General features: G+C 47.0%; 2 protein-coding genes across 2 annotated transcripts; both read left to right on the forward strand.

Moving 5' to 3' along the window:
* Positions 1–60027: 60027 nt before the first annotated feature.
* ASCL5 (achaete-scute family bHLH transcription factor 5) lies at positions 60028–60627 on the forward strand. Its single transcript, XM_069632732.1, has one exon. It carries the CDS (start codon positions 60028–60030, stop codon positions 60625–60627), a length of 600 nt encoding a protein of 199 aa, XP_069488833.1.
* A 97009-nt stretch (positions 60628–157636) lies between these two features.
* On the forward strand, positions 157637–754224 carry CACNA1S (calcium voltage-gated channel subunit alpha1 S). Its single transcript, XM_069633644.1, has 44 exons — positions 157637–157906; positions 273878–273983; positions 344705–344844; positions 356114–356256; positions 372842–372994; positions 396169–396374; positions 398555–398658; positions 400166–400314; positions 402876–402954; positions 409607–409767; positions 439150–439375; positions 463119–463326; positions 465692–465812; positions 471158–471272; positions 481203–481293; positions 502492–502561; positions 511561–511693; positions 513530–513659; positions 514470–514529; positions 522614–522720; positions 548482–548569; positions 549666–549773; positions 555459–555511; positions 558324–558470; positions 561616–561817; positions 566457–566615; positions 567783–567893; positions 571659–571742; positions 577806–577865; positions 613575–613703; positions 615085–615150; positions 620485–620576; positions 622149–622308; positions 622882–623009; positions 623752–623848; positions 628922–629024; positions 629999–630100; positions 640218–640342; positions 678782–678910; positions 683554–683777; positions 702285–702349; positions 732373–732482; positions 750437–750595; positions 752556–754224. The coding sequence occupies exons 1-44, from the start codon at positions 157743–157745 to the stop codon at positions 752802–752804; spliced, it is 5616 nt and encodes a 1871-aa protein (XP_069489745.1). The 5' UTR covers positions 157637–157742; the 3' UTR covers positions 752805–754224.
* Positions 754225–1113613: the final 359389 nt, after the last annotated feature.

The raw sequence follows: 1113613 nt of genomic DNA on the forward strand, positions 1-1113613 counted from the left end.
TGAACGTCAGATGAGTGATTGAACTTTGAAACCAAGATACAATTCCTTTTCCCAGAGTGGGTCGGCAACGCGTGTTTGCTCAATAGAAGGTCTCTGTAAGGTATCCAGGTGAGAATTAACAAAAGTGAAACACTGGGAAAGAATTGTGAATCGAAGTGTTCCTGCAACGGGTCAAGTAAAATCCTGTGCACAGTCAAAAGTCTTCGATGTTGATAAAGAAAGTTTATGGCAAAGTAGATAAAGTTGCTCTGAACCTGGCCGTGGAAGATCAATTGAAAGCTTTGGGTTAAGGCAAGTGTGTGTTATTGGTTCGAGCCTGGCGCAGGGAGACCAATTGAAGATTTGATATCAAAGTGGGTCTGAGCCTGGCGGAGGGGGATCTGGGGTGAACAGTGAATCACCCGAGAAATTGGATACATGAAAACCCTGAGAAAAGTATTTAAAGTTGATCTAGGCCTGGCAGAGAGGGATCCGCGGTGGATAGTAAAACACCTAAGAAAATTGTGTATGTGAAATACAAAAGAAAAGGAACATTATTGTATGTCGTTACATGAAGCCCTATGAAGTAAGAGACTTTGGGCCTCATTACACATTGTGCGGTAACCATGGCGCCATTAGCGCCATGGTTGCTGCCGGTATTTTAACGTGTCCACCTTGGTGGATGGCTGAATTACCGGCCTACTCCAAGGTGAGCGGGGCCGGTAATTCCCCATTCACCAAGGCCCTTCCCCATTCCCATTTTTGCCCCCATAGGGCATAATGGGAATGGGGAAGGTGGTAATTACAGTACCGCAAATTGCGGTACCATAATTGGCACCGAGGTGCCTTTGCGGCACCCTACTTTAACGGCTGGTAAAACCAGCCGTTAAGGTCGGGTCCCGCAAAGGGAACTCGTAGTAAGGCGGTAAGAGTTTACCAGTACTGGTGCCCTTTCCGGTAAACCCTTACCACCTACCGTGTAATGAGGCCCTTTGAATGGTAAATAGACTTTCGCACAGAAGGCCATGATGTTGAAGGTTTGAACTGCTCCCTCATGCTAGAGAAGCCAGAGACTGTGCTAAGCTTGAGTGTGCCGCCTTGTCCTGTGCTAAAAACGTGGAGAAGGAAAGCCTACGACTTGAATACCCTGACATATGATTTCTTGAACACTTTTTTCTTTTACATAACATTGTTTCCCAAACTATTTGTATTTAGAGGTAAGGACTGGCAATAGGTTTATTAGTATAGGCCTTTTATTTTGACAAGACATCACTAGAACTGCGTTATTATTATTTGATGGTAGTAGCTTGCTCCCATCTTTAGATTTAGGATTAGATTGGTGTTTTCCAAACCCAATGGAAGTTCAATAAACACTCTTGAACTGTGGTCACTTGTCTGTCTTAGCGTTGATACCATGCCTTCCTAACATGTGGTGTCAGGAGTGGGATGTGATTCAATTGATAAAAATTGAGTATTCATGCTGATAACCGTTGTACCACCAGAAGAGGGAAAATAGAATCATTGTGCTCCTTGACTCTGACTGTGTAACCACTCTTAAAGAGGTTTTGTTCTCCCAACTGCACATCCCAACTGGTCAGCAAGTTTTGTTTTGTAAAACTCTGTTGTTATTAGATACCCTTCAACTGTCCCAATATAATATCCAACAGTTTGATTGCATAATCTTAAAAACACAGCCAGCATACACCTTCATTAGACCTAGTGCTCTAAATCCCCCTTCTCCCAAACCGTTTTATTTTGGTACCAAATTAACATCGGACCCTGGTCCATCAGGTTTAGAAACCACTCTATCTAGATCTTTCCGTTTGGTGGAATCAGAATCAGAGGAGTCAGATGACTTCTCTATATCAGAGGGAGTCAATAACTGTTTCTTTTCTGATTCAGAAAAAAACACAGAATTTACCCTTACCCCGCTGGAAGAAATGGCTGACCTGGCAACTATCATGACACAGTTGGCTGCCCATCAAATTCAGGCTGAAACTAGGCTTCAAGAGAATTTGACAAAATTGATTGAGTTTCATGCAAGACCCCTGCTACCTCAAGGGTAATTTCTTTCTGAATTTCGAGCGACTATCCGAAAAAATTTGGATGGGAAGAAAATCTAATTTTTTTTATCTAGGACCTCTGCTGAAAGGTGAACTACAGTTTGCCCACCAGCTACTTAATCATGCCCAGGGAGCTACATTGTTTTTTTAAAAATAAACTTTATTTAACTCGTTTGCGGGTTACATAGAGACCAATTTAGCAATCACACATGTGTACATGTTGCCATGAGTATATTATGTTACATGTTCCAGCAGTACAGGTTGTGCATTACATTCAGTTCTGTCATATATATTTCTATATCTTACATGATTCTGTTGTCATGGCCATTCATCTACATTTGATGGTTATTCATCTATCTTCTATACGGCTCCCATATGTCCTTAAGTTTACTTGTTATAACCACAGTGTTCACATATTCCTTCTCCCTCTCATTAGCAAATGCTAGTTGCTTAAGTCATTGTTGGATTGTAGGTGCCTGTTTCGTCTTCCAATTCAATAAAATACACTTTTTGGCAATACCACATCCCATGTTGAAGAGTCTTCTTATTTTTATATTTGTCTTAACTATGTCCCCTAGTAGGTATTTCAGGGGGTGGAGTGTTGGAGGAACATATGTCATATCACCTAATAGTCCTGCCACCTGTTGCCAATAACCTTGTAATAAAGGGCAGTTCCATGTATAGTGTCCACCTCTTAATTTCCACACTTTGGGCATTTCGGGGGGGTTGTTAGGGGTATATCGTGATGTTTGTACTGGTGTGTAATGTAATCTGTTCAATAATTTAAATTGTATTAAACGGAATCTTGCATTAAGTGACACCTCTTTGGTGAGACTACACATTTTCTGCCATTTCACATCATCTATCACAGTATTTGTGTCCATTTCCCATTCATACAGTTCCACTGGGCAATATCATCCTGCACCTTGGCATATATCTTTGCTAAGAATCCTCTCCTACAGTTTCCCTGTGTTACCATATCAACACACTCATTTGTTTCGGGTTCTGATGGGAACATTGGCCATTTCATTTTGACGGCTGCATGCATTCGGTAGTATTGTAGTGTGCTTATTGGGTCGTTTCCCAGTTTGTCCTTAAATTCCTCTAGAGTACCAAATCTGCCCCCCGGATATAAATCGCCCAGGGTCATTTCTCTATTCGGGTCCTACGACATTTGGATATCCATGTCCTGTGTTGGGGGGAGATCTGGGCAATTCCATAGTGGCATGCTTTTACAGTATGGGTGTTTAGTGTCCATTCTGGCATTTATCCTTCTCCATGCATCCACTGTGGCACAGACTGGGTAGTACTGGCATATTTATATCGGTCAGCTAGTATTGCTGACTTTAAGTTAATGGGGGATGCTTTGTATGCCTCTAATTTCATATGTGCTATATCAGTCTGTTGGCCGTACCAATATCCCGCGTATTGTGCCTGAGCCACAAGATAGTACAGCTCAAAGTCTGGGGAGGAGAGGCCCCCTTTTTCATATGGCTCATTTTAGTGATTCCCATTTTATATGGGCCGTGCCATTTCCCCACACGAATGCTATTGCTAATGATCGGAGTTTAGCAAAGAACTTGCGTCCAGGCCATATTGGGATGGTGTTAAAGTAATATAACAATTTGGGCACTACTATCATTTTTAGTACTGCAACTCTGCCATACCGTGACAAAGGGTGTTTAGTCCATAAATTCAGTTTATGTTCCAGTTTAGTGAGGTTTTCTTCATGATTATGTACATACAGTACCTTATGTGTATGTGCTATCTTTATTCCTAAGTACTTGACTGAGTTGTTTGTCCATCGCATCCTGTGGTTGGGTGGTGTTATCTTTTTAGGGGGAATAGTTCTGACTTTGCTGTGTTTATCTTATACCCAGAATGTTGTGTAAATTAGCTGACTTCCACAAGTATTGGTTTTATATTTTCTGCAGGGTTTCTGAGATACAGCAGTGTATCGTCTGCATATAACGAGATCACTTGAGGGGGTCCCCGAATATGTATTCCCCTGTGGCTGTGGTGTTTTCTTATCCGGCATGCAAATGGTTCGATATGCAAAAAGCAATTGGGAAAAGGGGCAGCCCTGTCGTGTGCCTCTAGCTAGTTTTATTGTGTCAGAGTAGCTTCTATTAGTTTGTTACTTGGCATCGGTTTTGACGTAAAGTAATTTTACAAAGTTGATGAATCCATCGCCCAATCCAAAGTGTCACAGCACTCCAAACAGGAAGTTGCAGGAGACCGAATCAATGGCCTTCTCGGCATCCAATATTACTGCTATTGCCAACTCTTGGGGGGCTATCTGAGCCATTGTTCCAAATAGCCAGCACAGATTAAGGGTAGTTGATCTGCCAGGAATGAACCCTGATTGGTCTGAGTGTACCAATTCCGGCATGTGTGGGAGTAGTCTGTTTGCCAATACCTTTGGCAAATATTTCTGCATCTGTATTTATAAGTGAGAGTGGCATGTATGAGGACATCTCATTAGGGGGCCTGCCAGGTTTCAAGAGAACATTTATTATTATTCCTTCCAAGTGGGACGATGGCAACCTACCCAAGTCACATGACTCTTTCCACATTTTAAGCAGACGGGTGGCAAGATTGTCTATGGATGTTTTATACAGTTCTAGTCCCAGTCCATCCGGGCCAGGGGCTTTTCCAGATCTGAAGGACTTCATAGCTTCAGTTATTTCTTCAAGTGTTATGGTGTTATTCAGTTTCCCTCTTGCTTCCCAGTCTAGCCTGGGCAATTCAGTTTCCACTAGGTATCTGTCCTGCTCTTCACTGGTCACCTTGTCTGTATTGTAGTATAGATCTTGGTAGAATTTCATAAACATGTTGTTTTTTCCCTGGCGTCCATAGTGTCGCTGCAATCTCTTCTAGTTATACCTGTAATATGGTGCATTTCCTGCTCCCATTTAATCATCCCAGCTAGTAAGCGGCTCAGTCTATCTCCCTCGTCATACTTGCATGCATGTACATTCTAGACTATGAACCACGTTTCGCGTTCTGCCAAATCGCAACATTTCTGTAAGTTCCCCTAAGAGGCCCCTATTGCCTGTTTCGGCATATTCATTCCCAAATTTCTTTAGGGTGTCTTCCGTTTCGCCCAATTCTTTAAATGTGCTTTTAAGCATGTCTGATGTGGAACCTATCATTGTCCCTCGGAACCAAACTTTAAATAACTCCCATATCGTGGCATATCTTATTACAGATCCCCCACTGTTCTCAAAAAAGGATTCAATGTCTATCTTCAGCGTTTCCACCAGTGTGACATCTGTTAGTGCTGCTGGGGTCATTCTCCACAGTATGTGAGATTTAGGCTTAGATAGTAGCTTCACCTGGAGCACCACTGGAGAGTGGAAGACCAAGTGCGCGGCAGTATTTCGGAACTATAAGTCTTATCCACCCACGTGTTAGTTATCACCTAGAAGTCTATCCTAGACATTGCATCATGTATACTGTAGAGTAGAATGTGAATTCTGTTTTATCTGGGTATTCTTCCTTCCAGGCGTCTATCAAAGTATATTGAGCCATGATCTCAGTGTATCATCTGGGCTGCTTTTGTATTCCGCGGCTTCTAGTAGTGGATTTGTCTCTTACAGTATCAAGGATTGTGTTAAAATCTCCAACCCATAGTACTGGAGCTCCGGTCTTTGCCCAATCAGTGTGGCTATAAGTGCATACAAAGTTGGATCATCCATAGTCAGGCCATATGTATTAACCAGCCTTATTCCGTCATTATTTATAGTTCCTGTTACAATGACATACCTGCCGTCTGCATCTATGTATGTGGACACAACACTAAATCCAACTGATTTGTGAATTAATGTGATTACTCCTCTAGATTGTGATGAATAGTTGGTGTAATATCTATTCTTCCCCCACTTTGATGCAATATGTCTATGTGTCGCTTCTAGTGCGTTAGTCTCTTGTAGCATGACTATGTTGGGGGCGTACCTTTCTGGATACGCCCATATTTTCCTAATTTTTATTGGATTATTTAATCCATGCACATTCCACAATATTAGTGTCAGGTTTTCAGCCATACTGGCATATTGTGTGGTTATTTCTTACCATCAAAGCCATGTACAATATGTAAGTATGTAGGACAATGCTTATCTCGCAATCTTTGCTTCGTTTGATCTTCCCATTCACCCATATGCATCTTTTCACTCCATTTCAATTACCCACAACGCTTGAGCCTGGTTTTGCTCCATTATCTCTCCTCCTCGGTTCCAATAGCAACACAACTTGTTGAACTCCCCCCACCCCACTGGCCTCTCCCCGCCCAGACCATCTGCCCCAACTTGATGATGACATTGCCCAATAAACATGGAAAATCCACGGGCGCTGCTTGACTGCCCTTGTCCGTCCGGCTCAGCTGCAACGTGCCCCATCTTGTTACATATGTCGTGTTCTTGCGTCTTCAGTTTCCTTGTCCCTATGCAGTTCATTTATTATAGTCTACTTTTCAGCTCAGCTATTATTTCCGAAACGGTCTCCGCCCCCTGCCAGTAGGGCCCTCTGTTCCTCATTTTGTCAATTTGGCAAGGCGAAGGGGGAGGGATTGAGGCCTCCACATAACTCAACGCCTCTGCTGGGTTTTCAAAAAAGTGGGCTCTTCTCCCATGTTGGATCCTAAGCTACGCGTGGAAGATCAAGGAGTATGGGACCTGCTGCGCCCTTAGGAGACGTTTTACTGAATTATATGTCTTCCTTTGCGATTGCACTCCAGCAGCGAAGTCAGGGTATTTATGTATATTGCTGGATTCATAGCGTATTGTTCTTGCCTCCCTGCAGAGCTTTAGAATGGTGTCCCGATCTGTATGGTTTAGTAACTTGGCGATTATGGTTAATGGAAGCGTGACAGGGTGTGGCGGGGGCGAGGGTCCAGTGTGCCCTTTACACTAGGAATTGAGAGGAGAATTTGGTGGAATCAAACCAAGTTTTTAGTAGTTTCTCAAGGAATGGCTCCATCTGGTCTTTACATGACGCCTCCAGCACCCCAAACACACGGATGTTTCTACGTCTAGATCTAGACTCTAAGTCATCACATTTATCCCTCATTTTGTCAAGCTCTGTTTTAATATTTGCAATGTCTTGGTTATGTCGTTTGAGAGTGTCTTCAGTGTTGCTGACTCGGCTTTCCACCTCGTTGATTCTACCACTCTCCTTTTGGAGCTTTGCCTTCATCGAGATCAATGTTGATACAATGTCATCTAATTTAACATTTATTGAATAAAGCCTCTTTGCATAGCGCTCACCAGGTGATCTTCACGTGTGTTGTCTTCAGTCATTCCTGTTTGACCTGAGCTTGGCATGGTGGGCATTTCAGGAGGCGAGGTCTGAGGCCCAGTGAACAAATCCATGGGGCCTTTTTTCTTATTAGCGCTGTTCGTCATCTTTTTGGTGCACAGTGGGTCTGGTGTGGGGCGCACCCTTGCCTATAGTTCCTGTGCTTCGGTAGTGTCGTTCTGTTCAATCCGTATTCAGGTTATTTTCAGATCGATGTGCTTTGATGGGTGTGCTAGTGCCGTCCTCTGCAGAAATTCTTTACTGTTTTATCTAAAACCCTCTGTCCAATGTGCCCACGTAGTGCGAATTTTCTCAGGCTGCCTCCTTCATTAATGCACTTTTAGGATTGCAGTCTGTCAATGGATGCCTGTCACCTTTGCTGGTGTGATTTCAGTGCTTTGTTTTCTGGCTGTTGCTTTCTTATCAGAGTTAATTGGGTTGTTTTAGTCGTTATACTAGTGTGGTTATACTTGCGGTGATGTTGTGTCAGATTACCACTCCTCTCTTTGCAAGCGCTGGTTCCTCCCTTGTTCTTGCTTTAGGCTGCCGTTTCTACAGTGTCTTGATATTTTCTGGATTTTCCTGCTTTAATAATATTATGGCTTTTTATTGCACCCTTCCAGAGTTCAGTGTTTACTTGTCGACCCCTTGCCTACTCTGCCTGGCATCAACATGTGTCGGCCGTAGCCCTGGTCAGATCCCCCTCCCTCCTTCACTGCGTATCTTCTGGGGCCCAGCGACTGCCAGCACATGAGTGCCCCTCCATGCTTATGGGTTTGATTGGCATAGGATTCTTAGGCCCAAGGCCAGATGCAGTGTTTCTGCGCAGGGCCTAGGGTTCCCAGGCTGGATATTTAGTGCTCAAGCGTAATGGGGGCACCCCGCGGGGTAGCTTCTCCCAAGGGGAGGTCAGCATCCTTTCTTTGTAATAGTTTCTTTCGGGGTTGCCACAGTGCTATGGAGTGGAGGGGGAGGGAGAGCGGTCGGTTCCACGACCGGTTTGTCCCTATTATCCCTCACAGTATTTTTTCTGAAGGATTGGGGTGAGGAGGAAGGGTTGGGGGGGAGATTCCACTCACCCGACTCTCCATGTCTCAAGGGTCTCCAGCGTGTGACTTTCCGGCTGACAAAATGGCCCAGCGACGATTGCACTCCCTCTCAGACACTTTGTCTGCCTAGAACTTTGAAGGGTTTATTCCTCTGTGGGTATTTGCCTACGTATCAATGGGCACCACTCTGTGCCTCTGCCCCGTCACGTCACTCGTCAGCTCTGAACCTGAATCTCAGGCGGTGCAGCTGTGTCTGTACCGTTCTTCCGGGAGCTGCAGCTTCAGTATAGTGTGTGGCGGCCCCTCCTCCTCTACGCCGTCCCGCGTTCTGCAGCCGGCCTGGACAGCACTATTCCTTCGATGCTGGTATCTCCGGGACCGTTCAGGCTGGCGGGCTAATTTCCGGGACGCTGGTGCCCAGATCAGTCCCCTCACAGAATATTCACTCAGAATTTTAATCAATGGATTGCAATAGGATCTATTTTAAAAAGGATTATCGATGGGGCCGGAGCCTTGCTCTCAGGCGGCCATTTCCAACGGCCACTCAACAGCGCCCCCCGAGGGAGCTACATTTATATCCATAAAAGAGGGGCTTTTAAAAAGGGTAGGCCAAACCTGTAACTTCTATCACAAAAATGTAAGGGCCATTAGACTAAACCCCGGAACCCCCGGCCCCTTGAAATGGGAGAACGAATTAAAAACACAATTGCTCTTTGGATTAACAACAAAACAGGGGAAGAATTGGTATAAATGATTACTTTACAGCGATTCATCAATTCTTTGACCCCCTTTTTGCAAAAGGCAGTGTTACAACTAAATCGACCTACCCAAGCCCTGGCTATTGAGACTGCCCAAAACCACTCAGATGCAACCGTACACTTCCACTCGGTACGCAGAACTAGGAGCGGAAAGAACACAAACCTACTCACTGGCCCCAACAACAGGTATTAGATAGGGGAGGAGGGTCCTATAAAACCAAGGAATGGATACCAAAAGAAAGAATGGAAGTTAAAAGACCTGACCTTTAAAGTAGAGAGGAGAGTAAAAGAGAAGAACCTATGGGAAGTAAACCATCTCCCCTCTCTGCCTTTCATGTAGAGAAACTGGCCATTTAGCCAGATGGTGTCCGAAAAATGTAAAGAAAGGACCCATGGAAATATGCTGTTAAAAGGGGAAGAGTGGAAAGAACCCGAAGAAGATCTGGAAACCTTTAGCATATGTTTGTGTCAGTCCTCTGCTGACTTCACATATGAAAAGTCCTGGATAAATGGGAAACAAGTAAAAGCATTAATTGACTCAAGTAGCAAACAAACTGCCATCAGAGCCGATTTGGTCACAACAACGGACCTTGAGAAAGCCTCCCTAGCTAGAGTTACCTGTCTACATGGGGATGACTAAATATACCCTAAGATACCCATGTACCTTAACATCAGGGGTGAGTCATATCTGATATCACCAGTCAGCCTTCCTGGGCTTCCTGAAGAGGTCATTGTGGGAAGGGACTTCCCTGCATTCTCCACTCTTTTACAGGAATCCACAACTCCCCATAGGGAATGTATGGCTCATGGCTACTGACACTCTAACTGTTACTCCCAAATCTCTTCAATATGGGATTGGACGGAGACAGAATACCAAGAACCTGCCAAGAGAGATAAGGAACACATAAATCTAGGGTCACCCCTTGAGGCCAATTTGTGGGATACCTTTGAGCAACAAATAGAAATACCTCACCTCTGTTAGCACAGAAGAAAAGAAACCGATGGAATATGCGAGAGTCCTGGATATATCTTGTTCTTCCCAGGGTCCACAGATTGAAGAACCTAGACAAAGACCAAGTACATCCACCTTTCCATAGGAGAAGGGCATGTGAGAAACCAGAAGGTGTCTCACTAACTAGTCCCTGGGGATTTCCGATTCAGGTGGCCAGGACACCGGCATCGCTTTTGGATCCAGTTCCTTTGGGTGGACCAGTGCGGGAGGATCACCTGGGTGAGAGGACTTTGGGGAGTGGGAGAGGGATACAGGATGGCAAGACGCAGTATCCCCGTACCTGTAACATATTTAGCCCATCCTATTAGGTAGGATATTTAGGAACTCAACACTCGCCACCCCCTTTTACAACACAAACACTTTCTCACGGACAGCCCGCTATGAGAGAAAACGGACTAACACCTGAGCCATATACCTGACGCATCCCCTTACAATGGTCAGGCAAGGTCAGGCAATTACAGACTATCACACACACCTGACTTCCAGTACACTTCCCCACATGGATAAAAGGCGGAGCATGAGAGCACACTCTGAGCGAGGCAAAGCACATGAGCAAACAGCAGTTCCAAGATGGCAGTTTAACAAGAGACGAAAGACAGCGAGACAGAAGGGGATTGCAAGGAGGGAAGTTCCCTTGACCTTTTCGACAAGGAACCGTTACTTTCATGAAACCTCGAGAATAGAAAAAGTAAGAACAAGAACCCAGTTGAAGAATCCTGTATTGTGTATCGGAGGTACTTGGGGCTGTCCCGCGTGGATAAGAAATGTGGGGTGAATCGCCAGCTGCTGTGGTACTGTCCTTGGCTTCAGCAACTAAGCAGCGTCAGTGAAATGAAAACAGCCGGTAAGTTGGGGAGACCGATGTAGAACCAGTCTGTGTTGAAGCCAAGGTTGCAAGTGGCAACAATGTATGGCAAGCGCTGAAGAGTACATTGTGAATCCAAGATACAATACCTTTGACAGAGTGGTCCGGCACCGCGTGTGTGCTCAATTGAAGGTCTCTATAAGTTATTCAGCTGAGAGTTAACACAAGTGAAAGACTGGCAAACACTTGTGAATCAAAGTGGTCCTGCGATGGGTCGAGTAAAATCCCATGCACAGTCGAACGTCTTCAATGCTGATAAATAAAGTTTATGGCAAAGTAGATAAAGTTGGTCCGAGCCTGGCAGATGGAGATCAATTCAAAGCTTTGGGGTAAAGCAAGTGTGTGTTATTGGTCCGAGCCCGATGGAGGGAGATTGATTGAAGATTTGATGTTAAAGTGGAGCTGAGCCCGGCAGAGGGGGATCCAGGGTGAACAGTGAATCACCCGAGAAATTGGATATGTGAAAATCCTAAGAACATTGTTTAAAGTGGATCTGATCCCGGCGGAGGGGGATCCAAGGTGAATAGTAAAACACCTAATAAAACTGTGTATGTGAAATACAAAAGGAATGGAACTTTATTGTTTGTTGTTACATCAGGCACTCTGAAAGAAGAGACTTTGAATGGCAAAGAGACTTTGGCCGAGAAGGCTATGATGTTGATGTTTTGAACTGCACCCTTGTGCCAGAGAAGCCATAGACTGTGCTAAGCTCGAGTGGGCCGCCTTGTCCCATGCTAAAAATGTGGAGAAGGGAAGCCTATGGCTTGAATATCCTGACATACGATTTCTTGAAAACCTTTTTCTTTTACATAACATTGTTTCCCACACTATTTGTATTTAGAGGTAATGATTGGCTATGTGTTTATTAGTATAGGCCCTTTTACCTTTTATTTTGACAAGAGACCACTAGGAATGCATTAATTTTATTTGATGGCCGTAGCTTGCTCCCATCTTTAGATTTTGAATTGGATAGGCATTTTTCAAACCCAACGTACATTCAATAAACACTTTTGGACTGTGGTCACTTGTGTCGGGCTTACTGTTGATGACATGCTTTCCTTACAGTAGGGAAAGGTTTATGCTCCCTTGATTGGGGTTGGAGACTCGTTTTCAAATGTGCTCACAGACTATTATAAGAGACTGTATCCGGGCATAAGTATTTAGAGCTGGTTTGCTATGATGGGTGAGTGGAGTGACGTGGAACTGGACACTTGTGAGTGGCCTGTGGATAGGTAATGTGACGTAACCTTCTATGTGTCAGAGATCAGAGCAAAGTGACATGGGGACCCTCTCCTTTCTTCCCCTGAGCCCAACATCTTCTGGATCCATGTGGCATCCAGCCTCTTGAGTTACATCCCAGGGGGTTTCCAGAACTAGGCAGGGGACGTCATCACAGTCCTGTGTGGAGAAATTGGTTCTGGAACAGGGACGTCATTTGGCGGTTTCCAGGGGTAGGAGCTGCTACCCCTGGCACCCCCCCTCTGATACCCCTAGACCTGTCCTTGAGATCCTTGGGCCACTGGACAAAGAGGTAGTGCCAAGAGCAGATATCTATGTTGAACCTGAAAAAGGCGTTTGTAAATGCAGCTAAATGTGCCACAGCTTTTTTCACCAGCAATCTAGATCTCGTTATCTGGAGAAATAACAGGGATGGAGGAAAAACCATGAAGCCGCCATCACTAGCAGGCTGGCAGTCCATTAATGAAGAATGCCTGAATGGTTGGGTTCAGAGGCGTGGCTTTCTGTGCAGCTCATACTCAGTACTGTAGCAACAGGGAGGGTATGGGGTCCAGGTCTGGCTAGCTGGGAATGGGTAAGAGCAGTCTGCAGTACTCAGTGACAGCACAGCATCATCACCAATCTCATCAGTATTTCTCTGTGTCTGCTTTGCACGTCCAGTAAGCCACTCGGCCTGTGATGAGAGGGGTGTGTCCCAGTGGCTTCTATGACCCATCCTCCCTGGGCACTGTGTGACTGGGCCCGATCTGCCAGCCCTGTATCACAGGCACACTGTAGATAGATGCAAGGTGAGATAATTAGTTTACATGAAATTGCCCTCTGCTTTTGAAGTAAACCATCTGTTTTTTCCTCAGGCCAAAACATATATATTTAGAAGGATTGCTCAGGGGCAACACACTTGATTTGGGAATAAGAGGATGCAGTGCAACATGGGTTCAGTTCTGTTCCAGTGCTTAGAAGCTGGAGGAGGCTGCCGTCAAGCAAGACATAAAGGACAGAATAAAATAATAAAATGGAACTTTCCTAGGGGTCACGGCATGGAGCTGCTGCTGTATACATAAAAAATAAAATAAAACAGCAATTACTGTGACCTGCAACACATCCTTCACGAGGCTGCATGAGATGTATGGGGCCTCATTATGACCGAGGCGCTAAGTGTTTAACGGCGCCGTAAAAGGCTGCGGTGCCGTTAAACACCTAGCGCCTAATTACGAGGTCCCTTTGCGGGACCCGACCTTATTGGCTGGTTTTACCAGCCGTTAAAGTAGGGACCCGCAAAGGGACCTTGGTGCTAATTACGGTACCGCAATTTGCGGTACCGTAATTAGCATCTTCCCCATTCCCATTGAGCCCTATGGGGCAAAAATGGGAATGGGGAAGGGCCATGGCGGCATGGGGAATTACCGCCCCACCAAACTCGGAATGGGGTAGTAATTCCCCATTCCGCCATGGCGGACTCCGGCATGGACCATGGTGCTAATAGCACCATGGTTTAGCGCCAGAGTCCTAATGAGGCCCATGGCCTGGCAGAGAGTGGACCAGACTTGGGCACTGGTCTGGAAAGTTGAAGATGTTGGTGGGTTGTACCACAGACTTAATGTATGGTAGAAGTGTGCAGGCGACTTCAGACGTTTTATGAGTGTGCCTGAGATTTAAGGCGTTTAAGGGCCACTGGGGATGTGAGATGTTGAGGGAGGGTGCTGGAAACTTAGGATGTTGGAGATTGTACTTGATACAAAATAATTTGGGGCTGCTGGAATCTTAACAAAGTTTAATGGATGAGCTTGAGTCTCAAGCTGTTGGAGGAGGGTGGTTGAGACAGATATTGGGGAAAGTCCATACGACTAAATGTGTTGTGGGAGAGTGCTGGAGACTTAAGGTGCTTGAGGCTCTAGACGTTGAAGAGGGCATAAGAGATGCACGATGCTAGTGGCGACTCGCAGTGTTCGGGTGTTAAGATTTAGGTAGGGTTTGAGATGTGCGCTTGGGGCTCAATGTTATGGAGGGTGTTACCGGAGACTTAAGATGTTGTCTTAGTGACTTACATATGTTGGGAGAGAGTGTTTGAGATGTAATGTGTTGTAAGATAGTTGCAATGCAATGAATGCAGATATAAGATGTTTTTAGGAGTGTAATTGAGACTCACACTGTTGGGGTGTTGAAGGAGGGTACTGGAGACTTAAGTTGCTAGTTTGCTTGAGATTGATTGTGTTGGGGAATGCTGGAGACTTAAGTTGCTGGAGGGTGGCACTGTGTACACACAAAGGTGTTGGAGCAAGGCATTGGATGTGTAAGGTGTTGGAGGCCGGGAGTGGGTGCAAGGTATTTAAAGCTGTTGACGGAGGGTCCTTAGAGACTCACAGTGGATGGTGGGGTGCCCGTGGTGAAAAGGGTTGGGGGTTATTCAGACTCTGGGTGACTGGCGGGACTGTGCAATGGTTCAAAGTGCCCTATTGACAAGAAAATGCCTGTGCATATTGTCCACGTTTAAAAGCATGAAATGGTACAGCCGCTGGTTGTCTTCTGACTGGTCTTGTGTTGGTCAGTTGCAGTTTCAACTCTGAGGCCAGACACTTGGCAGACACTGGATGTTTGCGGTTTGGGGTTTAGGCATTTTCGAGATGCTCTTTCTCTTTATAGGTTAGCCTGAGTGTTGTAAAATAGTCTAGGTTGTTGTGTTGGACGTCTGCTTACATTCACAGTAATTTTGTAATATAGGCCTATACACATTGTTGTTAACGCTACATTTGGTGATCCATTCTTGTATGAATTGTATATCATATTACAGTGACATCGTAACCATATTTTTCTTAGTGTACTGAGGAACAATGCTACGTGATGCCACTTATTGTTTTGTCATGGGGTGAAAGGTTGTGTGCCATCACTTCCTGTGATGTGACTTGGGGGTGGGGTCAAATGCCATTACTTTCTGTGGTGTCATCAGAGGTCTAGCGTTTTGTGATGTCACTTCCGCTGCCCATGGCATTTTGGTGAAATTACGTCCCTGTTCTGGGAGGCATTTCTCCATTTGAGATGGGTATTGTGAGAAACCTGAAGGTGTCTCTGTAGCTAGTCCCCGGGGATCTTCCACCCAGGTGGCCAGGGCACAGCCATCGCTATAGGATCAAGTTCCTGGGGGTGGACCAGTGAGGGAGGATTACCTGGACGGGGGTCCTCAGGGAGTGGGAGTGGGACAATGATGGATGAGGCACAGGATCCCCCTTCCTTCAATACCTCTACCCCATCCTACCACGTAGGACATTCAAACCCCCCCCTTTCCTAACACAAACACCTTCGCACAACAACTAACACCAGAGCTGTTTACTTGACACATTCCAATACAAGGGTCAGGCAAAGTCAGGCAAATGACCAGAATCACGCACACCTGATTGCCCTTTCCCTACCCTGAAGGGATAAAAGGTAGAGCAAGAGAGCACAGTAAGAGCAAGGCAGGCCGCACGATGAGACAGCTATCCAGACCCTGCAGTTCAAGATGAGGAGAAAACAGGCAAATATCGAGAGGCTGACGAGGAAAGACACAGCCTTGCCCTTTTCAACAAAACCCAGCAAACCATCCGCCGAGAGAAACGTAAGACCGAGGACAATAGCCCAAGTGTGCTAAAGCAGATGTCAACGGTACACAGAGCGTATCGACGCTGATAACCCGGAGCGAGGGAGACTCCTGCTTCCGTGGTACAGGCCTTGATTTCAGTAAAGAGGAATGCCAAGCGGTTCATCAGAGCTGTTGAGTCGAGGGGAGAACTGATAAAAACCGGGCTCTGGTGAATGAAAGTTCCAAAGTGGCAAAGTGAAAGAAGTTTAAAAGAACTGTAACATTGTGAAGTGGAGACCACCTGCAAAGGGGGACTGGTACCACGTGGTGGTTGCTGCTCCCAGAAACCCTGGTCAATCCCTGTCTAACTGAAACTGCAGATACCAGAAGGCCATAGGAGAGCCACCAAGATAGGTCAAAGTTCTCATACAAGAGGTCAAGCGCAATCCCTGTACAGTCGAAAGCCTTTGACCTAGGAACTATGACAAAAGTAAGTGAAGCGATTCCTGTCAACATTGAAAGTATAAGTGAATGTGAAGTTGGCAAGAGTGATCCCGGAAGAGAGATGATGACGAGAAGGGGCAAGTCTACATTCCCAAGTTACAGTGTGTAGGCAAGAGTGAACCCGTCCGAGGGCTGTCCACTGGAACTACTTAAAAAGACATTAAGATTTGTGAAGGAAGTAAAAGCCATAGTGAACCACGTGGGGGGAGGTTCAAAGTTAAGAGGGGTCTGCACCCAGAAGAGTGGGAGCCAGGGGTGAAGAATCCTCACACTAAGTGAAACCAAGAAATGAACTTTCATTTTGTTGAAGGAACTTTTGTTTTGCTATTTGAACACATCAGGTCCTCGAAGGCAAGGGACTTTCAAGGGAAATTAGACTTGGCCATCGAGGCTCTTGATAAACTGGAACAGAACTGTCAACTCATGCTGAAGAAGCTCGAGTGTGTGCTGTGCTCCAAGATCCCACGTTACCCCGTGCTCAACATGTGGGGAAGGGAGACTCAAGTTACCCCATCCTGACATATTATTTGTGAACACTTTTTTCTTTTCTTGAAAACTAACCCATACCCCGTTTTGTATTAGTTGTAAGGTTTGGCAATAGGATTCTTAGTAAAGGTCCTTTTTATTTGACACTCCACTGAGACTGCCTTATTTTCATTTAATGGTCAAAGCTTGCTCCCATCTTAGATTCAGGTTTAGTTTAGGTGTTTTTCCACCCTGCAAACATTGTTCAATAAACACCCTTGAACTGTGAACACTTGTGTATATCTTTACTGTTGCCACCATGAGTTTCTTCCATATGGTGTTAGGACTGGGATGTGACTCAATTGAAACAAATTGGGGGACCCTACAGTTTCAAAAACCCTTCCATTGCCACCAAGGAATTAATAGGGTTTGATGTCTGTAGTAGCATGGAAGCTATTATACCCCATGGTAAAAAGGAATGATTCCTACGGACTTGGTTTTGATACACCTCCAGGGTGTTATATACGTTTAGCCCCAAAATCTGGCTTATCATGGAAGTTTGGGATAGATGTCTTAGCAGGCGTTATTGACCCCGACTCCAGAAAGTGAACTAGATGAAACAGAAAGAGGTAATTTAGGCTTTGGCGAAGCTGATAAATCTCTTAACATCGAAGAAAGGAAAGGAGAAGGAGAAGAACCCACTATCCCGACCTAGCCTTTGATCCAGCCCTCGCAGAAGCCTTTTTACAAGCAACCCCAGAAGAGGAAGGCATAGAGAAGGGAAGTCCCATTTCCTTCTTAAAACTTTGGTTACTTTATCAAAGAGAAACCTCCCCAGAAGGTTTTATAAAGACCCAACTAGTAATACCAAAAAGCCACCGAAAGGTTGTGCTAGAAATCTCACTTTCCCACCTCACAGGAGGTTATTTGGGACACGTCAAACCCCAGGCACATATTAGTAGACAATTTTACTGGCCAGGTGTCCGTGCTGATATAAAGGCTTTCATACAAATCTGCAAAATGTGTCAGAAGACCAGCCCGCACATCCCAGTACCTGCCCCTCTGAATCCGCTGCCGATCATATACGTTCCCTTTTCTAGAGTTGGTATGAACATAATAGGACCTCTAGAAACATCTAAATTGGGCAACTAGTAGGTCCTGGAGAACGTAGATTATGCAACCCGATAGCCAGAGGCATTCCCAATGCTAAATAATACCACTCAGCAGATCCTAAAACATCTTCTACCGTATTTCTCTAGGGTCGGATTTTGAGCAATGAAAAATATTTATGTGCTATCCTTAGAAAGCACTTTTAAAAATCACAACCTAAGCTTTTAGGCTAATTTCTCAGCCCAAAATATGTATCCGGGTTCAAAGCAGAGCCAGAAGTCCTACACTTTCCACATCCAGTCAATATTTCTTTTGTTGATTTGTAACGCGCATATCCGAAGAACCGGGCAGAGACTGCACCTCGGTGCAGATGGCAAGTAGAAGAAGTTGAGATGACTAGTGAATCAGTAAATAATTTTAGAAAAAGATGGGTTTTAAAAAAATTCTGAACAATTTCAGGGAAGTGATTTCACAAAGTTCGGCTGGTTGGTAGTTCGAAGCTCACAGGGCAAAGATGGAGAAGCATCTATCATAGCAACGATTAAAGTTAGGTGCAGGATCAACAGCGGGTTTTGATTTGCAGGCTGAAGAGTGAGCTTTGGTTGGTAGATTGAGATTTAAGCTGACCGGTAGCAGGGGACCAGGCCACAAATGTACTCAAAAATTAATATCCCCTTTTCTAATGTCATCAGGTGAGCCTGACACTTTCCAGCCTTTACAATGCAGGTAAATGTAACAGGCTTGTGTCGAGGCTTACAGTCAGTGTGTCATTTTAAATAGTACATGTCAATTTCTTTGGCCAATGTTGGTAGGCAGCGTTGATCCATCTCACCATTATTTTTGTTGTTCCAGGAATAGAATCATTTTTTGAGCTCACCAAGCTGTATTCAAATATTGAAAGCATAATGGCTGTGAACGGCAAAGTCTAAGTCTAGACCAAGGGTATCCTTTTGTCCCCCAAGAATCCTGATGCATTCATTATTCACTTGCTAGGTGTCATTGAGCAATACTCACTGCTAAAATGTATGCTAAAGATGAAAGATGACAGTGATGCCCCAATCCAAATTCTTAGAGAGGAAGTTGCTCAGACTGGTCTTCAGTTAAGGTCACAGAGGATCATCTACCAAAGCATCATCTTCTCCAAGCCACTCAGTGACCCTTTGAAACATTATACCGAGAGACGTAAAACCGATATCTAGACTATATTGAGAGATGTTCTCAAGAGCTCCGTGTTAGTGGGATTATCGGATACTATTGCCATGCTGCTCATTCTGTACCTTTTGCTTGTGCTGTGGTTCCATTTTCCATGTCTCTTACAGATAGATGGTGGTTTAAATATCTGTGGGGTAAGTGTTCCTCTCCTACTGCTTAGAACACCTGGAAGTATGCCACATTAAAAGTGTGTGGGCGGTGGCAGGCATTTTGTAATCTTTAGTATTTATAGAATTTTAAAAAAGGGTAGATATCCATGAACGGGAATTAATCCACCCCGGGGATTTCAGTAATATCTGCTAGACAACAAAAAAGAAGCTCAATTTGTGTATGATGTCACTCCGAAAGCACATGGAATACGCCATGTAGTTCAAAACTACTCATCTTTAATTCTATGTTGTATATGGCCTGACCGTGTCACCCAGCAATGCCCACATGGACCAGCATTACAGGGCATGTAGAAGGGATTCTTAAGGAAATCAGATCTATATTTATAAAAGTCAAAATTTGTTTGTGGCTTTGAGAAGCATTATTCCTTATACAATTCCACACCGTTTTACCAGTCTGCACCAAATATTGCATAATAACCTGTTAGGACCCTCCAGACATTACTGGGTACATGCCATTTAGACATCACACTACTTTCCCCAGAGTTCAGCAAAAGTCAACATTTGTTTGTGGGTTTGTGGCTTGGCAAGCGTTTCACCAAACTGCACCAGATTTTTCATAGTTACCTGTTCGGACCCATCTTTTTCTATAATTTTTTACTGATTCACTATTCCTCTCAACGTCTTGTTCGTGCCATCTGCACCCAGGTGCAGTCTCTGCCCGGTTCTTCGGATATGCACGTTACAAATCAACAATAAAAATATTGAGTGGCTGTGCCAATTCTAGGACTTCTGACTCTGCTTTGAACCCGGATGCATATTTTGGGCTAATAAATTAGCCTAAAAGTGTGGGTCGTGATTTTTAAAAGTGCTTTTCTAAGGTTAGCACATAAGTATTTTTCATTGCTCAAAACCCACTTAAGTGAGGAGATGCCATTTACCATAAAGATTGATCACTAGATGTTTGTCTGCGCTCTCACCTGCTGCTTCGTCTTGTTTTTTTCATCTCAGTTTTTGAGAAAGAAAAGAACTGAATCAAAATTGAACTTATCACTGTTCAGAATAAATTTAAGATTAACCTGATACATAGACGGGGTGGTCACTGTCAGTTTTAACAGTATGTCATAAACACAACCAAAGGAAATGCCCTCTTTAACACTGGTAAACCAACATCAGGTTTAAAATGAACTCCAGGGCCAGCAGCAATACGTACATTGTCTAATTACTCATTACTTCTCTTTTATTACACATCTGTAACATACATATTGTACATTCACTAAATCATGGTCACTGCAACTTATCATAAAGAAATGCCAACATTGCTTTCATGTGTAGTAACATGTTTGGTCCTGGTCCTGGGCTTGTTCTTTTCACAATGAACCACTCTCAAATGGCAAAGCTTTTGCCTGGTTACGCGTGCCAACTAGTCGTCAATTCTAAGATACCACGGGCAATGTATAAGGGGGGTACGCAGGAGATCAAGACATAGAGGGGACCTGCATGCACTCCTGATGTCAGTAAAGGTGTCGGTGGCATATTTTATCATTCTATCCATGTGATAACTCTCTTTTGACATATTGATATAGATAAATAATGGCAAGGAATGCATGAGACAATGTCAAAAATTATATTAGAAAGTATTGATTGCAATGACATAGGGCCTCATTACGAGTTCTGCTGGTCTGGATACAACGGGACCGGTAAGCTTAGTGGTACCCTTGTATTCGGACCGGCAAACTCTGAGTTGTGCTCGCGGGTGCCTTTTAGTCCGCCAGGTCAGACCTGGCGGAATGATAGGCATCCGCGAGCACAGCTTGCCTGTACCACCAGCACGGTAATGAACCGTGCCGGTGCTACAGGCATCCCCATTCCCATTGAGCCCTATGGGCTCAAATGGGGATCACCCATTCCCGGCACCCGCAAAAGGGCAATTACCGGGTCCGGCGGGGCCGGAATACCCTGGTAGTTGCCCATTCGCTGGTGCCGGACCCTGTTGCAAGTTTGGAGGTAGCCTTGCGGGTAAAACCGGCAAGGCTACCTACAACCTTGTAATGAGGCCCATAGATAGGTAACTGTATCTACTGATGTACGGTTTGCTATAGTCTTTTTTATTCTGTATTCACTATACTGGTTCTAATGCTTCGTGGTTTACTGCTGTGTAAAATGTCACTATATTGGTTATGATGTTTGTTGTATAATAAAAGTTATAATTGAAAAGAAAAGAAAAATCAATTGGTCTACACAAACACTAAGGACAAAATTCCAGGTTCAACAAAAAAGGGTGTATAAAGGATTGAACACATAGTTGGGCTACAATCAAACTTAAAACTTATGGCAGAATATCTGTTTTGGGGTACAAATCCGTATTTTTAAAACCAATGGAAATATCTCTGGTTCTCTCACCAGAGTCACTCACAGTCCTTAATCACTAGTCCTGGATTTCTCCTCATTGGTCAATCTGTAAAATGCTGGCCCGCCATGCTGGATACTCTATATACTCGAGAATGGGCAGAAGCCGTGTTTGGAACCCATGCTGAGTGGGCGGAACTATGTCGCTCTGACAGCTTGTCTCTTTGAATACGTTAAGTGGTGCTGCCAATTTTTGTGCGTTTCACCTTAATTGGGGAAAAATGAATGTTTCTCCACCTCAGAATCTGAGTTGAAGGGCCATCAGAATGTGCATTACCAGCAACGCTTCCTTCTGTAATTTTAACATATCACAAAACAAAGAATTAATTTTTAACGTCTTTTTTTCCTTTGTTTTTGGGGGTTCCCCCGAAAACCCCCTGTTTTTTTGTTATTCATACTTTTCCCCCACCCCCAAAGCTACTATTCCCATACTCAACTACATATATATAGTTTTAACAAATTCGTTATTTTTTTATAGATGTTTTCGTTTCGTTAAAAATTCAATTCGTTATTTTTCATTTGTTCATATCACTGCATACCGGGTGACCTGTGGTTCCACCCCACACCTTCCTCCGGACCTGTATCAGAGTGGGTGAACTCGCCTGGTGTTAATGGACACCTTTCCCCACACGCCTGCGGTCAGCAGGGGACATTGCCAAGACAGGGGTGTACAGGTTTCCATTTGATAGCTGAGATGTTTTGGCGGCATCTATATTATTGGTGGCAGCCATACCCCCCTACACAGAATGCGTAATGCATAAAAAAGTGGTGGAGAATCTGATAGGTTTAGTTTGTGTTGCTATATCGGCACTAATTGGCAGTAAGCTGTAGACATGTGTATAGATTGTGTGACTTGCTGCTCTGGCTAGCAAGGGCTTGCAGATCCCTTCTGGGAGCTGCCTGCCATACTGCGAGCGCCTGTCTCCTGGCAAGGAGTCTTTAATCGTGATGCTTACCGCCTCAATCCCCCCTGCAATTATCATCTGATGCCACACATCCTGCTGATCTGAGTCTTAAATCTTTAAGTTCTGTTGCGGCGAGACTGGGAACTAGCGAGTTGCCGTGTTTCGGTCTTGCTGCAACTCTTTGGGACTGATTCACAAAGAAGTTACCAAGTGTGACAAAGTTACCAGGTGTGACTTCTCTGTGATCTAGAGGGGCACTGGGGCACCAGGGGTCCTCACCTGAAAAATGAACAGCAACCTTGAGGTGATAAAAGGGGAATTTGTGGGAACCGCTCGACTACCTCTGTTACTTGTGCATTATTTACCCCAGATTAAATGCCCGATTTTGGCTCCAATTTAGAGTTCTTTAACAGGAAAAGACAGGGACCCGCCCACAGATGTCTATTGCTTCAGAATCCATGTGAATTTAGCAAAGCCCCAAACTATGCTGGACAGCGCATGATCTGTGAGTAAAATTAATTTGTGAGGATCACAATCCTATTGCTCAGGAGCACCGCTCGGCTCCAAGTGGCGCAGTCTCACTCTCAAAGAGAGTGTTGGAGCTGATAGGGGCATGTCACACAGTGTGGGGAGCAGCACAGACAATCTCAGACTGCTGCCTGACTTCAAAATGGCGGATAGGCTTTTTGAACTCTTATCAGCCACAATGCATGTCCCATTGAAAGACAATTGCCTGGGAAAATGAAATAAGACTTCCCAGCTGGTAATCTTTAACGAGAGATGACAAATACATGAGAAAGAGTTTATGTAAGAAAGGGATACACCTAATCAAAACCTGCCGGGAGGTTGAAACCAGGAACTAACCTGCCGGATGCATTGTTAAATGATAAATCTTATCACTAGTATACTGAGGTTTATGGGTAGAGACGAAGAAGTGGGAGGAACGAGCTTGAGCCCCAGGACGGTAGTTGCGAAAAAACCTGCTGAGACCTCTATCGCAGACATTTGGAGAAACAAGTTTGGGAGAAGAAATTGAGAGCCTGGCTGAGATCAGACCACAGAGTGAGAGAGACTCCCAGTAGCTTACTGAGGGGAACACTTCAGACATCGGCTTGGAATATCCACAGAGAGAGGGATAGACAGAAACTGAGAACAGACAGAGAGAAAATAAACACTTGGTAGAAGAGATAGCTTGTACATCAAAATTCAGAGCAAGCAGAAACACAAGATGCTGGCCCAAGAGGGCATCCCATGTCTTGAGAGTGTGATTATCTGACCAGACATGTACCCTAAAGCAAGGAGAAAAAGGTATTTATCGATCAGAGGAAAGCCAAGCAATGAGAAGGATGCCATCCACCTGGAAGAGAGACTGCCTTGAAGCATCTGCACCCTATGTCCCTGAGACCCTAGGTTTGAGCCAAGAAGTGTTCTCGGCGCTACAAGACTGTGCATTACTTCGAATCCTGGTGAAGTTCAGTATTCCCATAGTTAGGCTCCGAAGACACATTAAGTTTACCCATCCTGCCACTCTTAGCATGGTGTACTGAATTGTTTCTAGCGTGATTCTCCTCGAACCTATAGGAGTTACATCCACACATCCTGACATAGTTAATGAAGGTGTTGAACTTTGTATGTGACTCATGTGTGTTCCGTTCATTCTTTGCCATACAAGAGGAGCCATACAAAAGTAACTCTGACTTACTCCTGACTTACTACTTGAAAGAGAAAAGTCAGTCAAGAATAAGTCCTACTGGTAACTTCTTTGTGAATCCAATACTTCCTGTAGCGTCTTTGTGTATGAGCCCCTTTGTTTCTAAGCTCACATGCTGCCTAATATTCAATGATTAAAGAATACTTGCTACTATTTGGCAGGCAAATGGTCTATTGCAATAGGGAGTAGGGCCACAAGTGGCACAAATGTAAAAAAAAAAGCCTTGGCCTTCCTCGATTTCCGCATGTGGAAATATCAAATCTCTCCTCTGCATCAGGTCCTCGGTGGTGGTACTCCTTGCACATAGAGTTATCCCTACTCCCAACTTTACTGTCTGTTTGAAAGGATTTGAAAACACATTGGCTTACGTGCTTACCTGCAAATGGTCACACAACTTTTCTGAATTGGAATATTTAGACAAGAATAATTCGTCCTGAATTATGGATCATTTGTTTTATTTTGTACACTCCTAATTTTATGTTTTTGTTGGTTTAGTTGTATTTTTCAGTTAGTATTTGTAAATGTTCTAGAAATGTTAATTCTTTATTAATAAAATGTCTGTTTGACAGCAACCAGGGACTTTTTTGATTAGGGGCCCTTTAAAAAATAAAACATTTATATCACTAAGAAGGCCATTAGGAGTTTGGTGGTAACAGTGTAAAACGTGATATTCTAAATCTTGGATGTTTTCTGCTCTGCAATTCTGACCCGAACTCCGGATCGATAAATGCCAGAGAGTAGCAAGCAAAAGGACGGCATGCAGAAATGAGCAGGCATCACATTCACAAAACACCGGATGCCCAGAATCAAACGTAACGCATCCGTTACCTGGCTGTTTAGGACTGCATGCAGAAATGAGCAGGCATCACATTCACAAAACACCGGATGCCCAGAATCAAACGTAACGCATCCGTTACCTGGCTGTTTAGGACTGCATGCAGAAATGAGCAGGCATCACATTCACAAAACACCGGATGCCCAGAATCAAACGTAACACATCCGTTACCTGGCTGTTTAGGACTGCATGCAGAAATGAGCAGGCATCGCATCTGCAAAATACTGGATGCCCAGAATCAAACCATCCGTTACCTGGCTGATCAGGACTGCGTGCAGAAATGAGCAGGCATCACATTCACAAAACACCGGATGCCCAGAATCAAACGTAACGCATCCGTTACCTGGCTATTTAGGACTGCATGCAGAAATGCTGTTTAGGACTGCATGCAGAAATGAGCAGGCATCGAATCTGCAAAATACTGGATGCTCAGAATCAAACCATCCGTTACCTGGCTGATCAGGACTGTATGCAGAAACGAGCAGATATCCCATCTGTAAAACACCGGATGCCCAGAATCACATGTTACGCATCCGGTAACTGGCTGATATGTACAGAGTGCCGAAAAGAAACAGATATCACATCTGTAAAACACTGGATTGCCACATTCAATTGTAACACATCCGTCACCTGGCTGATTAAGACGGCATGCAAAAACGCGCAGATATCGCATCCGCAAATAACACTGGATGCCCACAATCAAACGTAACGCACCTGTTACCTGGCTGATTAGGACTGCATGCAGAAACAAGCAGATATCGCATCCGTAAAACACCGGAAGGCCAGAATCAAATGTAACACATTCGTTACTTGGCTGATTAGGAATGCATGCAGATATCACATCCGTAAAACACTGGATGCCCGGAATGAAAAGTAACACATCCGATTACCTGGCTGATTAGGAATGCATGCAGAAATGAGCAGATATCGCATCCGCATCCGTAAAACACCTGGGCCTCATCACGAGTTGGGTGGTATCTGGGCGCATATACCGCTGAGCGGTATTTGCGTTAACGCCGGGATGTATGGCACAAACAACGCCCCATCAAGAGTTGCCATGCACGCGCACACGGACAGGGCGTTAATGCAAATAGCATCCGACGCTAACAGTGGCTGCAAACCTGAAAAATCAACGACACATAGCGTTACAGTCGGCGTACCATACTATTAGCGCGCACTAATAGCGCCGCGGGAAATGCGTCACTGCCAGAAGGGGAAAGAAAGCGGCAGCCATTTTGGAAATCACAATTCACCAGAAATCACAGCCCCTCGAAGCCATCCACACCTGAAAACACCAGAAATTGTTCCAGGAGCATGTCAGGGCAAGTCTGCGCAAACCAGAGGTTCTCAGACTCAGAAATGTCAATACTGGTGGAGGAGGTAATAGGCCATCGGGATGAGCTCTACGGCCCACAGTAGAAGAAGACTGGCACACAGCGGTGCATGCACATCTGGAAATGCTCAAGCCAGATGGTGACAACGGTGGGGCGTGTCCCCGGGGCCTCCTGGCCCAGCACGTGAGTGAGTCCATGGGGATTGGAGGAGGGCCACCACCAGAGCTCCCACCGTGGGAGGAGAAGATCACCACCCTCATTGACATGAGTATGATTGAGGGAGCGGGAGGAGTTGAGGCAGGCAGTGGCACCCAGAAGGTTGCAGGTGAGCCACCCCCCCTTGCAAATACTGTTGTGACTGGTCCACCTGTCCCTACCCGGTGTGAATGTCTGACATCCAGGCACTGTGGGAGCAGTGCGGGTGACATACAGCAGCTACGCCTCACACACAGTGGCATCAGACATCTGAAGTTGCCACACCAACAAGTCTGAGTTGTGTTCCCCTCATGTAGTATGCCCCAGCAATCCCAACATTGTGAATAAATAACTGTTTATGGCCAAGCATGATACAAACTGTCCTCTCACCCCCTGTAAAGCATGAAATGTATGAAACAAATATAAGTTGCCCTGTCCTCATACCACACCCTATGTACCCTACAGGCATGCAGGCATCATCGGAGGGTAACGTGGAAGAAGAGGAGGAAGGCCCATCCCGACATACACCCACATGCGCCTCCACCCGCACCCCCACCATGTGAAGGGATCACCCTGATACACCAAGACAGAAGACACACAACACCCCGCACCCACCCCATTGCAGCAGGGTCTCACCACCACAACGGCCCCAAGCCACCAGGGGGTCACTGCTACAACGGCCCCAAGCCACCAGGGGGTCACCGCCACAACGGCCCCAAGCTACCAGGGGGTCACCCCCTTGACAGCCCCAAGCCACCAGGGGGTCACATGATGTCGAGATTGCCACCAGTGCAACCACCCCAGAGGACGGCAACACATCCTGTGAGGAGATGAATGGTGCACCGGTGTTGTCACCCATTCACAGGCCAGATCACCAAATGCCCACACCCCAAGGGACCCTGGAGCATGCGCATGCTGAAAGCCACAGTCCCCATGTATCTGCACGCCGACGTTGTTTGCACACGCCAGTGACAGATGAGGATACCCCCTCATATGGGTCACCTGCCGGGAGCCTCTCCATCCACGGCAGCCCCACCAGACAGGCTACCACCTCTACCAACAGCACCCCCACTACACTGTGTAGACCGGGCAGGGCAATCAGCCCTACACGTGACAGGCCCACAGCTCCGGAAACAGCTGTCATGCCACGCCTAGATGTGATAGAGGCACTCCAGATGCGCATTGAAAGCATGGTGGTGCAACACAACCGCCACATTAAGGCAATCAGCAGTGCAATTCGGGGCGTGCCAAAGACCCTGGCGCGGGACAATGCCTGCACCGTAAAGTCGTGCAGGGGTGCACTGCGGCTCTGACAGGGTTTCAGCAGAGAGTACGAGAACTTTGTGAGGTGCAATCTGCGTATGCCGAGCAAATGCGTGAGGCCAATAACCTCCTCCGCCAGCATCTGCAGTTGGCCACTTCGCTGCCATCAACCTCTATTACCCCCACCGAGGGCTCCCTACAGGGGTCACCCAGGCATCGTTTCCTGCACCATTCACAACGACACTCAACAGAAGGTGGAGGACGTGGAAAGCGTCAACATTCTTTCTAGTTTGACTATGCACTGTTGGTCTGAGGGCCGGGCACATGGACCCATATGCACTGAGTTGGGGAGGGGGGAATGTGTGCTGTGGAGTTGGTGGGGGAATGTGTGATGGGGAGTCGGTGGGGGAGCGGAGGGGGGGAATGTTTGCTGGGGAGAATGCCTGGATATTCATGTTTATTTGACAACTGATCTTTGTGACATGTACTCATCCACCTAATCAAAAGAAATTGGGCCTCATTCCGAGTATGGCGGTAAGGGATAGCGGCCACCGGTAACGAGACCGGTGGCGGTATTCCCTTACCGCCATACTCCGAGTTCCCTCTGCGCCCTCGCCCTTAACGCCTGCTTTGAGCAGGTGTTAAAGTCGAGGGCGCAAAGGGGCCTGCAAGCCAATAACGGTGACCGTAATGAACGGTCACCGTTATTTGCATCTTCCCCATTCCCATTGAGCCCTATGGGGGCTCATTTGGGAATGGGGAAGAGCCTTGGTGAATGGGGAATCACCGCCCCGCCAACCTTGGAATGGGGCGGTGATTCCGCCATCCACCAAGGCGCTGCCGGTCCGGGTACGGCATCAACCAAGGCGTTATTAGCGCCATTGGTTAGCGCCGTACTCGGAATGAGGCCCATTGTCAATCAACGCCTGTCTGGCCAACCTCCCCTCCCTCACACCATCCCTGTGTGCATTGGCCCCGGCAACGGGCACATGGTCATAGTCACTCCCATCTCCTGACTCTTGCGCCTTAGCATCAAGGGCAGTGGAACATGCCTACGGCAGCAGATGTTGTGCAGCATAGCACAGATGAGCACAATTTTACCAAATTTCTCAGGCGCATACACCTTTGCCCCTTCAGTACGGTCTATGCACTGGAAACGTGCCTTCAGCAAAACAAATGGTTCTGTAGGACAGACACAAGCTTCACAAGTGGGGGCGCAGTTGTGCTGATGGCAATCCGGCAAGCTATGTCACCTTGGAGTGTGTCAAGCAACTGGGTGATGGTTGCCCTGTCAAACCTGCACTCAGATACCAACTTAACATCAGTCAGGGCCCAGGGTGTTGGCCTGGCCCTGGGGATGTCTGACTGCCTTGCTGACGCTGGTCTCCTCCTCCTCCTAACCCCCCCCCCACACCCCTTGTGCTCCCTGTGCCCTGGGCTGGTTCTCAGCCCTCTGTAGCTCCTGACACAGCATGTAGAGGTCCACATCAAGGCTCCCTGTTCCAAATGGCAGCATGGTGTTGGGAAGTGTGTGTGGGGCATGGGTGGGTCTTTTGTAGGCCTCTTATGTGAATTGTTTCCACCTGGCTCTTTATCGCTCTCTCCTCCCAACTCCTAATTGCTACATGGTGTTGGAAAGTGTGTGTGGGGCACGGGTGGGACTTTTGTAGGCCTCTTGTGTGCATTGTTCCCAACTGGCCCTTTATTTCTGTCTCCTCCCTGCTCCTAATGGCTACATGGTGTTGGGAAGTGTGTGTGGGGCATGGGTGAGTCTTTTGTAGACCTCTTGTGTGCATTGTTTGCACCTGGCCATTTATTGCTGTCTCCCCCTGCTCCTAATGGCTAAATGGTGTTGGGAAGTGTGTGTGGGGCATGGGTGGGTCTTTTGTAGGCCTCTTGTGTGCATTGTTTCCACCTGGCCCTTTATAGCTGTCACATGTGTCCTTTTACCGCCAGCATTTGTCCGGGGGTATTTTCAGTGGTATTAGTGCCGGTTCTACAGTGCTAGGAGTGCCAATAGCGCATTTGGTTGCCAGCACTATTACAGCCAGCACTATTACAGCCGGCTGGATTTACAGTTCTGATCCGGCAGAGCAGTATTGGTGGCACTAATACCGTTACTGCCAGATTTAAGGGCTACCGCCCAACTCGTGATGAGGCCCCTGTAAGATATTCAATCAACACTACAGCTAAGTGAATGCCTAGTCTGGGATGCTGAGGAAAACCCTTATTGATGTATTTTTATATCGAGTTCAGTACTCTGGATGACAACCCTTGTATAACACCCCCCTCTTAGAATCCCCCTGACCCCACTCAGCCAAGAAGTAGGTTTGTTTTGCAAATTAAAAGGTTTATTTGAAAATTTAAACAATATATATATATCACACTTCTATAAATAAATTGATAATGGATTACACTTGTGAATATGAGCAGTAGTCCGCAAGAGGTAACTTATGAATAGGAACAGAAGAATAAGGTGGGAAAGAATGCTTTATATGGTTCAGGGAGACACAAGGTGGAATAAAATGCAGTACAGAAATAACTTGTTATGATTTTAGCAAAAGGCAATATGATCACTTTGTCTTTTGACAATTCACTCCCCCCCTATGCAATACAAGAAAGGGAAGGAGAGCACACAGTCTTCAAGAATCCCCACCACACTTTATAATGCAATACACAGTTCCAGTTCCCCCCAGCAAGCTTAGAGGAAACAGGTAGGAGTTTGAAACACAGGCCCAAAATGCTTTTTAAATGTGATGGCAATGGATGGGAAAATGTGCCAACTGATTTTAATTCCCTCTAGAGATTCAGGGTGAGTGGGAGGTGCGTGTTGGTATTAGTTCAGGCTCACTTTAGCAATGCTCTATGAGTTATTACCAAGTTGCAAACGGATTTTAACAAAAGAAAGAATGGAGCTGCTATTTTGACAAGTGGAGAAATTGAGCCAAAATCGCAAATCGCAGTAAATTCCGCGAGTGCGTGTCTCGCGATTACGGAAAAAGTATAGGGAGTAGGAAGTTAAATTTTGTTCCTAGCCCAAACGGTTCAAGAGATACGGACGATTTAATAAGGGTAGATTTTTGGATTTAAAGTAAAACTCAAAATGACAGGTGACAGCTTGCAGCTGCAGAATTGACAGGTGACAGTTGTGCAGCTTTAAAAATGACAGATGACACGATTTCTAGGAGGCAGTTCTACTTAGGTTAAAATAGCTTGAATTAGATTATTTTAACTAAGAGATTGGGTTCTGCACAGTTCTGCTAGGTACTCACAATATCAATTTGAAATAGGCCTTGTCACGGATCTGGTCAACACGTCCGGCTGTGGTTCGGTCTGCTCGGCGGGTCAATCAGGCACCGGATCTGCTCACAGCGATCTGGGTCAGCTCTGCTCTGCTGGTCTAGCCTCTCTGGATTCTGGATGTAACACTGCTTTCTGGGTACTGCTACAGGTTCTTGCAAAAATTCTCGGCAAAACTTCAAACAGCTCGCCCGGCTGTTGAATAGTTTGGTTAGTTTTGAGGCCTGCTGAAGTGGATTCAGCTGGTGGATTCAGGCCTCTCTGCTACAAATTCTGAAGTTAATTTCTGATACAGGTTCTGGAGATTGATGGGTTTGAAGTCTGGATCTCTGGATGTGAAGTCGTCGGTCAGCATGCTGCGCAGCAAATGGAATTGAATGCCTCTACCTGTCCCAGCAGTCTCTTTTTATGTGTTTTGGAAAGTGGGTGTGTGCGTTGGTCATAACTAAACCTGCCCCTCTCACTTATCATTGGCCAATTCCTCCTCTCTCCCTTGATTGGGGGAAGGAAATGTGAGTCAGAGTGATGCTGTAGGTTTTATGGTCAGAGGAACCTCCCCTTGTCAGATTGCACACAAATCTATTTCTGACCCAAATACATATTTATCTATGTACCATTTTTCTAATATTATAGGTCCAGTTAACATATTTTCTGTAGCACCAAACCATCGGATCACTGTCTTTGTACGATGTCGTGTCCACTGATGACAGAATTCTCCCCTTTTCATCCAGATAACGACCTCTAAACCTTTCCAGATTTTACACAAATGTGCACCAGGGATATGGGTTACTGATGATAAAGTGTCAGATTTTTGACAATCAATTGTAACATGTTTGGTAACTGGATGATTTGGATGGCGTGGAGAAAGGAAGAGATATCATAGCCGTAAAACACTGAATGCCCACAATCAAATGTAACACATATCCGTAAACAGGCTGATTCAAACGACATGAAGAAACGAGCAGATATCAAATCTGTAAAATACAACACTCCCACAATCCAATTAAACGCATCCGGCAACTGGCTGATTTGGAGTTGCAGTGCTTGCTAAAATAATGCCAAAAACAACACCAACATTTACCTCCAGCAAAAAGCAGACAGTTATGAGTGTGAGGTGTCCTTAGATCACTCACAGATGCCTTCTGTGATGAATCTGAGGATGTTGTCACTTCTCCCTCGGGGGAGTCCTTTCACATGGGCCAAGGGTGGAGCATCCACAGTACAATAGTCCCTCTGGGTGTGGTACACAGGGGGAGGATCACATAGGAGAGGAAACCCCTTATGAGATTAGGGGCGTCCCTTCCCCGAGAACGCAGTATAATTCCGCTTTATCTCAAATCCCCTCTTTACCAAAGACCAACCCTTCTTTCCTGTCTTCAGGTAGGGCCAATATCCTTTGTTGTAAAGTCAGTCAGTTTAATACCTCAGATCTGGCTAGAATACCAAAGAACACTATTGGTTTTTCACATAAAGATTACACAAGTACTGTGAAGAAGATGATGCCCAGGAGGATGCAGATCACTCCAGAGTAGCTGAGTGAATGATCTAGTTTTCTGCAATATTTGATTCGTCCAGAACAACCCAACAGGGAAGTGCAGGAGTTAAAATCCCTGTCAGTTGGCACACAGGGCGAGAGCTACCCACCGAGCCAGAGAGTCTAGAGCTGCTTGAAGCTGACTAGTAGACGTGAGAACCGCACCAGCAAGCCCGGTAGAGAAGGGGGAGCTGCTGCTCACCGAAGACGGAGGTACACCACTGGTAGACCAGGAAGAAGGGGCGGTGTGAGTAAGTACCGTAACCAAGCTCCGGCGTTCCCCGAACCTACAGAGCTGCAACGCCATGCAGAGCTGCTCCGAGAAGGACGCCAAAGGCAGCAAAGTGATGAACAGCGTAGCCAAGTCTCTAAGGGCTGCCGGAGCCTCGCAGGAGGGTCTTGTTCCTCGTGAGATGCAAACACAAGAGAAAAGGTAAGTGTACAAACAGAGAGGATCGGAGGTCCGAGGAAGCAAGGAGAGAAATGCAGAACCTATTTGAGAAGGGTCAGGGACCCTGAAAACACAGTGCAAGTCTGGGACACTCAGCCCCTGCAAAAACAGAGAATGGGAGGGTCTGTGACCTTGAAAATGACTGAACGAAGTGAAAGAGAACCATGGGCTTGGCTGGAGAGTGAACCAAGCAGTGGTGAACAGGTCATGTAAATCTGGGACCCAAATCCATATAAAAGGCTGATACTAAAAACCACAAGAGGGTCTGGGACCCTGAAGAGTGATAAAATATATGAAAGGGACACACACACTTGGCAGGAGAGTAAACCAAGTCGTGGCGTTTCCGCATTGCGAGTCTGGTACCTGCACCCATTTGAAAGAGCACATGTATTTGGCAGGAGAGTAAACTAAGGCGTGGTGTTGCGGCATTGCGAATCTGTGACCCGCACCCATATGAAAGTGACACGTACTTGGCAGGAGAGTAAAACAATGCCTGGTGTTAAAGCATTGCGAGTCTGGGACCCGTACCCACATGAGGATTGAATAAGAGGATCCAGGACCCTACAGGAAACAGACTGTCCAGAAGGAAGTGTGTGTTTGTCAAGAGGATACACCAACATATGTTGATACCATTTTCACCCACACCAATATGAAGGCCTGAAAACGAGAGGGCCTGAAAACCCAAGAATAGAAGAGACTTTCCAATACTGAAAAGGAGAAGATAAGCTCCTGATCTGAACCACTTAGAGGCCGGGAAAGGAGATAACCCCTGGGTCACTAGAAAATCATTTGATGAGAAGCAGAACATTTGTTTTCCTTTTGGACACGTGACTTTGAGAACTTTGAACTGGCAAGAACTGCCACTACTAGTTTATTTTGAAATGTTGGAGTTTCGGAGACCTTACACGTTAGTCATTAGTTAATAGTGTTAGGGTCAGAAGGTGGGTTTTGGGACACGACAGTGAGAGAGTATTTTCATTTGGACATTCTGACAGTTTCCTGAGTTTTCTTTTGAGGCAGAGAAACCCCTCTCAGTTTTAGGGATAGAAAAAGCCTTTCTCAAACCCTTTTCTTTATGAATAAAAGTGTATAACCAAAACAATGCCACACCTGTGTCCGAGCCTTACTCCTGCACCCCACCCTTCTGTCAGCCCTGTAAGGATATACAATCCCACCTAAAGCACATGGGACACATGCAGCACCATGCAGTAGGGCACCCTCGTGTCACTCCACATTTGAAAGCTATTCTTCTTATTTGAAGGCAGAAGACATGAACCACCCACCACACACTCCTTTACACACCACTGCACAATTTAACCCACCAGCGACCACCCCCCAGCAGAGAGCACAGCAGGCGGAGAGCACAGCAGGCAGAGAGCTAATGATCACACACGCCCAGAATAGGACCCTCACCTGGGCACTCGCAGACATCCAAATATTAATACTCTACAAGTTGGATAGGAAAACAATAATGAACGTACTGAGCATCATGGAAGGGGGGCAATAGGCGCCAAATCAGCATGGGCGCACCATACCCCCTCTCTTGAAGTTAGTGTCAGTGTTACCTTTCTTTGCAATACTCACATTCCCGCACTCAATAGGCATGTTCCATGGCATCTCGAACCCATGTTTACAAGAGTGCTGAACCAGGTGTGACATGCCCTCTGTTGTCATGCCTTATCACACATTGCACTTCCCTTGATCATGGAAGGTATCATAGCTGTAAAAAGGATATTTTATAACGTTCATTTTGTGAAGGATCAGCCTATCTGCGCATGCACACTATTAACAATGTGTTCAATAGAGCATGAATGCACTTGTTTGTGTAATTTGTTCAACAGATATGTTTATTGGATCATGAAACAATTGCTGTTATTGTGGAATTAAATTGTCATCATTCTTTTCAATAGTACAGAAAGAAGTATTTTGTTGGTGTCTGTCCTTATCCCGACACGTTTCCCCGTCTTTAGTGGGACAGTTCTTCATGGGATATGAAGGTATCATGTTTCAATTTCAATTAATTTTGTGTTATAATTGTTGTGAGCTTTCACCTGTTAGGTTTAGAATATAGAGGAAGTGGGTCAAAATATATTCAGATAATGCCCCTCGGTATGTATATATACTGTTATAACGTTAACTACTCGTTCCATTGGCTGAACTAGGGTAACGGCCCGGCAGCCAGAGTTAAAGGCCCAGGCGAAGCAAGGGCATTTAATGAGGTTACCGGGACATTACCTCTGGTATAGCCCATGTAACGGGTAGTTAACGCAAGTTGCACTCCGGGCTACCAAAGTGGTAACCCAGGATGTTAAAAAAACATATTTTCATTCAAAGAACGGGACGCTCGGCATCCCAGTCAATGAGTGACAATAATGTGACAAGATGGCTGCCATGGATGTGGAAGGCGGGGCTCCATACAGAGGCGCTCTGCCATTTCCATGGTTGCTGGCAAAGTGAGATGGAAGGAAGCTGCGGTGGTGGGCGGTGCCACCATCACAATCTGTTGTGTGTGGAGGGGGGCTGGGATTAGTTACAAAAGGCCAGGAAGGGTTTGGAAAAGATGACGGTGCGGTGTAGAGTGGGGGAAGCAGCCATCGTGTTCCATGGAACGCAGGCTGAGAACGGGAGTATCAGCACGCAGTCTGGGGAACCCCATTGGCTGTGCCCCCAGCCCGGGTGATAATATGAGTTAGAACAAATGCTCATTATGATTGGTGCACTGGACTATACACATGACCCGTTGGCACCACCCCATGCATCTTGTGTGAGTATATGTGTTTTGTTATATCATCTCCTCTGTGCCATTTTCGTGGGTTTCAGTATGGTGTCATCAGCCATGGCGGAAGGAGAGATCCAGCATCATCGACGATGAGACTAATGCAGCTACCAGTTAAGTGTTCACTGAGCTATGTCGCCATGATTCATGACACACATGAGGGTTGCCTGGACTTCGCCTGTGTGGATGAGACCACATGTTGCAATCCACCTCCTCAGCATTATTTCCCTCCCTCCCACTTTACGAGGCGAGGTGTATCCCATGATGCCATGCTCTTGCTCAGCAGCAGCTTCACGCCTAGAAGGCCACCCATCAAAGGCAGTGGGCATGGCTATTATGCATGTGTGGCAAACTGCATGTGAAACCCCAAACGCACATGGGCATTTGTGCAGCAGCAATGCTCATGTCCTGAAAAGGCGTCGATGGGAATTCTCTGTCGTAAAGGGGCAGGGGGTGGCAGGACTGCTGGTGTCCTAAAGGAGGTGAATTGCACCATGTGGTCTCATCAACATTCAGGCCCTCATGTGTACCGAATCATGACGACGTACATCAGTGAACACTTACTGGTAGTTGGATTAGTCTCATCGTGGGTGGTGCTGGATCTCTCCCTCCGCCATGGCTGATGACACCATATTGAAACCCCACAAACTGCACAGAGGAGATGATACAACAAAGCACCCTGACTCTGCCATGAACTGGATGTGCATGTCTATAAACATTACAATTAGCAAAGAATAACAATTCCTGAGATACACTTCTTTCCACATACATTTATTGGAGCAATAAAAAACATCTAAACATGTACAAGCCCTAGACCGCCCACAACACACTCCTTTACACATCACTGCACAACATAACCCACCACCAACCACCCCCACAACACACACTTCCATCCACCACCCCCCACTAATCTGTGACCATTGTCTGTGGTAATTCTACTGGCGATGGAACCTTTTGCCTCTGGCTGGGAATCCCAGGACAGTTAAACAACTCTACAGTATCAAGCCCACCATTGGTGTTTGTGTCTGTCTTAGGTGCGGCAAAGCCCCACAATGGCTTCTATAAGGAACGCATGGTGGCAACAGTAAAGACAGACACAAGTGATCACAGTTCAAGCGTGTTTATTAAACTGTATAAATGGGTACGAAAAACACCTAATTCAAACCTAAATCTAAGATGAGAGCAAACTACGACCAACAGATGATAATAAGGCAGCCCTAGTGGCATCTTGTCAAATAAACAGGGCCTATACTAAAACAAACTATTGCCAATCCTTACCGCAAAGTTACAGAATAGTGTGGGATAATGTTCATAAGAAAAGGAAGAGGTATTCACAAAAATGATAAGTCAGGATGTTGTAGCCGAGGTCTCCCTTCCTCACGTATTTAGCACAAGACAAGGCAGGAATCCTGAGCACAGCACACTCCTGGGCTTCTCCAGCACCAGGATACAGTTCCTTTCAGTGATATGAGGACGTTCGGTGGTCAAGTCTCTTTAATACAATGTCTCTTGCCTCCGAGGGCCTGATGTGCCAAAAATAACAAAACCAAAAGTTCCTATCCCTTATCTTTTACGTCAGGTGATGACTCTCACCCCTGGAGCTGCCCTCAACCGTGCTCCGATCCTTCTTGAATGTCAGCTCCCTCCGTTGGTTTCACTACAGCCTTTCACTCCGAATATTTTCACATGTAGTATTCATGAGTCTCAATGTCCTTTTAAACAACCTTTCACTGTGGACATCCCTCAGCCGTGTTCATTCTTGCCAACTCAATGTTCACAGGGTTATTGTGATTCACCCCGCCTTGCCGGCATCCCTCAGCCGGGTTCACATTTGCCAGCTACACAATTCACTTTGCTTTATCACTAATGCAGGATTCACTTCCTTTGGCTTTCCTCTTGTTTACGGGCCAAAGACTTTCGATTGTACAAGGGGGTTTACTCAACGCTTGTATGACCACTTTGACCTCTTACGTCGGCCTCTCCTACGGTCTCCTGGTATCTGTAGTTTTAACAAAAGGCGACCAACCATAGTCTTTCGAATAAGCACCCATGTGGCGCTGCACCACTCTGCAGCTGGTCTTTCCCTCGGCTTTAAAGGTTCAGTAACACGCACGTTCCTTGTTCATAAGTTCTTTCAATTCATATCCTAGTGCCGTTTGCAACCTTTGCTCAACACAGCTCGGTCTACTATCGGTTCTCCATCTGACTCACCTGCTGTTCTGAACTCCTTGGCGTTTCTTGTCTCTGGAGTCAAGGAGGGTACCACGGTAGCAAGCGCCTCTCTCCGCCTTGGTTATCAGTGTGGGAGGACCCTGTGCACCGTTGGCATCTGTTACACCACACGCTAGCTGTAGTTCCCGGTCTTATAATTCCTTTTATGGTGGCTTCGTGGGTCTGGGTTGAAAAGGGCAAGGGCGCTTCCCGCCTTGTCGTCCTTTCCAGACTGGCCACCTTTATCCTCCTCTTGAACTGCCGTCCTGGAACAGCTGCCTCCTCTTGCGTTTTGCCTTGCTCAAAGTGTGCTCTCATGCCCCACCTTTTATCCCTGTGGGGAAGGGAAAGGGCCGTCAGGTGTGTATAGTTATTGTCAATTGCCTGACTCTGCCTGACCCTTGTGTTGGGACATGTTAGGTAAATGGCCCTGGTGTTAGTCTGTTGTCTTTTATGGTGTAAGAAAGTGTTTGTGTCAGAAAGGGGGTATGGGGGGAGGTAGAACTTCTGAATATCCTATGGGGTAGGATGGGGAAAAGGTGTCATAAGGAAGGGGGTACCACGTCTCACCCGTCGGTGTCTCACTTCCACTCCACGAGGACCCCCATCCAGGTGATCCTCCCGCACTGGTCCATCCCCAGGAACTGGATCCAATAGCGAAGGCCGTGCCCTGGCCATCTGGATGACAAATCCCAGGGACTAGCGGGTGAGACACCTTCAGGTTTCTCACACTGCCCACTATTTAATTCCCGGTCCACTGGATCATGCCTTGCTCACTACATTCCTGATCCACTGCTTCATTCCCCGATCACTACATCATTCCTGATCCACTGCTTCATTCCCCGATCACTACATCATTCCTGATCCACTACCTCATTCCCTGATACTGCATCATTCCTGGTCCACTGCCTCATTCCCTGATCACTACATCATTCCTGATCCACTGCCTCATTCCCTGATACTACATCATTCCTGGTCCACTGCCTCATGCCCTGCTTAGTATATCATTCCCGGTTCACTTATCCATTCCGTGATCACTACATCATTCCTGACCCGCTGCCCATTCCTTGTGATCACTACATAATGCCTGCCCTACTACCTCATTCCTAGCTCAATAACTAATGCCTGGTCCACTGTCTCATACCCTGCTTACAACATGATTCCTGGCCCAATTCCCCATTCCCTGCTCTCTGCATCATTCCTGGTGCACTGCCTCAATCCCTGCTCACTACATCATTCCTGGTGCACTCCATCATTCCCTGCTGACTACATAATTTCTGGCCCACTGCTTCATGCCCTGATTATTACATCATTCCTTGTTCACTGCCTCACACCCTGCTTGCAACATCATTCCTGGTCCTTTTCCTCATTATCTGATTACTACATCATTCCTGGTCTACTTCCCCATTCCCTGCTCACCACATCATCCCTAGTGCACTGCCCCATTTCCTGCTCTCTACATCATCCCTAGTGCACTGCCGCATTCCCTGCTCACTACATCATCCCTAGTGCACTGCCCCATTTCCTGCTCTCTACATCATCCCTAGTGCACTGCCGCATTCCCTGCTCACTACATCATCCCTAGTGCACTGCCGCATTCCCTGCTCACTACATCATTCTTAGTGTACCGCCTCATTCCTGCTCACTACATCATTCCTGGTCTACTTCCCCATTCCCTGCTCACTACATCATCCCTGGTGCACTGCCTCATTTCCTGCTCACGGCATCATTCCTGGTACACTTCTCCCTTCCCTGCTCTCTACATCATTCCTGGTGCATTGCCCCATTCCTGCTCACTACATCATCCCTAGTGCACTGCCTCATTACTGCTCACTACATCATTCCTGGTCTACTTCCCCATTCCATGCTCACTACGTCATCCCTGGTGCATTGCCCCATTCCCTACTCACTACATCATCCCTAGTGCACTGCCGCATTCCCTGCTCATTACATCATTCTTAGTGCACTGCCTTATTCCTGCTCACTACATCATTCCAGGTCTACTTCTCCATTCCCTGCTCACTACATCATCCCTAGTGCACTGCCGCATTCCCTGCTCATTACATCATTCTTAGTGCACTGCCTTATTCCTGCTCACTACATCATTCCAGGTCTACTTCTCCATTCCCTGCTCACTAGATCATTACTGGTGCACTGCCTCATTCCTGCACACTACATCATTCCTGGTCTGCTTCCCCATTCCCTGCTCACTACATCATACCTGGTGCACTCCATTATTCCCTGCTCACGTCATCATGCCTGGCCCACTTCCCGATTCCCTGCATCATACCTGGTGCACTCCATCATTCCCTGCTCACGTCATCATGCCTGGTCCACTTCCACATTCCCTGCTCACTACATCATACCTGATGCACTCCATTATTCCCTGCTCACGTCATCATGCCTGGCCCACTCCCCGATTCCCTGCTCACTACATCATTCCAGGTCTACTTCTCCATTCCCTGCTCACTAGATCATTACTGGTGCACTGCCTCATTCCTGCTCACTACATCATTCCTGGTCTGCTTCCCGATTCCCTGCTCACTACATCATACCTGGTGCACTCCATCATTCCCTGCTCACGTCATCATGTCTGGTCCACTTCCACATCCCCTGCTCACTACATCATACCTGGTGCCCTCCATCATTCCCTGCTCACGTCATCATGCCTGGTCCACTTCCACATCCCCTGCTCACTACATCATTCCTGGTGCATTGCCTCATTCCCTGCAGACTACATCCTCCCTGTCCACTGCTTCGTGTCCTGGTTATTACATCATTCCTTGCCCACGGCCTCTTACCAGGCTTACTACACCAGTCCTGATCCACTTCCTACTCAGGGCCTCAATTATAGTTAGGCGATAACCTAAAATATGTGCTTTTTCCGAATACCGGCTGTTTTTAGACCTGCCCCTGATATTCTGTTGTATTTTAGAAAATCCCCACCCGTTCTCTCCAATTTGTAGTGTTCCTATAATTTGGGGAATTTCAGAAAACATCATATGCAGTAACAGTAACTACTGCATGCTGTATTACCGGTTGAAAATCCACCTACTTCTAAATGAGGCCTTCAGTTTCGCCTGTTACCTTGAAGAAGTGCACAGCGCAAGCTTCACTGCGATACTCATGAAGCAGAAATACAAAGAACAAAACGATATATAATTACATGCAGAGAATTGTAAGCCACAATAGCCATTTACTAAATCAATATAAAAGCTAACGAGGATCACACAAGTTAAATGGCAAATGTCTTAATGAAAGCATCCCGAGAAGGAAGCAATGTATCACAATGCAATAACGTTCTGTAATTAAAAGGTCACACATTCCTTGTGCTATGAAGAGGATTGTTCTTCCATATTGAGCATTACACATTTAAAGTACCATACAAAATAAATAAATTATCTTTCTGTTCAGCCAAAACCTCGCTGGATTTAGGGGAGTGGGTGGACTTCCCTGAATGCCCTGTGGTTCTGAAAGGCCGGTCGGCTTGGGATAGAGTCAGGCATGTCTGGCATAGAGCGGCAGGCTCTGCCTCTGTTATAGGACACCTCTCTCTCGCTCTCTGCGGGGGTGTGTGTATGTTTATATGTCTGGTGGGCACAGGCCCAGGCCCCTCCTCTTCACTATTGAAGTGTATCCCGGCGACTCCACACCCACCTGGCAGATCTCGCCGAGGCTGGGGAGAGAAGGGTACCTCTGCAGACGCGGGCGCAGGAGGCGCGAGGGAAGCGTGTCTGGATACTGGGGTGCAGTCAAATTGACCAGACTGGAGCGGCCCTGACAGCAGCGGAAAAACAGCAGACGAGAGTCCATGGTTTCTTTTACAGTCCCCCCAGAAGGCCTGCTTTGCCGAGGAGGCGATCTTCCCACCTGGACAGGTACATTTAACCCCGCACTTATGCTAAGAGCACAGTCCCGTGAGGAATTATACCCACGCCAGTCCAGGCCAAACCTGTGCCATAGCTCCGAGTACCCCGGAACATACGCCCGTCTAAATTGTATGTTTCTTTGGCGATTAATACTGGTTTTTGACTTTATTGTAAACCCTCATCATTTTGGCAGAGAGGGGAATTTAACCAGAAGGGGATGAAGCGATTAGCCCGGGATAACACTATGTGGGGAAGCCGGCATTCGAATGGAAGTCTCCTAGTTCCATAGCTAACCACCAGATCTCGCACCTGCCTAACCCTCTGCCGACTAACTGTGCAGCTGCTCTCTAAAGCTCCTGTCCGCTGGCCCAACCTTTACAATAGTATTTCCTCCACGGCTAAATCTTAGTAACTATTAAGCTGTGTCTGTGCGCATATTCTGAATTTAAAGCAACAATAAAACGAGGTGCAGCAAAAAGCAGCACTTTATGAAGAACAGGGATAAGAAAAAAAGGGGAATTATTTAAAATGCAGGTATAATCCGTGATTTAAGTGAGAAGAAAAGATGTGCAGGAGCACACAATCTAGGCTTTAAGTGGGCCGGGGCTCAGACCGGCAAGAAACTAGCTCTTGTGCAAGGACCCTGCCAGATATCCTGGACCCAGTTCTATGAAATTCACCCTGCCTCCCCGCTCAGTCCCAGAGTTCTCTCTTTTTCTCACTTTTTATGTGTGTCTTGCTTTTTGTGCTCACTATCTATTTGTATCACTCTTTATTTGTCTTTCTCCCCCCCCCCTCACACTCCAATCATACGTTCACTATTTCACTCTGTGGTGGTCTCCGGACCCTGGCACCATAAAAAAAATCGTATCAGTGATTCCCACCAAAAAGTCAGTATGGTGGTGTACTTTTAATTCATCCACTTGAAATGTGATTCTAATGCAGTCACCGCTCAAAAATGACAATCAATCACAGACGTATGTTGCCTTGTTTTGGCGCCATATCTTGATGTAGAAAAGTTGCCAGGCTTGGAAGGAAAGGAGGGTCGGAAAGACAACTAATACTATATGGATAACTTTGGCCTATGGATAAACTATGGCCCTTAAAGAGAAAAGACACGGATAAAATCGCATCCCTATTGACACCTGCCCAGGAACACAGGGTGGCTGCATACATGAAACGAGGAGCAGGCAGGTGCACAACTGATCACCCCAACGCGTTGATCGTCTGCCTTTTAGATGTGTACCTTGACTTCAAACCTGAGCATCCAAAAGTAGCTTTGCACATTTTACTGGGGGCATCATACCACACCTACTCCTTTTTGAAGGGGGGGGGTCACTTTTGCCCCACTGCTAACTGCAGAGAGAAGACCCTGCTGCTCCTTAACACTGGCGTGTTAGCAGTCCCCCCCATGCACCACAAAGCACACATGTATGTACATTCAGGTGAACCCGAGTTGCAGTGCATTCCTTGACCTTCATAGAGCAATCGTAAATGCACGAGGCATTTCCATGAATTCCTATGGAATCCCCCAACGTGTACCAGTTGCTTAAAGCTGGAGGATCCCATAGGAATCTAATACATGCCTGTCATCAGCAGAATACGATGCTGGTGGATATGCATTCATTTTGGAAAGATGGAGTGGATGGCGTGCTGGCGATGCCCCCTTTGGTCTGGTACTTACACGAGCCAGTCAAAATCATGAACATCCCTTGGAGTGACACATGAGCAAAAAAAACAGGTGTACACTGTCCACATGGCGTTTACTCATCATTCGCCGCTCTGGGAGATTGGAAAAAGACCCCCTAAATCTGGCCTAGTGTAGGGGAGATTTTTTCCTGAGGACTCCCCAGGCACATAGAAAATAAATGATTTGCTCAGGATCACACAGTTTGCTCGAGTGGTGAAACAAAGATTTGAACCCAGTTGTCGATCCAAGCAGTGGGCCACATATCTTCCCATCTATATTTAGTATCAGTATTTGCTAAGATTTGGGTTTGAAAAGATGAAACACTAGTTTTACATCAATGCATGTAAACGTACGCAAATTGCATGAAACATTAACCTGACATTATATAAATCATTTTAGAAACATATCGAACAAAAATATGATTATAGCTTTATTTTTACCCATCCAGACTAGAAGATCACTGTAAAAGCCTACAAAAGGGTGTACTTTTTAATAACTGTTGTCATAGATAAAGAAAATGCAACGTGATGTAATGTCATCTGCTGTGTATCCCCCACCATGCACAATACTCCTCCCCCAGGAACCCCTGTGTCTGGGCTAACAACCATTAATCGCCCTCATTGTGATGCTTTATTGACACAAAGCAAAACTTCAGAGGGCGCATCCGTGCTTTTTTACGCTTTGAAATTTCTCAGGGAAAAGTGTGCACGCCGAGCTGGGAAGCCTTTGGACTGTGCGTGTGTGCGGGACTAGAACACCTGGGATGTTTGGGAACGTTATCCAGTGCCGGTGCTCTACTTGAAGAAGTCCCGCCTTCAATACGGCCAAAAAGAAGAAGTGCAGGTACCGAGGGTGGCCTTAAAGCACTGGCTATGATGCGGGGTTTTATAATCCATAAAATGACTCACGAAGCACACACGGAGTGCCAAGCCAGTGCCGCAATGTAAGTGATTTCAAATGGGATTAGTATATTTATTTATTGCGGCTTTCCGAATAAAAGCACAGGGGGCTCCTTGCAAACTGGAAGTATCCTGGCATCTGGCCTTTCCCTGGCAGGTAAGAAGGTGGGCGGGTCAAGCAGGCTGGCAGGGGACTTCCTGGAGGCGGGGCCGGTGTGGCCAGACTGGATCGGTGTCACGTTAGCGTTAGCTGTGCTGTCTGAAGCCGAGAGACCCGTGACCCTGAGGGTTCGACGTGCTGTCTGATACAGTGCTTAACCCTGTGGGATCTATGTAACATTGCCTCAGGAGGATAGCTCAGGGGCAACGCGCTTGCCTTGGAAGCCAAACGACACGGATTGGGTTCGATCCTTGGGTCCACGCTTAGAACCCTCTGGGTATTAAATGAGTTATAAAACATTTATCATAATCTCGGGCATAGCCCTGCAGCCCAATCTCACCTGAGGGGATAGCTCTGCTGTTTGACTCATGAGCCTGTGTGACATGTTCCTTTCATACTGAGTTAGCTCTGTCTTGAGGGTAGCTTTTTAGGCACATTTCTTTCCAGGGAGTTAGCTCTGTAATCCTTCGTTCCTGAGACCTAGCTCTGCTGTTACAAGTGTGACGCTGTGCCATAGTTTTATCCGGGGAGTTAGTGCCACTGTACAAGACATGAGCCTTTGTGAGTAGTCTAAAAGCCATAGGCATAGCTCTGGCAACGCAAGCGCCAGCCTGTGAACTTGAGAGTCTGCCCTGCTGTCTCATGCCTGACCTTGTTTAATGCGGCTCACTTGAGGATAGCTAGCTCTGTGGGATCTGTCTAACCCGAGGGCTAGCTCTGCTATTTGAGGTGTGGGTCTGTGACACTTAGCTAGCTTGTGCTTCACGACTGATCCTGTGAGATCTGCCAAACGTGGGTGATAGTTCAGCTGCCCGAGGTATACGCCCATGTGACCTGTCTTTCTGGAGGGACATACCTGCTGTCTGTGGTATCAGATTATAATACACAGGTCTATTCATGGTGGCAGCTCCTCTGTCTAAGACAGAATCCTGTGTGAGCTGCCCAGCATGAGTTGACTCTGCTGCCTTAAGCTTTTGAGGTATGTGGGGTGACCAGTCGTCCCAGTTTTCACGGGACAGTCTGGGGAAATCGCCCTTCGTCCCCGGGTCCTCGGATTTTTGAAAATTTTAAAAACCCTGTCCAGTGTTTAAAGGTGGGTGGCTACAGTGCCGATTTTTGCTGGGACCTGCTTTCCAAATCGGGTCGCGGCGCAACTCTTCCTGCACCAATGGGGGCTTGAAATGCTTTTCACGCCCCCATTTCCTCGCCCTTCCCCTCCCCGGCGCTCTCCTCCAATGAGAGGAGTGTGCCTCTGAGCACACCTCCTCCCCACCCCCTGCAAAAGGCCAGCAACATAGAAGTAGGACTACCGTTTTATTTGTATTTACAGATTTTTTATTTGACCACACCAGTGCCATACCAACGAGATTCACTTATATACACAATCTATCCTTGGCTATGCCACTCTCGGCTCAGGTTTGGCAGTCGCATATCAAAGCTGGGGCATTGCTGGGGCCCGTCACAGAATTATCCTGGGGTAAAAAGTACAGAGGTACCCGGGCAAATAAGTCAACGAACTTCCAGCATTGCCAGACCACACTATCGAGCCCCTCATGCATCCAACGTTACATTGTGCAGTAACTTACAATTCTCCAAATCTGCCTTAGAAGTACAACTCAAATATCACAGCACTCTAGGACACACCCACTTCCCCTCTTTTGCAGAAGCATGTAACAGGACAGACAAGCCCACGCCCTATCACACACACACACATTCTTCCCTGCCACATTCCCCCCTCCCTGTGCTCGCAGCATCAAGTCCCTGATCTCCCATCCAATTCTCTTTCCTTCCCTCCAGTCGAGTAAGGTTTGGATCCCCTGGCAGGGGCACAGCATGCCACTCCGACAAGCCGAGGGGCTCTGAGACTAATACACGGTGATTCTGCATAGTATAAAAGCATATTAACCTAACCTAACCTGACCTGAGTATCAGAGCTGCAAATGGATGCATGAGACTGTGTGATCTGTCTAACCTGAGGGATAGCTCTGAGGGATAGCCCTGCTGTCTGCGATGTGGCTTGAAGAGATCAACCTAACCAGGGATCTAGTTCTGCCATATAACACCTGGCCGCAGCCATACAGATAAGGAGTGTATCAGCCAATTGTACGCCCTAAAAATAAGCAAATACTAAAAGGGAATAAAATAAAAAAAAAAAAGTAGGAAACAGACACGAAGGCTAGGGCCTTGTGCCTGCTTTATCCCATCCACACAATAAACAGGCAAACACATCTGTGTTATGAGTTAGTAGCAGCCAATCTTGATCCAGAGATAGCTCCAGCTGGCAAGGCCAAGAACTGTGGTATGGACAAGGATGGAGCATTTTCTAGCTTGAAAGAGAAACAAGGCTGTGAGGGAAGACAGCAGAGGATAGAGCGAAATATGAACTATCCCTACCTAGTGTGCACTCTCAGCTAGGTTGCGGTGATACAACGCCTGTCTAATAGTGATAGACTAAGAGTAAAAATAACAACTTCTATGATTTGTAATACATTCAGCCTTGTTGATCCTATACCACTCTCTTCCGTTTGGGTATATATATATTGGAAGAGACTATAGTAAAAAGAGCGCACCAGGGAAGAAAAAGAGGTTTTTTGTCTCTTTACACACTCGTGGGGCATCTAATGGGATAGTACAGTCTTTAATGACCCATAGATTGTCACACTGACCCTGGATTGCTAAGGTTAAAAAGACACAAATAAACGATGTACAAGGAAAAAGGAGGGTTTTCCTTTTCCTACAACACAAAGACAATACAATCACTACTTTCCATCTATGGATGTTTTAAACTGGCGAAAAGTAGGAATAGGTAAAAAAGTTTGCTCAAACTCTCAAAAATAGGCCACGCCTTTTAAGTGTAGCAAACACCGTCGACCGGTTTCAGTGGCATAACTTTGATAAAGCCACTTTCATCAGGACAGTCTTTGGTTCCTCAAAGCTGGTGTGAATTATGATTTAGGAACCAGTTTGTGAGAAACAGGATACGATAGATGGAATAGTACTTTACCACCTTGCCGTAGGTGTCATTGGACTGGAACAGTACAGGAGGAAACCTTGTGTGGTTATTCCCTTTAGATCTGGAGGTTAGATGTATTCCTCATAATGAGGCGCAACGTGACTGACCAGTTCCCATGCGTCTAATTTGCATGTGTCACCTTCCGTGCTCCGTATCTGAATTGAGACGGCAAACCGAGCGCGAACCCACGGCAAGGTGGTAAAGTACTATTCCATCTACCGTATCTTGTTTTTGCTCAAGACAGCAAATATACAATTGTGGTCCTACTAGGCTTTGTGACATTCGGACGCGCAAGTGCAGTGACATTCGTCTATACAGGTGTAGCCCCACCAAGCCCTACTCACACGGTGCCAATTTTATAATGATGAAAAACATTTATGCTGGATTCTCAATGTCACCTTAACAAATACAGATTTTCCTTTCAGCTTTTCGATGAAACCTGGTGACGTCAGACGCTCAGTCATGCTATTCCTAGTGCACTTATTCATGACGACAAATATAGCAATGGAATTCAATTGCACCCGCATAATAATACCCTCTTCTTAACTGCGCAGCGCTCAGTTGATTCCCAGATCGGTAGAAAACCCAACACATGCCCAAATCCTGCCCATTACACCAAGCACAATGTACCAATACTCGGAGGGGGAAAAGGTCAGTTACATTGGTAAAGGGCCAGCACCACTGACTCCCAGAACCCAAGTGGACAAGCAGTGGCAAAGCCAACATGGGCATAGCATAGTCATTTGCCAGGCCTTACCATCATGTACTTCCTGGTGGTAAGATAGCGACCGCTGGAAATGGTGTGTTATGATAGCAGTGTCTGGCAAACGCATATCTACACAAGGCAAAACTGTTGACTTTGTCAATGCTTGTTTTACCAAGACGTCAGCGCAAGGAACAGATATAAATAAAGTGGCTGAAGGCACACTTGGCTAAGACATTTTTATTACACCAGTAGTACAATTGCAGCCTCGATTAAGCCATTTACTCTCAGCAGACTGCTTAGAAATTACACTGGCAGTCCAACGGTGTAATTGTTTGATCGAACTAGCCGAAAGAGATCAGAGAAGGATGCGTTTTGGGCAGAGAGGGGCAGCTAGTGGATAGAATAGCCATAGGGATGAGTATGGCAATGGTGGGAGGGTAAATGAATAAATAATGCCCCAAAGCTGTGTGACCCTTCTCATATATAATTTCCCTCTTAGCTGCACTCCAATGTAATAGTTTGGTTTTATAGGTAGTCAAAACTAAAAATGGGCAAAACATATCCAGGAAAAAACCTGTCCAACATGAAACCTTCCAAATACCTGCTCTGACCTCAAGGGAACCTGCTTTCGATTGGATAGGGCAGAATAATGTGCCAGCTGGCCAACCACATCCAGCCAAGGTCAATTGTTCAGCACTAGCTGGAATTACAGTACATTATCAGTCGAAAAAGCCAGCCAGCAAGTGTGCCCATAGTATTAATTTATTAAAAAGATTGGACAACAAACAGGTGAATGTTGTCAAGGGATTTGTTCGTTTTTGGTGAAACAAGGTAATTGGGCAAACCCTCTCTGCGGTAGACCCAGAATATTGGAACAATCTACATCGTGGTTGCCAGGTGATTGTAGGGAAAGGAGAGTTTACAGGCCTCTACCAAATCAAATAGAGGAATGTGTTGGCGTTGTTAAGTGACACAGCGCCGGCCCCATTTGGAGTTCATTACTGATTTCAAATGAGCTACACTGTCTGCATCAAGCATGGAGATGAGTGAAACACCTAATCAGTCTGAAAATAAATGCAATGTACACGATTATCTCCCCGTAGCAGTGTGCTCAGTGTCTAATATTCCTCAATGAAACAACACACAATTTAGTTTGTCTCACCAATCTATTTGGTTTAATTTGATTGATATTCTAAGGGGCAACACGTTTGTCTTGGAAGCAAGACAATCCAGCGCAACACACAGGTTCGAATCCCGATCCCGCAGTTAGAAACCAATCTCTGGTATTAAGCGCGTTATAAAAGAACAATGAAAATTAAATTGAGTAGGTACATTTGGTCTTTGATTTAGTCTAAGAATGACATTTGTCATGTCATCTTTGATATCGTGGGTGTTAGTCTTAGCAGTGCACGGTGGTGGTGCGAGTTATGGTTGCTTAGCTGACATAAAAGAAAGGGGCTAAAGATGTGATGGCGTCAGTGATGGCATCAATGACACGTGTTGTGGCATCTTTTATGTTTGTGGTGGTAGTGGTAGCTGTGGAGAGTGTTGAAGGGAAAAATGGGTGATTAGCCTTCCATAGCTCCCGAATTTCAGGGGTTTTTAGATTTTACTTGTAATCATAAATTCCTTTTGTACAATGTTTTTGTGCAGAATGGCATCAGTTTTTAATAGGGCAACTTAACCATAACGTCCCTTTAACAAAGTTTTTTTTGTAGTGAATTTTGGACGTTTTTAGTAGGGCAACGTAACCGTAATGTCCCTTAGAGAAATGTTTTTTGATGGATTTGCATAGGTTGTCGGTACTGAAAGTGATCAATAACATTAGGTAACCAAAATTTTTATTGAGCATTTAGAAGGGTTCCAATAGTAACACATAAGCATACTGTAAAGCAACATTTGACTTCACTGCCCATCTGTCTACGAATTGCACTGTAGCATATGCAGTTGTAAAGCATCGCTACATGGTGCAGAACTCATGCACACTTCACAATGGTACGGGTGAGTCGTTCACAGTGCGGAAGGACATTGCATATTGTTGTACAAACTTGTAACTGAAACAATACCGTGCACAACTGAACAGAGCAAGTTTACACGACAATAGAAGCAAGAGTGCATACCGAGGTATTTTATTCAGTGAACCCCATTGCACACTAAAGAAATGGGGGCTAAATGCCATTGCCAATACATATTTTGCGACACTAACCCATTGCACCAAAAAAAAAAAGGATTTTTTAATCTTCAACCGGAACGCCTCCGGTGTTCCTGATTGAAGAAAACAAATCCTTTTCCAAGATGGCCACCATTGAAAGGGAAAGCGGCCGTTGCACACAAAGTCTTTTTTCGCTGTCCATTACAGATGCCAGAAAGTAAAAAAGGGAAATGTGTGACCTTAGTGGGCAAAGAAGATTTGTATTCGTTCTAAAATATGTGGTTATGAGCAACAGCTGTAACAGGAAGTTTTGAGAAAAGAGTGGAGTCAACAGCTACCCTAGTCATTGACGCTCTGGTAGGAATCTTTTTAGAAAAGCAGTGGAGCTAAATTAGCACATATCGATTAGCTCTTAACATGAACACAAAAAAGTTAGATTCTTTTTCAAACATAAAAAGTTGTGATTTATTACATTTTCAAGAGTAGATATTATTTTCAAGAGTAGATATTTTTTTAAAACAGTGACATATGCCATCCTTGGCACAGAAAAACATTTTATACACAAAATATGCAATGATTATGCATATAGGTGGGTTAGTATATCAATGGTGACTGTAATTACATGTACTGCTAGTGTTGTGGCAGTACGTAAAAATTGTCGACACACACAGAGTTCAGGTGTTTCTAGTACGGAGAGTAGATGGAGCGGCCAGCGGTTGAAAGTGTGGAACCTGCTGGTGGATGCACCGGACTGTCTTCAGGACTGGGGGAACTTTAGAGCACAGGAGTGCTTGTTAAGTGCCAGGCACCTAGGGTAGTTGGAGCGTCATGGCAAGCGTGGTTTGATAGGAGCCAGATTCTGGGTAAGTCGCTGGCGAATGGGTTAGTCCATGAAATGGACCGACGGTCTCTGGTCTGGTCAGAAAATTGGGTCCCAGGTGGTTCTAGATGAAAAGATGTCTCTATCTAGGGCGCGGAGTAAAGCTGCGGTCTCTGCAATCAAGCTGTGTCGGCGACTGACGGTGCTGACTGATTTGATCAGTCAGCACCGTCAGTCACCAACACAGCTCGATGTACAAGATTATCTCCCCGTAGCAGTGTGCTCAGTGTCTAATATTTCTCAATGAAACAACACACAATTTAGTTTGTCTCACCAATCTATTTGGTTTAATTTGATTGATAGTCTAAGGGGCAACACGTTTGTCTTGGAAGCAAGACAATCCAGCGCAACACACAGGCCCGAATCCTGCAGTTAGAAACCAATCTCTGGTATTAAGCACGTTATAAATGAACAATGAAAATTAAATTCAGTAGGTACATTGATTGATTTGATCAGTCAGCACCGTCAGTCGCCGACACAGCTCGATTGCAGAGACCGCGGCTTTACTCCGCGCCCTAGATAGAGACATCTTTTCATCTAGAACCACCTGGGACCCAATTTTCTGACCAGACCAGAGACTGTCGGTCCATTTCATGAACTAACCCATTCTAACCCATAAATCACAACTTTTTATGTTGAAAAAGAATCTAGCTTTTTTGTGTTCATGTTAAGAGCTAATCGATATGTGCTAATTTAGCTCCACTGCTTTTCTAAAAAGATTCCTACCAGAGCGTCAATGACTAGGGTAGCTGTTGACTCCACTCTTTTCTCAAAACTTCTGCCCTACTCTCTGGAGTCAAGCCCCCTTATATAAAAAAGAGGGTTCCTTGCCTTACCTCATACAACACCTGTAACAGGAAGCCAATGTCTGGTGGACATGGCGACAGCAAAGCAATGTTGTATCGCAACTAGTAAATGGCAGTATTTACCTCTCCGACATTGTGGTCAGTAAGCATACCTACAGCGTACCCTTCGGGACGAAAGGCGTACCGTTGATATATTATGTACATGACGACACTTAGGAAATATGAAAACAGTACTACATGCAAAATACAAAAGGTGTTTTTTCGTGCGCAATGACCTTTACATGAATGTGTGCAATATACAGGGATTATGTTTGGCAAAAATGCACTAATGGCAGAAATATTGCAATTAATGGCACTGACCTGTGCACACGTTTTTGTGTAAATCTCACAAGGTGAAATGGGTGAAGAAATGTGTACTAAGAAGGTATAATGAAGCATTGCTTTTGAAACGTTTCTGCACAGCAAACACTTTCACTGCACCTGATCTCATTTTTCCACTGATACAAATAGACCAAATCTGACAACATAGCGTCTTCATGCAGAACTGATCTCGGTATTTGGGGCATCTGGGTTTCAGAAAGTACCCTAACGGCACGAAAGCATAATAGATGGCCCTGAGTCTAACGTTGCCAACAGACGTGGTGTCCAATAGCGCTCTGGATAACGTACCTTGGGAACATAAAGAAATGATTCCATAAAGGCTCACGTAGCGTGATAAGCCACATATTAAAGAATACACTACAACCTGCAACGTACCATGGCAGATTATGAAGGGGAACATGAAATGGTTAAAAAACACACTAACATGTGAGCAGAAGTAAGAGATTTATTTCACATGCAGTGTTAAATCATCGCCCTATTGTCAGTTGCAAAGAAATTGGAAGTTTGTGTCTCTGACGCACAATTAAAATGTTACTTTTGACGGTCACGTTGATGTTTTCGCACACAGTGACCATGCGTTTGCGCCACAGTTCTTAACGCATACACAGTATGCAGTGGAGACAGAGTAGTCGGTGTCCTCTCACATTCATTGTGAAGACGGCGCCAATCACTGTGATGTAGTTCATCAGAAAATAAGGTATGGTACTTAGGACGTTACTGGCAATGATGACGTTGTTGTTTAAGAACACTGAAATTATGCGTTGTTGACACAGAAGGCGTATTCCTGTCACAGTAATTGACAAGGCGACGGGAATGGGTGCGAACTATGACACCAGAAAGGATGGTATGTTGCTTCTTACTGCTACAACCGCGTAAGGACATAGAGGTCCAATGCGGTCATCCCATTCAATGATGACTCACATACAACCGGTGATGAAAAGCTGCACTTGACGGTTAAAGAAACCGTCAGTCAGACGCTGAAGGCCATGACATTCGCAGAACGGAAGGAAGTAGCTGAAGGTAGAAAAGGAAAAAAAATCTATCAATACAAAGCCTTAGCGGAAATGTAAAGGGCAACACATTACATTTCTATAGACAATTATTTTTACATGGGGAAATGTATTGACTCCTTAGAAAAGGCGACAATGTACAATCTGCATAGTTGGGAAAAAATGTGATTGTCACGTAAATGGCGTAGTTAATAATGGAAATTGTAGTGACATTGTACAGACAGCGCAAATGAGCGATATGAAATTAGAACGGCACACAAACTTTCAAAAGAGCGCTAATGTGCAATGTAAATTTCAACGGCACACAAACTTGCAAAAGCATTAATAGTAATACATTTCTTTTACAGACTACGTTAATAATGGCAGGTTGGTGAACTGGCCTCTAAAATAAACTTAAATGATATGCACCGGCTCCATTTCAACCTCCTCAGTCACACAGTAGTTCTTTGCTAGAAGACTTCCACGGGAAGTGATATTTCATGTGCCTCACAAACCTTTTTGAAGCATAAGTTATCATAGGGAATGTTTCACAAACTGTGACTTCCTACATTCTTTCTGTCTCTATTCCCTGTACGTCAAGGTCGTAAAACAATGGACCCTTATGAGGATTGGTGTGTGCGCGACCATACCGAGCGCCCACTGAAAAAATGCAATGCGATGACTGACCTTCACTGCGAATGCAAATAAATTCTCTTTTTGCTACTACATATCAGCAGTCACTCATGAGAACCGTTTCTCCCGACCGCGTGCAGACGCGCTCTGTTTATGAAACCGTGCAGGTGGCTTCCTCACATTCCAAAATATCGGACGGCAGGCTAACCGCAGTAATGTAGGAGTTGGCTTCGTACATAGAGGCAGTAAATAATTGTAGTAAAATGTCTACCAAGTTCCAGTGCACAGAACGATAGTGGTAACAAGAGTAAAGTACTGTTTCACTTTCTACTGCCACCTGTAAGTAATGCTTACCTTTCGACACAAGGTTCCATAAGGGTTTGTTTGCGGTGATTTCGGCGTAGAACTCAAAAACTAAGTGACCATGAGGACCGTATCAAAAGAATACTACGCACTTGACACTGCGTCAGACCCAATCGGTGAAAGGGTAACATCTTGACGTACAGCATGCCATGGATTAGCCAATAGAAATATTCTCCACTGAGCGAACACGGAAGTGGGTCAGCGGAGCGGACATAGATATCACTCATTTTTAGAGTGCTATTTTTTGATCATTTTAAAGGAAACTACAATAAGATTTATCACAGAATTTACAAAAGCACGCTTTGGCGAACAAGCCCCTGCCCCTGCCGCAAAATTGATGACAATCCGTCCAGTGGTTTGGCCTGTAGCCGTGCGCGAAGTTTTTGCCCCATTCACTCTATGGGAAAAAAAGACATTTTGGAAACCCCCTATAACTTTGGCCCCCCTTGGCGAATCCTTACCAAACTTTGGAAAAAACTTCAGAATGGCCCATATACTTTTTTTTGCAAACTTTGGTAAGGATTCGTCCAGTGGGAGCCGAGTTATAAGCCACCCAAAAAGTGCTCTTCCTATGGAAACAGCAACTTAACCATAACTACTGTGGCCATGTAATATATATATATCTATATATATATCTATACATATATATATGTATAGATATATATATAGATATATATAGAGAGAGAGAGTCCCTATCAACCAATCCAAAGGAGGCCACCTTGAAACAAGCGTTGCACTTATTACCTTTCAATGCTTTGTGCTGCCTAAAGAGATCTGGGGTCAGATTACAGAAACATTGCGCCAAGGCAAGGGCAAAGTTGCACGGTATTAGCACTAGGGCAAAGTTTGCCCTATTTTTAAAAACAGTGGCACACACTAGAAAACTACTGCACCATGACAAGGACAGTTTGGCATATTAAAAGCACCAGGGCAAAAATTGCCCTAGTACAAAAAAGATGCATTTCTACTGCATTTTTGCACCAGGGCAAAGTTTGCCCTGGTGCTAATACGGAATGGTATTAGCACTAGGGCAAACTTTGCGCTGATGCAAAAATTAATCAAAAATGTATCTATTTAGCATTAGGGCAATTCTTGCCCTGGTGCTTTTAATATGCCAAAGTGCTCTTGTCATGGTGCAGTAGTTTTCTAGTGTGTGCCACTGTTTTTAAAACTAGGGTAAACGTTGCCCTAGTGCTAATACCATGCAACTTTGCACTTGCACTGGTGCAACGTTTCTGTAATCTGGCCCCTTACATACAACATCTTCTAACAAGAACAACAATGTATTCCTCTTGTCTCTTAATTAGAAACTAAACCTGTTCATAAATAAAACATAGACTGCCCTTTTAATACAGATGTTATTTGGACCCAGAGACAATATAGCACAAAGATGCAGGCCCAGAGGTTTATTGTCTGTTTTCTCCCGATGGATACAGAGTCATCTATGGATCATAAAACATAAATACATGATCCATGGGAGACTGCAAAATACCTTAAAACGCCTACAATTGAGTTCCTTCTTGTGACAACTGAGTTGTGAATCACTTCACGTCTCACTTGTAGTAAAGGAATCAAAGGCTATCCGACTGTAATAAGCTTATGACATCATAGCTCCCTTGCAATATTGGAATCACTGTCCAGTCAGCTGTTCTAACATATTACAACTGCTTAGCTGCACTGCAGTGCGTATTGCAGCTCCAGTAATTAGCTTACTGGTCGATTATGAGAGATTGGTGCAGCTTCAGAGAGCTGTTCACACAGTGGGACGCCTCTAAATTACAGCAGGGACACGGAGCTTTGCAAAACAAAAAAGGCACAAAGAGAAAAGTGGAAGAAAATGAAAGAAAATAGTAATGAAACCAGAGCCGGGCCCAAAATAGGGATGTACAAGGGGAATAAAATAATTAAAAACTTGCCTAGGTGATAAAAACAGACAAAATTAAGAATAAAAACACACCTAGTAATATAAAAGCCTCAGGTAAAACGAGAAAATGTGAAACATAAATTGCAGAAAAGGCTACAGGCCAGAGAAAAGGGGCAAAAGGTTGTGTAAAAAGACAAAAGAAACAGTAACATGGCAAAAGCGAAAACACTAAAAAGGCAAAAAATATGAAAAATAAAACTGGGGAAATTAAGAAGTTAGATAAAAGAAATTAACAGAATGGGGTTTATGTAAATTATAGGTTGAAATGCATGCATTATTAAGGACAAAATAGCCACAACTGTTTGTAAAAATGATAGTGAAAGTAGCCTCCCAGGTCAATGTGTTTTGTCATGCTCCTCCCGACACCTTGTACCTGTTTCACAGTGTAGTCATCTCACCTTTCTAAGAAGGTATGTTTCGAAATAAATATTAAGTAAGAGTGATGATTGAAAACATGCCTTGTTTGTTTGCACATTCAATATTTCTACTTCATAAGCCTACTGCAGCAGTCTCTGCATGCGCATTTGCTATTCATTTTCACCCGCTTGGGTTTCCTGCTTGCTCCCCGGAACCTTGTAAGATTTGTATTCAAATACGTTTACAAGTTGCGGTGGAAAAATTGTGGACAGGGGAATCAGGATGCACATTTGCCAAGAGTTAGTATCTAAGTGTATATGCCTCCTCCCCATAACAAAATATAATTTAAAATACTAGTGGAGCAGCCCATGTACACGGGCCAAACTGCGTGAAGAAAGAAATGTTCAGAGTGTTATTAGAGACATTGTGGAGGCGTGTTATGCTGAAAATAATTGCATTTACAGAAAGACGTCTGTATGGGGGAAGAAACATTTAATTTATTTTGTTGGAGAAATAGTGTTTAATTAAATGAATTTCTGTTTATATGGGTTTTTTTTTTAAATGTATATTTTGTATAGTGCATGCAACTTTAAGTATGCTGTTAAAGTGGTATCCCTGTCGGCCTTTTCTGCAGCAAATTGTATGTTATCATTGTTGTAATACACATTTTGTTCACCTGGAAGATGAACTTGAAGTCTTATTGTTGTATGTGTAAGGCAACAGCTCCTTGTAGCCGTAATAACAGGTGAAACTGGCAGTCTCGACTGTGCAACTTGAAGTCTTATTGTTGTATGTGTAAGGCAACAGCTCCTTCTAGCGGTAATAACAGGTGAAACTGGCAGTCTCGACTGTGCAACTTGAAGTCTTATTGTTGTATGTGTAAGGCAACAGCTCCTTCTAGCGGTAATAACAGGTGAAACTGGCAGTCTCGACTGTGCAACTTGAAGTCTTATTGTTGTATGTGTAAGGCAACAGCTCCTTATAGCGGTAATAACAGGTGAAACTGGCAGTCTCGACTGTGCAACTTGAAGTCTTATTGTTGTATGTGTAAGGCAACAGCTCCCTCTATCAGTGGTAACATATGAAGTGGGCTCATGACTGCTTTAGACAAACATACATTTGACCTTTTATTATATAATATGATATAGGGCAAAGTACCCCCTACTGTACATTATAAGGAAATTGTAAATAACTGAGGAGCTCACTGTCCAAATAGAGGAATGATGCAGAAGTCTGAGTTCATTTATAAAGTCATGGAACTCAGGGGTGACTTGCAATATTCTTTTCACATACAGTAGGGCATGACTTGTTCTTTATAATACATGGCCTCTTTATTCTCTTTATTATCTGCCTCTTGCTTAATATAAGAGATCTTGCAGTTGCTGATGATTGTAATCAAGGTAGAATCTGTTGGTATTAAAACAAAATAACGTGTTGTAGAAAAGTACTTAAAGCAGTTTAATAAAAAAGAGCGTCTAAAAACGTTTTCTTTTTGTGCTTTAAAATAAGCAATAACATACACATTCTTGCTCTCCTGTGTTAAACTCCAGCAGTGCACAAAATGAACATACTACCATAAACGTTTCCTCATCATTGAATGTCTGTAATGTGTCGCAGAAAGCTATTTTACAAGAAAGGAATTTGAAAATCTTGTCACGTCTTTAATTTAGTGCGGCAGCTGGAATTCTACTCTGTGCTGGCTCAAGCAGCAGACATTGTGACATCACATCCGAAGAGCAATAGTTGTGCTATTTTATTATTTTATTATTACAGGTCAGTAGTGATGCCACAACTAGTCTGTAATAAGAAAATAAGTATAGGCTTTTCTATGGGTATAGCAGGATATAATATAACATAATGTGATATGGCATAACATAATATAGGACTATACAGTAAGTTATACTAAGTGTACTGAGTGCTTTGCACCGTGTCCTCCAAACTAAGTTGCTTATTGTTCTCAAGATATTAAACTATTTAATTTGTCAATATGCATTTTACTCTACTAAATTAGGATATAGTGCCAAGAATGAGTTAGGTCATAGAGCAAAGAGTTCTCCCTAATTGGTGAAGGATAAGAGTGAGCAGATTTCCCCATCATTGTGAATTCTATATATACTTAGGCATGATGAAGTGATATCAAGGGCCACACAACCCACCAAGAGCTTGCCTTTAAGATAATGCAGCCTACATCATGGCTGGTCTTCTTCATTGCCTGCTCAGCCAATTGCATGTCAGTGATGTTGTATGAAATGTATTGGAACTTCATTATTGACCTGACTTTTATATTGTTTCAGTAGAACACCGCAAAAGGCTTCGAGAAGATATTCGACTGCTTGGAGCTTTGCTGTCTGAAAACAAAGCTTTGCATACCTGTACCACCTTGTCCATGATCAACCAGCCACAGAGAGTTCCTGGTGCAACAGGAGACATTTCTGCTGAATGGGGAGGAACCTGTGCCCTAGTCATCATTGAGTTTCGACACAGTGGCTAGTTGATGGAGCATCGTAATTTACATGAAGAGTTTGCTGGTGAAAGCGCTTCCTATAAAAAAAAACAAGAACACATATACTGGTCTTTTATTGCTGCAACAGGCAATCACTTGTCTGCTCCTTGGACAGATATCCCTCGGCCTGTTGTATCTCATGAGCAGCTGATTATACCAGTACACACAGCAATGCAATCATCCTTTCCTATGGAATTTGTAATCCTGAATGGAATCTGCCACTTGATATAAATGTAGGTAGGCTACAAGGTCCTGTATGGTATAGCTACACTACATCACAGGGCAGGAATGGAGAAAACTACATAGAAGAAATTCAGATATTGCACCAGTGAGTGCTCTCTGGAAAGTGAGGGCACATGGGTCATTTGGAAATGCTGTTAAATCCATAAAACTGTCAAGTCTTCAAGTGGCTGTTATTTGTTTGAATGGAACCCACAAATCTGTATTTATCTCATTGGGGGTTGTTGTTTTCTTAATATTTCAAGTTGGCATCTGTGGACCACATTTCCTGAAACCTTTATCAAACAGCGCATTTCTTCCATCCAAATCAGATAAGGCTGGCTAATCATGTCCAGCAACTACTGCGGGCCCCTGGTGGACAGGCGGGCCATGGCGCCTCCCAGCTGCATGCAGTTTGGGGTTCCACCACCTCATGGCTATCCCCGTCATTCACCACCTGAAGCCTTGGCCAATATACCTTTCCTGTTCTACCCTACCAACCTTGACCCAGCTTATTATGAAACCTATGGCGGGATGTTCCCATACTCCCCGTTCCATAATCACTTTGGCATCTATGACTCACCTTTTGAACCTGCCTTTATCCAGAAGCGTAACGAGAGGGAGCGCCAACGTGTGAAATGTGTGAACGAGGGCTATGCCAGGCTCAGGGGCCACCTTCCTGGAGCCTTGTCCGAGAAGCGCCTAAGTAAGGTGGAGACGCTCAGGGCAGCCATCAAATACATTCAGTATCTCCAGGACATACTGAACAGCTCCCCTGACAGTGAAGAAGATTGTGATGCAAAAGGTGGTGCTATACCCAGGTTTTCAGCCAAAATGATCAGGGATTACAAAAGCAAGGATGAATCGGAGCTCTCAAGGACATCACCCACCTCCTCCCCATCCTCATACTGTGATTCTGAAGAGTCGAACCACCTTTCCTCATTGTGAAGACATTGAGCATTTGCTAGTGGAACAATCATAAACTGGAGGCAAACAAGAGTGGTTATCCCGGGCGAGCCCCCAATGTATACAGTGAAATACTAGAGCTAATGGACCAGGACAGGCAACTACCTTTTTTGAGTACCGATCAGATTTATTTCTCACTGCTTAGTATGTATTGTAAGGTCCTTGCTTTGAATCACTGTCAATGAAGGTTGTATATGTTCAGTGATCATTTCATTTATTTTTTTAACCCCAAATAATACCTGTTTCTCATGGGCAACTTTCCAGAGCACAGATAAACACTGTGCCAGTATGTGCCTATTCCTGCAGAATGTGGGCAATGTTTTATGATAAAACGGGATGGTAGTGGAAATCAATGTTTAACCCAAAAGACCTGATTTCATAGGAGAGAAGATGGGGCATAATTAGAATAGAATACAGGCTACAATCGTGGAAAATACATGCATTGTGAGACCAACGGTGGATGGTACATCAACACTGACCTCTTCTTATATCCCCCAGTTCACTATTAGTAAAAATTAGAAAATAGCACATGGGTTCAGTGGCCAACAACAGACTTCTCTATTATTCTTTTAGGCAAGTTTCTGGAATATATAGTTTTCTAAAGCAGGGTATACAACATTTGGCGCTCCAGATGTGTTGGACTACAACTCCCATCAACCATAGCCAGCATAGCTAATGGTGAGGGATAATGGTAGTCACAGTACAAAACATTCAGAGAGCCACAGGTTGCAGACCTCTGGACTAAAGCATTATTGCAGTCTTCTATCAGGATCAGAGGGATGGAAATAGTGTGCTGCTGTGCTCCCAAAGCACCTGTACCCCAATTGACACCTTGAGTCAGAAAAGACTGGGTCACTTCAGATACCAAGACATATGCAACACAGCACCACCTAGTAGCCATCTCTGGATGTTCACCCACAGACCCGAACCACAGAGAAATCCATCATGGGCTTGCATTTCAATTGAAAAGCTGGCTTTTGTCTTCATGCAGCCTATATATATATATATATATATATATAGCAATGATATTGTATACATGGATTTATCAACCCAAGACTGACACCATTCAAGGATGCAACAGCCAACCACATGAGTGGTTTCACCCTAGTTGGGGATCATCAGTGTGCCATATGTTGGCGGCGTTGTGATTGGAGCATCGAGACATGTTCACCAATAAAAAAGCAAGAAAAAAAACCTTCACCCAGTATTGTGGGAGTAGAATAAGCCACTTCAGTTAACAAGAGTCAGGCATCTCGCCAGGTCAGTTGTGGGAGGTCCGGGACATAGAGTTTCAGCCTGGACCTTTAAGGACAGCTCAAGGCTCATATAAAAACCCATACATGGAACCTTAAATGCTTTCTGAAATCAAGAGTTGCACCCGGCACTCTTCTGGCTTTCTCTGCGTGTGCAGCCAACAGGACAGGGCTGGACACCCATTAGGGTTTTTAAAATGCCCCTTTGTAAATCTGTATGGAACTAAAGTTTCCAAAATGTGTTGTTTCAATTGCAGCCGGAATCCTAGCCCCAGCCTGTTACATGACACGAATCGGCAAAATGTCATTTCCCAACATATACATGCATGGTTTTAAATATGTTTTTGAACTTCATCGCTGGCTGTTTATAGCACTGCAGGGCATCAGTGTGTTGGATGCTTGGCCGGATTGGGGTGGCATCTTTTACAAGCCCTGGCATTGGTGATGTCTGCTTGCACTTCTGCCGAAGAAACGATAAGCGATGTGAAGAGTTTTTAAGCGTAGCCCTTTGAACATTTCTTTTTGCGGTGTCTCTTATGACTTATTTATTATTAATATTCTGCACTTTAAAGACCAGAGTTGCCATTGTCTTTCTTCATATCATGTTTGTATTTAACACACTATCAATGATTTCCAAGTGCGGAGTTCTGTGCTGAGACCGTGGAATAAAGTAAGGCCGAGCCCTGGAAGGAAATCCCAGGGGGCTCTGCCAAAGGACCCCCAACCCTTTGATAGGAGGAGATCTCCTTGGGCTCTGTGAATGGGCATCAAGGCCGGCGTGCAGTATTCCCTGCTCTTCTCATAGTGGCCCCAACCACCGCACATAGCTCTGCCAAATAAATAAATACATAAAGATAAATAAATAAATAAATGCACTTCCATCTTAGCTTGTACACGCTTTATATATTGTCCATGGCCTGGAACTCTTAGGCAGCTCTACTGAAGCACCTCCATTGTGTTCTGCAGCAATTTACACTAAACCGGTCCTGGGCTCCAACCACTCACTGCCCCCCAAGGCACACAATCCTGACCTTCATGCGCATTTACTATTAAAAGTACCCCCTCATATGAACACCCACTGAACCTGATGCCTTGTCTAGATCGAGCTTTCATGTGACAGCACTGTGGTCTCACCTCTTTGCCAATGCATCCCTGCACTGGCGCATTCCAAATCTCGGTGCCCACAAGGCGCTTCCTCAGTCATTACCTGCAGGAAGCTTTGCCATTCCAGCATTAGGTCCCTCCGCCTTAGCCAATGCAACTCAACCCTGACCTAGACCATCCTATGCTATTTCAAAACTGAGGACTTGATCCAAAAGGACATTCTGAAACTGTAGCAAACTGCGGCTAGCGCAATGTCTTCCTGTGCGCAACAATGTGTGCAGTTCTGAAACGATTCTCTACGATTCCACAAGGTGGTGCGTGCTAGTTGGTTGGAGTTCTGGCAGTCAAGTGTAAAAGAACCACATAGATGAAATATAAGTCTGCCATGTTTTGTAGACATGTCTTACAGTGGGCCCAGATCCCATTGTAAACCAACCCGACGATATACAAAACAATAAAGTGACATGTTGAGCAAAAAGAGTATGATTGTACATTTATTTCCTGCATCGCAATGGACATCTACAATTACCAGAATGCAAACTAATGGCAGCCTGAAAAAAAGATCTATCCTGGGTTTAAATGTGCTATTAAACGGAAAGAAACAGAATGAAATTCATCACTTCAGACAGCAAGCACCTCTCCCATTTCGTATTACCCACTCCCGCACCTCTTAATCTATGTATGTTGGGAATTTACAGGAGAATATTGACCCACTTGCTGCTATGCAGCCATCTCACGTTTGTTAATTGCACATTAGTGTGCTTAATGCAAATCAAAGACCAACCATAATAGTGCTCTTCTGAGCTCGCAAATTGGTCCATCGAAGCTATGAAGAGGTGATCACTGTGACTGCACTGTGTGAGGCTCAGGCCTTGGCTTTTTGTTTCCCTTCTAAATCTGGGAAGACAATTTTTCCGGGCTTCCAATTCAGGGAAATCCGGCCCAATTCCCTGCACATCGTGATCCATTTCTGCATGCCAAGTAATGCTGGGATTTACAAAAAATTGAGAGAATGCACTGATGTGCAAGTTTCAGATTGGGCTTTTCAGGGACGTCATTTCACCAAAATGGTAGGGGTAGCGGAAGTGACATCACGCTACCTTGACCTCTGATGACATCACAGGAAGTGATGTCATTTGACTCCACCCCGAAGTGACATCACGGAAAGCAATGAAACACAACCTTTTCCCCCTTGACAAAACAGGAAGTGGCATCACATAGCATTGTTGCTAAGTGCACGACAAAAAATATGGTTACGTTATCACTAATGTGATGTACATTTCATACTAGAATGGACCAGCATATGTATCATTAATATCAGTGTGTAGAGGCCCATATTACCAAATTACTGTGAATGCAAGCAGACATCCAAGGCCAAATGATAATGATGTTTTATTATACAGCACTTTTAAGCGTAAGCACTTTATATAGAACAGATATACAATATCACCCAGCCTGCATTGGTACTCATTTATGGACCTCAGATGGATTAAAGGCCGATTTGGCCTTGCCGGGATTCAAGTCTGCAACCTTCAGCTCACACACACACATTGCAGCAGCAAGCGCTCAACCCACTGAGCTATTTTACCGGCTATAGTAACATGAGCAATTATATGTCTGAATGTTCTCAAAGTCAGAAGAAAATTACACTCTGTAGTGGTACCATTAAAGTGGTAACTGAGATTTAACAGCAGACCAGTTCATCTGCAGGTCTGGTGCAAAGTTGGCCACATGTCAAGCCTGCGTGGATCTACTTTTCAGGCTTCAGAGGTTGGCAAAATAGGGAAAGCAGCACATCCCATACTCTGGGCACTCATTACCTCATACATGCAAACAAACTTCCTGAACAGAATGCCATGGAGATACGAACAAGACACATTACAAAAAAGCATTAATTGGGGCTCTCTTCTGTTGTTGTTATTTTTGACCTGCCTTGAGGCCAGCGAGATTTATTAGTGCAGTAAGAGAGAGCGAGAGAGAGACAAATAAAGAGAGAGCGAGAAAGAGAGGAGAGAGAGAGAGAGATGAGGAGGAGAGACAGATAGAGTGAGAGAGCGATGGTGAGTCTGGGCTTTAATTAACCTGCAGACTACACAATGAGAATGCATTGTTTACATCATCATCCGCAGTGGCAAGGTACAGTTGCTATACTCATGCTAGCATGCTCCAGTCCAGAGGGCGCAGGAGGTCAGCAGAGGTCTGGGCGACCCCCAAATGACGTCCCTGGCGCTTTTGCTAAATACGAAAATGGTGCAATGGGACGGCATTGAAAAATAGATGATGGCCAATTCATGGAATCAAATGCGCAGGACTTTTCCTGGACCTGCGTGGATTTTGTGGAGGCCTGGCACACCTGTGCGAGCCGTCAAAGGCCTTGCACGAGATTCCAAGCAGTGGGTGGGCGTGGCCTGTGCAGAGGGCGGGGAAGGGGGGGATGAACACCAGAAATGGGGACCAACTAGCGAAGAAGTGGGCGTTCTGAGTGATGGCCTGCAGGCAGTCCCTTGCATGCCCACTATTGCGTGGCAAGAGACGTATTCATGGAATCGATTGAGCAATGTCTCAGCTGGGAAATGCCCACGCAAGTCCTTCATGGCATAAGTACACTTGTGGGTAACATTTTCTGGGCTCAGGTGGGATTGCATGTCGTATTTCTGAGTGTGTGTACTCAATCTAGGTTCTGATGTAACGTAGGGGTGCGCGTACACTGTGCTGCAGGGTGCAGGAACGTTTATGTGGGTTCGCATGTTACTGTTGAGTTACGATTTTTCATACGCACGTTGTAGGGTTGCCGGATACAGTTAAAGGGGGACCCCGCTCATGCTCACTGAAGCGCAGGCCTGCTTGCGAGGGACCCCACATATTGTTTGAAAAGTGCGTGTATTCGTGCCTGTGGTACAGCACAAAAGGTAGCTGATCTGAGAGTTTCCTGCTTTGCGTGTGGGCGTTTCGGGGGCGTACCAGCCAGGTCTTGTGAATACAGTTACTTTGCATGAACAATTCCATGAATACGCGTTGCGTGCGGCACTTGCGTGATTTTGGCGCAAAATTCCATGTATCAGCCCCTTGGTCTCAATTAGTGGGGGAAGTGACATTCTTTTAGGATATACCAATAAAAGAAGTATAAGTACCCCTGCAAAATTGCCCCAGTCCCAAATGTCAGTTACAACAGCTGTTAACCAGCAGAGATCCAGATAAGATTGTATGCAGGGAGTGTTTTATGCCCTATATTTCGGAGTTGGAAGTAACATGATTTTAATGAAGTTAAAAGTTGGTTTCCCCCCATTTATCTTACCTGTCCTTGGCTACTCCTTGGGGTACTGACAATATGAAAGTGTAATTTGGGGTAATCAGCATTCCATGGTCTTCCCCCTTCACTAGTCCCAGAAATATGATTGCAGAATCTGCGCATTTGAAGGCACATCCTTTTTTTATTCGTTTTGGCTAAAGCCAAAACTATTGCATTGGAGTGCAGCCAGGGAGAAATGGCATAAATGAGGATAGCCACAGTGCTTGTAGGTGTTGCTGCCTATGGCCAAACTAATCCCTATGGCCATTCCCACGCACTATCTGCCCATCTGTGCCTGAAACACATCCTCCTGAAAGCTCTTTGAGCTAGCTTTATGAAGCCTTACCATCAAACTATATGCTCAAAGTGCCTGCCAGTGTTTTTTCAAAACAGTCTCCTGAGATTTAAGGAGTTGATTGAAGCTGTAAAAGGGCTACTGGTGTAATAATTAGGGCTGTACCGAATAGCAGATTTAGTATTCGGCCGAATACTGAATAGTCTGTCAACTATTCGGCCGAAGCCGAATACGAAGCCGAATAGTTGCTTTATTTAATAAATCATGTTCCAAGCTTAAAGCACCATTTTAAATGGATTCTATATTTTTTATTTCTGTAGTTGTAATTAATGTAGCATCTTTATTTAAAGTATAAAAGCCAGAAATAAAGCAGATTTAACCAAAATGAAGGGACCAAATGTACAGAAGATTGTTGCATGTTCAGTGCCAGTTAAAGTAGGAGGCTTCACAAATGCAAAAGAACTGCCTTTGTGAACCAGATGCATTGCATTCTCTATCCAGTTGCAAAGTTGATGCGGTTGAGTTTCGAAACTTCTTTGCAGCTCACATAGAAATGCATAAAATGGTTCATGTCGGCTCATGCAGGACACAAGTCAAGAGGAAATCTGAAATACGTGATCTCCATCTCACAACTATTCACCACACCAAATGCTGCTCACTTTTCCTAGCCACTTCTTCTTGCCAATACACAAACATATGCAACTTATCATTCCTGATAAAATATCAGATCATTTTAAACTCAGGACTCAAGTCCTTAAAAAAATGAAAAGGGGGGACTATGACGTACACAATGGGGAGTGTCATGACAGGAACTGAAAGTATCTATGCACATTTCTTTCAGTGGGCCTCATTATAACTCGCCCGGTATGGAAACAACGGTGGCGGTAAACCCGCCGCCACCGTTGTTTCCATGCCGGGCGATCATAACTCCTGCAGGCGGAGGTGTCAAACCCGCCAGGTCTGACCTGGCGGGTTTATCACCGCCCGCCTTCAGGCGGACGAGGAAACACCGGCACCATCACCAGATGGTGCCGGTGTTTCCATGATCCCCATCCCCATTGAGTCCTATCGGACTCAATGGGAATGGGGATTAAACACCATTCCGCCTCCGGAATTCCCAGGACACCGGGGTTGTAATGCCCCGGTAATTCCGGGAGTCACAGAGGCGGAATGGTAATACGAGTCCGGCGGTAACCAGGTGGTTTTACCGCCTCGGTTACCGCCGGACTCGTAATGAGGCCCATGTCTTTTCCAACTGAAAAAAGTGCCCATTGCATAGAAACATTCGCGAAAAGAATTTCTTTTCCTGTATTGTTGCAGGCTAAGTATAAAAGATGGGCACCATTTATGTAGAATCTGTAACAAAATATGCCCTAAAGAGCAGATTACAATATAAGATATTTTTCAGCTTTGTGATAGCAATTTGTCTGGTCTAATTCTATTCAGTTTTGCAAACTGAAGCCTATATTTGCCTTTGAGTTTATGTTGCATTGTATTCAAATGAGAATGTCAACGTATTCGGCAAGAGCCGAATAGCAAGAAACTATTTGGCCGGAGCCGAATAGCTTTTTTTCAGCCGGAATTCGGCCGAATACTTACTCGAAGCCGAATTTCGGTACACCCCTAGTAATAATCTACAAGAAAATAGAGGCTGGAGGGTAATTTACAGACCCAATTGAGCAGCCCCCCTTTAGGTTACTAACCTTATCCAAAGCAACAATGGCCATGGGTCTATGTCGTTTCAAAAGAGTAAGGGTCCCTTATTACACTGAGATAGTATTCATTATGTCCTTAACACTTCAAACAGCTTTGTAGTCTATTGAATATCATATTTTATTTGATTTAATGTTGTTTAAAAACAGTAACACACATAGAAAACAGCTACACTACTATAACACGTCAGAAATAGATAAAGTGCTTTGTGCTATACAGTACAATATGGAAAATTACACAACAATACTCATTCACTCTAAAAAATCAATTTCATCCTTTCATACAATTCAAACATCATATATCCAACATGTTTTATTCCATTTTATCTATTGACAAAAGAAAACCACAGGAATGTCTTCAGGGCCTTCCGTCAACAATGACATGAACGTATTTCTTAGTCCAGAAATGACCCAATTATCTTCAACTCAATACATTTGGGAGCCATCAGTTCTGGAGGACCCAGTTTTCTCTCCTGGTTTGGGCTTGCAACTGGTCTGGGCGCTCTTTCGTCGAGCGGTTGGACTGCCCTCAGGAATTAGAGTGGGTGCAGGCATTGGGTCCCAGTACCTGGTGTAGCAGCCATCATGGTCACAACGTTTTTAGTAGATGATAGTTCAGCTTAAATGCGCATGTTCTTCCTATGTATCACGGTCCACGATTAATCGTTTTGCTATTTCTTGCTGTTGCATCCTCTTGTAGTACCAGCGTCGATATTCCTGCTCACAAGTGCTCTATTGGGTGCCGTTACTCGTGTTCTTCTGGTTCCTTCCTATTTGCGGTTGCCGTTTGTGGTGTAATAATAACATGCCCTCTATTTCTTATATCGTGCTACACATCCATGGGTCTCAGAGTGCTGACATAACAGATTAAATTATTATCCTACAAAGTGGTACTCAATTTATCGACCTCGGAAGGATGAAAGGCTGAGTAGACCTTGCTGGGATTCCAACCTGCCACAACATGCTATGCACAGATAGCAGGGGTGAGCATTTAACCCGCTGTGCTATCTGACCGGCTAATAAAAATGTCTTAACCAGGTCTGCCTTCCGTCATTTGATTTATTAGCACTCTGCGTGTCCTTCACTGATGTCCTGTTAAAAACATACATTGGCAAAGACAACAGTTGTGGCTTGTATACAAGTACAAGGCAGTTGCCAGACACTGCTATAATATGCCAAGGTACTTGCACCATTTTGAAGCTGCTATCATTGATGGCTAGTTGGCTAGTTAATGCCGCTACGGCAGTGCCGGGCAAATGCCTTTCCATTGCTTTCACAAAAATCCAAACTGTTGGCATTGTCAATGATTGTGCATCGCCTGGGCACAAATTGTGCATTATTAAGAGCATGGATACATTTACTCTAACAAAAAAGCTTTGTGACTAGGGCCCTTAGTCCTCACATAGCTCCGCGAGTGCACCTCCACACTCACCTGCAGCACTTGATGCCATGCTAAGATCTTCCAAAGTATCTCAATCACAGCTTGAAAGAGCCCTTCTTTCCCCATTACAAGGACTCCTCACCCGGTTGGACTGGGACAGAAAATAGGACAGCGCACGCTTCCCAAACAAGCCCACTATGGTAAATCGGAAATGGTTGCTTTTTCTGGAAAAAAAAGAGCATGAATAGTACCTGTGCGTCATTTTGATAACAGCTGTGGAAAATCGTGCATTGTAAACCAACATGGGTCAGTACGTGGGTCAAAATGACCAGCTGCATAATGCACTAACTCTTCCAAATGGCCCTCAGTGGACCACACACTGGTGATCAACAGAATAGTGAACGACCAAGCGAAGCATTTTATCACAACACACAGTGACTGTCCAGCCTTTGCTTGGAGCCCCCCTTGTTATGCCTATCGCGGGCGCAGATTCGGACTGGCCTATAGGGTACTAGGGCCATGCCCAAACCAAAAACGCTAAATGCTCTGTGGGACAGTTTATTTGGTCAAAGTGGGCCACTTTTTTGGCCAATGTGGGCCAGTTTCATGAGTTACTTCACTATGCAGCTAGTAGTTTTGACCATTGTTGCTGAATAAATATTCTTTAAATTGCACAATTTGCATCATATTTTGTCAAAAACTCCCCCTTGGGTACTATTCAAACAGTCTGTCAACAAAAGGAATGAATTTCCAGTTGCAACTGCGGGCTACCATTTCATTGGTGCACGAGACAATTTTAGGCCCCAGTCCGACCCAGTCGCAAGGCCATCTTCCACCACACCCACGCACCCTGCCATCGTACCTCAAAAGCCATCAGATGTCCGCGGTGGTATGGGCTGAGAGGCAAGAGAGATGCAATGTTGTGCAACCATCACACTTGTACGCAATATACTTTGTACATGACATGGCAACACACGACTCTCTTGTCCCAGCAATTGCCCATTTTGTTTTGCTGTAGTCATACAGAATGTGGTATAATTTAATGTGCATTTCTTTTGTTACGCCAGTTTATTAAATTGATAAAGCGCACAATAACCGGTAATGAAGTTTCACAGCGCTTCACCAGTGTCATGTAAGGACAATCCGACTCAACTATGAAACTTGAATCTGGATGCTGCAAAAATGTGCTCATTATGCGAAGCCCAGTAGAAGAGGCACAAAAGGCAGACAGAGCGGGGGTAGGAGGAACATGGAAGCCTCTCTCCCATTGTAGGGGAGCTTTGAAGGGGTGCAAGGGCTGTTTTGTAAATATGGGCCTGGCAGAGATAAATCCATGAAAGCCTAGCTCCCCCCCTCCTCCCACACTCCCTGCCAAACAGCCCTGCTCAGGTGTGTACGGTTATCCCTTGGACAGCAAGACACTTTACACAATTTGTGATGTGTTGTCAGAGATTATGGCCACTTCCTTCTCTGTCTGGCTTTCATTCTGAGCAGGAATTCTCTCTCTGTAGTTTAAGATGCTGAGACATGTTAGTGACCTCGGGAAGTTACTATACTGTCTCTATTAATCTCTCCAGTGGCGCAACACAAAATGTGGGGGCCCCCCTGTGAGCCATGCTGAGGGGAGCCCCCCCAGCTCGGCAACAAATCAAGGGTCGCGCCACACTCTGGGCCGCACAAACGTGTTGCTTCAGACATACATCGCACACTGTACTAGGAGAAGCATATATATGTTTTAATGCATTATACAGTACACTTTCTGAGAAAAACTGGCTAAAAAGCTAGAGCGTTTGCAATTGTTTTATAGGGTAAAATCAATCCAAAAATCCAATAACTTGCATGTATTGGATTTTTGGATTGATTTTACCCTATAAAACAATTGCAAACGCTCTAGCTTTTTAGCCAGTTTTTCTCAGAAAGTGTACTGTATAATGCATTAAAACTTATATATGCTTCTCCTAGTATAGTGTGCGATGTATGTCTGAAGCAACACGTTTGTGTTTGTGCATTAATTTTCCTGTGCACTGTTGGTGACTTCACCAACAGTGCACAGGAACATTAATGCTTTAATTAATGTAATGCTTTGCTATTCAAAATGCCATGCCACACTGAAAACATGTCCAACTGGCTGCACATTATTGACAAGGCTAGACACGTAATAACATATTACAGTAAAGAATGCAAGGCCACATTTAGACATACCTAGACTGGTTGCATCAAAATGGCAGTCAAAGCAATAACACTTATCATGGTTGATTTATCACAGATGCCCAGAAAAATATACAATGCCACAGTAAGAAACAGCTAGACTGGCAGCCCCCAAATGCCAGTTTAGCCAGGTAATTACACTTAGCAGGACTGCTTTATCAGAGATGCCCAGTTAAACAAAGTCAAGCCAAACTATGAAATGACTTGACTGGCTGCACCAAAATGCCTCCCTAGCCACTAAAACGACATATCATTCCAGCTTAGCCTGGACATGGACAACCATTATGATTTAACACACAATCCCTGACCCATACACTCCCCCTCTCCCTCCAACCCCCTGCCCAACCCCCAAAATCAGCACATCGACTGTCCAAGCGCTTGCCCCCTTGCCTCATAGGTAAGTACTAGGACGAGAGAGAGATTCGGGCTAGGAGTAATGACATTGTAGGAAACTTACCCAGGCATTACCTCCATGCCCCGCTAAGTCTTCATAGTACTTATGTATAAGGCAAAGTGCCTCATACACAAGTACTGGGACAAGGAAGAATAGGGCTACGAGTAATTAATATTACCAATAAGTAATCATGGTAAAGCAGTGACAAAACACCATTGATCTGACTGAGCTTCAGTCCTCTCGCCCACCCCCTGATATTTTGGGCTATGTTGACTCAACCTGGCTGACCTACAAAGCTGTTGCCGGACAGAACAAGACAAGATGTTATACGCACGTGTGTTTCATAGTTAACAAAGGCCCGACAATTACTAACGTAAAGCATTTCACTGTCAGTCTTCAGGCAGTTGAAATAGTGATATGGGTTTGGTACTTGCATGCCAGGGGAGTGGTATGCCAGGGGAGTATCCACCTAATCTCAATGAAGCATGGGTATCACCACTCATTAAAAAAGCCTCCCTTAATCCCACTGTTCCGAACAACTCCAGGCCCATCACCATGGTCCCTTTCCTTCTAAAATTCTTCCACATTGCGGCATACATTCAGGTACAAATCTACCTGGAACTCAACAAGATCTTAAGCCCACAACATTCAGGCTTCCGTCCAGGCATGGCACCGAATCTGCCCTCCTGGACTTCAAAAATCAGCTGGACGACATCCGCGACGCTGGGTACCCACATGGCTCCTGTATCTCCCCAACTTTGTATGACATATATACAAAACCACTCTTTTGACCACCTTGACTCGCTGGGCATCTCATAAACAAATTATGCTGACGATACTCAGCTCGTCTTCCCCATCTCGGGCAACTATGAGCAAGACTCCAGCCATACCAACAGCATCTGTGACACTATTCAAGCCTGGATGGCCACACATCAACTCTGTCTTATTGATGAGAAGATGGTGATCCTGATTGTTGCCCCCCCTCACTTAGCCAAACTTGACCCAGTCTACCGTGCCTGCACTATCCCCGTCTCCTCGACTGTCAAAACACTAGGTGTCTACCTTGACTCGAATCTATGCATGACCCACCAGGTCAACGCTTTTGAAACTTCAGCTGTTCACACCACAAAACTCCTGAACGCAACTAAACACTTCCTTTCCTCACAAGACTGTCTGATCATAGCTACAGCAGTAATCAGCTCTGGCCTTGACTACTGCAACTACTTACTCGCTGGCACATCAGAGTGCAACCTGAACAAGCTCCAATCCATCCAAAATAATGCGCCTGAGACGCAATGAGCTTTTCCAAACGGGACTATGTATCTGCCCATAGAAAAGCTCCCCACTGGCTTCCTATCAGAGAACGGATCAACTTCAAGTTCTCTCCATCACGCATCACTGTCTGTCTAGCTCTGTGCCTTCTTATCTTGCACAGAGGATCTCCAAGAACAACTTGTCCAGGCCTACTAGACTAAACTATAGCCACTAGCTGGGGGCTCCTGCTACCTGTCACACTTCGCCTCAAATCTCACCTGTTTATCCTTTGAAGTCTTGTTCGGAGGTTTCTCCTTCTTCCTGATGACTCGGGATTTGTATAAACAGGGGCGAGTGTCCTTTGTCGCCAGTGTGCAGGTAGGTATCTGTCCTGAAGAGATGCAGGCGTTCATAATCCTCGGGAGGATTGGGAAAGGACAAGCGGAGTCCCGTAAGGGTAAGGAAAGCAGGAAGGATCTGGAACTCGTACCGTACAACAGGTAGAGTACGAGTGCACAATGAGTCCGGGCAAGGACCCCAAGGAGGAGGTTGAAGAACGGCTCACAAACGGTAAGCGCGGGTGGAACCAATATTTACCAGGAAGGATTATAACCGCTAACAAGGATGAAACCACGGGGAAGAGGAAAAGTTAGACACACAGTTGCCGGAACTTCGGAAAGGTAGCGTTGAGAAGCACACAGGTGCGGCGGCGTGTCTGTTTTCTTGGAAGTGGCAAGTCGGTTGAAACACTAGAGCGGTAGCTGTGCAATGGCGTCGGCCATGTTGGGAATATGCTCGAAAGGGTGTTGCGGTGTCTGATGGACCACATAGTCCAGAAGGGGCGGGACCAGCGAGTCATGACACTTCCAGCCATCGCCGCAAGACTATGGAACATTCTACCTACACTCCTACACTCTGAGCACTAGTACTGGCCTTTCAGAAAACAATTCAAAACTATTTTATTCCATTGACACAAGGAGCTGGCCTGCCAGTCACTTTGAAACCTACTTCTCTTATTGACTCTGTACCTGTCTGAGATCTTGGTAACCGACTGTCCTCCCTTCCCCTCACACCACCGTCCCATCCTCCCACCCTAATCACCAAACTTCTCCCACCCCCTTTTTCACAATCAGCGCCTCTTTGCCTTGGGGTTCTGTGCGATCTACAAATGTAAAAATAAATAAATAAATAGGTCAGTGCAGGCTCTAATTAATACATATCATTTAGCACAGGGTGCAGATCAGAATTTCCCATCCCAGTAATATAGATCAAGGTGGAAGTGGGCCAGCTGAGGCGGTCGCTGTAATATATAAGTAAATACCCCTCTACCAAAACAGGAGAACCATGGTTCGCAATTTCAACCCGCATCTCTAAACTGAAACACAAACACTCTAGTGATTGGCTCATAAATGAAAAAATAAATTGTAATGATCTTTTCCTAGAAAGGTGGGCAGCACATTTCAACAAAAGGAAAGATTTTAATCTTGAAGTGATTAGTGACAGTGAGCTGCAAATGTGCCCATTTGGCACTTTATGACCTCTAGACCTTAAAGTGGCTGATCTGGTGCAGTAAAGGCAGAAGTATCTCAGGAGTGGAGGACTGACTCTACCATGGGTTGTTGGGGAAAGGGGAGGGGTGAGGCGGAGGCAAAAGCTCACTGTGGTCATGAGCCCAGGGAGAGACCCATTTCAAGACCAAATAGAAATCCTGCTAGGGCACAGCCCCTGACCCACTTAAAAACGTGTTTCATTCTGCCGTTCTCTCTCTCTCTTTCCTCTTCCCTCACATTCCCTCTCCCTTTGCCCTATCTCTCTCATATGTGTTTGCTCTTTCTTCGCCATGTGTATTTATTTCTAATGGCTGTGGTCTCCCTTTATATTTCTTTCATGTTCTCACCATCTCACTGGACCGTTACCCTCGTTTTCCTCTGCCTTTCTCAGCCTACTTTCTTTTTTCTCCTCTCTTGTTCCCTCTCTCTATTTCTCTCTTTGTTGTGTCCTCTTTCTTCCCCCACTCCCATTAGTTTCTGTACAGCAATTTCTTTTCGTTCTCATCCCCTCTCCCTCCATTGTTCTTTTGTGTTTCCTCTTTTCATCACCTTTTCTTTCTCCTTCTCTACCATTATTTCATTTCTTTCATTCTTTTTGTTTTAATTTTCTGTATTTCTCTATTTCTTTTCCCTTCTCATTTTCTTTAATTCTGTTTTTATAATTTTTCCTCTCTGTATTTGATTTTTCTGTATTTGATATCCTCTTGCTCTTTCTAGCTTTGTTTTCTTTCCCTTGTTTGCTTTGTCCATCTCAATCCTGATCTCTTTCTACTTCCCAATGGACCGGGAAAGTGCAGCACCAGTCAACCACCATTCACTTGTAAGATGGTTCTCTGAAGACTGAAAGTTGAACATTTTCATTGCATTGAGTAAATAAAGAACAACACTACTCTCACAGCCTATGAAAAGTACTCAGGCTTGGGGGCACGGACTGCCCCTCTTAATATGCCACACAAGGTGCAATTCCACACTTGCAAGGAGGGGTTACATAGAAAGGCAGAGAAGGGCCCTAGGGTTTGCTCTTAACCTGCAAAGGAAACAGAAGGAGCAGTGTTAGGTACTCGGGCAGCATGGAATGAGGAGCCTGTCCAAAAGGAGTATAGTGATTGCTATACATTTTTATTAACAAATGTTGGGAAGGAACCAGGGATCTCCTGAACCCCCAAGCGCTTTAGAGTTAGGCAAGACCTTTTTAAGGCACTATTATGGGCTAGGGGAGGGGGGAGAGGCACTGGGAATGCTATCTCATGCAAATATACTTGCACGCACTGACATGGGAAAGCACTGAAGAAGGCAGTTGTTGTCTAAATATAAGGCATAATTAACTTTTAGTTGGATAGATTTGTAATGTCAGATCCTAGGCATTGTAAATTCTAGTGCCATAGAGGATTCGAGATCCTTCACAGAAGGAATGCGGCCTGTGGGATTATAAAAATTGATCACAGGTGCGTATGCAGTGTTCGTCACTATGGCTAAGCACTGGCAGCACAAACTGACTTACCAGCTGTCTACTGTCTGTCAAGGGTCCATCCAGGTTGAAAATAGGAATTACATGTTCTGTGCTAGAAAATACAGAAGGGGACAAATTATAAAAATAAAGTGTGAATGAGACTACACGGCCCAGATAACGTTAGCAGGAGGAGTGAAATATGGATAGAATTAATGAAAATTGTTTATAAAAATGTTCAGTTTTTCCCTTGGGTAGGCCTCATGGTTTGTAAAAGTCTGCAGAGCTGCAGTGTGTTTTCACATAGGCGGAAAACATGAGCTACAGTATGTTCTTGCAGAGCTAGCCAAACATTGAACAGCATGCCTTGATAAAACCACTGACAATGAAGAAAGAAGGCTTTGGAGCATCCCTACTATGGAAGAAGGATGAATGGGGATGAAGCCATGATCCATATCCAGTGACGCCACTACAGCAAGCGAGGCCTATATAAACCCCTGCCTCAAACCGCTTTGGCAGGAAGGAACGGAAGAGGGACAGGAGAAGACCGATCAGGCAGCAGAGCCCTTTGCTACCATCCTCATTTTGTGAGATTAAACGTGTTATCCTCACAAGATCACTTTTTGGCCTTATTCCCATAGAGGGGTGTATTTCTTCGGGTTTGAGTGTAATTAGGCACACCCTTATAAGTGGTGACTATCCTGATGTGATCCCAGTCCCCCCTGTACTTTGCAGAGGCCCAGGCCATGTCACCAGGAAAGAGCCACGCCCACATACAGCGACCGGACCCCCAAATAAAAAACATGCGTTTCCAGAGCGGTTTTAGAAGGAGCCATTCTGCTCACTGAAGCGGGTGTTGGTCCAGAGAGAAGGATAGGCCAGTATTGGGAACCTTTAACAGAGGGAAACACGGGTGAACACGCACATGTGAGTAGATTCTTGTAAGTGATAACACAAGGGGACATTTGTGTATGACAATATGTTGTGTGAATGGATGAAGTACGAGGTCAATGACATAGATTTAATAGGACTTTTGTTGATGTGTTAAGGTATAGATTAAATAGGACCTTTGGTGATGTGTTATGGTATAGATTGGATAGGATTTCAGGTGATGTGTTAAGGTATAGATTGGATAGGAGGTGGGTTATGTATTGAAATTGTCGCATATTTCTGTTTTTCTACTTTTTATAATGGGTGAAGGGAGCCTCAGCGTATGAAGACTGAGAAGAAAGGGAGTCTCATTGTATAAAGACTGCGAGATAAGGGATCCTCATCCATAATAGGTTGAGAAGGTAGTGCCACGCGGAATTCTTTTATGACGGTGACGATAAAAGCAATGGGATCCTCAGCATGTAAAAAAAACTGAGAAGGTGGTACTACGAGGATATAAGGACAATATAAGTAGTGGCTTGCTATAAGGAATGGGCCTGGATTTTGGTCAATTATTTTTGTATATTTTATCTTGCTGTCTTTTGTGGTAAAAAAGGAATGAAGGTGGATGAGTCGCGGTGTGTGATTGTGTGAAAAAGTGGAAAAGAATAAAGGGGGCTGGGGAAAAAGTGGGTTGATCTGTATTTTAGTGTAACAAGCTGCAGTATGCGCAGTATAGTAGTAAGGTTTAAGTGATGCATCAGGGACGCCACAACATTATGGGTGAAGAAACCCCAATAAGATACATGCATACGGCCCTGCCACTGCATTGTTACAGGATAGACAAATATCATAAACAATAGGTATTGGAAACAAAGAATGGGGGGTCGTCCTGCTCCTGGCTAGAGCAGGGCTCCCATAACAGAAGCACGCTAGAAAAAATGTCCATCTTTTAAGCAGCAAAATATAAGGGAAAGAAGTTACAATAAAGAAAAGAGATTTTAGATCTCTGGAGATTATTTGAGGATATGGAAGATCAGGAAGATAGAAAAAGAGATCCAATATAAGGGGATATATCCCGTAACGCCTGCAGTAGGGTATACAAATCCAGTCTATAAGACTCCAGTGGTAGAGAAATTGTCGACAACAGGATTATTAGGATCAGCAACTGGGGAAAGGGGGAAACTCAAGAGCTTTTGCACCTCCACCTCCATATAACCCATCCACAAGCACTGACCTGCTTGCAGCATCAGTGTACCCAGGGGGTTCACAAGCAGATATAAACAAGTCATCTCAGATTTAAAGCAGTGCAGCGGGCCGGGATAAACCCCGACTGGTCTGGATGGACAATATATGACATATACGGAGCAAGACGGAGGGCCAATGCCTTAGCGAATAGCTACACATCACAATTGGTTAGAGACAGAGGCCGATATGATGCAAATTTCGCCGCCGGCTTGTCAGGCTTGAGCAATACCATTAAGACTGCCTCCCGTAATGTAGGTGGGAGAACCCTGAATGTGCATGCCTCTTCTCATAGGGTGGCCAAATGGGGGACTAGGAGAGATTTAAAATGTTTATAGAATTCCATAGTCAGGCCGTCGGGGCACAGCGCTCTGCTGGACGGGAGAGCATCAATAGCCTGTTCTATTTCCATCCTAGTCATTGGACTATCTAGTGTCTCCTTTGCCTCGTCTGACAGGATGGAAAGTGGCAGACCCTCTTAGAAAGTTTCAACCTCAGGGATTGTAAGTTCGTCAGAGTTTGTGTAGAGTATAGCATAAAACGAATGAAATGCCCGATTCACGTCAGATGTCGAGTGTACCAAAACTCCGGACGTATCAAGGATTGTCAAAATATGTTGGTTACCCCTCTCAAGCTGCACCACTCTGGTGAAGAGTCTGCTGGGGCGCTCGCCCTCACCATACCTCCTCGCCATTCCGAGGTTATCGAAGAACTTCTATTCTCCCTCTGCGTGTTCCCTGAAGCTATCAAGCTCCTGTTTGATGTTGCAAAGCCTGACTGTTGCCGCCCCAATCGCATATTGCGCCTCCAGTCGAGAAAGGGTTATCTTTGCATGCTTTCATATTGCGACATATCGCTTTAAGCAAACCAGCTTCCTTGGCCATTGCCATGCCTCGAACGTATGCTTAAAGGCATCCCATATGGTAGCTTGAGTCTCAACTGAGCCGGTGTTAATAGAGAAGTATTCCTCCACACATTTCTCCATCGCTGCTGAGAATACTGGGTCAGATATCGCCAGTGGCTTAAGCCTCCCAAGCCGTCTCCCCAGGCGTCGCCCCCCAAGCAAGTGACAGCGTAACCGGAGAGTGGTCTGAAAAGGTCCTAGGCAAAACACCAGCCCTTATGATGTTGCACGTGAGTATGTCGGATATCAGCCACATATCAATAGATGAATGCGAGTCATGAACCATGGAGTGAAAGGAGTATGCACAGGTAGAGGGATGCAGTACCCTCCAGGCATCAGCCACGCCTAGTCTGATCTGACCATCATTTATTACGTGGGCAGCCCTGGATAGTTGGTGGGCCTGAGGGAGCCCCGGGCTTGGGCTTAGGAGCCAGTGAGCGCTGAGCACGCTCACTAGCAAACTGTGGTGAATGTTTGGGACCATCCAGCGGAGTTAACAAAGTGTGCTCCACAAAATCTTCCATAGGGCCATCTAGACTGTTCTCCGGTACGCCGATGATGTGTAGGTTATTGCGCCTCAAGCATGACTCCAGATCCTTGTTTTTCATGCTGATGGGCTGCACCCGCCTCATGATTGAGGAGACGTCTGCCCTCAGAGTCGTGATGCCATCCTTTGCCGCTCCCACACTGGTCTCCACCTCGGCAGCTCGAGTTTCAGTCTTCTCCATTCGAGACTTTATGGCGCTGATGGTGCCATTCATGTCATGTAGCTTAGAGTGTAGTCCATCATGCGCTGTAATTCTGTGGGTTCCTCTGGCGCTAAGGGCTCGCCACCATCCCCCTGAGCTCCACTCTGGATTTTGGGTGCAGCCTTAGTGTAAATGTTTATTGAGCTTTGTTTCTTGCCGCCCCCTTTGCCCATGATTGCATGGCAGTGCACCAGGAGGATCACAGGTAGTGTGTGTGAGAAAAATGACACAGGTGTTAACAGGTCGTGACCCACCAAATGGGGGTGCGCGGGCTGCCACAGCCACCTCACCAGGTTACACTAAGATGCCGCGAAGTGATCCTGTAGGTGTGCTCAGCATCCACTACGACCACGGTCACCCGCAAGGACATAAAAAACATTGGAGGCTAATCAGTCTGAGCCTCGGAAGGGCTGATGTAGTAGCAAGGATGTGGCCCAGATCAATGCAGGAGAGTCCGTTCACAGCAGCAGCCAGACAGTCCAGGTCGGGCCCCCAGACCTCCTACATCAATCAGGGAATGAAACAACCACCAGTGCCAGCAAGGCGGGTAGAGCAGAGCCCCCCACCTACTTCAATCTCACAGAGCCAAAGGAGGAACTTCGCAGGCACCCGCGGCATGTCTATGGCCAGCAGCCCAGGCAACCCCGAACAAACTGTGGGAAGGGGGCCTTGTGGCTTCCTTAATCAGCAGGGGGCGGGATATGTACTTGCATCAGCTACTAAAGTCAGGGGGGTTGTGTCCAAGCGCCTCAGGGCACAGGATATGGTCCATCTGGGTCGAGCTGTAGGGCAGCAGCAGTGGCCCCAGACACGGGGCAGGCCGCACACACAACTGGGGACAAACTCTTAGCCTCACCCCACCATCCGTCACAGCCCCGAAGAGGGGTACGAAGCCCCGGCCGGCAGGAGTCAGATGACGCCGGATACTGACCTCATACAGGGTGATGCCAGTGAATGAAAAACAGATTGACAGCAGTGAGGACTGACCAAGTGATGTTGGGTGGGTGCGGCCCTCTTAGACACCCCACGGGATCTCGTCCTCGTATATCTGGGTGAAGATGTAGGTGCTCAAGTCTCCTCCGCAAGTGCCACAATGATGTTGATGGCAACCCAGGTGTCCCAACCATGTGGTCTAATCATAAGCCAGGAGGGCCTATGTGGTGTATGAGCCCCTGCAGTTTCTCCAGGGCTGCCTCCCACACCGCACTCCAGCGGGCCGGTGCCCAGATGTGTCTGCATGCGTTGCGGCCTGCAGCAGGAGTATGTGCGCCAGCAGAGAGGATATTGATTAGCAGGCAGAAGGCAAATCATGACCAGGAAGGCCCAGCAGGGGTCCCCTGCAGCCCGGATTTCAGTGTTCCAACCAACAGCAGTAGACAGCCCCACAGGGCTTTCCCCTCAGGCCGGATCAGCCCCCTGACGGTGCTGTAAGCGCCAGCTGGGATCTGGCACAGAGCCAGTAAGGGCTGGTCCCGTCGCAGAGACGCCACGGCCCGCCCCCCCCGTCGGCCAGCACCGTGAGTAAGGCACCCTAGCATACAAAAGCTCCAGTCCAGCTTCTGTCCGCTCAGCTGCAGAGTTCGTACAAGCCAATGGCTGGTGGGCGGGCGTCCAGCCACCCCACTCGCGTGGTCAGGTCCCGGGTAGACGCCGATGGCAGGGGCAGTTCACCAGTATCAGTGGACACGGTGACCCCGCACAGCCGGTCCAGTGGCGCAGACAACTGGGAAGGTAGGCAGGGTGGGCACAGCACCGGCAGCACCTCGCTCCAGCAGGATCACACTTTTACAGCCATTCAGGTGAGTTACTGCCATCAGAGTCGACCGTGTTATAGCAGATACTTTCCACCAACAAACTCTACCATTAAACAGTCTCAGCATGCACTCTCCAAACAAGGATTACGTCGTGAAGAGGTCCCGGGCTATGGAACCTTCCGCTCAGGTGGCCATCTACAACGCGCGCACCAGCGCCACCCTCTTCCTCTCTTCCTTGATAACCTTTTTTCTCCTCTCCAGGGATAAGCAAGGATGCCTGACATACGTTTTCAAACCTCTCTGTTATGTAGGGATAGTGTTAAAATAAATGTTATTTGTTCTAGGAATTTTGTATTATGCTTTTATTATATTGTTTTGTGTGACACTGATCGTGGTTGTCGGATCGTATGAAGGTACGCGTGTTATATGGTGTGGCCATATAAAGGGGGGGTATGGACAGTTACATATAAAGGAAAATAATGATCGCATGAATATGTCTATGATAAATAAGAATCTAACAATGTCTCACTTTTTACCGGCCACCCACACAGATTTTCTTAGACGAATAAAACAGAACTAAAAATGACTAATGATTTACATAAGGGGTTGGTCTTTGACGCCATTTCAGACATTCAACATTCAGAGTCGTCTAATGGCTGGTACTCCGATATGCATACTGTGGGAAGGAATCTGATGAATGAAAACTGTTACGTGTGTGCACTCATCCTGCATGTGGCAGGGGCTCCTAAGGTTTTAGTTCAACATCCAGTCCCAATTATAGAGGCACAATGCCTAGTACATCTTGCACTATGTAGGATAAAGGACACATTCCAGGCACACAGCGTGTAGTTCAGGAGCATTGATTTAGACCCAGGACTATGCAATGGCAGTAATAAATACAGCAAGTGTCTACAAGCACGATATTTTCATTGGGAGGCCACTTGCGTGTCAATGACAAATGGCAGGGCACCACAGTGACGTGCCTGACAGATGGACTGACCGAGTATGTTAGGAAAGATTTAGTAATTGTGGGTAATTTTCCTTCCATGTGGCAACCCCTAAACTTTTTTCTGTTGTTTTCACCATGATCTAGACTTTGCCAGAGAAGTGCAGCCTTCTGCCGCACTCCTCTGGGCTTTCGCTCCATTCTTACGGGGAAACTGACATGCCCTTAAGACAGTCAGTACCGGGAAACGCTGTTTTCCTTAGTTTCTTTATCATGTTGCGGCTTTCGTGCAACATGACAAAAGAGGGCACTGTAAGCTAAATTACTGCTCTCTTGGGTCTCTAGCCTTCTACAGGCCCTAGATTCTCTTTTTGGATTGTAACTGATCGGTGCAAGTGAATCATGGACGGGAATGGTGGCAGCGATCGTTTCTTGTGTTTTGAGCTCCTTTTGGCGTTTTAAGCGCATTTCTCGCGCTTAGCCCAAAATGGTGGCCTGGCTCCCAAAATGGCCAGACCACGAGGCTCCTTTGTCCTGTCCGCTGACCGTCTTGCTCCCTTCACCTTCCCCAGGTCGAGCCGACCCGGGGCCTTCCTTATTTGGGCATGTACTTTCCCACGAAACACGGATGCTTTCTCAGGCTTCTACAGGCCTTGTGTGTGCCTCCAGGATGTGGGCTGGGATGTCTGGTCCCAATACACATCCTGGGTGCCAGAGAGTCTAGGGTGGTGTGAATGCCTGGGACCATCGTGGTCCGTGATAGGTCCACGTATGGTGCGAGTGTTGATGAGCGGATCTCCCATTGGGCCCCATCCGTTTTGGCGCTAAGGGAACCGTGGATAAGAGGGGGCTGGAAATGCCACTACCATGTCGATCTCCTGAGTTCTCACGAACGAAGGAACACAGGAGCCAAGTATCCTGCAACCACGAGGCTGAACCAAGGAATCGCTGGTGACCCGCTGAAGGACTGCTCCTCTGCACTGCTGTCGCTTTGTGAAACCCTTTCTACCTCTGATCGAACCAGAAGGCCTGTACTGGTACTTCGACCCTTGGAATAGCGGGAACAGCTATTCTCTGCATCTTCACCATCTCCTGTTCGTAAGCCTTCGGAAGTGTCTCTGGGCCATCCAGCAGACTGACCAGCCTACCCAGGAGTCTTGCTCTGTAACCGCCGCCAGGTTGTGTTGTATTTCTAGTCCTTGTCGCTCTCACACGATTCGTACACTTAGCGTTCCCAGGTCTGAAGTGAGTAGTGTACATTTGGCTGAGATACACACGGCCACTCCGTTGCCCTGCTGTGGTAACAAACTGTGCGGGTTCACTTCGTTTGGGACATCTTTAACTCAACTCTGCTGCTGCAGAATCTACACGACGACGAGACGTCCCCTGCTCTCCTGAACCTGCCAGCACTGAAACTGACGCGGAGAAGCCTGGGTCTGCTTGCATCGGGGACCGGTGAGTAGCATAGCTAGGAACTGGTCGCCCTCCTGCAGGAGCCCATAGCTTTTCCCCGCTGTGTCAAAACAGCACGCCTTTCCGTACTCGCGCTCTGCTTCTGCCCACAGTGGAGGCTGCGCTTGAGTCGCGGAACTCTGTTCTTCTTCATTCGTGCACCAAACTGAACTGCCTGATTCCCTCGAAGAGATTCCCCTTTTTGCCCGTTGGCACCAGCGTGTGCAGGTACTTTTGAGCACAAGGCTCCACTCTTTGTAGGGCTCTGACCTTTTAGTTAGGTGCCTCTGAAGGCGGACTGGGTCTAAGCATTATTTCGCAATGCCTGTTTTCCTTCCCTTCTAGGTGGACTACACATTTCATGCATCTAACGCTTTAGACTCGCTTGTATTTGTATATATATTGTATTGGTTTGGTATGTGTTGGTTTACTAGAGTTTTATTGTGATTTCTCGCTACGGTCATTATTGCAAAGGCCTTGGAATAAATGTGTATATATTTTTAATATAACACCTGTTTGGAGTAGTTTGTAAGTGTCCTTGCTTTGTGTGCTCATTGCGGGCTTTCAGTCACCCTCACCCCTCTTGAGACCTAGTCTTGACCGCCGCGATCGCTACCCTGATTGGTCTGGCTTGTCCAGAGGTTACCCTGTTCCAAGTAATTAGGTTGGCCTTCTGAACTTCTGCGCCGCCAGGCCAGAGTTCAGAAATCCGTCTTAACAGAGTACCACAAAGAAACAATAGCCCAAGTAGAGTCTATGTGCACAAATATGGTCCCAATACATTACAAGGCTGACATCGATTGTAACAATGGAGAAGCCTGTTGCAAAGACATAGAGACATGGACTATGAACTTTGTTTTAGCAATGATGGAACATTTCCTGTTGGCGCAAACAGTGCAACTACACTCTTGTGATCCCTGATATGACGAGAGGTACGGCAGCAGTGATGGATTACTACTGGGTTTGTGGCCGACAAGCCTACCTGCACCTCCCATCATCCTGGAGGGGCAAGTGTTCACTGTCCAACCTGCACTCAGAACTACTAGTAATCCCGGAAGAACACCTGAAGGGAAAATAAATGCTCATCAGGGTGCCAACAGCCACACCAGCACCTAAAGAAGCAGAGAGATACTTGAAGATCTCACAGGAATTTACTCTGCTGCCAGAAAAAGAACGATTTCAACAGCTGAGAAGAAAGAAGAGATCGAATTATATATCTCAAAAGACTCTTCCACACTGCTGAGAGGAATACCTAACGAGTATCAACTTTTTAGCTCATCAGAGACTTTTTTTTCATCTTTTTTGGCTCCTGGGGAAAAGGTAGCTACTAACGCCAAGTGGGTTCAAATAGTCTGACGGGAGCTAGTCCAGCTCACTAAGGATACAGATACTGGGTTCAACGCCATCAAAGTAGAGCTCCGTGCATTGAGACCCATGACGATGCAGAACTGCTACATGCTGGATCTGTAAACAGCCATAGAAGGAGGAGTGTGTAAAAAGTTGGGAAGCAGCTGAGCTGCTGGACTTTTGTACCCCCGGAGGATGCTGAGAATGGGTCCCTATCCCACATCATCGAGGCAGTGCACAATCTAGGTGTTCAAATGAAGAAAGAAGGTGGAGTTCAGAACACAAATTGGCTATCGCTTACCTTTAATTGGGTCCCATCATTGCTGTGGGCAGCAGTAAAAATACTGCTGCCTTTCATCGTATTCTTCTTGGTCCTATTCTGCATGTGCCAATTGGGTCTCCGATGTTGTGTCAATGTAGTACCGAGTAGTGCAAAGATGAAGTATCAATTGGGGTTCTAAAACACCTTGCTATACAATAAAAAGCGAATCTCAAACTGATATTTTTGGGGTTGCAGATATGTCTGGTGGGGATGATTTTGTTTCTGTAGAAGTAACGAAAAGGGGGAATGTTGGGAAGGAACCATGGTCCTCCCGAAACCCCAAGTGCTTTAGAGTTAGGCAAGACCCCTTTAAAGGCACTATAATGGACTATGGGGGAGGAGGGGCACTGGGAAGGCTCACCAATGCAAATATAATCACATACACAGACATGGGCAAGCACTGAAGAAGGAAGGTATTGTCTAAATATAAGGTGCAATTAACTTTTAGCTGGATAGATTTGTAATGTCAGATCCTAGGCATTGTAAAATCTTAAATTCTGTAGAGGATTCAAGCTCCTTCCCAGAAGGAATGCAGCCTGTGGGATTTTAAAAATTGACCACAGGCGCTTATTCAGTGTTTGTCACTATGGCTAAGCACTGGCAGCACGTACTGACTTACCAGCTGTCTACTGTCCTCAAGGGTCCATGCAGGTTAGAAATAGGAATTACATGTTCTGTGCAACAAAATCCAGAATGGGACAAATTATAAAAATAAAGTGTGAAGGAGACTAAAGGGCCCAGATAACGTTAGCAGGAGGAGTGAAATATGGATAGAATTAATGAACAATTTGAGTAAAAATGTCTAGTTTTTCCCTTGGGCTAGGCCTCAAGATATGTAAAAGTCTGCAGAGCGTCAGTGTGTTTTTGCATAGGAGGAAAGCATGAGCTACAGTATGTTCTTGCAGAGCTAGCCAAATGTAGAACAGCATATCCTGACAAAACTGCTGACAATGAAGAAAGAAGGCTTTGGAGCATCCCTATTGTGAAAAAAGGACAGATGGGGATGAAGTCATGATCCATATCCAATGACACCACTATTGCAAGCCAGGCCTATATAAACCCCTGCCTCAAACCACTTTGTCAGGAAGGAACAGAAGAGGGACAGGGGAAGACTGTCCAGGCAGCAGAGTCCTTTGCTACCATCCTAATTTTGAAAGATTGAAATTGATATCCTTACAAGATCGCTTTTTGGCCTTATTCCCCTAAGGGGTGTATTTATTCTGGTGAGAGCGCAATTGGGGACACCATTACACAACCAACAAACCTATCTATCCCTAACTAGAGGTGGTTTCCCTCCCTCAAACAAACTAAAACTAAGGAAGTCTGCATAGTCCAAATCAAAAGTTCACCACCCCTGGTCCAAACTCCTATTGTTTCCCTACCACTTAAACACAATTTCTAATCTAATGAAAGTTATTTCTACATCCCAGGAGAATTACTCCCTTCTCCTGTGTAGGAATCTCTTAGGGTGCAGCATTATCAACTTCTGGAAATGTTACATGGCTGTTACACTCACCTGGTATCCACGGGGATGCCCTTACGCCCTGGTTGCTGGATTCACCCTGGACGTTCCCAAATCTGGGCGATGCCTTCTATGGCGGGCGGGCCTGAAAACACAGGAGGACTGGACTTAGAAACAGATTTCGTTTCCTCCCACCAGCCCCCTGGACTCGACCTGATGGCCCCCTCCTCACCTTGTTATGATGTCTGGCGTGCTCTCCGTCCTGCCTTCTGTGCAGGGGCGCGTAGTTTTCTGCGGGTTGAAGCGACCGAGTTAACTTAACTGGTGCTAACCCATTCAAGTGTGTTTAAGGAGGTAAATCTGGTTATAGCAGTCTTTAAATGTCCTTGCTTTCCTTTCTTGCTATTAATGTCTTTTCTTGTTTGTTTTCCCCTTAGGTGTACGGAGGTTCGGTGGGTGCGCTACTTGGATCAGGCTCCTGCCGGGATTATGGACGCAGGAGTGTATGATGGATGGTAGGTTAAGCGCGAAGTGCGGCGCGGTAATATCTTTTCTAGCTAACCTGTATTCTTTATTCCTTTTCAGGTCGCGATGGTCTTTCTGGGCGTGTGAAGATTTCCAGAGCGGAACCAGTCAAGAAATGCCCAGCCAGGTGAGGATTTTGTGATTACTGCCGTGAATGCCGTGAGTAACCTGTTTAACGTTGTCCTTCTTTCTCTCTCCCTCCAGGTGCTTCGTTCCGGTGCGTGCGTGGTGCCCTGATGATGCTGCCAACTGGATGGAAGACCGCGAGCAGCAGGAATCGACGGATGGAAAGCTGCAGGTAAGCAGAGACTGCTAATGATGTTCTTTTGTCTCCTCTGCAGGTTTGCTTTTCAAGGATCGTCGGGGGCTGGTCTCTGAACACGATGAGCGTCACGCTGCTGGCTGCAGAATAACGCAAAGCACGTTCTGTAGTTTGGGTGTGGTTTATATAGCCCACCTGTAAAGTAGTCCAGGTAAAGTAGTCCAGGCTACCACACCCTAAAACACTGAACCGCACAGTCTGGTTTTTAGGAACTAGACTGTGTGGGTGCCTCCATGTTGGCTGCAGGCCTTCACAGAAAAAGTAGTTCCTTCAAGGTAAAGTCTCAATCTGAACATGAGCCTGGCGCCAAAGACGCCAGGACTGACTCCAGGAGAGTCTGTGATGAGAATGCAAGGCCCTTGGGGCCCCAAATGAACCCCGAGTCCTAGCCCTACCTGGCATGTGACCAAGCCAGAGGGGTTCTGGGTCACGGGTCGTGACAATGGCTCACAATTCAAGAAGACAAGGTTCCACCACACTCCAGTGGGAGTAGGCGAAAGACTCCCTTCTTCTAGCTTGATCCCCATTCTTTGGAAGCCTCTTTTGGGCTATCTTAACTCTTAACTTCTTAAACAGTTCCCTCCAAGGGCTTCTTTCACTCTCTACTTGCTTTACTTTCTCTGCTTTCTTTACCTTAGCCAATTGGGACAAGGAACAGACTTGGCAATTTCTCTTTGGTCTTTTGAAGCCAGTGTTTCTTATGTAAGGGGGCCGAAGTAAGACTGACATGGAGAGGTCATTGTGGTTGGTATAAACGTTTACTCAAGTGAGAACATGAAAGAAGAAACCCTTATCTCGCCCTAGCTCTAAGAGGGGTTTCCCTGCCTCAACCAGATTTACTAATGTCACAGTCAGGATGTCAAAACTAGAGTTCACCATTCTATGTCAGAATCCTAGCGCTGCCCTTACACTCTATGTTAAATTAAATTAAATTAAGGAAGTCTTCCTTGTCCAGAGGAATAGCTCCTTTCCTCTAGACAAAAGAGCAGGTCTTGGTTTTTAAAGTTTTTAAAGTTCAAACTTAAGTGTTGAGGGGAATCCCTCCCTTCCTCAGCCTTCCTCGGGGTTCTAGTACAGTTCATTAACTGCTGGGGGATGTGTCCCTTCCCGAGCCTTCCTTAGGCTTATAACACAGTTCTATAATTGGTGGGTCTCCTTTCCCCAACCGGCCTTCCTCAAGCTTCTCCAAACACTGGTGGGTCACTGACCCTGGTTGGCAGGTCTGGTTCCCTTCTACCAGGAACTGCGGTAAAGAAGAGGAGTGTGGATGCTTTCCCAAACCTTGGTGGGTCTGTGACACTGGTTAGCACGGTTTCCCTTCTACCAGGCACTGCGATGAAGATGAGGAGTTTGAATACTTCCCCAGACTCAAGTGGGGGTCTCTGATCCTGATTCGCAGACCTGGTTTCCTTCTACCAGGTATGTAGGTTCAAATACAGACTTGGTTTATTCACCTGCCTAGTACTGTATCATATGTATTGTTCACACAGTTTTTTTCATGGTCTCTTGATCTCACTTACAGACGAAGTTTACTCTCCTGCCAAGTGCTGTCTTCATATATCTTATTCTCACAGTTTTCTTTGTCTTCTCCCCTCTTCATTGACAGCTCTAGGTCGTCTTGCCTCCAAGTACTGTCACGAGGAAGATAGGTATCCTTGTTATGTGATATGTCCTTTTCAGGTAAGGGTCCCAGACACTATTCACTTTATTATAGTGTCTTGATAATGCTTCTGTTAATGTCCCATATGGCTGCCAGCTCTCTGGGGTTTGTCTCAACTTGCTGCAGAAGCTCTGCAGCTTCTGCCCATGTTCTGCATGTCTCTGGTAGCTGGACTGCACGGTCCTGCAGTGCCGCCTGCTGGTGCTCTCACCAGCCGGACTTTTTGTTCTCTTGCTGTTTTCCCTGCGATACAGTGCTTTGCGTGGTCCTGAATCCTGGTCTTCCCTGCTGTTATCCACGGTGAGCATCCACGGTGAGCATCCACCAGTTTCAGCTCCTCCAGGGAGGATCTGACACACATGTAAGGATGTTGTCAGTTTTTATGTCAGTCATCAGTACGGTCTGTGTTTGGAGACTAGACCATTTGTGCAAGTTCTTCTGTGTGATTCGAGGATATGTGCTTCTTCCTCATCCCAGTTTCTTGACTTTGATCTTTATGACAATTACTTCTACTCTTCCTTGTCTCAGTCATTTCTACTTCCTGCATTCTACAGATGTACACTGGATAGGAGGGTACGGGTGGAGAGAGAGGGGGGGTGTAGGTGCCGAGCAGAATCCCTGTTCTCCCACGATAGTCGTAACTGGTCCCATAGGGGCATCCCCTCCCATGAGATCCACCAGCTGAATACCACCCCCAGGGGGACTATCAGGTAGCTGCCTCCCATCCCTGGCCTAATGGGAAGGGGCTTCCCCTACTGAAGCAGTAACAACATCTTGGGATTTGTCACACTTAGCACAGGGTGAAACAAAGAATTCTCTTCTTCCTCGATTTCCAAAAGACGTGTGTCCCGTTTGTTTCAGAGGGGACTGAGTTTGGCAGGCTTCGGTGTTGATAAAAACAGAAAGAAGACTTCAAAAGACACATATCCTGTTAGTTTCAAAGGGGACTGGCTACTGGTGCGGTCTAGTGTTGACGTAGACATTCTCTTTTGCACTTGTGTGTCGCAAAAGGTATCCTCTGGCTCAGAAGCATGTGCCCAGGAGACTGGCAGTTTCCGGGCTGTACAGCAGGAGGACACTGTTCTCGCCAATGATGCTCTCGAAAATCTCTGGGTCCAGGAGTTGCTCTTCCTGAAGACAATTTCCAATGGATCCGCATCTTGGATGTTAAGAGGCAAATGCTGGAGGACCAGCCTAGGGTTCAAAGTAAGTTGCCTTGGTATTATTATTGATATTGATATTTTATTTCTATCGCGCCCATACACAAGTCTTTCAGAGTGCGACAAGGCAAGGGAGGGGAACAGGGGAGAACCAAACAGCAATCTTACTAGGCCCAGTGACATTGAGAATGTGCAAGTGCATGGGGAGGGGAAAAGTGCATGGAAGGGTGGAGAAGTGGAAAGTTCGAAGCAGAGGAGAAACAGATAAATAATAAACAAACAAATAATAAAGGCAACAAAGAGTGGTAGTGCAGCCAGCAATTTGCAAGTGCTAGGTTTAAGGCAGCAGACAGGGTAGGTCTGACAAGTGCAGGAAGAAAAAGGAGGGGGGGCTGTATGGGTACAGATACAGACCCCAGTGCAAGGGGTGGCCGTAGGTAGTGCGGGAGGGTGGCAGGGTGAGCAGGTACCTGGGCCCGGAGGACAGAGGATGGCCAGGTGCACGGTGCCAAGAGAGAACAGATCAGCAGGGTACAGGGGGAGCGAAGGCAGAAGAAAAGAGAAAGGTCTTGAGGTGCTTCCAGAACCATAGCTGGTTCTCCTCAAGTTTTAGAGTGGCAGGGAGGCTGTTCCAGAGGGAGGCCCCAGCTGAAGACAGAGATCTACCCCCAGCTTGTTTCTTTGAAAAACGACTGACCCTGAGGGAGTTAGAGGTAGAGGAGCAAAGAGCTCGAGAGGGGAGTTATTTGCGGAGGGATAGCTGAAGGTATTTTGGACCCAGGCCCCAGAAAGCCTTGTGGACAATGCAGAGGGATTTGAATTTAATCCTTGCATCCACTGGGAGCCAATGGAGAGATTTCAGAGCTGGAGAGATACGATCCCAGGGTTTGAGGCCAAGGACAAGTCTTGCAGTCCTGTTCTGGAGTAGTTGCAGAGGGCGGAGAGTAGAGGCAGGTAGATTTAGAAAGAGGCTGTTACAATAGTCCAGCCTAGAGAGAACTAGAGCTTGGATACCATGAGCTTCTGGGGGAAGGAGAGGAAAGGCAGAGTACCTCTCAGGAGGTGCAGTAGGAAGTTAGAGATGTGGATGGAGAAGGAAAGGGTGGAGTCAAAGATGACCCAGAGGTTCTTAACCTCGCAGTTGGGGGTAGGAGGAGGGCCAAGGGAAGCCGGCAAGAGAATGAGGGAAAGGATAGTGAAGGTGTGCCGATGAGGAGGATCTCAGTCTTGCTGGCATTCAGACAAAGATCATTGGTGGCACACCAATCTTGAATGGCAGTTAGGCAATCAGAGATGAGAGATGAGAGATGAGAGAGGAGGTGGCCGAGTGCAGCCTGACAATGAGAAGTGTCTGCAGCGTAGCACTGGAAATTTGAGCAGGAAATGGCAATGCAATGGGCGAGAGTTGCCAGTTATTGGTTGAAAAGCCAGGGTGAGAGGTTAGACCCCTGGGACCCCTGGGGAACACCACAGGTAGAGAGGAAGATAGATGATAGGAAGGACCCAAGTTGGACCTGGGAGGGACGATCAGAGAGGAAAGAGGTCAGTCAGGCCAGAGCCTGATCAGTGATACCCAGGTTTTCACGAAGACGGTTGAGCAGGATGGTATGGTTGACCGTGTCGAAGGCAGAAGAGAGATCGAGGAGGATGAGGACAGAGGGAATGTTAGAGTCAAGGTTGGAGAGCAGATCTTCACGGATGTTCAGGAGAGCAGTTTCCGTGCTTCTGGCAGCTCTGAAGCCAGACTGGTGGTCATGGAGACAGTCAATAGAATTGGAATGAAGGTTACGCTGAGATATGGCCAACTTTTCCAGGAGTTTGCCCAGAAAGGGAGTAATGGAAATTGGGTGATAGTTAGCTGGACAAGAAGGATCAGCTGTGGGTATCTTGAGAAGAGGATGCCCAAGGGAGTGCTTCAGTGGGGAGGGGAAGGATCCGGAGTCAAAGGAGTGTTTGCAAAAATCAGCAAGGGCCGGAGCGAGGGTGTCAATGTGGTCCTTGATGGTTTTAAAGGAACAGGGACTGTTCCCTTACATAGTCACCTGGGGCTGTTCCGCAAGTTTAACTTTATTACTTCTTCTTTCATGGAGGCCCATTTGGTTTGCAGTCCTCGGTTATTGGCAGTTTGAACGTTCAGAGCAAACCTGACCGCACAGCCTTTCCACGTAGCATGGTTCTCGGTATACAGTGATTATAATGAGGAGAAAAACAGAGAATGATTTTTTAACTGAACAATTACAATGAAAAACATTGATTATTTTTATATATGGGGTGGGGTAAGGGGTTAAAATGGGTGGGGAGGGGGTCAGGGTGGAGTTAAAAGCATAGGGAAAAAGGGCGCTTGGGGGAGCCTAAAAGAAAAAAGAAAACATTTGATGTTTTTTCATTAGAAATGTTTTGTTAAAAAATCATTCTCTGAAATATATTTGGAATAATGCACATGGAACCGTGCTGCTCACACTCCTTGGTGTTTCTCATGTTGTCACCTAGAGGCTCTACAGTAGGCCAGTGCTGGAAGTTTTGGAGCCGTTATCAGACCGCACGGTCCACTCACCAAAGATCACACCACCACCACACCATCGCCTCGCTCCACTGATGTCGGCTCTCGATTGATTACCAAGATACTCTCTGGGCATTCAATGCTCAGACTTTTCCTCTTCACTTGACCTCTTCTCAATAGGTTCACCTTCATCTCGCTCGGCCTCCCTCTCCCGGGTTGGTGTGGCATTGGACCAGTTTTGTCTCTCCTCGGTATCTCACTCACCCTCTAGTTTCCACTTTCTTCATCTACTACTAATGCAGATGTCTTGTCACCTCCTTCTTCGGGTTTTCCTCCGAGACCCCCTCCGGTCTCTGGTTCGATCTCTCTCCGGTTTCGGAACAGCCTCTCTTTGTCCTTCTTTGCTGTTGGGTTTAAACTGCGGGGATGGCCACAGCTGGACGAGCACTCTTCCTACTTAACCGTAACTTGCTCAGGATCTTCTTCATCCCTATACTCATTACAGCGATATTGTCTGACGCTTTACAACAACACATTGTTTCCGACTGTATCATAAGTAGAGATGGTTTTGGTGTTGGCATTACTCTATATGAAGGGGAGTTAAGGGGCCGTGTCCCGTACTTACATCTTTATCCGCAGTAGGGGAGCTCCTCCCCATTAGGTCATCCCGCATTTTACCACTCGTAGGGGAGACTCTTGATAGCAGCGCACCTCGCTAGCTCATGGAAAGGGGCTACCCTCTGGGGAGAAGTGACGCCAACTGGAGGATTGTCACAGTACACACTGATCAAGGTCTTCTCATACGCCTCAATACAGTCACCTACTTTAGAGAACAAACCTAAAAACCACAGACCAAGGTAGCTGATACCTCTCGCTATTTAGAAGTCCAGAAATCAGAAACCATGTTGTCCGTAAATCCAAAAATCAAAGGGAAATCCCAGACAGAAAAACAAAAATATTTTGCAGGGACCGGACCCAAACTGAACGAGGGGAATCCTATTCTTGGTCACAGCAAAAGCATGTCCCACAGTCCCATCCAATTGGTTATTAGTGAGGTGGTCCAAAGTTCATGGCGGTCTCGTGAGAGCAACTCCCGAGAGAGCAGGAGGCTAGTGTGAAGTCACTGTTAAGTTTGGTTGAGACTGGGCCTGGCAATCCATACTGACGATGCAACATATATCGGATGAAGACATATCCTTCTCTGTAAAATGAGAAAAAAGCCACTTTAGAGCAGAGAGATAGAGCTCCCTTTACTCTTCCTCAGCTGGGGAAGTCAGGAATTAAGCGCCAATAGCCAGATTGAGGGACAAAACAAAAACCAATGCAGGAGAATGCCGGAGTCCATAGCCAAACAAGACTGACAATGCAAAGGGTAGTCCATATGCAGTTTGCTGAGCAGTTATTAAGTCAAGATCGAGCTAATTGAAAACCAAGGAAAATGTGAAACGTAGCTCGACACACAAGCTATCAGGAAGCTTTCAAGCCCTAGTGTACAGTGTATTTACTTGCATGCTCAGGGCGGAGGGAACAGGTGACAAGGTTTATGCCAATATCCTTGTGACATTGTGAAATGGCAGCTGCAATTCATGCTCTGTACTGTGCTCTCTGAAGATACTGCTGAGCCCCAGGATCCACACCTTATCACACAATCTCGGTTTTGTTGATCTGTGCGGTTTCTGAATAATGGCTACTACTTTCAGAATGTATAAAACATGATTTTACAGATCAACAATGATCTCTTTCTTAAAAGAGGATGTAGATGATGTAAATGAAAAACCTAAGCTTTAATAAATGTATATGTGGTATTAATTCAGATCGAGGACACTCAGTATGTATGGTTCAAACAAGATCTCTTTGGTTAGTATTGTGTCAGGAAAGTGATTGGAATGAACTGTCATAGTAACTGAAGAAATAGCTACAATTAATGGCATGTTCCTAAAGAAAACAGTTTCAGGGATGGAATCCCACTAAGTGGGGTTTTCTCCCAGTGTCCAACACATCATACATTCCTTAACCTAATCTGAGCAGTCACTGCGCTGCCTGGAAAACGCTACTCTGTAAAGCAGTGGCCAAAGATGTCGCCAATAGAAAGGTCAAACGCCAAATCCTTAATCAGTCTTTATCCTCCTGGCTACCTTAAGCAATAACACACATGTTCTAAGGAATTTCTAACAAAAGAGTTCACAAGTCCCACTCTCAAATATCCAACTGTAGTCTAAAACCGCAAAATAGAAACATTCTTCTGGGAACGCCCTTCCGGTTGTTACTCACAGTCTGGAGACGTCTTCAGTCTCCCTGCTTCCACAACATCTCCCAAGACCACACACTGGTTTCAGGCTTCAAGGGTTTCTGTTTTGAGGCTTTACCTCAGCCACGTAGCCTAGACGTTAGGTCTCTCCCAGACATACGGTTTTTCAGAATTCACTTCAGGTCTCACCCAAATTTAGGGTACTCAACATTCAGTGGAGTTTTCTCCCAGACCTTTTATTTTCTTGGGTAAAATGGGTATTAATTGCCCTCGTTCAGGGACCTTTTCAGACAGACAATATTCTTACACTCCTGCCAGCGGTTCTACTTCTTGGGAATCTCCGTAAAGAAAACTTGTCCTGGGTTCTTCATGTTCACCGGGGCTGTACTTGGCGTGCCAGCTTCCACTTCATGTATATCGAGATAGTCGGGAAACAAAAGAGTTGATGGCTGGAAGGTTTAGAATAAATCTTGACCTCTGGCATTGCTCTGGGCAACCCTCCAGACCATCATTCTTCGCCTGCCAAGCCATTACAAAAGGGGAAAAACCATATGCAAATCAGGCTCGGTCCCACCCCCAAAGGGGTAGTCCAGCCCGAACTGCTAGGTCACATCCCTTTTGCACGAGACCACAAGCATCCCCAGACATGTTTCAGCCTTGTTGGGCGTCATCACTGAGGAGTAGCTTGGGTCTCTAGGCCCAGCAGGCAAGGGACCCACGTCTGGGCATACCCTTCCCACTCGGGGTGACAATAGCAAAACAAAAGAGTTGATGGCTGGAAGGTTTAGAATAAATCTTGACCTCTGGCATTGCTCTGGGCAACCCTCCAGACCATCGTTCTTCGCCTGCCAAGCCATTACAAAAGGGGAAAAACCATATGCAAATCAGGCTTGGTCCCACCACCAAAGGGGTAGTCCAGCCCGAACTGCTAGGTCACATCCCTTTTGCACGAGACCACAAGCATCCCCAGACATGTTTCAGCCTTGTTGGGCGTCATCACTGAGGAGTAGCTTGGGTTTCTAGGCCCAGCAGGCAAGGGACCCACGTCTGGGCATACCCTTCCCACTTGGGGTGACAATAGCAAAACAAAAGAGTTGATGGCTGGAAGGTTTAGAATAAATCTTGACCTCTGGCATTGCTCTGGGCAACCCTCCAGACCATCGTTCTTCGCCTGCCAAGCCATTACAAAAGGGGAAAATCCATATGCAAATCAGGCTTGGTCCCACCCCCAAAGGGGTAGTCCAGCCCGAACTGCTAGGTCACATCCCTTTTGCACGAGACCACAAGCATCCCCAGACATGTTTCAGCCTTGTTGGGCGTCATCAGTGAGGAGTAGCTTGGGTCTCTAGGCCCAGCAGGCAAGGGACCCACGTCTGGGCATACCCTTCCCACTCGGGGTGACAATAGCAAAACAAAAGAGTTGATGGCTGGAAGGTTTAGAATAAATCTTGACCTCTGGCAGATGTTTATCCTTTCTGCTTCAACCCAGTCGACATACCTCTCTGGCACTTTTCAGCTTGTCCTGGGTTGGTTGGTGTCCACCCAAGCTAGCCCATGATTGGTTCTCTCTTTGAGTGGGCCTCTGTCCAGATTTCTTTTTGGCTGATTTCCTCTTGACTTCTAAATTGCTATAAGCTGTCGTGATTGAAGTGTTTATCTTGGCTTGTGGCCGTTGGCACCATTTTGGAAACATCAGCCTTTGAGTTCAAGTTTCGGTAGTGGGTTGGGCTGAGGTCCTGAGCTGTCCACAACAGCACTGATCCATGCCGCTACACACTACCGACAGGCAAGAGGTTTTCTTTGCAGGTCTGCGTGCTCTGCTCTTCAAGCAGAATGTGTTTTTTAAAAAAAAGGCTTCTGTTAAGGGTTCATGTGTTAATATCCTCGCAAAAATATTGCGATACAAAAATATCACCATATTTTTGTGGCAATATTGACCCATGGACTCTGCGCATTGGGGGGGACACCCCCGCAACCCCTGCATTATTTTTTTTAAATGTGCGGTGGACACACCTGCAACCCTTGCTCCCAAAATTATCCCCCCCAAAAAATATTGCTTATGTGAGACAAACAGCCATATGTACGGCAATATTTTTGGTGGGGATATTTTGTAGGGATACTGTGGTAAGATACTCCATGTTTGTAAACCCAGTGCTTTAAGTGGGCCGGGGCCTGCTGGGGCCAGGCCCCGGCAGTCTCCAGAAAGTGGGTGAAAGGTGCCTCGGGCTCAGTGATCTCTGCTCAGAGCAGATAGAACACAGAGCCCGAGGCGTCTATTTCCGTTGGCAAAGCTTTATAAAAGATGCCTTGAATTATGTACATTTCAAGTCATCTTTTATAAACATAGAAATATTTCTTTGTTTATAAAAGACGGCTTGAAACGTATACAATTCAAGGCATCTTTTATAAAGCTTTGTCCACGGACAAAGCCACCTTGGGTTTTGTCTGTCATCAACGCTTTATAAAAGACGCCTTGAATTGTTTACGTGTCAAGCCACCTTTTATAAACATAGAAATATGTAACATTGCTACGTTTATAAAAGATGGCGTGAAAAGTACACAAACCATAGTAGTACGCAAAGATATAAATGCTCACATACATTTATATATTTGTTTGAGCACCTTACTGTGATTTGTGCACTTTTAAGCCACGCCCACAATGAAAGCCATGCCCCCAAACGAGGCCCCCCCCCTCAATTTCTTACCCCACTTAAAGCACTGTGTAAACCGTGTGACATTTGGAATGCTAGCGGTTATTTATCACACCACCTGATGTCTGAAGGTTTCACTGTGGCCCTGAGTCCAATTGTTCCACTGCTTTCTGGGATACCGTCTCTGCACATGCATTTAATGTTCCTTTATAGAGAACATGATGATTCCGTGTCACTGAGGGTATAGCAAGTCTGTGAGAGCCTCACCTTCCATCCTCTGGGAGGATCACGTATAGCGGCCAGACCAACACAGCCCCTGGCAGCCCATCTCCAGCATTGGTTAAGATGGGGAGTTCACTCACCTTACCACACTGTGTAATGATATGATGTGATAGGTTATTTATAATGCGCTTAATACCCAGAGGTTTCTAAGAGCAGACCCGGGGATCGAACTTGTCTTGCTCAGGGTCGTCTTGCTTCCAAAGCGAGCATGTTGCCCCTGAGCTATCCTCCCGAAATAAATAAATGCACATTTCCAGTCCTGAGTTTGCTCCACAAAAGACTTTTAGGAAATGCCCACAGGAGCTGTTCAAATAATTATTGTTTTTTTTTTTACAAAGCAGTCCTGTTCGATTCCTCCTGTTTATAAGCACTACAATAATATATGGTATCACCCAAGGTATGGAGGGAGAGACTTCCATTGTCACAAGCGACGTTGCATTTGGGGGTTCTTTTTGCAAACTTTGTGAGCTAGATACATTTCTTCGTTATCTGTACATTTCTCTTTTTCTATATGTTTGTGTGTCTGTTTTGTTTTTCCCCTACATTTTGCCTCCCCCTTATGCTCTCTTCTTTTCTTTTTAATATATTATTTTCGTCAGATGTTTCTTTCTTTCTTTACCTCCTAATCCCTCCCTTTTTATATTTTCCCTATTCCCTCACTTTCTCAGCAGGAATGAATTAACGAATCTTCAAGTGCGGTCTTCCATGAGTAGTGTTCATGAAAATACATTCAGAATAAAGATTTCTGGAAGAAATTACACTTTTTGCATTTTTTTTTCCAAGAGCATTGCCACATACAGTGCAAAAACCCACGGCCGTTGATTACAGGCTTTCGCGCCATAACATCTTTCGAATCAAATCAATTTGATTGCTTATACTTACAAAACCTTTACAAAAAAAATGTAATACTGATATGGGTAGCCTTGATCCTACGAATAAAATCAGCATTCGTCTACTCAATTCCAGGCTTTTCATTTTAGCTTTTATGTCGTGACCTCTTTCGGTATAAATTGGTTCCCTTTCGTATTCTGCATTTTTTATTCAATTTCTAATCCAAGAAATTTAATGTAATGGTTTCACGCTCGAGCGAATGGCAGTTCCGTGCTCCTACGCAAGTTTGCACCTGCCAGGTCCACTGTGGCTAGAGCAAAAGGGGCAGTGGGGCTACGACATGCACTTTTAACCCATAATGAGGCCACCACCTCATTTATTGTGGAACTTGAGAGGGAGAAAGAAATGGCTTCGGGCTCTGCTCCCACTGCCTATCATCCAATGTGTGGGGTGGGGGCTATCCCCATTTCACAGATGCACAATGTGTTTACATAGAGAAACCCACCTGAACCCAGCCAGATTGATGCCAGTTGGTCCTTCTGGAACCACCAGGGATGATGGCCGCTTGGATTGCTATGATCTCCACTATGGGTGATGGTGTTCCCTCTTCCCCAATGAGCTCCCTTAGCCTGTAAATGAAGGATAGTGATACATGGTGACAGCCATGGGTCTAAGGCACCTGGCCTGGCTACACCAAAGAGAACAGGGTGATCCAGAAATCTTGTCTGTGAAGAGATGTTACGTCTAGATATCTTCCAATTGGGTTCTCTGGTGGAATTCTTCCTAGGCCTCTTATGTACTGGCTCCGAGCATGACCATTCACCCCTGCAGGGCACTCAAGAAACCCGGGAACCATTTGCCAATTTGTCTCAATGGATTGGTAGGGGCATGCAACAGAAGGAGCAGCACAGTGACCACCCATCTAGCCCACGCTTATTCCATATCCTGTTGAGCTGTATTGGCATTGGTGGTCTACTGCATCCTGGGCAACCTTGTGGGAGTACACAGTGTGTTCACAATTGCGAAGTTGCGAAGGTTCTCAAGGTGCCACCACTCGTCAAGGTCCTGGGGTTACTTTGCTCTCGACTTTGCAGGTGGATTTGATGTTTTGAGATGGTTGGCAATGTTTATGCTGTTTTCTTGAATATTGGTATTGAAATGGCTGGAAGCCTCCCAACTGATCACCCTACGGTTCTAGGTCATTTGGTCGAAAATAAATGGTCGACAGGACAAATGGTCGACACCAAAAGGTGGACAGGTCAAATGGTTGAATTTTTTGTTTGTTTGTTTATTTCACCTCTTTTTTTTGCTAAAAACCCCTATTTTTTCCATGAACGAAAACCTAAAATATATATATATATAAATTTAAAAAAATTCGACCATTTGACCTGTCGACCAAATTGTGTCGACCATTTGTCCTGTCGACCATTTGTCTGTCGACCATTTGACTGGACACCTCACCCTGCAAGACGACTCCTAGCAGTTGTGATGACTCTTGCGGAGTCATCAATGAACCAAGCCTAAAATATCCTCCCATGTGGCTAGGGGGAGGCAGACGCTACCTGATCCTGACCCTGGAGTGGCATCAGGATGGAGGATCACATGGGGAGGATATGGTTGTCAGGAAAAACGGTTACTCCCTTGTGAGAGACACAGTATTCATCTTCTTATTAGGATAAGAATCCCATAATTCCCAAATATCTAATGGCATTCTGTCAGTGCACAATCCCCTCCCATAAGAACATCCAAAGGACCAACTATAAAAAGTCACAGAGACAGAATACATTTATACTTCAAAAATTCATGAATCAAATGTGACATCCTCTATTTATCCTGATTCTGTCTTAGGTAAAAGTCCTAACCCCAATACTAAATCACATATCATTCACATAACATCTTCAAGCTCTGGTTATATTCTCTTCACAAATCATTCATAACTAAAAAGACGTGAAAGAGCCATGACCACTATGGACATCAAGATCCATAATGTCTGTGGTACTGGGACAAGGAAGAGGGACACCGAGTTAATGAGGATCAAAGGTGCTACTTATTGCGATGTGCGGCTTAGTTGTTGGAAGTCAAGGCGCCTGAGCGGACCATTTAAGCCTGAGAATAAGTCAAAGCTGAGAGAAGGAGTAGCAGATGTCGGAAGCAGTCATGAAGGCCAAAGCAGTTGAAGGTAAAGCAGGAGTGTGAATGCCAGCAGAAGCTGACGCGGGGAGAGAGGCATGCAATTTTTCAGAATAGGGACAGCAGCAAGCAGAGTCGTTGTTAATAGTTGGGAGAGAAGCCCAGCTGTCGGGGAGACAACCTCCCGACCCGAGGCGAGTCACTTAGAGCTGCTGGAGGACGCAGAGACCAGAAAGAGACGGTGGGGCTCCAGAAAAGGGCAGCACAGGAGGTGGCAGGTACAGGAGAGCTGTCAACGGGATTGCCGGTTTGCAGAGGACCCACCGCAGCATCAAGGAGTGATGCAGAGATGTCGAAAGAAGCCAGTGAGTTGGCCTACAAGAAAAGGTAACCCCTGGGTGCTCCAAGCAGAACGTTTGCTAATAACACACAATTTTAAATACCGAGCAAGCAGAATTAAAAGGCAAAATGGGCACAATCCTCCTTTTATGAAATGTAAAATTGAGGAAATCTGTAACCCATATTGCCATCAGTCAAGAGACTCTAAAGAAAGGCAACCACTGTTCAATCTTCCTCACATGGGATACTGGTATGGAGAACATTGGAACACATTTTGCCATAAACAAAGAGACAAATTGTAGTAGTAGGGGTTTGCTCTTCCTGGCGGGCGAGTAAACCAGGAAAGGCACCAGTTGTAGTTAGTCCTGGCAGGCAAGAATACCCGTAAAGAAACTGTTGCTTTGATGAAAGGTGGTTGTGGTAACTATGTTTTGTGGAAAGAAACTAATAGCATTGTCATCCTGACAAACTGTTGCATCAAAAAAAGACCTTTGATGTGCTATTACATTCCAAGAATAATTGCATTATTCCAATATCTGCTTTACATCCTGGAAAGGATACTGTGTGGTGGAAAATGATTGCTTTGGTTTTTGAAAAAGTGTTTTGTGAAAGAGACATTAACTTTACCAAGTGGAAGAACGCATTGGATGGAAAAGACATTTTGTGTTGAACTTAACAGAACTTTGTTGAATCAGAACTTTTTCAAGGGTTTTCCTGAATTGATCATCCGGTGGAAGGGAGTAAAACCCTGGTCACAAGGATTACTTTGCAGGAGCTATACATTTTGACTTTTACAATATTTTGTTGAACTGAAGTCAGATATATGTAACTTGTGTATTTTGGTTATATGTATTAGTGTGAGAGCCAGATACATTTGGACACTAGGTCATCTTTCTTTAGTTTTAGTTAGCTAGGCAGGAAAATCCTCATTAGTATAGGAATTGAGAAAACTTCAATTTTGTGTCCGTATCGCAGTTCTGACCCCTCACACATTATAAAAAGGGACTTGCTGGCCTGCAAGGAGGTCATGTCAGAAATTGTCAAGAGGCAGTTCGGCGGGTTGTCCTGGAGAAGTTGGAAGCTTGTGCATCAAACAAGATGGCAGATTTGACACTTCGTGTCTACTTTACCAAGATGGCGGCTGCGACATGCCTACATCACTAACTTGACGTCCTGCCCATGCAGCCTTCACTGGAATGAATGTATGCCGAACGGGTAAGCAGGTGCGTCAAAAATCCAAAATATTTCCCTATGTTGCTTTGGCGCTAGTTTCTTCTGCCCCCCCCGCCATTACCTGCTACTTTTGGCTCCTCATATCCTTCCTCACCTGACTCTTATTACTTACCTTCCTCTTGTCAGCTGACTAATTGGGTTATCCGTAGCCCTCTGCCTTCCCTTACTTTTCCTCTGCTGTTGCCTTGCCTTGATTGGTTCCTTTGTGTTGCATTCCGCTGCTGATGCTGCTTTTCTGCTACATCTGTGGACATCTTCTGCCTTTTTGCTTCAATTCTCTGCAAGGAATCATTCTTCAACAGTTAGATTTTTTCCCTTTTGGTTTATCCTTCTATTTGGATAGTTCCTAAGGGCAGGCCCTCTCTTATCCCTGTTACCTCAGCGTTCAAGGTGGCTTCCCGAAAGGATAGGCCCTACCTTTCCCGAACGCAAGGGAACCCAGTGCCAGGTAAGGTACGCATCTCAGACAAAGGGCCTCATTACGACCCTGGCGCTAATGGGTTAACGGGCCGTAAAAGGCTGCGGCGCCGTTAACCCATTAGCGCCTGATTACGAGGTCCCTTTGCGGGACCCGACCTTAACGGCTGGTCTACACCAGCCGTTAAAGTAGGGACCCGCAAAGAGACCTTGGTGCTAAGTACGGTACCGCAATTTGCGGTACCGTACTTAGCGCCTTCCCCATTCCCATTGAGCCCTATGGGGCAAAAATGGGAATGGGGAAGGGCCATGGAGGAAGGGGGAATTACTGCCACGCCAACCTTGTAATGGGGTGGTAATTCCCCCTTTCTCCATGGCGGAGTCGGTAAGTTACTGGCATGGACAATGGTGCTATTCGCACCATGGTTTTCCGCCTGTGTCGTAATGAGGCCCAAAGTGTTGTGTTGAGGAGAGAGGAAGCAAGTTTACTATTTAATGGAAAATGATTTGCACTTGCTTCCTGGATCACACAGGTATGTTTCATCGAGAAATAATTCAAGATGCCAATGTATAAGAGATGGATCTCAAGCTACATCATATTAGACAACAAAAAGCAAGCACTTTTTTATGAATAACTAGTGACATCTAACTCTCTGTTCATCTGGCAAGATAACAGTGTTGGGAGTTAGTATGTCTGGAACCTCTCTGTGTTAATTTCATGATCCTATTGCCTCCTCTCTGGTGTCTGCTATTGAAAATGTTCCAGAATGTTAGGCATATATAGTTCTAAGCATGTGTTTTTGATTGGCTAAGAAAGTTTCTCTAGTATTAATCTACAACGATATTTCACCAAATAAATTACAAATGATGAAAATGTCTAGCAAAGTGAGCACAACACATATTTGTATTAGTTTCAGTAGATAATGTATAGTTGTTGGTTTAGTGTTATGACACACTGAATATGTTAAGCGTGTGAACATGATAATTCCTGTTGTTTTTAATGGGGTTGGTGTCTGGTTTGTGTGGAAATCCTATTTGAGCAGGACTTTGCACACACACCTTTTAACATAGGTAGTTGATCATTGGAGGAGTATAGTATGTTAATTACAATTCTTTATCAGTGCTATGATTGGTCAAAATGTCCCAGTGCTTGAGATACTCTTGGTCGCTTCTTGGCTGAAGCTTGGTCGCATTTGTGGAATCATGTCTGCATCAGAAATACGAGGCCTTACATGTTTATGAAGTGAAAGAGATGTTAATCCATAGAGGCAGCGCCAATTGCTGCAACTGACAGAGTGAATCCAGGTGGATACATTCTGCTGTCCGTTTTCCTGTCTGTCTATCGTGTTCTTATCTCTGCGCCCCGAGGCTCGCGAGCTACCGGCGCAATACAAATATTAAATAAATAAAAATAAATAAATAAATAAATAAAAATGAACGCGGCTGGTAGATCCACGACACGGACCCCTTGCAAGTTATTGTCTCCTGCCGAACCTGCAGTTTTGAAGTCCTGCACCCAATCACAATGCACCCTCAAACGCCGTGAACATCTGAACCCCTTTCCTGTCGCTCATCCAGTGCCGGGGTAAGGCGGTGCTGAGAGCCATGGGATGTTTGTGAGTGAGGAGCCCGAAGTTAGAGCATGATGGCATTGCATGGTGGACAGATTGCACAAGGGAATAGAGCAGAGGTAGCGGAGAAAGGAAGTGGGAGTGGCGAAGAAATGCAGAAGAGGAAAAGTGAAGCCTGCAATGAAGAGAGCATAGTGGTGCATAGAATAGAGTTACTGAGGAGGAGGACAAAACATGAAAGGAGAGAGAGGACAGAAGGACGTGGAGAAAAGTGGAAGAGGGTCGGAAGAGGAGGGGCCCGAGGAAAGAGGAGAGGTGGAGGCTAACAAAAGAAAAGAAGCTGAGCAGGGTGGATTTAAAAAATAAAGAACAGAGTAGATGACAGAGTGGAGGAGAAAAGAAAAGTGGGGGAGAGCTAAGGAGAAATAACGAGGAGTGGCCAGGAGGTCCGAAAGTGGAGATAAGGAAGGGAGCAGAGAAAACCAGTGAAGATGAGAGTAAAGGAGTGACGTTTGAAAACAAGAGGTGGAAGTAGAGGGGGAAAGTTGGAAGAAAGAGGAGAGGTCAGAGGAGGATAGTTGGAAGAAAGGAGATGAAGGAGAGGGGGAAAGTTGTAAGAAAGAGCTGCAGTACACCAAGAAAGAGGTGGGAGGAGAGGAGGAGAGAAGAGATGAGGAAAGTTGGAAGAAAGAGCTGCAGTACACCAAGAAAGAGGTGGGAGGAGAGGAGGAGAGAAGAGATGAGGAAAGTTGGAAGAAAGAGGTTGGAAAAGGAGAGGTGAAGTTGAGAATAGAGGAGGAAATTCAGAAGAAAGAGGAGGGAGGATAGGAGGAAAGTTGGAAGAAAGGAGCGGGAACGAATGACGAAAGGAGAAGCCATACTAGCCCAGAATCCCCTAATCCCAAATGATGGTCACTAGATATCGTATTTCCTACTATCTACAAACATGCAAACTATGGATGGAAGCCTAAATGTCAGAGCCTTAGCTATCTTTCTCCCTCTGGCACTTCCTACGGGCACTCTAACCTATCCTCTGGATATCAAATGATGTTCTCAAGATTGTGTCAGACTAACACAACCTACTTCTTTTACTCTCTCCTCCACTCGCTCCCTCTTTTTCTCCCTAATTCCATCCTCCTATCTTTCGCTCTCTTCCACCTCTGCCCCTTCTGTCTTCACATACTCTCTCTCCCTTCTTCCCTCACCTTTCTCCTCCACTTCGCCTTACCTTTCACTATATCTGTCTCCTCACCTTAACTACGTCCGTCTATTCACCGCAGACTGCACTCCACTTCTCACCCTTTATTACACTCCTCTTCTTTACACCTTAACACACTCTCTCCACTATCTCTCCCTTCACTCCTCTCTTGCTTCACTCTGTCCTCACCTCTAGTCCAACTACCACCTTGTACTCTCTTCTACTCCCACTACCACCTTGTACTCTCTTTATAACCTCCCACCATGAACTATAGCTCACTTTCACCCTCTTTCTAACTCCCCCACATTTTCCCTCTCACTCACCTTTTACACACACCTCTTTTCTCACACTCCACTACATAAACAGTACCACACACTCTCACAAATACCTCACCTGCACTCTCCTCCAACTCTGCCACTAACTCTCCAGTGCTCTGTCCATCCTCTACCTGGTTTCTCGGTCCAGCGCCACACTTCGTGACTTCACGCCTGCAACCCTCGCTCGGGCTCACAATCATTCTGCTTTTATACAATGTTCCTGCTGGTTCTGTCTCCCCCTCCCTTCCATTAGTTCCAGCGCTCACCGGACTCTATATGCCAATCTCGGCCTTTCTTTTCCCCGGTATTGGGTTACACATGTGAAAAACCTGTTTAAAAACTCTAATACCCTACCCCTTTTCCATCATCGCCTCTGGGGACGTGGGAGCTCAGGCTGCTTGTTTTCCCTGCGGCTTCCTTCATATACTGGTAAGCTTTGTTTCCAATTCAGTTTGGGGGCTTTCTGTTTTTCTCCTGCTCCCCTGCAGTTTCTCCTCATTGCCAGTTTGTTTTCCATTGCCCCACCATTCACCTGGGGCATCTCTGGGGTTGGTAGGTCGTGTGTTGGGTGTCTCATTTCTGTTTGGCAAGGGCATTTCCAGATCATTCCCTGTCGGTTCCTGATTTCTTTCTTCTGGTTCCAATCTGGGTTTTCTGGGTTGCTCCCAAGTGCACTCTGGGATTCGGGTCCTGAAACGGAAAGTAAAGAACACTAGCCATAAGAAGTACTTGGAGGCATCAGGTGACAAAGAGTGACACCTTTGGTAACATTCATGGTGCATGCAAGCGTAACAGGGACTGCCACATGCCCCCCCGCCATCCAACACGCTTCCTCCACTTCAGGAAGTTGTTGCTCCCTGACGGGGTCAAGACTAACCATCCTGGTACCAGCTCACCCCTGTCGAACAATTTTACAAAGTATGCACAGGTTCTGTGATTGGAGACATTATGCTCCCAGATACACAGACATCTACAAGCAGAATTGGAACAGCGAAGAAAGGTTTTGCAATATGAACACTACCAATGTAGGAGATCTATGGGTAATGCATTTGATTGTTCATATTTTGCCATCTGCAGAACCACACAACAGACGACTGTATGTTTGCAATGTACTGCCACAGATGGCCTCAACAACAAACATGAAGTCTTGGAGACACTTTAAGTGTTGTATTAAACTTAAAGTGGGTGGTCCAACTAAAGCTTGCCCTCTCCCTCTCTCTCTCTCTTTGTCTCTCTCTCTCTCTCTCTCCCTCGTTGGAGTGCTGTGGGAGCTCGGCTCCATCACGAGGCCTTGGACAAGCCCAGGAAACTCCCTGGGTTTCTCCCAAGCGGTGCTCACGCGAACAACAGTTGCCTAGAAGACTCGGCAGGCAAGCCAGACAGAATGCAGAAACAGTCTGGAGAAAGTCTCATATCCCGTTCAGAGGATTTTCAAATATGTATAAATGTCTTGCCACTTATAAACATTTCTTTGTTAGGGTGAGTGTTGTGCCCAATAATAACTCAGACCAAACAAAAGGAAAAGTGATAGGTGGAATGTTTTGAATAAATCTGAACCTCTGCCACTGCTCGGTTCAACCTTACACAACACTGTTTTAGCCCATCAGCGCCATTGCAGAAGGGGTCCAGCCATATGAAAGTCAGTCAGGTGCTGCCACCAATGGAACTACTAGGCCAGGTCACCTCTGCATGGAAACACAAGCAACCCCAGACATGTTTCAGCCTTGTAGGGCTTCCTGACTGAGGTGCAGCTTGGTTCCCTATGGCACAGCCAGCAAGGGACCCATGTCCAGGCATACCTCTCTCATGTAGGGAGACAAACTACAACCAGAAAAGTGATGTGGGAAGGTTTTGAATACATCTGAACCACTGGCCCTGCTCTGGGCAACCTTCCTAACGACTGTTTGGTTTCTAGCCCATCTGCGCCATTGCAAAAGGGGTCTAGCCATAGGCAAATCAGTCAGGTCCTGCCACCAATGGAAGCAGCCCAGCCCAAACTGCTAGGCAAGGTCACCTCTGTATGGAAACACAAGCAACCCCAGACATGTTTCGTCCCTGTAGGGCCTCCTCAGTGAGGTGCATCTCGGTTTCCTGTTGCACAGCGAGCAAGGAAGCCACGTCTGGGCATATCCTCTCTCACATAGGGAGACAAACTACAACCAAAAAAAATGACGGTTCAAAGGTTTTCAATAAATCTGAACCACTGACACTTCTCTGGGCAACCTTCCACACCACTGTTTTTAGCCCATCTGCGCCATTGCAAAAGGGGTCCAGCCATATGCAAATCAGTCAGGTACTGTCACCAATGGAAGCAGCCCAGCCCAAACTGCTAGGCCAGGTCCCCTCTGCACCGAAACACAAGCAGGCCCAGACAAGTGTTGGCCTTGTAGGGCCTCCTCGGTGAGGTGCAGCTTGGTTCCCTATGGCACAGCGAGTAAGGGACCCACGTTATCCTCTCTCACGTAGGGAGACAAACTACAACCAAAATATAATGGGTGGAAGGTTCTAAATACATCTGAACCACTGGCACTGCTCAGACCAAAACTTCCACATCACCATTTGTTTTGCTTGTTTGCGCCATTGCAAAATGGGTCCAGTGGAGTGCACGGAGCATTTCTTGTGTTTCCCACTTTGTTCATTCCTGGATTTGTACTACAGAGCCTGCTGGCCTGTTGGCGTTAGTGTTTCCCCTGTGTCTACAGCTGAGGAGGAGGAGCCTATCACACAAGAACTCACCCGACTTCGCAGAGCAGGGAGTGTTTCTTGTGTTTCCTTGTGTCCCTTGTGCAGTGCAGTGCGGGGGTGATTATGGCTACACCTTCAACTTCACGTAATACCGGCGTGCATCGCCTCACCTAGGAGTCTGACAGACAATCTTTGCAACCTCAGACCAGGCTGCAACATTCTGCAAAGCGACACTGCCAGTGGGACAGTACTAAAAATGGACAGCAGAACGATCATGCGCAGCTTTTCAAGTCCAACAAGTAAGCGATATGAGTGAATCACAAAAATATACCGATGTGTTTGCTGCTTTAGACACTGACTCTTTGCAAGTAACCTTACAGCACGACACAAATGGCTCTGAAATGTCAGTTGTGGAATTAACACCCCTAAACTAGCCTTAGTGAAAACCTCTGATAACTGTGGTGGGATGAGGGGGGCGTGCGTGGTTTTGACGTTGAAGTTACTGGAACGGGGAGCAAAAAGTTGTCCACCTCGTCTACTCGGCAGGCCCTGAGTACTTGCATGGGCGCTGTTGCGTGCGCTGACTTGTTAACCTCGTCCGCCATTCCAAGGCTATGTGTTTTGGCCTGGAGAGCCACTGAGAAACCCCACAAGTGGCGCGAGGAGTAATCTTAAGGTCCGATGGCCTCACAACTTCAACCTACAACACAACCATTCTTTGATAAACTTGATGGCTATAGCTGGGCAAGAAATGTGCAAAACTTCAACCCTACTATTGAAGAAGCATTCGTGAATAGTGGTGAGATACTGATCAGTAAAATGACTTGTGAAATCGCTCACGCAATGGATTCACTTGAAAGCTCAATTGAAACCATGGAGCTCCCATTGGAGTATAAAAGTAATAAAATTGACAAAAGTAACAAAGAATCAATGATTCCTCAAACTGATTAAATCTTTGATTCAAATTCTCATCCGAGAAACTGTGAAAAAACTGCGTCTCAACCTATGCAAGAAATGTCGTTGGAAGAAGTCTTTCAAGCTGTGCATTCTGAAGCAGATTCACAATTACTGATGAATGAGATAGACAGAGGCATCAGCCTCAGCCATGAAGAGGAAGGCCCCAAACAAAGGCAAAATTCTCTGGCCGTTGCGAATAAGCGCCTTTCTGACCTGATGCTACTGAATAATAAAATAAGTAGCAAAGGGGGATTTGAGATAGTAAAGACCTTTGAGAAAGCTTCTACACAAGAAGTGGCATTCACATACGAGAACGGCCATTTGGCTGCCACCGATGTTGAACCTTCTCTAATTTCAAGTTATAGACCCCATACATGAAGACGAGTTACTTCAAGCAGCTCGCCATCCTTGGTCTGCCCCCAAAGAAGAGAAACTTCTAATCTTAAACAAAGAGCAGTAGAAATAGCTCACGTAAGGAATCTAAGGGTCGAAAATAGTGGTACTGAGCCCCACTTGAACAATCAAGATGATTCCTCAGACGATTCTTTGTCTAATGGTTCATTTATCACACAAAATTATCCTAAAATCTGAAGAAGGACTCACTTGGGCGTCAACCCCCTACAAGGCCAACACATAACATCAAAGAGATTGTAGAAAAAGTAATGTGCGAATTAAATCCAAAGATTATGTCTGCTCTAACAATTGAGGTTTCACCGTTCTTGAAGATAAATGAACAACTGAACGGTGATTTTAAAGACCAAAGTACTCTGTTGGCAATGTTAAATTCCAAACCTATAAACATTGAAGTGGGTATTCAAGCAACCAAAACACAAATAACAAATGAAAAAGGAAAATCGGAACTGTCAGCAAATCTTTTGATGGAGCATCTAAAAAACAACACAGAGGACAAAATACTTCTGGCAGAGGTAGCAAGAGAAGGATTGGCACTTCTAAAACAAAAACAAGAAATAAGCAAGATACATTTCACTAGAGAGGCTCCAATCAATCAAATTGAATATTGCCACATAGAAACCCAATATTAATTGATGATGGGAAGAGAAATGTGCAGGCCTCCTAATTTAATAGAGCCCATCACAATATTGGCAACTATTGCCTCCCACGAACTAGAAGAGATCAATTGTGAAAGTGCCAGGAGGTTGGGAGCAAATGAAAGTGCTAAAGTTTTATTGCCCCCTGAAACATACAGTAAAGTAACAATCGAGGATGATGCCTTACTATCAAGACCATCAACCATGGCAAACGCAGAAGGCCAAATTACCAATCCAGAAAGCATGCCATCTGTTGAGTCGGAGCGGCCACCAAGAATGAAGGAAATTATTCAATATTTTGCCCTAACAAGTCTAGTGTTTGCAAGACATGAGCCGGCTCTAGTGTACAAGGGGAAAAAAACAGAAAATCAAAAAAAGGCAAGAGTAAAAATGCTAATAGCTCTTGAAAATTTCTTAGGAATAGAAAACCCCTGAATGTTACATTTGGAACAGCTGTTATAACAAAAACAACTAGGCTACCTGACAAAGAAGCAGCTCCCAAAAAATCAAAACAGGCAAATGTAGTCAACGACTCGCAAAAGAAATGTCCATTAAGACTTAGCCAAGCTCCTAAATGTATCTATCTATGACACGGACGAAGACGTAGATGCTAATGACCAGAGTGACGATACGAGAACAGCCATCTGCATTAAATCTGATGTGGAGTTGGGAAGTCCTGGCGGAGAAACCCTGAATAGGTCTAACAATCTTAACTCAGTGAGAATATGTAGACTCATTTCAAGACCTGAAGGTAGCCAGAAGAACAAATAAACATATAACTATATGAGCTGTTTGAAAAGAAAAGCTGCACAGAAGACCCTGCCTTCCCATAGCTGAACAGATGGAACATCCGAATGGACAGAGAGATGACATTTTGAACAACATCAACAAAATTAGGTAATCTCATGCCTCAGGGCCCAATGGCCTCACAAATGTTAAAAGAAAATCCTGAGGAGTGGGCCAAATTTTGCAAGTTACTGTTTCCGTTAATATTGAAAGAGTACTCAATCCCGAACTCATGGAAGCAAGCAATCGTACCAATTTTCAAAAAAGGCCTTAGATCGGAGCCAAAAAATGATCGACCGATTGTGCTCCTCTATGTTATAGGAAGGATCTTTGGTACTCAAATTCAGCATCATTTATTAACATAGATTAAAACTGGGTGCACATACGATCTGAGGCAAACTGGGTTTGTTAAAGGTGTGGGTTGTGTCCTGAATTTTCTCCTGCTCAACCTGCTGAAGATGGAGGCAATTCAGCAGGAAACAAAAATATATCTTGCATTCGTTGACCTGGCTCATGCCTTCGATGATGTAGACAGTGAACTTTTGTGGAGAAAATTAGATCAATGGAAATGTCCGCCAAGCCCGATTGCGTGATAAAACAACTTCATTCTGGAACAGAAATAAGAATTTGCCTTAATCAAGCTGGTTCCCTGTCGGCTCCGATCAAGACTCACAGAGGGGTTAAACAAGGATGCCCATTAGCTTCCAGTTTATTTAACCCCTTTATATCAGACATTGGCATAACCTTGGGAGGAGCAGCTGCATCCCCACCTAAAATCAATGCGAACCAACTAGGTTGGATACTATATGCAGATGACCTGGTTCTTATAGATGTCACGACTATTGGTTTACAACAAAAACTGGGTGCGCTTGAAAAGTATGTTGCCTCAAATGGTTTGACAATTAATCCAGCAAAATCTAAAATCACAATCCTCTGAAATCTCTGAGGAAGAAAAGAGGTGCCGAAAAAGAAACCACAGTGGTACCTGGGAAATGACATCTTAAAATGTGTGAATCAAACACAATACCTAGGCATGTGTATCAATAGCATTAATTCATTCATTCAGTATTCATGGTGCACCATGAGTAGAAAGAACAAAGGCAAACAACTATCTTCACAAGGTATGATAATAAAACACTTGGCAAGTTCTCCCTAAAGCCAACAGTCGACTTTTACAGGCAGAAGGTTGTACCAGCCTTAATTCATTGAGCTGAATGTGCCCTCGGATGCTCATGTACATTATGGTGGACACTTGAGAACATATTCTGGCAAAGAGTGCTCGCGCTGCCGAAGGGCGTACCTACAGTATGTATTAGATACGAGCTGGGTTTGACATCCATAAATTCGAGAGTAACATAGAACATGTTGTCCCTTTACAGAAAGACGATTGCAGCAGATCGACCACCACAATTCAACATATTATACAACCCAAACGCAAATGGAAAGAAAACGGTTCTGCAACAGTGGACTCAAAGATGTGAAAACATTCTCCACGAGATTGATACTGATAATGACACGTTGCAAACTAACCCGAAATGTGTACAAAAAAAACTGTGGACACAAGATTGTATCAACACTGCTAAACAGAGAGCGAAACATAAGATCATGCAAAATGTTGCTATTGGAAGGGACCTGGCCTCAGCACGATACCAAACAAGCCTTATAAAGGACACACCCCACTAGGAAATGAGACCAGGAGATTGATTGCAAGTTGAACAAAGTTTTATATAAGGTTTTACAAGTAGAGAGCGCTCTGCCAAAAATTACATGAACAGTACATTATAAGTTCTGGAAACGTCACTATTGACGTTTCCCTATAGGTACATCATATAACAACCGGATTGGCGGAATACATGGATACATTATGGAGACATATGGGTAGGCTCCATGGGATTGGCTGGTAAATTGGAGGTTCTGCAGGCAGCACGTGGGTCATCTGGGATCTTCTCTAGGGGTGAAGGTCAGGCGCACAAGAGGCAACATTTCTAACTAAGCCATCTTAGCACAACAGGAACTAAAGGCATGAGACAAATGACTACCATAAAATTGAAATTTACTGGGGTGCTGCAAAGTTCATTTTGACAAGTATATGGTTATCCTACCCTTTACACCCAACGGCCCATAAACCACAGTACTGTGAGCCAGGTGCCTATCTTGAGGGTTTTTTGATCTGCCTGATGCCTCATGATATAAATTGACATGTGTGTTTCTGCAGTGAATATATGTGTGAAAGGATTAGGACTGTGGTGCTTGCTTGGTCTGGTCAGTAAAAAAGGGTTTAAAAGTATATATGCATCAAGGCAGTGGGGACTGCAGGAAGGGGCTCTGTAAGCTGTAACTTCTAAATGTGGGGGGGGTCGAGGGAGCACAAGCAGGTTTGTGGAGACGCATGGGCACACAGGCCATGGTTAGCTCCGGTCACAGGCGGGGCAGTGAGCTCATAGGAAGAAAGGATACTAAATACTTGCAACAATACATGGTTGGGCGTCCGTGAGAAATGGACTTGTGCTGTGCTGTCAGGAAGTGGAGGTAGGAGGCTGGGCTCTTCTGTGTGCGTCGCTGGGTGGGCGGAGAGGTTGCTTTTTAGAAGTCATTGCATGCTTAGGAAAAGTTGGCATTTAGGGTGGCACAAACTGGAGTCTGCATGTCTCACCAAATGGCTGCGTTTACTGTCCTTTTCTGCAGCTAGCTCTATGTCCAAATGATAAAAACCGACAAACACACGCGGGGACGTCTTCCGCCATTGGGTAACTATGAGATCCATTGTGTGAGGGAATGTAGAGGGAGGTCAGAAAGACCTCTCCTCCCCAACATTCCCCCCTTTCCTTGATACTAAAGTAACAAATACCCATACCCAGTTCGCCTGCGTTCCTCAGCTCTTTTTACAGATGCATCCCATGCTGGAGTGTCCTTTATTGGTATCCACGCACGGCACACCCTTCTTAGGCTTGCTCCCCTTCTTGCATATTCTTCAGGAGTACACGTCATATAAATACAACCCCCATCCCCGGCCAAGTCAATGGTTGTGTGACACAGATTATCCACTATATTTCCGTATTGTGTACAGCTGCCATATGATATTTGGGCTCACTATTTTCGGCCATCTGTACTTGTGCTTCCCTAGTATCATGAGGCATTTTGTTTGGGTTGCCCACGGTCACCATCATAATAGCACTACTAGGGATTGCTTCCGCACACCATCGAACCCCTACCTGGCACACATAGAAGAATAGTAGCAGGAAATCGATGATAGGGACCAGCAGCTTCATGGCAGTCCCGAACCACAATGGTACCCAGTCGAACACTGTGTCAAATCAATCACTGGGCTGGACACCAGCTTACTTTTTCATTTTTTCTCCGAAGTCGTGTACTTCAGCGATTACATACGATAGTGTCCCATTATCATCATCTGAAGAAGGTATAAAAGTGCAACATGCACTCCCGATTTTTCAGCAAACACTGCCTTCCATTTCTGTGAGGAGGTCCAAGACATAGTGATTATGCATCGTCATCAACCGCAGGGCTCTGAGTTCTACCTTAATGACATTAAACCCCTCCTCAGTGTCGTTGGCCAATTGGATAAGCTCCCATCTCACGATTTGCAGCCATTTGGCGTTTGTACAGGCTTGGATACTTAGTATGAGTGATGCAAAAAATGTCTCTGCGGAATTAAACAATTTATACCGGTCCGGAATTTGTGCCAGTAGGTTTGAAGAGTCTTCAGAAAGGTAATTGGAGGATCTTCTCTTACACGATAATTTATCTTGCAGCTTTTCTGATAATGCATTATATGTGGGGGGTTCTTCTTTTGTTGAAAGGGGTGCCAATGACAGTCCGACGGGCACCCTCTGCCCCTGGACATGACTCTCTGGAATCATCAGGCCAGAATGAGATGCCAGAGCACAATCGCCCCTCCATGATTGCGGGAGATGCAAGTATGCCTGGTTGCCACAACCCCAATAATTGTCCATTAAGGCAGCAGTTCCTTTTTGCATATCTGGGACGACAAGGGTTCCATTGCAATGTTTATTTGAACCCAGGGGTATCTTCCCTTCTCCACGAAAGCAACTTTCGAATTTTTCCTCACGCTGTATTTTGATATTTTGATTGGTTTTTCAAGAGCTGTGGCCCAAGTGAGTTTTGTGATGTGTTTCGACAACGTTCCAGCCCATGTGTCTTCCATACATTTCAGTCTCTCATCTGTCTGTTCGCGTAGTGCTTCAGCCTTGCACATTACGGTTGCGCCATGCCATTTGCTTTCTGTAAACATTGTCCCTTTTATTGCAAAAAAACTGCACCTTAAAGCATGTGGCACCTTCTGGTTTCTTCTTCCATGCATTTTCGTCAGGAGGGAGTAGATTAGTTTCACTGTGTGTGCTTGGAAGGTACTTTGAATTCTACACAATGCAAGATGAAGGGGATATTGGGCTTCCAATATGTGAGTTTCTGTGGTACTAAAATCTTAGGTATTCCAGATGCGTGGGGGATCAGTGAACACACATAACAGCTTTCATTGGTAGCCTGCTTGTCGGTATTGCTCATATCTGAGTACCATTTGTTAGACTGTTCCGGGTGATGGGGGTCTTCAATTGCATCTGACCCCCAGTCCATGGTAGACATCATATTTCTCCTGTTGTATTCCCATTTTCCTCCTCCCTCTCCCCCATAGGCCATTATGGACATGCATAGCGTTTTGGAAATAGATGGGAAAAATACCTGTATTCAACATTTCCTTTTGATCATTGTTATACTGCCAATACAGTGCATTTGGAGGGGTAGTCAACGTGGTAGCCGGGGACATACTATACATAAACTCGACGTTTAAGGTAGGTTCTGAGGTTGTCTGCATGTGAGAGTGTGGTACTGCAAATGCAGGCGAGGTTCGTTGATAATCATCATATACAAATATTACATTTTCACTGATATTTGTTATGGAGAATCCAGGCTGGGGTCCTTTCATTGTGCTGTTCTTATGCAATGTGGTGAGATTTGCCAAGGTGTTATGATCCCATATCAATTTCACCCCATCCCATATTAGCTTGGTGCCTTCTTGTATCAGTTTTCCCCTTCCCCCCCTCTTTTACATTCCCAATGATAAAAGACACACTCCAGTATATACCTAAACATAATAGTAGAATAGAAAAAACAATTGCCATGAAATAAAGTCGACATTCGTAGGAGTATGCTCTAGTAGCAATAACATTGTCCCTAATGCTATCTAACTTTTTTCTGGCTGTATTCAGAGGCCTTGTCTCAGGCTTTGTTGCTCCTACAGAGTGGAATAAAGTGGGTTAAGTACATCTTTAGTTATAAAACACTCATATATTTGTTAAAAATGATTAACTTAGAGATAAAGAGACGGAGACAGAGAGAGAGAGAGAGATATTTGTATTATTTGTATTGACATGTCATGTATTCTCGCATCCATTTTATTTCATTTTTCTCTTTCTTTAATGATATATATCTATATATTACACGGCCCAAGGTAGTGGTTAAGTTGCTAAACCCATAGGAAGAGAACTTTTTGGGCGGGTTATAACTTCACTCCCCTTGGACGAATCTTTGCAAAAAAAGTATATGGCCCACTCTGAATTTGCAAAGTTTGGTGAGGTTTGGTCAAGTGGGGGCAAAGTTATAAGGGGGGTCCCAAAATGTATTTTTTTCCCATAGACATAATGGGGAAAAATGTATGTCTTGCCTAGAGCCCAAACCGCTGGACAGATTTTCACCAAATTTGCGGTAGGAGCGGCAGCTTGGTCCCGAAAACGTGCTTTTGTTAATTTGGGGTAAATCCGTCCAGTAAACAAACAAAATGTAAGGCAAAAAAATGTGTGATATCTATGTCCGCTTTGCGGACACACTTCCCTGTTCACTCCGCGGACAGTACACCGATTGGATAATCGGCTTGCGTCATGTCCGCGGACACGCAAAGTGTTGTCTGATTGGCTGGAATGAGGCGTGAGGTGCGTCAAATTGTTTCGATGTGCCCTCCATATTGGATGCCCGGACATGCAGTAGAAGTAAGCATAAATCCAATTTTGGGGAGTGTTTTGTTGTGTATGAGTGCTTGCAGAGGGTGGGGGAGTAAGAGATGGGTCAAATGATGTATTTGTTTAGGTGGGAGAAGGCCATGATGTGTTTGCAATGTCTCCGGTCCTCAAGGTTGTCCGTGGACATACTAACACTGGAAATTGACAAGGGGGGTCCTGGGAGTCTCTCTGCCAGACATTAGTCCTGGTTACGAGAGACTTACCCAGAGTCTTTAGCTCACTATCTTTCATAGAGAAGAAATATCCCAAACATATCAGTCTTTGTCCTGCCCTGGGGCAGTCCAGCACCGAAATGCTAGGCAATTCTCCTCTGAACAAGAGTACCAACAGCATCCCCAGACACGTGTTTCGGTCTGGTTGGACCTCATCAGTAGGGAGGAGCTGTGCCTCTCTAAGAATAGTGAGCAAGGGGTCCACGTCTGGATTCCCCTAGTAACTTAGGGTGAGACCCAAAGTTACTTACATATGCAAATTGACAAGGGGGGTCCTGGGAGTCTCTCTGCCAGACATTAGTCTTGGTTAGGAGAGTCTTACCCAGAGTCTTTAGCTCACTATCTTTCACAGAGAAGAAATATCCCAAACATATCAGTCTTTGTCCTGCCCTGGGGCAGTCCAGCACCAAAATGCTAGGCAATTCTCCTCTGAACAAGAGTACCAACAGCATCCCCAGACACGTGTTTCGGTCTGGTTGGACCTCATCAGTAGGGAGGAGCTGTGCCTCTCTAAGAATAGTGAGCAAGGGGTCCACGTCTGGATTCCCCTAGTAACTTAGGGTGAGACCCAAAGTTACTTACATATGCAAATTGACAAGGGGGGTCCTGGGAGTCTCTCTGCCAGACATTAGTCCTGGTTACGAGAGACTTACCCAGAGTCTTTAGCTCACTATCTTTCACAGAGAAGAAATATCCCAAACATATCAGTCTTTGTCCTGCCCTGGGGCAGTCCAGCACTGAAATGCTATGCAATTCTCCTCTGAACAAGAGTACCAACAGCCTCCCCAGACACGTGTTTCGGTCTGGTTGGACCTCATCAATAGGGAGGAGCTGTGCCTCTCTAAGAATAGTGAGCAAGGGGTCCACGTCTGGATTCCCCTAGTAACTTAGGGTGAGACCCAAAGTTACTTACATATGCAAATTGACAAGGGGGGTCCTGGGAGTCTCTCTGCCAGACATTAGTCCTGGTTACGAGAGACTTACCCAGAGTCTTTAGCTCGCTATCTTTCACAGAGAAGAAATATCCCAAACATATCAGTCTTTGTCCTGCCCTGGGGCAGTCCAGCACTGAAATGCTAGGCAATTCTCCTCTGAACAAGAGTACCAACAGCATCCCCAGACACGTGTTTCGGTCTGGTTGGACCTCATCAGTAGGGAGGAGCTGTGCCTCTCTAAGAATAGTGAGCCCCCTTGTTAATTTGCATATTTAAGTAACTTTGGGTCTCACCCTAAGTTACTAGGGGAATCCAGACGTGGACCCCTTGCTCACTATTCTTAGAGAGGCACAGATCCACCCTACTGATGAGGTCCAACCAGACCGAAACACGTGTCTGGGGTTTCTGTTGGTACTCTTGTTCAGAGGAGAATTGCCTAGCATTTTGGTGCTGGACTGCCCCAGGGCAGGACAAACACTGATATGTTTGGGATATTTCTTCTCTGTGAAAGATAGTGAGCTAAGGACTCTGGGTAAGTCTCTCGTAACCAGGACTAATGTCTGGCAGAGGGACTCCCGGGACCCCCCTTGTTAATTTACATATTTAAGTAACTTTGGGTCTCACCCTAAATTACTAGGGGAATCCAGACGTGGACCCCTTGCTCACTATTCTTAGAGAGGCACAGATCCACCCTACTGATGAGGTCCAACCAGACCGAAACACGTGTCTGGTGTTTCTGTTGGTACTCCTGTTCAGAGGAGAATTGCATAGCATTTTGGTGCTGGACTGCCCCAGGGCAGGACGAAGACTGATATGTTTGGGATATTTCTTCTCTGTGAAAGATAGTGAGCTAAAGACTCTGGGTAAGTCTCTCGTAACCAGGACTAATGTCTGGCAGAGGGACTCCCAGGACCCCCCCTGGTTAATTTGCATATTTAAGTAACTTTGGGTCTCACCCTAAGTTACTAGGGGAATCCAGACGTGGACCCCTTGCTCACTATTCTTAGAGAGGCACAGATCCACCCTACTGATGAGGTCCAACCAGACCGAAACACGTGTCTGGGGTTTCTGTTGGTACTCTTGTTCAGAGGAGAATTGCCTAGCATTCCGGTGCTGGACTGCCCCAGTGCAGGACAAAGACTGATATGTTTGGGATATTTCTTCTCTGTGAAAGATAGTGAGCCAAAGACTCTGGGTAAGTCTCTCGTAACCAGGACTAATGTCTGGCAGAGGGACTCCCAGGACCCCCTTTGTTCATTTGCATACTAAGGCTGGGACATACTAACACTGGGCGCACTTCTGGATATTTTACTTTAGTATGATGTTGGTTTTGGGTTGTTAGAAGAGCATTTGGTGAAGAGGGTATGTATTGAAGAGTTTGTACGTTGGTTGTAATTATTTTTTAGAATGTTAATTGAAGTGGATAGTTTTGAGGTGGATATATTATGTTTTTGGATTGTGGTCATTTGGTAGGTGTTTGTTTCTATGGGTGTGTTATGCTGCAGTGGTTGTGGCTAGGCCCCTGCCCCAACTACCGCAGCATAACTCTACAATGCTACCAAACATTTTGATTGTGGTATGTCAGCTGCTTAGGGGATATGTTTTCAAAAATGTGAGTACTGATTTCTGTGGTGCTTGGAGATGGGAGAGTCTGAAATAAAGTAATGGTTGCAAGGAAGGACCTGCTGCTTTTGTTGCAGACTGAAGGGAAGGGGGAGATGTTGTATGTCTTGCTTTACAACACTGTACATAGATGTAGATGATGTGATAGATATGACTGCACCTGTGCATAGTTGAATGCTGTTGCGAAATCTAGAACGGAATGGGCAACCAGCTGGAATGAGAGAGCTGTCTACATTGAAGGAACAGTTATAGAGGCAGTGGTGTTTCAGCTGGGAGCCTTTGAAATGATATTGGCTATATGTCTGCATAAATAAAGATGCATGTACTCATCCTGGCTGCTTGTAATTTTATAACATACTAGAAATCCTTGTTCCATAATTAAACTGTTATATCTCCCATCTTTTAACAAGAAATGACACTTTGTTAGATAGCTGTGTGTGTTGTGTCTGATTACTGATATAGTCATTTGTAAAGGAAGTTGAAATGATAGAATGTAAGTGAAATATGCAGAATGTACAGAAAGGAAATACATCGTATGCACTATAATGCATTAAATGCTATCATGGTTGTAATGTAGTTAAATATGTGTCAGTGGCTACAGAAATGATATAATGAATGAAGAAAATAACAGTTTGCACATTGCAGTTAATAATATGGGTAAATAAAAATGTGGAGAGCAGACAACTTTGGAAGTGACACTTGATCATAGCAGATAGGAGAAATAACAGTGAACTTGTTTTACAGGTTGCACAGGGTAAGTGGCAGTTACTCTGTTTATATGCATTTATAGAAAAGATGTACATGTACCATACATGCCAATCCTCCCGATTTCGCCGGGAGACTTCCAATTTTTCTGTGAAAAATATTGTTGTTTTTTTCACGTTCTCCCGCCGAAAATACATCTTTGCCCAATGCATTCTTATGACACAAGTGTTGTCTCCCAATTTTTCAGAGGAAATCTCCCTTCTAAGTGGGTCGGAATGTTGGCATGTATGATGTACTGTGCAAAACATATTCATACCTGTACTTTGTGTTCATGCATGTGGATGTACATGAATCTGCAAGTAGAAATGTTGGAGAGTTTACTATTAGTTGCTGTAGGTGCTTTGCAGTTACAGTGCAATTGTACTCGGAGTGATCAACAGTACATCTAAAGGGCTGAATTGTGATGATGGCGTTAGATGTAGAGGTCTTGCATGTGATTGGTGGATGGTTGTGTGACTGCTTAACAGTAGCCAATGAGGGAATGGTGCAGAGAGTGAAGTGGAAAGGTAGAAGGGCTGCCCCAGTGCTACTTATACGCTCCGCGGACACCGCGGCTGTTCGCACACAGGACATGCACATCCAGGGCTTCCAAGCATGAAATGGGAGTGTATTTTGAGGCTTAGCCAATCAGGTGTTGAGGCTCTGCTTCGTATTGAGAGAGGCTGTGTGTAGTGAAGATGGCGGAGGTGGAGAAAGTCAGGGTGGTGGTGCTTGGAGATATGTTTGTGAATGGTATGGAGTACTATGATAAATCTAGGAATATGGCTAACCATTTTGACACAAATGGAGTGAAGGTGGTGTGGCGCACTGTGCCTGGTTTTAATTTGCAGGCAATGCTAGAAGTTTGTCAGGATATGGCTAGGTATTATAGTCCACACGTGTTTGTACTGCACTGTGGTGCTTTGCATTTGGGCTATGTCAGTGCACCTACTTTGTTGCAAGACCTGCAAAACTTGGTTCAGGCAGCCATGAAAGTGCTTCCAAATGTGAAGGTTATTTTTTCTGCTTTGGTACCTAGGGCAGTATGGGACATTAGTTCTGTTTTTTGTCCTCAGCAAAATGTTGGTAGGTGCTTAATAAACTGAGGCATATTTCCTTTTATCACTAGAGCTGGCATGTTCTTTTGCAACAATGAGAACATTAACTCTGGTAATGTTGGTTACCTTAAAGAAGATGGCATGTCTTTATCTTTTATGCGAAATGCCATGCCATTTTTGCCAATTGGACATGCGTGGACGGAATGGAACAAATGGGTAGGAAAGCCGAATTGGAGGACAGAAAGGCATACATTTCTGAAAAGTAGACAAAATTCCAAGTTTAGGAAGGGGTGATTTGCACAGGTCGGGCAACAACTAGGTAGGGGAAAATGCCATAGTTTGGGGAAAAAGCGGGAAAATGACTGAAAAAAAAGGTATATGGTTGACATGGTTGGCTTGGTACGGCAATGGCTTCTAAGAATTTTGAGGAAAACAATACTCCGCTACGTTCCCCCAACTCTTGCAGTTAAGAAAGCACACATTTTTTTGTAGTGTTTCACAAAACAAGCATTACCACAAGCCAAACACTGAGCCATGGTACACAGGAATTTATGCTTACAGCCTGAACAGACGTACTTAGCATGTGTAAATCAGGAAAACCAATGTGGTGAGGAACAGCAAGCTTACATTTTTTGGAAGAGCACAGGCTGACCTTTTCAAGGATAGGTGACTTGTGCAGGTTACAAAAGTGTATAGTGACTAAAGCAGAGACTAAATGTAGGGCACATTTGGGAAATGAAAGGGTTGTGTGACAAAGGGCACCAGCAAATGGGTCGAAATGTTATGAAAACCACACAAACACAACAAATGTCATACCATCCCGTATTCCCACACGTGTCCTGATGAAAACGGTACCTTACATGTGTGGGTGCACCTACCTGGGCTCCAAGGGGAAAGCCTAAAACACATCTACCCCAAGTCTTTTCCGACAGCTGAATTTCATGATTTTTCCAGACGGGCCACCATACAGATATGGGCCTAGGGTGTCCAAGTCACCAAGGAAAACAGGGAAACCCCATGGATTTCCGAAAAGAGGACATCCGTGGGAATCTGCAGAGGTCTGACTTGTGCGAATCGGCCCAGAATTTATTACACAGAAACCCCAGCAAAGTCCGAAATGTGGCGAAAAAAACACAATTTCCGCACATTTCACTCGGCTCACCCACCGGAACACGCCGCCAACAACACATGGCCTACCGTCCTGCATTCCCACAGGTGTCCCGATGAAAACAGTACCTCACATGTGTGGGTGTAACCCACTGGTAACCCCAAGCCTTTCGGCACAGCACATTTTGTGTGGGCAACCTACAGATTTTGGCCTAGGGTGTCGAAGCCAGCAAGGAAAACAGGGAACCCCATGCATTTCCCCGTGGGAATGCACAGAGGTCTGACTTGCGCAAAGCGGCCCAGAATGTATTACCCACAAGCCCCGCCAAAGACCCACATGGGAGAAGGGTGCCCAAGGCCAGAGATATTACCACCGACATTGCTGGAGCTCTTGCTGGCCTGCGTTACTGCCTCTCCCCACCAGGGTGTCCCGGCAGTGTGCCAATATGTCCCCGAAGGTAAAAGCCTTAATACAGCCCAGCCACAACTCCAGGATGGTTGGAGGTGATGTCCCCGGCCTTGGGCATCCATGCACCATGTGGGTGTACCATCCCCTAAGCACAGCGGCAGCTCCAGGGATCCCCAGCATGATCCCCAATCCTCCCCGGAGGTGACACCTGTAACGTAGCATGGCCAGAGCTGCAGCCTGGGCTTGCAGATGGACAACCCACATGGGAGGCACCCGCTCCCAGGGAAACACCAGGTTCTGCAGGCATGGGGGCCAATTTGTGGCCTGCAGTGGAGTAACTTTGCTGAAAATGTTGGGGGGGGTGGCATCATGACAACTGAAAAAAAAGGGGCGGGGTGGAGTGGGCAGGCGTTGTCACTGAGGGATAAGACTAAAGTACTACGCGACAAGAGTCCATTGCTGACGCGCTCATTATAACTTTCAAAAGACTGATGGGTAGCTTTAAAACTAAAGACACGCCAGTCTTCTGAAACTTCTAACACCACATTTGGTCTTTAGAATTCACTGTATTGACAACAGTAAAAAAGCCTGGTCCCCCTCCACCTAAAGAGGGCCTGCAAGCAGGCTGAAGGGAGCTGGTGTTTGATTATTGCCACCAGGGCACTGACTGAAACATGCATATAGACATAAAATAAAATGGATGCCTGCAAGAACAGCGCATTTGGTTGCTTATTCTGATTTCATTAATTACTTGCAACATCTTTTATTTGATTTTTTTAGATGTAGCGACATGGCTGCACTGTCGTACAAGGGGCTGTGTGCTTTGGCTGCAGTGTGTATAGAGGGTAATGGAGATGGGGCTGAAGTGTGGTGTAGAAAGGGCCATAGTGCTAGGGCTTGAGTGTGTGCAGGCAGTGTGTCATATATAAAGTCCAGTGTGGTGAGGTTGCAGCATGCATAGAGGCCTTTAGAGTTGGGTCTGCAGCGTCTGCAGACAGTGGCATTGTCAGCTGTTCCAGGAAGCAAGTTGGCCAACTTCACAAAACGGTTTCTTGGGACACGTTAGACATGGAGGCACATCTTAAACAGTTTGTGTGGCGCGTGGTTCCATAACGCACTATTAGTGCCCCTCTTCCCCCCAACCCCCATATTCCCTTTTATGGTAACCTTAGTGGCAAAGGCATTTCAACATACACAAACTGCACAAAATAAAAACGATCAAGCCTGTAGGGCTGGTATGCATACATGGAACTGACATATTAGCTTTTTCCCCTAGTGCAGTGGTCTTCAAACTGTGAGGCTGGCCCCTCTAGTGGTGCTCGAGGGATGCCCAGGGGGTGGGGACACAAGGCTCTTCAAAATGCAATTAGGGTGACAGCTTATAATATAGCAGCTATGGCATCTGGGGTGGGCCCAGCAACAATATTTATACTCAGCGGCTGGAGGAGTGGGTGTGGGGGGGGGGGCTGGGTGCAGCACAAAGATTTCCGAGGCCCTGTGCAGCAAAAATCATGCAGACCCCATCATTTTCATTTGTATTGGTCAGAAGTAACTGCTCAGAAAATCACCCTACAAGGAGGGTCATCAGACTTTGATACTCAGGGCATAACTGGCAGTGAAATTAAAAGATGTTTTCATGTGTAAGCCAAGAGACACAATGGTCCTCATTATGGCTTTGGCGGTAGCCATGCCGCTATTGGCGGCATGACTGCCTCCAAAACCGGGTCTGGGTTCCCTGAATGGGGAATTACTGGGCCATTCCAAGTTTGGAGGGCCCGATAATTCCTCCCTCAGGGAACCCGAGCACTGACCATCCCCATTCCCATTTGAGCCCCTATAGAACTCAATGGGAATGGGTGCAGGGAGCTAACAATGGGCTGATTACGACCGGCACCTTGTTAGCCCTCTGGTCTCCTCGCGGGACCCGTAACGCCGCCTGGTTTTACCAGGTGTCCTTACCGGGTCCCGCGAGGGGACCTCGTAATCAGGCGGAATGGGTTTAACGGGTCCGCATCCATTTGCGGCAACTGTTAACCCATTCCGCCAGGGTCGTAATGAGGCCCAATGTCTTTGTGGGCTTTCATGCACAGCTTGTTACTATTATTGCGCTTGTAGTAACTTTTTAGTCTAGCAACACATCAGAGTGAATTTGATTTTTATTTAAAAAAAGATGCACACTTAATTCCTTGGTCTTCAACTGTTGGCAGCTAACACATTAAGATTCAACATTTGCCCAGGATCACACACTTGGGTTAAGTAGCAAAATCTGGATTTTGGCCCAGTGTGCAATGTACCCATCTTCTCGGCACCAGTGTACAGATGTTTTTGTTAAGCTTTGGGGTTCAAAGGCTTAAATAATCATACATGTTATTGCAATGCCTTGCAAAGCACACACATAAAACAACAAAGTAACCTGGCAATATATAAATTGCTATAGAAACATGTTAAGCAAATAGAATGCTTGTAGTTTGAATTTTCCTCATCCTGAATTGGGAAATTGCAGCAGCAGCCTGTAGAGGTATATGAACCAAAGCAAATATAATTGAAGTGTTAAACCTGTATCCGCAGTGATATAAAATACAATTCAATTTGAAATCGTGTGCATGAGTCACGATTCATACAACACGCAATGTTATGCTAGCCTCCAATTTATTATAGTAATGTTGGTATGGTAATGTTTATTTATATAGCGCCTATACACAGGCAAGAGTTTCAAAGCAATCAAACTATTTGTGTGCCCAACATCACCAACTATGTGCTCCTCTTACGGGACAATAGGCCTTCCTCTGGTACTTGGTTGGTGGCTAGGTCATCGACCTCTAATAGTGCTTACTAAAATGCTTTGTTGAGACAAAGCGAGACATGAGGGAGGGGGTGTCTGCTTCCCTGCAATTTGAACCATCAGAACCTATCCTGCAGCAGAGGAGCCACGTCAAGACTGTCACCCGTCCCTGGCAGGCTGTGTACTGGATGCCGCCAGGACCAGGGCAAAGAAAAGCATGCTGAAATAAAACAGAGAGAATGAAACTCTTCTTACTTGCTGTGCTTTGCAAATCGATCACTGAATCTTCGTTCGGGTGCTCGCAACAACAACAACAAGGCTGCAAGCAACTTGCAAGGCCTAGGCACGGGCACCGTCGGCAAAAGGCACACACACCTATTGTCACCGTGGGGTAAAGTGAAACTGTCTGCGCAGTGCGCACATGCCTCACCCTCGCCTAGAACACTCCAGAAGGTACTACCCATGCGCATGCGGGCAGCAGGCAGCAGCGTCATCATTCACCCCACACGCCCACTATAACGAATTTCATTGGCTGACAAACAGCCAATGAAATATTGTATAATGTAGTATCCAGAGAGAAATCTACAAACTGCATGTGGGTCAGCCCACCAGGCGGTCACAATGCGGCCCCCTGCCCTCCTGCCAAAAGATGGGGTGGACAATAAGGCATGATACAAAAGTTGGGGGGGACAAAACACCCCGTCCCCCCTATAATTACGCCCACCAAAATATCTGCCCAGATGGCCCATTACCAACCACACCACCAACAATCCATGCCCAGTCTCACCCACCCCACTGACAGTGGGCCCTAACCATAGAATAATAAATACAGTACTCATATAACGTTGCAGCTGCTCACTTAGAAAAAGCTGTAAAAAAACAAAAAACATGTGTTACCTATGGTCACACCAGCAAAAACAAATCAATGCTTTCCAAGCATGCCCCCCCCCTTGCAAGCCATCCCTGGTGGTCTACTGAACCTCACCCCCCGTGAAAACCCATTTGCCCCTTCATACGGGCAGATATCTGCCCCCAGGGACGGCTGCATGAGGTGCCCCCCCACACTCCATTTGGGGTGATGGGAGAAGCCTACGCCAAAACGTTGGACAGGCCCCGCAATGGATGGGAAAGTAGGGTTTGGGCACCCTGGGGGCAGATTGGCACACCAATGTGCCTCTCTGCGCCAAGGGAAGTTTGGTAAACAAATAAAAATCCATGAAAATGGCAGGCTGCAATTTAGGGGGGCTGAGGGGCACCCTACGCCGCTGGGGAATTTTGTAATGTGAAGGGGGGTGCACCTCTCCACCCCCACCTCTATTGGAGGGGCGGCGCATCTCATGTAGCCCTACCTGGGGGCAGATATTGGGGGGGCTGTCCTGCACTCCTCCTGGGCTCAGGTGTCCCTTCCTAGGAGGACATATCTGACCCCAGGGAGGGCTGCATGACATGGCCCCCACTCCATTGTGGGTGGAGGTGAGGGGGGTCACCACTCCTTCACATTAGAACATTCCCCATTGGTTTGGGGTGCCCCACAGCCCCCCCTAAAATACTGTCTCCCATTTTCACTTTTTTCCTTTGGTGACCCAACTCCCCTTGGCGCAGATGAGCCCAATAGTGTGCCAATCTTCCCCCAGGGTGCCCAAAACCTACTGGGGGGCATGTCCGACATCTTGTGGTGGCCCTCTCCCCCCTCACCCCAAATGGGTGGCGGGGGCACCTCATGCAGGCCTCTCTGCGTGAGGTACACCCCACCCTCCATTTGGGGTGGGGGGAAGAGGGCCACCAGAAATTGTGGGACAGGCCCCCGAGTGGGTGGGGCAGTAAGGTTTGGGCACCCTGGGGCCAGATTGGCACACCAATGTGACCCTCTGCCCCAAGGTAAGTTTGGAAATCAAAGAAAAAAAAATGAAAATGGGAAAGCTGCACTTTAGGGGGGGCTGAGGGGCACCCTAACCCACCGGGGAATTTTATAGTGTACTGGGGGTGACCCACTCCCCCCGCACACCAAATGCAGGGGGGGCATCTCATTCAGCCCTCCCTGGGGGCAGATAAGAGGGGGGGTTCTCATGCAGCCCTCACTGGGGTTACCTGCCCCTTCCTAAGAGCAGATAGCTGCCCCCAGGGAGGGCTGCATGACATGACCCCAGGTCCATTTTAGCTGGGGGGAGGGGACAGCCCCTTCCCATAAAAAAATCCCTGGTGGTCCAGTGGGAGGGGCACTGCCCCCAAAACCAGCCATGACATTTTTATTTTTTTATTTTCTTTGCCCATTCCCTAAAGGCAGATGGGCTCCCATCGGCCCCAGGGGGGCCCCACCCTGCAAGCCCCATCGTTTGAGGGGCCTGCCCACACTTTCATGGTGCCCCCCCCATTGGATGGGGGCCACCTCATGTACTCCTCCCTGGGGTTAGAAATCTGCCCCCCAGGGAGGGTGACAAGGGGCCCCCTCTTTCCACTTGGGGTGGGAGGGAGAGAGCTACCACCCTTCCATATCCTAACCAGGGGTCTCCAAACATGTGTCCCCATGCTTTGGGGCCTCGGAGGGTGGGGGGGGAGAGGGCCACTTACCTAGTAAGCAGCCCCCCTCCTCCCACACCTAAAGACATCCCTGGTGTCTAGTGTCATTTCTGCCCACGGATCGAGCGCTCTGTGCCTGATCCGTGAACAGCAATGCTTACACAAATGGTGTTATTGGAAAGGGGAGAATCTCCTATTTCCAACGACACCTGCCTCGATCTCCGGCTTGAAATACACCCGGAGATCAAGGAAGAGGGAGAAGGGCACTCACCTTCTCTCGTCAGCGCGGCAGCCTGAAATGGCTGCCGCAGTGAAATTACTTTCACTTTCACGCCGGCGTGCATTACGCACGCCGACGTGAAATTGAAGGTAATCTAGCCCCCTGGCAGTGAGGGGCCACCTCCCCCTCACATAGCCCGGGTGTTGGATTACTGATCTGAGCGAACCCTGCTTTGCAGGGATCGCTCAAAACAAGGTGCCAAAAAGGATGAGCTATCTCATCCTTGGCACTACGGAGGTAATGTCAAAGATGAGATATCTCATCCTTGGCACTTAAGGGGTTAACAAAGTTTTTTTCACTGAATTTCATAGGTGATTAGTAGCGCAACTTAACCATAACGTCCCTTTAACAAAGTTTTTTACTGAATATATATATACATATATATATATAAAGATATATTCCATATAGGTGTCTCTCCATTATGCTATATACATTTCCTGACCCTTGTCTTTCTGTAATATCAGTACTTCAGTAGCTGATATGCTCTTACTTAGTTAGTCATTCAAAAGGAATTGCAACTTCACGTTCCCGTTGCAATATTGATTCTGGAGCTACACTGTCATGTGCTTATCTGACATCTGAGAGATGTATCCCGTATTTCAGGCCCTTTACTTTAACTGTCAGAGCTGTGCAGTATATTACTTCATATAGGCCATGAAATCTTGGAGAGTTCCACCTTCTAACAAAGCTGCGCACATAAACTAGTTCACCTGGCATTAATGGTTTTGCCGGGCTGTCGACCGCAGACACTGTTGTTTCTGTTTCTATCATGATGCATGTCTCCAGACGTCAGGATCAGGCCAGCCTTCCCCAGTTGCAGGCTCCCATGGGGTTCTTTAAGGCCCCAAAACGTTGTCAGAAGCCTTCCTAAAGCCAGTCCTGGCGCCGTTGGTGCCAGGCTCACATGATTTAATCATGTGAAAAAGGATTCAGTGAAAATGGAGGCACACATAGCCCAGTCTGGAGGAACTGAGCCATTCAGTCTAGCTTCCAGGGTGTGGCCGGGCTTGGGACTACTTTACCTGGGACTATTTTATCAAGGCTATATAAACGACACCGAAAGGACAGAACACACTTCGTGTTATTCTGCACTCCTGCAGCGTAACCCTTACCATCTCTGCTCAGCACCTGTTTACCCAGTCTTCAGCCACGCCTCAGGAACCACGGACCATCTGCACCTGTTGGAGACAAGGAAAGAGAGATAAGCAGAAGAACAGAGGTTGTGTCATTACCTAAGAGAAGCAGTCCTCTGAGTCCATCCGGACGGCCTTCTCTTCTGCTGTCCCCAGGAACCACGCACATGCAGAAAGAGACACAAGAAGGAAGAGCAAATACTCACCCGGAGGCAACAGTCTTCCAGCATTCCATCAAAGCGGTTCACACGATCGCTGCTCCGGAGTCACACCGCACCTGCAGAAACAGAAAACGAAAACATCAGGTTAGTCACGCAAAGGAGAAAAACCATTTCTAAATACATCTCGACGACGCGCTCTTGCGCTAATACTCACCTGCAGAAATACGGCAGAAATACGGCACAGCGTCGTAGTGTGGAGTCCAATTCTTTATCTGGTAACTCCAAAACCACACCTGCAAAGGAATAAGCACAATAGTGAAAACTTTGGCAACAAAAGAACACTTAAGGAAAACTGATACCAAGAACTGATTGGTACAAAGACTTACCTACGGAGTCACAGATGGTCTGGATTCCTCTACAGGCCGCAAGTGACGCACCTAGATACAGAGAAAAGCCTATGAACATTAATGCGCCCCTGCATTCAGACGCAGGACAGATAGAGTCCACCATTAAAACACCTAAGGTGAGACATAAGCACAGAGGGAAGCGCTAGGAGGTTAAGGGAGGTGGGAGTCTTGCCTTTCCAACGCAGCAGGTTAACATCTCCGTTCAACATTCTAGGCAAACGCCCACCCGTGAGAGAGGTAGTGAGACAGAGAAAGGCACGTTCAGACGTTCATTGCTCAGCTTCGTGCGACGCCCCCGTGGAGACCAGGTGAGCGTAACAGAACGCAAAGCCTCCATAAAATCCTCTACCTGGGCGTCATGGAAACCTCTGAGACTAGTTGGCCCAGCTTTTGGGGGAACTCGGGGCTGAGGTGCACTCTGCTCGACAAGAAACAAATGCTCTAAGAAGAGAACTGATTGTGACTAAAGATCGCACGGATTAACTAGCCAGACAATTACTTCAATCGCAGGCTGGTCAAACACTGTTACCAAGAATGGGGTCATCATTCCCAGATCCATCAAGTAACCATGTACAGGTGGTTCTTCCGGGGGTCGTACCTTTGGCTCCACCAGAACGCTTCGCTGGAAACCCAAAACGGTATGTGGTTTTCATGAACCAGTGCCGCCTATATTTCCTATGTAGGCCTGGAGCCTTTCCAAACGACCAATCAAAGGTGGCCTTTGTGCTTTCATATCTCAGTGGCAGCCCCGCGGATTGGTTGGTACCACTAGTGAACCAGGATGACCCTCTGCTACGGGACTTTCAGAGGTTTCAACAGAATATGGAGAAGTTGTTTGCCCAGCACACCCAAGGCCAAGCACTAGACAATGAACTCCTGTCTTTGCGTCAAGGGAACCAAGATCTGTTAATGTATATTGCAACTTTCAATAGATTGGTAGTGGAAACTGGTTGGCCCGAAGACAAGAGAACAACACTGTTCCATCGTGGTTTGAGAGATGAGCTAAAAGAGCTAAAAGACGTTTTGGCTCAAGTGGTAAATCCTCCAAGAGACTGTGCGGAATATATCGACTTGGTGGTGCAACTAGACCACAGACTGCAGAATCGAAAAGCTGACCGAGCTAGAATCGGGTTCATGTGAGCCCTAAAGAAAACGCTTCCAGACCCACCGACATGTCTGAACCTATGCAGATTGGAGGAGTTCGAGGTCCATTATCTAAGACCAAAAGAGACAAAAGGAGACAACAACAGTTGTGTTTATATTGAGGGACTGCGGGCCATTTCCTCCGAGAGTGTCCAGTGAAACCACCCAAGAAGGCAGTTGGGGTCGCTGACAAGGTTGAGGCAGAACTGGAGACGGAAAACTTCCATGCCGACAAGCGTAGAGGTCTGTTTGTCGAGCGAAAAGAAGGATTCTCAGACCTCGCACCTAGCCTTGTCAATAATTCTTATCAGTCACCAACAACCGTCTCCCATGCGCCAGGCGGTCAGAGCTTACATTGACAGCGGAGCCATTGGTAACTATAGGGATCAAGAATTAGCTTCAAGGATGAATCTTCATCTTTGCAAGAAGGCACCAACCGATTCCTCAGGTCCTGTAACGCACTCAACGACAGAGATGACACTTTTGTGCCATGATGGGCATCGGGAAGCCATTGTGTTCGACCTAATCAAGGCTCCACAATTCCAAATAACTCTGGGAATGCGGTGGTTAAAAACACATAATCCTTGCATTGACTGGCGTGCTAAGAGGTTGACCTTCTCTGACGAATGTGCTCATACATGCTATCAGGCAGGAGAATCCTTGACTAAAGAGGTAGCAACAGTCATGAGTCTAACAAACCCACTACCGCTGGAATACCAAGACTTTCAGATTGTCTTCCAGAAAGATCAAGCTAACACCCTGCAGCCCCATAGACCATACGACTGCCAGATCGACCTTATACCTGGCGCACAGATTCCATGCGGTTGAATTTATGCGCTCACTGAGCCCAAAAACCTCCATCTAAATAAGTATCTAGACCAATATATAGCAAACAGTTTCATTCGTCCATCCAAGTCCCCGGCAGACTCGCCCTTATTCTTAGTACCTAAAAAGGAAGGAGATTTAAGGACTTGCCTTGACTACCGTGCATTGAACCAAGTGACTGTAAAAAATCGGTACCCCTTGCCTCTAATCCCCGAGCTGCTGGATCAAGTGAAAGACGCTCAGATTTAGACCAAGTTAGATCTCAGAGGGGCATAACATCTTGAAAGAGTCAAGAAGGGAGATGAATGGAAAACCACCTTCCGTACCAAATATGGGCTATTTGAATACCAGGTGATGCCCTTTGGGCTTTGTAACACCCCAGCAGCGTTTCAGTACTTCATGAATGACGTCCTACTAGAACTAATTGATGTTTGCATCTTAGTATACATGGACGACATTTTGGTGTACTCCTCTTCCAAGCAAGACCATGTGAAACACGTCCGTGCTGTCCTTGAAAACCTTCGGCAACACAAGTTATATGCTAAATTAGAAAAATGCTTCTTCCATGGCACTGAAGTCGAGTTTCTTGGATTTGTCCTAACCCCTCGTGGTGTTCGTATGGATTCACGTAAGGTAGATGCCATCCTCAATTGGCCCTCTCCAACTTCAATCAAAGGAGTCCAGAGTATGCTCCTCTTTGCAAACTTCTATCACCGGTTTATCCCGGGTTTTTCACAATTTGTGCATCCCATCACATCCTTACTGTGAAAGAATAAACGCTTTCAATGGTCGGATGAAGAGGAAAGAGCCTTCCAGGAGTTGAAAGAAAGATTTACCTCGGCCCCGATCCTGAAACATCCTTGCCCAGATCTCCCGTATGTGGTAGAAACCGACGCTTCCAGTCTGGCAAAGGGGGCCCTCCTTTCTCAAAAGGACCCTGAGACAGGTCAACTTCACCCAGTGGCCTTTTGGTCACGGAAATTCACAGCACCGGAATTAAATTATGCAGTGACAGACAAGGAACTTTTGGCCATCAAAGTAGCTTTCAAAGCCTGGCGGCATTATCTCTTAGGAGCAAGACATACCGTCACAGTGATCACAGATCATCGCAATCTGCAATACCTAAAGACAGCAAAGGCCCAGTCATCTCACCAACTCCGCTGGGCCCTGTTCTTTGCTGAATACGATGTTGTGATTACATACCGACCTGGTTGTTGGAAAGGAAAAGCTGATGCTCTGTCACGCATCGGCGTAGATGAAGCATACACAATCCCAGATCCAGTAGCCATAATCCCTGGAGGAAGAATCCTGGGAATTACGACATCTCTGACATTGGATGACATCCACAAGACAATTCTGCATCTCATTGATGCAAAGACTTTGCAAGATTGGCCTACCAAAAGCGAACACCATACAGTCACGAACCACCTGCCATATTTTCGGGGATGCCTTTATCTACCCAGGAAGGAACTTCAGGAACAGGTCATCTCAAATTACCATGAATTACTGGTGGAAGGTCATCCTGGAATTGCTAAAACTGTAGCCAAGATCAAAAGAAATTATTGGTGGCCAACATGGCATACAGACATCACGCAATTTGTGCTATCATGCAGTATTTGTGCACAGAACAAGGCTCAAAAGAAAAGACCACCAGGTCTGTTACAACCTCTGGACATTCCACATACACCCTGGCATATGCTGTCTCTCGATTTTATCACTTATCTCCCTCCTTGTAATGGATTCAATACCATTTTAGTGGTAGTAGACGTGTTTTCCAAAATGGCCCACTTCATTCAACTAAAAGGCTTACCCACAGCTTCCATCCTGGCAAAGGAATTCCTATAGCAGATTGTTCGAATACATGGGTTCCCTTCCGTCCTCATTTCAGATCGTGGCAGCCAATTCATCTTACATTTTTGGAAAAAATGTTGCAAGTTAGCCCAAATCGATATAAGACTTTCCACTAGCCACCACCCTCAAACCGATGGTCAGACCGAGAGAACCAACCACACACTGGAACAGTATCTAAGATGCATGTTACACCAAACGGAAGGTCATTGGAAGGATGTTTTATGGATAATCGAGTATGCCTATAACAATTCTTTACACTCCAGCACTGGGCAGAGTCCGTTCTATACGATTTACGGGATACATCCATGAACCTCCAACTTAGACCCACCTCAACTTATGGAAATGCCAGCCGTAAGGAGTCTGCACGCTACCATCACACAAGCCTTCAAAAATGACAACAGAACATCTAAAGCAAGCTAAAGAAACACACAAAAGATTTGCAGACCAACATAGGAGTGAAACTCTGAAGTATCAGATTGGGGATGAAGTCTGGTTGGCATCGAAACACATACCAGTAAAAGGAACTCACACTTTCAATCCCAGATATTTAGGACCGTACACCATTAAAGCCATTATCAATCCTGTGGCATGAAATTGGAGTTACCTCCACATATGCGAATCCAACCCGTGTTTCATGTCTCACTTTTAAAACCTGTGCAACCAGGAACTCTAGTAACAAAACCACCAAAACCAATCATGATCGACAGGGAACCTGAATTTGAAGTTAAGGGTATTCTGGACTCCATGGTTGTCAAATCAAAACCATTCTATCTAGTTGACTGGAAAGGCTATGGACTGCAAGAAAGAACATGGAAGCCTAGTAACCACATCCATGCACCACACCTGGTAAAAAGGTTCCATCGAAATCATCCAAGCAAGCCTGGACCAGATGGAGAACCCACCCTGAGGGTGAGCTTGGAGGGGGGGGGGGGGTGCTGTCATGATGCATGCCTCCAGATATCAGGATCAGGCCAGCCTTCCCAGGTTGCAGGCTCCCATGGGGACCTTTAAGGCCCCAAAACGTTGTCAGAAGCCTTCCTGGAGCCAGTCCTGGCACGGTTGGTGCCAGGCTCCTATGATTTAATCATGTGAACAAGGATTCAGTGAACATGGAGGCACACATAGCCCAGTCTGGAGGAACTGAGCCATGCAGTCTAGCTTCCAGGGTGTGGCTGGGCCTGGGACTACTTTACCTGGGACTATTTGATCAAGGCTATATAAACCACACCCAAAGGACAGGACACACTTCGCGTTAGTCTACACTCCTGCAGCGTAATGCTCACCATGTCTGCTCAGCTCCTGTTTGCCCGGTCTTCAGCCACGCCTCAGGAACCACGGACCATCAGCACCTGTTGGTAACAAGGAAAGAGAGATAAGCAGAAGAACAGCGGTTGTGTCCTTACCTAAGAGAAGCAGTCCTATGAGTCCATCCGAACAGCCTTCTCTTCTGTTGTTCCTGAGAACCATGGCACCTGCAGAAAGAGACACAAGAAGGAAGAGCGAATACTCACCCGGAGGCGACAGTCTTCCAGCATTCCATCAAAGCGGTTCATGCGATCGCTGATCCGGAGTCACATCACACCTACAGAAAGAGACACAAGAAGGAAGAACGAATACTCACCCGGAGGCAACAGTCTTCCAGCATTCCATCAAAGTGGTTCACGTGATCGCTGCTCCGGAGTCACACCGCACCTGCAGAAAGAGAAAACAAAAACATCAGGTTAGTCACGCAAAGGAGAAAAACCATTTCTAAATACATCTCGACGCTGCGCTCTCGTGCTAATACTCACCTGCAGAAATACAGCGCAGCGTTGTAGTGCAGAGTCCAATTCTTTATCTGGCACCTCCAAAACCACACCTGCAAAGGAATAAACACAATAGTGAAAACTTTGGCAACAAAAGAACACTTAGGGAAAACTGATGCCATGAACCGATTGGTACAAAGACTTACCTACGGAGTCACACCTGGTCTGGATTCCTCTACAGGCCGCAGGATCAGTGATGCGACTAGATCCAGAGAAAAGCCTATGAACATTAATGCACCCCTGCATTTAGACGCAGGACGGAGAGTCCACCATTAAAACACCTAATGTGAGACATAAGCACCGAGGGAAGCACTAGGAGGTTAAGGGAGGTGGGAGTCTTGCCTATCTAACGCAGCAGGTTAACATCTCCGTTCAACATTCTAGGCAAACGCCCACCCGTGAGAGAAGTAGTGAGACAGAGAAAGACACGTGCAGACGTTCATCGCTCAGCTTCGTGCAACGCCCCCATGGAGACCAGGTGAGTGTAACAGTTTCATCATCCTTTGTTAAAGGCAGTGCAATTTGTTTAACAATGCTTCTCACTGCTTGTGTGAGCTGTGTGAGATACTCTTTAAATTCTTCACCTGAAACAGTTACTGTTTTGTGAGCATTGGACACCCTCCTTACTGGTGACAGGGGTGTTTGCATCTCCCTTTTACTATTTCATGGGGGGATAAGCAGTGGTCTTTGCTAGGCTGTGTACGTAGTTGGAACAGGGCCAAAGGCAAGCAATAGACCCAATTCTTCTTAAGGGTGTGGCACAATTTAGACATTCTGCTTTTGAGGAGGCCGTTGATTTTTTCTACAACCCCATTCGCTTGCAGGTGGGGAAATCAAACACATTTTATGTTTTATTCCCAATAGTGTAGTCACTTATTTGAACCGGTCATTGACAAAATATGTTCCATTGTGGGAACGGATGACATCACATATTTCCCAATGCGGGAACACCTCCCTTACCAAACATTTTGCCATGCATTTTGCGTCTGGGCGTGCACATGGTCCTGCTTCCACCCACCATGAAAAAAGGGCAGACCACCAGTATCAAGTACCCTGCACCATTGCACCTTCCCCCCCATGTCTGCAAAATCAATGTACAGCTCATGAAAAGGTCCAATGGAGTGGGGTAATATTCCTCTCAATGTCTGCAGTGTCATCCCTGAATTGTATGTCTGACATGTGATACATTCAATGGTCATCTTAATGAGGTGTTCGTGGAGGGTTGGAACAAACCAGTCCTCCTGGATATCTGCAGCTGTGTGCTCTTTTGTTACGTGAGGGGGGAAATGCAAATGTTGGAATGCTATTTCTAACAGTTCTACAGGCATCACTACCTTCCCTGTTGTGTCCTGTCTCCATAGGAGACCTGTGGACGATGGTGTACAGCCTCTTTTTAACCATAGGTGTTGTTCTGCAGGTGGAGCTCTCTTTTGTAATTCTATTATTTGTGCTATCACAAGGCATTATACCCATCCCCCTTCTCCTCCTCTTCTCTACGTCTTTGAACACATTCTACAGGCAGTGTTTTTGTAAAATATGCTGCTTTTTTAGCTGTGGCATCCGCGGCTGCTTTACCCATGTGATATTTCCTTGCTGTTGTTTGGGTAGGTTTGGCATTTCGCCAGTGCCACCACAGACGCTTCTGCAACTGCCTCAATCAGTTCATTTAACAATTCTGCATGGTGCATTTGTGACCCATCTGCCCTCCTGAACCCCCTCCTTCTCCAGCGGGACAGTCCAGCATGCACCGTAGTGGTGACATAAGCTGAATCTGAATATATTGTCACTGTGCACCCTCTTGCTGCATGCAAAGCCTCAATTAGAGCTACTAGTTCCGGAGCCTGTGTTGAATAATGCATGGGTAACCTTTTTTGGACCAGAATTACGTACTTCCTTCCTCCATTCTCACCACTGCTGCACCCACATGTTTCTCCACTGTTTCCGGACACATCAATGCTAATCCATCTACAAAGTACACCTCTCCCTCATCTAGTGCATTCTCACTTTCTTTGGGAATGCCGTCTCTTTCACCCTCATAAGTGGCACAATTATGGTTTTGTATGTCCTCCACTGTACATTGCTCTGTTTGAAATGTGGCTGGGTTTACTGTCTTGCAAAATACTATGTGAATGTTTGGGCTTGAAAGTAATAGTTCGTAAGCTGTTGCTCTTGGTGTGGTGAGTGTGGATATTGATCGTTCAAGGATGGCAAACACGGAGTGTTCAACAAACAACGTGACAGAGCATCCCATCATGATTGTGGAGCTTTTCTCAATTGCAAAAGCAGCAGCTGCAAGGGCTTGTTCACACGCAAACTGACCCTGCATCACGGAGTCCTGGGTACCGCTGTAATAAGCTAGTGGCTTGTGTCCCAAATAACTTTTCTGTGTCAGCACTGCTGTAATTCATGTTCCATTACAGCGTGAGAACAGGAGAAATTCCTGCTCATAATCATTTCCTTTAATGTGTTGAAGGCAGTGTGCCTTTCAGGGGTCAAAGTTATTGCTCTGTTTTGCTTTTGGGTCTCTTTTAGTCCCCGCAATAAGGGCGTGGTGTATGCAGCATAATCTAAACTCCATGCTTGACAATAGTTGCAAATACCAAGGAATTTCTGCATGTCCTTCACTGTGTGGGGTCTCGCTGCTGCACGAACTATGGCAGCCCTGCCTGGTATTATTTTTTCATCATCTTTTGATATCAACTGTCCCAGATACAAAACTTCTTTAAGACAGTATTGGAATTTATTTTTGTCCACTTTATACCCTTTGCAGGCCAACAAAGTGAGTAACTCAACAGAATCTTTTTGACATATTTCTTCTCCTTCACTACATATCAGTAAATCATCGATGTACTGGATGATTGTGCTTTGGACAGCAATATTGCTGAGGTCTTTGTGCAATATTCTGTTAAAAATGCTGGGGCTTTTGGAGTACCCCTGGGGCAATCTGCAGTGCTCATACCTTTCCCCCCTATGGTGAATGCAGTCAGATATTGTGAGTCTGGATCAAGGGGCACTGGGAAGAAGACATTATTCAAATCAACCACGGTAAAGTGTGTTGCCTTTTTCGGGATGCGCCACAAAATGGACACTGGGTTTGGAACAAGAGGGAACTCTTTTTGGACAATATCATTAAGTGTATGGAAGTCCTGCACCATCCTCCACGACCCCCCTTTTGCTTTCTTAATCGGATAAATCGCTGTATTGCATGGGGAAGTGGAGGGAACAATGATGCCTTGCTGTAGTAGTGCATATATTGTGTCTTTTATTCCTTCCTCTGCCTCTCTCGATAAGGGGTTTTGTTTCCCTCGGTGTAATATAGCTGTATTTTTCCAACATTGTGCGGATTGGTTGTCCACAAAGTTGGGGGAACTTGCTGCAAATCTGGATCACAAAGTGATGGGGGTGCACCGACAATGGCCATGAGGGAGGTTGTTGCTTGTCTGTTTTGCACCATTATATCACAAAGTATGCATATTTCCATTATCATCTCCCCATCAGTGTCATTGTCAGTGAAGAACTCCTCGTCTGTCAAATCTTGCAATGCTATGTTTGGATCTATGCACAACACTGTCTGCTAGTCACACCTGTGCGTGTCCAGGCCAATCACCACAATATATTTTGATGACCCTTGAAATCCTTGCAAATCCAGTGAGAGGAATGTACCAGGTACTACATCTGGTGTAGCTACTGGCCGAAAGACAAAATCTGAGGGCACTCTCCAGTCCTTTCTTGTTATTTCTGGAAATACTCTCTCCAACACCTGTATGCCACAGATAGAAATGTCCCCATTTAAATGTATTCCTCGCACTACTGTTTCTTTGCCAATGTCTGTATCAATAGCATGGCCCTGAGAGTGCACATGCCTGGTGTGGAGCACACTATACCCTTGTCTGTGTGTGAATGCTATTGTCATGTTCAATTTGCTTAGAAGGTCTCTTCCTAATAAATTTACTGATGGATTTTCGTGGTAAAGTAGGGTTGCTCACACTGTTTTTCCCACCACTCTGACGTCCAAATCTTCAGTGTAAGGAACCGTGACCACAGCCCCAGAGAATCCCTGCGTCTCTAGATTTTTGCCTGACAGCAGAAAATTGCTTTCACATAGGCATGATTTCTCTGCCCCCGATTCCACCATAAAGATGAACTTTTTGTTTCCTATCTCTGCCCCCACCAATGGTTCCTTGTCTGGGCGTAAGGTAGTCGATAGGACTGGACATGCAAGGGCTTTCTGTGGGCTGTCCTAATCCGGGATGGTGTCTGTTCCGGGGAAAGAAAAAACATTGTCGCCGAGCACACATGTTCCCCTGAAATGGTGCCAGTGAGCCATTCACAGTTGTAGCACGGGGGGGTGGGGGGGTGGGGGGGGGGGGGGGGTGTGTGTGTGTGTGTGTGTGTGTGTGTGTGTGTGTGTGTGTGTGTGTGTGTGTGTGTGTGTGTGTGTGTGTGTGTGTGTGTGTGTGTGTGTGTGTGTGTGTGTGTGTGTGTGTGTGTGTGTGTGTGTGTGTGTGTGTGTGTGTGTGTGTGTGTGTGTGTGTGTGTGTGTGTGTGTGTGTGTGTGTGTGTGTGTGTGTGTGTGTGTGTGTGTGTGTGTGTGTGTGTGTGTGTGTGTGTGTGTGTGTGTGTGTGTGTGTGTGTGTGTGTGTGTGTGTGTGTGTGTGTGTGTGTGTGTGTGTGTGTGTGTGTGTGTGTGTGTGTGTGTGTGTGTGTGTGTGTGTGTGTGTGTGAGAGAGCGCGAGAGAGAGATCTGGTTTTGACAAGTGAGACATGTTTGCATATTTTGTGGCTGTTGTCTCTGTATGTTTGGTCCTTGTGGATGTGTGTTGCCCTGTTGTTCATCCTGTACATAACCTTACATAGACAATCCCAAGGGGCTTCATGGGTGTGGGTGTCCATATTGGGGTCCATTGCTGTATCTCTGATCGTTCTGGTAGTCTGGTAGTTAGCCATAGAGTGGACACAACATTCCCTTGCAAAGTGGCCCCATCTTCCATATGACCAACATGCCCCTTGTCCTCCTCCCCTAAGTCTTTGCTCTCCATATCCTCTACCACGCGGCCATCAGTACCCACCTCTTCCTCTGGGGTCTTCCTTGCCACTGGGGTCCTGCCTACTGCTCTTTGCCACCCCATTGCTCCTGACCATTGTTTGCCCATGTTGCTGCCATTCTAGCCTGTAATGCTACTGTTCCCTTCCCCTCTTCTCCCTGTCATTCTCTAGGCAGACCTGCTGTTAACGCTGAAACCTTTACCAACTTACTCTGTACCAGCTTCACTTTGTCTGCTAATCTTCTTTGTGCTGTTTCTTTTCCCCTTTTTTGATTCTCCTGCAGTGGTGTTTTATGATGCTCTGTATTTCTGGCCAGCCCTTGGCTTCTATCCCAGCAATTTTATCAAGGGCCTTTTGTACCTCCTTTTGGGCGGACTTTTTTGATAATGAAATAGAACAGGGAGGTGGATTGTTCCCATGTTGTACCCACCTCTGCGTGCCACATATCCCACATCCAAAGAATGAACTGCAGAGCCTCTTCCTCATCCCCAATAATGCACTGCATGACAAAATGTAGATCTGGGGTGTCGGGGAAGGTTCTCCTCAGTGAATCCCATACTTGTGCCCTTACATTATTAAAAGATGCCCCGTCATGCCGATCGTTGCTCATGGTTACTGCCGGGAACCCCGCCTTCACCCACACCCCATCTGCCTGATCACCCACAGCCGATAGCAAGAGGCTTTTGATAGCTCCTATGGCCGGGGCACTCCCACTGTATTTTTCTCGAATGCATATATCCATTTTACCCCCCGCCCCACACCCTGAAAGTGGAGGGAGCACTTTTAGTACATTTGTTTTGTCCATCAATGCTCAAGGGACATAATGGGGATGTCCTGCTCCCTTGTGGGTGAGAGGCATTTGCAGTTTTGACCCAACATTCCCGCTACTTACCTTTGCTCCTTTCTTTTTTGCCATCACCATTCACCCTAATCTGTTGTGGAGTCTTCTTTCCCACCCCTCTTCTCCTGCCACCTGTGGTGTTACCCACTTTATCTGTTGTGCTCCTCCCATTGTCCCCTCCTCTAACTCATTAAAGTTGCTCCAACATTCCTCTTTCCCAGCTGATGCTACCTTGTCAAATCCCATGATCAGTGTTTCTCCTTCTGGCTCCATTCGTACCTTTTTGATTGGTACGCTGTCTATTCGGAACAGTAAACCCCAGATTTCCACTCATCTTCTGGTAGCACAGTGGAACTTTGTAATGGGGCGGCAATTGTGGCTGTCCTCCCCCCTGCATTGGCAATGGCAATGCTGTGTCCCATAATGTCCCATAATGTCCTCAATCATGCTAACTCAGCCTGTGTATTTGTCATCAATATTTCTAAATTAGGGGCACCTGTGGGAGAGGTGGTGGAGCTACTGGGGTGGTCGCGCGCTTGGCCGTGGTAAGTACAGAGGATCACAATACCCCTCAGTGGGGCTTGCGAGTAGTGGGTACAATTTTTTCGGTTCTGCCCGTCCTTTGTCCTTCTCCCCTGCCTCGCCACTTTGCACTGCTGGAGCTCTGGCCCCTTTTCTTTGCTATTTGTTGGGGGTGTTTCTTTGAACATCCTTCACAGATCGAACACTTCTCGTCTATTTTGGAGATGCTTCCCTTTGTATTTAGCCATCAAGTATGTCTCCACATGATCTAACACTACATTATCAAAAGATCTCTCTTCTGGCCAGAAGGTGACCCTTCCCCTTTGATATCTGTCACCCACTGGCCATGATATTTTTTTATTTTGTCACTATAGAGAGGGAGGTACTTACAAATATGCAAGAGTTGCGTGTCCCCACCCGTGAAACTGTTATAAACTTTTCACCTCCCTCAGTGTGTGTAAACATATGCTGACACAGCTAATTCTTAACCTTTGATATATGTGTATTACTTACACTTTCTATTCCATTCTTAAATCAATTACTTATACATTGCAATGATGGGCATACAAAATATAAACAACATTGGACTAGTTAACGTTTGGACACAACAGACTAACAAATATATCAAGAATACTGAACAAAGAACATAGAACCTTAAAACAGTCCCTGATACCCCAACCCTTTGTTCAGTTAAATATTTATTTTTTCCCTGCTCACACTCAACATTCACATCATCTCTGCCCTTTCTGGGCCTTCCTTCAGAATATTATAGATACTTAAAAGAAGAATCACTACTATTTTCCTGAATGATTGATTGATTGATATTTTATTTCTATCGCGCTCGTACACAAGTGTTTCAGAGCCTACTCACTACACGAGGCTCCTACTTTTATCCTTTTCCTCCTTTATGTTCCTGCACTGGTTGGGACAGTGCTATGCGGCGCCGCCTTCCACCCCCTTTCGGAGCAAGGTTCCTGTATTTCCTCTTACTTCACCACCTTATTCTATGCTCAACAATCACTCTTTTCACTTACATCCAGCCCATCCCATTACATTGTCCCCCTTCTAAATCTGCTCCATGCCCTTCATACATCCAACCTTTAATTCTTCTTGCAATCAATGCTCACGTGTCTGTGGTATTCCGAGAGCTTCTGTTCGTGTTCTATCCAGAAGGGGGGCCTCCCCATGACGGCCCTGCCTGGCTCCGGCGAGTAGTTGGGTATTCGCAAAGCCGGGACCCACAAACCCTACTCAGGAGCGCACGCTTTTTGTCTATTATGGTCAGCCGTAGGTGGCGTTTTGGCCCTTCTGGGAAGCCCCTGATCTCGCCGAAGTACGGGACCATCAGGGAACAATCTCATCGGCCTGGTCACCACTTGAAAGCGACCTGGTCCCAACACGATACCAAACAAACCAAATAAAGGACACACCCCACTAGGGAATGGGACCAGGAGATGGACTGCAAGTTGAAAAAAGTTTTTATAAGGTTGTGCATGCAGAGAACTCTGCTGCCCGAGAGCGCTCTGCCAAACATTACATGAACAGTACATTATAAGTTCTGGAAACTTCACTATTGACGTTTCCCTATATGTACATCATATTACAACCGGATTGGCGGAATACATGGATACATTATGGAGACATATGGGTAGGCTCCATGGGATTGGCTGGTAACTTGGAGGTTCATCAGGCAGCACGTGGGTCAGCTGGGCTCCTCTCTGCATGGTGAAGGTCAGGCGCACAAGAGGCAACATTTCTAACTAAGCACAACAGGAACTAAAGGCATGTGACAAATGACTACCATACAATTGACATTTACTGGGGTAAGGCAAACTTAATTTTGACAAGTATATGGTTATCCTACCCTTTACACCCACTGGCCCATAAACCACAGTATTGTGAGCCAGGTGCCTATCTTGAGGGTTTTTTGACCTGTCTGATGCCTCATGATATAAATTGACATGTGTTGTTTCTACAGTGAATATATGGTGTGAAAGGATTAGGACTGTGGTGGTTGCTTGGTCTGGTCACTAAAAAAGGGGTTAAAAGTATATATGCATCAAGGCAGTGGGGAATGCAGGCAGGGGCTCTGTAAGCTCTAACTTCTAAAGGTGGGGGATCGAGGGAGCACAAGCAGGTTTGTGGAGACGCATGGGCACACAGGCCATGGTTAGCTCCGGTCACAGGCGGGGCAGTGAGCTCATAGGAAGAAAGGATACTAAATACTTGCAACAATAAATGGTTGGGCTTCCGTGAGAAATGGACTTGTGCTGTGCTCTCAGGAGGTGGAGGTAGGAGGCTGCGCTCTTCTGTGTGCATCGCTGGGTCGGCGGAGAGGTGGCTTTTTAGAGATCATTGCATGGCTTAGGAAAAGATGGCGTTTAGGGTGGCACAAAATGGAGTCTGCATGTCTCACCAAATGGCTGTGTTTACTGTCCTTTTCTGCAGCTAGCTCCATGTCCAAATGATAAAAACAGACAAACAAACGCGGGGACGTCTCCCGCCATTGGGTAAATATGAGATCCATTGTGTGAGGGAATGTAGAGGGGGGTCAGAAAGACCTCTTCTCCCCAACACTATCGAGCCCAAGGCCTTAAATAAGATACCAGGTTATCTGGAAACATTTCCAAACAGACACTTAAGATCGATATTCATGACATTTCAGTTGAATTACTAAAGATTCTAAACGCTGCAGAATCAATGATGAGACATTAGACCCCAAATGCAGATTGTGTAACAATGCCAACGAATCGTTAAAACACATAACTTTATTCTGTCTGACACTTAAAGCATTGAGGACAAAGCATTTGGGTCATTTCGTTCTTGCAAGACCTTCAAGGAGTGATGAAGACTGGTGGTCTGTTCTATTTGTTGTTACAGATAAAAAACTAACTTATGCATTGAAGTTCTGTCTGGCTCAAGTAATTAAACTGCTAAAATAAAATGAGTACATTTGAACTCCTAAAACAAATGAAATGAACCCATTCGTGATTCGCAACAGGATGCCATATGATCCTAAATTGGACTTGGGATTTAAACAGTAACTGAAATTTTGATGAACTGTAATTTAATGATAAATGTGAAGGAGAGAATATGCACTTTTAAAGTTTGTAATAAACTGAATTAAAAAAAAGGGGTCCAGCCACATGCAAATCAGTCAGCTGCCGCCACCAATGGTAGCAGCCCAGCCCGAACTGTTAGGCCAGGTCCCCTCTGCACGGAAACACAAGCAACCCAAGACATGTTTTGCCCTTGTAGGGCCTCCTCAGTGAGGTGCTGCTTGGTTCCCTATGGCACAGCGAGCAAGGGATCCCTGTCTGGGCATACCCTCTCTCACATAGTGATACAAACTGTGACCACAAAAGTGAGGGGTGCAAGGTTTGGAACTAATCTGTACCACTGGCAATGCTCTGGGCAACCTTCCACATTACCATTTTTTAGCACGTCTGCGCCATTGCAAGGAGGGTCCAGCCATATGCAAATCAGTCAGCTGCCGCCACCAATGGTAGCAGCCCAGCCCGAACTGTTAGGCCAGATCCCCTCTGCACAGAAACACAAGGAACCCCAGACAGGTTTTGCCCTTGTAAGACCTCCTCAGTGAGGTGCTGCTTGGTTCCCTGTGGCACAGCGAGCAAGGGATCCATGTCTGGGCATACCCTCTCTCACATAGGGGTTGATTGTGGTCTCGTACAGAAGGGATGTGACCAAGCAGTTCGGGCTGGACTGCCTCTTTTGGGGTGGGACCAAGTCTCTTTTGCATATGGTCTTTCCCCTTCTGTAATGGCTTGACAGGAGAAGAGCGATGGTCTGCAGGGTTTCCCAGAGCAATGCCAGAGGTTAAGATTTATTCTAAACCTTCCAGCATTTACCACTTTTGTTTTGCATTGCTCAAGCATAAATATTTAGGAGGCTTAGTCGGCGTAGGTGGGTTAGCTGCAGGAAAAACACCTGTGCCAAATATTTAAATTGCAGTAGAGGTGGGTGCGGTCAGTTAGGTCAGCGGTAAAAGAGGCAAAGAGACTACATGAAGCGGAAGTGTAGGCGTAGCTTGCAATTTCTGTACCTATTCTGTATAAGCTTTAATTTCTCCTGCCTGTGCACGTATGCTGTCTTTGCTACACCGAGCCTTTCTGGTGGGGGCTGGAGATGTTAAAACGTATTTGCAGTTGCAGGTTAGCAGAAGGGGCCACCGACTAGTGACCAAATGTCACTGAGGCACCTTTTTTTCCCAGCCCTTTTTCAATCCTGATAATATACCCACATTCTGGAGAAATGGCTATGGCGACAAACCCACTCCTGCTCCTTTACAATATTCAAGAAGAAAGCTCCTGAATTGTTCCCTATCGGTGCTCAGATATTGACCCCTTACTTTCTGCACATCTCATTCAGCTTTCTGTTACAGTAATTGTAGTTTTAGCTGCAGACCATGAAGCCAAGTTGATAAGCACCAGAATGCAATGTGATAACTGGTTTACCATCTCAAACCTGACACACACTTATTTGAGATTTCTTTAATCTTCTGACTGGGCTATACATGCGATTGTCACCTGCACCTATTCGTGGTTTGTTGATATGCATCAGGGCCATACAAAAAAGCAACAGCATAACCTTAATGGGAAGACATTTTCATAGTTTATGTAATAGTATGCACTTAGGAAGAGACTAATCTCATTACATGTAAGGCGGTGCGGTAAAAAACGGGTAGTCATTTTATGACCAGCACTTTTTTTGGGTGGTAGTGGAAATACCACCACATTTACTGCATCACCAAACTATGAGTGCTGGAGGTAAATCCTCCACTTGAATGCAGAAATCATCAGATTTACCGCAGCGGAACCACCGCTCGTGGTAAATCTGCCAAAATACACAGAGTACTATGGATTCCAAAAAATGGGGACTAATACCACCATACCAAGACTCGGAATCCCATAGTCAATCCACGGGTCTGAGTAGAATTTGGAGATAATTCAGAGGATTTGCCCCCAAATTACCGCCAAACTCGTAATGAGGCCATGTGTGCTTTTAACTAGAACAGACGTTACTGCTGGTTTAGCTTCAAGTAGTAAATAGTTAGAGATGGTGTTCAAAAGAAGAGACATCAATCCCAGCTCAGCTTCAAATAATAATATTCAGTCAAAAACAGTCAGTTTTGCAGAAGACAATCAGTTCACCAGAAAGTATTTCACTCATAGCTCAGTTTCAAATAATAAGGTAGTCAGTTTGTTTAACTGAAAAGATGGCACAGTCATGCACGTGCACTTCACTGCTGGTAATGCTGTGATTATGAGCACAATTAGGCATCCCTAAATTAGAGTGGCATGTCCTAAAGTAGAAAGCTACCAGGGTAGCTCAGCAGGTTGCATGAATGTTGATCAGTTGTTACGTTTAAAGCGGTCTCTAAACCTTATGGCTTTTTGCAATTCTTTATACAAAATAGCTGCTGTAAAATGCAGTTTGGCCAGAGGGTGGATTGGACTGGTCAATTGCTGATTTTCAGGGAAGAGGGTGGGGGAATTTCTGCTCTCATAGTTAAAAATCAAAAGTTGGCACACCCCGCCACTCCGTTTCCTAATAGCTGCTGTCAGCATTTGCTTTCAGATATTAATAATGGGAGGGACGGGGTGGCGGGCAAGGACCCAATTAAGGGTCAAAGTAGCAATTGGGGGAAATTGCCCCTTTTTTCCCCCATTGTCTTTCGCACATTTTCGAGACAGAGTTTTTTTGGGCGGTGTTGGCATCGCCCAGCTCGCCTCCCCATCACTTGCCCCCCCCCCCCGCGTCTCTGGTTCAGTTTCTTGCTGTTTAACAGCAGATCCTTTTGAAATAATTACACAAATCAAAACAATGCACAGCCTTTTCCACTAGGTGGCATCAAAGACCGATTTCAAACAGGCTATTACATCTTGCTTCATCTATCAGTGATTGAGAAAAGCAGCCATGAAGAAGAAAGTGAGCTCTTAACACTGTAGAAGTTATGGGCAGTGAGCGACACCGGCTCTTCAGAGATGGATACTTTATCCATCCACTGCCTCAGCTCTTCATGCTCATATTCACTGCTTCCCTTTAACGGAGTTCCAAATGCGAACATACAGAAGTGGGTTCGCCCTTCCGGGCTAAATCATATATGATAGGATAGTTTATTTATATAGCGCCTATACACAATGTGTTTCAAAGCGCTTAATGTTACTGGCACAAACCGCATTGAACGACACTGGTACTCAGGTTTAGGCATTTTGGACTTGCACTCATCAACACCTCAGGTTTCATATCCGCCTAAACATGTACTGCACTAACTCCACAACCAATTCTCTTTGTACAAAGGCATGGGCTGGAGACAACCCAAATGGCAGAGGTTTGCTGTACAAGCACAGACATTACATATGTGACTATTTATTTATTGGACATTTATATGGCACCTATACACAAGGGTTTCCAGGCGCCTCAAGACAAATTTGGGGGAGGGCAACATAGGAATGAAAAATGATTAAAAAACAAACAATAACGGTTACATTGGCCGTGTGACAATCCTACTGTGCACGTGCAAGACAGAGGTGGTAAGGGAGGGGAGGGGGCAACGGAGAAGTGCGATAGGGGGTGCCAGGTGAGCAAGTGCTCGGGGGGCAAGATGGCAAGTGCCAGGGGAAAGAGAGGGGGAAGGAAGGATAAGTGCGAGGGACAGGTGGACCAGCTTGGGCTAGTCCGGGTAGGGGGTGCCCGAGGGTGAGTGCTGGCAGAGGACGCTGGGAGGACTGGTACGGGGGGGGGTCTGGCCCCTGTATGACTCAGAAGGAACCAGGTCCCAGTCGCAGTAGCAGAGGGATGTTAGCACGGGAGTGGGAGAGGGAAGGAAGTGGAGGAAAGGAAGGTCTTGAGAAGTTTCTGGAATTTGAGAAGATCTGGCTTAAGTCTGAAGGGGGCAGGGACAGCGTTCCAGAGGGAGAAACTTGCTGAGGAAAGGGATCTACCTCCCACTCTCTGCTTGGAGAAACGTTTGACCAGCAGAGAGTTTGAGCCAGAGGACCGAAGAACTCTAGCAGGGAGGTATTTGGAGAGGGAAAGCTGGATGTAGAGAGGTCCCAGGCCCCAGACAGCCTTGTGGAAGATACAAACGGTCTTGAATTTGATCCTTACGGTCTCCAGGAGCCAGTGGTGGACTTTAGGGCTGGAGAGATGCAATACCTGGTCTTAAGGCCAAGGATACGTCTTGTCGTCCTATTCTAGATAAGTTGAAGGGGCGAAGGGAGGAAAGAGGCAGATTAAGGAAAGGCTGTTGCAGTAGTCGGGCCTAGGGAGAACCAGGGCTCTGGAGAGGTTCAGCTCCTGGGGGAAGGTGAGAAATGGTAGAATGCCTCTGAGAAGGTGGAGCTGAAAATTGAACACTTGGCAAGGTCCGCAAAGTGTGGAGAGAAAGAGAGAGAGAAATCAAAGATAACCCCAAGATTTATTGCCTCGCAGGAGAGGGAGGGGGCCCAAGGAGGGTGGCCAGAGAAGGGGCAGAGGGGAGGAGCTGCTTTCCCAATGAGAAGGACCTCCGTTTTACTGGCATTAAGGAAGAGATAGTTGGCAGAGCACCATGCCTGAATAGCAGTCAGACCGTCAGCTATGAGAGAAGAACGAGAGGAGGAAGAGGATGGCAGCTTAAAGGAGAGCTGTGTGTCGTCTGCATAACACTGGAGGTGAGGTGTGAAGGTAGAGATGACGTGGGCGAGAGGGGCCGGATAGATTTTGAAGAACCATGGTGATAGAATAGAGTCCTGAGGATCACCACAGGTAGAGAGTGAGGTGGAGGAGAGAAAGGGGCCCAATTGTACTTGGGAGGGTCTGTTGGAAAGGAGGGAGTTCAGCCACAACAGTGCCCTGTCCATGATGCCTAGGGATCATGGAGCCGGTTTAGGAGCATGGAGTGTTTGACTGTGTCAAAGGCAGAAGAAAGATCAAGGAGGATAAGGATGGAGGGAGTGTTCGAGTACTTATCTTTAGTATTGGATCCTGGAGTCTAATTTGTTAAATTGAAGTAAAATTCACAGAATTCTTTTTATTGTTAAATACAATCTTAGGAAGGGAATTCCCATGTCCAGGCGATACGGAGTAATCTGTTCACCTTATGAGCTGCTTCATTTCATGAAGGTAGACGTTGCCGCTTCTCCTGCTGTACTGCTTCTTTCTGGTATAACGTCAATGCCCCTGTGAAGCTCATGTGCCTTGCTAAGGGCTGACTTTCAAGACCCCGTTTGCAGACTACAGTTTTGCAACAAAAAATCAAGCGCCGCATAAGGTGATCCATCTTGACATGAGGGAAGCCGGTAGCTATGACGATAATAGTCCCAGCTTTCAAAATTATGTGAAAAAAGCCTTCAACTGACATTTTCCTTTTTTTGTCAAAAATACTGTTCTGGCTGCTAGAATTTACAGACCCATACTTTTAAAGGAACAACTAAATGACAAGTGCCAGAATACAGAGGTCTGTTGACAGAAAAAGCTAACACTGTCTCAAGGTGTCACAAAGGAAGGAGCAACTATGAAGATATAGCTCATTGTTAGTAAAATGTGGGTATTTATTGAGCAGAGACCTCGCTTTGGGAAGCAACAGAGCACTTTACAATCATAGGGGGAAGAACACGGTGAGGGGAGCAGAGGAAGAGGGAGCAGGGAGCTAATAGGGGATGGTGGGTGTTTGGCGGGAAGGGATCTATTTAGGCAACCAGGGGGAAGGCAGTGGGGAGCACATCACTGAGTCTCAGGCAGGGTGAGAAGTGCAGGGTGTGTGGCCTAGGCATTAGAGAGGAGCCATTCCTCTTCACAAGGATGTTGGAATTAACCATCAAGCCATCTTTACTGGGACTGGAAACTCTGAATTGTGGGCTACAGGGGTTTCGATGCAGCAGGCAGCTCAATACTCTCAGATATTTTACAAGGGTTGGAATCTGCATCGTCCCACGTTGATTTTTCATTAAGCAAATGTCACTAATTTATTAAGTAATTTTCTCAACTTTTTAAATAAAATGTTCTCCCTGTTTTGGCAGTATATTTTGTAATAGATCAAAAACTCAACCAGGTCTCTTAGGCCACTCCTTTGGTTACATCATAATAATAATAATAATAATGATAATAATAATAATAATTTAGCATTTGTATAGAGCTACGAACCCTCAGGTATCTTAGCGCTGCTTATTATTACCCACGGTGTGTGGTGCTCATTTATCAACCCCGGAAGGATGAAAGGCTGAGTTTGGCCTTGCTGGGATTCTAACCTGCGTCAGCAGTCTCTGCACAGATGTCAAAGCGAGCGCGCTACTCACTGTGCTATTGGATATGTGTGCCACTTTTAAAGGTTCCTTAGTTACTTACACTTCTTAGCACGTATCAGACACTTGGCACCCCCAAATAATGTGTTGTGTCGTTTAAGGCCCCTGCTTTTCATTCCACTGAAAGCACTGTTAATAAAGAGTTGGCTGCAGGGTTAGTACTCCTGGTGTGCCGGCTGCAAGCCAGGGCCGACTGGGCCTGCCAATTCGCTTCTTGGCATCCCCCCTCTGGCCGTGTGAGCACAGCCTGAAACTGAACCCTGCTACTTACAAGTGAGTTTCGGGTTCCAATCCCTTCATAAGCCCTGGATAAATGCAATGGAAAATTGTCCTGTTGTGGCTGGACCTTAATACTTGTTGATAGAGTTGTATACAGCTGGGTGGGCCAGGTAGGACTGGACTAAAACCGACCAATAGCCCTTTTGCAAATGTATGACATGTCATGATAGACCAGTCGCGCAACAAGCCTCGACTCCTCCGCCACTAGAGGATTCAATATCATTAGCGTGTTCGAAAATTGATATGATTATAACGACAAAGGATTTTGGCGATATAATCATTGCAGGGAGTGGGTGTTTGTGAAAAACGTTCTGTTTCCAAGCACCCAGCACCCACCCCCACATGATTTGTACAACAGAAATATCCTTGTGTTGATAACCAAACCAAAGTCTTTACAGATTGGCGGCACATGAAAATCTTGAATGATTTTAAAATCAAGAACTGAAAACTCCTTCAGCCACCAAAAAGCGAATTCAATGTCAAGATGCTTATATTGTGTTTTACTCTGTCTGATACTTTCGTCAATTAATACATGAGATAGGCCTAAATAAAAGATGCACACCTTTTATTATTGAAACTGGCGCAATATTTAAAGTTTTCAACATCAGAGGCACTGCAAAGCATGGGATCAAGTCTGAGGTGAGCTGTTTGTGCATCTTGAAAGATTCAAGAGTGAGGAAACAGTGAGGAAAGCAGTGGCAGTTCTTGGTGAGAGGGGGCTCCCGTAGGGGCACCAAGATTGTAAATGATTCATGAGTGAGCCCTCACGGTTTGGTGAATAATTTCAGTTTAGAGGGCCTAAATATTTTCTTCAACAGGAGCAACCGAGCATAGTGAGGGAGGGCAAAATAATTATGGGGTTTGGGGAGCGGGTCCCCCCGAAGACTTCTTTTTAAATAACTACTGAAATAATGCATTTTGAGACCCAATTTTTGAGGATAATTAGGTCACAATCCATACAATTTACTGTTGGTTCGCCAGCGTGACACATAAGTAAATCCAGTAAATGTCATGTCCCCAACAGTAAATTATACAGGAGCGATTTTTACCATTTTCATGGGGCTGCGGCCATAACATATCCATGCCAGTAATGTTCTGTGGCCACAATCCATCTATGCCAGAAATTGTCATTTTAAATCATGAAGAGTGGCGTAACTCAAAATGTGGGGGCCCCCAACAAACCATTCTGAGGGATGCTCTAAAATTGGCAACAAAGCACAGGCTGCGCTGCGCCACACTCTGGGCTGATCTGGACCATCACGCATGCGCAATGCTATGGTGAGAATGCTGCTGCAGGGGCACACTGCTCACTGCACTTGCGTGAAAGATCTAAGTATGTGTTTTAAATCTTTCACCTAGCGTAGAAACAAGGGGGTTGCGTCTGGCTCCTAGCACCAAAATTTACTTGCCAACTCTGTGTGTGGCCAGTAATATTATGGACAGTAGTGATACCATAGGAACACATATTCATGCTGCCTGTGCCAGTATCCCCATTTACGAATATTCTCTTGTTGGCTTTATCCTTAATGGCTGTAAAAAGCTCCCGTCACAGGAAGAAAACAGGTTATTGCTGGCTGCACAAATGCTTGCCCAACCACCACACATCCATGTAAGAATACTCATCATACAGTGCTGGTCATTGGGCCGGCTCTCGGCGGATCCGAGATCCGGCACAGATGTGTAGCCAGATCTCGGGACCCGGCCAGAGTCAGCCGCCTAAACCCATGAACCGAGCTGGAAAACTTTTTAAAAAATAAATAAATAGCACCCGCAACAGCAGCATTGCCTTTTACTGCGGCTTTGGCACTGGTGTGCAATGCACAATGCTCGCTAGATGTACAACTTTATTTTCAATTTTTTTAAAGTATTCCAGCATTGCTGGATGTCCGCTACGAGCACCGCCCCCCTAGACCACGCCCACTCACCCCCAACTGCTCCCCCCTTGTGTTGTGGGATCCCCATCACATTTTTTCCATTTCCACCACTGTCATCATGTTGATTTTGCCCTTAACACCAGTAAACATGAAATGCCACACTAAGGAAACATTGACTTGCTTGATGCACAAGCGCCCAACCTGCCCATGTAATAAAATACATCATACTGGCCTGCTTCCTTAAGTGAGCAAAAAATTCCATGCAATGTTGAGAAAATGTCCAGTCTGCCTGCCCCTTTGTGCTATGTACCACCCACTGCAAATCTTCCTCCATGTAAGAGTCATCAAGTTGGCTTTGCCCAAAAATGCAGGAAAACGTCCATGCACCAGTGCCACTCGCCTGGGCCTCAGCCTCGCACATTCATACCCATTCACCACCAGTCACTCTGCCATGGACAGCTGATGAATGTTTTAATTGGAAGAGCGTAAGCATTTCCCACAGAATGTCATAGCAACTGAGCATAATGCGGGAGCCCGAATCAACCGATGGAGGTTCAGGGTGTTTTCCTGCCATACAATATTTTTGTATAATGGGTTAAATTGCTGCATTATACAACACACTTCATAGAAAAATTGGGGAAAAAGACAGGGAGCTTGCAATTGGTTTTCTGGGATAACTCTAATTCAAAAATGCAATAGATTCAAATGGCCAACAGTGCATAGGGTGATTCCCCAACACATTGTCCTGATGTCTTTGCCCACAATACATGCCAGAATGAAAGTTTTTTCATGCTAGCTGTGCCCATACCTTAAAATGCTGGGCTGGTTGCACCAATATACACCAGTATTCTCATTTAAGAACATGATTATGTTTGCTTTGTCCATAATGCCAGTAATGATACTTTAAGAAAACATGTGAATACTGGCTCTGCCAAACTATACCAGTATCCCCACCTAAGAACATACTGATGTTGTCTTTTCCGTTAAAAATGCAATGTCAGTGTAAGAAAACATGTCCAAACTGGCTGCACAATGTAGCCAGTCTAGACAGGTAATAAAACTAATCACATTTGTTTTACCGTTGTTGCTCAGTAAAAAATGCAATGCCCCAGTAATAAATAGCTAGACTGGCTGCACCAAAATGCAATTCTAGCCATGCAATAACAATTATCATGCTTGCTTTATCATAGATGCCCAGATAAAAATGCCAAGCTGCAGTATGAAATAACTAGAGTGGATGCACCAAAATGCTAGTCTAACCACGCATTAACAGTTATCATGCTTACTTTATCATAGATGACCGGTAAAAAAATGGCATACTACAGTAAGAAATGGATAGGCTGACTGCCTCAAAATGCCACTCAAGCTACGTAATAACACATATCATTCTTGCCTTACATGGATGCCAATTAAAATGCAATAGTAGCGTGTGAGATGCCATAACACACATGATGTAATATAATATGAGTAGGGTTGCACCTGACTTCATGTCAGTAGGGGGCATATACAGTGTCCCAGCTCTGGGCTTAAACTCCTCTATCAATTGCCTGCTGGGAGTTGTAGTTTTGAGTCGTACCAATTAAATAACATGTACAGATATACAACTATAGTAAAAGTAAAACCCGGTAAATGGAGCATGGTGTCTTTCCTGACATAGAGTCAGGTGACAACCCTGAATGTTAGACAGCATAAAATGAGATGATGTAAATGCTAAAGTTGCCATAGGGCACTATTCCCCCAAGATTAAAAAACGATTACAGTCCTGTCTTTTCATTTCACAATCGAATGCCTTGTGGGAATGGTAGTTTTGTTCACTGCAATGGCACCATTTTCACTCTGGACCAGGTGATAATGGGTTATGAAAGGTAAAACCAGGACTGGAGTAGGGGCTCCCCAATGACAGGGCACCCGCAGCCGCCGCACAGATGGCTAGTTCTAGGCCCCACGACCAGGCCATGGCCTCCTGGAGATGCTGCTTAATTCTTTAGAGGTTTAGTAAGTGTAACCCCGCACCCCTCCCTCGCCCCGGCGTTCCTGGCCTCAGAATAAGTTGCGCCTGCAACAGCTGCTCTCCTCCAGCGCTTTTGCTGTCTCAGGAACTCTGACAGGGCAGCGGGAGAGCGGCCGCTTCTAATTTTAAACTCTTTTCTCCGGCTCGGTGTATGCCCCGCGTTCCTCCCCTCATTTGCCCCCCACCCTCTGACTTGCCACCGTGGAGGACCGGACTCACAGGGAGAGAAGCCGGGGGGGCACCAGTTTAAGCCCCGGAGAAGCCGGGGAAGGGGGTCTCCTTCGAGGGGGGGGGAACCAAAAGAAGGGAACAAGGGAGTGGGGAAGTGAAGTACCGTAACAGCCAGCGGGAGACAAGCAGTGCACCCCGGCGCCCAGGATGGAGCTGAGCCCCGTCATCGAGGACGGCTCGCTTCAGCGGAAGCAGAAGGAGAAGGCCAGAAAGGCCGTAACGCCGGCGTCTCCCCGGCCGCCCAGGGCGCTCTTCTGCCTGGGCCTGAAGAACCCGCTGCGCAAGGCCTGCATCAGCATCGTGGAATGGAAGTATCCTTTCCTTGCTAAATAGCCCAGCCATGTCCAATAGCCCCGGATAAGAGCAGCTTTGCGTTTGACCAAGTACGTGACGTCACTTGAGAAGCAAAAAAAGGGCGGGAGGCAATTGCTAAAGAGGTGATTTTTGGGGGATGTTGCAGCATGGAATAGTTTGGTTTGGAGAGCTCCAAAAGAACAAGGTAAGGTTATGCTGGTCACTGTCATGAAGCTGTGTGTTCGCATTGGGCCTCCAGCCCGAGCCCTCGACGCCCATTGTGAATTTCATTTTCAATATACATGCACATGTTTTACAAACCGTTCATTGCATGACATCATGTCGTTCCAGCTCCGACGAAACTCTAACCATTTTTTTTGTTATGTTATAATTGTACCAGCCACTAGCTAGAGTGATAGCTCAGTTGGTTTGGCATCTGCTGCAGATGTTTTTTGTAACCTGGCAGTTACAGGTGCGGGGCTGGCGCAGGCTTGAATGCTTATCATTGGATAAAATAAGCAGCACTGGGTTTGGCTTGCAGCGTCCACAATAATGTATACATCAGGAGAAGGTTGCGTTTGGGGGTCTGGTTTATAAATCGTTAATGTATGTGCGTCGTCCTCACAAACCCCCCACGTGTGCTATTCTTGCATACAAGCACTTGAGGTAAAATATGGGTGTGTTGTGCCATATGGCTTAACACCAGAAGGTATAATGTTTCTAACTGCACCCACATTTGGCAGATTTAGGAACGGACTGTCGGGGTGGGTAGAGGATTTGCCCAAGATGATGAGAGCAGCCTCATTTCATTGACCAATGATCAGTGTTGTCTTGTGAATACACTTTGATGACGGCTTCTTTGGCCAACAACATTTTTAGAGTTTTTCTTTCTGAATATTTTAAGTTGAAGGTAGTACCGCCTTTATTCTTTGCTGGAAGTTTATGTAAAAATATATGCTTTTTGACTAATGATTGCAGGGTAAAACAAATACATTTCGTGGTGTTTGTTTTGTAATTTGGTTTTATTTGTGTTGTTCATCATAACCTCTAATGCGCACAGGCTCCTCCCACATCGCTTTGGGGATGAGGCTTTCAACTTGTGCGATTTTTTTTTATTTTTTTTATTTTTTTTTTTATTTTGAAAGATTTTTATTGTGAGAAATCAACATACAAGATATTCAATGACTATTAATAACACACAATAACAAGTGCCAGTGCATAAATATGAGATATTAGAATTATTTAAAGAAGTGCAGATGATTAACCACAATATCTAACTTGTTTGATTTTGATTCCATTTTAATCGAGTCCTTATTGATGTGGCCAATTTTCCTTGGCCTTTTGTTGAAACTAGAGCGCTTTAAACCAAAAATTACCCAAAGGTCGAAAACAAATTTGTTTTTTGTGCGCCTGCAATCGGAAACACGTTGCCTTTCTCTTGTCCAAAGCTTGATGAGCAGGTTGTTGACTTTGAGCTTAGCCACTGTTTACTTGTTGAAGGCGGTTGCACTGTGCACAACGGTAAATTCAGACACAACCTTTCCACCCTGGGGAAGCCCATATCCGGCACTTCCTTGCAACCAATCAGATTCCTTGGAGATGGTCGAGTCCATATAGTGTTCATTGGGAATATTTGATTCATGAACACTGTGAAGTTCCCTATTTTCAGGCTGTTCCATTTCAAGCTTGAGAAGCTTTTCAAGCTTGTCAAGTTTTTCCAAGTGCTGTGTTACTTTCATTCGTTATGGCTGAACTTTTATAAGTGGCCCAGTACAATATCCAGAATGAACAGCAATACAAAGGATTAATATGGGGTTCTGAAACCTGACATGACACGTGACGGCTTCAAATACCAGGTCCAGTAATTAGAATTCCACAAAACTTTGCAAATGCTTCGGTTTCAATGAATGTATGGCACACTCTGACCAAGCGGCACGCAGCATTCTCCATTCCAGAGCTTATTCTCCCTGTGCCAGGCGTGAGTAGATCAGCCACCTTTGTTAGTGTTTCAATGTTTGTATTCTGTTTAGCATTTAGATTTGAGAAAGTAAAATTTGGAGTCCCTTCATGCAAAGAAAAAACTTGAATGAATGAAATGAACTATTCCCCCCTCCCACTCCCCCCCCCCCGCACCCTCGAACTAGAGTCGCTTGCCATCTCTGACCAGGCGCCTAGAAGTTATCCAGATTGTGTTGTGGGCACTACAAACACCCAAATAAATTGATAAAAATCTTTTGATCAATCCACGTTTGCTTGGAGGTCCCCTCGCATGCTTGAAACATGTAGATGTGCTTAGAAACCTTTGCTTTTAAAGATTTGATGCAAGTGCTACATTAATTAAAAAAATACATTGAAGGAAAAAATTCCATGAAACGTGCTATGATGCTGTATGTGCATGTGCTCTCCTCGGTCATATTTGCTGACTTGATGGACCAGGGATAATACAGTTGCTTAAGAGCCCTACTAGTCCTCCATGCCCAGGCAGGCATTAAAGTACGCACGTGTGTGATCAGCAGTCAGGAGCATTGGGCAAGGCCGAAGTGGTGGCATGTTAATGAACCTGACTGTGAAGCGGCACTAGTCATAGCGATTGGGGAGGAGACACGTCTCTAAGTCGCCCTCCGCGCACATCTTGAAACATTATAATTCATCCTCCTATAAACGATAACTGGTGGCGTGAAAGACCTGGGCACCAAGCAAGTCAAGAGGGGGCAACTTGCTGGAGGGCAGAAAGACCTGCAGCAAGGACCACAGCAACCTCCTATGATTATTCACCCGACTCCAAGATAGTACCCAAGACAGCATCTTTCTAAATCTGCTTGACACTACTCACCACCCTCTTAAACCATCCAGAACATGACTGCAAGACTTGTCCTTGGCCTCAATCCCAGGGATCGTATCTCTCCAGTCCTGAAATCTCTTCATTGGCTCCCAGTGGCTGAAAGGATTAAGTACAAGGCCCTTTGCATTGTCCACAAAGCCTTCTTGGGCTTGGGTCCTCAGTACCTTCAACTCTCCCTTCGGAAATACCTTCCTACTCAAGCTCTTCACTCCTCCACCTCCAACTCCCTCAGGGTCAGCCGCTTCTCCAAGCAACAAGTTGGTGGTAGATCTTTCTCTTTGGCTAGGGCCTCCCTCTGGAACATCCTTCCTGCTTCTCTGAAACTCGAGGAAAACCATCTTCGGTTCTGGAAGCACCTCAAGACCTCTTTGCTTCTGCCTTCGCTCTTCCTCTCCCCTGCTGATCCATGTCTGCTTTGGCACTGGGCTCCTGGCTACCCTATGATTTTGGTTCCAGATCCCTGCCCACCCATCTGCATACCCGCAGTGCCTCCTGGCAACCCTTGCACTTGGTTCTGTATCGGCAACCCTATAGGGCCCCTCCTGCACTTATCAGACACCCGATGTCTGCGCCTTATTCTTGCACTTGCCACCTGCTGGCTGCACTACCTGTTGTTGCTTTGAGCACATGTTTAGCACTTTCCACTCCTCCCCTGCCCCATGCACTTTCCCCCTTCCTTCCCCCTGCACTCCCTTTTCCCTATTGCAGAAACCATCTTTTTCTTTCTTTCATCCCCGGGAGATTGGCAGCGCAAGTGACACCACTCACCCGAGGAAAAAACAAAAACTATCTGCACCTCGGATAAACCCTGGGGTGTGCATGGCTTTCACCCCACTGTACGGGGCAGACATGGCCGGTAACAACCCCCAGCCCTTTCTCACTTTGCTTGGGCCTACCTAGGCTCAGGCTTGCGGGCCGTTAACGGCCATGTCCACCCCCACAGCGGGGGTTGAACGCCATAACCAGACATCAGTGAGGCCCTTGGTACAATAGAATCAGGCTCACAGTTAGTTGTGCACCACTGCACTGAGTCAGAAGGCAGCATAAAGCCCTGTCTTGTCCATCTGAGTATTTCCTGCCCTGGAAGCCACTCTCAGCTGCTTTCTGACTGCTGATGAAGTTAATATAACTGAGTGAAGCAACTGGTATTTTACCTAGTTTTGAAAAATTCTGGATTACTGATAAAATGCAGCTTAGTCTGAAGAGGAAGGGCAGGGGTAGCCATAGGACAGGGCGGGAGGCTGAGGGCCTGGGACGCCACTCTCCCCAGGGCGCCATTAGCCCGCTGCCATGCCAGCTCTGGGCAGTCTGTCAAGGGCTCCTCCGAGCTGGCATAGTGGCAGAAGGCGCGGCAGGCACCCTTTTGTTATTAAATGCACCTGCAGCGGCAGGGCATATTTAATAACAATAGGGTGCTTTGCATCAGCACCCTATTCAGATGAATATCTTCCTGCTGCGATGCCAAAGCGAGGCGGTTTGCATTGGAAGAGGGCGCTCGTGCATTAGCATGAACGTCCTATTCCAGTGATTACCTCCCTGCCAGTCGCTGGAGCGAGGAGTTAGAAAAAAAATGTGTGCGCACCTGCCCCCTCCCCGCCACCCTCGTGCTGGGAGGTGGGGGCTAATTTTCCCAGGACGCTGCTGCCGCTATGGCCGGCCCTGAGGAAGGGCCTATGCATCTGGCCACAGCCCTTCAGCACATGCTTTCGAAATATTCAAATTAAATAAGCACAACTGGAAACACATTGGAAGAGAAATTGAGGAAAGGAAGGAAGGAAGGTAGTGAGGGAGGGAGGAAGGGAGGGAGGAAGGAAGGAGGGAGGGGGATGGGGGCGAAGCAATGGGGGAAGGAAGGGAAGGAAGGGAGGGAAGGAAGGAAGGAAGGAAGGAAGGAAGGAAGGAAGGAAGGAAGGAAGGAAGGAAGGAAGGAAGGAAGGAAGGAAGGAAGGAAGGAAGGAAGGAAGGAAGGAAGGAAGGAAGGAAGGAAGGAAGGAAGGAAGGAAGGAAGGAAGGAAGGAAGGAAGGGAGGGAGGGAGGGAGGGAGGGAGGGAGGGAGGGAGGGAGGGAGGGTGCATGGACGATAATCGAGGAACTTGGAGCTGAAACAAATAAAATGGAGGCAGAAGGCAGGAAGGATGAAAGAAAGACAGGTAAACGAAAAATTAAGAGGGATAAAGAAAGAGTAAGAGACGAGAGACTGAGGAATAAGTAGGGTAAAAGCAGGGACATTAGATGGCAAGAGGGAACAGGTAAGGTATACAGCCAGATGAGGATTTAAATGAAAGGAGCAAAGGGCAAATGAAAGTAAGTGGGCAACAGATGGGATGAGGCGGAATAATGGAGGACAAGAATCAAATATGAAGGGAATAGAAATGGGACAAAGAGAAGTCGACGAGGTGAAATGGCTCTGGAGCAAAGAGAAGAGAAGAGGACTAAAGAAAGTGGCGGGTTAAAAGAGAAATGTAATGAGCCCGCGAAAGCCCGAATGCAATTGAAAGGCTGCAAGGAACCGGGAAAGAGAGAAATCTATTCGACCAGAGCGAGGGAAAGAGAGCAGGTGGTCACTTTAATGAGGCGAACGAGGAAATAAATTGCACAAAAAAGTATCCAAGAAAGTGCTTTGGGAAAAAACAAGGGTACAAGATTGAGAGGCATAGAGATATGGGGAGAGGGGGAGGCCAACTATAAGGGAAACGGAGGGAAACGGAGAGGATCATAGAGTTCTGGAAATGCACGGCAGGAGCTTAGACCGGCGGAGACTCGGGGAGCGGCCCCAGGACAGAGCCGTCCTGCGGGCCCTGCTACGCCCGTCGCCCAGCGATGATTGCTCGGAGCTGCTGGCGAGGCCTCGGGGTATTTTAGGCTCTCTGGAGGCGAAAAGTCCAGGGTCAGTGAAATTTAAGAGGTTTACCGTAACATCTATTTTGAATAGAAAATTCACGGGCGGGGGGCGAGGAAAAAAAAGCCGCCGGGGAGCGTTGGGCGGACAACGTCACACAGGGTGTCAGGGTTGCGCTAAGGTAATGAAAATAAATAGGAGTGACAAGAGGAGACTATATGGACGGGAGAATGGAAGGTTTCTCACTCAGAGGTCTTCTTGCCTGTCTTGAGCCGTTCATGTAGTCCTGACTTTTAGTTTTGGCTATCGGATGGTGCTTTAGCACTACCTATAAACAGAAAGTATTGCACTGGAGTACGGATGGGATGGAGATGGGATTGTAAGTGACCATGCAGTTTGTAGGAGTTTGCGTTTTTACACACCCATTGTCTTGCTAATCCATATGGCCGCCCCATTCTACTACCTGCTCATTCCTGCCCAAAGAACATCCACCTAAGATCTCTTTGAGCTAGCTCTACCATTCAGGTACAACCACATTCTGTGTTCTTTAAGGCCTGACAGTGTTATTTCTAAGCAGTTGTCTGTGAGTTGTTAGCTTAACTGAAAGGTTTTTTTTTCATAAAAAGAACCCCCTGCGTGACCAAATGACTACTGCTATGCAGGAGTATAGGGATAAGTAGTGGCTAAAGCACCTACTCAGCCCCACACTACTACTAAACCAGCAGTGATGCCAATCATAGAGATGAAACTGATTCATTTTGACAGGTATACCTCCTTCGACCTCTGTTGTAGTGCAGGCTAAGGGCATGCTACATCTCCAGGAAGCGTGTGAGCAGATACCAGTTGCTATCCAAACAGTGTTATTACAATGGATCAAAAAACAAAATAATGTCCAATCAAGGTTTTAGAACAATAGGAACTTTAATACAACATTAAATACAACCAACTAACTAAAAGACACTAAATACCCCGCTCCCATAAGAGAAACACAGAATATGCAGACGTTTGATAACAAAGGGCACTCTGATTTGATAAGTAGGGGTGCTCCGCAGCATTTCAATAGCATTTCAGCAACAATGTCAGTGTTTGAGAATATTTTCAAAAAAGCAGAGAAGGGTGGCTTAAAAGTAACTATGGCCTATTAAACTTAACCAGGCTAATAGGGTCTTTCCAAAATAACTGTTGTTCTTGTCTTGGGTACTTGACATCATTGAGTCAGACTTTTAGGGATATTTACTGCGATTGAGCCGAGTCGTGCCGTACCAATGGAGAGTCGCCATCGGGTCGGTTCGATGGGCGGCTTCCCGTTAGATTAGATTTTTACTGTTTACCCAGCCATGCCTGGGTTTAAAACTAACAGCACTTTGCATTCTGGGATGTGTAGTTTTTTAAAAAAAATTCCCAGTCATGTTCCTGCAAGCCCATCAACAACTCAACCAAAGTTCCTGAATCCAGAGGCCTATTTAACGTGTACACTTTCATGCCATAGATTCCCTATTAATATTGAGTAATTGAGCAAGGCCTACATTTACTCTACAGCTCTACATGGTTAAAGTGGCCTGGCATGTTTATAAAGAATGTGCAATTGCATAAGTCCCAGCATGCAATGTGTGGTTGTCAACAAAGGCAGGGCTGGGGAAAGGGCTCACACTGCCCACCTAGAGATTGTTCTCCATAACGTGCTCACTCAGGCCATGGGTGCAGCGGGTATCTATGGGTGAGCCTTGGCTTCAGCACCTGGTCTCTGCTGGCAGCTCATTAAAAGTGTGCGATGGGAGCTGTCTATGCAGGAGAGTGTTCATTTTCGCATATGGGCATCACAGCGGAAGTTAAGCTTGTGCGGCCAGAAGACTCCACTTCACCCTTTCCCTCTTTTTCCAAACTCTTTATTTACCCTGTGGATAGTTGACTATTTAAAGCAACAAATTGCCAAACTCCTAAGAAATCATAAGTCAAAACTATGCAGTAACATATCTTCTGTTTTTTGTGAGATAACCCAAGACAACAAGACATTGGAGAAACAAGTTGAGGGGATTGGGGGAAGCAACAAATGCAGGCCTTAATCGGAGATGGACAGGGACAATAAATAGGTCCGGACACCCAAATAAAAGTGCCTCCCCACCTCGCCTAAAAAAAAGTGGCCCTCAAACCATCACCCGTGAAGCGCGTCAATTCACGACTTTACAGAAAATGCTACTTATGCAGGGTTCATGTGTCTGTTGCATGTTATGTTCTGTGTAAACACTTGAGAAAGTGATAGCATTCGTTTTGGTTATTTTTTAATAAACAACGTCATCACATAGCTAAATACTTGTTTTGCAGAACCAGACTCAAGGCATGTCTACTCGTTGCCATCAGTAATGAAAATACAGTTGCGTTTAATAAGCAGCACAGCCAAATGATGACACTGGAAAGTACCTTGCCAGTTGTATTTATGTCCAAATATTACATTACAACGCAGCTCATAAAATCACCTAACTTTCCTTACAGTTCTGTGACAGGGTCCACAGCTCTGAGGCGCAGGAGTGGCATGAACCAACCACCCCCACTGCGGTTTTGGGCCCTGCAAGTCGATTCTTATACAGGGCTCCGCAACCCCAGCAGGGAAGGAGGTTTAGACTGACAATGGTTGGATAGGAAGGGGGGAAGCAGGGAAACCGGAATGAGGTTTAGGGAGAGGTTATGGATAGGTTGGGGATGTTAGGGTAAGGTTTTGACCACTGCGCACGCTTACAGCGAGCTGTTACACAGCACTCATACAAACATACGTCCCTGCTTTTGACTTCACACACACACACTCACACTCACACGCACACACTCACTCTAGCAGTATACAAAGGCACAGCAGCATAATAAACCCACATGAGGTAGTGCAGCACTTAGGTTAATTGTCACCCAGAGTGTCCTTTGTTGTCTCCTGCGATTTCGTTGTGCCAGGATGTGTCGTAGTTGCTGTTCAAATGCTGCAAAAGAGTGTTACAATTAGTGCACATGTGAAACACTGCCGCATGTGGCTGTTCACGCGCATGAACACATGCAGGAGATTTAGCGAGGCTGCATGTAGATACTAAACATGCACAGTAGGGGCTGCATGTTGCTCTGGTAAGTGGTAACATGTTAGTCAGGGCATGCAGGAGGGAAACGTATGGCAAACCTTGCAGCCCAGCACATGACATGTCAAATGGGTGTCAGCCCGACCCACTCAATACCCGCCTAGTTCCTCCTTAGCCCCCAAGAGTCTGGTGTACTCAGAATACTAGTGTTAGGTGCCTCCCCACCCCTTTACCTGCTCCTTCCCTGCCATTTTTTAGTTTTGGCTATTGTATTGGACTACAGCTAGGGAGAAATGACATATGAGGATGGACACAAAGCTTTTAGGTGTTGTTTGGTAATGTACCCACCTACTGACTGTCTAAGGCCATGCTAATCCTTATGGCCATTTCCACCTACTTCCTGCCACTCCACGCCCAAAACACATGCTGCTGGGATCTCTTTCAACTAGCATTTTCAAACTTTACCATCAAAACATTTGCTCAAAAGTAGTCTTCTGAAAGTTCATGATTTAATTGGCACTGTAAACGTGCTAATAATGTAATAAACATTTCTTTCCCAGGTCTGGCTTTAGCCACTCGATTTATAAGTATATTGCGTATCCCTCACTGAAGTCCTGTTAAAACAAGCACTGGCAAAGCCAACAGTTTTGGCTTGTGTCTACGTATTAGACATTTGCCATGCACTTCTATTAGATACACAGGTACTTGCACTATTTTACATCTGCTATCGTTGATGGCCAGTGAATACCAGTACGGCAGTGCCTGGCAAATGCATTTCCCATGCCTACACAGAAGCCAAAAATGTTGGCATTGCCAATGCTTGTTTTAATCTTGTTGCAACCATGTGATGACCCTTAACGAGAGGGATTACCTTCGCTTTGTTAACCTTCAATGCAGTTTTCAAAAGGCTGAACCAACCTGCAGCGATATTCTGTACCCAAACAGGGGCGTGTTTAGTTGTGTCACTGGGCATGCTCGCAACCTCCAGCCCCCCAGTCCCCTCGGTTGTAAACTGTCACTCAGCAAGTTTATTCCAAGGCCATCTTGAAGGAAGCTATGGCAGAGTATTTGGGATGCTCGTATTGTATTGACTCCCCCCTCTATGAGTGCTTTGTAGATTTTGCCCATTGACCGGATCCCATGCTTGGCTGCAGTGTAGTTGAGGGCTACACGGTTCATATGTTCACATATATTCCACATTTCCAAGGCATGCCTCTAGATTCTAGAGATTGGCCAGTCGCTGTGCGACTCTTTAGGGGATTACAGCAGTCGCGTGTTTAATCTTTGGGTACGCTTCTGGTGAAGAGGTGCTCACACATTTTAACAAAAACCACGAAACCAACATTTGAAGCCAATGGGAAGCTTGAAGCACCCCTCGTCCCCCGACGACAGTGCCTCTGGTTGTGAAAGAGCAGTTCTTGGTATGTGCTGAGTGGGTGCATATTCCACTTTGCCCTGGCTTTAGTTGGCCCGGTGTGTCTGCCTCGGCCTCACTTCTTGGGAGTTTGGTTTCTTGCGTTCTCCTTTCATGGGGTGAGTCCGGCACTCCTTGAGACCTGCCTTGACTACTTGGGTAACTTAAACGCTAGGCTTTGGGAGTCCACCCCCACATCCTAGTGCCGCCGTACATTTATAAGCTGGGGTGTTTCACAGGATGAAACAGCATGTGGCCCAACACACACTCCAATACAGTAACAATCTACAACAGAAATAAAACAATAAGATAAATAAGGCTCTGCCGCAGCCCCTTTGAAGACCGTAAGCACACACACAGTCCTTACCGGGCTGCTACCAGTGTCCCAGAGATTCCCCGCTGCTGTGTCAGCTGCCGATTCTCAATTGCCTGTGCATGCCAGGCCTAGGCCCTTCTAAATAATCACACATTTCACCTTCCACCGTCAAATTTATCATTCACAGGGGTGAGGGGTGGGAGGAGCACTCATGCAGGCCCCTGGTCCAGCCCAGACCACAGACAACAACCCCCCCAAAAAGATACTGACACAGTGCCGACAGCAGCGCGCATAATTTCAGCCTCCCTCAGGCTCAGCTCCTCACACCCGTCACACCCCCCATCATTTGTTGAACTTGCAAGGTGAATAAAGTGAAGCAATTGCAACTTGCAAATGCTAATGTTACTTACAATTGGCCCGGCCCGCTCCCAGTGTGAATTGTAAAAGTAACACTCCAACAGTACAGGCTACAGCAGTGCCCGGCATAGTCCCATTGTGTCGCCGGCTTGGCTTGGCTCAGGCTGCAGGGCACTATCTGCCAGCCTGAACGGTTGGCCAGGGCCGGGCCTACTCTGCAACTTAACTTACGTTACTTAAAGCAACATAAGTTACAAATAGTATGAAAACCAAAACCGGCCCACGGTGGTGGCTTAAGAAACCGGCCCGGGCCCTGTGGCTGAATGACCGATGGCCCAGTCCGATCCTGCCCGCACTATCCACTAATGTAGCATGTGTGCCGGTTTATGGTGACTTTTTCGAATGTCACATTTTCGAATGCCTTTTTCTCGACACAAATATGCTGGAAAAAAATGCAAATGTTTTTTTTTAATTTAATTTTTTTATTTGGGTCCCAACCACCCGTTTTTTTATTTACAATTTTTTTTACTAACTAAACCGACAAAAAACATAATAAAAAACACATTTGGAATTTTTTTTTGTTGCAAATTTGTTTTCGAGAAAAGGGCATTAGAAAATGTGCATTCGACAATTTACCTGGATACCGTGTGTGCCATGGCTATCTTTGGTCGGGGCCTATTCAAGTCTCCTGGCTCTTTCTTAGAGGAAGGCAGCTCCAGTTCATACAGGGCCACAAACCTCCAAGACTTCCTATATCAATCAAAACCTTGGGAGTACATAAAAACACAAAACATGTTCATATTGGACATATTTCATATTCATTCAAATGATTTAAATCAAGCTGAAATAAATAGAGGTGCTTTACAAAAACATCTTAAAGCAAAATATATGTACCACTTTTTGAATATTGCACATCAAATCAATTATTTAATGTGTAAACATGAAAGAGCAATAAATAATAAAATAGTGACACAATAAAAACTACAATAATGAGCAATTTATACAGCAATGACTCCAAATGTACAACAGTCCAATGGCAGTCAATAACGACATATAGTGCTGGGTAAAATCAAAGAAAGTCTAAAGTTTTTATTCCATCTATGAAGAACCAGGAAGTGGTACTTCCAGCTAGAAATTATGATTCTTATCAATGAAAAAACTTAAGTTGGTTAGCGATGGTCAACTGTTCTATGATGTTTCGGCTTGACCTGATTCAAAGGCCTACTTCAGGACCCAATATGAATAAACATAGACGTAGAATGTGTTTGAAATGCATCTTTTCTTCCTAACAATTCTCCTTAAATCATCTTCCTTTGCATATTTCATCTGACTTTCTAAGAAGCTGTGCCCTAACGGGAATACCAGATCCTTCTTGAATGGAGCTAGTTGAAATGCTGGCTTATTCGAATTTACAGGGACATCTCTTCCTGTGTCAATCCATTAGTAACCCAGCCAGAATTCCACAGAGTCACAACAACCACAACCACATGCTAATTGGCGTTCATGCTGCTTCTTCATCAACTAGGATACTGTCATACACTTTACATAAAATGGATATTAACTCATTCTGTAGTCATAGATGGAAATTGGCAGAGGGTTCTTCCCCTATTTCATCAATTTCAGTACCTCTTTCCTCCATTGTCACCCGGAGCACCTATCTGCATAGAATCTTCCTCTGTCAGGGTCCCTGACCCTACCTTATCTAATTACTCCCACATAAACTCACTTGATGCGCTATTATCTGGTATCCAGTGGTTATATCGAATACAAAACAGAGAGGTATTTAATAACAAAAACTTTTACAGCTAAAAAATACATTTTTATTAACCATACATATGGGGGGTAGGATAAGGGGTTAAAAGGGTGAGGAGGGGGTTAGGGTGGGGTTACAAACATAGGGAAACAGGGGGGAAATCAGTATTTGTTTGTTGTAAAAGATTTGTTATAAAATACCTCTGTTGTTTCAATGTGTTAATATCCCTGCAAAAATATCGCCATACAAGAATGGTGCCATTATTTCGCGGAAATATTAACCTATGGATCCTGCTGGGCACACCCTTGCAACCCCCCTATTTTTTAAAGGTAGCGAGGGACACCCCGGCTCCCATTTAAACCTAATATTAACCCCACCAATATCGCCTATGCCGTTTCCTGAAGACTATATATATATATATATATATATATGGCAATATTATTGGTGGGGATGATATTACGTGATAACTCTCTGTTTATGTATTCATTATAATCACATAGAACCCTATTATCTCTCCTATTCTTTCTTCTGATCAGACCACATCTATCTTAAAAATCCATCCACTTAAATGAGGGGTTTCCTTTTTATTTACCCGGTGGGCTAGTCGTATACTTATATTACCAAAAGAGTCCTTTTGCCCTCCCCAAATGATGTTCAGCCTTTTCTAGTCAAAATTTAATTTCAGTGCAGTCTGCACGAGGTCTGTTCCATCAGACCCTCTGCTAATCCTAAAATCTGAAACCATCGTTTACACTGTTTCTACTTTTCTTCTCTTCTATCATCCTCCAGATACTTAATACATCTCTCCCTTATGTAGGTTTCAGTGCAGCACATGCAAGCACAATATTTTCCCCGAGTCTATTTCTGTCCAAGAAATCACATATGTAGATTTTGAAATCCTCTATGAGATACTAATACAGATTGGCACTTGGGCAAACTTTAGCCTGGTGCAAACATGCATTGAAAATGTTTCTTTTTTTTGCACTAGGGCAATATTTTCCCTGGTGCATCTACCATGCCAGTGCACTTGTACTGGTGCAAAGGTTGTCTACTAAGCCCATGTATTTTTAAAAATAGGGCAAACTTTTCCCTATTGCTGATACTGTGCAATCTTGCACTTGCACCTGTACAACATTTTCTGTAATCTGGCCCGAGGGGGGCCAAAGGGTAGGGGGAGTGCAGAACAAGGTTTCGGTGGGCAGGGGCGACTTGTCATCCCCAACTGCTGGTGTACTTGGTGCCATTAAAAAAAGAGTGAAAGGGAAAGGTGTACATCATAAAAGTTTCAAATCTTCCGACACAAATCACGACTCAAGTGTGAAGCTCTTGTGTGGGGACATCTGAAATCTGCATGCAGGGGTGTTGCTAGGTTTGTAAAAGATCCAGGTCTACGCTAATGTCGTTACTGTCGGGACTTCTATCCGGGTCTACAACCAATAGACCTGGGCCTATAGCCCTCCTGCCCCCTCCTAGTGACACCTCGGTCTGCAGGTGTGGCAGGCCCAAGAACTGAAGGCACAAGGACAGCTGGAGACTGACTGAGAGAAGCCTGGTGTGAGACAGTCAAAGTCATTGACCCTTCTCCTGGTGTTACTCTGGGGTACTTGACGCAGAACTGCTGGGAATATAGATGCAAAGGGCAATGCATTATTAGTGATGACATCATGTGCTTGCTACGCGTGTAGCTGACCGGTCCCATTTCCATATTCTTTGTATAATTTTACTACTTGTACAACTTCAATACTGCCAAGAAGTGACATTATTTATATCTGTGTGATGCAGTGCAATGTCCAGGGTCATCTCCCCCACTGCACTACAGATCCCTGCAGTGTGCCTCCAGCACCAGCTCCTCACAATGTCCAACAGTGCTGGAATCACACCCGGCCCGCCGGGGGCAGCTCGTAACACCACCTCCTAGTGGACCAAAGCCAGCTCCGCACACTGTCCACCACTGCGCAGTCCTGACAGTGTCTGGGGTTAAAGCCCATTACTGTCCCTGCAAACTATACACAGATCCCTGCAGGATGTAGTCACCCCACTGAGCTACTTTATTATTCCAAAGATCGGCAGGGCTAGCCTCAAACTCACATCCGGCTCCGGCACCCGCGAAAGGGGAATAACCGGGCCATTCCAACCTCAGCGGACCCAGCAATTCCCCTTGCGCGGGTGCCGAAAGTGGTATGTCCCCATTCCGATTTGAGCCCCCTTAACAGTCCGTTGTCTTTAACGGTACCGTTGCTACCATCATGTTCTGCTTGCACGTGCCAGTACGTCCACCAGGTCAGACCAGCTGGCTGCATGGGCACTCGGGAGCAGAAGTCCTAGTATGGCGGTACGGTAGCAACGGTGCCGGTAGCGATACCGGCGCCGTTGTTGCCTTACCGCTATACTCCTAATGAGGCCCATTCAAACAAATTTAAGCGCGTCATTCAAAAATGTGCTGCGTGGAATGCCCCTTTGATGCCCAATCCCCTTCCTTCACCCCTCCCCTTCCTCACCTGAAATGCCCCTTATATTAAGATATCCTGCCCCCCCCCTTCAATTTTTCTGCATAATTATTCCTCTGCAGGTAGTGAGTGGCGGCTGAGTTGGAGACACGCAATACTCCACAGGGTGGGGTTAGATCGCAGCAGAGGTACAGCTCTTCCCCCTGCAAATGCAGTGCTGATTAGGTTCTTTTTAGGCCAGCCCTAGCGCTTCTTCCATCTATTTTATTCTATTTGATTCTTTAAACAGGTGACAAAATGAGTAACGCGAGGCCAAATCATAGCATATCATATACGTCAGGCGTGCAGGACTCCTCAGATGGGGAAATGGATATTCAGAGACTCCGGTGTGGGGGGAGCGAGTGGTTTTTCTCTAGAGCACCCTGAGGTTTGGGAATTGGTGATGTCATGGAGGATGGGCAGTATTTTTCTCTATAGATGGCTCCCTTTCACAGCTATCACATTTGTATCCAATATAAAACATGTCACTCCAATAACCCAATAATATAGACGAGAAGACATGCCTTGAATGCATGTTTGACATATCTAACAATTGTGTATGTGATGTGCATATGACTGCATGCTATTCAGTGTGTAAGTGTTCTTCTACATGTAAAGTATAGCAGAGCCCTCAACTGTGGACAGTTGCCCTATTGCTGCTGAGTCCATAAAAACATTAAATCCAGCTGTCACTTAGCCACTGACATAGCAGTCATCTCTGCTGCGACGGAACACAATGCTTTATGTGACTTTTTTTTTTAAAATAATGTTTTAACTAGTCCTCTCTGCTAGAAGTTGAACTGTCACCTAATTCTAATTGATGATTTTTAAGGAAGACTTCCTCATTTGGAAAAATATTTGGAAATCAAACACCTAATCAATTGAACCTACATCTATCTCACAGACCAATTTCTTCATTTTTCGCGATACTAGATGGTAGTCTTATAGACTATTTATTTTATTGTGCATTTGTAAGGTGCTTATACATCAAGTAATTTGTGTTCCAAAGTGCCCTCAGGGCAACGAGGAGGGAGCATGGGAATGAAAGGCAAATATAATAACAATGAAGAGAAAGAAAGAGGCGGTCCTACTAGGCCTTGTGAGCATTCAGAACGTGCAAGTGCAAAAGGACTTTGATTCCTTCACTGTCTTGCTGTCACTGTAAACTATGCAAGATCACATGATTTCTTCACCCTCTGGCTGTCACTGTTAACTTTGCAAGAGAACATTGAATCCCTCGCCCGTGTGCTGTCATTGCGAACTGTGCACAAGGACATTGCTTCCCTCACCCTCTTGCTGTGAATTCAAACGATACAAGAGAACATTGATTCCTTCAGCCTCTTGTTGTCACTGTAAACTATACAAGAGGGCAATGATTCCCTCACTCTCCTGCTGTCATTTTAAACTATTGTCGGGGGGAAATTCTCCCGGGGTCGGCTGGGCCGCCCTCGGACCTCCGGGCAGGGAGGCCCCAACTCCTCCCGTATATCCCAAAAGAGATAGAGTATGAGACACACGCAAGAAGCAAGGTGAATCTGCTGTTTATTAAACAAAACGGCAGGGATGGGTCAAGGATCGTACGCTTCCGTCCTGACACTCTCTCAACATCGTGGGGCTCGCAGGCCCTTTTTATCTTAGTATGACGCGCTACTTGCGTCACCTGAGAAAGTTAGCAAAAAACCTATCGCCACTCTGGATTGGTTCCCCGAGTGGTAGGGTTAGTATAGCATACATATAGAGAATGTTGTTATTGGTTAAGGGTCAGTCAGGTGGTAAACTTGGGTTGTCCCTTTAGTTTGATACATAAAAATTGTTACATGAAGACCCCTGAGGATTGGTTAATGTTAATGGCGTCAGTGATAAGAGCCCTATGTTCTGATTGGTCCACCCGCGAGCCCCCCAGTCTGGGACCATCGCTGTTCTCAGCTCGCGGTGCACCTGTCACTTGCAACAATGTTTCACTATGGGTATGTGCAGACAATGTGAGGATTTATTCATAAGCAGGAAGGCCGACTACTCCCACCGCCGCAGATGTCCATTGAGTCGCTTAATTGTATCTGCCTGTGTCTTGAGACGGGGGATCCAGGCGCCTTCTTCCTTCTGGGCTCGGCACCATATCAAGTTCGGCTTGGTCACGTGAGGTGGGGACCGTGGTTGAGGCAGAATTCTGCACAATTAATATTGCATTTCTTACTGTGTGCCTGGCTTATCTTGCAGGTGCGACCTTGGCGTCGGCTTGCGGAATGAGAGTTTGCAACATTGTGCCCTTGACTGTCTGCTTTTGCTGGGCTCATTCTGCAGGGTCAGCAACAGAACTCTTGCTCATTCAATGTTCATGGAGGCTTTTGCTTGCGGCCTACTTGGGCCTGGTGCATAGGTGGGACCGTTTAATGCAGAGCGCTTTAGGTTATGGTATCATATCGCTTCATCCCCGGTATCGTGTCTTCGTTATATTTCTCATTATGGTACATTGGTTTAGAAGAAGCGTGAGCAAGCATTTTTAGATGAGTTCATTATGCGTCTTGCGTTTCTGCATTTGAAAAGCCTATGTGGAAAATAATAAAGATGCACGTCCGTGGGTGTGTCCGTCGCCTACGTCATAGCACTGAATATGTTCTTCGTGTGGATTGGTGTGGGAGTGTCCAGTGTGTATGTTTGCACGGGTGTGCTGACCGTTGGCTAGGTCGTCATGGCATCTCTAACGATGTGTTGATTTGGTGCTGGATGGTTTAGTCGAGTTCATCCATGCCGCAGGTGTCGGCATGTGCAGGGCAGGCTGGTGGGCAGGCGGGTGGGCACGCGAGTGGGCACATCCGTATGTTCTTGTACCAGGGTATTTGGTCATCTGGGAGGTGGGCAAACTCCTCTCGTGGCGGGTGTCTGGGCCGTGATCCTCTAGGCCAGGGTTGAGAGGGGCTTGGTGGGAGCCTTTTGTTCATTTTTCCCACTTCAGTCCCCCCTCTGGTCGACTTGTCGACCACAAACATATCCTTTTCCTTATCTCCTCTCACTCTCCATATTTTAGTTACTCCTCCCAAATGTCCATAGTGATTAACATGGTCTTCAAATGACCAGTACATATATGCGCAGGTTCCTCCAGGTGTGCACTATACCCATTTCCCTATGTAGCTCCTTGGGTTTCTTGGGTTTTCGAGCTTCACAGATGGTGGGTCCAGGTGGTTAGTGATGATCTGGTTGCGCAACCTCTCTCTCTCTTTTATTATTGTGCCTGTGTGTTGGCCGTCATCTGCTGGCATCAAGGGGTGCATACCGACCATTTCGATCATCTCGTCTGTGGTGCGTGCCTTCCGGGCCTTCCCAAATCTTATTATGATAAGTGCAGCTCCAGCAAAAATAATGCATCCAACTATTATCTTCAGTCCATCTGACAGCCAAGATGGCATCCATGACCATAGCATCGAAAACCAGCTCTCATCCTTTTTTACACCTTTACTTTCATCCATCATTTTGGAGTGCATCTGGGCCAATTGTGATACTGCTACTGTTAGTGTACCATTGTCAGCATCGTTAGCAGGAATGAATGTGCAGCATGATTGTCCTATCTTTGCGCAAACTCCTCCTTCCATTGCTGTGAGGAGGTCCAGTACATATCTGTTCTGTAGTGCCACCATCCTCACTGCTCGCAGTTCCTCTTTTATTGCGTTGAATCCATTTACTGTAGAGTTAATTGTCATCATTAGTTCCATATAGTTATCTGGAGCTATTTTGCGTTTGCGTAAGCCTGTAGTCCCGGATGTATTATTGAGGAGAAGAACATTGCTGCTCTGCTGAATAGTCTGTGTTCTGGCGGAATTGAAGTGAGTGCTGTTTCCGACCTTCCCCACAGGTAATTTCCTGTCAGAGGTTCTCCTTGTCTTTTCTTTCTATTCAAGACAGTGCTGTTGCCGTTGTTTCGGTGCTCTGGCCCCTTCTGAAGCTGTGCAGATCTCTTTTTCCTCTTGTTTCCTTCATCCATTTTGGGGAAGTTCGCCACATTCACATGTTTCTGGGGCACCACTAGTGAAGGTACATTAACGTGTACTATTGTGCATACACCATTCCACAGAGGGGGCAGTGTGTGGTATGCCTTGTCTCCACAGGCCCAGTAATGGTCCATTATTACTGCTGTTCCTGCTCCCCCCTCAGGTAGATCTGTCACGCTTGCACAGTTGGTGTTGTATCCTACGTCCACTTCTCCTTTGTGTTGGTAGCATACCTTAGGTGCAGTCATCAGCAGTATCGTTATTGGGTCTTCATCCTTCTCTATCCACGTTAGCATGGGTACGTACTTGACCCAAGTCATCCAACATCTGTTGTTGTGTTCAGCAATAGTTGTAGTGTCTTCTCTCATTACCATGTTGCTGCCAACCACTCCTGTGTCCCATTTGTCACCCAGGTACACCTTCCCTGTTATTATTATCAGTGGTCTTTCCCAGCATCCTTGTTTACCAGGAACTTCAGTGGCATACCAATCACATGGTAGGTACTGTAGTGTGACTTTCTTTGTTTCTCCTTTTTCAGGGCCACTTGTTATGTATCTGAATGCTTCAGCATGTAAACTGGCCTTATGGTAACTCAAATATCTCTTAAGGAAGTTATTTTCGTACGGGTATGTGTCTCGTGATTTCCATACCAGGTGTACCGTGTTCCCTTGAAATCTCCCTTTCGTTTGGAACAGTGCCAGGTATATTATACATCGTGCTGTTTTTTCATCTATTTCCGTGGCAACAAAAGTTCTGGAAGCACTCATGGCATATGGGATCAATGAGCAGACGTAGCAGCTGTCTTCTGTTGTTTGTTTACCTATTTGAGTCATGTGTTGGTACCACATGTTGTTTGAGACGTGTGCTGAATTTTGTATGTAGTTGTCAATATCTTTATTGTCTGAGTATGTGCTGCGTTTAACTCTATTTCCCTTGTATGGAATTTTGCTAGTACCACCTGACGTAACACCTGTTGCAGCTGGGGGTGGGGGTATGTTAGGTTTGGGTACAGCAAAAATATTTATAGCATAACTGTTCCGCCATACAGAGGCAGCCACAAACCCGGTGATCATCAAAATCCCTATCATCTTTATTACAGAGGCTAGTCTCACCGGCATTTTACTCTTACCTTGCTGCGGTCCGGCAGCTAATTCTTGCGACGTTAAAGTTGCCCGCCTGAAAATTCTCAATATGCTTGTTATTAGTGTTAGTTGTTGTTTTCAAGCTCTCCCTATCAAGTAGTCGTTCAGTGCCCAGGCGAAGAGCTGTTCCCACGCCAATCTAAGCGATCTATCTCTTAGGGCAGGCAAGTATGGGTGGAGGTGGGGCATTGATTGTTCTATGGCCAAGAGAAGTGCTGTGTAGTAGACACGTACCCTCCTCCTTTTCAGGTACTTTGGCCTTTTTATGTAATAGACAAATTGACACGATAATTCTTCAGGGTAGTTATTGTCTGAGGGTATCATCTACTCCTGGGCAGTGAACTTTGTTAGTTATTTGTTTTCTTAGCAGTACAATAATACACTGTACCTGCATGTGCGAGAGAAAAACAAAGAGAACATTCAAGTGTTTACATGTGTATGTGCAAAACAATGTCCTTCAGTTGGGTTTTTATTGCAGTGGGTAGGGGGTCAATGGGCAGAGGTTTGGGGCTCAACTGGTAGAGGTTTCTTTACTCTTTGATCGTGTGACCATGGGATGGGCAGTATGGTAATTACCCCTCTTTATTTCAGTAGTTGTCTCTGGGGAGTCGGGGGGGTGGCAGGGTGTGGGGACACTTTGGCCGTTAGTTGCGGTAGAAGTCCCTTCCTCCGTTGGCGACGCTGTTGCTGCTCTTCCAATGGCCCTGTCGGTGACGCTAGGGCGGGTCTGGAGTTTGCAGATCTTTACGTCGTGTAGGTGATTCCAAGCACGTTTGTCCCGTAGTTTTACTGCTCTCGTTGATACTTCCTCTACCAGGTGGGGGCCAGTGAAGCGTGGGCTATTCCACTTTCTGTTGAAATTGCGGAGTAGTACGTGGTCACCTTTGGCAACTTTGCACAGTTTTCCCTTTTCCAGTTCTTCATCCGCGTCTTCTTGTTGATCACTCTTAGACCCGCCCCGCGTGCGCTCGAGCTGTTGAGACACAAACACTACACTAGTAATCAAAGAAGACACATATTGGTACATTTCATCACCAAGAACACTTGCAGTACTCTCATGGTCGGTGAATGCTCTTGATGTTGGCATCAGAGGAAGGCGCATTTGGCGTCCGGTCACCACCTCGTGAGGAGTGAGGTGGTGGTCGGAGCCTGGTCTATTCCTTAGCTCAAATAGGGCTAGCGGAAGGCAAGACAGCCAACTCTTCTTTGTTGTTTGCTGTATTTTTGCAATTGCCTCTTTTAATAGGCCATTCAAGCGTTTGCATAAACCGTTGGCTTGCGGGTGATATGCACATGCAAATTTATGCTTGATGTTCAGTAAGGATGTGATATGCTGGAACATTTCATTGGCGAAATGCGGCCCATTGTCTGACCGCAGTATTTCGCACACTCCCCACCTGGGGAAGACCTCCCTCACTAGGAATTTAGCTGCTCGGAATGCATCTGGGTGTGAGCAGGGCCCTGCCTCAATCCACCTCGAGAATGGGCACACAACTACAATCATATACCTATTTCCTTGACATACGTTGATCATATCAACATAGTCAATATGGATGTGTCGAAAGGGTCCCTCTGGCCGGGGTATAGTACCTTTTATCACCTTCAGCGTGTGACCGGCCGTGAACTGCTTGCATGTGAGACAATTGCTGATAAAATTTGACACATGGGAATTTAACTCGGGGCAGAACCAATCTTCCCTAATTCGTGCTGCGATTACTTCCTTGCCTGTGTGGGCTGGGTGGTGTAGTTGGCTCAGGGCGGTGTTCAATAGTGCCAGTGGCATTACCATCTTTCCAGTGCTACCCTGGCGCCATAGTGCGTCAGTTGGCGACATTGTACATCCTCTTTTTACCCATATTTCTTTTTCTGCCATTGGTGCAGCCGCATGTAGCTCCATTATCTGTGTGGCTGGGAGATGGGTGTACCCTTCTTTTATTAACATCTCCTTAGCTATTCCCTTCCCTCTCCCTCTCTCTGACTCTGGGGGGTTCCATATCTCGCCAAAATATGCAGCATACTTCGCTGGTGCGTCTGCTGCTGCATTCCCTTTTGAAATATGGTCTTCTCCATTAGTGTGTGCGGTGCATTTGACCAAGGCTAATTCTTGGGGGTCATTTATTACTTCAATTAGTTCAGCCAATAAGAGGGCATGTTGCACTGGGTTGCCGTCAGCTCTCCTAAATCCTATTCTCCTCCACTTGGACAACCCTGAGTGGACAGTAGATGTGACATATGCACTGTCGGAATATATGGTCACTCGCTTGTCAAAGCTTTCCTTCAACGCCAAGATCAGTGCGACCAATTCCGCTGCTTGGGCAGAGTAATGCTGTGGTAATTGTACACATTTCATCGCCACACACACCGGTACCTCTGTCATTTTTACCACTGCTGTCCCAGTTCTCCTAATCCCGTCACTTTGGTCAATTGTTGATGACCCATCAATGAACAAGAGATCACCTCCGTCTAGTGCATTCTCCTCAACCCTTCTAGTGCATGAATACATTTCAGTAATCTTTGTACAATCGTGTGCATAGTCTCCTTCCTCAATTGCTTCTGCTATAAACCTTGCAGGGTTGACCGTGCTGCATCTAACAATTGATAGTTCAGCACTAGATAATATAATCTCATAACCTGACGCCCTCTGCGTTGTTAGTGTGGACTTAGGCTTGTTCAATATTGCAAATAGTGCATGTTCCACAAATAGTGTGGTTGGGCACCCCATGGTGATTGCTGATGCTTTCTCTACCGCAAAGGCAGCTGCGGCGAGACCTTGTTCGCAAGGGAAATGACCTAGCATCACAGGATCTAAGTGGCCGCTGTAAAACGCTACTGGTTTGTAGCCCATGCTTGTTTTTTGAGCCAACACTGCTTTCATTACTGTTGAGTCGCAATGTGAAAATATAAAAAATTGTCGTTCATAATCTGGGGTGGCCAGTACCGGAGCGGTTGATATTGCATCTTTCAGTTCATCAAAAGCCTCCTTCATTTCCATTGTCCACCCCAACTTTTTCTTCCCTTTGTTAGCTTCTTTTAACCCCTCAAGTAGGGGTCCTATGTATGAGCTGTAATCAAATACCCATGCTCTGCAGTAGTTGCACAGGCCAAGGAACTGCTGTAATTCTCTCACTGTTTGTGGCAATGGCGTTTTTAAAATTGCCTGTGCTCTTTGTGGTGCAATCTGTCTTCCATATTGGGATATGAGCTGTCCAATGTAAAGTACTTGTTCCTGACAGTATTGTAGCTTTTCCTTGTCTACCTTGTAACCTTTTTCAGCCAATATCGTCAGCATCTTTACCGAGTCCTCTCTGCATCTTTTTTCGTTTGGGCTGCAAATTATTATGTCGTCAACATACTGTAACACTGTGCTTTCTACTTCAATGTTACCCAAATCCATCTGTATTACTCTGTTGAATATTGAGGGTGACTCGCAGTACCCTTGTGGCAATCTGGTGTGTTTCCACTTTGTGTTTCTGTAAGTGAAGCTTGTCAGATCTTGTGAGTCTGGGTGCAGGGGTATTGAGAAAAAGGCATTTTTAAGGTCGATTACTGTAAACTGTGATGCCTCTGCCGGAATGCCGCACAATGTTGTGGCCGGGTTTGCTGCTATGGGGTATTCTGCTTCCACTATGTTGTTCAAAGGCCTGAGGTCCTGTATGAAGCGCCAAGATCCACCTTTAACCTTGCGCACTGGGTATACAGCTGTGTTGCATGGAGATTCTGATGGGACCAATATGCCATTATTTATAAGGGCCGTTATTGTTTCACATATGCCCTCATCTGCCTCTTTTGATAGTGGGTACTGTTTCACTCTGGGGAGTATTGCACCCTCTTTCAATTTTATTCTTACCCCCCCTATGCTTTTTATGCACCCCACATCATAGGGGCTAGTAATCCATAATGATGTGGGTACTTTTGCCATATCCTCCTCAAAAAAGGGAACTGGGGTGGACGTGGGTGCCTCAAGTGCCATTGCAATTTTCTGTGCCACCTGTTTGTACGTCACCCTTAGCCATATTTCCACACTCATCATAAATACCATTTCACCTTCTTCCTTTTCTCCTGAGAAGAGCTCCTCATCTGACACCTGGGTGAGTCTATATCCCTCTGCTAGTGCTATCACTGCCCTCCATGCTCTTCCTTCTCTGTCTTGGGCATGCACTGCAATGTAATCAGCGGTTGCTATAATGCTCTCTATGTCCACTGAAATCATCTTTCCTTCTTGTTCGTTGGCTGGTGTTTCTGGTCTAAACAAGTAGGCTGCTGGCCTTCTCCAGATCTTTCCCTCTATCCCTGGCATCCATGCAAATGCCATGTCCGTCCCGTACTGGAACAGTTCACCATCTACTGGCTCAGCCCTAATCACTGTCTGTCCACAGTATGCCTGCATAATCTGTCGTGCAGTGAGCATGTTAATTCCTGGAGTGGAGCAAATTATGCCGTCCTCCGTAAAGGAGATCGTCATATTCAACCTGCTCATTATGTCTCTCCCCATTATATTTACTGGTGAGGCCCTAGAATATAAAAGTGGGACTGACATGTCATAATCTCCTATTGATAAGGGAATGTTATCAGTAAAGGGGACCAACCCCCTAGCCCCAGAGAATCCTTGGGTGTTCATGGCTTCAACTGACATCTTAAAATTACCTTCCCTTATGCAAGACCGGGTCGCCCCGGTGTCAACAAGGAATGATAATTTTTTGTCACCTATCGTTAACTCTATGCGTGGTTCCTCCGCACTATTAGGTGTTACCGACAGGATGGGACACACCAAGGTCGTCTGTGGGGTGTCCTATTGGGGGTATAATGATTGACCACTTCCCGTGTAAGGGTTGTGTCCCAGCACTGTCACCCTACCCAGTTGCGTTTGCTGTAGTTGGGTATTGGTTGAGGTTATGTTATGGTCTTGGACTTGTGCAGGTGGCTGTACTTGCTGTGCTGGATATGTCCGTGGCTGTTGTTGTGTTACTAGTTGTTGCTGTCCATTTCCCTGTTGCAATGTCTGCTGTTGCTGGATGCCCTGCTGTTCCTGTGTGAGCTCTTGTTGTCCCTGTTCACCCCACAACGGTGTGCCTGGTCTCACTCTACACGTACGTGACATGTGGCCTACCAATCCACAAATCCAACACACCAGTGGTTCCCTGTTCTGCCATGGAAAGCTTCCTGTGTTGTCCTGGTATACTGGGTGCCCGGTGGGGTAGGAATTTCTAAGTCCCCCCACCTGTTGTGGTGTGTTAAATCCGTATCCTCTCCCTCTCATTATTCCTCCACACTCCCGGTTATAATTATAATACCCAGCCCCTGGCGTTGAGTATCCTCCTCCCATGTTAGTCGTGTATGGTTGGAGTGGCGGCATCTGTTGGGTTATAGTCTGCGATGATTGTATTTGGGAGGGGTCTTGTGCAGCCACTACTTGTGTGGGGCTTTGAGTTACTGTGGCAGGTGTAGTTATTAGTGCGCCTTCCATCGTGTATTTAGTGAGTTTCTTCTGTACTAGTTTAGCCTCTTCCGTTTTCCTATCCTCTTCCTTTTTTTCATTTTTTCTTGCCATGTCCTGCAATGATGTACTATAGTCAGTTGTATTTCTGGCCATGCTTTTGCTTCCATCCCCACTACTTTCTTCAGTTGTTTCTGGACTGCTTCTGTGAGCCCCTGTACTAGTATATGATAGAATATTGCTGGTGTTTTGTCCCATTGTTCTCTAGTTTCCATACGCCACTTCTCTTGAATTTCCTGGATATAATCAACAGGATCTTCGTTCTCACGCATCTTGCGCGAGGTAATTGCTCCTATGTCTGATGTGTCTGGGTACTGTACCCTCAGTGCCTGCATTAATGCATGTCTGCAGTTTGCGAATGGTGCCCCATCGTGAGATGTGTTTGTTATTGTTACCCCGGGGAAGCCCGCTCTCTTCCAGATGTCATCCGCAGCATCCCCTAATATTGATATGAGAAGGCCCTTTACATCTCCCACTGCCAATTTCTGTCCTGCGGTGTGTTTTTCCATTTCATATATCCATTTACCCGCACCTCCACTTAATGATGGGAGTCTGCACTTTATATTTTCCTTGTCTGCATGCTTCCAAGGGACGTATTCTGGTCTAACCCCTCCCCTCTCTAGAAGAGGCATTAAGTTGTGTCCCGTTTTACCCCCTGGGTTCCACAAAATCGAGTCCTCACACTCCTCCTCTTCTTCCGTCTCTTCTAAATCGTCAGCTTCGTCCATATTTCTCCTGGTCTTTACTCTTTCTCCTCCACCACTACCCCTTCTTTCATCATTTCCTTTATTTATTGTGGGCGTGTGTATTCGTTCTCCCTGCCTGCGTCCAGGGAGGTCTCTAAGCCTTCCTGCATAGGGTGTCAGTTCGCTTGTGAAGGGCGCGAGTTTAGATGGGCAAGTTGCACGTAATGAGCGTGAGGTGGTGGAGCATGCATGACGGGACGGTGACGGCGTGGCTTCACGTGTCTGCCTTTCCGCCATTCCATGCTCCTCCTCCTCACTTCTCTGCAGTTCTTCCTTTCTCCTGCAGATCCATGGTGAGTCTTTATTTGTCCGGGTGGTGTATAGTTTATCTAGGCTTTCCCTTTCACTATTTCTTCCTTCCTTCTCCATTCCTTCTTCTTCCTCACTACAAAAGTCATTCATAAATGGCAACCCCCAAACTGTCTTTTTCCCCCCAATCGTTACTGTTCTTAAGTCTATTAGGTCCGTTCCTCCCTTTTCTTCTTTACTAATCGCTCCCCTTTGTGCCGATGTTGTTGCTACTTCTGTGCCTCTATATACATGCCTCCTTACTTCACTCTCCCCCCTCCTATCTTCTCTTTCCCCTTCGTTTCTCTCCGCTATTCCTCTACCAATTTCCTCTATTTTCTTTTTTAATTCTTCCATTATTTCACAACTCATTTTTTCCAATATCTTTTCATCTTCTTTCTTCCTTTCCCATCTCTCCCTCTCCCTTTCTATTATACTCTCTATCATCCTCCCTTCTTCGTATTTCCTTGTCGTTTCTGACAGTAATCTCTTCTTCCATATTGCCATTTCTTTTTCTTTCTCCTCTTCCTCTTTTTTCCTGTCGCGCAGTGCTGCTCTTGATACCCTTTCTGCTGCTGCCTTTAACCTTTCAGCTTCTCTCTTTTGCTCCTCAGTTCGTTCTCTCATTTTTCCCAACTCATTCTTACCTTCTTTCCTTTCCCGTGCTCTCTCTCTTTCCCCCCTCTCGAGCTGCTTGATCAGTGCATTCTGCTCATCCCTTAATTCTGCTAATCGTTCCTCCAAAGTCTCTTCCTTTTGTCTTAACAGCTCTTCCTCCTTTCCTTTCCCCTCTTCCCTTCCATTTCACTCTCCCTGGTATTATCCTCGTCCATTTTTCTTACCACCTCCTTCTCTTCTCCTGTTAATGAACCTCGTAATTTTAATAGTATCTGCGCAGCTACCCACTCATCATTTCCTACGTCCGTAGTCTGCTCTTCTTCAGTCCTCCCCTCCCCTGCTAGCATCTTCCTATGAGCTGATCCCGTTGTACTAGTCTGCTCCCCTCCCGGGTGGCCACCTGTAGCTGTATATGGAGGCGGGCTGTATGCCGGGTTCGAGTACCCCTCATCCGCCCTTAATTGTTCTCTTGCTATTTCTCCTAGTTCTCTTAAAGGATACAACCCCCCTCCCTCTGTTTTCACTACCTTCGCTAGGGGTGTATCGTCGCTCTGTTCCTTTTTTAATTTACTTTTCGTTTGAGTTGTCACTCTTTTCTCCTCCCTCTTGTCCGTTCCCCGTGTTCTGTTTGCCTTCGCTCTCCTTTTCCCCATTCTCTCCCTCCTCCTTAATCTCCTTATCTCCCGTTGTTTCCCCTACAATGAACATTCCGTTTGGTCCTGGTCGGGACCCTTGGAACATCCTCCATAAGTTGAACACCTCCACGTGGTGCGTCAACTTCTTCCCCTTGTATGTATTATGCAGATGGTTTAATAGTGAGTGTTGGGTATATGGATCGAAGCTACCATTAGGCGGCCATGGTGTCGTCATTTTGTTGAACGTCCCCTGTGTTCATTCTATGCTGTACTTGATCAATTTCTCCCTATGGGGTGATAGTGTTTTACATATGTGTTGCAGCGGGGTAGTGAGGGTGTTCCCCCACCCCCCCGATCCTGTCCCGTAACACATGGTAGCGCTCCACTTGTTACCCTTCCCCTATTTGGTAGCGGTTATCTCACTAGCAGTTTACAATATACAGCCTTATATCTTTACCTGGCCCCGTAAGTTTGGGGACTTGCGATAGTCCGCTAAGGAAAAATTAGTAAAATATAGTATTTACATTTGTATATTCTTTTCTTTCGTTTCTTCCTTTATACAACACCCTTACGCCCCCCTGCGGCCGAGGCGCACGTAGCCCCCTGCGGCTGCGTGCCCCTTGTGACGTTCTTATACTGCCGTCCTACTTTCACTTGCTCCTCCTCCCTCTTCTACACTTTGCCGTGGCCGGCGTTCTCCGTGCGCAGCCACGTCCCCCTTTTCGTCTTCCTCCGATCACCTCATTACCGTGTATCTCCTTTTCCACGCTCTTAACACAGCTCTCCTCCCCACCACTCAAAAATAAAGATGCCTGGTTCTCGAGATGTCCTATGTAAGCCCTGCTGGTGACGTCATCGATCTCTTCAGACTACTGGTAAGTTCTTCATATATTCTATAAATCCAAAATACACTTGCAATCCACCCCCATTAACCCCACAGCTGTCTTCCTGTCACTCCTGGAACAAGGTAGTCAATAATATAATCGGACTGCGCACGCTGCGTCGCCTCGTGTGTGATACGCCCCTCGACAGGAGGGCTTAACCAGCCAATTATCTTCCGTATTGGGCAAATAGCTGGCTACCGCCTACAGGGAAACGTCATCTATCTATCGAGTTTCCTGCTCGAACAATAGGGATCCTCATCTACTCATTGATCAATAATTGCCAAATCGTAGGCAACCACGCACACACACACCCTTACACATGGTCGCGATCTAGGCCAATCAGTGTCTATGAGCGCCGCACGTGATGTTTTCGTGCTCCGCCCCCTTCTCTCCCGTAACGTAGCAGACTGCTCTCGCACTCGTCCGGCTACCATTCATTTCATTGCGAACACTAAATTATCAAACCTTCGCCGCGCACCTGTGCAATACCTCCCGTATTCAATTCCTCCCCCCTCCCTCACAATTTCACATTGTATGTTGTGTGTGGCATACTCACCAAGTTCTCTTGATGCGGGGCCGCTCGACTGCGTGCACCCCTCCAAGCGGCTCGCCACCTCCCCTCGTCTGGACTACGTCTGGACACTCGCCAACCGCGGGCGGGATACTTCTCAACCGGCTCCCGAGGGCCAATATCCGGATTGCGCTGTCCGGTCTTCTCGCAGTTCCGCGATGGTCCTGTAGTCCTCAAAAGGGGGCAGCGGCAGAGGGGGCCGCGCCGCCGGGCCTCCTCGCAACGGGAGTACTTGGAAAAATAAAAATAAAAGAGGACCATAAACAGATCTCAGCAGTGCCTCCAACTTGTCGGGGGGAAATTCTCCCGGGGTCGGCTGGGCCGCCCTCGGACCTCCGGGCAGGGAGGCCCCAACTCCTCCCGTATATCCCAAAAAATATAGAGTATGAGACACACGCAAGAAGCAAGGTGAATCTGCTGTTTATTAAACAAAACGGCAGGGATGGGTCAAGGATCGTACGCGTCCGTCCTGACACTCTCTCAACATCGTGGGGCTCGCAGGCCCTTTTTATCTTAGTATGACGCGCTACTTGCGTCACCTGAGAAAGTTAGCAAAAAACCTATCGCCACTCTGGATTGGTTCCCCGAGTGGTAGGGTTAGTATAGCATACATATAGAGAACGTTGTTATTGGTTAAGGGTCAGTCAGGTGGTATACTTGGGTTGTCCCTTTAGTTTGATACATAAAAATTGTTACATGAAGACCCCTGAGGATTGGTTAATGTTAATGGCGTCAGTGATAAGAGCCCCATGTTCTGATTGGTCCACCCGCGAGCCCCCCAGTCTGGGACCATCGCTGTTCCCAGCTCGCGGTGCACCTGTCACTTGCAACAATGTTTCACTATGGGTATGTGCAGACAATGTGAGGATTTATTCATAAGCAGGAAGGCCGACTACTCCCATCGCCGCAGATGTCCATTGAGTCGCTTAATTGTATCTGCCTGTGTCTTGAGACGGGGGATCCAGGCGCCTTCTTCCTTCTGGGCTTGGCACCCATCAAGTTCGGCTTGGTCACGTGAGGTGGGGACCGTGGTTGAGGCAGAATTATGCACAATTAATATTGCATTTCTTACTGTGTGCCTGGCTTATCTTGCAGGTGCGACCTTGGCGTTGGCTTGCGGAATGAGAGTTTGCAACGTTGTGCCCTTGACTGTCTGCTTTTGCTGGGCTCATTCTGCAGGGTCAGCAACCGAACTCTTGCTCATTCAATGTTCATGGAGGCTTTTGCTTGCGGCCTACTTGGGCCTGCTGCATAGGTGGGACCGTTTAATGCAGAGCGCTTTAGGTTATGGTATCATATCGCTTCATCCCCGGTATCGTGTCTTCGTTATATTTCTCATTATGGTACATTGGTTAAGAAGAAGCGTGAGCAAGCCTTTTTAGATGAGTTCATTATGCGTCTTGCGTTTCTGCATTTGAAAAGCCTATGTGGAAAATAATAAAGATGCACGTCCGTGGGTGTGTCCGTCGCCTACGTCATAGCACTGAATATGTTCTTCGTGTGGATTGGTGTGGGAGTGTCCGGTGTGTATGTTTGCACGGGTGTGCTGACCGTTGGCTAGGTCGTCATGGCATCTCTAACGATGTGTTGATTTGGTGCTGGATGGTTTAGTCGAGTTCATCCATGCCGCAGGTGTCGGCATGTGCAGGGCAGGCTGGTGGGCAGGCGGGTGGGCACGCGAGTGGGCACATCTGTATGTTCTTTTACCAGGGTATTTGGTTGTCTGGGAGGTGGGCAAACTCCTCTCGTGGCGGGTGTCTGGGCCGTGATCCTCTAGGCCAGGGTTGAGAGGGGATTGGTGGGAGCCTTTTGTTCACTTTTCCCACTTCACTATACAAGAGACCATTGATTCCCTCGCCCTCTAGATGTCCCTGTGAACTATGCACAAGGACATTGATCCCCCCCCACCCTCTTTCTGTCACTGTAAAACATACAAGAGGGATTGAATCCTTCACCCTCATGCTGTCACAGTAAACTATACAAGAGTGCATTTATTCCCTCACCCTCATGCTTGCAGTGTAAACTATGCACAAGGACATTCATTCCCTCACCCTCCTGCTGTCCGTGAACACTAAAGCACATACTCTTTCGAATGTTCAGCCATTTTTGATTTCTGGAGTGAAGGTTGTAAGATTATTAACAATATTATTCCAGTACTGGGAAATGTAACATCTGCCTCTATCATTCTTGAGTCGGCCGATGCTCCACTTTCCTTAAACCCTAATCATAAGAAATTACTAGATCCTCCACTTCAATTAAAACCAATACTTCTCATTGTAAATTTGTGTAGACTCGATAAATCCATACTTGGTGGGCTTCGGTAGTCTTTACAAAAAAAGAGGTATTGGCATAACAAATTATAAAAAAAGTCAATCCAAAGAGATATGCTTCCTGTGATATTTGGGGACCGGTCAGAGCATAGCTAAATGCACGCAGTGATCCTCCTAGTATATAAGTTTACATTCATTCTTCATTTAATAATGTGATCGTGCGCGCATAATCCGCCATATTATTTCACATTATGAACTGCAGAATTCTATGTTTTTGTCATTACGTCTATTTTGTTATGGTTGATGTTGTCTATTTTGTTATAAATCAACTATCCATAATTAGAAATTGATCATCATATTACCTAACCTATTTCCGTATGACTCCGGATTATTGTATTGCTTTTTTATAATTCACTAAAAACATTTGAGGTGGGTAAGAGGCTGATCAGTCACCCAATCACATGAGGTCATGAGGTCAGGTGCCAAATGTCTATCTAGGTGTCATGACGTGCCCAAACCTAGAAACGAGTGGAATGGCTACCACACTCCACACCGCCCTGTGGACGAAATGTGCACTGCGTGGCTAGCAATCCTTCACCCGGGTGGCATGTATGTATGCTGTGGCATGTAGCAACTTGCTACTATGAGCAGCAGCAGACAGACACAAATGCCATCCGGGGGGCACCCAGAGTGGAGAACAGCCATGGTCTCTATTTTTGATTAGTCTTCTGTGGGCTATTCTGCCTGCTTGGACATGGCTGCTGACCATTTGTCTGGTCGACCAATTTTTTTCGACCAAATGTCTGGCAACCGGAATCTGTCTGTACTGGCAAGAAAAACATTATGAACATAATAGGAATGTAAATTGACAGTGTGGGATACAACAATACAAACTATAATTAAAAAAAGGAATGGGTGGAAGGGTCAGCCATCACCTCTGTTGTTTTGTTACAACAATACAAAACGCATTGAACTTAGATGAGGATGTCTTTACTTAAAATGATTACAGCACAGTCAGTTATAATGTACTAACTGCACTCGTTAGCATATCCACCTGAAGAAAAGTTTCAAAATATATATATTTTTATTAAGAGTACTCATTATTACAAATTCATAACAATCCCTTCTCCCCCCAATTCACAAACAGAAATTAAACCAACATAAAATAAGAACAGTTTTCCAACTCAAAAACCGTGTTGGCAATTTTGATTCCCTGTCACTCTGTATTTCTCTGGCACCATTAAAAAGTATGTGATATTTAATGGCAGTCCATGAATTAACCGAATTTTTTAAAACAAATGAAAAAATGACTGAATTTTTGTGGTCGAAAAACCAAAATTCGTTCTTGCTTTTTGCACTTTCTTTTTTAATAATGCGGTGGGAGACCCCCACATCCCCTATGTTACTAATACCCTTACCCCACCCACACATATATTCTAATAAAAATGTACCAACATTTCTATAAGAATCGGCCTCAGAAATCTGGTAATTTCTTCCTCGTTATTTTGGGATTTGGTAACTTCTTCAGATACCACATTTAATCACTAGGATCATTTGTGAGATGTACTCATTATAATTACACACTATGCAATTGACTCAATAGTTGAATGTGGAGAGCCTCTTTTGAAGTAACAAGCATCTTCAGTGATCTGTAGCCATGAAATACAATGCAAGTTATGAGCGCAGGTCACAGGTCCCAAAACACAAGTAATTCGAATCTTTAACCTTTGTCCTCTTTGCTGATACTGACTGCAAGAACGCATGAGACTGTCTGCACACATGCGAGCAAAGCAACATAGCACTCCTTTGGAATATTAAGGAAGCCACATTGATATGTCCTTATGCAGATAGAAGGAGAATTGGCAATATTTCCCAATGGGAAGCATCATGTGCTTGTCAGTGTTCATGAGACTGACTCTCTACAAATTCTATTCATTTTTCAGAGACCCTGGTGTGGCGGCGTGTAATTTGCCCATATACTAGGCCACCTTTAAATACAGATAATAAGAGTTGCCCAATGACAGTGGCTCATTGGGGATTTAAATTTCCGAAGTGATAAATGTGTGATCAGGTTACATGGCGTTGAACGTCATTTTTAAGAATGACAGGTCTACTGCCACATGCATGTATGTTGCATACACAGAAATGTGAGGTTATAAGACCATCAACCAAGGAACACATGTAACTGCAAGAGAGAAGGCCCTGTTCTTGCTGGCTCCACCATCCTCAATGATGAGTGTGCATTTGCTGTATGCACCAGTGGTCATGCCTAAGATGGCCCTCTCCTCTGTTAGGGACCCGAGGAGCCGGTGGAGTGCTCGGCTTCTAGTTCTGATCTTCTAGTATTGGCCTGAGAATGGATTTACAGTGAGTGCTGTGTATGCTCTTATTCTTTGTTTCTAACTCTGCAGGGTTTGAATCCATAACTATATTCCGATGAGGGCAAGCCAGGGCAAGCATGGCCCTTTAAAACTGTCTTCAGGTCACGGTGCACTCAGGTAAGGAGTGGATAAGCCAGCTAACATACCGGCAGCACCAATGGGACAATGCTGCTAGCAGGCACTGCATGACGCGGGAGGAAAGCGCTTATGGTCTCAGGGTACAAGAGCAACATTAAAAGGTGATGGCTCCAAGGTTTTGAATCAAGCATAACCACGGGCTGCGAGAGGGCCCCTAGCTACTGTAGGGTGCTCAGTGGAGGAGAAGGTGTCCCTTGGGCCCACACAAGGATTGTGTCACGTGCTGCTGTTGATACATGCTGCCCCCATGGAGGTGTGATGTCATATGGGTTTTAATTGATGTGTGAGGTCACCTTTGGTGGTGTCCCTTCCTTTGATGTCACAAATGTTGGGGTCTACGTTTTTCGCGATGTCACTTCCATCCCCACTATGATGTCAATGAGGCTGCTGTTCTGTGTCACTGTGTTTAGTTGTTCTTGGACTGTTTGAGCCCCATTGATCATCAGTGCATCTGTGTTGCTGATTCTCTTCTCACAGGTTTGAACCATACCCAAAGAGGTTTTTCCAACATTGTTTAAATGGTTCCATGTAATAATGTCCCCGCAAAAATGTCTCCTCCCAAAAATTTCGCTGTTTTTTGCGGAGACATTATTACATTGAACATGCATGGACACCCCCCAACCCCCGAATTCTTTTTTTTTTTTAAGGGGATCAGGGGACATCCCCGCAACCCATCCCCATACATAATGTCACCATATATAATGTCCCCAATTGCTTTTCCCGGGGATATTATGTATGGGGACATCATTACCTGATACCAGTTTAAACACCATTGTAGTTCGAAATGGGTTTGTACAACAAAGAGCATAGATTTACTTTTCATCAAATTATAATCATTCATTTTGCACAAATACAGTGTGGTAAGCAGGCCTCTTATACAGCAAGTAACTTTGTACAATGAAGGAGCAGATTGTGTTTTGACTGGTTTATAAACCCTCGCCAGGTGTCTCTCATTCACAGGTGCACTTGCAAGAGTCACACATACCTCGAAATATATCATCTGTGTTTTGGTTTGTCTAGAAGAGCTTGAGCTCTCTGTCAGTGCAGAGGGGCACTGGTGTAAACAACCTGCTGCGGGATGCGAATAGAGTGTGACGTGGTTAATGTTCTGTTATAGTGTCAGCCATTTTGTAAGAGCTTAGGAAACCGTGCGAATGGTAGCAAATGCTGCGTTAGGAGCTTCTTTTGCTTGCATGCTGTTTGGTTAAGTGAACATTTCTCTTCTTTTGTCCTGCCTGCCATACTTTAAGGTCAAAAAATAAAAGGATGATGCTCCCAGTCCAAAAAATATCAGCCACTCTTTGGCCTTTCACTTGGCCATTGCATCTTAAGTAAAGTAGTCTTTTTACTGATGCCACCTTGGGATGCTAGGACACCCCAGGCAATGTTATTGTTGGGTTACGTATTCCGTGTGTGTTTTTCTTTTGTGTGAACATTTCAGCTGTAGAATGTAAGACTACCTTTTGCTGAAGGAAAGCCTGCTCCATATTTCAGAGAACATTTCACATATAGAAAGCCAAGTTATTGTTTCCATTAAGTTTTACAAAGCTGCATGAATGGGCAAGTTTATCACTTTTAAAAAAAATCTGTTTATGTTGTTTGTTTTTTTGTACTGTGGTAGAGCACAGAGAATTATTATCAATGAACTATTACTTAAAAATGTCAAAGTGAGGGAAACCATGTTTACTGTCTCACCACTACCGGTCCAGTCATCTCGCCCCACTCAACCTTTTGTAAATCCACATGTGTGCGAGGATAATCTGATTTGCACTAACAAATCTGACGTTTTCTTTACCAAAAAATGAGGCTTGCTAAGTGTGCTATCGAGAATTGACTGATTTCTGGAGCAGGCATAATGGGTAGATGCCGGTGAGAGAAATGAAAAAACAAGCGATCTGAGGACTTGTACGCCAAAACATGAAGCCGCATTAGTGACAGCAGTGCTTAAAGTGGGCCGGGGCCTGCCGGGGCCCGAGTGGGACTGAGCCGGGGCCCTGCCAGGGCCCCCGTCCAACCGCAACATTGGCAGAATGCATTATCCCGTCGCGGCCGCAGCCGCGACGGCAGATGCACCTGCCATGAAGTCAGGCGAGCCGACAGAAGTGGCAGCCAGACACAGCAACGCTGTCACTGGCTGCCACTTCTGTCAGTCATAGTAACTGCCTTTGGTGACCCCTCGCGTGAGAGGTCACCAGAGGCAGTTACTGTCCCTTTGTTTCCCCATGTCGCCGAGGCGTCTTTAACCCTCGGCGAACCTGGGGATTCCTCGACGTTTATAAAAGATGGCTTTGAAAGTACACATTTCCAGCCATCTTTTATAAAGCTTTGTCGACGGACAATTTTGTCCGTAGTCAAAGCTTTATAAAAGATGGCTTGAATTGTGTACTTTCAAAGCCATCTTTTATAAACCCGAAATCTTTAAAAAAAAAAAAGATGGCCTGAAAACTAGGCAAACCGTAGGGTATACACACAAATATATATAAACGTTATATATTCGTGTGCGTACCTTACTATGGTTTGTGTACTTTGCAAGCCATCTTTTATAAACGTAGAAATATGTTACATATTTCTATGTTTAGAAAAGATGGCTTGCATAGTACACAAACCATAGTAAGGTACGCACACAAATATATAACATTTATATATATTTGTGTGTATACCCTACGATTTGCGTACTTTTTAGGCCACGTCCCTCCCACAAGCCACGCCCCCAAATGAGGGCCCCCCTCGATTTCTTACCCCACTTAAAGCCCTGAGTGACAGGCTCCTAGAAAATACTCAAATCCCATTTAAGTTTTGAGGGACATTTCAAGATGCATATTGTCTGAGGGGATGAGGCTGGACATATGCACAATAGTCATGAAAACTCTACCTAAATGGTCATTTGGTTAAACAACTGTTTTTATGACCTGAGATGGCTTGAAAAATGCACCAACAAGGGGGGGGTGCTGGGAGTATCTCTCTACCGGCCTCTATCCTGTGTTAGAATCCTGTGTTAGAGTCTCAACCAGAGTCTTTAGCTCACCATCCTTTAACATAAGAGAAATGTCCACTACATATCGGTCTTTGTCCTGCCTAAGGGCAGTCCAGCACCGAAATGCCAGGCAATTCTCTTCTGAACAAGAGTACCAACAGCAACCCCAGACACGTGTTTCGGCCTGGTTGCGCCTCGTCAATGAGGTGGAGCTGTGCCTCTTTAAGAACAGTATGGATTACCCGGGTAATTTAGGGTGAAAAATGCACTAACTGAATGCGACTTCCCTTGAGCTGCTAATGCCTTAGTGCAAGGTTATATTGATGACGTCTGCCCCATAACCCGTGTGACATTTTCAGCCATACCAGGGTTCCTCGTGCAAAATTGCATTCTGAACTTCACTCTTCCCGTGGACCTACAAGGATTAAAATAGAAAGTGTTGCTGGGTAAAAACACAGTGCTGCTAATTTTAAAAAGAACTTGGCGGCCATTTTGGTAGCTTTTCGAAAAGCCACCAAGTGCCCCGGATTTTGCTGTGTTCTAAGCTTTACATTGTAACCAAGTCATGGCGCATGACATGTCCAAAACCTGGTGTGTCCTGCAGAGGAGGTTGGAATTTAATGGCCTGACTCATGTCACTTGTCCAGCATCCCTGTTAGCGTGGCTGCCCAGGAAGATGGACTACCATCCAATACGCTTCTTCATGCCTCTGACGTGCATCACTAAATAACAGTGACCTGAATCAGGCATGGCTCTCCATCCACACTGCGTGGCAAGTGTGTAGCGGATGCCACAAGCAGCAGTAAGGTGTCTGGGCATTATGCGCCAGCCCGCAAGGAGCACCCAAAGCCTTTGGGCAGTAAGCAGTCAACACCCACGCCCGATTGGGCATGGAAGAGCGGCCTGGGGTGTTAAGGTTGCACTGAGCATGTTGTTAATATGACTGTTTTTGAGTGAGGAATACTGACAGCTGCCTCAGTATAGAGTAATCGGGAGGAAACATCCATCCGATGAGCAACAGGATGCAGGAAGTGCCGCCATTGCAGCAGGAGGATGATCAAGACAGAGGGCCTGATCACGACTTTGGCGGTAACGCCGGCGGTATTACCGCCAGCGGTATTAGCCCTACCGCCGAACTCCCCGGTGCCAATAGCGCCAGATCACGAGTTTGGCGGTAATATAAGAAGCTGGGGCGAAATCCGCCGAAGTCCTGATTTGGCGGACCCTTAAATCCGGTGGTAATAGCGCGACCGCCGGATTTAATGGTTACCGCCAAAGTCGTGATGAGGCCCAGAGTCTGGTGAGGTGGGAGCTTTGGAGAAGTCCCCTGCCTATCTCTTAGGGGTGAGGGTTGGATTGGCCAAGGGGGCCAAGTGAAAGCACCTGTGGTGTGATGCAGGGCATGGGGGCAGCGTGGGTGAGAACCCTTGGCCAAGTCCACCATGCCTTGAGATGAAGCCATGTTGTATTCGCTGTTAATCGGCTACACTGTGCATAGCCCCTTTAATATGATCTGTTACGCTGTAACCCATGCCAGAGACCGAAGCATCATTGCAGCAGGGAATTGCAAATGATCCAGTGAGAAATAGTATTAGAAGGGCTTCGAAGGAAGAAATGTAGTGGTGAAAACCCCACATAGGGTGTCTGCAGTGTCTACTTCGTCACCGTTGTCAGCCCGCAGCAGAGTGGAGAAGGAATAGGGATGAGCAATATGTGAACAGACGATAGCACAGGGGCAAGGAGCTGGTCTTCGGAACAAGACCACGCAGAGCAACAGAGGTTCGAATCCCGGATTCGCGCTTAGAAAACGAACTCATGTACGATATTAGGCTAGGCGCATTATAAACATTGCAAGGCGTTGAGGATGACATTTCTTGTGGGCTGTTGCACTAGAGTAAGGACCCTGAGGCAGGGTGGTGGATTGACTCCTAGACAGAGCCAAGCCAAAACTGCGAGTTGGCCGTCTGTGTGGGATCAGGGACCCTCAGAGAAGGTGACCTTGCCATAAGATTCAAGTTGAATCAAAAATGTGGCTGCTGATCCACATTGGGGAATAAGGGAGATGGTCACCAAAAGAGTCCACTCTAGAAGAAGGAAGATTCAATAAAATGGGAAGATCAAGAAAGAAATGTGGCGGCACCTCATCCTCCTGACTGCGCATGTGTTAAGGAAAGCCTCCAGGAAGGAATGGTGTCCCTGGTGTCGTAGGAGACCGAGAGAATAAAGTAAATACATTGAAAGGATTGCGTAGCAACCAAAATATGAGTTAGGTTATCCATCTATTATACATATGTTTATATTGTTTTTGGATGAGAGTTGTATATGGAGTAAAGGCTGGTTGCAAGAGTAAAACCCCAGTCTGTTTAACTTTTGTGACTCTGGGCTAGGGTCACCACTGGTCTCTACCCCGCGGCTCCTTTCATGGATATTTGAAAGTTGTTTGCTCGAACCCGGGAACGACACCTCTTTGTTTATGTTTAGTACATTATATATATATGCACCTGTGCGAGAGAACTGGCCAATCTGGACTCTGCAAGGCGGTGCTCTGGGCCGAATTTCAACTCGAGTGTCACACCTCCACACCCCCCCCCTGCCCAATTGCCTGCACACTTCCTGGCTCCCATTCAGTTTCTAAAAATAGTTCTTTCCAATCGCAGATATATGTGTAATTTATTTTAAGGGAAACCTGATTTGATTCCCTTCAATAAAAATGAAACAAATAAATAAATAAAGGTCTGCCCCACAGATGGCGGATCAGAGTGCAAATAGTGATAAACACTGCTTTCATGGCCACGCAGGGCCGGAAAGCTGCACTCGGGCCTACCTTGCTTGCGCTTATGGGCAGCTCAGAGCCCTACGTCAGTCCCCCGAAAATGGTATTTGATGCTATAATGAAAACAGTTGATATAAATGACAGGTAGAGCCTGCCGCAACACCATACTACGTACTTAGTCTCAGGCTATGACTTTCCTTTAACATTATTCTAACTACTAAGCCAAACTCGGCCTTTCATCCTTTCAAGGTCGATAAATGAGCACCACACACCGTGGGTAATAATAAGCAGCGCTCAGATACCTGAGGGTTCGTAGCGCTATATAAATGCCAAATTATTATTATTATTATTATTATTATTATTATTATTATTATTATTACTAAACTCCTTACACAGCAAATGATGGGTCGCCAAGCATGTAATAAACGGGATACTGCCCTGTTCCACACTGACTGTGCCCTGCCCTGTGCCACACTGACTGTGCCCAGCTTTGCACTGAAAACAGTTTTCTTTAATCACATCTATTTATTTGAGTCCATTCATGCAGCTAACCTTTACATTCTACTGACAGCCATCTCAGTAATGTGTCACTTCAGCGATTCACAAAAATGCTGTATTGTTACTTATTTTAAGTTTTGGGCACAAATAACTTCTGGGGAAATGAACAATATTAGTACAACATTGCTAATCAAATAGGTTTGTTTCGTAACCAAGAAAACATTAATTAGCAAACTCTGCTAATCAATTTTTAAAAACAAATTCATGCCTTGCACATCAACCTACCCACCACCCCAGTAAACCACACTGCTCCATACAACAGAAGTGCACCATTGAAGTTCCTAACAGACTATTGCCAATTTCCACCAAAAGTCTGCAATAATGATCTACTGTGTTCTACCATACGCCAGGTTGGAACGCTCTAAAATATCCATCATGTGAACTTTGAGTCTCTGTGTATAGACTATTACTATGTTCGACGATCTGTTATAATGTTCATGGGAGTTAAAATTAGGTAAAGTAGCAGTCTCCACACATTTCTATATCTTTGAAGCATCTGCCCTAAATCCTTGTTGCTTTTTTAAAAAAAAATCCAGCTTGGCTGTGTTTATTAGGCAATGACACAATGACTTGGAAGAAGGGCACACACCCTGTTGTTAGTGTTGGTGGTTCCCTTAATGGTTAATTGAAAAAGCAAATGGCGGCATAAAGGGGCATTACCCTGCGTATGACCAAGTGTACCAGTACTGTGATATCAACACTATAAGGTCTGAGCATCATTAATGGTTTCAAAAGGTGTGGCAGCTTGAAGATGCCCAGAGATACAGACGATGATCGGAGTACGTCGAGACAGAAAACCGCGGACAGCAAACATGGAAGCTAAGACTAAAAGCAATCTACATGTGAACATGAATTACTCACACGCATCTCTGGGACAGAAGCAGTACAAACTGACACATTGTAAAACCAACTAAACAGAAAATATTCACCAGAGCAACAAACCAGTGGTGATCTATTTGGACCCTGCATCATACAAAAAAAGCACCACATTCAAAAGTGAGCAAAATCGGACTCAACACGGGAAGGAAATGTCACCATATGGCAAAAGATACAAAGTCCCGTTAACCAATAAAATAAAGAAAAGAAGAACAACTAACACAAACTGCCAATTGTGTGACAATAATAATCTCCTCAAGATTGTAGGGCATTAGCCAAAGCACAGCATGAAAAATGCCCTATAGAGCAAACAGGCGAAGGATTATCCCTCGCCTGCCTCATAATGCACAATTTATAAAGAATCACATTCAGGGGATAAGAGACATGTATTTAATGCATGTTTGTGTAGTTACAATCTAATACATTAGTTTGAGTTACAAGGTGGTTGGGTCACACACTCTTTTAGTGCTGGCAAGTGCATTTTAATTATGTTTAGCTTTGGCTTTGTATTTTCTTTATTTTTACATATTAAAGATATTGCATAGCATAACATTGATCTTAAGTTTTTTGATTAGAGTGGGAACCGCTCTGTGTGTATGAATCAACAACGATGCGCAAAGTTTATAGTGTTTATATTATAATATTGTGGGCCCAAGTAAAGCTTTGTGTCCACTGAGTGCTTATAGCTCTTGCACCCTGGTATTCACTTTTGTGTCTATTTACAAGTGTAGGAGTAAACATTGTTCATATTTGACTGATTCAACCTCTACAGCACTCAGCCGTAGACAGACCTCGTGTTGAAACAGTCATAAAATGAACTTGAATCCTCCTTGTATGTCAATCTTGAAGATCAGACCTTTAGACAGGGTACAGCATTTCATTTATATGTTTTTAATTTAATATCAGAAAGAAATCTTGCAAGCTATCCTAAAATAGCAGTTTATTGTTAGAGCATAACAATCCTTTCCAACATGGCCGAAACTAATGACGATTTCTCATGCCTTAATGTGCACTGATTCAGCGGAGCCGGAAAACCGGCAGGTTACTGCCGGACTTGTATTACCATTCTGCCTCCGTGATTCCCAGAATCACCGGGGCATTACGACCCATGTGACACGGGAATTCCGGAGGCAGAATTGTGTAAGTCCCCATTCCCATGGAGCCCCATAGGACTCCATGGGATGGGAACAATGGAAACACTGGTTCCATCTATGACAGAGCCGGTGTTTCCATGTCTGCCTGCAGGCAGGTGGTGTTAAACCCGCCAGGTCAGACCTGGCGGGAGTGACACCTCACGCCTGCAGGACTCTTAATCAGTCGGTCTGGAAAGAACGGTGGCGGCGGTTTTACCACCACCGTTCTTTCCGGACCGGCAGGGTCGTAATGAGGCCCCATGTCTTAACTGGTGGCCTTTACAGATCAGTTTCACAGTTCTTTAGTAAGTCACTGTTTGGTTTTCAGCACTCTGGGTCTTCAATTCATGCCTGCCATGGCCCAAAGCTGTCAGTAGTAGTGTTAACCCTTTGCCACGTCGTTCCGACTATGGGCCTCATTCCGAGATTGGTGGCAGTCATGGCGCTATTTGCGCCATGACTGCCACCAATAACTGGACCGAGTCCGGTGTGGTGCAATGGGGACTCACCGGTCTAGTCCGACCCTGGCGGGACTGGTAAGTCCCAATTGCACCAACCATTGCTAATGTCAGGCCCGTAATTTGCAGCCTGGTCCCCTAACGGGAACCGTAAGGGACGTGTGGTCCGACCACACATCCCTAGCAGTTCCCGTTAGGGGACCTCGGAATCGGGCGGAAGGGGATTACCAGCACCGGTCTCCTTACCGGTGCACGGTATCCCCTACCGCCCGCCTCGTAATGAGGCCCATGTTTCCAAAAATGAAGGCTCTCAGAAAACCTGCTCTCCACAGTAGAGCTATAAAAAACGGAGACCTTCCTACATGCCAGCATCTTATATTGCCCAGGTAGGAGATTTTGAGACGGAATGGAATGCGAAAAACTAGCTACCTTTTGAAAAAACTGCAAAGGTTTTTGTTAGAAAAACCCGCAGTCTCTCGTTTTAAAGATGGATATTTGGCACGAGTGGGATCTTTAGCACCACAGCTCATCGTGCAGGTGTTTAAATATCGATGGCTGCATGAATGTGGCTCCTTGTCGCAGCTGTGGTTTCCCTGCCCTGGAAACCCACATGATAACATCTGTGGCATCACGGGCTCGTTTGAGACTGGCACTTAGACCTGACCAGCAGAGCTTTTCAGATTCTGCACCTGAGAATACACGTAGACAAGATTGCATGGCGTAACTGTTTAAAGGGTCAGCAGCGTCTGATTCTGTCATTCTATTTCTGTGATGTGGTGAATCTAAAAAACAAGTGACACAGAAATATGTTATAAAGTCTCGGGGTTGCTAATCTGATAGGCATATTAGTCTCCCTCTGGTTCTCTAATTCCAGGGATATAGCGCCTAGGGTGCTTTTTGCCTCCAGTCCAAAAATAGGAAGGGATTGGATGAATGCCTCTAGACTCTATGGAATTAATCTATAACAAATCAGCGATGCACTATTTGGGACTTATCTAAAGCAATATAATCAAGAGTGAACAAATGGCAATGCTGGTTTCCCCATGTTCTATAAAGTACAAATACATTCTCAGCGACATAGCGCCCAGTTGTTTCTTGGATTGAACTCAGTTTCAGGATTATAGCCTGAGTTGCTTCTTGGTTCAGGTCACAGTCTTATGGATATAGCTCCTAGGCGCTTCGGGGCTCCTGTCATAATCTCTGGTACATATCTCCTAGTCGCTTCATGGTTCAGGTCATAGTCTCTTGTATATAGCTCCTAGCCACTTCATGGTTCCGGACATAGTCTCTTGTAAATAGCTCCTAGCCGCTTTGGGGCACAGGTCCTAGTCTCTGTTATATAGCACCTAGCTGCATTGGGGTTTATGTCATAGTCTCTTGTATATAGCTTTTAGCCGCTTCAGGGCTCAGGTCAAAGTCTCTGGTATATAGAACCTAGCCACTTCTTTGTCCTTCACAGTGCGTATAGTGTTTTGCCTACTATTTGCAATCCACACCAGGAGGGTAGTTTCTGATGCACGGGTTCTTGATTCTGGGTTATTGTGATCCATTTTCAGAATGAAGTGTAAGGCGCCCTTCTCACTCATTTATTCACTTCTCTCTTTTTTTTTTAAAGGGATATTGTCCCCTTCCCACTATAAGAGTTGTAACACCCCCTTCCTCTTTCTTAAAGAACATGGCACCCTTCTCATTTCTCACCAACTTCCTCATACCGTCACCAGGCTGGATAGCTGACAATGCAAAACGGGGCCAGATATACATTTCTTCCCCTGGTTCACAAATCTATCAATGAAAAGGCACCACTGTATCCAGCATTCTCTCTACTACTCTACAAGCCTCGTAATCTCTGCTCTACCTCCCTGACTACCCCTGTGACTCCTGTCCCTACTTCTGCTTCCTATCCCTTCGGCACTTTCTCTCTTCTTGCTCCACTTGCATGGAATTCTCTTCCCCGGGTATCCGAGAAACTGTCCATATGGATTTGTTCAAAAGCCTACCTGTCGCCTCCGAGTTACCCTCTTAACATACCTCTCATCTGTCTGCTAGCTAACATTTTTCCCTCGCCTCTCACCTGCCTCTGTCCCTCACTTTCTCTGCCTCCGCTCTAGCACTTTACCCATCATGGTCACATCCCGAGCACAGCTGCCCGCACCGCCGACCTGCACTTAAAAATGTCCAATGTTGGTTTTCCTTAATCTATGTATATCGTCTTATGTATTGTACCCAGTATCTGTTCCATTTACTCCCCTCCACAACCTGGTCAGAATGTCCTTCATACTCACCCCATTGTAAGAAGCTCACTGCTTGCCGTCAAATCTGATTTCTTATCTACTGTACGTTCTTTTGTGATCAGTAGATCATTGTTCCTCCTGTGTAGATATAGAAAAATGAGTACAGGATATAGTGTCTTTCTCGACAAGTCAGGTTCCCCCTCCCTCTCTCTCCTATTAACCAATATGGAATATGGTGTCCTTTTTACCTTAGAGATACAGTTCCCTTCCTATCCCTTACTATGTGCCACTGGATTTTGTTGGTGACTGTTAAGAGGGATTTCTGAACTCTGTCCTGGCAGCGCAGAAGTTCAGAAGGCCAACCTAATTACTTGGAACAGGGTAACCTCTGGACAAGCCAGACTAATCAGGGTAGCGATCACGGCGGTCAAGACTAGGTCTCAAGAGGGGTGAGGGTGACTGAAAGCCCGCAATGAGCACACAAGGACACTTACAAACTACTCCAAACAGGTGTTATATTAAAAATATATACACATTTATTCCAAGGCCTTTAAAACAATGACCGTAGCAAGAAATCACAATACAACTCTAGTAAACCAGCACATACCATACCAATACAATATATATACAAATACAAACAAGTCTCAAGCGTTAGATGCACGAAATGTGTAGTCCACCTAAAAGGGAAGGAAAACAGGCAGTGCGAAATAATGCTTAGACCCATCCGCCTTCAGAGGCACCTAACTAAAAGGAAGTCCGAGCCCTACGAAGAGTGGAGCCTTGTGCTCAAAAGTACCTGCACACGCTGGTGCCAACGGGCAAAAGGGGGAATCTCTTCAAGGGAATCAGGCAGTTCAGTTTAGTGCACAAATGAAGAAGAACAGAGTTCCGCGACTCAAGCGCAGCCTCCACTGTGGGCAAAAGCAGAGCGTGAGTACGGAAAGGCGTGCTGTTTTGACACAGCGGGGAAAAGCTATGGGCTCCTGCAGGAGGGCGACCAGTTCCTAGCTATGCTACTCACCGGTCCCCGATGCAAGCAGACCCAGGCTTCTCCGCGTCAGTTTCAGTCGCTGGCAGGTTCAGGAGAGCAGGGTACGTCTCGTCGTCGTGTTGATTCTGCAGCAGTAGAGTTGAGTTAAAGATGTCCCAAACGAAGTGAACCCGCACAGTTTGTTACCACAGCAGGGCAACGGAGCGGCCGTGTGTATCTCAGTCAAATGTACACTACTCACTTCAGACCTGGCAACGCCAAGTGTACGAATCGTGTGAGAGTGACAAGGACTAGAAATACAACACAACCTGGCGGTGGTTACAGAGCAAGACTCCTGTGTAGGCTGGTCAGTCTGCTGGATGGCCCAGAGACACTTCCGAAGGCTTACATGCAGGAGATGGTGAAGATGCCGAGAATAGCTGTCCCCGCTATTCCAAGGGTCGAAGTACCAGTACAGGCCTTCTGGTTCGATCAGAGGTAAAAAGGGTTTCACAAGGCGACAGCAGTGCAGAGGAGCAGTCCTTCAGCGGGTCATCAGCGATTCCTCGGTTCAGCCTCTTGGTTGCAGGATACTTGGCTCCTGTATTCCTTTGTTCGTGAGAACTCAGGAGATCGACATGGTAGTGGTGTTTCCAGCCCCCTCTTATCCACGGTTCCCTTCGCGCCAAAACGGAGGGGACCCAATGGGAGATTCGCTCATCAACACTCACACCATTCGTGGACCTATCACGGACCACGGTGGTCCCAGGCATTCACACCACCCTAGACTCTCTGGCACCCAGGATGTGTATTGGGACCAGACATCCCAGCCCACATCCTGGAGGCACACACAAGGCCTGTAGACGCCTGAGAAAGCATCCGTGTTTCATGGGAAAGTACATGCCCAAATAAGGAAGGCCCTGGGTCGGCTCGATCTGGGGAAGGTGAAGGGAGCAAGATCGTCAGCGGACATGACAAAGGAGCCTCGTGGTCTGGCCATTTTGGGAGCCAGGCCACCATTTTGGGCTAAGCGCGAGAAACGCGCTTAAAACGCCAAAAGGAGCTCAAAACACAAGAAACGATCGCTGCCACCATTCCCGTCCGTGATTCACTTGCACCGATCAGTTACAATCCAAAAAGAGTATCTAGGGCATGTAGAAGGCTAGAGACCCAAGAGAGCAGTAACTTAGCTTACAGTGCCCTCTTGTATCATGTTGATCATGTGCACGAAAGCCGCAACATGATAAAAGAAACTACGGAAAACAGCATTTCCCGGTACTGACTGTCTTAAGGGCATGTCAGTTTCCCCGTAAGAATGGAGCGAAAGCCCAGAGGAGTGCAGAAGAAGGCTGCACTTCTCTGGCAAAGTCTAGATCATGGTGAAAACAACAGCAAAAAGTTTAGGGGTTGCCACATGGAAGGAAAATTACCCACAATTACGAAATCTTTCCTAACACTCGCCCTTCCCATACTATGGACAGGGGAAACTAGTCCACCCCTGGATGAGTCTCTTGTTCAGGTCGGTTAAACATTCTGGACAACCCAACAGCATTGCTATGTTGGACACCTGGCCTATGCTCAATAGTGAAGTCGAAGCCTTGTAGACTTATGGACCACCTAAGCAACTTTGGATTCTCCCCCTTCATGTTCATTAGCCACTTTAAAGGCTTATGGTCAGTTTGCACAGTGAAGTGGGTCCCATAGAGGTAGGGCCTCAGCTTCTGTAGGGCCCACACAACAGAGAAACATTCTTTCTCTACCGTGGACCATCTGAGCTCTCTGTCCTTAAGCTGGCGACTAATAAAACCAATAGGGTGTTCCTTACCCTTCTCATCTACTTGCGATAGTACAGCTCCTATCCCAGTGTCAGAGGCGTCCGTATGCACGATAAAAGGTCTTTGATAATCAGGGGCCCTGAGGACAGGGGCCTGGCACAAGGAGTCTTTTAAGCCGTTGAAGGCCTTCTCACACTCGTCGGTCCAAGTTACCTTCTTGGGTTTCTTCGGAGTGGTGAGGGCAGTCAGAGGGGCAGCTATGGTGCCATAGTCTGCCACGAAGTTTCGGTAATACCCCGTGAGTCCTAAGAAGGCTCTCACTTGGGTCTGTGTAGTGGGGGTAGGCCAGTCTTGTACTGCTTGTACTTTACTGGGAAGAGGATGTATCGTCCCTCCACCTACTTCATGTCCAAGGTAAACCACTGAGCCTTGTCCAATCTGGCATTTACTAGCCTTTATGGTCAAGTGTGCTTTCTGAAGAGCCTGGAGCACAATCCCGAGGTGTTTCACATGGTCTTCCCAGGTGGCACTGAAAACTGCTATATCGTCCAGATTTGCAAGACAGAATTCGTCCAACCCGTTCAAAACATGATTCACAAGCCTCTGGAAAGTGGCAGGTGCATTTTTCAACCCGAACGGCATTACCCTGAATTGGTAAAGGCCGTCTGGAGTAGAAAACGTTGTCTTCTCCTCGGCATGTTCTGCTAAAGCTATTTGCCAATAGCCAGCAGTGAGGTCAAACGTGCTGAGGTACTTGGAGGCACCCAAAGTATCCACCAGCTCATCTGTTAGAGGCAAGGGGTGTGAATCTGTCTTGGTGACAGCATTCAGAGCCCTGTAATCCACGCAGAACCTCAATTCAGAAGTGCCTGCCTTTGGAACCAAAACCACAGGGCTGGACCAAGGACTACTAGAGGGTTCAATCACCCCAAGGTCTAACATCTTGTTGACCTCGGTCTTAATATAAGACCGTACTTTGTCTGACATCCTGTATCCCCTATTTTTGGTAGGTACACTGTCTCCTGTGTCTATGTTATGTTTGCACCAAGGTGTCAAACCAGGCGACTGTGAAAACAGGGGGGAAAACTGCCTAAGCAAACTTTTCACCTCAGCCTGCTGATCAGAAGTCAGGTGAGGGGCCATTCGGACACCCTCAAAGGAGCTATCTGAAGGACCGCTTTGGAACAGGTCGGGGAGAGGTTAAGATTTCTCTTCCTCAACATCTGAAGCCATTAGCAGTGCTGCGATTTTGACTCTTGGGACGAAAGCCTTCAGCCTATTTACGTGAAACACTTTTGGAGCCTGTCCAGGCCTTCCAAGGTCCACTAAATAGTTAACCTCACCCAGGGGCTCCACCACTGTGTAAGGGCCTGACCATTTGTCCTGTAAAGCTCGAGGCCTTATGGGATTCATGATCAGGACTTGCTGACCAGGTGTAAAGTTGATGAGGGAAGCTTTCTGGTCGTACCAATGTTTCACCAGCGCTTGTCCTACCTTCAATTTATCACTAGCCAAGCCCATCAGAAGTACCATCCATTTTCTGATCCCCAGCACATAATCTACTACGTTGGTAGTAACAGGGGGAGTGGGCATCTCCTATCCCTCTTTGACTATGGCTAAGGGTCCCCGAACAGGATTACCGAACAGAAGTTCGAAGGGGCTGAAGCCAACACCCTCCTGTGGTACCTCTCGGTAGGCAAACAGCCCCAATCATGCTCTTTAACGTTTCTGTTGAAACGTTCCACCAGACCATTGGTCTGGGGGTGGTATGCAGAAGAGAACTTGTAGGTGACCCCACATTCTTTCCACATAGCCTGCATATACTTCGACATAAAGTTGCTGCCACGATCCGACACAACTTCTTTAGGGAAGCCAACCCTAGTAAATATGCCAAGTAACGCTTTTGCAACTGACTTGGCAGTTACAGATTTCAATGGGATGGCCTCAGGATATCTGGTTGCATGGTCGACCAGCACCAGGATAAACCTATGCCTGAGGATGTTTGCGGGTCAAGGGGACCAAAGATGTCGATCCCTACCCTTTCGAATGGTATTCCCACAACTGGGAGTGGTACCAATGGAGCTTGGATTGTCGAGCCAACCTTCCCAAATAACTGGCAGGAGGCACAACTCCTGCAGTGACTTTCTACATGCACCCCATTTTGGGCCAGTAGAAGTGCATAGATAACCTTTGCTTGGTCCTCTTAATACCAAGGTGACCAGCAAGGGGCACTTCATGCGCCAACTGCAGGAGGAAGGGCCTAACAGCAAGGGGAACCACCAACCTCCTATGGTCTCCTTCTGTAGACTCTGTGGGCTCACTATACAGGAGTCCACCTTCCCAATAAATCTGATGCGTCCCAGGAGTTTCACCCTCAAGCTGGGAGCAGGCCTGTCTCCTTAGGGCTTCCAGAGATGGGCACTCACGTTGGCCTTTACTGAATTCGTCCCTATCAGGACCACCTTCTACTACCAAGTCTTTTAGTTCAGGATGGTCGTTGGGGTCAAATACTTCAGGCATCGCCACCTCCTCGTCAGGCCCGGGCGATTGACCAACTTCCTCCACCGCAGTGGTAGGCAAGCTCGGGGGAATATTCTCTTTCCCTCGACTTGACTTGTTTACTCCTTTCGCCTTGGGTTTCCCCTTCGGCTGGGGCGGCGTATTGGTCTTGGCCAATGCTGCCCGTGCTTGAGACCCTGTGTAGGGTCTTTCGGCAGTGTCTCCTACGAGCGCTAAAGCTCTGAGATCAATACCTAACAAGACCTTTCCTGGGACGTTTCTCTGAATGCTCACTGGTATCCTGACTGCTGTACCATTTAAAGTAAGATTTACAGGTATTACTGGGAACATACGGAGTGGGCCGTCAGCCAACTTAGTGGGCATCAGAGTAGCTCTGGCAACTTCCTCTGAGTCTACCAAGGTAGAATCCACTACAGTTCGACTGCACTCACTATCCCTAAGAGCTGGAGTATCTACTCCATTGATCAGCACACTGTCTTTAAAGTAGTGCTTGGTATTATCTGGAATCCTAGCATAAGCCTCTGTGACTTTAGGCTCCCAGGAACCCAGGGAAACTAAAACTACCTCAGCTTCTATCCTGCTGGGAAATGAGTCTGAGGAGAAGGATGCTCCTGTAATCTCTTCTTCCTCGTAGGAGGAGAAGGTCAGATTAGCGGAGAGGACCCCCAAAGGTCTAACCTTACACCGGGGATCCCCCTTCACGTGGTCAGATGCTCCACAAGCAAAACAAGATCCATTGGGTCTGTTTACATAGGGAGGCTTATTGTAACCAGAGTTCTGTTTCGGAGGCTGACCTCCACTACCCTGTGAGTTCTCTTGTGTCTTACCCTTATTTTTCTTTTTGTGGCCCTTTTGAGAAGAAGATTTATCAGATTCTCCACCCTCCTTATCCTTGGACTTTTTCCCTTCCTCCTGCTTACCAGGATGAGTTTTGTCCTTATGGGACACTCGATGTGACACCCATAAGTCCGCTGCAATGGCCAGCTTCTTAGGAACTATCTCCTTCGAATCGGCCAAATGCTGCTTAAGCTCTGGGGAAGAAGATGCAAAAATGTGTTCCAGCATGACAAGATTTATTGTGCCTTCAAAGGTAGAAACCTTATAACCTTCGACCCAGCCAGTTAAGTTTTTTAAGGATTCAGTTACATAAGATACCCAAGTACCACCTTCTTTTTTCTTATACTCTCTGAATCGTTTTAAATATTGGGCCGGAGTCTTTCCAAACTTTAAAATGAGAGTTTGCTTTAACATTGCGAAATCAGCTCGCTCAGCCTTTGACATTTCCATAACGGCACTACAGCCAGAATGGGGCAGTCTGCTGAGTAACCAGGCAATCTTATCAGCATTGTCAACTTGTTGAACTTCGCATGCATACTCAAATGCATTCAGCCAGTCCATAATGTCATTCCTTTCCTCATACACACTGAGCAGATCTTTCGGAAACCGTGGATGAGAGGAGGCCCCAGAACCATGTCCAGGACCCTTGGACACATTTGCAACCTGAAGCTTAGCCAGTTCCAACTGGTGATCCCTGTCTTTCTGTTTTTCTGCCTGTTCGATTTTTAGTTTGGCTATGCTGAATTCAAGCTCCTTCTGCCTAAACCGCAGCTCTTGCTTCTTGAATTCAAGCATAGCCTCCCCATCAGCACTGGCAGAGGAAACATTAGACATCTCATCCTCCCTGTCCTCATGGTCGCGGTGGATCAGTGCAGCGTCAGAACCGTCGGTCCTACCAGTGAGAGCAGCCCCACCTCCTTCCGCACTGTCCTCAGAAGTTATAGCGTCAAGCAGCGCTTCTTGCCACGCCACGATTCTTTGGATCATATCCAATTTCGTGCCTTGAGAGGAAACACCTCTCTCCGCACACATCTTTTTCAATGTTTCTGATTTGGAAGCATTTAAAGTTAACAAGGTATTTGTTTCCATACTGTTAGATAGGACTATGGCCTTTTTAAAGTTAAACTATAACAATTCACTACGTGTCCTGGTAGGAATAACTTGAAATGCCTTAGTTCGTGCGCAACACTGGATACCTTCAGTCATATCCCACCACTGTACACCAATTTGTTAAGACGGATTTCTGAACTCGGTCCTGGCGGCGCAGAAGTTCAGAAGGCCAACCTAATTACTTCGACCAGGGTAACCTCTGGACAAGCCAGACCAATCAGGTTAGCGATCGCGGCGGTTAAGACTAGGTCTCAAGAGGGGTGAGGGTGACTGAAAGCCCGCAATGAGCACACAAAGCAAGGACACTTACAAACTACTCCAAACAGGTGTTATATTAAAAATATATACACATTTATTCCAAGGCCTTTAAAACAATGACCGTAGCGAGAAATCACAATACAACTCTAGTAAACCAACACATACCATACCAATACAATATATATACAAATACAAACAAGTCTCAAGCGTTAGATGCACGAAATGTGTAGTCCACCTAAAAGGGAAGGAAAACAGGCAGTGCGAAATAATGCTTAGACCCAGTCCGCCTTCAGAGGCACCTAACTAAAAGGAAGTCCGAGCCCTACGAAGAGTGGAGCCTTGTGCTCAAAAGTACCTGCACACGCTGGTGCCAACGGGCAAAAGGGGGAGTCTCTTCGAGGGAATCAGGCAGTTCAGTTTAGTGCACAAATGAAGAAGAACAGAGTTCCGCGACTCAAGCGCAGCCTCCACTGTGGGCAGAAGCAGAGCGCGAGTACGGAAAGGCGTGCTGTTTTGACACAGCGGGGAAAAGCTATGGGCTCCTGCAGGAGGGCAACCAGTTCCTAGCTATGCTACTCACCGGTCCCCGATGCAAGCAGACCCAGGCTTTTTCCGCGTCAGTTTCAGTCGCTGGCAGGTTCAGGAGAGCAGGGGACGTCTCGTCGTCGTGTTGATTCTGCAGCAGTAGAGTTGAGTTAAAGATGTCCTAAACGAAGTGAACCCGCACAGTTTGTTACCACAGCAGGGCAACGGAGCGGCCGTGTGTATCTCAGTCAAATGTACACTACTCACTTCAGACCTGGACACGCCAAGTGTACGAATCGTGTGAGAGTGACAAGGACTAGAAATACAACACAACCTGGCGGCGGTTACAGAGCAAGATTCCTGTGTAGGCTGGTCAGTCTGCTGGATGGCCCAGAGACACTTCCGAAGGCTTACGTGCAGGAGATGGTGAAGATGCCGAGAATAGCTGTCCCCGCTATTCCAAGGGTCGAAGTACCAGTACAGGCCTTCTGGTTCGATCAGAGGTAAAAAGGGTTTCACAAGGCGACAGCAGTGCAGAGGAGCAGTCCTTCAGCGGGTCACCAGTGATTCCTCGGTTCAGCCTCTTGGTTGCAGGATACTTGGCTCCTGTATTCCTTCGTTCGTGAGAACTCAGGAGATCGACATGGTAGTGGTATTTCCAGCCCCCGCTTATCCACGGTTCCCTTCGCGCCAAAACGGAGGGGACCCAATGGGAGATCCGCTCATCAACACTCACACCATTCGTGGACCTATCACGGACCACGGTGGTCCCAGGCATTCACACCACCCTAGACTCTCTGGCACCCAGGATGTGTATTGGGACCAGACATCCCAGCCCACATCCTGGAGGCACACAAAAGGCCTGTAGAAGCCCGTGAAAGCATCCGTGTTTCGCGGGAAAGTACATGCCCAAATAAGGAAGGCCCCGGGTCGGCTCGACCTGGGGAAGGTGAAGGGAGCAAGACGGTCAGCGGACATGACAAAGGAGCCTCGTGGTCTGGCCATTTTGGGAGCCAGGCCACCATTTTGGGCTAAGCGCGAGAAACGCGCTTAAAACGCCAAAAGGAGCTCAAAACACAAGAAACGATCGCTGCCACCATTCCCGTCCGTGATTCACTTGCACCGATCAGTTACAATCCAAAAAGAGTATCTAGGGCCTGTAGAAGGCTAGAGACCCAAGAGAGCAGTAACTTAGCTTACAGTGCCCTCTTGTGTCATGTTGCCCGAAAGCCGCAACATGATAAAAGAAACTATGGAAAACAGCGTTTCCCGGTACTGACTGTCCTAAGGGCATGTCAGTTTCCCCGTAAGAATGGAGCGAAAGCCCAGAGGAGTGCGGCAGAAGGCTGCACTTCTCTGGCAAAGTCTAGATCATGGTGAAAACAACAGCAAAAAGTTTAGGGGTTGCCACATGGAAGGAAAATTACCCACAATTACGAAATCTTTCCTAACAGTGACTCTTCGCCTGCATCTTTTCCAGGTGCGTGGGTGCCTCTGGTGGTGCCATCTTTCCTGAAACTTCCTCTGGCCCTGGTCTCACAGGTGTCTTTGAGTGCACAGCTGTCTCTGGTGTCGGATTCGGGGATCATCCGTAGGGTTCCTTCAGACTGGAAGCAAGAGTTTCTACCCAATGTCCCAGAGGAGGTGATAGAAGGAAACACCTTAACAAGGGTATCAAGTGAAAAGGCGGGAGAAGTGTTACCAACACTCTCCCTAGCTGAAAATAAAATATACAGAAACGCGTGTCGGAGAAAACTTCCCCAAGCTTTTCCCTTAGTTATCAAGAAGCACAAGAACTTCAACCCCCCAAATCACCTACCTGGAGAAGAGTCAGTTCTTCCAGAGAACCTAAGGGCAAGGCTCCCTCTTTACTAGTTTTTGCACAAGGTCCAAAGGCCAGAAAACCACCTTTCGAGGTAACAGTCCAGGGCCTGCCCCAAATGGCACGGATGGAACTAACAAGGAGACAGAGGAAAATGTGTAGCTATACTCGGTGTCTCATGATCCAGCAAGGTGAAAGAACATGAGGATGGAGTTCTGTGGACGTTGATAGATTTTAGTCCTCTAGGGCAGGGATGCTATGTGTGGTCCCACTACAGAAGATAGAAGAGGGCCCAGAAATAACTAAGTGCCAAAAAGGCTGAGGCAAAGGTGGTTAGAAAACCAAACAAATCAGCCACAGAAAAGGCACCCAAGAAACCACAACAATACAGAGAATGTTCACTAGATAACACCACGGGGCAAAGCAGAGAAATTGCAGCCAGAATCTTAATACTGTAAGCGATATTCAATCAACACTACAGCCAAGTCAATGCCTAGTCTGGGATGCTGAGGAAAACCCTTATTAATGTATTTTTATGTCTAGTTCAGTACTCTGGATGACCACCCTTGTATAACACCCCCCTCTTAGAATCCCCCTGACCCACTGAGCCAAGAAGTAGGTTTGTTTTGCAAATTAAAAGGTTTATTTGAGAATTTAAACAATATATATATATCACACTTTATAATAAATTAATATCTGATAGTACACTTAGACATATGATGTTGATCAGAAGGGGTAATTTGGCACTAGCACACTTCTTTACAATCAATGAGGAGTTAGTATAGGATGGATAAAGTAGCAAAAATACTTTTATGATTTCAAGGGAAAAGCAATGAGGAATAAAATGCAGTACAGAAATACTTGATATGATTTTAGCAAAAGATAAGATAATCACTTTTTCTCTGGCAATTCACACCCCTCCCCTATGCAATGTAAGAAATGGAAAGAGGAGCACAAAGTTCTCAGGAATGGAATCAAATACAATACGAAATTCAGTTCCCCCCCAGCAAGCTTAGAGGAAACAGGTAGGAGTTTGAAACACAGGCCCAAAATGCTTTTTAAATGTGATTGCAATGGATGGGAAAATGTGCCAATGATTTTAATTCCCTCTAGAGATTCAGGGTGAGTGGGAGATGCGTGTTGGTATTAGTTCAGGCTCACTATAGCAATGCTCTATGAGTTATTACCAAGTTGCAAACGGATTTTAACAAAGGAAAGAATGGAGCTGCTATTTTGACAAGTGCAGAAATTGAGCCAAAATCGCAAATCGCGGTAAATTCGCGAGTGCGTGAATCGCGATTACGGCGAAAGTAGTCGGTTCTAGGCTTGTTGGAAAGCTTAGATTCTAAGCTTTCAGGGGAAAGTTAAACCTCGTTCCTAGCCCAAACGGTTCCAGAGATACGGACGATTAAATAAAGGTAGTTTTTCGGATTTAAAATAAACTCAAAATGACAGGTGACAGCTTGCAGCTGCAGAATTGACAGGTGACAGTTGTGCAGCTTTAAAATTGACAGATGACACGATTTCTAGGAGGCAGTTCTACTTAGGTTAAAATAGTTTGGATTAGATTATTTTAAGAGATTGGTTCTGCACAGTTCTGCTAGGTACTCACAATATAAATTTGAACTAGGCCTCGTCACGGATCTGATCAACACGTCCGGCTGCGGTTCTGTCTGCTCGGCGGGTCAATCAGGCACCGGTTCTGCTCACAGCGATCTGGGTCAGCTCTGCTCTGCTGGTCTAGCCTCTCTGGATTCAGCGGCCTCTGGTTCTGGATACTGCTCTGCTTTCTGGTCCGGATCAAGTGGATTCTGGATGTAACACTGCTTTCTGGGTACTGGCAAGAGTTCTTGGCAAAAGAATTCAGACAGCTCGCCCGGCTGTGGAATAGTTTGCAAATGATTTTGAGGCCTGCTGACAAATACTTTTGCTTGCAGTGGGCCTTCTTGGTTCAAAGTTCTGTAGTCTCTGTTTAGCTTGGAAGTCTAAGTGTTGGATCTCTGGATGTGAAGTCGTCGGTCAGCATGCTCCGCAGAAAATGGAATTGAATGTCTCTACCTGTCCCAGCAGTCTCTTTTTATGTGTTTTGAAAATGGGTGTGTGCCTGGGCCTAGCTAAGCCTGCCCCTCTCTACTTGTCATTGGCCCAATTCTCCCCTCTCCCATGATTGGGGGAAGGAAATGGATTGTCATCATGATGAGGTCTGTTTATGGGTCAGAGGATCCTCCCCTGGTCAGTTTGGCCACAAATCTATATTTTATTCAAATACATCTTTCCCAGATATACAATTTGTTGAAATTACATGTGCACATTATATATTCCTTATGGTCCATGCTTGTCCACCTCTGATCTTCATGGGGGCTTGCATTCAAAAATGACAACATTTTGCGCTTTTTAACTGGTTTTGCAATATCGGACATTTACCCAAAATTACACACATGTGCGCAAGGAGTATGGACGTTAATTGATGAAGTGTCAGATTTTTAACATGCAGACATTTGGAGTGAGACCCTATTTTCCGCTAGAAACCCCCCAGAATACACCACAGGGTCCTAACGCCTCTCAAAATGTTCACAGAAAAATCACAAAAGTAATGATATTACTTATACAATTCTGACAAGTCCGCACTATGAGTTATCTATCTTTTTAAAATTATGCCTTGGTCAAAAAGGGGTGTGGCTTCCCACATCACAGGGTGGAATAACTGGTTTATCCACTTCCCCCAAGCTCAGCTGCTAGCAGAGGCACTGCCCCTCCCAGTTTCCCCTAAGAGGAAGCCACTTTACGACGCCCCCAATATAACATTTGCCTGAGTCAAGGGAGTTGCATTGTTCTGTTCCTTCCAGTTCCCAGGTGCTCCACCTCTAATCTAATCAGAGAGGTGACAACTCCCTTTGGCAAGGGGCAGCAGGATGCAGCTAGGCCTGGGAAGAGTGGCTGAACAGGTTTCTCCTGTCGGGGGTAGTTGTCAGGCAGAATCCAGTTTCACTACGCCAGGTTTCAGCTAAATGTCACTTTTTGTTCCCAGTTTTCTACATTCAAATCAAACTGACAATTTGTACCTATACATTAAATAATTACTTCCTTCAAGTCATTTCAGAATATGGTTTTACATTCTTCCACCTCTTAGCAAGTCTTTCCTTGGTCTGGTTTTGTTTCATTTGTGCAGTTTTACACAAAAGTCTGGTGGTTTTAAAACGCCGGCTTTCTGATAGTGGTGAGTACTGGTAATGCAACCATTTTTGGGATTAAGAAAATGAATTCCCCACAGTTCTGAGTTGCTTTTTTTTTGCAATAAGCATTGCCATTCCCAATGGTTTCAGGCTACTGTGTGTGTGTGTGTGTGTAGCCCAATGGTGGTTTTAGGCAGTGCCCTCCTGTGCTCACAACATAGGCAAAAATGGGTGGCAGCCTATTCTTCATGTTTTCCCTGTGCACTCTCTGGGGAGTTCTGGCCATCATGATGTTTTCCATGCCAGTACTGCGCAGTTTTATGGTAGGGCTTGTATGCATGGGTAAAAACATCCCACAAGCCCCCCCTCTTGCGATGGCCCTTCTGTCCTTTCACTGATGGAACTTGCAAGATCTGGGATGTTCGCCTCCTCTTCTTCCAATTCCATGGATGGCACAGTTCAGCATCTTTTCCTCCCTCCAGTCGATCAATCAGTTATCCTTGCTGGTCCTGATGGGAGGATTGGGCGGTACCCTGGGCCCCTCGGGTCTCTGCTCCCGGTCCCCGGTCATTCTCCTTGGTCAGTCTCCATGGTTTCATCTCTCCTAGGATGATAAAGCAAAGCGGCAATACCTATTCGTAGACATTTATTCACCACTATTAATGGTGTGGCGAACCTATACATTTTATGAATCAGAAGATATGAACATATACATTTTCTTTTTTAAATTAGGAGACAAGAACATATATATATATATATATATACAAGGATCACAGAATTTTATATGCTATATGTGGAATATTTTAGGGTTGGAACTGAATTACTCTGGAGCGGCCCCCTCTGGGATTCCAGTGGATTCCTCCAGTTGTTGCAGAGTGTGCCTGGGATGGCAACACTTTAGCTGATTTATATGGACCCACTTGTCTTCCCCTTCCGCCAACCGCCTTTAGGGATGCGGATCTTGTAGGCAACAGGGGAGATCTTGTCTATAATTTCATACGGTCCCTTCCATGTAGGCAAAAATTTTCGCTGTTTGGCCTGGTTCCTTTGGAAATTGTATAGATAGACCCGATCACCCACCTTATATTCCTTTCGGGTAGTTTTTAAATCATAGTGGGTCTTCCTGCTCTCGGCTGATCTTTCTAGATTCCGCTGAGCATAGGCAAAAGCATGCTGAAGGTGTTTCCTTAAATTCTCCACATACTCATGAGTTGTGGAGGCATTTATCAACGTTTGCTCTTGGGTTCTGTAGAGCAAATGCTGGGGAAGGACCATCTTGCGTCCAGTCATCAACTCAAATGGTGACATTTCAGTTGCAGATGAAGGGGTAGATCTGATGGACATTAAGACCAGAGGTAGTCGGATATCCCAACTTGGCCCAGAATCTGCCACAAACTTTTTTAAGATGCTCACAATGGTTCGGTTGTATCTCTCTACTGCCCCAGAAGAAGCGGGCCGGTAAGCAATATGTAGCTTTCTTTTGACCCCCAGTATCTCCCACATCTTTGTCATTACTTCACTGGTGAAGTGGCTACCTCTGTCTGACTCAATCCTTTGAGGTAGACCAAAACGGGAAAAGACGTGGTTAATCATCAGGGCAGCTGCTGTTTCTGCCTTGCAGTTTGGGGCCGGGAGACATTCCACCCACTTGGTAAACAAGCATGTAACGGTCAACATGTACTTGTTTCCTCTAGACGAGCGGATTACAGGGCCTACAAAGTCGATTTGCAAATCTGACCATGGCAGTATCATCCCCCTCTTTTGGAGAGGTGCACGGTCTGTGAGGGATGATGGCTGAAATTGTGCACACACGAGACACCCCTTAAAATATTGGTTGAGGTCCTGGCCCATGTGTGGCCAGTATGCAACCTCTCTTAAGATTTCAAGTGTTGTATGAAACCCCCTATGACCGGCGGTGGCCGCATCATGGGCGTGACTTAACATCAGGCTTCGGAATGAGGTAGGAACCGCCCACTGATCATGGCCAGCTTGGGATTTCCTTACCAACAACCCGTCTTGGATCCGGAGCATCTTTGGACATTTCATCAACACTCTAAGGTCCTCTTTCCCAATGTAATCGGTATCCGTCAAGGGAAAGTTCTCAGGGTCCTCAATGTGTTGGTAAAACTTACCAATTATTGGATCCCCCTTCTGAGCTGTAATTAAATCAGCATCAGGGGTCTCCTTACTCCATTGTGCAGTTGAAAGATCATTGTGAGCATTTGTCTGGGACCTAGTGATAGCAGTGACCTGGATTTCCCCCAACAGGGACTCTATTTCTATTAGATCCCCTTGGATGGCCCCGGTTTTGGCCAGCTGATCAGCTAAGTCATTTCCAGTTTTGTCTGGTCCCTCTACTTTGGAATGACCCTTGATCTTTTTCCAGTAGATGGTCATCCCATTCGATGTGACCAGATCATCAATGTTTTGGATTAACTTCCCATGTTTCAAGGGTTTGTTATTAGCACATAACATGCCTCTGGTTTTCCAATTAACCTGGTGCTCCACGAACCCGTTACGTACATAATCCGAATCTGTGATTATGACCAGTTCGTGGAGTTGATGTTGGACAGCAGTGAGGATGGCCTGATGCACAGCCATCAATTCTGCCACCTGACTACTTCGGGGACCAATTTTGTATCCAGCTGAGGGTTCTGGGAACTCCTTCACCCATGCATTCCCTACGCCAGCCACCAGTTCTTTCTCCCCGTCGTTGTCAACATGGTAAGAGCATCCATCCACATAGACAGTGGGCATTCCCTCACACTTGTCTTCTTCAAAGACTTTGTGTGGGGAATTAAGGTATGCCTCCATGTTGTCCTTGATTTTTAGACTTTCGTCCTCGAGACAGTTTTCTCTGGCACAATCATGCAAGTCAGCCAGACCTTGCGCGAGGGGACTCTTCTTATTTTGGCCATATCTGACCTCCACAGGAAAGCCTTGCATTGACAGAATCCAGGAAGTAATTCGGGAATTACTCACATTTCCGGCCCGGATTCTGTCACTTTGGAGATATTGCAGAGGCTGGTGTGGAGTCCCCACTATGATGTGTTCCCCCTGGATAAACGGGCGGTAATTCTTCAATGCCCACACCGTTGCCAGGAGCGCCTTCTCACAATCGTTGAATTTTTCCTCCACAGAGGATAAAGTTTTGCTCGCATAGGAGATTACTTTATTGACCTTGTCATGCTTTTGGTATAATACTGCCGTCAAGCACGTATTAGAGAACACCGTCTCCAGGAAGAACTCCTTGTTTCTGACAGGGTAAGCTAGGCAAGGCGCTTGTGAGAGGCTTCTTTTGAGTTGTCTTACCGCCTCGGATTGTTCTGGACCCCATTCCCACTTGACCCCCCCTTCAAGAGATGAATCAGGGGTCTAGTGATCTCTGCGTAGCCTTCAATGAACTTTCTGCTGTAATTAGTCAGTCCAAGGAGGCTCCTTAGTTGCCGCAGAGTTGTGGGATCCTTCAGTTTCTGGAGTGCTTCCACTTTCTTTTCTTGGGGACAGAGACCCTGAGGAGTAATCTCGTGCCCCAGGAAATTAACACAGGTTCTACACCACTGTGCTTTCTGAAAGGAAAGTTTTGCTCCGGCGGTCCTCAACTGCATCAGAACATAACGGATCTCCGCTATGTGTTCTTCCACAGATGAACTTTTGATGAGGACATCATCTACATAAGCCAGGTTACCCCTCGCACCCAGGTCGGGCATGGCCTTATGTAGGAAAATGTTGAATTCATTGCCGGAGTTGAGGTATCCGAAGGGAGTCCGGGTCCATGTGTACTGCTGGCCCCCAAAGGTAAAAGCCAGTTTGTATTGGTCCTCCCTACTGACAGGCACGGTCCAGTATCCATTGGTCAGGTCTATTGCTGTGAATACCTGTGACCCCTGAATCTGGGCCAGCCCTTGGTCAATGTAGGGCAGAGGCCATCGGGAAGTATGGGCCCGTTTGTTGAGCTCCCTAAGGTCGGCGCAGAGTCTCCAATGGCCGTTTGTCTTCAATATTCTTCCCGGCACCGGATTATTGAAAGTGCTGTGGACTGGACGGATTATTCCCCGGGACTCAAGGTTCTTAATTATTTCAGTAAGGGAGTCCATGGATGTGAGAGGCAAACGATATTGCTTCACAAACAATGGAGTCATTCCAGGGTCCGTGGGAATTGTTGTTGTGTGGATGTCGGTGCGACCACAGTCATATGAGTCTACCGCAAAGAGATCTTGGAAATCCAAGAAAACTTGTTCCAACTTTTGCTTCTGTTCCAGAGTCACACAGGCATCAGCTAGGTTGACTCTCTCTTCCACCATCTGCCTGAAGCCTGGAAAGACTTCTGGTTTGGCTATCTCAGCGCCCTCCTCCAGCTGGGTGGAGAAGTCCCTGGTCAGAGTGCTGATTTGGACTGGAGGCTTCAGGTGGGAAAGGCAGCCCTCATGGACCTGGAAAATCACCTCATCCGTCCTGAAGTCGCAAGTCACATCTTACTTACCATAAGGGCAAGAAGTGTACACCAGGAAGTTCCCCCCCCCCATGCCGGGTGAAAATCCTATCTGGTGTTGTATTGTCCTCACTGTCACTGTCAAAACAGTCCTTGGGGATCGGTCCTAACAGTTCATTTCCTAAATCAATGGAGAAATGTCGTTCATCAACCGCCATTCCAATAATGGTGCCTGCGGCTAGAGTAATACTCTTTAAGTCGCTGTTATCCACCTCTATTGGAATGGTGTCATGTTCTATGTTGACTAATGGTGTTGGGTTTACCCCTAACCCTTGCTGTTGGAGAGAAGCATTTAGATGGATATAAGCATCAGGGTTTTTCAATTTTTGTCCTCTTAACTTTCACTTCCAGGGAGAATTGTCGGGTCCTTTCTGGGATGGTGACTTCCTCTTTGATCTGAATTTCAACTGCATAAGGTAGCAATTGAGCTGACCTAAATGCTTTTTCTGGATCATCAAAGCCCATGGGATTATCCGCTAATCGGGACCAAGCTTTGAAGTTTATTATGTCCAAACTAACGGCAAAGCGATTGAGAATGTCACTGCCTAAGTAAAAGGTGGCAGTGACGTCTCGCCCGACCCAACAATTATGGACTATGCTCTTGTTGCCAATGGAGATTTTGAGCATACACCTGCTTGGCAGGAGATGTTTGAAATTAGGTGCTTCCAGGTCCATTTCCCATTTGTCTAGCAGTTTGAATGTGGGAATGGCTGGATCTTTTGGGAGTTGGCGGAACATGGCTTCGCTGATGAAGCTCTTACTGTTGTTCACACACACTCGAGCGAGAACAGAGTCCTTCCCATCATTTAACTGAACAGGGATGAACAACTGCTCTCCAATCTGCTGAATATCAGCCAGGCTCTGAGCTGATTTCACATCTTTCTGGACTATAGGAGTGGGAGTTTCTGATTGTGGATTAGTAAAGAATTTCAGGGTGTTTCCTTCCAGTGTGGAATACCACCTTAAACTGGAAGGAAGGTTGATTTTCAGAAATAGAGAGGACACCCCCACCACCAGTCTGTTGTCCTACTGCTATTACTGTCACGTCTGGAATTTGGTTGTTCTGGAAGTGAAATTCTACTTGGTCAGATTTTTGTTCGACCATGTGGCAGGTGCCGTTTAAACTAACATGGCTGAAACTCTGTTTTAATTTTATTGGTCGGCTAGTCTGGGTCCAGAGGACCTTGTTTACACAATCTATTAAGGGTGACAACCTTCTCAGGAGGTCATTCCCTAGTAAACAAAGGGGTGCCCTCTGGAGTCACTACTATGACCGGGTGTTTCAACTTGTGTCGCCCAATTTTAATGTCCAAGTCTGCAGTCCCCTCAACGGGAATTTCCTTCCCGTCAAAGTTCTGCAGTTGTCCAGGAAGAGAGGTGAGAGGAATTCGGTAATTCTCCCCCTTCCTGCATTTAGTTCATCAAAGGCCCTTTTGGACAGAAGGGTAGCTTGGGATCCAGTGTCCACCAGTGCCAAAATTGTACCCTGCCCCTATACTTGTACCGGGGCATAATATCTTCCCTCCTTCTACTCAAGGGGGCACAGATAATGCACATTTTTGGACAACTGGTGGGCTAACTTTTTGGTTTTGGACATGGCGAGAGAAGAGATTTGGGCAGAATTCTGTAGAGAGTCTTGGGAATCTGAAAGAAAAAGTTGGCAACTGGAGATCAGAGCCATTGTGGGTTCCCCTGGTTCTGGTTCTGGGCCACCCCCCCTTTTTGGAGGCAGTCACCAGGATGGGTTTGAACAAGGGGATTTCGGTATTGTGGGTTCTGGGATGAGATGATGGGCGGCGGTAGCTCAGTCTCCACATCTCCCCAGTCTGGATTGGAATCCCTTGGGACCCATTTTTCCTTGGGAGGAGTTCCCCCATCTCTGAAGGAGAAGATCCTTTACCCAGGATCTTCTGAGGATCCCTCTCCCTCAAATTGGAAGACCTGTACCTCCTCCACAAAGTGGGTCTGTTTGGGTCCTTTGTTTCTCCTACCCCCCCTCTGCTCCTTGGGAGGCAGGCTTTCAGGGGTAGGAGATTTTTGTTTCCGGTTCCTGGTTTTCCAGGGGCTGTTTACAAGTTGGGAAGGAGGCTTCCTCCAAGGCTTTACACCCCCATTCCCCTTGTGCCTCCTCCCTGGGAACCGGTGGGTTATCGGGGAGCTGCCCCCGTCATTGTTCTGGAGCACCCGGTCCAGAGTTTGGGGCATTCTGCGATGGCATGCTCATCTGAGGGTTCTGATGATCTCGTGCCATATTTTGGACCTGGCGCTCAAGTTGGGAAACCCGCTCAGGCTGATATGGGGCTCTATTTTCTCCCCTGGGCTGATCCCAGGAAGGGTAGCTATCCCTTCTCTGGTAATACCCCGGATTGGGAAGATTCGGGTACCACTCCACCCTTGGCCTCCCCTCTCCCGGATTAGGTTGTCTGGGTTCAGGGAATTGGGGAAAGAAGGATGGATGATTTTGGGGCTGGAAATTGGGTGGATACCTGGGGAAAAAGTTCTGCCCAGGATTTGGAGAATTTCTGCCCTCCTGCGGGAAGTTAGGAGGGAAGTTCCCTGGGTCAGGTGCTTGGCTGGATCCCCCCCTTGGGCTGGAGGAGTCCACACATAACCCAGGATTGGTCGGTTTCCCTTGTAGCGGGGACTTACATAGTCAGGGGAGCGAGGGACCCCATTTGTGGGACTACCTCCTCGACTCCCTGTCTGTGACTGGCCCGAGGGCCTTCTGGGCTGTGAATTATTTGGTGTAGGCAGGTTTTTAGGCCCCCCATCTCCAAATCTAAAACGGGGGCAACCTTTACCTCTGCCACCTTGGCAGCAGCAGGGGTGCTGTTGGTTTTGGGGTTTTTCGGCGCATTATTTTTATTTTCGATGCGCTTCTGCACCTCATAGATCCGGGTAGCCTGTTCACTGACCCAGTCTAAAGATCTTTTCTCATGAAAATCTCTCACGAGCTGGGTCATTATGTATTTGGGTAAGGCATGGAAAAACATATTGATAAATTCTCTGCTATCCGTGCGCACCCTTCTGGTGGTCTGCGCAAAAGCACGTTTTAATTCTTGCACAAACTCTTGTGGGGTCTGATCCTCCCCACATTGCAAATTGTAGGCTGCCTTGCGAGCCTCTTGAGGATTTCTGTGAACAGAAAAATGTTTAAAGATGGCCGCCTTATATGTGGACCATCTTAAATGATTTTGGTCCTCCAGCCCCGCAAAGAAACTGGAGTATTCTGGGGAGAATGTCCATTTGACGTACTGGATGCAGCTACTGCTGTCCTTCAAATGGAAAGTCTCCATCATTTGCTCATAGAGCTCCAAGTGTTCCCAAACGGAATACTTGGCGTTCTTATGATAAGGAGTGATGACACTCCTGATTGCCTTTATTTGTTTCAATGGGTCCTTAAGCAAGGCCCTTTTTGCCTTATTGGCCTTTTTGGTTCGGGTAACACTGGTCCATTCATCCTCTGACTCAGAAGCACTGCTCCCAGAGGTGCCCGACTAATCTTCCAGGTTTTCTCGGATTCTGCAAGCCTGGGAATGGCTGGCAGAATGTGGGGACCTGGTCTCCTGTGTCCTGTGACACTCAGAGGAGTCTTCAGATCCCTCATTGCTACCAGGATTTGCTGGGTATCCCCCCCACTGACCTAACTAGGCAGAGGTTTTCATGATGCCCTTAATGGGCCTACTCTCCTGGGGTTCCCCACTAAATTGCACTGTGCTTGGGTGCCCATACCCGGATACCCGCCCATCCAATCCTGGGAGGTACTGGCTTATGAGCCCCATACCTCTAGCCGGATAGTAATCTGCCATCCCCGTGGCCCTGGACTCATGTGCGCGAGGGGACGTGGGGGTGGCAGAGTCCACGGACTGGGAGAGATGAAGGCCTCTGGTACTAGGGCTCCTGAGGTCATGCTCAGGAGTTTCTCTTTCCCAGCGAACCTCATCTCTATCCGCCCCTGCTTCCTGTTGCAATGCAAGAGCCTGCGCTTTCAGTTCCTCAGTTAAGGCCTTACTAGACTCTATCAGTCTCTCCTGCATCGCTACCTGTTGCTGGAGCCTATCATTGTTCTGACAGAGAGCCTCATTTTCTCTCTGTGCCTCCTGATTGGTCCTGGAGTACTGGGCCAGTCTCTGCTGCAGGAGGGTTACCTCCTGAGCTGTGTCCCTATTGGCCTGCTCCTTTCTTGCCAGAGCATCCTCCACCCTCCTGGTGTGCTCTAACAAGTTCTGGTGTTCTTTTTGGAGGTCACCCAGTCCCTGGAGGGCCAGGTGATTTTCTTCCATTTTCCTTTTTAAGTGGCAGACTTCCTGGCCTAAGGTATCCCTTTCCTGACTAAGAGCCTGCATCTGTGCCGCCAGGACATCCCTTTGCCTTTTGGAAGGCACCAGCTTTCTGTCGCTCCTGATCAAACTCTGCCTGGGTATCCAGGTCTTTCAGAATCAATTTATTGCTTTCCTCTTTCTCTCTGTCTAATCGAATTTGCAGGGTGGCTACCTGCTCTGTGCATGCCCTGTTGAAGTCCAGTTGTTGCTCCAGCTTTTTCTGGCTCTGCAGAAGGGAGTCCAAACCTTCTTGGTACTCCTTCTGCAAGGCCAGAAATCTGGTATCCCGGTCTGTCTTTTCCTGTTGCAGTATATCCATGTCCTCTTTTATTTTAATGATATACTGCCTACTATCATTTTCTGACTCCTGGCTCCTCTGCAGCCTCTGCTCAGAAGAGACCAAGTCAGATTGGGCCTTTTCTAACGCCATCTGTTGCCTATTTGCCAGGTCTTGGCCTTCAGCACATTTGTCCTGCATGGCTCCCATATATAGATACAAATATGCCGCTATCCTAACCATCTTGTCGTGTTCATCTTTAACTTTAGGAGCCATGTATAATTCACTCAGGGCCACATGTAATGGACCCTGATCTCTCCATATATCTGACCCTGTTTCAGTGAGCTGTTGCGCGATTGCCTGCAGCCAGACCGTTTGGTCCTGATGAGTCCACTCACCTCTCACAAATAGCTTATGTACGAAGTGCTCTCTGGCTATTTTCATATCTACCAAGGTCGTCATTCTGGAATTTGAGTTCCTTCCTGATTTACAGAAGTTTGTATTTTATTTTGCAAAACAGACCGTTTCCTTAGAGCGTTCCTTTAAGGGATGCTTTCACAGTGTAAAACAGCGTGGTGATCTAACCGGATATGTGTATCTGGTCAGTTGGCACACTGTATTAATCTGCACAAATGGTAAATCTAACCCAGAATATCCTGGCTCCGAGCCCCTACTTTTGTAAGCGATATTCAATCAACACTACAGCCAAGTCAATGCCTCGTCTGGGATGCTGAGGAAAACCCTTATTAATGTATTTTTATGTCTAGTTCAGTACTCTGGATGACCACCCTTGTATAACACCCCACTCTTAGAATCCCCCTGACCCCACTAAGCCAAGAAGTAGGTTTGTTTTGCAAATTAAAAGGTTTATTTGAGAATTTAAACAATATATATATATCACACTTTATAATAAATTAATATCTGATAGTACACTTAGACATATGATGTTGATCAACAAGGGGTACTCTGGCACTAGCACACTTCTTTACAATCAATTAGGAGTTAGAATAGGATGGATAAAGTAGCAAAAATACTTTTATGATTTCAAGGGAAAAGCAATGAGGAATAAAATGCAGTACAGAAATACTTGATATGATTTTAGCAAAAGATAAAATAATCACTTTTTCTCTGGCAATTCACCCCCCTCCTCTATGCAATGTAAGAAATGGAAGGAGATGGAAAGAGGAGCAGACAGTTCTCAGGAATGCAATCAAATACAATACGAAATTCAGTTCCCCCCCAGCAAGCTTAGAGGAAGCAGGTAGGAGTTTGAAACACAGGCCCAAAATGCTTTTTAAATATGATGGCAATGGATGGGAAAATGTGCCAATGATTTTAATTCCCTCTAGAGATTCAGGGTGAGTGGGAGATGCGTGTTGGTATTAGTTCAGGCTCAAATTAGCAATGCTCTATGAGTTATTACCAAGTTGCAAACGGATTTTAACAAAGGAAAGAATGGAGCTGCTATTTTGACAAGTGGAGAAATTGAGCCAAAATCGCAAATCGCGGTAAATTCGCGAGTGCGTGAATCGCGATTACGGCAAAAGTATAAGGAGTAGGAAGTCGGTTCTAGGCTTGTTGGAAAGCTTAGATTCGTTTCTAGCCCAAACGGTTCCAGAGATACGGACGATTAAATAAAAGTAGTTTTTCAGATTTAAAGTAAACTCAAAATGACAGGTGACAGCTTGCAGCTGCAGAATTGACAGGTGACAGTTGTGCAGCTTTAAAATTGACAGATGACACGATTTCTAGGAGGCAGTTCTACTTAGGTTAAAATAGTTTGGATTAGATTATTTTAACTTAGAGATTGGTTCTGCACAGTTCTGCTAGGTACTCACAATATAAATTTGAACTAGGCCTCGTCACGGATCTGATCAACACGTCCGGCTGCGGTTCTGTCTGCTCGGTGGGTCAATCAGGCACCGGTTCTGCTCACAGCGATCTGGGTCAGCTCTGCTCTGCTGGTCTAGCCTCTCTGGATTCAGCGGCCTCTGGTTCTGGATACTGCTCTGCTTTCCGGTCCGGATCAAGTGGATTCTGGAGGTAACACTGCTTTCTGGGTACTGGCAAGAGTTCTTGGCAAAAGAATTCAGACAGCTCGCCCGGCTGTGGAATAGTTTGCAAATGATTTTGAGGCCTGCTGACAAATACTTTTGCTTGCAGTGGGCCTTCTTGGTTCAAAGTTCTGTAGTCTCTGTTTAGCTTGGAAGTCTAAGTGTTGGATCTCTAGATGTGAAGTCGTCGGTCAGCATGCTCCGCAGCAAATGGAATTGAATTTCTCTACCTGTCCCAGCAGTCTCTTTTTATGTGTTTTGAAAATGGGTGTGTGCCTGGGCCTAGCTAAGCCTGCCCCTCTCTACTTGTCATTGGCCCAATTCTCCCCTCTCCCATGATTAGGGGAAGGAAATGGATTGTCATCATGATGAGGTCTGTTTATGGGTCAGAGGATCCTTCCCTGGTCAGTTTGCCCACAAATCTATATTTGATTCAAATACATCTTTCCCAGATATACAATTTGTTGAAATTACATGTGCACATTATATATTCCTTATGGTCCATGCTTGTCCGCCTCTGATCTTCCTGGGGGCTTGCATTAAAAAATGACAACATTTTGCGCTTTTTAACTGGTTTTGCAATATCGGACATTTAACCAAAATTACACACATGTGCGCAAGGAGTATGGACATTAATTGATGAAGTGTCAGATTTTTAACATGCAGACATTTGGAGTGAGACCCTATTTTCCGCTAGCAACCCCCCAGAATACACCACAGGGTCCTAACGCCTATCAAATTGTTCACGGAAAAATCACAAAAATAATGATATTACTTATATAATTCTGACAAGTCTGCACTATGAGTTATCTATCTTTTTAAAATTATGCCCTGGTCAAAAAGGGGTGTGGCTTCCCACATCACAGGGTGGAATAACTGGTTTATCCACTTCCCCCAAGCTCAGCTGCTAGCAGAGGCACTGCCCCTCCCAGTTTCCCCTAAGAGGAAGCCACTTTACGACGCCCCCAATATAACATTTGCCTGAGTCAAGGGAGTTGCATTGTTCTGTTCCTTCCAGTTCCCAGGTGCTCCACCCCTAATCTAATCAGAGAGGTGACAACTCCTTTTGGCAAGGGGCAGCAGGATCCAGCTAGTCCTGGGAAGAGTGGCTGAACAGGTTTCTCCGGTCGGGGGTAGTTGTCAGGCAGAATCCAGTTTCACTAAGCCATGTTTCAGCTAAATGCCACTTTTTGTTCCCAGTTTTCTACATTCAAATCAAACTGACAATTTGTACCTATACATTAAATAATTACTTCCTTCAAACCATTTCAGAATATGGTTTTAAATTCTTCCACCTCTTAGCAAGTCTTTCCTTGGTCTGGTTTTGTTTAATTTGTGCAGTTTTACACAAAAGTCTGGTGGTTTTAAAACGCCGGCTTTCTGATAGTGGTGAGTACTGGTAATGCAACCATTTTTGGGATTATGAAAATGAATTCCCCACAGTTCTGAGTTGCTTTTTTTTGCAATCAGCATTGCCATTCCCAATGGTTTCAGGCTACTCTGTGTGTAGCCCAATGGTGGTTTTAGGCAGTGCCCTCCTGTGCTCACAACATAGGCAAAAATGGGTGGCAGCCTATTCTTCATGTTTTCCCTGTGCACTCTCTGGGGAGTTCTGGCCATCATGATGTTTTCCATGCCAGTACTGCACAGTTTTATGGTAGGGCTTGTAGGCATGGGTAAAAACATCCCACAATACGCAAAATGAAAGTATGGCTATTGAGAAGTGCACGGCAAGGGTTTTCGGAGCATTTGTTAACATCTTCTGCAGGGCCAGAAGCACTATACTATTCTATGTTATGTATTTTTATGGTCTGCAGGCGCTCAGGCAGATCTAAAAAATAAGGGGTTTGTGTGGTTAGTTAGTAGAGCTGAGAGGGACAAGCACAAGAGAGCTTTGATGTGATATTGGTAACTTCAGTACGGAAAAAATGGTCACTGTGTGCTGGTATGGTTTTAGTTCCTTGTCATTGTGTGATGTTTGGTGTGTGGTTGTGTGCAGTGGGTCCATGTGTGTGTTGGGTGTTGTGGAGAATTGGTAGCCTGCGTGGAGTTTGGGTGTTTTGTGGTGAAGGTCTGGGTTGGGTGGTGGTATACACAGTGTTAGAGAGTTATTAGCGGGGTTAGTCGGGGTGTCTGGGCTGTTTGTGCATTGGGTTAACTCTTCGGCTTAATTTGTTCCTTTTTGATCTAGTGTAGGATATTTCTTTGCGTGGTCCGGTTTCATATGTTTTCTTGAGTTGAAGTGCTGGGGTTTCTCTCTCTGGTGATTTCTTCAGCTCAGTGCGATAAAGAGACATTTTCATATTAGCTTCCTGAACTGTAGGTGATCTTCTTCTGTTCGTATTTCCTTTTGAAGCAAGTTCCATAGTTTTACCGCTATGCAGGAGAAAGCTGATCACCCAGGTTTTTGTTTTGCATATTGGTTTGAGGCAGATGGTGTTACTGTATCTTAGTGTTTGAGTTGGTTGTAGATAGTGATTTGTTCCTGTATGACTTGCGCGCCTTGGCCGTGAATCGCTTTGTGTATTATGCAAAAGGTTTTGAAGAAGATTTGTTTTTTGTCTGGTTGCCAATACAGTGTTCTTAGTGCCGAGGTGACGTGCTCTATTCTAGTGAGTCGAAGGAGTAGTCTTGCTGTTGTGTTCTGAATTCGTTGTATCTTCCTCACGAGGTATTCTGGCATTCTGAGGTAGATGCTGTTGGCGTAGTCTATTCTTGACATGACAAGAGAGATGATGGTGAGTGTTCTGTATCTGAAAGAGAGCTGAGAAAGTATCCTTTTGATCATGTGTAGGTGAAAGAACCATTTCCCTACTACAGAATTGACTTGTGGTTCTATTGTTAGTTCATTATCCATTAGGATTCCAAGGGTTTTACCACTTTGCTGGGTTTCCTAGCTCGGTGGGCCATGAAATGTGAATGTTGTTCAGCGGGTCATTGGGTGCAATCAAGATTTTGGTTTTGTCCAATTTGAGTTTAAGGCTGTTGGCGCTCATCCACTAGTTTAGTTCAGTGAGGCAGTCGGTGAGTGTTGGATTTTGCTCTTCGCTGGCATTGATTTTATAGACGATTTGAGTGTCATCTGCATAGTTGTAGCAGGTTAGGCCATGTTTTTTTATGAGGTTGATCAGGGAGGTCATGTAGATGTGCAGATTATTGGGGATAGCGATGCGCGTTGTGGGACTCCACATGTTGTTTTCCAAGGTGTTTTCTTGAATGGCGCTATCCAGGTTGTTTCTGTTCTTTTCATCAATAAGGATTTTAGCCAGCATAGAACTGTGTTGCCGATACCAATATCTTTCTTTTAATGAGTGTATCCTGGTTGGCTTTGTCAAAGGCTGCTGAGAGATTGAGTAGTATTAGGGCTGAGTTGACGTTGGACTATGCATTGGTCTTTAGAGCATCCCATATAGATAGTAGTGCACTTTCCGTTTCTCTCTACGGTCTGAGCCGTATTTGTGCCTGATCTAACAGCCGGTTGTTTTATACATATTCCAGGATTTGTTCACTGTTGTAGATTTCTATTAATTTCAACGGACATGGGATATTTGAAATTCATCTGTAGTTGCTTAGGTCTTCCGTGTTCCTCAAAGTATCTTTGAGGAGTGGCTTTGCGTAGGCTGATTTGAACGCTCGTGGCTTGGCTCCTGTTTCTAGTGAGGGGTTGAAGAGGTTGTGTTAATATTCTGCCGTGTTCTCTGGGTAAAGCTGATATTGTAGTCGTCGGGTGGCATCGATCTGCAGGAGAGCCCGCTCCGTTGCCTTTGGTCACCTGGCTGTATAATTTATCTGATCAGATTGGTGGGGGGTGGTTTGGTCTAGTCAGTGGTTCCGGTGTTGGCTGGTTTAGGTGGTCCGTGCTGCTTTTTGGCTTACTTTCTATGATTTGCTGGATGCTGGTGATTTTGTTCTTGAAGTGATCTGCAAGGTCGTTGTATAGTTTTTGCATAGGGATTGGTGCGTTGTTGCACGTGGATGGGTTTCTATTTTCGTTTATGATGCTGAACATATCTTTGTTGTGTTGCTTGATTTTGTGATCTGATCTTTGTAGTATGCTTTTTTTGCTTTGAGTATTTCTGCTTTGTATAATCTAATCTGCTTTGTTATGAGGTTTTTTGTGTTTGTCGTAGTTTTTCTTCCATTCTTTTTCTAGTTTTCTGCTGTTTTTTTTTCATTGCTTTGAGATGTGGCATGAACTACCGTGCCATTGTTTTCATTAGGGAGGGGGTGAAGGGTTTTTCTGGTGCAATGCCATTGAGTGTTTTTGTCACTGGATTGTGTCTGTTCTTTCATCTATGCCAGCTGACTCTAGCATGGTGGTTTCTGGGTTTGTGGTTTCCAGTCTCAAGTTTATATCCACACTGTTAATGACTCTCCAGTTTCTTTTCAGAATTGGAGGTTGTCCAGTATTCTGTTTGGCGGTTGAATCACAAATGATATAATGAGGTGGTGTCAGATAAGTCCACTTCAATCTCTGATTCAATTGTCTCACTCTCTTCCTCACCTGAGGATATCATTGAGGATGACTTCTTCTTTTTCCTTTCTGTTACTGCTGATTTCTTTTAATGCATTTATGGCCGACCGCGAAACGACGCCAGAATGGTTACTGGAAAAAATCCGGAAACCGGAGGCCCCGGATCCACAGCCGCCAGAAGGGGAAAAAGCTGCGTAGGCAAAAAACCCCGATACACACTTCAGGAATCAATGTGGTGGTCTTCCAGACATACAGGAAAGCTGTCGAACCACGAATCAGGACTGCTCCACTCTGTAAAGGCCGAGGAAGGAGTAGAAAAGAAGAGAAAAGGCAGTTAGCCCAGGTAAGTAAAGAGAGGCATGGGAATCGAGTCGGAACTGGAATCCAGGGAGAGTGGGCAATGCGAAAGTCAGCCAAGAGATAACGACACACCCGGAGAAAGGGTGTAGCAAAAAGGAGAAACAGGGAGGGAACAGAGGGAAGTGGTGAAAACCACCGGAAAGAAGGGCTCAGCAGAGCCAAGGGAAAAACTCACGGGAGCACTGGCAACAAAGTAGAAAGAAACACAGTTGCAACGCGCCCGCTGCCGGCTGAGAGCTGCTGAAAAGCTGGCGGTGGCCATGACAGAAAGAAAAGACTAGACCGCTGCAAGCCTGCAGTGCAATGTAGTGGATCAATTCTATGGCGGCTGCGTCGCCATCGGTCCCATACCCTCACATAGAAGGGGCGCATCACAGTATGCACCCATCCAGTGCGGGAGAAACCTGGCTTCCCCGGATGGGCTCGGTAAAACTTCCTCATTAAACGCGGAGCCCGAACATGTGAACCGGGGCCCCAGGAATCGTCGGATGATGGGTAACCTTTCCAGGATATAAGAAATTCCAATCTCCCCCTGTGATAACGTGAGTCTTTGATCTTAGCCACTTCGTACTTTTCTTCTTGTGTGACCTTATCCTCCTTGCGTTGTTTAACTGGGGAGGAAGGGATGCCCTTAGAGGCCGGACGCAATAACGAAGAATGGAAAACAGGATGTATCTTGCTCATGTTCTTGGGCAGGTGAAGGCGAAACGTCACCGGGTTGATGCGAGATTCCACTGTGAAAGGACCTATAAACCTAGGAGACAACTTGGAAGGACGTATCCATCTAGGTATAAATTTGGTGGACAACCAAACTCTGGAACCAGGCCCAAAAGATGGAACCTCTGTTCTTTTCCGATCTGCCAATCTCTTGTAGCCCAAACGAGTCTCTACCAGGGCTCTTTTGGCGATCTTTTGAGCTTCCTGAATTTGCTGTAAACGGGCATCGATAGAGGGGCAAATGCAACTGGCGGAAGGCACCGGTAGAATGCCCTTAGGGTGTTGACCATAGGTACAGAAGAAGGGAATGAGATTGAGGGCCGGATATTTAGAGTTATTATACGCACATTCAGCAGTGGGCAGTAAATCATACCAGTTGTCTTGAGTGTTGTTGACATAGCACCGTAGATATTGCTCTAGAGTACCATTAAGTCTCTCAGTCTGTCCATTGGTTTGCGGGTGGAAGCCTGAAGAGAGGGCATGTTCTATCCCTAACTGGCGACATAAGGCCTTCCAGAATTTGGAGGTGAATTGACTCTCTCTATCCGAAATGATCTTAGTAGGCAATCCGTGTAGGCGAAAAATATCTCAGATAAATACCTCTGCCATTTCAGATGCAGAGGGTAACCCTGGAAGTGGAGAAAAGTGAGCCAACTTAGTAAGCGAATCCACAGTAACCATTATGCAGGCGTGTCCTCGAGATACTGGTAGTTCCACAATGAAATCCGTGGATATTTGCTCCCATGGAATTGTAGGTAACACAATTTTGAGACGTTGATCAGGTAAAGGTACATATAACTTCTTGTTAACAAAGCACAGCCCATCCTTCATCATAACCTTAAACTTGGGTGAGTTAAAGTCAGGTAGAGGCAATCGCTCGGTGGCTGACCTTATTTGGGAGAGAAAAGCCACTGTGGCTCCAATAAACACCTGGTCCGGAAAGATCTTTTCCTTGATCTGGGACGAGGTTCCTTCAATGGTCCATCGACGGGAGAGCGCATCGGCTACCACATTCTGACAGCCCAGGAAATAGGTGATCTCAAAGTCGTACTGAGCAAAAAAGTGAGCCCATCTTGCCTGTCGGGAATTGGTACACTCCATGTTCTGTAACGATTTTAGATTTTGTTGGTCCGTCCCTATGGAGAAAGGGCCTACCCCTCCTTGTAGGAGATGTCTCCAATCCTCACAAGCAAGTTTAATGGCCAGTAGTTCTCGTTCGATCACTGAATACTTTTTTTGACTGGTGGTTAGAGTCTAAGAGAGATATGCCACAGGGTGTTCGACTCCTTCATGCTCTTGAAGAAGGACCCCTCCCACCGCATCTGCCGAGGCATCAGCTTCAACAATAAACCTCTTGGTTTGATCTGGTTGCTTCAACACAGGGGCTGAACTGAATTTCTCTTTCAAGCTTTGGAAAGCCTTTTCCGCTTCTGATGACCACTTAAATGGTAGTTTGGTCTTTCTTGAGAAGAGAAGTGATGGGAACCACCGTAGAAGAAAAGTTCTTGATGAATTTGCGATAAAAGTTAGCGAATCCCAAAAATCTCTGAACCTCCTTCACTGAAGAAGGAGAAGGCCAGTCAGAGAGTGCCAAAATCTTCTTAGGGTCCATCTGAATCCCGTCTCTGGAGAGAAAGAATCCCAAATAGGGAACCGAGGATACCTGGAACATACATTTACTGGGTTTGACAATAAGATGATTTTCTGGAAGACGTCTGAGTACATCGTGTGAGTGAGTGGAATGCTCTTGGGCTGATTTGAAGAAGACTAGGATATCATCCAAGTAAATGATGACCGAATGGAATAATACATCTGAGAAGGTACGGTCCATAAACCATTGGAACACTGCAGGTGCATTGACCAAGCCAAAAGGCATTACTTTATATTCGTAAAGCCTGTACGGTGTTCTAAAGGTGGTCTTCCATTCATCTCCTGCACGGATACGCAGGAGATGATATGCGTTCTGAAGATCCAGCTTGGTAAAGATCACAGCTCCTTTGACTGCCTTGAGTATGTCTGAAATGAGGGGCACAGGATATCTGTCTCTGATGGTGACCTTGTTGAGTCCGCGATAATCAATGCAGGGTCTGAGTTCCTCTGAATCATTTTTTGAGATAAAGAATAGAGAAGCCCCAGCTGGTGATTTGGAATGTTGAATTAAACCATTCTTGAGATTGGCATCCAGATACTGTCGAAGAACCAATTTCTCCTTGAGAGTCAAGGAAAACATCCTACTGAATGGTACTAAGGCCTCTGGAATAAGGTCAATCGAACAGTCTTTAGGGCGGTTGGGGGGTATATCATGCTCCACCTTCTCAACAAACACTTGAGAATAATCAGAAAACTGGGGTGGTACAGAATGTATGGTTCGAGTTTGAGACTCTAAGGTTTGCAAAACGGCAGTCTGATACCGCTGGGAAGACAAACACGACTCACTGCAGTAGGAAGAGAGAAAACTGAGGGTATTGGTGGCCCAATCAATAGTTGGATTGTGACGACGGAGCCAAGATATGCCCAGAATGATGGGAAAATGAGCTGCCCTAATGATATCAAAAGACATTTCTTCCTTGTGATCCTGGATGGCAACCTGGATAGCCTCAGTGGAATGTGTGATGGGTCCCGAACAGAGAGGGGTACCGTCCACTCCTTCTACCTTGAGGTCTTCTTTATTCTGCAATCATTGGATACCCATCTTGCTGGCCCACACGGTGTCCATAAAGTTTCCCGTTGCACCACAATCAATGAATGCCAGTGTGTCTACTGACTTCTGACCCCAGGACAGATGCAAGGATACCATCATTAGGCGAGCATCTTCATTCTGGCGAGAGAGAGCAATTGACAAGGTTACATAGGGACCTTCATTTACCCCTCACCGCGTTTCCCGAACATCTAGGTGGGACATCGGGACAAATGCGAAGTAAATGAGAAGCAGATCCGCAATACATACAGAGGCCCGCTTCTGTGCGCCTCTTTCTTTCATCCGGAGTGAGGGGAGATCTCATGGTGCCGATCTGCATGGGTTCTTCTTTACAGAGACCAGGGGAGACGGGAACAGCATAGGAAGGACTGGGAAGACTGAAGGTCCCTCTTGTCTTCTTCTTTTCTTGCTTCCGTTCATTGATGCGATGCTCAATTTGTAGAGTAACCGACAACAATTCAGCGAAAGAAGCCGGACGTGGGATTCTCGCAAGTTCATCCTTCAACTCCTCCTTAAGTCCTCTTCGGAAGATGGTAAATTGGGCTTGTTCCTGGCAATTAGCCTCTGTGGCAAGTTGTTTGAACTCGGTAATGTCCGATAAGAGATCCATCTGCCCTTGATGGACTTCCAACAATTCTTCACAAGCCATACACTTGATTTCTGGCCTTTCAAAAGTCTGTTTAAATCTTTCAAGAAAAGCACTCTAATCCCTTAAAATAGGGTCAACAGCCGTAACCAAAGGGTTTGCCCAAGCCAGAGCGTTCCCCGTCAAATTGGAAACCAAGAATCCAACCTTACCTAGATCGGTAGAAAATGTGGCTGGCCGAAATGCGAATTGTATGTTACACGCCTCAATGAACTCCTTAAGATGCTTTGAAGAACCGTCGTATTTCCCGGATGACAGTGGCATTGGAGGAAGATCCATACTGCGGGGTTCACGATTCACCACTAACTGTCGGAGCACAGTGTTCTCTGCTTTGATATTCTGCAACTCCTGGTTTAAGTTCCATACATCCATATTCAGGGACTGAACTGCCGCCACCAGCTCTTGGACCTGTTCAGCGGTCACCATTGCGGGAGATATTTGGCGTTGCAAGCTGTCAGATAAGTCAACTTCAATCTCTGATTCATTTGTCTCACTCTCTTCCTCACCTGTGGATATCGTTGAGGATGACTTCTTCTTTTTCCTTTCTCTTACCGCTGATTTCTTTTTATGCAGGTATGGCCGACCGCGGAATGACGACAGAATGGTTACCGGAAAAAATCCGGAAACCAGAGGCCCCGGATCCGCAGCCGCCAGAAGGGGGAAAAAGCTGCGTAGGCAAAAAAACCCGATACACACTTCAGGAATCAATGTGGTGGCCTTCCGGACATACAGGAAAGTTGTCGATCCATGAAACAGGACTGCTCCACTCCATAAAGGTCTAGGAAGGATTAGAAAAGAAGAGAAAAGGCAGTTAGCCCAGGTAAGTAAAGCGAGGCATGGGAATCGAGTCAGAACGGGAATCCAGGGAGAGTGGGCAATGCGAAAGTCAGCGAAGAGATAACGACACACCCGGAGAAAGGGTGTACCAAAAAGGAGAAACAGGGAAGGAACAGAGGGAAGTGGCGAAAACCATTGGAAAGAAGGGCTCAGCAGAGCCAAGGGAAAAACTCACGGGAGCGCTGGCAACAAAGTAGAAAGAAACACAGTTGCAACGCGTCCGCTGCCGACTGAGAGCTGCTGAAAAGCCAGCGGTGGCCTTGACAGAAAGAAAAGACTAGACCTCTGCTAGCACTGCAGTCAAACGTAGTGGTGCAATTCTATGGCGGCTGCGTCGCCATCGGTCCCATACCCTCACATAGAAGGGGCGCATGACAGGTGGTCACTCCAGAGATTTGATTTGAGGTGCAGTTGTGAACAGGTTTTTGTTGCAGAAGATTGCAGCTAATGTGTGGCCTGCTGTGTGTGTCGCTCCTTTCACCAGTTGTAGATGCATTGTCACTAGTTGATTAGTTAGTGTTTTGGATGAGTTGATGTTCTCCTCTTCGAACCAGATGTTGAAGTCTCCAAGTATGATCATGCGATCATGTTTAACGGCCATGTTGGTAATGGCCTCCATGAAGGTGTCTACGAAGGTCGATTCATAGGTTGATGGTCTATAGACGAGTAGAAACATTTGGTTGGTTTGGGGTCTAAGGTTAGGTGTAGGATGAGTGATTCGCAGTTTATGATGTTTAACGGTGGTGCTGTTTTAATTTCTATCCGGTCCTTGTATGCAACCAAAAAACCTCCTCCGTTTCCTTCTCTGTTGGCATGCTTGAGTTTGAAGTTGTTAGGTAGGCAGTCGTGCACTGTTACCTTCTAGTTTTGAGTTAGCCAAGTTTCTGTGAGGAATAACGTCTATCCCTCCATCACATAGCAGGCTGTATATTTCTGCTGTGTGCTTGGATATTGATCTGGAGTTGAATAGGTTGCAGTGTATCTTTCTCTTCCTTGTGGTCTGTTTGGTCTTTGGCAGTGTATTTTGGTGGTTGTGTTGGTGTTGGGTCATATTTTCCACCTAATAGTTTTTTTGGTTTTGTTGACACTGTTTCTTCAGAATAGTTCAGTCAGGTTTCTTATTGGATTGGTGTCTTCTTCGTGATCAACTTCCTGTCAACGCTGATGGTGCATTTTGTCATGCCAGTTTTTTTGTGATGAATGGCGCATTGATGTTTCTTTCTGATTTGATTCTGTGTGTTTCCCATCGTTCCCCTAGGTTTCCAGTTATCCTGCTGATGTGCTCTAATTCTTGAGGATAGATGGTTGTTTGATTGGGTGGTAGGTTGCTAGGTAGGGTGTTAGATAGAGCGATTTTGGTCATGTTCTGGCGAGTGGACTGTATTTCCATTGAGCCTGTAGGTGTGCTATCCCTTGGTATGCATCTGTTTCTGGGTGTGAAGTTCTGAGCTTGTTCCAATTAGTTTGTTCTGCTTTGGTTATTCCGTCGGTCTTGCCTTGTGTGGGGCACTTTTGTGATGGGGTCTGTTTTAAGGGTGGCTCTATCCTAGGGGGGGCTGTCATGGGTTGGGCTCTTCCCAGGTTTAGCTCTGGCTTGCAGTAACTAACCGTAGCAGTCAGGGACTAACCTCTATGACTAAGGCTAACCCTATCGGAGACTGACCCTAGTGGTTTGGTGACTAACCTTGGCGGTCAGATACTAAATTTGGGTGGTTAGTTGTATTAGGTTCACAATAGTGATAGCCTCCTTGTGGAGATCTGTGTTGGTGTGGTGCGGTTATGTCTTTCATTGAGAGTTCCTGTGTAGCTGTGTCTCCTTGTGGGATCCTGTAGTTTTTGTTGTGGTCAGTGTATCTGGTTGTTTTGGGCTAAAAATGGTGTTAGACTTTTTGTGAAGATCTGTGGCGGCCTGTGATTATGGGCATCATTCCGAGTTGGGCGGTAAGGGTTTACCGGCACCGGTAAGGATGCCGGTGCTGGTAAACTCGTACTGCCCAGTTTCGAGTTCTCTTAGCGGGACCCGCAAAAGACGTGTGGTCTGACCACACGTCCTTTGCGGGTCCCGCTAAGGGACCAGGGCGCTAATAACGGGCTCGCTATTTGCAGGCCCGTAATTAGCACCTTCCCCATTCCCATTGAGCCCTATCGGGGCTCAATGGGAATGGGGAATGGTGTACTGAATGGGGACTTATCGGGTCCTCCAAGGTCGGAATGACCCGGTAAGTACCCATTCAGCCACACCAGACCTGGGTTTGGAGGCAGCCATAGTGCTAATAGCACCATGGCTGCCTCCAAACTCGGAATGAAGCCCAATATCTTTCCTTTTGAGGTCATGCGGGGCTGTCTGTCCATGTGAGTTCACACAGTTTTGTTGTTGTAGTTGTATTGGGTTCACAGATGCAAAAGCCTCCCTGTGATGCTCTTTGGTTCAATCATCTCTTTTGTGGACCTGCGGTTTGGTTGTTTTGTATAGGGTTCACCGTTGCGATAGCCTCCCGGTGATGCCCTTCGGTTTGGTCATCTTGAATGGACCTGCGTTTTTGTTGTTGTTTTATAGAGGGTTCACAGTTGCGATAGCCCCCCTGTGATGCTCTTTGGTTCAATCATCTCTTGTGTGGACCTGCGGTTTGTTTGTTGTTTTATATAGGGTTCACCGTTGCGATAGCCCCCCTGTGATGCTCTTTGGTTTGATCATCTCTTGTGTGGATCTGTGTTTTTGTTGTTGTTTGGTATATGGGTCACAGTTGCGATAGCCTCCCTGTGATGCCCTTTGGTTTGATATTCTCTTTTGGGGTCTTGTATAGTTGTCTTCCTCTGTGGTCTCTTGTATTGAATTGGGTTCAGCAGTGGTGAAAGCCTCCCTGTGGTGACCTGTGGTGTCCTGTGGTTAGTTCTTCCCTTGTGGGGTCCTGAGTGGCTGTCTCTCCTTGTGAGGATCCTGAGGCTTTTTACTGTATTTGGTTCACAGAGGCAGTGGCCTTCCTGCGGTGACCTTTTGTTTTGTAGTTGTATCAGGTTAATTTTGGTAGATGACACTCACACTATTTGTGAATGTCATTAGTGGCGGGTATGGTGCTGTGCTAATGTCACCGTTTGCCAGGGAGTGGAGGAGCTGTGGTTCATGTGCACGCAATGCTTCCATACCCTCCAGGAAAGAAACCACTGAGAGTACAGCATTCACTGATGATTCCATGCATGCCTGACATCTGATCTCTTGGTTCACTCTGGCCTCTCATCTTCCCAAGTCACTCTGCTTTTTCTGCTTTAGGTCTTCCACACTGATTATGTACTGCTTCCCCCTCAACCTGATAGTGGAAACAAAACTCATTTTATCCTACCCGAGCCAAGCACTGGGTGTCTGATTGGCTGGGTCAGTCAGGTGTTCAGTAACAATGATTTTACTGTCATTGAGGCTTTGAAGTCCAGGGTTGGGGGGGTGCACTTTCAAAGGGCCGGCAGCTATTTTGACTGTCCAGCATGCGCTTTTAATGTTTTCCAGCTAGGCAGACTGTTTCCCTCTGTCCTTGTCCTGCTGGTTTTTATTTCTGGGGAAAGGTATGAACGCTTGGGAATTGTGGGTTGTTGGTCTTTCCCTTTTTCCTGGGAATTTCATTTGTTGTTACCTGCGTCTTTTGAAAGTTGGGGTAGTAGCTCTTGTTGTTGAATTTGGCAGGAGTAGTGTCTTTAATTTGCCTCTTCGGTTGAGTGAGAATGGTTTGTGAGCAGTGTATTATGGGATGACCACTGTATTTTGCCTTTTACGTCTTACTGTGGCTTTGTGTAGCTCGTCTCTGGGGCGAGGCAACTGGGGCTTTGGCTCCATTGAAATCAATAGTGTGTGATGCTGTTTGGTGTGAGTGTGGTGAAGATGGGGGTCTTCTGCAGTCTAACAGGGTATATGAAAGACACAACAGGGTCTTTGGGTGCATTAAGTCATAACCCCCAGTCATTGCGAGATGACTCCACTGAAGTCAAAGGAGACTCCTAGATCTTTTACTTTCTGACCCCCAGGTTCTGCTTCTGGAGGAGGGTAAAATAAGCTGTGGTATAGGGTTAAGGCACTGACTCTGTCACAAATGAGAACTACTACAGGAATCATAGCTAGGTCCTAATCATATCTCTGTGGAAATCTAGGTGGCGTGGTCAGACCACTTTGCTATCCCCTTCAATCTTACTCTGCCACACAAGATCCCCCCCACCTGTCAACAACCCGACAAACCAAACACATTACAGACACAGTCTGAGCACCACTCATGCCACCTCCCTCCTCCCCACATGCACATCCCTCCACTCTACTCAACAATTACAACACCATCATCACACACTCACTCGAATAAATTGCCCCCCTGAAATCGCAAAAACCTTGAAGCACCACCATAAGTCATGGTTCAACAGGTCCTTCCTCTTAATCAAGCTCGGCACATTGAAAGGGCCTGTTTAAAGAACCCACACCCCGCCACCAGAACACCACCTAAACACTGTTGCAATAAATATAAAGCAGCCATACACAATGCCAAAGCCATTTATTACCATCAAACTATTCCGAAATATCTTCCTTCTCAAGCTCTTCGCTCATCTGCCTCCAACTCCCTTAGGGTCAGCCGCTTCTCCATTGCGATGAGTTGGTGGCAGATCTCTTTCTTTGGCTGGGACCTCCCTCTGGAACATCCTCCCTGCCTTCCTGAGACTTGAGGAGAACCATCACTGGTTCCGGGAGCACCTCAAGACCTTATTCTTTGCTTTTGCTTTCTCTCCTCCCCTACCCTGGTGAACTCCTGACTGAAACTCCACTGGTCACCTGGCTACCCTCTGATCTCGGGCCCAGTTCCCCTCCCCCGCCAGATGCACACCCGCCTGCCTCCCAGGCAACCCCTGCACTTGGGGTTTGTTTCTGTATCCCTACAGTCCCCACCAGCTCTTGACACTTTATGCCTGCACCTACTCCTGCATTTGCCACTCGCTGGCCACACTTTTACCTTTTTGAGTATTTATTTAATTTATTCTTTACTGTTGATCCTATGTATTGAACTGCCCCCGCCCTCTCCCCCCCACACTTACCCTCTCCCCCCTCCCCTGCACTTGCGCAATCTCAATGTCACCTGGTCTAGTAAGCTTGTTGTCTTTGTCTTCCCTCTGTCCTCCCTGCCTTGCCTTGTTGCGCCTTGGAACACTTGTGTATAGGCATGTTATAAATGCCATATCATAACATATCAAGCACTCCAATGTGCCAACAATTGTACACAGAAACTATTCAACATTGTCAAATTACTCTCCAAACTACCATCCACACCTTCGACATCCCCATCCACTGCAGTATGCAATCTGTCATGGACTACTTCAACTCCAAAATACACAGCAGACAAGCCCCCCGCTGTGCTTGCCCACCTCCACCCACCTGCTCCCAAACATTCCAACACGTGGGACACCTTTGACTCAATCGACACCGACACTCAGCTCACAGTTACCTCCAAACAAAACCTGCACACTTCCTGGGTGATTCATGCCACCTGAAGCAGCATGCAGTTGCTTCACTAGCCTTTCTCCCTAGTGGCTCAGCGGCATCAACTCCTGACTCTCACATGGTACTATCCCCTCTGCACTTAAAATGTAACAAATCTCACCCTCTCCTAAAACAAAAATCATCTCTCTACCTCATAATTATGGAAAATTACCGCCCAAACAATATCCTACCATACCTTGCCAGAATCCTTGAATGCTTCATCAGTACCCAACTACAACAACACATCACCTAAAACAACCTACTCAACCCCTTCCAATCTGGTGTTCGACCTTCACACAGCACTGAGACCGCTACACTTCACTTCCTCAGCAGTTCTAATCAGCATCCTATCCCATAGGACTCTGTGGGATTGGGATAAACTCTCAGACACCATCCCTGACTCCTTCACCTCCTTCCTTATTGACAGGACACATTTTGTCTCCCTGTCCCCTTTTTCATCTGACCCCACCTGGCTAAGTTAGGGGTCTCACCAGGCTCCTCCCTGTCCCCACTCCTCGTCAACCTATATAATGAATCCCTTGGATAGGCCCTTTGCGAACAGAACATACATTTCCACCAATTTGCAGACGACACACAAATATACTTCTAAATGTCATCCCCCTCACAACTGCACATCATCAAAAGCTGTTTCTCCACCAGGATGGCCAAACACTTCCTCAAGCTCAACCCTTCTGAAACAGAATACTTCATCTACCCCCTGCCCCTTACACAAATCCAAACCCACGCCGTGGAGCAATGAACTTGTCACAAGCACCACAGACATACAACCCTCTGCACACCGGTCAAAACCTTTGGCCCTACCATTGACCCATACCATGCCTTCACACAAAATATAGCTGCTGTCACCAAAGCATGTGATCTACAACTACACCTCCTACATAGAATCTTGCACATCCTTCCTCCTGATGACTTCTACAGCACAGTCCAAGCGCTAGTTCTCTCCAAGCTGGACTATGGCATTGCTCTCCTCAATTGACTTCCAAGCTGCACCCTTGTCTCTGTGCATTCCATACACAAAAGCTGCACCCTTGTCTCTGTGCATTCCATACACAAAAGCAGCAGCCATACTCATCCTCCACCAAACATTCATACATCACCTTGACTCTCGCCCACCACCACTGGCTCCCCATCCCTCCAGGATTTGCCTTCAAAGGGCTCTGAGTTATTTTCAAAGCCATTAACAACAAAATCCCATCTTACCTTCACAGCAAACTCAAACATACTTATTTCCCCCACATAACCCTGCCCCTCCATCTTGCCTGCTACAACTTGTCTATCCATATTTTTCTATCCTATCCTGAGAACATATTAACTTAAAATAAACTGCTCATACGATATATAATACATAATTCACAAAATATATCTTTAAATTCGACAAACAACTTTTAAAACAATCAATAAAATACAACACATTTCAGATCTCATACAAATCTGAAACTAAATATACATATAAATGCATTAACAAGCTGAACCCTAATTCATAAAGCATTAAAATATAATTGTATTCTATCTCTAACAGCTGTTTGAGCTTAAGCTAATTATCAGCAACTGCTAAACTTATTGTAAGTGGAGTCCTCTGCATCATCGGCTAGAAAGCCTCTGGCTTAACTGTGCTGATGTTGCACGCAAAGCAGCTAAAACAAGCATGGCACATCTTGCTGACTGCCCGACAATCCATGTATAGGTGTCTTGCAGTCTCCAAGACATTGACCAGCTTACATAGTCAACAAGATCTTTGATCCTGAGAAAAGCCCTGTCTGGCTCCGATCACCGCGAATGGTTGTAATTGGTTGACCCTGAAGAGCATAAATAGTCTTCTTCAATCAGGAAAACTTTTCTCGTAAACTTACCTCAATAAAATAGAGGGTAAATCTTTCATTTCCTCTTTTGCCATTCCCTTAGTAGCCACAGCACATGCATTCCTCTCCCAGTCGTTCTGGTAATACAGCTTGTTTTATTTCATGCATAATTTGTTTTTTAGGCAATGACCAGTCAATCTGAACCCTAAGAGAAATAGCACAATCATAGTTTATTTTAGCAAAGCCATTAGTTCGAGATTTACTCAGAGGACGTTACTTACAAATCCTGAGGCTCTTTGTGCTGGCTGAAGCCGCGAGTGACTTCAATCCTAGTTCCTCTGGGATACACTCATTTGGATTCTTTTTGACTAGCCCAAAGGAATCTCCCCACTGCTTTCGCACCCGCTCGGTCAGCTACCCATCAGATGTTTCAATCCATCAGCCAAACTTATTTAGGACTTTGATAATGATAATCGCATAACAAAATACTACTACTCATCCATAGCAAGCAGGCCTGATCGCGAAACTACCTCAGAAAGACATAATCACATCCTCCTTATTGCAGACACTTCTAATTGAAGACATTTCTGCTCTGCCTCAAACTTAAAAGCCTGCCAAGAGAATATTGGGACACAACATCTCCAAAATCCAATTGAAGACGTCACACTGGTCTATGGCACACAGTCTTGTTTCAAAGGGCACAGAGCAAACTTTCTAATCGCACTCGATACCATCCAACCACCTGCCCTGATAATATTGAGTCTTTGTGTGGCATAGGACTCCATGAGTCACACTATAATTTTAGACCTTCTTAAACATGTCCTCTGCTGGTTAGCTTAGTTTCAAGAGAAACATCTAATTCCTAAAAACCACTAACTTCATATTGGAATGAGACAAGCCTCCTAAGGTGTAGACTAGAAGGCTCTGCACCATCTCCCTGACCATGTAATGCCTATTTGAGGCCCTGGGATCCATCAATTATACATGTAAAATAATCCAATAAGCCAACGCTTGTGGCAACGAGGTCATCGTGCAACTTGGAAAAGGCCAAAAGCAAAAATCACCATACAGCAGACTGCTTGATCAGCACATTGATAATGACCTATACTTGAACAAGTGTAACTCTATGATCCTCATCGTTGGAATTGCGATCCCAAATGACATACCGATTTAAATACCCTGAAATCACCAGCAAATCTCTAACATGGAAGATAAAATGAAAACTTTGGGCATTTTGATTGACTCTAACATTAATCCCACTAGTCAGTTCCCTACTGTGCAGTGCGCTTTTTCAATTTTGCCTCATCCAAGAGGTTCTAAACAAAATTTTACCCAAACATTAGAAGTGATGCAGACACTAGTCCTACCTTGAGTCTAAGGAAGAACGCAGCCAATTAACTGGTTTGGAACTTCAGGGTTTGAAATCAGGGTATTTGTCCACTCCCTCTATTCAGGGTGGACGCTGTGGTAGAACCAGTACTATGACTCTAAGGGCCAGATTCACAGAAGTGTTTTATAATGGTGCAATCCCATAGGAAAACGCTCTATGAATCAGGCTCTTATCATCCAGGATCTAAGCGGAAACTACTATGCGGGCATAAGAGCACACTTCTAGGCTGCCCCGAAAGCACATGCTCACTTGTGCATCTTGGCAGTTGGGGGTGCAAACAGACTTTCAGACGACCTCTACACCGGATGCTGCTTTTAGCACTAAGGAGCAGAAATCTCACAGATGAGTCTGGCTCTGCTTAAGTTTGGTGCATTTCTCCAGCAACAAGTGAGTGGGACTTGTGTGAGCAGAGAGCTTCCAGAAACATCGAGACTAAAATTAGCTTGTGACAGACTGCCACAAATGCAGCGACTTTCAGCTTGAAAATGACTATTTTAGGATTCATTCGGCAATTCTTTTTTTTTTATCACATTATTCTCTTGTGATGTGTGCTGTATCCTGCAACAGTTGTGTACGTTTTAAGTAATGTCAGTCGCTCACCAAGCAACTCAAAGGATAACTTGGGGAAAATGTGCTAGGCTCTTGGAGAGAAAATATTTCCGGGTAGGAATAAAAAAGAGGCATGCAATTACAAATTACTGTTAATTTTCCAAAAATCTGCCAGGATTGGCAGATTACTGCGTGAGCAATTTGGTCGCAAGAGAATTTGTCTCCGATTTTTGCCCCAATTATGCTGCATATATATGTGTGGGGTGGGTTTAGGGAAGTAATTAATATGGTGCCAGGAGGGGTGCCCCGCATATATATGCGGCAAAATCAATGTAATTGACCAATTCTCCTGCAGGCAAATGGATTTGAAATAATCAACCTAAACCCAAACTAACTACTATTTAGGGAGATTTTTAGTAACATGTGTGGTAGATAATGCATTTGAATGTACATTGTGGCTCTTTTTGGGCTATGTGATCCTTGCTTAAGGAGGATTAAAACATGCATACAAATCTTTATGCATGTTTTTTTCCCTCTGCTAGTTTGGTGTATTTGCGAGGCAGACCGGGGCATGGATCTTAATATGCATCAGCAGGGGAGACAAAGAGAAAGTGGAAGTGAAAAGGAAGTTCTAGTGTTGCTTCCGGAACCAGAGGGGGTTCTGCTCAAGTTTGAGAGAGGCAGGCAGTCTGTTCCAGAAGGAGACCCCAGCTGAGGAGATAGATAAGCCCTCAACTCTCTGCTTGGAGAAGCGTCTGACCCTCAGAGAGTTGGAGTTGGATGAGCGGAGAGCTCAAGAAGGAAGATGTTTTGGAAGAGAAAGTTGGAGGTAGAGCGGTCCCAGGCCCCATAAAGCCTTGTAGATGATGCAGAGGGTCTTGAAGTTGATCCTTGCAGCCACAGGGAGCCAGTGAAGAGATTTCAGAGCTGGAGAGATAAGATCCCTGTGCTTGAGGCCAAGGACAAGTATTGCAGTCCTGTTCTGGATATGTTGTAAAGGTTGAAGAGTAGAGGCAGGGATATTTAGAAAGAGGCTGTTGGAATAGTCTAGCCTAGAGAGGATCAGAGCTGTGGAGACAGTGAGCTTCTGGGGGAAAGTGAGAAAACAAAGAATACCTCTGAGGTGCAGCTGATAGTTTGACTTCTTAGAGACGTCAGAGATGAGAGGAGAGAAGTTGAGGGTGGAGTCCAAGATGTCACCAAGGTTCAGAGTCTCACAGGAAGGTGCAGGAAGAGGGCCAATAGTGGGCAGCCAGAGAGAGAGAGAGAGAGAGAGAGAGAGAGGAAAGGAGGGAGCGGGTGTTCCTTTGAGGGTGATCCACTTCAGAAAATGTGTGGTGCTACTCCGTACACATTTTTCTATGCTTGTCGCACAACAAACACATAGTCAAGTGTACTCCGAGGGGGCACAGCCTACAGGCACATTCCTCCCTGTCACATTTAGCTGCAATGTGACAGCAACAGGTACATCAAAGCATCTATGCAGAGGGAAGGCAACACCTACATCAGGCCCTGGTCAGCCTAATTAAAATATCAAAGGCTCCACGGACCCACCCTGTTCTATTGTCAAAGTTCTGTGTGGTGGCAGCCCATACTGATGAGAGTTAGATGAAAACAGGCCTGCGAAGAGGCTAGCTCACAGAACTAACACAAGGGACAGGAAACACCAACACCTCTTTGATATGCAATGTGTCAGCTTGAAGCTAGCTCCCACCCCTCTGTATGAAGGGCAGTGAATTGCATGTCTGGGGCACTGTTTACAGTAGTCAACCCCTGAAGGAAATCCTTTTTTCAGAGGGAAGAAGTATGTGATTTGCTGGAGACAGAAAGTCTGTTCTCGCCACAAATCTCAAGGGAGACCTGCGCTTTGGTCAGGAGTCACACAGAGCTCAATTAACCAGATAGACATTTTGATCCACAACAGACAGGAAGATGGGCGGACTTAGTAGAACCTGTTGTCACCCCTTACCTTTCCTGTTGCAAAGCACTCTGGTTATGACCTCACGCATAACAGAAGATTGTTGGCGGGGACCCAGGATTGGTTCATTAAGGTAGGCATAGCCTGCACCAATCATTACTTCCATCTGGCTTTAAAAGAGGGCTGAGCCCTTCACTTTGCAGATCATCCAACGACTTCGAAAGGAGTAAGAAGGACTCATTTGGACCCTGCCTGAAGGTACAGTCTACCTTACAGCTTCCGCCAGTGAAGGTGGGCCAGGATTTCCAAGAGGGAAGCAAGATCCCTCCCCTAAACATCTCCCAGGGAACAGAGGGAGATACCGGACTCAGAGGAACCGTCCAGCAACTCCAGAACTGACTCCCAGCCAGCACAGAGCGTGCCCTGGTAGGTTTTGCCAGAAAGCTTCCAAGGGGGGAAGTGCCAGAGAGTCTCTGAACAAAGGACAAGGCTGTTACCTGTAAACACTCTCCTCAACTTTGGGCTGTCCGCCTTAAAGGGATGGTCTAGTAAAAAATTTTATTTAAAAAATAGATAGGCCACATAAAAAAAGAAATACTAGCATTCTCCGTTTTAAAACTTCCTATGTAAAATTTTGAGCTATTCAAGCTCAAAATTCGAAAAAGCAAGCACAGGGGCGCAGCCATTTTGTGAAATGGAGGCCCTCCTGTGCTGGCTTTTGCTTTTGCGGCACTAATGAAGGAAAAGCCAGCCAGCTGTAGTAAACAAAGGCTACCGCTGGGTGGCTTTCCCTTCATTAGTGCTGTAGGCGGAGGACGGGGACCGGAGACCAGAGCACGAAGGCTGCAGCTGAATCTCGGTAAGTGCTATTTATTTTTTTTACAAAAAATAAGCTCTAGCTGTGTTTTTTTTTCTAAGTTTTCCGGGCTGGAAATAAAACCGCAGCTTTAAAAACGGGCTGGAAATAAAACCGCAGCTTTTAAAACTTATTTATGTTTCGGAAATGCTAAATGCTGCGTTGTCTGCCTAAATCTGCTTTCCCATTTGGGGCTCTCGGGCTCCGAGCCCGAGAGCCCCAAATGGAAAAGCAGATTCAGGCAGAAACAACGCGGTTGTTTTCCGCAATGCCGCGTTGTCTGCCTGAATCTGCTTTACCATTTGGGGCTCTCGGGCTCCCCACGGGGAGCCGGAGGAGCCTGAGAAACTTGGAAAGAAAAACCGCAGCGTTTTCCAACACAATAACGTTGTATTTATGTTTGCGGTCGCTTCAAAAGCGACCGCAAACATAAATACAACATTTTTAAAGCTGCGGTTTTATTTCTAAGTTTTCCGGGCTCCTCCAGCCCGGAAAACTTAGAAAAAAAAACGCAGCTAGTGCTTATTTTTTGTAAAAAAAATTAAATAGCACTTACCGAGATTCAGCTGCAGCTTTCCTGCTCTGGTCTCCGGTCCCCTTCCTCCGCTTACAGCACTAATGAAGGGAAAGCCACCCAGCGGTAGCCTTTGTTTACTACAGCTGGCTGGCTTTTCCTTCATTAGTGCCGCAAAAGCAAAAGCCAGCACAGGAGGGCCTCCATTTCACAAAATGGCTGCGCCCCTGTGCTTGCTTTTTCGAATTTTGAGCTTGAATAGCTCAAAATTTTACATAGGAAGTTTTAAAACGGAGAATGTATTTTTTTTTTTTGTGGCCTATCTATTTTTTAAATACATTTTTTTACTAGACCATCCCTTTAAAGACTGACACAAGCCCTGCGAAGAAGCTAGGAGGAGTGCCACAAAAAGCATCAACCAGTGTCCATCTTTAAAGGACATTTTCGAGAAAGTTGAGTCCTCAAACCGCGACCGGCTGCACCACTGACTGTTGTCACGCTGCATTCACTAAAGCTGTCCGAGACGCCTCGACCAGCGTTCCACATCTGCAACCAGCACAGGAACAATGATTGTTGACTTCAAGCTGCCGTGTAGGCCAGCCTGCCGCCGTCCGTCCAGCCTCGCTTGCTGGACTGCCTGTCGCCTGATACCCGCAGCTGTCTCCCATCTTAAACTCTGTCACAGGAACAGCAAAGCATCCTGGAACCGACTCAAAGCTTTCAAGCATCAAGTTCATCTCAAGCCCAGGTAGATTGTGCTCCTGTCCCGCTGGTCATTCCCTGGAGACCCTGAGTGACATTTACGACCCCTTGCTCCCTTGGTGCCGAAACCAAACAACCTTGAACAGTTCAGACTGATTGCTTTACCTAGTACCCTCGTGTCAGTATCCAGAGTGCATCCTTTTACTTCATGAAACTGTCTGTCCTATGTGTTGCTTCACAGGGTGGGTTGTATTTTGTAGTGTGCTGGAACTGTATGTTGTGATAATAAAGTGGATGTTTTTATACAACCTTGACTGGACAGTCCCTTTTATCATTGGGTAATAATTGTACTTTCGCTGTGTTGCAACTAACCAATGATCCACGACCTTGCAGAGATAAGCCTGCCGTTCCGTCCACGTTATGAAAATTGGACAAGGAGGTTTATAATTTACTTGTGTTTCCAACCTGTTCAGATCCTTTCAGGTGTACTAGAGGTGTGGGGCTGGTTGACGGTTTAGAAACCGATATTCATCCCTGGACGACTGGTGCCCCGGAAAATGATTCTTCGCAGTAAGCGATTTTGATGCATGTGGAGATGCTATGTATACTCATGTAATGTGTAAAAAGCCGGCAGATTTATTAGAAATCCATGTAAGTACGTCAGGCACGGCTATGGTGTAATTAATTAATGATTTGGTCAGAAAGGGTGGAATGTTGTAACCCCATCAGAGGCATTCCGAGTTTGGTGTGCAGAAGGAAAAATTAGCAATGTGAAGATAGAGGCTGAGAACGAGGGACATGGATGGTATTAGCTCAAGAAAGAAGAAAGTAGGGAAAGCACACTCTATCTTATGTGTATTTTCTATGTACAATACTTTAAGTATTTTTTGTTTTTTCTAGTCCATTGACCCTTATACAAATCAGTTTTTTCTGGGTGCCGGGGAGAAAAGAATGACTCTGGTATCAAAAAGTAAAGAAAGACATGAGAAAAATGTGTAGTTCCTATTGGTTTTTTCTTCTTTTTTTCTTATTTTTTGGTATTAGCTCAAGGCAAGCACACACATATGCAGCCCCCCCACCCCCCACACGCTATTTCTGAGTAAATCCCAAATGGGCCCATTGTTCCAAAAACATTTGCCAAAACTTCCAGCTGTCCCATGTGTACTCCCAAAATTGTCCCATACTAGGCAGCTAGGCTGGCCCTTCGGTCACTACCCTATATTGAATCCAGAGCTTGGCTGTGTGCATTTTTCAAATACATTAAGGTATTTTCTTGCCTCCTTTGTAATTTTGAGTTCATTGTGCTCTCACAGCTACATGGTACCTTTCTTCTTCTTGTGTCCATGTACAATGTCACTTCTCATACTTCTGCGTTCCGCGTGGTCTGTTCCTTCCTCCTGGTGCTATTGGTGCGGCCTCCACTCCCTTTCAGCCTTTGCCCCTTTCGCCATCTTTACTTCACATTTAGGCAAAGACCAGACACCCCTGCAGTCCGTTGCAGAACGAGTCATAAAGGCTCACTCCGAATGGTTCAACAACCACCTTTGCATAAATTGCAGCGAAGCATGGACTGCACTTAAACGGGAGCATGGCGCCCCGTGATGATGTCACAGCGCCAGGCGCTGTGACGTCACTCTGTCATACCAACCTCAATTCATCTTGCAAAGGTGGCACACGTGGGATAGATGCTGCCAGCAGGAGAGCTGATGCCTACCTGTCTACGATCTACTTCTACAAGTGCCCCACCCTGGCCTGAGGGCCCATATCTGGTATGGGCAGGGGGGATTCCCTCTTGACTGACTTCATTCTCTCTACTACTGGACCTGTATTCTTTTTTTCCCTCACACGGCCATACTGATGCACACTCTTTTTCAGTAATCCTATTTTTTAGTATCGGGTCCAGAGCTAGCCTCTATTGTTTCAAGGACAATTTTAAAAAAGAGAGCCCCCAGTGTTGTCAGCGGTAATCAATGAATACCCAATGCTCCTACAAGGTCCCACATTGTCCACCACAAATTGTGCCTTTGATTAATAATCCACAGATTTCAATATATTTGGGCACTCTGTCCTAGGTCGCCTCCCTTCACCCATCTTACCTGACCTGAGAAAAAAGTGGAAGACAGCCAAGGCCGTATGTGATTGTCCCTACACAAGTAGCAGATGCAACGACACTGATTCCACTGACAAATGTCCCTATGGTTCCCCCAGTAAGAAGGAATTATGCTTGGGGAAGAAAGTGAAGCATAGGGTCATAGGAATCGAGCAGGGCAACATCTTGTGGTGATCTGAGGTTATTACAGGCCCAGTACACCAAGCACAAATGTCACCCAGTAATGGATGTGTAGCGTGCAGGTGCCATATAGCGTGCAGGTGCCACACACTTTTCCTCACCAAGTATACTGACCCATTGGGTGGTCTTAACAGGTTTAAAACCTGTGAATTGTAATTGAAATACGGGTCTTCCTCTGACGACACACGAGGCTGAAAATGTTCTTGTTTTCTCCATGTTGCCCTTAACCTTGCTTAGGAGATTGCTGGAGCAACCAGAAGAGTAAAACACTTTTAAGATGTTTACCTGTGCAGGAATAATTACAGTTTCCTTAGCTGTGCTACCCATCGCCCCACCTGGGTTCTATGTCTACAGGTCTCGAAAAGGTTGCAATCCTGCGGGTGCAACATTTTGTGCACGGCCCTGTCCCTATCCATGTTGGGGGGGCGTCCCTCTGAATCCCCACCAGCTACGCGGCACCCTGTGCCACCTCCCAGAGGCATAGACAGGGTAGGGCCTGAGCGGGCAAGGCCCACCCAAAATCTGTAAATGCCCTCTCAGCAGCGCTGTGTGGGCATTCACAGACGTTAATGTAACTGTGGTGGCCCAACTATAGTAGTTTCAGACCCCCCTTGTTATACAGTCCTGGCTACGCCTCTGCGGAGTCCTACCCTACTTGCCTGATGCAGGCTAAGGCCTCTGGCTGCCTGCTCCTCTCCCCTGCTGTCAGTCTGTATGCCGCGGCTACCAATGCCCGGGGCACAGCACATTGCGCTTTTGTGTGTAACCTTTTGTGCCATGGGCTTCCAGGTCCGCGTCACATAGACTCACAGGGCCCATCTGTAACTTCCAGGGTGTGGACCATATGTACTATACTGTGTTTCTTCCCAGATAGGTCTGCACGTCATACATTCTATGCAAGCAACTCCTTAGGCAATATCTGCCAAATGGTGCGAGCGCATTGGCATATGATGGGTGAACCGGAGTGTGTGATACCAATATCAGGCAAATTGCGTGAGTACCCAGGCATATGATGGTAATAGCTGTCTAATGATGTGAGTATCTGCTGGCAATGCCAGTCAAAAGATGGACTACTATCAGCAAATTATTGACTTACCTAGCAAATTGATAGAGTTGCTGGCATCTTGTTGGCAAAGATGGCAATGTGTGCAAGTGCCTGGTAAGGGTGTATGTTGCTATAAGATGACAATACCCTCTATATGAATTGAGCATGTGGACATATTATGGACACAACCTGGCAAGCTATGGTAACCTGGTCATGTAATCCCAACACCTGACAAACCGTGTGTGTGTACCTCAGTATGTGATGTTACTATCTAGCAACAAAGAAAACACTTTCACCAAACACAAAGCAAAGTACTTGGCTTTGTTAATGCTTGTTTCCAACCAGTGTCACATTTTTTACAGTAAATCGGACACACACTCATACACATGAAAATTGTGCCTGGACACCTGCAAACCAAACAATGCAGTTTTCACCCTGAGGGAAACCCCTTCAGTCTTCCAGCCTTTTTCCATTTTTCTGTAATGGCTTGGCTGGATGATCTGGAAGGTTGCCCAGAGCAATTGCCAGAGGTTTAAGATTAATTCTTATCCTTCCAGCCATCATCTCTTTGTTTTGAATGGTCACCCTGTGCGAGGCGGGTATGACTTGACGGGGATCCCATGCCTGCTGCTCTTACAGACCCAAGCTACGCCTCACTGATGAAGGCCAATGAGGCCAAAACATGCCTAGGGATGCTTATGTTCTCGTGCAGAAGGAATGTGACCTAGCAGTTCAGGCTGGACTGCCCCTTTGGGGTGGAACCAAGCCTAATTTACATATGGCCTTTCTCCTTTCTGTAATGGCTTGGCAGGCAATAGATGGTGGTCTTGAAGGGTTGCCCAGAGCAATTGCCAGAGTTTTAAGATTCATTCTAAACCTTCTAGCCATCAGCTCTTTGTTTGGCTTAATCAATTTTTCCAGTTGCTGGCTGATATGACTTAAACTTGACAAGTACCAAAAACCATATTGAGTATAAACATTTAATTTTTTTCTCTTCTTTTCCAACAACAGATTGTTTTATGCCTCTGAGTAAATGGCATATGGTGTCCAGGGACCTCATGTCACTAGAATACCCTTTACTTTAACACATGGGATTTCATTGAACAAATCATGGAAATCTGTGAGTTGCCATCTTTGTTGGTTTAAATTGGGTTAACGAACCAGAAAACAATGGGCCTCGTTACGTGGCTGCTGGCCGCAGAATGAACGGTGCCGGTAAGGCACCGGCACTGTTCATTCCGGGCTGCCACATTACGAGGTCTGCAGCGGGTCATGCTCTGGACACCTGGCCAGACCAGACGTGTAGAGCGGGACCCGCTAGAATCCTCCGCATTCCCATTGAGCCCTATGGGGGCTCAAATGGGAATGTGGATGTACCCGGTCCGGGTCCTGAGAATGGGAATAACCGGACCTGGTACCTGATTTGGGGGCAGCCATGCCGCTAAAAACTTCATGGCTACCTCCAAACTTGTAATGAGGCCCAATGACTTTAAAAGACACCCAGGTGTATGGAGGTGTGGTCTTGATGACATGGAGTCACACATCTGATCACCCTTAAACACACAGCTCAATAGAAAATGAGCCTGTCCATCTTCATGCCAATGTGTCCCTTTCTCATATAGTATGCCTTCCTCTGGCACATTACTTTTGTCTTCCCATCGTGTGCCCTAAACCCCTTAACCTTGCAATAACTATTCCCTCTGTTAAAGCCAATAAGAGCAACCACAAGGCAAACCATTCCCTTTACATGCCCCCAATATTGTCCCGCTTCACCAGGACACAGCACCCCTCAGCCTATCTTCTCACTCTGGCTGTCGAATGCTCACTGCTTGTATTCCCTTTTGATGCCATTGTTTACCTTTCTCTATCCCCCTCCTTTTCATTTGAGTCCTCCTTATGTCCCCCATCAATTTATTATCTCATATTTCTTTGTAGTGATTGGCATACATTGTCCATGCTGGACCATTTTGAGCATATTTAGTTTCAGACAATTTTTGGGAGGTGTGAGCACTGAAGTCTTAGCCTGTTTGTTGGGGAGTGGACTGATATAGGCAGGAAAGACTGATGTACCCTGGCACTGTTCATTTGTGCTCACAGGTGAGAGAGTGATTGATATAGAATTTATAGAGCGCGGCCTTCACCCAAGGGCATATTGGCACTAGGGACAGTCCTGGGTGGCATTAACAGAGAGACTGGAGATCAAAACAGGTGGTTTTTCAAGGATCTCCTGAAAGAGAGATAGTCCTCGATAACACGAAGATGCAACAGGCTATCACTGCTCCACCCAAAGCGTAGCATTGGAGTGCTGCTTTTGCCTACACGTTTCTCAAAACTTTGGCTCGCTCTGCGACTGTGGAAGCGTGCCGGCCTCCTTATTGCTCCATGGGTATTGCGCCTAAATCATTTCATATTATACATTACAATCAATGCACAATAAATCTCTCTGCTCTTCACCAGCCAACCTTCTGCTTATTTCCCTTGCTCCTTTTCTCTGCAAACTCTACCAATCTGGTTTTTGCTTTGCACTTTTCAAATGAGTCCAAATAACCTTGTTCATTGATGCCTCTCCTGACCTGTTTGCTCTTCCTTACTCTTGGTGGCCCGAGGGCTGAGTTGACATGGTTGATCAATGTTCTTCCCTTCTGCACTATCTTTGTTCACTTCCTTTCCCTGAAGCCAGACTCATTCAGTTTCTTGACCAGGCGTATCTCCCCCACCTGATCCCTAACCCCCTTCTTCATGATGTACCTGGGCTTCTCTCCTTGGCACTGGCATCTCAAATTTCGGCAGATGGTTCTAAGAACCTTCTTTCTTTCTCATCTGTTATTTTAAAAAGCAAGCATCAGCAAAGCCACCAGTTTTGGCTCCGGTAAAGCTATTAGAGCGGCATCTCCACGACCTGTCCCAGTATATGGAATCACCATCCAAAAATAACCACATATGAAAACCTCATGTAGATGTCCATTGCTCATAAACCTGTGACGAAAATAACCTTTTAACACAGTTTATACCTCACAGACTGTGAAATAATCTCAAGTATCCATCACTGGTAAACGGCAAAACTAGTAATCGCCCCTTTTCAGCATGTACTAGGCCTATATGGTATCAGGTAATAATGTCAGATACATCATGTCCCCATCCATAATATCCACATACATGATATCGCCGGGTAAAGCCATTGGGGACATTATATATGGTGACATTATGTATGGGGACAGGTTGCGGGATGTCCCCTGCATCCCTTGTAAAAAAAACAAAATCAGGGGGTTGTGGGGGATGTACCCTGCATGCTCGATGTAATAATGTCTCCGCAAAAAAGGCGACATTTGTGTCAAGAGACATTTTTTGCGGGGACATTATTACATGGTACATGGAACCGCCTAGATCACTGCCCCAGAGTTGGATTCTTGGCTCTGTCCTATGCCATACTTTGGCCACGGATGTCTTGCTGTCTGACACGGCTCCCCGGTGCTGCAGGACCAAGACTTGGGTAAACCAATACTACCATTCCAAGATGGTTACTCCATTTTCTACAAAAAAGAAAGCGTGGACTCATGCTTATTCAATTTCTAATGAATTTGTTTTGTGTTGCTGTGATCGCCTTCCACTCCACAACACTTTAAGCCCCAGACCACCCATAACATAGGATGTATGTAGGCACACCTGGGAGCAGCAATGTTACATGCAAAACATTCTAAATGGATAATACAGATGAGTTTAGTCAAAATAAAACCCTCCCTCTCATAAGATATGTATAACGTTCCCTACACGAAACACAGATTAAAAAAAGCTTGTCTGCATTTGGCCACACCCACATTTGTGACTTTCTGAAACACTAAAGAAACTAATAAACAATGGTGTGCATGTGTAAGAGAGGTGAGCATAGGTTTGACTGGTGACATAACCTTATCTGAGCCTTGCGTGCTAGTCTCTGGGAGAAAAGCGCTGGGATGGGCTTCACATTCCGTCATTATGTCCTATAGCATTGCTATTATAGCAAGCCACGCTTGCCATTCCACAATTATGCCACATGGTATTGTTAGTAGAGCAAACAAAGCTTGACATTCCATCATTATATCCTATGGCATTATTGTTAGAGCAAGCCAATCTTGACATTCCAACATTATGTCATTTGGCATTGTTATTAGAGCAAGCTAAGCTTGACATTCCACAATTTTGCCACATAGCATTGTTAGTAGAGATAGCAAAGCTTGACATTCCATCATTTTGTCTTGTGGCATTGTTACTAGAGCAAGCTAAGCTTAACATTCCAACATTATGTCATTTGGCATTATTATTAGAGCAAGCCAAGCTTGGCATTGCACAATTTTGCCACATGGCATTATTACTAGAGCAAGCATAGCTTGGCATTCCATTATTATGTCATAGGGCAAAGTTATTAGAGCTATGTTATTGAAGCAAGCAAAGCTTGACGTTCCATCATTATGTCAAAAGGCGTTGTTATAAGAGCAAACCAAGGTTGACATTCCACGATTATGCCACATGGCATTTTTTTATAGCGTAATCTAAGGGTGACATTCCAACATGATGTCATATGGCAATGTTATTAGAGAAAACCAAGCATAACGTTCCATCATTATGCCATACGGCGTTGTTATGAGAGCAAGTCAAGCTTGTCATTCCAACATCATCCTATATGAGCCATTGTTGCAATGCTGTGGCTAGGATTCTTTGGGACATCCTATCACTATTCTTCACCTCATTCACCTTAACCGTGGCAATACTTGCTTGGGTTTGACTGCTTTAGCACACATCGTTGTGGGCTCCAGTTTCTTGGCAATATTAATTGCCTCTTTTAGGGATGAAATTCCCAGACCCCCATAGCCACTCCTGGAGAACCTCCACATTTGCATTCAATATTTGGCCTCTTATTGATTCCTCTGGGCCTATGCCTGTTCCAGGCCCACACGAAGACAACAGCTATTGGAAAGTTGCTACATAGTCATCAACTGGCCCATATTTAGCTTGATTTCCGGAGTAAACATTATGACGATTCTTCGCCACATTTGCTCTTGGTGTATTACACATGTCCAGCTCCTTCAGCACAGTTGTATGTCCATTCAGCCTCTCTCCTCCTTCATTGGCAGAAAGTGCTGGTAGTCATTTTAGCATTTTTGGACCAGCCGATCCAAAGGAACTATAAAAACAAATTCTTCTTATTTTGAGGTTTCAATTCCATGCCAGTTCCTTGTGTTTGATAGTGAGTAGGGACTTTTTCCAGTACTCCTTCCATTCTCTCCAAGGAAATGCTGGGTCCCCTAGAGCGTTGAGGAAATACTAGAGCGGGTTGACATTCAAATCTTTTCTTGATTTATCCTCACTGAGACCTGTTGTGGAATAACAACTGGTTAGTTATTTCTCAATGGAGGTACTTGTGGAATTCAACTATGACCACTAAGTAATTAATGAAGGCCACCACTCGCCTTCCCGGACTGTACTCCTGGTAACATGGAAGCGTAGACGGCTACAGGACATGCTTCTTTGTCAGTGGATGCATGTGTCTTGGAACCTTGTGGCACCTTTGGCCTCAGCTATGCCAAGGTTGCGGCGCAGCCGGGAGCACAGCTCTGCTAGAGGTTCCCTGTGCTGCTTACGTGGCAGAGCCATTGTTACTGTCACTAGCAGCCGGTGGCGACTCCTAATAGAACATTCGGACTCCCTGATGTTAGCTCTACAGTTCTGTACACAGACTAGGATTATTTCACAGCTGTGAAGGCTGATTGTCAGTCTGCCCTTGACGGCCACCTTGCAGCACACCATCGGATGGCTCCACTGTGGTGGGCAAGTACCCCCGGTGACGCGCACTTTGCTTAAGACTATCTTAACATCCTCCACCACAAATCCAGTCTCGTCAATTTAGGGTACATCAACCCCCCTTCATAATTCAGATCTGATGATATGGTAAAGTATTAAAGGTTTTGGATGATAAAAGGGGTATATAGTGGGGCGTCATCAGTGTGTAATCTCCTGTGGCTGGCCATCAGAGGGTCAATACCTGGCTGAAAGTTTTGTGGGAGGTCTGATGGTTTAGGCACATTATTCGGCATCAGGTTTAGGGAGAAGAGACTATGCAGAGGCCAGAACTTCATATCCACAGACATAGCTGCAGTGTAGTCAGGCATTGACAACATGTTAAATAAAGAAAGGGCCTTGAAGATGAGCCCCCATCCTTGAATTCATGTAAGCAGATGTAGTGAGTGTCTTAATGTTTGGGGACACAACAACTAGTGATGAGCAGTGGTTGTTCCTGCATGGCTCCTATTCTCCTCTTCTTTGGTGGTTGCCCTGCCTTCATGGCACTACTGTGGTGTACTGTTGCCCGCCTCTTTGTAATGGCCTCTGCTGCTGGGTCTCTTGCTGGCTGAGACATGACTTCTGGTCCGGAGGAGTGCCTGATATTCGTCCCATTCTGCAGGGCTGCAACATGTTTCTGTTCCTATCTCATTTGGGCTCCATGTGTGTGGTCTCTCCTGGTGGACATGTCAAACTGGGTTAATGGTCACTCTTGGAACTGGATCAATCTAGGAAACAAGTTAGCAGACTCGATTTATCATGCAATGTGTTCAATTTTCTTCACAGGGGTAGTTCAAAATCATAATTAGTAGGACAATATCATCCCACTGAATTCTCCTAAATCACACTCGCGCAAGGATTAACTCAAATAACTAAAATATCCAATTTTATTCTTTTCAGCTTCAGGTTTCCCTTCCACATTTCTACAAATCAGGGCTTGGAAAGAGCCTCCCCGGCTTGACCTGTAGTCCCAAGGTGAAGGGGATTATCTGCACAATACGTCTCTGTGATGTTGGGGATAAGGAGTTAGCAACACCCTCTCCTCTCATTTTCGGGTGCTGGGCTTTGAGTCCTTTAAGTTACCGGTCGTTGATGTCTTTCCCAACCACTTGGGTTCCATGATAAAGTCTTGGTCCCAATTTAGCCCCGAAGACCAGCTAGTAGAAGCAGACAGGAGGGAAGGATGACTACTTCTCTCTTCATCCCTTCAGAATCTGACACTCCTACTTGAATACCCAACCATTTGGCTACTTCTTGGCCTCTTCCAATAACATAAACGCCTCTAACAAAGGGCAGCCTCCTGCCTTTGTCTTTCTCTGTACCGCTCCCCCATCTCGTTGGTTTGTCTGTCCCCTTATCTTTAGAACCTGTGTTTCTGGTCTCTGTAGTGTCTACCATAGGTATGTCTAAACCTGGTTTACTAGTCTCCTTACCTTCTTCACCCCTTTGGGCCCCTTCTAGCCTCTGGAAAATAGTTTCCCCATTTCCAAGAGCCCCTTATTATTCTTCTTCTCCCTTTTGGGTTTCCACAATATCTAACTAATAGTTTTCTTTCTTCCAGAAGCCAAATCTACTTTCACCCCGTTAGCTTTTCCGTCTTCAGTCCTCTATGTCCACCTTCCATGTCTATGCTTTTGTATCACTGTTCTCCCAGTATGCGCTTCCCAGTGGGCCTCCTCACCCCTTTCCAGACATGTGTTTCTAACTTTCACTCCTCAATTGCTTCCTCGGGCTGGCTCCACCTCTCACCAACCCCACATCTTTCTCACAAGAAAAGACTTTGCTCTTCTGACTCTACTCCTCTGGTTGTAACTGGGGTGGTGCTTGGGCACCAGCTCCTGTTCCTGGTTCTTCTTCAATTACAAACAAAGTTGTACAAATTAAATTGGGTTTTTATATCGTGCTTCATGCTTGGCTCCAGCCCCTAAGGGTGGGTCCGGGAATCCACCAAAAGGCGTCTCAGCATTGTTTTGTTTCCAAGACTAGCACTTTACCTCTGAGATGTCCTCCCGGATTCTGTTGCTTATGTTCCAAACTGCTGATGTCGATCGAGCTCCCCACCTCCAATCTGACTCCTTATACCCATTGTAGCCTTTGTCTTCAACTCTGAGCCCCTTTTTCAGCAGTGTGTCCCTTTCTGTTTGGGACTCCAAACTTGTATATAGGGCAAAAATCCGTCCTCCTGAGTTAGATGGCTGAGTCCTAAATCCAGGGAAGGTCATTTCTCCCCTTCTCCTGTATATTTGCCAATCCTAACTCGCCAAACCATGGCTCATGGCCAAATAGAAGTGCACAGCTTTAATGCAAAGTGGTATGGTACGACGTACCAGGTCTTGGCTCTGGATTCCTTGGTTATGTGACCCTAGAGGATTGCCCTACCAGTGAAAGAGAGACCCAACACAGTTAGCCACGACACAATGGGTTTCAGTTTACTCAACACACAACTGACGCAACAACGATTCAACCCTATGGCCTTGTACGAGGACCATGCCATCCACGCCTACTAACGACACTAAAACTTTCCATACTCCTCAACACACACCACACACTGCCCAAGTACGCCACTCTTACAGGGCAACCACGCCCACAATGACACCAAATAGGAAATCTGCACAAGGCCTCCAATAACTCACATAATCGCAACAGTCAATGCATCCTACTCCAGAGGCACACAAGGCCTTCCTTATGGACTCAAGCATCCACATGCACACCGACCCATATCACCTAGAAGCAAAACCACACAGGGTCACCGTTTTTCCCGAATTGAAACTACCAACACAACAGCAAAAACAAGTGAGTGTTCTCCCTCTGCTCGCACTAACAAACACACCCATTCCTCTTTTTTTCAGATACGAAAGCCCCTAGAGACCACGCCTCAGTAGGATAGCTCAGGGGCAACGCGGCCGCCTTGGAAGCAAGATGATGCGGAACAACACAGGTTCTATACCCGGGTCCGCGCTTAGAACCCTCTCGGTATTAAGCGCATTATAAATAACCTATTAAAAATAAGAATGGCAGCAGTGCATGGGATACATCTCATTGACATATCATAAACTTTTCTGGAAAGTTTGTTGCACCGTGTGGCCAATTCGAACCAACCATCAATGAGGCAGACCAACCTGTTACCATGGTCCACTGAAAAACAACTGTAAACTAAACAGTTACCTAAGAAATATCTGAATTGCTAGCTGCCGAACAGAAAGATGCACATATCTTAGGAGAAGGGGTGAGTGGTGCCAAGGCTGCGCGATCACAGCGACATCTGGAGAGATGAGCATGCAGATTTGCTGGATCAAAAGGGACTGCAATATGATGGTGGAATATTTTACCGCTTTGATGAAGTTCCCTCCATGACTCGGATCATAAACTCTACCCATAAAGCATTAATCAAAGTGTTTGGTTGCAATAATGGTGAGTGGGGGAGGAGTGGTGAGTATGTTAGGTGGTAGACAATGCTGTAGGACAATAGAGAGGGTGAGTGCTGGCTTGAAAAGGGCACAGAGGCGGTAAGAAGTGGCGAGTTCATAGATGAGCACCCAGGCTGGACACAGATGTGACCCAGAACTGTCAGGAGACTACCAGTGGTGAAGGCAGCACATGGTGACGTAACATTGGGGACAGACCGAGACAAGGAGCATATGCAGCGCTGAGAGGTGTGAACACTAGCAAAGAAGTTGTGAGAACATGGAGCAGGAGAGAAAGCCAATGCTGGGAGCAGAACTCTTGCAGAGCCAAACCAGTAACAGGAGAAGAACCTGAGAGGAGGCAATGGTGTGAGGAACATGCACCAGAAGCTGAGCGCCAGACAATAGGAGAGCCAGTGAGATAAGGAGACAAGGGAAAAGGCAAGATAGAGGCTAGACACGGAGGAGCAGAGATACTGGGAGTAGAAGGCTGAGGGACTGAGTGGGAAATCATTGCATTCTGCGCCCATCCTAGTTTCCAGACTCCTGATTGGAGAATCATTGCCTTCTGGCAAATGAAGTCCAAGTTCCTAGATTCTTCTGAAAAAGGGACTGACTGGAGGATTGTTGGACAATGGGAATTAAAGGCCGAGCTCTCCAATTCCTCTTGAAAGAGACTTGTCATTGCACATTGAGAATTGAAGTCCAAGTTCCCAGGTCCCTCAGCAACAGAGGTGACTGCAGAGTCATTGGAGGCTGCGAACTGGATACAGGTGCCTAGTGATTCATGCATTGCAGAAAGAAATGTGGTTAGTGGCCAGATGACATCATGAAACCCAGACACCTGACAGACATTTGTGTGATCATACAATATTTTAAATATAAACCTGGCCTCACTTTTTAAGGAATATCCTCACCAGCATTACATAGTATATGGAATAGTATCAAGCTGATGGAAGAGAGGGGTGTTGTAAGGGATGCCGTCCCCAATAAATGCTGGCTTAGAATGAGATGACGTGCAGATACTGGAGGACAGTGATAGGGTGGGAGCAGAGCCCGAGGGTGTGGCTGATCTTACAGGGTTTGTGAATAGGAGGTGTGGGGACCTGACTCTGGTGGAGGTTATATCAGGAGAACACCTTGAACTAAGAGAGGTGTTTAGACCCTGAATCTGTGAGAGATACTGAATGAAAGCGGGGCAAGACCCTGAAGCAGGTGGCAATGAGTTGCTGAAAAAGAAGGTGATAAGATAATGACTGTGAAGGGTGATGAATTAAGGTTTTGAGCCCTAGAGTCAGACTGCAATAAGATGTTGAATGAGAAGGATGTCTAAACCCTATGTAAACCTATGGAAGGTGACGGGCCCCTAAAGTAGATCGCAATGAGTCTTTGACTGAGAAGGGTAAAAGGCGGAGTCATGGATCCCATGCGCTTGGGATACGGGACTCTGCCTTTTACCCTTTACATAAGGAGGTGAGGGCACCACCTCCAACAACCCGTGACCTTGCTGCTAAACAATCGACTCACAATATCTTAGAGCAAAGTGCTGCGAGTGTTCCACACTAGGGCCCACCCTTCTTTTTGAATGAGAAGGGTAACAAAAGCTCAAGGTGACCTACACGAGGTGAGGAAACCCCAAACCAGGAAATGGAAAAACATTGTGGGAAAGAGTTGACAAAACCCTAAACGATATTGGGAGATGATGAAACCCTGAACCAGTGGGCATGTGGCAAGGGCAACTAAAGCGCGTGAGAACCTGAGAGGTGGCAAAATCCTGAACCGGAGGGTGCAGAGACATTGACACATGGGGTCGAGGAAACATGAGAGAAGAAGAGAAGTGACAAGTCCTGAATCTAAGAGTTGCAGAGATCTTGAAGCCAAGAAAACAAGACACATGTGGGACTAAGTAATCTTGTTTATTCGTTTTGTTCTACACTGTTATTTTCCACTTCAGAAGCACGTATCTCTTCCCACCACCCCTCTATGTATGTACTTTATTGATTTGAATATCCACAGACACTGCAAAATATAGGATTTCCAGTTCACTCTCACTTTACTATACAGGCGCTAGATAAAAGACATTGGTTTTGGTTACCGCCTTTTAAAAATCCAGAAATAAAGTATATAGAATAAGCCTGATCTGCCTAAGTTTTTTGTTGTATTGTCTTTGTTGGCACCCCCATGACTTTGGGCTTTGTCTTGCATGCGGTATGAATAAATAAATAAATACATGTGTGTTTGCTTAATATCGATCTGTGACATCATATATGGATCTTTTTGTCAAAAGCATCCTAGAAAGGCTGTCGAGTGAAATGAAAAGGCACGTTTCTTTCAACTATGCAAATCAATATTTATATCTATTTTGTGCTTCTTTTATCAGTAGATCCTATCAGTTATCGATTGTTTCCCTGTGATGAGTCTTCAAATGTAAGTCTATGCACCATAAAGAAAGTGGGTGCCCTGGATTAACACTGGATTATGAAATATGGAATTTAAATTCTGAAGTTTGTGGCCAGGATCATAGAGGGATCAGAATTCTAGAGATCCCAAATTGTCCATGTCAGGGGGTGGAGGGGGTTAAAGGCTCATTCAGTCCTGGATTTTTCTTTGAATTCTAGTACTCGTAGTGTGAGACCTATATTGTAAAAAGAAAAACTACAAGTACCACAATGCAAAAGAAGAATCATGGATGGATGAGCTGCTCACATTTGAAACAGGACACTCTGAGATCCTTGAACTGTCCTAACGCTATGATGTAAGCAAATGACATGATGTCAATATAGGATGAGCTCTTTTCTCTAAGATTTTAAAATATCTCACTGGACTTTGATTTTATATCCACCATTTTAACTGGAGACTGCTGCTGAACTTCCACATTTTGCATCCTGCCACGATCATAGCCGGTAAGATAGCTCAGCGAGCTGAGCGCTCGCTACTGCGATCTGAGTGCGATCTGCAGGTCGCAGGCTCGAATCCCGGAAAGGCCAGCTCAGCCTTTCATCCTTCCGAGGTCGATAAATGAGTACCAATTTCGGTTGGGTGATGTTGTATGTAAATATGTGCTCTGTAGAGCACTTTGGATTAAGATGCTATATAAATAACACATCATTATCATTATGGCATATAGTTGCAGGGCTTGAAATGAAGACTGATAACTAGGAGGTAAAAGCGGCAGCTCCTGGGTACCCAGCATTAACCTATGATCAGAAGCTACCACTGGGGAACGAGGAGCTAGTACACAGCGTTCCACAAATCTAGCTTCCACCTAAAATGGAAAAATATAATTCCATCCATTATTTATGACCTCTTTGTGCTTTAAATGTTGCAATGATGAGTCCTAATGTTTATTTATAGATTGTCCCAAACATACAGAGTTAAATTCACATAGGTGTGTTTGCGTGGCATCAGTTGGCTGAGGAAGCCAAAAGTGGCTCCTGGTATCAAGCCAACCAGGCCTTCTAGACTGCAAGCCGGAGCTAAATAGCTTCGAACCCAGTTGTCGGGATTTACAATGTCTTCTCATTGTCACAATTGTCACTCCTCTCAGAACAAATATGTATTACTTTTCAAGTCAATGTTCTTCAACGTATGCCCTTGAAGTAGTTCATTGTATTGCGGTCTCGCTACTAAGATCTGGGTGGGATCGGGTGATCCTAGGTTCGAGACCCAGCAGGGCTCAAACTGTCTTTCATCATTCTCTTGTCAACAAGATGAGAATCCATTTAGACTGTGTGGTAATATAGTCACACAGACTGATGGAGGGAATCATCTTTGAGGGAAAATTCCCCATCGCCAAGTTATGGCCCGTGATGAAGCCGAAGGTCATATATTAGGGAGGTGCCGAGTCATTTTCCCAAGCCATAATTCCGCCCCCCCAACTCCCACGCTCCGAGGTCTATACGGCTATTAGTAAATAGTTGTAACTGCATTATAGGTTTTAGGAGATTTATTGGTGAAGTAAACAAGCATTAGTTTAATAGTGACTAAAGTAAATAAAATACGTGAGTAAGTTAAATGTGGTCTTCTATTTTGCTGTATTTAAGTAACAATGTCTCGGGAGGATAGCTCAGGGGCAACGTACTCACCTTGGAAGCAAGACGAAACGCAGCAACACAGGTTCGATCCCCGGGTCAGTGCTTAGAAACATCTGGGTATTAAGAGCGTTATAAATAATCTATCATATCATAATGATATATTTGAAAAATAAGCATTTTAATTATAAATTTTTTTGATCTATTACAGTTTTAAAACGAGCCTGCATTAGGTGTGATTAAAAAGTATGCTATTTCTTTGTTGGAAAGGGAGAGCATTTTTCATGTTTTATCTTTCATTTTGGTTCTTTAAATTGCTGTTGCTTGTCACGTTGTGGGCGCAGAAAAAGAGAAAGTTATTTACAGAGGAGAGTCTTCATGTAAGAAATCTATCTTGGACATTATTTTTCTGTATTTCGAATGCGGAGACATGCCTTTTGCTGTTTCAACCTCTCCTTCTAATATCAGACTGATTAGAATGCGCTCAAAAGCAGGAGTTAACGACTGCATTCCAAACATTCTGATTGGCTCAGAAGAGGGCAATGGAGACTTCAATGTGCCAATTAATTTTATTTATTTCACGTGTTTGCTTACAAGAATACCAGTTATATACAAATCTATTTGCAGTGCACATGTTAACGTGTGACTGCCTCTGCCCCATCCCTAGTGGCCACTCAGCGGCAGCTCCTGTCGAGAAAAGGCCTCACTTCTCAACAGCCAGCCCCGTAGATACTTCTTCTGAGAAAGATTCCTGAGACCCCGTGTATTCCTGGACACACAGCTGCTGTCTGACGTCCCATCTAGCGTTCAAGCCCTCCCCTGCCAGTCAGAGTGATTAAACGAGCACGGGGGCCTTGGGAGGGGCAAGACGGTTCATAGGCGGGCGGGCGGGCGGGCGAGCGGGCAGGCATTCGCTAGAATGCAATCAGAGCTATTTCGGCGCTTGCTTACAGCCAAGAGTGACTATTTCCTTCAGCGGTGGCAGCTGAGGCGGGCCTTATATTAAACCAAAGGACTGAGTAAGGGCACGGGGAGGGAGGCACACAAAGTGTGCTGTGGTCTGATTGCGTCATGCCTTCAAAAATGGTAGACTTGTCGTGGCACATTCTCCTTATCTCGTCCTACCCACCCGAGTTCCAAACCTGTTCCTATATTGGCACGTCTTCTGATTCGCATCCTTCAGTAGTCAAGTTCTGGTTCAAATGCCAGCCCTGGTCTGAATACATAAACCTTCTTATTCTAAAATTGGTCCTGGTGAGGTTGTGGCCTTCCCCACATCCTGGTTCATATTCAGGCCCTATCCTCATTCTAGCATAGGTGCCAACCTTACCCATTCTATTTGGGCGACAGAAGTCCGGTCCTGGCTTTAACTTTGTATTCTGGCACTGGTAACCGTGTGTATAATGGGGAAATCCAAGACTACAAGTCATTGCATGCAAGGATAAAACCAGGACTGGACTGGATAAGGTTTGCATGTATGTTCTAGCGCAGCTCATGTCTTAGCTCTAGACCTGGTCCAGTCCTGTCTTTAATCCTGGGATGTCTAGCCCTAGTTCTAAACCTAGTCCATTCCTAATTCTAAACACTGGTCTTGTCCTGCTTCGAACCATCTCCCTTTTCTGATTCTAGCCCTGACCATTCTGACATTGCCAGCTATGACTCTGTGCTATAACTTTGGTTGCGTCTCTGGTCCAGACCTTAGTCCAATATAGTTTAGCCTGACTTTAAAACTGGCCGAGTCCTGGTTCCAATCAGGATTCAGATTCTATTCCTGGCAGGTCTCCAAGCTTGGTCCTGAGTGTATTCTTGTACCTGGTCACAGGGACGTCATTTCACCAAAATGCCAGGGGTAGCGGAAGTGACATCACCCGACCCTTGACCCTCTGATGACATCACAGGAAGTGATGTCATTAGACCCCGCCCCAAAGTGATATAGCGGGTAGCGATGGAACACGACATTTCACCCGTTGACGAAACAGGAAATGGCATCACATAGCATTGTACACTATGAAAAATATAGTTATGATATCACTATATGATGTACATTCAGACAAGAATGGATCGCCATATGTATCATTAAGTTCAGTGTTTATTGGCCCGTATTACCAAATGACTGTGTATGCAAGCAGACGTCCATGACCAAATGATAAGCGTAAGTGCTATATAATAACACATCATTAAGCGCTTTATATAGAAAAAATATACACCCAATATCACCCAACCTGTGTTGGTACTCATTTATCGACCTCAGAAGGATGAACGGCTTAGGCTTAGTGAGGCGTTTAAGAACAGACTAAATCAGTGACTCACCCCCTGAAGTGTGCCTGAAATAAACATTTAATGAGGCCAGCAATTACTGTATAGAATTCCAGAAAGACACATTATTTGGTATTCCTATTCTTTCTTATTTAGGGTCAGTGCTGAAAGTGTTAGAAGAAAAATAAGAACAAGTGCCTCAAGTCTTTTTTTTTAAGGGGCCTGAACAAGAAAGCCAGCCACCCCAGAAGTAAAGAGCCACAGCCCAGGAGCTTGCATAACTTTAAAAAAAAAAAAAAAAAAAAAAAAATAGGTCGCAAGGGACACCACAGAGGTCGAAAGGGACACCACAGAGGTCGCAGTTGCGACCCCTGGCGACCCCCAAATGACGTCCCTGCCTGGTCATAGCCCTGGTCTTGTTCTGATTCTAACCATGGTAGAGCTTTGCCACTGTGAGACCATGATTGAGGGAACACAACTGCAGCTAGGGGGGAGATGGGAAAGTGAGGAGGGACACACAGCTACTGGGTGCTGTTTGGATATTTACCCACACATTGACCATCAGTCGCCATGTTAATCCCTCTGACTGTTCCCATCCACTTCCTGCCCTTCAGTTAACATCTTGTGGCCGTGCAGTATCATTATAGCAGTGCCTAGCAAATGCCTATCTAATGTCTACACTAAAGGAAAAAATGTTGGCTTTGTTAATGCATATTTTTTGTTTCGTTGTTCGCTTCACTCCCAAAGGGATGCAGGTTTTTTTTCGATAATGATGGGTGAGACCAAACCAAAGCGCATTTGACCTTTTGCAAGTTGACCAATTTCCTCCGCGTGATCTTTGCGCTGGCTTAATATACATCCAAAGCCTGGAAGAAAAGAAAGAAATACCACAGTCTTGCACCTTAAGTAATAGCCTGGGGTAAGGATTGAATTTTTTGAGTCTGGCTGACAACCTCTGTCGTTTTTTTTTGCCATTGGGCACGTAGATAACCAAGGAGAGACTCTCCTCTTGGGAATAAAGACTCCCTTTCCAATGAGGAACTCCCTTTTCATTATCCTCAAACACGGAGTCCAACCTCATCAGCTGACACACAACCAGACTCCTCTTACATTTGTAATTGTAATGTAATGTGCTAGGAACTCATGGGCAACAGTAAAGACAGACACAAGGGATCACAGTTCAAGGATGTTTATTGCACTTTACAATGGGTGAGATAAACGCCTAATCTAAATCTAAGATGGGCGCAAGCTATGACCATCAAATAATAATTGTACAGTCCCAGTGGCGTCTTGTCAAATAAAAAGGACCTATACTAAAAGACCTATTGCTAATCCTTACTACTAAATTACAAAAAGAGTGTGGGATAATGTTCATCAGAAAAGAAACAAGTCTTCACAAAATGATAAGTCAGGATGTTGAGGCTGGGTTTCCCTTTCTCATGTTTGAAGCACGGGACAAGGTGGGACTCTCGAGCATAGCATACTCCTCGGCCTCCTCAGCACGGGTTCACAGTTCAGTTCAACGATATCAAAAACCTTCTTAGGCCAAGTCTCTTTCCTGCAAAGGTAATTTGCCTCGGAAGGCCTGTGGTGCTTCACAATGACAAACAAACAAACAAACAAAAGGATTGTTCGGTACTCTTTTAACCTGGGTGATTGTTCTTGGCCCCTTGCATCTCCCTCCGCCGGTCTCAGATCCATCTTGCAACTTGGGCTTCTCTCCGTCGGGTTCACTACAGTCTTTCAGCTATTGCTTATATCATTCAAATCTCTTTTTACACAATTCCCCACTGCGGAACAGCCCTCGACCGGGTTCACCCTTGTCGACACAATGCTCACGGGTGTATCACTCTTGATGCAAAATAACTAAACAAAAGTTCTCTCAGCGATTTTGCACCTTGGCCGATTACCACACACCCCTAGGATCTCCCTCTGTCAGGCTCGGATCCTTCTTTCCTTTTTGTCCAGGATCTCTCTCTGTCAGGCTCAGATCCTCTTTGCAGTTTTAGGTTGGGCCTCCCTCCGTCAGTTTCACTACGGCCTTTCTTTAACACAGTTCATCAATTGCTTCTTTGCATCAGAAAGCAGAGGTTTCCTTCTTCTAGCTTTCTTTCTGCATCCCTCTGTCGGGTTCATACTTGCCCCTTTCACAGTTCACAATCCTTTCGGAAAGCGGGGTTCCCTTCACCTAGCCTTCTTCTACCCATGGGTCAGAGACTTTCGATTGTATAAAGGATTTGGTGTAACCCTCAGAGTACCACACTGGCGCCTCACGCCAGCCTTTCCTTGGGCCTTCTGGTTCTTGTAGTTTCAAAACAGGTCCCAGTCAGAGTCTTTTGAATGAGCACCCAGGTGGTGCTAGATCCCTCTGAACCCGGACGTCAACTGGGCTTTCTTTAAAGTTCAAACACACACACACAAGTTCTTCCTCTTGCAAATTCCTTGCATTCAAAATGTTGCTACTTGCAACCTTGGGCTCAATACAGTTCGGTTTACTTTCAGCTTCCTCCGACTCACCGGCTTTGCTGAACCCGTTGGCTTCTTTGTTCTTTGGAATCGAGGATAGTACCACGGGTGCCAGCTTGCCTTTCCTCCTGCGTCATCAAGCGGGAGGCCCCCGTGTATCATTAATCTCCATTGCTCCGCACGCCTGCTGTAACTCCTGGTCTTACGATTTCCCTTCTGGAGGCTTCACTGGTCTGAGTTCAAAGGGCAAGGGCAATTCACCCTTTGTTCGCTTTCCAGGTCGCACTGCTTTTCTTCTCCCTTTGTACTGCCAGTTTGGTGTAGCTGTCCCTTTGTGCGTTCGGCCTTGTCCGAAGTGTGCTTTCATGCTCCGCCTTTTATCCGTGTGGGGAAGATAAAGGGCCATCAGGTGTGGGTGATTATTGTCAATTGTCTGACTCTGCCTGACCCGTGTATGTCAGGTAAACGGCTCTGGTGTCAGTCCGTTGTCTGTTACAGTGTAAGAAAGCGTTTGTGTGGGAAAAGGGGGGGGGGGTAGAGCATCTAAATATCCCCAGGGTAGGATGGTGAAAAGGTGTTACAGAGAAGGGGATACCACGTCTCAACCCTCAGTGTGCCATTTCCACTCCCTGAAGACCCCTCGCCCAGGTGACCCCCCCCCCCCCACTGGTACACCCTTAGGAACTGAATCTAATAGCGATGGCCATGTCCTGGCCACCTGGATGACAGATCCCCGGGGAATAGTAAGAGAGACACCCTTGGGTTTCTCACAAATGATGGAAGGAAAGCATCTGCCTAGTACTGTGAAGAGTAAGAACAAAGGAGTGATAAAGAATGCCTGTCTGTCAAGCACAGTGACAAATCAACTTTAAAGAGCTCTGCAGAGTATAATTTCAACACAAAGGAAGGACTATCCTGAGAAGCAGGGGAAGCCCCAGCATTGCACAATAAAAGTGGGTGGAATAAGAGAATGTCAGAACGAGACCAAGGAATTACAAACCAGCTGGAGACGTGAAACTGGTGACTCAGGGAGAACACCGCTTCACCTTTCTACCTGCAGAGTGAGAGAAGAGTGAGAATCATTCAGGGACTCATCATACCTGTCCCAGTGAGTGGCCAAGTCATAAGAAGAGTGAGAATCATTCAGGGATGATCATACTGGTCTCAGTGAGTGGCCAAAATCATAAGAAGAGTGGGAATCACTCAGGGACTCACACCCATCACAGTGAGTGGCAAAATCATAAAAAGAGTGAGAAGTGAATGGCCAAATAATCTGAAGAACAAGAGTCGAATATGGACTCCACCTACTCGCTTCAGTGAGGAACTAAATAACCAAAGCAACTAGAGTTGTTCTGAGCATGTACTTGTTCATCCTAAAGAAGAGATTAGGGTTGTGAGGCATAACCCATATTCAGAGACTCGGTCAAGCATCAAAGAAAGCCCAGAGAGGAAGGGAACTAACATGAAAGGGCCTGTAAAAGCCCCTTGAAGGAACTGAAGGGCATATTACGACGAGAGATAGCAAAAGGCTGTCTGAAGATCCCATGTTGAGGAGAACTTTTCTGAAAAGCAACCCAGGAGAAGGGAGCCATTCTCCTGGTCTTTGGGTTGTGTAGTAAGTAATAGTGGTAGGGTCAGCCTAGGTTAGTTTTGGATGGAAGGCAGACTTTTGATTATGCACCGTTGACGATGAGCACTCTAGTTTAGTTGTGTTGGGTAGGCAAACCCTTAGGATAGGGAAAGTTAGGCATTTTAATTTATTATTTTCCAATAAACCTTTTGAAAATTTCACTTATTAGCCGGTCTCCTCCTTCTGACCTACCACAGTACTTATGAAGTGTGTTGGAGGTTTCTGAGTGGGGTTTTATGTCCTTTTTATGAGATTTTTTCAGAAATTAAACTTATCACCTTTTATGTAAATGATTGCATTTTTTATATATACATAATTGGCAAACTGTAAACCATCTACAGATCTGTTTATCCAGCGCTCTAAACTAATCTTAACTTTTTCTCTTCTTGACTTTTCTAGCAATGAAGAAAAAGAAGAAATAATTTGCTGGAAATCACACATTAAAATTAAGATTTGTTTTGTAGGAGGGAAGGTGGCATGTTTACATGTGGCAGGAATCTCAGAGCCCCATCACCACCCTCTGGAGAAGAGGCTCCGCCTTTTTTATTCCACAGGACTCCATACTCATAGCTCTCTTTAAATATCATTACTTTCATTATTTCCATATATGGTGCTTACTAAGCCTCATTGTCTCATTCCCTCCAAAGCAATCATTCTAGGATGGCCTCTGAGATCTAGAACTCTGACTGCGCTCTATATATTTTCCTTAACCTCATCCATCAGACCCTTCGAGATCATCATCCTCATGACCATTTTCGCCAACTGCATCGCCCTGGCAGTGTTCCTGCCCATGCCCGACGACGACACCAACTCGTCCAACTCCAGCCTGGTAAGACCCTGCCTATGCGAGGGGCGCTGTTAATACCTTCGGTGGGGTTAAGTCAGCGGCATGCTTTGTGTACACCGTGCATTATCACAAAAGTAAAACTGTGTCAGTGGATCAGTTTGGAAGTATGTTCCCCGGTCTTTGTGTGCCGGTGCCAACATATTAATGTGGGGTGTGCTGCAGGGCAAGACTGGGTATGCACGACTGATGGGCATAGGGCACTGTGAAGGAGGAAGCAGGTGATGCCACATGTCTGAGGTGCATTAGGGGAGGTACCTGAGGTCAGGGGTTTAGTGCACTGGGGTGGGTGCAGGCCAACATGAGCTGCATTGGCTGAGACGCATTGCAAGATCAGGAGTGCATGCCTCCGTCCTGGGGAAGGATAGAATGTTGCATCTTAGGCCTGCGTTTGAGAGATGAACAGGAAGTCAGGAAAGAGTTGAGAAATATTGTGACCAGTCAAGTGTTCTAAGAAGTGTGTGAAGTACACAACGTTTACTGTACATTCAGCAATGAGCCAGGGTTCTGGCACTGGACTGCTAACATGGAGGACACAAAAGGAGGGTCTACGGATGGGGGGTCTGGAGCATGCAGCCAAAACACAGGCCTACCGTCCAAACACAGGTATAATGTTCCAGTGGGTTCCAGTGGGGAGCAGCATGTGTCAGGACTAATGGTAAATGGGGAGGGCAGATCGATTCTCTTAAAAGTTGGGGGAGGCATGATGAACATGGACGACCCTGATCTCCCCTCAAATTCTGGGCATTTACCTTGTGTAAAGTGGTGGGCAGCTGCCCACTGAGCTGCAGACCATTTGCATAGTGCCAGGAGAGCAAATGCATGCGGTACTATGTGATTTTATCAAAAATAATTCATCGATTTTTTATTTTATTTTCTCTGATAGATTTTGCTGCAATTATATGTGGGGGAGGCCACTGAAACACCCACGCCCCCTCAGCCCTCATACCTTATTTATTAGCCTAACCCCACATATATTTGGTGTAAAATCAAATTAAAAAAAATCGATTAATTCTCTATACTGCGACAAAACCTCCTGTTACCTACGTCTGGATGGATGTCGTTATCCGATGACTCCGGTCCCGGTCAGTGCTGCTGGGCAGGTTCACAACCTTTTATTCATGTAAGTGAAGGGATGCCCTGCGTCTTTGGAAAGTGTGCACTAGAAAAACAGGTGCCCTTTTTCTACCCATCTGTGTAGTTGTGTAAACCAGGTGGTGGTAGGCCGTGTTTCCAATGTACAGCCCCATGTTCAAACGGGGTGCACCTCGAAATGCAAAGAAACAGCGAAGCATCTGGGTCCCCTGCGTGGCACAGTCAGGCACAGAGACAGAATGCAGAGAAAAGTTCATTCTGTTTTGCAGGTGAATAGTGTGGTGCCCAGAGAGGGGGATGATCAGAGAAGTGCGGCGCCCTGCCTCGCAATGACGCAGCAGGGTTGCCAGCTATGGAGCGGGCAACAAGAGGCTCGTGGGCGTCTGGAGGAATGAGGGGCAGTTAAACGGGACATGGGCTGGCAGCGGAGCAGGAGGTGGGTCACGACAATTTGCTGGCTCGGAATGCAGTTGGGAAACCGGCAGATAATGCCCGCGTGCCAGGCCACCTGTTTAGAAGAGGTGCACCAGATTATTAATTTGGCATTTAACAAAGACTGTGCTTTCAGGTCGCCTCAAAGAGGATTGTGTGGGTGCTGGGCTTCTGTAATACATTCACTAATGCAGTCAAGGAGGAACATACGGTGCAGCGCGTGCGCTGGTGCTCGTCTCCACGAAATGCACAGGCTAGCAATGTTTATAATGTGTCTAGCACGTTTCCCATGACTTGGCATCTGCAGGTGCCTGATTTTCTATGATGTGCATAACATTCGCTTGCACTGATGTTTCACGTGCTGTCTCTGTTCTGTGCGTGACAGACATTTGCACTGATGCTGGTGCAGAAAAAGAAGCATCCGTGCAAGTTTCTATCACACGCCGAGCAGATGGAGCACATGAAGCATCGGTCCTATGTGTTTCGTTTGTGATGGAAACTGGCACTGATGCTTCATGTGCTGCATATGTTCTGTGTAGGATGGGAACTGGTACTGATGCTTCATGTGCAGCATCTGTTCTGTGTAGTATGGAAATTGGCACTGATGCTTCATGTGCTGCATATGTTCTGTGTAGGAGGAAACTGGGACTGATGCTTCATGTGCAGCATCTGTTCTGTGTAGAATGCAAAATGGCACTGATGCTTCAGGTGCAACATCTGTTCTGTGTAGGATGGGAACTGGTACTGATGCTTCAGGTGCAACATCTGTTCTCTGTAGGAGGGAAACTGGCACTGATGCTTCATGTGCAGCATCTGTTCTGCGTTGGATGAAACTCGTACTTATGCTTATTTTTCTGCATCTATTCTGTGTAGGATGGAAACTGGCACTGATGATTCATGTGCAACATCTGTTCTGGCAGGAGGAATCCTGCACTGATGTTTCATGTGCAGCATCAGTTCTGTGTAGGACGAAACTGATACTGATGCGCAACATCTGTTCTGTGTAGGAGGAAACTGGCACTTATGCTTCATGTGCAGCATCTGTTCTGTGTTGGATGAAACTAGTACTTATGCTTATTTTTCTGCATCTATTCTGTGTAGGATGGAAACTGGCACTGATGATTCATGTGCAGCATCAGTTCTGTGTAGGACGAAACTGGCACCCATGCTTCATGTGCAGCATCTGTTCTGGCAGGAGGAAACCTGCACTGTTGTTTCATGTGCAGCATCAGTTCTGTGTAGGACGAAACTGATACTGATGCGCAACATCTGTTCTGTGTAGGAGGAAACTGGCACTGATGCTTCATGTGCAGCATCTGTTATGGCAGGAGCAAACCTGCACTGATGTTTCATGTGCAGCCTCAGTTCTGTGTAGGAAGAAACTGATACTGATGCTTGATGTGCAACATCTGTTCTGTTTAGGATGAAACTGGTACTGATGCTTGATGCTTCATGCGCAGCGGCAGTTCTGTGTAGGATGAAACTGGCACTGATGCTTCATGTGCTGTCTCTGTTCTATGTGTGAAAGACCTTTGCACTGATGCAGAAAAAGAAGCAGCAGTGCAAGTTTGTATCACACACCAAGCACATGGATCACATGAAGCATCAGTCCTATATTTTTCGTGTGTGATGGAAACTGGCACTGATGCTTCATGTGCTGCATATGTTCTGTGTAGTATGGAAACTGGGACTGATGCTTCAGGTGCAAAATCTGTTCTGTGTAGGATGGGAACTGGCACTGGTTCTTCATGTGCAGCATCTGTTCTGTGTTGGAGGGAAACTGGCATTGGTGCTTCATGTGCAGCATCTGTTCTGTGTAGGAGGGAAACTGGCACTGATGTTTCATGTGCAGCATCTGTTCTGTGTAGGAGGGAAACTGGCACTGATGTTTCATGTGCAGCATCTGTTCTGTGTAGGAGGGAAACTGGCACTGATGCCTCATGTGCAGCGTCTGTTCTGTGTAGAAGGGAAACTGGCACTGATGCTTCATGTGCAGCATCTGTTCTGTGTAGTATGAAACTAGTACTTATGCTTATTGTCTGCATCTGTTCTGTGTAGGACGGAAACTGACACTGATGATACATGTGCAGCATCTGTTCTGGCAGGAGGAAACCTGCACTGATGTTTCATGTGCAGCATCAGTTCTGTTTAGGATGAAACTTGTACTGATGCTGGCTGCTTCATGCGCAGCGTCTGTTCTGTTTAGGATTAAACTGGCACTGATGCTTCATGTACTTTCTCTGTTCTGTGTGTGATAGACCTTTGCACTGATGCAGAAAAAGAAGCAGCAGTGCAAGTTTGTATCACACACCAAGCACATGGATCACATGAAGCATCAGCCCTATATGTTTCGTGTGTGATGGAAACTGGCACTGATGCTTCATGTGCTGCATATGTTCTGTGTAGGATGGGAACTAGCACTAATGTTTCATGTGCATCATCTGTTCTGTGTAGTATGGAAACTGGCAGTGATGCTTCATGTGCTGCATATGTTCTGTGTATGATGGGAAATGGTACTGATGCTTCACGTGCAGCATCTGTTCTGTGTAGGAGGAAACAGGGACTGATGCTTCATGTGCAGCATCTGTTCTGTGTAGGATGGAAACTGGCACTGATTCTTCAGGTGCAACACCTGTTCTGTGTAGGATGGGAACTGGCATTGGTGCTTCATGTGCAGCATCTGTTCTGTGTAGGAGGGAAACTGGCACTGATGTTTCATGTGCAGCATCTGTTCTGTGTAGGAGGAAACAGGGACTGATGCTTCATGTGCAGCATCTGTTCTGTGTAGGATGGAAACTGGCACTAATGTTTCATGTGCAGCATCTGTTCTGTGTAGGAGGAAACAGGGACTGATGCTTCATGTGCAGCATCTGTTCTGTGTAGGATGGAAACTGGCACTGATTCTTCAGGTGCAGCATCTGTTCTGTGTAGGAGGGAAACTGACACTGATGATTCATGTGCAGCATCTGTTCTGTGTAGGAGGGAAACTGGCATTGGTGCTTCATGTGCAGCATCTGTTCTGTGTAGGAGGGAAACTGGCACTGATGATTCATGTGCAGCATCTGTTCTGTGTAGGAGGGAAACTGGCATTGGTGCTTCATGTGCAGCATCTGTTCTGTGTAGGAGGGAAACTGACACTGATGATTCATGTGCAGCATCTGTTCTGTGTAGGAGGGAAACTGACACTGATGATTCATGTGCAGCATCTGTTCTGTGTAGGAGGGAAACTGGCACTGATGCTTCAGGTGCAGCATCTGTTCTGTGTAGGAGGGAAACTGGCACTGATGCTTCAGGTGCAGCATCTGTTCTGTGTAGGAGGGAAACTGACACTGATGATTCATGTGCAGCATCTGTTCTGTGTAGGATGGGAACTGGCATTGGTGCTTCATGTGCAGCATCTGTTCTGTGTAGGAGGGAAACTGGCACTGATGCTTCAGGTGCTGCATCTATTCTGTGTAGGATGGAAACTGGCACTGATGCTTCATGTGCAGCATCTGTTCTGTGTAGGATTGAATCTGGCACTGATGCTTCATGTGCAGCATCTGTTCTGTGTAGTAGGGAAACTGGCACTGATGCTTCATGTGCAGCGTCTGTTTAGTGTAGGATGGAAACATGCGAAGATACTTCATGTGCTGCATCTTTTCTGTGTAGGATTGAAACTTGCGAAGAAGCTTCACTGCACTTGTTTTGGGTATGATGAAAACTTGCACTGATGCTTCCTGCACTGCATCTTTTCTGTATGTGTGTGATAGAAACTGTCACTGCTCCTGCGTGTGCTGTACCTGTTCTTTGTGTAAGGACATCATACAATGCAGGTGCTTCCTGTGGAGTACTTCTTTTATATACGTGAAGGAAAGCGTGCTCTATTGCTGCCTTTGCCGTACCTGTTGCGTATGCACGAAAGATTCCACTGTTGCGGTCGATGCTATAACATGGCTGTGCATGTGCTGGAACCTTGCCTTGCGCACTTTGTGTTGTCCCTTTTCTTAGTGTGTGATCGATAAACTTGCGGTGGGAGTAAAGTCTCCCGTTGATAGGTTGAGTCATTGTGTTTTTGTAGAAAGCGCTTGAGTGGCTTTGTCGGTTGTGAACGCGTGGCTGGTCCTTCAGCTGGGTCAGCAGATTTGTGGGTGCATGCCACATGCCGCATGCATTACACGCAGAGAGTATACACTCTGGTTTTGTTAGCATTTGCTGCCATGGGCTATTTATAGGAAAACAAAACAGGTGATAGCTGGAAGGTTTAGAATGAATCTTAACCTCTGGGATTGCTCTGGGCAACCCTCCAGACCATCGTTCTTCACCTGCCAAAACATTACAAAAGGGTTAAGACCATATGCAAATCAGGCTCGGTGCCACCCCAAAAAGGGCAGTTCAGCATGAACTCCTTAATCATATCCAGTCTGCACAAGGCCACAAACATCCCATGGTCATCTATAGGTTCATCATTGCTTGACTGCTTAATTTGCTGATAATTGGGCTCTGGGGGGCAGGTTATGATTCCAGTTCAGTATCGCTTTATTTCAGCATAACGCCCTAAAAGCACATCAACAACTGCACATAAAACGGATAAAACATTCCATCATAAAAGCAGAATAATAATAACTTACTTAGAAAACAAAAAGGCATCAATAATCACGTAAAACCCATTAAAACCATACAATATAATCAAACATTAATTCACTGGTGTAGCATGTCAAACAATTCCATTGTGCCCAATATCTGGCCATTTGCTATAAATGAACGTCTCAGCCATGATTCTTGGCTAGACCAGATCTTGCATAATTTTTTAGCTATCCTAGATCTTCATTAGGTCTTGGCTAGCCTAGATCTTCCATAGTTCTCAGCTAACCTAGACCTTACAAAATTCTCGGCTAGCCTAGACCTTCGCCATAGCATAATAATGGAAGCAAAGATTGTTCAAATACATGAAACCGAGCAATCGTCATGTGTGTAATAAACGTATGTGGTTGGCATTGGCCACTTACTACGCAAAGTGGTGGCATCAGTAAATTCAGACTGAAGCCCGAAGCCACTACAAAAGAATGCCAACAAGAATGCAAACACGGCTGCGTGACTAGCAGGAAGTATGCACATGAATGCAAGCTGGATCCGTATCTCAATTGCATTGTGGGGTAAACTGCTGTATCCACATAAATACATAACAATGACATCAATGCCACTAAACCAAGAAGCCAGAGACCATACATTGCTCCTGCTTTAAACGTGCCAATTGTACTACTCCATCAACCTACTAAACAAGCCATTCTTACTCATTTTTGTAGCAGATAGCAGAATCCTATCAAACACATGTGTGACGTGTAGTAGCTATTTCATTTTGGCCAGTCTCCTCCTACACGCAGAGTAATTTGCTACTGAATGGACGGCCAAATTATCCTTTGAAGCACAGCATGAGGGACTTGCTTGGCAAGACGATCTAATAGATCTCTCACAAAACAATGAGTTCAAATATGTATTCCTAAGATCCAAGTAATAACGGCAGATCGGATGTGTATGACCTGCCCGCGAACGTTTTGTTCTCGAGCAGACTCGTCGCAGTAAAAATGCTCGGGCCCCCGGTTTGGCCGTTCATTGAAAACGGGAGCACAAGCAATTTTTGTCCCAGCCTCCATTGTTAATGATGCAGGGGACACCCTTGCAACCCCCTCTTAACCTACTTACCTGAAAATGAGGAATGGGGGACACCCCTACAAAACACGCTTCTCATGTTCAGGTAAGTAGGTCACATATTTACTCACTGTTCTTAGAGAGGCAACAGTTTTACCTCACTGATGATGCCCAACAAGGCTGAAACACGTGTATGGGGTTACTGATGGTACTCTTGTTCAGAGGAGAATTGCCTAGCATTTCGGCGCTGGACTGCCCCTGGGCAGGACAAAGGCTGATATGCAGGGACATTTCTTCTCTGTGAAAGGGACAGTGAGCTAAAGGCTTGGTAGAGTCTCTCCCAGGGGTTATTCACCCAAGAACAGGTCATTGGGCTGTGTTCGTGCTGGTAGAGAGATTCCCAGACCACCCTTTGTATCACATATTTATTACACATGAGCTTGGAACCCCGCTTTCCGATGATTTATAATATTATTGTCTTCCATCCATCTCTCTAAGGGCCTCAGAACAGCTTTAACATCTTCATCTGGCCTTCTCCCCCAGGGAAAGAAAGGAGAAGGGAAATCATGGGTGCCCGATAGATGCAGACAACACTGAACATAGACCCTGGCATTACATTACATGCATTTGTTGAGCGCACTATGGACCCTCAGGCAATAAGGCCCTTCCTGCAAGACATACACTTAACTGTTAACAATACGCAAAAAGATCCTAGGAATTCAGACAAGCAAGGTGTTGTTATTATCCAAACAGATGGGATTTTAGAGCTCTCTTAAAAGCAGGTAAAGTGCCTTGGAATGTGAGCTCTTTTGGAAGATTATTCCAGAGTTTTGGAGCTGTTGAATGAAGGCTCCTTTCTCTGATTTGACGTTCAACATCTAGGCAGAAGGAGCAAGTTCTGCCCAATGGACCTCAGGACCCTACCAATCGGTTTTTCAATGATAGAGGACTGCAGATATGCAGGCATGGTGCCAAGCCTGCACTTGAAAGTGACGGCTAGTAGTCTAAATGCTACATGCGCTTCAATTGGTAGCCAATGTAGAGATTGCCTGGCACTGGTAACATGGTCTCTTCTGGAAAGACCCAGAACTACTCTTACAGCTCTGTTTTGTATTATTTGTAGCCTGTGTAATTCGCTTTTACTAATACCAGATAGTAAACTCCTGCATAGTCAATCTTAGTGTCAATAATGGGTCTGGCGATGATCTCGGCACTCGTTTGAGTGATAAGTGGTTTGAGATGGTGTAATAATTTGATGTAATATCCGTAGGCTGTGACAATACTGGAGACGTGGGATACCATGGTTAAAGATGGATCCAGCATTACTCCTAGAATTTTAGGTTTAGGAATGGGGGCAATTAGATTGGTTCCTAGTCTTAACAGCCCATAATTGCTGTCTAATTTTTTTTATAGCGTCAGAGCTCCCCACTAGCATGAGTTCTGTTTTGCTTTTGTTCAGGGTCAGGTTATTATTGAGCATCCAATTATCTATGATGGTAAAGATTCTGTTGAGTTCCAGTTCGTCCTGCATGTGGATTCCTGCAAGTGGAACAACACATTGTGTGTCGTCTGCATAGTTACAAAACATTATGCCCTCCGAGTCTAATTCAGAGAAAAACAGTGTCATAAATAAATTGTAAATGCATGGAGACGTACTGGCACCCTACGGTACCCCAAAGTGCACTGGAATGGGCAAAGCTTCTGCTATATCAGAGCAGACTCTGTTGAGTCTATTCTCCAGAAATGAAGCAATCCAGGAGACAGCCAGAGGTGAAAAGTTAGCGACATCTACGAGTCTGTGCTTCAAGATAGAGTGATCGACTAAGTCGAAAGCAGCCGATTGATCCAGCGAGACTGGAAGGGACAACAAGCCTTTATCTAGTCTCTTGAGCAAATTGGATTTTAGTTTGAGAAGTGAAGTTTCAGTCCCGAAACCCCATCTGAAGCCAGATTGATGTTCATTCAAGATGGGAAACTGATTTAAGTGTTCTAATATTTGTCCGTATGCTGCTTTATCTAAGATCTTCAAAAGAAAGGGTGTGTTTGAAATAGGACGATAGTTAAGGGGATTATCCCTGACTAGTCCGATTTTCTTTAAGATAGGTGTCACCATGGTTTGTTTCAAATCATTGGGTACTAACCCTTTATCCAAGGATTCATTGACCCATTTACAGATAGCTTTTATTAGAAGAGGGGGGCCCGTTTTTATGATTGAGGTACAGGCATCACCTTTGCAATGAGAAGGTTTTGGTTTCTCAGTGACCTCTTGTATATTCTCCACTGTAAAGGGATGAAAGTTAAATTGAGGAATGGTCAATTGACTTCTGTGTGGTTTATAAGGCTCACAGGGGGGATTAACAAGTAAAATCTTCTTTCTTTCCAGCATATCGGCCATAATACCCAGGAGTTTATTGTGCATTCCCTCCTGAATGTTCTGACACCAGGCTACATCTCGAATCTCCAGTTGGTCAGCTGGTGGAGGGACAGACTCTTGTTCTTTGAGGAGAAGCTAAACCTCTCCATCTGGCCTTCCCCCCAGGGAAAGAAAGCAGAAGGGGAACCATGGGTAGCGGACAGCTGCAGGCAGACACACAACCTACTCCATGACATGGAACCAAGGCAGCAAAGTAGGGGAGAAATCAAGCTAAACCTCCATCTGGCCTTCCCCCACAGGGAAAGAAAGGAGAAGGGGAACCATGGGTAGCGGACGGCTGCAGGCAGTCACACAACCTACTCCATGACATGGAACCAAGGCAGCAAAGTAGGGGAGAAACCACGCTAAACTTCTCCATCTGGCCTTCCCCCACAGGGAAAGAAAGGAGAAGGGGAACCATGGGTAGCGGACGGCTGCAGGCAGACACACAACAGACCCCATGACATGGAACCAAGGCAGCAAAGCAGGGGAGAAACTACGCTAAACTTCTCCATCTGGCCTTCCCCCACAGGGAAAGAAAGGAGAAGGGGAACCATGGGTAGCGGACGGCTGCAGGCAGACACACAACAGACCCCATGACATGGAACCAAGGCAGCAAAGCAGGGGAGAAACCACGCTAAACTTCTCCATCTGGCCTTCCCCCACAGGGAAAGAAAGGAGAAGGGGAACCATGGGTAGCGGACGGCTGCAGGCAGACACACAACAGACCCCATGACATGGAACCAAGGCAGCAAAGCAGGGGAGAAACCACGCTAAACTTCTCCATCTGGCCTTCCCCCACAGGGAAAGAAAGGAGAAGGGGAACCATTGGGTAGCGGACAGATGCAGGCAGACACACAGCATAACCCACGACAGGGAGCCAAATCTAGCTAAATGCTTACATTACCATCCAAACTAACTAGGTAACCAAAGTCTACATTCACAAGACTAAGGATAACAAACAGGCCCAAGAAAGCCAAAACCCCACAGCAACAACCCCTGCTGGCTGGAAGTAGCACAAAAAACTTGACGGTAGATACTTTGACTACCAATCAAATAAACAGAGTACATGTTGGCAATCCAAAATGATCACCAGCCCTTTTAAAGGCTTCCTCCCCCAGGCTGAAACTGCAAAGCCTCTTGGCCAATGGGATCATTGCTTCGAAGGACCTGACCACCACATCCTATCGGAGAGTTGGTGTCTGCCCAGGCACTCAAAAAAAAAATCGATTCTGGACATCTGGAAAATAGGAAGCAAGAGTGAAAGGGAGAGCTGGAGGAGCCAGAGAGGAAAGGGCAGTGCCATCTGAATTGCTGAAGAAGGGTCAGAGACCGCTGGGGGGACAACAAAAGCCGAGGGGCTAAAAACAGCTGAGGAGCCAGAGTTAGTTGGTGGGCCAGAACCACATGTGGGGCCAGAACCAGCTCGTGGGCCAGAGACAGCTACGGGGCCAGAGACAGCTGAGGAGCCAGAGCCAGTTTGGGGGCCAGAACCAAATGAGGAGCCATAGGCAACTGGGGGGCCAGAGGCAGCTTAAAGGGGCGCAGTGGCTGAGGAGGTCAGGGGAGCTGAGAGAAGAGACCCAGACACACCCTAGAGGCCTGCAGATGCAGTACATGCAGAGAAATCCCACAGACCTGGAACGCCTGAGAGAAAGTTGAACAGAATAACTTCTCAAAGACAATGACGCGAACAGCGGCCGAGGATGTCTGTAACCGTGAAAGCTTGCTGGGTGGTATATCTCTGCATCTTTGGCAGAGAAAGTGGTATTGAATATGCCTGCGGTCTGGGTGGACAGTGTGCTTAATACCTGAATGTGGGATGTGTACTCTATCTCTTAGAAGTGAGCCGGGCACTATATCTGGGAGCTGAAAGAAGTGAGCAAATAGCAAATACTGTCGGAGCCAAGACAAACATGTGTTCTTATATTATCATTACTATGTGTAATATTATGGCCACACACAAAGGTGGCTGGTACATTTGGGTGCCTGGAGCCAGGCACAGACCCCTTGTTTCTACACTAGGTGAAAGAATTAAAGCTCGATTAAAACACATATTTATATCTTTCACCTTGTGCAGTGCGTAGCATGCCTCTGCAGCAGCATGATCATTACGCTTATTTGCATGCGCAGTGGTCCAGGCCGGTAAGGAGAGGGCGTGGCCCACCCCCCCCAAGATTGGCTCGCAGGAGGCCCCCACATTTTGTGCCAAGCCACTATTTCCATCTTGACTTTGAGATGGAGTCCCATTGATGTGACCAGGAAGTGCCAGCACTTTGTAATCCACCCTGGGTTCATGTGCTGGAGCTGTACTGCAGAGACTGTGATTGTGGTAAAGTGCCGGGCGGCGGGCGCAATATCTCTGAGAATGTTGCTGGGTATCAAATAAGAGACCTAAATGAGATATCCCTTTGAGGGTGTAATAGAGTAGAGATTCGGGGGGCACCAGTCTCTGTATTTGTCAGGAGACCCCTGAGGCTCTTTAGTTTAAACCATGCTTGCACCATTTGTTAGATTGTTCCTAGTGAAGAATTTTCCTCTTAGTTGTGGAGAAAACCTGTAGAATCTATATCCTTGTACCCCGGCGCCATCTTGATATGCTAATAAAGTCTATACAATCAGCAGGACAGGTTTGGGAACACAGGGCAGTGCAGGGAGGCTTGAGAACAAGAGGGTGCCAAAAGATATGGCCTGCGCAAAGTCAAGGAAAATAGACAATGGTTTAAGTAATGTTCTTAAAGAGGTTTATTTACAAGAATTAAAGGCTTTTGGGTTACATTTAAGATGTTCTGCTTATCACCAATTGGTATTCCAAGTAAGGTTATGGTTGTTCTTGTGATTACCTTTTGGGTTCTTAGTTGTTCGAGACAGATTATAGACCTCATTATAAATTTGCCGGTGTCCTGCCGGTAAATCCGGCGGGATACTGGCAAATGGACCTACCGTTACCGGCGCCTGATATGACAGAATTACTGGCATATTACAGGTGCTGGCAATGGTAGATAAATCCCCATTCAATGGAGTCCATAGGACTCCATGGGGTGATTGCCGGTATAACCGGCACTGGTAATGCCGGTGCCACTAATATCGGCTGGTATTGCCAGTGGGGTTTCCTGATTTATCTCCAGCTCTTGGTGCTAGTGAACGGAATTACCGGCATGTTATTTCCGGACCGACAGAGTCATAAAGAGACCCATAGGTGTCAGTTCTGGGCTTGTTTTCCAGGAGCTTGAGGGTTTGCTTGAGGTCGGTAGTTGTCAGAGAGGTGTTATGTGCCTTGAGTAGTTATGGGGAAATTCTTGCATTGCTGACAGGAATTACTAAAAAATAGAAATACAAAGATTCAATGTTCGAAAAAGTTGAAAGGAAAAATATAGAAAGCAAAAAATCCTGAATTTGAAAATGCAGAATGAGACAAAAAAATACAACTTTAAAATAAACACTCAGAGATTGTATAAAGGCATGTTGGTTTAAGTAAGGTTTCACAAATAACTGAGGGATCAACAAATGACTCGAACACCACAGTAATCTTAACAAAAGAGGATGTATTTACTCCCAACACCAAGTTTAAAGTAAAACTAGGGGGGAAAAAAGTGATCAACATTGGGGACTGTCCAAGGAATACATATACCTGTGCAATTGCAGTTTTTGCGGTAAGGGTAGTGGTCTTAAGTGCCACAATTCCACTACTTAACAGTTTGTAGTCAGGGTGCGCGCTCCAGCATGATGCGCTAAAGGCACCTACAGTTCGGCCTGCTTGACAATACCTGGCGATTCTGGGCCTTCTGGGTAGTGCTCGCTTGGCTTGCCGATGATGGTTTATTTCTTCACCATCTGTCCTAGGTTGGTTTTCAAGTCATGGTCATTATCGCCCACTGGCAAGAGTGTTAGACCCACTCGGGTTGGTGAGCTTCCCCTGTCTTGCTGTCTTCTTAAATCTCCAACGCCATTCACCAGAATGCGGCATTGGCCTCTGTCTTGGCTAGCCGATAAACATTCTATCTCTTTCTCTTCGTGTGTTAGGCCTTGGCACTACGAATGTCTGAACCCAGCTCGACAAGTCTCTCCTCTTCCGTCGCGTGTCCCTTGGCTGCACCACGGATTAAGTCTCACTGGTTCTGCAACCTGTTTCTCAGCATCCTCTCTAACGTTTGCCCCTCTTGGGCTGCGCAACATTATTTGCATGCTCTCAAATTCTTTGCACATCTCCTATCTTCTTCTACTGACCTCTGCTGACTTTCTCCTTCCATTGGTCTCCTTTACCCGTCCCCTCCTGCCATACCTTCCCTTTCTTATCTCTCCTCCTTCCATTACTCTACTCCCTCTTTCACTCTCTCAGCACGCCTCTAGGCTGTCACCTCATTTCCCTACTCCCACACCTTGCCTTAACCCCAGTCCCCTTTTATAATGCTGTCCAACTGGGTGGTGATTTGGGCCCTTAGGGCTGCAGTGGAGAGACCTGTGATTGGCTACTAACTTTACTATGGGATTGGGTGAAGGCTGCAAATCCCACCACCTCCCCAGTTGTAGCTACTAATGTCTGCATTACTGAGTATCAGCAAGACAAGGACTTGGGGTCTGCCATTTTGGAGTGGGGTGGCGCTGTCAGGGTGGCAAACTGACTCAGTCATGGCATCTCCTTAGCTTGTGCTTCTCTCATCACCTTTGGAGCCATGGACGAGTTGCTTTTAGGATCCCCTCCCTTCTCTATGTCAGCGGTGAAACACCGGTAGACTTGCAATTAATGTTACATTGTGGTTTTGCGAACTGCACTTGCGTTGTTGTGCCACCCAAAGCCTGGGGCTGCGATTGGGACCTGGGCCCATGAATTGCTGGCACCCAGGCCCTCCCAGGGACTGAAGTCTATCATTTCTCGCATGTTCAGAAAGTTTTTAATGGCATTAAATGTGAGGCCATGAAAGGGGAAAGAGACTTTGGGGTATCTCCCTTATGTCCCCTCTGGAGTTGGTATTAATTACTTAGTGGGTGTCCTTCCCTGCCCCTGATAGTCTCTCTTCTTATCACACCTCCTGGTCTCTCTTCTTATCACACCTCCTGGTCTCTCTTCTTATCACACCTCCTGGTCACATCAATGGGACTCCATCTCAAAGTCAAGAGGGAAACAGTGGCTTAGCACAAAATGTGGGGGCCTCCTGCGAGCCAATCTTGGGCGGACCCACCCCAACCTCGGCAGTAAAGCATGGGCCGCGCCACACTCCTGGCCGGCCTGGACCACCGTGCATGCAATTATGCATATTGATCATGCTGCTGCAATGGCATGTGTACACACTGCACAGGGTGAAAGATATAAATGTGTGTTTTAGTCCAGCCTTAAATCTTTCATCTAGTGTAGAAACAAGGTGGCTGCGTCTGACTCCAGGCACCCAAATGTACCAGCCATCTGTGTGCGTGGCTGTCATTTTACACATAGTAATGATACCATACGAAAACATGTTTGTGCTGGCTCTGACAGTATATGCCAGTACTCCCATATACAAACATTCTCTGGTGGCTGTGCACATAATGCAAGTAAAAATCTCCTCCCAAAGGAAGAAAATATGTTATTGCTGGATGCATAAATGCCCGATGTAAGAACACGCATCATAGTGGTCTTGCCCATTATGTGAGTAAAAAATACTGCACCACAGAAAATGTCCCGTCTGATCGCCCCATTGCACTTTATCCCACGCTAAATCCCCCTCAATGTAATAACATTCATCAAATTTACTTTGCTAAAAGAAAATGTCCATGTTCCAATGCCCCTTGCCTGGGCACCAACCTTGCACGTACACATTCATACCCATTCACCCACCAGTGACACACCCAGGGCGGCTAGTGCATTTTTTAATGGAAGGAGCATAAATATTTCCCACAAATATGCCAGAGTGACCGAGCATAGCGAGGAATCTCAATCCATCGAAAGGGGATTTGGGAATGGTTCCCCCCAAGATGCATGTTTCAGCAACATGTTAAAATGGTGCATTAAACAGCAAAACTTCTGTGAAAAATTCGGTAAAAAGCCAGAGCATTTGAAATTGGTTTTGTAGGGTAACTCCAATCTAAATATCTAATAGCTGCAAGTCACCAACAGTGCACAGGAGAATTGATGCTTTCATTAATTAAATTTGCTGTTAAAAATACAATTCCCCAATAAGAGAACATGTCCAAACTGTCTGCACAATGTAGGCCAGTCTAGACATCTATAACACTTCTCATGTTTGCTTTAGCCTTAATGATGCCCAGTAAAAAAAATGTCATGCACCAGTAAGACATACCTAGGCTGGCTGAACCAAAATGCCAGTCTAACCACATAATAACACTTATCATGCTTACTTTATTATAGATGCCCAGTAAAATATGCAATACCACAGTCCGAAATCGCTAAACTGGCTGCACCCAAATAAAAGTCTAGCCAGGTAACAGCACTTTCATGCTTACTTTATCAGAGATGTCCAGTAGAAAATGCCATGCCAGAGTAACAATTGACTAGCCTGGCTTCACCAAAATGCCAGTCTAGCCCCTTACAACACCAGGGCCGGCTAAATATTTGTCAGGGCTCGTGGGGGCCAACTTCAATTTGATGTTTGGGTGGCCCCACTTGCAAAATGGTCTGAGACACCTGTGGGGGCCTTAAATAATAATGGAGGATACAAAAGAATTCTGAGAGCACATTCATTGCTGGAGATTATCACGTGTAGGCAATCAGCGGGGAGCTGAAAAGTTGAATATCCATTGAAGAGTTAGTAATTTCTCTTTGTCAAGAAGGTGCTAATATGGTCAAAACGGAGTAAAAGGCAATGAGGTGCTAAAAACACTGCTGGATGGTGAGTGCCAGCAAAGGCAGCCTGTGACCTACGCCCTCTGAAGCGCACACTTGAGTTCTTGAATTAAGGTGACATCTACCAGAAAATACAGCTGCACCCCTGTGCGTGCAAAGTGTGTACATTTGATGTTATGAATTAAAACAAATAATATGTTGCTGTAAGACTGCCCACCCGGGGTAGCTGCTTGGGCCCCCCTGAGGCTTGCGGCTAATTGGAATTGCAACGGTTGAAAGGCCCTAACGCCATCCCTGAATAACACCCATCATGCTTGCTTTATCATGAATGCCCATTAAAATTAGGTTTTAGCACACCCCTGCACCCCCCCTCCACATGTCTGCTCTCCCTCCCACCCCCAAATTCCCTCTGCCCAGTATTAAACACAAGCACACACACACACACACACACACACACACCATTCACTAATTCATTTACACATGCACCCATTCAGCATACACTCACACCAACGCACACACAGCCACCCGTACATGAAACACGCTCACTCATTCACACACATTACATAATATACATATACAGACACCCTTGCATGCACGCACCCACACGTTTACAATAAATACACATTTTTCTTACCTTTTTCACTGAATCCGTTGCTTTGAGGTACTCCTCTGCGGACAGGCCTCCGGATCCAGTGCTTCACGCAGCAGGAATCTGTCATGCGCAGAGCAGAGGAGCCGAAGGCCTCATCTCACGACAGCCCGACCCATGTCCTGGGCGGGCCCTGGGATTTAAAAAAGGAACAATTTCTTTCTGAAGTCTTTCCGTTACCGAAAAACTGCCCCTGCTACACCAATGGAGAGTAACCGCGCGTGTGGTTAGGTGAACCATTATGTGTTTTAAAAACGATTACGTGATGGTTTATTTTTTACTCTTTTTTGTAAACCATCCAAATTTATATTTGTGTTGTTGTTATAACTATAAAATGTGTTTAATCTGGCCGCCACGCCCTGCAGGGATGCTACTGAAGGCATGTGGGTAGCGGGTACATTGCAGATAGGAGAGGGCATAGTGTGGGTCATGTGCATGGTACAGAGGGTACACAGCTGTGGAGAAGGCCCCAGTCTTTCCTGCATGCCTCCCAACCTGTTAACACTCCATCCAGGCTGGCAAAAGTTGTTTTTGGCTGCAAAGTGTATTGAGATTCAATGTTTTTAATTCAAGATTCACACATTCTGTCTTTTAACTTCCAACATTTTCCCTTCGACATTTGTTGGCGGATGCAGGGATGTGTTGGCATCACTGATTGGTATGGACTGTTGTCTAATAAAGATGGTAGGCTGACCTGTATTTGTGAGAGAAGCTTGCCCTGCTGATGCAGGTAATGTACTATTTACATGTCGTGAGAGACGCTTGCCCTGCTGATGCAGGTAATGTGCTTCTTACATGTCGTGAGAGAATCTTGCCCCGCTGATGCAGGTAATGTGCTACTTACATGTCGTGAGAGACGCTTGCCCTGCTGACACAGGTAATGTGCTCCCTGCTAATGCAGTTAATGTGCTACCCTCATGTCGTGAGAGAAGCTTGCCCTGCTGATGCAGGTAATGTGCTATTTACATGTCCTGAGAGACGCTTGCCCTGCTGATGCAGGTCATGTGCTACTTACATGTAGTGAGAGAAGCTTGCCCTGCTGATGATGGTAATGTGTAATGTGCATCTTACATGTCGTGAGAGAAGCTTGCCCCACTGAGGCAGGTAATGTGCTATTTACATGTCCTGAGAGAAGCTTGCCCTTCTCAGACAGATAATGTGCTCCATGCTGATGCAGGTAATCTGCAACTTACCTTTCGTGAGAGAAGCTTGCCCTGCTGATGCAGGTAATGTGCAACTTACCTTTCGTGAGAGAAGCTTGCCCTGCTGATGCAGGTAATGTGCTACCCTCATGTAGTGAGAGAAGCTTGCCCTGCTGATGCAGGTAATGTGTAATGTGCTTCTTAAATGTCGTGAGAGAAACTTGCCCCGCTGATGCAGGTAATGCGCTATTTACATCTTGAGAGAAGCTTGCCTTTCTCATACAGGTAATGTGCTCCCAGCTGATGCAGGCAATGTGCTACTTACATATTGTGAGAGAAGATTGCCCTGTTGATGCATGTAATGTGCTACTTACATGTCGTGAGAGAAGCTTACCCTGCTCATGCAGGTAACCCCTGCTGATGCAGGTAATGTGCTACTTACATGTCATGAGAGAAGCTTGCCCTGCTGATGCAGGTAATGTGCTACTTACATGTCATGAGAGAAGCTTGCCCTTCTCATACAGGTAATGCGCTCCCTGCTGATGCAGGTAATGTGCTACTTACATGCCATGAGAGAAGCTTGCCCTGCTGATGCAGGTAATGTGCTACTTACATGTCATGAGAGAAGCTTGCCCTTCTCATACAGGTAATGCGCTCCCTGCTGATGCACGTAATGTGCTACTTACATGTCATGAAAGAAGCTTGCCCTGCTGATGCAGGTAATGTGCTACTTACATGTCATGAGAGAAGCTTGCCCTTCTCATACAGGTAATGCGCTCCCTGCTGATGCAGGTAATGTGCTACTTACATGCCATGAGAGAAGCTTGCCCTGCTGATGCAGGTAATGTGCTACTTACATGTCATGAGAGAAGCTTGCCCTTCTCATACAGGTAATGCGCTCCCTGCTGATGCACGTAATGTGCTACTTACATGCCATGAGAGAATCTTGCCCTGCTGATGCAGATAATGTGCTACTTACATGTCGTGAGAGAAGCTTGCCCTGCTGATGCAGGTAATGTGCTCCCTGCTGATGCAGTTAATATGCTATTTACATGTCATGAGAGAAGCTTGCCCCGCTGATGCAGGTAATGTGCTATTTACATGTCCTGAGAGAAGCTTGCCCTGCTGATGAAGTTAATGTGCTACCCTCATGCTGTGAGATAAGCTTGACCTGCTGATGCAGGTAATGTGCTACTTACATGCCATGAGAGAAGCTTGCCCTGCTGATGCAGGTAATGTGCTACTTACATGTCATGAGAGAAGGTTGCCCTTCTCATACAGGTAATGCGCTCCCTGCTGATGCAGGTAATGTGCTACTTACATGCCATGAGAGAAGCTTGCCCTGCTGATGCAGGTAATGTGCTACTTACATGTCGTGAGAGAAGCTTGCCCTGCTGATGCAGGTAATGTGCTCCCTGCTGATGCAGTTAATGTGCTACCCTCATGTCGTGAGAGAAGCTTGCCCTGCTGATGCAGGTAATATGCTATTTACATGTCCTGAGAGAAGCTTTCCCTGCTGATCTAGGTCATGTGCTACTTACATGTAGTGAGATAAGCTTTCCCTGCTGATGCAGGTAATGTTTAATGTGCTTCTTGCATGTCGTGAGAGAAGCTTGCCCTGCTAATGCAGGTAATGTGCTATTTACATGTCGTGAGAGAAGCTTGCTCTGCTGATGCAGTTAATGTGCTACCCTCATGTTGTGAGATAAGCTTGACCTGCTGATGCAGGAAATGTGCTACTTACATGCCATGAGAGAAGCTTGCCCTGCTGATGCAGGTAATGTGCTACTTACATGTCATGAGAGAAGGTTGCCCTTCTCATACAGGTAATGCGCTCCCTGCTGATGCAGGTAATGTGCTACTTACATGCCATGAGAGAAGCTTGCCCTGCTGATGCAGGTAATGTGCTACTTACATGTCGTGAGAGAAGCTTGCCCTGCTGATGCAGGTAATGTGCTCCCTGCTGATGCAGTTAATGTGCTACCCTCATGTCGTGAGAGAAGCTTGCCCTGCTGATGCAGGTAATATGCTATCTACATGTCCTGAGAGAAGCTTTCCCTGCTGATCTAGGTCATGTGCTACTTACATGTAGTGAGATAAGCTTTCCCTGCTGATGCAGGTAACGTTTAATGTGCTTCTTGCATATCGTGAGAGAAGCTTGCACTGCTAATGCAGGTAATGTGCTATTTACATGTCGTGAGAGAAGCTTGCCCTGCTGATGCAGTTAATGTGCTACCCTCATGTTGTGAGATAAGCTTGACCTGCTGATGCAGGAAATGTGCTATTTACATGTCCTGAGAGAAGCTTGCCCTGCTGATGCAGGTCATGTGCTACTTACATGTAGTGAGAGAAGCTTTCCCTGATGATGTAGGTAATGTGTAATCTGCTTCTTGCGTGTCGTGAGAGAAGCTTGCCCTGCTGATGCAGGTAATGTGCTTCTTACAAATCGTGAGAGAAGCTTGCCCTGCTGATGCAGGTAATGTGCTACTTACATGTCGTGAGAGAAGCTTGCCCTGCTGATGCAGTTAATGTGCTACCCTCATGTTGTGAGAGACGCTTGCCCTGCTGATGCCGGTAATGTGCTACTTACATGTCTTGAGAGAACCTTGCCCCGCACATGCAGGTAATGTGCTACTTAAATGTCGTGAGAGAAGCTTGCCCTACTGATGCAGGTAATCCCTGCTGATGCATGTAATGTGCTACTTACATGTCATGAGAGAAGCTTGCCCTGCTGATGCCGGTAATGTGCTCCATGCTGATGCAGGTAATGTGCTACTTACATGTTGTGATAGAAGCTTGCCCTGCTGATGCAGGTAATGTGCTACTTACATGTCGTGAGAGAAGCTTGCCCCGCTGATGCAGGTAATGTGCTACTTACATGTCGTGAGAGAAACTTGCCCTGCTGATGCAGGTCATGTGCTGCTTGCATGTAGTGAGAGAAGCTTGCCCTGCTGATGCAGGTAATGTGTAATGTGCTTCTTGCATGTCGTGAGAGAAGCTTGCCCCGCTGATGCAGGTAATGTGCTTCTTACACGTCGTGAGAGAAACTTGCCCTGCTGATGCAGGAAATGTGCTATTTACATGTCCTGAGAGAAGCTTGCCCTGCTGATGCAGGTCATGTGCTGCTTGCATGTAGTGAGAGAAGCTTGCCCTGCTGACGCAGGTAATGTGTAATGTGCTTCTTGCATGTCGTGAGAGAAGCTTGCCCTGCTGATGCAGGTAATGTGCTTCTTACACGTTGTGAGAGAAGCTTGCCCTGCTGATGCAGGTAATGTGCTATTTACGTGTCCTGAGAGAAGCTTGCCCTGCTGATGCAGGTCATGTGCTACTTACATGTAGTGAGAGAAGCTTTCCCTGATGATGCAGGTAATGTGTAATCTGCTTCTTGCGTGTCGTGAGAGAAGCTTGCCCTGCTGATGCAGGTAATGTGCTTCTTACACATCGTGAGAGAAGCTTGCCCTGCTGATGCAGGTAATGTGCTACTTACATGTCGTGAGAGAAGCTTGCCCTGCTGATGCAGTTAATGTGCTACCCTCATGTTGTGAGAGAAGCTTGCCCTGCTGATGCAGGTAATGTGCTACTTACATGTCTTGAGAGAAACTTGCCCCGCACATGCAGGTAATGTGCTACTTACATGTCGTGAGAGAAGCTTGCCCTGCTGATGTAGGTAATCCCTGCTGATGCATGTAATGTGCTATTTACATGTCATGAGAGAAGCTTGCCCTGCCCTGCCGGTAATGTGCTCCATGCTGATGCAGGTAATGTGCTACTTACATGTTGTGATAGAAGCTTGCCCTGCTGATGCAGGTAATGTGCTACTTACATGTCGTGAGAGAAGCTTGCCCCGCTGATGCAGGTAATGTGCTACTTACATGTCGTGAGAGAAACTTGCCCTGCTAATGCAGGTAATGTGTCCTGATGCAGGTAATGTGCTACTTACATGTCGTGAGAGAAGCTTGCCCTTCTCATACAGGTAATGTGCTCCATGCTGATGCAGGTAATGTGCTACTTACATGTCGTGAGCGAAGCGGGGTGGGTTTGATGTGTCAAACTTAGAAGTCCCTCCTGCACTTAAGCCCTTGGATAACTTCTTTGATAGGATATGATGTTGCATTTAGAACGCGCCTGTACACAAGTGTTTCTAGGCACTAAAAGACAAGGAAGGGAGGACAAAACAAACAATTTTACTGGCCCTGTGTCAATCAGATCGCGCAACACTTACATTTAACACTTCCCTTAAAAATGTCAGCAAAGTAAATATGCATTCTCATGTTTGTCTGTTACCTTGTTTACTTGGAAAACTATTTAGATAAGGTTTGTCAGGCACATTGTTTTGTAGATAAACATACAATTACTAAGTGAGACATTTCTACGGTCAGCCCTACATATAAGAGGTGTATCAACCTTTTATTTGCTTTTAAAATAATCCCATTGGGAATGGGACTTAATTTTGTACTCCCTAGAAAAATCATTATATTCCCAACTTAAATAATAGACAGTATAGTCAATGGCGAGCAATCGGGGGAGTCATAGTCCAAAATGAAGGTTAGAAACTCCTGCCCTAACTACTCACTCTAGCGCTCTACGTAAAAGAGTTGCCAGTATATGGGCTTTCCGACACTCAGGCCCTGAGCTGCCGCTCTTCCCATTCCGCTCTTAGAACACCCGCCTCATCCAAGGCAGAGGGAGCCTTACTTTGTATTTCCAGCAATATAACCTGAGTGGAGTAAACCCCACTTGATAACTAGAAAGGCAATAGCTCTATTGTTTAATCGGAATTTAAAAAGTTGTAGTATTAAAAAAAAAGCAAGAAATCGAACTGCATTTAAATGTAAAATGGCAAAACACAAAGGAGGATGAAATTTGCGAAAAACACACACTGAGAGAAGAGGTGCCCTATTCTGGTGTTTTGGAAGGCGAAAATTTAAGAGTACCCCTTCAAAGTGTCATTTGGTGCCGGAAGTCGCTGTTCCAACCTAAATCTTTGGTTTCCTTCTGGTATGAGACAGACCAGCCACCACAGAGTGTTCATGATGGCGGAATTGTAGGACGGGGCCATTCGATTGTGTGGTCCTCCTAGTCAAATCTTGGCACTCTACTGTGCTCGGTAGCCTGAAAACCTTCAATCGCCCGAGATTCTGTTTCTTCTGGGATTGTTAGGATTCATTCACTAAGGACTAGGAGTGATATCCAGGTGGATGAGCCTGTGCCTAGAGGCAGAGCACTGTGCCAGGCGCCCCTAGTGTTTGCAGGCTGGGGAAAATGGCATGTGGGGCATGATCTGGGCCCCTCAACAGTTTTGAAAAGAATCAACTGACCCTCAGTTGAGAGACAAGTCCCAACCAATATTATTTAACTCCACTGATCACGCTCCGCCAAATGCCAGACAAAAAGTATCCCTACTTTGAATGTTCAGACAATCGGTAATCATCAAAATTCCCAATTATCCAACTTTTCACTATCCACTTTCTGGACAATCAGCCTTATTATGAGTCCGGCGGTAGCCCTGCCGGTGCTCCTGGTGGGTTGCCGCCGGACTCATAATAATTTACCTGAGCCTGATTTCCTGGTGCCACTGGGACGTTACAAGTGCGGTGGCCTGGAAATTCAGGTGCCAGGAAAATGTCAGTCCCCATTCCCATTCCAGAGGACTCTATGGGAGTGGGGACCCGGAAGCTAACGATGTCAGTGCTTCCATGAAAAGTCTTCCTACCATGGCTGCTGCGACCAGCAGGGTCAGACATGTCGGGTGCAGCAGAACCCCCGGCAGGCAAACTCGTAGTTTGCCCGTCCGGAAACAAGGGTGCCGGTGAGCTTACCGGCATGCTTGTTTCCAGACCGGAAAACTTGTAATGAAGCCCAATGACTTTAATGTGGCTGCAGTGCCATCCACAGGTCTCTACAAAACACCAACATGAAAAAAATATATATGTTTCCCCTCCACCACAACTGTATAACATGCCGGCACATCGCCAAATATGTATATTATGTACGTATACACTTCCCCGTTATATGCCATGTATGCGCTCTCACCACAGTGTTTGTTACAGTGTGCATAGTTATGTATCCCCATTAGTGTATAGGTACTATATGCAGGTCAATCACTGTATAAGTACAGCGTGCAGACACGTAGGCACATGCTATGCAGAATCATTGCAATGAAGGCACTGTATGCATGGCCATCACGTATCTCGACAGCATGCAGGCTCATCACGCCACTAAATATACAGTAGCAGGCACTTCACAGTGTCGATGCCCATCACGCTATGTGAACACTTTCCTACATTGTTATGTGATGTTTATATTGCTAAGTCAAATTAGGCAATCATGTTGTTGTTGTATTACTTTATCATGGCAAGTTGCCATAAAATCATATGTTAAAATATAATATAACCATTTTTTATTTTTTATTATAGCATATGGTTATGAAACAAACCTTTTGCCAATTTAATACAGCAAATAAGTGCAGTACATAAAACCAAAACTTATAGAAATGTAGCACTGTGAGTAAAAATAGCAATATACAATCAAATACAAATACAGTCTAAAATGAGACAAACTTTAGTTATAATTTAAAACATTTAAAATCTCCTTATATTGCATTAATATTCAAAAAATAATCTACACATTTAATATTGATATTTGGTGTAGTGCTACTCTCCACACATAATAAGCCGCAGCTGTCATAACCATGCTCTCTGCACTGAATAGAGTATTGCAAAATGGATCCCCCTGTATAGATGAAATATTGTGAAGTAAGCAACTATAGTTGGCACTGTAGTAGGATGTGAGAGCCTGACATTGTGTTAGAAGGTGGCGCGCAGTCTCAGTATGCGCATTGCACAGTCTGCAGCTTCTTTCTCTTGGTACTAACAGATAATATAATATATAATAAAACAATTCACAGATAAAATGAAGAATTGGGATAAAATAGATCATCAGAGAGATTTAAAAAACATATAAAGTGCTTGTGCTACAAATACTTATGTGCAATAATAAGTAAGCAATATCATAGGAGCATTAGATAACATGATTATTAAACACAGGCAGGCAAGACTAGATTACAACTTCACCAATAATCATTAATAATTAAAGCCTATAAACGCTTCTCTAGCCATCCTATGTTTTCATACGTAAAACATATGCATCGAAAAAAAGTACATAAAATAAATGTTTGCACTCACATTGAGAGGATTACAATTTGTAGTCTTGCAGTGAACAGCGGCAATTCCTTAAATATTGTTATTGTAAGTTTGTGGGATGGTGTTTGACAAAGACTTCTATTCAGGCAAAAATAAAGAGGAAACCTAACTCTCCCTAACTCTAAGAGGGGTTTCCCTGCCTCTGCTAAGGAATTAAGGGATCGGTCAGAATGTCCAAGTAAATATAAAGATTCCACCATTGTGTAAAAATGCCTACTTCTGTCCCTGAGACTTGCAACTAATAAGAAAAGGGTAGTAGATCTTCCTGGTACAGGAGAATGACTCCCTTCCTCTGTACAGTGAGCCACATTTCCAATCATAGGGTGGATTTTACCTGTAAGAATGACTTCCTTCTGCAGGTCTCAGTTCCTTTTTGAGAAAACAAGGTTCCAGCTTGTGGTACTATAAGGTGTCAGTTACAATCCAAAATAAAAAGTTCCAACTCAAACATCATTCCTTATTGAACATAGTTCAGCTACACTATTGGGTTCCTGGAGATTGGCCCCCTTATCCAGGTATTTTGTACTCATTGATCTAATGGTGCCAGGGGAATGACTGCCTTCCCCCGGCCTTCTTCTCATTGTTTTCATGATACACAATCTTCGGGTAAGACAATAGAAGATATTGTTTCCTTCTCCTGAGGTCTCTTAGTGTTATAGTTCACAAGGGCTGGGCGGAATAAATCCCCCCCCCACCCAAGCCCATCTCAGAATTTCACAATTCAGTTCAATATTACCAGGGGAAATGCCTCCCTTGCTCTGGCTTGCGTTGCACTTCAAAAGTTCACAATTCTCATGAGCTCACAATCTTAATGGTGCGGGTCTCGGAACCGGGTCTTCCTCTTGACTTGGTGCAGTAGTGCTGGTTCACTATTCTGCCTGGTACTGTGACTGTAAAGATGACTCGGGTTGCTCTTCATAAAAGGATATGGGTCCCAGACCCCTGGGATTATTTCCTCTCAGTGCTGCAGACCTGGTTCACTATCCTGCCAGGTACTGTGACTATGAAGATGATTAAGGTTACTCTTCATAAAAGGGTATGGGTCCCAGACCCCTGGGATTCTTTCCTCTCAGTGCTGCAGACCTGGTTCACTATCCTGCCAGGTACTGTGACTATGAAGATGATTAAGCTTACTCCTCATAAAAGGTTATGGGTCCCAGACACCTGGGATTCTTTCCTCTCAGCGCTGCAGACCTAGTTCACTATCCTGCCAGGTACTGTGACTATGAAGATGATTTAAATTACTCTTCATAGAAGGGTGCGGGTCCCAGACCTATGGGATTCTCTCCTCTTGGTATCGCAGTTCCTTTTCGCTAGGTGTCCTGGTTCTTCCCACAGGGGATTCCCCTACACCCCAGTATCGTGGCTCCATCGTTTGCCATTGCCCTCTGGTGCCCCTTCCAGCTGCCGCAGTACCTTTAGGGTCTCTACCTTCATGGCCTGTTTGGTCTCAGGGTTCTCCTCCCTTTGATTCAGGCTTCTCCACTCTTCTGGTGTGCTGCAGCGTCTTTGCAGCACGTATAGACTCTTGGAGTGTGCATCTTTCTGCGACCACACAGCTGTTTTGCTTGGCTTGCCTGGACGTTCACTGTTCTGCTTCGCCAGATGGTCTTTCCACCTCAGATCAGGTAAGAAACTCTCTGCCTTCCCAGTAAGCTTTCCTGTAGCTACTTCGGATCTCTGGCGAGCCGAGCATTCCCCACGCCTGCGGTTCCACCAGGTAGGGCCTCTCTTTTTTGTTGCTGGTTTCCTGATTCAGCTTTGAATGGTTCTTGTCCATATAGCTTTTGGGAGCAACTAGACTGTTTATTCAGATTCTCATGAGTTCTCTCTATGCTGCTGCACCGCTTCTTTCTCCCAGTACTGATCTTTAGGTCTTCCAGTGAGTCAATTGGTCTCTCCCTCATCTCAGTACTTAAAGGATACATACTCCCTGACGAGTCCATACTTGTCCTAGTACTTCCTATATTAGTGGCATGATACAAACATAGGAAAACTAGGTGAAAGCGGAAGGGGGCTAGGAAGGTATTTAGGGGTTACGTGGGCTATGCTGATTCCATGTTCTCCCCAATCATCACTAATCTCATAGATGGCTTCCCTCCCCAGGAGATCCACCCGCTGAGTACAAAGTAAAGGCGCGTGTGGCACGGTTTTACTTTTTAAAACAAAACCATAGGTTTTACCATTCCTGTAGTTTTATATTGAAATGAAACCATTCTGGAACATATTCCTTTTAATATAAAAGTGTAGAATAGAACTGGGAGGAGCTGTCATGCATGAGCCTGCCACTCCTGTTATGTCTCTCCTGATGGTGGCAAGTTGGCAATGGCAACAAGAGGCTTGTGGTATGCTATGGAACAGAATAATAACACTCCCACCAAGAATCCGGGCATGACATAACGGGCAGGAGCACAAGGTCAGACCGGCCCAGCTGGCCCAAACAGGTCCAAACAAGCCGCAGAGTCCCAGAAAAAAGGAGTGTGGACTTGCGTCAGGTCAGTGCCGTTCGCAAGAGGTGGCCTGGTGAGCTGTTAAATAAAATGCATAGCAGTGGGGAGGCCTCGCTGCCATTACAGGGCGTACTGTCCTTCAATTATCAATTCAGGGGTTCGCCAGGAAGTGACAGGAAGAGGGCAGCGACCTCAGGAAAAGACAAAGGTGACTTCCCTCTCAGTCTTTTTGTAATCTGTGCAATCTGGTCAAAATCGTCATCATCGAAGTGGCTCGTGCGTTACAACGGCTCCCAGTTCCATTCCTTGAAAGGGCCCATGCTTCTTTTGAGCACGTTTCTGGAATTGTTCCAAACCCTCACAGCTGAGCCGTGTAACAAGTTGGCGCTTTAATTATTAAACCGTACAAAAGCATAGCATTCATCATAACCTACAAACATTACTTTTAAACAGCCCTACCCGCTACCACCCATATGTATGAGTGTGTGGGGGTGCACAATGCTCTTTATGCTTGAACAAGTCAGCGCTTTTATTAAACGGATTGTCAGTGGAGATGTCAAAATGAAGACTGAGCAATAACTAGGGGGTCCCAGAGCAAGAGTGAACCACAGAAAGCGTGGGATCAAAACCACAGAGACCGGGGGAAGAAAACCGCAGAGACCGGGGGAAGAAAACCACAGAGACCGGGGGAACAAAACCGCGGAGACTGGGGGAACAAAACCACAGAGACCGGGGGAACAAAACCGCAGAGACCGGGGGAACAAAACCGCAGAGACCGGGGGAACAAAACCACAGAGACCGGGGGAACAAAACCACAGAGACCGGGGGAACAAAACCGCGGAGACCAGGGGAACAAAACCGCAGAGACCGGGGGAACAAAACCGCAGAGACCGGGGGAACAAAACCGCAGAGACCGGAGGAACAAAACCACAGAGACCGGGGGAACAAAACCGCGGAGACCGGGGGAACAAAACCGCAGAGACCGGGGGAACAAAACCGCAGAGACCGGGGGAACAAAACCGCAGAGACCGGGGGAACAAAACCGCAGAGACCGGGGGAACAAAACCGCAGAGACCGGGGGAACAAAACCGCAGAGAGCGTGGGAACAAAACCACAGAGAAGGGGGGAACAAAACCGCAGAGTGCAGGAAAGAATGAGAGCGGGGGTGAGGGAGAGTGAGAGAGGACTGTGTGAGAGTGTACATGCATTGACAGCCAGGTGATGATGACATATTTTTGGTGCACCACTTCCATGGAAGTGGGATTGATGTAGATTGTGGAGTTTGGAAAGAAGCAGCTGTAGTATTGGGTGGCTCATGAGGGTAATAACAGCAGGACTCTGCTTGGCTGCAAAAGCCTGCAATATTGGATGGCATGTCAGGATTGCAGGATGCTGCTGTGCCAGGCCCGGGTTGCAGTATTCAGTGGCTTATTAGAGATGCAGAGCACTGCTGGCCTGCAGGTGATGTTTAGATATTGTGGTTGCAGGCTGCAGAACACAGAACTGTTGGTTGGCCATCTTTCTTAGGGATGTCTAACAAGGATAATGTTGGGTTATTTAAATATAACACCTATACCTGAATTCTTTACTCAGAACATATATGCTTGACGACAAATCATACAATAACACCCACTGCCCTTCTTATACCAATCCATCATAAAACAAAAGATCTTGCTAATGTTTTGATATTTAAAAAGACGCAATTTCAGATGAGTTTTAGTCTTAGGAGGATAATAGAACACCCTTGGAGTAGTGCTTGTTGGCTGCAAATTCACATTCTTCCCTTGCACAGTGGATCACTACACACTTGCCGTGGCGGCCCGGCACGCCGGTGCTGACCGCCACCGGTCCCGCAACACTCAGTTCGCACAGGACTAAAAAATTGCCTGCACACAAATTCTTTGGCGCACACAGCCAAAAATAATTAGAGGGAACATTGCGGCACTGACCACCAGAGAAGGGTCTCGGACCCCAACATAAGTTAAATGAGCAGCCGAGGGCATCTTCCTCAGCACAGTAGCAGCAATAGGACCACTGACCACCAGAGTAGGGTCTGGAACCCCAACATATGTGAACTGATCATCCGAGGGAATCGTCCTCGTCTCAGTGGCAGAGAAAAGTGCACCGAAACAGAGAAACGGATTTGGGACTTTGCTAATATCGTGAGAGAGTGGCAGAATACACATCAAGTTGAAAAATATGGAAAAGAACTCTCAAACACCAAGAGAAGGGAGTCATTCTACTGGTGTAGAAAGTAAAGTCCTTTGGATACACTCATGAGATGCCAAGTGAAGGGAGTCATCCCCCCTGGCTTTGTTGTGAAAGATATTGGAGTGTGCGGACCAACACCAGGAGAAGGGAGTCATTCTCCTGGACCCAGAAGTTGAGTTGTACAAATGTTTTGTTGGAATCACAAGCCGGGGAAGGAAGTCATTCCCCCTGGCATACTTTTGCAAGAGAACATTTTTGTGAACACCACCCAGATACCAGCAAAGGGGAGTCAATCTCCTGAAGAAGGAACATTCTGTTGGATTATATTATTCTTTAGATGTAGTGAAAGCGTGTCATGCAGGACAATGTCTTTGACCTCTTCCCTTAATTCCTCCTCAACTCTCTCTTCTGTTGAATCCGTGGACAGTTCTGCCTCCTTCTTCTTAAGGAGTCTTCTTGCCTTCTTCTACTACTTCTCCTTTTTACGATGTAAATAGGGGCGTGGCTCCTTAGAGGCCGTCATGACAGGATAACCAGGTCCCGAAGACCCCCGAGGAGCCAGTCCTAAAACAGGGAAAAAGCCGGTTGGTGGAAAAAACCCTGCAAATGAGGTTCCTTCTTCTTGAGGAATGGAAGGTAAGAAGTCGGAGTTCGAAGGTTGTGGTTGTTTGGGCTGGTACCGAACTTCTTATTATACAAAGTAAGTACAGATGATTGTTCCAGGGAATTGTATAATGAGTCTTGGTCTGCCATAGACAACGTAGTGGAATTCCCTCGATGGCCGGTAAGATACTCAGCCTTCGATCCGTCCGAGCTAGGATGGTAAACAGCCACCTGACCCATGCAGAAGCTGCTAGGCGTGCGGTCAGTGCAATGTTCGAAACAAGAGGAAGAATATGCCAGAGAGGCGCAAACTCCTCCTAACAAGTGCTACAAGGAAGAGTGATAGAAGGACACAAATGGCTACAGAAATGGCAGAGAAAACGAAGGAAAGGGAATAAACAAAAGACGCAGGACATAAAGCGCAGTAGGTAACAGAGATAGACAGGTAACCCTTACCTCCTCTGTGAGTCTTGATAGCTAATGATCTACCCGCACCCGAAAGGCGGAAAGCAACTAGGAAGAGCTAGATAGTGAAAAGGTAATTGGAAGGAGAAGAACCAGTAGAAAGATGCAGTAGGCGATAGGAATGGTACGAGAACCAGAGCGTTAGAAGTTTCCTACGGGATTAACAAACAATGATACAATGCATCGGTGCAAAGATGCGTGAGACATATATACGTCGCGGCAGCCATCTTGGAATAAGGCATAGACCGCTAATTGGCACTTCAAGATCCATCGTAAGTGTGTCTCCAGCAGCTGCATACTTTCCATGGTCGATGCATTACAGTATGCCCCCTCCGATGAGACGGGCCTCTTGGCTTTCCTGGATAAAGCCGGTGAAACTTGGATACCAAATCCAGCCCATGTACGTGGGTCTTGGGGTCCCACGTTCTCTCAGACATTGGGTACCCTTTCCAATGGACTAAGTACTGAAGGGTGCCATGTTTGTAACATGAATCCACCAACCTGGCCACCTCGTATTCTTCTGGTTCAGTATTTGACTGGTTGTTGATACTCTTGCTTGCTCTGAAAAATGGGTCTTCCACTTAAGCCTTGAGTAACGAGGTATGGAATACCGGATGTATTCTCTTAAATCTTGCTGGCAGCTTCAGTCTGTAGGCGACAGGATTTATCCTGTCCTCAGTTCGAAAGGGTCCTATGTATCTTGGAGAGAATTTACCCAGATGCACCCATCTTGGCAGATATTTGGTAGAGAACCAAACCAAGGTTCCAGAGTTCCACTGGGGATTGGGTCTTCTCTTGGCGTCTGCGGATCTCTTATAGACCCTACGGCTCTCCTCCAAGGTCTGGAGAGCTAACTGATGTATTCCTTTCAAATCAGCCAGCAGTTCGTTAACTACAGGAGCTTTGGTCTCAACCAGATCTAGTCCTGGCAACCAACGTGGATGGTATCCATAGGTGCGTTTAAAGGGACTAATGCCAATTGATGTGTGAATAGTATTATGATAGGCAAATTCGGCGATAGGAATCAGCGTAGCCCAAGTATCCTGTTCCTTGTTGCAAAAACAGCAAAGATACTGTTCCAAGTTGGCGTTGAGCCTCTCCGTCTGCCCATTAGACTGTGGGTGGTATCCAGATGAAAGTGCCCTTTGAATACCTAACTCCTTGCATAGAATAGACCAAAACCAAGAGGTGAACTGGACCCCTCTGTCCGAAATGATAACTTGTGGTAGTCCGTGTAAATGTACTATATCCTTGAGAAAGACAGATGCAGTCTCTGCAGATGTAGGTATGCCCGCTAGAGGGGAGAAATGGACCAACTTGGAGAATGAGTCCACAGTGACCATGATAGCCGTCTTTCCCTGTGATGGTGGCAGATCCACGATAAAATCCGTGGAATAACAGACCCTCCTTCTCCTGTAACTGTTCCGGAAGATGGTTGTCCTTCTTCCAAACCCTGCTCTCCTCTCTAAACCCCTGGAGATAGTGGCTTATAACAGTGATAAACCTCTGCCTGGGAATTAAGACCTCCCCCTAGACCTTTGGATCCTCTGTCAACGGCCAGCTTCGTGAGAGAGCGTCTGCTAATCCGTTCTGTGTTCCGGGTATGTAGGTGATTCGGAAATCAAAAGTTGAAAAATAATAAGCCCATTTGGCATGACGAGAGTTGCGACACTCCATCTGCTGGAGTACCCTCAGGTTCCTATGATCAGTTCGAATAAGAAATGGGTAAGTAGCCCCCTGTAACAGATGCCTCCACTCCTCACAAGCCATTCTCATCGCCAGCAGCTCTCTTTACAGGACCAAATAGCTCCGTTCACTGGCTGCGAAAGTCCAAGAAAAATAAGTGATCGGACGTTCTTGGCCCTTCGGATCCTCCTGTAAGCGGTCTGCTCCCATGGCTCCGCTTGAGGCATCAGTCTCAACGATAAAGGGTTTCAACTGATCAGGCTGTATCAAGATTGGGCCGGTGGTAAACAGATCCTTAAGTTTGGAAAAGGCTTCCTGTGCACTTAAGTTCCATCCAAAAATGATTCCCTTCTTGAGGAGGGACGTTATAGGTAGAACAATGTCAGAAAAATGAGGAATAAAGCGGCGATAAAAGTTCGCCAGACCAAGGAATCTCTGTACCTCCTTAACTGAAGAAGGTTCTGGCCACCTAAGAATCACCTTCACCTTGTCGGTGTCCATTCAAACTCCTGTGGAAGAGAGAATAAACCCCAGGTAAGGAACCTCAGAGGCTTCAAAGATGCATTTCTCAGGTTTAGCGAAGAGCTGGTTCTCTTGTAATCTCCATAATACCTCCTTGACCTGAGATCGATGCTCCATAAGGGTTGTAGAAAAAATCAGAATGTCGTCTAGATAGACTACCGATACATTGAGCAGATCGGCAAACATACCATCCATAAATCTTTGGAACAGCGCTGTTCTGAATGCAGTCTTCCACTCATCTCCGGATCTTATTCTTAACAAGTGGTATGCCCCGCGAAGATCTATCTTGGAGAAGATCTGAGGATCCTTAACTGCTTCCAGTATATCTCTGATCAGGGGCATTGTGTACCTATCCTGTATTGTGATACTGTTGAGTCCTCTGTAATCAATACAAGGATGCAGTTCCCTGGTACCCCTGTTGGCTACAAAGAACAAGGACGCTCCTCCAGATGATTTTGTCCTTCTGATAAGACCATTCTCGAGATTAGAGTCCAAATACTCCTGGAGAGCGATCCTTCCTTGCTGAGATAAAGGGTACATACGACCAAAGGGTACCGGGGTCTGATCCTTGAGATCTATGTCGCAATCTTCTGGACGATGTGGTGGGAGTAGTTTGGGAACCATGTCTTCAAACACCTCAGCGAACTCCTTATACTGCTCAGGAATCGAGGAGATGGAAACTCAAGACTGTCCTATCCGGAGAGCGGTGAGGACTTCTTCCTTTGCCTTTCCAATTCAATGTGCCCCGCATTAGCCGGAATTGAAACTTAGTCTGTTAGCACTCCAGTCGATACAAGGATTATGTTGGTGTAACCAAGAAATTCCAAGTATTAACGGGAAGTGGGCTGCCCTTATGACATCAAAGACGATCTCTTCAACATGACTACCCATCGTGATCTGTAGTGGACGACTTTCCTTGGTTATGGGTCCTGACGAGAGAGCATGTCCATCAACTCCCTCGACCGGTATGCTCTTACTCTTGTCTTGAAGCAGAATTCCCTCCTTGTTGGCCCATGTTACATCAATAAATTTGCCTGCTGCACCACAATCTAACATGGCCAATACAGGAATCGTGATTCCTGAATGTACAGCAAGAGTAACCTGTAGCACTATAAGCCAATTATCTTCTATACCTTCTCCTCCTGCTCGGGTTGAATCGCAAGGGTTTGAGCTGATAACCCTGTTATCTCCCTTGCAAAGATACAAGGTTGTGCATTTCCCTGGCATCTGGAAGGTGTCTCAGTGCAATCCTTCAGTTGATGTTTCGAGGATAGGCAGTACATACAGATTCAAAGCTCTTCTGCGTCTCCTTTCCTCTGAAGTTAGTGGACCTCTGGTTGCCCCTATTTGCATCGGTTCGTCTGTTGAGACGGAATCTTTAGATGGAATCGGAGCATTATAAACAGGTGGATGTCCTCAACTTCGCTTCCTCTCATTCCGTCTTTCGTTTAATCTGAACTCTATCCGAAGGGCTAACGTTACTAAATCTGAAAGCATCTCCGGTCGAGCTACTCCAGCTAGCTCGTCCTTAATCTCTTCGTGAAGCCCTCGGCGAAAGATGGTTTGTTGGGCTGTATCTGGCCATGCTGCCATGGTAGCCAGGACATGGAACTGGGCCACGTACGACTGCACATCCTGGTTGCCTTGTTTGACATCCATGAAGGCTTCGTAAGTCGAGTACTTCACTTCTGGTCTTTCAAATCGGCCCTTAAAGTTCTGAACAAACAACTCATAATCATTAACCAAAGGATCATCTTTGGTTACCAAAGGAGTGGCCCATGACAGAGCACTACCCGTCAGGTTGGCTACCAGGTAACGTACTCGAGCCCTGCCAGTCTCGAAAGTCTTCCTCCGAAAGGAAAAATAAACCTGGCAGGCATCCAGGAATTCCTTCATTCCTCTTGGATTACTGTCATATTTATTGAGAGAAAAGGGCATGGGAGGCAGCTAGCTGCTGTCATGTGAATCAACCTCTATATCAGAATAGTTTGTTCCACTCTCTTCCTCACCTGAAGAAAGTGTAGCGGGGGTCTTCGTCTTCTTCTTATCTCTCACTGTTGCTTTATTTTTATGCAGGTATGGCCGACCGCGGAACAAAGCCACGCTGGTTGCCGGAGAATATCCGGAAACCAGAGGCCCCGGATCTGCAGCCGCCAGAAGGGGAAAAAGCTGCAAAGATAAAAAACCCCAGAGAATACTGGCATGTCGGTGGAGATCTTCCAGACCCTCAGGTAAGTAATGAATCCAGGAACAGAACTGCTTCACACCGTTATGAGAAAAGGGAATGAAAGTGAGGCGAGAAAAGGGAAATACAGGTGAGTGGAGGGAGAACGGGGAAGCCAGGACACAGGAACCGAGGCAAGGCAGGGAGACGCCGATTCGAGGCAGGGAGGCGCCGAGGGTAAGGGAACCACAAAGACGAAAGAAAGGAAAGAAGGCACAGCAAAGGAGAAAGGCGGAAGCGCCAGATAGGAGGGCGGTAATCCAAGGAGAAAATTCACAAAAGCGCTGGCAACGAAGGAGAAACAAACCAGTTGCAACGCGACCGCCGCCGGTCGGGAGTGAAGAAAAAGCTGGCCGCGGCGGCCATGACAGAAGGAAAAACTAGGCCGCTGAAAACACTGCGGCGTAACGTAGTGGAGCAATTCAATGGCGGCTGCGTCTCCATCGGTCCCATACCCTTACATAGAAGGGGCGCATTACAGTTTGCCCCCCCCCCAGTGCGGGCGAAACCCGGTTTACCCGGATGGGCCCGGTAGAATCTCCTCACCAAAAGTGGAGCTTGGACATGAGAACTGGGTTCCCAAGAGTCTTCTGATGAAGGATAACCTTTCCAGGAAATAAGGAATTCCAATCTCCCTCTGTGGTAACGTGAGTCTTTGATCTTTTCCACCTCATATTCTTCTTCAGCAGTGTCCTCCACTCTCCTGCGCCGAGGTACCGGGGTAGTGGGAATGTCTGTCGGGGCTGGACGCAACAAGGAGGAGTGAAAGACAGGATGTATTTTACTCATGTTTTTGGGTAGACGGAGGCGAAAGGCCACTTGATTGATGCGAGATACCACAGTAAAAGGGTTTATGAACCTAGGAGATAAGTTGGAAGGGTGTACCCGTTGAGGTAGGCATTTGGTGGATAACCAAACTCTGGAGCCCGGTCCAAAAGGTGGGACTTCCATTCTTTTTTGATCCGTCCATCTCTTGTAACTTGAACAAGCCTCAACCAAAGCTCGTTCAGCTATTTTGTGGGCTTCCTGGATTTGCAATAAACGAGCCTCAATGGAGGGGCAAACAGTTTCGGAGGATGATATTGGCAGGATGCCCTTGGGGTGTTGCCCATAGGTACAAAAGAAAGGACTGAGACCAAGAGCGGAATGTGTGGAATTGTTATAGGCATATTCTGCAAAGGGTAATACATCATACCAGTCATCTTGGGCCTTGTTGACATAGCATCGAAGATATTGTTCAAGAGTTCCATTAAGTCTTTCAGTTTGACCATTAGTGTGTGGGTGGAAGCCTGATGAGAGGGCCCGAGTGATTCATAACCGATGACATAAAGCCTTCCAGAATTTGGAGGGGAATTGGCTCCCCCTATCCGAAATGATTTTGTTGGGTAACCCGTGAAGGCGAAAGACATCTCGGATAAAAACTTCCGCCATTTCGGATGCGGAGGGTAGTCCCAGAAGTGGGGAGAATTGGGCTAACTTAGTGAGGGAATCCACAGTAACCATTATGCAAGTGTGCCCCCGAGATGCTGGTAGTTCTACGATGAAATCTGTGGATATTTGCTCCCACGGTTTTGAAGGTAGTGGGATTTGCTCAAGAAGGACAATGGGTTTCTGGTATCGATGCTTACCACGGGCGCATGGGAGACAGGATTGTACATGTCTTCTGACATCGGCAGAGATTTCGGGACAAAAGAAAGATCTTCTGACCAGATCTTCTGTATTCTTTATGCCTCGATGCCCTGCTGTCTTATGGTCCTGGCACCATGATAATATTTGATTGCGCAGATCCGGTAACGGGATGTACAACTTATTGTCGACGAATACCAAACCCTCTTTCTTTACAATCTTATACTTGGTGGTTACAGAGTCAGGAAGTGGTAACCTTTCATTGGCGGACCTAACCTGAGAGAGGAATGACACCGTGGCTCCAATGAATACCTGATCAGGGAAAAACCTCTCTTTGATCGGAGTCGAGAGTTCTTTGGTATTCCATCGACGTGAAAGTGAGTCGGCTACCACATTCTGGGCTCCCGGAAAATATGTAATCTCAAAATCGTACTGAGCAAAGAAATGAGCCCAACGTGCCTGTCTGGCATTCGTGCACTCCAAGTTCCGTAATTATCTCAGATTCTTATGGTCTGTCCTAATGGTGAATGGACCGACTCCACCTTGAAGAAGATGCCTCCATTCCTCACATGCCAGTTTGATGGCCAGAAGCTCTCGCTCAATCACAGAGGAATTCTTTTGACTGGGGTTTAAAGTCTTGGAGAGATAGGCCACCGGATGCTCTACTCCTTCATGCTCCTGTAAAAGGACTGCTCCCACCCCGTCCGCTGAAGCATCGGCTTCCACAATAAATCTCATGGTTTGATCTGGTTGTTTCAGAATGGGGGCTGAACAAAACTTTCCCTTTAAACTTCTGAAAGCCTCTTCCGCTTCCGAAGACCATTTGAAAGGTAGTTGATCTTTCTTAAGAAGAGAAGTGATCCGAACCACTGTAGAGGAAATATCTTTGATGAACTTGCGATAGAAATTCGAGAAACCCAAGAATCTTTGGCCTTCCTTTATGGAAGAAGGAGAAGGCCATTCAGTGATTGCAGACACCTTATTGGGATCCATCTGAACTCCATCCCTGGAAAGAATAAACCCCAAATAAGGAACTGAGGATACTTGAAAAAGGCATTTACTGGATTTGACCAATAGACGATTATCTTGAAGGCGCCTGAATACTTCAAGTAAGTGGTGAGTGTATTCTTGGGCTGATTTGGAAAAGACTAGAATATCATCCAAATAGATGATGACCGAATGGAAAAGTAAGTCTGAAAAAGTTCGGTCCATAAACCGTTGAAAGACCGCAGGAGCATTGACTAAGCCAAAGGGCATAACCCTGTATTCGTAAAGCCCATACAGGGTTCTAAATGCCGTCTTCCATTCATCTCCAGCGCAGATGCGTAGGAGATAAGCATTCATCAGATCCAGCTTGGTAAAAATCACTGCCCCTTTGACTGCCTCGAGTATGTCGGATATCAAGGGAATGGGATATCTGTCTCTGATGGTGACCTTGTTGTGTCCCCGATAATCAATGCAAGGCCGAAGCTCCTCTGAATCCTTCTTAGAGATAAAGAAAAGTGAGTCTCCAGCGGGTGATTTGGAAGGTTGGATTAAGCCATTTTTTAGGTTGGCATCCAGGTACTGTCGAAGAACAGATTTCTCTTTGAAGGATAAGGCAAACATCCTACTAAATGGAACCAACGCCTCAGGAATAAGCTCAATGGAACAGTTCTCCGGGCGATGTGGGGGAAGATCATGTTCCATTTTTTCAACAAACACTTGGGAATATTCAGAAAATAGCGGTGGAACTGAGTGAATGGTACGAATGGGAGACTCTGAAGTCCGTAATACCGCTGTCTGATATCTTTGAGAACTCAAGCACGACTGGCTGCAGTAGGGAGAGAGAAAGCTGAGGGTGTTAGTGGCCCAGACGATAGTCGGATTGTGACGGCGTAGCCAAGAAATGCCCAGAATTATGGGGAAGTGGGCTGCCCTAATGATATCGAACGACATCTCTTCCTTTTGTTCCTGAATGGTCACCCGAATGGCTTCTGTGGAGTGGGTGATTGGGCCAGAACAGAGAGGAGTGCCATCCACACATTCAACCTTGAGGTTCTCCTTATTCTGGATTCATTGGATACCCACCTTGCTCGCCCGTACAGTGTCCATAAAGCTTCCTGCGGCGCCACAGTCTATAAGAGCCAGCGTGTCCACAGATTCTTTCCCCCAGGACAAATGCAATGAAACCACCATAAGACGAGCATCTTCGTTCAAGCGGGAAGGGGCGACTGACAAGGTTACATAGGGACCCTTGTTTATTCCTCGAACCAAAGTCCCATTTAGGTTCGATGCACCACGTTTCCCGACCTCCTTGGTGGGACATCGGTGCAATCCCTAAGCAGATGAGATGCAGATCCACAATACATGCAGAGACCCGCTTCACAGCATATTTTTCTTTCTTCTGGAGAGAGTGGCACCCTCATGGAGCCAATCTGCATGGGTTCCTCTTTAGAGAGATCCGGGGGAATCTTCGGAGTAACTGAGGGACTGGGAAGGCTGAAAGCCCCTCTGGCCTTCTTCTTCTCTTGCTTCCTTTCATTGATACGATGTTCAATCTGTAGAGTGACGGACAAAAGTTCTGAGAACGAGGCCGGACGAGGAATTCTTGCAAGTTCGTCCTTCAATTCCTCCTTAAGTCCCCTCCTGAAAATGGTGAATTGGACTTGCTCCTGCCAGTTAGCCTCTGTAGCAAGCTGTTTAAATTTGGTGATATAGGATAGAAGATCCATTTGCCCTTGATGCACCTCCAGCAATTCTTCACAGGCCATATATGTGACTTCTGGCCTTTCAAAGGTCTGTTTAAACCTTGCAAGGAAGGCGCCCCAATTCCTCAAAATCGGATCGTCTGCTGTGACCAAGGGACTGACCCAGGCCAAAGCTTTTCCTGATAAATTAGAAACCAAAAACCCGATCTTACTTAGATCGGTGGAAAATGTAGTAGGTCGAAAGGCAAATTGTATATTACAGGCCTCTATGAATTCCTTGAGTTTCTTAGAAGATCCGTCGAACTTTCGTGATGAAAGTGGCATGGGAGGAAGATCTGTATTGCGGGGTTCTCTAGCCGCCACTAACTGTCGGAGTACCGTGTTTTCGGCCTTGATATTTTGTAACTCCTGGTTAAAATTTCGCACTTCCGTATTCAAGGACTGCACAGCCGCTACCAGCTCTTGGACCTGTTCAGCGGTTGCCATAACGGGATCTTTCGGGCGTTGCAAGCTGTCATGTGAATCAACCTCTATATCAGAATAGTTTGTTCCATTCTCTTCCTCACCTGAAGAAAGTGTAGCGGGGGTCTTCGTCTTCTTCTTATCTCTCACTGTTGCTTTCTTTTTATGCATGTATGGCCGACCGCGGAACGAAGCCACGCTGGTTGCCGGAGAATATCCGGAAACCAGAGGCCCCGGATCTGCAGCCGCCAGAAGGGGGAAAAGCTGCGAAGGCAAAAAAAAACAGAGAATACTGGAATGTCGGTGGAGATCTTCCGGACCCTCAGGTAAGTAATGAATCCAGCAACAGAACTGCTCCACACCGTTACGAGAAAAGGGAATGAAAGTGAGGCGAGAAAAGGGAAATCCAGGTGAGTGGAGGGAGAACGGGGAAGTCAGGGCACAGGAACCGAGGCAAGGCAGGGAGACGCCGATCCGAGGCAAGGCAGGGAGGCGCCGAGGGTAAGAGAACCACAAAGACGAAAGAAAGGAAAGAAGGCACAGCAAAGGAGAAAGGCGGAAGCGCCAGATAGGATGGCGGTAAGCCAAGGAGAAAACTCACGAAAGCACTGGCAATGAAGGAGAAACAAACCAGTTGCAACGCAACCGCCGCTGGTCGGGAGTGAAGAAAAAGCCGCCGGCGGCGGCCATGACAGAAGAAAAAACTAGACCGCTGAAAACACTGCGGCGTAACGTAGTGGAGCAATTCAATGGCGGCTGCGTCTCCATTGGTCCCATACCCTTACATAGAAGGGGCACATGACAGTATGCCCCCCGCCCCAGTGCGGGCGAAACCCGGTTTACCCGGATGGGCCCGGTAGAATCTCCTCACCAAAAGTGGAGCTTGGACATGAGAACTGGGTTCCCAAGAGTCTTCTTATGAAGGATAACCTTTCCAGGAAATAAGGAATTCCAATCTCCCTCTGTGGTAATGTGAGTCTTTGATCTTTTCCACCTCATATTCTTCTTCAGCAGTGTCCTCCACTCTCCTGCGCCGAGGTACCGAGGTAGTAGGAAAGTCTTTCGGGGCTGGACGCAACAAGGAGGAGTGAAAGACAGGATGTATTTTACTCATGTTTTTGGGTAGACGGAGGCGAAAGGCCACTGGATTGATGCGAGATACCACAGTAAAAGGGTTTATGAACCTAGGAGATAAGTTGGAAGGGTGTACCCGTTGAGGTAGGCATTTGGTGGATAACCAAACTCTGGAGCCCGGTCCAAAAGGTGGGACTTCCATTCTTTTTTGATCCGTCCATCTCTTGTAACTTGTACGAGCCTCAACCAAAGCTTGTTCAGCTATCTTGTGGGCTTCCTGGATTTGCAATAAACGAGCCTCAATGGAGGGGCAAACGGCTTCGAAGGATGATATTGGCAGGATGCCCTTGGGGTGTTGCCCATAGGTACAAAAGAAAGGACTGAGACCAAGAGCGGAATGTGTGGAATTGTTATAGGCATATTCTGCAAAGGGTAATACATCATACCAGTCATCTTGGGCCTTGTTGACATAGCATCGAAGATATTGTTCAAGTGTTCCGAAGGAAAAACTAGACCGCTGAAAGCACTGCGGCGTAACATAGTGGACCAATTCAATGGCGGCTGCGTCTCCATCGGTCCCATACCCTTACATGGAAGGGGCGCATGACAGCTTCTTAACTCATCTCTGGTTGTGGCTTGTTGGCGTAGTGCCTGATTCTCCATCTGGAGTGTTTGCATATCTACTCGTAGATTTTGTATGGCATTGAACATCTCCTGAAATTGCTCTAAGGAGGCCATGTTTCTATTTGGCGTTGTATACTGTCATGCAGGACAATGTCTTTGACCTCTTCCCTTAATTCCTCCTCACCTCTCTCTTCTGTTGAGTCCTTGGACAGTTCTGCCTCCTTTTTCTTAAGGAGTCTTCTTGCCTTCTTCTCCTTCTTCTCCTTTTTGCAATGCAAATAGGGGCGTGGCTCCTTAGAGGCTGTCGTGACAGGATAACCAGGTCCCGAAGACCGCCGAGGAGCCAGTCCTAAAACAGGGAAAAAGCTGGTTGGCGGAAAAAACCCTGCGAATGAGGTCCCTTCTTCTTGATAAATGGAAAGTAAGAAGTCGGAGTTCGAAGGTTGTGGTTATTTGGGCTGGTACCGAACTTCTGATTATAGAAAGTAAGTACAGATGATTGTTCCAGGGAATTGTATAATTGGTCTGCCATAGACAACCTAGAGAAATTCCCTCGATGGCCGGTAAGATACTCAGCCTTCGATCCGTCTGGGCTAGGATGGTAAACAGCCGCCTGACCCAAGCGGAAGCTGCCAGGAGTGCGGTCAGTGCAATGTTCGAAACAAGAGGAAGAATACGCCAGAGGGGCGCAAACTCCTCCTAACACGTGCTACAAGGAAGAGTGATAGAAGGACACAAACAGCTACAGAAATGGCAAAGAAAACGAAGGAAAGGGAATAAACAAAAGAGGCAGGAAGTAAAGCGCAATAGGTAACAGAGATAGACAGGTAACCCTTACCTCCTCCGTGAGTCTTGATAGCTAACGATCTACCCGCACCCGAAAGGCGGAAAGCAACTTGGAAGAGCTAGATAGTGAAAAGGTAATCGGAAGGAGAAGAACCAGTAGAAAGATACAATAGGCGATAGGAATGGTATGAGAACCAGAGCGTTAGAAGTTTCCTACGGGAGTAACAAACGGCGATACAATGCATCGGTGCAAAGATGCGTGAGACGTATATACGTCAAGGCGGCCATCTTGGAATAAGACATAGGCCCTCATTACGACCCTGGCGGAAAGGGGAAAACGATGGCGGAAATGCAATACCGCCATCGAATAGCGCTCGGTGCGACTATGACCCGCCACCGCAAAGTACGAAGCCATTAGCGACACCGTAGTGAACGCCAACGCTAACTGCACTAAGCACGCGCGCGCGCGCCATGCCAAACCGCAAACACCACCATGGTGCAACGGTACGCCAATTCCGACCCTAGCGGACATGTACCTAACGCCATCAGGCATGGCGGAATGGACCAATCCGCCATGGCGAGAACTACGGCATCGCGAATCAACCGTAAACGGCCCCACTGAGTGCCTGTACACCGCTCCCTGCCCACAAAGTACAATTCCCTGTAGGTGCAAAGAAGTCACAATGCAACCATTGAAACGTACAAAGCACCCATGCATGTCAACGAACAAAAGCAACACAAGAGGTGGCAATGGGAGCTGCAGGGCACAGATGGCACGAATACAGAAGCCATCCCAATGGACATGACCACAGTCCCCCACCAAGAAACGCACGCAAACACAGGCACCTGTGCCCAGCAACATTCCGAAAACACATCATTCCACCAGTCCACCTGGTTGACCGCCATCTGTGACACAAAACCCAATCCCCCGCACATGAGCATGACAACATTCAAACTGCCACATTGGCAGCCCCCATCCCTGACCTCACGGGCTCAGTAGGCAAACGCGCCCAGTACAGTACCACGCAACTCAACCCCGAAGCAGGAACCCAATGCAGATCTCCTCACAATACATCGCCCCACAAATAGGCACATGCCACATCACTTGCAAAGAAAAACGCTACACGGGCCAAATCAGATCAGAAATTTAATGCACAACAAAATCACCAAGGCCATACAGCCATCAGGCCACGAACTCCAAAACACATTTCACCATTGTGGGCTGCATCCGCAAGACATGACCAGCCACCACTTGTGTGACGCCCTGTCCCATCATGGTACACAGAGCCACATTCACGTACGAAAAGGCTACATGGAAGCGCACACAACCGCAGGGCCGTCCCAATGTGGAGGCACTAGTCCAGCTGAAAGGCCGAAATGTTGCTCCGAGCCACCAGTACTGCGTAAGGGCATGTGGGCCACTGGCGATCGTCCCATAAGATCGTAATGCTGCTCCACCGATTAACACGAAGCAGCAGGTGTCGGGAGTAAAATCCATCTGCAGGAGTGGCATACAGATGGCAGTGGCAAAAGGGTAGGAGATACCTGTCAACCAAAAGAAAAGAACAAGAACAGAATGGCCATCAGAACTACATACGAACAACTCACTTCAATGAGCACACGAAATCCACAGCCATATGCATGCTAGCCCACTCCAAAGGATCATCACCACCCCAAAGCCACTTGCGATTCATAACCATCTATACCTAGGTGTAAACACCATCACGAACGAGTGTACCTGTGCATGCGTCTGCCATAACAGAATCCATCAGATGGGAATGTTAACATGCATGGGCACAAGTGGCTGAGTGCGCGTCGAGACAGGGAGGGCTCAACAAGGGCAGATAGACGATGGGCCCACTATGGCAGGCCTGCATCACATAGCGTAGGGGAGCCGGATAGACCCCAAGAAGCCCTGTACAAGGCAAACTCTGCATCAAATCACCTGCCCATGCATCCATTCATCATACCCTCATCCCGGAATCAAAATGCCTGAATAATCACTCACATGACATTAGAAACATCCATTGAGTCTGTGCGTTATGCAGCCTGCTAAATCCACAGTGCCCCAGCCCGTAAATCCAGTGTTGTGAAGTTACATGTATTTGGGAATGCCCGGCCTCATCGCCCACGTAGCTATTGCGCATCCCAAACTATTCATATCAATCATTGCTCCCTCGCCATGGGCCCTGTCTCAAGGACATAGAACAATAGAACGTTATATTTGCAGACAGACCTGTGGGCATCTCCTCGGCGCTAGCCGGAAACCGAAAGCGCCGCCCTTCGAATTCCTCATTTGCAACATCACGTCGAGAAGGCATCTGTGGCCGTTTGAAATCACTAATTATTCCATCGAGTGCGGCTGTGCGTGAAAATGGCAACTGCCTTCACCCACGAATGGGAAGCCACGCCCTTCGTTGCAACTCAGTACAGTGATGCATGAGGGCCCACCGTTACTCGAGTACTACGTTCCACTGACCCTTCACAAGTCTGTTCGCGACTGCACAGACAGTATGGGAAACAATGGGACCACAGCAGAATGAACATATCAACCAATCTTACACGGACATCGGATACAAATACATGAATGCAATAGCAAGATACAATTACCCGATTTGCAGCGTTGTGCGCGGGACATGCTCGGCCAAAGGGGAGAGCAGTTTGCACAGGTGGAATCAATCACCACAGGTGGAGGCCATACAGCCTGGAAACACATAAATTGCACAGCCAGTCTCCTCCCACAACCACAGCGAAATGCTACCGGCAGGACTCGCGATGTTGGCCCTGGGGGACCTGATAGCACTGCAAGTGCTCCGACTCCAAGAAGAAGACGAACAACAACTACAACCAGCCGCATGGAGGAGACGCAGGAGGAGGAGGAGGAGGCCAAGGCAGGGCCAGCAAGGCCCAGCAGCACAGCCACTACCACCACGCAGGCAGCCCGCAATCCCACGCCTCCGAGCACATCCATTCAACCTCACTGATGAGCAGATCCACACCCTCTACCGTCTGGACCGGGACACCATAGCCGCCATTGTGGACATGACACAGGCTGACCTAGTCAGCATGATAGAGAGCCCAACCGCCATCCCACCCCTACTGAAGGTGGTGTCTGTACTCCACTTCCTGGCCACTGGCACCTACCAGCACACAGTCGGACAGTTGCATGGCATTTCTCAGCCACTGTTCTCACGGACACTATTCCAAGTGCTCGATGCCCTCCTGCAGCACGCAGACGACTACATCTCTCTACCACGCTCGGAGCAGGAAATAACCAACACAAAAGTGGGATTCCATGCACTTGCCGGCATACCGGGTTGCATTGGTGCCATCGACTGCACCCATGTTGAATTGGTCGTCCCACATGCCATGGAGGCCCAGTACCGCAACCGAAAACAATTTCATTCCCTGAATGTACAAATGGTGTGTGACTCCAACAGGATCATTACACATTGTTGTGCCCGATTCCCTGGATCAACCCATGATTCCATGGTCTTGAGGAACTCTACCATACCACGCTACATGGAGCGACACGCAGGGAACAGATCCTGGCTACTCGGTGAGTCTCATTGCATGCATGATGATGTGGGGTATGTGATTTGGCAATGTACTGGCAGGAAGGGGGGGGGGTGTGCGTACGTCTCAATGGCATTCCACATCCTACGTTTATCGTCCACATACAGGTGATGCTGGATATCCACTGAAGAGATGGCTCCTCACACCAGTCCGGAACCCACGGGACCAGCATGAGGAGGACTACAACCATGCCCACTCACGTACCCGTGTAGTCATAGAACAGGCATTCGGCCTACTGAAGACTCGTTTCCGCTGCCTCAGCAGGTCTGGCGGGGCACTCCTGTACCGCCATGAGAAGGTTGCAAAGATGGTCATGGCATGTGTCATGCTCCACAACATGTGCGTACGTAGAAATGTGCCCATGCCCCCTGACGCTGAACTGCAAGCACCGGATGATGGTCATGATGAGGGTGGGGATGTGGCAGCACCTCAAGGAGTCTGCGAGGCACCGGAGGGCCGTGACATCCGTCAGCATCTCATTGATGTATGCTTCTAGCACTCACGCCTGGGGGCTGATACATGGACACGGGACTCGTGGCACTGCGTGTGTCTGGGACATGCACAATATGGACTGTACGCCTATGATGGCCTAGTACACAAAGATCAATGTCCACACATCTCATTGGGTGATCGTGCACTTTTTATGGCATATGTGATATCATGTTGAACACCCTATCGACCCGCCACCCAAGTGAGCCCAACACACCCCCTCCACCCTCCTACCTCCCACCCGAACACCAGTGTCCAAAGATGCTCATTGTCAGTGGCCTGTCGCTATTGCAAGCCCCCTCTGCGGGTATCAGGGGCACCCCTGCCTGTGGAGCGCAGGTTCCTCCCTGATCTACGTTGGGGGCTGCCCTGGACGGAACTTGCAACGGATGATGTGTCTGCCTGCTCACGTCCATGCATGTCCCTAAGGGTTTGCGAGAGCTCAGTGAGCACACGGCGCACTGCGGCAAGTTCGGCACATACGTCTTTGGACGTCGCATGCAGTTCCCCCCTCAGGCTCTCGGTGCTTCTCTCCATTTGGACTCTCAGGCTCTCGGTGCTACTCTCCATTTGGACTCTCAGGCTCTCGGTGCTACTCTCAATTTGTGCCCTTAGCGTCTCTGTACCTCTCTCCATTTCTGCCCTAAGTGTCTCTGTTGATGTTTCTATGTCTGCCTTGGTGCCCCCACATTCATCGGCATGGTCCTTGAGGAGTGTGGCCATTTGCTGCTGTTGGACGATTAACTTGTCGAGCGACTGTTGCCTCTGCTGGGCCATGCCCATTTGCGGGGGTGTCACAGAGGGGCTGTTGTCCTCATGTTGCCTTGCCACAGGGCTTGTGGGGGATGGCCAGTCGTCGTCTTGTGGCTGCACCTGCGTGGTATCCTCATGTTGTACGGGATGGGACAGACAGGGGGATTGGGACAGGTCATGGATGGATCTGACCTCGACATCCCCGTCTTCTGTGTCCGAGCATGCTGCCATCAATGGGGTGTCACCTATGGTGCTGCTGCCACCAGAGGCAGTGCCTTCTGTGGCATCCATTGGGGGGACCTGTGGTGGTGGTGTTGTGGCCATGCTGGCTGCTGGGGTGCCTGTTGATGTTCCCTCCTCTGTGCTGCCACCTGATTTGTGCTGCTGCCGTGTCTTGATGCGTGCAGCTGAGGTGGAGGGTCTCTGGCCGTTGGTCTTGGCCCTCTTTGCAGGTGTGCTGGTGGGGGTGTCCTGTGGCTCGTCGTTTGGATCGGACCCTGTGGTGGAGTAAAGGAGGGCGAGGGTTATTGATGGGTCTGTGGGAATTGGAATGGCATTGTATCACATGCTTTGGGGTGGTACCGGAGGGTGATTTGGGTCGGGGCCTTGGAGGTGCTTTGATTTGTGTGTGGAGTGAGGGTGCAGTTGTTTGGCAGCCTGCAGTTTGGGTGTGCCTGCTGCACGTGTAGTGCGTGTATTAGGGGTTTTTAATTATTTATGTATTTATTGTGGGTTTTAACGTGCGCTATCAGGCCGATGTGTGTGGACGTTCTCCTGGACATGTGTTTCTGTTGCACTATGTGGACGCATGGTGCTTCACATGGATGGACTGTGTGGCTTGTTATATCTTGCCCACCTACCTGAATCTTCGGATGTCTGCACTCCTTTCTCCATCCCTCCGACTCCCTCAATGCTCTCCATTCCGATGGTGGAGGCACAGATTTCTTCCCAGGGGGTCAACTTGATGGGTGATTCAGGACCTCCCCCGGTGGCTGTGGCAATGTTGCGGTTGGCAGAGAGTATGCTGCGGACGCGTATCCGCAGGTCGTCCCATCGCTTGCGGCATTGCTGTGGGGTGCGGGGTGCGGTCCCCACCGCACTTACACGCTGTGCCACCAGAGCCCATATGGCCTTCTTGTTTGCAAGTGCCGTCCTGGTCATTTGCGTGCTGAAGACGACGGCAGCATTCTCCTGGAGGGTCTCTGTTAGCACGGTGAGTTCCTCGCGGGAGAAGTGGACCTGCCGCTTGCGGTCGCACGCTTTCTTCGCTACTTTTCCCATTTTTCTTGGTTTCACTAGGGTGGTTGACGGGGTGGGGTGTGTCTCAGGGTAGTGTTTTTAGTGGTTGTGTGGTTTTAGTGTATTTATAGGTGTACGCCGGGATGTTTCCCGTTCCGGCCCCGTGTTTTGACTTCCGTTTCCGTATATTTCCGGCCACCGTACTTTCCGGTAGGCGCACACTGCGGTGACCGCTAAGAGGGGTGGCGGTATTGCACCTGGGGTGCCGTACGGCGGCGGTGTGGGCCGTTTTGGGGTCATTTCCGCCATCGCGGACTTTGCACTTCCGCCATGCCGTGGTGCTCGTGCTCGATGGGTCGGAATGGGCCGCACTTTGCTCCTTCGTGCTATGGCGGAAACGCTATTTACGCTGTGGCGGTCCGGTCAGTCGCTTTCCGCCAGGGTCGTAATGAGGGCCATAGACCGCTAATTGGCACTTCAAGATCCATCTTAAGTGTGTCTCCATCGGCTCCATATTTTGTATTACAAAGGGATAGGAGTCGGCTGTGACAAAGGACGTTGAAATGTTTATAGCAACCAACATGCCACCTTTGTGTCAGCTTCCTTCTTCAAAACCTGTACAAAATGCATGAGAAAACGCTTTCACTGTAGCATTTGCATTGGAAACACAAACAGGAGTCCTGTAGTTCATACCAGAATTCCCCAATAAGACCACAATCCCATCACATTCATGCTTATGGCAGTACCTGGAGAGGCTCCATGATCCCTGCAGAGTGCCAAAGGTATGAACCAAAAAGGGTCCCCCCCAACAAATTCATGAAGGGAACCTCTCCGTCAGAGGACCCTCTTCCCGGTCCAAAGCTGGCAAGGTATGCAGAACGGTGTACATATAAGTACAGTTTCAGCAGGTTTTTACCTGATCTATAGGGTAAAGGTTCAGAATTAATAATATGTTCTTTGTATAAAGAACACCCACACTTCGGCCTCCCTGAGCCCCTCAAGGTATTATACATACACAATGTATTGGTGTTTACCGGACTGGAAAAGATGTGTATGATCCTTGAGCATATAAGGGAATTTCGGGATTGGAGTGCATAAGAGGGCTATTCACACAGACCAATGAGCTTAAACACATTCAAGGGGTTATCACCCTGGTTTATTAGTAATGTGTTCTGCCCACATGATTGATATGTAACATGGCATGGTAGGGGGGTTACCTCTCTATGCTATCCCTAACTGTGGGGTACTTACTTGGTTGCAGAAGAGGGAAAAGCAGGTCAGGATATGAAGCGATAAACCTGGAAAGGCCTGTCTCAAAAAGACCCTGTATGGCGTGACGCGGGGGACTATAGTGCAGGCACTCCATTAGCAATGGTGGTGTTGTCCGTTGATCAGACGCGTTTCTGCCCTGATCAAGGACCTTTGTTTCCTGTGTGCTGGAAATGGGTAGGAGGGCCTTCCTGTTCTTCGCTGCAAGCCTCTGTGCCTGGTGCAGTTCCGAGAGCTGCCATATTGGGTACAGGTAACAGAATGCAGACCCTGGACGTTTCATTGGCAGGCAAAGGACCACGGAGCCTGGAGAGATCTATGCACCATTTGGGCTTGGTTCCTAACAGTTCACCATAAATGGATCCATTCTTGTGCCTTTTTAATAGTGAGCCAGAGGACTCAATTACAAAAATAGGATTTTCAAGTGGTGTAAGCAATCTCCTTTTCAATGGGGAGAAATTAACAGGCATGAAGGTGCAATTACTTTATTGTAGTGGTACTCATAAAGTGTCCTGTCCGAATATGGGTGGTAACCAAAAATATGGGGCATCAAGGTGCCAACTAAGCGCACATCTATAGACTGGCTATAGAATAGGAATTTATAAGAAATGTTTAAGTGCATATTTCCAAGCAATGCAGGAGCTATCTTTTGAGGGCACTGCAAGCATGTTCATTCATTTTATTTAATATGGTTATTTTAATGTGCTCCCCATCAACATGCATAAGACATCACGTCAGGGATCCCGGTAGGAGAGTGTCCTGAAGGATTGGGATAAAATGGAGACTGGAAGGGTACAAACCTAGGCCCTTTTAAGTGAAAGAATAACCAATGTCCATATGTTATGGACATAAGATATGTTACAGGCATTTAAGTGCACTGACAAATGATATCGGGAAGTTATCCATGGTGCGGCATCCGCAGTGACTTGGTTCGAGGACAGTTTCAGGAGTTCCTCTCTCAGCGTCGTCTTGAATCATTGTTGAAATTGTCGTGGTAAAGATTCCCTTGGAAGCTGTTACATAGAGGTGATTTTGGGTGGTTTGTAGTTTCTTCCCTTTCTTTGCTTTACTTTATAACCCTATATCGTGCTCCTAGGGACCCAGGGTTTTATGGGCACATGCTAGGGGGATCAAAAGAGAGGTGCAAAGATCATAACCATATACAGGCGGAAGCTAAACTATATGAAGAGTATGGTCTTCAGTTTCTTTGAAAACATTTCCGTAACCTTCTCCTCTCTAAGATCTGATGGGAGTGCATTCCATGGCTTGGAGGCAGCAGCAAAGAAGTCACACTTAGTGACTTGTGAGGGCCTACATCTCGGCTGCTTTATCTGATGTGTATTATTTGATCTAAGAGTTCTAGCATTCGCTTTATTAAACAATGCTTCCCTCAAGTAGGCAGCACTTGTTCCAATTAAGCTTTTATGTGAAATTACAAGGATATGGAACTCAATTCTGGCCTCAATTGCAAACCAATGTTGTTTCTTTCTTGCCTCGGATACATGGTCTCTCCATCCAAGTCCAACAATCACTCTCACGGCCTTGTTTTGTATTACCTGCAGTCTGGCACACTCAGCCTTCTTAATGCCAAAATATAAGCTGCAGCAGTAATCAATCTTGGACCTTATAATAGCTGTTGCTATTGTCTCAAAATGTACCTTCGAGATGTAGGAACGAATTTGTGCTAACAGCTTGATATTATGTGCAGATGTAGAAACCAAGCCGTTCACTTGGGCTTTCATACTTAGATTTTGATCCAAATTAATTCCCAAAGTTTTGACTTTCTTTTTAGGTTATATATCACATACCGCCACCTGAAAGCTCCTATAATCAGCTTCAAGTTCAAGAATGTTCTGCACAGTTCCTACAACCATTTAATGCGGCCTTTTCCTTGCTCAAAGCAAGACCGTTCATAAACTTCACTCAACCGTTCCGTGTCTTGCTCGTAATCGGCAGAAGTTGTGTGGCATCAGTTTAGTTTGTGAAATCGATACCATTTTCCTCTAGTAAATTAAAAAGTGGGACAGAGAAGACATTATAAAGGGAGGGCGACCAACAAGCTCCATGAGGACTGTCGCTGCTGCTTCAGCTACATCAGCACAAACCCTACACAGTCTGTTTCTTAGAAATGATCCGAGCCAATCCGCAGCTGCATCCGAAGATGAAGCCACCTCCTTCCACCTGGTGATCAGCAAAGCATGAACCACCAGGTCGAAGCCTGCATTCTAGTAACATATGGAGAGCTGTTTGTCCCTTATCTATGAGACGTAAAAGGCTGGACTTTAAGTCCAACAATGCTGTTTCAGTGGCATGTTCCTGTCTAAAACTGGATTGCTTTGTATGTAAAATGTTATGATTATTAAAATGTTCTAAAATCTGTAGATATGGCACACTGTCTAACATTTTTAATAAAAAGGCTGCATTTGTAATAGGCCTGTAATTACTTGGCTTGAAAGGGCAGAGACTGGACTTTTTCAGCAATGGAGAAATCCATGTGCTTTTCATTATATCTGGAACATGGTTTTCTGCAAAGGAGGCTTTCACAAATGTAGTTAAAATTCCAATCAACTTAGGTGTACAAGCCTTAGTGGTCTTGGTCTCAGCTGGACATTAGTACCCTTTACAATTTGTCAGCTTCAATTAGTCAATAAAGCCTAACAATTCTGTCTCTGATATTGATCAAAAACTAAATTGCGTCTCTGAATGTCTTTGTATAGGGCTTTTAGCCATCTGCTCTGTATCATCCAACAGGACCTTAAAAAGTTATTTGAATTCATGCCAGTCCTCTTTAATTCTAGAATCAAACATGTTTTTCTTAGCCTCAAAAATAGCATATTTAAAGTCTCTGGAGGCTTTATTATAGTCCTCACTGTCCTTATTATCCATGGATGCTTTCCACGCGTAAAAGCATTTATTTACAGCTTTGAGCTTTTGCAAGTCTTGTGTGAACCACGTGTTCACTTTTTTATTGGTACCAGCCTCGTCCCAAGTGGTGCAAAGGCATTGACTGAAATCAGTGTTGTCTCCAGGACAATTTTAACTATGTGATCCACAGAGGCCAGCCTCTTGACCTCTGCTGCTCAATTTAGTAATCACCCCTTGATTGCATCTGGAGATAATTTTCTCAAATTTCTAGAGGTTGTCATACATTTTTTTATTACTTAGTCCTTTTTCATAAGGCTGACCTGTTACTTGAGAGTCTACACGAGAGAGTTGATTGTAGCTGCCCTGGTTGTTAATGTGGGAGATGGTTGAAAAGATGATTCCTACTTTTATTCTCCAGAAATGATGTTTGACTCACATCATGAAGATCACCTCGAAACACTGCACAAGAAGTTCAACCACCAATGTCCTAAAAAGCCATGATTGGCCTTGTGTGGTTTATGCCTGGGTGCGCTTTGGCATAACCTACCAATGCACATCCTGGGATCTTTTGAGGCTGTTCCACAAACACGACAACATTGACTCATTGACATGTCACTGGTATGCCACTGGTGTGGACTTGATTAAGTGATTGATCAACTACTTACAGCTATGCAGCCTCATTTGTGTTACCATCTTATGCTGTGTGCACGTGTGCCCGAGTCTATCCCATAGAGCTGCCTTCTTTGAAGGCATCCATTGTTGTGCTGAAACATTTTAGCATGTGACTCCTCATTGGCCAGCCCAAGAGTTTTCACTCTTGTTCACAGCAAGGTTCACCAAGAATCATATAAAAGACAGTGGTATGCTCGTTCCACCCCGTCTGTCTTATACACGCCACAGAGTGTGCAGGTTCTGATGAGGCCGCTGCTGTCCTTGGATCACCTGCTTTTTACTGCTGCCTTTCCCAGGCTGAGGATCCACTGATTGCCTGTGCACCACTGCCTGTGCATTCCTCTTTAGCTTCTAGATCTGCGCCTTTACCAGTCCGAATCCACATGTGCGACTTACGTCGGCCTCCCACCCTTTTAGAGCTATAACATTTTCTGAGGTCTGGAACCCCGTCTCTAATCTGTGGCTTTGGTCCTAAGCCCTCTTGGTTGGGCTGCATGTTTACCCCCTCTTGTAGCCTGCATTCCTGCTTCCTTTGGGGGCACCCAAGTGTTTTCCTCCTGCAAATGGCCATACTGGTCTTTATCATACCACTATCCCATCTCTCTGCACTGTGCATTGTACTGTCTCTGTGCCACCATAAATAAACAATACAATGCAATACCATATCTGCCACTACTCTACTGAACAACCTCGTGGCATACAGAGATTAGCTGATGCTCTGCCTCCTGGGCGTCCACCATCGAGTGGCCAGTAGAGTTCAGGTCATACGTCCTGCACATGCAACAAAATGTGGTACACTTCTGAAGACATGCCTAACAGCAGCACACTGCTCAATGCAAAGTCTCTGGTTCACCGTACATCTTACACATCACTACACCAAGACAAACTGGCAGCATACACACACCTATAATGACTGTTTCTTGATGAATGTTTTTTTGTTAGGAGACTGTACTGGCCATGATTGTCAATGACAATTGAAATTATTTGACAAATACAGTAGCATTCATCCAAGAGCTATTTAGTAGAATGTACCCCTAGCCAGGCAAATGGAGAAGTTCAGATGCCAGCCATTCTTACTCATTATTCAGCATTAGGTATATATTTATTTATTTATTTTTGCATTTTTTAAGCGCACTAAGCCCAGGGTCATCAAGGTGCTGGTTACAGAAAATGTACAGTGGTTGAAAGCATTATGCGCAATACATTCAGTTTATAGGCTTCAGTAGACAATCGGACGGCCTTCCGTCAGCTGTTAAGAGAATAGCAGAGTCTTGAGATGTTTCTGGAAGGCCCAGTAGGATTGTTCTAATCTTAGTCAGTGGTAGAAAGTTCCAGTTTTTGGAGGCGATGACCAGGACACAGGAGCCCCCCCCACCCTGGTACATTTGAATTGGGAGTGATGAGTTGGCAGGTGTGGGAGGAGCGGGTAGGTCTGGACGATTGTGCGTTGCAGAATTGTTTATCATTGTAGCTGGGTATTTGTCAAGTTGGGGATCTTTTGTGAAGAGCAACGTTTGCAAAAGCAATTTAGGCAGTGGCGCATATCCGCCACAGACGCTTCCCCTTTCAGACAATTGAGTTGTAGAAGAGCAAAAATGAAAACTATATTTCAATTGTTTACTGGAAACCATCATGTAATTACTCCCCAAATTAGGTATGAAAAAGCCAAAAAAAAATGAAATAAGAAAGAGAACGTAAATCCTGTGACTATTACGGAAACGAGAAAGAACTGTTCATTTGCAGGTCAGGGGGAGGAGTAAAGCAGGCCTTGCAAATTCTTAAAAATCCCACTACAGCGGCAGGGCGGGTTCCTTAGTTTACATACTCGACCTAACAGATAGAATGAATACCACCAAATGAAATTACTGTTGGATGTTAACAAAAAATATCATTTAAGTGAACTAAGATATGGTCAGGACTTTGCTTCAAAAACAGGCGTACCCTGGTCAGCTGGTTATTATTTCTTTAATAAAAAAGGTAACAGGTGCCCCTCTCTAGAAAGAACAAGGTATGGTAACCTGCTCTGTGTTTTTTTCCCACTTTGAGAGTCAGCTGTCAACGCTTTTAGCTCACTGTATTTTTCACACAGGAGGAATATCCATTTGCAAATCAGTATTTGTCTCGCCGACAAAGACAGCCGAGCACCGAAATGCCAGGCAAACCACCTTTGAACAAGAGTACCATCAGCAATCCCCAGACACGTGTTTCAGCCTTGTTGGGCCTCATCAGTGAGGTGGAGCTGTGCCTCTCTGACCACATTGAGCAAGGGGTCCACATCTGGGTTCCCCCAGGTAACCTGGGGTGACCAACCCCAAGTTCCTTGCACAATACAAAAACAGGCGCGCCTCGCTAGAAAGAACATGGCATGATAACCTGTTCTGTGTTTTTTTCCCACTTTGAGAGTCAGCTGTCAACGCTTTTAGCTCACTGTATTTTTCACACAGGAGGAGTATCCATTTGCAAATCAGTATTTGTCTCGCCGACAAAGACAGCCGAGCACCGAAATGCCAGGCAAACCACCTTTGAACAAGAGTACCATCAGCAATCCCCAGACACGTGTTTCAGCCTTGTTGGGCCTCATCAGTGAGGTGGAGCTGTGCCTCTCTGACCACATTGAGCAAGGGGTCCACATCTGGGTTCCCCCAGGTAACCTGGGGTGACCAACCCCAAGTTCCTTGCACAATACAAAAACAGGCGCGCCTCGCTAGAAAGAACATGGCATGATAACCTGTTCTGTGTTTTTTTCCCACTTTGAGAGTCAGCTGTCAACGCTTTTAGCTCACTGTATTTTTCACACAGGAGGAGTATCCATTTGCAAATCAGTATTTGTCTCGCCGACAAAGACAGCCGAGCACCGAAATGCCAGGCAAACCACCTTTGAACAAGAGTACCATCAGCAATCCCCAGACACGTGTTTCAGCCTTGTTGGGCCTCATCAGTGAGGTGGAGCTGTGCCTCTCTGACCACATTGAGCAAGGGGTCCACATCTGGGTTCCCCCAGGTAACCTGGGGTGACCAACCCCAAGTTCCTTGCACAATACAAAAACAGGCGCGCCTCGCTAGAAAGAACATGGCATGATAACCTGTTCTGTGTTTTTTTTCCCCTCTTTGAGAGTCCACAGCCATTGCTTTTTGCTCACTGTACTTTTCACAAAGGAGGAATACCCATTTGCATATCAGTCTTTGTCCTGCCCTCAAGGGCAGTCCAGCACCGAAATGCAAGGCAAGCCTCAGTTGAACAAGAGTACCAACAGCAACCAGGGGAGCCGACTTATGAATTTCCCGGGGGTGCACAAATATAGGAAGTGACATCACCAGCAATTATATGACTGCATTTGCATGTAGTTGACAACTTGGTGCAATGGGGTGGGGGAGGGGGGCGCAGAACAGTGGAAACATTGGCTAGCATGTACTGCATATGCTAAAGTCAAGTAAGAAGGAGGTTTAAGCCTTACAGTTGCATTCCAGTAAGCCATAACTGCCCCTACTCCACCCCTCTATAATCATCCAGGTTGTAGTAGCCTTCAAAAGGCAGAGCAACACAACTAGGATGGGAGAACAAAATGCCATCCCATCCTATGAGTGTGTCAAACCTCAGAGCAAAGACTGTGCATGTGCCTCCTACCTTGGAGCACAATCTCACTAATTTGGTTCAAATTTCCCAAGTGGGAGAATGGGAATCCCCTGCATGTGTGTGGGCTGCAGACCCCGGATAGCATGCTCACTTCTTCAGTGTGAAACTCTGGCCAAGGCTCTTTGGGCAAGAATTCAGGATGGGTCTCACACTTTTAAACGGTGTGATATATTGAGTGGGCACCCCACTCCTTGGAGCATAGTATCACCCGTTGCTGGTAATCTCACAACTTAATGTACAGTTTCACTCTTGGTCATCTCAGTGACCCCATGTATATTAATGGAATCAGTCTCCTATCTGGGAAGACAATTATATTTTTGTTAAAACACTCAGAATTCTCACTCCAGTTTTCTCCATCTATAGATCCATACCATATTCATTCAATGTGTCTGCAGGGGTGATAACTTGTGTCTGAGAGAGCTCATTCCTTCATTCAGGAGAGATAAAGGGGTAACAACCCCCTGTATGTGGGATCAGGCTAATTTTGCCCCATGGCCCCTCACTGCAGAATAAGTGAGCAGGTTTTTAAGACCCTGCTGATTCTGCTATCCTACAGGCTTGAGCCTTCAATCCCCTGCACCATCACGGCTTCCAACATCCTGAGCGGCAGTTTATGGACAGCATGCAGCTCGAGATATGCCTGTTGCCAATTGAATGTAGCCAGATCTACTATTTAGACATTGGGAGAATGCCATGAATCCACAATGGTGGTGAAGACCAAAACGAATTTTAGAAATTGAGGGACAGACATGCTTTGCATCTGTGCCTCCATTTCTAATAATCGTTTTGTGTTGGGTGTATTGGTATATCTGTGCACCCCTCTAAGCAAGATGTAGAAGTATACCCAACCCAAAAACGATTTTTAGAAATTGAGGGACTGATGCAAAGCAAGACCCTCTTGCTTTGCCGCCAGAGAGAGACACAGTATGGATGGAACAAAGGGCCATCCATACTGAGTCTCTTCTCTCCGGCGGGGTATGGGGGGCGGTCAGCCCGGACTACATTCTGCCGGTCAGGTGCCCGGGCGCCCCTAACAACAATGCCAGACACGTGTTTCAGCCTTGTTCGACCTCATAAGTTAGGTGGAGCTGTGCCTCTCTGAGCACAGTGAGCAAGGGGTTCAAGTCTGGGTTCCCCCAGGTAACCTGGGGTGACCAACCCCAAGTTCCTTGTAAAAATACTAAAAGGGTAGCAGGCGCTGATGTAATGAGGCAAATGCATCATTGTCACAGAAGTCTCTGGGTCTTTCCCTTCTTGTTCTCTAAATCCTCTCTTGGTTCCACCTGGATTCTTTGACGTCCTTTCTCTATTTAATAAGCCCAGGTATATTCTGCAGCAGCCTCCTCCGTGGGTGTACCCTCTTAGTGTGGATAGTCAGTTCTTTTATACCCCTCGCTTCCTGCTGATAGGTAACTGAGGACCTGCGTTTGTTTCTGTCAAGTCTTTGCCCCATCTGTTTTCGCTCAGGAACTGGTGGAATCAAGGTTTCTTCCCTTGGTCCTGCTCCTCTACCTCAGGCTCCCGGGATGTTTGTTGCCCTTCTGTGGCCAAGGAAACTGCCATGCCTTCCCCTGCAGGAATCGAACCTTTGCTTCAGGATCGATGCACAGACTGCTCCCAATGGCCGATGTCTGCATCGCCCAGTTGAGTCCGAGTCCTGGTTCCTCCTGCCACCTGGTTACGACATGGTGCCATTCGTCCTGCTTCTCCCCTCCGGCCCAGCCTACATTTGCCAGCTACAGCCCTGATCTATCGATGCTTCCCAGCATAACGGTGGTACTCCGGAGCCGTCCCTCCGCGGCCGCAAGTACGGGGTTGTGTGTCTGTCCCCTGTAGTCTTGGTCGCTGTGGCATCACATGCATACATTGCTACATTGTAATTCTTGTTTCAGTAGTGGCCCCTGGAGAGGCAATTCATAGGCTTTGACTGATGATGATATGAATAGAGCATAATCTTCAACAGTCAGTCTTAGTTTCAGGATAAGCAACATTTGAGGAATCATGGAAGTTGGACATGAGGGCGGCACATGGAAGATATGAAAGCAGTGCATGGATTGTTGAAAAAAAAACCTTCTTCTTTCCCATCTTGACTTTGTTTTGGTTGGTGGACTTGCACTCGTTTCCGCCATATGCATATTTTCTCATATGCTTCACGTTAAAGGCTTTGCAGGTTTCCCTACATAGTATGCAGCCAGATACGGTAACAACAGTCCGCACTTGGGGAATTTCCCTCCCTAATGCAATATCCCCAGAGAGTTTAATGCGGTATTCTGGGCCATAACTAGATACACGCCCAACAGACACACTAGAAACAGCAATGCTAACCTGCTCGCTGTTCCCAGATTCAAGCGAACGAAAATGGGCGGCAATAGCTTCCAGGTGAAAGCAGCTTAACAGTGGAACACACTACCACCCTCCGTCAGAGCACCACAAACCTACCACCAATTTAGGCGTACTATATCCAGTGGCTTAAGTACAAAGACCAATAACCGACACCCTGTAACTACTATAAAAATTTCTCAACCTGGAACTCTGTCGTAATTCTACTGTCTCTGTAACTGCATTTACTCACTGTGCCCTTGGATAACAATGTATAATAATGTAAATAATGTACTGAACTGCAACTAAGCTGAGAATATAGCTGTAATGCTTACGCCCTCATACCTTCTGGTCCGGTGCGCCATATAAATAAATAAACAAACAAACCAACGTGTCAAATATCCAGCAATTCCGCCTAAACAGAGAGAATTCTTTTGAAAATGAGGGTTGAGCGGGCTGGAGTACTTGCGTCCCTGTAATTTAATATTTTCCTTACCAACGCCCCTGGTCCAGCTGATTGAAGTTCAACTATCAAGTCATCGTGGCATATTCAAGGCGGTGCCATTTTTATGCAATATCGTGTTTTTGATGCAAGCCAATGTCGTTCCCTCCCAAACATCAAACAGTGTCCCGAGTGAAGGTACCGATAGACGACATGCATAAAAGGTATGAGTAGACATGTCAGTACAGGGGCAGCAGGAACGCTCCCACAGCCATTGTTGCTGATCAGACTTCTTCTGGCCGGGGTCAGATCAGCAATCCTGGCTGAAGCTGACGTCATCCTTGACCATCTTTTATTTCTTACAGATGGTGCTGCTGGTGTAAGAGCCCAGAATATTCTGCCAGTTACATAATACACCAGTATAGCTTTGCCAAAAATATCACCTGTTCTCTTTAAATCAATTTTCTGAGAAACATCTCATGATTCATTCCCACACTTACACTGAAGGCGCTAGGAGAACGTACCCGCTGCTGCGGTAACCCTTGGCCGTACCTGCAACTGCGCGACAAAATTCTAAAATATTTGTGGCGGGCCAAACAAGGTGGCAGGTCGAAGAGAAAACTTAGCTTTAAGCGCTTTCAATATCATGGCCTTGCAGAAGCATTGGGCACTAATCTCTTTCATTATCAAATACAGTTGTGCTTTTCAGGATAACAATAGCAGTGAAAATGATTCTTTAACATGTGACATTATCAATGATTTTATTAATTGATGATGTCATTAACTTGTTAGGAATACTTAATTTGATGAAACAGGCTTCCTCTGGATATCGACTATAATGAAGAGAGCTCAGTTACAGCAAAATCAAAATATTTTCTTAGTAACATCACTTTTGAAAATTGGCCATTTAATATCTAGAGTGATTGGGTATTTCAAATCGTTGCTTGGTCTACAATTTCTGGCTAAGGTCACCTCAAACATGGTCATTACCGTGTTTAATAAATGCCCACTGCACTCAAGTGATCCTGTTTCTGGATTCCACACAGACCTTTAGCCAAAAAGTGCATTATTTGATGGCGCCCCAATTGTTGTTCCAAGGGCAGCCATGCTGACTCTGTCATCTTTGATTATTGTGCAATACACATGCCCACACTTTAGTGTAGGGGTGCGCATCTCCGATCCTTGAAGATGAAAACAGGTCAGGTACTTAGGGTCTACAACATGAATATTCAGGCCATGAGGCTAGCCCGGCCGCAACTCGCTCACCTTGCAATAAAGTCTATGAAATGCAACGTGTGTCTTACACCCCAGTCTGGAACTTAGAATATTGTGGAATCTGGCATTAAGCATGATCTAAATCACCAGTTACATGAAAATATAGGCGAAAATGTGCTTCTAATAGATTCAACTCAGGCGTCATTTGCATACACGGGGCTCATCCTGAAAGCCAGAGAAATTCTTGAGGGATACAGTTTTTCTCCGCTATTGCACTAAAAGTTGATGCTGAGATGTGCCGGCATGTAGTTGGTGCAAATTTTGGCTCTGTATTTGGTTTACGCCAAAAGCATGCATATTGGACGAGATGCCAGTGAAGGGCTGGGCACATCACAGTGGTCTCTTCTATTTCTGGCTCTGTTTAATCTCTGTGCTAAGTTGTTGGCAGGCCTGATTGCATTTTCAGGATATTGTGTTACTGGAACGTGATGATAGTTGTATGTGAAGATGGAAAACAGCACACATTATACACCGTGCAGAGTACAAGTGCCAACTGGATAGGAGACAAGTAATTGTAAGCAAATTTTGGAAAAAATCAAGTTAATCCTCTCAGACACATAAGGGTATAATGATGCCCGGTGACCAACTTTAATTGGAGTGAAATTAACCAGCTGGAGGAAAAGGAAAGATCCCAAGTTTCTTGGTGAACAACACCTTTTCTGGACAAGATCAAGTCTTTTCTCTAGTGTCCTCCTGTAACCGCTGTCATTCCAGGCCTCCCGGCCACCCTGAAACTTGAGGAGAACCATCTCCGGTTCCGGAAGCACCTCAAGACCTTCCTCTTCGCTTCTGCCTTTGCCCCTCTTCTACCCTGCTGATCTGTTTCTCCCTCTCTCTGCACCGTGCAACTGGCCACCCTCTGTCCCTCGGGCCCAGGTACCTGCACACCCTGCCTCCCTCCCACACTGCCTCTTGGCCACCCTTGGCACTGGGTCCTGTATCTGTACCCATACAGTCCCCCACTCTTCCTCTGCACTTATCAGATATACCCTATCTGACTAATCATGCACTTGCCACTTGCTGGCTGCACAACCTTTTTGTGTGCATTTATTTATTTATTTATCCCACTTATTACTTATTCTGTTCTCTCCTCTGTCCGCACTTTCCACTTCTCCCCCTCCACACACTTTCCCCCTTTTCCCTTTTCCATGCACTTGCACATTCTTAATGTCACTGGGCCTAGTAAGATCGTATTTTTGTTCTCCCCTTTATCACTCACTTTGCTTGGTCGCGCTCTGAAACACTTGTGTACGAGCGCAATTTAAATAAAATATCATATCGTATCATATATCATATCATAGAGGAGGTTGATGACAGTACAGAAATAAATGAAGATCGTAAGGCGGCAGGTGATTTCACAAGAGGTGGTTATAGGGAGGAGAAGGCTGGTGACAGTAAGGAGAACGTTGTTTTCTGTGTTTTTAAACAAGAACCCAGTACGCATATCAGCAATTGAAGACTGTATGTTTAGTAGGTACGTATTCCCCTTGCATTAAACATAAATACCCTAATATGCAAAGATTTGTGCCACATACTTCCCTTTTCTTGATGCAAAATGTTGAAGTCAATGCCACTACATCTTGTAGCATCTAATATTTGATGACGCAGCTTAACCTCTTTATCAGAAAGGCACATTTGGAACTTGTTGGTCCCAATCTTGTGCAGTTTTCATCTTTGAGTATCTGCAGGGTGCACTGCCGCAGGAGTTCATCACTTCAGATGATTCCTAAAGTCCCATGAATCTCAATTTGTTTCTGCTTGGCTTGTCCACATTGTCAACCAGCGGGACAAAGGTTGCAATTTCTATATTCATTTGGCTCCCTATACTAGCAAATCAACTTGTGAAACAGTGTGCATTATTTTCCTGTCGCTCAAAAGGAGGTAACCCCCACTTTAGAATGTGAACAGGAATATCGTGTTTGCTCATAGAAAGCTGCAATTCAATGAATGCTCACTCAATGCAACTGATTTAATGTTTCCCCACAAAAGGCTGCACAGATTATCATATGTCATGGCCCATGTGCCATGGTCCGTAATGGCATGATGCCTGACGTGCTCATCTGAATCTTTTTCAGTTGCCTAATTCTCACAAGCGTCTGATCAGATTACTCTATGTTGACTTTAATATCCTCAGTTGTATTTTTGGCTCACTTTAGGTTTCTTAAAGTTTGAGCCAAAACGAATACATCAAATGCGTAGACAGATCGGCTGACTTATCAGTGGCAGTAGATCTAGTCCTTTGATTGTCAGCACTGCTGTGTGTTTCAGTGAGCGGCCATTTTAGGGCCAATTATTTGTCATTGTATTGCAGTTTGTATCTAGCCTTCTTTGTGGTAGGCAGTACCACCCTGTGGATGGAAGTCTTTTTTCTAAGTCTATTAATGGTATGTGTGGGTCTATTTAAGCAACTATAGTGAATGTAGAGAAGGTATTGAGATGGTGTTTGAATATACAGGAGGTGATGAAATAAATAGCACAAATGGCCGTGCAGAAATTAATTTTTTAAAGATGTTTACGTGATAGCAAATTTAACATATTGCCTTGATCGCTTTCTTCCCACGTACATAATAAGTAAATACTGAAAAATGAACAAAAAATATTATATTGTGGCAAACGACATATTTGTGTTTGTATTTATTGGATATTTGTAAGGTGCCTATCCAACAAAAATGGTGTTTCAAAGTGCCACAAGACAAAAAGTGGAGGGTTGTGTAGAACTCTGAGGGAACCAGCCAGCCTGTCAGACAGCGGTGTTAACAGGGGAGGGAGAAAGCGAAGGAAGAATTGAAAAGGAGGGTCTTGAGGAGCTTTCGGAACTTAAGGAGATCTGGTCCAAGCCTGAGAGGAGCAGGGAGACCATTCCAGAGGGAGGCTCCTGCAGAGGAGATATGATATGATGTGTCATTTATGATGCGCTTGTACACAAGTGTTTATAGGCGCAACAAGACAAGGAGGGGGAAAAAGAAGGAGGACAAAATAAACAATCTTACCAGACCTTGTGTCATTCGGATCGCGCAAGTGCAGGGAAAAGGGAGTGGAGAAGTGCAGGTAACTCAATATGTGCTGCCGGAGGGTGGCTCATAAGTGCAGGGAGAGGGGACTGTAGGGTTGCAGATCCAGACCCTTAAGTGCTAGGGGAGCCCAGAGGCAGTGCGAGAGCAACTGGACATGCAGGAACCTGGGCCCGAGCTCAGTCGGTGGCCAATTGACCAGTGTGCGGAGCAGTCATGGACATCAGCAGGGGAGAGGAAGAGAGGAAGAGAGAAAGCGGAAGCGAAAAGGAAATTCTTGAGTTGCTTCCGGAACCGGAGGTGGTTCTGCTCAAGTTTGAGAGAGAGGCAGGGAGGCTCTTCCAGAGGGAGGCCCCATCCGAGAAAAGAGATCTGCCCCCCACTCTCTGCTTGGAGACGTGTCTGAGCCTCAGAGAGTTGGAGGTGGATGAGCGCAGAGCTCAAGAAGGAAGATGTTTTGGAAGAGAAAGTTGGAGGTAGTGCGGTCCCAGGCCCCAGAAAGCCTTGTGGATGCTGCAGAGGGTCTTCAACTTGATCCCTGCAGCCACAGGGAGCCAGTGAAGAGATTTCAGAGCTGGAAAGATACAATCCCTGGGCTTGTGGCCAAGGACAAGACTTGCAGTCCGGTTCTGGATAAATTGCAAAGGTCGAACAGTAGAGACCGGCAGATTTAGAAAGAGCCGGTTTACAATAGTGCAGCCTAGACAGGACCAGGGCTCTGGAGACCGTGAGCTTCTGGGGGAAAGTGACGAAAGACAAAATACCTCTGAGAAGGTGCAGCTAATAGTGTGACTTCTTAGAGACGTCAGAGATGTGAGGAGAGAAGGAGAGTGCGGAGTCGAAGATGACACCAAGGTTCTTAGCCTCACAGGTAGGAGCAGGAAGAGGGCCCAGTGTGGGCAGCCAGAGAGAGAGAAGAAAGGAGGGAGTAGGTGTACCGATGAGGAGGATCTCGGTCTTACTGGCATTAAGGCAGAGATAATTGGTGGCACACCATTCCTGTATTGCGGCCAGACAGTCTGGTATGAGAGAAGGAGCAGAGATGGCTTAGGGGAGCCTGAAGGTGTCATCTGCATAACGCTGAAAGTTAGAGCAGAATGTAGCGATGCAGTGGGCAAGAGGTGCCAGGAAGTGGCTGAAAAACAAGGGAGAAAGGTTAGACCCCTGGGGAACACCACAAGTAGAGAGAGAGATAGAAGAGAGGAAAGAACCCATTTGGACCTGGGAGGGTCTGTCAATGAGAAAGGACGTCAACCAGGCCCGGGCCTGACCAGTGATACCCTGGTTGTCACTGAGGCGATTGAGCAGGATGGCATGGTTGACCATGTCAAAAGCAGAGGATAGATTGAGGAGAATGAGGACAGAAGGAAGATTAGTGTCAAGACTAGAGAGCAAGTCTTCACAGGTGTTCAGGAGAGCAATTTCCGTGCTTCTGGCAGCTCTGAAGCCAGACTGGTGGTCGTGCAGACAACCAACAGATTCAGTATGCAGATTAAGCTGGGAGATGTCCATCTTTTCCAGGAGTTTGCCCAGGAAAGGAGTGATGAACATCGGGAGATAGTTAGCCGGAGAGGCAGGAATGGCACAGGGCTTCTTTAGAAGGGGGTGCACAAGGGAGTGCTCAAGAGGGGCGGGAAAGGTTCCAGTGGCAAAGGAGTGACTGCAGAAACTACCAAGGCTGGAGCAAGAGTGTCAATGTGGTCCTTGATGGTTCTGGATGAGTTGGGGAGAACCTGCTTTGACAAGACTTTCATAAATCGGACTTGCCTAGAAACATCATCAGGGGTGAACAGGGGAAAGGAGGAGAGGAAACAGCCAAAGATGGGCCTGGGGTGGTAGAGGAGATGGAAGAGGAGGTAGAGGAAGAGAGAGTGGACAGGATGTCCTGAGTTTTAGTGGTAAAATGAGAATCCAGGTCTGTGCAGAGGGACTGGGAGGAAACGGGAGAGGTAGAGACTGCAGCAGGATTGGCCAGCTCCTTGCAGATTTTTAAACATTTGGCCGAGTTGTTAGATGCTGCAGAGACGTGGTCTCGGATGTAGGCTCTCTTCTTGAGCGTCTGTTGTGCCTTTGGAGCAGGCGGCAGGCCAGTTTGTCAGAGGGTGTGCCTGGTGCCCTCCACTTCCTCTCAGCCACCCTACACTTGCGTTTAAGGTGGTGCAGTTGGAATCATACCAACAGTTGCACTTGGATTTGGGCTTCAAACGGATCCTCATGACAGGGGCAAGGGCATCAAGAGTGTTACAGATTGAGAGATGACGGTTAGATAGGACTGTGTCAGGGTGTGAGTCAGCCAAAGGTGTAGAAGGAGGCGGGAAAGTAGCAACAATTGCGTCCTTTGGATGCAATTGTGCTGCACTTATGGATGGAATGTGATACTATTATAATTTTGGATATTCGCTTCAGCAAAAGTCATCTGCCCCATTATACGGTTTGTTCTGTTTTGAGCGCTTTATAAATTCCCAAAATCAAAACCAACGAAAGCCTAAACTGACGCACGATTCATGGGTCAGATGGCAGAGACAGTAGGTGGCAGTGCTGGGGTTGGCTTGACATGAGGGGTAGAGAGAGAGGTGGGAGAAGAGGAGAAAGTAGTCACTCCAAGAGAGAGGAGCGGTTAGAGGGTTCGAGAGGGGGGTCTGAGGAGATCAGAACATCCAGGGTGTGCACTGCAGAGTGAATCAGGCAAGAGGGAAGACTTGCGAGAGAGAGATTGTTGCAGAGGTTGCGAAAGAGCCCCGAAGAGGGGCTAGTAGCATCCCGGTGGATGTTCAGGTCTCCGAGGAGAAGTTTAGAGGTAGAGGCAAGGAGGGAGGGGGAGAGGTCATCCCACTCAGAGAGGAAGAGGGTGACCTGACCAGGGGGCCTGTAGATAGAGGCCACATTGAGAGAGAGAGAGGCCAGGAAAGATAGAGAACCTACAGACCAGGCATGGAAAGGAGGAGTAGTCCTGCGTTGGAATGACATAAACAGAAACCCACTCCGGGAAAATCAAGGCTACACCCCCGCCGAGACGGTTGGTTCTGGGTTTGGAGAGTATCTTGTAGCCATCGGGAAGGCGAGTGTCAAAACTCATGAAAGAGCTGGCCGTGAACCAAGTCTCGGTGAGATTGAGTACATGCAAATCAAGCTCTTCCAGGAGACGGCAGATGTCAGAGGAATGTTGACAGTGGATCGAGAGTTGAAAGTAACAATGTGGAACAGGTTGCCGCCTTTGAAGGACTTCCGTGGAGGGGTACAGGATAAAGGTACGCCCTGCAGAAGTTTTGGACATGCCGGAGGATGGGCAGAGGAGGAAGGAGATGGCAGGGAAGTCAGAGAGGAAGAAGAAAGTGCCAGAGAGATTACAGTGGAAGGAGGCAACAGGGTGACCAAAGAAGCAGCAGAGAGTGCCGGAGAGGTGGCGGAGGAAGGAGGCTTTAGAGGAGCCAGAGAGGGGTAAGTAGGAATAGCAGGAGAAGAACGGAAGTGGATAAGGTGGGGAAGCATCTATCAAAAAGAGGAGATTGGCCTGATGGCTGCCATTTAAGTAGACATTAATGATGGTCTTAGAGGAGTGGAAGGGGGCATGGAGGGCTGACCACCGGGTGCCACCTTTAATGGGAGAAGAGGAAAAAGGAGAGAACAGAGACCATATGGGGTTCCATAGGCCTGGAGAGGGACCAACAAAGTGGATGTCGGTAAGGGTCTGTCTGGTGGAAGCACTGGTGTAGGTATCAGCAATAGATAGTCCTGGGTTGGAGACCAGGTTTCCCTTTTGAGCTTTGTCCTGCCAGACTTAGTGAGAGGGATAGGATATTTCATATATTAGCAGTTAGAGAAGATAGTTGAGACAGAGAGCACCATGGAGGGTGCAGGACCAAAAGAGGTGGCAGGGAAGGGAGAGGGAAGCCCAAGCAGGGGAATGCAGGGGTAGAACTTGGGGCAGACAGGAGGGAGGCACAAGTGGGGACACAACAGGGAGGGGAGTACAACACAGAACAAGGAACACCGGACCTACAAAATCAGTTGCAATACAGAACCATCAACCATCAACAAAGCACAATACACAACAAGGAACCTAGAAGTAAAGAATGCAGGCAATGCAATGAAAAACTGTAGAGAGAACAACACAATGTCAATACATTAGAGAAAACAGCTGCAGTTCAAAGTACAGTGCAGAAACCCAACCCACAATGGCACAGTACACAAGTGAAGAAACCTAGAAGTGAGAAGAGAGATCTACCCCCCACTCTCAGCTTAGCGAAGCGTCCGATCTGCAGAAAGTTGGAGATAGAAGACCAAAGGCTCTAGCAGCAAAAGTATTTAGGGAGAGAGAGTCAAATGTAGTGAGGCTCCAGGTCCCAGAAAGCCTCGTGGATGATGCAGAGGGTCTTGAACTTCATCCTAGCATCAACTGGGAGCCAGTGGAGAGATTTTAGGGCTGGTGAGATGCGGTCCCTGGGTTTGAGGCCAAGGATAAGCCTTGCAGTCCTCATCTGGATTAGTTGAATGGGCAAAGGGAGGATAAAGGAAGATTGAGGAAGAGGCTGTTGCAGTAGTCCTGCATAGAGAGGACCAGAGCTCTGGAGACATCGAGTTTCTTGAGGGAAGGAGAGGAAAGGGAGAATTCCTCTGAGGGGGTGCAGCTGATAATGGGCCTTCTTGGCAACGTCCGATATGTGAGGAGAGAAGGAGAGAGAGTAGTCAAAGATGACACCAATGTTTTTTGCCTCACAAGAGGGTGAGGGGAGGGTCCCATAGAGGACTGCCAGAGGGTAGGAGGGAAGGAGGGACCTGGGGTCCCAATGAGAAGGATCTCAGTCTTACTGGCATTAAGGCATATATCATTGGAAGCACACCATGCCTGAATCACAGTCAGACAGGGATGAGAGAGGGGGAAGTAGAGGCAGTAGGGGGAAGCTTGAATGAGAGCTGCGTGTCGTCTCCACTACATTGAAAGGTGACGATTGTGCTAAGGGAGAGAAAGGGCCCAGTTGAACCTGGGAATGTCAGTCAGAGAGGAATGAGGTCAACCAGTCAAGTCCCAGGCCCGTAATGCCAAGGGTGTCACAGAGCCGAATTGTCAGGGTGGCATGATTGACTGTGTTGAAGGCAGAGGAAAGATCCAGAAGGATAAGAACGGATGGAGAGTTGAAATATAACTGCAAACTTATAAAGTGGGCATCTCTCATCACTTTTCATAGTAATGCATAAAAGATTTAGAAATTACCATTTTCTCCATTAAAAAAAATAGACAGCCATTGTATGAACTATTAGTAGACACTATCCATTTCTTCCATCAAAATAATGGTGGAAATGGATAGATTTAAAAATTAAGAAAGATACAGCTAATGGTATTTCTGTCATACCGCTAGTGGTATTCTAGAAATACCAATATGGTTCCCAATGCGACACTGGTAAATCTGCAATTGGGACAATTTTTGGAAATCCCTCCTTGGGTGGTTCCAATTACTGTCTGCAGTATTTGTCCAAAGAAACCTGTTCCAACTATACTGGCGTGGCCTTGATTTTGAAATACATTTATTTTTTATTTTAATGATCTACACTGGAGATTCCTACAATTCGAAGTTTTCAATTTTGAATTCTAACATAGATTAATTTTTCACAATTCACTGTTTCAGAATATTTATGCAGGTAATTTTGAGGGACAGTGCTTGGTGCCTTTTACCAACAGCTCAAAAAAGTCATAATAATGTAAGAAAAATCCCCTATTTCGTTTACGCCAATCCCTCCCCCAGATTCACCAAAAGGCAAGTGAACCTATGTCTTGTTGCGCTCCCTAGTTGTTCATGACAAAGTATGTGTCACAAGTCTACGTCTTTTCTCTAATCATCTGAAGATAATAGTTTAGAAAACATTGTGAACAAAAGAAAATAAGTTCCGCCTGCTGCTGGAGACAAATTATTGGGCACCAAGACTATTGCATATTATGGTGCACCATCGGGGTTTAAAAAAAACTGAACTTCGTGTAAAACTCTGTCAAAACACAGTGCTAGAAGGTATCTGGTCATTGCATCTAATGCCATTCCATCTAATGCCATTCCATCGAAATATGTGCATCAATGCATGTTTTTGGGGGGTAAAGGGTTAATTTTTGTTCAGGAGGATTTTAAAGGGTAAACAATGGGGGTTTGTGGGGGTCCCCCCCCCAAAAAAATGCATTTGATGAACATTTTTTAGACGGGAAAAATGTTATTCAAATGCATTTAGATGCAAGGAATTCGATGCAATGACCATAAACCTTCTAGAGGTATCACAGAGCACTTGAGAATCTGCTTCAACATAGCAGCCAGTCCGTCCATTCAGAAGGAAGTCGTGTTGCTCCCAGTGCCTTTTCTAGGAGACCTACTTTGCTTGTTATGATTTTCCCATTCTCTCTTTCTCATCCCCCATGCAGGAGAAAGTGGAATATCTCTTCCTCATCATCTTCACCATGGAAGCCTTCGTGAAGATCGTGGCGTATGGGTTCTTGTTCCACACGGACGCCTACCTGCGGAACGGCTGGAACGTAATGGACTTCACCATAGTCTTTGTAGGGTAGGTGCCTCTTCAGCATGGTTTGCAGGGCTTGGCGTCAGTGACACATGCAGACACGAGTAGGGATCCACACTTTTTCATGGTCATTTGTGCGGTCCCCCCATACCCCGGCAGTCGTGGTCCCAGAAGAGCACAATCCACTGAACTTGTCTCCTATGTAAAGTGGGGTTCATCCTACACATTCAGTTAACATACATGGGCCACTGCAGCTTTGGAATGGAGTTTGAAAAGGAGGTGGCATCTATACAGATAGAGGTGAATGGCAACAGTTTAAGAGGGCCCAGCCCCTGCAATAAGACACAGGCACCCCAAGGACTGACTGGCTGACAGATAACAAGGGCTGCTGGTATAGCAGGACATTGCCCCTCACTTCAGGAGGAACCTAGAAAGCAAACCCACCAATGACTGAGAGTTTTCCCAGTGCCACCAACTCATCTACCTATACAATAAGATGAGGAAAAAGTGGGCTCTAGGACAGAACACTCCTGTGCTGAGCTCAGGTTGTATTCTGGTTGTCTCTAATTGTTCCGTGCAAGGTCACACGTGTGAAAAGGTGAACCTAACACCTTTCATAATGAGAGAGTAGGAATTCCTGGTTACCTTGCTGCGATTAGTTTTCGTAGAGTCTTGTGATTACAAGAATTTACACACTAGATGCAGTGTCTGAAAGAGTGTTTTTTAATATGCATAGGGTAGACAATTAGTCCAACGAGTGGTCAGCCGACACATGTTTCGAACCCTAAGGTTCCTTCTCAAGGCAAGAAAAGTAGTCAGGGTCTTGGATTGGAGAATGAAAGGTTGAAACTTGATGGCCGTATGGTTGAGAGTTCAATAGTTGCTAAATTTTCGAGGCTGTTGCCTGCTCGTCTGGAACTGACTGTAGGATTCGATTTGAGAGCTCTTAAAAAACCCTCTTTCAGACACTGCATCTAGCTTGTAAATTCTTGTAATCACAAGACTCAAATAAAACTAAATGCAGCAAGGTAACCAGGAATTCCTACCTATACAATAATGTATTCATGGTAGTTGTGAGGCTGCGGGACCTTGGAAGCCATCCTCGAAGCACCGATACGTTGCTGCACACTCTGTGTACTGAGGATGTATGCATACTGATTTTGTTCTGGAATTTCTGCATATTTCTGTATACTACAGTGCATGCATACTACAGCCAAACGAAGGCTCACATCCTCTGCCTCCCTCCTTTGCTTTCTTCTTTTCCCCCTCGCTTTCTACTTGTCATCCTCTGTGCTTTCAAGTGCCCTCAGAACTGTGGTAGTGCTTAATAAGCAACCAAGATAGCATAATATAATTTTGGTCTGAAGCTGCCTGTTCCTGGTTGGAGAACCTTTGAGTTATTTGGGCATTTTAGAATATAGGAAGTTCTGAATTCTTGAAAATTGCATCGTTACGCTTTGAACCCAATAGGCTGTAATGTTTGGAAGAATGTACCTTGATGCCAATGAGAATGGTGCTCCTATGGTTTTAATGTTATTAAATGGTGTTAGTAAGTGGATTATTGGGAGTCGGGAATATTGCACTGGGTGTTTACTGTTACCGCATATAGTATCCTAACAGGCCCACAAAGAAGATCAGTTTACCATTAGTGGGGCGGTAAAACCATTCTGAAAATGCATTTTTTTTTCATTAACTTTAAAGGAGTCCCAATGTTGAGGACAGGAAGTGAGGCACGTGCCAGGGAAAGGTCACCGTCTAAAGTAATGCCAACTCCCGAGGGCATATGAAGTGGATCCCCAGGTTCTCATCCCTATTATGGATTTTATAGGTAAAGCCATTGAGAACCACCCTAACAAACAAGAAATAATAGGCTACAGTCACTGGGAGAGGCCTTGACGCCATCAGTTTACCAACCAAGATCGGTATTGCAGCTCCAGGGTTTGGAGCAGGAGTGGGACCAGAAGCCGTAATCGCAATCTGCACGGTACAGCATTCTTACGTTTACCTGTGGTTCACAGCCTGTCATGGAGAAGGAGGAAATCGTGCAACACACATCAGCCAAGCACTGGAGGAGTTGGAGAAACACATGCTTGGGAGTTACCATACTGAACAGGAGGCTGTCATTACTTGGCCTCCTGTCGACAAAATGGTGTTCCCCCTTTTTCAGTCCTCTGCCCATGGACCTGCGGTGAACAATCATTAATGCAAACATTGATAGATATAGACTCATGGCCCTTGCTCAATCCCACACAAAGATAGGAACCTTTCACCTTAGGACAACAATTATCAGCAGGACAGTGGTATACCAGGGAGAAAAGAGTATGCTTGGGAGTCTTTTCCGACAGGAACACTTACTCATGGGCAGTTCACTGTGAGCGACAACGGACTAACCCCAGAGCTGTATACCTGACATGACCCATCACTATGGTCAGGCAAGATCAGGCAATTACGGATCATTACACACACCTGACTTCATAACACTTTCCCATATGAATAAAAAGCAGAGCACGAAAGCACACTCTGAGCGAGGCAAAACACACGTGGAAACAGCTGTTCCAAGATGGCAGTTTAGTACACTGAAAAAGACGGGGAGACCAGAAAGGGTTACACAGAGGGGGATTACCCTTGATCTGTAAAGACCATTACTTTGGTGAGCCTTGGAGAAACCAGAAACCAAGAACTAAGGCTATTCAAACCTGTAGAGTTTGTCAGAGATTCCTGGGGCTCTTCCCATTGATAACCAAGGTGGGGAGGAGTGATTGCTGCCATGGTACTGTCCTTGGCTCCTACAACAAAGTGGCGTCAGAAAAGACAGCACAGCTGGTGAGTCGGAGAGACTGATACCAAACCAGCTTGTGTTTTGAACCAAGGTTGCAAGTGGCAACATTCTATGAAGAGAACAGTTTGTGAAGCGTTTGTGATGAGCCAAAGGTATTAGTGAAATTTATAATCAAAGTTTGGGAGGCCAAGAAAAGATACCATGCACAGAGTGGTCCGGCTCCACATGAGTGCTCATTCAAAAATCTCTGTTAGGTATCCAACTGATGCTGAGTGTGAGAGGAAAGAAATGTTGAGATGGAAGTGGTCATACAATGGGTCAAGCTAAAACTGTGCACATTCGAAGGTTTTCGATAGATTAATGTACATCGCAATTGGTCCGACCCTGGTTGAGGGAGACTAATTGAACAAAGGGAAGGGATCTGAGCCTGGGAGAGGGGGATCCAGGGTGAACCGTGAGTCACTTGAAAATTAATTATCTGAACCTTGTTTTGAAAAGCATCTGAGCCCAGAAGAGGGGGGGTCCAGCGTTCAACTTTTGTGTTGAAAAGGATCTGATCCCAGCTGAGGGGGATGCAGGGTGAATACCCGAGTTGAATATTGGTGAAGGGAAAATAACGTTTGCATATTGTTCTTGGTACAGGCCCTCTGTGTCAAGAGACTTGCAAGAAGTAAAGAGACTTGAACACAGAAGGTTCTGAACTGGGAAAATTGAACTATATCCTTGTGCTGCAGAAACGAGAGTGTGTGCTTAGCTCAAGTGACCTACTTTGTCCCGGGCTGAATACGAGGGGAAGGGAGGCCAGCATCCTGACATATTATTTTGTGAACACTTCTTTCTATTTCATGAATATTACCCCACATTATTTGTAAATTAGTCGTAAGGATTGGCAATAGGTTTTTGAAAAAATTAAGGAAGGCACAATGAGGGTGTAACTGAAGGTTTATTGTGGACGAACACCGGCGCCCTGCAGCTCTCAACCCAGCAAAACGAGTGACACAAAATGTCTAACCTTGGACATGGGTAAACAGTCCAAGATTCCATTACAACACTTCTCCATCCCATGGAAGAGCAGAATGATAACAAAGCGGGGAGGAAACAAAAGCACAACAATAAATGTCAAATTATCCAAATGCATTTGTATGGCATAATGAAAAGAAAACCTAATAAGAACTTACTATCTAACGAAAATGGATGCAATGCATGAACAGACGTTAACACAATAGCAAAACAAACACTTTATCAGAAACATGCCAATCAGCAACACCCTCACCACGCACAGACACCCATTACGTTCAAATAACGGTACCTCCCTTCCTAGACCCCGAGTACACATACTATGCTCCTTGAAGGGTGGTAGCCTAATTCTTGTGGGGCGACCCGAAACAATACCCTCATTAGCCTGGGCCCCTTCTTGATTCACGTGCTCAGGTGGAATGAAACTCAGCTACACAGACGGAACAGAACCCAGCATACTTCCCAAAGCCCCATTAATATCACCTTCACCTCCACCTCTCCCTTCCTCATCGGTACTAGAAACACTAAATGGAACATCACAAACTTCATCTAAAACCACTGGGCTAGAATCAACCCCCCCCCCTTAACTACCACAATCCTCCTTTTTCTCCACCTGGACCCGTCATCCAGTACCACATGCACCTACCCTCACCACAACACGGGTATCCATGTACACACTGGCCCCTTTCGGCACAAACCACGGATAATTTACTTGAACACGATCACCCACTGACACAATAAGGGGCTTCCTTCCTAACTGTCTCTCCCTTTCCCCTTTCCTGTTACAAGCACACTCTTTCCAACACCTCAGTCATGTCAACATCAGAACGAACACCGCCTCTCAAAGCCGCAATTCTCAATTTAGAACCAGGTTTCCTGCCCCTCATGAGCTCAAAAGGGTAATGAGCAGTAACAATCAATGGTGTCATCATGCATCAGACAACACCTCAGTCACCACTAAACCATTCACGTATGGATTGTATAGTGCTGTCTTGTGGTGCCGTATGCCCAAATACCTCATAAATTCATGCATGCAACCCGACTCAAACTGCACCCCATTGTCAGTCACAATGCTGGCCGGCACTCCTTCCCTGTCAAAAACCTTGCCCGGGAATGACACAATCTTCCCGGCCGTGACCATTTCAAATGCAGTGGCTTCCACCCAATGAGAGGTATAATCAACTAAAACTATGACAAATCTTAACTCTCCGCCCAACACATCCATGGGCCTCACAATGCCAATTGACAACTTTGACCACATATCCTCAGGCATATCCATGGGATACACGGCTGCGCTCTGCGTATCTTACGTTTGTCACTTACAGTACACGCTGTGCAATCTTTCACAACCATTTCAACCGCCTCATCCATCCCCGGCCACCAGTACGAATCACACAACCTTCTCTTCGTCAATTACCTTCCCAAATGTCCTTCATGTGCCAAATTTACCAACTTGGGTCTCAAACTACATGGAAGAACTAATCTGTTCCCTCTTTCAATGCCCCACAGGCCTTCCGACAACTCACGCACACATGCTCGTAGCTCTTTCCTATTACCTAACAATTAAATTCAGGTACCCTGCCTCTCAGGCCCTGTCTGATCCTTGTCAATTCAGGATCAACAGTACACTCCATGTCCCACTCATTTTTGTCTACAGAAGGAAACACAACGGCCATCTTTTTATTCTCCTCAAAATCCTCTTGCAAATCCTTACCATTGTTAACCAAACTAGGCAACTGCGATAGACAATCTGCCACAGCATTTCTATCTCCTGGAATATGTTTCACTCTGAAGTTGAATTCCTGTAAGTTAGCCTTCCATCTAGCATTCCTGGGGGAAACTGAAGACATCCCCTTTGCCGTCAACACGAATATAAGTGGCTTGTGGTCCGTCCAGATCACATAAGGAATGATCTAAAGAAACTTCCTGAAATGTTTTGACGCCCACACAGCGGCTAATGTTTCTCTTTCTATGATGGCATAACATTTCTCTGCATCCCTTAGCACCCTAGAGGCAAAAGCTATTGGGTGGCTTATCCCATTCTCCCACTTTTCCAGCACCGCCCCCAAACCAGCATCGCTGGCATCCACAGTCAGCACAGTCCTGTTACTAGGCTTAAATGAACCAAGGCACGGGGCATGATCCACATCACTCTTCAAATCCACAAACTCTTTCTGACAAGCCTCTGTCCACTCAAACCGGGCACATTGTATAATAGTGCTTGCATGTTCACCATTTTCTCTGCGTGTAAGGGAAAACAATCTAACGTAATATTCGGTCATCCCTAGAAATTATCTGAGCTGATCTTTGTTCACTGGTGACTCTCTAATCACTCCTCCTTGGGGCTTATTCCCTTCTCATCCAGTGTGTGACCCAGGTATGTCACATTTGGAATGCCCACATGGCACTTTGACCACTTCATAGTTAACCCACTTCTCATCAAGACACGCATCACCTCAATCACTCTCTCATCATGTTCCTTGCAATCTTTACCCCATACCAGTATGTTATCCTGGAAATACTCAACACCTGGCACACCTCCAAATACTGTCTAAATGAGCCTCTGAAATATGGCAGATGCTGATCCTAATCCAAAGGGCATCGGACAAAATCGATACACCCCAAAAGACATGACAAAAGACATCAAATCACGAGAGTCTTTGTCTTTGTGCAGATTTATCTGGTGGTATGCAGAAGATAAGTCAAAAGTAGAGAAACATGTTGCACTCCCTACGGATGCCAGAAGCTCGTTAATGTTGGGTAGGGGATGGTGGTCAACCCATATGTTTGCGTTGAGTTCTCTTAGGTCAACACACATTCTTACATTTTCATCCGCGTTGTGCTCCAATACCACTGGTGACAACCATTCAGAGCATTCAATCTATTCTATTATGCCTTCATTCTTACATTTTGCGAGTTCACTTTTTAATCCATCCCTGGCCATCACAGGCACCCTCCTAACTTCATGAGTTTTGGGCACCACATCCCTCTTTAGCACAATTTTGTGTGAAAACCATTAAGCCATCCCAACTCTTCAGAGAGTACAGTGAGAAAAAAGCCTCTTTTAGATACTCAGCAGTTATAATACCCCTGAACAATGTTCCTTCACCGCCCTCTACACATAACATGGAATTGATTTCCCAGGGTGTATCTCTATCTCTAAAGCTGCTTGCTTGTCCTAACCCAGGACTACTAGTTGCTTCCCCTCTCGCCAGCGACGTAGGGGGTACACATCTATTATATTGTTATTCTAACCAAGGACTGTGTCTCCCTTGTGGGCAACACAGAGCTTTCCCACCACTGTGCGCACCCTGAACTCAATCTTGACCCTTTCATACCCCAGCACCCTTATGGGTGCGCAACCATATGCATACAGACTTATGTCAGAGGGAATTTTGGAGGATAATTCCTTACCATAACTCTTGGTGTATATCTCTGGTGACATCATGGTGTAGGGTGACCCTGAATCTACAAGCATTTGCAGTGGGGCTTCTTTGACTGTCAGAGTGGCCCACAGCCCTTTCTCTGTGCACTCCCCATGCTCAACAACACTCCTTCAGGATGCAGTGAGCAGGCATGACCTGCAGGCGCACCAACAGCCGCCACCCGACCAGTCCACAATGCTCCCTTCCCCTTGAGCTGTCCAGCCCCCAGAGGAAGAACGTGTCAACCACAAGCAATGACCCGCTGTTACTCACCGAGCCGGAAGGTGTACGTGACCCCAACCTGGATCGAGATGTAGGATGAGCCGTAGACGTCTCTGAAAACCCAGTTCCCCTGATTTCAAGAATCAGGCTTCCTCTTCGAGAGGGGCTCTTTTTCACGATGTATCACTCTGCTATTTATGTAAGAACAGAGAGAGTAATCTATAATGCAAAAGAGCGGGATTGAGCATACCCCCAGACCAATACTGCAAGAGATACAGAAAAGGTTTTGAGTATTATGCCTAACTTGTTTAGTTTTAATTCTATTAAACACAATAGAACTGCCGGTACCTGAGATAAGGTATATGAGTAGACCTGAGAGGAAATCCTGGACCAGTTTCAATAGAGAACAAAATCCAAATGGTTGATGAAAACGACAGGAAAAAATAATAAATGGGAAGGTTAGTATAGGGAGGACAACCCGAACGGCACGAGGGACACACTAGAGCCGGGTTGGTGCATGTCCTGGAAAGCGTTCGTAAATGCACTTCAGTAGAAAGAACAAACAGTTAATCAGGTAGTTGGAGCAAAGGAAGTCCTTGATAAGCAGCACTGGTAAGAATGGTCTCATAGTCCAAATAGATGATTCAGATTGAACAGGAAGAAAGAACCAAGCAATGTCATGCTGAAGCGGATCTCAGAAAATCGTAGAGCTGGAGACTCCAGATGGAAAACAAGGGCGTTTGTGCAAACGTAATATGAATGAGAACTGGAGTTCAGTTTTGAGCGGAAGTGAAGAACCGCAGAGCCCGTAGAAACTGAAGGTTGAGCGGGGAGGCTCCTGCGGTTTAACGGCAGTAAAGGTAAACTACCGTGGCAACAAGTCCTTAGGGTAATCCAGATAAACAGAATCAGAGTACAAAGCCGAGGTCTGGTAACGAGAGTTCAGAGTCAAAGGTTCACGGAGGGTAATCCGAGGAAGGCAAACAATGCCGTAGGCGGGATATGAAAAGGCACGTAGTAACGTACAATTAGCAGCAACGAAATTCCCGCGGCTGAAGGCTTTAAGGAACAAGGGGGCGTGGCTTCCGTGTAAGCGAAGCACGTCCGATCAGCTGACTAGCACGTTTACGTGACCTGAATAGTTTCCAAGGCAACTTGTAACAATGCCAAAACAGAGCCCATGGTTGGGAAGGTCTTCGTAAGAAAGCTCTTTGCTGCCGTAGTGGAACACCTGCATGCCTTACACCGCGCTGAACAGGCACTCGATTGGGCGAACAGAGGGGGGCTCCCTCTCTGTCTCCTCCTCCGACTGGGAAACGTTGGATGCCTCCATCGCTGCCCACAGAAATGGGCAGTATGCTCTCACAGGAAAGTCTGCACACGACTCCTTCTTCGTGTACTGTGCTGGTCAATCACACTGCACGCCCTGCAACTGGCCTCAGCATTCCATTACAACAGTTTTTTACCATAGGCCCTTTTATTTTGACAAGACTCCACTAGCACTGCATTATTATTATGTGATGGTCATAGCTTGCTCCCATCTGTAAATTTAGGTTTAGATCCTTATGGAAGTTAAATAAACACCCTTGAACTATGGTCATTTGTGTCTGTCTTACTGTTGATACCATGCCTTCCCTACATTACCTGGAACATTTTATATCTGCCTTCAACCATCGGCTCTGGTTTTGAAGACCTGGTTTTCTATAGCTTTGTACACATCTCAATATTGTGTATGATAAACATTGTACAATATTTGTGGTGCACAAGCCCTTTGTTGATCCCTCAATCGGTGACATGCATCATGCTGTATTTCAGAAATACTCATGTCTGGTGGCCGTAAACATTTTTAAAAATGCATTTCCATCCCTGTTTGAGAAATGTGAATATCTATGGTTGGCAGAGGGTCATATTGCCAAGGTCCCATGGAGAGAAAATGCCCAGAAGGGTAATGCACCGCCTGTACTTTATGTATCTCCTTCAAATATGGTGGTGAGCATGTAAGCCTCAGATATGCTCAAATGTGCAACCAGATCTGGGGCTGAGCCCTACCCCAGAATACCTTGCGGGCCAGCTACCATGCCCATTGGTCTCCAGCATGTGTGATTAATGCCCTGCTTTCAGAATAGGAGGGGGTATTGAAACCAAACCTGCAGAGTGATAATCCCCAACTGTACTCTGTGCCTCAATACTGCCCGAGAAGAGGGGACAAGTCAATTCCATCTGCCTGGTCATCAGTTGCAGCAGGATGCTGATTCACACCCCAGAGTCACTGCAGCTTTCCTTTTGGTCCAGAGACAATGCCCATTGGGTGCATACATGATCACTCCACTTGACTATGTAACTGATGGGGCTAGGGTGACCTTGCCCTGACAGCCTGGCAAAGAGAAACCAGGAGAAGGGCTACACTGTTTGTCTGTTCACCCAACTTGCCCTTCTTACCCCTGACCAGGAACCCTACCCAATTGGCACCAGCCTAAAAACCCAAGAGTATTCCAGTAAGAGGGCCCACTGGCAGTGAGTGTAGGGCCTATGGCTGTACTATTACCTCAAGCAGGATTGTGTCAGCTCACAAGCATCCCTTAGGGACAGGATATTCTGGGGTGCTCAACATTAAATCAGATTAGCATTGAGGATGCCATGAATCTGCCATGGGTTGCCCATGTTAGGAAAGATATGTTTAACTGGAATGAGCAGGACTCTTGGTTACAAGCCATGCAGATAAATAAGGCAAAGATAACTAGTATAAAATGTAAATTACATAAAACATTTTTTTAGGGAGAGCATGGTGGCAGCATGTAGAAACTTGAAGTTGGCTTCCAAATATGTAAGAACTAAACCTGATTTGGGGTTTGAAAAACACCTGGATTTCATTAACCCCCATTTGCTTGCGCCTTGTATATTAACCTCCGTCTGGGCACACTGAAGTTGGCATGGCTTACTAAGTCATGGGGGCCAGAGCATTCGGTTTCATGCCCTTTTTTTCAGTACCTATGAAGACACATTTCACAGGGACTGAGAGTTCTTTATCTTAAACCTCTCTTAAGAACATCTGCCATCTTTGAGGCTCTGTAGTAAAGATCTGATGATGCAGATATAGGGCCTCATCACGACTTTGGCGGTAACCCTTAAATCAGGCGGTCGCGCTATTACCGCCGGATTTAAGGGTCCACCAAATCAGGACTTCGGCGGATTTCGCCCCAGCTCTTGGCTGGGTGGAAATCCGCCGAAAATTCGCGCTATTACCGCCGGCGGGAAATCCACTGGCGGTAAGAGCGCAAATTTTCCCCATTGAGCCCAATGGGGAATGGGGCATTCCCGAATGGGCTCAATGGGGAATTACATTACGGCCGAACTCGTGATGCAGCACTATTAGCTCCGGGGAGTTCGGCGGTAGGGCTAATACCCGCCGGCGCTACCGCCAAAGTCATGATCAGGCCCATAGTATATAGAGTGACAAATGTGTCCATTGTGCTTGGCTATTGAGGCCTAAAATCTAATGCAGGACACATCTGCCTGAATCCTTCTATGATGGAATCTGGGGTGCAATACTAACATACAATGGAACGTTGAGTAGTGGGGGCTGCACGTATTGTTTCTCTCCCTCAATACCTTTGTTGATTACTGTCTTTAAAGTACTCAGATTAATTTTTGTCTTTTTATTACCTCTATCTGTTCTTAAATTCTTTATGTGTATATGTTATGAATTGTAATGTTTCATGAAGTTGTTTTATGTGAAGTGCTTTTTGGTGTTGCTTTTACATTTATGGCTCTGTGCTGAATAAAAGAAATCCGTGTGGGCCCCCTTAACACCAGCATACTCCCCAGTCTGCAGTAGGTGTTAAACACTTGGTTACTCTCCCTCTCGGTTCAGCCTTTTTACAGTTATCCTGGAGCAAATCAACCACTTGCAGGGCGTGGGGACCCCAGTCACAGGAAAAGGAGGAGGATTTGACGTGAAAGCCCTGCGAGCATTCCGTGTCCTGAGACCACTCCGGCTGGTGTCTGGTGTACCAAGTAAGTTTTACTCCGCACAATCTGCATCAAAGACAGATGATTCACATGTTATCACATTTTTTGGCAGCATGGTAGGCTGTAGGATGTACAGTTAAACAAGCCCTCTATCCTACTCATACACTGATCTCTCGAGGTAACAAGACTTGTTTTCACCCAAATGCCCATGTTTGTATCCATGCGTCCGCTCTGGTTCTTTGTTTTTAAAGTAAACAGAAGGGAAGGACACTGTGGAAAGGCTAGACTGTTATCTCTGTTACTCTAGATCATATTTTCATATAGGTTATTAAAACAAATCTAACCCCGAAATAAACTATTGTGGAGTTATTCTGGCCACTGTGCTTGTGCTTTTCACAAGACATGATATTTTGGAGTGGGGTCTAATTTTTCTAAATATTCCATAAGAATTTGTGAATTTATAGGATCATCCACAAAAATATCCATACACTCTCCTGTTTAATGCTTATTGTTGGCTATCAAGGGTGTTGCTAGGTCTGGAAAAGACGCTAATGTCAGGACTGTTCGGAGTCAGGGCTAGCTAGCCTTTTGGTTGTAGCCCCTGAGCTTCTATCCGGGGCAACAACCAAAAGACCCGGCGCTATAGTCCCCTCAGCTCCCCTCCCCAGCAATGCCTCTGTTGGCTATCAAATAATTTCTTCGCTTGTTTAGCTAGAAAGGCATGCCTTAGGCCATTTGGAGAACTTTTGATTACTGGCTATAATGTATGTAATCTAAAGATGGGAACTTCTTTTGATATGAAGCACCTAGGTTTGGTGTGATGGCCAATCGCCTCATTTGGAGCATGCGTGTATCTACAGTACATTCTGGCTGTCCAAGCAAACTGACAGCTGTTATTGCTCTGTTGCCTCCCTTGCTTCCCTCTACTCCTCCTACCTCCTAGTCGCTTGCGCTCCTCCTCCCAGTATAAACATACATTTGTTTTTTCAATTACCTCTTGATTCTCAAATCTGCTGCCCCTCGTCCTCACTTAATTAGGCAGCCAGTGAAAGTGAAAATGGGCTCTTGTTTTAATCTCTCTTCACTTATTCCATGGTGGCCATCTTTGATTGGGTTCCTATTTTTTCAATGGTGAGGGGATACTTGAAGAGGTTTTCCTAGAGTACTAATGGCGATAAATTCCTTTGGCTGGGATATACAGTCCAGAAATGTTTCTCAGCCCTTGATAATGACCCTGGTTTCAATCCGCTACACATCTAATATTAGATGGGTTGCACATTACGTTTTCAATATAAAGATTAGGAGATCATTTAAAATTTAAAAAGTTAGCACATAGATGTGAGGATCGAAAGTGAACACACTGTGTCTTTTTGCGTGCTAACCAATGGCTAACTGCCTTTGATGCCTCTAAAGATGGTCTCAGTTCTGGGCTGTGTTAAGCATATTTTTATGTGGCTTCGATAAACTTGGAACTTTCAAGATTGATAAATTAATTTTTGGGAATATTCCCCATGTCACACATGTTGCTGAAATAGCAGTCATTAACATGTTACTTATTTGTTGTCACAATGGAGTGTGCAAATAATGATTAAACATTACCATAAAAGTAAATAAATTGGTGGAGTTGAGGATGGGATCTCCTTCCTAAGGTTAGGAGCTCTTTCAATGTCACCTGGTTTCAATCAGGTCACTACCTCAGGCTGCCAAAATATTATTGGCTGGTATTACCTGGCCCTGAAGTTTTTCATCTCCTAACTGTTTTTTTGGTCTCGTTATAAGATTCGTTTATATAACATAATACATTTCTTGGAATAAAAATAAAAAGAACGTAACAAATACCACTAGCATCCTGCAATCAGATGCCCAGCTTGGTTTTCCTAGTTGATTTCAGTGGCAAACAACAGATTGATAATGACCTATATCCCAGCTGTATTTATTTTATTTTCTCTTTGCTGAGATATTTAATTATTTTTCGTAGACTTAAATAAAGAAGCAATTAATGTTTAATTACTACAAAGACGATAAATGCACCTTCTTAAATGCCAATATATTTCCCTTGAATGTTGATTGGTTCTTTTTCAGAATGTTGTGACAGCAAATAAAGTTTAACTTGATATTGAGCATTAGATTATTGAAAGTCAAAATATCAAATTTCAAATACATTCCATTTCTTATATTCTAGATATTCTTTTTACATTATGAATTTATTTTGCCCAAATATTTATTTCACAAATTGCTGTTTTCGAGCTACTAAAGTGGTGTGTACTATAGTGTTGATTGTGAACAGTACAAAAGCATTGTAATATTGCCTGACAAAGTAAATAGCGAATTTTGTGCAATATCATTCGGACCTAAGCTCAGTATGTCACCCATTGCTTGAGCTGCATTGAACCCTTCCTTCCTTCACACATTCAACATTACCTTACTTTTTGTATGACTATTTTGAAACTAATTATTTTGATATCCTTTTGCTACTTTGACCCTTCACCTTTTTTAATGATGTTTTATTTAATTAAAGCTGTTGCTGTCACTATATATTATAATGCAGCTTTTAACATTCAAAAGTGCAGACATTTTGAGCAGAGTTGTAGCACTTGCCAAACATACCAATGGTGTCAGATCTCTCTTTGTTCCCGACTGTATGGCTCTTGTTATGTAACATAAGAAGAACATAGAGGCACCCAGAAAGCCTGCTCATGCTGGGTATGCTCAGATGGTGAGCAGGGAGGAAAGAATAATTGATCTGCTTGGAGGATAGCACAGGGGCAATACTCTGGTCTTGGAAGCAAGACCACACAGAGCAACAGAGGTTTGAATCCCAGATCCGTGCTTAGAAACTGAGCTCAGGTATGGTATTAGGCACGTTATAAGAAGACAATTAAATAAATGAATCAAATGTATTGTACTGAGAGGCTTGGTAAAACAAGTCAAACATATGAAAGTAAAGCGCTGAATATAGTGCAACAAGCAGAACATACAATCTTATTTTAAGGTGAAAACAATATTGTAATTTATCGAGAGATCTGTTTTCTTAATCTGAACAGTATTACGACATTATGCATAAAATGTTCATCTTTCACACACCCGCCCATGCACACCCGCACATATGCACGCATACACACAAACACAAATCAATTAGTCTAATTGTCACATGTGAATATTGCATTTCAAAAGTTATTTATTTTTCTTTGATCAACATGTATCCTTTGCCCATATATCTTCATTTGATCTATTTATGGTCATACCGGTAATTAAAAAAAAAGGTGCTGTGTCATATAGAGTATCATTGGAAGCAGAAGCAGTCATTAACTTGTGTCAACTTACTTGATCAGAAAGAAATAGGTTTTAGAAAGAAATAGGTTTTATTGTCAGAACAGAATGCCATCTGTGGGGTGCACACTCCTGACTTTTATTTTCGAGGTTGCACAAACCAAGGTAAGGGGGATCCTGCAGGAAAGTATGTTTTCTCAAAGTAACCCGGATTCCACATCTGCTCTGAAATTAAAAAGTGGTTTGAGTGGTAATTCTCGGGCTGTATTTGTTCGCGTGGGGTGAGTAACTCAATAACTGGCATCCATATGGATATAGGCAAAATTGTGCTGGGCACATTCCAAAAACAAACCACCTTCTGGAGGAGGAACATCTCAACATTCCCCAAACAAAGTTTCAACCAGCCTGAAATATACTCATGAGAAATTGTGTCACAGCTTCTTATGATGCCTTCTTTTAAAAGCCAATTGGCATAAGAAAGGCGATTTGATACTATCATGTTATCTATGGAAACCCCACCTTATCAGCACCAAAAGATATAGGTTAGAGAAATTAGGACATCAATGCGGGAGAGTGCTCGCATCCAATCCGTACCTTGCAGCAATAATGTTTTATTGGAAATCATAAAGTCTAATGTTAAAACTACCTTGGTGTCCCAATTTTCTGTCCGATCTGGTGGCAATGCACTACCAACCTACACATTGGATGGTATATGCTCATGATTATAAAGCAAAGGAATCTGTTGTGGTGTGAAGACAATTCCAGGTATAATGGTTTCAACATAAGTACATGTACTAAACTTAACATTCACTGTTTTGTCATAGAAGGCTAAGAAAGAAGACCACTGTTTCAGAATTGACACAGGGAGGTCCAACGCAGGAAGTCTTTTTTTCCTTCCAGTGACACATTCATATTACATCTGGGTATGAAGGGTGGACTTCCAAAGGTTGAGCTGAAACCATAACCAACACTCGAAAACGTTAGAGCAGGTGTTGATTAGGGAAATTGACTAGAAAATGTAACCAGGGGTCTTAGTTTTCTTGGAGGCTGGAAATGGGCATAGTGTGATGGCGGAGAGAGAGCTCACGGACAGCAAGGTTTGTGTCTGCTATTTTGGATCTCCCAGCCTTATGACCATCTGGCACTCACCAACTCCACCCAAGCTAGACAGCCTGGAAATTGCTGAAAAGGAGGGCTCTGTTCAATTGAACCTCAGAGGGGGCTTGGCAACCAACAACCTCTTTTAGGGTTTGTACATTGGTAGGGTGTGGCATATTCACTCTATTGATTATTTCTTGGAGCTTTAAGTACTAGGAGCATCCTGCCATCAAAGTGTAAACCTTAGAATAAAGAAGGGAGAAAGACCCTTTCGTTAACGTTTAAGACGAAAGAAGGCATGCTTGCTGAGAGAACCAAAGTGCTTGCCCACCGTTGAGTGCCAGATGTGCACCCATATGACCACACAGAGGCTGCCTCAGAAAACTTGAACTGACAGAGAATAGAATGCCAGCTTGAAGGTTTCTTGGAAAATAAATTCAGCATCCAAAGGCCAAGAAAAACTCCTTCTTCCAGATGTTACTGTTGCCCATTAGGCCCTAAAAAGACATTCAAGAAAGACTTGCGCCATCAAGCCACCATTGAACCGTCATTCGACTCAGTACAACCTCAAATACTGAACTGCAGCTTGAGCCAAAGAGTACCACTTTTCACTGTAGAACCACTGATCCAACCAGTCGATCCCTGCTGAAAATAGAGTACAACTAGCTGACACACAGCCCCCAAGAAACCTGGTTGAAACCCACTTAGCAGCACCAATCCACCAATCCAAACTGTTGAGCCACCTCCACAAAGGTCATCGAAATATCAGTCACGAAGACACCGCGTCAGTAACCGAGTAACTTCAAGCGGATAGGAAAGCATTGAACCGCAACTCATCACCAATGTAAAGCACTAAAAAGACCCGCTTGATATGGATAAGTTACCAAGACAAAGTCATATGAACTAGTGGACTAGGTGCCAACATCAGGGACACCAGACACACAGATTACCAGGCCTCACCTGGGACCCTAGAGACTAGTTACTTCCCTTGTCATTACCTTGACATAAAGAAAGCTTTCTAAAGATAATTTATTTTGTGTTTTTCCTTTTTTATATTTAATAGACTACTTTTGACATCCCCCCTTCATTGGGATTCTCAGATATCAAGTCTGAATAGTGTGATAAGAGGGTTACCAACTGGTCCGATGTGGAGAGGGTGCACCGAAGCGCGGTGCTCACACAAGCTCAGATGGGAGATGTAAAGGAACCCGCAGCCAGCAGAAAAGTTGCATCTACTGTGAGCTTCCATTTGATCCTTTACTGATACACCTGACCGGGCCCAATGGTATGTTTGAAACATATTTCTGGGACCGGAGACTGCTCTGCGGTGATACACCAAGCTAGAAGTCGTAGAACTATCAGTGGTGGTGCACGGACAGTCTCAAACAAGGAGTGATACAAAGACAAAATGGCTGCCGCCATTCCATAGGATGCCAAACAGACACAGGAGAACGACTGCGTACACAGGGAGATGGAGAGGCTGTGCTGGCGGAAAGGGTCAGAGCCATGAGGTGAAATGCATCCGCTGCCTGAGAGGTAACGGGGCAGTGACCTGGGTGCGACTGTTGCAGAGGTTGTGTATGAGCCCCGGAATGCTACTGTGGAGGTCGGAGGCTGTGCACGAGCCCTGGGAAACTGCTGCAGAGGTCCGGAGGCCTATTATAGAGACAGTTGATTCTGCAGCAGAAGTGCTGGCCTGTGACTGGACGGGTGAAAGTGACGATGCCTGGAGGCCGATAGCTTCGCACAGGATCACAGGGGACACTGCGGCAGGAGCAGCCCATGGGGAGACAGCAGGCAACAAGCACACCAGTAGTTAAGTCAAACAACGTAGCATCAGGGGTTCTTCAGGGGTGGGGCACATCATTGGTAGTCCTAAGATTGGAAGAACATTATATACAGTACAAGGGGATTGTGGTAGTTGATTTATATAGTAGTTGGTCATGTCCTTGCCAGTTCCTGGGCTGCTAACATCTTGCCCAGGGAGCCTTTGCCCTCGAGGAGCTGCCCTTTGTTCTATTCTTGGGCTGGACTTTCCAACATGGCCACCAAGCTGCACTAAGATATCCGCGGTTACTGGACCAGCCTGATTGGCTGACGCTGCGGATTTTTCATCAAGGCACGGGAGCTGGCAGGCGTCCCCGGCCAGCACAAAGGGTTTGGTAAACCTTGTATGGGCTTGTCCGGGACTGGAGGGGTCTCCGCTTCCTGCTCATCTCTCTCCGTCACCACATTCTCATCTAGTTTCCTGCATTTTCACTGGCCCAGTAAGACCCTTCTCTCTCATCCTCCTTGTCTTCCCTCACCCATTCTGTGTCACCCTGAGTGTGTAACAAGGCCCCTTTTGATTTATCTTAATCCTCTTCTAAGTGCCTACACTGGGGGCGCTCTCGCACGTCCTCCGCATCGCAGCCTGCAACATCTCAACTTTCTCCCACATCCATTTCTTGTTGTTGCCTGCAGTCCATATCCACCCCTCCGAGGTCACACTTGCCATTGCATGGGCTGCATCTCATACGTGTCACCACCATCTGCCTAACCTCTTGCCTCCCGCATCAATGATGCTCTTTCACGCCACCCAATGCATCTTCTAAGCACACCGGCCGCAATTACCACATTTACCTTTTTTCTATGTCCATGCTACTAGACTTTCTAAATGATTTGTATCGTAGGTTATCTCCTTTTGAAAATCAAATCTGAGTGTTTCAAATCTACTGGCTGTCCTTAAAAGTAAAGCCTTGTACCCTTAATGTTGAACGTCTAATCTGAGCGTTTTGTGTGATGGCTGCTACTTTTCTAGCTAGTCTTTATCCCTCTTTTGAAAGTCAAATCAGTGTTTTTGAAACTATTGGATGTGCCTTCATATTTGCCTTCTCCCACTCTGGAGAGTCATATATCCTCTTATCTCACTGCCTGGTGTGGTGTGTTCTGCTGCTTGCTGTAACCCTTCTCCCACTCTGGAGAGTCATATATGTGTGTGCTTGCAATTGTAGCTGCATCTTGTTTCTTTTTCCCTCTGTCCTCTTATCTCACTGCCTGGTGTGGTGTGTTCTGCTGCTTGCTGTAACCTAGGCCTTTCCCCTCCTGAATTCTTGATTTATTGCTCATTTGACTTCTCTGCACCTGTGTGCTACTAGGCCGCCTGGTGAGTTCCTTCTGCATTGTGTTGTCTCTCTCTCGGTTTCTCTCTCCCATGCCTCCATGGCGCTCTCCATCTCCCCTCTCTACTCTAACTGCTACTCTATCACCTATCCTACCTCTCTTTCTAAACCTTGAAAGAAAATGTTTAAGAAAGCACTCCTGTTCTCCAACCCAGGCCTGCCTATGGCTGATACGTACGTCAATGCTTTCTCTGGGCAGACTATCACTGACATCCTCTTTGCCATCCCCTCTCCAGTCCTATGGACTCCCATATGGTTTCAATCCTCCCCCCTTTCTCGTCTTCTCTCATTAATGGTGGAACCAGATGCGAAGTACGATTCTCATCCTCCAGGTGTTTCATTAACGTCTAATTTGAATGTCACTTTTATGGCACATGGATCTGAGCCTAATCTCCTCCTTCTTGAAAGATGTCTTCATTCTCTCATAAACTTCCTTCCTTCTCCTGCCATTCCTCCTTCTGCCACCCCCACGGCCCCTTTGCCTCCACGGATGCCTGCACCTCATCCTTGCACCTCATCTCTGGAAACACTGAAAGGGGGCAACCAGCTTCACTTAGCTACTCTCAATGCTTGTTCAGCCATTAAACACTCTTCTGACATCTGTCTCCTTGAAGACTTTCACCTTGATGTTCTCGGCCTCTCTGAGACGTGGTTCAATGGCAGCTCTGTCACTGTTCTTGTCACTCTTCCTTCTGAGGGCTACAAGATCCTCCCCAAGTCCAGGCCCAGCAGGTCTGGAGGTAGAGTGCCACTGATTGTCCCTGAATGGGTCCCTGCTACTATCATACCCATTCAACCCTGCTCTTCCTTTGAATGGCTCGTCTGCAGGCTGGGTGTCTCTCCTACACTCTCGCTTACTCTTTCCACCATCTACAGGCCCCCTGGCCCGGTCTGCCTCCTCTTTTCTAAATGGGCATGTGAGAAATTCGACCATCCACACGGGGAGTTTGCGCTCCCCTGGGTTTTTTTGCTTCTTTGATAATGAAAATGAATGATCGGAGATCAAACTCCGAAAAATGTATGAGGCCTTTCTGCACACATTTTCTCTGCTCACCAGACAAAATGCATAATCACCTGTACTCTGTGAGGACAGTCTACAGGTGCCGTCCTCCTTTGTCATGCTCATCTGGAATGTGACAGCCACAGGCACATGAAAGCATCTCAAGAAGGGAGAAGGCACACCTTCCTCTGGCCATGGGCAAACTCATTAAATTATCAAAGGCTCCATGGGTCTACTTTCCTGTTGCTTAGTTTGGCTTGTGGAAGTGCATACTAATGAGAGATAATTGAGGCAAGCCTGTTGAAGGGGTTTGGGCTCAGAACAGACAACGGGAAGGTGGAGCTAACACCCTTTTGGTATGATATGCATCAACTTGAAGCTAGTTCCCAGCCACTGTATGAAACGCCGTGAAATGCATGTCTGGGTCCACTATTTACCATCAGCAAACCCCTGCAGAGTGGATCCTTTGAGAGGGAGAAGTATGTGATTTAAGGGAGACAGAATGTCTGCCCTCATCACAAACTTCAAGGGAGACCTGATTTTTGATCAAGAGTCACAGAGGCCTCAGTTAACGAGAGAGACACTTTGATCGATAACAGACAGGAAGATGGGTGGGACTTAAGTATATGTTGTCACCCCTTACATTTCCAGTTGCCGAGCACTCTGCTCCTGACCTCATGCATAACGGAAGATTGTTGGTGGGGAACCAGGATTGGTTCATTAAGGTAGGCTTAGCCTGCACCAATCAGTTGGGCCCATTTGGCTTTAACCATCGCAGAGGCCTCTGGTCCAGCTGGATCGTAAAGTGAGACCCAAAGATGTAGGCTTTCAGCTACTTTACGGACCACACATACTTATCTTTTTCTACGACAGCCCAGTTCCTTTCCCTGCTAATGTAGGTGACAGGTTGCTCTACCCCTTCAGAGTTCAGCTGCGCTAACACTGCTCCAATCCTAAAATCACAGTCTGTCTGGATAATGAATTCCTGACCATAGTCTGCACAATCCATCCTTTAAATCCTGAAAGGAGGTTTGACAGGCGGGGGTCCAAGTCACCTTCTTTGGCATCTTCTTGGAGGTTACATCATTCAGGGGCATAGCAATGGTCCCATACCCTCTGATAAACGACTGATAGTACCAGGTGAGACCTAGAAAGGCTCTCACCTGCGCCTGTGTGGTGGGGATGCCCAATCCTTTACCGCCTGTATCTTTGCTTTGAGAGGTTGTTTCTTACCTCCACCAACCAAGTGGCCTAAGTAAATCACTGTACCCTGTGCTATCTGGCACATCATGGCCTTGATAGTCAGGCCTTCATTATGCAGCGCCTGAAGCACTTGTTTCAGGTGGGACACATGATCCTCCCAGTTGTAGCTGAACACAGCAATGTCATCTAAATAGGCAAAACTGAAGTTTTCCAGTCCAGACAAAACCTGGTTAACCATTCTCTGAAAAGTGGCAGGGGCATTCTTCAATCAGAAGGGCATAACTGTGACCTGATAATGTCCATTCGGCATTGAGAATGTCGACCTCTCTCTCTCTCTCTCCATCTGTCACGCTGACCTGCCAATACCCTGCAGTGAGGTCAAACGTACTCATGTACTTGGCAGCGACAAGCTTGTCTATGAGCTCATATGCCCGAGGAATGGGGTGAGCATCTGTCTTCATTACAGAATTGAGCCCCCTGTAGTCCACACAAAAGAGAACTTCAGTCTTCCCACTACTGGTCTTTTTAGGGACCAGTAGCACTGGGCTAACCCAGGGGCTTTGGGGTGGCTCTATAACTCTAAGGGACAGCATTGTGGAAACGTCCTCCTTGATGGTGTCCCTGAGCTTATCGGGCATCCAGTGAATCCTACGCTTCACCGACTTACTGTCTCCAGTGTCTACATCATGGGTGCACCAATCTGCACAACCTGGAGTCAGAGAAAACAGACCAGCAAACTGTCCCAGTAAACGGCGACAGTCTGTCAGTTGCTGTTCTGACAGGTCTGTTGCAGGGTTGGCACCTTCAACTGACCAATCTGTGGCTTCAGTGTGCAGGAGGTCTGGGAGGGGATCGGTCTCCTCCTCAGTCTCTCCGTCAATAACTAACACCATGATCAAGTCATCCCGGCTATAATGGGGTTTTAGCTGGTTGACGTGAAAGACCCTGCACATCTGTTTAGGCCAGTTCATGTAAATAAGATAATTCACCTCACTGACCTTTTCCAGCACACAGTAAGGCTCAGTCCACTTGTCCTGAAGGGCACTAGCTTGACACGCTCCATAATCAACACCCACTGGCCTGGAGAATAGATTCTCACTGACCTTCTGGTCATGCCAGTGCTTCATCAGCTCCTGACTGGCCTTGGTCTTTGTTGACTGTTCCATGTACTTTGCCATTCTAGCCAAAGGCCAAGTACATAGTCGACTATTTCTCAAGAAGGGGATGAGGGTTTGCTTTCCATCCCTCCTTCACTAGACTGAGGGGACTGTTAAGACGGATTTCTGAACTCTGTCCTGGTGGCGCAGAAGTTCAGAAGGCCAACCTAATTACTTGGAACAGGGTAACCTCTGGACAAGCCAGACCAATCAAGGTAGCGATCGCGGCGGTCAAGACTAGGTCTCAAGAGGGGTGAGGGTGACTGAAAGCCTGCAATGAGCACACAAAGCAAGGACACTTACAAATTACTCCAAACAGGTGTTATATTAAAAATATATACACATTTATTCCAAGGCCTTTAAAACAATGACCGTAGCGAGAAATCACAATACAACTCTAGTAAACCAACACATACCATACCAATACAATATATATACAAATACAACAAGTCTCAAGCGTTAGATGCACGAAATGTGTAGTCCACCTAAAAGGGAAGGAAAACAGGCAGTGCGAAATAATGCTTAGACCCAGTCCGCCTTCAGAGGCACCTAACTAAAAGGAAGTCCGAGCCCTACAAAGAGTGGAGCCTTGTGCTCAAAAGTACCTGCACACGCTGGTGCCAACGGGCAAAAGGGGAGTCTCTTCGAGGGAAATCAGGCAGTTCAGTTTAGTGCACAAATGAAGAAGAACAGTGTTCCGCAACTCAAGCGCAGCCTCCACTGTGGGCAGAAGCAGAGCGCGAGTACGGAAAGGCGTGCTGTTTTGACACAGCGGGGAAAAGCTATGGGCTCCTGCAGGAGGGTGACCAGTTCCTAGCTATGCTACTCACCGGTCCCCGATGCAAGCAGACCCAGGCTTCTCCGCGTCAGTTTCAGTCGCTGGCAGGTTCAGAAGAGCAGGGGACGTCTCGTCGTCGTGTTGAGTCTGCAGCAGCAGAGTTGAGTAAAAGACGTCCCAAACGAAGGAACCCGCACAGTTTGTTACCACAGCAGGGCAACGGAGCGGCCGTGTGTATCTGAGCCAAATGTACACTACTCACTTCAGACCTGGGAACGCCAAGTGTACGAAGCGTGTGAGAGTGACAAGGACTCGAAATACTACACAACCTGGCGGCGGTTACAGAGCAAGACTCCTGTGTAGGCTGGTCAGTCTGCTGGATGGCCCAGAGACGCTTCCGAAGGCTTACTAGCAGGAGATGGTGAAGATGCCGAGAATAGATGTTCCCGCTATTCCAAGGGTCGAAGTACCAGTACAGGCCTTCTAGTTCGATCAAAGGTGAAAAGGGTTTCACAAGGCGACAGCAGTGCAGAGGAGCAGTCCTTCAGCGGGTCACCAGCGATTCCTCGGTCCAGCCTCTTGGTTGCAGGATACTTGGCTCCTGTATTCCTTCGTTCGTGAGAACTCAGGAGATCGACATGGTAGTGGTGTTTCCAGCCCCCTCTTATCCACGGTTCCCTTCGCGCCAAAACGGAGGGGACCCAATGGGAGATCCGCTCATCAACACTCACACCATTCGTGGACCAATCACGGACCACGGTGGTCCCAGGCATTCACACCACCCTAGACTCTCTGGCACCCAGGATGTGTATTGGGACCAGACATCCCAGCCCACATCCTGGAGGCACACACAAGACATGTAGAAGCCCGCGAAAGCATCTGTGTTTCGCGGGAAAGTACATGCCCAAATAAGGAAGGCCCCGGGTCGGCTCGACCTGGGGAAGGTGAAGGGAGCAAGACGGTCAGCGGACAGGACAAAGGAGCCTCGTGGTCTGGCCATTTTGGGAGCCAGGCCACCATTTTGGGTTAAGCGCGAGAAACGCGCTTAGAACGCCAAAAGGAGCTCAAAAGACAAGAAACGATCGCTGCCACCATTCCCGTCCGTAAATCACTTGCACCGATCAGTTACAATCCTAAACGAGTATCTAGGGCCTGTAGAAGGCTAGAGACCCAAGAGAGCAGTAACTTAGTTTACAGTGCCCTCTTGTGTCATGTTGCACGAAAGCCGCAACATGATAAAAGAAACTACGGAAAACAGTGTTTCACGGTACTGACTGTCTTAAGGGCATGTCAGTTTCCCTGTAAGAAAGGAGCGAAAGCCCAGAGGAGTGCGGCAGAAGGCTGCACTTCTCTGGCAAAGTCGAGAACAAGGTGAAAAACAACAGCAAAAAGTTTAAGGGTTGCCACATGGAAGGAAAATTACCTACAATTACGAAATCTTTCCTAACAGGGACCTCGCACAGGGTGTTCAAACAGAAGTTCAAAGGGGCTAAACCCTGCTCTGTTCTGTGGCACCCTCCCTGTATGCATGGCAGGAGAATTTCCCATTTTCCAATCATGCCTTTCAGGGTCTTGTTGAACCGCTTAACTAGCCCATTGGTTTGTGAATGGAAGGAGGTAGAGTACCGGTAGGGTACACCCCACTATTCCCACATAGCCTTCATATATGCTGATATGAAGTTTGATCCCCTGTCAGAAACAACTTCTTTGGGGAATCCAACCTGGGAGCATGTCCCAATCAGAGCCTTCACAACCACAGGGGATTTGATGCTCCTCAGAGGGGACAGCCTCAGGGTACCTTGTAGTGTGGTCTACCACCACCAAGATATATCTGTTCTATGAGCTGGTTTGAGGATCCAAAGGACCCACAATATCCATGCCTATGCTCCTGGAAGGCCGTCCAACAACAGGGAGTGGAATTAAGTGGACCTTTGTGGCACCACCTAACATTCCAGAAGTTTGACAAATCAGGCAGGTCCGGACTGATTCCTTAACCTTTACGCCAAACTGCGGCCAGTAAACGTGTGCAGACAACAGTCTTAGTCACCCCCAAGTGACCCGCTAAAGAAATTTGGTGAGCTAAATCCAAAAGGAACTTTCTGTGGCATTGGAGAATCACCAACCTTCTGGTACCCTCACCCTCAGAGTCTTTTGGCTCACTGTACAGGAGTCCATCCTCCCAGAACACTTTGAACAGTTCAGGGGCCTCGCCCTTAGCCTGCTCCTCCTCCTGCTTCTGCAGACCCGCCAGAATGATGCACTCTTTCTGGGCTTTGTAGAAGTCAGTCTGATGTAGGCCGCCAGCTGATGCAAACTCATTCAGCTTGTGCAGACCCTTCAGATCTGCACCCACCTGGTCCTTCAACTCAGGTTCCTGCGATGCACCGGGCAACTCTGAAGTCACAGGGTCCCCTGCTACCAAAGTAGGGTCTTCCGTGGCTACTAGCACCTCTCCCACAGGAATAGGTGACTTAGTAGTCTGTGGAACTGGACTAGGGGCTACCGGCCATGCAAGTCATTCCAACAAGCTCTCTGGAAGCACTCCGGGCCCTAAGGCCCTCAGAGTGTTCAGTCTGGCACTCTCTCTGGCCCTTGATCGTGTAGCTTCTGTGACTATTTCGGGATCAGGAGAGCTTTACCAAACAGACATGGGACAGGGATGGAGTCTTTCACCGCTACACAGCGCTGGGTCGTTTCACCTCGCCAGCTGAACTCTATCATCGCCAGGGGGCACTTACTCTTACCATGAAACCCACTTACGCATAAATCAGGCCTGGCAATATACTGGCCTGACTGTACCCACTGCTGGGTGACAATAGTGACGCTAGTCGCTGTGCCTCGGACTGCGTCCATATGTTCTAGATAGAATTGAGTATTATTGGGAAATGGGGCCTCTTCGGGAGACCCAGTACAGTTCCCACTCAGTGCAACCAATCCACATTCTACCACTCCCTGGCCTAGTGGGAAGACCTCCTTTGAGAGGCCCACACTAATGATGGCCTCTTCCACGAGTCCAACATTCAGAATGGCTTGCTTTTTTTAGCACTTGCAAGCAGGATCCTCTTTCCTATGTAAGAAACAAAGTTGGACGGATATGGCACACTCTATTAGTGTAGGTAATCATGTAATGGATTAATGTATTAAGTAGGAAATTGAAAGAAATTAGAGAATAGATGTGAGGTGCAGAGGAGAGATAAGCAACCTTGACACCTAGGTTGCGTAAAGTAATAAGAAACAAAAAAAGTTCCCAATGAAGGAACTCACGTCCCCTGCCCACTTTCCAATATCTGGATGACCAGACCAACAATTAATTTGTATTTTAAACAGTATTTCTAGTAATATCTTTATAAAGAAACCTTTAGCGTAAAAAAAAGCTCAGGGAAGTCAATTATTGAAGAAATCAACATTCAGTCAAAGTAGGTCAGAAGAACCGAAATTCATGTTTATTCTTGATGTTGAAATTGTGGAAGGCCCAATGCGTTTCGAGTCGTACAACACTCTTCATCAGGGGAAAATCAAACAGTTCTAAGGAAAGATATGTACAAAATTTACATTAGAATAATGTTTTCCATTGGCAACAATTTTACAAAAACAGCTTGTACAACCAACTTCAAAATAGTATATAGGCTAATTGAATGAGCATCATTGGCGCTAACTATCCTAATTTCGTGGTGAATTGACACCCAAGGGTTAACATTTTCAAACTCAACAGTTCCCTTAATGTTACAATTTGCAACACAAAGTAAGTCAGCATCATGAGCTTACTTAATAGACTGGACTGTGTTTTAAGAATTATTGCAAGGTCATGTGGTGGTTATAACAAAAGTGGACTGAAAAACAGAAAAGGAAATTCTAACCTTGTGAATATATCCAGGAAAGGGATCCCAAGTTTCCTCTTTCCTATGTCCCAGATCCTTACACACAAAACAACTTTTGCATGGTGAGAATGCTGGTGTCCCAGTGTTACGGGTGCCTGTACTCGTCTTTTCTGTGTGCACGGCTGAACTAGAGTTTTGGGATTTCCCTTCGTTCTTTTGGGGACTTGCCTTTGAAGAGGATTGGGCTGGACCTTTGTCCTTCCCATCCTTGTTTACATTTTTTCCGGTTTGGGTGTGCTCGCCTGAGCCTTCTTCTAGACTCGAGTACTCACAAAGCTGTCATAATTCTTTGCAAGCTCCCTAGGGTCTGGGATAGTCTTGTCCACAAGATGCTGGTGTAGTTCAACCTCACAATTGTTCAACACATGCTCACATGCAATCAAATTGTACATAACTTAAATGTGTCAACTTTGTTACTAGTCACCCACTCAGATTTTTCAACAACAAGTGTGTGAATGCATCAAATGTCTGACAACTCTTCTTTCCGAGCTCTCTGTAGCTCTTGAGATACTGTTCTGGGGTTTTACAGAACTTCCTGAGGAGGGCTGCCTTCATGCTCTCATAAACGAGCCTTACCTCAGGAGTTAACTGAAGAATTGCATCAGTCCCTGGTGTCGGTAAGCGACTCATCAGGGCTGCACCCCACAGTACCTCATCCACCTCCTCTAGCTGGAAAGCCAGCTCGAACATTTCAAACCAGTCAAAAATATCCTTATCCACTTCATAAGCCTGTACTAAGTCTTTAGGGATGTGCCGTTGGGGCTTATCCTGGGCACTCTTGTATGAGCCACTACTGCTGCTTTCGCTAGAGGCAGATCTGTTAGGCGGTGTAAGGGCCTAGGCATGAGGGCTGCATGGCATAGGGTTGAAGTGAACCAAAGATACCTATGAGGCTTTTGGGAGGTAAAAGATCTGAACATTTTAGAATGGTTGCAATGCATAGTTTGATGATTGTGATTTGAATGCCTCCACATGGCATACCAGGGGGCAAGGGGGGATGGGTAGAATCGATGCCCCCATGTCGCACCGGGGTTTCGAACATGTGGTATGCTTGAAATGCCTAATGCACTGATTGTGTTTTGCAGGCCTGCAGGTGGTGCTGAACTCAATCCTCCAGTCCATGCTGCCATTACTGCACATCGCAGTGTTGGTCCTTTTTATGATCATCATCTACGCCATCGTGGGACTTGAGCTCTTCATTGGAAAAATGCACAAGACCTGCTACTACCAGGGCACAGGTAAACATTGCTCACCAATGCATTCCTATCTGGCATCACTAAGTATTGTACGCCAAGACCTCTGAGGACCAGGGCACAGGTGTGATCTTCTATTACCAGGGTACATGGGTGTGGCACACACCAAAACCTCTCCTGTGACCCGCCCATGAGTATCGTACTGCTACTTCTCTGGAACAATCGATAATTTCAGTGCTGTGGTGGGTGCTTCACACCAAAAAAGATCAACAGTATGCAGAGGAATATTTTAAACCAAGGTCCACTTTGTACAGGACACACATTAAGTCGGTTATATGTGATCTTACCGACCACAATTACAGAGTGGTTAATTTAATCGTGGACAAAATACAGAAAAAATGACTTATTATTATTATTTTTTAATTTGGGGGGGTTCTCCCCCAAACCCACCATTTTTGTACTCTTATAACGCCACCCCACCCCATCCCGGCCCATTTTAACCCCTTTACCCGACTACCCTTTATTTAATACATGTTTTCAGTCTTTTTCGGTATTATGATCCACTCCGAAATGTACCACTATGTAATGTTATAGATAAATTGACTGGGTACCATTAAGTCATGTCAAAAGACATGGTAATTTACAAGAACTGGTGAACGTTACATTGCAAGCTCTGCTATTCTAGGCCACATGGGGGTGTGTTGCACACCACAACCTGCCTTACTTATAGTCATATGCCAAGATGAGCTAGTTCTACGATATATGCCTAGCCATACACCAAGGCCTCTACTAGCAGGGTACACACGAGTGGAACATGATGACCTGTACTATCAAGGCACAGACAAGTGCGCTATAATAAGTCCTTACTACGAGGGAAACCATTCATCAAGGCCTTTGCTACCAAAGCACAATGCAGTGTTGTGTGACAAGACCTGATTTTTAAAAAGCAAAGGTGAGTATTCAACAACAAAACCTGGAACTACAATGCCAATGGTGGTTGCCATATCCCAAGACATCTACTGCTAGGACACAGGGTTCCATGTGTTAAAATCGTGGCAAAAATGGCCGTGGACACAGAATATCGTGGCAAAAAGGCTGTGGTTTTGCCACCGCAATCCATGTAAAGGATGCGCGGGGACACTACTGCAACCACTCGGACCCATTAAACCACAGCATTTTTGACGCAATTATTTTGTACTGGCGACATTTTTGCCGATATTTTATCACTGCATACCGGACACAGGTGATTGTCCTCGCCAAGCACGTACACTATGGGGCACAGATGGGTATCATACATGAAAATCTGCTCCTTTCAAAATACAGATGATATCATACACCAACACCTCTGACCAGTAAGTAAGATTAAATACTACCAGGGCCCAGGTGAGTATCATACAATATGTCCAGCTACTTTCAAGGCACAGGATAGTTTCACACCACAAACTGGTACTACTACGGTAGGTGGACGCGTTGTACACCAAGACACAATACTCCCTTATACATTAGCACTGCCCTGAAACCCATAATAACTCTCATCTGAAGCAGGTGATTGCCCACAGGACCCAGAGCATACAGCCGAGCCAGAAGCTGCATGTTCCAATCAAACATATCTAATCTCAACCATGTTTAGATGCAGCCCACTGTCCTGTGAGATCATCAGTCAGCTAAGGATCAGAACTAGAGAAATGTTGATCCTGGGGAGCAGCGAGTACACAAGTTAAGGCAACCTCAGGTGTATTGGTGATGATTATACCTGCGTTCGGCCTCTTTCATAGTTATGTGAAGAAACCAGGATGGGAAGAGTTAACAGACCAAATGGTTCATTTCTGGTATGCGTCCTCTTACCACTACCATTTAAACTAACCTGATGGATCCATGTCACCAGGGCACCTTATTGCATTCCAAGGCTTTGTTTTTACATTAGTTTGGCTAACGTTCATTTTATTTACTGCAACTGACCCAAAACTACAAGTCCCAAAAGTTGTTGGAGAAATGAAAGCCCAGGATTGGAACATGGTGTGCAAGTTAATAGAAGTCTGGTAACCTTATTTATATAGCTGCCTCCTGGTGAGTCCTTTATATGTTGTTTATATTGCACTGTCCCTTTAAAGCTATCCACAGCTTTCTTAATCCATATCATTGAATAATATTTCAATAATAATAATTTGGCATTTATATAGTGCTACGAACCCTCAGGTATCTGAGCACTGCTTATTATTACCCACGGAGCGTGGTGCTCGTTTATCGACCTCGGAAGGATGAGTTTGGCCCCGGGTAAATGTATTGATGAAACTGGAATGTGCTGTCAAGGCAGAGATTTTGGCCCTTATTATGAGTGCGCTGAACCACTAAGAATGCCGGTAATACAGCCGGTAATACCGGATCCGGCATTCTTACTGGACCAACACACTCTGAGTCTGCTGGTAGGGGCAGTGAACTAATGAGAGGCCTGACCTGCTGGGAGATCAGGCCCCTACTGGGAGAATAATGACTGAATCACTGGCACCGTTAACAATGGTGCCAGTGATTCAGATGTTCCCATCCCAGGGAGTCCTGTAGGACTCCCTGCAATGGGAATTTACCGCTGTTGCGGAACCTGTAATATCCCGGTGACACTGGGATATCGGATGCCAGTAACAATAATGCGAGACTGCCGGTAACCCGCTGGTTCTACGGGTGGGTTACTGGCAGACTCCTAATGAGGGCCATAGTGTAGTAACCTTGCACACACTTCTTGTCTTAGCTGCAGAGTTGTCATATTTTGTCATATTGACAGTAGCATAGTTGTATAATGGCCTACTGATGGTGTAGCATGGAGCTTGGAGAGGCCGAAGCTCATGCTGGGCCTTGTGCATGGAGGAGAACGTGTCCATGGATGGCGGAGGCTTGATGGGCACAGCCACATACAGCAGTCTAGGTAGAATCTGCCAGACCCTGAGTGAGGCAGAGTGACATTCTCAGCTGTCGATGCTCCAACCTCAATGTCTTCAACAGAAAGCACCAGACCGACCATAACAGGTCACAGAGCAGAGGACAAAGAGCAGAGGCTAACTGAGCTACCTTTGGAAGTAGTGTGCCATAGACAGTATAAAAGACATCTGTGGAACAGGCAAGGGCAATGTCACATTGACCCAGATTTCGGACATATGAGCTCTGTTTTGTAAATTCCTGGCAGGACATATCAGAAGTAAGGGATGAAGAGGAGGGGCATCCACATTGGAGCCCAGTGCCTGAACTCTCGAGCAGTTTGGCCTTATGTTTCTTGTTCGGAAGATCACATACGTCCTGTTTACATAGTCATTTTGAATTATTCCTACAACAGGTATCCAGCCTCCAATTGCCTTATTAATTTTGTTGGCCGATTCTATGAGAAAAACAAGACAGAGTGGTACGACCAAGTAAGCGGAAGTGGCAGGAAGAAAGTTAAAGACATTTCTGAACTAAAAAAAACAAGATCCAAAATGTGGCCAGCCTGATGCGTAGAACCCCAGAATATTCTGGACGAGTTCAAATCATTAAGATTAAGCAGTAGATTCTTAACCTGAGCACCATTACTATAATTAATGTTTTTTTAAAAATGGTTTAGGATTGTCAAATGTTCATAGTTGAATATCAGATCAGTAGCTACCCCTGCTATATTCCCAGGCAAGGGTGCCTCATAACCTGAAGTGTGGCATACTAGTAAAAAACAAAGTTATTGCCTCACAAATGAAGAGTGTGACCAGCATAGTTTCACATGTTGGCGTGGATTACAGAGATATATGAGGAAAACATTACCACAAGCCAGATCCATTGGCCAGTCAATCACTTAACTTTAGGAATTGTTTAACTTGTTAGGACCAAGTTTTGTGTAATTGATAAGATAACCTCTCCTTCTAAAAGCGGTCATAAAACAGACATTAATGGCATATTTTAGAATTAAGTCACAAATCTCAGATCTATGTTTTACAAGTGCCCTAGAATTATTTAAGGCAAAATTAAAAGAATTTTTGGGAAGGGATGAGGTACTATTAAAAATCACATTTTTTCATAAACTGTCATGGTAAGGACGGGATATAAACAGTTTTACTTAAGAAAGCAAGCTAATATTCAAATCAGCAACTCTGATGCTTCCAATAAGATACACAATTCAGAAGAGGAGAAGCAAATCCTTGGCAGATTAGCATTCTACAGAGGGAAATAATGTCCTGCACTACTTCAGGCTTGTTTGCAGGTGGACTACAAAAGGCTTGCCTTCTGTGCGCCGTTGCTGTGACAAGACATCTGCCCGCTCAACAATGTCAGGTTAAATAAATAACACGGTCAGAGCCTGTTTCCAAGATGGCTGCCGTGGGTACAAAAATTAAAGGACTTTTTCTTTTCTTCTTAGAATCGAAAACAAAGATAGCTGCCAAATGTAAAAACAGAAGCCCTAATTTTCTTAAGTTTTCAAAGAGCTTTATCTACCATAATCCTTCCCTCCTGCTGTGAATATGACATGATTGAATGGTGGTAAATAAATGTGTTTCAAGCAAAAGCTTGCAATGCAAAGCCTCAATGATCAATTCAAAAGGAAAAACAGACAACACTACAATAAAAAGTAGTTTAACAATTAGATAAATTCATAAAGTTTGTCTAATAAACGTTATCCCAGTAGCGTGTTCTCAATAGGTCTGCTTGCTCAGACCACATTGTGTTAAATGGAAGAAAATGGGCTGAGCCCGATTCTAAGATGGCTGCAGAAGATAAAAGTATAGGACTCATTGTTTTTACAATCCAGAACAAAGGTTGCTGCCAGTTACATCAATAAAAGGAACACTTACTTTTCGTCACTTCTCAATGTGCTTCATCGGCCAAATCTCAACCACCCCAAAAAAGTCTACATAATACAAAGTTATGATAGGCAATACGTTTCTTTAAAATATAAGCAAACTAGTGCAATATGAGGCCTAAAAGATCAAATCATAAGGTATAGGCAGTAAAAAAGTAGAAAACACTACAATAAATAGAGCTGTTTACAAATTAGTCAAAATCTGCTTTAAATCCCTTGTGATAATATTGCCACTGAAGCGTATTCCTTGTAGCATGTCCTTGTAGTGTGTGGGGTCTCAAACCCCTCTCTTCTCTCGCATTTTAATCCACCTTCATATCCAGTTTATTCTTTCTTTGCATTGACTCATCTATGCAATCGCCACACTCTGCCTGCCTGTTAGAAAGTCTTTGCAAATAAGTGCTATAATTATTTTATAATTGTTCTTTTATAACTAGCTTAATACCAGAGATTGATTTCTAAGCGTGGGATCGGGATTCAAACCTGTATTGCCTTGTCTTGCTTCCAAGGAAGACAAACACGTTCCCCCTGAGCTATCCCCCGTCAACAATGAATTTGCTTTACAGAGGATCCATCCTAAAGAATGATATCTTCATTGTCTTAAGGAAAGAAGAATGTCCTACTCATTCACTTCCTCCAAACAAAATACATGCAACAGCCCCCCACATATAGATCCTACGTGCTTGTAGTTTTATGGGTAAATGTATGAATACAACTTAAATTGTAATATTTCTTTAAAACATTTCTGTTTGAAGTACTAGATTTGGGCCAAGAGAACTAGTTGTGGACAATGGTAATAAAACAAATAATGAACAATTCTGCATTGTGAAAAGATGTTTGCAGAGGCTCAGTGGTGTCACTTTACCAAAATGGGTTCTGCTTTAGAGCGCACATTGTTTAATCCCCAGTGACATCAGATAAAGAGACCTAATGTAACCTTTGATTCTGACGACAGACCATTTTATTTAAAATGGTATATTGTTAGAAACTTGCAGGTGCAGCCTGTTAGTAAACAGTGATTGATAACTGTCACAAATAATGTACTTCTTTCATAGTCAGAGCTGATAAATCATGTATTCATCAGTGCATAGGGGTGTTTGAACGCAACCTAAGATTAATTATTGCTATTGCAACGCTTGGCCACCTTTAAATGGTACCATGAACCACATTTGCTTCTTGAGCTCTTTCACTTTGTCCATTCTTGCCTTTTTTCATTCTCCCTCCCACGTCTTTATATGATCATCAACTCTGGATTTGCGTTCATTCATCCCTATTCTCTTTAGCTAGAAGATTGGTCTGGTGGATCAGAAGAAGGACGCAGACTTTTAGAGGACATTTCAAAGATGTTTTTTTTATTGAAGAAAAAGAATTGGGGAAAGCTTTCCCTATTGCTATGGGTTGTTCCCTACCTAGAAAACTAAATAACGTGCTCATCAGTCCTCTATGAACGTCCAAAAAGAATCTGTCCAAACTAACCCTACCACAATTTTAACATCTAAAGATAGGATAATGACTCGCGTCTGCTGGGCTTTGCTTTTTCATAAATTTCTTCTTTCTGGATCTTCTTAAATGGTGATTTTTAAATAGTATTTTGTGACTGTTAGAACTCACCACCAGGTAACAAGGGCGATAGGAGCTCAACAGCAGAAGATTCCGGAGTCGCTGAAGAATTCTTCCTACAATTGTAACCGTCTGCTGTGTAAGGTTTACAGACAGAGGGATCAAATAGTTGGAAGAGGAGACACACACACCCGATTGCACCAACTAGGAGCAATAGAAAGAATATCAGAATCAGTATAGTTGTGGTCTTAGTGAAACTGAAAGTAACAGAATACCAACTACACCAACCTGAACGATGGTACACAGCGTTGATGTTACAGAAGGGGAGTGAAGATTTCCTCAGTAGCCCGGGAGTTGCTAAACCAATCAACACAAGAACAAAGCAAGAATCTAATGAGGAATCTAAGCTAAAGGGAGTATTCAGGTACTAGAACATGAAAGTAGAAATGGTTCTTACCATTCAGTGTTTTGTAGTTAATTGGAGGTCCCAGTTGATGATCCAGGTCCAAGGTTCTATCCCGACGGCACGAGGACGCCTAGAAGTCCCAACAATCCAATGTCCTAGACTACCCCAATGGCACGAGGACGCCTAAAACAAGGAGAGTCTCTAGTCCTTGAGATCCAATGCGGTGGAGTTCGAGGAGTTCCCTATAGAGAGTCCAGGCAGATATGTCCTTCTGCAGACAGGATGGTGCTGGGCAAGGCAGAAGAACAAACTTCGTAGGATGGACAGGTTTTGTCACATGCAGGCAGGATACAACTAAATCGCAAAGCAGAGGCAGTCCATTGTGCAAGGCAGGTTCAGCAACATGCAGGCTAAGTAGACAAAATCACGTGGCAGAGGCAATCCAGGGTGTAAAGCAGGTTCGGCATTGTGCAGGCAGTGTAAAACCAAATCGCAAGCAGGAAGCAGTCCAATGTGCAGAGCAGGTTCGGCAATGAGCGTGGCAAAGCAAAAGTTCAGAAAGCAAGACAAAAACAACAAGGGCGCAGTCCAGAAACAGGAACAGAAGTAAGCAGGAAGGCAAGATGCGGGGACAAGAAGGAATCAAGAAGCAAGAGGCAAAACACGGGTCCAGAAAACGAGAGCTCCAAAGATACGCGGCGGATTCCAAAACACTTCAATCAGAAGCATTGTGCCGTAGTCTGGGGGCTGGCTTTATTCTGTGTAAGTCACGTGCCAAGTCACGTGTCATGGTGACGGCTGCGTGTCTACGCAGGAAGCGTTCTCCTCATTGCCACGGTAACCGGTAACGAGCGAGAAACGAAGCTCGCTGTTGCAGCCTAGGGTGCCTTCGGGAGTGTAACAAACGAAGTCCCAAGGATTTCTTTTTGGCCGTCGGACGTGTCGGCACATTACTTTCCGCAGGTATTTTGGAACCGGACATTGTAGCGCCGTGATTCCTAACAGTGACCTCTCGGATTAGTTTGTGTAGCTCATTCTAGATTTTATTATACTTTTGTTTTTCTCAAAAACTAGGTCTCTTGGAACTTGGTACTTAAATCTTCTTCTTTATTAATGGTTTCCGTTTGCCTGTTGTTCCCCTCTTTCCTTCTATATAAATTGTTGTTTTCATCTCTTCCAAGGTACTGATATCCAACTCTACAATTCTCTATCTTGAGATTCTCTTCTCTTCTGCTTAATTCATAAAATGTTTATTGTTATGGCTGAAAATAAATGTCATCCTTTGAATACACTGTTGGGTATTTTGTGTAGATTTGGGGCCTGGCGGTATTTTCTTACCGCCGAAAAATTATTTAGCAACAATCACTCAGATTGGGTTATGTATAATAATAATACAGTGGATATGCATTATTTCAGTACACAGACATGCGTGGTTGGTATGCGTGGTTTGGTGGTATTTTTGGTGAGCATAATTCCTTTGTTTTATTTGTGGCCCCAATATCCAGAACCCTTTATTTTTGTTCAGATTTTTTGTGTAATCACTAGAGAGACCTCAGGCTTGCATTTCAACACCACATTTTCATTTTTAGTGTGCCACCATGGGCAATTTCTCGCTGTCTTATCTACGGCAGCAAGCTATCATGCGGTATTTATCACCAAATTATTTACGTCTGGTGAGCTATGTCCAGGGCCTCCCTTTCTGCCGACTCATAGACCTTCGGCAGACTACAACACACACAGTTAGTTATAATTGCTCATACTGAATGACATTGTGCACACAGCTGCAGCCAAATCTTATTTTTAGCTACCTTAAAAATGACAATTGCACTGTCTAAACATCTCCCCACATCATCAGCACTGTATTGGTAAATGCACAAATGAAAGAGAAAATAAAACACACCACCTGTCTGCTTTCAGATATTTTTGTGTATTATAAAAGTTGCATTTAAACACGATCTCACTCTTTTACAGAAGTAAATGAAATGGCACATTAACAGCATTATTTGTGATACACTAAGAAGAGAGTGGCGGGGAACAAGAATTCAATTTTCAACATTAAACACGTGGGTAAAGCACAGGAATCTCCTTTCCTACACTGACTGAATATTTCCACACACACTCAGCCCCCACACTTCAGCGAGATAATTACCAGGCTTATTCAGCATGTAACTTCTTTGGCTGTTCACCTTCTGGAGGGGTTCACCCAGCAATGACAAGCATTTGCTGTCACTCAAACTGGGACTTGTTGACTGGGAATCCCAGTTTCTGCAACCAAGTTGAATCTGCTTTAGGAATCAGGCATCCCCAGCTATCAACTCAGTCCTTCTCCGAGCTGTGTCAAGATGTCTCTCCCTAGCTTCTTTCTCGAGATTATACAAGAAAACTCTGGTTACCTCCTACCAAAGGATCCTAACCAATAAAATTCTATCATGCCCTAACCACCCTCTGCCCACAATGGCTTGGCTTATGCAGTTGCAACTGTAACCAAACTGATTTCCTGCTTATTCGAGGTCTTTGCTTCCTGCAGATACTGTGGACAGAACAGCAGAGCAAAAAGAATAAAAAAAACTGAATGTGCATTTAAATAATGACTTTCAGAGCCTATCATTTTCCATTCATGTTGCACTGGAGAACACATTATTAGTGGGTTATGATCAGGTTAGTTGTTAATGAGGTTAGTTTATTAATTTTCAAATGTGTCTCTTGCGACATAGGCATTTCAGGTGAAAAATAGTGCGCATTTTGAATGTACAAATGTGTGCTTTTAACTGTGAAAAAAAAATGATTTGCATTTTATATGTAAAAATCGTTTTTGACTGAATAACCTGCCCTCACTTATATGTCCATGTTACACTGGCAACACATAGCTTGAAACAATTGCATCATAGCAATGCACCAAACCCATTCAGTGGTACTGCATAAAAAATAAAATAAAAAAAAAACATGCTACACATTGATCCTGTGCAGTAGTGCTGTACTCTGTGTTCTAACACGCTAAATAATCTTACAACACATACAATCATTTACTTTATTAATTCACATATACAATTCTTAAGTCAAAAAGAAAGTTTCAACAGACAAAGGAGGAGGCACATAAATACATTTTTCCAATTTTCCCTCACTCAAAGTCTAATAGTTCACATATCTAAAACACAGTGCAATAACCTTTCCCTTATTTCCACATCAGTTAATAAAATCTTTATAGATAATGTACATTTAACTGTTGCTAAAATCACTGAGATGTGCTGCCCACTAAAAACTCATAATCCATAAATTATCCTGTCAAAAATCTGTAATCTCTAAAATATTGTTGTAAAAACAGTTTCCTCTAATCTAAAAGCTTTGGGCAAGATACAACAATGTACCTCAGTGTTTCTATTTCATTTTGTTTCTGACAAAAACAGCACATTCTCTGATCCAATGGCCATTTCAAACGTATACCTAAGATCTTCCTAGTCGGCCATAGGTGAAATGAAATCTTAAAAAATAGGCACCATATTTAAGGCATGGGAATTTTGTTAGGTATAAAGGAATTTGATTAATCAATTTCAAGACCAGCGTGTTGCCTCTGTGCTATCCTCCATTCACAATTCCTCCCACGTTACCCTCCAAACATAAAACCACACTTTATTTTTTGCACGATCAGGATCTGCCAACAATAAACCTAATGTAATATCCGCTGCAGACATTGTTTCCAAACAATCTGTCTTCCAACATTGCAATGACAAATCAATCTGATCTTGAAGCAAGTGTGCAATCAAAGGAATTATTGAGTTTACGGTATGCTGGTTTAAAATACAATTCCTAAACAATGCCAAAGCTTGCCACTTACTCATAACTCTTAATGATAGTAATCTTAGCTCAAATCGTATGATTTGAATCAGCAGGGTTGCTGGAAGGGATAAAACCCTCTTCCAAAACAAGCCTTCAAGTCTATTCCAGTCTGGTGTGCAATCTACCATGTTCATCTCTGCCCCATAGATCAACGTAGGTACCACCTTTTGCTTATAAAAGGTGATGATGCTGAGACAAGAAAATGTTTCATGCTTCTTATGAATAATAAGGACCTGTGCGGCTGCTATCTCAGTTTTCCATCTGATAACAACTCTATATGGGGCTTCGTGATTATTACTATTCGTGTTCATTTCCAAAGATCTTTATTCTTTAAGTACAGTTAATGGTAGTTTGCATAGAAACCAATTTACAGCAGTTCACTTATAAACCGTCTTCAGAGTTAAAATCACCACATTTTACTTGTCCACATTGATGTTTAGTTGATTCTTATTTGCATACTGCTCCAAGGTCAATAGTTGCCTCTGTAGACCTACCGGCGTCTGGTCTAAAAGGACAAGATCGTCCGCATAAAGGAGCCACAATATATAGGAGACATAGTTTCGATGGGTAGAAATTTACCTTGATCCAATGTTCTCCAATATCAGCAATGAACAAGTTAAAAAGGGCAGGGGCAAGAATACACCCCTGCTTTGGACCTCTTTGTGTAAAAATTGGTTTCCAATAAGAGCCCCTGCTGCTTCAATCTGACTTGAATGGATGTTTGCGAATACATCTGATAAATTATCACTAAGATGTTACCTGGGAATGCCCTCTCTTTAATTTTTTGAAATAATCTATCTCTAGGTACAGAATCAAACTCAAGCTTGAAATCAATAAAAGCCATATATATTTCCTGGCCTGACTGGATTACCCTTTTTTTACCAGGCTTAATGTTAGCAGATTTATTGCTGTCTCTATCCTCGGGACAAAGCCCTATTGATGAATGTTAAAATGTGCCGTCTCCTTAACAAAGGCCATTAAGTCTCTGAGTATCAGGCGTGGAGAGCATTCTTTCTCTTTATAGTCTCTTTCTTTGCTCATACATATATCACTCCTCCTTCCTTCCCAGGTGTTTTTCTTCTAGTTTTACTTTCTCTCTTAATTGTTATGGTTTCCGGGCCTCTCTCTTTCCCATCATCCATTTCTCTTTCTTTTCATGTTATACTTTCATTAACTTGTCTGGGACAAATATGAGTAGTCCCATAACAATTATCATTCAATTCTCTTGCTTTGCATGTTATACTTTCATTAGATTGACTGTGACGAGACTGAGTAGTCCCATAACGATCCTCTCCTTGCCTCCCGGGTCTCCTCTTTTCCCCATTACCTGGTATTCTCAGGGATAACATTACGGGAGCCTCTCCTCGCTCTGGGTTTGTTCTCTTCTTTTCCTGCAGGGTTTCTCTGATTCCTTTGAGGTCCCATACTCCGCACTCTTCTTCTGGATGGATCACTGGCTCTTCACGTATAGGGACGTTATGTGGTTTTAACCGCATAGTGGTCTCTGCGTAGTTCTTAGGACCGCCAGTCCACCACAAGCTTTCTGTGGTCACACCACCACCATCTGTTTCTCACTCTCTGCCTCCTAGGATTTTGTGCACCCAGCTCTCTGCTTTTGGTATGTCAGCAGTTTTGTAACTCGCAGGCTTTCTTGGCCTCAAAATCTCCCCCCTCTCAGGTACTATGTCGCTGTGGGGCTTCCCTGGATGATGTTCATCTCTCTCTCTCTCCGCTTGTTGCGAGTCTCTCCCTGCGCCATCCTCCTCGTCCCAGTTAAATGGAGTATTCCATTTAAAGTGACCAGCACTGTTTCTTGTCGACAGTAACATATGGTCGTTTTTTCTTCATACAAGTCTCTGTATGGTATTCCTAAGGGGTTATTTTGGGATATGGTTTAGGGTGTTTCTCACAGGAATGTGAGTCTTTGTCCTCACAGAGGGAGTTTCTACCGGCAAGGTCCCACTTTCCTAGACCCCTAGCGATGGTATTACCAAGCAGAATCTCCTCCCTAGCCTTACAGGGGGGCTCCCCCTTGAACAGAAGGGGACAAATTCCTGTGATTTGTCACATAGGGTTGTATTTAAGATATTATATGCTATATTATTATAGGCTCCCTCAGAACTGGAGTGCGACTGTTCAGTGTCGTGACCCTGCCCTACAGCACTCCATCCCCTTCCCACTGTCAGAACACAGGAGTCAGTGAAGAGAGAAAGCTAAGGCACCTGTAAAACCCAATTATTTTATGAGATCACTTCCCACTTCCTGGGGTGGGAGGGGTTCAAGACCTCCCAAGATCCAGTCATGACTTTCGACAGATCAAATCAGACAAGAGAGTCACATTTCACAAAGCCCCAGATTCACTTACAGTATTCCCCTACACGTAGCAGGAAACCCACATTGTATGAGCCGGAGTAAAATGAGAGGATCTCATTGGAAAGTGAATTTGTATTTGTATTTATTTATTTATATAGCGCACCAGGCCAAAGGGCAACCGGGCGCATCACTTGGTTACAGACACAGTAATAGCAGGTAAAGGCATTATATATACAAACAGAAGGAAAATTATGAAATACAGATTGACTACCCCTCTCTTTTAGTCTTATATGGATCCCAGGTCAGGGTTCAGTGCAACCTGTGTATTTCATCCACTTTGGTAATCGATTAGTTGAGAGAAATTGCACAACAACTGCAATTTATTACAAAATATCTATCTCTTTAATAGTCATAAAAATACCTTAAAAATTTCAGACATGATTTTCAATCATACCATTCAGTCATTATTCATATATTCTAACAGGGGAGTTCTAACACTGAGGAAAAAACTTATGCATAACAGTTGATCAATGTATGCAATTTAGACATTGGAAAAAGACATTAGATTTTCCTTAGGCAGTCGACATATGTTTCGGCCCATTATAATGTACACTTATGTCAGCGGTGGTCACAACAGTTAGTATCGGGCCATCTTCAGGAGAACAATTACTTAGTGGTAGATCAATCTTGTTCCCCATTAGCACACAAACACATGCGTATGCGTCTTCTGTTTGTGTGTCTTTGGATGCCGTCTTACTTTGGCTATAGCTAGCTCGATGTCTTACAGGTGTTCCTAAGTAAAACTCTCAGAGGTAGTATACAGTAGACATCTCTGATGTTCATATAGGTTGGTTGCTGCTATTTGTATATTAGAAGCTGATCTTGCTTTTGTTGCGTGCGGCCAGATTCCTTTTTACAGTTTATTTGGACATATGTTCCAGTAGTTGGTATATTACCTTATTGTGCACCGTCCGTGCACTGGAAAGGGAGCCTGTCTCCGCGAGTGGACGAGAACTCGTCTACCACTGATCTACCACTAAGTAATTGTTGTCCTGAAGATGGCCCGATACTTACTGTTGTGACCACCGTTGACATAAGTGGTACATTATAATGGGCTGAAACATATGTCGACTGCCTAAGGAAAATCTATGTCTTTTTCCAATGTCTAAATTGCATACATTGATCAACTGTTATGCACAAGTTTTTTCCTCAGTGTTAGAACTCCCCTGTTAGAATATATGAATAATGACTGAATGGTATGATTGAAAATCATGTCTGAAATTTTTAAGGTATTTTTATGACTATTAAAGAGATAGATATTTTGTAATAAATTGCAGTTGTTGTGCAATTTCTCTCAACTAAGCGATTACCTAAGTGGATGAAATACACAGGTTGCACTGAACCCTGACCTGGGATCCATATAAGACTAAAAGAGAGGGGTAGTCAATCTGTATTTCATAATTTTCCTTCACAGATCGTCCCTTCCTTCAGATTAGACCCCCCGTCAACAAAAAATAGGGATTACCCTTTATTCTAACCTATATACAAACAGATACATAAACATATGAATTAAATATACAGAGATATACAAGTGATGCAGTGAATATACAGGTATGGAAAAAGGCAAGTTTAGGGCATTGGGCAGTAGAGGCAGTAGCTACTGACTCTAAGGTAGGGTCGAAGGTAGGTCATGGGTGGACAGCCAGGCTTTGGCTTTGCGTTTGAAGAGTGGGAATGCAGGTTCAGCTCTCAGGGGGTTAGGTAGCGAATTCCAAAGCTTGGCTGCTAAGACTGGGAAGCTACGTCCACCTGATCTTTGTAAACTGAAGCGTGGAATAACCAGGCAGTTAGTTTGGGCACTTCTAAGTGGTCTGGAAGTGGTGTGTCGAGCAAATCTGCAAGCTAAGTAGCTAGGGGCTAGGTTGGTGAGGCTTTTGTGTGTAAGCGCCAATGCTTTAAGAGAAACTCTTTGGGAAACCGAAAGCCAATGGAGGTTATGTCTGGAGTCTGAGATGTGCAGGTTCCTAGGGATGTTGAGGGCCGCTCTAATTGCATTATTTTGGATGATTTGTAGTTTATTTAGATTGCCTTGGTTGGTACCCAGATAAAGTGCGTTACAGTAATCAATTTTAGAGAGGACCAGAGTCCTGGCAAGTGTGGTGCAATTGGCTGGTGAGAGGAAGGGGCGGCATGCTGTGATGAGCTTACATGTGTAAGCTGCTGCAGAGGATACTGCATTAATTTGTCTGGATAGAGAGAGTGTGGAGGCAATGTAGTGCCAAGTGTTTTAGTATCTTTAGCAACATTGATGGTGTTGCCATCTATAGTGAAGGATTTAAATGCTGGGTCAAGTTTACTTTTACGTCTTTGGTGAGAGCCAAGGATGAGAAGCTCAGTCTTTTCATCGTTCAAGCACAGTTCATGATGAGCCATCCAAGCCTGGATGACTTGGTAAATGGCATTGATGGCTAGGGAGTCAATTTTGTGGTCTCCTGTGATGGGGATAAGTATTTGGGTGTCGTCAGCGTAGTTACTATACGTGACGCCCAATAGATCCAAAATGTTAAAGAGCGGTTTTGTAAAAACATTGTAGAGTGTAGGGGAAACACAAGATCCTTGGGGGACTCCACAGGAGACAGGAGAAGGTGCAGCAGTGGCAGTGGGGGAGAAGACCCTCATAGATATATTGTCGAGGAATGAGGTAATCCAGGCAGTGGCTTTGTCCGAGAAGTGGGCAGCAGTTTTCAGGTGATGGCATAGGATTTGGTGGTTTACTAAATCAAAAGCCGCAGAGAGATCTAGCAGGAGTAATAGGGCAAGTTTGCCCTTGTCCTTTAAGTCCTCAATCTGGGTTTCAAGGTCCAGAAGGGCGGTTTCGGTGCCATAGCATGGTCGGAAGCCAGAATGCCTAAGACCTAATAGATTATTAGTTTCCAAGTACTCTTGTATCTGGAGGTATGCTGCACGGTCAAGGATTTTAAGAAGAACAGGTACCGTAGTGATCGGCCGGTAGTTAGTGGGTATGCTGGCATCCAGGATGGTTTTCTTTAGGAGTGGTATGACCCAAGCATCCTTGAGGTTGTTAGGGACGATGCCAGAACTGAAAGACGAGTTTATAAGGGTAGTGATGAAGGGGGCTAGGTTATGTGAGGCCTCCTTAATGATAGTGGCAGGGCAATGGTCCCCCTGACAGTTGGAAGGTTTGAGGGTATTGATGATGTGTTCAACTTCCAAGACGGAGAGAGGTGAAAAGCAAAAACGTTGCAGAGATTCATTGTTAGTTTTGTGGTTCTCCCTGGTAATATTGTATGAACGATTAGACTCCAAACTGGTTTTTTTCTCCTTAATTTTAGTTTGGAGGGTGGCAATCTTGCCCAAGAGGGCTTTTTGAATGTTGGCACACCAGATACTGTCTTTGGGGCATGTGTCTGGTGGGGTGGCTGGAGATTCTAGTTCCTTAAGGATTTTAAAAAGCTCCTTAGTGTTGGATTGGGCTAATTCAATATGTTTATTATAGGACCCTTTTTTGGCTTCTTTGTAATTCAGAGACACTAGAGCAACACTTGCTTTGTTAGCTTCCATGGGGTGACTTTTCCAGCGAGATTCGAGGATCCTTTTTTCCTTGCGAAGGGCTTTCAGCTGGGGGGTGAACCAGGAATTGAGGTGGGCCCGGGGTTTGGGTTTCCGTAGCTTGGATGGTGCAATGATATCAAGCTCTATTAGCATGGTCTCATTGTAAGTGTCTACCAAGACCGTGGGGTCAGCAGGAGGGGGAGAGATCATTGAGGACATGAAGGATCAGAGGAAGTAGTTTAGCACATGTTATATTACGCATATTTCTAGTGGTGGTGGCTGGCGCAATGTTAGTGATAGTAGGGACGATTTTAGTTGGAATGCTAAAGGTGATAAGGTGGTGGTCGGTCCACGTGAAAGGTTGGTTAGAATCGATAATGGTGTCACAGTTTAGGCCGGCTAACCAATCTAGGGTCCTGCCCTTAGAGTGAGTAGGGGAGGTAACAGGTTGAGTGAATCCTAAGTTAGATAGAAGATTGTTGATTTCTGAAGTTGTTCAGAACCAGCTGAAGAGCAAACGCCAGCTCAGATACTATGACCAAGTGAGGAGGCTTTGCCAGCTGATTAGTGAGACCTAGTTGAAAGGCTTGAGAATTGTGAAAAGGACACTATGGGCCGCATTACAAGTTTGCCAGTCCGGGACCTACAGTACCGGTAAGTAAATACAAATACAAACTACGAGTTGTGCTCGCGGGTGCCTTTCTGCCCGCCAGGTCGGACCTGGCCGACAGAGCGGCACCCATTCACAAATGGTGCCGGTGCATGCGGCATCGCCATTCCCATTGAGCCCTATGGGGCTCAAATGGGGAAGAATTTTTGCCAGCGCCCTGGAATGGGCAATTACCGGGTCCGCTGTGGTTGTAATACCCTGGTAATTGCCCATTCCAGGGCACCGGAAAAAAAATGACAACGGCTGTCCACCAGACTCGTAATGAGGCCCTATCTCTCTCCAAAGGTGAGAAGGACATATCCCTTTATAGGACAGAGAGAGATGAATATTTCCTGATAGGGTGAGATGGACACCATACCGCATAGCAGTGAGAAGGGCACTCTTTCTTTTGTATCCTGCTTCCCCATCTCCCGGCTCATCTGTGTAGATTCATCCTGTGTGGCTGTGATGTCATAAAATGCACAGCACATGCTGATGGCAGCAGTCTGGAATGTTATGACTCGAGCTTGGTTCCGTATAGAGAGAGAGAGAGAGAGAGGAAGAGAGAGAGAGAGAGAGAGGAAGAGAGAGAAAGAGAGAGAGGAATCTTGGGTGGTGGGAGCCAGTGGGCTCTCTCCCTGTAATATCAATATCCTGCCTACCATCTCCTGCACCTGTTGTTCCTGATGTAACCTAAACTTGCAACTGTTGTAAAACCTTAATGCTAGACATTCAGAGTGCACTTCTGAATCACAGACCAGCTGTAGTCTAGATGGGTTCCAGGTAGGTTTTATTTCACATATGCACAATCTATACAATACTCCAGTTACTGTTCTTGTATTTACAGCACACGTAGACATAGACAGGAACATGGGAAGGTATAACATTACTTATAAAGTAGCTGACCCACCGCCCATCCATTCAACCCAGCTCTGGCCCCCAATGACACTCATAGAACATTCCCACACAGATCCACCCAACATTCTCCTGAGCTACATTCATGCATCACCATTCTGCAGCAAGCACCCAGGCCAGTGGCAAGACAAGACTACACTACAACATCTCCCTTTCATAACAGACTCACCACACACAGCATCTCCCTTCCATACCAGAATCACCACAGATTCTCACTACAGACTCACCACAACATCTGCCTATCACCAAAACAATTATCTAAAACAAACACCTTCCATTCGGGCCTGTATATACAAACACAGAGCCTGCCACACTCTGGAACCAACCATAAACAACCAAGGAAATCCATCATACAGCCGGGTGGGGGAAAAACACGGGGGGGTACCACGAATCTGCCCCGCCACGGACCCGGTATCACTACAACCGTGACACCCAACGGAACATAGTCCAATCATCTAACAAACAAAAAGAGGTGTTGTCATGACTGGACAACAATTGCAGAGGGGATAACATCTACACCCTCACATCTCATCCTAACACAAATCGCTCCCACTTGACTCCCTCAGACATCCCATAGAATCACAGACACACCAAAGAAAACAGCTACCACCACAACTACAAGCAAACTCCTACCAGCCATGGTGAACATACGCACACATCACTTATCACAAATATCATCCAAACCAGACACTACCAGACCCATGCAAAGACACCAAAAAACAAATGAAATGCTCCTGGTAGCATTAACTTTTTTCCTAACATAGATATAATAACTAAAAACCATAACAAATCAAAACAATCGGGTACCCTAATAACCTATACAATCTTCACTCTCCTTAGTGCACTTTTAATTACATTTGAATTTTCAAATTGTGTATACATCCTCACTCCTTTTTTACTTTTACTTAATATTCTTTACTTTCTGCACTTTAACTGAATTTGCATGTTCACATTTATAAACCTAACCCCTTTTATACTTAATAAGTGCGCAACTACTAAAAATTGCTGCACCATCCAACCAATAAAATACTTGGTGGATGTCCCCATACAACTTTGCATCTTCTTATTGCATAAAACCTCACACATTTTATATAAGTGTGCAATTAATGAAGACTGTCACACCATGCAACCAAGAAAAATGTAATGTACTCCCCTCTAAACATGACACCAACCACACTTGCAAAAACATGCAGTGTGGCCGCCGAAAATAATGTTAACAACCTTAAAATTGGCTGAAAACAGTGTCATCTATTCCCAAGAAAAAAAAAACTAACATCAACCATTTTCAGTTGACAACATACACACATTTTACTTTTTTCATATAATTTAACTTCACCATTCCTATATTTACTTTTCTGAGTCTTCACCATTTTGACAAAGTTTACTTTGTCACCATAAATATAGTTTGCACCATTAAGAACTCTTGGGCCACAACATAAAAACGACACACGAGACAACGGCCCATGCACACTCTCAAAAATTACAATATCCGTAATATCTAGAATACATTCCATAAATTACATGCATTGCACCATTGATTGTGTCAATTCTCCTCTTTTCACCTATAAATGTCCAATCAATCGTGCTGCATTATAAAATAATACCCAAAACATTACTAAGGTTTCTTCCTCATGCCTGCAACACCCCATCCAAAAACAAAATCACATATGAAACCTGTAAGAAAACTTTATTGCAAACTGCAAGATAATTCAAACCTGTATCTTTCACTGTATTTATAATTATAAAAGCTTACGCCTCTAGCATAAACTCATTAGCACAAACTTTATTCCCCAAATTCCCATTGTCATTATGGGTGCCACATATAAAACCATAAAATCGAATCCTGCGCTTATTTTAAACGTAGCTTTCAAGGTCATCCTCGTTATAGAGATTTAAAAAAATAAATGCCATCAATGTTTCCATTGTCTCATTTCATGCTTTAAAGGTATGCAGGTCTAGCACAGTTTCACAGACGAAGTAGTTCTCACAGTGCAACAAATCTTTTGCATTCGGCCACCTGGAATAACATCAGTTGCAGTAGTCCAGTGAAGTGATTTCTTTAAATGTGTACATAAATGAACTAACTTGGAATAAACATGCTCCAGTAACTCCCTTTTCCAGCTCGAGGAAGCATTGAAAATAATCCAAACCTAAACTGATCCATTTTCTGGTCAAGTTACACACGTCGATGGGTTCCCATTCTCCCGAGACCAATAAGGTCTGCCTAATCACCCAGACAGGAGGTGCGTATTATGACGGTTGGAATGTGGCACACTCCCTGTGCCCGATGTGACGTCATCACTTCTGCAGATTATGCAGGCCCTACGCAGCTCCACAGCTTCAACTGCCAAACTCCTGCACCAAACATCGGGCCTCCTCCACACATCACGGAACTTCCAGGTCAGCAGGCTACACACTCCACGGCGGACGCAGATGGGGAAACTCACGCCCACTCATGGGTAGATGCCGTTAACTGCGTCTAACCTCCCATGGTCGCCACGAATATATTGAATGTAGCACTTTTGATTTTACTGTTCAAATAGACTGCACACTCCTATTGCGCGGTGCGTGTGGTTTCATCCATACGTGGGTGCTTCCCCTTAGAATATGAGCACTTATTTCTCTTTTAGCAGGTTCTCTTTGCAAAATAATCAAACTCTTGTCTCATATAGTAGCAAACAGTTCAACATGCGCGTGCTCGCTCTCTCAACCATAATCCATGTAAACAAGTCTGCCCTTCTTATCAATCACTTGATAGGGATCACTGGGGCATTTCTCATCGTTTGGGGACCTCCATCCCAGAGTCCAATCCAATGTCATTTTTTATTCCATTTTGCTGGGCAGCATGGTTATATTCAAGGCTTTGGCGGAACGGTGGGTCACTCTAACGCTGCTCCCCCCACAGCACTCCTTGCTGTACATTTTATGTTGCTGCAGCTCCTCTGTTAGTTCATTTTAGAGTCTCTCTTCTTTTTCTTCCTCCATGTTCTTTATAGTTTCTGTTTTAACTCATCGCCAATGTTGTAAAGTCTTAATGCTAGACATTCAGAGTGCACTTTGAATCACAGACCAGCTGTAGTCTAAATGGGTTCCAGGTAGGTTTTATTTCACATATGCACAATCTGTACAATACTCCAGTTACTCTTCTTGTATTTACAGCAAGCGTAGACATAGACAGGAACATGGGAAGGTATAACATTACTTATAAAGGAGCTGGCCCACCGGCCATCCATTCAACCCAGCTCAGGCCCCCAACTGACACTCACAGAATATTCCCACACAGATCCACCCAACATTCTCCTGAGCTACATTCATTCATCAACATTATACAGCAAGCACCCATGCCAGTGGCAAGACAAGACTACACTACAACAGCTACCCAATAAGGTAACTTAAGGACTTACTACAAAGATGACTTCTGAACTTGCTTTGTAACACTGATGATGAGGAATTTCAAGTGAACCCAGAAGGAGAATAGGTACCTGAGAAGGGGAGAAACACAGGCACAGAACAACCTCCTGCTCCTTCCTGAAAAATCACCAAGACAACGGACTGGTAGATGCATGGATTTCTGAAGGCCAAATGGAACACCAAAACGAGACATACTGTGACTAAGACGTCAAAGCAGAACATTGCTGTCAAAACCCATGTGAGACAGAAATCTACCCCTCCATCACAATCAAAGTGACCTGGGGGTGACAAACCGACAAAAGTCTTCCAGGCTGTCAACACTCTGTGCTCAGAGCTGCTGGCCAGGCAACTAAGAACCAAACTGCTATTGCGCCACACACTACTGAGGACCAAATGGTGAGATGTAACCTGTCACCGGACTGACCAAGCATGTTGCATCCCTTCGTGGTTGAGGAGGATAGCGCAAGGGAAAAACACTTGTCTTGGGAACAAGACAATGTGGAGCAACACAAGTTCCATACCGGCTGTGCGCTTAGAGGCTGAATTTTGGCATGAAGCGCAATATCAAAAAACAATGTAATTCTTTTTATGTATTTGACTCCCTTTGTAGTCAAATGTTGAACCTTGCGAGGGGGCCACAGTGCACATATGTCCACGAGTAAGTGATACCATCCATGCAATTTGAGTTGACCCATACTGACACTGTTGATTTAGGCCAGAACCAAGGAGGGCATCCCCATTTTGCTGTGGATAAACCCCTTATACCTAGAGGAGTTCATCTCACCGGGAGCCCAAAGGCAATGATGTGTTTAGAAAATCTGGGGCAGGGTAGCAGTATCCTACAAACAGAAAAACCCTTTTTGCTGTACCCATCCTGGCAATGTTGAATCAGGCCACTGACAAGGAGGGCATCCCTGTTCTGCTGTAGCCCGAGACAGTGTAAACTAGAGAACGTGAGGCTGGGGAACGGCATCATCAAGAATCGAAATACCCTGGCACTTTAATACTGGACCATCCTCGCACTGTCAGTGTTGACCATTACAAAGAGGAAATCACCATTCTTTTGTCGATATGCCCCTAGTCCCTATATTTGTGTTAAAAAGCACCTTCTTCGGACTTCTTTAGCCTCTTAGATATACTTTATTTCTTAGTTACGTGAAGCTACATGAAAGACAAGCACTGGGTCCCATCACCCAGGCTTAACTGACATCCGGTAGAACACTCATACAGCATTCACACATCAACATTCCAACATGACATCACCGGGTCTCACATTCACAAGCAAGCACTTCGCAACAATGTGTTTGTTCTAATTACTACCTATTAGCAATTAAAGTCTTCAAAACATGTATCTGTGTCACATGTTTTGCTGGATCTGACACATGAGTTATGAGAACGCAGCACACAAGAGGACCAGTGTACAATACGTACATACTGAGTCCTGAAGATGTTTTTGGCAAAGAAAAACACATGCTCACTCTGGGAAATGCAAGTCATAATAACGGATGTGAACAATGGAGTTCAATAAAAATAAATAAATACATAACCAATACAAAAAAAGTCTGAGCTGGATTGTTTAGGAATGCATAATTCAATGGAACAAGACCAAAATATGTGTAGTGAACTCCATCCCTGTTTCTTATAGTGTTCATTGTCCTCTGTGTATCCAAGAAAGGATAGCGGATTTAGGAACACCCTGTATGTTTTATTGCAGATATCACTGAATAGTAATTTTCCCTCTCTTTCAGATATTCTTGCAACAGTGGAGAACGAGAAGCCATCTCCGTGTGCCACCACAGGTCACGGGCGACATTGTACAATACCAGGATCTGAGTGCCGGAGCGGTTGGCCCGGCCCGAACCATGGCATCACCCACTTTGACAACTTTGGTTTTGCCATGCTGACAGTGTACCAGTCCATTACCATGCAGGGCTGGACCGATGTGCTGTACTGGGTAAGTGACTTTCTGTCTCCTGAGAAGTGAGGGATCACAAGCTGCCAGCTAGGGGAACATTTCCCAAGCCTACTCTTTTCGCCGGGGGCAGTTAAAGGAGTCCCCGCTTCTTGATCTCTTAACAAGTCTAGAAAATGTTTTTTCCTTATAATTCTCCTCAGTAAGCAGGACAGTTGGACCCTTATTATAACCTTAGCCGATTCTTGGCCTGGATTTCCACATTTTGTGATTAGTTATGCATGTGGAAAGCAAATCTCTACTAAGGCCTCTTAAAACTAGCATGATAGGAGAAAAGAGCACGCTACGGCAGAAACCTTCTAGCGTGCCATTAGCATGTCAAAAGAGGGTCATAACCCAGCAGAAGTCTTTTCCTTGGTATTGCGAAGGAGTGAGAAAATCCAGAGAGGTGGTAACAAAGACTGCCAAAAGAGCAATAATGTTTTTGGATACATAGGTTAAACAGTTGTATTCCCACAGGATTGAATGATAGTTTTGAATGAACAGGTTTTCTGTAAATATTTCAACAGCTCAATCATCGGTCCAGTGTTTATCAGTAATATGAAAGAAAGACTTTTAAATTGAGTAGCAAGCATACAAAAAAGTAGTATTTCTCTTTGTAAATGATTTTGGCGGTTGAATATCACTGCTGACTGCTTGCCTACTGTTAAATTAGGGTGATGGTGCAAAGAAAATTTGATACACTTGAAATTCTTAAGCACATGCAAATTGATCTTTAGAACACAGTTGTAATTCATGGGCTATGTAACTGCGGGTTTCAGTATTAAAATGCTTATTGTGTCTGTATTTTGTTTAACTGTTTCAAAATGATTTCTTGAAAAGAGGGCAAGCCTGTAATATTGAACATACAGCTTTCTGATATACTCAGGCAGTTCAAGCCTACAATAAGACTATTGCAGAATGTTTGTAAACAATGTCAATGTTTGTTTAAAATTCAAAAAGCGAACACTGCAATACATTTGCTCAGCGACCTGATAGCGAACCCCGATAATGTGAAAATTGCCTTGTATAATGGGGATTGGTGCTGTACAATAAAACAGTTAAATAATTATGTGTTGCTGACCCATCTTGCTCACGAACACAAAAAATTCCTCAATCACTCTTTAAGATCTGTCCCCTTGCTATTTAGATGCATCCTTCTGTTGACAAGAGAGGCATTGTTAAAAACGAAGCAAATTTGCAGTAGTAAATCTATGTGTCCATTTTGCAACGATAAAGGGGCAATAGAAACAGCAAGGCATCTACTATTGGAATGTCCAGTCCTTGATGTGCAAAGAATGGGGCATCTTAAAAAACTTGCTTCAGAATAAGTTGGGTAGACCAAGAGAGTTTGTGGAAAAGGTGTCTAAACACCAGCTTGCTATCAGTAGAGATCGCTGTGTCAGGATTCTTTAAGTCTTTGAAGTTAGGAGCCCATTAGATATCAAGGAGAGTGTATAGTGATAGATTAATTTTCAAGTGCTCTCCCATTTTTTTTTAATGATATTTCATTATCGAGGCTGTTTGTATTGTTATGGAAGTGTATTAACTGAAAGCCAGGGGATTTTAAAGTTGTTAATATGCTGTGAGATGATAAGATTCTTCTCATGCAATATTTTCAGTTTTAAAAATGACGTGCATAGGTTGTTTTTTATCTTTTGGTGATGTTTAATTTGTCGAATTGTAAAAGAGTTTTTTTTAAAAACCATAAACAATAAAAAAATGTTTTAACGTAAATAAATGTGTGCATTGTGCTTATAAGAGGAAAGCCCATTACCGTATTAAAGAGAAGAGTGATTCACTCCAAACGTCGTTGAATAGCGGTTTGTAGAGAAGACTGGCATTGATAAAGTTGAATTACTAAAAAAAAATTCAAAACTTGAAGGATCCGAACAATTTGTCAAGTTGTGTAGAAATCCAACATTTGAGACTTGATCGAATTTGAGCATGTGCAAATTGCAAATTCGTACCTAATATAACTTATTAGTGAAGTAAAATCCCCTTTGACCATCCCTTAGTCTGTATTTGCTGCTCACCTCAGAGAACAGGACCCGTTGTTCCCAATCGTTTACCACTGAAAGGAAAAGAAAATGATTCATGACTCACTGGGCCCCTATGAAGGATGGAACAGTCTCAGCTCCTGCCGCAGGCTCTAAAATAACATCCATCTTTTCATTTCTCAGGTGAATGATGCCATCGGAAATGAGTGGCCCTGGATCTATTTCGTGAGCCTCATCCTTTTGGGTTCGTTCTTCGTTCTGAACCTGGTGCTGGGTGTGTTGAGCGGGTAAGTATATACCTGCCAAGCATTGATAGATCGCCGGGTGCCACGTCTAGCCCTAAACCTTGCATGTCTGTGCCAATCCCAAGAGTCTATCCAGCTCTAGATCTAGTGGTCTTTGTCCCATCTCCGATTTTGGACCCTACAGATTCTAGTGAGGAAAGATGCTTTGTTATTGTGCGCGATGTCTCAGGCATTTGACCATAGAGGTGAAAGGATCTGTATAACTCTTTCAGGCTTTTGAACCAACAGCTCTATATACCTACATCAATTCCCAGTTCCTATTCAGCCTCAGAAGTAAAAGACTGTGTTATGATAGCAATTCACTGGTCCTTCAGACTCTAGTGGTGTAGCTCTTCATTCCAGAATCGGGTCCATGAGCCCATTCAGCCAAAGGAACAATAGCCCTGTATACTTTTCAACGGTGTCTTGATTTCACCTTGTAGTGGAGAGGCTCTGCTTCACAATGCCAGTCCCACAAGCCCATCTGTCACTAGAAGTATATCTTTTGTGTTCATATGCCAGCCTTATGAGCATATCCATTCAGCGTCTACCAAATCTGCAGGCAAAGGGCTATAGACACCTTAGTGTAGATGCCATGCCCAATCAGGTCTAGAGAGAAAGTCTCTAACATCATGTTATATCCTCATAAAGGCGAAAGTTATTTTTTTAATCTCAGCAACAATTGAATGACCTCATCTGACAAGAGTGGTGGATCCTAATTTTGGACTATTACCCTGCATACAATCAACGGGCTAAAATGTGCTGTATGACTGCACATACCTTCAGAACCAGCATAGCTGACGTTCTTCTATTCTTCCTGGCTTTGTTTTTAATCATTTAGGTTTAGAAGTTAAAATGTGTTTAATTTCCATGAAAATGTTAAAAGCATCTTGTTTTCTTTGAGCAGAATAGACATGGGATAAGATGAAGTCCAGAGGTTGCAGCTGTGCAAGGCACAGGGTTCTGGACTTGACATTGACATTGCTAATGTTTTCTACCATGGCCATTTTAACTTGTTTATTGCCTTTGCCATTTATCATTGTCAGCATCTTAAATCAATGATAGACAATTCACACCAGGATTTATTGCACACGATCAATGCTTATTATGTCCAATGGTCTTGTGGTATGTTGTGGAGCATTAGTCAGAAGCAGATTACTTTGGTTTCTGTTGTAATACTCCGGACCTACTTACGTCTCTCTTCTTGTTTCTTTTTTTTATTTTTATTTTATTTTTTTATTTACATTTTTAAAGCGCTCACACAGCCCGGGAGCATTGAGGCGCTGTTACAGAATTATTTTGGTTTTTTGTTGTTGTCTTAGTTGCATATTTATAACGCCTTTAAATACCCAGAGGTTTCTAAGCGTGGACCCAGGGATTGAACCTGTGTTGCTTCGTGTCGTCTTGCTTCCAAGGCGAGCACGTTGCCACTGAGCTATCCTCCCTATTCTCATTGCTGAAAATGGCTGGCTGGGCTACAAATCTGTTCTATCTTCCTGTTCCCTTACAGTGAGTTCACCAAGGAGAGGGAGAAGGCCAAGTCACGCGGCACGTTTCAGAAACTACGGGAGAAGCAGCAGCTGGATGAAGACATAAGGGGGTACATGGATTGGATTGTCCATGCTGAAGTGATGGATTCCGATCTGGAGAAAGGTGAAGGTAAATGATTACAGCCCTTGCTCGTCCAACCAAAGGCCTGACAATATTTGTTTAAAGAAATATGATTCTAATTTATGGTATTAAATTTCCAAGGCTATATTTAGTTTAGAGAATTTACTTTCTTAGATACTATTTCTCCTTTTTGGGTGGTCTATTTTTGCAAGAGGGTCATTGTTTTCCTTTTGTTTTTATCAGTATTTTAAATAATAATGCTTGTCTTAACAATGGTGTGTCCTGGATAGCGCATTAGCTTTTCTTAGAGATACTGGCATTGCTTGAACATTAAAGCCTGTGATTTCACCATATAAGAGGTTTATCATGGGCCCGAATATTTGCAGCACAGGTTTGCCATCTTGTCTGTTTTCTATCTGACATTAAGGATCCACCTGATCAACCAAAATGATGGAAAGGTAGGGATTTGGATGAAGGAGAAAAAAGAAATCATTATAGTCAAGTTGTGATTTTTCTTATTGCGTGGTTAATGAGATGGAGTTGTGAAAACCTGATCTGCCCGTTAGTCCAGTCTCACCTTGTGGTGTTGTGGATCCACTCTTCTTGGCCCATGATTTGGTTAAGAAGAATTCTGTCACTGCATCACCTAGCTTAGGGCACAGTACATTTGTATATCCAGCGACCTAATGCTGAAAATTGAACGTTCGGCACACCGTCACTCTCAGACTTACGAAACCAAAGCAAAAGGTGATTTTGCAAAAAGCCTACTTTAAATTTTCCATGATCTAGCATCCTTAAAATATTGATACTCTATACTGCCATATGGTCATTGCTATTGTGTTATCACAATGGCATTGTTCTCTTTCTTTTAAGGAGGAATTAGAGTTCTTTACAAAATGTACTACATTTGTTTAAACCACTACAGTTTATCAGTGAAAGAATTTTGCACACCCTATGTTTTTGCTAGCCACAACAGAGGTAGCACTTTTTCATACTTAAAGCTACTCCTATTACTAATACAATTTTGATTATAAACTTAGAGTGTGAAATGCCTGTGCGTCTAGAGGCTGTGCGATACAACTTCTTTTAATTTCATTGGAGTCAAAGATCATGTGATGTCAGATCTACCTCCTTTGATCCAAAATGGTCTTAGAAACTCTTTAACTGGAATTCAAACGTTCCAATGTCATATGTTCTAAAAAAAACACTTTCACATTTAACATGATGCAAGGGGTGCAGGAGATCGAAAAGGGACAGCTCTAAAAATAAACTTTCTGACCAAATGTCCTTAAAATGTAGAAGGTCACCGGGAAGGAAGTTAATTTAACAACTCTGTCCTCCATAAAGAAGGTAGCAATACATCAGGGTTTTAAAGTTGTCTAAATAGTGTCTTTGGCACTCCATTCTCAATAAACTACACTTTTGTACTATACATCAGAGTAGGGGTGTTTCTAGGTCTGGAAAAGATCCGGGGCTATGCTAATTACAGGACTTTCAGGACTGGGGGCTAGCTAGCCTTTTTTGTTGTAACCTCTGAGCTTCTATCTGGGCTACAAACAAAAGACCTGGGGCTATACCCCGCTTAGCCCCCCGCACTAACAACGCCTCTGCATTAGGGTTTAAAAGTTGTCTAAATAATGCCTTTGGAACTCCATTCTCAGTGAAAAATATCTCAACAGCATAGTGTTGTGAGGGAAACACAGATAAGCACGATTAAGAAGCAGTACACAAGTGTATTTTATTGACATTTGTATAGGGATATAAACTACCAGTAACAGTGAAATCTTCTGATCCACCCCAGAACCTCGTATCTACTTATAGACCCCCAAAATAAAACCTCAAATATATGCTAATTTGTTCATAGAAGACGACCACCTATAGCCACAAACCTTGTTTATGACAAACCATAAACCCCATTATTCAAGGTCCCACTCCCAAATCCCCCTCCCTTCCTCTTACTGATATATTTATATATAACTACACCTCTTGCAATAAGGGCAGAGACCCACCTGTACGTGCCCCAGCCTCACTGCAAAGCTCCATCAGCCCCAACACTCCGCTGGACCAGTTACAAGGCCCTCAAAATGTTTAATAAAAAGAAAAAGAAAAGCATTCTTTACTACTGCATGTAAGAGGTGTTCAGTGTTTAAAATGTATGAATATCTCTACATTTATTTTCCAAAAACATTATCTTCCTAGTTTGCCATCAGTGATCAAACTAATATTAGTTTTAGTTTATTTTGACAAATGTTTATATCTAATTAGAATTTAATTATTACATTTTCAGCCTATTATATTTTCCAGCTGGCAATTTCAATCTGATCCTTTTCAATATTAGAAAAATCGAGCAGTTGCAGCGGTCCTCGGATGTCACTTCCTGTGATGATGGAATCGGGGATCAAATAGTGTGTGATGTCTCTTCCACCACCACATATGTGTGATGAAGTCAATCTGTCCTGTGCTTCTCTACTATCACTCCTGTCCACTTGCTGGACTCCTACACCTGTGCTGTGCCCCCCTTGTTGCACTCCTACACACGCCCTTTGTCAATGTACACCCCTACGTGTCCTTGACTTCAGCTCTCCTTTATTTTTTTTATTTTTCTGAAGGTGCCGCGTTGGATGAGAGGGGCTCGGAGACGGACAGCCTGTATGAGATCGAAGGCATGAACAAGTATATTCTCTTCTTGTAAGTAGAGCTCTGTAAGTTACCTGGACATCCATGTATGGGGGTTGGGGTGGAGTTTGCACAATACTGTAAATGGTAAATGGGATATTACTGCCAAAAACCCTAAGGCCACATTTGCAGAAAATAAATGTGCACACACGGTGCACTTGGTGCCTGGGACCTCACACAAGTTGCTTGCTCACCGTGATTTTCAAGGAATCCCATGCAACAGGCGCGTAATTATGAAGGCTTCAAAATGCATCAGGAGCAAATAACTCCCAGTTCTTAGAGGAAGCCATTATGTTTATGCAGTGCTTGGACGTCACACACACACACGCGCACGCACGCACGCACGCACACACACGCACACGCACACACACCCCCTAGCCCCCACACCCCCCCCCCGCCTTTCAATACAGAGAGTCACCCACTGCCATTCCAACAATGGGACCATAACACACAGCAATCCTGTCCTTCAGCACACCTGTCCACGTGCACCTCAGTCTTTCTTTGTAGGACCACCAATTTCCCAGCCCTGGAACTCCAGAACAGGTCCTCGTATGCGCATCATCCTTCAGAACTCTAACCAGTGGCAGGAGAGTCATAGAGTATTGACTGCCAGGAAAGGATCTATGTGATCACTGCGACGGCTGAAAATGCCGACTTTTTTAAAAATGAAATCCCCTTTACACTGCATAGATATGCGGAGGAAGACCCTGCCCACCCATATTTCTATAATATCCCATTTAAAAAAGTCGGCATTTTCGGCCCACGCAATTCCCAGGTCGACATTTTTGTACACTTCCCCAGGAAAGGACCCTGAATGTGGGGGCAGGCATACTTTTTGAAGCTGTTGTGAAACCAATGTCCAGGAGAGCCCTGTTTTGAAGCCTGAGATTCAAGGTCCAAGGGGGGATCTTTGCGAAAACCCAAGAGAGCCAAGGTGTAGGAGAACTGTTGTGAAGCCAAGGTCCAGGGAAGACCAGTTGTAGAACTTTATAAAGCCACAGTCCAGGATGGAACTATTGTGAAAAAACAAGATCCAGGGAGGAGCTGCCGTTTAGCCTGGTAAGTTTAAGGTTCGGAAGGGACCTGTTGTGAAAAGCTGAGGGGCAAGGTCCAGCGAGAACCAGTTGTGTATCTGAAGCCCCAAAGGGAGAAGAAGTCTACCCATAAAGATAGACAAGATGAGGGCGACAGGTGGCCTACGATGCAGCAACGCTGAAACCACAGTCCCGATAAATGCAGAAAGGCAGAAGGAAACGCCCAGACTGAGTAGCTCTGAAAGGAGCCTTCCCAGCAACAATTGCATCGTATGTTCTTTTGAGTTAGGGATGAACTCCTAAGAGTACATTTGAAATCCCTAGTATTGAGCAAGGTTTGGAACCTTTGTTTAAGTAGCTTAGAGCTGCCAGAAAGCTAAGGACCTATAAACATTAGGTTGAAAAGATTTTGTTGGCTACGTTCTTTAGAACCTTAGTTCCTAGATTAGTGAATCCTAGGAGGGCCAAGGACTGTTAAGAGAACATTATGGAACATTTATTATTTAGAACACTAAGGTGTAGGACACCGGAAGTAAGTACACTAGGCTTTAACCCTTACTTGACATGGTTTCATGAGAGTAGTCCTTTATTCTTTCGATAGACACTTATGGTAGAGACAGAAAAACACAAACCAGAGTCATATTTTGGTCATTTTCAAAAACTCACACCCGCAGAGAATATAAAATATGAGCGTGAATCTTTCGGGTTTGCTGAAACAAACCACATCTGAGTATGCAGATGTTTTCTCCGGCTCTAGCAGAAATGTCATCAGGCCTAGTACGGTAGTCGCCTGTCTGTTTCCATTTCCTTCCCACTCTCCCCCTCCCTTCCTTATCTATGTCTTAGCTCTTGCACTATCTGAAATGTCGTCAGGCAGAGTACGATAGTTAATTTCACATCCTGTTCATGGCCTGTAAGAATGTCATTGTATTTTCCCTTGTTCCCTCCCTTGCCTTGAAGCACTTTGAAACACATTTGTATAGGCGCTATATAAATAAACTATCATATCATATCATATACAGAATAGGAGGGAAAGCTTTTAGAGACAACACAACATGTACTACTCCTTTTACCTCTTAACACCCTTCATTCTCTCCCAGTCAGTTATCTTCCCAGTCAATCTGTCCAGTCAGAACCCAATTGCCTGGTACCAGAAATTGCCCAGGGGCTATACTTGGGCAGCCATTTTCTTTCTTTAGAATGGTATCCAGCTATATTGTCGAAAACATATTTTCGACATGCCATTTTGTTGACACAAAAATGCCAAAAAAAAATTCTGAATGTATTTTTTATTTTATTTTAAAAATCATTCTAAAAAAAAATTCCGGCATTTTTGTGTCGACAAAATGGCATTTTGAAAATGTGATGTTCGAAAATGCCACTATAAACCCTTAAGAATGACTCCCAGAGAATCTGGAAGCCATTCAATTCAGAAACAGAAATACACTGCTATATATGTAGAGGGCTCCCACACCACAACGCAGGTAGAGGGAACCCAGCAGGAGTTTTAATAAGGAGACCCCCTCTGGGTGCAGAGAAATTGTGTTTGACCCCCTTACCATGCCCAGCTGATCTCTTCGGGGTCCAGACATCAACTCCCATCAGGGAACCAGATGTCAGCCCCCCCTGTCAGGTCCTTTCTGTGCCAGTCATGCCATTCACCTCTGGGACCTCCCCTGTTGCACAGTTTCCCTATCCTCTTCACTGTGTGGTGATGACTCCTCACTGCAGCCGGGAAGGCTGACCAATGATATCCCACTGACGGCAAAGATCGGGTCTTGGCAATAGGGGGACATCAACACAATGAACCATTGAATTGCTGCAAAAGGGAAAACATACAGTGACATGTTTCAAACATGGGGCCAAGATGAGCTGGTGCTAGATTCTCAACAACTGGTTGATAATACATACATTCGGTATGCTTTGAATTCCGAATGTGTGCACAGCTGCTTTGTGCAATATTAGTTATATTATCTGATTTGGTGGTTGTTTTTTATGTTTGGTGTCGGTGGTGGTGGTGGTGGTGCTTCAGCACAATCCTTATGACCAGAATAATGTTGCAGAGAACAGAAGGAAGATCTAGGGTGCTGAACTGAAGAATACTTACTTGGAGTGTCACCTAGCAATGCTAATGGCATGCATTGGCTGCATCGCAGATTACTTCCTTCTGCCGAACTGCTTAAGGACAGGCACGAGTAAACGCAAGCAAACAACTACAGACTCCTATAATTCATTCCAATTGTATCACAACCCAACTCTCTCTTCTAGTCCTGGCCCTTTTATCTCACCCCTCTTTCGGCTTTCTCGTCCTAGTGCCTCTTCTTTGTCCCATCTACCATTGTTGAAGCCCCTCTTCTTCATACTAGCCCTTCTCCCTCTTCCTTACCCTAGGATGAGTCTTCGATCCTCTTCCTAGTCCCCTTTTCCATCTTTGTCCTAGACCCTCATCATAGCCCTCCTTCCTGTTCTTCATCCTAGTCCCTCTGCCTTGCTCTAACCCTTCTCCATCCACGTACCTCTTCCACATCCTTATCCACGTACTCACCCATATTTCCTTTCTTCTTCATCTTCCACTTCCTCATCCCCTGTCGTCTTCCTCATTCTAGTCCCTCCTCCTCGTACTAGTCGTCCTTACCATCCTAGTCCCTCTTGCTCTTCCAAATCCCTTTTCCTCATTCTCATGGTAGACCCACTCCCATGTGCCCCATCCTAGTCCATTCTCTGTGTCTGAGTCTCCCGTCCCTTTTCTCCATCCTAGTCCCTTGTCCAAGTCGTAGTTCCTAGTTCCTCATCCTAGTGTCACCTCTTCATCATCTCAAGCCCTTGTCACAGTCACATTTCCCATTTCCTCAAACTCTTCCTCATCCCAGTCACTCACATTGGTTCCTCTTCTTTGTGCCAGTCACTTGTCCCAGTTCCTGTTTCAAGTCTTGAATCTTAGACTTTCACCCATGTCACTCATCCTAGTATAGCATACTAAACAGAAACTCTCGTCAGTCATAGTCTTTGTTTATCGACCTGGGCTCTAGTTCTGCTCATAGTTTCTCATCACAGGCCTAGTTTCCTTTCCTCACCCTAGTCCTTCTGCCTAGTATCTCTTTCACAGCATGGTCCTTGTCCAAATCCCCAAGACCAACCTGATATGGACTTTCCCTTACTGTAATTCCATGCCAGGGTGGAAACAATGGGTTGGTGTGGCACAGAGCAATGCCTATAGTTGTGATGTACTCAGTATCTTCCATCCATCGGTCTTCACTGTTGCATTTGTCACCCTGAATAGGATCAGCTTGCCTAGACATGGGTCCTAGGCCTGAGGTCCCTAGAGACCCAAGCTACAACTCACTTATGAAGTCTGAAACATGTCTGGCCTTGATGAGGCCTGATCAGGAGAAATGTGACATAGGCCTCCAGGCTGGACTGCCCCTTTTGAAGTGGGACCAAGCCTGATTCGCTTATGGTCTTTCTCCTTTTGTAATGAGACGAGCAGCAGAAAAATAAAGGTTTGGAGGGTTGCCCACAGCAGTGACTGTAGTTGTCATTTATTCTATACCGTCCATCCATCACTCTTCTGTGGTACAAAACAGACATGTTAATTCCTTGTGCAAATAAAGTGATTATTTCAACAACCCGTCATTGGCTCCTTCTTTACCTACAACTTTAAAATCTTGAGAGGGTTGTCTTTAACTGCTCACTCAGTCTCGAGGCCCACTCACCTGCCGATCACCTCAAATCTGGATTCTAGTCCAAACACTACAAACAGATACTTCTCAGCCACAGTGCTATTTTTTCTTCCCACTTCCTACCATTCTTAGCTCTCCTCAATTCCCACTCTTCAAGACCTCTCTGCTGACTCTGACACAGTGGATCATCCGCTTCTGTCATTTGATCATAGAGATTTTGTTGAATGGAAAACCATAGAATTTGTTTTTCTTTTAATCCATTTGGCTATTAATACAATCAGATGGAGACGCCTCTGCCCCCTCTTCCACATTCCACCCTCAAACATATTTTTGGCCAAATTCAGTCAAAATAATCCGATGGTTTTGCATTCAACCAAATCTCCTGTGACAGAATCTTCCTATCCCGGATCATCCCTCCCTCCTTAAATTCTTTCACTCCTTTTCTTCAAGGACACCGTACTTAGCTGGGTGTTCTCCTACTATCTCCCTGACTACTACTTCCCCTTCCCATGCGACTCCATCATCACATCCCCAGCATTTCTCAAGGATCAGTCCTAGGCTAACTTTGCTTCACCATCCGCACCTCCTCCCTCATCAATCTCATTTCCTTTTTTGGCTTTAACTATCGTCTCTTCACTGATGATAATAATGGTCCCCTCCTGCACCACCACAGTCTCTGAGCGCATAATCAATGGCAGACCATAACCTCAAACCTAAAACATTAGAAAACTCCACCCAAACCTCACTTGCCACTCGGTTAAAGCCATGATCTCTACTTTAGTAGTCAGCAAACTAGACTGCTCTGTGTTCCTTCTTTTCTGTCTACCCGGCTACTCTTCTCCGTCAACAAAGTCCTCAACTTTTTACTGTGCACCCTTGAGAATCCACTAAGATCTTCCCCCGCCCCTACCTCTATCACCATGTGTGATAATTCTTTAACCAACTTCGCTCTCTTTACATTCCTGCTTATCATTTATAAATCCAGAAGATCTTTTCCCCATTTCCTCGCAGACTGATTTCACTGTGCTTACCCTCATAAACTCTCCACTGCTCATCTCTTCACAAGTGGTCAGTGCCAGACCCACTGCGCCTCTCCCCACCTTTGCTCTTGTCCCTTCTTGTCCCACTCCATGGAATGCTCTCCCTTTGGCCATCAAAGCTACCTCGTCCGTGAAACACAGCAATGTGGCACAAACTCCATCTACTAGCAAGGAACCGAGCCCCCTCAAACCGCCCAGCCTCCTTTCCAAACTAACAGCCCAACCCACCTCTCTTCCATTCTGCCCCTAGGACTACTCTGTGCAGTGTGTAACTATTTAAATGCTCTCAATGTTAACAATGTTCTTGTGTCCTCCTGTTAGTGCCTCTCATGTACATTGCCACTCTTATATATTCACCACACAGTATAGGTTATTCATTCCAGCAATTCTCTAATGTGAAGGCACTTATCCTAGGCCTACCACCAGTCTGTTATTGCTTACTTTGTAAGTCTCTCGAGTGGGTACCTTCCCAAAGAACAGGTCAATGGTCCGTGTTCGGTCTCGCAGAGGGGCGCCTATGACTAAATTTTAATTGCTTTGTAAGTCATTTCTATTCGAAGTGGCACCCTGTTCTTCTATAAACACTACACAAATGTGATGGACCTTCATAGGAGGCTGTGTCGGCGGCAGACCCTGTGCCTACAGTGGCAATGTGAAACATTAGAAATATTTAATCACCCAGCAGTTGCTAGGAGCTCATTTAATAAGTCAGGAGAGGATGGCCCGCCCCTCCAGTTATCATATTTGATGCAGACATATTTTCTATAGGGTGATAGAAATGTGTGGCAAAAACAATATAAAATGCACCAAACAATTGAGAACACCAAAACCATTGGCTGAGTCAATGCATTTTGTGTTATTTTTCCTGCCTCCTTCACTTCACTTCACTATCTCCACTTCTTTTCCACAGCCGGCGTTGGAGGCGCTGGAACCGTCTGTTCCGGAGGAAGTGCCGAGAGCTGGTAAAGTCCAACTTTTTCTACTGGCTGGTGATCCTGGTGATCTTCCTCAACACAATCACCATCGCCACCGAGCACTACAATCAGAGTCAGCGGATCACCGACGCTCAAGGTGAGTTGCATGCAGACGCGCAGTGGGCAGGAAGTTGCTTGGCTGAGGGACGCAGCCCTCTCCGGACAGAGCCTGGGATTCTGCAAACATGTGCCGTCCATTCAAATGGGATCTGCAAATGTCATTGAGAGAAAACAACATCACTTTTAAAGCCAATTCATATGTATCTGCAATACATTTGGGTCATTAGACTATATTCTCTCTCACTAAGGCATATCAGGCACAAGAAATCTGCTTTGCCTTGAATTGTGAATAGCACATTGTGACCCAAAACATTTGTTTTAGAAGACGACAAAAATAAATTGATGTGACAATAAAATCAATTCCGGTAAAAAAAAAAACTTTATTGAAAAATAATCTTGACATTAAATTCTTCATAACCAAGGGCTAAAGTATAAAAAAAATGGTAGAATCTCTATTTACAACAGAAAAATTCCTAAACATGTAGAGTGTAGTGAATCAGAGATCTTTTAAGATTTTCAGTGTGATAAGAGATTTGGCAAAAAATATTAACCAAATTTGCTGCTTCCTATATGCCTCTTCAAGAGGTGCAGCTCAGATTTGGGCCCTGATGCTACTTAGCGAGGGTGGTTTAATGTGTATATGTGCTATGCTATGTTACGTTATGTTATATTACTGGGGTCTACACCGTGCTCCGCTGCCGTTTCAATGGTCCTCAGACACTCTGGCAGATCTGAAGGAGATGGGACCTGGGTGGGTTAGTGGCAAAAGAGGCAAAATGCAAGATAGCTCGGCTGTTGTGTGAATGCGTGCATCCAGGAAGTACCCTGAGCTCTGCATGTGTGTCAGTTTCTAAGAACATAAAGACGTGTGTCCAAAGAGGAGCCTCTTGTTCACATGCCTCCAGGATGGTTCTATGTGATCTGGTCGTATTCATTTCATCGAATTTGATTTCATTGAATGTTATTTCTATGGGGTAGATTATAATTTTGCCACAAATATATGTGGGGGGAGATCCCGCACAACCCCTTCAAAAGCACCCCACATTATTTATTACCCTAACCCCCCCCCCCCCAAAAAATAGCTGCAGCAAAATTCATTGAAACAAATTGGATGAATTCTCTCACAGATTAATCGACCTATCCCGCTCGGATACTTTGGCTGTTGTATGCAAGTTTGTTGTGAAAGTAAAGTATTCCGATATTTGGAAGGGCTGTTCAATTGACCTGTGTGGGTGACCTAGATAGCATGTGTATTGTGTGTTGGAACATAGAATTTTAGCATGTTAGTTAGCGCAGGGAGCAGTCAGAGACCTCGGTGGCGAGGCTTGCGAGAGAAGCAGAGAATCTTGATGCCAGAACAGTAGAGCTTAATACAGCATCACAAGGCGTGAAAGTCAAAAAGCGTTAGAAGTCACAGCAATGCATTCCAAAGGCGCTCCTACCAATGGCCCAAGCATACGGCTTCCATTTTACTTATCACTGTGCTGCTGTCCAATCCTTTCTCCATTCCTCTCTCTCTCTCCCTCTCTCTTTCTCTCTCTCTCTCTCTCTCTCTCTCTCTCTCTCTCTCTCTCTCTCTCTCTCTCATCTCACTCTGTCTCTGTTCGTCTGTGATAGAAACAGTGTACCGTGACAACTATGGGGATTGGTAGATGAGGGGAGAGGGCAGTCTGAAGTCACAACTGGCGCTTAGAAACACTTGTGTACAGGCGCGTTATAAATGCTATATCATATCATAACTATAAGTGAAGTGCAAAGGGCAATGAGTGATGATCACTTGGCTTGCAGAAAGGGCTGCCTGAGAAATGAAAATCCCCAGTGCCCATCCCCCCTTCCTTATTAAAATGGCTGGCAGATTGAGAGCCACCACAAACCCCACTCTGACTTTCTCAGGGGCTGTGGCAGTGGTCCGCCGGGACTTGTGCCCATAAGGGCTAGGGCAATGAATGGCATTTGTCAGATGATTCGAGGGGTACCATAATCCTATGTTATGTTGCCCAGAAGTCCACTCCAGTGTATCTCACAAGCCTCGATGCTCTGTCGCACAGTGCATGCAGCCTGGAGTCAGAACTGCATAACCTCATTTTCAGAATGATGCTGAAACCCTCCATGGGGTTCTTCACGATGAGTTGAGGAGCAGGGTAGATAGCATGTGGAGTGTGGATTCCTCAAAGTGCCCTATGACTCTGTGTGCAGATCTCTTGTCTATAGAAGGCGCAGTGGCTGCAGGGAGGTGAAGGGGAGAAAGCTGCACTGAAGGCAATGCACTTGTGCCCGGGATCAGCCGGACAGCCCAATAACACACTGCATTCTTAAATGTGTAGTATCTCTGGTCCTTCACTAGATACTGACCTGTGCCAGGCTCTATGGAAAGCGTTATTCAAGAGGTAAGAAGGAACCATGGCAAAAGCAGACACATAGTATGTATGTAGTGTGAGTGCTGTCCTTCCAGAGCTGTGGACGGGCAGTCACAGGTTATCATGTGCACAAAACGCGAATCATGCCCCAGGGCGGTTTCTAGGAGCCTGAAAGGAGCCCCAGACCAAACAGCAGCTATAGACGCATTTGCAAATGTTTTGACCGATTGGGCTTCTTTTGATTACTTTATCATGTCCTGCCTTCCTGTGACATGTGGGCGATTCATGGAGTCCAGCGTTGCTCTTGGATGCCTGTTGCTGGCCCATCCAGTACGAATATTTCCTACCTTCCCTCTGTACACAGGCCCTATCTGGTGTCCAGTTTTACCCTTACTTTTTCAGTACCATTACTCCCTTTTATTCTGCCCATGCTCTGCCTTCTAGTCACATGAAGGCCCTTCACACTCTGACAGATTTCTGAACTTCTGTTAACCTTCATACAACCGACTAACAAAAAAACTCAGTCTTTCTGCAGACTTATCTCGCTCAAAAATCTCACACAACCATCTCTCGCACAACAACCCGCACGCACTTCACAACACCGCAACAACACATAAGCAACACCAACAGCACACGAGGACTGATATCGATCCAATACTCGCACCGAAGCTCAGCACCCGGTGTATGCCAAATTGAAGCTGCCAACAGAACACCACTCCTCTCACTATCCTACTCCCTCTTCACCTACTAACCCATCCCACCTTCTCATTTGCAGATCCGCCAGAGTGCCTGGGGACCAACTCCGTTGGTGATGGTGCGCGGTACAAATACCTTTAACATTCATTATCCCCAGCTGTCTCAGTTTGGAGCCCTGGTGGTGGTCTTAGGTAAACAGTATTTGCAATGTCCTGGATACCAACCCTGGTGGCTGTGCTTGCTAGACCGCATTCACTCTATCCTTTATAGCAGCCTTGGTAGTGGTGCTAGGTAAACTGCAGTCAGACTGTTCCTGATCCCAAAGTAACTACAGAAATGGAGTCGATAGGTGTACGCCTCCTATCTATACCTCAGTATTTCAACACATATGTGACAGAAGGCTATTTTATTTACAAAGTTATTCCTAACACTAGGTCCCTAGTAAAAAAGCTTTTTCGCCCTATGTGTTGACAATCTAGTGCCCATGGGTGCTTAGCCCTAGTGGGTGCTGATGTGCCGACTGCAAGGGGATGTTGCAAACCTGTCCCTGTCCTCTCTAAACCACTTTCCTATTAGCTAAAACAGAGTGCACACATTTGGGGGTCGATATCTGTATTTAATATTTTCGCCTCCCAGCCGTGTGGCTTATCAAAATGCTAGTCAAAAAAACACAAGGTTTTAAAAGAAGAGATTTCTATGTCATTCTTGTCACATAGAACTCTGTTAAAAAACTCCTTTTGCTCTGTACAGTACTATGACTGTGGAAAGCAAATGGAGTTATGATAACATTAGATTTCTTTTTGCAAGCCCTTTACTTAATATGTAGGGGTATTGGGGTCTGGGTTATCCACCAGATCCTGCTATAACAACAGTCAACCGGTTTCAACGGGATTCGCAAGTGGCCGCTTTCTTCAGGACGAATATTAATAAATGAAATATTCTCTTGGAAATTCTTCAATGCTAAGAAGAATGTTGAGGATGTCTTCAGGTCTCGGACCAGCTTAGTTGGGTCAATCCCTGAGTCCTACAGGACAAACAACAAAAAGAGATGGGTGGACTGTCATCAGTCTCCGAGTACTACTAGAAATTACTGAACATATATTTAAGTCATCATTCAGGGGTGAGGCACATTTTACCTATTAATCTGGCATTTGTAGTTATACCTGTTCTCTGTTGGAACACAGCTATAGGTGTCTTGATTCTTTCTGTCAGGTAGCCTGCGTCTCTCAGTATTACTTCCTAAAAATGGAGAACGGGGCGTTAAGTATCCAAAAGAGTGCTGTGCGCTACATCTCACAGTCCATCTGGACTCATCTCCATTCTAAACAGTCCTTTGGTATAGCATCAATCTTGCTTTCCTTTCCCTTTTTAATTTCCCTTTTTAATTTTTAAACATTACTCCTACGGTGGACCCACTCGAGTGGATAACAAGGTTTTTTGGGGGCTATTGATTGCCACCGCTTACCTTATTTTCTTTTCCGTGCCGCTGCTATCGCCCGTGTTTGTGTTATGCGCCATTTTGTGTTTCTATTTATCTGATTGTAGTCGCGGGTTGGTCACATGGTCAAGCGCGAACTACAAAAACAACTCAAAGTGACTAGGGAGATGTAGTCTCTCTTCCGTGCTTAGGTACCGCTCCGTCATTTCGAAAGCGGCGTCACAGTCACGTGAGCGCAAACACCAATCGCTCGCAAGTTGAGCCACAGCTGACTCCGCGGCAGTCGGGAACCGTAGTTTTCTTGGCCACATCTAAATTTCATAATGTTAAATGTTTTGGAAAGCCAACTATGTTGATTGGTAGCGGCGTCGCGATCATGTGAGCGCAAAACCAATCGCTCGCAAACTGTACCACATCAAACTCCGGGGCAGTCGGGAACAGTCGGGAACTGTAGTTCTCTTCCCATTAGCCGCGTCTGATTTTCATACTGTTGATTATTTGACGTATATTCCGGTCACCAAGGTAAAATCGGGAATTACGTTAAATATGTGGTCTGAGTTAACAGGGCTATTTCGTATAGCGGGATGTTGTTATAACGGGAGAGACTATGCAGTCACGTGAATGCTTGCCGTCCGGTCCCAGGTGGATCTGGGAGTTGTAGTGTACCCATTTTGTTCGTGTTAACAGGACCATTGACATAGATAAAGTGTCGTTGTGTGTACGGTTGCATCAATGAACACATAAAATGTTATTTTTGATGTAAGGCCATAAAGGTTCAATCATAATAGTAGTTGGTATGAAATCTTTGCTCTTCGGAGTCACTCAATAAATTCCAAGGCAGAATTTAATGAATAATCAAATCCAAAGTGGAAGTGCTTGTCTGCCCTCACATTGCGGATGTGTATACTGATTCAGATTCTATCATAGAACTGCCAAAGCTTGCCAGCAAATTTCTTCATTAAGGCCTGTGACATGGCTCTGTGTCCTATAGATCCATTGTTGTTCTCTTCTCAAAAGAAGAGCTGCTTAATTTCCACCTCTTTTAGGTATTCTGACCTTTTCTAGTATGGTCCAACTCAGGTCATTCTCAGTGTGGTTCATTTCAATGTAATGTTCAACCAATGGGGCGGTCCTCTTGTTGTTTCTTATATTGGATCTATGTTCTCCGATACGTGTCTTGATTGCTCTTGTCGTCATTCCAATGTAGATTTTCTGGCATGGACATTTAATCAAGTATACCACATTGTTGGTGTTACAGTTCGTAAATTGCCTCTGCTCCCAGGGGTATTTCCAACCTATGTCTACAGTAGTTGTACGTTGGGTGAATCTACAAACAGTACAATTTCCACATGGAGTATGCCCCACAGGTTTAGGTGTATTCCATAATGTTGTTGAGTCAGTAACGGTAGTTATTTCTTTGTAGGTATGTACCAGTGAATCCCTAAGGTTTTTTCTCCTTCTTATCGCAAAAAGTGGCTCAGTAAGTTGATCATCAATATTTAGTAGGTGCCATGCTTTCCGAATCTCTTTCTTTAAGCGGTTAATAACCAGAGAGTGACTAAATACTGCTGTGATAGAGTTGTCGTCTCTCTTCCTTCTGCCATGTTGGTTGAGCGTTATTTCCCTAGGTATATTTCTCGCCCTCTTTTTGGCTTGTTTTATTATTTTTTGTGGATAATTTCTCTCCTTAAGATTCGTAGAGAGTCTTTTCGCTTGTAGATCGTATTCAGTTCGTGTAGTGCAGTTCCTCCGGAACCGGAGAAACTGGCCAAAGGGTAGATTTTCTTTTAAAGACCTCTGGTGAAAGCTGGTATAGTCCAATAGTGAATTCCTATCCGTGGGTTTTTGGAACACAGTGGTCTCGAAGATCTGGCCTCTCCTTGTGATTTTCAAATCAAGGAACGTGGCCTCCGTTTTGCTGGTCTCATGTGTAAATTTGAGAAAAGGGTTTAAACCATTAATCCACTCTATAAATCGTGTAAGAGTTCCGGCGTCTCCAGTGAACAGTAAAAAAATATCGTCAATGTAGCGTCTCCAACTCACTATGTTACTGACAAAAGGGTTGGTTGCAGGGTATATATGTTTTTCTTCGAAGTCTGCAACATATAAGTTCGCTAGAGTCGGTGCAAAAGTCGCGCCCATAGCTGTTCCTGCTATCTGTTCATAATAGTTTTCTCCGTTTAAAAAATAGTTTTTGGTCAGAGCTATTTCTGCTAATTGCATTATCAATTGGATGGGCATATAGATAGTTTTTGTTTGTAAAACTTTTTCGATGACTTTCAAAGTTTCCCTTTGAGGGATCTTGGAATAGAGTGACTCTATGTCCATGGTCACAATATAGATGTCTTCACTTTCAAGTGTTAGGTTGTCCAAGTACGTCAGGATCGATGTAGTGTCTTTTGTGTAGGAGCGCATTTTACTCACTTCTTCCCTTAGGAAAAAGTCGGTAAACTGGGAGAGTGGCTCTAAGATAGAACCAATTCCAGACACAATCGGGCGTCCAGGTATGGGGAGGGCACCCTTATGTATTTTCGGAAGTGCGTAGAAGGCAGGTCGCCTTGGATGTTTTGGGTTTAAGAACGCAGCTTCTTTATTACTTATATATCCTTCTGCCTCTGCTTCTTCAATAATGGGGCTGATCATATTTCTGAGGCGTTGTGTTGGATCACTCCCAAGTTTTTGATATGTCATGCGATCTTCTATAAGGGTTTTTACCATTTCGTCATAGTCAGTCTTGTTCATGATGACGATGGCTCCCCCTTTATCCGCGGGTTTTATGACTATATCGTCATTTGTCCGTAGTTCTTTTAGAGCTATATTTTCCATTTTGGTCATGTTCTGGAAAGTGCTTGAGTTATTCTCTGCTTCAATTTCTTCAAGCTTCTTAAGGATCAGTTTTTCGAAAGTTTGAGATTCAACAGTTATTGCATGTGTTGGCGGGTAGTATGTAGATTTATTATGCAATCCTGTTACGTCTGTAGGTCCATTATGGTTGTTTTTAGCAAAACATTTTTGAGACGTATCTTCCTCATTAACTGGGTAATCTCAATTCTCGTCTGGAAAGGATCATGAGCGGATGTAGGTACAAACGAAAGTCCTTTCTGCAAAATTTTAAAAGGAGTAATGAGTAACATTGAGAGACGTGGACTAGACATTTGAGTACTTTTTAACGAATCTGAATCTAAGCTCTACACAATGGCAGAGGCAACATATCTGGCCTTTGCAGAGGAACTAATAGAGGGAATCCTTGCGAATCCCTCAATATTGGGTGCAGAACAGAAAGCTGCGATAGCTACGAAAAGCGATGACTGGAATGAACTGGAAGTGTTACGTAAGAAGTTAATCAGAACCGAACTTCATGGGGTCATTGTGACTGAATATCTACGGGCACATATTGCCCCGAATGGACTCATTATCAGGATCGAACCGAGAATCTTCCTCGAAGAATTGAAATTCAGAAAAGATTGGAGTTTTATCTCAAACAAATGCACTAGGGATTGGATTATATTAATAATAAATACGGCCAAAAGTGTATCAGAGAGGTTGATGAACGAAATCATTACCAAACAGGATGCGATAACAACAAAAATGATTGTAGGTGACTACCTTAAGAGCATGGCTACCCTGGATGCAACGATTAAAGAGTTCAAAGAACTAAACTTAAACAAAAAGGTAACCAAACTCAAAAAGGACATTGCAGCATTCTCTCACGAAAAAAAGTATCCATATACAACAGATTCGTATTATGAAGAACAAGAGAAAAATGCCACTATGCCTTATGCAGGACCCATGAGAGGTAGACCAAATCGACAAAGGAACAGACCAAGACCTGGGAACTGGAATTTCTCGAGTGGGAGCTCGGATGAAGATACGGATGGAGCGAATGGCAACGTCCGATTCGAGGACCAACAACAGAACAGAGGCGGTAATACTCGGGGTTTTCAGGCCCCAAGAGGCCGTGGAAAGGCAAGAGGATGGTGGCAGAATCAATCACCTATAGTCACCAGGAACAGAGGGAGAGGGTGGTATCAGCAGAACGCCAACCCACAATACAACCCCTAGAAACACGAATAACAAATGAGAAACCCGAAAAGGAATCTTTGGTAGTCAACCTCTCTACCTTTAGTCTCTCGAACACACATCTGCGAGTTTTGCAGAAAGGACTTTCGTTTGTACCTACATCCGCTCATGATCCTTTCCAGACGAGAATTGAGATTACCCAGTTAATGAGGAAGATACGTCTCAAAACTTTTTTGCTAAAAACAACCATAATGGACCTACAGACGTAACAGGATTGCATAATAAATCTACATACTACCCGCCATCACATGCAATAACTGTTGAATCTCAAACTTTCGAAAAACTGATCCTTAAGAAGCTTGAAGAAATTGAAGCAGAGAATAACTCAAGCACTTTCCAGAACATGACCAAAATGGAAAATATAGCTCTAAAAGAACTACGGACAAATGACGATATAGTCATAAAACCCGCAGATAAAGGGGGAGCCATCGTCATCATGAACATGACGAAATGGTAAAAACCCTTATAGAAGATCGCATGACATATCAAAAACTTGGGAGTGATCCAACACAACGCCTCAGAAATATGATCAGCCCCATTATTGAAGAAGCAGAGGCAGAAGGATATATAAGTAATAAAGAAGCTGCGTTCTTAAACCCAAAACATCCAAGGCGACCTGCCTTCTACGCACTTCCGAAAATACATAAGGGTGTCCTCCCCATACCTGGACGCCCGATTGTGTCTGGAATTGGCTCTATCTTAGAGCCACTCTCCCAGTTTACCGACTTTTTCCTAAGGAAAGAAGTGAGAACAATGCGCTCCTACACAAAAGACACTACATCGATCCTTATGTACTTGGACAACCTAACACTTGAAAGTGAAGACATCTATATTGTGACCATGGACATAGAGTCACTCTATTCCAAGATCCCTCAAAGGGAAACTTTGAAAGTCATTGAAAAAGTTTTACAAACAAAAACTATCGATATGCCCATCCAATTGATAATGCAATTAGCAGAAATAGCTCTGACCAAAAACTATTTTTTAAACGGAGAAAACTATTATGAACAGATAGCAGGAACAGCTATGGGCGCGACTTTTGCACCGACTCTAGCGAATTTATATGTTGCAGACTTTGGAGTTGGCGACGCTACATTGACGATATTTTTTACTGTTCAATGGAGACGCCAGAACTCTTACACGATTTATAGAGTGGATTAATGGTTTAAACCCTTTTCTCAAATTTACACATGAGACCAGCAAAACGGAGGCCATGTTCCTTGATTTGAAAATCACAAGGAGAGGCCAGATCTTCGAGACCACTGTGTTCCAAAAACCCACGGATAGGAATTCACTATTGGACTATACCAGCTTTCACCAGAGGTCTTTAAAAGAAAATCTACCCTTTGGCCAGTTTCTCCGGTTCCGGAGGAACTGCACTACACGAACTGAATACGTTCTACAAGTGGAAAGACTCTCTACGAATCTTAAGGAGAGAAATTATCCACAAAAAATAATAAAACAAGCCAAAAAGAGGGCGAGAAATATACCTAGGGAAATAACCTTCAACCAACATGGCAGAAGGAAGAGAGACGACAAATCTATCACAGCAGTATTTAGTCACTCTCCGGTTATTAACCGCTTAAAGAAAGAGATTCGAAAAGCATGGCACCTACTAAATATTGATGAACATCAACTTACCGAGCCACTTTTTGCGATAAGGAGAAAAAACCTTAGGGATTCACTGGTACATACCTACAAAGAAATAACTCCTGTTACTGACTCAACAACATTATGGAATACACCTAAATCTGTGGGGCATACTCCATGTGGAAATTGTACTGTTTGTAGATTCACCCAACGTACAACTACTGTAGACATAGGTTGGAAATACCCCTGGGAGCAGAGGCAATTTACGAACTGTAACACCAACAATGTGGTATACTTGATTAAATGTCCATGCCAGAAAATCTACATTGGAATGACGACAAGAGCAATCAAGACACGTATCGGAGAACATAGATCCAATATAAGAAACAACAAGAGGACCGCCCCATTGGTTGAACATTACATTGAAATGAACCACACTGAGAATGACCTGAGTTGGACCATACTAGAAAAGGTCAGAATACCTAAAAGAGGTGGATATTTAGCAGCTCTTCTTTTGAGAAGAGAATAACAATGGATCTATAGGACACGGAGCCATGTCACAGGCCTTAATGAAGAAATTTGCTGGCAAGCTTTGGCAGTTCTATGATAGAATCTGAATCAGTATACACATCTGCAATTTGAGGGCAGACAAGCACTTCCACTTCGGATTTGATTATTCATTAAATTCTGCCTTGGAATTTATTGAGTGACTCCGAAGAGCAAAGATTTCATACCAACTACTATTATGATTGAACCTTTATGGCCTTACATCAAAAATAGCATTTTATGTGTTCATTGATGTAACCGTACACACAACGACATTTGATCTATGTCAATGGTCCTGTTAACACAAACAAAATGGGTACACTACAACTCCCAGATCCACCTGGGACAGGAAGGCAAGCATTCACGTGACTGCATAGTCTCTCCCGTTATAACAACATCCCGCTATACGAAATAGCCCTGTTAACTCAGACCACATATTTAACGTAATTCCCGATTTTACCTTGGTGACCGGAATATACGTCAAATAATCAATAGTATGAAAATCAGACGCGGCTAATGGGAAGAGAACTACAGTTCCCGACTGTTCCCGACGGCCTCGGAGTTTGATGTGGTACAGCTTGCGAGCGATTGGTTTTGCGCTCACATGATCGCGACGCCGCTACCAATCAACATAGTTGGCTTTCCAAAACATTTAACATTATGAAATTTAGATGTGGCCAAGAAAACTACGGTTCCCGACTGCCGCGGAGTCAGCTGTGTCTCAACTTGCGAGCGATTGGTGTTTGCGCTCACGTGACTGTGATGCCGCTTTCGAAATGACGGAGCGGTACCTAAGCATGGAAGAGACACTACATCTCCCTAGTCACTTTCAGTTGTTTTTGTAGTTCGCGCTTGACCATGTGACCAACCCGCGACTACAATCAGATAATAGAAACACAAAATGGCGCATAACACAAACACGGGCGATAGCAGCGGCACGGAAAAGAAAATAAGGTAAGCGGTGGCAATCAATAGCCCCCAAAAAACCTTGTTATCCACTCGAGTGGGTCCACCGTAGGAGTAATGTTTAAAAATTAAAAAGGGAAATTAAAAAGGGAAAGGAAAGCAAGATTGATGCTATACCAAAGGACTGTTTAGAATGGAGATGAGTCCAGATGGACTGTGAGATGTAGCGCACAGTACACTTTTGGATACTTAATACCCCGTTCTCCATTTTTAGGAAGTAATACTGAGAGACGCAGGCTACCTGACGGGAAGAATCAAGACACCTATAGCTGTGTTCCAACAGAGAACAGGTATAACTACAAATGCCAGATTAATAGGTAAGATGTGCCTCACCCCTGAATGATGACTTAAATATATGTTCAGTAATTTCTAGTAGTACTCGGAGACTGATGACAGTCCACCCATCTCTTTTTGTTGTTTGTCCTGTAGGACTCAGGGATTGACCCAACTAAGCTGGTCCGAGACCTGAAGACATCCTCAACATTCTTCTTAGCATTGAAGAGTTTCCAAGTGAATATTTCATTTATTAATATTCGTCCTGAAGAAAGCGGCCACTTGCGAATCCCGCTGAAAGCGGTTGACTGTTGTTATAGCAGGATCTGGTGGATAACCCAGACCCCAATACCCCTACATATTAAGTAAAGGGCTTGCAAAAAGAAATCTAAGGTTATCATAACTCCATTTGCTTTCCACAGTCATAGTACTGTACAGAGCAAAATGAGCTTTTTAACAGAGTTCTATGTGACAAGAATGACATAGAAATCTCTTCTTATAAAACCTTATGTTTTTTTGACTAGCATTTTGATAAGCCACACGGCTGGGAGGCGAAAATATTAAATACAGATATCGACCCCCAAATGTGTGCACTCTGTTTTAGCTAATAGGAAAGTGGTTTAGAGAGGACAGGGACAGGTTTGCAACATCCCCTTGCAATCGGCACATCAGCACCCACTAGGGCTAAGCACCCATGGGCACTAGATTGTCAACACATAGGGCGAAAAAGCTTTTTTACTAGGGACCTAGTGTTAGGAATAACTTTGTAAATAAAATAGCCTTCTGTCACATATGTTCCTGATCCCAGCCTTGTGATGGTGCTTGGTAAAAAAGCATTCAGACTGTCCCTGATACCATCCCAGACAACAGTGCAAGGTAAATAGCATTCAGACTCTCCCAGACAGGAGCCCTGAGGGGGCAAGGTAAACACATCATTTGGACTGTCCTGAATACGAGCCCCGGTGGTTGTGTAGGCATATAGCAGTCTGTTCTTGGTTGAGGAATTCATTTCCTGCATGGATGCTCATGCAAAGTAATTGACTTGCTTTTTGATAGATGTGTTCTTTTTGTGGGGGGGGGAAGTGTATATATATATATATATATATATATATATATATATATATATATATATATATATAATGAGAAAACATAGGTAACAAGACATAGTGAGAACCTATAGTGACCGGGAACTGATTTAGCTGGAATTTAGATGTTGTCCCTATCGCCAACCCACCACTAACTCGTCTTCTAGTGGATGGTATAGCTGGATTATGCAATATAATGTAGCCATCGACTTCAAAACATTTAGTGATCACGTTTCCTGTAAAATAAATACATCAGAGGCCGCTAATTGAAGAGAATAGACACCCTTCCCCACTACACTTCATTAGATTAGAACAGCGAGCGCGTCGCACTAAAAAACCTAAATTCCTGGCATGCGCAGGCCCCTTCTCCCTATACAGGACGGACCCTCTTATCTAGCTGTGCTTTAGGACTGCACTCACCCAATGGGACTCCCAAACCAAGCTGTTTCTCACCATGCACGACTCCCGAAATCGAGGCATAAAGCCACACTTTGATGATTAGCTGCATAACATATAACCCACTAACCAAAAAAAGCTCATGTTTTCTGCATACTTAACTCACTTACAAGACTGACACAACTACCTCTCGCACCGCAAGCCGCACTCACTTCACCACACCGCAACAACACATAAACCGCACCAACAGCACACGAGGACTGACATTGCTCCGATGCTTGCACCAAAGCTCAGCGCACGGTGTATACCGAGATGAAGCTGCCAACAGTATACCACTCTTCTCTCCACCCTACTCCATCTTCACCCTACTGACCCATCCCACCTTCTACCTTGCAGATCTGTCAGAGCGCCTGGGGACCAACTCCGTTGGTGACGGTGCGCGGTACAAATACCTTTAAAATTTGACAGAAAGACCTATAGTCTGCGTATTCCATGATAGCCAATTCAAAGACGATTGAATACAAAATTGTCAATAAAGAACTCTTCTAGTTAATATGTAAACATCATTTCATGGAAATTAGTTAAACACTTATGAGAGCCACTGAAATGCACCAAATAATTTTAGGGCTTCCTTCCAGATGTAATGGTCAGTCGCAGTAATTATGATGGAATGGCACCAAAAAGTGTGTTCCAGAATTGATCAGTTTCAATCTGCTCAATTTGCTTGACAATATTGCCATAACCCTGGACATATGGAACTGTCAGTGAGCTGCAGGGACATAATATATGATGGCTTGTTTCTATTTTGTTCCTGCAGAGACGACATACTCGCTCTGCTAATGGGATGTTTGCCCAAGCCCCTATATACCCCATTGTAAGAAGATTATTTAGGCGCAGAGATAAAATAAAATGCTTTAAGTAAATGGAGTAAAGTTTAAATATGTTTAGGGGTATTTAATGTAAACTCTGGTGCGAGTATTCATTATATCTCTTTTTCAGAGATAGTTTTTCAAAATTGTTTACTGTATCCAGTTTCTTCGACTTGGTCTTCAGAATTGCTTCTCCATTTGGAGTAATCAGCACAGTTTCACATTCTAAAAGTGTTAAGTAGTGAATTGTAGTACACTGTAATTCAGAATTATCATCACCAGTCAGAAGTTTCTTACCTATTGCACTCAGCAATTTGTTTGAAGTTAATTTTGATAAATCTAACTTGAGGTAGAGCATTGTACGTTGTAAATACCACATTGAAATGAGAGAAAAGCCCAAATTCCATTCCTAATGCTTCAACAGGAACAGAAGAAGGGAGATTTGTTAATGTACGTAGGATTTTCCCTTCAATCTTATCAAGCCAACTTATATGTCTGTTGATAGCACAGATAGACCATACATTATGCCTGGAATGACGCTGACACAGTACATTTCCAGCAATCCCTCAATGTTTTGACCCCCTCTCTTAGCTATAAAACTCTTCACCACCATCCATTTTTACCAAATCTTTGGAATATTTAACTCTCCATAAATGTGAATAGATGGATTTCATTTAATTGGAAAACCCAAGTAAATGTAGTCTTTTATGACTGCTAATTTACTATTGTTTCGTTTCCAAATGGATAGGTTTTTTTTGGAGAATATTTCCCCCAAGGCACATGATTTTGGTTTTTGAGACGATGTTTGCCATGACATTTTTGGAGGCATATTTAGCAAGAGCGTTGATCGAGTGCCGTAGTCCAATCATTGTTAAATCAAATAAGATGGTATCATCTGCGTAATCCAGCTGAGGGACCTGCTCACTGTTAATTTTACGAGTGTGGTTATGAATGGTATTGATGTATCAGCCATGTCAGCTACATACACATTAAATAAAAGAGGAGCTAGTACGCAGCCTTGTTTGAGGTCTTGAATAGTGTTGAAATATTCTGTAAATCCACCAGCTTGGCTCAAATGAACAGTGACTAATGTGTTCTTATATAATATTTTGATAAAACACAGGAAATGGGGATCAGTTCCTGATAACTATAGCTTTTCCCATAGCCGTGGTCATGAAACTAAATCAAAGGCCTTACTATAGTCTACATAGCAGCAAAATAAATTGTTGCTAGGACTACAAGTAGCCTCTACCAGTAGGTACTGAATAACACCAATGTTGTCTAGCATACCATGCTGCTTTCTGAATCCAGTCTGGAAAGGTTAGCTTTGGCCAGATCACTGTCGTGTACCCATTTGGTGAGCTTTTTTAGCAGTATGTTTGCAAATATTATTTGACTGGAATCGAACATTGCCAGTAATCAGTAGTTTGCCGGATCAAGTCTGTCTCTTTTTTTAAAGACAGTTTTTAGAATAGAGTTATTCCAACTATTTGGAACAACTCCACTAAGCGCGATTCTAGTAAAAAAAGTATCAATTTTCTAGCCCAGAATTTAGGATTAGCTTTAAGAAGAATGTTGGGAATGCTATCCGGCATGAGCCCATGAGGCATTAAAATTCTTAATGATGATAATGACATCATCCAAATCGTTCCCCAATGATACAACCTTTGAATTATTAAAGTGTGAAGTAATGTCCTAGCATTCACCTTCTGGGTCGCTGTAGAGCTCAGCAATATAGGGTCCCCATGAAGTTGCTGGGACAGGATTTGATTCCGGAGCAGAGGGAGCTGCCTGAAATTCGTTGACGCAAGACCAACATTTATGATTGTCATTTGACTTTAACAGACCGGCCATCCATTTCCACTGGGTATTTTGCAAAGAATATTTATGCTGATGTAGCCAGTTCTTACAGTGAGTTGCCAGGTTTATTAAATAAGTCTCTTTCTCACTGCTAATCAAATCATGTCTTTCTCTGATGTTAGCCCTAGTTTTGCGATAGGCTGTTTTTTGTTAGTGAATTAAAATATCAGAAGGGGCCAAGAGGCCACTGCCAATTTTTCCAGGTATATTTAAATTACGTAAGTGAGTGTTTTTTGTTACATTACTTATCATTGCCTCTCTGTCCCAGTTGTTTTCCTCCAGCCAAAGCTCCAATGAGGATTGATTTATTAACAGGGAATAATTAACCTTGTTTAACATTGTGGCAGGCAATATGATACTATTTCCGTCAGTGTTAATCCTAACATTGGCGTTTCTAAAGCTTTTTCTGCCCAAAGGAGCAACATTTATTGTCCAATTCAACAGCGCGTGATCACTCACACCATTCAATTGAATCTTGAATGAGCCACAGCAATTTGCTATTACCAAGTCAATGGTGACATAATTAATGTGAGTTCCTGAACACCCATTGCTCCAGTTATGATTTAAAGGATTATTTGCATATGTGTTATAGTGCAAACATTCTTAACCGTACATGGTTAAAAATTGTCTCCATTGACGGGCAGAGTTTCCAAGTAAGCGTTCTTTTAAATGAAGATCTTGTACATTTTGGTCACCTGCGATCAAAATAGGACTTTTAGGATTAGTTCCATACTAGAGTGCTATTATGTCACGTATTAACTTTTCAATGCTTTTTGAATATGAACATTGGGCAGATGATAAATATTGATAATCAAGATTCTAATTGCTGACTTTATAGAAGGAGAAAACATAGCTGACAAGACATGGAGAGAACCTATAGTGCCAGGGAACTGCTCTAACTGGAATTTAGATGTTGTACCTATCACCAACCCACCACTAACTCGTCTTCTAGTGGATGGTATAGCTGGATTATGCAATATAACATAGCCATCGTCTTCAAAACATTTAGTGATCCACGTTCCTGTAAGATAAATACATCAGAAGCTGCTAACATGGAAAACCCGATTGAATAAATCAGGAAAGACCTATAGTCCCGCGCATTCCATGATAGCCAAATCAAAGACGATTGAATACCGAATTGTCACTTTGCCCCTTCACTAAACCATTCTGGGATATACTGTTAAACTTCTATTCTGTTTTCCACAGTTTGTCCAAGATAAAGTTGAGAAGCTCGCAAGACGGTTCGCTCAGAAGTTTGGCAATCTGTAGCCTGAGTATTTAGTATGGCAAAATTAGGGTTTTCCATGGATGGTAATTGTTTCTTAATTTTGCAACAGATGGTTAATGAAAAACGCATATCTTCCAAGACTTGAACACTTGTTTCTAACAGTGCTACCATCAATAGTGAAGTAAATTCAATGAGCACCCAGTTAGAAATACTGCCCATCAGTGGCAACTCAATCTGGACAATATCCGTGGAATATATCACACTTAGATGGCTAAATTTGCTAAATAAATTCAGTATATGAGTTTAATTTAAAAAAAGGCGATAATTGGTGTGATTACACTCCTCCAAGATTACCCATTTCCCCAAGCATCCCATGTCGTGGTCACTCATGCAATTATTTCCCAAACTGGATATCACAGGTCTCATTTCAGATGCTATTGCAATTGCTGGCTGAAAATCAACAAAATTTTTGGCAGTAGTGACTTTGCTTAATTGTAAGTTACTAAGTTCTTGAGAAAGGCCTGAAGTAGATGGAACAATGGCCTGTGATGGAACTTGTGCTGGTCCAATGCATGGATTGAAAGGAACATGGGTTTGCTTCTGGTAACGGGCATCCCACGGGTCAATAAATGGAAGGTGTAACCATCGGTCCATAGGGCCTCTGAGGTGGACTGCCCTGATTGTTCCGTACAGCAGTGTGTTAGTTACCAAGGTTTTGGAGTGTGGATTGCACATTTTACAAACGAATCCACACTTTAAGTCCTGCTTTTTCGTATGTCCAGTTATGCTGGTATATTGTTCGAAGGTCACCTTTGTGGCCTTGACGAGTTTCTCTCCTCATAACAGTTTGCCCTGGTGGCTTCACACCTCCGGATTAACCCATTACCTATGGTTGTCACAGGGCCTGGCACTCGCTCTGATAATTCACTTTGCTTTCTGGCTTTTCCATGTCTGGCTTTGCATGCGTTTAGCGCTGGGCTTCTCTGCAGGATACTGCTGTCTACGAATGCTGGAGAATGGGAGCTGAAAGTGCTCCCAGCTCAGCTGGTCTTGGTGTTGTTTGATGGGCACCTGGCCCACCACGGTATGGTTATGGTCAAGCCACCACGTTCAATGGGTCTCCTCTTCCCGTCTCTACAACGGACTCCCCGTTGTTGCCTTCTCTGGATCTCCACATTTCGATTTGGCATTCTTCACCTTCCAAATTTGTCGCAGACTCCACAGATTCGTTCTGGTCTGCCTCTCCAAGGCGTGATTAAGTCAGGGGGCCACCACTGTGCACCATACTCTCTCTTCCTCGATAATCCACTTGTCTCACTTATGCACAAGGCTCTTCTTAAAGATGGCTTGTTTGGTTCAGCATTGCCTGGAGCCAAATAGAAGGAGTTCACAGGACTCTTCATGGAAGGCAGTTCCATATAGGCAAATACAGTTGCTGGTCTAGGGAGTTCCTTGTGGGGATGAGAGTCCTTGTCCCCTAAGGGTGAGTCACTCCCAGTGCCCAGACCCCTATGGAGGGTCTTACGAGCCGGTTCCTCTCCCTAGCCTCAAAGGGGGTGGCTCTGCCTTGGGGAGAAGGGACGAATACCCTTGATTCATCACACCTCACATAGAATAGGAATAGCATGACACAGTGGGTACAACACCCACATAATCAGGAACAGTAAGTGCCTCTGCAGTGCAAGCTCCTCACAGATAGAGTGAATATAGCTTTGATAGCGACTAGTCAAAATATGAAAGATAACTGCTAATAGCACCATGGCTACCTCCAAACTCGTAATGAGGCCTGTAATCTTTATTTTAAACTATGAACAAATGTTTAGAACATTTTCATTGGTACAAAAATTCACATCAAATATATATAACAAACACTGCGGAAAAAACAGATATACATATGTCTATTATCATAAAACTCTTCGTATTAAAAACGACCCTTTCCACACCCAGTGACACAATGTGAAAAAATCAAAGATAATATATCCATAAAAACATTAAAAACACTGTGCATTGTCTCCTTTACACAGTTTTAGGCCCCAACATGTTTCTGTTCCTAGTTATTTAACACATTCTTCAGGGGGATTCTTTAACTAGTATTCATTCCACTTACTGGTGACATTTCAAGTGTCCACTCTGAATTGCATACAAGTGGTCTACCAGCTGGTAATATCTGTAACAATGTACAATAGTGTCATTCACTAAATCAATAACCCCTGCCTGTTCAGCCTGCAACACATCAATCTAAAAAGTGCATCACGAAAAGTTACTTACTGCTCCAAACTCCAAAATGGAGCTTTCGTACAATTTTTAAACAGTCATCACCATCCAAATTGCTTCCCTGTGGAAGAACCCAAAAATTAGTTCACAACAAATTCCATGCCAGACAAACAAGCGGTGAACAGACATCAGCTCAAGCTACTGACCCCTAAACTCATTTATTTAACCAATAGACAAATTAAAATGACCCCTATAACAAACTCTCCTGTGAGCTGTTGCATTATTTCGATGTTTAAACTGCAAAATTGTCCCGACAGACAGCCAAGAAGTCAATCTAAGGAAAAATGGTAGAAGATCCAAGGGTACCCATTTCAAAAACATGTATGCACGAAAGCCAATGTCCTCAGCAAGGAGATAGGTTTAGACATGTGGATGACTGCGGGTTCCCTAAAAGGCAACCTCGCACATATTCTGCTTGACTATTTCCAGTCGCTGTCGCTGATGCACCGTCACCACATGAAAGACTGCGAAAGAATCAATCTTTGGATGAATTATATATACTAAAGTATATATATATATATGAGTTTAACCTTCCCAAAACAATTGTCAGCATATCTGCTGCACAAGGCATGAAATAACTGCAAAATGGATCCAGACCTCAGGCTGCTGGAACACGTTAACTGTTACGCTGCAGACGCCTCTCAGATGCCCCACTGTAGACACGCCCAAATCAATACTTAATCAGCAAAATTGTCCCATATTAAAGGGGACTACTTATATAAGTACCCTTAATGCGGCATACATACTTACCTTCCTGTATTATGATGGAGGGGTCTCTTGCGGGTACCTCACTGGCAAGACATTCAGCAACACTGTGAAAGCTCCATGGCACGTCTAGGCATAGACTTAAAAAATGGACCAGATGAATACAGCAGTGGCCATCTTAGACAAGACTGAGTTCATACTCTTCAAATTAACTTAACCAACTTCAAAATGCTAAGAAAGACAGTTGATTTCCTGATTGAGTCCTAGGATATGACTGTTGGTCATAAAAATGAGTCTTTGTTCCCAATGCATCAATTTGTTATCTGCCTCCGGACCATGGATTTGTAAAAGGACCTTTTAATTTTGCAAGTGGAGTTTGTTGACATGGTGGTAGATTTACCTGGTATGTCCCACTCCCCCATTTTTACTGGGTCCCACCATGTGTTATAATAGTACCGAGCTACTGCCACAGGACAGCCACTGCCTGTATGAATGTCGCAGATTTCCTTCCGCAGGAAGTCTGGGGTCCCTCAGGTATGAAGTTAGGATAACAGGAGAGAACCTGGAGCCATTCTTCACATCAGCTACTAGGACCAAGCATTCCAAAGAATAAAGATGGCACAGAGACACCCGAGGACTGCGGCTACACCCACCAAGGACCGAGCCATCCACTGCAAAGCTCAGCACCTCTATTCATTTACAATGTGAGGCCTTCACTGGGTGCCATCCTCCTAGGTCTGGTGGACACAAGCAGTCTGGAATTCTGGATCATTGTCCTGCCCTCTCTGGAACTCTACAGTCACTGGGCCGACCCAGGGCCTGTGCTATCCAGAGAAAGGATGTCACAGTAGCTGGGAAACTAACAGACACCTTCCTCGTGAGACCTGCCCTTTCTCTCTGTACTGATGCTGCTCTCAAACAGGACAGGGGTCTTCTCAGCACCAGACTGCTCATCCTTGAAACAAAGTCCCTACCTGGCCCTATGCTTGATCAATACAACTGCTTATTACGTCTGAAGAGTTTTGGCGGGGTCAGGGGGGTCAAGGGAGTCTAAGCAATTATGCTTTGATATCATCCGTCCAGTCCAACCTTGTGGATCTTCACAACTGTGAAGTCTGCAAGTGACTGTAACTGCTGACAGCCAGACATGAATCTGACACCTGACACAACCGCTGCACCAGCGGTCACTGGACTTTCAACATTGGGGCCAACAGCATGAGTCCCTGTCCCCAGCAACTCTTAGTTGCCTGGGATGTTTTCTTTCCAAAGTGGATCACAGCGGGAGAGACTGCATACAGGCTTTGATGTGCCCTGTTCCCATCGCGACCTCTGGGGCCATGTCCCTACCCTACTGTTGCCCCTAGGTGTGTAGAATTGGGAACTGTAACTTACCTTAAGGGAAACATGTTGTACCTGTTTTACTTCTATTGTATTGAGAATGATACTTTTCTGTTGGGGGACCTTTGAGACGACCTTAAACCCCTAGAAAAGGGTCTAATATTGATCTTGAACTTACTCTCCTGAAACATTGTTGCCTTTTGCACCTTGAATAAGGGAGGTCTAATTAAGCTGACCTTTGTTGCGTCTTTTATGTATAAGGTATATTGTTTCCTCAGCCACTTTAGCTCCTAAGTGTATTGCATTGCAGTAAATGTTGAATCTAACTATGTTAATCTAAATTTGCTTCCAAACTATGAGTGTATATGTATTTTACTAGTGTGCTTCACTTGGCTCAGTCTGTTAATAAAATTATGTGGGGTGGGTAAGGGCATAGATTAGGTTGAGAGGAAGTGGGGGGAGTTGTGGGGGGTCTCCCCACGCATTTCAGACCGAAAAAAAGGTCAAATAAATTAGATAAAATGTGATTAGGTCAAATGTTTTAGGTCAAAGAGACCCAAACCGCAAAAAGAATCGAAGCAAAGAAGCACACCAGCTAAACTGTATCGACTCAGCATGACATGAGCAGAATAAAGTGTTTAAAATTGTCCACAAATGCAAGAACGTCACAGCCTGCAACAGGACTCCTCAGATTCCTTTTGACTTACATTTCAGCGACATAATTGAATAAATACAAGTCAGCCTTGACAGGAAAGGACCAGCAGTGTCCTATCCTCGCCCTATAGAAGAGACCCACACAGCTCCCTCCATGATGTAGCTCACTGCCTTTCGCCTTCATTCTAACCAGGAATTTCTTTCCATAATCAACTCCAGCACCCTGCGGGCTCCCCAGCAGGACCACGCCCTGCTGCTATCTACAAATCACTTTATAAAAAACCTCATTTACACTCACTTTCCTAGGCCTTCTCATCACCTCCATCGAATAAGGGACATTCCCACGTGCCTTCAAACCTGACCATGGAATCCCCTCCCCAAGTAACCCACCACAGACCCATGCGACCCAGCCAACTATTTCCCTATATCGACACAGCATTGACTGGCAGAATCCTGGATGATCCATATACCAGCTGCTCCATGATTGTGTCAAGATCAACAACCTCCTTCATGAAACCCGGCATGTTCATGCCTGCCCTGCACCTCCCACTACCCTCACAACACATGCCTACCTCCAGCTAACCAAGCAGCTTCTATAGCCTCACCCTTACGCTTTACACCACACTCGTACTTCCCCTATTGATGGCCAAGCCAACATCGCAGGAATTCTACCACTGAGACCTCAGCTATCACACGCCTTCACATTACCAGGGAACACCACTCGAAAGCTCTCTTTACTGTGTTGAGCACTTTTGCCCTTCCCTCGTGATAACCTACTACCAGAGTACTATGCCAGCCCCATAGAATCATATTGTCTCATAGGAATGAGGACCTTCACCCATCAGCAACACAGGTTTTGCATCTGCCTCTCCCACTAGGCCACTAAAGAAACCCGGTTCCCCTTCTCTTACAGTGATAGCAGCACATGCCCACTTAAATATTATTATTTCTCCCCCCTACTGAGTCTCAGCCTTGCTGTGCTGCCACTCTAACACTGAGCATGTGGATACAATTTTGTGTAAATCTTGCCACTGTCCATTTAAGTTGGTTTCTCAGAATCTCTCACCAGAACTGCTCAGAAAACCCCCTTTAACACTGACAAACAACATAGAATCATATAACATTAAGTCTGCAAAATAGGTGAGAAGACGTGGAATATCAGGGCAAATCTGGGCCGTGCTGCCAACGGAGTCATAATAAGATGAGTGTTGGCACTCCAGTTTTGAAGCCAGGCATCTTAGGCAGCATGGACTTTACTACTTCACAGAAGGTGCCAGCTTTTGACTTTCTGGAAACACTTGATTGACTTGGATTTGGAAATATAAACTTTGGTATGTCATGGTATGTCATGTCATTAACTTAGTTTTAAAGCCTATGTTTGTTTATTTATTTATTGTCAATTTACTGAGGGTTGGAATGTGCACATGGGGTCTCGTTTAAGAGCACCATTATCCTTCCTAACATTATTAATTGTGACAAAGTTACAGTGAAAGCATAGCACCCAGACTTGCTTAAGAGTCTGCTTGAGAGAAGCCCTGACAAGCCCTGAACTATTCCAATCCACATAAGAGAGCAACTAATAAGAAACGACCAGGTCCCAAAGAAACAGGGTATTCAGAACTACATCGCCCAAGATGCATCAGGTTTACAGATTCAAAACCTGGAGATATGCTATTGGGAAACATTAGCATATTCAGAGAGACCCTTTAATCCATAGGTGCTTTTCCTCAAAGGAATAACCTAACTTATGCCAAACCCGAAGAGGAAAGTTGTCCTCCAACCACTGCAGTTGTAGCATTTAAGAAGAGACATACTTCCCTCCCCTTTCCCAAAGAGAACATGATTTTGCACAGGTGCTAATTTACTAGAGGTTTTCTGGCCCTTGGTATGGTCTTCCAACCACAAGGAACAAGCAAAATTAACTTATGTCCATGGGGACAGCCAGGAGCAAGGCATGAGCAGAGCAGCAAACAAACAGCGCTCTTGCATTGGAAATCAACTTAAAGAAATCCAAGATGGTGTCACACCTTTTAAAGACTTCCTTCCCATGGCTTGCAATAGGAAGCCAAATAACCAATGAATTCAAGTTTGCCTCCGCCAATAGGAGAATAGTGGGTACTTTATAACTAAGGCTAAGAAACACAGACTGTGTCGTTTGGCTGGGAGCTAAGGAGAGAAGTTTGCTATGGAAGTGCCAGAACAATAGAGTAGGTGCTCCGCTTGAGTCCAAGGGGGAGGGGGGTCCTTCAGTGAGGTGGAGAGGAACCCTCTGAATCCCAGCAGAGGGTGTGCTCCATGGGGAGACAAGCCCCCTGAACCCTAAAAGTGTGATTTGTTCCAGTGAGGGTGAGAGGATCCCTGATCCCCAGAAGAGGGGTGGGATCCAGTGAGGGGAGAATAGCGCCCTATACCCAAAAAGTGGGGTCTGCTCCAGTGAGGGGGGAGAGGAACCCCCTGAACCCCAGAAGAGGGGTGTGATCCCGTGAGGGAGAAGAGCCTCTTGAACCCTAGAAGAAGGGTGTGTGCCTTTGAAGAAGAGGTAAGGCCCTGGGCACCAAAGAAGGGGGTGGCTTCCAGTGAGAAGAGGAGAGCCCCTTTAAACCAAAGTAAGGAGACCCCAAACCTCAGACAAGGGAGGGGTTAGAAGAGGTAAGAGAGAGAGTGGATATGGATTCCTGAAAACGTGATGTGTAAAATAATAGGATAGCCCAATGAGCCCAGAAGAGGGCTACGCTGCAGCGAAGAGAGAGAGAGAAAGTGAGCACAGCCCTAAATCCCTGGGTGTAGATTAGAGAGTGAGACACTATATCCCTTGCTGCATATTAGTGAGCAGGGCACTATACACCTGGAAGTGGATTAATGAGCAGGACACTATACACCTGGGAGTGGATTAGTGGGCAGGGCATTATACACCTGGGAGTGGATTAGTTGGCAGGGCACTATACACCTGGGAGTGGATTAGTGGGCAGGGCATTATACACCTGGGAGTGGATTAGTTGGCAGGGCACTATACACCTGGGAGTGGATTAATGGGCAGCGTATTATACACCTGGGAGTAGATTAGTGGGGAGGGCACTATACACCTGGGAGTGGATTAGTTGGCAGGGCACTATACACCTGGGAGTGGAAAAATGGGCAGCATATTATACACCTGGGAGTAGATTAGTGGGGAGGGCACTATACACCTGGGAGTGGATTAGTGGGAAGGGCACTATACACCTGGGAGTGGATTAGTGGGAAGGGCACTTTACACCTGAGAGTGGATTAGTGGCCAGGGCACTATACACCGGGGAGTGGATTAGTGGGAAGAGCACTATGGACCTGGGAGTGGATTAGTGGGCAAGGCACTATGCACCTGAGAGTGGATTAGTGGGTAGGACACTGTACACCTGGGAGTGGATAAATGGGAAGGGCACTATACACCTGGGAGTGGATTAGTGGGCAAGGCACTATATTTGTTGGTGTGGAAGGGTGAGCATGGCACCATATCCTTGATTAAAAGAATAGAGGGGGAGAGAGCCCCTTGGCCACAGAAGAGGTGGGTAAGTAATAAAGCGGGAGAGCACCCAGTAAAAGGGGAAGACTTTGGGACACTTGCAAAGGGAGGGAGCCCTAAATCCAGAGAGCGGTGCAGGGACATTGTGGTCCCCAGAAAAAGTATAAATGCTTAATGCCAGATTGACCAAAACAGGATACCTTCCCGCCTGGAACTTTCAGAATACCTTTTTGTGGTATCAGTCGTTTACTACGCAGACAGTTTCTGCACGGCCGAATATATTGCATCCTTTACAATTAATCGATGCAAAAATATAGAGCGGGGGTGGGTGTGGGTAATCATTATAGTCGGGGCATGTGGAAGGCGCTGTGGGGGGTCTCCCTCTGAATTCATTTTCGCATTGATTCATTGTAAATGATTCGACATTTTCAGCCGTGCAGCAATGGATGCACAGTCATCGCATAGATCCCCTTTTTGTTTGCTGTCCTTCGTTTATAATCCTGAGTTCAAGGACTACTTCTCCCAAGAATTTGTATTACAGCCACCCTGAAGCAATTTCCATGCAATTGCCTTGTGTTTGACTTTTGTTTAATAAATCCCGAGGAACTTATTCTGGTGTCAGCAGTTGTGTGTTGCCTCAGGCATGTGACTTCACGCACATCCTTGACTTATGACTGCTCTACTGGGCCTATTAGATTGATATTGATAGAGTAGGCATAAAATATTTCTAAATAATGGACACTGTTCGGACAGGCTTTAAGGGGCGGTGTCATACCAATGCAGAACCGCTTCACATGCTCATAGGTAATGTCTCTTTAGTTTTATTGTCTACTTTCCTGTCCTCTTCCTGTCTAGTTAATCAAGAAGCACTTATGCTCAATCCTGTTCATTTATGGAGATGCTGAATCCTAAAATCAATAAATCACAAAATGGGCCTCATTACGAAGTGGGCGGTAAGGTGTTAATGGCGCTGGTAAAGGTGCCAGAGCTGTTAACCCCATACCGCCCTTTATGAGGGCCGCTCGCGGGACCCACTCTGGATGTCTGGCTTTACCAGATGTCCTTTGCGGGTCCGCGAGCGGCCCAGCATGCTAACAACGGGCCTGTCATTAACGGGCCCGTTGTTAGCATGCTCCCCATTCCCATTGAGCCCTGCGAGGGCTCAATGGGGATGGTCCGGGTCTGGGTTCCAGGAAAGGGAATTACCTGGCCTTCCTAGGTCGGAATGGCCCGGTATTTCCCCATTTAGGGTCCACGGACCCGGACCCTAGTTTGGAGGCAGCCTAATGAGACCCAATGTCTAATCACAAATTTCCAGGTTTTGATACCTTTTATTTGATTTACTGAAAATAAAATGCTGCAGTGGAAAATAAACTGGTTTTAAAGACTCAAAGGCCTTCTTCTTTCGAAGATAATCGGCAAAAGTAGACGGGGAGATACGCTGAGAGTTTAACCAAAGCTGGCATGCGCAGAATTTACAACACAGAACCATTTGCTTACAGACAAAGAATTACGAAATAGTGCATGTTTTAAAGAGACATTTTTCACCATGAACAGAAATATACATTTTTGCAAGTTCACTAGGCTTCTATTTTAGAAACCACTATTCACATGATCAGTAAATTACAAAAGACTTCTACAATTAAGAAATGCGAGCATATCTTTAAAGAGTGGCTTATTTCGAAGTGCTTGGCCTGCATGTTAATGGTTCTGTGTTCTAGATTTTAAACTGCTGAATAAGATATGATATGATATGATATTTTATTTGTATCGCGCTCGTACACAAGTGTTTCAGAGAACGACTAGGCAAGGGAAGGGAACAGGGGAGAACACAACACAACAAAGATCTTACTAGGCCCAGTGACATTCAGAACGCGCAAGTGAATGGGAAAGGGAAAACGTGCATGGAAGGGGCAGAGTGGAAAGTGCAGAGCAGAGGAGAGCAGATAAATAATAATAAATAAAATAGAACATGGAGACAATAAACAGTGGTAGTGCAGCCAGCAAGTGGCAAGTGCTGTGTTTAAAGCAGCAGACTGGGTAAATTTGATAAGTGCAGAAAAAGAAGACAAGGGGGGGGCGGTCGTATGGGTACAGATACAGTCCCCAGTGCAAGGGGTGGCCAGGAGGCAGGGCAGGAGTGTGGCAGGGTGAGCAGGTACCTGGGCCCAGGGAGCAGAAGATGATCACAGCACACCATGTTCTTGGTAAAACTGACAGAGCTGTCTCTCCTTTCACTTTTGCCTTTTACCAATTGATGAAGAAGATTCTCCGAAACTGGTAAAGCTAATATATTTTCATTTCACCACAATATTTTCAGTTTGTCCAATCTAAGGTATCAAACCCCAGAATTTTGTGATTTTTATTTTTTAAACTGGACTAGCATGGTGATATATTTTTGCAAAGGACCTCATTATAAATTGTGATGCTGTATTCTGAGGACATTGGGTGGTAAGGGCCTACCAATGAAGTTAACATACACCCCAGTGAAGCAGAGGCCTTTAACATGGGTGGTAAATAGGTACCACCCATTACGGCCCTCAAAACACGACATTGGGCCTCATTCTGAGTGTGCCGGTCCGGTAACAACGGTGCCGGTAAGTGTACCAGCACCGTTGTTACCGGACCGGCACACTCCGAGTTCTGTGGGCAGCTACAGGCCTGCCCACCAGGTCAGAACTGGCGGGCGGGACTGCAGTCGCCCACAGACTTTGCCGGATGCACCAGCACTGTTGCACACTGTGCCGGTGCTTCCGTTCACCCCATTCCCATCTAGCCCTATCGGACTCGATGGGAATGGGGAGTAACTTTTCCCGGCGCCTGGCTTCACTGACCGCCGGGGCTGAAATGCCCCAGTGATTCCCTAAAGCCAGGCACCGGAAAAAAAACAACTTTGGTGGCAGCCTGTTAGTTTTACCGGCACGGCTACTGCCAGGGTTGTAATGAGGCCCATTATAGCTGTTAGCACCCCATTCGAAACCTCTGCCATGCTAAGGTCGAGAGTTGTGTAGGAAATAACGGACCGCGGCGAACATGCGGCTAATTTTTTCCACACAAAAAACAAATACACCCAAAATGGCTGCTAGGGAAATAAGAGGCCGCAGTTCCATGCAGAGCCCCACGTCCATTTTGATATCAGACCAAGTAGAAGAAGTCTTGGAGCACAGATTCAGAGGAGTGCGCAGGAAAGTGGTGATATGCATGTCGTTGAGGTTCAGGTAAGGAGGGGGCAAATACAGGGGAGATTGAGGCCGGGGATAGGGGCTGGGTCCATGCATTCCACTGATAACTCCAAACGCGGCCTTTGAATGTAAGATAAAGAACCGATTCTGAGCAACAAGATTGGCTGCAATCCCTGCTAAGGTTATTAATGTTATAAAAGAAAGGATTGTAAAGAAAAGTGTTACTCCCAGTAAACTGTGAAACACTATTTTGTGAAAAAATGTTCACGAGGGAGTATGTAATGGGCCATGATCACAGTACCTGTCTTTCTGACATTTAAAAGTGCAGATTTGAAGATTCATTGATATGTAATGAATGTAGCCCCTTCTCTGCTTTTGTACAACAGACACAGCCAACACTGTGCTCCTGTCGCTGTTCACGGCCGAGATGGTTCTCAAAATCTACGCAATGGGATTCCAGCCGTACTTCATGTCACTCTTTAACCGCTTTGACTGCTTTGTGGTCTGCAGCGGACTGCTGGAGGCCATGCTGGTGCAGATGAGCATCATGACGTCGCTGGGCATCTCTGTCCTCCGATGCATCCGACTTCTCCGCATCTTCAAGATAACCAGGTACGGGCCACTTTGTCTCTAAACACATATCTCATATTTTTTCATACTTCTTTATTTTGTGTTTGTTGAGCGCAATACATCAAAGCCCTGTACAAATCATCATATTGCAGTGCCATTAAAAGTAACACAGTGGGCCTCATTACAAGTTTGCCGGTCCGGTAACTACAGTACCTGTAAGCTTGCCGGTACCGTAGTTACAGAACCGGCAAACTACAAGTTCTGCTCGCGGGTGCCTTTTGGCCTGCCAGGTCGGACTTGGCGGGCGGTCCGGCACCCGCGAGCAGAGCATGTTGGACGCACCGGCACCATTCTGAATGGTGCCGGTGCATCCGGCCTCCCCATTCCCATTTGAGCCCTATGGGTCTCAAATGGGAATGGGGAGCATTTTTCACCGGTGCCCGGGAATGGGCAAAAACCGGGTCCGGTGGGGCCCTAATGACCCGGTAATTGCCTATTCCCAGGCGCCTTTAAAATTTGCAAGTTCAGCGGCAGCCTACCGGTTTTACCAGCAAGGCTACCACCGAACTTGTAATGAGGCCCCACATCTTCAAACCAAACTAAAAAGACTAAAAAACATGAGCTTTAAGAGCACAGCGAAAAAGAGGGTAGGACGTAAGAGAATGTAGAGAGAGAGGAAGAGCCTTCCAATGGAAAGGAGCAAGTAATGAAAAAGAATGAAATCGAGACTGGGCACCTGGGGGTAAGGAACTGTTCAGAAAAAGAGAGGCCAAGAACGAAGAGAATGAGAGGGAACGTAAAAGATACTAAAGATGAAAGATAAGGAGGAGAAAGATTATGGAGAGATTTAAAGACCATACAAAGAAAATTACATTTGAGACGAGAGTGAAAGGAAAGCCAACCAAGAGACGATATTGACAGGGAAATAGAATCACGAGGCGAAAGAGAACATAGGAGACGAATAGAAGAGATTAAGTTGAGCTTAAGTGGAGCCAATCGCTAGATGCGAAGACCAAAAAGAATACAAGAACAATAGAATAGGTGAGAAAAGATAAGAGAAGCAATTAAGAGTTTAGCTGCACTGAAAGTAAGAAAGTGCCTTGCCTTATGGATGTTGACGAAGTGAGCCTGACGCGAGTGTGAAAGTAAAGAAATATGATGAGAAAAGGAAGCTCAGAGTCAAATTAAGGCCCAGATTACAGGCGCAAGAAGCAATTGGAAGCAAAGACGGGGGAAATAAATAGAAGCAGGTGCAGAAGGAGGAGGAAAGAGTACTTCCATCTTAGAAGAATTTAATACAAAATAATGGTCATCCATCCAAGATTTAATAGCCAAGAGACAGGATATCAAAGTGTCATGAATAACAGGAGTAAAAGAAGAGTGAGAACGAAAATATTGAGTGTCATCAACATAGAAATGGTGAGACAATACGCATGAAGAAATAATAGAAGCAGAGGGAGAATTATAAAGGGAGAAAAGAAAGGACCCCAAGACAGAACCCTGGGGAACCCCAGAAAGAAGATAGACAGTGGCAGAAGACTTAAGAGGACTTAAGAACCGAGTAGGTGCGGTTCGAAAAATAAGAATGAAACCATGAAAGAATTGAACCGGAAAACCCAAAAGATGAGAGAGAAGAAAGAAGCAAGGCATGACCAACAGTATTAAAAGCAGCAGATAAGTCAAGTAAAATTAAGAGAGAAAAATGTTTAGAATAATGAGCTGAAAGTAACGAATCACAAACTGAAAGAAGAGTAGTTCCAGTAGAATGAAGTGAACAACAAGAAGATTGGAAACGAGGGAGGTTAGAATTAGCAGATATAAAAGAAGAGACTTGAGAATAGACCAGATGTTCCAAAAGCTTAGAAAGATCAGGAAGAAGAAATATAGGCCTACAATTAGAAGGGTGAAAGAGATCAAGAGAAGACCTTTTCAAGATAGGAAGAATAATTTCATGCTAAATGAAGAAGGAAGAGTTGAGGAAAGAAGATACATATTAAGGAGAGAAAAAATATAAGACACTATAGGAGGATAGACCTTAGATATAAATAAAGAAGGAAGCGGATCAGAAGGAGTAGCAGTAGGTTGCACTCGGGCTACCAATTGCATCGTATCCGAAGTGGAAATTGTGAGAAAGGATGACAAAACAGAAGAGCGAGGGAAAGGAGAAGGAGTAGAAGAAGAGGAAGTAGGAACAATAGCAACACGACGAGCAGTAACATTTGAAGAAAAATAAGAGGCAGAATCAGTAACCGAAAGAGAAGAAACAAGAGTCAGGTCAGGAGGAGGGGAAAGTAAGTGAGACAGAGAGCATCATCACAAGTTGGGCAGAGCAGTAAAAATGCAGCGGTAACACTATTTCCACTGGATTACCACTCTGCCACACTATGAGTTAGGGGTAAATCTGCCAACTTTCCACCCACTTTTGGTGCAATCACTGTAGCGCTATAAGCGCCATGGTCATTGAGCCGGATATACCAAATTGGGTCCAGTGGACTTAGAAGAAATGGGGACTTACCGCACCACCACAACTTGGGATCCACGCTATTACCAAGTTGCAGTAACGCTAATTGCATTGGGCAGTATCCCGGCGGATTTACCACCGGGATACTGCCCAACTTGTGATGAATCACACATTCTGAAAAAGATGACGGGATGAGAGGACGGGGAATTAAGAAGATCTCAATAGAAGGAGTCCTTAGCCAATAGAACAGCTTCCCCATAAAGAGAGTGAAACGAGGAAAGAATCAGAATATGATTTGCACCAGCGACATTTCAGGCATGGAATAAAGCTGCAACGTGAGCCAGTGTTGTGATGGCTTTGGAGTAGGTCAGAAAGAGAAAGCTGGTTACAGAGAGTCAAGTGAAGAGGAAAGAGAAGAAGAACGTAGAGAAGCAGCATCGACTGCAGGAATAGCTGCAAACAATGGATGTGAGGGAAGACTAGTATTAAAGGCACAAAGGTCATTGCGAAAATAAGTGGGGTTGTGAGAGGGTGCAGACGAAACAGCACGAGAGCAAGGAAGAGGAAGCACACAGAAGAATAGAATAAAATGATCAGAAGAATATACAGGAACGGCAGACACAGAAGAGGTTGCTAGTGGAGAGGAATACATAAGATCAAGATAAGAACCAGAGACATGGGAAGAAGGGATAGGAATGGGAGAAAGATGGTAAGAGTCAAGAATAAAAAGCAAAGGAACCGACGGATTGACAGAACAAAGGAGATTAAAACCGTCCAAGAGAATTCCAGGTGTAGAAGAAGTTAAAACAACAGACAGCAAAGCATCAAGATCATCACAGAAGGAACTCATTGGTCGAGGAGGGGCGGCAGATCAACAAGAAAGCCAAAGAATAGGGATTCAAAAATAAAGTATACAAATTCTCAAAAGAGGAAGAAACAGGGGCAGGGCTAAAAGTAGAACGATAGAGAATGCTAGTCCCACCCTGATGGTCAGAGGGGCCGTGGAATGGGGTGGTGCAGAAAGGATGTAGCAGAAGTAGAACGCGATGCAGTGATAGTCGTGTTAGGAGAGATTCAAGTCTCGGTAATACAAAGAAAATGGAGACGTAGGAAGTTATCAAGAACAGAGTGAGATTAATTACAAAGGGAACATGCATTCCAAAGAGCAAGCTTGATTGAAGGTGGAAAATTGGAACACGAGGGATAAGAGAGATTAGAAAGATTACAAGTAGAAAATGGGGGTTAGTGGACGAAAGGAGTTAAAAGTGGAATGGGAAGATTCACACCAAGAGAAAAGGTTACAAAAGAACTGTGTGTTTGGAGGATAACAGGAGTAAAAAGCACTAAAATATTAAGATAAAGCAAATCAGTGAGTGACGAAACTGAGAGCACTAAGAACGGGGAAGCCAGGAAAGATACAGACTGCTGGGCCAAGCTATGACAGCGAGAAAATAGTAAAGCAAGCATAGTAATCAAAAAGCAAAAGACATACGTTAAAGCGGCCATCAGCAGACAGCTGCAGACAGCAGCGTCCTGACTTAGCCCAGACTTCACCCGGGGCTTCTCCTCGGATGTGATGTTATAAGTCTGGCGGCTGATAGGCGGACCGAGGAGGAAGCATGGTCAAAGTCCATGAGGCGGGGATCATGATAGTGGAAAGCTGGAAGTTCAGAGCCAGGCAAAGTAGGTGAGTGGGCTGCTCCCCACAAGTAACAGGAGATGAGACCGTCACAACTGCAAGCACAGGAAAACACAGGACAGCTGCAACTCTCTGCAACTCACTTTGCAGTGTGGTAACAGAGCACTGACTACAGGATTCATCCTTTGGCTCACCAGATGTTTTGGACTACAAATCCCATGACCCCTAGCCAGCCTAGTCTGTGGTGAGCATTATTGGATGTTGCAGTCCAAAGTATCTGGAGAGCCAACGGTTGCAGACCCCTGCCTTAATATATCTAGGAAAAAATAAACATTCTTTCGTTTTTTTGCGAAAAAATATATGTAAGTTACATTTTTCTAGTATTTCTTTCAACCTCTTCTCTGCTATCAGATGGCTTCCATGTACACAGGATAATGTGCCTTTCCTCCAGTTATCATATTGTGCTGGGCAACCGCTCTTAGTTGGGGATGTCAGGGAGAGTGGACATTGACGTTCCTCATCTCACTGCGAAGCTGATTCTATCTTCATTTGGTCCATGATTGAATGGGCATCTGTGGTAAGGTACATCTCCTCCCCCACCACACCCCTAGGAGTATGAGATACACCAACAATTGATCAAACACAGAACCTGAAGGATTCTTGTAAGGGGGTGCCCCCATTAAAGTGGCTCTGGATCCGTAGGGTTTGGAGACAGCGCTGACAACTCTTACTAAACGTATAGCTTTATCCAGAAGAAAGGGTTCACAACTCAACTCCCACAGCATTCGCAAAACCCCTATCTGGAAAAATGAGCACTGAATGAGCATGAATAGTGCATACACTGATCAACCCTAAATGTTACCCTTCCTCTAAAATACAGAAGGGCTCATTACGAGGTTGGGAGTGTGGTAAATGTCTGGTGCTAAGAATATTCCTGTCTCTTATTTGGTTGTAATGGAATTGCTACCATATTTACAGCATCATTGAATTCTCTGTTAGGGTTAAAATGGAGGACTAACCTCCAGCCAGGTGAGGGAGGTAAATACTGCAGTTTAACACCAGTATTTGTAGGATGTACCTCGGCTGTAATTACTGCCTGCTTTAAGTCCTGAAAATTCCCATAGAGTCCAGAGGACTCCGAAAATTTAGTCCAATCCTGTATTCAGCCCACTCGTGATCTTGCAGTAAATCTGCCAGGCCGAGTGGCTGCGATGGTAACCAAGTTTGGTGGCACATCTGCTGGAAATTTCACCAAATTCCTAATGCGGTTCAAAGAACTGACGGTGCATGTCAATCGAATGATCTAAAAGTAACCTCTTTAAATATAGTCCAACCGTCAATTGTGCACATAATCTTACCAGCGTTTATATGATATAGGCTACTCTCGAATATGATATGATATGGCATTTGTAACACGCCTATACACAAGTGTTTCAAGGCGCGACAAGGCAAGGAAGGGGGAACAGAGGGAGGACAGAGACAACCATCTTACTAGGCCAAGTGACATTGAGATCACGCAAGTGCAGGGGAGACAGGAGGGGGAAAGTGCCAGGGGAAAGAGGAGTGGGGAAGTGCTGTACATGGACCAAAACAATAACAAGAAGTGCGGCCAGCAGGTGGCAGGTGCAAGGGTAAATTCAGACAGTAGGTGTCCAAAAGTGCAGGTAGGGGGTAAGAATTAAGCTGATTGGATTATCACAGTATTGCACAGTGTCCTGGATCCTTGGCAATTCTAGCTATATTGACTCTGTGAATAGTGCACCAGCTCCCAGTGTGATGCGTGTAAACCCAGACATTATGATGAAAAAGTGGTCAATTCAAATATAACAGTATTACCCATTTTTGCTAAATTACACTTTGAGTGATTTTTTTCGTCGGTTTTTTTGCCACTTTTGTTTAACCACAAACATACAAATGGTAAGTTTGATTAAGGTATATAGAAAGGGGGTGGGGGTGAGAAGGTGCGGTGCACGAGGCCTCTTCCTGCTTTTTGCAGTAAAAAAGCGGTAAAATCAGCAAAAGAAAATCAGCGAAATGTAATCCGACAAAAAAAGGCAAATCATCGTAGATCCATGATAACTATTAATATGGATGTGTTTGTATTTTAATATGTTCTTAAGCTATTAGTTTAAGAACTAAGGCTTAATTCCCATATGTGACACTCAATGTGCAGCAGACTGGCGTAACGATTGCCATGTAATACTAACCAAGGATGCATACATTTCCATAATCCCGCATGCACAGCAGTATCTGATAACCCTATGTCTCGGGAGGATGGTTTAGGGGCAACTCACTCGCCTTGGAAGCAAGACGATGCAGAGCAACACAGGTCCCACCCCCGGGTCCACGCTTAGAAACCTATGGGTATTAAGCACGTTATAAATAACCAATTACAATTAAAATCTATGTCAATGTAAACTAAACGTTGTCCCTTTCTCAGATTCTGACCTGACATTTTGGAGGATACTTTGAGGGTGGGCTGCTGAGTTTTAGGAACAGGTGTGGCCTACTGGCTGGACTCTGGTTCCTGTGTGTTTGACCAAGTTTCTTCTTTTGATTGTTGGATGTCTTTTCTGGGCTGTTTGTCGCCCTCCATCCTGTCCTCCTTGCTGGCTGCACTGATTGTCCCACACTGGTGCCATTCCTGGGTCACTGCAATGTTTCCCTCATAAAACCTTGTCGACCAAATATCTTGAACTAGGAGGGTTCAGTGGCCCAGAAGAATGGTGTTTCATCGGTACTGGGCTTCAGCTCCACTGTGGCTCATCCAGGACCCACCCAACCATTGTAGATACTGTGCATGGAGTTAGCTGGCTTCCCCGTTTTGCCTCCTGGGATACCTGGATCTCCTAGTGCTTTTCTTATTGATGAATCGACTTCTTTTGGTGGGTTCTCATCATGAGTCTATGTATTATTAGAGCTCTCTTGATAGGAGCATCCACCAATCAGCAGGGCCATCTTAAGGGTTTGTGGGTCTGAGGACACCGACGACTTTGACCCCACTATTGAAGCAAAGAAATTAGGAGATCCAGAATCCCTGATCACGTCCCCATACCTCCTCAATGCAATCACAACCCATAGCTTGATATTCTGACTAGCATTCATAAAAGTATAAATGGGTACCCACTGCGTACCCACTTCTGGGCCTCATACCCCCTTCAGACCTGCTACAATCTGAGCAAGGAAGAAGGTCAAGAAGGCGCTAATGCCAAAGTTCAAGGTTGTAACTGCGGCAGCGTTCGACTGTTAAGTTGAGGGTGCCTTGACCAAGTACCCTCAGAGAAGCAATGAAGTGAAGTTAGCCAGTGAACTGCGGCAGGTTGCAAATAATACATCAAAACAATTGTAGTGTATTTTAATTTAGTAAAACAGCCTATCACGTGTTTCGAGCAAAGCTCTTCCTCTGAGACAGTAGGATAATGTGATTCAAGGGAGTAGGCTCTCCCTTGAATCACTTCTCTGCCGAAAGGCCGCTATTCAAAATTGTGCATTTGCATTTGTAATTCAGAATTATAATTACATCTCATTTAAATCAAGCTACTGCCTCAGAGGAAGAGCTTTGCTCGAAACACTTGTCAGGCTGTTTTAAGAAATTAAAATACACTACAATTGTTTTGATGTATTATTTGCAACTTGGCGCAGTTCACTGGGTAACTTCACTTCCCTGCTACAATCTGTATAATAAACAAGTGGCATCTCAAGAGCAACATTACCAGTCCGTGATGAGGGTACATCGATATGGAGGGTGTAATCTTAGATGCAGGGCACAGGTCACTAGCTGTATAAAGAAGCTACACACACCAGCTTAGACACAAGAATCATATTTGCACTCTTGCAGAATGTAACAGTGCTCAGGCATGGAGACAGATTTGAAGCAACGAGAAAGGTAAACATACGTATAGAATATATAGTGGATATAAATTAGAAGCTACCAGAAAGGTGCAGGTATGCTGACGTAGAGTTATATTATTATTTGTCTGTGCAAAAACAAATGACTTTGTGGTGTGCAACGTATCAAGGGCACTATTATTATGCATGAAGCAACACTATAGCTAGCTAGACAATGAGTGAGACATTTTTTAAGAGCATACTTACAGAACTATGCCATAGGGAGGGATTAGTCGACAATCCAACTGTACAAAATGCATGGGATAATAGATTATAATTTATTTGCCCGGGAGTAAAAGAGTTCCAGGCTCCGGAATGCAGGATAATGCAAATAGAAATGAGTTTAACCTTGAACATTGAACGCCAACATTGAAAACCCCCTAGCAACAGAGGATTGGGGGGCATGATCTGCATGTTGTGGTGGTCCCATAAATCAACTTTTTTAATGTGGAGGCAATGGTGTTCTGTTTTTACCACTTTTGCCTTGGCCACTCAGGCTGCCAACCATCCCGTATTTTGCATGACTGCCCCGATCTAATATGTTGTGTCCGACATCCCGCAAATGTCCCAGCTTGCGCCATCAGGATCAAAGCCTTCCCCCTCACTCGCACTTTCTTGTGACATTTGAAGTCCAGGGCATCAGAGCGGTTCAACGATATGTGAAATATCTCTTCTTAGCGCAATTGGAGGCTAACTGATGCTGACAAAGCAGTGAAGAGGCTATTGGTAAGGACTCTTGTCCCTTTGGAGGTGCGAATGGCAGGTGATTAGAAATGGGAGGTGCGCATAATGCTGCATGCTGTGTGAAATAATCACAACAATTGTAAAACCCAAGGGAGATTTATTTAGGCAGATCCACTGTGACTCTAAAGCTAAAACCATACTTTGTTTTAATGCTGTACTTTGCAATTTGTGTACCTGAAACCTAAAAAAATATTTACAACTTTGAAAATATTAAGGGGCAATTACTTAAAGCTACAACAAATCAGTTTCACCACTTAACCAACATGTGTGATCTTGGGCAAGGTTTCACCACTTAACCAACCTTTGTGATCTTGGGCAAATTACCTGATCTTTGCCTTATCTACAGTCCCTGAAATGGATTCAGTTCACAACTCAAACTATTGTTTATCTTAACCATGAAGTTGCACCACATGTAACATTAGTGACCATTCTTATATCTCACACCACAAACGTTGTTTCTTTGCTTCCTCATGGCAACTACTTGTTATGTCACTTCCTGTGGTACTCCTTAGTATGAAAGACTGGAGACACTCCTTGAAGTAGCCTTTTCTGTGATGTCAATATCTAAATTAGGAGGTTTGTGTTTACTTTTCCGTACAGGCCCTGGAGATCTCCGGATCAGTCATGGATAGGAATGTAACCGGTCTGTGCCCTATATGCACATTGGTTCCAAAGTCTTTTTAGTGCTTTGCGTGTGTTAACATGATATTTTCCACAAATGTTTTAGCAAGACATTCGATGAGGACAGTAGATGGCTACGAATTGGAAAATTCCCTCTGGCAGCTCCTGGAGCGAGCACCTGCCACAGTACCCCGTGGCAGCAACAGCAGCCAAGATCTGCAACAGTGTACCCCTGCTAGCCCCAGCATAAACACCTCTCACAGTACCCCCTGCTAACCCGAGCACCCAGCACCTGCCACTGTGCCCCTGGCAGGAACCGCAGCAATAGCACTTGCCACAGGGCCCACTGGAAGCTTCAGCAGCCATCAACCATCACAGTGCCCCTGGAAGCTCCATCCTCCAGAAACTGCCACTGTGCTCTCTGGCAGCTCCAGCAGCCAGCGCCTGACAGTGTCCGCTGCCACCTTCATCAGCCAGCACCTGCCACAGCACCCCTTGCATGTCCAGCATCCATTGCCTGACATAGTGCCCCCTGGCAGCAACTGCAGCCAATACCTGCCACAGTGCCCACTGGCAGCTCCTGGAGTGAACACAATACCACAGTGTCCCCTGTCAGCAACAGCAGTCAAGACCTGCATTGTGCCCCTGGCAGCTCCTGGAGCGAGCATTTTCCACAGTGCCCCCTGTCAGCAACAGCAGTCAAGACCTGCAGTGTGCCCCTGGCAGCTCCTGGAGTGAGCATTTTCCACAGTGCCCCCTGTCAGCAACAGCAGCCAGCACCTGCCACAGCGCCCCTGGCAGGTCCAGCAGCCAGCACCCACCACAGTACCCCTGGCAGCTGCACTCGCCAGCACCTGCCACAGTGTTATATGGCAGCTCCAGCCAGCAGCACCTGTCACAGTGCCCCCTAGTAGCTCCAGGTGTCAGCACATGCCACAGTGCCCCCTGCCAACTTCATCAGCCAGCACCTGCCACAGTGGCCCTTGCATGTCCAGCATCCGTTGCCTGACACAGTGCCCCCTGTCAGCAACAGTAGCTAGCACCTGCCACAGTGTCCCTCTCAGGTTCAGCAGCCAGGACCTGTCACAGTGGCCCCTGGCAGCAACTGCAGCCAAAACCTGCCAAAGTACCCCATGGCAGTCCCTGGGGCGAACACCTGCCACAGTGCCCCCTGTCAGAAACAGCACCCAGTACCTGACACAGTGCCCCTTTGCAGCTACAGCAGCCAGCACCCGTCACAGTGTCCCTAGCAGCTTCATCCGCCAGCACCTGCCACAGTGTTCCATGGCAGCTCCAGTAGCCAGCACCTGTCACAGTGCCCCCTAGTATTCCCCAGGAGACAGCGCCTGCCACAGTACCCCTGGCAGCAACGTCAGTCAGCACCTGACACAGTAACCCTAGCAGCTCCAGCAGCCAAAACCTTCACTAGTGCCCCCTGGCAGCTCCAGCACCCAAGGCCTTCCACAGTGTCCCAGACAGCTCCAGCAGCCAAGACGTGCCACAGCGCCCCATGCAGCTTCAGCTGCCAAGACTTGCCACGGTGCCCCGTGGCAGCAACATCAGCCATCATCTGCCACAGTTCCCTGTGATAGCAACAGCATCCAGCACCTCCCACAGCAGCCAAGACCTGGCACAGTGCCACGGCAGCTCCAGCAGCCAAGACCTGCCACAGTTCCCGGTGGCAGCAACAGTAACCAAGACCTGCCACAGAGCCACCAGCAGATCCAGTAGCCAAGACCTGACACAGTGCCCTGTGGCAGCAGCAGCCTCCAGCACCTGCCACAGTGCCCCCTGTCAGCTCAGCAGCCAAGACCTGCCACAGTGCCCCTGGCAGCTCCAGCAGCCAAGACCTGCCACAGAGCCACTGGCAGATCCAGCAGCCAAGTCCTGCCACAGTGCCCTGTGGCAGCAACAGCATCCAGCACCTGCCACAGGGCCCCCTGGCAGCTCCAGCTGCCAAGTCTTGCCACAATGCCCTGTGGCAGCAACAGTAGCCAAGACCTTCCACTGAGCCACCGGCAGATCCAGCAGCCAAGACCTGCCACAGTGCCTCGTGGCAGCAACAGTAGCCAGCACCTGCCACAGTGCTCCCGGTAGCTCCATCAGCCAGCATCTGCCGCAGTGCTCTTTGGCAGCTCCAGCAGCCAAGACCTGCCACAAGTGAAACGGCTGTCTACTTTCATTGGACATTCTCTTTGAAGATGCAGAGGAGCAAGCGAGTGATGAAACAAACTTTAGCAAAGCCAGGGGGACAGGGGTTATGGGTGCTGAATACTTCCCAACAGAAGAAACAGTAGGAGTGAGCTGAAGGAGCACTGTGGGATGGAGGGAGTCCTTCATGGGAGCAAGAACCACTGGGGAGAATACAGACCACCGGGGAACCAAAGAGCGTGGAAGGAGCACTGGGGGAACAAGGAACCCTGGGGAACATGGGCAATGGGAGGGCTGCCTAGAGCACTGGCAAAGCTGATGGGGCACTGGAGGGCACATGGCGTTCCCATAAGAATCGAACCGGTGTTCAAGGTTCAAACGATACTCTGGTACAAGGGCACTGGGTACACAAGAAACACTGGGAAGCAAGGAGCACAGGGGTGGAATAGGATGTCATCTTTGATGTCCTGGGTGTTAGTCTTAGCAGTGCACGGTGGTGGCGCGAGTTATGGTTGATTAGCTTACCATAACTGGCGAATTTCAGGTGTTTTTCAGTTTTACTTGGAACCATAACGTCCGTTTAACAAAGTTTTTTCATTGAATTTCATAGGTTTTTATTAGTGCATCTTAACCATAGCGTCCCTTTAACAAAGTTTTTTCATAGGTTTTTACCAGTGCACGCTATTTTCCTACAACTTACTAATATCATACTTACCCAAAACTCTGCCATTTCACACCATCTGAAATAATTTTTAACACTTCTACACTTCTTGCAACTATGTCAACTAGTTTAGCATCCGTAGACATCTACGAACATCTGACTTCATAGCGGACCTTCCGGACAGTGCCACATGACCATACGCTGGCGCGCGGCATGATCACGTGTCTGAGAACCCGTCCGTACTTCACGATAAGATCTCTGCTTGGCGGACAGTTCGGAACTGCATTTTCTACTGATCTAGGAGCTTCCAACTTCAGAATTTCCCTTGCACAGCTCCAACACCTATTCCTACTCATTATCCATTAACAATCTAGCACACAGTACATACTTTTAGCAAAACTGCTATTTATCTTAAAATGGCATCAGCTAATGCCATCCCTCCTCCCCAAGAGCCACCACCACTGCTGTAATCAAGGAGCATGAGAAACAGTGCCCCATAACTTAGAAATAACACATGTGCAACATTTTCCCTTGTCCACATACCCCTCCATATTAGTGTTTGGTTGCTCTTCTCTCATTTCCCTCCCCACCTTTCGTTCTCAGCTCTCCTGCCAGAACAAATGCATCCAAAAACAACAAACGACATATTCCTTTACGAATCATCTTTCACAGTTAAAAAATAGAACTAAAAAAAAAATGTATAGACTCCATCTACTTTATATTTCTCAGTAAAGTACATAGACTAAATAAGATTTTACAACATTTCCATTTGCATTGTGTGCTATGCTAATGGGAATATTGTGGCGTTCATCCTCTGTTCCAGGGACTGGAACGGTGGATACCGGCCCAGCAGCCCAAGTTATCAGACCAAGTGAAGCGAGGGTGGATAACGAGGTCTCTGGACCATTATCCCCCCATTCCAGCCCCTGAAATGGGGGATGAAGGCCATTAGCACCCTAGGTTCCCAAAGCGGGAACACGGGGTGCTATAAAATAGGATTTTTCTTCCAACACTGGGACGCCAATGGCATCCCGGTGTAGGAAGGAAATTCCTTTTCCAGGATGGCCACCATGGAAAGGGAAGGTGAGGGTTCCATACAGGGCCCCTCTTCGCTTTCCATAGCAGCCTGCAGAAGGCAAAAAGAGAACCCTATGACCATATTACCACGAGCACATTTTTCTTCCCTTTCAAATCTAACCTAATTTCGAATAACTTCAGCACAAAGCCAGACCCAGGTGGACATGGCCACTTTAATCCTATGTTTTGTCCCTTGTGGTCATGGCCAGTAGCCAGATTGTCTGGATCATGACCTTATTCCATGACCTGGACAATCTGGCCACTGCCCATGGCCACAGGCTACCCCTCAGTCACTAAAGGTATACCACTATTTTTTGTAGCTACATTATGACACTTGTCAAATAATAAAACACTGGCACATTTGCAAAACCATGCTTGTAGGTCCTTGCCAATGCTCCTTAGGCAAGTTTGCTGGAAATCCACCCATGTTTTATTTTTTCAAAAGTGTCAAATGTATGCGCATACAATCGTCCTATAACCTAGCCCCCACTTGACAAAATCCATTCAGACTTTACGAAAACATCTAAATCTAGATCTATAATCTTTTTGCAAACCTTTGTGTAGATTTGTCAAATGGCACCACATTTATAAGCCTTTACAATATTTTGGGATCCCCACTCTAATTTTGCTTCCTCTTGACAGAATCCCACCAAACCTTGCAAACACATTTATATCTTGATCTATTATTAGTTTGCCAAATTAAGTGTAGATTCGTCAATGGCACCTCATTTATAAGCCTTTACATTATTTTGAGACCCCCTCTAATTTTGCCCCCTCATGACAGAATCCCACCAAACTTTGCATACTCACTCAGAAGAATCAGCCCAGGAATATACATGCACAATTTGATGCAGTTCCATTAAGTGGCGCCAAAGTTATAAGCCATCCAAGAACTGCATTCAACCAACCCAGTAATGCTAAGGTGTTCGCAAACTTTCACAGGATTGTTTGCTAACATCCAAACTGTTCGCAGACTTTTGCGGAAAAAACCACCCGTTTTTTTTGCTTCTTGCAGCCATATCCCATCCCATCCTCATCACCCCTCACATCCCCAGATATTATTTGATATGTTTTACAAGTGGAATGCTGTGTTTTTTCATATGTTTTTACCACGATGTCCGCGGACATCGGCCGCTGTCTGCGAATCCAAGATGGCGGGCGTTTCCAAAAATCTGATGCACTTCACGCTTCTCACCATCCAATCAGCGAACACGATGCATGTCCGCGGACATGACGCAAGCCGATTAGCCAATCAGAACACTGTCTGCAGAGCGAACAGGGAAGTGTGTCCACGGACTGGACATAGATATCACACATTTTTTGTGACCTACTTTTTGGTCATTGTTTCAAAAACTACTAGATGGATTTTCACCAAATTGACAAAAGCACTCTTTCGGGTCCAAGCCGCTACTCCTGCTGCAAATTTGGTGAATATCCATCCAGCGGTTTGGGCTGTAGGCGTGAGCAAAGTTTTTTCCCCATTCAGTCGAAGGGAAAAAAATAAATTTTGGGACCCCCCCTATAACTTTGCCCCCCAGGACCAAACCTCACCAAACTTTGCAAAAGAATTCAGAGTGGGCCATATACTCTTTTTGCAAAGTTTGGTGAAGATTCGTCCAGGGAGAGCGAAGTTATAAGCCGCCCACAAAGTGCTCTTCCTTTGGGATTAGCAATTTAACCATAACTACACGGCCACTACTGTGGCCGTGTAATTAAAATAGATTATATATATACATACATTTATATAAGGTGCCAATTTAATGCAACAAAACCTGTGAAATGCGACAGGTGTTGGAAGCTACGTCACCTTAACTATGAGTCTCCCATTCGGCTTTCCCTAAGCACACTGATGACATCACAATTTAAATCACTTATTACATCATGAATAGCACAACTGGTACAGCTGATCTCACATGAGAGTAAGAGAGATGCACAATGTCAAAAAAAGTGTATTGCTGCCTTCTACATTAGAGTGCAGATTAAAATGCAAAGCTTGTTTGGAGTTTACATTTCAAAATATTGTCCATTTCAACCATGGTATTCTGACGCAAGCTCGGGTGTCAACATACGCTCGCCAGACAGTAAGATAGTATTAGTATCTTTTATTGTTGGTTGCTTGCAGTATAATCCAAGATGGTAAGAGCGACACCGGCAACATCCCACCCGGCATAAACAGTTAGCTCCAACTGCCAAACACGGAACGTAGCGCTGCACTCATACACTGCACGTTCTGATTCTACAAGCCCAGCAACACCTTCACATGCACGTCATTCATAACACCTAATATACATTACGACACATCCTCCCCCGTTCACTATTACAAGAAAAACTTTCCTTATAATGCATCAACCTTACATAACGTGTGGCCAGCACGGAATGTACCCATTTCCACAAAACACCAAACACCTTACCCCCAACCAGATGCTCACCTCAAATCACTGACATATGCAGGCCCCAGAATACATGCCACCAACTAAAAAAATGTTATAAATTGGATGAAACCTCACATGTAAGATTCAACCCCAAAGCAACCAAAAATAACTCCTCACCCTGAATACCCATAACCAACACCTTACATGCCCCGGAAGCCCAACCCACGAGAGCTAAAAATAACAAAACAGAGCATCCACTAGCCCCAAGCTGCCCCTTGGGACATGGGCCTGCCACACCCATAACATACCCAAAATGGACACACTAACATTCTAACCCCTCAAGCGCCAACACTTTCCGTCCCGAGCTGCCCCTCAGGACAACGGACCCGCCACGTCGGAGTACACTCCCGCTCAACCTAGAGCAACTACCCACTACCTACTAAAGAGCCTGGGCACCCTCACACTAAATTCCTACCCAGCTCCAAACCAGAACAACTACCAGAAGTTCAACATCAGGAATAACCATATGCCTACCAACCACCAACTCCCAATAAGACCCTTGGCCCCAAGCCATTGCCAAAACACCTAACAACTCCCTTGGCCCCAAGCCATTGCCAAACACCTAACAACTCCCTGCCCCGAGCCAAAGCCAAATATTACATGAACACTACATGGCCTCCAAACCGATGCTAAAAGGAGGAGCATACCATGAATGGCATCATCAGCCAGTCGCAAGGCAACCTGAGCAACCTATAACAAAAAAAAAACAAGGACCCAAATCCCTTGGCCCCCAAATCAGAGTCACCTACTCCTAACGGTTAGGACAATAATACTTACACCTACCACCATAAAGGAGGTACAACAGGCGTAACACTCGCCACTATTACACAAGCATGCGCACATTAATCACCAATCCATGAACACATACCCTTGAACATGTATTGAGCATCACCCACAACACCCCCAACTGTAAAAACTCCCCAATGATTGGGAAAACCCAGCAACATGGGAAGGAAAAGTTCCCACTGAACACAAGACGTTTGTCGTGCCCAAAGTAACAACGAAATATGCCATTATGAATACAATGCCCATCAAACAGTTGAACCCACCCCCAAAGTCCAACCTGTAAAAAGTAAAACAAGTTCCGAAAACATTCAGCAACGTCCATGCTGCAAAGGAAAAAAATGTTAAACACATTTCGCAATAGAGTCCATCCTGTAAAACTATTAAAAACTCCTAACAATCCAGAACACATGCCTCACTAAACATGTACTACAACCCATGATGTCAAAGTACCAGGAAAACCATCCGTTGCAAACGACATTAGATGAACCCCACCCTGCAAAGGAAAATCACCATGTTATTAATCATTACATTGCAGAATTACATTGCATTACGAAAATTCACACATGTCAGGGCCACTACACAAACCATCACAAACATATCATCCACACCAATCGCACCACATGGCCTACACAAAGACGCAACAGAGGCCACGAACGCTACCCACTCACACGCACTCACACGCACTCACACTGGCCTCAACGTAAAACTTCAATCCTCACTCAAAGTGAGACTTTTTAGACCCATGTAAAAGTCATACAAATCCGGATCAAAGCCCTTGAGGCTGTTCAGCAGGGAACTACAACCGTCGCAAAATTCCTCCTTGCTGCAAACCTCAGATCCACATGACAGACATCCACGCCCACACGTCCTCTTAGGATGTACACAGTACCTCAGTCCACTGTCCAACTCCAAACACCTCTTCCGCAAGGAGTGGCAGGAAGCCTCATCCCTCTCCACCACCACTCGCATCTCAGGAGTGTTCTGACTATTATTGCTGTGTAAACTTCCCAAGAACACTGGAGACGAATGTTCCTCGCAATGCGTGGACACGCCTCAGGAAGACCAAGGAATTATGTCACCAGCCCTTGTAGAGGATGACCCCGCATTCCGCGCATTCACCATTTCGCTCGCCATGAGGGGCCCAAATGCAGTCCAACGTACACGTGACACCTCCTCTCCAAATGCACTTCAATGTACGTGACGCCTTCTCCTTCCTCCTCCAAACGGTCGCGCACGACAGCTCCTCCTAGTGGACGTAGGGGCAGGCAACCTTGCAGTAAATGAACGCCGTCGGTCGCCGCCTCCACCAACGGCACATTGAAGCCACTGGCATGCCGGACACCAGCCAAACCGCACCCCGACACCTCCACCCTAACAGGAGGGGCGCTTCCCACTCTCAGCTCCAGTCCTGAACACCCCGGCTGCCACTGCTCAAGACTGCCCACAAGGGCACAAGGCACCAGACCCTCTGCGCGCAACGCTACCCGGGCGCTCACCCTCTCTGGACCAGGGGCAGTGGGCACCCCGCCACGGACACCGGAGACCTCTTATGGCGGCTCACACTCTCTGCCTCCACCACCAAAACACCAGCTGTAGAGGACCGGGTGCAGCGTGGTCACAAGCCAACGAGCTGGGGAGCTCCGCTTCGGACTGCCAACCACCACCACAGGCAGTCCTCCTCCCCAGTCAGCGCCCCGCCGAGTGGGATGTCAGCACTGGAGGGCGATGTCACTTTCCATCGGCTGCCCCCTCCGCAGCAGCACCATCCTCGTCGCCAGTGACCAAGCTCGGGTGTCAACATATGCTCGCCAGACAGTAAGATAGTGTTAATATCTTTTATTGTTGGTTGCTTGCAGTATAATCCAAGATGGTAAGAGCGACACCGGCAACATCCCACCCGGCATAAACAGCTAGCTCCAACTGCCAAACACAGAACGTAGCGCCACACTCATACACTGCACGTTCTGATTCTACAAGCCCAGCAACACCTTCACATGCACGTCATTCATAACACGTAATATACATTACGACATATTCCTACACACCTGAGCCCCTCTGTATTGAATGAACATTTGCCACTAGGAGATCATCGTGTACCTTAATCACTTTTCTCGCAACGGTCTGCTATGCAAAGTAGGCATTTGAAGTAGTATAATTATGACTTTGCACCAGTCCTCCAAAGATTACGAACATATGAGAAGGACAAGTTTCTCATAACCCCTTTTTCCTACATATCGCAACTTCCTACATATCGCAACCAATTTACTGTCAGTGTAACAAATCAAGAAGCAAGCCCTGACCTTGTACAGTGGTAATGGTTATGGCAGGCAGCCTGTAAACATCAAACATTTGGAAACAGTTTTTGTGTTGCTGGGGAAGCCTGGGCTACCAGACAAGAGTATACAATGTACTGTACAGATGTTTTGAATCAATGTGTGTTGTTGAGCCAAGCCATGCAACATGGTGTGTTTCCACAATAGGGTGTTTCTATCACATTGGGGGTCATGTGGGCCAATGTCTATGTGCTGTGGCCAAGACCATCGGCCATCTTTCCTGGGGCATGGCCGCTCTGCCTGAAATGCATGAGCAAGGAGGATTAAGATGGACAGCCATTTCTTCTCTAGGTTGATCAATTCATCCAAAATAGTATCTTCCCCTAATATCAGGGTTTCAAAATAAACGTTCCTGTCTTTCCTCAGAGCCTGGTTCATTATCATGCCCACCTTACCCCCAGAATGCTCTCCCCCTAGCACTGTCCCAAATCGTGTGTTCCAACGTCCCTTCGAAGCGCCCGCATCCCCAGCATAACTTCGAATCACACATACCCAGTCACACATTCCAACAGGTGTCCAGTAAGTTCTATTTAAGAGCTTTACTTGCTTTGACGCTCTCCTCCATTCAGGATACAAGAGGAATGTCACTGCAAAGCCTCTCACGTATTGCTTCGTCCATAGCGACAGTAAGATTCTGTGGCCATTACTCAATCAGTGTTAAATTCCCTCTCCTGGCCTTCAACATGAGGTTATAAACCAATGAGACCGAATGTTCCCGCCTCGACAGTTCTCTGACCGTGTCGCCCAAGTCGTTCTCGCGTATTGAGTGTGCATCCCCAAGTGCCCTTGCTAGTCTGCACCAGTCCTGGCTCAAAACTCCCTCAATCTTATATTTTGCCCTTAGTTTTCAATAATGTAGTCCACTCTCCATCTTCCAGCAGATCACCCAACCATTTCATACCTTCAAGGAGCCATGTTGGCCAAAACAGGGTGCATCCATTCATTTTCTCCTTTCTATTCAACCAGATCGGTGCCCTCGTGGAGCTCAGTGCATCCAGTCCCAGTGTCTTGAACAATTCACCCAGAAAGTTCTTAGAAAGTATATTAGAGGCAGAGTTGTCTGGTGAGGGTGTGTTCAGAACCGCCCTTGGTTCCAGTGGGCCCCCAAACTAGCTTCTGATCCAGTCCAGTCATCCGGTTCCCAACAATGTTATTTAGGGGCCGCCACGGGTCGCACCGGTGACACCTGAAGTCTCCCTTGCTACCCCTGTGGTCTCCCTTGCTACCACAAAAAAAGTGAAACTTTTTTTTTTACTTGAGGCTCATGGGCTCTGGCCGGCAGCATGTGGCTATTTGTTTCTGGAGTGGCTGGTTTTCTGACAGCTATAGCGGCAAGATAGCTCAGTGGGTTGAGCACTCGCTGCCGCAATGTGTGTGCGTGCTGCAGGTTGCAGGTTCGACTCCCGGCAAGGTGAACTTAGCCTTTCATCCTGCTGAGGATGATAAATGAGTAGAAAAACAGGTTAGGTGCGTGTGTCTATTTGTTCTATATAAAGCGTTTAAGCATAAGTGCTATATAATAGTACATCATTATCCTTTGGCCTTGGACGTCTGCTTGCATGCACAGTAATTTGGTAATATGGGCCTATCACACTGATATTAATGATACATATGGTGATCCATTCTTATATGATGTGTATATCACTTTACAGTTATATCGTATCCATATTTTCCGTGGTGTGCTTAGAAACGGTATAACGTCCTTTCATCGTCAGATTTTCTAATGACATCCTTTTAAACGAAGGAAAAAAATAATGAAAAAGTTCATTGAATTTGTTTGGGAAAGGGCAGATAAGAGGTTGGGGGTCGGTAATAGTTAAAAACAGGTGGGGAAGGGGGAGTTTCAAGGGGTGGAAACCCGGACAAAAAAAGACTAACTTTTTCATAATTTTCTCCTCGTTTAAAAGACTGTCGTTAGAAAGGCTGATGATGAAAGAACATGGCACCCTTAGAAACAATGCTATGTCAGGCCACTTCCTGTTTTGTCAAGGCGTGAAAGGTCGTGTTCCATCGCTTCCCGTGATTCACTTGCGGGTGGGGTCAAATGACATCATTTCATGTGATGTCATCAGAGGAGTTCAAGGGTCATGGGAGGTAACTTCTGCTATCCCTTGCATTTTGCTGAAATGACATCCCTGGCAGTTCCTCTTACGAGAACGGTGTGTCATGTGACGCACTGTAAATGCAAGTTGATAGGCCGCAAATTTGGGTACGTTCATACCATCTCTCCCTAGTGTTGGCTGTAACTTCCATAATTTCATCCTTGGTTTGTTCTCCCAAAGGTAATTTTGCTAAATCTGTTCCTGTTCAGTCTATCCCAAGTTCCCTTTTTTTAAATGGAGCGGAAGCATCTCTAGTATGTTATTGATTCTTGGAGCAGCCGTCATTTTGATTGTATTCACCTTCCCCCACAGGGTCAGAGTCAGCGCAGACCATCTTCCAACATCTCGTTCAAATCTCTCCAATGCCCATGACATGCTCAAATCCATTAACTGATCTAAATCATTTGTGAGCCAGATTCAGATACCCAAATATTTTATTTTAACCGGCCACTACTGGAAGCTGCTCTCAGACAAACTTACTCTGAAGCATAGCAGTGTTATTGGTAATGCCTCGGACCTCCTCCAGCTTACCTCATAGCCTGAAACATTTCAAAATCCGTCTAGCGACTCCATTACTGCTGGACGTGAGTTTGAAATGGATTGCGCTACTAATAACAGATCATCTGCATACACCCATATTCTCTGTTCCATGCCACCATTGTTTAATCACGGATTTCCACACTCCAAACTACCACATCTTACTATTCAATATTTTGCTAGGAATCACTTTTTTTATTTTTTATTTTTAACACACTGAAAAACAAGATCTACAATGGCGACCTTAGAATTCACCCAAAATTTCCAAACTAACATTTGCAATTAACTGCAACTTCAAAATCGTATTACTCTATGTTTGCAGGTATTCTTTTTTTATATTCTCCTTAGTAAGAATTGAGATCATTTTCTGCTTACCATATAAACTTTCTATATCATTTACATATGAAAGTCGAGATTCCAATCACAAACATCTCGATCTTCAGGTGACCTAATCCCAGAATCGAGAGAAGAATCGAAATTGTTGAAAAATAATACATCAGTGTATCAGTTTCCAAAGTGATTCAAACCCTAACTTTCTTTAAAGCTCCTTACATTTTCCCTTGATCCATTACATCTTAAATTGCTGTTTTTATGTTTACTTAATTAAATGGTTTTAAATGAAGATCATGATCTCCAGCTCTGAAATGCCATGGAATCGAAATCTTCATTCTTAAATCGCATGAAATGCATGTCCAATCAAAGCAAGGAATAATGAAAACGCACTTTGGCATTACTTGCTCTTCTGTGACATACGTTATGTTCTCTAAGCAAGGAGGAACTCAACATTTTTGCCCAATCCCATGCCCCCAAAGCACAAAATCGATCTAATACCAGCCTCTCAAACGTTTCACTTGGTTTCAGGAAATTATCCCTATATTTTTTTGTAAGGATATTAGATTTGGGATTGCTTCCTAAATTCACTTAAAATGCTTCCCTTCCCCCCAACTAAAATATTTAGGGCCCTGGCCTTCTGCCCAATCGCCACCAGCACCCCCCCTGCACTGCCCTCTGGGTCCAAACCCACATGTTGGCTGTTTTGCCTCCGCCCTGCACTTACCTGTTGGGCGGTAGACCTCCCTCTTCACCTGGGATGTCTCCACCCATGCACTTACCTGTTGCCCCCCCCAATGGGCACCTCCTCCCCTGGGGGACCCCAATAGCACTTATCCACACCCCTTTTTCTTTCTTTTTTCTTTTCACTGCACTTGCCCACTATGAAATGTCACAAGGCCTAGTCTATTTGCTACCTTGTTCCCTTCCCTTGCCTTGGGGTGCTTTGAAACCCTGTCTTGTTGTAAAAGCGTCTTATAAATATCCAATCTAATAAATAAATAAATAAATAAAACTGTGCTTGCCATATCACACTATTTACTATTTTTTTTCAAGTATTTACTCTTTTGATTCACATTAAATTACAATCGCAATCCTGATCTCAATCTCGGGGCACCCACTCTCCGGATTTACGCCAAACCAAGAAAGGATTTCATTCAGTGCTCTGTGCCCAAATTGTTTCTCATTTCGCAAAAATGTGTCCAGTGATTTGTGCTGTGTTTTCGGCAACACATGGCCTCTTTTCCCTATGGGAAAACCAATGCAAACAGGGAAAAGCGTAATACGGATTTCCACAGAATTTTCCAATTTTGGGGAGCAAGAGCCAAACAATTTGTTTGGAAAATTAAATTTAGTCCCACAGGCCAAAAGTTATAAGACATGGGGTGTATGCCTTTGCCATGGATGACAGATTCCACATGCGCTTTTATGCCACACAGATAAGCCCTGTTTTATGTGGAAATTTGTTGGGGGTACCTTGTAATTGCCTTTCGGTAACAGTAACACCTATTATATGCTCATGTGTTAAACGTCAAAGCTATGATAACAAGTGCTGAATAATTTGTTATTGTCTTGTACAATTACACACCGGTAGTATTGTTCAGTGGCAATGCGCTCATCTTGTCAGCAAAACGACACAGGCTCCAATCCCGGGTCAGCGTTTAGAAACCTCTTCGATGTTAAGCGTGTTATAAAAAAAACAATTATAATAATTAAAATGAACCGGGAGGGTGCTTTATATCGTAGGTAATGCACAGTTGGGCATCTTTTTGCTCTATTATAATGCATGGGTATCCTTTTTCGTGGGGTTGCATATAGTTGGGTAACCTGTATTTCTTGTGTAAATTTACAGTTGGTATCTTGCAGTATAATTTGGTTAGGCAATTTCATTGTGTAATGCCCTTTTAACTATTGTGTAGAATGCACAGTTGGGTGCATGCCAAGATCTTTTTTTAGGGTGCATATGCAGGTTGCCGCTCTCTTGTGGCTACTTACCTGTGTCCTCCGCTGATCCGATCCCCAGGTACTGGACCTCGTTGAGTAACCTGGTCGCCTCGCTCCTGAACTCGGTGCGCTCCATCGCATCCTTGCTGCTGCTCGTCTTCCTCTTCATGATCATCTTCTCTCTCCTGGGAATGCAGCTGTTTGGCGGGAAGTTCAATTTCGAGGACTTGGAGGTCCGCAGGAGCAACTTCGACAACTTCCCGCAGGCTCTCATCAGTGTCTTTCAGGTAAGTCACAGAGACAAGTGTATCGATCACGTTAAGATTTATGGGAGAGTTAGTCATCGTCCGGCATTGCACGTTGGGGAGTTAGTCTGATCCTGAATTTTGGATATAAGAGAGCCGAAACTCATAAACAAATAAAAATATCAATAAACTGATAGAGGAAAGTTCTGTGATTAGTTGCTCAAATTTGTTGCAGTGAGCTAAGTGAAAGAAGAAGACTCAATGGGTCAGATTGGTGCATTTTACACGACACCATTAACTGGAAATTGACAAACATCCATAGGATTTTCAGGACGTCCCATGGGGTAACACATGACATATTTCAATCCTTCAGATGCCAGGTCATCAACAGTACATATGAGCGTTTATCTAAATCAAATCATGTATGGTCCAAATGAAAGCTACTTGCTCAATAGAAAGACTGTGCACCTACTAGACCCATGTATGCTTCTGTCCTGACACTCGAGCAATAGATGACACAGTGCACAGGGAAATAAATACAAAAGTGGAATGAACAATATTTGGAAGTATTTTTCAGGGAATTGAATTCACACCCTGGGCTAGTTAATAATGCGCCACAAGCATTTTAACAGGAATTAAGACAACTCACAGAAAATCCCCATGCCAGTTTCACAGTGCAACATCCCTCCCTCACCCTCAAAACAAACAAACACTACCTGTTATGCGGCTGGATATACCACCCACTACATGCTCGAATTGTGTACAATCCCACTCACACAGCAGCAATGATTAACACACACACACACACACACACACACACACACACACACACACCCACACCCACACCCACACCCATACACACCCACCCACACCCCCCCCCCATTATGATTCCGGCAGGGCATTACAGCCTCTGGTTCTGTAAATGAGGCGGCGCCATTCGTAAATCCCCATTCCCATTTGAGTCCCATAGGACACTATGGGAATGTGGAGGACGGAAGCACCGGCACTGTGCGCAACAGTGCTGTTGCTTCCGTCAAAGTCTGCGGGAGGGTGCCGTCCTGCCCGCCAGGTCTGACCTGGCAGCTGGGACGGCACCCGCATAACTTGGAGTGTGTCGGTCCGGTAACAACGGTGCCGGTAGGCTTATCAGCACTATTGTTGCCGACTGGCACACTCGTAATGATCTCGCTCTCTCCATTTAATTAACGTTCTGGCCCTGCGAGCTAACCTCAGTGGCAGCATTCCAACCCCTTCTTATGGCCAACATGGGCAGAGGGTTTTAACCTTCCTGCTCCTGGCACCTTGGCTGTTGGGAGCAGAAGCCGGTGAACTGAGCTGACAGTCCTGTGAGTGCTCTGGCATGCACAGGAATTAGATACGCTGTACCTCGACCAGCTAGTCCTGTGCCAGCATTTGGCCCAAGATACAAGTGCCCAGGTGTACCTGGGCAAGATTTACATGCAGTCCCGTATTTGCTTCAGGGTCGGGCGCTGGTAGGTCTAGCTGTGCATATAGACTGGCTGCTGGCCAATGTGCTGCTTAGCGTAGCCTCTTGGCACCTCCCTAATGATTGGTGGGCGGCTACGCCAAAAAGACATTTTACATTCTGATTTGTTCCCACACATGGACAAGTCTAGGCTCTCTGAAACTACTTTGGTGATGGTTAGACGTAGCTTAAAAGGCAATAACAGAACATGGCATAGCAACGTGTACTGGGGATATCCTGAAACTCTAAATGCATTTTGTTGTTCTTTAGTTTGACAAACGGTTTTATTCTGCTGAATTGCATATGTTAGTTGTGTGTTGTTTACTTGTGTGTTGTTTATTTGTTTGTTGTTACCTTTTAAAAAAAAATGTAAATAAGAGATTACAAAATGAAAAGAAAGTGCCACACTTAGACAGACCTGTGAAAGTTAATATGTTCAATGTCATATAACCCACTAACCAAAAAAGCTGAATCTTTCTGCATACCTAACTAACTGAACCATCTCTAGCACAACAAGCCGCACGCACTTCACCACACCACAACAACACATAAACCGCACCAACAGCACACGAGGACTGACGCCGATCCGATACTCACACCAAAGCTCAGCACCCGGTGCACATCGAGTTGAAGCTGCCAATAGAACACTACTCCTCCCACTATCCTGCTCCCTCTTCACCTTACTAACCCATCCCACATTCTTGATTACAGATCCGGCAGAGCGCCTGGGGACCAATTCCGTTGGTGACGGTGCGCGGTACAAATACCTTTAACATAACATAACAAGCCCAGCCCTACTGTAGATCATTTCTGGATTGAGTAATGGGGTTTATGTTGTAACTTACAGGGCAAATGGCCAGCTAGTTGTTTGTGTGATGGGGTGGAGAAGTCTGAAGCTAACCCACTTTGCCCCTGTTGCAGATCCTCACTGGAGAAGAGTGGAACACTGTGATGTACAATGGAATCTTAGCCTATGGAGGGCCCACCTTCCCAGGAGTGCTCGTCTGCATATACTTCATCATCCTCTTTGTCTGCGGCAACTGTATCCTTTCATGGGCCGGTCAAAAGGACCTGGGAGGCTTTCATATCTTAGCTGCAGGGAATGTCTTTGTGCAGCAAGTGGATTGGAAAAACAGTCAGTGATTACAATCAGGCCGTAGCCTGAGTCATACGCCGCGCGCGCAGGCCTCGCTGCAATAACACGCGGGAGCAGATATGCATACAACCTTCCTTTATTCAACCTGTGGCGGCAACTGCCGAACTCCCCTTGCGTCCCTCCCCTTCCCCTGACGTCACGTCCTGGACGTCATTACGTTACGGCCGCAACGGCGGCCGGCCCCAACACAACGATGCGGGTGGGCTGACATCTCCCCCCTTTTTAACCTGCGGGGTGCTCCTGTCGCCTTACCCCATTTCTTCTATAAGGCGAAGTGGCTTGATGCGACTCCTCTGAGGGCGTCTCGCCCCGCACGGTGTCGCACTGTCTCTGGCAGGGGTTGCGCTGTCCTTTTCAGTCTCCGACTCCTAGGCGTCTCCTTGGTAGGGCTCCTCTGACGGACCATTCTCGTCACTGTCTCTGTCCCATTCCCACCGCTCTCCACGGTGGGGCCTTACCCGCTTAAACTGGGAGCTGTTTCGGGTTATGGACGTGCAGTCACTTCTTTGTGCTGTGACCATCGTTCCTTTCTTATGAGTGATGACGAGGGGGGTGGGTGCGAAGGTTGCTTCTTCCTTTCTGTGTTTGGGTTGTCTGACCCATACCTCGTCACCTGGCTACATGAGGTTTTCTCGCGCCCTTCTCTTTCTGTCCGTTGCTTCCTTCATTTGCGCTTTGTTCCTCTCGTCATTGACTCTTGCTTCTCGTTCAAGGCTTGTCGCACCCTTGGGTCTTGGGTCCTCTGGTAGCCTTGTGGTGATCGGCCTCCGGAATAGCAGGTCTGCCGGGCATATGCCTGTGGTGCTGTGTGGCGTGTGACGGTACTCCCTGAGCAGTTGATTGAGGGCCTGCTCGAAGGGTTTATTTTGGATGTGGGCAATCTGTAGAGTTCTCTTGATGTTGGTCATGAATCTTTCGACCATGCCATTTGCCTGAGGCCATCAGGGTGTTATCCTTTGATGTTGGAATCCCATGTATCGTGTGAATTTTTGAAACTCGTGACTTATGAAGGTGGGACCGTTGTCTGACTTTATAACTTTGGGGATCCCGTACGCTGACAGCATCCTGTCGAGGGCGGGGATAACGTTCGATGTTGCACTGCTTTCCACGATCTGGGCGTCGGGGTATCTCGAATGTTCGTCCATGAGTACCACGACGTGCGTGCCATCATTCAATGGCCCGAACAGATACACTGCTAGCTCCTCCCACACTTTAGTGGGAAGCGGTGACATTTGTAACGGATTCGGGTGTGGCGGCGGGGCTACCTGAGCGCAGATGTGGCATCCTCCTACAATGGCTTCTACTAGGCTGTCGAGCTGTGGGAACCACACCTTCTGCCGGAGAAGTCGTTTCGTGGCCACTGCCCCGCGATGTCCTTCATGGGCCAGGTGTATCGTCCTCTCCCGGAGTGTCCTTGGAATGACGACCTTGCACCCTTTTAGTAGTACCATGCCCTCCACCACTGTCAGTTCGTCCCGGACTAGATGTAACCCCTTTACCTCTTCCTTGACTTTGTCCGCTTCCTCCTTCGCTTGCTGCCTCATGAGGGCCCTTTTGTCTGTTAGTAGGCAATGTCTGACGATGAGTAGAGCAGGATCCGATTCCGACTGAGCTGCTATCTCTGCCCATCCTATGGGCAGCGGCTGTAGGTGATGAATGACAATGTTAATGTACGCATCCACGATGGAGGGTTGAGACACCGTGGATGCCGCTGGGTGACGGGAAAGGTAGTCGGCTGGATTGTCCTCCTTTTCGGGCTGATGTTTTACCGTGAACTGGTAGTCTTGGAGCCTCAGGCCCCATCTGGCTATCCTTGGTGGCATAACGGCTTTGGGGTTTCCGTAGATGGTCAGGAGGGCCTGGTGATCCGTGACTATTGTGAATCTTTTGCCGAAGAGGAACAGGTGAAAGTACTCGCAGGCCCATACTACCGCCAAGCTCTCCTTCTCTGCCTGGGAGTATGCCTGTTCTGTGGTTGTCAGACTCCTGCTGGCGTATGCGACTATGTGAACATTTCGTGGTTCTTCCGGATCTTTTTGTGTCAGGATGGCACCAAGGCCTACCGGGCTGGCATCTACAATCACCTCAGTGTCAAGTCGGGCATCAAAGTACGCCATGTCCTCTGCCTGTGAAATGGCGTTCCTGATGGCTTCGAACGCCTCTTGACACTCCTTCGACCACACGAACGGTGTGTCCTTTCGCGTGAGCAGTCGAAGGGGGTTGCTGACTGTGGCATAGTCCTTTAGGTATCTAGAGCAATAGCTAGCTAGGCCCAGGAACGAGCGCAGATCTGTTGTGTTCACGGGGGGGGGTGGCAGAGTTCAGAGCTTCTACTTTTTCTGGGTCCGGCCTCATGCCTTTCCCTGAGAAGATGTGACCGAAAAATCTCAAGGATCCCTTGGAGAATTCACACTTCGCCTTTTTTAGTGTGAGGCCGGCCTCTTCCATCGCCTGACATACTTTGTGTAGCGCCCTGTCGTGTTCTTCATGCGTTTTGCCATATACCAGGACGTCATCTGAATAGTTCAGACAGTTTGGGATATGTCGAATTACTTTGTGAATCTCTTCTTGGAAGATTTCAGCCGCCGACGAGATGCCGAAGCTGAGTCTTTTGTATTGAAATAGCCCAAGGTGGGTGACGAACGTGGTGATATATCTGGATTCGGCTGCAATTTCGATCTGATGATGTCCTTTCGTCAGGTCCAGTTTTGAGAAAACCCTTGATCCGTGTAAGAGATGGATCATATCTGTGATCCTGGGCGCCTGGTGTCTCTCTCTCTCGATGGCGGTGTTTGCTCTGCGCATGTCGATGCACAGACGGATGGACCCGTCCGGTGACTTCTTGGGGACTGGGACGATGGGTGAGACCCAGGGGGTGGGCCCTGACACTGGTTCAATAACATCCATCTTGATCAGTTTGTCAAGTTCTTCTTCCACTTGTCTTTGAATGTTAAATGGAATCCCACGGTAGTGTTGGGCTACTGGTTTGATGAGTGGGTCTATATGCAGGTGTACTTTCCGGTGCTTTAGTTTTCCTAGGCCGTGGAATAATTTAGGGAAGGTGTTGTGGGCCATCAGCTGATAGAGGATGTGTACCAGGCCCATCTCCACGGCTGTCCGGAAGCTTAGGATGCAGCCGCTATCGGCTTCAGTTTTGAGGATGTGTAGCGGGATTCTCGCGGAGTGGTCTTTGTGGGTGCACCACGCTGTTATTGTGCCTTTGCACGGTAGGGGCGTCGTGGATCCATACGGGTAAATGTCTATCTCGGCCCTCTTGATTTTGGGAGGTGGAGTCAGTGCTTCATATGTTTGTTCATTAATGATATTCACCTTGGCCCCGGTGTCTATGAGAAACTTCACTGGTGTGTTGTTTACATTTAATGTGAGAATAGGTCTGTGCTGTGTGGCTGTCGTGTTAGTCTTGACGGCCCACACGTAGCCCTTTTTCCTCTGGTCACCCCTGAGGACCGGGTGTCGCTGCTGGTGGGGGATCGTGTTTCTATGTAGCGGACGCATCGTCTTCTGTGGGAGCGTCGCGTGTCCTCTGACGAGCGCCTGTCGTCCCGGGAGTAGTGGCTGGATCTGCTGCTGTCCTCCCTTTTCGTCGGCTTCCTGTCACTCTCTCCTCTGGGTCTGGGCGGGCTCTGCCGACTATATCGGCATCTCTCTTGTGTTCGGGGTCTGCCCTGTGCGTTCACTGGGGCATTCTTGCACGTGGCCCTGAAGTGGTCCATGCCTCCGCATGCAGCGCATTGTTGTCCCAGGGCCGGGCACTCCCCGGCGTGCGGATATTCGTAACCGCACTTGTAGCAGGTGGCCTCTGTGCGTCTCCCTCCCTGGCTGGGGCTTGTGTGGAGCTTGTTGACAGATTCTGCGTGTTCTCCTGGTTGTTGTATGGTGACTTTCCCCAGGTTGTCCAGTTGCGAGTCGACGGCGGCCTCCATGCGAGCCAGTGCTAGGATCTCTTCGAGTGACCTTTGTTTCTGCAGGAGTTGTTTACGAAAAGGTTGCGAGTGGCATCCCGCGATCACTTGTGATCTGAGGGCTTCTTCGTTTGAATATCTGTGGAATTCACAATGTTTTAGTTTTATGCGCAGGCGCATCACGAAATTGTCGATGGATTCGCCCTTTTCTTGCTTGGTCGTGTGGAACACGTGACGTTCATAGTCGACGTTTGTGTGTGGAGCGAAGTAGTCAGATAATTTGGCATGGAGTTCGCCGTATGTAACTGTGTCGACGTTGAGTAGCTCTCCGGCTACGTCCCTTACTGCAGGCCCAACTGCCATGAACAGCGTGTTCTTCAACCTTGCGTCATCGGTTAGCCCTATCGCTCACGTGTAGAATTTGAAGTCCCTGAGCCATATCGTCCATCGGGGCCCCAGATTTGACGTGTCTCTAATTTCGAAGGGATTTGGCATATGCATCACCTGCGCTGCTCCTCCTTCCGTGTGAGTGGGCAGATTGTGGCCTTGATTACCATCGCCACCTCCTGGCGAGGCTGCTGCGGTGCTTGCCCCTCCTGTGGATGAGGCAGGCGTGCTTGCAGGGTCCGACATCTTGACCCGCTTGCCGCCGACCGACGTGCCTCTGACGGTGGGCTTTGTTCCCGCGCACCTGCGGTGGGGGTGTGCTGACCCGCGGTCCGGGGTCACAGCGTGGTCCGAAGCTGCCGTCGGACGCTGGCGGCTCCCCGCTGTCGAGCGTTGTGGAGGTGCGCCGACGCGCCGAACCGCACGATTGCGGACCTCAACACGGCACTAGTGGGCCGTACTTCCTCGTCGCCATTGTCAGGCCGTAGCCTGAGTCATACGCCGCGCACAGAGGCCTCGCTGCAATAACACGCGGGAGCCAGATATGCATACAACCTTCCTTTATTCAACCTGTGGCGGCAACTGCCGAACTCCCCTCGCGTCCCTTCCCTTCCCCTGACGTCACATCCTGGACGTCATTACGTTACGGCCGCAACGGCGGCCGGCCCCAACACAACGATGCGGGGGGGCTGACAGCATGCTGCTTGGGGGGGGGAGGGGTGCCAGTGATTTGCATCACAAAGGGAAATTGAGGCCTTGAGTCCACACTGCAAAGTTGTGCACAAAGCTGAATATTGTTGCAAAATTGGATGTGTTCGATGGAATGCTAAGCTTCACACCAAAGGCCAGTGCTCCCTTTCATGGGCATGCCTTGAGCATGCCCAGTGGCGCAGTCATTCCTTAGCAATGTTTCTCCTCCAGATATTCTGCTGAACGTCTTCCTGGCCATCGCTGTGGACAATCTGGCCGAAGCGAAGAGTTTGACCGCTGCACAGAAAGCCAAAGCGGAAGAAAGGAAGCGCAGGAAGATGTCCCGGTGAGTAAACCATAGGATGATGCTATGAAGACTCGGTAGTGTAGGAGAAAGCAAGGGACTGAGAAGCAGTTTGTTTTAGAGCTGCTTGGAGCCGGGGAGTACCATGTTATGGGTTCCTTGGTTACAAATTGGTTGCATGTGACAACAAAGTTCTGGAGAACCCTCCCTTATTTGGTAACACAATGGGCAGAGGGCACTGGTTGACTCGCTAGGATCTGGGAATACAATTTGTCTTTTTCCTGCACCTAATGGCCAACTTCGAGCCAAACCTGTTAAAAGAGAGATTATGAAATCCTTGCACAATTATCTCACTTTCCACGTTCGATATGTTCCTGAAAAATGAGCTTATCTCCTAATTAACTTTTCAATTAAAAATGAATATATAGAAATATTTCTGAGGCTTTTGGATACGTTTAGAATCACATGCTTTGCATAGCCGACATCTAGTGGTAGGTGCAGAGTATTGCATGACTTGTTTTCGAAGTTCGAAAAGGGACGTCGACTGGGCGTGTTTGTAATGCTATCCCTAGTGTGACATGGACTGTACCCATGGTCCTTCACGTGTTGAGGTCCCTCAGATTGTTTTTTTCCACCACGGTGGTCGGTCACACTTATGCAGGCTCTATAACTTTCGCTACTTTTATATTGTTAATTAAGTTAATAGTCAATATATCGCGTCTTTCGACGGACACATACTCAATGCATGTTTCGACAAGCGATATTCAATACCATCGACTGAAGACTTCGACGATTTCTTCCACGTCTCCATGACTGGCTTCAACTTACACCAGTTTTCGGCCTTGCAGTAGCAAGAGTGGGGGCACTGAACATTATCCATATCTCCTGGAGAATGCATCCTCTCACTTCCTCTTTTTGCTACATGTGTCTGGCTGCTTTTACTTTTACATGTAATTATAGAAAGAACTCCTTGTTAATTCTGCCCGCCATGCAATTAGACATTTCCATGGAAAGACACTCGTAGTGTGTAACCACTGTCTTTCCTGTGATCATCCAGAGAGGCATTGTGTGTCATGTTTCAGCCAAGATGCTCAAAGAAAAATGTACTAGAGGGTGGGCAGACTACGTCATGTAGGACGAATCTGGAACCCCCCCACCGGACCACTTGCATCAGATGAGGAAGACAAAGGCAGCTAAGGCTCCGTTTCAGATGCCAAAGACATCCAAGAGGAGTAAAGAGACTCCTGTGTGTCAGTCCCCAGCCCCGGTAGGCAGGTCCAGTGCACTGCTATGGGGACAACAACTGGCGACAAAGGCATACATAAGCACACTCTTCATTGGGGCGCAAGCATCATAAACACACATACCCTAGCTATTCTTCGATGGATCCATCAATAAAAGGCCACGCTGCAACAGAAGGCACTTCGAGGCATTCTGACACTACGCGTCATAAGCCCGCTGCACTTCTGCTTTTGCGTCCAGTGCATGGCAGTAAAAGAAAAACAGGCACCAATTGGAGTGCAAAAACCTTAGATGGAACATGTTTCGCATCAGTCGAATCACCCACTGAAAACACAAAAACCTACTATCAACACAGGAAAAAACACAGGAAGTTCTCACGAAGCCTCCAGAGACTGCCCTAGCTTGTATACCTGTTACAAGTGTGTCTATAACACTCTCTACACTAAAGACCCCAGACCTTGGGCCACCTCTACTTTATCCCAATATTTACATAAGAGAAAGCAGAGTGTTAATCCAGAAGCTATCATTTTTCCACTTGCAGAAACTCCCAGAATAGGTTGATGGTCCAGGGAATGTTTTGAGGAGACAATGGACAAGGTATCTTCCTTTGTAACCTTTATGGAATGCTACCCTCTAAGACAGAAGTCTCTACTAGCAGAAGGAGAACCACTAGCAGAGTCTCCTAGTTTACACACATTACACACATCGCCCACTCATACCGTCATTGATGTAACTGAGGAGTGTAGGGTATTTTGTGGAGATTTGGGGCCTGACGGTATTTTATTACCGCCGAAAAATAACTTAGCAATAATCACTCCTTGTATTCAGATTGGGCCATGTGCAACAATAATACAGTGGACATGCATTATTTCAGCACCCAGACATGCATATTTGGTATGCGTGGTTGGTATGCGTGGTTGGTGGTATTTTGGTGAGCATAATTCCCTTGTTTTATTTGTGGCCCCAATGTCCAGAATCCCTTATCTTTGCTTAGATTTTTCGTGTAATCACTAGAGAGACCTCAGACCTACATTTCAGGAATACCACATTTTCAGTGTTAGTGTTAGTGTGCCACCATGGGCGATCTCACTGACTTATTTACGACAGAGAGCTATATGTGGTAATTTTGTGGTAATTTCCACTACCTTATATATGGTAGGGAACTATGTCCAGAGAGTCCCTCTTCCCGTTGGCTCATGTACCTCCAACGAGCTATGCTACAAACAATCACTCTCAACTGTCCATACTGAATATGATCATGCACACATCTGTCTTAAAATGACAATTGCACTGTTTAAAAATCTCCCCTCATCATCAGCACTGTATTGGTAAATATAAAATACACCACCCGTCTGCTTTCAAATATTTTTCTGTATTATAAAAGTTGCATTTAAACACGATCTCACTCTTTACAGAAATAAATAAAATAGCACAGTAACAGCATTTTCTGTGATACACTGAAAAGAGAGTGGCGGAGAAAAGAACTCGATTTGCAACATTAACATGTGATTAAGGCACCGGAATCTCCTTTCCTACTCTGACTGAATATTCTCGTACACACTCAGCTCCCACACTTATGTAATTACCTTATCTGTTCAGCCCGAGTTTTCTTCAGCTGTTCTCTTTCTGAATGTGGCTCCCTTGAAGATTAACCCCAGTGAAAAGGAGCGCCTTTCATTCTCAAACCGGGGTCATTGCCTGGAACTCTCAGCTTTTTCAGCAGAAATGCTCCAACCAGGAAAAAACAGGTTCTTCTCCCAGCTCTCCAAATCTCCACTGTCCTTCTCTCCTCAAACTCCCCTCAGCAAAACCCTAATCACTGCCTCTAGCATGATACTTGCTATGACGCTGCTCCAATCAGAATCAATCATGCCATCTCCTCCCTCTCTACACAATGGCTCATTTTTATAGTAATACTTTGTAACCAACTGGTTTCCTGTTCTTTCGAGCCCTTTTGCTTCCTGTAGTTATGTGGACAGAGCAGCAGAGAAAACAAAAAAAAATGAATGTGCGTTTAAAAGTTCACTTTCAGAGTAGGCCTATTTCTGCAGTGGAGACACATTTTTATTAGTGGGTTATGTTAAATTCAATTTTTATTAGTCAGGTTATTTATGAGTAATGTTAGTTATTAATTTTCAAATGTGTCTCTTGCACCATAGGCATTTCAGGTAAAAAATAGTGTGCATTTTTGAATGTGCACGTGTGCTTTTAACTGTAAAAATAGATTTGCATCTTATATGTTAAAATCGTTTTTGACTGAATAGCCTGTCTTTCCTTGTTAATCTGGTAACACATATAGCAATGCACCGCACCCTTGTGGTGGTGCTGCATAAAAAAAATTGCTACCTGTGCAGTAGTGCTGTACTCTGCGCTGTAACACGCCAAATATCCTTAAAGGAGCCACAGCATGACGTATTCCATGATCACAAGGATGATCATGGTGATGAAGATCAGGGTGACATGGGAATATGGTATGAAGATCCTAGTGATCCTACCTACTATGACCCCGACGCCCCAGACGTTACTATTTTACAGTCTCCCGAAATCACTGCTGAACGGGGTTCCACATTTCAAATTGACAACCAACTTTCATTCAATCATCTGCTTAAGAAAGCAGCTAATCATTTTAAAATACAAACCCACTAGTCTGTTTAAGACACAGACTTTGTGGACGATATTTTAAATGAGAAAAAAGCGGCCACTCAGTCTATACCATTGCTTCTGTCCATAAGGAAGGGAGTTAAACCCTCACTAACTACACCATCCCTTAGGCATGCTGTTAACCCTAGCGAAGAAAAAGTTTTTAAACGCACTCCAACAGACCCTCTTTCTATCACTACTACCGGGTAATGGGCAGGCGTCCCATTATCTAATGCGGAAGAATCGCCTGATAAAGAGTGTAAAAGGCTTTACACCCTTGGGAAGATGGTAGCCCCATCTGCAGATGTTTCTACTCGCATAGCGAACAACATTACGTTGCTCACTCGTTACAACAGTGCATAATCGGACTCAGTGCAAAATCATTTAGATTCAATCCCTGAACCGATTAAGTCACATTTGCATCATATTGTTGAAGAGGGAAAACAGGTGGCCCTGAACATCCTTAAAAACACCCTAGATTCTGCTGAAACGGCAGGCAGAATTGAGCAGAGTGCCTTGTTGAAACAGCATTCCTGGCTTCGCAATTCAGGTTTTAAGCCTGAGACGCAGGCCACCCTCATCAACATGCCTATACAAGACTTTGGGCCTGATTACGAGTCCAGCAGGAACCCTGCCGGTGATTCCGGTGGGTTGCCATCAGATTCGTAACATTTTACATTACAAGTGCCGGTGGACCCAGGAAGCTACGTGCTGAAAAATGTTAGTCCCTATTCCCATGGAGTCCTAAAGACTCCATGGGAATGGGTTCACAGAAGCACATGTACCGTTACTAACAGTGCCGGTGCTTCTGTGATCAGTCTGTCTACCGGGGCCGCTGCGCCCAGCAGGGTCGGGCCAGGTGGGTGCAGGGCCCCGGCTGGCAGACTCAGAGTGTGGCGGTCCAGAAACAAGGGTCCCAGTAGGCTTACTGGCACCCTTGTTTCCAGACTGTCACTCTCATAATGAGGTCCTTGGTCTTGTCTGGCAAGGTGGTGGATAACGTACTACAACCAGTTAAAAAGGAACATAAGACCTTAAAGACCTTAGGTCAAATTACTAATAAACCCTACGTTCAACGCGGGGTGTTTAATACCAGGAATTCCTTTCAAAGCCAAGGGTTTATCGGGTGCACCCAGTCAGCGTTTGGGCCAATCCCCTCCCTGTGGTACACTTCTCAGGGCCAAACTTCCTCTTTTCAAACCCCACAACAAAGAGGTTTAAGGCAAGAGTTGGAGCAGAAGTGCAGCCATTAGAGGCTCCCCCTTGCCCCCTCCTGAAAATGACATACCAATACAGGTTCCCTTCCATGCTTCCCCAGTAGGGGGTTGCATTATTCATTTCACCCACGCATAGGAGGGCATAACATCAGGCCAATGGGTGTTATCAATGGGTGTTATCTATCGAATTCCTGGAAACACCTCGCCACCATCCGCTGAGATCAACAAGAATGGCGCAAGAGCATCACTTTATTGTATACGCAGAAATACTAACGCTACTACAATAGGGACTGATAGAGCTGGTTCCACTTCAAGAAGTAAACAAAGATATTTATTCAATATACTTCTTTGCGCCGAAAAAGGATTTAAGCATGCACCCTGTCTTAGACCTGCGTCCTGCAAACACGTGTGTCAAGCTGCAAAAATTCAGGATCACAACTCTGCAGGAGGTAATTCCACTTCTGAAGCAACAGGATTACATGACAACATTGGACATGAAAGATGCATACTTTAATATGTAAATGTCACCAGCGCACAGAATATACCTAAGGTTCAAGATGGGAGATACCCACTGCCAGTTCAAGGTACTTCCCTTCGGTATATCCTCAGCCCCAAGGGTATTTACAAAGGTGCTCGCACAGGGGCCAGCCCACCTGTGCAGGCAGTCCATTCCAGTGTACCCTTTTCTAGATGACTGGCTAATAACAGGAGACACTCCACACCCGTGTCAACAGAACACTCAAGAGAACATCAATCTTCTATTTCAGTTTGAGTTCTCAACAAGAAAATAATCAAGCCATGTTCCGAGTCAGGTAAAACAGTTTCCTGTATCGCTAATTCAGACGGAAGATGCTCTAGTCTTCCCCTCCAATGGGAGGGTCCAAAACATGCTCTTTCAAGTTCCTCAATACGTAGCTGTTTGTCAAATGACCATCCAAAAGGCAATGCACTTGCTGGGAATTATGGCTTCCTGCATTTACTTGGTGCTACACACTCCATTGCCCCTGCATCCAATGCAAGAGTGGCTAGTGAAACAATGGTCGCAAGCATGCAGCCTGTGGGACGATCTAGTGGTGGTTTTGCATTCCCTCATTCAATCACTGCAGTGGTCGACAAAAGAACACCTTTTTGAAGGGAAATTCATTAACTAACCCCACAGTCAAGTCCACTCTAACAACAGATGCATTGCTGTCAGTGTGGGGAGCTCACGTTCTTCAGCACACTGTGCACGGCGTATGGACACAAGCGTTAACAAACATATCAATCTTCTGGAATTACTAGCAGGTTTCAAAGCTTTGCAAGCATTTTAACACCAGCTGACAGAGAAAACAGCACTAGTCCTAACAGACAGCACTACAGCCATGTACCGTATAAACAGACATGGGGGGGCACACTCTCAAGGTCTGTCCAAAATAGCCCAGAACATCTGCAATTGGGCACTGAAACGCAATATATTCCTCCTGTCACACCTGTCTGGCAGCCGTGCTAAGCAGAAACATAGAACTTCCCTCAGAGCATGAATGGCAATTACATCCCGACATACTACACAACATCTTCAAAGAATGGAGCCATCCGAACATAGAACTCTTTGCAACACAAGAAAATGCACAATGCCAAGATTATGCATCCAGAGATCCCCAGACAGGGTCCAAGGGGAATATGTACTGTGGATGTGTTGGTCAGGGATATTTCCATACGCCTTTCTCCCCAACACCACTTCTAAACAAGATAATCCACAAAATGCACCAGGAACACGTCAACATGATCCTAATTGCCCCAATGTGGCATGTTAAACTTGGTTCTCACACTTATTGAGAATGTCTCTTTGCCCACCAGTCAAACAAATGTGCCCTTACAACATGTATTCATAACATCAGGGCGCAACACTTCATCCATGTCCACAAACATTGAACTTGGCAGCTTGGCTCCGGAAGTCATAGAATGTGTACACTTGAACCTGCCCCAAAGAGGTATGGACATCTTAAAGGAGGCACGTAAGCCCAATGCAAGACACTGCTATTTCAACAAATGGAAACGCTTTGTTTTGTGGTGCAAAACACCAGCATCAACCCCATTGATCTCCTTCACACATAGTACACTATTTGCTTTATCTACTAGATTCAGGTTTAGTTTTTAATTCCCTTAGAGCTCATCTAGCCGCACTTTCAGCATATAACACATCTCAGAGTAAAATCTAATTGTGGACATTTTTCAGTGATTAAAACATTCATGGAGGGGGTTAAGAGACTATACCCTAATATGTCCAATCCTACTCCTGGTCGGGATCTTAATGTGGCTCTTACAAAACTCATTGGGTACCCCTTTGAGCCAGTGCATGAAGCCAGTCTTAAACATCTCACTTATAAGATTCCTTTTCTTGTTGCAATCACTTCAATTATGAGGATCAGCGAACAGCAAACTCTCTCAGCTCAAGATCATGTATTATTATTCACAAAGACAAGGTTGTGTTACGTACACATCCATGTTTCTCTCCGATATTTATTTCAAAGTTCCATGTCAATCAATCCATCGTGCTTCCTACTTCTTTCAAAATCCTCAAAATTCAGCAGAAAGAACCCTCCATAGACTAGACGTCAGAAGGGCAGTGATGGATTACCTAAACAAAACATAATGATTGAGGAAAGCAGATCAATTGTTTATTTCCTTTGTTGCAGGAAGAGAAGGGAATCCTGTCTCTAAGTCGGCTATTTCAAAATGGATTGTCAGTTGCATCCAAATCTGTTATTCAATGTTCAAGAGAACATTACCGTTCTCGCACAGAGCACACTCCACTAACTCGAGGTACCGGTACTACTTTAGCTTTAGTTTAGTACCTTATTCAGGTACTGATCGCTAGACTATGCAAAACATGTGATTCTAAGCAGACCCACAAGCCTCAGAAGGCCTTACATTATTAACCATAATTGTATTTCTGATACTTGTATATGCTTAGATTCACATATGCCCACTCTTCCTCCCCTCTTGGAGTTGAAGGTACATAGACAACCTACACCTTTCTTCACCCTCCTGTACTCACGCATACAATTCATGCTGCCTCACGTCAGAAACAAAACAATCTGAGGGACGTTGACGGATGAAGTACCATGGGTACCATACAGGTCCCACTAGGGATAGTATTACAAACACGCTCAGTCGACGTCCCTTTTCGAACTTTGAAATCAAGTCCTGCAATACTCTGCACCTTCCACTAGATGTTGGCCTATCCAAAGCATGTGAATATAAGTAGATACAAGCATCAGAAATACGATTACGGTAAGTAATGTATGCCATATAGTGTGAAAATAGCTTAACAAAGCATACTGAATGAAGCACTATACATGCCCACATACACTTGAACACATTTCTGCGCACTGAGGCCTATGGGCGAGTTGCGCTATATATACAATCCTCGTAATAATAATTTCTTACAAGTAATACAAATCATGTACAAAGAGGATCTTCCTACCTACATTCAAAAAGGGATTGAAAACCGATTAAATACCCAAAAGTAAATCAAACAAAGACCAATACCAAGTTTCTTTTTTAAAAGGGGTAAAATTGAATGCAAATGAATAGGGAGTTGAGTGCATCCTATACCCGTACTCCAATACAAGCCGTGTTTGATGGTGGTTTTCTGAGCTAAGTTCAGATGCTGAATTTACTGCTAGCCAAGGAACTGCAGTTGCCTCCTCTGAGTTGCTACTTACATTTGTGCACTCCTTTGCAACTTGTGCTTTAACTAAGCTGACCACTCATATTTTAAAAGTCTGCAGTGAGTGACCGGTAACTGGTTTACAATGCACTAGGTTTTTACCTATTATGATCCCTGAGATTTTGCAACTTTCTTTCATATAGTTTACTGTTATAGTCGTGTCCTTTGGGTCAAACGTCACATAATGGAACTTTTTCCGCTGACAATCACGTAAGAGGTAGCAAAGGAAAGAGATGTTATTCCTTTAGCTACGCGCCTTTTTTGTTTTGTTTTTTACCTTACAGTTGTAGGTGCGCCTAGATTCTTGATATCAAGGAACAGGGTCACTTGAATTTCTGCAGAATCTATGAAGCAGTAAATGCACCTTATTGTACACGATACCAAAAACCATGGACATTCTACGGGTTTTACTAAGATTGCAACTACAACGATTAGACCCCATTGTGCCCCAGTAACCAGGGCCAGAGTTCACCTGGAATCAACAAGACTACACTTGCAGTTCAATAAAAAATCTCTGTGCATTGTAAACCAGTTACCGGTCACTCACGGTAGACTTTAAAAATACGAGTGGTCAGCTTAGTTAAATCACAAGTTGCAAAGGAGCGCACAAATGTAAGTAGCAACTCAAGGAGGCAACTGCAGTTCCTTGGCTAGCAGTAAATTCAGCCTCTGAACTTAGCTCAGAAGAAACCATTTGTAAGTGGCCAACTAGAGCATGAATAAGGAAAGTGATCAAAATAACCTGTACATGGTGTGATATGTAGACCTAATTGCTTTGTGTTTCAAGAAAAGTTCAGTTCTGTACTTTATAATTTTGTGACCGTGAAAATCTCATCCTATTTTCTTAATTCTTATCATTTTAAAGATTCAAACCTCACGTTACCCTCAGCAGAAGTACAGTGCTACCTTGCTTCGTAGCTATTTTTCACTGTATATAAAACCCAAACCCAAATTGTAATTTACTTTTGTTAGTTTCATTCTATGAGCTTTAATTGTTCTATTTTGTACAAGTGATAGCAGTGATGTAAACAGTTAAACGGTTTACAGGATATTTTCTTCTTATGCACTTGTTAAACTAAAATCTGTATTGCTTTACTTTTTTTCTGACACCTCCATTGCGCTGGACTGCCCGCCTCTGTGGCATTTGGTCCCGTCGTTCAGAGGGTTCCCGGAGAAATCTGATGAGGAGAAGCAGCTGCTGGCCAAGAAACTGGAGCAGAAGGCGAAAGAAGGCATGCCTACGACAGCCAAGGTTTGCCTACCCTAAATCCTGACAAGTCAGCAGTGCCAGCAGCAGGGGTCAAGGGTCGGGGAGGCGTGTCAGGGCAGCTCTCCAATCTTCCTAAAAATAGCTGTATGACCTCACGCCATCTACTTACGCTTCAGTTTCACCGGATTGGTGGCTGTGTTGTTGCTAGCCGGTGGTACAGATTTCCAGGGCTGGAGCGTTTATTTTTCATCTGCTGATTTTAGGTGTCTTTAAATCAGCACAAGTGATTACTTGTGTGCATATTAAATGATCCAGCCCCTGCAAGCATGTCATTCCGCCAGTGAGTCCATTTTAGTGAGGCAGAATGTGTAATGAATGATGATTTTCTATTGCATTGACAAAGGCGGTGTAGACAGTTCCAGGTAGTCGAAGCATGTTCGTAGACAATGCATAGGCTGTCATCCTGGAGGCAGGTATTTGAAAAAAAAAGATGGGGTGCTGGATGTAAGCCATAGGTAGAGGGCATTTAGGATTCAGCCGGTATAAAGGGTAAAAACAATATGCATAGTTACCTGGTCCCTGACATGTGGTACAGACATTGCCTTTTGGGGCAGCTGTGATTTCTAGAGATCCCAGATCGGTGGGTCTTTTGGGTTTTCCCCTCATGAAAGCCCAGGTTGCAACCCTCCAAATCTTGAATTTCTGTAGTCCTATTGACTAGATGTTGTTCCAAAGTAGGATCTTACTTGAGATGTCGCGTAAGAGGCCCGCCACACTGGGTACAAAGGGTTGTTGCATTGAAGTGCTTCCTGCATAGTGTAGAGGATATTGAACTCACTCCCAGGGAAGGGCTCTCAACCAATCAGACGACTGAAAATGCAGGCAGAAACTGCAAATGTATGCCCACGTTCCACCTGCCACATGCACCCCTTCCTGGGTGCTGCCATGTTCTTTTTGGTGCTCATGGCCCCAGCCATTCCCTCAGACCCCTGCTAGCCTCCCAAAACAACATGTCACCTCGCCCCTAGCAAACTTACCCTTGGCAACAACTGCAGCTGCCATGCTCCTTCCTGGCAGCGCTCCTGGCTGCAGCAATAGAAATAGAAAAGGGATTTGGTCCCTTTATTGTTTACTAGGTCGACGGCCATCTTGTTTTTGCTTTGATTGGAGATTGGGCATGTACAAGATGAGTTCAGCCTTTCTCCCGTCTAAGAAAAAAAAACATTTAAACTGTTTGCATCCGGGCAATGCCTTGGTGTGCAAATAGCTATCAACCTCTTGTTGTAGGTGCGTACAGGGTCAGTAAAGTCACTGGGCCCTAACAAGGCCCTCTATTCACTCTGGCCTAACTGGGTTCAGGCTGGCTGGCTATTACCAACATTGCACGCACCCCAAAGTGGGGGCAGGGGTGATTGTTTAATTCATTCCTGAAATGCACCAGGCACACAGGAATGCTTTCTATGTTGTTGCTAATTCATGTGCCAAGTGAGTCTGCCATCTGACTCCTAATCGTTGCAGACCGCTAGTGAGATTTTTGAGTAAGTTGGTGTAGTGCGAGTTTCAGAGGTTCAATCCCAGGAGGATGAGTGCTCTGCTCGACTTCACTGGCATTGCTTTGTAGGAAATGTTGCTAACCTTTTCCACTGCATTTGCCTGCTGGGAGAAAGCTTGGTGCGAGTTTTGTCATGCTAGGCCATGTGGTCTGAGCCCTTTTCCTTGGCATCATACAGTATATTGAAACGCTGTTTTTGGTGCCTTGAAGCAGGGATATGCCTTTATCCAATAGCCATTAGGCTTTATTAACCCTTGGTAGAGATTGCCCCTTTCGGTTCTTAGGAGGATCTGCATCTGGGACACCGGTGCTCTTGATTACCTATGCCGGTGAGAACCTTCCAACTTTCATAACATTGCCAAGAGAAGGGCCTTTCACACTTTTGCACTAAACCAATATGGGCGGGCCAAATGAAATGTTGATGATAATCTGCAAGCTCCATGGCCTGAATGCTTAGTAGCAGGCGGGTGCAAAGGCAAATTGGGATTCCTGGGGTCGGATCTGACACAGGTGGATGTTATGAGAGAAGGGAGCCAGGCAACAGGCTTGAATGTTTGCAAGGAACGCAGCACTGAATTCCAAAAAGCAGCAAGAGGCTATACGCAGGTCCTCTAAATTGTTCTGATGGTGGAGGTCTATAGTAGTCCAAGAGTTCTAAGCTATAGAGGAAGACTCTAAATGCCGGCGGCGATGATTCTTAGTCACAGAGCAAGGTAACGCGTCAGGTGGGGCGCACTATGAAAGCTGTGGAAAATGACCAAGCTGGTGACGTGAAATGGCCCACTTGTGGGTAACAAGGCTTCATGCTGTTCCCACGATCTTCTGAGACCCCCGACATTGATGGATTGTCACCCCAAAAAATGAAAGTACTGTGAATGTTTTCGAGTAAGGATGTGTGTTTTAAAAGGAGACTTAGGTCACATATATTGTGTCTGAAAGACCCAGTTTGCTTATGTGGGATTGTCTGACATCCTGGATAGGCTATTCAGACATTAGAAGTGTAATAGCTTTATCATCTATGAGCACCCATGTGATGCATCTGAGCCAATCAGATGGTGTGGAATGTATGCATTATCCTCTACTGCTGGCCTGCATTCCGGACCTTCTGAACAGTACAAAACACCTCCCCATTTTTTAATTACAACTTCTTTGTCGGTGGTGGTCATGGTGTCTTCTCCTTTCTCCCTACCTCTCATACCTCCCTACCTCTCATCTGTGGCCCGCCTAATTCACATGTTTTTGCCAGTCATTGAATAGGGGCTCTTTCATTACAGAAGATGATATTTATCCCATTTTCATGGCAGCCATCTTTGTGCTTAGTGTGAATTCGTGCCAGAGCTATCACAGCTTTCTTATAAAAAAAAGGAAAACCTGGGCTTCTTGCATGGGTCCTAAACGCTTTATTGCCCAGTACAATAGACGATGCCTGCAATGTAAAGGTGCATGAGACCATGTTAAAGGCCAGAGGAAGTGCCATAACCTCTTGTATGGCCCATAATAGGAGTCTTCAAGGCTGTGATATGTACCACATACACTTATAAATGCACACCCTTACCCCTCCCAGTGTCATTACCTCTGATTCTGAGACCTCAAATGGCCTTACAATCTATGAGCCTCTGAGTGGTGTGTAGGAGCCAGTCAGATGGCTCAGTATGTGGACATTAAGCACAAGTACTTGCCTGTGTGCACTGGGACCCCAACTGGCCCATAAAGCTGGGGGTTGCCCAATAGCACTTTAAAATGAGGCAGCAGCACCTGTGAGATGGATGAGGATGCAGATTTGTACTCAAGCATCAAATCAATAATGATAACTCAATGGTTTGGCAAAGGGAGTCCGTTTAATGACAAGTACAAAAAACGGGGAGTTTCTGAACATCAGCTGTTGCTTGATCTTCCTTCTCGCTTCGACAACTCTAACAAACTTCATAAAAACACATCATTCATACTAAAAACTTTTCATCACTGATGTGTAACGCTTACAATGTTGCATACAATTCTATTGGTTATAGGAAGGTAACTTTAATATAGGTGCTATATCTGTCTATGGTAATGGAGTGAGGGGATTGGATAAACAGTGTCAGGTGGGGAATCAAAGCCCTTCCTTCAAAATGGCAACTGTGGACATCTCTAAAAATACGACTTCTCATTGGTTCTACTAACTATAGGACCCTAGATTACTTGGTCCACTATGATTGGGTTGGCACCAAGCCCACTCGTACTTTTTCACTAGCTTAGCAGCGTGCAGTATACCCGGCCCGGTGCAGGGTGCTCGTCTACTCCCCCAGCCTTCCTCCAATTATTGCTACTATCAATCGCCACCTCAATGGCCATGTGTCAATTATTTCTTGTTGGTTGGTCTCAAGACTGCATCTCTGTCTGGAAAAGTTCAGGTATCTGTGCACGGCACAAGGCCACGCGTAGGTGTGAAAGCTCCATCGCTTCTCGCTTGGCAGATCACGTGAATCAGACACAGTGAAATCGTCTCATTCTCCATTCAATTCACGTATTTGATTTAGTTTTGCCCACCACCTGCCTTCTGCTGTTTATCTTGACCTCTTTGAACAGGATACTCTGTTCTTTGCTTCATTAATTGTATCTACTGTTCGTCTATTTCAGCCGATATGACCTTGGTTTCATGGCATGGGTTGCATGCGCCTGAGTTTCTCTCTGTCCTTAGCTTTCGATGCATGTGTTGAGGGGCTCCTCTCCTGCAGCATTTAATAACCTTTGGTTGATTCTGCTCTTGTGCATAGTGGAAGTATACTTATATAATTTTCCTTTTTTGAGATAGGTCTGCATAGGTGGCGCTTACCGCAATCTATCTTACTACTAAGCATAAGCAAGCCGCACGATTTTCTCAGCTTTCTTGTGGTTCCAAGCATATGTACACGTGTAAACTGGCTGCATGTCTTCATCACGCTTATGGCATAAGCTTTTTTACATTTGACATCACTTGTTTCACTTTAAACTCGGGATGCCACTTATCCATGGTGTTTCGTCTCTTTTCGTCATTCGCAGGTCGTCATATCTTCGATATGTGAGTCAGTCCGGGTTCATGTGACACCACCTTTCGTCCTCCTTTAGGACTTTCTTGGATTCTGCAGGCATTGTGTTTTGGCAATCATCAGTTTGTCTCACTTGTCGATATGGTTTTCTTAATGAGTACCTTACTGTCCAAGGTTTCTTATGTGCAGGTACTTCAATAGGTGCTGTCAGTCTGAAACGTACTGGGCAGAGCCCCACTGTGGCTCTCTGCTGGTTTATTTGCTCATCATACGTCACATATCTTGGCGTGAAAGTTCCTGGTACTTCAAAATGGGCAATTTGAGTGCAGGTCGTGCTTGGGACATCCTCCACACCCCTCCCTCTGGGCGATTCATCGACCACTTCCACTTCTTTTGCATCCATTTTTCTTGTGTCCTCTGTATTCACTTTCACTTCATTTTCTGGGTCCAATTTTTCTTCATCTTCTGGGTCCACACATGAAGGTCTGAGGAAATGTCTCTTTGGGGTCCATATTGTTATGATTCTCTTCAAATTTCCTGCTGTACTCAGGTGTTCGTCCTTGTTCCATGTCATTAGTTGACATTGTCCTTTTGGGCTGCTATAGATCCATCTTCCCACATAGTTTCTGTGTTTCTTTGGATACCGTAACTTGGTTCCATCTGGCACATGAATGGTAGCTTTCACAAAGTTTCTTATTTCTTCATCAGTCAGGACTTTGGGCTTTCATCCTGGTTCAACATCCATCATGATCTTCATCCCTATGGCCTTTTTTGCAGTTTTCTGACACTGAGAGATTATTATCTTGATAACATAGAATCCAAGCAGTATCATCACTAGCAGGGCTGCTAGGAATTTGAATGCATTTGCCATCCATTGTGGAACCCATGAGAATAGTGCTCAAAACGAACTGTCATCATCCACTTCATCAATCATTTGATTCTGTAGTTTTGTCAGCATACCTATGGCCTTTGTCAATGTTCCATTTTCTTCATCGTGAGAAGGTATAAAGGTGCAACATGATTCGCCAATTTTTGCACAAACACCTCCATCCATATCTGTGATCATTTCAAGGAGATATCTGTTCTGGAGAGTCATTAGTCGGATTGCCCTTAATTCTTCCTTTATTGCGTTGAATCCCTTTATGATCGTGTTGATGGTTTAGAGTAACTCCCATCTGGTTATCTGCAACCATTTAGTATTTGCTTCAAATTGAACTCGTGGCATAAAGATTGTCCCGAACACTGATGAGGTCAGGCTGAACAGTCTGTGTTCATACGGGATTGCATGAAAAGCTTCTTATGATTTAGCCGAAAAGTAATTATCGCCTTTTTATTCTATTCATCAGTTCCACAGATCTCCGTTTCCTCAGGTGAGCATCTGCTTTCGGAAAACTGTCAATGTTCAGATCACTTTTTGGAATCACCAAGGCTGGAACATGGACATTCACTATTGTGCATATACCTCCCCAGTTTCTCGGCAGTCTGATATATGCTTTGGATCCACATGCCCAGTAATGATCCATGATCACTGCGGTACCATGTACCATTCCCGGAGCATCAAAAACTCATCCACAGTTTTGATTTTCCCCCATTTTCCTTATGCCATTATTCTTGAAGGAGAATTTTGGGTTCTCCAATGGCACTATCTGCAAAGGTCCTCCCCTGTCTTTGACCCATGTCAGTAATTTAGCAAGTTTTGGCTATAATGGCTTGCATCCATTTCGCACTATGTTGATGGTGGGCTCGTAGTGACCAAAGAGCATCCCTGCTCTGCAGATCACTACTCCTTTTTGCCACCCGTCTGGTAAAAGCAGTGTTCCCCAGATCTGCATTTGACCTCTGTTCTTACATTGTTTGGCTTCTTCTGGAGTTTTCCCTTGGAAGTTTAGTTTTTGATTTGCCTCTCTTCTGATCTCTGCTCCTTTAACTCCAGGCTTCTCGTATCTGATCACAATGTGCTTTGTCTTTCCATTGTTCCTTGTTTTATGACCAGGACATAATCATCTTCATTTGGATCAGTTGCTTCGGTTGCCCATTTCAGTGAGGCATCACTTCCCATGAACTGGCCTCTGGTCTTGTATATTGCTACGTGTGACAGACAGTGTGCTGTCTGGACATCAATTTCTACAGCTACAAAGATCTTTGACTTCCCCATGATGTAAGGTAGGAGTGAACAAACAACACATTCCTCTTCTGAATTCTGTCTTCCAACTTCTTTCATATGCTTGTACTATATGTCATTTCCCAAGCGTGCAGTGCTGTCCAAGTAGTCGTTTAGTTCATATCGTCTCCTTGTATGCTTCTCTTGATCCTCAAAGTTTTCATGTAGTTTTCTATAACTACATCCTTGAACACCTCTGTATGGCTTCTTCTTGATGGAGGCTTCTCAGGTACCTCAATCCAGGGGGCAGGCATCTTCATCTGCACCAATTGAGTAGGTAAAAGTCTGGCAATTCTTTCTTTTCCTCCTGACTTTTCCTGGCTCTGGCTATGGACGGCCATATTGATTCTGCTATCATCTGTGCTCATGAGATTTCGGATGGGCTTGCACTTTCCCTTTTCAGTGCTGGATCAGGGGTGCTTATCAATGCTGTCTCCGTTGGCTTCTTCTCCAACTCCTTTTGTCTCTTTGACAGTTCAGCTTTCTCCATTTGTCTTTTTATTTCACTTGTAGTGGAACTTCTCATTGTTGATTGTTCAACCTTCTCCCATTCTTTGGATTGTGGTTCTGCAGTTATTGACACTAGACCTGGTGTGTGTGCAATCATCGTTTACATGCGTGTGGTTGTCAGTAACCTTCTTTCATTCTTATTCTGCTGACCCTGTCTCCGGCTTTTCAATTTGCTTGTCACTTCATGTGTGTCATTACTAATCGCATCCATTTCAAGTTCACTCACTCCTTTGTCAGACCTTCTAGGAACTGGGATCACTATGAAGGGTTTAGATGCTTTTGTGGGTGTCATGCGTACATTATTAGTTGGGTGCACTGGAATCGGAACACTTTGTACACCTATGAAAAATGCAGTTCGAAACGTCAGTGACAATAAAATAACGGTGAATATAATGCATAAATACATTCTGCCCCTATAAGTTAGACGGCAGCACTTTTTTCTGGAACAATAAGTATGTCTCCCCTCCTGAGAGACGATGATGCTGCTGCTCTGGTGTCCCATCTCTATCATCTAAGGAAAAAAGACTAACATTAATATATTCTATGCAACAATATCTCTGGATTGTGATGTCTCTGCTTGTGGGTTGCAGTTATTGAAACATTTGTCCTCCTTTGCCTGGATAATGGATTGTCTCTTCTCTCTGGATGCAGTGTCCTTTTCTATATTCGAAAAAATGTCAGTTAAGGCAATGGGCCTGATCATGACTTTGGCGGTAATGCTGGTGGTATTACTGCTGGCGGTATTAGCCCTACCGCCGAACTCCCCAGCGCTAATAGCACCAGATCACGAGTTCGGCGGTAATGTAATTCCCCATTCCCCATTGAGCCCATTCGGGAATGCCCCATACCCCATTGGGCTCAATGGGGAAAATTCACGCTCTTACCGCCGGCAGATTTCCCGCCGGCAGTACTAGCGTAAATTTTCAGCAGATTTCCCCCCAGCCAAGAGCTGGGGCGAAATCCGCCGAAGTCCTGATTTGGCAGACCCTTAAATCTGGCAGTAATAGGGCGACTGCCGGATTTAAGGGTTACCGCCAAGGTCGTGATGAGGCTCAATATGTTCAGCAAGTCCTTTTTCACTGTACGTGTTCAAAATACACAAACTCCCAGTCTGTTCCTCTTATCTGTTTCACTCCGGACTACATGTTGTGTCACTGATAGTATAAACAAGAGTGAAGTCTCTGACAACACTTTCTCGATCTGTTCCTCAGTGGAAAGTTTCACAGTCTCCTCTGGAAATTCTGATGGTGATTCGACAGTTCAACCTGCATCACAATACCGTGTAAGAGCATGCTCATCTGTGTAGAATTAGCTGGGTTTCTGATGAAGATGACGTCAAAACCGGTGGGCCTCCCCACAAGTTCTGAAGATTCCTCAATTAGGTGAAAAAACACATTACTCGCCAATCTGCTATCTTCTGGTGACAGGGACATTTGTCTTGCCCTTGCTGAATTCTGGAGCTGCTCCGTACTCACTGTGAGCTGCTTCTGTGATCTCGATGGGTGTGAAGAGCAACCTGGATTATGATTCCGTTCCGGATTATACTCAAGCGTTCTGTGTCTGGATCTCAAAGAAATGTCAAGACGTCAGTGCGTCTTTCAACAAGCTCTGGACACTCTTCAATTAAATGAAAGAATAGCACGCTGACAAGCCTATTCGCTTCTTCTTCTGCTTAGGACATTTGGTTTTTCCTCTTTGTATTCCGGAAGCAGGAGGAACTGCTCGGCGATCACAGTGAACAGCCTCCTTATTGTCTTTTTGTTTTCAGGGTTTTGAAGAAATTCAGTGATGCTAGTGAGCCTTCCCACTAGTAACGGGTATGACCTCAAGACTAGGTCAAAATAGTTCAGTACGTCTTTAGTGATGTTGCTGTGGGACACCATAAGTGAGTCCAAACAATGCTCCTGTTTGGAACAAGTCTGGATACTGTATTTTCTTCCAGTTCGTGTGTCCACGATCAAAGGTTGGCATATTCTTTTCTTATCAAAGCTTCAGTGTGCCTCAGTCCAAAGTTCAAAGTTAATAACCTATGTTGTGGCTTATGTATGCAATTCTCTTCTTCACCCTGCAACTAGGATGCACAGAATATCTGTTTTTATGTCCTTAGCCCCTTTTTTGGTCAGAGGAAATGTCCACAATTAAGCCACAACTTCGCACAAAAGTTCTTTGTCTTTGCCTTGCTGGTCATGCGTCCTTCTTCCTCGTCATGGATCTCGCCTGCATGTGCTTCAGTTCTTCCCCTTTCTGTAGTCTCCACATGTGGGGTGCGGGCAGGGGGCCTTCTCCGATGTATGGATTGATGTCACCCAGGAAGATCCAAGCTCTTCTTCCTTGTGGCTTGACTGCAGATGGAGTGATGTCTTCCACTGTGAAAGGTCTGTTGAACCTTGGCTCGTCCCACTTCTTTCTCGTGCGATTCTTCACCAGGACCGTGTCTCCAGGGAAGATTGATGGTACACATAAACTCAGAACTAAGTTTGCAGTAGTATCTCCTTCTGTGTTCTGTGCTGCCCTGCACCCTTTTTGTCGTCGCTGCAGCTGTCCTGAAATTACAGTAAGAAAAGATGTCATGCAATTCAATTAATTTTGCATTTCAGACCCTAAGATTTCTCCTGTTGGCTGGGCATCACATCTAGCTCTGTCTCGGGGTGTCAGTGGAGTATGCATCCTTCTGCCTGTTGCTATTTCGTGCGGCATAAGATGACGGTCAGAACTTTCTTAGAGCATGCAGTGCCAATGGAAGGCAGTGCAACCGTCCCTTCTTTAGAGTAAGCTTCAACTTGGATTTCCTTTCCTTTAACAAGCTGTTGAGCTTCTCACATATTCCATTGCCTTGCGGGTGATACGCTGACGAGAACTTGTGCTTTATACCAAGCAGCAAGCTAATCTGTTCAAAGACTGCATTAACAAAGTGAGGCCCATTATCTGACTTCATGACCTCACATACTCCCCACCTGGGGAATACTTCTCTCTCCAGAAATGGGGCTGCACAGGTAGCGTCTTGGTGTGTACATGGACCTGCTTCTATCCATCTAGAGAAAGGACACACCACAACAATTGGATACCTGTACCCGTTACATACTTGAATCATATCGACACATAATCGACATGCAAGTGATGAAAAGGTCCATTTGGCCTTGGGATGACTCCTTGAATTACTTTTAGTGTATGCCCAGCTGTGAACTGTTGGAAGATTATACAGTTCACCATAAAAAATGCAACGTGTTCCACTAAATTCGGCATAAACCATTCTTTAGCGATCGTTGCTGCTAGATTCTCTTTTGACATGTGTGCTGGATAATGCAATTGTTCCAATGCTAATTTTAACAGGGCTATAGGCATTACTGGTTTGCCAGTGCTGTCTTGTCACCACAAGCTTTCGGAGGGGTTTAAAGAACACCCTTGCCGCTTCCAGAGGTTCTTTTCCTCCTGCGGTGCTTCCCCTTGGAGTTCCATTAACTGGGTTGTTACTATAACCCTCAGGTTTGCTTCGTTCAACAATCATTTTTTCATTTACATTAGTTATTTCCACATTCATTATGGTTTCGCCCTTGGATGCCATACGCTTGGCTTCCATGTTTGCTGATTGATTTCCTCATGAGATAAAATCTGTCCCTTTCATGTGGGCGGCGCACTTCACAACCTCTATGTCCACCAGGAGCTGTAGTGCCTTCATTAGTCTATCCAATATGGCTGCGTGTTGCACTGGCGTGCTGTCGGCTCGGGGGTAGCCCCTCCTTTTCCAGCGCACTAGGCCTGTGTGTACTGTTGATGTCACATAGGCAGAGTCACTGTACACCGTCACTTCCTGGTCTGCGTGACTCTCAATGGTGAGTATCAATGCCAATAATTCTGCAGCTTGTGCTGAGTAGTGAGATGGTAATCGTGCGTGCACTAACGAGTGCTCAAAATTCTCCATTTGCTGTGTGCTTCACCACAGCAGTGCCTGTGTGTCTTTGTCCATCATTTTGATCGATTCTCGAAGAACCGTCAACAAAGACAATTTCTCCTTCTGCCAATGCATTTTCTTTCACTCTGGGAATTTCTTCATAGAATTCCTCATAATTCGCACAGTCTTGGATCGCCTCTCCTTCAGTGACTGGTTCGGCTATGAACATAGCTGGGTTCACATTCTTATATCAAATTATCTTAATTCATGGAGTTGATATGATCTCTGAGATGTCAATGTGCCCTTTGATCACTCTAAAATGGCAAATAGTGCATGCTCGAAGAACAACATCATGGAGCATCCCATTACACTGGTTGTAGCTTTCTTTATGCCGAACGCTGCGGCAGCCAAGCTGTGTTCACAAGGGAAGTGGCCTCTCATCACTGGGACCAAACTCCCACGGTAGTATGCCAGGGGCTTGTACCCCAATGTGGTTCTCTGTGTGAGTACTGCCATCATAAACCTGCCATTCGTGTGTGAGAACAAGTAGAATTCCTCTGCATAATTGGGAATCCCTAAAACTGGTGCTGTGCAAATGGCTTTCTTGAGTTCAGTAAAACCTTCCATGGTCTCAGACCATTCAATTTTTTCTTTCGTCACCTGTGCCTTCTTTAGGGCCTGTAACAAGTAATTGGTGTACGAGCTGTAGTCGAAGACCCATGCCCTGACATAATTGCAAAGACCTAGGAAACTCTGCATCTGTTTTATCGTGTGTGGCTTGGCTGTGTTGAGTATGGCTTCAGCCCTTTCAGGGGTAATCCTTTTCCCCTCATGCAAGATCAGCTGGCCTAGGTACAGTACTTCTTGCTGACAATATTGTAACATTTCTTTGTCAACTTTATATCCTTTCTCAGCCAATATAGTCAATAGTTGAATAGAATCGTGCCTGCATCTTGCTCCTGTTGTGCTGCAAATTAAGATGTCATCCACATATTGCAATACAACACAGGACTCTGTTGAAATTTGAAGGAGACTCGCAGTACCTGGGGTAGCCTTGTGCTTTTCAGACGCATCTGTCTGAATGTAAATGACGTCAACTCTTATGAGTCTTTGTGTAATGGGATTGAGAAAAATGCATTTTTCAAGTCAATCACCGTGAAATATTGTGCCTCAACAGGTATATTACATAGGATTGTGGCAGGGTTAGGGACTAGAGGGAACTCAGCCTCTACAATATCATTTATTGGCCTTAGGTCCTGGATTAAACGCCAGGACCCTCCCTTTAATTTCTTGATAGGGTACACTGCGGTATTGCATGACGACTCTGACGTCACTAAGATACCCTGCTCCATCATAGCAGAAATTGTCTTGAAAATCTCTTCATCTGCTGCTCTAGACATGGGATACTGTCACACTTTTTGTAAAATTGCTCCTGGTTTAAATTTAATGCTCACTTCTCTGACTCCTTTCAATAAGCCTACATCATAGGTGCCTGTGGTCCACACTGAAACAGGCACCTGGGCCATGTCATCAAAATATTCAGGACGGTTCTGTGCCAACATCATTCTTTGGGGCACTTCTCTTTCGATCATCCTCACCCAAAAAATGAGATTCACCTCAACTGTTGTTTCCTCAACATCTGTTCGTTCATCAAACAGATCATCATGCGACGTCAGTCAATCTGTACCATTCCTCGATGGTGATTACTGTGCACCATTGTCTGCCTTATCATCATAACCATCAATCAGTGCCATTTTCTCTTGCACTACAGCTGTGTGTATCATCAAGGGAAATAGTTGTCCCTTTTCTTCATGCATGGGTACTCTTGACCTAAATAGAGATTCATCTGGGGTTCTCATGGTTTTGCCTGCAACGCCTGGAAGCCCTGCCATTAACACATGCACTCCATATGCGAATATTTCTGATTCCAATGGGACAGCCCTCATAGCTGTTTGTCCCGCGTATGCTCTAATCATTTCGCATAGGTTCAAATAATGCATTCCTGGAGTTGAACATATTATGCCCTTCTCTGTGAACGAGATTGTCATGTTTAACTTCGTCATTAGGTCTCGTCCCAAGATATTTACTGGGGTTTGCCTTGAATATAACAGTGGCACACTCATATCACATTCTCCTATAGAGAGTGGAAGTTCATTTGTAAAAGGAACATGACTTCTTGCTCCTGTGAAGCCCTGAGTATTTATGGTGTCGCCGGACAAGGAAAACTTGCCTTCACGTATAGACGAGCGTGTTGCACCTGTGTCTACCAGGAAGGAATATTCTTTATTCCCTATAACGACATCTACCCTTTGTTCCTCATGAGGGTTAGGTGTCACTGATAGGATAGAACACATCAGGTTTACCAGTGAGCTGTCCTAATCCATATATAGCTTTGTCCCATGCTGCGTGAATGGACTGCCTCCATCACCAGTGTTAGCTCTCATTCCAGAGTTCAATGCCTGTCCTGCACTTGTTGTCTGTGACAGTTGCATTGGCGACTGTTGAGACTGTCCTTGTGGATAGCTTATCAAGTTCTGAGTTTCAAAGCTTTGCTGAGTTCCTGACACTTGCTGTTGCACCGCGTGAGTCTGTGCAATTCCATTTCCTCCTTGCTGTAAAAACACAGGTGGATTCACCATCCCTACTATTGTTCGTTGGTCGTTTTGCACCATGCCTTGACTTCTGCATGTGCGTGCTATATGCCCTGACATCCCACACGTGCAACATATTGGCGGTGGTCTGATTATTTGCCCATTTGACATATCCTGATTTCCATTTTGCATGTTTTGTAAACCTCCCTGATTGCTCTGCCATCCTCTTCCTCGAAAGCCTCTCCCTCTGGGGTAAAACCCATTACTGCCCTGATTAACTTGCTGTTGATCATTCTGAATGTAAAGCAAAGGATCCTCTGACTCTTTCATTTTTCGTGTCATTATAGCTCCCATGTCAGAGGTATCCGGGTATAGCAATCGTAATGCTTTCCATACCGCAGATCTGCAATTGTTAAATGGAGTTCCATCATGTGCAGTATTAACTGTAGTCACGCCAGGGTAACCAGCACGTGTCCATACATCGTCAGCTTGATCACCGAGTATGATGATTAAAAGACCCTTAATATCTCCTAAAGCTAACGTGTTCCCTCCCGTCATTTTTTGTAGCTCATGTATCCTTTTTCCGATGTTAACATTAGAAGCTTATTTTTCAGGTTTTCTCAGTCCATGTGTGGCCATGGAATATACTGGGGCCTCGTTCCTCCTTTGTCGAGCAATGGGAATTGTAATACGTGACACTCTTTTTCCTATCTCATAATTTTTCTATCCACTGCAGGGACAATAGTTCCCCATCGCCATCCACCTGGCAATGTCCTTAGTCGGCTCACATAGGGTGGTGGAGGCACCCCACTCTGACCGTAAGATACTGCTTCGTGTCGGTCTGACTGTGTGGCTGACTCTGATGCCTTAGGTGCAGGCTCGCTAGAATCTGACCATCTTATCCCTTTTCCTGCGGAGGACCGTTTTTGTGTCTCCTCTCTTCTTCCTTTTCCTCATATTCCTCTCTTTCTGCGTCTGATATTGACTGTGCTCAACTCATGCAACTTCTCTCGTCTTCCTCGTTCCTATTTAGTGTCAACCTATCTAGGGACAGCTCTCTATTTCTACTATTTCGAGAGGCATCCTCAGTATCGTACAGCTGAGTGTTCTCAAGATGCTCATCCTCTCCTCTCCCTTGGGGTACTTGTTCTAGCCCCATTTCATCATATATTGTATTAAAATATGCAAATATGTCGTCATGTGTTGCAGGACTGTGTAAGATAGTGATCCACCATGGGGCCCTGGCATAAACATTTTGTGCCAGGTTCCTTTAACCCATTCTGCACTGTACTTTTTCAGCTTAGGTGCATGTTTTGGCAACTGCTTGCACAAGTGTATTAACGGTGTAATATCTTCCATACTTAAAATTATCTCTCTTCTTCTCACACAACACTTGCTTACGTTTTACGTTACTTAAACAAAATCAACAATATGAGCGAGCACCAATCATCGTAAGCCCCAATCCCGTTTTTTCCACAAATTATTTTTTTTCTTTTTCAAACAATAATCATCGATTCATAGTATACAGTGTCTTGGCTAAACAATCACATAATTTTCATGCTAATTCCTACAAAATGTCATCTTTTTTTTATGACGTCAGATAGAAGAAGAAGAGAGGGAGAAAGGAGAGAATAAAACACATAAGACAGACGTGACAGACTAGACAGACTCCAGCCGGCTACACAGATCTCCTGCCCCTATGATTTACCCCGACATGGAGTGTAAGCCCATCCTTTTCAAAGCATCTTTAACCACTTTGGTCTCCTATTTTGTTCTATTTTATTCAGGACTTTGAATGCAGGCTTCTTCTAACCTCTATATTAAAGCGTAGGTATTTGTTTGTATCCTCTCTCTGCTAAGGTATCTTCCTGGTATCCTCCTCTATGCTTGGGTATCCTCCCGGTATCCTTCTCTATGCTCGGGTATCCTCCCGGTATCCTCTTGTGTATTGCTAGGTCACCCTCGAGTCACTATTTCCGTCCCATATATATATATTTATATATATATATATATTATACACATTCTACTCTATCTCTAACTTTATTTTTGTCCCGCCTCCCACCGTTACCTTCCCTTACTTCTTCGAAGGCATGCAACATTTTGCCAAAGCGTTGATTCTTTTTAACTCACCGTTCGCATGTTTTTCTCTCTGGATCCTCGGGATCACCGCCTTCGTCACTGCCTCTCCTGCTGTTCATTCGATTGGCTGCTCGTTGAAGTGGGAAGGGGTTTGTGGGTGAAACACAGGTTCCTTCAGACCTTACCCAGCATGTTTTTCAATGTAATCTATCCACTATCTACAGGGAGCTTCTCGGTCAACTTAGCTGTATGTCAAAAGTACTTCTGATATTGCCGAGGACCTAGAGTTACTTTATGTCGATGGGCAATGTGTGTCTTATCTAATTGATTATCGATAAACCATCCTATCTCTGCTACCAAGTGTGCACTAGGACCCAACCGGCCCATAAAGCTGGGGGTTGCCCAATAGCACTTTAAGATGAGGCAGCAGCACCTGGATGTGGATGCAGATTAGTACTCAAGCATCAAATCAATAATGACAACTCAATGGTTTGGCAAAGGGAGTCCGTTTAAAGACAAGTACAAAAAACGGGGAGTTCCTGAATATCAGCTGTTGCTTGATCTTCCTTTTCGCTTCGACAACTCCAACAAACTTCATAAAAACACATCATTTATACTAAAAACTCGTTATCGCTGACGTGTAACGCTTACAATGTTGCATGCAATTCTATTGGTTATAGGAAGGTAACTTTAATATAGGTGCTATATCTGTATATGGTAATGGGGTGAGGGAATTGGATAAACAGTGTCAGGTAGGGCATCTAAGCCCTTCCTTCAAAATGGCTACTGTTGACATCACTAAAGGTACAACGTCTCATTGGTTCTACTAACTACAGGACCCTAGATTACTTGGTCCACTATGATTGCGTGGGCACCAACCCCACTCTTACTTTTCCACTAGCTTAGCAGCGTGCAGAATAGCCGGACAGGTGCAGGGTGCTTGTCTGCTCCCCCAGCCTTCCTCCAATTATTGCTACTATCAATCATCACCTCAATGGCCATGTGTCAATTATTTCTTGTTGGTTGGCCTCAAGACTGCATCTCTGTCTGGAAAAGTTCAGATATCTGTGCACGGCACAAAGCCACGCGTAGGTATGAGAGCTCCATCTCTTCTCGCTTGGCAGGTCACGTGATTCAGACAATATGAAATTGTCTCATTCTCCATGCAATTCGTGTATTTGATTTAGTTTTGCCACCACCTGCCTTCTGCTGCTCACCCTGACCTCTTTGAACATGATACTATGTTCTTTGCTTCATTAATTGTATCTACTGTTCGTCTATTTCAGCCGATATAACCGTGGCTTCTTGGTACGGGTTGCATGCGCCTGAGTTTCTCGTTGCCCTTAGCTTTCGATTCACATGTTGAGGGGCTGCTCTCCTGCAGCCTGTAATAACCTTTGGTTGATTCTGCTCTTGTGCATAGTGGAAGTATACTTATATAAAATGTTCCTTTTTTGAGGTAGGTATGTATAGGTGGCGCTTGCCGCAATCTATCTTACTACTACTCATAAGCAAGCCGCACGATTTTCTCAGCTTTCTTGCAGTTCCAAGCATATGTACATGTGTAAACTGGCTGCATGTCTTCATTACGCTTATGGCATAAGCTTATTTACATTTGACATCACTTGTTTCACTTTAAACTCAGGATGCCACTTATCCATGGTGTTTCGTTTCTTTTCGTCATTCGCAAGTTGTCATATTTTCGATATGTGAGTTGGTCCGAGTTATTGTGACGTCACCATTCGTCTTCCTTTAGGACTTTCTTGGATTCTGCAGGCATTTTGTTTTGGCAATCGTCAGTTTGTCTCACTTGTTGATATGGTGTTCTCAATGGGTACCTTACTGTCCAAGGTTTCTTATGTCCAGGTACTTCAATAGGTGCTGTCAGTGTGATAGGTACTGGGCAGAGCCCCACTGCGGCTCTCTGCTTGTTTATTTGCTCATCATACGTCACATATTTCGGCGTGAAAGTTCCTGGTACTTCGAAATGGTCGATTTGAGTGCGGGTCGTGCTTGGGACCTCCTCTACACCTGCATTCCGATCTCTCCAAATTGCATTGCACACTGCCCCATTTTTTTTTCCTAGTGTACTTACCCTATCTTAATAAGCTCTGCTGCTGCCTCCTCTCCCTTTTCCCTCCCCCTTATCTGCAGCCACTTCATCCTCTTCCTTCCTGAACTTCCAGTGACGCCATCACTGGTCATTCAATCCGCTGGCCATTACATCAGCTCCCACAGCATTAAGCTGCTTTTCCCCTAATAACAACGTATCTTCTAGTAGTTTCCTTGTTCCATCCTCCCATCATTCCATTACCCACCATTCCAGATGTCAATCCTTGCAACCTCTAATGGTGCTAGTCATCCATGCACCCTGATTCTTTCTCTCCTTGTTTCTGTCTTTAGCCTTCCCATATTATGTTGTGATCCCTTTACTGTTTATTTTACAATCAGTCAATGCACATGTGTCCTATTCTTGATCACCCCTTTCTTAATCAATGGATTTATTTTCCAACCCACCATAACATGCCTTCAATCTTTTCTCCAGCGCTGTCTTTACTTCCATTTACTTTGCAGCTGGCATCTCTTTTTCACTAGTCTATATTTCTATCCTCTTTCTGGTCTTTGTCATTTCCAATTTGTTTACATCCCCCATCTTCTTCCTCCCATTGGCATTTTATCCCTCCTCTTTTTTTACGATCTTTCATTTCATCTTGTTTCCCCCCTTTCTGAAGGCACGCCTTGCCATTGGTCTGGGCACCATCCCACAATCCTCTGCTTTTACACTTCCATTATTGAATCCTCACTTCATCCTCCATTGTCTTAATTGTTCAGTTTCGCTGTAAAGCAACTTCACATAAACCTGCTCCCAGTCTTACAGGTCTGAACCGTTCAGCCCATCCTCCCCATTCTCTTCCATTTTAGCATCGCAAGGCAGTACCATGCTCCTCATGACTTTATCTTACAAGAATTCCCTAAATGTGATTATTATTCCAAACACACACTCACTGCTCACTGGGATCAATATTGAAACCCAGAACTAGGATAAGATTCCATTCCTTTCCCTTTTCCATCGAATCTCCCACTGCATGAAACTGGGTCCATTAAACGAGGTAAGCCATTGCATTTCCTAGACCACAGGAGCCAGTTATGCAAAGGTGTATAGCTGGGGATGATAGCTCACGTGTAAGTGCTCACCTCTGACATGGGACAAGTCTGCACGACGCAAATTTGAATCCTGGCCGCTGACCCATCCCTTTATCTTTCGATGGGCGATAAATGGGGCACCATTAATTTGGGGGGAAATAACAGCTAATATGCACTAATGTATAATATATTATTATTATCACTTTGACTGAGGGGAGCGGTTTCCGCGGACTTAGGGTTAGGTGTTGCATTGATAGTATAATGACCGGCACAGGATATCAGGAGAGTATGAGGTTTGTTAGTGCTCTAAGGGGATGTAGTGCCCTTTATTGTATTTCCAGCCATTTGTATCTGGTTTTTGAGATTGTTGTTAAATTATTGTGTAGCATGGTTCGATCGTTGAGGAATTTGGTCCAATATTTTATTACCATTGTTATCATTATCTTTATTATTAATATGATTAATAATAATTATTACTATTGTTGTCTTTTTGGCAATCCCAGTAAACTCATTAAATTGATTGCTTAATATGATATGTAATTTCTAACGCGCCTGTACACAGGTGTTTCTAGGCGCGACAAGACAAGGGAGTGAAGACAGAGGGAGGACAAGACAAATGATCTTACTAGGCCTTGTGTCATTCTGTTCGTGCAAGTGCTAAAACGTAAAGTGCAAGGGGAAGGGAGGAGAGGGGTGCCAGTGGGAGGGAAGGGCAGAAGTGCAATCAGGGCAGCATTGCTCTGAGTAAGTGTAGACAGGGCAGCATGGCTCTGGTTAAGTGCAAGGAGACATTATTTGGAATAACCAAACTGGAATACAGCAAACATCCTTGAAACCCATTCATAGGGCTCTTGACTTTCAGACAACTATGGAGTGAGGCACCTGAGTAAGTTGTTAACTCATTTTCTTATTTACTATAAGGCCCAATTGCAGTGGAGGTCCCCCACTGTTTGTCAATAACCTTGTCCATCACTGACGCACTCTGACATGTAAACCCAACTTTTTGTTGCAATGTTTAACTTTAAAGTTCATGATTCATTAGAATTAGTTTGGTCAGTCTCTACCTTTAAATTGGTACTGTTCGGTACAGGGATTGGCCAATCCGAGGCTATACAATGCGGTATAGTTTGCAGATCAGCCAAGCGCCACAATATCCCACACTCCGTGCCTACTATACCGCTCTGCCATGGATGCAGAGGAAATGTAAAAATATCCAGAGAGCACACAAGCAGCGCGGTCCCTCGGCCGTATTACAGCGATGCCTTTATACAGGAGCTCCGCCCATTTCATAATCCCTACCCACTTCCATGCGCTGTGCCTGAAATAATGCAATATTAAATCACAGTACTGCACTGTACTGTAATCCTGGCTTTAATTCGTTGTTGTTTCTGTTTTAGTGGGCCACATGTCATCCTTCAGACCCCTCTCAGCAAATACATAATTGCAAAAATGCCTTGTTTTCTTCAGAGAAACCGCAATGTAGAGAAGAGTGTCTTGCTTCTGAAGACAGCAAAGAAAGCCCACAAAATATTAAAAGCGCCCCTCCCTGTTGCTCAACAGCCAAAACCCCAAAAACAAAGTAAAGTGTTTCTGAACAATATGTAAATGTTCTCCTCATTATTTTAGAGAGTGAGTGGTGTACTAAAAGCTTCATAGATCACGCTCTATATCTGTACCAGGATCCAGGGGCCAGGAAACCTCATTAAATTCCCTCTAAGTAATCAGGCCATTAATTCAGCCTTCAGGGCCCATAATCTGCAGTCAGGCCCTCTGGCAGGGTGTATAAAGCTTAATTAACACATGGATTCCACTCTAGATGTCCTCTCAGCCAATCTGAATGCTTGGCATGTGGGCTATAATCTCTCGTATAGACCTCACTCCAAATAATCTGACTCAATTAGCAGGCTGACAAACAGCACATACACAATTGTTTTTTATCTCTGTTAAGGCCGAGGTAAAATGCGCATTACAATTCCTCAAACAAACACAACATTTGTGAAGTCGGTTACTAGTTCTATAATCCTTAAATTAATATTACACGTTTCATGTGTGCTAATTTTCCACCTATAAACAAAATCCTTTCCTTGGTAGTTACACAACTCCATGTGCTAATAGCCTTTTATTACTTATTCCGGCTCATTACTGCTTGTGTTAATGATCCTTCCACAGTGTATTGCCTCGGAACTACATATGTTTGAAGTTTTCCCAATAAACTCTAGCTCACCTCCAAGCTGAATGTGGAGTTTACATCAATGTATCAATTGTAACTATCTGCATTCTCTTTTTTTTCCCCCCGAATTGACAATTAGTTGAAAATTGACGAATTTGAATCGAATGTGAATGAAATTAAGGACCCGTACCCTTCCGCCGACTTCCCAGGTAAGCAGCAGATTTGCAAGTTGGATAATCGGGAGTTGCATGTTGGCTCCTCCCTATTTTCCTCCACCTCTGCTCCCCTCTTATCCATGTTTGTAATTAACCGTAAAAAGGTATAGCAAAAGTAGCTGTAATGTAGAAAAGGATCCTCTCCCTGTGCAAATCCAACTGTCCTAGTCAGATTTTCTGTTGGGCATATTTCAACCAGTTTAAAACCAAAGTAAACAATCTTGAGTAGCTCCAAAGCCATAAGCCTGTCTAGCTTTTCTTTGCTCTCAGATCCTTCCTTCTGCTTCCCTTTCCATCATCACCCTACTCCCATTCCTTCTTTTTTGCTCTTGCCTTTCCTGTGTTTCTCTGTCACATTCTATCGCTTCCTGCTCTTCTCTCATCCTCTTCCTAGCTTCCTCATCCTCTCTGCCTTCCAATTTCTCTTATTGATTTGACTTCCCTGCAATGTTTCCTAATGTTGATCCCTTTGTCCTGATGCTTTTGCTTTGCCCACCTCTCTCACACGGTGATATCTTTCCTCCTCATGTTTATTTATTTATCTATGCTGTGTTTGTACATCACTTTTTGCTGTACAAGAATTGTGTAGTACAAATATGAGAAAAATGACAATAGAAGGACAAAGAATTGGCAAACATACACCATAAAGCAACTCCATTGATCATATAATATAAGCATGTTTTAAGAAATGGAATCATATGGCAAAGAATGTTTTAAAAAATAAGGTTTAAGACATATTGAGAATTTATTTAAATTGGAAAAAGAGAAAATATCCAAAGAAAGAGAGTTCCATAGTTTGGGAGCCAAAAGTTGAAATGAATGGAAACATGAAGGAGTAGGGAGGACATGAGACAGAGCGAGGAAATTGTGATCAAGATTGTAGAGACCTGTGTAGATGATATAAAAAAAATACAAAGAAAGTCAGGTGTCAGGGTAAGAACATATGTAAAAACCAAGCAATGAAAACGAAACCCAAATCTTAAAGTAATAGGTAGAAAGAGTTAGCAAATTAACAATGGGGAAATCGCTGAAGTGGCATTCAAGCAAAACTAAATTCTTACAGCAGAGCGAAGAGGAACAAGTCCATACATTGAAACACAACTTTACGTGAAGAAAAAGTGAACATGTGAAAGATTTTCGAAATGTTTTAGAGATGAAAAGAACCAGAGTGAACCACATCCTTCAAAGAAACACTAGAATCTAAAATATTACCTAGATTACAAGATTGATGCCCAAATTGAAGTTGGCGATGGAAAAATAAACAGAGGAAAGAGACAAAGTAGGAGGAGAAGCAGAACAAATAGAAACTCTGTCTTCTAAGGGTTAAGGCAGAGGCAATGAGAAGCCATCCAGGTTTCATAGCTAGAAGACATGCTGAAAGATGCTGACGAACAGTATCAGTAAACGCTGAACAAGAAAGAAAAATCTGGGTTACAGACTCATTGAAATGGGCCTGAAACCCATGTGATGAAATCTAGGAGGCTAAAAGTGAGTTGAATAAAGTAAAAAAGAAAAGGAGATAGGACTGAACCTTGGAGAACACCATAAAAAAGAGGATAAGAAATAAACCATGAACAGAGACTTTCCATGACACAGCAAAAGAGTGATTGGGCAAAGAAGAAGCCAGTACCACTGAGGAAGAGTACAAGTGATCCCCAAAGATGAAACACAGACGGTACAGTGAAACGATTCAGCAAAACTAAGATTGGGGACAATTTAAGTTGAAAAGTGTGAGGAGTAGAATTAGAGACTGATAGAAGAGCTGCTCAGTAGAATATTAACAATGAAAAACAGATTGTGAAGATGTATAACAATTAAGTGAATTAAGAAAACAGTAAGCGGCGTGTAAACTATTTGTTCCAAAAAGGTGGATAAATAAGTAATTTGAATGAAAATTAAGAAAGAGTTAAAAGGGAGTTAAAAAAATAGCAAAAAAGGTCAAACTGATTTAATGAAGGAAGCAGGCAAAACGTCAGATGGTTGTCGTAGAGGGTGAAGGACAGCATAATATTGCTTTCTGAAATAGAAGAAAACAAGGAAAAGAAACAATCACAGTCTGAAAAACAAAAATGTTAAGGTAAGGAAACTGGCAGATCTGAATGATTTAATACAATCAAATATTTTTCACTTCCGATAAAGTATGATCAGCAAAATGATTAGAAACACAAGTAGAATAAAGAACTGGAGAAGGGGAGATACCTAGTGTGTAGACAAGGTAGGAAAATAATAACTGGGAGAAGAAGCCAGAGAATGAATACTAGCCTTAAAATAACAAATTAGAACAAGGATGAAAAAGAAAATAACTCAGAATTATTAACATATCTATCTTTTAGCACCTGTATTCAGCCCTATGAAGCAATATCCTAGAATGCTTCAAGAAATTAGAAAACCATGGACACGGTGGTTTCCCTAGGGAAAGGCTGGTAAATGGCATAATAGGTCAAAGGTCTGACCAATAGGAATCAACACAGGACACAGACCAATCTATTGTAACATAATTCATGCAATTAATTATAATAGAAGCAAGGTTACAAATATCACATAATGTCACAGGTTTCCCCCCTTCTCACCTGTCTGTGTTGTTTCTTCGTGATCTTCGAAGAAGTCTTCTTTCGCACAGTTCAGGTCTTGTATAACCCTGTGCGGGAGTCCTCGGGTTCCAGCGTGTGGCTCGTGACCCGTCTCCAGGAAGCATTCAGATGTCCGCGAAGAAGTCCAGGAAATGGTAGAGGAACGCACTCGGAAAGACGAGTGCGAAGGCAATCCAGAAATGCAAGGTGAGGACAAAAAAGGGGAGGATGAAAGAGAATGAAATTTCAGGGTACCGGGAACCAGGAATCTGAGGTAATCGCTGTACGAACTATGGTATCACACGTCTGACTACTGCAAGCGGTAGCTTTGAGACGGGCAGGGACGCGGGGGCGTGTCTGCTTTGTAGAACGCAGAGCGTACAACACGGAGACTGCAAACAGCGTTCAGCGACCATGTTGGGAATACTGCTGAGTTCAGTCCCCTATGGGTCAGGGACCACAAAGTCCAGAAGGGACACGTATGGTGGTTCATGACACATTAAAAAAAAGATAGAATCTTATAGAATGGAAGGAGCATCATGAAGAAAAGAAAAAAGAAGCAGAAAGTATAATAATAATAATACAAATAGTAATAATAATACATAATAAATAGCAGAAGAAATAACATGAGTCTGAGTAGATGCATGAAAATAAGATCTAAAACTCCACCTTTGGTAATTGTTGGAGGAACAGAAATTAAGGTTAAGTTATAAACAGAAGTAGAGCATAGCAATGGGCAAGAAGAGAAATCAAGTTGCAACACATGAATATCACAATGACTGACCGTAAGATATGGAATGGCAAGGGAAGACAATGGAGATTATATATAATCGCAGTCACCATAGAAAAGGTCATGGGACTCAAGGGGATGTTAATGATCAACATAGCTAATGGTAAAGAAGCAGAGAAGTAAACAAAGTGGTATTCAGAAAAAAGAGGAAAGGACATAGATGAAGGACAAATGGACCAACGGCGATGAAATATTAGATGAACACCGTCCCCTCCACGGTATTATTTGGGGACTGGGAAAAACAGAATCAAGATGAAGTACGAGCAGCCTGAGTCGCCGTGACTAGCCGGTGAGTATACGTCTCTGTAATACAAAGAAACTGGCAATGTAAGGAGAATAATATAGCAGAACCAAATCCGTTTTGAAAACAATATAGTGAGAATTTCACAGTCCTAAATTAAAAAGTGAGCCGATAGGGCGCTTATTCAAATTAGAGCGATTAACCCAACCATAAAGCGACCTATTCCTAATACTAGTGATATGAAGAGGTTCATGCCTACTACAATGGACAATAAAAGTCAAATACCATGTAATCATTAAGAGTAATTAAACGGAGCATGCATTATCAATATCAACATATATCATATGAATAATAATTTTGCATTTATATAGCGCCACGAACCCTCAGGTATCTGAGCGCTGCTTATTATTACCCACCGTGTGTGGTGCTCATTTATCGACCTCGGAAGGATGAAAGGCTGACTTTGGCCCTGCCGGGATTTGAACCTGCATCAGCAGGCTCTGAACAGATGTCAAAGGGAGCGCTCTACTGGCTGTGCTATCGCTGTGCTATTGGACCGGGATGACAGCCCTCGGGAAAAATGTATGCATGGGCAAAATTATACAAGATATTGGATCTTGCCCACCTTGTTACAGTGGCCTTTTTGATGCATTTTTTGCTGGATTCTTTTTATATAGGGGCCTCTCCCACATCCCTAGCCTTCCCCGAAGAACCCACTTCTCTAGAAATCATAAATATATAATCCCTTACCCCAGTTCCCCCTAAAAAAAAAGGAGTGAAAATAGCAGCAAAACGGCCATTTCACCAAATTCGGTGAAACTGCCATGTCGAGTTGGGTGGGTTCCAGAATATAGTCGCTTGAAGGTGCTCACCTGACAGCAGTTAGGAAAGGAGGCGCGGCAGATTGTAAGAGGGCCCCAAACCCCAGACGATGCCTCCTGAAAGACCCTCCGCAGCCGGGGAGGTTTACTGTAGCAGCAGTCGTGCCACAGTTGTGTTACTGTATATTCTTTAATATGATTTAACTCATGTTGTCTTTCATTCTACTGGTCTACCCTGTTTATTCCTGTGCCCTTCTCTCCACTGTTCTCGCCTCCTCTTTTCCGACCTTCCATTGCTTTCTCTACTCGACAAGGATCCTCTCATGCATGCAGCTCTCCCCTTCTGCTACCTTCTCTTTACATAATATCATTTTTGTGTCTTTTTTTATATTCCACGTAACACTGGTGTTTATTAATTTTTTAAACACTATTTTTTTTTTCAAATTGAGCCGAGAGGGGTATGGCCATAGCTCATTGTTCCTGTCTATTCAGCCAAGAACACAATCTCAAGATGACACGTCCTTCCTACTGGATCTTATTCTACCCTTCATATGTTCTCTTCCCCTCCTTCAAATACAGTTTTAATGCTCACGATGTTTCTGTATCTTTTCCTCCTCATTACTCCTCACATTAAATTTGCTTCACATCTTGTAGTAAGTTCTTCCTTCTTCCCCTTCATGCTCCTCCTCTTTCTCCGACACGTTTAGTTTCACACCTATACTATGCCCTTCCCCTCCACCCTCCTCTTACTTTCTCTGCTCCTCATCTTCCACTATCTTTCACTTTGTATCCTTTGTCTTGTGTGTGCCCACCTCCACCCTCCTCTTACTGTCTCTGCTCCTCAACTTTCACTATCTATCACTTTGTACCCTCTGTCTTGTGTGTGCCCACCTCCACCCTCCTCTCACTGTCTCTCCTCCTCATCTTCCACTATCTTTCACTTTTTATCCTCTGTCTTGTGTGTGCCCACCTCCACCCTCCTCTTACTGTCTCTGCTCCTCATCTTCCACTATCTTTCACTTTTTATCCTCTGTCTTGTGTGTGCCCACCTCCACCCTCCTCTTACTGTCTCTGCTCCTCATCTTCCACTATCTTTCACTTTTTATCCTCTGTCTTGTGTGTGCCCACCTCCACCCTCCTCTCACTGTCTCTGCTCATCATCTTCCACTATCTTTCACTTTTTATCCTGTCGTGTTTGTGCCCACCTCTACCCTCCTCTGTCTCTGCTCCTCATCTTCCACTATCTTTCACTTTGTATCCTCTGTCTTGTGTGTGCCCACCTCCACCCTCCTCTCACTGTCTCTGCTCCTCATCTTCCACTATCTTTCACTTTTTATCCTTTGTCTTGTGTGTGCCCACCTCCACCCTCCTCTTACTGTCTCTGCTCCTCATCTTCCACTATCTTTCACTTTTTATCCTCTGTCTTGTGTGTGCCCACCTCCACCCTCCTCTCACTGTCTCTGCTCCTCATCTTCCACCATCTTTCACTTTTTATCCTGTCTTGTTTGTGCCCACCTCCACCCTCCTCTTACTGTCTCTGCTCCTCATCTCCCACTATCTTTCATTTTTTATCCTCTGTCTTGTGTGTGCCCACCCCACCCTCCTCTCACTGTCTCTGCTCCTCATCTTCCACTATCTTTCACTTTTTATCCTCTGTCTTGTGTGTGCCCACCTCCACCCTCCTCTTACTGTCTCTGCTCCTCATCTTCCACTATCTTTCACTTTTTATCCTCTGTCTTGTGTGTGCCCACCTCCACCCTCCTCTCAATCTCTCTGCTCCTCATCTTCCACTAGCTTTCACTTTTTATCCTCTGTCTTGTGTGTGCCCACCTCCACCCTCCTCTTAATGTCTCTGCTCCTCATCTTCCACTATCTTTCACTTTTTATCCTCTGTCTTGTGTGTGCCCACCTCCACCCTCCTCTCAATCTCTCTGCTCCTCATCTTCCACTAGCTTTCACTTTTTATCCTCTGTCTTGTGTGTGCCCACCTCCACCCTCCTCTCAATCTCTCTGCTCCTCATCTTCCACTAGCTTTCACTTTTTATCCTCTGTCTTGTGTGTGCCCACCTCCACCCTCCTCTTACTGTCTCTGTTCCTCAACTTTCACTATCTATCACTTTTTATCCTCTGTCTTGTGTGTGCCCACCTCCACCCTCCTCTCACTGTCTCTGCTCCTCATCTTCCACTATCTTTCACTTTTTATCCTGTCTTGTGTGTGCCCACCTCCACCCTCCTCTTACTGTCTCTGCTCCTCATCTTCCACTATCTTTCACTTTTTATCCTCTGTCTTGTGTGTGCCCACCTCCACCCTCCTCTCAATCTCTCTGCTCCTCATCTTCCACTAGCTTTCACTTTTTATCCTCTGTCTTGTGTGTGCCCACCTCCACCCTCCTCTTACAGTCTCTGCTCCTCATCTTCCACTATCTTTCACTTTTTATCCTCTGTCTTGTGTGTGCCCACCTCCACCCTCCTCTCACTGTCTCTGCTCCTCATCTTCCACTATCTTTCACTTGTTATCCTCTGCCTTGTGTGTGCTCACCTCCACCTCCTCTTACTGTCTCTGCTCCTCATCTTCCACTATCTTTCACTTTTTATCCTGTCGTGTTTGTGCCCACCTCTACCCTCCTCGGTCTCTGCTCCTCATCTTCCACTATCTTTCACTTTGTATCCTCTGTCTTGTGTGTGCCCACCTCCACCCTCCTCTCGCTGTCTCTGCTCCTCATCTTCCACTATCTTTCACTTTTTATCCTCTGTCTTGTGTGTGCCCACCTCCACCCTCCTCTTACAGTCTCTGCTCTTCATCTTCCACTATCTTTCACTTTTTATCCCCTGTCTTGTGAGTGCCCACTTCCACCCTCCTCTTACTGTCTCTGCTCCTCATCTTCCACTATCTTTCACTTTTTATCCTCTGGCTTGTGTGTGCCCACCTCCACCCTCCTCTCACTGTCTCTGCTCCTCATCTTCCACTATCTTTCACTTTTTATCTTGTCGTGTTTGTGCCCACCTCTACCCTCCTCTGTCTCTGCTCCTCATCTTCCACTATCTTTCACTTTGTATCCTCTGTCTTGTGTGTGCCCACCTCCACCCTCCTCTCACTGTCTCTGCTCCTCATCTTCCACTATCTTTCACTTTTTATCCTCTGTCTTGTGTGTGCCCACCTCCACCCTCCTCTTACAGTCTCTGCTCCTCATCTTCCACTATCTTTCACTTTTTATCCCCTGTCTTGTGAGTGCCCACCTCCACCCTCCTCTTACTGTCTCTGCTCCTCATCTTCCACTATCTTTCACTTTTTATCCTCTGTCTTGTGTGTGCCCACCTCCACCCTCCTCTCACTGTCTCTGCTCCTCATCTTCCACTATCTTTCACTTTTTATCCTCTGTCTTGTTTGTGCCCACCTCTACCCTCCTCTGTCTCTGCTCCTCATCTTCCACTATCTTTCACTTTTTATCCTTTGTCTTGTGTGTGCCCACCTCCACCCTCCTCTTACTGTCTCTGCTCCTCATCTTCCACTATCTTTCACTTTTTATCCCCTGTCTTGTGTGCGCCCGCCTCCACCCTCCTCTCACTGTCTCTGCTCCTCATCTTCCACCATCTTTCACTTTTTATCCTTTGTCTTGTGTGTGCCCACCTCCACCCTCCTCTTACTGTCTCTGCTCCTCATCTTCCACTATCTTTCACTTTTTATCCCCTGTCTTGTTTGTGCCCACCTCCACCCTCCTCTTACTGCCTCTGCTCCTCATCTTCCACTATATTTCACTTTTTATCCTTTGTCTTGTGTGTGCCCACCTCCACCCTCCTCTTACTGTCTCTCTCCTCATCTTCCACTATCTTTCACTTTTTATCCTTTGTCTTGTGTGTGCCCACCTTCACCCTCCTCTTACTGTCTCTGCTCCTCATCTTCCACTATCTTTCACTTTGTATCCTCTGTCTTGTTTGTGCCCACCTCCACCCTCCTCTTACTGTCTCTGCTCCTCATCTTCCACTATCTTTCACTTTTTATCCTGTCTTGTTTGTGCCCACCTCTACCCTCCTCTGTCTCTGCTCCTCATCTTCCACTATCTTTCACTTTTTATCCTCTGTCTTGTGTGTGCCCACCTCTACCCTCCTCTGTCTCTGCTCCTCATCTTCCACTATCTTTCACTTTGTATCCTCTGTCTTGTTTGTGCCCACCTCCACCCTCCTCTTACTGTCTCTGCTCCTCATCTTCCACTATCTTTCACTTTTCATCCTTTGTCTTGTGTGTGCCCACCTCCACCCTCCTCTTATAGTCTCTGCTCCTCATCTTCCACTATCTTTCACTTTTTATCCTCTGTCTTGTGTGTGCCCACCTCCACCCTCCTCTTATAGTCTCTGCTCCTCATCTTCCACTATCTTTCACTTTTTATCCTCTGTCTTGTGTGTGCCCATCTCCACCCTCCTTTTACTACTGTCTCTGCTCATCCTCTTCTACTATCTTTCACTTTTTACCCTCTATCTTGATTGTGCTCCCCTCAAGCCTCCTCTTGACGGCTCTTTTCTTCTGCACTTCTTCCTGTTTCATTGTTCACACCTCTGCCCCTATTCCTTCCCAGGGGATGATGAGGAGGAGGAGCCAGAGATACCCATTAGCCCTCGGCCACGCCCACTGGCTGACATTCAGCTGAAAGAGAAGGCTGTGCCGATGCCAGAGGCCAGCTCCTTCTTCATCTTCAGCCCCACCAACAAGTAAGTCTGTCCTCTTTTTGTCTGAGACTCCAAGGAAAGTGTGTGCACCACCGTCCCACACCATGGAAGCATGCCATTATCCCACCAACTTTACACACAGCGGTGGCATAAGCAGCAGCAGTCCAAGCTTCCTACTCACATGCAGAACAGCCAATGAATGTGCATCCAAACGGAAACATGACGCATGAAAGATTTTCAATCATTTATGACATGTGGTATTGTTCTGGGCATTCCTTCAAACCATTGTTTTTCAGCCTCCTTTGTCATTATAAAAGTGGAAAAAAGCACACACAAATCAGGCTTGGTCCCACCCCAAAATGGGCGTATGTCGCAGCGATTCTTCACCAGACTTTAGGCATCCTCAACATGCTTCAGCCTCTTTGGGCGCCATTTGTGAGGTGCATCTTGAGTCTCTAAGCACGCCAAGGTTGGGGCCTTAACTGTTCATGCCCTTTCTGATTTGGGTAACTTATGCAAAATTGATGGAAGATTTTGAATCGATCGTCACAACTAGCTTTTTTCATGGCAAACCTCCATACCGTTGTTTTTCACCGTGCTCTCATTACAAAAGGGAAGTAACCAATACACGCATCTTGGTACCGCCCAAAAGCGGAAGTCAAGCTGCAACTGCTCACTCGCATCCCTTCAGCACAAGACCAAAGGAACTCCAGACATGTTATAGCCTCATTGGGTGTCTTCAGTGAGCTGTAGCTTGGATATCTAACCACACCAGTACCCACATCTGTCCAGACACAGCCGATTTGTGTGATTTGTACAAAGAGAAGATTGATGGATGGAAGGTGATGGATCTTAACTACCAGCACTGCTTTGGGCAACAATATAATGCTATGAAGGCTTGGTCCCTCAGCAAAAGAGTAGTCAAGTCCAAACTCTGAAATCGCCAATTGAGGTTGAAACATGTTTGGGGGTTCTTGTGGCCTCAATGTGAAGGGATGCGACCTGGCAGTTGGGGCTGGGCTGCCTCTATTTGGGTTGAGTCTAACTCTGATTTGCATGTTTGTCACCTTCCCTAATGGTTCAGCAAGCTGAAAGACAATGCAATAGAAAGCTGCCCAGAGATATTGACATTAGTAATGTTTCAATTAAAGATGTCCGATACATCCGTCAGCCTTCAAGTGTTGTAATTGATGCACTGTGCTTACTACTCGGACTCTGACACCCATCAATGCTGCCTCTGTGGCCTGGGTCTGCTTGAAGTAGGTGACCTAGATTTACCTTTCATAAAGGGATACTAACCAAATCACCATTTCCCTGTACACCTTTTGGAAATGCAACAAATAGATCAAAATATTCCCTAAGATGAGCAGTATCCAAACCTACGTACTTTTGCTTTGTTTATCTACTCTTGGGGGCTATTTACTATTAAACCCAGTAGGGTACACACCATAATGTGCACCCAGCACCCTGTCAAACCCGTATATGGTTGGTAGCACTAGATCTTCAGACCTTCTACTCAAGAGTGAATCCCACTCCATATTTTTAGGATATCCACTTACAATGCATTTTAATGCAGTGAATCTAAATGGGGGTTGTTTGTAGACTTGTGGGTTACCTTGAAAACCTGGCGTGGTTAGTCTGCATGAGGACCAGACTTTCAGACCTCTGATTTGGACTATGCAGATGCAGGCAGATATATTTCTGAGCAGGCCTGCTCTATGGGACTGACTGTTCCTGGGTGGACGAGGCGTGCAGCAGGGCAGCCTCTCGCCCACCTGTGTATTGCTTCTGGGGGTAGGGCATGGTGCCATATAATTGGGGACCTGGAGGCTCCTGCTATCTCATGTTTCTTGGCTGTCTTGTGTTTGCCTTCTTCAGGTTCCGAATCCTGTGCCATCGGATCATCAATGCCACGTCCTTCACCAACATCATCCTGCTCTTCATTCTCCTCAGCAGCATCTCCCTGGCTGCTGAGGACCCCATCCGGCAGGACTCCCCTCGGAACCAGGTGACTGATGTTTGGTATTTACTCTCACACTCGTGAGCTTGTAGTCTTCACTGGATTCCGGCCAATTCCAGAGCCAAAGACTTCTCACACTTTTACCCTTTTGGTGGCCTTCAAATTAGGCTGTGTGTATGTAGGTCCATGTGCAAAAATGCATAATTGTCTGACTTGCATACAAGCCCTAGGGCCTGTCAAAGATTGAATGGATTCAGAAATCATCTCAACATCACTAGCAATATCCGCTCCACTGTAGATCCTTGCATGACCTCAGATCGAATAATTTAAGGGACACTGCCTCATTTGGATAAATTGCTCCATTGTTTTCAGCATAATGCAATCAATACATTGAAAAGATTGACTAAACAAATGTAGAGGGATCTAAAAGTGCCCCTCCCCTATTTATCCCCCCAGCTTTGCATCTAGGAATTTAGCCAGGCTTTCATTTTCGTTTTCATTATCTTTGTTACCAAATCTTTCTTTTCGACCATAACAATCTGTGGCAAAGTTCCTATTCCCCTACCTGCTTATGCGCTATTTCAATACATATGGATGTAACATTCACTGCTCATTTGCACTAATACATTTAAAAATACAAATCATGTTACTATAGTGCCACATATATTTAATATGCAAAGCTAGACAACCTTGCTCTTAATGCAGATTGTGTTGACTGTTGAATGGTTTTGACTTTCTTTTGTGTAACAAAATAAACCAAAACGTGTAATTGAAACAATATGTTCAATTGGAGAATTCTTTTGCTTTGTGTGTTTAAAGCTGATATTCATGGCAGTTTTTGCTGTTCTTGTTTTTCAGTTTCTGGGGTACGCCGACATTGTGTTTACTGCGGTTTTCACCATAGAAATTGTGTTGAAGGTTAGTGCACACTTTCCTTTTCTGAGTTTGGGGGTATTATACATGCCAGGTATGGGGGGAAAACAGTAGCATACGAAAGAGAAGAAGGCAGAACCCTGAAAGGCTGTGTGAGTGAGTGAAAGAAACACAGATTGATACCATAAATCAGAAACACAGATTCTTCTTTTAAGAGATCAGCTGAAGTGCAGGTGCTTGATGGAGTTGTATCAAAAATGATGTGGGGAATAAAGGTTTCTATGCAATAAAAATCGAGAAAAATAACTAGATATGAAAACGAAAAAATAACAATTAAGAGGCAAATATAAGAAAACCTATAAAAATCCCACTCTTTAAAGATTATAAAGTTTTGTTTAAGAATTAATTTCAAAGATAAGCTTGGTGGAACATATTGTTCAAATAACTTTCTGTAAGAAATTAACCTGTGTAAATGACACAGCAGTGAAACACCATATCATATTTAATTGTAATTGTAATTACAATTAAATAAGTCACTTTGGAAGATTCTGAGGCACCACCAAACCCTCTTAATCCATATCCGCAATCCACTTAATTGAGTGGTACCACTACAGGAATACACGTATGTACTGCAAAGCACTTCAGGAGACAATTGCTGTCATTTCTTCACTTCTCATAGTAACATGTTTTGTTTTGTTCAATTTACAATACATCGAGTGGTTTGAAGTTGTATCTATTTAATTGTATTTGTTAGAGTACATTTTCGCTTGTTATTATAAATACATGACTAAAGTGGTGTTTTGCTGCAATGAAAATGATAATTTCTTGATATTTACTGGAGTTATCAAAAGTCGCCATTTCTACCATTATGCGTATTATGCTTTCCTCGCAGAGGACCATGCCACAAATCATTCAATGTGTACACTTCCAAGTCTTTCACAATTGAAAAAAAAAATTTGGACAATACATCTAATTATTTCCAATTTCAAACATTGACATTATCAAGCACGCGCTTTTCAAAATAATTGCCCCTCCCAGAACACTCATTTGCTTGCGCGAGATGAAAGAACCGTTTGCCAGGTTCAAAATAAGACCCACGCGAGAAGCCCAGGGAGCCTAATGGGCGCGTGAATGAAAAGCAGCGTCTGGAGAGGGCGCTCTATTTAATCAAATCTCACTTCATTTTGATGATCTGATGCGGACCGCCCCATCTGCTCCCCATGCATGATCTGAGATAGCAGACCCGGGTGCAGAAGCACACAGCCTGTGTGCTTCTATGTCTGTAGACCCTATCATTCCATCTACAAGCAAACACTGGGACCGTGCATACTAACCGTTCTCTACTCGCGTTCTACCGTGGGATGGAGGCCTCACCACTCTCAGATGACCGGTGGGAAAACATTTGTGGAAAAAAGGGCGGTGATTGCCATTGGGGATGAACCCTTGATTCACTCTGGAAATACTAAATGCATTGGTTTCCTCCATGTGGTGTGTATAACATCTTTAGACATACTTTTTACGCACAGTTTGATTTTTATGGTTTTGTATCGAGGGACAGCGGCAAGGATCGTAATTTACGCCCCATACAAATCTAACAGCATCTGCTCCTCCTCCTTCTCCTGGTTATTTTTATGTGGGCAGATATGCTCTGGATTCACATGGAATCCGCTAGCTTTCTGCACCTACACAAGGCAGGTAGATTCCATAGGAATCCATGTAAATGCCTCCCTCAATGCAATTACATCGAGGGAGGATTTTACGATTTTTTGCACTGAAAATAATCAAAATTGCATTGAGGACACTGCAATCGCTTTATGCATTTATGCGTGGACCCCTCCATGCGATTGAGGGAAATGAATTCAAAAATGTATATTTTGGTCACATCATAAGAGTGACAGAGGGATGGAGGAAGGGACTGCATGGGGAAAATATTGCAATGACAAGGGAGAATCTTGGACTCAAGTGTTTGTACCACACATATGTAAAGAAAACATTGCCAACTAAATTGCCTTTAGGCATGACTGAATCATATAGGGAGCAATGCGACAAGGGGTACCCTAAACCAAGGGTTGTTTCACAGCCTTTACAAAACCAGGCAAGAGGTCGAGCATGCCAAGATCTTATGGGTCTGAGCCGAGAAACCTCCATCACATCTCCATTTGAACCATTGGACCATAGACTGTATAAGGCAACCTCCCCCCTTATATGTATGACTCCCTTCATTGTAAAGCACTCAGTTGCTTTCTAAGTAGGTTTGCTCTATAACACAAAAGCTAAAATGCAACACTAGGAAGTGGAATCAACTTGCGCAGCACTTTGCATTAAATTGTATGATATTTAGGGTTGAGCTTTATATTTAGAAACAGAAGACCTGCAGCATGACCACGGGAATCAGAGGTGTGGCCCTCACCTCGTATTGATAAGTAGTGAAATGTATGCATGGATGTCTTGGAATGAGGTGCGAGTCTGAGACAAGCACCCATATGAGAAACTGAAACAAAGCAAAATAGAATACAGTGAGTCTGGGACCTGCACACAAAAAATATAGTCCACGTTGGGACTGTTGCCTGGCAGGAGAGTAAACCACACAACTGTGAATGTTACGAGTCTGAGACTCGCAACCAAAGAGGGCACAGTCCTTGAGAGGATGAAGGCTTGGCGGGACAGTATACCAAGCCGATTTGAAAACCCAAATAAGAAGTTCATGAAAACATAACTGCTTGGCAGAAGAATGAACCAAGCAGTTATATTGCAAGTCTGGGACTAGCATCCAAAAGAGGGACAGTCCATGAGAGGACATTTGCTTGGCAACGTAGAAACCATGACAATCGGAATGCTGCGAACCTGGGAGCCGCACCCAAAATAAGTGAAGAAAACATTGTGCAAACAAATGCTATTCTTGGCAAAAGGAGTATGCCAAGTTGGTGGGATAAACAGGAAAAGCACAAGGAGCATATACTTGTGAACTGCCTATTGGCATTTATATAGGCAAGTACCGTCTGAGAGGCCCCAAAGGGATAGAAACACTATAAGAAGGAATCTAAGGGAAAGGACTGCGACCCTAACCTTGGAGTCCTACAGTTTTGAACAGTTCTTCATTTTTGCCACTTGTGATTACCCAAGAAATTGGAAACTTTTCTGTTGGTTGGATCTACACGGAACACTTTACTTTTGGAAGAGATCATCCTTTCTCAGCTGGTTTAGGTTATTCGTGCTAGGGACAGAAATAGGCTTTTTGAGACTAGACGATAATTCAAACATTCTGACAATTTCCTTCATTTATTTAGAGGCAGGGTGACCCCTCTTATTTTAGGGATAGAGAGGCCATTTTCTAAACCTTTTTCAATTAATAAAGGTTTCTACCCAAAAACATGCCACCATTGTGTCCAGGCATTACTTCTGCAACCACACATATCAATTAAGGGTTATTAAGGCAATCATAGTATGAGAAAACTAAAAAAGGCCATTCAGAACTGAGAACCTGTAATCATTAAATGTCTAAGGAATGTTATACTGAAAAAAGATATGAAGCATTCTTTGGTCAATGAAGACAAATATTCCAGGGATTGTCCTCATTGTGGTACAATGGTTGGCAAGGACATAACATGGAATCCAATATGCATCTTGTTGCCAGAATCACATTCTGTCTTCATAGTGGATGATTTGGAACAGTTCCATTCCTTGAACTCTTAATAGGCTTGCAGTTACATGATAGGTCATGCCACAGACTGATGTTCAGTGATCTGATCCTTAAGGTGATTACTTGTCTAATCAATAACAATCTTCCAATAAGGGCACTGCAAACAGTCGCCCTCAAACTGGCACACATTGTTGGTAGTCTTTCATCTTGATCTGAGAACCGGTATATGGATGGGTAACCTAATCAGGTTTTATCACATTATTTCACCTGCAGTTCAGCGCAGGCACATTTCATCTTATGTTGCATACAACCATTGGAAATATTTAGTAAATGCTGTATCTGCTCTAGTTCATCGATCACATACATTTTGAAGATCTTTAAGAAAAAAGGGGCAATTCTTTTGTAATAGGGCCGATCTTTAGCTCTTCATATAATTTCCCCCAATGTTTACAAATCACATTCTTGGTTTCATTTGACCATTCATCAAAATAAACTGTACTACTTTAATTTTGGCTGATGTCACAGTCTTTAATGTTTGCTCTCTGGTGACATTGTGCATGTTTGAAAATGCATTCTGGATGGTCTGTGCCCTGTCTCGGGAGGATAGCTCAGGGGCAATGCGCTCGTCTTGGAAGCAAGACGATGTGAAGCAACACAGGTTCGATTCTCGTGTCCACGCTTAAAAACCGCTAGGTATTAAGCACGTTATAAATAAACAATTACAATTACAATGGGGGTCATTCCAAGTAGGGTGGTAAGGGTTAACGGTCACTGGTAACGAGACCGGTGCTGTTAAACCCTTACCGCCCTATTCCGAGTTCCCTTTGCTAGTTGGTACTTAACGCCTGCTTTTTGCAGGCGTTAAAAAACCAACCCGCAAAGGGACCTAGGAGCTAATTACGGCACCGTAATTTACGGTGCCGTAATTAGCGCCTTCCCCATTCCCATTGAGCCCTATGTGGCAAAAATGGGAATGGGGAAGGGCCCATGGTGAATGGGGAATTACCGCCCCCGCCAACCTTGGAATGGGGCGGTAATTCCGCCCTTCACCATGGCGGAGTCGGAAAAATAACAGTGTCAACCAAGGCGCTAATAACGCCTTGGTTAACGCCATGGTCGGAATGAGTCCCAATGTGCCTTATGACCCCTTTGAAGGAATTGATGTGGCAATGCTTATACCATTGCTGCCCCGCCGATGGTCAGAAACTGACCGTGAAGATGGAGGCTGAAATTATTTTACTTGCCAAAGCGAATTAGGATCAGTGCTTCAGATGCTGATTAATAATTGGAGTGAAAAAGGGTTTCTGCGCCCATCTATTACAGGTATCAACCAAAACCAGTTTTTCTTAATTCATCTTATATTTATTGAAAGCCTCTTAGTAGAACCCGACGCGTGAAGCAGGAAACCAGATTGTTAAGTGCTCGCAGCGCTTATGAGTCTGATGGGACTCTCTCTGACAACACGAGATCAGTGCACGCATTCCGACGATAGTATATCAAGCGACCCTTAATGCCCAGATTTGAAAAAGGCACACTTAGGGTGCCGAAACACGTGTCATCCTTATGGGCTATCAATAAATATAAGATGAATTAAGAAAAACTGGTTTTGGTTGATACCTGAACTTCACTGTGGCGCAGTAATAGATGGGCGCAGAAACCCTTTTTCACTTTTTGCAAACGGAGTGGGGGAACTCTATGTCTCCGTTCTCTGCTCCCACCGGTGCAACACTGTAACACTTTTATGCTGCATCAAGTCGCGGAGGTCCAAGAGTGGCTGCACAAAAAGTTTCCCGAGCTTCATTAATTTTAATAATTGGAGCATTGCTGCTTGTATCTACTACTAAAAATGAAACTTTTTGGGATCCAACTATAGTTTTGTATTTTGTCATGTGATTATCTGCATTCCAGTATGAAAAATTCATCTTTCAAAATATTGCCTTCGTTTTGTCGTTTAAGGATACATCATTGATGAATTTGATCTACAGACCACCTCGATTCTGACAAAGAGGTGAAGAAAATAAAAATGCGTGCAGAGGAAATTCAGAAGGGACATTTTTGATTATAAGTTTGACAGGGTCTTTACTCGGTTTGAGGAATTATCAGAGCAATGTAGACCAAATATTTTTCCAAAACGAATGCAACCATCTGATACTGTCTAGCGTACACTGCATCGGCTGCAATAAGTAAAGCTAGTGGAAGAACACTGTCTGGTGAAGACCCTGCCACAGGTCCTTTAACTGGCATTGGCATGTAGCTGAGGAGCTTATCTTTTTAAGTCCAACATTGGGGCAGGAGAAAAACAAGGCAGAAGAAGCAGGAGATCTCCGACATTTCCTCTGGACCTTTGAGCTTTTTAGAGCAACGTTTTTTTAACAAAGGTTTATGCTTTATTCCAACACAAGTTAATGATGATTGTCAAACTCAAGTGGAATTGTTCGGACTGTTTTTCTCTTTACTACTGAAACTCTTTTCCGAAGACATTACTTCTATGCCTGCAACATTGATTCCAGGAATGTAGTACATTTTGTCCAAATCTTGAGAATAAGGCACTGCAGACTTTCATCAAAGTCATACCAAGGAAGTCCCTTAGATGTCAAGAGCCTTACATGAAGACATGGCATTACCAAAGCTGTCTGGAGGATAGCTCAGGGGGCAATGTGCTCCCCTTGGAAGCAATACCACACGGAGCAACACAGGTTTGATCCCCGGATCGGCACTTAGAAACTTCTGGGTATTAAGCGTGGAATAAATAACCTATCATATCATATCAAGGAACATCAGTCACTGCACTAAACCAAGATGCAAGTAGTATCATTACAATTCAGGCAAAGGAGATTCCCCGCTGATTCTTGGTCAACAGATGTTACACCACACGGTTTTCAAACAAAGGTCTTCTATATGCGGCTCACCAGATGTTTTGGACTATGACACCCATGACCCCTCAACATTGACTATGCTTGATAGGGCTGATGGGAGTTTTAGTCCAAACCATCTGGAGAGAACATTGATGCAGACCCCTGTTTTAAGACAACCGTCAGATGCAGATACATATGACGTGTAACCACATGATCCCACCAACCGCAGTATCGTCATCGTTGATAGCTATGCAAGTGGGTCTAAAGTTTCTATATCATGAACAATGTAACAGAATGGTGTCCAGACATTTGGTCGAATGAAAACTGGTCAAAAGACATTTGGTCGATGCAATTTGGTCGAAAACCAAAAGGTCGATTTTTTTTATTTTTTATTTATATATATATATTCCTCGGGTTTTCGTTTTAAAAAAAAGGGTTTTTTAGAAAAAAAAGGGGGTTGGGGGGGACCCCCCCAAAAAAAAAAAAAAAAGAGGTGAAAATAAAAATAACAAAAAATTCGACCATTTGGTTTTCGACCAAATTGGTTCGACTATTTGTCCAGTCGACCAATTTTTTCCGACCAAATGTCTGGTAACCAACAGAATGTCTTCAGAAAGAACATCTGCAGACACCTGTTCTGTTTTTCCTGCTTAACATTCCCAAATCTGAGTAATCCACCTGGGAGACCCATCGTATCACAATGTAGTGGAGTTTTCGAGCCACCAGGATCATGTGTGGACTATTTCTGACAAATCATAATGCTCAATGAATATCACGCTTAAAACATGCCATATTTCATTCCTCTTTTAGGAAGAAGAACAGAGGGTTGCAATAGAACAGTTCTTGCAACTGCAGTCGTTACATTTTCTATGTTTTGACTGGCGGAGTGGGAGCACGGAGCAGGATTACGATTTCTGCCTGCCATTCCCGCTCACCCAGTCAAAACCCGAATGGTCCTTTTCATACTGTTAGAAAACCATTGAATTCCTAAGAAGTTTTAGTGCTCGTTTTAGCAACTTCTAGAATTCTCACATGGTGGTATCCCTGTCCTTTCTGTGAAATATACTTCACTGTGTCAGTGTTGCACCTGAAGACTGCGAAGGGGCCAGGAACTGCAGCCACTTTCAAAGGGGTGAAGAAAAAGGGTCACTTGGCCCATGCTGCCATTTTCTTCTATTGGTCAGATGGATGTGTACACAGTTTGGCCATGAAGAATTCAAGCTTCCCTATGCAGCCCTCTAATTAGGCACGCTCTTGTGGTTGTCTACAACTGTGCAGATTCGATTGCATTATGTGTGATTTTATTTGAAATGCTCCCTCCAAAATCTTTGCAAATACATAAGCAGTGTCAGGTTTTAAAGGGTTAAGTCCTTTCATCATCAACGATTGACATATTGTTCATTTGACCCATTGATCCTCATGAGTGTGCGGTGTGCTCTTTGTGTGATTGTGCAGGGTTTATACAAGTCCAGAGGCCCACTGCTTTGCTCGAACACAGGGAGAGAATCCATAAGAGGGTTTTACGGAGGTAGTTCCCTAGAGCGTGTTTGCTTCCTCTTTTCTCCCATGTCACCTCTCCTTCAGCGTCTCACTCTTCCTTGCTCTCTCACTCTTTCTCCTTCTTTCTCTGACAGATGACCACCTACGGCGCTTTCCTACACAAGGGCTCTTTCTGCAGAAACAGCTTCAATATCCTGGATCTCTTGGTGGTTGGCGTTTCCCTTGTTTCCTCCGGCATAGAGTAAGCACCCGCCTCTCTGTCTGCACCCACCTCTCTGTCTGCAGCCGTCTCTCTGTCTGCACCCGCCTCTCTGTCTGCACACGCCTCTCTGTCTGCACCCACCTCTCTATCTGCAGCCGTCTCTCTGTCTGCACCCGCCTCTCTGTCTGCACACGCCTCTCTGTCTGCGCCCACCTCTCTATCTGCAGCCGTCTCTCTGTCTGCACCCGCCTCTCTGTCTGCACACGCCTCTCTGTCTGCACCGCCTCTGTCTGCACACACCTCTCTGTCTGCACCCGTCTCTCTGTCTGCACCGCCTCTGTGTCTGCACACACCTCTCTGTCTGCACCCGTCTCTCTGTCTGCACCCGTCTCTCTGTCTGCACACACCTCTCTGTCTGCACACACCTCTCTGTCTCCACCCGCCTCTCTGTCTCCACCCGCCTCTCTGTCTGCACCGCCTTTGTCTGCACCGCCACTCTCTGCCTGCACATACCTCTGTGTCTGCACCCGCCTCGGTGTCTGCACCCGCCTCTGTGTCTGCACCCGCCTCTGTGTCTGCACCCAATTCTCTGTCTGCACCCACCTCTCTGTCTGCACCCACCTCTCTGTCTGCACCCGCCTCTCAGTCTGCACACGCCTCTCTGTCTGCACACGCCTCTCTGTCTGCACCCGCCTCTCTGTCTGCACCCGCCTCTCTGTCTGCACCCGTCTCTCTGTCTGCACCCGCCTCTCTGTCTGCACCCGCCTCTCTGTCTGCACCCGCCTCTCTGTCTGCACCCGCCTCTCTGTCTGCGACGCCTCTGTGTCTGCACACACCTCTCTGTCTGCACCCACCTCTCTGTCTGCACCCGCCTCTCTGTCTGCACCCACCTCTGTGTCTGCACCCGCCTCTGTCTGCACCGACTTCTCTGTCTGTCTGCCTGGTTATGCGCCTGCGTGAAAGTTATGGTTTTTGGTGACTGCTAGGGTTACTGGGGTTGGTATAGGCTGCTAGGGTGGTTGCAGAAGGAAGGCCCGGACACAATGGTGCATGTTTTTGGGTAGAGACATTTATTAAATGAAAAAGGTTTGGAAAAATGCCTCTGTATCCATAAAATAAGAGGGGTACTCTGCCTCTAACAAAATGAAAGAAAGTGTCGTAAAAGGTATTGGTTCAGTTTGGTATCCAGTGATTTTACCGAACAGGTAATAACAAAACCCACTTTTAATGAATTTTTATTACCAAAAAAATACTGATTGAAAAAATATATATATATAATAATAATAATATGGGTAGTGCGGTAAGGGGATAAAATGAGTAGGGGGGTTTGGTGGGCTTATGGTTATAAACAAAGGCAAATGGGGGTTTGAGGGGTGCAATTTTGTTTAGTAGAAATGTTTAATCAAAAATGTTTTCGTTATTTTTTAAATCATTAATATCACATGCAACCATTTAGTTTGTGTTTGTTCAGAACAACTCTTTCTTCTTTGCTCGTATGAAATGATGACCCCTTCAGACAGAGATGCTTTAGAAAGGGTTCTCCACCCAAAGTAAGGGTAGTGTCAGAGAGAGGGAATCCATTAGGGTTGCATTTGTGTCAAAGAGCGAGGGGATATTTTTATTTTTAAGTAAAATGGTCTGTCTCTTCTTAACTGTGCTTGCCTTGAAATAAGGACCTCCTAAGTCTCAACTAGTTTGAGAGTGCGTAACCACCTCTGAATCAATAGTATATGGGTTATAACTAGTATGAGAGTGCTTAACCACCTCTGAATCAATAGTATAGTGGGTTATAACTAGTATGAGAGTGCTTAACCACCTCTGAACCATTAGTGTAGTGGGTTATTTCGCTAATTACACATTCATCCTTTCATACCCATTCACCCACCAGCCATTCACCCATTGGCAGCTGGTGATTAAGTTAAATGGAGGGGTGTAAACATTTCCCACAAATATTCCAGAGCATGGGAGCGTAGCGAGCGAGTCCAAACCAACCAAAAGTGGTTTGGGGTGGGGATGGGTCCCTCCATCCCAGAGAAATATATTTCAATACTAGATTAAAATGGTGCGTTATATAGCACACTTTCTGTGAAAAACTGGTGAAAAAGGCCAGCCAATTTGCAATTGGTTTTAACCCAAAAATCCAACAGATGCAAGTCACCAACATTGCGCAGCAGCATTTACATAATGGCTTTGCCTACAATATATGCCAGTATTAAATCATGTTCATTTTGGCTGTGTCCATACATATCCACTTTGGCAGCACCTATGTATATGCCAGTATTCTAATAGAAAAAAATAACATATTCATTTTTACTTTGCACATAATGACAGTAATGATACTATAAGAAAATATGTCCATGCTGGTTCAGCCAATATATGCCCGTATCCAGGCAGAAGACATACTCCTGTTGGCTTTTCCATTCAAAATGCCATGCCACAATAAGAAAACATGTCCAAATTGGTGGCATAAAAATGCCAGTCTGCTCACGTAATAAGACTTATCATGTAATAACATATCATGATTGCTTAATCATGGGTGTCCAATATAAATGTCATGCCACCGTAAGAAATGGCTAGACTGGCTGCATGCAAATGCCAGTCTAGCGAAGTAATAAGACTTATCACGCTTGCTTTATCATACAAGCCCAGTAAAATAAATGTCATGCCGCTGTAAGGAATGGCTATACTGCCTGCACCCAAATTCCAGTCTAGCCATGTATTAACATATCGTGCTTAAAGCTTGCTTTATCATGTCTGGATGCGACGAAAATGCACAAACCCCCTCAACCCATCAACCCCTCTGCACCCGCGACCAAATCCCGCCCCTCAGCCAACACCGGCCAAACTCCGCTCCTCAACGGCCGTTCCAGCAAAATCTCACTCACACAGGGAATGTATTTGGCCAGAACAAGATGGAGCTGCGCTTCAGTAAAAATGGTATTGCCAGAGCGCCATTTTGTGTGAGTATCCAGAAGGCTGTGTGTTGGAAGTCTCAAGACGTGCAGCGACATCGCCTACCACCTGAAAGCCATCCTTTGCTCACCAGGACAGCCCAGACTCAAACATTGAAACAGTACAAAGTTCTATATATACATCTCATATTTTGTACACACTTTATTGTCATGACTATTCTGACAGAAGAAATTAGCATAATACCAAGTGTGCATTGCATGCTCAGTAGGAATGCAAATTTTAATTACTATCACATACATGTTTGAAACATTTATGGCCATTCTTATGTTCACAAAATGCACTTTGTTTTTATGCAAAGCAGCCAGCATCCAATATTTGGGTCACCCACATTATTCAACACCTAGCTACATCCCTCAGTCCCAGCCACACCACTGATAAACCACCTTCCCCACCTGATCTCCCCTTGTGAATTTGCAGCACTTCACTACACACAGCACACATAGGCACCCATTTACACAACATTGTCTCTCAATTACTCCATTCAGACTGGCAAACATACACCAAAGGTGATGCATGAATCCTGTGGCTTACCCCCAGAAGATAAGACACAATAATGAATCCCATACAGGGCTGTCAGTGGATTACAGGCGTGTAGGTGGGGGCTTAACACCTGAAGAGTACCAAGTACACTGTCACTCACAGTTTGCATTGATGGTCCATTTCCATACCCAGGTTATACTGTCCTACTTCTGTCTTTATGGCCATCCCTTCAAAGACAATCAAACATCACCTGTCCGCTCGGTAGAAAACTGGAACTCACCTGTAGATCCCCAAAACCTTAGTCGCCTGGGAGATATCTTAACAATTTCAGGATGTTCTTAGTACCAGTGATCCAGTTCCAAAAATCGTCACATATCTGTTCAATTGACAATAGCAAAATTATCTCTTCTAGTTTTGCAGATGAACTACCAGCAACCAAAAATCACGAGAATGTCGTCCTTGGTCAAGCTCACTATAGTGAGCAGACATTTGAGTTATATACTGGCCTTCTAAAGATTTTGCTACTGGGCTTGTTTGCATTGTAAACCTAGGAAAATCGTACATCCATTGGCTACCCTAACACAAGTTTCAATTAGACCCCCTCCCTGCTATTGTACCTTGGTTGGGATTACGCCCCACTAACGTGTGAGGCATTTTAATTGCAGAGGTAGTTCCACTATATCTTGCTATGCCGGACAGGATGCCCCTTTAGCCCTGTGCTGCTGGCAGACATTGCACCTTTTGAGGGCTAATGCCTGCAAGATACCCACTTACAGAGGCCTTTCATTTGTCCCCCCAGACTCCTCCCGGCAGGTGGAAGCCGTTCCCAGGAGAGAGAGAAAATGTCAGGGGCCCCACGCAGGAGTTATTGTTGCCACAGCCATTGTAATTAAAGAAGCAGCAGAGAGGACGGGAAGACTTTTAGGTCAAGCACGGCAAAGCTTGTCCGCGAACTCCCAGGCCCCATCTTCCAAAGCAGCCTTGTGGTCGCCTGTCAGCTCCATGCAAGCATCCACACTTTTAACGTCTCCTCGCGCCCTAGAGAGCACCTCACCTGTTCAAAGGCTGCAGGCTGCATCAATAGCAGCTCCTTTGAACTCTGTGGCCAGGATTTTTACACAGCGACACAAAACGTCATCAGTGACTAGTAGCCTTAAATAAGACCCCATGAACTAGAGTTCAGAGCATTAGAGGCCCCGAGTCTGCTCCTTATTGCGATCTGCTCATTGCACCATATTTGTTGTAGTGTACTTTGGGAGAAGTATTTCTTCCATAGCCTCAGATTTTCGTGGGCTGTTTGATCTCAGGGTATGTGCTTAATCCAATTCAATGTTAATGCCACCCCTGACTCAACCACCCATTGACCTGGAGGCTTTCAAAAATGATATTGAGCTGAAAGTATGGTTTGCCTCCATAAACGGTCACTGTTGACATGCATGCATTAGGCAGCATTTGCACAAACCCTTCACCCATCAGCTCGCACCTCTAAATGCCCCATCAGAGGCCAATTAGGATCCCGACATCTGTTCTTACATGCCTTTTGATGTGCAGACCGACATGGGATGTGACCCTTGTAAACAAAGCTTGCTTTTTCAATGGATGTGGGCGTGGGTGCAATGCTAGTCAGCCTCATTCTGATAAGGTGTGTGCTAGCTCCCTCTCTGTAAAAACCCAAACACTTGTTCAGTTCAGAGATTGAAGTGCTATATATAACCTGGGTATCACTCGTCAGGCTCTGGCGTGGCTGACCTCTTTCCTCTCCAATCGACCCTCCCAGGTCCAACTGGGGTCATTCCTCTCTGACATCTTTTTCTCTACCTGCGGTGTCCCCCAGAGATCTAACCTCTCTCCCTGGCGGTTCAACCAACATCTGGCACTCCTTGCCCACTGCATCGCCACTCTCTGCCCCAACTTTCAGTGCTATGCGGATGATACCCAGCTTATTTTCAGGCTACCCTCGGCCTCCTCCTCTCCTTCCCTCATCTCTGACTGTCTGTCTGCTATCCAGGAATGGTGTCCCGCCAATGACCTCTGCCTTAATGCCAGTAAGACTGAGATTCTACTCATCGGCACACCCACTCCCTCCTTCCCTGCAGTTCTCTGGCCGGCCTCTCTTGGCCCTCTTCTTGCTCCTACCTGCAAGGCAAAAAACCTCAGGGTCATCTTCGACTCCAAACTCTCCTTCTCTCCTCTCATATCTATCGTCTCTAAGAAGTCACACTACCAGCTGCACCTCCTCAGTGGTATTCTTCCTTTCCTCTCCTTCCCCCAGAAGCTCACTGCCTCCAGAGCCCTGGTTCTCTTTAAGCTGGACTACTGTAACAGCCTCTATCTAAATCTGCCTGCCTCTACTCTCCGCCCTCTGCAACTCATCCAGAACATGACTGCGTGACTTGTCCTTGGCCTCAAGCCCAGGGACCGTATCTCTCCAGGACTGAAATCTCTGAACTGGCTCCCAGTGGCTGCGAGGATTAAGTTCAAAACCCTCTGCATTGTCCACAAGGCCTTCTGGAGCTTAGTGCCAAAATACTTTCAACTCTCTCTTCCTAAATATCTCCCTTCTCAAGCTCTTCACTCATCCGCCTCCAACTCCATCCGGGTCAGCCGCTTCTCCAAGCAACGAGTTGGGAGTAGATCTTTCTCTGTGGCAGGGGCGTCCCTCTGGAACAGCCTTCCTGCCTCCCTGAAACTTGATGAGAACCATCTCTGGTTCCGGAAGCACCTCAAAACCTTCCTCTTTACTTCTGCTTTCTCTCCCCCTCTCCCCTGCTAATTCCTGACTGAAACTGCACTGAATCTGCAACTGGGCCACTCTCACCGACCTCGGTCCTTGGCCCAGCCACTCTCCACTTGCACTGCCTCCCAGGCAACCCCTCCACTGCGGAACTGTGTCTGTATCCCTACAGCCCCCCCTTCCCAGCACTTGTTTGCACTTACCTTGCACTTGCCACCAGCTGGCCCTTCTTATTTATCTTGTTATTCTACTACCCTTGTACTGCACTTTCCCCTCTCCCTTTCCCCTTGCACTTTCCCTTCCCCTCTTTCCATGCACTTGTGCGATCTGAATGCCACCTGGCCTAGTAAGATCGTTGTCTGTCTTCCCTTTGTCCCCCCTCCCTACCTCGTCGCGCCTTGAAACACTTGTGTATAGGCGCGTTACAAATGCCATATCATACCATATCATATCATATATCAATAACTGGTATGCCGTACCACTAGTTCTTTGAATTTTTACAGAGTGTGCCTTTAGTTCAAATGCTCAAGAAACGCATCCTTGATTCTTTTTCTTTTTCTCCCGAGCCAAATATGGAGTCATCTCAGGCCGGGCATTCAAGCACTGCCAGTTTCCCCAAGTCACACTAGGCAGACACACACACACACTCAGCGTCCGTGGCTCTGCAGGTCGTTAAGGTGCTCAGGTTGCAGGCACATTTCTTTTAACACTGGCAGAGCCTTTCATATGCATGATGGAACATTTCCAACTGAAAGACCCTGCAATGCACCAGTTACCTTGCACATCTGTGATAGATAAAGTGAGCAACACAAAGCGGCTATTTAAAGATTTGTCTTACATGCAAAACAATCAAGTTGCTTTAAGTCACTAATGAAATGTTTTCAACGTCATGAATAACAATGAGCTGGAAGTAAGTGACAAAGAATCTGCAGATCTATCTTTGTTTATTACACAACTTCTTTTATTACATGCCTTAAATTACTGAAAGTACAGTGGTGTTAAGGAGATTTTTCAACTTTACATTATCTTGCATTCTGGGACTTATAGTTTACCATTCAGGATGTGAAAATTAAAGCCACAATGATATTCTTTTGGCTTAACATGTTGCTATAAGTATTTACATGCCTGAGTACTAGTTCCTTCTTTCCGCTTCCACTACTGGTCCAGTTACAAACACTCAATTACATACATTAATGGCCCTCATTACATGTCAGGCGGTGGACCATGGTGCTACTAGCACCATGGTCCATGCCGGATTCCGCCATGGTGGATGGCGGAATTACCGCCCCATTCCGAGGTGAGTGGGCCGGTAATTCCCCATTCACCATTTGCCCTTCCCCATTCCCATTTTCGCCCCATAGGGCATAATGGGGATGGGGAAGGCGCTAATTACGGCACCGTAAATTACGGTGCCGTAATTAGCACCAAGGTCGCTTAGCACCTTGGACTTTAACGCCTGCAAAAAGCAGGCGTTAAAGTGTGAATCAGGCGTTAAGGGTTAACGGCGCCGACGGCGCCGTTAAACCCTTAACGCCTGACTTGTAATGAGGGCCAATTGCATAGTTCACCCTTACATGCACACATACATACATCCATACAAACACCCATTCATCATACAAATGAAAACACCCTGGCTCCCATGCACACATGCACTATTATACACATTAAAAAATCATGTTTTTACCTGCTGCTTCTGCAAGGGACTCCTCTCTTAGACAGGCATCTGCCTAAGCTCCGTGAGCACATCACGCAGTCAGTAAGAAGGAAGCAGGAAGAGCCTCCTGCTTCCTTGTTCCTGACATGCGCAGAGGGGGCACCTCATTACAATGAAACATTCCGGTTGCAAAGCAGAATGGTACTTCCTACCATGGTGCAACCGGAGCGTTTCTTTCTGAAAGAAATCATTTCTTTCAGCAGCCGAACTCGACTTCTGAACTAAATGATTTAATTCCAGAAGATTCAGGAGACTGGACCCTCCCCGTGAACATGGCATGGAGCCCCCCACTGCAGGGATGCAGGGGCCCCCCGCTACGCCAGTGATTAGACATATTGGGCCTCATTCCGAGTATGGCGGTAAGGGATACCGGTCACCGTTAACGAGACCGGTGCCGGTAATCCCTTACCGCCACATTCCGAGTTCCCTCTGCGCCCTCGTCCTTAACGCTTTTAGCAGGTGTTAGGGACGAGGGCGCAAAGGGGCTTTTTAGCCAATTACGGTGACCGTAAAGTACGGTCACCGTTATTTGCAATTTCCCCATTCCCATTGAGTCCTATGGGGGCTCATTTGGGAATGGGGAAGAGCCCTGGGGAATGGGAAATTACCGCCCTGGTCAACTCGGAATAGGGCGGTAATTTCCCATTCCACCGGTACGGGTCCGGTGCCGACCAAGGCGCTACTACCGCCATTGGTTAGCGCCGGACTCGGAATGAGGCCCATTGACTTTGGTGAGGTGATGATGATTCTGTCTATTCTTAAATGTCCATCAAGCCATGCTAGCATGACGCATCGCGGCGGCATCAGGTTTACCTTTATATGGCAGGCGCGCCATGACATAAAGGGGCTTGGAGAACTGCGCATGCATGATGTGTGGCAGTTCCCGCGACAAAAAGAAATGAAGACATATACTTTCACAGTTGTCTCTGTGTATTTCTTTCACACAAGGTCCCGTAAACTTCACGCCTACACGCAGCGAGTCACCAAAACGGTGACGAGGATGGGATTGAGGTAGATCCACTTTTCAAAAACTTAAAAAGAAACATATATATATATATATATATTGTGACATATATTTCATGGATGAGCTCCGTCAAAGATGCATCTGCTGGCTGACTGATAGCAGTTGCCCGGGAGATCGTCATCAGTGAGCAACACCAAGAAACGCCGAATGCACAAAGGCTGCGACCTCTCACCTGACAAAGTGCAGCTTGACACCCTTTCATAGTCAACATTCACCATGTCTGACACAGAAGCTCCTCAAACAGAATCCACAGGCACAGCAGAGTTTTGTCGTCCTACCAAGTTCGACATGTCCGATCAGCAAGCCCTTGGTCCACAGTGGGAGTGATGGCTGAGAAGATCTGAGAAATATCTAGGAGCATATATTGAAAAACTCCTCTGAAAAATTTTCCAGATGACTCTTAATCAACTTGGTAGGGCATGAAGTGAGGATCCGAGTCTCACTTTGCCACCTGAACAGATCAACTCTTATCAGGTACTCAAGGAAGCTTTAAATGCATATTTTGATCCCCAAGGGAACATTGATCATGAAAGACACACTTTTAATGCTGCCCGTCAGACGCAATGAGAGTCCATGGATTCATTTGCGACGCGGCTTTGCAAGCTGGTAGCCCACTGTGAATTCCACAAGTTCACAAATGAGGAATCTATTCGGCTTTGCATCATCGGAAGATACCTATCGTCACCATCTCAAAACAAGCTGCTAAGGGAACCCCTTCCTCTAGCCAGCACTCTCATGATGGCGAAGACAGGAGCACAGACCCAAGCTGCTCAGATAGGGGCCGGGAAAGAATTCAAAGGTGAGTCGCTCTATCAAATCTCACATTCAGTCAAGAACAAGCAACGGGGTGGCATGCCAATGAGAATATATTCAACCAGAGGCAAGTGCTATAGACGCGTGCTGCCATTTCCATATGAAGATAATGTGAGATGTCTAGTCCTAGGGCAAAAATGCAGCAAGTGTGACCGAGAAGTCCACCTTGCAAAGGTGTGCAGCGCCATACCCATGAGGCGCAAGGTGCATCCACACCATCCTGCACAGTCGAGGTGCGACATGACTGCCAGAAGGGAACTAGTGATCCATGTTTGCCAGGTGATAGGCTGTCCTCCGTCAACCTCGTCCCTTGGCCCCCTGGAGAGTAATGCCTATGTGTACATGATGCCTGAGGCCATAAACTCTCAAGCAATTGACATTGATGTATGGGTAGGAGGCAATTAAACCAAGTTTGTCATAGATACAACGTCAAACATCATGTGCTTTTCTTTGAGTCTGCAAAGGGCCGTGACAAACCATGGCAAATTTTGTACTGTGCTTTGATACAAAGGTAGACAGTTACACTTGGAAGTTCACGTCCCCCAATGAGAAGACCCGGGAAGCAATCTGCTCAGACGAACCACGGCTATAGCCATGAACATCGCAGCTGTGATGTACAACATTGAATCATCATACTCAATCGTCCAGCAGTTTCCGTCTCTCTTTCAAGGCGTGAGGCCTTGACGAATACTGATTCATCTTAAATCATTAGGGAAAGAAAATAACTGTATACTAGTTAATGACATAATCAAACCGACTTTGGCCGTTCCCGTGGGTTTCTAACATCATAGCTGTTCCAAAGAAAAACACGGTCGATGAGATACACGTGTGTGTGAACATGAAGGAGGCATCTCAGCTGCTGAAATCTTTCAAGAGTGAATTTTCCAGGTCATCAGGCACATCCTAAATTGCTTCAATTACAGCGATGACATCTTAGTATTTGTGGCCCCACTGGAACAGCATGATCAGGCACTCTCGCAAGTCTGCTCTCCCTTGATCTCGGCAGGATTGGCCCTCAATGTGGAGAAGTGTGCTTTGCACAAGGCTCATCTGAATTTCTTTGGGCATGTATTCTCTACCAAAGGCATTAGACCCGATCCAGGAAAAGTAAAAGCAATTTGGGAAATCTCTGCTCCTAGTAACAATGGTGATGTCCAGTTATTCCTGGGGTCACTAGCTACTGCAGCCGTTACATCGAGGACTTTGCCACCATGAGCATACTACTGAGGGAACTCACCAAGAAAGATGTGGCATTTCAATGTACATCCCTGTGTGACAATGATTTCCAACAAATCAAACAAGACATTGGGCCTCATTACACGGACGGCGGTAAGGGTTAACGATCACCGTTAATGGCAACGGTGACCGTTAACCCTTACCCCCGTACTACGAGGTCCCTTTGCGGGTTGGAGGAATTAACGCCTGCTTCTTGCAGGTGTTAAAATCCAACCCGCTAAGGGACCTCGGAGCTAATTACGGCACCGCAATATTGCGGTGGCGTAATTAGCGCCTTCCCCATTCCCATAGAGCCCTATGGGGCAGAAATGGGAATGGGGAAGGGCAATGGCGGAAAGGGGATTTACCGCCCCTCCAACTTTGGAATGGGGCGGTAAATCCCCTTTCCGCCAAGGCGGTGCCGGTATTTTACCGGCATGAGCCATGGCGCTAATAGCGCCATGGCTCACCGCCTACCGTGTATGAGGCCCATTGTCTCAGCAGACCACATGGCATACTTTTATGCATCCCTGTGCTCTGAGCTGATAGTGGATGCTAGGCCAGTTCACTTAAGAACCTCATTTAGCGCAGCATTGACCAGGGAGGAAATCTCCATGAACAGGGATTCACTATGCCAGGAAGCAAGAGTTTATCAGACGTTGAACAGCAATACTTGCAACCAGAAAAGGATCAGCTTGCGGTAGTCTGGGCTAGTGAGTATTTTCAAATGTTTCTACTTGGGAAACCATTTACGATCATAACTGACCATCAGCCTTTGATCACCATTCATGCTGCCACACTTAGAGCAATGGCGTCTTCGCCTGCAAGATTACGATTTCAAGACCATCCTGGCTGTTACACCCTACCTCCACACAAGGTAACATACCTCCACACAAGGTAACATACACAAACTATTGTGTCCAAAACGGTTTAATGCACGTTTTGCTAGTGAGTACGTCCGTGTGACATATGCCTCCTCTACTGCCACGACTTCGCCCTGTTAATGCACAACACTCTACACCCTATAAGTAAAATTGTACTCAATCTGTCTGAGAACCTGCTATACCTTGAACTCCACCAGAAATACTGCATTTTATTGTGTTGATTGTACCCTTAATTGCAAAGCTGCATTTCGACTGCTTCTGCCTTGAACTCCACCAGAAATACTGCATTTTATTGTGTTGATTGCACCCTTTTTTGCAAAGCTGCATTTAGACTGCTTCTGCCTTGAACTCCACCAGAAATACTGCATGTTATTGTGTTTATTGCACCCTTATTTGCAAAGCTGCATTTAGACTGCTTCTGTCTTGAACTCCACCAGAAATACTGCATGTTATTGTGTTGATTGCACCCTTTAGACTGGCTCCCACTGCAAAATTGAATCTAGGTGTTCCATTGTCTGTGTATTTGAATTGCTGCATTTAGGCTCCCACTGCAAAATTGAATCTAGGTGATCCATTGTCCGTCTATTTGAATTGCTGCATTTAGGCTCCCACTGCAAAATTGAATCTAGGTGATCCATTGTCCGTGTATTTGAATTGCTGCATTTTAGGCTCCCACTGCAAAATGAATCTAGATGTTCCATTGTCCGTGTATTTGAATTGCTGCATTTTAAGCTCCCACTGCAAAATTGAATCTAGGTGATCGATTGTCCGTGTAATTGAATTGCTGCATTTGGGCTCCCACTGCAAAATTGAATCTAGGTGGATCCATTGTCCGCGTATCTGAATTACTGTAGCAGTATCTGTATTTGCATTTTTGAATTCTTTACTTAGTCAATGTTGCGCCCTTTACAAATACTGCATCTAGACTACTCCCGTAGTTGCATTCTGCACTCAGCCACATAGCTTAGACCAGACCTAGAGAGCACACCAATACAGAATTTGATACAGGCACCCCCGGCTACAGCACCCATACCAACAATGCACGCACCCCTGCGCATCCTGCTCCCCACCTCACACACAACAAGTATACACATCCTGCTCCTAGTACTAGCAACGTACCAATACCACACCACTCACTACAACACCATGTCACTACCTCCCAATCACGCTAACAAACCCTGGCCAACTGACTGCCACCTGCAAGGCCAGACACATAACACTCTACCTTGCAATACCCTCGAGAGGAACGGCAGACTCCGCTCAAGAATTGCAAAACTCTATGAACCACTAGCTAGAACCCTGGCATCCTCTAACAAACAAACAACTAAACACTGGCCCACTCCAACCACCACCAACAGCCCCCCCTCCAAGACCCAAACTACAGCTTGCCCCACCTTACCTAAGATAAACACGCCCTGCCTCAAGGGCGGCCTAATAAACTCTAGGTCGCTAGTTGCACACGCTACAGAGATAGCAGACATCATCCACTCTGAACAGCTAGACCTCCTAGCAGTCACCGAATCTTGGCTTCACGCCGCAGCAGGACCCGCCCTCTCACTGGCCATACCAAATGGATATACCATATTGCGATCAGACAGAACCGATACTCGGGGTGGAGGCATTGCACTCATAACGAGAAACAATCTACCTTGCAAACTAGTACCATCCTCAGTCATCAACTCATGTGAGCTCATGACAGCCAAAATAAACATAAATAACACCCAGACTCTCACAATATACCTGGTCTATAGACCTCCAGGCCCCATTGGGACCTTTGAAGACGATATATCAAATATCATCTCGAATAATCTAAGAAATTCCTCCCAAGTCCTACTACTAGGCGACTTGAATTTAGGTTATAACGACCCCAAAGACACACATGCATCCAATGTGGCTAGTATCCTAGCAGAACAAGGATTTACCCAAAGAGTGCTCACCCCCTCACACAACAAAGGCAGAACCCTGGACTGGGTAGCAGATTACAACTGCAACGCCACGATAGCCTCCATTTCCCCCAGATTTGGACAGATCACCACCTCATAACCTTTACCCTAACTACCGCCAAACCCACCTTGGCACCCACACCTCTAGCGCCATCCATTCCTACCCGGAACAAAAAAAACATCACCTGTGACAAACTGCTACCCCTCATCCTCCCTACACTCAACGACATCCCGGAAAACCTGGACCCCGAAGCTGTGGTTAAGGTATTTAACCACATCATGACCACATCTCTAGACTCTATTGCACCATTCAAACTTAGGCAAAGTAAACCCAAAGCCCATCTCAATTCATGGTACACCCCATACCTAAAATCATTGCGCAAACAAAAAAGGCATTGTGAAAGATCCTGGCGAGCACAACCTTCTGACAAAAACAAAGCCAACCTCAGCTCCATCACAGCCCTATACAAAAAAGAAATCAAACTAGCTAAATGCGAAACTTACAACGCTAGAATTGCCCAAGCCAACTCTAGTACGAAAGAACTCTTTGTCATCCTCAAAGAGCTAGAAGCACCCATCCCGGTGCCAGACAACTGCATCAAAGACCAACTCTGGTGTTCCAACATACAGCAAGCTCTAGCCAACAAAGTCACTACCCTTCAAACTAAAATTGCCAAGAAAAAAGCCACACTCGCCGGCAACAAACCCATTAGCGTCAACCTAGAGCAACCAAGTAACTCTACCAATCACCCCAGATTTAAGTTTTCCAAAGTCACCATAAAAGAAACAGAAAATACCATACTATCTCTCAAACCCACCAACTGTCAAGGTGACCTATGCCCCGCTCAACTTCTAAAGGATCCAGCCAGAGATCTGGCCCTCTTTATCACAAAACTTATCAACTCATCCTTCTCCACCAATACCATCCCATCCAACCTCAAAGAATCATGGGTGCTTCCTCTACTGAAAAAGCAGTCCCTTGACCCACTAGTACCCACCAATTACCGCCCGATTACTACAGTGCCCTTTCTCTTAAAGATCTTAGATGAAATGGCATACTCCCAGATACAAAAATACTTGGAAACCAACTCTCTACTAGGAACTAGGCAAGCAGGCTTCCGGCCCCAACATGGGACAGAAACAGCCCTCCTAGACCTCAAGTCACAGATAGATGAACTCCGGGATGAAGGGAAATCGGCCCTCCTTCTACTCCTGGACTTATCAGCTGCCTTCGACCTGGTCGACCACACAGTCCTATGCAGCCACCTGGACTCGGCAGCTCACTTCTCCAAAGAAGCCATAGCATGGATACAATCTTTCCTAACCAACAGAACTATGAGAGTTTTCTCTCCTATGGCAGCAGCCACCCCCATCCTCATTACCTGCGGAGTGCCCCAGGGATCTTGCATCTCACCCACCCTCTATAATATCTTTACCAAGCCCCTTTTCGATGATCTGGACCTTCTGGGTGTCACCTACACCAACTATGCAGATGACACACAGATTCTCCTACCGCTTACCGGTGATTACGACAAGGATTTGGCCTTGGTGAACAGGATATATCTCATCATCCAGGCATGGATGGCCACCCACGGTCTATGCCTGAATGATGACAAAACAGAGATCATCATCCTGGGCACTCCCTCAACCCTCAAAAAACTCAGCCCCGAATACTCAGCATTCAACATAGACAATAATATTATTACTGTCACCAAGGAGGTTAAAACCCTGGGTTTCTATCTGGACTCCACTCTCTCCTTCAACAAGCAGGTCAATGCCTTGGCCTCGGCCACAGCATATACATGCAGGTTGATTAGAGCTGGCAAGGCCTTCCTGTCACAGGACAGTTGCATCACCCTAGCCAGAGCCCTCATCTTATCCAGTCTGGACTACTGCAACGCTCTTTACATATGAGCCAATAAACAAACCATCAAAAAAATCCAACTCCTACAAAATAATGCACTGAGAGCAGCCCTAGGAATCCCCAAGAGAGAACATATCTCTAATACTAGAAGAGCCAACAACTGGCTCTCCACTCATGATAAAATAAAACTAAAAACTGCCTCCCTCACCCGCAAATGCTTGAACAATGCAGCACCCCGTTACCTATCCGACAGATTCACTTTGAAGCCAACCACAAGAATCACCAGACTCGCCAACACCAACTACCTCTGGGTCCCCAGATACAAACGTGCCAAAATCGGAGGCAGCAGCTTCCAGGTCAAGGCAGCACTCCTATGAAACTCACTACCATCCCCTCTAAGAATCGATCAAACCTATCACAAGTTCCACCAGAGTATCACTAGTTGGCTTAAAGATGCCGACATCTAGGCATATACCTTGCTAACTTACCCCGGCACCTCTCTCTACACTGCATGCACCAACCGCACCAACTACTTTGTAAAACTTTGCATGCCTTCAATGTACCTGCCTGTATATATCGTAACCTTATTGTGCCCACATGTAACCAATCGGCACCTGCACACAAATGTATTTTACATGTTGTAACCAAGCTTTGAATATCCTTATGCCTTGCGCCTGAATACCCTCGGGTCTGGAGCGCATAACAAATAATAAACTAAACTAAACTAAACTAAACTAAACTAAACTAATATAATCCACAAACCGGAGAAGAAATACAACCCTGCTGACATCATTGCCGACATCCACTACCTGATACGTTACAGGGACAGGATACGTCCAAGATGGAAGAATACATCAATATCATCACCCAAACACCGCCATCAAGACCGGTGTCTACCTCCTTTATAAATGAAAGTACTTGGCAGGATGAAACACTGCTCAAAGTATGAGAATTGTTAACATCGAGGAATTGGAACTCTGTTACTCCGGATGGTCGTGAGAGAAGCAAAATATCAGTGTGTGACTTGTGTTCCGTCAAGAAAGTACAGGAAGAGCTTCCTGTCTCTGATGAGGGACTCATTATGAGGGACATTCGACTGGTCACTCCACTTAGCCTTCAACAACAATTAGTTGATCTTGTGCATGAGGGAAATTGAGGAGTAGTTGCCACCATGTGACAGTTTAGAGATACCATGTGGTTTCCCAGCCTTGATGACCTCGTAGAAGGTACCATACATTCCTGCCATCTGTGTCAATGTACCATGAGAGCCGAGAAACCCGAACCATTAGAGACGTCGAAACTGTCTGAGACTGTGTGGAACAAGGAAGTGGTTGATTTCTTTGGACTTCTTAAGGATGGAAAGTATCTTTGCGTAGACATTGGACAAATCCCCCGATTTCACATCATACAGGTTGTGTCGTCCAAATCGTCAGCGGTTGTGATTCTGCAATTTGATGTCGTCTTCTCAGCATGGGGTATTACAGATGTTCTGAAGTCGGACAATGGGCCCCCTATCTGTGGGACAGAATTTGCCTGTTTTCTATGGCACATGGGTGTTCATCACCCAAAAATCACTCTCTTATGGCCGCATGCCAACAGTATGATTGAAAGGTTCATGGGCAGTTTAAAGAAGATGGTACAACAAAATGAGCACAGCATTGCACCCCTCAATCAAGATCTGTGCAACCTGCTGATAGACTAAAGGAACTCCCCTCAGAGGTCTAACAAGGGAAATTCCCTGCTGAGTTAATATGCGTCAGGAAGCCAAGGACGAGCCTACGACACATCCCCATCACAGATGAACATCTTCATCGAGAAGTTGTGACGGCAGACCTGAAAAGGAAAGAGACGATGAAGGAGTATGTAGATCAAAGGAGATACGCTGCATGGTCATCCATACATATGGGAGATGGCGTCCTGGTTCACTGTCTGCAAGCAAGGAGGAAAAAATCTCCATTTAACCAATGCACATGACAGTATCAGATATCAAAGGGTCCTCGATGACCATGAGAACTCCGGATCGGGTGATCACTTGCAACACCTCTCACTGTAAGAAATATATGATGACTAGTGAGGACGAACCAGAGGCAGAAAGGCAAAGAGGAAGCGTCCGCCGAACCAAGGCTGGCAGACATGAGTGAGCAGGGGAGCATTTCCTCTCAGAGTCAGATTTATCTGGCAGCCCATACGACTCATTGAAAAGATGTGAAATTGACGAAATGGCAGCTCGGCACAAGGTACTTTATTTTGCCCTTGGGAGATGTGTGAGAAACCAAAGGGTGTCTCACCTACTAGTCCCTGGGATCTCTCTCTCTCAGATGGCCAGGGCATGGCCATCGCTTTTGGATTGAGACCCTGGGGGTGGACCAGTGTGGGAGGATCACCTGGGTGAGGGGTCTTCGGGAAGTGGGGGTGAGGGGACCAATGGTGAGATGTAGTATTCCCCCCTTTCCCGTACACCTGACCCATCCGATTTTAGAGGATTCTCTGATGTCTCAACCCCCCCTTTCTATAAAACACTTGGCCAAGGAAGAGGGTCAACTGAGAGTAAAGAGGCTAACCCTTACATATCTTATTGGACATGTCCCACTTATCGGGTCAGGCAAAGTCAGGCACTTGACTTTAAGTGCATACATCTGATATCAATTAGCTCTCCTCACATGGATAAAAGGCAGAACATAGAGACACACTCTGAGCAAGGTGGAACACGAGTAAGAGCAGAACTTCCGGAGTGAAGGCAAACCTAATGGAACAGAGCGATGGACCGAGTTACAAGAGCAAAGGGTAGAGAACCCCAGGAGTTCCCTGCAGGAGGTCATTGCCTCCAAAAGGCAGCGAAAGAAATGTGGAGAAGGCCAAGTCCCAGACAAGAAGACTGCATTGTGTTTCAAGGATGCCAGCGACCCTCCAGGGTGAAGGGCAGAGTTGGGGAGGTGAGGCCAAGACTGTGGTATTAACCTTGACTCGTGAATGAAAAACTGCAAAGACAAGAAAGAAACGCGCCGGTGAGTTGGCAAATGACATTAAAGACTGGTGTGATTTAAGGAAAGATCGAAGTCGCAACAGTATATCGCACAACTGAAGGCTGCACGCGGGTGGATGAAATGCGAAGGAGGCAGACCTGTGATTAATTTATTAGCTCTGAAACCAGCAATACTGTGTAGCAGAGTGGTCTGGCGAAAGGAAGTAGTGAGTAGGAAGTCAAAAGTCTCAGTGAAAGGTGAAATGTTTTGTTTGATAAAGTGAATGAACTATAAAAAGCAAAGTGATCAAAACTAACCCTGGGTAAAATGGGGTGAATTAAAAAAGGTGAACATTGAACTTTTGTGCTTATGACATCGAACTACCCAGACCAAGAGACAATGGGGAAAATAACACAAAAGTGTGAGCTGAAGGAAAAGTCAAAGTGGTCCTGCGGTGGTCTATAGTAAAAGTCATGCACATTCGAAATCTTCGACAGCAGGAAAAGGTCTGAGCCCGACTGAGGGAGACCGGAAGTGTGATAAGTTAGGGGAAGGAAACGCGTAAAATATGTGAATTAAGCTTGGGGAAAGCGAACCCCTGCAAGTGTTGTCCTTTCAAAGTCTGTGCCCGACTGAGGGAGACCTAAGTGAACTTTTGCTTTGAAAGGTCAGAGCCCGACTGAGGGAAACCTATGTGAACTTTTGCTCTGAAAGGTCTGAGCCCAACTCAGGGAGACCGGCGTGAACGTTTTGTTGATCTGTGTTTTGAAAGCTGGAGACAGAGACTTTATCGTGGAAAGCCAGGTAGGCCTCAATCCACATTTTGAACTGCCTTTGTTTATTTCAGAACTTGAGCCAGAGTGTGTCATCCTGTCTTCGAGGACCACCTTACTCTGTATTGTTCAACGTGGGGAGGAGAGCTAACTAAGTCATACTTATTCTTTATTTTCTAACACTGATTTTCCTTTACACACTTTTTGTACAAGAGATAGGGCAAGCATTAGGTTTTGTTAGTATAGACCATCTTGATATGACATACTCAACTAGGGCTGTTTTTATTTATTATTTGATGGTAGATACTACTCCCATCCTAGCTATAGAGAAAGGAAGAGTTTTCCCAAACCCCAAAAATTGAATACCATGCCTCCCTTACAGATGTCATATCGCAGCATCATTGGGGTTAACCTGATATAACAATGCTGACGTGGCGCAGCCTACACACTGTGACAAAATGGGGCTATGAGAACTGCACATGCCTGAGGCGCTGCAGTTTGCGCGACAAAAACAAATAAAGACATACGCTTCCACTGATCTTTACATGTATTTCTTTTCCTCAAGGGCCTGCAAACGTTACGCCTCAACGTGGCGATACTACATAGAGGAGCCTACCCTTTCAAGTTTGATGTAGACACTATGGGCCTGATTCATGGAAATGCTTTATAATGGCGCAATCCCAAAGGAAAACGTTCCACGAATCAGGCCCTGTGTATCACTGGCAGGCCCGGGTATGATGGCATCACCATGATAGCACTGCAGCGCACTTTAGAACTTCATATCTACCCCTGTTAAGGTAGCCCTTGGCCAGGCAGGAAAGAGCCAGGATGGGCATGCCACTGTGCTGAATGACCAATGGATAGCCTTGCAGGCGTGACTAGACACACCTACCACACACGCCTGGTAAGGTTACTGGCCAAGACATTGTGGTGCAGAGAGTTTCATGCAAGCCACTCCACTGTCCAGTGATGGGTAGCATATACTACGCCCAAATGCTGACAGCTGTTCTATGTGACTACAAGGATCTTTGATATTCTTCTTTTCCCAGATGTACAAGTTCAGACACCCTTCCCCCTGCTTTTTCGGGGGGGGCGGATTGTCTCCCCCCCCCAGACCCTCCACTCATGTACTCCCCACCCACTCCAACTAATCCTCTAATGCCCTGTGTACTCTGGGCTTGTTTTTGAAGCCCTGCTTTGCAAAAGTGAGATGAAAAAGCAAGGCGCAGAAGGAGCACGAAAAGGAATGAACATATCTGCTGTGTAGTTCTCTTACGACTGCCAATGTCTCACGCTTTTGTGCCTGCAGGAGATTTTCATTCAGGCGAAAACGGCCCTAGAACTTGCTAAAAGAAGGCGGATTCCATAGCAATCCAATCGAAGTGCTTCCAACGCATAATGCACAGCTTAATTTGCATGTGGCATTTACATTTTTGTACACAAAGTGGAGGCTAAAAGTAAACAGTAAAGGCGATTTGATCTGTTTTACTCTTTACTTTTTGCTTTATAAAAGTTGAGAATTGCAGGCAGGGGACCCAACAGTAAAGACGAAACCATTTGTAAATTAAAGAAAATGAAATAGTGATTTAACTCTTTTTTAATAACTTTGTTTTTAGAGTAATCACTTACTCATCTTTACATCTTGGAGGAATCCAGATGCAGAGACCAGATTCTGCCGTTATGAGAAACAGGCTATGTGGGTTCTTTGAAAAATGGACTCTGGCGCCACCTAATGCAGCAGGAATGCCCATGCACCATCTTCCTTTCTACTCAACATTTCATCTCCCTTTTTAGTTTGGGCCATTATGTGTCACCACCTATAAGCCAAAACTATTGCATTAGAGTACAAATAGGAAGGAATGGCATATGAGGAGGCCATGCAGCGTGTAGGAGTTATTTGGTTATGTGCCCACCTATTGACTTCCCATGGCCATGCTAATCCCTTTGATCATTCCCACACAGTTCCTGCCCCTCCTTGTCCAAAACACCTTCTCATGGGAACTATTTGAGCTTCCTTTAAGCAAGCCTTACCATCAAACGTTCCACTCAAAGGGCCAGCCAGTGTTTCTTTCGAAGCAGTCTTCTAAGAGATATAAACCCGATACTGGTGTAATAGACATGTCTTCCCATGGATGCCTCCACCCACTCGATTTATAAGCACACTGCGTGTCATTCACTGAAGTGCTGGCAAAAACAAGCATTGGCAAAGCCAACAGTTGTGGCTTGTGTATAAGTATTAAGCATTTGCCGGGCACAGCTGCTGGATGCCCAGGCACCCACACCATTTTGCACCTGCTACCATCAATGGCCAGTTAATACCACTATGGCTGTGCCTGGCACGTGCCTTACCCATGCCTACACAAAAGCCCAAACTATTGGCATTGCCAATGCTTGTTTTTCGTTAGAGGTTTTGTACCCCCTATTTTACACTCTGTCTCACTTAAAGTGCTTTTTTTGCTCTGTGTCAGTCAAAGAAACAATTGTGTCCATTGCGGGTCAGATATTTGTACTCGACCGACAAAATGAGCAAACATTTGTATAGTACACAGGCTCTCAAACAGAGTGGATGTGTGCAAAGACCCCCCCTGCTCGTCCTTCTTTATGTCCTTTTGCTTTCACACAACCCCCCATCTCCCCACGCCCCCCCACACACACACTCACTTCCACGACTTCTCTCAGTCTGGACGATTTCTCCATCCCTCTCCTATTCTCTAAACCCCACAAATCGACCTATTTTTGTTTTGTACTACCTTGAATGTGTAAACATATAACTGTGGTGAGCCCAATTTTAATGCGCCTACATTAGAAATAAATGGAAAGCATTCTTTTAGTTTCAACCAATTATTTTAAGGTAAATCTACCCAGATGTCTTCGTTAGCCATTGGGGATGAATTTTCCTTCACATTCTCACTCCCTATAACCGCACCTGATATTTCATTCCACTCTCATTACCCGCCTTTTTATAGTTGCCATTTTTCTCATCCTTTCCGCTACCTCCTTGTACCGCACTTAGGGCCTCAACACGAGTTGGGATACCAACTGGGATACTGCCTAACTGTATTTGCGTTACCACCCACCCATTTGGCGGTATTACCACCGGATCACAAGTTGGGCAGTAAACATAATTCCCCATTCCCCACTTGGTCCATGGGGAATATTTGGTGCAATTACCGCAGGCGGTATTACTGCATGGTAATTGTGCTCAAAATCTGCATTTTGCAAACACATTTACCCCCAGCTTGCAGCTGGGGGTAAATGCTGCCAGACACGTGGTTGGGCGGACCCATAAATGCAGCGGTAATAGCGTTCCCGCTGAATTTAAGGGCTACCGCCAAACTCGTGATGAGGCCCCTAAACACTGGTCTCTGGTATTAAGCGCGTTCCAAAAGATTAATTCTCCCTCTCGCTCTAGAGATATCTGAGCCAGGCAGGGCGCGGCCGTACGGTAGAATGTGGCTACCTTTAGTCTAACTCGAGCCTCAAGCCACTGGCCACCAAACAAAATTGACAAGCGCAGACTCCTTGCGATGGACACAAGCACATTAAAAATAATTAGAATAGCTATTTTCCTGGCCAGAACCCTGTCTTGTAGCCAGACAGGTCCCTGCACGTGGGAAGGCTACCTGTGCAGAAAACTACAGTGTGCTCCTGGTTTCTGCATGCACAAAAATAGTGTTGAGGGTCCTGGAACTTCACATTTTCTTCAGATCTTGCATAATAACAAGCTAAATTAAACAATTGCCCTCATTACAAGGCTGGCTGTAAGGGGTTAACGGCGCCAGTAAGGATGCCGGTGGCATTAACCCCTTACCGCCGCATTACGAGGTCCCTTAGCCGGTTCCACTAAGGCCGGCTGGTAAAACCAGCCATGCTTAGCGGGTCCCGCTAAAGGACCAGGGAGCTAATCACGGGCCTGTTATTAACAGGCCCGTGATTAGCTCCCTCCCCATTCCCATTGAGCCCTATGGGGGCTCGAATGGGAATGTGGATAGGTATGTTGAATGGGGACTTACCGGGTCCTCCAAGGTTGGAATGACCCGGTAAATCCCCATTCAAGGAACCCGGACACCAGTTTGGAGGCAACCATGGCGCTAAGAGCACCATGGCTACCTCCAAACTCGTAATGACCCCCAATGACTATAAGCAGGTAGCACATATTTTTGTTCTGCATCTGCAAGTCTTCATATTCCATGAGAGATTCTATTTCGTGTTACGTTACTTTGAATTTCTATAATTTTAGTGTTCCATTCTGGGTGGGGTAAACAAAACCACATCATACTATTTTGCTTAACAAGCCTCCAAAGGTTTTTATATATTTATCACGTTGGGTTATTATGTGAATTGTCAAACACAAACGCATAGTTGCACGCAGTGCTTTAAGTGGGAGGCGGAATCGAAGCGGGCAGTTATGGGTGTGTGGCCTGAAGGGGGTGTAGCTTACGGACAGGCTACGGCTTAGTAAAGAGCCTCCTTCTTTACTTCCTTAATTATAGCACTGACCCCCGCCAGGCATCCCATTGCAGCGAGCATCACCCTCTCACCCGCGTTGCAAGGGTAATGATCCCTGCATCTCTTTAGTTAAAGAGACACCTGGCAGGGTTCCTCACCGCATTTAAGGAAGCACATGAGTGGCGGGTGCAAGCCAAGGCCTTTTTTTCAAAAGCCTGAAGCTTTCACACAAATAGCGCAGGAGCTTTAAGCAGTAGAAAAAATGCCTTGGCTTGTAGTGGCCTGTTCGACTTAGGTTGCCTGGGGACTTTGGGGAGTCCCAGCAGCCCCCCGGCTTGGTAACACTTTTGAGAGACTGCCAGGGCTCTGCCCCACCTACTCCCGGCCCACTTAAAGCCCTGGTTGCACCAATTAGACCTGGCTCAAAACCCGGGTTCCCCCCTTATCTAATGTGGCTGATCCCGGGAAAATCCTTCCATCTGCTTGACTGTATTTGGCAAAATTGGGAGTCACCTAAAAGTAACTTATTTCACTGTATATGCTATACAAATCCCAAGTGATGGATCAATATATATGTTGCTACACATATAATGATATTGATTATACATTCTACCTCACATTTATTTGTCTCCCACATTCCTCATTACTAATGGCAACTTGTTGTAATGAAACTTCAAAAGGTGTACTTGAGTATGCAGGACGGATGCCAAAAACTGCTGTGATTGCCCTTGATGTCACCTCGTGTGATATGAGCGCATGTTCAAATTAGGCGACTCCTCTTGTCTTTTGACAAACAGGGCATGGCAAATCTAATACAGAACATGCCCAGAATCCACACGGTGCCCTTCGACCCCGGCTCCCACAGCATGGCTCAAACCCACAGGTTACCATCTCCAAGAGAAGCACATGCCCAGAATCCACACGGTGCCCTTCGACCCCAGCTCTCATAGCATGGCTCAAACCCATAGGTTAGCATATCCAAGAGAAGCACATGCCCAGAATCCACAGAGTGCCTTTTGACCCAGCTCCCACAGCATGGCTCATACCCACAGGGTACCACCTCCAAGAGAGGAACATGCCCAGAATCCACAGGGTGCCCTTGTAACCATTTCTCAGAGCAAAACCCTGAGATTATAGCCTACTTCCCCCAAGTTAGGGCTTGAGCTCACAGGATACTGTGCACCAGTCAGGTTAAGCAAGGATGTGAGAGCCCCCCTACTGAGAATGAACACGGGTTGAATACCATGTTCTATGGAAATTATCCACAGCCACGTTTTAGCTCACTGCACCCTTCACAGAAGAGAAATATCCGTTTGCATATCAGTCTTTGTCCCACCCACAAGGGCAGTCGAGCAGCGAACTGCCAGGCAAATCTCCTCTGTACAAGACTACCATCAGCAATCCCATACACGTGTTTCTGCCTTGCTGGGCCGCCTCAGTGAGGTGAAGTTGAGCCTCTCTAAGGCACAGTGAGCCATGGCTAATCCAGTCGTGGACTAGTGATTGGCCTGTTAGGGCCAAGCCAGACCACGTGAATCGGGTGTACTAAAGAACTCTCTGCCCCCTACCTCTTTATATCTCCCCCTCTCTGTCACCCCTCCCTATCTTCCTCTTTCCCTCTAGCCCTCTTTCTCCACTATCCCGTGGTTACTAACCCTTCCTTAACCATTGCTTATCAACATTCTCTCTCTCTCTCTCTCTCCCCTCTTTTCTCCCCCTCTCGGTCTCTATTTCTCTCTCTTCTCCCTCCGCTACCTTTTCTTTTCTCTAACCCTCTCTCCCTCTTTTCTCTGCTACCCCATTTTTAACTGTTTACCTTCTTGCTCCCTAATTGTTTCTGTCTCTCAAACTGTCTCATCTGCGCGCGCACCCTCTTTCTTTCTCCAAGACCCACTTCTCTCTTACTCACCCTAGCTTCCTCCCTCTCTCCATTGCATACAATATACACCTCTCTTCTCTTTTCCCCTCCAGGTCTAGCGCCATTTCCGTGGTGAAGATTTTGAGGGTTCTAAGAGTCCTCCGTCCATTGAGAGCCATCAACAGAGCAAAAGGACTAAAGGTAAGGTTTACAGGTGGGCCCTAATATAGCCCACACATCAAGTAAGTCCTAGCACTGCAGGCATGTGCATGCATTGCTAAAGCCCAGGGACCATGGGCGTAATTTTAGGGGGGACAGGGGTGTTTGTCCCCCCCAACTTTCATGGTACACCATTTTGTCCCCATTCATTTGGCTGGGGCACCTTTTCCTCGGATGTCATGTCCCCCCCAACATTTTCAGCAAAGTTACTCCACTGCCAGGGACAAACTCCATTGGACCTGACCATCTTGTGTCCTTTCCAAGCATGTGGTAATGTGCAAAAATGGAGAGTAGGAGCATAGAAGTAAGAAGTGGTGTGCATGAAGCTCCAACTAAGAGTGGGTGTTGCTATTTATTGAATGTTGAGCACCAGATGTGTCATTCTGCAAGTCAGTCACCCAGGTGGGCATTGCAGGTCGTCACCCAGGTGGGCATTGCAAGTCGGTCGCCCAGGTGGGCATTGCAAGTCGGTCACCCAGATGGGCATTGCAATTAACCAACTGCCAATGGTTTATACTGGATCCACTCGCTGAGGTTTTTTAGACATCTGCAAAATGAATACAGACAACATGAGCTATCTTATGTTGTCCTCCCTGTCTCGGGAGGATAGCTCAGGGGCAACGTGAGCGCCTTGGAAGCAAGGCGGCATGTACCACCACAGGTTCGATCCCCGGCTCCGCGCTTAGAAACCTCTGGGTATTAAGCACGTTATAAATAGCCAATCATATCATATCATGACATTTGGGTCCAATTGTACTTGGAGCTGGTTGTCCGATTCTAAGGGTGTTTATTGGGAAGTTTGTAAGTGTTTTTATTCAACCAGTGAAATATCCCTTGTTTTTCCCCATTGGATATTTGAAGACCAATATCCCAAAAACATATATCCCAGCTACGCCCAGCGAATACCATTTATCGCTGGTCAACTGGATTTCTAGTGTGATGACTTTGGCTGGCCCAGGGCCCACTGTGGCTGGCAGCGCAGAGCCCTGGTTCCCTTAGCTGCTGCTTCTGTTGTGTGTACCATGTTTCATTGCCAGTGCCTGATGCCCCATGTCCTGTTTGCCTCTGTCCTCCACAGCACGTGGTGCAGTGCATGTTCGTGGCCATCAAGACCATCGGCAACATCGTCCTGGTGACCACCCTCCTGCAGTTCATGTTCGCCTGCATTGGGGTGCAGCTCTTCAAGGTAACCTCCTATAGTAGCCTGTGGACATTGCAAATAGGTAACACCCCCTTGTTCAGTGGCATTCATAGCTGTTAACGGCCCACAACCCTTGTCAAGACCCTTGGTTTGCTGGGACCTAGGTAGGCCCGAGCTGGTGGTCCATTACCCTCACAATCGTGTACAGAAATAGCCGTGAGGTGTTGCTTCCCAACGCTTATTAGTACACCTGACTGTAGGAGCCAAAAATAAGATGTCACCCATAGCAGTGCACTTTTGTCTTCTTATTCTTGTTTTTAAAAGTTTAGTTTAGATTGGTAGTTCTGCGTATACTCTTATAAGTAAAGTTTTAGTTGTATTAAGTCTCAACTTCCTTAAAGTGATGATTGCAGCAAACCTTGTTAAATGGGTGGAATATATTTATTTATTTATGTATACATTTTATAAAGCGCGCTAAACCCTGAGACGTCAAGGTGCTGTTACAACCAGCTACACGCAATCAAGAAGTCAAAAGAGAAAAAAATGACAAAGGAGGGAAGCCATCAGCCAATCACCAATCACCCCCAAACAAGAGTGCTTTGAGTTGAGACTGCCCAATATAGTTGCACAGAAATTGTTGAGGAAACAGTGCAGATGACTACACATTGCGTACATTTATGGTTTTGGTCTATTGCTATTCCTGCCAACATCTCCTGGGCAGTATTACAGAAATCTATAACAGGTGCGACGGCAATTACAACTAGAGCCAAAATTTCCCTTGTGCAAAAAAAAATCTTTCAAGACAAATTTTGTGCAAGGACAGTTTTTGCCTTGGCCATAGTACAGAAATTTGCCCTGAAAAATTGAAGGAATGTTTTTTGCACAGTGCAATTTTCGCCCTAGTGCTCATTGCTCTTTCACTGGTGCAACATTTCTGAAATACCACCCCTGGATCACAATCACAGCCAATCCATAAATCAGTGCAACTGCGCCCAAAAAGATCTAATATCTGAAAGGTTTCAGCAAGATTTTAACAAAACGTCTTGATTTAAATCTCCTGAACACTAATGAAATCATCAAAGATTTTGACTGGATCATTAAGGACCATGGGCCTCATTCCGAGTACGGCGCTAACCAATGGCGCTATTAACGCCTTGGTTGACGCCGTACCCGGACCGGCAGCGCCTTGGTGGATGGCGGAATTACCGCCCCATTCCAAGGGTGGCGGGGCGGTAATTCCCCAATCCCCATTTACCCTTCCCCATTCCCATTTTTGCCCCATAGGGCATAATGGGAGTGGGGAAGGCGTTAATTACGCCACCGTAAATTACGGTGGCGTAATTAACATCAAGGTCCCTTAGCGCCATGGTTTTTAACACCTGCTAAAAGCAGGTGTTAAAACCTCCATGGCGCAAAGGGAACTCGGAGTATGGCGGTAAGGGATTACCGCCACCGCTCTCGTTAGCGGTGGCCGCTATCCCTTACCGCCATACTCGGAATGAGGCCCCATGTCTGTAATTGTGCTCCCTTTGAAAAAGATGGTTGGAATCTCTGGGAAAATTAAAGCAGAAGGTAAACACATTAATTAATCTAAAGTTACCAAATTATCATTTATGCATAATAGTGACAAAAAGGTTCAACAATATGAGCCTGTCCCTTGAAATTCATTGTATGTAAACCAGTGAAACAGGCTGTGGACGCGTGCCAAAGCAAGTGAGTTTATCAGGATGAATGGTCGGGGTTATTCCCACTTTGGGTATCATTTCTTCTCATTTGCTCTGAAAAGGAGAACTTGTCTTTCTAGGCAGCTTTCACTTGGCTCGAGACAATGGGCCTCATTACGAGTACGGCAGTAGGGGGTTAACGGCACCGGTAAGGGTGCAGGTGCTGTTAACCCCCTACCGCCGCATAGCGGGTCCCACTAAGGCCGGCTGGTTTTACCAGGGACCAGGGAGTTAATGACGGGCCTGCTATTTGCGGGCCCGTTATTGGCTCCTTCCCCATTCCCATTGAGCCCTATGCGGGCTCGAATGGGAATGGGGAATGGTTTTCAGAATGGGGACTTACCGTGTCCTCCAAGGTTGGAATGACCCGGTAAGTCCCCATTCTGACTACCCGGACCCGGACAAGGGTTTGGAGGCAGCCATGGCGCTAATAGCACCATAGCACCTCCAAACTTGTAATGAGGCCCAATGTGTCTCAAATTGCACATTGAGAAGGATTTCTGTCTGCTGTGCCAGGCCTGCTCCTACAGTGTGATCAGGGAGGAAGCACCAGAAGTCTGAAATGCCATACATGCCCAGTGTCCATGGCAACCTCGATCAATTTGCAGAATTGGTTTCTAAAATATCATTGCAATTATTTCATGGCATTTCATTCGGGACACTGGGCCTCATTACACGGACGGCGGTGGACCAAGGTGCTATTAGCACCTTGGTCCATGCCGGTAAAATACCGGCACCGCCTTGGTGGAAAGGGGAATTACCGCCCTATTCCAAGGTTGTTGGAGCGGTAATTCCCCCTTCCTCCATTGCCCTTCCCCATTCCGATTTTTGCCCCATAGGGCATAATGGGAATGGGGAAGGTGCTAATTACGGCACCGCAAATTGCGGTACCGTAATTAGCTCCCTGGTCCCTTTGCGGGTTGGTTTTTAACGCCTGCAAAAAGCAGGCGTTAAATTCTCCAACCCGCAAAGGGACCTCGTAGTAAGGTGGTAAGGGTTAACGGTCACCGGTACCATTAACGGTGACCGTTAACCTTTACCGCTGTCCGTGTAATGAGGCCCACTATCTTTAAACTTTAAAACAAATGTCCTACCTTGAGCGTTATATGGAGAATACCCAATCCTTTACATAGACCCTTTATTGTCCTCTAGTATTTACTGTTGGAAACCTATTTACTACACTCCAACAGTGACAACAAGCAATGACTGCATCGGAAAAAGTATACAGGACAAACATATATCTGGCCTTTTATTATTTTGTTTGATGTGTCTCACCCATATTAATTCTGCATCTTTCAGACATGATTCAATGTTAAGAAGGGGGGGGGGTCGACCACCTCAGCCATAGTTAATTTTTCACAATGTAGGTCCTTCGCTTTCTCCCACTGAGATTTCAACATCTTCTGGTGGCTGCAAAACTTGCCTTCTGAATAACCACAGAATTACCGCAGATGTGGCTTCAGAGGTTTATTGAAGATGTATGTACAATTATGTATCTCACCTCTTCCCTCTCATGCCCTCTGCAAAGCATTGGCCACACACTTCACTGCAAAAACACAGGACATCCTGAGCACTCGCTCTTCCTTTTCCCCCCTCCGCTCCTCCCATCCCCCTGCCACCTATGGCCTCCCATGCTCCCACAGCCTTTCTCTCCTATTTCTCTCCTTTCACTTCATTTGGGGTCACTAGAGTTGGTTACTCTATGACAGTATCCTCCAAACAGGTCTCCCCCTGTTCTTTCAGAAGTATTAAGGACAATATCTGCACAATTGCCCCTGCACTTGCTGATTTTTTGCAATCACTCTCTTGCTACTGGATCTTTCCCCTCTTCCCTCAAGCTCTCCCTTGTGCGCCCCCTCCTGAAAAAAACTTACACTGACCCCTCATGCATGGCTAACTACTGTGCCATCTCTATCACCCTCTTCCTTGTGAAAGTTTTGGAGAAACTGGCCGTCCCCCAACTGACCCAGCATACTGAGCTTGTCGGGTGCCTACATCTGGATTCTGAGCATCCAGAGGCACGGAAACTGCTCTCCTGAACACCCGTGAAGAACTGGTCACATCTCTTGACGCTTACTCTCCAGCTGTTCTCATTCTACTTGATCTCTCCTCTGCATTTGATATGGTCAACCACTCAATCCTCATAAAACGGCTCCACGAGACCCTTGGTATCTCGGAGAGGACACTGGACTGGCTGACCTTCCTCACTGACTGCCCCTACCATGTCATTCTGGGTTCTTTCTCCTCTCCCACCTCTATCTCCACCTGCGGCATCCCCCATCTATATTGCCCTGCTTGCACACCTTGTTTCCACTTTCTCCCCCTATTTCGTGTTATGCAGATGACCCACAACTCTTCTTTAAATGTCCCTCTGATCCTCTCTTTACTTCCTCCATCATCCCTGACTGCCTGATTGCCATTCTGCCATCCAGTCCTGGTGTGCCTCCAATGATCGCTACCTCAACGCGGCAAGACTGAGATTCTTCCCATTGGGACTCCTGCTCCCTCTTTCTTCCCTTCACTCTGGCCACCCTCTTTGGGCTATTCCACTTCTCCTTCATCTGAAGCCAGAAACTTTGGAGTTATCTCAGACTCCTCTTTCGTTGCTCCTTCACATGCAGGACCTTGCCAAGAAGGCCCACTTTCAAGTCCACCTCCTCAAAGGAATCCTTCCTTTCCTCACTTTTCCCAGAAGCTCGATGTCTCTAGAGCCCTGGTACTCTCTAGGCGGGGCTACTGCAAAAGTCTCTTCGTTAATATACCCTCTTCCTCTCTCCGACCACTCTAGCTAATCCAGAATAGGGGTGCAAGACTTAGCCTTTACCTCAAGCCCAGGGACTGCATCACTCCAGCCCTACAATCTCTCCATTGACTCCCGGTTGCTGCAAGGATCAAATTGAAATCCCTCTGCATCATACACAAGGCTCTTTGGGCCTGGGGACCCCACTATCTACAACTCGCTCTCACCAAATACTCTCCCTCCAGATCTTTATGCTCCTCCAGCGCCAACTCTCTGCATGTCAAGTGCTTCTCTAAACAGCCATCTGGTGGCCGATATCTCTCCTCGGCTCTCCTCGGCTAGCTCTCTCCTCTGGAACAGCCTCACCCTTCCTCTTTGTCTGCAGCCGGATCTCCTCAAATTCCAGAAGATCCTCAAGACTTTCCTTTTCAGCTCCCCTTGCCCCTCTGCCTCCCTCGCTAATCCCCACAGTCGCTGAGATTGGTGACCAGGGCCGTTATGTGTCCTGCTGTGTCCTGGCCTCCCACCCCCAATCGCCTTAAGCCACCGCCCACTCCCAGCACTTGCTTTTGGGGGCCCACTGGCCTGCACTTGTTGTATTGGCAGTTGACCACTCTTACCAAGTGATCTCTGCGAGGCACTAACAATTGTTTGCAAATTACTCTCTAGTACTTCCCTCCGTGAAACTCCTAGCGCTTACCCCCTCCCTCGACCCTTCTCTCCCTCTCTGCACTTGCATGTTTTGCATGCTCACAAGGCCTAGTGGGACCACCTCTTTCTTTCTCTTCATTCTTATGATATTTGCCTTTCACTCCCTTGTTCCCTCCCCGTTTACCCTGTGGGCGCTTTGGAACACAATGTGCTTGATATATAAGCGCCTTACAAATGCACAGTAAAATAAATTAAATAAATAAAGGTGCATCGTCCTATCCCTTATAAATTAAGAATCAAAGATTAAAACCAGGTAATTAAAGAAAGGCCACATTTAAGTGGCTTCAGGACTTAATATGTCGGCATCTTGGTGCTTTGTAAACCTCTTTTAATATACATTGTTCAAAGATTCTCATTGTTAACCTTATCAGGCAGGTATTTTTTTAATGCTGCAATCTCGTAAGACATCTATGCCCCCTCCCCCTTCCCGGGTGGGCTCATTCGCCAGTATACTTTTTGACTGCCAGAATAACTTTAAAACTGCAGAAGTCAAATATGCTACTAGTGATTATGGTTTGTAGCAACCTGTAATTCTTAAATTGCTTTTTTTTCCAGGGAAAGTTCTATAGCTGCACAGACATATCGAAGATGACTGCGGAAGAGTGCCAGTAAGTGTGAAACACTGAGTCACCTGTGGATGTGACTGTACATCCCAGGGTATGACGAAGACCCCTTAGGGAAATGACGTTCCTGGGGTATGCAGGATTCAGGCAAGGATCCAAGAGGGTGCACCGGGGTGCTTGCTGAGGGGGCACCGGGAAGATAAGAGACTCTAGGGTCAGAACACAGAGGACAAGTTGAGGAATGCATGGCCAGGCAGTGAGGGCCTTACAAGGGATCTGCCTGCTTGAAGGCTAAAGTGCAGGAAAGTGTTCTGTGTGGGGATTCGCCTGCTTGAAGACTAAAGTGCAGGAAAGTGTTCTGTGTGGGGATCTGCCTGCTTGAAGGCTAAAGTGTAGGAAAGTGTTCTGTGTGGGGATTCGCCTGCTTGAAGACTAAAGTGCAGGAAAGTGTTCTGTGTGGGGATCCGCCTGCTTGAAGACTAAAGTGCAGGAAAGTGTTCTGTGTGGGGATCTGCCTGCTTGAAGGCTAAAGTGCAGGAACGTGTTCTGTGTGGGGATTCGCCTGCTTGAATTCTAAAGGGCAGGAAAGTGTTCTGTGTGGGAATCTGCCTGCTTGAAGACTAAAGTGCAGGAAAGTGTTCTGTGTGGGTATTTGCCTGCTTGAAGGCTAAAGTGCAGGAAAGTGTTCTGTGTGTCAGAATCTGCAGAGTTCAATTCAATGCTTTGTAGCACCAACCTACCTGGACACCAAAGTCTCCCCCAAATCCCATTCCTGCACCTACAAAAGGTCCTAAACATGTTCTTGCACCCGGCAGTGGGAATGCCATATAATCAAGCAAACTGACATGTCATTTACATATAGACGTCCATGAAATAATAGACCAAAGGAAGTGGGATGTTTTGGCTTTCTGAAGACCTAGTTGGCAGACTCCTCCCATGCAACCAGGAATACATGAACCCTTTCCTGTTAAAGTTGATTTTATGAAGCTAATGACACCAAGTGAAGGATAGAACACGTTAAAACAATTTATTTTCAAAACCTAGAGAAGGACCTGCCTGCTTAAAAAATGCGACCTGTATGCTGACCTGACCAGTCCATCTTTTAATTGTAAGAGCATTGAAGTGCTGGCATACCCAACGACAAAGAGCTCCCACTATGCAGTATCACGTGACCCGCCATTTCACCCCTTAACGTCAGTGTTTCAAGGATGTTGCTGCCCTGGACTGCGCGACCTAAGGGTGCCCCGATTAAGGCCAGTTTCTATTGCTGTTATCCCTGTATGCTCAAAAACTGGAGGAAACTGGGGAAGAACCTGCAGGCTCCGAATTGGTAGTGAATTGACCCAAAATGCTTATTTATTTTACATTTGTAAAACGCCTAAGCCCGGGGGCATTAAGGCGCTGTTTGTGAACCAGTCACACATTGCGTATGCTTGCAGAAACAGTACATTTTGACAGATGTAGAGCAGGAGTCATAGGCAAGCCTCTTGGAGGTTGAGTGCTCAAAAGGGGCAGTGTTATAGGCAAAGAGCCAGGTTTTTAGAGCTTTTCTGAAGGCCCCGTGGGATTCCTCTGCTCTTAGCGATGGAGGAAGGGAGTTCCAATGAGTGGCAGCTACTGATGGGAAGCAATGGACCCAAATGTTAAGAATGGTGGGTGCAGGGAAGGACCTACTGGCAGAGAGTTGGAAGGGCCTGCGGGTACGAATTTGTGGGAGCTGCATCTTGCATCTTGTTTAAAGCGGGGAAGAGATCTGCTTCTATACGGCCGGAAAAAGTTCTATGCACACAGGAAGACGAGGGCGGGGAACGATCTTAGGTGCATAGTTAGAGGGCCACAAAGGCGCCTACTCATTAGTAATGGGTAGCGATTGTTCTTGCTTGCTTACAACCGGCACGCTTGGCTTCGCATGTGCATAAGATGGGCTGAAGGGTCTTGGGTGCTTCCAATGAGGGTTGGTGGGTCTTGGATGCTTGTGATGGGGTGGGTCTTGCAAGAGGAAGAGAGGGATCTTGAGCCTTTCGCGCGTGAGGAAGGATTGACGTGCAGGTATGGGATGGGGAAATCCAATAGCGACCGGGAGCACTTGCTGAGAGTGAGGGGGCGGGGAGTGGACGTGGTCCTGCCTCAGGGTCATTTTATGGGAAAGGATTTGTGCTTGCAATTGATTAGGATAACCAAATTCGTGCGATTTTGGCTTTAAGTCTGCTTTGCTGAAGGATTGCATTTCACCTGATTTTGCTTAAAATGTCGCCATTTCCCAAAAAATGTAAAGCAAATAAATGAATTCAATAAACTTATCAGTTTAATTAAAAATAAGCCATTTTTGAGAAAAACACATTTAAAAAAATCAATTCATGAAAAAAATGTAAAAATGAATTTTCTCTAATTGCACTTTTTTTTCTCCCAAAAATCGTTATTTTACTACAAAAAGGAAGAATTGCCTGTTTGCACATCTAAATCCCTGGCAATTTGCTTTTCTGTGGAGAAGCACGTTTTTAAAATGTTTAACATGATTCTCAATTCGGGAGAAAAGGCAAACAAAACATTTGCCCAAATGGACCTACAGGCGAATTGTCAACAACAGAAGAATCCTGTTGGATGTCGCCTCAGTTTGCGGCCATCTTGGTGAAGTCCCCCCGTGCTTTATGGGTAATTGTAGGGAATGTACAGAGATCTTCTCAAAGGTGGCTGCAAGCAGAGGCCGCATTCACTTCTTATTGAAGTAGTTATCTCCTAATTTCTGCGGTCGAACATTCATGCCACCCGCTCTATCTGAAAGGGTTAATCTATGAAATAGTTTTCAATGGTTGAGATTTGGTGCCTGTCCGACTCAAGTCTGCTCTTTTGGTTTCAGGGGGCAGTTCATCGTGTACAAAGACGGCGACCCCAACCAGCTAGAGCTGCACGAGAGGGTATGGCAGCACAGTGATTTCCACTTCGACAACGTGCTCTCCGGCATGATGTCGCTCTTCACCATCTCCACCTTTGAAGGCTGGCCCAAGTGAGTGCCATTTGTGAGCGGGAAGCTGAATGTGAGTTGGCGGGACGGGGGGAGTTGGGATTGAAGGAGACTGGCGCTAGCCACAGAGGGAAAGGACATCAACCATGGTCCAGAAGGCAGAAGGGTATACAGTCCGGGTCTAGGGCACAAAAGGGTATCTAATGAAAGGTCTAGAGGGCAGGGGTGTATGCATCCAGCAACTAGAAGGGAAATGTGCATTCAGCTGAGGTCTAGAGGGCAGGATTGTATTCAGCCAGCAACTAGAAGGGAAATGTGTAGTCAGCTGAGGTCTAGAGGGTAGGGGTGTATGCAGCCAGCAACTAGAAGGCAAATGTGCATTCAGCTGAGGTCTAGAGGGCAGGGGTGTATGCAGCCAGCAACTAGAAGGGAAATGTGCATTCAGCTGAGGTCTAGAGGGCAGGGGTCTATGCAGCCAGCAACTAGAAGGGAAATGTGCATTTAGCTGAGGTCTAGAGGGCAGGATTGTATCCAGCCAGCAACTAGAAGGGAAATGTGTAGTCAGCTGAGGTCTAGAGGGCATGGGGTGTATCCAGCTAGAAACCAAAAGGGAAATGTGTATTCAGCTGAGGTCTAAAGGGCAGGAATGTATCCAGCAAGAAACTAGAAGGGAAATGTGTATTCAGCTGAGGTCTAGAGGGCAGGAATGTATCCAGCAAGAAACTAGAAGGGAAATGTGTATTCAGCTGAGGTCTAGAGGGCAGGAGTGTGTCCAACCAGCGACTAGAAGGGAAATATGTATTCAGCTAAGGTCTAGAGAGTAAAAGTGAATCCAGCCACTTGATGGCAAATGTACACCCATCTGTGGTCTAGGGGACAGGAAGGTATTCAGCTGAGGTCTAGAGGGCAGAATTGTATCCAACCAGCAACTAGAAGGGAAATGTGTATTCAGCTGAGGTCTAGAGGGCAGGAGTGTATCCAGCCAGAAACTAGAAGGGACATGTGTATTCAGCTGAGGTCTAGAGGGCAGGAGTGTATCCAGCCAGAAACTAGAAGGGACATGTGTATTCAGCTGAGGTCTAGAGGGCAGGAGTGTATCCAGCCAGAAACTAGAAGGGACATGTGTATTCAGCTGAGGTCTAGAGGGCAGCAGTGTATTCAGTGGGGGGCCTGGAGAGCGGGAGTGTATCCATCCAGAAAGTAGAAGGGAAATGTCTATTTAGCTGGGGTCCAAAGGGCAGGAATGTTTCCAGCCAGAAACTAGAAGGGAAATGTGTATTCGGCGGAGGTCTAAGGAGCAGGAGTGTATCCAGCCAGAGACTAGAAGGGTAATGTGTATTCAGCTGAGACCTAGAGAGTTAGAGTGTATTCAGTCAGGTGGTTGATGGCAAATGTACACCCATCTGTGGTCTTGGGGGCAGGATGGTATCCAGCTGGAGGTTAGAGGGCAGGAGTGTTTTGGACTAGAAGGCAGATGTGAATTCAGATGGGCTATAGAGGACTGGAGCGGCTCCAGTCTGGACTCTAGAGAGACTCTGTGTATCCTACTAGGGGGTGTTCTAGAGGGCAGCAATGTATCCATTCAGGCACTAGAATGTAGATGTTTATCCAGCTGGGTCTAAAGGGCAGGAATGTATTCAGAAGGGGTCTAGAGGATCGCAGTGATTGCAGCCAGACTCTAGAGGGCATCTGTGTATGCATTGGGGGGGTGTTCTAGTGAGCAGCAGTGTATCCAACTGGAGTAGAGAAGGTAGAAGGGCATTCAGTCGTGATCGAGACGGCAGGCATGTAGCCACACGCTTATAGGGGGCAGGAGAGTATCCATCCAGGGTTTAGAGAACAGGAGTGTATGCAGCCAGGTATCTAGAGGGCAGCAGTGTATTCAGTCGGGGTCTAGGGGTGGGAGTATTTATGCAGGGGTCTAGAAGGCAGTAGGGTATCCGGTTGGGGTCTAGAGGGCAGGTGTGTACCCACATGGGGTGTAGAGAGGCAAGAACATATCCAGCCGGAAGCTAGAGGTCAAGCATGTATCCATCTGGGATCTAGTGGTCAAGCGTGTATCCATCTGGGATCTAGTGGTCAAGCGTGTATACAACTTAATCTAAACGGCGGCAGTGTATTGAGCCGGGGTCTAGAGGGCAGAAGTGTGTCCAGCCATCGGGAAGTCAGAAGAGTAACCAGCCACTGTCTAGAGAGCAGGAGTGTATCTGGCTAGGGGCTGCAGCATAGTACTACCTGCCATCGACTAGAGGGCAGGAGTGCATTCATCTGGAGTCTAGGGGGCGGGAGTGTATCGCATCAGAGCTGGTAGATCGTGAACGCTTCCAGACAAGAGTGAGAGGGTAAGAGGCCATCCAGTCGGACGTAAGAGGGGGAGGCATGTCATTAGCAATGGGTGAGGTCAGCAATCGATTGATAGAGCAGGAGAATATTCAGTCATGTATGAGGTGGCAAGCATGAGCCTAGGCAGGAATTGTAATTGGTTATTTATAATGCACTTAATACCCAGAGGTTTATAAGCACGGATCTGGAGATCGAACCTGTGTTGCTCTGCGTCGTCTTGCTTCCAAGACGAGCGCATTGCCCCTGAGCGATCCTCCGGAGACTAATCTCGGGAGGAGCTATCCACCCAAAGGAACCCACCTAGGGTGAGATAGCAGGAGTATATTTATTCACGGTTAAAAAGGCGGGAGAATCATGCCATCGATGAGGGGGCCGACAAATATCAGGCAGGGGCTAGAGGGTGGACATGTATCAAGCCATAGGTCACAGGAAGCTGTGCATTCAGGTGGAGTGAGAGCGTGCAAGCCTATCCAGCTAGGATTCAGTAGCAGGAGAGGTCCTGCCAAGGTTCAGAAGACATAGACTATATCATGCAAGGGTATCCATTAAGGAGTAATACGAGCCCAGCTATCTAGTCAAGGGTGAGTGGGTGGCAATGGAGTGTGTGAAGTCTTAAGGAGCTGCTGAATTTCCAGCCATGGGCGAGAGAGGCAGGGTTTCATCAAGGCAATGGTGGGAGACGGCACATTGTTGATTGTGAGTGAGAGGATGCAGAAGCCTGTTGGGTTCAAATCGTTCACCATCCAACACGACGGTCCTGGAAAACCCCCCCAATCACCCTTGCACGTACTCTCCTGGGCCCGCTGTAACGAGAGAGCGCTCACGTCTTCTTCCCATTATCCAGGATACTCTATACGGCAATTGATTCACACGCAGAAGAGATGGGCCCTATCTATAACTACCGGGTGGAGATGGCCGTCTACTTCATCGTCTACATCATCCTCATCGCCTTCTTCATGATGAACATCTTTGTGGGCTTCGTCATCGTCACCTTCCAGGAGCAAGGAGAGCAGGAGTACAAGAACTGTGAGCTGGACAAGAACCAGGTATTGAAGTATAACATGTCCATCCCAATCCCCAGAGGCAGAGCCATAACCGATGGTCCGTGACACGTTGCATATTGCCTAAACCTCGCGGCCCTAAACATACCCCTGCCGCACACTCCAGACATCCAAACCCTCTGTTCCAGCGTCAGGTCTTTTAACTCTTCTCTGTTTGAGACACAGCTTGAGCCCTAAGTAAACCCTTGGCCAGCTTTTACTGTAATATACAACACGAAGAATTTGCTGCACAGGCACACCTTGTGTTCTTGCAGGTTCCTTATGTATTACGCTCCCTAGTTACTAATAACACAACTCTGCATATGTTTCTAATACTACACATACATTTTATTCTCAATATAAATTGAATATGATAAAATGCACAAACATTATTTCTAATTAAAAAAATGTCATACATTTTAATTTGAAAAAAATCTGAACAATTGGTGTTTTTTCTATTGCAAGATTTCCATGGAAAATACCATCTAACCTGATTGGTTCAGAATCACTATCAAACAACAAGGCTCAATGAATCATTTGTTCAGATACATGTTCTAAAGCTGTTGGCAACTGCTATTTATCCTCCCCTATATCATGATTGATTACAACATAAACAATATGTCACTTTCTATTCTCAACATGTTTCAGTTCTTCTCTCTTGATGTTACTGAACCTTCATCAGGAGTACATTCACCCAACCCAACGAGCTAACCCATCACCACTTCAAAACATTAAAGGTTTTCCCTCACTCTGTCTTTTATTCTCTTTTTAGAACGCCCAATTCTTCATAAATGACCTGTAGAAAACACCACCCACAGGATTATTTACTTTCAACTGTGCCAATCACCACTGTTTTTCAAGGGACTATCCACTGTGAGGTTATAAATACCTTTCAGTTAGTCGAGGGTTGTTTTAAATACAAAGTTCCTCATTTGTTTCAACACCACACTCTCCAATCTCTTTTACTGTGGGAGGTTAATCCCACAAGCCTAAATCCTCATCCGGCAACACTCCCTTCCCCTGTTGCAGAGCAATGAACAGCCTCTAATTCAGATCTGTAGCTAACTCTGCCCAATACAGCTGGTTTATGATGTATGGTTTATGCAATATTTATAAAATCTACAACCTCCCCCTGTTTGGGTCTGCTCAATAACCTCTGCTCTGATGGTCAAGAGGGAGGAGGGGTGAGGGCAGAAAAAACACCACCTGGAACCTCCCTCTGGAGTTAAGCGAAGAAGAGATGGTCATGTCCTTCCCTGAGCACCCTGTATACTTGCAGCAATGATTTATAGTTTCAAAAAGAAAGTATCACTTTTTCTGTATAGCATTTTACTCTGGAATCCGCACACTTCTAGGTTATGTAATAATAGTGTTATTATTACACAATTAAATGGTACTCAATTTTCCATCCTCTGAAGGATGAATGATTGTGTCTGCTCTTTTCAGAGTGCAGGGTGGCTCCATGTCGGAGGGTGCTATTCTGGGCTGTGGGGAAAAGGTAGTGTTAAAAGGTGACATTCTCCCTTCCAGTTTCTAGTATCAGCATTCTGAGGTGGGTGGGAGCATTGGAGGGGAGTTGTTGTGATGTCCAGCTGCAAAAGATGTTTCAGTCTATGGGGGCTGGGGGGGGGGGGGGTGAGGGCTTCAGTAAATCGGAACAGTGGTGCCGCTTTAGTAGTAGCTTCTGACACTACAGGAAAAGACTTGTTGCATAGCGATTACCAACAGCCCGCTGGGGCCGCAATTTAACTCCTGGATGCAGAATTGAGACTTTGCAAGGAGAATCCTCGCTGTGTCCGCTCTGCATTACTGACACCCACTAGGGCCATTGTCAGGCTGTAAATCAGGCGATTTTGATGTCAATACACAACATTTTTTTCTTTCACTGAATATGGTGCTTTTAGTGAAAGTGTTGCTCCTCCAGGGAACATTACTTTTTCTTATTTTTTCACGGACCTCTGAATGGAGCCCAGAGGTGGTGAGAGCTGAACGTGTGAGCTATCCACAGCTTAATAGGAAAGTATGTTTATAATATATGCTGCGAAATGAGTGATGGTGTTAAATATTTAGGCGCTAAAAGTGAACAATGAAGGAGAACAAATAAATGGCTTGAAGGGCATGATAGTCGAAAAACATTATTTTAATTGATGTGCCAAAACAAACATTGATTTGTTATATAAATATTTTTTTTTATCAGGCCCAATTGCCATGTGAGTGGTCTTTTGACACTTTGGCATATATGGAAAAGAGACTGGCTGGGTTGGCGTACTGGTGGAAGAGGGAAATGCAAGATAGCTTTGCTGTTGCATTCATCTGTGCAGTTTGGAAGTACCCGGGTACTGTGTGTGGCTCTGATTCTAGGTGGTTTGTGTCAATAGCTCTTGAAGTATCTGTGTCCGGAAGGTAGCCTCATAGGGCAAGGATGCGCTGGCCGGGGGGCCGGAATCCTGACGGGTTTTTAGGATATCCCTCCTTAATATTAATGAGATAAAATGTGCATACATTTAGAATCATTGTATGCAAATTTAGCTCATGAATATTAATGAGAGGTATCCTGAAAACCCGGCATGGATCTGGCCCTCGAGGCCTGGAGTTGGATAACCCATTAAAGTTGGTTAGAGTCAACATAGTTTTGGGATGTTTGATGTATGGTGGTAGGGATGCTCCACCGCCATGTTTGAATGGGTTAGTTGGCATAAGTCATGTGTGTTGGAATAGAGAATTTGTGCATGTTAGTGTGAAGGGACCTTGTTGCGCCTTTGGAGCACCGACACGTGCTGCCGTGCCCACCTCTGAGCTAGTGGGGCACCATGGATAGGATAATTGTGAGGAGAAGTCCTAAGGCAAGTGCAGGTGACCCTAGAAACCGAATGCTTTGTGATCTCTTGCTGTTACACAAAACAAAAAAGTTAAGAAGCATGTTTGGCCTGATTTACAAAGCTTTCTTCAAGGGGATTTACCCATTGAAAAATGATTATGTAAATCTGGCACATTCTTTAAAATAAATTATGCAAATGAAATGGTGTCTTGTGCAGAAGTTAACTTTTTTCTGGGGCACATTTCGGAGAACACTGCTTTTGCAGTTGGCATAACCAATACAAAATAAAGTGTTTTGCACTACTTACTTGCATGAGCCTGTAAGCTTTTCCCATTGCTTAATGATATGATATGATATTTATAACGTGCTTAATACCCTGAGGTTTCTAAGCGCGGGCCCGGAGATCAAACCTGTGTTGCTCCGTGTCGTCTTGCTTCCAAGGCGAGCACGTTGCCGCTGAGCTATCCTCCAGAAACGTCCAACTTGCTCTGAATCTGCCCATTTGCGCAAGCTGTTCATAATGATGGATTTACGCCGGGAAGTGACTACAACACATTTCTGGTGAAACCACCTTCTCTTCTTATTTTCTAAGGCAGTGGCCTTCAAACTTTTTTGGCCTGGGCCCGCCTGGGCCCGCTGGGCCCCCCTGAGCACAATTTGGGCAGGCCGGGCCCCCCAAAAATGCCAAATGGAGAGTATGTACAAATGGCTATGAACTATTGCGTGCCGTCACCGCACCCTACTCCCAGTACAGTCCTTGGGCTCCCCAACTGCTCCCATCAGAGTCGCTGGGCTCCCTCAACCCACTCCTACCCAGTTACTAGGCTTTTCCTACCCAATCACAGACCCTGGGCTCTCCCCACACCCCTAGGATGCGGCCGCGCCCCCCTAGGGGGCGCGCCACACAGTTTGAAGACCTCTGTTCTAAGGAGATCAATTGGCATTTGAAAAAGTAGAAACAAATGAAAGAAAACAATTGAGCTCAACTATAACAAAATGCATGTCAAACTAAGTAGCGTTCACGCATATCTCGTTTGCACTTTACAAATGTACACTTTGCACATATGGCACAGCATGTAAATAATCTATGCACAACGCTTGCTTGGCGCTGCGCTTCTTTTAGTGCACGTTTAATTACCTTTTTATTTATTACTTTTGTATTCTATAGTGAATCCCCCACAGTTCATGGGCGCAGAACATTTTTCTTTTATAGGAGCACTCTCAAACAAAGCTTTGTGACCCGAACTAGAAATTCAGACTGGTCACCAGCTGGCACTGATCATTTTCTCAAGAAAATAGCTAATTTCCTGTTAAGATTTTCTGTGTTCATCCTTGCCAAATTATAACCCCTTTCACTGATAGCGCTTAATTGATTATTTTAATCATGTGGGATGGGTGTCTGTTTTTTTATATTTCTGTGAGGCAGGCATCTTTGTTAAATTTTACAATGTTTAAAATCTTTTAGGATGAAAGCTAAAATAAAGATAATAAAATGGAAATGACATATTCCTATGACAGCTAACAGCCCATAATCTTATGTTTGTAGTCTTCGTCAAGTAGTTACTGTCCCCCATTCTACTCCTGTTGAAATCTCTCTAATTTCACTTAACTTTTTCCTCTTTCTCTGCCCTGTTCCCCATCTCAGAGCTATGAAGGAAACTAGATGCATACCGATGAGTTAAAGTAATGGCTTAATAATAGCTTGGGGATGGAGGTGTTTTGAGCAACAACTGGATGATAGCTTTGGTCTCTGTAAATTTACATCCGCGGTGATCTCTTTTACTCAATGCCAACATAACCCTGATCATTCTTACTCTCCTCCTGTAGCGCCAGTGTGTCCAGTATGCATTGAAAGCCCGTCCCTTGCGGCGCTACATTCCCAAGAATCCGCATCAGTACAAGGTCTGGTACTTGGTGACGTCGTCCTACTTTGAATACCTCATGTTCGCCTTGATCATGCTGAACACCATCTGCCTCGGCATGCAGGTAAGCAAGCGCGTGCCTGTCGCCAAGGGTAACCCCGAATGCAGAGCTGATAATCAAGGTGAAGCTACGGCCCCAGACTAGGGTCCTCTCCAGATGTGATTGCAAAGCTCGAGATGTAAGGTGTGTCACAGGAATTCAAGGACACGCTATCATCAGCAGTAAATCTCAGCCCATGATATGTTATGATAAGTCATTTATAACACGCCTGTATGCAAGTTTTTCTAGGCGCAAGATCATCACAGGTGCTCATATTAAAATCTTCATGACCAATAAATACTGGACCAGCGCAAGAAGGCCTTACTCAAGGTGGTCCTCAAATCCCAGATCCAAGCTGTCGGCAGCTGAAAGGTGATCCTCGAACTCCATAGCTATGTAGTTCCTCAACACCCCAAATTATGTTGTTATTGAGGGTCCTGCCCCTGATTAAAGGTTTTGAAAGACCAAACCAATACCCACACTCCGCAAGCGGTTCCCAATCTCTATAGGCTACATTGATGTACCCAGAGACAGATTACCACCAAAGCTAATGTTCTGGGCATATAGTAGCAATGTGTATGAGCAACTGTTATGGTTTATCTTTCTGCAAAGCCTTGGAGGCTAAATAACTTAGTATTAAGTAGCAGGGATATTGGGCCCAGCAAATGGAGCCAGCACTCAGTGTCCAGGTGCAAAAGGTTTTCTTTTAGTTTCTTTCTGCACAAGGACATTACTTGTCCTAGTGCTAATAGGGAAATGTGTTAGCACTAGGGCAGACATTGCTCTGGTGCAAAAGTGCATTGAAATGATGAGGCATTTCTGGCCCAGGGAGAGGGCTGTAACAGGTGTTATTTGACTGCTTCGCCTTGGGCGCATAACAAAGACAAGGCATGATAACACTTGTTACATCCCTTTCACACAGTGTGTAAGATATAAAATAACATCTTTGGGGTAACAGTGGTTCCAGAATTGTTCAAATCTCCACAACAGTGTGACGCAAACATCTCACACCACTCTGCAACATTTAGCTCAGTGCTATCTGTGCTGTACAATCTAACCATCAGCATCTAATGCAACACTTCCATGCCAGTCATGACCGGGTACCCTCGCTTGATTTCATTGCCTTTCCATCAATGGAACATGTCTTAAGATCTCCCCTTTTCTTAACAACTACTTGTTCTTCCTTTGCAGCACTACGGCCAATCGCAGGAGGTTAACGACATCTCCGACACGCTCAATGTGGCCTTCACGGTGCTCTTCTTTATTGAGATGGTGCTCAAGCTCACAGCCTTCAAAGCCAAGGTGAGTCCCTAATCGTGCAAGAACTACATGCTGTAGGGGTGCACACAAGTGGTCCATCCCTTCTCTTGCAGCCACAGTAGGTGCTGATTTTGCTCAATGCCAAAGTTCTTTATATGGGGGCCAGAGGTGGTTTGGCAGTGATCCACGACATAATAGTAGGGTAACCTGTGTGCTTGCTGGTGAGGCCTACATCTGTTGTCATTTGGCTTGCCTGCTGTTGTGGACTACAACACCGATCAGCCCTAGATAGCAGAGTGAATGGTGAGGGATCATGGAAGTTGTGGTCCAAGATTAACTAGAGAGACACAGGTGGTAGACCCCTGGCATACACCGTGGGGAACTAAGGTTGTAATTGCATGTCCGATTGTGCCAGAAAAGCTTGAGCAGATTGCACATTTTAACCAAATGCAATGGCAGCTCACTCTCGATAAATGCTCTCTCCTTGCAGACACAGAATCATACTAAGTAGAAATGGCACATGACCTGTGCTAGCCCACCCACATCTACAATAGAATGTTCCTTTACTCTCTACAGACTTTCCCAGCATCCTCTTATCAGCAGGAGAATATGTAAATCTCTTTACAAGGATGGCAGCAAAATTCTAAAATGAATAAACATGCCACAGAGAAAATCATTCTCTGTTGCAGTGCAGGTCTTTGTGTCAAACATTCCCAAACTGGATAAAGTATTATACTAAATAGAAGATATTAGAACAGTGTCTGACATTTTACTTCTGCAATATGCTACTCAAAAGAGAAGTTGTTCATTTACTTCAACAGTATCAAAGCGTAAATGATGTCAGAAGTGGGATTTCAGAGTCCCAGCAGGTTTGATCTGTTTGCACTAACAAAGCTGTCCTTTATTAATGCATTACAAACACATTTGTACCCAAACTTCATTGTTTCGAGGGGTACAATAAACACGTTGAGTCCTAAGAAAAAGCCTGCTCTCCTTTTAATGGTAGGAAGAGGACACACGCTCAGTTTCTGCTATCTGGCCTGATTGTTCAAGTTTAGAAAGACTGCATGTTTCACTGGTTGAAAAGGAATTGTGCAAACCCTAGTACTGTGAGGGTCCAGAGGGAACTTTCCCTGCTGTGCTTCTGAGTGAAGTTTGGGCTACTGGAAGTCAAGCTCCACCTATCATGTGTGTTTAAGGAGAGCGAACTCTGTGACTGACTCTGCTGAACTAATTGTGTTTCAGGGAAGCACTGTCGTGGTCTTTTTTTGTTGCAGTTTTATGAATGAAGCTTGCACTGATGCTACCACACATTGGGCCTCATTAGGAGTTTGGAGGTAACCATGGCGCTATTAGCGCCATGGCTGCCGCGAAATCCTTACCAACTCTGCCCTGGTGAATGGAGCTATTACCGCCCCATTCCAAGGTTGGCGGGGCGGTAATTCCCCATTCACCAGGGCCCTTCCCCATTCCCATTTGAGCCCCCATAGGCTCAATGGGAATGGGGAAGGCGCTAATAATGGTACCGCAAATTGCGGTACCGTTATTAGCACCAAAGTCCCTTTGCGGGTCCCGTCCTTAATGCCTGGTAAAACCAAGCGTTAAGGGAGGACCCGCAAAGGGAACTCGTAATAGGGCGGAAAGGGATTACCAGTACCGGTGCCCTTACCGATAATCCCTTACCGCCCACCTCGTAATGAGGCCTATTGTGTGTGTGTGTGTGTGTGTGTGTGTGTGTGTGTGTGTGTCTGTGTGACACTTACGCTGCTTCCACTCAGTGCTGTATCAGCCACATGTGTGAAGGAATCTTTCGTGCGTGTGTGCGTGTGTATGTGCAGCACAGAATCCTTTCTCTGTGTGCAGTAAGTTGTGCGGCAGCTCCTCCTGCCCGTGCTCAGTCTGTATGTGATTGAAGTTTACAATATTGATGTGTGTTCTGTGCCTGTTCTGTAGGCAGTATATATAAAAACATGGAGTACAAATTATCTACTAGGGAGAGAGAGAGAAAGATAGAGAGAAAAGTGAGGGGGACTGACAGAGGCAATTTGAGAAATTCAGGAGGATAGTTCATGGCAACAAGCTCGTCTTGGAAGCAAGACGATGCAGAGCAACACAGGTTCGATCCCCCGGTCCGTGCTTAGAAACCTCTGGGCATTAAGTGCAATATAAATAACCCATTACAAAAAGTAAAATGGGACTCGTCTGCAAGATTCCACTGGTACGGGTGCAGGATTGCAGATTTTTTGCCTTGTAAGGCCTACTCTCCTCTAGCCCTTACTAACTGACTCCTCTCTATGATCTCCTACCACCTTAAAAATCCCCTTCAGACGGTTATCACAAGTAAACCATTAGTACATCAACACTAATCGAACCATGACTGTACTCTCCTATGTAGTCCTGTCAGGCTTGCCCACACCAGCGGCTAGCTAGAGCCAACACATTGTCCTATCAGTTCTTGGCTCTTCCCTATGGATAGCATGATGCCAAATGTCGCTGCCATACCCATAGAAAACAGACAGGTGCTCACAGGAACCTTGTCCTTCCCAAGCTGCACCCATCAACACCACAGGTTTCGAATCTGCTTCTCCCACATCCCACTAATGACTCTCATGTCCCGTTTTGCTTACAGAGCCATGCGCATCGAGGCCACCAAAAGTGACAGAAGGGCGCTATCCAAGACTACTTGCATTTTATATTACGGTGCAGCTTTTACTGCTGTCAGCCATCCTGTACGAATTCTGTATGATATGGGAATTGACAGTGAATGCACTGTACCTGTCCTTTGTGAGGGAAGTTTGCATTATGGATATCTGCACTCTTACCGCCCTTGGTCAGGTTTATTTATTTGCATTTATATAGCGCTACAAACCCTCAGGCATCTGAGTGCTGCTTACCCAGGGTGTGTGGTGCTCATTTATCGACCTTGGAAGGATAAAAGGCTGAGTTTGTCCCTGTCAGGATTCAAACCTGCATCCGAAGGCTCTGCACAGATGTCAAAGCGCGCATTCTATGTGCTCTACTCACTGTGCTATCTGACCACGGGTTTTTCGCTGCTGTCGCTTGTGTTGCACTGTTCCCCCAGGACTTAAGCTTTTTGTTGTTGTTCTGTGTCTTTTGTCTGCTATCCGGATGCAATGCGCAAGTGAACCTTGCGTGGTTGCTGCCCTTATATGCTTGTTCTAGATGTTTCAGTGAAGTTGGCACTGCTGTCACTCTTTTTCACCTTTTCTATGGACAATGGACTCGTGGAGGTTCCACTGCCACCACTCTAGCGTATTACTCAAAAGTGCATGTTCACAATGTACCCATTTAAGCATAGGAACACTGAGGGTAAAACACCATCAGAGGGTGTAGAAGCTGTTGCTATCGATGCCAGTTTGCGGACCCAATGTTCACAGAATCAAACACTTTCCCTATATGCCCAGTGGAGTAACTTTGCTGAAAATGTTGGGGGGGACATGATATCTGAAGAAAAGGTGCCCCAGCCAAATGAATGGGGACAGAATGGTGTGCCATGAAAGTTGGGGGGAACAAACACCCCTGTCACCCCTAAAATGACACCTATGCATGTGCCAACCCATGAGGGCGCTAATGATTTGATACGATAAGTCATTTATGATGCGCCTGTACACAAGTGTTTCTAGGCGCGACAAGACCAGGGAGGGAAGACAGAGGGAAGACAAGACAGATGATATTACTAGGCCTGGTGTCATTCAGATCATGCAAGTGCGAGCTCCGAAAGTAATGATGGTAATACCCGCCTGTGTAGCCCATTATTTCACCTCTTCTCTCCCGTCTCCTTTGAAGGGATATTTTGGCGACCCCTGGAACGTCTTTGACTTTCTGATCGTCGTTGGCAGTATCATTGATGTCGTCCTGAGCGAGATCGACGTAAGTGTGTGTTTGGGGGGGCTCGGGCTTGGCTAAAACTTTAGGTACATATCTTTTGCCAAGCTCTTCCCTGTTTCTATTTATGCTGTTATTAAATGAATTGCTTACTCCAGGAATAAAGTTGTAAAAGAATAAGGTAAGATCATGACCAAAATTAATGTATGTTCAGTAGAAAAACTGTGCTGGCCACATTTCACCACTGGAGGCAGAATCTCCTTATTTATTAACTGCCTATTTTTTAATGTCACATTAGCCACATGCTTACTTGTAGATCAGTGTTGCTCCTGTTGTTGGGGAACAATTTTGCAAGTGTAACATACAATTGTAATTAAAGCTGAAACACAGTGATTGCTCTCTTTGTACCAACTTCTGGCTGTGTGCCAAAATCCGTATTCACGCACACCCAGGAGCAGTGATGAGATACTGACCAAATGCCAGATTAATGGTCCATAATGACATAAACTTAGCATTCTATAGATCCGCCCTCCCAAAATAATAGGAGTTTTACACCTCTCTCAATTCAAACGAACCCATTTAACCGGACAACCCGTTTCCAAATAGGCCTTTCCGTTTTACAGCTGCTCCATCGCGCCAGGAGTAAAAAACAAAACGGTCTAAATATTGCACTTTAAAGCACTTTTGTCCTGCCCCTAGGTCTCAACTCGTCCTGCTGTCTACAGTACGAAAGGAGAAGCATTTCCTGTTCCTGCCTCTCCCTCCAAGCTCAGATAAGCCAATAGGAGGCTCTGTTTCTGCAAAACAAATGGATCCTGAAGAGCTTTCTGCTATTCTTTTCCTGCCTGGCCAGCCGAATCCCAACTATGCATCCAGACTTGACAGCAAAGACTAGGTTTAATAAGGGGAGTGGGGCGTGGGGGGTTGCCATGACATCCTGGCTGCTGCCATGATCACTCTGGAGATGTTCATGGCGGTCATTGTGATTGAGAGCTGTAAACTGCCAGCATTCTGACGTTAGGTGTTGTAGCCTTGCCTTGGCTGCTGATAGGCTCAGTGTACAGGACCATGCAGCGCACACTGGTGATCGGTGCTTCAGTGATTACTCTGCCTGTAGGGGCCTGACCTCACACCAGGGCGGGCCTGCCAGTGGTTCACTGCCCCTACTGGCAGACTCAGAGTGAGCCGGTCCAGAGAAAATGCTGGAGCTGGTAGTACCAGCTGTTTTACCGGCATTTATTCCTTATCAACTTACTCCCAATGACCCCCATTGAGTCTCTGAGACAAAATGGTGGCAATGCACTTAATGATGTTTAGAGACGCTCACATTTCAACGCTACAAGAATACCGTTTTTGGCGTTATATTCTCTAATCCCAACTCAACCTTCCTTCAAACCTGCTGCCCTTTGTACTTTCTTCTCCTCGACTGTTCTCCAGCACTGCCTGCTCCAGAGCCTCTCTGTACCAGTCTTCTTTGCTGTCCCACTGCTCCGGCAGCCATTTCCTACTCCGACATGCTTACCAGGAAACGTTTGATTCTTCTGCCTTCGCGGGCCAAGCTTCACAAAGAGTCTTTGTTTGAGATGATGTCTGACAGCACATGGCTCTGTTATTGAACCACGATGTAAAGCTACATACACTGAGAATGCCTTATAATTGAGCAACGTATTCAGCCTTTAGTCCCTGCCCTTGTTCTGGCTCCGTAGTCTGCACTTATAGTAACTGATCCGACCTCTAATGCGTTTCCCATTATCGATGACCTCTTCTCTGCTTTAGGACATCCTCTATCCCCCTAAGCCCTGGAACATTGCCCTGAACATACCAATTCGAACCCATGACTTGTTGTGCAATGAAAAGGCAGCTTTAGATGGTGCATGTTGATTTCCTCACGTGACAATATTTTATCCCCACTCATTGTCTAACCAAAGAAAAATTATACATTTATCCAAGGAAAATGTGATGTTCTAAACCACACAAGGGTCTGTTTTTGATACCTTTTATTTATCTAACTGAAAATACTATGTATAGTTGGAACAAATCATAAAGCATTAGCTTTCGAAGTCCCACAGACTTCAACATCAGATGGGGCAGTTTGAACAAAGCATGGAAATGTATTCTTTTATGAATCATTTCACACTACACCACCTGATGAAGATGTTGGTGGAAACTCGAAAGCTAATGCTCTATGATTTGTTCCGTCTCGCCACAGCATTTTCAGTTAGTACAATAAAAGGTATCAAAACCTGCATCTTGTGTGATTTGATCACTGGACTAACATAACGTTGAGCTTTTTTATTTTCATGTTCTAAACCAAAAAATGGCACGGTTTGATAACAGAAAGCTTTCAGTGCTTAACCCTATTGCAATATGGAATTATTCCAACAAGAAACACTGCTGCATTGGGCTTAGGTAGAGGAAGGCTTGCAATGTCCTGATCTGATGGAAACCCTTGATACTCATTATTCCAACCCATGCAGAGGAGGACCATGATTGCATGGTCGATGAGATGCAATGGGACTGTTTGCTTCTCAAACATGGTTAGGTCCCTTTGAATGTTTACGTACTTGTTTGAACTGGGTTAAAGTACATGTCTAGCTATGCTCTGCTCTTATTTCCCCACAATTGACTCTTGACAGTACAAGGACGATGAAGAGGCAACTAAGAGTAATGAAGACTACACTTCTTCACCACTCTGTTGCGGGGACGAGAAAGGTGCCTGCTAAGAGTTGTGAGGGTCAGGTATGTCCTTTTGATTGCGGTCAGGTAGGGCTAATTGGACATTCACACCTGCAACCTGTCAAGGGGCTGCAGGTGTATAAAATGAGACCAACCCAGCCAGTAACAAGGAACAACAGGGAGACCTGTGTGAGGAGCAGCAGAACCAGAAGACCAGCAGTGACTGTGGTGAACTGTGGGGAGCGGAGTGCGCCAAGATGTAGTGTTTTGAGACTGGCTTTAACACTCCTAACCCTATGTACAGAGTTTTTGCAATGGGAAGCAATGCTGAGTTGGGCTGATCCCATAATCCTGAAGAATGGTGCTTGTTCACTCCCGAAGTTAGAGCCACACTGGAGCGTTTTAGGGGCAGTCTGCAGACCCTAACCATTGTGGTAGCAGTGGAAGCAGAGGAATCCTTGATGCAACGCTGCATATGCACCCAAGAGCTGAAGATCCAATGAGTTTCAGAGACGCAGGAATCCACAAGCAGCTCTGCACGCGATTACCATTTATTTGATCATTTATATCCCCACACATTGTTTTGCTTTAGTTGTGAGGGCAAGCATAGGTTTTGGACACAGACAGACTTTTCAGTTGAACTCTTTGAGTCAGACTTTCCTTAGTTGTATTCAGGTAGGGAAATCCCACCTTAGCATAGGGCAGGTTAGGCCTTCAACCTTCCTGACATTAAAGTTAATAAATACCTTTCGTTTGAACTTTACATCTGTTGTCTGTGCTTACTTCACGATGCTTTCACACCATACATGGGGATGTAGAGGCCTACCTGAAAGTGCCTTTGACACTTGAGATGAAAAACTAGTCTGCAGTAGTTTCAGGAGTCCTAGGGGAAGTGATCATAGGCATTGACTTCCCTAATGTAGCCCGGGAGTTTCAAACCAGCGTTATTGTGGAAGCTGATCAAAACCTTGGAGTCCTGCGGGCCAATGAGTCAATCAGATGCCGTGCGAGTGATGCACGTGTGAGCTGGAAGCAGGAGGAAAAAGGGGAAGGAAACTCCAAAGAAGAGAACCAGTTGTGATTGGTGGCGTGACCCAGGAGTGGTGGACTTTTCAGTCTGTTATACGTACTGAGACCGGTCCTGAACTAGTGAAAAAGAATCCCTGTCCTGCAAGCAGGCTCGGTGTCGCCAACCTGTAGAAGATAAGGTAACAGTGATGGCGGGAGACTCTGGAGGGAACTTGAATATAATGATTATCAGAAAAATACTCGTCCCAGCAAGAGACTTAAAAAGCAAGAGATTGTAAATATTATTTGGGGTCATTATATTCATCCCAACAAGAGAGTAAAAAGTCAAGAGACTGGCAATACTATTTCCATTCATCATACTCGAGTGAGGGAGTGAGTAGTCAAAAGCTGTGAATAATAACTGGGCTCATCATAGTCATCCCAGTGAGCAAAGGAAAAGTCAAGAGACTGAATAATAACTGGGGTCAGCATACTTGTCCCAGTGAGAGAGTGAAAAGTCAAACAGTGAATAACAACTGAATTCATCATTCTCATCCCAGTAAGACAGCGAAAAGTTTTGATACTGTGAGTAAGAACTGCCTTTGTCATTCTCATCCTAGTGAGGGAGTGAAAAGTCAACTGACTGTTGGTCATAACTGGGGTTTTCATACTCGCCCCAGTGAGAAAGTGAAAGGTCAAGAAACTGTAAATCATTATTGGGTTCATCCTACTCGTCTCAGTGATACCGCTAATAACCAAAAGAATCAGTATCCTTGCTGGGGTCTTTCTACTCGTCCCAGTAGTATAACAGATGACTAGGTAAGGGAAACGTATTGCTGAGTTCATCATACTCATCCCAGTGAGAGAGACAGTGACAAAGAGATTGAGAACAATTATGAAGAGCTGCATATTCATACCTCGGAGGGGTCAAACAACCAGAGAAAGACTCAGAACTTGAACAATAAGAGGAAAGGAATCTCGAAACCTAACAAGTTGATACTAGAGAAAGAGAGACTTTCAAAGACATTTGAGACAGGCAAGGTGAAGGAACCTCAAAGGCTAGGAACGTCAATCAGGAGGATCTCACAAATTCAGGGGTAGAGGGAACCAGGGAGTTAGAAAAGCCACTCACATGAACGGAATGATTCAATGCAATGGGTAGCCAAGAACTATCTGAGAATCCTGTATTGAGGTTAAGGAAGCAACTTCCAGAGAAGGGAGTCATTCTCCTGGATTTTGTTGTTTTGTCTTTGTGTTAGGATCAGGGTAGATTAGATTCAGGACTGAGGACACTCACTGTCTGGCTCTCACTGCTGTCTACAATCAGGCACAGGGCGATGAGCAGCCGTGTCCCACCCCCGATTGCCCTGTCGGCCTTATAACTCTTCTTAAGTTCACTCAGTTACTCTGCCCACCGACACATCCACTCTGGAGTTGAGGGTCCTCATCGCCACACTCATGTTTGGCATGGCCTCCTTTATGCCGCCAGGTCCGTAAGGGCCCTTCTCAATACCTTCAACACCTGCCTCTCCCCCACGCTCTAATTCAGTAGACGTCTCCTCTAACGTTGGCTTCTGGTTTCTTCCTTGGAGACGGGAGATTTTCTGCTGCCAGCTGTGCACGGTGTGCCTGGCATCTTGACAGTGTGGGGTGTAGGAACCAGCCCGGTTGCCGTCTAATTGAGCCCCAGGGAACGAAGTTTCACTTTCATGCAGCCCTTATCTTTCCGGTCAGGTTCCAGAATCCCCCTTGCATCCTTTTCCGAGGGTCTCGCTTGCTCTAGGAGATGGTTCCCTTGGTGGCGATCACCCGTAACCCCCCCACCCCCAACCTCCGCCCTCCACCTTAGCACATAACAGTTCAAGTACATGCACGAGATGTTCCAAGGAGGGATGAAGGTTTCTAAAGAAGAAGATCTTGGTGACGTATGAAAAGGACTTTGGAACAAAGCAAACCCCAAGGAGTGGAATTGCCCCCCCCCCCATAGCAACATAAAAGGTTAAAGGAGACTGCTACTGTGTTAATAGTGACTAAATGGAGGTCAGCATAAATGCTTTCAATGTTATGTTCCCACAGGTTTTTAGGGAATTTAAACATTCATGTTTAGAGTTAATAATTCTAAAATTCACTGTCAAATGTTCAATTAAATTTCACCCAATAATTAGTTTCCTCTCTCCTTCTGCTGCTAATTGACTCTTTTCATTTCATGCTTTCTCTCTCTCTCTCTCTCTGTGCATTAGCAGCACTTTCCCCATCCCCCCACTGCTTCCTCTCCTCTCCCTCTCCTTTAACTCTTCCATCGCCTCTCTCCTTTCCTCTCCTCTTCCTCTCCTCTTCCTCTCCTCTTCCTTCTCCCTTCCCTCTCTGACGGTTTACCTGCACTTGTAACCTTGTCTGCCCTTGTCTCCCTTTCTCCTTGCACAGACTGTCCTGGAGCCCAGTGGAGGCCTGTACTGCTTAAGTGGAGGATGCCCGGCCGCTGTGGTATGTATCACTTACTGGATGTGCAATGTATTTTGCACATTTCATGTAGGTTGCAGGGTTTTTCCATGGATCTTGTTCATTTTTAGTTTTGGCTGATTGGTGGTGCAGCTGCTAATTGCCAAATGTTGTGTAGGGAAGAGTGGAGGATATGGGCTTGACCATGCTCTGTGTATTGTTCCGCTTGCAAAGTAGTGCAGTGCAGAATTGTAAACATAGCCGCAAGACTGTACAGTCTGTGCTAAACCTAGCCGCTGGAAAGAGCAGGCCGTGCCAAATAGTGTACAGGGTGGAGGAACAAAAAAGATGTGAAGCGTTTTTTTACTGATCGGAGTACCTGAGTATTTGGTGGCAGTATGTGCATGTGGTGGGATCTGAAGAACCTTTAATAGAAGTAGCTGGTGGATGATAACAATATGAGATTCAGAGCAAAAAATGGTATTGCTTGGGAATAAAATGGGAATAGCTGGCAACTGGAGATTGTCTGCCTAATGCAAAAGCCAACACTAATTTAATTGGTTATTTTTATCGCACTTAATACCCAGAGGGTTTTAAGCACGGACCCGAGGATCGAACCTAGGTTGCTCAGCATTGTCTAGCTTCCAAGGCGAGCACGTTGCCCCTGAGCTATCCTCAAGCATATACTAGTCTTTTGTCAATGCTTGTTTAAAAATGGATCTCTCATGCAAATGTGTTGGAGTTGTTGTTTGGTACTCCTGTTCAGAGGACAGCTTCCTGGCATTTTCAGGTTCTGGAATATCCGTGTTGGTGGGACGTCTGGGGGTAAGGGATTTAGTTGAGGCAAACCTAGAGACTCCAGTGGTATCCCCTAACTTCCATATGGCACAGTGAACCAACCTTAATATTTATTAATAAAAAGTGTGAGAGGCCCAACTAGTTCAAACCCATAAGAGAACATACAGTAAAAAGGTATCACTGCCCAAACCAAGTTCTAAAAATAGCCAATGTTGTTATTTAATCATCAGATACTGTAAAAATAACCATGAAAAATACATGTAACTGCTGCAAGAGACATTAGCGAGAAAATACTTGTTGGGAAGAAAATGTTTTGAAGCCAGGAGTCGCTCATATCCAGAGGCTGTGGCATACTGCACCATCTTTTTGTGATGAGACCAAATATTGGTTGAAGAAACAAGTCCCACGTTTCTTTGGAGGCAGGATGAGATTATATTCAGTGCTTATAGCTCAGTGTGCAACACATATGCCGTCATTTTGTGGCTACTGGGAAGTGACTTTGTTCAGTGTCAACTTGTCTGGAGCACCTAAAAGTGGTGGGGGAACAGAGGGAGTCTTGAGACACGGGCACACTTTGCACCGGCCGCAGGTGTTTCTGTATGCACCCCGGATGCCAGAAATGTGCATGGGGAGTTGCAATCATCAATTTGGAATTCACTAGCAGCATGCTCAGGGAAGTATCACTCTGGTAGGCAAGATACATGAGTACCTGCCCAGGTAGTTAAGCTGGAGGAGGAGAAGCCCAAAGGGGTGGAAGTGGCTGAGAAGTTGCAGAATGTGTTTACTGATTAGCCGGGATAAACCACATTATACAAGGCAGGGGTGCAGGACATGGGGTATTTCTGGTTTGACTCTCCATCACCACCCACGAGGGGGAGAGGAAGCACAGGACCACAGTTGCAAAGACTGTGGGAAGATGCAAAGCTACTCTTCCACCTATTTGCAGGGTCTTTTCAAAGACAGCCTGTCAGATCTGAGAGTGCTAACTGTCCATGTTCGCGTCACTGCCCTAGGGGACTGATGATTGTAGGGGGGCGCGTCTTCTTATGATGATGATATGATATAATAGGTTATTTATAACTCGCTTAGTACCCAGAGATTTCTAAGCACAGACCCTGGGATCGAACTTGTGTTGCTCTGCGTCGTCTTGCTTCCAAGGTGAGTGTGTTGCCCCTGAGCTATCCTCCCGAGACTCTAGTCCCAAAAAAGAAATCTGAAGTGTGGAGCTTCTTCATGCAGGACAAAGAATGACAATATCGCGACACCTGCACTTTGTGCAACACCATGGCCAGGAGGCCTCTGCTCCATCATCTCAGCATTATCCAGTTGGCATAACCCTCCAGACTGTGCTGTCCCCCCGGAATATTGTGCTGCTTTGCTAGTGCTCGAATGACTTTGTGCAGTCGCGATTGACTGTAATCGTATGATATCCCGGAATCATTTTTGCTGCTACTGTTCTGTTCTTTGAGTCCTCTTACTGTGTTAGTATCCGGGTAATGCAGAGAGAGCCGCCCTCCAACCTGGCAAACAGTCCCCCTGGCAATATCATATAAGAGCAACCTGCTTCAGAACTTCCAAAAGATCTCAGATTCCAGAGTACCTTTAAAAGAGCTCTAAAAACCCAATCTGTTTGGATAATAATACCACACCTGTCTGAACTCCCAGGTCTTGTTGCTCACTGATAATTTGTTATGTGTATGTCCAGCAGTTAGCGCCTTAATGCTTGAGGGTCCATAGTGCGCTCAACAAATGACGTATTGTAATGTGATGAGCATTTTTTGTGTACTCCAGTTCCTGCTGTACAACACCCAGAAACGTGCACATGTGAGCACCAGCTGAGGGGAAACCCAGCACTGGGGCATGGGATGTTCACGTGTATCATCTCTCCAGCTTGAGGGGACAAAATGAGCAGTCATATATTCTCAGGCAATATGACCTATGTGTACAGGTAAAGGGATTTCACCTTTCCTGTGGTATATTTCCATGCACAGTGGATTAAATGTTTTATTGCGCGCTAGCAAAACTGCAAACATCACAACAGGTTGTTCAGAAAACAGGCCGTGAGCTCCAGGCCATGAATGGCAGATTTCAAGTCCTCAACTATGTGCGTTCCTGGGCACACAATAGGGTTCGTTGAAATGTGTCCTATAAAATTGATTCTGCATTAGATCCTACACCGCAGAGGAACTCCTGGACTCATTTCTCAGCTGTTTTTACTCCTTTTTCAAGTCTACAGACAGTGCTGCAACATCCAGTGTTGAGTGTGATGATTGCATTTGCTCCATATTGTGAACACTCGCACAATTGAAAGGCGACTCTCGCGATATTTGGGCACTATCCTTATAAGTCTGAGGGCAGTCACCTCACCTGCCTTTTTCCTATTATCTTGCTCAATGCCAGGTCATTCACCTACTAGTGAATAGGATGTTATTGTTACATGTGCCTTACAGATGCCTTCGGTTTAGGTGCGCTATACAAATGTCAAAATAAATAAATAAGTGTGCCTCTCGCCACCATTCACCACTGCGTAGTGGTCTAGCTCCCCCCTGACTGATGGTCATGTGGTAATACAGGCGGCACTGCCCGCTATGGCATGGATATATCAGTAAGCCTCTCCATACCTGCACAAATTGTGGCTCGGCCACCCGGCTGGCACAAGCAGAAAGTGCTGCAAGACCCTGCTGATGGGTGGTACAGTTGGCGCGGTATGCACGGATGGCAGAGGTACTTGGGCAGGCTCGACGCGTATGGCGATGAGGCATGAGTGGCCGTTTGTATGGGGCCAGCGATAAACAGGTTTGTCCTCCCTTGAGGAATCTGCAGACACGCCCTAATTGACATATCTACCTCTGGAGGAAGCTGCGAAAAAGGGGTCAGTGGAATCTGTGTCAGTGGAATCTGGCATGCATGCTCTGGGACGCGTCAGACAGCGCCATCACTTCATGGGCTCGTGCATTGTTGCAGTCACCTCTGTCTACTCCATCTGCTGCACTTTTGCCTCCTGCACCACCACCTGCAACGTCTGGTCGCCCGTCTCTGGGGTTCCCCTGCACCTCTCTGCACCTAACTCTGCGAAGGTTCCACCACCACCTCTCCAAGTGTGAACGGAGGATAGCACAGGAGCAACACGCTGGTCTTGAAAGCAAGACCACACAGAGCAACAGAGGTTCGAATCCCGGATCCGCGCTTAGAAACTGAACTCGGACACGGTATTATGCGCGTTAGAAAAAAACAATAATAAATAAATAAATCTAATGATGATCAACACATTATCCGTCATTCCTCTGGTGTAACTGTAGCCATAAGGCTCTCCTCTTGCATGAAGTCTACTCTGGCCTTTCAGTCCCCAGGTGCATGGTTGCCTACTTCACCCATGGCGCAAGGAAGCCTCGGCATGGTCCATGCAAAGCCTCCTCCCGCTTCGCATGTGGCAGTGCAAACCCCACCTTGTATCCGCCCTCTACTCTTTGTGTGATGTTCCGCAGTGTATCTACCCCTCCCACAGCACCTGCTGTGGCTTTGGGCACCTGCATCCACCAGCATAACCTTCCTGCTCCTCTAAGGCCCAGCAGTTCTCATTCTTATCCCTGGAGACATGAACCTCCTCTTTCTTTCTCCTCCACACACAATGCCCCTCCCACTTTATGGTTTTGATTCCTTGCTAAGGAAGTCCTAACTTTAGACAAAATAAAAAAAGGCGTGGACTGACTAGAGTAAGCAAATGGATTCACAGGAGACTCACATAGACAATTGGGGAGAGTTCTCGGACACAGAAAGGAAGGTTTTTCTAGTTCACCCTCAAATAGAACGTTTGTTATGTTTCATAAAAATAAGATGGCTACAAAATGTTTACTCTGGTTGGTGGATAGTAGGCAAGGTCAGGGAAACAAATGGGATACTGCCCAGTAGTAAAAACACAGGGTAAATAGGATTTGGTATACAAGGGAATAAGGACTTATGTTTTTGCTTTTTTCAACTTCAAAAAGGCAGGTAAGGGGAACAGGAACAGAAACAGGGGAATTGCGTTTTTGATTGTTGTTTAAATGTTGAATGAGGGAAGAAAAGGTAAACAAGAAAAGTAAGTGGTCTAATGAACACACAAATTATCAAAAGGGAGCAAACAAGTTTCCCGAATAACTACAAAAGAATAAACTGGTAAAAAGTACATCAAACTCCAGCTAATTCCTCAAGTTGTAGGTCTGCCCTGTACACACCTGTTCTTGTTGCCTAGCAACACACACAGATGGAAAGGGACAGTGAGCTTTTGTAGGGGCACTATAACTCCCAGAGACCTTCCAATCTCACAGGAGTGTCAGCGGTATGGATTGTCCCAACAAATTGAAACCCACACCACCAAACCCTCAGGTTCAGGACTATTTTGGTTTTCCGGCCAATCCTAAGAAGTCTTACTGGTCCACTATATCCTAGCTATAGGGTTCGGTTGGACCTGGGAGCTGGGTTGCCTTGTCTACAGCTTTGGTAATCAGTCCAGTGGCAAAATAGAGAATGAGCAGCCTCCATGCAAAGCACATTCACTGCAGGCAAGACTTCCTTCAGTGTCTGTGGATCAGTCTCCCAGCCGTCCAGAATTCAACCACTCAGAGATTCCAATCGGTCTTCTTAAATTCACCCAATGCAAATTCCAAGGTTAGGGACAGTAACCAGCCATCCCCAGCTAACCTCTACTCACATGTAAATACAGGATGGCCTCGTGGGTAGGCTGGGAGGTCATAGTTGGCTGGGGTCTTAGTCAAAGTATTGGCTGAGGTCTCTGGTTGCTGGAAACGCCTTTTCTTATCTTAGGGGCACTCACCCCCTTTCCTGCAGCACTTGCTATTTTCAAGCTGTTGATGAGGAGGGGGTTGTCCTGTTTGCTGCACTCTTAAAGAGCTGTCAGAGTTCCAATTTCTGCAACAACCAGTCAATATTCCTAAATGACACAGCCCCCCACCGACCCCACCTGACCCCCCATCCCACTCTAGCCCTTCTGGGTTAGGCCTGGCACACCTACATGTGTTTGAAGCTCACTAAACACAGTCACCTATTACATTTACAACATGTTGGAACCCATATTGACTGGGCATCATGGGAGGATTTTAAGCATCACTGCAGATTTGAGGTGATACAGAATTTGTTTCAGATTTGAGGTGATACTAGAATGTGTTTCTATCATCCACAATTCTGTAAACCTTCTAACAGTTGAATTTGTCGCTCACTGCCACTGTCCAAGAGGAGAGGAATTCACTGACTGGCCCATAGGTCAGTGCTCACCTTCTAGTACCTTTAAGACAAGATAGCTGCACCATGTGAGGAAAGGGGGTGCACGATTCACTTACTCCAACACGACTCAATAATGAGGACTCAGTAATTTGGCAAAGGGAAGTCAGTTTAATGACAAGTACATCAAACGGGGAAACAAATGGGAATCAGCAGCATTGCGATCACCTGTCTCGCTGCGACTTCCTCGAACTTCAGTCAAACAGCCATTGTTATAGGCAAAACTCGTTATCACTGACGTATAATTCTACAAAAAATCATCATGCAATATAATTGGTTTGGAAAGGTAACTTAAGTATAGGTGTTATATCTGTATATGGTAACAGAGCATGCGGATTGGTTAACTTTTATCGGGTGGGCGTCTACGCCCATCCCTCTACATCACACATAATTGACGTCACTACGAGTACGACGTCCTATTGGTAACAGTGTCTATAGGACCCTGGATTAAACGGTCCATTGCGATTGGGCAGGTTACACCCCTAAACATAAATCTGCATTTTAATTAGCAGCATGCAGAATGGGCACCCAGGTGCCCAGTGCCCGAGGATTCACCCTGCCTCATTTCCATCAATCAGTGTTTTAGGGCGATATGTCATTTAGTTGGCTGAGGATGGCCTCGAAACTGTAGTCTCTTATCAGGGAAAAGTTATGGCATCCTGGGTTCTGGATGACATCAGGCGGTGGTACCTCTTCGCGCCTGGCTGGTCCCATATTAGTTCACCATGAATCTGCTTCAGTTTCTAGCTTTTAGTGTATTTAATTCTGTTTCGGCCTCGCCACCTGCATGGGCCCCCTTATCTTGACCTTCATGGGGCAGACTGGTATGCTCTGAAGTTTGAGTCTTGTTAGCTGACGCTCTCCTCCCTTCCTCTGGATGACCTCGATTTCCTAGGCATGAGTCGCTCTTTGTTAAGTTTCGATTCCGATCCTTCTCTTGCCTCTGGCTGAGTTACGAAACTTGGCCTGTCAGGCCTCTGGCCGACTGGGCATACTTCTACTTTTACAAAATGGAGTCGCACTTGTATAGCGTGTCTTATTTGAGTAAGATATATGAATGGTGCTTGGCGCTCTATTCTTCTACTAAGCATTGCAAGCAGTATCGTTTTCTTCAGCCTCTTGCGTTCCAAGCCTATTTACACACGTTTAACTGGTTGGCTGCTTCCATCTTGTCTTGTGGCGACGTTTCTTTACATTTTAACATTGTCTCTTCTCTGTGTCCGTTACATTTGTTTTCGTAGTTACTCGCACTGGCGTGCTTGTCTTCGATAGCCGCTTTTGTTTATTCATGAGTCTGTTCAGGCCCGTGTGTCATTTCCACTGGCTTCCATTAAGGCTCTTTGAGTCTCTTCGTGGACCATCTGTAGGTAATCTTCGTTTCGCATCAGAGGCTGTTACAGCTGTCTGATAGGGTACCGTGCTGCCCTGGGTTGTCTGGTTATGGGTGCTTCAACAGGTATGGATCTTCTAATGTATACTGGGCAAAGTCCCAGTGCAGCTCTTTGTTGGTTCATCTGTTCCTCATACGTCACATACCTTGGTAAGTGCTTTCCCAGTACCTCGAATTGAAGGGCAGAGGTGCAGGCCACGTCTGGGCCCTCCTCTACACTTCCCCCCCCTGGTCAGTTCATCGACCACTTCTGCTTCCTCTTTTGTATTTATTTTCTTTGATTCTTCAATGTCTTGTTCATCGTCTTCTGGGTTTGTGCAAGATGGTGTGAATGTGTGCATCTTTGGAGTCCATATTTTTATCACAACTTTCAAACTTCCTGCTGTTTTTACATGCTCAACTTTGTTCCACATCATTAGCTTGCAATGTCCATTTGGACTGCAGTAAATCAATTTTCCTTCATACTTTCTTCGTTTCTTAGGATATGTGAACTTTGTTCCTTCTGGTGCAATTTCACTGGCCTTCACAAAGTCTCTTATTTCTTCATCCGTCAGGTCTCTGGGTTTCCACCCTGGCTCGACATCGACCATGATTTTCATTCCAATGGCTTTCTTTGTAGTTTTCTGGCACTGTGTGATGATTATTTTGATAACACAGAAACCTAGTAGTATCATTACTAGCAGGGCTCCCAGAAACTTGAATATGTCAGCCATCCATTGTGGGACCCATGAGAATAGGTTCCCAAACCAGCTGTCATCGTCCACTTCATCCGTTTCATCTATCATCTGGTTCTTTAGATTTGTCAACATGCTTATGGCCTCTGTTAGGGTTCCATTTTCTTCATTGTGCGATGGTAAAAATGTGCAACATGATTCTCCAATTTTTGCGCAAATACCTCCATCCATTGCTGTGATCATGTCATGCACATATCTGTTTTGGAGGGTCATCAGTCTGATCGCTGTCAGCTATTCTTTGATCGCGTTAAATCCTTGTATAGTGGTGTTGATGGTCTGCAATAACTCCCACCTGGTTATCTGCAACCATTTAGCATTCACTCCAATTTGGATGTGTGGCAAGAGCATCGTGGTGAACACTGTTGAGGTGAGGCTGAACAGCCTGTGTTCGTATGGGATTGCATGGAATGCTTCTTCTGATCTGGCAGAGAGGTAATTTTCTCTCTTCATCCTGGATATCAGTTCCACGGATCTCCTCTTTCTCAGGTGAGCATCTGCTTTCAGGAAACTGTCCAAATTCAGGTCATTTTTTGGGATCACTAGTGCAGGAACATGAACGTTTACCAGTGTGCATAAGTCTCCCCAGTTCTTCGGTAGACTTATGTAGACCTTGGACCCACACGCCCAGTAATGGTCCATAACAACTGCGGTTCCTTGTCATTCCTGGAGCTCCATAAATTTGTCCGCAGTTTTGATTCTCTTCCATCTTTCTCGTGCCGTTGCTTCTGAAGCATAGTTTTGGGCTTTCCAGTTGTACTATTTGTAGGGGTCCTCCTCTGTCCTCAACCCATGTCAGTAGCTTTACCAATTTCGGCCATAGAGGTTTGCATAACCTCCCATGAATTCTGTATTGCTTCTTGGCACACTCCAAGGACCATCCATGCTCGGCAGATTACTACTCCTTCTTCCCATCCATTTGGGGAGACCACTGTTCCCCAGATCTGCATCTGGCCTCTGTTCTTCCAGATTTGAGCTTCGTCTGCAGTTTGTCCTTGAACTTTCAGTCTTGGATTTATTTCCAATATTATCTGTGATCCTTTGACGCCAGGGTTCTCGTACCTGATCACGTGATTCCTCGTGTGCACCCTGTTTCTTTTTTTAATGTCCTGGACATAGCCATCTTCGTCCGGGTAATCTTTTTCATTGGCCCATACCAACGAGGTGTCTCTTCCCATAAATTGTCCTCTGGTGTTGCAAATTACTACACATGACATACAAGGTGCTGTTGGGACATCGATTTCTACAGCTACAAAGATCTTAGATTTTCCCATACTATACAGTAGGAGTGCACAGACGAAGCATTCTCCTTCTGACTGCCTTCGTCCTACTTCCTTCATGTGTTGATACCAGATGTTATTTCCGAGATGGGCTGTGCTGTCCAAGTAATCGTAAAGTGCATTGTTATCTTCATAAGGGCTTCTCTTGATTCTCAGCGTTCTTCTGTAGTTTGCTATCACTATGGGCCTCATTACGACTCAGGCGGTAAGGGGTTTACGGCAGCGTAAACAGCGCCGACTCTTACCGCCTGATTCCGAGGTCCCTTAGCGCCATGGCGGATTTAACACCTGCTATTAGCAGGTGTTAAAATCCATGGCGCTAAGGGACCATGTTGTTAATTACGCCACCGTAATTTACGGTGGTGTAATTAACGCCTTCCCCACTCCCATTATGCCCTATGGGGCAAAAATGGGAATGGGGAAGGGTAAATGGGGATTGGGGACTTACCACCCCGCCGCGCCGACCTCGGAATGGGGCGGTAAGTCCGCCAACCACCATGGCGTAAACGTAGTTTACGCCATGGTGGTAAAGGTACGACCCAGGCGGTAACTTACCGCCTGGGTCGTAATGAGGCCCTATGTCTCTAAAAGCATCTGTGCTGCTTTTCCACTCTGTGTGTCTTTGTAGAGTGGGCTGCCTTGGCTGTATCGCTGTGGTAGGAAAAGGTTTTTTGTTTCTCTTCCTCTCCTTTTGTAATGTTTCATTGAGGTTCTCTGGCCGCCATTGGTTCTCCAACTCCTCAACGTGTGGTTGTGTCGTAGATCTGGTGCTTGTCAGCAGTGTTCGAGCTGGTGTGCTTGTTGTTACAGTCTCTGCAGTTTTATTTTTCAGCTCCTCATGCAGTTTCTTCATTCTGACTATAAATGGGAACAAATAATCTATCCGCATTTGTGTTTTCTCTGTGAGTTCCTTTGTGGCTACTTCTGTTCTTTCGAGGGAATTTTCTATGCCCTTTCTCATCGACGTCTCACTTGGCTTTCCTTTGTTGCTTCTGTTATTTTCTGGGACTGGTTGTTCGGCAGGCAGTCTCTTCTTCTCTGCTGCCTTCGTTGGAGGCCCTGTAGCCATAGACACTTGCCCTTGTTCGTGTGCACTCAGTGTGTGGGTGTGTGCCGTGGTCAGTGCTACATAATCATTCATTCCGTGCTGACCCTGTCTCCAGCTTTTCTCTCCATTCATTACTTCAAGTGTGTATGTATCACTGCTAATTACGTTTAATTTTAGATCATTTGCTTTACCATTAGCTTTTCTCGGAACTGGAATCACTATATAGGGTCTGGGTGCTTTCGTGGGACCCAGGCGTTCATTATCTGGTTGGTGCACTGACATTGGGACACTTTGGGCACCAATAGAAAATGCAGTACTGATAGTTAAGGACAAAAACACAACAATAATTACTGTGCAAATACACATTATGGTTTTGAGAGACAACTGGTAGCATCTTCTCCCAGGGAAGCGGGGGCACCCCTCTGCTGGTGGCAAAACCAATTTACTGTTCTGGGCCCCCATTTCGATCAAGTCCATAGTCAATGGTTTGTCTCATTACTTATTCGGATCTCGCAGCTCAGGAGATTATTAATACTCAAAGGACGTGTGCATTTTAAGTGCCCCCCCTCTTGCGGGTGATGCGGGTAGGGAGTACAGTTCCTTTGCTAGGCTATGAAAAAAGGTTAGACTAGCACCTTTGGTACACCACATTCATTATGCATATCTATAGTAGGTGAAGTCCCAGTGCACGCCTCGAATTTGCCTTGGTCCTGAGCACATGCTGGAATCTGTTCAATGCGAAGGAATGAAAAGATGGAACTGCTAAAAATCACACAAAAATAGAATGCTGTAAAAATAAAAATAAAAATAAAAGTAAACCTGGAAAAATAAGAAAAATCAGAAAAAAATAGAAAAACAAGACGAAAAATAAGATGTTGTGGTTCTCGTTTCTGCTCTTCTCGATCTGTCCTTTGGTGAAAAATAAAAAACTATGTCTCCTTCTCTTGGTCTTTCCCACGGCGGAAAGTTGCAGAACTGTGTCTTTGTCTCCTCGATCTGTCCTACGGCAAATGTCTCTACTGGAACCTCCTTAGGTACTCTCGCTGGAAGGTAGATAGCTCCACCTGGAGTATGATTCCATGGAGGAGAGTGCCCATGCGTGGGGTGTTGGCTGGGTCTCTAAGGAAAGTGACGACGTCCACATCTGTGGGCCTTCCCACCATTTCTCGATAGTCTGTGACTAGTCTGACTAAAACATTGTGCGCCAGCTGAGTGTCCTCGGGTGACAGGGACATTTGTCTATTTGTTGGGTCCTGATCACAAGCTTTTCTTTTGATTTGAACAGTCTCTACACTTGCCTGCTGCGTGGATTGCCACTAGATAGTGTAGTTTGGTCCACAGTTGTTTTAATCGTTCGATATTTCTTGGATCTCTGATGAAGGTATGGGTAGCAGTGGTTCTTCCAACGAGTCATGGGAAACTTTCGATTATGCGGAAGAACAATGTGAAGGTGAGCTCTTCAACGTCTGTTCGTGGTGGAAGCATTTGTGTATTTTCTCTATGCTCGGGTAACTCGGCGAAGACCTCTGCGATGACGGTCAGCAGCTGCCTGATTACTTTCTTGTTGGCGAAAGTTCTAAGTGACGGATAAGATAACACCACGAGTTGAAAATAGGTGAGTATATCCCACTTGAGACTTCTGCTGGAATGTACCATGAGTTCTGTGGACAAAGTCTCAATACTGGTTGCTTTCAGGATACTGTGTTACACTCTCAGAAAATATTCTATTCACAGCCTATCAGAGTCTTGATTCTTTGCACTACTTGTGCATGACGTGCTTTCGAAAGTTTGTTTTATCACTGTTGTTGTGTCTTTGGATGTGCTTCTCTTTTTACCCTGCACAGAGTGTTCAATTTATGTCCTTTATTATCGTTCACTGGTTTGAGAAAATGTCTTGTTTAAGATTCACAAATTAAAGCTGACTTCTTTCTGGGCCTCATTACGACCCTGGCGCTAATGGGTTAACTGCGCCGTAAAAGGCTGTGGCGCCGTTAACCCATTAGCGCCTAATTACGAGGTCCCTTTGCGGGACCCAACCTTAAAGGCCGGTCTAGACCATCCGTTAAAGTAGGGACCCGCAAAGGGACCTTTGCGGTAAGTACAGTACCGCAATTTGCGGTACCGTGTTTAGCGCCTTCGCCATTCCCATTATGCCCTATGGGGCGAAAATGGGAATGGGGAAGGGCCATGGGGAAATGGGGAAATACCGCCCCGCCAACCTTGGAATGAGGCGGTATTTCCCCATTTCACCATGGCAGACACGTTACGATACCGGCAGCAACCATGGTGCTAATAGCGCCATGGTTTAGCGCCAGTATCGTAATGAGGGCCTCTGTCTTTATATCGCTGCTCATGCATCCTTCTTCCTCACCATGGATCTTGTCTGCACGTGCTGAGGTTCTTCCCCGTTGTCTGTGGTTTCTTCGCAGTTGGATGCAGCAGGAGGGCTCCGCACTATATATGGTTTAATGTCATTTATGAAGATCCATGCCCTTCTGCCCTAGAGCTTTCGGCGGAAGGGGTGCAGTTCTCCACGATGAAAGGGCCAATGAATCGTGGCTCATCCCACCTCTTTCTCGTAAAGTTCTTCACAAGCACTCTGTCACCAGGGAAGACGATGGGTGCATGTAGACTTTGTGCGGTGTCTGCTTCAGCACTTCCTGTTGTATTTTGTGCTGTGCTGCACCCTTTTCTTCATCGCTGCAGCTGGCCTGTAATGACAGAGACGCTGGATTTCAGACAGTTCAGGTAATCCTGCATCTCTGTCCCCAAGACCTCCTTAGTTGGCTGGGCAACACATCTAGCTCTATCTCAGGGGGATAAGGGGGGTCCTCATCCTTCTGCCTGTAACTATCTCGTGCGGCTTAAGATGATGGTCGGGGCCTGGTTGGTTCTGAAGTGCATACAATGCCAGTGGTAGACAGTGCATCCATCCCTTTTTGTAATGTGATCTTTAACTTGGCTATCCTCTCCTTTAGTAAGCCGTTGATCTGTTCACATATACCATTCCCCTCAGGATGATACGCCGACGAGAACTTGTGCTTTATACCAAGCAACAAGCTAATCTGTTAAAAAACTGAATTCACAAAATGGGCCCCATTAACTGATCTCATTACCTTGCACCCCCCCATCTAGGGAACACTTCCCTCACCAGAAACTTGGCAGCACAGGTAGCGTCAGGGTGTGTACAGGGACCTGCTTCTATCCATCTAGAGAATGGACCCACCACCACAATTAAATACCTGTACCCATTGCACACTTGGATCCTATCGACATAATCGATGTTTAAGTGCTGAAATGGTCCATTTGGCCTGGGGATAACTCCTCTTACTACTTTTAATGTGTGCCCAGCGGTGAATTGCTGGCAGATTATGCAGTACACCATGAAAAATGCAATGTGCTCTGCTAAATTCGGTGTGAACAAGTCTTCTGCGAGCGTTGCAGCAAGATTTTCTTTTGACATGTGGATGGGGTAGTGCAGTTGTTCTAATGCTACCTTTAGCAGGGCGACAGGCATTACCGGTTTACCAGTGCTGTCCTGCCTCCACAAACCATCAGAGGGGTTTAAGGAACACCCTTGACGCTTCCACGAATTCTTCTCCTCCTGAGGTGCCTCCCCTTGGAGTTCCATTAACTGAGTCTGCCCCATGTTACTATAGGACTCGGGTGTGGCTCGTGCTACCATCATATGCTCATGGGTACGTACCACCTCCACGTCCATGATTGTTTCGGTCTTGGTTGCCATGCGTTTGGCTTCCGTGTCCGCTTCATGGTTTCCGCAAGACACAAATTCTGTCCCATTTGTGTGGGCGGCGCATTTCATGACCGCTATGCCCACTGTGAGCTATAGTGCTTTTATCAACCTGTCCAATAAGGCTGCATGTTGCACTGGCATGCCGTCTGCTCGGAGGTAACTCCTCCTTTTCCAACGTGCTAAGCCTGCGTGCACAGTAGAAGTCACATAGGCGGAGTCACTGTACACCGTTACCTCTCGGTCTGCATGATTCTCAATGGCGAGAATCAGCGCCACTAATTCTGCAGCTTCAGCTGAATAGTGAGATGGTATTCACGCACTGTCGAGTACCTGAAACTCGCCGTTCACCAGGTGTTTCACGACAGCCACGCCTGTATATCCTTGACCGTCTTCTTGGTCGATTCTCGAAGATCCGTCAATGAAGATGATCTCGCCACCTGCCAGGGCATTTTCCTTTACCCTGGGGATTTCATCATAGAATTCCTCATAGTTCGCACAGCCATGTATCGGTTCTCCTTCCGTGACTGGCTCAGCTATGAACGTAGCTGGATTTACAGTTTTACATCGAACTATTTTGATCGATGGGTTGGAGATAATCACCTCACATGCGGATGCTCTCTGTGATGTCAGTGTGCCCTTTGGTTTCTCAAGTATGGCGAATAACGAATGCTCAACGTACAATGTCATGGAGCACCCCATCACGATGGATGATGCCTTCTCGATGGCAAACGCGGCGGCAGCTACATTTTGTTCGCATGGGAAGTGGCCCCTCATAACCGGGTCCAGACTCCCGCTGTAATACGCTAGGGGCTTGTACCCTAGTGATGTTCATTGAGCAAGTACTGCCATCAAAAAATTGCCATCTGTATGTGAGAACAGGTAGAATTCCTCTGCATAATTAGGAATCCCGAGAACTGGGGCCTTACAAATCACCCCTTTGAGTTCCGCAAACCCCTTTTCCATTTCTTCAGTCCATTCAATTTTCTCTTTAGTTGCCTGAGCTTTCTTTAAGGCCTGGAGCAAGGGCTTGGTATACGAGCTGTGATCAAAGACCCATGCTCTGACATAATTGCACAGGCCTAAGAAGCTTTGCATTTGTTTTATCGTGAACGGCTTAGCCGTGTTCATGATAGCTTCAGCCCTCTCTGGGGTTACCTTTTTCCCTTCATGAGAGATTAGTTGCCCTATGTACAACACTTCCTGTTGACAGTACTGCAACTTTTCCTTATCAACTTTGTATCCCGTCTCAGCCAGTATAGTTAGTAGCTGCACAGAGTCACACCTGCATTGCTCTTCAGTGGTGCTGCAGATCAGAATGTCATCTACATACTGCAAAACAACACTGTCCACCGCAATATTGCTTCGGTCCATTTGCAGGACTCTGTTAAAAATGGGTGTAGACTCACAATACCCCTCTGGCAATCTCCTGCTTTTCAGGTGCATTTGTCTGAAAGTAAATGTCAGATCCTGCGAGTCATGGTGCAACGGAATTGAGAAGAATGCATTTTCCAAATCGATCACCGTGAAATATTTTGCCTCAGTGGGTATATTGCATAGAATTGTAGATGGGTTAGGGACTAGAGGGAACTTGGCTTCAACAATATTGTTTAATCCCTTAAATCTTGGATTAAACACCAAGACCCTCCCTTCGATTTCTTGACAGGGTAAATCACTGTGTTACAGGGTGATTCTAACGTCACTAGGATGCCCTGCTTCATCATGGTGGAAATTGTCTTCGCGATCCCTTCATCCGCTTCTCTAGACATGGGATAATGTCGCGCTCTTGGTAGCATTGCTCCTGGCTTTAGCTTGATTTTCACTTCACCTGCCCCTTTTACGAGTCCTACGTCATAAGGTCCTGTAGTCCATACTGTGACAGGCACCTGGGCCATGTCATCCTCAAAGTATTCAGGACGTACCAGCACCAACATCATTCTCTGTGGCACTTCGCGTTTGATCATTTTGACCCAGAATATGAGACTTGCTTCCACCCTTGCCTCTTCTAAGTCAGGGTGTTCTTGCAACAGATCATCATCGGTGACGTCAGTCACTCGATACCCTTCTTCAATGGCGATAATCGCGCACCATTGTCTGCCTTCATCATCATACCCTTCAACCAGTGCTATTTTCCCTCGCACTGCGGCAGATTGTATCGTTAAGGGAAATACTTGTCCCTCTACTTCACGCATAGGTATTCTTGGTCTGAATAGGAACTCATCAGGTGTCCTCATAGTTCTATCAGCGAGGCCTGGCAATCCCGCAATAAGCACACGCACGCCATATGCAAAGACTTCTGGCTCTAATGGTATAGCTCTCATGGCTATACGTCCTGAGTATGCTCTGATTATTTCACACACGTTCGCATAATGCATTCCTGGAGTGGAGCACACTATGCCATTCTCGGTGAACAAGATTGTCATATTCAGCTTTGTCATCAGGTCTCGACCCAGGATCTTTACTGAGGTCTGGCGGGAATACAATAAGGGTACATTCATCTTGCACTCTCCTACAGAGACTGGGAGCGCGTCTGTAAAGGGAACTCTACTGTGAACTCCTGTGAAATCTACTGTGAACTCCTGTGAAACTCTGAGTATCTATGGCCTCGCCAGACAAAGTAAATTTGACTTCACGTATGAACGAGCGCGTCACACCCGTGTCAACTAAGAAGGAATATTCTTTACCCCCTATTGCGACATTCACCCTAGGTTCCCTGTAAGGGTCTGGTCTCACTGATAGGATAGAGCACATCCGAGTTCCCCGTGAGCTGTCTTATTTTATATATAGGTTCGGCCCACTGTACGATTGTGGAGTACCCCCATTCCCAGGATTGACTCCCCCTCCAGTGTTCGTTCCCTGGGGCATTGGTGGCGGTGCCTGCTGCGGTTGCTCCTGTTGCAAGTTCCCAATGTTCGAGGGTTGAAACCCTTGCTGTGCACCTTGCTGCAAGCCTGTCGCCTGCTGCTGCACTATGTGACCGTGTGCACCGCCTTGTTGTGGGGCGGCAGGCTGATTCACCATACCTGCCCCCACTCCTTGGCCATTTTGCCACGTACCTTGGTTTCTGCACACGCGCGCCACATGTCCTGTCATTCCACACAGCCAACTCACTGGGGCCATCTGTCCATCTGGCGTAGCTGGACTGCCCATCTGCGCATTCTGGAAGCCACCTTGATTATTCTGAAAACCTCCCTGGTTACCTTGAAACACTCCCTGATAACTCTGCCATCCTCTTCCTCCAAAACCCCTTCCCCTCGGGTAAATTCCTGCATTACCCTGATTGTTCTGCTATGGGTTAGTCGCTTGCTGTGCACTTGGTTCAGGTGGGCTTGTCAGCATGGCGCCCTCGAGATCATATCTTTGTGAGTTTCTTTTGCACCAGCTTTGCCTCCTCACCCTTACGAGTTGCCTCCTTTTTCCGGTTCTTTTCCTGCAACAATCTACAGTAGTGTGCAATTGTAAACTTTATTTCGGCCCACGGTTTAGCTTCTATTCCTACCAATTTCTTGAGCTGTTTTTGCACTGGTTCAGGCAACCCTTGGCACAATGAGCCTCATTACGACCGTGGAGCTAAGGGGGTAACGGCACCGTAAAAGGCTGCGGTGCTGTTAACCGCTTAGCGCCTAATTTTGAGGTCCCTTTGCGGCTCCCGACCTTAACGGCTGGCCTGAACCAGCCGTTAAAGTAGGGACCCGCAAAGGGACCTTGAAGGTAATTACGATACCGCAATTTGCGGTACCGTAATTACCGCCTTCCCCATTCCCATTGAGCCCTATGGGGCAAAAATGGGAATGGGGAAGGGCCAATGGTGCATGGGGAATTACCACCCCGCCAACCTTGAAATGGGGTGGTAATTCCCCATTGCACCATGGCGTACTCGTCACAATACTGGCAGCAACCATGGTGCTAATAGCGCCATTAGTTACCGCCGGTGTTGTAATGAGGGCCAATATGTGATAGAATACAGGGATAGATTTTGACCAAGACTCATGCGTTTCGAGCACCCACGCGTCTTGAAAATTCTGGATATAAATCAACGGATCCTCGGATTCTTTCATTTTTACGAGTCATTATAGCTCCCATATCGGAAGTGTCTGGGTACAGTGTTCGCAGCGCTTTCCACACTGCTGCTCTACAATTATTGAATGGCGCTCCGTCATGAGTGGGGTTAGTTATTGTTACCCTCGGGTACCCGGCCCGCTTCCATACATTGTCAGCCCTTCCACCAAGTATGGCGAACAGGAGGCCTTTAATATCCCCTATAGCTAAGGTGACCCCCCCGTCATTTTCTCTAATTCGTGTATCCACTTACCAGCTCCCGATGTCAGCATTGGAAGCTTGTTTTTCAAGTTTTCTCAGTCCATGTGTGGCCATGGAATATATTGCGGTCTTGCTCCCCCCTTTTCTAGCAACAGGAATTGAAACACACAGTCTTCCTTTTCTCTTCCCATCGTTCTCCTGTCTACCGCTGGGGCATCATTCCCGCCTTGCCATCTACCCGGCAATACCCTTAATTTTCCTGCATAGGTAGATGCTGGCTCCCCCCTCCGACCGTGGGTAGTTCCCTCATTTTGGCCATGCACCGTGGCAGGCTTTGATGTCCTGGGCTCAGATTTGCTAGCATAGGACCATCGTACCCCTTGGCCCCTTGGGAGCGGCTTTTCGCACTGCCTCCCTTCCTCATGTGCCTCATCCTCCGTTTCCCCACCGGAATCGGTTTCTGAATGATCCCAGTTTACGCAACTCCTTGCATCTTCTTCGTTTTGCCTGATCTCCAGCCTGTCTAGGGACAGTCCCCTGCTCTCACTACTTTGGGTGATATCCTCAGTGTCGTATAGCTGAGTGCTCTCTAAGCGCTCGTCTTCCCTTCCCCCTTGGGAAATTTGTTCCAGCCCCATCGCGTCATATATTTTATCAATCGTTTCCCTGATGCTTCTGGTGTCAAAGTCATCCTTGATGTTTGTCCCGCTTGTCCCTGGTACCGCATCACTTGCAGGAAAGAATTCTTTTATGTCTTCCCATTCTACCGTAGGATTGGGTTTTATGGCTTCCCTCTCCAAATATTCAAGATCTTGTGCCCTTTGTCTGCGTTTACGTTCTATTTCCTTGTCCATTTCCTTGCTTTTCCTGGCTTCTTCTCTAGCCTTACCTTCTTCCCTCATTCCTACCTTCCTTTGCCCTTCTAATCTCCTTGTCTTCCCGCTTCTTTACTTTCCTTTCTTGCACTCTTCTTTCTTCCTCTAACTTTAGCATGTTCTGCCTGTACTTTTCATAGGCTGCGTATTGTGTGCGACTGAGCGGTATTCCTTGCTCTTCGCGATATAGTTGTTCTCGCCTCAGCCTATCCTTTCTTCTTATCCTATCATCCCTCATTTCCTTCTCCTTTTCTTTGTCCCTTCTTTGTGTTTCATCAGGCCTTTCTCTTGGCCTTACATCATCACTTCCCTTTCCATCTAATTTCAATAGTATCTGTCCTCCCATCCATTCGTCTTTTGTGAATGCTAACTCATCACTTCCTTTCCACTTCTTTCCCTATCTCTCTTTATCGGGAGGTGCATTCGTCTGTGCCTGATCCTTTCTTCCTTCATCGCGTCTCTCCTTGTCGCTCAGGACTGCGGAGGCCAGATTACTTTCCTGCTCCTTCTCTTTGATCTTGTCACTACCTCACGTAGGTGACTCATATGCAGGGTTGCTATACCCCGTGGCTGCCTTGAGTTCTTAGTGGGTACAGACCCTCTGACTTACTCCCCTCGATCAATGGCTCAGGCGGGGCTGGTGGCGCGGTGGGCGTCTCACCCCCTCCGTCATACATTTAATATCCAATCTGCGGGTGGTTCCTCTTCCTTCGTCTGCTCGAACATTTTCCAAAGTTTGAGGACAGCAAGGCGTTTTTCTAACTTCTTGCCAGTATACGTGGCATGGAGGAAAGTCGTCATGTGTTGTAAGACGGCTTTAGAAAGGGACCCATTCTGTGGCGAAGGCATAAGCATCTTATTGGCGGTATCCTTAACCCACTCTGTGCTATACTTTTTCAGTTTTGGTGCATGCTTGGGTAGCTGCTTGCACAAATGTGCAAGCGGGGTAACTTCCTCCATTCTTAATTTCATCACCAACAATATTTATACAGTTCTTTAACTTTCCAATAGTATGAGCGAGCACCAAATACGCAAGCTCCAATCCGATCTTTTCCCGCCAAAAATGTGTTTTACTATCAATTAACTCAAACCCATCAATTAATTGATTGGCAATTCCCTCTCAGTTACAGAATCGCGTAAAACCAAATTTCATTTCGGACAATCAACAATGCAGTTAAACTACATTTGACATACAACAGAACACATATGACAGACACTTGACAGACTAGACAGACACCAGCTGGTCATACATATACCTGCCTTCTAATCAATACCCCGTCATGGAGTTTAAACTAACTCCTTTGATGCATCTTTAAACGTCACTTTAGTCTAATTGTCCCTTATTATATGGGCTATGAGTTCACGTTTCTTCTGACCACTGTATTAAAGCGCAGGAACAAGGCGAATCCTTACATTTTTATCTCAGGTGCCCTCCTGGTAATCCTTCGTTTTTATCTCGGGTGTCCCCCTGGTACCCCTTGTTTTTCTCTCGGGTGTTCCCCCGGTATCCACTCTTTATCTCTTATGCTCGAGTCATTACCCCCTATATATATATACAGTCTTCTCTACTTCTGACTATTTTGATTTTCTCTGCCACCCCCGTTACCTTTCCCTTACTTGCTCTAATGCCTACAAGACATTTGCCAAAGTAACGAGTTTATTGTTTCACTCACCGCTCGCATCTTTTCCTCTCTGGAACTTCGGGATCACCGCTCCTTCCTCTTCCAGCCTTTTAAGGTTTTTCGTCCGATTGGCTGCCCATGGGAATGAGAAGGGTTATGGTGGAAGGCAGGTTCCTTCAGACCCACTGCAGTTTTTGAAGTTTTACTCTATCATTGTCCACGGGAAGCTTCTCAGTCTACTCAGCCGGAATGGCGAAAGGACTCGTGATATTGCCGAAGGCCTAGAGTTATTTCGTGCCATCGGTCTAAAGGTGTCTTAGTATTATATATTCAATAATCAATGGCCGAAACCATCCTCATGCTACCAAGTGTCCAAGAGGAGAGGAATTCACTGACTGGCCCATAGGTCAGTGCTCACCTTCTAGTACCTTTAAGACAAGATAGCTGCACCATGTGAGGAAAGGGGGTGCAGGATTCACTTACTCCAACAAGACTCAATAATGAGGACTCAGTAATTTGGCAAAGGGAAGTCTGTTTAATGACAAGTACATCAAACGGGGAAACAAATGGGAATCAGCAGCATTGCAATAACCTGTCTCGCTCCGACTTCCTCGAACTTCAGTTAAGCAGCCATTGTTATAGGCAAAACTCGTCATCACTGACGTCTAATTCTACAAAAAATCATCATGCAATATAATTGGTTAGGAAAGGTAACTTAAGTATAGGTCTTATATATGTATATGGTAAAAGAGCATGCGGATTGGTTAACTCTTATCGGGTGGGCGTCTACGCCCATCCGTCTACATCACACGTAATTGACGTCACTACGAGTACGACGTCCTATTGGTTACAGTGTCTATAGGACCCTAGATTGCACGGTCCATTGTGATTGGGCAGGTTACACCCCTAAACATAAATCTCCATTTTAATTAGCAGCATGCAGAATGGGCACCCAAGTTCCCAGTGCCCCAGGATTCACCCTGCCTCCTTTCCATCAATCAGTGTTTTAGGGCGATGTGTCAATTAGTTGGCTGAGGATGGCCTCGAAACTGTAGTCTGTTATCAGGAAAGGTTATGGCATCCTGGGTTCTGGATGACATCAGGCGGTGGTACCTCTTTGCGCCTGGCTGGGCACGTGTTAGTTCACCATAAATCTGCTTCAGTTTCTAGCTTTTAGTGTATTTATTTCTGTTTCGGCCTCGCCACCTGCATGGGCCCCCCCTTATCTTGACCTTCATGGGGCAGACTGGTATTCTCTGAAGTTTGAGTCTTGTTAGCTGACGCTCTCCTACCTTCCTCTTCATGACCTCGATTTCCTAGGCATGAGCCGCTCTTTGTTAAGTTTCGATTCCGCTCCTTCTCTTGCCTCCTGGGTTACGAAACTTGGCCTGTCAGGCCTCTGGCCGCCTGGGCATACTTCTGCTTTTACAAAATGGAGTCGCACTTGCATAGCTTGTCTTATTTGAGGTAGATATATGAATGGTGCTTGCCGCTCTATTTTTCTACTAAGCATTGCAAGCAGTATCGTTTTCTTCAGCCTCTTGCGTTCCAAACCTATTTACACACGTTTAACTGGTTGGTTGCTTCCATCTTGTTTCGCGGCAACGTTTCTTTACGTTTTAACATTGTCTCTTCTCTGTGTCCGTTACATTTGTTTTCGTAGTTACTCGCACTGGCGTGCTTGTCTTCGATAGCCGCTTTTGTTCATTCACGAGTCTGTTCAGGCCCGTGTGTCATTTCCACTGGCCTTCCATTAGGGCTCTTTGGGTCTCTTCGTGGACCGTATGTAGGTACTCTTCATTTCGTATCAGAGGCTGGTACGGCTGTCTGACAGGGTACCGTGCTGCCCAGGATTGTCTGGTTATGGGCGCTTTAACAGGTATGGATCTTCTAATGTACACTGGGCAAAGTCCCAGTGCAGCTCTTTGTTGGTTCATCTATTCCTCATACGTCACATACCTTGGTGAGTGCTTTCCCAGTACCTCAAATTGAGGGGGCAGTGGTGCAGGCCATCTCTGGGACCATCTCTAAACCACCACCCTGCGATACACATTTTTCATTATTCTCCAACTAATTAAATGGTTCTCAGAGTTTCCTGTGGCTGTGAAGCACATGACAAGAGTGCGGGCCAAGCGGGAAAGCAGCCCATCCTCCTGTCCATGCATCATGAACACCATTAGGAAAAGCCCATGCAGGCCTGCAAGCCCGTTGCAGGGGACACACCCAAGTGGGCACTTTTATAGAAAATCATCCTTCAGGCCCCCCTTATCCGAGGCTTTGGGGTTCTCGGCGCATCCACACAGTACTGAGAGATTGTGTGTCCTGAAGCACAGCAGTGGAGGCCAGACTTAGTAGGCCTCAGTTCCCCAGTGGAGCCCAGAAAGAGAGAAAACGACCCAAACATGCACAGATCATGGAACAACACAAAGGGCAGAAGGAACCTGTGACAGGAAGCTTTGTGCCCCTAACAGGTGGCTTTTTGGACCAGTGGGACTTGTGTGAACCTAATGTTTTTCACATTTAGCTGAATTCCTTTTAAATGTGGCAGTGGATGTTCGTGTGACGCAAGTCCCGGAGAGTCATATGAGCAGAGCTTTTGCCTTCGTGTATTTGGCCTTACAGGAAATGCATGACTTTACTTGGGCATGCCTTAGCTGTCTAACGTGCCAAAGCTTTGTCTTTTGGGTGGGGTGGCTGGAGGACTTATAAGATGCTAACGGTGCCGGGTCTCTTGTGTAGGCCTCCCCTCTTCCTTGCTCATCTGCTTCCCATTGTGCAGCCTGTGCCAGTAGCTACTGAGTGTCTATAACGCTCTACAAGCACCTGCGGGGGGCGTGGCTTAACAGTGCCGGGCTTACGGCATGCAGCATCCCCTTGCCGCTGTACTTGAGGGCCTGTGATGCAGCGGCGCACTGACGCGCATATATTGTTCAACGACACCCGCCGAGGCTGCACTTCAGGGAGTGCATGGCCCGCATTCTCACCCACGTGCGTGACGTCTCCCAGCCAGCGTGACCTCCTGGCCTGTGCTGGATTCAGGGTGCAGTCATTTCGACCCTTGTCACCAAAGTCAGCCAGCGGGAGCGGAATATGCTCCTGCAGTCACAGCTTCACCCTAAAGTCATGCGCATCCATTCATACATTCCAACCCTCCCGATTTAGGCGGGAGACTCCCGATTTTTCGGTGAAAAATATTGCTATTTTTCACGGTCTCCCGCCTAAAATCACTGTAACCCCAATGCATTCCTATGGGGAAATGTACGTCTCCCGATTTCCCTGTGGAAATCTCCCTCCCCAGTGTGTTTGAATGTTGGCATGTATGTCCATTAATAATGCAACGCAGAAAAGATGCGGCGTGCAACCTTCTTTATTCGTTAACTCACGTGAACTAACCAACTCCCCTTCCCTCGCCCCGCCCCCTCCCTAGCCCAACGTCACTTCCCCCTCCAACATGTGGCCCAAACTGGAATCACCCACATAACGATGTGGGAGAACACGGGGCCTGTCACTTCACAACGTGACATTAATTATTATAATTATATTTGCTGTTCTAAATATATTTATTATTAATGTATGTGTTATTATTAAAAGCATCAGTGAACACGTTTATTTTGGATAAAATAAAAATATGCAAACAGCAAATACATCTTGATAAAACACTAAAATGCACTTAAATGTGCAAAATCATCTCATGGTTATTTTATTGTTCATTTATAATGCGCCTAATACCAGCGAGTGGTTTCTAAGCGCAGAATCGGGATTTGAACCTGTGTTGCACCACGTTGTCTTCTTTCCAAGACACACGGTTTGCCACAGAGCTATAGAAAGATTCTTGATACTACAAAATCGTCATAAACCACCACAGACCACTTTATATCTGTAGGATCACAAGGGTTCTTTTATTTATGATAATTATTTTCATTTATAGGTGTTGCTAACATTTCTCGAAGGATCCATGCGTACCTAGTAGTAGTGAATACGGATGCAAGACCTCTGCATATTGTACCTAATTTTTCTTTGTACGGTTGCACAGAAAGGTTAAAAGAACCACAGAACAGTTCATTGTGTTAAGCAGTGGGATGGCAAGAGGCAGAGACAGTCATTGGCCAAATTTCCAAATGGCAAACACAGACCACACGCGCTCGTTTTGTGTGCTGTTCACCTGAGACATCGCCTCTTCGAATTCTCAAGATCTCCCATTTGTAGGGCTGGATATTGTATTGTTACTGTCATTCATGTAGCGCCTTTCACCATTATTATAGTCTCAAAGCACTGGTAGTGGGAACGCGGTCGGTGGACCGAAGTCCAGAGTGTTGGAGGTTACGGAGTAGGATCAGAATGCGTGTGTGCCTATTGCAACCAATCCCGGGTTTATCCTTTGCCTAGGGGTAGTTGTAATTTTGCCTTGCCCATTCTAAGTGCTGGCACACAAGCACCAGACTGCCATGGAAAAGCCTTGTCTGGCTGAGGTACCAATTTGAGCGCTCTGCTGCTACCAGCACCTCACCGTTATACTGTGACAGCGCCTTCAACAATGCTCCAAGCTATACACGAGCACAGCAGCCCCCACCCAACGCCCTCTCCTCAGCATGTCGCCCTGTCCAGATTTATAAAAATCGATGGCAGTATTAACGGTCATCGGGCATTTAAAGGGGTACAACCCCGAAGCCCAAAAATGAACCGCAGCACAATACAAATAGTGCCACGTTTCAATATGCCACAATAAAATCAACTAATAAAGGTTAGGAAGGAGGACACACTTGAAGCAGTGTAAGAGGAACTCGAGGGAACCCGGTTGCTGTCACCGACCTGCCACGAACGTCACGCACAGAGGAATGTTGTTTTTTTCTTTCATCCCAGCCAGGGGGGAAACTGTGAATGACCTGCATTAAATACTCAATGCGATCTGTGAATTGCCTTCTTATCTCTCAATGGGTCGGGTGTCTGTTTCCTGTCTAACAGGATGCTATGATGAATAGGCGCATTTCACATCTCTTCCGCTAGAGGGTAGCACATCCCCACTTAAATCAACATGCATGGTTGACCTACCCGGAGCAGGACGTGTAGGCGCGACTAACATTCGGCACGAGCAGTGTGGAAATAGAAAACATTTAAAGGTGGATCCCACAAGGGCCGTGTTGGGGGCGGAGTTTGGAGGAGGGGCGGAGTTCCGAGGGGGTGGAGGTGCCAGTTGAACTCGGATCAAAAGAAATGTTCAAAATAATAGTTTAAAAATGTTGCAATTTTTTTTCATTCTGCTTCTTCCCAAAGTCCACACTATACATCAATTCCGCTTTCAATCGCGTCCATGGCATTGGTGCACCCAAAATATTGTTGATAATGCAGTGATTTTTAGTGATCCATACACACACTGTACAGTAGAAGGCTACCAGGGTAGCTCAGTAGGTTGCAAGACTGTTGCTGAGATGTTATAGACGAATCTGGTTGTTAATCTTATGACTTTTTACAAATCCTTATAAAAAAAAAAATATGTACTATAAAATGTGTTAGCCAGGGCCTTGATTGGGCTGGTCGCTTGCCTATTTTCAAGGCGTGGGTGTTGGTATTACTGCCCGTGCGGTGAAAATTAAAAGTTGGCACCCATGAACCCACAGTTTAATTTCCTAATATTTTAACTGCATTTTATAATGTGCTTAATACCTGAGGTCAGTTTCTAAGCACATATCCGGGACTTAGAGCTTCTGGTGCTCTGTGTGATCTTGCTTCCAAGACCAGCATTTTGCCCCTGTTCTATCCTGCGTTCACACTGCTTCCAGCACAACAGAAACCTTTATGTGTGATTAAGCAGTTTGACAACCACATACCATCTTCATAAATAACCTGTGATAAAACACACAGGAAGCAGCACACAAAATACAGGGTACTTGTGTGGTAGTCTGACAAATAAAGAAACACATTTCAAAGAAAACTAGTGAATGCAAGTTTAAGCAGCATTTTTGAGTTTGGAAAATACTTGTTTGTATCTATAAAAGTTTAAGATGCAAATTTGGAAAAAAATGGTGTGCCCTGCATGTAGAAAGCCCGCTTTTAGCAGCAATGGCCTCCACCGCATTGATAGTCATGGCCCATTGATTCCTTTGGTGTTCCTTTCAGGCCAGAAGAAAAAAAAAAAACAGGCAGAGCAAATATGACCTGCAAACGTGTGAGTGACGGCTGGGGAAAGGAGCACAGAGCAGATTAGATCACCAATCGCCAAGCTTACTTTGGCCAAGCTAGGCCTCGGTAAAGCCTCGTCAGGGCGGATGCAGGCCGAGTCCGATATCATAGCTCTCAACCTTTTTCGATGCAAAGGCGGGTGAAATCACCCGATTTTGTGTTTGGCGGGTGAGAGGCCCATTGAAATGAATGGGCGTGCACGAGGCTTGGCGGGTGACTCACCTGTTTACAAGGCGGGTGACACCCGCCAAAAGCAGGTGAGTTGAGAGCTATGCGATATCCGACCGGACATTTGATGCTGGATCGCCGACCCAGCAAGAGCCGGCCCATTGACCAGCGCTGGGCTTGAGGGCCGTTTACACGTAGACTGCAATGTCAGCCATGTCCAAAGGCCCCTCGTGCAAAATGACAGGCGCCGAATTGGCTTACGCGCCACTCTGGACGTGCCGAAAGGGGATCTGTGGCCAAAGTGGTGCGCCAAAACTGACGCCGCCAAAAGAATTGCACCGAAACTTGGCGTACCAAGACCTACTCCACTTTGCTCTGGTTGTAGGAAGTGGACAAGTTGCCTGCATGGACCTTAACAGACTCAGCTCACGTGCCACTGTTAATTACAAAGAGATGCGCGACCGTTAGATTTCCTTTTTCAGTGCATTGTGTCATCCTCTATTAAAAGCACACTTTTAGGAAACAAAACAAATAACACGTTTTCTAAGTTCAAATTACACATAAATCACGTGCAACAAAATGTTTTTAAGATTCAACGGTATGCTTGTTTTGATTAAATGAATCGCAATTACTGGAAATGTGTATGCAGAGATGGAACCCTGCATTAGCTTTCGAGGTGCCAGATGGTGCAGAGTTTTCATGAAACGATGCAGAGGAACATGGAGCATGATTTAAGATGTTGCATTGTGTAGCTGGTGTGCAGGCTTTGTGACTGATGCCTTGCAATTCGGCATGGCTCCAGGCAGCTAACAGGTCACCACCCTGCGCACAGCTTGCACCGTGCAGCATATGGGAGCCCCCTTCAATGAAGTCGAAATGCATTTGAAATAGTTTCGTTACTGGGTTTTCTACCGTATTCCAGTGCCATTTGCATGGCCCTCAGGCGCTGTGGAAAGAGAAAGAGCAGGTGTATCTTGCTGTGTTCCGTCACCCCCTGGGAGACACATTGCTCAAGCAAGTGGGGGCACCCCACTGAAGGACTGATTCTAAACCGATTATCCCCCACCCCGACCCCTTGCTCAGGTCAGGCCAGGTTTGTGCCAGTTCCACGCTTTAGATACGTGCCCAGGGGTGGGCGCTCCTTTTCTGTGATGGCAACGCAGCTTTGGAACTCACTGCCCTCATCCTTCGTGCTATGGATAATTCTCTTCTGTTTAGACATGCACTCAAGACCCACCTGTTCTGAGGTCCTCTTGCTCTTGCCTTTTAGCGCCAAGTTGCCTTCGGGTATTCATGCACTCTATACATTCCCATGACGTCACATGACATGTAAACACCAGAAAACGTACCGAACACAGAGCTCCATTTGGGGCTGGTTGTAGCCTGTGTTCACCCTGTAAGCAGGGGGCTACATTTCTATCCTTCCTTGGTGTGTTCTGAGGGTCTGTTCAGTGATGTAAAAATGATGTCCCACGATAAGGGTTTTTAATAATTAATCTGCGTGGTGTGTGGAGTTAGGGGGGGCAGTCCCTAGGCCGGTTACTGAAAACAGTGCAGCCTTGCAAGATGCAGAATCCCTTGGCGTTAGTCTGACAATAGTCCCAGGTGAACGTGAGCATCCCTTTAATGATAAAATGTATTTATATAGCGCTTTTATCCAGAGCGCTTTACATAGAAATGTAATTTAAAAAAATGGTTTTACACACAATTATATGTAGAGGAGGTTGGGTGTTTTACTGGTAGACGGGGTGGAGCTGATTAAACCCTTATGAAATATTATTTTCCTTAACTGCTCCAGTTCCACTTTTTTAGTCATCCTCCTTAGAGCCACACTGTGTGTTTTGGTAGCCAAGTAGTGAGGGCTTTAAGTGGGCTGGGGCTAGCTAGGGTCGAGCCCCAGCAGTCTCCATAAAGGGCTCCCAAGCTGGGGCCCTGACGGGGCCCATCCCAGACTAGCCCCAGCCACGCCGGCACCACAGGCAGCCCATGTAGCGGCTGCACAGTTGCACACGCTGCCTGCAGGTGTCAGCAGTTGGGATTAGCAAAAAAGAAAAGGCATGACCTTGAAAGACCCCCCCCCAGAGCTGGCGTTGCAGGGGGCTAGAGGCAGGGAGCCCCGGGCGGCCATGCCCTAAGGCCGGGCCTGGCAAGTAGTCAACTTTTTACGCAGAAGCCCAGCGGCGAGTCCATTTGCCCCTGATCAATCTGTGCCTAGTTACTGTACTCCTGGAGTGCCATCACGGGTGCTCCTTCCTGCAGGAGAAGCGTTGGCTCTCAGCCTGCCCCCTCCTGGAGTGCATTCACAGGTGCTCCTTCCTGCAGGAGAAGCGCTGGCTCTCAGCCTGCCCCCTCCTGGAGTGCCTTCACGGGTGCTCCTTCCTGCAGGAGAAGCGCTGGCTCTCAGCCGGCCCCTTCCTAGAGTGCCTTCACAGGTGTTCCTTCCTGCAGGAGAAGTGCTGGCTCTCAGCCTGCCCCCTCCTGGAGTGCCTTCACAGGTGCTCCCCTCCTGCAGTGCCTTCACGGGTGCCCCCTCCTGGAGTGCCTTCACGGGTGCTCCTTCCTGCAGGAGAACCGCTGGCTCTCAGCCTGCCCCCTCCTAGAGTGCCTTCACAGGTGCTCCTTCCTGCAGGAGAAGCGCTGGCTCTCAGCCTGCCCTCTCCTGGAGTGCCTTCACGGGTGCTCCCCTCCTGGAGTGCCTTCACGGGTGCTCCACTCCTGAGTGCCTTCACGGATGCTCCTTCCTGCAGGAGAAGCACTGGCTCTCAGCCTGCCCTCTCCTTGAGTGCCTTCACAGGTGTTCCCCTCCTGGAGTGCCTTCACGGGTGCTCCCCCCCTAGAGTATCTTCACGGGTGCTCCCCGCCTGGAGTGCCTTCACGGGTGCTCCGCTCCTGAGTGCCTTCACGGGTGCTCCTTCCTGCAGGAGAAGCACTGGCTCTCAGCCTGCCCCCTCCTGGAGTGCCTTCACAGGTGCTCCTTCCTGCAGGAGAAGCGCTCGCTCTCAGCCTGCCCCCTCCTGGAGTGCCTTCACGGGTGCTCCTTCCTGCAGGAGAAGCGCTGGCTCTCAGCCTGCCCCCTCCTGGAGTGCCTTCACGGGTGCTCCCCTCCTGGAGTGCCTTCACGGGTGCTCCTTCCTGCAGGAGAAGCGCTGGCTCTCAGCCTGCCCCCTCCTGGAGTGCCTTCACGGGTGCTCCTTCCTGGAGGAGAAGCGCTGGCTCTCAGCCTGGCCCCTCCTGGAGTGCCTTCACGGGTGCTCCTTCCTGCAGGAGAAGCGCTGGCTCTCAGCCTGGCCCCTCCTGGAGTGCCTTCACGGGTGCTCCCCTCCTGCAGTGCCTTCACGGGTGCTCCCCTCCTGGAGTGCCTTCACGGGTGCTCCTTCCTGCAGGAGAACCGCTGGCTCTCAGCCTGCCCTCTCCTGGAGTGCCTTCACGGGTGCTCCCCTCCTGAGTGCCTTCACGGGTGCTCCTTCCTGCAGGAGAAGCACTGGCTCTCAGCCTGCCCTCTCCTTGAGTGCCTTCACAGGTGTTCCCCCCCTGGAGTGCCTTCACGGGTGCTCCCCCCCTGGAGTATCTTCACGGGTGCTCCCCGCCTGGAGTGCCTTCACGGGTGCTCCGCTCCTGAGTGCCTTCCCGGGTGCTCCTTCCTGCAGGAGAAGCGCTGGCTCTCAGCCTGCCCCCTCCTGGAGTGCCTTCACAGGTGCTCCTTCCTGCAGGAGAAGCGCTGGCTCTCAGCCTGCCCCCTCCTGGAGTGCCTTCACGGGTGCTCCTTCCTGCAGGAGAAGCGCTGGCTCTCAGCCTGCCCCCTCCTGGAGTGTCTTCACGGGTGCTCCCCTCCTGGAGTGCCTTCACGGGTGCTCCTTCCTGCAGGAGAAGCGCTGGCTCTCAGCCTGCCCCCTCCTGGAGTGCCTTCACGGGTGCTCCTTCCTGGAGGAGAAGCGCTGGCTCTCAGCCTGGCCCCTCCTGGAGTGCCTTAACGGGTGCTCCTTCCTGCAGGAGAAGCGCTGGCTCTCAGCCTGGCCCCTCCTGGAGTGCCTTCACGGGTGCTCCTTCCTGCAGGAGAAGCGCTGGCTCTCAGCCTGGCCCCTCCTGGAGTGCCTTCACGGGTGCTCCTTCCTGCAGGAGAAGCGCTGGCTCTCAGCCTGCCCCCTCATGGAGTGCCTTCACGGGTGCTCCCCTCCTGGAGTGCCTTCACGGGTGCTCCTTCCTGCCTTCACGGGTGCTCCTTCCTGCAGGAGAAGCTCTGGCTCTCAGCCTGCCCCCTCCTGGAGTGCCTTCACGGGTGCTCCTTCCTGGAGGAGAAGCGCTGGCTCTCAGCCTGCCCCCTCCTGGAGTGCCTTCACGGGTGCTCCTTCCTGCAGGAGAAGCGCTGGCTCTCAGCCTGGCCCCTCCAGGAGTGCCTTCACGGGTGCTCCTTCCTGCAGGAGAAGCGCTGGCTCTCAGCCTGGCCCCTCCTGGAGTGCCTTCACGGGTGCTCCTTCCTGCAGGAGAAGCGCTGGCTCTCAGCCTGGCCCCTCCTGGAGTGCCTTCACGTGTGCTCCTTCCTGCAGGAGAAGCGCTGGCTCTCAGCCTGCCACCTCCTGGAGTGCCTTCACAGGTGCTCCCCTCCTGGAGTGCCTTCACGGGTGCTTCTTCCTGCAGGAGAAGCGCTGGCTCTCAGCTTGGCCCCTCCTGGAGTGCCTTCACGGGTGCTCCTTCCTGCAGGAGAAGCGCTGGCTCTCAGCCTGGCCCCTCCTGGAGTGCCTTCACGGGTGCTCCTTCCTGCAGGAGAAGCGCTGGCTCTCAGCCTGCCCACTCCTTGAGTGCCTTCACAGGAGTTCCCCTCCTGGAGTGCCTTCACGGGTGCTCCCCTCCTGGAGTATCTTCACGGGTGCTCCCCTCCTGGAGTGCCTTCACGGGTGCTCCTTCCTGCAGGAGAAGCACTGGCTCTCAGCCTGCCCTCTCTTGGAGTGCCTTCACGGGTGCTTCGTCCTGCAGGAAAAGCGCCGGCTCTCAGCCTGGCCCCTCCTGGAGTGCCTTCACGGGTGCTCCTTCCTGCAGGAGAAGCGCTGGCTCTCAGCCTGCCCCCTCCTGGAGTGCCTTCACGGGTGCTCCTTCCTGCAGGAGAAGCGCTGGCTCTCAGCCTGGCCCCTCCTGGAGTGCCTTCACGGGTGCTCCTTCCTGCAGGAGAAGCGCTGGCTCTCAGCCTGGCCCCTCTTGGAGTGCCTTCACGGGTGCTCCCCTCCTGGAGTGCCTTCACGGGTGCTCCTTCCTGCAGGAGAAGCACTGGCTCCCAGCCTGCCTCCTCCTGGAGTGCCTTCACGGGTGCTCCTTCCTGCAGGAGAAGCGCTGGCTCTCAGCCTGGCCCCTCCTGGAGTGCCTTCACGGGTGCTCCTTCCTGCAGGAGAAGCGCTGGCTCTCAGCCTGGCCCCTCCTGGAGTGCCTTCACGGGTGCTCCTTCCTGCAGGAGAAGCGCTGGCTCTCAGCCTGGCCCCTCTTGGAGTGCCTTCACGGGTGCTCCCCTCCTGGAGTGCCTTCACGGGTGCTCCTTCCTGCAGGAGAAGCACTGGCTCTCAGCCTGCCTCCTCCTGGAGTGCCTTCACGGGTGCTCCTTCCTGCAGGAGAAGCGCTGGCTCTCAGCCTGGCCCCTCCTGCCATAAAGCACAGGAGGCCATAATGAAGCATAACATTACCTATGAGATGATGGAGGGGTGAGGGAAGGTCCATATGCATAGACACGGTGTCTATCTCTGAACGCCCACCTTCCCTTTCAAGCGGATGCATTGTACACACTATGCAACGAGGATCAGGGGCTGGCAGTTGGGAGAAGGGGGATCGGGATCCCCCTCATTTACTTAAGTGCTACGCTGGGGGTTCTGGGTTGCATAAACCATTAGGCTGAGAGGAAGAGCTTGCAATGATTTGAAAAATGAAAGAGTGCTCCTTTTCCTTGGCATCCAAGGACAGCAGGGCACAGCCGGCTGCTGTGTCTCACTTCCTGGCAAAGGTGCTTTGCCCGGTGGGACCTCCTAGAACAGCAGGGCGCAGCCGGCTGCTGTCTCTCACTGCCTGGCAAAGGTGCTGTGCCCAGTGGGACCTCCTAGGACAGCAGGGTGCAGCCGTCTGCTGTCTCTCACTGCCTGGCAAAGGTGCTGTGCCCAGTGGGACCTCCTAGGACAGCATGGTGCAGCCGTCTGCTGTCTCTCACTGCCTGGCAAAGGTGCTGTGCCCAGTGGGACCTCCTAGGGCAGCAGGGCACAGACGTCTGCTGTCTCTCACTGCCTGGCAAAGGTGCTGTGCCCAGTGGGACCTCCTAGGGCAGCAGGGCACAGATGTCTGCTGTCTTTCACTACCTGGCAAAGGTGCTGTGCCCAGTGGGACCTCCTAGGACAGCAGGGCACAGACGTCTGCTGTCTCTCACTCCCTGGCAAAGGTGCCGTGCCCAGTGGGACCTCCTAGGACAGCAGGGCACAGCCGTCTGCTGTCTCTCACTACCTGGCAAAGTGCTGTGCCCTGTGGGACCTCCTAGGACACCTCCTAGGACAGCAGGGCCCAGCCGTCTGCTGGGGCCTCCTAGGTCTTTGCCCATCAGTGATCCATCTGTTAGGCCAAAGCCAGTGTTGCCAGATCAAAGGTGGTTTTAGTGCCTGTTTGCCACTCGAGTCTGCACCAGTAGTCACATCAGCTGACAGATAGATGCAGGCTGAGAGACCCGAGAGTCTCAGCTAGGAGGTTCACAGTGTGGGAACACAATCTGACAGGGATCACAAGTTTGCTGAATTTGGGCTTGCAATCTGCAGAGACACCGGGCAGGGGGCATTAGCTCAATGCACATGTGATGACCTCACATCCTAAAACATCTCACCCTCAGACGACACACAAGCACCGCCCAATGGAAGCACATGCAGAGACAGGCCAAAGTACCCATCTCCCCCTTTCTGTGGGAAATCTTAGTGGTGGTGTGGTGGCGAAGTGGTCATAAACTTTGCATTCCAGTGGAAAGTCCTGCTTATGAGCGAGAGGCAGGATCAGAGAAGCAGTGAGAGGGAAGATCAGAGAAGCATTGAGAGGGAAGATCAGAGAAGCATTGAGAGGGAAGATCAGAGGAGCATTGAGAGGGAAGATGAGAGAAGCAGTGAGAGGGAAGATGAGAGAAGCAGTGAGAGGGAAGATGAGAGAAGCAGCGAGAGGCAGGATCAGGGAAGCAGTGAGAGGGAAGATCAGAGAAGCATTGAGAGGGAAGAACAGAGAAGCATTGAGAGGGAAGATCAGAGAAGCATTGAGAGGGAAGATCAGAGAAGCAGTGAGAGTGAAGATCAGAGAAGCATTGAGAGGGAAGATAAGAGAAGCAGCGAGAGAGAAGATCAGAGAAGCAGTGAGAGGGAAGATGAGTGAAGCAGTGTGACGGAAGATCAGGGAAGCATTGAGAGGGAGTGAGAGGGAAGATCAGAGAAGCATTGAGAGGGAAGATGAGAGAAGCAGTGAGAGGGAAGATTAGTGAAGCAGTGAGAGGGAAGATTAGTGAAGCAGTGAGGGGAAGATTAGTGAAGCAGTGAGAGGGAAGATCAGAGAAGCAGTGAGAAGGCAGATCAGAGAAGCATTGAGAGGGAAAATCATAGAAGCATTGAGCTGGAAGATCAGAAAACAGTGAGAGGGGAGATCAGAGAAGCAGTGAGAGGGAAGATCAGAGAAACTGTGGCAGCTAACGCTGGGTATTGTAAGGCATTATGCAGACCCCTGAGATCATTCTATTGGTCTCTAATTGGTGGCAGGACAGTTGTTTAAAAACCAGTATCCAATGTGAGTTCAATGGGTACGAAGTTCATTCGCGCCTTGAAACACTTGTGTATAGGCGCGTTATAAATGCCATGTTATATCACATCATATCATTCATCCCCCTGTTTTGTTTGTGGCACTTTTTGCTGAAAAAACATCGAAAAATATGGGGTTTGAGGAGGGGGGGCTATAAGGCCTAGCGTAGGGTGGTGTATAGGGGTACATATTAGAGGGTGATTAAGGTGGACCCCCAAATAAAAAAAGAAATGTAATTATTTTTTTCAGCAAACATTTTTCGGCAAAAAGTGCGGTGAAAAAAAATAGTTTGAGGATGAACATAGAACCATTCAATGCTCCCTCATACTACACTGCTCCAAGTGCAGCCTCGCCTCGGACAGCAAGCACTTCATGAGCTCTGCCCATAAGATGCAGCAGCTAGTTTGGGCTAAAGAGGCAGCCGGGAGGAGGTAGTTGGCCCGGATCATTACGAGCAGAGCTCCGCCTCTTTTAGATGAAGGTGACTTTTTTTGCAGCCGCATAGTCACCACTATACACACCATTAAATTGTACCCGGCCAGATGTCAGAAAGGTATATATTTAATTAAACCCTCTCTTTCCCCCATGTTAGAATCCCGAGGAGTCGGCCCGCATCTCCATCACCTTCTTCCGACTCTTCCGAGTCATGCGTTTGGTGAAGCTGCTGAGTCGGGGAGAAGGTGTTCGCACCCTTCTTTGGACCTTCATCAAATCCTTCCAGGTGAGTCCAGCCAAGGCTTCTATGGTGTTTTGGGGACAGGTTTACTATCCCCCACCCCACCCAGTTGACTATTCAACAGTGCTTGAATGGGCAGAGCTGTCAACATCCCCAAATGCAGTCCAACCCTAGCTCTCCATATTGTCCATATTTCTTCTTACCCAGTTCTGATTTTCAAAATATTGGACTATATTGCTCATAAACCTGGTCATTCTAGAGAACAGCATGACTGTGATTGCCAGGTTGCTTTGTGGAAGGTTTGTGAAAGATGGGGTGCCATCATCTTTGTTGGTCCTTATACTGGGTCTCTTAAGAGTAGCTTTTTTTGTACGAATTATACATTTTCCATCAACATTGCTTCCTTGACTATTCATTTTGTTATTGTCTTATGTTCATTAATTCTGGAATCCCAAATCACAAAACATGGATATGACTTTAAAATTTCTGTTGGGTGCTCACCCATGATTTTGGGGAATTAAGAGAAGCTGGTATATAATTATACTGTTTGCGCATGTTGTGTCCAAATATCGAACCACCATTTAATCCAGCCAGGCTGGGAAATTCCCAGCAGACATATACTCATTACAAATGGCAGCTTAACATCAGGGAGCTGGAGAAGAACCTCAGCCACTAGTCGGTGTGGACGGATAAGCATGCATCACACTGGTCCGCGGTCCAACCGATCTGATATGGACTTTATCTTTCTAATGCATTGGCGGTGCGCCTTCTTGGGGCTTCAGGAACATGAGTGGGGGCGGGGGCAAAATGAAGACTGCCCAGTATGGTTACCACTTCTCCTTGGCCTAAGGAATTGGGGTCCCAGAGTATGGGGTGTAAATGGCACCTGGATGCACTTCACTCAACCTTTGACCCTGTACAAGACTATTTCTTCACCCAACATTGGTGATTTGGCCATTAAAGCCTATTCGACTATAGCGGCCAGAATTTTCTGGGGGAATTTTATTCTTCAGCTATGGTGTAAATGAAGGTGTTTTGGGAAGCACTGGAAGGTGTCCCCATAAAAATGGGCCCCATTGAGAAGCCAACCCTCTGAGGGCAGAGGATGTGCTTCTCCTGACTGTGCCGTCACTGACCCATAGGCGGCCATCTTGTTTTCAGCTAAAACCATGTGCTTGGCAAATCATAATTGAGTGGTTTCACCGGTTCACCACAGGCAACCATAGAGGGGCGGGGGGGAGGGGTGGCGGATGAAGATGAGATATTGGCGTGAGTTTTCAGATTTTACTCAAATCATGACGTGAGTGACAAAATCTGCATGGTACAATATGCTGCATAAATTGCGCGTTACTTGCATTCTGAACTTCTCCAGTTCTGACTGTGTTCTCACACCTTCTGACCTGTTTGATTCCCTCTCATTTTGTAGGCTTTGCCATACGTAGCCCTGCTCATTGTCATGCTGTTTTTCATCTACGCCGTCATCGGTATGCAGGTAAGAGACTCACGTGCGAGTCGGTGTGGGGGTTTCGATCCAAACCCTGAATTCCCGATTGCCACAGGGGATCCCTTTAATGGAGATTAAGCTAAACAGGTCTGCTTTGCTTGGAGCCCAGGTCTAGATGAAGGTGAGAGCCAAGAGGCCTGGCTCAGGAATATGTTACTCACATGAGCTTGTGTAGAGTTCTGTAAAGTGGGGAGAAGTTGCTAAACATGTCCATGAGTATTGCATGTTGCATGGTTAAATTTGTGTACTTGGAGATTTTAATGCATTTTGTGTCCTAAATCCCCTCCATCCTTGTATTGTTCCTTGCATCAATATCACCATCCATCAATCCCTGATTTCTTGCACCTGTACTTTCTTTCTTCCACCCCTTCCTTCCAATGGTATTAATCAACAAGTTCACATCTCAGGGTTGGTGTCCGGTCAAAGTTTCGAAAAAATAGTTTCGAAAGGTAAAAGTTTCAAGACAAAAGGGGCGAAAACAAAAGTTTCGTTTTTTTTTTAAATAGTAAAGAGTTTATTATAATTTGGTATAGTTAAATAGGTGTTTTAAAAAAAAAAAAGAAACAGGGCTTTGAGGGGAGGACCCCTGATAAAAAAAAGAATTTAAAAAAAAGTGAAACTTTTTTTTGACACTTTTGTGTCGGAACTTTCACCAGTCGAAATTTTGACTGTCGAAACAGTCACTATAAACCCTCAGGGATCTGCAGCCTCCAGCTCTACAGATGTTTTAAACTAAGTCTCCCAGGATTCGTTGCCTTTAAAGATGTGGGCTAAGGCCACTGGGGTTATCTTTAGTCTCAAACATCTAGAGATGCAAAGGATTCAGACCCCTGTTCTATAACCATTGCACGAATGACTATGGTCTCAATGTCGCCCCGTGCTACATCCAAAGTTTATGTTCTGCCACCTTGCCTAAAGCAGGCTTCTCCAAATCAAGCCATCAAGAAACTAATTCAGTCCATGTTTTCCGGATTTCCACACAAACATCAACACAGCCGTTTCCGCTGAATATTGGGAAGACAGAGGCGAGCAGCTAAACCACCAAAGCCGTGCTCTTGGGCCCATCAGTGCTGGAGCTCCAACTGATCATTGTGCACACAGGTTTGCACGGTGCAAAAGCCAACCCCCACACAATTTGTGCTTGCTCCTTGTCTCCAAACCCCCGCATGTCTGACACATTTCATACCGACAACTTCTTAGAATAAACACTTGGCTTGAGTTGTGTCAATTCCTCATTGCAGTAGTCCACTCATGGAGGTCCTCAGAAAAGCATTTCTATTTGTACACGCCCCCAAAGCAATCCCACATTCATGGGGTGAACATAGTGAGTATACATTTCGGGACATGGATTAGGAAGTGGGTCCATCGCACAGTTAGAAAAGGCAATTCCAGAACTTACCTGTGTAAATCAAGTGCAATTTCAAGTTCTCTTTTGTTGTCAACAGTATGGCCAGCCCTTTCCAGACTCTGCATTTAGAAGCAACCCCTACATATCTTTCTATTGGCAATTTAAAATGACACTACTGAATTGTCCCTGGGCTTGTATCTAATGCCCAGGGACGCGCCTGGTAGTTTAGCCAAGGGTGGATAGCTCCACTGGTAAGGCGTCGCTCTCCTGTTATGAGGCCAGCCTGGAATGAAGAGTCCTGTGGGAGGGACAATTCAGCCTGGCATCATTCCAGGGTTGATCAAGAAAGTGCCGTTGCAACTGGGTAATAAAAACACCATGTTATTACAGTGCTTAGAAGCAGGTGGAGTCTGGCAAGGAGCATTATATAGGAACCTAATATCGTTTACTAGATATCCCTTGTCTATCCACTGCTCTTTCCTAACCTATCACTTCCATCTTTATAAATACACAGCCTTTATCTTCTTCTCGTCTCCCTCTCTTCTTTACTCTCCCTCATCTCATTCTATAATTTCAACATTGTATAATGGAATAAAAAGCAGAGAGTCCCGCTTGAAGAGGGATGTCAGGTCTGGGCCCTGAAGAGCCCAAGCAATCACAGTAGCTCCAAGACAACCTGCTGTTCCTTTCAAATGACCAATAGCGAACAAGAAAGAGGACTATGATTATCTTGTCTGAATGATAGGTCCTTAGCATCTCACTAAACACTGAGGGTAAGCACACCTAGCACATATTGTCTGGGAGGCTGTACGAGTGCTGGCACCCCACAGTACAAAAGTAGAATCATATATAAATGTTACAGCATTTTGAGATGGTTGATTAATAGTGGACTTCTTCCAAAATATCACCATGGTATGGAAAGGCACATACCAAACTCTGTTCTTCTTAATTATTGGGTGCGTGGGCGGAATCACGCAGGCGCTTCCCCATCCTAAAGGATGATGTGCACCAGACCCACCAACCAATACTTGTCTCACATAAACTCACAACTCCTCCCACCGCCCCGTCTGCCTCACAAAATCCAACATCACCCTGTTCCTCCTCCTGCCTCTCACCCTGTCACCTCCCAGCAAAGTCTTCCCACTCAGCTCAGCCACACCCAGCGCAGATAACTGAACACTCATCAATTCTCTCTCCTCAACATGTCTCTCACATCTAAGCAGAAAATGTCCCACAGTCTCAGGCACGCCACACACTGCACAATCCCTCGTCTCACGCTTCCCCACTCGATACAGACAGTCATTCAGCCCCACATGCCCTATCCTTAATCGATTCAGCATCACCTCCTCCCCCCTCCTCCATTCCAGACGCCCTGCAACCACCTTCACCGACACTTTCCCACGAACACCAAACATCCACCTGCCCTTCACCCCACTCACCCACCTCTCCTGCCACTCATCCATGAGCCGTCTCACCACCACAGCCTTCACCTCATCCACACTCAAAGGCAGCCTCACATCAACCGCTCCCCTTCTCATACCCTCACCTGCCGCCAGAATACCAAACTCTCTTGGAGGGAGAATGTCTAGAAATTACGTAAACACCATCAATGGTATGGCGGGTTTAAAAAAAAAGCAAGAAGAAGACTTACTTTCTGAAATGGGAGAGCAGAATAGGGAATTTCAGCTAACACACCACAGTGCCACACAGTGAACATCTCTTGAAGTTTACTTCCAGTTCCGAGTCACTGAGCAATGAATTGTGGATATGCAAATGAGCTCTAAGCATGTTTTATTTGCTGTAGAAAACTGCCTTGACATGTAGGATAGCCCTAGTTACATAGCATTTTCAACCCAAGACAGGCAGCTATCAAGGACGCATATGTGTGTCACCCTTGTTGTTACAGATCATCAGTGCAGTGTGGCATTCTTGATGCTCGAGCATTGGCCGATGCTTAGCAAACATCAGCAAACACCAGCCAAGCTACGGTAGGATCAAAAAAGCCAGAAGAATCCCTTCTGCCTGGAATGTAAGAGTAGAATAGGCCATTTCAGCTAACAAGCCACTCATGCCACAGAGCCACCCTGTGGCCATCCCCGGAAGTTGACATCCAGTTTTGATACAATATCATTGCACTGTGTCCTGGATCTCAGCCTCAAAATAATTTTTAAGCCACTTGAGCAGTGCGTGCATCATGGGGGTTGATGTATGTGAAGAGGTTCCACTTTCATCTGGGCTAGAATGGTAAGGGACAGGGACGGGCCTAAACAAACATGCTCTCTCTGATTAATGGTTGGAATGGGGCATGTGTTTCTTTAAGGGGCCTGTCATGGAGCGTATGTACTACCATGACATCTGGCGTGATTGGCAGCCATCAGTTTATGATAAAAGCTGAATGAGTGATGAGCGAGATTTTCTCTGGATGAAAAGGCAGAAGCGCATCTGTTCATCCTGGGTGCCTTGTATTAGAGCCTGAGATATGAACGGTGCCTCCCTGAGGAACTACATGCTTTTTTCGACAATTTTAAAATTAAGAAACATTATGACAATATTTTATCATTATATGACAACTTGTCAATTTTCCATTTGTATTTATAAAGGGTGAACCGAGCTAGGAAGCAAGTCATTTAAGGTTAACAGAGGTGAAAGGAAGGGGAGGTTAGAGGTTAAAGTAGCTTAGGTGGTACGACGTCCTTTCATTGTGGGATGACATTTTTATGGTTTTTTGCTGCGGTTATTTTAACGAAAAAACTAATCTACATTTTTAGGGGGGGGTAGAAAAATATATAAATGGGGTGTGGATGTTCGGGAATAGATAACACATTAAAGGAGATAGGGATGGGGGGGAACACCCCAAACATTTTTTTTTTATTCAATGAGTTTTTTAAATTAAAATATCCGCAAAGAAAAAACCCAGCGAAATGTCATTCCGCGATGAAATGAGATAGAACCGATTAGGTGTCCCACACTTCAGCAGTGGAGTGGTACCTGCCTAAGAGTATGAAGACTCATTTTTTGTGAATTCCAGACTGAAGACAACTGTTTATTAACTTTTCTCCACTCTATTTATAAGTTTCACAATGTTTTATATCCTTTTTGGGCAAAGCTATTTTCTTTTTGTTGTAATTTCTTTATTGCATTTTCAACACAGAAATATAAGCGCACTCCTAACTACTTAAAATTGTCCCCACACCAGGATCAGCATGACACTATCCTTACAGGAGATATTACCCACCGCTGCAACCCCAACTTGGCCCCACCCCCGTAATATCTAAGAGAAGAGAGTAACCCCGCCACACACAATACTTTGTCATCATTGCTTTTGTTACCTGTCGACATCACCCCACAGATCATACATACGTCCAAGCCAAGAAAATGGCTCCCTTCAAATTGATGGGATACATGTATTAACGGTTCCGTGCGTTAATGTCCCCGCAAAAATGTTGCCATACAAGAATGGTGCCTTTTTTTGCCATAACATTAACACATGGAACATACGGCGGGCACCCCTGCAACCCCCAAAATGTTATTTATTTGTTTTAAAAGGGAGCATGGACACCCCCGAAACCTCTGCAACCCCTGCTCTTATTTACCCCATATTTTGTCCCCTTATATAATGTTGCCTATGCCGTTTCTCGGTGACACGGTGACTGTATGTATGGCAACATTATATAAGGGGACAATAATACCTGGTACCGTATTAACTCAGGGCAAAAACATTTGACAACTGTAATATGTTTTCATTGTGTTTTTCTTCATTTTTCGCCATGATCTGTTTTCATATTATTTTCTTGCTTAACGGAGTGGTTCATTTTTGTTTCTTTATAATCGCCACAGCTGTGTATAATAACTGGTGCAATGACAGACATGAATTCCTCTGGGCCAGACGATAAGATGTATTAACCTCTGAGACAGGACATTCTGAAAGCAGTGCCTGGTAGCAGGTGTAACCCGGCTCTCTCTTGATTCCCCAGGTGTTTGGTAAAATTGCTTTGGTAGATGGGACCCAAATCAATCGGAACAATAACTTCCAGACGTTCCCGCAAGCAGTGCTGTTACTCTTCAGGTCTGTACCCCCTCTGCTTTAGTTTTCTTTCCTACGAGGGGCCAACAGCATCAAGTCCCTGCAGTGCTTGAAGTGGGCTGAGAAATCGAGCGGTGGTGGGGTGGGGGGGGCTTCAACAAGAGGGTGTGGCCTAAACGATGGTATTGTCCCCATACCGGGACAATAAAAAAAGAAAAGTTTCCCGGTTACTTTTTAAAAAAGTTTTACTGTGCCCCCCCCTGGGGATTCGAACCCGAGCCCTGCCAGAAACAAGCCATTGTAGCATTGCACTGTGCTATTTCATTTATGCTCCTGCTGTTTTGGTTCAATCAATAAACTGCTTGACACGGCTGCACATGTCAAGCTGTCTATTGAAGGAAACAAAACAATGCATTGTGCACACAAGAAATAGCACAGTGCAATGCTACACAATAATAGCTTTTTTTTTTACTGTCCCATATTGGAGATTCGAACCCGACCTGACAAACCAGTGTCACATCGCACTGTGCTATTTCATGGGTGTTTAATTTCAGTTGTTTTATTCAATAGACTGCTTGGTACATAAAGCCAATTATGCATAAGGTCCGTTACAGGCTTTATCTGTCAAGCAGTCTATTGAATGAAACAAAGAAACACATCACCTATGCAATAGCACCGTGCAATGTGGCTAATCACCAGCGGTGTGTGGGTTCGAAAATCCACACAGGAAGGGGGGGAAAAAAAGGGTGGAAAGAAAAAAAAAGTGTCTGTCTGGGCTGTTGGGGGTAGTGTGAGCCACAGCAGAGCCTGGGCTCCATTGAGGTTTAGGGAGACTGCTGAGGATCAGCCCAGGCCCACTTAAAGCCATTGTTACCTCAAGCAGTGATGCTGTCCTTCAAATGCTCTTGCAGTAATGTTTCCCTCCGATTAGGGTATTTCTTCATCTTCGCACTTAGCTAAATACTTATATTTCAGTCTTGTTTTTCTGTATCTCAAATTCTGTGCCCTGTATTCGTCTATTTCCCAAATGTATCCTTATTAACTGTTCGTAACATGCTCATGTTCTGATCTGTGTTTAGCTACACTCCCCAGACTAGTATTTTAATGCTGGTGGTTGTTCGTGTATTGTGTACTCATTTTACTCCCCTGCTCCCCTTTTATAATCGCAGCAAGCGATCTGAAGTGACATTTGTGTCTGGCACTTTGCTTTTTATCATGAAATAAACAAATATGTATTTCCTGTTCGAGGTATGTAACTTTAGTCTGTTCGAGGGCCACTAACATGTTCCAGTCAATGGAGACTTTATAAACCCCTTGTTCTGTGGGCTACATCTTGCAATTCATGCGGTATTGCCATAGTACTCTGTGCTTCCTGGAAGAAGAAAACCAGTGAGCTCAGATGGTGCCTTTCGTAATGTAGCATAATTGTGGCCTCATTGGATCCTGGCTTTCGTGGCGATATTGCCAATAATACCATAATCCACCTATTTCCTTCCTGTTTCCTCGTGTAGCCTTTTCAAGGGGAATTAAGATGGCGGCAGTAGACGACACCACTGGTATTTGTTTGTATCATCAGGGCCTTTATCCTCGACCGCTTTGTTCCTTCCATCCTAGGTGTGCTACAGGGGAAGCCTGGCAGGAGATCCTGCTGGCCTGCAGCTACGGCAAGCTGTGTGACCCTGAGTCCGACTTCAACCCCGGCGAGGAGTACACCTGCGGAACCGGCTTTGCATACTTCTATTTCATCAGCTTCTACATGCTCTGCGCCTTCCTGGTGAGTGTCCAGCTTCTACATGCTCTGCACGTTCCTGGTGAGTTTCCAGCTTCTACATGCTCTGTGCCTTCCTGGTGAGTGTCCAGCTTTGTCCATTTGCTGCCACGATGGGCTTGTAGATGCCCCCCACACCTTTGCCTTGCGGGGGAAGAGCCCCGTCAAACCTCAAATTCTGGTTAGTCTACATAAAACCGCCATCGTCAATGGATCTTGGAAACCAGAGTCAGGCATTAAGTGACCATGGTGAAACTTCACTTACCACTTTCTGAGGGCACTAGACCTTGGGATCTGTAAGATTTCAGAGACCACCGGGAGGTACTACCAACTTTGGTGAGATTGCCCTACCCTCCATGAAGCGTCACTGGTTTCTCTGAGACTGGCAAACCTCCTGAGTTACTGGCATCTGAAGATGTTACTTACCAACTCTATTCACCACATCTGATCACTATGAGGTGCCATTAACCATTATAGAACTTCACTTAGGTTTTTTCTTCAGCTTGTCCACTTCTCTGCCACTGAATAAGCCATCCCCATCCCAGTCTGCTCTTTGACCTTTGCTCTTCCTCCTTCCAGATCATAAACCTCTTTGTCGCTGTTATCATGGACAACTTTGACTACCTGACGCGTGATTGGTCCATTCTGGGGCCGCATCACCTGGATGAGTTCAAGAGAATTTGGGCGGAGTATGACCCGGAAGCAAAGTAAGTGAGCGGGCATGGGCAAGTAGAGAGACACCGTTTGTTTATTCAATAGTAAACTGTGCAAGGCGTGATGGTGGCGTTGCCGGGCAGCTTGTTGCCATCTTTGGTTCAGCCATCTTGGATTCCATACCTCAAGGCTGAAAGATCCACATTTTCAGCTATGTGTGGAACTTCTTTTCCTTTGCTTATAATGAGTTACCAGAGAGAAAGACTGCAATACTCAGCCAAGACAGTAAAGCTCTTAAACGGTATTACCCAAATTGACCTTTTACAATTGACCTTTGTCTTTATTGGCCTAATTATAGTGGTCCTAATTTACCTTCTGCACAATTGACCTTTATATTATTTTAGTTATTTTATATATGTATTGGTTTGGTTTTGGATTATAAATAATATAAGAGGATTCTGCAGGGGATTGCGGAGGGTTTTGGATTGGGTGGGAGGTTGAGGGAGGTTTTCCCCTGCATATATTTCCTAATTCACCTTTTAAATTAGGTCAGTTCTCCCGAGGTCAACTGTGAAAAGGTCAATTAGTATACATCCCTCTGAAACGCGTGTACATAAACGCGAGGCCCTTCATGAATTCTCAAAGCCAGGCATGTCTGCAACTGGCGCATTCCTAGAGTGGCTGTGCATGTCAGAAGCTGTGGCCTTGTGCATTGGGTGGTTGACGCCTGTATTCTAGAATGGCCCACGCGTCTTTCTGTATTCACTGACTTGTCCTTCATTTGCTATCCTGCAGGGGGCGCATCAAACACCTGGACGTGGTGACTCTGCTGAGACGGATCCAGCCTCCTCTTGGTTTCGGGAAGTTCTGCCCGCATAGGGTGGCTTGCAAGGTAGGAAGGGCTGAGTCCCCTGAAATTCCAGCATGACCCTCCCCACACGGCCCAGCTAAATGACCCCAATCTGAACCTTCCACGACCTCTGCAACTGAAGTGGCCAAGCACTAATCCTCGCCTCCTATTTGAAATGCATAAATCGGTGTTTAAGAAAATACTGCAAAGGTCACTTTTGTATGTATATTATTTTTCGGTTATCCTGATACCTTCCCATGACCACGTGCCAATAAAATGTGCAGTTCCACGTGCCTTCCATGCCATCCACTGATATCCACGGACAGCTCTGCCAGTGGGGACGTATCTCTCTGATATCACCCCACTGAAACCCACCCACGAACGGCTCTGTCAGTGCACCACACTCGCTATATTCTGCTCCTCTCACATTGCCACACTGGAACCCACCGACCAGCAGCCCCGCCAATGCACCACAAACATTGTCTTCTTCCCTCTCTGATATCACCACACTGGAACCCACCCGCCAGAGTTCTGTCAATGCACCCCACTCATTATATTCTGCCCCCTCACAGATTGCCACATTGGAACCCACGGAACAGCAGTCCTGCCAATGCACCACAAACATTGTCTTCTTCCCTCTCTGATATCACCACACTGGAACCCACCTGCCAGAGCTCTGTCAATGCACCCCACTCATTATATTCTGCCCCCTCTCAGATTGCCACATTGGAACCCACGGAACAGCAGTCCTGCCAATGCACCACAAACATTGGCTTCTGCCCTCCCTGATATCACCACCACAGCTCTGTCAGTGCCCCACAGTATTCTGCTCCGTCTGATAGAACCATACTGGACCACAACCCCCAACAGCTCTACCAAAGCACCACACAATCCTTGACTTATTTTCCCTCCTATATAACCACACTCAAACTCACCCATCCAGTGCAATGCAGTACTTTTCACTTTTTCTAATATTGTATAGTCTGTGCTGAAATCTCTTGTTTATTCAAAGGCAATAATTAAGGAATTTGAATGTTCATAATTCTTTTTTACGGTTGTAATTTTATTTTGTTGTATGTTTGTTCGTGAAAAGCGTTTAAAGTCAAATGTTGGCTATGGCACGATAAATAAATAAAATAAAAGTACTTTCACTCTGCTCCCTCTGAGATTGTCACTCCAGAGCCCACCACCCAGCAGCTCTTCCAATGCAACACAATCATTAATTGCTGTGCCTCTGATGATTTTACCACCCTGGAGCCCACTCACCCTCAACTATGTTATCTGACTTGCAGAAGCACAGGTTATCAGTCCAATAGTAGGACCGCCTCTGTATTGTCAGCCTCCAGACCACTGCAACTACGTTATTTGCAGTACAAGGGCACACCTGTAACTCTTAAGACTTACAACAAGCTAAATGCACCTTCCCCGTGGCTGCTGGACCACGGTATTCCAGTGCTTGGGCCGGCAATCTATTCTTCCACGCCTCTAAATCCCAAACCGTTGCTCCATAATTGTGATGAAATGACTACTGCTCTGCAGGAGTAGAGGGCGGAGCAGCGGCCACACCGCCTACTCAGCCCTTCATTTAATTTATCTTATTGCTTTTTTCATAACACGTCTTATAAGCGCGGATCCGGGATTCGAACCTCTGTTGATCTGCGGGGTCTTGCTTCCAAGACCAGCGCTTTACCCCTCTGCTATCCTCCAAACCAGCAGTGATCCCAGTCATAAAGGTGAAACAGACACAGCCCGACAGGTAAACCTCCTCCCCTTTTTGTTTTAGTGCAGGCTAGGAGCAGGCTATACTCTACAGGGGGGCGGGGAGATGGGTGGGGGGGTGGGGAGATTGGTGGTCTTTTAGCAGGTGGTGCCACCCAAACAACTTCAGTACAAAAGGTGAAAATAGAAGAATGTCCAATGAAGGTTCTTTAAAAAAAGATAGGTTTTTACTTAAACAATAAAATGCAAACAACTAGAAAACACTAGAAAAACCCACCCCATAAAGAAAGCAACGAAAATGCAAACTTTTGCAGACATGCAGACTGGTAGGTGGCAGGGGTGTTCAGGCACTTAATTGCCACAATGTCAATGTTAAAAAATGTGTCTTGGAAGAAAAAGGTAGAGAAGGGGGCTTAAAAGTCATGATCGTGCCAAAGGTGGACCAAGAGGACAGGCCCTCTTCAAAGTACCTTCATTCTTGGTCTGGGTGCTCAACAAGGTTGAGTCAGGCTTTGTGGCACCAAACCTAGAGTCTGAGCACTTTTGGCATCAGGCCTGGGTTGAGTAGTGGAGTGGCATTGACCAGTCCCAATGCAGCAATGTTGTTCGTAAGTGGCGTCGGCTAGTGAGTTGAAGATGCTGTGAATGGCAGGCAGTGTCGGGTCAGCAACACTGATAGACCTGGTGACCTCATGAACTAATAAGCAGAGACTTGCCTTCAATGGCAAGCAGGCTCGGCTGGCGAAAGACAGCATCGGGACATTTCAGCGACATCGAGTGGGAGTTCAAAGAATGTGATGACCAAGCAGTGGTGTCAAGTTGGGGATGCAAGAAAACTCAGTGGATCTCGGATGCAGAGCTGTGGCATTGGCATTGAGTAACATCGGAAATACGGAGGTAGTTAGGTGTTGAAGTCAAGGATTACTCCGACGGTTTGCGTGCAGCATATTAGAATGCGTCGAGGTTGCCCAACCCGGAGTTGAGGTGTTTCGGAGTTGCAGGGAGCGCCAAGGGTCAATGGTTCTGCCATTGCTGGGAGTCCCTAGCAAAGGAATCCAGGATAAGGGAAGTCATCCTCTGTTCTGCACTCCCACTCCAGGGGGTTTGTTGGGCACAGGGGGGGGGGTCATTAATCTCCAGTGAATACAAGCCTGGTACCAGTGCAGCCAGTAGAGCCATCAGCAGTTCACCCCCTTTGTTCACTGGGGAAGGTAAGGCAGAGGACTTTAATATGGACTGCACTCCAAACAGAGGGCCAAAAGTGTATCTTTGTTCTCTTGATGGTGCAAAGATGAACAAAGAATTTTGGGTGCCCCTTTCCTTTGAAAGGAAAAATGCCACAAGGGATTGGTCCAAAGCAAACTTGTTGTAAGGGGTCCAATTCCTGTTGCTGTAACAAGTGCCCTTTGCCTTATGACGTCACCCCCAGAGTACCTTGCCAGTAGGAAATGGAGTGAACTGAAAAAAGGAAGTGAGCCCTAACAGAAACCAAGATGATGGCATCCTTATCCAGGCTTATCTTCCCTCTCAGCCTAGTGGGCAATATATATCAGCCCTATCATTGCTTGCCCTGCTCACAGAGCTGGTACTGGTGTGATATGAATTTGCTCTGGCTTTATAAATTTGTGTCCTTAGCAATCACTATGCCAAAAACAATTCTGGCTTATATTTAACAATGTACGCTCCACCGGACTGACTAAGGCATAACATTAATATCATTTAGATAGATCAAAGGTGAGGACGATTAAAAATCCACCTCCGCATGCAGTGACGTTGGGTCCCAGGAACTGTCGCGGATGCACATGTGACCTTTCAACTTGCCGTGTGCCCCTGCAGATCTAGGGGTGTGGATGTCAGGAGACTGGTTACAGCAATGGTACATGTGTGCACTATCATTAAGAAATTGAGAACGTAATGAAGGGGGCTTGATTAGCAGGCCCCCCTTTCAGAAGCAGAATTACCTACATCATCTTATCTGAATACAAATCTAAAAAGCTCAGGCTATCCCGCCCTTGAAGATGGCATTCGTCACAATAACATTTCCAGTTTTGGGCCCCATGTAGAATGTTGCCAGTGCATTGCAGTCACGAGATGATGCTCATGTATGTATGGGGTCCGGAGAGCTCTGCTAATTCATCCCAATCATGTATGTGTGCCGTTCACCCATAGGGCCAATCTAGCTGGCTACCTGCGAAGCACTGACCTGCATGTCCTGGTATTCCCACTCTGAGAAAGGACCCACACACATCTGCCAATGCACCTCCATCCTAACCACCTGCTCCTGCATTCTACGACTTGCCACCACACGGCGCTGCCAGTGCGCCCAATTCAAGACCACCCTATCGCCCTGGTATTCAAGTACTGGAATCCACACATAGCTTTTCCATACCCAGATCTCTAAACTGACCCACATGTCTTGCTTTGATTCATCAAGATATAACTCGAGCCATTGTTACTCATTATGTTGCCCTCCAGACTTCAACTCCCATGACCCCTATCCATCAAAGCCAGTGGTAAAGGATCATGGGAGCAGTAGTCAAAAACATCTGGAGGGCCAGATAATCAGTAACAATGCCCGGATGCACACTGCTTCTCAGAATGTTTTCTCCAGTACTAGTGCCCACACACATCTACCAATGCATGCCAATTCTGAACAGCTGCTAACTGGTATTCCTGCAGTGTGGCTCATGCACAACTCTGCCAATGCATGCTGTTCCTAGACTGCTTCCCAATCAGGATTTCCAGTACTAGGGCCCTCTCAATTCTACCAACATACCCCGATCCTGATCAGCTCCTAACTCTGGTATTCTAACAGTGAAGCCCATGCAGAACTCTACCAATGCACCCTAATCCTGGCGTGCCCCCCCAATCTGGCTCTCTAGGGATCACGCGCAGCCCTGCCAGAGGAGCTGTCCACTAATAGGACTCACACACAGCTCTGTAAATGCACCCCAAACCTGACAAGTTGCTCACTTGGGTATTCCAGTACTAAGCCCCATAAGTAATTACCTCGATCCTGGCTTGCTTTTCTCTGCCTGGTGTTCCAGTACTAGGGACAAGGCACAACTCTGCCAATGCACCTTATTCATGGCGTGCCTTTTCACCAGGTATTCCCTTACTAGGAACCCAATTCAGTTCTGCCAATGCACCCCAATACTCAACAGCTTTTTACCCTGGCATTCTATTACTGGAACTGAACAATCCTTTGCTTCAATTCTGACCTTCTCAAACTAGTATTCCAGTACTGCGACCAAAGGCACAGTTCTGTCAATCAATGCACCACAATGCTGATTGCCTGTTTATCCTGCTTCCAATGCAGTACTGCACCCAAGCTCGGTTCCTGCAATGCAGTGTCTCCCTTTGCTATGTAACTCACATGTATGTTTTCTCCCGCAGCGGCTGGTCAGCATGAACATGCCACTCAACAGCGATGGCACGGTCACCTTCAATGCCACCCTCTTTGCCCTCGTCAGGACAGCCCTCAAAATTAAAACAGAAGGTGAGCACTAGGGCAGCAGAAGTGACATCACAGGCCTTTTATCATCTGCTGGCATCACAAGAAGCAACATCAGCCAACTGTGGCCCGGCAGCAGGGTCGCACTGGGGAATAAAGTTGGCTCGGGCACAAAGTGACCCACAGAGGAAATGGCAATTCTTTCCTTTTGTGACAGGCTGTTTGAGTTGTACCCCAGGAAGACTTTTTTGGTAAAAGGGAGCGCAAAATTTGCGTCTAAAAAGAACATGTGTTTAGTAACGCCAGTCAAAGTGACTAATTGCACAGTTAAGTAACCCTTTAAACTAGCCCAGTTGGGCCACGTTGAACCCTTTGGGCACTGCCCTTTTGTACTACAGGCCAGTGCAAGCCTACCCTGAATATGACCCTTTGACTATATTGAAACAATCTTTATTGGTTAATAAATAGTGATTGATAGCAGTCACATCCACTACTCAAACTAACACACAGTAAAGGCATATTTACTTTTAATTGCTTTGAATTAACATTCTTTAAATCACAGTGTTTGTGATGCAGATCAAAATAGCCTCTGCAATTTGCTGAAACCGCTAAATTGCCAGCTCTGACCAGCTCTTAATGTTGATAAAATAGCTTAGTGGACTACTGTAGGCATCCACTGTTGAGACATGTGTGCAGAAGCAGTGACATGTTTGAATAATGGAGGGACGACTCAGCCTTTCATCACTGTTTTGTCGATAAATTGTGGGATGGGTAAAAGTCATCAGTTCTGCAGTGCTGGGGTACAGGAAAACTCAGGACTTAAGCGCTACATGCACATGTATTTATCCTTAAACAATGCCAGTGTGTCCCTATTCGATGCAGTCGGCCCACATTTTGGGAATGTAATGATATTGTTCTAAAACCGCCCCCATTGACCTGTCATTTGCGATTAACACTCACCCATCGCCCCCAAAAGATGCGAGCCAATAAATCTGCAATTTTCTTATTTACCTGGCCAGGTAATTTTGAGCAGGCGAACGAGGAGCTGAGGGCTATTATCAAGAAAATCTGGAAGAGAACTAGTATGAAGCTGCTGGACCAGGTCATTCCTCCCATAGGGGGTGAGTAATATTTCCTTCCTCAAATGTGCATTTCTAGTTGTATTTTGTATTTGTATTTATTTGATACAGAACACACTTAACAGTACAATAAAATACACAGTTAAAAACTACAAAAAGGTACTCGTGGTTGTCGTTCTAAGTGAAGAAGGTGGGTCTTAAGAATAATACGAAATAGAGAGTATCTCCGAAGAGATAGGGTAAGGGCATTCCTGTGAAAAGGAGGTAGCAAAGTAAAAGAGTGAAATCGCGATTGGGCACGGTGGGGCGAGGAACTTATAACAGAAATTGAGATGGAGAACGAAGAACATGTGCAGGAGAATAAAAAGGGATAAGAGAGGAAAGATAAGAGGGTGCAAGGCCATAGAGAGATTTAAAGACAAGAGAGAGAAATTTAAACTTGTGACGCAAGTGAAACCAAAGCCAGCCAAGAAAAGACAATGGTGGAGAAATTGAGTAATGAGGGAAAGCAAGGTATACGAGATGAATAGAAGCATTGAAAACAGACAGGGAGTCCAAAGAGTGTAGCAGAGCAACAGAATACTCGTGAAAAGATAAGTGAAGAAATCAAAAGCTTGGTGGCATCAAACGTAGCAAAGGACGAGATTTAAGAATGTTTAACAGATGATAGCGACAAGCACGTGACGTAATAGAGATGGGATGAGTTCAGTTATATTACGCCTTATGTCAACGCAATGTCGAGAGACTTGGGGAAGAAATAGTAAATCGCGATTTCACACATTTCCTAGAAAATAGTGAGCCACAAGAAAGAATCAAGACTGATGAGGGAAAGCTGGAGAAAATAGTTTTGCCCTCAAAAGAACACAAATGATATGAAAGCAAAATTATCAGGTGAGTTGGGGAGGATGGTAATTTTGTAGGGTGTATATTGGAATGAAACTGAGCCATGAAAATTCCAAGGGGATGACTATACAGTACACAGGGTCTGCAACCTGCTGATAACCAAATATTTTGGACTACGACTCCTTTATTCTGGATATGGCTGCTGGTAGAAGTGATGCAACTCATCTGGAAAGCCACATATTGAAGGCCCAGTGTATAGTGCCATGGTTTTCATTTACACTGGGAGAAGCAAGGAACTGGCTCTCTCATCCCCAGTTTGTAAGCCTGACAGGCCCTCTGCTTTAAGATAAAGCTTTGCCCTTATCCCTGCACAGACCAGGCATGGAGACATGCAAGAGCGCCAACAATGGGCAGAGCAAGAAGCCTGCATTACAAAGTCCAGGACACAACCAAGGAGCACAGAAGACTCATTGAGACTCCAAGGTGTCCCTTCTTACCTGAACTAAAACAGCTGGGTACTGACTGCATGTCCCCGGTACCAAAAACATACTGGAAGGGAACACATAATTGCACAATACCCCAGCTTCAGCAGTTAATCATTTCTCCTGGTCAAGACTTTCACCAATGGTTCCCCAGTCTGCCTCCTGGTAACCGAGACTGCCTGTGACAAATCAACGTCTGGGACACCAGTGGTCCAGGGATAAATATCAGTTTCTAAACCATCAATCAGCCCTACACCTCTAATACACCAGAAGGGATCCAAACAGATTGGAATACAAGTGAACTATAAGTCCTCCTTGTCCAATTTTGGTAATGTGGATGGAACGGCAGGCTTATCTCCACAAAGTCGTGGATCGTTTGTTAGTTGCAACAAAGCGAAGATACAATCATTACCCAATGATAAAAGGGACTGTCCAGTCAAGGTTGTATAAGCATATCTACTTTATTATTACTACAACAGACACACTGTAAAAGAACACAGAGGACAGTTTCACAAAGGAAAGGGATGCACGCTCGATACTGACAGGAGGGTAGTTGGTAAAGCAATCAGTCTTCCTGTTCAAGGTTATTTGGGCTCAATACCAAAGGGGCAAAGGGTCATAACTGTCTCTCGGGTCCTTCAGAGAAGGACCAGGGGTGCAGAACCACAATGTACCTGGTGCTGAAGAAGTACTTGGTGCGTGACAGTGTCGAGGCAGTTCCAGGGCACTTTGCAGCCCATGAGACAGAGTTAGTAGCGGGAGACAGCTGCAGATACCAGGTGGCAGGCAATTCGGCAAGCGAGGCTGGACGGACGTCTGCAGGCTTTCCGGCACGACGGCTCAGGGCCAATAATCGTCTCTTTGCTGGTTGGCGAATATGGAATGCTGGTCGAGGCCTCTCGAACAGCTCTGGTCACTGCGGCGTGACAAGTCAGCGGTGCAGACGGATGCGGTTAGAGGACGTGACTGTCTCAAAATTGTCCTTACAAAGATGGATGCTGGATGGTGCTTGTGTGACACTCCTAGCTTCTTCACAGGGCTCGTGTCCTTTCAAAGCAGTTGCCCAAAGCTCAGGAGTGTGTTAGCAGGCAATGGCCTTGTCATTTGACCAGAGACTCTTCAGCACTTCCCACCTAGGAAGCTTGCTGTCAGAACCTAGCAGGGCATGATGTCTGCTGGCTGGGTACCAGTTCTGGAGCTGCTGGACGGGTCCTCTGAGTCCGGTAACTCTCTCTGTTCCCTGGGAGATGTTTATGGGAGAGCTATTGCTTCCCTCTCGGAACTCCCGCCGTTCCTTTACTGGTGGAAGATGTAAGGTAGACTGTACCTTCAGCTCAAGTCCAAATGAGTCCTTCTTCTTACTCCTTGCAAAGTCTTCAGATGATCTGATCAGTGAGGAGCTGATCCCTCTTTTAAAGCCAAACAGGGCCCAGGGATTGGTGTAGGCCAAGCCTAACTTAAGTGAGCCAATCCTGGGTCTCCACCAACAATCTACAGTGATGATTTAGGTCAGAATCAGAGCGCTTGGCAACAGACAGGGGAAGGATGACAACATATACTTCTAAGTCCCACCTATCTTCCTGTCTGCTGTACATCAAAGTGTCTCGCTAATTAACTGAGCTCTATGCAGCGCTCGAGCACAACATGGACCTCGTTTGAAATAGAGGGCTGCAGGCAGACTTTCGTCTCCTACAATTCACATACTTCCCTGCTCTGAAAGGATGGTTCCAGACAGGACATTCACTGCCTTTTCATACCAAGGAGGGGTATTAGTACCATGTTGACACATTGCATTACAAAGAGGTGTTGGCGTCTGGTCTCCATTGTCACTTCTTGCATGCAGGCCTTCCCTGAGGCCTGCTAATTAACCTTCTTCAGTATTCGTCGCCACCAGTAAGGTTTGACTATGGAGATGCCAATCCAGGGGCCTTGAAATTCTAATCAGGCTGCCCATGGCCAAAGGCTTTTAATGAACCCGCGGCGGTCAGGTGTCAGCTACACATGACAGGGTAGGTGGCATTAGTAAGCTGTGTCCTCCCAGCCTATTTTTCTGCTGTGCGGTGAGCGTGGAAAATATGTGCAGGAATGGCCCCACATATTTTAGGAGGTTGATCTCCCATTATTCATTCTTTTAAACAAACAAAAAGCCAATGCGAGCACAGTCTTCTTGTGCAGATGTTTGAATTCCTCACATGCCCCCCAGCCTCAACATGTGAACCACCACCATACTGAGGTTCTGGTTCGCAATCAAGGCAAAAGTACTGGCTGAGTCAATTTCCATGAGGGGAGCTGGCTTGTACTGGATGTCCATATCTTATCCCTGTAGGGATATAGCCCACCGCAAAAGCTTAGGGTTCTCCCCTTGCATGGTCATTAACCATCGCAGAGGCCTGTGGTCCATCTGGATCATAAAGTGAGACCCAAAGATGTAGGGTGTCAGTTTCTTTGCTGCCCACAAGACCGCATATGCCTCTTTTTCTATGACAGCCCAGTTCCTTTCCCTTTTTGTAAACCGCCTGCTAATGTAGGCGACAGGTTGCTGTACCCCTTCAGAGTTCAGCTGCGCTAACACTGCTCCAATCCCAAAATCACAGGCGTCTGTCTGGACAATGAATTCCTGACCATAGTCTGGCACTTTCAGATCTGGGGCACTGCATAATCCATCCTTTAAATCCTGAAAGGAGGTCTGACAGGCTGGGGTCGAAGTTACATTCTCTGGAATCTTTTTGGATGTTACATCATTCCGGGGCATGGCAATGGTCCCATACCTGCTGAAGAATGACTGGTAGTACCCAGTGAGGCCTAGAAAGGCTCTCACCTGCATCTGTGTGGTGGGGATGTCCCACTCCTTCACAGCCTGTACCTTCGCTTCAAGAGGTTGTTTCTTACATCCACTGACCAGGTGGCCTAGCTAAGTCACGGTACCCTGCGTTATTTGGCACTTCATGGTCTTGATAGTCAGGCCTACAGTCTGCAGCGCCTGAAGCTCTTCTTTCAGGTGGGATAGATGTTCCTCCCAGGTATGGCTGCACACAGTAATGTCATCTAAATAGGTGACACTGAAGTTTTCCAGCCCAGACAAAACCTGGTTAACCAATCCCTTAAAAGTGGCAAGGGCATTTTTCAATCCGAAGGACATCAGAGTGAGCTGATAATGTCCTTCCGGGGTGGAGAATGCCAACCTCTCTTTCGCTCCATCTGTCAAGCCGACCTGCCAATAACCCGGTGTGAGGTCAAAAGTACTCATGTACTTTGCAGCACCAAGCTTGTCAATGAGCTCATCTAGCGATGAATGGGGTGAGCATCTGTCTTTGTGACAGAATTGAGCCCCATGTAGTCCACTATTGGACTTTTTAGGGACTAGTACCACTGGGCCAGCCCAGGGGTTGTGGGAAGGCTCTATCACTCCTAGGGACAACATCTTGGAAACTTTCTCCTTGATGGTGTCCCTGACCTTAACAGATAGGCATTTCTATCCCATACTCTACACACATGTCTAAAACTGTTGGCTTTGCTAATGCTTGTTGGGGTGAAGAGGAGATTGGCATTGGTTGAGCATAATTTCCTGGAAGGTATTTGCAGAGAAAACATGGACATTGTAAAATAGGCATGGGTCGGTCAGTATGGATAATGCAGGACTGCTTTGAATGTGGTTCTTTTGGGAACAGGAGGCTATGGAGGAGAGTTAGGCCTTGGTTGGCCTGGTTGGGTCATCACAGTAGATGCAGTGCAGTGCTCTGGACAGGTGTCTTAAGCATTGGGGTTGTCCTGACTGAAGGCTCAGTAAGTAAATAGAGAGGGAATTAGGATGTGAAGGCAGTCAGTGTGTCAAGAAAGGAAATGAAGTAGCAGATTTAGCATAATTTGCGCTGGGAGAAACAGAAGCTGAAGTCGGCAGTCCCTTGGGAGCTGGTGAGGCCATTGTAGTTTGATTTGCGTTGTTTTACCGTAGTAGAAACAATCACGGTGGAAAGGACCATAGTCGATTTTGCAGCAAATCAGTTTTTACTTTGGTAAAACAACCCAAATCCATGTCCCGTAAGCATCCGTAGAGAAAACACCCTGCCGTAGTTATCTTTTTACCAGCTGCTGCCTCATCTCCTGTACTCCTCTAAAGGTGGGTCGGAGCTGAAGCCGCAGGGTTCCTTTTTCTTTTTTGTTCACTTTTTTTTCTTTTTTTGGGTACCCTGGGTACCCTGCTTCCAATGTCATAGAAGCAGGGGACACCCCTGCAACCCCCGAAACCCATAATAATGAACATGGTTTGCAGAGTACGCCCCCACAACCCACGCTCCTCATGTTCAGTATTTTGGGTTTCGATGATTTAGTACTGGCTCAATTCGGCCAAATGGTCCATACACCAATTTTTTTTTTTACTTTTAGGGTGTTTCCATTGTAGTCGATTATAAATCTTTTAAGGCGTTAACCCGGGTGGTGAAGATGCCCATTTTGTCAAGCCAAGGATTCTCTCTCCACTTGTGGGGACCATCCCAGATGAGCAGGATCTCTAATATTGAGGGGTTACATTCCAAGAGTGGAAGAGGGAGCTCAAGTTCCTGTCCAGTCAGAGCAGCAACTGCGTGCAGTTGGCATACATTTGAATCGCAAGGTGCAATAGTTGAAATCTTAAGGAAGGGTGACCTAGCTTTGCGATAAGTATAGATCCTACGTCACTCCTCTTGCCCCTGATTTTTGCCTCGAATTGAAGTTTGGATATGATATGGTCATTTATCATATCAGACATTGGGGTATAGAAATAAAATAGCTTTCCCCTCCTTATTTCTCTACCCTCCATACTGTTTCCATATCTTCTTTTTTGGCTAGCTCAACCCTTCTCTGAAGTCTGTTTTCTATGTCGTTTTTCAGTCAAACAGTCATGTGCATGAAATGTACGCTGATAATTGTACCTGGCCTAAAATCATTTCACTTGCTCCATTCGAGAAGATTGTTTTATCTTTCTGTGAATGTTAATAAAAGGAGAATTCATGTATAGAGAGCATAACTTATCAGACTGTAAACAACTATGAAATGCCTGCAACTAGAACATTAACCCCCACTGTGAGCTGAGGTTCTATAATTGATATGCCCTGAAATGATCTTCCACTGAAACTATTACATATTCTCATAAATAGAATGGGTCTTTGTTGAAAGCACAAAGCACTCCTAAGCCTCGGGTGCGTTTTGATTTCCGAACATGGTATAAAATTAAAGATGCCTTTAGGGGTGTGTGGGCCGCTCAACAGACGCTGCATCTGATTGGATAACATCCTGATTCATAATGGGTCCAAGATGCATGGTACTTAATTAGTTTGCAAAGATCATCATGGAAAGATGTCCTGCTGGGCCACAGTGGGCGACTTTTAAACGTTTTTCAGGAGATATTTAGTAGTAACAGCAGGAGATTTTGCCTGTTTAATGCTGAACTTTACCGTCACCAGGCTGTTGGGACATCACCATATCCGCGTGAAAAGAACTATACATGAAACACTTATTTTGCAAACGAGCAGAAAGGCACAAACATTGAATAAACACTAAGCGCGTTCAAAAACAGATATTGATGACCAACGCCAACAAAACAATAGGAAAGTTTGGAAAGGAAAGGGAGTGCCTGGAAGCAGGGCAGGAGTAGCACAAGATTTTTTTTTTAAAGTGCCCAGCATCCCAGATTGCAATTTGTGACTTTTCACAACATATTGTGTTAGTAGTACAGGAGAATGCATTTGAGGGGTTGGGGGGCATTGGATGGAAATGGCGAGTTATGAAGCCAATTGGGCCAGTTGCAATGGTTAAAACTCCCATCTGCATAGTGCACTAAGACAATAAATTGGCCCACTTCGGCCCAGAAAACTGGCCCATGATGGCATATGACACCAGCCCTTCGGGCATTGACCTATAGACCAGCCAGAGCCTGAAGCCATGTCTGCAGGGGTGAGCAACCTTTTCCTGTGCATATTTGTTGCATACAAGTTCCATCAGCCCTATCCAGCGTAGTCAATGGTGAGGGATCCTGGGAGTCATAGTTCAAAACACCTGGATAGCTGCAGTCTGATTACTGATGCCTTAAATTAAGGAAGGCTTTGGAGAGCGGCGGTGTAACCATGCACCCCCTAGCCTTTTCCTTGGCTGGAGTTAATAGATTCCTCTTCATCGTGAGCTGGTTCTTCGATCTTTTCATCCCAACTGATTGGCTGGCAGTCATACGTGTGATTATATTGTTTTACTACAAAGACTATTGTAATGAATCCAGTGGAGTCATCACTCATTTCTCAGTGGCGACCTCCTCCCATGCGGCCAGGGGATGCAGATGCTATCTGATCCTGACCATGGGCACGGCTATAGGAGGGAGGATCACATGGGAGGAGACAGCCTCTGGGGAGATGTCATGACTTCATCGGGTGAGACATGGCATTCCCCATATTCCCTTGAAAATGACCTTCCCATTTCTGAAGCCCTCATGGCCTATTGTCCTGCATCTACTCCCTTTCCTATGATGAACATTGAAAACCCTTTCACCAAACCTATGGACCAACCTTCCAACTTTGGTCTGCCTTGGCAATCTGATGAAATCACCTTTTTCAATTCCACTTGTCACTCAACCAGAACTCACTTGCATTAAAGTCCTCTAAAAATGCTTATCCAGATGCCTTGAGTCAATTGTCACCAATAGATTTATTTTCCCAGAATTCTCAAAGTACTGGGAAGATGAAGAGGGATAAAGCAATATGGAGCAAATGAGACTAAAAGCTCAGCGAGCACTCCAGCGCTTTCTGGCACACACCTGTGCCTGGGAAATTTAAGCAGACTGAGCAGAGAATCAGCGACAGCTGCTGTGGTGACTGGTAAAAGAGAGCTGCACCTCTCTGTGAGGAACGGAGACCAGAAAGGCTGGGACCAGCATGGTGGAGCCAGGCGGCTCACCGACAGAGAAGGAAGAAGCTACTGCCCCAGGACATGCTGCAGGAATGCCAGGAGCCGGCGAGGGACTACTGGGTGTTTGCAGGTGAAAGCAAGCAATGCTTCATATGCCGGAGCCCAGAGGAAAGCAGATGTGTCAAACGAAGTAAAGGCAGCTGCAAGGTGGAAACACACTGGATCCCTTCATCGGCTGACTGCGAGAGAAGCCAGGAATGCCAAGAAAAGCTGGTGAGTCCAACCAGAAGCAGCAGGGAGACCTGGGTATATCGGCGAGTACGCCGAGTGCAAACAATTGTGAACAAATTAACTGAGAGAAATGAAAAGAATGGACATATTGAAAAGGGGGATTTAAGTTACAAACAAACCCTTTTCTAATGTGTGAATGTGCACAGTGCATAGGACATACAAGGAACAGAGCGAGGATAATATATTAGGGGGATACATTATTCAACACAATATATAAGCAACTTTGGGAGCAAGTGAATACCATGAATGAACAGAAGTCCTGGCATGAGAGTATACCAGGCAGTCAAAGGTGTGTGAGTGCCGGAAGCCCCGACAGAAGAGTATACCAGGCAGGCACAAGTGTGTGAATCGGAAGTCCTGGCAGGAGAGTATACCAGGCAATTTGTGTTAAGCAAGGGAAAAGGAGCAACATCACCTGACAGAGATATACCAGGTGTCCTGAAAGAAACCAAAAGAAACCAATATTATAAAGCCAGACAGTTTTGTATGCAAATCTTGTAATTGGCCAAGAGAGGCCTATAGAACTGCAGTGTATAAAACCGCAAGGAGTATAGAAGAATTCAAGGGAAGGGAACTTTCCTCCGGAGCCAGGACCTTTATCCTTGAATAACCTTTTTGGGGCAATTTATTCATCCTTTATGAACACTTTTCTAAAGCAGCCAAGGTAAAAAACATTTTCCTTTTCACCTTAGAGAGAGTGATTTTATAGTGTGAGGGTCAGAATAGAACTTTGGACACAGGACAGTTTTTTTGTTCGGACATTGAGACAGACAGATACTTAGTGTTTGGCTCAGGCAGGGAAATTCTTCTTAGGACAGGGTCAGAGAGGCATTTTCCCAACCTCTTATTTTCAATAAAAGTATTTAACCACAATCATGGTTGACTTGTGTCCGAGTTTCATTCCTGACTCCTCACGCTACCTTCCTGCAATCCTTGCCAGCACAGTCTGTGTCATTGGATTGGTCATTATGGAATCTTCTACCATACAGTGACCTGCTAAATGTTGTGCCCATGGTATTTGTCGCATTTATTTGAAGAATGGAGATGTCAATTAAGATCAGAAATTACTTATAATAACACATTTACAGATGGCAGAGGCATTCCCTGAAAGGTGCCTGTACAATACAACAAAGATGAGAACAAGTGGTGAGTCAGTTTATGATGGTGTAAAAGAAAAGTGTGACAGAGACTAGGAACAAAACTAAACCGAAAAATAGGTATATTTAAGAACCCTGTGACTTAAAATGTTAAGATTAAACTATAGGGCAAGTGTTTTAAACTAAAGAGGAGTCATAGATCAATATTGGAAATTAAATAATCTCTAAGTGCATTAGGAACAGACATGCCTCGTGGGTGGTATTATCCTGCGCTACTGTCTCAATTTTTCTAAAGATGTTCAGCATTTTGCAATTGAGTCAGAGAACTTACATGGCATAAGTGAAACATATGCAGAAAGGTGTAGGCACAAGTCTTCTTTTTATTTGATGTGCATTTAATATAAATCTGTTTCAGTTTTCACCCAATATGAAGGCCAATCTTTAAAAATGCAGACCAGCATTTCAGTGGGCCTTTCAGGCGCGCCCAACTTTGGGGATATCTCCATCTACATTCTAGGTCCATCCAACATTGTATTGTCAATTGAGTAACATCTTCTGTTTGTGTTTTTTTATTAGATGATGAAGTCACAGTAGGCAAATTCTATGCCACCTTCTTGATCCAGGAGCATTTCCGGAAATTCATGAAGCGCCAGGAGGAATACTACGGCTACCGGCCGAAAAAGAATGCTGTGGAAATTCAGGTGGGTTAGCAGACGGCAGCGGGCAAAGATGTTTTCCAGGCACCTGCAGGAGAGAGTGTTTGACTACCGGCCATAAGTGGAAGAAACATCTCCCAGATGTAAATCTCACAAAACAGAGATACAAAATTGAAGGGGCAGGCTATTTTTCCTATTGATGTAATTTCCAGTTGAACCTTAGAGAACAGAAACAGGCTTTCTTGTATATGTTATCTTACGTATCACCCCAAAAGCAAGTTCTTTAATTTGGACTGGCAGAGAATATATACAAAGAACTGTGTCAACCCTGCAAAACACAACCATGGCTGATATCTGAAAAAAATCAAAGAGTCAATATATGGCTTCACTGTGGGAAACCCATTCTTCAACTAAGAAACGTATCACTGAACTTAATAATAGAATTGTGGACTGACTCTGAAAAAAAAAGAGTTGGAGAGATTGTAAAAATGTCTCCTCACAAAGGCAAATTTTAGATCACATGTTATGAGTGTATTAAGATAGTAAGTATGTTGCTGTTCTCCAAGGTTCAACTGGTGATTACGTCAATGTTTTACAAATACATATAGTGCCTGGTTCAATTCAGTTAGGGAGTCATCTCCCAGCATTCTGAAAACTCTCTTCTGAACTGTTTTATCGCACCAAAAACTAGCATCATTTTCTGGGATAGGTGAATTTCCTCCTTACAAAATTTCAGGGACCAATAAAAAAGAAAGGAAGTTGAGCTTTTATATCGTACTTCATGCCAAAAGCGCAGGTCTGGAATTTGAACCCATACTGCTGTGTGGTGTCTTGCTTTCAAGACCAACCCATTTCCCCAGAGGACTCAATGCTCACCAGCCTTACTAATGTCAAGGGCGCACTGGTACCTCAGACATGTTTATATTATGTTACTTAGCTTTTATACTATACCAATCATCACCATAGTGCTCTTGCAGAGCCAAGGCGTGTCCAAAGTGTGGAGGTTTGTACCCCTGGTATGGGTTATCACACCATGGCCTGAGGCGGAAAGAAAAGGGCAAAGTAAAGAAGATGGGTGAATGGCTCACTCTGCACTGTACCTGCCATCTTTATAGAAGCACTAGGAGCCGGTCTACTGGCTATGGGATTCACTTTGCCCGGCCGTACCGGAATGTCAATGGCACCAGCCTTCCAAAACAATGAGGCAGCTTTATACTAGTTCAACAGCCTTTCAGAGACATATGAGTTTTTGTAAAAGTGTACTACATTTTATCATTTTTTAATAATGTAATATTTTGTGGCCGCTTAAATAACATAAAATTTGGTTTACTGTGCATTTTTGGTTTAAAGAAACCCAAATGTTAACATCAATGGAGGCGGCCTTTTAAACGAGCATTGGCAATACCATCCATTTTGGCCTTTGTTTAGAAATGGGAACGGCATTTGCCAGGACCTGCCTTAGTTGTCTTATATGCCCACCAATGGTAGCAGCTGAAAAACGGTGCAGGTACGTGAGCATATAATAGCAGTGCCCGGCAAATGCCTAATACTTCACAAGCCAAGATTGTTGGCTTAGTCAATGCTTGTTTTAACAGGACTTCAGCGCAGGACATGCATGGTGCTTATAAATCGAGTGGCTGATGACATACCTGGTTAAGACTTTTATATTACAGCAGGAAAACATTTACAGCTCCAATTAGGTATTTAGCTCTCAGAAGACTGCTTTGAAATGGCACTACCAGGCGCGACGAGCACATAGTTTGATGGTAAGGCTTGGTGAAACTAGCTCAAAGTGATCGCAAGAGCTCAAAGATATCCCAAGAGAATGTGTTTTGGGCCAGGATGTGTATAGGGATTAGTATGGCCAAGCGCAGTCAGTGGGTGGGTAAATAACCAAATAACACCCCCGAGCTGTGTGTCCCCCCTCACATGTCATCTCCCTCCTACCTGTACTCCAATGCAATAGTATCGGCTTATAAGTGGCGCTTAAGCGCCACTTAGAAGCCAAATTTTCCAAACTGAAAGGGGTTTTCTTGCTGATTGACATGTCAGAATGCTAATGCATAGGCTGGTGGTTTCCGTCCTCCTCGCAAGTCTGATGTCCCTCGTCCCCAGACGGATTGGAGAAGCAAGGTTACAGAGGTCCTTTTCGCCATCCTAGGGACCCCCCTAGGCACCATTCTAGGCAGCCTTGGCCAGTGGGGGGCGTCTGTTTCATTTTTCTCGGGTCTGGGATCAGTTGACCTTTGACTCCTGGGCCCAGTCCACGGTTTGCCTGGGGTACCGGCTTGAATTTGTTCCCCCCCCCACCCGGAGTTCGGTGTCCAGGTGACTGCCCTGCCCAGGGACTTCCATCGGCCGGCGGCCTTGTACTCGGCTGTGCTGGAACTTCTTCGTTTGACTCCTGCTGGACCAGGCTTCCCGGCTTCAGTCGCTCCTGCGGGGTCTCAGTTGCAAGTCTTGGGCTTCGGCCAGGGACATTTTGTGTCTTCAGAGACACATGGCTTCCTGTGTCTTTGTAGTCCCTTGGGCCCAGCAGCATTTGAGACCACTGGTGCGCCACCTGCTTTCCCATTGCAACCTGACATCCCTTCTGTACTACTCCCTGGTGCCACTGTCTCCTGCCCTGTGGATGTCTCTTCGCTGGTGGTTTGTCCTATCTCATCTCCGATGGGGTCTGCCCTTGTCCCCGGCCTTGCCGATCATTCTTACCACTGATACCAGTGACCTGGGCTGAGGAGCAACTCTCCTGGACTTGTCTCATCAGGCGAGCTTGTCTCTTCTGGAAGGAGTTGGCTGCTGTTCAGCGAATCCTGGTGGTCTTCCGGCCTTCGGTCCAAGGGATTGTTGTTCTGTTTCGGATGGACAATACTGATGCCCTGCCTATATCAACCATCAGGGGGGCACAGGGTCCCGCTCCTTGGAGGATCTTGCTTTGGCCATTGCTTCCTGGACAGAGACTCACCTGGTCTCTTTGTGGGCGGTCCATATCCGGGGGGTGGGCACTGTGACTGCGCACCATCTCAGCAGGGTATTTCTGGTCACGGTGGAACTGTTACTTTGTCCTGAGGTTTTTCTGGGGGTGTGTCAGCGGTTCAGTCGTCCCTGGTTGGACCTCTTTGCCTCCCCCTGCAATGCTCAGCTTCCTCGGTTTTGTACCAGGACTCAGTACCCGGGTGCCTGGAGGGTGGGTGCTCTTTCCTTGGCCTGGCCCCTGGGGCTTCTTTATGCCTTCCTGATGATTCCCCTTGTTCCAAGGGTCATCGGCAGGATCAGGGTGTCTCTGGGGGTGTTTATCCTGGTGGTTCCTTACTGGCCTCTATGGGGATTGTTCCCATGTCTTTTTAGAGATGCAGTTGGCTCCTCCATAGGTGTTGCCCAGTTGGCTGTCTCCCTTGAGGGTGTGGGGGGTATGGAAACTGAGAGGAGGGAGCTGCAGGCGCTAGGCCTTTCGGCGGCTGTTGCTAGCAAGGTCCAGAGGGTGCATAGGTCCTATACACTTAAGTCTTATGACCGTCATTGGGCCAATTTCCTGTCTTGGTGTTCCCCAAGGGCTGTTCTGGCTCTGGGCTGTGGCCTTCCTGATATTTTGCAGTTTCTCCATGAGGGGGCTGAGAAGGCGTTGGCTGGTTCTATTCTCTGTTCTCAGTGGGCTGCCATTCGGGCCTTCCGAGTTTCCTGGTCCCCTCTGCTGTGGGGTGGGGGGGCCTCTGGGCTAGGCTATTGAAAGGTGTGACGGACTCTCGTCCTTTGGGTCCGGTTGGAGATCCTCCGTGAGACATGTCCTTGGTTCTGGCTATGTTGCAAAAACCTCCCTTTGAGCATCTGAAGGATGTCCAGCTGAAGTGGTTGACTCTCAAGTCTACCTTTTTGGTGGCTGTCACTTCGGCTCGCCGGCTGGGGGAGATTGGGGCTCTCATGTGTCATCCCCCATTTTTGCTGGTCCAGGAAGAGGACTTGGTCCTGCGGTGTGGCCCTTCCTTTGTGCCTACTGTATCCTCTTGGTTCCATAAGCCTCAGGAGGTGGTCCTTCATGCCTTCTTCCCTGTTCCATTCTCTCCTGAGGAGGAGGCTTGGCATTGCTTGGATGTCCTGCACTATCTTTCCCGAACCAAGTGCTTTTGGGTCACCTTTGGAGCTGGGGGCTGGAGCTGCAGGGCTTCCACTCCTACTATCAACCGGTCGATTAAATCCTTGATTCTCATTGCCTATGATTCTGCGGGTATCTGGCGGCCAGGACGGGGCTGGTCCAGGGCCAGTTCGCTGGGGGGTGGCCACCTCCTGGGCTGACCGGCAGGGGTGCCCCTGCTCGACATTTGCCAGGAGGCCACCTGGGCTACTCCCAACACCTTAATTCTTCATTACCAGCAAAATGTGGGGCCCTGTTCTACTTCCTTTGTGGTGGTGGTTCTGGGGCTGTGTCAGTTTGAGGTGGTAACAAGGGTCTTCGTCTTCCTGCTGGTTTTCTTCCTTGAATAGATTGGTGTTGGGTTTGTTTAGCACTACCCTTTGTGTCTGTGTCTTGTGTGGTGTGCATGGGTATCCTTCCTGTTTTGCTTTGGTATGACTCAAGGGTAAGTACTGGGATGAGGAAAAGGGCCATGGAGGTAATGCCGGATTACTTACTGGTAATCTTTGTTACTCCTAGTCCTACTCTTCCTCGTCCCACTACGGGCTGCCCTTCCCTCCCACAGGTCGGTGGAAGTTGTCAATTTCTTGGCTTTGGTGTAACTGCCTTGGATTGGGTAAAGTATACCTCCTGTGGTGGGATGGTCTGGAAAGGCCAGCTTGTAAAAAAAGAGTTCCTGGGAGTAGAACATACTCAAAGGTAAGTACTAGGACGAGAAAGAGTAGGACTAGGAGTAATGAAGATTACAGGTGAGTAATCCAGGCATTACATACGTACTACAACAACCCTATTAGTATCCCAGATTGTATGCTGTGTTCTCATTGCTATAATTCCCAATTTGTAATAGGCTTTAACAGGCGGTAAAGGTGCCCAGGGCCAGTGGAGTAAATTTGTTGAAAATGTTTTGGGGTTACAGGACTAAAGGAAGGGGCTCCTGCCAAATGACAGGGACAAAATGGTGTGCCACAAAATTTGGGGCAGGGCAAACACCCTTGTCACCCCTAAAACTGCACCCATGCCTGGGGCCTTGTTAAAGGCCATCGCTTAGCTCAGGACTCTTAGCTTAGTCCCTGAGCTCTCATGCCAAGTAGAGCCCTCCAGCTCAGAGGTTAGATCTTAATAAAAGCATAGAAAGAGTGAGGGTCTTGTTATCTCCCTAACTGCAGTAACACTTTTGACTCCACTACTTGGTCCGGGTGTGTCTTTTCTCTTTCACTAAAATGAATTCTGTGACGGGGCCATCCAGGACTACAAGTCCCAGAATGCAAAGTTGAAATTGAACTGGACTGCTGTCTCCTGAATGGAATGGATAATGTTGGCATATATTTTTTACGCCCACCTCCTGAGACCCTTGGGTCTCCATTATGAGGTCTCGATTTATTCTGGAGATGATGCTCTGACGGACCTGTTAACCAGGAGGCGGTGGTCTGCCCGGCATTCTCCTTCAACCAATCAAAGCGGAGTTATTTCAGAAAATATGCAGTTTACTTCTTTCCAGCTGAGCGCCTAAAATATTCCGGCCAAATTATATAAACGGCATGGATGGCACTAATTCAGAATGTACTGCTAAATTACATTTTGGTGTTTTCTTTGTGCTCCTGTTGTGGTTAATTGGTCAGGGTTGTTTGTATTGCACATGGGGCAATAACGTGTGGTGGGGGCATATATTTCTCCTGTCATGTCTTGATATGATATGATAAGACATTTATAACGCGCCTATATAGAAGTGTTTCAAGGCGCGATGAGGCAAGGGAGGGGGAACAGAGGGAAGACAGACAACTATCCTACTAGGCCAGGTGACATTCAGATCAAGCAAGTGCAGGGGAAGGGGGAAAGGAAAGTGGGGGGGGGCGGGAGGGAACGTTCAGTACATAGGATAATAATTAACAAGATGAATAAAGGAACGGCCAGCTGGTGGCAAGTGCAGGGTGAGTGCAGGTGGGGGGACTGTAGGGATACAGAAAACAGTCATCAGGTGCAGGGGTTGCCAGGGGGGCATGCAGGCGTGCAGCTGGCAGCGCAGTATCAGCAGGACTTCAGCAGGGGAGAGGGATACAGAAAGCAGAAGCAAAGAGGAGGGTTTTATGCTGTTGTTGTCCCTGCATGTAGTTTGTCATCACATTAATTACACATTTGAAAAAGAAAAATGCAGATTAATGGTGAACAGTCAGTGTTATTTGTCACCAACACTACTGCGTGTGTGAAAACACCTGGATTGAATACCACTGAAATATGCCAAAGCGCCAAGAAACAGCTCCGTTATCAGAGAGCGGTTCCCTAAAGAAACTTAAACATTTCCTTGTGCAGTTTAGCAGCACCGGAAATGGCTTAACAAGGGCAAGCAATTTAGCAATGCACTCCAAGGGGTGTCGTGTCTTTCTCGTTGCCCTGGCACCTCTCAAACACAGACCCCGTTCAGAGAAATTGACCTAATTAGCCCACGCCTAAGCAATGGCAGCCTTTGTATGGGTCGCTCTCGGCCTTTTATGCTGAAAACTATCCTAGCCGGCCCACACCTGCAGGGCTTTGTGGCGCAGATTGAGTTTCCTTCCTAGAAGGGGCTTGCTATAGTGAGCAGAGAGGCCCCCGTGCGGGGCATTGTCACCCCGCCGCCCCTGGAGGGCAGGCGTTTCTCATGTCATCCTGTGTGGGGTGCCCTGGTATTGGGTCTCAGCTGGGTGTGAATGGATGGCTGGGGGAGGAAAGGAAGCAAGTATCGTATTCTCCATATGTAGAGCTCACACTGGAAGCTTGAATTGTCTCCCGGCGCTTAATCAATTGGCCCTAATCTTTATGACCCACCAGTATTGGGCCGGTTTTCTTGATATCAGAAGGATGAAACGCTGAGCTGGTATTATTGGGATTGATATCGGAAGGATGAAAGGCTGAGTTGGTACCAGTTTAAACAAAGGCTTTTGAAGTAGCCACCCAGTCCCCTGACTTTTTTGTTTCAAGGACGTCCTTCACTATATAATAATAATAACTGGCGGCCTCTTGTGCTATTAATGGGAGAGAAGCCTGCAGCCTCACACAAGAAAGTGACCCTGCCCAGCCACCGTCCTAACCAGATGTTTAAGAGTAAATAGATGGGGTGGCATAGGCACGGGCGTATATTTGCCTGTGGAGCCCAGGCTTTCAGGAGCTGGAAAATCGAGCCTGACGCCTTGCAAGCTGAAACCTGTAGCACTCACTCCGGCTTGGTTAAACCGGCAGCCCAGCAAATGGCCGTGGAAGCAGGCCCTCACAGAGGACTTCGAGTGCCAGGATGGGGTACGACGGGCACTGACACCATGGTACAACCCGATTTGCCGCAGCTAGTTTGGCGCGACCAGTCCGGCGTAGGGTAGCCAACTTTTTGATATCCTTTTGAGGGACACTTGCCCACAAGGCGGTGATGACTTCACAGTGTCATTCACGTTTGGCCCGCCCCATTTCTAATTTAAATTTGTTAATGGCTCTTAACACCTGGCTTAATTGAAATGGTTTGTCCTTGGGAGGTGATGGTCACGTTTTTAAGTGCAAACATGACCATCTCAACCCCAGGAACAAACCATTAGCATTGGAATGAAGACAGGTGTCAGAGCTTTAGCAGATCTACCTGCAGGCTCAAAAGGGTGGGAGGAGGGGGGGGATTGGGTGTTTGGCTGTGGAACCCCCCAGAGAAAGAAAGCAGCAGGTACCAGCGCCATGCTGTGCAGATAGCCACTTCAGTTTGCAGAGTGGCTGTGCTGGACACAGTTTGTCCCTACTTGCTGTCTCCTGATAGTCACACTCAAGGGAACAAAGCAAGCCAGGACAACCTGTGTCCCGCACAGCCACTCTGCAAACTGCGAGACAGAGTCCCCAATTACGGGACAATCCTGCAAAATACGGGACAGTTGGCCACCCTAGTCCAGCACAGGGATGTTTCGGCGCGAGCATGTCTCGCCACGGATAAGAACAAGATTTTCCAATCCTTTCTGAGCTCATGTTTGCAAATGTTTAAAAAGCCTACAGGATGCCATCTTTCAATCTGGATTCTTTCCCATGTCCTGCTGACTACACTGCTGACTGTGCTCAGATAAATCACGTTTTAGTGTATTCACTGTAATTTGGTACACCATTAAAATGCACAGTTATTAGATGCCGATTCGATGCGTGTGTGTAGCGCCTGCATGTTTAGAGTATATGCAGGGCGTCGAGTGGGTGCAAGTGCTAGCCTTAACCAAAGCCCAAACATTTGGATGAGCATCATCCAAATGCCTGTTGACCAGATGCCTGAGGGTAAGGTGCGTGATACAAATGCAATAAATAAATAATGCTTGCCAGTGGTGAGACCACATAACCTAAGCAAACAAGGGAATGCTGGTGCTTTATAAATTGCCATTTTGAAAGCGTAATTTCAAGCCACACAGTGTGGCTAAAAAATACTTTAATCGCCGTATGCTCGTCTTCTGAAATATATACATAGAATGCACTTGCGGTCACAGATGACATTCTTCCTTTGTAAAACCGACAATGTTAGTGGAAAACAACGAAACAACCGTCAGCGCCGAGAGCCATGGAAAGGGTGAATGCTGCGCTTTACAAATAATGCTAATCTGGAACCTAACAAAACATGTTTTATTTTAAAACTATTCTTCCGTACATACGACAGGGGCCACAGATATACATTCTTTGTTGCTTTATTAATGTAGGTGAAATTCGCGAAAAAAAAATTAACACAGAGCAATACAATTCGGTCACAGAATGGACCCTCAACACCATGGTGGAACCTTGTAATCCTAACTAACACCCCATTTCTGCATTGAAAGGGGCCCCTGAGGGACCCTCGGATGTGGAAACAAGGCATAGTCACCACACTCAAATAGATACACCAGACACGAGGTTCCGTTCCCAAAATCTAGGGTTTATTGCAATACAAAGAAGTCCCAGTCGGCCAAATGGTCGCCCACCCCGCGACGTGTGTCTAACAGACCTCGGGGGGACGCAAGAGAGAGTGAAACTTACATCAGTTACATATATACATACCGAGCACCTTACAATCAGCAATGACACAGTATGACACATTCGATGCCGCCCCCAATTCATTTTCCTTTGAATTAGAGGCGATGATTGACCAGTGTGACAAATATGACACCTTAGACCACCATATTTAGTAACAGTTTGCCATCTTCAATTTTACAGACACCATTCTTTATTTGCGAGAATACAGCATTTCAGTTTTTCATGGGCAAGCTGCGCCTAGGAGACTGGCACCTACCAGACCTCACTATCTCTTAGTTTCAATTCTCGCTCTAGAGGTCAGCCCGCTCTCCGGGGCCTCACTGGGCCTCACTGGGCTCAGAAAGGGGGGGCCGTAAAGAAGATCATAATTCAACTCTTTAAATGCTAGTTTCGTACATTGCTATTCTTTCAGGAGACTCGCTGGCATTCGTGTACTGATTAAATGCCTTGCTCCCTGTCTTCAAGGATATGTGAGGGAGGGAATCGGGCATTTCTGTCTGGCTCTCCAGTGTAATGTTTCAACATGTTTCTTAGCCTTGGACCATTGAAGCGAAATAATATCTACAGCAAAGCAGTTTTACATGAAGCAAAGTGGCAACGTTAGAGAGAGCAGAGAGAGAAAACAAAATGGTGTTTCTGGTCATCTTAAAATGGCCTCACTCTAGTTGAACTAGTTGAACTAATAACTACTTAATAACTAATGAATATATATTCTTAACACTGTAAATGAGGCGGTTGGTCTTCGGCCAACCAATTATCATTCATTTCCGGGCCCTCAAGGGGTGTTTGGTTTTTCTGGACTGACCAACCCTCCTCTTGGCCGTAAGCCAAACGTCTCATCCATACATTGCACCCTCCTCCGACCAAGTATTTGGATTAGATTCGGAATCTGATTCAAATTCGGACTCATGTACACTTGTCTCATGTTATTATTATCAATATCAATTGCCATGAATTCTTTAATGGTTTCAGATTCATTACTATGGCGAGTGCTTGATTTAGTCATGTTTTTTGGTTTCATCATTTGTACACACTCTTCGCTGATTTCAGTACATATTATGGAGAGACAGTGTATGCAACAACAACATGTCACGAATATTCCTAGGATTGCTACTAGGATTGCAAATAGCTTCCATCCCCAGGATCGCAACACTTCCCAGAACCAGGAGCTTATGTTCAATTCCCAGCCACATTCAGGGGGTGGAGATCAGAGCATAACACATGCAATTTTCTTATCACCTCAAAAATCCTGGGGGAGGAGTCACTTACAAATACGCAACACGCTGATCCCACGATTTTGCAAACACTGCCGCGTTCAACTAAGATTATATCAAGGGCCATTCTATTTTGCAGTGACATTAATCTAATTCCTTTTTCCTCGAGAGTCATATTATATAATGTATCAGTGGTTCCATTTATTGTTTCTTCCAATATCCTAGACAGTCGTCTTATGTTATAAGAGTTTTTATTGCCTGGCCCCAAAACGGTATGAATGATTTTGCTATGTGCCCTACAATCAACCCGTCTTCAATATTACGGCGAGGTCGTAACCTGGTCAATTTGGTTATGTCTGATGTTTTTAAAAGAAACACCCCAGGAAACAGAAATCCCAAATAACACGTGCCTCCCCAGTTCCTAGGTAACCAAGGATATGCTTTTTCTCCACATATGAAATACACAGGATCTCGCACATATATTGGTTCCACTTCTTTATCAAGGAATGCTATATTCCTGCATCTGGTAAATGTTCCTATCTGGAAAGAACCCTTTTTCTTTAAACAGAATGGGACAGAATGAGGGTTATAATTCACTGTATTTGAAGGGGGTTCCGCATCCTTATTCCCCTGTGGGTTCATGTGGAACGAGATCACAGAAGTTTTATAAGGTACAGACAATCTATCCTGTGGCATTATTGCTGGTGTAATTAATCGTCTTTTGTGGAACATGGAGCAACCCACCGGTTTCATAATCACTTCCTCAAATTCATTCATATTTGTTTTATCTAGTTGACCAGTTTCACTTTTGTTCCATTTCCCATAATATAGGGCACTGAGAGAAGCATACCATGCAGAAGTTAAGGGCAGGGGCTCTACATACCATCCTATTCCCTGACCACCATGCTGCAGCAGGTGGGCACAAACCCAACAATTATTTTTTCTTAGGATTGAGTGTGTCATATTCAATATTAACAGCAATGTGTTGTTCCCATATCCTTCCCTATGTTTCTCTTCCATTGGCGACAAGGTATAGGAAATCACATGGACTGAGCTTTCCGTTGTGGAAATGTTCATAATAGGCAAAAGTACTTTAAGAGGGAGCGTTTCTTCTAAGTACCATAATACTGATATTGTCAATATTGGGGCTAATATGCTCATTATACACATTATTATGGTTAGACCCAACATACAATTCTTTTTACCATGTCCTTTTTCTGCCTTTCTATATACTACGTTCAATTCTCTATCAGCATTGGTGCAAGAGGGGGCATTTGTCATGATCTCTGCTTCCAAAAGGTCAGGGTTTTCCCAACTCCCTTGGAAGCAGATCCATAACCCAGGTTCCGGGTGCCAACCAGTCCCAATTGGGACCTTTTGGACCCAGTCCTGGCGCCAGTGGCACCAGGCTCATAAATATGCCCAGTCCCAGCGCTGGAAGCGCCGGGCTCATAATGCTTGGGTAGACTTACCTTCAGCAGACCATGCTGCTTACTTGCCTGCCAGTTGAGCCTCTGATCCTCTTCTGTTTGGAACTACTTTTCCTGTTGGGTGGGGCTGGAGCCACTCCCTAGATTCAGAACACTGGAACTCTTCTGGAAGGCAGGAACTCTTTTCTTACCAGGAACTCTTTTCTTACTTAGGCGTGGCTGTGGAAGGAGACACCTAAGCACTACAGGAGGCTATTTAAACCACACCCGGTGGATGAATCTTGCTTTGCGTTATTCTGCAACCTCTGCAGCAGAACGCTCATCGTGTCTTCTGCATCCGGTCCTGGGCCTAAGGAAAAAGGCTTACCATCCTGAATCCAGTCTTCAGCAACACCTATAAAGACAAGAAAGAACAGGTTAGCATTGCAGCATCTGAAAGGCAAAGGCTTACCATCCTGAATCCAGTCTTCAGCAACACCTATAAAGACAAGAAAGAACAGGTTAGCATTCCGGCATCTGAAAGGCAAAAGCTTACCTACTCTTCGTGCGCTCCGGAGGTCTTCACACTGCATTCCGGCATCTGAAAGACAAAAGCTTACCAACTCTTCGCACGCTCCGGAGGCCTTCGGCGCTGCATCCCGCATCTGAAAGACAAAACAAGGTGCGTTTAAAGACATTGGGGAACTTTAATACTCACGTGCCATTACTCCTTTCCACATCTAATCCAGTGGGTATTCCGGCACCCTGCAGCCGCTCCGAACTCGTACCTGCAAAATAAAAAGACAGTTAGAGCGCATCGTGAAGCAGGCAACAAGCGCTTACTTACGTGCTTCCAGGCGCTTCTATTCATCACACGGGCTCCATCTTCAACTCACTTCAGCCCGTCATCCGCCATCGCCGGAACCCTGCAAAACAAGAGACATCATTACTAAAGACTTTAAAAGACATTTGAACGACTCGAAACTTACCGTTCGTGCAGTAAACGACGGACAGCAGTCCTCTGAAGTCAAGAGGCCTGCGCTACCTATCCAGTGAAGAAACTGGTTACAGCACCCTGCCCCGAGGCAGATGGAGAGCTCGGCATTCACTTACCTAAGGTGAGAGCGTTAACCTTTGGGGGTCTACAGGAGAGGAGAAGAGGAAAGAGATAGGGACACCCCAATAACCCCAGTTCATTAACCCCATATTTTCTATCTGCAGACATCTTACTCTACACATCAGGCATACAGTGCACAGAGGTCCAGCCCAAAGAGCCAACCGGGTGCTACACATCACCTTTGAAGATACGGTAGTCGCCCAGTCAAGACCGGCGCCTCTGCGAGAATCAGGTGAGCGTTACAGAACGCAAAGCCTACCGCAAAACTCTCGCCCAGGCGCTATGGAAACCTCGGATACTGACCCCCTAGCCCGGTTACTTGGGGAACTAAGGGCAGAAGTGCATGCAGCTCGTCAGGAAACGAATGCTCTAAGAAGGGAACTAATTATTTCCAAGGAGAGAACAGACAATCTTGCTAGACAAGTGCTACAGTCACAAGCCGGACAGACCCCGTTACCCGCATCAGGGGCAAATCTTCTTTCAACATCCTCTATGAATCCAGTGCAGATCAACCTACCTGGGAATGTACCTCTGGCTCCGCCCGAACGATTTTCTGGTGACCCAAAGAGGTTTGCAGTATTTATCAATCATTGCCGGTTGCACTTCTTATGCCGGCCAGCAGCCTTTCCAACTGATCAAGCAAAAGTAGCTTTTGTACTTTCGTACCTTAGTGGCAATGCGGCAGACTGGTCGATCCCTCTAGTTAATCAAGATGATCCGGTTCTCCATGATTTTCAAGCCTTTCAGCTTAGTATGGAAAAACTGTTCGCAAGACATTCACAGGGGCAGGCCTTGGACAATGAGCTTCTTTCGTTGCGACAGGGTAATCAAGACCTTTTGGCTTATATTGCATCTTTCAATAGACTAATAGTGGAAACTCAATGGCCTGAGGACAAAAGGATTACGCTGTTTTATAGAGGTCTACGTGGAGAGCTCAAAGACGTTTTAGCCCAAGTAGTGAATCCCCCACAAGACTGTTCGGATTATATAGACTTGGTTGTTCAAATAGATCACAGGCTGCAGAACAGGAAGGCCGATCGTTCCAAGTGTGATGCTCGAGTATTTACCAAACCGCCAACTCCTTCCAAAGGAGTAGACTCCGCGAAGCCCATGCAAATAGGGGGTCTGAAAGGTCCTCTAACACAAAGGGAGCGGGAAAGGAGGAAACAGTTGCAATTATGCCTATATTGCGGAAACTCAGGGCACTTTCTTCGAGACTGTCCGGTGAAACCTGCCAAGAAGGCAGTAGGAGCTGCAGTTACCAAAGTTACAAACTCTCAGCAGGGAAACGACCTCGCCCGACAAGAATAGAGGTCCTCTTGCCGAGCGTGAAAACCAGTTCCGTGACCTCGCATTTCGTGATACCTATGATCCTCATTAGCCCTGATAATCCGGATCGATTACATGCAATTGAAGCTTACGTTGACAGCGGTGCCACCGGCAATTATGTGGATCATGAAATGGTTTTGAGGATGAATCTAACTCTTTGTCCCAAGGCTGTAAAGGACGTCATTACTACGGTGGATGGTACGGAGATAGCCTCCGGCCCAGTAACGCATACCACTCAAGAGGTGACGCTAGTAAGTCAAGATGGACACCATGAGAAGATCGTGTTCGATGTGATCAAGGCCCCTCAGTTTCAGATTATTCTAGGAATACCTTGGTTAGAGAAACACAATCCTCTGATCGATTGGCGAGCAAGAACGGTCCAGTTTCCAGAATGTGTCTCTACTTGTCACCTTCCACCTGGTGTTGCACTGGCCGCAATTTCTTCAGAGACTCCCCAGTTACCTCCCGAATACCTAGAATACCAAGATGTTTTCCGGAAGGATCAGGCTAACTCTCTACCTCCTCATAGGTCTTATGACTGCCAGATAGACCTGATACCTGGATCTACTCCTCCTTGTAGTAGAATTTATGCCCTCACCGAGCCTGAGAACCTTCACCTTCGACAATACCTGGATCAATACCTGGCAAATGGGTTTATTCGTCCTTCCAAGTCCCCTGCTTCTTCAGCTTTGTTCTTCGTTCCAAAAAAGGAAGGAGACCTTACAACTTGTATCGATTATCGCTCCCTGAACCAGATCACCGTTAAGAATAGATATCCGTTACCTTTGATCCCTGAACTCCTGGACCAAGTCAGAAAAGCATGCATATATACAAAGCTGGATCTTAGAGGAGCTTACCACTTGGTACGAGTAAAAGAGGGCGATGAATGGAAGACGGCCTTCCGCACCAAGTATGGGCTATTTGAATATCAGGTCATGCCCTTCGGACTTTGCAATGCCCCGGCCGCCTTTCAATATTTTATGAACGATGTCCTCAGAGAGCTCATAGATGTATGTGTTGTTGTTTACATTGACGACATCCTCGTTTATTCTTCATCGGAATCTGAACATCGGAAACACGTGAAAATGGTCCTCGAAAGATTGCGTCAACACAAACCTTTCGCTAAGTTGGAAAAATGTGTTTTCAACATGACTGAAGTTGAATTCTTGGGATTCATATTATCACCTGGCGGAGTGCGTATGGATTCAAAGAAGGTCGATGCAGTTCTCAAATGGCCATCACCATCCTCCGTAAAAGGTGTGCAAAGCATGTTAGGCTTCGCTAACTTTTACCGCAGGTTTATCCCCAAATTCTCTCGAATAGTCCAGCCCATCACTGCCTTGTTAAAGAAAAACAAACGTTTTGAATGGTCTACCGAGGCGGAACAAGCTTTCCAGGATTTGAAGACTAAATTTATCTCTGCACCAATCTTAAAACACCCTCGCCCCGAACTCCCCTACATCGTGGAAACTGATGCTTCAAGCCTTGCCATGGGGGCAGTTCTATCACAAAAGGACCCGGTAACCAATCAGTTGCATCCCGTGGCATTTTGGTCCCGCAAATTCTCGCCTCCTGAAATCAATTACACGATTACTGACAAGGAACTTCTGGCTATCAAGTCTGCCTTTAAGGCTTGGCGGCATTATCTGCTGGGGGCCCGACACACCGTTACTGTGATTACGGATCACCGAAACCTGCAATATTTGAAGACCGCAAAAGCCCAATCCTCTAGACAACTCCGTTGGGCATTATTCTTTGCCGAGTTTGACTTCATAATTACCTATCGACCTGGTACAAAGAACGGTAAAGCCGATGCCCTTTCTCGGATGGGAGTGGAAGAACACTTGGTCAACCCTAAACCTGTATCAATCATTCCCGAACAAAGAATTCTGGGTGTAATCGCCACAGAATCCATAGAGGAAGTTAAGGATAAAGCCAGGCAACTTGTAACTCCAGCAGACATACAGAATTGGCATCTGCAGGGAAAGGACTTTGCAGTAAAGGACAACTTATTGTATTTCCAAGAACGATTATACCTACCCAGCACAGATTTACAGAAAAAAGTAATCTCTTGTTATCACGACTCTTTAATGGAAGGTCATCCCGGTATAGCCAAGACCTCAGAAAAGATCAAGCGCTACTTCTGGTGGCCGTCTTGGAAAAAAGATATCAGAGACTTTATAATGTCCTGTGGAGTATGCGCCCAAAACAAGAGTCAAAAGGAAAGACCAGCAGGCCTCTTACGCCCTATTGACATCCCACCTCGCCCTTGGCATACGCTTTCTATGGACTTCATCACCGATCTACCTCCATGCTCCGGATACAATACGATTCTAGTAATCGTGGACTTATTCTCCAAGATGGCGCATTTCATTCCGCTCAAAGGCTTGCCAACAGCAGCAACTCTGGCCCGAGAATTTCTCGAAAACATCGTCCGACTGCACGGTTTTCCTTCGGTTCTAATTTCGGATCGAGGTAGTCAATTTATTTCTCATTTTTGGCGAAGTTGCTGTCGGTCGGCTCAAATTGATGTGAGACTATCGACCAGTCACCACCCTCAGACCGACGGACAAACCGAGAGGACCAATCAAACTCTGGAACAGTATTTACGCTGCATGCTGCAACAAACTGAAAAAACTTGGAAAGATATCCTTTGGATAGCCGAGTATGCCTACAATAACTCTGTCCATTCGGGAACTGGGAAAACCCCGTTTTTTCTTTTGTACGGCAGTCACCCTCGAACCTCGGAGTTGGATCCCCTCCAAGATCTTGAAACACCAGCAGTAGACTACCTGCATTCTACAATCACCCAAGCCTTTAAGGAAGCTGTTTCTCACCTTCAAAGGGCTAAAGAACAATACAAGAAAGGAGCAGATCAACATCGGAAGGAAGCCCCTCACTATCAAGTAGGGGATCAAGTCTGGTTATCCACCAAATATCTATCTCTAAAAGGGCCACGCACATTCAACCCAAGATACCTTGGTCCCTATTCCATCACTAGCATAGTAAACCCAGTAGCGGTCAAGTTGGACTTGCCCCCGCACATGAAGGTACATCCGGTCTTCCACGTCGCTCTATTAAAACCTGTGCAACCTCAAACCCGACTAACCAAATCTCCAAAACCTATCCTAGTGGATGGAGAACTCGAGTTTGAAGTCAAAAGCATTCTGGACTCCAAGATCTCCAAATCTAAACTATTCTACCTAATTGACTGGAAAGGCTACGGCCCCCAAGAGAGGTCCTGGGAACCTGCTGAATATGTCCACGCTCCTCGCCTAATCAAAAGATTTCACCGAACATTTCCTGACAAGCCAAAACCCCCGGAGAAGCCCGGTTTGGGAGGGGCCTTGAGGGGGGGTACTGTCATGATCTCTGCTTCCAAAAGGTCAGGGTTTTCCCAACTCCCTTGGAAGCAGATCCATAACCCAGGTTCCGGGTGCCAACCAGTCCCAATTGGGACCTTTTGGACCCAGTCCTGGCGCCAGTGGCACCAGGCTCATAAATATGCCCAGTCCCAGCGCTGGAAGCGCCAGGCTCATAATGCTTGGGTAGACTTACCTTCAGCAGACCATGCTGCTTACTTGCCTGCCAGTTGAGCCTCTGATCCTCTTCTGTTTGGAACTACTTTTCCTGTTGGGTGGGGCTGGAGCCACTCCCTAGATTCAGAACACTGGAACTCTTCTGGAAGGCAGGAACTCTTTTCTTACCAGGAACTCTTTTCTTACTTAGGCGTGGCTGTGGAAGGAGACACCTAAGCACTACAGGAGGCTATTTAAACCACACCCGGTGGATGAATCTTGCTTTGCGTTATTCTGCAACCTCTGCAGCAGAACGCTCATCGTGTCTTCTGCATCCGGTCCTGGGCCTAAGGAAAAAGGCTTACCATCCTGAATCCAGTCTTCAGCAACACCTATAAAAACAAGAAAGAACAGGTTAGCATTGCAGCATCTGAAAGGCAAAGGCTTACCATCCTGAATCCAGTCTTCAGCAACACCTATAAAGACAAGAAAGAACAGGTTAGCATTCCGGCATCTGAAAGGCAAAAGCTTACCTACTCTTCGTGCGCTCCGGAGGTCTTCACACTACATTCCGGCATCTGAAAGACAAAAGCTTACCAACTCTTCGCACGCTCCGGAGGCCTTCGGCGCTGCATCCCGCATCTGAAAGACAAAACAAGGTGCGTTTAAAGACATTGGGGAACTTTAATACTCACGTGCCATTACTCCTTTCCACATCTAATCCAGTGGGTATTCCGGCACCCTGCAGCCGCTCCGAACTCGTACCTGCAAAAGACAGTTAGAGCGCATCGTGAAGCAGGCAACAAGCGCTTACTTACGTGCTTCCAGGCGCTTCTATTCATCACACGGGCTCCATCTTCAACTCACTTCAGCCCGTCATCCGCCATCGCCGGAACCCTGCAAAACAAGAGACATCATTACTAAAGACTTTAAAAGACATTTGAACGACTCGAAACTTACCGTTCGTGCAGTAAACGACGGACAGCAGTCCTCTGAAGTCAAGAGGCCTGCGCTACCTATCCAGTGAAGAAACTGGTTACAGCACCCTGCCCCGAGGCAGATGGAGAGCTCGGCATTCACTTACCTAAGGTGAGAGCGTTAACCTTTGGGGGTCTACAGGAGAGGAGAAGAGGAAAGAGATAGGGACACCCCAATAACCCCAGTTCATTAACCCCATATTTTCTATCTGCAGACATCTTACTCTACACATCAGGCATACAGTGCACAGAGGTCCAGCCCAAAGAGCCAACCGGGTGCTACACATCACCTTTGAAGATACGGTAGTCGCCCAGTCAAGACCGGCGCCTCTGCGAGAATCAGGTGAGCGTTACAGCATTTGCTGGATCCGACATTTCTTCTCTTCCCTCTTCTTCTGCTGTGCTCGTCGTGACTATCTCTTGTTCATGTGCTTCCCAGGATGTTGACAGAGTTCAATCAATGTCTACAACCTTTTTATGCCAGTTTGCTATCTGCCTGCATTGCTTTTTCATTTGGCAAGGCCTTTGTTCATTTTCACATTGCCCTATAGTTTCAGAGCAGCTGCCTTTGTACCACTCGGGTTCCTGACTCATGGATTTAGCACAGAGGAGTTGCGTTTCGTGAGCTGTCTAACTTGCACAACTCTTACGCCACCCTCCTCTAAGCCTCCGGTTCCCACTTCATCCGAAAATAGGAAACAGAGGCAAGAAATTCACCAAGAGATGAAAATGTGATCACTCCTTCTTTCTGCTCCACACGTTGCACCGATTTGCTCCTGGTACTGTGTGATCAACAAATAGTGCGGGTGCGCTTCCGGTCTCGAGCTTGGAGTCAGCCTGGGGCACAATGGCAGATGATGATGGGTGCCCAGGCGACAATGCAGGCTGTGGCGCAACAGAAGATGGTCGGCGCCACAGAGGTATGCGCTTGATGTCGGCCAGCAGAGATGCAGAATCTGCTGGCCAACGTTGAGGCACTCTTTGCTCTTCGTTTTTATGGCAATCTCATCAGGCTTTGTTTCAGGATCAGGTAGTTTCTGTGGCAAGGGACTGGCAATGGCATTTTTAGTTTCTGGAACCGCTGCTATCTCTTTCTGGTCTTTGTCCCGATCAGTTGACGTGTCCAATGGCGATGGGACTTTCTTGGCGTGTGTGGCATGAATCCACGCCTTGCGTCAATCCACGCGTATTGCTGTCTGCGTGGTCATGAGTATTTGATACGGCCCACGCCACCTGGGTGCCAGTGATGTTTTCCGTTCATAGTTTCTGACTAATACCCAGGTTCCTGGCTCCAATGCATGTCCTGGGCCAGTATACCTCAATGGCAATGCCTCCTGCACCTGCTGATGAATCGAACATCTTTCTTTACTAACAAATTACAATAAATGTTGAGTACAGGGTATTATACTTCTCTCATTCTTTTCGGCTGAGGTGCGCACCACACATTTGCCGGTCTCCCCATTATGATTTCATAGGGGGAGAGCCCAGTTCTGGCCTGCACTGACGTTCGCATACACAGTAACGCTATTGGTAATGCATCTACCCAACTTAGTTTGCTGCTTGCACAGATCTTACTGATTTTGGACTTCAAGATTCCGTTATGCCGTTCAATAAGACCGGCCAAACTCGGATGTCTCGAACAATGTAATCTTTTTTTGATCTGCAATCCTGCACAAATCTGCAGTATCACTGCACCTACAAAGTGTGGACCATTGTCCGATCATATGACACGGGGCAGACCAAAGTGAGAGAAATACTCTTTTAGCATTACTTTCGCCGTGCTCATAGCTGTGCAATCTTTCAAGGGATATGCTTCCACCCATTTGCTGAATGCACATATGATCACCAAAACATACTTCAGATTTTGCCATCTCTCCATTTCTATGAAGCCAAAGTGAATCACTTCGAATGGCATAGAGGGAGGTCCAAAAATTCCTGTTGGAGTCACCGTTCCCTTTCCCACATTGTGCTGTAGGCATGTAATGCAGTTTTGTACCAGCCTTTCGGCATTATTTTTTATAAGTGGATTTTCCCAGACTGTGGCTAAATGTTGGACTATTTTCTTCGCACAGATGTGTGTGGGACTATGAGCCATTGTAACCATTGCGTTTACATACGCATTTGGCAACATCCAATTCCCGCTTTTCTTGTCCACCCAACAACCCTCCAAATCCAGTTCTGCAGATCCCTTGGCCCATCCCTGTATTTCGTCAGTGTTAGCTTCTGCCTGCATTTCTTGAACAGTCACAATTCCATTTTCTATCATGCAGGGCACTTCCTCCGATTGTACTGTCAACATTTTGTACTCAAATCAGTGGCAGTCTGTTTCGCAATCTTGTCTGCAAATGCGTTTCCTTCTCCCACTTTACATGTCACTTTTTTATGCGCCTCGCATTTCACTATTGCCAGATGCTTTGGACACGTAAGTGGAGACAGTAATTGCACAATCAGAGGGCCATGTTGAATTCTAGCCCCATGGGATGTTCAGAAACCTCTCTCGGCCCAAATTATGAAATACGCCAAACGCGTACTGGCTATCAGTATAGATATTCACGCTCAAGTTTTCCGAAATTTCACAAGCTCTTGTTAAAGCAATTATCTCTGCTGCTAGGGCAGAGTTATAAGGAAGTCTTTTACTCTCCACAATGCTTTTCAATGTCGTAACAGCATATGCGGCAGTTGATGTGCCGTCAGGTAGTTTAAAACAGGAGCCGTCACAAAATAGTCCCCCTTCTGGTTCTTTTAGTGGTGTGTCACTCAAATCAATTCTCCCTTTTGTTTCTTCCTAGGTAACCATTAGGCAATCATGGGGAGGCAATTCAGTCCCACCACTGTTTTCCCTGGGCATTGGCATTAATTCTGGTGGATTCAAAGCGCTACACCTCATAATTTGGATATGGAGCGCGAACAATACAATTTCATAGCTAGTCAATCTAGCAGAGGTGAGGTGTTGCGTCTGCGTTCTATTGAGTAGAACGTCTATGGCATGTGGCACCATCAAAATTAAGGTGTGCCCCAAAACGGGGCGTGGCTACGAGAGCCATGTAGGAGGACGCGTTCTGGAGGAGCTCCCGAGATCCTACAACGATCCGGGCAAATGTGTGCGGTACGACGGACCACTGACCACCGACGATACACATGCTGGTGTGTGAAGGTGTTGGCCACGCACTGTGAACTTCTGGAAGGCACAGGATTACCGGCGACGGAGATCGGTGACGATGAGTTAAAAGACGCCGGGAACAAAGGGCGACTCAAAATGGCCGACCAGGATCCGGGACAGGAATAGAAGCGAGCTGCACGGTGGCCCAGCTGTGAAGGTGCACTGTACGCACACTTGCTACTTGAGCAGCTGGTTGATTCCCTGAGTCATGTCGAGCAGGCCAGTGCGACCGAAGGCGAAACAGCCCACCTTAGACGACTTCACTAGGACGTCCCCGAGCCAGGACACTACCAAAAGTAGGGATGCGCTGGCTGCGAGTAGCGTGACGCCTTTGTGCACCAACCAAGAAATCCTGGCGGCGATTGCGGATCTGAGGGCGGCCTGGGAATCAAAGCTGGAACAGCCGTCACTAAACTAAAAACGGCGCTGGACCTCAAGGTTGGAGAGGTCCAAGAGGACGTTAATTTGCTACGACAGGATGTCAGGGCCCTGGCGGAGCGCACGGAGTCCCTCGAAAAAGAGGTTGGCCCGAATACTGCAGACTGTGCCACCCATAAGGCCGATCTGCACGCCCTGATACAAAGGGTGGGCAACCTGGAGAGCAGAGCGGAGGAGGCAGAGGGACGAGCCCGTCGCAACAACATCCGTGTCGTGGGCCTACCGGAAGGGATGGAGGGCCATGACCCTACGGATTTCATCGAATCCATGTTCTTACAGGAGATACCTGGAGGGGCCCTATCTCAAGGATTTGCAGTAGAAAGGGCACATAGAGCCTTAACGAGGAGGCCGCCTCCGGGGAATCCGCCTAGGCCTATGATCGCCAAAATTCTCAACTACCGCGACCGGGAGAGGATACTGGAATACTTCCGTGAAGGAGGGAAGATCACGAGAGGAGCGGCAAACATCACGGCTTACCCAGATTATACCTTGACTGTACAACGTAGTCGCATGAACTTTGGGTCTGTAAAGCGGAGGCTGAGAGAAGCGGGCCACAAATACATGTTACTTTATCCTGCTAAATTGAAGGTCATTCATGCACATAAAACTCTGTTTTTTGAGACCCCGGAGGATGCCATGGGATGGCTCGATGCGCAAGGATGCCCCCAGGAATCAGAAGTTCGGCCTAGAAAGGGCTCGGAAGTGATACGGGAGGCGTAAAATGGCGTCGCAAGATGGCGTGGTTCATGGGACTTGAATATAGTCGGTGCGACACCTTCGGTAAAGAAGGTCAGATGATTGCACTATTTGTCAAGGACACTGTGATTAATGTTTATTTGACCGGGAGCTTTACAGGACGATACTCTTTACCCCACGATAGTTTTAGGTGGGTGGCCACTAGGGTGACCTCACACTACTGAGCTCCGTGCACCGACCGGTGCTTGCGGAGCTAGATGTGGGGGTGCCTGAGCTCTGAGGCTGGAGCTGGGCAGCAGTTGGGGTGTGTGATGTTGGGTAAGGAACGGGAGGGGGGAGGGGAGGGAAGTAGGGGTTTTGTTGTGTGTATAGTTAAAGGGAGTTTGAGCTTATATGAGGAGCTACTTGACTGGGACGCCGTCTGTGTCACGTGGGCAGTTGGGAACCGCTGCATGGGAGGCAGGAAGATACGTACTTGCCATGGGAGACCTTAAGATTGTCACCTGGAATGTCAGGGGACTTAATAGTTATTTAAAAAGAAACAAAGTCATGTTGTACCTCAAAAGACAGAGGATTGACATCGCACTCCTGCAAGAAACACATCTGACCCGACACAAGTTGGAACTGGTGGGGAAAAAGTGGAGTGGCACGGTGGTGGGCTCCCCGTACACTGCCTATGCCAGGGGAGTGCTAATCTGGGTGGCACCGCACGTTCCGCTCAGAGTCACACGGGAGGTGGTGGACACGGAGGGCAGGCTGGTCATGCTCAGAGCCCTGGTAGAGAACAGAGAGGTTTGCATTATTAACACATATGCTCCCAACCAGAATGCTGCTGCATACTTTAGAACCCTATGTACTCGTCTGGGCACGTGCGTGGGAGGAGCCTTGGGGAGGGGACTTTAACTGTGTTCTCGACCCAAGGGCGGACAGGTCCGAGGGTAAGATTGATCGGCCCACCCCGGCGGCCAGAGTATTACAGACATTGCTGGGCGACTTTGGGCTGGCGGATGTTTGGAGACTGAAACACCCTAATGCCTCGCAGTATTCTCACTACTCTGCCCCACAGCACTTACACACGAGATTGGATTACTTCTTTGCCACGTCAGAGGTGGTGATGGCGACCACTCAAATTGAATATAGAGCGAGGGTCCTGTCGGACCACTCGCCCTTGGTGTTGACCTGGCAGTATGGCCGCCCACGTGCGCGGATACCTACATGGCGCCTCCGTGCGGAGGCGCCTAGGGACTCGGTCTTCAGGGAGGACATCAGGGAAGCGATTAAGCGGTACTTTGAGGTGAACACGGGCAGTGTAGATTCGGCTGGTACACTTTGGGAGGCATTCAAGGTCGTGTTGCGGGGTGACGCCATTTCCAAGTCAAGGGGTCTGCAGGGTGGGGTTCTGACAGAGCTAGAGAAGGCGGAGAGACAACTTGAGCGCGAATGCAGCAGGGCAGGAGGGGACGCAGATTTAGTACTCGAGCTGCAGCAGCGGTGTTCGGAGCTTTGGGAGAGGCTCTGTAACCTTAACTACAGAAAATATGTTGAGAGGCAACATGCGGGTGGAGACAAAACTGGCCGCCTTCTGGCATGGCTATATAAGAGAGAAACCCCCAGCCCCCCGATCAGGATGAAAGCTAGGGAGGATGGGGAGGAGGTAGACACCCAAGAAGGAGTTAATGAAGCCTTCTTTGATTATTATAGAGCACTGTATGAGGACAAAGGGGAGGAAATCAGGCAGAGATCAGAAACATATTGGAAGACATAGAACTACCCAGGATTAGTGATGAAAAGAGAGAGGAGCTGGACACACCTATTACACTGGAGGAACTAGAGGAGGTAGTGAAACGATTGCCCACCTGCAAGACCCCGGGCACAGATGGACTCCCGAGTGAGTTTTATAAAGTGTATAGGGCAGAGATACTCCCCCCGATGCTAGAGATGTTCAACGAATCTTTCGAGAAGGGGCGGTTACTGGAAACGCTCAGAGAAGCGCTGATAGTGCCGCTCCCTAAGCCTAACAAACCGAGACAATGCTGTGGCTCGTATAGGCCGCTGTCGATGCTGAACCAGGACAGCAAGATCCTGACGGCGGTCCTGGCCAATAGGCTACAAAGGGTCATCAGTAAACTGATACACCCGGATCAGACAGGCTATGTCCCCAATAGAAATATAACTCATAATCACAGGCGAATCCACCGGGTGATTGAAGAGGGGAACAGAAGTGATGAAGAGATGGTGGTAGTGTCCCTAGATGCAGTTAAGGCATTTGATTCAGTGAGGTGGCCGTGGTTGCTGGCGGCCCTGGAGGGGTACGGATTTGGGCCTGGCTACGTGGGGTGGGCGAAACTGCTGTACAGCGAACCACTGGCCAGGGTTCGCACGGGATCAGTGATATCCAAGAGGTGGAGACTCATTAGAGGCACCAGACAGGGATGCCCCTGGTCTCCAATGTTGTACATATTGGCCCCAGAGCCCCTAGCGGTGTACCTCAGACAACAATATGACTTGGTTGGCATCGAGGTGGGGGGAGAAAACCATTTGATATCCCTATATGCTGATGATCTGTTATTGTACCTGAAGTATCCGGAGGAAAACCTCCAGTACATTTTAGAGGTCATGGAAAAGTATGCGGAACTGTCCGGCATAGCGGTTAATCCCGGTAAATCGAGCATGTTTCCACTGGGGAGCTTCGCAGGAGTCCCTCTGGAACGATTGCCGGTGTTGCCCGTGCCTTGGGCAGTTGAGTCTTTCCGCTACCTCGGAATTGATGTATATCATAGTGTGAAGGAAGAACACTTGCACAATACCGAGGTGGCTGTGAAGAAAATCAGTGAGTCTATGCAGTTCTGGGAGAAGCTGCCGCTGGCAATGATGGGCCGGGGGGCGATGCTTAAAATGGTGGTCCTGCCTAGGCTATTGCACTTTTTCAGTAACATACCATACCCGATACCCAGGAAGTTCTTTGTCAAACTTGACAGTGTATGCAGGGACTTCTTGTGGCACGGCATCCGCAACAGGGTGGCCCTATGGAAACTGCAAAATTTCCACGATAGGGGAGGCATCAAGCTGCCGAACTTTGAAGCCTATTATATGGCCAGCCAATTGCAATACGTGACTAAATGGCTCTCTGATGAGGAAACTCCTGAGTCTAGGCTGGTTGGGCGGGACTGCGCCCCGTTTTACCTAAAAGAGATTGTCTGGGTCCCTAGATCAGACTTGAATGGACGCCCAAGCATGTTGCTGCTTGGGTGGAGAATTTGGCGCAGAGCGTGCCAATTGATAGAGAGCCCGTGCCCGTGTTCCCCACAGGTGCCACTGGTCGCCTTAACTATGGGGGATAGCCAGCTTAGGAAAATAATCAGGACATACTGGGAATCGGTTGGGCTGGCCACATTGGGAGACATATGGCAGGATGGGGCCATCAGGGAATTTGAAGACCTGGGAGAAGAAACAGGGCTGCACGGGGGCCAATATGTTACGTACCTAAGGTTGGTACAGATCATCCGTAAGACTTGGCCGGAGACGGTGCTGGCGGAAGATCCGGACGCACTGATCGGAACGATATATGATATATCAGAGGGCGGACATGAGATCTCTAGATTATATGAGGTGGTGATGACCCGGGTGGGGAAGGACTTGATGGATTTGAGGCTGGACTGGGAAGCAGAGGTGGGGGCGCAGCTGACCGATGGGATGTGGGAACGGGCCATGGGATATCATAAGAAAGTGTCCAGGAATGCTAGATTGCAGCAAATACAGCTATACATTACGCATAGAGCATATATGACCCCGAAGAAAATAGCTAAGTTTGCGAACGCAGGTAGACAAGCATGCCCGAAATGCGATGAAGAAGACGCAGACATGACACATATGTTCTGGTCCTGCCCAGTGATTGAAGGCTTCTGGGGGGAAGTGGCACAGAAATTAGCAGACAAGGGGGTCCTGCTATGCATTGACACGGCCTGGGCCTGCCTCCTGGGAGGGTTCCCCAGACCACGGAACACCAAACACCTCGGGAAACTGAGAGACCTGGCATACGTACTTGCTAAGAGAAGGATAGCCATGAGTTGGAAGCAATGTCATGGGCCAAGAATAGAGATATGGTGGCGGGACCTGCAGAAGTGGGCGGAGGCTGAAACGGTGGTATGGCAGGAAGCGTGTAGCAATTGCGGGGAAGAAGATGTGGGCAACCTAGCGGCTTGGAGGATGTTAATTACGGGACTGTTTGGCACGGAAGTGGACCCTGCTGCTTCGGAAGGAGACGACGCCCAGCCACACCAAGTTTACACAGAACTGTAAAGTTGATAAGCTCTTGGGGGGGGGGGGGTTTGAAGTGCAGTAACATTTGATTAACTGATGTTTACGGTTGTGTTGTATAATGCTGCAAGTTTGGTTTGTATTGTTCTATTTTGAAAATAAAAAAATATTTGAAAAAAAAAAAGGTGTGCCCCAAAACCATCCCTTCTGTTTGTTTCACTGACGCAGCAGCCACTGCAACAGCTCACAAACATCGTGGTAGTGCGCACGCTACAGGGTCCAGCGCAGAATAAAAATAGCCGCACAGCCTATTTCTTCCACCTTGTTCCTGTGTTAAGACAGACAAGGCGCATCCTTCATTCTCATGCACAAATAGCCTAAAAACCTTTTCATAATTCGGTGTGCCCAAAACTGGAGCAGAACTCAAAATGGTTTTTAGCAAATCAAATGCTTTCTGACATTCTTCATTCCACTGCAAAGGCATCACAGCATCCTTTTTTGTTAATTCCACCATTGGTTTCACAATTAAAGCGAAGTTTATAATCCATTGACGGCAATAAGAAGCCATCCCTATTATCGCTCTCACACCTTTCTGTGTTGTTGGAATAGGCATACCAGAAATACTCTTTATCCTCTCTGGCGTTAATCTTCTCCCTTCCTTTGAAAGTAGGTAACCCAAATAAGCTACTTCTTTCTGACAGTACTGGAATTTCTTTAAGCTTGCTTTATGGCCATGCGTAGCTAGATGAGTCAATAATAGAACAGTACCTTCTTTACATATCTCCTGCGTGTCAGCAGTGATTAGTAAATCATCAATGTATTGTAGCAATACACAGTCTGCTGGTAATTCTAACATGTCTAGCTGTTCTTTCAATGCTCTACTGTATATACTCGGACTTTCAGTATAGCCTTGTGGAATGCGTGTAAATGTGAATGATCGTCCTCCTAGAGTGAAAGCAAATAAATACCTTCTTTCTTTGTGTACTGGAATGCTGAAGAAGGCGTTTTATAAATCGATCACACTAAAGTATTCTGCTGACGCAGGGATCATTGTCAAAATCGTAGTGACATCTGGCACTAATGGGAATTGGGGGTCTACAACTTTGTTCAGTGCACGGAGATCAATTATGAAACGGTACGGTACCTCATTACCCCTTTTCTTGTACACAGGAAGAATGGGACTTTTACATACACTACCTGATATTTCTTCAATCACTCCCAATTTCACCAAATCAGAAACAATGTTTTTCAATCCTTTCTCTCCTTCTGCTGAAATTTTATACTGCGCAATACGTGGTAGCGGTATTCCTTCTTTTAATGTAATTTTCACTGGCTCTATTTTCAAACATCCCACATCATTGTCATTCACGGCCCAAATGCAAGCTGGTACCTTACTCAATTCCTCTGATAAAGGTTCTGTCACAAATTCAGAAGTCGGCATAGTCTGAGGAGAAATAGTCAAAAATACCCATCTGGTGTACAATGAATAACTGCGCTTAGTTTTTTCAATAGATTCAATCCTAAAAGATTTTCCCCACAATGCTCTGTTAAGAGAAATGGACAATGTTCAGTAAAAGGCCCCATTGTCACTGCTGCTGATTTGGACTCGGGGTTTAATACTGGGGTACCTGCGAACCCTACTGAAATATTCTGTCACCCTGACAGAGGTATGTCTGGAACAAGTGATGATCTATCGAGCACTTTTGTGCCCCCGTGTCTATGAGGAATCTATGCTCTTCATTCCCGATTTTCATCTCTACGTAGGGTCCTTTCTGATTCACGGGAATTGACACTGGTTCCGACCCCTGTCCTGGGCTGTCCTATTGGGGTAACAACACATCATCCGATGTGTAGTCTCCACTGTTATTATAATATGCACTTGTCTGGTTATCAAAAATGTTCCCTCCTCTCCCTCTACTTCCCGTTTGTACACCCTGCTGATTTTGACTTTGAGTAGTTTTATTCGGAGCCTGGCCTTGATTCTGTGCACCATTCCCATAATTATTCTGATGCTGCTGCATATGATTTCTTTTGTGACCATTTGTTCCCATGTGCCCTCTGTGAGGCCTTCTCAGACTAAATCCGCCTCTATTTTGCAAATGCGGACATTGTGCCCGCCAGTGTCCTTCCTCTCTGCAGTATACACATTGGTTTAATCCCAAAGGCCCTCCATGCATATTCGAATTTCCCCTACTCTGTGCATTTCCCCTTCCCCTGTTGTGTCCTGCTACCTGCTGGAGTAACACTCGTGTTTTCAAGTTTGTTCTATCCTTTGCTTCTCTTTCCTTCTCGGTATTTACCCGGTTCTCATAATATTGGGCCATGTGTAATACTTCTCCTAGCGTTTTTGCTTGCCATGCACTTTCTGAAGTCATTATCAAATTTTGAATCGGAAGTATTAATCCCCTCACATATTTATCCACAAATAACCTTTTCCGTGCTTCCGTACTCACATCCTGTCCACTGAAATCTGTAAATACTTCTTCGAATCTGTTGAAATAATCTGTGGACAACTCATCTTTACCTTGAACACACGCCGTCATCTTGTCCCATTGGATTCTTTTCTCTGGGACCAATTCTTTTAACTTCTGTACTATTCGTGCCGGTAATGCTAACATATTCGCCCCTTGCTGTGCACCCACTGCTTTATTCCTATCTTCCAGTATTAAATTTGCCCACGTGGCACCATAGGCCGTCTCGTCATCTACCTTTCTTATTTGTTTCCATATGTCCGCTGGCAAAATTACGGGGAATATTAGATCTATGTCACCCATAGTGAACATCGAGGACTGTAATAAAGACTCCACTTCTTTATAAAAACCCGATGGATTTTTCCGTATGTCAGGAATTGTTTGTTTTATATTATTCACTTCCTGTCTAGAGAAGGGAACATGCACATATTGGGCTATGTAATGTGCTGGGATCACCACAGGTGGCCCATTGCCTACTGCAGGAGTCTCTACCTTTGGTTCAAAAGTAGGGGGCACTTCTCTCATGGGGAAAGCCACACTCACTTTTCCTCCCCCTTCCCTCATATGCAACAATATTCCCAGGTCGAGGGATAAGGCTGTCTCTTCTGTTCCCCGTTCCATCGCTCTCTTATATACTGCCAACAATTCAGGAGGGCTCACCTTTTCCTCGCGTATATCTTTGTTTATCAAATATTCAACCATCGTTTGATAAAGTGTATTCATTAAATATTCCATGTATTTCCCTTGTGGGAATACTGGGATCTGAAATCCATTTTAGTGCCTCCCGCATACATACTTTTATCTCCGAACTAATTTGCACTGCTGGTGACGAAATCGCTGCTGTCTACCCCTCTCAATATTCTTTCTCTTATTTCCTGGTGCGGCGAGTACTTCAGAATACTCTTCATCCAATTCATTCTTTATTTCAAACAATCGCTTCACATTTTCTTCTATTTCTTCATCTCTCCCTCTACAACGGGCTAATGCATTCAAATCCAACAATCGTTGTGGTGGTAACTTCCCAATTAACTTTTTCCATTGTTCCGACAAATATTCCCCCATGCATTCCAACAATACCTGTATTTCGTTGTTCCTTCTGAAGTCATATAGGGACGCTAGCGTGGATACCCCATCATTATCGTCTATATACATTTCCGTCTGCTCTTGCAGCTCACGCTTTCTCTCCTTACTAATTGCGCTGCGAGTTACTCTCGTACATTAATTCTGCGCAATTCCACTCATCGGAGGGGCGGTCGGAACAGTGGCACACTCTTGATCGAGAGGTGCGGAGGGGGCAGTGAGAGTGGGATCTGTCTGCTGGGGCTGTGGTAATTGCGAAACACTCGGGGCTGGCTGGCTAGTGGGCAGTGCAGTGCCGATGCAACCTGTGGCTGTGCTGGCGTTGGGAGGGGCTGAGCAACGGGAGGGGGTTGAGAGGCAGCTACTGACGTAGTCTTTTTAGTTTCACTCCTCGGGCCCTGTTTTGTTTCAGTTAAGATTCTGTTTATTAATTCATCCGATGAGTGTAGCTCTCTTTGTGAATATATTTTTTCTATGTTTAATTCATCGCGCCGTCTTGTCTTTCTCAAGCTATTACTCCACTCCTCCTCCTCAGCTTTCTCCGCCTTTGACTTATGCCTGCGCGCATGTTTCTCTCTACTTCTAAATCGGAGCATTGCTTCCCTCCTCCAGTCCCTAAGGATATCAAGTGCCCCAGGGCGTGCTCTCTTACTTATCAACACTTTTTCCAGATTATCTATAAATTCCATCTCAAAACTCCCATCCCTCGGCCATTGAAGATTTTCCTGTTTTCTGGTTTGTTTATGCCAAGTTTCACAAAACATTATCGCTCCCACACCATACTTTATGTACATATCATAAGCCGGCGTTCCTCCCGGTGGTGCTTCCTGGCAAGTTTCCAAAGATTGTTCGCCACAGCGGAAAAATCCCGCTAAGGTGGACAATACCCCAGGCATGTTTTAACCTTACCCTTGACTAATCAAACCTACTCTGGGTGTTTGATTTTGCAAAATCAACTCTCAACCAATATCAGGATCACTTACGAATCGGGGCACAACTCACCTGATTAGTCAATTTGCCTTTTCAAGACAAAATTTGTCCGTATACTGACGCAACCAATGACGTTGTGTCTGCGTATCTCGGCTCTGCCTCGTTTCGGGACCCTCGCCTCCTTGTTCGCTGGCCAGAGACATCGATCAGGGATCAGTGGTGTGCAGATCTGCAAAGGAGTCTCTCATTGCTTTCACAGGGGTGACCCGAACACCTCTTGATCCCGGCTCGATCGCTCCCATCCTCGCCGTTCGTACTGCCTTCCTTCTTTTGCAACGTTCACGATGGAACAAGTGGGGGAGGGTTCCTATTTGGGCACCATCTTGAAAGGGGCCGCTGAGGGACCCTCGGATGTGGAAACAAGGCACAGTCACCACACTCGAATAGATACGCCAGACACGAGGTTCCGTTCCCAAAATCTACGGTTTATTGCAATACAAAGAAGTCCCAGTGGCCAAATGGTCCCATGCCCCGCGACGTGTGTCTAACAGACCTCGGGGGACGCAAGAGAGAGTGAAACGTGCATCAGTTACATATATACAAACCGAGCACCTTACAATCAGCAATGACACAGTATGACACATTTGATGCCACCCCCAATTCATTTCCCTTTGAATTAGAGGTGATGATTGACCAGTGTGACAAATATGACACCTTAGACCACCATATTTAGTAACGATTTGCAATCTTCAATTTTACAGACACCATTCTTTATTTGCGAGAACACAGCGTTTCTGTTTTTCATGGGCAAGCTGCGCGTAGGAGACTGGCACATACCAGACCTCACTATCTCTTAGTTTAGATTCTCGCTCTAGAGGTCATCCCGCTCTCCGGGGCCTCACTGGGCTCAGAAAGGGGGGCCGTAAAGAAGATCATAATTGAACTCTTTAAATGCTAGTTTCGTACATTGCTATTTTTTCAGGAGATTTGCTGGTATTCGTGTACTGATTAAATGCCTTGCTCCCTGTCTTCAAGGATATGTGAGGGAGGGAAACGGGCATTTCTGTCTGGCTCTCCAGTGTAATGTTTCAACATGTTTCTTAGCCTTGGACCATTGAAGCGAAATAATATCTACAGCAAAGCAGTTTTACATGAGGCAAAGTGGCTAACGTTAGAGAGAGCAGAGAGAGAAAACAAAATGGCGATTCTGGTCATCTTAAAATAGTCTCACTCTAGTTGAACTAATAGCTACGTAATAACTAATGAATATATATTCTTAACACTGTAAATGAGGCGGTTGGTCTTCGGACAACCAATTATCATTCATTTCCGGGCCCTCAAGGGGTGTTTGGTTTTTCTGGACTGACAGCATGGCCAGTTCGTCATGGGCCGATTACACTGACACTGGTACAGTGATAAATTGCGCCAAACCAGCTGCACCGATCTAGACACACCAAACCGACTCCTCCGGTGAACTGGCTGCGACAAATCGTCCTGCTCCGCTGACATCATTAGGGACAGTTGGGACCCCTCAACAACTAATTGCAGTGGCCTGGGATTCGCTCCAAAGAAATGTTATGGGAGTGACGGAACTGGCAGTCAGACACCAGAGTCGGGCCGTTCTTCCTGCCAGAACGGGAACCGAAGTGAGAAGGATTCACCAGTTTTCAAAGTAAAAATAGGAATGTCAAGGGCCACCAGGCAAAGGATTTGTAGACTAAGCATGCTTGTGGCCTGAGCAGGGCTAGGACCGCCCCTTAGGATGACTTCAATAAAGTGATAATGTTTTTCCAATCAAAAACTGGTGTATGTCTTATTTATTTGGGGACGAAAATGTAATGATAAATGATGTATTTCAATGTTTGGGGGCTTCAGTAGGGGTTAGCCCTGCGATGTCCTGGGCACCAAACCACGCCTCCTGGCCTGCTTTCCTGCCACACCCTTGCTCCCAGCTATCGCTCCACTCCCACTGGCTTGCTTCTGCAGCTTCTCCTTTACCGCTTGGCGCACACCCCTGTGTGCCATGCCTCCTCCAATGGCTATGACGGAAATGGGGAAGGGTCTACTGATAGTTCCTTCTTCGCTTAAAATGGCAGCATCTGCCTTTGTAGTTTTTAAGTTCAGAAGCGGCCACTGAACCATTTCTCAACTTAGAAAAAGCTATCAGTACCCAGGAAGTCATGCCGGGGTGCCAAAAGCTATAGCTCCCTTGGTGTGGGGGCATTACATGTCAGGCAATGGTGCCACTGCCTGCATTCAGACCCTGGCTTCACTTGGGTCCCGGGTCATTATCTGACTGGTAATACCTCCCACATAGGAGGGTAGAGGTATAATACTTAATGGGTCTCCAGCTCTCAGGATGGGCGATTTCGACATATTTATTCAAAGAACTTATATAAACTACACATTATTTGTAGGGTATAGGCTCAGCACAGCTACCATTTTATCGGCAGGAGGGAAATGTCAAGGAATCCCAGACGTGAAATCCCAAAGGACGGTAGGGAAAGTGCATTTTGTAATTAGGCGATTTTCCTATGAAATGTCCATATACTAATTATATTTATATATATTCAGTGAAAAGGCGTTAGCTGAAGTGACCTCACAGTGCTGATTTAATGCAACACAACCCCTGAATTTCAGCCAGAATTAAGAGCTTAACCTTGAGCCCCCCCCCCATTGCGCACTCCCTAAGCACACAGATGACATCACAAAAGACATCACATGTCCCACCCGGGTGAGATGGGGAGAGGCTGAGGGAGAGGACTGGACAGAAGGAGTGATAGAACGGAAAAGCGAGAAGAAAGGGAGGGGAGAGAGAAAGAAAGAGAGAGAGAGAGAGAGAGAGAGAGAGAGCGAGAGACACCTTCTTCAATGCACAGGATCCAGAGGGAGGCTGGGAGAGAGGGAGAAATGTAGAGAGGCTGAGCGGGAGAGGGATAGAGACTACCTTAACACACACTTCAGAGAACGAGGGGAAAGTAAGAGGGGCGTGCGAGACAGTGGGAGAATAACTGCTGACAGGGTGGCAGGGGATGGCAGGGGATGGCTCCGGTGAAAGACGGAGGTAGGGAAAATGCCTTTTGCCATGTTGACAGCACAGCTCCTAAGCGAGAGAGAAAGGGAAGGAATAGAGACAGAGGAGGAGCAGGAGGAGAGAGAGAGAGGGGGGAAACATCCCCGCCCTCCCACGCCACACAATACACTGGCCTCAAGGGCAGATTAGAATGGAGTGAGTGGGAGAGGAGTGGGCATTAAAGGGCAAAAGAGCGATAAAAGGGAGGGTGATGGTCGGCGAGACACAGAGAATGAGAGACAGAGATAGTCACAGACAAGTAGAGCGATATAGGGACATAGAGAGAAATATAAAGGCATTGAAGACAGTGAGTGAGAGGCACATTAAAAGAGACAGAGAGAGAGTGAGAGAAAGAGAGGTAGGGGGCAGAGACACTGAATGCGTCTCACAGATAATGGGGGAGACAGACATTGAGAGACCCAGGCATAGAGATGTACAGAGATATAGACTGAGATAGAGAGAGACACGGATTTGCACCGAATTCAAAAAACAAGATTCTATTATCAACAATATTCTCCATTTTCTAGATTGGGGTACATTAGCTGTTCACAGCTAGAAACAATAAGATCAGGTTTTAATAAAGAACGTCAAGCTAGGTTTCTCCCACTTCTACCAGTTGCAAGAATGATGTAGTTTTTACCCAGTTTTATGATACTCCATTTAACAACTTCAGACAGATGAAGGCCTGAGTCTGCTCTGTCTGGATTGGAACCTGTGAACAGAGGGGGAGTCATTGTATCTCAGGGCCCTGTTCAATGGTTGGCAGAATGTAGTAGAAAGTCGAGGCATGTAGTTGTGCTGGAGTTTTATTTCATGTCTCCAGGAATCGAGGTCAGGGTATTGTGACCTTTTAACATTGTGGTTTCCGAAATAATAAGTGGTCTGTGCCAGTGGGGTGGACTTTTTACCCTCAAGAATAGCGTTTATTGGGACCAGCTGCGCAAAATGGGCCTTATTCGCAGAGCATCTCCGAATGGGATTGTGCCATTAGAAAACACTTCTGTGAACCGGGCCCAAGATATCTTAGACACAGCCATATTAAAAGGGCCACTTCTTCATTATGGTAGATATTGCACATTTTTAAACTGCGTAAATCCACCTTAGAAATACAGTTTCTCTACAAAAGAAATCTGATTCAGAAATATATATAGTCTAGGGACTGATCACCAACCTATTTCTTTGATAGTGAACACAAATATTTTCTTTTAAAGACCCTGAAGTACATATTATTGTACTCTTGGAGGATGCCCTGTTTCTGAATAATTGGTGCATGCCTGATGCCACATGTACACCCTCCATAGGACTACTGGGGCACATGCTTATCCAGAAGACCCAACAAAGTTGCTTGAGGACAAATCGTACTTAATCTACCGTCTAGGTGGAATGCATCAATGCAGCCTGTAAATGTTGGATGGCCATATTACTCCAAAACCACCAATACCTCAGCTTACATCATTTTCTCACTAACAGAAAAAGCTGATGTGAATAAAACATCTTATATGAGGGGCACATTTGTCAGATTTGTTTACATTAGAATCTTGATTAATTGACATGTTCATTTGTATGGCAAAGTCCAAATATTGCTTACAGTACTAGGTATAATTATTGATTAGATAAAGAAATTAGACAGGTTAACTACAAATGATAATGCTGAAAGTCTTGTTGAATGAACCATTGATAACCCAACGTCATTTGCAACATCTGTACAAAAGAAGTTCCTCCCAGAGAAGGATCAATTAAATCTAGTAGGGATAACACAAGGCCACTGAAATAAATCATGAATATATTCTCCCAGAATTATGGGTTTAACTCCTAAAAGATTAAATTGTACAAGAAATACAGGACTGCGGGCCTCATTACGAGTTTGGAGGTAGTCATGCCATTGATAAGGGCATGGCTGCCTCCATACCGGGTTCCAGCTCCAGGTTCCATGAATGAGGAATTACCGGGCCATTCCAACCTTTGAGGACCCGGTAATTCCTCATTCAAAAAACCCATCCCCATTCCCATTTGAGCCCCTATAGGGCTCAATGGGGAGGGAGCTAATAACGGGCCCGTTATTAGCTCCCTGGTCCCCTTGCGGGACCCGCAAAGGACGTCTGGTCTGACCAGATGTTCAGAGCGCGTCCCGCAAGGGAACCTCGTAATAGGGCGGAATGGGTTTACCGGCACCATTACCGGCGCCGTTAAACCCATTCCGCCCACCTCGTAATGAGGCCCTGTGTGTCAAATTGATTCAGTGCAATAAGAAACCTCCTATATTGTCTCTGGACAAATCTATGGATACAGCATTTAAGACTCAGTTCTTGAACAAAAAAGGGTCCGTCATCCAATAATGATAAAAGAGTGCAATTCAATAAAGATGCCAAAATTATTCTGTGTGAATGTCTAGGATAACAGTCCAATGTTCTTTTATAAATCCAGTAGCATATTCCAGAAGGCTAGTCCTATATGCCTGCAAGATGTCTCAGTGCGTTGAGTGCTCATCAAAGAAGTCTGTATGTGACCGGCAGTTGCAGGCTTGAATCCCAGCCGGGCCAACTCAGTGCTTCACCCTTTTAAGCTTGATCAATTGAGTAACGTTGCATTTGTTAATAACACCTGCTCTTGACATGGGTGAAATCTGCATAAAGCACTGTATCGAACCATGATATTGTACAAAAGCGCGATAGCAGCACGATAAAGTCACGTCAATGCTCTGTAAAATGGGATTCAGCTGACATTCGGTAGAATATTCTGCATATAGGGACACACTTAACCATGATCTTAGCAGTTCTTGGAAGCAAGAGGCTCTTTTTCCAAAAGACCAGTCACTAAAAAGAAAGACTGCATCCATCGCCAAATTTAAAGAATCAGCAGAATTTAAGGCAACATATCCCACAGGCCTCAGTGTTTAGGCGAGACCATTGCCCACATATCAAAGCAGTTCTAGGCAATGCCTTAGAGATATTACACACTAGAATGATATGAGCAGTCATGCCTACGGTAGGACAAATAAACGGAATGAGAAAGAAAGTAGGAAGTGCCTAAATGTGTCTGCCATCTTGGAACGGGAGCCTCTCCTGATTCCCTTTAGTGAAGTGTTGGGCTCAATTCCCAGTGGCAAAGTGAAATTACACTGTTAAAGTAATCTACAAGGAAGCATACCACTGAGCAATACATCATGGTTCTATGTGACTTTGCAGAAAATAATTTGTCGATTTAATTTTCTTTGATTCCTTTTGGCTGCAAATATATGCAGGTGGATATCCCCCCCACAGGCCCTCCCACTACTCCCTATCTTTTGTGTTATCTTCACCCCCCCACACATATATTTGCGACCAAATTTGTTTAAAAAAAGGAAATCGAAAAATTTGACGGATTCTCGCTCGATAAAACCTCCCTAAATCATCCACCTTGCCACAGATTGTACAGATTCTCAATGTGTCCAGGAATCGGATTCATCTTCAAATAGCTGTAATGCGTCATTTCCGTTTCCTGTCCACTCTGCAGTTCAAAAGGAGCTGGTCACAAATATGAGATGCAGGAAGGTGAAGTTGTGGGCAGTATAAATAAAGTGGCAATATGATGCCATATGCCAAGGCTTCATCTACCTTTCTCTTTATGGACTGATAGCCCACACTATCCAAGGAGGGGGCTGCATATTGAAATTCTGCTGGTTTTCTTGTCAAACATTTGGTTCTCTCTGATTGGTTCCCAGGCCGGCCTGCGCAGCATTGAGGAGGAGGCTGCTCCTGAGATCCGCCGGGCCATTTCTGGAGATCTCACAGCAGAGGAGGAGTTGGAGAGAGCCATGGAGGAGGCAGCCATCGAGGATGGAATATACAGGGTAAGTAGGGAAACAGTGGACGTGGGTGATATAAGTAAGGAGCCGGCTGAGTGTACTATTCCTCTCCCCCTATGCTCATCAATGATTCATTGTTTTCCCTGTGTGATGGGCGAATGACCTACTCTCAGGGTAAATCCAGATAGTACCGCTTTGATGGGATTCCAGCTAGGATCATGAATATTTACCCGCGTGGAAGATCAGGGGGGTCATCCGTGTATACAGAGTGCATGTATTTTCTCCCTGATAAATCTGTAAAAGCCTATCTTCATGTGCAACTGGAAGCTGCCTGGCCTGCTCGGTGCCGCAAACCGGACTGTCCGCGGAAACAGAGGTGGGCCTCAGTGGGTAGGATGAAGTTTTTTTTCTTTTCCTTCCAGATTCTGAACCATTTCAAAGTCTGTCCTCAATTAGTCCTCAGGCCAGGAGTGACCTAGCAGTCCTAATTTTGCTTTCTATTCACGGTCTGGTGGTTGAGTGGTCACTCTTCAAGAACCGTTCCAGTATTGTTCAGTCTGTCTTCTATCTCTGTTATAGAATTTAGTAATATGACACACACCATAGTCTCTCTCTCTTTTGTGCGCATGTGGGCATGGGCTCTCTCTCTCTGTCTCTCTCTCTCTCTCTGTCTCTCTGTCTCTGTCTCTCTGTCTCTCTGTCTCTGTCTCTCTCTCTCTCTCCCCCCCCCAAAACCACAAAATTCATACTGCTAGTTTAAGGCCACCCATCCTCCTTATCTGGATGAGGCAATCTTTCACTAATCCCCTCCGTGCAACCTCTGCTTGGACACCCTCATTAGTATCTCTCTGTTCCCTGCCCACACTGTGCATCCTTTCACTTGCACTCCATCTCCCTCCTTGCTCCTCACCACTGGAACACAATACGCCTTTATGTCAAAAACAGCACTACCGCCTAGTCCATTAAACTCACACAAGGTCTCCATGACCTAATCTTCGAGGATGAACTCTTATCTCCCTTCCTGACCAATCCTCCTCCCGAACTGGGCTGTCTCCTGGACCACTACATCCTAATCCTTGTGCAAGCATGCAGTCTAGTTGGATTGCTGTTTGTCATGTTTTCTCCGCCTGTCTCTCGTTTATATCTGTGGCATTCCTTAATATCACCTAGTCAATTACACACTATCATCTTATGTTAGGCACCTGTTGCCGAGTGCCTAGTTTCCTGTGATTCTGTTGTAGTGTCTCTGGTAGAAATACCTTATTACCCCAAAGAACGAGTGGAAATACAAATAGGCTGTGTAAACTAGTTCTGTCTGATAGACTTTTGGAGGGTGTACACTCTGCAAGGGTGGGATTGAATTGCCAACAGCAACCATTGCAAGAAGCTGTACACAGGGACATCAGACATATGCGGTGTGCTTTTCTTTGACTCATGGACCTGTCCTGATCACCAGACGATAAACCTAAGGTGGACCTCCCAAAAATGGACTTGTCTCATTCTGCTTGTTGCAATTGTTTTGGGGTATAACATGGTCCAGTCATATGGAATCCTGTCCCTCTACCCCTCTTAACAATAGAACCCCTTAAGTGCCAGGATATTATGCAAGTCTATGCATAAAGGAGAAGCATGCTCGTCCTAGGCACTAGAAGGTTACAATAACAATTAAACTTGCCCTTAAAGTTGTGTTATCCTGGCATACTTACATCTTCTCTTCTTCTCACCTCCCCCTTCTCTGACTCCCCCACCCTCCTCCACAAAGTACACAGAAGCATCTAACAGGCCAGCCCTAGAAGTATATAAAAAGATTAAATGAAAAATAATTGAAAAATATGTGCAATTATTGTAAAACTTTTGATTTACCTGTGAGCCACAAATATGTTTTTTTCTTAGAAAATAATTGGGCTAATTAGGAGTTTGTCGTCCAGAAATAAGGTGCCGATAACAACGTGTACGGACACCTTTCTGGACTGGCAAGCTCCAAGTATGCAAGTAGGGTCTGTGACCTACCGGAAGGTCTGACCTATAGGTAGTTCAGGCCCCCACCGGCAGACACAGGCACAGTGTTACGCCAGTGATTGCGACATCCCATCCCATGCAGTCCCAGGGGACTCCATGGGAATAGGGAGTTACCGGCATCTCCACTGCCTGTAATATCCCGGCAACACTGGGATATCAGACACCGAATATGGTATGATATCCCGTCCGAATTACCAGCGGGATATGGGGGAAATATTATGAGCTTAAATGTCTTAATGAACAGCTCTTGTGTCTAACACACAAAGTACTGGATGCAGAAACAAAAGTTGAACATAGGTGCAGTCAGGAAGCAGGTGCAGGACGCACAGAAGACTTAACCCGGGGCAGGACTTTATTGCTATACAAGTCAACAAAATGGTGCGAAAGACCAACCGAAACCAAGCCTCTCACACTGGATACAATGAGCTCTCATCTCCCAGTCACATTGCTACTTTCCAGGTGTTCCTGTGCTCGTTCTTCTGAGCTCGCTCCTCAAGTGTGAAAAGTCTCTCTTGGACTAGCTGTTGATATAGCCTTGGTATCTCTATCGGGGTAAGGTGGGTCTAAGGGGCACTGCAGTAGCCAGTCGGTACTTCTCCCTTCCCTAATTCATGGATCTCCTCTCCCTTAAGTCACAGGGCCCCTTCACTGCCACTGTCACTGCACCTTCTCTACCCTCCACACATGTGTCTCATTGCCCCTCCATCTCCTCTGCCTTTCTTGTGTGAACCCCACAATCTCATACTTGCCCCCTCTTTCCCCTCAGCTGTTGGTTCTTTTACTGTTTCCACCGCCTCCTCATTTCTTACCATTTCCTCTGCTGTTAACACCATCTCTCCTGATGCCAACTCCTCCTCCTTTTTTGTGACCACTTTCTTCCCTGACACTACCTCCTCCTGCTCTGATGCTATCACCCTCTTCTCTATTACCCCCTCTTCCTGTTACACTACCAGCACCTACTGTTATTTCTACCTCCTCCTCTGTTGTCAGCACCTCCTCTGTAGTTGCTGACACTTCCTTCACAGTTTTCTCCTGCACCTCCCAATCACTTCTGCTACCCCATGCAAACACTGTCACACTGCTTGGCATACACTTCTCTAACAAGGCACACTGAGCACCTAGGGCTGTGTACTTTGATACTGTGTTCCTTTCTCCTCCTGGGTTGGACTTTCAGTGGGGTCTATACCTGTGGCATGTAACTGGGTGAGTGTTTGGATTGGTTGTGGTCCCAGAGTGCACCGGGGCCACTTTGGTCTCACTGTGCTGGACCACGCCTATAAATAATCTGTACGCCATCTTGAATAAGAGTGTTACACCCCCTGACCCTCCCTGGTCCTGCCTGCCTCGTGTGATTCCAGCATCTGAATGTATTCGGGGCTGGAAGCACAAGGCTGAGAACGTATGGTAAGCACCTGTTTCTGTTTTCACACTGAATGTGCAGAGAAATGGAAACTTTACATCCCTGGCGTGCGAATTTCTTGCTGAAGAACCATGCTTCATAAACTTTGCTTACTTCAATGAATTCTTCCTTTTCAGGAAGTCACAGATTTGTAACATTGCATCTGCAAGCCTGCAGAGTTCACCATGGGTGCTGTGAACTGCATTAAATAACATGTTTGATGCATCATGCAAAGCTCCAACTTGATCTAAGCACATGCTAGAATACATGTTGAATCTTTGCGTCTCCTCAGAGAGAGCTTCCAGCTGATTCAGGCCTTTAAGGTTACAAAAGGGATTTTGAAAGGTCAGGGGTTTTAGACTGCCATCCCTAACTTCCTGATGGAGTGGAAGGACCCCAGGTCCCCAGGACGCACCTGTACTGTGGTGCAGTGATTGGTCCCGGCCATGTGACGTGGACCAAAGTAAAGTAACCGGGGATCTTGCTCATACTCCCAACACCCACTGGCTGGTGGCATCCGTGCCCCCAGAATCATCAACTCTGGCATCCTCATAACTGGACAAGGGGCTTCATTGCAGTAAAAATACAAATTTATGGAGTTTATTAAAGTTCTAACCGCTATAGTATAGAAAATCTAAGTTTTTTTTTTACTTTGTATAACTATAAATCGAAAAGCAGCATAAGACACTTGATTCCATGTTAGAAAGGAAACACATTTTTAACATTTTGCTCAGGTTATCATTCTGGAAAATCGGGTCTGCAAACTGTGTTGGCTTGGTACAACACGTGCTTCCGGTGCCATAACTTCTGATCTGAAGGCCTGACCTGTGCTGGCCTGAAAGCTTATGCTGAATTCTCTTTGACCATCTGATTTGTCCATTACTATTTATCAGAGCACACAGAATCAGTTTCACCAAAGGCATAACTCCAGGCTCCCTTCATTGCATCCACCAAAGATACAATTTGACCTTATAGTCTGCGCTCAGTAGATTGAACTTTGGGTGTAGTACATGTTTGTTAGGGAGAGGGGTTAGTGCTTTATATTGCAGTTTCCCCTTTAGGCACTACATTGAACAGGATTTTCATGAATCCCTACAATAGCTAACGTGCCCATGGAAATGATCAACTATTGGACCACAGATGCATTTGATTTTGCAGTAGAAAAAAGGCTGGTCTTTGTTTACTCTTTTCTCTCTGCGGTTGATCATAGTCCTCTTGAGCAACCATTGGACCTTTGACATCATGGCCTTTTTGTTCTCTGTGTTTATAGCGGACCGGTGGTCTGTTTGGCCACGTCGACAGTTTCCCGATGGAGCATAGCAGCCCCGTTCAGTCGCACAGGGCCAGCCAGCGACCACTCCGATTCTCCGAAGCTGAGAGCGAGGACCTGGACTCCCCGGTCTTCCTACCCGATGTGGAATTCTTCCCCATGGAACGCAACACCAATGCCAACAACGCCAACATCAACAATGGCAACAACAAGGACATCAGAAGGTTGTATCAAAGTGCGGTGTTGTGTGTCGTTCATGCTGTATTGTTTTGTGTCGGAGTGGCCCTTGATGGATGCTGAAACGCTTGCCTCTGAGGGTTGTTGTATTCCAACTTACAGCCCACCAGAAGTCATGATTTTAAAAAGTATATTCATTCAGCTGTCAAAGTACAGAATCGCACAATGTGGAGGACCAAAGAGGATGCTTTGGCCATTCAATTTTATTTCTTTAATTTGGTTTATTTAATTTTTTTTTGTTATAACACACCTGATACCATACCTGAGTTTGGTTTTTAAGCGCGGATCCGGGATTCGAACCTCTGTTGCTCTGCTTTCGAGTTGCCCCTGTGCTGTCCTCCATTCACTGTAAGCAACAGAAGCCCATAACTACATTGCATTTCACTGCCATCACATGGCCAATTAGTGCTTTAGACTGTAACTCATTATTTTCCTTTTTTAATTTCTTTGCCTCCTAACAATGCTGGTTCAGAGGGATTTCTGGTTTCATTAAGTGTTAAACATAATCCCCTTTCCCTCTCCCAAAACCTCTGTGCCTCGCAGTGTCCCATGTTTCCGTTGCACAGTGGTGCCCCTAGGGACGTGGAAAAAGTAAACATGTTCTCATTTGTTCTGTCAAAATTAAACCACGCACTGGCACTCTTAGAAGTTTTACTGCTACTATGAATGGAAAACAAATTAAGATCCTTTTTTAGTTTCAGGCAGATTTAGTAATGATGTTGGCATTGAAAGAAAGACGTGCTTTTATGATCGAACTGTAAAAATAAAACACTACGAAGTAAAGGCCTGCAGCTTTGCTAGCGCTTCTAAATAAATAAAAAAAAGCCCTCTTTTCTTTCACGCCCACTCTCAGGCAATGGTGCTGGCATGTATACTTTTTCCTTTTTTGTTTATTGTATCTGGTTTGCAACGAACCTTTACAAAAAGCATACATTAGTAAAATCATAAAATAGTTTCATTTAAAGCACACTTCGACAGTAAGAACCATTGTTATTTTAAGACCATTTTCCATCACAACATCATTAAAACTGACTTCTCATTAAACCTAAATCAGAGGTCGCCCCGACTATTCAGAGCATATCATATCATACAATTTGCTTTTCTGAAAGATTTTCAACAATAAAACATGCAAGTTTCGTCAATTTAAGGACCAGCTTCAGCCTGCTCCCCCACATACAATGTTTCTCTAGACAGAACGGTGTTAAACCTAAAGGGCCTCATTACACGGATGGCGGAGAACCATGGCGCTAGTAGCGCCATGGTTCATGCCGGTAAAATACCGGCACCGCCTTGGCGGAAAGGGGAATTACCGCCCCATTCCAAGGTTGGCGGGGCGGTAATTCCCCCTTCCACCATTGCCCTTCCCCATTCCCATTTTTGCCCCATAGGGCTCAATGGGAATGGGGAAGGCGCTAATTACGGTACTGCTAATTGCGGTACCGTAATTAGCTCCCTGGGTCCCTTTGCGGGTTGGTTTTTAACGCCTGCAAAAAGCAGGCGTTAAATCCCCCAACCCGCAAAGGGACCTCGTAGTAAGGCGGTAAGGATTTACCGGTACCGGTATTTTACAGGTACCGGTAAATCCTTACCGCCATCCGTGTAATGAGGCCCAAAGTCTTCAAAATACTCACAATATATCGCCAAGTGTTTCATCGTTTCAAGTTGCTTTGGGATACTACAAAATCGACAGCTCCCATTCTCCACATTGGCAAGCTTTTTATTCCAGTGTTGAACTCTTTCATCAGTGAGGAGTTGGTCAAGTTTGCAACGCATATCCGTTTTCCTTGCTTTCCCACAAGGACATTTCAGGATATACATTGCCCGATCTCCCCATCTGCTCCTAAATTTAGAATATTCATAATAGGCCTTACTCTGACAGGAGACACCAATGATAAAGCTGGGATTTTGTTTTACAACATGGAAGTCTGGCTCCCAATTCCTCTTTGTTGCTGCCAGAATTCATTTTATTTAAAAAATGTAAAAGGGAGGGAGCACGCCGCTCCATTAACATGTGATTTAGCTTTTCATACATCGAGTGCTTGGGCGGGGTCAGCATTTTCGCATGATTATTTAGCATACGCCAGCGCCATTTAGCGGACAAGGGTAACAAACCAAGTTCATGACAGATCAAATCATTAGGTATGGAAAGTGCTAGGCCCAATACATTCTTCCACGGCTTGCCCTGCATAATATCCAAAACCACATCCATCTCCATTACACAAATGTCCAAGGAGCATAAGATAATCGGTTCCACCTTTAGCAGATAGAATTGAATGATGGGAAGTAGAGAAAATGTGCAATATTTATGTAGAATGATTTTCATTTGGGAAGCCAAGGGTTTTAATTTATCGTTAAGTAGCTCATTCCATATCGCAAAGGAATACCAATCAGCAAGGGTATAACCCAAATAACGAATTGCGAACAATAAGTGGCTCCTCCAGGGACCAAGTCAATCTGGAAGTTTTTCTTTTACCATCTGCAAATGAGATGATAAAGGATTTCGAAGAAATTACCTATAAGTTGTGGTTGCGTGCAAAATGCGCAAACAAGTTCTGTTTTGTCTGGAAGCCAAACGGGGTGCTGTCAAAAAATAACAAATCATATCCAAAGCCTATCCAATACCAATTTGCCTAATTTGACTGGATATATAATGGCTTTACTCCAATCATGGTCCAAATCCGCTAAACATAAATTAAAAAGCACAGCGGCCAAATTGCAACCCTGTTTAAGGCCCACCTCGGTAATCACAGGATCCGTAAGGGCCCCATCTTGACCAAGCTTTATTCTATGCTTAGTGTTTTTAACAACACGATCATCGCAACCAAATGTAAAGGGAAGCCCTGATGGATCATTTTCTCCCACAATACATTTCTTATAACCATATCAAAAGCGGCTGTCAAATCCAGGGCCGCCATGTACACTGGGCCTGAATTTGAATGCAAGGTTTGTTCGTACAAGTGTGCCATGATAGTTGCGTTGAGGGGACACCCAATATTTTGCCGAAACCATACCTGAAACTGGGACAAGATATTGTGAGTGTTAATATGGGACTGCAACTCTTCCAGAATCAATAAAGTGAAAATCGTGGATGAAGAGTCCATCAGTTCTATGGGCCTACAATGTTCAGGGTCTTCAGCCCTACCCTTTTTATAGATGGGAATTGTGTTAGCAAAACACCATGTAGGAGAAATACAGCCTGACTGATATGTTATCAAATTTAATTCTCAAGATATTTGCCCACAATTCCGGGTCTGCCTTCATAAGACGTAGTGGAAGCCCATCAGGGCCGGGAGCCCTTGAACCCTTGATCTTGTAAATCGCATCTGTAATATCTTCAGACAACCAAGGAGACTTCCTCAAAATCAATTTGTTGAAATTCCTACCGGAAGTATAAGCAAATCTCAGTGGCAAACGATATTTACCTTGTAGATAAACAAACCACCTCACAGTGGATATTGCAGGTGCCTTGTAGGACCCTGAAGCACATGAGATAGTTCTAAGCATAGTCCATACTTGTCTAGTGTCATTTTCCAATGGCTTATGCAACATGCATTGATTATCAGCTATGAGTAGGCCACTTTTTTACCTTTTCGTCCTATTTCTATAGACCTCATTGATGATACCGTTGTGGCACAGGTAGAATTTCAACTCAAGATTGAGTCGTCGAAGCTGCCATATGTTTATTCCTAGCTTTCTTAAGATTATCAATAGTCAAGTTAAAGGAATGAATGTGTCTAGAAGGCAGAGGAACGTTTCTTTTTTTTTTGGCGATACGACTGACATGGAAATGTATACACCTAACATTCCCATGCTCTGCTAATGCATTTAGGTAAGCATCCTGGCTTACTGTGCTTACAATAAAAGGGTCAGCACAAATTCGTAGAATTAACTCCTGACAGGTTTTTTGGTCCTATCTGACTTAAATCGAGTATCTATCTATTTATTTTAGAGTCAAATAGGGCAGCGATTCGTAGTGACAATTTGGAATGTTCGAGGTCAATAGGAGGGCCAAATGGTTACCAAAGCCTAGATCACAAATGCGCACTGGCTCCACTTCTATATAGACCGCTGAAGATACAAAAAAAATATATAAAAGACCTAGAGCTACCCCGTGTCCATGTATAATTATATGCATTCATCGCCGGAAACACCATTTGGATGTCCCAAGTCATAAAGTAATCCACCCATTTCTTCCCATTGCGCATAGTGATAGACATGGGATCACCCAAAACTCTTCCGTGATTATCTGTCTGGCCATGGCAAGTGGAACTAAAATCACCACCCACCACAATCTTAACACCTGAATTGCGAATCAATGCTCGTTCCAGTATCATATCCAACTGGTCGCACATATCATAAAAAGGAACGGGCATTCTGTTCCAATATATACATATGACCAAGGCGCGCACCATCGGTGCATACTGGAGAGTACGTTCCACAGCTAGGATGGCTTCATCGTTGTGGATAAGTTTAGAGGATAGTTTGTATGACTTATGACTTATTGATCAACACAGCGAGGCCACCCGATGTCTCCCCAACATCCCTCTCTTGGCTTCTTGCGGGTAAGGCCAATAAGGCCAAAGTCATCTCTTTGATTCCAGATTAATTTCTTACCCAATCTATATCATCTGAGCTCAGAGTTCTTGATGACGGTATCACCTGAAAGGATCTAAGCATAGATGATCTATTCAGGCTACTTTTTCCATTTCATATGGAGTCACTTTCCCACCCCATTATCGAAGGCATGTGCGGCGTAAGAGCCCGCTCATATAGGGGGGGCTCAGCCTCAGTCTTTAGCCTATGGTGCTCCTCCACCAAAACAGCACCCACATGGTTGTCTGAAGTCGCACTCTCTTGCTTTGTCGGGATAATGTCAATAGCTGGGAGTTCACCACCTTTGGACACTTTATCCCCCGACATCACAATTTCAGAGGATTGTTTACTGGATTGTGCTCCTAAGGGTTTCAAGGTATCTAAGTCCTTGCGCCCCTTCACCTTAGCCCCGGGCACAATTTTAGGGGAATTAGGGACAGGGACACTAACACCCTTCATCCTTCCCATAACTAGGTTTATTCCTGGGCCATGACCCGCGACTGAACTCTTGATCATATTTATTGCTTTTTTGTTAATAATCGTGGGATAGAATTTCGAGAGTGCAGATTGTTTTTGGTTACATATAAGAAAAGGCACTGTGGCCGGTGCACATTGGCCATCATCATTGGAAGGTTCATTCGTTTTAGGTATGATTTCAGAGGTAGATCCTATTTTTCTCCTGATTTTTCCTGTTTTTTTTTTATGCTTGGGATCATGGGATACCTTTCCTGGTGACTCAAAATCCCTGTAGTTAATGTTCAATAGAGGTTTAGATTCCTCACTTGCTGCCGCAGGTCAGTGATTCCATCATTATTAGAAATATTACATAGTTCTTTAATATAAGAACTGTGATTATCATCTTTTTTTAGAAATTGATTTTTTGATTTTTTTGCATTAGACAACATAGCCTTCCATTTTGGGCTTGCATAGCCAGTTTTTTGTGCTTACGTGTCGGGGCAATAATCCGACTATCAGCAGTATCCAAATTCTGCTGGTTGATAACAGATCGGGCTTGAGACACCTGACCTTCATCCATTAGATCGATCAAGTCGGTCAGTGCCGAAGGGCTATCCATGGGCTCCTTAACATTTTGAGTGGAGTCGGGGATCAACAGACCCTCAGCCGCTGAGACTCCCACTCTTATGCAGACACCTTTTTCCTCTCCATTAATTTGTTCAAAATAATCTGTATTGATTGTGCATTAGATGCAACCACTTGGGCGAGGTCCATGTTTTCCTTTCTCCCCTTAGTTGGACTACTAAGGGTTTTGGACGCTGCCACATCTGCAAAGGACTTGATTTCATTACCAATCATCCTTGAGTCACCCTGAGTTTGAGTGGCTTTAGCCACTGTGGCAACAATATTTTTACCGCCCGCTGCAAGTGCAGAAACCGCATCACAGGTAAATAAAAGCCCTTCGATGCGATTCATTTTGCACAAAATCTCAGTAAGAGAGGCTTTCATAACACCAATATCCCAGTGTGTCTGTTCATGGCCTTTATCTAGCAAATTTAGGATCCGGGACATCACTGGAAAATCCGTACCCACAGAAGTTACATCCAGTGGGAGAAGTTCAACAGGAGATCCTAATTTAGGCACACTGGACCCATACTTGTGCATCGAGATTCCTATGTCATGATCTGAGACCGTCATCTGCTCTAGTGCTTTCATATGCTGTAGTTCAGATGTTGTTGAGCTGGATTTCTGATTGTAAATAACCCCTGTAGATATTACATTGTTGTGAGCATCCCTCGGGCCTTCCCCTCCCCCTAACGATCCCTAGGGCATACAGGCAGTAGACTCAGCCGGGTTGCTAAACATGTAGACATTCTCAACCCACGTTCTCCTTTGCGTTACTGGTGTAGAGGGGCCAAGCGAGAGCCTCATACGTTTCCCTAGTTCAGCATCAACTGAACGGGCAAGCATAGAAAGATCAGATATTCTATCCCTCAACGGTACCACCCCCATCTTTCTGAGCGTTTCAGTTCTCATAGGTTCAGGTTTATTAGCGACCAGAAAAGCGTCATGGTCCAAGTCATTAGCCTCATTGAGTTTGAAGGTAATGGGAAGGCTCTGGGCATCTGCATGCACCTGCACCGTCACAGCTGATCTCGACTGAAAATAACTGTTCCACTTTGTTACTTGAGGCGGGACACTTTGGGCTAACCAGCACGGGCAGTAGTTCTTGGGCACATCAAGGTGCCTACCACGTTGATATCATCGGAGCAGTTCAGTAGGACTGACTCCTCTCTTGCCGAGTTAACCGACCGCATGGCCATAGGACGAGGAGGCCCTGACTGAGACTCATGCAGTTTCTGGCCACTTCTGAGCCTGTTAACCATGGTCTCAAGAATGATTATATCACAAAGCAGTTCGAATGGATTTAGTACCCAAGTGCAAATAATAATATGATAACAGCGAGATCCACCAAGGAACCGTTTTATCTAACACAATAATTAGCAAAAGGGAATTATCTACTCTACAGGCTAGGATGTACTACATTCAAGCAAATGGACACAGTTTCACCAATGACATCACTAGCAAAAAAAAAAAAACGATACACTTCCTCCTCACTCCTCCTCACTGCTCAATATGAACAGTGTCCGCACAGGGCGCACTAGAGCCGTAGGTAATCAACAAATGCGATGTTATAATAGATTATTTATCATGCAATGGTAGCTTAAGGACCCCAAAGACTCACCTCCAGCCCTCCCACCCTAACAGCCCAACAGCCAAGTCACTTGGGCAGCGGAGGGTGGGCGGAGCAGGTGGGCGGGACTATGGGAAAGCGAGAAAAAAATAAGAAGTAGTAAATTGGATGTTCCGTGACTAAGAGGAGACAAAGCCAAGTGATTACTTAGGATAAGGCAGTACACATGTAGCAGCAACGCTGCAAAGTTTCTATGAAGGAAAAACTTCTTGCAGACGAGCCACTGGTGGTAGGCAGAAAGCAGCAACAAGTCCAACGCAGCCCAACAGCCAAGTCCCTTGCGGGGCACTTCCGGGTGTTACCTAACCATACTGAGTGGAACATTGGGTCTGCTTGAGTAATCGGGTTCCTTGGAATGGGGCCATTAATCGTTGTTATTTCACTGTAATTGGCACAGATATTCCGCGCACTTAAGGCCTGCTCCAGATCCCTGCCTGCACACCTTCTCATGCTCTTTTTGCCAATAGCCGTTTATTCCCCTCCAACGCATTTCTGGCTGAACCATCCTGCCACTTGTCAACGACCCCATGCTCCCTGATTCTCACGTGTCATGGAAGTGTGCTCTATCATCCATTTTCTACTGAGCTGTCTCTGTGCGAGTGCTCTTACCCTCTGCTTTCAGTCATGCATCTCCAATTCGCCTTCATTGCTCCATTCCCTTCTATCCATGATCCGGCCCCTCAATATATCTGCATGAGTCTTTTTATATGGCTGCCATCTTTAAGTGTGTTTGTCTAGCAGCAGCTATTACATTTGCACACCAAACATTTTGCATTTGGCACTCTAAAGTGAAACTTCAGGTCTAAACATGACATCCACCCGTTGCTTGGTACTAACAGCATTATTGCTGACAACAGTGTATTCCTTTCTGAATAGTCTGTATTTAAAGTCCAAGTTAGATTATAATAAGAAGACAACATGAAATTATAATGTTATAGTTCAGCTCATCTGGGAACTTTAATTCTAAGGTACCTGTAAATTGCACTTTTTTCTCGGAGCAACTGACTCATGAGAGCGTTTTGAAGAGCCATCTCCCTACTGCAGATGGTGAGCGACCTAACCCCATCCGGTGTGCCCATTTCTTAGTTTAAAAAGCTTTCCATTGCCCCGTGCCTCCTCTCCCCTAGCCCTCTCCCAAGCCATTATTACCACCCCACTTTAGCCCACCCATCCGCGATTGGCTGCTTACAGCCAGGAAGAGGGCCACTTATCTGGGAGGTTCAGGGCAGTCTTGCCCGGGCAGCCTGCTAAGGGCCTAAGGCAAAAAACAGCTCCCATACCCTGTTTGCCCGGTTCGCACTGGGCGTGTGATGAAACACTGTACAGTTACAACATTACTGTGCTCTGGTAAAACCCTGCCTTTTCTACATTGCCACGACCTGCTCCTAACACTGCATTGTATTCCACTTCGCTCTTTAGCTGGCCATTTTATTGAACTGTGCTGTGATCTGTGGTTGGTCATTGTATTTAAATGTGCTGCACTCTCTAGTTGGCCATTGTGTTGAACGGTGCTGCGCTCTGTGGTTGGCCAGTGTATTGACCTGTGCCGCGCTCTCTAGTTGGCCAATGTGTTGAACGGTGCTGCGCTCTGTGGTTGGCCAGTGTATTGACCTGTGCTGCGCTCTCTAGTTGGCCATTGTGTTGAACTGTGCTATGCTCTGTGGTTGGCCATTGTGTTTAAATGTGCTGCGCTCTGTGGTTGGCAATTGCATTGAACGGTGCTGAGCTCTCTAGCTAGCCATTGTGTTAAACTGTGCTGCGCTCTTTAGTTGGCCACTGTGCTGAAGCCCACTTTACAAGGTGGCTGCAACTGTGATGAACTGTGATGCACTCTTTAGTTGGACACTGTGCTGAACCCCACCTTGTCCTGTGGTTGCCATTGTATTGAACTGTGCTGAGCTCTTTAGCTGGCCATTGTGTTGAGCTGTGCTGCACTCTGTGTTTGGCCAGTGTATTGACCTGTGCTGCGCTCTCTAGTTGGCCATTGTGTTGACCTGCGCTGTCCTCGGCCATGGTGTTTAACTGTGCTGCGCTCTGTGGTTGGCCACTGCATTGAACAGTGCTGAGCTCTTTAGCTGGCCATTGTGTTACACTGTGCTGCGCTCTTTAGTTGGCTACTGTGCTAATGCCCACTTTACAAGGTTGCTGCCACTGTGATGAACTATGATGCGCTGGTTAGTTGGCCACAGAGCCCAACCCCACCTTGCCCTGTGGTTGTCATTGTGTTGAGCTGTGCTGCGCTGTTTATTTGGCCATTGTGTTGAGGTCTGCTATGGTCTGAAGTGGCCACCACAGTTGAGTCTAGGGGAATTATTTGAGCAAAGCCATTGCCGAATGTAGTTGAATTTGCACAACTCACACTGGTGAAGTCATGTGAATCATACAAGATAACTACTGCTGAAACCAAGTTAAATACTAAAGCATGGCCACTGTTGAACCCATATAAACCTTCCAATATAGCAACTGCTCAATCTAGGCAAACTCTTACAATATGGTCAAAATTGGAGACTCCCGGCGAATGTCACAATGTAACCACCGTCTGAACCCATGTCAATTTCTAAAACATTGCAGCTTTTAAATCTGTATGAGCATTGGAGTATAACCACCGCTGAATCCATGAGAATTCCAAGAACATAGTAGCTAGTGAACCCATGTGTGTTACAGAATAGCCACAGTTGAACCAGGATGAATTGCTAGAGTATAGCCACAGTGGAATCTAGGAGATCTATTACAGTATAGCCACGGTTAAACCTGGGAGAATCACTAGAGTTCAACCACTGTCTAACTCCTCTGAACTTTATTATATAGCCACTGCTGAAGCTAACATAGCTATGGAATTTAGCCACTGAGGAACCCATGTGATTTCACATAACAGCCACCCCAGTATCTAGACTACCTAGACTAACTAACTATTAGAATGCAGCCCAGGGTAAAGCCAAGAGAACCATTAGTGTATGGCCACTGTTGCTCCCATCTGCAAGTCACTCGAACCCCTTAAATCTGACTAAGATAAGGTACCACTGACTCTAGTAGCGGTGGGCTACACCGCATTGAAGTGCATTTCCTCCGACAACGTGTCCTCCCACAGAATAACTTGAATATAATATTGTCAACACCTAGTAACCATCAAGAATCCGGCCACCACAGGAAGGCCAGCACCTCTCTGAACCGAACACAACTTAAAACTACGGGTCCCATAAGGAGAGACAGACACACAGGGCCAATAAGGGAAGAAATAACCACAGGTTACCAGAGGGAGGCTTTCACCACGGTGGAACCTGATAAAAGTGCAAACCCACTAAAGGAGAGAACCATACAGAAACACACAAGGGCAGAACTAACAGGACACCACAGGTCACCAAAAGGAAGGAAGGGCCTCGCCATAGTGAAAATGATACAACCACAACTACTAAACCACAGATCACCACAGGAAGGTCAACACCTCTGTCAACCGGATATGACAAAACCACAGACCACACAAGGAGAGCCAACCACAACTACAAAACTGATACAACCACTACTATAAATACACAAATCAACACAGGAATGCCACCGCCGCTGTGAACCGGGCATTACAAAAACCACAGGACCCTACAAGGAGAGACAGCAACACAGGACCCCACAAATGAAGAGATAACCACAGCACTGACAGGGAGGCATTCACCACTGCCGAACCCAATACCAATACAAGTGCCCACAAAGGGAGACAAGCAAACAGGGACCTAAAAGGGAGAATCAAACCACAGGGCACCACAGGGAGACCTTCGCCACTGTAAACCCAGCACAGCTAAAACTACAAAACTACAGGTTCACACAAGGGAAGATCAAACCAAATGGTACCACGAGGAGGCATTTGCAACTGTGAATACGATACACATAAACACAAATACTGCAAGGTATGACCATCAAATAATAAGAACACAATACCAGTCAAGTCTCTGTCAAAGAAACAAAATTGCCAATTCTTACTTCTAAATAGAAAAGGGTTGTGGGACAATGGTGTATGCAAAAAGACAAGTGTTCAAGAAATAATATGTCAGAACGGTTGAGCAGTTGGCTTCCCTTCCCCACGTTGTCAGCAAGGGGAAAGGTGGCACGTTCGAGCTTCGTACACACTCTGGCTTCTCGGCCATGAGGATGCAGTTCAAAGCACAGACATCAGGGACTTCTGCCAAAGTCTCTTTTCCAATAACAGTGTCTTACTGAAGAGGGTCTGTCATAACAAACAAAGTCTCAAAGTTTGATTCATATCAGGATTTTCACATGCACAAGTTCTTGGTTTTCAGTGTTCATCATGGGTCTGCCTCTTCAGGCTAAGACCCTTTTTTCCCCTTTTTTTATCACAATGTTCATACTTGGTCTCCCTCGTTTGGGCTCGGACCATGGATGTCCCTCGTTTGGGATTGAATCCCCTTGATATGGATCGCCCTCATTCGTGCTCGGATCCTCTAGATATGGATCTGCCTCGTTCGAGCTCGGAGCCACTTGATATCTAAAATGATGACTTTCGAATGTGCGATGGTTTTTTCTTAAACTGTTCCAGGGCTACTTTGATTCACTTCACACAATTGTTCTCCTCAATCTTCTACTTTAATTTCACTTGGCGGGATACCTCACAGAGACCTTCGATTGAGCATATTCACGATACCCGACCACTCTTTCAACGGTATCGTATCTTTCCTTCTCAAGTTCAAACATTCATCAGCAGTTTAGCTTTATTTGCGTCCTTCATAACTTCGCGTTTAACTATGTTTGTTCCAGCACTGGTTATACAATGTTGCTGCTTAAAACCTTGACTTCAAAAGAGACCGGTCTTGCATCGGTCTCCCCCACTCACCAGCTGTGTTGATCTTTCTAGCGCTTCTTTGTTCTTGGAGCCAAGGACTATACCACAGCAGCTGCTGCTGCTCCTCCTGCCTTGGTCAGTTATGCAGGAGGGCCTTCGGTATCTCCAACACACAATGCAGGATTCTTTGGTCTGGTTTCCTGGCCTTACGCTTTCTGCCAAAAAGGTTCCTTAAAAGTAATGGGGTCTTGCCGAAAATGTCAACGGTAATTCCCTTCTAACAAACCCTTCTGTTTTGCCATCTTTCTCCCCTTGTTCAGCTGCCGAATAGAAACTGCTGTACCTTCATGTGATTTGCCTTGCTGAGAGTGTGTTTTCATGATCACCTTTTATCCGGGTGGGGAAGTTTAATGGAAACCAGGTGTGAGTGATTGTCAATAATTCCCTGACCTTGCCTGGCTAGAGTAGCGAGACATGTCAGATACACTGCTCAGCTGTGAGTCTGTTTTCTCCCAGAGCGGGCTGTCCATGTGAAAGTGCTGGAAAAGGAAAAGGGGCGGCTGGGGGTAAGGTTCCCGCGTATCCTACCTGGTAGGATGGCTTAAAGGTGTTACAGGGGGCAGGATACCACGTCTCACCATCCGATGTTGAACTCCCCAAAGACCCCTCACCCAGGTGATCCTTCCGCACTGGTCCATCCCCAGGGTCTGGATCAAAGGCGAAGGCCTTGCCCTGGCCACCTGAGAAAGAGAGATCTGCTGGGACTATTGGTGAGACACCTGGTTTCTCACACAAATAACAACCAAAACAAATCAAATTAAATGGATCAATCCTGGAACACCACACCTGAAAATAGATGCAAACTAATGGATCAAACAGTTTGCTGGACCGAAAAAAAGCCCATTCACTGAACCAAGACCAAAATCACTGAACCCAACACCCTACATGTCAACTCGCCACCCACTCGGACAGCCAATGATGCCAAATAACCTTAAGCACGTTAACAGGATTAAAAAAAACACAAAGGAGAAAGACATGAAACACACAGAATCCAACCTGAAGGAAACAACACCCCCATGCCATTTGATATAATGCAAGTCCAGGAGGCATCTTTGTGGTATGTCCTTAAATTACTTTATTAGGTTGCAAGCATACAGGTAACATCAGGACCATCAGTACAGGAGATGGTAAGCAGGATCATAGATAATTTAGGGAGAGCCCAATGGCTCTCACCATCCAGGTTTCATGTCTCTCTCTCACTTATAACTGTCCTCAGGCAGAACCAAGCTTGAGGAATAACATTCCAGTCTCATGGCATAACATTCCAGGCTGTAGCATCAGCATGTGCTGTGCATTCCATGACATCACAGCCACATGGGATGGATCTACACACGTGGGCCAGGAAGTGGGGAAGAAGGATATGATACCATTAATCACCAAAAACTGGCACAACCATAGATACCATCAACATCGACAGACGACCACGAAGAAGACATCAACCCAATAGGGAACCTGACTGAACTACTCAATGAAGAATCAGCCCCCACAGACCCAAACATGCGAATAGCCAGTAATAATGACCAACACCAACATGGCCACCAAAGGACACAGCCAAAGACTAAACAGACCACAAAAATCTCAAGGATACACTGCAACATAGTCAATGCTAGATTTGTGTCCAAACACACAACAGAAATCTACGATCTGGTATGCGATGGAGGGATAGAAATCCTATTCATCCCTGAAACCTGGCTCACCCAAGACTACAACGACTTAGTGCACGCCTGCATACCCAACAACATCAATCTCAAGCAAGCCAACAGGAAAAGATTTGGAGGACTTGCCGTAGCATGCAAAGACTACCTAAAAATAATAACAACTGGACCATTAAATATGACAAACTGAATCGCTTATCATACACCTTACCTCAGACCCTCAAACCAATGTAAAGTTTATACTTGTTTACAGGCCACCAACCTATGACCCTACATTCATGGACACCTTCATAGAAGCCATCACCAACATTGCCATTAAACATGACCACCTGATCATTCTTGGAGACTTCGACATCTGGTTCAAAGAAGAGAACATCAACTCTCCCGAAACACTAACCAATCAACTAGCGACAATGCATCCAAAACAAATGATGAAAGCAGCAACCCACACAGCAGGCCACACACTAGATGCAATCTTCGGCAACAAAACCTGGTTACAACCGCTCTCGCAATGCAATTCCTCTGGAGAGACCACCTCATTATACCCTTCATGATACAACCACCATCAAGGATATCTGACATTATCCTTAATAACCCACCCACACAGAAAAGAAATTGGAGAACCATCCACAGTGTAGACCTAAAAGTGGAACTGGAAGTTATGAAACCATCACACACCTACCTAAACCTATCCAGCATAGAAATAGAAGATAAAAACATATGAAATCCTGAAATGGATCACGAAAACAATAGATGTCATATCACCGGAAAATCTTTTCTACCCATCACGAAAGAAAACAATGGCAATATGTTTCACGCCCCATCTCAAAGCACTGGAAAAAACATACAGTAAACTAGTAAAAGAATGGAGAAAAAACTATGGCCAAGGAAGCGAAACTGCATACCAAAGACAGATTAGACTATACAAAGCCAAAATGCTCAAAGCCAAAAAGAGATATTACAATGAAAGTATTAAAATGCAAGCAGCACCCAGAAGGAAATGTTCAAGATTATAAAAGAGATGAGAAACTCCTCTATGTGCAAAAACATACTGATCCCTACACAAAAGCTATGCAATGACCTTGATGACCACTTTAAGAACAAAATTACTAACAGTCAGCTAATCATACAAAGCAAGCCCAAAAGTCCCATAATCCATCTCAACCAGCCAACACCGGAGCCAACGACCAGAAGCAGCCTCTTCCCGCCTATCTCAGATGTTACATTTGGCAACCCAGTGAGCAAAAGCAACAGGGCTGGCTCACCAGCTGAAACCTGCCCACCAGATGTCTAAAAAGCCATCCTCACCCAGCAAACACCGGCAGAGAACTACCTCAACCTATTCAACCTCTCACTAGCAACAGGATCAGTGTCAAAAGCCTTAAAATCGGCCTACATCAAACCACTCCTTAAATATATCTCTGGAAACATGGAAGACCTTACCAACTACTGTCGAATTTCAAATATACCATACATGGCAAAGCTACGTCTACAAACAAACAAATCCTGGAATATGTGGAAAACAACCAGCTGCTGGATCAGGCACAAGTTGCTTCAGACCCATGAGAGGAATTTTAACTGTGCTGCTAAACACAGTACGCCCCTGTTCTGCAACGTCACCATGGAGGAAAAAATTACAACTGACACATGAGCTTAATGATGAAATTGACATGTATTTTTTAATTTGTATGCATCAAGTGGTCACTGTGGAATTAGAAAACTTGGTCTGGGCCCAGGGCGGGAACCCCTCATTGTCTTTTCATTGTGATCAGAGAAACCACACCCCTCAACACCTGTACTTAATTTTTGTATGTCGAAAGAAAAATCTAGCATAGCACAGCTACCAACCCCAATTGGTGTTATTTTATGTTAAGGAATTATAAAGAGAACATCTACCTTGGAAGCAGTGGACCAGGCTGGGGGAAGTAGGACGAGGAGGTAGATAGCAGTGAGTGCTTTGATAGTTTTCTGATTTTAAGTGCAGAAAAGCTGCAATAAGTACATATTACATACAGTTATAGTTGTTTGCTTTGTGTAGACTGCTTTATAAGAACATAACTCGCTCATAGTTGTCTTTATTATTCTCTCCCTTTCTCTTGCTCTCTTTTTCTCTTCCTCTTTCTGCCTATTTCTCCTTCTCAACTCGTCCCTGTCACCTCTCTGTCTTGCTATTTCTCACTGCCCATCTCTCCTCTTCCTATACGCCCACCCACCCATTGTCAAATGAACTCTCTGTCGCCTCTGCTAAATGCTCCCACTCCCTACTCCATTTAATTCTCAATCTCCACTTTCCTCCTCTTGCTGTTATCATTCATTTGTATCATCTTAAAATTACATTTTAAAAGACACTTGAGTTAAAGAAACACATTTTGAAATGACTGTATGGTCTGTCATCATATATCATACCATCTAATTTTTAAATGACAAAAGAGTTAGACACATTCCCAAATGACTGCTAGGGTCTATCTTTTTCTATCCCCTTGAACTTGCATTTTCAAATGATACTTGAGTTAAAGAAACACGTTCTGAAGTGACTGTGAAGGCAAAACAGCACATTCCCAAAAGACTTTCAGTTACTTACAAAATCACCAAATCACCTTTTGGATTAATATAATGCAAGTGCATATTGGACATCCGACATTTGGAATTGTTTGGACATGACACGAGTTCTAAATTAATGTTTCTAATTTGCAGGGACTTGAAATGAACGTTTCTGTTTATAAAGACCTACAAAGAACAGCAGACGAAGGCCTCTGAACCACTGCATCAGTTTTAAAAGTCCAGAATAAAGATTACGTTTTCAGGATTCCAAAACGCAAACTGTAATTAATGTTGCATGAAAACCAACATTTTACAAGATGGGCAACACCATAAAAGTTATAACCTATTTACACAAACGTGAATTCCATGTGGTCTTAACACCAGGGAATCTGGCTACAAGGTGTTTTTTCTTTACACTATAAGTCCTTAATACTCCAAAGGTTCAAAGTGTGTAGGGTTCCAGCTTTCCTACTACTACAGGTCAACCAATCAGCACCACATTTACAATGTGAACATGTATTGTGTGCTCAGGATTATGGAGATTCGTGATGGTTGGTTCATGTTATGTTACTATGCTTTTGTAGTGCACCAATCGTCACCTTAGTAGCTTCAAAGTGTTGATGTTTACAAAGATAGCTGCACCTGAGAAAGTGAGTTTAACACAGAGAACTGAAATAACGAGTCGCAACATTATGCATGCACTAGTAGACTAGGCAATTTAACATATAATTTTCTAGATTAGATCAATTTACTATTCATGAAAGGCCACAAACCACACCGGACAGCGTTGACATGAACTCACCACCCTGCATTCTGCCGTTTATTGATTCCGTACCATATGATTCATGAAGATGGGGAAGATGGGGGAAGTTGGACTGTTGATCTCCTCCTATAGTTGAGTGTTGCCTAAATGGTGATACTCTGGGGTGGGCTGGCCTATAGGGAACTCTGGAGATTTCCCGGCAGGCCTCTGCACCCTGGGCCTCGTTCTTGTGGTCACCTATTTTATTTCCAAACGTTCACACAGGAAAAGGCTTTGGCTTGCTGAAAATGTGTAATATGGAGCCATTTTGAACATGATTTCCAGGGCCTCCATTGGTTCCTAGTCCACCCCTGGTGATACTGGTTCAAAGCATCCCTTTTACTTTGGAGCAGTTTTTGTCGATTAAAAGGTAAATCCGGGGAATATGTTTTGTCCACTGGAATTCTCCTTAAGCACCAGCCTTCTTCATCCTCTGACCTTAGTGTGACCTCCTGTAGATGGTTTACAAATGTAAGGACCATGCAGTGGTTATAAACGTGTCCTTGAGAAATAAGCTTGGGCCAAAGGTGTAACGCCTCTGAGGAACGCGTACAGGAGCTAGGCTGCAACGTCATCCCACGCGCCGCTGCGTATGATCACGTGTAATGTAAGGGGGTTGGAATAAACTTAAAGCACACAGCTGCAGCCCCTCATACAGGAGGTGCAGCCCTGCAACACGAGGCAACTATTCACTGTTGTAGCTTTTTAAAAGCACCTCCTGTCCTCCCAGCGTCATTTAAAAACAACACAGAATAATAGAGGGAAGGTAGTGTTCGCTGGGCAGGGAGAATAGGGCACATATAAAGAGCACTGGGCATGGAATGATGACATTCTATTGGAATCATGTTTTCATTCGAATTTATCACAGTTTCAAGGCAGGCAGTCACTTTTGTTCGAATGTCCCTTCTCAATAGGCTAGTTTTTAATGGTAATTGATGATTTGCCAATGCGGCTGACATTGTAAATTTCAGGTCACAGTATCTGACATCATTTTTAAGACTGCAAAGACAAACAATTTCACAAAATATTGTTAGGTGAAGTGCATATTCGAATACTGTAGTACTCAACGAAAGTTCAAGCTTGAAAACTATATTTGTGTAGTTTGAGCACTTCCCTCTACCAGCCACAAATCTGCAAATGGTTGTGTCTTCTTACTTGTGTGCCTCATGCTTACCGTGTCCACTAGATGATGGTGTTGCTTCTGAACTGTGGCAGGGCATGTCTTCAGCTGTTCCGCATTTGCAGGTTAATGAGCAAGACCCTCTTGTCATTACCTTTAAGCTCTTGGTAGCAGGTCAGTCACCCTGAAGCCCACTCATGGTCTGATCTTTTGTGTGTCTCTTTTAGGTTGGAAGCTGAGTGGATGCAACAGGACCCACACATTGGTGACTGCAGAGAGAGCGCAAGCTCTGGTAAGTTACAACCTCACCCCAGACTACATCCCATCTGACCTAATTGTTGACACATTTTACCCATCAAGATTAAGGGGGTCTGAAGCTTATTTACGTTGAAAAAGAAATACAAAATGTTCCCTCTCTTCAACTGATGAATCTGCACCCATGGGAGTCATCGGTGCAGAATCACAGAGAGTTTACTCCGTAGAGAGGAATGAGAACAGTGATAGATGACAGATTCATAATGAAGGATCTTGATTACAAACCAGAGTTGACTAATTGCGTATTAAAGTTGAATCCTCCAAGAACCCTCAATTCTTGCCATCTTAACTCCATTTTTGGTCTTAGACATATCTGACTTCATTTAATCGAATTCCCGTATTTTATTTATTTATTTGTTTATTTGTAATGTGCCGGTAGCTCGCAAGCTTCTGGGCGCAGAGACATGAACACAAAAGACCCACTGACCAAAACAAAACACGAATCGCGGAACAAACATTAAAACAAAGCTGGTCATAGTATCTAATAGTGCAGGGCTATGGGATTTATTTAAATAGATGTGTTTCATTTTATTTTTTTCGAAAACTCAAGTGATTCACTTCCATTCTCATGTTAGCTGGTTAATTGTTCCATGTTCCTGCTGCCACTATCGGGAAGGCTCTTCCCAGTCTGAAGGAGCGCTTATGTGGTGCTACAGTAACCTTGCCCAAGTCAGCGGATCTTAACGCTCGGCTTGGTACATAGAACTTGATTCTTGATTTTAGCTAAACTGGGGCTGTCCCTTATAGGCGTTTATGCACCAAGGTCAAGGCCTTGAACTGCACCCAGTCTTCAATTTTCAGCCAATGAAGCTCTCTTCTGGCCTCGCTAATGTGGTCTCATCTTAACGTTTGCCTGGTTATTCTGACTGCATTATTTTGGATATATTGATAGCTAGTGAGGCATTGTTTATTGGCTCCCAAAATAAGTGCATTTCCATAATCTAGGTGTGATAGAATAATTGCCCTTGCTATGGTTGCACAATTTTCATCCGTCAGGTAGGATTTAATGGCTTTCAGCAGCCGAAGGTAGTAAGAACAGTTTTTTTACATATTGTGATTGGGCTTCGGTTCCAAGAGATGCTTCAAGCATCATCCCTAAAGTTTTGACTTTATCCAGGACCTGGATATGGGCGTCCTTTATCTGTAATGAACCATATGAGGTGGATAATTTGGCTCTGGCTTGATATGAGCCAAACACCATTAGCTCTGTTTTTTTGCTATTCAGATACATCCAATTTGAGTACATCCACGATTCCACTGTGTTGTAGGTTGTGGATATTAATTCACTGTCCTTCTTGTAGTCCCCACTCAGCTCTTCCACCAGCTGAGTATCATTAGCATAATTGGTGAAGAATATGTTAATGTGATCAAGTACTGAGCATAGATACATCAAGTAAATATCAAAAAGCAGTGGCGACATACTAGCTCCCTGTGGGACGCCACAAAGGATGTCTTTTTCAATGGAGAATTTGTCCCACCAATGCACTCGTGATTTTCTATTTGTTAGAAAGGAGTTAAGCTAAAGGATTGCCTCTTTTGAGTAGTTAGCAGTTTTCTCTAGAACCTTTAAGGAGGTTGTGGTCTAGGGGATCAAATGCGGAGCTCAAATCGAGAAGGATGAGAAGGCAAGCCCTGCCTCTATCCATAATGCTTAGCATTTTAGTCTGTAGGTTGAGCATGGCTGTCTCTGTGCTTTGGGCTGTGCGAAACCCTGATTGTTGATGGTGTAAGGATTCAGAGGCTTCAACATGGGCCTGTAGTTGCTTTGTAGCTATCTTATCCATAACTTTCAGGACGAATTTACAGTTTGTGATTGGCCTTAGGTTGCCTGGGTCTCTTTGGTCTAAGTTAGTTTTTTTTAAAACGGGCGTTACAGTAACCTTTTTTATAGTACTGGGCACTACTTGGTCGTGGAACAACGCATTGATAATTTTCATATGGGTGGGTGCAAAAATATCAATATTCTCCAGTATTATTTTGGGAGGTAGTATATTCTCTGCACAGGAGGTAGGCTTTATTGCAGCCAGCACTTTCACCATATACTCATTAGTGATTTCCTTGAACTTAAATGATTCTATGCCCTTGATACTAGTCTCGGGCGGTAGATTGCTTCGCTCCCCTTTGTTGGATTGAGCCTTTAGTATTAGCTCCCTGGCGTTAGAGATTTTGTTGAAAAAGGCTGTCTGGGTTTTATCACATTCATCCTGCGATGGTGTAAATAACGGTGTGATGGCTCTAGTCTTCTCAATTAATTTCAGTATGTTCAAAAGTTTACTGGTAGTATTGCTTGCAGTTGAAATTTGCTCATTATAATGACTTTACTTGACCTTCCAGTCCCTATGATAATATTTGATGTTTTAAACCTAGAGACCCAAGCTACTCCTCACTCATGAGACCCAACAAGGCCAAAGCATGTTTGGGGAATCTTGTGGTCTTGTGCAGAAGCGATGTTAACTAGCAGTTCGGGCTGGACTGTCTGTTTGGGGGTGGGACCAAGACTGAATGGCATATGGTCTTTCCCCTTCTGTAATGGCTTGGCAAATGAAGTACGATGGTCTGGAGGGTTGCCCGGAGCAATGTCGCAGGTTAAGATGAATTCTAAACCTTCCAGCCATCACCTCTTTTGTTTTGCTGGAACACTGACCACATTTGGAGCCGCTCCCGATTGGCCATTGGATAAGTTGTCAAGCATTGGCAGCAATCAAGGAGAAGCGACTCCTGGTTTTATGCTGCCACCATCAACCCTGGAACCAGAGAGACTGGTGCCCCAGCAAATGTATCCCGCCCCAGAACATACAAAGCATTCTCAATGGCAAGGCAGAACATTCACCACAACGCTCCCTTGCAATAAAAAAAATAAAAAATGCATAAACATAACAAATGCAGTACGAGGGGTGAAGACCTAGATTCATGATCATCTAAGAGGACTAAATGTACCAAAGAAAATCACATATTTCTGTCTTGATTGTTAATCAAATAGAGTACAGTTTTTTTTAAAAAAAAGGAAATTTATATCCACATGGCAGTGCTGCGAGGGTTACAAAATTAATAGATTATAATATATGTGTTATCCTTTTTTTATGGTAATCATTTTAATCAAAGTAAACCGATATGGTACATGTTTTTATAATGCTACTTATATATGTATTGTAAAGAAACCGTAAACACTAATGACACGTGCTTTATAGGGCTACAAACAACATATGCACCGAAGGACAGTTTGTTTACTTTGATTAACATCGGAGCCAGTCGCTGAGGAAGTCGCAGTCCTTGCAGTCAACTCTCAGCCTGCTCTGTTCCAGCTACTTTGGAGTCTTTCTACAGTCTTCATTCTACTACCAGTGTGAGTGGGCCTACATATACCCCACTAACACCGCAGAGCGGCCGCAGAGCCAGTCGCTGAAGGAGTCGTAGTCCTTGCAGTCTCTGCAAGGACCGGAAAGACTGGAAAATGGAAACATCCACCCCTCACCCGGAGGCCTACCAACCACAAATCACTGTTTCTGAAGGTGAGGGGGGAATAAAGATGCCTGAGGAGCTCGAGACCCCCCAACTCCTCACGAAAGCTGGCGTGTACGCCTCTGCCCAGTAGGCCACGTCTAAAATCCACTCCAACTACAGCGGCAGAACAGCATGCACAGAAAGACCTAGGGGAATCACGCATCCGCCTACCACATCAGCTCAAAACAGGTGGTGCTAAAGATGACGCCAACCTCACTACCAGACCGAAACTGACACCACGTTTGGCGAGCAACAAAGGCGTGACGCCCTGCGTGACAACAGAAGCGCTCATCATGCAGACATTGGGTCCTCAGATCCAGGAAAAGCACTCTCCCCGGCCGCCCCTGCACCTACCGGGCCACACCCACCGCCGGCCGGAGGGCAGACAGTGAAGAAGCTCGCGGAGGCGGGGCCCGGCTCGGAGGCAGGGCCCGCGCACAAGCTGAGCAGGTCCACGCCACGCCATGCCAAATGGACAACTCCTCTCCTGAAGTAGTCCCACTTTTCACATTGCCTGCGCTCCCAGACTTACCTTGCACCGGGAAAAAAGCGGACGAGGGGTTGGGGGGTGCAGAGGAAGACAGGGAGCACTCGGCCCGGCTGCGCTCGCCTCCAGAGATGCGGACGCCGATTCACCTGGAAGTCCGACGCCTGGTGACTATGAACGCAATGATCCACGCAGTTGAGGAGAGGCGACCTCTGGTGGACACCGCGGAAAGCACAGACACCACGGCAGCACAAGACCACATGGTCGGCCGCCGAGAGAAAGCAGAAGCAGCGCAAAGAAAAATCTGACGTTGGAAGAATGGGAAGACGTGGAAAACCACAAGAGCCGCTTAACCAACTCCCAACAGTACCAACCAAAAAACCCAAAACAAAACTCACAGCACAAATGACAAAATCTACTGTGAAGAGGGTAATTATCAAAAAGCACTCAAAAATAAAGACAAAAGCTAAAGACCAACAAAAAGCTGCAGAAAACAACGCAGGACACATTGTCTCGAAAGAAACCACAGAACCACCACACGTGGACACAGTTAATAAACAAAAAAAACCTACACAAAAAGAACACCTAAAAAAACACTTGCCAAGAACACCCAAAACAGCTCCCTAAAAGACTTTTTCAAACGCCTAGGCAAACAGGAACATGATCCCTCTGATGAACTCTCTGATGCCGAGATTCTGGAGGAAATCCAAGACCTAGCCCCGGTCTGCAAAGCAAGGAAAATCGCCACCAATAAAGATCCAATCATGCAACCAACCCTTACGACAGCTAATAGCGGCTTGGAAGTAACAACACAAGAGTTCAGCTCACACAAAGCAGCCAACCCGGAAGCCAGCAAGCGGGATAAGCTGCCCAACAACAGTTCACCTAGCCCTGAAAGGGGCCCCTAGGGGACCCTGACGTCTATGGAAACAAGGTGGGTCACCACACACGATAGAGACGCCAGACACGAGGTTGTATTCCCAAAGCTAGGGTTTTATTTCAAAGCAAAAGTCTCAGTTGGCCAACTCGGTCTCACGCCCCGCGACATGTATCTCCAGACCTCGAGGGACGCAAGAGAGCGAATTACGTACATCAGTTACATATATACAAAATGCATATCAAACAATCAGCTATGACATGGTTAACGCCCCTCTTCATTGGGTTTCTTTGAACTTGGTGTGATGATGGACATCTCCGACCACTATGACACCTTCAAACATCTATTCTAGTAACAATTTGCAATTTGTGAGTGCGTAGGCATCTTTCGGTTATTGAATAGAACATGGCGCTTCTGTTCTTGGAAGCAAACTACATACAGAGGGGGTTGCATTCCGGACCTTGCTATCTATCAGGTGCTATTCGCGTCCAGGGAGCCGACATGCTCTAGCGGGCTCGGAAAGGGGGGCCGTTAGAAAAGCATAATTCAAGCCTTTAGCGGTATTATTCTAACATATTCTACCATATAACGAGACTGGCTGGCAGCTGTGAAATGATTAAATGCTCTGTGGCTCTGCTTCAAGGCTACAGAAAGGAGGGAGCCGGGCATTCTTCCTGGCGCTGCCTACGTTTGTGTTTCAGTGAAACTCTTGTTATCCTCTCGGCCCTGTGGCCTTGTCCTTTTCATATACAGACAACAATGTTCCTCAGTCGAGCAGTGTAAGCAGAAAATATACTGTGAAGCAATAGGAACAGAAAGCAATGAGCAATGGTTAGAAAACAAAATGGCGATTCTTGTTATATTAAAATGGCTGTTCATTAGAAAACTCGAAAACCTATATTCTGTCGTATCGTGCATGAGACGGTTGGCCCACGGCCACCAAAATGCGTTTGTGGTCTCAAATTAGATTTCTAGACTGACAAACCCTCCTTTGGCCGTATGCCAAAATTTCTTATATATTTATTGAAACCTCCTCTACTGATGATGAATCTGAAGTACTTATGTCTGAGTCTTGCATGCTATCGTGGTCATCATTGCCTTCATTAATATCTATTGCCATCAACTCTTTCATTACTCTCATCTCATTTTGGTCTGGGCTAGTTCGATCATGAGGTTGTTTTTTCTTTGTTATCATTTGCATGCATCCTTCCGTACATCCCTCAGTTACCTCTGCACAAACTATGGGTAAACAATGTATACAACAACAACACGTTCGGAATATTCCTAACACCACTACTAGTATTGAGATCAGCTTCCATCCCCAAGATCGTAGTATTCCCCAAAACCAAGATCCTATTTCCCAGCTCCCTTCTCCCGTGGGGAGTTCAGAGCTTAGAACGTGCATTTTCTTTATTGCTTCAAAGATCGTGGGGGAATAGTCATCGACATAAACGCAACATGCTGATCCCACTATTTTGCAAATTCCCCCACGATCAACCAGGATCACATCAAGAGCCATTCTATTTGGCAGCGTCATTAACCTGATTCCTCTTTTTTCCAACGTCATGTTAAATAATATATCTGTTGTTGTGTTTATTGTATTCTTTAGGATTCTGGACAATTGCCTTATATTATAGGAGTTCACTATCTGTCCTAAGAATGGAATGAATGATTTCCCTACATCAGTTGCTATTAAAACACCTTCGTCAGTCCTCTTGACTCTAGTTCTGGATAATTTGGCCATGGCTGCTGTTTCCAAGAGGAATACTCCTGGGAACAATAGCCCGAGATAACATGTACCTCCCCAGTTTCTGGGCAACCAAGGGTATGCTTTCTCTCCACATATAAAATAAACTGGATCACCTACGTATACTGGTTCTATTTCCCATTTTAGTACCACCGTATTCATACAACCAGTATATGTTCCGACCGAAAAAGATCCTTTCTTTTTCAGGCAAAACGGGACAGTTCTTGGGCTATAATTCACTATGTAAGATGGGGGAATCGCATCTTTGTTCCCTTCTGTTCTTACACGAAACGTCATTACAGATGTTTTTTCTGGCGGGGACAATCTATCTCGTCTATTTTGTCGTGTTATCTTTTGTGTGCTTTTCCTCGTGGGCTCTGGGGCTATTACTTGTGCTTTATGGAAAATGGAACAACCCACAGGCTTCATTATTATCTCCTCAAACTCATTCATGTTGGTTCTGTTTAATGGACCCGTATTACTCTCATTCCACTTCCCATAGAACATTGCACCTAAAGATGCACTACATGCAGAACTTAATGGTAACGGCTGCACATACCACCCTATTCCTTTCCCAGCATTCTGTGGTAAATGGGCACTTACCCAGCAGTTTGTTTTCTTCAGGATTGCATGTGTCATGTTCATGATTAATAATAATGTATTATTCCCAAAACCTTCCCTGTGTCTTTCTTCCATTTGGGGTAGGGTATAAGTGATCACCTGAACCGGGCTTTCAGTAGTGGATATATTATTATCGGTAAAAACATTTCTAATGGCTGTATTGTTTCTACCCACCATAATATTAGGGCTGTCGATATTGATGCTACCACGCTCATAAAGCACATTATTATCATTAGTGTCAGCATACAATTTGTTTTATGGTGCATTTTTCTTAAACTTATAGTCTTTATAACTGACTCATTTTCAGCAGTGGTGGTGCAGGAGGAGGCTGGAACCAGTTCCGGCATGTTTCTCGTCGTCCTTCTTCTTTCTCACAGTTCGTTGTGGATATCTCTCTTCGTCGCGCTTGCTCTGATGTCTATAAGTTCAATGGAATTCTCCCAGTTCAGTTTTGCCTGTCCTATTTTTTTTTTTTAGCCTGGATTCGATTATTCGTTTTTAGGCGAGATCACTTGTCCCTTCTTATACTGCTCAGAGGACCTTTGATCAGTTTTCGCCTCAGTATCATGTGCGCCCAGCTTGTCCGCTCTTGTTCCGGACACATGTACTTTTATGATCGCACCGAGGAGCCGCGAGTCTTGAATTGTCCGACTTGCACAATTCTCACGCTTCTCTCCTCTACACCCCTGGTTCCTTCTCCTTCCATGAGCTGAACCAGAGGTTCACATAAACACCAAAAGAAAAAGAATGCGGATCACTTTGTCTTCCAAGGCCGCAGGTTGTATCGCCTTGCTCCTGGTATCGTATGATCCGTGAACAGTGCCGGTGCACTTTCAGTTTCAGGCTTGAAGTCAGCCTGCGGCGCTTCTGCAGGTGCTGGTGTGCGCCGCACCAATGATGCAGATTCGGTCTTTGGCGTGCTGGGAAGTGCTGGTGGGTGCCAAAGGGGTACACAATTTGGTTTTGCTGGTATCTGCAAGGCAGATTTCACGTCGGTCAGCAGTGATGTCGATTCTGCTGGGCAACGTTGGGGCACTCTTTGCCCTTTCCCCTCTTTGGCAGTCGTCTCAGGCTTTGTTTCGAGTTTCACTTCACGTTTTGGCAGATCAGGTGGCTGCACACTGGCAACAGTTTCTTTCGTTTCTGCGACCGCTGTCTCTTTCCGGTCATCAGTGTCAGGCAAGACTTTCAGTGCAGTTGGAATCTTCTTGGCATGGGTGGCATGGATCCACGACTTCCTTCCATCCACCCGTATTGCCGTCTGCGTCGCCAAAGGTACTTGATAGGGCCCGCGCCACCTGGGTGCTAATGATGACTTTCTTTCGAAGTTTTTTAGCAGCACCCAGTCTCCTGGCTCCAGCGCGTGCCCTGGACCGGTATACCGCACGGGTAATGCCTCCTGCACCTGCTGATGAATCAAATGCAATTTCTGCATTAAAAGGACACAATAAGTACTAAGCACACTATCTCACTGAGTTGTTTTGGCTGAGGTGCGCACCATACATTTGCCGGCCTCCCCATTATGATCTTGTATGGGGAGAGCCCAGTTTTAGCCTGTACAGATGTACGCATGCATAATAGTGCTTTTGGTAATGCATCCACCCAACTCAACTTGCTTCCCGCACAAATCTTGCTAATCTTTGATGTAAGTATCCCGTTGTGCCTCTCCACAAGACCGGCAGAACTCGGATGCCTTGAACTGTGGAATCTCTTATTAATCTGGAGACCTGCACATATTTGTAACACCACTGCACCCACAAAATGTGGTCCATTATCGGACCATAGGACACGGGGCAAGCCAAATCTGGAAAAATACTCCTTCAACATTACTTTTGCCGTAGTCATCGCTTTGCAGTCTTTTAAAGGATATGCCTCCACCCACTTACTGAATGCACAGATTAACACCAAGATGTATTTTAAGTTTGGCACCTTTCCATCTCTATGAAATCAAAATGAACTACCTCAAATGGCATGGAGGGCGGGCCAAAACTTCCTGTTGGTGTCACTGTTCCCTTTCCTACATTGTGTTGTAAACACGTGATACAGTTCTGCACCAACCTTTCTGCATTCTTTTTTATGTTTGCATTCTGCCATACTGTAGAAAGGTGCTGTATCATTTTCTTGGCACAGATGTGCGTAGGGCTGTGGGCCATTGTGACCATTGCAGTCACATATGAATTTGGCAACATCCAGTTTCTAGTTCCCTTGTCCACCCAACAACCCTCCAAATCCAACTCAGCAGATCCCTCTGCCCATCCCTGTATTTCATTGGCCGTAGCCTCGGCCTGCATTTCTTTGACAGTCGCAACTCCATCTTCTATCATAAAGGGTACTTCCTCTGTCTGAACCGTCATCATCTTGGTATTCAAATCAGTGACAGTTTGTTTCGCAATCCTGTCTGCAAGCGCGTTTCCCTCTCCTATTTTGCATGTTACTTTTTTATGTGCCTCGCATTTCACTATTGCGAGGCGCTTTGGAAACGTGAGTGCAGACAGCAATCGTACAATCAAAGGGCCATGTTGAATTCTGGCACCATGTGATGTCAGAAACCCTCTCTCATCCCAGAGTGGTCCAAAATTATGAACCACTCCAAATGTGTACTGACTATCAGTATATATATTCACATTCAAATTTTCAGAAATCTCGCAGGCTCTGGTTACTGCTATTATTTCCGCGGCTTGTGCTGAATTATAGGGGATTCTTTTACTTTCTACAACACTCTCTAGGGTAGTGATAGCGTATGTGGCAGTTGTCGTGCCATCTGGTAATTTAAAACATGAGCCATCACAAAATAACTCTCCATCCGGCTCTTTCTGTGGAATATCACGTAAATCAACTCTCCCATTGGTTTCTTCCTCAATGACCATTAAGCAATCGTGGGGGGGGGGTGATTCATTCTTCCCAATTTCTTTTATGGTTAATGGCACTAATTCTGCAGGATTCAAAGCGCTACACCTCATAATTTGGATATGGTGCGCAAACAAGATAATCTCATATCTTGTCAATCTAGCAGAGGTGAGGTGTTGCGTCTGTGTCCTATTTAATAGAATGTCTATGGCATGTGGCACCATCAGAATTAAAGTGTGCCCCAATACCATCCCTTCCGTTTGTTTCACTGACGCAGCAGCCGCCGCGATAGATCGCAAACATTGTGGTAGTGCGCGCACTACAGGGTCCATCACAGATGAATAATAGCCGCATGGCCTATTTCTTCCACCTTGTTCCTGTGTCAAAACCGCCAATGCACATCCTTCACTTTCACACACAAATAGTCTAAAAAATGTCTTATAGTTCGGCGTACCCAAAACTGGAGCCGAGCATAATGCAGTTTTCAATCCATCAAATGCTCTCTGACATTCCTCATCCCACTGCAAAGGCATAACCGCATCTTTTCTAGTCAAATTCACTAATGGTTTCACAATCAACGCAAAATTACCAATCCATTGTCGGCAATATGAAGCCATGCCTATTATGGCTCTGACTTCTTTTTGTGCCTTTGGAATAGGCATACAAGAAATACTTTATATGCGTTCTGGCGTTAGTCTTCTCCCTCCTTTCGAAAGTAGGTAGCCCAAGTAAACTACCTCCTTTCGATTATACTGAAATTTCTTCAAACTAGCTTTATGGCCATGTGCCGCTAGGTGTAACAGTAGTAATACAGTGCTTTCTTTACAAATCTCCTCTGTGTCTGCAGCTAGCAATAAATCGTCTATGTGTTGCAAAAGTACACAACCCACGGCTGATTCCAGCATGTCTAGCTGCTCTTTTAATGCTCTACTGTAAATACTTGGACTTTCCGTGTAACCTTGCAGAATCCGTGTAAATGTAAATGATCGTCCTCCTAATGTGAATGCGAACAAGTATCTACTGTCTTTGTCGACTGGAATACTAAAGAATGCGTTCTTCAAATCTATTACACTAAAATATTCTGCTGAAACAGGTATCATTGTCAATATTGTAGTAACGTCTGGCACTAAAGGAAATTGCGGATGTACTACCTTATTTAATGCACGTAGATCAATTATGAAACGGTATGGTACCTCATTACCGCCTTTTTTATAAACCGGAAGGATCGGGCTGTTACATGTACTGCCTGTGATTTCCTCTATTACCCCTAATTTCACCAAATCGGTAACAACACTCTTCAATCCTTTCTCACCTTCAACCGAAATTTTGTATTGGGGTATTCGCGGTAGGGTGACACCTTCTTTTGAAATAATCTTTACTGGCTCTATCTTTAAACATCCCACATCGTTGTCATGCATTGCCCATATACAGGTTGGTACTTTACTTAGTTCCCCTGGTAACGCTTCGGACATAAATTCTGACACAGGGGCATCATGTGGCCATATTGTTAGAAACACTCCGCCTGCCGTGCAATGTATAACAGAACCTAGTTTTTTCAACAAATTCAATCCCAACAAATTTTCTCCACAATTTTCTGTTAGAAGTAAAGGACAATGTTCGGTGAACGGTCCTATGGTAACTGGGACTGGTTTGGACACTGGGTTTATGACTGGTGTACCTGCGAACCCTACGGAAATATTCTTTTGCCCTGACAGTGGTATATTCAGAACCAAGTGATGGTCTATTGAACACTTCTGTGCTCCTGTATCTACAAGAAAGCGGTGTTCCTCATTCCCGACTCTCATTTCTACATTGGGTCCTCTCTGATTCACGGGAAAAGACACTGGTTCCGACCCCTGTCCTGGGCTGTCCTATTGGGGAAATAACACATCATCCGATGTGTAATCATTACTATTACTGTAATACGTGTTTGGCTGTGTATCGAAAACATTTCCCCTCTTCCCTCTATTTCCCCCACTCTGATTTCCATATTGTTGATTTTGCTGTCCCTGACTCTGGTTTGGGGCATTTTGGTTTTGGCCTTGGTTTTGATTACCTCCATTATTATGATGCTGCTGCATACTATTCCTATTTGGTCCATTCGCTCCTGGGTGTCCTCTATGCTGTCTCTTCTGACCAGACCCATTTCTGTTCTGTAGATGCGGGCCTTGCGCTCGCCAATGTCCTTCCTCTTTACAATATGCACACTGATTCGGCCCCACTGTTCCCCCATGCATATTCGAACTACTCCTTACTTGTGCCTTCCCTCACCCTATATTATGTCCTGTTACTTGCTACAATAGTACCTGTGTTCTAATTAGACATTCCTTCAAGTCTGCCCCCACCTGTTTTAGCAACGATAATTCGTTCACCATCTCCTTCTGCCCCGGCGATGGTAACTGCTGCTGTTTATTATGGGACCCCTTTTCCCCCTTCCCAGGTCTCCCTACTTCCCTACTCCTGTATGCGGGTGTAGTAAACACTTTGACAGGTGCAGTGAATGTTTCGACATAATCATTATCTAATTCATCTCTAAGCTCAAAAAGTCTATACACATGTTCTCTTACTACTTCATCCCTCTCCCTACAGCGTGCAAATGCATTCAAATCTAACAATCGCTGCCGTGGTAATTTCCCAATTAGCTGTTTCCATCTCCCCACCAAATATTCACCCATGCATTCCAACACTACCTGTCTTTCGATGCTTCTACGAAAGTCATATATCAAAGCCAATGTTGCCGTCCCATCATTGCTGTCTATGTACATCTCTGCCTGTTTCTGCAATTCCACCTTCCTTTCCTTGCTGATTGTGCTGCGGGTTACCCTCGTGCACTGCCGTTGGTCAGTCCCGCCTCCTGGCCCCGTGGTTTCAACTTCAACCCCGGGAGGAACGGACGGTACAGAGTCTGTGTCTAAGGCGGGAGGTGCGGATGGGATAATGGGAACAGCGAGTGTCTGTTGTGGGCCTGGTTGGCTAGTAGGAAGTGTTATGTGCGCGGTCTGTGGCTGTGGGAGGGCTTGAGCTACCGGAGGGGGAGCTTGAGCTTTGGGCGGGGTCTGGGCAATAGTTACTGACGTATCTGGTCTTACTTCTGATCTTGGGCCTTGTTTTGTATGGGTCGATATATTTTCTATCAATTCATCTGTCATGTGTAATTCTCGTTGTGGGTATATCTTTTCTATATTCAACTGGTCACGCCTGCCTGCCCTTCTTAGACTCTCAGTCCACTCCTCCTCTTCTTTTTCTTCCGCTACCTCACCTTTTGATTTATGCCTGCACGCATGCTTTGCTCTGCTTTTAAATCGGAGCATTGCTTCCTTTCTCCAGTCTTTAATAGTTTCAAATGCCGCAGGATCCGCTTTCTTTCTTATCAACACCCTTTCCAAGTTATCTATCCTCGCCATCTCAAAACTACCATTAATCGGCCACTGATGGTGTTGTTGCTTTCTGGTTTGCCTATGCCAAGTCTCACAGAATATTATCGCACCCACTCCATACTTCACATACATCTCATACGCCGGCGTTCCCCCAGGTGGTACAATTTGGCCATTTTCCAAAGATTGTCTACTGCAGCGGAAAAACCCTGCTAAGGTGGACAATACCCCAGGCATGTTTCAACCTTCCCCTTGGTTAATCAACCTTACCTAGGGCGTTTGATTTTGCAAAGTCAACTCTCAACCAATATCAGGATGCTTTGAATCGGGGAATGACTCACCTGATAAATCAAGTCTTCTATATACTGACGCACCAAAGGACGTCGTGTCTGCGTTTCTCGGCTTCCGCCTCGTTTCGGGACCATCGCCTCCTTGTTCTCTAGCCAGGCACGTTGATCAGGGATCAGATGTGTGCAGATCTGCAAAGGAGTCTCATCACTTTTACAGGGAGCCCCGAACACCTCTTGATCCCGGCTCGATTGTCCCCTCCTCGCCGTTCTCTGCCTTTCTCAATTACAACGTTACGCAAAGGAACAAGTGGGGGAGGGTCCCTATTCGGGCGCCATCTTGAAAGGGGCCCCTAGGGGACCCTGACGTCTATGGAAACAAGGTGGATCACCACACACGATAGAGACGCCAGACACAAGGTTGTATTCCCAAAGCTAGGGTTTTATTGCAAAGCAAAAGTCTCAGTTGGCCAATTCGGTCTCACGCCCCGTGACATGTATCTCTATACCTCGAGGGACGCAAGAGTGCGAATTACGTACATCAGTTACATATATACAAAATGCATATCAAACAATCAGCTATGACATGGTTAACACCCGTCTTCATTGGGTTTCTTTGAACTCGGTGTGATGTGTGGACATCTCCGACCACTATGACACCTTCAAACATCTATTCTAGTAACAATTTGCAATTTGTGAGTGCGTAGGCATCTTTCGGTTATTGAATAGAACATGGCACTTTCGTTCTTGGAAGCGAACTACATAGAGAGGGGGGTGTATTCCGGACCTTGCTATCTATCAGGTGCTATTCGCGTCCTGGGAGCCGACATGCTCTAGCGGGCTCGGAAAGGGGGGCCGTTAGAAAAGCATAATTCAAGCCCTTAGCGGTATTATTCTAACATATTCTACCATATAACAAGACTGGCTGACAGCTATGAAATGATTAAATGCCCTGCGGCTCTGCTTCAAGGCTACAGAAAGGAGGGAGCGGGCATTCTTCCTGGCGCTGCCTACGTTTGTGTTTCAGCTAAACTCTTGTTATCCTCTCGGCCCTGTGGCCTTGTCCTTTTCATATACAGACAACAATGTTTCTCAATCGAGCAGTGTAACCGGAAAATATACTGCGAAGCAATAGGAACAGAAAGCAATGAGCAATGGTTAGAAAACAAAATGGCGATTCTTGTTATATCAAAATGGCTGTTCATTAGAAAACTCGAAAACCTATATTCTGTCGTATTGTGCATGAGACGGTTGGCCCACGGCCACCAAAATGCGTTTGCGGTCTCAAATAAATTTCTAGACTGACAGCCCAGCACAGCCTTCGAAAACCAATCTGGCCAACAACTCACTGCCGCCCTCTCCTGAGACCGGCAGCTCAGGATCAATCCAGCCAAATGTCTCCCCAATAACCCCGCAGCCACCATCAACTCCTAAGCAGGGGAAAGTGACACCCTGCAAAGATACAGAAATTGAGACCCTGCAATAAATACCAACGCTCCAATGAGTCCGCCAGATATACTAGCGAGAACATAGGACATCCCCTGAACCCCGAGAAAAACTGACTACCCAACGCCATGCCTCCAAAAACAAACAAAAGAGGGGCTCTAAATAATCAATTCCCCTTTCACCAAGTGACATAGGACTTATTACTCCACACGCCTGCCAAAAACAGGAGACAAAGTGAGGCTGCATACTATACCCAAAAAGAAACACCCACCAAAAAAACTGGACATGTTAACAATCATGTCGGCCATAACCATCGCACTCGCACTTTTCTGTAAATTATATGAATCACTGAACGAGACCCTAAAGGACCAAACAACTATGTCTGCCTTGATAAATACAAAACTGATTTACTTAGAAGGCTACGTCACATCCATGGAAAAAATAACTCCGACCCAGAATAAAGAAACAGAAGGGAGCTGGACTCAGCAGAAACTCCCGGATCCAACAAAGCTCGGCGATCACCTTCCAATACCCAAACAACTAAAATCTGCAGAAACCCAAACTTCCGATACCTATCAAAAAGAATCAGCGCATGAGAGCTCTTCTTCAAAAACAAAACTGATTCAAGGCCATAACTTCAGCTTATTCAACAGCAATCAGGGAAGAGGCACAGATCGACCAAACGCCAACTTAGAGCCCTTCATATTCAACTCGACTCTAACGCGGCCAGAGATGCCGTTGGAGGATACAGCCCAGGACACGGAACTACCTCCAGCAGAAAAAAGGCTCAAAACAAACTTGAAAGTAGGCAAAAATAACCAAAAACTGTTGAAGCTCGGACCCCCCTCGAGCGCAAACAAAAGATCAGTAACAGAACAAAGCAAATCCGCAATTCAGGTTCAAGATCAGCTTTTTCAATCCTGCAATCATGCTTCAATCTACCTCAGTCAGAAGTAAAGGGAATTCTACTCACACCTCCTCGAATCAGCAGACACCAAAATCGCCAATTACAGTGGAAGATCTCTTAAAGGACGATGCCTTGATGAACATCACTCAACATCTAGACTCAGAAACTGAAAAAAAAAACAAAAAAAACACGGTCGCACCGACCAAAAGACCCTCAAGGAAAGAAAAACAGATCAAATGCACGAAAGAAGGGGCTCCACCCCGCTGCGCATGCGCAGAACAAGAATTCGGAGTAACCACCAAGACAAAGGCGGCCCAAAGTAAACTTCTACCATAACTCAATACACTCAACCAATCAAAAGCAAAATACCTATGAAAAAACAAAAAAACAACAGGACAGAACTCCGTGATCGCAACAAATACATCTCACATCTCATAATCAAGTACAAGAGAGCAAGGGAGCCCTTGAGATTAACACACATACTATAGGACAAGACAGAAAAACCGGACCGAGAGACAGAACAAGGGACTCATGAGCACCTGAACATAAGAACACAAAAAACACCCAGACGACCACACTTATACTGGAACAAACAACCAGGAACAAGGATCACATCACGCTAAACAGAGGAACGATACTAAGAATTTTCAGAAAGTGCAAGGTGCTAAAAAACTTTACCTTGGTCGAGCCATACCATAAAAATGAAAAAGCAACATCCTTTCTGCATCTAAGATCGTCTGCACCAAGCTTTTCCATCGAAAAAGCACAGGACAACCTGCTATACTGGGGTTTCCAGCTGACAAATCTGTCGAACACCAACGTCCAGAAACACCGGCCGCGGGAGAAGTCAAGAAAAACTGACAGACCGCACTACACATCCAGAATGGAGTGCTTATATAAAAACAACAGGCTGCCTCACTGGGCGCCCAAAGAAACTTACAACAACTCGGCAAAACTATCTGCCTCGAAACAACTGCGCTCAACATCAGGTCTCAAACCCGAGAAAAGTCAAGACAAACTCTAGCGATCGGACCCCACTGAGCACCGGCAAAGTTACGCAGCTTCCCAAGAGAATCTAAGTCCCCAAAGAATCAGAGAAACTAAAACGGACTCGAACAGCCAAAAGACTTCACCAGCAGGAACAACAAGAGCTGACAAGCCCACACAAATGAAGCAACTATGGGCTTGGTTGCCCAAAGCTCTACTAACAACTACGAAGAAATAGCAAATTGCGGCCCGTGAAGTAGGGCCAACCAAGAAGACTACAGCAGACTCAACTGAAAAAAAAGAGATCGATCTAAAAATGGGCTCATGGAACACATGTGGTTTCCAACATCTTACAAAACCAGGCGGAATCGATCTAGGCCAGTTCGACGTACTGGCTTTGCAAGAAACTTTGCTAACTGATCAACCTTTCCTGGGCGGTTTTGACATTGAAATAGCACCGGCGGTGAAGAGCCGGCTAGGTCGCCAGTCCTCAGGTATCGTACTGGCAGTCCGCTCAGGGAGTGGAATTAGCTTATCTGAAACAACTGAAACTTCGAAACATCACTTGGCGGCTGTGCTGAACTGGACCAACCAAGACGCAAAAACACTGAAAAAACAGAAGATCCAAATCGCCATCATAGTTGTCTACTAGAACCCTCAAGCAATCTCGGACACAAAGTTCTTGAGAACAATCGAAAACGAGATCGACAACTTTTACGTCGAAAAACAAATCACACACACCATAGTCTGTGGAGACCTAAACGCCAAATACCAGGAAAAAACTGCAATGAACACAAAGATCACACAAAAGAAACCAGCTGAAGACAGGGGAGCCCAATGGAACGAACTAATGACCTCGTGAGGTGTCCATGACGTAGCCCAAACCTTCCCAAACTCAAAGAATACTGACATGGAAAAGAACAGGCCAAAAAGGAACAATCGGTTACATATTTGCATCCGAAGAAATGCAGAAGCTGATGGCATCTTTCGAAGTTATCCGGACCACGGCAAGTGACCACAACCTTCTGCAAGCTAGACGGAAATCCATAAGCGCGCAAAAGCTTTCAATGCCGCTAAATGTTGAAAGTAATGCTCAAGGTAACCGACTAAGATTGACAGCTGAAAGAATAGACCAACTGATGACAAACTTCGTCTGCAATAGATCAACTATTGACTATCAACCTCTTCTGAGCCCATACAAAGATACGACCAAAAGAAACGCCCCGACTGGGCAGCTACAAACACACCAGTACGACAAGCAGGTGGTGACAAAACGAGCGGCAATAAGACGTCTCAAGAGGCTAGCCAAGAATTCCACCACAGAGGATCTACAAAATGAACTTGTGACAGAAACAAAGAAATATAAATCCTGGATCAAAATCTATCGTGCAACATTGTATCAAAACAACTCAGAAGAAATGCTGAAAAAAGGAGCAGTAAAAAATGCACGAGAATTCTGGAACCTGATGAAATTGCCGGGAACACTAAGCAACAGCGCCCCATCTAATACAACAGCTAAGAAAAATGGCAGGAACACTTCCAATCCCTATTTCAGGAACCTGCAAAAATGGGAAACCCCCCACAGGACAAACCAGAAACACTGTGGGCAGACGTCTCAGACAAAGAAGATATTACAGAAATCATACAAAAACTCAAAACCTCAAGAGCCCCAGCACCCGATGGCATCACAAATGTGGACCTCAAATACTTTACAACTAATTGGGCTCCCTTCATTAGCAGGGTTTTCACCAATTGCTCAAATTCATGAAAAATCCCATGATCCTGGACAACAGCAATGATCGTCCCAATTTACAAAAAAGGCGACCGATCAGACCCGCAAAAATATAGGCCAATCGCCCTTCTGGACACGATCGGGGAAATCTAAGAGATGCTATTGTTGAAGAAATTCCAAGAATGGGCAAAGACAGCACCTTGTGCCGACCCTTTCCAAGTTGGCTTCAGCAAAAACTCTACCACAACGGTGAACATCTTACTGCTCAGCATAATCAAAAGCAAAACTCTTGAAGGTACATCCAGAGTATTTCTCGCGTTTATAGATCTAATGCAAGCTTTTGATTTAGTGGACAGAGCAAAACTGTGGTCGTAGCTAAAAACCTGGAATTGTCCGGAAAACATTCTTGCGCCGATAAAAGCTCTCCACAGTGCTACAGCAATGAGGGTCAAACTGAACAAAAATGGCCTATTATCAGAAGAAATACTGACGAGTTGCGGAGTGAAACAAGGATGCCCTTTGGCCCCAGCTCTATTCACAGCTTTCATCGCTGATCTGAAAGACCCAGGCCAAGATGTCAGAGCCTTCCCTCCAAAAATCGGAGGCGATCCAGTGCCCAGACTGCTATACGCGGACGATATAACATTACTGGATCAAACCGAGATCAGCCTACAGAGGCAATTGAACAACTTGGAAGAGTATATTGACCAGGCTAACTTGGTGATAAACAAAGCTAAAACAAAGGTGCTGATCCTGGAACGGAACTCGAAAAGATCAAACACCTTTCATTGGAACCTGGAGCAAGTTTAAGTTGAAACAGTATTCACCATCAGATACCTCGGAGCAATGATAGAAAACACAATCTCAGAAAAGAGCATGCAAATGGAACTCTGGAGAAAAACCCACTCCCTGACTGCACAGGCCAGAGTACTGGAAAAGAAATGTGGTCGCTTTTCTCTGATTCCAACACTCAAGTTTTATAAAGCAAAAGTGATCCCGGCCCTGATATACGGTGCAGACGCCATGCCAACTATCCCGGAAGACATCTGGCTAAAAATGGAAGGTTTATTTTGGAAATCAGTTCTGAGTCTACCAAAGTCAAACCAGACAGTCGCCATCAGAAGAGAACTAGGCCTGACTGCTCTAAAGGCCACTGTCGAATTCAGCAGCATATCCCTATTCAGGAAAACAATTTTACCAACCGCCCCTCCATTGTACAAACTGATAGACACCGAAATCAAAGAAGGGAGATGCAAAATGGTAACCAACTTGGCAACACAAAAAAGAATCCAGCTTGAGAAAATTGTGTGCACGGAAGACGATCTCATCTTGAACCCTCTAAAAATAAAAAAATAAACTAGCCGAGATGGATTGGATCATCACTCAGGAAAGAGCAAACACAAACAAACTACTGGCACATCTGCCACCCTTTACAATGAAATCAAATGACACCATGCAGCTGCTTTGGAGATTCCCAAATAAATCGATGAGACACACCTTCCTAAGAGATTGGGCCTCATTACACGGACGGCGGTAAGGGTTTACGGGTACCGGTAAGGGTACCAGTGCCGGTAAACCCTTACCGCCTTACTACGAGGTGCTTTTGTGGGACCCTACCTTAACGGCTGGTTTAACCAGCCGTTAAGGACGTGACCCGCAAAGGGACCTAGGAGGTAATTACGGTACCACTATTTGCGGTACCATAATTACCACCTTCCCCATTCCCATTAAGCCCTATGGGGGCAAAAATGGGAATGGGGAAGGGCCATGGTGAATGGGGAATTACCGCCCCCACACACCTTGGAATAGGGCGGTAATTCCGCCATTCACCATGGCGTACTCGGTAAAATACCGGCAGCACCCATGGCGCTAATAAATCCATGGTTACCGCCGTCCGTGTAATGAGGCCATCATCTTAATCTGCTGCTTACAAATTAAATCCTTCATGTATGAGGCCAATCAAGTACTAACTAAAATGTGCAGGCTATGCAAAATACCTGACCAAACGGAGTCAGTGCGGCACTTGCTACTGGTATGCCCGGCTATCTTGCAGATCAGAAAAACTTACCTACACCCAGTCTCAGCGACATACATCGCGAGAGAAGAAGACGAATGGTGGCGACTATTGATGAGTGGCCAGAAAACGTCCTGGACAATTGCTGCAGTGAAGATTTTGCAAGCAGCCCCGGAGGAATGCAGCAGGGCTAATTCAGACAACTCAGAAAACGCCATCTTCACAGAATAACGGAAAATCAACATTAGGAAAACACGACAAAAGAACACAGAAGACAAAGGAAACCTGGTTAAATCAAGAATACTTGATATGCACAAGTAAAACATGTTTTAAAAAATTAAAAAAATAACATTAGCATTACAAAATAAAAAAAAGTGAGCACTTATATATAGAATCTTAATAAACCTGCGCAGCATTGCCATGTGGGTATTAATTTCTAATTTATTTTAGGGTTATTCTGTGTCATGCAGCCACCACAAATGGTGCATGCAGCAATGTTATTTTCACTTAATTCTAACATATATTCACAACATTCAATTGTCAATCACGCCCCAATCAACACATAGGGTAGTCACAGGGTTGTTATTTTCACCACTTAAGCCAACAATGTATTACGAATGAGACTAATTTCGTGACTACCAAGAAAAATGTTTTTTCGTTTAAAGTTTATCACCCCCTTTTTTTTCTTTATACACTGTGCCCAGGGGCATCAGGCATTTATAAGGAGGTGTAGCCGCTTACAGAAAAACAAACCTGCAACCGGGATGCATCGAACGTCCCTTGCCACTGATTGGCTGCGGCAGAGCACCCTGAGCATCAGCCTGCATCATGCACTTGTGGGGTGACTGGGATCGTTATGGAGCAGCGTTAGATAATCTGCAGCTTGAGGGGCACAGGCGGCATAACAAGGCCAGTGCGGGCTCTCAGCCTTCCGAGGGTGGATCCTCCGTGGACTCTGTGTCACTGGAGACAACACGCTTCCACTCCTCGGCTTACCTTCTCGAAACCACGGCTGCCTACGATTCCACATTTCCTTTAAGCATTCGTGTATTAATTAAGCAATAAGCCCCGAGCTGGGGGGCAGGGAGCAGTACCTGAAGAAGTATTGCCCCCCTCCCGTAGCTCGGGGCTTATTGCTATTAGGACTCCGGCCCGTTGGACCGAGATACTAATAGAATATTATTGGAAGTTGTGAAACGTCCTCCATGGAACAGGGAGAAGGAAGTACGTAGTCCATTCTTCCTTTCCATTGTGGCGTGTCGCAGATCGAGAGCGAACGCGCCGGAAACACTACTGTTCCCGGCGCAGGACCAGAAAGGGGAAGGTAAGTAGGACAGAGGGGGAAGGGAGTGAAATCTGTGGTAAAGGCAGGATGCAGGGAGGCACTTTACCTGTTTTCCAGGGCGGGAGATTACGGCCTCCAGCCTTGAGGAGGCTTAGAGCTGCGGGATAACTGTATGATGATGCCCCCGTTCCGAGCCGCCCTATTGGCTGGGAGGACAAAGCCACGCCCCACACCCTGGGTACTAATTAAATGAAAACCCAGGACATGTCTGCAATGCCATGAAGCCATCTTAACATTCTAGTGCAAGGTCATAAAATAAAAGTATGAAGGTATGCACATGTAGCAGATGTGTGCAACTCGCGGTGGCATTGCTATTCCTTTGATGCCTGGCTAGCAAGTTTGAGGTAGGTGCTAGTGGTGCAGTGCAGGTAAGATTTCTACATATCTACATTGGGGTCGAACCGTGGGATAATCCAGGTGGCTAACTCAGTGATTTAAATGCTCGCCTCCTACATGGGGCAAGCCTGCACTTCATGAGTTTGCCAACTCAGCTTGTCATTCCAAGATGCCAAAAAAACCCAGTGATGTTAAATTGGGTAAATATGTAACCTATATTACAGCGCATAGAAGCCACCGGAATCCACATTCAGCAATAAAACCGGACCATATACTTTTACATAGATGGGTGGCAGCCAGGTTCATCTGACACTACGTCTTCTCCTCCCACTTACTCCCAGCGCCACATCAGTGCCCACCCACCACCACTCCAAGGACATGCCAAGATCTTTGTGGGACTCTGCTGATGCCCAACATTTCGCAGTGATTTGGAGAGAGGGCAGGTCGCGTGGATCCTCCAAAGTTACTGTCGGGCCTAAGCACCAAGTTAAAATGATGGACCTGGCAGGAAGTCACTCCTGAAGGCACTGGATATATGTAGGCTTCTATGACCCCGAATGAACCCATCTTTAGCAAATAGGGGGAGGTGCAGCATCCATGTTGAATTGCATTCACTGCCTAGCAGTGGTTTGCAGTAAACGTTTTCATCGGGACCTAACTTGTGCCATAGGGCGTGTCAGGCTACTTCCTCTATATGTAATGCCCCAGCACCATGGTTTGGTTTGGTACCTTCAGTGCTCCCAGAACTCCTCTGCCTCCCAGGTAAGGAGCTAGTTTTGGCCAGTGTGCTTGGCCTGGTCCTTGCCTTGTCTTTACTTCTTGCAGGCTAAACTTCAAAGCCACCTTCAAGCTTAGAAGAGATAAATGTTGCTTTGTGCCCGTTCCACATTTATTTGAAGCGTATACAGCAGAACACATTTTCTTCTAACTACACCCACCACCCATTCTCCAAGGGGAGCCCGGGCTTACTCGCAATAGGTTAATAGAAAATTAACGTCAATTCCACAAGTCAGTTCATTTCGTGAAACTCTCCCAGAAAAGGTACCGAATGCGTCCAAAATATATTGGCTTGCCAGTCCTTAATAAAAGACAAGCCCGCACCCAAAATGTGAATACGTCCAAAATCACTTAACCTTGTTTTAGCAAACGGTCAGTTTGATGGGAACAGAACAGTTTACTTTTTTTCCTAAACTCATTTTCAATACACCTTTCGTTATCTTGATTTCTAAATCCATCTGCCGTTATACATTTTTGTTTTTTTAAGTTTAATGTCTTAGCGTTTAAAGTCTCTTTTCAGTGTTCATCTGTACGCCACGCTCCCATGCCCCCATCGTTCTGGTGACTCTCACGTTACTGCAATTAGCAGAGCTTTAACCGCGCGCACTTCCGGTGTCCTCTTTGTAGAGTGTTTCTCACAGAACTCCTGAAGGCCCTCACGAGGGTGCTCACACTCTTCACTATCAGTTGCTAGCCATCCTTCCATTGATCTCCAAGTCATGTGATTAGAGGTTGGCTAATCGGTGATCGGCACAGTGACCTGATGAGAGCAGCATCGTGGGACAGGGAGGGCAACGGGGGCAAGAGTCATGTGATCAGCCTTTTAACACGCGGAGGTGTAAGCCTTGCGTGGGCACTACTCAGGAGAGGGCTAAGAAGAGTGAGGAATCTTACAGGGCTCTATTAAAGCATGATGTTATGATTATAACGAGCACACTTTTAGTAAGGGGGTCACTCCCTTTCAGGCTTTACACAGCTGTCTCAGAATAGGCTAGGGCATTTTAACTTGATTTCTCAACTTCTCTCCTTCCATGGAGTCGTTGGGCACATAGCCAGGCAATTTCAACAACATACATCTTTATAGTATATGTTTGGCCTAGCTCTCGACTCCTACGCTGTGGGTTGGTGTCGTCCGCATTGGAAATAGTTCAATCACCCGCTAAGGCTCCTGCCCGCTCATATAATGTAACTGTCTCTCAGCTGTCCAAAACAAAATGGTCTGCTTTCTCCTGCCCTTGGGCTCTATAAGGTTGGAAGGTATGTATGAGATGTATATGTTGTACCGCCCATATCGCGCATGTTTGTGTGTAGGTATGTATTTTGCGCTGATGCTGAAAGTGATGTCATTGACGCCCTCGGACACCTCAAACCTTCACAATGCAAGGGTGATGTGTGCCCCTCAAAAATCATCAAGGACTGTGCAGAACTGCGTGCACCTCTTCCCAGAGCATTCATCAATGCCTCATTCAAAACGGGCATAGTCCCAGACAGCCTTAAAGAGGCATGGGTGCGCCCTCGTTTAAAAAAACCTACGTTAGACCCCGCCAACCCCAATAAATACCGACCCATAACAACAGTTCCATTTCCCCTGAAACTACTAGACAAGACCGCCCATAAACAGATTCAACTTTACCTTGAATCAAACGCTATCCTAGGAAAAAGACAATCTGGGTTCTGCAAGGGACACGGAACCGAAACTGCCCTTCTAGACCTAAAAAATGATATCACTAACATCCTTGACAAAGGTAAGCCCGCTCTCCTCCTCCTCCTCGACCTCTCAGCAGCGTTTGACTTGGTAGATCATGCCACACTCACCAATCATCTTACGCATACTGCCCACTTCTCTAAGGACGCAGCATCATGGGTGACCTCCTTTCTAGAGGGTAGAGCTATGAAAGTATTCTCTAACACAGCCCATGCTGCACCTTCCGTCATCCACTGCGGTGTCCCCATAAGGCTCATGTACTGCCCCCAGGCTCTATAACCTCTTTACCAAACCCCTCTTTGATAAACTGGACGAATTTGGGATTACATACACAAATTACGCCAACAACACACAGGTACTCCTTCCCCTTACAGGGCACTACCATCAGGACGCCACCACCCTACAACAAATTTACTCCACCATACAAGCATGGATGGCTACAAACAGACTCTGTTTGAACGGAGACAAGACCGAAATTCTTATTCTAGGCCAAAAATCCACACTCTCCAACCTTAACCCACTGTACATCAATTTCAACATAGACAACTGCATCATCCCAGTATTATCTTCAGTCAAAACCCTCGGGGTTCACATAGATGCTACCCTTACTATGGACAAGCAAGTTAGCACCATAGTATCGGCATCCGCACTGAGCGCTAAACTCATCAATGCAATAAAACCATTCCTAACCAAGGATAACTGCCTCTCCATCGCTAGAGCAACCATAGGAACCAAACTAGACTACTGTAATGCTCTCTTAGCCGGAACTTCCAAAAAAAACCTGTCCAGGCTCCAAACAACACAAAACAACGCCCTTAGAGCTGCCCTCAGCATACCAAAAAGAGACCATATCACGCAAGCCAGGAAGACAGTTCACTGGCTCCCAGTCAAGGACCGCATCTCCTTCATAATTCTTACAACCACCCATAAATGTATCAACCTCATGGCACCCTCTTACCTATCCGACACACTACAAAGATCTCAATCCACCAGACCGACCAGACAACAATACACTAATCAACTCACCATACCTCGCATTAATAGGACCATGGCAGGAGGCATAGGCTTCCCCTTCCTCGCACCTAAGCTGTGGAATTCCCTCCCCACTGACCTCAGAGCAGAAACATCCCTCCCTTCCTTCCGACAAAAACTTAAAACTGCCCTCTTCAACTATCCATGCGCACTCACCCACCTTCCACCTAATGTATGTATGCATGTAAAAATATCTGAGTCCAATGTAACACCTACGGACCTGAACTGTATGTAACTAGGTATAAGCAACAATGTAACTAGCGCCACGATGCCTTCGGTCTGCTGTGCGCTTAACAAATGCGAATAAATAAATTAATAAATAAATAATGCTGTCTGTTGAGTATCTGTGTATGGAGGGGAAGCATATGCTTCAACTGCTCATGCTGCGTGCGCGTGTGTGTGTGTGTGTGTGTGTGTAAAGCTTGTGCTGCCACTGCTGCCCATGCTGCACCGGTGTGCGTGTGTGTAAAGCTTGTGCTGCCACTGCTGCCCATGCTGCACTGGTGTGCGTGTGTGTAAAGCTTGCGCTGCCACTGCTGCCCATGCTGCACCAGTGTGTGTGTGTGTGTGTGGGGGGGAAAGCTTGTGCTGCCACTGCTGCCCATGCTGCACCAGTGTGTGTGTGTGTGTGTGGGGGGGAAAGCTTGCACTGCCACTGCTGCCCATGCCACTGCTGCCCATGCTGCACTGGTGTGTGTGTGTGTGTAAAGCTTGTGCTACGACTGCTGCCCATGCTGCACCAATGTGTGTGTGTGTGGAAAGCTTGCGCTGCCACTACTGCCCATGCCTCACAGGTGTTTGTGTGGAAAGCTTGTGCTGCCCATGCTGCAACGGTGTGTGTGTGGAAAGCTTGAGTTGCCACTGCTGCCCATGCTGCACCTCTATGTGGGTCTGGAAAGCATGCGCTTCCACTGCTGCCCATGCTGCACCGGTGTGTGTGTGGAAAGCTTGTGCTGCCACTGCTGCCCATGCTGCACTGGTGTGTTTGTGTGTGAAACGCTTGCGCTGCCACTGCTGCCCATGCTGCACCAGTGTGTGTGTGTTTGTGTGTGAAACGCTTGCGCTGCCACTGCTGCCCATGCTGCACCAGTGTGTGTGTGTGTGTGTGTGGAAAGTTTGCGCTGCCACTGCTGCCCATGCTGCACCAGTGTGTGTGTTTGTGTGTGGAGAGCTTGTGCTGCCACTGCTGCCCATGCTGCACCGGTGTGTGTGTGTGTGGAAAGCTTGCCCTGCCACTGCTGCCCATGCTGCACTGGTGTGCGTGTGTGGAAAGCTGGCGCTGCCACTGCTGCCCATACTGGACTTGTGTGTGTGTGGAAAGTTTGCGCTGCCACTGATGCCCATGCTGCACCTGTGTGCGTGTGTGGAAAGCTTGCCCTGCCACTGCTACTCATGCTGCACCGGTGTGCATGTGTGGAAAGCTTGCCCTGCCACTGCTACTCATGCTGGACCAGTGTGCATGTGTGGAAAGCTTGCACTGACATTGCTGCCCCTGCTGCACCAGTGTGTGTGTGTGTGTGGGGGGGGGGTGTGTGTGGAAAGTTTGTGCTGCCACTGCTGCCATGCTACACCGCTGTGTGTGTGTGGAAAGCTTTCCCTGCCACTGCTGCCCATGCTGCACCGGTGTGCGTGTGTGGAAAGCTTGCACTGCTAATGCTGCCCATGCTAAACTGGTGTGTGTGTAGAAAGCTTGCCCTGCCACTGCTGCCCATGCTGCACCGGTGTGTGTGCGTGGAAAGCTTGCGCTGCCACTACTGCCCATGCTGCACTGGTGTGTGTGTGTGTTTGTGTGTGGGTGTGGAAAGCTTGCACTGCCACTGCTGCCCATGCTGCACCGGTGTGCAGGTGTGGATAGCGTGTGCTGCCACTGCTGCCCATGCTGCACAGGTGTGCGTGTGTGGAAAGCTTGCGCTGTCACTGCTGCCCATGCTGCTCCGTTGTGTGTGTGTGTGTAGAGCTTGCGCTGCCACTGCTGCCCATGCTGCACTGGTGTGTGTGTGTGGCGAAGGCTTGCGCTGCCACTGTTGTCCAGATTGTACCAGTGATTGTAAGAAGTTGGCACTACTTCTGTCCATGTGGAATTGCTTTGTGAGGGAAATCTGCACTATACTGCTCATGTTCCACCGGTGTGTAAGAAAAGCCTCCGCAGCTCGGCCCTTCTTTCACTAATGTGTGATGGAAGCTCACAGTGTTGCTGACCCAGTTACACAGATGTGTAAGGGAAGCTATCATGCTACTGCCCATGACGCTGTATGTGTGCGCACGTGTATGGGCGAGTGTGTGAGTGTGTTATACACTGGCACTTTCTTCCTGTGCTAACGGTCTATATTTACATATTTTACAGTATTAATTCGCCAGAAGTCCTCACAAGCACCACGCACATATAGTTGCCTAGAAACAATACACTGTGGTGAAAAGTACATGCCCCCCCCCTCGACTGCCCTTCTCAGAGTTTAAATGTTATTTAGAATTTTACCTTAGTGAGGTTATGATTTGTGAGTATTGGGCATGAGGTATGACTATTACTTTCAAATAATTTAAAATATCATGTAAGACTTTTCTTATGATATATACATTTTGGGGGCATATTACACGTTTTCATGAATTTGACTGGAATTTCTTGCAGGGTGAAAACGTACCGTTAGTGTCAATGGCTGTTTTCTCGCGCTAACTTGTGTGTAGTTCTCTTTGCTAACTTTGGGGTAACTGCTTAAAATGTTGTGGGGACACGACCTCTAAATGAAAGGGGCCCATGCCAAATGAGTGCGAAAAAATGGTGTGCCACAAAATTTGGGGGCGGAGGTCAAACACCCATGTCCCCCCAAAAATGACGCCGATGATTGCTAACCATTTTGTCAAAACATGGAATTCATCCCTGGCTAACTAAGAGAAATTGGCGATTAAATCATAGTTGGAGGGAGCGCATTATTTTGTTTTCCTAAAAATCTTCCAAGCACGTCCCCCTTCTGATGTATTATGGAAGGGTGGCCCAAAGCACGGTGGCACCTTATGCCAGCATTATTTAATTGCCCATAGAGGAAAGCCGGGATTTGAAAACATTCTTAAGGGTCACCTTGGTGGATAGAAGCACCCTGCATAGTGTACAAGGAGTTCTAGACTTAGGGCCCGATCCATGGAATTTTTTGCACGTTTCAGAGTGACTTTGCATTGCAACACAAACCCTGATTCATAGAACTGTGCAAAGTGTATTTTTATAGTGTAAAGTCATTTGGTACTGCAAAAATACACTTTGCACACTTTTGTGAGAGGGCAGATGCAACCCCTCTGTGTGTTTAAGAAATGTAAAAAAATTATAAATAATAAAAACAGGCTGCGGCCTCATTTCAAACTCTGGATGGGAATCGAACCCTGGTCTTATATCTCTGAAACAAGACACTTAACTACAAGACCACTGCAATCAGGTGTTAAGTTGCTCAATATCTCATTTAGACATCTTTCTATACGGACATGTTTTGTTACAGGTTCTAAGATTTCAAAAGTGCGTGCCCTTTATACCTAAGCAGTAAGGTAATATGAACATCGGTTCCCTTGGCAAATGCTTTTTTGTCCTGTGTGGTTTTTTGCAATCGTGAAAGACGAGCCTGAATAAAATGTGCATATTTCAGGCTGGCGTGTCATGACGTCACTTCCTAGTGCTCGCCTGAGTCTCCCAACTTTTATTTTTAGGACTTGTGCCCTTGCCTGATGTGTGCACACATTGAAGCCTCAGTCTCAGAAATGCTAGTTTCAAATTTGCGCTACTCCTCGCTGCATGCTAACTGCGAATTAGACAGATATTTTATATTTCTAATATCGCCCCTTCACCACCTTGAGAGCACCAAACCCTCAAACTCCAAGATGTAACTCAACTTCCTCAAAGGTGTTCTGAAAGCCATTGGCCGATCATGAACTCAAAGCATGGTCAAACCATTCAATCCTCACCAACTTTTAACCTCTCAATTGTCTTGCTCTATCCAGGGTACCAACACTCGAGCCATCTGCAAATGACAGAACAAGGCAGCCGGAGTCCACACGTAGTCATGGACATGGCCGCCAAGACAACAGGACCTCAAGATCTCACAGGACAGGTAAGCCAGGTTGGCATCAGCAGGTTCATGGAGGATCTGGAATTCTGGGAGTAATTGCAAGCAGCTTCACTCAGTATGCTTTTAGGATATTGAAGGTCCCAGCAGGTAGATAACAACAAGATAACAAGTTCCACACCGTGCATGCCACACCTCCTCTTGATCCCGTGCATGCCACAACTCATCTTGATCCCGTGTACGCCACACCTCATCTTGGTCCCATGCATACCACATCTCCTCTTGATCCCGTGCATGCCACACCTCATCTTGGCCCGGTGCATACCACATCTCCTCTTATCCCATGCATGCACCACCTCATCTTGATCCCGTGCATGCCACACCTCTTTTTGATACTGTGCATGCACCACCTCATCTTGATCCCGTGCATGTCACAACTCATCTTGATCTCACCAGCAGACCTCAAAACAACTGCTGACATGAAAGCCTGCTTCCCAGACATAATAAATTAGTAAAGTGGTCTTGCATAGCACCTTTCTGCATTTTCTTGTTGGCCTCCCTGTGCATGGCTCTAAGAAAAGTGGGAGAGGTATTGTTAGTGGAATAGTGGGAGCGGCAGATGTGAAACCCGTGGTGCTGATGGGCCAAGGTTGGCAGCTCCTGTGTCCTGTGTGCTGGTCATTTTCTATGGGTGTGCAGAGACCCTTGGGGATAGGTTATCGAGAGTGACCAGCCCACAAAATGAAAGGTTCCTGTGTGCTTTGTGCAATGATTCACATTGATGGGGGTTACGGGGAGCCTAAAGAGGGGAGCTTAGTCATAGCTCGGTAATGTTCATGTGGGATGTCGGCTTGTAGGGGCTCTCTGTTGGTGAAAGAAGCGCTTAGTTTAATGTGGTAGGAGATTGTAAAGCAGAGTGGGTTTACCAAGAGGAGAAGGCAGACGGGATAGGGTAGTTGTAGAAGAGAGGTTAGTATTGTGCATTCATTGAGTGAGATGTACGTCTCTGCTAATGATGGGACTAAGGTGGTTTGTTGGAGATTGTGATATCAATCATTTGATTCTGTTTGTATTTTGGAGTCCTACCAAAGTGAGCCCATTTTCCACTGAGTTAGTTGGCTGCATGCATGTTTTTAGGTCGTTTGTATGGTTCAAAAGGCTCCTTCTGCGAGGTGAAATTGAGTTAAGTGGGATTATAGTACGGTGGAGTTTTGCTGCTATTCTCATGGGGGGTGAGTCAAAGCCACTTTAAAAAAAAGTTCTCTGAAGTTGGGTGATGGTCTTCTTTACAGAAGTGTGTGTGTAGTGAGTTCCAGAGTTTGGTAGCCAGGATGGAGAACATGGACCCTCCATGCCTCTTCCGGTTGGAAAATCGGTAGCATTACCAGTGCGCTGCCGCTGGATGACCGCATTCTCTCTGATATGTAGTATGAGAATGCCCTTGTGATGGGTTTGGGGATGTGCTGCAGTTGGACCAGAGAGCAATGTGTAGAGCTTTGGGATGTATCCTTATTTTGATTACAGGCCAGTGAAATGTGTGGGCTGCTGGAGTGATGTTTGTATCTTTTCAGTCCCAGTAGGGCCTGCTGACACATTTTGGGCTCGGGAGCGTATAGTACAGAAAAGGGCGGTGGCAATTGGGAAGTGGTTGGAGTACCCTTCGAAAACAAATCCCGGAAACAAATTGTGCTCATGAATTTCTTGAGCTGTTGCACACTTCCAAATAGTAAACTTGAATAAATATACTTTGTGCCTATTCTCCTACATGTTACAGGACCTACAGACCTTACTTAGTCTCCAGCTTTCCCTATCTGACTGCCTCTAAGGCTTGCTGCCTCATTTGAATCATATTATTTTATAATTGTGTTCTTTTACTGATGACTACGTTCACATATAATTCATGTTAATAGTTACACTACTGATCTTGTTGAGCTAAAGCAAATTCGTATCAAAGGCCTTTGTCCAAGTCTTCAACATGCCTACCTAAGGTACCAAAATGATGTGAGCTAATTTTGTGAACCTGAGAGTGAATTGCTCTCACCGTGTAGTAGGAGCCTGCAGGTGGGAGATGGTAGATAAGGGCCAAAGACAAGGCATCTACCGTGATGAACAGTTTAACCCATTCATCCACTGACCAACACAGAGTCAAGTTGCATCTCCCTTAGTTACAGTTTGTATTTCATTGTATTGTATCCTAGTCAGCATCTATATAGCACCATTTCCCCATTTGTATGACCTCAATGCGCTTTGTGGTTGGAACGCCTTTGGGGGGAACAATGTACAGGTATGGGAAAGTTCTAAGAGGTGGCTTTAGGTGCTTGTGTGCATTTGGCCAAGATTGGGACTTAGGAGGGCAGGCTAGCCTCCAGTAAGCAACCCAAGAGGTCAGGCACATGGGCGTGTCCTGCGGGAGTTCATGACAGAGCGCGAGTGGAGGAGACTCGATGTATATCCAGCCAGACTGAATTTTGTCATAGGTTGTCGCTGTATTCTAATGGCAGAGGTGTTGAGGCAGGTCTGGTGTTTCAGCGCAAAACGTTATGTGACCAGCTAGTCCGAATTTGACATAGTCGTAGCTGCATTCTACAGTGCGTGGATGGGTAGCCGTGCCTGTGGCGGATGTCCACCAAAGTGGTGCGTTTATACCCACCTTAAACTCAGATGGAGCTCATCTTAGATGTCGCTGTGTCGTCGGATCTTCTGTAGGGGAGAAAAAGCCAACTCACCTAGTAGACATTTTGAGGAATATAGAGAGCCTACCCTACTGGTCTTCCAAAAGCAATAGACTAGGTGACATAGAACATCTTATTGGAGGGTCAGACAGGCTACCATAAAAACTAGGCTAATGGAATTCTCTGAGTTCAATAGACAGGTTACCAGCATAGGGTCTGGCATGGATTCACATGCTCATGAATATTTCCCGTCGTCAGGCTGGGAATCCTCAGTAAAGAAAAAATCAGTTTCAGTTTCACTTCTGAACTGTCTTTCTCCTAACAACCAATCACTGGTCTCTGGGTCATACTTCCCCCAGCCAATGACTGCCCTCCACCTAGGCCCCTCGTCTAGCAGCCATCTTCAAATGTTTACTGCACGTTCAAGTGTTGGGAGTCCTCGTGCTATAGCTCTTGAGCTTTTACTGCATGTTGAGATTTTTCTAAGAGTTCCACTCAATTTTTACGATCAACCGAGCCTCATGCTCCATCGATCCATCGTCCGATTAACAGGGACCCGTTTTCTGATTCTTCTGCGCCCTTTAAGGGTGATTTTTCGTAGAGTTTCTTCTTGGAGGACTCCAGAAGCTTCTTCAAGGCCTACCCCGTATGGAGATGGCAGAGGAGAAGGAAGACTCAACGCCTCTGTTCAGCATTTGTCCAGGATGCGGACTTCGGAACGTCTACTTGGACGATGGGCACTCCATGTGCCTCTACTGCCTGCATTCAGACCAAACACAAGTGGAAGATGACTGTACGTTTTGCCAGGATATGGTCCCCGTACCATGAACGACCGGTGCAGGCGCCTCACCGAGTGGCTCCAGGCCAATGCCCCTGCTACGGGTGGGACCCAGCAGCATGCCTCCTCCAGCCACAAGAAGTCTGAGTGGGCTTCTAAGACCTTTGAGGGTGCCCCAGCAACAGGGACCCAACATAAGGCCAAGCACTGCGAGTCCACGGGCACCGGGAGCGCCGTTGCGGCCGGCTTCTCGGCAGCCAGGGCGGGCACAGCGTCTCCGGCACCTTCAACCACGAGCCAATGCTCCGGTTTCACGAAGAAGAGGAAGTTGGACCACCTGGGTAAGCTCCTGGAGAAGCCCCGGACGGACCAGTTGGAGAAGGCCAAGGGGGAGTGGGCCACTGACCCTCCCCCAAGGTGAAGGCCCCTAGCTCAACCAAGGTCGTGCAGGCCCACGTTAACCCAGTGAAGCCTTCCATTGGAGGTGTGGTGGCGTCCCTAGCGAATGCCGCGGACGCGGGTTTGCAGGGTACGGTCCCCAAGAGTTTTCCTGCCTGCCAGGATGGAATCGTCGTTCCAGCCCATAGAGAAGACACCAGAGAAGGTGATGCCTATCATCTCCCCGAAAATGTCTCCCCTGGTCGAAACGAAGGGGGGGGGGCATGGTAGTCCTGCAGGGCACTTGCATCTCCTCTGAGGAGGAGCTTTATACTCTCCAGACCATTTTGGAGAGGAAATTCATCGACGCCAAGGCCTACGGGAGGGATCCCGACGAGGGAGATGTCGAGAGTGGCGACGAGTCCGACGAGGAGGAGCAGGCCGTGGAGAGGTTGGAGAACCCTACGCCTCTGTCGCTCCCACTTCCGCCACCTCAGCAACCACCTCAACCCCCAGCAGACTTTTCGGTGGACATCCTCCAGGCACTCCACACCTTGTGTTCAGAGATTTGGACGAGGATGCCCCTTCTGCCGGCAGTAGATCCCGTGGCAACGGAAGATCCTGCGGCACCGGAGCCATCAGGTGCGCCCCTGACCAAGACGAGGAGAGTTCACCCTCCACCACCTTTTCACCTGTCACCCCCTCTCCACCGCGGAGGAAGGATACGGACCCGGACACAGCGACGATGGGAACGGGCAAGGGCGATGACGGCGGGTTAGGAGGCCTCCCCCGCCGCCCAGAGCCTCACCGCCCGACAAGATCAGCTCGTTCCATGCCATGATCTCTGACCTCGGAGCTGTTTCAGCTGACCACTGAGGAAAAGAAGCAATAGGGTTTCCAGTACCAGCGCCGCGAGGCAAAGAGGAAGACCGTGCTGTTGATTCCGCTGTTGGACAACATTTGGGACGAGGGACTTATGAAGAACCCGTCCTCGGCTCCCGGCAAAGAGGGACCAGTATGAAAAGAAGTACAGGGTGCCGGACCAAGTGTTTGAGGTCCCAGCCTTCCAGGGATTCAGTAGTCTCAGCGGCGGTAAGGAAGAAATCCTCTGGCTCATCTGCATCAGCGACCTCCTCCCCCCGGACAGCGAGGGGAGGAAGTTGGACGCCATGTGAAGACGAGTCATCACATCAGCAGCGACGACCATCAAGGAGGCCAATGCCCTCACCATTGTGGCGCGCTACGACAGGGAGCTCTGGTTCAAGATTGCTCCTCTCCAGGACTTCCTTCCGGATGACAAGAGAGCAGAAGCGTCGGAGATCCTGCAGGAGGGCGAGGTGGCACCGGACTATGCCATTACAGTGGCCACGGACATTGCTGATGCAGGATTCTGCCAAATGGGCAACATAGTTTGCCTTAGTCAGCTGGGATGGTTGAAGGCCACCAACTTTCGCCAGGAGGAGCAGTTGAAGGTCTTGGACATGCCCTTTGACTGGGATAATTTGTTCGGAAAGACCGTGGACGAGTCCCTTCAGGCCATCAAAGCGGATACTGAGACGGCTTGTGCCATCCTTTCGGACCTCTGGAGGAAAATCACAAGGTTCCTTCAAGGGCTTTGGTGGAAGCTCATCGTTTTACCATCAACCGTCCCGCTCTTCGGTCCAGGAGGTCTACAGGGGCCGCAGCAAGTCCAGAGGAGGTTGCTGTCATCGCCAAGGTGCCCAAGGCGGCACCTCCGTGGCGAAGCAAGATTGAACCGGCTGTGACGTCTGGCTCCCACCCGTGCACCCCGTTGGGAGGCCGGTTGGTGAACTTCGTCAGCGTGTGGAAGTCCATCTCCACTGACCTTTGGGTGCTGGACGCTCTGGCCCACGGACACACTCTGGAATTCCGATGAAAGTGTCCTCGCATACCACCCGTGGCCAGGCACGAAAACCACATCCCTCAGCTTCTGCTGGAAGTGCGGGCCATGGTGAAGAAGGGTGTGATAGAGCTCGTTCCAAAGAGGTTCCGAGGCTCCAGAGTTTACTCTCGGTACTTCCTCGTCAAGAAGAAGACAGGCAGCTGGATGCCCATCCTGGACCTACGCCATCTGAAAAAGTACATCAGATACCAGAAGTTTCAGATGATCACCCTTCAGCACGTCCTAGGACAGCTGGAAGAAGGGGATTTCCTATCATTGCTGGACTTGGAGGATGCCTACTTTCACATCCCCATCCACAAGGGAGACCTCAAGTTTCTGCTCTTCGTGGTTCAAGGGCAACATTATCAGTTCAAGGACCTTCCATTCAGATTGAAGTCTGCGCCAAGGGTTTTCACCAAGTGCCCGGCGTCAGTGGAGGCACAGCTGTGTCTACGAGTGATACACATTTACCCTACCTGGACAACTGGCTCTTCCGAGCGAAATTGAGGGAGACCGCCGTCGCACACACAGTGGAAACCGTCTGGCTGCTGACGGAGCTGGGGTTCTCAGTGAACTATGCAAAATCTTGATTGGTGCCATCACAAGACGCACTGTTTCTGGGATCTCGACTCAACATGGCGTCATGCCTGGTGTCTCTGTCGTAGGAGAGGATAGCGGCCACCCTGGGCCAAGTACAACGCAAAGGGTGAGGTCCATCAAGTCCCTTCTCGGCATGATGTCGTCATGCATATACTTCATTCAGCTGTGCAGGCTGCGGATGTGGCCACTGCAAGAGTTCCTCGATGCCCGATGGATCCAGGTTTCAGGAAGCTTCGAGGACAAGATCTCTCTCGGCGTGGATTGACGTCGAGCGATAGGGTGGTGGGGAGTTTGCACACATCTGTCGACGGGCGCAGACTTCCAGACCCCACCTCATAAGGAGACGGTCATGAAGAACGCCTCCCTGGAAGGATGGGCCGTGCACACTGGAAGTTTTCATGCAAGAGGCCTGTGGCTACCGGAGGAGAAGTCGTTGCATATCAATGTTCTGGAGCTACGGGCAGTGTTTTGGGCCCTCAAGTCTTTCCTTCCGTCCCTCAAGGGCACGATGATACGGGTCTTCACGGACAATACTACCACAATGTTCTACATCCGGAAGCAGGGGGGCACCAGATCCCCAGCGCTCTCCAGATAGGCACAGGACCTATGGCACTGGTCCGTTGCCCAGGGGATGTTCCTCATCCCGTTGCACCTGGCAGGAGTGAAGACCATTGCCGACTCCCTCAGCAGGGAGTTGCGCTCTTGCCATGAGTGGGAACTTCGAAAGGACCAAGTGGATCTTCTGTTCCGTTGATGGGGCAATCCCCAGATCGATTTGTTTGTGATGGCAATCAACACCAAGTGCCGGAGGTTCACCAGCAGGTTTCCCCAGCCGGGGAGCACGGGGGACGCATTCTCATTCCGCTGGGACAGCCTGTTTCTGTATGCGTTCCCTCCGTTGCCGTTGCTTCTTGGACTAGTCAATGAACTCAGGCAGTCCCGGTGCAGGATTATCCTCGTCGCACCGGCATGGCCGAGACAGATATGGTACCCGGACCTTCTGGACTTGTCAGCGTCTCCTCCAGTCAAGCTTCCAGCAGCCGCAAATCTTCTCACAGAGAAGGAGGAGCGATCCTGCACCACGACCCAGGGTCGCTGAACTTGCAGGCCTGGCTCCTGCAGCGCTAGAGTTTGGAGGATATGATATCCCGGCGGACTGCAATAAGGTGCTTGCCAAGGCCAGGGCTTCATCTACAATGCAATGCTACGGACATAAGTGGAAGAGATTCACCGTCTGGTGCTGTGCACAGAAAATCAACCCTCTACGGATTATGGCTCCGCAAGTGCTGCCGTATTTGCCATCGCTGGCCAAAGCGGGGCTGGCTCATGCCTCCATCAAGGTCCATCTGGCGGCTTTCTCGCGCTACACCAGAACTCCGGAAAAAGGTCGTTGTTATGGTCACACCGCCTGGTCAAGGAGTTCATCAAAGGACCGGTGAAGTCTCCGTTAAGGGCATGGGAGCTCAATGTGGTGGTGACTAGGCTCATGGGTCCTCCGTTCGAGCCTATGCATTCTGCGCCACTGAAATTTTTGTAGTGGAAGACAGCGTTTCTTGTGGCCATCACCTCAGCACGACGAGTGGGAGAGATCCAGGCCCTCTCTTGTAAACCACCTTATTTGACATTCCACGAGACGATGGTGGTGCTATGGACGCACCCCTCCTTCATGCTTAAGGTGTCATTGGACTTTCATCTAAACAAGCCCTTGGTGTTACCTGTGTTCTTCCCGACTTCGTTGCCGGATGAGAGGACTTTGCACTCGCTGGATGTGGCGAGAGCACTGAAGTTCTACGTGGACAGCACGAAGAGTTTTCGGAAGACGTCACAACTGTTTGTGAACTTTGGCCCTGTGAACCAAACGAAGGCCCTCTCCAAGGCTTCCATTTCCAGGTGGCTCTCCGGCTGCATCACCCATTGTCACCGATTGGCAAATCGACCGTTGCCTGGCCGTCCGAGAGCCCATTCGAGCAGAGCGATCGCTGCTACTACAGCGTTCCTGTCTGGTGTGCCCCTGCTGGACATCTGCAGGGCTGCTACATGGAGGTTAACGCACACCTTCACGAGATTCTACTGTGTTGGCCGGGATTCCAGGGAGGAGTCCAGAGTCAGCCAAGCAGTGCTGTGCAACCTGTTCACTTGAAGGTGAGCCTGGTGAGGAGGTAAGAGATTCTTAATGCTGAGATGTTGAGATGCTTAATGTTGAGCCTTGCCACCTCCCGTGGTTGTGCATGTGTGTGTACTGCTATGTATTCTTTATTCATGAGCATGTGAATCCATGCCAGACCGCATGCTGGAGAAGGAACAAGTTACTTACCTGTAACTGTTGTTCTCCAGCATGGGTCTGGCATGGATTCACATGGAAACCCTCCTGCCTACCCCTCTGCTGCTCTTCTCTTGGTCCTACTGCCGCTTTACGTGCTACCATATCTGAAGATGGCTGTTAGAGGAGGGGCTTAGGTGGAGGCAGTCATTGGCTGGGGGCAGTATGACCCATAGACCAGTGATTGGTTGTTAGGAGAAAGACAGTTCAGAAGTGAAAGTGAAGCTTAAACTGATTTTTTGTTTACCGAGGATTCCCAGCCTGACGACAGGGAATATTCATGAGCATGTGAATCCATGCTAGACCCATGCTGGAGAACAACAGTTACAGGTATGTAACTTGTTCCAAAATCCCATGTTCTACAAATGCTAACCAAAACAGTCTAATAAGCAGGTTGTCAATGATATTTGCTTGTAACCATGGTGTGATACAATGGCTAAATTAAGCAGTTATAGGTGCAATGGAGGGTTACCAACATATATCTGTGGGCATCCTGGGCAGGCTAAAAAAGGTAGGTGTAAATGCTCTAAATGTACCACGTGTTAACCTGCACATGCTTTCTTCTAATTGCAATGTTAGGCTACCTGCATATCTAGGGATAACCCCCATGGCTGTCCCCCCACAGGTATTGTAAGCGGAGCAATATGAAACTATCGGGTCCAGTTCAAGGCCCTGGAGCAGTGGCAAGCTATCCTGGCAGATCTTTAAGCACAGAAGGGGCAATCCTAATACATCCTCTAGCACATTTCCAATCCCCAGAAACCATCTAAGTGCAACACATTTCCTACCCCCCCAAACCCACCTTTGTGCAGCAGATATCTTCCCGTACTCATAATCCCCTTTCCTCCATACTGTGCCCAAAATCTTTATTTTGCCAGAAATCCGGCATTTTTATTAGCTGTTTTGGATGGTATAACTGCAAGCGCTAACCTGAAAACACATTCAGAAAGAGAGAATGGGCTCAAATGGGGTTGGGGACTTATACTTACCGGCCCCCGGCAATGGGCAATTATTGGTCCGCCGGGGTTGAAATGCCCCGGTAATTGCCCATTGCCGGTTGCCGGTAATTTCATGACTCCGGTGGCAGCCATGCCGGTAATTAAGGGTTAGAATGAGGCCCAATGTGTATTTGCTGAGTGTGAGAATCAAAGTGGGCATTTCCTAAATTATCCTGCCTCTTCTGCTGCTGGGTAGACATATGTACAGTGGCAGACATGGATCTAAGAGGATTTCCTGATTTTCAGCTCTATATATAGTCTCATACCATAATGACATCTGTACTTCAAGGGGAAGCTTGAGCACATCTGAACCCAGCAGCCAAGCAAACCTTCCTCTCTTTTCCTTTAAAGAAGCACATAGATCTACCAAAAGCACAGAAGAAGCACTCGCCCACCAGCCACCCTACTTCTTGAACATTTTCTAGGGCACGTCCCTGGCCTGCGATCCCCTACCCATCCAAGAAGCAGCATGAGATTTACTCCATGTTCTGCTCTGTCTAAGCACCATCCACTGTGCCACCTGTTGCATCTATGCCCTTCCCTCCTTTATTGAATTGCCTTTTCACCCTAGAACTTGACCTGCCTGCACCAGGTATGGATCCAGTATGCATACTGGACATGCCTCAGTGCTGGGCGTACAGTACACAACAATGGTAGCTGGCGCAATATAAGTGGGTATTTACATACTTTGTAAAGATAATACCACATTGTACTCTTAAGTCACATATTCTTTGCTGCAAGAGTGCATTTCATTTTGCAGAGAATCTAACTTATGTTAAATCCCAGCGAGGATTCCGTGATGAAAAGAAAATCAGACGCACACACAGACACCCACGCATAGAAACATACACACATATTCAAATAGATCCGCTTCCTTCATTTCCAAAAGTGAAAAGGTTTTTCAGCAAGGCTATTTTATGTGGTGGCCTGTAATGTTTGCTCACCTATTACAGTGACAGTGGCTGCCATCTTATATGCACAGTCCAGGAAAGGCAAGATTAGGTTTTCATGTCAGTCCTCAGTGGATCGGCCGGAGTAGGACTACTTTTGCAGGCATGAAATAGAAAATATAATTGAGAACCTTCGTACATGTAAGTTAACATGTCTGCATGCGATTGAATGCATCAGTATGGCAAAATTCCTAGGAGAAACTGGTTTACTAGTTGGTACATGCCCTGCGTTCTGTATGGGTATGGCAGCATGCCCCACAGGAAGTGGTCATGCTTTGGAAGAGCTGGTAGGTAGGGGGACCTATATTTCCTTTATCAATATGGCACATCATATATAAGAGGAACTAGTAGGTGGGTGTCATGGACTTCCTGTATCTGCATGGTAGTCTGCTTAAGAGAAACAGACTGTGGGGGCCCAAACCTCTATGTATTAGTGTGGTAGCCTGCTTAGAGAAACAGGTTGGTAAGTGCCCTGCATCTGATGTATTGTTACAGCAGCATGCCTGGAATGGATGGTTGGTCAGAATTGATATGATATGATATATGACATGACATTTATAGCGCGCCTATGCACAAGTGTTTCAAGGCACGACAAGGCAAGGGAGGGAAACAAAGGGAGGACAAGAAAATGATCTTACAAGGCCAAGTGACATTGAGATTGTGCAGGGGAGAGGAAAGGGAAAAACTGCCAGGGGAAGGGGAGGAGGAGCAAGTGCAAGATATAGGATCAACACATTGAAAAACACAAAAAGCGGCCAGGAGGTGGCAGTGCAGGGGTTAAGTGCAGACAAGTGTTAGATAAGTGCAGGTAGAGGGACTGCAGGGTTGCATATAGAGCCCCAAGTGCAGAGTTGCCAGCAGGCTGTGCAGGTGTGCAACTGGGAGGGCAGGGACCTGGGCCTGTGGTTCAGAGGGTAGCCAGATAATGAGTGCAGTATTAGACAGACGATCAGCAGGGAAGAAAGAAGGAAGAAGCAAAGAGGAAAGTCTTGAGCTGCTTTGGAACCGGAAATGGTTCTGCTAAAGTTTCAGAGAGGCAGGGAGGCTGTTCCAGGGGGAGGCACCAGCCGAAGAGAGAGATCTGCACCCAACTCATTGCTTGGAAAAACGACTGACCCTCAAGCAGTTGGAGGTGGAGGCATGAAGAACTTGAGTAGGAAGATACTTCCGAAGAGAAAGCTGGAGATATTTATAAGTATCCCATATGTGTAGGGCAGCATGGCTCAGAGGAAATGGTCAGTAGGTTGGAGCCCTAAATGTCCTGTAGCACTATAGTAGAACTGGTAGATGCCTGAAACGTCCTTTATCAGTGTGGTATGAGAAACAGGCATGGTATCAAGAGACGATAGAGACAAGTAAAGCACAGTTTGAAAACCTTTATTCTCAATGGGCAGGATGGTGTAACACCTAACTCGCCCTAACTCTAAGATGGGAATGTTCCATAATGGAAAGAAAACGAACTGAAGTCTAAGTCTGTCAGTCCAAAGCAAAACACTGTGTCAAAACCTATGCTTGTGCAAGGCACAAGGGACCCACATGCCTTTGGGATCTCTTCTAAGGACAATTCTGGCTCCTTGGAGAGACGGTTCCCTGGCCACTCTATTTCCTGCTGCTTCTCATTGCAGACCTTCAGAGTCTCAACGTCCCACTATCCTTCTGCTGGTCCTCTGCTGCGCTGGTTCAGCTGTGCATCCAACATACCCTCCTACTGGTTCAACTTGCTTCTCTTATACTCCCTGAGAGTGAAAACAGGCTACAGGTGAGACTGTCCAAGTTTAAGTGCCTAACTCTTCCTGACTTTATTAGTGGGACATGCCCATTGAGTATCAAATGCCTGACCTTGCCTGTACACATTAGTGGCACATGTCCATTGAGTGTACTGATGTGCCTCTGCAGTCACCTTCTTCTTCACAGTACTATAGTGGTTTTTCACATACGCAGTGTGTATTACTCTTGGCTCCCTTTTCCATGTCTCAGTTCTTGGTTCAATCGAATGGGGACAGGTTTGGGGGTTTAAGATAAGTGTGTAATACATCTAACCCCTCCTTTTGACCTTATTACTTACAAGGATAGTAAACAGGGGCATGTCTAATCCTTTTTGACTTATATGCTTGTTGGATATCATGGAAGAAAAGTGGTGGGCTACACAAGGATTTATAAAAGTGGAGGGAGGGGAGGATAAGTCAGTGCCGTAGTTAGGATAAGGATTTTTCCGACCTTTTTGTTTTTAGGTTTTCTTAGCTTCCTCCTGTTCTTAATGTTTAAGGAAAGGTCATGTTGTAGGATAAGACATGTGTGACAATATCATATAAAAGTAGTGGGAGGGAAGGATGGATCGGAATTAGGAAAGAAGTGATACCTTGTCTCGCCCTCGGGCGCTCTTCCTCCAATCTCCAAGTGTCCTCTACCCAGGTGATCCTCCGTCGCTTGGCCGCCCCCAGGGTTGGCACACAACTGCAGGGGTTCTTCAACATGTTTAGTCCTGGGAACGACTGCGGCTGGCAGAGAGGTAGACCTTGTTCCAGCATGAGGTCACCCCTAATGTTCCTGATGGTTAGGGGGCAGAGCTTGCCTTTTCCTTGCACTATTCGTTTTCCTCTCACTACTAAATGAAACTGGAAAGGACTGCTCTCTCAACATAGTCCATATGAATTCTTCAAGGGCTGAAGTCTAGAGATGAATCAAGAAGTGGTGGGAAAACCCATCTTTCAAAGGCAAACACCTTCAGCAGATTGGACTAAAGATATTCTGCTTTAGTTGTCCAATTCATATTCCTGGAACAAGCAGATTTAGCCTTCTGACGTCACACCCAAAGTGCTTTGTGCTGTCGGAAGTGTAGGGGACAGAAAGGAAAGATAGAGGCAGAGAAAACCAAGATGGTGGAACCGTCATCCAGCTGTAAAGAGATCTCTCCTTCTACACTAACCCTGTTCCCTTCCCTTATCAATGGAATCAAAGGCCTTTTGATATGCAGCACCATGGTTTGAGGCTACTCCTGTTGTAAATGGGTGTTCCCTTTGATTCCTGTTGTCAAGACAACTTCCTGTGGAGTGGCTGACTTGCTGAAGAGGGTGTTACCTGCCCTCACAAAGAAGCAAACAGAGGCAACCTACTAGGCTACAATCTTTCTGGTTGCAGCAGGATTAGCCTGTTTGCGGGAAATGCACATAATCCTTCCATAACTGAGCTGGACTCACAGGCGGAGACATGTTTACTATCAATTCGATGTGTCTGTAATAATTATTAGGAATACCATCCACCATACCCTAACTCAGGTATGGTTTATATTTAGAGATTATTCTGCCAGCATTTGACTCAACATTATGGGTTTTGGCACAGGGGTGCCTATTTTAAGTGCAGCCCCTGTGCTGCAGAGGCTTGCCTGTAACTGTATCTGCCAAATGGGCACCTGTGACCACTGAACCAGCTCTATGCCACTAGAGAGTAGGTGCTGTAGACCAAGCTCCTGTTGCACCAGGGCACAAGTGTACACTATGCTTTTGGCATGGAGACTATGAAAGGGGAATAGGATTGGCAGATTACCCTTTCAAAGAGGGAATTGCTAACATAATTTTATTAATTAATAAAAAAACAAATAGCCAGGGCTTCTACACCCTTGCCAAATGGCCATTCCTCACAGAAAGGATCCTGTGTTTGGCCCTAGAGTCTCTCAATCTGCAAAGTTGCAGGCCAGTTGGGGCGAATGGGTTCACACTCGATTAATCACCACTTAAACAATCTCCCACTGGTTCTCTTACACCCTATGTAAGGAAGGCATGGTATCAAAGTAAGCCAGACACAAGTGATCACAGTTCAAGGGTGTTTATTAAAATGTAAAATGGGTGAGATAAACAGCTAATCTTATCCTAAATCTAAAATGCGAGCAAGCTACGACCATCAAGTAATAATAATAGTTCTTGTGGAGTCTAATCAAATCAAAAGGGCATATACTAAAATAAATAACCATTGCCAAACCTTACTGCTATGCTACAAAATAGTGTGGGATAATGTTCAAAAGAAAAGAAAGAAGTGTTCACAAAATAATAAGTCAGGATGTTATGGCCGGGGTCTCCCTTCCCCACGTTTTTAGCACGGGACAAGGCAGGACTCTTGAGCACAGCACACTGCTGGGTTTCTCTGGTACAAGCTTACAGTTCCTTTTCTCTATACCAGGGCCTTCTGTGTCCAAGTCTCTTCTGATGCAAAGTCTCTTGCTTCAGAGAGCCTGATATGTCAAAACCAACAAAACAAATGTTCCTTCTACTAACCTTCACATCTTCACCCTAAGATCCCCAGCAGCTAGACTTTGATCCTTCTTTCAGCGTTAGCCTCTCAAAGCATTTGCCAATTTAAACAGAGGTTTCCGAAGGGTGATCACGTCTTGCTGTGTCACTCTGTTATTCTATGGCAAGTGCATGCTTCACAATATCATAGTTCGCACGGCGTTCCCCTCAGCCAGGCACAAATGCCAGTTTCACAATTTCCTCAGTCGTATTCACACTTTCCACAGTTAATAATTCCTAAATCCCATCAGAAAGCGGGGCTTCCCTTCCCCTAGGTTTCTCCTGGCATCCCTCCCTCGGGCTCCTCTGCCGGCCTCAGACCTTTCTAACAAAGATCACTATCTTCAAAACGGGTTTTGGGACTTCCAGTCCCAGAATGCACTGTCAGGATTTTGCTCCCACTCACTTCTCAGCTCCCTCAAACAGCATTTGGCATTGGGAGCTGCAGGAGCTAAAAGGGAATATTTTGGTAGGGTCATGGTCTCTTTCGCTGACCCTTAGAGACCTGGGTTTGCCCGATTGGCCCACGTAGGAGTCTTACTGTGGGAACTGCCAGGCAACCCCAGCTGCCCCTTCTCTTGCCTTCTGGAGATACAGCTCCCTCTCACAGGGCCAGTGTCAGGGCCGTGTTCTCCTACTCCTGGTCTCCTAGGATCTCTGTAACTCTTCTGGTCCTCCTCTGGCTTTGTGCATCTTCCAGCATCCCCAACTTGCTCAAAGTGTGCTTTCCTGCGCTGCCTTTTATACTTCCTGTGAGTGGTGATTAGGTACAGGTGTGCCTGTTTGTAAGGGAATGCCTGACTTCGCATGTCCTTCTTAGCAGGACAAAATGCTGGTTGTGTTTAGGAGTCAATGGTCCAGGGATTCCTATGGGTAATCCTCATTCCTCCTTGTTGCTTCCTCTTCTTCACTGTATTTGAAAGGCAGGGTGAATGCAGGGGGTTCTGGGAAATGTAGTGAGTTGCAGATTTTGGATGAAAGTCAGCTGAATAATTATTGAAAGGTGTGTCAGCAAGAAAACAGGGATTATGGGGTGTGAAGTGTTCCACTGAAGAGGCAAGAAAGTTATTGTCAGAAAGGGAGGAACAGATGTGTCGTGGATAAAGGTTTTTTCTCCTGCTTCTTCGTAAAGGGAAGTACTGGGGTAGGATGGGACTGTGGTGGCAATATCCCGTAAAGATGGAGGGGTTGTCGGGTAGGGGTGTATCGCAGAAAAGGGGATACCGCATCTTGCCCGAGGGCCACAAGGGCCACAAGTGCCCCTACCCAGGTGAACCTCCCTCGCTGTCCGCCCCCAGAGTCGGGATCCAAGCGTGATGGCCCTCCCCTGGCCACCTGAACAAAGGATTGCCAAAGTCTACCATTGGGAACACCCTCAGGTTTCTCACACCTATAACATCCCCTGATTACAGTGCTTGCCCACTTTTTTCTCCCGTTATGCTCACTCCATTGAGTAAAACAGCTCACCCTGCTTAATATATCCACTTGCACTCCTGTGCTGTTATAGGCAGCAATTTATACAATTTGAAAAATGTACATAAATAATGGAATGTGGTTCCTAATTTTTAATGTGCCATGTCTAATCGGTATACAGTTGTTTCATCGCCAGTATATTTCCCAATTAGTTTTTTGCCAACCATTTTTCAATGGAAAACCCATCGAAAAATATGAGGGATCAGGTAATATAAGTGGTGGAGGAAAAGGAAGCATACAATAGGGGAGAGAGGCTTGGGGGGGACCCCCCAGACATAAAAAAAATGTGATTCGTTTTTCGGTAAAAACGTTTCGGCGGAAAACTCATCGGGAAAAAAACTGGGGTTGAAACAACATAGAACCATCTAATCAGCCGTATCAGGTCTATAAACCCCTCTGGTGTGTTAGTTTGGCTCCCACTTCCACATTGTTTACACTTCTACTCTAGTCCTTACATCAGCACCCCCATTTCCTGCATCCATCATTCATGGCCCACCACTTGCCCATTTGCTTTATTTGGGTCCCCGTGGTTAGTTTAAAGCTTCCAAGTACTTTAATTAAGGTATCCTGACATTGTACTGCAGAAATCTCACTGCTGATCTTTTTCACTGAGCTTTGTTTGCTGGATTATTGCTCCAAAATGAAGGAGGGTGGGGTTTGGATGAGGCATATGGGATAGGAAGAGGGTGGGGACAGTGGCAGGAGGGGGTGGTGGGGACCCCCACATTCTGCAGATAAACAAGGTATTGTGTCACCAACTAATAGGTAACGGAAGTGGCATTATTCGACGCATGACCCCTCAAAGATCTCAATGCCTGTCATATTTCTGCATCTGAAGTGTCACGTGTGCTCCTCTCCTATCCCTGCACTGCTCTCTGAGGTCTACCAGCGGCAACGTGGCTAATCTAGGTCTTCCAAGGAGTCCCTGTACCACATTCAAAATCATTGCGGAAGTGATGTCACATGACTCTCCTCCCTTTAATCGCACCACAGGAAGGATGCTCCCTCGCATCCTTTTCACATGGCTAGCACACAGCTTTCACTAACTTTCAGAGCGCAGTGCTGTGATTTCAACACAATACCTAGGTGCTGCAGAAGTAACATCAAATAGCCCTGGAGCCCCCCATGACATCACAGGAAGTGACAACACACGAGCTTTGACCCAACTAATTTTGCGGCACTCCTGAGGCATCCTCAGGTTAATAACATTGACAAAAAGTGGAAACAATACATTCGTAAATGGAGCAAAACTATCGACCAGTAGTTTAATTGGGCAAATCACAGGACTTGGCAATTAGTCCACGGGCAGTGCAAGCAGCAACATTTGGGTAGGGATTAATGCCAATTTCCGTAGGCCCCCAATAATGCTTTTTATTTATAACATTTTTGTAACGCCCAAAGCCAGAGGTATCACAGCGTTTGTACCAGCAAGTGATGTTAAGACAAAACGGAGCAACAAGTAAGAGCACATTAGTGGAAAGTTATGAGCCAAAAGTTGCGGTTTAAGCGGAACCGCAATAATGCGGCCCGACTGGTGCGGTTAGTCACATTTGTCGAATAGCCACGTTTTTCGCAGTCTACCAGGTGGAACACAAAAGTTATGATTAAAGCTTCTGGTGAACCTTTCTGATATTCTCTTTACAGACACCAAAAACTGATGGCGCCCACTCACTGCCCCAGGTGACTGGGCACGAAGCCTCTGACTGGGACTTTGCGTTACTAGGAAGCCGGGTTTCCAGTACGAAGGAAGAGGGAGGCAACACTTCTTCCACCACGCCTGCCACGGACCATCTCATCACAAAGGTAAGTGCAAGCCTGGGATGCTCACAACACTGACTGTGTGTTGGTAGGCACGATAGGGAAATGTTATTTATGTTTGGGCCAGTGGAAGTGCACCCATTAGAGCAAGGCTAACTTTCTGCATGGACCACTTTCATTAGTTTGGGCTATTAGGTGGTGCTTAAGCGCCACCTATAAGCCGAAACTATTGAATTGGAGTGCAGTTGAAGAGGATATATGAGATGGGGCACAGAGCTTGGAGGTGTTTGGCAATTTACCCAGCCATTGACAGCCTATGGCCATGCTGATCCCTATGGCCATTCCCACCCGCTACCTGCCCCTGCCCACCCTAAACACTTCCTCCTGGGATCGCTTTGAGCTCCCTCTACCTAGCAGTAACATCATACTTTAGCCTACAAATGTTTATTTCTAAACCGTCTGCTGAGAGGTAATAGCTTAATTACAGCTGTAAGTGGATACAGGTGTAATAAAAATGTCTTAACCAGGTGTGCATTCAACTACTTGATTTATATCTTTCCATGCACTGGAATCCTGTTCAAAACAAGCAACGACAAAGCGAACAGTTTCAGCTTGAAGTATTAGATAAGCATTTCCCAGGGACAGACTTCATAGGCCCAAATAATCACTCCCTTTTCGAGGTGTTGCGATCTTATGGCCAGGTAGTATGTTTATATTAGTGCCAAGCAAATTCCTATCCTATACATACACTAAAGGCCGAACTATTAGCTTGGCCAATGCCTGTATTTTAAGTAGTAAAAGGTTTCTAAAGCCCTCTTCACCACACCCCATCCACACAGTCTCATGAAAAGGGTCTCTGCCTTTGTGCGCGATCAAGCACCACCTGCAAAAGAGGCTTAAAACGTCCTCCACTCCCAGAGAAAATAAACTTGGCCTGCATTATTGCATGGACATACCAGGGCAAGAGTATCACCACAACAGCTTTTTCAGAACTGAATTCAGTAATGTCTTCCATGCCATCCGATGGGTGCCACAAAAGGAATGATATGATATGATAGGTTATTTTATAACGTGCTTAATACCCAGAGGTCTCTAAGCTCGGACCGGGGATCGAACCTGTGTTGCTTTGTGGTGTTGTGCTTCCAAGGCGAACACGTTGCCCCTGAGCTATCCTCCTGAGACGATAGTGGATGGCTTGAGCTTCCATGGTCCTCCTAAATGTGGAGACCCGCAATAGTATGGGCAGCCCAATGAGAAGGTGGCTGCAACAGATTCAAAGCACAACGTTGGGCACGATATTGTTGCACGGACCCCCAAAACAAGATTCTGTGTGCGCCACACCCTCCAGTGTTCACAACACAGGGATCTACCGCATAATACTGAGTAGGCTCCCCGGAGGCAGAGTGTGAGCGCAGGACAGTGGCATGCTCAGTGTCACTCAATGGGCACCCCCAAATTGGCATGTGTGTTTGTCTGTGTGTGATCAAGGTAGCTTCCGCAGCCCCTACAGAGGGAACCAGACCCTTATCTATGTACTAGCGGCCCCTGACGCAGTGTGTAAATTGTACAGCTTTCACATCACACAAAGAGAGTGGTGTGATGTTATCCCTGCATGAGGGATCCCTGAAGCGTCGTGTGAGCACTACAGCGCCACAGCACGTAGGTTAAAGGACAATTACATATACATGTATGTTTGTGCGACGTTAATTTACTTTGGTGAAGGTTACAGGAAGAGGGAAGTGGGAGTAAACGAGGGGTTGCAGGTACCCCCATTTAAACAAAGCAAACACGAATATAAAGTTTAAAATCGTTATACCCAGAATTGGCTGCCATTTTGGTCCCCCTACTCTGCATTACAGTTACTCGCTGCTGTGGAAGCCTGCTCCAGGCTGCACTTTTGGAGCTCGCAGAGAAGTGCAGATCTGTGTAACAAATAGAGAGCTGAGTGAAAGTCTTAAAATGGCGCCCAACTAATCACGTCTCTATTTTCTCCTTCATCTTCCAGGCTTTGATTCATGGGGGACTGGATTCCCTCGCCCTTGATCCCTCTTTCATCACTCTGGCAAAGCAGGAAATGGCGCAGGCAGTCAACATGGAGGTCAGTGATGTTGAGGAGGCGGCCGCTCAGCTAGTCGAACAAAGGGCAGCCCCAAAAAGGTTTGAATCTACATCCTCTGAAGCATTGATTCGTGGAAATGATAGGTCCCAGGTGTCGAGCAGTGCCGGTCGGGCCACATCCATCACTGGACTATGAAACAGCACCAGTCTACACAGGAAACCGCACCAGATGGTGCAATTTACTTAACGCCATCACTGACTTGGTTCGCTCAGATGTTTCAGTGGTTGTTGAAGAGTGACCACAGAATCGGGGCTCTTAACTTACTGGGCCGGGTTCTGATTCACTGAGTCTTGTCCAGTTGATGGAAGGTACCGGAGAGAGTGTCTGGGAGAATCTCTCTCGCTCTGGAGGTGAATTCACACATGAATGGTCCAAAGACATATCATAGGGTCATTGGGGTTGTGTAGTGTCAACGTATGGGATTTCCACCCCGCCGCTTCCCCTTCCTTCCAACGTTCTGTTATTTGTGAGTCAGACGGGTCATTAAACATTTCAAAACCTGCAACTCCACAGTGTTTGGTTGGTCTTTGTTTTCTTCTCCGATTTCTCTTCTCTAATGTCCAACAGGAGACACGATTTGGGTTGTGTCTTTTTCGTTGTCGAGTTGGCTCAGAATTGTATAGTCTCCATGTAAAGGAGTACAGACTGTGCTGCAACAAAGGGTTCCAAGCAGTGTCCCCAGGAGGGGATCGGATTAGAAAAAGGACACTCATGCCGAAGTGGATTGCATTTTGAGACGAGGGTGCCTGTCGAGGCTGCTGTTTGTTCCGGAAAGATCTTAGGAAGACATTTTGTATTTGCCGAAGCACACACACTGACGTAACTGTGCATGTGGGGGAAATCCTGGATGCTATCGCTATGTAACAGGAGTCTTCTCCTATTGGATCGAAAGTCATTCAGATTTTCACATCTATTTGTGTTGTAGGAATCATTGTTGCTTTCAAAATGAGTTTTTGTAAAATGTTACACCGTAGAACTACTGTCGTTAGCCTTATATGCCACAGATTAGGGACATATTTTTGTGAGTGAGGGGGTCCCAGAAAGCCAGTGAGAGACTGAGGTTGTGTCAGATGGCTTCACACTCCAGAAAAAAAGTACTAAACTCAGTACATTTTGTGGAGTGAATTAGCCTTGGAATTGTCTAATTATATTTAATAGCAAGAAGGAGCACTGCAATATCACCACGGACTACGACACTCTGGAGCAGATCACATAATTTGCACCAGTGGATTACAATTTTGCACCTGTGAATTTGAGATTTGCACAAACCAAGGGGAGGAAAATGCCATTTTTGAATTGGTCAGCCAATGCAAAGGCGTTTAGACCTAATATGTCAGTGCAAAAGCCTGGCACCCGCACATATTTACCAGACAACTGTACAATTTGCCAGACACCCGGAAGTGTGATTTTAAGATTTCATACTGGACAGTAATTCGTAAGCATCTTGTTTCCACAGTCAAATTGACTTATTTTGTTTTAACTAAAGCTTGTTAAAAATATTGGATTAAATGTAAATTTGGATCTGCATGAAAAATAAATGAACTTTTTGGCAACACTTTCTGGACTATTAAGGGCCTGTTCTTCTGAATCCCCCAGACCTGCAGTCATCACGCGAGATTATTAATTGACTGAATGCCTTAAGCGCATAATTGGATTAATACATTATTTGAAACACATTTGTAATTGTTATTTTCCGTTAAATTGTTAAATGTTAATATCTGAATGTGTTGAATGGAATCTTAAAGGAAACAGAAAAGGGAATTGTATTTAATGGATGAGGGAAACAATTCAATATGTTGGACAACTGGATTAACCCTTATATTGACAAACTGTCTTGTGGATATATACATTGTAAAAAGTACATGTGAGTCCTTATTTAAAGGGTTTGGTGGGTGAAAGTTCTGTGTCCCCACTCCTCAAGTCCCAGGGTACCTAGACCACTGGTTTTCACCCTCTACGTCCCCAGTTGTCCCTCGGCATAACACTGAAATGTGTTTTATACATTAACTGAACACTATGAAAACACTTCTGTGTTTTCATTTTCACAATAATGTTAGATGTTAATAGCGATAACGTGTTACATTACTAATGCTCTTTGCTTAATTCAAGATTTAAATCAGTGAAACAATTTAGTCATATTGAGTCAAGTAAATACTTGAATTTACAAGTATAATTTGCAGAATAGTTCACTAAGCAGATTACTTATGGGACTGCTACATGTATTAATGTAATAGGCCATTACCCTGCATTAGAAAATACATTTAGACATGAGTATTTTACTGAATATATAGTTTATCAGTGATAATTAATTGCAGCCTGATCACATAATAAGTTGGTTTATTTGTACATTCCTTTGAAGGGAATTGAAACTATGTAATTCGTTTATTTCCTTCTTTGAAGGAATGCTTTGCATTCATAGAGTTAATATAATACATGAATGGTTTGTAATATTATATGGATCTAAAGACATACCATTAAATAGTAAACTACTTTTAAGATTCATAACTTTAATGTACCTTACATACATGATTGGCTTTTTAAGAAAGAATTAAGACAGAAACTAATTTACAAGGAGCAGATAAAGCCGAAACAAAGATATCGAAAAAGATTCTGTGTAAAATACGATTACTTTTTACATAACGTGCTTACAATGTATTATTACGAGCATTATGACAGGATTATAACACCAAAGATTATGTTTTAATTAATATAAGACAAGGAATTAAGTGCTTTCTTTTGGAGAAAATGTTGTAGTTGGATACAATCATTCACTGGTTTGCTAAAATGAATGCATGGATTATTGAAGAAACAATTAAAATTGCTATCGATAGATCAGTGAATTCCTTGAATGAATGAATGAATGAATGAATAAATTATATGTGCATGAGCACGCGTGCTAGCTTGACCTCACCTATCTGTAGTCAGAAAACCCACTCCTCTATAATTATCTTACATAGATGGACCTGGGCTGAACTGCACTGTTCATCTTCTCATGACATTGTGATTTTATGTAGGTTGCGATTACCTCACTCACTGGAGTTAAGTGACCTTCCATTTTGGTAGACCTCTTTGGCCCTGCAATAGTGCAGGCACTTTCATCAAACTATAGTATCATTCGGATGGACCGTCCCTCCTCCACCTCTGGTGGTGGGGTAGATCTTGTTTATATGTCTGCTTTGGCTGATTGTCTTATTCCCTATGAACATGGGGTTAAAATGGAAGGTTTATTAGGTGCTCGCCTTGGAAGCGAGACGACGCGGCGCAACACAGGCTCGATCCCCAGGTCAGCGCTTAGAAGCCTCTGGATATTAACCGTGTTACAAATAACCAATTACAGTTACAATCAATTACACCTTCATACTCCTGTTATGTTTTAATGGTCTATCACCTCCCCCTCTCCCCTTTACTATGACTTGTCTTTTTTCAATGCATTTTTAAACCTGGTTGCTGAGCTTCGGCTTAAATTTAACAAAATGGTGATAGTTGGGGATTTTAATCTGAAAGTCAATTCTTGATTAGATCAGTCCACTGTGCGGCTTTTGTCTGGCATGGGGGATCTTGTATTATTACAGCTTGTGTCCGGCCCTACCCATTGTTTGGGTAACACACTTGATCTTATTTTTTCATCACCTAATGTGGCTGTGTTTTTTCCAGCCTTGCAATTGGTCTGGTTGGATCATTTTGCAATACATTTCTCTATAATGGCTGAGGCCATTCCAGAGGTTGGACCCAAACCTAAAGTTTGGAAGCGTAGCTGGAGGTCTGTAGACGCAGCTAAAGTGGCTCAGTCCATGGTGTCAAGGTGTCAGGCCCTTCCAGAGGTGGACCTGATATCTCTGACTCAAATATTTACTGAGTCGGACGATTGCCTTGCCCCTGCCAGTTTGTGTAGACAGCGAGTTTGCCAATCTGAGCCGTGGTTCGATGATGCTGTAAAGCTCTTGCAGCTTAAACAGTGGCAGATTGAACGAAAGTGGAGAGGCTCCTACCAACAGTCAGATTGTGTGCTTTTTGCATCAGGCTACTACCCTGTTTCATAAAGCTATTGTGGCGGCTAAGGCGGGTTCTACTCAGGTAGGTGGAGTCAGCTCTCAATCATACTATAGAATTATTTGAATTCAAATGCTCCCTATCCTCCCCTGCAGGATCTTTGTGATTCTTTGTTGAGTTTTTTCTCGGACAAAATTGTGGGTATTCGCAATACGACTGCATCATCGGGTTTAGGCCCGGGTGGATTTCCCCTAGTTATGCCTAATTGTGCCCCTCTGAGTATGTGGTCTTCTTTCCCCTCCTTTTCATCAGAGGATATATTAAGGGCAATCCTCATACTTAGATCTGCCTCTGCTTTGGACCCTGTTCTATTGGCTATGTGTAAGGACATCATGCTGATTATTGCCCCACGGGTGGCCCAGGCTATCAATCATTCCTGTCAGCAAGGGCTTATTCCTTCACATCTGAAACATGAACTGGTGATCCCTCTTCTAAAAAAATCCTTCTTTGGATTCTTCTTGCCCCACTAATTTCCTTCCAATTTCTTTATTACCTTTTTTCATGAAGTTATTGGAGTCTCTTATCTCTTCTCTTCTTAGCTCTTTTCTTGAATCCTCTAGCTTTTTAGATCCTTTCCAGTCTGGTTTTCACCACGGCTGGGGTACAGAGAGCATGCTGGTCTCGGTTGTGGATGACCTTGCACGTCTCTCTGGCCAGGGTGGAGTGGGAGCAATATCCGCTTTTGACACTGTCAACCACTCCATCCGGCTTGCCCGCCTTCGTGGGGTGGGGATAACTGGACAGGTGCTATTTGGTTTCTACCTTTTCCTTGTCATCGTGCACAAACTCTTCCTCTTCCACCTTTTCTTTCTGCTACTGTCTCGTTGTCCTGTGGGGTCGCCCCGGTTCGGCCTTGTCCCCCACTTTGTTCAATGTGTACATCCAGCCTTTGGTTGAGCTCATCCACTCCCACTGCCTCCGATGCTACTCCTATGCTGATGACACACAGATTATTCTGTGGCTCGATCTTTCTCTTGCTGATCCATCATCTCAGCTACGGAGTTGCTTGGAGGACGTAAGTTCGTGGATGGGCTACAACTGGCTTAAATTGAACGGGGGCAAGACTGAGGTCTTGATGTTGCCCCCTCTGCTTCTTCTCTTTGGGTTCCCTCTTTCTGGCCCCCTTCCCTTGGTTCTTGTCCTAGTCCAGTTTCTGTTGTGAAGGATTTGGGAGTTAAGATTTCCTCCTCCTCTGTGCCTGGAGGCTCAGGTGATGTCAATGTGGGCACTATAAGCTCAGAGCTCTGCGTAGGGTATTGGGTTTCCTCCCTGCGCAGTTTCATGCGCCAGTGGTTGCTGCACTGGTGCTTAGTGTACTATACTAATGTCATTCCTTTTAATTGGCCCAGCAACTGTATTTAGTTCATCGCCTCCAAGTGCTGCAAAAAGCAGCAGCCCGATCGGTGGTTCATAAACCCTACCATGTGTCTATTCTCTGGCCCTATGGCAGCTGCATTGGTTCCCTGTGGCCCAGAGGGTTCCGATTCAATCCATGTGCATTGAGCATCGGGCCTTTTATGGCCTGGAATCCGAATACTTGCAGTGAATGTTTCGCCCCTATGTTCCCAATCGTCCACCCCGTTCTCTGGAGTGTTATATCATCTCAGTCCCACAGGTGCAGCACTGTCGGTTCGACGGATGAACCTTCTCCGTTGCCGCAGCGAGGTCCTGGAATTCGCTCCCTTTTCATCTTCGTGCAACGGCTGATCATTTACCCGTTTTGTCAGTTATTGAAGATCTTTATTTTTGTTTAATCCATGTCAGTGAGGACTGGGCCCTCTAACTGTACAAGATGCCCCTGGGCGGATGTGCACTGTATAAGTTTATTAATTATTAATAGTAATAATAATAATAATAATAGATGCTGTGTCAGCGCTTTCCTTTACCCCAAGACTGCATGCACAACTTACACCTGGCATGGCGCAATGTGAAACCTCAGGGAATGGCCCAATGCCTCTCTCTCTGGTTTTAACAGTCAGCAGGACTTTGACCAATGTGGAAACATAGAACCATGTGCAAATATAGACCCATGTGGGAAAAGGCCCATGTGGAACCATGCATGTATGCAAAAAAAGACCAGTGCCGAAACCTAGACCCCTGCAGACACGTGGGCACATGTACAAACATGGAGGTGTGCAGAAACCATGACCCATGTAGACACATCGACCTATCTGGAAACATAGTCCCATCTGGGAAATTTGACTGATCTGGAAACATAGATGTGATTGGAAAAAAAGATATAAACAAAAAATACATTCATATGCAAACATGGAGGTATGCAGAAACATAGACCCGTGTGGAAACAGATATATGTGGAAACGGACACGTGTGGAAACATAGACGATGTGGAAATAGATGTGGCAAAAGACACATGAGATGTGCAGACATAGAGACCCATGTGGAAACAAAGAGCCATGTAGAAACATAAAACCACATGGAAACAGAGACACGGGGAAACAGACCCATGATTAAACATTGAGGTATGCAGAAATAGACCAATGCAGAAACGCAGATCCATGTGGAAACATTGACCCATGTGGAAACATTGACCCATGAGGAAACAAATATATGTGGAAACAGACACTTGTGGAAACATAGACCCATGAGGAAACAAACACAGAAATGTGGAAACATGAATATATGAGGAAACATATGTGAATGTGCAAACATGGAGGTATGTAGAAACATAGACCCATTTGGAAAGAGACACATATGGCAACAAAGACCCATGGGGGCACCAAGGATGTATGCAGAAACTGACCAATGCAGAAACGCAGACCCATGTGGAAACAGAGCTATGTCGAAATAGACACATGTGGAAACATAAGCCCAGGTGAAAACATGGAAGTATGCAGAAACCAGCCAATTCAGAAAAGCAGATCCATGTGGAAACATAGAGCCGTGTGGAAATAGACACACGTGGAAACATAGATCCATGAACAAACATTGAGGTATGCACAAAGACCAATGCAGAAACGCAGACCCATGTGGAAACATGTAGCCATGTGGAAATATACACATGCATACACATGCGGAAACATAGATCCATGAGGAAACATGGAGGTAATCACAAACGGACCAATGTAGAAACGCAGAACCATGTGGAAACATTGAGCCATGTGGAAATAGACACATGTGGAAACATAGACCCTTGAGGAAACATGAAGGTATGCAGAAACAGACCAATGTAGAAACGCAGACCCACGTAGAAACATAAAGCCATGTGAAAATAGACACATGTGGAAACATAGACCCTTGAGGAAACATGAAGGTATGCAGAAACAGACCAATGTAGAAACGCAGACCCACGTGGAAACATAAAGCCATGTGGAAATTGACACATGTGGACACATGAAGGTATGCAGAAACAGACCAATGTAGAAACGCAGACCCACGTGGAAACATAAAGCCATGTGGAAATAGACACATGTGGACACATGAAGGTATGCAGAAACAGACCAATGTAGAAACGCAGACCCACGTAGAAACATAAAGATATGTCGAAATAGACACATGTGGAAACATAAGCCCAGGTGAAAACATGGAAGTATGCAGAAACCAGCCAATTCAGAAAAGCAGATCCATGTGGAAACATAGAGCCGTGTGGAAATAGACACACGTGGAAACATAGATCCATGAACAAACATTGAGGTATGCACAAAGACCAATGCAGAAACGCAGACCCACGTGGAAACATAAAGCCATGTGGAAATAGACCCATGTGGAAACATGAAGGCATGCAGAAACAGACCAATGTATAAACACAGACCTATGAGGAAAGAGGCAGGTTTGCAGAAACACAGACCATTGCTGAAGCAGAGACCTATAGACAAACAGAAACCCATGGGCAGTGCTACAGTGAAGCCTTTGGGATGTTTTTAAGCCCAGAAAATGCAGGAAAACCTTCAATATCAGAAATATTCCTAAACACACGCCTTGTATTTGTATGTCTTGGACACCTCCCAGAATCCCTCCCCCCGCCGTGGGTCAGATCGCAAGGTTTCAAAATCTGTGTGTTCGTCTTGTGTTTTAATCTTAGACTATTTTAAAACAGAAGGCAGACCAATTCTGCCTAAATTCTTACTCAAATAATTATTTTTTGTCAAGGAAGTCTTTTCCCTCAATAGTTTAAGCATGGGAGTATTTTGCTTTCCAAAAAGTAAGAGGTAACTTCCAAATGTTTCACATTGCATTTTTTTACTTCCTCTCCCAGGAGACTAACCGTAGCTCTGCTCATATGGAAACATCGGCCTATATTAAAAGCTAAAGTGCCAAGTTGACGTCATGTGAGAGCGGCACTATTTAAACTCCATGGCCCTTTAAGAAATTCATCGTGCACTGTTGCACATGCTCATAGATGGAAAGAGTAACTGAAAAGTCCCAGAGTGCACTGGTTTTCTGCTAAAAAGCCAGACATGACTGAATGTGGCATTCAGGGCACGCGGCACGTGGACAGCTGCTTAGGTGCTCACTCTAACATAGCCTCGTTGAGCACAATTGCCAGAAAATGCCATGGCACCGGAAAAGCAATGCTCCAGTTCCTGGTGTTCTTTTAAAAGGGAGAAGACAAGTAGCATTGTCCAATGCCTATGGCCGCAGCACATTCTTCTCGAATGTCGGCGAATGTCGAATGTCGGCGGCCATTCCCAAGTAGCGTGCTTCCGGCAACGCATAGTACACAATGTCGTACCGCAGAGGCGTATCCAGGATTGTCACCAAGTGGGGTCCACCGAAGTGACGTTAACATCTGTAAATGCCCACACAGCGCATTTTCAGATTTTGGGTGGACCTTGCCCGCTCAGGCCCTCCCCTGTCTACGCCTCTGTCGTACTGAAGAGCACTAACAAGCGGCAGACTTGCGCGTCGTAAGATGGAAGTAGTGTACGAATTTTGTTGTCGCCTTTTCCAATCTGGGACTAGAAATCCTTCATTTACAATTGGTAAAGAAAAAAACTACAAGTAACAGTAAGCAAAGAATGAGGCCTGGACTGGTTATATGTGATATTATCACTTCAAAACACATTGAGGGTGACTCATTATTTTTTTTAAGGCACTAAACATCCTCCCCAACATATTTTAGGACGGGTGCAATTATATAAACAAACTCCAGTCCTAGAATCTTTAGGAAAAGTGTTCGATAGTGCCTTTAAAAAAAAATATTCACTCTCAATGTTATTTCCAGCAAATAATTCCACTGCATATCACCTGGACTGGGTGGGCTACTCCCACCTGGCATAGGAAAGCACACCAGGGGTGGACTGGCCTGTAGGAAACTCTTGAGATTTCCTGGTAGGCCTCTGCACTCTGGGCCTCCTTTTTTTGAGGCATGTCCAAATGTTCTTATATGAAAAGGGTTGGGCTTGCTGAAAATGTGTAATATTGGGGCACTTTGAACATTATTTCAGGGCCTCTTTTGGTTCCCAGTCCACCCCTGATCGAGCTCTGCCTGCTGCACGTGCCCAGCGTCGCAGCTGGGCTCGAGCTATGCCTGCTGCACCTGCCCAGCGTCGCAGCTGGGCTCGAGCTCTGCCTGCTGCTGCACGTGCCCTGGGCTCGAGCTCTGCCTGCTGCTGCACGCGCCCAGCGTCGCAGCTGGGCTCGAGCTCTGCCTGCTGCACGCGCCCAGCGTCGCAGCTGGGCTCGAGCTCTGCCTGCTGCACGCGCCCAACGTCGCAGCTGGGCTCGAGCTCTGCCTGCTGCACGCGCTCAGCGTCGCAGCTGGGCTCGAGCTCTGCCTGCTGCACGCGCCCAGCGTCGCAGCTGGGCTCGAGCTCTGCCTGCTGCTGCACGTGCCCAGCGTCGCAGCTGGGCTCGAGCTCTGCCTGCTGCACGCGCGCAGCGTCGCAGCTGGGCTCGAGCTCTGCCTGCTGCACGCGCGCAGCGTCGCAGCTGGGTTCGAGCTCTGCCTGCTGCACGCGCTCAGCGTCGCAGCTGGGCCCAGCAGGTCTCATCTACCACAGTCACGGGGATTTTCCAATTAGCAAGAGCTTAAGTGGCTTCATGCGCTGCCTTGGCTGCCACACAGGCGGAGGGACTGTCTGAGGATCATAATATCGATCTCCAATGAAACACCCGCCTCGCTCGTTCGATCCCAATAGTCTATTTGGCTGAAATGTGGGTCAAGAGGAGAAGTCGACCTGCTTCCAGCCTGAGTGTGGCCCACGTACCACAACTGCTATCTGATGCCATTGGTCCTTGGTGTCTTCTTGGTTATTGCGGCTTTTAAAACATGCATTTGTTTCTCAATCCGAGGCAAGATGTTCACATTTCTAGCAATGAATACACACCGAGTTGGCTGGAAGGAAAGGATGCGCTCTGGCCTACCTCAACCCAGGCTGAACCTAGTCTGTTCTCTTGTCCTCCGCCGCCTGTTCTCTGACTCCTTTCCTTGTTTTGTTTTTTGTGCGCCCCGAGGCACACGGGCGTGTGGCACATTATAAACATTTAAATAAATAAATAAATAAATAAAATTGCCAACTTACTTCTGCCCCTTCCATTTCATCAGGAGCACCTTCATCCAGTGTCCCAGCCTGCAAAGTGCTATATCGCCAAACATGTTTGAAAAACGTGCAGTTCTTATTTATTTAGGATGTTTACTATAGCGCCCAATTGTCACCTTTCGTCATCTTCCAAGCGCTTCTGTGCAAAACCATGTGAGAAACAGATGGACAACAAGGAGGAAACGTGAAATGTGGAGAGTGGAAAGCCACTGAGATTAGATTGAAGGGAAGGTTAAACACACACACACCTCCTACCCCCCCACCCATACACCTCCCACCCCACCCCCCATATGATTTAGGAATAGACAGGGCGAGGAAGCGGTTAGGGAACCACCGAGTTAAGAGGAAGTGGGCAAGAGGAGTGGAGTAAAGCGGGTGGAAGGCAGGACAGGCAGAAGATGCAGTTAAACTCTGTTTGCGGTGCGGCTGCTGGCTTTACTCCTGTACCACAGTTCTCGCCCTGGAATCTCCTGCTTGAGTTTCATTGGACGCAAACGGCATTATATTGCTTTATTTATTTATTTATTTATACACTCACAGCCACATACATGGCTTTGTATTGTTTTACGTACAGGCTGTCGTCCCACTTTGAGAGCGAGCTGTGGGGAAATGCCCGAGTTTTGATAAAAGAGCACATTTATTGGAGGTTGTTCTAGGCCAACATTCGGCAGCTTTTGGCTCTCCAGATGTTTTGGACTGGGGCTCCCAAGAGCTTTACCAACATCAGCAAATGGTGAGCGATCATAGTAGCCCAGTCCAAACATCTGGGGAGCTGCATCTGACTGACCCCTGTCTTAGACGTGCGTTTTCCACATCCGAGTATTCCTCCTGCCACTTCACTATCCACACTACAAAATACTCCACACAGATCCCTGATTTATTGCATTCCTATAGCACCCTCTATCCCTTTAGAATAGTCCCACAATGGCAAAGAATCAAACAAATCAGCGTGCCCTAAAATAACGTTAATAACCCTTACTCACTGCCTTTGTGCCCTGACCCTGCCTTTACTGCCTTTGCAATTCTTATTCCCTACACCTCCTGGCATGAGAATCTTCCTCTTGTGCTCTGGCAGCATGTACACCTTCCTAATGTTTGCCATCTTCTCTGACCTATCAGTCCTCTGTTTCCTGTCCACTGTGAAAGGATTGTCCCTATCCCTGACCTTCATAAATTCTTCAAGCCATTTAAACTTTAAATCGTTTACAATGTCTCTACCATCTGGTGATATTTGTGGGATTCCCTCCCAAAAACGTGACCGCCTAAACATTAGGCCATTATGATGGAGTACCTACAAAAACGTCCTCTGACAAAATACCTTTTGTGAATCCACCTTTCCCGGACAGAGCAGAACTGATACTTCCACCTACGGCTGGTGGGCAAACCCTGCGGTCAGTTAGCTGTGAGCTGTGTCTGCCAAGTCAGGTAGGTTCACCTCTGTGGCTCTGCCCACGTGATCCCGGGATGCCAGTTTCTGGTCTGTGGAATCTCTGTGTGCATGTCCCTAATCTGTTGGTGCCTTCTTGGTTTGCAAGCATTTTCCCTACTTAAACATCCCTCCAGCCTCTTTTCCTTTGCAGTTGGTGAGCAGGTGCAAGTGGATCCGGGTGACGTGGCCTAAACCCCACCCACCTGTCAATCACTGCTAATCTGTTGGTGGCTTCTTGCTTTGCCGTCCTTTTTACCCACTTAAGCAGTTCTCCATCCTCTTTTGCTTTGAGGTGGTGAGCAGGTGCAAGTGGATCGAGGTTATGTGGCCTAAGCCCACCCAGCTGTCAATCACTGCTAATCTGTTGGTGCATTCTTGTTTTGCTGCCCTTTTTTCCTACTTAAGCAGCCGTCCAGCGTCTTTTCCTTTTGCAGTGTTGAGCAGGTGCAAGTGGATCTAGGTAACGTGGCATAAGCACCGCCCACCTTCTTAGCCCTGCCTCTTCCTTTCTGTTCTTAACGCTTAGATCAAGGGCATCTCTCGCTGGGCGTCCGAAATTAAGGTCCGTTGAACAAAAGTGCAAATCCTGTTTGGACTTGTTCGGACCAGGATGACCAAGGACTAGAACCCCTGCCCCTCTTAATATCAGTTAAGCTCCCTTGAATATGTATTTTGCCCCTCTCTACCAACAGCCCATTCTGTCCATCACCAATAATCACCAAACACGCCACTCGCCAGAAACATCATGGATCCCACATTAAAGCACCTCACCCATGTCACCATGCACCCCATCACCACTCCATCATCCACCATCACTTGAAAATTGATGCTTGCAAATGTCCACTCAGCAATCAATCATGCAGCTGACATCGCCAACCTCATCACCATACATGACTTGGAGCCCTTCTTCATTACTGAGACCTGGATGACATCCTCCTTCACCCACATCCTAGGTGTCCTCACCCCCAACAGTTACAGAGTTCTACAAGACTGTCCAAACAAGATCAGCGGAGGCCACACCATCATTCACAAGGCATCATGGCCATGCACACAACTGAAAGCCACCACCATTGGCTTTTTCAAAAACCTATTCTGCCACTTCCCACTCTCAAGCCTTCAGATCCTTCGAGTCCTTCCCAGTGTAGACGCTCACAGAACACCTCATCAAACTCCACCTCATATGGGGTGATGTACCGCTGACGAATCAGGACTGCAACACGTTTCTCTAACAACTCAACACCACCCTCACAAACAACATCAACCACCATGCCCGAGTAAAAAGATGCACACTCAAGCCTAAACTTTCAGCACCCTCGTAAACTCAAGAACTCAACCTCAACAAATGGACCATCAGAAAACAAGAACATAATTGGCAAAAAACCTGCAGTGCATCCAACCTTGCCCTGCTCAAGTAACTCTGTGCTACACGCAGGCGATTGATCAACATTGCCAAGGCCAACTACTACCAATTCACCATAGCCAAGGCCATCAATGGAAGCAGAGCCCTTTTCAAAGGCATGAAGCACTGCAACAACCCTTTGCCCCCGATCCATCTGTAGCACACTTCATCAAAAAATCCATTGCTATCAACTCTTTCTTCATCAACGAGATCAACATGACCCCCAACACAGAGATATTTTTTTTATTTGATTTAGTTGAAAATTCAACTTTACAAATATAGTACATAAACCATGAACAATTAATAATAATAATATGAAACTACATTCACAATTTTTAAAAGTAAGAAAAAAGAAGATAAAAAAGAACAGATGTATCATTAGAACTTAACATTTTCTGTCTTTTTGCATCACAGAGATACCAACGCCACAACTGACCATGCATTACAAATCCCATCTTGCAAAACTGAAACTACCTGGTCAACTTTCAAGACACTAACTATAGAAAACCTCACTGCTACCTTGGCATCCCTCAAGGCCACATCACATGCAGACAGCATCCTCCCTGCCTCCTGTGATGAATCCAATGGAGTCATCATGGATTCCACAGTGGGAATCTCCTCACATGTGGCCAGGGAAAGGCAGCCGCTACCTGATCCTGACCCTGGGCAGCGGTTTTATGAGGGAGGATCACATGGGAGGAGGCAACTACCGTGGAGATGTTATGACTTAATTGGATGAAACACAATATGCCCCCCTTTCCCACGAGGAAGACTCTGACACCCAACACCTTAATGTCCTATCATCATCCAACGGTACCCCTTTGTAGAGGAAATCAAAAAACATTTTCTTTACAATATTCTCGTCAGGCCACACCTTTTGGCACTTACACCCACAACTCACACTTATAACCTTCTGTCTCTAATAGGCATTGTTGTAAAATTCCTAAGAAAAATCACATGAGAGTTTCAAGCCCAATGACATATATGGACTCCAACTCCCATAATCACTCAAGTACTGAGACAAGGAGGAGAATGAGGGAGTTTGTTCAAAGTGACAGATGCCCGAAGTACAACATGCAGGCTAGTTGTTTTTCCAAACCTTCAGTACGAAGGACTTTCAAAGATGGAGATTGCTCTATCAAGTTGAGCAGTGCAGGAGAGGACGGTGAACTCCAGACGTAGGCTCATGCACACAAGGCACACACAGAAGGCTACTAGAACAGAGGGAAAGATGCTGCAGACAAGCCAGAAAGGCAGGGGAGATGGTCGGAGTCGAGCTTGAGTTGCTGGTTGTTGGGCCGCTCAAGAAAGCAGCGTTCACCCGTCCACATCAAGGAAAAAAGCAAGCATGTGAACTATGCACACTCTGGCTGTACTACAAGGAATCACTTGGGAACCAAACTATCTGTTGGTTACCCTTGATGTCAAGGCACTCTATACAGCAATCGAACACCAGCATGCATTGGAAGCAATTGACTATGCATTTGCACAAATCTCTGCATCCCACTACCAACACATTACCATGGTCAAAGAAATTTTGGAATTTTCCTTAGCAAATAGCTTCTTTTTATTCAATGGAACATACTATAAACAGAAGAAAGGCATCACCATGGGTGTGACCTATGCACCTGCTGTTGCAAATCTGTTCATGCACAAATAAGAACAGATTCACTCTTTCAGGGACGAAAGATACAAGAAATGCATCCTCAAATGGCATCGATTTATAGATGATATCCTACTAATTTGGACTGGTGGGAAAGAACTCTTGGAAGAATACAAGGTTTATCTGAACTGTAACAACTTTGGAATAGAGCTGATTGGGACAGAGAATGACCACACCATTGATTTTCTAGATATCAGGATCACCGCCACAAGCACTGGACTTGAAACCAGAACCTTCAGAAAAACTACAGAGGTCAACTCAGTCCTATACTCCACCAGCTGCCACAAAAGGAATGTGATTGAGAACATACCAAAAGGAGAAATAATAAGAGCAAGAAGAAACTGCAGCACAAATGATTCCTACAAGGAAGAGTGTGAACTACTCCGCAAGAGATTCACCCAAAGAGGATACAAGCCATCCAACATTTCACAGGCCGTTGATCAAGTATCAACAATCCCCAGGAATGAACTATTACAAGCAAAACAAAAAGGGAACGCCACAGAACAGATGAATGACATCCAATGTATAACTAAGTACAACAGGGATAGCTCACAGATCCAGAAGATACTCACTAGACATTGGCATATTCTAGGAATAGATCAAGATATAAAGGATTGGATATCAGGGAAACCCAAGATCACCTACTGCCGAGCACCAACACTCAAGAGCATGCTCAGTCCCTCATTCATGGAACCCCAGGTAGGACCAGGGGAGAACTGGCTGACCCAACATACTGGGTCTGGATTCCATAAATGCGGTACCTGCAGAATGTGCTCTCACACCACCACAACCGATAGAGTGCACTTTGATAATCTTTATGAAAAAAAGCTTGAACAATTCATCAACTGTCGCTCTAAATTTGTTATCTATGTAATTATATGCATATGTGGACTGAAATATATAGGCAGCACGATACGGGAACTAAGGACAAGAATAAGGGAACACCTACATTCCCTGAAAACCACAGAAGCAAGATATTCACTGGCTACCCACTGGCAAAAGAAACATCAAATGGACAACCAGAAAGATATCAGATTTGTTGGTCTTGAGACTATCAAGCTCAACTCCAGAGGAGGAAACCGAGCCATGAGACTTCGGCAAAATGAAGCAAGACTCATCTGTAGAACGAGGAATACAGAGCTCGGTCTGAATACCAAGCACGAACTCAATGTTTTCTTATAAAATATAGCTGTTATCTGATTTAACCTCACTATACCACCAGAGCGAAACTAGTAACACAGCATTGGTCTGAAATTGGGCAACAACTCCCATGACCTTCACTACCCGACAATCCTAAATGGACCACTTCCTGGACGAACCAGTTCAATCTTGCAAACTGACACCCAGATGGCAGCCTGACACCATGTAAACGGGTTCATGAATATTGGGCACTATTTCCCATGACCTCCACCGCCTGACAATCCTAAATGGACCCCTTCCTGGACAAACCAGTTAATCTTAGCAACTGACACCGAGACGCCAGCTTAGCCAAATGTGACTACATTGACCTTTTCTTCAGGGATCCCCATCCCCATCCTAGAGCTCAGTACACAATCCATTGCAGGATCATCCACTAGTACCAAGACTCGACTGACCCTTGCATCTTACAGTGCATATACGTTCATACATAATGAACCAGTAATACATGCCCGCATCACTTCACTTTAAACTATAATGCATTCAAATCACTGGCACAATGTTGCCAGACCCCACCACGCAGCCATACTGGCCCTCTCGCACAGGACTCCCCTGCCAGCCACCAGGCTACACTAGTCCCCCCTGCACCTAGCACACAATGCGCCACAGCCGCACTCAGCGCTCTGAACAACCAATCGGAAGCCATAGCTTAATAACCAATAGGAACGCCGGTCTCGGACCAATAGACACCCCACTTACAACCCATATAAAGACCAGGGTTTACTCTCCACATGGTAGCTGAACCCGGAGGCAGAATGAATTAACACGAGAGGTAAGATCTCTAGAAGCGCGCGCACGGCACTCTTTGCCAAATTTAGCTTCACCTCTATGTAGACTTTAGTGCATCACGTAATGTAGTCAACACCTATCTTGGGACTCCGTTGTCACTGACCACCGCGGGGAACTTCCTCACGCCACAGTGGCACTCATTTAATCAGTGGGTAGGCAGGGACCTAGACACCCACGGCACCTCTCTCCAGGAACCAGACCGAAAGGAAACGCACACCAGTGCAGCCTCCTGCACAAATTCAACCTGAACGTCCGCGCCAACTGCTAACAGCACCTGGGACCCTATCTACACTTGCCACCTCCTGGGGCACTTGGCAGGAAGGGGCACCAGGCACCATGCCACAAGAATGGAACACTCACCCCAACGCCGTATGTATACCACGGCCAATCCACAGCTAATATGAGAGTCACTGTCAAAAACGCTACACGCCAATCAACCAATGTAGGCACGAAGCAGCGCACCAATGTTCGGAATACAGAGGGGTATAGACCAATCGGGCACGCAGCCAGACGCCCACCATCACCGGATAGGTCATCTTAAGTATATTATATGCACGATCCTCATGTTAAGCACTAAAGGCCTTCCCATGGCAGCCGCCCAAGGCGAGTGAGGGAAGGGTCCCAGGGCACCAGTGCCCTTATTATACCATTTACCTTGAAAACCGAACCTCAATTGGGCACATCACCACCGTCGGGAGCGCACAATGGTCACATCTGTTACTAGAAATAAACTGAAACACAGAATCATGTCTTCACACTATGGCCATCAGTTCAGTCAATGGGTACGAACTATTTACAATAGTGTACAACATTTCCTTCCTTAGGTATTGACCTCTAGTAACCGTGCAATTGGGCGGACCAAGCCCTTGCCAACCAAATTACCCAGTAACAAACTGACCTGCCCACAACAAGCAGGACCCAAGACAATCCCACCGTATTAGATACCAGGTGAGACCTAATACTACTGACTTAAGCATTACCTAATACTCCAAACTACTTAAGACCATGTCAAACCAAACTTACGGAAATCTTTTCTTTTCTCTCCTTAAACTTGTACTAAATACTATGTATTGAAAATTGTCTTTTGTTGTAAAATGTATGAACTAATCTGCAAATTATTATGAAAATGTATATACACCAATATCACTGGGAATCACCCACACATAATGTGTCCACAACACAAATGTCACACGATATCAACACAATCACGAATGGTGAATGCCCGAACTGGGAACTATATTGTCACCAAATATATATCCAATCCTTATGTATTAAAAATAATAAATGGTAGCCTAGAGAAAGACCTGTTAGGTCGAAACATGTGTCGGCACCACCTGATATGTCATCAATTGATGAATTCGAGAAAATAAAAGATTGGAAGAAATGAAAATCACAAACCTTGTGGAATTGCATGATGCAGGTGCCGAGAAGGCAATGGGGTAAATCCCAGCATAATAAACTGCACACGCGCCGAATGAGTGGACACACACAATAAGCACCACGAGCATGGGCCTGTTTACAAGTTTTTATCAACTGGCTGCTAGTGCACCGGTTACAGAGATGGAGAGCGCGGCAACCCATGGTTCCTGGTGCTCTTAACACTGTGAACGCGTAGCCTCACAGAATGCTGGAGAGACCTCTGCTGACTTCCGAGTGGAAAGTGGGCAAAGCAGCTATTCCACAAAAGCAAAAGCAGAGTCGGAAACGCTGGAAGAAACTGGTGAGTATGCCCAAAGCACCTGCGGACGCGAGGCCTTCCTGACAAGTGTGCCAGCAAGTTTCTGATAGCTGTGAGATTGCTAATACTGAAAATAGCAGAAGAAGGGTTCTTGAATGCAGTCCAGGCAAACTACAAGCTGAACACCCAGTAAGAATACAGACTAGACACAGTACAAAGAAAACCCCCAGTCCAGTACAAGTACATGAGGTGCAAGTGTGGGGGAGATGTTTAAGCAAGTGTTACCGTAGGAAAATATACCAAGCATCTCACAGTATATGCCATTGTGGCATAACCAAGGAACTGTGAAAAGATTAAGGGAAATCCTTGGCAGGCGAGTACACCGGGCAGTTAGAATTATATAAAGATTCCTGACAGGGGAGTATAGCAGGCGATCTGAAAGAACTATAAAAGAAATCCTGACAGGCGAGTACAACAGGTGGTTGAGATTGAATGAAGATTCTTAACAGGGGAGTGCACCAGGCACTCTGCAGAGTTAAAAGACATCCTACAGAGGAAACGGTTACAGACCTTATTGTTTAAAAACGTTTGCCATCCTATTTAAGAATCCAGGGGACGGGGCCCTCCCTCTAGATACAAGAATCTCTACTTTGGAGAACATTTTTTTGTTGGGGTCATTATTTAGTTTTTGGTTTTGAACACTTTTGCTAACATCAAGATAAAGACATTTCCTTGCACCCCGTTGTTGTTTTGGTTTAGTCTTGGGGTCAGGACAGGAGGATTTGGACACAGGGACGGCTTTTCAGTTACTGACTTCCTGACACCTACTAATCCTTAGTTTTGATTTCTAGGGAGGGAAATTCCTCTTTAGAATATGGCCGGATAGGCAGTTTCCCAGCCCTTTTTATTTCAATGCCTTTGTTTGAAACTATAACCACCTTGTGTCTGGTTCTCATTACTGACTCCTCACACTCCGTACTCAAGACCCTTCCGACTAAACCACTCTTCCCTTACCTGATAATCATCTGCAGCTCCCTTACTCAAGGCACCTTCCTCTCAAACCTCAAGAATGGATGGACAAGTCCTGCTGCTTCTTAAGAAACCAACACTGGACCTGACGATCTCAGCAACTACCGCCCCATCACCCATCTTCCCTTCCTAGCTAGGTTCCTTGAGAAAGCAGTAGCTATGTGTCTCATCTAACACATTGAAGTCAATAAACTTCTTCAGTCCTACCAATCTGGCTTTAGACCCAGATGTAGCCCAGAAACGGCTACCATCAAAGTCATCAATGATGTCCTTATAATCCTCGATGACGGCCATCCTTACCTCGTAGTTTTCCTTGACCGCTCAGCAGTATTTGACACAGTGGTCCACAGACACTCACCAACAATCTGCATAGCTGCATGGGTATCAGCAAGATCGTCTTCAGCTGGTTCAAAAGGCCAACAGTTCATACAAATTGATTCTTACAGATCACCAACTCTACCTACCACCTGTAGAGTCCCACAAGGATCCATCCTGTTACCCATGATCCTCAATCGTTACATGTAACCTCTCAGAACCCTCCTTGCTCCATGCAACATCCACATTCACCAATATGCAGATGACACACAGATCTAACTCCTCTCTTCCGTCAAAGACATCCACAGGCTCAAGGCCTCCCTCATATTGATCCAGTCCTTGATGTCCAGTGCTTACTTGAAGCTCAACCTCTCCAAGACTGGATTCATACTGCTGACCAACAGCACCGAACCCCCTGACCTCCAGACTTGGCTCTCTGCTCTGAACCTTGAGGGAGTCACACCCCAGCTAGCCACCTATGCCTATTCCCTTGGGTTTAACATCCACAGACACCTCACGTTCAAACAGCCCATAGCAAGGAAGACACAAATGGCCTGTTTGAAACTTTATCTCCTGTAGAAAGTCCAACCCTTCATCTCAGAAAACAACTTCAGATCCACTGCCCAAGCCTTAGTCCTCTTCCATCTGGATGGTGGCAATGGCCCTTTTGCAAGGCCTTCTGTGTGACTACCTTGGCACCCCTGAAATGTGGCCTGCATGCTGCAGCAAGACTCATTAAAGGACTCTGCAAATTCAAGCATATCACCCCGACCCTCGTCGAACTGCGCTGGCTCCCACTGCAAGCTTGTATCATCTTCAAATCCTGTTGCATCATCTACTAGGAATTCATACCGAAGTCCCCAAGCTACTTCGCTGATAATCACAGCATCTCCGCAGGCCGGCGATACACCAGAAGTAAGGAAATGTGCAGACTACAATTGCGATGGTGCAGGACGGAAAGAACCAAGAGGCAGGTCTTCTCTGTCTATGCTGCAAGACTCTGGAACCTCTTCTCCATCAACATCGGAATTGCCCCATCATTTCTGCAATTCAGGAAAGAGCTGAAGCCTTCCTCTTCAAGGAATAGCTCCTCATAGCACCTAATTCCAGACAACCTGCTCTCCCCACCCTACCTGAGACTCAGTGACCTGCTCCCACTGTCTCCCCACCTGGTTGCTTGTCGACCATGTGAGAAAGCAGAGGGTGTCTCACCAGCTCATCCCCGGGGATTTGTCATCCAGGTGGACAGTGCACGTCCATCGCTATTGGATCCAGACCCTGAGGTGAACCAGTGCGGGAGGATCACCTGGGTGGGGGGTCCTCGGGGAGTGGGGTTGGGACACCCACTTGCAAAATGTGGTACCCCCCTTTAACACCTTTACCCCATCCTACCAGATAGGATATCTTGAAACTTTAACCCCTCCCCCTTCCCTATGCAAACACTTTCACACATACAGTGCGCTCTGGAGAAAGACAGACTCAGACCCGATAATGAATCTGACATGTCCCGCTACCATGGTCAGGCAGAGTCAGGCAATTGCCATTAACGAGAAAGACAGCAGACTGAGAAGGAAAATCAAGGAGCGGAATGCCCTTCGACTTTTCAATGAGTGATTGCTATACTCCTAGGAACTTGAAAGCAGTATGTGTAAACCCAGAAGCAAAATTGGTTAATCCTGCATTGTGTGTCAGAGATACCCAGGGCCCTCCTGCAGGACTGACCGAGACGGAGAGGAGCAGCATCCGCCGTGGTATTGTCCTTGGCTTCAAGATAAAGCCGTAAAAAAGGAATCAACACAGCTGGTGAGTTGGAAAAACTGCAATTCCAGTCTGTGTTGAAGCGAAGGAAGCGAGCGGTAACTGGGAATCCTGAGAGAGTGAACGGTGAGCGTTTGGTGAAATATGCGAATAAAGGCTAAATTGCCGATAATTGTTTGAACAGTTAACATGAAAAGTAAAGTGACAGATACAATGTAAAAGAGTGATCCGGCACTGCAGGTGTGCCCAATCGAAGGTCTCTGTCTGGTGTATCCCACAAAGAAGTAGCTGAATTAAAACGAAAGTAAAGTTTAAAGGTGCAGCTTGGGAAGAAAATGAATCGAAGTGGTCCTGCGTGGGGCAATGTAAAATCCATCGCACAGTCAAAAGTCTTGGATTTGATTGAACTGTGGAATAAGGAGAAAGTGAGAGTGCAAGGTACGAGCCCGATCGAGGGAAACCTATTGTGAATTTGTGTATTAAAGGGGTCAGAGCCCGGCTGAGAGAGACCCGGGGTGAACAGTGCACCCGAGACAGGCATTCTACGAATGAGAGACTTTTGAATAGAAAGAGACTTTGTAGCAGAAGGCCCTGGTTTATATCCTGAACTGCATCCTCCTGCTAAAGAAGCCAGCGTGTGTTCAAGGCTCGAATGTGCCACCTTAGCCGTGCTGAATACGTGGGGAAGGGAAGCTTATTACCCAGTTACCATGACTTCTAGTTTCTTGGACACTATTTCGTTGCATACACTATTTTCCCACACTTCTTTCTTGTAGCATAATGGTAGGCAATATGTTTTGTTAGTTTAGGCCATTTTGATTTGACACGACCCGAGTAGACTGTGTTATTTACTGTTTGATGGTCAAGTTCGCTCCCATCCTTAGATTTAGGGTAGACAGGTGTTCTACTACCCCATTCATGTTCAATAAACACCCTTGAACTGTGCATCATTTGTGTCTCTCTTCCTTCATGATACCATGCTTTCCTTACAACCTTCCTTACACAAAGCTGTGTACAACTGCCAAAAGGCAGCAGCTAGCAATCCAGTGGACAGTTAACTTACACCGCTATCCAGCTGCTGATGAGGTGATAAAGTTGCCCGCCTGAAAATCACGATAAAAAGTGTTATTGTTTTAGTATTTGTAAGTACTTTAAGCCCTGTGTACTAGGCAGTCGTTTAATGCCCATGCAAACATTTCCTCCCAGATTTTGCATATGAATCTATTTCTAAGTGTGGGGAGGATGTGGTGAAGTTGTGGGTACGTTTAAGCTATGTATTCTATAAACGTGTTGTAATATACTCATGGTGGCCTCAGTCTGGAGTGTATGGGCCTACGTATAGCATAGATATGTTGATGCGACAGTGCTTCAGGGTGCTCGAAAAGGGGTAACATCTAAATCAACTACTTCAGCCTATTTCTAACATTCATTCATGTACATTTATCAGACGCAGACCCCTGCATGAGTGAATAAAGAGAATGTTAAGACAGCGTTAGCACAGTGTAGTCCTACTGAGATTGTGCGTGTTGTATGGCCATATCTACATTATTGTATTCTTCATCAGTTCAGTGAGCATTTCCTATACACTTCTATATCTTTTGATGGCGGTGTCTTGTTTATACATTCATTTATATCAACATTGCCGTGGGGACATCATGTACTTGGGAGCGCGTAACCATTGGGTGATTGGTACACTCTTGCTCAATCGTGCTAAGGGAAGTATCAACTCCTAGAGTTGTTGATATTGGAGTATTACAACTGTCTTGTATGTCTGTCGTTGCTGTAGGGTTGGCCCTGTCGATGGCGCATTCGGGCAAGGACGATGATTTGTAGGGGTTGATGTCGTGGAGATGGTACCAAACTGTTTTATTTTCGAGTTTTAGTGCCCTGTCCGTAACAGCCTCAACTGTGTGAGCACTGGTAAATCGGGGTGAATTCCACCTCCTCAAATAGTTCTTCAGGAGCACCTGGTCTCCCTTTTGAATAAGCAGTTCTTTTGTGTGCTCCTGAGTGTAATTGATTTCTTGTATGTCGTTCTCTGACCTCTCCTGTGGCTGTCAAATTTGTTGAGAGATAAAAGAGGCGCTAGAAAAAAGTGAATTGACATACTCATGTATTTCTGTACCAAATATTTCAGCAGTCCCCTCACAGTCCCTGATCGCCCTTGTGGGTGGAGCTAACGGGAGTTGCATTTGGCCTCCGGTCACCACTTCATGGGGCGTGAGGTGGTGATCTCACCCGGGCTTGTTCCGTAATTCGAACACAGTCAAAGGCAGTCAGTACAGACAATTTTTCTTTGTGCTTGTAGAGGAGGTCCTAAATAAAGCCTGCACTCACATCGCCCATTGTGAAGTACCAGGAACATTCACACCAAAATATTTGACGTATGATGAGCAAATAAACCAGCAGAGAGCCGCAGTAGGGCTCTGCCCAGTGCACATCAGAAGAGCAACACCTATTGAAGTACCAATACCCAGACAACCACGGACAGTAAGGTATCCATTGAGAAAACCCTACCAACAAATGAGACGAAATGAAGATTGCCTAAGTACTGTCCCGGAAGAAACCAAAAAGGTCTTAATGGAAGACGAATGGTGATGTCACGAGAGCCCGGACGGACTCACAGATAGAACAAATGACAAACCAAGAATGACACAAGGAGACGAAACGCCATGAGAAAAGAGATTGTGAGCTTAAAGTGATAGGAAGCTATCAAAGCGTAAGAGAGTTAAGCTGTAAGCAGGATGAAGATATTCAACCAGCTAATGCCTGCACATATGCTTGAAACCGCAAGAAAGCTAAGAAAACAGTGTGGCTTGCTATGCTAAGTAGAAGAATAGCGCGGCAAGCGCCATTGTACATAATCTACCTCAAAATGAAGCACATTATTATAAGCGCGATTCCACTTTACACAAAAAGCAGAATCAACTCCGGTTACTAGAGGCCAAACAAGACAAGATTCATATTCTAGCAAAATGAGAAGAGACAGCTGAATCAAAACTCAGCAGATGCAACTCCTGCCAAGAGAGCCAAGGTCATACCAATAGAAGGAACGAACAGTAGCTACATCTAATTGAAACTTAAGAACAGAATATCCTGTCTCTGAAAGTTGAAGATAAGGAAGCGTAGGCAGGTGGCAAACCGAATAAGAATTAAGTGCACGAATTGAGGGAACCTAGGAAAATTCACGGTGTCTGCATCACATGACCATCCGAGCGAGGAGATGCACGAGTTCACACCTACGTGTGGCATCCAGCCAGGTGAAGATATTGGAACTTTCCTAGACAGAAGATGCAGTTTCGAGGCCAACCACAGTAACATAAATGACACATTGTTGTTGAAGTGATGATTGATTGTAACCTTAATTGCAGGAAGGCCGGGTAGCTGAGGGGGCACCCGGCACCTGGCTGACCATTCTGCGTGCTGCTAAGTAAAGTGGAAATTTATGCATGGGGTTGGTGCCAACCCAATCAAAATGGACCACACAATCTAGGGTCCTATAGTAGTAGAACCAATGGGATGTCGTACTTTTAGTGACATCTACAGTAGTCATTTTGAAGGAAGGGCTTAGACGCCCACCTGACAGTATTTACCCAATCCCCTCACTCCATTACCATATACAGATATAGCACCTATATTAAAGTTACCTTTTCCGAACCAATAGAAATGCTTATTAACTTTTGAGTGTTACACGTCACTTATGACACATTTTCTGTATAAATGATGTGTTTTTTATGCAGTTCATTGGAGTTGAAGCGAGACGGACTATTGCATCACTGCTGATTGCCATGACTCCCCATTTTTTGTACTTGTCATTAAACGGACTCCCTTTGCCAAACCATTGAGTTGTCCTTATTGATTAGTGTTGGAGTGATAAATCTGCACCCCCATCCATCTCAAGGTGCAGCTATCACGTCTTAAAGTACTCTCGGAGCAAACCTCTGCTACATGGGCCGGCCGGGGTCTCCTGAGTACATGCTTTGTTGTGTTTTAGCTATGCTTTCTTTCAGAAGTGCGTTGAGGTGTTCACAACACCATTCACTTGCGGTGATATGCACATGAGAACTTGTGCTTTATCCCTAGCAGTGTGGTTATATGCTGGAATAATACATTTGCAAAGTGAGGACCATTGTCAGACCACAGGACCTCGCTGACACACCACCTTGGGAATACCTCCCTAATAAGAAATGTTGCTGCTCTTAATGTGTCAGCATGGGAGCACGGGCCAGCCTCTATCCACCTTGACAAGGGGCAGGCCACCACAATCATGTAGTGGTAGCCTGGACATACGTTGATCATATCGACATAGTCGATGTGGAGGTGTAGAAATGGGCCTTCGGGCCTGGGTATTACTCCTCTGATCACTCTTAGGGTGTGGCCGGCAGTAAATTGCTGGCATGTCAGGCAGTTACTGATGAAGTTGGACACATGGGCATTTAACTCAGGACAGAACCATGATTCTCCAATGCGTGCCGCAATCACCTCTCTCCCTGTTTTTGTAGATGGTGTGGTTATGTTAAGGCCATTTTTTAATAATGCAAGGGGCATTACTACCTTTCCGATGTTGTTTTGCCACCACAAGGCATCCATGGGGGACATCGAGCACCCTCTTTTTACCCAGAGTTCCTTTTCAGTCATTGGTGCCGCTGCCTGTAATTCCATGATTTGTGTTTCTGTTTGTTTGTTTTTCATTAAGGTTTCACATTTCCCCAAAATACGAGGTGTGTTTTGCGTAAAAATCTGGCGCGTCATTCCCTTTTGATATTGGGTCTTCCCCATTAGTATGTGCTTGCCACTTTACTAATGCGAGTTCTGTCGGGTATGTTACAACCTCTATTAGTTCTCCCAATAGGAGGGCATGCTGTACCAGGGTCCTGTCCGCTCTTCGGAAACCCTTCTTAACCACCTTGCTAGGCCGGAATGTACTGTTGAAGTTACGTAGGCACTGTCTGAATATATAGTAGTCCTTTTCCCTTAATTGTCTCTGAGGGATAATAACAGTCCCACTAATTCTGCTGCTTGTGCTGAATATTGAGGGGGTAATTTAACACATTTTACTGCCTCACTCGTCCAATCCTCTTTTAATCTCACTACTGCCACCCCCTTTCTCCTCAACCCATCACCTTGATCGATTGTTGATGAAGCGTCAAGCACCTCTCCCCGCCTCAAGCGCATCTTCCTCTACCTTACGTGTCTCTGTGTAGTATTCAATGGCTTTTGTGCAATCATGGACATATTCTCCTTTTTCATATTCTTCTGCCAGGAAGTGTGTTGGGTACACAGTTTTGCACCTCACTATCTTTAGTTCGGGCCGTGACAGGATGATTTCATATCCTGTGGCTCTCTGTGTTGTCAGTGTGCTTTTTGACTAGTGCAGGATCACAAAGAGGGCATGTTCCACGTAAAGTGTGGTGGAGCACCCCATGCTTATTGATGATGCTTTGTCTACTGCAAAAGCTGCAGCAGCCAAATGTTGCTCACAAGGGAAATGCCCTGTCATTACTGGGTCTAGTTGTCCACTGTAATATGCAATTGGTTTGTGACATGCTGGTTTTTTGTCTGAGTACTGCCTTCATGACCACCCCATCAGCGTGTGAGAAGAAGAACTCTTTTTTGTAATCTGGGGTACCCAGGACCGGGGCCATTGACATTGCCTCCTTTCGCTCATGGAATGCATCTGTCATTTCCTGTGTCCATCCCAGTTTTTTCCCTCCCCTTTGTGCTTCCTTGAGGGCTGTAAGTAGAGGACATGTGTATGTGCTGTAGTCAAATACCCATGCTCTACAATAATTGCATGGACCAAGGAACTCTTGTAATTCTCATACTCTTTTTGGTTGTGTGTGTCCTGAATTGCCTGTGCTCTCTTCGGTGCTATGTGCCTGCCTTTTTCAGATATCAGCTCACCAATGTACAGTACTTCCTTCTGGCAATTTGCAACTTTGCACCCTTTCTCTGCTAACACAGTGAGCATTTTTATTGAGTCCTTCCGGCATTCTGTTTCTGTTGTGCTGCAGATGAGAATGCCATCCACATATTTTAAAATGGTACTCTGTCTCGATGTTGCCTAGATCCATCTGGATCACCCTTTTGAAAATAGATGGTACCCTTGAGGCAGTCTAGTGTGTTTTCATTTTGTGTTGCGGTACATAAAGCTTGTTAGATGCTGTGACTCTGGGTGTAATGGTATCGAGAAGAATGTATTTTTTAGGTCAATCACGGTAAAACATGTAGCCTCAGCTGGAATGAAGAAAAGTATTGTGGCTGGGTTAGCCGCTACTGGGTACTCTGCTTCTACAATGTGGTTGAGAGGTTGTAAATCTTGGATAAAATGCCATGATCCCCCATTTGCCTTGCGGACGGGGTACACAGCAGTGTTGCAGGGGGATTCTGATGGCACTAAGATGCCTCTTTCTATGAGGGCACTTATTGTCTCATTAATGCCCTGTCTGCTTCTTTTGATAGGGGATATTCTCTTACGCTGGGCAGAATTGCTCCTTTTTTCAGTTTTATTTTCACTCCTCCTATGCTTTTGATACACCCTACATCACAGGTATTTGTGGTCCATAGTGAGCTGGGTACTTTTGCCAAATGTTCCCAGCAGAAAGGAGGTGGTGCAAGGAGGGGCGCTTCCAGTGCCATTGCCACTTTCTGGGCCACTTCTCTGTATGTCAAGCATAGCCAAACATACACACTCATACCCAACATCATCTCACTCTGCCCCCTTTCTTGCAAGAAAATGTCCTCATCTGACACTTGCGTTAATCTACACCCTTCTGACAGTGCAATGACCACCCTCCATGCCTTTCCTTCATTGTCTAGGGCATGAACTGCAATCCAATCTTCCCTTGCCACAATTCCTTCTATGTCTATGGACAGAAATGTTCCTTCCTTCTCGTCCGTTGGTGTTTCTGGCCTAAAGAGGTACTCACCTGGCCTTCTCCAAACCTTCACTGCAATCCCGGGCAGCCATGCTAGTGCCATATCAGTCCCGTATTGGAACATTTCCAGGTGTACTGGCTCCCCAAGCTTTACACATTTGCCGCAATAAGCCTGAAGTATTTGCCTGGCTGTGAGCATGTGGATGCCTGGTGTGGAGCATATTATGCCCTTGTCAGTAAAGGAGATGGTCATGTTTAGTCTACTCATTATGTCGTGTCCCAGAAAGTTTACAGGTGCTTGTTTGGAGTAGAGTAAGGGTAGAGATAAGTCACAATCTCCTATGGATAAGGAGATGTTATCAGTAAAGGGAACCACATCTCGAGCCCCAGAAAATCCTTGAGGGTTCATGCTATCGCCTAGCAATGTATATTTCCCCTCCCATACGCATGACATCATGGCCCCTGTGTCAACCAGAAAGGAAAACGTTTTGTCACCTATCACCACCTTTATGTGAGGTTCCTGGGACACAACAAGTTAGTCTGTGGGCTGTCCTATTGTGGATATAGCGATTGCCCATTCCCAGTGTAAGGGTTGTGTCCCATTATTGTGATCCCTCCCATTCTTGTTACTGGCACCACCGCCGTTGTGTCCATGTGTTGTGGTACATCGTCCTGCAATTGAGTCTGTTGCTGTGCTGTTTGTATGTGTTGCTGTGATGATGCTGTCATTTGTTGTTGTGGTTGTAGCTGTGTTGTGTTTGTAGTTGTTGTGTCATTGGCACTGTTTGGTGTTGCATCTGCAGTATGTTTTGCTGTGGCATAATTTGCAGTTGCCCTGCCTGCTGGGGGTCCTCTGGGTAGTGCCCTTTCTGCCCCCCTGGTAATTCTATTGTCCTTGCTCACCCCACCCTTGTTGTATCCCTCTGTATCTGCATGTGCATGAAATGTGGCCTAACTGGCCACACATCCAGCACTGGGGTGGTTCCCTTGCCTACCATGGAAATCCACCTCCTTCCTCCCCTTGGCCTTGTTGCCCCTGCTGTGGGTAGCCCCTGAACCCGTCCCCCGGTTGGTGTGCTTGTGCCCGAAGTCCCACCCTCTAATCAACCCTCCTCTTCCTCTATAATTATTTTGGTACCTGCCCATACCCATATACCCCCCCCCATTGGTTGTGTGTATTGCTGGGCTGGGTTGTATATTGGCAGCTGCTGCTGGAACTGGGGTTGCGGTTGCGATACTGCTGTTTGAGTTTGTGGGGCCGGGCTGGTGATTAGTGCCCCTTCTAGGGCATATTTTGATAATTTCTTCTGAACCAATTTAGCTTCATCTGTTTTTCTATCCGCCGCCTTTTGTTTCATTTTCTCTTGCCAAAGTCTACAATTATGCACTATTGTGAGTTGTATTTCTGACCATGCCTTAGCTTCCATCCCCACCAGTTTCTTCAGTTGTCTTTGCATCGGCTCTGGTAAACCTTGTATTAAGATTTGATAAAAGATAGCTATTGTTTTGTCCGATGGCTCTCGAGTCTCAAGGAGCCAAAGCTCTTGAATCTCTTGAATGTAGCTAACAGGATCCTCATCATCACGCATCTTGCGTGACGTAATTGCTCCTATGTCTGATGTGTCAGGGTATTCTGTCCTTTGCGCCTGCCATACCGCATGCCTGCAATTTGCAAATGGAGATCCGTCATGTGTTGTGTTTTGGGTGGTCACCCCAGGGAAACCCGCCCTCCTCCAAATGTCATCTGCTGCGTCACCCAATATGGATACTAGCAACCCCTTGATGTCACCCACAGCCAGTCTGCCCTGCCATACATTTTTCCATTTCGTATATCCATTTTCCTGCTCCTCCGCTTAAGAATGGCAACCTGTATCTGATGTTTTCCTTATCCATGTGTTTCCATGGTACGTGCTTTGGTCTTGTCCCCCCTCTCTCTAATAGTGGCATCTGTGAGTATTCCGCCCTTTCTTCAGGGGTGCACCTATACTGTTGTATCTGGACAGGTCCTCTCTCATCTTCCACGTCTGCCATTATATCTGTGACGTCGACGTTGCATGACCAGTGTGTGGCGTCCCGTGTTCCTGTGTGTCTGCCCCGCTGACATGAGTGCCCTCAATTATGTGTTACTGCTGGCCCATCTGTCCTGCGCCCAGGGAGGTCCCGGAGCCTATTAGTGTAGGGTGTGTGCAGGGCTGCTTCTACAGGTGTGTCCTTAGCCGAGTCGCTAATGTGTTGTCCCCCACCCCTTTCATCTTGTGTCCTGGACTCCAATGACATTCCTGTGCCTGTTCATGTAATATAAAGCTTGTTGAGCCCTTCTTTTTTTACATCATCAATGGCTCCTGCCTCACTACAAAATCCATCTGAGAATGTTAGCTTGCGTGGGAGTGGATGGCTCACCGTTACAGTTTCAAGATCAAGGTTTGTGAAATCACCTGTGTTGTCTTCCTTCCTTCCCCCCTCACCTGGCACTTCGGACCCCCTCATATGCACCTCTACTTGTCAGTCTAGAAAAAAGTAGACACCCCCTCGATCGTAAGGAAATGTACTTTGCTGGCCGAAGACCAACCGCCTCATGTGTTTTAGTATTAGAAAGGTGAGGCAAAAGCTTAACCACGGTGCGGCCATTTTAAGGTGACCAAAATCGTCATTTTGTTTTCTATCTTGTTTTCTCTAACGTTGCCTTTTGCTTCATGTAAAACTGTTTTGCTGAAATATTATTCTGCTTCACTGGTGCATAATGCAAGGCCGCGAGAGGCATGTTGAAACATAACGCAGTAACCCAGACAGAAATGCCCGGTCTCCTCCTGCACATATACTTGAAGAGTAAGCAGCAAGGCATTCTAATCAGTACAGCAGGTGCCAGCCAGTCTCGGTAGCACAGTAGAAATGCTAGAGCGAGCATTAAATGACTTGAATTATGCTCTTCTTTGCGCCCCCCCTTTCCTAAGCCCGGTAGAGCTCTGGAGAGCAAGTTGACCCCCAGCACACAAATAGAAACTAGGAGATAGCAAGGCCTGGAATGTGTCTCTCCCCTACGTGCAGCTTGTTCACAAAAACAGAAGCATGGTGTTCCTTTAAATAAAGACTTGTGTCTGTGGGCTTAAAAAATTGCAGACTGTTACTAAATGAATGTTTGAAGGTGTCATACTCGTCACCATTGTCAATCATCATGCTTAGTTCAAAGGAAATGTATTAGGGGCGTTATAGAATGTGTCGCTACTGATTACAAGATGCTCATTCTGTATATATGTAACTGTTGTACGATCTCCGCTGTTCTTGCGTCCCCTGAGGTCTGGTAGACACACGTCGTGGGGAGTGAGACCATTTGGCCAACTGAGACTATTTGCTTTGCAATAAACCCTAGATTTTGTGAATACAACCTTGTGTCTGACGTATCAGTTTGTGTATGGTGATTGTGCCTTGTTTCCATACACGAGGGTCCCTCAGGGGCCCCTACAAGATGGCGCCCGAATAGGGACCCTCCCCCACTTGTTCCATCGTGTACGTTGTAAGATAAGGAAGGCAGAGAGAACGGCGAGGACGGGACGATCGAGCTGGGATCAAAAGGTGTTTGGGGCTCCCCTGCGAAAGCGATGAGAGATTCCTTTGCAGATCTGCACACAACTGATCCCTGATCGACGTGCCCGGCCAGAGAACAAGGAGGCGAGGGTCCCGAAACGAGGCAGAGTGAGCCAAGATACGCAAACACGACATCCTTGGTTGCGTCAGTATACCGACGAATTGTGTCTTGAAAAGACAACTTGATTGATCAGGTGAGTCGTGCCCTGATTCAAAAGTGATCCTGATATTGGTTGAGAGTTGATTTTGCAAAATCAAACACCAGCGTAAGGTTGAATGGCCAAGGGTAAGGTTAAACATGCCTGGGGGTATTGTCCACCCTAGCGGGATTTTTCCTGCCTCAGACAATCTTTGAAAACTGGCCAGGTCGCGCCACCCTTGGGAACGCTGGCCTATGATATTTATGTGAAGTATGACATGGGAGCGATATGTTTTGTGAGATTTGGCATAGGCAAACCAGAAATCAGGAAGATCTTCAGTGGCCGAATCATGGGAGTTTTGAAATGACGAGAATAGATAATTTGGAGAAGGTGTTGATGAAAAAGAAAACACGCCCTGCAGCATTTGATATCCTTAGGGACTGGAGAAGGGAAGCAATGGTTTGCTGGAAAAGTAGAGAAAAACATGCACGTAGGCATAAATCGAATGCAGAGAGAGTGAAGGAAAAGGAAGAGGAGGAGTGGAATGATAGTTTGAAAAAGTCACATAGTCGCGAACAATTGAGTATAGAAAAGATATGCCCGCAACGGGAGTTGCATTCATCAGATGAATTAATAGATAAAATATTAACAGAGACAAAGCAAGGCCCAAGAAGAGAGACTAAAACGACTGCGTCAGTAGCAACTGCTCAGCCCCCTCCTGTTGCTCAGCCCCTCCCAACTGACCAAATACCAGCACACCCACACCCTGCACAAACAGCGCCTCCCATTAGCCAGTCAGCGCCGCAACAGTCACCTCCCGGTCCTGCTGTCCCATCCGCACCTCCCTCCCTAGAGATCGTTTCTGTCCCATCTGCCCCTCCTGTGATTGAACTTGAACTCACTGAAACAAGAGAAGGGGCTGGACAAAGTGGATGTGCTGGAGTGACCCGTAGAGCGATTAGCAAGGAGAGAAAGTGAGAGTTGCAAGAACAGGCCAAAATGTATATAGACGGAAATGATGCAACGTCAGCGCTGGCTTCAATGTTTGACTTCAGGAGAAGCAATGAATGACAGGTAGTGTTGGAATGTATGGGGGAATATTTGGTGGCGAGATGGAAAGAGCTGATTGGGAAGCTGCCTCCACAACGACTGTTGGATTTGAATGCTTTGGCACGTTGTAGAGGAAGGGATGAAGAGATAACATGTAGACCAACTTTTTGAACTCAAGAATGTACTTGATAATGAATATGCTGAAATGTTTGCCACACCAGGGTATAGGAGTAGAGATATTAGGAGAGATAGGACTGAAGCGGTAGAGCCCTATATACAGCGGCGATATTCGTCATCGTCAAGACAGACAGGCGACAGACTGAAAGTATGTATACAAGAGGCGTTGAAATGGATTTCAGATCCTAGCATCCCTGTAATGGAAATACATAAGATGTTTGATGAATACCCCTTTTCCATGAGGATAGAAGCACTACGAATAATGGTTGGGGTGCTACTCCAGCAGGTAGCGGGACACAATAGGGAAAGAGGAAACGGCCAGGGCAGAGGTAATTCGAATATGCATGGAGGACCCCTGGGATTGAATCAATGTGCGTATTGCAGAGAGGTTGGTCACTGGCGAGCGCAATGTCCACACTTGCAAAATAGGAATGGGTATGGCCAGAGAAGACAGCATAGGAGGCATCCAGGAGCAAATGGGCATAATAGAAATAACATGCAGCAGCACCAAAATAGTCATGGAAATAGTACTCAAAATCAGAACCAACCTCAGAATCAAACTTCTGCTCAGAATCAAAGCCAGCAGAACATGCAAAATGGGAATAGAGGAAGGGCGGGAACATTTTTGACACTCAATCGGGTGCATACTATAATAACAGCAGCGATTACACATCGGATGATGTGTTGTTTCCCCAATAGGACAGCCCAAGACAGGGGTTGGAACCGATGTCTATTTCCGTGAATCAGAAAGGACCCTACGTAGAAATGAAAGTCGAGGATGGTGAGCACAGATTCCTCGTGGATACAGGGGCACAAAAGTGTTCGATAGACCATCATTTGGTTCCAGAAATACCACTGTCAGGGCGAACGAATATTTCAGTAGGGTTTGCAGGCACCCCAGTGATAAATCCAGTGTCCCAACCAGTAGCAGTGACATTAGGCCCATTCACGGAATATTGTCCATTTCTCTTAACAGAGAATTGCGGAGAAAATCTTTTGGGATTAAATTTGTTGAAAAAACTGAGTGCAGTTATTCACTGTAGACCAGATGGAGTATTTTTGACCATTTCACCGCAGAATGTACGAATATCTGAATTTGTGTCTAAACTTTTGCCAGGAGGATTGAGTGAGGTGCCAACCTGTATATGAGCAATGAATGACAATGATGTTGGGTGCTTGAAAATAGAACCAGTGAAAATTGCTTTGAAAGAAGGAGTAACGTTACCACATATTCCACAGTATAAAATTTCAGCAGGAGAGAAAGGATTGAGAAGTATTGTTTCTGATTTGGTGAAATTGGGGGTCATTGAAGAGATTACAGGCAGTATATGTAACAGTCCCATTCTTCCAGTGTATAAGAAAGGAGGTAATGAGGTACCGTATCGTTTTATAATTGATCTGCGTGCATTAAACTTGGTGGTAGATCCACAATTTCCGTTGGTCCCAGACGTTACCACGATTTTGACCATGATTCCTGCCTCGGCTGAATATTTTAGTGTTATTGACTTGAAGAATGCGTTTTTCAGCATTCCAGTACATGAGGAAAGCAGATATCTGTTCGCCTTCACGTTAGGAGAACGATCCTTTACATTCACGTGCATTCCACAAGGCTACACAGAGAGTCAGAGTATTTACAGTAGAGCATTGAAAGAACAACTAGACATGCTAGAGTTACCGACAGGTTGTGTTTTGTTACAATATATAGACGACTTATTGAACGCTGCAGATACAGAAGAGATTTGTAAAAAGAGTACTGTTTTATTATTAACACACTTGGCAGAGCATGGCCATAAAGCAATTTTAAAAAAGTTCCAATATTCTCGAAAGGAGGTGGCTTATTTGGGCTACCTACTTTCGAAAGAAGGGAGAAGACTGACGCAAGAAATAACAGAGAGCATTTCTGGTATGCCTATTCCAAAAACACAGAAAGGAGTCAGAGTTATAATAGACATGGCTTCCTATTGCCGGCAGTAGATTGTGAATTTTGCATTGATTGTGAAGCCAATGGTGGAGTTGACTAAGAAGGATGTTGTGATGCCTTTGCAGTGGAATGAAGAATGCCAGAGAGCATTTGATCTGCTCAAAACTGCATTGTGTTCTGCTCCAGTTTTGGGCACACCAAATTATGAAAACATTTTCAGACTGTTTGTATACGAGAGTGAAGACTGTGTGTTGGCTGTTTTGACACAGGAGCACCGTGGAAGAAATAGGCCGTGTGGCTATTTTTCTTCTGCGCTGGACCCTGTAGCGTGCGCATTACCACGATGTTTGCGAGCTGTTGCAGCGGCTGCTGCATCAGTGAAACAAACGGAAGGGATGATATTGGGGCACACCTTAATTTTGATGGTGCCACATGCCATAGACGTTCTACTCAATAGAACGCAGATGCAACACCTCACCTCTGCTAGATTGACTAGATATGAAATTGTCCTCTTTGCGCCACACATCCAAATTATGAGGTGTGGCACTTTGAATCCTGCAGAATTAATGGCACTGCCCACGGAGGAACTCGGTGAGAATGATCACCTCCCCATGATTGGTTAATGGTTACTGAGGAAGAAACTAAGGGGAGAATTGATTTGACAGATACCCCACAAAAAGAGCTACATGGAGAGTTGTTTTGTGACGGCTCCTGTTTTAAACTACCTGATGGCACATCAACTGCTGCCTATGCTATAACTACATTAAAAAGTATTGTGGAGAGTAAAAGAATCCCCTACAACTCTGCACAAGCAGCGGAGATAATAGCCTTGACCAGAGCTTGTGAGCTTTCTGAAAATCTGAGTGTAAACATATATACTGACAGACAATACGCCTTTGGCGTGGTTCATAACTTTGGCCGACTCTGGGCAGACAGAGGTTTCTTGACATGACATGGGGCCAGAATTCCACATGGCCCTTTGATTGTGCGATTGCTGTCTGCACTTACGTGTCCAAAGCGCCTAGCGATGCGAGGCGCACAAAAAAGTAACATGCAAAGTGGGAGAAGGAAACGCATTTGCAGACAGAATTGCGAAACAAACTGCCACTGACTTGAATACCAAAATGTTAACAGTACAGTCTGAGGAAGTTCTCTGCATGATAGAAAATGGAATTGCTACTGTCAAAGATATGCAGACGGAAGCCAGTGTTGTTGAAATCAGAAGGTGGGCTGAGGGCTCTGCAGAATTAGATCTAGAAGAATGCTGGGTGGACAAGGAAAGTAGGAACTGGATGTTGCCCAATTCCTATGTAACGGCAATGGTCACGATGGCCCACAGTCCCACTCATATTTGTGCCAAATAGATAGTCCAACATCTAGCCACAGTATGGGAGAATGCACACATAAAGAAAAATGCAGAGAGGTTGGTCCAGAACTGTATCACGTGTCTTCAACACAATGTGGGAAAGGGAACGGTGACTCCAACAGGCAGTTTTGGCCCTCCCTCTATGCCGTTTGAGGTGATCCAATTTGATTTCATAGAGATGCCAAAACTTGAAGTATGTTCTGGTGATCATATGTGCATTTAGCAAGTGGGTGGAAGCGTATCCACTCAAGGACTGTACTGCCATAAGCACTGCAAAAGTAATTTTGAAGGAGTACTTCTCCCGTTTTGGTTTTCCCCGTGTCATATGGTCAGACAACGGTCTGCATTTTGTGGGCGCAGTAATATTACAGATTTGTGCAGGTCTCCAGATTGAAAAGCGATTCAATTTTTCTAGACACCCCATGTCTGTCGGTCATATTGAATGCCACAACAGCATTCTGAAGTCCAAGATAAGCAAGATATGCGCAGGAAGAAAGTTAAGCTGGGTAGATGCATTACCGCTAGCGTTACTATGCATGCGCACATCTGTGCAGGCAAGAACTGGGCTCTCCCCGTACGAAATCATAATGGGGAGACAGGCGAATGTTTGGTGTGCACCCCAGCTGAAAAGGCTGTGCTCAGCATTTATTGTAATCTTTTAATTCAAAAATTGCATTTGATTCATCAGCAGGTGCAGGAGGCATTACCAATAAAATACACTGGCCCAGGACACGCACTGGAGCCGAAGACTGGGTGCTAATTAAGAATTTTGAGAGGAAGACATCGGTAGCACCCAGATGGTGTGGACCCTATCTGATCCTCCTAACTACGCAAACGGCAATTCGTGTGAATGGAAGGAAGGCGTGGATCCATGCGACACATGCCAGGAAGGTCCCATCACCGTCTGAAAAACAGACTGATCGGGACGATGAGAAAGAGACAGTGGTCCCAGAAACGAAAGAAACGATTGCCAGTTCTTTGCCACAAAATTTGCCTGATACTGACACAAAGCCTGAAAAGATTGCTGTAAAAGGGGAAGGGCAAGGAGTGCCCCAACGTTGTTCAGCAGAACCTGCATCACTGCATAGACACTAATCGTGTACCACTTTGGCGCCCATCCTGTTTCATTGCCCCGCAGCCTGAAACGAAAGCTGCATCATCACTGTGGCGCCCTTCATCATCTGCTATTGCGCCACAGGCTGACTCTGAGCTTTAGTCTGGAAGTGCATCCGCACTATTCATTGATCACACAGCACCAGGAGCGAGGCGATACAATTTGCGGCCTCGGAAGAAGGAGTGATCAAACCTACATCTCTGTTGATCCTTTTGTTGCCTCTGTTTCCTATTCTCGGATGAAGTAGGAACCAGAGGCCTAGAGGAGAGCGGCGTGAGGGTTGTGCAACTAGGACAGCCCAATAAACGAGGCTCCTCAGTGCTAACATAAAATCCATGTGTCCTGAACCTGTACGAACAAACGGGGCGTACATTGTACGAAGGCAATTGATAACTGCTCTGGAGTTCTTTTGAGCAATGTGCAGACACACAGAGATCTTGCCCAGCGTGTAGCAATCCAGGCTGCTAAGAACTGGCAGAACAGACTGTTGACATTTATCGAACTTATTGACATTCCAACGAGCAAAACGAAGAGAGATATTCACGACGAACATTGATGAAGAAGAAGAGCGGTGAGAGAGAAATGCCAGAACCAGCTTCTGCCCCCTCCTGCACCACTGCTGATAATGAATTAAACAGAAGGTTACAGAAAGGAAATGATCGAAAAAATTGTATGCTGAGCTTAACGATAATAATGTGTATAATGAGTATATCGGCCCCAATAATGACAGTACTGGTATTATGGTACTTGGAAGAAATGCACCCGTTAGAAGTTCTCTTGCCTGTTATAAACATTTCCACGACGGAAAGCCCAGTCCGTGTGATTTCCTACACCTTATCCCCAATGGAAGAGAGACATAGGGAAGGGTATGGGAATAACACATTACTGCTAATAATGGACATGACACACTCAATATTAAGGAAAAATAATTGCTGGGTTTGTGCCCACTTGCCACAGCATGGTGGTAAGGGGATTGGTTGGTATGTGCAGCCCCTGCCATTGAGTTCTGCATGGTACGCCTCTTTGAGTGCATTGTATTATGGGAAATGGAACAAGGGTGAAACTGGTCATCTAGACAAAACAAATATGAATGAATTTGAAGAGATCATTATGAAACCAATAGGTTGTTCCATATTTCATAAAGTACGATTGATTACACCGGTGATAATGCCATGAGACAGATTGTCGGTGCCCTATAAATCATCTGTGATCACGTTTCATATGAACCCAGAAGGAAATAAAGACGCAGTGCCCCCTTCCTATGCAGTAAATTATTGTCCACGTTCTGTCCCCTTTTGTTTGAGAAAGAAGGGTTCCTACTTGGTGGGAACATTCACCAGATGCATGAACATAGCATTCCTTGATGAGGAGGTAGAGCCAATTTATGTAGGAGATCCTGTTTATTTTATTTGTGGAGAAAAAGCGTATCCTTGGTTACCTAGAAACTGGGGAGGTACTTGTTACTTAGGCTTTCTATTCCGTGGGGTATTCCTTTCAAGAACAGCAGACATAGCCAAATTGGCCAGGTCACGACCTCGACAAAATGATGAAGGAGGTCTGATTGCAGAGGATATAGCAAAATCATTCATACCATTCTGGGGCCAAGCAATAAACTCTGATAATATAAGACGACTGTCCAGAATATTAGAGGAAACAATAAATGGAACAACAGATATATTATATAATATGACCCTCGAGGAAAAAGGAATTAGATTAATGTCACTCCAAAATAGAATGGCTCTAGATATAATTCTGGTTGATCGTGGTGGTGTTTGCAAAATCGTGGGATCAACGTGTTGAATATTTGTGAGTGACTCTTCCCCCATGATTTTTGAAGCGATAAGAAAGTTGCATGTTCTGAGCTCTGATCTTCACCCCCCTGAAGGAGGCTGGGAATTGAACATAAGTTCCTGGTTCTAGGATGTATTACGAACATGGGGATGGAAATTATTTGTGATCCTAGTAGCAGTACTAGGAATATTCATGACATATTGTTGTTGCATACATTACCTACCTATAATATGCACTGAGATAAGTGAAGAGGGTGTACACATGATAGACAAAAAGAGCACTATTAGATCAAGTACTCATGGTAATGATGAATCGAAGACAGTAAAAGAATTAATGTCCATTGATATTGATGATAATGAAGAAGAGAACAGTAGTGTGCAAGATTCAGAATCTGATTCAGATACTTGGTCAGAGGAGGATGCAAGGTATGGATGAGGCGTTTGACATACGGCCTAAAGGAGGGTATTGTCAGTCTAGAAAAAAGTAGACACCCCCTCGATCGTAAGGAAATGTACTTTGTTGGCCGAAGACCAACGGCCTCATGTGTTTTAGTATTAGAAGGGTGTAGCAAAAGCTTAACCACGGTGCGGCCATTTTAAGGTGACTAAAATCGTCATTTTGTTTTCTATCTTGTTTTCTCTAACGTTGCCTTTTGCTTCATGTAAAACTGCTTTGCTGAAATATTATTCTACTTCACTGGCGCATAATGCAAGGCCACGAGACGCATGTTGAAACATAACGCAGTAACCCAGACAGAAATGCCCGGTCTCCCGCACATATCCTTGAAGAGTGAGCAGCAAGGCATTCTAATCAGTACAGCAGGTGCCAGCCAGTCTCGGTAGCACAGTAGAAATGCTAGAGTGAGCATTAAATGACTTGAATTATGCTCTTCTTTGCACCCCCCCTTTGCTAAGCCCGGTAGAGCTCTGGAGAGCAAGTTGACCCCCAGCACACGAGGAGATAGCAAGGCCTGGAATGTGTCTCTCCCCTACGCGCAGCTTGTTCGCGAAAAAAGAAGCATTGTGTTCCTTTAAACAAAGACTTGTGTCTGTGGGTTTACACAATTGCAAACTGTTACTAAATGAATGTTTGAAGGTGTCATACTCGTCACCATTGTCAATCATCATGCTTAGTTCAAAGGAAATGTGTTAGGGGCGGTATAGAATGTGTTGCTACTGATTACAAGATGCTCATTCTGTATATATGTAACTGTTGTACGATCTCCGCTGGTCTTGCGTCCCCTGAGGTCTGGTAGACCCACATCGCGGGGAGTGAGACCAGTGGGCCAACTGAGACTGTTTGCTTTGCAATAAACCCTAGATTTTGGGAATACAACCTCGGGTCTGACGTATCAGTTTGTGTGTGGTGATTGTGCTTGTTTCCATACGTGAGGGTCCCTCAGGGGCCCCTTCATACTGGTCTCATGCTATTCCCTGTGTACCCCTTCGATGCCTGTCTGTTCTGTTGCTCTACCGTTTCAGTCTTGCCCCTTCTGTTCCTATCCAGTTTTTCCATTATTTCTTTGTTTACCCTTTGGACTGCTGTCTCGTCTTCGTCCCTCTGATCTGTGCTCCCCCTGCCCTTGCCAACCTTAACTCCTTCAATCTGCTTTCATCGTACTTGTATTTTCTGAAGTATTTTCTGCCTCCAAAATGCCATTTCTCATTCTGCTTCATCTCTTTCCTCTCGTCTATTGTATTTCCCCTCATCTCTGTACTCACCTTGCTTCTCCCTACCGTCATGTTCCTCTCTATTACCTCTACCCTTTCCTTTTCCATCAGTTCTTCATGTTCCCTCCTTTCCTACTCCACCTTTTCTCTCCTTTCCAGTTCCAGCTGCTCCTGCGTTCCAGTTCCTTTAGCTCTTGCTGTTTTACTAAAACATTCCTTTTTTCTTTCAGTTCCGTTATTCTCGCTTCCAGCTTAGCTTCCTGTACTTCCCACAATTGGCCTTCGATTTCATCATGTGTTGACATCCCTCTACATCCCTGCCCCAGCTCCATCTCTCCTATGGCCTTAGTTGCCCCTTCGGCCTCCCCTGTAGTGGCCCCTTGTAATTTCAAGGGCACTTGTGCTGCTATCCATTCATCTGGGCAATACCTGCAAATTCGTTCTTCGCCTGCCGCAGCCTGCCTCTGTCGAGGCCTGGCTGTCTGCTCTGCCCTTGTCCTGTCTTGCGAGGTGATGGCAGCGTGCACGTTCGTCATGTATGGGGTGGTTTGTATGTGGGTTTGAGTAGCCCTCTGCTGCAGTTAATTCTCAAGGCTCTGTGGCCTCTCTCAGTTCTCTAATCGGGTATAACCCCTGCTCCTCCTCCCCCTCCTCCGCGTCATCTGAGACAACACTGAGAGGTGCAGGAGGTGGAACACAAGAACCCCCCCCCCTTTTACCTCCTGTACACTCATCATCCCTGGGTAGTACCCCTGAAACATGCGCCAGAGCTCAACTATTTCCATACGGTTGGTTAACTTCTTCCCCTTGTATGTGTTGTGTAGGTAGGTGAGTACTTCCTTGGAGAAACTGCCGTTCGGCGGCCACGGTACCGTTATCTTCCCATCCATACCTTTTGTCCATTCCACACTGTATTTTACTATTCTATCTTTATAAATGGGCAGTGTTTTACAAATGTGCTGAATCGGGGTCATTAGTGTTCCGTGGCCACCGTATGAGGTCCCTCCCACGCCCCGTGGTACATCATCTTTTGTTTGTAATCTTACCTGACCTCGAGTTGAGGATTTTGACGTTTCCGCTGTCAGTACTGGGGTAAAAAACACAATTGTTTTATTACACAGTTCAAGTCCCAAGTGTCGATACCTACGGCCTTCTACGGCACCTTGCACGGCGTACTCTTGTACTGCCCCGCCTTCACTAGGGCTGCCGCTGTCCGACATGCCCCTTCGATGCCTTGGGCCCCCTGCGGCCTCACAACTTGTGCGGCATACTCTTGTACCGCCCTGCCTTTACTATGGCTGCCGCTGTCCGGAACACCCCTTTGATCATGCGCTGGCGCTCTCCGCGCCCAACCGCCTGTTCACCTGTACGGTAGTTTCAGCGTTGAGCTGCTACCCCCAGTACTCGTTCAAGCTAACTCCTTTACGGGAATCTGACATCTATTCACCGAACTAGAACATTCAATTCATAGGAAAACCACATCTATTTACTGAGCTACAACATTTGATTCATAGGAAAACCACACCCCTCCACATGTGTTCACTGTCCAGACCTATCGGCGTAACAATCCTTATTTCACACAGTAGGAACCTGACGCCCCGCCCGCGAAACATTCATTGACACAAAAAGGGGTCTATTTCTGCTCCGTTCCCTACAATCCTATACGTCCCAGACACTGCCTCGGTACAGAACGTTATGACAATGTTACATTACCCTATGTCTTATTTACACATCCCTCAAACCCACAAAATAGTTTGTTGCTGGTTGTGTGGACCACACTTACTTTAGTCTCACATCTGCCAGCGCAGCTCAGCTGCTGACTCCCCTCTCTCTTGGCTCGTCTTGCCCCCTCTGCACTGCTCTGGACACTCGCCAATCGCGGGCGGGATGATTTTGAAGTCAGCTCCCGACGACCAATCTCCGGTTGCGCCGTCTGGTTCTCTTGCAATTCCCGAGGGTCCTGCAATCCACTGAGGTCCAACGGCAGAGGGGGCAGCACCTGGCCGAGCTGACATTACAAACGATCTTGCAGGAGCCTCCAACTTGTTAGGGTAAATTCTGGGGTCGGCAGAGCCGTACCTAGGGTCTGCGGACCTCCAGCTCTCGGAAGGCCCTAACTCCTTCTAGTGTCCCAAAGAAGTTGAGGTCCACACAAAGAGAAAAGGTTTACTGCTATTTATTATGGCAAACAAGCAGGGATCATACACTTGGAGCAATCCAGTCCAGGCACATCTCGCCGATTTTGGGCTCGCAGGCCACTTTGATGTACCCGTGACATCACAATTGGCATCACGCAGCAAGTTCCATCCCCGAACCTACCACCACTCTGGGTTGGCTCCCTTAGTGGTAGGTCCAGTATAGGAACATATAGTCTGTGATATTATTGGTGGTCACTCTGTCAGGTGGTATACTTGGATCATCCCTAAGAATTGCTACATGAAAAGTGTTACATTAGAGAACCTGATGATTAGCTGGGGAGTCCCGCCGCCAGTCCCTAGCCCCCAGTGTCCTCATTGGTCAGGCCGCGGCCCCCCAAGCCTGGGACTACTGTGTCTCCTAGCCCGCAGGACACCTGCTCAAGTACATTGTATATCAATAGTGTGTGACTATTTGACAGTGTGTAACAATGGGATGTTTCTGCTAATGCCATGAGAGCGTTCCATTCCCAGCGCATACTGTAAATGAATTGTTGCACTTTGTTGTGAGCTTGGTCCCAGGCATGAGACGGATGCGTCTTCCCAGCATCTGGGCCTTGGCATCGTGTCATTTCGGCCCGGTCACTTGTGAAGCGACATCGGTGAGGCTTTATTACTTCGATTTGATTTGGATTTTGCTTGGAATATTCCCTCCTGCAGCTGGTGTCTCCTTGGCGAGGTAGGCGAGGAATGTCACTTGCAACATCGTGACCTTGGCTATTGCCATCCCAGTCAAGGCTTTTCTGTGTGCACAGCATATTGTGACTTGGGGTCTTTGCGATACGATTCTGGCTTTCTCCTCTGACTATGTATTCAGCGTAATTGTCCATAGGTTAAGATATGTCATGGTCGGTCAGGTCCCTTAAGTGCTCTCGTACTTCCATAGGATTAATAGCGTGTAGCATCTACAAGCATACTCACAAGCTCTTCCGGCATCTTCCATTTCTGTGGTGCTGTAGCGAGCCTAAGTGACAAAATAATAAACATGCAGACAGTATGTATATGTCACTGTCCTCTAGCTCATAGAACTGTACGTGTGTGTTCTTCGTGTAGATTGGTGAGTGAGTGTCCCGAATGTGCGGATTGCACGGGTACTTCCTGTCTGACGCAGCTATGTCGTCATGACGTCTCTAGCGACTTGCAGCATGGTTTGTGGAGATGTCAGCCGATTCGGTCCATATAATCGTCTCCAGCTCGGTCTTGGTTATCTTTGCTTGTTTTGGGTAAAGTTCGCACCACTGCGGTGGTATGGTCGGGTGACTGGGTACCGTTCGTGGTGCGTGCCTATGGAGGGAGCAGTGGGGATCGGTGTAAATTCATACGGTCGGTGGTTATTCTGACAGGGGTGCTTCTTCCGGTTGGGGGGTCCGTCGGGAGGGAAGGAACATTCAGATTTTCCCTATTCAAAGCATAGTGCAGATAAATCGAATGGCTGAAGGGCACACCTCGTAAAACACTTTTATTGCTCTAGTAGCGAGTTTACAACTCCAAAGAAGTAATTAACTCTTCAAAGACTGCTGTCAAAAATTACGGCAGGCACTTCATATTTGATGGTTAGGCTTGCATACAGCAATCGCAAAGAGTTCCCATGAGAAGATGTTTTGGGAGATGCAGGAACTGGGTGGGAATGACCATAGGGATTAGCATGGCCATGGATGGATGGCCAATGGGTGGGCAAATAACCAAACAACACTTATAAGCTATGTCTGCCTCCTCATGTGCAATTTCCATCTGTACTCTAATACAATAGTTTTGGCTTATAGGTGTTGCAGGAGACACCTATTAGACCAAACTAATGAAAGGGGCTTAGGGGAAAAGGTGACGGTTTCTCATCAAGATTGCCAACACCTTTGCGAGTTTGATGAACTCACATTTAATATCCCCCCTTTCCACCAGAGCTTCTCCGATCTACAACACCCCGCTTATGTAGATGGTACCCGCAAACCTGAAGTATCATCCTTGCTGCATAATAAAACAAGACCAATTTCTGGTTATCTGAACAGAGTAAGCTTTCCCTTCCTAGTGTGACACTGTGGGCCTCATTACGACCCAGGCGCTCCCGTAATGAAGGGTGCTGGTATGAGACCGGCACCGTTCATTACGGGACACCCTATTACGAGTTCCCCTTGCGGGACCCGCTCAGAATGTCTGGTCAGACCAGACGTCCTTAGCGGGTCACGCAAGGAGACCAGGGAGCTAATAACGGGCTCTTATTAGCTCCCTCCCCATTCCCATTGAGGAATTACCGGGTCCTCCAAGGTTAGAATGACCCGGTAAATCCTTATTGAAGGATCCCATGGTACCTGGTATGGAGGCAGCCGTGCCCTTATTAAGGGCACGGCTACACCTCCATACTCGTAAAGAGGCCCTGTGTGACACACACACACACACACACACACACACACACACACACACACACACACCCCCCCAATCTTGCAAGACCAGATCAACAGGAAGAGTAGAGAGCTTGTGTCAAGTAGCGCCCCCAAGAACCCCTCGTACCTGTGGTCCTTAATTTCTGATGGTCCAGGTCGCTCCGGCACCTCATCTGGTCAAGATGTAGTATGACAAGGAAAATCATGAATTAAACACAGTTAGAGACAGGGAATTCTCTTCCAACACCACAGAGTAGAGGGGTCATCCACAGGGTTAACATGAGTTTGGAACTGGACAAACACTGACGTGGATTGCCAGGTGTAATTGTGAAATCAGAGTTTGAAGGCAGCAGCAAGAGAATAGAGAGAGGACCAGGGTGGTAGGAAGGTCCAGAAGGAAAGACAAGAGAAGGAACAAGAAACAGGATCCAAGGCAATCACTGGCAATGCACAGACAAGGGCGTTATGCTGCCTGAAATAGCCCTTCTTCAGACCGAGGCTCTACTGTCTCGTCAGGGAACCATGGCAGCCACCAAATGCCATGTGTACCACGCATGTGTGGGAACTGGATGCTGGTCTCCCAGGCACGCGCCCAGATTGAAAAATGGTGGCCACATGAGAGGGGACCAAGAGCCGGGTTTGAGTCATGATGGACACGGGAGGAGCCGGTCCTGGAAGCTCCAGTGGGCACTCCATGGCAGGTAAGCACGACGCTGCAGATGAACAGCGTCGTGACATGCCACCCACCTCAAAGACTGGAAGCAGCACCAGGCTTCCAAGAGCAACACTGGAGAAAACAGCAAATTAACCAAGGGGGTGGGGGGGTTGGGGCATCGATGTCGGAAGCGGGTTCATGCTGCATAGCCCTTCCAGGAGACCAGGTAATACTGCCTCCCACAGCAAATACGGGAATCACAAATGTCCGCCACCTCGTATTCTAGAGTCAGACAGCAAAACTAGACCAGGACATGGGTTGGGTTGACCAAACCATTCAGAACAATGAGGCTTCAGCAGGGAGACGTGAAAGACAGGTTGGATTCTCCAAGAAGAAGGCAGAGCGGGGTGAAAGGCAACTCCAGAGATCCGATGAGTGATAAGAAAAGGCCCAACTAAACGAGATGCCAGCTTCTGAGGAATGTTACACAAAGTTAAGTTCTTGGTGGAGAGCCACACTTTATCACCAAGTTTGTAAGGTGGTTCTGCAGAATGACATTTGTCAACAGAGGTTTTCAATGTTGCCTTGGCCGCTGCTAGATATTGCAAAACATTGTGATCAACCTCCTGCAGACGCAAGATCAGATCGTTGCTAGATACCACCGGGCCAGGAACCACTGCAAGAACAGGAAGCAGAAAGGACTTCAGGATGGAAACCCATGAAGCAGTAGTAGGGACTGATCCCCATCGCAGAATGGAACGACTTGTTGTAGGCGACTTCCGCCATAGTGAGATGGGCACTCCAATCCGACTGCATGCCACAAGTGAAGCAATGCAGATACTGCTCCGGAGTCTGATTGGTACGTTCGGTCTGCCTATTGGTCTGTGGGTGGTATCCTGAGCTAAAGGCGGAAGAGATATCAATATGTCTACACAAGGACGTCCAGAAATGAAACCGGAACTGGGACCCACAGTGAGAAATTATTTTCCTGGGGAGACCATGCAGACAAAACATATGCGTTAAAACACCTCTGCCATGAGCACCGAAGTAGGAATGCAGGACAAAGGCACACAATGGGCTGTCTTAGAAAAACAGTCCATGATGGCGAGGAAACGGGAGAAACTGTTAAACACGGGAAGGTCAACAATAATATCTGCTGAGATGGTATGCCATGGGTGACGGGGTATTTCCAAAGGTTGAAAGAGCACAAAAGGATGAGTATGACTGCACTTGGACTGGGCACATTCTGAGCATGATCGCACATATTCCTTGACATCAGAACGCAGAGTCGGCCACCAGAACTGCAGCTAAATCAATGCTAAAGTTGCCCTTTCCCCTCTGTCTCCTGCCAAATTCGAGTCGTGCAACTGAGTTAAGACCAGTTATTGTAGCTCCAAGGACAGAATGTACAAGCAGTCCATATGAAACTGGAGACCATCTCACAAGCAGGTGTCCCCAGAACATAGCGCAATTGCAACCCGGGGGTCTCGGCCAGTTGTTATCCTGACTCTATCCAGCAGCGGCTGCACAGCAACAAGAAAGTGCTTGACAGGAGATAACAGGTATCCCGGCGTCTCCTTTGCCTCATCCTTCAGTATCGACCAAGACAAAGCATCAGCCTTCTTATTTTATGATCCTGAGATGTACGTAATGAAAAAATTGTACTGAAAAAAGAAAAAGGCCCAATGGGCATGTCTGCTATTCCTGCATTGCTTTGTCCCATAGATACTTCAGATTCCAATGGTCTTTTCTGACGTCCATATCATATGGACCCCCAGAAGGTGTTGTCACCACTCCCCAAAAGCTGACTTAATTGCCAATAGTTCTTTTTTGATTATGGAGTAGTTGCATTTGCTAGCACATCATTTTCGGGAGAGGAATGCCTCTGGTAATTCGCCTTGTGACTGGGATTGGATTGGAGAAGTACGGCGTCCAGACCTTGATCCGATGCATCGGCCGCCACAATAAACAGTAGGGAGTTATCGCGATGCTGTTGTAAAGGTACTGAAATATACGCCATCTTCAAGGTGTGAAAAGCGCAAGAGGCCCTTTTCCGTCCACTGAAATTGACGTTTGGTGGATAGTAAACAAGGTTAGTTCCTGAGTCAATGCAGCAAAGTCAGCAATAAAACACCGGTAATAACTAGCAAAACCCAGGAATCGCTGCAAGGATTTGAGGTCATGTGGTGCTTTCCAGTTCAGAACTGCCTGCACCTTTTTGTGATCCATGTGCGCCCTCTCAGGGCTGATGACATACCCCAGGAATTCCTTTCTGGTCACATGGAATTGGCACTTCTCCAATTTTGTGAATAAGTGATTTTCCCAGAAATGACGCAACACTTCAAATACATGGTTTACATGGGATTTGAGGTCGGCTGAGAAAATGAGGATATCATCCAGAAACCCCCAAATGGAACAGCCAATGAGATCAGAGAAAATGGAGTCCATGAATCTCTGGAACACAGCAGGGCCACTGCACAATCCGAATGGCATGACTCTACTTGAAATGCCAGAAAGGTATCTTGAAGGCCGTCTTCCATTCAAGGCCTGGACGTATTTGCACCAAATAATATGCCCGTGTAAGGCCAGTTTGAGGAAAATTCTGACCTTGGGCAAGGATTAAAAAATGTCCGTAATCAGAGGCAGGACATATCGGTTCTTCAAGTTAATGTCATTAAGGAGAAGATAATCAATGCATTGCTGCAGGGTCCCTCCTTTTTAAGAACAAAAAACAGCAGAGAACCCAAAGGAGATTCAGAGGGCATGATGTAGACGTGTTCCAGACAGTCATGTAAGTATTTCTTCAATTCAACGTTCTCAACTCCAGTAAGCAAACTTATACGGCTGTTGGGCAAGGTGGAATCAGGGACCAGATTAATTTTGCAATCAAAGCTCCTGTTGGGTGGTAAGAGCTTGCTGGTTCCAGAAAACAACCTGAAACTGATGGTATACATCTAGTAGAGAAAGGCGCGATATCTGTTTAACTGTGAGGTCATCATACTGGGGTGCTCCTGGAACCGGTTCAAGAGACGGGCAAAGCATGGAACAACAGGTGGTACAAAAATCGTAAGAGAATATCAAAACCTATGTTTTCCAATCGACTGCAGGATTTTGGGCCATAAACCAGGGGATTCCCAACACTATGGGATATACCGGTGATGCAATCATATCAAAGGACAACTGTTCATTGTCTTGACTTATGGAAACATGCATAGATATGTTATGGCGCTCTATGGGTCCTGATAACAACGTGGTTCCATCAATGACTTGAATGTCAGCGCAGTGTGCCTTACTTCTTGTGGGTATGTTGTTCTGGTGTACACATGAGGCATCAATATAATTCCTGGATGCACCACAATCCAACAAAGCTGGGGCTACTACAGTGTTCGTGGAACGGAACCCCAGGACAGAGCGACTTCCAAAATGAACACAAGAGCAGGATACATACATTTTTCCAAGTCCTTGGGAGTTTGCGTTTGTGGCAAGACTTAGCCCAATGTCTGCTATCTTCTAGAAGGCAGGCTCACTAGTTTTCCTTTGGCCGAATTGGGCATACTGGACAAGAGTCCAAGAAATGCCCCGAGGCCCCACAATAAAGGCCCAGACTGTTGATTCTTATTCAACGACGCTCAGCATCAGTCAATGGTCCCTTCAAGGAACCAATCTGCATAGGCTTAGCTGTGTTCTCCCCAGCAGGGTCTACATAACCAGGGTTAGTAGGAGGTGTAGCCATACGAAAAGGAGTCCGCTCTGACCTTCTTTGTTCTGTCCTACATTCTGTCAGGCGATGATCAATCCGGATCACTTGGTCCAATAGGCACTGTAGAGTTGTCTCTTCCTGGACATGAACAAGCTCATCCTTATATTCTTCCCATAGCCCTTTCCGAAAAAAGAGTAAGTTGAGTTACTTCCGGTCATTGGGTAATTGTTTGAAACAACCAATGTAGGCGATGAGGACTTGAGCCCCTTGCCCTAATTCAAGTAATTGGTTTTGGGCTGAAGCTGCCTAGTTAGGTGTTTTAAATACATCCAGGAAGGTTTTTTCAATAGCCAGCGTCATCATTCAACAGCGGGATTTGGGAGGAGACATAAGGAACCACCTATGTCAATGCATGACCGGTTAGAAGGCTGATGATATACCCAATTTTAGCCTTGTTGGTCAAGAAATTACTAGGGCTAAGCATAAATGGAATTGTGAAATGGTTGCAGAACTCAGTTTTTTGGGGTCTCTGTCAAAGTTCATAGTACTGGATTGTTCAACTACTGATTTTGAAAGGGCTGCAGAAGTAGCCCCGGTGCAGGCGTCTTTCAACTGGGCATTGTTGGTTTGCAGAGTAGTCATCTCTGCATGAATAGCCTGTAGCTAATTTTGTATTTCTTCTAACTCTTTCATATCTGGCTTGACCGGATAAATCAGGTGTCTTAATCTGTCAAGTTCCCTCCCCAGGAATCCCTCATACCCGCGGTCCTTGATTTCCTACGGTCCCCGTGACCCCGGCTTTTGCACCCTGTCTGGTCACGATGTAGTATGGCAATGAAAATCACCCCTGGTCTCCAGTCTGTGAATTAAACACAGCAAGAGACAAGTAATCCTCTTCCAACACCACTAAGTAGAAAGGTCATCCATGGGGTTAACGTGTTGTTGGAAGAGTCCGAGCACTGACGTGGATGCCCTTGTGTAATGGTGATATCGGAGTTTCCAGGTAGCAGCAAGATAATGGAGAGGGGACCAGAGTGGTTGGGAGGTACAGAAGGAAAAACAAGAGAAGGAACAAGAAACAGGATCCAAAGCAGCCACTGGCAAGGAGTATGAGGATCCAACAGTGTCAACTCCTCACAGTACAGTGAAGAATTGCAATGCGTGGTCCAGGGCATCATGCTGCCTGAAATAGCCCTGCTTCAGACAAAGGCTTTGTGAACCACGCATGCACGGAAACCAGCTCCCAGGCTCTCGTGCACGCGCACAGATTGCAAAATGGCAGCCCCCATGAGAGGCGATCAAGTTCCGGGTTCACGTCGTGATGGACCCGAGAGAAGCCAGTCCTCGAAACGCCAGCAGGCCCTCCATGGCAAGTAAGCACAATGCTGCAGAGGGAGCAGTGTCATGACAGCTTGCTGAGAGCTATATCTCAGAAACTAGTGGAGACCAGACCATTAGGAAGAGTTAATAGGAGAGCTTTCTGAGGGCTATATCTCAGACTAGTGGGATATAGCCCTCAGCAAGCTCTCCTTTCAGCTCTTGAGTTGAGAGGAGACCAGATCAACAGGAAGATACGAGAGAGAAAGGGAGGGAGAGAGAGGGAGGGAGAGGGAGAGGGAGAGAGTTGAGAGGAGACCAGATCAACAGGAAGATACGAGAGAGAAAGAGAGGGAGAGAGAGGGAGGGAGAGAGAGAGAGGGAGAGAGAGGGAGGGAGAGAGAGAGGGAGAGAGAGAGAGAGAGAGAGAGAGAGGGAGGGAGAGGGGGAGAGAGAGAGAGAGAGAGAGGGAGAGGGGGAGAGAGAGAGAGAGAGAGAGAGAGAGAGAGAGAGAGAGAGAGAGAGAGAGAGAGAGAGAGAGAGAGAGAGAGAGAGAGAGAGAGAGAGAGAGAGAGAGAGAGAGAGAGAGAAAAAAAAAAAAAAAAAAAGAGGGAGACCTGTGCCTGCTAGGTTACAATATTATGGCCTAGTTAAACCCCTAACAAAGAGAAAAAGGAACACTTGCTGGTAGGAGAGTCTTACCTCAGGCTGGAGGATGACGATATCTAAGGCTGACAAACACCCTAAGCATGGTTTTGGGAAATATTTTCTGGAAAGAGTTGTGGGCAAAAAGTCAGCTGGTCACTATATCCCCGAGAGGACAAGGTTTCCAAGAAGTGAGCGGGGTGTTATAGCTCAGATAATGTGAGTACAAGAAGCGAACCAGACAATACACCCAGACAAAGGAACTGTTGACAAAAAAGGGCCCTGTATAGTGTGGGCTCCTCACCACTGCATGGGTTTGAGGGTGCATGGAGCCACCCAGCAAAATGTTAGTTAACCTTAGTAACCGCCTTTCTGATAAACAATAATTAGCCATAAGAAACACAGCGAGAGTCATAGCCATAGCAAGAGGCAAGCTGGAGACACGTTAGATGTGCACTTTTGCATAATGGGTACACTGGGCAAAGATGGAGGCTCATGCCTATTGTGACATAGGGCCTCATTACAAGTTTGGAGGTATTTTGGCGTTAAATCCTCTGAAATACCACCAAATGGATTCACTATTACCGCCACTTGGTCCGGTGGAATTACTGCCGGATTCCAAGTGGTGGTATGCAGTGTTAGTTCCCATTATGGAATCCATAGGGCTGCCTGTGGATTTTGGTGGAATTACCACCAACTGTAATTCCTGCAATGTTAATTCTGCCGTAAATGCTACATTTTGGCAGTAAGGCGGTAGAATTTTCTCCAGCATTCATCTGGAGATTTTCCCTCCACCCCACCACCAAATCCATAGTCGGGCGATGCAGTAATGCAGCAGTAATGTGGCGGTAACTCTGTTGCCGCCGCAAACCGCCAATCTTAGCACCACCGCCCAACTTGTAATGAGGCCATACTACTTATAAACTCTGGATGAGGACACAGTCTATTTTACATTAAGGTGCGTAACAAATGTACATTATTTTAATACAGCACTATTATAAGTCATGTCCTGCTCCTTGCCACTTGCAAAACTGCTACTTTCTTATGAATTGCTAAGACGCATTTCCATTTCCAATTACTTTTCAGCACAGTAAAATCTCCTACATGTCTTTCCATGTGCCACTGTGCCCAACAACATTTTTATGTGCTACTGTCCAGGCCCAGGCCACTGTTTTGCAAATTATTGACAGACTGGCTTGCTAATATTCTTACATCTATCACATGTACATATGCACTCCTGTGCCATGTTACACCTTAGGGAGTTTGCACATGTATCTGGTTCTTGCAGCGTTTTTTGTGGCAAACCAGAAGGACATGGACCAGAGGACACACTACATGCTTGGATTTCAATGATCCTTTCTAGTAGAGATTCCAGAGAAGCCATTTGGATTTTTTTCTCTGGGATCCGGGATTTCAGTACCAAAGACCGTTTAGGCGGTGGGGGCTCACGCTCTTCTTTGTCCTCTGAGTCAATTGGGAGTTTGTCAGAAACGGGTGTAGTCACCTGCTTTTCTAACTTTAGATTTTTAGGGATCGCTCCCAAAGATGTGGTGATCCCCCAATGTCCTCTTGGTGTAAAATGGTCGATGGGTTTTGCCATACGACCTGGTGCGAGGGTCAGACTTTGTGTCGGATCACTAAATTCCAAGCACTTCACAGCACACCTCCCTTCCTTACCAGGCATACACACTCAAAGCACTTCACAACACACCTCCCTTCCTTACAAGGCATACACACTCAAAGCACTTCACAGCACACCTCCCTTCCTTACCAGGCATGCACACTCAAAGCACTTCACAGCACACCTCCCTTCCTTACCAGGCAGGCACACTCATAGCACTTCACAGCACACCTCCCTTCCTTACCAGGCAAGCACACTCAAAGCACTTCACAACACACCTCCCTTCCTTACCAGGCATGCACACTCATAGCACTTCACAACACACCTCCCTCCCTTACCAGGCATGCACACTCAAAGCACTTCACAACACACCTCCCTTCCTTACCAGGCATACACACTCAAAGCACTTCACAACACACCTCCCTTCCTTACAAGGCATACACACTCAAAGCACTTCACAGCACACCTCCCTTCCTTACCAGGCATGCACACTCAAAGCACTTCACAACACACCTCCCTTCCTTACCAGGCAGGCACACTCATAGCACTTCACAGCACACCTCCCTTCCTTACCAGGCATGCACACTCAAAGCACTTCACAACACACCTCCCTTCCTTACCAGGCATGCACACTCATAGCACTTCACAACACACCTCCCTCCCTTACCAGGCATGCACACTCAAAGCACTTCACAACACACCTCCCTTCCTTACCAGGCATGCACACTCAAATCACTTCACAACACACCTCCCTTCCTTACCAGGCATGCACACTCAAAGCACTTCACAACACACCTCCCTTCCTTACCAGGCATGCACACTCAAAGCACTTCACAACACACCTCCCTTCCTTACAAGGCATGCACACTCAAAGCACTTCACAACACACCTCCCTTCCTTACAAGGCATGCACACTCAACGCACTTCACAACACACCTCCTTTCCTTAACAAGGAATGCACACTCAAAGCACTTCACAACACACCTCCCTTCCTTACCAGGCATGCACACTCATAGCACTTCACAACACACCTCCCTCCCATACCAGGCATGCACACTAAAAGCACTTCACACACACCCCCCTTCCTTTCCAGGCATGCACACTCAAAGCACTTCACAACACACCTCCCTTCCTTTCCAGGCATGCACACTCAAATCACTTCACAACACACCTCCCTCCCATACCAGGCATGCACACTCAAAGCACTTCACAACACACCTCCCTTCCTTAGCAGGCATGCACACTCAAAGCACTTCACAACACACCTCCCTCCCATAACAGGCATGCACACTCAAAGCACTTCACAACACACCTCCCTTCCTTTCCAGGCATGCACACTCAAATCACTTCAGAACACACCTCCCTTCCTTACCAGGCATGCACACTCAACGCACTTCACAACACACCTCCTTTCCTTAACAAGGAATGCACACTCAAAGCACTTCACAACACACCTCCTTTCCTTACCAGTCATGCACACTCAAAGCACTTCACAACACACCTCCCTTCCTTACCAGGCATGCACACTCAACGCACTTCTCAACACACCTCCTTTCCTTACCAGGCATGCACACTCAACGCACTTCTCAACACACCTCCCTTCCTTACCAGGCATGCACACTCAACGCACTTCACAACACACCTCCTTTCCTTACCAGGCATACACACTCAAAGCACTTCACAGCACACCTCCCTTCCTTACCAGGCATGCACACTCAAAGCACTTCACAACACACCTCCCTTCCTTACCAGGCATGCACACTCATAGCACTTCACAACACACCTCCCTCCCTTACCAGGCATGCACACTCAAAGCACTTCACAACACACCTCCCTTCCTTACCAGGCATGCACACTCAAATCACTTCACAACACACCTCCCTTCCTTACCAGGCATGCACACTCAAAGCACTTCACAACACACCTCCCTTCCTTACCAGGCATGCACACTCAAAGCACTTCACAACACACCTCCCTTCCTTACAAGGCATGCACACTCAAAGCACTTCACAACACACCTCCCTTCCTTACCAGGCATGCACACTCAACGCACTTCACAACACACCTCCTTTCCTTACCAGGAATGCACACTCAAAGCACTTCACAACACACCTCCTTTCCTTACCAGGCATGCACACTCAAAGCACTTCACAACACACCTCCCTTCCTTACCAGGCATGCACACTCAAAGCACTACACAGCACACCTCCCTTCCTTACCAGGCATGCACACTCAAAGCACTTCACAACACACCTCCCTTCCTTACCAGGCATGCACACTCATAGCACTTCACAACACACCTCCCTCCCTTACCAGGCATGCACACTCAAAGCACTTCACAACACACCTCCCTTCCTTACCAGGCATGCACACTCAAATCACTTCACAACACACCTCCCTTCCTTAGCAGGCATGCACACTCAAAGCACTTCACAACACACCTCCCTTCCTTACCAGGCATGCACACTCAAAGCACTTCACAACACACCTCCCTTCCTTACCAGGCATGCACACTCAACGCACTTCACAACACACCTCCTTTCCTTAACAAGGAATGCACACTCAAAGCACTTCACAACACACCTCCTTTCCTTACCAGACATGCACACTCAGCGCACTTCACAACACACCTCCTTTCCTTATCAGGCATGCACATTCAAAGCACTTCACAGCACACCTCCCTTCCTTACCAGGCATACACACTCAAAGCACTTCACAACACACCTCCCTTCCTTACCAGGCATGCACACTCAACGCACTTCTCAACACACCTCCTTTCCTTACCAGGCATGCACACTCAACGCTCTTCACAACACACCTCCTTTCCTTACCAGGCATGCACACTCAACGCACTTCACAACACACCTCCCTTCCTTACCAGGCATGCACACTCAACGCTCTTCACAACACACCTCCTTTCCTTACCAGGCATGCACACTCAACGCACTTCACAACACACCTCCCTTCCTTACCAGGCATGCACACTCAAAGCACTTCACAACACACCTCCCTTCCTTACAAGGCATGCACACGCAAAGCACTACACAGCACACCTCCCTTCCTTACCAGGCATGCACACTCAAAGCACTTCACAACACACCTCCTTTCCTTACCAGGCATGCACACTCAAAGCACTTCACAGCACACCTCCCTTCCTCAACAGGCATGCACACTCAAAGCACTTCACAGCACACCTCCCTTCCTTACGAGGCATACACACTCAAAGCACTTCACAACCGTTAAAAGAAAACGCCCATCTAGCTCTATTGCTAAGAGGGAAGTACCCTTCATAACAAACTACACTAAGGTGCTCGTCAATAGTTAAAATAGCACAAATGGTCCTCTGCCCAAACCTTATCCTCTAAACTGGCCCGACCACTTAGGAAAAATATGAACTAAAAACTAGGCAGGGTGTCTTGCCTTCTGAGGATTGTAAACGCTGATCTCCCGCAGGGCTTCCAGCAATCCATGAGGGACGTCATTTCACCAAAATGCCAGGGGTAGCGGAAGTGACATCACACAACCTTTGACCTCTGATGACATCACAAGAAGTGATGTCATTTGACCCCATCCCGAAGTGACATCACGGGAAGCGATGGAACATGACCTTTTACCCCTTGACAAAACAGGAAGTGGCATCACATAGCATTGTTTCTAAGTACACTGCAAAAATCATGGTTAAGATATCACCGTAAAGTGATATACATTTCAGACAAGAATGGATCACCATATGTATCATTAATATCAGTGCGTATAGGCCTATTTATCAAATTACTGTGAATGCAAGCAGTCGTCCAAGTCCAAACGATAATGATGTGTTATTATATAGTACTTACGCTTCATATAGAACAAATATACATACAATATCACCCAACCTGTGTTGGTACTCATTTATCAATCTCAGCAGGATGAAAGACCGAATTGACCTTGCCGGGGGTCGAACCTGCAACCTGCAGATCACATGCAGATTGCAGCAGCAACCGCTCAACCCACTTAGGTATCTTGATGGTTATAGCTATCAGAAAACCAGCCACTCCAGAAACAAAGAGTCGCATGCTCCTGGCCCCAGGACAGGAACCACAATAAAAAAAATTTAAAAAATGTTAAAGATTTTTTTTTAGGGGTAGCAAGGGAGACCACAGGGGTAGCAAGGGAGACCACAGGGGTTGCAATTGCAACCCCTGGTGACCCCTAAATGATGTCCCTGGAATCCCTCCTGGTTTCTGATACAATGATTGTCTGTCAATTCTCACTGGTTTAACAGTTCTTGACCATCTGTTAAAGTTCCAAAAGTTGTTCATGTTTTCAAAATAAAGTCTCAAATTCCTAAAATGATCAAATGTCCAAGTTGCCTCTGGGCTCCCCTCGAATCTGTTATACAGTTGACTTAGTGGGCCCCTCTGGCTCCCTTGGGTTTCTCTTTCTCACATTCTCATTTATCTGCCAGGGGTATTCGTAACTCCTCCTTCCATATGCCTATCTTGGTTCTCGATAGTTTCTGTGAGCCATTTGGCTGAATGCGATATTCAGGTTTCTCTGGCTCCGGTAACCCTTAGTGTTACTTGCTTCTTTCTCTCTCTCTGGAACTTTCTGCCGCTGGTATGATGTTCAAGTAATCCTTCCTGCTTCCCCCTCCGCTCTCTGGTCTCTCTGCCCCCTCCACTATGAGCAACCCAGTTCCTTCTATAACGCACGGTGTGCTCCAGAGAGGTGGTGTGTGCTCGGTAGCTGTGGTGTTTCCAACGGCTATCTGGCATTCTCGTCTGGATACGAGCAAGTTTTGCAGTCTGCTCATATCAGCCTTTCCTTGCTCCTTTGCGAGCAGAGAATTTGTTTTGCCCTCACCATCTGGGTACAGCGTCTCATCTGCATGGTCGTGCCTCCAGATAAGGCCAGCTCTGCTCGGCCTTGGTTGCACCGACACCACAAGGCTCTCTGCCGGGTCACCATCATATCTCTCCCTTCTCCAGCTCTTCTCTGTGCCACACTTTGCTGTGAAGTGCGGCTCTGCCCCTCAGTGAAGTGCTCACATCGGAGGCTCGCCTCTCCTCATTCCTTCCTCTCCTCCATTCAAAGGTGACGATGGTGTCTTCATTATCGATCAGTGACCAAAAAGGGTTGTGTTGTCTGTGTTCATTTTCAATCCCACGGAAAGGCCAGCATTGTCTTGAGCCAACCATCCAACGGCCCTTTCAGTATTATTTTGAGTCCCACAGTCAGTTTCATGGATTCCTGTGTATGCAGATACGGTTTTAGTTATAGGGAGTTCTCCATGGCAATTGGTGTCCTTGTACCCTTAAGTGGTGTCACTCCCAGTTAGGTCCCACATTCCCAAACCCCTAGGAAGGGTTTTGCAGACTTTCTGCTAAATTGTATAACTTGATCTGAGGTTTGCAACTTTATTTTGTGACTAACATAATCCTTAAACTCGTACCATAACAGACACCCCACTACCTGTACCCTAGCGCCCCTACTGCACTATGCACTCACCCCTTCAGATATAACAAGCTCCAATATGCATCCTATACTCCTTCCCTCTCAACCTTCAAACTGCATAACGACCAGCACCCCAAAGCTGTATAAGTTTACAGCCACACATGCAAGGGTGATATCTCCAGATCTATGGTTCCTACAAACTGCCTCACATCAATACTTTGGCAACACACATGACCAGACCTTTAACTCATAGGTACTTACCTGCTGCAGGGCACCGATTTGATGTGATATGATAATTAAATTATATAGCGCCTATACACAATGTGTTTTTAGGCGCTTCATGGCAATGGAGGGAACAAGGGAAAATACAATGACATTCTTACAGGCCATGAACAGTAAGGATGTGAAATTAACTATCGTACTCGGCCTGACGACATTTCAGATAGTGCAAGAGCTAAGACATAGATAAGGAAGGGAGGGGGAGAGTGGGAAGGAAATGGAAACAGACAGGCGACTACCGTACTAGGCCTGACGATATTTCTGGTAGAGCCGGAGAAAAACAAGAGGTAAGGGAGAGGGGTGCAGAAAGGTAGGGGAGGAACAAAACAAGCGACTATCATACTCGGCCTGATGACATTTCAGATAGTGCTGGAGGGGGTAGGGGGTGGGGAGGAAAAAACCAGTAAGGGGATGGGCGAGGATACAAATGAGGTTGCTTCTTCATGCCAGGTCATTTAATGTTCGTTTACTTGTTCTCATTCTGGTTATGTTGTTGGATATTTTCAATGGATGGTGCAATGGTTAATGGATCTGGAACGGTCACACTTCTTGCATTATGGCTGGTGAAATGACTGGCATTATTTTTGTCCTTCCTGGATGCTACATACCTTGGCCTTAATTTACTCCTTTCACAGTTCTGTGTTTCTGTTTTAGAAGGTGATATATTGATGATTAGGGGTTGTGTATTGCTCTTACTACTGGGGGGTTGGTTGATTGATTATGCCTCTCTAGGATTTCTAGTTTTAGTCTGGTTCTTAGTTTCTTATAGCAAATATTGTGTATCGTCGTTGGTGATTGGGGGATGGGGGTATTTATGGGTTATTTTTGTGGATTTCACTTATGCACTCTTTTTAGTTTTTATTGGAAAGGGTAATGATGCTTTGTTGTTTTTCTATTGTTACTTGGGAGGGGTCATGGGAATGGTTCTGAATGTTGTTCCATTTATTGTTTGGGCTGAACAGATTTTGCTGTCTTATCTATTCTTTTGGTTTATTTTTCTTTGTTTTTTGTTCATTTTTATTTGTGTGTCTTTCTTACAGTTTTTTTGGTTTTATTTTTGTTTGCTTTTGCTGCTCCAGACCTTCATGTTATAATGGCGACTTCTCACACTGGTAGGTTCGCTAATGACCTGTGTGTTGTCTCTTGGAATGTGAATGGGGTCAATAATTTGTTAAAGAAAAAGAAAGTGTTTCACATGTTACAGAACATGCATGCTGACATCTGTTTTTTACAGGAGACTCATATTTTAGCGGATGAAATTACTAGGTTGGAAAAGGAGTGGGTGGGTTCTGCATATGGATCCTCCTTTTCATCAAGGTCGAGGGGTGTGGTAATTTTGTTTCGTAAGAAACTACCTGTGAAAATTTTGAAAGAATGTGCGGATAAGGATGGTAGGATGATTGCATTGTTGGTTGAGATTCAGGGGGAGTTATTAACTCCCTGCAATGTCTTTGCTCCTTCTGTGGACGATGGCTCCTTTATCAGAATGGTGACACAGACCCTATTAGATTTGAATAATCCTAATATTTTGCTTGGTGGGGACTTCAATACGGTGGTTGATCCGGAACTGGATAGAAGTCTGGTCAGGCGTGTGCTGCGTTGTGATTATCATCATCAGGCACTTACATCTCTCTTGGAGGAACACAATTTGAAAGATACGTGGCGTCTGGAGAACCTGGACAAATGACAATACAGTTACTTTTCTAGTGCGCATGGTGTGTTTTCTAGATTGGACATGATTTTTACTGGTGGGAACATGTCGGATAGTGTTGTCTCTAGTGGTATTGGTAATATTTTATTGAGTGATCATGTCCCCATTGAGATGCATTTGAGACTTACATTTCAGTGTAAAAGAAGTTTCTCATGGAAGATGAACACATCTATCCTATTAGATGATGACATTTTAGAGCGGATTGTTTCGGAAGCGAATTACTTTGTTTTGGAGAATCGCTCGGAAGAGATCAGTGTGGAGAACACGTGGGAAGCCTTTAAATGCTGTATGCGTGGTGTTTGTTTATGGCTGTCTTATGGTAAACGGAAAAAGGAGGAGAGTAAGAGGCGTGATCTTGATCTACGTATTAGCGGGATCTCGAGGGATCTGATGCTTGATCCGACTAACTCTGTTAATTTGGCAACTTTGAAAAAACTTTAAAAGAAAAATGGAAGACTTTTTGTTAATGAGGGCTGAACGTGGCTTGTTCTATTCTAAATGTACATATTTTGAGAAGGGAGAACGTTGTGACAGATGGCTGGCATACCGGTTGAAGAAAAAGATTTCAGAGTCAGCAATTTCTTCCATGGTCGACAGGGATGGTAGGATTACATTTGATCCAAATAAAATTAACTTGATATTTCGTGACTTCCATGAGAATCTGTATAGCAATGAGGCTGGTATTACTGGTAGGGGTGAGGACTTCTTTGGTAATTTGCAGATGCCGAGGGTTTTGGATAATGACCGTGATCTTCTTGGTGATGTGATAACGGTGGATGAGATCAAAAGTGCGATTTCAGCGCTGAATGTGGGCAAATCCCTGGGCCCAGACGGCCTCCCTTGTGAGTTTTATAGGATCCTCCCGAACTCGGCCTTAGAGCTCTTGAGAGATATGTTTGTTTCTAGCAAACCAAACGGGACGTTACCTAAAAGTACTAACCATGCGTCTATTTCGGTCTTTTTGAAAAAAGGTAAAAACTGTAACCTCCCGGCTTGTTATCGTCCAATCAGCATAATCAATACAGATAATAAGATTCTTGCCAAGGTCCTTGCTATGCGCCTGGTGCAGTTCTTGCCTACTTTGATTGGCGAGGAACAATCTGGTTTCATGAAAAATAGGCATACATCCAGTAACATCAGGAGGTTATTGCTTACTATGGAAATGGCGGATAGGACGTGCTGTGATGCCGCTGTCCTTTCGCTTGATGCAGAAAAAGCTTTCGACAGGGTTAGTTGGGATTACTTGTATTCTGTACTGAGGAGGATGAATCTGGGTGAGGATTTCATTTCTTGGGTAGCTCTTCTGTATTCCAGACCGACGGCTGCCATTAAGACTAGTGGAGTAATTTCAGAACCTTTTTGTTTGGAGCGCGGCACGCGTCAAGGTTGTCCTTTCTCTCCTCTGTTGTTCATTTTGGCAATTGAGCCTCTTGCTGTTTGCATCAAAAATGATCCAGATTTGCATGGAGTTGGTTGTTGGGGTGTGGTACAAAAGGCTTGGCTTTATGCGGACGACCTTCTATTGGTGCTGGAGAATTTGCTGGTGTCCTTACCCAGTCTGATGAGGCTTTTGTCTGATTTTCATGATTGCTCGGGCTATAAAATTAACCGTTTGAAGTCTGAAGTGCTGCCTCTGTCGAATAGATGTGATAAGACCCTGGTTACGGGGCAGGGGTTTACTTGGTGTGAGGCACGCTTGCGTTATTTGGGGGTATGGTTGACGTATCCTCTTTCTAGGATGGTAGATGAGAACATGAGTGTGGTTTTTCGAGATTGTAAATTGGATCTAGAAAGGTGGTCTTTGCTTAATCTTTCTTTATGGGGTAAAGTCAATGCCCTGAAAATGAATACAACACCCAAGATCAACTTTGTATCTAGCATGCTTCCTTTGAAAATTAAGAGCTGTTACTGGAATGATTTGGACCGCCTAGTTCAGGAATTTTTGTGGGACAAAAAGCCATCAAGACTTAGTCTATGGAAGTTGCAGCTTCCAGTCCATTTAGGTGGTCTAGGGGTACCGAATTTTCGGGCCTACCATTTGGCCTTTCCTGCTCATTCTTTTGTTCCATTTTTGACAGGTGAATTGGACAGCTGGGCGGTGGCGGAGTCGAGTGCCTATGGGCCGCTTGGCCCGTCAGCCTTGTTGACCACTAATACCAAGATTCCGGGTGGTAATTTGTTGACAACGTCATTTTTGCACAATTCATGGATTGCAGTCTTGTCATTGCTAGGTCGGGACGCATTCAAGTGCAGGAGTGCCTCTATCTGGTTGAATCCTAGGATTAGGGACAATTTGAGGACAGTTTTCTGGCCTGATTGGTTTTTGATGGATATTAAACAGGTCTCTGATTTGGGGAATGATGATCGGTGGTTGACCGCAGCTGAGCTGAGAGAGAGATGGAATTTTTATGGTTTATCAGACTCTGCGTATAGACGGCCAAAGAGGGCGGTTGGCGAGGTAGACTGGTCTGATTCCTTGGATGTGTGCGCTTTTCTGACAGACTCTAGTGGGAAGAGTGGTGGTCTGGCCAGTCGGCTTTACAAGTTAATTGTGTCACATTATCGGAGTAATGACAATTTGCGGGGAGTTTGGATTGAGAAAATTGGATCAGAGATTGATTTGGATGATTGGCAGAATATGTGTAGTAATGTATCTTTGTGCTCGCTGAATCTTAGTGAGCGGTCTCGACAAATCAAGATCCTGAATCGTGTATATTGGTGTCCTGAAACATTACATAAAAGAGGCATGTCTGACAGTTCAGACTGTTGGGGATGCGTTCAGGCAGTCAAGTCATTAGAACACATGTTGTGGAGTTGTATGAGGGTCAGAGATTTTTGGAATGAAGTCTGTGATGTGTGTGTCAGGATTGCAGGAGGAGGGCCGGTCCTTGATTTTAGGACGGTAATCCTGGGTGATGATTCTGGTTTGGATGATGTCAGCTCCACCCACAAGAAGTGGATTTTTCGTGCATTCATTGTGGCCAAGAGGCTGATTCTCTGTGGGTGGAAAGGGCGGGGCCCTCCTTCCTATGAGAAGTGGATCCAGGAAATGCATTGCCTGTCACGGACGGAAAAATTGATTTACAAATTGAAATGTAAAATGTCTTCATATGAGAAGATCTGGAACGTGTTTAATGACTTCTTTTAAGTTTTGTTTTAAATTTTTTGTTTGTTTTTTTGTACTTTCTGTTTCTGTAATATTGCTGGTTGCTGATATGTTGTATATATTGTATATATTATAAATAAATAAATTTAAAAAATAAAATAAAAAAAAATAGTAAATGAGGTTGCTATCATACTAGGTCCAGGGACAATTCTGATAGATAAGTGCATAGAAGAAAGTAAGGGGAGGAGATAAGAAAAGGGAGAAGGGAAAGGAGGAGACAGCAGAGAGTTAGCAGTCAAAAAGATAGGATAAGCAAGAGGGGAGAGTGAATGCAATTACAGAAGTCAGTAGTAACACATAATGTTGTAAGCCAGGATACAAGATGAAGATTGTAAAAGCATGATTCAGGGCTACCAGGAGTACAAGATGCAAAGGAAGTCTAGCATGAGAGTTGAGAAAGGGTGACGCACTGTGAATGAATGAAGTCCTTAAAAGTTAAATCCAGCATTGGCCACAAGACGGCAATGGTGAAACCAGAATGTATCAGGACAGACTCCTGCAGATGTAGGCTTGAGGGAGGTGAGGGGGAGCAGGGTAGAATAATCAAGCAAAACAGGCAACACCTGTGTGCGAGATTGGTGGGGGCACAAGGGATCATCACGGGGCACCAGAGGGGGTGGGGATGGCCTGTGGAGACAGAGGGAGTAACACATGTTAGTGCATGCTTACCTGCTGTCTGAGCAGGGGGTCAGGCCGTGGGTCCTCCTGGTCCATGCAGGAATTGCCCTTTTCTTTGTCAGCCCTTCGCTTAGGACATCCGGGCAAGAGGCGCCCTTGATCTAATAGTTAAGAGCAGGAAGGAAGAGGCAGGGCTAAGAAGGCTGGTGGTGCTTAGGTCAGGTGACCTAAATCCATTTGCACCTGCTCCCCATCTGCAAAGGAAAAGAGGCTGAAGGGCTCCTTAAGTAGGGAAAAAGAGTGGCAAGCAGGAAGGTACCAGGTGGGCGGGGCTTGCTAAGTGGTAGAAAAGAGCATCTGGCAGGAAGGCACCAGGTGGGTGGGGCTTGCTAAGTGGTGAAAAAGAGAGGCAATCAGGAAGGCACCAGGTGGGCGGGCTTGCTAAGTGGTGGAAAAAGAGTGGCAAGCATGAAGGCACCAGGTGGGCGGGGCTTGCTAAGTGGTGAAAAAAGAGTGGCAAGCAGGAGCGCACCAGGTGGGCCGGGTTTGCTAATTCGTGAAAAAGGGCGACAAGCAGGCAGGCACCAGGTGGGCGGGGCTTGCTAAGTGGTGAAAAAGAGCGGAAGGCACCAGGTGGGCAGGGCTTGCTAAGTGGTGAAAAAGAGTGGCATTATATGTAACACCCACTAAAATTTGCTTTCGTCACTCCACTCTTTCCACTATCCAACTAGCCACTTTCCTCCCCTGCAACTTTACAGGTCCTAAAGTGCCAAGAGGGCATGTCATTGGTAACAAAAAACACAATGGGCCTCATTCCGAGTCTGCCGGTCCGGAAACAACGGTGGCAGTAAACCCATCGCCACTGTTGTTTCCGGACCGGCAGATTATGAGTTCTGCAGGCGGGTAGTGTCACTCCTGCCTGGTCTGACCTGGCGGGTGTAACGCCACCCGCCCGCAGGCAGAAATAGAAACACTGGCTCCGTCATAGACGGAACCAGTGTTACCATGGTCCTCATTCCCATAGAATCCTATAGGACTCCGTGGGAATGGGGAACAACACAGTTACTGCCTCCGGAATTACCAGCACCCTGGGTTGTAATACCCCAGTGCTACCGTTTGGTCCGGAGGCGGTAACTGTTTACGCTTCCAGCGGCTACCTGCCAGTTTTTCTGGCACGGTTACTGCCGGGCTCGTAATGAGGCCAAATATAACCGCAGTAGTCGTATTAGACCTTGGATAACATACTTCCAAGTTTCTCCGCCAAACCCATAGCGGTGTCAGCCCCCATTGGCGCCCCCCCACCCCTGTCATGTGAGCAGGACATATCTTAGGAACCAAAAGCTGAGCAGTCAGTGAAGAATAGTCAGACAACATTTTACATTTTTGGAAACACAGATCACAGTTTATTGGAGCATACAATACAAAGGGGGCAGTCCCAGCCCTAAAGCACCATGGTTCCTGACCATCTATGCCACAAAATGCGTAGCCCCCAAAAAGTGGGGCAAAATCCATATGAATTGAAGCCCGCGATAATTTACAATATCCCTTACCCCCTCACAGCTCGCTCTCTTGTTGAAAAATGTATCAATTAATCCTCAACTGAGGAAGCCACTATTGACACTATTTGCAACCCTCCACTTACACCTTGATCCTCCGCTCCACCTGTGTTTTACCCTCCCCGTCTTTTCCCGCTGTAGAGGAGGTACCAGACATGGCCTGAATCCCAGCCCCCCATTTTGAAGTACCAGGAACATACTCGCCAAGGTATGTGGCGTATGAGGAACAAATGAACCAACAGAGAGCAGCACTAGGCCTCTGCCCAGTGCCCATCAGAAGAGCAATACCTGTTGAAGTGCCTATAACCAGACAACCATGGGCAGCTCAGTACCCACTTAGACAACCGTACCAGCAGCTGACACGAAATAAAGAGTACCTACAGACTGTCCACGAAGAGACCCAAAGAGCCTTAATGGAAGGTAATTGGTGACGACATAAGAGCCCGGACAGACTCACGGATGAACGAAAACGGCAAACTAAAAGTTGACACGCCAGGACGAACCGCGATAAATATAGATGTAATAGACTTGTAAGAAGAAACGATTTTGACATATAAAGAAACGTAACCATGAAGTGAGATGAAAATATGCAACTAACAAATGCCTGTAAAAAGGCTTGGAACGCAAGAAGCTATGGAAACGATACTGCTTGCTATGCTTAGTAGAAGGATACAGCGGCAAGCGCCAATTATATATCTACCTCAATGAAGCACATTATACAAGTGCGACTCCATTTTGTAAAAGCAGAATTAAGCCCAGGCTGCAAGTGGTAGAACAGGCCGAGATTCATATTCCAGCTAAAGCCAGAAGGGAAGAGCGGAATCGAAACTCAGTAAGAAGCAGCTCATGCCTGGGAACTCGAGGTCAACCTAAGGAAGGGAGGAGAGCGGCAACCTCGAAGAATCGAAACTTCAGAGCATAGCAGCCAGCCAGTGAAGGTAGAGATAAGGAGGCCCCAGGCAGGTGGCGAGGCTAAGGAAGAATCAAATACATGAAAAGAAGGAAAATGAAGCAGATTCACGGTGAACAAACACGTGACCAGCCAAGGGCAAAGAAGTACCAACGTCTGATGTCACCCAGAACCCGAGGATGCTGTACCTTTTCCTGATAGGAAGCTACAGTTTCGAGGCCATCCTCAGCCAACTAATTGACACATAGCCCTAAAGTACTGATTGATGGAAGGGAGGCAGGGTGAATCTTGGGGCACAAGGCACCTGGGTGTCCATTCTGTATGCTGATAATTAAAGTGGGGATTTATGTCTAGGGGTGTAACCCACCCAATCACAATGGACCAAATAATCTAGGGTCCTATAGCTAGTAGAACCAATAAGACGTCGTACTTGTAGTGACGTCTACCACGAGTGATGTAGAGGGATGGGCGTAGACGCCCACCCGATAAGAGTTATCCAATCCTCCCGCTCTGTTACCATATAAAGATATAACACCTATACTTAAGTTACCTTTCCCGACCAATAGAAGTAGATGACAAACTTTGAGTGTTACACGTCAGTGATGACGAGAATGTACTATAACTATTGCTGTCTGAATGAAGAATTTGGAAGTTGAAGCGAGAAAGGAGATTGCAACACTGTTGATTTCCATTTGTTTCCCCGTTTTTTGTACTTGTCATTAAACGGACTTCGCTTTGCCAAACTACTGAGTCGTCCTTATTGATTTGTGTTGTAGTAAGAGAATCCTGCACCCCATCCTCCACAAGGTGCAGCTATCTCGTCTTAAAATTACTCGAGGGTGAGCTCTGATCCCATGGGCCCGACAGGGGTCACTCCGCCCTCTTGTACACCGCCTTGATAACTCACACCCTAGTTCAACAACTGTGCTCCCCTACCTACCAATGGGTGCGGGTGGGTGGGAATTCGACAGAGGACTGGAAAAGAGGCCGCTCTCCAGTCTTCCTCTGTATTTGTAGGCTTTCCCCAGGGCTGGCCAGATTTGCCCGCCCTGGGGACGCCTGCCCCCCCCCTTCGTGACGTGGCTGAAGGGGGAAGTGACTTGCCTGGCCACGAGGGGTTTGGGGGGCTGCCAGAGGGTCGCCTGCGCTATGTGGAACGTCCCTCGAGCACCCACTGCAGGGGCTGGAACATCCCCTTAGAAAACAGATTGGCACACAGGAAACGTGTACTTCTGACCAACACCAATGCACACCTCAGGGTTCACATCTGCCGCACCCACTGTCCCGGTAATGATCCCCACCACCTTTTCTTAGAGATCCATACGCATGAAAGCGACCAGTAGTGGCAGATCGGCACCATACAAGACTACTTACATTATATGTAACACCCACTAACATACCATAACAACCAACCAGTGAGGTCAATGCTCTGTACCGTATGAAAGGGCACAAACACAAGTAGAGATTACATTTCATGGACACCATGTGCCCCAGTCACAGTTACCAACTAGCCTGATGCTATTAGGGTGCTCTTTTCCTAGTCCAGATTTTTTTTCTCGCAACATCACCTTTGCGTGCTGGGAAACGAACATTTGCATCGTCCATTTTAAGTGTGGACCTACAAACCCCCTACAGGTACATTTCTCTTGGCTTAAACTCCAGGAGTGGATCAAGGTGGTACTGACATCTTAATAATATCTGTATGTCAACATTCTTTCCAAGTTGCAGGCCACATTCGGGGTGAGGCCCCTTGAGTTGCACTCCACCCTCCCGGCCCCCCAATATCTAGCCCTCCCGACCCCCAATAACTAGCGGGCATGACAGCCCTGAAGCAACGCCTGACAATGACAGTCCGCATGGCTCGTTCTGTATCAGAGGTGGTTACTTTGCTCACATTTCATTGGCAGAGTGCCTCTCTGGGGGGTCTCTAATGAATTGCCTTCGCCTGTGTGGCATCCGGGCACAGACTTGTTAACCCAATGAAGGCAGAAGGCGTGTGGGGAACGCCATCTGCGGCCCAGCCGCTCGGAGCTGGAGCAGGCCCTCTGGCAAGGAAGCATGATAGAAGACTGTATTAAGAGACATTTTCAAACAAAGGGGGGACTGTAGAGACTCCGGCCTGGAAATTAACACTCTCGAGCCTCGTTTCAAGACTAAGCTGGAAGGCTGCAGTGTTTGCACGTGTCTTGTAGGCATACACGTGTGCGTGTGGGAGAGCACATTGGTAATGAGAGAGTCATCTGTGGTCCCATGTTTCCAACATCACTGATCCCGGTGGCTCCACCAGTGGCTACAATGCTGCGATATCTGCAGAGATCCCAGGTGGCTAATCCCCTGCCACACCCTGCAGCATGCATGCAAGGTCTGCATGTGTGGTGCACTTCACAAAACAAGGGCCACCATGTCTGCTCAAACCCTGCAGGCGCATGCTCACCTGGCATTTCCATGCCTGCCATCACCCAATGGTTTGACACCATCTGACCTATGAAGAGGGTGGCAACCGCGCCTGGCTGGGGCCTAGGCCACTGACACCCAGGCCTAGAACGAACCAACCCTCAGCTCTGTGGCTATCTGCCGCACCACATGGTGCTAGACTATTGCACCTTCTTCCCCTTCCTCGGTACTTGTTCGCCGATCCCCCCATGTCCTGGCACTTCTCACTTGGGCAGCTCCAAAAAACTTAAGAGACCCTGGGGCCTCATTACACGGACGGCGGTAAGGGTTAACGGTCACCGTTAATGGCAACGGTGACCGTTAACCCTTACCGCCGTACTACGAGGTCCCTTTGCGGGTTGGAGGATTTAACGCCTGCTTCTTGCAGGCGTTAAAATCCAACCCGCTAAGGGACCTCGGAGCTAATTACGGCACCGCAAAATTGCGGTGCCGTAATTAGCGCCTTCCCCAGTCCCATAGAGCCCTATGGGGCAGAAATGGGAATGGGGAAGGGCAATGGCGGAAAGGGGATTTACCGCCCCTCCAACCTTGGAATGGGGCGGTAAATCCCCTTTCCGCCAAGGCGGTGCCGGTATTTTACCGGCATGAGCCATGGCGCTAATAGCGCCATGGCTCACCGCCTACCGTGTAATGAGGCCCCCTCTGTTTATTTCAGCATAGGGACTGTAGGGGGGCTTCCACTTAACTATCTCGTCTTCAGTGGGAGGGAGCTAACCCTACAACAAGTTCATTGGTGAGTATGCCACCTCGCCAAAAGTATCCGGCAAAGAAGTGTGTGTGGGCCATAAAAGAAGAACAAACGAAATTTCTAACCCAAGCATGGCATCATTTAAATACAGTAATGCGACTTTTAATATTTTGGCGCAATGTAGTGTGATCCCACTTCTGTCCTTGGGTTCATGTTATTTGCTAATATTGTTACATGTGCTAGAAGGGGCAGCTTCCACTCATGTCATTTGTCTTCTGAAATAGAGGCGTCACTGGCACTCTGGGCACGTCGCCTAGGGCCACTGATCTGAGCCCAGGTGTGAACTCCAGCTAGTGATGCAACAGGCTCATCATCATTCCCGACCGCCATTACACCACGAAGTGGTCTCTGAGGAACATCGGATCCAGGGTTTTCCAGCTCCAGGCCTCCAGGGCCGGATCCATGTCAGGTTTTCAGGATACTTCTCATTAATATTCATGAAAAATATTTGCATACAATGATTCTAAAAGTATTCACATTTTTCCTCATGAATATTAATGAGGGATATCCTGAAAACCCCATCCGTACCCCGGCGCTCAAGGCCTGGAGTTGGACAGCCGAGGCTGCCAAGCGGCCTCTGTCAGAGTACATGTGCCAAAGAGCACCACATAAATCCAAGGACAAATCAGAAAAGTGTCTCAGATATAACGCCTCCTGCTCTACTAGAGAATTGTTTTGAGTTGCAAAGGAGATGACTACCCCTACACGGGCTCCCTTAAAAATCCTGCAAACTCAGGATCATTGCGACCGCATTGCCTCCTTTTTTAGGATAAAATGTGTAACATTCGAGAACTGGTAAATATAGGAAGGCTGGTTCCGGCCGACCCCCCTGTTTTATTTCTTGCCACTGAAGGGACACAACCTAGTGCCTTCCATTTCAGTACAGTTCCAGACAACATGTTCTCCTCTGCACTGTTGAAACATCGCTCTGCTTCTCCCATGGATCCCATTCCCCTTCGTGCTTTCCAAGCGGGTTCCAAAAAATCTATTTCTCTGTTTACCGCTGCACTCCATTACTCTTTTTCTACAGGGCATATTCCTGATTCCCTTAAACTACAAAAGTGACTTCCCCACTACAAAATCACATCTCGACCCTGCAATAGTGGAAAACTACTCACTTCGTCCGGTTCTTATGAAATTGATGGAATCTATTGTGACCCCTCATCTTTCTGCCTTTCTGGAATCCATTCACCTTCTCCATCCTTTTCAGTCCAGATTGCGCCCCGGTATGGGTACGGAGTCCATGATGGTTGCTCTTACGGATGACATTGCTTTGATTCAGGACAGCAGAGAGGTGGGAGCTCTGATTCTCCTTGATCTCTCCGCGGCCTTTGACACTGTTGATCATCAGAAGCTGCTTCAATGTCTCCATGAGGCTGGAATCTAGGGCACTCCACTGAAATGGTTCTCCTCCTTTTTGTCCGAACGGTTTTAAACAGTCTCTCTTCCTCCTTTTACTTCCACGTCTATTGTTCTGAACTGTGGCGTTCCCCAGGGTTCTGGTCTGTCTCCTCTTTTGTTTAATTTGTATATGCAGGCGCTGGCTAAACTGATTGGCAGCTAGGGGGGTACATTTCTACTCTTACGCGGATGATACTCAGATCCTCTTTTTTTCACCTGAATGTGCCATCAGCTGATCCCCTTAACAAACTGAAAAACTGTTTTGCTGCGGTCGTGGACCGGATTGCCAATATTTAGCTTAAACTTAACAGAGATGAAATGGAGGCCCCCTAGTTGGATATAGTACTACGGGACAGCCCTGGACTTGTGACTATTGGCCTTCCTCCCTGGGTCCATGTCCAAAGGCTACTCCAATAGTGAAGAGCCTAGGGATTGAACTAATGGACACAGGCTCTAGAGAAGCCCAGATCTCCAGAGTCTGCCAATTAGGCTACACAAAACTGAAAATTATGAAAAAAGTCCTACCATTTCTTCCGGCTACATCTAGGTCCAAAAGTGTGACTGCATCTATCATGAGTTCCCTGGCTTATTGCAATGCCATCTGTTGGGGTCAATCAGAGATACTATTGCAATGCCTTCAAACTCTCCAGAATGCAGCAGTGTTCCTTGCTCTGAGTGCTTCCAGACTGGCTCACCCCCGAGACCTACTTTACCAACTGCTTTGGTTTCCCATTAGGCGCTGAATTAAGTTTAAGGTGCTCTGTCTTGTTCACTGTGCTAGTCACGACGTTGGAGCAGAATTCTTGCATTCTAAATTCATGCCCTATATTCCTAGCAGACTACTAAACTCGACAAATCAATCTTTGCTGTGTTCCTAAGTTTTGTCGTGCCAGAGCGGCAGGAAGATCTTTTACAGTCCAAGCCCCTACACTGTGGAATTCCCTGCCATCTGATCTTCGAAATCATTCAGAATATCTACCTTTCCGAAAATCTTTAAAAGTGTATCTTTTTTAGTCCTTGCTGTTTAGTGGCTTCTCTCTTACCCTAGTGCCTTGATGCCTCGCGATCTTTGAAGCGCTTTATGAATGCTTATAAAATACAATAATGTCAACCAGTCAAGAAGCAGCCAGGACAGCAAATTTCTACCGCCCAAAGCTGCAAAAGAGCAGGTCGAATCTGTACGGGTAGTCTGACTGCCATGTTCGCTTTGCAAACCCGAGCCTCATCTTGCACCAGTTGGCCACGTGATCCTGGATCCCACATCAGATGGCCTGAATATTCAAGCTCATCGCTTGACCACTGACCAAGGTGAGAAATGCACAATCCAAAAGAATGTATTAGAACCACCACTAAGCTCACTGTAACACTTGCCACCACATCCAAGACAAGGAGCAACACTCCCTGCCACCAACCACCATGAAAGCTAGCCAATTTCTGAAACCATAAGATCAAAAGTCCTTGTGCAAAGAACCCAGCCCTACCAAATGATCACACCACTGTTGATGCATACCAGTAATACCAACTTCAATATCTCTATGCTCCCAGACGGACCAGCATAAAGGGCTTGGGCACATACAGGGCTCCCTTCGACTACCCCTAGGGCCCCTCTTCAAGACCTTTTGGCACCCGCAAGAGACCTGTCAAAGGTATCAAAACAGCCTTATCTACCAGCAAGACTCAAACAACACAAAGCCCGCAAATAGGCCCACATATAAGCTCAATAGAGGAAAATAAACTCACATGTGGAGTCATTAACGGAGACACAGTTGCACATCTGCCATCTGACGCAGACCCAATGCACCCATGAATGCAAGCACAAACACACCGCCACACAAAGGCTCAGATGGAGATTGAGACACAGGACAGATGCTTTCTCTTTTATCGTTTGTTTCAGAATAGTGAATCCTGCCATGTTTGTAGCAGAACCACTGGCAGAAGGTGAGCAAGTGCACGATTGTTCGAACTATCAAGATTTTATGACAAGATCCCAAGAGTTAAGGAGAATGTGTTGGCAGCTGGGGAAATTCTTTGTATTGACTGTTCATCCAGAATGATGGGCAAAGGTATACAGGGATCCATGGTAGCACATGCCCCTGAAATCTCTGATATTCTAAGTAATTGCAATCTGGACCTACTTGCCATTACAGAGACTTGGCTCCATGAGGCGGCATGTCCGACTCTGATGCTTGCTATACCTGACAACTACCAAATACTTAGAGCAGACAGACCAAAAACTAAAGGTGGCGGCCTCGCCATTATCTTTAAAAATACCCTACCTATTAGATTGACTAACTCGCCTCCCTGCTTATCCTGTGAAATACTCACAGCCAAACTGCAGCTATCCAACAACCGAACGTTGACTATCCACTTGATTTATCGGCCCCCAGGACCACTAGGAACCTTTGAAGAGGACCTTACCAGCCTCATAGCGAACAATATGAAAAATCACTCCCAAACCTTACTGATGGGCGACTTTAACATCGGATACAACGACCCAGACAACAAGCATGCCCACCCTATAACAGCCCTACTCAATGACCATGGGCTTACCCAAAAAGTCCTTTCACCTACTCCTATTAAAGGGCAGAACTCTTGACTGGATATCAGAACTTAACTGTAACATCACCATTACAGACATTATCCCTCAACCCTGGACCGACCACTACCTAATTAATTTCACGGCCTCACTCGATCTCGTCACCCCCAAAACTATTATCATGATACCCTCCTTACCTACCAGAAGCAAAAAAGACATATCTGCTGAAAAACTCATCCCCCTCCTCCTCCCCGCCATCACACCTTGGAAAATAACACAAACCCAGACATCCTAGTGGACATATTCAACCATGCCATGACCAAGGCATTTGACACCATTGCCCCCACTAAACTACGCAAAAGTAAACAGGAAGCGCATTTGAATGCCTGGTTCACCCCCCAACTTAATGAACTAAGAAAACAGAAAAGAAAACTACAAGCTATCTGGCGCAACTCGCCTACCGATAACAATAAAGCCAAGCTAGCCCAACATTCACAACAATATAAGAAAGAAATTATCAATACAAAAAAAAACGTATTTGATGACAGAATCACAAAAGCCCAATCAAATACAAAGGAACTATTTTCCATCATCCGTGAAATGGAATCCCCAATACAGCCAGTCGACACTATCCCGAAGGATAAGACATGGTGTACTAATATTCAGAACGCCTTATCAAACAAAATCTCCTCCCTCCAACTTAAAATAACAAAGAAAAAAAACACTTTGCCCATGGCTGACCAATTAGCACCACCGCCTGCTGAGCACAATACTATTCCACCATTCAGCTTCAAAACAATCTCAATCATTGATACCGAAAAGGTCATACTCTCCTTGAAACCTTCCAACTGCAAGGGCGACAGCTGCCCAGCGCAAATAATAAAAGATGCGGCCAGAGACTTAGCCCCTTTCATCTCCAAGCTAATCAACTCCTCCTTTAAATCCAATTTAGTACCTACTAATCTGAAAGAATCCTGGGTCCTCCCCTACTGAAAAAACAAACTCTCGACCCCTCAATTCCCACCAACTACAGGCCCATTACCACTGTACCCTTTTTACTTAAAATTATTGATAGAGTAGCCTATCTACAAATTCAAGATTACCTAGAAACAAATCATCTACTAGGCTCACGACAATCAGTATTCCGCCCCCTCCATGGCACGGAAACAGCCTTGTTAGAACTTAAAACAAAAATTGAGGAGCTAAAGGATAATGGCAAAACCGCCCTGCTACTACTGTTAGACTTGTCTGCAGCATTTGACTTGGTGGACAACGCAGTACTATGCAGCCACCTAAGTCTTGCTGCCAACTTTACAGAAGAAGCCATCGCTTGAGTTCAATCATTCATAGCCAACCGGACGATGAGAGTTTTCTCTACCTCCTCTTGTGCCGATCCCATCCAAATAACATGTGGAGTCCAACAGGGATCCTGTGTCTCGCCCACTATGTATAATATCTTCACTAAGCCACTATTCGACAAGTTGGACAGACTGGGTGCCACCTACACTAATTATGCTGATGACACCCAGATCCTCATACCCCTTTTGGGCAACTACGAAGAGGACCTGGCTTTAGTGAACAAAATTTACATCCTCATTCAGGCATGGATGGCATCCCATGGCCTCTGCCTGAACGATGGCAAAACAGAGATCTTACTCCTCGGATCTGACCTTCACCTAAAAAAACTAACTTCTAACTATAGATCTTTCAATATCGATAATAACATTATAAAAGTTATACCAGAGGTAAAAACATTAGGATTCTACCTGGACTCTTCGCTTAACCTCAAAAAACAAGTTAACTCTCTCGCCTCCTCCACTGCCTACACAAGCAGATTAATCTGTGCAGCCAGACCTTTTTTGTCTAAGGCGAGTTGCATTACCCTGGCCAATGCTCTCATCATGTCTAGATTCGATTACTCAAGTAAAAATAAGGGCGCCTGGCGGACTCCTGATCTACCCAGGAGGGTATGTATATAATAGTCAAAAATAATCAGGATGTGAGATCCTACAAAACGCAAGCTACGTTTCTGAACAAAAGAGTTTATTTCAGAAAACCTCAAGTGTTATTTTTCAATTAGTTTACATAGCTTTCAATAAGCACGAAAGGCTCTAAAAGAACGGACAAGAGTGATTGAGTTTGGTGGAAATACAGAATGAGTATTAACCTCTTTTGTGTTGAGGTACAGAGTTCCACCTATGGGCACAGTGGTATACAACAGTTAGAAGAACATATATTTATAGAGTAGTGCACCCGGGACATAGGGTGGTCCAGGGCATCGTAAACACAGGGTGTACACAACATAATCTACAAGACATACACGAAATAGTGTATTTGCAGTTGTGTCACTGGGGTTTGACACAGGTGTGTTTCGGCCAGGAAGACAATCACCTGGTGAGTAAAAAGTGCATATTACCAAGTTATATATCAGGATACTGTACTTGTAGCACTTTCCAGACTGACGCTCTGCAATTATTAAATGGCACTCTGTCGTGTGCTGTGTTCTGTGCAGTGACACTTGCATACCCTGCTCTTGAACAAATGTCATCAGCCCTTTCCCCAAGTATAGCAGCCAGAAGACCTTTAAAGTCTCCTATGGCTAATGTGTTTCCTCCTGTCATTTTCTCTAGTTCATGTATCCTTTTCCCAGCACCGTAAGTTAAATTGTGGAGTTTACATCTCAAATTATCCTTATCCATCTGTGGCCATGTGGTCTGGCCCCTCCTTTCTCTAACAAGGGAAATTGTGAAACCCCAAAATCGCACTCATCCCCATCATCTGCCTGTTCATAGCAGGAACAATGGTTCTGCACCGCCTTCTTCCATGGTAGTGACCTTAGTCTGCTCACATAAGGTGGCGAGTCCCCCCCTCACACTATGAGATCACCCTGTAGGTCAATCTGGCTGCGCCAAGGGCTTTGGTGTCCTCGATTTAGGTAGGTCCAGATCTGACCATCTTGCTTCCCTATCTGTCGGAGAACACCCCTTAGACCACATGCACTAGCTCCCTCCTCCCCACGGAAGGTTTCTCTTTCTTCGTCTGACATATCTGTTCCCCAACTAGTGTGGCATCCTTATTTCTTTTCTCTGTTTAACGTTAGTTTGTCCAAAGACAAAGCTCTTTGCTCAAGGCTAAACAAGCCTTTTTCTTTGTCTCGTGACTGAGTTCCCTCAAATCGATCATCTTTTCCTTTATTTTTCTATTCATTTTTTGTCCTCATCTCCTGATACGCTTTTTTGATCTTATCTCCAATAGCTACTATATCAAAATGATTTTTCCAAGTCTACCCTAGACGGTTCTGCCATTGGTTCTTGTGTTGGGAAGAACTCTTCTATGTACTCCCAGGCCACTACTGGATTAGGTTCCATTCATTTTTTCGCCATGCGATCAATGTAGCTTTCTCTCTGCCTTCTCTTTTGTTCCATTTCTTCATCAAACTCTCTTTGTTTCTTTGCTTCCTCCCTAACCCTTTCTTCTTCCTGTCTTTTCACTTCTGTTCTTTCATTTGCCCTATGCACTTCTTCATCTCTCTGTCTTTGCATTCTTTTAGCTCTTAATTTCTGTTCTTCCTCTTCTTCCCTCTTCTTTTCTAGCTTGTCTTGTTCTTCGATTGCTTTGTTTCTCTCCTCCCTCCTGTTTTTTCCAACTGTTCATCTTGATACAGGTGTTCCCGTCTCTGTCTACTCTTTCTTTTAGCCTCGTCCTCTTTTAATCGTTTCTCTCGTTCTCTGTCTTTTTTATCTTGCTTGTTCTGATCTTACTTTTGCCTTACTTCCTCTATGCTCTTTCCATTAACTCTGAGCAATATCTGACCGCCCATCCATTTGTTTTGTATGAGTGCCACCTCGTCAGCTTTATCTTTTGCTCCTTTCCATCTCTTAATCTCCCGCCCTATATCTTGGGACGTGCTTGGTCGGTCACTTCTCTCCTTGTCCCATGGGACTTTAGAGATCACATCTCTTTCTGGAGTCTTCTCTGGACTCTCGTCGCTGCTACATGCAGTCAGCTCATATGTTGGATTACTGTATCCTATCGCTGCCTTAAGCTCTCTCAAAGGATACACTCCGTCATCTTCAGTACTATGGCCATTTACTTCAGGCGTGGTATGGGGAGCATTAGGCTCAACACCCCCGCCCTTTAAACTGGTTAAGCACCCAGTCTTCAGTAGGCAGGTCTTCCCGTTCCTCCTGGTACATCTTCCAAAGCTCTAGGCTAGCTAACCTCTTTTCTAGCTTCTTTCCCGTGTACTCTGCATGTAAGTATGTCATCATGTGTTGCAAAACTTCTTTGGACAGTGATCCCCCTTGTGGCCATAGCATGAACATTTTATCCGCCATACCCTTAAACCATTCTGTACTGTACTGCTTAAGTTTGGGTGTGTGTTTTGGCAACTGTCTGCACAAGTGTATAAGCGGGGTAATATCCTCCATCATGACTAGTCACAATCGACTGTCAATACTTACTGTTATTTTACACTTTATAAATAATTTTTAGAAAAATAATACAATATGAGCGTGCACCAATTGTCACAGCTCCAAGCCTCTACATTTCACTTTATTTCAATCCCAACTAGATAAATAAATACAACTTAAAATCTTAATGTTTCCACTAAAATCTATTTCTTCCTTGTTTCTTCAATATTTCACTTCTTTACCACACACATATTTATACAATATACAGACAGACAGACAAACTGACAGACTGGCCGGCCCACCCATATCTCTGTCAACACTCCTTGTGACTTACTCCCGTCCCTATAATAACTCAGATTGGCGTCCTCTTTAATGATCTTGTCCTCTTTAATGATCCTTGATCGTTCATAGCCTAGATACGTCCACTTGGACTCTAGGACAATTCCTTCTAGACGTCCTTGATGTAGGATTCCCGGCTTATAATATACATCGCTCCTTGTCTATATACCTTAATTTATGACGCTCACAGTTGTTACACTAAACATACCCCAACCATCCCTCTGTTATTCTTTCCCTGTTATCCATTTATCACTTTCTCCACTCATTGCCCATTCATTATTTGCCCTCTCTCTCAATCTATTCACCATTCGCGTTTTTGACTTCCGACCCTTGGGATCGTCTGCCTCCTCCTCAACCAGCCACTTCAGCCTTCGGTCCGCTCAGCTGCCTGTAGAAACCGGGCGGCGATTCCATGAAAGAGGGACCTGTCCCACCTATCTCTTTAGTTACTTACATTTTTTTTTACTAATGGCCACTATCTACAGGGAGCTTCACTTTCCTCCAGCTAAATGACGGAGGGCATTCGATATTTCCGTGACCCTCAAAGCCTACTTGGTCGATGGATCTGAATCAGCCTCTGCTACCACGTGAACCTGTGTATCCAACACACTAGGCCCTGTAAGACGAGGCAGAAATACTTTGAGATAGATGGAGATGCAGAATATACTCAAAAATCAATAATCAGACTGACTCAGGTAGTTGGCAAAGTAAATCTGTTTTAATATCAATTGTCTAAAGCAAGGAGTCCAACAAACATCCCCTCAATCTTCTCACTGAGCGAGTTTCATAAAAAAGCAGGTTTATATAGCAAAAACGTGTCATCATTGACGTCAATCTGTGTGGCAAACTACAAAAACCTACTTGGGAAAGTGATTAGCTCAAAGGGAACATCTAGGTTTATGTTCCATACTTGTCTGGGAAAGTGATTGGGTCTCTAACATCAGGTGGGGCAACTTAGCCCTGCTCTAGTGCAAGTCACTACGGACATCATCAAATACACAACATCCTATTGGTTATACAAACTATAGGGCTCTATTGCATGTCCCACTACAATTGGTTGGCACCCTTGTACCCCTCTGTACTATTCCACACATGCTAGCAGCACGCAGGCTGGCATCCAGGTGCTGGTGGGCCAGTCATCACCATAGCATCCCACCAATTAGCCTGCCATCTATCATCACTCCTGCAGTCTGCCAGTCAATTTGCCCTCTGATCATTGGCCTTGGAAATGTTGTCTGTGCCTGAGAAGAAGAGGGAATATAGGCACACTTGTCTCTTGGTTTCGATACAGCTCAACCCAGTATCTATTTTCATCTGACCATGTGACTGCAGACCATGTTTCAGAGATTTTCTGTATTTGAAATACTATTAAATGATTAAACTCTCACATCTTTAATGTTCTTGCTCCTCACCTTAGATGGGATTTTGGTCTTTGTACATGTTTTGTAATTACTGCATGAACATCCAGGCTCACGGTGGCCTTGACTTCCTGGTGCTTGGCCAGCCAAGCCTTTCTCGAATTCACCTCCTTTTATTTAGTTTTAGTTTCGAACTGCAACACACTGAAAACGCCTTTCAAATTACTGGGTCCAGCTCTGCTAAAGTGCGTTGTGGAATCATCCATAATCCGTGCATTCCTATGCCTAAACGTTGGCACATTGCCACAATCTATTCACTAAGTAGCTAGCATTCAAGAATACTTTGTCTACTTGCGTTACTGAATCTGTACAATGGTTAAATGACTTGACATTTTCTTCATCATTTCTCTAGCATGAGCATCTTTCTTCATCATTTCTATAGCATGAGCATCTTCATCTCGAGCCCGAAATGTTGCTCATCTTTAACACCTCCTTCTTGGATCTTTATAGAATGTTTATGTCCTCTTGCCTTTGCATCTCTTCTGGGTGTGTCAGTCCTACTGCGCATGATGTCACCAATCTTCTCTTTTGCTCAGTTTTCACACTTCTTCCAGGATTTCATTCAAATGGCCCTCATATTGTCGTGAATGCATATATGGCTTTCTCAATGGGTACCTTACTTCTAAGATTCTTCTCGTTATTGGTATTTTCACTGGTACTGCTCTTGTCTCACAATCTGGCTCCCAACATATAGGCAGCTTGGGGGCGGAGCTTTGAGCGGGTGTACTTGGCTCCACCTCTACAGACCTTGCCAAGAAGTCCAACTTTCTCCTCCACATCCTCAGAGGCATTCTCCCTTTCCCCACCTTTCCCCACCTTTCCCCAGAATCTCAATGTCTCCAGAGCCCTGGTTCTCTGTAGGCTGGATTACTGCAACAGCCTCTTCCTCAACCTGCCTCTTTCCTCCTTTCGCACTATTCAACTAATCCAAAATAGGGCTGCAAGACTTGTCCTTGGCTTCAAGCGCAAGGACCACATCTCTCCAGCCCTAAATCTCTCCACTGGCTGCCAGTGGCTGCAAGGATTAAATTCAAGACCCTCTGCATCATTCACAAGGCTTTCTGTGGCCTGGGACCCCGCTACATCAAACTGCCTCTCCCAAAATACCTCCCTGCTATAGTGCTCCGCCCTCTAACTCCAACTCTCTGTAGATCAGACATTTTTCCAAGCAGAGAGAGGGGGGTAGATCTCTTTCTTCAGCAGGTGTCTCCATCTGGAGCAGCCTTCTGGCCCTCCCTGACTTGAGCCAGATCTCCTTAACATCCGGAGACTTCTCAAGACTTTCCTTTTCACCTCCTCCTTCTCTCTCCCTTGCTGAACTGTATCCCCCTGCCAACTGCACCTGGACCCTTATGTGCCTTACTGGGGCCATGCCGCCTCGCCCAGTCGCTGCACCCCCTCCCTGCACTATCTTACACTGACCCTTGGCTACCTGTGGCACTTACCCCCCAGGGCCTCCCCAGCACTTATCCAGCACCTGGGTTCCCTTGCCTTCCTGCACTTCTCCCTCCGCATTCCCTCATGCAAGCCCTTCCGCCCTGACCTACCCCCTCCCAACTGCACTTATTGTCACTGCACTTGCATGATCCGAATGTCACAAGGCCTATTAGGACCGCTCCTTACAGTTACTGTTTTCTTCTCCTCTCCCACCCAGCATTGTCTTGTGGTGCCTGGAAACACTTGTGTATCGGTGCCATACACAAGTTCAATAAATAAATAAATAAGTAAATAAAATGTTTGAGAATGCCACCCATTCCTGTTTTTCCCTTTGAATTCTGGCACTCGCTGCTTTTCATACCTTTTTTGTTCCCATTTTAAATTTAGGAAAATGACAATTCCCAGAATTCCAAGAAAAGCAGGATTTGATGTGATGGGCTTCTCGTGCATGAAAAAATGAAACTTGAGAGCTCGGCACCATTCTTGGATGGGGCGTCACCACATTGGCTGGCTGGATCATGCTCATTTCCACCCCTCAGGCATTCAATCACCATAACCTGAACAGAGCATTACAAAGCCCAGACCAACCAGGCACATGGTTGGTGATCTCTGCTATGAAGACCTACCGTAGTCTCCTGAAGCTCTTCCGGAACTCATCAACTGCAGTTAGGAGCATAATGGGGGTTATTGCGAGTTAGGAGGTAGCCATGCTGCTATTAGCGGCATGGCTACCCCCTTACCGGGTACCGGATCTGGGTTCCTTAAATGAGGAATTATCGGGCCATTCCAACCTTGGAAGGCCCGGTAATTCCTCATTCAAGGAACCCGGACCATCCCCATTCCCATTCGAGCCCCCATAGGACTCAATGAGAATGGGGAGCATGCTAACAACGGGCCCGTTAATAATCTTGTAATAGGGCGGTAAGGGGTTAACGGCTCCGGCACCATTAACCCCTTACAGCCCTCCGCGTAATGAGGCCCAATGTCATGTGTCATGTTGGGTGCTTCCACCTCCATGAGGACAGCTCAAAGGCATTCAACGGAACCGAAAAAGAAAGGAGGAGGAGAAAAAGAAAGGAAAAGAGGAAGAGGCAACAAAGCATGGGGCAAATAGTGCATGCGCTTATGTTACTTTAGTTTCTTGTGTAGCATTTACCCACAGACCTCAAGGCACTGAGACACAACAGTACAGGAAAGAGAAACACATTACATGGAAGCCGGAAGCAGGATAGAGTGAAATGGGCATGGCGTCAAGAGAAGAGGGGTTCATGACCTTGGGCCTCATTAGGACCCTGGCGGAGAGGGTATTACGCCAGCGTAGTGCATGGCGTACCTCTCCGCCATACTACGAGTTCCCGTAGCGCCATGGAGGTTTTCTCCGCCTGGTTTTACCAGCCGGAGAAAACCATGGCGCTACGGGACCTCGTTGTTAATTACGCCACCGTATTTTACGGTGGCGTAATTAACTCCTTCCCCACTCCCATTATACCCTATGGGGCAAAAATGGGAATGGGGAAGGGCAGAATGGGGATTGGGGATTTACCGCTCCGCCGAGGTCGGAATGGGGCGGTAAATCCGCCAACCCCCATGGCGCTATCGGCGGCTTTCCGCCATGCTTCGCGGTGCATTTAGCACCGCGAAATCCGCCTGGGTCGTAATGAGGCCCCTTGTGTCATGTTAATGATTGTAAAGGGCTAATCACAGACCCTTTGGGGGGTGGGGGGGAAGGGGGAGAGAGAGTGGGAGAGAGAGTGGGAGAGAGAGAGCGAGAGAGGGAGAGAGAGAGAGAGAGAGAGAGAGAGAGAGAGAGAGAGAGAGAGAGAGAGAGAGAGAGAGAGAGATAACGGCCCTCATGCCGAGTTTGGTGGTAGTCATGGCGTGCCACCAATAACGGGACCATGTCCGGTTTGGTGCAATGGGGGACTTACCATTATAATCCGTACTTGGCAGGACCGGTAAGTCCCCATTTCACCAACCATTCCCCATTCCCATTTGAGTCCCCATAGGGCTCAATGGTAATGGGGAGCGTGCAAATAACGGCCTCGCGAATGTGAAGCCCATTATTTTCGCCCTGGTTCCTTAACGGGTCCCGTCCACAACGGCTGGTCAGACCAGCTGTTAATGGAAGGACCCGCTAAGGGACCTTGTAGTAGGGCGGTAAGGTCATTACCGTCACCGGTCTCCTTACCGGTGCCCGGTATCCCTTACCGCCCACCTTGGAATGAGGGCGAACGTGTTTACCCAAATCGCCTCCTGAATGATCTGGGCTGTGTTCAATGGTGCCATGCGCATAGCTGAATGCAAGGCGCCCTGAGGACTGGGCTTCAATTTTGCAGGTCTGGCTGTCTATCCATGGACTGGGTGCCTGTGCACATTACAATACTTTGCAAACCGATGCCATTGTCCATTGCATACCTTTGATTATGACTGAGTGTGCATGGCTGTCCACTGTACACGGCTGGTCATGTGCATTCTGTACCTAAGGGCAATTCTGCACGTGCGAACGGACTATTCAAAAAAGCTGTACGTGAACATTGACGGCCAGTGCACACTGTCTGCCTGTGTACGTTATCTGAGCCCGCCCAAGGCTGCTCGCTGAAATTGACCATTGGTGTACACAGAAGTGTGTGTGTGCACAGTGCCTGTCTGTGAGCAAGCCTGCTTGGCTACAGTAGTTGCCTGTGAGCGAGAATGCCTGTGCACTGTCTATGGCTATACCTGGTCTCTTTAACCCCTTAGGTGCCAGGCTAGTATAGAAGTCTATGCAAGAAGGACGAGCATACTCGTCCCTGGCACTGTGCAGGGCTGCCTGTGCCCAACACATAACTATGAACATAGTCTGATGAAAGCATTGATTTCCGCCAGGTTATGCATGGCGTGCTGCATATCTTGCCTGCGCAGAGTGTTGCTTGTGCAAGATCCTTTAGGGATCCTGGTGTAATGACGCAGTGATGTCATAAACAGGGGCAGCTTGGTGGACGTAGTCAGAGCACAAGCGCGCACCCAACCAACCAATACTGTTGTGCCGTGTGTTTATGAATAGACGTGGGACTCGCATACGTCATTGTATACATTTATTTCGGATCATGAAAGAGTCTATTATACATACACTACAAAATTCACCATCATAAAACATTTAAATCAGTTAAAAAAGAAGACATGATTAGTCAGATAAAATGATGATCGCACTTTCCTCACTCACAGTGATCCTTTGATGATAAAACAACGGTGCGAACCTACTAACTTTTCTTCAGCTCGCAGCAAATAGACTAGAACAGAGTGACTAGGTGTGAGGTTTGCAGCATTTAAAACTGGCACCATTGTTTGGTTGCGGATGTTACAATATGCAGGGCAATGCAGAACAAAATGTGTCATGTCCTCCCAAGAGTGGACTTTTTGTCTCTTTGAGGAATGGCGCCGTGTCATTACCATAAACCAGAGCGCGGCCTACGTGTCTGCCCTGCATTGTTTGTTGAGGAGGCAGAGTCTGGATGTGTGTTTAGAAGGAGAGGGCAGCGATAGGCCGAGGAGTGGGGTGGAGCCCCCAGAGAAGGCAGGAATGTGCTGCACGTGTGCGTTGTCTTCCCAGCTGGAGCCCTACACTTTAATGCATCTGCTGCAGTGATCTGTGTGCAACCTAGGGGTCACGTGTTTAAATCCCGGCAGGGCTGACTCACCGGCACATCCTTCCAAGAACCAGACATGGAGCACCATTAAATTGCGCGATAATAACGCCAATAACTCAAGTGCTTAGGTCAGTACAGGAAAGAGGCAGATGTATAACAGCAGCCAGGGGTAAACATCTGCCTCCTTCTTGCACTTATCAAAGGCCCAGGCTGTAGCAAGCAATATGGTCATACTTTGCACATGTCGACATTCACTTCCCTATAAAGCGAGGAGCTTTTTTGTTGTTCAAGAATTGCCTGAAAAATAGACTTGAGTCTTCCTGGATGGGCGCAAACCAAAATGATTGTTAGAGTAAAACAAATATTTTTTTTCTCCAAATTATGTATTCTTTGCTTCATTTTTCTTAAAAAATAAACTGCGTGTTTTCTTTATTAAAAAATGCACTAACGTGTAAATGGACGGATAAATAGCTACTGAATATTCTGTAGGCATACCTAATAGAGAGAGGGAGAGAGAGAGAGAGAGAGAGAGAGAGAGAGAGAGAGAGAGAGATAGAGACCTGAAATATGAAAGTAGGAGCCAAGTCAGACATTCCACAACGCCACCTAGTAGTCATGGCTGGAAGTTCACCTCCAGTTCTGAGCCACAACAGCAAGGCATGGTGGGTAGGTACATTAGCTCAAATGCAAACCTTTTTCTCCAGGAAAGTGTCTTTCTCTAAATATGTTCAAAACATTCTCCTCTCTAAGGAAAACAAAGTTTTTCCTCAGTTAAATGTAGGAAGTGATGTCACATGACTTCTGACCCAGAAGTCATCACAGGAAGTGGCGTCACATCACCTTTACCCCTAAGGATATTTCAGAAATTGGCTACAGATTAATAATAGTTAACACCTTATCCTGCTTTCCCCCCCACATACCAGCTTAGTCCTTATATGCTGCAAAGCAGAGCCCCAATAATGGCACCAACACTAATTAATGTTCCATGAGGATGGTAGAACCAGCCTATGCACTGAGCTGCATCGCAATCTCACATCATGCATTCCAATTCCAAGCACAGGCTCAAATGCCCCAGTAATTCCATCCAATGAAAGCTTATGCTTCATATGCATGGGCCAGTCATTGTATTTACTGTGCAGGCTCACAGCACCAATGATTGAAGTGAGCGGGAACTGTCAGGAGCGGTGTACCACTACTTTTATTTTTTTCTGTTTTCCATTCCTCTACTTTTTACCACCATATTCACCATTCCATTACAGAGGATGTGCCCATTCATGTCCCTGTGCCAGTTTAAAGTTGTAATAGGAGCCTTAGTTACGAGTCACTTACAGGGTAATTCATAGAATTTCGCAGAAAAGTGTCGCAAGCGGTTGGCGCAGAGTGTCCGCGTGCGATTGACTGCGCCAGGCACGTGCGCTAAAACCGATTTCCGCGCACAGCATATTCATGGATTTCAGGCTTCCAAACCAGCCGTGGCGCAGAGAATCGCAGCGACCCTGCAGCAGCGCCAGTAACGCCCCCAAGAACGCCCTCGCGCAAGGAAAAGCCATCCAAATCGCTAAATCATCGCAAAGGGCTGCGCTAACCCTGGACCAGTTCACCGGGCTGGCAAACAGCAAACGCCAAGCGGGGATCGTGTATTGCAGGGGTGCGCGGGAAGTTCCACACGCGACTGGCCCCGTGCAAGCAGGGTACGTGAATTTCAGGGGTGCGCGGGAAGTTGCACAGGCGATTTCAGCAGGGTACGTGTATTTCAGGGGTGTGCGGCAAGTTCCACACGCGATTTCTGCAGGGTACGTGCATTTCAGGGGTGCGCGGGAAGTTCCACACGCGAATGGGCCAGTGCGAGCAGGGTACGTGTATTACATGGGTGCGCGGGAAGTTCCACACGCGATTCCATCAGGGTACGTGTATTTCAGGGGTGCGCGGGAAGTTACACACGCGAACGGGCCAGTGCGAGCAGGGTACGTGTATTACATGGGTACGCGGGAAGTTCCACACGCGATTTCATCAGGGTACGTGTATTTGAGGGGTGTGCGGGAAGTTACACACGCGATTGGCCCAGTGCGAGCAGGGTACGTGTATTTCAGGGGTGCGTGGGAAGTTCCACACGCGATAGTCCCAGTGCGAGCAGGGTACGTGTATTTCAGGGGTGCGCGGGAAGTTCCACATGCGATTGTCCCAGTGCGAGCAGGGTACGTGTATTTCAGGGGTGCGCAGGAAGTTGCACACGCGATACCAGCAGGGAATGTGTATTTCAGGGGTTCTGGGGAGTACTACACGTGAATTGGCCGTGTGGGTCCTCCCAGGTGTACGCTCCACAACCTCCACGGCCCCTGCAGGCAGCCCACACCACGGGGGACTACCCTGCACCCCTGCCCATGTCCCGCAGGCAGCCCATCCACCATGGGCATGCCCCCCAGCCAACCCACATGTCACCTTGCACTACTGATCAACAATGCATGTCTCCCACCCCCCCCGAGCAGTGCAGGGGCAGCCTCCACCAGGCCCCCACTCATGTCTCCCACCACCCCCACCCCCCTGCCACCATGGCCACCCTCCACCAGGCCCCCACTCATGTCCCCCTGCACCCCCACCCCCCACCATCCAGGGTCACCCTCCACCAGGCACCCACTCATGTCTCCCACCACCCCCACCCCCCAGCATCCAGGGTCACCCTCCACCAGGCCCCCACTCATGTCTCCCACCACCCCCACCCCCCAGCATCCAGGGTCACCCTCCACCAGGCCCCCACTCATGTCCCCCTGCACCCCCACCCCCCTGCCACCATGGCCACCCTCCACCAGGCCCCCACTCATGTCCCCCTGCACCCCCACCCCCCAGCATCCAGGGTCACCCTCCACCAGGCACCCACTCATGTCTCCCACCACCCCCACCCCCCAGCATCCAGGGCCACCCTCCACCAGGCCCCCACTCATGTCTCCCACCACCCCCACCCCCCTGCCACCATGGGCAGACTCCACCAGGCCCCCACTCATGTCTCCCACCACCCCCACCCCCCTGCCACCATGGGCAGACTCCACCAGCCCCCCACTCATGTCTCCCACCACCCCCACCCCCCAGCCACCAGGGGCAGCCTCCAGCAGGCCCCCACTCATGTCCCCCTGCACCCCCACCCCCCTGCCACCATGGGCATCCTCCACCAGGCCCCCACTCATGTCTCCCACCACCCCCACCCCCCAGCCACCAGGGGCAGCCCCCACCAGGCCCCCACCCATGTCTCCCTCCACCCCCACCCCCCTGCCACCATGGCCACCCTCCACCACGCCCCCACTCATGTCCCCCTGCACCCCCACCCCCCAGCATCCAGGGTCACCCTCCACCAGGCACCCACTCATGTCTCCCATCACCCCCACCCCCCAGCAGTGCAGAGGCAGCCTCCAGCAGGCCCCCACTCATGTCCCCCTGCACCCCCACCCCCCTGCCACCATGGGCATCCTCCACCAGGCCCCCACTCATGTCCCCCTGCACCCCCACCCCCCGGCAGTGCAGGGGCAGCCTCCACCAGGCCCCCACTCATGTCCCCCTGCACCCACACCCCCCAGCATCCAGGGTCACCCTCCACCAGGCACCCACTCATGTCTCCCACCACCCCCACCCCCCAGCATCCAGGGTCACCCTCCACCAGGCCCCCACTCATGTCTCCCACCACCCCCACCCCCCTGCCACCATGGGCAGACTCCACCAGGCCCCCACTCATGTCTCCCACCACCCCCACCCCCCAGCCACCAGGGGCAGCCTCCAGCAGGCCCCCACTCATGTCCCCCTGCACCCCCACCCCCCTGCCACCATGGGCATCCTCCACCAGGCCCCCACTCATGTCTCCCACCACCCCCACCCCCCAGCCACCAGGGGCAGCCTCCACCAGGCTCCCACTCATGTCCCCCTGCACCCCCACCCCCCAGCATCCAGGGTCACCCTCCACCAGGCCCCCACTCATGTCTCCCACCACCCCCACCCCCTGCCACCATGGGCATCCTTCACCAGGCCCCCACTCATGTCCCCCTGCACCCCCACCCCCCGGCAGTGCAGGGGCAGCCTCAACCAGGCCCCCACTCATGTCTCCCACCACCCTCACCCCCCAGCAGTGCAGGGGCAGCCTCCACCAGGCCCCCACTCATGTCTCCCACCACCCCCACCCCCCAGCATCCAGGGTCACCCTCCACCAGGCCCCCACTCATGTCTCCCACCACCCCCACCCCCCTGCCACCATGGGCAGACTCCACCAGGCCCCCACTCATGTCTCCCACCACCCCCACCCCCCAGCCACCAGGGGCAGCCTCCAGCAGGCCCCCACTCATGTCCCCCTGCACCCCCACCCCCCTGCCACCATGGGCATCCTCCACCAGGCCCCCACTCATGTCTCCGACCACCCCCACCCCCCAGCCACCAGGGGCAGCCTCCACCAGGCCCCCACTCATGTCCCCCTGCACCCCCACCCCCCAGCATCCAGGGTCACCCTCCACCAGGCCCCCACTCATGTCTCCCACCACCCCCACCCCCCTGCCACCATGGGCATCCTCCACCAGGCCCCCACTCATGTCCCCCTGCACCCCCACCCCCCAGCATCCAGGGTCACCCTCCACCAGGCCCCCACTCATGTCTCCCACCACCCCCACCCCCCTGCCACCATGGGCATCCTCCACCAGGCCCCCACTCATGTCCCCCTGCACCCCCACCCCCCGGCAGTGCAGGGGCAGCCTCCACCAGGCCCCCACTCATGTCTCCCACCACCCCCACCCCCCAGCAGTGCAGGAGCAGCCTCCACCTGGCCCCCACTCATGTCTCCCACCAACCCCACGCCCCGGCAGTGCAGGGGCAGCCTCCACCAGGCCCCCACTCATGTCCCCCTGCACCTCCACCCCCCGGCAGTGCAGGGGCAGCCTCCACCAGGCCCCCACTCATGTCTCCCACCACCCCCACCCCCCAGCAGTGCAGGGGCAGCCTCCACCAGGCCCCCACTCATGTCTCCCACCACCCCCACCCCCTGGCAGTGCAGGGGCAGCCTCCACCAGGCCCCCACTCATGTCCCCCTGCACCCTCACCCTCCAGCATCCAGGGTCACCCTCCACCAGGCACCCACTCATGTCTCCCACCACCCCCACCCCCCAGCATCCAGGGTCACCCTCCACCAGGCCCCCACTCATGTCTCCCACCACCCCCACCCCCCAGCAGTGCAGGGGCAGCCTCCACCAGGCCCCCACTCATGTCTCCCACCACCCCCACCCCCCAGCAGTGCAGGGGCAGCCTCCACCAGGCCCCCACTCATGTCCCCCTGCACCCCCACCCCCCGGCAGTGCAGGGGCAGCCTCCACCAGGCCCCCACTCATGTCCCCCTGCACCCCCACCCCCCGGCAGTGCAGGGGCAGCCTCCACCAGGCCCCCACTCATGTCTCCCACCACCCCCACCCCCCGGCAGTGCAGGGGCAGCCTCCACCAGGCCCCCACTCATGTCTCCCACCACCCCCACCCCCCGGCAGTGCAGGGGCAGCCTCCACCAGGCACCCACTCATGTCTCCCACCACCCCCACCCCCTGGCAGTGCAGGGGCAGCCTCCACCAGGCCCCCACTCATGTCTCCCACCACCCCCACCCCCCAGCATCCAGGGTCACCCTCCACCAGGCCCCCACTCATGTCTCCCACCACCCCCACCCCCCTGCCACCATGGGCAGACTCCACCAGGCCCCCACTCATGTCTCCCACCACCCCCACCCCCCAGCCACCAGGGGCAGCCTCCAGCAGGCCCCCACTCATGTCCCCCTGCACCCCCACCCCCCTGCCACCATGGGCATCCTCCACCAGGCCCCCACTCATGTCTCCGACCACCCCCACCCCCCAGCCACCAGGGGCAGCCTCCACCAGGCCCCCACTCATGTCCCCCTGCACCCCCACCCCCCAGCATCCAGGGTCACCCTCCACCAGGCCCCCACTCATGTCTCCCACCACCCCCACCCCCCTGCCACCATGGGCATCCTCCACCAGGCCCCCACTCATGTCCCCCTGCACCCCCACCCCCCAGCATCCAGGGTCACCCTCCACCAGGCCCCCACTCATGTCTCCCACCACCCCCACCCCCCTGCCACCATGGGCATCCTCCACCAGGCCCCCACTCATGTCCCCCTGCACCCCCACCCCCCGGCAGTGCAGGGGCAGCCTCCACCAGGCCCCCACTCATGTCTCCCACCACCCCCACCCCCCAGCAGTGCAGGAGCAGCCTCCACCAGGCCCCCACTCATGTCTCCCACCACCCCCACGCCCCGGCAGTGCAGGGGCAGCCTCCACCAGGCCCCCACTCATGTCCCCCTGCACCTCCACCCCCCGGCAGTGCAGGGGCAGCCTCCACCAGGCCCCCACTCATGTCTCCCACCACCCCCACCCCCCAGCAGTGCAGGGGCAGCCTCCACCAGGCCCCCACTCATGTCTCCCACCACCCCCACCCCCCGGCAGTGCAGGGGCAGCCTCCACCAGGCCCCCACTCATGTCCCCCTGCACCCTCACCCTCCAGCATCCAGGGTCACCCTCCACCAGGCACCCACTCATGTCTCCCACCACCCCCACCCCCCAGCATCCAGGGTCACCCTCCACCAGGCCCCCACTCATGTCTCCCACCACCCCCACCCCCCAGCAGTGCAGGGGCAGCCTCCACCAGGCCCCCACTCATGTCCCCCTGCACCCCCACCCCCCGGCAGTGCAGGGGCAGTCTCCACCAGGCCCCCACTCATGTCCCCCTGCACTCCCACCCCCCGGCAGTGCAGGGGCAGCCTCCACCAGGCCCCCACTCATGTCTCCCACCACCCCCACCCCCCGGCAGTGCAGGGGCAGCCTCCACCAGGCCCCCACTCATGTCTCCCACCACCCCCACCCCCCGGCAGTGCAGGGGCAGCCTCCACCAGGCACCCACTCATGTCTCCCACCACCCCCACCCCCTGGCAGTGCAGGGGCAGCCTCCACCAGGCCCCCACTCATGTCCCCCTGCATCCCCACCCCCCTGCCACCATGGGCATCCTCCACCAGGCCCCCACTCATGTCTCCCACCACCCCCACCCCCCTGCCACTATGGCCACCCTCCACCAGGCCCCCACTCATGTCCCCCTGCACCCCCACCCCCCAGCATCCAGGGTCACCCTCCACCAGGCACCCACTCATGTCTCCCACCACCCCCACCCCCCAGCATCCAGGGTCACCCTCCACCAGGCCCCCACTCATGTCTCCCACCACCCCCACCCCCTGGCAGTGCAGGGGCAGCCTCCACCAGGCCCCCACTCATGTCCCCCTGCATCCCCACCCCCCTGCCACCATGGGCATCCTCCACCAGGCCCCCACTCATGTCTCCCACCACCCCCACCCCCCTGCCACTATGGCCACCCTCCACCAGGCCCCCACTCATGTCCCCCTGCACTCCCACCCCCCAGCATCCAGGGTCACCCTCCACCAGGCCCCCACTCATGTCCCCCTGCACCCCCACCCCCCAGCATCCAGGGTCAGCCTCCACCAGGCACCCACTCATGTCTCCGACCACCCCCACCCCCCTGCCACTATGGCCACCCTCCACCAGGCCCCCACTCATGTCCCCCTGCACCCCCACCCCCCAGCATTCAGGGTCACCCTCCACCAGGCCCCCACTCATGTCCCCCTGCACCCCCATCCCCCAGCATCCAGGGTCACCCTCCACCAGGCACCCACTCATGTCTCCCACCACCCCCACCCCCCAGCATCCAGGGTCACCCTCCACCAGGCCCCCACTCATGTCTCCCACCACCCCCACCCCCCAGCAGTGCAGGGGCAGCCTCCACCAGGCCCCCACTCATGTCTCCCACCACCCCCACCCCCCAGCAGTGCAGGGGCAGCCTCCACCAGGCCCCCACTCATGTCTCCCACCACCCCCACCCCCCGGCAGTGCAGGGGCAGCCTCCACCAGGCCCCCACTCATGTCCCCCTGCACCCCCACCCCCCAGCATCCAGGGTCACCCTCCACCAGGCACCCACTCATGTCTCCCACCACCCCCACCCCCCAGCATCCAGGGTCACCCTCCACCAGGCCCCCACTCATGTCTCCCACCACCCCCACCCCCCAGCAGTGCAGGGGCAGCCTCCACCAGGCCCCCACTCATGTCTCCCACCACCCCCACCCCCCAGCAGTGCAGGGGCAGCCTCCACCAGGCCCCCACTCATGTCCCCCTGCACCCCCACCCCCCGGCAGTGCAGGGGCAGCCTCCACCAGGCCCCCACTCATGTCTCCCACCACCCCCACCCCCCGGCAGTGCAGGGGCAGCCTCCACCAGGCCCCCACTCATGTCTCCCACCACCCCCACCCCCCTGCCACCATGGCCACCCTCCACCAGGCCCCCACTCATGTCCCCCTGCACCCCCACCCCCCACCATCCAGGGTCACCCTCCACCAGGCACCCACTCATGTCTCCCACCACCCCCACCCCCCAGCATCCAGGGTCACCCTCCACCAGGCCCCCACTCATGTCTCCCACCACCCCCACCCCCCAGCATCCAGGGTCACCCTCCACCAGGCCCCCACTCATGTCCCCCTGCACCCCCACCCCCCTGCCACCATGGCCACCCTCCACCAGGCCCCCACTCATGTCCCCCTGCACCCCCACCCCCCAGCATCCAGGGTCACCCTCCACCAGGCACCCACTCATGTCTCCCACCACCCCCACCCCCCAGCATCCAGGGCCACCCTCCACCATGCCCCCACTCATGTCTCCCACCCCCCCATCCCCCTGCCACCATGGGCAGACTCCACCAGGCCCCCACTCATGTCTCCCACCTCCCCCACCCCCCTGCCACCATGGGCAGACTCCACCAGCCCCCCACTCATGTCTCCCACCACCCCCACCCCCCAGCCACCAGGGGCAGCCTCCAGCAGGCCCCCACTCATGTCCCCCTGCACCCCCACCCCCCTGCCACCATGGGCATCCTCCACCAGGCCCCCACTCATGTCTCCCACAACCCCCACCCCCCAGCATCCAGGGTCACCCTCCACCAGGCCCCCACTCATGTCTCCCACCACCCCCACCCCCCAGCCACCAGGGGCAGCCCCCACCAGGCCCCCACCCATGTCTCCCACCACCCCCACCCCCCTGCCACCATGGCCACCCTCCACCACGCCCCCACTCATGTCCCCCTGCACCCCCACCCCCCAGCATCCAGGGTCACCCTCCACCAGGCACCCACTCATGTCTCCCATCACCCCCACCCCCCAGCAGTGCAGAGGCAGCCTCCAGCAGGCCCCCACTCATGTCCCCCTGCACCCCCACCCCCCTGCCACCATGGGCATCCTCCACCAGGCCCCCACTCATGTCCCCCTGCACCCCCACCCCCCGGCAGTGCAGGGGCAGCCTCCACCAGGCCCCCACTCATGTCCCCCTGCACCCCCACCCCCCAGCATCCAGGGTCACCCTCCACCAGGCACCCACTCATGTCTCCCACCACCCCCACCCCCCAGCATCCAGGGTCACCCTCCACCAGGCCCCCACTCATGTCTCCCACCACCCCCACCCCCCTGCCACCATGGGCAGACTCCACCAGGCCCCCACTCATGTCTCCCACCACCCCCACCCCCCAGCCACCAGGGGCAGCCTCCAGCAGGCCCCCACTCATTCCCCCTGCACCCCCACCCCCTGCCACCATGGGCATCCTCCACCAGGCCCCCACTCATGTCTCCCACCACCCCCACCCCCCAGCCACCAGGGGCAGCCTCCACCAGGCTCCCACTCATGTCCCCCTGCACCCCCACCCCCCAGCATCCAGGGTCACCCTCCACCAGGCCCCCACTCATGTCTCCCACGACCCCCACCCCCCTGCCACCATGGGCATCCTTCACCAGGCCCCCACTCATGTCCCCCTGCACCCCCACCCCCCGGCAGTGCAGGGGCAGCCTCAACCTGGCCCCCACTCATGTCTCCCACCACCCCCACCCCCCCAGCAGTGCAGGGGCAGCCTCCACCAGGCCCCCACTCATGTATCCCACCACCCCCACCCCCCAGCATCCAGGGTCACCCTCCACCAGGCCCCCACTCATGTCTCCCACCACCCCCACCCCCCTGCCACCATGGGCAGACTCCACCAGGCCCCCACTCATGTCTCCCACCACCCCCACCCCCCAGCCACCAGGGGCAGCCTCCAGCAGGCCCCCACTCATGTCCCCCTGCACCCCCCACCCCCCTGCCACCATGGGCATCCTCCACCAGGCCCCCACTCATGTCTCCGACCACCCCCACCCCCCAGCCACCAGGGGCAGCCTCCACCAGGCCCCCACTCATGTCCCCCTGCACCCCCACCCCCCAGGCATCCAGGGTCACCCTCCACCAGGCCCCCACTCATGTCTCCCACCACCCCCACCCCCCTGCCACCATGGGCATCCTCCACCAGGCCCCCACTCATGTCCCCCTGCACCCCCACCCCCAGCATCCAGGGTCACCCTCCACCAGGCCCCCACTCATGTCTCCCACCACCCCCACCCCCCCTGCCACCATGGGCATCCTCCACCAGGCCCCCACTCATGTCCCCCTGCACCCCCACCCCCCGGCAGTGCAGGGCAGCCTCCACCAGGCCCCCACTCATGTCTCCCACCACCCCCACCCCCCAGCAGTGCAGGAGCAGCCTCCACCAGGCCCCCACTCATGTCTCCCACCACCCCCACGCCCCGGCAGTGCAGGGGCAGCCTCCACCAGGCCCCCACTCATGTCCCCCTGCACCCCCACCCCCCGGCAGTGCAGGGGCAGCCTCCACCAGGCCCCCACTCATGTCTCCCACCACCCCCACCCCCCAGCAGTGCAGGGGCAGCCTCCACCAGGCCCCCACTCATGTCTCCCACCACCCCCACCCCCCGGCAGTGCAGGGGCAGCCTCCACCAGGCCCCCACTCATGTCCCCCTGCACCCCCACCCTCCAGCATCCAGGGTCACCCTCCACCAGGCACCCACTCATGTCTGCCACCACCCCCACCCCCCAGCATCCAGGGTCACCCTCCACCAGGCCCCCACTCATGTCTCCCACCACCCCCACCCCCCAGCAGTGCAGGGGCAGCCTCCACCAGGCCCCCACTCATGTCTCCCACCACCCCCACCCCCCAGCAGTGCAGGGGCAGCCTCCACCAGGCCCCCACTCATGTCCCCCTGCACCCCCACCCCCCGGCAGTGCAGGGGCAGCCTCCACCAGGCCCCCACTCATGTCCCCCTGCACCCCCACCCCCCGGCAGTGCAGGGGCAGCCTCCACCAGGCCCCCACTCATGTCTCCCACCACCCCCACCCCCCGGCAGTGCAGGGGCAGCCTCCACCAGGCCCCCACTCATGTCTCCCACCACCCCCACCCCCCAGCAGTGCAGGGGCAGCCTCCACCAGGCCCCCACTCATGTCTCCCACCACCCCCACCCCCTGGCAGTGCAGGGGCAGCCTCCACCAGGCCCCCACTCATGTCCCCCTGCATCCCCACCCCCCTGCCACCATGGGCATCCTCCACCAGGCCCCCACTCATGTCTCCCACCACCCCCACCCCCCTGCCACTATGGCCACCCTCCACCAGGCCCCCACTCATGTCCCCCTGCACCCCCACCCCCCAGCATCCAGGGTCACCCTCCACCAGGCACCCACTCATGTCTCCCACCACCCCCACCCCCCAGCATCCAGGGTCACCCTCCACCAGGCCCCCACTCATGTCTCCCACCACCCCCACCCCCTGGCAGTGCAGGGTCACCCTCCACCAGGCACCCACTCATGTCTCCCACCACCCCCACCCCCCAGCATCCAGGGTCACCCTCCACCAGGCCCCCACTCATGTCCCCCTGCACCCCCACCCCCCTGCCACCATGGCCACCCTCCACCAGGCCCCCACTCATGTCCCCCTGCACCCCCACCCCCCAGCATCCAGGGTCACCCTCCACCAGGCACCCACTCATGTCTCCCACCACCCCCACCCCCCAGCATCCAGGGCCACCCTCCACCAGGCCCCCACTCATGTCTCCCACCACCCCCACCCCCCTGCCACCATGGGCAGACTCCACCAGGCCCCCACTCATGTCTCCCACCACCCCCACCCCCCTGCCACCATGGGCAGACTCCACCAGCCCCCCACTCATGTCTCCCACCACCCCCACCCCCCAGCCACCAGGGGCAGCCTCCAGCAGGCCCCCACTCATGTCCCCCTGCACCCCCACCCCCCTGCCACCATGGGCATCCTCCACCAGGCCCCCACTCATGTCTCCCACCACCCCCACCCCCCAGCCACCAGGGGCAGCCCCCACCAGGCCCCCACCCATGTCTCCCACCACCCCCACCCCCCTGCCACCATGGCCACCCTCCACCACGCCCCCACTCATGTCCCCCTGCACCCCCACCCCCCAGCATCCAGGGTCACCCTCCACCAGGCACCCACTCATGTCTCCCATCACCCCCACCCCCCAGCAGTGCAGAGGCAGCCTCCAGCAGGCCCCCACTCATGTCCCCCTGCACCCCCACCCCCCTGCCACCATGGGCATCCTCCACCAGGCCCCCACTCATGTCCCCCTGCACCCCCACCCCCCGGCAGTGCAGGGGCAGCCTCCACCAGGCCCCCACTCATGTCCCCCTGCACCCACACCCCCCAGCATCCAGGGTCACCCTCCACCAGGCACCCACTCATGTCTCCCACCACCCCCACCCCCCAGCATCCAGGGTCACCCTCCACCAGGCCCCCACTCATGTCTCCCACCACCCCCACCCCCCTGCCACCATGGGCAGACTCCACCAGGCCCCCACTCATGTCTCCCACCACCCCCACCCCCCAGCCACCAGGGGCAGCCTCCAGCAGGCCCCCCACTCATGTCCCCCTGCACCCCCACCCCCCTGCCACCATGGGCATCCTCCACCAGGCCCCCACTCATGTCTCCCACCACCCCCACCCCCCAGCCACCAGGGGCAGCCTCCACCAGGCTCCCACTCATGTCCCCCTGCACCCCCACCCCCCAGCATCCAGGGTCACCCTCCACCAGGCCCCCACTCATGTCTCCCACCACCCCCACCCCCTGCCACCATGGGCATCCTTCACCAGGCCCCCACTCATGTCCCCCTGCACCCCCACCCCCCGGCAGTGCAGGGGCAGCCTCAACCAGGCCCCCACTCATGTCTCCCACCACCCTCACCCCCCAGCAGTGCAGGGGCAGCCTCCACCAGGCCCCCACTCATGTCTCCCACCACCCCCACCCCCCAGCATCCAGGGTCACCCTCCACCAGTCCCCCACTCATGTCTCCCACCACCCCCACCCCCCTGCCACCATGGGCAGACTCCACCAGGCCCCCACTCATTTCTCCCACCACCCCCACCCCCCAGCCACCAGGGGCAGCCTCCAGCAGGCACCCACTCATGTCCCCCTGCACCCCCACCCCCCTGCCACCATGGGCATCCTCCACCAGGCCCCCACTCATGTCTCCGACCACCCCCACCCCCCAGCCACCAGGGGCAGCCTCCACCAGGCCCCCACTCATGTCCCCCTGCACCCCCACCCCCCAGCATCCAGGGTCACCCTCCACCAGGCCCCCACTCATGTCTCCCACCACCCCCACCCCCCTGCCACCATGGGCATCCTCCACCAGGCCCCCACTCATGTCCCCCTGCACCCCCACCCCCCAGCATCCAGGGTCACCCTCCACCAGGCCCCCACTCATGTCTCCCACCACCCCCACCCCCCTGCCACCATGGGCATCCTCCACCAGGCCCCCACTCATGTCCCCCTGCACCCCCACCCCCCGGCAGTGCAGGGGCAGCCTCCACCAGGCCCCCACTCATGTCTCCCACCACCCCCACCCCCCAGCAGTGCAGGAGCAGCCTCCACCAGGCCCCCACTCATGTCCCCCTGCACCTCCACCCCCCGGCAGTGCAGGGGCAGCCTCCACCAGGCCCCCACTCATGTCTCTCACCACCCCCACCCCCCAGCAGTGCAGGGGCAGCCTCCACCAGGCCCCCACTCATGTCTCCCACCACCCCCACCCCCCGGCAGTGCAGGGGCAGCCTCCACCAGGCCCCCACTCATGTCCCCCTGCACCCTCACCCTCCAGCATCCAGGGTCACCCTCCACCAGGCACCCACTCATGTCTCCCACCACCCCCACCCCCCAGCATCCAGGGTCACCCTCCACCAGGCCCCCACTCATGTCTCCCACCACCCCCACCCCCCAGCAGTGCAGGGGCAGCCTCCACCAGGCCCCCACTCATGTCTCCCACCACCCCCACCCCCCAGCAGTGCAGGGGCAGCCTCCACCAGGCCCCCACTCATGTCCCCCTGCACCCCCACCCCCCGGCAGTGCAGGGGCAGCCTCCACCAGGCCCCCACTCATGTCCCCCTGCACCCCCACCCCCCGGCAGTGCAGGGGCAGCCTCCACCAGGCCCCCACTCATGTCTCCCACCACCCCCACCCCCCGGCAGTGCAGGGGCAGCCTCCACCAGGCCCCCACTCATGTCTCCCACCACCCCCAACCCCCGGCAGTGCAGGGGCAGCCTCCACCAGGCACCCACTCATGTCTCCCACCACCCCCACCCCCTGGCAGTGCAGGGGCAGCCTCCACCAGGCACCCACTCATGTCTCCCACCACCCCCACCCCCCTGCCACTATGGCCACCCTCCACCAGGCCCCCACTCATGTCCCCCTGCACCCCCACCCCCCAGCATCCAGGGTCACCCTCCACCAGGCACCCACTCATGTCTCCCACCACCCCCACCCCCCCAGCATCCAGGGTCACCCTCCACCAGGCCCCCACTCATGTCTCCCACCACCCCCACCCCCTGGCAGTGCAGGGGCAGCCTCCACCAGGCCCCCACTCATGTCCCCCTGCATCCCCACCCCCCTGCCACCATGGGCATCCTCCACCAGGCCCCCACTCATGTCTCCCACCACCCCCACCCCCCTGCCACTATGGCCACCCTCCACCAGGCCCCCACTCATGTCCCCCTGCACTCCCACCCCCCAGCATCCAGGGTCACCCTCCACCAGGCCCCCACTCATGTCCCCCTGCACCCCCACCCCCCAGCATCCAGGGTCAGCCTCCACCAGGCACCCACTCATGTCTCCGACCACCCCCACCCCCCTGCCACTATGGCCACCCTCCACCAGGCCCCCACTCATGTCCCCCTGCACCCCCACCCCCCAGCATCCAGGGTCACCCTCCACCAGGCCCCCACTCATGTCCCCCTGCACCCCCACCCCCCAGCATCCAGGGTCACCCTCCACCAGGCACCCACTCATGTCTCCCACCACCCCCACCCCCCAGCATCCAGGGTCACCCTCCACCAGGCCCCCACTCATGTCTCCCACCACCCCCACCCCCCAGCAGTGCAGGGGCAGCCTCCACCAGGCCCCCACTCATGTCTCCCACCACCCCCACCCCCCAGCAGTGCAGGGGCAGCCTCCACCAGGCCCCCACTCATGTCTCCCACCACCCCCACCCCCCGGCAGTGCAGGGGCAGCCTCCACCAGGCCCCCACTCATGTCCCCCTGCACCTCCACCCCCCAGCATCCAGGGTCACCCTCCACCAGGCACCCACTCATGTCTCCCACCACCCCCACCCCCCAGCATCCAGGGTCACCCTCCACCAGGCCCCCACTCATGTCTCCCACCACCCCCACCCCCCAGCAGTGCAGGGGCAGCCTCCACCAGGCCCCCACTCATGTCTCCCACCACCCCCACCCCCCAGCAGTGCAGGGGCAGCCTCCACCAGGCCCCCACTCATGTCCCCCTGCACCCCCACCCCCCGGCAGTGCAGGGGCAGCCTCCACCAGGCCCCCACTCATGTCTCCCACCACCCCCACCCCCCGGCAGTGCAGGGGCAGCCTCCACCAGGCCCCCACTCATGTCTCCCACCACCCCCACCCCCCTGCCACCATGGCCACCCTCCACCAGGCCCCCACTCATGTCCCCCTGCACCCCCACCCCCCACCATCCAGGGTCACCCTCCACCAGGCACCCACTCATGTCTCCCACCACCCCCACCCCCAGCATCCAGGGTCACCCTCCACCAGGCCCGCACTCATGTCTCCCACCACCCCCCAGCATCCAGGGTCACCCTCCACCAGGCCCCCACTCATGTCCCCCTGCACCCCCACCCCCCTGCCACCATGGCCACCCTCCACCAGGCCCCCACTCATGTCCCCCTGCACCCCCACCCCCCAGCATCCAGGGTCACCCTCCACCAGGCACCCACTCATGTCTCCCACCACCCCCACCCCCCAGCATCCAGGGCCACCCTCCACCATGCCCTCACTCATGTCTCCCACCCCCCCCATCCCCCTGCCACCATGGGCAGACTCCACCAGGCCCCCACTCATGTCTCCCACCTCCCCCACCCCCCTGCCACCATGGGCAGACTCCACCAGCCCCCCACTCATGTCTCCCACCACCCCCACCCCCCGGCAGTGCAGGGGCAGCCTCCACCAGGCACCCACTCATGTCTCCCACCACCCCCACCCCCTGGCAGTGCAGGGGCAGCCTCCACCAGGCCCCCACTCATGTCCCCCTGCATCCCCACCCCCCTGCCACCATGGGCATCCTCCACCAGGCCCCCACTCATGTCTCCCACCACCCCCACCCCCCTGCCACTATGGCCACCCTCCACCAGGCCCCCACTCATGTCCCCCTGCACCCCCACCCCCCAGCATCCAGGGTCACCCTCCACCAGGCACCCACTCATGTCTCCCACCACCCCCACCCCCCAGCATCCAGGGTCACCCTCCACCAGGCCCCCACTCATGTCTCCCACCACCCCCACCCCCTGGCAGTGCAGGGGCAGCCTCCACCAGGCCCCCACTCATGTCCCCCTGCATCCCCACCCCCCTGCCACCATGGGCATCCTCCACCAGGCCCCCACTCATGTCTCCCACCACCCCCACCCCCCTGCCACTATGGCCACCCTCCACCAGGCCCCCACTCATGTCCCCCTGCACTCCCACCCCCCAGCATCCAGGGTCACCCTCCACCAGGCCCCCACTCATGTCCCCCTGCACCCCCACCCCCCAGCATCCAGGGTCAGCCTCCACCAGGCACCCACTCATGTCTCCGACCACCCCCACCCCCCTGCCACTATGGCCACCCTCCACCAGGCCCCCACTCATGTCCCCCTGCACCCCCACCCCCCAGCATCCAGGGTCACCCTCCACCAGGCCCCCACTCATGTCCCCCTGCACCCCCACCCCCCAGCATCCAGGGTCACCCTCCACCAGGCACCCACTCATGTCTCCCACCACCCCCACCCCCCAGCATCCAGGGTCACCCTCCACCAGGCCCCCACTCATGTCTCCCACCACCCCCACCCCCCAGCAGTGCAGGGGCAGCCTCCACCAGGCCCCCACTCATGTCTCCCACCACCCCCACCCCCCAGCAGTGCAGGGGCAGCCTCCACCAGGCCCCCACTCATGTCTCCCACCACCCCCACCCCCCGGCAGTGCAGGGGCAGCCTCCACCAGGCCCCCACTCATGTCCCCCTGCACCCCCACCCCCCAGCATCCAGGGTCACCCTCCACCAGGCACCCACTCATGTCTCCCACCACCCCCACCACCCAGCATCCAGGGTCACCCTCCACCAGGCCCCCACTCATGTCTCCCACCACCCCCACCCCCCAGCAGTGCAGGGGCAGCCTCCACCAGGCCCCCACTCATGTCTCCCACCACCCCCACCCCCCAGCAGTGCAGGGGCAGCCTCCACCAGGCCCCCACTCATGTCCCCCTGCACCCCCACCCCCCGGCAGTGCAGGGGCAGCCTCCACCAGGCCCCCACTCATGTCTCCCACCACCCCCACCCCCCGGCAGTGCAGGGGCAGCCTCCACCAGGCCCCCACTCATGTCTCCCACCACCCCCACCCCCCTGCCACCATGGCCACCCTCCACCAGGCCCCCACTCATGTCCCCCTGCACCCCCACCCCCCACCATCCAGGGTCACCCTCCACCAGGCACCCACTCATGTCTCCCACCACCCCCACCCCCCAGCATCCAGGGTCACCCTACACCAGGCCCCCACTCATGTCTCCCACCACCCCCACCCCCCAGCATCCAGGGTCACCCTCCACCAGGCCCCCACTCATGTCCCCCTGCACCCCCACCCCCCTGCCACCATGGCCACCCTCCACCAGGCCCCCACTCATGTCCCCCTGCACCCCCACCCCCCAGCATCCAGGGTCACCCTCCACCAGGCACCCACTCATGTCTCCCACCACCCCCACCCCCCAGCATCCAGGGCCACCCTCCACCATGCCCCCACTCATGTCTCCCACCCCCCCCATCCCCCTGCCACCATGGGCAGACTCCACCAGGCCCGCACTCATGTCTCCCACCTCCCCCACCCCCCTGCCACCATGGGCAGACTCCACCAGCCCCCCACTCATGTCTCCCACCACCCCCACCCCCCAGCCACCAGGGGCAGCCTCCAGCAGGCCCCCACTCATGTCCCCCTGCACCCCCACCCCCCTGCCACCATCTGCATCCTCCACCAGGCCCCCACTCATGTCTCCCACCACCCCCACCCCCCAGCATCCAGGGTCACCCTCCACCAGGCCCCCACTCATGTCTCCCACCACCCCACCCCCCAGCCACCAGGGGCAGCCCCCACCAGGCCCCCACCCATGTCTCCCACCACCCCCACCCCCCTGCCACCATGGCCACCCTCCACCACGCCCCCACTCATGTCCCCCTGCACCCCCACCCCCCAGCATCCAGGGTCACCCTCCACCAGGCACCCACTCATGTCTCCCATCACCCCCACCCCCCAGCAGTGCAGAGGCAGCCTCCAGCAGGCCCCCACTCATGTCCCCCTGCACCCCCACCCCCCTGCCACCATGGGCATCCTCCACCAGGCCCCCACTCATGTCCCCCTGCACCCCCACCCCCCGGCAGTGCAGGGGCAGCCTCCACCAGGCCCCCACTCATGTCCCCCTGCACCCCCACCCCCCAGCATCCAGGGTCACCCTCCACCAGGCACCCACTCATGTCTCCCACCACCCCCACCCCCCAGCATCCAGGGTCACCCTCCACCAGGCCCCCACTCATGTCTCCCACCACCCCCACCCCCCTGCCACCATGGGCAGACTCCACCAGGCCCCCACTCATGTCTCCCACCACCCCCACCCCCCAGCCACCAGGGGCAGCCTCCAGCAGGCCCCCACTCATGTCCCCCTGCACCCCCACCCCCCTGCCACCATGGGCATCCTCCACCAGGCCCCCACTCATGTCTCCCACCACCCCCACCCCCCAGCCACCAGGGGCAGCCTCCACCAGGCTCCCACTCATGTCCCCCTGCACCCCCACCCCCCAGCATCCAGGGTCACCCTCCACCAGGCCCCCACTCATGTCTCCCACGACCCCCACCCCCCTGCCACCATGGGCATCCTTCACCAGGCCCCCACTCATGTCCCCCTGCACCCCCACCCCCCGGCAGTGCAGGGGCAGCCTCAACCAGGCCCCCACTCATGTCTCCCACCACCCCCACCCCCCAGCAGTGCAGGGGCAGCCTCCACCAGGCCCCCACTCATGTCTCCCACCACCCCCACCCCCCAGCATCCAGGGTCACCCTCCACCAGGCCCCCACTCATGTCTCCCACCACCCCCACCCCCCTGCCACCATGGGCAGACTCCACCAGGCCCCCACTCATGTCTCCCACCACCCCCACCCCCCAGCCACCAGGGGCACCCTCCAGCAGGCCCCCACTCATGTCCCCCTGCACCCCCACCCCCCTGCCACCATGGGCATCCTCCACCAGGCCCCCACTCATGTCTCCGACCACCCCCACCCCCCAGCCACCAGGGGCAGCTTCCACCAGGCCCCCACTCATGTCCCCCTGCACCCCCACCCCCCAGCATCCAGGGTCACCCTCCACCAGGCCCCCACTCATGTCTCCCACCACCCCCACCCCCCTGCCACCATGGGCATCCTCCACCAGGCCCCCACTCATGTCCCCCTGCACCCCCACCCCCCAGCATCCAGGGTCACCCTCCACCAGGCCCCCACTCATGTCTCCCACCACCCCCACCCCCCTGCCACCATGGGCATCCTCCACCAGGCCCCCACTCATGTCCCCCTGCACCCCCACCCCCCGGCAGTGCAGGGGCAGCCTCCACCAGGCCCCCACTCATGTCTCCCACCACCCCCACCCCCCAGCAGTGCAGGAGCAGCCTCCACCAGGCCCCCACTCATGTCTCCCACCACCCCCACGCCCCGGCAGTGCAGGGGCAGCCTCCACCAGGCCCCCACTCATGTCCCCCTGCACCCCCACCCCCCGGCAGTGCAGGGGCAGCCTCCACCAGGCCCCCACTCATGTCTCCCACCACCCCCACCCCCCAGCAGTGCAGGGGCAGCCTCCACCAGGCCCCCACTCATGTCTCCCACCACCCCCACCCCCCGGCAGTGCAGGGGCAGCCTCCACCAGGCCCCCACTCATGTCCCCCTGCACCCCCACCCTCCAGCATCCAGGGTCACCCTCCACCAGGCACCCACTCATGTCTGCCACCACCCCCACCCCCCAGCATCCAGGGTCACCCTCCACCAGGCCCCCACTCATGTCTCCCACCACCCCCACCCCCCAGCAGTGCAGGGGCAGCCTCCACCAGGCCCCCACTCATGTCTCCCACCACCCCCACCCCCCAGCAGTGCAGCTGAAGCCTCCACCAGGCCCCCACTCATGTCCCCCTGCACCCCCACCCCCCGGCAGTGCAGGGGCAGCCTCCACCAGGCCCCCACTCATGTCCCCCTGCACCCCCACCCCCCGGCAGTGCAGGGGCAGCCTCCACCAGGCCCCCACTCATGTCTCCCACCACCCCCACCCCCCGGCAGTGCAGGGGCAGCCTCCACCAGGCCCCCACTCATGTCTCCCACCACCCCCACCCCCCAGCAGTGCAGGGGCAGCCTCCACCAGGCCCCCACTCATGTCTCCCACCACCCCCACCCCCTGGCAGTGCAGGGGCAGCCTCCACCAGGCCCCCACTCATGTCCCCCTGCATCCCCACCCCCCTGCCACCATGGGCATCCTCCACCAGGCCCCCACTCATGTCTCCCACCACCCCCACCCCCCTGCCACTATGGCCACCCTCCACCAGGCCCCCACTCATGTCCCCCTGCACCCCCACCCCCCATCATCCAGGGTCACCCTCCACCAGGCACCCACTCATGTCTCCCACCACCCCCACCCCCCAGCATCCAGGGTCACCCTCCACCAGGCCCCCACTCATGTCTCCCACCACCCCCACCCCCTGGCAGTGCAGGGGCAGCCTCCACCAGGCCCCCACTCATGTCCCCCTGCATCCCCACCCCCCTGCCACCATGGGCATCCTCCACCAGGCCCCCACTCATGTCTCCCACCACCCCCACCCCCCTGCCACTATGGCCACCCTCCACCAGGCCCCCACTCATGTCCCCCTGCACCCCCACCCCCCAGCATCCAGGGTCACCCTCCACCAGGCCCCCACTCATGTCCCCCTGCACCCCCACCCCCCAGCATCCAGGGTCAGCCTCCACCAGGCACCCACTCATGTCTCCCACCACCCCCACCCCCCAGCATCCAGGGTCACCCTCCACCAGGCCCCCACTCATGTCTCCCACCACCCCCACCCCCCTGCCACTATGGCCACCCTCCACCAGGCCCCCACTCATGTCCCCCTGCACCCCCACCCCCCAGCATCCAGGGTCACCCTCCACCAGGCCCCCACTCATGTCCCCCTGCACCCCCACCCCCCAGCATCCAGGGTCACCCTCCACCAGGCCCCCACTCATGTCCCCCTGCACCCCCACCCCCCAGCATCCAGGGTCAGCCTCCACCAGGCACCCACTCATGTCTCCCACCACCCCCACCCCCCAGCATCCAGGGTCACCCTCCACCAGGCCCCCACTCATGTCTCCCACCACCCCCACCCCCCTGCCACTATGGCCACCCTCCACCAGGCCCCCACTCATGTCCCCCTGCACCCCCACCCCCCAGCATCCAGGGTCACCCTCCACCAGGCCCCCACTCATGTCCCCCTTCACCCCCACCCCCCAGCATCCAGGGTCACCCTCCACCAGGCACCCACTCATGTCTCCCACCACCCCCACCCCCCAGCATCCAGGGTCACCCTCCACCAGGCCCCCACTCATGTCTCCCACCACCCCCACCCCCCAGCAGTGCAGGGGCAGCCTCCACCAGGCCCCCACTCATGTCTCCCACCACCCCCACCCCCCAGCAGTGCAGGGGCAGCCTCCACCAGGCCCCCACTCATGTCTCCCACCACCCCCACCCCCCGGCAGTGCAGGGGCAGCCTCCACCAGGCCCCCACTCATGTCCCCCTGCACCCTCACCCCCCAGCATCCAGGGTCACCCTCCACCAGGCACCCACTCATGTCTCCCACCACCCCCACCCCCCAGCATCCAGGGTCACCCTCCACCAGGCCCCCACTCATGTCTCCCACCACCCCCACCCCCCAGCAGTGCAGGGGCAGCCTCCACCAGGCCCCCACTCATGTCTCCCACCCCCCCCACCCCCCAGCAGTGCAGGGGCAGCCTCCACCAGGCCCCCACTCATGTCCCCCTGCACCCCCACCCCCCGGCAGTGCAGGGGCAGCCTCCACCAGGCCCCCACTCATGTCTCCCACCACCCCCACCCCCCGGCAGTGCAGGGGCAGCCTCCACCAGGCCCCCACTCATGTCTCCCACCACCCCCACCCCCCAGCAGTGCAGGGGCAGCCTCCACCAGGCCCCCACTCATGTCTCCCACCACCCCCACCCCCTGGCAGTGCAGGGGCAGCCTCCACCAGGCCCCCACTCATTTCCCCCTGCATCCCCACCCCCCTGCCACCATGGGCATCCTCCACCAGGCCCCCACTCATGTCTCCCACCACCCCCACCCCCCTGCCACTATGGCCACCCTCCACCAAGCCCCCACTCATGTCCCCCTGCACCCCCACCCCCCAGCATCCAGGGTCACCCTCCACCAGGCCCACACTCATGTCCCCCTGCACCCCCACCCCCCAGCATCCAGGGTCACCCTCCACCAGGCACCCACTCATGTCTCCCACCACCCCCACCCCCCAGCATCCAGGGTCACCCTCCACCAGGCCCCCACTCATGTCTCCCACCCCCCACCCCCCAGCAGTGCAGGGGCAGCCTCCACCAGGCCCCCACTCATGTCTCCCACCACCCCCACCCCCCAGCAGTGCAGGGGCAGCCTCCACCAGGCCCCCACTCATGTCCCCCTGCACCCCCACCCCCCGGCAGTGCAGGGTCACCCTCCACCAGGCCCCCACTCATGTCCCCCTGCACCCCCACCCCCCAGCATCCAGGGTCACCCTCCACCAGGCACCCACTCATGTCTCCCACCACCCCCACCCCCCAGCATCCAGGGTCACCCTCCACCAGGCCCCCACTCATGTCTCCCACCACCCCCACCCCCCAGCAGTGCAGGGGCAGCCTCCACCAGGCCCCCACTCATGTCTCCCACCACCCCCACCCCCCAGCAGTGCAGGGGCAGCCTCCACCAGGCCCCCACTCATGTCCCCCTGCACCCCCACCCCCCGGCAGTGCAGGGTCACCCTCCACCAGGCCCCCACTCATGTCTCCCACCACCCCCACCCCCCTGCCACCATGGGCAGACTCCACCAGGCCCCCACTCATGTCTCCCACCACCCCCACCCCCCAGCCACCAGGTGCAGCCTCCAGCAGGCCCCCACTCATGTCCCACTGCACCCCCACCCCCCTGCCACCATGGGCATCCTCCACCAGGCCCCCACTCATGTCTCCCACCACCCCCCAGCCACCAGGGGCAGCCTCCACCAGGCCCCCACTCATGTCCCCCTGCAACCCCACCCCCCAGCATCCAGGGTCACCCTCCACCAGGCCCCCACTCATGTCTCCCACCACCCCCACCCCCCAGCATCCAGGGTCACCCTCCACCAGGCCCCCACTCATGTCTCCCACCACCCCCACCCCCCAGCATCCAGGGTCACCCTCCACCAGGCCCCCACTCATGTCTCCCACCACCCCCACCCCCCAGCAGTGCAGGGGCAGCCTCCACCAGGCCCCCACTCATGTCCCACTGCACCCCCACCCCCCGGCAGTGCAGGGTCACCCTCCACCAGGCCCCCACTCATGTCTCCCACCACCCCCACCCCCCTGCCACCATGGGCAGACTCCACCAGGCCCCCACTCATGTCTCCCACCACCCCCACCCCCCTGCCACCATGGCCCCCCTCCACCAGGCCCCCACTCATGTCCCCCTGCACCCCCACCCCCCACCATCCAGGGTCACCCTCCACCAGGCACCCACTCATGTCTCCCACCACCCCCACCCCCCAGCATCCAGGGTCACCCTCCACCAGGCCCCCACTCATGTCTCCCACCACCCCCACCCCTCAGCATCCAGGGTCACCCTCCACCAGGCCCCCACTCATGTCCCCCTGCACCCCCACCCCCCTGCCACCATGGCCACCCTCCACCAGGCCCCCACTCATGTCCCCCTGCACCCCCACCCCCCAGCATCCAGGGTCACCCTCCACCAGGCACTCACTCATGTCTCCCACCACCCCCACCCCCCAACATCCAGGGCCACCCTCCACCAGGCCCCCACTCATGTCTCCCACCACCCCCACCCCCCTGCCACCATGGGCAGACTCCACCAGGCCCCCACTCATGTCTCCCACCACCCCCAACCCCCTGCCACCATGGGCAGACTCCACCAGGCCCCCACTCATGTCTCCCACCACCCCCACCCCCCAGCCACCAGGGGCAGCCTCCAGCAGGCCCCCACTCATGTCCCCCTGCACCCCCACCCCCCTGCCACCATGGGCATCCTCCACCAGTCCCCCACTCATGTCTCCCACCACCCCCACCCCCCAGCCACCAGGGGCAGCCCCCACCAGGCCCCCACCCATGTCTCCCACCATCCCCACCCCCCTGCCACCATGGCCACCCTCCACCACGCCCCCACTCATGTCCCCCTGCACCCCCCAGCATCCAGGGTCACCAGCCACCAGGCACCCACTCATGTCTCCCATCACCCCCACCCCCCAGCAGTGCAGGGGCAGCCTCCAGCAGGCCCCCACTCATGTCCCCCTGCACCCCCACCCCCCTGCCACCATGGGCATCCTCCACCAGGCCCCCACTCATGTCCCCCTGCACTCCCACCCCCCGGCAGTGCAGGGGCAGCCTCCACCAGGCCCCCACTCATGTCCCCCTGCACCCCCACCCCCCAGCATCCAGGGTCACCCTCCACCAGGCACCCACTCATGTCTCCCACCACCCCCACCCCCCAGCATCCAGGGTCACCCTCCACCAGGCCCCCACTCATGTCTCCCACCACCCCCACCCCCCTGCCACCATGGGCAGACTCCACCAGGCCCCCACTCATGTCTCCCACCACCCCCACCCCCCAGCCACCAGGGGCAGCCTCCAGCAGGCCCCCACTCATGTCCCCCTGCACCCCCACCCCCCTGCCACCATGGGCATCCTCCACCAGGCCCCCACTCATGTCTCCCACCACCCCCACCCCCCAGCCACCAGGGGCAGCCTCCACCAGGCTCCCACTCATGTCCCCCTGCACCCCCACCCCCCAGCATCCAGGGTCACCCTCCACCAGGCCCCCACTCATGTCTCCCACCACCCCCACCCCCCTGCCACCATGGGCATCCTCCACCAGGCCCCCACTCATGTCCCCCTGCACCCCCACCCCCCGGCAGTGCAGGGGCAGCCTCAACCAGGCCCCCACTCATGTCTCCCACCACCCCCACCCCCCAGCAGTGCAGGGGCAGCCTCCACCAGGCCCCCACTCTCGTCTCCCACCACCCCCACCCCCCAGCATCCAGGGTCACCCTCCACCAGGCCCCCACTCATGTCTCCCACCACCCCCACCCCCCTGCCACCATGGGCAGACTCCACCAGGCCCCCACTCATGTCTCCCACCACCCCCACCCCCCAGCCACCAGGGGCAGCCTCCAGCAGGCCCCCACTCATGTCCCCCTGCACCCCCACCCCCCTGCCACCATGGGCATCCTCCACCAGGCCCCCACTCATGTCTCCCACCACCCCCACCCCCCAGCCACCAGGGGCAGCCTTCACCAGGCCCCCACTCATGTCCCCCTGCACCCCCACCCCCCAGCATCCAGGGTCACCCTCCACCAGGCCCCCACTCATGTCTCCCACCACCCCCACCCCCTGCCACCATGGGCATCCTCCACCAGGCCCCCACTTATGTCCCCCTGCACCCCCACCCCCCAGCATCCAGGGTCACCCTCCACCAGGCCCCCACTCATGTCTCCCACCACCCCCACCCCCCTGCCACCATGGGCATCCTCCACCAGGCCCCCACTCATGTCCCCCCTCACCCCCACCCCCCGGCAGTGCAGGGGCAGCCTCCACCAGGCCCCCACTCATGACTCCCACCACCCCCACCCCCCAGCAGTGCAGGGGCAGCCTCCACCAGGCCCCCACTCATGTCTCCCACCACCCCCACGCCCCGGCAGTGCAGGGGCAGCCTCCACCAGGCCCCCACTCATGTCCCCCTGCACCCCCACCCCCCGGCAGTGCAGGGGCAGCCTCCACCAGGCCCCCAGTCATGTCTCCCACCACCCCCACCCCCCGGCAGTGCAGGGGCAGCCTCCACCAGGCCCCCACTCATGTCCCCCTGCATCCCCACCCCCCAGCATCCAGGGTCACCCTCCACCAGGCCCCCACTCATGTCTCCCACCACCCCCAACCCCCAGCCACCAGGGGCAGCCTCCAGCAGGCCCCCACTCATGTCCCCCTGCACCCCCACCCCCCTGCCACCATGGGCATCCTCCACCAGGCCCCCACTCATGTCTCCCACCACCCCCACCCCCCAGCCACCAGGGGCAGCCTCCACCAGGCTCCCACTCATGTCCCCCTGCACCCCCACCCCCCAGCATCCAGGGTCACCCTCCACCAGGCCCCCACTCATGTCTCCCACCACCCCCACCCCCCTGCCACCATGGGCATCCTCCACCAGGCCCCCACTCATGTCCCCCTGCACCCCCACCCCCCGGCAGTGCAGGGGCAGCCTCAACCAGGCCCCCACTCATGTCTCCCACCACCCCCACCCCCCAGCAGTGCAGGGGCAGCCTCCACCAGGCCCCCACTCATGTCTCCCACCACCCCCACCCCCCAGCATCCAGGGTCACCCTCCACCAGGCCCCCACTCATGTCTCCCACCACCCCCACCCCCCTGCCACCATGGGCAGACTCCACCAGGCCCCCACTCATGTCTCCCACCACCCCCACCCCCCAGCCACCAGGGGCAGCCTCCAGCAGGCCCCCACTCATGTCCCCCTGCACCCCCACCCCCCTGCCACCATGGGCATCCTCCACCAGGCCCCCACTCATGTCTCCCACCACCCCCACCCCCCAGCCACCAGGGGCAGCCTCCACCAGGCCCCCACTCATGTCCCCCTGCACCCCCACCCCCCAGCATCCAGGGTCACCCTCCACCAGGCCCCCACTCATGTCTCCCACCACCCCCACCCCCCTGCCACCATGGGCATCCTCCACCAGGCCCCCACTTATGTCCCCCTGCACCCCCACCCCCCAGCATCCAGGGTCACCCTCCACCAGGCCCCCACTCATGTCTCCCACCACCCCCACCCCCCTGCCACCATGGGCATCCTCCACCAGGCCCCCACTCATGTCCCCCCTCACCCCCACCCCCCGGCAGTGCAGGGGCAGCCTCCACCAGGCCCCCACTCATGACTCCCACCACCCCCACCCCCCAGCAGTGCAGGGGCAGCCTCCACCAGGCCCCCACTCATGTCTCCCACCACCCCCACGCCCCGGCAGTGCAGGGGCAGCCTCCACCAGGCCCCCACTCATGTCCCCCTGCACCCCCACCCCCCGGCAGTGCAGGGGCAGCCTCCACCAGGCCCCCAGTCATGTCTCCCACCACCCCCACCCCCCAGCAGTGCAGGGGCAGCCTCCACCAGGCCCCCACTCATATCTCCCACCACCCCCACCCCCCGGCAGTGCAGGGGCAGCCTCCACCAGGCCCCCACTCATGTCCCCCTGCATCCCCACCCCCCAGCATCCAGGGTCACCCTCCACCAGGCACCCACTCATGTCTCCCACCACCCCCACCCCCCAGCATCCAGGGTCACCCTCCACCAGGCCCCCACTCATGTCTCCCACCACCCCCACCCCCCAGCAGTGCAGGGGCAGCCTCCACCAGGCCCCCACACATGTCTCCCACCACCCCCACCTCCCAGCAGTGCAGGGGCAGCCTCCACCAGGCCCCCACTCATGTCCCCCTGCACCCCCACCCCCCGGCAGTGCAGGGGCAGCCTCCACCAGGCCCCCACTCATGTCCCCCTGCACCCCCACCCCCCGGCAGTGCAGGGGCAGCCTCCACCAGGCCCCCACTCATGTCTCCCACCACCCCCACCCCCCGGCAGTGCAGGGGCAGCCTCCACCAGGCCCCCACTCATGTCTCCCACCACCCCCACCCCCCAGCAGTGCAGGGGCAGCCTCCACCAGGCCCCCACTCATGTCTCCCACCACCCCCACCCCCCTGCCACTATGGCCACCCTCCACCAGGCCCCCACTCATGTCCCCCTGCACCCCGACCCCCCAGCATCCAGGGTCACCCTCCACCAGGCCCCCACTCATGTCCCCCTGCACCCCCACCCCCCAGCATCCAGGGTCACCCTCCACCAGGCACCCACTCATGTCTCCCACCACCCCCACCCCCCAGCAGTGCAGGGGCAGCCTCCACCAGGCCCCCACTCATGTCTCCCACCACCCCCACCCCCCGGCAGTGCAGGGGCAGCCTCCACCAGGCCCCCACTCATGTCCCCCTGCATCCCCACCCCCCTGCCACCATGGGCATCCTCCACCAGGCCCCCACTCATGTCTCCCACCACCCCCACCCCCCTGCCACTATGGCCACCCTCCACCAGGCCCCCACACATGTCCCCCTGCACCCCCACCCCCCTGCATCCAGGGTCACCCTCCACCAGGCCCCCACTCATGTCCCCCTGCACCCTCACCCCCCAGCATCCAGGGTCACCCTCCACCAGGCACCCACTCATGTCTCCCACCACCCCCACCCCCCAGCATCCAGGGTCACCCTCCACCAGGCCCCCACTCATGTCTCCCACCACCCCCACCCCCCAGCAGTGCAGGGGCAGCCTCCACCAGGCCCCCACTCATGTCTCCCACCACCCCCACCCCCCAGCAGTGCAGGGGCAGCCTCCACCAGGCCCCCACTCATGTCCCCCTGCACCCCCACCCCCGGCAGTGCAGGGGCATCCTCCACCAGGCCCCCACTCATGTCTCCCACCACCCCTACCCCCCAGCCACCATGGCCACCCTCCACCAGGCCCCCACTCATGTCCCCCTGCACCCCCACCCCCCAGCATCCAGGGTCACCCTCCACCAGGCCCCCACTCATGTCCCCCTGCACCCCCACCCCCAGCATCCAGGGTCACCCTCCACCAGGCACCCACTCATGTCTCCCACCACCCCCACCCCCCAGCATCCAGGGTCACCCTCCACCAGGCCCCCACTCATGTCTCCCACCACCCCCACCCACCAGCAGCGCAGGGGCAGCCTCCACCAGGCCCCCACTCATGTCTCCCACCACCCCCACCCCCCAGCAGTGCAGGGGCAGCCTCCACCAGGCCCCCACTCATGTCCCCCTGCACACCCACCCCCAGGCAGTGCAGGGGCAGCCTCCACCAGGCCCCCACTCATGTCCCCCTGCACCCCCACCCCCCTGCCACCATGGGCAGCCCCCACCAGGTCCTCACAATCCCCAATCATGTGCGTAATGGTCAGCCTCCACAGCCAAAAAGCCCTACCAAGTAACCCATTCACCCACATGGAAATGGAAATCACATGTTACACCCCCAATGTTCATGAAGCTAATGAACCCATGTCCGTCACACACAATGGTTGCAATTGAATGGGAAAACACACAACATGACATGCATGAAACCAATGAGATGATACCACACAGTGAAGTATGGAAACAAAATTGTATTGAAAAAAATAAAGAATGCCAAAGAAAGAAAACAAACTACAATGTGAATGAGAAAAAAAAAGCTGCATGTCCGTATAAAAACACAAAACTGGAAATCCGAATCCAAAAAAATGTTGTCCAAAGTCAAATGTAAAAAAATCTCCATGCAATAAAGAACTATGTACAAAAATACCAAGGGTCCATGAGCCCAACTGAACAAAGGAAACCTACTAAAAAACCTACCTAAAAATCAACTATATACAAAAAGTGGAGCAGTGTCCGTCGACTCCAAATCATAATAAGAAAGAAAGGAAACCTAAAACTAAAGAACTATATACAAAGGCGGCGGGCAAGTCCAGCGGCTCACTCCGTGGTGTCCCGGGCCAGGGCATCATCGAACTCCGTGATGTCCCGGAGGCGGTCCAGTTCCATGGCCCCGAGGGTCCGCAGGGACGACGCTGTGTCCTCCTCCAACCCCCTGCGGATTGCCTCGAGGCACTCGGCCCGCCTCAGGGCCCTCCGCATGGAGTTCTCCGCCCTGACCATTGTGAGCCGCGCCTCTTCCGCCCGCCGCCGCTCCGCACCTATGGTGTGGCCCAACCGCTGCCACACGGAAGACACTCTCTGTCCTGGGTCCCCCTGCCCTCTGGCCGATGCCTGCCCCTCCGATGTCGAAAGCCCCGAGCCTTCATGTCTCCCACCATGTTGCTGCTGCTGCTGCTCTGCCTCTGCCCGTGCACTGCCTCCTGCTGCCTGCACATCCTCCGCCGGCTGGGGTGCACTTGTTGATGTGGCCACCCCTGCTGGACCTCCGACTCCCGACTGTGGCAGGGATGCCTCCTCCACCAGCCTGGCCGCACCGTCAGAGGCAGCTCCACAGGGCACCCAGGTGACTGATGGGTGGGAAGATGGCACAGAGGACGACTGGCGCGTAGGGGGTCCAGTTGAGGAGGGGGTCGAAGCAAGCCCCATCAGACAGCGGAATCCGGCCTGGGTGACCTGTCCCAGCAGGCTGACGTGGTCAACGAGCCATTCGAGATGACGTGCAGTCTCTCCATGAAAAGACTGCAGGTCACCTCGCATGGCCCGTTGACGCAACGCCACACCAGCCAGGACAGGCTCAACCCGGACCTGGATGGCCACGTCCGCAGGCAGAGGAAGGCCAGTTGACGTCAGCTCATCCCCTGCCTGAAAACGGGTCTGGACGTAGGCATCCCTGCTGGTGCAAGATGATGCAGGGACAGGATCGGGGACAGGATTGCACACAGGCACCTCCGCTGCCGCCTGTGCTGCCTCCTGTCCCTGGTCCTGCACTGCACCACTAGCACCAGTGGGATCCCCACCTCCAGACCCCGTCTCTGGTGCTTGCGCGGCCTCCTCCTCCACCAAACCGCCCACCAACCTGGATGACTCAGTGCCATCTTCCCCTGTTGGGCCCTGTGGGGTCCCAGCTGCCCCTTCTGCTGCCGAGGAGTCCAACTGCAACCTCCGCCTCTTGGACCTCCCCCCGGCAGCTGCGGCCTGGGACGCGGCACCGGACTCCTCACTCCCCGACGAGATGACAACACGGGAGGGGAGCCGGGCCTTGCGTCTCCGGCTGGCGGTCGGATCCCCGCCGCTGTGCTCCACAGCACCTTCTCCGCCCTCTTCATCAGTTGACGCTGCAGACAGGGAGAAACAAAACACAGGCATCAGGGCACTGTACAATGGACACATACACGCATGACAGTTGCACATGAGTGGCACTGGCAAACCTCAGACATGTCATCACAATCCCCAACACACATGTCATTGCAACTCGCACACATGAGCCATACCACAGCCATATCGCAACTGCCACCACCATCCCTACATACAACAGCATCAGCAGCCAAAGGGGAGCCAGACATCACATGCAACACAGGAAGTGCACCAGACATGTACACACACCACCACACTTGCATGCATGTCTACACCTCTGCCAAGTGTCGCACTGTTCAGACGGGCATCCATGTCACATCTGCCAATCAGGCTTCCACATACCGCTGTCACATGCATCCATGTTGCATCACTGTTGCACCCTTGTCAAATACACACACATGCACATGTACACAGTGCTCATACATGCAGCCGAAAACAACATACATGCCTGACATCACGGACATGTCTACTTACATACACATTCATCCAAACATGTGTGCACGCACAACTGCATTTGCCATGCAAGCCCACACACACAAGCACCATCCATGTCTCACACATTACAGCCCTCGCATGTGTCAGCCCCACGGCCCTGTACACCCCCACCCATACTCGACCCCATACAAACAGATGTGCAACCGGCACAATGCCGAATAATCACCACACGCACTGCTCACAATCAGGATGCATGTACACTCACCGCTCGACTCCAGACGGGTCTGCTTCTCTAGGACCTGGACGTGGAGCGCTGGGGATATGCGTTCCAGGACCCCCATCTGTTCTTCCGACAAGTGGCCCCGGCGCCCCTTGGCATCCGCTGCCTTCAAGAGGCGCCGGGCCTTGTTCAGGGTCCTGGACCTGAAGTCCTCCCAGCGCTTCCTGACATGTTGTAAGTCCCGGACTGCCACCCCCTCCGCGTTGATGGCAGTCACGATGTCAGTCCAGATCCGAGTCCGTCCTTCCTTGTCGGCGCGGGAACTTCCGAAGAGGGCATCATACTGCCCCAGGACTTTCTCCACCAGGACACCAACTTCGGTGGCACTGAAGCTGGTGCCCCTCTGCCTCTCTGGCCGGGGGTTGTCAGTGGTCACAGATGGTGTTTGCCCCGACATGACAACCCCAGAGGCAGGAGTGGGTGGGCAACTGGGTCCTGGGGCTGGGCTGTGGAGTGATGGAATTCCAGTCGGGAGTCTTCGGTTCCAGCAGGGGTGGTCACAGCAACAGCACCCCTGGCTGTGCAGGCAGCAAATGGCAGTGCACGTGGGCAGCAGGCAGGCAGCAGGGGTTGCGTGCACGTCATCTCCCTTTTTTGGGGCTCCTGTGCGTAGCGTGACCCGTCATCTTTCCCCAGGGGTTACAATCAGCCTTGCAAGAGCACTAGGGTACAATTACCATCTGGTACCCAACCCCTTTGACCCCCAATTGCCCAGGACAATATTTTACAGCCACTCCCATACGCACATTAACATCAGTGCCATGGCTGGGAGGCGAGGATTCCGTAAGGGTGGCAAAGGTGGAAGAGCCACAAGTGGTGGCCGTGGTGGATCCGGTAGGGGACGTGGTCGTTACTTGCAGGGTGAGCCTGTCCCCCCATGTGTGGAGGACCAGTCAAGGGCACCCATAATCCCCCCACCCCCCCCTCCCGTTGAGGCTGATGTAGCTGACACCATCCATGCTCAGCCCTTGTTGGACCAGCCCATTGTGGCACCAGACCTGGCTGACTCCATGGCTGACTTCCAGGTCAGCAGGCCTATGACACGTGCGCTGGTGCACGTTGATGTCACCATGCCACGTGCATCTGGGGCAGCAAGGTCATCTGCTGCACCAAGTAGGCAGGGCGGAGAGGCTGCAGGGGCAGCTGCGGCTCCATCCACCCCAGCCCTCACACACCCAGCCCGGACAGTGTCGGTCCTATTCCATGCTGCTGACATTCCCCCTGACACCATCACACTAGAGCCAATGCCTGCACCAACTCCCATGCTGACTGTGCAATCCCACACTCCTGATACAGAGTCCACCAGGGCTCCTGCCCCTAGTGTCCAGAGCGGCGCAGGACACTCAGGATCACCACCACCTTCCAAGCGGAAGAGGAAGAGTGCTCGTCCGGCACAGGCTGATGCCCCAGACACGGCTACACAGTCCGGCCCGTCCAGGAAGCCCAGCTTCACGGATGACGAACTGAATGCACTTGTCGAGTATGTGTCCGCACATGACAACGAGATGGTCATTGTTGCAGGATCCAAGACCACACCTGCACAACGCCAGGCACACTGGCAGACCGTTGCGGACATCGTAAGTGCCCTTGGAATCGTGAGGCGCACAGCCAATGATTGCTATAAGCGCTGGAATGACCTAAAGCGCAGGGCAAAGAGTAAGCTGGCCTCAAGTCATGAAGCAACTCTAGTGACTGGAGGTGGGTCTCCAGTAGTAGACATGGAACTCACTCCACATGAGTCAGTCGCTGGGACCTACGTCACGGAGGAACAGATCCAAGGCGTGGGAGATTTGGCTGATTACGAGGCATTGTCCGGTGAGTGCACATGCATGTGTGTGTCATCCATGTGCATGGTGTGTGTGAGGGCTTCTGTTTGTGTGACAGGTGAGAGTGTGTGCGCCTGAGTCGTATGGGTCAGCCATGTGCTTCATGCAATACATCCTGCGCCGCTGCATTTGGCCATAGCAGTATCCCTTCTGCCAACAGTAGACATCTAGCCCAACTGCACGCCAGTTGCCCTTGAAGTGTCACCTTGCCACAACATTGTTGCTTAATTTTCCACTGTTCATTTAGTCAGATTGTTTGCATTCCACCACTTTTACTAGGCATGTCGCAGTCCTCTAGTCACATGTCTGACATGGCTATGGTAAAGTGGAGTGACTTTGTTACCTGGATATCATTTGTTCAAACATGTCCCTGTGCAATTGCACCATTTCGGACTGGCAGCTCCAGGTGAAGAATCTGACCTGTTTGAATTAGAAAAGCTATTACATGCGAGAACTGGACTGAATGAATAGGTGCTGCCCTCCTCTCCATCTTCACTCAATAGCAATGGTACATGCCATCTGTGTGATGGCATGTGTGTTTCACCTGCCAATCACAGGCCAATGTGTGATGCCACTGCCAGGCAGCATGCAGAAAATGTGTTCATCTTCCATCTTGGTGTCATCAGTGTGTGCCATTTGCCTGCCCTTCATACGCAGTGAGGGTGCATGCATGGGAGGGTTTTAGTCATGTGGGACATGTGTCAAACAAGTACTGGTTCTCTTGCTTCTCAGCCCTCATTGTGTGCCATGGTGCTAATGCCTGTTTCCATTTCTTTGTTTTTATGTCTTTGCAGGGGAAGACGCACCTGATACTGCTGGGGTTGTGGAGATGGTGCAGACCCAGGAGGGGTCCGAGGGCCGACCAACCACCAGTGAGGGACGTGGTGTGGTGGTGGGTGAGAACCCACAAGTGCTGCAGGTCCTGCTCTCAAGGGGTGTCTCTGGCTGCACCTCCCCCGAGCTGTACTCAGGTGTTGATTCGGATGAGACCTACGTGCCGTCGCAGGTGAGTGTTCCAGGGAGGGATTCTGTTCTGTCTCACCCACCTGCACCAGGGTCAGAACCCTCAATGGGGATGTCAGTGTTGGCAGCTACGCCTTTGGTGGTTACGGATGCAGGGTCACACTCCGCGACATCTGATCCTGTTCCTGGGCCAGCAGATCAGAGGGGGAATGCAGTCCTGCAGCCTCAGGCAGTGCCGGCACAGCAAGGCGCAGTTCGCCTTGCCCCAGACAGGTGTGGTGCCCGCCGACGTGGTGGCCGTACGCCACCTGGCAATACTGCATGGGAGCAATCCATTTACGGTATGGCAACCCAACAGGCAGCATCATCCGAGATGATGGCTCAGGCCATGGATAGGGTGGCCACTTCCATTGTCCCCCCTGAAAGGCTGATGGAGCGACTAGAGCAGGAAACCGACTCCATCTGCCAGTCTCACACGGAGGACATGTTGGGGTCCAACAGGGACAGGCGGGCGGCACTGGCGACTCTGCAGGAGGCCATCTCCATTGAGTCCCAGGGTCCCAGGGCCACAGGGAAGCCCTGAGGCAGGAGCTCCTTCACCTCAGGACGACTCTTGTTGAGCTTGAGGCTTCAACACACCAAAGGACAGAACAGCAGCTGGAGCGTCTCACCCGTACGCTCTCAGCTGAGATGCAGGCAACGAGGGCGGAGGTCCGGGCATCCCGTGAGTTGTTGCATGGGGACCTCCGCACACTCATCCTCCAGAACCAGACCTACCACACCCGCATGCTTGCAGCCATGGAGGAGCAGACTAGGGCCTTGCGTGGGCTGCCTCCCATAGTGCAACCACCTCCGGATGCAGCTGCACAGGGTGATAATAGCGACAGCAGTGATACTCCCACAATAGGGTAGCCGTGTGGGCCATGAGCCCATGGAGGTGTATTTTTTTCCCAGGATCCACGCAGGTGGGTTCTGGTGTGCATCCTGTCCTCGGACCTCCTGGGTGGCCTCCCCAACCCCCCCCCCCCCCCCCCCGGGCCCTTCAATGGCCATTTTTTATTTTTATTTTTTTATTTTTATTTTTATGTTTATTTCTTTTATTCCCAATTTTTTTGGGACGATTTGTTGGCTTCCGTTGTCCCTGTGGGCATCCGCTGCATTGTGGCTGGGCACATGCAGGCTTGTAATGTATTTGGTTCAGATGCTTGGGTTTGAGTCACACACACCCCTCCTGCTTCCCATTTCCATGGGCTTGCAAAGGGTGTGCCCAAGTGACAGTGAATTACACAGTGACGTTGGACTCCCATGAGCTGTGTGGGCAGTCTGTAGTCAATACTGTGTATACATTCCTAGTGCATATTGCTGTTGTGTTGTACACTGCATGTTGCATTGATGTGTAACTCATCTTCTGTGTCTACCTCCCAATTTGCATGTCCCTTCCTCATGTCTACACAAGGACCTCTAGTCTGGAGATGTGGTCCATGTTGGCAGAAGTGCACCTACAACTCTACATGGCGCCAACACTGCACAGTTGGTAGTGGTGGGAGTGCATTTCCAGGTGGTGAGACTACTGATATTAAACATTAGTGATGTCATGTTAATGGTAGTACGTGCTCAAGTTTGTTGTTGGTCCGGCATTACTGTGAGCATTTCAGGTGTTGCAAGTTTCTAATAGGGACACTGTACATTGTGACACTAGTGTCATGTTGTGGGGATTACTTTGTTTACCTGCAAATAGCATGACATGGCACGGTGTGTCGTGTGGCGGTGCTGGGGTTGGGTTGGCTGACATGGCACTGTCCTCTTGTTGCATTTTGCAAGTGGGTATTCATTTTAGCTGCTTGAATGTGTAACTTCACAAAACTGCATTGGTGGTGTCAGTGTGGGTAGGGATGCACACATTGTGACACTTCCAGGTGAACAATCTCAGGCTGATATGGTTGTCACGGTTCTTTCTCCAGACATTCAGGATCAGTGTCAGGTTGAGTCATCATTGATTGTCAGATGGAATGTGCCAGGGCAGTGTGCACTCCACAGGGGTGTGATTTCTATGTGAAGTAATTAGCCACTAGCTGTGTACGGGCTGCCTCCCCCCGTGCCCTTTCCCCTCCCATGCGCAGCGGCTGTGCATGTGGTTGGGGATGGGGGGCACCACCATGTCCACGGCCAGGCCCCGGCGTGTTGCAACGTTGTGCAGGACACATGCTGCGACTATGATCCTGCACACTACTGGGGGAGCGTACAACAGCTGCCCGCCAGAACGGTCAAGGGAGCGAAAGCGTGACTTCAGCACTCCGAATGTGCGCTCCACTATGTCCTGGGTTGTAATGTGGGCTGCGTTATATCTTACCTGGGGTGGCGTGGTGGGGTTCCGAATTGGCGTCATCATGTGGGGGCTGAGAGGGTAGGCACTGTCCCCTGTGGAGGTGGTGATTGGTATCATTGGTGGGGTTGTGACCTTGCTCAGTATCTGACATGCATGCATGTGCAGTGGCATTCATACTCACCAAGCAGCCATGTATCGCCATGCCGGCCAGCTTCTAGGTCCCGGCTTAGGGTGGACATTCGGTAAATGAAGCTGTCGTGGGTTGACCCGGGATAGTTGGCATATACTGAGGTGATGATTCCCTTGGCATTACATACTACCTGCACGTTGATGGAATGCCAGTGCTTGCGGTTCCTATAGATGTGCTCAGATGCCCTGGGGGGACGTAGAGCCACATGGGTGCAGTCGATGGCACCTAGCACTTTGGGGAATCGTGCCACAGCGTAAAAATCCAGGGCGGCAGCATGCCTTTCTGCAGGGGTTCTGGGCAGGTATATGTGCCTGCGGACTGATGGGCGTGCAGTGATGATGTTCAAGACCTGGTGTAGGCAGCGTGACTGGGTGGCCTGTGATACACCACCCACAATGGCACTTGTCCGCTGAAATGATCCAGTGGCTAAGAAGTGCAGTACATTGAGGACCTTCTCCAGGGGGCTGAGTGCTTGGGAGCACAGGGTGGGTGATGTGAGGTCATCCTCCCACTCACTCACCAGGTCCAGTATGATGTGTGGTGGAAACCTGTACCTCCCATGCACCTGGTCATCAGGCATCCCGAAAAGGCTGGTTCTGGGTGTGAATATTCTGGCCCTGACTATCCTCCTCCTCCTCCTTTGGTAGGCCACGCCCACTGCTACTAGGAACGGTATGTTCATCCTGGGTCTGAGCTTGTTATTTTGTTAGCGCGCAAATTAATGCGTTGCGCGTGTTGTAGGCGAGCGTGTGACCCGCGCACCCCTGAAATCCAGTACCCAGTCCAATAGCGTGTGGAAATTGCCGCGCACACCGGGAAACAGGTGCGCTGACGTACTTGCGTGTGTAAGTGTCCACGCACACCTGATATACACGTACATAGGCCAATCGCGTGTAGGCGCACTTTTGTCCAATTACACGCGATGAGACTCTGACGTGCTGTCCAATTACACGCGATGAGACTCTGACGTGCAGTCTTTCCACGTGTGCTCTGTCATCACGTGCGGTGTGGGAAACAACCGTGCGGGTCACGTCACAGGCCTTTGGTCCAATAGAATCGCGTATGTGTGCTGACGCGGTTACGCGCTAAGGGCCTTTCCTCGGTTTTCACGCTGACGTGCAGGATTTTCACGTGCCAAATCACTCCGTACCAAGCTGGCCACGCGTAAGCACACGGAAGACCACGCTCCTGCCCAGAAGGCCGAACTACTGCCCCCCAGAGCCCCGAGCACGCTCCCACCTGCCATCTGCTGCTGCCTGACTGCCTGCTGCCCATACGTGCACTGCCATTTGCTGCCTGCACATCAGCCAGGGGTGCTGTTGCTGTGACCACCCCTGCTGGAACCGAAGACTCCCGACTGGAATTCCATCACTCCACAGCCCAGCCCCAGGACCCAGTTGCCCACCCACTCCTGCCTCTGGGGTTGTCATGTCGGGGCAAACACCATCTGTGACCACTGACAACCCCCGGCCAGAGAGGCAGAGGGGCACCAGCTTCAGTGCCACCGAAGTTGGTGTCGTGGTGGAGCAAGTCCTGGGGCAGTATGATGCCCTCTTCGGAAGTTCCCGCGCCGACAAGGAAGGACGGACTCGGATCTGGACTGACATCATGACTGCCATCAACGCGGAGGGGGTGGCAGTCCGGGACTTACAACATGTCAGGAAGCGCTGGGAGGACTTCAGGTCCAGGACCCTGAACAAGGCCCGGCGCCTCTTGAAGGCAGCGGATGCCAAGGGGCGCCGGGGCCACTTGTCGGAAGAACAGATGGGGGTCCTGGAACGCATATCCCCAGCGCTCCACGTCCAGGTCCTAGAGAAGCAGACCCGTCTGGAGTCGAGCGGTGAGTGTACATGCATCCTGATTGTGAGCAGTGCGTGTGGTGATTATTCGGCATTGTGCCGGTTGCACATCTGTTTGTATGGGGTCGAGTATGGGTGGGGGTGTACAGGGCCGTGGGGCTGACACATGCGAGGGCTGTAATGTGTGAGACATGGATGGTGCTTGTGTGTGTGGGCTTGCATGGCAAATGCAGTTGTGCGTGCACACATGTTTGGATGAATGTGTATGTAAGTAGACATGTCCGTGATGTCAGGCATGTATGTTGTTTTCGGCTGCATGTATGAGCACTGTGTACATGTGCATGTGTGTGTATTTGTCAAGGGTGCAACAGTGATGCAACATGGATGCATGTGACAGCGGTATGTGGAAGCCTGATTGGCAGATGTGACATGGATGCCCGTCTGAACAGTGCGACACTTGGCAGAGGTGTAGACATGCATGCAAGTGTGGTGGTGTGTGTACATGTCTGGTGCACTTCCTGTGTTGCATGTGATGTCTGGCTCCCCTTTGGCTGCTGATGCTGTTGTATGTGTAGGGATGGTGGTGGCAGTTGCGATATGGCTGTGGTATGGCTCATGTGTGCCATTTGCAATGACATGTGTGTTGGGGATTGTGATGACATGTCTGAGGTTTGCCAATGCCACTCATGTGCAACTGTCATGCGTGTATGTGTCCATTGTACAGTGCCCTGATGCCTGTGTTTTGTTTCTCCCTGTCTGCAGCGTCAACTGATGAAGAGGGCGGAGAAGGTGCTGTGGAGCACAGCGGCGGGGATCCGACCGCCAGCCAGAGACGCAAGGCCCGGCTCCCCTCCCGTGTTGTCATCTCGTCGGGGAGTGAGGAGTCCGGTGCCGCGTCCCAGGCCGCAGCTGCCGGGAGGAGGTCCAAGAGGCGGAGGTTCCAGTTGGACTCCTCGGCAGCAGAAGGGGCAGCTGGGACCCCACTGGGCCCAACAGGGGAAGATGGCACAGAGTCATCCAGGTTGGTGGGGGGTTTGGTGGAGGAGGGGGCCGCGCAAGCACCAGAGACGGGGTCTGGAGGTGGGGATCCCACTGGTGCTAGTGGTGCAGTGCAGGACCAGGGACAGGAGGCAGCACAGGCGGCCGCGGAGGTCCCTGTGTGCAATCCTGTCCCCGATCCTGTCCCTGCATCATCTTGCACCAGCAGGGATGCCTACGTCCAGACCCGTTTTCAGGCAGGGGATGAGCTGACGTCAACTGGCCTTCCTCTGCCTGCGGACGTGGCCATCCAGGTCCGGGTTGAGCCTGTCCTGGCTGGTGTGGCGTTGCAGGGCCATGCGAGGTGACCTACAGTCTTTTCATGGAGAGACTGCACGTCATCTCGAATGGCTCGTTGACCACGTCAGCCTGCTGGGACAGGTCACCCAGGCCGGATTCCTCCGTCTGATGGGGCTTGCTCCGACCCCCTCCTCAACTGGACCCCCTACGCGCCAGTCGTCCTCTGTGCCATCTTCCCACCCATCAGTCACCTGGGTGCCCTGTGGAGCTGCCTCTGACGGTGCGGCCAGGCTGGTGGAGGAGGCATCCCTGCCACAGTCGGGAGTCGGAGGTCCAGCAGGGGTGGCCACATCAACAAGTGCACCCCAGCCGGCGGAGGATGTGCAGGCAGCAGGAGGCAGTGCACGGGCAGAGGCAGAGCAGCAGCAGCAGCAACATGGTGGGAGACATGAAGGCTCGGGGCTTTCGACATCGGAGGGGCAGGCATCGGCCGGACGCAGGGGGACCCAGGACAGAGAGTGCCTTCCGTGTGGCAGCGGTTGGGCCACGCCATAGGTGCGGAGCGGCGGTGGGCGGAAGAGGCGCGGCTCACAATGGTCAGGGCGGAGAACTCCATGCGGAGGGCCCTGAGGCGGGCCGAGTGCCTCGAGGCAATCCGCAGGGGGTTGGAGGAGGACACAGCGTCGTCCCTGCGGACCATCGGGGCCATGGAACTGGACCGCCTCCGGGACATCGAACAGGGGTTCGATTATGCCCTGGCCCGGGACACCACGGAGTGAGCCGCTGGACTTGCCCGCCGCCTTTGTATATAGTTCTTTAGTTTTAGGTTTCCTTTCTTTCTTATTATGATTTGGAGTCGACGGACACTGCTCCACTTTTTGTATATAGTTGATTTTTAGGTAGGTTTTTTAGTAGGTTTCCTTTGTTCAGTTGGGCTCATGGACCCTTGGTAGTTTTTTACATAGTTCTTTATTGCATGGAGATTTTTTTAATTTTGACTTTGGCCAAATATTTTTGGGATTCTGATTTCCAGTTTTGTGTTTTTATACGGACATGCAGGTTTTTTTTCTCATTCACATTGTAGTTTGTTTTCTTTCTTTAGCATTCTTTATTTTTTTCAATACAATTTTGTTTCCATACTTCACTGTGTGGTATCATCTCATTGGTTTCATGCATGTCATGTTGTGTGTTTTCCCATTCAATTGCAACCATTGTGTGTGACGGACATGGGTTCATTAGCTTCATGAACATTGGGGGTGTAACATGTGATTTCCATTTCCATGTGGGTGAATGGGTTACTTGGTAGGGCTTTTTGGCTGTGGAGGCTGTCCATTACGCACATGATTGGGGATTGTGAGGACCTGGTGGGGGCTGCCCATGGTGGCAGGGGGGTGGGGGTGGTGGGAGACATGAGTGGGGGCCTGGTGGAGGCTGCCCCTGCACTGCTGGGGAGTGGGGGTGGTGGGAGACATGGGTGGGGGCCTGGTGGAGGCTGCCCCTGGTGGCTGGGGGGTGGGGGTGGTGGGAGACATGAGTGGGGGCCTGGTGGAGGCTGCCCATGGTGGCAGGGGGGTGGGGGTGGTGGGAGACATGAGTGGGGGCCTGGTGGAGGCTGCCCCTGCACTGCTGGGGGGTGGTGGGAGACATGGGTGGGGGCCTGGTGGGGGCTGCCCCTGGTGGCTGGGGGGTGGGGGTGGTGGGAGACATGAGTGGGGGCCTGGTGGAGGCTGCCCATGGTGGCAGGGGGGTGGGGGTGGTGGGAGACATGAGTGGGGGCCTGGTGGAGGGTGACCCTGGATGCTGGGGGGTGGGGGTGCAGGGGGACATGAGTGGGGGCCTGGTGGAGGGTGGCCATGGTGGCAGGGGGGTGGGGGTGGTGGTAGACATGAGTGGGGGCCTGGTGGAGGCTGCCCCTGCACTGCTGGGGGGTGGGGGTGGTGGGAGACATGAGTGGGGGCCTGGTGGAGGGTGACCCTGGATGCTGGGGGGTGGGGGTGCAGGGGGACATGAGTGGGGGCCTGGTGGAGGGTGGCCATGGTGGCAGGGGGGTGGGGGTGGTGGTAGACATGAGTGGGGGCCTGGTGGAGGCTGCCCCTGCACTGCTGGGGGGTGGGGGTGGTGGGAGACATGAGTGGGGGCCTGGTGGAGGATGCCCATGGTGGCAGGGGGGTGGGGGTGGTGGGAGACATGAGTGGGGGCCTGGTGGAGGGTGACCCTGGTGGCTGGGGGGTGGGGGTGGTGGGAGACATGGGTGGGGGCCTGGTGGAGGCTGCCCCTGGTGGCTGGGGGGTGGGGGTGGTGGGAGACATGAGTGGGGGCCTGGTGAAGGCTGCCCCTGCACTGCTGGGGGGTGGGGGTGTGGGAGACATGAGTGGGGGCCTGGTGGAGGCTGCCCATGGTGGCAGGGGGGTGGGGGTGGTGGGAGACATGAGTGGGGGCCTGGTGGAGGGTGACCCTGGTGGCTGGGGGGTGGGGGTGGTGGGAGACATGGGTGGGGGCCTGGTGGAGGCTGCCCCTGGTGGCTGGGGGGTGGGGGTGGTGGGAGACATGAGTGGGGGCCTGGTGGAGGCTGCCCCTGCACTGCTGGGGGGTGGGGGTGGTGGGAGACATGAGTGGGGGCCTGGTGGAGGCTGCCCCTGCACTGCTGGGGGGTGGGGTGGTGGGAGACATGGGTGGGGGCCTGGTGGAGGCTGCCCCTGGTGGCTGGGGGGTGGGGGTGGTGGGAGACATGGGTGGGGGCCTGGTGGGGGCTGCCCCTGGTGGCTGGGGGGTGGGGTGGTGGGAGACATGAGTGGGGGCCTGGTGGAGGCTGCCCATGGTGGCAGGGGGGTGGGGGTGGTGGGAGACATGAGTGGGGGCCTGGTGGAGGGTGACCCTGGTGGCTGGGGGGTGGGGGTGGTGGGAGACATGGGTGGGGGCCTGGTGGAGGCTGCCCCTGGTGGCTGGGGGGTGGGGGTGGTGGGAGACATGAGTGGGGGCCTGGTGGAGGCTGCCCCTGCACTGCTGGGGGTTGGAGGTGGTGGGAGACATGAGTGGGGGCCTGGTGGAGGCTGCCCCTGCACTGCTGGGGGGTGGGGGGGGGGGGACATGAGTGAGGGCCTGGTGGAGGCTGCCCCTGGTGGCTGGGGGGTGGGGGTGGTGGGAGACATGAGTGGGGGCCTGGTGGAGGCTGCCCCTGCACTGCCGGGGGGTGGGGGTGGTGGGAGACATGGGTGGGGGCCTGGTGGAGGCTGCCCCTGGTGGCTGGGGGGTGGGTGTGGTGGGAGACATGGGTGGGGGCCTGGTGGGGGCTGCCCCTGGTGGCTGGGGGGTGGGGGTGGTGGGAGACATGAGTGGGGGCCTGGTGGAGGCTGCCCATGGTGGCAGGGGGGTGGGGGTGGTGGGAGACATGATTGGGGGCCTGGTGGAGGGTGACCCTGGATGCTGGGGGGTGGGGGTGCAGGGGGACATGAGTGGGGGCCTGGTGGAGGGTGGCCATGGTGGCAGGGGGGTGGGGGTGGTGGTAGACATGAGTGGGGGCCTGATGGAGGCTGCCCCTGCACTGCTGGGGGGTGGGGGTGGTGGGAGACATGAGTGGGGGCCTGGTGGAGGATGCCCATGGTGGCAGGGGGGTGGGGTGGTGGGAGACATGAGTGGGGGCCTGGTGGAGGGTGACCCTGGATGCTGGGGGTGGGGGTGGTGGTAGACATGAGTGGGGGCCTGGTGGAGGCTGCCCATGGTGGCAGGGGGGTGGGGGTGGTGGGAGACATGAGTGGGGGCCTGGTGGAGGGTGACCCTGGATGCTGGGGGGTGGGGGTGCAGGGGGACATGAGTGGGGGCCTGGTGGAGGGTGGCCATGGTGGCAGGGGGGTGGGGGTGCTGGTAGACATGAGTGGGGGCCTGGTGGAGGCTGCCCCTGCACTGCTGGGGGGTGGGGGTGGTGGGAGACATGAGTGTGGGCCTGGTGGAGGGTGACCCTGGATGCTGGGGGGTGGGGGTGCAGGGGGACATGAGTGGGGGCCTGGTGGAGGGTGGCCATGGTGGCAGGGGGGTGGGGGTGGTGGTAGACATGAGTGGGGGCCTGGTGGAGGCTGCCCCTGCACTGCTGGGGGGTGGGGGTGGTGGGAGACATGAGTGGGGGCCTGGTGGATGATGCCCATGGTGGCAGGGGGGTGGGGGTGGTGGGAGACATGAGTGGGGGCCTGGTGGAGGGTGACCCTGGTGGCTGGGGGGTGGGGGTGGTGGGAGACATGGGTGGGGGCCTGGTGGAGGCTGCCCCTGGTGGCTGGGGGGTGGGGGTGGTGGGAGACATGAGTGGGGGCCTGGTGGAGGCTGCCCCTGCACTGCTGGGGGGTGGAGGGGTGGGAGACATGTGTGGGGGCCTGGTGGAGGCTGCCCATGGTGGCAGGGGGATGGGGGTGGTGGGAGACATGATGGGGGCCTGGTGGAGGGTGACCCTGGTGGCTGGGGGGTGGGGGTGGTGGGAGACATGGGTGGGGGCCTGGTGGAGGCTGCCCCTGGTGGCTGGGGGGTGGGGGTGGTGGGAGACATGAGTGGGGGCCTGGTGGAGGCTGCCCCTGCACTGCTGGGGGGTGGGGGGGGTGGGAGACATGAGTGGGGGCCTGGTGGAGGCTGCCCCTGCACTGCTGGGGGGTGGGGGTGGTGGGAGACATGGGTGGGGGCCTGGTGGAGGCTGCCCCTGGTGGCTGGGGGGTGGGGGTGGTGGGAGACATGGGTGGGGGCCTGGTGGGGGCTGCCCCTGGTGGCTGGGGGGTGGGGGTGGTGGGAGACATGAGTGGGGGCCTGGTGGAGGCTGCCCCTGCACTGCTGGGGGGTGGGGGGTTGGGAGACATGAGTGGGGGCCTGGTGGAGGCTGCCCCTGGTGGCAGGGGGATGGGGGTGGTGGGAGACATGATGGGGGCCTGGTGGAGGGTGACCCTGGTGGCTGGGGGGTGGGGGTGGTGGGAGACATGGGTGGGGGCCTGGTGGAGGCTGCCCCTGGTGGCTGGGGGGTGGGGGTGGTGGGAGACATGAGTGGGGGCCTGGTGGAGGCTGCCCCTGCACTGCTGGGGGGTGGGGGTGGTGGGAGACATGAGTGGGGGCCTGGTGGAGGCTGCCCCTGCACTGCTGGGGGGTGGGGGTGGTGGGAGACATGGGTGGGGGCCTGGTGGAGGCTGCCCCTGGTGGCTGGGGGGTGGGGGTGGTGGGAGACATGGGTGGGGGCCTGGTGGGGGCTGCCCCTGGTGGCTGGGGGGTGGGGGTGGTGGGAGACATGAGTGGGGGCCTGGTGGAGGCTGCCCATGGTGGCAGGGGGGTGGGGGTGGTGGGAGACATGAGTGGGGGCCTGGTGGAGGGTGACCCTGGTGGCTGGGGGGTGGGGGTGGTGGGAGACATGGGTGGGGGCCTGGTGGAGGCTGCCCCTGGTGGCTGGGGTGTGGGGGTGGTGGTAGACATGAGTGGGGACCTGGTGGAGGCTGCCCCTGCACTGCTGGGGGGTGGGGGTGGTGGGAGACATGAGTGGGGGCCTGGTGGACGCTGCCCCTGCACTGCTGGGGGGTGGGGGGGGTGGGAGACATGAGTGGGGGCCTGGTGGAGGCTGCCCCTGGTGGCTGGGGGGTGGGGGTGGTGGGAGACATGAGTGGGGGCCTGGTGGAGGCTGCCCCTGCACTGCTGGGGGGTGGGGGTGGTGGGAGACATGGGTGGGGGCCTGGTGGAGGCTGCCCCTGGTGGCTGGGGGGTGGGGGTGGTGGGAGACATGGGTGGGGGCCTGGTGGGGGCTGCCCCTGGTGGCTGGGGGGTGGGGGTGGTGGGAGACATGAGTGGGGGCCTGGTGGAGGCTGCCCATGCTGGCAGGGGGGTGGGGGTGGGGGTGGTGGGAGACATGAGTGGGGGCCTGGTGGAGGGTGACCCTGGATGCTGGGGGGTGGGGGTGCAGGGGGACAATGGTGGGGGCCTGGTGGAGGGTGGCCATGGTGGCAGGGAGGTGGGGGTGGTGGTAGACATGAGTGGGGGCCTGGTGGAGGCTGCCCCTGCACTGCTGGGGGGTGGGGGTGGTGGGAGACATGAGTGGGGGCTGGGTGGAGGATGCCCATGGTGGCAGGGGGGTGGGGGTGGTGGGAGACATGAGTGGGGGCCTGGTGGAGGGTGACCCTGGATGCTGGGGGGTGGGGGTGGTGGTAGACATGAGTGGGGGCCTGGTGGAGGCTGCCCATGGTGGCGTGGGGTGGGGGTGGTGGTAGACATGAGTGGGGGCCTGGTGGAGGCTGCCCCTGCACTGCTGGGGGGTTGGGGGGTGGGAGACATGAGTGGGGGCCTGGTGGAGGCTGCCCATGGTGGCAGGGGGGTGGGGGTGGTGGGAGACATGAGTGGGGGCCTGGTGGAGGATGCCCATGGTAGCAGGGGGGTGGGGGTGGTGGTAGACATGCATTGTTGATCAGTAGTGCAAGGTGACATGTGGGTTGGCTGGGGGGCATGCCCATGGTGGATGGGCTGCCTGCGGGACATGAGCATGGGTGCAGGGTAGTCCCCCGTGGTGTGGGCTGCCTGCAGGGTCCGTGGAGGTTGTGGAGCGTACACCTGGGAGGGCCCACACGGCCAATTCATGTGTGGTACTCCCCAGAACCCCTGAAATACACATACCCTGCTGAAATCGTGTGTGGAACTTCCCGCGCACCCCTGAAATACACATACCTTGCTGAAATCGCGTGTGGAAATTCCCGCGCACCCATGAAATACACGTACCCTGCTCGCACTGGCCCAATCGTGTGTGGAACTTCCCGCGCACCCCTGAAATACACATACCTTGCTCGCACTGGGCCAATCGCGTGTGGAACTTCCCGCGCACCCCTGACATACACGTACACTGCTGAAATCGCGTGTGGAACTTCCCGCGCACCCCTGAAATACACATACCTTGCTGAAATCACGTGTGGAAATTCCCGCGCACCCCTGAAATACACGTACCCTGCTCGCACTGGGCCAATCGCGTGTGGAACTTCCCGCGCACCCCTGAAATACACATACCTTGCTCGCACTGGGCCAATCGCGTGTGGAACTTCCCGCGCACCCCTGAAATACACGTACCCTGCTGAAATCGCGTGTGGAACTTCCCGCGCACCCCTGAAATACACATACCTTGCTGAAATCGCCTGTGGAACTTCCCGCGCACCCCTGAAATACACGTACCCTGCTCGCACTGGGCCAATCGCGTGTGGAACTTCCCGCGCACCCCTGAAATACACATACCTTGCTCGCACTGGGCCAATCGCGTGTGGAACTTACCGCGCACCCCTGAAATACACGTACCCTGCTGAAATCGCGTGTGGAACTTCCCGCGCACCCCTGAAATACACATACCTTGCTGAAATCGCGTGTGGAACTTCCCGCGCACCCCTGAAATACACGTACCCTGCTCGCACTGGGCCAAACGCGTGTGGAACTTCCCGCGCACCCCTGAAATACACATACCTTGCTCGCACTGGGCCAATCGCGTGTGAAACTTCCCGCGCACCCCTGAAATACACGTACCCTGCTGAAATCGCGTGTGGAACTTCCCGCGCACCCCTGAAATACACATACCTTGCTGAAATCGCGTGTGGAACTTCACGCGCACCCCTGAAATACACGTACCCTGCTGAAATCGCGTGTGGAACTTCCCGCGCACCCCTGAAATCCACGTACCCGGCCAAATCGCGTGTGAGACTTCCCGCGCACCCCGGTATACACGCACACGTATTTTTTGTCAGCGGGTGTCCGTGTTTGTGGGTACCCCTTTGCACGTCATTTGTCCTGGAGGGCCACAGTATAGGACATTCATCATGGCAGTATATAGGTGCTATTTGTTGGCGCACCTTTTGGCGCACATTTCTTACAGCCGCAGAGACGCTACCGCCTGCTTTCTTGTGGCGGTCGTGTTTGTGCCTGTGCGCTGGTTTGAGCGTGCGCTTTTTTGCCCTATTCTATTCCATGAATAGGTGTTGTAGGCGAGCGTGGGGGCGTTCCGCGCACTTGTGCCCTGTACTTCCCCCGTGACGCCCACGTTTTGGCAAGTTGTTCCCCATTCCGAGTGTTACGCCCGTGTTCCGCCTACTTTTGTTGCGTGCGCCGCGCTATGTGCGAATTTCGCTGTGGCCTGTGCGATTTTCGCTGTGACCTGGCGCACGCTGTTAGATGGCCTGTGCGCCAACGTGCGCCGCGCACTTTTTTATCGCACATCCGTTGGTTTTCTCGCGCACGGACTTCCATGAATCGATGTGCGCTGCTTTTCGTGCGATTTTCGCACTTGCACTGCGATTTTCGCTATTCCACTGCGATTCGCACGTTTTTGCCCACTTGCGCCGCGCTAATTATTCCATGAATCGGCCTCTTAGACTATTGCAATGCCCCGGCTGCAACACCTTGTCACATGCTGCACTAAGCTACCTCCTACCCTCTCCCCTGCTGAGACCCCAGTTCCACTACTTTTTTCGGTACATTTCTACGACTGCACAGCACAGTAGCTACCTTCATACACCAAGCAGATATTGCCCGAATTATGCTATCCAATACCACATACTGCTAATAGGAGGCTGCTAAGAAGCAGTGACAGCAGGAAGGGGTGGATCCTTACAAAAATGGAAAGAGGTGTCTAGTCCGAGACCTGTTCACTTTGAGTTTGACACTGTGTCTGGGGTCACAGAGACGCGGTCAGGGGTGGCCGAGGAGTTGCCAGGGGTAGCTGCCGATACCATTGTTTAGTGTGTCAGATGAGAGTGGTCTCTTGATCAAGGTGGCCAGGCTCTGGGCTCTTCCTTGATGCCTGGCCCGGCTGTTAGACTTAGTGACCAGGGGTTACCAAGTGACCCATGACAGACCTCAGATGGGGTAATGCTAGACACAGAGCATGGATTCTGATGGAGCATAGTGGTCTCTTATAACTAAATATATAAATATTACCTGTACAACTCTGATTGGACACTTATGCTTAGAACCTTCAGTATCTTATGTGAACGCTTCGTTGCTGGTCATGCGGGTAAATGGCATAACAGAAAGTCTGATGCTCACTTGCAGTTATGCAGCGAAACATTCCATGTGGAATTATTTTACTTGATTTCCATGATATGAATCATTGGTAAATGTGAAAGTCACATTTCGTGCATATTTTTGTGCAAATATTTAGTCTCGGGAGGATAGCTCAGGAGCAACGTACTCGCCATTGAGGCAAGACGACGCCGAGACGCACAGGTTCGATTCCTGGGTCTGAGGTTGGAAACTCTGGGTATTAAGCGTGTTATAAATAACCAATAAAATAAATAAATAATACATACATGACGGTCTCCTAAACTGGCCTCTTGCATGCCCGCATGATCTTTTTAATGTCATTTAAAGTGAGATTTAAACATCAAAAAGAATTTCTAATCCCAAGAATACCACTATTCACCACACACGTTGCCTGTTGTACAATAGCAGAGGCCAAGCAATGCCAATGTTTGCAGCTATTCCTTGTATCTATACTAGTTCTTTGGGGGCCACAATTCCGGAGCGCAGCGCCAGTAAAGCACTACACATATCCCACCAGCAAATATTGTCATCATTCTCACATACTATTTGCAACTTTTCGTGAGATACAAACAATACATCTCATGTAGGAATCACATCAAATTTTAGCAGGAAAGAGAATTTTGAAGACATCACAAGGAGGGTTCAGAAATATCTAGGTGAACATTATTAGTAGTTAGAATCTTCAAGCGCCCCATTTTTGTGTGATTTGATCAGGTTGATTCTTGGACGAAATCTTTAAGAAGTTCAGCCACGTGGTACATAAAGGGAGAAACATTAGTCTTAGCCAATTCCCAGAGAGGCAGGAGGTTGTTGCTGGGGGCAGGCTTGGGTATTTAAGGAAGAGGGAATGAACTAGAGTGAGCTAGAGTAGTTGATTGGGAAGAAGGCAGGGGAGAGGTAGGGAGTGACGATGGACTCCGAGAGCACGATTTTTGGTATGTTAAGACTAGTGACTCAGTGCTGTGTTACTTAGTGCTTTCAAGTTGGGGAACAATATGAGCAGAATCTGGTGCGAGTTTGAGGAAAAGGAATCCCTCCAAGGGAGTGCAGCTTGCATGACTGCAAGACTCAGAGATGCTTGATAAACCAGGCATTCTCTTTCTAAGTAAATGTAAGCGAGGAGCATGCCAGGAGAAACAAATACCTAGAGTTTGTGTAGATAACCCTAAAGAGGAGCAGGAGGAACAGGGCAGCTTGCGTGAGGGTCACGCTCAAGTTATTGTGATGGGAGGAAGTCACATAGATTCAGGAAGGCGGGTATTTGTAACGCTCACCTGATTCCCGTAGAGGCGCCGGTCTTGACTGGGCAAATACCGTATCTTCAAAGGTGATGTGTAACACACGGCTGGCTCTTTGGGCTGGACCTCTGTGCACTGTATATCTGACTCGAAGGGTAAGATGTCTGCAGATAGAAAATATGGGATTAATGAACTGGGTTATTGAATGTCTCTCTCTTCTTCCCTTTCTCTTCTCCTGTAGAACCCCAAAGGTCAACGCTCTCACCTTCGGTAAGTGAACGCCGTGCTCTTCATCTGCCTCGGGCCAGGGTGCTGTAACCAGTTTCTTCACTGGATAAGGGGAGCAGGCCTCTTGACTTCAGAGGACTGCTGTCCGTCGTTTACTGCACGAACGGTAAGTTTCGAGTAATTCTAATGTCTTTAAAAGTCTTTAGTAATGATGTCTCTTGTTTTGCAGGGTTCCGGCGATGGCGGATGACGGGCTGAAGTGAGTTGAAGATGGAGCCCGTGTGATGAATAGAAGCGCCTGGAAGCACGTAAGTAAGCGCTTGTTGCCTGCTTCACGATGCGCTCTGTCTTTTTATTTTGCAGGTACAAGTTCGGAGCGGCTGCAGGGTGCCGAAATACCCACTGGGTTAGATGTGGAAAGGAGTAATGGCACGTGAGTTTTAAAGTTCCCCAATGTCTTTAAACGCACCTTGTTTTGTCTTTCAGATGCGGGATGCAGCGCCGAAGGCCTCCGGAGCGTGCAAAGAGTTGGTAAGCTTTTGTCTTTCAGATGCCAGAATGCAGTGCGAAGACCTCCGGAGCGCACGAAGAGTAGGTAAGCCTTTGTCTTTCAGATGCCGGAATGCAGCGCGAGGCGTTGATGACAGCCGATGGACCAGGTAAGTGAAGCGCTGTCACTGAAGACCGTAATGCTAACCTGTTCTTTCTTGTCTTTATAGGTGTTGCTGAAGACTGGATTCAGGATGGTAAGCCTTTTTCCTTAGGCCCAGGATCAGATGCAGAAGACACGATGAGCGTTCTGCTGCAGAGGATGCAGAATAACGCAAAGCAAGATTCATCCATCGGGTGTGGTTTAAATAGCCTCCTGTAGTGCTTAGGTGTCTCCTTCCACAGCCACGCCTAGGTAAGAAAAGAGTTCCTGCTTTCCAGAAGAGTTCCAGTGTTCTGAACCTAGGGAGTGGCTCCTGCCCCACCCAACAGGAAAAGTAGTTCCAAACAGAAGAGGATCAGAGGCTCAACTGGCAGGCAAGTAAGCAGCATGGTCTGCTGCAGGTAAGTCCACCCAAGCATTATGAGCCCGGCGCTTCCAGCGCTGGGACTGGGCATATTTATGAGCCTGGTGCCACTGGCGCCAGGACTGGGTCCAAAAGGTCCCAATTGGGACTGGTCGGCTCCGGAACCTGGGTTATGGATCTGCTTCCAAGGGAGTTCGGAGAACCCTGACCTTTTGGAAGCAGAGATCATGACAGTACCCCCCCTCAAGGCCCCTCCCAAACCGGGCTTCTCTGGGGGTTTTGGCTTGTCAGGAAATGTTCGGTGAAATCTTTTGATTAGGCGAGGAGCGTGGACATATTCAGCAGGTTCCCAGGATCTCTCTTGGGGGCCGTAGCCTTTCCAGTCAATTAGGTAAAATAGTTTAGATTTGGAGATCTTGGAGTCCAGAATGCTTTTGACTTCAAACTCGAGTTCTCCATCAACTAGGATGGGTTTTGGAGATTTAGTTATTCGGGTTTGAGGTTGCACCGGTTTTAATAGAGAGACGTGGAAGACCGGATGTATCTTCATGTGCGGGGGCAAGTCCAACTTGACCGCTACTGGGTTTACTATGGTAGTGATGGAATAGGGACCAATGTATCTTGGGTTGAATGTGCGTGGCCCTTTTAGAGGTAGATATTTGGTGGATAACCAGACTTGATCCCCTACTTGATATTGAGGGGCTTCCTTCCGATGTTGATCTGCTCCTTTCTTGTATTGTTCTTTAGCCCTTTGAAGGTGAGAAACAGCTTCCTTAAAGGCTTGGGTGATTGTAGAATGCAGGTAGTCTACTGCTGGTGTTTCAAGATCTTGGAGGGGATCCAACTCCGAGGTTCGAGGGTGACTGCCGTATAAAAGAAAAAACGGGGTTTTCCCAGTTCCCGAATGGACAGAGTTGTTGTAGGCATATTCGGCTATCCAAAGGATGTCTTTCCAAGTTTTTTCAGTTTGTTGCAGCATGCAGCGTAAATACTGTTCCAGAGTTTGATTGGTCCTCTCGGTTTGTCCGTCGGTCTGAGGGTGGTGACTGGTCGATAGTCTCACATCAATTTGAGCCGACCAACAGCAACTTCGCCAAAAATGAGAAATAAATTGACTACCTCGATCCGAAATTAGAACCGAAGGAAAACCGTGCAGTCGGACATGTTTTCGAGAAATTCTCGGGCCAGAGTTGCTGCTGTTGGCAAGCCTTTGAGCGGAATGAAAAGCGCCATCTTGGAGAATAAGTCCACGATTACTAGAATCGTATTGTATCCGGAGCATGGAGGTAGATCAGCGATCAAGTCCATAGAAAGCGTATGCCAAGGGCGAGGTGGGATGTCAATAGGGCGTAAGAGGCCTGCTGGTCTTTCCTTTTGACTCTTGTTTTGGGCGCATACTCCACAGGACATTATAAAGTCTCTGATATCTTTTTTCCAAGACGACCACCAGAAGTAGCGCTTGATCTTTTCTGAGGTCTTGGCCATACCGGGTTGTCCTTCCATTAAAGAATCGTGATAACAAGAGATTACTTTTTTCTGTAAATCTGTGCTGGGCAGGTATAATCGTTCTTGGAAATACAATAAGTTGTCCTTTACTGCAAAGTCCTTTCCCTGCAGATGCCAATTCTGTATGTCTGCTGGAGTTACAAGTTGCCTGGCTTTATCCTTAACTTCCTCTATGGATTGTGTGGCGATTACACCCAGAATTCTTTGTTCGGGAATGATTGGTACAGGTTTAGGGTTGATCAAGTGTTCTTCCACTCCCATCCGAGAAAGGGCATCAGCTTTACCGTTTTTTGTACCAGGTCGATAGGTAATTATGAAGTCAAACTCGGCAAAGAATAATGCCCAACGGAGTTGTCTAGAGGATTGGGCTTTTGCGGTTTTCAAATATTGCAGGTTTCGGTGATCCGTAATCACGGTAACGGTGTGTCGGGCCCCCAGCAGATAATGCCGCCAAGCCTTAAAGGCAGACTTGATAGCCAGAAGTTCCTTGTCAGTAATCGTGTAATTGATTTCAGGAGGCGAGAATTTGCGGGAGCAAAATGCCACGGGATGCAACTGATTGGTTACCGGAGCCTTTTGTGATAGAACTGCCCCCATGGCAAGGCTTGAAGCATCAGTTTCCACGATGTAGGGGAGTTCGGGCGAGGGTGTTTTAAGATTGGTGCAGAGATAAATCTAGTCTTCAAATCCTGGAAAGCTTGTTCCGCCTCGGTAGACCATTCAAAACGTTTGTTTTTCTTTAACAAGGCAGTGATGGGCTGGACTATCCGAGAAAATTCGGGGATAAACCTGCGGTAAAAGTTAGCGAAGCCTAACATGCTTTGCACACCTTTTACGGAGGATGGTGATGGCCATTTGAGAACTGCATCGACCTTCTTTGAATCCATACGCACTCCGCTAGGTGATAATATGAATCCCAAGAATTCAACTTCAGTCACGTTGAAAACACATTTTTCCAACTTAGCGAAAAGTTTGTGTTGACGCAATCTTTCGAGGACCATTTTCACGTGTTTCCGATGTTCAGATTCCGATGAAGAATAAACGAGGATGTCGTCAATGTAAACAACAACACACACATCTATGAGCTCTCTGAGGACATCGTTCATAAAATATTGAAAGGCGGCCGGGGCATTGCAAAGTCCGAAGGGCATGACCTGATATTCAAATAGCCCATATTTGGTGCGGAAGGCCGTCTTCCATTCATCGCCCTCTTTTACTCGTACCAAGTGGTAGGCTCCTCTAAGATCCAGCTTTGCATATATGCATGCTTTTCTGACTTGGTCCAGGAGTTCAGGGATCAAAGGTAACGGATATCTATTCTTGACGGTGATCTGGTTCAGGGAGCGATAATCTATACAAGTTCTAAGGTCTCCTTCCTTTTTTGGAACGAAGAACAAAGCTGAAGAAGCAGGGGACTTGGAAGGGCGAATAAACCCATTTGCCAGGTATTGATCCAGGTATTGTCGAAGGTGAAGGTTCTCAGGCTCGGTGAGGGCATAAATTCTACTACAAGGAGGAGTAGATCCAGGTATCAGGTCTATCTGGCAGTCATAAGACCTATGAGGAGGTAGAGAGTTAGCCTGATCCTTCCGGAAAACATCTTGGTATTCTAGGTATTCGGGAGGTAACTGGGGAGTCTCTGAAGAAATTGCTGCCAGTGCAACACCAGGTGGAGGATGACAAGTAGAGACACATTCTGGAAACTGGACCGTTCTTGCTCGCCAATCGATCAGAGGATTGCGTTTCTCTAACCAAGGTATTCCTAGAATAATCTGAAACTGAGGAGCCTTGATCACATCGAACACGATCTTCTCATGGTGTCCATCTTGACTTACTAACGTCACTTCTTGAGTGGTATGCATTACTGGTCCGGAGGCTATCTCCGTTCCATCCACCGTAGTAATGACGTCCTTTACAGCCTTGGGACAAAGAGTTAGATTCATCCTCAAAACCATTTCATAATCCACATAATTGCCGATGGCACCGCTGTCGACGCAAGCTTCAATTGCATGTAATGATCCGGATTATCAGGGCTAATGAGGACCATAGGTATCACGAAATGCGAGGTCAGGGAACTGGTTTTCACGCTCGGCAAGAGGACCTCTATTCTTGTCGGGCGAGGTCGTTTCCCTGCTCAGAGTTTGTAACTTTGGTAACTGCAGCTCCTACTGCCTTCTTGGCAAGTTTCACCGGACAGTCTCGAAGAAAGTGCCCCGAGTTTCCGCAATAGAGGCATAATTGCAACTGTTTTCTCCTTTCCCGCTCCTTTTGTGTTAGAGGACCTTTCAGGCCCCCTATTTGCATGGGTTCCCGGAGTCTACTCCTTTGGAAGGAGTTGGCGGTTTGGAAAATACTCGAGCATCAAACTTGGAACGATCGGCCTTCCTGTTCTGCAGTCTGTGATCTATTTGAACGACTAAGTCTATATAGTCTGAACAATCTTGTGGGGGATTCACTACTTGGGCTAACACATCTTTGAGCTCTCCACGTAGACCTCTATAAAACAGCGTAATCCTTTTGTCCTCAGGCCATTGAGTTTCCACTATCAGTCTGTTGAAAGACGCAATATAAGCCAAAAGGTCTTGATTACCTTGTCGCAACGAAAGAAGCTCATTGTCCAAGGCCTGCCCCTGTGAATGTCTTGCGAACAGTTTTTCCATACTGAGCTGAAAAGCTTGAAAATCATGGAGGACCGGATCATCTTGATTTACTAGAGGGATCGACCAGTCTGCCGCATTGCCACTAAGGTACGAAAGCACGAAAGCTACTTTAGCTTGATCAGTTGGAAAGGCTGCTGGCCGGCATAAGAAATGCAACCGGCACTGATTGATAAATACTGCAAACCTCTTTGGGTCACCAGAAAATCGTTCGGGCGGAGCCAGAGGTACATTCCCAGGTAGGTTGATCTGCACTGGATTCATAGAGGATGTAGAAGTTAGATTTCCCCCAGATGCGGGTAACGGGGTCTGTCCGGCTTGTGACTGTAGCAATTGTCTAGCGAGATCATCTGTTCGCTCCTTGGAAATAATCAGTTCCCTTCTTAGAGCGTTCGTTTCCTGACGGGCTGCATGCACTTCTGCCCTTAGTTCCCCAAGTAACTGGGCTAGCTGGTCGGTATCCGAGGTTTCCATAGCGCCTGGACGGGAGTTTTGCGGTAGGCTTTGCGTTCTGTAACGCTCACCTGATTCCCGTAGAGGCGCCGGTCTTGACTGGGCGTATACCGTATCTTCAAAGGTGATGTGTAACACACGGCTGGCTCTTTGGGCTGGACCTCTGTGCACTGTATATCTGACTCGAAGGGTAAGATGTCTGCAGATAGAAAATATGGGATTAATGAACTGGGTTATTGAATGTCTCTCTCTTCTTCAATTTCTCTTCTCCTGTAGAACCCCAAAGGTCAACGCTCTCACCTTCGGTAAGTGAACGCCGTGCTCTCCATCTGCCTTGGGGCAGGGTGCTGTAACCAGTTTCTTCACTGGATAAGGGGAGCAGGCCTCTTGACTTCAGAGGACTGCTGTCCGTCGTTTACTGCACGAACGGTAAGTTTCGAGTAATTCTAATGTCTTTAAAAGTCTTTAGTAATGATGTCTCTTGTTTTGCAGGGTTCCGGCGATGGCGGATGACGGGCTGAAGTGAGTTGAAGATGGAGCCCGTGTGATGAATAGAAGCGCCTGGAAGCACGTAAGTAAGCGCTTGTTGCCTGCTTCACGATGCGCTCTAACTGTCTTTTTATTTTGCAGGTACAAGTTCGGAGCGGCTGCAGGGTGCCGAAATACCCACTGGGTTAGATGTGGAAAGGAGTAATGGCACGTGAGTTTTAAAGTTCCCCAATGTCTTTAAACGCACCTTGTTTTGTCTTTCAGATGCGGGATGCAGCGCCGAAGGCCTCCGGAGCGTGCAAAGAGTGGTAAGCTTTTGTCTTTCAGATGCCGGAATGCAGTGCGAAGACCTCCAGAGCGCACAAAGAGCAGGTAAGCCTTTGTCTTTCAGATGCCGGAATGCAGCGCGAGGCGTTGATGACAGCCGATGGACCAGACCGTAGAAGAACGTAGAAGATTACTGAAGACCGTAATGCTAACCTGTTCTTTCTTGTCTTTATAGGTGTTGCTGAAGACTGGATTCAGGATGGTAAGCCTTTTTCCTTAGGCCCAGGATCAGATGCAGAAGACACGATGAGCGTTCTGCTGCAGAGGATGCAGAATAACGCAAAGCAAGATTCATCCATCGGGTGTGGTTTAAATAGCCTCCTGTAGTGCTTAGGTGTCTCCTTCCACAGCCACGCCTAGGTAAGAAAAGAGTTCCTGCTTTCCAGAAGAGTTCCAGTGTTCTGAACCTAGGGAGTGGCTCCTGCCCCACCCAACAGGAAAAGTAGTTCCAAACAGAAGAGGATCAGAGGCTCAACTGGCAGGCAAGTAAGCAGCATGGTCTGCTGCAGGTAAGTCCACCCAAGCATTATGAGCCCGGCGCTTCCAGCGCTGGGACTGGGCATATTTATGAGCCTGGTGCCACTGGCGCCAGGACTGGGTCCAAAAGGTCCCAATTGGGACTGGTTGGCTCCGGAACCTGGGTTATGGATCTGCTTCCAAGGGAGTTGGGAGAACCCTGACCTTTTGGAAGCAGAGATCATGACAGTACCCCCCTCAAGGCCCCTCCCAAACCGGGCTTCTCCGGGGGTTTTGGCTTGTCAGGAAATGTTCGGTGAAATCTTTTGATTAGGGGAGGAGCGTGGACATATTCAGCAGGTTCCCAGGATCTCTCTTGGGGGCCGTAGCCTTTCCAGTCAATTAGGTAAAATAGTTTAGATTTGGAGATCTTGGAGTCCAGAATGCTTTTGACTTCAAACTCGAGTTCTCCATCAACTAGGATGGGTTTTGGAGATTTAGTTAGTCGGGTTTGAGGTTGCACCGGTTTTAATAGAGAGACGTGGAAGACCGGATGTATCTTCATGTGCGGGGGCAAGTCCAACTTGACCGCTACTGGGTTTACTATGGTAGTGATGGAATAGGGACCAAGGTATCTTGGGTTGAATGTGTGTGGCCCTTTTAGAGGTAGATATTTGGTGGATAACCAGACTTGATCCCCTACTTGATATTGAGGGGCTTCCTTCCGATGTTGATCTGCTCCTTTCTTGTATTGTTCTTTAGCCCTTTGAAGGTGAGAAACAGCTTCCTTAAAGGCTTGGGTGATTGTAGAATGCAGGTAGTCTACTGCTGGTGTTTCAAGATCTTGGAGGGGATCCAACTCCGAGGTTCGAGGGTGACTGCCGTATAAAAGAAAAAATGGGGTTTTCCCAGTTCCCGAATGGACAGAGTTGTTGTAGGCATATTCGGCTATCCAAAGGATGTCTTTCCAAGTTTTTTCAGTTTGTTGCAGCATGCAGCGTAAATACTGTTCCAGAGTTTGATTGGTCCTCTCGGTTTGTCCGTCGGTCTGAGGGTGGTGACTGGTCGATAGTCTCACATCAATTTGAGCCGACCAACAGCAACTTCGCCAAAAATGAGAAATAAATTGACTACCTCGATCCGAAATTAGAACCGAAGGAAAACCGTGCAGTCGGACATGTTTTCGAGAAATTCTCGGGCCAGAGTTGCTGCTGTTGGCAAGCCTTTGAGCGGAATGAAAAGCGCCATCTTGGAGAATAAGTCCACGATTACTAGAATCGTATTGTATCCGGAGCATGGAGGTAGATCAGTGATGAAGTCCATAGAAAGCGTATGCCAAGGGCGAGGTGGGATGTCAATAGGGCGTAAGAGGCCTGCTGGTCTTTCCTTTTGACTCTTGTTTTGGGCACATACTCCACAGGACATTATAAAGTCTCTGATATCTTTTTTCCAAGACGGCCACCAGAAGTAGCGCTTGATCTTTTCTGAGGTCTTGGCCATACCGGGTTGTCCTTCCATTAAAGAATCGTGATAACAAGAGATTACTTTTTTCTGTAAATCTGTGCTGGGCAGGTATAATCGTTCTTGGAAATACAATAAGTTGTCCTTTACTGCAAAGTCCTTTCCCTGCAGATGCCAATTCTGTATGTCTGCTGGAGTTACAAGTTGCCTGGCTTTATCCTTAACTTCCTCTATGGATTGTGTGGCGATTACACCCAGAATTCTTTGTTCGGGAATGATTGGTACAGGTTTAGGGTTGATCAAGTGTTCTTCCACTCCCATCCGAGAAAGGGCATCAGCTTTACCGTTTTTTGTACCAGGTCGATAGGTAATTATGAAGTCAAACTCGGCAAAGAATAATGCCCAACGGAGTTGTCTAGAGGATTGGGCTTTTGCGGTTTTCAAATATTGCAGGTTTCGGTGATCCGTAATCACGGTAACGGTGTGTCGGGCCCCCAGCAGATAATGCCGCCAAGCCTTAAAGGCAGACTTGATAGCCAGAAGTTCCTTGTCAGTAATCGTGTAATTGATTTCAGGAGGCGAGAATTTGCGGGAGCAAAATGCCACGGGATGCAACTGATTGGTTACCGGGTCCTTTTGTGATAGAACTGCCCCCATGGCAAGGCTTGAAGCATCAGTTTCCACGATGTAGGGGGGTTCGGGGCGAGGGTGTTTTAAGATTGGTGCAGAGATAAATCTAGTCTTCAAATCCTGCAAAGCTTGTTCCGCCTCGGTAGACCATTCAAAACGTTTGTTTTTCTTTAACAAGGCAGTGATGGGCTGGACTATCCGAGAAAATTCGGGGATAAACCTGCGGTAAAAGTTAGCGAAGCCTAACATGCTTTGCACACCTTTTACGGAGGATGGTGATGGCCATTTGAGAACTGCATCGACCTTCTTTGAATCCATACGCACTCCGCTAGGTGATAATATGAATCCCAAGAATTCAACTTCAGTCACGTTGAAAACACATTTTTCCAACTTAGCGAAAAGTTTGTGTTGACGCAATCTTTCGAGGACCATTTTCACGTGTTTCCGATGTTCAGATTCCGATGAAGAATAAACGAGGATGTCGTCAATGTAAACAACAACACACACATCTATGATCTCTCTGAGGACATCGTTCATAAAATATTGAAAGGCGGCCGGGGCATTGCAAAGTCCGAAGGGCATGACCTGATATTCAAATAGCCCATATTTGGTGCGGAAGGCCGTCTTCCATTCATCGCCCTCTTTTACTCGTACCAAGTGGTAGGCTCCTCTAAGATCCAGCTTTGCATATATGCATGCTTTTCTGACTTGGTCCAGGAGTTCAGGGATCAAAGGTAACGGATATCTATTCTTGACGGTGATCTGGTTCAGGGAGCGATAATCTATACAAGTTCTAAGGTCTCCTTCCTTTTTTGGAACGAAGAACAAAGCTGAAGAAGCAGGGGACTTGGAAGGGCGAATAAACCCATTTGCCAGGTATTGATCCAGGTATTGTCGAAGGTGAAGGTTCTCAGGCTCGGTGAGGGCATAAATTCTACTACAAGGAGGAGTAGATCCAGGTATCAGGTCTATCTGGCAGTCATAAGACCTATGAGGAGGTAGAGAGTTAGCCTGATCCTTCCGGAAAACATCTTGGTATTCTAGGTATTCGGGAGGTAACTGGGGAGTCTCTGAAGAAATTGCTGCCAGTGCAACACCAGGTGGAGGATGACAAGTAGAGACACATTCTGGAAACTGGACCGTTCTTGCTCGCCAATCGATCAGAGGATTGCGTTTCTCTAACCAAGGTATTCCTAGAATAATCTGAAACTGAGGAGCCTTGATCACATCGAACACGATCTTCTCATGGTGTCCATCTTGACTTACTAACGTCACTTCTTGAGTGGTATGCGTTACTGGTCCGGAGGCTATCTCCGTTCCATCCACCGTAGTAATGACGTCCTTTACAGCCTTGGGACAAAGAGTTAGATTCATCCTCAAAACCATTTCATGATCCACATAATTGCCGATGGCACCGCTGTCGACGTAAGCTTCAATTGCATGTAATGATCCGGATTATCAGGGCTAATGAGGACCATAGGTATCACGAAATGCGAGGTCAGGGAACTGGTTTTCACGCTCGGCAAGAGGACCTCTATTCTTGTCGGGCGAGGTCGTTTCCCTGCTCAGAGTTTGTAACTTTGGTAACTGCAGCTCCTACTGCCTTCTTGGCAAGTTTCACCGGACAGTCTCGAAGAAAGTGCCCTGAGTTTCCGCAATAGAGGCATAATTGCAACTGTTTTCTCCTTTCCCGCTCCTTTTGTGTTAGAGGACCTTTCAGGCCCCCTATTTGCATGGGTTCCCCGGAGTCTACTCCTTTGGAAGGAGTTGGCGGTTTGGAAAATACTCGAGCATCAAACTTGGAACGATCGGCCTTCCTGTTCTGCAGTCTGTGATCTATTTGAACGACTAAGTCTATATAGTCTGAACAATCTTGTGGGGGATTCACTACTTGGGCTAACACATCTTTGAGCTCTCCACGTAGACCTCTATAAAACAGCGTAATCCTTTTGTCCTCAGGCCATTGAGTTTCCACTATCAGTCTGTTGAAAGACGCAATATAAGCCAAAAGGTCTTGATTACCTTGTCGCAACGAAAGAAGCTCATTGTCCAAGGCCTGCCCCTGTGAATGTCTTGCGAACAGTTTTTCCATACTGAGCTGAAAAGCTTGAAAATCATGGAGGACCGGATCATCTTGATTTACTAGAGGGATCGACCAGTCTGCCGCATTGCCACTAAGGTACGAAAGCACGAAAGCTACTTTAGCTTGATCAGTTGGAAAGGCTGCTGGCCGGCATAAGAAATGCAACCGGCACTGATTGATAAATACTGCGAACCTCTTTGTGTCACCAGAAAATCGTTCGGGCGGAGCCAGAGGTACATTCCCAGGTAGGTTGATCTGCACTGGATTCATAGAGGATGTAGAAGGAAGATTTCCCCCAGATGCGGGTAACGGGGTCTGTCCGGCTTGTGACTGTAGCAATTGTCTAGCGAGATCATCTGTTCGCTCCTTGGAAATAATCAGTTCCCTTCTTAGAGCGTTCGTTTCCTGACGGGCTGCATGCACTTCTGCCCTTTGTTCCCCAAGTAACTGGGCTAGCTGGTCGGTATCCGAGGTTTCCATAGCGCCTGGACGGGAGTTTTGCGGTAGGCTTTGCATTCTGTAACGCTCACCTGATTCCCGTAGAGGCGCCGGTCTTGACTGGGCGTATACCGTATCTTCAAAGGTGATGTGTAACACACGGCTGGCTCTTTGGGCTGGACCTCTGTGCACTGTATATCTGACTCGAAGGGTAAGATGTCTGCAGATAGAAAATATGGGATTAATGAACTGGGTTATTGAATGTCTCTCTCTTCTTCAATTTCTCTTCTCCTGTAGAACCCCAAAGGTCAACGCTCTCACCTTCGGTAAGTGAACGCCGTGCTCTCCATCTGCCTTGGGGCAGGGTGCTGTAACCAGTTTCTTCACTGGATAAGGGGAGCAGGCCTCTTGACTTCAGAGGACTGCTGTCCGTCGTTTACTGCACGAACGGTAAGTTTCGAGTAATTCTAATGTCTTTAAAAGTTTTTAGTAATGATGTCTCTTGTTTTGCAGGGTTCCGGCGATGGCGGATGACGGGCTGAAGTGAGTTGAAGATGGAGCCCGTGTGATGAATAGAAGCGCCTGGAAGCACGTAAGTAAGCGCTTGTTGCCTGCTTCACGATGCGCTCTAACTGTCTTTTTATTTTGCAGGTACAAGTTCGGAGCGGCTGCAGGGTGCCGAAATACCCACTGGGTTAGATGTGGAAAGGAGTAATGGCACGTGAGTTTTAAAGTTCCCCAATGTCTTTAAACGCACCTTGTTTTGTCTTTCAGATGCGGGATGCAGCGCCGAAGGCCTCCGGAGCGTGCAAAGAGTGGTAAGCTTTTGTCTTTCAGATGCCGGAATGCAGTGCGAAGACCTCCGGAGCGCACAAAGAGCAGGTAAGCCTTTGTCTTTCAGATGCCGGAATGCAGCGCGAGGCGTTGATGACAGCCGATGGACCAGGTAAGTGAAGCGCTGTCACTGAAGACCGTAATGCTAACCTGTTCTTTCTTGTCTTTATAGGTGTTGCTGAAGACTGGATTCAGGATGGTAAGCCTTTTTCCTTAGGCCCAGGATCAGATGCAGAAGACACGATGAGCGTTCTGCTGCAGAGGATGCAGAATAACGCAAAGCAAGATTCATCCATCGGGTGTGGTTTAAATAGCCTCCTGTAGTGCTTAGGTGTCTCCTTCCACAGCCACGCCTAGGTAAGAAAAGAGTTCCTGCTTTCCAGAAGAGTTCCAGTGTTCTGAACCTAGGGAGTGGCTCCTGCCCCACCCAACAGGAAAAGTAGTTCCAAACAGAAGAGGATCAGAGGCTCAACTGGCAGGCAAGTAAGCAGCATGGTCTGCTGCAGGTAAGTCCACCCAAGCATTATGAGCCCGGCGCTTCCAGCGCTGGGACTGGGCATATTTATGAGCCTGGTGCCACTGGCGCCAGGACTGGGTCCAAAAGGTCCCAATTGGGACTGGTTGGCTCCGGAACCTGGGTTATGGATCTGCTTCCAAGGGAGTTGGGAGAACCCTGACCTTTTGGAAGCAGAGATCATGACAGTACCCCCCCTCAAGGCCCCTCCCAAACCGGGCTTCTCTGGGGGTTTTGGCTTGTCAGGAAATGTTCGGTGAAATCTTTTGATTAGGCGAGGAGCGTGGACATATTCAGCAGGTTCCCAGGATCTCTCTTGGGGGCCGTAGCCTTTCCAGTCAATTAGGTAAAATAGTTTAGATTTGGAGATCTTGGAGTCCAGAATGCTTTTGACTTCAAACTCGAGTTCTCCATCAACTAGGATGGGTTTTGGAGATTTAGTTAGTCGGGTTTGAGGTTGCACCGGTTTTAATAGAGAGACGTGGAAGACCGGATGTATCTTCATGTGCGGGGGCAAGTCCAACTTGACCGCTACTGGGTTTACTATGGTAGTGATGGAATAGGGACCAAGGTATCTTGGGTTGAATGTGCGTGGCCCTTTTAGAGGTAGATATTTGGTGGATAACCAGACTTGATCCCCTACTTGATATTGAGGGGCTTCCTTCCGATGTTGATCTGCTCCTTTCTTGTATTGTTCTTTAGCCCTTTGAAGGTAAGAAACAGCTTCCTTAAAGGCTTGGGTGATTGTAGAATGCAGGTAGTCTACTGCTGGTGTTTCAAGATCTTGGAGGGGATCCAACTCCGAGGTTCGAGGGTGACTGCCGTATAAAAGAAAAAATGGGGTTTTCCCAGTTCCCGAATGGACAGAGTTGTTGTAGGCATATTCGGCTATCCAAAGGATGTCTTTCCAAGTTTTTTCAGTTTGTTGCAGCATGCAGCGTAAATACTGTTCCAGAGTTTGATTGGTCCTCTCGGTTTGTCCGTCGGTCTGAGGGTGGTGACTGGTCGATAGTCTCACATCAATTTGAGCCGACCAACAGCAACTTCGCCAAAAATGAGAAATAAATTGACTACCTCGATCCGAAATTAGAACCGAAGGAAAACCGTGCAGTCGGACATGTTTTCGAGAAATTCTCGGGCCAGAGTTGCTGCTGTTGGCAAGCCTTTGAGCGGAATGAAAAGCGACATCTTGGAGAATAAGTCCACGGTTACTAGAATCGTATTGTATCCGGAGCATGGAGGTAGATCAGTGATGAAGTCCATAGAAAGCGTATGCCAAGGGCGAGGTGGGATGTCAATAGGGCGTAAGAGGCCTGCTGGTCTTTCCTTTTGACTCTTGTTTTGGGCACATACTCCACAGGACATTATAAAGTATCTGATATCTTTTTTCCAAGACGGCCACCAGAAGTAGCGCTTGATCTTTTCTGAGGTCTTGGCCATACCGGGTTGTCCTTCCATTAAAGAATCGTGATAACAAGAGATTACTTTTTTCTGTAAATCTGTGCTGGGCAGGTATAATCGTTCTTGGAAATACAATAAGTTGTCCTTTACTGCAAAGTCCTTTCCCTGCAGATGCCAATTCTGTATGTCTGCTGGAGTTACAAGTTGCCTGGCTTTATCCTTAACTTCCTCTATGGATTGTGTGGCGATTACACCCAGAATTCTTTGTTCGGGAATGATTGGTACAGGTTTAGGGTTGATCAAGTGTTCTTCCACTCCCATCCGAGAAAGGGCATCAGCTTTACCGTTTTTTGTACCAGGTCGATAGGTAATTATGAAGTCAAACTCGACAAAGAATAATGCCCAACGGAGTTGTCTAGAGGATTGGGCTTTTGCGGTTTTCAAATATTGCAGGTTTCGGTGATCCGTAATCACGGTAACGGTGTGTCGGGCCCCCAGCAGATAATGCCGCCAAGCCTTAAAGGCAGACTTGATAGCCAGAAGTTCCTTGTTAGTAATCGTGTAATTGATTTCAGGAGGCGAGAATTTGCGGGAGCAAAATGCCACGGGATGCAACTGATTGGTTACCGGGTCCTTTTGTGATAGAACTGCCCCCATGGCAAGGCTTGAAGCATCAGTTTCCACGATGTAGGGGAGTTCGGGGCGAGGGTGTTTGTTAAGACGGATTTCTGAACTCTGTCCTGGTGGCGCAGAAGTTCAGAAGGCCAACCTAATTACTTGGAACAGGGTAACCTCTGGACAAGCCAGACCAATCAAGGTAGCGATCGCGGCGGTCAAGACTAGGTCTCAAGAGGGGTGAGGGTGACTGAAAGCCCGCAATGAGCACACAAAGCAAGAGCGCTTACAAACTACTCCAAACAGTTGTTTATATCAAAAATAGATACACATTTATTATAAGGCCTTGAAACTAATAACCACAGTAAAAGCAGCAATATACAACGATATTAAACCAACACATACACTATCCACCCAATATATATACAGAATACACAGTTTCACAGCATTAGCAGCACGAAATATGTTATCCACCTGCAGGGGAAGGAAAACAGGCAGTGCGAACCAATGCGTGTGGTATGTCCGCCTTCTGAGGCCCCTAACTGGATGGTAGTCCAATCCCTACGAAGAGTGGAGCCTAGCGCTCAAAAGTACCTGCACACGCCGGTGCCAATGGGCAGAAGGTGAAGCTCTTCGGAGGACGTTGGACAGCTCTGTAGGGTGCCCTACTGAAGGAGAACACGGTCCGCGACTCTAGCGCAGCCTCCACTGTGAGGCAGAAGTAGGGCGCGAGTACGGACAAGGGGAGCTGTATTTACAGCGGGGAAAAGCAAGGGGCACTGCAGGAGGGCGACCAGATCCTAGCTAATCTACTCACCGGTCCCCGAAGCAAGCAGGCCCGAGCTTCTCCTCGATAGATGCAGCTTCTGGCAGGTTCTGAAGAGCAGGGAACGTCTCGTCGTCGTGCAGAGTAAAAAGACGTCCCGATCGAAGAATCCTGCACAGTTTTGTCGCCACGGCAGGGCAACGGAACGGCCGGGTGTATTCAAGCCAAACGAGCACCGTTCACCTCTAGCTTAGGGTTGCTAAGCAAACGAAGCGTGTGAGCGTGCCCCGGACTCAGAATACCACCCAACCTGTCGGCGATTACAGAGCAGGACTCCTTAGTAAGCTGGTCAGTCAACTGGATGGCCCAGAGACACTTCCGAAGGCTTACGGCAGGAGTTGATGAAGGTGCCGGGAATAGCTGGTCCTGCTATTCCAATAGGTCGAAGCGCCAGTACAGGCCTTCTTGTTCGATCTTAGGTGGAAAGGGCTTCACCGGACGACAGCAATGAGGAGCAGAAGTTCTTCAGGGGGTCACCAGCGATTCCTCGGTCCAGCCTCGTGTTCGCAGGATACTTGGCTCCTGTATCCCTGGGTTCGTAAGAACTCAGGAGATCGACATGGTAGTGGTGTTTCCAGCTCCCTCTTATCCACGGTTCCCTTCGCGCCAAAACGGAGGGGAGCCAATGGGAGATCCGCTCGTCAACACACATACCATACGTGGACCAATCACGGACCACAGTGGTCCCAGGCATTCACACCACCCTAGACTCTCTGGCACCCAGGATGTGTATTGGGACCAGACAGCCCAGCCCACATCCTGGGGGCACTCAAACGACATGTAGAAGCCCGCGAAAGCAACCGTGTTTCGCGGGAAACTACATGCCCAAATAAGGAAGGCCCCGGGTCGCCTGACCCGGGGGAAGGTAAAGGGAGCAAGACGGACAGTGGACGAGACAAAGGAGCCTCGGGGTCCGGCCATTTTGGGTAGCCGGGCCACCCTTTTGTGTTCGCGGCAAAAAGGTGCTCAGAACGGCAAAAGGAGCTCAAAATAAACCAAATGATCGCTGCCACCAGCCCAGTCCCTGAATGACTTGCACCGATCCAAAAACCATCCTACAAGAGTGTCTAGGGTCTGTAGAAGGCTAGAGACCCAAGAGAGCTGTAACTTAGCTTACAGTGCCCTCTTGTGTCGTGTTGCACTAAAATGGCGACACGATAAAAGAAACTACGGGAAACAGCGTTCCCCTCTACTGACTGTCTTAAGGGCATGTCAGTTTCCCCGTAAGAAAGGAGCGAAAGCCCAGAGGAGTACGGCAGAAGGCTGCACTTCTCTGGCAAAGTCAAGAAAACAGGTTGAAAACAATAGCAAAAAGTTTAGGGGTTGCCACATGGAAGGAAAGTTCCCTACAATAACGAAATCTTTCCTAACACTCGCCCCTCCCAGACTATGGACAGGGGGAACTAATCCACCCCTGGATGAGTCTCTTGTTCAGGTCGGTAAAACATTCTGGACAACCCATCAGCATTGCTATGTTGGACACCTGGCCTATGCTCAATAGTGAAGTCGAAGCCTTGTAGACTTATGGACCACCTAAGCAACTTTGGATTCTCCCCCTTCATGTTCATTAGCCACTTTAACGGCTTATGGTCAGTCTGCACAGTGAAGTGGGTCCCATAGAGGTAGGGCCTCAGCTTCCTTAGGGCCCACACAACAGAGAAACATTCTTTCTCTACCGTGGACCATCTGAGCTCTCTGTCCTTAAGCTGGCGACTAATAAAACCGATAGGGTGTTCCTTACCCTTCTCATCTACTTGTGATAGTACAGCTCCTATCCCAGTGTCAGAGGCATCCGTCTGCACGATAAAAGGTCTTTGATAATCAGGGGCCCTGAGCACAGGGGCCTGGCACAAGGAGTCTTTCAAGCCATTGAAGGCCTTCTCACACTCGTCAGTCCAAGTTACCTTCTTGGGTTTCTTCGGAGTTGTGAGGGCAGTCAGAGGAGCAGCTATGGTGCCATAGTCTGCCATAAAATTGCGGTAATAACCCGTGAGTCCTAAGAAGGCTCTCACTTGGGTTTGTGTAGTGGGGGTAGGCCAGTCTTGTACTGCTTGTACTTTACTGGGGAGAGGCTGTATCCTTCCTCCACCTACTTCATGCCCAAGGTAAACCACTGAGCCTTGTCCAATCTGGCATTTACTCGCCTTTATGGTCAAGTGGGCTTTCTGAAGAGCCTGGAGCACAATCCCGAGGTGTTTCACATGGTCTTCCCAGGTGGCACTGAAAACTGCTATATCGTCCAGATATGCAAGACAGAATTCGTCCAACCCATTCAACACATGATTCACAAGCCTCTGGAAAGTGGCAGGTGCATTCTTCAATCCGAACGGCATTACCCGGAATTGGTAAAGCCCGTCGGGAGTTGAAAATGCTGTCTTCTCCTTGGCATGTTCTGCTAAAGCTATTTGCCAATAGCCCGCAGTCAGGTCAAACGTGCTGAGGTACTTGGAGGCACCCAAGGTATCCACCAGCTCGTCAGTTCGAGGCAAGGGGTGAGCGTCTGTCTTGGTGACAGCATTCAGAGCCCTGTAATCCACGCAGAACCTCAATTCAGAAGTGCCTGCCTTTGGAACCAATACCACAGGACTGGACCAAGGACTACTAGAGGGTTCAATCACCCCAAGGTCTAACATCTTGTTGACCTCGGTCTTAATATAAGACCGCACTTTATCCGACATCCTGTATCCCCTACTTTTGGTAGGTACACTGTCTCCTGTGTCAATGTTATGTTTGCACCAAGGTGTCAAACCAGGCGACTGTGAAAACATGGGGGAAAACTGCCTAAGCAAACTTTTCACCTCAGCCTGCTGATCAGAAGTCAGGTGAGGGGCCACTCGGACACCCTCGACGGAGCTATCTGAAGGACCGCTTTGGAACAGGTCGGGGAGAGGTTCTGACTCCTCTTCCTCAACATCCGAAGCCAGTAGCAGTGCTGCGATTTCGACTCTTGGGACGAAAGCCTTCAGCCTATTCACGTGGAACACTTTTGGAGCCTGTCCAGGCCTTCCAAGGTCCACTAAATAGTTCACCTCACCCAGGGGCTCCACCACTGTGTAAGGGCCTGACCATTTGTCCTGTAAAGCGCGAGGCCTTATAGGGTTCATGATCAGGACTTGCTGACCAGGGGTAAAGTGAATTAAGGAAGCTTTCTGGTCGTACCAATGTTTCACCAGCGCTTGTCCTGCCTTCAACTTTTCACTAGCCAAGCCCATCAGGAGTACCATCCGTTTTCTGAGCCCTAGCACATAGTCAACTACATTGGTAGTAACAGGGGGAGTGGGCATCTCCCATCCCTCTTTGACGATGGCTAAGGGTCCCCGTACGGGATGACCGAACAGAAGTTCGAAGGGGCTGAAGCCAACACCCTCCTGTGGTACCTCTCTGTAGGCAAACAGCAAGCATGGTAAAAGAAGATCCCATTTTCTTCTCTGGGGCTCCTCCAGAGCCCCAATCATGCTCTTTAACGTTCTGTTGAAACGTTCCACCAGACCATTGGTCTGGGGGTGATATGCAGAAGAGAACTTGTAGGTGACCCCACATTCTTTCCACATAGCCTGCATATACTTCGACATAAAGTTGCTGCCACGATCTGACACAACTTCTTTAGGGAAGCCAACCCTAGTAAATATGCCGAGTAAAGCTTTTGCAACTGACTTGGCAGTTACAGTCTTTAATGGGATGGCCTCAGGATACCTGCTTGCATGGTCGACCAGCACCAGGATAAACCTATTGCCTGAGGATGTTTGCGGGTCAAGGGGACCAATGATGTCGATCCCTACCCTTTCAAATGGTACCCCCACAACTGGGAGCGGTACCAACGGAGCTTGGATTGTCGCGCCAACCTTACCAGACAACTGGCAGGAGGCACAACTCCTGCAGTGACTTTCTACTTGCACCCCCATCTTGGGCCAGTAGAAGTGCATAGATAACCTTTGCTTGGTCCTCTTCATTCCAAGGTGACCAGCAAGGGGAACTTCATGCGCCAACTGCAAGAGGAAGGGTCTAACAGAAAGGGGAACCACCAACCTCCTATGGTCTCCTTCTGTAGACTCTGTGGGCTCACTGTACAGGAGTCCACCTTCCCAATAAATCCGATGCTTCCCAGGAGGTTCACCCTCAAGCTGGGAGCAGGCCTGTCTCCTTAGGCCTTCCAGAGATGGGCACTCACGTTGGCCCTTACTGAAGTCGTCCCTATCAGGACCTCCTTCAACTAACAAGTCTTTTAGTTCAGGATGGTCGTTGGGGTCGAACACTTCAGGCATCGCCACCTCCTCGTCAGGCTCGGGCGATTGACCAACTCCCTCCACCGCAGTGGTAGGCGAGCTCGGGGGAATATTCTCTTTCCCCCGTCGGGACTTGTTGACTCCTTTCGCCTTGGGTTTCCCCTTCGGCTGGGGCGGCGTATTGGACTTGGCCAATGCTGCCCGTGCTTGAGACCGTGTGTAGGGTCTTTCGGCAGTGTCTCCTACGAGCCCTAAAGCTCTGAGATCATTGCCCAACAAGACCTTTCCCGGGACGTTTCTCTGAATGCTCACTGGAATCCTAACTGCTGTACCATTTAAAGTTAGATTAACAGGGATCACGGGAAACATACGGAGGGGGCCGTCAGCCAACTTAGTGGGCATCAGAGGAGCTCTGGCAACTTCCTCTGAGTCTACCAAGGTAGAATCCACTACAGTTCGACTGCACCCACTATCCCTAAGAGCTGGAGTATCCACTCCATTGATCAGCACACTGTCTTTAAAGTAGTGCTTGGTATTATCCGGAATCCTAGCATACGCCTCTGCGACTTTAGGCTCCCAGGAACCCAGGGACACTAAAACTACCTCAGCCTCTATTCCGCTGGGAAATGAGTCTGAGGAGAAGGATGCTCCTGTAATCTCTTCTTCCTCGTAGGAGGAGAAGGCCAGATTAGCGGAGTGGACCCCCAAAGGTCTAACCTTACAACGGTGATCCCCCTTCACATGGTCAGTTGCTCCACAAGAAAAACAAGCCCCATTGGGTCTGTTTACGTAGGGAGGCTTATTGTAACCAGAGTTCTGTTTCGGAGGCGAACCTCCGCTACCCTGTGAGTTCTCGTATGGCTTACCCTTATTTTTCTTTTTGTGGCTCTTTTGGGAAGAAGATTTAGCAGATTCCCCACCCACCACATCCTTGTACTTTTTCCCTTCCTCCTGCTTATCAGGATGAGTTTTGTCCTTATGGGACACTCGATGTGACACCCATAAGTCTGCTGCAATGGCCAGCTTCTTAGGATCTATCTCCTTCGAATCGGCCAAATGCTGCTTAAGCTCCGGGGAAGAAGAAGCAAAAATGTGTTCCAGCATGACCAGATTGATCATGCCTTCGAAGGTAGAAACCTTATAACCTTCAACCCAGCCAGTTAAGTTTTTCAGGGACTCAGCTACATACGACACCCAAGTACCACCTTCCTTTTTCTTATACTCTCTAAACCTTTTCAAATATTGGGTTGGAGTCTTCCCAAACTTTAAAATGAGAGTCTGTTTCAACATTGCAAAATCAGCGCGCTCAGCCTTCGACATTTCCATAATGGCACTGCAACCAGAATGGGGCAGTCTGCTGAGTAACCATGCAATCTTATCCGCATTTTCAACCTCTTGAACCTCGCATGCATACTCAAACGCATTTAACCAGTCCATAATGTCATTTCGTTCCTCATACACACTGAGCAGATCTTTTGGAAACCGTGGATGAGAGGAAGCCCCAGAACCATGTCCAGGACCCTTGGACCCATTTGCGAACTGAAGCTTGGCCAGTTCCAACTGGTGATCCCTGTCTTTTTGTTTTTCTGCCTGGTCGATTTTCAGTTTGGCTATGCTGAATTCAAGCTCCTGCTGCCTAAACCGCAGCTCTTGCTTCTTGAATTCAAGCATAGCCTCCCCATCAACACTGGCAGAGGAAACGTTAGACATTACATCCTCCCTGTCCTCGTGGTCGTGATGGATCAGTGCAGCGGCAGAACCGTCGGTTCTGCCAGTGAGAGCAGCCCCACCACCTTCTGCACTGTCCTCGGAAGTTATAGCGTCAAGCTGCGCTTCTTGCCACGCCACGATTCTCTGGATCATTTCCAATTTAGTGCCTTGAGAGGAAACCCCTCTCTCCGCACACATCTTCTTCAATGTTTCAGATTTCGAAGCATTTAAGGTTAATAAAGTATTCGTTTCCATACTGTTGATAGGACTATGGCCTTTTTAACGTTATATTCAATACTTTACTGCGTGTCCTGGTTGGAATAACCTGAAAACGCCCTAGCTCGTGCGCAACACTGGATACCTTCAGTCGTATCCCACCGCTGTACACCAATTTGTTAAGACGGATTTCTGAACTCTGTCCTGGTGGCGCAGAAGTTCAGAAGGCCAACCTAATTACTTGGAACAGGGTAACCTCTGGACAAGCCAGACCAATCAAGGTAGCGATCGCGGCGGTCAAGACTAGGTCTCAAGAGGGGTGAGGGTGACTGAAAGCCTGCAATGAGCACACAAAGCAAGAGCGCTTACAAACTACTCCAAACAGTTGTTTATATCAAAAATAGATACACATTTATTATAAGGCCTTGAAACTAATAACCACAGTAAAAGCAGCAATATACAACGATATTAAACCAACACATACACTATCCACCCAATATATATACAGAATACACAGTTTCACAGCATTAGCAGCACGAAATATGTTATCCACCTGCAGGGGAAGGAAAACAGGCAGTGCGAACCAATGCGTGTGGTATGTCCGCCTTCTGAGGCCCCTAACTGGATGGTAGTCCAATCCCTACGAAGAGTGGAGCCTAGCGCTCAAAAGTACCTGCACACGCCGGTGCCAATGGGCAGAAGGTGAAGCTCTTCGGAGGACGTTGGACAGCTCTGTAGGGTGCCCTACTGAAGGAGAACACGGTCCGCGACTCTAGCGCAGCCTCCACTGTGAGGCAGAAGTAGGGCGCGAGTACGGACAAGGGGAGCTGTATTTACAGCGGGGAAAAGCAAGGGGCACTGCAGGAGGGCGACCAGATCCTAGCTAATCTACTCACCGGTCCCCGAAGCAAGCAGGCCCGAGCTTCTCCTCGATAGATGCAGCTTCTGAAGAGCAGGGAACGTCTCGTCGTCGTGCAGAGTAAAAAGACGTCCCGATCGAAGAATCCTGCACAGTTTTGTCGCCACGGCAGGGCAACGGAACGGCCGGGTGTATTCAAGCCAAACGAGCACCGTTCACCTCTAGCTTAGGGTTGCTAAGCAAACGAAGCGTGTGAGCGTGCCCCGGACTCAGAATACCACCCAACCTGTCGGCGATTACAGAGCAGGACTCCTTAGTAAGCTGGCCAGTCAACTGGATGGCCCAGAGACACTTCCGAAGGCTTACGGCAGGAGTTGATGAAGGTGCCGGGAATAGCTGGTCCTGCTATTCCAATAGGTCGAAGCGCCAGTACAGGCCTTCTTGTTCGATCTTAGGTGGAAAGGGCTTCACCGGACGACAGCAATGAGGAGCAGAAGTTCTTCAGGGGGTCACCAGCGATTCCTCGGTCCAGCCTCGTGTTCGCAGGATACTTGGCTCCTGTATCCCTGGGTTCGTAAGAACTCAGGAGATCGACATGGTAGTGGTGTTTCCAGCTCCCTCTTATCCACGGTTCCCTTCGCGCCAAAACGGAGGGGAGCCAATGGGAGATCCGCTCGTCAACACACATACCATACGTGGACCAATCACGGACCACAGTGGTCCCAGGCATTCACACCACCCTAGACTCTCTGGCACCCAGGATGTGTATTGGGACCAGACAGCCCAGCCCACATCCTGGGGGCACTCAAACGACATGTAGAAGCCCGCGAAAGCAACCGTGTTTCGCGGGAAACTACATGCCCAAATAAGGAAGGCCCCGGGTCGCCTGACCCGGGGGAAGGTAAAGGGAGCAAGACGGACAGTGGACGAGACAAAGGAGCCTCGGGGTCCGGCCATTTTGGGTAGCCGGGCCACCCTTTTGTGTTCGCGGCAAAAAGGTGCTCAGAACGGCAAAAGGAGCTCAAAATAAACCAAATGATCGCTGCCACCAGCCCAGTCCCTGAATGACTTGCACCGATCCAAAAACCATCCTACAAGAGTGTCTAGGGTCTGTAGAAGGCTAGAGACCCAAGAGAGCTGTAACTTAGCTTACAGTGCCCTCTTGTGTCGTGTTGCACTAAAATGGCGACACGATAAAAGAAACTACGGGAAACAGCGTTCCCCGGTACTGACTGTCTTAAGGGCATGTCAGTTTCCCCGTAAGAAAGGAGCGAAAGCCCAGAGGAGTACGGCAGAAGGCTGCACTTCTCTGGCAAAGTCAAGAAAACAGGTTGAAAACAATAGCAAAAAGTTTAGGGGTTGCCACATGGAAGGAAAGTTCCCTACAATAACGAAATCTTTCCTAACAGTGTTTTAAGATTGGTGCAGAGATAAATCTAGTCTTCAAATCCTGCAAAGCTTGTTCCGCCTCGGTAGACCATTCAAAACATTTGTTTTTCTTTAACAAGGCAGTGATGGGCTGGACTATCCGAGAAAATTCGGGGATAAACCTGCGGTAAAAGTTAGCTTAGCCTAACATGCTTTGCACACCTTTTACGGAGGATGGTGATGGCCATTTGAGAACTGCATCGACCTTCTTTGAATCCATACGCACTCCGCTAGGTGATAATATGAATCCCAAGAATTCAACTTCAGTCACGTTGAAAACACATTTTTCCAACTTAGCGAAAAGTTTGTGTTGACGCAATCTTTCGAGGACCATTTTCACGTGTTTCCGATGTTCAGATTCCGATGAAGAATAAACGAGGATGTCGTCAATGTAAACAACAACACACACATCTATGAGCTCTCTGAGGACATCGTTCATAAAATATTGAAAGGCGGCCGGGGCATTGCAAAGTCCGAAGGGCATGACCTGATATTCAAATAGCCCATATTTGGTGCGGAAGGCCGTCTTCCATTCATCGCCCTCTTTTACTCGTACCAAGTGGTAGGCTCCTCTAAGATCCAGCTTTGCATATATGCATGCTTTTCTGACTTGGTCCAGGAGTTCAGGGATCAAAGGTAACGGATATCTATTCTTGACGGTGATCTGGTTCAGGGAGCGATAATCTATACAAGTTCTAAGGTCTCCTTCCTTTTTTGGAACGAAGAACAAAGCTGAAGAAGCAGGGGACTTGGAAGGGCGAATAAACCCATTTGCCAGGTATTGATCCAGGTATTGTCGAAGGTGAAGGTTCTCAGGCTCGGTGAGGGCATAAATTCTACTACAAGGAGGAGTAGATCCAGGTATCAGGTCTATCTGGCAGTCATAAGACCTATGAGGAGGTAGAGAGTTAGCCTGATCCTTCCGGAAAACATCTTGGTATTCTAGGTATTCGGGAGGTAACTGGGGAGTCTCTGAAGAAATTGCTGCCAGTGCAACACCAGGTGGAGGATGACAAGTAGAGACACATTCTGGAAACTGGACCGTTCTTGCTCGCCAATCGATCAGAGGATTGCGTTTCTCTAACCAAGGTATTCCTAGAATAATCTGAAACTGAGGAGCCTTGATCACATCGAACACGATCTTCTCATGGTGTCCATCTTGACTTACTAACGTCACTTCTTGAGTGGTATGCGTTACTGGTCCGGAGGCTATCTCCGTTCCATCCACCGTAGTAATGACGTCCTTTACAGCCTTGGGACAAAGAGTTAGATTCATCCTCAAAACCATTTCATGATCCACATAATTGCCGATGGCACCGCTGTCGACGTAAGCTTCAATTGCATGTAATGATCCGGATTATCAGGGCTAATGAGGACCATAGGTATCACGAAATGCGAGGTCAGGGAACTGGTTTTCACGCTCGGCAAGAGGACCTCTATTCTTGTCGGGCGAGGTCGTTTCCCTGCTCAGAGTTTGTAACTTTGGTAACTGCAGCTCCTACTGCCTTCTTGGCAAGTTTCACCGGACAGTCTCGAAGAAAGTGCCCTGAGTTTCCGCAATAGAGGCATAATTGCAACTGTTTTCTCCTTTCCCGCTCCTTTTGTGTTAGAGGACCTTTCAGGCCCCCTATTTGCATGGGTTCCCCGGAGTCTACTCCTTTGGAAGGAGTTGGCGGTTTGGAAAATACTCGAGCATCAAACTTGGAACGATCGGCCTTCCTGTTCTGCAGTCTGTGATCTATTTGAACGACTAAGTCTATATAGTCTGAACAATCTTGTGGGGGATTCACTACTTGGGCTAACACATCTTTGAGCTCTCCACGTAGACCTCTATAAAACAGCGTAATCCTTTTGTCCTCAGGCCATTGAGTTTCCACTATCAGTCTGTTGAAAGACGCAATATAAGCCAAAAGGTCTTGATTACCTTGTCGCAACGAAAGAAGCTCATTGTCCAAGGCCTGCCCCTGTGAATGTCTTGCGAACAGTTTTTCCATACTGAGCTGAAAAGCTTGAAAATCATGGAGGACCGGATCATCTTGATTTACTAGAGGGATCGACCAGTCTGCCGCATTGCCACTAAGGTACGAAAGCACGTAAGCTACTTTAGCTTGATCAGTTGGAAAGGCTGCTGGCCGGCATAAGAAATGCAACCGGCACTGATTGATAAATACTGCAAACCTCTTTGGGTCACCAGAAAATCGTTCGGGCGGAGCCAGAGGTACATTCCCAGGTAGGTTGATCTGCACTGGATTCATAGAGGATGTAGAAGGAAGATTTCCCCCAGATGCGGGTAACGGGGTCTGTCCGGCTTGTGACTGTAGCAATTGTCTAGCGAGATCATCTGTTCGCTCCTTGGAAATAATCAGTTCCCTTCTTAGAGCATTCGTTTCCTGACGGGCTGCATGCACTTCTGCCCTTAGTTCCCCAAGTAACTGGGCTAGCTGGTCGGTATCCGAGGTTTCCATAGCGCCTGGACGGGAGTTTTGCGGTAGGCTTTGCGTTCTGTAACGCTCACCTGATTCCCGTAGAGGCGCCGGTCTTGACTGGGCGTATACCGTATCTTCAAAGGTGATGTGTAACACACGGCTGGCTCTTTGGGCTGGACCTCTGTGCACTGTTTATCTGACTCGAAGGGTAAGATGTCTGCAGATAGAAAATATGGGATTAATTAACTGGGTTATTGAATGTCTCTCTCTTCTTCAATTTCTCTTCTCCTGTAGAACCCCAAAGGTCAACGCTCTCACCTTCGGTAAGTGAACGCCGTGCTCTCCATCTGCCTTGGGGCAGGGTGCTGTAACCAGTTTCTTCACTGGATAAGGGGAGCAGGCCTCTTGACTTCAGAGGACTGCTGTCCGTCGTTTACTGCACGAACGGTAAGTTTCGAGTAATTCTAATGTCTTTAAAAGTCTTTAGTAATGATGTCTCTTGTTTTGCAGGGTTCCGGCGATGGCGGATGACGGGCTGAAGTGAGTTGAAGATGGAGCCCGTGTGATGAATAGACAGCCGATGGACCAGGTAAGTGAAGCGCTGTCACTGAAGACCGTAATGCTAACCTGTTCTTTCTTGTCTTTATAGGTGTTGCTGAAGACTGGATTCAGGATGGTAAGCCTTTTTCCTTAGGCCCAGGATCAGATGCAGAAGACACGATGAGCGTTCTGCTGCAGAGGATGCAGAATAACGCAAAGCAAGATTCATCCATCGGGTGTGGTTTAAATAGCCTCCTGTAGTGCTTAGGTGTCTCCTTCCACAGCCACGCCTAGGTAAGAAAAGAGTTCCTGCTTTCCAGAAGAGTTACAGTGTTCTGAACCTAGGGAGTGGCTCCTGCCCCACCCAAACAGGAAAAGTAGTTCCAAACAGAAGAGGATCAGAGGCTCAACTGGCAGGCAAGTAAGCAGCATGGTCTGCTGCAGGTAAGTCCACCCAAGCATTATGAGCCCGGCGCTTCCAGCGCTGGGACTGGGCATATTTATGAGCCTGGTGCCACTGGCGCCAGGACTGGGTCCAAAAGGTCCCAAGTGGGACTGGTTGGCCCTCGGAACCTGAGTTATGGATCTGCTTCCAAGGGAGTTGGGAAAACCCTGACCTTTTGGAAGCAGAGATCATGACAGTATTACACAAGTCAGGGTTCGCTTCTTGAGCTTAGTGATCAAGACAAGTGCCAGAGGGTGACATTTTAGAGGAGGAGCACAAGATGCTCAGAGGGCTACATGTGAGAGAGGTATCTTTGCATAATTTTTGTGGGAGGAACCTTCATAGATTCAGGGAGATGAGTAATAGCAGTCAGTGAGTGAAAGACCCATTTCAGACAACATATCAACAGCACCCAAAAGAGTCAGAGGCAGGGGGATACTTGCTGATCAGGGGTTTTCATATCTTCAGCAGAATTTCCTGTGTACTCGGGAGGCCAGAATTGCACGTGGATAATTGAGGGTATCGTCCAACTCATGTTTCGTCCCATTGCGGGTTAGGGAACTGTATTTTATGGACCACCCCAAAAAGAGGATGCTCAGGAAATGGCACCCACAGAAGACCGCAACAGAAGAGGGGGGCGGAAGAGAGGCAAGCCTATGTCGGAAATTAAGGTGCCAGAGCAAGTAAGGGGTTTGTGGGGGATCCGAGAAGGGGGGCAGAATGGAGAGAGGAAGAACGTAACATAGAAGGTTCAAAGTCTGGGGCTGGGTGACAAGGAGGACAATGCGCAGCAGGTGAGCCCCTGGTAGGGCCGGTAATGCAGAATAATGCACCTGGTTTGCGAGATGTGAATGGGAGTAGGAGACCTGGCATTAAAGGAAGGAAAGGAAGCAGAAGCAAGGAGTGAGGGAGAACTGTCTGGATCTAACCAACATCAGGAAGATTGCTCACATTGAAAAGGGTTGCGTATATCCATCAGGAGGAGGTTATCCAGACATATAAGACAGCAGTGGTTACAAAAAGGAGGAGGTTAGTCAGATGCACAGGACCGCGGGATTGAACATTAGCAGAGGTTTGCTGAGGTTGATCGGGAGGCGGTTGTAGAAGTTCATAAGTAGGGCGTTAAGCGTGACGAAGCAGTTGGTAAATGTGAGGGCACTGGTGAAGTTGATAAAGTGGAGGAGGCAGCGAACATCAGACGGAAGTTGGTGAAGCTGAAAACGAGGAGCAGGTTGACCATCAGAAAAAGGGCATTGATAAAGGTCAGGAGGGGAGAGAACTGAAGGAAGAAGTAGTTGATGGACGTGAACACCAGCGGAAGGGAGCTGCTGAGGATCGGGAAGAGGAACGTAGAAAACATCAAAGAAAACATCAGACGGTGCAAGTGTAAGAGATGTTAGGCAGCCAGCTAAAGATGTTCAAGTGGGTCAGTTCGACCCTAGTTGGGCACCGAAAGCAGGAGGAGGAATGAATACAAGACAGGGAGGATATCACAGCGGAACCGAGTAGCACAAGGAGCATATGTCTACACCAGAAGTGGTTACAGAAGAAGAAGCATTAGAGGAAAGAGAACAACAGTTGGTGGAGGACATGATTGCAGAGATCGACTGCTTGAAAGCAGGAATAAGGGCAAGTTGAGCAGAGGTGACAGCGGACTCCAGGGTGGGGATTATTGGGATCCATTAATCTTGTTTGGGGTTGAGGCAATCCTGATGCAATAGTTGTCCACCGGCTCACTATGCCAATCTCGCCCTGGTCACAACACTGGCTCGAGACGGTGCAACGATAGATGGCCCATTACTTGGATGCCGAGACCACGGACCAATCCCCCAAAGACATCCTGATGGGTCCCAGGTGCCGTGTATGTCTTCCATCTTCATTATTTGCCCCCGGCACTGTAACAGTTCCAAATAAACCAGTTGAAATATACATTCTGGAGCGTGTCTTCTCTTGTGACCCCCATCACCTGCATAGTAGAGGAGACCAGGGATAGTGGAGGGTACAGTGGAGTCCCACCACTTTTTTCAGAGGGTGGACTCAATGAGAAACATTAAACTCTTTCTTGAATTTATTAATTAAAGCCGACCTGGGGATCAAACTGCAATCGTCAGGTTTGCCGGCTGGACACTTCACCACTGTACTATATAACTTGATGGAAAAAAATGAACAACAAAAGATGAAATGTCGCATTTCCGTACTGCATGTTCCAGGAAATACATTCGTACTGGTTCTTGGAATTCAAAACATGCACAACTTTTAACGTTTTCAAAAACACTATTAGAAGAAAATATCCTCTCTTAGTTTTGTGTGTGTGTTGATTTTATGAAAGGAAAATTACATTAATCCTGTGCAATTTGGGTGGTTATGCAAAGTCAATTTAACGAAATGTGCATATTTCACCTGATAAGCTAATTTCTATCGACCTCACATCCCATTGCGTTTATTGATGAGTCCCCTCACTTTTATTTTTAGGACTTGACCCCTGGAGCAGACACACATTCCGCTCACAATTCCAGCAATGCTGTCCACAACCGTGGATAGTGGCGTGACAAATTAGGCAAGAGCAAAGCTGGAGCACTCAATACAAGGTTAAGCAAACCTTTATAACAGCATCTGCAGGTGTGAGGGCTGGCTAATGTCTTGGACCTGCAGGCGTGTCTCCTTCTTAACCTGTTAAGTGCCGAGGACGAGGATGCCTGTCCTACTTGCATACACATGCACAACAGCCCAGCAGTTTGGCAGGTTCTAATTGCTTGCCTTGAGTTTCAGATTCGCCTCAACAGGAGGCAGCGTCTTACAGGACAACTGAGAGTTGAATTCAATTTGGGATTTAAAACTCACTCTGCAAGCATGCAGCAAGCTCGATAACCTGCATGCAATGCTTTTAGAGAGAAGGTTCTGGTCTCGAAGACTTTCTTTCCTCCCATGCAGTATTTTAGATAAATAACAGTTTGTTGGGATCCACTCTGCCCTTGATGTCCCTTTAGCAGCAGAGGCATTGCTTGGGGGTATCTGGGGGGCGGGGGAGCTATAGCTCCTGGTCATTCGGTTGGAGCCCTGGATAGAAGCTCAGGGGCTACAACCAAAACGCAAGCTAACCCCGATTCCCGAACAGTCCAGGCATTAGTGTAGCCCTAGATCTTTTCCAGACCGAGCAACACCCCTGTTTAGCAGCATCAAGTGTTTTTACAATTATCGATACACTCCAGTCCCTACTTTCAGGCTCCCTTTCCCTGCATTCAATGGTTTTAAGACAAATGATAATTCTGGGCATCAAGCCTCTTTTCCAGCATGCAGCATTTTAGACAAAACAGAGTTCACCTCTTTCCCAGCATGCAGCATTTTAGACAAAACAGAATCCAATCAGTTCTGGGCTGCAAGACTCTCTCTGCATGCACTGGTTTTAAATATATAAAGGTTCTGTATTTTAAGACTTTCTTTCCCAGTATGTAGTCGTGTAAATAAATAATTTATTTGTGCCTTTTGAGATTTTCTTTCCTGATATTCAATCTTTTAGACAAATGATTATTCAGCCCACTCTGAGTAGACTCTCTTCCCAACAACCAGTGTCGTCTCAGTTCACTCTTTCCCAGCATGCAATGGTTTAGAAATGTTACTTTTCTGGTCTGCAAGGCACTCTAGGCCTGATTCATGGACGAGTTTTATAATGGTGCAATCCCATAGGAAAACGTTCTGTGAATCAGGCCATCTGTCTCAGCATTTAGTCTTTTGTCAAACACTGTAACTTGGATTGAGGACTTTCTTTTCCCTGATAACTTGCTATGAAACATGTCCCAGCACAATCCACTTTAGGCTCAAAAACTCTTCTTTCCCAGGAAGCAGTGGTTTCAAGCAAGTGCCCGTTACAGTGTTCATGAGTCGAGAATATGAAACCAGTTGTTCTATTTTGCAAATAAGCAACATTGCAACAATTCCTGGTACACGATTAAGGGCCTTTTAACACCCGAAACAGGTCATGCAACTTAGCCTGGCAATTCAAATTTAAATTTACAATCAAGAATTCATTTTGAGAAAATGCAAAACACAGTTAAGAAAATAACAGTATGTCCATCTGCGTTCTCTCTCTCTCTCTCTCTCTCTCGCTCGCTCTCTCTCTCGCTCTCTCTCTCTCTGTCGCTCTCTTTCCCCCTCGCTCCCCAATCCATACCTGTAATTGTGTGTGGGTTTCACAGTTCTATGTCTTTTCATCGGCAGGTTTGTTTTGCAGAGTTTTTGCTGCCGAAATTTGGCTGAAAAAACTAATCTGCATTTTTTTAATTGAAGGGTTCCCCATGCCCCTTTCCCAATGTTTGCCTACCTATTCCTCACGCCCTGAATGGACGTCGTACCGGGTTTCAGAGCAGTGTGTATACCAAAAATAGACATCCCACCAGGAGCAAACACCATAAGAATATCACCATAATCTTCTATTCTAGAATTGATAGATATTCCAGTTTCTTAAAAAAATCTTTTAAAATTGTAGGTTACAAAAAGATGTGCCTATCACGCCTCTAGAAGTATTTTCACCATCACAGCTCAAGAAAGAAACTAGCCAGGCTCATAAAAACACTGAGCCGCACGCCATAGAATGCCCTTCAGAGAGGATGGACGGTATCCAGAGATTATTCCCAATAAAAAATAGAGGATGACATTTAAACAAATAAAAAATAACAGAAAAATACAGATTTTTAAAATATATATATATATATATATATGTGGGTGTGGGGTAAGGGGTTAAATGTGATGGGGATGGGGTTGGGTGGGGTTTTAAACATGGGGACATGCGGGGCTTGGGGGGCGGGACCAATATTTGTTTGTTGTTTATGTTTCGTTAAAATTTCAATATAGACTTAGGCATGGGAATGTTTCTGTGTGAAATCATTACATAAATGGTACTTGTGTCAAATATATATTTATGATTTACTTAATTCCAGGTCTAAAATGCCACTCTTTCTCTCTTCTTGCACCACTTGCATGGAGTGCTCTTCCCCCAGACATCCGAGAAACAGTCCACCATGATTTGTTCGAAACCAAATTTAAAGCTTACATCCTTGCCTCTGAGTTACCCTCTTTACCTTCCTCTCATCTGCCTTCAAGCTTACATTTTTCCTTGACCTCTACCTTGTCCCTCATTTTCTATTGCCCCCACTCTAGCACTGGATCCATCAAGGTATCGTCCCTAACACAGCTGGCCTGCCTGCACTTAAAAATGTCTAATGTTGGTTGTCCTTAATCTATGTATTTCAACCCATGTATTGTTCCCGGTGACTGTTCCATTTACTCCCCTCCCCTCACATCCTGGTCATAATGCCACTAGAACTCACCACGTTGTAAGAAGCTCACTGCTTCCCATCAAATCTGAATTCTGATCTATTGTTCGTTCTTTTGTGAAAAAAGAGCATTATTCTTCCCTCATAAATAAATGAATAATAAGTTGAATGAAAATCGGCAGATCACAAGTATACATCCACAAGTTGCAGCAAGCGTTAGTTTTTAAAGGAAGGTACTTTGTTTCAATACATTTGCGTTTTACACCAATACATCTAGTGTACATCAGACTTGAGATTTGGGACAAGAATGTATGTTGCAGAACAAATCTATTAGAATAGCAAACTTTCTTCAAGGCCTCCAAATACTGCGTCAGTCTATCTGTAGCTAATATACTAATCTAATTGCTGTGCTTTGTGAAGGCATCATGAAGCAAGACAGAGACAACAGATTCAGAGTTCACATACAAAGGGTTTATTCATTTCAATTTCAGGTTTGTTGAAAGCCTAACTTGCCCTATGCTAAGGTGGGATTTCCCTACCTAAATAAAACTAAGGAACGTCTGAGTCAAAGAGTTCAACTGAAGAATTTGTCTTTGTCCAAAACCTATACTTGCCCTCACAGATAATCTTTACAATGTGTAGGGATGTCAGCAGTCAAAAGAAATAGCATAAAGGTCTGCGCCTCTTCCAGCTCACAGCTTCATGTCAGCTCCCTTCCCCAAGTATAAAACAGTTCCAGTAAAATGTCCAAAATGTACCCCTCCTGAGTTCAGGATGATACAGTTTTAACCAATAGTCGGGGTTCCCTTCCCCAAGTTACAAATAACACAGTTCCAAGTACCAAAGAACCTTGAGACTCTGGTCTCAAGTCAATAAATGTCTCAAGTCTCGGGGTTCCCTTCCACAAAATTTAATTTCAGCCGCAAAAAAAGCCCTTATTCTTTTAGAGTTCTGTGCATCTCCTGCACCTTCTTTTTATGGTGGGTTTTTATGCGCAAATCGTGACTGTTGGAATAACCTCCAAAGCTTTAGTTAACTCTGCTTTCAATGTAATTTTCTGTTATGTGCAGTTTTCACGTAACCTGGTATTCAAAATACCTTTCTTTGCTTCAATATTAAAGATCCATTCACTTTAGAATATTGTACGTACTGGTTTCACTTGGATGTAAAGTTTCATTCATTTTAACATGCAGCACCCAATGGTTGTAATGGAATTTAAAGTTCTGTTTTACTTCTAAATTCAATATATATATAACAGTTCTGCTCGTTTGTGAGGTTTTCACTCAGTTCTGTGTTCAAGAAACATGGATTGTACTCAGTTCAGTATTCAATAGCACGGGTTGCACTTGTTAGGATTTTCATTCAGTTCGGTATTCAAATGGCACGGGTTGCACTCAGAACACACTTTTCATTCAACCCACTGTGTAATATTTCCTTAATTCAAGTCAAACGAAAGGCCAAAAATTCGGAGACTTTTGAGAATATGTTTTCTCCGACATGCGACCACTCCGTCACAAAGTATTCCTAGTCTTTCAATATTGAACAATGGATTGAATCGCAGATGTTTGAAAAAGTGTTTCCTCAAACACACGACCACTCTGATACAAAGTATTCCTCGAACAACAAAGTTCAAACGCTCGCGCGCCGGGTTTTTCAATTGCTAGAAACTTACTGATCGCGTTCATAGGCTTCCCAGCAGCATGGATCACATGGCCTTCTTCTTATGTCAAGTGTCCCACTCCTCCTCTCAGGCACTCCTGTGTTCATGTCCCAACACAGGGAAATGAGCATCTCGAACACATATAAAAGGGACAGCCTCTCCACACGGCTTCCTACGTAACGTTCTGTTTTCTCCACAGAGCCCCAGCTCACACACCACGCTTCCAAAGATCGCCTCTCGCTGCAGACCTCAGCGCCTCGGCCTGTCTCTCAAGTATGGTTCTCTGCTGCTTGCACCAGCATTGGTGCTGCTGCTCCTGTCGTTCCTCCACGACCAGTTTACCTGTTGTCTCTTCTGCTGTTGGGTTGGTCTCCTTTTACACACCTGCAGCCCCTTGACAGGCTGCAGGTGTTGATGTTCTATCAGCCCTGCCTGACCACAATCAACAGGACATGCCTGACCTTTACAGCTCTTAGCAAGCATCCTCCTAGTCCCAGTACCAGAGTGGTAAAAGTGTGGTCTTCATTGTTCTTAGTTGCATCTTCTTTGTCACAGTACTGTCGAGTTTCAAATGGGGAGAAATGAGGGGAACTGGTTTATAACAGCCCAGGAAGGTTGGGAAAGGGTTGGTCATTGACAGGGAAAGGGGATACCATGTCTCACCCGAGGGCACCCGACTCTCAGTCCCCAAGGACCCTCCACCCAGGTGACCCTCCTTCGCTACTCCGCCCCCAGGGTCAGAATCCAAGAGTGATGGCCTTTCCCTGGCCACCTGTGCAGAAGATCCAAGGGGTCTAGGAGTGAGAATACACTCAGCTTCCTCACAGCTATACTAAACTAATATAGTAATACCTAACAATACTTTCAATCTTCGATGCCTTCTCAATCTTCTTCCCCTAGTTGACTGTTTTCTTCCTTGAATCAACTATTACTTGTTCGTCCCGCTGATACTGCTTTCTCTACTTCAATCATGTCCGCAGACGTTGCCCCCTTTTTAAAAAGGCAATAGTTAGTCCTCATTTAAAGAAGCCCAAACTAGATGTCCCCGATCATATCGCCCTTTTGTCTTCTTTCTCACCTCTTCAGGATTTTGGAGGGACTGGTTTCTGAACAACTATTTTGTTACATTAACTTTCATTAGTTATTTCCTCCATTTCAATCTTCTGTCCAGGCCATTGCAATGAGGCTGCTCTTTTGTCTGTTTCTAACTCATTTCTGCAGGCTCGTCATCTTAAACCCCCCTTCTATTTGAATTCCATTAGACTCTGTGCTGCCTTTCAGATGGTTGATAATTCCAATCTTCTTCATAGTCATTCTTCTTTTGGCATTTCTGGTTCTGTCCGATTATTGTTCTCTTCTTACTTATCTAGTCACTTATTTGCTTCTTGTAAAGCGCAAAATTCTTCTTCTAGACCTCTTTGTTTCGGTGTACCGCAGGGCTTCGTTTTAGGTCCTCAATTGTTCTCTTTTTATACCATACATCTCAGGTGTAAGTGAATCTATGTCACCTGGCCTAAGCCCCGCCCACCTGGTGCCTTACTGCTTGTTACCCTTTTCCCTACTTAAGGAGCCCCCCAGCCTCTTCTCCTTTGTAGCTCGTGAGCAGGTGTAAGTAGATCTATGTCACCTGGACTAAGTCCCACCCACCCTTTTAGCCCTGCCACTTCCTTCCTGCTCTTAACTCTTAGATCAAGGGCTTCTCTCGTCCAGACGTCCAAAGCAAAGGGCAGTCAAAGAAAAGGGTAATTACTGCTTGGACCTGTTCGGACCAAGAGGATCCAGTGTCCGACCTCCTGCTAAGACAGCAGGTAAGCTTGCACCAATATGTGTTTACACCCTCTGTCCCCACGGGCCATCCCCACCCTCTCTGGTCCCCCTGTGTTGTTTGCTTGTACCCCCCCCTTTCCTGCACACACGAGTCTGTCCTGATAAATTCTGGTTTCACCATCACCGTTTTGTGGCCAATGCTGGATTTGACTTTTACGGACTTCATTGATTTACGGTGCGTTACCCTTTCTCAACTCTCATGCTGGACTTCCTTTGCATCTTGTACTCATGGTGGCCCTGAATCATGCTGTTCCCATCTTCATCTTGTATCCTGGCTTGCAACATTATGTGCTACTACTGACTTCTCCAATTGTATTCACTCTCCCCTCTTTCTTCTCCACTCCTTTTGACTGCTTATTCTCTGTTCTCTCCTCCCCTCCCCTCTCCCTTTTCCTATCTCCTCCCCTCCTCCCTCTACTTTCTCCTATGCACTTACTCTATCAAAATTGTCCCTGGACCTAGTATGATAGCAACCTTGTCTGTCGCTACCCCATCCCCTTACTGCCCCCCCCCCTCCCTCCAGCACTATCAGAAATGTTGTCAGGCCTAGTATGATAGTCGCTTGTTTTGTTCCTCCCCTCCCTTACTGCACCCCTCTCCCTTACTTTCTCCGGCTCTATCAGAAATGTCATCAGGCCTAGTACGGTAGTAGCTTGTCTGTTTCCATTTCCTTCCCACTCTCTCCCTCCCTTCCTTATCTATGTCTTAGCTCTTGCACTATCTGAAATGTCCTCAGGCCTAGTACAATAGTTAATTTCACATCCTCACTGTTCATTGCCTGTAAGAATGTAATTGTATTTTCCCTTGTTCCCTCCCTTGCCTTGAAGCGCTTTGAAACACATTGTGTATAGGCACTATACAAATAAACTATCATATCATATCATATCTCTTAAATTACTGAGTTTGGGTTCTTGGAGCATTTGTATATTGACGATATCCAAATCTTCTCTTTCCATTAATTTTCCTCTGAATTTCATCATTGTCTCTCTGCTTATCTTCTTGCTGTTGACCTCTCGATTTTCAATCATGTTCTTCAATAATCGGAAGAAAAGAGATTACTTTCTTTGCTGCTTATGATTCTATTTATTCCACCAAGGCGTTTCCTCCTCTACCTCTCTCTATTTCTTCCCAAGCTCATAATTTAAGTTTAATTTTTAATTCATCATACTATTTCCCTAGTCAAATTGTGGATGTTGCATGGATATGCAACCATTCGTGTTTTAATAAATATTGGGAAAATCTGGCACTTACAAAACTTTTTTTCTACTAAATTGCTGAGCCAAACTTCTTTTCTATCTCGCCTAAACTATTCTTATCTCTGTTTAGAGGCCTACCTCATTATGCTATTCAACTTCTTTCTTCTGTTTTATAATCTACTGTTCACATTCATGGATTACTCAAATTCAATTTCTACATATTTATCTAAAACAAAGTTGCTTCCATTTGCATGTTTAGTTTTTAAGTGTGTCTATTCTCTAGCACCAAGCTATCTTTGTGGTCTGATTTCCCTCTACATTCTGACTTGTCCCCATCATTCTGCTTCCCACTTTCTTCTTTCCACTCCTGTCCTCCTTGTGCTTCTTCTCAATTTTGTTCTTTTCACCTTTCAGCTGCCAAAATGTGGAATGGTCTTTCTCTTGATATTCCCACTTCTCCCACTTTAACTTAAATTAAAAAGCATCTTAAGGCCTTACTTTCTTCTTCTGGTTAACATGCTGCCAGTACTCACGATACTGGATGCCGTTTTGTCACTATTTTGTTGATTTACTTTTTCTCCTACTTTTCCGGTTCTAATATGGTCCTTTTACTTTTCACCAAAGTGACTTAACCAGGATTTGCAAAGAACTTTGAATAGAGGGGTTACATGAATAACTTTGAATAAATGAATGCATAAATAAATAAATACATGAATAATGATGCCTCAATCTTACAAATAACTGCAGTGTCATGAACAATGACTTCAAAGCAAAAGTAGAGATGTTGGGGTGCCACCTCAACAACTACCACTACACAATAAACAGCTTCCCCATCACAAAATAAACCAGCTTCAGGATAGTATCCAAAAAGACAGAACCTGCAACTGGCATCACTCAAGAAGACGAATGACTTCCCAGCTTCCTTGTAAAAAAGAAATCAAGGGAGAAACATTCAAATTTTTCTTTAACTGAATCAATGCGTCCCATCCTTTTCCAAACCCCTAATAAGCAGGCCGACCCCCTGCTAAAAAGTCTCTCACTCAACTCAAATGACATTGGAAACAACAGATTGATTGTGCACCCAGAATTAACCTTAGGCTCAAAGATCTTTGATGAAACAAGGATTCTGAAGGCAATCAACCCTACCTCTAGATCAACTGTATCAATTATCTTGATCAATGGAAACACTGTCCCCCCTCGCCCATCCCTCCAGGCATGGACATAGGGTGCCCACCTGAACGGGAACCACAGAAACACCAAATCCATCACCCGCTCGGACGTCCTAAATATGACCTTGTCGTAGAAAGATAGGGTGAAATGAAAATTGACAGACTCTCACCACAACTCGCCACCACTGTTAATCTCTAAGATTCGCCACTGAAAATTCTTCTGAACACACAAACTAATATCACCATTCATTACTCTGCAAAAGCAAGCCCTACATCCACACCTTCACAGCTGCCTAAAAATCCCTGGTTGTTGCTCACATAGCTGGTGTGGTGCCAGCTGCTACTTTGATGCCCAAGAAAGAATTCCGCTATCCCTGAGTCTGCCTAAACCACATACCAAAATATCTTCTACCACATCACCACCCCCTTAAGGAAATGCAGTGGTTTCCCATCCAGTTGCTTACAGGGCAGGATGCATCACCTTCAAGGCAATGACATCCAAGACATCCACATTCCTGGCCTTACTGCAATCCAGATTACCCACAGATTAGAATCCAAGAAATACAGAAAAATGCATGCAAACAGGCCCCCTCCTTAAACACATCCAGAAGCCAGTATAACTTCTGGAGTTTAAGGAGGTCAAGTGTTAAGAGTGAAGGAAAGGACACATATATGTTACAGAGCTGCAACACTTGTCCTTTATTGAATAATTTAACAAAAGATTAGCTTCAGCTTCATCTGTGACGACCCCCAGCCAGGGTAGCTCTCATCAACTGCCTTCCCATGGAATCAGAACATCCCTCTGCACCAGGCTACAAGTTCTACTATGTCACTTAGACACTTAGACTTGGAGCCTGGTAACTATATACAGAACCACCCAGCAAATATGGACCCATGCCAGAAAGGACTGGTGAGTGAAATGATTAACTATGTACAGTAATGTTGGGGCCCATGCATGCAATTACAGGCACCTCTAACACCTCCCGTCCTTCTTCTACTACTTAACAATGGACTCATTCTTCCTCAGCACCGCCACTCTCTCCTTATTCCATACCACTCCACCTTTAACAAACACTGAAGAGCCAGATCTTTGATCACTTCCTCGGGCTCCAAAAACAAGGAACTAACTTTCTTCACCTTTGTTGGCAGTTTCACCTTGATCCATTCACCTGACCTGACCACCAACTCTCTACAACAATTCTCCTTATCATATCACAACTTGGACCTATGCCCACTGGCCAACAATTTTTCTCTCACTCCCTCTATCTCCACACCAACACATCGCAACCTGCCCATCCATCCAGGACACAAATGCGAGTTGGGTTTCCTGCCTTGCAGCGACTCAAAAGTAGGCACACCAGTGACCCCATACGGGGCCGACCTAGATTGAAATGTCCTCTCCATGATGGTTCGGACCCAAATACCTCCTGCAGCGACTGCTATCCTAATAACTTCCATCAAGGTGTGAATGAATCATTCCACACACTCATTCCCTTGTGGATGATATAATGACATGGTGACTTGCTCTTCTCCATGTCTCTCCAAGAATTCCTTAAAGTCTCTTGATACCAACTGCAAACCGTTATCTGAAAGACAGGTCCTTGGGAACATCTCTCTCCAAAACAACGGCTCCAGAAACTGTATTATGTTGCTGCTGGTGACCTCCTTAAGCACACACCCGTCTGGCCACTTGGACAATAAGTTCATAACTACAAGTAAATAGGCATCTCTAGATCCTCTAATGTTGAATGGCGCTAATAGATCCAATGCTACCTCATCTCATGGCATCCTCGGACTCGCCCTTACAACCATGGGAGTCTTCTGCACCTTTAGTCCTTTGTCTCCTTCCAGACACTCAGCACACATTCAACACCCGGCCACCAAAAATCAGCTCTCACCAACCCTTTGGTCCTAGCCAAACCTTATTGACCAGTATGTGCCAACTCAACCACTGCACTCCTCATCTTTTCCGGGACTACCAACTTATGACCCTGTACAAGTAACTCCCTTTCACACAGAGTTCATTCCTCACCTTCCCATACCCTTCCATTCTCACATCCCTCACATTGATAGCATTTCTAATCACCAAAGCCACCACCTCCTGATACACTATGTCCTCCACTCAGACTCATTCAAACATTCATGCACCTGAAAAATGTCACCAATATCTTCCTCATCCATCTCAGACCTTCCAATGGATTCACCAACCTCCTCCACCGACCTTGAGAGGGCATCAGCCACCACATTGTTCCTCCCATGAAGTTTAGTTTAGTTCAGTTTATTCATTTATATGGTGTGCACCAGACCCAGGGGTATCAGGGCGCAAACAGTACAGATAATGCGAGGCTTGGTTAACAGGTTACATGGTTATGCAGAGAATATGGTACATTAATTACATTATAGTACATAGTAAAGGCAAGGCAAGGTACAAAGTATAACATGTTCAGATATTAGCAAATGTACAAAAATATACATTGGTGGTGCCAGAGTGCGGTACCGGCTGAAGAGTGTGTATGATTAATCAATTAGATGTCATTCAACTTGAGCCAGTTAATGTAGCTAAATCTGAACTTAGGATAGGATTGATCTTCCCTGATATGGTGTGGTAGTGAGTTCCATATTGGGCAGCTTTGACCTGGAAGCTGTTACCACCAACCTTAGATAGCCTAAATCTTGGAATAATGATGCAGTTGGTATTGATGAGTCTTGTGGGTCTAGTGGAAGTTCTTCTTTGAAATCTGTGAGGTAACTGGGGTCAGCATAGTTCAGTGCCTTATGTGTCAAGGAGGCTGTTTTTAAGTGGATCTTGTTGAGAGTAGAGAGCCAATTGTTTTGGCGCCTTATTACTGAGATATGAGACCTTTTAGACATGCCTAGTGCCGCTCTAAGGGCATTGTTTTGAAGGATTTGGATTTTTTTGGGTGCTGGATTTGTTGGCGCCAATGTATAATAAGGGGTGCAATGTTGTCCAATGTAGTTAGCATAATTTTATTATATTCCTTGACAAGTATACTTTTTTCACGGTTGTCATCTAGCCGATTGAGGGTAGGCAGGATAGCTGGGATCACTGTATCCCTTGTTATGTTTTTTTTGTTTCTAGTTGGACAGGGGGGAGCAGTGGGTGTAGTTGGCAGAAGTGGTCTAGTGGTGAGGAGGGAGAAGGACAGGAGAGAATGGTCAGTCCAAGGATAGGGTGTGATGGCAGTAATATTGACTATGCAATTGTATTCACCCAATCAAGGGTTCTTCCTTTAGTGTGGGTAGGCCCACTAACTTTTTGGGATAAGCCTAGTTCAAATAGTGTATTAGCAATGGTGGTGGCATGCTTGTCAAGAGGGTCGTTGAAGCCCAGGTTAAAGTCACCTAGGACTAGTCGTTGAGACGTGGATTTGAGATTATTGGAGAGGAGAGTATGGATGTCCTCCTCAAATGTTCCAATGGGTCCGGGGGGTCTGTAGATGAGATGGATAGTTAGTGTCTGGGAGTTGGTTAGAGGGAGTTAGCTGTGATGGTTTCACATGAGAGTGTATTATGGGTGGGGCAAGTCTCATGGAGAGGCTGGATTTAGCGACGATGGCGGTTCCCCTACCCCATGCATTTACTCTGTCTTGTCTGATTATGGTAAAACCATCCGGGACAGCTAGGGCGAGTAGGGGTCCTGCTGCATCATGCAGCCACGACTCTGTAATGGCTAAGAAGTGAAGGTTGTTAGTTATTATCAGGTCCGCAATGTCTGTGGCATGTGCCACTAGTGATCTTGCGTTTATTAGTGCTGCCTTAAGTGAGGGAGCAGATATGGTGGCTGTTGGTGGGATCTTTTAGAGTTATTAGAGATGTCCAGTTTGGTTGAGGCATGGTAGAGAGCAGTGTTATTATTAGTTGTGTCATTAGACTTCCTGTGGGTAGTGTGGCGGGTGGTTCTGGCGTCGACTGCTGGTAGTGATCTAGCAAGTGGTTCGTAAAGTTTACTGAGACGTGAGCTGAGTCTAACGTTTCTAGCCTCTAAGATGCTGGGAATACTGGGGAGGGGGCTAACTCCAAGGTCACCTAGGTGTGTAGTAGGATGGGGCTCAGTACTTGTCATGCAAGACATGGTCACTAGGATTTGTAATGTCAGGGTAGTGTACGTCACTAGCAGAAAAACAGTGATAGGACATTAGTAGGGCTAGTCATACGTGTAAGCATTTGAACAGGGGACCCCTAGGTTTATTTAGGCAAGGTTAGGCCTCCCTAGACTATGATCACAATGGCTGCAGTACTGTAGTACAGGTTATCTGGGCTCAATCATAAGCTAGATACAATTTACCAATGTTGGGGGTGCAAACATAGGCTAGATCCAATTTACCAATGTGGAGCGCAGTCATATGTTAGGTACAATTTACCAATGTAAGGCGCAGTCATATGCTAGATACAATTTACCAAAGTGGGGCGCCAGCATCGACTAGATACAATTTACCAATGTGGCGCGCAAACACAGGCTGGAAACAATTTACCAATGTAGCGCACATTGGGGTTTGAAAGCAGGTTAAGTACAATATGCTATGGAGGGGCAATGTGAGCTGGATACAGTTTGCCAGTATATACAAGGTGCGGTGCAATGACAGGCTCGGTTTGGTTTACAGATGTAGGTCACAATGAAGGGCTAAATGCAGTTTGCCCGTATGCTGTGGGCATGTAGGCTCGCATAAAACAACTTGGCATTTTTAGGTATCATGCAAGGGAAAGTTGAGATGTGCAGATATTACAAATACGGCCTAAAGATCAAGCATGGTGCAAGGAAAGCTAGACCTGCTGCACCAGTCGGTATTGATTGTCAGCAGATACATATTGAGACGAAAGGGCAGGGCTGGGGCTTTTGCGCCGGTAAGACAATGTACCTGTAGAACTAGCAAGCCGGTCTTTCTGTCCTGGCATTGAGTGCGTGGTGTTGGAGGTCACACAGGGGCAGTAAGTTGTTTGAGCTTGCCCTATGAGTTACACAGTTGCATGGTAGTTGCGGGCAGAGATCAGCGGCCCGCGGCCTCGACCGGCTCAGACAGGCCTGTGCTTCGTAGTGGAGTGGCTTGCAGGGGGAGTGCCGGCTAACGCCTTCCGGCTTGTAGTGAGTACGAAATAGGCGCTGTAAGCCAATGGACGGCCCGTTCTCCTCAGAGTTGGTTGCCTAGCAACCTATAAACAAATAGTGATGTGGTCGTTTTTGGAGGCTCTGCGTGTATCGCCAAGATACCGAGAAGTCCAAAATGGATTTGCAAAGAAGCCAGACATCCTTCTATGGAGGTGTGCACAGGGTGAGTGTGCCGGCTGTGAACTATGTCACCTTACCCTTGCTGGAATAATCCTTCTGTGCGGTTTGCTTCTCCTGAGTCGATTCAACAGCGTTGATGCATATACGGGCTGGGCTCCTGCCCACCCGTGAATGGGTGTGTCCTGAAAAGGTGTGCGGCTCAAACAGGCCCGCGCATTATAGTGGGGTGCCTTGCAGGGGGAGTGCCGGCTAACGCCTTCCGGCTTGTAGTGAGCAGGAAATAGGCGCTGTAAGCCAATGGACGGCCCGTTTTCCTCAGAATTAGTTGCCTAGCAACCTATACACAAAGAGTGCATCAGCCATTTTGGAGGCTCCGCGTGTATCGCCAAGATACAGAGAAGGCCGAAATGGATTTGCAAAGAAGCCAGAGATCCTTCTATGGAGGTGTGAGCAGGGTGAGTGTGCCTGCTGTGCGCTATGTCACCTTACCCTTGCTGGAATAATCCTTCTGTGCGGGTTGCTTCTCCTGGGTCGATCCAACAGCGTGGATGCATATACGGGCTGGGCTCCTGCCCACCCGTGGATCTGTGCGTCCAGGACATGTACCATGGAAAACTGTACACCATGAAGACTACAGACCCATTTCCTAATGCTTCGACGCTCCCTCCACACCGCCCTTTGAGAAAATACTGATCAGGGGCTTATGGTCGGTACAGATGGTAAACTCCCGACCCCACAAATACATCTTGAATTTTTCCACTCCCCACACACACGCCAATCCTCCTTCTCCACCACAGAGTACCTAACCTCCGCCTCTTTCAATGTCCTTGAGGGAAAGGCAATCGTATGCAATTCACGTCCGGTTCCTTGCCTCAAGACTGCACCCAATCCATAATTGCTCGCATCCACAAAAATCAAAGTCCTCTTACTCTCCACAAAACTGGCTAACACTGGAGCATCTACAACAGCGCATTTAATATCCTCAAATTCCTTCATACAACTCTCATCCCATACAAATGAAGCCCCCTTTCGAGTGAGCCATCTCATATTCCTTGTCCTGTCAGATAGCATCACAATAAACTTACCATAGAACTCCACAACCCTAAAAATTACAAAACATCACCCTTGCTCCTGGGCGCTTCCATCCTCCTTATGGCTTCCGCCGCATCATCCTTTGGCCTCACACCTTCCCAGGAGATTTCATGTCCTAAGTTAACAACATTCCTCACCTTAAATGTACACTTCCCCTTTGTAATGGTAAGCCTCTCCTCACTTAATATCTCCAACACCCTCTTCTTAGACTCATCATGCTCATCCTCACTTGCACCACACAATAACTAATCCATTGTTTTTTGCATGCGTGGGTTTGAAACCCATCCTCGTCGCCAAATTGTTAAGAGTGATGGTAAGGACACTTACACATTAGGGAGCAGCAACACTTGTCCTCTATTGAATAACTTAACATAAGATTTTTTTCAGCTTCATCTGTGACGACCCCCAGCCAGGGTAGCTCTCATCAACTGCCTTCCATTGGAATTAGAACATCCCTCTGCACCAGGCTCCAAATATGTCACTTAGACACTTAGACTTGGAGCCTGGTAACTATATACAGAACCACCCAGTAAATATGGACCCATGCCAGAAAGGACTGGTGGGTGAAATGATTAACCATGTAAAGTAATGTTGGGACCCATGTATGCAATGACAGGCACCTCTAACACCAAGGTTCTGTGGCGCTCAGCCCTGGCATGGTCCAAAAATCCCTCCTCACCTTGGCCCTTGCTGGAGTGCCTCTGACCTGATTTCTCAACCTAATTTCCATTGTTAAACAACAATGAAAAAGTCATGAGTGGCAATACTTCTATTTTTCAGTAGATGCCAGCCACTGTCACCCTTCCTTTAGTATCACAGAATCGGGTTGTTGAAGTTAGATTATTTGTTTTTTTAATGCTCTGAAGGAAAACTATAATAGAGAATGCATTGTTTAAATTTTGAAACAACTTATTGTATTGAAGACATGTCATTCGAATGATTTAATACAATTTATTAATACTTAAGAATCATGAATTTAATTTAAAAAAATTAGGACTTGGATTAATCTATTTTGATTTGATTTTGAATATTTAAAATTGTAGTATATTTTTTACTACTGTTATATTTGACACCTTTTCTGTTAACTCTTCTACTAGCCAAGAAAACCTGAGCATTTCTGTTGAGTCACTTTTTTTGAGCTATGTGGTGTGTGTGACAGGGTCAGGGTCATGAACCTGTCAGCGGGGTCAGGGACCCCTCCCAGAAGTGGGGTGAGGGTATTGGGGACACTGGTCCCTGCGCCCTCCCCGAGAATGTTTTGTACATGACCGCTGGAATCGCTGTCATTTCCTGTGGAGGTAGTGCAAGGCGGTAGTGGGAGTAGTGGTGAGGGAGGAGTGAGGCAGGAGTGGGATTGTAGTTGTAACAGATAAGCTGAGAGAGTGTATTAAGATCAGGACTCAGCGGCCTCGATAGGGAGATTGAGAGTAGAGAGAGGGAAGTGTGGGAAGGGGGAAGGCAGGTCTATAAAATTCCAGCCAGCACAGAGGAAAGTTGTTTGGTTGAGATTAAGTGGAGCAGTGGTGGATCAAAAGACCAGCTGGAGGATGGACAGTGGAGTGCTAAGGAGATTGTGGAAGTGTTTTGTGAGAGTGCAGGTAATGAATGTATTGTGTGTCACAGAGTGGCACCAGTTGAGTGGAGTGTGGTGAGGGGGTGTAAAATGTGTGAAAGGAGAGTGAAAGATAGAAAGCAAAGGGAGAAAGAAATATGGGAATTAGGGAGAGAGAAGAGAGAGAGAGAGAGAGAGAGAGAGAGAGAGAGAGAGAGAGAGAGAGAGAGAGAGAGGGTGATATTGAGAGAAGAGTGTTGAAAAAGTGCAAAGGGGTCGTGGGAATAGTAAGGAGGGGTAGAGTAATAAGGGGCAGCCAGAGAGAGGGTGATGAAATCCAGACACAGAGGCATATTTAGGGGATTGAGAGTAGAGAAAGCAGGTTCTACATTGAATTAGCAAATTTAAAATAACTAGGCAGAAAATGCAGAGGTTTTTTAATCGAATTTTCAAAATGCCTTTTCATCTTTTGCACTTTTTTATTTTAAATTTTTGGAGGAGATGACCTGCAGCGTCCCACATTTCCCCACCTTATTGTATTCTCTTACCCAATCCCTTATCTATATTTGTGCAAAAAAAGTCAGAAAATTCCATTTAAATAAATCTGTGTTTGTGGTCCTTGTTATTTTGTGATTTGTTGTTTTTTAAGGGAATGCTGAGAAAGAGAGAGAGGAGGAGAGGTTGGGAGAAGAGGGCCGTCAGGTAGAGAAAAGGGGAGGAGTGGAGTTAGAATGAGCAAGTAAGATGAGGATGATCACATGAATGCCTTGTCTGTTGGCTTGGGGTCTCGCCTACTCTCTCTCTCTCTCTCTGACTCTCTCTCTCTCTCTCTCTCTGTCTTTCTCTCTCTCTCTCACACTCGCCACTGTCTACAGACCTCCGGGCCCTATCACCCTCTTACTCTCTGAATAAGCCAAGTTTGCCTCATCCCTTTCAACCTCTTCCTCCAACCTCCTTCTCCTTGGTGACTTCAACATCCACCTTGGCTCTCTTGAATAATCCACCTCTCAATTCTGGGTACTCTGTAACTCCTTCCCTCTCACTATTCTTCCTTCTGGCCCGACTCTATCTACCGGCCACAATCTTCATTTTCTGATCTCTGGTGACATCCCTATCACCAATCCGGTCACTTCCCCTGGTCTGACCACCCTCTACGTTCCTCCCACCTGGGGCACGTTGTCCCTCTATCTGAGCCACCCCTTGCACTGCCAACCTCCTTCCCCATCATTCGACAGATGAAGTCAGTGTCAGTTACTGCATTTGCCTCCACCTTCATCCCCTCTCCCACATCCGCTCCTGACGCTCCCTCTGACTCTGTCCTTGCTAAACCTGGACCTTGCCATCTCTAACACCCTTGACATGCATGTCCCTGTCATGAGGTTCCACCTAAAACCTGCTACCGAGAACAACAGCTGGTATGACTGATCTAGCCTCTCTGAAACGCAAGTGCAGAGTTGCTGAACGGAAGTGGCACACTTCTGGCTCATCCTCTGACAAACTGGTCTGTCGCCTGCTCCAAAGGCAATATTGATTTTCTATCCGCTCCAAGAAGAGGGCCCTGCATCTCTGGAGCCACTAACAACAAGGCCAAAACGATCAAAATATGCAAGGAACTCGCCAATCCAGTTCCTTCCCAGGCTCTCTGTACTGCCCTAGCCTCCCACTTCATATTCAAAACCCAGAACATCCTGTCCTCACTCTCCTCCACCCCATCACCTCCCCTCCCCCACACATACTCCCCTGCCTCCTTTGTCCCCCCACCTTCCACCCTCTCTCTCTCTCCTCCCTCCTGCCATAGCACCAGATGAGGTCTCTAAGGTGATCCACTCTATGAATGCTTTCTCCAAACAGGTGCCCCTCTGCTCCTCCAGAACCAATAAAGACAACATCTCCTTTCTCTCCCTGGCTCTTGCTAACTTCTGTAACCACTCGGTCACCACTGGCTCTTTCTCCTCTATCCCTCAAGCTCTCCCTTGTGCACCCTCTCCTAAAAAAGCCATCTGCTGACATTTCCTGCCCTGCTCTAACTATTGCCCTATCTCAACTACCCCCTTCCTGGTTTAGCTCTTGGAACGGTTGGTCCTCCCACAACTGACCCTCCAAACTGATCTTGTTGGTAGCCTTCATGACCATCAATTTGGATTCAGGCATCAAGAGGCACGGAAATTGCTCCCCTGAACACCTGTGAAGCCATGCTTGTAAATCACGACTCCAACTCTCCTGCTGTTCTCCTTCTCTTTGATCTCTTCACTGCCTTTGACATGGTCAACCATTCCATCCTCATAAAACGACTGTGACACCTTTGGCATCTCTGACCGGGCACTGGATTGACAGACCGCCTTCCTCACTCACCACCCTTTCCAGCTGCATCTGTGCCCTTTCTCCTCCACCACCACCCTCTCCACATGTGGTGTCCCCCAGGCCTCTATACTATCACCATTGCGCTTTAATATCTATCTCGCCACTCTTGCTAACTTGATCTCCTCCTTCTCTCCTCCTTTTCAGTGTTATGCTGATGACATACAGCTTTCCTTCAAACGTCCCTCTACTTTACTTACCCTCTTCCTCCTCTCTCATCCCTGTCAATCTGTCCACCATTCAGGCATGGTGTGCAGTGAATGATGCCTGTCTCAGGACACCTGTGCCCTCTTTTCCTCCTGCCCTCTGGCCACCCTCTTTTCCTCCTGCCCTCTGGCCACCCTCTTTGGGCCCTCTACCCCCACCATCATGTGAGGCCAAAAACCTTGGGGTCATCTTCGACTCCGTTCTCTCATACACCCCTCACAGCATGGACCTTACTTTTAAAGTCCCACTTCCAGCTCCAGCTGCACCTCCTCAGAGGCATTCTTCCTTTTCTCACCTTCCCCCAGAAGCTCAATGTCTTCAGAGCTCTGGTCCTCTGTGGGCTGAATTACTGCAACATCCTCTTTCTCAATCTCCCTCTTTCCTCCTTTTGCCCCTCCAGCTAATTCAGAATAGGGCTGCAAGACTTATTCTTGGCCTCAAGCACAGGGACTAAATCTCTCAAGCCCTAAAATCTCTCCACTGGCTCCCGGTGACTGCAAGGATCAAATGCAAGATCCTCTGCATCATCCACAAGGCCTTCTGGGGCAAGGGACCAGGCTATCTCCAACGTTCCTGCCCTAAATACTCCCCTTCTAGAGCCCCCGCTCCTCTAATTCCAACTCCCCGACAGTGAAACGCTTCTCCAAGCAGAACATGAGGGTCAGGTCTCCCTTCTCAGCTGGTGCCCCCCTTTGGAACAGCCTCCCTGCCCCTCTAAGGCTTCAGCCGGACCTACTTAAGTTCCAGAAACTGCTCAAACTCTGCTCTTCTCTACCTCTCTGCCTCTTTCCCTTCCCTGCTAATCACCCCACCCACTGCTGCTGTGACCGGTGGCCTGATCCCCATGAATCTCACAGGATCCCAGGCCCTTCCTCCCAGTGAATAATAGCACCCCCACCCCGGCTGTACTGCCCTGCAGGCCCCTGCTTAGTGGCTTCACTTCCTACCCTGACAGTTGCTGGTACCAGCACTTAGCCTGCGGTCCTCCGCCTTGGGTCCCCTCAGCACCTCCCTGACGGGCTCTTCTCCAGCACTTGTCCACTCCTCTGTTCCCCCTTCCATCCCCTTCCTCTGCACTTCTCCTCTTTGCACTTGCATGGGCGAATGCCACAAGGCCTACTAGGACCACGACTGTTCCCGCCCCCAAATGTGGTTTGATGACTCGCTAGGGACTCCACTCGTTTTTTTTGTTTGTTATCCCTCTTAAAGCATTGTACAACGTACCCATGCACAACAGACTATCCCACTCTCCTACACTTCTTGATCGAGCTGCGGACCCTTCACTTTAACTGACCCTCCTCAGCAAAAAGTGATCACTGAGTCAGTGACTCCCTCTTTTACAGTACCTATTTTTTGAGCAATAACAAAAACAATATTCAAGGTTCCAACAATAGGTCGTTGATGAACTTGAACAGCATGTCAACTTACATCATTAACAAAGCACATTTCCAGTAAATCTTTTCCTCTCAGTTCAGCCCTCATGCATCGCAACTTGGTTACTAAATAAATCAATACCCACGGAATCTTATCCTAAATTATACATTCATACTGTGAGACAACCGGAAAGAACTTGGGGGGGGGGGAGGGCGGTGGGGCAATACACTCTGCTCATCATGGACATGGACCAAATGATGGTGGGGGCGGTATAAAGCAACATAATCTGGATTCTATGGGCCTCATTACGAGTGCAGTGGGAAGGGGTTAACGGCGCCGGTAAGGATGCCGGTGCCGTTAACCCCTTACCGCCGCATTTCGAGGTCCCTTAGCGGGAGCCGCTAAGGGACCAGGGAGCTAATAACGGGCCCATTACTAACGGGCCCGTTATTAGCTCCCTCCCCATTCCCATTGAGCCCTATGGGGGCTCGAATGGGAATAGGGATGAGTATTTGGAATGGGGATTTACTGGGTCCTCCAAGGTTGGAATGAGCCGGTAAGTCCCCTTTCAAAGAACCCGGACCCGGACACGAGTTTGGAGGCAGCCATGGCGCTAATAGCACCATGGCTACCTCGAAACTCGTAAAGATCCCCTATGTCTACAGGTCAGCAATAGAGGCTGGCTCCCGGTTGCTGCAATGATCTGCATCATCTACAAGGCTGTCTGGGGCCAGGGACCACACTATCTACAACTGGCTCTCACTAAATACTGTCCCTCCAGATCTTTATGTTCCTCCCGCACCAACTCCCTGCGTGCCAAGGAATTTGCTAAACAGCGAGCGTGTGGACAATCTCTTTCCTCAGTTGACTCACTCCTATTGGAACAGCCTCCGCTTTCCTGTCTTGAGCCGGATCTCCTCAAATTCAGGAAGCTCCTCAAGACTTTCCTTTTCAGCTCCTCCTTCCCTTCCTCTCTCTTGGTGACCAGGGCTCTTATGTGTCCTTCTGGGTCCTGGCCTCCCACACGCCAATCGCCTTCAGCTTCCATCCACTCCCAGCACTTGCCTTGCGGCCCACTGGCCTGTGTTATATATCATGGGCCGGCACTTATTTATCGTCAGTTGATCACTCTTACCAAGTGATCTCTAGCAGGCACTTAACAGTTGTGTGCAACTTACTCCCTAGCACTTCCCTCTGTGGTACTGCAAGCACGTACCTGCCCACCCCCTCCCTTATTCTTTCTCTCTGCACTTGCACGTTTTGAATGCTCACAAGGCCTAGAAAGTCTGCCTCTCTCTTTCATTGTTATATTTGTCTTACATTCCCTTGTTCCCTCCCCGTTGCCCTGTGAGCGCGTTGAAACACAATTTACTTGATGTATAAGCACCTTACAAATGTACAATAAATAAATAAATATTCCCGAGCAGTTATCCCCACAGCCAGCTCTCAGACATTCTCTTCTCATATTACAGCACATTGAGGCCACAACAAAGGCAGTTGGCACTATAGACATATCAAGTAACATAACAGAACTTAAAATAGCTCGCAAATCCTAGAAAATGCCCAACCATTCCTCTGCGTTGGCTGTTCGCATCTTTATCACACCTTGACCTTTGTTTGCTGGCTACCAAAAGGGCTTTCGTCAGCCAAAGTTGCCACCGGGAGCTGCATGATGTGAGTCCTCACGAGCCACAATGTAAGCTTCTATGTAAATAAATGTACTAAATTACGCTGAAGTAAATTGAAATCAAAGGATTTGTGTATTATTGATTAATAATGCTCTACCCTTACCAAAGTTGAATACTGCATTTCATATTAAACTTGTTATAGTCTTTTTGTGTATTCCATAGTATTCTTTTTAAGCAGAATATTCTATGAAGACTAATCAGTGTGCAGAATACTGATTGATTGCTAAAAGAATACTAAACAAATACTTGTTTCTAGTCTTTTACTCTTGATTTAGAACTGAATGCAACATTACCACTATTCACAACTACTCAGAAGACAAAAAAATGTCTTCCATTTTGGTGAGGGCTGTGTAAAGCCTGACTTCAGAGCTTTGAACCAATAGACGAGGCGTAACGCACCAATCACAGCGGGAAAGACTGCGCCCTTCTGCTGCACAGCTACAGACAGGCCCTGTGAGTGTCCTTGGATTCTGCAGGCATGGCTCGACCACAGACAGGTGCCCCCCTCCCCCCCCAGCACCGGCTCATCTTCTATCTAAAGAGCTGGCTTCAGGGGACGACGAGCAACAAGAGCGCCATTCTCTGCAGAGAAAACAAACCCCAGGTGCCATTGTGCAATAGCAGGGGCATGCTGTATTCTTTTCTTCTGGGCGGGCGGGGTTGCAAAACCATGTCAACACATATAGGAGGCGTTCTTAATGATCTCCAGGTACGTGCACTGAGCCTAACACACCAGGTTTGCAAGCAGTGACACTGAGAATAACTTTCTTTTTTTTCTTTAAATTAGTGTAGGCGTGGGCGGACCCACGCAGGCGCTTCCCCATCCAATTGGATGATGTGCACCTATCCACCATTCAGCATTCAACCCACGTAAAGCTCACAATTCCTCCCACCGCCCTGTCTGCCTCACAAAATCCAACAACACACTACTCCTCCTCCTGCCACTCACCCCGTCACCTCCCAACAAAGCCTTCCCACTCAACTCAGCCACACCCTGCGCAGACAATCGAACCCTCATCAATTCTCTCTCTACAGCATGTCTCTCACATCTAAACAGAAAATGTTCCACAGTCTCAGACACTCCACACACCGCACAGTCCCTCGACTCTCGCTTCCCCACTCTAAACAGACAGTCATTCAGCCCCATATGCCCTATTCTCAATCGATTCAGCATCACCTCCTCCCCCCTCCTCCATTCTAGACTTCCCGGATCCACCTTTACTGACACTTTCTCACGAATACCAAACAACCACCTGCCTTTCACCCCACTCACCCACTTCTCCTGCCACTCATCCATGACCCGCCTCACCATCGCTGCCTTCATCTCATCCACACTCAAAGGCAACCTTACATCAACCGCTTCCCTTCTCATACCCTCACCCGCCGCCAGATCCACTAACTCATTTCCCAGAATTCCGCTAAGACTGCGGACCCACGCCAACTCCAGATCCATCCTCCCCACGCACACACTGATCAATCTTTCTCCTGATATCCAAAATCACATCCTTCCTATCACCATCCCCTGCCACAATCGCCTGCAACCCACTCAATGAATCTGAAAATACCACTACTTTCTCAAACCTCAACTCGCATACCCTTTCAATCGCCATTTCAATCGCCACCAACTCAGCCGTACAAATTGACACATCATCCATCAGACGCCCCACTTTATACTCCCCAGTGCTTTCCAAATAATACGCCATTCCCACTCTTCCAGATACCGGATCCTTTGAACCATCCGTGAACACCCTGCACCCTTCTTTCTCTGCCACATATGCCTGACCCAAAGCTTTGATCTCACCCCGCAATCCCCGCTTCTTTGACACCACACTCGTCAACTCCAAGCACACCTTTGGAGACCCCATCATCCACATCGGACACCTCACCAGATCCATATCTGTCACAACCATCAACTCGCCCACACCCCACTGGACCCCCTTCTCCCACATGTGAAACCCCAAAGTGCCCCCTTTCCTCCTCCACCGATCCCCATAATAGTCAAACCTCCAATTATACCGCAAACTTTCACGTACCGGATGAGCCACACTCTTCGCACTACACTTCACCCACCACCTCATATTCAACACATCCCTTCTCAATCCCAATGGCATCTCCCCCACAGGTACCTGAACCGCATTCATTGGAGAGGACCTCATCACACCCGAACACACTCTCAATGCTCTCGCCTGCACCCTATCCAACCGCAACTTCTGACTCATTGTGAAACCCACTGCCACCTGACATCCAAAATCTAACACACTCAAAATCAATCCCTTATATAACATTCGTAAACACTTCTGCTGCGCACCCCACTCTTTCCCAGTCACCGCCCGCAACAAATTCAGCCTGCGTTTACACTTGTCCATCACTCCATCCACTTGCACGTTCCAATTCAACTTTCTATCCAGAATCACCCCCAAGTACCGGAACTCCTTCACACTCTTCACCCTCTCACCTTTCAAAACCAAGTTCAACTCCTGCTGCACTCTTCTCCTCGAAAACACCATACTCACACTTTTTTCCACAGACACCGAAAAGCCCCATTTCCCACACCACTCCTCCATGCGTACTATCACAGCTTGCAACCGACTCTGCACCATCAACAAACTCTGCCCTCTTACCCATACCACACCATCATCCGCAAAGAAATCTACCTGACACCCGATTCCCATCATAGCCCGAATCAGCCCATCCACCATCACATTAAACAGCATTTCACTAATCACACTTCCCTGCGGTGTCCCATTCTCCATCTTCCAAACTTCAGACAGCACCCCCCTCACTCTCACCTGAAAGGTCCTATCAGCCAAAAATGCCCTTATCCACCGAAACATCCTCCCCTTCACACCCATCTCCAACAATCTTACCAACAACCCACTCTTCCACACCATATCATAAGCCTTTTCCAAATCCATAAAAGAACGCTCCCACCAACTCTCCATCACATAATGCCTCCTCCACCCCAGTCACTAATCTCACTAATGGATCAGCCACCGACCGATTCTTCCTGAACCCACTCTGAAAGTCACTCAAACACCCATTCGACTCCAAATAAAACCCCAATCGCTCAACCACCATCCGTTCCATAACTTTACACATCACAACAGTCAACGCAATCGGCCTATACGACTTACACTCCGTTGGAACCTTTACACCCTTCAAAATCGCCACCACAATCGCTCTTTTCCACAACTTCGGCAAAGCACCACTCTTCCAAATCTCATTGATCAGATCTAATACTTCCAACTTACATTCTACCGGCAAGTTCTCCAAAAATACATACATAACACCATCCACCCCTGGACTTCACCACTTCCCCTTCCGAATCGCACCATCCAACTCCAACATCGAAAACGGGACCTCATATTGCTCTTCCCAAGGCCCAACATTCGCCAACACCTCCCGCATCTCCTCCTCTACCACACCCATTCGTAACCTCACCGCTTCTGGGAAGTTCCCCGAACTGTGCACCCCCGCAAAATACTCCCCCATCAAATTCGCCTTTTCCCCATCCTCACTAATCACCTCTTCTCCTTTTAACAACACTGACATTCCACCCTGTGGTCTCGTTAATCCAGACATCTGCTTGAACTGTTTCCATACCTCACCCACACCAGAATCACTCCCCAGGGACCCACAATAACCCCTCCAATAACCACGCTTCCGTTCCCTAATTACTCTCTGCGCCATATCTTTAGCCTTTTTATATGTCACCAAATCCACTATCATTCCTGACCTTACCGCCCTGGCCCTAGCCTTCTTACGTTCCGCCACAGCTCTCGAACATTCCAGCGTCCACCAAGGTACCTCAATCTTCCCACTCTTCCCCTTCTCAATCTCTGGAACTGCCGCCTCAGACTCTGCTCTCATTCCCTGCACCAAATATTCATTCCATTCATCCACCCCCCATCTCTCACTGAGAATAACGATCGCCAATAATCACCCAGTCCTTTTCCTATGGAGTGATTTTGTGACGTCAGACCTCTCCTGTATCTCAATTCCATGCCCGAGGAAATCACTTGGGCTTGTTTTTTTTTGTGTTGGAATTGTTGGGCTTGTAGTTTGGGCTTGTGCATTTAAAACATAGGACTACAATTCCCAGGAAACCAAGGGAAAATAAACATGGCTGGGTGGCTGTCTTTCTCACGCATGGAATGGGGAAATGTGAGAGCTGTGCCCCCTTGTTTTATATGATTGGGTGCACCTGATTATCGAGCCTTGTTTTGTGTGTCCCTCAATTCTGCTGTGAAAAAGCCTTTGATAAAGGGGTGCTGGCGATGTTTGTAAATACAGTAGGTGTCCCATTGGGCAGTGTAGCCTTTCCACCATGGTCTCAACTTGTTTATTATCAAGCTGGTTTGGTTTTAGCCAATCAAATGAGTCCTTGTTATTATCATCCTCGGGAGGACTCGTTGCCGCACGGATTACATTATGAGACCAGCAGATAAACCTTTCGCCTTGAACCTCCAAGCTTCAGCATCAGAACACGTTTAGACAAGCCTTTCAGTGCTTATTTTATGCAGGCTGCTCACCGGTTCGGCACTGGCTGAAGTCAGTACCAGGCACTGCGATAACCTGCTCACCAGGCCTTTCAAAAATCCCCGCTTTTTCAATTACCTCCTTGCAGTAAAAGCAGTGCTGGTCATTGGGCCAGCGAGTCATTGGGCCGGCTCTCGCCGGCTCCGAAATCCAGCACCAGATATGTAGCCGGATCTTGGGATGAGGCCAGAGTCAGCCACCCCTAACCCCTGATCTGCACTGGGGAGAAGAAGAGGAAAAAAAGTGCCGGCGAGCATACTGTAACTTCCTCTGGTGACCCCATGCCAGAGGTCAAAAGAGGAAAGTTACAGTCCTCAGCCACGACCCGATTTTTTTATTTATGCAATGTTAGTATGATACATGGACCTGGATTATTTATGCAATTTTTTTTAGATACTTGTATCCAACAAACATTGCATAAATAAATAAATATACAGGTATCCGAGAAACATTGCATAACTAAATACCCCTATTAACATCACACACGATGCAGCCACCCAAGAGGGGAGCTGCAGGAGCTGTGCCGGGTGTGGTTCAAGTAAAGGAAAACGTTGCTTATGGCGAACAGAAATCACCAATAGGGGAAGTTTTTTTTTTATAACGTGATGCAAATTGTGCATTTTAAAGAATATTTACTCAGCAACACTGGTCAAAACTATTATCCATATAGTGAAGTAACTCTTCACCAGTGCCATGGAAGTGGTTTAAAATGGAATTGATATATAGTTTGGAAAAGAAGCAGCATGAAAGAAATAGTGCAGTTTTAATGTATTATTTTGGACATTTCCTTTGATCGTAGGTCAACTACCAGCTCCGCCCCCTTATCCCTGCCTCCTCAGGCACATCTTCCCCCTACCCCCCAAACTGCGCCCTCACCACAACTGGGTAAAAGGTGCGGGAATGCTGAACTCGGAGTGCGTACCAAAGAGATTACATTACAGGTGTTGGGAGCCCTACTTTTGACATGAAAAGCAGCAGTGGTCGAAGTGAGCGGGCGCAGTCGGGAGCGGTGCTCCTCTACTTCTTTTAATTACGTTTTACCGTTCCTGGAACGGTTTCTTTTTAAAATAAAGGTGTAGGAAGAAGTTGAAACTTGCACTTTCAGTGCCCTGCACAGGACGTTTCCTTAAAGAGAAGGCACATGTGTTTTGAGGTTTTTATTGTGCATGGGAGGGAGTGCGGCGATGAGGTCTGTGGGGAGCGGTGCAGGCCAGTAGGGAGCATAGTTCCAATACTTCTTTTCGTAAACTTCGACCACTGAAAAGCAGTAAGGATGGGGATTGCTTAATTTGTTGGGGTTTAAGAGTTTTAGGACGAGCCCCAGTTCAGATGCAACTGCAAGTGAACACGTTAGTGAGTGACAACACGTCTGTGCAAATTCCTGTGACTTGAACTAAGCGTCTGAGGGAAGGATGACTCGTTTACACAAAAATGATCAGGCATTAAAGCAATTTCAAAGGAATGTGCGTGAATTTTGTGATTTCAGCTCTTTTTTTTCTTGCGCTACTTTTCGCCTTGAGGCGGCCTCAAAGCACTTGCCCACTTAGGGAAGCGGGCATGATAAAGGCTCGAGGCTGATATTGACTCGTCGTCCTGTTTGCCTGTAATGGGACATCAAAATATACAGCAGCCCCCATTGAACGCTTATCAACCTTGCTGAGAAGAAGACACTGTTCTATTCCATTTGAATTATACTTCAGTAACTCACCTGCCACCTGCATCCTTCTAGGAAGTGTTTATAATGCCCCATCAAAAGTATCTCACGAACAAAGAATCACATTCAAAATAAGTGGTTCTTCCCTATGTAAAGTATTTGACGAGAAGGGTATGTCCATTCCATTCCAGGTATAGCAGCCTCGCCGAGAAGAGCCTGTCCTTTCCATTCCCAGTACATCAGCCTCGCCGAGAAGAGCCTGTTCTTTCTATTCCAGGTATAGCAGCCTTGCCGAGGACAGCTTTGCTGAGAATAGCCTGCTTGTTCTTTCCATTCCAGGTACAGCAGCCTCGCCGAGAAGAGCCTATTCTTTGTAATCCAGGTATAGAGCCTTGCTGAGACTAGCCTGTTCTTTCTATTCCAGGTATAGCAGCATTGCCGAGGACAGCTTTGCTCATAATAGCCTTCCTGTTCTTTCCATTCTAGGTATAGGAGCCTTGCTGAGAATAGCCTGTTCTTGTCATTGCAGGTATAGCAGCCTTAACCAGAAGAGCCTGTTATTTCCATTCCAGGTATTACAGCCTTGCTGAGACGAGCTTGTCCTTTCCATTCCAAGTGCAGCTGCTTTGCTTAGAAGAGTCTGTTCTTTCCATTGCAGGTATAGCTGCTTTGCTGAGAAGAGCCTGTTCTTTCCATTCCAGTTATAGCAGCCTTGATGAGAGGAGCCTGTTCTTTCCATTCCAGCTATAGCATCCTTCACGAGAAGATTCCGTTCTTTCCATTCCCAGTACAGCAGTCTTGCTCAGATGAGCCTGGTCTTTGCATTCCAGGTATAGCAGCCTTGCCGAGGACAGCCCGTTTTTTCCATTCCAGGTATGGCAGCCTTGCTGAGAACAGCCTGTTCTTTCCATTCCAAGGACAGCAATCTTACCAAGGAAAGCCTGTGCTTTCCATTCCAGGGATAGCAGCCTTGATGAGAAGAGCCCGTTCTTTCCATTCCCAGTACTGCAGCCTTGCTGTGATGAGCCTGCTCTTTCCAATACAGGTATAGCAGCCGTGCTGAGAATAGCCTGTTCTTTCCATTCCAGGTATAGCAGCCTTGCTGAGAAGTGCCTGTTCTTCCATTCCAGGTATAGCAACCTTGCTGAGAAGAGCCTGTTCTTTCCATTCCAAGGACAGCAGCCTTCCTTAGAAGATTGTGTTCTTTCCATTCCAGGAATAGAAGCCTTGCTGAGAATAGCCAGTTCTTTCTTTCCATCAATGTATAGCACCCTTGATGATAATAGCCTGTTCTTTTGGTTCCAGGTAAAGCATCCTTGCTTAGAAGAGCCTGTTTTTTCCATTCAAGGTATAGCAGCCTTGATGAGAAGAGCCTGTTCTTTCCATTCTAGGTGTAACAGCTTTGAACAGAAGAATATGTTCTTTCCATTCCAGGTATAACAGCCTTGATTAGAATAGCCCATTCTTTCCATTCTATGTATAGCAGACTTGCTTAGAAGAGCCTGTTCTTTCCATTCCAGGTATGGCAGCCTTGCTGAGAAGAGCCTGTTCTTTCCATTCCAAGGACAGCAGCCTTACAAAGGAAAGCCTATTCTTTCCATCCCACGGATAGCAGCCTTACTGAGAATAGCCTGTTCTTTCCATTCTAGCTATAGCAGCCTCGCTGAGAATAGCCTGTTGTTTCCATTCCAGGTAGAGCAACCTTGCTGAGAAGAGCTTGTTCTTTCCATTCCAAGGGCAGGAGCCTTGCTTAGAAGAGCCTGTTCTCTACATTCCATGCCTAGCACCCTTGATGAAAAGAGCCAGTTCTTTTTGTTCCAGATACAGCAGCCTTGCTGACAAGAGCCTGTTCTTTCCATTCCAGGAATAGCAGCCTTGCTGAGAAGAGCCTGTTCTTTCCATTCCAGGAATAGCAGCCTTGCAGAGAAGAGCCTGTTCTTTCCATTACAGGTATAGCAACCTTGCTGAGAAGAGCTTGTTCTTTCCATTCCAGGAATAGCAGCCTTGCTGAGAAGAGCCTGTTCTTTCCATTCCAGGAATAGCAGCCTTGCAGAGAAGAGCCTGTTCTTTCCATTACAGGTATAGCAACCTTGCTGAGAAGAGCTTGTTCTTTCCATTCCAAGGACAGCAGCCTTGCTTAGAAGAGCCTGTTCTCTACATTCCATGTCTAGCACCCTTGATGAAAAGAGCCAGTTCTTTCTTTTTTGTTCCAGCTACAGCAGCCTTGCTGTGAACAACTTGTTCTTTCCATTCCAGGTATAGCAGCCTTGATGAGAAGAGCTTGTTCTTTTCATTATATGTATATCACCCTGGCTGAGAAGAAGCTGTTCTTTCCATTCCAGGTATAGCAGCCTTGCTGAGGAGAGCCTGTTCTTTCCATTCCAGGAATAGCAGCCTTGCTCAGAAGAGCCTGTTCTTTCCATTACAGGTATAGCAGTCTTGCTGGGAAGACCATGGTATTTCCATTCCAGGTATAGCAGCCTTAATGAGAAGTGCCTGTTCTTCCATTCCAGGTATAGCAACCTTGCTGAGAAGAGCCTGTTCTTTCCATTCCAAGGACAGCAGCCTTCCTTAGAAGAGTGTGTTCTTTCCATTCCAGAAATAGAAGCCTTGCTGAGAATAGCCAGTTCTTTCCATTCTAGCTATAGCAGCCTCGCTGAGAATAGCCTGTTATTTCCATTCCAGGTCGAGCAACCTTGCTGAGAAGAGCTTGTTCTTTCCATTCCAAGGACAGCAGCCTTGCTTAGAAGAGCCTGTTCTCTACATTCCATGTCTAGCGCCCTTGATGAAAAGAGCCAGTTCTTTTTGTTCCAGTTACAGCAGCCTTGCTGAGAACAGCTTGTTCTTTCCATTCCAGGAATAGCAGCCTTGCAGAGAAGAGCATGTTCTTTCCATTACAGGTATAGCAGTCTTGCTGGGAAGAGCCTGGTCTTTCCATTCCAGGTATAGCAGCCTTAATGAGAAGTTCCTGTTCTTTCCATTACAGGTATAGCAGCCTTGCAGAGAAGAGCATGTTCTTTCCATTACAGGTATAGCAGTCTTGCTGGGAAGAGCCTGGTCTTTCCATTCCAGGTATAGCAGCCTTAATGAGAAGTTCCTGTTCTTTCCATTACAGGTATAGCAGCCTTGCTGAGAAGAGCCTGTTCATTCTATTCCTGGAATAGCAGCCTTGCAGAGAAGAGCCTGTTCTTTCCATTACAGGTATAGCAACCTTGCTGAGAAGAGCTTGTTCTTTCCATTCCATGGACAGCAGCCTTGCTTAGAAGAGCCTGTTCTCTACATTCCATGTCTAGCACCCTTGATGAAAAGAGCCAGTTCTTTCTTTTTGTTCCAGCTACAGCAGCCTTGCTGAGAACAACTTGTTCTTTCCATTCCAGGTATAGCAGCCTTGATGAGAAGAGCTTCTTCTTTTCATTATATGTATATCACCCTGGCTGAGAAGAAGCTGTTCTTTCCATTCCAGGTATAGCAGCCTTGCTGATGAGAGCCTGTTCTTTCCATTCCTGGAATAGCAGCCTTGCTCAGAAGAGCCTGTTCTTTCCATTACAGGTATAGCAGTCTTGCTGGGAAGAGCCTGGTCTTTCCATTCCAGGTATAGCAGCCTTAATGAGAAGGGCCTGTTCTTTCCATTCCAGGTATCGCAGCTGTGCTGAGAAGACCGTGTTCTTTCCATTCCAGGTACAGCCTTGCTGAGAAGAGCCTGTACCTGACATTCCATGTATAGCACCCTCAATGAGAATAGCCTGTTCTTTCGGTTCCAGTTATAGCAGCCTTGCTGAGAAGAGCCCGTTCTTTGCATTCCAGGTATAGCAGCCTTGATGATAAGAGTCTGTACTTTCCATTCTATGGCCTTGTTGAGAAGAGCCTGTTCTTTCCATTCCAGTTATAGCAGCCTTGCTGAGAAGTGCCTGTTCTTCCATTCCAGGTATACCAACCTTGCTAAGAAGAGCCTGTTCTGTTCCATTCCAGGTATAGCAGCCATGCCGAAAAGAGCATGTTGTTACCATTCCACGTATATCAGCCTTGCTGAGAGAGCCTGTTCTTTCCATTCCAAGTAGAACAGCCATGCCGAGAAGAGACTGGTCTTTCCGTTCCAGGTATAGCAGCCTTAATGAGAAGTGCATGTTCTTTCCTTCCAGGTATAGCAGCTTAGTGAGATGAGCATGTTCTGTGCATTCCAGGTATAGCAGCCTTGCTGAGAAGACCCTGTTCTTTCCATTCCAGCTATAGCAGCCTTGCTGAGAAGTGCCTGTCCTTACATTCCAGGTATAGCAACCTTGCCAAGAAGAGCCTGTTCTTTCCATTCCAGGTATGGCAGCCATGCCAAGAAGAGCATGGTCTTACCATTCCATGTATAGCAGCCTTGATGAAAAGAGCCAGTTCTTTCTTTTTGTTCCAGCTACAGCAGCCTTGCTGAGAACAACTTGTTCTTTCCATTCCAGGTATAGCAGCCTTGATGAGAAGAGCTTCTTCTTTTCATTATATGTATATCACCCTGGCTGAGAAGAAGCTGTTCTTTCCATTCCAGGTATAGCAGCCTTGCTGATGAGAGCCTGTTCTTTCCATTCCTGGAATAGCAGCCTTGCTCAGAAGAGCCTGTTCTTTCCATTACAGGTATAGCAGTCTTGCTGGGAAGAGCCTGGTCTTTTCATTCCAGGTATAGCAGCCTTAATGAGAAGTGCCTGTTCTTTCCATTACAGGTATAGCAGCCTTGCTGAGAAGAGCCTGTTCATTCTATTCCTGGAATAGCAGCCTTGCAGAGAAGAGCCTGTTCTTTCCATTACAGGTATAGCAACCTTGCTGAGAAGAGCTTGTTCTTTCCATTCCATGGACAGCAGCCTTGCTTAGAAGAGCCTGTTCTCTACATTCCATGTCTAGCACCCTTGATGAAAAGAGTCAGTTCTTTCTTTTTGTTCCAGCTACAGCAGCCTTGCTGAGAACAACTTGTTCTTTCCATTCCAGGTATAGCAGCCTTGATGAGAAGAGCTTCTTCTTTTCATTATATGTATATCACCCTGGCTGAGAAGAAGCTTTTCTTTCCATTCCAGGTATAGCAGCCTTGCTGATGAGAGCCTGTTCTTTCCATTCCTGGAATAGCAGCCTTGCTCAGAAGAGCCTGTTCTTTCCATTACAGGTATAGCAGTCTTGCTGGGAAGAGCCTGGTCTTTCCATTCCAGGTATAGCAGCCTTAATGAGAAGTGCCTGTTCTTTCCATTCCAGGTATAGCAGCTGTGCTGAGAAGACCCTGTTCTTTCCATTCCAGGTACAGCCTTGCTGAGAAGAGCCTGTGACTGACATTACATGTATAGCACCCTCAATGAGAATAGCCTGTTCTTTCGGTTCCAGTTATAGCAGCCTTGCTGAGAAGAGCCCGTTCTTTGCATTCCAGGTATAGCAGCCTTGATGAGAAGAGTCTGTACTTTCCATTCTATGTATAGTAGCCTTGTTGAGAAGAGCCTGTTCTTTCCATTCCAGTTATAGCAGCCTTGCTGAGAAGTGCCTGTTCTTCCATTCCAGGTATACCAACCTTGCTAAGAAGAGCCTGTTCTGTTCCATTCCAGGTATAGCAGCCATGCCGGAAAGAGCATGTTCTTACCATTCCACGTATATCAGCCTTGCTGAGAGAGCCTGTTCTTTCCATTTCAAGTAGAACAGCCATGCCGAGAAGAGACTGGTCTTTCCATTCCAGGTATAGCAGCCTTAATGAGAAGTGCATGTTCTTTCCTTCCAGGTATAGCAGCTTAGTGAGATGAGCATGTTCTGTGCATTCCAGGTATAGCAGCCTTGCCAAGAAGAGCATGGTCTTACCATTCCATGTATAGCAGCCTTTCTGAGAAGAGCCTGTTCTTTCCATTCCAGGTATAGCAGCCATGCCAAGAAGAGCATGTCCTTTCAATTCCAAGTGTAGCAGCCTTGCAGAGAAGAGCCTATTATTTCCATTCAAAGTATAGCAGCCTTGATGAGACAAGCCTGTTATTTCTGTTCCACGTATAACAGCTTTGCTGAGAAGAGCCTGTTCTTTCCATACCAAGTACAGCATCTTTGCTGAGAACGGCATGTTCTTTCCATTCCAGGTATAGTAGCCTTGATGAGAAGAGGCTGTTCTTTCTATTTCATGAATAGCAGCCTTGCTGAGAAGAGCCTGTTCTCTACATTCCATGTATAGCACCCTTGATGAGAAGAGCGGTTCTTTCCGTTCCAGGTACAGCAGCCTTGCTGAGAAGAGCTTGTTCTTTTCATTCTATGTATATCATCGTGGCTGAGAAGAGGCTGTTCTTTCCATTCCAGGTATAGCATCTTTGCTGAGAAGAGCCTGTTCTTTCCATTCGAGGAATAGCAGCCTTGCCGAGAAGAACTTCTTCTTTCCATTCCAGGTATAGCAGCCTTGCTGATAAGAGCCTGTTCTTTCCATTCCAAGTACAGCACCCTTGCTGAGAACAGTTTGTTATTTCCTCTCCAGGTATAGCAGCCTTGCTGAGAAGAGCCTGTTCTCTACATTCCATGTATAGCACCCTTGATGAGAAGAGCCGGATCTTTCGGTTCCAGGTACAGCAGCCTTGCTGAGAAGAGCTTGTTCTTTTCATTCTATGTATATCACCATGGCTGAGAAGAGCCTGTTCTTTCCATTCAAAGCATAGCAGCCTTGCTGAGAACAGCCAGTTCTTTCCGTACCAAGTACAGCATCTTTGCTGAGAACGGCATGTTCTTTCCATTCAAGCTATAGCAGCCTTGACAAAAAGAGGCTGTTCTTTCTATTCCAGGAATAGAAGCCTTGCTGAGAAGAGCCTGTTCTCTACATTCCATGTATAGCACCCTTGATGAGAAGAGCTGGTTCTTTCTGTTCCAAGTACATCAACCTTGCTGAGAAGAGCCTGGTCTTTCCATTCCAGGAATAGCAGCCTTGCCGAGAAGAACCTCTTCTTTCCATTCCAGGTATACTAGCCTTGCTGAGAAGAGCCTATTCTTTCCATTGCAAGTACAGCACCCTTGCTGAGAACAGTTCATTTCCTTTCCAGGTATAGCAGGCTTAATGAGAAGTGCCTGTTCTTTCCATTCCAGGTATAGCAGCTGTGCTGAGAAGAGCCTGTTCTTTCCATTCCAGGAACAACCTTGCTTGGACGAGCCTGCTCTTTCCATTCCAGGTGTAGGAGCCTTTCTGAGAAGAGCCGTTCTTTCCCTTCCAGGTATAGCAGCTGTGCTGAGAAGAGCCTGTTCTTTCCATTCCAGGTACAGCCTTGACGAGAAGAGCCTGTACCTTACATTCCATGTATAGCACCCTCTATGAGAATAGCCTGTTCTTTCAGTTCCAGTTATAGCAGCCTTGCTGAGAAGAGCCCGTTCTTTGCATTCCAGGTATAGCAGCCTTGATGAGAAGAGCCTGTTATTTCCATTCCAGTTATAGCAGCCTTGCTGAGAAGTGCCTGTTCTGTTCCATTCCATGTATAGCAGCAATGCCGAAAAGGGCATGTTCTTACCATTTCACGTTTATCAGCCTTGCTGAGAAGAGCCTGTTATTTTCATTCAAAGTATAACGGCCTTGCAGGTTAGAGACTGGTCTTTCCATTCCAGGTATAGCAGCCTTAATGAGAAGAGCCTGTTCTTTCCATTCCAGGTATAACAGCTGTGCTGAGAAGAGCCTTTTCTTTCCTTTCGAGGTACAGCCTTGCTGGGAAGAGCATGCTCTTTCCATTCCAGGTATAACAGGCTTGATGAGAAGAGTCAGTTATTTCCATTCCAGGTATAGCAGCCTTAATGAGAACAGCCCGTTCTTTCCATTCCACGTATAGCAGCCTTGCTGAGAAGAGCCTGTTCTTTACATTCCATGTATAGCGCCCTTGATGATAATAGCCTGTTGTTTCGGTTCCAGGTATAGCAGCCTTGCTGAGAATAGTTTGTTGTTTCCATTTTATGTATAGCAGCCTTGCCGAGAAGAGCCTGTTCTTTTCATTCCAGTTATAGCAGCCTTGCTAAGAAGTGCATGTTCTTCCATTCCAGGTATAGCAATCTTACCGAGAAGAGCCTGTTCTTTCCATTCCAGGTATAGCAGTCTTGCTGAGAAGAGTCTGTTCTTTCCATTCCATGTATAGCAGCCTTGATGAGAACAGCCTGTTATTTATGTTCCAGGTATGACAGCCTTTTTGAGAAGAGCCAGTTAATTCCATTCCAGTTATAGCAGTCTTGATTAGAATAGCCTGTTCTTTCCATTCTATGTATAGAAGCCTTGCTGAGAAGAGCCTGTTCTTTCCATTCCAGGTATAGCAGCCTTAATTAGAAGAACCTGTTCCTTCCATTCCAAGTACAGCAGCCTACTTGACAAGAACCTGTCCTTTCCATTCCAAGTATAGCAGCCTTGCAGAGAAGAGCCTATTATTTCCATTCAAAGTATAGCAGCCTTGACGAGAGCCTGTTATTTCTGTTCCACGTATAGCAGCCTTGCTGAGAAGAGCCTGTTCTTACCATACCAAGTACAGCATCTTTGCTGAGAACGGCATGTTCTTTCCATTCCAGGTATAGCAGCCTTGATGAGAAGAGCCTGTTCTTTCTATTCCATGAATAGGAGCCTTGCTGAGAAGAGCCTGTTCTCTACATTCCATGTATAGCACCCTTGATGAGAAGAGGAGGTTCTTTCCATTCCAGGTACAGCAGCCTTGCTGAGAAGAGCGTGTTCTTTTAATTCTATGTATATCACTGTGGCTGAGAAGAGGCTGTTCTTTCCATTCCAGGTATAGCAGCCTTGCTGAGAAGAGCCTGTTCTTTCTATTCCATGTATTTGATGAGAAGAGCCGTTTCTCTTTCCATTCTATGTATATCAGCCTTGATGAGAAGAGCCTGGTCTTTCCATTCTATGTATAGCAGCCTTGATGAGAAGAGCCTGGTCTTTCCATTCTATGTATATCAGCCTTGATGAGAAGAGCCTGGTCTTTCCATTCTATGTATAGCAGCCTTGATGAGAAGAGCCTGGTCTTTCCATTCTATGTATAGCAGCCTTGATGAGAAGAGCCTGTTCTTTCCATTCTATGTACAGCAGCCTTGCTGAGAAGAGCCTGATCTTTCCATTCCAGGTATAGCAGTCCTAATTTATTTGATTTATTCTTTAATGTGATTTAGTTTGAAAAATTCAAACTTTACACAAAACACATTAATATACACTTCAAAGGAAACTATCAAAGAAAAAAACAGATAAAAATAAAATAAAATATAAATAGAATAATAATAATAATATACCAAAGTGATACTATACATACAATCTTTGGCAGTTAAAGAGCTTCAGTTATAGATAAAATAAACCTAAAAAAACCATGCAATAGTATCATTCAAATTCTGTTACAGCTTAGACACTTAAAATAATAAGATTCATGAGTCCAAAACTTTCCATGTCAGGTTCATGAGTTAATTACAATTTGCAATATACAAATAAGTGACCCCATAGCAGAATCTAATTTTCTTAATGTTGCAGTTCTCATCTTTCTCAAATAAAGGAACCCAACTTTGATTCAATTTTTAGCCATATGTTATAAAGATCAATGAACAGGTGCATGTTACAGGTGTTCGCACAATATAACCAGAATGACATTTCACTGATGATTTCTGGATTATGCACATATTTAACAAGATGTAATATAATTGTACTAGTCAATGTCTGGAATTCGGTTGATAAACGTTTAGCAGTCTCCAATGTTTCAGATGTATTGCAAAGGTGACAAACTCGCCCTTGAACAGGAATATTTTCCCCAGTTCCCAGACTCATCCTGGTAGGTAGTTGTTCCATTCTAAATAGGATGATAAAGCGCCTGAGTCTTTTGGCAGGTCAAAGATTCAAATACGCTTGAGGCTTCATGAAGGTGTATTGGCTATATTTGATAAACTGGTAGCTCTTTAACGTATTCAAATGGGCAATGTTCTCAAGCCAGTCCCAAAGGTCCACGCGTTTCCCAAGTGCATTTTGTACCTCCTTCGAGTAAGCCACACCTCTATGTGTCCAACCTATATCTGCTAGGTATTTTGTCATTGATTTGAGTAGGGGTTAAGTAGTATGTTTTTTGGCCACTTCCTGATATATCACTGACAATAGTGGGTTAGTGCAGCAACTAATCATCTTTGGGAAGAAACCAGCCCTCTTTTTTTTAGTACTATCGCAATCTTAATGAGAAGAGCCTGTTTCTTCCATTCCAAGTACAGCAGCCCACTTTAGAAGAGCCTGTCCTTTCCATTCCAAGTATAGCAGCCTTGCTGAGAAGAGCGTGTTCTTTCCATTCCAAGTACTGCATCTTTGCTGAGAATGGCATGTTCTTTACATTCTAGGTATAGCAGTCTTGATGAGAAGAGCCGATTCTTTCCATTCCAGGTACAGCAGCCTTGCTGAGAAGAGCCTGTTCTTTTCATTCTATGAATATCAACCTGGCTGAGAAGAGGCTGTTCTTTCCATTCCAGGTATAGCAGCCTTGCTGAGAAGAGCCTGTTCTTTCCATTCCATGTATAGCAGCCTTGCTGAGAAAAGCCTGTTCTTTCAATTCCAAGTACAGCATTCTTTGCTGAAACATTTGTTATTTCCTTTCCAGAGATAGCAGTCTTGATGAGAAGAGCCGGTTCTTTCTATTCCATGTATAGCAGCCTTGCTGAGAAAAGCCTGTTCTTTCAATTCCAAGTACAGCATTCTTTGCTGAAACAGTTTGCTATTTCCTTTCCAGAGATAGCAGTCTTGATGAGAAGAGCCGGTTCTTTCTATTCCATGTACTTGATGAGAAGAGCCTGTTCTCTTCCCATTCCATGTATAGCAGCCTTGATGGGAAGAGCCCTTTCTTTCCATTCCAGGTATACCAGCCTTGATGAGAAGAGCCTGTTCTTTCCATTCTATGTATAGCAGCCTTGCCGAGAAGAGCCCGTTCTTTCATTTCCAGGTATAACTGCCTTGCAAAGAAGAGCCTGTTCTTTCCATTCCAAGTAGAGCTGCCTTGATGAGGAGAACTAGTTCTTTCCTATACAAATGTTAACTGGGTCCCACTGCACAATGTGCGGCCCCACAATACTAAGGGCCTGGGGAAGAGGACTGCCACTCCGAATCCCCTTCAGCAACAGGCCCTATAAATAATCTTAATTGAGAGTTAGAGTTAAACACCATGGCCTGCCCACTGCAGACCTGGAAGAATAATGTATTGATATTTGGAAGTTGTGATTTAACAGCCTGAATCCTCAGCATTACTTCATAGTCTTTAAGCAGGACACAAAGAAGTTGTTGGTCACGCTGCCTCTCCTTCGCGAACACCACATATTCACTCCTCCACGTACGCGTGGTTTTGAGCATCTCAAGATAGTAGACTAGTCTTCTAAAGGCTTTGTCTACAAAGCGCCCAGTGGTGAAACTATTAAACACACCTGATATTTTATTGTATAACCAATCCCAAGCCAGAAACAATTACCAGCACATATGAAAGTCACAGACAAAACTCTGACCCAGTGGGACGGTTTGTCTGAGTATTTGAAATAGCCGAACGGCGAGCTGTGAAGAAGTGCAGGGAGAGTTGAATGAGAAGTAGGAAGTTTTGGTGCAAAGAGAACTGAATGCGCAGGAGAAGGTGGAGGTGCAGAGAGCTGAAGCTGTGGAAGGAGGTGCAGAAAGAGATAAAGGTGGAGGAACAGAGAAAGCTGATGATACATGAGAAGGGGTGGGAGACGAAGAGAGTAGAGGAAGAGAACATCAATGAAGAAAGGAGTGTGCAGAAGAGGTTGGAGGAGATGAACATCAAGAAAGAGGGGAGCACAGAAGAGGTTGAAGGCAGAGAACATCTGGTAAAATCTGGAAATAGAAGAGGGAAACATCAAGGAAAGTAGGGTTGCAAAGGAGATCGTAGGAGGTGCAGCATGAGGAACATGGGAGTGAGTCAAAGGGGTTCATTAAGGGGTAGAAGTGGAGAGAGAGAGAAGCATTTGAGGAAATGAAGGCGAACAGACAAATAGAAATTTCCCTTAGTTGGAGGAGAAGAGACAGAGCAGCATATACAACAATAGGACGATGGGAAGCTCCAGCAGGAGCAGGGCCAGTGACCATCAGACAGACAGCCAAAACCTACCCATTGTAAGGAAGAAGCAGTGGACAAAGTGTACGAAAAGAAGTAGTGGAACTATGTAGCCTGCTGGCCTGCTCCTGCCCCCCACAAACTTCATCATTACGCCTCTCCCACATGTAAACCAAACCCCCAAACAAACACACTCACTGTTTAAGGGAATGTTCAGTGCAGTGCACTTGAGTGCCATTTTCAACTTCTTCATACAATTTCATTTTAAAGCTAAACCATTCCGGAACGGTTTCTTTTTAAGATAAAATTATAGAACCAGTAAAATCTAAAACAAAATAGAGGAGCACCTCTCCCAACCACTCCTGTCCACTTCTACCACTGGGGAGAAGTAGGAGAAACTGGGGAAAAGCTAGCCTGAGGGTCACCAGTGAAACTTAGAAACAGGCTCAGGTTCGACTGAACATCTGTGCAGCGAGAAGGTAAAGTAAAGTAGAACTCAACAAGGCACCAAGATACCCTCTACCCCACCTCAATTCCTGTGGGCCATATTGACTTTTTGCGACAAAACCTAGAACATGTGTTTGCTTCACCTATGACAAAGTCACCTGACTGATTATAGGGGAATCTAGTGGGGTAACTCATGGGTCTGGGTACCTACCAAAGGTAGAGGATGATGAGTCCTGGGTGGTGTTGGGATGATCCCCTAATCAAGCCCACTTTACCCCTCCATACAGCAGCAGACATTCACAGGAATGACTACAAAGACCCGTTAAAGCCACCCAGACTTAGGAAATATCGCACCCCCACCATTTACCATTTACCAGTAGCCCGGGAACTCAACTATTACATATATTATTTTTTTTCCAGGAAGGCCCATAGCGGACTTCGCGCAGTCTCAGACAAACATTTCAAAACCTGCCTGACAAATCACTGCCTCATGATGGCCACTCCTTAGATAACAGGGACCTTTATTGACTGCCTAGACAACCTTTCATGCTGGCCCTAGCGGACAGCAAGAGGTTGCAACAATCTCCCTTGTGGACTGTGGAGCGAGTTTATGTAGCACCTCAGACCACACCAACAATGCTAGCGGCACACACAAATACTGGGCCGAGGAAGAGGATGACTGAGAGTAACAACATTAACTTTCACACATCGTACTGGACACGTCCCACTAATCGGATCAGGTAAAGTCAGGCCCTTGACTCTAAGTGCATACACCTGACACCAATTAGCTCTCCTCACACGAATAAAAGGCAGAACCCAAAGACACACTCTGAGCAAGGAAGAACATGAGTACGAGCAGAACTTCTGGACAAAGGCAAACTTACTGGCGCAAAGCGACCGACCAAGGAGCGAAAGCAGTGGGTCGAAGACCCCAAGAGTTCCCTACCGGAGGTCGTTGCCTCCGACAGGCTGCAGAAAACACACATAGATGGCCAGATCCCAGAAGTGAAGACTGCATTGTGTTTCAAGGAGGCCAGTGACTCTCCCGGGTGAACGGCAGAGTTGGGAAGGTGAGGCCAAACCTGTGGTACTAATCTTGAGTCGTGAACTGGAAATTGCAAAATCAAGAAAGAGACGCACACAGCTGGTGAGTTGGCAAGAGACCTGAGAGACAGGTGTGTGTTAAAGTTTGAAGTAGCAACATAATATCGTAAGTGAAGGCTGCATGCGTGGGGATAAGGCGTGAGGAAAGGCAGACCTGTGAATGAATTTTGAAGTAAAAGACAGCTGCAAATTCAGCAATACTAAGTAACGGAGTGGTCCGGTGAAAGGAAACAGCCTACTGGAAAGTCTGTGTGAAGGGTACATTGTTTGAAGCGATAAAGCGAATGAACACCAAAAGAGAAATAACTGCTAGAGCAGTTTAACTGCTAGAGAAGGGGTGAGTGAAAGTTAAACTGTAAACTTTGAGTCAAAGTGGTCCTGCAGTGGTCTGTAAAGAAAGCCACGCACATTTGAACATCTTTGACATCCAAAAGTGGTCCAAGTCCGACAGAGGCAGACCGGAGTATAATAAGCTTGGGGAAGGGAGACCCCTTGCATGTTTGTGTTGAACTTTGGCATGAGAGGTCTGAGCCCGACAGAGGGGGACTACATGAACTGAATGGTGAAAGGTCTGAGCCCGACAGAGGGGGATGTAGGAGTATGGGCTCCAAACCTTAATGGTTAGACTCATCATTTTAGAATGCACATGTTAGCGTGGGGTTGAACTTCAACTGGGGCCCAGGGTGTGAAACTCATTACTGGACTCAAGAGTGCAAGTCTCAGGCAGAATTAAATAGATGCCAATGCAGAGAGTACATGATTGAAATTGCAATTTGCTTCAGAATGATATTTCAATGAACTGAGCTGCACTAAATATAATATTAACATAAATTAACATACTAATTAACCCAACCCCAGTTAACATGTAACTGAATCCCTTAATAACATTAAGTGCAATTTAGTCCATGATGAAATAAGCTGAATGCAGATTGGGAAAATGCATGATGCTCTGGAAATGGGAATTTAAACATGCAGGTTGAATCTGCTCTGGGTAATAAACAAAATAATTTGAAGATCCGTTCTACTGAAAACATGGCATTGTATTAGAGCAGGAAGCACAAGGAGAGATGAATATGTTGCTCTCCGGTAATTAAATCATGTGCCATTTCAGTGGAATGATCTGCTCAATGGGAGGTGTTTTCCTTGATTGACAAAGGGGTTTGACAAAAAGGGTTTTGAGACAGACTAGTATTCATTCATCTTCGACACTGGTAGACAAAGGTGAAGAGGGCTGGCTAGGCAGATGGAATTCAGTGCTGGCAAGCTGTCTGATGCTGAGGCTGTCCTTATCTGGGTTGATCCTGTGCGAAGCAGACAGAAAGATTGGGGAACATTCCTATGCCAAACTGAATTGAATGAGACCGGGTAGTCTAGGTTAAGTAGTTCACTTTATTTTAGGTGCTGTCTATTTTTAACGTGCATGTAATCCTGTGTTTATATTTCTCAAAGTCTTACTGTGTTTTTAATAAAAGTGTATTTTATTAAAAGTGTAAGTTTATTTTATTGCCAAATTTCACAAGGCCAAGGACTCTGCACAGATAAATCGCTGAAAGCTATTGCATGGAGAAATGTACTTGCACTGTGAAATACAATGTGGGCATAAGTGTCATACTGTGTAACTTGCATATTTCTATTTTATGATACATAAAAACAGATTCAGAAGTAACTTAGTCTCATTACATTTATTCTGCATTCAGTTCCCTTCATTTGACGTGCTTAAAGAGACAAATACGTAATAAGAAATATCTCAAAGTAAAGTAGCCACCGTGAGCTGTTTATATAGAGAGATTGAATGAATGTGCATTATTTCAATTGCATGCTTTATATATGTTGTAACTCAGCCAAAAGGGCATAGTGTGATATTGTACATAAGGTACCACAGGAGGGCATGAGCCATCCTTCCAGAGTGTATCAATTCCAGTATTTTGTTTGTTGTTAGTGACCCTGGTAAAAATAATTATTAGGCAGTATTCTGAAGTCAGTCACACCACTATAAAAATAGCCCAACAGGTTAACACAATATATTGCCAAGGATTACAAAATACCACCATAATAAAAAAATACCATGGACAAATAGATATAACCCCAAAAATATATCCAACATGGACCTTTGTGAACTTTTTGGTTGAAACATTATTGTGGCAGTCAGGAAAAGACACTTTAATGTGGATGGCCAGGCACACCTCGGAACACGTTTTTTAAATGATTTAATGGGTTGGAAACTAAGCCAGAGTGTGTCATCCTGCCTACAGAGACCGCCTTACTTCGTGAGGTCCAGCATGGGAAGGAGAGCTGGATCAACTACATTTATTCATTTGAACACTGATGTTTCAGTTTGCATACATTTCTCCTTTTTACACTTTTGTACAAGAGATATGGCAGGCATTAGGTTTTGTTAGCATAGGCCATTTTGATTTAACAGACTCCACCGGGACTGCGTTATTAGTTGATGATCAAGACTACTCCCATCTTAGTTATAGGGCAAAGTAAGAGTTTCTCCAACCCCAACAATTTCAATAAAGGATTTACAAATTGTACCCATTGTGTCAGTGTCATACTTGTGATACCATGCCTCCCTTACAGTACCAACAAACAGGTTACGTTCAGCTTGTAAAAATCTCCTATTGGTTCTGCGCTTCCGCAAAACATGGTCCGGGGGACGCACCTTCTCCATCCTGGCACCAACGCTGTGGAATTATCTTGCACAGACCTTGCGTGAGGTTCCAGATCACCTCTGTTTCTGGAAAGTGCTGAAGACTTTTGTGTTTAGGGCTTAACTGTGCTGTTCTTCCAGGTTCTCTGCTAGCGCCAGGATGCCTCCAGGCCTTGGTTTTTGTGCTTTACAAATTTAAATACATACATAATTGAGACATAATTATTTACGCTACGCATAGCAATGTTTACAAATACCAGCCTCAACAAATCAACGGGTTGTAGCCTGAAAGGGTCCCTTCCAACTTCAATAAAGAGACATAAAATCCAAGATGGCAGACCCACCATTTAAAGACTTGGTTCACATTCCCAGTCAGTTATGGATCCCAGATAAAGCTATTGTCCACAGCCAATCTCAGTCCTTCACCAATTGACCGTCACTGGTGCAGACTCTCACAGGGTGTCCAGCCCAGGGGGAGGGACTATATAAGATCAGACACTCAGCCAGATAATTGCGGTGTATGGAGAAAGATCTACTGGTCAGAGTTTGGAGACTGTTGAACAGAAGAAGAAGCCTAGAAGGAAAGAGGATTTTAGAAGTGAGGAGGAATCGTCAGAGTAGAATGAGCTTGGGAAAGAGGAGACATTTGGAGATTAGAGGGTGAAAGGAGACTGCAGGACAATATTGGGAGGAGGTGAACGTAGAACTAAGTATAGGGGTAAAATCATCAGTAGGAAGTGGAAAAACATCAGTAGGAGGTGCAAGAAGGAATTACAGAGGAATGTGGTAGACATCAGGAGGAGAATTGTAAATATCAGGAGGAGAAGGTTGGAAATGTTCAGGCTGTGGAGAGTGAAGGTACATCTGACCATCAAGAGGAGGTTGTGAGATTATATGAGAAGGAGACAGTGGAAATGTGGAGAAGGTGTTGAGAGACGATATGGAGAGGTAGGTGAGTATCAGGAGGAGGTGCTGATAAAAAATAAGGAATAGCACTGTGAACAGCAGGAGGAGTTACTGAGAGAAGATAAGGAGGAAACTGTTGTCCTTCCGCATTCAAGGTATTGCAGCCATGCTGGGTAGAGTTGGCCAGAATTTAAATTGTATTACTGTGCCATTCAAAATATAGGAGCCACTCAGAGAAGTGCTGATACGGACTCATTGCAATTAGTCAATCACATTCTATTTAGAAATGTGTCAACTTCGTAGTTGTTACAAAAATCTAACAATATAAAGAGTGCATGTATTTGGAAAACGGACGAAAATACATTCACTAACAGTTTTACCCTCTTTCCAAAAATCTTGTTTTTCGACAAATTTAAAAGGAACAGGGGACATCTTTACAGTGAAAAGAAATCAATAGGGGCAGACATATTGGATAACCCTTTGGTTGACCCATAGTGGACAACTATTATTTAGAGAGAATTAGGAGTACAGAAGCACATTAACAAACGTGTTACTTCTGTTAAAAGTATACCACCCTTTTTCGGAATAGCTAGTTCGGTCCCTTCAGCAGCATAACAGCCCTGCTAAGAAGTGATACCATTCGTTTTTGTAATTATGATTTTTATTGACAAGTTTCACATAAAAAAACATAACAGTGAATTCCATAACTCCCATAAAAACCATTAGACTACTCCAACAACAAGCTACAACCAAGAAGGGATTAAAATAAGCCCTACTCCCAGGTTTGGGCTTGGCGAAAACACCCTATTTTCATGATAGCCTCGTCCACCATCCCCCCTTGGGTTTGAAAAAGACATTCAAAGACACACTAGGAAATATCTACCCTTTGGGAGAGACTAGATATGGCCCCTCTCTGGCTCTCTGCATTCAAGCCGCACAGCCTTTCCTAATTCGCTCACACCCCCTCTCCCAACTTCTTCCCTCTTCCTCCCAGTCTTAGTGCCCTAGCATGTCACCCTCAGGATTTATGTTTCCTGCCTTTTCTTTGTATGTCCCAGGTTGTGCCATTAAGAAGCTCAGCTCGTCGTTAAATGCTGGCTCCTCATCATGAGCCATATATGCGAGTTTGTCCATAACATGGACATCCCATACATTCCTCAACTATTCCCCTTTGTCCAGTAACCCCAAAAACCTCCATCCCTGAGCTACCGCTATCCTTCTCGCACTCAGAAGGGCTTCCCACATCTTCATAAATCTATAGTGCCCATACCCCTGCAGCGGAATCCCAAGAAGCACTGTAGAGGTTCTGTCAGCAGTTGGCACTTTGTAATCTCTTCCACCCAGCTCAGCAGTTCCTTCCAAAAGATCTGTACCGTTGGGCATTCCCACCACATATGTATAAGAGTACCTCACTCTCCACACCCCTTGGTGCACAGCGCGGAGGACCCTGAAAACATGTTAGAGATCCACAACAGATCATAAAACCACCCATGCAGGATCTTAAAGTCATTTTTGAAGGTGTGGGTGGAAAGATTCCCCTGAAATCTCACCCTGAATATTTTACTCCAAAGGTCACCCGGAACCACCTCTCCGAGCACCTTATCCAGGAGGAAAAACGTCCTGTCCCCTTTGGCCTAACTCAACATCCGAACGTTGTACATTCTCTGAATGAGGCCCTTCTTAGTCTGTGCCATCTCCAGGACCTTATCGAATGGATTGAGATCCCGTACAAGGCCATCCTTCCACTTTGGGGTGAGAAGGATACCCTTCTACCTCAAGTACCCAATTATACCTGTTCCAACCTTCACCAACAGCTCTCTCCCCTCCTCTTAGTCTTTAACCTTGCCATTCTGTAAGAGGTGAGCACATCTTTCAAGACCTCTGTCGGACCATTCATGTGCCCCCTTCAATCCTTTCTCGCCTAGTGATATTGGAGGACCCCATAAATAGTGAGTGGGGAGGACCATGAGGATAGGTCCATGTTAGTCCTCGTATTCATCCACAGCTTCCACAAGCTGCCTAAGGTAGGGTGATCACAGACCTTCCCAGGGATATCCCTGGATAGGCCCTCAAATAGTCCCAAACCTTTTTGGATACGTGACACAGTCTTCTAAAAATGTCCAATACGTCTGCAGGGCGTCCGCCATATGCTCGAACATAACTCTGAGATTCGGGAAGCCAAACCCCTCTCTGTCTTGGAGAGGGTCAGAATCTCCCAAGCTATGCATACCCTCTTCCCTTGCCATACAAAGGAGAAGCACATATCCTCTATTTCCTTAAAAAAAAACCTACGGCAACTCCGTAAGCTACATCTGAAAAAGAAATAACAAGCGCGGGAGCACGTTCATCTTTACGATTGTCATTCTGCCAATGAGCGAAAACATCTGAGCTGTCCACCTCTTCAGGTCTCTCCTGAATGCTGCCACCAACGGGGTATCATTTTCCCAAAACACCCTGTCGAGAGTCCCATGTATTGCAATCCCTAGATATTTTATCTTGTCTGCTACCAATTTGATCCAGCAACACCCCTCCCCTTTGAGCCTCTCCTGCTGGGGCACCCCTACCGGCATCAAGAATGATTTTGAGTGGTTGATTTTTCAGCCCTGTTAAGGCTCTGTATGTTCCCAGCACCTGCATGAGCACCCCAAGAGACTCCACTGGATCAGTGAGATAACACAGGACATTGTCTGCAAATAGGGAGACCTTAAACTCCACACCGTCACAGCACTGTGCCCTGACCCTCTTGTCCATTCTAATATCCACTGCCAGCTTCTCTATCGCCAGGCCGAATAGCAATGGTGATAAGGGACACACCTGTCTCGTTCCCCTATTTAACAGAAATTACCTTGATAGCACTCTGTTGACTGCCTCATTCATTTTTGGGCTACTATACATGGCCCTCTCCCAGGCTCTGAAGTTATGTCCAAAACCAAACCTCTGCAAGAACCCATGGGAAAAAACACTCCACTCTATCGAAGGCTTTCTCCGAATTTAGCAACACCAGGTAGGTGCACCCCCCCCAGTTTTAGATGCACAGTTAAGTCAATGAGGTTCAATGTCTTCCTTACATTATTCGCACCCTGCCTTCCCCTGATAAACCCTACTTGGTCCACGTGCATGAGCCCCGGGAGGCACTTGTCCAACCTATTTGCCAGCACCTTCGCCAGCAACTTCACATCCACATTGAGCAAAGATATTGGCCAATAAGATACACATTTCTTCGGGTCCTTTCCTTCTTTAGGGTTAACTGATATGAGGGCATTGAGCATTGGGGTTATCAGGCCTCCCTTCAACAACACCATCACAGGGTCCAAGAATGAACAGAATATTTAATAAAAATGGACCATAAGTCCATCCCGTGACTTACTGATTTTTATTTTCCTAATTGTGGAGGTGACCTCCGTCAACGGAATTGGGGGGTCCAATGCTTCCACATCCACTACTTCAAGACCTGGGAGTTCCAACCCCCCCAGATAATCCTTACACTCCCCCCATCCACTACCACCTCTGAGGAATGAAGTGTGGCATAAAAGTCACAAAACTCTTCCACTATTTTGTTATTGCTCTTCAGAAGGGCTTTATCGTCCCTTTCAGACACATTAACAGCCCTCGAGCCCGCCTGAGCTCTCAGCCTCCATGCCAGCAGCTTTTTCCCTTTATCGCCCTTTTCATAATATTGTTGTTTCAGGTGTTTCAAGGCCCAGTCTGTATTACATGCTAGGAGGGCTTTGAGCTCCGTCCAACATGTCCTCATTTCTTTTAACCTTCCTGCACTCCCAGCTCTCCCCTAACCATGTGGGCCGTAGTTCCTCGATCCTCCTCTGCAAGGTTTCCTCTTGTCTGGTCCTCCCCTTTATTGCCCTGGACCCCAGCCCAATCAGTTCCCCCCTTATCATTGCCTTAAAACCATCCCACAGGGTGCCAATGCAAACCTCCCCAGTATCATTAAATTGAACATATTCCCTAATTTTATCAAGGAGGAACTCCCCCACAGCTTTTTCCTTGAGTTGGTCATCGTTACAGCACCATCCCCTCGTTCGAACGGATTTTCTTACACCAACCACTGCCATTACCATATTGTGGTCCGACCACGAGAACGCCCTGACCTCCACCCCCTCAATCGCTGAGAGAGAGCTCTGGTCTGCCAGAATTAAGTCTATCCTGGAAAATGAAGCATGCACAGCTGAGTCGTATGTCAATGGTATCTGGGATGGGGTCCTTCCTTGCCCCTGAGAGCCCCCACCTAACTATACATCTGCCACCCCCAGGTTTTCATTGGTTTCTCTGAATTTGGCTGAATCACCCTCCCTTGTCTGTTCCTTCACCACCCCTAAAGTCCATAGCCTGTGCACCCGGGGATCCAGGATTATGTCAAAATCACCCCCTATCACCAGAACCTCCTCTGTGAACCATTGAAGACACACACTGACCCCCTCCCAAAATGCTGCCTGGCCCGTACTGTGGCAGTAGATTTACGCCACAGGGAGTTTAATCCCCCGAACCAGCCCCTTGAGAAAAATAAATCACCCCTCTCTCTCACACTCCTGAGCCTGAATCTCAAACCTGCAAGCCCCCCACCCTCACCAGGACTGCCACCCCATACTGCTTCCTGAGGCACGAAGCATAGAAGACTCCTGGGATCCTCCTCCCCATCTTAAGTTTCTCCTCACCCCTAGCAAAATGTGTTTCCTGAAGTAGCAGTGTGTCCAGGCGTGAGTCCTTCAATCCCCTCATGATGAGCAACCTTTTTGAGAGATGAGGCCTCTAACATTCAGCATCCCTACTTTCAGGGCAATCTCCTCCTTCACCTTACTACAAACCACTGGTTGTCCTCAGCCACCCTCCCCATACACTCAGCCCACTCGATCTCCTTGAAGGCCAGCTCACTTTTAAGCCCCACGCATTGGGTTTGATACATTGACAACACAAGGAAAGGGAAAGACGCAACAAGAAAATACCCATCCACTCCCCAGTCAAACTCCCCAACAACCCCCAAACCCCGAGGGCCAACTGTGCCCCCTGAAATATCCGTGAGGTGTTCGGCCATCCGATCATGCCCCCTCCTCCCGTATGGTCAAACCACCAGGTTACACCCCGCTCCCCGATCCAATACCTCCAATACCAAACTAGTCAACACTTTAAAGAGAACATCAACTCTTAAACCATTACCCCGGGCCCCTTCTTCCCCCTAAGGCCACCCCCTCCCATGCCTCCTCAGCCCCTTCCTCAAACCCCCAGTGGGCCCCCTATCTCCCCTCCTGACATCCCATGAGAACCCTACTCCCCTATGGTAGATTCTCCTCATAAGCCCCCACCCTCGATTGCTGGCCCCCGGCCCATCACACAACCCTTCAGTATTTGATCCTAAGAGCAAGTCTGCTCATTCCCCCATTACGTGTTCGGCTTCTTTGGTGAGGGCGTATTGAGATGCCAAAATGTTTTTGCTCCCTGGACTCGCCAACGTTCTGACGTCCCCATTCTTCTAACCGCCTCTTTTTTCCCTCCGTCCTGGGAGGCAGCTAAATTCTTGTGGCCCTCCACCAGTTCCTTCGTGACCCTGGAAATATCCTCCACCATTACCAGATTGTACTTCCCTCCAACCCACTCGATAAACCATAGCAAAGCGGAACCCCATCTATATCTCGCCCCATTGTCCTGTAGCCATCTGGTCAACGGTGCACACTTCTTCCTCCTTGCCAAGGTGAGGGTGGACAAGTCCTGGTATATAGTCACCCTTGAGTCCCCATATGTTATGTCATGTTATGTTATGTTATTTTGCATTTATATAGCGCCTTATATACCATTGGTATGGTCTGAAGGCGCTGGTAGGTTGAACGCCCTTGGGAACCGAAGTTCGAGTCAGTAGAGAGAGCCGAGAGAGTCCAAAGGTGCGTGTGCGCACCAGGTATGTGTGCAGCTGGTGCGCAATTCGTGTAGTAGCTGCTTCATAGCGGTAGGTGTGGTGGTTGAGAGATCAGGAGTATGTGTTCGCTCTGGCAGGATTTATCCAGACCGAGTGTGGCTCTGTTAGGCCTGAGGAGAACGCCTGGCTGGGGGTTGTGTAACCAGCAGTGTTTACATAGAGTGATGGGGAGTGAGCGGGAGATGTTGATATGAGAACAGTTATATCGAATGGTGTCATAGTATCTCTGTGTTCTAGTTGAGTGGTGGTGTAAAGAAGAGAGTAAGCGTGGGGTGTGGTATGATGGGATATGCGCTCTTTCAAATGTTCCTTGCATTCCAAGGCATATTATGTACGTTACGCAATTCTATGCGATCAAGTCCGTTCTATGCACTTTTATTTGTTTCAAGCATTTGAGATCAGGCGTTTCACTCATCCACTCTGTACGCTCATCCGCTCTGTACGCACATCCACTCTGTGCACTCATCCAATCTTTACACTCATCCAATCTATACACTCATCCAATCTATACACTCATCCAATCTACACACTCATCTAGACTGCACACTCATCCGCTCCACACACTCATCCGATCCACACACTCATCCGCTCCATACACTCGTCTGCTCTACGTACTCATCCGCTCTATTTACTAATCTGCTCTTTGTGCTCATCCGCTCCACGTACTCATCCGTTCTTCGTACTAATCTGCTCTATACACTCATCTGCTCTACACACTTATCCGCTCCTCCACACACTCATCCGCTCCACACACTCATCCCCTCTCACACGCTCATCTCCTTCACATACTCATCTCCTCCTCACACTCATCCCTCCTCACACTCATCCGCTCTACACACTCATCCGATCTATACACTCATCCGCTCTATACACTCATCCAATCAACACATTCATCCGGTCCTCATACTCATCCAAATCTACACACTCATCCGGTCCTCCCACTCATCGGGTCCACAAACTACTCGTCCGCTCGATATACTACTCATGTGCTCTACGTACTCATCCGCTCCACACACTCATCTGCTCCACACACTCATCCCCTCTCACACACTCATCTCCTCCTCACACACATCCCCTCCTCACACTCATCTCCTTCTCACACACATCCCCTCCTCACACTCATTCCGTCCTCACACTCATTCCCTCCTCACACTCATTCCCTCCTCACACTCATTCCCTCCCCACACTCAGCCGCTCCCCCCACTCAGCCGCGCCCCACACTCAGCCGCTCCCCACACTCAGCCGCTCCCCACACTCAGCCGCTCCCCACACTCAGCCGCTCCCGCACTCCACACTCGTCCGCACTCCACACTCAGCCACTCCCCACGCTCAGCCGCATCCACACTCAGCCGAATCCACACTCAGCCGCATCTGCAGCCGCTCCCCACACTCAGCCACTCCCCACACTCAGCCCCATCCACACTCATCCGCATTCCACACTCGTCTGCACTCCACACTCATCCGCTCTCCACACTCATCCGCTCTCCACGCTCACCCGCTCTCCACGCTCACCCGCTCGCCACACTCATCGGCTTTACACACTCATCCGCTCTGCACACTCATCCGCTCTGCACACTCATCCGCTCTGCACATTAATCCGCTCTACCTACTCATAGGTTCTACACACTCATCCGCTCTACACGCTCATCCGGTCTAAACGTTCATCGGGTCTATACGTTCATTCGTTCTGTATAGTCATCAGTTCTACGCACGTTCATTGTCATTATCAATCATTATCTCCATTTCTGCAGTATAGACCTCCTTACTTTCCCAGTGGTTTATTCATATTATCTACTTCACTGTTTTTCTCTACTTTACTCGTTTAGTTCTGTTTGTCTTTCTAGTTTACATTCGATTTTATTAGCTGTGAATTTCTCGAATCCGGTAATTTGTTGGGTCGGTGTCATTGTGATGCTGTTAGTTTGGAAACCGGTTGGTTTTAGGGGAAGAGCCAGGTTTTCAGTAGTTTGCAGAAGGACGCTAGATCTTCAGTTAGGCGGATGTGGGGTGGGAGCGAGTTCCACAGGGTTGGAGCCAGGGCTGAGAATGATGATCCGCCTAACCTGACTGAGTTTGTCTTAGGAATTACTAGGAGGCCGGCTGAGCTTGATCTTAGCGTGCGAGTGGGATAAGGTTTTAGTTTGTCTTGAAGATATTGAGGTCCAGTTTTATGCAGTGCTCGATGGGAGAGGCATAAGGTTTTGAAAGCCACCCTACGGGCTACAGGAAGCCAGTGCAGTGTCTTAAGGGGTGGGGAGACGTGGTCTCTTGGACCAAGCGCAAGTAGCATTTTGGCCGCCGTGGTTTGTGCCCTTTGGAGTTTATTCAGTTGGTAGGCGTGGATTCCAAGGTATAGGGGGTTTGCGTAGTCCAGTCTTGATATAACGATTGATTGGACTGCGGAGAGTCTGTTGGGAAATGAGAGATATGGAAAGATGCGCCTAAGGGTTTTAAGGTGGTAGTGGCAGGACTTTGAGACATTGTTGACTTGGTGTGAGAGTATTAGGTCAGGGTCAAGGGTGCATCCAAGATTTTTCACCGAGTTGGAAGGGATCGATGAATTGCCCATGGCGGTCGGCCAGGGTAGTGGGTACGGAAGAAGTTCAGAGTTGCCGCAAACCATGATTTCCATTTTGGAGGGGTTTAAAGTTGCCCATCCTTCTAGCATTCCCAAGGATCCTGGATTTTTCACTGTAATAACGGAAATGTACCAACACCGAGCAAATCCCTCTGCCCCCTCCCCCTGCCAGGTGCACTGTCACTCTCAATACGCGGGCCATCCTTGTTACCAAGGACAAGTTTAAGTATCTCCTGAATGGACACTTGCAGGCTCACAGCTGATTCCCCTACCTTCTACTTTAAACCAAAGAACTTCAAGTTGTTACGACACTCCCTGTTTTCCATATAATCAATTTTTTATGTTTAACTACTCCTCATGCTGTTTCATCTCAGAGAGCCGAACTTCCATCTGCATCCCCTGTTTGTCCTCCACTCCCATACCTTTCTTCCATTGCGTCCACCTTGTTGGAGAGATCCACCACCTTAGCCCCAATATCTGTCCCCAAACGCCTGTGAGCATATGGCCCTTTGGGTATCGTGCATGCAATGGATGGAGATGCAGAATAATTCTGACACCAAATAATCGACCCAACTTCATAAAATGGCAAAGGTGCCATTTTATGAACTATTAACTAAAAAAAAGGAGTTACAATGGACATCACCGGACGTTAGCTCGGGCTCTCAGTGAATTTCTCATAGAGTATGCTTATATGCAAAATATATCAGGAGTGACATCATACTATGTATCAAATAAGAAAAACCTGTGAGGGATTGTGATACATTCAAGGGGAACATCTAAGTATACTTTCTATATGGGCTGGGATTGTGATTGGCTATATACTGTTAGGTAGACAACCTATGCCTACTTCCAACAACATGTCATCTTCAACACTATTAAGTACACAGTATATCATTGGCTCTCAAACTATATGGCCCTTCATTATACAGCCCTCTATAATTGGTTGGCACACTTGTGCCATGTCTGGAACATTTGGTTCAATTAGCAGCACGTAAACTCAGACCCAGGTACCAGGGGGTGGCCTTGACTTTACCTCCCACCCAATTAGCCCAACATCTCTCATCAGCCATGCCTTCTGTCATGAAGATTGTCTTTGAACTTGGCCCTGCAAAGTATTCTTCTCTGTGGGACTATATGGGAGTACTAGCACTCACTATCTTTGTTCTGGGACCCCACGCTCAGCTCTGTTTCCATCCTTGGCTCACGTGACAGGAGACCACAATTTGGTCCCTTTTGCAGCATTTAAATGTCTTAAATGAATACAAGTTGGCACGCTTGGTGTTCTTTCTTTGCACCTTAACAAGGGATGATTCAGCTTCACAAATTATCTGCCTTCAAGAATAGATAATCGGCCTTGGCTGCTCCAGTTTTGATATCAGGCCAGACGGCGTCGCCATTTGGTTCCACGATCTCAGCTTATTTCTTGCTGTGACACAATTCTTGGCCTTTCCTCTTCATGAGTCCAGGTTTACTAAATTCATGACACAGATGTCCAGTTTCTACACAACGGCGGCTTCACCTGCAGTCTATTCACTACATATAGCCAGCTTCTATGATCACTTAGTCTACTTGCGTTTCAGCATCTGTACAGTTATTGAACGGCTTGCATTTTCTGCAGTGTTTCGCATATGTGAAATCTTCTTTTCGCATATGAAATGTTACTTCATTCTTAACTTCGTCATCAGCTTCCGTAAGATAGATACATTCCTTCAGTCAGTATTCTCAATGCATCACGCTCGTCTCTTGAGATGTCACCAGCTTCTCTTTCACTCTTTTTCATATTCCTTCAAGGAGTTCCAGCCTCAGATTGTGATCTCTTCGGGGATCCTTTTGACAAGAGGTACTTTCTTTCGAAAATACGCTGCAGAATTGGCACAACTGCTGGTGTTAAGCATGGTGCATCTCCAACTTCCAACATATAGGAGGCAGGGGGCGGGATTTCCTGTAGAAGCATGCAGCTGCTCCTATACACCTGACCTCTTCCTGGTTAACCTGAATATCAGTTTTTATTGTGCCAATTTCCAGATTCATTGCCGCTGTTGCAGGGTCCCCCCTTTGCCTTTGCCATCTGCGCACTGTCCTGATACGGAAATCTGTCCAGCAAGTCTCTGTTGTTCATCCAACTCCTCACAGGGTCCCCTACAACCCTGTACCTCGGCCCCTCTGGGAAGAGAGGCCCTAGCTTCCTTCCTCTGCTCACGGAATGCAAGTTCACTCCTCTCCAGTTAGGGGGTGAAGCCACCTTCACCCCCTAACTCCCTCTTCATGACGCTGTCCACTCCTGGCAGCCTCTTGAGGGAGACATCCCGACTTTCCAGGCACCTAGCCTATAGTCCACTCGAGAAGCACCCCGAGGAGCTCCCAGTGCCTGCCCTAGTGACTACCTGTGCCTCTCCTGGCAGGTGGCAGTGACCTGTATGCCACCCCTCCTCCTCTCCCTGCTGCAGCCTGCCCCTCCCCCGAAACATGATGTTCTCTAGCTGCTGTCTTGGCCTCCTATTTGGCCTCAGTCCCCTTACCAGCACTTCAGCAGTCTGACAGAGCTGGGTCGTTGATCCGCCTGAGCCCGTCACTTGCTCTCACTGCCAGGCCCATTATCTTCAGCCGTTGCCCCGGGTAGGAGTACTCTGCCACTGCTGTCTCCTTCATGGATCCCAGGACGTCCCACTAGGTAAAGGGTGATTGGGATAGTGTAGGGTAGCTCAACTTCTGCCCCACCAGCGTCACTGCACGTCCCTGAGGTTGCTCCGAAGCTCTCCTGCTCCTCTTCTCCGCTCGCTGCCCTCTTGTCCGCCTCGCTGCAGCGCCTTCTGTTCCCGGGTCACGCCCACCCTACAGCCTACGACCACTGTCGCTACGACTCCTGATAGGTATTCCGGTGACTGTTGGCACGTGTCCTCCAGCCTGGCTCACCTTCGTTCCGCACCACACCATGGACGGGGGGGGGGTCCACCATTCAGAAGACCTTCCCCGCCACTACTCCCCGGCTCCTGCAGCGTTGCTCCTCTTGCCTGCAGTACGGGTGGCACTCGACTGCTGGCGGGCTCCCTGCTTGACACATGGGGGTCTTGTCTCCCCCCCACACCTTGGAGCCCCAAAATGGGCCTGGGGGTCCACCACTCCTTCATGGTTGCTTGTGGCTATACTGAATCCACCAAGAGTTGATGTCTCCACAGTGTCTTCACCTGACCTCAGGGAGGGGGGCGACGCAACGCACTCAGGCAGCCATTTTGCCTGCGGCCCCTGATGGCCTCCACCAGTGCTACCAATTTTAAATTAGAAGTATAGCATCCCTGCTGAAAACTGCCACTGCTGCTACTGTACCATTACAAGTAGATTGACTCTGCTAGCAATTTCTGAAACAGAAGCGCTAGAAGTATATCTGGCTTGACTGATATCAAGGATTAGTCTGGGCTCACTAAGTCTACTGTAGCCTTGCTTAGAAGTTCTGCCCCCCAGAAAGTGTAACAGCCCTCTATACAAGTGCCAGAACCGGGCCATCCAACCGTGCTTGTGTACCATTAAAGGCACCATAGCCCTAAGCCGCTCAGAAGTCCCAGTGTTGTACCATTTAAAGTATAGCAGACCTGCTGTAAAGTAATTCTGTTTTCCCAGCATAAAGCAAAGTTGCTGACAAGTCAGTGCTGTGCCATAACAAACACATACGCCAAAAAAAGTCCACACTGAAGATACAGCATTTCTTCCGAGACGTGCTGGTATTGCCATTTATAAGAACTGCTTGGAAGCCTGCTGAGAAGTGCTAGTTTTCCTGCTAAGAAGTGCCATTTATGTCCCATTAAAAGTACTAAATAGAAGCCCTTTGGGAAGTGATGGTACCGTCTCAATAAAGAATTGAGTTCTGTTGGGAAGGTCTAGTACTATCGACTGGTAGTGCTGTATAGCATACAGCCAGGCTGGCAAGTGCAGGTACTGGGACATTCATGGTATTGTAAGGCAGGCCTGCTGAGAAGTGCCGGTGCTATCCTGTTTAAAGTGCTGGCCCTGTCCCAATACGTAGTTGTCTCTCCTGCTCAGAATCTCGGGTACTCTCCCTAAGTGGGGGCCCTGAAATCCAGACAGTACCTGCCCACATACAGTGCTTATCGGATGCCACTCGGCGCCGCTCGCGTCCTGCACTCCCATTTTCTTCCATAGCCTTCGGGGCTGCCTCCCCGCGTGCAGCTGTCGCCCGCCCTTCCCGCGCTATGAATTATAGATGGCGCTCTTTGTGCGAACCGGGGAGTCGCTTAAACAATCATTTGAAAGTCATCAGGCGACCGCTTTATGGAAATGACAGGAAGTAATGGCAGCCCCTAAGAGCCTGGCTTGGCAGGCGCCCAGCGTGCTTGAGGAGCGCAATAGGAAGAGTCGGGAGGGGCGTGTTCATAGGCTCCAGCCCAGGGCTGAGGTGATCAGAGCGTGCGCGCGACCCTACCGCCAGTGAACGCAACCTTCTATCAAACACGACTCTGTGACTGGAAGCAATGATGGAAGATGAGGCAGAGAGAGGAACAGAGCGTCAATATCCATTTTTGTGACCAAAGCACCAACTAAAATGGCGCCTCTCCTTCACGTGCGCCAAGCTCACATTCATACACCAAACTCTGGCTCGTGCAACCGCTCCACAGCCTATTTGGTTTTGCTTCCTATATACCAAGACTCAACCTATTTCCCCTTGTTTTTTCAGACCACTCTGCCCTCACCTTGATGTACATATTTCCTTCCCCATCTCTCTCGTACTGTTTCACGACCTACTGCCTGCTTTTTCCTAGGCCGCTTCCAGGGACGTCATTTGCCAGTGTTGCCAGGTCGGAAGGAAAAAATAAGCTGAATGCCCTTCAAAAACAAGCCCAAAACAAGCTGACTCCCATCCAAATAAGCGGAAAAAACAAGCGTGCACCTAAAAAGTTGTGGAAAGGTCTCAAAAGTAAGAAACATAACACAACAAGAAAAACATACATAGACAGAACACTGACATAGTGTGTTAGAACAACAATATTGTATTGCATGGTGACTAGAAGTCCCAGATTGCGAAATAATACGGCCCTGAAATATTTGTATTTATTGTTTTATATAGCGCCTTAATCCAAGGCGCTAAATAATATTGTAACATGGCCAATTGGAAGCTGAAAAGAAACATGGCCTTCCTGAATACATCTTTCTGAGAAAATGTTGTATATAGATTCCAATAATCCTCTAACCCAGTCTTGCAAAAAAGTTTTAAAAAAATAAATAAATAAAGGATGTTAGTGGATAATGCGTTAGCACTGGGGATATCACCAGGATAATATTGCTATAGAGTGAAGCTTGCTAAACTAAACCAATCCCTTTCTTTACATCTTTACATGTCAGTATGTCTGCCTGCATGACAAAACTTTTAAAGTGCGCTTTTTTTGCATATGTTTAGGCATTTGGCATTGATGGGCAAGTAACGATCCCATCAGTGCCAAACACTTAAGCATATTCAAAACACAGGGCGCACCCGAGAGCAAGACAAAGCAGCAATTGTCGTCAAGTGCTGCCAGCAGCCCAGTGCAGGACCCTCTGTGCGACGTGTAATGGGCTTAACAGCAATATAAACAAGCCCAATTACACGCGCACAGACGGTCCAACAAGCGGACAAAAACCGCAACAAGCGACCTCCAAATATTATAAGCGACTTTGGGCAAAAACAAGCCCAAAGTCGCTTATAATAAGCGGACCTGGCAACACTGGTCATTTCACGGAAATGCCAGTGGTAGCGGAAGTGACATCACACGACCCTTGACCTTTGACATCACAGGAAGTGATGTCATCTGATGACACCCCAATGTGACATCACAGGAAGCGATGGAACACAACCTTTCACCCTTTGACGAAACAGGACGTGCCATCACATAGCATTGTTCCTAAGTACACTATGAAAAATAGGGTTACAATATCACTTTAATGTGAAGTACATTTCATATAAAAATGGATCACCACATGTATCGTTAATATCAGTTTGGATAGGCCCATATTACCAAATTACTGTGAATGAATGCAGACGTCCAAGGCCAAATGATAACGATGTGTTATTATATAGCACTTAGTCCTACACACTTTGGGCCTCATTACGACCCTGGCGGTAAGGGGTTTACGCCAGCGTTAGCTGCGCCGACCCCTTACCGCCAATTACGAGGTCCCTTAGCGCCATGGAGGTTTTAACACCCGCTTTTAGCGGGTGTTAAAATCCATGGCGCTAAGGGACCATGGAGTTAATTACGCCACCGTAATTTACGGTGGCGTAATTAACGCCTTCCCCACTCCCATTATGCCCTATGGGGCAAAAATGGGAATGGGGAAGGGTAAATGGGGATTGGGGACTTACCGCCCCGCCAAGGTCGGAATGGGGCGGTAAGTCCGCCAACCACCATGGCGTAAACGTAGTTTACGCCATGGTGGTAAAGTGACGGCCCAGGCGGTAACTTACCGCCTGGGTCGTAATGAGGCCCTCTATATAGAACAAATATGCATGCAATATCAGCCAACCTGTGTTGGTACTCATTTATCAACGTCAGAAGTATGAAAGGCTGAGTTGGCCTTGCCAGGATTCGAACATTCAACCTGACGATCACAGTCACTTCACTGCAGCGAGCACTCAACACACTGAGCTATCTTACCGGCTATAGTAAAGGGAGCAATTGCATGTCTGAATATTCTCAAAGTCGGAAACCAAATTACACTTTGTAGTGGATACCGTTAAACTGGTAACAGATTTAACAGCAGGTCTGGTGCAAAGCTGCCACATGTCAAGCCTGTGTGGATCTACTTTTCAGGCTTCAGAGGTTGGCCTCACATGGCATTCCGTACTCTGGGCACTGGTTACCTCATACATGCAAACAAGAAACCTGAACAGCATGCCATGCAGATAGCAAAGATAGACACATTACAACAAGGCATTAATTGTGGCGCAATGAAATCAAGGGCCACTTTATGTGCTATGGTCAAAGATTTCTACACTGTAAACAAGCTTTTAGGCACGAGGATTTTGTCAAGCGACCAAGAACATCGAAATTAAATGTCTTGTGATGTTCATAACAGAGACAACAGTAGAAAAAAACATGCTATAACTGCAACTTTCAAAACGCAAAATATATAAGGGATGCTAATTCTACTCTAAATGCTTTTTTAAACGTTTTTGTCTGCATTGTGAGTGAGGTGTTTAAGAACAGACTAAGGGCCTCATTACAACCCAGGCGTTAAGGGTTTAACGGCGCCGTCGGCGCCATTAACCCTTAACGCCTGATTACCATTTTAACGCCTGCTTTTAGCAGGCGTTAAAATGCAAGGCGCTAACCCGCCTTGGTGCTAATTACGGCACCATAATTTACAGTGCCGTAATTAGCGCCTTCCCCACTCCCATTATGCCCTATGGGGCAAAAATGGGAATGGGGAAGGGTAAATGGGGAATGGGGATTTACCGCCCCACTCACCTTGGAATGGGGCGGTAAAACCGCCATCCACCATGGTGTAAACGGAGTTTACACCATGGTGGTAAAGTAGGGAACTTACCGCCTGGGTTGTAATGAGGCCCTAAATCAGTGACTCACGCCCTGAAGTGTGCCTGAAATAAACCTTTAATGAGTCTAGCAATTATTGTATAGAATTCCAAAAAGGTAAATTATTTGTTATTACTATTCTTTCTTATTTAGGGTCACGGCTCAAAGTAGTACACTTGTGGACCCCCCGTGTTTTTTAAGAGGCCTGAACAAGAAAGCCAGCCACTCCAGAAATAAAGAGCCACTTTGGGCTGGCACCAGCACATGAGCTTCCATTTTTCTTTTTTTTAGGCGTAGCAAGGGAGACCACAGGCTAGCAGGGGAGTCCTCAAGGGTCGCAGTTGCGACCCCTGGCGACCCGTAAATGAAATCCCTGTCCGCTGCCCCTGCGCCGTCTCACATTCTGCTGCGTTCCCGCCCTCTTTCTCTCGATTTGCGTTCAATCTACATCACTTTCTGCAAATAGAACATTTCATCAAGCACTTAAATCTCCTGTGAGACGAGGTAATGCTCCTTGTACCTGTATGGAACATAGGATTTTCTAATTGTTGTTTGTACAATTAACCTATTTCTGCCCTCGCACCGCACACCTTCGCAACTTAGTGGAGGGCATGGCTTCACTCCACACACACATATAACACAAACACTCTTGCACATCACCTCAAGCCTTAAGTATGAAGCTACTTTTAACAACAAAAATAACAACAAAAAATTCGAACTGTAACTTCGCACATAACTATCGCCTTAAACACTATCCCCTTGTAGTCCATGGTATTCCTCCGCTGCACCCATACACACTCCATTTGGACATGGGTGACTACCAGGGTCCTTGCCACCTTCGCTTAACTATAAAGGCTGAAATGCACACACGTATAAAAGCACCGCCGAAACCTTTCCCAAATGTCTGGACCCTGGTCCGGGTGAGGGCGTTCCACCAAAAGTGCATTGGGATCATAATTATGGTGAAAGGCGCTATAACAAATGACAAAATGAATGAATGTTCACATCCCTTTCATCCCACACAAGAACCCCTTAGACCCCCATAACAAAGGAAAATGTTGTTGACAATTTTCTTGAACATTGTGACAACCCCCTCACACTCTTTTTGCTCTTTTTCTACTCCTTTTTCCAAACTTTGTACCTCCCATCATATCCTTCTGGCCCTCCTCTCCCCCTTTTCCTTTCCTCTACATCTGAACCCTCATTCCACAGCATAGAGCAGGGGTCCGCAACATTTGGCTCTCTCTGGATGTTTTGGACTGCAACTCCCTTCAGACCTAGCCAGCATAGTCACTGGTAAGGGACCTTGAGAGTTGTAGTCCAAAACATCTGGAGAGCCGCAGGTTGCAGATACCTTGCATAGAGGTACATAAATCTGCTCCTTTCTTTTCAACGGGTGGTGCAGGGGAACCTGCATTGGCTGGGGCCAATCAGAGTAGCAGAACCGTTAGGGCCACCCGAGAGGTTGAATCACAGGGTATTCCGATCAAATAAGGTGTGTAAACATTCCAGTGTCCTGATTGGCTAACACATATTCCCTATCTTGGCCTAAACGTGAAAGGTTAGAATTGCCAACCAATTGTCCTATTAATTTCAGTAGTTTGGAGGGCAGATATTCGGCTGGACCTAATCCCGTCATTAGAATGCAAGCTTTGAAGGCTTACCAGCCCTTGCTGAAGCCTAAGGAATGCCGCCTGAGGACGGGCGCTTTGTTCCACTGTTGAATGTATGAATGAACCAACCAACCGACACAAGGTACCATTCTTCATATGTCAGACACAAGCCAGGACCACATTGCAGTGCCATAAGAAACAGAGGAGAGCTCCTCAGAAGCCACGTTTTGAGGGCAAAGGTGAAAATGGATAAATCATGGATAGCACAAAGGGGGTTGAGGGTAGGCCATTCCACCCGATCGCTTCCTCCAAATCTCTGTGGTTTCTATGGACACATATTGAGTAATTTCGTTTGCAAGCACTGGAGGGGCTGTCCCACGAGATGTAAAAAAATCATCTTTTAGCCAGGCAGTCGGGTCCTGTGTTATGGTGGCGGTACTTAAGGTGAAGCAACCTATTTTGAAGGCAATCTTTTACTGGCAGGCAGCCAGCTCTCATTGGCACCTATGCTGTGTGGAGAACAGCAACAAGCACACTGGCGGAAATGCTCTGCTACCTGACCAATCAGAGTGCCAGGGAACACATGGTGCTTCATCCAATCCGCTCGCTGGATATGGAGGTGCCCATGGAACATTCCATTATGCTATTAGTTCGGTCATTTCTTTGATCCCAGGAGGAAGGTGGAAGGTCTCAGTAATCGTTAGTTTCATTCTGTAGAATAGGTTTCGGTTAAACCACCAAACACTACGTAAGCAAAAGCCTAAATGCACGGAAACTTACATTCTATACAAAAATGTGAGGGATTCGTGAGGATCTGATGGAAAATATTCAAGGATCCCCGGAACGCCCTCCATCCACAAATACGCAAACCCTTGGCCACCAAGACAAGGGACTGCTCTGCGACAAACATGGTGTTAATGAAGAGCACCTCAAGAACTTCCCCTCTGCTGGACAGAACCTTAACAAAGCAGGAGCCTTAAAGACAGGCAAGGAATTCAGGGAATTACGGAATCCTGCTATAAATCCATCCGGCTCGCATTCAATTGATGTGCAAGATAGAAACTGCTGCACTAAGCAGGACAGCAAAGTGCAACCAGGCAGAAATGCAGGTGGCCGGACGAAAACTGCAGGACACGCTGAATGTGCATAAGGATGATGCGCCAAGGTGAGTAGCGCGGTCCTCGCTGGCAGCCGCACGGATGGGACGTAATCCTCTGGAAGACAGTGGGCACTTAGCTTATCAACCATGGCATGAAAAAGGACCTGCATTGTGAGATACACACACACATATGCACGCTTCCACAATCGCTGAGCACATCTCAATTTATTTTTCATGGACCTTCTCGTCAAGTTTTTTTGAAGCATCTTTGCTGATTTGGATCACCCTGAAACATCAGGTTCATTTTCATGGCAGAAGTTTACAATATGATCTATTCTATTTTAATGGGTGTACTTTCAGAGTGCTGGCCTTCCCCCTAAACACGGAAGAGAAATTATGCTTTACATGGAAGAGGGTCGAGTGTCAATATGCAAGCAAGAATGCTCACAAAAGGTTGGGGGCGTTACAGACAATTGAACGCATATAGTGCTATAGTAGTGTTAGAGAAGGGGGAGCGCTGGAGGGGTGGTTAGAGGAGGAGACGCCGACAAGGTGGACAAGGTTTCCCTATTGATGAAGGGTGAAGAGAGGCATGGGTTTGTTCCATAGAGTGGGGGCATAAAAGAAGAAAGTCGCTTTCCTTATCTACATAAATAGAATGGAAATTAGCACCCTGGGGAGGATGTCTTGGGGCTTCCAGCCAATCAGAGAGCACAGAAGGCAGTCTATACCTCATGGCATTGCCCGTATTCAAAGCCTCCTGAGAAGCCGGAGGCTGCCCTCTTTCCTCTTGGGGATAAGTCTTCACTCACCCTGAACCCTTTTCCCAACACTTCACCTCCCCACCGACTTGCTGCACCATCCCAACCACAGTCCAACTTACCTCACTAGCTCCAAAAGCGCCTGCTGTCCTGCCCCTTCCCCTCCATGGCAATGGCTGCCATGGAAATAGAGAAGGGACTACATCTAGTTCCCTTCTCCCTATGTCAGTGGTGGCCATTTTGTTTTGTACTTTATTAAAGTTGAAAATCCTGAGCAGTGCCATTCCTCAATAAAAAATAAAATAAAAACTATTAGCACCCAGGAAAGAATGTCGGGCTGCTAATGGATATAAATTGCCATGTGGATGGGCATTACCGTCCCGGGAATGGGGCTTATGGACACCTGCCTCAGGGTTTATTGCTTAAGTAGTGCTCTTTCTTGATGATGCTTTTTTCTCTCGTTCTCGGTCCCTCCTTTGCCTGGACCCATTCAGCAGGACGCTACCCTTACAAAGCAGGCACTTATCAAAAGGGTCTGGATAACTGTACCCTGGCAATCTTGTGGGCCAAGGTGGATCTCTCCTCTGAAGAGCGCAAGAGAACAGGCTTCATAAGGCTGTAACGTAAAAAGCATGGAGTGTAAGAGGACCTTGATTGGCACAACATGTTTTAAAAGAAACGCCTAGGGTGCCAAATGCATGCCTTTATTGTTTTACTTGTTTATCCTTTATCCTCTGTACCATCGCTCTTCTGAAGAGAACTGTAAGTTATTTGATGATTCTTTGAAGCTCTTTTTTTTTACAAACGAAGGCTGACCAAGACCATACCTGAGGACCCGCAGCTGGACATCAGAATACTTAGAGGGTTTCCCAGAAAGTGTGTTCATAAAGGGTCTTGGGAACTTCACTACAACTCTCTGTACCTTCAGGCAGTGTGATGACATTCATCAGATTTCATCATAGCGATAGTCAGACACCACATGCCCTTTGCCCCCCTAATTAAACAACTAGATGGGAAATCTCTCGAACTTTGATCCCCAACTGTATCAAGGGAAGTATCCGCCCATAACCTTTGACTCCTGTCGACATTACAGAACGTTATTGGAGAACAAACGTAAGTAAGTGCACACTTGATAACATGTCTTCCACAGCTCACGAAGCAGGTAACAGGTAGCACTATGAGTGCAATCCAAGTGCAAGGGCACATATTCAATTGTTGGTGGCTTCGATATGGTGGATGACCACGGCACGCGATCACAACCCACCCCTGATTCTATTGCCAGACTGTCTCTCGCTGCCTTGATTTTCCCAGGGCTTTACACGGTCTTAAGGAGGCCAACTTTATAAAAAGCTTGTGCAGGACTTTTAGACTTGAAGGCACATCAGAAGCAGTTTGTGGTGCTCATGTCTCTGTACAACATCATGCGTGCCCCATTGATCTGCACCCATATCCACTTCCTGGTAAGCATTAGTGGCAAATCACATTGTAAGGCATACAGAGCACAACAACTCTTAACACTATTGTGTATACTGCCCACTGACACACCCCATGTCTCTCTAGGGTCAAGCCTGGGATTTGTGAGGCTCGACATGCAACCTCCTAAACTGCACATGTATTGATTTCATCGAAAGTGACAGCACAGAAAAGGGGATGCAAGGAGCAGTCTTTGATACCCGAGGGCATCCTGGGAAGTGACATAACAGGAAGCTGCCAGGGATAGGCCAAGAGACACCTAACTTTGTGAAGGTCAATGTATGAATGGTCACTCTTATTATGTATGGAGCAACTGTATAGTCTAGTAACCCATTCGTGAGACTTTTTTTATAACAGCAAAAACTGTGAACAGAACCACTTCCAAGGATTCCAGACAGGGGTGAACTGGCCTATACAGAACTCTGGAGATTTCACGGTGGGCCTCTGCACCCTGGGCCTCTTTTCTGTGGTATTTCCAAATTTTCTCATAGGAAAAGCATTGGGCTTGCTGAAAATGTGTTATTTGGGGCCACTTTGAACTTTATTTCCAGGGCCTCTTTTGGTCCCCAGTAATTATTTCCAGGGCCTCTTTTAGTTCCCAGTCCAGCCCTGATTCCAGATAAGGGCCGGGCCATTGATACAGAATAATTAGCTCTGAATCAGACACTTTGGATAAGTGGTGAAACTGTGCTAAACACATATCTTCACAGGTTTAGTTCCTTTAACCATTTGTTCAGGCTTGGGTTTCATAAGCTTAAATAATATTTTGTTTTATATTGATTCATTGAAAAGTACAGAAATCACATAATAAACAAACTTGACGAAATATAAATCGTTATAGGAAGATGGCAAGCAAAAAAAAGGTATAGTTTTAGCATTTTGTTCTACATCCTGAAGGCAATGTTTCAGTAGTGCATCAAGCAAAGTAATGTTAGCTTAAAGAACTCTCCCCTGGCTTTCAAACTGTAGCCATTATTTCTCACAGTACTGCTACGATTTCTTAACACCCACTACCCACATCTCTTAAAAGACAACATTACCTACCAAAAAAGCCACTTCACTGTGTCTTCGACAATCAACTTCTAATTGTTTACATTGAAATGCTCTGCAGACACAGAGTGAGGCGTTATGATGTTGTTTCAAAAACTCCAGCTCAGTGGTAGAAGTGTACTGGAAAAAGTAGTGGAACTTTGGTCTTGGCAGGGGAGATGGTAGGTGGAAGCATAGAGCAACATGTGACAAGGTGTTGCAGCCGGGGCATTGCAATAATGGAAGTGACTAGTAACTAAGGCTCCTATTACCACTTTACACGTGCACAGGGACATGAATGGACACATTCTCTTTATAGAATGGTGAATATGGCCGCAAAAAGTAGAGGAATGGTAAACAGAAAAAAATAAAAGTAGTGGAGGGCTTCTTCCTGCTCACTTCGATCACTGTTCCAGCTGCTTTGGCACCTTGCTCTTGAAATATCGCACAAAATTGAGCATTGAGTGTTGGGACGGCTATGACCCAGTCATGACATGACTTTTCCCTCTCCTGGACAGAATGTGTGAGGGACGTGGACACAGCCTATACCACTACAGTCCTACAAAATATGGGATGGATGGCTACCTTATGCATCCTTCTTCAGGACCAAATCGATAATGGTGCTGAACAAGAACACCTGACTGGAATACCCCCCTTTTCTCTGATTTCCTTTGAGACCCAGCAGTGGTAATGGGACAGGCAACATTGGCATGATGAGTAAGGAAAGGGAGGAGGGCACCACTGGATAGTAGGAAATGTTTATACCTCTTAATGGAGGAGAATCTATATAAATACTTTAGCCTGGAGCAGCCAGTCCATAAAGGATCCCTTAGCACCGGGATCTATTCAAACCAATATTCTCCAAAAAACAAAGTGGATCCACTTCGTTAGGAAAGGCGCTTCTCAGTTAGCCCCAATAAATGGTTGCTGTATGTTGGATAAATAGTAACAAAAAACTTTTTAATTAGATGAATGTAAGACAGAAAATGTTTAATGCACATTTCTGAATTGTTCGATGAAAATCTTTTAAACAGATAACACATAGAGCATCCATCGAAAATTGTCCATAATACTATGGTGTTAGTGCCAATGCATTTCGGTGAAAACCTTCATCAGGGCAGTATTATAGCTCAACATGATATATTCTGTATTTATTCTATTAACAACAAAATTAACAATATTATCGACAAAGGTTGCAAAATTCATTGAAATGTAACGAATGAAAAAACACGTACCCATTCGTGAAAACACATCCGTGTGGAAAATTGGAAACAAAGGAAAAGGCAATTCAATTAATCTTCTATGGTACTAAAGGGTGTGTGAGTAATTCCACAAGCTTATAGATACTCCATACCTTAATTGAGTCTCTGAACGCCTGGTTAACCTCGTCGCTTGTTAGCGAAACGTGAAGATCTGGAATGAATTGTAGTTTTAGAACCAGGGGTAAGCCCCTCATTAATTTAGACTTAGCTATCAATCCTAGAAATCCTAGGGAGTGTCAAAACTTACCTGACGGTTTGTAAGACGATTCAACCGCAAGTGCAGCGTCCAGCGCACTTGCGGTGTGAATGATTGTGTATTTAAGGGTAACCATGGAGACGGGGCGAGGCGTCGTGGTCACGGAGAAGCACGTACGCCTCGCGCCCCACCCCCTGGCGTAAGCCCTGGGGCGGGGATATCTCCATGGTTACAAGAAGCTTGTCGATTACAGCATTCTAGATGAACACCAGTGGTTACGTTTTTATATGAGAACCGGGTAAGTAGTATCTAAAGTACACTCTTAGGTCTGGCGGGGAAATTCTATATACACTCTGTCTCGTGAAAAAGTGTTAATGTCTATGATGGACATGATTATATCCATTGTTTACTGTTCACGTTCATCGCTGAGATGTTAGAGGAAAATTAATAAGGGACATCAGATGGGTGTCCATGGACATAAATTATGTGTGCGTTTTTTCTACTACCACAAAATTTTAAAGTACTGGAGTAAGTAATTAATTGTATAAGGCACCCATCTGATGTCCCTTATTAATTTTCCTCTAACATCTCAGCGATGAACGTGAACAGTAAACAATGGATATAATCATGTCCATCATAGACATTAACACTTTTTCACGAGACAGAGTGTATATAGAATTTCCCCGCCAGACCTAAGAGTGTACTTTAGATACTACTTACCCGGTTCTCATATAAAAACGTAACCACTGGTGTTCATCTAGAATGCTGTAATCGACAAGCTTCTTGTAACCATGGAGATATCCCCGCCCCAGGGCTTACGCCAGGGGGTGGGGCGCGAGGCGTACGTGCTTCTCCGTGACCACGACGCCTCGCCCCGTCTCCATGGTTACCCTTAAATACACAATCATTCACACCGCAAGTGCGCTGGACGCTGCACTTGCGGTTGAATCGTCTTACAAACCGTCAGGTAAGTTTTGACACTCCCTAGGATTTCTAGGATTGATAGCTAAGTCTAAATTAATGAGGGGCTTACCCCTGGTTCTAAAACTACAATTCATTCCAGATCTTCACGTTTCGCTAACAAGCGACGAGGTTAACCAGGCGTTCAGAGACTCAATTAAGGTATGGAGTATCTATAAGCTTGTGGAATTACTCACACACCCTTTAGTACCATAGAAGATTAATTGAATTGCCTTTTCCTTTGTTTCCAATTTTCCACACGGATGTGTTTTCACGAATGGGTACGTGTTTTTTCATTCGTTACATTTCAATGAATTTTGCAACCTTTGTCGATAATATTGTTAATTTTGTTGTTAATAGAATAAATACAGAATATATCATGTTGAGCTATAATACTGCCCTGATGAAGGTTTTCACCGAAATGCATTGGCACTAACACCATAGTATTATGGACAATTTTCGATGGATGCTCTATGTGTTATCTGTTTAAAAGATTTTCATCGAACAATTCAGAAATGTGCATTAAACATTTTCTGTCTTACATTCATCTAATTAAAAAGTTTTTTGTTACTATTTATCCAACATACAGCAACCATTTATTGGGGCTAACTGAGAAGCGCCTTTCCTAACGAAGTGGATCCACTTTGTTTTTTGGAGAATAACATTGGCATGATGCCCACACCTGTGTCTGGAGCATGTCTCATGTCTCTTCTCACCCCTCTTCAATCCTACTGCTGGGGTTTTGAACACCCTGGGATCCCCAGCTCAGAAAATAGGGAGACAATGATGCCCCATGTTTAGCCATATTGGGGCCTACGGAGGTCCAAGAGCCAAGATACTTGCCTGTCTCGTATTTTGGAAGCCAACATCTAAGCATCACCCTCAATCCCACCCTCACATATGCCCACACCATCCACCCCTCACACAAAACCCAATCTTCTCAAATCCTCACACCTTATTCAGATTCCCCTTATCACCACCTGCTGCTTACATCCAGACCATCACACACCCTCATATTCAGTAACACGCACACAGCAATCCTGCATGCCTGTGGCATTGCTGACACTCAACCCTACCCGTATGGAGAGTGGCAACTCCACAGAAGACATAAACCAACAAAGCCCTCCACTCCATGGTCCCCACTAGAACTCACTGACAACATGGCACAGACATAAGGGACACCCCACCATGGGACACCTCAAAATGGAATGCATCATTTGAACGGTTCCATGTCATTTCATAGCGGGATGACATTTTGTGTTTTTTTTCTGTGGATATTATAACAAAAAAACAAATCGAATGTTTTTAGGTTTTATTTTTGGGGGGTTCCTCTGCAAAGCCCCATACCCTTCAATGCTTTATCTATTCCCGGACACCAACACCCCATATAAATATTCTTCTAACCCTCCCTAAAAATGTCGATGAGTTTTTTTATTAAAATATCCACGGCAAAAAACCCATTGAAATTTCATCCCGCAATGAAAGGACGTCGTACCCATTTGAAGACTTACCTAGCATGCTTGCAACCCTCAAGGTAGCTTAGAAGTCATTATCTTGTAGCAAAGCGTTCTTTGGATGTTTTGCTTTTCCTTCTGTGGGCCTCATTACGACTTTGGAGGTAGCCATGGCGCTATGGCTACTTCCAAAATCGTGTCCGGGTCAGGTCTGGTGGAGTGGAGACTTAACGGGACATTCCAACCTAGGCGGACCCAGTAAGTCCCCCTTCCAAATGCCATTCCCCATTGCCATTTGAGCCCCCATAGGGCTCAGTGGGAAGGGGGAAGGCGCTAATAACGGGCCCGCAAATTCAGGCCGTTATTAGCTCCAAGGTGCCTTATCGGGTCCCGTAAAGAACGTGTGGTCAGACCACACGTCCTTTATGGTTCTCGCTAAGGGACCTCGGAAATCCCTTACCGCCCACCTCGTAATGAGGCCCTATGCCGTGGTTGAGCCAAATACTCCTGGTAAAGGAGACATTACAGATGCTGTGGCAGAATTGCAGGCTCTATGAATGTTTCCCAATTTTTTTTACGCTGAATAAACTTTCACCAAATTCTTTTACCAATGTTACCACTATTCTTTACTGCAAAATGCTAGGGGAGACTCGCTGCACACACCCATAGCCCTCTATCCTCCCTTCTATATAATTTACCTCAATTTATCATCTCTATGTTTGCGGTTAAAAAAAGTGTTAAAAAATTTGTTGAAAGAAATTCATTGGAAAAGTTATTCAGTGAATGTGAGGTATACCAAATAGCAGAGTATGGGCAAACGTAGCTCCCTCTAATCACAACTGGAATTTTTATCTTGCGTAAGGGCATTGATCGACGTCCCTCTGGTCCGTCTGTCGGGATACCGGCAAACTGACCTACCGTTTCTGCCAGCAAACTTGTCGTTCCCTGGTCCAGAAAAATTGCTGGTCATGGAATTACCGGCAATTTTACTGGCAATTTTCCCAGACCAGCAAATGCATAATGATCCCCATAGGGTGCATGTCCCCATGACATTTGGGGTGGACATACCGGCTGCTAAAAGACTGCCACAAGAAAGCATTGTGTGGAGTATTAAAGTGTAAGATATCCTTCGGCAAAAAAAGGTATAATTACTGCACCAAAGATTTATCATGTGAATAACAAAGGGATGAGTGACCACATTTTCCCCAACGTGATTTCATGCAATAGTGTAAGGAAAACAAAACACGTTCATTCATTCGTTAGGAGAACAATGCACTACCTGGTCAGATTCACACACAAGGGTTAATTTAAAAAGAGTGTCATTTTTGGCAAAGATTATGATAACAAGTCAGAAGGAAACCAGGTGAAACGTATTAGTGTCAGAAACAGCGGGTAAGTTACACCTGTTTGCCAAAAAGAGACCACCTAGGGCCATTACCTGTGGGCGCACTACACTCACATCAAAACTGAGGGAATTGTAATGTAGTCTAAACAACTTTTTTTAAGGCAACTACTTAACCTTGGAGGTGAGTGAGCCTACGATGATTTCATACGGGATTTCAGAACGAACATATTTGCCCATAGCACTGAAGGGGTTAATATATTTTGGGAATGCCAACTAGGTTGCTCTTTTGTTGGGGTTGACCTATATACCATTCACACACCCTTTTAAAATGCCCACAGGTCCTCGCTGTGTACGTGCAATTCCTACTTTTGCTGGTCTAAGTGTGAGTGAGTGTGATCACTTAAAAAGAGCACACTACTGGACCTCATTCCAAGTCGGGCGGTCTGGTAAGAAACTGCTGGTATTCGCGGATACCAGCACTTTTCCGAATGGCCCAACTACGGGTTTGCCGGTGGGGCACCTTGGCTTACCTCTGTCGGTAAGGCAGGGGCCCTACTATCAAACAAAACCTCATTACCGGCACCGGCATTGCTGGTGCCGGTAATCACGTCAAATCCCCTCATGGAGTCCTATGGAGTCCTTTGGCTCCCCCCACCCTACTCCCAGCACAGTTCCTCTGGCACTTGTAATCCGGCAGCAATGCAGCTGGACCGAATGCTGGAAATGGTAACAGCCTTTGCCGGTATCCTGGCGGGTTTACTGCCAGGATACCGGCAAGGTTGTAATGATGCCCACTGTGAGTTAAGTCACTTATTGGCGCTGTTCGTCACTGCAGCAGGAATAAGTGCAACAGATGGGGCATGGGCATATTTACCATACACACACCTTTTTAAAGTACCCACAGCTTCTAGCTGTGCTCTTGGCAATGCCTACCTTTGCGGGTCTAATACCGGTGAGTGCGTGTGATCACTTATATAGAGAAGGGGATACAGTGATGGTGGACTCCTAATCGAAGAATTTGAGGTATAATGTTTAAAGATAAAGGTACTAATAATCAATGTAGGTAACTTCTTGAGGTGCGGGGGAGGAACTGAGGTCTTGGCACAAGGCCCCTACACAAAACACGAAAAGAGGACAAGATTCACTATCTGAATCCTCACGTTCCCTGCACACTTTCTTGTGTTGGTTAAACCAACTACTTTAATCTATGAGATAAGTCTAGCAATATTTAAACAGTAATAATAATTTCCACACAGAAGTCATGTAAAGCAATGATGTACAGATATATTTTCACAAAATACAATATTTGAAAAAAGAAACAGTTTGAAAAGAAATTATATAAAAAGAATATTGGCAGTGGTCCGTTCACAATGGCGACCCGTTTCGAGGAGAAATTCCTCTTCTTCATAGGCCTATACGGACTGTAAAAGAAATTAAATTGGACATGCGCAGAGTTCTGTCATACAATGCTTCTAGTGTACCAGTTTATCCATATATAGTCAAACAATTTTTAGTAAAAACATTTTTGGGCGGTTTGCAATAGCCCTAACAACTTATTATAAGAGCTTTATCCGCAAAAGGGAGAATTGTGTGAAACAATCAAGGTTCAGTTAAAAGAAGAGCACGTCTCATATGGTTGGTATTAACAAAAGATAGGACAACAACTTGACAGCATTCTCTGGTAGACTGTTGTTGATGTAGAGATGTGTATTTTTCCACATGATTCTGCAGCTGCTGGGTGGCTATTCTATCTAGGATTTTGAGTATGAAATTGGAATTGGAAATTGGACGAAGGTTCCCCGGGTCCTTGGGGTCCAGTCCAACTTTCTTCACCATTGATGTAATGGTGACCTTCTTTATCTCTTTAGGGACTACTCCCTCCTTATAAGAGGCGTTGACTATTCTCAACAATATAGGAGCAAATGGCTCCTTATTTTGGAGAATAATGTTGGGAGGTAGCACATTTTCAGCACAGGATGTAAGCTTCATATGATCTAGCACTTCCAATAACTCTGATTCAGTGATGGTAGCAAATTTGAAGGTCTCCTGTCCGGCCTTGTTATTGATCTCATTGATCAATGTTTCTTGTTTAAGCATGTTTCTAGCTTTAATTATATTTAATGTATTAATCAGCATTGTGTGTAACTTATTGATTTTACATCCTGGATTGTTCAAAATTATAATTCAAATAGACAGTAAAGACAGTCGTTGGTACAAATAATGGCAAAGAGATGTATAGGTCAAAAGCTCTAGCATAATACACAAAAATAAGTGCACAAGATGTTCATCTGATTTGCATCAATCATCAATTCGTACTAATAGAAAAGAACTAATCTTGCACCAGCCTGTCTGTACCCCATTTCCTTTATGCATGTATTATAACCATCGGGGTAGGTCTCTGTCTTTTCAGTACCCTATTGCCTTTATTAACTGCTTTGCATTCAGGTCTTCACTATCTAACTTTCACGTAGTATATTTAATCCCCTTTTACAGTTCTTTTTATTCATTCCTGAGTCTTGGGACATGCCATGGTCACGGTTGATCATTGAACTTTACCTTTTGCTGAACAGGATACGCCTTGTTGTATATCCATAGGTGAGCTATTTCTTTCTACCTCCTGCGAATTCCTAGTTACTTCTTTTCATCCATTTGGCTCACGTTTTTCCCAGCTCTCTCCTCATGTGTAGATTTCATACTGTCATTTGTCATTCATGTCGTCTCTGAACTTTTACTCTACTCTGTGCACTCTCTCTGTTCAACCCTGATGTCAGTCACCACATTTTACATTAGTGCTTTCTACATTACGTTTTCTTCACAGATATAGCAGATCAGCAAGCTATACTTGCCTTTTAGATTGAAACCGGCTTTTCTGTATCACAGCCCTGCCTTCCACATTGCCTAACCAGGACCTGCACCCTTATGTTTCTGGGGCTTGTCCCCACTTTGTAGTTTCACTTTTTCGCCAACCAGGTAATTATTGTTTTTCCGGTTTTCTGACCGTTTGACTTAGTCTAAAATCAAAGTTGTCTTTGATACTTATGAGGCCCTTCCACTGAAGTTGGGGCGTAGCCCACCACTCTTTACTGTTGACTATATCCGTTTGAGAATGCTGTCAAGTTGTTGTCCTATCTTTTGTTAATACCAACCATATGAGACGTGCTATTCTTTTAACTGAACCTTGATTGTTTCACACAATGCTCCCTTTTGCAGATAAAGCTCATATATTAAGTTGTTAGGGCTATTGCAAACCGCCCAAAAATGTTTTTACTAAAAATTGTTTGACAATGGGCCTCATTACACGGATGGCGGTAAGGGTTTACCGGTACCAGTATTTTACCGGTACCAGTAAATCCTTACCGCCTTACTACGAGGTGCCTTTGCGGGTTGGGGGATTTAACGCCTGCTTTTTGCAGGCGTTAAAAACCAACCCGCAAAGGGACCCAGGGAGCTAATTACGGTACCGCAATTTGCGGTACGTAATTAGCGCCTTCCCCATTCCCATTGAGCCCTATGGGCCAAAAATGGGAATGGGGAAGGGCAATGGTGGAAGGGGGAATTACCGCCCCGCCAACCTTGGAATGGGGCGGTAATTCCCCTTTCCGCCAAGGCGGTGCCGGTATCTTACCGGCATGAACCATGGCGCTAATAACGCCATGGTTCTCCGCCATCCGTCTAATGAGGCCCTATATATGGATAAACTGGTACACTAGAAGCATTGTATGACAGAACTCTGCTCATGTCCAATTTAATTTCTTTTACAGTCCGTATAGGCCTATGAAGAAGAGGAATTTCCTCGGAATGCGTCGCCATTGTGAACGGACCACTGCCAATATTCCTTTTATATCATTTCTTCTCAAACTGTTTCTTTTTTTGATATTGTAATTTGTTAAAATATATCTATAGATCATTGCTTTACATGACTTCTGTATGGAAATTATTATCACTGTTTAAATACTGTTTAAATCTTGGTAGACTTATCTCATAGATTAAAGTAGTTGGTTTAACCAACACAAGAAAGTGTGCAGGGGACGGGAGGATTCAAATGTTGAATCTTCTCTTTTCATCACTTATAAAGAGCACACTGTGAGCCTAGTCGCTGTTCAATGCAGCTGTAGAGAGTGCAATAGAAGGTACTAGCTCTTGAAGAGAAACACTTTCAAGCTTGCTCTATGTGCATGTGATTAGATTCAAGTCTGTGGTCTAGTGGAAGAGCGTTGCATTGACACGTGCCCTCAGTGGAATAGTCAATGTCGCTGTTCATCACTGCAGCAGGAGAAAGTTCAATCAATGGTACTAGTTCTTGAGGAGAAGCACTTTTAAGCTTGCTCTATGTCAGTTGTCTTCAAAAGTTTTTGACCTGGCCCCCCCAACCCATGGCAAAATGTGAGCAGGCAGCCCCCCTAAAAAAATGCCAAATGTCCAGTAAGTCCAAATGGCTATGAACTATCCGGTTCGATCACAGTACCTCACTCCCAGAACAGTCCCTGGTCTCCTCCATCTGCTCCCATCACAGCCTCTGGGCTCCCTCATCCCAGTGTTAGCCCAGTCCCTGGACTCTCCCCGCCCCCTCACTGTCCTTTGGCTCCAAACCCTACTACCAGCACAGTCCTAGGAGCCCCATGCCCTCCAGAAACAACCCAGGTCTCCCACAACCACTCCATAAACAACCCAATGGCTCCCCTATCCCCTTCAAAAATAATCCCTGGGCACCCCACCTGCTCCAAATACAATCCCAGAGCCCCCCACCTGCTCCAAAAACAACCATTGTGCTCCAACCACCCCCTTCAAAAGCAACCCAGGGGCTACCATACCCACTTCAAAAATAATCCCAGAGCCACCCACTCGCTCAAAAAAAAATCCCATGTCTCACGCACCTACTCCATAAACAACTACAGGGCTCGCCCACCCATTCCATAAATAATCCCAGGGCACCCACCTGTTCCCAAAACAACCACAGGGCTCCCCCACCGGCTCCAAAAGTAACCCAAAGGCCCCACCTGTTCCAAATATAATGCAGGGCTCCCCCACCCGCTCCGAAAGCAACCCCAGAGCCCCCCTCCTTACCTCATATAATCCCGGCCCGTTTTGTTCATGCGACTGGATTCAAACACCCTGTTTATAGGTATTCCAGAGAGGACCGGGGTTCACACTACACAGTCACCGTTTAGAGCACACAGGACCCAACAAACGCTCCCCCGGCATAAAAACGGAGGACTCAGCCAAGGGCAAGTTAGAACTGTCCTTTATTTTCCTTAACAGACAGGGATCATACAGGAGAAACAGAATTCTCCAGCAATCACAGCTCCTGAGCCTGTATCAGGGTTTTTATGGTGGTCTGACATCACAAATCAGGGCTTTTCCCCAAAAACCTAAGAGCATGCACAATTGGGTGGTTGGGGTGGTATTACCTATAGCTGGCACATATAGAGGTTATTTTACTGGTCCTTGCATGTCAGATGGGTTTGCCTGAACCTTCCCCAGAAACTATCTATTACATGGTTGCAGGGTTGCAGGATTATCAATGGCCCTTGCCCTCTGCCATCCACCGCGGGATTTGTGTTCCCTGATTGGCTGGAGCTAATCTCCCCAGGCCTGGAACCCAGCTCTGTTCTCAGTGCTCCACGCACCTTCTCAAGGTGATGAAAAAGACTATGGGCCTCGTTACGACTTTGGCAGTAGCCATGCCCTTAATAAGGGGATGGCTGCCTCCAAAATCGGGTCCGGGTCCGGATTCCCTGAATGGGGAATTACCGGCCGTTCCGAGTTTGGAGGGCCCAGTAATTCCTCCCTCAGGGAATCCGGGCTCCATTCCCATTCCCCCATAGGGCTCAATGGGAAAGGGCGCGGGAGGTAACAACGGGCCGATTACAACCCGCCCGTTGTTAGCTCCCTGGTCCCCTCGCGGGACCCGGTAAGGACGTCTGGTAAAACCAAATGTCCACATCGGTTCCCGCGAGGGAACCTCGTAATATTGCGGAATGGGTTTAACAGGTCCGCCTCCATTAGCAGCACCTTTTAACCCATTCCCCAATAGTTATAATGAGGCCCAATGTGTTCACATTGTTGCCATCAGTATTACCACTTTGTCTTTGAGAGTGCCTGCAGGGTTGCAACATTGTAAAACAATATATGTATCACTTTGTGTCTGTTTTGCTGGGAACTGCTCCTCTTCCCACCACAAGTAAATTGCCATTGTTCGGCTCAGCTGCAACAGGTGGGTGAAGACTGCAAAATTGTACTTTCTGGTCTAAAATGAGTGAGGATTTATTCTGTTATTTTGCAGGTGGCTCCTTGTCTCTGAACTTAGGAATGTTCTGCTCGTCTCTGACCTTGGCTGCGAGCCCTGGCCTGGCACTGCTACAACCTAATTCTGCTTTTCCTTGTCTCTCGTTCTGAGGCCTCTGGCTTCATGTAATTCTACTATAGTTGTGCTATGATTTCTATATGTTTATACTGTGCTATTCTTCATATAGGTTAGTTGTATCTTGGCACTTCCAGGTCCCTCATACGATCCTGTAGTTCCATATTGTTAGTTGCAATAAGAGTCTGCAAGCTTGCTCTGCATCTCTTGTTGTCTTGCACTTCTGTGTTTTGCAAATGAGAGAAAAAAATAAAAGCTTTCAACAGTATGTATATGCATCTGTCCTCTATCAACAGAACTGTGTAAGCATGTTCTTTGAGTGTGCACGTGTGTGTCCATGTAACTTCATGCAGGGATGCGAATTTGCTTCATGGCTAACGTTACTATGTCATGGTGTCTATAATTACATCAGCATAGTTAGATATTTGTCATCAGTCAATCATGTCCAGCGAGGCACCTGGGTCCATGATCAGTGTTGGGGCACCTGTATCCATGATGCCGTTAGCTGGATACGGTTTGAACGGCTGTCTGAGAGAATATCTGTTTGCATATGTATTTGTCAGTGGCTCTCCAGGGGGCTCTCCAAACAGTTACTGGGATATTGCATCTCTGACTCTTCGGGCTGTCATGTCTATTGGGGTCAAGAGGGGCATTCCAGGGACCCTCTCTTCACCTGGAAACACGCACGATGGAAAGGGACAGAGAGCGCGCTTCAATGGCGTCTATTTCCTAGGTCAGCCACTACCACTAACCCTAATTCTGGCCCTGTCACACTGTGCATGTGCGGTGGGAGGCGTGCTAGGATGGTATATGCACAAACGTGTATGCCCCTTCCCACACAGGCTTTTATTTTCCTACCTTTTTCTTTTTTTGGGGTCATTTCAGGCTGGGGTCCCGTGCACCCCTGGGCATCAGGCTGCACCCCTCTGGTGGGCGCGTGCCACAGTTTGAAGACTTCTGCTCTATGTGCATGTGATGAGATTCAAGTCTGCGGTCCAGAGGAAGAGCATTGTTTGCTTTCTTTGTTTGTTTATTCATTTGTATTGTGCTCTGGACCCGAAGGTATCAGGGCGCACATGTTACAAGGATATTCTCAGCTTAGTTACACAGAAGATGAATTATACATTGCAGATACATATATAGTAGACGGCACAGTGAACGTAACATTAGAAATTATATACATTACATTACAGGGAAGTACCGAATTAGAGCAAGGTGGCCCAATTATAAGTGACAGTGAGCAAGGAGAGGCTGGAGTTAGAGGTCAGTAGATTTCAGCCAGTTAGTGCATTTATTACTGAAGTTCTGGTATGATTGATCTTCCCGGATTGAGGGTGGCAGAGTGTTCCAAAGCTGGGCCGCTTTGATGGGAAAGCTGCTCCCTCCCACCTTGGATAGTTTGAATCTAGGGATGTGGAGGCAGTTCGTGTAGGCTAGTCTAGAGGGTGTAGTGGAGGTTCTCTATGGAATCTCTCTGATAGGTAGCTGGGGGCAGCGTTATTCAAAGATTTATGGGTAAGAGATGCAGTTTTTAGTTTGATGTTGTCGTTAGTGTATATCCCGTTGTTTAGTCACTGATCTCAGAAAGGTGGTCTCCCCTAGCCACGCCAAGGGCCGCTCTAAGGGTGTTGTTTTGGAGTGTTTAGATTTTCCGGATGATTGCTTTGTTAGAGCCAATGTAGAGGGTGTTACAGTAGTCAAGCCTGGACAGAATGAGGGCTTTGGCCAGGATGATACAGCTGTTGTTGGATAGGAAGGGTTTGCTGGTTCTGATAAGTTTACAAGTGTACGCCGTAGTAGAGGCCAAGGTGTTGACTTGCTTAGTGAAGGAGAAGGTTGAGTCGAAGTAAAATCCCAGAGTCTTCATCTCACTGGCCACTTTAATGATGTTGCCATCAATTATGAAAGAAGTGTATTCAGCGCTTAGTTTATTGAGGTTGGAAGGGGTACCCAGGATGATGATCTCTGTTTTATCATCATTCAGGCATAGACCATGAGTAGCCATCCATGCCTGGATGATGAGATAAACCCTATTCCCCAAGGCCAAATCCTTAACATAATCCCCTGAAAGTGGGAGGAGAATCTGTGTATCATCTGCATAGTTTATGTAGGTGATACCACAATTGTCTAGATGGTCGAAAAGGGGCTTGGTGAATATGTTATATAGCGTAGGAGAGACGCAGGATCCTTGGGGTACCCTGCAGGTGGCAGGGATGGGGTCTGCAGCAGCTGAGGGACAGAACACACCCGCATAGTCCTCTCACTTAGAAATGACTCAATCCAGACTATGGCCTCCCTGGAAAAGTGGGCCGCTGAGACTCGATGACTGCATAAGACCTTATGGTCCACAAGGTCGAATGCAGCTGAGAGGTCAAGGACGAAGAGGAGGGCTGATTTCCCTTTGTCCTTCAGTTCATCATTGGCGCATGCCCTAAGTGGAACAGCCCCGCGATCCCCAGGCGGAGCAGTGTGCTCTCGCCACACTCAGGACACCAGAGTTTAAGGATCTTAATGTCTTTCAGGAAGATCCTTCTGGATTTTGTCAGTGGGATTTTTTGATCCGATGTTCCATAAATAATTGTGCATCAGTCACATAAACGTAACAAATATTCTGCCTTTTATTATCAGCCAGTGAAGAATCTGCATCCTGTATTCATGTGACCACTAGAGGACAAACCCAGAGTGAGCTTACGAGTAACATTCAGTGTAAGTTGCAGCATAAGAGGTTGGAAATCCCTCATATAATGAAAGAAACTACAGCCTTTTGCTCCCCAGATGTTTTGGACTACAACTCCCATCAAGTCTAGCAAACACATTCAGTATTGAGAGATCATGGGTGTTGTAGTCCAAAACATATGGAGAGCTGCAGTTTGCAAACCTGTTTATTGTTTGTTTGGCTCCCTATGGCCAGCCTGAACAAGTTTAAGGCTTTATGCATTGTGCGCCAGGACTTTTACAGTACCGGTCTGGAGTTCTTGCAGGAGTAATTTCACTGATATGTTCCGGCTCGCACTCTGCGGTCGGCCCACACAGCCTGTATTGCAGTGCCCCACGTTAGGCATCATCGCACGGGGGGAATTCCTTTTCAGTTTGGTCTTCGTGACTGTGGAATGCACTCCCCCTGTTCCTCCGCCTTACTGAGGACCATCTGAGCTTCAGGCGGGCCATGAAGACCTTGCTATTTGTGGCCTATTTCCTGTTCAGTTGTGTGACTCCTGTTTTTTGTATGGTTTATGCCTTAGCGTCATGATGCCCCTTTGGGTGATAGTTTGCGCTTTATAAATGTTTTAACATAACATAAAATTGCCCTATTCCAGACGGGTGTTGATCACGACGCCCACAACAATGTCACCTATCCTACAGAGCAACAAAAGGGAGGAAGTAGTGTATTTGCCACCATTTTAAAAACCAAGACACCTAACACTATTTTAAGATACCATAAAGATAACTACTTGTGCATTGCCTTGCTTTAAACATATACCTGGTCTATAGGTGTACATTTTTGTTTTAAACAGGATTTAGTCTTTAGTGAACTGCTGCATGTAAACTGTGGCCCAAATGGGGCCTTTAAAGTAAGCGGGTTATAGATAGTTAAATATATAAATGTCATCTGCTGCATACTTCTCTGACAAAGCCAACTCCTGGATCAAATCCGCCCTTAGCAATAGATCTATGAAGGTCTTTGCACCGTCTGCATGAGCCCTTCCTACACCAGTCTCTTGTGGAGTGCCATAAGGATCTTGTGTGTCCCCTACGCTCTATTATGTTTTCATCAAGCCATTATTTGATATACTTGATTATCTGGGTGTCAAGTATACTAACTATGCGGATGACACCCAGATATTCATCCCTATCACTGGTCAATACATTGTAGATAGCTAAACACTGAACGACATCTAAAGTACGATACAAGTATGGCTGGCCAAGCATGGTTTATGTCTAAACGATGACAAAACCGGACTACTCCTACTTGTCTCCCCTACCAACCTCAAAAAGTTAGGAACTTCATTCAAAGCCTTCAACATTGATGGAAATATCATCAAAGTAGCTAAGGATGTTAAAACATTAGGTATCTACATTGACTCCACACTATCTCTCTTGAGACAGACTAATGCCTTAGCGTCAGCAACATCATATACCTGCAAGCTCATCACAGCCTGCCGCCCCTACCTAACTACAACAAACTGTATTTCAGTAGCAAGAGCCCTAATACTATCTAAACTAGACTACTGTAATGCGCTATACTTAGGAACATCACAATACAATATCAACAAAATGCAAGTCATGCAGAATAATGCAGTGAGATCAGCATGTAACATCCCGAGGAAACATCACATCACTTCAGCCAGACAGAATATAAACTGGCTGAACATTAAGCAAAGAATAGATCTCAAATCCCTCTCTATAACACATAAGTGCTATATAATCAGACACCTATATACCTCTGTAACACATTTTCACGCTACACTTAATCACGACCGAGTAGAACTGCAGAGTCACACTGTATTGTCATACCACGATTCAAACAACAACGGGTGGGCAGAGTTAGCTTCCCAGACCTGGCTGCAAAAAAATGGAACACACTTCCCGTCTCCATAAGAGCAATACCATCCTTCATGGTCTTCCGTAATAAGGTAAAAACGTGGCTCCTGGACCAGGATCACTACCTCCCCATTCACTAACTTACGCTCTACAACTCCACTGCCACCATTGTACATGTGATTGTAATTTGTATATTCCATCCTATTGCTTGTAAACTCACGAGTTGATTACGACTTGTCTATGAATAGGCCTTCCTATTTTGTAATTCTATTTTGTGGATATACTGTAATTTTGCTAAGTGTAATACTGTATAAAATGTATAAAATTGTAAGAACAGCGCTCAGTTGCCTCAGGGCTGGTAGCGCTATACAAATAAATAAATACAAATACAAATAAATAACTGTTCAATAAAATACAAGACACAAGAAGGAATTTAAAAGCTTTTATTAATTGTGTATGTGCTTAACATGAACTTACCTGACTGTACCACGTTCCCCACCATGAAAGAAAAGAATACTTACAGTTCCTCCTGTGACATTGCTGCCTTGTGAGTGAGTCCGTTTTCACTGTCGATGCTCCTAATATGTAAAAGACACAAACAAAATGACCGAAAGGAGAGTATATACTGGAAACATTGCAGGAGATAATGTATGTTTTCTTTTTTTTTTACTTTAAGGCAGAATTCAGGTTTCAGGAAGCGTGGGTGCTAGAGATGCATTATGTGGGAGCAGGTGTAATGAGGCACGGGCGTACTCAAGGTACTCGGAAAAAGCGGTCTTGTACCTGTGATTACAGTCCACGTTCTGAGCACCCTGACTGGTCAACACCCTTTGGTAATGTGCCTGGGTGGTAATGTGTAATTGTAATTGTTTATTTGTACAGTGCTTATACACATGTAGGGTGCTTTAAAGCGCTTTAAGGCAGAAAGGGAACAAGGGAATACAGTAATCATTCTTAGGCCTTGACGTTTCAGAATGATTGAAACAGAAATCTAGTTAACTGGGTAATCCCAGCCCTTTAAGGCGAGTAGCAATACCCTGGAGATGGATTGGGATGCAGATTTTATTCATACATCAATAATCGAAATAGCTTAAGTAATTTGGCAAAAAGAAGACTGTTTTATTTTCAGTTGTCTAAAACAGGGAGTACAACGAACATCAGCGCACTTGTTCGATCTTCTTACTCAAAGCATTTTATAAAAAACTGTGTTTTTATACAGAAAAAGTGTCATCAATGACATTTAACTTGCATACTACCAACGTCATCCTATGTGGCAAACTACAAAAACCTATGCACCGTAATGATAGGCTCTCAGTGTGTGTCTAAGTATACATTCTATATTAGCATGCGGCAGTGAATGAAAGTAATTGGGTATTTAACATCAGGTGGAGCAACTAAGCCCTCCCCTCAAAATGGGCACTATAAACATCACTAAATGCACAATGTCCCATTGGCTAAAAAACTATAGGACCCTTAATTACGCGGTCCCCTAAGATTGGTTGGCACTCCAACCTTCTTTAGTACTTTTCCACCTACTTCTAGCAGCGGGCAGGCTGAACATCCAGGTGCTGGTGAACTCATTTTCATACCCGCTTCCCACCAATTAGCATACTAATCCATCATCACCTCAATGGTCCAGTGTCAATTAGGGCTTTGAAGCTCGTCCTTCAGAGTCTTCTTAACTCTAAGAAATTCAGGGAGTGAAAGTACAGTCTGCCATTGTGCGTAGGTGTGACCACCTCATTCATCCAACTTCATCCTTCCACGTGACTAGACACCATGAAATCGAGATTCTGGAGCATTTAAAATAATATTTTCTAATAGACCTCTAACGTCTTTTGTTTTTGTCCATGCCTTCAGAACAGGAGCCCTGTTCTTTCACGTGATTTGTATCCAATGTCAGTTTACTCCAGTTTGATAAGACCTTAGCTTCTTGGCTCATCCACTCCGTCTGCCGAGATTCATTCCATTAATTTCAATTGCTTTTTAACTTCGACACACTTTAAAAGAGGACTTCTTGTTACTGTTCAGCACTGCTGTAATGCGTAGTGGAAACATCCATCCTTTACTTAATCATCTACATATATGTATATATTGGCGCTTGCCGCAATCTACTCATTATAAAGCATACGGTTAGCTTCACGATTACTTTGCTACTTGTGTTTCTTGCATCTGTACACGTCTTAACTAACTCGATATCTTCATCGTTTCTGTGGCATAAGCTTCTTCACCTTGATCCCAAGATGTCACTTATCCTCGAAACTTTCTTGATGCCTTATAGAATATCTCCATTCCCTGATCTCTGCATCTCTTCTATACACATCAGCTCGACTCTGTGTGATGTCACCATTCATTTCTGTCGTTTATCTGCTGTGCTTCTTCAGGAATCTCATTTATTTATTTATTTAGTATTTAGTATTTATAAAGCACGCATCAGCCCGGAGGCATCGTGGCGCTGTTACAGACATTCACCTTAGTTACAGAATACATACATGTTACATGTGATGGTACAGACTTACGTGGTACAGACTTTAAACGACTGTCATACTTTCTCGTGTGCAGGTATGGCTTCCTCAATGGGAACCTTGTCTCCCATATTCTCTTCGGTATTGGTAATCTCACTGGTCCAGCACAAAGTCCATACTCTGTCCTCTGTCGGTTTAACTGCTCTGTATATGTCTCATACTCTTGTTTCCACTCCATAGGCAACATATGCGATGTAGGTGAAGTGGTTGAGGAGTGGGTACTTGGCTCCTCCTCTACACTAGCATACGGGGCCTGACGGCATTTCTCCTAGAGCAAGCGCATGAAGTGTTACAGTTTTGACCGAGCTAGGGTGGGGGAACAGAAAGAAAAGGTGGTGTGGGGGACAGGATAGACAAGCTCATCCACCTGCTAAAATCAGAATGAAAAACTGAAAAACCTTGCCAGTTATGGTGAGCTAAGCAACCATAACTCACGCAACCACCGTGCGCTGCTAAGACTAACACACAGGACATGGAAAATGGCATCGCAGATGTCATTGATGACATCGCTGATGACATTACATATCTCGATCACTTGTTTTTGTTTACTGACATGATTAGGCTTCTTTTTAATTTTTACTGACAATGAGAATTTCTAAAATTTAAAAGAGGCCATATATCTACACATTAACCTTTTTATATGTTCTACAAGTACTTTCCTTAGAGTTTAATCTGAGCTCATAGTGCACTTACATGGGCCAATAAGCACACCTCAAACACACAATTAATTTGTATACATGATGATTACCTCTAGTTGTTTCTTTCTTACTTACTTTAGTGTCCCTCTATGTGCCTCTAATTTGTATGCATTGTGCATTTGTATATGTATTTTTCTTCTATCATAAGTGTGTGGTAAGTTTTCAATTGTTACCTATTTATTCCATGTGTAACATTACTCAAAACTCTCATAAAGTAGCATTTATTATTTTACTACCGGAAATTACCAGATTAAAAATATGGTGTATGCTGTAACCATTGCCTATATGTATGATTAGATTCCTCTACTAACAGCAACACTAGCATTTAATGATTTATTTACATGAATACATTCTGGAATACATAAAGTAGTTCATGAAAGTTCTCCCAATCACCCATAATATCTTGTTTCCAACATTATAAACTCAACCCCTTGTAGGGAATGTTAAACAAAATTAATGTAATATGTGATGTCATCAATGACATTTGTGAGGTTATCTTTCATGTCCTGAATGTTAGTCTTAGCCGTGCACACTGGTGGTGCGAGTTATGATTGCTTAGCTTACCATAACTTGCACATTTGTTTTGGTTTTAATTGTAACCATGGTGTCCCTTTAACAACGTTTTCTCATTGAATTTGATAGGTTTTTATTAGTGCAACTTAACCATAACGTTTCAATGAATTCGATGGGATTTGACCAGTGCATGCTAATTTCCTACAACTAACTAATATCATACTTACCCCAATATAGCAAAAATAAATCCAATTTACAAAGTTTCAATTTAAAACTGCCATTTCTCACCTTCTAGCATCATTTTTAATACATCTATACACTTTTTGCAACTTTTTCCAAAGTTTTTGCATTTGGCGATGACTGCGAATGTCTGATGTCATCACAGACTTTCCGGACAAATTCACATCACCTGGCGCGCTGGCCTGATGATGTGTCCGCACTTCGCGATCAGGTCCTTGCTTTGCAGACAGTTCAGAACTGCATTTTCTGCTGATCTATCAACTTTCAACTTTCAACCTTAACATTTTTCTTTTTTAAAGAGGATCCTGCTCTATGGCACGCAGCATGTGGCTCTTTGTTTCTAGTGTAGAGGAGGTCCCAGATATGGCCTGCACTCCAGCCATTCATGTTGAAGTACAGAGAACGTATGAGGAACAAATGAACCAACAAAGAGCTGCACTAGGACTCTGTCCAGTGCCCATCAGAAGAGCAATACCTGCTGAAGTGCCTATAACCAGACAACCATGGGCAGCTCGGTACCCGCTTAGACAGCTGTACCATCAGTTGACACGAAATGAAGATTACCTACAGACTGTCCCTGAAGAGACCCAAAGGGCCTTAATGGAAGGCAAACGGTGACGTCACGAGGGCCCGGACAGATACACAGATGAACAAACAGCATCCAAAAAGATAACACTCTAAAACGAAAACACTATGGACAAAGGTATCGTAGACATAGAAGAAGAGACGGTGTGAAAATATAAAGAAACATAACCATAGTGCGAGATGAAAACATGTAACCAGTTAACGCCGGTAAATAGGCTTATAACGCAAGAAGCTGAGAAAACAGTACGGCTTGCTATGCTTAGTAGAAGAATAGAGCGGCAAGCACCAACTATATACAATTATATATCACCTCAATAAAGCAGGCTATCCAAGTGCGACTCCATTTTATAAGAGCAGAAGTATGCCCAGACTGCAAGGGGCCTACCAGGCTGATATTCATATACCAGCTAAAGCCAGGAGGAAGGAGCGGAATCGAAACTCAGTAAGAAGTAGCTCATGCCTGGGAATTCGAGGTCAACCCAAGGAAGGGAGGAGAGCGGCAACTGCAGAGAATTGAAACTTCAGAGCATAGCAGGCAGCCAGTGAAGGTCGAGATAAGGAGGCCCCAGGCAGGTGGCAAGGCTAAAGGACGAATCAAATACACGAAAAGAAGGAAAATGAGGCAGATTCACGGTGAACAGACACGTGACCAGCCAGGCGCGAAGAGGTACCAACGTCTGATGTCACCCAGAACCCGAGGAGGCCATACCTTTTCCTGATAAGAAGCTACAGTTTCGAGGCCATCCTCAGCCAACTAATTGACACATAGCCCTAAAACACTGATTGATAGAAGAAAGGCAGCGTGAATCTAGGGGCACAAGGCACCTGGGTGTCTATTCTGCATGCTGCTAATTAAAGTGGAGATTTATGTCTAGGGGGTGTTACGTGCCCAATCACAATGGACTAAATAATCTAGGGTCCTATAGCTAGTGGAACCAATGATACGTCGTACTTGTAGTGACGTCTATCATGGGTGATGTAGAGGGAGGGGCGTAGATGCCCACCCGATAAGAGTTATCCAATCCTCATGCTCTGTTACCATATACAGATATAGCACCTATACTTAAGTTACCTTTTCCAACCAATAGAATTGCATGATGAGTTTTGAGAGCTACACGTCAATGATGACGAATTTTGGGTATAATTGTTACTGTTTGCATGAAGTCGTGGAAGTTGAAGCGAGACAGGCGATCGCTACACTGCTGATTTCCATTTGTTTCCCAGTTTATTGTACTTGTCATTAAACGGCTTTCCCTTTGCCAAACTACTGAGTTGTCCTTATTGATTTGTGTTGGAGTAAGAGAATCCTGCACCCCATCCTCCTCAGGGTGCAGCTATTGTGTCTTAAAGGTACTTGAGGGTGAGCTCTGATGCCATGGGGCCCGTCAGAGGTCGCTCCGCCCTCCTGTACACTAGAGTGGCTGGTTTTCTGATAGCTATAGCCGTCAAGATAGCTCATTGGGTTGAGCAATCGCTGCTGCAATGTGCGTGTGATCTGCAGGTTGCAGGTTCGACTGCTGGCAAGGTTAACTCAGCCTTTCATCCCGCTGAGGTTGATAAATGAGTACCAACACAGGTAGGGTGATATTGTATGTATATTTGTTCTATATGAAGCACTTAAGCATAAGTGCTATATAATAACACATCATTATCGTTTGGCCTTGGACTTTTTTTGCATTCACAGTAATTTGGTAAATGGGCCTATACGCGCTGATATAAGCGATGCATATGGTGATCCATTCTTGTATGAAATGTATATCACTTTACAGTGATATTGTAACCATATTTTTCATAGTGTACTAAGAAACAATGTTATGTGATGCCACTTCCTGTTTTGGCAAGGGTTGAAAGGTCGTGTTCTATCACTTCCTCGTGATGTCACTTGACGGGGTGGGGTCAAATGACATCACTTCCTGTGATGTCATCAGAGGTCAAGGGCCGTGTGATGTCTCTTCCGCTAATCCTCGCATTTTGGTGAAATGACATCCATGTGCACAACTCCTTCACCTATTCTTACTCATTACCCATTAACAATCTAGCACACAGCACATACTTTGAAGAATATTAGTAAAACTGCTATTTATCTTAAACATGGCATCAGCTATTGCCATCCCTCCTCACCAAGAGCCACCACCAGCTGGAAGACCTACACAACAAAAGAAGCGTAGTGCTTCAAAAGACAATGAAGAAGACCAAGAAGACGAGGTAGAGGAAGTGCCTACCTCTAGTACCCAGAGAGAATCATGGGTGTGGCAGTTCTTAACCACTGTTGGAAATGAACCAAAGCTAAAGCTCCCGAAGTGAAATGCACTGAGTGTAACATTGTATTTAATTGATGACTACCTGGACAGAACTCCAAGGGGACCACCTCTGTGTGCCACTACACCAAATCCAACAACCGCAATGCTCTCAGGAAGGTTGTTCCCTTCTTAGCAAGTACTAGGATGTCTTCCTCCAACTCATCTTTCTCAACCAATTCTGTAACCACACAACTGAATCACACAGCTTACTTCTGTGGGACACAAAATCCCAACAACTACATTGCAAACGATATAAGAGACTGTTGATCCTTATCTTTCGAAGACAACAGTACTTTGTATATACTGCAACATACCACTCTGCAGGGGCGAGCAGGTTCGAAGTGCTTTTGAAGCTGTAATCAAGGAGTATGAGAAACACTGTCCCCTACCATAGACGTAGCACACGCGCAACATCTTCCCCTGTCCACCTGCCCCTCCACACTACTGCTTGATGCCTCTTTCCTCATTTTGCTCCAAACTTTACTTTCTGAATAACACATTAAAAAAAGGTTCCTTATGGAACCACCTTTCACAGTAAAAAATAGAACTCCAAAAAATAATCGTATAGACTACTTCTAGTTTACATTTCTCACTAAAGTAGATAGACTCAATAAGATTTTCCAACATTTCCATTAGCATTTTTTGTTATGCTCATGGGAATAATGTAGTGTTTATCCCCCATTCCAGACCCTGGAATGGGGGATAACAGCCCGGCAGCCCAAATTATCAGCCTATGCGAAGCAAGGGCAGATAACAATGGCTCCCAACCATTATCCACCGTTCCAGCCCCTGCAACAGGGGATGAAGGCCATTAGCACCCCGGGTTGCCAAAGAAGTAACACAGGATGCTAAAGAAAAGGATTGTCCTTCCTACAGCGGAACTCCCGCGGCATCCTGCTGTAGGAAGGAAAATCCTTTTATACATTTATTTTTATTTATTGTGCATTAGCCAAAAAAGGAAAACATTACTTTTTACACAAATCGAAAGATAAAATGATATTTCAAGATCATAACATTAAAACATGAATTGACTAATTCATACACAAGATAAAGATTCATAAAAACAGAAAAAAAAACAGAAAAATAAATAAAAAAGGAGATTCATATGGCCACATATCACTTCAGAGGAGCAAGTCTTTTAACATTCAGATTCATATCTCCCTTATTGACAGTCAAATTGAGCTCCTTTAAAAAAATCCTTTTCCAAGATGGTCACCATGGAAAGGGAAGACACGGCTCCGTACGGAGCCCCTCTTCCCTTTGTATGGCGGCCTGCAGGAGGCAAAGAGAAGGCGCAAATGCCACCGAAATAAAGTAAGTGAGGGGTGAAAAAGAAAAATGGGATGGAGGGTGGGGAGGAAGATGGCAGTAGGTACAGTTGGCCATCAGGCGGCTTGGAACGTGGTCTTGTACCAGCAGATCAAGCCTGCATTCCTACCCACCTGATTGGCTGGCTCCCACACCCAGAGTGCTAATGTACAATGTTATATTAGAGACAAATATAAAATTAATTCCACATGTGATGTCATCAGTGATGTCATCAATGACGTTTGTGATGTCATATTTAGCTTACCATAACTGGCGAATTTCTGAGGTTTTTCGGTTTTACGTGTAACTATAACATCCCTTTAACCATGTTCTTTCATTGAATTTCATAGGTTTTTATTAGTGAAACTTAACCATAACGTCCCTTTAACAAAGTTTTTTCAGTGAATATATATATATATATATATATATATATATATATATATATATATATATATATTCACTGAAAAAACTTTGTATATATATATATATAATAAATGGCAGCATGTAAACTTATAAAAGCCAGCCAATAATGATGCTATTACAGGCTTTCTATGACATCACTACTGATCTGTAAAAAGAAAATGATACACTTCAGTTGTGAGGCTACAATGCCTGGTGCTTGCGCCATCACAGAGCAGAATTCCAGCTGCCATGGCAGCACTTAATTAAAGACGTAACAAGCTCTTGAAATTCGTTTCTTGTTAAATAGCTTCGTGTGACACATTCATCTATTAACTGATAAGAAAATGTTTCTATAGTATATTTAATGTGTGCACTGTTGGAGTTTAACACATGAGAGCAAGAATCTGCATGTTATTACTTATTTTAAACCACAAAATGAAAACGTGTATAGATGCCTTTCATCAAACTGCATAGGCTACTTTTCTGCAACAAATGAGAATCTGCGTGTCATTATTATTATTATTATTATTATCATATTAATCCATTTTCTAAATTCACTGTGTGTATCAGCGACTGGAAGACCTCTTACGTAACAATAAGCGAGAGGCCAGGTATTTGAATGGGGTGACAGTGGATGTCCCTGCAGTATAAAGGAATACAATAATCTCCTACTGTCACATCAGAGATCCATGACCTTATGAAGGACTCCAGCCTTGATCATTGTCCCTCTGTCTGGTCACAGAGACCTTCAGTGACTTGCAATGTCCTTAGAACTTCTATATCATTGGCCCACCATCCTTAACGCCATGGAAGATGACGAAGGAGAGTTAAAGAATCAAAGCATCGGCACCTTTCAGAGTAGTTCTCAGCTCTACAGCCCGAATTCATATTTTTTTAATCTTTCAATTTTCTTTATTTAAATTTTCATAACAAATAGAAGATAAAAAAACAACATCATATAATAACAACTAAACAACCTTTAGAAACATAACCATATATTTACAAAACTATTACTGTAAATATAAAGAGCAAGAAGAGGAAAGTTAGGGTCAGAGAAAAAGGAGAGATCAGACATGGAGAATTAGAGAGAAAGGGGGTAAAACAAAATAATAATGAAATATAATAGGTAGGACCACAAAAGGGAACATTTTTAAATGGAAATTAAAAGGAATTCGTATTTCGAACACAGACAAAATTATCAAAGTCTCCTACATGTATCTTTAGTTTGATGTTTTAACTATTATTGTACTTAAAGCAAGAACTGACTAAACCTGCTGGTCTTGCGAGAATGCCTAAAAACTCTATCATTTGAGTGAAAGATTTTTTTTCTGAATTGATCCTTGTGTTATGTCCTGACCTGATGCCTGCGGGCTTTGGCGCGTGACAAATAAGTAAATAAAAACTGATGCGCTGAACACCACTGTACAAAACCACCCAGTTTATAGCAATCGTGTGCTCTCAACAAAAAAGTGCCCTGTTTTTCATATTTATTTAAAGGGGCCGCAACATTTTTGAAATCTCATTAAAAATGCTAACATATTTTTACACATCTGGTGCGTATAATAATGGGTCTGATCCATAAATGTTTGATATCCAGTGCCAGCAGCGCCAGGTTCCCAAAGCTCCACACATTATTTATATGTTGGAGTTCCCTTTGTGAGGGATTATTTTAATTTCAGAGGCCCAATAAGGACTTCAGAATTGGAATTCTGTAAACTTAGTACCTATCTATACGAGTGATCGAAGTGAGCGGGAACAGTCGAGAACGGCGTTCCACTACTTTATTTTTTCTGTTTACCCTACCTCTACTTTTTACAACCATATGCACCATTCTATATAGAGGATTTGTCCATTCACGTCCCTGTGCAAGTGTAAAGTGGTAATAGGAGCCTTAGTTACTAGTCCCTTAGACTACTGCAATGCCCCGGGCGCAACACCTTGTCACATGTTGCACTAAGCTACCTCCTACCCTCTCCCCTGCCGGGACCACAGTTCCACTACTTTTTTGAGTCCACTTCTACCACTGATCTATACCTTTCAATTATGCATACATGCTTCAAAATGTACATATTTACGGCACACAATATATGTTTCTCTTGCTGCTAGATAGTGATATCAATGCAACAATATCATGGGGGGGATTTTGGGGTCTGCCTTTACCCTCTAGTAGACCCATGGTATGAGGGTCGCCTTCATCCAGTTCTGGCTTTTTATTCAACAGAGCTTTATACTCTGCCTATTTCTAGCTCAATTTCTACAGCGACAAATCAGAATTCAAAGCCCCGGAATGCAAACCTCGTTGTCTAAAAAGCCAGAAGTGGAGTAATGTGACCCCTGGCAACTGCGGCCGGTTGAAAGCTCAGCATTGGGAGAGTCTGGTGAGGACTTTGAGGAGTAACCATAGCGTGCCCACAATAACTGCTATGCCCAGTCACAGAAGACAGTTTTAAACAGAGGTCATCATACATGATCCTATCCCAAACCTGTGAGCACCCCAAAACGGATAAGTGTAGGAAAGAGCGAACAACAATGAAGCAAGAAGTCTATCCGACTACGTGAACTAATATTTCACAATGAGGAGGCGAGAACGTGTTTAACAAAAAAGGTGAGCTTGCTCTATGCAACAGGCGAGTTCATGACAGGAGCTCTGCGTCTCCTATGTTAATGCACTGCATGGGCGGCGTGAGCTTGTTTAAAAAAAACACAGACTGAAAGGAAGGTGGATTTAATTATGTGTATTTAGCAAGGAGGTGAGAAAAGCTTGTATATGGAAGAAGTGATGAGAAGACATTCCCTTGGGGAGAGCTGCACAAGGTGTAATGGTGACACAGAGAATGGAAACATTTTAATAATGGGAATATGGATAAAGAGATCATGTTAATACAAGTAATTGAGAACATGGGCTAACCTATGGTCAGACTGGCCATTACCATTACTGGGCTAATGCCGGTGGGTCAGCTGCATACACCCTGTTAGGGAGTTTACACAAGTTGCTGTCTGTGACAGAACCTGAAAAAGCCCGCCTTTGGTGCCTTGAAATACCATGTGTTGTATATGCGCCTTACAAGTATCCAATAATTAAATACATACATTATGTTATAGGGTAGGTAGGACCCCTTATGTTTAGCCTGAACTACCCAAAGGTTTGGTAGCCATAGCTGAGCAGCCAGGATTAGGCTAGGAGGGAGAAGGGCTGTAGTGAGGCACACAGTACCTAGAATATACAATGGGCCTCATTACGACCCTGGCGGAGTGGGTTTACGCCAGCGTTATTCGCGGCGGACCCGTCCGCCCTACTACGAGTTCCCGTAGCGCCATGGAGCGTTTTCCGCCTGGTTTTTCCGGGCGGAGAAATCCATGGCGCTACGGGACCTTGTTGTTAATTACGCCACCGTATTTTACGGTGGCGCAATTAACGCCTTCCCCACTCCCATTATACCCTATGGGGCAAAAATGGGAATGGGGAAGGGTAAAATGGGGAATGGGGATTTACCGCCCCGCCAAGGTCGGCATGGGGCGGAAAATCCGCCAACCCCCATGGCGCTATCGGCAGCTTTCCGCCGTGCTCCGCGGTGCATTTAGCACCGCGATTTCCGCCAGGGTCGTAATGAGGCCCAATGTGTTAAAGGAAAGGCTGACACACTAGAAGTTATGTAAAAATAGTGATTTATTTTATATTCACTAAGACTTAAGAAGTAAATCAGGTAAGTACTATTTTCACAGTAATATCACCGTAGAAGTTAAAGGTAGTATACTTTAAATCAATGTAAAGCAACACAAAGTGAGAGAAACCACTGGCACTAATAAACCTACTTTAGATCAACTCTTACAACTCTTACAACTCTTACAACTTCAATTAACCCCTGCATCACCAATCTTTAAACGTCCAAACCTGTATTTATAGAACACCACCAGGGGGTGCAGACAACAATGGCTGCCGCAATCGCAGCCGTGGCGCCCGCTGGTACAAAGGAGATGATTTAGAGCTCACAGTATTTATAGAAGACCACCAGGGGGTGCAGACAACAATGGCTGCCGCAATCGCAGCTGTGGCGCCCGCTGAAACTTGGGGAGAATGCTCAGTGCTGAATTTGGAGGCACGCATAGACCCCCCGACCCATTTAAAGTTCTCAGGAGTCCAGCAGCCTTCAGGAGCGCGAGGTCAAGTATGGTGTAGGACGTGCAGAGGAGGAGCGAAGGCACGCGCCACAAAGTTGGTGAGGCCGGGGTGACAGACACTGCAGTGGCGATTGGGGTGGTGTCGCCCTTGTAGAGCTGAGGTGGTGCACTGACTCCCCGAGGCAGAGCGGCACACTTCAGCACCGACAAGGCAAGGGCCAATGGAGGCCCAGGATAAATCTACGATAGACTGCCGGGGTCCTGAGAGACAGGAACACCAAACAGGGCCTGTGGAGCCGAGGGGTACCATAAAAAGTTGGTGTGGTGCTACAATTCCCAGCTCGTTGCCAGAACCAGTGAGACACCACAGCATGTTGTAGAGCGTGTGTGTCCCCCAGACATGTAAGCAAGGTATAGCATCCCTGGCTGGCGGCCGGGGACTCCACAGGGAGTGAGCCTCGCCAAGCAGGGACACACCCATCAAACGACATTGAGGCCCAGGAGGTGGCAGATGAGAACGCAGCCATGGTGGATCCAAAGCCACGATTTCGATGTTGGCACAATACAAATTTCAATTCTCACAAAATCTGGTTAAAGGGGAGGCAGCACAATACAGCATTGAAAACGGCAGCACAGAGGAGATGAGCAAAGTGGGCCCTGCAGCAACATTGTGCATGGCTACGTGACTGGAACTAATCCACAGTGAACTAGCCCGGGACCTGGCTCAGTTGTCTGGTGCGCAGAAGAGAGGAGAGCTTGGAACTCCACTGATCCCCCGAAGGTTCTGGCTGAGCGGGACAGCGCTGTAAAGTGGTGTGGAGAGTATCATGCAAGGTTGAGGAGGTGTGAAGGCCCATCCCCAAGGACCCGGGGGGAGAGAGGGGGGGGGCAATTGTGGCACTCCAAAAGTACAGAAGGGAGATAACTATGGATGAAGTGGGAACAATGCCAGCCATGTTCAATATGGCAGGGATGGCTACCAAAGAAGACATTGGAGGTAAATTGGCAGGGATCAAAGCCCTCAGTAATGATATCAGGTCCTCGATATCAGACCTGTGTGGTAACGTGGATACGATTGATGAAAAATAGAGGACAACCAGATTAATGCGGATCTTGAAGATATGCAGCTGGACACTCGAATTACAGACTTGGAATTAAGAGAAGAAGAGGTGACCCTAACGCTTGATGACCTGGAGAACACGGAACGGCGGAACACCATCCGTATTATCGGTCTGAAGGAAAAAGAGGGAGAGACCCCCCTCTCAGGTTGAGCAGAAGGTACAAGACATTATCGAACACGTCTTCCATGACAAAGGAGGAAAGAGAGTCCAGTTAGAAAGGGCTCATAAAGAAGGGAAGGCATGTTGAGGAGGCCCTAGGTCAATAATAGTACAATTCCTCTGCTAGAACGAAAAGTCAGAGGTTTTAACCAAAGCCAAATAGGCACGAGAACTGGCATATGAGGGCTCGAAGATCAACATTCTGTGTTGTCAGACCTCACCTTATCGTGGTATACCTTATCACGGTATAGAGACAGCGCCCACTTACACAATGGCTAATGGACAAGGAAATCAGATAAAGATGGGCCTACCAGTTTGGGTTGCAATTTCAAATCGAGTGGGAGGAGTACCAAATAACCAATGCTATGGAGGCTGAGCAAGCTCTATGCCACCTGACAGCTAAGACTGACACAATTACTGCAGAACGCCAGGCAATGGGAGAGGCACACGAGCAACCCGGATTACAAAGTGGACTTCCAAGAGGGAAAGGAGGCAAGAAATTCATGAAGTTCAGCGGAACCTCACCTGTGAAGTAGTACCGAGCTGCACCCGCTGAGTGGGGACAATAATAATTAGACAGCCAGATCTCCAACGATGTATTGGATATGGTGATAAGATGGTGGGATACAGTGGAGTAGTTCTCTGGTGGCCCTCTATAGAAAAGAGGATGCCTCAAGGGGACATGACAAATTAAGATTGTCTTTTGAAGATACACAAAGGAAGTAGGGCGGGAGTGGGATACAAAGGGGTGCAGAGGACAGAAACACATATCAGGTTGGGAAATGGTGGATTGGGATAAGGTGGTAAGGGATCTGTTTCAAGCACGGAACAACTGACATAACCAAGGAGTTGAAGGGAAAGTGCATGCTGACAGTGGATACCCTTAATGTTAATGGTCTTAACTCGCCTACAAAGAGGTCGCTAGTGATTCATGAATTCCGTAACAGGGTCTTGCATATTATGCTTAGACAGGAGACACAGTTGAAGGAGAGAGAAGAGCACTCACTGAGAGGAGGGTCATAAGCCGATTCCCCGGGCCTCGGGCAATACTAAGAAGGGTGGAGTGGGCATACTGTTGCACCTTAGGTTGATGCATGCAACTGTGTCTAAATTGATCGAGGGTCAATTGCTGTTTTTGCAAGGAATACCCAAAGGGTTTAGAATGGTGATAGCCTCTGTGTATACCACTAACTAGGGCCAAAAAGTGTTTAGCGCAAGGATGTTGGACGAAATAATGGTACTGCAGGGTGAGATGATAATTGTAGAGGGGACTTCAGTTAGTGGACGGAGGCCCGATTGGATAGAACCTCAGTGGGGAAGTCCACAAGACAGAAAAGGCGGTGTCGGACGAGGGCTTTGAGAGCTCTGTAGAGCAAAGAGGTCTAGTAGATGTGTGGAGAACTGTGCAAACCCTCAAAAAAGTTACACTTTTTATTCTATACCTCATGCGACATATACTAGAACAGATTATTTGTTACTGTGTAGTGAGCAGAGTTCAAGAATATGCTATTGTGTGATTTGTCCGGTCGAATGGTCCGACCATGATATGGTTTATGTGGCGGTAGATATAGCGGGGATGAGCAGGAACGACTCAAGGTGACGATGCAATGACTCGCTATGGCGGGACCCTCTGTCTGCATTACAGTTAAGTCAAGAGATAGAAGATCACTTCAAATGTTATGATACAAGGAAAATGGATAAAGGGATGGTGTAGGAGGCAGGGAAAGCCACCTTGAGAGGGTGATTGATATGTGAGAGGCAGAGGAGAAAACAGGAACGCAAGGTGATAGAAAAAAAGCCCTCCGTAGGGTCATCACAGAGTTAGCCGTGCAATTACACTCGACAGGAACATACGGGGAAGGTGATCTCCTTAATTTAAAGCAGAAACATATGTAATAGAAGGCAGAGGGGAATACAGCAAAGAAATAGACATTTCTCAAACAAAAATACTACAAGAAGGGGGAAAAATAAGATGCATTTCCGGCAGCGAGGTTTTGTGCACAAGGACATATAGATGCATAACAGGGATCCGCGACGCTGCAGGACAGTTAGATGCTACCCCAACGGAGTGGTGGAGTGCTTCATGAAATATTATTAGGTACTCTATGCCAGTGAAGATTGTACTGGGCAGGAGGAGGAGGAATGATACCTAGAGAAGATAGACATGGTACAATTAAGGAACGATGAGGCAGACTTTCTGGAATGCCCGTTCACAGTAGAAGAAGTACAAGATGCAATTAACAGACTGCCTAATGGGAAGGCTCCCAAAGAGATCGGGTACAAAATAGAATTTTACAAGAAATTTGCAGGGGTTCTAATCCCATTCCTCGTGAAGTTGTATAATAACACCCTAGAGACAGGGATTGCTCCACCCTCTTTTAGTAAAGCCCTGATCTCGATTATCCCCAAGGAGGGTCGAGACCCGAAATATTGTCAATCCACTGGCTTTTCAGCTAGGGCACCCTGATCAAGTGGGGTTTATAATTGGAAGGCAAGTGGTGGACACCATGCGTTAAACTCTCAATGTAATGGAACATTCCCATACTAATGGGGCAATCATGTACTTCTCAGCCACCATGCTGAAAGGGAATTTGATTGGTTGGAGTGGAAGTTTCTTTTTTGCAATCCTCAAAAATCAAGGTTTTGGTGGGAAGATCGTGAGAGGCATACAGACTATACACAGAGATCCAACAGCGCAATTGGTAGTGAATGGAAAGACCTCATGTGCCATCCACCTAGCAAGGGGGACCACACAGAGCTGCCCTCTATCACCCCCCTTATTTGCTTTGTCAATTGAGACACTGGGAATACTGATTAGACAGGAGAAGGGAATAGAGGGTGCTAGACTTGGGGAGAACGAATATATACTTGGAATGTATGTGGATGATGTTCTCCTACACATGGGTAACGCTAGCACCTCGATACCTTGTGCTCTTCAGGTGTTACCAGAATATGGACGCATTTCAGGTTTTAAGGTTAATACTAATAAATCGGTATTGTTCCCTACTGCCGAAATAGTGGCCAGACAGATGACTGCTGGCAAAGATTTGGGATCCCCATTGAGCATAAGGCGATAAAGTACCCAGGAGTTTGGATTCCAGGAGATATGTGCGATCTATATGCTGCTGCTTTGTCAATTGAGACACTGGGAATACTGATTAGACATGAGAAGGGAATAGAGGGTGCTAGACTTGGGGAGAACGAATATATACTTGGAATGTATGTGGATGATGTTCTCCTACACATGGGTAACGCTAGCACCTCGATACCTTGTGCTCTTCAGGTGTTACCAGAATATGGACGCATTTCAGGTTTTAAGGTTAATACTAATAAATCGGTATTGTTCCCTTACTGCCGAAATAGTGGCCAGACAGATGACTGCTGGCAAAGATTTGGGATCCCCATTGAGCATAAGGCGATAAAGTACCCAGGAGTTTGGATTCCAGGAGATATGTGCGATCTATATGCTGCATGCTTTCCCCCACTGCTGCAGGGTAGTTTCACCGATATGGAGGTATGGCAATGATTAACGCTTTCCTGGATGGGCCGGTTGAATGCAGTAAGGATGACGCTACTCCCGAAGGTACTATATCTATACCAAATGATCCCCATTGAAATTGCAGAGGAACACTTTGGCGAGTTGAAATGTAAAATATTGAAATTCAAATGGCTAGGACAAAAACAGAGTAGCACATTTGACTTTGATACAGTCTAAGGAAAAAGGTGGAGTCGGGCTACCAGACATGTATACCTACTATCGTGCAGCGCAAATTAGAGCGTTAATCCTGCACCTGCAAGTAGATAAAGATACCTGCTACGTCTTGTTACGGTAGGAGAATGGGTAGGGGCTCCACTGAAAATGGGGCCACAGAAGGTGAGGCAGCAGAGGATACCAGGTTCTCTTTGTAAATTGAGGAGAACCAAAAATGAGATGCAAGGGGTTACAACATAGCCATCGCCCCTAAGTCACATATGGGCACCCCAATAAAAGATCCGAGTCAGGAACCACTATGCTTCCAAACATGGTTTGAAGCAGGGCTGGAAAGGGTTGGTCATTTGGTCAAGAGTAACACCTTTGTAACTCTAGAGGTGCTAGAATAGGGACTCCATTTGGGGAAACTGTCCGTATTTCACTATTTGCAATTGAAAGAGGTTTCAATGTTGGAGAAATGGAAGGGGGAGCTGCAAAGGGAATTGACAGGGATGGAAACCATCCAGAGTACTGCAATTACAGTGAAGGGGCTGACTTCCAGTATATAGAAGGCATTACTCTCGGCAGGAGTTGGAAAACAGGGACCCAGAAAAGGAAATGGGAGAGGGACCTTGACAATAACCAGTGGAAGATACTATGTATTAGTGCACATAAAACATGTGCTTGCCAGTACAATTTGCATACTTTAAAACCATTGTTCAGATGGCAGTATGACCCAGACTGCCTCTCCAAAATGTTCCTGGGAGTGGACCCATCCTGTTGGAGGGGATGTGGCCAAAGGGCCACTTATTGGCACATGTGTGGCTGTGCCCAAAGATTCAACACTTTTGGAAAGCGGTCCTGGGCTGTATGACGATGCAGATGAATACATCAGCAATACCTGCTGCCCTGACCCCACCCCAATACCACAAAGACGAGAGACGTTACAAACTGAGAAAGACTTGCCACCTCATGAACCTAGGGGTGGTTGATAATATGAGTTAAACTGAGCTCCATGAAACAATGGGGGTCATTCCAAGGATAGCGGTAAGGGATACCGGGCACCGGTGGAGACCAGAGCCGGTAATCCCTTACCACCCTACTACAAGGTCCCTTAGCGGGTCCCTCCAGTAACGGCTGGTCTGACCAGCCGTTGTGGACGGGACCCGTTAAGGGACCAGGGTGCAAATAACGGCCTTGCCATTCGCGATCCCGTTATTTCCTCCCTCACCATTCCCACTGAGCACTATGGCATTTTCAGTGGGGACTTACCAGTCCCGCAAAGTCCCCATTGAACTATACTGGTGCCGGACCCGTTATTGGTGGCAGTCATGGTGCAAATAGCGCCATGACTACCACCAATCTCGGAATGAGGGCCAATATGTTCAACCAAATTGAATGTACATTCAATCTGCCATCAAGAGTTAGTTAGGTTGCACGACAGAAATAAAGATTAAAAGTAGTTGTAGAAAGCACAAATAATGTGCGGTATAAATAGTGCAACACAGTATAATGGGACAGGAGGTTCCTGTGTACGCAGAAAGGGACTCACTACACTGATAAGACAGTTGTATTATAGGTAGAAAAGATGCTGATTACATGGGCAGGGACAGCATTGTATTGCAGACATATTAGACTAATAGAAACGGCTATAGGTTGCCAATATGGAAACAGGAAGATAGGAGTGCAGCCATTTCCCTAACACAGTGGCTGCAGCAGGTCATAGGAGTAGGAAGGCCTCAGAACTCAAGACATACCAGCAACTTCCAAGCTGGCATGTCCTTATATGAATTTCTCTTCGGATCTTCAATCGAGTAGCCGACTCATAGATTCAGCTCCAGGACCCTCTCCTTTTATGCAAGAAATCTCTCTGAGCCCACCATTCACCTGCAAGCCTTTCATGCAAATCTGGAGGATGGCTGTCCAAGGGGACAGTCAGCCTCCCAGCTCAAAACTAGTTTGAGGCATGCACACTGCAGGACAAAGACCAGGGGAGTTCCGGTCACCTCCCCCACTTCCTGTCCTTTCAGGCACTCAGAGAGCCTTGGCAGGCTTTCCAAGGGAAGCCCGCCAAAGACTGAAGACCCATCAAGGCCTCCCCCACCCAGGCAGGTAGAAGAAGGCTCAACTAAGAACAAGTCATCTTGAATAGAGCTTTAAAAAGGTAGAGCCACCATTTTAGGCAAATAGTGACCCCTGTGTCCACTATCACAGTTGTGAAGACAGCCTGCAGCGGAAGCCCACAACAAGTTATGCAAAAAGGTACATTACCACCAGCCTGTCAGATGAGCTTGTAACAGTAACTAAAAGTTACTGAAACAGTGAAAAAAGGGAGATAATGGGCATCATTACAAGGTTGGCGGTAAACCGCCGTGTTGCCGCCAACCCTGTAACACTGTTACCACCACCTGGATATCACAAGTGGAGGCAAAAAACGTTACTCTTCCATTGTTTACCATAGGACTCCATGCAAATAGGGACACAAAAGCAACCGTGCTGGTGCTTCCGTGAACACCATGCCAGTAGGGGCCTGAAAGCCCAGCAGATTAGGCATGCCGGGAGATCCGTGGCCTCTACCAGCATAGTTGTAATATGGAAGTCTGGAAAGGGTGCCGATACTTTGCTACCGACTCCCTTGTTTCGGGACCACCATACTTGCAATGAAGTCCAATGTTTCACCTCAGCACTCCACATAAGCAGAGGCGTGGCCAGGGCTGTCTAAGAATTGGGGCCTCAAGCTGATGTAGTTGGGCCCACCGCAGTGACATTCACATCTATAAATTCTCACAGAGTGCAGCTGAGTGGCCGTTTACAGATTTTGGGTGGGCTTTGCCCGCTCAGGGCCTACCCTGTCTTCGCCTCTGCACATAAGGTGGCGTGTGCTGGTCTCACAAAATAAAATACAGGAGGGACAAAGGGGTTGTCCCTCTGCCCTGGTAACATAGGTTACCCCAGGTAAAATAAAAAGGGAAACTCAAGGAGCATCCAGCAACACTGCACAGAAAGTGATGCGTAATAAAATTCAGATGCCAGAAAACATGGAGGAGAGCATAACTCCATTAAGCAATACCAAAAAGAGGAAGAAAGGGTTCCCAAGTACAGAGTAAAAGAATGAGTGAGTGTGGAAAAAGGTTCACACTCATGAAAATCAGATAAAAACCAAGAGTTCAGGAAACAGTGCTGGGGAAGTCAGAGGTGGAGAGAATTTCACTCAAAAAGGAAATCTATCCTAACACCATCAGGGCAGGCCAGCTGCTGATTTAGGGCTGCATCGGTGTTGCGATATGCACCAGTATCTTCTCCCTAACCTGCAATGGCCATGTCTCAACAAAGAACTACCCGCATTGGCTGGATGTTGGTACACCCTTCCAATATGCCTTGCTCTCAATTTATCTCCCCACATAAGTCCTCGGGCGCCATGCAATCTCTTCTCACACCCGTAATTTCACTTCCTCTACATATCTGTCCTCATTTTATATGGCCTCACCGCTCATCGCAGCTCATCGTCTCCCATTGCCTACTCCGCCAATCACATTCCTAGGATAATGTGTATCTACCATTTAACATTCGTCAGTGTTTAGTTTCACTTACATTCCACGATTTTCAGGTGAAATTTCAGCGATGCTCATATCAAGAGTGTAAGAAGCGGGACTTCTACTGCATGCATGCAAGTTCAGAATGCAATATTCAAATTCCAAATGTTTGGGCCATAAACGATTGACTCTTCTCTGTCACCATGCCACTCTTCTCCGAATGCAAAAGTCAGGCTCTGACTGGCTATGGGGCAATGGGGCAATGGGGCAATGCCTGAAGTGTGTGCCAACACACTAGTATGGCACCATTTTTGGGGTCAAATTAAGCCCCTTTTTTGAGTGAGCCAATGTGATCAATTATCTCCCTGCGCGGGTGGTAGTTTTGATAACCGTTAATGAGCAAATATTCCACAAAATGCAGTTTGCAACATATTTTACCAAAATCTCTCCCTACAATATCATTCATGAAAGGCAAGAAATGCAATTTGCAACTGTGGGACACATTTTCATGCCCCAGTCCAATCCTGGCCAAAATCCACCCTCTACCCATAAGTGCCAGCATAGCATCAACCAACTCTAATCCCAGGGTCTTCAAGCGTCAGGCTGAAGAGCTCTTGCTCACTGCGAAGAGTTCTTTGCCTTTGTCCTAAAATCACACAATCTGGGGCAGTCACGAGCAGAAAACACAATAACCACTAAGGGGCTCTACTTCCAGGTGAAGCAGATCACAAAAAAGAATGTTAAATGGGAGCACCGCCATTTTTAGTTTTCTGGCTGTTTTTCTAGATTTGTGTGTTATGTTATTTTGTGTTGATTTGTAGCGCACCGCTACAAACCCAGGGGCAGTCTCCAGGCTCTCGTGTGGCTCTGCAAGAGAGGGGGCCGGGGGGGGGGGGGTTAGTGGAGGAAAAGGGTAAGAGGATAGATTCAGAACCAGGAGGAACTGGCGTCTGTGAGTGTTGTTTTGCATGTGGTAGTTTTGTGAGAGCCCTCATGCATTGTAACCTTATGGGCAAGATTCCATGCCTCGGGTGTGTGGTAGTGTTTTGTGTTGGTGTTAGTGTATTGTGTGGTTATGATGGGTTGGTTGTGTGCACTGGTTAGATAGTGTCCATAAGGGATCCATAGTCACAGGTGGTCGAAGCTGTATGGTAATCTAGCATATTGGTGTGTGTTTGCATTGTAGATGGTTTTTTGACTGTATTCTTCACTCTCGGTGTGGTTCTGTTTGTTTATGTGGAGTGTGGCTAGTCCAAGAATTGGTGTAGTGGTGTCAGTTATGTAGGAGGAGCAGGAAGTGGATGAAGGGTTAGTAAATAACTGAGGGGGGCGGAGGGGGGAGGGGTGGATTAACACCAGCATTGCTTTTCGTGCTGCCATTAATGCCATAGATTCCTATGAAATCTGTCTGGAATTACCACCTGGTCAAAGCAGGCAGAGTCCTTAGGAATCCAAGTGGACTTTGCAGGTGACATTTACACTTTTCCACCACATAGTGTAAAAGCAAAGAGTAAATGCGGAAATCACCTATGCTTACTCCCCACTTGTCCACTATATGGAAATTCGCAAAGAGACGAGAGACGACCTTTTGCACAAAAGCTCAAAGGGACCTGGTACCCTCTGTGCAATTAACGTGGGCGTCGAACATGACCCCCTAAATGTTTTTTGGGGTGAAAGAGGTACCGCTTCTCGCAGATAACATGCAGCAATAGTGCTGTGTAGTATGCTGATGTTATGTTATGGTATTTTGTCATTAGCATGGTCTTTTGGTGCTTCAGAACCTAGCAAAAAGCACCATGTGAGGTTATGGGAGGGTTAGTCGAAGTAGAAAGAGGACAGCAGAGGTTGCAACTAGGGGGGCTCGCATTGGCTTTCTATTCCTCAATACATAACAACGATGCGTGGTACCTAAGTAATCCTGCCACTTACCTTGCACCACCCCTTGGAGCCCTGTCCTAATCTAATCACTTTTTAACAGTCCACTTCGTTGCGGAAACCAGTTAGGAAACTGAACCGTTTCCTCTGTGAATTTTACCGACTTCTGTCTGATCAAGGCCGCACTGGCTAAGGGCATGTGTCTGTGTTGTGGCGGGGAAGTCAAACATTGTCACACCACGAGACAAAACAAATGCATATGCAGCCGATAGAGTGACATTGTAAAGTGTCGCCTTATTGGGAGCAACACCTACTGAAAAGTTATTGATGGCAAGTCCACTCCATGTTGACAAGTGGTTTCAAAGTTACATTACTTGTAAAAGGTATGCAAATCGGTTACTCAGCTCTAGAGCACTGACCCTAAGAATGAACTCTACTTTCAAACGATATAGTTTAGTGTTGCAGTTGACTAACTTTGACCATTGTGGTGACTTCCACAATAGGAGCAAGCATTGGCAATGCCAAACGTTTGGGAATTTGTGTAGGCATGGAAAAGGCACTTGCCAGACACTGCCGTATACGCCTTAAGTGGCCATTGATGCAAAATGGTGCGAGTGCATGGACATCTAACACCTGTGCCTAGCAAATGCTGAATACTTATGTACAAGCCAGAACTGTTGGCTTTGGCAATGCTTTATATTAATAAGACTTTAGTGAAGGACAGGCATAGTACTTATAAATCCAGTGACTGAAGGCAGACCTGGTTTAGACATTTTCATTACAACAGTAGCTGTTTACAGCTTTAATTAAGTCATTAACTCTCAGAAGACTGCTTTGAAAACACACTGGCGGGCACTTTGAGTGCAACGTTTGATGGTAAGGCTTGATGGAAGGGGGCTGAAAGAGTTCCCGTGAGGAGGTGTTTGGTCAGGAGTGGCAGGAACTGGGTGGGAATGGCCATAGGGATTAGCATGGCCATGGGCAGTCAACAGGTGGGCATAAAACCAAACAAGTATCCTTAGAAAACAAGAGGACCCTGTGTTAGCTTAAGCAACCGACTGCATCTGTAAGTTAGTAATGTTTGACCGCAGCAAACCACTAGAGCCAGGCAGTGGTGGGTACATGGTGATGAAAACACCCAGATGCCTGCAGAGGGCATTTAGGTTCTGTCTCTAGCACCCATCATCTACTTCATTGGACCACTTCGCTATTGGCGCACTCAGAGCACCCGGAAGTGTTTTTTCTCTGGGTGGCCTTAAAGTCATTCAGCCGGGGCACTGACATTGCACAAGGACAATGGCCATGCGTTCAATCGGGGGGGGGGGGAGCACCATTTCCTTTTGGGCAAACTGTGCCACTCCCTGTTTGGCGACAGTACTTCCTAGAGGGATTCCCTGATGTGTGTATTATAAATAGGTCTGCATTGTACTTGGAGTTTCACAGCTATACATAATAATATGCTTTCTATATGGCTTTTCATGCCGGATTCCTCCTGCCCCGGAGAATTGCACGCACTGCTTTCATTATTACCCATTTACATAAACCTCAATGTATGAATCTCAGAAGAAAGAAAGGCCAGTTTGCACCTGCCACAGGTCCTTAGCAGATATAGTTAATTGTTATTTTATAACACACTTAATACCTGAGACCAGTCTCTAAGCAAGGGACCAGGATACAAATCTTTTCTGCTCTGCATTGTCTTTCTTCCTGAGCTATCCTCCAAGCTGCTATAAAGGGGAGTGCTTAGCAGTCAGGGGTCTGCGACCTTTGGTTCTCTAGGGGTCTTGGACTATAACTCCCATGATTCCTCAGCATTGAGTATGCTGACTAGAGCTGATGGGATTTGTAGTCCAAATCGTCTAGCAAGTCAAAGGTTGCAGCACCTGGTTAGCTATATAACCTTACCTTACCAGCACAGTAGGTAAAATAGAAGGCTGGTGAAAGACAGAGCTGAGAGAGCTCCTTGCAGAGCTTATTGTAACACATGTCATTCGGGCACAGGAAGTGAAAAGAAGTTCCTTTCCTGTTAGAGGTTATTGAAGAACATCATGGTATTAAGAGTAGGGCCATGCGTGGACATGTCAGTAGAGCCGCATATCTGTGCTGTCACCTCTCTGTAGTGCAGGGTCACATTACATCTGTGACGAGGGTCGAACTGTGCTCAAAACACAGAACCGCGCATGGGGGTTCTGCTGGAACGCTGAGTGTGACAATGGCAGACACAGGAGTGGAGGCCAGTGAGGTGCCAATGGCCTGTGATGGTGGAGGCATGTGCTATGGGGCGGTCCCGTGGACACACGGGCCATGCCAGTCAGTGCTGGGAGCACCCAGCAGGTTGTTCGGTTGCCGTGTTTACAGGGGGAACCCGGGATTTCAATGTAGCCGTGAGCACACAGCTGAACAGTGGCCTGGGGCAACCAGGCTATAAACACAGATCTGGGATCACCCAGATCATCAGAGGGTTGCAGTACCGTGGTCACGCGGCATCAACCTGCAGGCCAAAATAGACACAGAGACAGAAGTCCCAGGCATGGAGTCTGTCGCCGTACTGATGCACGTGCCAGCAAGAGGCTCCCTTTATTAGGGGTATGTCATGACATAGTCATGACTGGGGAGCTTAAAGGGGACACCACCACAGCAGGTAGGCACGTCAGACATGGCCGACACAGAGCTCAGGTTGACAGGTAACAAGGTGAGAGAATTGTGTGAACCACAGGGCAGGCAGAGCCAGGCCACAAGTCGAGGGACCACGTGGGTGGACAGCACCGCCCACTTTTTGTAAAAGCATTGGATGCCATTCACCGGGTGTTTAAAGAATTTAAAACATATTGCTGAACCGTCTTGTAATGGGCAGTGCCTTGCTGGCAGTGGAACCCAGTTCCTGCGGTGTGACGAATCAACTTCCGGGGCAGCAGTGGTTCAGGGATGCATATCGGTTTCTAAACCATCAATCAGCCCCACACCTCTAGTACCCCAGAAGGGATCTGAACAAATTGGAAACACAAGCAAATTATAAACCCCCTTGTCCAATTTTGGTAAGGTGGATGAAAAGACAGGATCATCTCTGCAAGGTCGTGGATCGTTGGTTAGTTGCAACACAGTGAAAATACAATTATTACCCAATGATAAAAGGGTCTGTCCAGTCAAGGTTGTATGCAAATATCTACTATGTTATTATCACAACAGACAATTCTAGCACACTGTAAAATACAACCCACCCTGTAAAGGAATGCAGAGGACGGACAGTTTCAAAGAAGGAAAATGGATTCCCACTGAATACTGACAGGAGGGTTGTCGGTATAGTAATTAATTGCAATAGTTCAAGTATACTTAGTTTCCATACAATGTGCAATGTGTCATAAAATGTCACTAGGGGCCTTCAAGGAAGGACTAGGGGGACAGAACCACAATGTACCTTGTGCTTGTATAGGTTCTTGTTGCTCGACAGTGTCGAGTCGGTTTCAGGGCACTTTGGAGCTTCTGCAACAAAGTTCAAGATGGGATACGGCTGTGGGTATCAGGCGGCAGGCAGTTCAGTGAGTGAGGCTGGACGGACGGCTGCAGACTGGTCTACACAGTGACTTGGGGTCCAGAATCATTGTCTCAATGTGGGTCAGCGGTTCTGAGGCACTGGTTGAGGCTGGCTTTAGCGACTGTTGTCTAACAACATTCGGCAGTGCAGTGAGTTGCAGCTAGATGGGCTCGACTGGCTTGAAAATGTCCTTTAAGGCAGACATCTGTAGTTGTGTATTCGATTAACTCCTCCTAGCTTCTTAACTGGGCTTGTGTCAGCCTTTAAGGCAGATGGCCCAAAGCTGAGGAGAGTGTTACAGGCAGCTGCCTTGTCCTCGGTTTGGTTCAAAAACTCTCTGGCACATCCCACCTAGGAAGCCTGCTGCAGAGCCTAACAAGGCATGCTGTATGCTGGCTAGGTACCGGTTGTGGAGCAGCTGGAGGATCCTCTGGATTCGGTATCTCCCTCTGTTCCCTGGATGATGTTTCGGGAATTAATCTTGCTTCTCTCTTGGAGGTTCTCTCCTTCTTTCAATGGCGGAAGATGTAAGGCAGACTGTACCTTCAGCCAGGGTCCAATGCTGAGTTCTTCTTGCTACCCCTTGTGAAGTCTTCACATGATCTGCCCAAAAGAGGGGCTCAGCCCTCTTTTAAAGCCGAATGGGCCACAGTGTTTGGAGTAGGCTAAGCCTAACTTAATAAATCAACCCTGGGTCCCCACCAACGATCTGCTGTATGCATGAGGTCATAACCAGAGTGCTTTGCAACAGAAAGGGTAAAGGGGTGAAAACATGTAATACTAAGTCCCACCCATCTTCCTTTCTGTTGTGGATCAAAGGTTCTCTCTCGATAATTGCGAGTTCTGTGGTTCCAGATTAAAGCAGCAGGTCTCCCTTGAAGCTAATTCGGGAATAGACTTTCTGTCTCCATCAAATCACATACTCCTACATTCTGAATGGGGTCTCACTACGTGGATGACTTCTGTAATCCAAGCATTCCCAGACATGACATTTCACTGTCCATTGATACTAAGGGTGGGAGCTGGCTTCAGGTTGACACAGTGCATATCAAAGGTTGTTGGGGGTTTCCTGTCTCCTGTGTTAGCCTCTCAAAGCTAACAAAACGACAGGGCAGATCCAGGGAGCCCTTGTTAGTTAATTAGGCTGGCCATGGCAGTAGGAATGTTTTGTCCTCCCCTTTCTGAGAGGACATGGTGTAATCCTGGCTACCATATCCCAACTAACTATGACAGAGGGGGTGGCGCCTGTAGCATGTAACCACCCAGAGTACACTGCTCTATGTGTATGTCATGCGCTGAGCATAGGAAAATGTGTGCAGATTAGCCTCGCACATTTTACGGATGTTCATCTACCATCATTCAATTTTTTTTCAACTTAAAAAAACAGGCGATTGCGCATCCACTGTGCAGACGGTCGAATTCCTCCCATGCGGCTAGTGAGGCGAGACACTTAGCCACAAGGCCACGCAAATTGCTTTTTGCAGCACTGTAAAATGTCTTATATTGATACTATTTTATTATACAGGACATTTCTTGTTACAGATTCTTATATGTAAAAGGTAGATGCTTTTTATACTTGGTGAACCACGAAATAGGGAAATCGATACTCTTGACAAATGCTTGTCTGTCCTGTGCACGTTCTTCATTTGTGAAAGACAAGCTGAATGAAATTTGCCTTTTTTTACTTAGGAATATGTTCACTTCATGTGACGTCACTTCCCAATGACGTAAGATCCCCTGCCACTTTTTTTTTCTTTTGTTTAGGTCTCGAGCCCTGCAAAGATCAGACATCAAAGCACAGAAAACACTTCTATGTCAACTGTCGGGAAAAAGCCACAGACACAGGGCGGCAACGCCAGAGACATCCGAAGAAGAAGATGAAGAAAGAAGGAAAACTTAACAAAACAAGATTGCAGGAAGTTGCAATAAGAGAGCTAGAGAAAAAAAAGGGAGGCAAAAAAAAAACAGGTGCAATGATTGACAGGAAAAGAAGCTGAAGGCAGAAAGACACAACTAATTCTCTAAGCTCTTTCAGCATTTTCCATCAGCAGGAATATTGCTGTTTAGGCAGAATAGCCAGTATTTGGCCGAAGACGTTTCGTCATAGGAAAATAAAATGATGATTTACTGCCTTACGTGGTAATAGAAGTATAGGCTTTGCTTCCAGATCTGCCTGTGGTGATGGGGGCGGGGGGCAGAATAGGACACAGAGGTCATAACACTAATGATTTACCTTGAACAGAAAACGAATCCAGTATGAACGATTCCAGTCCAAAAACCCAAGACAATGATCACAAGAAAGGACCATGTACATGCCCGTTTGCACCACGTAGTGCCCTCGTGCAGCATAACACTAAGGCCCAAATCATCTATGTGGGCCACTGGCAGTAACTGAGACAGTACATCCTTGGCAGAGCAGAACTGACTCTAAGAGCCTCACTAGATATGATGCAGGAGGTAAAGTGGCTACAGGACAGGAGCAGACAGGAAACACGAATTCAATTGGAGCGGGATAAAAAAGCTAACATGGTGGGAGGACACAAGAAAGGAAGACACAGACGAAGAGGAGGACCCGGGAGGAGCACAACAGCAACATGCACGACGGGACGAGTGTGGAAGGAGTCGGGTTGCGCGGTGAGACATTTTCAAATGTCCAGTGCTTTAAGTAAGTTGCCAAATAGAAGTGGGGGGGGGGGGGCTCTCGTTAGGGGGCATGGCCTAGGTATGTTTTTTACTTAGGCCACGCCTCTCACGAGAGACACCGCCCCTCCCCCCTCGCCTAGGGGGTAGAGAAAGCAGGTTGGATGGCACTCGCTACCATTATCACCTTTGCTGCGCCCAGCCCCTTTTTTAAATAGGGCCTGGGCGCACTAAAGGTGTGACACTAGTGCACCCCAGCTCTCAGACACAACAGGCAGTCGCAGCCCTTTCATTCAAACCACTTTCTAACTAAGAGTCATCACGCAGCATGAACGCGCTTTAAACGCACTTTTAAAGGGCTTTCAAGTTGCGTGATGACTCTGTACTCAGAAACAACAGAAGAGCCGGGACCTCCAGCTCTTAGTACAGAGTCATCAGGCAGCCCGTCAAGCAGCCCGTGTAGCCGAAGCCACGGGTACACGGACTGTCTGCAGGTGTCAGTACTTTGGTTTCGAAAAAAAGAAAAGGCAATGCCTTTTGCTGACACCTGCAGGAAGCCTAAATCACTCTGCTGTGCTTCAGCTACACAGGCTGCTTGCAGTGTCGACATGGCCAGGCTAGTCGGCAGGGCCACCGATCAGGAGAATTTTCTGTGACAAACAAATCCAGATTTTGAGGTAACATTACAACTTTTTGCCATTCTGCACCAGTGAATAATCTGTATGTAAAGTAAGAAGGTCAAACAAATGGACATTATTGGAAAAGTTGCAGGACTGTGACTGTGGATGTCTACAATTGTCCTTACAGCTCAAATGAAGCACAGGCGCTGATAGGAGGCTCCCAGATACTTCCTGGGATTTAAAGCTGGCATATAATCACACACAACACAAATACAAACAATAAATAAGGTCAAAGAGGAGTTGCAAAAACTCAAACCAATGGCCATTATTGGAAAGTTACAGGACTGTGACTGTGGATGTCTGCAATTGTCCTTACAGCTCAAATGAAGCACAGGCGCTGATAGGAGGCTCCCAGATACTTCCTGGGATTTAAAGCTGGCATATAATCACATACAACACAAATACAAACAATAAATAAGGTCAAAGAGGAGTTGCAAAAACTCAAACCAATGGCCATTATTGGAAAGTTACAGGACTGTGACTGTGGATGTCTGCAATTGTCCTTACAGCTAGACTGAAGCTCAGGCACTGATAGGAGGCTCCCAGATACTTCCTGGGATTTAAAGCGGGCATATAATCACATACAACACAAACAAATCCCCCTGAAAAAAGAGCCGTGAAGAGAAAGAGTCAATAGGAAATCAATTCCATATTTCAAATGTATTGTTTAAACAAATGAATATATAATTAATCTTTAGTCCATATCATCTATGTACAATATTCAACCGTTATAAAAAAACATTATAAATCCCTAATTTTTTGATACCAGGTGTACCAGCTGTGGCACATTTCCCTCAAAATCAATCACTATTTTTAAAACAATTAAAAAAAAATCGATCACAAGTGACAAGCTATATACACACACAAAATGTTATTATAAAAAGGTTTAAAAATTGTGAAAAACATCTCTGGGAGAAGACCTTCATTTCTTTATCAAACCCCGATAGCCCCAACGTGTTTCTCTTCCTCTGGATCTGGAACTTTCTTCAGGGGAAATCAAAAATTCAATCTTTCATCAATGGATCTTGTTGGATCACATGGAACGTATGTTTGGCATCATGGAAGTGGTAGCCTGTGGTGAATGTTGTAATGTAATGTGATGTAAGGTTTCCTAATACCGCTACAGGCTCTAAATATAATAATTCTGTTATTCAACATACTACCCACTAGTCTGCAAATTACCTCAAATACGCACCGTATGTATGATGTGCTTGCACTTCATTTGTTAGAGGTATTGCTGATAAACATGTCCGTCCTCGGAAGGAAACAACAGACCCAAATTAATCTCATATGGCCCAATTAATCAAGTGGTACAAACAACTCTAAATACACATGTAGGAGCAACCACTTGGCCCTTATAAAATGAAAACATCGTACCTGCCTCTATTCATGTAGGCAACTGGCTGAAAGGAATGCTATGAACAGATCTGCAGCTTCTGTAATTGTGCTCGTTTCACTACGTCATCCAGAAATGTTTGTACTTTTTCATCAGTGGAACTCATTGTGAGGGGTCAGAAATGAAAGCCAGAAACCAGGATGTCATATTTACATTGAAGTTATTTATTAAATAATAATGGGTTGGGAAACTGCCTCTCTGACCCTATTCTAAAGAGGAACTACTCTACACAAAACCATAACTAAGGATCTGTCTGTGTCAGGATGTCTGAAAAGCTGCCCTTGTGTCAAAAACATCTTATTCTGGCCCTCGCACTAAAAACAGAACAATTGAATGTTTAAGGAAATATCTTCAACTTGATATTGGCAAAACAGTATTCACAACTGAAAATAAGAATAGCTTCAAAAAATGTTTCTCCAAGGTTGAAACCCTTGTATCCAGAGGGTGGCTCCCTTCGCCTGGATTCTTAAAGAGGATAACAATAGTCTCTGTTACTAACAGTTCCTTGGTGTCTCTCCTTGTTTCACAAGATTCCTGTTTAGGCAACACATTCTGTAACAGTCTTTCTTCAACACCAGCGTCTCCTTGGTTCAGAAAACACTGTCTTTCTGCAACACCAATTTCTCCTTGGTTTAGAAAACACTGTGTTTCTTCAACTCCAATTTCGGAAGGCTTTGCAACTTGCCAGGCATACTGCCCTGCTGGGACTCTTTATGCATTGCTAACTGCCTGGTGTACTCCACTGCCAGGACTCTTTATACAAAACCAGTTGCCTGGTGTACTCTCCTGCCAGGACTTCACGCATGGTTTTCGCTTGTCTGGTATACTCCACTGCCAGGACTTCTCATACGTTTCAATTGCCTGGTGTCTTGATTTGCCAAGGCTTCCCATGTAAGCACAGAGTAAGATGAGTTTTCAATCTTGTGTGGGTGCAAACCCTCAATGATGCAGCTGCGTAGTGACGTAAAGGGCCATCTGTTCTGGGCACAACAGAACATAACCCATTTATATACATCTTCAATGATAGATCATCAAAGCCACCAGCAAGGGTAGAATGCTGGAGCATCACCATCATCATTATAACATAGAGTACAGGCCAAGGACCCACGACCTAGCTATTTCCCATGACACTCGCAACAAGCTACCATCATGGAAATAGAATAAACAAGCAAAAGTGGGTCATATGTGAAGTTGGTGGAGAGGCACAAACCACCACAGACAATTACACTGGGCAGGGTGCACACATCCATACAATATAATGACTGCTTGAATGTTGTACAAGAAGCCATAAGTAAGGGCACTAGTGAATGGGTGGTGTATACAAAATCTTTAAGAGTGCACTCCAGAAATTTGAGGAACCGCACAAGCAATGTCTCAAGTAAGGAGAGAGCTGATGGTGACACTGCATGGCTTAGTATTGAAGGGATGAAATATTGCAATAACACCCAGACTGTGGCAGGACACAGTTGCCATGGGAGTCACCAAAGAGTGGCGAATACCAAAGCCACATTACACAAGAATGCTTGGTTCCTGTCATGCACTGGTGAACCCTCTCGAGCTTCCCCCTCATCTGTATCTTCAATTGAACTATTGTGGGTCTCTGACCTCTTCTTATGGCAAGGCTTCTTTGATTCCTTTACGTTCTTCTCCTTTTTGTGGAGGAAGGGGCGAGCTCCCTCGAAGGCCACCTTGGCCCAAAGGAATACCCAAGCAAAGGGGAACCACGTGGAGCAAGACCCCAGCAATAGGGAAAAAGCCACTTGGCACAAAAAACCCTTTAGGAAATGGTGCACTGGAGATCACATAGATGATGAGGCCTGAAGGTATAAGTGCTTCTGTGGTGGTTCCTTCCAAGTATGTAGGCTGTTATTAGTCTGAGTCAAGACTGTTCCCACTCAGTACACTGTTGAAGGAATATAGAGAGTCTGTCCTTCCAAAACAAAGTGCTCCTTGATGGGAATGCGGAGCAGAACGAAGGAGTGGAGCAGCCTTCTAAAGGATTTAGTTAGCCTCGATAGATAAGCAGGAAGTCAGCAACAGAAGGGGACTGGTCCAACTAAGAATGTTGCAGAATGAACACTGTAATGCAGCAGGGGAACAGAGGGGGGTTGAGAGGAGAGATGCCCCGTGAGCGCGAGGGTGAAACACAGAAGCGCAAGAGCCTGGTGAGGATAGCAGGCAAAGATGCAGGTAAGGGTGAAAGCCACACAGGGAAGCGGAGTGAACGCAAGAGAGTGAGACGACCCAGCAGAGAGAACGGGTAAGGAGAAAGGAAAGGGAGAAGCCCGACAGAATGAGGTGGGTGAACTAAAGGGAGCGAGAGAGCCAGAGAGCCCAGCCAAAGCCGGGAAGAAAACAGTAAGCTCAGCGAAGATGCAGAGATGAAAGACTAGGAACAGCACTGAACAGGAGAGGAGAGAGGCGGGCCGATAAATCAAGAGGAGAAACAAGGGAGAGAGGCAAACTCCAGCAGAGGAACGGAGAGGAGGGTAACTGACTGGCAAGTAGCTGGTAACTCTAGGAACAGCTAGAGGACGAGCAAAGCATGATTCCAAGAGACGGGTACAACGCTCCTTGCAACTGCATCCGCCCATAGATATAGCTGCGGCGGCCATCTTGGTTGTAGACTAGACCGCTCACAGAGAAGCGAATAGCACGTGAATGGCACCTCAATGGAACTTCCACTGCTGCCAGCATTTCCTTGGGCGGCGCATGACAGTTTTCAGGAATGGAGGATCTAATGCAACAGATGATGGAACACTGGGTTCTAAGTCGGGTGGTGCAGGAGGCAACAGACAGCCGCGTATCGCAACGAGACAATGACAGCCTGGCGTCAGATGCATGTGAATGCAGATGTTTGTAGTGGGCCAGGAGGGAAAGATCAGTCCCAGTTGTCAAATTCTAGCATTACCTAATGATTGAAGAGATATTGACAATATCAGCAGAATCTTTTTATCCCAGCACTAGAGGCAAAGTTTGTGATGCTGAGAATACAGACACAACTACATATAGATAATTTGAGAGCAATTTCAAGGGAGAGAAATCGGAGAGTGTACCATGAAGATGGGTTTGAACGCCACTGAAGAATACCACACTGACTACAAGCTTATGGAGCGTATGAACGGCTGATGATGGAATTTAAGAAAACCCTATGTGTTGACCATGTGAGGGATGAACCACTGATACTGACAACAAACTTGTTAAGAATGTATAGAATAACGTGAAACAGAACCAGAAAGTGTCATTGGTGGAGGTGATGTTTGGAGGTCATATTTATGCAGACTAAAAAGACCTCCCATACAAACCTGCTCAGCAGACATGATGATGATAAGGTTGTATACTAATTGACATTTTCACAATTGACCTCGGGAGAATTGACCTCAGGAGAATTGGCCTAATTTAGAAGGTCAATTAGGACATATATGCGGGGGGAATATGCAGGGGGGAAACCCCTGCAACCCCCACCCAATCCAAAACCCCTCACAACCCCTCACCCAATCCCTTTATATTATTTATAATCCAAAACCAACCCAATACATATATAAAATAACTAAAATAATATAAAGGTCAATTATGCAGAAGGTCAATTAGGACCACTATAACTAGGTCAATTGTGCAAAAGGTCAATTGTAAAAGGTCAATTTGAGTAATACCAATGATAAGCAGAGGCCAAGGATAAAGAAAGCAAATGATCACACTTCCCAATGCTCGGGGCATAATAGATGCAAATTCAAGAAGCACTCCTACTCCTCTTACTGAAAGTCACATACACATGAACGTTGAGGAGGAATTATCGACAACGACCATAGATAGTAGTGAACATTTGTGGGGCAGCTGTCTCCACACAGTGTGAAGGAAAGACAGTATGCAGGAATGTGGCACGCTTTAGAAAATTAAAGAGCGCCTATGCCGAGCAGTCAAGAGCGAGAAGGGGGAGGTTGATGATAGCCCACTGCTACATAACTCTAGCTCGGGTTGCGTAGAACAATAAAAGCTGCAATGATATGATGTGATATAACATGGCATTTATAACGCGCCTATACACAAGTGTTTCATGGTGCAACGAGGCAAGGGAGGGGGAACAGAGGGAAGACAGACAACGATCCTACTAGGCCAGGTGTCATTCAGATCGTGCAAGTGCCTGGGAAGGGGGAAGGGGGAGAATGCAAGGGAAAGGGGGAAAGGGGAAGGGGGAGGGGACAGTGCAGTACATGGGATAAAAGAATAAATAAAATAATAAATAACAATAGGTAGAAGAACGGACAGCAGGTGGCACGAGTAAGTGCAGACACCATGTGTCAAGTGCTGGTAGTGGGATTTTAGGGATACAGAAAACAGTCCTCAGTGCAGGGGTTGCCAGGAAGGCAGTGCAGGTGTGTGACTGGCGGGGGAGGGAATCTGGCCCGGAGATCAGAGGGTGGCCAAGTAACCAGTGCAGTTTCGGTTTCAGCCAGGAAGTCAGGAGTCAGCAGGATGATAGCTGGCTGCAAGAATTGCAGCAACCAAATTCACCAGCAAGGAGGTGTCAGAAATGAGTGGAAAATCGAGTTGTGGCCATCTCATGATGCTCCATGATAGTTCAGTAGACTAAAGCACATGCTATGGAGATGAAGGTTGTATCAACCAGTCACAAGTTTGGATCACATACATCTGGCTCAGACTGTTTATCTTCCATGTGTGTTGCAAAGTTTACTGTTGCATTTGACCTCTTGCATCTTGTAGTCTCAATGTGTGTATGTCCTATGTAATACATGGCAGCCTGCAATGTCCGTATAAAAGCCTGTCAATAATGTTCTTATTACAGGCTAGTAGCGACATCACTACAGACCTGTAATTAGAAAATGACATCACTCCTGCTCTGTAAACCAGTTATTACCCTTCAGTTGTGACATCACAGTGTATGCTTCTTGATTTAGCACACAGCACAATTCCAGCTGTCACTGCAGCCTTTACAAGCTTTTCAAATTTCTTTATTGTAAAATAGCTTTCTGTCACAATTTACTATCATTAACTGATTAAGAAAACTGTTTATGGTGGTAGGTTTATTGTGTGCACTGCTTGAGTTTAGCACACCCAGCAAGAATCTATGTTATCACTTATTTTAAAGCACAAAACGAAAATGTGTAGAGATACATTTTATTAAACTGCTTAAACTATTTTTCTGCAACACTTTAGAAACTGCATATTTTTGTAAAATTCTATATTGAATATATGTATTAGCAACTGGAAGATCTCTTACATTCCATTAAGGAAGAGGTTAGGTATTAAAGGTGAGGGCCGTGTATGGCCACGTATTCATTTTTTTAAAAGTATCCTCTTCCGTACGTACAAAACATATATTATTATGTTATGTTACTGTGATTTATACCACGCACCGCTCCAATTTTCATGGTCTCCAGGTGCTCTGGCGGATCAGAAAGGAAAGGAGGGCTCAGGTGGGTTAGTTAGTGGGATCAAGAGGGAAAGGGCAAGAGAGCTTTGTTGTGCTGTTGTTAGCTTCAGTAGTGAATAAACAGTCACGGGTTAGGCCGTGTGGGGTGTATGAGTGTGTGGGATGTATTATGTGTTAATGGTTTTGTTTTCTATAGTGTGTTGGATTTTGTTGGGTGTTACAGAGTGTGTGCAGTTTGTGGTGGTTTCAGGTGTCTGATGCGGTACAGGTATGTGTGTGTGTGTTTTGTTTGGTGTTTGAAGGTGAGTATGCAAGATATTGGAGAAATGTTTTCCGTAGGGTTAGTTATAAGAGTGGTCTGTACTCTTCCACGCTAGGGTTATGGTGCTTTGGCAGTGTTCATGTTCTTCTATGGTGATTTTCATTAAAATGCTTTATTTTATATGGATATCCCAGTTTCCGTTCATTAGGTTTTGGGTGTTTCTCTTGTGTTGTGTTGGGTGTTTCTCTTCTATGGTACTTCCCGTTGAGCTCAGTGAGTTAAAGGGGCATGTTTTTAGCAATTTTCAGATTTGTAGGTGATCTTCTGTTGTTCGTATTTCCTTCGGGAGTGAGTTTCAAAGTTTAGCCAAGCTGCAGGAGAATATTGATCCACGAAATGTCAGCTGTGAGCATTGCTTTGGATCACTGCTGGATCCAAGTGTTCTGTTTGGTTTGTAGATGGAAATTTTCTCCTGAATGCATCCCGCTCCTTGACTGAAGATTGCTCTGTGGGCTATGCAGAGTGATGTGAAGAAAATTATTTTTTTGACTGGCAGCTAATGTAGGGTTCTCAGTGCTGGTGTGATGTGTTCTCTCTTCGTGAGTCTGAGGAGTAGTCCTGCTGCTGTGTTCTGTATTCGCTGTAGTTTTTTGGTTAGGTAGTCCAGCATTCCGAGATAGATGTTGGTCTGCATAGTCTATTCTTGGCATGAAGAGGGAGATGATGGCGAGTGTTCTATGTGGGAAGGTGAGGAAACGTAATAACTACTTGATTGTGCGTAGGTGGAAGAAGCACTTCTTTACTACTTACTGTGTTGACCTGCGGTTCAAGTTTTAATTCGTTGTCCATTAATATTCCAATGTTTTTAACCACTTTGGAAGGTTTCATCTATTTCCCATTTTGGTTGGCCTGGGGATGTAGTGTTGGTTTGACAGGCGGATGGGCGTCATCATAATTTCTGTTTTGTCTGGATTGAGTTCAAGGCTATTGGTGATCTTCCAATCATTTATTTCTGTGAAGCAGTTTATAAGGGTTAGGTATTTGTCTCCACTATTGTTCATTTTGTAGATGATTGGTGTGTCGTCTGCGTAGTTGTAGCAGGTAGTCCATGTCTTTTGATGAGATTGATCATGTCGATGTTGAAGAGCAGTGGTGAGAGTGATGATGTGGAACTCTGCAGGTTTTTGTGCGTGTTGTTGAGTTGAATGCGGGTAGCCACGTTGTTTCCGTTCTTTCTGTCAGGAAGGATTTTAACCATAGTAAAGCTGTGTTGCTGATTCCTATTTCTTTGAGTCTTTTGATGAGGGCTTTGTGTTCGACTGGGGAGAAGGCATTTAGAGGAACAGATGGAAACATCATCCCTAGCTCCCATCCCTCACTTCCATCATATTGGAACAGCAGGAGAAGAGCCCTCTGTGGGACACAAGTTATTCTATACCGCACTGAGTTTATGAGAGACAATATGCACTGAGACAATCGTATCAAATGTGCCTTTGCACTGAAAGAGTGGCAGGATGTCTGCACACACCATTGGACATTGAGGAGGTATACGTGAAATCGGACGAGGGCAGAGTGATGCCATGAAGGAAAAACACGAAGACTCACTGAATTGATATGCAAATACTTAAGGAATGAAGATGTAACTGAAGTAACAAGCGAAACATGTAATTGAATACGAAGAAACCGTATGCACTAAAGGAATTAGTGAGTAAAGACGAAGTGAATGCACATACGCAGAAACGCAAGGTAAATAAGACATATAGAGGCTTTCTGCAGACGAAAATATAATGTGACTGAAGCAGCCATGAGAAAAAGATGGACGGCAGACTCGTGTTGAAACCAATCAAGCTACTTCAGAGACAGACTAGGAGTGCAGAGTCAGGATATGCTGGAAAAACAGCCTAGAGTGAGGAATAAAGAGGAGTCTATTGGCCTGGGATCAAGGATGTCACATCAAGGAATAATTGCAAAGCACAAAAGGAGTCAAGAGGATAAGCCATGCATGCAAGACATAATTATCTCAGATTAAGCAAAGAAGAAAACATCTGCAATTGCCAGGTCTTGGACAATCAAGGATGCAAGAAACATATATAAGGTGTAGTGATCAAGTTGCTAGAGGCCAAGAGGAGCAATAACACCCAGCACAATTAAATCAAATAGCAGTAAATAAAATGTTGAAATTGACAAAATCGTGGTCTCCTCACACATGATTCAGAAGTCAAAAACAAGGGCTATTCATTTAGCTTTAGTTAAAGATGATGGTGTACCTACACTCCCCTGAAGTCCTAGAAAAGAGAACATGCTGCCAGGTCAACTACAAATGTGAAGCTTTGGCTTAGGGCCTGACCGATGGGAGATGATGGACTATTTGGGCAAGGGGGTAGTAGTCTGATGTTGCTCTCTGCACCTGGGTTTTGTTTTACTAACGTGCTGCTAATGAGCTGAAAGTCCAAGGTTGAGAGAGAATCCCAACCAATCATAGGGGTCTATGTAGCAACATTATATACAGTGTTGCACAGGCCAACCCGCTGCTGTTACTCTTCTATAATCTGTACTATACATATTTAGAGGTGGTTCAAGGTGTGCCTACCAGATAAGGGCATCCAGTGATATTACTAATACTTATAGGATATATGGGTGGTACATATGTTCCCTTAACCAATCCTTCCCTTCAATAGGTGTTTAGGTTTGCCATCTAGGATGACATCATAGATGACATACATTTAGGTAAAAAGCATCTGTATAATCAAAACTTAAGAGTGAGTGCGTGGACTACATACAGTTTGTTGTTCACCAGTTGCCCTACTTTAAATGAGCTGATAATAAAGTAGTACTTTGCCCTATTCTTTGACTCTGTCAGGTTTTTTGGGTCTGAGATCATTATTGTTATTTCCATCGAGCACATGAAACGCAGCAAGGTACTAGAGCACAGGCTGCTGATAGGTCTAGTAGTATTAGCGCTGAGGTGATGTTGCAGCTGCAAACCCTGGTCATTGCTCTGCCACCTCATGTTATCATCTGTGACCCCTGCACCACCATACAATTATTTCTTTTGTCAATACTTTCCCATGTGCCTTATCTTTAGGCATCAAAAGCTTTCATACTGTGAAGCAGCCGCAGTTAACAAGGCCGTCCAGAGATAAGGTTGCTTGGCAACCATACAGCAGAATCCTAAACTTGCATCTATTTCTCACGGGTCCCTGCTACTCAGCAGAGTGCTCATAACTTTCCAAGTATGTATTGCATTCATGTGAGTGGTGAGTTCTCCAGCAGCAAGTGCAGTGTGGCCGAGGCTGAGATGCTTTTCTTGGACTGGCCCCGAAAGCCAGTGTCGAGAAGCAGTGGGTCTCTTAAAGTAGCTGTCTGCCTGAAAGTCACAGCTTGTAATGTGAGTTCTTGCCCCCTTGTATTTGTGGCTCTTACATTCCTTTGTTTGGGGTTTTGTCATTTGCTTGGTTTGTAAAAGACCTGCAGTGTTATCCTAGGCCCACCTGTGAAATCACTCCTGTCACCATCTTGTACCACCCTCTCCCTGCCTTTTTCTGCAGTGGAATCTGTCCCCAAGGGCCGGGGGGAGGAGGGGAGTTTGCAGCTGCTGGCTGCAGTCATTGAGGTTTGCTTAGCTAATTGTCTCTTTTTGGCTTCTCCACGTAAGCTTGGAAGCCTTTGTTATGAAGATGGGTACAAGTTCTTTTTTTACTACCACTCCTTGGAGTCAGAGAATCATTATTCATTATTGGGAAATGAAAGCTCAGCGGGTCTATGCATCGGCTGATGGTGTGCAGGATGGATTGCTTCGAGCTGCCCCTTGTGCAGTGTCAGGTTTGAGTAGCTTATCTGGTTCAAATTTTTATGTTGCATTTTGGGTCTAGTTGTTCATAATGGGAAACACAAAACTACATGTACCAGAATGCAAAATAAAAGCAGTACTGCATGAGCAACTTATGGATGGACACTTAAGAACTACCGTTTTTCTAAGGTCGATGAGATAACTACTGTTGAGTTGGTTAATAACAACACCCAATTCTGCAAAAATAATTGATATTGCATGGATGACACACACAGGTGAAACGCAGAACTCAGAGGAGAGCTCATGTTTTAGGATTTCAACGGTTAATAAACTATGCAGGCAGCTCAGTGAGTAAGGTGCCTGCCACTGAGACTAGTGTTCATCTTGCAGATCAAAGACATGTCGGGAGGGATGACTTGACCTACCATCCTTTTGAGGTTAATAAATTCAGTACCAATGAATGAAGTTGCAAGAATAGCTGTCACTTATATTGGAAGAAAAAGGCAAAAACCGCCAGCAGCAAGGGATATATAAAATACAAGTTTAAGGGGCTAATTCAAGAAAAAAGTGAATATTGCCCGCTAAAAGCCCCCGAAAAAAGTTACATATCCACGCACAAGTTCCTGCAATAAGAAAAAAAAGTAGGAAGTAAAAAAAAATACAAATTAACATATTTCTTTAAAACTGGTCTCAATCTTCGAGGATATTGAACTATTAGAACTGTTTTTTTAAAAAAAAAAAACTTCCACTAGCAAATGTGCTTGTTGAGCCAAATACTACCGTATACAAAGTGGGTTTATGTAGAGATACATGCCAAAAAAAGTGGCAGAAAACGGTTCTGCCACTCACCATCTCCCCCTCAATATATGTTCACACTATAGCTCTTCAAAGCCATAATAATGGCAGTAGGGAGGGCGCTATACAAATATCAAGTAACATAGCATAACATTAAGAAGAAGGTAGGTGCAAAATGGGCGTCTTTGCACTTCAATCCGGGGGGCTGGAGGCCGGGCCCTACCACGGCTGGCACAGTGCTGGAGAGTGCCTTCCATCAGTTCAAGTGTGCCAAGAAATTCTAAAAAATAAAGTGAATCTGTGTCAACTGTGAACACATCCATCTCCAAACAGGAGGTCTAATGGTTGTCTCTATTTCATTCTGTGGCTGTGAGAATATGATGAAAGAAACATGAAAGAGTGACAGAATGGGCTCATTTTAGATCATGCTTAGGAGGTTTTTGCTTCACATTGTGCGATAGCGCTTCATTCCGGACTCCTCCAGCTTCTAAGCACTGGGCCACAGGTTCCACGGCATGCTCCAGTTCTAAAGGAGAGTGCGTTGCCCCTGAACTGGTCTCCCCATAACACATTTGACTCATTTGAAGAAATAAAATGCTTTGCTCCTGGGCAATTGATTGTAAAAGTATGTGTGAGTGATTGTTTGCTGTGGAACTGATTCTGGCTGTAAAACTAGGCTATAAAAGATTTAGTAGTTTTGAGATCACTTTTTAAAAACTTATTTTGTATGTCTTCTATGTCCCAAAAAGGTCCCGTGGCCCCCACCCTTTGAGAACATGAATATGATCCACTCGCGTGACATTGCAGCAGTCATAGTGAGTGGCAGGGGAATATGGCATTGGTGCCACCTCACCCAGGTCTCCTTAGAGCCGAGGTAAAAACAGCGCCCGCTTGACAGTGTAGGGAGCGTGAGCAGGTTACTATTACAGAGCTGAGGTCCCCCGAGTAGTCAGTGCCACACTCGCATGCATGGGTTCTGTATCACCACACCAGGCATATGTCTGTAGCTTGCAGTTTCAAAACTGTTGGGAAACCATGCTGCAAAGACGTGGGGAACTGGGTGAGAAAATGCACTAATGGTAGACGCAGGCGCCAAGGAGAGAGACACAACACACGCTTCTTTGCAAAGCAGTCAACCCTATTTATTTACACAATTACATTTTTCTGGGCATCTAAGCAGAGGAGTGTTATTAGGTGGTACGATTGGCATTTTGGTGCAGCCAGTCTAGGTAAGTCTTACTGCGGCATGGCATTTTTTACTATGAATCATCAAGGCTACAGTAAACATGGTAAGTGCTATAACGTGTCTGGCCTACATTGTGCAGCCAGTTTTGACATGTTTTCTTACTGTGTCATTGCATTTTTAATAGCAAAGCGGTAAAATAGCTCAGCAGGTTGAGCACTCGCTGCTGAGATGTATGGGCGATCTGCAGGTCGCAGATTAGAATCCCGGCAAGCCCATCTCAGCCTTTTGTTCTTCCGACGTTGCTAAATGAGTATGAGGTTCAGTTGGGATGGTAATTGTATGTACATATGTGCTATGTTTAGCGCTTTGGTTAAAGCGATATATGAATAACTCATTATCATGAATGAAAGCATTAATGCTCATGTGACTTGGATTTTTGGATACTGTATTATTGCAGCATCTGGAAATGTAGAGGCTCTGCTTATCATATATTGACAATACCTGACATGCAGCTATGAATGACATAATATGGAAGTGACTGGCCATACGATGCTGAAGTGGCATATCTATGGCAGTGTCTCTGCCTATGTTGATTCTATTGTGTCTAACTCTATCATATCATGACTCCATCCATGGCATATACAGGCAGCATGCTTGTTAACATGTGGTTAGTATCTAAAATATTCCTGTTTGCTTTAGTACCTATTTGGTATTTTAAAAATTGTACATTTATGTAATTTTCTTTATGCCCTTAAGCCACCTTCCATGATGTCGCCAGGGTTAAAGAGGAACTGATGTCATGCGGGTCAAAGGTCATGTGACATCACTTCCTGTGATATCATCAGACGTATGATGTCACTTCTGCTACCCCTGGAATTTTGGTGAATCGAAGTCCTTAATAGTAATTCTGTTTTCGTTCCTCTCATTGGTCTGATACCAACCTGTGCCTGCTCTATTTAATGATTGCTTTCTACATGTTCCAGGATTTGTTCGTATACGTAGCTTTCTAGGTGTTTAGCTGGCTACAAGATGTTTGATATAGGTTGGTAGTTTTTAAGGTATTCTGTGTTTCCCTAGAGGCCTTCAAGGGGCGGATTTGATGTTTACCAATTTGAAGCTTTATCATACTTTTCTGTTGCCAGTAAATGGTTAAAGAGTTTGCAGAAGTATTTTGCAGGTGTTTTTTGTGTGTGGATAGTCTTTTACATGTCTGGTCGGCAAGGGTCTGCTGGTTAGCCTGTTCTGTTGCTTTTTTCATTAGGCTGGCAAATGTTTCTGCCGAATTGGTGTGAGGTAGCATAGTCTTGTGTTTGGTGTCCGGTGTTGGCTGATTAGAGGTGTTGGTGTTTTTGGGCAAACTCACTGATGACTAGTTGGATATTAGTGATTTGGTTTTTTAAATGGTTTGCAAGGTCATTGCATCGTTTTTGTGAGGGCGTGGGTGTGTTGCAGGCTGTCGGGTTTCTTATCTCATTGATGTTGCTGAACATCTCTTTCTGTGTATTGTTTGAGTTTTTGATAAGTTCGGTGTAGTATGGATTTCATCTTTCTATAGCTGTATCTTTCTTTTGTATGTGATATTTTTATGGTGTTTGTAGTTTTTCCTCCATTCTTGTTCCAGTTTGCTGTAAGTTTTCTTCGGTGCTCTGAGGCAAGGTCAGAACCATCTTGCTGCTGTTTTCTTTATCAAGGGGTGAACGTTTTTTTTCTGGTGCAATATCATTTAGAGTTTTTGTGATCTATTTTTAGATTGTGTCAGTTCTTTCTTCAATGTCAAATGTAGATTGTGGCTTTGTGGATTCCAGTCTGGCGTGTAGGTCTACGGTGTTTATGGATTTCCAGTTTCTTTTCCTATTTGGAGGAATTTTTGGCATGTTAGCTTGTATTCGTGTTTGTGGATCACGTAGGGATATTATGAGACAGTCGCACCAGTGAATCTGCATTGGGGGTACAGCAGTGACCAGGTTTCTTTTGCAAAAGATTGGATCTGCGGCGTGCCCTGCCGTGTGAGTCGCTCCCCTCATCAGTTGCTGTAGATTCATCGTTGATAGTTCATTTGTCAGTGTTTTAGGTTTGAGTTTTTTTCCTCCAAACCAGATCTTGAAGTCTCCTAGTAAGCTCAGGTGATCATATTTTGTGGCGATGTTGGTGATGGCGTCTACAAATGTATCAGTGAAAGGAGGGTATTAGGTGGGCGATCTGTAGATGAGTATTAATGAACGTTTGGTTTGGGGCGTCCAGAGCTAAGTGGATACGGAGTGAGTCAGAGTTTGGATGTTTAATGGTTTTGCTGTTTTCATCTGTTGTCATCGTTTGTCATTGCAAGTCATCTTGGCGTTCCGCGACAAGGAATTGAGAAGAGCGTCCTTATAACGTAGGGGTATTCTTTATCCCATATATACAAGTGTGTAATATTATTATGAAAGGCCTTTTGGCATTCAGTGTTTCCCAGAATGTCACAGGCGCTGTCTCGGGTGCCCATTAAGACTTTTGTTCGCCTTTTGGTTGCTTGATGGCCTGTGGACTGTATTACACATCCCACTGAAGGGCGTCACCCTCATAGTGCGTTGTATATTGCTTTGCGAGGTTTATATATGGCGAGTGTTTTCAAGTGACATGAAGCAGCTAGGAACGTGTCTGTTCCTTTCTGAAAGTGAAACCCTGTTGCCATGGCAGCCGGCGCACGGCGTTGTGCCCTCTGCAGAGGTTGGCCATTGGCTGAAGACCAGCTGACTGTCTTCCGAGCTACACACATGATGGGGGATAATTAAAAAAAAAAGGCAGACAGCAAGAAGCGAGCTCAGCATGTGACGGTGCTGCAGATCAGGCTTCCGGGATGCCAAGGCGAGCCTTTGTGCCCACTCTGTGTCTATGGGGGATGTGGGGCGGGGGCGGCAATCCCCCGCAGAAGCAGAGGGGAGAGGGCCAGAGCTGGTGCCCCGAGGGCTTCACAGGGAGGCTGTGCTGTAGTGGCACTTTACTGGTGTGCGCAAGCGTTACCCAACTCTCAGCATTACAGCACATCCACCCAATCTAGCGTTACCAATTTGCCAGACTTTGACAGAAATACTGCATTGCAGTGTTCCAAATCGCATAACTGCAGGAATACAGCACTGCAACCTGCCTTATAATCGACAGCATTACTGCAGGTAGAACTGTAGCATCGAGTGATACATCTAAAGTATTACCCCTTTTATACTGCACTATGACGTGCCACATTAGAGCATGACCGTGAATTATTTTACAATAACGTCGCACCTTCACTGGAGAAAAAAAGACATGCACCATTGTGTGGTGTCGCCATTGTTTATTTGTTCAGTGGATGAGTCCTCTGTTTGTTGCCATTAATCAGTGGTCTGCGACCCACGTGTGCTAAGGGGCAGGGCTACCGCCGGAAATTCAGTTCGAAGCTGATAAGCATTAAGTAAAGAGGTGTTGCACCCCAGCTCCTGTGTCGGTGTATCCTTGTGTGCATGAGGGTGACTGGCAGCGTGAGGCGGTCCGTTTACGAGATACTACATTGGCAACAAAGCGGACACGTGTCTTCCACCGTGCCCGCCACCTCAGGTCCAAAGCGCTCGTGGTGAGCAGTGAGGCACCACTGGAGCCGCAGGACATCTTCCGATCGAGGACTCCCGGAGACAGCAGGTCAGAGCGAGAAGGCTCCCCGCCGTCGAAACGAGCCCCTGCGCAAGCTCTGTTAAGGCTCCAACGCGCACATCTTACGCGGGTGGAGCAGCTGCAGCAGCTCCCTGCGTATCATCCATCCGGGCGGGGGGGAAGGAACAACCTTTCCCGTCAACGGCAACGACGCCGGTAGGCGCATCCAATCACCTGCAGGTGGAGCAGCGGCTCCCTGCTCACATCTCCGGGCGGGTGAGGAGCACTGACCTCCCGCCAACGGCAACGGCTGAAAAAGAACCCCAAGAGGAGTGGCAGAGACACGGCCCTCCCGCTTTCCCCACAAGGATAATAAGGGTAAGATCACAAACCCCAAAGCGCACAAAGGAAATTCGGACTCCCACGCCACAAGGCCTCAAGCCGTGCCACCAAAGCAAGGCCCCACAGGCCCGTCAACACGTGGCACAGGGCCCCCCCTTCCCCCTGGCGTACAAGAACGGTTGCACACAGGACAGTAGGCCTCTCGAGCCACACAGCTAGTACAGCGCCAAGGACAAAGCAACAGGAGGAGCAGATAAGATCAGTCCATGAGTGGATCGGAAGGGGAGTCACTGACAATCCCAGTGACTCCAGCCAGACCAGAGCACAGAAAGATGACAGACAGCCTCCTAGCCCAACTGCCAGCAAACTTTGACCTCACTGACACCGGCACCCTCAGATCAAGATGGAAAAGGTGGCTGAAGGATTTCGAAGTATGCCTCAAAGTGGCCGGACCACTAGAGGATGAACAAAAACTAAACCTCCTAAACCATGCCGTAGGATCTAACGTGCAAGACATCCTTGACGAAATACCAGAAAACACCATAGACACCTACGCCAAATTAAAGACAACGCTCACGGAATACTTCACGCCCCACACAAATGTGGACTATGAACGGCATGTATTCCACACCACCAAGCAGAACAGAGGAGAAACCATAGACGCATTTGTCATGAGATTAAGATAAAAAATGAAGCACTGAGATTTCAACAATTACTCCAACGAGGACGCCCTCAGGTCGCAAATCATAGTGGGGTGCGAAAGCACTGACTTTCGCAAATGACTACTACAACAGCCGAGAAACTTAGAGGAAATCTTGCGGCTGGCACAATCAGATGCTGCCCTCACGGCGCAAGCAGAGGGCCTGGATGAAATAAAAATTACGCACGGTAAGCACGAACGTCTCAACAAGTTCGACGGAACAGCGAGAACCAACAGTGATCCTTTCTGCTACCGGCGTGGACACGAGTACCCCCATGAAGGAACGTGACCCGCCATGGGCCAGACATGCTCTGCATGTGGTGGTGACAACCACTACAAGGCTTTGTGTTTGATATTCCGCAGCAAGATGAGAGGGGCAGGAAGAAGCGGGAAACCCACAACAGAACTGGAGCAAAACCGGCTCACGCAGCACCACCGGGTAGCGCATCAACCCCACGAACAAGGGCGTCACAGACACTACGACGAACAACCGGAAAGAAGACAAGAGAAAAAGGGCTGGAGGGAGAGCAAAACCACCCCATCCAAGACAAGGAGAAGACCCAGGAGATATGTACGGTGCCTCATAGAACAGTCGCAATCGGACAGCGTGTCAAGTGCGTCATCAGAAGAGAGAGCCCGCAGACTGGAGAAATACCAAGAAACACAGTGGAAAAAGGGATATCTATACGCCCTTGGAAACAACACGGCAAAGGAACACAGCCCAATATTAAGAATACCAATCAATCAAACTGCTGCCGAGTTTTTGATAGACACGGGGGCAACCGTGAACGTAATCAGTGAGGAAGTTTACGAAAGCATACCAAACGCCCCTCGCCTACAGCCAGCAAGAGCCCTCATCTATCCATGCGGCTCAAAAACACCCCTGGCATGCAAGGGATTCTTCATGGCATCATGCCGATACAAGGAACACGAGAAAAACATCCCCATGCATGTACTAGAGGCTGCCACCGAGAGCGGGTGCATACTAAGCTATCAGGCAGCCATAGAGATGGGACTCATTCACATACTATACCGCCTCATGGCGCATAATACTTAGACCCGACGTCAAGCATTAACCACGTTTTCCCATCATTATTCAAAGGCCTTGGAAAACTGAAGGACAGACAGGTTGAACTCCACATCAACGCCAGCCTCCCACCAGTAGCACAACACACCAGGGGTATCCCCATCAACATTCAAAAGCAAGTCGAGAATGAACTGACCAAATTGCTCAAGGCAGACATCATTGAGCCAGCAGAAGGCCCCATACAATGGGTCTCCCCCATAGTACCGGTGCCCAAAAGAGACTCCCCGACTTCCGGATATGTGTAGACATGAGGAGACCAAACAAAGCCATCCTGAGAGAACGACATCAAGCTCCTCGAATAACAGACATGGTGCATCTATTAAATGGAGCGACAGTATTCTCCAGGTTGGACCTAAACAAAGGCTACCACCAGTTGGAACTCTGCAAGAGCTCCCGCTACATAACAACTTTTGCCACCCACCTAGGTTTGTTCCATTTAAAACGGCTCAGCTTTGGGGTATCCTCTGCGGCGGAAATCTTCTAGGCAGAAATCCACAATGTTATCAAACACGTGCCCAACTGTTTGAACTATAGCGACAACATCTTGGTCTTCGGCCAAACTCAAGAGCAATATGATGAAACACTAATGAGAGTCTGCATGGCCCTAGTAGAAGCCCAGCTCACCTTAAACAAGGAGAAGTGTGAGTTTCGCAAACGGATTCTTTGGACACATATTTTCAGAGAAGGGCATGACGCCAGATCCGGAGAAAGTCAGCGCACTCCGAGAAGCTGAGCCACCCACCACCACCTCAGACCTCAGATCCTTCCTAGGACTTGCAAGCTATTGCACAAGATACATACAAGACTTCGCATACATCAGCAAACCTCTCAGAGCCCTCACCAAGCTGAACACTGAGTTTGTCTGGTCACCCAAATGCCAAGAGGCATTCCAAATCATTAAGGACCGCATCTCCGACGCCCGAAACATATCATACTTTGACCCAAAGAAAACCACAGAACTCAACGTTGATGCCAGTCCCGTCGGCCTGGGTCCCATTCTCACGCAACTGGACGACAGAGAAGGGAGTGGGAAGCACATAGTATCCTACGCCAATCAAAGCCTCTCCAAAACTGAGCAAGCCTACTCTCAGCCAGAGAAGGAAGGACTAGCGGTGGTCTGGGCCTGCGAGCATTTGCACCTCTTCCTGTATGGAAAGCCGTTCGTAGTAGTAACAGACCACCAGGCACTCATATTCATTTATGGCAACCCCCAGGCAAAAATGCCACCAAGAATAGCCAGGTGGGCACTTCGATTACAGGACTACCAGTTCACCATCACACACAGGCCAGGGAAAGAACAAAACCCTGCGGATTTTCTCTCCCGTCATCCAAGAGAAAACTGCAGACCAGAACCATCCATAGCTGATCAGTATATAAGATACGTCATCCACAGCAGCACACCACAGGGGCTATACATGGAGCAGATAACGTTTGAATCTAATACTGACCAAGGAATACAAATCATACTAAGATACTTAGAAACAGGGCGATGGAAGCACGCAAAGCAGATCCGCGAAACAATGAATGATGACACGAGACAAGACGTCACATGCCTTCTAGCCGTAAGAGAAGAACTCGCAAAGTCGGAAGACGGACTACTACTGAAGGGGACCAAGCTCGTAATCCCGCAAAGTTTGCGACAGAAAGTGCTAGAACCAGCACACGAAGGACACAGGGGCATTGTATCACTAAAAGGATGCTAAAACAAAGACTATGGTTCCCCCAACTAGACACATCAGTGGAAGAACTACTGCAGAACTGTCCCACGTGTGCACTTGTGAAGCTGCACACATCACCTGAACCCCTGAGCATGACAGCGCTGCCCGAAGGAACATGGGAGGAAATAGCCATCGACCATTTTGGGCCCATGGAAGGGGGTGAGTACATACTGGTAGCTGCGGACGAATATTCAAGATACCCCGACCTGCAGATATTCCCGTCCACCTCCGCACACCACACCATCCCAGCCCTAGATCAGATGTTTGCAACCTACGGAATACCTAATGTAGTCAAGTCCGACAACGGACCTCCATTCACTGGACAGGATTTCCAAAGATTCGCCGAATATATGGGTTTTCACCAGAGAAAGGTGACACCCCTGTGGCCACAGGCAAACAAAACAGTAGAACGATTCATGAATAACATCAAACGCACTACACAAATTGCGCGTCTCACAAGAGAACCTGTCGAGAAACTGTTATACCAACTCATGCGAGACTACAGAAACACCCCACACAGCACCACTGGGAAGTCACCATCTGAGGTGATGTTCGGGCAAACTATCAGAACGCGGCTACCACATGTGACAGCTGATGAAGATCACTATGAGAACGACACTGAAATGAGAGAGAAAGATACGCTCATGAAAGAGAACATGAAGAGAGCTGCCGACGCCACTCGCAGGGCCAAGGGAAGTGACCTGGCACCAGAGGACCTGGTAGTGGTCCGACAACCTCAACAGCGCAAGAACGTAGCTCCATTCAATGAAGAACCACTCATCATTGTCAAGAAAAAGGGATCACTCATCACCGCAGAAGGAGACTCCAGGTTCATAACAAGAAACTCATCTCACTTCAGACGGATGCCTGATACCCCAGCCTCAGGTAACACAAACATGAATGACACATTATCTCAATGGGACGCTCCCTATGAAGGAGACAGCGAAGACTCCGAAGGCGACACGGCACCAGAGACATGGACAGATTCATCAGCGAGAGTGGATTGTCGACCACAGAGAACAAGAAAGAAACCCCATCGCCTCATTGAAGAAATGAACTGAGCCCGACTAAATGTTTAGTAACGGGAGGGTGTGGTGTCGCCATTGTTTATTTGTTCACAGGATGAGTCCTCTGTTTGTTGCCATTAATCAGTGGGCTGCGACCCACCTGTGCTAAGGGGCGGGGCTACCGCCGGAAAGTCAGTTCGAAGCTGATAGGCATTAAGTAAAGAGGTGTTGCACCCCAGCTCCTGTGTTGGTGTATCCTTGTGTGCATGAGGGTGACTGACTGGCAGCGTGAGGCAGTCCATTTACGAGATACTACCCATTGTGTGTCTTGTTCATTGTCTCACTATGTCACACTGCACTGCTCAAATCCACTCCACAACTGGAAATACTGTCCCATGGAGTGCTTAATGCACTGCATCCATGTACACACACTGCGCTAAAGCAGGTTCTAGCTGAACAAATACCCTTTAAATACTGATAGCCTGTGTGCTAGGCCAAAACACAGTTTTGCCAAAGGTATGTCACCCCCCACCCCCAATTAGTACCTGTAGATGTTGCACTAACCAATACCTGCTCCACTGCATTACTGAGAAATACCAGAATGGAGATTGCCCTAGGCTTATCACTTATTCATACCCCACTGCCATGTGAGTTAGGTTTGTTTCCGGTAGGTATTAGATAGTCTCGGGATGGATAGCTCTGCGGGAACGTGCTCGCCTTGGAAGCAAGATGACACGGAGCAACACCCCGGTCCGTGCTTAGTTATTAAGCGCGTTATAAATAAGAAATTATATCATATAATATCAGCCAGCTTTTGTGGGCTTATAGAGCACTCTTGGTAGTAATAAAAACAGATTTTAAAGTACAGGGAGAGTGAAGTTAAGCCTTCTGTCGAAGACTGGTTGCAGGACCTAATTATCCTTTCTAGTAGATAAAAAGTGACTTACCAGAGATTTGAAAGCACCTTTGCTTCTCAACCAAAATCAAGGTATCGAAACCAAACGAACAAAAAGAGCCCCCACTGCAGAAACGTCTTCGCATACAAAGCCGTAAAAGGACACACCCCCAGCACTGTTGAAACAGCTCTGGGCATGGTTGCCTAAGGCTTTATCTACTACCACGAAAAAATAGCGATTAGAGGCCCATAAAGATGGGCTGCTCTACACGTCTGCACCAAAATCGTCCAACTTAACAGCAACGACTCTAAAAATCGCCTCCTGGAACACATGCAGATACAAACACCTCACAACAAAAGGAGGCATTGACCTAGGCCAGTTTGACATACTTGCCTTGCAAGAACTATGGCTGACCGAAAAACCCCACTTGGATGGGTTTGACATCGCATTCGCTCCAGCAGCCAAAAACAGGCTGGGGCGTCCATCTTCCTGACTTCTGTTAGCAGCCCATGCTGGCAGCGGCATCAACATCCTGGGAACATTAGCATCCTCAACCCACCACCTAGCGGTCAGAACCAACTGGGTTAACCACGACCCAAATTCGGCTTAAAAATTGAACACTCAAATCGCCATAATCAACACGTACTGGAACCCATGAGCGATCACGGACAAAATATTTCTGAGAATGATCGAAAAAGAAATTGACAACATCTACACAGACAAACAGATCGCTCATGTCATCATCTGAGGCGACCTGAACGCCAAATGTAAGAGAACTGCTCTGTCGGCTCAGAAGAACAGACAACGGACTACATCAGAAAAAAAGAGGGGTCCTCTGGAACGAACTGATGACCTCGCGAGGCTTCCACAACATTGACCTGGTGTTCCCTGACCCGGGAAGAAACCCTACCTGGGAGAGAGACAATCTAAAGGGAACAATAGATTACATATTTGCATCTGATGAAATGCTGAAACTAATAACAGCCTTCGAATTAACTCGAACATCAGCGAGTGATCACAATCTTTTAAGAGCCACATGTAATTCCATCTCTGCCCTCAACCCAACAATGAAGGTAAACATTGAGTGCAACTCACAGGGAAACCGACTGAGAATGACCGCCGCAAGAGTCAAACAATTGGCATCGAACTACCAAAGTCAAGTAAACGCAAAAGAACGACCACAGGTGGACATAGATTACCAGCCACTCTTGAGCCCCCACAAAGAAAAGCCCTGAAGGAACACCTTCCCTCGACAGGTGGGTATCCACGAGTATGACAAGCAAGTAGTCATGAAGCGTGACGCCCTAAGGCAAATCAAGAGAAAAGGCAGAAACTCCAACTCGCCCGCTTTGCAGCTTCAATTTGTCACAGAATCCAAGAAATACAAAGCATGGGTAAAACACCACTGTGCCTCTCTCTACCAGAAAGATGCACAGGAAATATTAAAAAAAGGGGCAGGTAAGAACACCAGAGAATTCTGCGCTCTTATGAAATCCCCAGCAGACCAGAGAGAAACCCTGCCGTCAAATAGCGTCAGCGAAGAAAGATGGAAATTACACTTCGAGCTACTATTCCAAGACCCCAAATCCCCAGGCACAATCCCCCAGGCCAACTACGAATACCATGGGTAGACGTTTCTAACATAGAAGACATCGCCACAATCATCGGCAAACTTAAAGCCTTGAGAGCCCCGGGACCGGACGGGGTGACAAACGTTGATCTCAAAAACTTCCCGACAGAGTGGGCACCCTTCATCAGTCTGGTCTTCAGTATGTGTTCAGCCCTAAGAATGATCTCAAGATCATGGACCTCATTGACAGTGGTACCAATATACAAAAAAGGAGACAGAGCGAACCCACGAAACTACCGCCCAATTTCCCTGCTAGATACAATCGGGAAAATATTTGGAATGCTCCTACTAAAGAGATTCCAGACCTGGGCAACATCAGCTCCTTGCGCAGATCCCCTCCAAGCCTGCTTAAAAGGCTTAAAAAAACCTCAGCAACAACAGTGAAAATAATGCTGTTAATCATCGCTAAAAGCCAAACTTTAGAAGGCTCCACCAGACTATTCCTGGCATTCATAGACCTGACTCAAGCCTTCAACCTAGTCCACAGAGATCTGCTATGGTCAAAGCTTCAATCTTGGAACTGCCCAGCAAACATCCTTACCCCGATCAGAGCTCTCCACACGGCCACAACCATGAGAGTAAAACTCAACAGAAAAGGTCTCCTTTCAGCAGAAATACCAACGTGCAGAGGCATCAAGCAAGGGTGTCCGCTTGCGCCTGCCCTTTTTGTGGCCTTTCTGGGAGACTTCAAAGATTTGTTTTCCATCATCAGAGCTCTCTCTCTCCAAAAATAGGGGGAACACCAGTGTCCCTCCTAATGTACGCTGACGACATCACACTGTTAGACCAAACCCAGATTGGCCTTCAAAGACAATTGAACCACCTGTCAGACTACATCAGCCGATCAAACCTGGAGATAAACAAGACTAAAACAAAGATCTTAATTCTGGAAAAGAAAGCGAAAAGATCAAGCGCCTTCAAATGGAGTCTCGAAAAGGTACAGATTCAAACAGTGAGTAACATCAGATACCTGGGCGTCATAGTTGACAGCACAAGAACAGAAGTGAGCATGCAAAAACATCTCTGGGCAAAAACTGGATCACTAACAACACAGGCCCGCGTACTAGAAAAGAAATTCAGACCCTTTTCCCTAATCCCAACTCTCAAATTTTACAAGGGAAAAGTCATCCCAGCATTAACATATGGTTGTGAAGCTATGCCCACAATTCCAGAAGCATTTTGGCAAAAAGTGGAGGGCTTTTTTTGGAGATCAGTGATGAACCTGCCAAAAACTACCTCGATGGCAGCAATCAGGAGAGAAATGGGTCTCGCCTCTCTCAAAGCCACAGTGGATTTCAACAGCATCTCCTTATTCAGGAAAACAATACTGCCCCAAGGCCTCCTGCTATATAAACTGATCAACTCTGAACTGACACCAGGCAGCTGCAAAATGCTAACAAAATGGGCAACGCAGATAAGACAACAGCTCGACCTAATCGCTTTCACTGAGGATGACCTAATCACAAATCCATGCAAAATCAAAAGAAAACTAGCGGAGCTAGACTGGATAACCCCACTGGAAAAAGCAAACAAAAACAAACTCTTGGCGCATCTGCCAGTCCAGACAAAGAAATTGAATGAAGTCCCCCAATTTCCTAAAAGATTCCCTAACAGACCTTTCGACAAATCTTCTTGAGAGCTCGATTTAAACACACAACCGAAATTCTTCACATCAGAGGCCAGTCCACCTCAAAAACATGCAGACTGTGCAAAAAGAGCGACCAAACTGAATCAGTCCTCCACCTATTAATGACCTGCACGGCAATCACTGAAACCAGACTAGCATACCTACGGCCCGTGCTAGAAGCGCATACTATCATAGAAGAAGAAGAGTGGTGGCTTCGACTGCTGAGCGGGGACAAAACTTCCTGGACAATTGCTACGGTCAAGATTCTACAAGCTGCCTTGGGAGAAAACAAACTTACAACAGAGAGCACCTCAACACTTTGATACTGGAACAAGCCAATCGACGAACCCAGCAAGGCTGTACTCAAAGACTTAAGCAGAACAAACAAATAAACCAAATAAAACTCACAACAGATAGCATCTTAGCATCTCAACACCATGCCACTGGAACTAGCCAATCGACGAGCCAAGCAGGGCCGCACTCAAAGACCTAAACTGACCGAACAAAACAAAAAAATAACAAACAAAAAATAAACAAACCAAACAGAACAAGGAGAATAAGAAAGCGAATGATCTTCAAAACAACGACCTTGTAAAATCTATTTATTTAGATAAACACAAGTTAAAAAAAAGAAAAAAAAATGCTGATAATATATGGAATATATTTAATGAGTTATATTCTTGAAGCATTCGCCCGCTTCCCCAATTTATTTTTCTTTTTTTCTTTTCTCCTCTTCCTCTCTCTTCTTTCCCTTTTCTAGCTTATAGGGCCTCATTACGAGTAATGCGGAATGGGTTTAATGGCGCCGGTAATGGTGCTGGAGCCGTTAAACCCACCCCGCACTATTACGAGGTCCCCTCGCAGGACCCGCTCTGGACGTCTGGTTTTTCCAGACATCCACAGCGGGTTCCTCGAGTGAACCAGGGAGCTAACAATGGGCTCGTAATTGACGGGCCCGTTGTTAGCTCCCTCCCCATTCCCATTGAGCCCTATGGGGGCTCGAATGGGAATGGGGAAGGACCGGGCCCTGGTTCCCTGAAGGAGGAATTACTGGGCCCTCTGAACTCGGAATGGCCCGGTAATTCCCCATTCAGGGAAACCGGGGAATAATAGCGCCATGGCTACCTCCAAAGTCGTAATGGGGCCCATAGTGTTATTTATAAGAAAAGTGTGTAAAAACAATGCTAGGTTATCTAAACGATGTTTGCTTGTTGGAAAAAGTTGTTGTTCCCATGCTTAAAAATCTCAATAAAGAAAATGTGTAAAAAACTCAAATAAATACTTCCCTATAGCGAACAATCCACAGACTAACTATCGGAGTACTGCACACAAGGGTGTCACATTGACAGCAATGCCAGGGCGATTTTTTGCATTTTTTAAAGCGCTCACACAGCCCGTGGGCATCGAGGTGTTGTTACAGGAATTGTTTGTTTTTTAGTTGCATAATTGTTTTTTCACTTGTCTTAGTTGCGTATTTATAACACACTTAAATACCCAGAGGTTTCTAAGCGTGGACCCGGGGATCAAACTTGTGTTGTTTCATGCCGTCTAGCTTCCAAGGCGAGCACGTTGCCGCTGAGCTATCCTCCCGGGACATGGGTGCGCCCCGTCACTCGCAGACACCTGGAGTTATCTTAGCAAACAATACAGGGAGGTGGTGTCTCACGCGTGAGCTCAGCAGGTGAGAAAACACTCACACAGTGTTTTTGGAAAGGTATGGCCATCATTTATTTGTTAACGTATTGAAAACGTATCACCACACCATAGGTATAAACGTGACCCTAAAATCAAAAACATAATTAAAAGCATAGTCATCAAACACATATGACATTGCATGTATGTATCATCATTGGTTCCCCATGAGACAGGTGGTCCAGGTGGAACCGCAAACTCTGCCCGCATGGGTGCTGAATAGCAGTGAGGTCCCCTTGTGACAACGTCGACCTCCATGACATACCCTTTTTGGGGAGCGATCCCAGGAGGCATCCTCAACTTGACTGACATCCACCACCTCCTGGCCCTCTCCCCCCTTGTCCCCTCCTTGTTGGGCCCCCACTGGCCTGAAACAACCCAGTGTGAGGTAGACCGTGCCCTCACCACTGCACCCTACCAGCCTCTGGGTCCACCGGGAGGGGCAACTCAATGTCTGCATGGCCCTCCCCCACCTGCCACAGAGCCCTCGATCACCCATTTGGGGCATTCCCCCAATCTGAGTAGTGCGTATCAATGCCAAAAAAAGTCAGTCCCCTGGGTGGATAGGTGTATGCGTTCCTGATGTAAGTTCTCCGACCCTCTCATCAGTCCATTGGCCACCACTGGAGCCGCACTCGGTCGGCTGCCAAAAATGCTAGCTCATTGTTCAGTTTCCTTGCTGATATGTTCAGGGGCCTGGTGGGGCCTGGCATCCCCACCATGTCCGTGGGATGATCTGTGACCAAGCAATCACAGCCTGACGGCAAAACCTGCCCATTGAACCGAAGAGAGAGGCCAGTGCTATACGCAATTCTTTCCGTCCCATGGGCACCAAGTCATTTTATTTATTTAAAGGGCATTTATAAGGTTTCTCTACACAATGGGCCTCATTCCAAGTATGGCGGTAAGGGATACTGGTCACCGTTAACGAGACCGGTGCCGGTAATCCCTTACCGCCATATTCCGAGTTCCCTTTGCGCCCTCGTCCTTAACGCCTGCTTTTAGCAGGGGTTAGGGACGAGGGCGCAAAGGGGCTTTTTAGCCAATAACGGTGACCGTAAAGTACGGTCACCGTTATTTGCAATTTCCCCATTCCCATTGAGTCCTATGGGGGCTCATTTGGGAATGGGGAAGAGCCCTGGGGAATGGGAAATTACCGCCCTGGTCAACTCGGAATAGGGCGGTAATTTCCCATTCCACCAGGGCGGTGCCGGTACGGGTCCGGTGCCGACCAAGGCGCTACTACCGCCATAGGTTAGCGCCGGACTCGGAATGAGGCCCAATGTGTTTCAAGGTATTTCATGGCGTGGTTTCCCCCCATGTGGAGGATCACCAAATCTAGTTCTGGCAACCACTGGGCCCCCGTCTGATTGGTCACAATGTTGCCTACATCATTGATTCTCATCCCCCACCCCATTCTGACCCAGTCGGCATCTCAAGACCCTTGTGCGTTCCCTCGCCTGAAGAAGGAGTGACCGATCACCCAAACCAGACACACCTGCGTCATCCTCTACAATCAAAACAAAAAGGAGCTGCATGTTACGCAAGGACAGTCATAAGATACAAGATGCACATGGTAAGCTGTCAAATTTTTGTTGACAGGATAGGTGAGGCCCAATGTATCCCTTGTAGGCCCCACATTTCCATCTCCCAATTCTAATGATCTGGTACCCTGGAGCCCCCACCCGGCTGCTGTTGTTGCCGCACCAATGTGGAAGGAATGCAGCGCAAACCCTAGCCCCCACATCCAGCTGCTCTCCCAATTGTTGTTCTGGTAGGTGGCTTGCCCGTCCCCAACCTAGGTGCCTGCTTCTTGCAGCCGCCAGTTTCTGCCGCCATTCTGGCGCCTCCCACCCTGCCCCTCCATTGGGGGAGGAGACCCACTTTCAATAGCAACATAGACATAACGGATCAACAATGAAATCAATTTTATTTGTGCAAAGAATGACAACAACATATGGCAAAGATTAAAATGGACACAGACAACAATTGACAATATACAAAAGATATAAAATCATCAATTTGAATACTTCTATGTGCAAAAAAACAGCAATAAAGTGCATTCAACAGTAAAGCCTACATACATGTCTGAATACATGTGTGAGATAATAATATGTCTTGGATGTTAAACCTAATGCCATGTGCAACATACAGCATTAAAGTGCAAGCCAATCAGAACAACATACCGGTCAAGTAATTTATAGACCACATATTAGAACCTGAAAGGTCTTTCAAAAAATATATCAATGTTGAATATTGACCATACACTACTATATACAGTTTAATCACAAACCAATCGCAGTGGACAGAAAGCGTCAAACATATTAGTTGACCGCTATGATGTTCGTATTAACTCTCGCACTTTAACGCTGTATGTTGCACATGGCATTAGGTTTCAATCCAAGATACATTATCTCACACATGAATTCGGACATGTATGTAGGCCTGACTGTTTGATGCACATTATTGCTGTACAAATAAACCATAATATTGCTATGACTAATTGTATGAACAATATACAGATTTAGTTTAGGAAACCTAGAGTGGGGTACTTCAAATGGAAAGCAACTCCATTTTCAGGTAGGGAACGGTCTTGGATTCATGGCACTGGGGGCGCTACGCATTTTGTGTGTGTGATTTGCAATGTACTTTAAGCAGTGGTGGACCAGCCTACAGGGACTTTGGGGGATTTGTCAATGGGCCTCTGCACTCTGCACCTCTTTTGTGTGGGCACCTTGGATGTCTGCTTCTGTTGTGCCTGGTGTAGGCCTTCAATACTTGACACAGAGCCACATCTCAGTTACAACCTCTTTATTTCCTTTCCTTACACCAACTGCCGACCCCTTCCTTGTCCCCTCCCCTTCCTCCTTCCTCCCGCCGTCCTCCCTGGGTCCCAGTCCTTCCCCCTTAAAGGTGCCTCCTCCTGTTTCCATTTTCCACGCCGCAACACCTCCTCCTTGCTTATCACAAAAGTTCCAGTGCTTACATTTGTTCAATCAGGAGCAAGGGTCTCCTTGTGGTTCGCTGTGCCCTCCCAGGTGATTCACAGGTCTCCACATGTCATTCGGCATCTGGTGGTTCATTACCTTCTTCTTTTCCCTGTTCTTCTTCTCCTTCTGCCATCTCCATTGGCTTCCATGTATAATCGACGGAAGAATGAGACATTCCGGGTTATTTAATGCCTGTCTACTGTTGTGGTCACCATTGGTCCTTTTACTTCGGTGACTAGGAACGGTTCTGGGTCGTACCTATGGTCAATCTTTCTCAGCTGCCTCTGTCTCACCAAGGCGGTTTCACTGACTGGGAGTTGGGGTTCCTTCCCTTCCCTCCTTTGGTCTGCCCATTCCTATGCTTTCATTTTACTTTCTGCGTCTCGTTCGCAGATTTCTACGTCTTGTTCCGGCGTGTAGTCTTCTACTTGCAGGAAACTAGTTCGAGGTTTTTATTTTATCATGAGTTCTAGTGGTGTTCATCTGGTTGCTTCGTGTGGTGTGTTTCTTTAGCTCCTCAGCATCTGGCATATCGCTTGAGGTAGTGACGTTTGGTCCACGGTGGCTTTTTGTCTGGTTCACTTGATACTGGACATGAATCGTTCCACCATCCCGTTGGCCTCTGGCCACCATGGCGTGATCTTCTGGGGGTGGAATCCTAGATGTGCAGCAAGTTTCCAAAACTTTTGAACTTGAAATGGTGGTGTGTTGTCTGTTTTTGTGGTGTTCAGTATCCCCCATTCACTGAATAGTTCACTGATCGACCCTGCTACATGGTGGATTGTACATGCTTTACCACTGGAAACCGGAAGTACTCATCCATTATCATGAGCAGGTGTTCTCCTTCATCAAATGGCCATAGAAATCCATGGCTATTTGCTTCCAGGGATCTTCTGCTAAGGTTACGATTGCCTTTCTCAGGCACTTGGGGAGGACTAGGCTGTTGCCACGCAGCAGTATTCCATGTTCTGTCGTGGCTAACTCCTGTTGTACCTTGACCATTCTTTCTAATTCTTTTCTGTCCACCTCCCCGTCCACAAATCTTTCCTTGCTGCAGTGCTTCCATCTGTTTGCTTTTGTGAGGCGTGTCGCTGCTCGTATTGTGGGGCCTGCACTGCTCTTGGAGACAAAATACCTCTGTGGTGATGGTAGGGGGAAGCACATTATTTGAAAGATATGAGATGTAGTCCTCCACCTCACGTGTCATAGAGTCTTCAGTCCTCCCCTCCGGGTGTCTTGATAGATAGTTTGACATATCCCTCAGGTGTGTGAATGATGAGGTAGTCATAATCCTGGAGTCTAACGCCCCACCTTTCAATGCAGGGCAGGATTTTCGTTTTAGGTTTGCCAAACAGGGACAGCAGCGCCTGGTGATGAGCTTGACTTTCCATGATGAAGTGGTGGAATTTCTCACACTCCCATACAGCTGCAAGACTTGCACGTTTGGCTTTGGAAAATGCCTGCTTCGTAGGCGACAGGGCCCAGCTGGTATATGTAACAATTTCCCTGCCATTCCTGCCGCCTGGGCATGTCTGGTCTAGTATAGCATCAAGCCAGATGAGGCTGGCATCGACGGTCAGGCATTTTCTCTCTCTGGCTTGAAATAGGTAAGCCGGCGATTGTTGGCAAGTTCCTCCTTCATGGTGCGGAAGGCGTCTTGGCATTGTGTATCCGACTCAAAGAGAGAGTCCTTGCGGAGTCATCGGAGAGGGTCCATGAGTGTGGCATTGTTCGGTAGGTAGCGAGCACAGTAGCCTTCCATGCCCAGGAATGATCACAGTTCGGCAACCCCTGAGGGGGATGCTATGCCGACAATTGAGCTGTCAGGGTCGGCCATGAGGCCCTGGTTCAGAAAGATGTGGCGAAAGAATCGTAGGCTACTTTTGTTGATGGCTCACTTTGGCCCATTGAGAGTGAGCCGGGCTTTGTGTAGGATGTACACAGCCTTAAGGCGTGCGGTCATGCTGGTCCTGGGTGGTTCCAAAGATCAGAAAGTCATTGCTGTAGTTGAGGGCATTGAGCACCAGGGATATCAGCCTGCAAATTGTCTCTTGAAATATCTCAGGCGCGGAGGAGATCCCAAAGTCGACCCGCTTGTAGCGGAATAGCCCCTCATGCGTTGCAAAAGTAGTGATGGGTCTGTGGGCGGGGTCAATCACCAGCTGGTGGTACCCTTGGTTAAAGACTAATTTTCAGAAATGAGTGGCTTGATTCAGTCTCACTAGCATGTCCTCAATGTTGGGGCCTGGATGTCTCTCCCTTTGAATGGGGGTATTGGGTATGCGCATGTCGACGCAGAGGCGCAGGCGGCCATTTTCCTTCCGGTCGATGACCAGAGGGGCCACCCAAGAGAAGGGGCCATCCACTCTCTCAATGATGTCATTGTCGAGGATTAGTTGCAGCCCTTGCCTAACCTGGGTTTGTAGGTGGAATCCTACCTTGCGTGGGTGTTGGGGCACTGGGTTGATCTTTGGGTCAATATGGAGGGATATGACGGTGTCTTTGAGCATGCCTACTCCTTCGGCGAACAAGGATTTAAGCTCTTCTATGTTCATGACATGAAGCGAAATCGAGCACAGGGCCTGGGCCCCCGGCGGGAGACCTTGGACAACTTCATATTGGTCGTATTGTATGTCAATCAGGGCCAGTGCCCGAGCAGTCCGATAGGTGAGGAGACACCTCCCCGTTGATGGGCTATGGGTGACATGTATGGTTGTGGGTACTCTGCATCCTTTGTGAAATAGGTCACACAGGAATTGTCCTTTCTACTGGAGTGGGTGGGTTGTAGCCCACTGAAATATCGTTTCTAAACCCAAGCTCGTAGAAACATGTGCCTTGAACCAAACTGTACCTTAAGCAATCTGTTTGTTTGTTTGTTTGTTTTTTTGTTTTATTCACTTTTTATGCACGCCAAACCCAAGGGTAGCAGGGCGCAGTGGCAAGGAAATGCAAAACATACAGGTTACATCATGGCAAAACGTACAGTAGAGAATACAATAGGCCTCTGGAACACAAATAATTACAAAATATACAAAGTTCAAGTAAGGTCAATCAGAGTTGCAGATGTATAGAGTCAAGAATTAGTGCAAGTAATTCCCGTAGGAGGTAGATGACACAGGTCAACTGAGGTCAGTCGAGGTGAGGAGTTGAATGACATTTTTTCTGAAACGAGGTTAGGGCAAGTCCACTCTCAAGTCTTGTGGCAGTGAGTTCCAGGTTTTTGCAGCCTTTACCGGGAAGCTATTTCTTCCGATCGTAGTGAGACTAAAGTTTGGTATTGTCAAACAATTAGAATTGACAGCTCTGGTCGGTCTGAGAGATGTTCTCCTGTGGAATTTGTCAATCAGGTATCTAGGGGCAGAGTTATTAAGGGCTTTGTGGGTCAGGGATAACATCTTGAGTTTTATTTTATTCTCCGTGGTCAACCAATTGTGATAGCGTCTGGCAGAGGAGATATGGGATCTTTTGTTTATGCCTAGTGCTGCTCTCAGGGCATTATTTTGTAGTATTTGTAGTCTTTGAATTATTGTTTTATTAGCTCCGGAATATAGAGCGTTGCAGCAATCAATTCTGGAGAGAATTAAAGCTCTAGCCAGGATTAAGCAGCTCTTATTGGAGAGGAATGGTTTACCGTCTCTTATCAGTTTGCACGTGTAAGCCATGGAGGAGGCAAGGGATTTTAGCTGTTTATCAAGTGATAGGGTAGAATCAAGATAGCATCCCAGGGTTTTTACATCCTTGGACACTTGGATGATATTCCCATCTATGTTGAATGAGGAGAATTCCTGGCCTAGTTTTTTTAATATTGGCTTGGGTGCCCAGGATGATCAACTCTGTCTTATCATCGTTCAGATATAGGCCATGAGTGGCCATCCATGCCTGGATGATAAGATATATATATATATACCTTGTTCACCAATTCCGTGTCTTTCGCATGATCCCCAGAAAGCGGGAGGAGGATCTGTGTATCTGTGATGTGTACATGTAATTTCCACAATGTGTGTATCTGGGAAACCTTTTAGTTATGAAAAATTCATTTTCTAAGTAAAAGCAAAGGGGCGTTTCTTCAATAGATTGTAAATTGGTAGCCCTGGATGACTCACAACTCTGTTCCCCAGTCAGGCGACAGAGAATCCTATAGCCTATCAGGATCCTCAGGGGGTTGGGCATAGAAAGTCAGCCTTCCCACCCACTTTCACAAGACATAAAAAGACCCACTGAAACCCAGGTAAGGGGTCACTTTCCACTTTCTTGCTAAGCATTTTGCCGGACCAGACAATATCCAGAAGGACCATCGACTCCAGATAGACTCCAGAACTTGAAGCAAAGAGGCCTGAACCAAAAGCTGAATCCTTCTTAGCAGGCCTCAGAATCCAGCCACCTAACCAAACTATTCAACAGCCGGGCTGTGCTGTTCGCCTGTGCCAAGAACTTTTGCCGGAACTAGAGACCCAGACCAGACCGCAGTGCCAGTGCTAGAACCCAGAAAGCAGACCTGTATCCAGACCGCCGTGCAGTGCCGATAGAAGACCAGACCCAGACCAGACCGCTGTGCAGTGCCAGAACTTTTGCCAGAACCAGAGATCCAGACCAGCAGAGCAGAGAGAACCGCAGCTAAACATGTTGACCAGATCTGTGACGAGGCCCATTCCTTCCAAAATTAGGAGCGAGTATCCAACCAGAGCTGTGAAAAACCAATCTCTTAGTTTAAAATAATCTAATTCAAACCATTTCCACCTATTTAGAACTGCATAGAAATTGTGTGTCCATTCTGTGATTTCGAACCTGTGAAAGTGTCATTTGTCATTCTGAGCATTACTTTAATTTTGAGAATCTACCTCCACTAAATAGTCCGTATCTTTTGAACTGCACGTGCTAGGAACGAGATTTAACTTTAATTTTAAAACTAAGATCCTCAGCTTTCCAACAAGTGACTTAGTTGGAGTGCTGAATTGAGGCCACCTAACAATACGAGCCTCATATGGGCATAGTAGGTAGGTGTCTCCTATGGCATGGTGGAGGCACTTGTTCATAACGTTGATTACTACCCCAGAGTCCACAATAAATTGATTGGTCAAGCCACCAATCTGTACAGGGACCTTCAGGGCCACGCTGTCATTGGAGTTATCACTGATAAGTCTGACATATTCTTTGCTGTACCTGTCATGGCTGCAGTACTGGTCAGGTGACTGTTCCCTCGATCCATCCATTGAGGGGTTTTCATATGGGTCCTGATAGTAGTATGGCATTGGGTATGTGCTCAAATCAGGCCCTAAACCGTGCCCTTGGTCGAGAGCATAGCATGCTGGTGGTTTGGAAGAGTAGTCGTATTCATTTAGGTAGCGTGGTGATGGGTCAATGGTGAGGTCCTCCATGGCTCTTATGACACCTTTCTGGACTTGAAAGGCTAGTGTACTCCTGTCCATGCTCGTTCTCTGGATGTCACGATCAGGGTACAGCCTGTGGTTGGATCCTTTGGCTGCTCAAGTCTCCTGTCTGGGCCGGCAAGCGGAGTCAGTCTGTAAGCGACAAGTGTCCAGGATTACGCCCTGCACATCGCCTGAAAGTGATTTTCCTGGCCGCACCTCCACACATCTGTACTACGGCTGGACATTGGACTCTGTGTGGGAATTCAAATACACAGCTACAAAACTGCTTCTCACCTTGAGGCCTTCGGTGTGGGCTCCGGGTACCCTGACTGCCCAGCATTACTTGGCTGTGACGTTCACATGGGATCCTGTGATCTCTGCATCTTCATGTATACAAATGAATTGTGTGTTTGAGTCCTGCTCATTTCCCCGTGTATGTGCACCATGAGCAGAGACCAAACCCTAAGGAAAGTACTTAAAGAACATATACAAGGCTAACATCTAGATATATAGCACCTTTTTAAATTTATTATTCTGACTGCCAGTGAACAAAACCACCTGGCATATATATGTCACGGAACAAAAACAAGTGGGCCAGATATGTGATGTCATCAGTGATGTCATCAATGACATTTGTGATGTCATCTTTGGTGTCCTGTGTGCTAATTGTAGCAGTGAACGGTGGTGGCGCGAATTATGGTTGCTTAGCTTACCATGACTGGCGAATTTCAGAGGTTTTTCGGTTTTACTTGGAACCATAACGTCCGTTTAAAAAAGTTTTTTCTTTGAATTTCATAGGTTTTTATTAGTCCAACTTAACCATAACGTCCCTTTAACAAAGTTTTTTCAGTGAATTTCCGAGGTTTTTATTAGTGCAACTTATCCGTGTCTCTTTAACAAAGTTTTTTTATTGAATTTCATAGGTTTTTATTAGTGCAACTTAACCATAACGTCCCTTTAACAACGTTTTTTCATTGAATTTCATAGGTTTTTACCAGTGCATGCTATTTTCCTACAACTTACTAATATCATACTTACCCGATATATCAATATTTGTGTCCAATTTCCAAAGTTTCACCTTAAAACTCTGCCATTTCCCACCATCTGGAATAATGTTTAACACTTCTATATACTTCTTGCAACTATTTCAACTAGTTTTGCATCCGTAGATGTCTACGAACATCTGACTTCATAGCGGACCTTCCGCACAGTGCCACATGACCATACGCTGACGCGCGGCATGATGACGTGTCTGAGGACCCGTCCGCACTTCACAATAAGATCTCTGCTTGGCGGACAGTTCGGAACTGCATTTTCTACTGATCTAGGAACTTCCAACTTCAAAATTTCCCTTGCACAGCTCCAACACCTATTCCTACTCATTATCCATTAACAATCTAGGACACAGTACATACTTTTAGCAAAACTGCTATTTATCTTAAAATGGCATCAGCTAATGCCATCCCCCCTCCCCAAGAGCCACCACCACTCCTGTAATCAAGGAGCATGAGAAACAGTGCCCCCTAACTTAGAAATAACACACGCGCAACATTTTCCCTTGTCCACCTACCCCTCCATATTAGTGTTTGGTTGCTCTTCCCTCATTTCCCTCCCCACCTTTCGTTCTCAGCTCTCCTGCCAAAAAAAATATCCAAAAACGACATATTCCTTTAGGAACCACCTTTCACAGTTAAAAAATAGAACTAAAAAAAAAATGTATAGACTCCATCTACTTTATATTTCTCAGTAAAGTACATAGACTCAATAAGATTTTCCAACATTTCCATTTGCATATTGTGTTATGCTAATGGTAATACTGTGACGTTCATACTCTGTTCCAGGGACTGGAACGGTGGATACCGGCCCAGCAGCCCAGTTATCAGCCCACGTGAAGCGAGGGTGGATAACGGCTGGACCATTATCCCCCATTCCAGCCCCTGAAATGGTGGATGAAGGCCATTAGCACCCTTGGTTCCCAAAGCGGCGCCCCGGTGTAGGAAGGAAAATCCTTTTCCAGGATGGACACCATGGAAAGGGAAGGTCAGGGTTCCATACAGGGCCCTTCTTCGCTTTCAATAGCAGCCTGCAGAAGGCAAAAAGAGAACCCTATGACCATATTACCACAAGCACATTTTTCTTCCCTTTCAAATCTATCATAATTTCGAATAACTTTACCAAAATGCCAGTCCCAGGTGGACATGGCCACTTTAATCCTATGTTTTGTCCCTTGTGGTCATGGCCAGTAGCTAGATTGTCCAGATCATTGCCTTATTCCATGACCCGGACAATCTGGCCACTGCCAATGGCCACAGGCTACCCCTCAGTCACTAAAGGTATACCGCTATTTTTTCTAGCTACATTGTGACACTTGTCAAATAATGAAACACTGGCACATTTGCAAAACCATGCTTGTAGGTCATTGCCAATGCTCCTTACGCAAGTTTGCTGGAAATCCACCCATGTTTTATTTTTTCAAAAGTGTGAAAAAGTGTGAAATGTATGCACATACATTCGTCATATAACCTAGCCCCCACTTGACAAAATCCATTCAGACTTTACGAAAACATCTAAATCTAGATCTATAATCTTTTTGCAAACGTGTGTAGATTTGTCAAATGGCACCACATTTATAAGGCTTTACAATATTTTGGGACCCCCTCTCTAATTTTGCTCCCTCTCGACAGAATCCCACCAAACTTTGCAAAAACATGTATATCTTGATCTATTATCAGTTTGCCAAATGAACTGTAGATTCGTCAAATGGACCTCATTTATAAGCTTTTTTGGGACCCGCCCTCTATTTTTGCCCCCTCTTCATAGAATCCTACCAAACTTCGGAATAACATTCATATCTAGGTGTATTATCAGTTTCCCAAATTAAGTGAGGATTCGTCAAATGGCACCTCATTCATAAGCCTTTACATTATTTTGGGACCCCCCTTTAATTTTGCCCCCTCATGACAGAATCCCGCCAAACTATGCATACGCACTCAGAATCAGCCCAGGAATATACATGCAAAATTTCATGCAGTTCCATTAAGTGGCGCCAAAGTTATAAGCCATCCAAGAACTGCATTTCACCAACCCTGTAATGCTAAGGAGTTTGCAAACTTTCACAGGACTGTTCGCGGACATCAGGACTGTTCGTGGACTTTTGTGGCAAAAAACGCCTGTTTTTTTTGCTTCTTGCAGCCATATGCCATCCTCATCACCCCTCATCTCCCCAGAAATTATTTGATAAGATTGACAAGTGGAATGCTGTGTTTTTTCGTATGTTTTTACCGCCATTGTCCGCGAATCCAAGATGGCAGGTGTTTCCAAAAATCTGACACACTTCACGCTCCTCACCATCCAATCAGCGAACATGTCGCATGTCCGCGGACATGACGCAAGCCGATCAGCCAATCAGGACACTGTCCGAGGAGCGAACAGGGAAGTGTGTCTGCGGACCGGACATAGATATCACTCATTTTTTGTGACCTACTTTTTGGTCATTTTAAAAAAACTACTGGATGGATTTTAATCAAATTTACAAAAGCACGCTTTCGGGACGAAGCCGCTGCTCCTGCTGCAAAATTGGTGACAATCCGTCCAGCGGTTTGGGCTGTAGGTGTTTTTTCCCCATTCAGTCTATGGGAAAAAAAGAAATTTTGGGACCCCCCCTATAACTTTGCCCCCCCCTATACCAAACCTCCCCAAACTTTGCAAAGAAATTCAGAGTGGGCCATATACTTTTTTTGCAAAGTTTGGTGAGGATTCGTCCAGGAGCGCAAAGTTATAAGCCGCCCAAAAAGTGCTGTTCCTATGGGATTAGCAACTTAACCATTTTTGGAACAACATTTCTATTCTCTGTACCACGTCCTTCTCGCTGTGGAGATCTGCCTCCCTGGTGGTATAGCATGGGCAGTGTTCACTTCATGAGTGTTCCCTGCCATGGTGGCCTAGTGGAGCGGCCACATGCAGCACTCGGTCTCCTCCAGCATGTGTGGGCTCCTCCTCCTGCCACTGTTGTATTACGCAGGTCTCCCAGCGCTGGTACAGCTTACCCTTGCCTTCCCACTGGGTCCTCCACACCCGCTCACATTTATCTCCAGTGTCCCCCTCGTCAGCTTCACCTTCCGCTCGGTCCTCCTCATTGGCCGGCTTCCCTGCAAGTCCTCCTCACCCGCTCTCGTTCACCGTTGGTCCTCCTCGCCAGCTCCACTTTCCCACGTGGTCCTCCTCACTCCCGGGGCCAACAGCCTTCTCGTGTCTCTGCGCCACCAGGTGTTGCCAGACTCCTGCAGCACTCAGCATGTGGTTAAACAGCATGGGGATGTTGCGCTTCATCGCCAGTTCTTGTGCCTGGTGTAGGCCTTCAAGAATGGACACAGAGCCACATCTCAGTTACAAACTCTTTATTTCCTTTCATTAAACCAACTGCTGACCCCTTCCACCTTCTTTCCGCCGTTTCCCTGGGTCCCCAGTCCTTCCCCCTTAAAGGAGCCTCCTCCAGTTTCTAGTTTACCTGCCACAACAACTTCTCTTTCCATCTTACCTTATTCGCCACATCCCTTTGAAAAATATAATGGGCCTCATTACGACTTTGGAGGTAGCCGTGCCCTTAATAAGGGCACGGCTACCTCCAAAGTGGTAATGAGGCCCTTAATAAGGGCATGGCTGCCTCCAAAACTGTGTCCGGGTTCCCTGAATGAGGAAATACCAGGCCATTCCGAGTATGGAGAGCCCGGTATTTCCTCCTTCAGGGAAACCGGGCCCAGTCAGGGCTCAAATGGGAATGGGTGCGGGAGCTAACAACGGGCCGATTACGACCGGCCCGTTCTTAGCTCCCTGGTCCCCTCGCGGGATCCGCTCTGGACGTCTGGTAAAACTAGACATCCACATCGGGTCCTGCGAGGGAACCTCGTAATATTGCGGAATGGGTTTAACGGGGCCGCCACCATTAGCGGCGCCCGTTCCCCCATTCCACAATACTTGTAATGAGGCCCAATGTATTACTATTCTTCCAGTATGAAATGCCTCACTTTTAACCAATGTTATTTGTCAATTCTTTCGTTATGTTTAACTGCTTTTTAACCCCTATGTAGGGTCAAATGTGCTTTAAAATTAATTATTTTGACCCATTTTATCAATGGTTGTGGGAAAACCCACCAAACCCTACTAAAGAGGGGGTCGGATTTGCTTGCACGGTGTAATATGGTGCAACTTTGAGAAATATTTCCAGGGCAACGTTCGCTTCCCAGTCCACCCCTAACCTCAATGATGGCTCATGATACAGACACACTCTGTGTCACTGTCGCCAAAAGTGAGATCGGTGATGCACGGGTACTGTCTGATAGCTCATGCCCCGCGGGAGAAATCATTGTTGCACAGTTACAGGAGAACTGCCTCTTCATGCTCTTGTTGTGATGTCACTTTTGCATCCGTTCAGGACTAGCTGTTTAGGACTGCTGAGTGATATCATTAATGCACCTGTAGCGAATGATGTCCGTCCTTGCCACTTGGGAGAGATTATTGTTGCACATGAGGCGGTTGACTGACCATCTTTGCCCCTCTGGGGATATCACTGATGTACAGGTAAAGAAGTCTGGAAGTGCCCTCCCTCATGGTGACAATTGGTCTTCACAATACAGAGAATGGGATTTCCTGTTACCAGTGATGGACAGGTAGAGAAGGACTGACCATCCATGCCCCGCACTAAATGTCAGTGTATACAGGTACAGAAGGACTGGCCATTTATGCACTGCAAGACACGTCAATGTTGCACATGTACAGAAGGGCTGACCGGCCAAGCCTTGCAGGAAATATGAGTGTTGCACAGGTTCAGAAGGACTGACTGTCCATGCCCTGCAGGAAATATCAGTGTTGCACAGCTACAGAAGAACTGACTGTTAATGCTCTTGGGCTGATATCACTTTTGAACAGCTTCAGAAGGACTAACTAATGGCTGGCTTGCCCCGTGGAAGAGATCATTGTTCTGACCGTTCTATGCCCTTTGGGAGATATCATTGTTGCACAGGTAGGGGATGACTGACCATCTTCGCCCTTTGAGAGAGATCACTGGTGTACAGGCAAATAAGGCTGGAGGTCCCCTGCCTCAAGGTGACATATGTTAGAGGGAATGGAATTTCCTGTTATTGTGGATGCACAGGTAGAGAAGGACTGACCATCCATAAACCAGTGAAAACATCAGTAATGCCAGAAAGACAGTAGTACTGCAGAGCAGTAGTCATTTCGTCACACTGGAGGACTCCCTGTCCAAGGCACTCAGGAGATATCAGTGACGCACAGGGGCACAAGGACTGACCGTCCATGTCCCGCACAAAATGTCAGTGTACACAGGCACATAAGGACTGGCCATCCATGCACTGCAGAAAATATCAGTGCTGCACATGTACAGTACTGCTGACCATCTATGCCCTGCAAGAAATATCAGTGCTGCACAGGGTCAGAAGGACTGACCATCCAAACCCTGCAGGAAATATCAGTGTTGCGCAAGTACAGAAAAACTGACCATTCAAGCCGTTTGAGAGATATTAGTTTTACGCAGGTACAGAAGAACATACTGTCCATGCCATTTGGGATACATCAGTATTGCACAGGTACAGAAGGACTGACCATCCATGCCCAGCAGGAATGATCAGTGTTGTGCAGGTACAGAAGGATTGACCATCCATGCACCTCAGGAAATATCAGTGGTGCACAGGTACAGAAGGACTGACCGTCCATGCCCTGCAGAAAATATTAGTGTTGCACAGGTACAGAAGGACTGACTGTCCATGCCCAGCGGGAAATGTCAGTGTTGCATAGGTATAGAAGGACTGTCTATGCTTGCTCCTGGGATGATATCAATGTTGCACAAGTGCAGAATGACTGATCTTTCAAGCAGTTTTACACAGGTACAGACGGTCATGTCCTTCAAGAGACATCAGTGGTGCACAGGTACAGAAAGACTAACCATCCATGCCCCACATCAAATGTCAGTGATGCACAGGTACAGAACGGCTAACTTGTCTATGCTTACTCCTGAGATGGTATCAATGTTGCACAAGTGAGAAGGACTGACCGTTCAGGGACTTTGAGAGCTATCAGTGTTGCACAGACACAGAAGGACTGACCATCCACGTCAACCAGAATTTCCACTGTTGCACTTGTACAAAAAGACTGACCATCCATGCCCATCAGGAAATATCAGTGTTGCACAGGTACAGAAGGACTGACCGTCCGTGCCCAGCAGAAAATATCAGTGTTGCACAGGTACCGAAGGACTGACGGTCCATTCCCTGAAGGAATTATTAGAGTTTCACAGGTACAGAAGGAATGACCATCCATGCCCCTCAGAAAATGTCAGAGTTGCACAGGCACAAAAGGGCTAACCGTCTATGCTTGCTCCTGTGATGATTTCAATGTTGCACAAGTACAGAAGGAATGACCATTCAGTCCAATTGAGAGACATCAGTGTTACTGAGGTACAGAAGCACAGACTGTCCATACCCTTTGAAATAAATCAGTCTTGCACAGGTACAGACGTGTTGACTGTCTATGCATGCTCGTGGGATGATATCAATGTTGCACAAGTACAGAAGGACTGTCTGTTCAAGCCCTTATAGAGACATCACTGTTGCACAGGCACAGAAGGACTCACCATCCATGCCCCGCAGGAAATATAACTGTTGCACAGCTACAGAACGTCTGACACCTATGCCCCTCGAGAAATATCAGTGTTGCACAGTTACAGAAGGACTGACCATCCAAACCCCTCAGGAAATTATAAGTTCATATTTTACTAACTGCCATAATATATATATAGATTTTGCTTCATATAATCATGGGGGATTTCATAAAATGACAGCTGTGTTCACACCATGTTGCCTGCGGAATTGGTGTTTGTTTTCCTCAATGACAAGAAAACGATTGCAGTGAGTATGATCAAACTTTACCACCAGTTATGTGATACATCTAACTACTATTGCCCCATGTTTCAGCTTCCCCCCACTTTCTGGGTGCTGTGATCACTGACGTTCTGAAATTCTGACTTTTGTGTGAATTACCCCCACAGAACCGCCTTGAAAATCAGCTTTTAGATGACACCTCAATGGCTTTTCTCGCCATCAAGATGATGGAGAAAATCATGGAAATGTGGCCCTATGGGCCATTCAATAGCAAAATACATGATACATATTCTCTCTCATTAATTCCACAGTTTGTTTCACTTTAGCTCTGAGGAGTTTATTTCTTGGAACCCACATGACACAGAGTCTGTTTGGCAGCAATGTTGACACTATCTTCAATAAATCCTCTAGCCTTTTGTACTCTGAAGTTAATGGGCAGTAGGTTGTAAATAGGTGCGATGCATCAGTCACACAGAAATCTCCCATTGCCAATAATGAGCCAGGTTGGCCCTGTGATGTCATGAAGCCATGCTGACATCTGGCATTCTGTCCTTTTATATGAAGTTGACCAAAATTTTGATCTCAAAACCTTTTATTTGTTTTATATGTTTCCCCATTCTGGGCTGGTAGTCACTTTATTGCAGTTGTAAATAGCTGGTATGCACAAACTTCAAGTGATCCCCTTTCCAGAACAGAAGCCAACAGGCTTGCAGTGGGGGTAGCCATTGGCAAATTCTGCCCATAGACTGTGAGTTGTCATTAGCTGAAATGAATTTACTTATTGCATTTTGAAACATCAGCTTTTATTCTTTGAAATACTGGGTATTTTACTGATCTTGGTTCACTTTGCTTTTGCATCAGTGGGTTTCTTTTTTCTCTGCACACAGAATGGGTTCTTCACTGTGACAGCTGAAGGGCTGTTTACTTTAGTCATTATTCAAATATATTTTTTATTATTTTCTGTCAGTTTTTGTGCCGACAAGTAGGTCTGAGTTGTCGTAGTGCACCGCCTATTGATGGGTGGCATTTTTACTGAAAAATGCTGCTTTCCAGTTCGACCTCTCATTTTGTAATGAAAAATGGGCATTTCGATTTCCATGCTTGGCCATTCACATAGCTCTTCCTTATGTTACTTGCAGAAACTTAGACAATCTTCCTTAATAGGCCCATTTTCAGTATGAATATTTTTGAAGGCTGGCAGGTCAGTTTTCCAGTGGGCAATTCAGTTATGTTTGTTTGGGCCTCTGATTAATCCCCACACAATGTCAGAGGACAGAAGCCTGCACGTGTGCTATCAATATTCTATCCCTATAAAGACAAGCTTTCAAAACTGTCATCTGGCCCACCTTCAAAAAATAGTAGCTGGCTCCACCGCTGCGCCAGCTCAGCGAAGTGCCCTATGTAAAGGAAAACCTTCTGGCACTAGTACAGGAAGCTTTTCTGTTCTGAGGAGTAGGGCTGACCCAGGAAACTCCCAGATCTGCTTCAGAAGACTTGACACAAAACTTAATGCAGACACAGACAGCCTCACATCTTGTTCAAAAGATGTTCAAATTGGAATATATGGCTTGCAATTTACAGAACCTTTTTTGTTAGGGTGAGTACTGTGACCAATGAAAACAGCAGGGTCCAAATTCCATTTCTCAATCAAAAGGATTGCTTGCTGAATCACTATGACAGATATGTTTCAAATTTAGAATTGTGGGCCTTCTAACTCTTGGCTCAAACATACTGTGGATTGCTCTCAGTGCCTGCTGCTGCACCCTTAAGAACATCTTTGTGGCTATATAATTGCCTCCAGGCATGTAGCGCCGTCGCGTGAGTCCGGTGAATGAGTACAGTCTTGCCTTCTCACTTTTGGCTCCAGATGTGCTGTGTATTGCTCTCAGTGCCTGATGCTGCACTTTTAAGAAAATCTTTGTGACTATAGTATTGCCTCCAGGCACATAGCACCAGCATGTGAGTCTGGTGTACGAGTCCAGTCTCACCCCAGTCATTCCTAGGATACATCAAGACTGGCCGGTTTGTGGATTTCACTTTCAACTCTATATGGCGTCTGTGGAACCGGCTGGACCGCACACTCGTCGTCAAAAACGATTGTAAAGTCATCTGTATTGAGAGCTGGAGGCAAGGTGAGTGGGCTTTCTCCTGAATTACTAACTGTGCTGCAGTGATTGACTTGCCTCTCTTCACCACCTAATACCCCAGACATAACTCGATTTTAGGCCTGTATAATGTTTTTCATGAGGTGGAGGAGTTAACGTTACGAACGCCCATTGTGGTGACTTTAGACAAGGCAACCCTGGGGGCGAGGAGCTCGTTGAGTTTCATACTCCCGCCTTAACTACATCTGTGTTAGTGGGGGCCTCTACGATTGTGCCCTTTAGCCAAGATGATCAACTTGGCTATTCACTGGTGACCACGTAGGAATATTTGCCTACACTTTTGATCAGTGATTTGAACAAGGAAAACTCAATTCTACTATTGACTGCAATACTTTCGGGTGATGTCACGGAAATGAATTTGCAAATGGGTCAAAGTACTCCTGGGACCTCCGGCTGTCCACCACAGGTTTATGTAAAAAATATCAACAACCTGTTCTTACAGGAAGGAACCACACTCCTCGGCACCACAATCTTGCCGTGACTTGAATGATCCCCTGAGTGCAACCCAAAGTCTTGTTGGGAATCAATCAGCTGCTAAATCTAGTATTCCAGTGCTGCAGACGCAAAACTCCAAATGGATCCCTATGTCCCCGTGCTGCTTCCACACATGCTGCTCGCTTTTCTGTGGCTGCGGCATTTTAGGTTCAAAGCAACGTATTGTCCGCTTTAACAGTTTCATTGGCCATTTTTGAAAATGCATGAAGCGTTGAATGACAACTTTAAAGACCAGGCTACCTTACTTGCCATGGTGCATTCTAAGCAAATTTTCTTGGTGTCTTTCATTTGAGTAGTCCAATCACGACTGCATCACGAAGCGGAAACATCAGCACAGTGGCAAGCAAGACTTTGTGATTTAGCGAGAGGCGATCTTTCTGATAAGTCGACCATGATGAAAGAGCTACTTGAAGCACTCAAATGGCTTTGGTCCTACACTAAAAGTGAGCATCCAGTCTCTAATAAGATCTTTAAGCCTATGGCACAAAGCCTTCAAAGCCTTCAAAATACTTCCAGGCCGATTCATGGAATTAATGTGCGCCGAAAATTCCGGCACAAAGGTGCCAAAACGTGCCAATCGCAGTGCAAGTGCGAAAATCGCAGGGAAACAAGCGCACATCGATTCATGGAAGTCCGTGCGCGAGAAAAATATTGGATGTGCGCTGAAAAAGTGCGCGGCGCACGCCGGCGCACAGGTCATCCAACGGCGTGCGCCACGGCCACAGCGAAATCGCACATAGCGCGGCGCACATAACAAATATGGGCGTCACGGGGGAAGTACAGGAGGCAAATGCGCGAAACGCCCACACGCTCGCCTACAACTCGTATTCATGGAATTGAATAGGTTAAACCAGCGCACGGGCAAAGACGCACACAGGGCCAAACAAGTCCGCCACAAGAAAGGAGGCGGTAGCGTCCCTGCGCCTGAAATAAATGTGCGCCAAAAAGTGCGCTAACAAAAAGCACCTATATACAGCTATGATGAATGATCCATACTGTGGCCCTCTAGGACAAATGAGGTGCAAAGCGGTACCGACAAACACGGACACCCGCTGTGTGAAAAATAGCGTATGCGTGTATTACGGGGTGCGCGGGAAGTTCCACACGCGATTGGCCTGGGTACGTGTATTTCGGGGTGCGCGGGAAGTTCCACACGCGATTGTCCTTGGTACGTGTATTTCGGGGTGCGCGTGAAGTTTCACACGTGATTTCAGCAGGGTACATGTATTCCAAGGTGCGCAGGAAGTTTCACATGCGAATTTGCAGGGTACGTGTATTTCGGGGGGGGGGCGTGAAGTTCCACACCCGATTTCAGCAGGGTACGTGTACTCAGGGTGCGCGGGAAGTTCCACATGCAAATCCAGCAGCCTACGTGCATTTCGTGGGTGCCGGGGAGTACTACACGTGAATTGGCCGTGTGGGTCCTCCCAGGTGTTCCCTCTACACCCTCCAGGGCCCATGCAGGCGGCCCACACCCCAGGGGACTACCCTGCAACCCTGCACATGTCTCGCAGGCAGCCCATCCACCATGGCCATGCCCCCCAGCCAACCCACATGTCACCTTGCACTACTGCCCACCAACGCATGTCTCCCAGCACCCCCACCCCCCAGTATCCAGGGGCACCCTCCACCAGGCCCCCACTCATGTCCAACTCATGTCTCCCTGCACCCCACCCCCCAGCAGTCATGGGCACCCTCCACCAGGTCCCCACTCATGTCTCCCTGCACCCCCACCCCCCAGCATCCTGGGGCACCCTCCACCAGGCCCCCACTCATGTCCAACTCATGTCCCCCTGAACCCCCACCCCCCAGCACTGTGGGGCACCCTCCACCAGGCCCCCACTCATGTCTCCCAGCACCCCCACCCCCCCAGCAGTCAGGGGCACCCTCCACCAGGCCCCCACTCATGTCTCCCTGCACCGCCACCCCCCATCATCCAGGGGCACCCTCCACCAGGCCCCCACTCATGTCTCCCAGCACCCCCACCCCCCAGCATCCAGGGGCACCCTCCACCAGGCCCCCACTCATGTCCAACTCATGTCTCCCTGCACCCCCACCCCCCAGCTCTGTGGGGCACCCTCCACCAGGCCCCCACTCATGTCTCCCTGCACCCCCACCCCCCAGCAGTCAGGGGCACCCTCCACCAGGCCCCCACTCATGTCTCCCAGCACCGCCAGCCCCCAGCATCCAGGGGCACCCTCCACCAGGCCCCCACTCATGTCCAACTCATGTCTCCCTGCACCCCCACCCCCCAGCAGTCAGGTGCACCCTCCACCAGGCCCCCACTCATGTCCAACTCATGTCTCCCTGCACCCCCACCCCCCAGCAGTCAGGGGCACCCTCGACCAGGCCCCCACTCATGTCTCCCTGCACCCCCACCCCCCAGCATCCAGGGGCACCCTCCACCAGGGCCCCACTCATGTCCAACTCATGTCCCCCTGCACCTCCACCCCCCAGCACTGTGGGGCACCCTCCACCAGGCCCCCACTCATGTCTCCCAGCACCCCCACCCCCCAGGTGTCAGGGGCACCCTCCACCAGGCCCCCACTCATGTCTCCCAGCACCCCCACCCCCAGCATCCAAGGGCACCCTCCACCAGGCCCCCACTCATGTCCAACTCATGTCTCCCTGCACCCCCACCCCCCCAGCACTGTGGGGCACCCTCCACCAGGCCCCCACTCATGTATCCCAGCACCCCCACCCCCCAGGAATCAGGGGCACCCTCCACCAGGCCCCCACTCATGTCTCCCTGCACCCCCACCCCCCAGCATCCAGGGGCACCCTCCACCAGGCCCCCACTCATGTCTCCCAGCACCCCCACCCCCCAGCATCCAAGGGCACCCTCCACCAGGCCCCCACTCATGTCCAACTCATGTCTCCCTGCACCCCCACCCCCCAGGACTGTGGGGCACCCTCCACCAGGCCCCCACTCATGTCTCCCTGCACCCCACCCCCCAGCAGTCAGGGGCACCCTCCACCAGGCCCCCACTCATGTATCCCAGTACCCCCACCCCCCAGCATCCAGGGGCACCCTCCACCAGGCCCCCACTCATGTCCAACTCATGTCTCCCCGCACCCCCACCCCCCAGCACTGTGGGGCACCCTCCACCAGGCCCCCACTCATGTCTCCCTGCACCCCCACCCCCAGCAGTCAGGGGCACCCTCCACCAGGCCCCCACTCATGTCTCCCAGCACCCCCACCCCCCAGCATCCAGGGGCACCCTCTACCAGGCACCCACTCATGTCCAACTCATGTCTCCCTGCACCCCCACCCCCCAGCAGTCAGGGGCATCCTCGACCAGGCCCCCACTCATGTCCAACTCATGTCCCCCTGCACCCCTACCCCCCAGCACTGTGGGGCACCCTCCACCAGGGCCCCACTCATGTCCAACTCATGTCCCCCTGCACCCCCACCCCCCAGCACTGTGGGGCACCCTCCACCAGGCCCCACTCATGCCCAACTCATGTCTCCCTGCACCCCCACCCCCCAGCAGTCAGGGGCACCCTCCACCAGGCCCCCACTCATGTCTCCCAGCACCCCCACCCCCCAGCAGTGCGATTGGCCGGGGTACGTGTATTTCAGGGGTGCGCGGGTAGTCTTACACGCGATTTCAGCAGGGTACGTGTATTACGGGTCCGCGTGAACTTCCACACGCGATATCAGCAGGGTACGTGTATTGCGGGCATGAAGCATGAAGCAGGCGCACGTCCCGCGCAGCATAAAAGTGTGCGCAAACAACAAACAAGCTCAGACGCCAGGATGAATATACCGTTCCTAGCAGCAGTGGCCGTGGGATACCGCAGGAGGAGGAGGAGGATAGTCAGGGCCAGAATATTTACACCCAGGACCAGCCTTTTTGGTATGCCTGATGACCAGGTGTATGGGAGGTACAGGTTTCCACCTCACATAATACTCGACCTGGTCAGTGAATGGGAGGATGACCTCACATCACCCACCCTGTGCTCCCAAGCACTCAGCCCCCTGGAGAAGGTCCTCAATGTACTGCACTTCTTGGCTACCGGCTCATTTCAGCGGACAAGTGCCATAGTGGGGGGGGGGTGTCACAGGCCATGCAGTCACGGTGCCTACACCAGGTGTTGGCCATCATCACTGCACGCCCATCAGTCCGCAGGCACATATACCTGCCCAGAACACCTGCAGAAAGGCAGGCTGTCAGCCAGGATTTCTACGGGGTGGCACAATTTTCCAAAGTGCTAGGTGCCATTGATTGCACCCATGTGGCTCTACGTCACCCCAGGGCATCTGAACACATCTATAGAAACTGCAAGCACTGGCATTCCATCAACGTCCAGGTAGTATGTGATGCCAAGGGAATCATCACCTCAGTATATTCCAACTATCCAGGGTCCACCCACGACAGCTTCATTTACAGGATGTCAACCCTAAACCGGGACATGGAATCTGGGCGGCATGGCAATGCATGGCTGCTTGGTGAGTATAAATGCCACAGCACACGCATGCATGACAGATACAGAGTAATGTCACTACCCCACTAATGATCCCCATCACCACCTCCCCAGGGGACAGTGCCTACCCTCTGAGCACCCACATTATGACGCCAATTCGGAAACCCCATCACGCCTCCCGAGGTAAGATACAACACAGCCCATATTGCAACCCGGGGCATAGTGGAGCGCACATTCGGAGTGCTCAAGTCACGCTTTCGCTCCCTTGACCGTTCTGGCGGGCAGCTGTTATACGCTCCCCCAGTAGTGTGCAGGATCCTAGTGGCAGCATGTGTCCTGCACAATGTTGCAACACGCCTGGGCCTGGCTGTGGACATGGTGGTGCCCCCACATCCCCAATCACATGCACGCCCGCTGCGCATGGGAGGGGAAAGGGCACGGGGTGAGGCAGCCAGTACGCAGCTGGTGGCTTATTACTTCACATAGAAATCACACCCCTGTGGAGTGCACACAGCCCTGGCACATACCATCTGACAATCAATGATGACTCAATCTGACAATTATGATGAATGAAGGGACAGTCAACTGTCAGAACCATAGCAGCCTGAGATTGTTCACCTGGAAGTGTCAAAATGTGTGCATCCCTACCTACACAAACACCGCCAATGCAGTGTCATCAAAAGACACACTTCTATGCAGCAAAAATGAATACCCACTTGCAAAATACAACATGAGAACAGTGCCATGTCACCCAACCCCTCCCCGGCACCGCCACACAACACACCATGGCATGTCATGCTATGTGAGAACAAACAAATTAATCCCCACAACATGACACAAGTGTCACAAAGTACAGTGTCCCTAATGGAAACTGGCCACACATGAAATGCTCACAGTAATGCAGGACCAACAACACACATTACCAAATATTTCCAATAATACTAATCACCTACACAACCTCCAACCTACCATAAACATGACAGTACGGATTTAGAAAATTGGTAGTCTCACTACCTGATAATGCCAGCACTTCGACCACTTCCAACTGTACAGTGTTAGCGCCACGCAAAAGTGTAGGTGCACTGCTTACAACATGGACTCCATTTCCAAAGTAGACTGCCTTGTGAAGACATGAGGAATGGACCTGCAAATTAGGAGGATGAGATGGATGCAGAGGCACATATCAATACACCATGCAGTGTACAATACAACAACAATATGCACTAGGAATGTATACACAGTATTGACTACAGACTGCCCACACAGCAAATGGGAGTCCAACGTCACTGTGTAAGTCAATGTCACTTGGGCACACCCTTTGCAAGCCCATGGAAACGGGAAGCAGGAGGGGTGTGTGTCACACAAACCCAAGCATCTAACCCAAATTCAGGACAAGCCTGCATGTGCCCAGCCACAATACAGCGTATGCCCACGGGAGCCACACAAGGCAACACACTGTAAAAAAAAAAAAAATCAAAAATCAAAAATCAAAAATCAAAAATCAAAAATGGCCATGTATAGGCCAGGGGGGTTGGGGGAGGCCACCCAGGAGGTCCGAGGACAGGGTGTACACCAAAACCCACCTGTGTGGATTTTGGGAGAAAAGAAAAACACCTCCATGGGCTCATGGCCTGCACGGCTACCCTATTGTGAGAGAATCGCTGCTGTCGCTCTCCTCACCCTCTGCAGCTGCATCAGGAGGTGATGGCACTATGGGAGGCAGCCCACGCAAAGCCCTAGTCTGGTCCTCCATGGCAGCAAGCATGCGGGTGCGGAAGGTCTGGTTCTGGAGGATAATCGTGCAGAGGTCCCCATGCAACAACTCACGGGATGCCCGGACCTCCTCCCTAGTTGCCTGCATCTCAGCTGAGAGCGTACGTGTGAGCCGCTCCAGCTACTGTTCTGTCCTCGTGTCAGTTGAAGCCTCAAGCTCAACAAGAGTCACCCTGAGCTGACGGAGTTCCACCCTCAGGGCTTCCCTTTGGCCCTGGGACTCAATAGAAATGGCTTCCCGCAGAGTCTCCAGTGCCGCCCGTCTGTCCCTGTTGGACGCCAACATGTCCTCCCTGTGTGACTGGCAAATGGAGTCTGTTGCCTGCTGTAGTTGTTCCATCAGCCTTTCTTGGGGGACAATGGAAGTGGCCATCCTATCCATGGCCTGAGCCATCATCTCAGATGATGCTGCCTGCTGGTGTGCCATACCGTATATGGATTGCTCCCATGCGGTATTGCCAGGTGGCGTACGGCCACCGCGTCAGCGGGCACCACACCTGTCTGGGGCAAGGCGAACTGCGCCTTGCTGTGCCGGCACTGCCTGAGGCTGCAGGACTGCATTCCCCCTCTGATCTGCTGGCCCAGGAACAGGATCAGATGTTGCGGAGTGTGACCCTGCATCCGTAACCACCAAAGGTGGACCTACCAACACTGACATCCCCATTGAGGGTTCTACCCCTGGTGCAGGTGGGTTGGACAGTACAGAATCCCTCCCAGAAACACTTACCTGTGACCGCACATAGGTCTCATCATCCGAATCGACACCTGAATAGAGCTCGGTGGAGGTGCACCCAGAGACACCCCTTGAGATAATGGTCTGCAGCAAGTGTTAGGGATGTATACGAATTGTTCGAACTACAATTATTCGAATTACAATTGACCTTTGCACAATTGACCGAATTGTGAAGGTCAATTGTTACATATATGCGGGGGGAAACCCCCCGCAATCCCCCCTTATATATATATATATATATATATATATATATATATATATATATATATATATATATATATATATATATATATATATATATATGTTGAAAAAAGAGGAGAGGGGCGCACTCCAGTTCCCTGCACAGTAAACCTTCTCAGCCACAGGTGTTCTCCTCCGACCGGTTTCTGTGCCAATACACGTCATCAGGGAGGCTGTCTTAACTTGCAGCTCACAGCAAGTGCAGGTGTTAACACTTAGTGATAATTCTGCTGCAAGGACTTCTGGTAGCTGTAGTCATCAGGTTTGCAAGGAACAAACTCACACCCAATCCCATAAATGGGGAAAGGGGGGGGAGTAGCCTACAGTGAGGAACTCCAAAGTTGGGCATATATTACCCCGGTGCAGCACCCTATAAGATTTCTGAAGATTCCACCCTTCAGAAAACTTGCAAATGTGTTGAAAAAAGAGGAGGGGCGCACGCCAGTTCCCTGCACAGTAAACCTTCTCAGCCACAGGTGTTCTCCTCCGACCGGTTTCTGTGCCAATACACGTCATCAGGGAGGCTGTCTTAACTTGCAGCTCACAGCAAGTGCAGGTGTTAACACTTAGTGATAATTCTGCTGCAAGGACTTCTGGTAGCTGTAGTCATCAGGTTTGCAAGGAACAAACTCACACCCAATCCCATAAATGGGGAAAGGGGGGGGAGTAGCCTACAGTGAGGCACTCCAAAGTTGGGCATATATTACCCCGGTGCAGCACCCTATAAGATTTCTGAAGATTCCACCCTTCAGAAAACTTGCAAATGTGTTGAAAAAAGAGGAGAGGGGCGCACTCCAGTTCCCTGCACAGTAAACCTTCTCAGCCACAGGTGTTCTCCTCCGACCGGTTTCTGTGCCAATACACGTCATCAGGGAGGCTGTCTTAACTTGCAGCTCACAGCAAGTGCAGGTGTTAACACTTAGTGATAATTCTGCTGCAAGGACTTCTGGTAGCTGTAGTCATCAGGTTTGCAAGGAACAAACTCACACCCAATCCCATAAATGGGGAAAGGGGGGGAGTAGCCTACAGTGAGGCACTCCAAAGTTGGGCATATATTACCCCGGTGCAGCACCCTATATGATTTCTGAAGATTCCACCCTTCAGAAAACTGGCAAATGTGTTGAAAAAAGAGGAGAGGGGCGCACTCCAGTTCCCTGCACAGTAAACCTTCTCAGCCACAGGTGTTCTCCTCCGACCGGTTTCTATGCCAATACACGTCATCAGGGAGGCTGTCTTAACTTGCAGCTCACAGCAAGTGCAGGTGTTAACACTTAGTGATAATTCTGCTGCAAGGACTTCTGGTAGCTGTAGTCATCAGGTTTGCAAGGAACAAACTCACACCCAATCCCATAAATGGGGAAAGGGGGGGAGTAGCCTACAGTGAGGCACTCCAAAGTTGGGCATATATTACCCCGGTGCAGCACCCAATAAGATTTCTGAAGATTCCACCCTTCAGAAAACTTGCAAATGTGTTGAAAAAAGAGGAGAGGGGCGCACTCCAGTTCCCTGCACAGTAAACCTTCTCAGCCACATGTGTTCTCCTCCGACCGGTTTCTGTGCCAATACACGTCATCAGGGAGGCTGTCTTAACTTGCAGCTCACAGCAAGTGCAGGTGTTAACACTTAGTGATAATTCTGCTGCAAGGACTTCTGGTAGCTGTAGTCATCAGGTTTGCAAGGAACAAACTCACACCCAATCCCATAAATGGGGAAAGGGGTGGAGTAGCCTACAGTGAGGCACTCCAAAGTTGGGCATATATTACCCCGGTGCAGCACCCTATAAGATTTCTGAAGATTCCACCCTTCAGAAAACTTGCAAATGTGTTGAAAAAAGAGGAGAGGGGCGCACTCCAGTTCCCTGCACAGTAAACCTTCTCAGCCACAGGTGTTCTCCTCCGACCGGTTTCTGTGCCAATACACGTCATCAGGGAGGCTGTCTTAACTTGCAGCTCACAGCAAGTGCAGGTGTTAACACTTAGTGATAATTCTGCTGCAAGGACTTCTGGTAGCTGTAGTCATCAGGTTTGCAAGGAACAAACTCACACCCAATCCCATAAATGGGGAAAGGGGGGGAGTAGCCTACAGTGAGGCACTCCAAAGTTGGGCATATATTACCCCGGTGCAGCACCCTATAAGATTTCTGAAGATTCCACCCTTCAGAAAACTTGCAAATGTGTTGAAAAAAGAGGAGAGGGGCGCACTCCAGTTCCCTGCACAGTAAACCTTCTCAGCCACAGGTGTTCTCCTCCGACCGGTTTCTGTGCCAATACACGTCATCAGGGAGGCTGTCTTAACTTGCAGCTCACAGCAAGTGCAGGTGTTAACACTTAGTGATAATTCTGCTGCAAGGACTTCTGGTAGCTGTAGTCATCAGGTTTGCAAGGAACAAACTCACACCCAATCCAATAAATGCAAGTTTTCTGAAGGGTGGAATCTTCAGAAATCTTATAGGGTGCTGCACCGGGGTAACATATGCCCAACTTTGGGGTGCCTCACTGTAGGCTACTCCCCCCCCTTTCCCCATTTAAGGGATTGGTTGTGAGTTTGTTCCTTGCAAACCTGATGACTACAGCTACCAGAAGTCCTTGCAGCAGAATTATCACTAAGTGTTAACACCTGCACTTGCTGTGAGCTGCAAGTTAAGACAGCCTCCCTGATGACGTGTATTGGCACAGAAACCGGTCGGAGGAGAACACCTGCAGCTGAGAAGGTTTACTGTGCAGGGAACTGGAGTGCGCCCCTCTCCTCTTTTTTTATCACATTTGCAAGTTTTCTGAAGGGTGGAATCTTCAGAAATCTTATAGGGTGCTGCACCGGGGTAACATATGCCCAACTTTGGAGTGCCTCACTGTAGGCTACTCCCCCCCCTTTCCCCATTTATGGGATTGGTTGTGAGTTTGTTCCTTGCAAACCTGATGACTACAGCTACCAGAAGTCCTTGCAGCAGAATTATCACTAAGTGTTAACACCTGCACTTGCTGTGAGCTGCAAGTTAAGACAGCCTCCCTGATGACGTGTATTGGCACAGAAACCGGTCGGAGGAGAACACCTGCAGCTGAGAAGGTTTACTGTGCAGGGAACTGGAGTCCGCCCCTCTCCTCTTTTTTTATCACATTTGCAAGTTTTCTGAAGGGTGGAATCTTCAGAAATCTTATAGGGTGCTGCACCGGGGTAACATATGCCCAACTTTGGAGTGCCTCACTGTAGGCTACTCCCCCCCCTTTCCCCATTTATGGGATTGGTTGTGAGTTTGTTCCTTGCAAACCTGATGACTACAGCTACCAGAAGTCCTTGCAGCAGAATTATCACTAAGTGTTAACACCTGCACTTGCTGTGAGCTGCAAGTTAAGACAGCCTCCCTGATGACGTGTATTGGCACAGAAACCGGTCGGAGGAGAACACCTGCAGCTGAGAAGGTTTACTGTGCAGGGAACTGGAGTACGCCCCTCTCCTCTTTTTTTATCACATTTGCAAGTTTTCTGAAGGGTGGAATCTTCAGAAATCTTATAGGGTGCTGCACCGGGGTAACATATGCCCAACTTTGGAGTGCCTCACTGTAGGCTACTCCCCCCCCTTTCCCCATTTATGGGATTGGTTGTGAGTTTGTTCCTTGCAAACCTGATGACTACAGCTACCAGAAGTCCTTGCAGCAGAATTATCACTAAATGTTAACACCTGCACTTGCTGTGAGCTGCAAGTTAAGACAGCCTCCCTGATGACGTGTATTGGCACAGAAACCGGTCGGAGGAGAACACCTGCAGCTGAGAAGGTTTACTGTGCAGGGAACTGGAGTGCGCCCCTCTCCTCTTTTTTTATCACATTTGCAAGTTTTCTGAAGGATGGAATCTTCAGAAATCTTATAGGGTGCTGCACCGGGGTAACATATGCCCAACTTTGGAGTGCCTCACTGTAGGCTACTCCCCCCCTTTCCCCATTTATGGGATTGGTTGTGAGTTTGTTCCTTGCAAACCTGATGACTACAGCTACCAGAAGTCCTTGCAGCAGAATTATCACTAAGTGTTAACACCTGCACTTGCTGTGAGCTGCAAGTTAAGACAGCCTCCCTGATGACGTGTATTGGCACAGAAACCGGTCGGAGGAGAACACCTGCAGCTGAGAAGGTTTACTGTGCAGGGAACTGGAGTGCGCCCCTCTCCTCTTTTTTTATCATATATATATATATATATATATATATATATATATATATATATATATATATATATATATATATTACCAAACCAATATACATATATATATGTGCGGTCAATTGTGCAAAGGTCAATTCGGACCCTCGACTTTCGGTCAATTCGGTAATTCGAACAATTGTGTTCGAACAATTTGGGTAATACCAGTGTGGGTTCTCACCCACCACCACACCACGCCCCTCACTGGTGCCCGGTCGGGCCTGAGACCCCTCCTGGGTCTGCACCATCTCCACAACCCCAGCAGTATCAAGTGCGTCATCCCCTGCAAAGACATGAAAGAAAAGAAATGGGACCAGTCATTAGCACCATGGCACACAATTAGGGCTGCGAAGCAACAGAACCAGTACTTTATTGACACATGTCCCACATGACTATAACCCTCCCATGCATGCACCGTCACTGCGTATGAAGGGGAGGCAAATGGCACACATTGATGACACCAAGATGGAAGACCAACACATTTGCTGCATGCTGGCTAGCAGTGCCATCACACATTGGCCTGTGATTGGCATGTCCAATACACATACATGACACATGCCATCACACAGATGGCATGTACCATAGCCATGTCACACATGTGACAATAGGACTGAGAAATGCCTAGTGAAAGTGGTGGAATGCAAACAATCAGCCTGAATGAACACAGAATAATATGCAACAATGTTGTGGCAAGATGACACTTCAAGGGCAACTGGCGTGAGGTTGGGCTAAATGTCTACTGTTGCCAGAAGGGATACTGCAATACCCAAATCCTGGTGCGTGGAATGTATTGGATGAAGCACACGGGTGACCCAAACCACTCAGGCACACACACCCTCACCTAGCACTCACTCAGAAGCCCTCACACACACACCATGCACATGGATGACACACACATGCATGTGCACTCACCGGACAATGCCTCGTAATCTGGCAGGTCTCCCACGCCTTGGATCTGTCCCTCCGTGATGTAGGTCCCAGCAACATACTCATGTGGAGTGAGTTTAATGTCCTCTGCTGGAGACCCACCTCCAGTCACTAGAGTGGCGGCATGACTTGAGGCCAGCTTTTTCTTTGCCCTGCGCTTCAGGTCATTCCAGTGCTTGTAGCAATCATTAGCTGTGCGCCTCACGAATCCAAGGGCACTTATGATGTCCGCGATGGTCTGCCAGTGTGCCAGACGTTGTGCAGGTGTGGTCTTGCATCCTGCAGTAATCACCATTTCGCTGTCATGTGCGGACACATACTCCACAAGTGCATCAAGTTCGGCCTGATTGAAGCTGGGCTTCCTTGGTGGGCCGGACTGTGTAGCCGTGTCTGGGGAATCAGCCTGTACTGGATGAGCACTCTTCCTCTTCCGCTTGGAAGGTGGTGGGGATCCTGAGTGTCCTACGCCGCTCTGGACACTAGGGGCAGGTGCTCCGGTGGACTGTGGACTAGGAGTGTGGGAATGAGCACTCACCATGGGACTTGGTGCAGGCATTAGCTGAAGTGTGATGTAGTCAGGGGGAACGTCAGTAGGATGGACTAGGACCGACACTGTCCTGGCTTGGAGACTCAGAGCTGGGGTGGATGGAGCCGCAGCTGCCCCTGCAGCCTCCCCACCCTGCCTACTCGGGGCAGCAGATGACATAGCTGCCCCTGATCCACGTGGCCTGGTGACACCAACGTGCACCGCCACACGTGGCCTAGACCTGCTGACCTGGAAGTCAGCCATGGAGTCACCTTGTGCCAGGTCTGGTGCCACAATGGGCTGGTCCAACAAGGGCTGAGCAGGGATGGTGTCAGCCACGTTACCCTCAAACAGGGGCGGGGGGCATGGGTGTCCCTGACTGGTCACCCACACATGGGGGGCTAGGGGCACCCTGCAAATCCCTGCCACGTCCCCTACCGTATCCACCATGCCCACCTCTTGAGGCTCGGCCAACTTTGCCACCCTTACCGCGTGCTCGCCTCCCAACCATGGCACTGATGTTGTTGTGCGTATGGGAGTTGCAGTAAACTATTGTCCTGGGCAATTGAGGGTCAAAGGGGTAGGGTACTAGATGGAATTCGTACCCTAGTGCTCTAGCAAGGCTGTATGTGACCCCTGGGGGAAGATGACGGGTCACGCAACGCACAGGCACCCCAAAAAAGGGAGATAATGTGCACACAACTCCTCCTAGGCCACGTGCGTGGAAAAATATACCTGCACTACGCTGTGGCACCCAGAAACACAAAAATGAACGTATGCGTGTCACACGCAGCCTAGAATGACCTCTGAAGGGGTACGTGACACACGGGGCAAGCCCAAATGTTAAATACGTGCGCGACTCACCGTCTGCCTGGAAAAATAGCGTGAAAAAGACGCGCATGTGCGCATTGGCAACACCCCCGCCAAAAGAAGAATTGTACGCTGTCTGAGGAGACAGGACAACAGAAGAAGTGAACGCTGTTTGAGGAAACAGGCCCAGGAAAAAGATAAAAAGAGAAAAAGCTGTCAGAGGTAACAGGGAGTACGAACTTGGAACGCCGTGAAGTAAATTGCGTGTGAACCGACAAGAAGTACAGATTTCACCCACTCGCTCTCCACGAAAAGCACGTACAAGGAAATGGCGTTCTACACGTACCTTTTAAACATGCCCACACATCCAGCGTCACTTCCGCGTGTACACGCTAAGGCCCTATCCTCCAATTACACAAGCTGACACTCTGACGTGCAGTCATTGGACGTGTAACATGCACCCGTGTACAGGGAAACGCCCGCGCATGCACGTCACAGACGCGCATACGCGCTGAGGCCCTTTCCACCAATTACACGCTATGACACTCTGACGTGCTTATTTTTTCTACGCGCCATGGAAAACGCACGTGCGCGTAACGTCATAGACGCGCCTACACGCTGGGGGCCTTTGGCCCAATGAATTCGCATACGGTGCTGACGCGCTTACGCGCTAAGGCCCTTTCCTCGAATTACATGCAGACGTGCTGGATTTTCACGTGCCAAATCACTCTGTATCAAGCTGGCCACGCGTAAGCACACAAAGACCACGCTCCTGCCCAGAAGGCCGAATTACTGCCACCCAGAGCCCCGAGCACGCTCCCACCTGCCATCTGCTGCTGCCTGAATGCCTACTGCCCACGTGCCCTGCCATTTGCTGCCTGCACATCAGCCAGGGGTGCTATTGCTGTGACCATCCCTGCTGGAACCGAAGACTCCCGACTGGGATTCCATCACTCCACAGACCAGCCCCAGGACCCAGTTGCCCACCCACTCCTGTTTCTGGGGTTGTCATGTCGGGCACTGCAACATCTGGCACCACTGGCAACCCCCGACCAGAGAGGCAGAGGGGCACCAGCTTAACTGCCACCGAAGTTGGTGTCCTGGTGGAGCATGTCCTGGGGCAGTATGATGCCCTCTTCGGAAGTTTGCGCGCCGACAAGGAAGGACGGACTCGGATCTGGACGGACATCGTGACTGCCATCAATGCGGAGGGGGTGGCAGTCCGACTATTCCATCATGTCAAGAAGCGCTGGGAGGACTTCAGGTCCAGGACCCTCAACAAGGCCCGGCGCCTCTTGAAGGCAGCGGATGCTAAGGGGCGCCAGGGCCACTTGTCGGAAGATCAGATGAGGGTCCTGGAAAGCATATCCCCAGCGCTCCACGTCCAGGTCCTTGAGAGGCAGACCCGTCTGGAGTCGAGCGGTAAGTGTACATGCATCCGGATTGTAAACTGTGCGTGTGGTGGTGTGCCAGTAGTGTGCAGGCTGCACATGTGTTTTAATGGGGCCAAGTAGGGGGGGGGTGTACAGGACAGTGAGGCAAACACATGCGAGGGCTCTCATGTGTGAGGCATGGATGGTGCTTGTGTGTAGGCTTGCATGCCAAATGCAGATGTGTGGGCACACATGTTTGAATGAATGTGTACGTAACTAGGCATGTTCGTGATGTCACACATGGATGTTGGTTTCAGCTACATGTATCTGCACTGTGTACATGTGCATGTGTGTGTATTTGACAAGGGGGCAACAGTGATGCAACATGGATGCATGTGACACCGGGATGTGGAAGACTGATTGGCAGATGTGAAATGGCTGCCGATTTCAACACTGCAACAGTTGGCAGAGGTGTACACATGCATGCAAGTGTGGTGGTGTGTGTGCATGTGTAGTGCACTCCCTGTGTTGCATGTGATGTCTGGCTCACCTTTGCCTGCTTATGCTGTTGTATTTGTATGGATGGTGCTGGCTGTTGCGATATGGCTGTGGTATGGCTCATGTGTGCGAGTTGAAATGACATGTGTGTTGGCGATTGTGATGCCATGTCTGAGGTTTGCCAATGCCACTCATGTACAACTGTCATGTGTGTATGTGTCCATTGTACAGTGCCCTGATGCCTGTGTTTTATTTCTCCCTGTCTGCAGCGTCAACTGATGAAGAGGGCGGAGAAGGTGCTGTGGAGCACAGCGGCAGGGATTGCACCGCCAACCGGAGGCGCAAGGCCCGGCTCTCCTCCCAGGTTGTCATCTCGTAGGGGAGTGAGGAGTCCGGTGCCATGTCCCAGGCCGCAGCTTCCGGGGGGAGGTCCAAGAGGCGGAGGTCGGAGTTGGACTCCTCGGCAGCAGAAGGGGCAGCTGGGACACCACAGGGCCCAACGGGGGAAGATGGCACGGAGTCATCCAGGTTGGTGGGGGGTTTGGTGGAGGAGGAGGCCGTGCAAGCGACAGAGACGGGGTCTGGAGGTGGGGATTCCACTGGTGCTAGTGGTGAAGTGCAGGACCAGGGACAGGAGGCAGCCCAGGCTGCCGCAGAGGTGCCTGTGTGCAATCCTGTCCCTGATCCTGTCACTGCATCATCTTGCACCAGCAGGGATGCCTACGTCCAGACCCGTTTTCAGGCAGGGGATGAGTTTACAACAACTGGCCTTCCTCTGCCTGCGGACGTGGTTATCCAGGTCCGGGTTGAGCCTGTCCTGACTGGTGTGGCGTTGCGTCAATGGGCCATGCGAGGTGACCTGCAGTCTTTTCATGAGGAGACTGCACGTCATCTCGAATGGCTCGTTGACCGCGTCGTCTTACTGGGACAGGTCACCCAGGCCGGATTCCTCCGTTTGCTGGAGCTTGTTCTGACCCCCTCCTCAACTGAACACCCTATGCGCCATTCGTCCTCCGTGCCATCTTTCCACCCATTTGTCACCTGGGTGCCCTGTGGAGCTGCCTCTGACGGTGTGGCAAGGCTGGTGGAGGACACATCCCTGCCACAGTCGGGAGTCGGACGTCCAGCAGGGGTGGCCACATCAACGACTGCACCCCGGGCCAGTGGAGGATGTGCAGGCAGCAGGAGCCAGGGCACGGGCACAGGCACAGCAGCAGCAGCAACGAGGTGGGAGCCATGATGGCTCGGGGCTTCGACATCGTAGGGGCAGGCATCGGCCGGAGGGCAGGAGGACCCAGGACGGGAAGTGTCTTCCGTGTGGCAGCGGTTGGGCCATGCCATAGATGCGGAGCGGCAGCGGGCGGAAGAGGCACGGCTCATGATGGTCAGGGCGGAGAATTCCATGCGGAGGGCCCTGAGGCGGGCCGAGTGCCTAAAGGCAATCCGCAGGGAGTTGGAGGAGAACATGTCGTCATCCCTGTGGACCCTCGGGGCCATGGAAGAGGACCGCCTCCGGGACATTGAGCAGGAGTTCGATGATGCCCTGGCCCGGAACATCCAGAAGTGAGCCGTCGGACTAGCCCGCTGCCCTTGTAAATAGTTATTTAGTGTTAAGTTTCCTTTTGGTTTTGTTTTGTTTTGGGGCACTTGGACGATGCCCCAACTTCTTGTATATAGTTCTTCATTAGGTAGGATTTTATTTTATACGTTTCATTTAAAGGATTTGGCACATGGACCCTGGATGTTCACTTTGTACATAGTTTGACAATGGATTTGGATTGTTGATTTTTTTTCCCCATGGATCAATGGTTTTTTATTATTTTTGCACCTTGGATTTATTTTCTCAGACTGACACTTTGGAGACTTGCTTTTGGATTGCTTTTCATTTGGATTTCATGCGTCTTTTTCATTTATTGGACATGCTGGATTTCATTTATTATTTCCATTTTCTTCTGTTCCATTTCATTGCCTTGCTTTTCTGTTTAATACATTATCATTTGGTACTTCAATGTGTGGTATTCTCTCTTTGGTTTCATGCATGTCGCAATGTGTGTTTTATCATTCACATGCTCTCATTGTGTGGGTTTGACGGATATATGCTGATGTGCAGACTAGCCATTTGGGATGCATCATGTGCTGGTGATTTCTTTGTGGGGTGGATGTCATACCTGGTGGTGTGTTCGGACTGGGGTGGCGTGGGCAGTGTATTGAGGGGGCATGGGGGCCATGATTATGGATCGTCATGAGGTGTTGGGGGGACATGTATGGGGGCCTGCTGGCAGGTGCCCTGCACTGCTGGGGGGTGGTGGTGCAGGGGGACATGTGTGGGGGCCTGGTGGAGGGTGCCCTGCACTGCTGGGGGTGCAGGGGGACATGAGTAGGGGACTGGTGGAGGGTGCCCCACAATGCTGGGAGGTGGGGGTGCAGGGGGACATGAGTTGGACATGAGTGTGGGCCTGTTGGAGGGTGCCCCTGGATGCTGGGGGGTGGGGGTGCTGGGAGACATGTGTGGGGGCCTGGTGGAGGGTGCCCTGCACTGCTGGGGGGTGGGGGTGCTGGGAGACAAGAGTGGGGGCTTGGTGGAGGGTGCCCTGCACTACTGGGGGGTGGGGGTTCTGGGAGACATGAGTGGGGGCCTGTTGGAGGGTGCCCCTGGATGCTGGGGGGTGGTGCAGGGGGACATGAGTGGGGGCCTGCTGGCAGGTGCCCCACAGTGCTGGGGGGTGGGGGTGCTGGGAGACATGCGTTGTTGATCAGTAGTGCAAGGTGACATGTGGCTTGGCTGGGGGGCATGCCCATGGTGGATGGGCTGCCTGCGGGACATGAGCAGGGGTGCAGGGTAGTCCCCTGTGGTGTGGGCTGCCTGCAGGGGCCGTGGAGGGTGTAGAGGGAACACCTGGGAGGACCCACACGGCCAATTCACATGTAGTACTCACCGGAACCCCTGAAATACATGTACCCTGCTGAATTTGCGTGTGAAACTTCCCGCGCACCCCTAAATGACGTGCAGTGGGGTACGCGACAAACACGGACACCCGCTGTGTGAATAATAGCGTTTGCATGTATTTCGTGGGTGCGCGGGAAGTTTAACACGCGATCGGGCCTGGGGAAGCAGGGTACGTGTGTTTCAGGGGCTCGCAGGAAGTTTGACATACGATAATGGCCTGGGGGAGCGGGGTACGTGTATTTCAGGGACTCGCGGGAAGTTTAACATGCGATTGGGCCTGGGGGAGTAGGGTATGTGTATTTCAGGGGCTCGCGGGAAGTTTAACATGCGATCGGGCCTGGGGGAGCGGGGTACGTGTATTTCAGGGGCTCGCGGGTAGTTTAACACGCGATCGGGCCTGGGGGAGCAGGGTACCACTCACCGTCTGCCTTGCGTGTAGAAGAGCGCGTAGCCATCACCCACCCGCTGTGAAGTAATAGCGTGTGAACCCCAACGCCTGCAGAACACACGCACCGCACCCCACGAAAAGCACGTACAGAGCAATGGAAATCCACGTGGGATCTTCAAGCCCTGCCAGGGCAACGCCCATGCGCGATACGTCACAGACGCGCTTATGCGCTAAGGGCCTTTGGTCCAATGGAATCGCGTATGTGTGCTGACGCACTTACGCGCTAAGGGCCTTTCCTCGACTTACACGCTGACGTGCAGAATTTTCACGTGCCAAATCAATCCGTATCAAGCTGGCCACGTGTAAGCACACGGAAGACCACGCTCCTGCCCAAAAGGCCGAATTACTGCCCCCCAGAGCCCCCAGCAGCCTCCCACGAGCCATCTGCTGCTGCCTGCCAGCCTGCCTGCCTGCTGCCACCGTGCCCTGCCATTTAGTGCCTGCACATCAGCCATCTGCAGGGGTCCAGTTGCTGTGTCCACCCCTGCTGGAACAGAAGACTCCCGACTGGGATACCATCGCTCCACAGCCCAGCCCCAGGACCCAGTTGCCCACCCACGCCTGCCTCGGGGGTCGCCATGTCAGGGAAAACACCATCCGAGACCACTGGCGACCCCCAGCCAGAGGGGCAGAGGGCCACCAGCTTCAGTCAGAAGCAAGTTGGTGTCCTGGTGGAGCTTGTCCTGGGGCATTATGATGCCCTCTTCGGATCATCACGCGCCAACAAGGAAGGACGGGACAGGATCTGGGACGACTTTGTGGTTGCCATCAACGCGGAGGGGGTGGCAACCCGCAACATCAAGTAAGTCAAGAAGCGCTGGGAGGACTTGAGGTCCAGGACCCTCATGAAGGCCCGGCGCCTCATGGAAGAGGGCCGGGGCAGCATGAGTACCATCCAGCTGAGGGTCCTGGAACACATACGCCCAGCACTCCATGCCCAGATCCTTGAGAGGCAGACCCGTCTGGAGTCGAGCGGTAAGTGGCCAAGCATTGCTGTGTGAGACAGGGCATGTTGCAGTGTGCTGGTTGTCTGATACTTGCCTGTATGTGTGACATAGGCCATGTACGCGTGTGTGTGTGCAAGGACATCATGGTCATGCATGTGAGACCAGTAATGTGTGAAGCACACGGTTGGTGTATGTGTTTAAATGCAACATGGGGAGCCCTATGCGGAATGGACACATGAGAGCATGCCAGTCTCTGTTCCTGGACATGGGTGGGGGTGGGGGATGGGTGCTGATGCCATGTACATGTATGGTGTCCATGTCTGTGTGTCTGACCTGTGTGTCTGTGACTTGTGAATGCCATGGATGCATGACACATGTCTGTGACAATGTTCAGAATCACTGATGCAGCCTAGTTATCCTTGCATCCACTGTGTCTGGGGTGTACGAGTCCAGATGGATGAAAGTACGGTGAAGTGTGTGCATGTGATAGGCATGACCCATGATGCATGTGAGTTCAAAATCAACATTGTATGTTTCAAGAGTCCCTTGGACATGTTTGCTAATGTCCATAGCATGCGTCATGCCTGTTACTGCATGTGTTTTGCCTGCACTGACCCATGTGTTGTGGAAGGACATGATGGAAGTGATCTTTGACAGTGCCACTCATCTGCTATTGCTTCCTGTCTAGGGGACCATTGTACAGTACCCTGATGCTTGTGTTCTATGTCTCCCTCTACACAGCGCAAAGTGAAGAAGAGGGCGGAGACGGCATTGTGGAGCAAAGCGGCGGGGATGCCCCCATGGCTGCAGCGGAAGGGGTGGGTGAGCCCCCACAGGGGCTTGCAACGGCGGAAGACGGGGTGGAGCCATCCAGGTTGGTGGTTTCCACAGAGGAGGAGGAGGCCGCTACTGAGCCTCACATGGGGCCTGGTGGGGGCATCCCTGCTGGTGCAAGTGGTGCAGTCCAGGGGCAGGGGCAGGAGGCAGCACAGGTCGCCGTGGAGGTGCCTGTGCATGTCACTGTCCCTGACACTGTGACTGCACCACCATGCACCAGCAGGGATGCCCCATCCCAGGCCCGTCCGCAGGTAGGGGGGATGTCCATGTCATCTGACTCCCCTCCACCTGCGGACGAGGGGACCCCTGGCCGTATGGAGAAGGTCCTGATTGGTGTTGCGTTGCGCACGGGTGTCATTCGTGATGAGGTGCGTGCTTCCCAGGGGGAGCACGCACGTCATCACGAAGAGCACCGTGCCAACGTGGCCCAGTTGGGAGGGCCCGTGGTCGGGGGTTTGGTACATGTGTCGGGCACTCTGGCGACCCTCTCCTCCTCTGTGGAGGCTATGTGCCATTCGTTCTCCATGCCACCAAGGCCCCCTGTGGACCTGCCCCTACCAACGCAGCCAACTCGGTGGGGGATCCCATCCCTGCCACAGTGGGGAGTCGGAGGTCCAGCAGGGGTGGACACACCAGCAACTGGACCCCAGCAGATGGAGGATGTGACGGCATCATCGGGCAGGGCACGTGCACAACGGCGTCGGTGGATTCCATCAGCCTGGATGCCGTCGTGCTGGCACAGGCAGTTGCGTCGGAGGCAGCGGCAGGCTCGACGTGGGAGACATCATGGCTCAGGGCCATCAACATCAGGGGGGCAGGCATCGGCCGGAGGGCAGGAGAACCCTGGAATGGGAGTGTCTTCCGTGTGGGAGCGGTTGGGCCAGCAGATAGGTGCGGAGCAGCAGCGGGCAGAGGAGGAACGGCTCACAATGGTCAGGGCGGAGCTGAGGCGGTCTGAGTGCCTCGAGGGTATTCGCAGGGAGTTGGAGCTGGACACTGCATTATCCCAGCGAGACCTCAGGGCCAGGGAACATGCCCGCCTCCAAGCCATTGAACAGGAGTTCGATGATGCCCTGGCCCATGACGACAACCAGTGAGCCGTCCGACTAGCCCGCTGGCCTTGTAAATAGTTATGTAGTTAGTGTTAGGTTTCCTTTGCTTTTTTATTTTTTTTGGACCTTTTGGACAATGGACCATATTTTTGTATATAGTTTTTTTATTAGGTAGTATTATTAGATAGGTTTCATTTCTTCCTTTGGGATCATGGACCCTGGATTGTTTATCTGTATATAGTTGACTGTTGGATTTTATTTTTTTATTTGGAATTTACCCATGGAGCAATGGTTTTCGGTTTTGTTTTCCCTTGGATTTACTTTTTTGAACTGTGACTTTGGACACCTTTCCTTTGGATTATGATTTGTGGTTTTTCATTATTTTACAGACATGCTGCTTTTGGTTTTTAATTTCCATTGTCGTTTGTTTATTTTTGATTCCATTTATGTTGCTTTTAATACATTTTTTTCATCAAACTTCAATGTGTAGTATCATCTCATTGGTTTCATGCATATCATGATATGGGTTTTGACATTCACTGACACCCATTGTGTGTATGTGAGGGACATGTGTTCATTTACATACTTGCCATTGGGGTTGTATCATGTAATTGGCATTTCTAAGTGGGTGGATGCAATACTTGGGTGGGTGTTTGGCATGTGGAGGCTGCTCATAAGGGCCAGGGATCTAGATTGTAATGATGTGTTGGCTGGGGGACATGAGTGGGGGCCTGCTGGCAGGTGCCCCGCAATGCTGGGGGGTGGGGGTACAGGGGGACATGAGTGGGACATGAGTGGGGGCCTGCTGGCAGGTGCCCCGCAATGCTGGGTGGTGAGGGTGCAGGGGGACATGAGTGGGACATGAGTGGGGGCCTGCCGGCAGGTGCCCCGCAATGCTGGGGGGTAGGGGTGCAGGGGGACATGAGTTGGACATGAGTGTGGGCCTGGTGGAGGGTGCCCCTGGATGCTGGGGGGTGGGGGTGCTGGGAGACATGTTGGGGGCCTGGTGGAGGGTGCCCTGCACTGCTGGGGGGTGGGGGTGCAGGGGGACATGAGTGGGACATGAGTGGGGGCCTGGTGGAGGGTGCCCCTGGATGCTGGGGGGTGGGGGTGCTGGGAGACATGTGTGGGGGCCTGTCGGAGGGTGCCCTGCACTGCTGGGGGGGTGGGTGTGCTCGGAGACATGAGTGGGGGCCTGGTGGAGGGTGCCCTGCACTGCTGGGGGGTGGGGGTGCTGGGAGACATGAGTGGGGGCCTGGTGGAGGGTGCACCTGGATGCTGGGGGGTGGGGGTGCTGGGAGACATGTGTGGGGTCTGGTGGAGGGTGCCCTGCACTGCTGGGGGGTGGGGGTGCTGGGAGACATGAGTGGGGGCCTGGTGGAGGGTGCCCTGCACTGCTGAGGGGTGGGGGTGCTGGGAGACATTAGTGGGGGCCTGGTGGAGGGTGCCCTGCACTGCTGGGGGGTCGGGGTGCTGGGAGACATGAGTGGGGGCCTGGTGGAGGGTGCCCCTGGGTGCTGGGGGGTGGGGTGCTGGGAGACATGTGTGGGGGCCTGGTGGAGGGTGCCCCTGACTGCTGGGGGGTGGGGGTGCAGGGGGACATGAGTTGGACATGAGTGGGGGCCTGGTGGAGGGTGCCCCTGGATGCTGGGGGGTGGGGGTGCTGGGAGACATGAGTGGGGGCCTGGTGGAGGGTGCCCCTGGAAGCTGGGGGTGGGGGTGCTGGGAGACATGAGTGGGGGCCTGGTGGAGGGTGCCCCTGGATGCTGGGGGGTGGGGGTGCTGGGAGACATGAGTGGGGGCCTGGTGGAGGGTGCCCCTGGAAGCTGGGGGTGGGGGTGCTGGGAGACATGAGTGGGGGCCTGGTGGAGGGTGCCCCTGGATGCTGGGGGGTGGGGGTGCTGAGAGACATGTGTGGGGGCCTGGTGGAGGGTGTCCTGCACTGCTGGGGGGTGGGGGTGCTGGGAGACATGAGTGGGGGCCTGGTGGAGGGTGCCCCTGGATGCTGGGGGGTGGGGGTGCTGGGAGACATGAGTGGGGGCCTGGTGGAGGGTGCCCTGCACTGCTGGGGGGTGGGGGTGCTGGGAGACATTAGTGGGGGCCTGGTGGAGGGTGCCCTGCACTGCTGGGGGGTCGGGGTGCTGGGAGACATGAGTGGGGGCCTGGTGGAGGGTTCCCCTGGATGCTGTGGGGTGGGGGTGCTGGGAGACATGTGTGGGGGCCTGGTGGAGGGTGCCCTGCACTGCTGGGGGGTGGGGGTGCAGGGGGACATGAGTGGGGGCCTGGTGGAGGGTGCCCCTGACTGCTGGGGGTGGGGGTGCTGGGAGACATGGCCTGGTGGAGGGTGCCCTGCACTGCTGGGGGGTGGGGGTGCAGGGAGACATGTGTGGGGGCCTAGTGGAGGGTGCCCTGCACTGCTGGGGGGTGGGGGTGCAGGGGGACATGAGTTGGACATGAGTGGAGGCCTGCTGGCAGGTGCCCCACAGTGCTGGGGGGTGGGGGTGCTGGGAGACATGAGTGGGGGCCTGGTGGAGGGTGCCCTGCACTGCTGGGGGGTGGGGGTGGAGGGAGACATGTGTGGGGGGCTGGTTGAGGGTGCCCCTGACTGCTGGGGGGTGGGGGTGCAGGGGGACATGAGTTGGACATGAGTGGGGGCCTGTTGGCACGTGCCCCACAGTGCTGGGGGGTGGGGGTGCTGGGAGACATGCGTTGTTGATCAGTAGTGCAAGGTGACATGTGGCTTGGCTGGGGGGCATGCCCATGGTGGATGGGCTGCCTGCGGGACATGAGCAGTGGTGCAGGGTAGTCCCCTGTGGTGTGGGCTGCCTGCAGGGGCCGTGGAGGGTGTAGAGGGTATACCTGGGAGGACCCACACGGCCAATTCACGTGTAGTACTCCCCGGAACCCCTGAAATACACGTAACCTGCTGAAATCGCGTGTGAGACTTCCCACGCACCCCGAAATACACGTACCCAGGACATTCGCGTGTGGAACTTCCAGCGCACCCCTGAAATACACGTACCCTGCTGAATTCGCATGTGAAACTTCCCGCGCACCCCGAAATACACGTACCCTGCAGGATTCGCGTGTGAAACTTCACGCGCACCCCGAAATACACGTACCCAGGACAATCGCGTGTGGAACTTCCCGCGCACCCCTGAAATACACGTGCCCTGATGGAATCGCGTGTGAAATTTCCCGCGCACCCCTGGAATACACGTACCCAGGACAATCGCGTGTGGAACTTCCCGCGCACCCCTGAAATACACGTGCCCTGATCGAATCGCGTGTGAAACTTCACGCGCACCCCTGGAATACATGTACCCAGGACAATCGGGTGTGGAACTTCCCGCGCACCCCTGAAATACATGCGCCCGGCAGAATTCGCATGTGAAACTTCCCGCGCACTCTGAAATACACGTACCCTGCAGGATTCGTGTGTGAAACTTCACGCGCACCCCGAAATACACGTGCCCTGATGTAATCGCGTGTGAAACTTCACGCGCACCCCTGAAATACAGGTACCCTGTTGGGATCGCGTGTGAAACTTCCCGCGAACCCCTGAAATACACGTTCCCTGCTTGGCGTTTGCTGTTTGGCAGCCCTGTGAACTGGTCCAGGGTTAGCGCAGACATTTGCAATGAATTGGGGATTTTGATGGATTTTCCTTGCGCGAGGGCGTTCTTGGGGGCGTAACTGGCGCTGCTGCAGGGTCGCTGCGCCACTCTGCGCCACGGCTGGTTTTGGAGGCTAAAATCCATGAATACGCTGTGCGATGAAATGGATTTTATCGCACGCGGCTGGCGCAGTGTATCGCACGGGGACACTGTGCGCCAGCCGCGTGCGCCACTTTTGTGCGAAATTCTATGAATTAAAAACGTCATCTGTAAAGCAACGACATAACCCAGTGAATGGGGAGGAAGATGTCTGTTGCCTTGAACCCTCTACTCTCCATTTACAACCTCAGAGTACAGAGCCAACTTCGTTGTTAGAGAACAATGCTATTACCACAACTCTTCCGTGTGCCTAAGAAATAATGCCTCAATTGGCCTGCCAGGGAAGGAAAAGGCATGTTGGACCAGAGATTCCAACTTGCACCGCTGCTCCTAGTATGGGTTCTCTAGAAGAACTTCTTATACCTGTGCTACCTTCTGTAGTCTTGCGACAGCCTCCTCGTAAGGTTTTTTTCTATTTTTGTAAATCAAAGAATTCGAAAAGACCATTGTGCTCAGGATAATGGAGAGGAGAAAATAAGAAGAAACAAAAAAGTATGCATACAGGGAAAAAGCCGAAATGTAATGGCTCTAGAGCCTTCCTATGTAACTTGAGCACTCCGCCGCCCCAGGGACGGACTATTTTAAGCATTTCAAGAGCAGAAGGGCCTGCTCCTGCATTTACACAAAAGAAAAAAAATCACTAATAAGACAGATCAAGATGTGCCTGTATCACCTTTTGGCTCTTATGTAGAAAGTAATGATCCATCTTTGCATGATATCGAGGCCGAAATGGGTATCCTTTTGGATTTATCATGCTCCTTGGACAAGGAAGAAGATAATTCAGTGATGTTTCAGCCCCAGATACATCTTTGAAAACTCAAGGGACTTCATCATCTTCACCGCCTCAAACTAATAAGGAAGGGAAGCTTCCCAACTAACCACACGGTCAGGATCTCAAACAGCAGCATGGGGGGTATTCCATGGCTTTCAAACCTTGTCACAAAAATGTCACATGGAACATATGAAATATAAATCCAAATCCTTAAAGATAAAAATCACTCTCTGCTATTTCCAAAGAACTGTGACCCTATCCCCATCAAAGAACGACTCCCTCAAACCCGCACTCAGGACCGTTATGTGGCAGATACAGAAACTAAATCTAATCTTGAAGCTCGCTTACTCAAAGCAGAAATTCGTCCCTCAATAGTCTCCGAGAATCGAGACTCTACGACTACTAAAATAGTATCTTTAGAAAGAATCTTACTAGTTGATGATGACGTGATTCTAAACCTCAGAAATATCTTACAACTCTTGCACTATGTTCTAATGCTTAGTCTAATTAGCTCAGACGACATTCAAATTGTTGAATTTGTAAAAGAATCACGGACGGACTGGGTAATATTGCACTCAAAATCACCCTTGGTCAAATCTACTTCATTGGACGCAACAGATGCGCTTCTTCCCTTTGGATACAAACTAAAGGAATGTAATGCACAAAATGACTCCTCTTTTACCTTCGACAAACGAAAGGATTTAAAGCTACAACCTTTTGAAGGTGTGTATGTAGCCTTGCAAAAAGCTGTAAACCAGTGCAGTACTGCACGTAATGCTTCCATTTCATACACGCAGGATTACTTTCATGGCGGGAATATCACTACTCAGCACGGTGCAAGGTCTCGTCCATTGAAAGTAACTTGTTCGTGTGGTAATGCCTTGGCCAGGAAAGTCATCGAAGTCAGTGAATGCCCTTCACCGCTTAGGGAACAAGAAGACTGGTCATTGTTCGCTGGGGTAATAGCAGCCCCTGATAAATGCTAGGTAGAGGCCGTGGAGGGTCCTGGCTTAAGGGTGCTGGCTTCATGGAATACAAAGGGCTTTCTACACTTGTATAATGATTCCCAACTAAACCTATCCTTGCTCGACATTGTATGTTTACAAGAAACATGGATGCGCTCCCCGCCAGTATCTGATGGGTTCTCGCTTCATTTGAATCCAGCGCAAAAGGGCCCGAGTGGTAGACCTTATTCAGGCTTGTTAACCATGATAAATAATGCTCAGTGTCTTTCTGTGCTTGAATCAAGAAACCCAAATCTGTTCATTCAAATGATGCTACTGAAGTGCAATGATCACCTAATTGGTGAACCAAGGTTTCGTGTTTTGTTCAATTTATACTGGAATTCGGCCATGATTGATTCATGTTTGTTTGTCAAATGTGTAACAGACTTAATGGACAAGTTCTATATCCATCTGTCTGACCCTTACTTTCTTATCTGTGGCATCCTGAATATTAGGTGTTTAGATAATGGGGGCAAACCACTTTCGCTTTCAGAAACCGCCAGCTCTCTCGCCCCAAGAGAGGGTGGCTTTATGTTTGCATGAATTGAGTGCCAGAGATTGTTATATGTTGAACGGGCAGATTAAAGGTGATATGCTCGGGGAGACCGACCGGGGTGGAGGGTACCTCGCTCGACTCTGTATTACTTTTTTGCCTCACAAAATCATCTCCATCAAATAGAATCCCATAGAATCCCAGGATTAATAGTGATCACTGTTTGTTGGAAATGTCATGGAAGAGCGGGAATAAAAGACTTGAAATGGCCCACTTGGGAACCCTCATTACTAACTAATGGAGAAATAGAATAATGATAGGACCAATGGATGTGGACTCAATTCTATCTAAATATATAGACGATGGGCAATCAGGTCTGGTTTATCCTCCTCTCTTCTCCCTCTTTGTGGAAGTGAAGGGGAGTCGTAGAAATCCTGGCTTTTTCCCTAAACATCACTACAATAAAGAGGTGGTAGAACAGCCAAAAGTATTGAGAACAGACCTTATAATACTTAAGGGGAGCTGTGGGAGGACCTTTAATCGCTCAAATAAAAAAAAGGAATCAGAGATACAAGAACTGGCTTATCTCTTTTAAAATGACCCGATACCAGGAGGAGGCTGAAGGAAGTAATGCTGAGAGCTATTTGCAAAAGAAAACTCGAAACAAATGTGGTCCCTAATTAATTACAATGCTACTTATCAGACCTCTCTTCTGAGTAATGGGGTATCTGAAAGATGATGGGTCAGCCATTTCAAAACTCTTTTTGCACCGTAAGCCCCCAATGAGATGACAGTGAATATGAAAGCTAGTGTGGCTTGATCCTTCGATTTTGATAGAGAGGACATTATGAACTTAATAATAAACTTGAATCCCTCCTGTGCACCAGGTCCGGTGGGCTTACTAACTTCATGCTTAAGATAGCCTCTCAGTCTTGGGCTGCTTTAATTTTTTTGCTGTTTACCCAAATCTTAAGGCTAAAAATATCCCCCCTTCTTGGAACTCTGCAATCATAATTCCGATTTTCAAGAAGGGGGATACAACACATCCTAGAAATGATCATCCAATAGCGTTGATGGACATTCTAGGCAAATTCTTTGCATTACATTTGCTTCGCCACCTCACTAGTTGGGTAAAGTCAGATGGCCATTTTGACCCACGGCAGGCAGGATTAATCAAGGCTGTCGGTACTGTCCTAAATCTCTGTTTGCTAAATATATTAAAATTATGAGCTATCAAGAATTGAACAAAGCTATTGCTAGCACTTATTGATTTGGAACAAGCTTTTGATAGTGCAAATAGCAATACCCTATGGAGGAAAATGACATCTTGGAACTGCCTGAGAGATCTGCATCAAGCAATTGAATCTCTATACTCAAACACCTCAGTTCACATCAGATTAATTCTCATGGTTTACTTTCTTAAAAAATCCAAATTTATACGGGACTGAAGCAAGATTGTCCGCTTGCCCCTGCTCTTTTCAAACTATATCTATCAGATATGTATCACATTCACAGCTTGGGTAAGGAAAATTCTTTCCCACCTAAGATTAATGGGAATCCTCTTCTAAGGCTACTTATGTTGATGATTTGGTCCTGATAGACCAAACACCTATATGTCTCCAGGGAAGATTGGACCAAATTCAGACCTACATGACAACAAATGATCAAGGATAAATGTTAAAAAAACAAAAATATTGATCCTTAGCGCATTGGGAGTTAAGCACAGATTAAACTTCAGATAGCAAGTGGGCCATGAAGGTTGGAACAGGTGGACACAATTCTTTATCTAGGGATCTGTGTCAATAGGAGTCTTAATGAAAACCCATGGGTTTTGACATTTAAATTGAAAGTTAAGATGTTATCTATCCAATGGTCTATCTTGCACATGAGGTATAGCAAATTTACACTGACGCCTATTTTGACCTTCTATAATCAGAAGGCTGTACCAATTGTAACATATGGAGTTGAGGCAGCTTTAAATCTTTCCTGGCAAATTTGGGATGCAACATTTTTAGGAAGATATTACGCCTTCCCAAGAGCCTCCTGATTGCGACCATCACATATGAATTGGGTCTTCAATCATTATGCTCAGTTTCACTCTGGAAATCTTTGTCTCTGGTACAAAAATTAGCTATGGCAGATTCTGCCCTCTCATACAAAATCTTAAATTCAAGAAGTGTAGTCGAGACCTCCTGGCCTATCATTTTTGGAAACACAAATGTATAAATTGCTTGAAGGCCCGCGATACGACAATGGAGTCTCTGATCAAAAAAATACCTATTGCAGTTAAGCAAAAGCTTAGACGCCAAGACTTGCTTTTGATCTATCTTTTGTTTCTCAAAGCTATGAATACTACACTTAAATATCTAGTGAAGTTTCCTAGCTCCTATTATCGAAACCAGTTTCCACGCTTGAGAGTGAATCTTTATCCAACTAAAGAACTACTATTCTCTCGGAAGGAAGGGGGTTGGAAAGACAAGGGATGTAGATTTTGTTTGGGCTCAGATGTACGGAATCTCTGAAAACATATATTAACTTCTTGTCCTGTTGTAACTCCCCTGAGAACATCGTATTTGAGGAAATGTGTTGAGAAGGTCAGCTCACTGTCTGTTGATGAATGGTGAAATATATTCGTTTTGGGTGAAAACCCACACTTGGAGTTTGCGGGACTACAATTTTTAGATGTAGGTTTTTTTTGTGTTTAAAGATTTTATTGGCTGAAGTCAGCTATACAAGGTCAATAATAAAAACATCATATATAAAGTATAGCGGTGTATGTAAAACCAGGCAAGCAGATATAGTGAAGATTAATACAGAGGTGAGCCAAGTATCTTTAAATTATATAATTTAAAACAGTAGTACTAATTTTTAAATATTGAGGGGAAAGACATTACATACAAAAAGTCACTTCACCAACTGGACAAAAACATACACAAGAGGAGGGAGGGAGGGAGTGAGTGAGTGAGGGGGATGAAAAGAGGGGTACGAAAATAACTAATCTTATTACAGGATATATCTTTGCAGGATACTAGTAAGAATTTATTTAGATAAATAATCATGAAAGGATTGCCATTTCAGCTGATACTTATTTTGAAAGTCAGGAGTGGATGCATTACAGCCTTCTAATCTATGAATGTTGCAAATAGAGTTTCACCAATATTTATAATTAATTAGATTTAAGTTTTTCCAATTGCTCATAATATTTTGGATTGCCACCATAAACCATAAATGAAACAAGTATTTAGCATATTTGTTGACAGAGTTGTTTTTTAACATGGAGCTCCCTAATATAAGAAAATCAAAGCAGAAGTCCACAGAAAGATCAAAAATACACTTGATAGTATTCCATTTAGATAGAGTTTTTATCTTGTAAGGAAGTATTAGAATCTTCACGGGGTTATACAATGAATGATGCAATGCTGACCTTTTTCTATTTCTTTTGTTGAAGGTATCAAATGTTTTTGTTCAATTGTTTGATATGTGAAGAGTTTATAATAAACTGAACACAATAAAATTACTAATGAACGGCTAACCGTCCATGCCCCGCATGAAACATCAGTGATGCACAGGCACAGAAAGGTTGACCGTCCATGCCCTGAAGGAAATATCAGTGACGCACAGGCCCAGAAGGGCTGACAGTCAATGCCCCACAGGAAATATCAGTGATGCACAGGCCCAGAAAGGCTGACCGTCCATGCCCCGCAGGAAATATCAGTGATGCACAGGCACAGAAAGACTGACCATTCATGCCCCGCAGGAAACATCAGTGATGCACAGGCACAGAAGGACTGACCGTCCATGCCCTGCAGGAAATATCAGTGATGCACAGGCACAGAAGGACTGACCGTCTATGCCCCGCAGGAAATATCAGTGATGCACAGAAAGGCTGACCGTCCATGCCATGCAGGAAATATATCAGTGATGCACAGGCACAGAAGGACTGACCATCCATGGCATGCAGGAAATATCAGTGATGCACAGGCACAGAAGGACTGACCGTCCATGCCCTGCAGGAAATATCAGTGATGCACAGGCACAGAAGGACTGACCGTCCGTGCCCCACAGGAAAGATCAGTGATGCACAGGCACAGAAGGACTGACCTTCCATGCCCTGCAGGAAATATCAGTGATGCACAGGCACAGAACGACTGACCGTCTACGCCCCGCAGGAAATATCAGTGATGCACAGAAAGGCTGACCGTCCATGCCATGCAGGAAATATATCAGTGATGCACAGGCACAGAAGGACTGACCATCCATGGCATGCAGGAAATATCAGTGATGCACAGGCACAGAAGGACTGACCATCCATGCCATGCAGGAAATATATCAGTGATGCACAGGCACAGAAGGACTGACCATCCATGCCATGCAGGAAATATATCAGTGATGCACAGGCACAGAAGGACTGACCATCCATGGCATGCAGGAAATATCAGTGATGCACAGGCACAGAAGGACTGACCGTCCATGCCCTGAAGGAAATATCAGTGATGCACAGGCACAGAATGACTGACCGTCCATGCCCCGCAGGAAATATCAGTGATGCACAGAAAGGCTGACCGTCCATGCCCTGCAGGAAATATCAGTGGTGCACAGAAGGACTGACCGTCCATGCCCTGCAGGAAATATCAGTGATGCACAGGCACAGAAGGGCTGACCGTCCATGCCCCGCAGGAAATATCAGTGATGCACAGGCACAGAAGGGCTGACCATCGGTGCCCCACAGGAAAGATCAGTGATGCACAGGCACAGAAGGACTGACCTGCCATGCCCTGCAGGAAATATCAGTGATGCACAGGCACAGAAGGACCGACCGTCCGTGCCCCACAGCAAAGATCAGTGATGCACAGGCACAGAAGGACTGACCGTCCAGGCCCTGCAGGAAATATCAGTGATGCACAGGCACAGAAGGACTGACCGTCTATGCCCCGCAGGAAATATCAGTGATGCACAGAAAGGCTGACCGTCCATACCATGCAGGAAATATATCAGTGATGCACAGGCACAGAAGGACTGACCATCCATGCCATGCAGGAAATATATCAGTGATGCACAGGCACAGAAGGACTGACCATCCATGCCATGCAGGAAATATATCAGTGATGCACAGGCACAGAAGGACTGACCATCCATGCCATGCAGGAAATATATCAGTGATGCACAGGCACAGAAGGACTGACCATCCATGCCATGCAGGAAATTTATCAGTGATGCACAGGTACAGAAGGACTGACCGTCCATGGCATGCAGGAAATATCAGTGATGCACAGGCACAGAAGGACTGACCGTCCATGCCCTGCAGGGAATATCAGTGATGCACAGGCACAGAAGGGCTGACCGTCCATGCCCTGAAGGAAATATCAGTGATGCACAGGCACAGAATGACTGACCGTCCATGTCCCGAAGGAAATATCAGTGATGCACAGAAAGGCTGACCGTCCATGCCCTGCAGGAAATATCAGAGATGCACAGAAGGGCTGACCGTCCATGCCCCGCAGGAAATATCAGTGATGCACAGGCACAGAAGGACTGACCGTCCATGCCCCGCAGGAAATATCAGTGATGCACAGGCACAGAATGGCTGACCGTCCATGCCAGCAGGAAATATCAGTAATGCACAGGCAGAGAAGGACTGACCATCCATGCCATGCAGGAAATATCAGTGATGCACAGAAAGGCTGACCGTCCATACCATGCAGGAAATATATCAGTGATGCACAGGCACAGAAGGACTGACCATCCATGCCATGCAGGAAATATATCAGTGATGCACAGGCACAGAAGGACTGACCGTCCATGCCATGCAGGAAATATATCAGTGATGCACAGGCACAGAAGGACTGACCGTCCATGGCATGCAGTAAATATCAGTGATGCACAGGCACAGAAGGGCTGACCGTCCATGCCCTGCAGGAAATATCAGTGATGCACAGGCACAGAAGGGCTGACCGTCCATGCCCTGAAGGAAATATCAGTGATGCACAGGCACAGAATGACTGACCGTCCATGCCCCGCAGGAAATGTCAGTGATGCACAGAAAGGCTGACCGTCCATGCCCTGCAGGAAATATCAGTGATGCACAGAAGGGCTGACCGTCCATGCCCCGCAGGAAATATCAGTGATGCACAGGCACAGAAGGACTGACCGTCCATGCCCCGCAGGAAATATCAGTGATGCACAGGCACAGAATGACTGACCGTCCATGCCCCGCAGGAAATATCAGTAATGCACAGGCAGAGAAGGACTGACCATCCATGCCCCGCAGGAAATATCAGTGATGCACAGAAAGGCTGACCGTCCATGCCCCGC

Source organism: Ambystoma mexicanum, chromosome 13 (genome assembly GCF_040938575.1).
Source record: "Ambystoma mexicanum isolate Mex_15411 chromosome 13, UKY_AmexF1_1, whole genome shotgun sequence".
NCBI lineage: Eukaryota > Metazoa > Chordata > Amphibia > Caudata > Ambystomatidae > Ambystoma > Ambystoma mexicanum.

Bases quoted from the DNA above. Each gene is read 5' to 3' on its own strand.
- ASCL5 (XM_069632732.1), top strand. From the start codon at position 60,028: ATGTCCAGCAACTACTGCGGGCCCCTGGTGGACAGGCGGGCCATGGCG.
- CACNA1S (XM_069633644.1), top strand. From the start codon at position 157,743: ATGGAGCTGAGCCCCGTCATCGAGGACGGCTCGCTTCAGCGGAAGCAG. The intron at 157,907-273,877 runs GTATCCTTTCCT...CTCATCCATCAG, and splicing joins ATCAGCATCGTGGAATGGAA to ACCCTTCGAGATCATCATCC. The intron at 463,327-465,691 runs GTAAGTCACAGA...CCCCTGTTGCAG, and splicing joins CTCTCATCAGTGTCTTTCAG to ATCCTCACTGGAGAAGAGTG.